Raw genomic sequence first — 1,013,779 nt, 5'->3', positions numbered from 1 at the left:
TATCGTCTTTCAGGTGTGTCAGAATAGAAGGTAGATTGAGAACCACCTAGGCACAGCATCAGATAAGTGATATAAATTTAGGATGGAGAAGCAGCACAGAGGATGCTCCAGGGTGATGCATTTGGTGGAACTACCTCAAAGTTCTGGACAAGGGAATGTAGATGATCAGATCACAGTGTAGTTCATCACACCTGTAACTCACTCGCTATTGGACAAAGCACTTTACAAGATCTCCTCAAAATGACACACACATAAGAAATCTTAGAACTTTAGGCTAGAACCACGGAAAAGGGGCACAACCCCTAAAATTTGTCACCTTGAACAAAAAATGAAGAAATCATTGCTCCACTCTACTCATGCAAGGGTACTGACGATCTTTGAATGTGTGATTCGAACTCTTCTTTACTCTCCCTCTCTTTTCTCTTACCACCCATTGGCGTCCATCGCATTGTGATTTGGGGATGTCTGTAATTATACAGCCTTAGAATATAACTAACCAGCCAGACCCTTTGATCGATTAAGTTTATGTTTTCGTTTAATAAAAACTTAACATACCGTTTTACTTAAAAAACCAAAGTGGTTTACAAACGTGCAATAAATGCAAGCTAAAAATAATAATAAAAAGTGTAATTCTTAGGAACTCCATCATGTAGCTAGACAAGCCCTGAACCCACATACACTGAGATCATTCAAAATCCTCATTCATCTTGCAAGGAAGTTACCATTCCACAGAGGTGTTAATGTACTGTGCTGTCAACACCAAAGTCCACAGTAAAAGCTTCTCAGGATCTCCTTGTTTCTAATCTAATCTGCAGTTTATATACCTCACAAATCCCAACATGAGGTTCAAGGCAGTTTACAATATTAGAAGCTGCACATAAGCTCAGTTTCTTTTTTTTTGTTTTTCTTTTATTTTTATTTGCATATACAATTATTTCAAGGAATACACTTGCTTAGATAGTGTTTAGAGAAATTAACAAAGAAAAAAAAAAGAAATATATTTTCAACACATAATTAAACACTCAAGTCCACTTTAAAGGGGGACATCCTGCTATTGGAGGATTAATAAAGTAATATTATTTGAGGAAAATTACATTCAAGAGACAATCTAACAAGACTTTCTATTTAACTCCTTCAGTTCTTTTAGATGTTACAAACGATGTTGATTGTGACGGGTCTGTGAAAACATATTTATATGAATTATAACATATTATGCTGGGTCAGAGGGAGAAATGGATCTTGTATAAAGTAACTGGTGCGGGGAATCATGGACCTGCTCTGGTTCCTTGGAGTAAGGGGATGTTCCTCTTGACAGTGATTGGACGCCGAGTAGTAGGGTGTTTTTCAGATACATGGAGAGACAAGATCGGATATATGTTCAGTCCATTCTGGAAATAATTCACATGCTCCCGCAATTGTAAGGACAACGGGAGTTGGGCTAGCGGTGGGAGGGGTAAGGAGGGGGGGAGAATAATAAAAGTTTGACACTATTTTCACCATGAAGATAAAGCACTGTATGTTTACTGCATTCAATACTGATGTGCCAATAAAAGAGTTGAAACCTATAACATATTATGCATTTACAAGGAAAACGAAGATAAAATGTGGCCCCTAGTCTCAATACTTCTGGCCAGGGCTGCTGAGAGGGGAGACAGGGGGGACAGGATTCCTGGGGCCTGGGCCTCCAAGGGGGGCCCGGCGCCACAGTCCCATCCGCCACCGCCACTGGGCCCCTTCCACCTGAACCCCCCGCCAGCAGAAGTGCTGTCTTCTGACTCCGGCGTGTGTGGCCCACACAGACGTGCTCCTCTCAGCTGATCTTTGCTGTACTCTACAGGGCTTCTGTGCGTCTGACGTCCTGATGGAGGCAGGTGGGACTGAGGCACCGGGCCCTCCTCAGGGGGGGCGGCAACAACCTGAGGGGTGGCAGTGGGGGCGGGGGTGGGGGCCCAGGGGCGGCCTTGTCCCGGGCCTGACCCAGTCTCTCGGCGGCCCTGTTTCGAAACATCCGGAAACAATGAAATCTTTAAACCCCCAAACTTTTTATCCTTATGTTTAAAGAACATTTTAAACAGCCATTGTTTGTCTGGTAGTAAAGCAACTGTAGCTACCAAAGTTGTGGCAGTTGCTAATTCAGTATCAGATATTTCCAAAAGATTAGTAACATTCAAAGATTCTTTTTTGTTGTTGTGGTTGTCCTTGTACTTTAGAAGGTACATAATAAACTTGAGTGAGAGGTGGCAGGTTTACTTCTGGTATCTCCAAAATTTCCTTAAAGTAGCGTTGTATCATCTGCAATGGGTTTATCATTGTAAGCCTTGGAAAGTTTATAAGAAAAGCTCAGTTTCTTATGTAACTGCATATCATTTATTTAGATTTTGCTCACACCTTTTTCAGTAGTAGCTCAAGGTGCGTTACATTCAAGTACATTGGGTATTTCCCTGTCCCTGGAGGGCTCGCAATCTAAGTTTGTACCTGAAGCAATGGAGGGTTAGGTGACTTGCCCAAGATCACAAGGAGCAGCAGCAGTGGGATTTGAATCAACCAGCCACCTCTGGATTGCAAGACTGGTGCTCTAACCACTAGGCCACGCCTCCACTTCTAAATGGACTGGAAGAGAATTCCATTTATCAATAGCATGAAAAGAAAACATTGAATCAATCTGATGTTGTAAACCATATATTTAAAAAAAAAAAAAAAACAGGTATCTTAATAATAAGTTGTCCTGAATTCTAGTAGAATTGTAAAAACAATGAGAAAAAAAGTTTAATTAATAATTCAGAAGAATTCCCATACAACATTTGAAAAATGAGACATACTATTTTGAAAATAATTCGCACACAAACACATAACCAATTCTGTAAGATAACCAAAAACACTTCCAAATGTCCTTAAATTGAAAAATCAGCCACACTATAAGCTGAAGTTTGACAAGCAATTTGTAAGAATTATAATAATCCAAATTAGACATTACCAACATCTGGACCAATACAGAAAAATGTGATCTTTGAAAATAAGCTCTTATCAGCCTCAATTGACGCACATGAAAAAAAGATTTCTTCCAGATTTGACTAATCTGAGCTTCAAAGATTGATGAGGAATCCAAGATGATTCCCAAAACCCTTGATTCTTTGACAACATTTAAGTTTATTCCATTAGACAATACTAGATTAAGAGGAATATCACTCACAGAATTAAGAAACCATAATAATTTTGTCTTAGTCTGATTCAGTTGAAGCATGTGTTATACTCATATCACTCATATTTTACTCATATCACAGAAAACTATCAGACGTTTCCTTCAGAGTAGAGCTTACAGGAACTAACATTAAAATGTCATCAGTTTATGAAACTCAATAAAGAAAAAACACACTGTCTCATCCTCTCATCCCAACACAACGCGGACAACCCCACAAGTATTGACAACCCAGATTACACCCTCCCAATCTCAGACAGCCTGAAAATCCTCGGCGTTACATTGGACCGCAACTTAACATTAGAGAGTCAAGTGACATCCACAACAAAGAAAATGTTTCACTCTATGTGGAAACTCAAAAGCGTGAAACAATTCTTCCCGAGGGAAACTTTTCGCAACCTGATACAATCAATGGTACTAAGCTACGTAGACTACTGCAATGAAATTTATTCGGGATGCAAAGAACAAACCTTAAAGAAACTTCAGACCGCTCAAAACATGGCAGCTAGGCTTATATTTGGTAAAACGCGATTTGAAAGCGCAAAACCCCTCCATGAAAAACTACACTGGCTCCCAATCAAAGAATGCATTGCTTTCAAAATCTGCACCCTGGTCCACAAAATTATCTACAGTGAAGCCCCGGGATACATGACAGACTTGATCGACTTACCAACTAGGAACACATCCGAATCAGCACGAACCTAGCTAAATCTGCACTACCCAAGCTGCAAAGGTCTTAAATACAAATCAACTTACGCATCCAGTTTCTCCTACTTAAGCACACAACTGTGGAACGCACTACCAAAAGCCTTGAAAACGACATACGACCATCTAAACTTCCGTAATACACTAAAAACCAACCTGTTTAAAAAGGCATACCCTACCGATCCAACTTAATTGCCTGATCTCTGCAACACAATAAACTAAAGAATGTAATGGACATGACACAACTCTTCCGCTGTACGATTCCCCTATGTGGCTATGCCATATGAACTTTATCTTAACACAGCATCACTGTGTATTTGTTCACACCGGAGTCTGCAAACGCCTCTCTGGTAATATGTAAGCCACATTGAGCCTACAAACAGGTGGGAAAATGTGGGATACAAAAGTAACAAATAAAAATAAATAAAATTATCTACAAAAAGGGTGGCAATGAGTGCACACGCGGGAATGGAAACATTAGTGCATGACCATTAATATTAAAAATAGAAAAAAGCCATTTTCACGGGTGCGGTAAAATTGGTCTTAGCGTGTAAGGATGTGCTAATGCCATGTTTTGCCACAGCTTAGTAAAAGGATCCCTTTGTTAGCAGGGCTACACAAGTTAACATATGAATTAACACACTTAAAGTTAAATAATGCATGTGAAACAGTTGTAACGTGGAAAAAAAATATTAATACAAGTTTGAAATGAACTGGAAAAAGGTCCAAAAATGTTGGAAAAGTTCGAAAAATGACCTGAAAATGAATCTTTTGGTGGCTATATCTTTAGATGAAACCCAACTGTGGTATATATATCACAATATGCACGCAGATTTATCAATTCAAGAGTGATGTACTTAACTTTCTATGAGGTTTACGATCATCCAAAGACAAAACTTTAATAAGGAGCATCAAACCCAAATATGTTTCATTTTTTATATTACCTGCTTGGAAGTGTTAGGGTCCTGTTTACTACATGGTTAGCACATGTTAATACTTAGCGCGTGCTAAAAACAATAACACACCTCTAGTTTGGCTTACTAAATAGGGCCCTTAATGAGTTAGGGGGATATAAATGATGGTGGCCATGCATCACTCTAAGAAGCGGTACACGATGTGATGTCTCACAGCACAGCTCAGTACATCATGATAAACATAGTAGATGACGGCAGAAAAAGACCTGCACAGTCCATCCAGTCTGCCCAACAAGAAAAACTCATATGTGCTACTTTTTGTGTATACCCTACCTTGATTTGTACCTGTCCTCTTCAGGGCACAGACCGTATAAGTCTGCCCAGCACTATCCCCGCCTCCCAACCACCAGCCCCGCCTCCCACCACCAGTTCTGGCACAGACTGTATAAGTCTGTCCAGCACTGTCCCCGCCTCCCAACCACCAGTCCCGCCTCCCACCACTGGCTCTGGCACAGACCGTAGGAAGACATTGCTGTCTTTACTCGGTGGTTCAACCAAGCAGTGCTCAATCTATGCCTATTACCTCCTAGTAGGGGGAGGGGCACACTTCACTCATCTAAAGACTGCAGATCGGAAAGAATTAGGAAGAAAAAAGAGATACGTGGGAGCTATAAGGATCACAAAAGCCATGCCCTCCCCTTCTCTGGAATAAATAGCAATGAGATAACTCACTCTCAGTTGATCTGCACTCTCTTCAAAACCCTTCCCCCCACATCTTTTGCTTCCATCTTTTTGTGCAGCATCTCTTATTCAAGCTTTCCTAAAAGAGTGAGGCACTTTACCTTTTGTTAGAGCGCTTACAAAGCTAACATTGTCTTAGTCATCAGTACCAGTGACATACAGTGACTGGTCTTTTTTTTTCCTTTGGACACCATGTGTCCTTCTCCTTTCTCTATCTGGCCTTTTTTTTTCTACTCGAGAAAGGAGCTTTTATTTCTTCCTGTAAGCATGGAGTACTTGCGTACCCTTAAACTTGCAAACATTTAATTTGTTATTTTGGTTCTTTGAAAAAAAAAAAAAATGCAGTATTCCCCTCCCCACCACAGTGTCCTGGAATAAAATTCTGAAGTCCATACTGGGCCTATGGTGATTCCAATTGAGCTGCCGGTGCTGAACCTCCAAGCCAGTGATTCTCCTGTTAGGATGACATCTATGGGATGACAAGATTAATTGGGCTCAGTAGATTTACAGGAATGCCAGTTGTGCATGGGCTGTGAGGGCAGGACCCCCTGATAACCTAGCAACACTAAAAAATGTTAAACATTTACCATTAGCTCTGAAAAGCTCTAGAAGATCAGAATGTAAGTGTAACATTTTTCTATGCTTGGCTGCATCTCTTTGAGATACCTCTATCTAATAATGCCAATAAAATGGTATACACTGCATGCAAGGGTTAATATTTAAAACAAGAGTGAGTGACAGAGCTGCTAGCTCCTATGTCTGCCTGAACTCTTGCTGTTGAAACCGAAGTAGCAGATGAACATACCAATTTATGGTCCTGTTTAATCTGTAGCATCAGACTGACGTTTCCAAACTGCCATGCCTAGCATACAGTACATATTTTGGGTATATGAAATATCTGTAGGAAATCCAGCTGAGCACTAAGTAGCTTTGACTTGGAATGAAAATGCAGATTAAAAAAAGTGAATATTCACATAGTAAAATTCACAGAAATTTCATGCTGACCTGATACAAAAATTATTTAAAAAATTAACAAATGCAAGACATGAAAGCAGAATATAGTTCTAAGGTCAATATTCAGACAAAACAGGGCATTTCAATAGTCTGTATTGGTTTACCAGTGTCTTCCTTTGTTTGTGACCTAGGGCCTAGAGTTAGATTTTTGTAAGGTCACTAGCAGGCTCATTTTCGAAAGAGAAGGATGCCCATCTTTCGACACAAATCGGAAGATGGGCGTCCTTCTCACAGGGTCACCCAAATCGGTATAATTGAAAGCCGATTTTGGGTGTCCCCCAACTGCTTTCCGTTGCGCAGATGACCAAAGTTCACAGGAGCGTGTTGGAGGCGTATTAAAGGCAGGACTTGGGCGTGCCTAACATATGGGTGTCCTCAACCCATAATGGAAAAAAAAGGGCGTCTCTGACGAGCACTTGGACAACTTTACCTGGTCCTGTTTTTCTTATAACCAACTCTCTCTTTCTCAGCGTGAATTGAGATCCCTATAACTAAAATATCTCTGTTACTAATCCCTTTTTACTGCATATGGTTTGCAAGAGGAAAAAGCCTCAACAGACGGAGTTCTATCTGTCATCATAGGCAAAAAACCTCTCTATTGGATTAATGTTAAGTCTTTCTGACTTCTGTAAATTGTATGAACCTGCACTTAACTTATTCAGGTGCTGCGTTCAGACAGCTGCCGTCTTCGTCATTCCAATTACACGGCAGTTCCAGAAAAGGGGAAACAAAAGAAAATTCACCCTCAGCTGCAAGGGCATTAGTGATACCTGGGTCACATGTGCTAAGGTCTATAAAATACCAAATGGAGTGCAACGGGTAGATGTGAATCACTTGTGTACTCTTTCCAAAACTAGAAAGACTAGGGGTCATGCAATGAAGTTACTAAGTAGTAAATTTAAAACAAATTGGAGAAAATATGTCTTCATTCAACATGTAATTAAACTCTGGAATTTGTTGCCAGAGAATGTGGTAAAAGCAGTTAGTTTAGCAGGGTTTAAAATGGTCTGGACAATTTCCCAAAAGAAAAGTCCAAAACCCATTATTAAGATGGACTTGTTTATTTCTAGGATGAGTAGCACAAAATCTGTTTTAGTTGGGATCGTGCCAGGTACTTGGACCTGGATTGGCAACTGTTGGAAACAGGATATTGGGCTTGACGAACCTTTGGTCTGTCTCAGTATGGCAAAGCTTATGTTCTTATGCTGACATTATCCATATATCTTTATATGGTGTGTAGATCACTGACTTGACCTCAATGTCGTCAGACATGGATGCATATTCTCAAGAACATAATGAGTGGGGAATAGGCATGGAAGTGTAATCCAGCTAACATATTCACATTAGAGTGTGCTAACTGGGTAATGCAGAGTTAACACAGGAGGACATAGTCCAGCTTATTTTCGAAAGAGAAAGACGTCCATATTTCGACCCAAATCGGGAGATGGGCATCTTTCTCCCGTGGGCGTCCAAATCGGTATAATCGAAAGCCGATTTTGGGCGTCTTCAACTGCAATCTGTCGCGGAAATGGCCAAAGTTGATGAGGGCATGTCGGAGGCATGGTGAAGGCGGGACTGGGGTGTGTTTATCGGCCGAGGAGAGATGGGCGTCCTCGGCCGATAATTGAAAAAAGAAAGGCGTTTTTAGCGCGAATTTGGGTCACTTTTTTTGGACCCTTTTTTTCACGAACAAGTCCCCAAAAAGTGCCCTAAATGACCAGATGACCACCGGAGGGAATCGGGGATGACCACCCCTGACTCCCCCAGTGGTCACTAACCCTTTCCCCCCCCACCCAAAAAACAACTTTAACAACTTTTTTTTCCAGCCTGTATGCCAGCCTCAAATGTCATACCCAGCTCCATCACAGCAGTATGCAGGTCCCTGGAGCAGTTGTTAGTGGGTGCAGTGAACTTCAGCCAGGTGGACCCAGGCCCATCCCCCCCACCTGTCACACTTGTGGTGGTAAATGGGAGCGCTCCATACCGCCCCCAAAACCCACTGTACTCACATCTAGGTGCCCCCCTTCAGCCATAAGTGCTATGGTAATGGTGTAGAGTTGTGGGCAGTGGGTTTTGGGGGGGATTTGCGGGGCTCAGCACCCAAAGGAAGGGAGCTATGGACTTCAGAGGTAGTTAACTGTTTATTTTAAATTGTTACAAGTGCCCCCTATGGTGCCCGGTTGGTGTCCTGGCATGTGAGGGGGACCAGTGCACTATGAATCCTGGCCCCTCCCACGAACCAATGCCTTGGATTTGCTTGTTTTTGAGCTGGGCGCCTTCAGTTTCCATTATCGCTGAAAAACGAAACCGCCCAGCTCAAATCCGCACAAATCCGATGCATTTGCCGGGCACAAACCATATTATCGGAAAAAAGATGGACGCCCATTTTTTTTTGAAAATATGGTTTGTCCTGCCCCTTCACGTACCCGTTCTCGGAGATAGACGACCATGGAGATGGGCGTCCACGTTCGATTATGACCCTCCACGTCTCCTAAATAGGAGGCGGTATGTGCTCCCATGGTAATTTTTTTGCAAGTTCTACCTACTAATGGAAAACTTAATGTGGGACTCGAATATATATAGTTAAAAAGCCTTGATTACTGAGGCAATAAATCTGGGCTTGGCACACAGGAAAGTCCTAGGATAGGACACGCTATGCCCCCTAGGTACTAATAACTGGGGTTAACAGTGAAATAACATATCTTAATGGTAGCCCAAGTTCATAAGTTTCCCCCAGAGTTGGAATTTTGAGATTCATACCTCTTTTCCCCCTTTCTTCATGTATACGTGAACACTTCAACTCTTTCAGTAGTATGCTTTTTTTTAAAGGTAGTTCTAAAATTTACATTTAATATAGTTGGGCCTTTGCATCCCACTTAACCAAGTTCAAGGTGGATAACAGAATAATCAAGTACAATCAGCAAAAAATACCAATACCATCAACTAATATAACATAGAGGGGCCCCATTACTAAGCTGCAGTAAACAGGGGCCTATGTGAGCATCCGCGTGACCGCACATGTTTTTGACGGAAACTGAGGCCTCCTTTTACCGCCGTGGGTACAAGTCTGTCTCTTTAAAAAAAAAAGAAAAGAAATGGCCTTGTGGTAAGTCAACCACTTACCGGGTGGCCATTTCAGGGGGGAGCACTTACGCCACCCATTGAGGTGGTGGTAAGGGCTCCTGCGCTAACCCAGTGGTAACTGGGCAAAGTGTGGTATTGCCCAATTATCTCTGGATAAACACCGGTGCTACAAAACATAGAAACATAGAAACATAGAAACATGACAGCACATAAAGGCCATATGATCCATCCAGTCTGCCCATCCTCTGTAACCCCTAATTCTTCCTGTTCCTATGCGATCCTACATGTTTATCCCATGCCTTTTTAAATTCTGGAACAGTCCTCGACTCCACCACCTCCACTGGAAAGCCATTCCAGGCCTCCACCCTAGGAGCCAACTCTGTGGGTGCTGTGGGTGCTTGAGCATCCCCAATATTGAGAAAAGTTCTTGTATATGTCTAGGGAGGAGTTATTTCCACTGGGCATAGCACCCCCAATAATTTTGAAACGTTGGCTTCCATGGCCTCCACCACCCTTTTTGTGAAATAATACTTCCTTAGGTTACTCCTAAGCCTATTCCCTCTTAACTTTGTCGTATGCCCCCTCATTCCAGAGCTCTCCTTCATTTGAAAAATGCTCTCTTCCTGTACATAAATGCCCTTGAGATATTTAAACATTTCTATCATGTCTCCTCTCTCCCTCCTCTCTTCCAGTGTATACATGTTGAGGTTCATAAGCCTGTCCCTATAATTTTTGCATTCAAGACCGCTTACTAATTTTGTAGCTGCCCACTGACCCGACTCCATCCTGTTTATATCTTTGCATAGGTGCAGTCTCCAGAACTGCAAGCAGTACTCCAAATGGGGTCTCACTAGAGACTTATACAATGGCACTATCACCTCCTTTTTCCTGCTGGTCATGCCTCTCTTTATGCACCCAAGCATCCTTCTGGCTTTGGCCGTCGCTTTTTCTACCTGTTTGAAAGCTTTAAGGTCATCAGACACAATCATCCACAAGTCCCGCTCTTCCTTCGCACACTGAAGCACTTCACCCCCTATACTGTACCGTTCCCTCGGATTTTTGCGACCCAAGTGCATGACCCTGCATTTTTTCAGATTAAACCTTAGTTGCCAAATAAAAAATATTTTTAGTGCGTGCTGGGGGTGGGAACTACCTCCAGGCTGCTGTGGTAGCCCAGCAGTAGTTCCTGTTTGGCGAATGGTAAGCCCGCGGTGTTCTTACCGCTGCTTAGTAAAAGGGCCCTATAGTACACTATAGACACAAAAATACATCGCACAATAAAAACGATAAGGGCTTGATATTCAAAAGGAATTATGCGGAGAGGCTCCTCTCAATATCTGTGTTTCATTTAACTGCCGAGGTGGTGTTAAAAACAATGCTGGTTGTGGTGGCTGAATATTGACCCATAACTAGCTCTTTCACTAAATAAGTGGATAATTCCAGAATTAAAAAAAAAAAAACTGCTCAAAGAGTCATGTCTTAAGTTTTCTTTAAAACTAGTAAAAAAAGGCCTGTTTCTGACACAAATGAAATGGGCGCTAGCAAGGTTTTCCTCAGAGTGTGTATGTTTGAGAAAGTGTATGTGAGAGTGACTGTGTGTGAGAGAGAGAGTGAATGTGCGAGTGTGTGTGTGTGTGAGAGAGAGAGAGAGAGTGAGTCTGGGTGCGAGTGTGTCTGTGAGAGAGAGAGAGTGTGTGTGTGTGAGAATGAGAGTGTGTGCAAGTGCGTATGTGAGACACAGTGTGAGAGAGAGTGTGTTTCACACAGATACAGTGTGTGCGAGAGATATAGTGTGTGTGAGACACAGACTCTCTGTGAGACTGAGTGTATGAGACCAAGAGAGTGTGTGAGTGACTGTGTGACACATAGAGAGTGAATGTGATACAGTGTGAGACATAGAGTGTGTGAGAGACAGTGTGTGAGAGTAAGAGAAAGACATTGAGAGTGTTTGAGAGAGAGAGAGAGAGAGAGTGTGTGTGTGTGTGACAGAGATACCTCCCCCCCCTCTCTGGTGTCAGGCCCCCCCTCTCTCTCTGGTGTCTGAGCGTTACTGTGCAGGACGCTGAGCTCTGGCTGTGCTTCAAGGAACTGACCAATCCTATTTAATAGAATGCACCTCCAACATTCTGAAGCCTACTAACCTCGTGTGGTTGGTCACTTCTGCTTGTGACGAACCCGGAAGTACGTGATGCCAATTCAGGAGATGGATACAGAGAGCAGGAATGCCTCAGCCATGCAGTCAGCTTCAGAATGTTGGAGGTGCGTTTTATTATATAGGTTGAGAAATGACAAATGTCTTTCTGCTTTCCAGAAGTCTAAATGTGTATGAATCAAAACCCCTTGGTGCATTCTATAGCAGTTTTCTTACACATCTACACTTCAGAATGAAATAGGTGTTTTTCCAGGTAAACTAGTTTGACTGTATATTGCTGTCCGCAAATTCAACTAAAAGCATGTATGCAGTAAAAGGAAATTCTGACTGAAATATTATGTAATGTATATGCCAGTGGTTCCCAAACCTTGTCCTGGAGGCACCCCAGCCAGTCAGGTTTTCAGGATATCCACAATGAACATTCATGAGAGAGATCTGCATGCAGTGGAGGCAATAAATTAAACAGAAAAGTTATCTGTCTTGTAACTAAATATCACCACTAGACAGATAAGTACCAGCTCTGCTCTAGCTTCTCCCCAATTCTCCTCCCCTTAGGAGTCAGATGAAATGTATAAGGAGCAAGTTATGAAGATGAGCTTTCACCATGGCTTGAATTCCCACAGGAATCACTAACCTTCCCACAGGAATAAAAGCTGCTTATGAGCCACATCTCAAGCAGTGTTATTTCAGCCTTGAAGCTGTGTTGTTCTTTGTGAAAAACCTTGTGGGATAAATAATGATCATCACTTCTACACACCATAGAATGATTTAATTCAAAAGAAAAATGCACCTACTTCACAATATTTAAACATGGTTTTATCTTCAGTTAGATAAGATTTTCACAGTGTTGAAGAATGTCTCTAAACCTTTTGGAACACAAATGCACTAAATTCATAAACCTTTTTTTCCTTTGGTCAATCAAGCCCTTGAAAGTGGTGGTGTATCCCACAAGGTATTTCACAAACAACAACACACATGCATGTTCACCCTTCACATTTGTTATTCATTTTCTATATAGGTTATTATCTTACCTGTTTGATGCAGACCCCTGCCGCAGGTGCTGTGTGCCGAAACACGGCCCGTGTCAGGTCATTTATGGAAGGTTGATGTTTAAATAACACGATTAAAGGAACTATGTCCCGACTTTGAAGGCTCTTGGTGCTTTTTTTCGCTATTTGGGCTTTGTTCTGTACTTTGGACCCTCTCTGTGCTGTTGAATGTTCACTCAAAATATGTGATACCTTTAAGTTAGCCCTGAGCAGAAGGCTATGGGATGATAAATAGTGCCCTGTACACAGCCTTCATAGTAAATAATCATCTGTGTGAAACAGCTGTACTTCTTAGTGAAGGAAATCAGCACTTCAGAATCAAACAAAATTCTAATTGAAATTCAGAAGAACAGGAACAATAGGTTGCCTGTGTTAAGTGTTCCAACCCAAGTGCTCTCTATAAATCATCAATTCGATAAAATCACTGTAGATGGTTCCTCCAATTGGAAGGGCAAAAGGTAATCCCAGAAGTGGGTACACATGATAATTTTTGGTGTCTGTGGCTAAACATTCTACAATCTCCTCCACCAGTCTCTTCCCGTGCACACAGTTCAAAGGTAAAGTGTCCCTGGTATTAGCTCAATAGTCTCTACATAGTCTCCGGACATAAACATAGAATCCATACTCGGAAAGAGAACTATGGAAGGCTGGTAGGGATTTTTAAGGCCCTCCTCAGGTGAAGAAAAATATAGAAAAGCAAGATATTAAGCAGAGTAAGAAATGAGGCAGGAGTGTCTTTGGGCTTGAATGTGCCAGTGGAATCGGTACATAGATATACGAGTATTAAAAAATAAGTACATAAGTACATAAGTACATAAGTAGTGCCATACTGGGAAAGACCAAAGGTCCATCTAGCCCAGCATCCTGTCACCGACAGTGGCCAATCCAGGTCAAGGGCACCTGGCACGCTCCCCAAACGTAAAAACATTCCAGACAAGTTATACCTAAAAATGCGGAATTTTTCCAAGTCCATTTAATAGCGGTCTATGGACTTGTCCTTTAGGAATCTATCTAACCCCTTTTTAAACTCCGTCAAGCTAACCGCCCGTACCACGTTCTCCGGCAACGAATTCCAGAGTCTAATTACACGTTGGGTGAAGAAAAATTTTCTCCGATTCGTTTTAAATTTACCACACTGTAGCTTCAACTCATGCCCTCTAGTCCTAGTATTTTTGGATAGCGTGAACAGTCGCTTCACATCCACCCGATCCATTCCACTCATTATTTTATACACTTCTATCATATCTCCCCTCAGCCGTCTCTTCTCCAAGCTGAAAAGCCCTAGCCTTCTCAGCCTCTCTTCATAGGAAAGTCGTCCCATCCCCACTATCATTTTCGTCGCCCTTCGCTGTACCTTTTCCAATTCTACTATATCTTTTTTGAGATACGGAGACCAGTACTGAACACAATACTCCAGGTGCGGTCGCACCATGGAGCGATACAACGGCATTATAACATCCGCACACCTGGACTCCATACCCTTCCTAATAACACCCAACATTCTATTCGCTTTCCTAGCCGCAGCAGCACACTGAGCAGAAGGTTTCAGCGTATCATCGACGACGACACCCAGATCCCTTTCTTGATCCGTAACTCCTAACGCGGAACCTTGCAAGACGTAGCTATAATTCGGGTTCCTCTTACCCACATGCATCACTTTGCACTTGTCAACATTGAACTTCATCTGCCACTTGCACGCCCATTCTCCCAGTCTCGCAAGGTCCTCCTGTAATCGTTCACATTCCTCCTGCGACTTGACGACCCTGAATAATTTTGTGTCATCGGCGAATTTAATTACCTCACTAGTTATTCCCATCTCTAGGTCATTTATAAATACATTAAAAAGCAACGGACCCAGCACAGACCCCTGCGGGACCCCACTAACTACCCTCCTCCACTGAGAATACTGGCCACGCAATCCTACTCTCTGCTTCCTATCTTTCAACCAGTTCTTAATCCATAATAATACCCTACCTCCGATTCCATGACTCTGCAATTTCTTCAGGAGTCTTTCGTGCGGCACTTTGTCAAACGCCTTCTGAAAATCCAGATATACAATATCAACCGGCTCCCCATTGTCCACATGTTTGCTTACCCCCTCAAAAAAAATGCATTAGATTGGTGAGGCAAGACTTCCCTTCACTAAATCCGTGCTGACTTTGTCTCATCAGTCCTTGTTTTTGTATATGCTCTGCAATTTTATTCTTAATAATAGCCTCCACCATCTTGCCCGGCACTGACGTCAGACTCACCGGTCTATAATTTCCCGGATCTCCTCTGGAACCCTTCTTAAAAATCGGAGTAACATTGGCTACCCTCCAGTCTTCCGGTACTACACTCGATTTTAGGGACAGATTGCATATTTCTAACAGTAGCTCCGCAAGTTCATTTTTTAGTTCTATTAATACTCTGGGATGAATACCATCAGGTCCCGGTGATTTACTACTCTTCAGCTTGCTGAACTGACCCATTACATCCTCCAAGGTTACAGAGAATTTGTTTAGTTTCTCCGACTCCCCCGCTTCAAATATTCTTTCCGGCACCGGTGTCCCCCCCAAATCCTCCTCGGTGAAGACCGAAGCAAAGAATTCATTTAATTTCTCCGCTACGGCTTTGTCCTCCTTGATCGCCCCTTTAACACCATTTTCGTCCAGCGGCCCAACCGACTCTTTGGCCGGTTTCCTGCTTTTAATGTATCTAAAAAAATTTTTACTATGTATTTTTGCTTCCAACGCTAATTTCTTCTCAAAGTCCTTTTTTGCCCTCCTTATCTCCGCTTTGCATTTGGCTTGGCATTCCTTATGATCTATCCTGTTACTTTCAGTTGGTTCTCTTCTCCACTTTCTGAAGGATTGTTTTTTGGCTCTAATGATTTCCTTTATCTTACTGTTTAGCCACGCCGGCTGACGTTTAGTCTTTTTTCCCTTTTTTCTAATACGTGGAATATATTTGTCCTGAACCTCCAGGATGGTGTTTTTAAACAGCATCCACGCCTGATGCAAGTTTTTACTCTGCGAGCTGCTCCTTTCAGTCTTTTTTTCACCATTTTTCTCATTTTGTCGTAATCACCTTTTCTATAGTTAAACGCTAGCGTACTTGATTTCCTAGTTTCACTTCCTTCAATGCCAATATCAAAACCGATCATATTATGATCACTGTTATCAAGCGGCCCTCGTATCGTTACCCCCTGCACTAGATCATGAGCACCACTAAGGACTAAGTCTAGTATTTTTCCTTCTCTTGTCGGCTCCTGAACTAGCTGTTCCATGAAGCTGTCCTTGATTTCATCAAGAAATCTTATGTCCCTTGCGTGTACAGATGTTACATTAACCCAGTCTATATGCGGGTAATTGAAATCCCCCATTATTATTGTGTTGCCCAGTTTGTTTGCGTCCCTGATTTCCTTTAACATTTCCGCATCCGTCTGTTCGTCCTGGCCAGGCGGACGGTAGTACACTCCTATCACTATCCTTTTCCCCTTTGCACATGGAATTTCAATCCACAGTGATTCCAAGGAGTGTTTTGTTTCCTGCAGAATTTTCAATCTATTTGATTCAAGGCTCTCGTTAATATACAATGCTACCCCTCCACCAATCCGATTCACCCTATCACTACGATATAATTTGTACCCCGGTATGACAGTGTCCCACTGGTTATCCTCCTTCCACCAGGTCTCAGAGATGCCTATTATATCTAATTTTTCATTTAGTGCAATATATTCCAACTCCCCCATCTTATTTCTTAGGCTCCTGGCATTCGCATATAGACATTTCAAACTATGTTTGTTGTTCCTAAGTACATCATGCTTAGTACTTGACAGTATTAATAGGCAATCTTTTGTCTTATTTTTATTGTTATTTAAAGATACCCGATCTACTACAATCTCTTTTGCAACCTCACTATCAGGATACTCTATCTTCCCTGTACCTCTGGCCAGGAATGCCTTTGTGTATATTGCATAAAAGTAGGCATTATTCCCAGGATTCTCTATAGGTTGCCAAAATTTGGATGTCCAACTTTGGGTACAGATCCCAGATGTGTGCATAAACTAATTAGTCAATTAGATGTTAACAACCAACCATTGGAATCAATTGCCCCTTAATTGGTAGTAATTAGGAGTTATGAGTGCATCTGCTTTATGCTCTATTCTATAACATGTGAGCCTAAATTTCATAGTGTGGAACTCAAAAGGGGGTGTGGCCATGGGAGGGGCATGGGCGGGTCAGGGACGTTCCTAGAAATTAGGCACAATGTTATAGAATACTTGGATTTGTGCATCCAACTGCCATCAGTTGAGTGCAAAGATTCACACCGGTTTTTGGCAGGTATAAGTCCTCATGCCCAAAGGTAGGCACTAGAAGCACACTCTGCCCAGAGCGCCCTTTACAGAGTATTAGCTTAGCATGGGTCTTAACGGCCCCTTACTTTGGGTGTCCAATACAGCGAAGGTGACAAAAAAAAACCTGAAGACTAGATGATGTCCAGGATATCAAAGGTTCATTGAAGTATCTAAAGACTTGACACAAATCGTGTTTTGACCACGGAGGCCTGCCTCAGGAGTCTTCTATAGGATGTCCCTAAAATGCTATCTTAGAAAATGAACATCAATCAAAGCACACCTTATACAAAATGGATACTACAGCTATTAGCAAGTCGCGTTCTCATATCACATCCAGTTTACTCAGGGGTGGACTGACCATTTGGAAAACCAGGCAGTGCCTGAGGGTCCATAGGCTCTAGGGAGTCCAGAGGCTCTGCCCAGTTGTCCGCCATATACTACAACCCCCCCTGGTCCTACCTTGAAGGGCCCTGGTGGTCTGGTGGCCTCTGAGGGGGAGGGGGTGTGGGCAGGAGAGAACAACACTCTTTCCTGCCCGCTGCTGCCATGTTTTAAAAATGGCTACTGAGACTCCCTGCAACATTCTTGCGAGACTGTCGAGACCCACAAGATTACCGCGGGAAGTCTTGGCTGCCATTTTGAAAACACGGTGGGCGCCGGGCAGAATAGTGGTAGTGGGTAGGAAAGAGTGGGGTTCCTTGGTGATATGATACAGATGTTCAAATATTTGAAAGGTATTAATCCGCAAACGAACCTTTTCCGTAAATGGGAAGGCGGTAGAACGAGAGGACATGAAATGAGATTGAAGGGGGGCAGACTCAAGAAAAATGTCAGGAAGTATTTTTTCATGGAGAGAGTGGTGGATACTTGGAATGCCCTCCCAAGGGAGGTGGTGGAGATGAAAACGGTAACGGAATTCCAACATGCATGGGATAAACATAAAGGAATCCTGTTCAGAAGGAATGGATCCTCAGAAGCTTAGCCGAGATTGGGTGGCAGAGCCGGTGGTGGGAGGTGGGGCTAGTGGTTGGAAGGTGGGGCTAGTGCTGGGCAGACCTCTACGGTCTGTGCCCTGAAAATGGCAGATACAAATCAAGGTCAGGTATACAGAAAAAGTAGCACATGTGAGTTTATTTTGTTGGGCAGACTGGATGGACCATGCAGATCTTTTTCTGCCATCATCTACTATGTTCCTGCCCCTGAAGAAGCCACTAGACCACCAGGGCCCTTCAAGGTATGATGGGAAGCGTCCACTGAGGCTCAGGGAACTGTGGTGTGTCGGAAGGAAGCACCAGTTGTGCTGGTAGGGGGGCGGCAGCGCTGTGGTGGGAGGCCCAGATCACTCTCAGTCTGCCCCTGCAGCAAGCTGAGAACCGGGGAGACCAGGTTCAAATCCTGCTCATTCTCCTTGTGACCTTGGGCAAGTCACTTCACCCTCTGTCTTCAGGGCACACCCAGCCAGTCAGGGTTTTCAGGATATCTCCATTGAATTTAATGGCAATAATTTTGCAGAGGCAATAAAACAAAGTAGAGGAGACAACAAGAGGAGCAGCTCTGGGAGTATATGTGAAAAAATCCCACACAGGTAATTGTTTAGGAGAAAACCTTTATTTGCACTAGTATGGACCCTTTTCTGTTTGCTTTTTGATGTGTCATCCTGTTGAGACTCAATGACATTGTGGCTTTTTCAGCATCATTTTGTCTTACCATTCCCTGACAGCTGCGTCCGTCTACATTTATAAATGGTACTCACTCCAGGTTATTTGACTGTACTGATTTTCAACTTCCATCGAGGCCTCTATGACCCCTGAGGCAAGCGGGTTTGCCCCGCCAAAACACGGTCCTGTGTTGGGTCCATACTGGTGCAAATAAAGGTTTTCTCCTGGACAATTACCTGTGTGGGATTTTTTTGCATATACTCCCAGAGCTCCTACATTTGTTGTCTCCTCTACTTTGTTTTATTGTCTTTGTGTTCCCGTAGAAGTGGTTTCTTGTTCTCCTTGGTTCAATAATTTTGCAGACCCTACATTTCATATATATATTCAACTATTAAACTCTGGAATTTGTTGCCAGAGAATGTGATAAAGGCGGTTAGCTTAGCGGGGTTTTAAAAAGGTCTGGACAGCTTCCTAAAGGAAAATCCATAAACCATTATTAAATTGACTTGGGGAAAATCCACTGCTTATTTCTGGGATAAGCAGCATAAAATGTATTGAACTTTTTTGGGTTCTTGCCAGGTATTTGTGACCTGGATTGGCCACTGTTGGAAACAGGATGCTGGGCTTGATGGATCTTTGGTCTGTCCCAGTGTGACAATACTTATGTACTAAATGTAACTTTTATTATCAAAAGGTTTTTAAAACTTTTACACAATATTGAATAATATAAATATCAAGATCATTTATATATTCCTTAATCACATTCATACATAACCATATACAAATTCACTTATCTCATAATAATAAAAGTTAGTTGAATATACATAAAATGTAGGGTCTGCAAAATTATTGATGTAATTATATGTACTTGTAGACAATTGAAGTGTTTGAAACCCAGTTTTTAAGTGCATTGAATTCAATGGGGATATCTTGAAAACCCCAACTAGTGGGTGTAGGTCCTCATTTACTAACACATTATCTATATCAAGGTTATTGTTGCTCAACACCACCTTGGGTGAATTTCTTCAATAGGCGGTAAACAAACCCTAATAAATAAATAAATAAATAAATGTAGTCCATAAAAATAAAGTAAGATGATGGCAAAAAGTATCAAACTTGTTCATGTAGTACTAACGTCCCTAGGTCTCCCTCGCTGTGTGTAGTCTCTCCTGTTCTTCTACATCTCTCAGTTCTCACTCTCCTCCTTGGATGGGTTTAGCACCCTCTCTGTTTCTCTGCAAGCGCCTTTCAGTTGATTGAGACTCCTTGCAGCCCTTCTCAGATTCTCACTGTTTTACGGTATAGTGCAGGAGATATATCCTGAGCTCCTTTCCTTTGTGCCCCTTCTCCTCTCTGTTTGTACAGTCATTCTACACCAGGCAAGTCTCTTCTCACTTTTTCTGGGACTCAGTTCTCCTTTCAGGTCACCACATACATGACCTTGCTTGGGCTCTACCTCCTCTCACATGGGGTTATCCACCTGTACTCTCTCTCTCACTCACTCCTGAACTCCAGTCCTTCTCCCTGTATTGAATGTGGAACCAGCAGCAGCATTACTCTCCTGACCTCTTTGTTGAGATTCTCTCTTCTGATCCTTTCTTATTTGGGTATGCTGTTCAATGGGATTTAGCTGAGGCTCTGGCTTAAACCCATTTTCTCCACCCTCCTCTCTTATAAGAAAAAGGACCAAGTCCTGATCTTTCCCTTCTCCTCTCCCTTAGCCTGTGAGTTAGAGGATCAAGGTCCTTCATGGGACCCTGTGCAGGAAGCCCACTGCATCTCTTCCTACGTCTCCATTGGATTCCCCCTAGGGAAGGAAGTAAGACCTGAGGCACCTCCCTACATTCATTTTTATAATTCCCTCCAATATCTACGGAATACTTACTAATGAGGTCTTCACAGACTAATTCATCCCCTTAGTACTTTGAGTGGCATTACTATGGAGCAGGATTCAGAATGTTCCTCCTGGAAGACATTCTGACATCTGGCTACATTACTATTATTTTTGGAAAGGCATTTCATTACTTTTTGGAAGGGAAGACTGGATGGAGAACAATCATTTCTTTAAAAATTTAGCACAAGAAGCAGAAGCCACTGGAATGTACACAGTCCTTTGTACATCTCATCCCTTATTGCAGTTACACTGCTGGGAGTGTTTCCAGCAGTTTCCCATTGAATTAACAAACAGAAAGTTTATTAGTGCAGGGCAGATAACATGATGCAGTTAGCTACATCTCTTGAGGTGGGTTAACATTACTACTACTACTACTTATCATTTCTAAAGCGCTACTAGACATACGCAGCGCTGTACACTTGAACATGACGAGACAGTCCCTGCTCAACAGAGCTTACAATCTAATTAGGACAGACAAACAGGACAAACAAGAGATAAGGGAATATTAAAGTGAGGATGATAAAATAAGGGTTCTGAACAAGTGAATAAGGGCAGATAATGTGGCATGGTTAACAGTTAACTTGCAGTAAATACCACTGCATAACAGGGGCGTAGCCAGACACCCAATTTTGGGTGGGCCTGGGCCCAAGATGGGTGGGCAGAAGAACACCACCCCATCCCATAGGTGATCTGGTCTCTCCTCTCGCCTGCATGCCATATGGTCTCTCAAATATCCCTCCTCTCCTGCACACCTTTTAAATTTCAGATTTTCAGTGAGGAGCAATTAATACACACTACTCATGTAGGCCCCACATCCTTCCCACTGATGCAGCTTCCTGTTTCCGCATAGGCGGGAATACGTCAGAGGGAAGGCTGTGGGGCCGCTGTAAGCAGTATGTATCAGTCGCTGCTTCCTGCAGGCGAAGATCTGCTATTGATAAGGTATACAGGAGGGACAGTTGTTGGGAGTTTTCAGCTTGGGAATCTCTGCCGGCCACATCATAGGTGTGCTGCTACTGGTGGGCCTGAGCTCAAAGTGGGTGGGCCTGGGCTCACCCAAGCCCACCCTTGGCTACGCCACTGCTGCATAACTGTAAGGTGCAGCCCTCTCCAATTCTACACATCTTTCCGCATTAGCCCCCCTAATTCTACAAAAGTCACCAAAATCTGCGTGCACAATTTAATTGATTAACGAGCTAATCAGCGCCAATAATTGGCTTTTTAACAAGCAATTATTGGCACTAATTAAATTTGATTGACATTTATGTGTGCAAATTTAGACGTGGGATCCATGCCTAAAATGTATGCACAATCTGAAAAAGGGGACATGGATATGGGAGAGTCATGGGGGTAATGGGGGGTGTTCTTAAAATTAACATGCGTTGTTATAGAATAACGGGGATACGTGTCTAATTTAGGTGCATATATTTGTACCACATTTCAGCTGACACAAATGGCCACGCCTAAAGTTAGACGTGATTCCCAAGCATATACGCTATCCTATAAACCGTACCTAACTTTAAGCTTGGCTTACAGAATTGTGCTTTTTTCAGTGCTGATTTCTTTAAATAGAATCTAGCCCTAAGTGTATAAGACTCTGGCAAGACCTGATTTAGGGGCCCTTTTACTAAGGTGCATAGGCACCTAAGCACGTCCAACACACATCAAATTGGAACTACTGCCCACCTACCACGTGCCCTGGATGGTAATTCCATTTTTTGACGCACGTCCAAAACACGCAGTAGAAAATATTTTCTATTTTCTACTGTGTGGTGCTTACCTGGCGGTAATTGGCAGTTTACACGTGCTAATGCTTACCACCCAGTTAGCGCATGAGACCTTACCGCCAAGTCAATGGCTGGCAATAAGGTCTCAGGCCAAAAATGGACACATGCTGGTTTTAATTTTGCCGCGTTTTTGGCTCGCTGAACTGTTAGTTGTTTTGGGAAATAGAGGCTATAATTGCCCTGTTTGTTCACCCCTAACTCCGGCCCTGCGTAAAACATTTTTTGCAGCGGTAAGCATGCATTAGTGCTTACTGCAACTTGGTAAAAGGGCCCTTTGAGAGATATGTGGTATATTTCTGAGGTCTTTTTGCTCCTTTAAAAAAAGAAAAAAATAATAATTTATTATGAGTTTAACACTTTGATAAATTCTTTCCAGCAAATTGTTGTTTGATTTATGGATTGCCCTAATGCACAGCTGGAAATGTAGTACTGCTTTTTGTATAGAAATCAGAACTACAACTCCATGCATGCAACAGGGGAAATGCAGTACTGGGTGACTGGGTAAGGGGGTAACTCCTAGGGACCCTTTTACAAAGTGGGCTTACCGCTTGCTAATCTGGAGCTACCACTGGCCCAACGCAGGCGCCAATGGTAGTTCCAGCCCCACCATGTGCCATTTCCCATGCTAAGAAAAATTGTCCCATTTTTTTTTAGCACGGTGCTAACCCAGTGGTAATCAAGCAGCGCCGTGCACTACCTGGTTACTGCCGGGTTAGTGCAGAAGCCCTTATCGCCACCTCAATGAGTGGCAGTAAGTGCCCCCTCCCGCATGGCCATGTGTTAAGAGCAATCTTGCTGCATGGCCATGGCCATTTTCAGCCTTTTTTACCCACTGTGGTTAAAAAGACCGCCCCTACGCAGCAAAAATGGTCCCCCCCACTAGCGCAGGGCCCTTTTTACCACAGCTTGGTAAAAGGACCCCCTGGTTAGGTGCCCGGATGTTAACCCCCCCCCCCCCCAGTCCTCATATTGCACAGGTCCACAGTCTCTGTGGAATAGGCTAAGAAGGGACCATCCCTAGCTCAGGATTCAGATCATGTCTTTTGATATTAGTGGTATATCATGCTCCATCTTTGAATATATTCAAATTCAGGCTAAACCCCCATCTTTTTGAGGCTGCTTTTAACTCTAAACTCCTTATTTACCTCTTCGGTACTCATGTTGTTGTAATCATTCCCCCTATAAATGTAACTTCCTAATGATTTATTTGTCCTGTTTGTCTTGACTAGATTGTATTATCTGTCATGCAGGGATTGTGTCTTTCGTGTTTGTGTACAGTGCTGTGTTCATGTAGTAGCACTATAGAAATGATAAAGAGTGGTAATAGCAGTAGTAGCTAATGGAAATATACCGTTTTCAAAGACAGTACTCTGGGCTCTTTTTGAGATAAGAACATCATGTTTGGACCACAGGCAATAAAGCTTCCATGTAGTTCACAGAGGAATATTGTTAATCTTTTTAATTTTTTTTTTATTGGCAGATATTCAAACACAACAAAATAAATGATCCCAACATAAAAAGAAAAGAGGAGTGAACTTTAAATGTAATGTTCACTGATATTGGATTTACAGTATGTGAAATAAATAGAAAATTCAGATATTTTCTTTTTCTTTTTGTGGGTAAAGTGGCATTTTGGGGGTAATTCTATGAAGTGAGCATTACATTTACATGCCAATTATGCATGCAAATGATTAGAATAAAGGTGTACACCTGGTTGTACATACAGATTCCCGTAAATGCCAAAATCCCCCCTAAGCACGCCTTTGACAGATTCCTCTAGTTAAAAATATACATTTTAAGGCCATTTTTTCTCAATCATTTATCTCTTTGGCTGTTCGCTATTGGAATGACCTTCCACTTGAACTGCGTCTAATAAAGAATTATTTTCTGTTTCATAAAGCTCTGAAAACTTATTTGATTTAGATAATTTTGATTGGCCTAAATTAGTATTCTTTGTTAATTTAAATATGTCCTGTTTGTTTTTTTAATTGACCGTAACCCGCCTTGAATCAAATACACTGAGAGTTGGTGAGAGATAAATCCCTGATAACATAACATAACAGATGGATGTACACATAGATGGAGTCTGGACTGAGCATTGGCAAGACTCGCAATTACATACATAGCATACAATACTATAAGTATCTCTGGCATTTAGGCAAAAGCATTTACATCAGCTCTGTGGCTGACACAAATGCTCGCACCTATCTGTATAGATGTGCCCTATATACCCAGTTATGCTTGTGTGGAGAATATAGGCATCTACTTTCCCTTATGGAATAGGTGTTATGTAGGTGACCTCCACACTCCTACATATAGGTGCCCTGTTATAGAACTGATCCCTTGATGCAAAAATGTTTTAAGCTGAAGTTTATCATTGTGATAATATACTGCTTTTGCACACCATGGTTTCAAGGCAGTTCACAATCCAATAAGGGACAAGATAGAAAAGAAGTACATCAGATTCAATAGGAAAGGAGCCATACATGCTTAGAGATAATGAAGCACAGCAAGAGGAAACAGGGGTAGGTATAAGAGAACAAGGACTCATTTTCAAAGCACATGGGTGTCTCAAAATAGTAAAAAAAAAGTCAATCTGCCAAAAACAGTTACATTTTATTTATTTGCTATACCACTTGGCTTAAATACATGAGATCACAGTGGATACATTCCACTAAAAACATAAAAACAATCCAGAAAAGAACTCCATTTACAATAGGACAGAACCATACACACGTAAGAGAAAAAAAATAATCCAAACAATCTAAATATGTACAAATTGTAATTTTGGATTGGCAGGCTTTAGACATGCTACAGAGCATTCTGGGGGGGGGGGGGGGGGGAGTGTTTTGGGCGGGGCTAGGGAGGGCCCAAAATTAGGATGCCCAGTAGTGATAATCGAACGGGAAGAAACAACCAAGTCTAAAAAGAAGGATGTTTTTATTTAGTCCTGCTTCAGTCATGTCCAGAGTACAAGAACGTGCTCCAATTGAGCAGCTGACCAGGACCTCTCATGAATCCCCCTGGTGGTTGCTGTCCCCTTCCCTCTCCCCTGAAAATGAAACCGGATAGGAATACCAGGCTCTGTGACAGCATCAGATATTCTGTTCAAAGCAGAAAGCAGGTCTGAGGAATACCTAGTAGTCAGTGCAGTGGGTTATAAACCGGGGGGTGGGGGGGGTGGGGGGGGGGGGACTCAGACTCCCACTTCAGCTCTCTTTTCTTACCCCCTTTAAATTGTGAGCCCTCCAGAAACAGACATACCTACTGTATCTAAATATTTGTGATACTTGCAAGTCTGAAGGCTATTGAGGTGGAGTATAGTCAGGTACAGTAGGCAGTTCCCTGATCCTGGAGGGCTCAGTATTTAAAATAAAAGAGTTGTAGGGTGATATGAACCCAGGTCCACTGCATTGACCACTAGTCTGCCCCTCCGCTCTCCAAGGATGTCTGGGTGGCCATTTCTGTAAAAAGAGATGTCCTTGTCCCTGGATTTTTGGCATTCATAATTTGAATGTTTCCGTTTGTAAAATGGCTGTTCATTTTGGACATTCTCAAGTATTTTTGAACAGGAAACCCCAACATGTTTCTTGTTCGAAAATGGCTGTGAGATGGATGGTTTTTTTTTTTTTTTTGACAAAACAAAAAGCTGAAAACTAAACCGTATTATTGTATCTCTTCCTGTGAAGTCCTGAAACCCAAAGTGACATTATATTTCATACTCTGGAACTATTAAATAAATAAAATTAAATGGAGGAAAAGACATCAGATGTCCTGGCTAGGCAGCAAGTATAATATCTTAGTGCCAGCTCATACTGGACCCCAATCTTATCATTGGTCAAAAAACCTCCAAATTTGTATTTCAATTGTTTTTGTTTGCTTGTATATAAATCATGCACTGTGACTACTCCCAGTGATTGTAAGTCCTGGAATTACTTCTCCATTTCTTCATCAATTATTACAATTTAATACAAAAGTCACTTAGCTCAATTCTTGTACCCAACGGGGCTCCCCGTTTCACTCTTATACTGAGCTAACAAACATAACAGCAGAGTATGCACTTACTTTGCTCTCATACACGCCAGTCTTCCAATATAGTGTTTACTGGCTACAGGACGCCGACCTTATCTTTAAATCGGAAATGGAACTGAAATCATTAAATGACTCGTGGGAGGAAAATCAGAGAAAAGCAGTCCACTCAATTTGTGAATTAAGACCCCGTGGCTCCAGAGATTTCAAAATGTAAATCCAATGTTGTTCATATCTTACCAAGATTTTATTATGATCTCCTCTCCTTGGACGGGACATGATCAATTGCACAGCAATGGAAAGATTGGAAACCAAGCACAAGCTGGCAACATCCTTGAGCCACCGACAACTAAGCATGCCTGTGGTGCTGGCATCTGTGGCTCAAGGAGTTGCTGCTGCTGCCGGCCAAGCTTGGTAAAAGAGAGTTCTGGCTGCCTTCAGAAGAAGTCTTCAGCTCCCAGAGCTTGGGGATCCTCATGAACTAAGGTATTTATATTTTGATTTGGGAGGTGCTGGGGGAGGGGTGGAGAGTGGGGAAAGGGAAGGGGTGGAGGCACAGAGAAAATTTTGTGCCCACCCTAAATTGGCTGTCTGGTTATGCCATTGAAATGAGAGTACTTTCATCCCCTTAATCATTGTGGTTGCCCGCCTCTGTACCTTTTCCAGTTCCACTGTCCCAGATTCTGTATAGGTCACCCAAATTTGAGTGCGGATCACAGATCTGTGCATAAACCCTAGATCCCCCCACCCTCTGAAAATAAATTAAACCCTAGTGGTCCAGTGGGACTTATATGGGCGCCACCATTTTGATGACATGCCCAGCAGGAGGATGGACTAGGAGTCCTTCCCTCCTCCTTCTTCAAGGTAGGAGGGAGCTGGGGAGCCACTACTAGGCCACCAGGGATAGTCTTGGGGGGTCCTGGCCAGGGGTCTGACTAGTATATGATCTCTTTACAAGAAGACAAGCAGTTATACGCTGTTTTGCTTTTCAACAGACTACACAGAGACGTTTTAGTATCTGTTAAAAATCACTAAAGGTCTTCCTCAAGACCATTCAACTTCTAGATCTATCTCTATTACCAGAATCATTTAAGACTCCTGAGGCAGGCCTGTGGCTGAAACACGGTACTGTGTCGAGTCTGTGAATAAAGTGGTACTCTGTACATCAGTATCCCGTCTCCCTGGAGTCATTGGTCCACTTCCCACTTCCCGCTAACTGTTGTTTTCTCGTGGGAGTCAGTGTTCATCCACCTTGGTGGATCACCTCCTCCAGGGGTCTGCCTAGAACACCAGAGTTTTATTTATTTGGGGGGGGTCTGGGGTCCATCAGACCACCTGGGCTTTAGTTTTTTGGAGGAGTGGAGGGCTGGGGTCCACTGGATCACCAGGGAGGTCTTTGGGGGGGGGGGGTGGAGAGTCTGGGGTTCACCAGACCACCAGGGCTTTAGAGGTTATCCCCTTCCTATGACTCGGCACAACCCTAACGCCAGCTCTGAGCTGGCATAGGGTTGGGTGCGCTGCCTTCTGAGCATTGGAGAGGAATTTGGGATGATGTCTTTAGCATGTATTTGCATGCTCATTGTGCTTAGAAATGGCGAGCTTGTTGTTTCATGTGCTCATCAACTCTGAGCATTCGGCGTTAGCAAATGTGGGTGCTGGTCCAGCGCTAATGGCCTCTAGCGCTCGCATTTGCTTCTGAGCATCGGGTCCTATGTGCATCACTTTGCACTTGTCCACATTAAATTTCATCTGCCATTTGGATGCCCAGTCTTCCAATTTTCTAAAGTCTACTTGCAGTTTTTTTTCACAGTCTGCATGCGATTTAACAACTTTGAACAGTTTTATGTCATCTGCAAATTTGATTACCTCACTTGTGGTTCTCCTTTTTAGATCATTTATAAATATATTAAAAAGCACAGGTCCCAGTACAGTTCCATGTGGTACTCCACTATTCACCCTCCTCCATTGAGAGAAATGACCATTGAACCCTACTATCTGTGTTCTAACTTTTAACCAATTCCCAATAAACAACAGACAATTTAACTCCTATCCCAATACTCTTTAATTTTCTCAGGAGTCTCTAAATCCCTTAAACATCGAAATACCACTAACTAGAGATAATTCAGTTAACTACTTTGGGAAACAAACATTTTCTCAACTGCAGTGAAATTCCCAAATCCGCATATACCTGTAACCACAGCACACAGACTTTCATTAAAGCACTCCTTGTTCACTCAGAACTGCTTCCATCAGCAAAAAAAAACTGTCATGAATGTAATGCTGATGAATAAGTTCCCTTCTCCAGCACAAATGATCTCTAGTGAATAAGCTTTCATGCTAAAGGAAAACACACATATTTCCATCTCTACAGTGCTTGCTATACTATAGATAAGAAGGGGACTTTTGATAAAAGGTGCCTATCAGGCTTATTTTTGAAAGGGATCACCGGCGATCTTCTGACACAAATTGGGAGATCGCCGGCGATCTCTCATTCCCGGCCAAATCGGTATTATCGAAAGCCGATTTTGGCTGGCCCCAATTGCTTTTCGTTGCGGCACTGGCCAACCTTCAAGGGGGCGTGTTGGTAGAGTAGCGAAGGCAGGAAGGGGGGGGGGGGCGGAGCAGGGCGGGGTTACGAGATGGCCTGCTTCACCTTATTATGAAAAAAAAACGCCGGCTCGAACAAGTATTTCACCGGGCGGACTTGGTCCATGTATTTTTAGGACCAAGTCCCAAAAAAGAGCCCCAACTGACCAGATGACCACCAGAGGGAAGCAGGGATCACCTCCCCTTACTCCCCAAGTGGTCACCAACCCTCTTCCACACACACAAAAAAAAATTAAAACATTTTTTGCCAGCCTGTATGCCAGCCTCAAATGTCATACCCAGCTCCCTGACAGCAGTATGCAGGTCCCTGGTGCAGTTTTTAGTGGGTGCACTGCACTTCAGGCAGGTGGACCCAGGCCCATCCCCCCACTACCTGTTACACTTGTGGTGGTTAATGTTGAGCTTTCCAAAACCCCCCAAAACCCACTGTACTCACATGTAGGTGCCTCCCTTCACCCCTTAGGGCTAAGGTAATGGTGTAGACTTGTGGGCAGTGGGTTTTGGGGGGGATTTGGGGGGCTCAGAACACAAGGGAAGGGTGCTATGCACCTAGAAGCTAATTTTTTTTTAAAAGATTTTTTAAGTGCCCCCTAGGGTGCCCGGTTGGTGTCCTGGCATGTCAGGGGGGCCAGTGCACTACAAATGCTGGCTCCTCCCATGGCCAAATGCCTTGCATTTCGCCGGGTTTGAGATGGCCGAGTCCGGTTTCCATTATGGCTGAAAATCTGAGCCAGCCATCCCATCTAAACCTGGTGATCCGCCGGCGATCCTATTCTAAACCTGGCGATCAATTTGGCCGGCGTCAAGCATATTTCGAAAATACGTTTGGCTCTGTCCGCTTACGGTGCCGGCCCCGAAGATCGCCGGCCATCTATTTCGCCGGTGCTGTTCGATTATTCCCCTCTATGCATCTTTACAAAATAGCACACCAGAAAACTGCTAGTCCAAAAGTACAGGCTACATCAGGGACAATAAGAACAAGCTGGTGGTAACCTAAAAACTCCACTAACGCTGATCAGTGTGTGTCTTCCTGCGTCTATTTGATACGGTTCTTATTTCCCTAATGCAGCTTGTTCTTTTAGAGAAACATGGCCATGTCGGGCACCTGTTCGTAAGTCCTGGGATCTTCGAAACAACTCGTTAAAAAGTGTGTTTTCTTCAATAAGGTCTGCTTCTTTCTTTTATTCTATGGTGGATATTTTAGACTGATCGCCTTCTTGTTTCCTTACCCATTCCTATCACATACAAGCAGTTCTATGCTGCAAGATCTCAACAAAAGAAATAGTAGAATTAGAAAAGGTACAGAGAAGGGCGATGAAAATGATAAAGGGGATGGGACAACTTCTCTATGAGGAAAGGCTAAAGCGGCTAGGGCTCTTCAGCTTGGAGAAAAGATGGCTGAGGGGTGATATGATAGAGGTCTATAAAATAATGAGTGGAGTGGAACGGGTAGAGGTGAATCGTTTGTTTACTCTTTCCAAAAATATTAGGACTAGGGGGCACGCAAAGAAGCTACTAAGTAGTAAATTTAAAATAAACCAGACAAAATATTTCTTCACTCAGTGAGTAATTAAACTCTGGAATTCATTGCCAGAGAATGTGATAAAAGCAGTTAGCATGGTTTAAAACAGGTATGGATAATTTCCTAGAAGAAAAGTCCATAAGCCATTATTAAGATGGACTTGGGAAAATCCACTGCATATTATAGGATAAGAAGCATAGCATCTGTATTACTGGTCTGGAATCTTGCCAGGTACTTGTGATCTGTATTGGCCACTGTTGGAAACAGGATACTGGGCTTGATGAACCTTCTGTCTGACCCAGTATTGCAATGCTTATATGCTTATGTGGTTAACACCATGCCAACAGTCTGAAGAGTGCTTTTATTATTATGACCTCATCATAGTCACATTTATTATGACAACTAGTAAAAAAGGCCCGTTTCGGTACAAAAGGAAATGGGCGCTAGCAAGGTTTTCCTCCCCCCCCTCCCTCACTCTCTCCCTCTGTCCCCTCCAAGTCCCACGGCCCCCTTTCCTCTCCTCCAATTTCCATGGGTTCCTCCCTCTCTCTGTCACTCTCCTTCACTCTGTTCTCCCTCCAAGTTGCAGTCCCCCCCCTCTAAAATCGCCAACCCCCTTCTCCCCCTCTCTTACCGGGGTCCCGTCGGCAACATTGAAGAGCGAGCAGGATCAGCGAGTCTACTGCCTTTCCTTCTCTTCGCTCTGAGCTCTGGTCCCGCCCTCATTTCCTGTTTCCGCAAAGGCGGGACCAGAGTCAGAGCTCAGAGCGAAGAGAAGGGAAAGCAGCAGACTCGAAGGGATGTATGACATCAGTGTTATCTACCGCAGGTAGCAGACCACATCTGAGTGAGCCACGGTCCCAGGCAACGTCAGAACGTTGGAGGTGAGAATTATTATATAGGATAATTAAAATAACCATATTCTTAATTAACAATAGTTTACTCTCTAATTTCAACCTTTAAGATTTCTTCTCCTCCCCCATAGAGATAACACCCACACTCATAGCTTATGGTATAAATGTGATATTGAAACCCTCTGTTATATTGAAGTTCTGTGTGAGAGGAACCCAGCATGGAAATAATCACAAGTCCATCTTACACTGGAGGATGTCCTGATTTGTGGAGCCTCAGTGTGGGGCGGAGCTGATGCATTTGCTATTTAAGGGAGGGCAGTGCTTTGTAAACTTGTCCCTGGTTGCCTGTATTCTAGAAGACCAAGAGACCCGTTGGAGTCAAAGAGGGGTACCTGCTAAGACCTTGAGAAAGGAGCAGGATTTAAGTGTTGCTGTTAATCGCAAGCTGTATTGAGAAGCCAACCTGCGGGCCGGAGATTGGGGAATCTAGCCGCAACTCGGGCTTAAGGGTAGGACGCTGTCTGCCCACAGCTGGTGATTCCTTCCAGGGTGAACCCTGAAAGTCTTGGGCAGTGAATGCTGATCCATTTCTCCATTGATGGTGATTTATACCTTGGAGAAGGTGATTATGGAGTACCAACTGGTTGTACATCAGGCGAACGGAATTCTGCATGCGTGCACAGCCCAATAAGGAGAGACTAATTGCCCTTGTAACTGCATAACATTGTGAATGATTACTATCATATCTGTGTGCTGAGGATACCTATAACTGTTGCTGTAGAGTTTCAATTGTTAAATAAAGTTCAGTTACTTTTTCTTGACTCTCCTGGTTGCTGTGTGGTTCCTATGTGTGACCTGGCTGGAAGGACCCTGAAGTGAGTACTGAGCACCCAGTCTCCCGAACCCAAGATTAACTTAAAGAGTCCACCTCCTGAGCGTGAACCCGTTTCTGGGTGAGAGGAGCGGGTTACAATATGAAATATGCATACTTGATCCTGACCTGTGTTTTGCCATTTTTGTAACAGATTGTAGAAATCTGCCAGGCACTGGCCTTACTTCCCAACTACTGGAGTAGCCATCAAAGCCCACTCCAACCCTCCTGACCATTGTAGTCTTCTAATCAAATTCCTCTACCAATGAGTCCCCAGTGATCTAGAAGTCTCCAGTTGATGATAACATCCCCAAGTCAGCATATAATTAATGGAACAATTCTTTTCTCCCTTCAAAACTACATACTTTCTGGAATTACAAAAAAGCACCACATGTATTTGAGATAATTTTCAAAGCCATTTTTGCTTGCAGGCTACATTTTAATGTATAAAAATGGTTTGTTATAAAATCACAAAAATTTTGTGGGGATAACTTTTCTCTCATGTAAAGCATATTATGCATGCAGAAAGAGGATTAATATAATTGCATGTCCGCATAACTATTTAAAAAGTAGACTCAAGGAAAGAGCATGCCTACTATGTGCAGTCTCCACATAAGTGTTCCCAGGGATAAAGTTGTGATATAGGTGTGTGTAGCAGTGTGAATGTGGGTGGGTCTGGGGCCTTGATTAATCACACCCAAATAGTGGGTTAAAAAAACCCCAAAACAGTTTATTGATGTACAGAGAAGAGGTAACTTGTTCCTTTCACAGCTGAGGAGAAATAAACATGCCAAAGTCAGTCTCTCAAAAAGCAGCACAAACAGCTTGTCTCTGACCTGAATTCTCAGAGTTAAAGTTTTGTCTTTTCAATATTCAGCATAATTGGGCCTGGTCTAGCACAATTTCCAAAGATATAAAGTAGCAGGATTCCAAGATAACCTTGGGCTACCTTAGTGGAGCTTCTACACCTTATAAGCTTTCAATAAAGGTCTTCAGGGCTGCTTTTCTCTTCCCAGGGCTTACCTTCAGATATAAGGAGGCCTTAACTGAGGCCTTCCCGCAGCAGCGTACCAAGGACGGGGCGGTGGGGGCGGTCCGCCCCAGGTGCACGCTGCTGGGGGGGTGCAGAGAGCAGCCGCGTGCCTGTCGGCTCCGCTGGTTCCCTGCTCCCTCTGCCCTGGAATAGGTTACTAGAATAGGTGCCCGGGGGGGGGGGGGGGTGCGCATCGGCGATCCGCCCCGGGTGGCAGCCGACCTAGGATCGTCACTGCCTCCCCTACTGAGTGTGCCCTGGGCTCTTTCCTTCCTGGGCCATGCCCTCCTAGCTCCAACCTGCTGAACCACTTCTCCCCTAGACTGGAGGGAAGGCTTTAAGGTGTCCATAACTGTGAGGGAGTGTTGGTGAAGGGAAATGGTAACTCCCTATAGACTCTCTCACAGTGTGTATTTTAGGAACACATGTATATGTGCATAGAAAACACACAGACACTTACACCTACTTTGGAGGAGGTGTACTACAGGGGCTGGTTCTGGGATCCTGTTTTATAAAAACACATTAACTGCCGGATTCTATATATCACACCTTAATTCCCGCTTGGAAATTGAAGCGTATTCTCTAACAACGCATGTAACTTAGTTAATTAGCTAATAAGCACTGTCAATTGGATGTTTACAAGCAATTATCAGCACTAATTGGTAATAAGATTTACGGGCACAACTCACTAAGCATATTCTGTATCGTGGTGCGTGTAAATTCTAAGCTGCATAGTTGAAAAGGGGGCCTGGCCATGGGCGGGGCCTGGGCATTTCTAAAATTTATGCGCATTGTTATAGAAGACATTTGCTCTGTGCCTAATTTAGGTGTGGGGATTTACGCCACGTAAAACGTGGTGTAAATGGCCGCAATTAATTTGGTCACATGGAGAGAAGCTCAGCATATCCTATATAAAGGGGGGAGAATATGCCCAGGTGTATTTTTTTCCACATGGAATTTTCAGGCGCAATATATAGAATCCAGCCCTAAGTGCCTATGTTGCATTTATGGTATAGGCTTTAAAAAAAGACATCTTTCTGCATTTCTCACTCAGGGTACCTCAGCAGAAAAGACACAGAGGAGCATATGCTGTAGACACACCGATTGACACCTGCAATGAGACAGTCAATTTTACAACTATTTTATACAGAAACGGGGAGCATCATTTTAGAAAAGACATCCAACTCAGAATACTGATGCCCAAGTCTGTATATCAGATATGGACAACCACTTTTCATGCATTTTAGAGCAAGACCTGTCCACATACAGCCATGAGACATGGACATCCAAGTATCGGCTATGTCCAGCATGAACATTCAATTCAATTCAATTCAATTTAGGCCTTATATACCTGCTAATATCCCCTGTTTAGGGTTCAGTGGTTTACATCATCCGTGGGACAAAGTTAATTCAATATTATAACAAGGACATTGAGGTGAACATAAAATTATAAATGGGACATCGAGGTGGTTTCAGTCTTACTGGTAAGGTGCAATGTTATATAGCACTATACTGTATGATTGTGGTGGATATAACATTTGAGAGTTCTATGGTCTATAACATCCATTTTACAAACTGAAATGCCCTAACTCTAAACGGAGCAGTAGTAAGGGACACAGGTAATCTAATAGTTTAAAGCAACAAAGCTAAAAATACTTCTAAGAAAATATCTTAACAATAACAAACCAGGGGGAGAAAGACATAAAAAGAAATGTGCAGCAAGGCATAGGGTCTCTTATAGCGCCAGCTATTTCAAACAGGTGGCTAAAGGGGTCTTTTACTAAAGCTTAGCTCGAGTTATCTGCAGCAGGGCCCTGTAGCAGATAACTCGAACTAAGCTTTAGTAAAAGACCCCCATAGCTCTTATCATTTGTCAAAAAACTCCCACTGGACTTGTTCCAATGTTATTAGAGCACTTTTTAAAACAATTTTTATAAACTACCGTTACCATATAATTCAATATCACTGTGTAACTGCATGACTTAATTTACCTCAATGTACTTCAAGAGAAATGCTTAGAATAAAGGGTGACCACTTATCTGCAACTTGTGGCTGTCAGTGCTGGAACAATATAACGCCCAACGCCTACAGGATAACATCAAGCTGTTTCAGCTTCCTGCTGAAAGGGCCACTCTGCACCTCATTACAATGACCACGTTGAACCTTTGTAAACTCAATATTTTGTGACCCTTTCAATTAGCCTGGAAGTTCCTGGAGGAAAAGTTCATAGTTTGCTATTGAGATAGACATGGGGGAAGCCACTGCTTGCCCTGGGATTGGTAGCATGAAACGTTAACACAATTTGGGTTTCTGCCAAGTACTTGTGACCTGGATTGGCCACTGTTGGAAACAGAATACTGGACTAGATGGACCCTTGGGCTGACCAAGTATGACTATTCTTATATGGATGCACATATTTTATCAAGAACACATATAAATCGCAGCTCCACTGACACTCAGCCCAAAACCTGTCCCTGGACGTGCCCACTGTAGAGTCATTTACAAGTGCACATGTTCTGGTTATTATACACACTTATACATGTGGGATCATTGTAAAGCTGCATGTATGTGTGTACATACTTGCATGAAAATGCCTTTATAAAATTATCCTCCGGTTGTATTAAAATGTTGTGTTTACTAATTTGCAGGTGTAAACATGGGCGGGTATTTTTGGTAGGATAATGCTCAAAGGGAAAATATGTGTATACTTTTCCTTTGAAATTTGATGCACCTTACATAACTATTAGCTGCACAGTTTATACAAGTACTCTCTTAGGGGGATAATTTCTTAACAGGGTGCCTACAGTATGTGAAATATTCACAATCACCCTTATTTTATTTTTATCTTATAAACTCACTCAAGGCAAAACAGATACACCCCCACTCCTCACAAGCAATAAAGACACACACAACTACCCATAGATACACGCAATACAGATGTACATACCTTTCCCCACCTATTCATTCAAGGCAACATATACAGACACAAAGCCTGTCTGTCTCTCTCTCTCTCTCTCTCTCTCTCTCTACCAAGCTCTGCATTTTTTCCCTATTTGTTTTAGAACAATTAAATATTAGCACTGTTTCATTCTATGCTGGCCTATAATTTCTGAGGTATAAAAGAGTAACGGAATATATGCAGCAACAGGCTCATCATTGCTATAGTCCAGTGATGGCGAACCTACGGCACACGTGCCAGAGAAGGCACGCAGAGCCCTCTCCCTTGGCACGCGCGCCATCGCTGGTCTGCCCACGCTCCCTCCCTCCGAGCACCAGTTCGGCCGGCCTCCCGCCCTCCCTCCAACCGAACAAGCATCAGGCTGCCCACCCGTCCTCCCTCCCAGCACCAGGAACCCCCCTCCTCTGAAATTTAAAAAGCGTACCGTCCTCGGGGTTAAGGCAGTGTGCAGCGGCAGCGGCAGCGAAGCGTGTGTTGTTCACTCGGCATGCCTTCAGCCTTCCCTTCTGTCTCTCAAGGTCTGGTCCCGCCCCTCATAGGCTATCATAGGGGTGGAGTCATATGTGGTAACCCCACCCATAATGAGTACCGGCACTTTGCGATAAATAATTCGATTTTGGGTTGCTGTTTGGTCACTCGGTCTCTGAAAGGTTCCCCATCACTGCTATAGTCCATCAGAATAACACCACTGAGGTGGAGGAAGCACACCAGCATAACCAAGACTAAATGTTTTGGAAGAGGAGCAAGAACTATGATACTTTTTACCTGTAAGGGCAGGAAGAAACTTCATTTGTAGTGAACTGTCTCCTTAAGAGACTGAAATGAGAGATTTCCTCGTTTCTTAGCTCTGAACTTGGATTACCATGCAGTTTCCTGGTTAAGGGTCAGTGAAAACTACAGTCAAGATCATTCCAAGTTCTTCTGGCCTTATTTGTCCGCATTATCCCACTATAACTGCTTTTTTTTCCTTTAATTTTGCTTTAGTAAATAGAATATACAGTACTATAATTGCTTCTGCAAAAATGGATTTCCTGAAATCTGTGTAACAGATGTTTTCATAAATGTTCCTGCATTTTCCTGCTTCTCTCCATGATAAATTTTAGAAAAGGCAACCAGCTTCTAACTCACTAATGTTCAACATTTTAGAAAAAAAGGGGATGAGAAGATTTCCCTATGAAGAAAGGCTGAAGCAGCTAGGGCTCTTCAGCTTGGAGAAAAGACAGTTGAGGGGGCATATGATAGCGGTCTATAAAATAATGAGTGGAGTGGAACGGGTAGATGTGAATCGCTTTACTCTTTCCAAAAATACCAGGACTAGGGGGCATGCGATGAAGCTACAAAGTAGTAAATTTAAAACGAATCAGAGGAAATTTTTCTTCACTCAATGTGTAATTAAACTCTGGAATTTGTTGCCAGAGAATTTAGTAAAAGCAGTTAGCTTAGCGGGGTTTAAAAAAAGGTTTAGATGGCTTCCTAAAGGAAAAATCTATAGACCATTATTAAAATGGACTTGGGAAAATTCACTGCTTAGTTCTAGGATAAGCAACATGAAATGTACTGTACTTTTTTGGGATCTAGTAAGGTACTTGTGACCTGGATTGGCCACTGTTAGAAACAGGATGCTGGGCTTGATGGACCTTTGGTCTGTCCCAGTATGGCAATACTTATGTATTTATGTACTTATGGGGCTGAGGATAGATCAGAAGATGATAGACTAGGACAGGAATTTCTCAACCCAGTCCTCAGGACACACCTAGCCAGTCAGGTGTTTAGGATACTCAAAATATGTATGATACAGATGTGCAAATATACTGGATGTAGTTCATGCCTGGGAGGAGGGTGATGCTCTTGGTCCTAGATTTATCACTTCTTACCTTCTCCTTGCTTGCATTGCTAGGAACTAGTTGGGTCAATATTCAGACTCAGTGGCATCTTAAAGTTATATATAGAATGAGAGCAAATTCTTAAAAGAAAAAAAAGGATTTATATAGTTAGCATCTGTGCATATGTCATTTAAAGCAGCATTTACCAAAAACATATTTGAGTAACCTGCATGAAGTAACATTACAACCCTTGACAGCAGTGGTACAATTCCATCAGGACTCCAAGAAAGCATCTGTGCGGAGTATCACTTACAACCCTAAACCACAGGAAAATGATTGCATCAGGGTAGGCCTTCAAGGTGATGAATTTAAGGCATGCTCAGGACAGACATGATAAGTCAGGTGGAATAAGTTACCTAAAGAAATTAGAAATATCACCTGTTGTCTACCTTTAGGAAGGCACTTAAGAAGACCCAATTTTTTAAGGACTTTGGAAATTGAGGTAGGAGGAAGGCTGTGGGTTAATCTATGTAACTGAATGTATTTCAATGGGCTTGTCCATGTTTTATTTTCTATTGTGATCCACCTTGAGCCTTATTAGGTTAAGCGGAATAAAAATGTTAATATTAGATTGGATTAGATTAGAGGGCATGGGCCAGGAGGGCACAAGTGTACAATTCTAAAGTGGGCAGACTGGATGGACCATTTTGATCTCTACTGACTTCAAGTCCAATTTTGAAGAACTGGACCACAATTCAGTGAACACACTATACTCCATAAACCCAAGTGACAGCCCATTGTCAGTAACATAACGAATATGATTTGTAACCAGAGTGAACAAACGCTTGAGAATCAGGGATCCTTTTACTAAGGTGCACTGAAAAATGGCCTGCGGTAGTGTAGGCGCGTGTTTTGGCCGCATGCAGAGTCATTTTCAGTGCACCTGTAAAAAATACCCTTTTTAGGGGGGGGGGGGGGGGCGAAAATGGACGTGCGGCAAAATGAAAATTGGCGCGCATCCATTTTGGGTCTGAGACCTTACTGCCAGCCATTGACTTAGCAGTAAGGTCTCACGCATTAACCATGCGTTCAAATGCCAGTTACCACCCGCGCACAAGAAAATAAAAATATTTTCTGACAAGCGTAGGGGACGCACATCAAAAAATGAAATTACCGCCCGGGCCATGCGGTAACCGGACGGTAACTCGGAATTGACATGCGTTGGGCGCGCATAAGCGTTTACGCAGCTTAGTAAACGGAGTCTTAGTATCTGAACTTTAAGAGAACACTTTGGGAGAAAGTTAAAATGCAATGCCTCAGACCCTGAAAGCCCATTCTTCCATGTGGAATCTTGGGAGCTTTCAGCTGTGGGGCTAGTGCCTCCTCCCATGTAAATGGTGCAGTTGTATGCTGCTTTTTTCCATTGCATTGACCTGAATGTGCCAACCCATGTTTGTGCTGCTGTGGTGCCAAAACATTATGTCACTATGTAATAATATCCCCCAGCAGCTGTAATTCAGAAACTCCAGTTGCTGTAATTAGTTTAGGAAAACCCAACAGTTTTTCTCTTGCAGTCGGAGATATCATTAATTTCGGCTATCCAAACTAGCGCCTGGTTGGTTAGGGTTTAATATACATATAAAGCTGGTGAGAAAGTGCCCTGGAAAAAAAAATCATATGTATTAGGGATGTATGGAAAACTAAATTCCAGCTTGTTTTGGGTTATTTTAAGACTCCCCCCTCCTCCCGCCCCAATTTTCAGACATTTGTTGATCCGTTTCAAATGTGTTGATCTTATTTTTTATGCTTGTCAGAACTTGTTAAGCACATATTAAATTGATATCATGCTCACTAAAATTTGTAAGGCACACTAATGATTTGAATGTGTGCAGATGAATGCACATCATTAATACGTATTGGTTTCTCTTTAATCAGATTAAAGCATATAAGATTCCCTTGAAAATCTGAGATCCTAGTGAAACTTTGAATGCTGGTGATATTTTTTCATGTAGGTTTTTTTTTTTTTCTTACATTTGTATCCCGTGCTTTCCCACTCATGGCAGGCTCAATGCAGCAGGCAATGGAGGGTTAAGTGACTTGCCCAGAGTCACAAGGAGCTGCCTGTGGTGGGAATGAACTCAGTTCCTCAGGACAACAGTCCACCAACCTAACCACTAGGCCACTCCTCCACTCGTAAGTTGGTAATATGAACAGGAACAAAGGTGATGCACAGTGTGGTCAACACCTCAATGAGGCTGATATTAAGCAAGACTTACCAGGCTAGGACTCCTAGCCAGAAAAGTTCTACTCACTGGGTCATACCTGGGTAGTTATCCAGGTACTTCCTCAGTACCTGAATAACTATCCAGGCAAGTTAGATGAGCACAACACCTGACCTGGTTGCTGTAGAATTTATCATCCATCCATCTCCACCAGAGAGAGAGCGGAAATGGAGATATATCTATATCATCTCTCTCTCTCTCTCTCTCTATATATATATATATACTAGTAAAAAAGCCCCGTTTCTGATGCAAATGAAATGGGGGCTAGCAAGGTTTTCTTCTGTGTGCATGTGGGAGTATGTGTGTCCCTGCCCTCTGCCCTCTCTCCCTTCCCCTGTGCTGTCTGTCCTCTCTGTCTCCTCCCCCCTCAGAGTCGAGTCCTTCAGTGTTAAGTTTCCTCCTGCGCTGTGATTGTGTTACAGAGATAGTGAGGGCTTCTGCCCTCTCTCCCCTCCCCCTTCCGAGTCCTTCACTGTTACAGAGAGAGCGATTTGATTTCATGATTTGCTGTGTTTTCCTTCACTGTTTGTGTTGCAGAGAGAGCAAGGGCGGGGCAGACACTCATAGGGAAACCAGATATCTCTCCCCCTTCACATTTCCGGCTGGAGGCTTCATTTAGAACGTTGGTGGTGCCTTTTATATATAGAGAGATATTTAAGGCTGGTTTGTCAAGAATTTAACACCCCCAATTTTTTTTTATGGAAAGACATTTCACCACTGTCATTTTGCCACAGTTAAACTTTCTATGTTGAGATTCACCCCTTTATGCACTGAGTGGTAGTCCCAAAATTGAGTAGTACAGCCTTACACAGTTTGAGCCCATTTTCAAGGATACAATGTTTTTATGCTTGCGTCATTTTCTTTTCTTATGGGTTTACTAAAAACAGAGAAACAGTTGACAGCTGGCAACCCTAACAATGACTGCATCAGCCCAGACTATCATGGAACCCAATTTTTAGGGAAAATTTCAACACACTAGCACCCAAGTTTCCCAATACATACTACTAAGTGTAGCATTGAATTTCTGCCATATGGAAATCAAACAACCACAGGAGTAGCCAAAAAGTCTTCTTAGGAAAATGTTACTTGGCAGCTCAGAATGCTAATATTTCTTGCGCCAACAAATTTCAGCACCCTCTGAACTTATTATTTGCGAAATTCTTTGAAGTAATCTGTGCTATATTTATATGTTAAGGAGAATAATTGCCTTTTGCAGCACTTACAAATATAAGGCGAAACTGTCATACCTGATAATTTCCTTTCCTTTAGTCCAGCCATGGATAAGTAGGGCTAATTAGGCTATTTAATATATTTTTAAAATTTAGACTAGATTAGGAACAGTTCTTTTTGGGAATTTATAAGAAAGAAGTCACAAAGGTGCTATTTTAAATATATAGACGGGAGAGTTTTTTTGGAGAACAGTCTTTTCTCCTGTAGAGGAGTTTTTCACTATTCTTTTTTTTTTTCCTCTCTCTTTTGAAAAAGAGTGAAATTGATGTTAGTACGTGGGACTCATCCAACAGCAACACTATTAAGCCCTGCATGTGAGTGGGTGTTGTTTGGAGCTTTGAGGTTTTGTTTGTGTTAAAAGTAAATGTAATTGACACTTCTTTGCCTTTCCTCTTTAATCAGCAAACTTTTGAATTAATGAGAGTCTAGTTATCAAAGGGCCCTTTAACTAAGCCGTGTAAGCAGTGACGTTCCTAGGGGGACTGACACCCGGGGCGGATCGCCGATGCGCCCCGCCTCCCCGGGTGCAGCAGCCCCCGAAACAACGCAACGCCCCCCCCCCGGCGAAAGAACCCCCGATCCTCCGTCGAAAGAACCCCCCCCGGGTGCACGCCGCTGGGGGGGGGTGCCGCGCGCCTGCTGGCTCTTCGTTTTCATGCTCCTTCTGCCCCGGAACAGGAAGTAACCTGTTCCGGGGCAAAGGGAGCATGAAAATGAAGAGCCGACAGGCGTGCAGCACCCCCTCAGCAGCGTGCACCCGGGGCGGACCGCCCCACCGCCCCCCTTGTTACGCCACTGCGCGTAAGCGTCTACGTGTGCCCAATGCGTGCCAAAATGGAGTTACCGCCAGATTACCGCATGGCTGTTGTGGTAATTTCATTTTTGGCATGCATCCAATATGTGCATCTGAAAAATATTTTTTATTTTTGGGCATGTGTGCCAAGTGGCATTTATTTATTTAGGTTTTGCTTGCATGTTTTTCAGTAGTAGCTTGAGGTGAGTTACATTCAGGTACTCTGGATATTTCTCTGTCCCAGGAGGGCTCATGATCTAAGTTTGTACCTGAGGTAATGGAGGGTTAAGTGATTTGCTCAAGACCACAAGGAGCAGCAGTGGGATTTGAACTGGCCACCTCTGGATTGCAGGACTGGTGCTCTAACCAACAGGCCACTCCTCCACTCCCCTTTGATGTGTGTAAGTCATTACTGTCCAGATTTTTTACCGCTAGGTCTATGGCTGGCGGTTAGGTCTCAGACCCAAAATGGACGCACGGCAATTTTGATTTTGCCACACGTCTATTTTTGGCAAAAAAAAGAGGCGCTTTTTTACAGGTGCACTAAAAAATGGATTGGCGCGCGCCCAAAACCTGCGCCTACACTACCGCAAGCCTTTTTTCAGCACGCCTTTGTAAAAGGACCCCCAAGTTTGCTCCTCGGAAGAATTACAACTAGTCAGTTTTGGCTTTGTGAACCAGTTCATTTTTTTCGGGAAAGGGTATATCATTACATCATTCGTGGGTTACATAAACAAATTCCCTTCAGTTCTCCGTTGTTTTCGTTTCATGGTTGTACATCCATTCGATACACCACTGCTCCCTCGGAAGAAAATCCTATACAATGCGTTTTTATTTGCTTGGAAGTGCATTTTGCTGCAGCGGCACGGTGCCTCCCCACCCACAGCGATGCAGTGGTTGAATCTTGTCCATGCAGTGATGGTCCTTGAGCAACACAGAGTGAGGTGGAATGATGTTTCTTGTTGGGTTGCGTTTCAGAAGATCTGGGAACCTGTTTGAAGAGTGATGGCACACTGGGCTCGCAGCTGGATTCTCAATTATTAGCTGGAAGGTCCTGTTCTTCCCTCTGCTGCTTTAACTGATTTTGATCTGGGTCTGGCATAAGGAACACCATCAGACTTGGATGTGTTAATTGACTGCTTTTGGCAGAAGCAGATGGAGTTCTGATGCAGACACTGGGGGGGGGGGGGGGGGGGGGGGGGGGAGGGGGAGGTAATTATAACACAAAGGTGAATTATCTGATTTGTACATTTCTCTGTATGTTGACTGTAAGTTTCATGCAAAAATGTATCTTTTTGATTGTTTTTCTGAGTTTTTCAATAAACAAGATTATTATTATTTTTAAATGTATGGGGGTTGGGGAGGGGGAGATGAGACACGCTGGAACACCTGCCTTGGAGGGAAGGGAGAGATGCCAGGAATCTTCAGCTGGAGGGGCCATCAGAGATACACCACTGCTGGGTGGGCCTGACCCCAAAGTGCGTGGGCTTGTACCCACCTAGGTTCACCCATGGCTACGCCACTGCTTATTTCTAGGATAAGCAGTATAAAATGTGTTTTATTCTTTGGGATCTTGCTAGGTACTTGGACCTGGATTGGCTACTGTTGGAAAGAGGATACTGGGCTTGATGGACCTTCATTCTGTCCCAGTATGGCAACACTTATGTTCTTATGAAGAGAGAGTACAGAAAGGAGAGTACTGAATGGTAGGGAGGGCAGATAGTGTAAGAGGATGTGAGAGACAGAGAGTGAATGCAGGAGGGCAGGGGAGCAAGCAAGGGAAAGAAAAGACTACATGCTCACACACCCACCACACATATATCTCCCCTCCCCCCCCCCACACCTCCACAGACAACAGCTAAACTCTCCCTATGGAAGCAGATATGCACATCATTTCAATGATTCACACACACACTTGCTCACCTCACATACACCACCAGATCCTATGCATCCCTGATACCCTGCTGAGAGACATTTTACCATGACTGTTTCAACCAAGTCCCCCACACAGACAAGCCCAAGTGTGCAAATGAAGGGAAGGGGAAACACACCTTTATGTCACACTGTTTTAGCTTGTTGTTTTTGTTTATGAATTGCGTCATAAACCGAGAATAATTTGATACAAAAAAAATCAATATTATATACAGAAGAAAAAGCCAATAAGAAATAGCAAGCAAATTATTAGATCACATATGGAGTCACAACAGCCCAACAAAAGTATATTAGAAAACATTCATTCAAAGAAACAAAACAGTTAAGGAGTACTGGGCTAGATGGACCATTGGTCTGATCCAGCACGGCTATTCTTATGTTCTAAGGGGCAGACAACCTATGACCACCTAAACTTCAGGAAATCATTAAAGACCTACCTGTTCAAAAAGGCATACCCCGCCGACCCAACATAAATGCCTTCATTCTGTAACACAACATAACCAAAGCTTGTACTGGACACTAAATAATCTTTCCTCTCCTTGATTCCCATTGTAACTGAAACATATGTTCCTTACTCAACCATAATACCACCTGTATTTGTTTCTTTACCGGACTGGCGAATGCCTGTACGGTACTATGTAAGCCACATTGAGCCTGCAAATAGGTGGGAAAATGTGAGATACAAATGTAACAAATAAATAAAATATTCAGCCAGTTCTGGTCAGTGTTTTTTTATTCCCGGATATTCAATGCTGGGCCATGTCCGGACAGGTTTATGGGGGCCAGCTACCTCTTATGCAGTTAAGTGCAATATTTAAAACTTAACCACCTAAGGGGCCCTCTTACTAAGCCGTGTAAGCGTCTACCCTTGCCCATTGCGCACCAAAATAGAGTTATTGCCCAGCTACCATGTGGCTCTCGCGATAATTTCATTTTTGGTGCGTGTCCAAAAAATGTTATTTTTGGATGTGCATATCGGACACAGGCCAAGTGGCATTTGATGCGAATAGATCATTACCGCCCGGTTACCACATGACACTTTACCGCTAGGTCAATGGCTGGTGGTAAGGTCTCAGACCCAAAATGGACGTGTGGCAATTTTCATTTTGCCGCATGTCCATTTTCGGCAATAAATTTAAAAAGGCAGTTTTTACAGGTGCACTGAAAAATGATTCTGTGCTCACCCAAAACACTTGTCTACATTACCACAGGCCATTTTCAGCGCACCTTTGTAAAAGGGCCCCTGATACTGCATAAAGGTAGAACTGACTTATCTGCGGTCCAATTTAGCTGCTTACCTTAGGCGATTAAGTGTTGAATATTGACCCTTAACCACATCAGTGCCTACTTATGTGGTTAAGTGTCAATATTAATATTGTGTTTGCAGATTTATCCCTTTCAAATATTTGAAAGGGATTAATCCGCAAGCAAAGCTTTTCCAGAGGCGGGAAGGCGGTAGAGGACATGAATTGAGGTTCAAAAGGCGGCAGACTCAGGAATAATGTCAGGAAGTATTTTTTCACTGAGAGCGTGGTAGATACCTGGAAAGCCCTCCTGCGGGAAGTGGTGGAGATGGGAATTAAAAAATGCGTGGAATAAACGCAAAGGAATCCTATTTAGAAGGAATGGATCCACAAATAAGATGGTAATTAGCAGGTATGGTTATATGTCAATTTGGTGAATGATGTTATTAAGACTTAGCCAAGGGGGTATTTTGATAACTTACCTATGTTGACATGCTAGTAATAAAGCGTTGATATATAAAACAGTCAGAGATGGAAGAGGAGGGTTAGGGAAATGTGGTCAGAGTAATTAGAAACAATGTATAATATGATGTATTTGTTGATTTCATCAATCTATTCTACATCTCCTTAACTCTCTAGCAATAAAACACTAACATTTTGGATTCAAAGGAGCGGGTGAGTGGGGAGGGAGGGAGAAAATGAGAAAACATTGTCGACTAGGGAAAAGATATGTTCATTTAATAGTGATGTATTAGTTGTACTGTTCACAGTGAAGTGTACTGGATATGTTAATCTCTTAATAAAAATTGTTGAAACATAGAAGGAATGGATCCAAAGAAGTTTAGCGAAGATTAGGAAGCAACACTGGTAATTGGGAAGCAAAGCCAATACTGGGCAAATTTCTACGCTCTGTGCTCCGGTCATGGCTGGACAGATTCAGCTTCAGCTTCACAAGTTGGAAAACAAGGACAGTGCTGGGCAGACTTCTACAGTCTATGTCCTGAAAGAGACAAGGACAAGTCAAGGCCAGGTATACATATGAACTATCACATACCATATGTAATGAGTTTATCTTGTTGGGCAGATTGGATGGACTGTGCAGGTCTTTATCTGCCATCATCTACTACGTTACTAACCTGCTCATTTTCTAAAGTGATCGCCGGCGATCTTCTGACACAAATCGAAAGCCGATTTTGGCTGGCCCCAACTGCTTTTTCGTCGTGGCGCTGGCCAACCTTCAAGGAGGTGTGCTCGTAGGGTAGTGAAGGCGGGACGGGGAGCGGGGCGGGGGCGTGGATACGAGATGGCCAACTTTGCCTTATAATGGAAAAAAAGTGGCCGGTTCGAACGAGCATTTCGCCGGCTGGACTTGGTCCATTTATTTTTAGGACCAAGTCTCAAAAAAGTGCCCCAATTGACCAGATGACCACCAGAGGGAAGCGGGGATCACCTCCCCTTACTCCCCCAGTAGTCACCAACCCCCTCCCACCAAAAATAAAATAAAAAACATTTTTTTGCCAGCCTGTATGCTAGCCTGAACATACCCAGCTCCTTGACAGCAGTATGCAGGTCCCTGGAGCAGTATTTAGTGGGTGCAGTGCACTTCAGGCAGGTGGACCCAGGCCCATCCCCCCCTACCTGTTACAGTTGTGGTGATAAATATTGAGCCCTCCAAACCCCCCAAAACCCACTGTACCCACATCTAGGTGCCCCCCTTCACCCCTTAGGGCTATGGTAATGGTGTAGAGTTGTGGTGAGTGGGTTTTAGGGAGGAATTGGGGGGCTCAGCACACAAGGTAAGGGAGCTATACTCCTGGCACCTATTTTTGTTTTAAAAATATATATATTTAGAAGTGCCCCCTAGGGTGCCCGGTTGGTGTTCTGGCATGTCAGGAGGACCAGTGCACTAGAAATGCTGGCTCCTCCCATGACCAAATAGCTTGCATTTCACTGGGTTTAAGATGGCCGGGCCCGGTTTCCATTATGGCTGGAAAACGAAGATGGCCATCTCATGTAAACCCGGCGATCCTGGTCTAAACCCGGTGATCGATTTAGCCGGCCCTAACTGTATTTCGAAAATACGGTTTGCTCCGCCCCTTTGTGGATCCAGCCCCGAAGATGGCCGGCCATCGATTTGGCCGGCGCTGTTCGATTATGCCCCTCCATGTTACTCTGCCACCGGACAACCCACAAAATAGCCAACTCTCACTTTACTGATCTATATTTAGCTGCATTAACTGGTTAAGCGCCACTGAACATCAGTGGATAGTCCAGCACAAGCGATTTAACTGGCCAGGAGCTGTTTCTGGCCAGTTAAATTGCTTTGCATATTGACCCCTAAGAAATCTCATATGCATATTAGCTTAAAGACAAAAATAAACTTTCAGAGGTTCTGTCTGCCACAGCATGATCTGAAATCTGTCTGCTTTATAAACATATCTAGCTGACTGGGTTCCTAAAATACATATGAGTGACATGGTACCAAAAGTGGGGTATGTGACTTATTTATACCACAAAACAGAGGGAATCAAATACTGCGTAACCCTGCCAAATGTCAGCCTCAGGTGTGGACTAATTACATCTTTCTAAAATAAGAAACCTTTTATCAATTAAAAGAAAATAATAATAATTAACCCAGAATCATATCCCCACCAGTTTTTAGAGATTATCTTTTTTTTGTAATATTTGTAATCGTTTTAAAGAAACAAGAACATACATAAACAATCAACCATTGTAACAAGGAACTCTTGCCACAGAGCAATAAGTAAATCTGGAAACTGTATTGCCAAGGGGTTACACATTAATGACACCAACTGCAAGGGGATATGAACGTAGCAGATGCCCTGCAGTATTTAGAACAGAGTCATATCCATATCCTTAGCAACGTTTTCTCTTGAGGTGCAATTTTAATCAACTGGCAAAAACATCATTCATACCCACCAGCTTATCGGTCTCCTGGAAAGCATCCCAGATATTTTAAGAGATTATCTTTATATAGATCATCTAGGTATGAAAACAGAGCTTCAATCTGTGTATTTAAAACTACGCTAGAATTTAATGAAAGGCTTGGCGAATGTGGAGGCTTTTTATAAGATATGAAGCATCTGAGCCTCAGAACCCTTGAGTCTCATTGCAGTCAATCCTCTGTACTGTAAGTGGATCACTTTACTTGATTAAACCAGTTGTGTAGCCACAGGTGAGCCTAGGTAGGCAGAGGCCCACCTAGTTTCGGTTCAGGCCCACCTAACAGCAGCACACATGGTCAGTAAGGCCAGGGCCGCTGAGATTGGGGAGCGGGGGGGGGGGGGGCAAAATTCCCCAGCCCTGGCTTCCAAGGCGGGGGGGCCTGGGCTCAGCAACCTTCTTTTTGCTGCCTGCTTCCGGGTCTATCGTCCCCAGCTCCTGCATGCCACCCAGGACCCGGATGATTGCATTAGCGCAATATCGCATTAATGCAATCATCCGGGTCCTGACTCCCAGCACAGACAGGAGCAGGAGAGGACAGACTGTGGCCCGGGCCCCTCCTTAGAGGCAAAGACAGAAGGGTAAGGGGGCAAGTGAGGGGAGTGGCATGAGTGGTGGTTGGCATGAGTGAGGGGTAGCTTGCGGCGGTCTGGTTCTTCCCTGGTCCTGGCTATGTCTCTTGGCTGCCCTGAGTAAGCCTGGAAGGGATCCCAAAGCCCATGCATGGGGAACCGCTGGTGTTGCTAGAAGTGTGCTACCGACTGCCCCAGGTTTGATACAGTTTTTCTTGGAGGGGGGGCTTCAGGGAGGACTCTTCAGCTAGCTGAGCTTCGGAATCCCTGCCAGCCAAGGTATTTTTTTACTACTTTGGGGGGGGGGGGGGGGGGGAGGGTGTAACGGGTGGAGAAGAAATGTGAGGGTTGTGCCCACCCAGAAATTGAGCTCTGGCTATGTTACTGGATTAAACTGACCCTGCTACTCCTCTCAGTAGTGGAACTATTGAAGGCGTGCAAGAGACATTGTAAATAATACTAGTTGCTACTTATTGCCTTTGCCTGTCCCTGACACTTTATAATTGTCCCCAAAGTTTTATTTCAGTAAACAGTTGGTTCTGAGAACACCAGTTTTGGAATAGACTGAGTTATTGAGCAAGTGGAATATACAGTGAGAGTGTGGGCTTCACCTATCTATCAACCAAGCTGTGGAACCTGCAAACAACAACCAATTATCTGAGCTTTCGCAAGGTCCTCAAAGCCCTTCTTTTTAAAGAGAGTTTCAGATATAGGTTAATCTCCTACTAAACTATGTTAACACATGCAGATGATCATAGGCCCTGTAAGAATCCACAAAATCGCATATTGTCCCTGAGTTATAAAGATTCTCTCTTTTCTACTTCACATGTGCTTCCAACAATCTACCTTAGCACTTGACTCCAACACAATATGCATCTGCTCTCACCCTCTCCAAGCTGAACTTAGCAATTATACTGTCCCTTAATCATGTATCAAACAAAGTTATATGTTACCCTTGTTAATCGTGTGCTCTACTTAAGTTAAATTATATGTAATCTTCCAATTTATCTTTTCTTTGTTGTATTGTAAGCCACATTGACCCAAATGCTTATTTGGATAATGTGGGATATAAAAACTAATAAATGGAAAAATGGAAAGCAGCCTCCAGCCTCCCAGTGAATGCTGGTCCCAACCCTGGCCCCAACCAAATAATTATAAGGGTCCCCATGCTATCTCGACATATACCATGATGCTATCTTGATATATACTTGACATATAGATCAACCTCTAACAATAGTAATAATTAACCCTCTAACTAAACTGCAATAACAACTCTGTCCATATTCATTTTCTGTCCTATGTATTACAAACATGTTATATGATCAGGATTTCATGTTATGCTGTTATTAGTAATTTTGTGTTAAAAAAAAAAAAAATATATATATATATATATTTGTGTTGGAAGATGGGCGCCCTTCTTTTTCGAAAATGCCCCTATTAGTGCTTTATGATACATGTAATAGACTGTATCTGCTTCATGGAACTTACCATCTAATAAAGAAAGACAGAAAAGAAGCACACACAAAACATTTTTAAGTTAAAATAGTGGCATCAATATATATACACACACTTTGTTCTATGCAATCAGAACATCTTGTTAGTTCTACTTATGTTATAGTATGAGCCACACTGAACTTGAATCCTATTTGAGATAATGTGGGATATAAATGTAGTAAATAAATATACCATGAGATCCTCCTTACATATACTGTAGACTCTGAAGTGGCCGTACTTCTTGCAATTGATGCCACTATTTTAACTTAAAAATTCCTCCTCATATGTTTTGTGTGTGCTTCTTTTCTGTATTTCTTTATTAGATGGTAAGTTCCATGAAGCAGATACAGTCTATTACATGTATCATAAAGCACTATTAGGGGCATTTTCGAAAGAGAAGGGCGCCCATCTTCCAACACAAATCGGGAGATGGGCGTCCTTCTCTCAGGGTCACCCAAATCGGCATAATCGAAAGCCGATTTTGGGCACCCTCAACTGCAGTCCGTCGTGGGGACAACCAAAGTTCACAGGGGCATGTCGGAGGCGTAGTGAAGGCGGGACTGCGGCGTGCTTAAGGGATGGGTGTCCTCGGCCAATAATGGAAAAAAGAAGGGCATCCCTGATGAGCATTTGGTCAACTTTACTTGGTCCATTTTTTCTTGCGAACAATCCTCAAAAAGGTGCCCAAACTGACCAGATGACCACCGGAGGGAATCGGGGATGACCTCCCCTTACTCCCCCAGTGGTCACCAACCCCCTCCCACCCTAAAAGAAAAACTTTAAAAAAATTTTTTGCCAGCCTCTATGTCAGCCTCAAATGTCATACCCAGCTCCATGACAGCAGTATGCAGGTCCATGGAGCAGTTTTAGTGGGTGCAGTGCACTTCAGGCAGGTGGACCCAGGCCCATCCCCCCTACCTGTTACACTTGTGGTGGTAAATGTGAGCCCTTCAAAACCCACCCGAAACCCACTGTACCCACATATAGGTGCCCCTCTTCACCCCTTAGGGCTATGGTAGTGGTGTACAGTTGTGGGGAGTGGGTTTTGGGGGGGGGGGTTGGGGGGCTGAGCACCAAAGGTAAGGGAGCTATACACCTGGGAGCAATTTCTGAAGTCCACTGCAGTGCCCCCTAGAGTGCCTGCTTGGTGTCCTGGCATATGAGGGGGGCCAGTGCACTACGAATGCTGGATCCTCCCACGACCAAATGGCTTGGATTTGGTCGTTTTTGAGATGGGCGTCCTTGGTTTCCATTATGGCCGAAAACCGGTGACGACCATCTCTAAGGTCGACCATCTCAACATTTAGGTCGACCATCTCTAAGGTCAACCTAAATGTTGAGATTTGGGCGTTCCCGACCGTATTGTCGAAACGAAAGATGGACGCCCATCTTGTTTTGATAATACGGGTTTCCCCGTCCCTTCGCCGGGACGTCCTTAGAGATGGGCACCCTTAGAGATGGTCATCCCCGTTCGATTATGCCCCTCTATGTATACTATTTTGCACTATTCAGATAGTGATAACAGTAGTAATACTTCCTAGCACAATAGAAATTTACATGCTGGAGTGAAGCAGAGCGAGGAGGGCTATGGGAACCAGTGACAGATGCTGTGACATTTACAGCACTTGGGCATGTTGAGACCTGTGCTCTCATTTATAAAACCAGACAAAACTTGTCTTGATAATTAGGTGGGATTGGAAGATTTCCCAGAGGCCTGTGATTAGTGAAGTATTTCTTAGCAGCAGTGAAACAAACACAAGTTATTTCTTCTTTTTTTTTAAAGCATATTTTTGTAGAATTTAAAAAGACTTAAGCAGAGACCATGACTATATATCTCATAATTATTAAACTAAGTTAACAAAAAAGTGGAATGCAAATGACCATTCTCAAGCATGTGGAATGGCCGATCATACATAGCAAAGACAGCAAAGTCAATTCTCAACCTCCAGGATATCTGCTAATATGTCTATAAACCAGATATATAAGATCAGAAGCTACATAGAAGAAAACAGAAACATCTAACACAAGCACCCATTTAAAAAATATTAATAGTGCAAAGATATATGGCCAAAAATTATAGAGACAGGAGCTCTTTCCTCTCATCCTATCTATATCATATCTACAGTGGGGGAAATAAGTATTTGATCCCTTGCTGATTTTGTAAGTTTGCCCACTGACAAAGACATGAGCAGCCCATAATTGAAGGGTAGGTTATTGGTAACAGTGAGAGATAGCACATCACAAATTAAATCCGGAAAATCACATTGTGGAAAGTATATGAATTTATTTGCATTCTGCAGAGGGAAATAAGTATTTAATCCCTCTGGCAAACAAGACCTAATACTTGGTGGCAAAACCCTTGTTGGCAAGCACAGCGGTCAGACGTCTTCTGTAGTTGATGATGAGGTTTGCACACATGTCAGGAGGAATTTTGGTCCACTCCTCTTTGCAGATCATCTCTAAATCATTAAGAGTTCTGGGCTGTCGCTTGGCAACTCGCAGCTTCAGCTCCCTCCATAAGTTTTCAATGGGATTAAGGTCTGGTGACTGGCTAGGCCACTCCATGACCCTAATGTGCTTCTTCCTGAGCCACTCCTTTGTTGCCTTGGCTGTATGTTTTGGGTCATTGTCGTGCTGGAAGACCCAGCCACGACCCATTTTTAAGGCCCTGGCGGAGGGAAGGAGGTTGTCACTCAGAATTGTACGGTACATGGCCCCATCCATTCTCCCATTGATGCGGTGAAGTAGTCCTGTGCCCTTAGCAGAGAAACACCCCCAAAACATAACATTTCCACCTCCATGCTTGACAGTGGGGACGGTGTTCTTTGGGTCATAGGCAGCATTTCTCTTCCTCCAAACACGGCGAGTTGAGTTCATGCCAAAGAGCTCAATTTTTGTCTCATCTGACCACAGCACCTTCTCCCAATCACTCTCGGCATCATCCAGGTGTTCACTGGCAAACTTCAGACGGGCCGTCACATGTGCCTTCCGGAGCAGGGGGACCTTGCGGGCACTGCAGGATTGCAATCCGTTATATCGTAATGTGTTACCAATGGTTTTCGTGGTGACAGTGGTCCCAGCTGCCTTGAGATCATTGACAAGTTCCCCCCTTGTAGTTGTAGGCTGATTTCTAACCTTCCTCATGATCAAGGATACCCCACGAGGTGAGATTTTGCGTGGAGCCCCAGATCTTTGTCGATTGACAGTCATTTTGTACTTCTTCCATTTTCTTACTATGGCACCAACAGTTGTCTCCTTCTCGCCCAGCGTCTTACTGATGGTTTTGTAGCCCATTCCAGCCTTGTGCAGGTGTATGATCTTGTCCCTGACATCCTTAGACAGCTCCTTGCTCTTGGCCATTTTGTAGAGGTTAGAGTCTGACTGATTCACTGAGTCTGTGGACAGGTGTCTTTCATACAGGTGACCATTGCCGACAGCTGTCTGTCATGCAGGTAACGAGTTGATTTGGAGCATCTACCTGGTCTGTAGGGGCCAGATCTCTTACTGGTTGGTGGGGGATCAAATACTTATTTCCCTCTGCAGAATGCAAATAAATTCATATACTTTCCACAATGTGATTTTCCGGATTTAATTTGTGATGTGCTATCTCTCACTGTTACCAATAACCTACCCTTCAATTATGGGCTGCTCATGTCTTTGTCAGTGGGCAAACTTACAAAATCAGCAAGGGATCAAATACTTATTTCCCCCACTGTATGTTATTTGAATGTTCTAATGTGTGCTTATTAGATGTTTCATTAGTATTATGCTGACATTGTGCTATATTTCTGTTATTTGAATTAAAGTGCAGTTAAATGTGTATATTTTTGATCCTGTTTCATGGTAGTCCTATTATTAGGTTTCAATTTGTTGTCTCAAGTTTACCTCATTTATTGTGTTTATGTTAATATTTGGTCATTGTATTATTGTTATGCTGTTAACAAAATTGGAAGTTTTATGTTAAACTGTACCTGCTATACACCGCCTTGGGTGAATCTCTTCATAAAGGCAGTTAATAACTCCCAATAAATAAATAAAAATCCTTTGCAAGGTCTAAAAAAGAAGCCAGGTCCTCTACTGGTTACGCACTCTCCCATGGCCAATAAGTGCTGTTTTAATTCCAAAAATGTCTTCCTTTTAACCTGTGCAGCTCTAGCCACATCAGAGAAGATTTGTAAATTCTGATTACAAAAGTTTTCGTTTTTCATTTTAAAGTAAGCTCTAAGTATCATAAATGTCCATTTCAGAAACTAACATTACCAAGAGTGTGGCACGTTGCTTGGTCATCCTGTGAAGTTTGCAAGAACGTTTGCTAAATCTAATTCAGAAATGTCTTCAAGCACGTCCATATTCCCACTCTCCAGGTTACCAACAATTTTCTTTTGAGGCAAATAATATTTATCAGATAATAATATAGAGTCAAAATTTCTGAGAGACAACACTTCTTTCAGGTATTTCCTGAACAAAATCTCAGGGAGTAAAAGGAAAATTCAAAATTTGCAAATTCTTGGCTCTATGAAGATTTTCCCACAGTTCATTTTTAAGATAAAATGTAAAAGTATCTTTTTACTTAGAGATGGGGTACTTGTCGCCTGAAGAAATTGTTTCTGACTGGTCAAATTGCTTTGAATAGCGATCCCTTTATTTTCTCTTCTTTTTTACAGGCTTTTTTTTTACTTTTCTTTTTTTGTTTCAGGGATATGTGGTAACAACACATATACAATTTGTTTATATTTATTTATTTGTTACATTTGTATCCCACCTTTTCCCACTTATTAATAGGCTCAAAGTGGCTTACTTAGTTCCAGAGAGGTGGTTACAGGCTCCGATGTGAAACAAATACAGGGGTACCATTACAGTGACAAATACAGTAAAGAAGTATCGTTAAAAAGGTTGGGGTGTTTCAGACAAAATGTCAGGGTGATCATGCATTGGGGTTGAGTTACTGTCAGTTCCTGGTTAAATTGCCATATTTCAATATTCGGTTATTATGTCAGTTCTGTGGGGTATGCCTTCTTTCTTCCTCTAAGTGCACCACTTGTTCCTCTGATCCCATTCCCACCAATCTGCTTACCAACATCTCTCCTACAGTTAACCCCTCAATCTGTCACATCCTCAACCTCTCTCTCTCCACTGCTACTGTCCCTGACACCTTCAAGCACGCTGTAGTCACACCACTTCTCAAAAAACCATCACTTGACCCCACCTGTCCCTCCAACTACCGCCCCATCTCTCTTCTACCCTTCCTCTCCAAATTACTTGAACGCGCTGTCCACAGCCGCTGCCTTGATTTCCTCTCCTCTCAGGCCGTCCTCAATCCGCTTCAATCCGGCTTTCACCCACTACACTCGACAGAAACAGCACTCTCTAAAGTCTGCAATGACCTGTTCCTTGCCAAATCCAAAGGTCACTAATCCATCCACATCCTCCTCGACCTATCTGCCGCCTTTGACTTCGTCAATCATAATTTACTTCTTGACACACTGTCCTCATTTGGGTTCCAGGGCTCCATCCTCTCCTGGTTCTCTTCATATCTTCCCCAACGCACCTTCAGAGTATTTTCTAATGGCTCTTCTTCCACCCCCGTCCCGCTCTCTGTTGGGGTTCCTCAAGGATCTGTTCTTGGACCGCTTCTTTTCTCGATATACACCTCTTCCCTGGGCTTGCTGATCTCATCACATGGTTTCCAGTACCATCTCTATACTGATGACACCCAGCTTTACCTCTCCACTCCTGACATCACAGTCGAAACCCAGGCCAAAGTTTCGGCCTGCCTTTCAAACATCGCTGCCTGGATGTCCAACCGGCATCTGAAACTGAACATGGCAAAGACTGAGCTCCTTGTCTTTCCACCCAAACCCTCTTCTCCTCTTCCCCCACTTTCCGTCTCTGTTGACAATGCCCTCATCCTCCCCGTCTCTTCAGCCCGCAATCTCGGAGTCATTTTCAACTCCTCCCTCTCCTTCTCTGCCCATATCCAGCAGACAGCTAAGACCTGTCGCTTCTTCCTCTATAATATTAGCAAAATTCGCCCATTCCTCTCTGAACAGACCACCCGAACCCTCGTCCACTCACTCGTTACCTCTCGTCTTGACTATTGCAACCTTCTCCTCACTGGCCTCCCGCTTAGCCACCTATCCCCCCTTCAATCTGTCCAAAATTCCGCCGCACGTCTTATCTACCGCGTGAACCGATACTCTCATATCACCCCTCTCCTCAAGTCGCTTCACTGGCTCCCGATCCGCTACCGTATACAGTTCAAGCTTCTCCTATTGACCTTCAAGTGCACTCAATCTGCAGCCCCCCATTACCTCTCTATCCTCCTCTCCCCGTATGTTCCCACCCGTAACCTCCACTCTCAGGACAAATCACTCCTATCTGTACCCTTCTCCACCACCGCTAACTCCAGACTCCGCCCCTTTTGCCTCGCATCACCTTATGCCTGGAACAGACTTCCCGAGCCCATATGCCATGCGCCCTCCCTGCCCATTTTCAAGTCCTTACTCAAAGCCCATCTCTTCTCCCTTGCTTTTGGCGCCTAACCACCTTCCCCATTCATGATACCTACACTGACTACATAGTTCGTTACCTTTAGATTGTAAGCTCTCTTGAGCGACTGTCCTTCCCCATGTTTAAACTTGTACAGCGCTGCGTAACCCTGGCAGTGCTATAGAAATGCTAAGTAGTAGTAGTAGTAGTAGTATTTGTAGATTTCAGGTGTTTTGGTAGTGTATTCCAGAGCTGTGTGTATATGTAAGAGAAACTTGACGCGTATGTTGATTTATACTTCAGGCTTTTACAACTTGGGAAGTGAAGAGTCAAGTACCCTCTCTGATTCAATTGTGTTTCAAGTCAATTAGTTCAGTCATGTAGCTCAGAGCTAGACCATGTATTATTCTGTGAACAAAGGTACAAATCTTGGAAGCGATACATTCCTTGATAGGTAGCCAGTGTAGTTGTTCCCGGAGGGGTTTTGAGCTTTCAAATGTAGATTTTCCATAGATAAGCTTGGCTGCCATATTCTGAGCAGCATGTAGTTTCCTAAGGATTTGTTCTTTGCAATGCGCATATATTCCATTGCAATAATCGACATGTGTTAGTACCATTGTTTGAATCATGTTGCAAAACGTTTCCCTCGGGAAGAATTGTTTTACCCGTTTGAGTTTCCACATTGTGTGGAACATTTTCTTTGTAATGGTAGTGGCTTGGTTCTCTAGTGTTAGGTTGCTGTCAATATTAATGCAGAGAATTTTCAGGTTGTCTGAGATTGGAAGAGAATGTTCCGTGGTATGTATGGCTGTGGGGTGGTTTATGAAATGTTGAGATGAAATAAGGAGGCAGTGTGTTTTTTCTTTGTTGAGTTTTAGTTTGAATGTCGTAGCCCTGGTATCCATTAGGCTAAGGCTGTTTTTTATTATATTGGTGATTTCTGAAGGGTTCGATTTGAAAGATATATATATTGTGACATCATCCACATACAGAAAAGGGTTAAGACCTTGATTGAAAAGAGACATGGCTAAGGGGTCATCATTAGGATGAAAAGGATGGGTGAGAGAGGTGATCCTTGCGGTACTCCGCAGTCAGTTTCCGAGGGTGGAGAAATATTCGAGTTTGACTTTACTTGATATGACCTTGTGATCCTTTTGAGCATATTCCCACTGATTCCTATCTTGTCGAGTATTCTTAGTAGTATATTGTGGTCTACCATATCGAATGCACTCGACATGTTGAATTGGAGTAGGAGAATGTTTTTACCTAGTGCAATTCTTTTGCTTGAATTTGGTAAGGAGAGATACTAGTACAGTTTCTGTACTATGGAGGGGTCTGAAACCGGATTGTGATTCATGAAATATTGAGAATTTGTCGATATACTCCATGAGTTGTTTGGCTACGATACTTTCCATCAATTTGGTTGTCAATGGGATGGATGCCACAGGACGATAGTTGGTGATACCATTTGATTTCTTCTTGATGTCTTTTGGTGTTGGTGTGAGTAAAATGTTGCCTTTGTCCTTGGGGAATAAGCCTTATTGGAACATGTAGTTTAGATGGGATGTAAGATCTGCAATGAATCAGTCAGGTGGTGATTTCATTAAATAGTTGGGATATGCGTCCAGTTGACAATAAGCAGATGAGAGTTTTCTGGTCACCTGTGCAACTGTTTCATCTGTAATCTGGGTGAAGTTTGACCATGTCCGATCTGCTGGGTATTCACCAGAGTGTGGGTCTAGTACATCAAGGAAGGCATCAAGATTAGTGTTTTCATGAGACATGGTTTTGCATAGGTTGGAAACTATTTCTTTAAAGTATTTGGTAAGTTCTTCTGCTGGTGGAATGTCGATATTTGATGTGGGAACTGGTTTGGTGTCTAGTAGTTTGTCCAGTAGTTTGTATAATTTCTTCATGTCCTTGTAGTCTGTTCCAACTTGTGCTTTATAGTAATTCCATTTGGATTTTTTATTCTCATTTTTGTATTTTCTTTGTGATTCTTTCCATGTGTTTAGTGTTTCAGCGCTTCTATTTTTTCTCCACGCTCTTTCGAGTCGTCTAGAAATTGTTTTTAGTTTTTTCAAATCGTCGTTGAACCAAGGTGTTTTATTGGGTTTGTATAAGGTTTTTGTTCGTATAGGTGCTATTTCATTTAGAACGGAAATGCATCCCTTTTCCCATTCCACGAGGAAGTATTTAGAATCAGTTAAAGCTGACTAGTTGTTATCATATATCGATTGTCAAAATGTTTTTGCATCTACGCGACCTCTTGTATTGTATGATGTTATTTGTTCTACTTGGTGATGTCCCTTTTTCAGCCAATGTAAGGACAAATTTAGTTTGAAGTGATCAGACCATGGAATGACCGACCATTTATGTTCTGTTAATATGAAGTTTTGATCTGCTGTAAATTTATGTATAAGTCAAGTGTGTGACCTTTTATGTGGGTAACGTTCAAGTGTGGCCATTTGAAGTCCCACAACTGGAAGAATTCATTACATTCTTGTACACCGTTTGTGTTTGGGTCTTCTAGATGGAGATTAATATCTCCTAAAACTAGTACATTTGAGTTAGATGTACAAGTAGTTGATATGACATCCATGAAGTTTGTCTGGGCATCGATCCATTTACCTGGTGGTCTGTAGAATATGACACCATTTAGATGGTCAGATAGGTTTTTGTGTTGAATCCTGATTGAGGCAATTTCAAGTTGAGATGTTATTGACTTTGCAGTGGTCTCAGTGATGAAATGAGATCTGTAAATTAGGGCGATACCTCCTCCTCTTTTGCCCATTCTGGTCCAATGTAGGATTTTGTATCCTGGTGGGCATAAGTACAGGATTATGGGATCAGTTTGGTCATGGATCCATGTTTCATTGATGAACAGTAAATCGATGGCTTCCTTTGTGATTCAGTCTGATAGTGTTTCTGTTTTGTTTACTGCGAATCTGGCATTAATGTAACCTATTTTAATTATATGGTATGGATCTACTATATTTGGAATTGTGGTGACTTTTATTAGTTGTTGTTTGTTTATTGGTTTAGATTTGTTAAGTCCTTTTTTCACAGTTTGTACAGTGTGATCGTAGTCAGATGATTTTCTGTTGTAAGTTCTGTTGTCAGTTTGATGGAAGTTGGTGCATCTAGTTATTCGTGGTTGGCTGTGTAGTATGGGTATGATATTATTTTCGTTACAAGTTGTGGCCATAATTATTTGAATCAGAATTATGGAGAAAATTCCTAAGAGTAATTTTACAGTGTTCATTTTGGCTCCTGTAGTGATGAATTGAGTAACTTTGGATGTGCTTTTTTGTGTGTGTGTATTTGAGATAGTGGATATTTATATTTGAGATTGTAAGCATGAGTATACGCTTGACTGTCTAATGATATAATGATAACTTTAATTTTTTTCTATTCACAGTGATATGAACCTCTCAGTATCACAGATAAGTACAATTCAAACTTGCTCAATGATTTCTTTATAGAAAATAATCATGTTAAGCAGCCATGTGGAAGGTTGGCCCCTATTCCAATATCATGGGTTAGGATGGCAAGACATGGTCTTATTCCATTATTACTCCAGATGATCAATAATAGTCTTAAGGATGATTTTTTCATTATAAATAATTTCTGTAAGATGTTACAGCTCCAGTATACCCAGTGCAAAATAAGATAGCAGATGTAAATTCTCAAATTGGACATATTCCAAACACTAAAATGAAAATAAAATGATTTTTTTTCTACCTTTGTTGTCTGGTGACTTTGTTTTTCTGATCATGTCAGTCCCAGTCTCTGATTCTGCTGCTCTCTATCTGTTCCCTTAACTCCATCTCCAGGGCTTCCTTTCCATTTATTTCTTTACTTTCCTCCTTTCTTCTTCATTTCTTGCTCTACATCCATAGGTAAAAGCTGGGTCCTCCGCAGACTTGACTGGAGGAGGTATAGAGTGGATCCAGTTTTTGCATATTTTCTCCATCCATGTGCAGTTTTTCTCCTCTTTTCCCTTTCCCTCATCTCCGTCAGTAAGCATCTCCTTCCTATTCTTCCCTCCCCTCCATCCATATGTATCTCCTGTCCTTCCTCTTTCTTCCCTCTCATCCATCCATGTCGAGCATTTCTCTTCTCTACTCCCCTCCATCCATGTTCATCTCACTTCCTCTCTCTTCCCTCTCCTCCATCCATGTTCATCTCACTTCCTCTCTCTTCCCTCTCTTCCATCCATGTTCATCTCACTTCCTCTCTCTTCCTTCCCCTCCATCCATGTCCAGCATTTCAACTCTCTCTCCTCCATCTGCGTCCAGAATTTCTCATCTCCCCTAAATCCATGTGCATCTCCTCCTCTGTCTTCCCTCCCCTCCATCCATGTACAGCATTTCTCCTCTCCCCCTCCCCTCCATCCATGTTCATCTCACTTCCTTTCTCTTTCCTCCTCTCCATCCATGTCCAGCATTTCAATTCTCCCTCCTCCCCACCATCCATGTGCATCTCCTTCCTCTGTCTTCCCTCTCCTCCATCCAAGTCCAGCATTTCTCCTCTCTCCCCTCCATCCATGTGCATCTCCTTCCTGTCTTCCCTCTCCTCCATCCATGTCCAGCATTTCTCCTGCCCTCCCCTCCATCCATCCATGCCCAGCAACTCTCCTTTCTCCCCTGCCCTCCCCTCCCCTCCCATCCATGTCCAGGGTAAACTTCTACAAAACAGATGAAGATGTGATTCCATGTGCCCCAATGAAAGGAGAGTTTAATTCTACTTCCATTTAATTTTAATATATTCCATCGTCTTTATAAACACCAGGCTTCCCAAGGCAGATTACAACCAGTTAAGATGAACCCATCAGGAAACAGAATATTCTAACTGACATCTGGCCATCTGAATTGTACAGAAGCACAGTGAAGAAAAATAAGCACAAACTACAGAATTTATAATTGCTGTTTCTACTAGCTACAATAATTTTTGAAGTTGTTTTAGTGATATTCAATTACGTCTTTTCTCCTTCACCTTATAAGGCACTGCCTATCCAACAAAAACAGTGTTAGACTTGTTAAAGATGGACCAACAATAAAGAATGACAATGTGGATGTAGCAGCTCACAAGTTTGCTTGCTATGTTTTGAATGAACGGCAATGATGGCTGCGCGGGGGAGTAGAAACAGAGATTAATCAAATGTCTTCCTTACTTACAGTGGACTAGATAGGCTCACTTCCACTCCACTCTCTATTTACCTGAAGTCGCAGCAGAGAACCGGCAGCAATGAAAGCAGCAAGCAGGCAGGCTTGCCTCCGTCCTTCACTTCCCTGCCCTCTCAGCGTCCCACCCTCATGGAAAGGAAATGACATCAGAGGAAGGCAGACGCTGAGAGGGCAGGGAAGCGAAGGATGGAGGCGAGCCTGCCTGCTTGCAGCTTTCACTGCTGCCGGTTTGCCGTTGCGACTTCAGGTAAATAGATTTCCAGGGGGAAGAATGGAAAGTCGGAAAAAAAGGTGCTGGTACACCGTACCGGCACGTACTGGCATAAAAAAAAAGCACTGATGTTGAACTTACAAATGATTTGGAGTAAATTGAATAAAATGGAGGACATTTTACAAAAGACATCGGGTGAGCTACAGCTCCTTAATGGGAAGTTTGATGAAATGAAAAATATGGTAGATACAGTGAAACAAGAGTTTGATTCGAAAATGACTAAAGTAGAAAAAGATTTGGGACAGCTACAGGACTTTAAAATAACCGCAATAAAGGACAATACTGAGTTGAGAAGAAAAATAGAATATATAGAGAATTATAATAGACGCCTGAATCTTCGGCTCCTGAACTTCCCTAAGTCCCCCGGGTATGCCCCAGTAGATTTATTTAAGAGATACCTAAATGAAAATTTGAAATTTCTGAAAGATTCTATGCCCCTGATAAATAAAATCTACTATATTGAAAGCCCTAAAGGGGAAATGAGAAGGCCTGGAAACGAGGCTGAAGGCCAAATAAATTTAAATAGCATCTCACTCTTGTTGGAACAATCCTTAGAAGATATCACGCAGAGATCTACCTTATTAGTATCATTTGTTTTCGAACAGGACTTGGATGCTGTAATGAGATTATACTTTAAAAATGCAAAATCCCTCTTTGGAGGGGAGAGGATATGGATTTATCCCGATGTCACAAAACAGACCCAGATAAAGAGAAAGGCATTTTTGGCTTTGAAAAAGGAGACCTTGGAAGTGGGGGGTTCCTTTTTTCTGGTGTACCCATGTAAATGCATAGTAAAACTGGGAACAACAAAATATGTTTTTATTCTCCGGAACAACTCAAATCATTCATAGAAATGAAACAACTGAAAACTTAAAAGAAAATGAGAGACATGCTGTCTATTTAATTTAATACAGTTATTATGAACATGTAAACTTCTCTATTCATTTCGCCCCCCATTTATATATTACTCAGTGGTCTAAGGAAGCCTGATGCTTATTTGTTTAGTTACTTAGAAACTTTACTTTTTGTTATATTCTTGCTGTATTTCTTAAACAAGTTGTATGCTTGTTTATATATTGAAATAAAACAAATTCAAATAAAAAAAAAAAAGCACTGATGCTTTATACACCTGTCAGATGTCTTAGATTCTAACCAGATCACAGAATGTCACTAGTGCTTTTCTCAAGGGACATAGGGCATTTTTTTTGGCTTGCTCCCACATTGTGGCATGATTTACCCAAAGAAATTCAAGCAGATGTTAATTATAAGAGATCTAAGCTTTTTTAGATAAGCCTTTGATGTACAACTTACATTATGGGGGAGATTGCAATGACCTCCAGGACCTATTTTGCTTTTAAATGTCAAGGAGGGATAAATGTTTTGGGATGTGTGCATTAGGTCAGTCTTTGATTTTTACAGAGTTCTTTTCTTAACCTGTAATAATGGATTTTATATTATAAACTGCTTAGATCTGGAAAAGGTAAGCGGTATATCAAGTTTTAAATAAACTTCCATGAGTACGTGTGTGTTTGGCAAGGTGTTCGTCCTCCTGCCAGATCTTCTCCTCTTGCTGCGTTTTCCACTGGAGTGGTCCCTACATGTAAGACCTTTTCTTCCAACAACACAAGTCTGTTATTATGATGATATATGCACCCTTTTGGAGGATTTTATAAACTGCTCAGCCACTAATGGCTTTTCTAGTTAGGTTCCAAACAAAATTGGAGTCCTAATTTCAATTGGAGTCCTAATTTCAAATGAAGTGGCATACACAGCTTTGTCTCAGGAAGGCTTATTCCCCCTGCAGTACTCTTGTCAAAGTCTTTGTTCCACCAAGATGGGTCTGTGCTTGGAATCTTGTCTCTCCTGTATATATTATTATGTCTGCCTCACCCGTTTGGGCAGCGGAAGCCATGGGCTCTCTGTACTATCCTGGAAAGAACTGCATATCCCCTCTAGATACTTAATCTAACCTGGTATCTGCTCATGACAGGGTTACACAGTCAAGGCAGTATAAGCCTATGTAATTAGAAAGGAACCCAGTATTTAGTAGATAAAGAAGTATAGTTTATTAGCATTGATATCTCACCCAAATGTAGTACAAGCAGTTCAGGCATTCACATGGTAGTACAGCACTTCACGACAGATGACATGTGCCTTCAAAGGTTGCTGGCTTCTTCTCTGTCTCTCCAAAGCACTGCTTAGGTAGCAGACCTTTTATACTTTTTTGATCCCATAGATCCCTATGAGCATTTCACTTTCACACCTGCACTTTCGTCATAATTGGCACATATATATCCAATTATGCCCAAGTTCTAACTTTTCTTATCTTTCATCCAATTAGGACCGAGTTTCAACCTTAACAAGTTTGCTTATCTCTTATCCAATTAGGACCAAGTTTCAGATTTCTTATCTCTTATCCAATTAGGACCAAGTTTCAACTCTCCTATCTCCAAACTTCGCTCATCCTTAAATTTAACTTTTCTGCACCTGGCCCAATTATTTCTTATAGTTTCTCAGCATGCCTATGTCCAGCTATACATAACCCTTGCCAACTTTGTAACTTTGCCAAGGTTAAGCAGGCTGTCACATTTCTTTAGTGAAATATCAGGACTGTGAGATGCTATGATTTTAGAGGCCTAGTTTGCTTTAGGAAGCCTGAACCACCTGTTTTTCACTGCATTCAATTTGTGACAATTATTTACACTCTCCCATGCCCACTTCAAAGCTGTGGGTAGGTCAAGGCCCTTCCCCTTTCAAGGGAGTCCCCGTAACTAGGGGTGGGAAGCCCCTCCCATTTTGAGGCCTTCAATTTCATTTCTCTCTTTTTTATTCTTGAGGTTTCAATTTCAGCTCTTTCTCTCTCTCTCTCTCTCTCTCTCTCTCTTTTATTCTTGAGGTCTGTTTAATTAGTCTTTCTTAACAAAGGTCTATAGTTCCCATGACTTGCAATATAATATCAAAAACCAAAAGGAAAGTACAGCCTTGGCTTCAGTCCACTTCCACCAGGGCTGGGGCAGCCACCTCCCTTGTATTTTTACTGTCTAATACAGGCCCGCCCACTGCTGCTGTAGAAAAAAATCAAAAGAGGTTCCCCAAAATCTTGGGTACAAAGTAAAGAAAGGGAAAAACTCAAGAGTCCTTTTACAAAGGTGCGCTGAAAAATGGCCTGCAGTAGTGTAGACGCGTGTTTTGGTAGCGCGCAGAATCATTTTTCAGCACACCTATAAAAAATGCCTTTTTAAACTTTTTGCTGAAAATGGACATACGGCAAAATGAAAATTGCCACGTGTCCATTTTGGGTCTGACTGAGACCTTTCCGCCAGCCAATGACCTAGCAGTAAAGACTCATGCGGTAATGACCTACGCATGTCAAATACCACTTGGAGTCAATACCTGGGTGTCTAAAAGACAGGGCCAGACTAAGGTTAAGAGGGCCCAGGAAAGGAAGAACTGAAGCCCAAGCCTATGACTTTATAGAATAAGTTTAGCAGCTGTGACTTTGCTTGTTGTTGAGGCTTACAAGCCATGCTGAGGTCTGGTTGGAGCCAGACCCAAAGTTTTCAGAACACCTGAGAAATAACAGGCTGTGTTTGGGGCAGGGCAGCCCCACCAGCCACAGACTGCTTGGTCTGCTAATAAGAGAAACTGTTGCACCTGATGCTCCTGACCTGTGAAGCAACAAGTCCCAGGGATCAGGTGAATAAAACATTTATTTTCACATTTATATCCCTTGTCTGGCTAAGTTATTCACAGGGCTACCCCATAACCCTGCCCAGAGTCTCACATGTATTTATAGTAACTTCCAGCAGTCTGTTCACGCTTTCCAAAAATACTAGGACTAGGGGGCATGCGATTAAACTACAGTGTAGTAAATTTAAAACAAATCGGAGAAAATGTTTCTTCACCCAACGTGTAATTAAACTCTGGAATTCATTGTTGGAAAATGTGGTGAAGGCGGTTAGCTTAGCAGAGTTTAAAAAGGGGTTGGACGGTTTCCTAAAGGACAAGTCCATAAACCGCTACTAAACGGACTTGGAAAAATCCAAAATCCCAGGAATAACATGTATAGAATGTTTGTACGTTTGGGAAGCTTGCCAGGTGCCCTTGGCCTGGATTGGCCGCTGTCGTGGACAAGATGCTGGGCTCGATGGACCCTTGGTCTTTTCCCAGTATGGCATTACTTATGTACTTATGGTATACGTCAGACCACCACAGTTTCTATATGTTTTACCATGACAAATCCCCCAGTATCCTTTGTATTGCTTATTTATTTTTTTTATTACATCTATTCTTTTGGGCTGCCAGTTTTTCCAATGAGTATTTATAAACACTGTCCCTGTGTACTTTAAAAATAACCTACGCTATGTGTATGTTTATTACGATTTGATAAAATCACCCTTTTACAAAGCAAATCAGAGTGATGTACAATCCAATTTAAAAAAAAAATTAAAAGCAAGCAATAGATTTTGCCACCTGAACTGGAAAAGAAAAACTTTGGCCAGTCAATTTTCCATAGCTTTGGGCCCATCATGGTATAGTGCTCCTGAATTTTGTGGCTTTTTTTGAAAATGTAGTGAAATTCTTCTCTAATTTCTTTTCCTGTGCCACTTAATAATTACAAAACTACGCGTTGTAATCCAGACTGTCACTACACTTCAGTGTAAGAGTGAATGGGCTTGGCTGCATCATCGTTATCATGTTAATATTCTGAAACTATTTTGGCTAGTCTGGAAAACTTAGTTGAAAGATTGTAGTCAAAATCATCTGTGAGGCATTCCTGCTCCTTGCCATCTAACATGCGTATCAAAAAGATATCCTTCTTTTTCCCAGTAAGACAAGATGTAAAGACAGATGCAAGAAGGTTACATTGACACCATCACTTAACTATTCAAAAAACAGGGTTAGTGAGAGATGAGACGCCAGATGGCATTGCGTGGAATCAGGAGTTGAGTAACATTTCATTTTTTTTTTAATGTTAAAAAATTCCATTTTTCTGAATTTGGAGTCATTTCCAAGTAAGAAGAGCCACATTTCCAGAGCATAAAAAAATACCAAATAAACCAACCTAATAAGTCACTGTCTCAGATTTTATGGAGTTTCTTCTTTAAAAAAATAAAAATCTTTCGAACTGGGGTTAGCAGATGTTTTGCATGAAGCTTTCATCACAGAATGGTCCAGAAGGGTCATGAAAGCAGTGCTATCTGGGAAGACTTCTGAAAATACTACACGTGGAAATCTCATTATCCAAATGGGTGCAGAGAAGCTCAAGTAAGTAGCTGAAAACTATCTCTAATAGCAGCCCAAATTTAGAGTGATGAGCAGCAGCATTATTCAAGATAGTATCTAGCAGAGTCACTACAATCACCATGTTGTACCATGCTAATCTTTTTCTGACAGCAAGTTACAGCAGGAATTGGTATTATAAAGGACAAGGCCTGTGTGTGTGTGCTTTCATTTACTGTTCTTAGAATTGCACAACTTGAGTCCCATCCTTTTGACTGGAGGATTATTTTTAAGCTAGTGAACAACTAAACTGTAGGTGACGCTTTTGCACTGGACTAAATTAGGGGCAGATGATCAAAAGCAAATGCGGGTGCCCTCGATTGCTCCTGCCTGATGATCAGAGCCGGCGACCATATGTAATAATGAGCATGTCTGCTCTGAACGCAATGAGCATGCAAATACACGCTAAACAGGGCATTACCTATTCCTCTCCAATGCTCAGCAGGCAGCACCCCAAACAAGGGCGCTACTCCCATGGCAAATCCTATGCCAGCTCAGAGCTGGCATTAGGGTTTGCCTGGGCATTGGGGAGGAATGGGGAGACCCTGTGAGCACGCATTTGCATGTTCACAGGTTCCCCCCCCCCCCCCCCACACACACATAAAAAAGGGGCTGGAGGTCCAGTGGACCTCCAGACATCTCCCCTCCCGCAAAAAAAATTAGTGTGTCCCCAGTAGCCCCCTTTCCCCAACACAGAGGGCCCCCCCCGCAAGAAAGATCAAATTCCTGGTGGTCTAGTGTGACTCTAGTAGCCTTTCTCTACCCACCCTGGTGGCCTAGTGCTCCCCCAAGCCTCCCAACCCACCTATACTTGTAACTTGGAGGAGGGAGTAGCACTCCATCCTCCAAGCGCCGCCTTCAAAATGGTGGTGCCCTGCCTTGCCCGGCGCATCCTGGGATGTGCTGAGTGGGGCTTTCCTACCACATAAGTGAGTTTCTCCCTTATATGGTAGGGAAACATCCCAGTATGCACTGGGCAGGGCAGGGCAGGGTGCCACCATTTTGAAGGTGACGCTTGCAGGAAGAGGAAATGCTACTCTCTCCTCCAGTTTAGAGGCACGGGGAGGGGGGTCCGGGGGCTTGGAGGGAGCACTAGGCTATCAGGGTGGGTGGAGGGGCAGGCTACTAGGGTCACAGTGGACCACCAGGGATTTGATCTTTATTGGGGGGGGTGGGGGTCTGGATGTCCACCAGACTTCCAGCCCTGTGTCAGGAGTAGGAGGGTCTGGGGGGGCGGGGTTTGTGTGTGTATGGGAGGGTCTGGAAGTCCACTAGACCTTCAGCCCCATTTCCGGGGGAGGGGGGGGGTCTGTTGGCTTGTTTGACAGGTCCAGGCTTTTTTTTGACAGCCCGGACCTGTGAAGCAACCCTTCTGTGGGAGGATTGTGCCTTGGTCACATGCCCAGGCACAATCTTCCTGCAGAAGTCTCCCCATGATCAAAACTAATAGTGTGCATAAATTTGCATGCAATTAGTTTTGATCATTGGGACTTTAATTCCCCACGCTGATCCAGCGCTAATTTCAGCGCTGTTCAGAACAGCGCAGGGAATTTGATCATCAGCCCTTTAATGTATCTCTTACAATCTTTTGAGAGTTATCCTGTGGGGAAGAGATGGCTGAGGGGAGATATGAAAAAAGGTATATTAAATTCTGGGTGGAGTGGAACGGGTAGAAGTAAATCGCTTGTGTACCCTTTCCAAAAGTACAAGGGCTAGGGGACACACAATGAAGCTACTAAGTAGTAAATTTAAAACAAACCAGAGAAAATATTTCTTTACTCAAGGTGTAATTAAACTCTGGAATTTGCTGCCAGATGATGTGGTAAAAGCAGTTAGCTTAGCAGGGTTTTAAAAAGTTTTGGCTAATTTCCTAAAAGAAAGGGAAAAGGGGAAGGGAAATGGGACTTGATATACCGCCTTTCTGTGGTATTTTGCAACTACATTCAAAGCGGTTTACATATATACAGGTACTTATTTTGTACCTGGGGCAATGAAAAATCCATAAGCCATTATTAAGATGGATTTGGAAAATCCACTGCTTATTTCTAGGATAAGCAGCATAAAATTTGTTTTACTGTTCTAGGATCTTGCATTGTCCACTGTTGGAGACAGGATACTGGGCTTGATGGACCTTTGGTCTGCCCCAGTATGGCAACGCTTATGCTCTTATGTTCTCTCTTTATCAAGTCAGTGAAGAACCAATGCAGTTACACTGGGTTTAAATAGTACAAACTCCTCTAGGTTTTAGGTTACATCTCTGTGAATTGGAAGATGAAAAGAGGATAACTCTCAAAAACTTGTCAAAGGTATATTAACCACCTTATAATTGAAAGAGAAAAACGCCTAGATTTCGACCCAAATCGGGAGATAGACGTTTATCTCACAAAAACGAATAAATCGGTATAATGGAAAGGCGATTTTGGACGTTTTCAACTGCACTCCATTGCGCAAGCGTACAAAGTTGATGGGGGCGTGTCGGAGGAGTGGCGAAGGTGGAACTGGGGCGTGGTTATTGGCCAAGGAGAGATGGGCGCCTTTCGCCGATAATGGAAAAAAAGTATGCGTTTGTAGCTAGAATTTAGGGCACTTTTCCTGGACCCTGTTTTTTCACGAATAAGGCCCCAAAAAATGCCCTAAATGACCAGATTACCACCAGAGGGAATCGGGGATGACCTCCGCTGACTCCCCCAGTGGTCACTAACCCCCTCCCACCACAAAACATGATGTTTCACAACTTTTTATTTTCACCATCAAATGTCATACCCACCTCCCTGGCAGCAGTATGCAGATCCCTGGAGCAGTTGTTAGGGGGTGCAATGGACTTCAGGCAGGTGGACCCAGGCCCATCCCCCCCCCTACCTGTTACAATTGTGCTGCTTAATTCTTAGTCGTCCAACCCCCCCAAACCCACTGTACCCACATGTAGGTGTCCCCCTTCACCCCTTAGGGCTATAGTAATGGTGTAGACCTGTGGGCAGTGGGTTTTGAGGGGGATTTGGGGGGCTCAACACACAAGGGAAGGGTGCTATGCACTTGGGAGCTCTTTTACCTTTTTTTTTGTTTTTGTAAAAGTGCCCCTTAGGGTGCTCGGTTGGTGTCCTGGCATGTGAGGGGGACCAGTGCACTACGACTCCTGGCCCCTCCCATGAACAAATGCCTTGGATTTATTCGTTTTTGAGCTGGGCGCTTTCATTTTCCATTATCACTGAAAAACAAAAACGCCCAGCTCACAAATTGTCGAATAAAACATGGACGTCTATTTTTTTCAAAAATACGGTTCGGTCCGCCCCTTCTCCGGTTCTCGGAGATAAACGCCCATGGAGATAGACGTTTTCGTTCAATTATGCCCCTCCACGTTCACTAAAAGGGTATCACCTGCCACTTGTTGTTCATTTTTATTTCCACTACCCAACTAGATAAATGTGGTACTGTCAATTCTCTGCTCAAGATGGAAGATGCCACATACAGCTGGATGAAGAAGCAAATGCATAAATTCATGGAGAAAGAAACCAAGCTAAACAGCCACCTCAATTTTCTTTGACAATGCAAGAGGAACAATATCATTCCAAAAGGATTTAGAATGACCAATCCTCTAGCAGCAACATATAATTCTGATTATGCAGAACAGCTCTAAATGCACTAGTCAGAAACAGAGGAATGATTTGATCTGCGAACTGTACCAGAAAAGGTATTCATAAAAACTCAAAAAGAAGAAATCTTGAGAGAGATTCGGGAAGTAAGAACCATTGGAGGAAGATCTACAAGAATTATATGCTAAGAAATAACACAGGGTCACTGGAGAAAACTGAATGCGTTCATGGGTGATCCAGGACGCTATAGACCAGTGAGACTGACATTGGTGCTGGGTAAAATGGTTGAAGCTATACTGAAAAAAACAACAACAAAATTACTATGTAGATAGACACTGCTTAATTGGAATGAGTCACCATAGGTTCAGGAAAGGGAAGTCTTGACTCACCAATTTAGATTTTTGAAGGTGTAAACAAGTAGATAATGGTGAGTGGGCTGATGTGGAGGGGCATAATCGAACGAAAACGTCTATCTCCATGGGCGTTTATCTCCGAGAACGGGTCCGTGAAGGGGCGGACCGAACTGTATTTTCGAAAAAAATAGACGTCCATGTTTTATTCGACAATTTGTGAGCTGGGCGTTTTTGTTTTTCAGTGATAATGGAAAATGAAAGCACCCAGCTCAAAAACGAATAAATCCAAGGCATTTGTTCGTGGGAGGGGCCAGGAGTCGTAGTGCACTGGTCCCCCTCACATGCCAGGACACCAACCGGGCACCCTAGGGGGCACTTTTACAAAAACAAAAAAAAAAGGTAAAAGAGCTCCCAGGTGCATAGCACCCTTCCCTTGTGTGTTGAGCCCCCCAAATCCCCCTCAAAACTCACTGCCCACAAGTCTACACCATTACTATAGCCCTAAGGGGTGAAGGGGGGGCACCTACATGTGGGTACAGTGGGTTTGGGGGGGTTGGACGACTAAGCATTAAGCAGCACAATTGTAACAGGTGGGGGGGGGGATGGGCCTGGGTCCAGCTGCCTGAAGTCCACTGCACCCCCTAACAACTGCTCCAGGGACCTGCATACTGCTGCCAGGGAGGTGGGTATGACATTTGAGGGTGAAAATAAAAAGTTGTGAAACATCATTTTTTGTGGTGGGAGGGGGTTAGTGACCACTGGGGGAGTCAGGGGAGGTCATCCCCGATTCCCTCTGGTGGTAATCTGGTCATTTAGGGCACTTTTTGGGGCCTTATTCGTGAAAAAACAGGGTCCAGGAAAAGTGCCCTAAATTCTAGCTACAAACTCATACTTTTTTTCCATTATCGGCGAAAGGCACCCATCTCTCCTCGGCCGATAACCACGCCCCAGTTCCACCTTCGCCACGCCTCCAACACGCCCCCGTCAACTTTGTACGCTTCTGCGATGGAGTGCAGTTGAAAACGTCCAAATTCGTTTTTGTGAGATAAACGTCTATCTCCCGATTTGGGTCACAATATAGGCGTTTTTCTATTTTGATTATAAGCAGGATTGTGTATTTGGATTTTCAGAAGACGTTTGACAAAGTCTCTCATGAGAGATTCCTTTAGAGCCTTGAAATAGGAGGCCATGCCTTTTTGTGGACTGCAAACTGGCTATAAAACAGAAAACAGAGGGAAGAACTAAATGATCAGTTATTCACATGGAAAAGGGTTAGTAGTGCAGTGCCTCAAGGGTTAGTACTGGGTCCTGTGTTACTTAATATATTCAAAATGATCTGGAGATAGAGTGACAAGTGAGATGATCAAATTTGTCAATGATTATTCAAAGTTGTTAAAATGGTATCGGATTGTAAGAATTTGCAGAAGGATCTAGTGAGACTAGGAGACTGTGGGGCTCATAAAGCACCACTTGGTCAAATTTCTTCTGTAAACGTCCAAATTGGTATTTTCGAAGCCTGTTTTGCAGATACTTATTTATGAATTTCGTCTGCAGTGCGTCCAAATAACAAAGGGGTGTGTTGGGGGTGGGTGTGATTAGGGCGAGCTTAGGTCATGCCTAACACTTGTATGTTTTACAGCCATAATGGAACAAAACAAAACACGTCTTGGGTGAAAGCTTCAACGTTTTGGTCTAGACCTGTTTTCAGAACAAATAAGGCACAAAAAGGTGCCCTAAATGACCAGATGACCCCCAGTGGTCATCACTGACCCCCTCCCACCCCCCAAAATGTGAATAAAAATGGTACTCATCAGCCTCTATGACATCCTCAGATGTTATAGCCAGGTCCATTAGAGCAGCATGCAGGTTCCCGGAGTAGTGTAGTGGTGGGTGCAGGGCACTGTAGACAGGTGGACCCAGGCCTATTCCTCCGCCTACCTGTTACACTTGTGGTGGAAACTGTAAGGCCTCCAAAATTCACACAGGCTGTGAGGGTGAGAGGAACTCAGGGAGAGAACGGGCTATGTGGGGGAAGGTTTGCTAATAGAAGGAGACATGATCTGGAAGAAGAGCAGGCAAAGGGGACACAAACTGCAGACAGAAGAGTAGCCGAAAGACATGGAGAGTAGATGTTTGGGATTGGGAAAAGAGCAGCTGAGAGAAAAGGTGGTCATGGTGGAGGGAACAGACATGAAGGTGAGAAAAGTGTGAGAAGTGGAGGAGAGAATAAGATTAGAATAAAGTGAGATGAGAGAAGCAAAACCATGGAGAGACAAATATGCATGAAGAGACCATGGAGAGACAAATATGCATGATCACCACTTACGGAGCTATGTAAGCCACATTGAGCCTGCAAATGGGTGGGAAAATGTGGGATATAAATGTTATAAATAAATAAATAAAATGTTTTTTGTAAAGATTTCTGTGCCAGCTGGGCTAGATCAATGGGAGGAAACAGCTGTATTTTACTCTTCTCCTCCTGCCCTGCAGCCACCAGAATTAATTAGTCATTTTACTGGATGGAGAGCAGGAGGAGATTGTGCCAGAACTTGATACCGTGATCTGAAAAATATCTTTAAAATTGGTTCTCTTTGGCAGCTCTGAAATGCAGGGGCATAGCCAGACCTCGAGATGGGAGGGGGCCAGAGCCCAAGGTGGGGGGGGGGGCACATTTTGGTCTGCTGCCTCGCCGCCCTGCCGCTCCCCACCCACTGCTGCCTCTCTACATCTTGGCTAGTGGGGGTCCCCAACCCCCACCAGCTGAAGCACCATCACCACAAATACTTTGGCTGCCGGGAGTCCCCAACCCCTTCTAGCTGAAGCCTTCATCCAGTGCTGGTCTCCAGCGCCACCACATTGCCTGTCCTGCTCTCTCTTCCCCTCATGTCCTGCATGCTCCTTCTAGTGAAATTGAGCATGCTAAAGGAGCCTGCTGAACGTGAGGGGAAGAGAGATCAGGGAAGGCAATGCGGCGGCACCGGAGACCAGAGCTGGATGAAGGATTCAGCTGGCGTGGGTTGGGGACCCCTGCCAGCCAAACCAGGGGCCCAGAGCAAATTTGGGGGGGGACCCAGGCCCCCGTGGCCCCATGTAGCTATGCCACTGGCAGAGACCTATGACTGAGTCTAAAATTGAAAGGAAAATGGAGAGTAACACCATCTTCCTTTTTTTAATACAAAAACTAAAACAGTCATTCCCTTGTTACATCTTATGGGATACAGTGGTTGTGGACTAAGTGGGCTCATTGGGGCCACTTTACTAAAGGATTGGCGTGCGGCATTTCTATTGCTGGGGTTTATCCAGTGTTAATCGGTTACTGCCGGGTTAGTGCGGGAAAATGGCTGCACGGCAATTGGTTCTCTTACCTCACGGCCATTTCTTTTAAATATAAAACCCCGGCCTTTTACCCATTGTGGTAAAAGGGGGCCACAGCGCACTTCAAACGCATTCGCCGACGCTAGCACAGGCCCCCTTTTACCGCAGCTTAATAAAAGGGCCCCTTTCTACCGTATCATCCCAAAGACATTTTTAATTTATTTTTATTTTATTTGGTGCATTTTTACCCCCCATTTTCCCACATGAGCAGGCGCAATGTGGCTTACATTAAATCAAGAGGATACAATACAATACATAGATGGCACACATTCGGAATGAATCAGGCGGGGAAGGAACATGGGACGTCAGACTCAGAAACAGAACGGAGCCTTGCGCTGGAAGAAGAGGACCTCGGCTGGCGGGGGCTGGGGTCCCCCGCCAGCAAAGGTAGGCGGCAGCGGGTTGGCGTGGGGGGTCGAGACTTGAGAGGGTCATTGGCAGGGGGGTCCAGGGTCAACTCTACGAGGGCCCAGGCCCCCGTGGCCCCACGTAGCTACGACACTGACGGTTATAGGCAGAGAATGGAGGAGAAAGAAGGGGATGTTTGGTAAAAGGAAAGAGAAAGAGGGATGTTGTGCTGGAGTCATCACTAACAAAAGGAGGGGACATTGTGCCAAAGCTGCTACCACCAAATGAGATGCCAATTTCCATTTTGCAGAAGGCACTAGAGTCAGTGCTAACTCAGCTCCCCAAGCCAACCACTTACTCTGTGACTGCTAATGCCTGCGTTTGCTTCTGATCATCGGCCCACTAGCATTCCAACTGATTCTTTTGCCAGCTTCTTGCTTCTAATATAAAAAGTTTTTACTATGTATTTTTGCATCCAATGCAATCTTTCTTTTAAAGTCTTTCTTTGCCTTCCTTATCAGCGCTTTGCATTTAACCTGCCATTCCTTTTGCTGTTTATTATTATTTTCAGTCCGATCCTTCTTCCATTTTCTGAAGGATTTTCTTTTAGCTCTAATAGCTTCCTTCACCTCACTTTTTATCCATGCTGGCTGTCATTTGGCCTTCCTGCCTCCATTTTTAATACATGGAATATAACTGACTTGGGCTTGCAGGATAGTATTTTTGAAGCCTGATGTAAATTTTTGACCTTCACAGCTGCACCTCTATGTTGTTTTTTTCACGGTTCTTCTCATTTTATCATAGTGTCCTTTTTGAAAGTTAAATGCTAACATATTGGATTTCCTGTGTTTACTTACTCCAGAGCTCATATCAAATCTGATCATATTATGATCACTGTTATCAAGCGGCCCCAGCATCATTACCTCCTGCACCAGATCATACACTCCACTATGGATAAGGTCTAGAACTTTTCTTCCTCTTGTTGGCTCCTGTACCAACTGCTCCATAAAGCAGTCCTTGATTTTATCAAGGAATTTTACCTCTCTAGCATTCACTGATGTTACATTTATCCAGTCAGTATCGAGGTGATTGAAATCATCCATTATTATCGTGTTCCCCAGTTTGTTAGCCTCTCTAATTTCTGATAAAATTTCTACATCTGTCTGTTCATCCTGGCCAGGTGGATGGTAGTACACTCCTATCACTATCCTTTTCCCCTTTACACATGGAATTTCAATCCATAGAGATTCCAAGATGTGTTTTGTGTCCCACTGGTTATCTTCATTCCACCAGGCCTCAGAGATGCCTATTATATCTAATTTTTCATTTAGTGCAATATGTTCTAACTCTCCCATCTTATTTCTTAGGCTTCTGGCATTTGCTTATAGACATTTCAAACTATCTTTAAGATTCTTATTTACGTCTTGCTCAGCAGTTGACAGTGATCATTTGCAATCTTGAAGATCTGTCTGCTTTTTATTTAAAGACACCTGGTGCACTGTTTACTAAGGCACGTTAGCATTTTAACGCACCTACAGTTAGCGCATGTGTTAACTGTGTAGGTGCCTATAGGGATATTGTAGGCAGTAACACAGTTAACTTGCCTATAGAGTTAATGCACGTTAAAGACACTAATGCACTTATAATGCTGCTTAGTAAACAGAGCCCCTGGTCTACTATGGTCTCTATTGCAACCTCACTATTGGGATGCCCTATCTTCCCTGTTTAAAGTGATATTTTTAAAGATAACCATACATTTTTGAATGACTGTTGTCCTTCCCCCCAGTTTCTAGTTTAAAAGGTGCTGTATCTCCTTTTTAAATGCCAATGCCAGCAGCCTGAATATCGGCCAAGTGCCAACTCTGCCCAGAATGCCCCCAAAATAGTTGTTTTTTTATAAAATTAAAACTTACTGTACCGCTATTTGTGAACAAACAGATTTGAACGGTGTACAATTCTAAAATAAAAAATATAACAACATTGAGGAAAAGAACTTCATTAGTAAAATAGGAAAGCAAAAACTACACACTTTCAAGACGCACTCATTCCAAAACTTAAAATAAAATACTAACAGTATTGCAGGACACCTATTCTGCCCAGATATGACCAAAGGTTCATAGGATGAGAATAAAGCAGAGGTTAAGAAATCGGTCTAAGATGGCTACTAAATAGACTATTTATATATATTGATGTAACCCTTGAGTACTTCAGGTATATTTTCTTTTGAAAATTGCCTGTTTTTCTCTTCTAGATTTGTAATCTTGGATCCAAAAATTGAGGACTTGAGTAATATTTCTTATTTCTGAGTCAATTGACACAGTTGTGATTGTTTTTCCTTGCATTTTCTATCACTTTTCTGTACAAGTATTTTTGCATGGATGTAATAAAAATGTTTTATAAATTAAAAAAAAAAAAAAAAAAAAAAAATATATATATATATATATATATATATATATATATATATATATGTAGTATACTGTGAACAGCATCACAGAACTTGAGGTAGTGAATTCCAGAAAGAGGTCATCTGGTAGGGAAGAGAGGCAGAAAAATGTCTAATCGATTTTAAAGCAGTAACCTTAGGAAATCATAAGAAATATTGATTTTGTGTCTGGGATCTGTGAAGGAGAATTATCAAATCCACCATGTACAAAGAGGCTACTCCCGACAGAATCTTTTAAATGTCGTTGTACATACTTTAAATTTGATATGTTCTTTTACTGAATCATAGCGTGTTAGGCTATAAATAAATTTGACTGCCATATTTTGCATTACCTGTAATCGATCTAATAATTTCAAGGGGCAGCCAGTTAGTGCTAAATTGCAATAATCAAATCAGGCTAACACTAATGCTTGCACAAATAATCTAAACATGTTCCTGTTCAAAACATTTCTTAATAGCTCTAAGTTTCTATAAAATATGGTACGTTTTCTGCAAGATAGTTGAAACATATGATTGCATTGTAAGTAGGGTGTCTAATTAAACCCCTAAGATTTTGGATTGGAGATCTAATAAAAAATGTATTTCCATCTATTTTAAACTGAAACATAAATCTTTCATCTTTGTCTGAACCTAACCAAAGAAACTTTGTTTTTTCTATATTTAATTTCAACCGATGGTTAGTGATCCAAGAATCTATTATAAGCAGGTAGACATAATTTTATATGTGATAATGTTTCGGCCCAAATTGAAGAACATGGGAGAAAGACAGTAATATCACCTGCATAGATATAATGTACAAAATGGAAATCATCTAATATGCCCAACGGTCTCATCGGTACATTAAATAACAACGGGGAAAGCGGTGATCCTTGGAGCACACCACTTTCAGCCTTCCATTTTTCAAACAGTACCGTATCATTCTTAACCCTATTACTTCTTGTCAGGAAGTCTTGCAACCAAGTGAGGACCAAACTGTTTGAGTCAAAAGAACGTAGGGCACATAATGGTGTGTAAGGAAATGAAAGAGCAGATAGATATGGAGGTTCACCCAAATAATAGGCTTTATGTGTCACAAGGAGTGTCTTAAATAAAATTCTATATTGAACAGGAAGCCAATGCGGATGAAAAAGTAGGGGAGTAATATGATCAAACATCTTGGCCTTTCAGAGCAATCTGGCAGGTGTATTCTGCATAGTTTGAAGACGTTTCATCTGAGAGATGGGCAAACTAGCATAGACAACATTATAGTAATCCAAGAGAGCATGACAAGCAATACATAGGGCAGAAATGTCTACAACATCATGCAAAATACAAAGAGTACATAAAATTGAAAAAACAGATTTCAGTTCAACGCTAACTGGTTATTTTCAGTGATGCTAACTGGTTTAGTGCCACTGAAAATTAGCAGTTGGCCCAGAAAAGGCTATTTAACTGGCCAGTTAAATCGTGTTGAATATCAACCCCTCAGTTACTAGAGAAGGATATTAAACTTTCATGAAAACATTCACCTACAATGGCTGCAGTCCAGATGAGCATAGCACAAAAGGTGGATGACAGCTTGTGATAACACTACAGTATCATGAACAGTTGTAAACTTGGGGTTGAATTTTCATCCGGTACAGTGATCCCCCCCATGTAACAACAACAACAACAACAATCATATCTAAAGCGCTACTAGGGTTACGCAGCGCTGTACAATTCAAACATAGAAGGACAGTCCCTGCTCAAAGAGCTTACAATCTAAAAGACAAGAGAACAAACTAAAGACAAGTGAACAATCTAGAGGACGAGTGAACAGTTAATCTGATAGGGTGGATAGATTGGGGTATTTTATATTTCTCGAGCGGTTAGGCGCCGAAGGCAGCATTGAAGAGGTGAGTTTTAAGCAGAGATTTGAAGATGGGTAGGGAGGGGGCATGGCGTATGGGTAAAGGAAGATTATTCCAGGCATAGGGTGAGGCAAGGCAGAATGAGCGGAGCCTGGAGTTGGCAGTAGTGGAGAAGGGTACTGAGAGAAGGGCTTTGTCCTGTGAGCGGAGGTTGCGGGCGGGAACATAGGGGGAGATGAGGGTGGAGAGGTAGTGAGGAGCCGCAGCCTGAGTGCATTTGTAGGTAAGGAGGAGGAGCTTGAATTGTATGCAATATCTGATCGGAAAGTGCCAGTGCTTAAGCTAGTCCGTATATTCAGTGTCAATGGTAGAATATGCTATCCTTATTGATGGTGGTGCTGAATACACATAAATGCCCAACTAAGCTGTTATATATTTCGATATGATTTTTCTATGTCTTTAAAACCAATGTTTGTCCAATGCCATGAATAAAATCAGCTGCAGGTGTTTAATGCAACATCATTAGTCTAAAAAAAGACCTCCTTACTCCCTTGAATTTTCTATTTTTTTACTTTTTTGTTTTTTTTCGTTTTTGGCCCACCATCACTCTGCCTTCACCTGCCCTCTTTTTATATGGTTAATATTGGGCCATCAATGATTCTTCATGGAAAGGGTGATGAATTCACGGAATGGCCTTCCAGTGGAAGTGGTGTAGATGAAAATAGTATCTGAATTCAAGAGAGCTTGGGACAAGTACATAGGATCTCTAAGGGAGCAACTGGGAGAGTAGATGGCATGGATGGGCAGACTGGCTAGGCTATATGGTCTTTCTTCCTACATTTTTCTACTTTTAAATGGCTTAGTATTATCCACATATGTCTTAAAAATATATGGATAGGCAACTATTCATTCACTGGCCACTGGTGAGCATATTATCTGCTTGATAGCAACACACTGTTAACTTAGTACCATCAAACAGACCCTGAAGTAAAAGACAAATGCGTAGCTACTCCTCCTGCAAAATGTGAATGCACAGCTGCTACCAATGGAAGCAGAAGGAAAGGAAAAGAAAGAAGACCACGAGTTGCCATACTGACACCTCTGTTAAGTATAAAAAGATCACATAACTGCAGCAGAGATGACACCGCAAAGTGCTGTCATCATTCTCACCACAACAATTTCACAAACTCATTCACTAAATCTGTTTACAACACTCATTCGTTTGACATGATACACTCAGAGCAAAAGGGTAGAGGGTCATGGATTTGATGTACTGCTTTTCTGTGGTACAACCAAAGCAGTTTTCATATTATATATAGGTATATTCTCTGTCCATAGTGGGCTCACTATCTAAGTTTTTGTACCTGGGGCAACAGAGGGTTAAGTGACTTGCCCAAGATCACAAGGAGCTACAATGGGAGTTAAACCCAGTTCCCCTGGTTCTCAGCTCACTCCACTAACCATTAGGCTACTCCTCCACTCAAAACAATGGTCTGAAAATAAAATAACATCTCCACATACACAGAGCCATGAAAGCAGTCAAGAAAAAATCCAGAAAAACATTCAAATGAGAAATTAGAGGATCTGTCACATGCACCCACTCAGATCATAGTCCCCTCAATATTCAAAACAATTTAACCAGCTAGGAACAGTTCCTGGTGGTGTTAAATAGTATTTAAGTGTTAAACCATGGATATTCATTGGGAGATAACTGGTTATATTACTTGACATAGTGTGGATATTCAGCACGAAACCAGCTTTGTTAAGTGGTCAAAATAGGCCACTTAAATAGGAGGCCTATCTTTGACCACTAAAACATTAACCGGTTAGTGCTGAATATCTGCACAGCCGGTTAACTTTTTAGTGGCCAAAATAAATCCGGATATTCAATGCTGGTCCACAGATAAGGCCCGGCATTGAATATCCAGCGTTAACGTCAGCAGCGGACAGCAAACGCGTTGCCTGCCACTGGCTGAATATCAGGTTCAGTATCTTCTCAACAAGCCTGTAGACATGGAGGCACCTTGCCAAGCTGAAGTCAGTCCTTCCCATCCTGAATAAGAACAGAGCCTCTGTGTCATGGTCTTACCGTGAGTCTCTGCCACTGCGACACCTCTGTGAATGGCTGCGACTGGACTCACTCTGCCTCTCTTCATCAGCTGAGTGCCACCCTCCTAGGGTGTGTGCATGTGCCAGGTCACATTTATTGGGGCCATGACGGGAACTTCCGGAGAGGCGCCCCTGGATGATGTCATTTAACTGAGGTACCAGGTTCTGTTCCAATGATTCGCTTGCTTGAAGGCCGCCATGCTTCCTGTGTGTTTCAGTATCTCTCCCTGAGGCTAAGCCTTGTTCCTGGTTCCTGCTAGTCTTGTTCCTGGTTCCTATCGAGTCTTGTTCCTGGTTCCTTCCATCTGTGCCAAACTCCTGAGTTCCAGCCATGCCAAGCTCCTGAGTCCAGCTGTGCAAAACTCCTGAGTTCCAGCCATGCCAAGCTCCAGCCATGCCCAGCTCCTGAGGTCCAGCCATGCCCAGCTCCTGAATTCTAGCTGTGCTAGCTCTCGGGTTCCTTTCTCTCCTGGCTTCTGTTTCCTGCGTTGTCCTCTCTCCTTGGGCCTTGGAGGTGATCTGTCTGCCACAGTCAGGCCTTCAACTGGGATCCAAAGGCTCACTACCATGGAACATAACACCCTGAAACCCTCACCATCATGTATCTGCCAACCTTGTAAAGAAAGGAAAAAATGAGCATATCACTACAGCTATGACCACATAATAAACACCCCTTTGGCTGAACGGTCATGTTACACTTTGAAAGGCAAGGCGAGTCAACCAAGCATAAACTAGGAATGTGCACAGAGGGGAAAATGTGGATCATTTTTTGATTTTCTGGATATTTTTCCAATTTTTGAGCATTTTTCCCTGTGGTTTCACACATTTATTATTAAACATTTCTAAATGAGAGTTAGAACTTTTTAACATGCACAAATTGTCTAGATGCTTGTTAATTTGTAGGTTAACGCATGTTAATTTGATTTTGCATGCACTAAATTTTTTAAGGCGTGCAAATGAACCAAATGTGGGTTAACGAATGCATTATCCCTACCACAAACTATTACCATCCTGTAAAATGTTTTACACATGAAAGTAATAGAAAGATGTTACTTGTTGATGTGGGTACTCGCGGCCTCCAGGAAAATTATTCCGCATCACAGTTCTGTCCCAGATAAATGAGCTGTCCAAAGTGTAGAAGACATTGCAGTGCAGCTGCTGCATTCTCTGCCATGTTCATTCAGGCTATGTGGAAAGCCACATTTATATTGTGGCTGAATGGTTGCAGTCTAGTAGCTGACTACAAGGTCGGAGAAAGGAGTCAGTGACTGTGGCCTCACAAAATGCACAGAGGGGCAAGAAAACAACTATTTCAACAAATCATATTGACCTATATGCTTGCAAGAGCAACACTTGGGACTTAGAACACAGCAAAAAAACACAAAGAAACCATTTTACTGAAGTGCATCAAGCAAATTTGTTTAAATTAGTGCCTGGTTGTGCTGACTTGACATTTACCAGGTGCTAATTCATATATTAAAAGGGTAATTCTAGCACAGGGTGCTCAGGTTAATAGGACAGGAAGATGCCTATTTTTAGCCTATTTTTTAAAGATACATATGGGAGAATTCTACAATTTGGTGCTTCAATCTAGGTGCCCCAATGCCATGCACTTAAGGCCAATTCTAGAACGGCATCTTGGCGCCAAGATTCTGTTCTAGAATGTGAGCATTGGTTCGCCCATGAGTAGACATGCCTTCTCACACCAAGTCAATGGCAGATAGAAATTGGCATGCCTAAGAGCACCGGAGACCGACCAAAACCATTTTTTTTTCATTTCGGCCACAATTGAACCTGCTCAGTTTCAGCCAAAATGGAAACCATAAATGAAACCACACTGCATCCCCTCCCTCCCTCCCCCTGAACAGGAGCAGCTCACTTTTGAGGCTTAATTTGATCCTTTGTCGGTTTCAGTCAAAAATACAAGCGTATTTTCGACTGAAACTGAAACTCTGGTGTAGCCTCTGGTCCCTCCCTCCCATCGCTGTTTAAGGTCTAAGGCCCTCTAGAAGATAAACAAAGCCCCCCTGGATCCTTCCATGGGATGACCCCTCTTATCCCTGGGCTTACCTTAAAATCATTGGTGATGCAGTGGGGGCAGGAGCTATCTGTGCTCGTCCTGCCCCTGCTGGCTCTGTTGTCATATGACTGCTGGGACTTCAAGCGACAGTCTTGTGAGACCGCCACCAGAGATTGTGGCAGCCATGTCGAGATCGGAGCCAGCATGGATACGCAATCAGTCCTACTCTTTCAGGCTCCAGCCTCAACATGGCTCCTGTTACTTCTGGTGGAAGTCTCGTGAGACTGCCACTTGAAGTCCCAGCTACCATGTGACAATGGAGCCAGCAGAGGCAAGTGTGTATAGCTCCTTCCCCCTCCACACTACCAATGTTTTTAAGGTAAGCCCAGGGGTGAGAGGTCCGGGGGACCCTGTCTTTGTTCTGGGGTCTTTGGTCCTCAAGTGGTGGGGAAGAGGGAGGGAGCAGAGGTTGCACCAGCATTTCTGTTTCAGCTGAAAATACACATGTATTTTTGGCCAGAACCAACAAAGGACCAAATTAGGGTTTTGGTTCGGTTTCAGCACCAAAACCAAAACTGAAACTGAAATTCGGTCAGCTTCTAAAGTGTGCCATGTGATGCGTGTAATTTATACAATTCTATAGACTACATGCATAACTTGGAGACATGACAATGGACCACTTATGCTCTACCCATATGTACGCCCCCCCCCTTGCAGTTAGGCGCTGCCTTATAGAATAGCAGCTAGTGCACACAGACACCTTACTGTCAATTAATGGCGTCTTTGAAATGCATAAGTGGTTTATACCTCTAGGCACCAATTTATAGAATTGCTCCAATAGATACCTCTGTGTCTATAAAATACTTCAAAAATATAAAAAAATTCTCCAGGATAAACACACTTCACATCACGTGTCTTAATTAAATTTCTAAATATTTTTTGTGTTTTCATAAAGCTTGAGAGACTAACACCGACCTACAAAGGGTCTTTTCCTTTTTTTTCAGGCCTCAATTGTCTAATCATTGCACACTTTTTTCAGTTTTTAATGTTAATGTCCAAATTTTTCAAATGTATATAAATCTTCAAAATTTCAATTCACTTATCTTTACATTTTTTTCTGGGTCCTGACATGCCAGCTGTTTCAAGGCACCCAATACATATCTCTGTCTGTGTCGGCCACTCACTTTCTTCCATTTCAATGTGTGAGAGACCTGCAGTTTGAAGGCACAGACATTACGTCTCCTTGAGAGCAGGTGTAAATGTTAACATGTATTTTATGCACGTATATGTATATTTGATAAAATACAGCTGAAAATCAGGACCCCTTTTTCTGTGCCTAACTCTGCTCTTGTGCATGCTTGCTGTAGAAGCATGCACCGGCTTGCATTGCGTGTACTGTTAGTCATGATATCATTTTATGAGGCCTTTTCAGTGTGTATAACAGCATTTTATGCACATATGCTTAGGGGTAATTCTCTAGAGATCACCTAAAGTTAGGCTCCGGGATAAAATGCGCTAAGTGCAAATTCTATATTGGCGGATTAGGTGCACAATTTCTGTAATAGAATACTAGTCTAAATTGGGATTTATGCACCTAACTGTAGGCATGAGCACTGTACCAGCTCAATGGCTGTTGTAAATGCTCACTTTTAACTGTATAAATGCTGAATCGTAAAACCTTTGTGGAAGCAAACAGACGCGGATCAATCAAGGTATGGTGTACAACTTTATTCTAAAAAAACACCCGACACAGGCTGTGTTTTGCCCACTAATTGATGCGGTCACATGATGCCCGTCCACCGGGTGCATGGATTAAGTTAGTTTTGAAGGAACGCATTGTGCTGTTTTTTCGCTCCGTTGTGAACCTGCTTTCGTTTTCAAGCCCCTGACGCAGCCCTAGTGGGCAAAACACAGCCTGTGTCGAGCGTTTTTTTTAGAATAAAGTTGTATACCATACCTTGATTGATCTGCGTCTGTTTGCTTCCACGTTGAATTTTGCGGATCGACTGCCTTCTTGTTTTCTTGGACCATTATTGTAAAACCTGTGTGCATAAGTGCTAGGCCTGCCCCTGACCTACCCATGCCCCTCCCTTGCAAATGCATGCTCTGAATTTTGTGCACACAATTTATAGAACACCAACTAATTGCAATTATATGTAAAACAGCTAATTAGTTCCAACTATGAACAATTATAGTCACTAACTGGCCATTAATGCCATTTAGCAGCTAATTTTCTATTAAGTTACATACGAACATAAGGATAGCCGCATCGGGTCAGACCAATGGTCCATCCAGCCCAGTATCCTGTTTCCAAAAGTTGCCAATCCAGGTCACAAGTACCTGGCAGAAACCCAAATAGTAGCAACATTCCATGCTACCAATCCTAGGGTAAGCAGTGGCTTCCCCATGTCTATCTCAACAGCAGACTATGGATTTTCCTCCAGGAACTTATCCCAACCTTTTTTTAAACCCAGATATGTTAACCACTGTTACATTCTCCACCATTGCATTCCAGAGATTCTTTGAGGGGTCCTTTTACCAAGCTTTGGTAAAAAGGGCCCTGCAGTCATGATGGGGGCCATTTTTGCTGCGTACCAGGGCTCTTTTTACCACAGTGGGTAAAAAACACCAAAAATCGACATGGCCATGTGGTATAATTGCATTTACTACGTGGCCATGCGGGGGGAGGGAGCACTTACCGCCAACCATTGAGTTGGTAGTAAAAGCTCCCACGGTAACCCAGTGGTAATCGGGCAGCGCCATACTGTTACCGGGAATAATTTAAATGTTCTTAATATCCATTAAAAATGTTACAAAATTGTCACAGTCCTAATATGATATTTAAGAACAAAGAGCAGGGGAATATTTTAAGAGCACTCGCTAAAATTTCTCCACCAGTTGCTGATTAAAGCAACAATAATCACAATTGCAATGAATTAAATATTATCTCTGTTGAAATGCAGTGTCCTGCGTTTCCAGATTTAAAGTTATGCACCCAGGACACAAAGAGACTATATTTTTAGCTTCAAAAGGGTTTATTTAATATACAAATAATATTGCAAATGAGAGATAGCTTTTAAAAGGATCTTAGAACAGAGAATTTGTGCATAAAATAGAACAAAGTAACAGGTCCAAATTTTAAGGTTATAGGTTAACTTACAGTCCTTGTTACAAGCATGCTGTGGTCCAGCTGATTGATGAGCACATGGTCAGGAGCAAGGCATCAGCAGATCCCAAAGAGAGCAGCAGGTCCCAAGAGGAGGCAGGTCCCAAGAGAGAGAGCTGGGCTGTTTCCAGGCCTTTTATAATGTTCCCTGAGTTGTAGTTTGCAGGGGATCTTGGGTATTGTAGTTTGCAAGGGGTCACATGCCATCAGCCCTTTGTCTTTACATGTGCTGAAGTCTTATCTGAAGGGGGGGGGGGGAGCACTGAGTCCTCCGTGGCAAGTGGTTTATGGCTTCCTGTTTATTCTTTCATTCTGAGTCAATAGCTGGAGTTATACCTTCCAAGACTCTCTGTCTGCTTCAGTTTTTTGTTCTCTAGAGATGTCTTGGTGACCCTCCCAGCCAGCTTTTGTCTCTGTTGTTTGTAATTGACTAGCCCTGCTATCAGAGGGTCCCAGGAAAAAGGGAGGGGAAAGAAGGTCTTGAAATGCAGTTTCAATATATCTTTTAAAAGCTGCATTTTTATATTGGTATATCTGATTCAGCATAATCAATAATCCTGATAATTTAAACTGATACCATTACATTCCAGGTTAGCACTGTGCCAATAATTACGCAAAAAATTTCCATAGCACCTGAAATGGTGTGTGGTCGTGGCAGAAGTACCACCAGCAGCCGCTTTGGACCGGCAGTAGTTTTAGGTTGCCGTGTGGCAAACCCTTTGCTGCGCAGGAACCCTTTAGTAAAAGGGCCCCTGAGTGAAAAATATTTCCTCCTATTTGTTTTAAGAGCATTTCTTGAGTGTCCCCTGGTCTTTGTACTTTTTGAATGAGTGAAAAATCGATTCACCTCCACCCGCTCCACACCACTCAAGATTTTGTAAACCTCAGTCATATACCCCCTGAGCCATCTCTTTTCCAAGTTGAAGAGCCCTAACCTCTTTAGCCTTTCCTCATACTGTATGAGAGGAGTTCTATCCCCTCTATCATTTTGGTCGCTCTTCTTTGAACCTTTTCTATTTCCTCTATATCTATCTTTTTTGAGATACAGTGACCAGAATTGAATGCAGTACTCAAGTTGAGGCCGTATCACGGAGCGATACAGAACCATTATAGTATTCTTGGTCTTATTTTCCATCATTTTCCTAAGAATTCCTACCATCCTGTGTGCTTTTTTGGCCACTGCCGCACACTGTGCATGCAAGTGGCACTATTCTATAACTTGCACGTGCAACTTTGCACACCAAGGGCCAGATTCTATGAATGGTGCCGAACATTCTGCGCTGATAAAATTTGGTGCTCGGTGCTATTCTATAAAGGGCACTCAACTTTAGGTATGAAGACTTATGCCAGCTGAAATCTGGTGTAAATCCTGGCATGCAAATTGGGCGCAGATCCCCACTATTCTGTAACACTGCACGTGTATTTTGTGAATCCCAATGAGCCACCCATGCCTCTCCTATAGCTACGCCCCCTTTTGAGTTGTGCGCAATCCAATTTAGGCGCCCAATGTTACAGAATAGTGTATATACAGAAAAACAAAGTGGGAAGTGGACCAATGATTTGAGGACGCCGAGACTATGGTGGTATAAAGAAGAATAAACTTTATTGTAGACTCGACACAGTACTGTCTCAGGAGTCAGGCCTGCCTCAGGAGTCTAAAAAATCATTTAAAAGAAAAAATATTTTATAAAATAATCATGACATAAATACACAAAAAATATTTGAAAATAGATGTATTGTCCATAATAGAGAAAATCATAAGTAGATAAGTAACGCCACACTGGGAAAAGACCAAGGGTCCATCAAGCCCAGCATCCTGTCCATGACAGCAGCCAATCCAGGCCAAGGGCACCTGGCAAGCTTCCCAAACGTACAAACATTCTATACGTTATTCCTGGAATTGTGGATTTTTCCCAAGTCCATTTAGTAGTGGTTTATGGACATGTCCTTTAGGAAACCGTCTAACCCCTTTTTAAACTCTGCCAAGTTTAATTATGCATTGGGTGAAGAAAAATTTTCTCTGATTTGTTTTAAATTTACTACACTGTAGTTTCATCACATGCCCCATAGTCCTAGTATTTTTGGAAAGCATGAACAGACACTTCACATCTACCTGTTCCACTCCACTCATTATTTTATATACCTCTATCATGTCTCCCCTCAGCCATCTCTTCTCCAAGCTGAAAAGCCCTAGCCTCCTTAGCCTTTCTTCATAGGGAAGTCGTCCCATCATAAATAAAACTGACATAAAATAATCTGTGAATTTATATTTAAATCTAAAATTATGTTTAACTTAAAAGTTTGAATTTGAAATAAGTAAAATTATGTCTGAAAAGGACCTTTCATATACTCCAAGGGAGACTCAAGAGATGTAAATTTATGAAGTGCATCGAAAAAAACAGTAAAAGAATATATATATTTTTCTTACCCTATTATTGGAATGAAAATGAAAAATTAATAATAAAACATGAATAAACTGTCAAAAAAATAAAAATAAAAGAAATAATAAAATATTCATAATGAAAATGGAAGACGAGTGTAAATCATTGGTTGTATAATAAATCATGAGATTTTACGGAAAATTCCATATACCATTGTATGACAAAAAATTAAAGGAAGAATTCTATAAAATTCTATAAAGGCCTGAGTTAAGTACGCAACTTGCCCATTGCACCTATTTTTCCTTGCTGAAAAAAGAGGCAGAGAGTGGGAGGAGCAGGGGAGTGCTGTAAAAATCGGCTGAGTGCCACCCTCCTAGGATTGTGCTGAGCGCATGCTCAGGCACAATTCTCCCGCACTTCTACCCCATGATCAGAGATAATTGCGTGCTTAAATGGCTCATTGGTGAGGTAAAGCCCTGCGCTGTTCCAGTGCAATTTTAGAGCGCTGTTTGGAACGCGCGGGGCTTTTGATCATCTGCTTGTCAGTGTTAATGGCCCAGTGGGGATGTATTGTTATCTGTCTCATAACATTTGCTGAACTTCACAGAGTCTGTTATCCTGTATCAATGCATGTTGTCCCGTTCCCCGGTCCTACCTGCGCTCCGGTTGTAGGGGGCGATGATCGGCGGCCCTCGCGACGCCCGGGGCTGCGAGGGTGGACCTCCGGAGAGGCCGACGCTGCCGCGGGTCGGGCTGGGACCGGCGACCCGTTGGAGCGAGCGCCGGCCTCGGAGAGCGGGGCGTTGCGCCGGCCAAGATGGCGGCGCCAGCATCGACGCCTCCCGGGGCGGACCAGCGCGGAGGCTCCGCCCACCTCACGCCGGATTGGCGCGCCGGACCTAAAACCCCGCCTGGAGGGCGGGCCGGCCAATCCCGAGGCTCCATCGCCTCCTGGGGCCGGGTTGGTTGCTTCCTCTCCCGGGGAGGGGGCGGGACGGCGCGATATTTAAACCCGAGGACAAGGGGAACTCACTGCTTCCGTTTCTATGTTTGCTGAAGCCGTCACATTGGTTTTCCCTGTGCTATTTGCTGGCCGTCCTTGCCAGCCATCATTCAGAGACTGTGCCACTTGCTAGCCGTCCTGCCAGCCATCATTCAGAGACTGTGCCACTTGCTAGCCGTCCTGCTAGCCATCATTCTGAGACTGTGCTACTTGCTGGCCGCCCTTGCCAGCCATCCTTCTAAGACTGTGCTATTTGCTGGCCGTCCTTGCCAGCCATCATTCTGAGACTGTGCTACTTGCTGGCCGCCCTTGCCAGCCATCCTTCAGAGACTGTGCTATTTGCTGGCCGTCCTTGCCAGCCATCATCCAGAGACAGTGCCTCTTACCCTTTCGGAGTGCTAGCCGCCCTCGCTAGCTGCCCTCTAGAGACTGCGTTACTGACTACCAGCCAGGTCAGCCGTCACCCCGCGTTTCCAGCAGTCCTGCTGGCCGCCTGCAGCTGAGGGCTCAACCCTTGGTGAACGGCGGCCGCCGCGGGTGAAGATTCGGGGTGCTCGGCTGTCCTCTGAGGCCTTGCGGGGCCTTAGGGAACCTAAGGGCTCACCACTAGAAACAGGACACATGTTCTGTTCAATGTGATTGTGGAAGGCCAATAAAGGGATCACAACTTCTTACTCAGGGCCCCATACACAAAGCTTACCGTGCTTGCAATGTTTGCTTTAGACCGGTTGTAGCTGGTATAAAGGGATTCTGCATGGTTTTTAACCGTTTGCCTTAGCAGCTGCCAATAATCCAATGCAAATGTATAACAATGAGCTCCTTAGTATTAAAATGAGCATTCTGTGCAATGCACAGAAAGGAACACCTACCTTTAACATCTTCCATCAGGTCTGGAACTGTGGTTATGTGAGGGTGACCTCTGGGAGGAGCAGTCTGCTTGTATTTTTCAATAGCATTGGAATAGAACAGGAGGAGCAAAACAGTGTCAGAGAGCAGAAAACAGCTTAGAGGAGCAGAGAAACAAAAGCAGACAGCCAATTGGCTAGGGGAAAGCCCCTATGATGTCAGCTGGGGGGCTTTCAGCAAGGAGGAGATTCCCAAGTGAGCTGGCAAAATTAATTGGGGGCAGCCTGAGGGAGAGCAGTAAGCTATAGGAGGAAGGTGCAAGAGAAAGGTGGAACCAGCAACAGAGTACTGCAGGGGAAAGGAGACAGTGCAGCAGACAGTGGAACTGGCATCAGAGCACTGCAGGGGAAAGGAGACAGTGCAGCAGACAGTGGAGCCAGCATCAGAGCACTGCAGGGGAAAGGAAACAGTGCAACAGACAGTGGAGCTGGCATCAGAGCACTGCAGGGGAAAGGAGAGAATGCAGTAGCAGACAGTGGAGCAGACATCAGAGCGCAGCAGTGGGACAAAATGATTCCTGGGCATGTGTGGAACATAGACACTTACCAAGATACTGTTCTGCATATGTTCTAGGCGCTTTCCCTACCGAGCTGCATCTCATTTGCATGCAATTTCCTTTGAGCATCAGTCACTGTTTCAAAATTGCTAAGTTCAACCATGGATATAAGCATGAATGATGTTTAACAGCAGCTTTTGTGCATCGGGGCCTCAGTGTCTGCGCTATCATTTTGTGGGAATATGCTACAGGGATGAGACTTGATATACCACCTTTCTGTGATTACAATCAAAGTGGTTTACATATTATATACAGGTACTTATTTTGTACCAGGGGCAATGGAGGGTTAAGTGACTTGCCCAGAGTCACAAGGAGCTGCAGTGGGAATCAAACCCTGTTCCCCAGGATCAAAATCTGCTGCACTAACCACTAGGCTACTCCTCTACTCTACATTATAGAAGGGTGAGAGCCAATTGTGATCAGGTATTGTGGCTCTTGGGTGATAAGGGTCACAGCAGCCCTCGGAATAGCAGGTGTTGCAAATAAGCCCCCAACTGATAGCCTTGCAGGTGACACATGCATCAGACACAACATTGTAACAGTACTCATCCCTCTCTTCCTCCCTCCCTCCCTCCCTCCCTCGCAGTGGGCAAGAAACTTGTGTAGTAGCCTCAGAACCTTCTATCTATCTATCTACTTATCATTTCTTGATATGATTTAGGGCAACCAAGGGCATTGAAAGGAGAACACAGGACACCCATGTTAAAAAAGAACTCTTTTATATAAAATATGTATAATAAAAATGTAAAAACTATAATAAACAATAGAATATAATAAAAAAGTATGATTAAAACAATAAAAATGAAAGTTCAAAAATGTGTAAAAATAAGATTTGCAAAAAATAATCTGGCCATTATTTAAAGTGATTTAGCCAGCTGCTGACTAGTTAAATCACTTGGTTGGGGTTAGCCGCTAATTTTCAGTGGTACTTAAATGGCTAAGTGCTGCTGAAATTCGCAGTTAGCGCCTAACTCAAAGTCAGCTATGTTGGGGGCATTCCAGGGACGGAGTCGGCACTTGGCCACTTAACCCACAGATTCTATATAGCAGGCCTAGAGATCCACGCTGAAGTCGGTGCAGATTTTATAACAATGAACATGACTTAATTGGCTTAATACGCTAATGAGCGCTGATAACAGCACTTAAGAAGCAATAACGAGCACTAATTGGCATTGATTAGAATTTAGGAACACAACTCGCTAAGCATATTCTAAAATGATGTGTGCTGAACTTCTAACGCGTGCAGTCAAAAAGGGGCGTGGTTATGGGTGGGGAAATGGGCGTTTTGTGGGCGTTCTGAAATTTATGCGCCTAGTTATAGAATATGGCCCAACGTACCTAAATCTGTGCACTGAGATTAATGCCACATTTTCATTGGTGTAAATGGATGCACGTAGATTTAGGCACTGAAATATCCACTAAGCATATAATCTATTCACTGATTATAGAATATGCTTAGTCAGCACTGATTTCAGCACATATTTTTTAGGCGCCATATATAGACTATCCCCCTAAGCAGCCAGGTTTAGTGTATAAATGGGATCATATAAAAGTCTGTCCTATTTTTTGTGCTAATCCATAGCCGCTTAAGTGCTGAATATCGACTTAAACGGCTCAAAAATAAACAGATATTCAAAGCTGAAGCCTGGACAGGGCCCGGATTTGAATATCTGGGAATAAATCCATCTCTGCTGGAAGAATATCAGGCTCAATATATATCAGTGAACAAAAAGAGTCAGGGAAGGGGGATGGACTACTGTGGGCAAGGGGAGGGAGGAGAGGGGAGGAAGGCCACCCCAAGAGCTGCAGGAGATACATCAGGAAGTAGGGAAGACTAAGGGTCCTGGGAGGGGTGAGGTCACAGGATTCCAGCATGCTCCAGGGCAGATAATATGCACCTTAGATCATGCTCGATCCTGGTCTGATCAGCTTCCAGGGTCCTCAGCTGTCTGTCAATGGCTTTGAGCAGTGACCCTATCCCCTCCGGCACAGATTCAGTGCCAGTGGCTGGTGCAGGGCAAGGTGCTGTTGTACCTGTACCTGTCCCTACCCCTACCAGAGACTCAGATCTCTGTGTTGGGAGAGATAGGGGCAGAAACAGGAGGCCATTGTCTTCTTGCTCCTGAGGCTGGTCCTGCTGCTCCTGCCTTCTGTGGTAGGCAGGAGGAGGGGCATGATGTGCTGGGGGGTGCTGCTGCTGTGGTGGTTCCTCCTCCTTCTTGGCACTCTCATCCTCGCTGCTCTCTTCCTCCTTCTCGCCACTTTCAACCTGGCTATCCTTTTCCTGTCTGTGCCAGAGAAGTTTGCCTGCAAGTTTGCTGTACCATCTGGCAGTGATATCAGTTTGTGCTTTCAGAGACTGAGTCCCATTTTTTTCATCCAGGCTTCTCTCCCAGAACTCTGCTAAGCTCCGCACTCAGTGACGTTGCTGGGTCATGTTGAGTATTTTAGGAGAGGGCCTGTGCCAGAGAACTTTGCCTGCGTTTACTGTACCTTCTGGCAATGACATCAGTTTCTGCTCTCAGAGACTGAGTCCCGGTTTTTTCATCCAGGCTTCTCTCCCGGAGCAGCACTAAGCTCTGCCCCCAGTGACATTGCTGGGTCGCGTTGAGCATTTTAGGAAAGGGCTGTGCCAGAGGCGCCGTGCACTAGAGTTGCACATGCCACCTTCGTCATGCCGACGAATGAGCGTCGTGTGCTCCTTCTTGTGGACTTTGTGTGACCTAGTGAGGGAATTTGAGACATGGCATTATTTAAGCATAGGCTTGTGCCTAGAAACCTTGCAGAACACTCAGTCCTCTTCAAGTTTCAGGCCTAGGAGGAAGTGGAGCAGTGACAGTGGTGGGCAGGCCCAGAAGGGAGAAAAGAAGAGGAGAGAGGTGCCCTCCCACATTGGAGCTATGCCACTTCCCCTCCCCCAAACTCTGATGCCCTAGGTGGACCCCTAGTTTGCCTGGTGTCATAGCTGCCCTGGTCATCTCTTCTCCAAATTGAAGATTCCTTGCTTCATAAGGGAGCCTATTCATCCCCATAATCTATAAACTGATCTTGTTTTACAGCACCTTAAGTCACGGCAGACAGTCTATATTTCTGCCTCATAGCAAACAGACTTCATGCCTTGTGTATTTTGGTTGCTTGATTTATTACTTGATCACATAGAAGTTCAAACACTGCAGTCTAAATAAATGGAACTGTATACTTTTGAAATGCCGTAGTGCACAGAGCATGTACAATGTGTTTGTAGACACCACTTGCCCTGAATCTTTCCTTTCCTTTCCTGTAAGACTGATTTGGACTATACTTTTGGTTTGGGACTAGTGTGGCATTTTAAATCAGAGAAGTTCCAGAGTGGTGACATAGTAGAGTCTGTGGTAGAGAAAAGCATCTCCATTATATGGAACATTAATCTGTGAAGGAAAAGGAGATAACTTTTAGAAAGAATCTAAAGCTTGCATCCTGAGCTAAGTTTTAACAACAATGCCTTTCCTCCTTCACCACACTCCAGGAAGCAATCATGAACTGTTTATAGATGAGATATGACAGAGTGTAAAATGCCTTCCAAGTTAAAGGGGTCACTAATTTGTCCTTGGAGTCTTCATTGGAAAGTACCAAGACAGACACTTCCCACCATGCACTTTCAGAAGTGCAGGCCCTAGTCTTATGTGGCAGCATTCAAAATATAAAGAAGTGCAATAACAATCTGAATTTAAAAACAAACACACAAAAAAATTAAAATTCAGACTCTACAAGATAATTGTACAACAGAGTTCCTACCAAAAGAGCTATTTAAGGCGAAAGGTAGGTTCCTACTTCTCTTCATAAAATACTGGCGTTAACTGGATTTGCTGGAGAACCCTTAGAAAATTTGCTGCAAGGCTAATTCATCTTCACTGTTATTCTAGAGAGAAGCGTGCTTTTTGATTTAACCTCTCTAGTTTTGCCTCTGACGCAGCCGTCTGGCAAAATGTGGCCATGTCAGTTACATTTGATTGTTTGAATTAAATCCTTGCTTTTTGATCCTCTATATTTGGGGGTCTGCTGTTTGGTCTGCTGTAACTGGCCAAAAACATGCCTTGATTTAAGGTGTGATCATGTGACCGGCAATTCTATCTCAGGGTGGTTTGAATAACACTCCAGTTGTGCATGAATGGTACATGTACAGAATACTGGCATGTGCATGGATCAGTATATGCTTCTGTGTATAAGCGGCAGGAGAGCAGCTAAGTGCTATTCTGTAAGGATGCACGTAAATGGTGAGGGGTGGGAGGGGGTATGGTCTGAGTGATGCTATGGATGTTGATCAAGTGATACTGAGGATAAGATTTGGCAGGGTGTATGTTCACTTTATTAATCTATCGGATAAGAGTCAACTGATGGGTTTATTACATTGCACTTCTTGCTGTGAAGGTTGTTACATTGGTTATTGATTTTATTGTTTATGGTATACTTGGTTATTTTGAGGTGGATTTTCAGACCACAGGAGTTAGACCAGAAAACTTCTGTGGTCAGAGCTGAGCCTGGATATTCAATGCTGGGCCGTTTCCGGAGACCAGCATTGAATATCCGGTTTATTTTTAGCAGGTTTCAAGATAACCGGCTAAGTCGATATTCAGACTTAGTCGGTTATCTTGAAACTGGCCAAAGATATTCTATGGTTTCACATAGCCAAATATGGCCGCTAAACTCGCTTCAAAAATCGGTGGATAGCTGATTATATCGTGCGATATAACCAGCTAGTCGCTAGCTGCTAACCGTGGATATTCAGTGGCGGATAGCCGGTTAAGCACTATTTAACAGATCAGCAGCCATTCTGGACAGTTAAATAGCACTGAACATCAGGAACTTGTGTATAGTGTCTAGCTGTTGCCATATAGGCATCAGATTTTGTTCAGTTTTCATGCAATATCATGTGGTTTGCCAAATGATAAAGTACAAAAAAAAAGGATGCATGCAAACGGCATAGTGTGTAAATGCAGAAGGGCATTCACATGGGAGGGGCATGTGCAGAGAATGGGAGGTGCATGAGTGAGGCTGACACTTCTGCAGGCAACACATAATATAGTAAGTTACATTCACCCTGCCACATTTAACCGCTGCGGTTACAACAGGTCTATGGCTGGTGTAACTGTAGGTGACTAACAATGTTAGGTATACCGATACCGGGTTATGCCTAAATGATAAATTATACCAAAATGATAAAGGGGATGGAACTGTTCCTATATGAGGAAAGGCTAAAGAGGTTAGGGATCACCAGCTTGGAAAGGGGACGGATGAAGGGGGATATGATTGAGGTCTATAAAATCCTGAGTGGAGTAGAATGGGTAAAAGTGAATTGATTTTTCACTCATTCAAAAAGTACAAAGACCCGGGGACACTCAATGAAATTGTATGGAAATACTTTAAAATCAAATAGGAAGAAATATTTTTCACTCACAGTATTGTTAAGCTCTGGAACTCATTGTCAGAGAATGTGGTAATGGTGGTTAGTGTATCTGGGTTTTTAAAAGGTTTGGATGAATTTCTGGAGGAAAAGTCCACAGTCTGTTATTGAGCTAGACAAGGGGGAAGCCACTGCTTGCTCTGGGTTTGGTGGCATGGAATGTTGCTACTATTTGGGTTTCTGCCAAGTACTTGTGATCTGGATTGGACACTGCTGGAAGCAGGATACTGGGCTAGATAAAACATCGGTCTGACCCAGTATGGCTGTTCTTACGTTCTTATGCTAATATTCTATAATGGGTGTGCAGATGCTGTTATAGGAAAGCAAGAGGTTCTCATCATGCAGCATCACGGTGGCTAAAAGGAGGTGGCCACTTATAGGTTAGTATAAATGCCTGCGCCTAGGTGTAAGCAAGAATGTGCATAAATCATTTTAGAAAGTACGCATGTACTTGTATGCTCCACCTACACCCCATCCAAACTCCGCCCAGGTACCCACCCACCATTAAAGTATGCACCATCCAAACAACATGTTTTCTATTTTGCTGATCAGTACTTTATAAGAGGCCATTTACACACATAAGTGGTTAATATGGTATGGAGTAAATGACTAAAATGACAACATTTACATGCATTATTAATTGCTAAAATGAGGTATTACCTTATACAATTACCCCCTACTAGTCCAAAGGGCTGGGCAGTATTGTATCTGTGTTTTGCATGTGCCTGTATGAAGATAAAAGGTCAGCAAATCCTAATAAATCTTTATTGAATTGATTTTTCTAAACTCACTAGCAGAAAGAATTATACTGTGTCTTTGCTAGTTTCTTATCTCTCTAAAATATCAGACCGCTTTTCTTCCCTCTTCCTGCTTCTCCAGTCACACTATCATGTAATGTCTTTTATGGTCCCCTCTGGAATTTTCTGGCAATCTCTCTCCCTCTGATCTGCTTATTATTTTTGGCCCTGAGGAAGGGAGCATTAGCTCCTGAAAGCTAACAAGAAATAAACTGTTAGTTCAATAAAATCACCCTATATTACTTTTTAAATTTGTTACCCTTTATGTCTGTGCATTTGTCTTTAAAGGTATGTGTAAGTTATTTATATACTGGGTACTTTACTTTTTGTCTATTAGATTGTAAGCTCTTTGAGCAGGGACTGTCTTTCTTCTGTGTTTGTACAGCGCTGCGTACACTTTGTAGCGCTCTAGAAATGTTAAATAGTAGTAGTAGTAGTACTAGCAGGTGTATTTATCTATTCTGTTTGCAGGTAATTTTATAAACAATTTTTCACCTACAACATTGATTTGGGCTCTGATAAAGTTATGTTACATCTAAAAGTACGTGCAGTGTAAGCTAGAGATGAACCATAGTGGTAGTACCGTAGAGGTTATGGAACCATTTTTCTGCTAGAGCTGCCAGGGGCAGGAATGAGTAGGATTCGCTTTTTCCAGATGACTCACTGGACCACCAGGGATGTTGAGGTAGGCCCGGGGGGCCTTCTAGGATGTATGGGGTGGGCCTTCCTTATGTTGGGGTGGTCCAGGTGGGGGACTTCTCTAGGGGGGAGTGGGGCCTCTTGGGGTAGGAAAGGAGGCCCACATATAATGACCTGTTTACTAAAGTGCAGTAAGATTTTACACTTACAGTATCTTAAATGCAAAACCTAAGGTGCGGTAAGTGCAAAGCTTGTGTAGTAAATGCAAATATCAAGTTTTATTTTTATGCGATGCTTCTTCTCCCAAGTCCCCCTCCCCCTCGAAAGGAGCATTCCTCCCCTCCTGAACAGCCTCACAGGAGCTTATCCCCTTCCTCAACCCAACCAAAGAGCAGCCCCCCTCCTAGACCTCTCCCCATGGGTTTCCCCCTCTCCTGAAGACCCCCCACAAGAGCTCATCCTTCCTCCTCAACTCCCCAAGATCAGCTCCCTGTCCCGATCCCACCCACAAACCTCCCCCTCCTAAAGATCCCTCCACCAACCTGTAGGCCTCCCCAGGCCTATCTTAGAATCTCTGGTGGTCTGTTGAGGTAGGCCAGACAGGCGCGAACAACAGTCATTCCTGCCCATGCCAACTTCAGACAGTAGTCTTGTGGTATTTCTTCTAATTGAATATGCAGGAACCAATAGAGAACCAAATAAATAAGGAATGCATTTGATTGGTTGATCTTCTATCTGCATCCCGTTTAAGCAAGGTTTTTTTCATACTAAGTAGAATGCTCTAAATGAAGGTTGTGCGTATACACAGCCTTTATATTAAGCTGACAGAATTTAACAATATTTGAAACATAGAACTGTTTATCCTTGCATAAAATTTAAGGTCCATGCACTCCCTGAAGCAGTCCCTGTTTAAGTGACCACAAAATGTAGCTGTCACTGGAGGGGGACCAAAGTCCTGCAAGTTAAGTGCTTATTGATATTTTTTTAGATATCTTTTGAGAAATAGTGGAGGAGTGGCCTAGTGGTTAGGGTGGTGGACTTTGGTCCTGAGGAACTGAGTTCAATTCCCAGCACAGGCAGCTCCTTGTGACTCTGGTCAAGTCACTTAACCCTCTATTGCCCCTTGTAAGCTGCATTGAGCCTGCCATGAGTGGGAAAGTGCAGGGTACAAATGTAACAAAAAAAAATATAAAGATTGAGTTTTGTATTATTAGGAAGGGTTTGCCAATGTTTCAATGTGAAGAGCACATCACATACTAAATTATCTCTGAGGCTTTTCCTTCCTCTTAGATACTTTATTTTGCAACATATATGGACTGTGGCATAAGGTTTTGTGGGGTATTTCATTTTCATTAGATGTTCTCCTTTACTCCAATTCCCATTCCCAATAGCATTGGTTGCATGTTGCATGTCATAAAAGGGATATGACAGACTGGATCACGATTCTGGCAAATTGCTTTAGCTTTACATCAGATTATGTATCTGATATATTAAAAGGACCTTCTTTGAAAGAGATCTGGGCAAGAACGTGATAACTAGAAGTTCTTGGTAAAATTATGTTCAACTGTCTAAAGAAGTTAATTAGAACTGAACTCCATGGTGTAACGTTAATAGGATATTGTAAGAATGATTAAAGGACCATGGTTGTTTACTGAAGATGAAAGAAATTGTTAGCTCACCAGCTTGTACTACATACATACATGTACCTTACACTACTGAAATCTCTGACAGAGATCTGAGTAATTTTAAATAAATTCATAAGTTGAGATCTCAGTAATTTACTGGTCAATATTCAGCCAGCAGCAGTCATATTATCTAAACCAGGGTTTCTCAACCCAGTCCTTGGAGAACTCAAGCCAGTCTGGGTTTCAAAATACCCACAAAAAATATGCATGAGATCTATTTGCATACAATGAAGGTGGTGAATGCAGATCTTACGCATATTCATTGTGGCTCTTTTGAAAACCAGAGTGGCTTGGGGTTCCCACAGAACTGTATTGAGAAATCCTGACCTAATTCTTCAACTTGTTTGAAGGTATATAACCTTCTAGCCCTTCCTCTCTACCTCCAGGAGACCCATTGATGGGGTGGGATTACTTAAGTGATCCTGTAGAGAGATAGGATTGTGGTGAAGAGCAGTAGGGTCCTCCCCCTTAATCTGTGTGCACTTTAGGTGATGTGGAGATAATCAATACACCTGACCTCTGAAAGAGATTCCTGGAGACCTGAATTGAAATTCTTCTGCAGTGGCGTAGCTATAGGTGGGCCTGGGTGGGCACAGGTCCACCCATTCTTGGCTCAGGCCCACCCAGCGGCAGCACCCCACATCAACATCTCTCTTCTTCTGTGGCGTCCTGGCATCTGCCCGCCTGTCGCTGAACCCCATCCCTCCCTGGTATACTTTATAGGCATCCCCGGCACCTGCAGTGATTCATTATTGCTGCCTGCGCCGGCCCTGAAGGTTTCCATCGGCCTGGTTCTGTCTTCGCTTTCATCATTTCCTGTCTGGTGGGACCCGGACGACGGAAGCCTGTGGAGCCGGCACAGACCTCAATAATGAATCATTGCAGGGACGTCTGTAAGGTACACCAGGGAGGGACGGGGTTCAGCGACATGCAGTCAGATGCCGTGATGCCGTGCAGGAGGAGAGATGTTGATGTGGGGTGGGTGAAAAAAAATCTATAATATCTCGGGGGGTGTACTAAGGAGTGCCGTGCCAGGGTCCATCTAAGGTAGCTCTGGGCCCATCCAAAATACTGGGTCTGGCTACGCCATTGTTCTCCTGCATCCCTCTGCTGTTGCATTATTAAACCATTTTTGTTACACTTTGGAGTACCTGGTTATTTTTGTTGTGCTGTGAACTGTGATTGTGTTTTGCTCCCTGTTGTTTGGTTGGTACATCTGTTTTACTTTGCATTTTGTTTTCTTTTTATTTTAACTTACAGTTCCATAATTATACTGGGGGTTTTTTTTAAAGGTTTTTTTGCCACAGATTATCTCACTCCCAGCTTCCTCACTATAGCAGATACTCCTTAAAAGCTGCTAATTTTCAAGGGCTGAACACAGATTCCTAACATATCCGCAATATTTAAGCAGTGTGTGCTACTTACCTTACTGGTAGAACAGCCTAGTAAATGCAGTGTGATTTTCTGACAGACAGTGAGATCTGATCTGATACATCTCTAGAGTTAGTGAAGAAAAATAAAATCAAGGTTGTAGCTCTATGTGAGAAATACACTGCAGACTCTCTATGTTCTTTGCAAATTGACTTGACAAAGTGCTAAACTGGATCAGATGAATGGTCTATTAAACTCAGCATGTTGTTTCTGACACTGAACAGTCCAGTTCATTTACTGAGAAATATCTTTATTGTCATTTCATGCAGAAAGATCCAAACATTTCACCTCAGAGAACAGTAAAGAAACATTTCTTACAACTGAGTATACTCTAAAGCAATGACAAAGAACAATTTAAACCCTTGGAGAATACACAGCCGACCGAACCTGGTCAAATTTCGCTCTCCTCACTGCCAAAACAGTTACCCAGGCGATTAATAGATTCTCCAACACTCACTGTAAATTGGATACCTGCCCCAGCTACCTAATAAAATCCGCCCCCGACCGCTTCATAGCAGACCTCACATCCCACCTAAACTACATGCTTCAGCAAGGCCTCTTCCCTAAAGAAAATGGCAACATCCTACTCACCCCAATACCAAAAGATACCAAGAAAAAAACAAACAAAATCACTAACTACCGCCCAGTAACATCTATCCCACTGGTAGTCAAACTGATGGAAAGCATGGTAACCAAACAACTCACTGATTATATAAATAAATTCTCAATATTACATGAATCACAATCAGGATTTTGTCCCTTCCATAGCACTGAAACAGTACTAATTACTCTCCTAGCCAAATTCAAGCAGGAAATAGCAACAGGTAAAAGCATACTTCTCCTCCAATTTGACATGTCTAGTGCATTCGACATGGTAAACCATAATATACTACTAAGACTCCTAGATTACTTCGGGATTGGTGGAAATATACTTAGTTGGATCAAGGGTTTCCTAACCACTAGAACATATCAAGTGAAATTAAATTCAATCATATCATCACCATGGGAAGCAGACTGCGGAGTACCTCAAGGATCACCACTATCACCGATCCTTTTCAACCTAATGATGACCCCACTAGCCAATTCCTTATCCAACCAAGGCCTTAACCCTTTCATCTATGCAGACGATGTCACAATATACATTCCTTACAAACATGATCTGACAGAAATCACCAACGAAATCAAGCTCAGCTTGAACATCATGGACTCATGGGCAAATGCATTTCAACTAAAACTAAATACAGAAAAAACACACTGTCTCATCCTCTCATCCCAATACAATGCGAACAACCCCACAAATATAAATACCACAGATTACACCTTCCCTATCTCAGACAGCCTGAAAATCGTCGGCATTACAATCGACTGTAACCCAGTGGCGTAGCAAGGGCGGGGCGGTGGGGGCGGTCCGCCCCGGGTGTCATCGGGTGGGGGGGTGCTCCGCTCCCGCTGCTCCGCCTTTAACATTTTTTTTTCAAAGCGCCGGAGAGTGGCAGGCAGCACGCCTCGCGTCTGCCCTGCTAGTACAGAAGATCTCGCTGACATCGTCGTCCTTCCCCGAGTCCCGCCCGCCCTCGCGGTAATAGGAAGTTGCCTCAGAGGGGGGCAGGATTCAATGTGGGAAGGGCGACGACGTAAGCGAGATCTTCTTTACTAGCAGGGCAGGCGCGCTGCCTGCCACTCTCGGTGCTTTGAAAAAAAAATGTTAAAGGCAGGACAGGGTAGGAGCAGCAGGAGAACGGATCTCGGGGGGGGGGGGACTCAGAGGGGAGAAGGGGATTGGGGAGAGGTGGGGGACCTCAGAGGGGTGCTTAAAGGGGATTAGGGAGGGTGGGGGAGCTCAGAGAGGGGAGAAGGGGATTGGGGAAGGGTGGGGGAGCTCAGAGGGGTGCTTAACGGGGGTTAGGGAGGGTGGGGAGCTCAGAGGGGAGAAGGGGATTGGGGAGGGGTGGGGGAGCTCAGAGGGGTGCTTAGAGGGGATTAGGGAGGGTGGGAGAGCATCAAGGAGGGGAGAAGGGGATTGGGGAGGGGGTGGGGGAGCTCAGAGGGGTGCTTAAAGGGGATTAGGGAGGGTGGGGGAGCTCAGATGGGTGCTCAGAGAGGGGAGAAAGGGATTGGGGGGAGGGGAGGGGAGTGCTCAGGGGAGAAGGGGTCTGAAGCTGGAACTGGGGTCTGACATGGGGGCAGTAGGGAAAATGGGTCCATGCCTGGGGCAGGTGGGAGAATGGGTCTGGGGCTGAAAGGGGAGGATGCAAGGCATGTGGTGGATGAAGGGGACTGGAACTGGGGGCAGAGAGAGAGGGGACAGATCCTGGATGGAAGGGGGGCACTGAGGGAGGGCAGACCCTGCACGGATGGGAGAGGGAGGGCAGATGGATTGAAGGGGCAGAGAGAAAGGGCAGATGGTGGGTGGAAGGGGCAGAGATAGAGGGCAGATGTTGATGGAAGGGGGAGAGAGAGATGGCAGACTGGGGCAGATGGTGCATGGAAGGAGCAGAAGTGGATGGAAGGGAGAGAGGGCAGACAGTGGATGGAAGGGGCAGAGAGAGAGAGAGGGCAGACACTGGATGGCAGAGAGAGAGCGAAGACAGTTGCCGGATAGAAGGAAGACAGTGAAAAGATGAGGAAAGCAGAAACCAGAGACAGCGAACTGTAAATATATATTTTTATTTTTTTGCTTTAGGACAAAGTAGTATTGTAGCTGTGTTAATAAATGTTTATAATAGAACATGTAAATAAGGTAATCTTTTTATTGGACTAATTTTAATACATTTTACTTTCGGAGAACAAAACCCCCTTCCTCAGGTCAGGATAGGACACTGTAACAGTACTATACTGAATTGACCTGAGGAAGGAGGTTTTGGCCTCTGAAAGCTAAATGTATTAGTCCAATAAAATGATATTATTTGTTTTATTTCTATTTGTTAATTTGTAAAGTGGTGATTGGTATTTGTTAGTTTTTTTCAAATTTACATCTGCTGTCTTTATATTTTGCACAGTACTAGAGGACATTTTCTGTTTCTGTGGTGTTGCATTGTATGCAGAGTCTGGCATCTTGGGGGGTTCAGTTTAATTTTTGTCTAAATAGAAAGTTTATGATTACTTATTCTATAGTGGATTAGGGTGTATCTATTTGTGAAAAAGACATGGCTTTCGGTTGGCATTGACTGTGCAGGATCGATGATGTACTAATCTGTCTGTTTTCGTTTTACAATAGGTGAACTGATGTTCTAGTGCTCACTGTAGTGTTTAAGATGCTTTCCTTTTCCTTGTGTGACTCGTACAAATTACTGCTTATGGTATGGTAGAATTGCTCTATAGGTCCTGAGTGTTTTGTATTCTCGGTATGCCTAGTACTGGATTTCGGGGGGGGGGGGGGGGTGTTAAAAAATGACCGGCCCCGGGTGTCAACTACCCTAGCTATGCCACTGCTGTAACCTTACATTAGAGAGCCAAGTGAAATCCACAACAAAGAAAATGTTCCACTCAATGTGGAAACTCAAACGCGTGAAACCATTCTTCCCAAAGGAAACATTTCGCAACTTCCGCTACTAAATGGACTTGGGAAAAATCCACAATTCCAGGAATAACATGTATAGAATGTTTGTACGTTTGGGAAGCTTGCCAGGTGCCCTTGGCCTGGATTGGCCGCTGTTGTGGACAGGATGCTGGGCTCGATGGACCCTTGGTCTTTTCCCAGTATGGCATTACTTATGTAACTTAATACAATCAATGATACTAAGACATGTAGACTACTGCAACGGAATTTATGCGGTATGCAAAGAACAAATCATAAAGAAACTTCAGACCACTCAAAACATGGCAGCCAGGCTTATATTTGGAAAAACGCGATTCGAAAGCACCAAACTCCTCCGTGAAAAACTGCACTGGCTCCCAATCAAAGAACATATTGCTTTCAAAATCTGCACCTTGGTTCATAAAATTATCTACGGCGAAGCCTCAGGATATATGACAGACCTCATAAACCTACCAACCAGAAACACGTCCGGATCAACATGAACATATCTAAATCTCTACTACCCAAGCTGCAAAGGACTCAAATACAAATCAACATATGCATCCAGCTTTTCCTACATAAGCACACAACTGTGGAATGCATTACCAAAAGCCATGAAAACAACATATGACCTAAATTTCCGGAAATCACTAAAAACTAACCTGTTCAAAAAGGCATACCCTACCAACCCAACTTAAATGCCTGAACCCCGCAACACAACGAAACCAAAGCATGTAATGGACTTAACATAACACTTCCGCTCTACGATTCCCTAATGTGTCTGTTCCACATGAACCTTATTCTACCACAACATCACTTTGTATTTGTTCATACTGGAGTTGGTGAACGCCTCTCCGGTACTATGTAAGCCACATAGAGCCTGCAAATAGGTGGGAAAATGTGGGATACAAATGTAATAAATAAAAAGTCCCCCCTCCTACACCCTGCAGGAACTGTTCCCTCTATTCCAGCCCCCTCCCCTTCCCTGATCAAGTAACACAGGCAATTTAGGCCACAAGGGTCCTCTAGGTCTCCTTATAGTTGTGAAAAAAGAGTTCAAAAGTCCAGTGTATTCAAAACGGTTGAGCGAATCTGAATAGTAAGAGTGTTCAAGTATGGAGTCCTTAACTTTAAAAAATGCTTCTTTGCTTTCCGGCCCCGAGTGTCCACCAAAAGTCTCTCCATAGCTAGAAGGTCGTGTCAAAATTGGGAGAGTATCTTTTATCCACTGCAATAAAAAAAACACTGTTTACTATTAAAGATGCTTTTCAAAGAAGCACACTACGCACTGGAATACCCTTAACAATATTCAATACATTCTCCAGAATACAATTCTGATGGGTGGCAGTCCATCGCCTTTTAAACGGGTGTCCCACATGGAACCAGACATCAGGCCAAAAATGAATTGGAGAAAATATTTCTTCACTCAACATGTAATTAAACTCTGGAATTCGTTGCCAGAGAATGCAGTAAACGCAGTTAGCTTAGCAGGGTTCTAAAAAGGTTTGGACAGCTTCCTAAAAGAAAAGTCCATAAGCCATTATTAAAATGGACTCGGGGAAAATCCATTGCTTATTTCTAGGATAAGCAGCATAAAATGTATTGTACTGTTTTGGGATCTTGCCAGGTACTTGTAACCTGGATTGGCCACTGTTGGAAACAGGATGCTGGGCTTGATGGACCTTCGGTCTATCCCAATATGGCAATACTTATGTTCTTGTGGATAGGTTTACAATCCCAGATGCAATGTTCATAAGAAGCATCTCATTGGCTATACTTAGGACAGGTTTCATCTGTGAGGAGACCCATCTTTTTAGCTCTGGAAGGGTAAGTATACATTTGCATGAGAAATTTGTAATGTAACTCCTGTAACTGTGTACTTTCTGCAAGACTAGGTCCATTTCATAAGCTTTTTTGTAGGCTTTCAACAGAGTTGGAGTCAAAATCTCTGTTCCAGAGATCCACCATCAGGCTTATTTTCGAAAGAGAAGGGCGCTCCTCTTTTGACACAAATCGGGAGATGGGCATCCTTCTCTCAGGGTCGCCCAAATCGGCATAATTGAAAGCTGATTTTGGGCATCCCCAACTGCTTCCCGTTGTGGGGACGACCAAAGTTCCTGGGGGCGTGTCGGAGGCGTAGCGAAGGTGGGACTGGGGCGTGCCTAACAGATGGGCATCCTCAAGTGATAATGGAAAAAAGAAGGGCATCCCTGACGAACACTTGGCCGACTTTACTTGGTCCTTTTTTTTTTACGACCAAGCCACAAAAATGTGCCCTAAATGACCAGATGACCACCGGAGGGAATCGGGGATGATCTCCCCTGACTCCCCCAGTGGTCACTAACCACCTCCCACCCCGAAAAAAACAACTTTAAAAACTTTTGTCTTTTTTTTTTAGAGTATGGGTGAAGGACCTCCTTTGCTATGCCTCCATCCTTGCGACGGCAGTTGAGGACGTCCTTCGCTATTTATTTATTTTGAGTTTGCTCACACCTTTTTCAGTAGTAGCTCAAGGTGAGTTATATTCAGGTACACTGGATATTTCTATGCCTCCGTCCCTGCAACGGCAGTTGAGGACGTCCTTCGATATGCCTCCTTATTTATTTATTTAGATTTTGCTCACACCTTTTTCAGTAGTAGCTCAAGGTGAGTTACATTCAGGTACACTGGATATTTCTATGCCTCCATCCCTGCGACGGTGATGGCAGTTGAAGCATAGGCCCGTGGGTGCTGTGGGTGCTTGAGCACCCCCAATAATGAGAAAATTCCTTGTATGGGTCTAGGGAGGGGTGATTTCCATTGGGCTTAGCACCCCCAATAATTTTTAAAAGTTGGCTCCTATGAGTTGAAGATGTCCAAAATGTGGATGTTTGTGAGAATGAAGGTCAGCAGGGGCAGAGAAAGCTAATCTATGTCATTCTGGGGTGAGGACAATATATTTTGGCTGTCCCCAGCCCCGCTAAACTGACATCTCTACCTCCTGCCCAACAAACAAATCATAAATCAAGTGGCTGGGGTCTTATGAATGCTGCCCATTCATGGACAAGATAGTTGTGAGTGAAGAATGTAAAATAAAAGAATGTGAAAAAGTTGAGAAGAGGGTCCCTTTTTTACATTTGGATGCATCCTGGACTTTCATTCTAGCTGTTCTTCATGCCTTACTAAGTTTACTAAGGCATTGGTGGTCTTTTTTGTTTTCTGTCTATGAGTGCTGAGGTTTCCCCCCATTGATTCCTACAGAGCTGGGATGAATAAATGCTACATGAAGAATGCAAATGAAATGGTTAGAAGATAGAAGTATGGTCAAGCACATTTGGTTTCTTGACCTTAGTTCACATTGACATCCCAAGGCACAAACATGCTGAGCACAGTTTCTCCACTTTTTTTTTTTATCGCAAACTGACATTCCACGAATGACTTTGCATGTCTGAAAAGGTATAATCAGGTTCATGCATAGGGAAATGAAATAGCTAATGCATTCTGTGCTTTGGAGCAGGGCATACACAAAATATGATAGCTGGATGAAAAGTAATAGTCTCCTTTAAATTCAGATATTGTAATGAATAATTGAGACAACAATTGCTGACAGATTTCAAATCTTGCAGCTTTCTTTCCTGCAATCAACGTGCGAGGAATTTCTTCACAAAGTCATGATGGCCAATGAAATGTTGGCTCATCGTTATGAGCCAGAAACAAAGCTGCAGTCAATGGAGTATCATCACAAGCCTTCTTCAGGAAAATCATAGTTACAGTTTTTTGGGCTATTGATGGTGTTGTTCACATGGACTTCCTTCAATCTGGTACAACCATCAACTCAGTGTTAGATTGCAACCCTGAAAATTTTGAAAGAAAGATTGAGAAGAGTTCAGAAGCACAAGAAGGAAATATTGTTGGAATATGACAATGCTAGGCTTCACACAGCATGAAAAACCATGAGGCAATTGCAAAGATGGATCCCACAGTCTTTCCCTACTATACAGGCCAGACTTAGCACCATGCGATTTCCTTCTTTTTCCAAATTTGAAGGAAAACCTTTGGGAGCATCTCTTTGACTCAATGAATAGGTGGAAAGGACTGTGAGCAGCTGATTGAAGAAATGAGATGTGCAGTTTTTTCATGATGGTTTCTAAAATGTTGGCCAGTTGGAGCTGGTAGCAGCAGTGAGCATTGTGGGTAATTGTGAAGCAGAAAGGACAGTTGTGTGGATTTCAAATCCCTGATCTGCTCTCCCCAGTCCACAGACACAAATAGTTGTTATGGAAAGCAAGGGCTTGCTGTCTGCCACATTTTTGGTCACACACCTCTCAGCTCTTGGTGACACAAAATTGTTTCCTGATACACTGGTTGAGAACCACTGCTGTAAGCTAACACATGTCCCTGCCACATTTAGCCACTGGCACTTACACCAGATCTAGGGCTGATGTAACTGTGGGCACCTAAATGGGTTATGCCACTATTCTATAATGCAATCTGTATGCCCTGGTGCCCTTATCTTGTCTTATTTGACCTGACTTTTGTTTTTCTTAAATTCTTTCTCTCTTTCCTGTTGAGTCGGAGAAACTTAATGAATTCTCTGTAAACCTGGAGGATGGGGCAGTTCTACAAACTGAAGAGTAGCAAATCTCCTGGACCGGATGGTATTCATCTCAGAGTACTTATAGAACTGAAAAATGAGCTTGCAGAGCTATTCTTAGAAATATGTAATTTATCCTTAAAATCGAGCGTGGTACTGGAAGACTTAAAAAAGGTTCCAGGGGAGATCCGGTAAATTATAGACCGGTGAGTCTGACGTCAGTGCCGGGCAAAATGATAGAGACTATTATTAAGAACAAAATTACAGAGCATATTCAAAAGCATGGATTAATGAGATTATAGTCAACATGGATTTAGTGAAGGGAAATCTTGCCTCACCAATCTACTACATTTCTTTGAAGGGGTGAACAAACTCGTGGATAAAGGTGAACCGGTTGATATTGTGTATCTGGATTTTCAGAAGGCATTTGACAAAGTACCTCATGAAAGACTCCAGAGGAAATTGGAGAGTCATGGATAGGAGGTAGAGTTCAATTGTGGATTAAAAACTGGTTAAAAGATAGAAAACAGAGAGTAGTGTTAAATGGTCAGTATTCTCAATGGAGAAGGGTAGTTAGTGGGGTTCCCCAGGGGTCTGTGCTGGGACTGCTGCTTTTTAACATATTTATAAATGACCTAGAGATGGGAATAACTAGTGAGGTAATTACATTTGTTGATGACAAAGTTATTCAAAGTAGTTAAATCGCGGGAGGATTGTGAAAAATTACAAGAGGACCTTACGAGACTGGGAGACTGGGCGTCTAAATGGGTGATGACGTTTAATGTGAGCAAGTGCAAAGTGATGCATGTGGGAAAGAGGAACCCAAATTATAGCTATGTTGCAAGGTTCCACGTTAGGAGTCACGGACCAAGAAAGGGATCTAAGTGTCGTCGTTGATGATACATTGAAACCTTCTGCTCAGTGTGCTGCTGCGGCTAAGAAAGCAAATAGAATGTTAGGTATTATTAGGAAAGGAATGGAAGACAAAAATGAGGATGTTATAATGCCTTTGTATCGCTCCATGGTGCGACCGCACCTTGAATATTGTGTTCAATTCTGGTCGCCGTATCTCAAAAAAGATATAGTGGAATTAGAAAAGGTGCAGAGAAGGACGACTACTACTACTACTACTTAACATTTCTAAAGCGCTACTAGGGTTACACGGCACTGTACAATTTAACATAGAAGGTCAGTCCCTGCTCAAAGAGCTTACAATCTAAAGGACACGTGAACAGTCAGTCTGATAGGGGCAGTCAAATTGGGGAAGTCTGGATTTCCTGAAAGGTAAGAGTTAGGTGCCGAATGCAGCATTGAAGAGGTGGGCTTTAAGCAAAGACTTGAAGATGGGCAGGGAGGGGGCTTGGCGTAACCAACTAGCTCTCGGGGTAAGGGCTCGGGAAGGCTGTTCCAAGCATAGGGTGAGGCGAGGTAGAATGAGCGGAGCCTGGAGTTGGCGGTGGTGGAGAAGGGTAATGAGAGGAGGGATTTGTCCTGTGAACGGAGGTTTCGGGCGATGAGGGTAGAGAGGTAGTATCTCAAAAAAGATATAGTGGAATTAGAAAAGGTGCAGAGAAGGGTGACGAAAATGTTAAAGGGGATGGGACGACTTCCCAATGAGGAAAGGCTAAAGCAGCTAGAGTTCTTTAGCTTGGCGAAAAGGCAGCTGAGGGGAGATATGATAGAGGTCTATAAAATAATGAGTGGAGTTGAACGGGTAGATGTGAAGCGTCTGTTCACGCTTTCCAAAAATACTAGGACTAGGGGGCATGCAATGAAGCTACAATGTAGTAAATTTAAAACAAATCAGAGAAAATATTTCTTCACTCAACGTGTAATTAAACTCTGGAATTCGTTGCCAGAGAATGTGGTAAAGGCGGTTAGCTTAGCGGAGTTTAAAAAAGGTTTGCCCGGCTTCCTAAAGGAAAAGTCCATAGACCGTTATTAAATGGACTTGGGGAAAATCCACTATTTCTGGGATAAGCAGTATAAAATGTTTTATACTTTTTTGGGATCTTGCCAGATATTTGTGATCTGGATTTGCCACTGTTGGAAACAGGATTCTGGGCTTGATGGACCTTTGGTCTTTCCCAGTATGGCAAAGTACTTATGTACTTATGCACTTCCTATTTTTGAGTTTGAGTTCCTTTCTTTTCACATATGTTTTTATATCATGACTGTAAACTGCTCTGATTTTAAGAAGGGCAGTATATCAAGATTAAATAAACTAAACTATAGAAGGCATCAGGGCATCTAAACAGAGGTGCCCAGTTGTTCAGTTTCCCTCTTGATGTCCAGCTTTGCCATCACCTCCTTTTACTAAAGGTCCTTTGGGCCCGATATTCAGCCAGCAGCGATCAACATTTTGCTGACCACCGCCGGCATTAAACCTAAAATTTGAATGCTGGTCCATGTATAGACTCCGACATTGAATTTCCAGGTATAGGGGGCTGGTTAAAACATAGCCGGTTAAGTGCAATATTCAGCACGTAACTGGCTATGACAAAAGCACATAAAGATTTTAAGTGGTCCTATTTATGCAGTTATCTTGACCGGTTAAGTTCCAAATATCGGCACTTAACCGTCTTAAATGCTGACTCCACCCTGGAATGTCCCCAAAATAGCCAGTTTCGGCTTGAGTGCTACAGGGCATTTTCAGTGGCCCTCTCCCATTAAGTGCTGCTGAAAATGCTCCCTTAGCCCTGGACAGGTGATTTAAACAGCCAAGAGCTTCTCCTGGCCATTTAAATTGTTTTGAATATGGAGTCCTTTGTGTTTATCTTCTCATGAGAAACCTCCTATCCAGGTAATTCCTTATTTGGTCTTTTGAGATATTATGGTCCGAGAAGAATCCAGTTTCAAAGCTGTAAATTGGTTTAATGAAAGAATGAAGGCTAAAGACAGATCTGGGCTGGATGCACTTGGGAATCCATGTGGCTTTCACTTTTGTTTGCTTTAGCATGTGAAGAATTGGAGGAGGAGTGAGAGGGGTCAGAACAGGGAACAAAGAACAGCTGGCTATCTGCAGCGCAAAGAGCTGTAAGACTGCTCTGTAATATTTTAAGAGTAGAAAGTAATTTTAAAGATTCTTTTGTGTTTTTCAAAATATTGTTAAGGGACTGAGGAAATAAACTATTACACAGCTAAAGATATTAAATCCTGTGCTTCGTGTGCATTTTAAACATAATTGGCCCTCTATGCATGCCAAGTTAAACCACTGTGGCATTATTGCTGGAAACTGAAAGTATAGAGTTAGTACAAAGGATAATAAAGAGGTCTTTTTATAAGTTGTTTTGAGTAATTTTATGCTGTGAGGGGCAGAGAGTTCTATGATCTCAGTATTTAATATCTAACATGTAAGGAAGGATACAAAATCTGTAGTTATCCAATTCAGTCAGAAATGTCTATCTTTGCACAGGATGGAAAGCCCCCTGCACAGCAGGAAATGTCTACCTTGAGCACTTAATGAAAACAGAACTCCGTATGCCACTCATTTTTATAAACCACGTTGCCTGTTAACTGCTCTGAATTGGGACAGTGTAGCAGCACTCTCTAATATTCCAGGCGAGTTTTACACTGAGATGCACAACTCTACCTGCTTAGGAGACTGCAGTGGCATAGCCAGAACTGATGTTTTGGTGGGGCCTCAGGTTAACTTGAGTGAGCATAGTGCATATATTGACATCACCTCCAGTTGTCTCTCATTGCTGCTGATAAGGTGGGACTAGGGTTACCATATTTTGTCTCCCAAAAAAGAGGACACATGCCCCACCCCCACCACACACCCCACCCCCTGTCGCACCCTCGCTCTGTCCCCTGTCACGTCCTTGCTCCACCCCTGTCACATTTCCCCTCCCCCTGTCACAGACCCCGTCACCCCCTTCCCCTTACCTTACTACTGCCCTGGTGGTCTAGTGACCTCTTCGGGACAGGAAAGAGCCCTCTCTTTCCTGCCCAGAGTGCTGCCCTGCATGCATCCTTCGTGTTGCTGATCTCAGTGCCGATTCAAAATGGCCGCCGAGAGTTGGTCTCGCAAGGTCACTTCAACTCTCGGCAGCCATTTTGAATTGGCGCCGAGATCAGGAACACGAAGGATGCATGCAGGGCAGCACTCCGGGCAGGAAAGAGGGGGCTCTTTCCTGCCCTGAAGGCAGAAGAGGTCACTAGACCACCAGGGCAGTAGTAAGTAAGGGGAGGGGAGGCTAGCAATCTGCCCATTTGTCCGGATTTCTGGCCAGGTGTCTTATCTCTCAAGTCAGACATGCCTCAATTTCCCACACATACCAAATCATTGTCACATTAACAGAATTATTATAAAAAAGAAAATTACTTTTAATCAGAAACATAGGTTTAGAGTGTACTATCGGTCATACAGGCAGAGCTGAAAAACAATCTCCAAAACATTTCCATTTCAGCACTGAGCAGTAAGTTCTGTATGGAAATACTAGCGTAAGTTCACAGTTTTGGCGGTCTTTTACAAAGCCACACTAGTGTTTTTACCTCACGGTAAAAATCAGCTGATGGTAGACGCTGAGATGCTCATTTGGCATCTCAACGTTTACTGCCAGCTGATTTTTACCATGAGGCTAAAAACACTAGCATGGCTTTGTAAAAGGCTCCCTTTGTACCTAACCTTATACCATGTCAAAGACTGGTATAAATTCTTGTGTCTAACTGCTGGCAGTTAGGCACATAACCCCTAGTCCTATATAATAATTCTCACCTCCAACGTTCTATCTTGCTGCCTATGTCCGTGGCTTTCTTCGCAGTTGGTCTGCTAGGCTCCGTAGATAAGGTTGATGTCATGTAGAATGCCAGAGCCGGAGGAGGAGGGGCGAAAGGGGCAGGGCACAGGGGTGGAGGCAGAGCTTGAAAGAAACAGAAGCGTTGAGGGGGCGGAGTAGCCAACAGCATCACGACCAATGGCAGGGAAAGAAAGGTTGGAGTCCTCCTTGGGCGTCAGCGGAGGGGGCAGAACCATGGAGAGCATGCCGCGGGTGTGCTCATGCATTCCTGCGCTAGACGCGGGGGAGGGGGACCTCAGGAGTTGGAGCGGCGCACCTCAGGAGTCGGAGCGGCGTGAAAGAGGAGGAAAGCAGGCGACGGCCGCGGCAGCCCCTCCGGGCCCCACGGGAAGGTGTTTGGGCAGCCGCAAAGACTCCTTGGGAGGGAGGGAGCTTGAAACTCAGAGGGAGAGACCCTGAAACTCGGGGGGAGGGAGGGAGGGGACCCTGACATTTGGAGGGAGGGAGGGAGGGAGGGGGGACCATGAAAGTCGGAGGCAGGGAGGGAGAGAGGAAGGGAGGGGACAACCCTGAAAGTTGGAGGCAGGGAGGGAGAGAGGGAGGGAGGGGACGACCCTAAAAGTCAGGGGGAGGGGACGTCCCTGAAAGTCTGAGAGAGGGAGGGAGGAAGGGAACGACCCTGGAACTGGGAGGAAGGGAGGGGGAGGGAAGAAAGGGATGGGGAGGGAAGGGAGGGAAGGGGGGGGGGGCCCTGGCACACACTCTCATTCTCACACACACACACTCTCTCTCACAGACACACTCGCACCCAGTCTCACTCTCTCACAGACACACTCGCACCCAGTCTCACTCTCTCTCTATCTCACACACACACACACACACACACTCGCACATTCACTCTCTCTCTCTCTCTCACACAGTCACTCTCACACACACTCTCTCAAACATACACACTCCAAGGAAAACCTTGCTAGCGCCCATTTCATTTGTGTCAGAAACGGGCCTTTTTTACTAGTATTCTATAACTTCCACTTGTAACTCATAGCTATACCCCTGACCTTCTCATGGCCACCCCCCCCCCCCCCCACAAAAAAAGTCGGATGTGACACATATTGTGCATACAGCTTCTAGAATAACAACTAAGGTCAGTTGCACGTACAATTTCCACTTGGTGCCAATTAACATCAATTAACATCAATTTAAATAAATAATTGCTAACTCCAATTAACAGCCAAGTATTAAATTAAGCTGTGCTGCGCATGCAACTGTTGACATTGTGAGTAGTATGCTATGCCATACTTTGTATTGTATTTTGAAAATTTTTACTGCTGTAATTGTCTATTGCTTATGTTTGATTTATTCTTACTGTATACCACCTTGAATGCATTCCTTCAAAAAGGCGGTAAATAAATCCTAATAAATAAATAAACGGACCTCATGCTAGAAATTGGACACCCAACTTTGCGCACTAAAGCATAAGTTGGGCATCCAATTTTATTGAACTAGGGGGATAGCGTGTAACTGCTGAGTACTTTCAAAATCTATAGTAGATCTTATGGTTGGAAAGAAAAAGAAGAATATACTGGCCACACATTACCCAGGATAGAAAAGTGCCTACCCATAGCTTATGTACTAGGGCTAAAGATGGTGGTAGCAATAGACCAAAACCTTCAGGAGAAGATAACACTCCTGATGGAGCCATAGACCATGGTGAACTTGTTCATGGACTCACAGCAGCAGGAGATAAACCACGGAAAGCAATGAAAAAATTAGAGAACTCAAAACTGTTAGGTAGACTGCTGAAGATTAAAAGGAGAAAATATACAGCTACTATTATGCCACAAACCTTGTATTCGATTACAGAGGGTGCACAAAGAGAGCTCACCAAAATATGGAAGTAAGAGGGAAAAGCTCCAGAATTAAGCAAGTACTATGGTGGGAGTTAGCAGTAAATTTGAAATCTTACTCCACATACGCCGGAGGGAGTGAGGCTCATTACTTTCATTGTATGTGGAAAAACTAACCCATTAGTAAAGACTCACCTTGAGAAATTCTCATAAAACGAAACTTACAGACCCACAAGCTGCAAGCCAAAAGAAATATACATGGAGCAGAATTTTAGAAAGGACATCCGACTCAGAAGATAGACATCCAGAAGGAGGGACAGCTTAATGGTTAGAGTAGCCAGCTGTGAACCAGAGCAGAGATTCAGTGGTTGAAGGTTCAAGTCCTGCTGTAGCTGCTAGCAATTTTCTTTTCCTTTTTTTTCTCCATTGTGAGCACCCCTCTCCCACCCCCACAAACACTGGGGACAGAAAAATTGCTGAAAAAAAACATTTTTATTCAGGAAATATTTGTCTGTGGTTCCTGCATTTGTACCTTAAGACCCATTATCTGAGTCTAGATCTTATTTCTATCTTTTCTGATTTGTGTAAATTCATTTTGTTTGATGTAAGCTTTCCTGGGAATGCCTAGCCTCTTGAATATGAAAGCCACACTGAACTGGATAGGTAGGTGTGGGGTATAAATGACCTGTAATGTAATGTAAATACATATTGGAGCCCTTTTACTAAGCCACGTAGGCACCTACGCGTGCCCAACATGTGCCAATTTAGAGTTACCGCCCGGCTACCGCGTGGCCCATGCGGTAATTTCATTTTTATGCGTGTCTGCTACATGCTCCGGAAAATAATTTTGATTTTCTGGCGCGCGGCGAAAATGAGGCGGTAACTCTGACTTGCCGCGCACCACACGGTTAATGTGAGAGACCTTACCACTAAGTCAATGGCTGGCGGTGAGGTCTCAGACCCAAAACGGACGCATGGCAATTTTTATTTTGCCGCACGTCCATTTTTGGCAAAAATTTTAAAAAGACATTTTTTGCAGGCGCGCTGAAAAATGGATCTGCGTGCACCCAAAACCTGCGCCTACACTACCGCAGGCCATTTTTCAGCGCACCTTAGTACAAGGACCCCAGAGTGACTTCCTATATTCCACTCAGTGAAGAGCTGCTCAATTGGAGCACCTTTCTGTCATATGGTCGTGCCAAATACCAGGTCTAAATATGGCCATCCATCTTTTTTGACTTGGGCTTCCCTTCCCCTTTTGCAATTGGAGTTGGATGTCCATATTTTAATCTCTCCCTAGTCTGGTCCAAAACACACCCAGACCATGCCCTGATATGCAGAGGTTTTAGACATCCATATCCTGGCTTCATAAAAGTGCGATTTGGAAGTCTATGCCATATGGATGTCTAAATGCCGGTTTTAAGACATAAATGTGGAAAATGGTATTGCAGAGCTTACACATACAAGTGCCGAAGCATAAACGTGTAAAATGGCATTTCAGAACTTACACATACACATGTATAAAGGTATGTCAGAACCTACACATACATGTACTGACATATACATGTGTAAAAAGGTATGCCAGAATCTACACATACGTGTGTAAAAAGGTATGTCAGAACCTATACATACCGTACAAGTGCTGAGAGGTGCACATGTAAAAAGGTATTTCAGAACTTACACATATAAGTACTGACACATACATGTGTATGCCTGCCATTTTAGAAATCTACATGTGTAAATGTTCCTTGTTAAGTTAATTTTTCTTCACTTTCAGTTTTGAGAAGAAAGAAGCAATGGGGGATTAAGGCCGAGACGTTCCTTAATCTCTCCTGTAAAGAGCTGCCCAAAACAAGCACTTTTAAAAAACCTATACTGTTGGCTGTATGTGTTTCAACTTCTCTCCCTGTTTTTGAAAAATAAGGACAAACATTGCTTGGCAGGAGCACTGCAGTCTTATTTATGGTATGGCAGGTATGCCAGACTGTCTATTACTGTGATTCAGAAGCCTAGATCCCATGGGGGGTTGGGCCTACTTAATATTAGATATCTGACGATTGCCAGTGTGATGCAATATATCAATGACTGGTATCGGGGGACTCATAATTTCTCTGTAACCACTATAGAAACTAATTGTTCTTCCATAAAGCACTTCAGTTGGATTTTACATATTGTTCCAGGGAGAACTCCTGTAGTTGTACAAGACTCTCTTCTTCTGCACACGGCACGTGCCACATGGAGGTGATTATGCAGAAGGCAGGGGCGTAGCCAGACAACAGATTTTGGGTGGGCCTGGGCAAGAAGTGGGTGGGCACCAAGTGTTCTCCCTCCCCCCCCCCCCCCCCCCCCCCACCACCACCACAAAAAAAATATCTCAGCTGGCGCGAAAACACTTCTTTCTACCTTGGCAGTCTGCAGCAGGCTTACGCTGAAAACTGAGCATGTGCAGGTGCCAGTATCGTGGAGAGTAGCGTTTTCGTTACCATCCGGGGAAGTCTTCAGCTAGCGGAGTTTGGGATCCTCACCATCTACTGCTAAACATGTGCTACTGATGGGTGGGCCTGAGCCATAAATGGGTGGGCCGCCCACCTGTGGCTACGCCACTGGCAGAAGGCACCATTTTTTAGCAGCTATGACTCCCTTTCTCTCCATTGGCATAACTCTGCTTTAACGCTGGAATGGACTCATCTGCTTTTCACCAATGGGAGGGTAAGGGTATTTGTTATCGTTATCATGTGGTCACTGAAGAAGGCAGGGTGAGGCCTTTTCAGGAACTTTGCACAAAGTATTCTCTACAAGCTACAGACTTTTTTGTCCTCATGCAATTGCAGCATTACGTTGGCAGTCTTAACTGGGTACATTTGTGTGAAGATGTACAAGACACCAACACTACAGTGTTTACTCTTGGTTCCCAGTGGAGGGTTCCATTTGCTTTTCATCACAAATTTCTTCAGGACATTTCAGAGGAGATAGACTTTTCTCACCTGGCTACTACCTGGAACTGTGAATTGCTTATAGACATAACCAGCCGATTTTAACCAGCCAGAAACAGCCGCTGACCTGTTAAATAATGTTTCAATGCATCTATGAGGTTGGCAACTTCTGATATTGAGGATTGAAAAGGGATGTAAACTGTAATATCATCCGCATAGATGAAAGGGTTGAGGTTTAGGTTTGCAAGTGCTGTGGCTAACGGCATCATCATAATATTGAACAGGGTAGGTGAAAGGGGCGAACCCTGAGGGACCCCACAGGAAGCATTCCACGGTTCTGAAGTGTGGGAGTTCGCCATGACCTGATAGGACCTTGAAGTCAAGAATGCCTGCGCTTTAAACTTCATTGGCTGCCTGTACATGAGCGAATTGCTTTTAAGATCTGCTCCCTAACTCATAAAATCATCTATGGGACTGCACCGGAATACATGCTCCCCTTGATTGACCTTCCGCCTAGAAATGCCAACCCTGCCGCTCGGTCCTATCTCCATCTTCACTTTCCGAACTGTAAGGGAGTAAAGTACAAGAAACTCTTTGCCTCGTCCTTCCGTTACTGGAGTCCCAAACACTGGAATATGTTACCTCATCACCTCAAAACTCAAGAAGACCACGGCCTTTTTAAGAAGTTGTTAAAGACATTCCTCTTTGCTAAGACTTACCCCTCAACTTGCAATGTTGATTAATGTATCCTTGTCCCCTTCCCTATCTAGTTCACTCTGTTAGATGCTTGTATTACCTTTAAGTTTGTACTTTTATTTAATTTACTGTAAGCCACATTGAGCCTGCACGAGTGGGAAAATGTGGGATATAAGCAACAAATAAATAAATAAATAAATATTCAGTGCGAGATAACTGGTTATCTTCACTGAATATTGCCAGTTAGCACCAAAAAGATAACTGGCTATATAGCCAATATTCAGTGCTGATCGGCTAAGTTTAGTAGCCAAATCAGACCACCTAAATAGCAGTCCTATAGTAAAGGGGTGAAAGTTTTTGTTTTTAAAAAAATAAATAATAAGTCACCTGGTCTGGTGGGGGCTTATCTGGGCCCTGGAGAGGTGGTCCCAAGTCTCTTCGGGCCATTGCTGGCTCAGTTTTTTTTTCTTTTGGTGGCCAGTGGCCAGTTTGGAGGGCAAGGGGAGGGGTGACGGGGTGTGTGACAGGGGGTGGAGTGGGATGTGAAAGGGGCGGGGTGTGTGGTGGGGGCAGGGCATGTGTCCTCCCTTTTGGGGGACAAAATATGGCAACCCTAGACTTGGCTAACACTGGGGAGGAGTCCAAACACTTACCTGGGGAAGGGTATGTAGTCCTAGTACTTCCTGGTTCAGCTGAGACCTGAAATATAAAATTGAACCACAAAGGATCAGTCCTTTAAAGGAAATTTGAGTAATTTGAGTAACAAAAGAGTAAAAGACAAAAGCTGGCGGGTTAATTTTAGAAGTGACTACTTTTCTAAAAAATATTCTTGCTCTCAATTGCCCTTTTCAAAGTTTCGAAAGTTTAATGAATAATTCTGATGTACACACTTAACTATTGGAAAGAGAAATTGTTCTGCAATTTGTTCCAAGTTGTGCACTTTACTATCACAACACTTTACATCTGGTTGTGCACGTTAAACATCTATTGCACTGTGCTTTTAAAATTCTGTTTTTAAATTTTTTAATTGTCTTATTTATTAAAACATCTTCATGCATTAAATATTTTAAACATCTCACATTAACATATTTTCTTGTGAATTCCCTATCCTGCTTAATTTCGAAGGAGAAGGGCGGCCATCTTCCGACACAAATTGGGAGATGGCCGGCCTTTTCCTAAAGCTGGTCAAATCGGTATAATCGAAAGCCGATTTTGGCCGGCTTCAACTGCTTTCTGTCGCAGGGCCAGCCAAAGTTCAAGGGGGCGTGTCGGCAGTGTACCGAAGGCGGGATGGGGGCGTGGTTAAGAGATGGACGGCCTCGGCCTATAATAGAAAAAAGAAGGCTGGCCCTGACGAGCATTTGGCCGGCTTTACTTGGTCCCTTTTTGTTCACAACCAAGCCTTGAAAAGGTGCCCGAACTGACCAGATGACCACCGGAGTGAATCGGGGATCACCTCCCCTTACTCCCCCAGTGGTCACCAACCCTCTCCCACCCAAAACACAAAAAACATTTTTTTTTGCCAGCCTCAAATGTCATACCCAGCTCCATGACAGCAGTATGCAGGTTCCTGGAGCAGTTTTTAGTGGGTACTGCAGTGCACTTCAGGCAGGCAGACTCAGGCCCATCCCCCCTACCTGTTACACTTGCAGTGGTAAATGGGAGCCCTCCAAAACCCACCTGAAACCCACTGTACCCACATGTAGGTGCCCCCATTACCCTTTAAGGGTTATGGTAGTGGTGTACAGTTGTGGGGAGTGGGGTTTGGGCGGGCTCAGCACACAAGGTAAGGGAGCTATGCACCTGGGAGCAATTTCTGAAGTCCACTGCAATGCCCCCTGGGGGGGGGGTGCAGGAATGAACGGAGAGTCATGATTATAGGTTGATGAAGTGAGGAGCCGGCGCCACGAGTGTGTGTGGGGGTGGGTGGGGTGGCTTAGCCTCCCCAAGCCTCATATACGGGGCGCCTATGCATAGCCCTTACAGGTGAAGGGAGCACCAATATGTGGGTACAGTGGGTTTCTGGAGGGTTTTGGAGGACTCACAGTTTCCTCCACAAGTGTAACAAGTAGAGGGAGGTAGAAGCCTGGGTCCACCTGTCTGCAGTGCACTGCACCACTACTAGACTACTCCAGGGACTTGCATGTAACTCTAATAGACCTGAATATAACATCAGAGTTCTGGCAAGTAATATTTTTAATCATATTTTTGGGGGGGTGGGAGGGGGGTTAGTGACCACTAGTGGAGTAAGGAAATCCTTTTGTGCAGAGTGGAGGAGTAGCCTAGTGGTTAGTGCAGTGGTCTTTGATCCTGGGGTAGTGGGTTCAATTCCTACCGCAGCTGTTGTTTTTTTTTTTTTTTTTTTTATAAAAACAGGTCTAAATCAAAACGTCTAAGTTTTAGTCCTGGATATTTTGGTTTTGTAACATTATGGCTGAAAGACATTGAAGGAACACCCAATTCCCACCTAGAACACACCCCTGGCATGCCCCCTTGAGATTTAGATGTCCTTCTGACAGACTTCACAGAAAAACGTCCAGAAAGAGGTTTCGAAAACACTGATTTGGATGTTTTTGTAAGATAAATGTCCAAATGCAGACTTATGTCACTTTTTGGACGTTTTTCTCTTTTGAAAATGAGCCCCATAGTAACCTATATTTATTTGTTACATTTGTACCCCACACTTTTCCACTCATGGCAGGCTCAATGTGGCTTACATGGGGCAATGGAGGGTTAAGTGACTTGTCCAGAGTCACAAGGAGCTGCCTGTGCCTGAAGTGGGAATCAAACTCAGTTCCTCAGTTCCCCAGGACCAAAGTCCACCACCCTAACTTTGTAAGTCTATGTGCTTTGAAAATGAGCATCCTTGTCTACTATATTCTCTATTGCAACCTCGCTATTGGGATGCTCTAATTTTCCTGTTTTATTGATAAACTAGGATAAAAGGCCCATTTCTGAAACCAATGAAACGGGCGCTAGCAAGGTATTGCCTTTCTGCAATTAATGTTTTGGAAGGGATTGTAAGGCTAAATGTGTTCTCACCCTCCCTCCTTCCCTCCCTCCCAGTTGCAGGGCCGTTCCCTCGCTCCGTCCCTCCGAGTTGCAGGGCCGTGTCCCCCCTCCCTCCCTCTGTCTGAGTTTGAGGGTCGTCCCCTCCCTCCCAGTTCCAGGGCCTCCCCTCCCTCCAAGTTCCAGGGTCCCCCTTCCCTCCAAGTTCTAGGGTCCCCCTCCCTCCCTCTAAGTTCCAGGGTCCCACCTCTTCCTCCCTCCCTCCCTCCCAGTTCCAGGGTCCCCCTCCCTCCGAGTTCCAGGGTCATCCCCGCCTCCCTCTGAGTTCCAGCAGCTGCTGATACTCCTTACTTTTTTAATGGCTGTCATTCTCATAGGTCCATGATGCATCTGACGTAATGTTTTGTGGCGCAGCAACGGGTGAGCGATGCGATTCAGTGAGTGTCAGTGCTCCACCCTCGACGCCATCACGCTGTGACGCGAGGGCGGGGCAGACACTCATGGGCAAACAGCAATCTACACAACTACAGCTTCCGGCTTCGCTTCAGGCTTCCGGCTTCATTAGAACGTTGGAGGTGCGTTTTATGTAGAGAGATTTTAAAGATACCTTGTTCAGAACCATGCCCTTTTGCGTGACTGTCGGCCTTCCCCCAGTTATTAGTTTAAAAGCTGCTCTACTTTTAAAATATTGATGCCAGCAGCCTGGTTCTCTCCTGGTTAGGGTAGAGCCCATCGTTCCAGAATAGGCTCTGCCTTCTCCACAATGTTGTGCAGGTCCTAACAAATCTAAAATCCTCTTTTCATTGCCTCATCCATGCATTGAGACTCTGGAGCTATGCCTGTCTCTTGGGTCCTGCACGTAAATAAATAATAAATTATATGTAATAGCAGCATTGTTGATTCGGGGATTTCCAGAATTTCCTTGAGGTACTTGTAGAACAAGTCTTTAGCTGAAAATGCTAAAGTCTGAGGAAAGTGTAAGTTTAATTACCTGGTATAATTCTCAACGTTCTCCAATTTCCTATGTACCCGCAACTTGTCCTACACCAAAGACAATTCCACTCATAACTTACAGTAAGCTCTTTAACTTCTGGGATTGGATAGCCAGTTGACTTTCCACTGCCTGGATCTTTGGGGAATGGGAAGAAATCACAGTAATAAAAGAAGAGAGATGCCAAGGCATTCCAGATTGGGTCCAAGGTGATTTCTGATGTTCTAGAGAGAGGCAGTATAGTTGGGAGCACATTCAAATTTGCAGAAGAAAGAAAAGAATCTTTCTGAGGCAACCCAATATCTACCAGCTGCTCCTGCATGGATCTCACCGGGTTCCCTGCAGTCACTGTCTCTAACTTACATCTGAGGTTTCTCCCCTCACCCATGCTGGCCTCCTTCATGCTGAGCAAAAAACACACAGTCAATGATAAGGTCATCGCAGAAACATCTGTGAAGGCTCCCCCAACAGTTTCTTTCAGTTTTGCCCACTTTTCATCCAATTCATTTGTACCCATCCATCCTATCAGCATATACTTCCCCATTTTACCAAAATTAGTATTTTTGAAATATAGCCCTTTCTGCTTAGTGTGACTCTCATCTACCTGTACCATTATGTCAAACCACACTGTTACATAGTAACATAGTAACATAGTAGATGACGGCAGAAAAAGACCTGCATGGTCCATCCAGTCTGCCCATGACAAACTCATATGTGTATACCTTACCTTGAATTTGTACCTGTCCTTTTCAGGGCACAGACCATATAAGTCTGCCCAGCAGTATTTCCCGCCTCCCAACCACCAGTCCTGCCTCCCATCACCGGCTCTGTTACAGACCGTATAAGTCTGCCCTCCCCTATCCTCGCCTCCCAACCACCACCCCCTCTTCCCCCCAACTGCTCCGCCACCCAATTTCAGCTAAGCTTCTGAGGATCCATTCCTTCTGCACAGGATTCCTCTATGCATATCCCACGCATGTTTGAACTCGGTTACCGTTTTCATCTCCACCACCTCCCGCGGGAGGGCATTCCAAGCGTCCACCACCCTCTCCGTGAAAAAATACTTCCTGACATCTTTCCTGAGTCTGTTGAATGATCATTGATGCTCAGGTGAGCAGCTACCCAAATAGTAGACTGAAATTGTGTCTCCTCCTGTTATAAATACTAGATCTATGTTGTCCCTTTCTTTGTAGATTTCATTACCATTTGTTTCGACAGAGTTCCTTAAAAGGAGTACAGGACTGTCTATTTCTAACCAAGTCTGCAAATGGGATACTACACTCTATATCAGGCTGGCTAAATCTCCCACCAGCAATATCTCCCCCTTCATTTTCACCATTGGGATATCTCCAATTTGATCTCTGTCCATTTCTTCTACTGGCGTCAGAGGTCTTTAAGCTACAGCAGCATATATAGAAGGGCCAGCTCCCTTTTCCAAGAAGGCCTACACGGCCTCATCCTTGTCTACTGTTTTAATTGCTTTGATATTCTTTTGGCATAAAGAACTACTACTTTCTATAGCCTTCCATATATTGCTCCTTGCTCTGCCTTCAATCTGTACATCCTCCAACCTACTTCCTTCATCTACTCTGTAGCAAGATTCTCATTTGTATGTATATCTTCACAATCTTCGTTAATCAGGGGTGATAGTCAATCTGCCTTCCATCTGCCATCCCCCCACTTCTAGGTTCTTTGGTCTGAGAGTTTAAATAATTCAGCTCTGTTGGCAAGTGCTAGAAAGCGTGATAGAAATAGAGAGGTTTTCCCTTTGTGTATCATGGATCATTAATTTTACTCTAACCTGAGGAATCAAGTCACTGTGTTAAAATAATATGTCTGAGGAATGCCTCAAAGTCTGCAACTTCAGTCCTACTGATCTAGCCAGAGACGACGTCACTTCTAATAAATTATGAGACTAAAACTTTTATGAGACGATCTTCTTCCCAGTCACCAGAGGCCAACATGACTTATGGGTCTGTCATACAAATAATATACCTCCTGTGCTCTGCCAGCAGAAAAAAATTGTATCAAAGCTGGACTCTTACTAGCTGTTACACTTTCTGATCTCATGTCTGGCTATCGTGTGACTCAGTAAGCCTGTAGAAAAGCACATTAAAATGTTTTTTTTTTTTTTTTAAGAATTTCACTTAAAGGAAGAAAGCGATGGGTTTTCTGAAAGAATATTACTGTGAGTGAGCACAGTCACCATTAATCATATGAGGCTGTGATTTTGGAAACAGCTAGAAAAGAAAAGCTTTAGTTAAACAGGCCTTAAGGTTATTCCCAGCATGATATGGTTGATGTTGCAGTGGCATTTATATGCAGGAAGTGTTACTCCTGTACAGTGGTGTTCCTTGGTTGGCTGCTACCAGGGGCAGATAGCCGCTGTGCACCCCCACCTGTGTGCAGCATCATCATCCCCCGGCTTATCGACTCAACCCCCCCCCCCCCCCCCATGCATTGTTCTTACCTCCTGGGGTGCTGGGAGCAGACCAGTGGCGTAGCCAGACAGCCAGTTTTGGATGGGCCTGAGCCCAAAGTAGGTGGGCACAAACTTTTCTCTGCTTTGTTTTGAGTGAACTGAAATGACGGCTGCGCGGGGGAGGAGGGGGGTGGAAAGTGGAAACAGATTACAAATTGGCTTCCTTACCTTGCTTACAGTGGACTAGATAGGTTCACTTCCACTCTGGTCTTGGGCAGCGCTTTCTCCCTTCTCCATCCCCTCCCGAGTTTTGCATTTCTCCCTCTCTTCTGCCCGCTTTCCCCGTCCGCGTGGTCTGGTCATTTTTACTGCCCTGAAGCGCCGTTCTCCCTCCAGCACCTATGATTCCCATATTCAGCCTTCTGCCAGAGTGCGTCGTCGTCTGCCAGAGTGCGTCATCAGGGCCTCTCCTCAGGCGCGCGTCCCACCTTTGCGGAAAACAGGAAGTTGCAAAGTAGGCGGGATGCGCCTGAGAGGCCCCAACAATGCACGCTGGCAGAAGGCTGGGTATGGGAATCACCGGTGTTGGAGGGAGAACAGTGCTTCAGGGCAGTAAAAGTGAGCAGACCACGCGGACGGGGAGGGTGGGCAGAAGAGGCAGGAAAAGATTGGAGCCTCGCTTGGGAGAGCTATGCCACTGGTTGGGTTGGGGCTAGTTAGGGTGGGCGGGCCTGGAGCAAAAGTTGCTGGGCCTGGGCCCGTCCAGGCCCGCCCGTGGCTACGCCCCTGGAGCAGCCGCACGGCTGTCGGCTCCACCGGTTCCCTGCTCTCTCTGCCCCGGAACAGGAAGTAACATCAGAGGGAACAGGGAACCTGTGGAGCCGACAGCAGTGTGGCTGCTCCCTGCACCCCCCTGCAGCGTGCACCCGGGGTGGACCTCCCCCATCGCCCTACCTTCGGTACGCCGCTGAGCCTGTAGTAATATTAGTACCCCAATCGCAGCTCTCTTAGGGGTCCTTTTACAAAGGTGAGCTACCATTTTTAGCATGCACTAAAAATAAGCATGTGCTAAACATTAGAGACGCCCATATAGTCCTATAGGTATCTCTAGTATTTAGCGCAAGCTAATCATTAGCGCACTAAAAACTCTAGTGCGCCTTTGTAAAAGACCCCCTTAGTGCTATGACAATATTAGTGCCCGGGTCTCAACTCTCTTTGTGCTATAGTAACATTATTACCCTAGTCCCAGCTTCCTTAGTAGTAATATTAGTACCCCAGTCCCAGCTTTCTTGGTGCTATAGTAACATTAGTACTCTGGTCCCAGCTCGCTTAGCGGGTCTTTTACTAAAGCTTAGCTCGAGTTATCTGCAGCAAGGCCCATTTTCTTCCTAGCTCTCTTAGTGCTCTCTTAGTCCTATAGTAATATTAGTACCCTAGTCTCAGCTCACTTAGGGGGTGTTTTACTAAAGCTTAGCTCAAGTTATCTGCAGAAGGGTCAATAGGAACAAAATGGGCCCTGCTGCAGATAACTCAAGCTAAGCATTAGTAAAAGACTCCCCTATTAGTGTTATAGTAATATTATCACCCTGGTCCTAGCTCCTTTAGTGTTATAATAACACAAGTAAAAGAGGCCCGTTTCTGGAGCAAATGAAATGGACGCTAGCAAGGTTTTCCTCCCCCCCCTTCTCCCTCCCTCCCTCCCTATCTACCTACCGACCCCTTCGTCGTTCTGACGCCATTGCTCCGCCCTCGGTGTGTGATGCCATTGCTCCGCCCTCGACGTCATCACGTTTGATGCGAGGGTGGGGCCCCGAGACTTGGCGATTTCGGTGGCTTCATCACCATGAACCCTTTGAACCCGTCTTGAAGGAAGTGACGGAAGTGACGTCAGTGTCTTCAGCACTTTGAGGGTGAGTTTTATTATATAAGATTAGTATCCTGGTCCCAGCTCACTTAGTACAAGCCCCAAGCTGTTTCCAAGCTTCACAGCCTTTGGTATGTAGTTACAGGATTCATCCATAGCAAACTTTGATCTTTACAGTGAGATCATATTGAAAGAACATATTTAGAGAGAAGAACATTTTAAATCCTCTAGCTTGCAAGAGTATGAAGAATGACATCTGGTTGCAATGCCAGGATTGTTCATGGTTTATGGTTAAGAGTGGAGGAGCGGCCTAATGGTTAGTGCAGCAGGTTGCAGACCTGGGGAACCACGTTCAATTCCCTCTGCAGCTCTGTGTGACCCTGGACAAGTCACTTAACCCTCTGTTGCCCCAGGTACAATATATATAACTTAGATTGTAAGCCCATTAGGGACAGTGCAAAGTACATGTAACAGAAATTGTAAACCACATTGTCTCAAGGTTCACTTGTGGTACTGTATATCAAGTGCTGAAAATAAATAAATAAAATGGTTTATTATGACTTATACCTACCAGCTATGGGCAGCCTGTCACTTTGCCATTTTCACACGTTAAACTGAATTCTAACAGTCGGAGAAACTAAACAAATTCTCTGTAACCTTGGAGGATGTAATGGGTCAGTTCAGCAAGCTGAAGAGTAGTAAATCACTGGGACCTGATGGTATTCATCCCAGAGTATTAATAGAACTAAAAAATGAACTTGCGGAGCTACTGTTAGAAATATGCAATCTGTCCCTAAAATCGAGTGTAGTACCGGAAGACTGGAGGGTAGCCAATGTTACTCCGATTTTTAAGAAGGGTTCCAGAGGAGATCCGGGAAATTATAGACCGGTGAGTCTGACTTCGGTGCCGGGCAAGATGGTGGAGGCTATTATTAAGAATAAAATTGCAGAGCATATACAAAAACATGGACTGATGAGACAAAGTCAGCACGGATTTAGTGAAGGGAAGTCTTGCCTCACCAAACTAATGCATTTTTTTGAGGGGGTAAGCAAACATGTGGACAATGGGGAGCCGGTTGATATTGTATATCTGGATTTTCAGAAGGCGTTTGACAAAGTGCCGCACGAAAGACTCCTGAAGAAATTGCAGAGTCATGGAATCGGAGGTATGGTATTATTATGGATTAAGAACTGGTTGAAAGATAGGAAGCAGAGAGTAGGATTGCGTGGCCAGTATTCTCAGTGGAGGAGGGTAGTTAGTGGGGTCCCGCAGGGGTCTGTGCTGGGTCCGTTGCTTTTTAATGTATTTATAAATGACCTAGAGATGGGAATAACTAGTGAGGTAATTAAATTCGCCGATGACACAAAATTATTCAGGGTCGTCAAGTCGCAGGAGGAATGTGAACGATTACAGGAGGACCTTGCGAGACTGGGAGAATGGGCGTGCAAGTGGCAGATGAAGTTCAATGTTGACAAGTGCAAAGTGATGCATGTGGGTAAGAGGAACCCGAATTATAGCTACGTCTTGCAAGGTTCCGCGTTAGGAGTTACGGATCAAGAAAGGGATCTGGGTGTCGTCGTCGATGATACGCTGAAACCTTCTGCTCAGTGTGCTGCTGCGGCTAGGAAAGCGAATAGAATGTTGGGTGTTATTAGGAAGGGTATGGAGTCCAGGTGCGCAGATGTTATAATGCCGTTGTATCGCTCCATGGTGCGACCGCACCTGGAATATTGTGTTCAGTACTGGTCTCCGTATCTCAAAAAAGATATAGTAGAATTGGAAAAGGTACAGCGAAGGGCGACGAAAATGATAGTGGGGATGGGACGACTTTCCTATGAAGAGAGGCTGAGAAGGCTAGGGCTTTTCAGCTTGGAGAAGAGACGGCTGAGGGGAGATATGATAGAAGTGTATAAAATAATGAGTGGAATGGATCGGGTGGATGTGAAGCGACTGTTCACGCTATCCAAAAATACTAGGACTAGAGGGCATGAGTTGAAGCTACAGTGTGGTAAATTTAAAACGAATTGGAGAAAATTTTTCTTCACCCAACGTGTAATTAGACTCTGGAATTCGTTGCCGGAGAACGTGGTACGGGCGGTTAGCTTGACGGAGTTTAAAAAGGGGTTAGATAGATTCCTAAAGGACAAGTCCATAGACCGCTATTAAATGGACTTGGAAAAATTCCGCATTTTTAGGTATAACTTGTCTGGAATGTTTTTACGTTTGGGGAGCGTGCCAGGTGCCCTTGACCTGGATTGGCCACTGTCGGTGACAGGATGCTGGGCTAGATGGACCTTTGGTCTTTCCCAGTATGGCACTACTTATGTACTTATGCACTTACACCGGGGTGAGCTTAACATGCTGCACTATATCATTGGGACTGCAACCCCTTAAGAACTTTTAGTCCCTGAAAACAAACCTACAACAAGCCATATTTTACATCTGAGGATGACGGACAGTTTGAAAAGCAGCTTCAAACTTAGTTCACTTTGTAAGTATTCACTTTGTTCAGGATAACCAGAGCAGACTTCTTCCCCTTGTACTCCTCCCTCAGTGGTATTTTTGAAACAAATGGAGGGAGCATGGATTGAAAGCAATGCCTGGTTAATAAAGATATTGAAACAAAGAAAACCAAAACAATGCCTGGAACAGCTTTCATATCACAAGAGGGCACTTAGGGGAAAACATAGCTGACATGTCACTATTGCGTCTCCTTTGAAAACCAGTTGAATGCTTTAGATGATAGGAACTAGGACGGGGAAGAATGTGTGATAAAAGAAATCCTGATGTCTGGGCAAGTGTTGCTGTCTCATTAACCCTCAAACACTGTTCTACACAATCCCTATTATAGAGCCCTCCTGTCAGTAAAAGGTCTCTGTCCCAGTGAGTACCTCCACCCCCATGAGCAATTCTGGTCACCGAATCTCAAAAAAGATATAGTGGAATTAGAAAAGGTACCGAGAAGGGTAACAAAAATGGTAAAGAGGTTGGGATGACTTCCTTATGAGGAAAGGCTAAAGTGGCTAGGGCTCTTCAGCTTGAAGAAAAGATGACTGAGGGGAGATATGATACAGTTCTATAAAATAATGAGTGGAGTGGAATGAATAGGTGTGAGTTGCTTTTTTACTCTTTCCAAAATTACTGGGACTAGGGGGCATGCAAGGAAGCTACAAAGTAGTACATTTAAAACAAATCAGAGAAAATATTTCTTCTTGCAACATTTAATTAAACTCTGGAGTTCGTTGCAAGAGAACGTGGTAAAAGCAGTTAGCTTAGCGGGGTTTTAAAAAGGTTTGGATACCTTCCTAAAAGAAAAATCCATAAGCCATTATTAAGATGGACTGGGGGAAAATCCACTGCTTATTTCTAGGATAAGCAGCCTAACATTTATTGTACTGTTTTGGGATCTTGCCAGGTACTTGTGACCTGGATTGGCCACTGTTGGAAACAAGATGCCGGGCTTGATGGACCTTCAGTCTGTCTCAGTATGGCAACGCTTATGTCCTTATGTTACCCGTGTAGAAAGAGTCTGCCTTATGAATATGACCACATGACAAGCTGTACTGGCAGTCATACAGCCCCAGAACTGGCACATGGATGGTCTAATGCATTCTGTCAATCACACTAAAAGAGAGAAGCCACTGACAGCACTGCACCCACCCTAGTGTGCAGCCCCTGAGAAACAGCCCCCCTTATAGAGTGCAGTGCATGGACAGCCCTTTTCTTGTAGGGTAAATGCATCCCCCTTTCCTCTCCCCCTCCCAGTTATCTAAAGCAAAAAGAAGTCATAGTGGAAGTTGTCTAAGTCAGACCTTGCGATAAGGAAAGAGCTGATAATACTAATGAGTGCAATGTGACTTCAGGAAGGTGGGCAATAGATAAGCTGTAGACATGCTTGGCATCAGTCTCTGTTCCTAAGCCAGTATCCTGGAATGTAGCCACACGGGACGCCAGCCAAAGTACTGCACTGAATGAGGTTCATTCCTTCTCCACCAATTACAAAAAAAAAGTCACTTTCTATTTTATTTTTGTTCTGTAGCATTGGAAATTGCAAAAGGCACAAAACGTTCTTTGTTAGTCCACGAGTTTGCCCTAAAATATGTTGTGATCTTTGCCAAGGGGCATGCTGTGAATTCCCAGGAGGTTCTTCCAGCGCTGAGGAGCACTTCAGCATGCCTTGCAGTCTGCTCTGGCTTTCCCTTATAAGGCATTTTAACTCCTGAATGAGGGAATGTCAACCGCTAAGCATATGACAGCAAAAATGTGTGCTGTGCTGAGGCCCAGGTTTCTTCTATCAGCTTTGAACTATTACCCTCACAGGCCCAGTCAGGAGATCTGGCGTAAGAATGTGAGCTGCCAAGCTGGGAAGACTCATTGCAAGTCACAAATTTCCTTAAGCTTTTCTGTTTACAAAGGTGATACAGTTGGTTGAGTGGTTACCATTTTTTTAAAATCTTCGATTACATATTTGATCAACTGAGAAACACTGAGGGCAATATTCAAAAGAATTGTTTAGATAATTTCAGGAGTTGATCATGACTTTTAAAATCTGTTCCTTCTCCTAAGAGACTAGTTATCATAAATTTATGTTTGAATGGTTAGAAAGAGGAGGGAAGAAATGCACATAAGAGGGGGGGGGGGGGGTTATATTTTAAGTGGGTAGTGCTGAATATTAGTACTGTCTGGTTCAAGTTAATTGGTTAAGTCTAGTCAGAAAAATGCCTGGCCTAAAGTTAGTTGGCTAAATTATCTGGTTAAACTGAGTGACACTCTCTTCAGAGGTTAATTGTTTGAATATTTCCTTAAAATTAACTGTAACCAGCTATGCTGCAGTTGAATGCTCACTGCTCACTGTGAATGGTCCACTTTCACCTCTCCTGGCACTGTACATTAAATAATACCTTCACAAATCCATGCTTCACAAGTCTGAGACTTCAGGAACTGTGGGTGCCATCCCTGCTTCCCATGTCTGAAACAGGGAGAGCTGGCTCTATCCAAGCAGTGAAGGAGACATATAGATGGTTAAAAGTCTTTATTAGATAACATCAAAAGGTGATTCAACACAGCTGCTGTGTTTCGGCGCCAAAGCACCTGCCTCAGGAGTCACAATCAGAAGCAAAGAACTTTCACAGACTGTCAAGCCAGAGCCAGCACAAAGCCCAGATATTAACATAGGTGCGTTAAAAAAAAAATCATTGACTGTCGCCTGCTGAAAATGATAAGAAAAAACACATACAGCCTATCCAATCTGTCCATCCAAATCAACAGCCTAGTCTCTACAACCTCCTTCTTCTTTGTCAGAGATGGTGTCTCTGGCGTTGTATGGGCCTTGAAATTACAAACTGGTCAATGGGTCAACAAAAAAGAGACGGTTCATTCTTTCATGTGTGGCAGATAGGCCAAGAGGGACAAAGTCTGAGGACTGGAAGGAGAGTTTCCTATTTTTGAAAACCTACCTGCGTAGGGTCAGCACAAGAACAGAATGGTTGGACTCCCCATACAGTGTCCTGGTATTCAAATGTCCTCAGGACTGAAGAAGCTAGATGATCAAGACCCATTAGAGTAGTATTCCAATTATTCCTGGAGATTCAGGGAGCCCAAGAGAAGAGCCAGGAGGTAGGAGAGAGTGCTTACTTGGATATCCTCCTTTGGTTGAAGAAATTCTATGATAAAAATGGAAATAAGGCATGCATGGCAGTGTCTTGAGAATTCCTGGATATAAGTCTAGTGATCATTTCAGGAACCTCACTAGTCCACTATCCAGCTTATTTTCAAAAGAGATTGCCGGCCATCTTCCGACACACATCGGGAGATGGCCGGCCATCTCCTGAACCCGGCCAAATCGGTATAATCGAAAGACGATTTTGGCCGGCTTCAATTGCTTTCCATCACAGAGCTAGCCAAACTTCAAGAGGGCGTTTTGTCAGAGTACAGAAGGCAAGACGGGGGCGGGACGGGGCGTGGTTATGAGATGGCCGGCTTCGCCTGATAATGGAAAAAAGATGGCCGGCTCTGACGAGCATTTCGCCAGCTTCACTTGGTCCATTTATTTTTACGACCAAGCCTCAAAAAAGTGCCCCAATTGACCAGATGACCACCGGAGGGAATCAGGGATCACCTCCCCTTACTCCCCCAGTGGTCACCAACCCCATCCCACCCAACAAAAAAAATTAAAAAAACATTTTTTTCCACCCTCTATGCCAGCCTCAAATGTCATATCTAGCTCCCTGACAGCAGTATGCAGGTACTTGGAGCAGTTTTTTGTGGGTACAGTGCACTTCAGGCAGGTGGACCCAGGCCCATCCCCCTACCTTACACTTGTGGTGGTAAAAGGGAGCCCTCCAAACCCCCCCAAAACCCACTGTACCCACATGTAGGTGCCTCCCTTCACCCCTTAGGGCTATGGCAGTGGTGTAGAGTTGTGGGGAGTGGGTTTTGGGGGGGATTTGGGGGGCTCAGCACCCAAGGTAAGGGAGCTATGCACCTGGGAGCAATTTTTATTTATTTTTTTTTATTTTTAGAAGTGCCCCCTAGGGTGCCCGGTTGATGTCCTGGCATGTGAGGGGGACCAGTGCACTACAAATGCTGGCTCCTCCCATGACCAAATACCTTGCATTTCGCCGGGTTTGAGATGGCCGGGCCCGGTTTCCATTATGACCGAAAACCGAAGCCGGCCATCTCTAAACCCGGCGATCTCAACATTTGACTTAAATGTTGAGATTTAGCTGGCCCCAACCGTATTATCGAAAGAAAAGATGGTTGGCCATCTTTTTCGATAATACGGTTGGCTCCGCCCCTTTGTGGAGCCGGCCCTGAAGATGGCCAGCCATATAGATGGCCGGCGCCGTTCAATTATGCCCCTCCACGCTCCTGATGGCAGGACTATATCATGTACGAGGTAGGGAGAAGGTATGTTCCATGCTAATGCTGCATGCTCCATCTGGATGGTTCCCAAAAGAAAAGCAAGGAAAAATAAGTCTGTTCTGGTAGCCAAACTAAAAAACCAAGTGAAGGGAGGACATCAAACTATTGTATCCCACAGCATAGGGTCTCTTATAGACCAAGCTTATCATTTGTGCTCCAGTCACAGTTATATCCCTAACTCTTTAATTATGACTTTTATTCAAAAACAAACATTAAAAACCCATTTTTAAAGAAGACCGCTTTATATGTATATCATAAAGTGCAACAACAATCTTAAACGATAATGTAACCAAAGTGACCACTTATCTGTTCTTATGCAAAATGGCAAAACTCAGTGCTATAGTAATGAATCATCCTTCTGGATGACTGCCATTGTTCTGCCTGACCACGTATTAGTTATAGACTGCTAGAGAGTAAGTGATGGTAGTGGTGAATTTGCTGTGAGTTGGACTGAGTGGATTAGTTAGAAAAAGTAGTGCCTGTTGAAAGCTCAGCCTATGGGCCTAATCAGTGAATGTCTAAGCTGACAACTCCCTTAAATCTTGAGTACCGGCCAGAGGTTTTGCCACCTATCTGCCTGGCTGCCTGAATCTAAGGAGCGAACTGGAGAGCCTAAGCCACAAGCTGAAGAGAGAAAGAAGTGAGAGAAGCACCACACCGTAGCTTAACTAGAGGAGAAGGGATTGTGTGAAAATATTCTCACCAACATCAAGAAAGAGGAAATGTATCCTAAAGCAGAAGGACTGTGAAATTTCAGTCAAGAAGGGAACAGGTGCCCAGTACACAGGAAAGTCCCAGAAACTTGACCATTACTTGAAGGGATCACAGACACAAGTGAAAGAGCCAAGCAATGTATGATTTTACAGAGTTAATTTACAGAGCGATTCTACTTTCCTTTTCAGAATACTAGTGCAACAGGGTAGATATGCACACAGGGCCCGAAATTCAGCCGGCAGTGGACAATGTGTTTGCTGTTCGCCACTAGCGTTAAAATCGAATATTCAATGCCGGGCTGTTTCCGGTGACTGGCATTGAATATCAGGGTTTATTTCAAATGCTAAAAAAGTTAACCAGCTATGCCAATATTCAGCACTAACCAGTTAACTTTTTAATGGTCGAAGATAGGTCTGCAATTTAAGTGGCCTATTTTGACTGCTCAACGTAGCCAGTTTGGCACTGAATATCCACACCTAACTGGCTATGTCGTACAATATAGCTGGTTAGTGGTTAGCCACTAATTGGGATATTCAGCGGGAGATAACTAGTTATTTCCCTCTGAATATTCACGGTTAGGCACTTAAACGCTATTTAACCAGCCAGGAGCCGCTCCTGGCTGGTTAAATAGTTTTGAATATTGGGGAGATGGTACTTAGGCATGACCACTTACACTGTCCATAGAGCTGGTGTAACTGCGGGCACCAAAACACTGAAGATAGGCATGTACTTTGTTCATGTGTAAGTGTGAATCTTGCCCAGACTTTGCCATGTGTATGCCTCCGTGCAGTGGCGTACCAAGGGGGGGGGGCGGTGGGGGTGGTCTGCCGCTGAGGGGGTGTCGTGCTCCTGTACGCTACGTTCATTCTGTGCTCCCTCTGCCCTGGAACAGGTTACTTCCTGTTCCGGGGCAGAGGGAGCATGGAAACGAACGAAGCGGACAGGCGCGTGGCACCCCCCCCCCCCCCCAGCGGCGTGCACCCGGGGGGTTCTTTCACCGGGGGGGTGTCCTTTCATGGGGGGGGGTGTCGCACTGCACCTGGGGGGGTGGGGCACATCGGCGATCCGCCCCGGGTGTCAGCCCCCCTAGGAACGCCACTGCCCCCGTGCAAATACACATGCATTTATAGACTAGTGCTTAGGTGGAAATTTGGCATGTATGGGTGTATGTCCACAAATATCTGCATACACACTAGTATTCTAAACATTTACATAGATAACACACGTTAATGTTACCATCTGTTTTATGGACTTGCCTTCTTAACCCCTCATTCTATAATCTCATGCACAAATTTACTTATCTTGGACATGTGTGTGCACATAGTAGCAGTTATGAAGGCAATTTAATTTCCTAATTAGATGCAAATTAGCTTAAACAAGCAATAATTGTTGATTAGTAGAGTTAATTGGCCCTGAATTTCAGTTACATGTGTAACTGCACTTAGGTGGCATTCTTTAAAGTTACCTCCTAAATTCTATAATGGGCAACTGTGAGAAGGGTGTGGACATGGGAAGGTCATGCAAAGCACTTATGCCCTAACCCCCTAATTCTATCAAACTGGGCGCCTAACTTTATGCTTAGCACGCAAAGTTGCATATGCAATTTATAGAATAAGGTCAGTTGCACACAATGTAATGATTGGCTGTTAATTGGAGTTAACAGCCAATTATTGGCTTAAATTTGTATTAATTGGCACCAGCTGGCATTTGTGTACACAATTGACCTTGGTCACCCTTCTAGAAGCTGTGCGTGCAATTTCTATAGTACACGACTTCTAGAGGATGTGGTCATGGGAAGGGCATGGGGGTTTGGGGCATGTCTAAGAGTTTCACGTGCACGTTAAAGCATACACTGCAATACATTAAGGTCTTTTAGCCCGCTACAACCAACAAGTTCTAAGTGGAAAACAACAAGAAGAGAACATCTATTTATATTTTGCTCACACCTTTTTTGGTAGTAGCTCAAGGTGAGTTACATTCAGGTAAACTGGATATTTATTTATTTATTTATTGAACTTGTATCCCACATTTTCCCACCTATTTGCAGGCTCAATGTGGCTTACAAATACCTGTCATGGCATTGCCATTTCAGGGTAAAGAAATACAATTGATGTTACAAAGATGTTAAGAATAACAGGCAGCTCCTTGTGACTCTGGGCAAGTCACTTAACCCTTCATTGAGCCTGCCGCATTGAGCCTGCCATGAGTGGGAAAAGTGTGGGGTACAAATGTAACAAAAAAAAAAAAAAAGTCAAACAGTTATAGAAAGGAAACAGTTATAATCAGGAGTTGTGATGGTATATTGGGGTTAGTTATGGATTCTCAGGAGGGCTCACAATCTAATTTTATACCTGAGGCAATGGAAGATTAAGGGACTTGCCCAAGATCACAAGGAGCAGCAGCAGGATTTGAACCAGCCACCTCTGGATTACAAGAGTGGTGCTCTAACCACTTGGCCACTCCTCCACTCCAAATAGTCACAACCTTAAAAACCAGATGCAACATCTTTAAATTAAGAGACATATTTTCTAAAAAGGAAAGTCTTTAGTAATTTCCGAAACACAGAATAATGTCTTTAAAAAAAGAGGAACAGAATTCCAGCTAGAAGCTACCTGAAAAGTCAGTGAGGCCTGGAAAAGACGTGAAGCCTTTACTTTACGAACAGTGGGGAAATCTAACAGAAAAAGATTTCTAGTAACTCTTCTATGGCTCCTAATTAAAAAAGCAAAATGGTCAATTCAATAACCTGGGGAATCCCCATGAAAAGCTTTAAAAGTTAGAACCAGAACCTTAAACTGTAATCTAGCCTCTACTGGCAATCAATGCAACTGTAACATAAAGGGGGAAATGAATCATATTTATTTGCCGAGAAAATAACTCTAACCGCAGCTTTTTGCACTCTCTGCATCTACATTATTAAAGATTTTGTACAGCCAATATCGATAGTTACCATAATCCAATATTGACAATATTAATGACTGCGCTACTAAGCAAAAAATTTACTGGTTCAAAATATTTACTAGGGTTTATGCACCTAACTGCCAACAGTTAGATGCAAACACATACCCCAGCCTTTGACAAGCGCTCACTTGAAACTGTGGATTTATGCTATTATTCTCAAGTGGCAGTTCATCGAACTGCCGTTCTAGAATTTGCACTTAGCAGGCATCATCCCGGCACCTAAAGGTTGAGAATTGACCTCTAAGCTTTTGGAATATAAAATAATGAGTGGAGTTGAACGGGTAGATGTGAAGCGTCTGTTTACGCTTTCTACAAATACTAGGACTAGGGGGCGTGTGATGAAGCTACAATGTAGTAAATTTAAAATGAATCGGAGAAAATGTTTCTTCACTCAACGTGTAATTAAACTCTGGAATTCGTTGCCAGAGAATGTGGTAAAGGTGGTTAGCTTAGCAGAGTTTAAAAAAGGTTTGGACTGTTTCCTAAAGGAAAAGTCCATAGACCATTATTAAATGGACTTAGGGAAAATCCACTATTTCTGGGATAAGCAGTATAAAATGTTTTGTACATTTTGGGGATCTTGCCAGGTATTTGTGACCTGGATTGGCCACTGTTGGAAACAGGATGCTGGGCTCGATGGACCTTTGGTCTTTCCCAGTATGGCAATACTTATGTACTTATGTAATAGGAGCCAACCCCTTATCAAATAAGGCTTGGGGTACTTGATTCCACTCTAGGAAACTCTGCATGCAAACTTTCTTTTTATTATTACACACGTGCAGCCAGGCCAAACCACAGTCTCTGCATCTGTTTGGGCTGTGAGGTTGATCGCTGGGAGGTACATCTTTAGATCTTGGCTCTTCTTGTAAGGTTTTTGCTATGGGATGATCAGAAGCCAAAACCAAATGATTTCATTCTGACTGGAGTTGCAGACAGACCTGAGCAGTAGTAAGTCAAGCCCCAAATCATAGTCCTCAGAAATACTCAGTTGGGAGAGAGTGGAACTAGGAAAGCCAACAAGGTCAAAATGAACAGCTGTGATGCCAGGCCCTTGCAGAACCAGGAACTGGCATATCTTCTGCCTGTAATTGTTTTCATTGGAGAACATGGGAAAGAGGCCATTCTTCCTATATTACACAGCTTCCAAAATAAACGTAGTTAAAAGCGGATTATCTCAAACAACTGAAATCTGTACTAATTCTTCAGCCCTCTGAGATCCAGCAAGGGTTTTAGTGTTCCAAATGCACTGGGGCACAATCTTCATGTATTGTTTTCACTATATATTTAAGCAGACATGTTGTTGGACCAAGAGAACACAGTGGAAAGACAGCAAGCCCACAAAGTCATCAGAGAGCTATGTTGGGAACTTATCCATCTGTACGCCAGGCTGGTGGTGAGGCGGAGTCATTTGGATTGAATTTTCACTACTCTCCTATACATGCATACAGAGAAAAGTTTGTTTGTGTGCATGCGTCTGACGTCCTGTGTGCAGGATGTCAGATGCATGCACACAAACAGACTGCAACTTGATCAGATCATTCGTCCACGCTGCGCGGCCGAGAAGAGGACTTCATCTGGCGGGGGTTGGGGTCCCCCGCCAGCAGAGGTACGCGATGGCGGCGGGGGAGGGTTGGTGGCGGGAAGGGGGGCTCGAGAGGGTCGCGGCAGGGGGTCCAGGGGTCAGGAACTCGGAGGGGGGGTCTGGAAATCGGAGGGAGGTGGGACCTGGAACTCGGGGGGGGGGGGGTCTGGAGGGGGGAGGGGGCCTGGAACTCAAGGGGGGCCTGGAAATTGGGGGGAGGGGGCCTGGAAATCGAGGGGGGAGGGGGTCTGGAACTCGGGGGGGGGGAAGAGGGGGCCTGGAAGGAAGGAAGGAGGGAGGGAGGGGGGCTGGAACTCGTTGGAGGAGAGGGGTTTGGAACTCGGGGGAGGGGATGAGAGGGGAGGAGGGAGGGAATGCACTACCTGTACAAAAACTAGAAAAAAAATGGGGGGATGACCCTGGAACTCGGAGGAAGGGGGGATGACGACGACCCTGGAACAAGGAGGAAGGGGTGACACTGGAACTGGGAGGGAGGGGCGGGGGCCCCTGGCACACACTCTCACTCTCACATACACACTCTCTCTCTCACAGACACACTCACACCCAGTCTCAATCTCTCTCTGTCACAGACACACACTCGCACATTCACTCTCTCTCTCTCCCACAGTCACTCTCACACATACTCTCTCAAACATACACACTCCAAGGAAAACCTTGCTAGTGCCCGTTTCATTTGTGTCAGAAACGGGCCTGTTTTACTAGTTGTTAAAATAAAAGCTAAAAAACAAAATACAGCCCCAAAGCACCAAAAGACGTACCAACAGCCTTCAAAAACGGGACAAGTCCTTTTATTCCACAGCGTAGATCAACCTTATGCATCAAAGACTCAATCTTGTACATCAATGACCCGACATGGGCCGTGTTTCGGTGCACAGCACCTGCGTCAGGGGTCATTTGATATTACTTCTTGAATAAACAAACAGAATCCTATATTGTATGTGACCATCAAGCTGAGGTTAGAAGATCACTGCATTGTAAGTATTTCACTCCTGCCAGGGTCAGATAAAAGCCTCAGGTAGGAGTTAGAGAGGTGTGGGTTTAGAGGTCAGAACAGTAAGCCGAAAGTCAGGAAAACTGAAATTTATGTGGGCAATATTAGGCAGGATTTAATCGGATCATAAGAGTGCTACCTGATTAAATTTCACTGACCAGAGCTGATCTGGTAACAGGACAGTGCTGCTGAATATCATCACTGATCATCGTGGTACTATCTGGCTAGTGCCAGCTGCTGGGGTAGTCCAGAGGCAGAGCAGACACAATGCCAGGAGTTACCTGGGCACTGCTGATATTCAGTGCCAGTGCCCGATAACTATGCGGGCAAGTAGGACTGCATAAATGGCAGTATTAGCATATCTAGATAGCTAGCCATGTAGGGACTTGTGGTTCTGATTTCTCAATTGGATTCCCTAAGGGGGTCTTTTACTAAGCCACAGTAGCGTTTTTAGCTCGTGGTAGAAATCAGCAGGTGGTAAACACTGAGATTCCCATTACGTTCCTATGGGCATCTCGGCGTTTACCGCCAGCTGATTTCTACCACAAGCTAAAATCCTTTACCGCGGCTTAGTAAAAGGACCCCCTTAGGGAATCCAATTGAGAAATCAGAGCCACAAGTCCCTGCATGGATAGCTATCTAGGCATGCATTGGGGTAGGCCCAGGACTGGATCAACCTTGTCGGGTAAATCTGGATCCAGTTGGCAACCCTAACCTATTTTTCTGACCCTGGGAAAGCACCGAGTTGCCTCAAAACGAAGCACCTAAAATTCAAAATAATAAACACCTAGAATCAGAAGTCCTAGTTAAAGTTTTTTGGTAGAGTGTGGTTTGCAGTGGTAGGAGACTTTGAGATACTTATTTATGTAGACCTGGGTACCTCCTGAGTGGATTCTACCATTTCTGTGTGAGTAGGGATAGGCAGTCCTCACTTCTCACATTTGGGTTGAGCTGTAGGAAAGATAACCTTCAAGGTCCTCCTCTGTGGACCCTTTCCTCTCCTGACCCAAATCACACTCAGCCTGCCATTTTCATAAAGGCAACGTCCAGTCCAAATGACTGTTCAAACAAAAGGAAGCACTAATCGGTTAGCTTGCAGCAATGTAGTTGCCAGGGGCATAGCTACGTGGGGCTTGCCCTTGCCAACCCCTTCGACCCCCCTCCCACCGCCAACCCTCCCCCGCCGCTGCCACGTACTTTTGCTGGCAGGGGTCCCCAACCCCTGCCAGCCAAAGTCCTCTTCTTCAGTGCGGCCGCGTTGCTGATCTGCAAGGGCAGGCTTCTGTTTCTGTGAGTCTGATGTCCTGCACGTATGTGCAGAAGCCTGCCCTTGCAGATCAGCAACGCGGCCACGCAGGCTTCTGTTTCTGCGAGTCTGACGTCCTGCACATATGTGCAGGACGTCGGACTCACAGAAACAGAAGCCTGCCCTTGCAGATCAGCAATGGGGCCGCGCTGGAGAAGAGGACTTCGGCTGGAGGGGGTTGGGGACCCCCGCCAGCAAAGGTACCCGACGGCGGCAGCGGGAGAGGGTTGGCGGGAAGAGGGGGTCGAAAGGATTGGCGCTGGGGGGGGGGGGTCAAAGGTGGTGGTAGCTGCGGGGAGGTAAAAAATGACGGGGGGTTGGCGGCGCCAGGGGGGGGCTAAAATGTGCCCTCTCACCTCGGGCTCTGGACCCCCCTCCCTCTGAAGTCTGGCTACACCCCTGGTAGTTGCACTAACTAATTAACATAGAAAACACCCCCTCTCCACCCCCAGAGCTAACAAAGAAATGGTATATTTTAGCATACGGGTAGCGCATGCACATGCAAAAATTACCACGAGACACCTGAGCACGTCCCAGGGTAACACAAGACATTTTTTGCTTACCGCAACTTAGTAAAAGGACCCCTAAGTACGCTGATTAGGAGAAATCAGCCAGGGACCTGCAGGACCACAGCTCCATTCTCTACTGTCTGCCGCATCTGCTGCCCTAAAAATATTATTAATATTATTATTATTATCATAATTAGAAAATGAATGGTATAAAAAAATAAAACTTAAAGAGTTGTACATGTGTTTGCATGTCAAGTGGCACTTAGAAGGCAACTCTGGCTGCATCAACTATGGCCGGACCTGGGCTGGCTTGTACGGTCTGAGTCCTGCATATAGCAATCCGGTTTAGAACGGGCTGTACAGAGCTTGGACGGAAACTCCAGCAATTTGGAACATGAGGACAGTGTCGGGCAGACTTTTAGGGTCTGTGTCCCACAAATGACTAGATAGATTTGGATAGGCTGGAGTGGGCTTTGACGGCAACTCCAGTAGTCGGAACATAAGGACAGAGCCGGCCAGACTTCTACAATCTATGTCCCAGAAACACCAAAGAAAGACCACGATCAAGTATATAATCTCACGTTCATTGTTGATTTAATCTTGAATTGAAAATAAATGACTGTTACGCAGACTGGGTGGACCATTCAGGTCTTTATCTGCCGTCACTTACTATGTCACTATGTAAACACAAACCCACCTACACTTGTGGGTTCTTTGAAACTTCATTTTTGAATTTTCATTTTGTCAACACATTGTCAACAGCAGATGGTGACTGCTGCAAAACGAACACTGCCACGTGTTCCTATGGGCAAAACGAACAACTGTCCCATGCCCCCTTACCTAGCAGGGGGAGGGGTCCATAAGGCAAGGCCCTTGATGCAATGTCTGGAAATCAAGGGGCCCCTTTTACTAAGCTGCGATAAGCACTAATGTGTGTTTCCCGCATGGTAGAATACACTACTGTGGGGCGTGTTCAGGCATCCTGTGGTAGTTTTGGAATCTACGCATGCTTCCCTCGCACTAAAAAAAACCTTTTTCTTTTTTAGCATTGGGGGTGTGTTTGAGGGGTGAAGAGTAGGTGCGCCCGGCACTAATCCGTCAGCACCGCTACATTGCTGCACGCCAACTGATTACTGCGTGGTTAGTTCCTCAGCCCTTACCGCCTGGTAAATAGGTGTTGGTAAGGGCTCGCAGGCTAATGGCCACAAGCTAATTGGGAAATTAGTCTGTGGCCATTCATAGTAGAAATTGGAAATGCAGTCATTTTACAGCCAGGCTAAAAGTGGCCTCAGTGTGCGGGGAATCCCACAGGCTGGACATAGCGCAGGTTAACTTTTAGCAAAGCTTAGTAAAAGGGGCCCCAAAATCTGATGCCGATATGTATTATTTATTTACTTATTACATTTGTATCCCACATTTTCCCACCTATTTGTAGGCTCAATGTGGCTTACATAGTACCGGAGAGGCCTTTGCAGCAGTGGCGTAGCCACAGGTGGGCCTGGATGGGCCAGGGCCCACCCACTTAGGGTTCAGGCCCACCCAACAATATCACATGTTTAGTGGTAGCTGGTGGGGACCCCAAGCTCCAGCAGCTGAAGACTTCCCCCTGATGGTAACTACTCTCCACGATACCAGCACCTGCGCATGCTCAGTTTCCAGCGCATGCCTGCTGCAGACTGCCAAGATGGAAAGAAGCGTTTTTCTGCCAGCTGAGATATTTTTTGGGTGGTGGTGAAGGGGGGAAACACTTGGTGCCCTCCCACTTCTTGCCTAGGCCCACTCAAAATCTGTTGTCTGGCTACACCCCTGCTTTGCAGGCTCCGGTGTGAACAAATGCAGGGTGATGTTGTGGTAAGATCAAGTTCATGTGTCCATTATGTGCTTTAGTTTGGTTGTGTTGCGGAGATTAGGCATTTAAGTTGGATTGGTAGGGTACGCCTTTTTAAACAGCTTGGTTTTTAGTGCTTTCCGGAAGTTTAGGTGGTTGTACGTCGTTTTCAAGGCTTTTGGTAATGCGTTCCACAGTATTAATCAAGGTCTGACAATAACTAACAGGTTCAGATGATAATAATGATGATGAGGAAGAATTTCTACCCGGAACTAACAAACATTCAAAATCTTAAACAAAACAAAGACACGGCCACAAGGATCAGCACCTACATCTCAGGTAGCAAATCGCCAACCTATTTCCCCTCTAAAAACAAGCTTGCTTGTACAAAATGTTGTGTGTTGACGAACGGTCTTGGGAATGTAGGGCCCGATGCTCAAAACTTACCGAGCTTAGCACATACATTATTGAGCAACTAATGCACAAAGGGTTTCAGCACTGCTGTTATCGTTCATGGAAGCAGCAACTGAAACGCTATTCAAAGGTATGAAAACCAGCTCATCTGCATTAAAATGAGCATTCCGTGTGATGCACAGAAAGGAGCACCTACCTGTAACTTCCAAAATTTTCCATCAGGTCTGAAGGTATCGTGGCATGAGAGCGACTTCTTGGTGGCGCAGTCTGTTAGCACTTCTTAACCACCTGTGTGGGAAATGTGCCATGTGAGTGTATTTTTATGTTTGTGTGTTCCGCCTGTAGAAAAGGAAAGCAGTCTGCCTGCGTTTTTTTTAGTAATCTCTGCACCTGTGGGAAATGTGCCGTGTGTGTGTTCTGCCCCTAACTGTAGTGTAACAAGGTGTCATGGAACAATACACAAGGAAACAGTCCTCAACGAACGCATATGATGTTAGTCAGTCGACACCCGCATATCTTGTCCATCTATGGTGTCCACAAAAAGGTTTGCTTTATGGCAGGAGACCAATGGGGACATCAGAACCACGTCCCTGCATACAGTGGGGTAACCCCAGGACTGGATCAACCCTGTCAGGCAAATTCAGATCTAGGGCCAGATACACAAAGCTTACGGTGCTATTAACATTTGCTTTAGACTGGTTCCAGCTAGTCTAACGCAAACGTTTAGGTACTTAGTAATGCACAAAGGGGGCTTCCGTGGCTCTAACGTGTGCCGTTAGCAGCCACCGAGAACTCCATGCAAATGTATCACAACGAGCTCATTAGTATTCTAATGAGCTCATTCGTAGTCTAATGTGTATTCAAGGGGATGCATAGCTCCAGAGCAGCCCTAATTTAACGAGCAAATTTTACGGCTGCTCTGGCGCTGTCAGAGAGGAGAGAAGCACAAGCAGGCAGCTGCAAAGGCTGCCAACTTACGCTTCCTACCTGGTGCTCCCCCTGAATTTTTTTTTTAATTTCCCTGGTTGTCCAATGGACAGTGATCCCCCCATGACCCCCGAACCTTTTAAAAACATTTTCCCTGGTGGTCCTGTGAACCATGGCCCCCCACGACACTTGAACCTTTTAAAAACATTTTCCCTGTTGGTCCAGTGGATGAAACTCCTTCCCCTGCGTGTGCACACCCCTTCCCTCCCATACCCGACCCCCACCCTGCCCCTTCCTGTATCTTTACAACAAGGTGGAGGCAGAAGCAATGGTGCCTCCCTCCTGCCTCGGGCCAGCCTGGAACAAAATGGTGGCGCCCAGGCCCTGCTCAGTGCATTCTGGGATGCGCTGGGTAGGGCTAAACAACATATATGGAAAAAAAACTCCTTATATGGTGTTTAGCTATTGCTCCTGCCCTCCTGCCTCCACCTTTTTGTAAAGGTACAGGGAGGGGCAGGGTGGGGGTCAGGTATGGGGGGGGGGGTGTATGCATAAGCAGGGAAAGGAGTTCGATCCACTGGACCATCAGGGAAAATGTTTTTAAAAGGTTTGGGGGTTGTGGGGGGGGGGGGGAGGGGGTTGCAGTCCACTGGACCACCATGGAAATGTAAAAAAAAAAGGTTTGTGGGGTTGTGGGAGGTTGCGGGGTGAGGTCGTGGTCCACTGGAAAAAAGATTGGGGTGGTCAGAGTCCACTGGACCACCAGGATAAATTAAAAAACAAAAGTGTGGGGTCCGGAGGTCCAGTGCAATAGAGCTGTCAAACGGATTTGACAGCAGTGTCAAATCCATTTGACAGCTCAAACTCACAAACAGGAGAATGCACAAAGGGGGATCCATTTGCATTCAATCCCCTTTGTGCGTCCCTGTCTGTTAGTGATTTGCTAAATTTTAGCGTGCGGGGCCATAGCCTGTCCGCATATCTTATTTGCATGCAATTTTCTTTGAACATCAATCGCTGCTCCATATGTTCGGTAAGTTCAATGGTTTATACTCCGATGTTAACGGCGACTTTTGAGCATCGGCCTCCTAATCAGGCATGCCTTTCACATACCTTTGATAGTTCTTAACATGGAAAGGAGCTCAAAATGAAGCCCAGCCAGAGCCAGAAAAGTTTGCCCACTGGTTAAAAATGGCTTTGTTGCATAGAGATTTTAGAAGCTGATCAGGTTACCCCCCCCCCCCCCCCCCGCCAAAAAAAAAGAGTTTCTGCTTAGGAAATGGCAGCCACTCAGCCCACCCCAGGATGTCAGAAGACCTCGCTTGCTGAATGTTCGGGTCTCTGCCCCCTCCCCCAACATCCACGCAGGTTTTCATGCCCGGCAGCAGCCTGAGAGCTGACTCGCGATCCTCCATCCATTCGTAGCCCAGCGCTCCGCAGGAGGAGCCACTGAGCTGAGACGTCAGGGCACAGAGAAATCATAGCCACGCGAGCCATCCTGTCTGTCAGCTAGCAATGCTCATCCATGGCTTGCGTGACAGCAACAGCAGCAGCGGCGAGATGCGCTTAGCCAATGTAGCCGGAAAGCGGGCAGGCACTGCCTGAGCGCCCATCGTCCCAAGCGGCTCCTCTCGCCTCACGCACCGCTGCAACTCTTTCCTCTGGGTGACTGCGCTCGTTGTTTTTATTTTTTTTTATTTTTGGAACTGTTTCTTCATCGCCCGGCCCGTGTCCTCCCTTCTAGGATGGCGGAGGCTGAATTGCACAGGGAGCGGCTGCAAGCCATCGCGGTAAGTAGCTCGGGTTTTCTGGCGTCTGCGGGCGGTGGCTGCGCCGGGGTTAGCGCGCAGTATGCATAGCGCAGCGCGCTTCGCTCCGCTTTCGCCCCGCCGTGTCATTTGGGTACCGATGGCTTGATGAAATGGTTTCTCTAGCGGATAGCGTTTCACCGGCAGCTCGCTGTTCTGCCTTTGCCCGTGCGTTTCAAGAAAAAAAGCCAAGGCGAGCTCGGAGCAAGCAGCCTGATCTTAGGCTTAGCAGCTAATGAATGAACTGGATGAAACAGCAGGCTCGTATTTGTGGCGTGTTTTTTTTTTTTTAGTCTGTATGCTGTATTCCTCAGAAGACACGGGGGGGGGGGGGGGGGGACTGAGCAATTCGTAACAACTCTGTGTTGATTTTTTTTTTTACATGAATGCCTGATTTTAGTAACTTTCATTTTCTGACAGTAGAATATGCGCGCACACTAATACAGATTTTTTTTTACTGTTGATGTTTATAAATAGGTTATATATGTGCACTGTACATGTAAGATGTGCCCTAGCAGAGAAATGCCTGTGTAAATGATGAGATTCATCTGTCACGTAGAAAAATTAAAGGTGGTGCGAGCTCCTGGCCATCTGTTAACGCTTAAGCCTTGCCAGGGTTACACATGGCACTCGGCTTTCTCGGTGTAGCACATGCCTGACAGACTACATGGCTGCTTATTCAGCAAAGCTCTGGGGGCATGGTGGTGTGTCTGGAAGGAAAGATGCCTGATCAACAGGGAGGCTGCGAAAGTACCATCCTATCTGAAAGATTCATCACATTTTTTTGCTATTGACAGATTATTCAGGGCCAGTAAATTCTGCTTGGCTAGTTACATTGGATGATCAACAGATGTGACACTTGCAGACCCAGCTTCTGCCATGGGGCTTACATGCTTTGTAAATCAGGGGGTGCGGGTGGGACTCCCCATCTGATCGGGAGGCAACTAACACCCCCATGCAGACAGAACAATGCCAGAAATGCTGAGCAGTGAAGCATTTTCCTGTATAGAGGTTTTAATGAACAAAAAAAGCCATTGATTGTGCTCGTTCTGGAGACCACATTTCAGGTATCAAACCCTTGCAGAACAGTTGCAAAGAGAAAGAGTTCATGTGGCTGGCTGTATGTTTGGGTTTTTTTTTTTCTTTCCCCTCATTTTCTGTGTTCTATGAGTGGAATTTTCCTCTGCTTTTGTCCGTCTCCTCCTCTGAGAACAGGCCTTAAAGCATCCAGCATCAGAATCTCCAAAGAAGCATATTTAGGAAGGCAGGGGGGGGGGGGGGGGGGGGGGGGGAGAGACAGGTGCCACCGACTCCTGTTGAAATGCATTAAAGCAAAGGGGTGGGGGAGAGGATGACCACAAACCAGGCCAAGCCAGGAGGGTGGGTCTCCTTAAGAGCAGAGGCAGCAGCTCTGCATTAACGGATCTATCTGTAGTCTTAGCAGCTCTGCTCTATCCTAGGGAGGGAAGGTGGGGCCTGACGGTCTATAGCAGATTCTATGCTAGCAGTTGCTTTTGCTGCTCAGGAGGACCATCCATAAAATTGCATGGTTTCCTTCATTTATTTCTTTCTTAGGATTTATTTACTGCCTTTTTGAAGGAATTCACTCAAGGCCGTGTACAGTAAGAATAAATCAAACATTAGCAATTGACAATTACAGCAGTAAAAATATTCAAATAACTATACAAAGTACAGCGTAGTATACTACTTACATAATAGAACATTTTAATAGACAGTGTAGGTTATAAGCAAAGATATTAAAGATAATTTGGAATTTTTAGCCAGCCATTCCAAACAATGCTCAAGGTGGCTTTTCCAGCATTAGGGCAAGCGGAAAACCTTAGTGCATCTCATTTCAATAGGGTTTGTACACAATTTGCTCATCTGCATTCCGTTTTCGTTTGCTGCTACCGTCGTCGGAAATTGGGCTTTAGTACATGCCAGGGTTAAAAACTTGTTCGTTAAAGGCTCGTTTAGTTTAGTGCATCTTGCCCCCAGAGTCATAATCTAAGCGAGTGCCCGAGGCAAGGGAAGATAAAGGGGTCCTTTTACAAAGTGGCAGTAAAAATGAGTCTTAGCATGCTCTTACGTCAGTCTTTTTTCCCATGTGCTAAGGCCGTTTTTACCGTGCCCGTAAAACCCTCGATTTTGAATTTATTTAACTAATGGCCGTGCGCTCATATCGCCATTAGCATGTGGCCATTTAAAAAAATTACCACGGGAACCGTTTACCACCATGTATTTTGTAGGCGGTAAGGGCCTCCTGCATTGCTCATGTGCTAATCAGCACTCGGTAATGTAGATGTGCCAACTTGGCACAGGAACACCCATGCTCTCCTCCTGACTTGCCCCCTAAAAAAATACCAACAAATATTTAGCACATGGTTAGGAGTGGAGGAGTGGCCTAGTGGTTAGAGCACTGGTCTTGCAATCCAGAGGTGGCTGGTTCAAATCCCACTGCTGCTCCTTGTGATCTTGGGCAAGTCACTTAACCCTCCATTGCCTCAGGTACAAACTTAGATTGTGAGCCCTCCTGGGACAGAGAAATATCCCAGTGTACCTGAATGTAACTCACCTTGAGCTACTACTGAAAAAGGTGTGAGCAAAATCTAAATAAATAATGTGTGCTCATTCAAAACCTACTGTGGGATTATTTAATTTCTGCCACATTAAGTGCAAGTTAGCACCTAGCATAGTTAACATTTGTACCCTGCACTTTCCCACACATAGCAGGGCTTACATAGTAAATAGAATTACAAAGTCTTGAAGGAGAATGTTACAAGTTGTAGTAAACATAGTAGTAGTGGGGTTTTGAGGATATGTAAATTGAGCATGGAGAGGTAAACAAAGATAGGATGAGCAAAAGAAGAAGAGATTGGGAGGGGTAAGGAGTAGGAAGGATGGAGAGGAAGAGATTGAGGAATGAGCATAAGGAGATTGTGAGACATGGTCAAAGGTATAATAATCGTTGGGGCAGGAATCATGTGGGTGGGCTTAAAAAGTTAAGTTGGGTCATTAGGGTAAGCTTTCTTGAAGAGATGGGTCTTCAACATTTTTCCGAATGGTAGATGATTGTTGATTGTTCGGATGGATCTTGGCAGAGCGTTCCAAAGCTGGCTGCCCAAAAAGGAGAAACTGGATGCATAGGAGGTCTTGTATTTAATACCTTTGCAGTTGGGAAGGTGTAAATTGAAGTAAGTATGAGAAGACGATGATCTGTTTCTGGTTGGGAGGTCGAAGAGGCTATTCATGCAGTTAGGGGATTCTCCATATATGATCTTATGAATCAGAGTATGGATTTTAAAATTTATTCTCTGATGGGGAGCCAATGAAGCTTCTCTTGAAGAGGTGTTGGGCTATCGAATCTTGACTTGCCAAGGATAAGTGTGGCTGCCGTGTTTTGGGTAGTCTGAAGTTTCTTCAGGACTAGGGTCTTACATCCTAAGAAAACACTGTTGCAGTAATCTGCGTGCGTGAATACTGTGGACTGTACTAGGTTCCGAAAGGTGTCCAGGGGAAGGTAGTTAAAGGACTCCTTTTTCTAAACTGCGATAAGCACTAACGCGTGCTTACCACAGGTTAAAATCCAGTACCGTGGTGCGCTTAGGCATCCTGCGGTAGTTTTGGCTTCTGCGTGGGCTTCCCACTTGCTAAGAAAGAATTCTTTTTTTTATTTTTAAGTGCTGCGAGCATGTTTGGGGGCGGAGAGTAGGTGTGCCCAGTGTTAATAGTGTGCTAACTGATTAGTGCAGTGGTTAGCAAACTTTTTCAGTTCACGGCACCCTTCGTGTCTGAACAAGTTTTCTTGGCACCCCCTCCCCCCAGCCACACCGATCTCCCCTCCCCACCCAACCCCGACCACACAGGTCTCCATCTTTATCTCTGCACAAATATAACAGTGCTAGGGTGTCCCTATAACCAGCCCCTCCAAATGACGCACTGATTGCGATTTATAACAAATTACTATTCTACCTATGAAAAAGGTTGGAGTGTAAGGTAGGGTAGGTAATGAGGGTTGTTGTGGTTCTATGGTTCACTTGTTTGGCTGTTCTGGTTCTTTTTATTATTATTATTTTGTAAATAGCTGAGAAGACTGGCATGGGTGAATTATATCATCATTGTAAATAAAATGTCTTGTTAATCAATAAGTAGAGATGAGCCTACTGAAACTCTCACTAAGGTATCTTAAGGTATGCGTTCAATATCATCCGTTTTTTCTTTTTCAAATAAGAAAAATGACCTTGCACTATGTGGTACATGCATGAGAACAGGTTAAAAATATTTTATTAATTTGGAGTTACCTTACATCTCATTCTGTAGTAGCTCAAGGAGAGCAATGTTCAAGTATAGCAGGCATTTCCTTGTCCCTGGAGGGCTGTCAGTCTGATTTTGTACCTGAGGCAACGAAGGGTTAGTGTCTTGTTAAAGATTACAAGCAGTAATAGTGGATTGTGAACCAGGCTTTGGTTGTCAGTCTGGTGCTCTAGACACTTCCTGCTCTCTGTCCCTAGCAGCCTTCAAGCATGCGCTGTGGTCTCTGCTGGTCCTCTGCCCCCACTGATGTCAACTTCCAGTTCCGGGGGGGGGGGGGGGGGGCAGAGGACCGGCAGAACTGACAGCACATGCTTGAAGGCTGCTGCAGCCCTGCGCCTGCTTTTTTTTTTGTGTATTTGATTTTCTGCTGCTGCTGTCTTCACTAGCGGTTTGGGTGGGAGGTCGGTCGGGATTTGCAGTGACACCCCAGTGAGTGTGCTGCAGTGCACCGGGGTTCTGCAGCGCACAGTTTGGAAAGCGCTGGATTAGTGTACGGTTAATATGTGAGTCCTTACCGCCTAGAAAACAGGTGAAGTTAAGGACTTGTGCGCTAATGGAAAAATTAGCGCATGGCCATTATTGCTAAAATGGAAAACGCGGCCACTTTACAGCCGCACTAAAAGTGGCCTCAGCGTGCAGGAAACCCACACACTAGTGATCAGTGGCGTAGCAAGGGCGGGGCGGTGGGGGCGGTCCGCCCCGGGTGCACGCTGCTGGAGGGGGTGCAGAGATCAGCCGTGCGCCTGTCGGCTCCGCTGGTTCCCTGCTCCCTCTGCCCCGGAACAGGTTACTTCCTGTTCCGGGGCAGAGGGAGCCAGCGGAGCCGACAGCTGTGCGGCTGCTCTCTGCAGCTAAGAATGCACCCGGGGGGGTGTCATAGCATTGGGGGGGGGGTGTCGTGCTGCACCCTGGGGGGATGGGCGCCGCTGCACCCGGGGGGGGGGGGGTGCGCAGCGGCGATCCGCCCTGGGTGGCATCCAACCTAGGAACGCCATTGCTAGTGATAGAGTAGATCACAGGTCCCAGGACAAGAAGAGCATCAGCTGAAGAAGTGAGGTCTGAATCGTGGTCTCCCTGGTTCTTAGCCCATTGTTCTAACCACTGTGTTGGATTTTTAAAATTGCACGGTGCATTCCTCAGAAGCCAGACTTAAAACCACAGAAAAAGCTACTGGCAGTTGTTCCTGAGAGAATTTAATTATATCATTTCAGACTTTCTTTTGGAGCAGCTCAGTTAGCAAATGTTTAGTGCACAGCCTTCGCTATACTGTGTCAGAAAACAACAAGGCAAGGAATCCTCCAAATCCAACGTGGAAAATATAAAACCAGGAGGCAGATCATATAAAAAGGTAGTCTTTAATGAAGTGAAAATGCTCACAGGCCAATAAACATCTGTTCCCGACATGGCCATGTTTCGCCAACAAATACTGGCTGGGGCAGTATGAACTGCACACTTCACCTAGTCTGGTCTAGCTTGTAGTTCAAAAAACTTGGTTATTTTATTTATTTATTTATTTATTTATTACATTTGTACCCCGCGCTTTCCCGCTCATCGCAGGCTCAATGCGGCTTACATAGTAACAAGAGAATGCAATCTATAGTATCAAAATCAACAAAGGAGGTATGTGATAGGACAAATAAACAAGGAGTAAATGGGATAAAATAGGTACGAGTGAAAGGATAGGGATAGGTAAGGAGGTGGAGCGATAAAGGAGAAGTTGAGGAAGAGCATGGAGGGTAAGAAGGTTGGTAGGAGATAATATCTGAGTCATTGATATTAATGATTAGATGAACCGGTAAGTAGATGGGTTGCTTATGTTTGCTTATGGTAGGTCAAGTCGTTCGGGTAAACCTAAACCTGTTTGAATAGATGGGTTTTCAATAGTTTCCTAAAGGGAAGATATTCACTAATTGACCGAATGTATCTGGGTAGAGCATTCCAGAGTTGGGATCCCAGGTAGGGGAAGTTAGATGCATGGTAGGTTTTGTATTTTAGTCCTTTGCAATTGGGAAGGTGCAGGTTAAGGTGTGATCGTGAAGATGTAGACATGTTTCTGGTCGGAAGGTTTAATAGATTGACCATGTAACTTGGTGATACTCCATGGATGATTTTGTGGATTAGTGTGATGGCCTTAAAGTTGACTCGTTCTCTAATAGGGAGCCAATGAGGTTTCATACGGAGGGGTGTTGCACTTTCGAATCTAGGTTTCCCATAAATAAGTCTAGCTGCCGTGTTCTGGGCAGTTTGAAGTTTCTTCATGATTTTACCTTTGTGCTGGACCAGACTAGGTGAAGTGTGCAGTTCATACTGCCCCTGACACAGCCAGTATTTGTTGCCAAAACATGGCCATGTCAGGCACAGATGTTTATTGACCTGAGAGCAATTTCACTTCATTAAAGACTACCTTTTTATGGGGCCCTTTTACTAAGCTGCATGGCCGCCTACACGAGCTGAACAAATGCCAGTTCGGAAATACCGCCCAGCTATTGCGTGGCCTTGGTGGTCATTTCATTTTTTTACACGTGCCCACGACATGCGCTGGGAAATATATTTTATTTTCCAACACGTGGTGCTAATCAGACGGTAATCGGCATTGGACACGCTGCTGATGATTACTGCTCGGTTAACGTGTGAGACCTTACCGCTAAGTGAATGGGTGGCAGTAAGGTCTCAGGCCCAAAATGGACGCGCGCTAATTTTCATTTTGCCGCATGTCCATTTTCAGCCCCCCCAAAAAGGCCTTTTTCGCAGGTGCACTGAAAAATGGACCTGCGTGTGCCTAATACACACATCTACACCCACGCAGGCCACTTTTCGGCGCACCTTAGTAAAAGGACCCCTATTTGTTCTGTCTCCTGGTTTTATATTTATCACTATACTCTGGCCAGTACCATAAGTTATTGTCCTTGGAAATTCATCCCTGGATTGTTGAAGATGTTTGCTTACCATCTCAGTCACGGGGGTTGCCTTAGTTAAGACATTTCTAGGAGTAGATTGCTAAGGGCTTTGTTGGTACAGTATTTGTTGCTTTATCTCTGGCTGGTATATCTTGTGGAAGCATCTTGTGAATCAGTGCAGATTTATTTGGCAGAAGGGTGGCAGTGGCGTTCCTAGGGTGGCTGACACCCGGGGCGGATCGCCGATGCGCCCCCCCAGGGTGCAGTGCCCCCCCGGTGAAAGGACACCTCCCCCCGGCGAAAGCACACCCCCCCCGGGTGCATTTTTACCTGCTGTGGGGGGGGGGGGGGGGTGCCGCGCGCCTGTCGGCTTCGCTCGTTCCATGCTCCCTCTGTCCCGGAACAGGAAGTAACCTGTTCCAGGGCAGAGGGAGCACGGAACGAGCGGAGCCGACAGGCGCGTGGCACCCCCCCCCCCCCAGCGGCGTGCACCCGGGGCGGACTGCACCCACCGCCCCCCCTAGGAACGCCACTGAAGGGTGGTTTAGCCGTTAGGTAGAAGTTAGTGGTTGCCTTGGGAAGCAGTTTCTAGGGAGCCGCAAAAAGCAGTTGCAGTCAAACCAGAACATGAAGTTGTGATGCTACACTAACTCAGGGGCCAATGCAGAAAGTCGCGTGTTAGAGCTATTTGTCGAAGTCTGAGTGTAGGACTTCTAATGCAAACCTAACGAGAGCATTTTGCCTGCTGATGCAGTAAGCTAGCATTTATTTTATTTATTTATTAGGATTTATTTACTGTCTTTTTGAAAGAATTCACTCAAAGCAGTGTACAGTAAGAATAAATCAAACATAAGCAGTAGACAATTACAACAGTAAAAATATTCAAATAACAATACAAAGTATGGCATAGTACACTACTTACAATGTCAACACAGTACGTAATAGAACATTTTAATAGACAACATAGTGTATAAGCAAAGATGGAACATACAGATAGGTAAGAGAGTAAGAGGAGTTAGAAAATACGGGGACTAATTTAAAGAACGTTGCAGTGAGGTCAGGGAGATGATTAAATGTTATCTCAGCTAGGGTAGGAGTGGCTAAACATGAAGATACAGAGAACATCTATCTACTATAATAAAACTCACCCTCAACGTTCTGAGGACACTGACGTCAGTGAAGCCAAGCCCTGACTTCCTTCAAAAAGGTTCGAAGGTTCGTGGTGGTGAAGCCACCAAAATCGCTCCGGGCCCCGCCCTCGAGGGCGGAGCAATGGCAGAACAATGAAGGGGTTGGCAGGGAGGGAAGCAGGGAGGCGGGAGGAATCACTCCGGGCCCCGCCCTCGCGTCAAACGTCATGACGTTGGGGGCGGAGCAATGGCAGAACAACGAAGGGATTGGCCAGGGAGGGAGGGGGGTGTTGGCGACGAAAACCTTGCTAGCGCCCGTTTCATTTGCTCTGAAACGGGCCTCTTTTACTAGTAAAACATAAGATATAGAGAACCTGGCTCCACAACAGTCTTTAATAATTTTATCAATACCTATATAACGTCTCCTGATTGAATATTATTAAGAAAAAAAAGAGAAAAAGAAGAAGAATCTAAATAAAGATGAGTGATTTCATTGGATATTTTCTATTTACATGAACGGATCAATGACGTGCATTGCACGGTCATAAAATCGTATGCAGACATCTCGCTAACCACACACCTCACCTGCATTTACTGCTTCGGCCTCTCAGAGACCTATCAGTGCATCCTTTTACCTGCAGGGAGGGTGGTGAGTTTTTAAATGGGTCATTTACCTGGGTACATGCTCTTTGGAAATTGCCTTCATTATTTACATCTGGTGTGTTAAGTATTCAGAGCAGGGGAGTAGTCTAATGGTTAGAGCAGTGGACCTGAAAGGCCCAGGTTCAAATCCCACAGCAGCTCCTTATGCCCTTGGGTGAGTCACTTAACCCTCCATGCCCTGGGAGAAGGCAGTGGCAAGCCACTCCTGTATCATGCCAAGAACAGCTCAAAGGGGAGGGGTCCCTCACTGTGGGGGTCACCAGGAGTCAACTCTGACACCAGGTGCATCTGGATATTAAATGTCCAGTTATGCATTTTTACAAGTTTATACTCGGAGGGGTGCTATTGATGAGACTATGTTATTTATGAAATTCTTGAAGGTGGGAGGGGGGGAGCCTGAAAGTGAATTGAAAAGGGCGCAGAGCTGAAGATTTGCCTAGGTTGCAAAATACCTTTGCAGCAGCCTGACTGCATACAGATTGCGCTGATCTGGTGTGCAACCTTGTCAAGTGGCATAAATGGAAACCAAATGTGTAGGACAGGAAGTTCTCTGTCTGCATTTACACACTGTGTAACAGCAGACTTGATTTCTCTCCAGAAGTGATTACGGAGCTGATGCTGATGCTGACCACTAAGGCCAGGTTGGTCAGCTTTGTAAAATTACTCAAACACAGACTTAAAAGAGCACAGTGGGTCAGTGGAATGCTGTCAGGGCTTTCTGGGTTCCATTAGGACCCTGAGAATTACAACCCTGCCTTAGGATCAGGTGACTGTGGTGAGCCTTGACTGATTTTAAAAGCATTGAACACAGAAGATGCGGAGCCTGAATACAGTTCAACCAATGATTTCAACTAACAAAAATGGAGAACTGCTGATTATATTTTTATTTAACAATAGCAAATCAATAAGATATTGTAACAAGTAGGACTGAGCAGTATGATTATGGTGGCTACCTTAGGGGCCTTTTATGAAGGCGTGCCAAAAGAAATGGCCTACGCTGGTTTAGGCATGTGTATCGGACGCGTGCCGGTCCATTTTTCAGTGCACCTGCAAAACAGGCCTTTTTTGGGGGGCCAAAAATGGACGCGGCAAAATTAAAATTGGCGCGCGTCCATTTTGGGCCTGAGACCTTACTGCCACCCATTGACTTAGAGGTAAGGTCTCATGTGTTAACTGGGCAGTAATTGGTAGCGCGCATACATTGCCACTTATCGTGTAAAAATTAGAATTACCACGCAGAGCACGCGGTAGCCAGGCGGTAGCTCTAATTTGACGCACGTACATGTGTAAGCACCTACTTGCCTTAGTAAAAGGGCCCCTTAATGTGGCACAGAGTCTTCCACTCTCCTCCTTGGAAAAATTACTTTTTTATCCCCTATTTTTTCCCTTGTTTGTCAGCTCCCAGACATCATTCCCAGGTGATTCAGTGATTTCTGGACAAGAGTACCAGATAGAAGTTTTTTTTCTCTTAGACCTGCTTTCAGTGACCCTACTACTACTACTACTTATCATTTCTATAGCGCTACTAGATGTACGCAGCGCTGCACACTTGAACATGAACAGTCCCTGCTCGACAGAGCTCACAATCTAATCAGGACAAATAAGAGAAATACTTAAGGTGGGAATTATAAAACAATCAAAGAAAATCCACCTAGGTGGAACAACGCTAGAGTCCTACGAATGAAGCACAAGGAAGGAAGGACAGAGGGAAGTTGACCATGGATTCAAGAGACAAGGACAATGGTCTGATACTTCTCAGAAAGTCTTTGTTGGTTAGAGACTCAACACAATACTATGTTTCGATCAAAGGCCTGCTTCAGGAGTCTAAAATAATAATGTATACTGTCACAAGGCTACATCCCATATGTATAGAATGAAGCAGCAAAACCCTAAACTACATCTCCCAGAATGCATTTCCAGTCCCAGCAGTGAGAGCCCAGGGGATAGGCAAGCTGGCCATATACCGTCTCTGACCACAAGAGGGAGGGAGAATGAAGGAGCCCAGTTCCCCTGGACCCGCAATCAGTATATCATGCTGCCCACCTGTAATAGGGAGGGGTGGGGTGAGAAGCAGGAGGAAGATTGGATGGAAGGGGGGGGGGGGGGTTAATCAGGCTGAGCAGGGAGAAGAAACCAGAAGGGAATGGGAGCTTGAGAGCCTGGGGAGAGCAGCACCTGAAGGTTTGAAACTATATTGTTTTGGAAGGTATTTTAAGTTAAACCCTGCTTAAAGAATGAAGCCTGTTTTCTTTTGGGAGACCTGTTTGCTGTGGGGAAACCCTGACTGCTGGGGGAGGTTGCTGGAAGAGTTACAAGCCTGGTTCCCCCCAAGATACACCCTGATTATTTCGGAAGGACTATGTGGAATCTGAAAGACTTGTTTGGGCAGGAGGGGGAAACCCTGCTTGGAGGCAAGTACTGATTTTGCTACTGACTTTGAAAAGGAGGGATTTTCAAAGGACTATTGCAGCCCTTCAAGAAAGGGGCAGAGCCTTTGTGTTTGCTGGCTTGTACACTAAGAGAGGCAGAACAGCCCTGCTGGGGAAAGCCCTAACCCAGGGCTCTGGACTGAAGTGTTTGTCATTAACTTGAAAAATAAAAGAATATTTTAAAGTATCCACTGGTGGCAATTTGTGGAGATCTGTCTATTCGTGGGAGTCGGCTTCCTCCCCCCACATCCTGGAACAGCGGGCCCGTTTACAATACATAACACATCAATAAAAAGATATAATGTTAAACAAAAAATAATAAAAATGACAATTATATATAAAAGTGGACCTCCAATATAAATGAGTGTATACAGAGACATATATGGTTAAAATATGTAATAAGATCTGTGATGGGCAGGGGTTATCCCCTTCCTTACTAGGACAGAAGAGTCCAACCTCTGCTGGGTTCATTAGGTAGGACAGGGGTTGGCAACCCATTGCATATTATGTGTCACTTTATTTTTCCAGATTTTAATTACAAAACAAAATCACATCACCACGCATTTCCTCTCTCTGCTGCCCCCTCCCCCCACCATCACTACTTTTAATTAATACCATGGCTGGCAGGGATGCCCAAACCACTCTAGCTGATGATGGTCTCTGCCCTTCAAGGGGAAGACAGTGGCATTCTTCTAGCTGCTGATGTCGGCACTCCATACGAGGATCCAGTGTCAGCAGCTGCAAGCACACTGCCAACTTTCCAGATGCTCAGATGGGGTGGGGGGTTGGGCAGAAAACATCTTCAGCTGATGGGGCTTGGACATCCCTCCCGGCAACACCAACCATGGGTACCACACAAATCTCTTGGTGTGCCATAGGTTCAGACCTGCACCACCCACCCTACAGCATACAGCATGGTAGTCGAGTCATAGGGAGGGGTCTAGTATTTTACATAGTACATGACGGCAGAAAAAGACCTGCACGGTCCATCCAGTCTGCCCAACAAGATAACTCATATGTGCCACATTTTGTGTATACCTTACCTTGATCTGTACCTGTCTTTTTCAGGGCACAGACCATATAAGTCTGCCCAGCACTATCCCCGACCCCCAACCACCAGCTCCGCCTCCCACCACCGGCTCTGGCACAGACCGTATAAGTCTGCCCAGCACTATCCCCGCCCCCCCAACCACCGGCCCCGCCTCCCACCACCAGCTCTGGCACAGACCGTATAAGTCTGCCCAGCACTATCCCCGCCCCCCCAACCACCAGCCCCGCCTCCCACCACCAGCTCTGGCACAGACCGTATAAGTCTGCCCAGCACTATCCAATGTGCACAAATTAATGTTAATAACAACTTACAGAAAGTGATCTTTTTTTTATTAGAGCAACATCAAACATATAAACGGCGAGTGACCGTACTCACTCGCAAATGCGCAGTAGACTTCCCTCTCTGTCCCGCCCCCGCGTCAATACGTGATGATGGGGGGGCGGGACAGAGAGAGAAACTGCGCGAAGGGGAGGGAACCGCCGAGGTCGCCACCGCTCCCCCCCCCCGAGGTCGCCGCCACTGGTACCCCCCCCCCCGGAGTCGCTGCTGCCGCCACCCCTCCACCCGGCCCGTCTCTTCGCTATTCAACTTACATCTCCAGAGCAGGCAGATCAGCTGAGCTGCCGTTGGCCTTCCTTCCCTGCCTGTGTCCCGCCCTCGCCGACGTTACGTCACACGAGGACGGGCCACAGGCAGAGAAGGAAGGCCAACAGGAGCTTAGCTGATCTGCTTGCTCCAGAGATGTAAGCTGAATAGCAAAGAGACGGGCCGGGTGGAGGGGTGGCGGCGGCGAACTTGGGGGGAGAGGGCAGCGGCGACCCAATAGCCCGTTTTAACGGGCTCAACGGCTAGTAAGAACAGAAGATGCACCACAGTGGGCCAGCATCCTGTCTGACAGTGGGTGGTCACTGCAGGTCAAAGAGCTTGCCAGGATCCTAAAGAGCAGATTACTCTGCAAAGCTGGTCTAGAAACGCATTAAGTCAGGCTCCATCCCTGAGGTCTACATACACTTAAGCACAGAAGCTGTAGACTCCTTCAGTGGGGAAAGCATAAACGTGTTTCTTTGCACACCAGCTCAGCTATCATTCCCTTTACCAGTGCTGCTGCTCTTTTCAGAACAAAAGACAGTGGTAAACAGATTTTAAGCAGTGTCATCACCACACTGTCCATCCCTGTGCAAGTTTATATTTTGTCTGATGTAAACAGGTTTGGGTTGGGCTTTTGTTCAAGGAAGGTGGGGATATGAGGGTGATATAACAAACCTGCCCTTGAGATTTCAGTTGTGTGGGCTTTGGTAACTGTCAGTAGAAGATACATGGCTGCAGTTTCCTGCCTCGGATGGGGAGTCATGAAACTAAAGAGCCGTGGTGAGTAACCAGTCTTCTGATGTGCTCACACAGATGATTTTAATCCAAAACTCTCTGCTGTATGTCAGCTTCAGTTATCAGGATGTGAGAGAAGAGGTAGGTGGTGGGGCTCAGGCAGCCGCCCTGAGAATGGCTCAGAATAGCAGCAGCAGAATCTAATCCAAGAGAGAGGCGGGATGAGAGTGTGATGGAGAGGCGGGATGAAGTGGGAGGGGGCTGAGGGGAGACAGAGCTTAAACATAAAAGCTGCTAAAGGTTTTAAAGATTCATGTGGACAGAGCTTAATCAGAACTGTCTGGAAGCTGGTGGCACAGATCATGCCAGCTCTGTTTTTATCTTTGCTGCATTTTTGCGAAATAAGCAAAACATTTTAAGAGGAATTTCACTGTTGAAAGAAAAACTTAGTAAATTGGCCCCAAAGGGTAGGGAAAAAAAAAATGAAAAGAAAGCAGATGTTACAATTGCTTACTGAGGTGGGCTTTAGAAGCTCTGCAATCCTGTAACCATAAACTCAGCAACTCCTGATTGACACGTGGAGCCTGAGTGGCCCACATAGTAACTTCACGCATCCCACTGAGAAATTAGGACAGATTACCAGCAAACAGGCTGTACATTGCTGGTGTACATGTCATAAGGGCCATTGGCACAATGCTTAAATGTGGAGAGAGTGAACTGGTATTCCCAAGAACAAAAGCATAGAAGAATAGCTATACTGAGACAGACCGATGACCCATCTAGCCCAGTATCCTGCTTCCAATAGTGGCCAATCCAGGTCACAAGTACCTGACAGAAACCCAAATTAGTAGCAATATTCCATGAAACCAATCCCAGGGCAAGCGGTGGCTTCCCCATGTCTGTCTCAATAGCAGACTATCTGCTTTTCAGAAAGTGCTATTTACATGCATTTGTGATCTAAACTTGTGACATTATTTACATGTGGCACTGCTTTTCAAATGACTTCCAAAGACTCCCAAGTATTTGCCAATACTTATAATTGTATTTGTGTGGGTGGTCCAGGAGTAGAGTTGGCATTTATGCAGGGCCACCGAGAGGGGGAGCAGGGAGGACAAAATTCTCCACCCCCACCGCCCCCCGAGGTCGTCATTGTCACCGCCCCCCTCCGTCCACCACTGGGCCAGGCCCCACTGAATTCAAATCATAGTTCCTCACCTCGACCTCGCTCCGTGTGAAAGAAGCGCAGCAGTGGCAGTCTGCAGATCGCCTCCCTTTGGGCCTTCCCTCCCTGTGTCCCGCCCTCACGCAAGTTACATCAGACGAGGGCGGGACACAGGGAGGGAAGGCCCGAAGGGAGGCGATCTGCAGACTGCCGCTGCTGCGCTTCTTTCACACGGAGCAAGGTCGAGGTGAGGAACTATGTTTTGAATTCAGGGGGGCCCGGCCCGTTGGTGGACGGAGGGGGCGGCAACGATGACGACAACCTCGGGGGGGGGGGGGGGCGGCTTTGCCCCGGGCCCGGCCCAGTCTCTCAGCGACCCTGCAGTTATGCAGTTAATTGGACAACTAAATCCTAATAAATAAAATTGGGCCGCATAAAACTCTTCCAGTTTCACTTAGGCGGTTAAGTGCTGAATATCGCACATCAGCGGACATGACCGAGCATTGAATATCCGGGAATAATGCACGTGGTGGCCAAAAAAACTCTGATCGCTGCCGGCTGAGTAATTATTTACCCCAAATCTTTTACATATGCAGTACTGTAATCCTGAAACATGAACCAAAATTAACAAGACACTGTGTGCAATCACCCAGCACCACCCACCACTTTTCTAATGGGTTTAAAGAAACTATGCATCAAACTATGTCATTTTGGAAACACATTTTCAGGTGTGCATAGGGTTGTAGCATTTTGGCACTCAGAAACAACATTCTTCTTTCCTGAGCTGATCATGAAAGGACTGGAAAAATCCAAATTCTTTGGCCTCTAAGCAGTGATTGTGGCTTGAGAAAATAATCCTTTTTAGTCCAAACTGTCCTTTGGCAGCTGGGCTTTACCATAATTCTCAGTTTGATGGACTATGCCTCTTTCTCTCTGCAAAATATGGATTTTATTCACAGGGGCTCTAGTATCACTTGAGATGTTCAATCCTTCCATTAAGCATCTCTTCAGAGATTCACGCACTAGCATAGCACCTCTCTTCAGGAAATTAGGTAAATGCAGATTGCCTGAGTTTCTAAATGTGCCACCCTTTCAATTTAAAAGGATCTTGTCTTGAATTATAGTGGTATTAACAATTTTTACGTCTACCATACTTTTCTTCAGCCTCTTCGCTCCCCCTCCCCCTCCCCCCATAATCCATAAATGAACATTGTTTGCTCTGTACCAATATGTTCATATTATCAGCTAAAGTAATGTATCTGAGACACAACTTGAAATGGAGTACCAGTCTCACCAGTGCTGACAAGGTAAGGAACGATATTTTAAAACGTTTATCTGGGTGGCAGCACCTGCTGAGAGAGAGATTCAGCAGCACTATCCAGATAGCATCACCGAGGGCCAGATGCACTAAACCTAACGAGCCAGCGACATGGTTTTTAAACTAGTTCTAGCCGGTTTAGCGAGCAAGGAGTAAAACGTGGCATGCACAAAAGGGCTCTCTCCTATCGCGGTAGTAGCTAACGAAAACGGAATGCAAAGCTATTATAATGAGCTAATTACTACACAAATGTGCTAGAAAGGCAATGTACAGCCATTTTCCAACTGGATGCACAGAAGCAAACCCTACCTTCAGCGCTGAAATCTTAATGTGAGGTCTGGAGCTCTCGTTAATACCTAAATTCAGCAAAGTGCCCATGAACAAGAAGCAAACCGGCAGCCACCGTGACCCTCCTCCGTCTGATTTCTGGTGTTTCTTATCTCCCAAAGTAAGATGTGGAGGGTTGCAGAACTATGCTGAGGATCCACATGGGAAATGTAGTCTATTAAAATGGTCACAGCACTATTGCCGGTGGGTTGATTAAGCTGTGAGCTAGAAATATGAACAAAATCATTGCAGCTCGGAACCAGTCACCCCCGGAGCTCCCTGCTCCAGCTGTTCCAGCTGGTCTTTCTCATCCAATCACAGCGCGTTTAGCTGACACCAGTGTTACCTAAACGCACTATGACTGGCTGGCAGGCAGGCACTTCGAGGCAGGAGGCAGGCAGGATCAAAGGCTGTAGACGGCTATTATACACGCAGCTTGTCTGCTTGTATGAAGCCATCTGTGGCATGCGCAGACCAGCCATGCTTATTGTATGACTGCTCTGTGCATGCTCAACTGACCGACTGGCTGGAAGGAAATCGCATGCAAATGTGCTAACAGCGAGCAGCTCATTTGCATGCAATTTCCTTCATGCATCCCCGTTGTTTTCCAAATTGGTAAGCAGCAACGGGGGGGGGGGGGGGGGGAGGTCGGTAAGGGAAGGGCTTTAACGTGTAGTTAGTGCATCTGGCTCTGAATATCTTTACAGACCATTTCGACACTATTCGGATAGTGCTGGGGGAGGTCTGGGGGCAGCGGTGGGGTGGAGATACAAGTTATCTAGATAGTGGTGATTTTCAGCAAAAAGCTGCCCTAAGTTCTCTCCGGATAAGTTATCTGGCTCGCAGCTGAATATTGCTGTTGTCTGAACAGTGCCGGCAGCTCACTGCTCTATCTAGATATTCAGTGGCAGTCACTGTGAGAATACTGCCACTGAATATCTGGGGGGGTTTTAACCCATGGCAGCCGGCATGTTAAATGACTACTGATCACTGTGGGCTCAATATTAGAGGGATGTTGTCTAAGATGTCACGGGACTGGCCTGCACAGTGCCCTGGACAAACAGTCTTCTACACATTCCCTACAGTCTCACAGTAGGGAGTGAGGATCCCTCTGCCTGGTTGTAGCTTTCAAATGCTATTTCCCTAATTCTCTCTCTAGACTCAGGCATCTGTAGTATTGATCAGGTGGCTGTTTGCCCTTGAGGATGGTTTCTGTATAGATAGGGAGAGTAGGTTGGTCCCCCCTTCACTTTTGTGCTATTCAAGTCATACACCCATGCCAAGGAACCCAGCAGGGCCAGAAAGCTCGCCATGGGGGCTGGGGGGGGGGGGGGGGGGGTTGTGGGGTTGTCATGAAACCTTCAGCCCCCAACTGAGCAACTGCTCCAATGGCCTCCACATAATAAGAACCAACCTCCTCTCCCAAATCTCCTGTCTTACTGCTGACAAAGTTTCACATGTTCTTTCCTCATCACCATTTCAAAAATGATAAACAAGTTGGGGATATGAAGAAAAGAAAGTCCTTAGCCTCAGGATCGCATTCAGCAGTAGTCTCTCATGCAGCCATTTTGGATTCCCTGGATCAATAGATTTAAAAGTCTAGTGCTCAATCAATAAAGCTAAATGTTGTGGGGTCAAGTTGTGTTTAATACAGACACGTTTCAGGAGAGTATTCAGGGTGATATTTCATTTCATTTATTATCATTCATATACCGGCCTTATTCAAAAGCAGTTATGTTGTCTGCAGCAGGTGTGATCAGATAAGGTTTTTTAAAACAAGACTCCTAGCTTATTTTAAAATATATTTTGGAAATATAAGTCATGATATTGCTAAAGCATAGCTGTCTGAAATGGGACATGATTCAGAGGAGGGTGGGTTAGGGTGAGGAAAGTGACCAAATTCAGCAGCTGCCATATAACCTGTGCATTAAGCTCTGAAATCAGAAAATGGCAGGAATAACTGTATATGATAAGTTGTTTGTATGGAGTCATGCTAGCATTTTCAGCATTCAGGGCTGAACACATTGCCTTACTGAAAATCCACATAAAATTGTATGGATAAAGTATGCTTTTGGAGGTTGGTTGAAAATTGACCTCATTCTTATTCAGTGGCAGTAAACCAGAAAACTGATGGCATAATGGTCCACCATGAAATAAGTCTTGGCTATCTATTTTGAAGTTTGTTTGGTTTCTCCTTAAAAAAATAATATATAACCAAAAAAGTGAGTGGAAATGCTGCCCAGCTGAACGATTTGTAACACTTATATCATACCATGTATTCAGTGGGACATAGGCCTCATGGACAGGGCCGGTCTTAGCAAGTGCGGGGCCCTATGCAGACCAATTTGGTGGGGCCCCATCCTAGCCCCGCCCCACCCTAGCCCCGCCCCACCCTAGCTCCACCCCTACCCTAACTCCACCCCATTGATACGATTATTCCATTTTTAGAACATTTTTTTATTTATGAAATTTCAAATAAAGACAAATGAAGCTAAACTTGTACAAAAAACCTGATTGAAATAATAAGCACAATGCTATCATGAAACCTCCCCTCCCCAGAAATTATTCAGTTCAAGTCCACTACAATTAGTAGTTCCAATTCTCATAACAAAGGAGAATAAATGAAAAATATTAAGAAAAGATTCAGTACTTTCAATTCCTCTATTACTCTGTAACCCATATATGCAATAAAATAAAAATGAAATGAAAAGATATACAATAAAATAAAGTGATGTGTGAAATATAATGTACAATATAAAAACATATAGACCACCAAGGTATTAAAATTGTTTTAAAATATATACCACAGCTCTCTGACTCAAGAAGACTCTGACTGTGTCTGTCATCCATAATTGTCTGACAACACACAGAAAAAAATAAGTAAAAATAAAATAGTCACAATTAATACCTTATACACCAATATACCAGCCATATGGAAAATGCAGACCGTCAACAATATGAAGCTAGCAAGGGATCATAATATCACAATTCTCACGTAGAGCCACAAAACACCCTTTTAGAGGTAGTGTGTCATGATTTAGGCTCTACACCCTTTCTGATGTTTGGTGCCACCTTAGTAAGGCCAACACACAATCTCTCCACTGCAAAACACTATACACAAACTTGTGCAAAAAACACACTCATAACCTTAACAAACCATAGGGTTTGGGGGGGGGGGGGTCATCACAGGACTCAGAGCAACTATCTTTTCTGATACTAGTCATCTAGGCATCCACACTTTATCACGCATATCTCAGAACCCAGATTCCAGGTCCTGGAGGACTCATCCAAAGCACAGACTCCAAAAACCTGAAGATGTATAGATAAGACAGGCTGCTTGTTACTCAAGCATTTTATTTATTTATTTATTTATTTATTTTATTTATTTATTTGTAACATTTATACCCCGCTCTTTCCCGCTCGATAGCAGGTTCAGTGCGGCTTACAATATATGGGTAAAAAATATCATAGAGATTACACAATTGTATTAGAGAAGGACAAAAGGAAGAGATGTGTGGGGAAGGATTGAGGTATGGTTAATGTTAATGTTATGGATTAGGTTCATAAATTAAGTTAGGTTGTTTGGATAGGCTTGTTTGAAGAGGTATGTTTTCAGCAGCTTTCAGAAGGGTAGATGTTTGTTGGTTGTTTGGATGTATCTTGGTATGGTGTTCCAGAGTTGGCTGCCTATAACAGAGAAGTTGGATGCATAATGGGTTTTGTATTTGAGACCTTTGCAATTGGGAAGGTGAAGATTGAGATATGTTCGAGAAGATTTGGACCCGTTTCTGGCTGGGAGGTCGATCAGATTGGTCATGTAACTTGGAGATTCTCCATGGAGGATCTTGTGGATCAGTGTGGGGGCTTTGAAGTTTATTCGTTCTTTGATAGGGAGCCAGTGGAGAAATGCAAATAAAATATACTGTATAAGGCACATATTGAATGGAAGGACAGCATATAAGATGAGCTTAATATCATGTGAAGAATGTATAAAATGCCAGTGAGATAAAGGATCTTATATATGTTGTTTGATTTTTCTGGATACAATTTAATGCGTTTGGTGCCTACTGATCAGATACTGCATATAACTGGAATCAGGTGTCTTTTGGTTCATATGCAGTTTGGGGTTTAAAATCTTGGGAGGCAGTAGAGTGTAGACCACATATAACACAGATGTTGGCGTCCAAGATATTTGATCACATTGTAAATAAATATTTATTTACATTCTGGCTGATATTTAAAACCACTTAACTGGCCAAGAACAACTCCTAAATGATTAAATACCTTTAAGCCTGCTAAGCGCTAATATTCAGCACAAGTTAGCTGGCTATCTGAGCTGAACATTACCTCTTAGCGGCTAGTCCGGTCACCGGCTATGTTGCATGACACAGCTGGTTAGTGCCAGTAATCATTGACGCTAAGTTTAGTGGCCAGATAGACCCGCATAACTTTCAGGTAGTGCAGCAGACAGGTTGGAAACCTCCTGTAGCTTAGCTCTCCAATCCCTGGAGATCACTGGGTCTCCAGGCTGTTTAAATCACTGTGATGCCCTTTTACCAAGCCGTGTAGGCACCTATGCGTACCCAACATGCGCCAATTCAAGGTTCTCATTTTGACTTATAAAGCACTTCATTTATCAACCCCATTATATCTTGCAAATCTTACTATCCCATACTCACCGACATGTACAGTTTGTTCACTTACAGATAATAGATTAGTAATTCCTTCACCCTTAAAGGCTAGATGGGAATCTACGCGAGTTTCAGCTTTCTTTTTTTTTATCCCCTGCACTATGGAACTGCCTTCCAAAATCAATTAGGTTGGAAGAATCATACTCTTGCTTTTGTAAAGCTTTAAAATCGTATTTTTTCAAAGTGTATTTGAAAACATCACATCATAATGAGAAAGAAAATCACACAGGTAAAGAATGCCCAAACTTTATAAGCAGCACAATAACTTCTTGAAAATGTGTATGAATGTTATAATATTTGTTTAGCTATTTCTTCAGTGTGGATGTTTTTGTTTCTGTTGTCCTATCAATGATGGATTTCTTACTTTTTTTAACTAAAATGTATTTTAATGTATATTTTTCAATGTAAACCATTCTGATTTGCAATTGCAATAAATGACGGTATAGTAAATAAACGATAAACGATAAACTACCACTGGCTACCTGTGTAGCCCAGGTGGTAATTTCATTTTTTCACACCTACTACGTGCACTGGAAAATTTCTGGCGCACTTTGTTAACCGGACAGTAATCAGCATTGTACGCGTGCTGATGATTACCGCCCGGTTAACGCATGAGACCTTACCACTAATTGAATGGGTGGTGGTAAGGTCTCAGGCCCAAAATGGATGCACGCCAATTTTCACTTTGCCACATGTTCATTTTCAGCCAAAAAAGGGTTTTTTTTGCAGTTGCGCTAAAAAATGGACCTGCGCACACCCAATACATGTGTCTACACCAGCACAGGCCACTTTTCAGTGCACCTGCTGGAACTTTCAAAATGAGCTTTCAGAATGAAAGCCTTGTAGATGGCATGTTTGGGCAGACTGGATAGGCCATAGGCCAGTCAATATTCAGCGTTATTTAACCAGCCAGGAACAGCTGCTGGCTGGTTATTTAGCCAGGTAACCACTAATATTCAACGGGAGATAGCTGGTTATCAATGCTGAATATTAACAGTTAACATATTGGGCTAGATTCTATACATGGTGCCTGAAAATTCCATTTGGAAAAAAAATACACCTAGGCGCATTCTCTATAGTACACCTAAATATTATAGAATAGGCTTAAATTTCCACACGGTATATAGAATTACACCTAGCGCCTCTCCATGTGACCAAATCTAGTTGCATAAATGGCTGCAACTAGATTTGATGTAAATCCCGACTCCTAAATTAGACGCAGAGCGGGTGTATTCTATAACAACACTGATAGATTTTAGAAATGCCCCTGCCCCACCCATAACATTCCATTTTCAACTATGTGACTTAGAATGTACGAGCACCACATTACAGAATACGCTTAGCGAATTGTGCGTGTAAATCTTAATGCCAATTAGTGCTGACAATTGCTTGTTAACATCCAATTAACAGCACTGATTAGCTAGTTAAGCAATTAAATTAAGCACATTGTTATAGAATACACTTCGATTTCCGCATAGAAATTAAGGCGTGATATATAGAATCCTGGGGATAGCGGCTAACCGGCTATATCATGCGATAAAAACAGCTAGCTACAAATATTCTGCACGTCGCTGGCTAAGTTTAGTAGCCAAATTGGACCACCTAAATAGCAGTCCTATCTTTGGCCACTATAAACTTAACTGGCCAGCGCTGAATATTAACATGGCTGGTTAAGTTTAAGCTGGCCAAAAAACCCCGGATATTCAATGCTGGTCACTGGAAACAGCTCGGTATTGATTATCCAGGCTCAGCACTGATCATGGACATTTAAATGACCTGCTCCGCCATATGGTCTTTATCTCCTTTAATTTTTCTGTGTTTCTTCTTCAGTTTTGCTTCACCATGTCTCCCGCACTATGAACATCAGGTCTTGAATGCAAAAATCATAGGGACAGTCTTATGAACCTCAACATGTATACGCTGGAAGAGAGGAGGGAGAGACGAGACATGATAGAAAAGTTTAAATATCTCAAGGGCATTTATGTACAGGAAGAGAGCCTTTTTCAAATGAAGGAGAGCTCTGGAATGAGGGGGCATACAACGAAGTTAAGAGGGAATAGGCTTAGGAGTAACCTAAGGAAGTATTATTTCACAGAAAGGGTGGTGGAGGCGTGGAATGGCCTCCCGGTGGAGGTGGTGGAGTCGAGGACTGTTCCAGAATTTTAAAAGGCATGGGATAAGCATGTGGGATCGCTTAGGAACAGGAAGAATTAGGGATTACAGAGGATGGGCAGACTGGATGGGTCATATGGCCTTTATCTGCCGTCATGTTTCTTTGTTTTTATCCACAGAGAACGTATGTGTGTATGGCAGGGGATTTTCAAACGGGCACCTTTATTTTGGGTGCTCTTTTCTGATCATTGGGGAGGAATGCCAAATGACCTCAATTAAATGGGTTGGTTTTTTTTCAAATTGAGCATTATGTCTGTTTTGGGGGTTTTCTTTTGACTCAGTCATTAGGGTATTTCCAGAAAATCTAATAAACATGATCTTTGAAAAGTCCTGGCCTAGGAGTTAAAGATAGGCCTTTCAGCAGGGTGGTGTGTAGCCCTGTCGTTGAGCAACCAGGGCAGTCTTTTATTTTTATCTCTAAACATAGGCATTACCATCTTATTATACCTGTCCTGAATTGCCTGTGTGGCTACTGCTTGGTCCTCAGTGCATGCCTCGAAACAACCTGAGTGACCACGAGTGTGATGTTTACATGCATTGTGGTGTATGAATCAGACTGATTTGTACATTTCAGTTATGTTGAATATCAGACTTGTTTGTGAAGCCACAAAGACCAGAGTTGCAAACCCGAAGAAAGTACATTTCCTTTTGCTCGACTTCGGTAAACTTCCTGAGCCGAGCAGAACATTTTCCTAACATTTTCTAATTTTACATTTAACAGTAAATAGGCTACAAACCAAGAACATTTTGAAAGAAATCTTTTTTAAAAATTTCAACCCCAACCAAATTTAGCTGCTGTCAAAGACAGAGAAAGAAAAGCACATGTGTGTGAAAGCTCCCTTTTAAAAGGGAGCCAGTCCTCACAGCAAACCCACTCAGGAAAGGCCAGTGAAGCAGAAATGGGTATGTGTGGTTTGTACAACCTAGTAAAAGTTGTGGAAACCTTACACATCCTAATGATAATAATATATAGTGGCCAAACACTGCTCATCAAATTAATATTAAAATTAAAAACATTTTGAAACAGAGTATTTTCTGTTTGATGAGCAGTGTTTGGCCACTATGGGGTCTTTTTACAAAGGCTTTTACAGGTGCGCTGAAAAATGATTCTGTGTGTGCCCAAAACCCGCACCTACATTACTGCAGGTCATTTTTCAGCGCACCTGTAAAAGCCTCCTCCACCCCCCCACCCCCGAAAATGGATGTGAGGCAAAATCAAAATTGCCACACGTCCATTTTGGGTCTGAGACCTTACCACCAGCCATAGACCTAGTGGTAAAGAATTTGGGTAGTAATGGCCTATGCGCGTCAGATGCCACTTGCTGCGCATCCGCTACATGTGCCAGAAAATAAAAACATTTTCCAGATGCGCGTAGCGGACGTGCTCCAAGAATGAAATTCAGCAAGAGCCACACGGTAGTCGGGGGGTAACTCCATTTTGGCGCGCATGGAGGGGCATAATTGAATGGCGCCGGCCATCTCCCTGGCCAGCCATCTCCAGGGACGACTCCATAAATGGGCGGAGCCAACCGTATTTTCGAAAAAGATAGCCAGCCATTGTTTTTTCGATAATACGGTTGGGGGCGCCAAAATCTTTACATTTAGGCCAACATTAAAGATGGTTGACCTAAATGTTGAGATCGCCGGATTGAGAGATAGGCACCCTCGGTTTTTGCTGATAATGGAAACCGATGGCGCCCATCTCAAAAATGAACATATCCAAGGCATTTGGTCGTGGGAGGGGCCAGGATTCGTAGTGCACTGGTCCCCCTCACATGTCAGGGCACCAACCGGGCACCCTAGGGGGCACTACAGTGGACTTTGCAAATTGGTCCCAGGTGCATAGCTCCCTTACCTTGGGTGCTGAGCCCCCCAAAACCCACTCCCCACAACTATACACCACTACCATAGCCCTAAGGGGTGAAGGGGGGGCACCTACATGTGGGTACAGTGGGTTTCAGGTGGGTTTTGAAGGGCTTTCATTTTCCACCACAAGTGTAACAGGTAGGAGGGGGATGGGCCTGGGTCTGCCTGCCTGAAGTCCACTACACCCACTAAAACTGCTCCAGGGACCTGTATACTGCTGCGATGGACCTGAGTATGACATTTGAGGCTGGCAAAAAAAGTTCTTTAAGTTGTTTTTTTGAGGTTGGGAGGGGGTTAGTGACTACTGGGGGAGTCAGGGGAGATGATCCCCGATTCCCTCTGGTGGTCATCTGGTCAGTTCGGGCACTTTTTTGGGACTTGGACCTGAAAAAAAAAGGGACCAAATAAAGTGGACCAAATTCTCGCCAGGGACGCCCTTCTTTTTTCCATTATCGGGCGAAGCCGGCCATCTCAAAGCACGCCCCCGTCTCGCCTTCGCTACCCTACCGAAACGCCCCCTTGAAGTTTTGCCGGCTCTGCAACAGAAAGCAGTTGGCGCCAGCCAAAATCGGCTTTCGATTATACCGATTTGGCCGGCTTTAGGAGAAGGCCAGCCATCTCCCGATTTGTGTCGGAAGATGGCCGCCCTTCTCCTTCAAAAATAAGCTGGATAGGCACCTACGCAGCTTAGTAAAAGGGGCCCTATATATTATTATCATTAGGATGTGTAAGGGTTCCACAATTTTTAATTTTTAGTTTTACTAAATCTTAAGGAACAGTTCAATTTTGTGTGGGCAATTTGTACAACCTATTGCTGTACGTCCAATGTGAGGTTCTAAACTTGCTTCCACCACAAGCCAAGCTGTGGTAAAATTTTGCATTTTATTGCAGCTTAATTTACCTCAGGAGTCAATAACTTGTGGTAACTCAGTACCAGACTGGCTAGGAGGATTCCAGGAATAGCTTGAGAAATGGCTGGATTACATGTGGACTTCCCCCATATCCAGCGACTTGTTTGATGGCTTGACAGTGCCCCATTTTCAGTGTGAACACAAAATGAAACAGTCTCACAATTAACCTCCTCTTCCTGTGCTGTTATTATTGAGATCTGCCTGTCTTGGTGTTGCTCCAGAAAGGGTGATGCTGGAGTCTGGAGGAAAATAATTGTTCTATTATTTACGCTGACAATATCAAAGCCAGCTCAAGGGGTGAGCCAGTGGGACACTTCTTCAGGGTGCCCCTAAGCTTAAGGGCACCAGAAACCTAATTTATTTTCTCCATCCTTTGCTTCTGCCTCTGTACTTTTCCTTAACCTATCTCAGGTCTTGCTGCCAGCACCACACAAGTTTTAAATGCAAGAAACAGGTTAAAAAAAACAGGAAGTGCCCATTTCTCACATTTTAAATTTTATTTTAGTAAGTTTTTCAACAATAGTGGGAAAAAGCACATTTATATTTATTCCACACTTGACATGCCACTTTTCTGTAGTGGTTTACATATACAATTTTACAGGCTTGTTTCTGTCCCTACTAGGCTCACAATCTAAGGTTATTTGTACCTGGGGCAATGGAGGGTTAAGTGATGGGTCACAAGGAGCTGCAGTGGGAATCAAACCCAGCTCCCCAGGATCTCAACCCACTGCCCTAACCATTAGGCAGCAGTAGGAATTGGGCCCACCTCCCCAGGTCTGAAACCCACTGTCCTAACCATTAGGTCACTCCTCCACTCTGATGGGAGGCTCAAAAACAAGAATATGAGAACTTTATCTCCTCATAAAAGGGGAAAAAAGAAAAACAAAAAAACAAAAAACAAATTTTTTTTAAAAACTCAAGAAACTGAGAAAATCCTAGAAACTTGTTGAACCGCAATTTCTTAAAAAGAAAGGCTTCTAACTGAGAGGGATCTAGAAACACATAAGTGGCTCCATGGTATGAAATTAAACACTTATAAGACAAACTTAAGAAAAGAGTCCCACCTAGCGCCAAAACACAACTTTTAAATTGCAAATCCTGCTTCCTCCTCTGTTTAGTTAGGCTTATTACTAAGACTAGTGATTGCTGTCTTATCTATACAGTAACCCCCCCCCCCCCCAATTCTATAAATGGCACCCAAAGATATGTGTGTAGAATCTCATGCGCACGTAAACTTATTTGCTCAATTGGCACTTAATTGGCAATAGCTCTCAATAATTGGCCTTAACAAGCACTAATTAGGATTTACACACATAACTGATCTACACCCCTATTCTACAACACTGTGCTTAATCTCTATAGGAGTGTGGCTCATTAGGGCCACACCCAGTGTTTAAGCTCAGTTTTATTGACTACTTACATTTACATGCCTAGATGCCAATAGGTAGGTGTGGAATAGACCATCACAGTTCAGTGGGAGAAAAACTTGCATGAGAAAACACTGCACATATTAATAATCCATACATTAAGAAAAAATTTGATAATTCAAACAATATATATGTGTCAAATGTTCAAGAAAAGTTGTCTGAATGTGCATTAAATATTTATATTATGGATACTTTGGCACATTATGAGGCATATTTTCAAAGCACTTTGGGAGGCTAAGTTCCATAGGTTTCTATGGAACTTTGGGAGGCTAAGTGCTTTGAAAATATGCCTCTATGTGTTATGATTCTGCTAGACAGGCAGGGGAATGACTGGGACTCGCTTCTGATTGGCCTGTTAGGGATTGAGCTGACGTCTGAGGCAGCAGACATCAGACGTCAGATCTATTTAAACCTACCTTTCCCTATAGTCCATCCTTTAGCGTTGATCCCTGTCAGCTGAAGCCTGTTACCCTCTCTCTGTCTGTGCTAATAGCACACCATGCTTTCGTGGGAGTTTGTTTACTCCTCTCATTGCTCCTAGCTTCTCTGTGTGCTGTTTGTTCCCATCGTATGCTTGTTTGTTTCCCTAGCTAAGCTGCTTTCTCTGATTACCTTGCTTCCTTCACCTGTGGGTGCTCTGTTGCTCCGTCTCTGTGTGCTGACTGACTTCTGGTAAGAACATTGTTTGTTTTTCCCCTTTGTTAGCTTTTATCCTTTGACTGCAGTGTAAGCCCTGCTTCTCCCTGACTTGTGTTTAGCAGCCCCTTCCCTTTAGCCTGCTTTTATGCTTTGTCTGTTGTGCTTGTCTCCTGATTCTTGTGAACATTGCCTTTATCTGTTTGGTGTATGTAAAGGCAGCCTTTCCTGTTTGCTTGCTTTTCCCTTTGTCTCTAGTGTCTGTTATCTGACTCTGTGGCACAGCCTTGCGTACTCTTGCGTATGGATTCCCTTGACCCTTGAGTGCTGAGTGGCACAGTCCTGTGCATTCCTATAGTGGTTTCCCTTACTCCTTGAGTGCTGTGTAGCACAGCCTTGTGTATTCCTTTTGGTGGCTTCCCTTTTCCCTTAGGTGCTGTGTAGCACAGCCTAGTGTATTTGTGTGCTGTATGGTACAGCCTAGAGTGTTCTTGTGGAGCTTCGCTCTTATAGAGTCTGTGTCCCATTCTGTCCTTGGCTTTCTCTTCCCCTGGTCGTAGCCTGTACCTGCCAGCTTCTTGTCTGTCACCCTTCCCTTGTGTCACTAGCTAGCGCTGTGTGCATTGCATGTGCGCCAGTCCCTTTTGGGACCCCTCGTTGTTCTTTTTCCCTTCCCCAGTGTGTGACTCGGTTCCAGTTTGGCCATGAGGCCTGCAGCCTTGGACTTTGTACAAGTGGGTTCCCGTTCGGCCATGAGGCCCGCCTGAGTGGTCTATCCCCTTTTCTGGTGGTGCTAGTTGTTTGTCCTGAGTGTGTGGGGCTTTGTGGCCGGGGTATTGCTTAGCGCCCATTTGGTCCACCCTAGGCCTTGGCCAAGGTTTTTCCTAAGCCTCAACCTGGGCACAAGGGCTCACAAACAGTTTAACATTATAGTACATAAAAATTAGAAAAATGTGCGATGATTAGTTGCCAGTGGACACTATAAGATTGAGTCGGTCTGTGACTGTCCTTAAGAAAATGTATAAGCACATTCAAAAACGTTTTCCTTGAACATTTGACACATATATATCATTTGAATTATAAATATTTTTTGTTAATGTATATATGACATATATTGGAATTGAGTTATTAGTAGGTAGGTGTGAGCATTTCTATTAGCCTTTGGCTGGTGTAAATACTTGTACCTAAAGTTAGGCGAAGAATGCTGACTTAGGGTTAGTATTCCATAAAGGTGGTTCTGAGCCTATCTTTAGGTGGTATTTACTGAATCTACCCCGTAATGTTTATGAGGAGGGCTGTTCTGTCATTTTAAAACTGATGACTAGTTTTTTGGCTCATTTATAAATGTGCATTTATTTCCAGTCCTTGGTCTGGATCAGTATTGCTTTCTCTGCTATTGAAGAAGCAGGAATAAGGACTAGATGCCTTTTCTGTTAGGCTTCTGACCCCCTGACTCAGGCATTAGCTGAAACGTGGCCCGTGTGGAGTCCACTATAAGCCATCTTTGAAAGCTCATTGTGCTCTTTTACTTGTGTTGTTTTTTGTACTTTGGACTCCCTCTCTTTGGATTGCCTCTACAGTTATGCTTATATCATCATAAATCTATAAACGGTAACATGAAGGACTTCAGCATATACCCATTCATACTTCAAAGCTCCTATATCTATCTATCTATCTATATACAAACTGTCTAAGCCCCTTTTAAAGAAAGAAAAGAACAACATGCCCCCTCATTCTATGGGGTGGTCTCGACTGTACTGCTTTTATGTAAATGAAGATGCAGAAATTCCTAATGAGGAGTGCAGTACTTAAAAATCCCAATATATCAATAAAATAAAGTAATAGAATTTGTAAACCGCATAGTCGCCTCAGGGATCACTTGCAGTAACTATATCAAGTGCTGAAAATAAAAAAAATAAATACATAAAAATAGAGTTCAGATTTATAGGTCTCCATTCTTTCAATTTTCCCACCAATAGTTCAGTTGCATGGCTAATGCCAAGGCCCCCACCATATGTAGCGTCTGTGTCAAACATACAGCTATTTTTAAGTAGTGCATGAATTATGCTCCGATTTATTATCTTACTGCCAGATTGTAATTTACAAGAAAGGAATGATGGGTAGATGCTTAGCCCAGCCACGGTCTTAAATTGCATAGCTCTCTGGAATCAAAGTATGAATCCACATGCCATCAAAGAGAAATAAATATTTTTTGCACAGCCACCTCTGGGCCAGGTGTTTAGTTTCACATCCTTTCACATGTTAATGGCGGCTCCGTGTTGTCTGGCTCACCAATGGCTGGCTTCACTATCTTTCGAGAACTTCCACTGTGAATGCTGTGATAGTGAAACTCTGGTGCTGAGCAATGTTTTCGCCTTTCATTGATCAATGAAAATAATGCTCATCTCTGAACCTCTTGGCATGCAAAACTGCATCTCCTCCACTGGTATCATTAACCTCAAGCACTGACTATCATTTTTCTGTTCACTCAGTTCTGTCAGCTACAGGAGCCTTCTTTCAACCTTACAGGGACGGCAGGGTTCCCTTAAATCTTGTCAACCCTGAAAATGTGTAGAGAAGCTACATAAATCCAATAACTTAAGCACTAATGGGTTCAAATCAAATCAATTCTTGTATATTGCTAATATCCCCTTTCCAGGGTTCAGGGGCCCTTTTACTAAGCCGCGTAAGCGTCTACGCACACCCAACGCGTGCCAAAATGGAGTTACCGCCCAACTAACACGTGGCTCTTGTGGTAATTTCATTTTTGGCGCTCATCCGATACATGCGTCTGAAAAATATTTTTTATTTTTGGGCACGCGTAACGGACCTTCACCAAGTGGCATTTGCCACGCGTAGGTCATTACTGCCCGGATTCTTTACCGCTAGGTCAATGGCTGGCAGTAAGGTCTCAGACCCAACATGGACGGGCGGCGATTTTGATTTTGCCGCACGTCCATTTTCCGCAATTTAAAAAAAAGGCCTTTTTCACAGGCACGCTGAAAAATGAATTGGCGTGCACCGAAAACCAGCACCTACACTACCGCAGGCAATTTTTCAGCGCGCCTTTCTAAAAGGACCCCACAATGCAGTTTACATTCTAGGTGAGACAAAAGCAAATAGTGTTAGTGTAAGGTATGAGAAATATTATAGACCATTGGTTTAATGCACGAGACTAAAAACATTAAGGAAAGGATAATGGATGATACTAGGAGGTAGAAATCAATGGATTGTTATGAAGCAGTCTTTGGGAAGAGAAAAGTTTTTAGCCTCGTCCTGAAGCTAAGGTATCTGTTTTGTGTTCTGATAGCAATAGGTAGAGAGTTCCATATTTTAAGAACCAGAGGAGGATAGTTCAAACCTTTATTTCTCTAGACTACACACGACGACCTGCAGGAATGACATTCTTTAGCCCGCTTTGGGGCAAACAATATTCTTGTCCATACATGGGAACCCACATGGTCACTCTGCATTCCTTCTGGTCATGCCAGCGGTGGTAAAAGCATTATTAAGTTTCATTCTGTCTCAGGCTTCAGCTTGAAGCTGAAAATAGCACAGCTGTAGACCAGCTGTGTTTCATTTGTGCTGGGGAACAGGGCCCCTTTGTCTCTCTCAGACATTTTTTGCCCCCTTCTCTCCTCCCTGCGCTCCTGTTTCCTTTTAGGCTCACTGCATTTAAGAAAATGTTCCTCTGAAACACAGGTTCATACTTTAGCGCTGGAAATTCAAAACCCACACATACCTGTCTTGAGGTTATTACCTCTGAAGCAACGTTCTTGATTTATATCAAGAAAATGACCAAATTGGTCACGCTGGCATGTATAGAAGTCACAGATTGTTTTCAAAGCTCTTTCTAGTTTGTGCTGTAACATAAATGAGGGTCCACCAGGTGTAATCGATTTGGGCATGTCACAACACATCCTTTGGCGAGGTGACATATGAGATGTTCGAGTCATGCCAAACAGGACGCCATAAGACTTAATATCTCTAACAACAGAAACACATACGCATTATTCTAAATCCCCTAGAAAAGGGTAGTGAATCCATAGATCAGTTGGTAAAGTCACTTTTTATGAAAGAGTGCATTTTTCAGATCTACGGTGCTTTGCAAGTACAGAACAGTTAAGGACTTGTAGAGTTTTACATGTTGAAATTGAAAATTCTGGATGAATCAGGCACAGATTAATCAGGCCTGACTAAGGGAACCGGGGTAAAGAGAATGTGTAATTTCATTGCTCATTCTACAGTGGAAGCTCTGTGTTGTGATTAACAAGGCACTTAGATAATAATTCCTGTTAATCTCTGTTATTCTTGGCTTGAGTTAGACTTTATAGGAAAGCCCTGGCCCTGTGATGTGAACATATGAAAAAGTTTTACAAAAAGTGTTGATTTTCAGTGAGTTTTGATATATAAAAAAAACAATATATATGACAAATGTAGATATGTCTGTTAATCTACACTTGCATTAAATTGTTAGACATTCCAGATTATACACATTCCATGAATATTGGCTTCTCTTTTTTCTGCATTGGCCTTTCTGCTTCCAGAAGCAGAAAAAAAGAGCAGCCAATATTCGTGGAATGTGTGTAATCTGGAATGTCTAACTCAGTGATACTGCCTGATGAGATTGCGCTGCTGAATATCTGTGCATACAGGGCAGGGGTTGGCAACCCTTTATACATGGAAGGCCACATGAATATCCACAGTACCCCTAGCGGGCCACAACATTATGTAATGCTGGAACCAGACACACACAGATCGTCAGAGACCTTCTGTGATAAATAAAAATTCTGTTCGGAAAATATTTATGGTAACAAAAGAGAGAGTAAAACAGTACACAAAGACAAGCAGTAAAAGAAAAAAAGCACAGCTGGGTCTTGCTCAACTGTGCTTTCTTCTTTAATTTTTTTTTACTGAAAATATTTATGAAATAAAGTACAGAACAGTATTGATTATCTGACCTTCGCTAATCTGACCATCCAGCATATCTAACAGACCCCCCCCCAGTGATGTCATCACATTTATTTCTATTAAAAAATCTTTGTTTTAGAACAGTTTTTTGAAAATTAGGAATTCTACGCCTTTGTTTCTGCATTGTTTGAGGGGGTTCATGCCGTGTTTTCCATATTATCCGACTTTTCACGTATCCGACAACGGGTTGGTCCCGTTTACATTGGATAATCGAGACTTTACTGTATTTAAACTTGGCAAAACTCTGGTTCCCATGCTCTCAGGGACTGTATAATTTTCAGTTGCGGGCTGCAGGCTGCCATCCCTGATATTTTAATGGTTCATTTCTGACTATCATTTTTATGTTCTTTTACCAGTTGTTTATGTTACCCCTGGTGCAGGCTTTTTAGCAAAATGTGGCCACGCCGGGACTTGCTTGAATAAAGATTTATTTTGCACTTCTTAGTATCTGCTTGGGTATTTTGTGTCTTGTTGCTGCGGATACCTAGTGCCTCTTTGTTATTTGTTTTGGGACCCCTGATATAGGGCAATTCTGTAACTAAATGCTTATGGTTACATGTCCCTTATGCATGTACATGCATAGGAAATTAGCACTTACGCATGTAAACTATTCTATAAAGGTGTGTCTAGCAGGCTTATTTTCGAACGAGAAGGACACCTATCTTTCGACACAAATCGGGAGATGGGTGTCCTTCTCTCGGGGTCGCCCAAATCGGCATAACTGAAAGCCAATTTTGCGCGTCCTCAACTGCTTTCCGTCGCGGGGATGACCAAAGTTCCCGGGGGCGTGTCAGCAGCGTACCAAAGGCGGGACGAGGGCGTGCTTAAGAGATGGGCGTCCTCGGCCGATAATGGAAAAAAGAAGGGTGTCCCTGACGAGCATTTGGCCGACTTCACTTGGTCCGTTTTTTTTTCACGACCAAGCCTCAAAAGGTGCATGAACTGACCAGATGACCACCAAAGGGAATCGGGGATGACCTCCCCTGACTCCCCCACTGGTGACTGACCCCCTCCCACCCTGAAAAAAATGACTTTAAAAACTTTTTTTGCCACCCTGAAATGTCATACTCAGGTCCATCGCAGCAGAATGCAGGTCCCTGGGAGGGGAGGTATGTGTGTGTCAGCGGAGGCATAGCGAAGGCATGGAGGTCCTTCTTTCAAACATTTTGGATGTCCTGAACTGCCTCCCACCCACAGGGACAGCCAAATTTCAAAGGAGTGGAGTGGTTAGAGCACTGCTCTTGCAATCCAGAGGTGGGCAGTTCAAATCCCACTGCTGCTACTTGTGATCCAAAATCCAAATAAAGGGGGTGTCAGAGGCATAGCAGGTATGGACATCTTTCTCACAATTGGACATCCTCAACTGCCTTTACAGGAACAGAGGCATAGCAAAGGACTTTCTTCATCTGAACACTTGGACATTTTCACCTGGGCTTGTATTTTTCTAAGGTTGTAGATGGCAACTTATTTAAGGTTGTAGACAGCTATTATACACACAGCTTGTCTGCATGTATGAAGCCATCTTTGGCATGCACAGCCACGCATAATGCTTGGCTGCTCTGCACCTCCTTAGGAAGGAAATCATGTGCAAATGAGCTAACAGCGAGCAGCTCATTTGCATGCGATTTCCTTCATGCATGCCCATTCCTTTCTGAATCGCTAAGGGAAGGGCTTTTTCCATTCAGTTAGTGCATCAGTTAGTCCACTGCAGTGCCCCCTAGGGTGCCCGGTTGGTGTCCTGGCATGTCAGGGGGACCAGTGCACTACGGATGCTGGCTCCTCCCACGACCAAATGAGTTGGATTTGGTCATTTTTGAGATGGGCGTCCTCGGTTTCCATTATGGCCGAAAACCGGGGACAACCGTCTCTAAGGTCGACCTAAATGTTGGGATTTGGGCGTCCCCGACCGTATTATCGAAACGAAAGATGGACGCCCATCTTGTTTCAATAATACGGGTTTCCCCGTCCCTTTGCTGGGACGTCCCTAGAGATGGACATCCCCGTTCGATTATCCCTCTCCATGTAATGTTGCGGCCCACTAGAGATAGTACTGACATTCATGCGACCCTCTCTGTGTAAGGTTGCCTACCCCTGGGCAATGCAGTCTGCTCACCCATACCAAATTCTAACCTCTAGAATTTCTTCCTCACCCTCAAAAATTGTCAGTGCTTGTCCAATGCTTTTTTGAATGTAGATACAATCTTTGTGTTCACCACCTCTGCTGGAAGGCTGTTCCATGAATCCCCCCACCCTTTCCATAAAGAAATATTTTCATAGACCACTCCTGAGGCTATCCCCTTTCCCCTTAATCATATCCCCCTTGTTCCAGAGCTTCTTTTCAATTGTTTTTCCCTCCTTTTGTGCATTTATACCACTTGATATAGACCAGTGACAATTCCAATCAAAAGTCAGCCCATGGCATGATGACCTTCTGCTGGTGGATTTAGAAAAATGTGTCTCTATTACCGAATGAAAATAAAAAATAAATGTAATTAAAAAGCTCTTTATAGAAAGCTCTATCAACTAATAGAGGCAAGAAAAATCAATCATATGCAACTGTATATGCTTTAACACTATATATGCAACACATTGGGTTGAATGCTTAATTGGTTTATTATAAATCATACCAACAACCTAATGGAAGCAATACATCTCAAGACATATGAAATTATTTGAATATGCTATTTATCCTTTATTTTAAATTTGTTTTGTCCTAGATCTTTTGAATCAGTACTAATTAGGGATGTACATTCATTTGACATGAGATTTCTGATGTCATTTCGGAGAGGAAGTTATCAACACGGGCTACTGTTAAACTGGGTTACTTTACAAGCTGGGTTATTTAAGCACAGGCTCCTATTTTATACAACACCCTATGCTAAAATAATTCAACTTGTGTTAAAATAACCTGACTTAACAGTAGCCCACATTGATAATTCCCCCCCCCCCCTTAATGTCATTTTTAATCCTAAACGACAGAAATATACCTCACATTTTGAGTTATTTTCTGTGTCATCAGCAGTGCACACTGTTGCTTAATTATTTATCAGTAGTCACACTATTAAAGAATAGTGTTTACTATTGCACAATAGTATGACTCTTAATAAATATAACCCCCCCTTTTACAAAGCTGCGCTAGCGGCTTCTAGTGAGGTAATGCCAACATAGCCCATTGAAAGTGAATGGACTGTGTCAGCATTGCCATGCGGCAGCTGCTAGTGTGGCTTTGTAAAGGGTGGGGGGGGGGGGAGATAATGCATTAGTAAGCAGTGTGTATATATTGAGATATTGCACATTAAATATTGAACCAAAACTAAAAACAAAAATGTAAAACCCCAAACAAAATAAAAAATCCTTTAAGGATATGGAAACTAAACAAAGCAAACACTTTTAGTCTGAACACCCTAGTGCTAAACAACTATTTATAAGCTAGTATGTTAACTTTAAAATAATGCTCAGTGTGAAAATAATGTGGTAAAACCAGTTTTCAAATACACAAAAATGTATACACTATGATGAAATTTGAAACGTAAGTAAATGTTACATACAAGGAAAAATTATGACTTGCCTGATAACTTTCTTTCCTTTAGTCCTATAAGACCAATGTAGACAAGTGGGTTGTGTCCATCTACCAGTGGATGGTGACAGAGAAAGAAAATAGTTCTCAAGTGATTTGCCCCTTAAGGGTATTGTGCAGCATAAAAGTTCAGTTGTTGGAACAGCCAAGCACTGTGCTCAAAATCTGCCTGATGACCAGAATCAAAACTTCAAGACCAAATATCTCAATCAAGTCATAACCTTACCATCCACTCTACTGACATGCAGATATTTCATTCAGTCAGTAGACGTGTGACATACAATAGGTTAAAAAAAAACTTAAAAGTAGAATCAATGATATCTGAAAAATATACTGTAGCTTGTATCCAAAATAAAATTAATCATCAGTGAGAGACTGTGGACTGGTCTGGTAGGACTAAAGGAAAGAACGATTTCCCTAACATCGAGTAATCCAACTTCTACATACTGTAGTTTCTCGTCTCCAACATGATACTGTACAATGCCCTTCATTTCATAGTTCAAAAACTATGTGTGAATTTTTATGCTTTTTTAAAAAACCTTTTTAATGTAAATGTCAAAGGTAAAAGCTATAATTTAGTAGAGCATTTTCCATTTTTGACTAATTGAAAAGACCAAAGTGGATGAAGGCTTCTACAAGCGAGAGTGAATATATATTGAAGCCACCAGCTGCATGCATCTAGCTCTCTGCTGTACTCTGTCCATGGACATGGCACATAGAGAGGGGCATAATCGAATGCGAACGCCTATCTCCATGGACGTCTATGTCTGAAAACGGGTACGTGAAAAGGCGGGAGAGACCGTATTTTTGAAAAAATGGACGTTTTTCAGCTGGGCGTTTTAGTTTCCATTATCGCTAAAAAAAACAAACGCCCAGCTCAAAAACGTCCTAATCCGAGCCATTTGGTCATGGAAGGGGCCACGATTCGTAGTACACTCGCCCCCCTGACATGCCAGGACACCAACTGGGCACCCTAGAGGTCAGTGCAGTGGACTTCAGACAATGCTCCCACCCACATGCATAGCTCCCTTACCACGGGTGCTGAGCACCCAACCTCCCTCCCCCAAAACCCACTACCCACAAATGTACAACACTACCATAGCTCTTAGGGGTGAAGGGGGCACCTACATGTGGGTACAGTGGGTTTTGGAGACCTCCCATTTACCAGCACAAGTGTTACAGGTAGGGGGGGATGGGCCTGGGTCCACCTGGCTGAAGTGCACTGCGGTACCCACTAAAAGTGCTCCAGGGACCTGCATACACGCAGGCCTCTAGGACTTGTTGCTGCTATATAACATTGGCACACCAGTTGACACCTGAAGACTAATCTCTCCGAAAACATCCTTTATTGGAATAGCACGCTTACTCACACTTAACTGCAGATCAGAGGTTGTGCCCCACTGGCAACGAGTCTCCCTGGTACTGAGATTAGCAGTAGGTCAGAACTGGCAGAATGGTGAATGGTGTACAATGCCCTCTTTCAGCCACATTCAAGGAAAGAACTAAGTTCTTTAACGTGGCTAACACGTGAAAGGGATCTAAAACTGGCTTACAAAAATGGCCACTACCTCATGGACTACCGGAAACAAAACAGGGCACACTTTGACCCAGTAAGCAGGGGGAAAAGCACCATGGGAGTAGAGCCTACCAACTACCAACATCGTGAGCATTTGCCACAAGCTAGTGGAATCACGGAGCCCAATACCCTACACCCACCACAATGCATTGCTGATGTGACTCTGCAGTGCCCTTAACAGAAAAGGTGTCACACTCACCCGAGAGCCACATCAGAACCAGGGAAAGGCTGTTACAGGATAGAACACATTCTGCTGTCATAGAGGTGGGTACGGCATTTGAGGCTGGCATAGAGGCTGGAAAAAAAGTTATTGAAGCGGGTTTTTTTTTGGTGGGAGGGGGTTAGTGACCACTGGGGGAGTCCGGGGAGGTCATCCCCGATTCCCTCCGGTGGTCATCTGGGCAGTTGGGGCACTTTTTTGGGACTTGTTTGTGGAAAAAAAAGGGTCCAAAAAAAGTGACCCAAAATTGCGGTAAAGACGCCTTTTTTTCGATTATCAGCTAAAGACGTCCATCTCTCCTCGGCCGATAACCACGCCCCAGTTCCGCCTTCACCACCCCTCTGACACGCCCCCGTCAACTTACCCGTTTCCTCGACGGATTGCAGCTGGAAACGCCCAAAATCGGCTTTCGATTATACCGATTTGGGCGCCCACGGGAGAAAGACGCCCATCTCCTGATTTGGGTTGCAATATAGGTGTTTTTCTCTTTCGATTATAAGCAGGAGAGTCTCCTGGTAGCTCAGGGGACATCAAACACCCTCCATGCTTCTTGGGTGGGGGAAGATGTTCTTTCAGGGCTTTTAGGCTTGTGGTAAATTCTCGTGCCAAGTTCTAGCAGAACAAAAACCACACTTGCTGGAATTGTTCCCCAAAAAAAGAAAAAGAAGTTTATATCAATACTTATTTCAGTTAAATAACTTGGCAAATGGTACATCAATGTCTGGTGCAATCCATACCGAAAACAAAAATCAAAATATACAATTCAAGCAACTCTTACACTAGGAATTTGTTTACCAGATGTTCCCTAGCAAAGGTTCTCTTTGGAGATAAAACTCAGGAGGGTAACTGTACATCTTGATGCATTCTCTCTCTCTCTCTCTCTCTCTCTCTCTCTCTCTCTCTCTCTCTCTCTCTCTCTCTCTCTATGTTTCTTCAACAGAAAAATTTTATTCCTCCTGAAACCACTGCAAATAAGCTCCTACTGAATCCCTTTCAAACTGCGACTCAGTAAAATTTCCACCTCTCTGACAGTCTGTCTTCTCTCTAACTCCAAACAGATGGTTGAAAAAAAACCTTCATCAATGCTCCATTACACACACACAAAAACCCCTCTTTTTATCTTTTTAGGAAAATGTAGTACAGATATCATGTATCTTTGTGAAATGTCAAATAAAATGGAGGACTAACACTAAAAAGACCATCTTGAATAACTGTAAATTATTGGATATAACCAGATGGCTGTTCTGCTCTGAGCATTGAAAACGTTTTGGCTTCACAAGCTGAAATCAGTATATATGTTTATGTTTTATTAAAACGCTAGTAAAAGAGGCCCGTTTCAGAGCAAATGAAACAGGCGCTAGCAAGGTTTTCGTCGCCAACATCCCCCCTCCCTCCCTGGCCAACCCCTTCGTTGTTCTGCCATTGCTCCGCCCCAACGTCATGACGTTTGACGCGAGGGCGGGGCCTGGAGCGATTTCCCCCCGCCTCCCTGCCTCCCTCCCTGCCAACCCCTTCATTGTTCTGCCATTGCTCCGCCCTCGAGGTCGGGGCCCGGAGCGATTTTGGTGGCTTCACCACCAAGAACCTTCGAACCTTTTTGAAGGAAGTCAGGGCTTGGCTTCACTGACGTCAGTGTCCTCAGAACGTTGAGGGTGAGTTTTATTATAGTAGATGATATACTGCAAAACATATACAGCACACAACAGTTTACTATAAAAATAAGGAATCATTAAAAAAAACTCCATTAATTTAGATAGGAAAGATGTTACACTCATACAAAACACAAGCCCCCCCCCCCCCCCCCCCCCCGATATTCAGCACCATTTAACCAGTCAGAGCAGCTGCCGACCGGTTAAATAGCACTTAACCGGCTATCCGCTGATATTCAGTAGACGATAACCCCTACTAAATATCCCTGGTTAGAGGCTAGTTGATAGCTGGTTATATCGACCGATATAACCGGCTTTCCACCGATTTTTAATTCGAGTTTCATGTTCAAATGTATATCTTTGGCCAGTTTAAAGATAACCGGCTAAGTCTGACTTAGCCAGTTATCTTTAAAACGGCCAAAAATAATCCGGATATTCAATGCCAGTCACCAGAAACGGCCTGACATTGAATATCCAGGCTCAGCACCAACCGTGGGAGTTATCTGGTCTAACTTCTGCGGTCTGAATATCGGCTCCAAAGAGGCCGATATTTAGTTCATGGGAAGCAGCCCGCCTAAGTGCTGCAAACAGCGCTGACCCTGGATATTCAATGCTGGCCTGTTTCCGGTGACCGGCATTGAACATCCGGGTGTTTCTTGGCCAGCTTAAAGATAACCGGAGAAGTCAATATTCAGCGTTGGCCAGTTAAGTTTATAGTGGCCAAAGATAGGACTGCTATTTAGGAGGTCCAATTTGGCCACTAAACTTAGCTGGTCAGTGCTAAATATTGCCAGTTATTACGTGATATAGCCAGTTATTTTTTTGGCACTAACCAGCAATATTCAGTGGAGATAACCGGTTATTTCACAGTGAATATTAGCAGTTAGGTGCTCTAAACACTATTTAACTGGTCAGTGGCTGTTTCTAGATGGTTAAATAGTGCTGAATATCAGCTGCAAACGTACCATAATACAAAATTACATCTAACATGACATTATATTCGGCAGAGTCTCTAGTATATCTTCCCCCATCATCAGTGGTGTTCCTGGGGGGGGGGGGGGGGGGGGGGGGTGCGGTCTGCCCCACGTGCATGCTGCTGGGGGGTGCCACGCGCCTGTCCGCTACGTTCGTTCTATTCTCCCTCTGCCCCGGAACAGGTTACTTCCTGTTCCGGGGCAGAGGGAGCATGGAAACGAATGAAGCGGACAGGCGCGCGGCACCCCCCCCCCCCCAATCGGCGTGCACACGGGGGGTTCCTTCGCCGGGGGGGGGTGTCCTTTCACCGGGGGGTTGCTGCACCTGGGGGCGGGGGCACATCGGCGATCCGCCCCCAGGTGTCAGCCCCCCTAGAAACGCCACTGCCCATCATCTAAATAATCACCAAAGGCTTGTCTGAATAAGTTTTCTACAATACATTAAACTTTGTAAACTTTCTTCTGCTCTTATCTCCTTAAGAAAGTTATTCCACGATGTAGGTGCCAACCAGTAGAAAGCCTTAGGGGCCCTTTTGCAGAGCAGTAGCTGCTAATCTGGAACTAACTACCACCGGCCGAACACGGGCACTGGCGGTAGTCTCAGCCCCGGCATGTGCCATTCCACATCGGAGTGGAGGAGTAGCCTAGTGGTTAGTGCAGTGGACTTTGATCCTGGTGAACTGGGTTCTAATTTCCACTGCAGCTCCTTGTGACTCTGGGCAAGTCACTTAACCCTCCATTGTCCCAGGTACAAATAAGTACCTGCATATAATATGTAAACCGCTTTGAATGTAGTTGGAAAAACCGCAGAAAGGTGGTATATAAGTCCCATTCCCTTTCTCTTATAAATAAATTGAGCCCCCTGAGCATGGACCCTATTGAAGAGCCCAAGTTGGCTTCATCATGGGTGCCTTTTACTAAGTGGCAGTAAGACCAACGTGGGCTTACTGCTCGCTATACAGAAAGTACCGCCTGGTTACCGCAGCAGCCCGGCGGTACTTCCTACCCCTAGCATGTCGTCATTTCCGGCGCTACAAAAATGTATTTTATTTTTGCAGCACCGGAGTATACCCCGTGGTAATCACTGCCCGGTTACTGCCAGGTTAACATGGGAGCCCTTACCGCCACCTCAATGGGTAGTGGTAAGGGTTCCCCACCGAAACGGCCGCGCGGAAATTGCTTTACTTGCTGCCCAGCCATTTCCTGTCGGAAAGCGAGACTTCCCTTTTACCAACTGCTGTAAAAGGGAGCCTTGACGTGCATGTAAAACATGCCGACACCAGTACCACAGCTTGGTAAAAGGGCCCCCATATATGTTGTTAGATTTTCTGCTAAATTAGAAATGTTCTTCCTCTGTATAAATAAGGTATGCTCTTTTCTGCTTACTTTTAACGGTGAAATGGTAAAATACTGCATCTTAATGTTCTGGTCCAATATATAAGTGAAACCAGTCAATACTTAGTGCACAGTATTCTAGAGCAAAATAGTAAGTAAAAGCTGTAATTACTCTAATAATAGAAAGTCGTTTCCTACAGTAAACATTGTGCAGCTGAGCAAGACCTAGAACAATACCAGTTGTAATATGGATGTGAAGGAATCACTTTTAGTTAATAATTATTTTCCACTAGAATCCAATTTTCTGTGTTTTTAACATCTCATGTCTTTCCAGCTATATTTAACATAAAGATCAGACTTAAGCTGCCCTGAATTAAATGGCAAAATTAGGAAAGCTGCAATAAACTACAAAGTCAGAAGCAGACTTGACTGAAATTTTCCTTGATGTGATAGAAGCCAGCCAGTCCTAGAGGAAACCTAAATCCTTTGGGTATGTGACTGGGAATTGGGACATGTTTCCAAGAGCTATGATGGCTTCCCCAGGGCATTCTGCTTGGAAGAGAGAGCTAAACTGTCACAGCTGCATGTCGCTGTAATGTCTCTGCTGTACAGAGGACTCCGCCAAGTTGTGTTCTGCTATTGAGGAGAGACTCTTCTCTCCTACACAGCTTGAACTGGAGCAGTGACAGTCACATATGAGTGTGGAACCCTTTCCACAATTATCTATTTAACAAATGTATTTCAGTGGGAGATTTTCACTAGCGCAACTCCGTATGAGATTTCATATGCTGCATCTTCTGTTTGTCACTGTAAACATGAAACAATTTATGTACCAAAGGATTTCATGCATAGATGTTGTGGACTCAGTCGGTTTGACTCCTGGGGTTGGATTGTGTTTTTCTGGGCTATGTGGGGCTGGAGGTGCTACTGAGGCAGTTCTTAGAGCCCCTGGTGAGAGGGTCACCTTGGGGGGGGGGGGGGGGGGGTCAGCGCTCAAGAAAAAGATCTGGGTGTTGTTGTAGATAATATGCTGAAATCTTCTGCTCAGTGTGCAGTGGCAGCCAAGAAAAGCAAACAGGATGCTAGGAATTATTAGGAAAGGGATGGTGTATAAGACCAAAAATACCATAATGCCTTTGTATTGTTCCATGGTGCATCCATACCTTGAGTATTGTGTTCAGTTGTGGTCGCCGTATCTCAAAAAAGATATAGATGAATTAGAAAAGGTTCAAAGAAGAGCGACTAAAATGATAAAGGAGATGGAACTCCTCTCGTATGAAGAAAGGCTAAGAGGTTAGGGCTCTTCAGCTTGGAAAAGGAATGGATGAGGGGAGATATGATCGAGATCTACAAAATCCTGAGTGGTATAGAAGGAGTAGAAGTAAATCAATTTTTTACTCATTCCAAAAGTACAAAGACTAGGGGACATTCGAGGAAATACATGGAAATACTTTTAAAACAAATAGGAGGAAATATTTTTTCACTCAACGAATAGTTAAGCTCTGGAACTCTTTGCTGAAGGAGGTGGTAATAGCGGTTAGCGTATCTGGGTTTAAAAAAGGTTTGGACAAATTCCTGGAGGAAAAGTCCATAGTCTGCTATTGACACAGACATGGGAAGCAACTGCTTGCTCTGGGATTTGTAGTATGGAATGTTCAAGAAAAGAACACAGCGAAGGTGACCAGATGGATGACGCCAAACAAACTTCTACAGGACTCAGAACGGCCGAAACATGACTCGTGTCGAGTCCAGTTTTTTTAAGAATAACTCTTGCTGTGAACTTTTTTCTGAGTCCAGTAGAAGTTTGTTTGGCGTCATCCATCTTGTCACCTTCGCTGTGTTCTTTTCTTGGTTTCTGTGTTTGCCGTTCCGTAGTATGGAATGTTGCCACGATTTGGGTTTCTGCCAGGTACTTGTGACCTGGCTAGGCCACTGTTTGGAAAACAGGATACTGGATTAGATAGACCATTGGTCTGACCCAGTATGGCTACTCTATGTCTTATGACTGTCTTTGCAATAGCTAGGCTAGTGTATTGGGGGGGGGGGGGGGGGGGGGAGTACTATGAAAATAGGAGAACGCCCCTGGGTTTTTGTGATTGAAGATGCATGATGCTGTAGCACAAAAGAAGCAGGTTCCACCGAGTTGGAAGTCCAAAGAGCAGAAAGAAACTATAAAATTAACGGCCTTTGTATTCTGTGAAGGTTATAATGGGTTGGCTATTTGCTTCTCTATTCTTATATTCCTGGAATAAAAATTGCATTGTGTGAAGGACAGCAGTGAAGTGACTTTGTCTCTACTTTGTTGCCCAAGATTGCAGTTATTCTGGACAGAGAAGGTAGAAGTAAAAGGCAGTGTAGTGTAGTGTGTCTAGGTGTGTGCAGGCCAAAAATGTTCACTTTGTTTGGTTTTCCTTGTCATTCATGAGATTTTTCTTTCCTTTTAGACTTTACTTTAAATCTTCTTTTATTAATCTAACAGGTACAACATTCTGGCTCGAAACAACCAGATAGAACTTGAAACAATTTCAGATGTAACAATGCACCTTATAATTTCAGCAAGGTTTTATACAAAACATTTCCTCTTTTTCCTCCCCTCCCTCCACCCTCCCAAAATCCGCCCCCCCCCCCCCCAAAAAAAAAAATCCCTAGAAATCCTTCACAATCTGTTTAATACAAAACTGCACGCCCTCGGAGATAGCGATTGGATATAACCGTCCCATATCTCCAGAAATGCCTTTCTTCTCTTTGGGGAGGACTCCACCACCCTATGCTCCTGCAGCAGCAACTCATACAGCTTGTTTCTCCAATGCCAGTAGTCTGGCGGTTCAGCTTTCATCCAATTATTCATAATAAGCTTCTTCGCAATTATATTAGCCTTACGAACAAACTGCTGAGCCCCTTTGTGTGTCAATTTCAAGCTTTCATAATTGTCTAGCAATATTGCCAGGGGAGAAAACTGTATCTTGTGTTTTACCACCTGTTCCAAGTAGTGAGCTATTTGCATCCAAAAGGATTTGATCTTATAACATTCCCAAAGGGAGTGGAACAACGTCCCCTCCCCCTGCCTACACTTAGAACATAGCGGGTCTGGAACTCCTCCAATTTTAAACACCTGGGGCTTGGACATGTATGCCCAATATAAAATTCTATATTGACATTCCCGTAGTGTGGCAATTCCCGTTAACGAGGGTATGCGGGCTGCCAATTTCCTAAGATCGATTTGCGGATTGGGCTGTTGTAAATCATGATTCCACCTCCGGCAAATATGCCCCACTTCTTTCCCCACCCCTATCTCCCAGAGGGCCTTCTGCAGGCCCAAGACCGACAACCGCTCTCCAGGAATTGATCCAAAGAATTCCCTGATCCTCCGTCCATGCCCTGCTTCCAGCTTACTCTGATCTTCCTTTTAGACTTTAAAAATGTTTTTCGTACTGGGGCAATGTCATCAATAGCACAACACTGCCCACTAGGCCTCAATAGTGCACCTGTGACTTATTTGTTTCTGTATGCTTTCAGAGGACACTAACAGGCTTATTTTCGAAAGGGATCGCCGGCGATCTGACACAAATCAGGAGATTGCCGGCGATCTCTCAATCCCGGCCAAATCGGTATTATCAAAAGCCGATTTTGGCCGGGTACAATTGCTTTTTCGTTGTGGCACCGGCCAACCTTTAAGGGGGCGTGTTGGTAGGGTAGCGAAGGCGGGAAGGGGGGCGGGGTGGGGGGGTTAAGAGATGGCCGGCTTCACCTTATTATGAAAAAAAAATGCCAGCTCGAACGAGTATTTCGCCGGGCGGACTTGGTCCATGTATTTTTAGGACCAAGTCCCAAAAAAGAGCCCCAACTGACCAGATGACCACTGGAGGGAAGCGGGGATCACCTCCCCTTACTCCCCCAGTGGTCACCAACCCCCTCCCACACACACAAAAAAAAATTTAAAAAATTTTGCCAGCCTGTATGCCAGCCTCAAATGTCATACCCAACTCCCTGACAGCAGTATGCAGGTCCCTGGAGCAGTTTTTAGTGGGTGCACTGCACTTCAGGCAGGTGGACCCAGGCCCATCCCCACTACCTGTTACACTTGTGGTGGTTAATGTTGAGCCCTCCCCAAACCCCCAAAACCCACTGTACCCACATGTAGGTGCCCCCTTCACCCCTTAGGGCTATGGTAGTGATGTAGACTTGTGGGCAGTGGGCTTTGGGGGGGATTTGGGGGGCTCAGCACACAAGGGAAGGGTGCTATGCACCTGGAAGCTAATTTTGTTTTTTTTCTTAAAGATTTTTTAAGTGCCCCCTAGGGTGCCCGGTTGGTGTCCTGGCATGTCAGGGGGCCAGTGCACTACAAATGCTGGCTCCTCCCACAGCCAAAGGGCTTGCATTTTGCCAGGTTTGAGATGGCTGGGTCCGGTTTCCATTATGGCTGAAAATCGGAGCCGGCCATCTCATCTAAACCCGGCAATCCGCCGGCGATCCTATTGTAAACCCGGTGAGCGATTTGGCCGGCGCCAAGCGTATTTCAAAAATACGCTTGGCTCCACCTGCTTATGGCACCGGGCCCAAAGATGGCCAGCTATCAATTTCGCCGGCGCCGTTAGATTATGCCCCTCTGAGTGTGTGCCAAAGCATTACTAGTGTTCTGCTCACAGCATTTTTTGGGCTCAGGCTCACCTAAAATTTGTGCTTCCTTAATGTGGCTGGCAGGGATCTGCAAGTTCCACCAGCTGAAGACCTCCTCCTTCTCACTGAATGGACTCTTTAAACTTGGACTGCTGGCAGTACTGCCTGGCAATGGCAAAAAGAAGCAAATGCTTCAGTAAAAATATGCACTTGCTTCCTTTTGCCATTGCAGAGCAGAGTAGTATCCTCATGCTTCCACTGAGCATGTGTGGAGGCTAGCGGTGGCGGCAGCAGCAGCGGTATCACATGGACGCTACTGCTGTCAGCCCAATTTTTAAGGGTCCATTTTATTTTATTTGTGACACTTTTGGCTGGTGGAACTGGAGGATCCTGCCAGCTCAAGTATTTCTTTGAATTGTGTTTGTGTGTGTGGGGAGGGAGTGAGGACACCAGGGAGGAGGTGGCAGTGAAGAAATTTTGTGCCCACCCAGTTTACTTTCAGGCCCAACCTAAATCTGTGGTCTAGTTACACTACTGCTTTCTAGGTCTTTGAGGGCTCTCCCTGCTGCATGACTGGACTCTTAGGGTCATTGCACCTAAAGGTTGATGGCTTTTCCAAGAAATATTCTTAATTGATATGCTCAGGAATAGTCACCTTCTATGCAGAAGAGTTCTTCTTGTGTGATTTTTATAGAAGTAGCTTTTTCTCAAGTTCAAAAGTAGCCTAGTGGTTAGTGCAGCGGACTTTGATCCTAGGGAACTGGGTTTGATTTCCACTGCAGCTCCTAGTGACTCTGGCCAAGTCACTTAACCTTCCATTGCCCCAGGTACAAATAAGTACCTGTATATACTATGTAAACCAATTTGGAAGATGGTATATCAAGTTCCATTTCTCTTCCCTTCCCACAATAAGCACTAGGGTGTGTTTTCCATGGAATATGGTCAGGCATTTTGCGGTAAGTTCCAAATCAGCACGTTCTAACCGTGTGCTAAAAAATATTTAAAACTTTTATTGAAGGGAGCATGTCAGGGAGTGTAGAGTGGGTGTTCTTGCGCTTTATCACGTGAACCTTAACCACCTACAAAATAGGTATTGTTAAGTGCAAAAGTGGTCATTATATTTTATACGCCATGTGCTAATGACAATATTAGTGCACAGCCATTAATTTAAAAAAAAGGAAAATCAGCCATTTTACTGCTGCGGTAAAAATGGTTTAAGTGCATGGGAAAAAACTATGCAGGGGCATGCTAAGGCCAGTTTGTACAGCGTCTTTGTAAAAGGACCACTGATCTTTTTCTTCAAAAAGGCGGTAAATAAATCCTAATAAATAAATAAATAAATAAAACCTGTTTAGTCTTTCTTCCTTGGGAATGCGTTCTATCTCCTTTACTATTCTGTTGCCCTTCTCTGAACTTTTTCTACTTTTGCTATGTCCTTTTTATTCATTGGCATTTATTAACCACCTTTAAGAAGAAATTCACAGCAGGTATAGTTTAACATAAAACTTAAAAATTTTTTAACAGTATAACACTAGTAAAATAACCAAGAATAAACATAAATATATTAAATGAGGTGAACTTGAAAACAGTAAATTAAAACCTAATAATAGAACTACCGTGAAACAGTATAAAAAATGAAAACATTTAACAGCACTGGAATTCAAATACCTAGCAGAAACCCAAATACTACTACTACTTATCATTTCTATAGCGCTACTAGACATACACAGCGCTGTACACTTGAACATGAAGAGACAGTCCCTGCTCGACAAAGCTTACAATCTAATTAGGACAGACAAACAGGACAAACAAGGGATAAGGGAATATTAAGTGAGGATGATAAAACAAGTGAACAAGAGTTAGGAGTTAAAAGCAGCATCAAAAAGGTGGGCTTTTAGCTTAGATTTGAAGACGGCCAGAGATGGAGCTTGACGTACCAGCTCAGGAAGTCTATTCCAGGCATAAGGTGCAGCAAGATAAAAGGAACAGAGTCTGGAGTTAGCAGTGGAGGAGAGTGGAGAGCTACTGAGGAGCTGCAGAGTGAATGCACTTATAGGTCAATAAGAGGAGTTTGAACTGTATGCGGAAAGGATAGAAAGCCAGTGAAGTGACTTGAGGAGAGGGCTAATATGAGCATAATGACACTGGCGGAATATTAGTCGTGCAGCAGAATTTTGAACAGATTGAAAATTGAGCCTGCATTGTGTGGGAAAGCGCAGGGTACAAATGTAATAATAATAATTTAAAAAAAAAAAAGGAGAGAGATGACTAAGTGGGAGGCCTGTGAGAAGCAAGTTTCAATAGTCTAAGCGAGAGGTAAGCAATGGTTTCCCCATGTCCATCTCAATAACAGACTATTGACTTTTCCTCCAGGAAATTGTCCAAACCTTTTTTAAACCCACATACACTAACTGCCGTTACCACATTCTCCAGCAACGAGTTCCAGAGCTTAACTATTCTTTAGTGAAAAAATATTTCCTTATATTGTTTTAAATGTATTTCCATGTAATTTCATTGAGTGTCATGTCTTTGTACTTTATGAAAGAGTAAAAAATTGATTCACTTTTGCCTGTTCTGCACTACTCAGGATTTTGTAGACCTCAGTCATATGTCCCCTCTTCCATCTCTTTTCCAAGCTGAAGAGCCCTAACCTCTTTAGCCTTTCTTCATATGGGAGGAGTTCCATCCCCCTTTATCATTTTGGTCGCTTTTCTTTGATCCTTTTCAAATTCCACTATCTTTTTTGAGATGCGGCCAATATTGCCAATAATTGCATGTTAAAAAGCCAATTATCAGTGCTGATTAGCTCATTAATCAATTAAATTGCATGCACAAATTGGGCATGCGCCCAAATTACCATATGCAATTTTACGACTTTTATAGAATTAGGGGGAAATGGACTTCTTAGCATTTTGGTGTTTTTTTACTAAGGTGCGCTGAAAAATGGCCTGCGGTAGTGGAAGCGCATGTTTTGGGCACACGCAGATCCATTTTTCAGCGTGCCTGCAAAAAATGCCTTTTTTTTATTTTTGCCGAAAATTGACGTACAGCGAAATCAAAATTTGGAGCATGTCCATTTTGGGTCTGAGACCTTACCACCATCCATTGACCTAGCGGTAAGTCTCACGTGGTAACCGGGTGGTAATGATCTACATGCATCAAATGCCACTTGGCGCGCGTCTGATACACGCGTCTGAAAATATTTTTTGGACACGCGTATCATACATGTGCCAAAAGCTAAATTACTGCAAGAGCCACATGGTAGCTGGGCGGTAACTCCATTTTGGCATGCGTTGGACACGCGTAGACACGCGGCATAGTAAAAGGGCCCCTTAGTGTTCGATAATTCCATTAGCTCATGCTAAGGTTTAGTAAATGGCCCCTTAGTAACTTGCCAAGTTCCTAAGGCGCATTCATGGGATTTGAGCAATGGAGGTGCGTTGTTTGAGTAGTCATGCACATTAGTGATGACCTTTGTTTTTTTCAGGTTTAAAATGACATGAGAAATGTTGTTTGGAACAAATGCACATCACTAGATTTGAACCCCAGCTTCCTTGGTTTGTAGCCTGCTGCTCTGTTCAGTAAGCTATTCCTTGCTCTGAAAGCTTTAGTTGTAAACCATCTTGCTGCAGCTTTTGTCAAATGGGTATCTCATATGAGGAACCAACAGACTGGATATTGACAATACTCTTTTGTTAGATGTTTTATCATAAAATTAGAGATTGACTAGACCCCTGAGGTCGGCCTTTGTGCCGAAACACGGCCGTGTCGGGTTGTTTTTCAGCTTTATTTTCAAATAAAGATTCTTCAATATCCTCTTTCGACTCACCTCACTTTTTTGTTAAACTGCTCACGGTTTTGTGAGGCGTGCTCCTCCTTTGTTCTTGTCTTCGTATATCATATGTGACCATCTCTGGGAAAAGGTGGCTAAAGTCACCAGAAACAAAACAAATTAGGCTTTAATTAATTCTGTTAGCACAAACAATTTGTAATACAACAGTCCAAACCCCATCCTTTTCTGTGAAAAAATAAAAACAGTTACCGAAGTTCAAACATATAACTTTTTCAGGCTGTTTATGGACCCATGATATTAAAAAAAATTGGCCATTCTCAACATATTGGATCCGCTATTTTAGTAGTCTTTTCCCAGAGACAGTCTTATATGTAATTAATCAGATCAAATATTTGAGAAGGTTAATCAAAAAAATTCTCTCAAGGAGGAAGTTAGCTGAAAAATTCTATCAAGGGGAAATTTGATCATGATCAGTTTGTGAAGTTGTTTGGTCAGGCCCTACTCGGATTAAGTAAAAGCAGTATAGATTATTCTGTTACTCATTTGAATAACTCAGTAGGTCCAGTACTAGATAAACTGGCACTCCTTAAACTGAGAGGCCTGGTTGTAATAAGGCTTCCCCGTGCTACATCGAGGATCTATTGGCTTATGACCAAGAATGTAGGAAATTGGAGAGGGAATGGAAAATGTTGAGGTCAATGGAACGTAAACAGTGATGGAGAGCATGTTGGAAAATATATAAGTATAAAATCATAGACAGTTAAGCATCCTATTACATAAACGTGATTGCAGGAGCCCAAAATGGAACTAAGATGCTGTTTTCAGTAGCAAATTAACTACTGAAGGCTTCACGAGTAAAGCCAGATGTCTCTAATTTACCCCTAGCTGCTGAGACAATGGCTTCTTTTTTTCAAGACAAGATTTCAAGGTTACACAGTAAAATGAAGGCCTGTGAGAAGGTGCTTGAAAAGAATTTGATATTGGATAGACAGGATGAGTTGAAAGAAGTCCAGCAAGAAGATCAACAAGAGGGCAAAGAAGGAGCCTGAGTCGACTGTGTCTGAGCTGGATTTTCAGTAATGAAACAGTGGGTTAAGTAGTTTAGTAAAGTTGGTGGGGAGGTAGATGTGTTTATTTGATCTGAGGAGAAGAGTTTCTGATGCTATAATACTTCGGTTGACTCAGTTGTGAATAATATATTGAAATGAGGGAACATACAGAGAGCTTCCTTCATATGGTGCTGGTCTCCCTGTTGAAGGGAGTACATTTTGAAAGCTTTCGGGCTGATAGCTACTTTTCCATTTCTAGCCAAGTTAGTTGAGGGAGCAGTGGCCTCAAAACTACAGGATTATTTAGAGTACTAAGATTGGCTGAGCCCAGGACAATCAAGTTTAAGAAGCAACATGGCACTGAGATAGTTGTCATGGCTTTGCAAGAAGAACTTAAGGTTAAACTAGGCAAGGGTACAGAAAATTTGGTAATGCAAGCAGACCTCTCAGCTGCCTTTGACTTGGTTGATCATGATCTCTAGGCTTAGAGCCTAGGGAATTTCTTAGGTGGCTTGAAGCATTTTTACTAGACTGCTAGCTATGCTAAAGAAGTGGCAGGACCACAAGTTCTTCACTGTGTGGTGGATTGCTTCTGGAAGGTTCAAGTGAATGCCCACTCATGAATATACAGGTCAGGGTAAAGTGCCTTTTTATGGAACTCAAATTCAGTCCTCGAAGTCTACAACCTAGCCTGCTTTTCAGGATTTCTACAATGAATATGTATGAGATCAATTTGCATTCACTGCTTCCATTCCGTGCAAATAGATCTCTTACATATTCATTGTGGAAATCCTGAAAAACAGGCTAAGTTGTGGACCTCAGGGACCTCTAGGGAGCTCTTGTCATTACCACAATACAGTCTCTTGTAAAAGTCTTCAAACCCTTATATATTTTTAACAAAATGCATCAACGTTGCAGTTTTGTTTCGCTAATAAATTAATGCCCTTTTGATAGTAGAAACTGAAAGCAGCTAAGGCTTCTCTTTTTTTTTTTTTAGGAAGTTCGAATAAACTGTCCCAACTTTTATTTGCACAGTAAAAGAGTTCCATAAGAACATAAGAATAGCCATACTGGGTCAGCCCAATGGTCCTTCTAGCCCAGTATCCTGTTTCCAACAGTGGTCATTCCAGGTCACAAGTACCTGGCAGAAACCCAAATAGTAGCAACATTCCATGCTACCAATCCCAGGGCAAGCATTGGCTTCCCCATGTCTGTCTCAATGTCCTCCAGGAACTTGTCCAAACCTTTTTAAAACCCAGTTATGCTAACCACTGTTACCACATTCTACGGCAAAGAATTCCAGAGCTTAGCTATTTGTTGAGTGAAAAAATATTTCCTCCTATTTGTTTTAAAAATATTTCCATGTAAAAAGGACCTTTACCCTGAACTGCACATTCATGAGTGGGCATCCACTTGAACCCTCCAGCATGTGGAACCAAGACTCCTAGAACCATATAAATTGCTCCATAGCTCCAGAGGGAAGAGTCTTCCAGCTGAGCCCTTGCTATGTGAACAAATGAGGAAGCTCTGCAAAGCATGAGGGAGGAGCAGAGACTACCAGCCTTACTGACCTGAAAACTGGTGGAATGGAATTTATTGAACAAAGTACCTGTTAACTTGAATGGCTAATTCTGCAGCTTATACTATGGAATTTTCTGTTGGTTCTGCTGCCTCTGCAGCACCGTGGGTGGCTGTAGCATAATGGTGTATAATTACTTCAGATAATGGTGTGTTGCTTATTCCCATTTCCATGGTACTGAGGTAAAGCTGAAGGGACAGTTTTGGGCCAGAATAAAAGACTTGCTGTAGTGATTTCTTAACCAGCAGAGGCTGGGAAAAGCAGTTCTCTTGCTGCTGAGCATGAAAGTTAAGTGACCAAAATATAAAAAGGAAAACTAAAGAAAGCAAATTCTTTTGAAATGAAATGCTATTAATCTTGTGTGACCCTTATAACTTGGCATGGAAGGAGATACAATTTTTCTTAGATGCTTTCCAAAGACCCAAGGTTTTTGCTGATCCTTTGCCAGAGGAGTGAGCCCTCCCAACAAACGACAGCAAAGCCCACCAAGGGAAAGCCACCATTGTGGCTGCCAGAGGTATGCCTAGCAGCTGATCATCACAATATCCAATAGGGAACTGGCCTTATAAGATCACTGTATCTGTCTCTGTTTCCCCACCAATAACCTTTGAACTGTTTATTCCATTTCCTTCAGATTTGTGATGTATACAATACAGTTCCCAATGACCACTAAGCCATACTTTTCATGTGTACCCAACACCTTTAAAACCTAGAATTCTTGGCGTGGCTCCATCTTACACAAATAACTTATAGAATACTATAAATTACATGCATGGCTTGCCACACATAGGCATGGCAATCTACAGCTGCCATTGACATGGTGTGAGTGGTGGCACCAAAATATAAGCACGGTGATACCGACTTATGTTTGAATTCTATAACGGCCACTTGGTGCTCTGATGCCGTGATAGAATTAGCACTTAGCGTGCAGCATTGAGGTGTCTTCATTGTGGCACCCAGTTACAGAATGGCTCCCCGGGCCCTTTCCTACTATGTAAAAGGGCAGAGACAGTCTCTAGGTTCTAAGACTAGAGACTGGCTTTCCAGCTATCATTTGTGCTTCTTCCCTTGTGAACGTAAGGGACTCATTTTCAATTGCATTGGCTCCCCATTAAAGCCAGGATCGTTTTCAGACTCATATTTCAGATGTTACATGGTACTTGCCCATGATTATATGTTACCCCGTGTTACTTTGCCTTCATGCAATGCAGCCTTTGGCGTAAGAGTGCAACTCTTGCAACTCCATTTTTTCTACCTGTAAGAGAGTCAGTGGTGTACCAAGGGGGGGGGGGCGGTCCGCCCCGGGTGCACGCCGCTGGGGGGTGCCGCAGCGCATGCCTGCTCCTCCGAATTCGCTAAACTTCGTTCGCTGCAGCTCCCTTTGCCCCGGAACAGGTTACTTCCTGTTCCGGGGCAGAGGGAGCTGCAGCGAACAAAGTTTAGCGAACTCAAAGGAGCAGGCGCGCGCCGCGGTACCCCCCCCAGCGGCGTGCACCCGGGGGAGGGTGTCATCTAGCGGGGGGAGGGTGTCATCTAGCGGGGGGGGGGGGGCCCGCTGCACCTGGTGGGGGGGGGCGCATCGGCGCTGCGCCCCGGGTGCCATTGAGTCCAGGAATGCCACTGAAGAGAGTAGTTTATAAATCAATCTATTCTGCTACTTTTTCTTACCAAGGTACTAAATGGTAGACCCCAGCACAATTACTTAGTTTTTCACGAGTTTTTAAAACCTTTCCTTTTCAAAAAGTTCCTGTTAATTGATTAATTGATACTAGTGCCTAACATACCACTCCCTTCCATTCACTTCTGTATGCTCTGTTGTTAGATTTTATGTATTTATGGATCCTTCCTTTAATGTTATGTGTGGGCTTATGTATTTTATGTTATACTAGTAAAAAAGGCCCGTTTCTTAACACAATGAAATGGGCACTAGCAATGTAATGAGTTCCTGCCATTAATGTTTCCACGGTTGTATTCTGAATATAATTGTTGTTTACATGTGTAAGATTTCTTTTTATACAATAGTTTTTGTGTAAACTGTGTTACAATGTGCAGGGCCGTGCCAACACGGTAAGCGAGGTAAGCACGGCAGGAGGGCGCCGTCCTCTGGGGGGCGCCCCGCCGCGCCATGCTTACCTCGCCCTCTCCCATGTCCCAACTGCACGCCCTCTTCTCCCCCCCCAACAAGATCCCTTTTAAATTTACCTCTGTGACATCAAGGAAATGATGACAGAAGAAGGCGGGACATTGAGCGAAGGGAAGACTAGTAGAGACGTCGGGAGCGCCGCCTCCTTCACTGATGCTGCGCCTTCACTGCCGGACGGAGGTAAATTTAAAAGGGATCTTGGGGGGGGGGAGAAGAGGGCGGGCAGTTGGGACATGGGAGGGGGAGGGCAGGGGAGAGAGAAGCGTGGATGGGAGGGCAGCGATCACCTTCATGGGGGGGAAGGGGGCGCGCGCGCGCCAACTGTTCGTCTGCGGGGGGGGCGCCAACTGATCCTCTGCAGGGGGGTGCCACAGACCCTTGGCACGGCCCCGACAATGTGGTAAAAGTTTTCCTTGTTCAGGCCCTTCAATCAGTTTAACAATCACATCAGAAGAGCTCCTTACTCGTGAGAATGCAACATACAGTTGCCCATGTGAGAGACTGAGAGTGACAGTGTGTTTTACAAACAGTGTAAGAGAGAGATACACAGAGTGATTGTGTGTGTGTGTGTGTGTGAGTGACAAAAGTGATTAAATGTTTGTCTTCCCTTCCGTTCTGTGCACTTGCCTCCACTGATGTTCGTACCTCCCTATATATTATTGTTTGTTAGAGATTTAATCCACTCCACTTCCTTCCTCCAAGTTCCGTTCTGTCTGATTGGTTCTTCGTTCCTGTGATGTCGCGTTTGTTTGCTTGGCAACTATGCAGCATTCCGTTTCCTCGACGTGAGGTTGGAGACAGTGAGAGCCAATGAAACGCTGAATGACAGACTTACGAACCCTACAGTGCCACGGAGTCAGCTTCAGAATGTTGGAGGTGCTTTTTATTATATAGGATTTTGCAATTCCTCCTTTTGCTTGTTAGCCATATTGGACTCGAAATTGTGCGGGAAAATGCGGGATGTAAATGTCATCAATCAATCAATCAATCAATCAATAAATCTAGCTATCCTAGAGCTATCTGGATTAACGTCCCCTACCATTCAGATGTTGAGGATTTTGGGGGCATTCAGATGTCCTCAATTATATCTGAGCTCCTGTCTCCCTCAGTCTCTAGATTCTTGTCATACTTGGTCTTCAACAGCAAACATTGCCAGTGGGGCTTAGGTTTTGTGAGGCAAGGACTAGATTCTATATAATCACGCCTAAAAATTTGGCGCTGAAATGAAATTCACCTAAGTGTAGTCTGTAAAGTACGCCTTAATTAAGGTGAACTTTATAGAATAAGCCTACAGTTCTGCGTTGTTTATAGAATATGCCGAGCGCTGGTCCGTGTGACTAAATTTAGTCACAGGTGGTTATGCCAAGTAAAACCTGGTGTAAATCCCAACACCTAAATTAGGCACAGACCAGGTGTATTATATAACAAAGCATATAGATTTTTAGGAACACCCATGACCCGCCCATTCCATGCCATGGCCCTTTTCAACTATGTGATTTAGAATTTACATGCATCACAGTACAGAATACGCTTAGCAAGTAGTGTGCATAAATTCTAATTAATGCCAATTAGTGCTGATAATTGCTTGTTAAAATCCAATTATCAGCACAGATTAACTTGTTAACCAATTAGGTTATGCACATTGTTATGGAATATGCTTCGATTTCCACATGGAAATTTTGGCACGATATATAGAATCCAGGGGTTAATGTACAAGTCTTGATCCTCCAGGGAGAAAACTTCTGGAAATGATGCTTCTTCAGAGGTTGTTGGTCCACAAAGTCCAAAAGTCTAAATATTCCTTTGCTAGAACAAAGTATGGAAGCCCAGACAGTTTTCTAACTTTGACGTTACTTTGTACCCGTGCTGTGTTTTCTGAGACCTGGATAGTGTTGCTTCTGGTCTCCACTGACACAAGTTAGAGTCACTTTTCATAATCAACCTGGATTCTCTTAACCAGCTCCCTTAGAATAAGGGTTTAACACTCGCAAAGTATAACTCAACCTGGGTTACAAAAATATGTGTTCTGGGATGTCAACAGTTGCAGTAATGAAGTGCTGGCCCTTAATGTCCATTGCTTCATCTTTGATACCTGGGCACTTTTAGCCGAATGACCTCTTTATCCACAACTAAACCAAGGCAGAGGATCCAGTTTCCAAGACCGGTTTGCGACTGGAAGCCAACCTTTCTCCACAGTGGGCTGCAGCAGATCCCCTCTCCATCTGTAATTTTCAGAGGCCTGAAACAACCTGCTTTCTTTCAGCTTAGGTTTCTTGGGCATGGACTGAGCTTGGTGAAAAACATAAGCTACTTCCAAGACCCTCTAGAGTAAGCTTTGGATATTGGCATGCACACTGCCTCATAGGTGGACTTAATCAATCCAAAAATGGTTCCAGTAAAACTGTCTTGCCCATCTTAATTTCATTTGTTCATTCTGGTTGGAACCACTTTCGTTCTACATCTTTCAACTGATAGAACAAACCTCTTTGACTTTTCCCTGGCTAGAGGACTCCTTTTCAGAAATGTTGCCTATAACTTCTGGAGTGTACCCTGCCCACTCCAGAATGGCAGCCTTGACCTCAGCACAGGTAGCACTCCTGTTCAGGTGGGCATCCTGGAATGTGGCTTGGCTACTGTCCATCAGCATGTTACCTAAGTGGTCCAGGTGGCCTCTGGCCACCCTGCCAGGAAAGCAGTTCACTCAAAATTCACCAGAAAATTGTACAGATCCCCTCTGGGGTTCATCTTGGGCATAACTAGAGTCACAAGGGTTGGTTGAGCTATAGTTGTTTACATCTGTGTCAGGGAGGTCTGTTGCAGCTGCAGCTGGTTCTTCACAACCTGCTGCTTCTCCCACTGATTTTGCACACTCTCTGCAGTTGCTGCTGTCCCTCCACTAGGATCTTCATCATGAGCTAGGCTAAGTCCTGCCTGTATGGCCTGAGTCAGTGGTCCAAACTATTGTTTCCCTTCTCTGCTTCTGCAGAAGTATGGGGTGTAAAATTAAATAGAATCTGACTGTCTGGGTCTAACTTTGGGTCCCTGTCTGCCAAGGCAGGGCTAAGCCCTTTAGCCCCACAAATGCATTTGGAGGAAGGAGACAGTACAATCCTACCTCTGTCATCACATTTAGTAGCATGTGTGTGTGAATGGCTTCACCCAACGTGTAATTAAACTCTGGAATTCGTTGCCGGAGAAAGTGGTGAAGGCGGTTAGCTTAGCAGAGTTTAAAAAGGGGTTGGACGGTTTCCTAAAGGACAAGTCCATAAACCGCTACTAAACGGACTTGGAAAACTCCAAAATTCCAGGAATAACATGTATAGAATGTTTGTACGTTTGGGAAGCTTGCCAGGTGCCCTTGGCCTGGATTGGCCGCTGTCGTGGACAGGATGCTGGGCTCGATGCACCCTTGGTCTTTTCCCAGTATGGCATTACTTATGTACTTATGGGACTGGGTGCCTGTGGAGAGGCTTGTGGACACAAGTCCCTCCAAGACCAGGTTCAGAATAAAAGGGAAAATATTATTTACATCAACAGAAAACACGCATGGCTTACCTTGTAGGCTCAAAGTAGGTTTACAGTCAGGTATTGTATATGCACACGCTCATAGCATATTCTTTCGGCCTTTCTTCTTCTCTTCTGGGCCTGAACTTTTAAATTCCTTTCCCATGCACCTCCCTTGCCTCTCCCAAGTTAAGGAGGAGCAGGGGTCTTTTCTGTATACCTCTATATACCTCTTCATAGCCACATTGAGCCAGGAAGACCAACACTGCTTCAGTGGGTACTATGAGGATTTTTGTTGTTGACTGAAAGTCTGGAATTTACAGGTTGAGTTTTTTTCCCCCTCAGAATACAGGGGCAGATTAAACTGAATTCACTGAGAATGTGAAGGCTGTACGCACCCCTGCTTTGCAAATGCTCAGGCAATGTGACCGTGCAATGCTGGTCCTTTCATAGTTGTGCAGCTGCTGTTGTATTTCAGTGGATTTGTGAGCAATGTCTGGTATTATGCAGACAGCATTTTATGCATTCCAGCGTCTAACGGGAGCTGGACGAAGGCTTTGGGTTAGACCCTAATTGCAGGGGGTTCCAAAATGAGCCAGTTCTGGGCAATGAGAGATTAGCTGATCTGTTTTAATGGTACTTAGAATGAGAAATGGTAGATAATCTTCAATGAAGCAGGTTAAAATACCAGTTTTATTATTTATCTATGCCCCAATAAAAAAAACTTTCTGGAAGTGGTGAGAGTGGACTACTTCCTGTATTATCAGACACACTAGTAAAAAAGCCCCGTTTCTGATGCAAATGAAACGGGGGGGGGGGGGGGGGGGGGGGGGGGGGGGGCTAGCAAGGTTTTCTTCAGAGTGTGCATGTGGGAGTGTGTGTCCCTGCCCTCTGCCCTCTCTCCCTCCCCCTCCCCCCTTGGAGTCCAGTCCTTCAGTGTTAAGTTTCCTGCTGTTCTGTGTTACAGAGAGTGAGGGCATCTCTCTCCCCTCCCCCTCTGAGTCCTTCACTGTTACAGAGAGAGGGATTTCGTGCTGTGCTGTTTTCCTTCACTCATGGGGAAACTGGATATCTGTGGCGCTTCACACTTCCGGCTGGAGGCTTCATAGAACGTTGGTCTTGCCTTTTATATATATATAGATGGTTCAGGTCACTTTTGAAAGAGAACACACAGTTTTACTGAGAACTGGTGACTTGTTTGTGCCAAAAATGTCTGTACCATGGTTGCTTATAATACAAGCTGTCAGAGATCCAGATATAAAAACAACTCCCATGCAGGTATTTTCCTGGTGCCATTCAACAACTTGTTGAAATTGTATGTGTTAATTTGTTAATTGTGTAGGATACTTATACCCCATTGGGGGTAATTTGTAAAGAATTTTCAGAGTCTGAAGCCTGTTTTAGGCACCAAGACCTTATATAAATTGCACAGACATTTAAGTGTATAAATCTCTCTCTCTCTCTCTCTCTCTACAAGATTATCCCCCATATTCTATAAATGGCACAGATTACAAATTTGGATCCAGATCACAGATCTGCACATAAACTAATTAATCAGGTGTTAATCAATAATTGATATTAATTGGCAGTCATTAGGAGTTGTGCGCAGTTCTGTTCTACGCCCTATTCTATAAATGTGTGCCCATATTTTATGGCGCACAACTCCAAAGGGGGCATGGGTGGGTCAGGGGCATTCCCAAGATTTAGGCCCGATATTTTCGAATAATGTCATTTCTGTGCCTAACTGCCGTTCATTGGGCGCCAGCATTTATACCTGCTTTTTGGCAGGCACTAATGCTCGCACCCAGAGTAAGGCATGGGATGAACACTGAGCTAGTCAAAGGTTGTTCCATGCATTGCGCCCTTTGCAGAATACTGGTTAGCGCAGATCATCCCGGCACCTAACTTTGGGTGCCATTTCTGAATTTGCCAGATGTGCACTGTGCGTTGGCATTCCCCCGGGTGCAGTTTGGGAAGAGTGAAGGTGGAGTCACAGTGTATATACATATATTATAAAATATGCAGGTATACATGTCGAGTATACACACGCATTTAACACACCTTCCAGTGTGTACATAGTGTCTCCTTTAAATCAGACACATTTTTTTCTTACTCAGCACATCATGGTACTACCACATAAGTGTTTTTCTTTTGAAATTCATTGCCAGTGACTGAATACATTTTGGACAAACAAGTCGATGTATGGCCAATATGTATCCTTTTAGTATAAACGAGGGGCCAAGGGCATTCTGGCAACAGGGCCAGAATGTATCTATGTTTCAGTGATATTCAGCTGCCACTTGCATAACTTTATCCATTTATGTGGCCCGAAGAAATAGCAGTCGGAACTTAAACAAAAAAGCAGTCCATTTTTGTGTGTCTTTAAATACAGTACAGTCCCATTATCCCACTCTAAAGCAAACTTTCTAGAGCTCTACTGAATAGCATATTCTAATATTCAGCCAAATATGAATAATGAAAAATATTATTCGACCAAATACAAATACTGAATTCAAATAATGGGCATTGAGCTTTAACATAACAAATAATAAAAGAAGCACTGAAAAATCAGAGATTTAGGGGCTCATTTTCGAAACACAAAAATGTCCAAAAAGTGGCCCAAAGCAGCAGATGTATGTTTTTTGTCCAAAACGTCCAAATCGCTATTTTTGAAACACACTTTAAGATGTTTTTCTATGTAGTTCATCTGCAGTGCATCCAAATCACAAGGGGGCATGTTGGGGGCGGGGTTTGGGCGTTCCTAAAACTTGGATGTTTTTCAGTCATAATCAGTGGTGTGCTGGTAAATGTTTAACAACAAGCTCTCTCCCTGGTCCCCCTCTGCGCCCCCCCCCCCCAAATTGCAGAGCTGGCTATAGCCGGGGAGAGAGCCTGAGTGTGGGGGGGGGGGGGGGGGTGGCAATGCATTACTCCAGGAAAAAAAATGATCCCAGGTTCCAATCTAATTCATGTTTAATGTGCGATAAAATGCCATAAATAAGTAAATAAATATAAACTTTTAATGCTGAGCACCTGATTCTCAAAGTGAACATATTCCAAACACTATAATGAAAATAAAATTATTTTTTTTTTACCTTTGTTGTCTGGTGACTGTTTTTCTGATCATGCTGGCCCAGTATCCGATTCTGCTGCTATCTGTCCTCTTAACTCCGTTTCCAGGGCTTCCTTTCCATTTATTTCTTCCCTTTCCTCCTTTCTTCTTCATTTCTGGTCCTCCGGAGACTTGACTGTCCAGTGGATCCAGCTTTTGCCTATTTTCTTCATCCATGTGCAGTTTTTCTCCTCTCTTCCTTTTCCCTCATCTCATCTCCTTCCTCACTCTTCCCTCCTCTCCATCCATGTCCAGCATTTCTTCTCTCTCCCCTCCTCTCCCCTGCCCTCCATACACCCATGTCCAGCGACCCTTCTCTCCCCCTGCCCTCCATCCACCCATGCCCAGTGACTCCCTTTTCTCCCCTGCCCCCCCTCCAGCCACCCATGCCCAGCGACTCCCTTCTCTCCCTTGCCCCCCCTCCTCCTCCTCCATCCACCCATGCCCAGTGACTCCCTTCTCTCCCCTGCCCCCCTCCAGCCACCCATGCCCAGCGACTCCCTTCTCTCCCTTGCCCCCCTCCTCCTCCTCCAGCCACCCATGTCAAGTGACTCCCTTCTCTCCCCTGCCCCCCTTCCTCCTCCAGCCACCCATATCCAGCGACTCCCTTCTCTCCCCTGCCCCCCTCCAGCCACCCATATCCAGCGACTCCCTTCTCTCCCCTGCCCCCCTCCAGCCACCCATGTCCAGCGACTCCCTTCTCTCCCCTGCCCCCCTCCAGCCACCCATGTCCAGCAACTCCCTTCTCTCCCCAGCCCCCCTCCAGCCACCCATGTCCAGCGACTGACTCCCTTCTCTCCCCTGCCACCCCCTCCTGAGTTGTTCATCGAATTCTTCGGGACAGGCAGTCTTGCCTGCCCGCTGCTGGCGCTGATTCTCCCCCGCTGCCGGATCACTATTCAAAATGGCCACCGAGACTTACAAGGGCGGCCTCCAAGACTTCAGCAGAAGTCTTGCGAGGCCACCTCTGGAAGTCTCAGCGGCCATTTTTAAAGAGCGAACCGGCAGCGAGGGAGGGTCAACGCCGGCAGCGGGCAGGCAAGACTGTCTGCCCCGAAGAATTCGATGGACAAGGTGACTGAGGTGAGGGACCGGATCCGGAGGGAGGGAGGGAGGGAGGAGAGCCGACTCGCACATAGTAACAACCGGCTCTTGTGAGCCGGTGCGAGCCGGCTCCAGCACACCACTGGTCATAATGGAACAAAGCAAAAACATCCAGGGCTAAAAGACGTTTTGGTTTAGACCTGTTTCAGTTATGATTAAGTCGCAAAAAGGTGCCCTAAATTACCAGATGACCACTGAAGAGAGTAAGGCATCATCCCCCCCTTATTCCTCCAGTGGTCATTGACCCCTCCCACCCCCAAAGATGTGAAAGAAACAGTCTCTATGACATGCCAGCCTCTATGACAGCTTCAGATGTTATGGCCAAGTCTGTTAGAGCAGCAAGCAGGTCACTGGAATAGCCTAGTGCTTGGTTCAGTGCACTGTAGAGAAAGGGACCCAGGTCTACTACCCACTCTGTTACACTTGTGGTGGAATGTGTGAGCCCTCCAAAACCCACCAAAAGCCTATTGTACCTACATATAAGTGATAACTGCAGCCATAAGGGCTATTGTAGTGGTGTACAGTTGGATATAGTAGGTTTTGGAGGGTTTTAGAGGATCCCCCATACAATATAAGGGGGTAATGGTGAGATGTGTACCTGGGGCCTTTTATGTAAAGTCCACTGCAGTGCCCTCTAGAGTGCCCCACTGCTCTGCTTGGGATGTCTGTGTGGCCAGTCTACTAAGAATGCTGCCCTCCGCCCCCCCCCCCCCCCCAAAAAAAAAAAAAACATCCCAGTGGTTTGTTTTATGCATTTTTCCCTTGGATGGTTTTTTTTTCTGAAAATGGACACAAAAGGAAAACACACTGAGCACAAAACATTTACAGAACACGTAGAAAATGGCCATTTTTGAAACAAAAAGATACAGTTCTGGTTCGCTATGTTTGCCCATGATTTTTGGATGTTTTCAACAAAACGTCCAAAATTGGATTTAGACGTCATACCGAAAATACCCCTTCAAGTGTGTATTTCAGTAGGATTTAGCACAGGAGAACTCCATATTATTCATATTCAAATTTAAATCACTATTCGGCCGAGTACGAATAATGTATTTGGGACACTATTCGGGGGACCAAATTGAATCGAATATGAATATTTGGTACAGCCTTAAAACTTTCTACATCGGCTCTTTGGTCTCTGAAGCTAATATTAACATTTTATCAACACAGCCTTTAACGTCTTTGATGCTATTATTAGCTATGAAGAATGCAGTGGCCACATCACATGCACCATTTAAGCGACAGATGTGCTAATGTTTTGTTCCTGTTTGGCCCTTAATCACTCTCCATGAATCTGTAAAAACAAATCACTAATTCCTCAGTCTATCTTCAAACACAATAATAATAATAATAATAATATAAAAGTAGCACTCAACACAACTGTATAAAATCTGTCCATGACTTTTCAAATCTTTCAATGTACCTCTTGTTAATTTACATTGTTGCGGTTGCGGGTGCAACAAAGGTAGAGTCCCTCCTTCCCCTACGAAGTCTTCCTGCTGTCACTGACTTTTCCTTTCACCAGCTGCACTTTGATGTGCGTTCTGGTGCACTGTTCTAATCCAGACCCACAACCAAAAGGATCCAGCTGTTGCTGTGAAGCTGAAACTCTGCTGCTGTTTGGCAGAAAGACAGAGAGAGAGAGAGAGATTAGAGGTTAGAACTAGAAACATTTCACATTTCACCAAAGTAATGAATCCCGCCCTCTCACTGATTTCAAAAGTCTGCAGCTTTCCTACAGACACAAATATATGGGCAGATAAAGACTGAGAGTGAGTTATGGTGTTTGAGGGCTTTTTCCAGGAGAGGAATGGAGAGTTCTTCAGCAGCTACTATCCCCATCTGAAAGGCATTGCAATTGCAGACTGTGACATTGTCTGACTCTCAAAAATCGACTTGATGATAAAGATTGAAGGCATATTTATTCTGTCTATTTTCACTTCCTGTTGCAAGAGTATGGTTACCATACGTCCGGATTTACCTGGACATGTCCTCTTTTTGAGGACATGTCCGGGCAACCGGGCGGGTTTTGCCAATCTGCCTGTTTGTCTGGATTTCTGGACAAACGGGCAGGCTGGTGGGCACGGCCTGCCCGCCAGCCTGCCCGTTTGTCCAGAAATCCGAACAAGGGCAGATTGCTAGCCTCCCCTCGCCTGGTGGTCTAGTGACCTCTTCCGCCTTCAGGGCAGGAAAGAGCCCCCTCTTTCCTGCCCGGAGCGCTGCCCTGCATGCATCTTTCTTGTTTGTTATCTCGGCGCCGATTCAAAATGGCCACCGAGAGTTGAAGTGACCTCGCGAGACTTCAACTCTCAGTGGTCATTTTGAATCGGTGCCGAGATCACGAACAGGAAGGATGCATGCAGGGCAGCGCTCCGGGCAGGAAAGAGGGGGCTCTTTCCTGCCCCGAAGAGGTCACTAGACCACCAGGGAAGTAGTAAGGTAAGGTGAGGGGGTGACGGGGAGGGGGAGTGATGGGGTGTGTGACAGGGGGGAGGGGAAAATGTGACAAATAAGACTACACTTAGTAAATGTCACTCAAAAATCAGTGCTCAATGCCATTCTGTAATGAGCACTCAAAGATGAGCATCCATTCTAGAATATCATTGAGTGCCACTTTCGGCACCCACATTTCAGCACCAGGACTTTCACCTGCTGAAACCAGGAGTAATTCCTGCTGCCCTGTATTGTATAACAGGGCTTGCAAATCTTAGGAACAACCCTGACCCACCCATGCACCTCCCGTGGCCCCCTTTCGGGTTGCACTCCATGAAATTGGGTACACATTGTCACAGAATAGCACATAACAAGATGTGCATTCATTTCCAACTTGGTGCCAATGAACACCCAATTATAGTGCGCACACATCAGCGCCCAAATGATGGATAGAATGCAGGGGACAGGGTGCACTATTTCTCCAAAGTTTGCCCTGTTTTACAACAATGCACAGTATTGATGACAGAGGGGGGGGGGGGAACCTACATTTTGGTTAAAAATGACACAAAATGATATTTCCCATGCTGTTTCAAAGGAACGTACATCTCTACTTTTTTTTAATGTTAGTTTTGCTGCTCTATGCCAGGCGTTGGACGTAAAGGGGTTTCTGGAAACTGAGAGGGAAAATTAAAGTTAGAACAGCCTCTTGGGGTCTCTTAAGCTTCTGATTGTATTAAGAAATACAGGTTTGCACTAGGACTGTCATACTACAACCAAAGTAAGGCATCAAATCAGTGTTCTCCATTGACAGGCTCATTTGTAACTCTTACGGACCGCTTCCCTTACAGAAAGTCTTTAAAAAACACTGGGAACTTTAATGAACTTTAATCTTAGCTGATAACTTTTGCTGAGCTAACGCTATAAGAAACACGGGGGGAATGTCCTTGAGACAGCCCATTGTGGGCGAAACGTGTATGTCGGGCAGATGATCCCCTGGGTCCGACAAGTGTAATAAATTGAAAAGATAAGTAATGCTAAAGTTATATATATTTTTTTCTAAAATTAAGAAATAAGAAAAAGAACCGGTGAAGAGCTTGATGTTATTGAAATCGCTGTATTCTAAATGGATAGCGATTAACATCACTGAGGTTCTGGGATAAACATATGATTTGATCCTGAAGTATCTGTGTTATGAGTTGTGTTCTTTTGAAAAAGGACTTTACTCTATTAAAGATCTAAAGGAGGTTTAATCTGAATTGTACGGATAGAAACATCTATTTATAAGAATCCAGCTTTAAAAGATCTATTTTGCCTTAATGTTAGTGGCAAACTTTAATGTACAGCATAAACTAAAAGTGGCCCCTCCAATCTGTCCAGTTTTCCTGGCCACACTGTGAGGATGTATCCCAGCTGCCGGTAGGGTACCGCTTCTTATTAAAGTCAGTTCAAGCCCTGCTTCAGGCCACTTCTGAATAAGCAGGGGCCACTCTCAGTACCAGGGCTGAGTCTTTTCTTCCATTCTCTCAACTGTTCTCCCTATGGGGAGTTTTCTGGTGGGGGAGGATTTACTTCCAGAGCCCAGGAATAGAATATGTACTCTAAAGTCCTGAAAGCTGTAACTCAAGCTGAATACGGAATGGTGTCTGGTATAGGGGCATAAATTAAACAGTCCAACCTGGGGCAGAATAACAGTGATCTGGACCCTCCACCCCAGGCACTAAGGGTTATGGGCCCTTAGCCATCTATCAAAAATGATCAAACTAGATGGAAGCTAGGGGAGAATGGGCCCCCTACCGCTATTGTCCCAATGATCAGACTCCAACACTCCTGAAAGTGAACCAGCGGCCTCTGTTGAGTCCAAAGTTAAGTACTTTTGTTCCTCTTTTTGATGTTTTGTGCTTGTGAGGGAGGGCGTGACATAGGAGCAGGAAACACTCCCTTACTGGTGTGGTTCATCCCGCTTTTGGCAGGTGGCACAAGTCTGCTGAGGCGGAGGCTGCCTCTGAGTCAGAGGGGTGGGGCTCAGGCAAGGAGGGAGTTAAAGGCCTTGAGGCTGCACAGATCAAGGAGACCCCAATACAGAGGTTTCCAGAGAGAGACCTAGAACCGAGGGATTGGATGCTCCAGGAGAGACTCCAAGCCTGGGCAGGAGGAAAGAGTCCACCAAGAGAATCATAACCTGTGACCAGAGTGTTGGTAGGCAGGTCAAGGTGGGAGGTTTACATTCTGCAGTATTTACCTAACTTGTGATTGCAGTATTTGGAGTCTGGTCCACATGCAAGGTACACAAGATTACAAGCGAAGTATTGAAGTGAGCCTGCTAGGAGCAGTCATTATGAATGCTAGCAGGTGTGAGTTCATGAAGCTGGAGTTCAGGATACCTAAGACAATAAAGTTTCTTTTTGTGTGAAATGAAGTTACACTTAAATCTTGCCTATGTTGGCATCTGTGACACCACCAGAACACCTCTAACCCAGCTGGTATATGGGCATTGCATTAGGCACATATTGAAAATATGGTCCTCGTGATCAAAAAGGCAAAAGAGGGAAGGCAAATGTAATGATACAGTTGCCAAAAAAGAGATTTGCTGTACGGGAAAAAAAATGTGGCATGCTGACAAGACAAAGAAATTAAGGAAAAACAAGAATGCTGATTTTAGTTAAATTGTTAACAGGTTTTTTTTTTTTTATGTAATGAGTATGTGAGTGAAATTATATAACTATATAGCAGGACTCTAAAATGAAATAATTTCAGTCCCACGCAGCTGCTATTCACTTAAGAATGTACAATTTTATTTTGCCTCTTTTTCAATCAACTGCTGAGCTGAAATACCTTAATTTTCCCAACAGTATTTTCTCTCCACACCAGTGTACCCAATTTTCTTAATTAAAGCTTAATGTTTTCTTCTAAATAGTACCACCAGACAAGCGTTTGTTTAAAATGCCAGCCATAGTGTTTATTTATTTAGATTTTACTCACGCCTTTTCCAGTAGTAGCTCAAGGTGAGTTACATTCATTTATACTGGGTTTAAATAGTCCAGGTATTTTCAGCTGTTTGGTGGCACTGAATATATGTGGACTGAGCTGCTACTGGGCGGGTAATATTCAGCCCATGGTGCGGAGTGGCTTGAAAGCTGCTCACAGCCACTGGCCGAACTAACCCCAGTTATTCAATGCCAGGGTTTGCATGACTCCCGGCATTGAATGGCCTGGTATGTGTATCTGAATTTTCAAAAGGCATTTGGCAAAGTACCTCATGAAAGACTCTGGAGGAAATTGAAGAGTCATGGAATAGGAGGTAGTGTTCTATTGTGGATTAAAAACTGGTTAAAAGATAGAAAACAGAGAGTAGGGTTAAATGGTCAGTATTCTCAATGGAGAAGGGTAGAAAGTGGGGTTCTGCAGGGTCTGTGCTGGGACCGCTGCCTTTTAACATATTTATAAATGATCTAGAGATGGGAGTAACTAGTAATTAAATTTGCTGACAACACAAAGTTATTCAAAGTTGTTAAACTGCAACAGGATTGTGAAAAATTACATGAGGACCATACGAGACTGGGAGACTGGGCATCCAAATGGCAGATGACATTTAATATAAGCAAGTGCAAAGTGGTGCATGTAGGAAAGAGGAACTCGAACTATAGTTACATGATGCAAGGTTCCACATTAGGAGTCACCAACCAGGATAAGGATCTAGGGGGTCCATTTACAAAGGCATGCTGAAAAATGGCTTGCGGTAGGGTAGGCGCGGGTTTTGGGTGCGCACCGATCCATTTTTTAGTGCACCTGTAAAATAGGACAGGAGTCATTAGGGGGGCACACACAATGTGGTGCATGTGTGTATTGTAAATATACTATGTGCACTGATCGGGTGTGGGTTCAAGCCACTGGCAAGGATTTTCATTTGAGGACTAAGTCTGATTGTAATACCAAAAATGTTGTCAATTATGGTATATTGGGGAAACCACTCGGAAGATCAAGATGCATATTGCACAACATCTTAGCAATGTCAGGCTTCAGAAAACAGATACCCCGTTAGTCTCTCATTGGGTGCGATTATGTCATACTGTTGATGATTTAAAATTTGTGGTGCTAGTGTGTTGGAAAGGTGAGGGGAGGAATTGTGAACGGGAGCTGATTAGGAGAGAACAAGGAATGATATATAATTGGGGTACGGTGGAGCCATATGGTTTGAATAAGGAGGTGGTTTGGCCACTATTGATGACGCTATAAAAGAGCAGGAAGATCAGATGGAGGTTTATCTAATCAATGCAAGCTGTTATTGCAATGCAATTACATGAGGCTGTTAAAGGTATTGCTAATAACTTTTTGATTCAATGTATTTTTAAAAAATCGGTATGTATGATATGTAAGGTAATTGTTGATGTTTTGTAAAAGGTCTCCTGAGGAAGAATATGAAACACGGCCAGTGTTGAGACCGGACGTATGTTTGAAAAGTGTCTGAGAAGAATGATTTATGTCCAGACAAGTCTCTGTGTAGAGAGGAGATGTGAGCAGTGAAGGTTTCACGTCTGTTGCTGTTCAAGATTAAGTTTTCAACATTTGAACTGAATTGATTTGACCAGACATTGGATTAGAAGTTTGGGATACAGTGTGTGGACATTAAATACACTGAAGATCACACCACTACAACAACCAGGGTGGTTGTAGCAGAGAAGATTTGCTGTGAACTACATATGATGTGGGACATTTATGTATTTTTACAGTTCATATGTTTGAACGCTTCAAGGGATTTGATGGTATATGTGAGATCAATGGTTTATGAGCAATAATGTGATGAGCAATAAAGAGTAGTTATATTTTGATATATACAACATGTCACGTTTGTGACTGCTTTCCATGTGGGTGCTCTCCTTGCCCTCTGGTGGCCAGAACTGGTGGCTGCTATGGACTGTTTTCTGCTGTCTTCCATGTTCCAGACTTCAGTGAGTCCGGTCCGGATGTTCCAGGTTGCCAGCCTTGCTCTGCTGGGTTGTTCTGGAACAGCACCCTTACTTGGCTGGTGATTACTGCAGCTGTGGGTCAGCTGCTAAGGGGCCTATTAGCTTCTGTGAGCCTTGCTTGCCTTGGTATCAAAGGTCATCCATGAGTTCCTGGTGGTTTGTTGGAGTTCCTCTGAAAGTTTCCTTTGTGTTGGACCCTGCCTGTTCCTGGACTTTGACTTTGCTTGCTTCCTGTGCCTTTGACCCTTGGCCTGGACCTGGACCTGGACGTTGCTTTCCACCTGCCTAAAGACTCTGGTTAGTTTATGGATTACCCGTGTTTGCTGCCGGCCCCTTTGACCTTGCTGTACTACTGGATAATGTTTACTATCTACTATTAAAGCCTCTTCTAGTTATATTCTGTGGTTCCTGCCTGTTGTGTTCAGCACTGCTTTCTGCTTGGGTGATTTGCCTGCCGCTGCTGCTCCTCAGCAGTGGTCCAAGGGTTCACAAACCTAGTTCCTGCTTTGAGAACATGACAGAATACCAAGGCCATGAGCCCGGCGAAATCATCCTGCCAGCAGGGTTTCCTGCCCATGACTTTTTCCTCTGTTTGCAATCCGGGTCACAGCCCGGGTGCCGCTCCTAGTTTGGATTTTGATCTTGACCCAGTTTCTGATCTTAATAGTTTTATCATGCTTCATGATTACCTGGAACAACTTCTCTTTGATCCAGCCTTAAGGAATACCCCTGAAGCTGCAGCGGAGAGACAGCGTGTCTGGGGGCTTGGGTTCTCTGCAAACCCAGTCTCTGCTATTGATCCTGCTACCATGCTCTTTGCATACCGCTGCAGGCTTCTCTTGGATCCAGCCCTATGGGATACTCCTGAAGCTGACGCTGAAAGAAGGCGTTGTGAAAACCCTAAGCTCAGGGCTTATCAGCAGTTTGTGTGGAGCAGTTTGAGTTCCAGTTCCAACCAAGATACGGACTCTAAGCTGAGTTTCAGCTCCAGCCAAGCTGCTGAGTCCAAGCCGAGTTCCAGCTCCAGTCAAACTTCTGAGCCTGCGCTGAGTTCCAGCCAAGTGCCTGAGTCTGCTCTGGGTTCCTGCCCAGTGCCTGAGGCTGTTTTGAGTTCCAGCCCAGAGGATGCTGAGTCTGCTCCGAGTTCGAGCTCCAGCCAAGCTGTTCCTGAGTCTGCTCCGAGTTTGAGCTTCAGCCAAGCTGTTCCTGAGTCTGCTCCAAGTTTGAGCTCCAGCCAAGTTGTTCCTGAGTCTGCTCCAAGTTTGAGCTCCAGCCAAGCTGTTCCTGAGTCCGCTCCGAGGTTGCGTTCCAGCCCAGCTGTTCCTGAGTCCGCTCCGAGGTTGAGTTCCAGCCCAGCTGTTCCTGAGTCTGCTCCGAGTTCAAGTTCCAGCCAAGAACCTGAAGCCAGTCCGAGGTTCAGTCTTGCTTCCAGTCCGAATTCCAGTCCAGCTACCCATGGTCATGTTTTGAAACTCCTCCCTCGGTTTCACCACTGTTACCCATGGAGACCGGAATCTCCCCGGGAGAGTGGGGGGGCCTTGAGGAGGGGGTACTGTCACGTGGGTGCTCTCCTTGCCCTCTGGTGGCCAGAACTGGTGGCTGCTATGGACTGTTTTCTGCTGTCTTCCATGTTCCAGACTTCAGTGAGTCCGGTCCGGATGTTCCAGGTTGCCAGCCTTGCTCTGCTGGGTTGTTCTGGAACAGCACCCTTACTTGGCTGGTGATTTACTGCAGCTGTGGGTCAGCTGCTGAGGGGCTTATTAGCTTCTGTGAGCCTTGCTTGCCTTGCCTTGGTATCAAAGGTCATCCATGAGTTCCTGGTGGTTTGTTGGAGTTCCTCTGAAAGTTTCCTTTGTGTTGGACCCTGCCTGTTCCTGGACTTTGACTTTGCTTGCTTCCTGTGCCTTTGACCCTTGGCTTGGACCTGGACCTGGACATTGCTTTCCGCCTGCCTAAAGACTCTGGTTAGTTTATGGATTACCCGTGTTTGCTGCCGGCCCCTTTGACCTTGCTGTGCTACTGGATAATGTTTACTGTCTACTATTAAAGCCTCTTCTAGTTATATTCTGTGGTTCCTGCCTGTTGTGTTCAGCACTGCTTTCTGCTTGGGTGATTTGCCTGCCGCTGCCGCTCCTCAGCAGTGGTCCAAGGGTTCACAAACCTAGTTCCTGCTTTGAGAACGTGACACAACATTTATAGTAGTCGAGTTGATGGGTATATAATACAGCGTGACTAACTAATATTGAGTGTAACCCTTGTAGTGATAAAAATACATTTTAGTTGCGGGACAACCACTATGCATATTCTATAAATCATGCCTAACTTTAGGTGAGGTTTATAGAATAGCGCTAAGCGCATTTTTTTCAGCTCCGATTTTCTTGGTGCCATACATAAAATCTGGCCCTGTATGGACAGCAGTGACATTCAGCTGCTGTCACTATAGTACAGTGATTTAACTTGGGCCAGCGTTTTTTCTGGCCTAGCTTAAATTGCTTTGCTGTATGAATAGTGGCTGAGTATTGCCATTATCCATATAGCTGGGCAAAATGCCCTCACTTCACGTTGACACTTTACAGCTAGTGCCAGAGTGGTCAGAGGGAATTTTCAACTATCCTTTTAGGCTCCCCGATGCCGCGTGGAGCAGGGGCGTACCTAGGTAGGGCCATAGGGGCATGGGCCCCCGCATTTAGCCCTGGCCCCCTGCTTTCACCCCCCACCGACCCTCCTCCGCCACATTAGACCCCCCCCCCCCGCCGCTGCCAACCCTCCCCCGCCACCACCGTCAGGTACCTTTGCTGGTGGTATATAGCTTGGATAATTTCAGGCTGATGGTACAATCCCTCATTCTAGCACAGATTGACTACTGCAATGTGCTATGTCAGTTGCTCCACATCAGTTAGGAAAAGACTACAATTGGTGCAAAATGTAGCGGCAAGACTAATCTTCAGCAGGTCTAAATTCGAAAGAGTTACCCCACTGTATATAGCATTGCATTGACTACCGGTGGAAGCATGAGGGATCTTCAAGCTCTGTACAATGATTTATCTGATACTGTATGGAAATTCACCATAATACTTAAATCAATGGATAATATTACTTAATCCTAGGAATAGAAGGCTGGCCAGCAATTTCTTGGATTTGTCATTCCCTTCCACAAAAGGCATTAGAATCAGATCATTACATGCATTGACTTTGCCTTACCTATCCGCAAAATATTGGAATGAGTTACCAATTCAGATAAAGACCATAACTCATTTTGGATCTTTCTGCAAACAACTGAAAGCCTGTCTATTCGAAAGACATGTTTTACGAAATGTACAATAATCAATGATTACCAGTACTTAGTTCTTTATATGAAATGTACTTCATTTCTTGATGTAAGTCACATTGAACTCTAAATAGTGCTCCTTCTTTCTTACCTCATAATTTAGTGTCAGTAGGGACACTGATGTACATAGTAAAGGGTATGTTTGTGACAGACCCTACACCAGGGGTCCTCAAATCCAGTCCTTGAGGTCCACACCCCAGCCTGGTTTTCAGGGTTTCCATAATGAATATGTATGAGATCTGTTTGCATTCACTGCTTCCATTGCATGCAAATAGATCTTGTACATATTTATTGTGGAAATCCTGAAAACCAGGCTGGGTTGTGGACCTCAAGGACTGTATTTGAGGACCCTTGCTGTACACCAGGGGTTCTCAAAACAGTCCTCGGGACACACCCAGCCAGTCAGGTTTTCAGGATAAATACAATGAATATGCATGAGGTAGATTTCTATGTCCTACCTCCATTGTAAGCAAATTTATCTCATGCATATTGATTGTGGGTATCCTGAAAACCTGACTGGCTAGGTGTCCCCCTAGGACTGGGTTGAGAACCCTGCTGCTACACATTTTTTCTTACAATGTGCTCTCATAGACTTACACATAACACAGAGTTGCAGTATTGGTTGTGGAGCAACCTTTGTATGTTCTGATAGCCAGTTTATTAGATTGACCCATAAATCATCCAGAGAGGATGAAGTAATTGAGCTTTCGATACCACACAAGTCTCTCTTCAAGATCTGCAAATTGAAATAACTCTTGTGTCAGTGCAAATGGAGGTATCACTGCCTGCAAAGAGTATTGAGTTGCACATAAATGCATTTTTTTGAGTTCGCTGTAAAAGCTGACGCAGTTACAATAAGGACTCTGTTCCCCCCACTGGAACATCTGAATGGCTTTAGTGTGAAACAAGGCATGTTTTCTTTTCCATAAAGAGTAATTGCCCTGTTATACTGGTAAGTCCTCATTGCAGTCATTAGCATTGAATGGAACCACAAAGACGATCTTAGAGAACCTCGTAAAACACAGAGCAGGTCCTTGAAATGCTAAAAGTAAACACCACCAAACTGTCAAAAACTGATGCTGGTTTGTTCAGTGAAACTGTGGGGTCAAGGGATAGCGATACCATCCTCCCACACTGCAGCTCTCAGAAACAAAGACCTGCTAAATCCTGTGCTGAAATAATAATAAGCAGCCTCCAGATAAATAAGAATATCCTAATACTTATTATGTCCTCAACTATGCTGTCAGAAATATACCACACACTAAATTTATTTTTTTTCGTTTTGCTAGTTTGTCTTACAGATCTAATATCTAGCTCCGGCTCCCTCTCTGCTCCCTCCCCCACCCCCACCTCCACCCGCACCCACACAAACACTTTTTATGCTGCTGCTTTACCTGTTGGAAATCTGCACACTGACATGTTCAGCTAAAGGGTGTCCAAGCTAATAATGCAATAAACGCTAGAAGGAAGGATGAGACCCAGTCGTGAAAGACTACATCAGTGTCTGTTGCCGATTTAAGAACAAACTTCTGGTAGGCAAGTTTGCCTTCACTTCAGCACCCCATCTCTGTACCCATTAGGTTTTAGTCTGTGCTAGAACCTCTGGCTACTGCTCTCTACACCCATGCAGAACATCCACTTTGCCTTCTATGCATCCAGTTAATTTAATATTACGGACTGGCAACCGACTAAAGGATAGAAAATAAAGAGGAGGCCTAAATGGTCAATGTTCCCACTGGAGTGAGGAGAACAGGGATGTGATCTTGATCGGTTCGTGTTCTGGTGAAGGAAGCAATGACTAAGGTGGTCACAGCGGCAGATCACAAATTGAATCAAGACAGTTAAAACATCAGCAGACTGCAGGAGGACCTTGTGAGAGTGGGGAACTGGGTATGTGGTGGATTCAATGTAATGTACAGAGGTGCAAATTGATGCGTGTAGAGTAAAAACCTAATTAGAAACACACTATCCTGAGCCACCTCTCCTAATGTGGAACCCAGAATTAAGGACCTTTGAATAATTGTGGACAATTCTCATGTCAGTGTTTAGTAGCATTTTTTTTTTAAAGGCAAATAGAATGTCTGGGGGCTTAATTTGTATATTAAGCACTCCTGGATGCAAGAGCAGAAGGTAGGGTCCCTCTCCAAGAATGAAGGAGCAGGGGACCCAATCTGTGCAGGAGTGGCAGTGATGAGGAATTTCTTACTTCAAATACACATCTGTCAGTGGCACTTTCTCACAGGCAGTACTCAGCTTGAGTGGCAGCCCTCTGTCACACCTGCCCTTTAAAGGCAAGGGGATGAGCCAACCCTTGTGCTTTTAAGTGGGCAAATTTGAGAGGTCCCTCTGGCTGGCCCAGTGACTCCGTGGTGATACTATACATTTCGTGGGTCGGCTGGTGCTGCGAATATTTGTCTCAAAGACAAGACATTGATCTTATTCTGATTTTCTTGGTTAATGAATTAAGTTGTTATTATCAAGTTGCTTGACTTTTGTACTTCCATTTTTAGCATTATTTCTGCAACCAGTCTCTTGAGTATCTGTAATGGCTGAGACACTTTCCTCCCCACCAGGAACCGTGAGCACTGCCCCCACAGTATATATACCAGCCAACTGCCCCTACTCCCATATACTACCCCTACAACTGCCCCACCCCTTTGCAAATTGCCTCCAATCCCCAAAACTATCCCTCTGCAACTCTCCAACCACCATGCAATGTTCAATCACCCTGCAAATTGCCCCACCCCCACGACTACATCAATATGGCTCAAAATGCCCCTTCTCCCCAAACTGGCCCTATACCCCACAAACAGTCCACAACCCCTGCTACCTCCCCCACAGACACTTTTTCTGAAATACTGCCTGCCTAAGGGTGAGGGAAGACTAGAAAATACAGAGAACTTCAATAGGTGGCTCATAACCTGGTGGAAAAAGGTTTTTAATATGTAGGAGGATGGGGCAATATATGGGAAAACAAAGGGCTATTTTGTAATGATGGGCTACATCTTTGTGACACAGGAAAGAGGATCCTTAGGGAGAAATAAAGGCAACACATTTCTAGGCATTTCAACTACTACTAATCATTTCTATAGCGCTATCAGACATACTCAGCGCTGTACACATTATATGTAGGTACTTTCTCTGTCCCTAGAGGGCTCACAATCTAAGTTTTTGTACCTGGGCAATGGAGGGTTGCGTGACTTGCCCAGGGTCACAAGGAGCTGCGGTAAAGGTGGAGGTGCAAAATGGAAGCAGATGAACTCCGGAAGTCACTTCCACCAAAAACCAAATCCAACAGCAAAAGAGTGACAACAGTGGAGAAAGAATTAAAATAAACCATCTTAGCAACTCAGCTATCGGCAAGAAGGTAGATGAGGAGACTAGGCAGAAGGATAAAAAGAGGGTGAGAGAGACAGTAAGTAACTGGAAAGGTATGTGCACAAATGCTCGCAGTCTATGCAACAAAATTCATGAACTGCAAGCCTTGATGTTACAGGCAGACTTGGATATTGCTTCTATCATATAGACATGGTTCAACGATTCTCATGAATAGGATGCAAACATACTGGGCTATACCCTGTTTCAGAAAGATAGAGATGGTTGGAAAGGTGGAGGACTTGCTTTATATATGAAAACAATGCTAAAGTGACTGAAATGCAGGGGACCTGGAGAGAGGAAGAAACAATATGGATTGTCTTATAAAGAGAAAATGGAAAAATCCCTCCACCTGGGTGGTCTACAGACCTCCAACACAGAGAAGTTGGACAAAGATTTGGTCATAGATATCCAAAAGTTGGGAAAGAAGGGGGAGGTGCTGTTGCTGGCGAATTTCAACTTGCCAGTCGCAGACTGGAGGGTCCCATCTGCAGAATTGGAAAGAAGAGAGAGATTGTGGATGTTTTTCAAGGTATACTGCTGAGATAAATGGTGACGGAACCCACAATGGGAGGGGTGACGCTAGATCTTGTACTTACAAATGGAGATAGTGTGTCCAACATCTGGGTGGGTGTCCACCTGGCCAACAGTGATCATCACACTGTATGATTTGATGTAAGAGCTAAAGTGGAAAGCAGACACACAAAACTCAAAATCCTGGATTTCAAGCATGCTGACTTTGTTAAAATGGGGGAGTACCTGAAGAAAGAGCTGATGGGATGGAAGGACATAAGAGTGGTGGAGGATCTGAGATTCAAACTGAAAGGAGCTATAAAATCAGCAACAGATCTTTATATAAGAAAAGTAAACAAGAACATGAGAAAAAGGAAACCAATATGGCTCACCAAACAAGTCACTGACAAAATAAAGGCAAAAGAGGTGGCATTCATGAAATACAAAATAATGCAAGAGGAACACAGAAGAGATTACCGGATAAAAGTGAAAGCAATGAAGAGAGAAATACAGATGGCAAAGGCTGTGGCAGAAGAACAAATGACTAAAAACATAAAGAAGAGTGACAAGACTTTTTTGAGATATATTAGTGAACGGAGGAAGGCTAGAAATGGAATTGTAAGACTGAAAGATGCTATGAACCACTGTGTACAGAATGACGAGGAAAAAACTGATGTGCTTAACAAATATTTCTGTTCCGTCATCATCAAAGAAAATCCTGGAGTGGGACCTCGGTTGACTGATAAAGGTACATATGAAAATGATGTTGATACTGCACTGTTTATGAAAGAAAGCATTTTTGAATAATTTGAAAAACAGAAAGTGGTCAAAACCATGGGGCTGGATGGAATCCAACCCAGAATCTTGAGAAAGCTCAGAGAGGTTGAGAACTAATCATACAGACAAGATGGCCCCCTAGAGGAAGGATATGCTCAGTCGCTCCTCTTGTATTACCTACAAAATGCCTAAGAAGCGCCGTGGGAGGGTTTTCTCTGCAGCTCCTATGGCTCTTATTTCTTCATCTCGATTGATTGAAACAACATTTGAGGGTTTGTGGTTTCAACACCTAGCGTGATCTGCTGCAAGCTTGAGAGGCAGGAGCGCCTGCCTCCCTGCTCATAGATAGCAGCATTTCGCTGTCCCCCAAAGCATGAGTACTGCCGATGGATCCAGGTGGTCTGAGAGAAAGGGCCGTTGAGGGAACCCCATCAAGCCCAGAGCCAGTGATTCCATTGATTTGCCAATCAGCAGCTGAGGCACCTTCAGGAATCACCGGATAGGACTGCGGTGGTTTGATGGAAGCAGGAAGCTTTTCTGTCTGCAGTAAATTACAACCAGCAGCAGTTCCAGCCCAAGAGGAGTATGAATCTCTTCCGGGTGTGGGTGAAGCCAGGACCAATTCAATTCTGTTGTTCTTGCCGGTAAGACCTACTGTTCCCACAATGGAGGAAATTTGGAAAACTGTTGTGGCTTTAGGACAGTCTCTCACAGCCCAACAGTCTTCTCACCATGCTAGGTTAACTGCTTTGGAGCATAGGATGAATACACAAGAATCACAGCTATCTTTGCTACAGAATACTGTTCAGACATTGGATACTGAATCTAAATCTATGTCTGCTCTCACATCCTTCTTAGTTAAAGGTATGACAACTGTGGATTTAAAGTTTGAAAATTTGGAAAATATAGTTCGTAGAAGGAACTTATATTTGATAAGCTTTCCTAAGATCCCTGGGATATCGGATGAGGAGAAGTTTAAGTGGTACATGTTAGAGGTTTTGAAAGTGCCTTTGCAGGCATTACCACCATTTTCTAGAATTTTCTACTTGCCATCTTTCAAGAAAAAAGAAATTGGAGAGGAGGCATTGGTTCTCTCCCTGATATCTCAAGATAGCCTGGATTTAATAGCTTTTCATGAATCCTCTAAAGAAGGGGCAGTCATAACCTCTACTCTTTTGGCCACAATGACTTTGGACTATGATAGAGACCGGTTGTTGAAATTATATTTCAAGTATCATATGTCTACTTTTTGTACTTTGAAAGTCCAAATTTTCCCTAATGTTGCTAAAGCTACACAGAAACGAAGGCAACAGTTTCTTTTGATGTATCCCAGTGATAAGGTGCCTTACCCTCTGCAGGGACAGGGAAGGGTTTGATATACTGTCTTTTTGTGGTTACAATCAAAGCAGTTTACATATTATATACAGGTACTTATTTTGTACCGGGGACAATGGAGGGTTAAGTGACTTGCCTAGAGTCACCAGGAGCTGCAGTGGGAATCATAGGAGCCAACATTTCAAAATTATTGGGGGTGCTAAGCCCAATGGAAATAACCCCTCCCTGAACATATACAAGGAATTTTCTCAATATTGGGGGTGCTCAAGCACCCACAGCACCCACAGAGTCGGCTTCAAAGGTGGGAACTGAACCTGGTTCCCCTGGTTCTCAGACACTGTACTAACCACCAGGCTGCTCCCCCACTCAGTATGTGTGCCCGAGTGCTTTAGGGATGTATGTAACATAGAGGCATATTTTCTAAGCACTTAGACTTATAAAGTTACATAGCAACCAATGGAACTTTGTAAGTCTAAGCGCTTTGAAAATGAGCCCCATAGTATTCTGTACATTATCCCACGGATTATATATATGGTGACTAAAGTTGCGTGCACAGATCACACATAGCCGATTTGTGCTCGCAGATTGATTAATATGCAAATCAGTGCCAATAATTGGCTGCTAACAACCAATTATTGGTGTTAATTGTCATTAATTGGGAGTTACACGCACGTTGTATTTTATAATGCTGTGCGCGGAGCTCCTATAGTGAATAATTTCAAGGGGGCATGGATAGGGGCATTTCATGGGGCGTTCTAGGAGCGTTCCCAGAATTTAAGCACATTGTTACAGAATAGACTCGATTGGAGGAAGTCCCAGTGCAGGCCATAGGCAGCCTATGAGTGCCGCTGCCCAGGCAAAGATTGAAGCACAGATTATATTAAGGTGCAGGCAGGGAATTGGGGGGCTGGGTCTGATAGAGAGTGCTTATGCAACACACACAAATATGCCACTGCAGCTGTACAGAGCACGCACAGTGCTTCACAGGGACACATACAAGACTTAGGGGGCAAGTTATCAACATGAGCTACTGTTAAATTGGGTTATTTTAGCACAGGTAAAATAACCCAACTTAATAGCAGTCCACATTAATAACTTTCCCCCTTACAGTCTAGTTAAACAGAGCAGACAAGATATATAGACGGAATCAAAGAGGAGCTTGCAGTGAGGCCTTGACTGGGAAGAATAGCGCTCCACACAGATTTTTTTCAGTGCCTTTTTTTTGAGCAGCATTTACTGAATCTAGTCCTATATGTGGTATAAAAAGTTTTAATAAGTCATAAACCAACCATAATTCAACTTAATACATGTTAAATAACACAAGCCCCCATTATTCTCAATTGGGCCCATTTACTAACTCTGCACTTAAGTCAGATTAGTGCCCATCAGTGGTGTAGCTACGGGGGGCCACGGGGGCCTGGGCCCCCCAAATTGGCTCTGGGGCCCCTGGTTTGGCTGGCGGAGGTCCTCAGCTCCCGCTAGCTGAAGAGTTTGTCCAGCGATGGTCTCCGGCTCTCCGCCGCATTGCCTGCCCTGTTCTTCCCCTCAAGTCACGTGCATACTCGTTTTAGTGAAACTGAGCATGTGCGAAGTCACGCATGCTCAGTTTCACTAAAATAAGCATGCGATGTGAGGGGAAGAACAGAGCAGTCAATATGGCGGAGACCAGCACTGGACAAATCCTTCAGCTGGTGGGGGTTTGGGACCCCCATCAGCCAAGGTATGTGAGGCAGCGGGGGGAAGGGGAGCGGCGGCAGGGAGGCGGGCCAAAATGTGCCCCCCTCCCACTTTGGGCTCTGGACTCCCCTCCCCCCCATGTCGAGGTCTGGCTGCGCTACTGGTGCCCATTGAGGTGTGTTAACTTGTACTAAGTGGTTAGCATACTTTGTAAATGAGGCTCTGTATGTTAAAATTCCATAGTCAGGCGGGATTGAAGTTCTGTACGAAACGCACTGAAGTCTCAGTTGATAGAAATGCTCTGCATAACAAGGAAGGAAGAGCAGTGGGAGTTTCCTACCACGCACCCACGGTTGTGATGGAGGATGAAATTGACCGTGACGTCCTAACAGAAATTAGGGAGGCTGTGGGAACACAATAATAATGGAAGAATTCAATTACCTTGTTATTGATTGAGTAAATTTCTCATTAGTGCATGTCAGGGAGGTTCAATTTAAAGCTAAGCTGCTATTTTATGTATTTGTTCTCACATGCATAAGTTATCCATTTAATGGCTGAATTTCACCACTGAACAGATACAGTAGGTTTCAGTGTCGCTGCCCCAAGTCATGCTGCATTTTAAAATGGATAACTTCAGGAATGTGGGTTTAATAGTGTGTGTGAAGGCCAAGTTGGCATCTATTGCAAGCCTAGTTTATAAAAACTTGTGGAGGGGCATTTTCGATATGACGTTTAAATCTGACTGGACATTTTGCTTAAAACTTCCAAAAATCAAGTAATGAAAATGACCATTTCCAAGCCAGGAAAACATCTATCTTTTTTCTTTGAAAATGACCATTTCCTAGACACTGTTGTGACTAGTACGTCTATCTTTTTGGCAGTGGCGTACCAAGGGGGGGGGGGTGGGGGCAGTCCGCCCCGGGTGCACGCCGCTGGGGGGGTGCCATGCGCGCCTGTCCTTCGTTCGTTCCATGCTCCCTCTGCCCAGGAACAGGTTACTTCCTGTTCCGGGACAGAGGGAGCATGGAACGAACGAAGGACAGGTGCGCGCGGCACCCTCCCAGCGGCGTGCACCCGGGCAGCGGGGCGCATCGGCGATCCGCCCCGGGTGTCAGCCCCCTTAGGAACGCCACTGCTTTTTGGACCATTTTCCAAAAGAAACATCCAAGTGAAAAATGCACAAAATCAAGCTATTGGGAAGAAAGGAGAAGCCAGCTTTCTTAGTATACTGGCCACACAGGCATCCCAGCAGAGCAGTGGGACACCCTAGGGGGCACTGCAGTGGACATCACATAAAAGGTCCTAGGTACACATCTCACCCTTACCCCCCTTATATTGTATGGTGAGCCCTTCAAACCCCACAAAAAACCTACTGTACCCAACTATACAGCACTACAATAGCCCTTATGGCTGCAGGTGTCATCTATATGTGGGTACAGTAGGTTTGGGGGGGTTGGGGGGCTGACACTTTTCACCACAAGTATAATAATTATAGTGGATTATGGGCCTGAGTCTCCTTCTCTACAGTGCAGTTGACTGACCACTAAGCTAGTCCAGGGACCTGCTTGTTGCTCTTATAGGACTGGCCATAATATCTGAAGCTGTCATAGAGGCTGGTATGTACTGTTTAATTTACATCTTTGTGGGGTGGGAGGGAGGTAAGTGACCACTGAAGGGAGTAAGGGGGTATCATTCCTTTATTCCTGCAGTGGTCATCTGGTCATTTAGGGCACTTTTTGTGGCTTATTCATTAACAAAACAGGTCTAGACCAAAACATCCAACTTCTAGCCCTGAATGTTTATGTTTAGTTCCATTATGGCAGAAAAACGTCCAGTTCTCAGAAATGCCCAGATCCTGCCCTTAACATGCCCCCCGGCACGCCCCCTTGTGATTTGAACACACTTCTGATGGACATCATAGAAAAACGTCTAAAAATTGGTTTTGAAAATACCAATTTGGACATGTTTGTGAGAAAAACGACCAAATGCAGATTTATGCCACTTTTTGGACGTTTTTCTCTTTTGCAAACGAGCCCCATAGGTACTTAGGAGTCTTTATAAAATAGTAGTGGCAAAGCGGTAGAAATGGTACCTAGACTGAAGCTGCAGACATTTATGCCTGCTCGAGAGCTGCATAAATGTTCACGCAAAAAGGGCTAGGGGGCCCTTTTACTAAGCCGCGTAAGGGTCTAAGTGCACCCAACACACACCATAATGGAGTTACCATCCGGCTACTGCATGACTCTTGTTTTAATTTCAGTTTTGGCGCGTGTCCGATACGTGCAGTCGAAAAATAATTTTTATTTTCAGATGCGCGTATCGGACGCACGCCAAGTAGCATTTGACACGTGTAGGTCATTACCGCCCGGTTATTGCGTGAGTCTTTACTGCTAGATCAATGGTTGGCAGTAGGGTCGCAGACCCAAAATGAACATGCAGCAATTTTGATTTTGCCGGACATCCATTTTCAGCAAAAATTTTAAAAAAAGCCTTTATTACAGGTGCGCTGAAAAATGGATCAGCACGCATCCAAAACCCACGTCTACACTACCACAAGCCATTTTTCAGCGCACCTTAGAAAAAGGACCCCTAGATTCAGTAAATGGAGCCCAAAGATAGTTAATATCTGGATAAGGTTTAAGCTGTTCATTTTGGCCCAGAAGGCTTTTTATGCTCATATTCCCTTATGTTTAGTCTCAGTGATTATTCCCTGTGTTCCTGGGAGGACTTTAAGATTGGTCAATGACCATTGTATGGCTCTTCCTTTGGCTACTTTCTAATATATAGTAACTTTTATGTGTTGTAAAGTACTGTTTTTCTCATGTATTTTTTTTTACATATTTATATCTATTTATTTTCTGTTATTTCTATTAGAGTAGCTATTTGTGTCTATTTATTAGTTTTAATTACATTAATCTGACATATAAGAATTTAACAGCTTTTATTTTTGGATCATGTTTTTAGATTTATGTATATTTATTTGTTTTTATTACTTATTTATCACATGTGTTTGGTTGTTGCTTTCCATTTTATTGGTGCTTAAACTTTTTATGTATATGTATATCATATTATTTTAAGTTGAACTCTGACACAGGCATCACTGTTGCTGAAACATGGCCGTGTCGGGTCTCGCACTCAAGTTATGTTATGCTGGTAGAAATAAAGCCTTTTGGAAGCCAACAGCATCTCCTCACTCCATTTGTTCGTCTTCCTTTGGCTATAAAAGTGCATTGGGAAGCAACATGGGACAGTACATTTTCTTGGCAGTTTATGGAACCGTCTTCCAATTGCTATGTGGATAAAACTGTCATTAATATGTTTTAAGCTGTTTTTTAAATTATATTTTTTACATAGGCTTTCAGGGGCGAGGGGGTCTGAAGATGTTGGTGTTGCCTCTATCTGCATTGCCCGTGCTTTGATATTTCTGTTAATATTTTAGAATGTTGTGTGATTGCTTGGTCCAAACCTTTCCTATCTTTTATTGGCGTTCTATTTCTTATGTGTTTTGTGATTTTAAAATCTATTATAAACCTCACTGACCTATAAAGCTGAGTGGTATAGCAAGTTCTTTAATAAACATAAACAATAAACTACTGTAATGCAGCTTGCAGAGAACACCAGATGCACATTGCAAGCTGTGTTATTGCCAGTAAAAAAGCAGGGGTTATTTTACCTCCCAGGAATATCGAACCACCAAGCCACAGCACATATCTTAAAGGGCCCAGCAACATGTTACAAAGCTGGTATGAGTGCCCTCCTAGTGCAAACCCCTTCATGCGGCCACCCTCAACTCAAGAACTCCCCCCAATAGTGCCCTTTAACCGAAAGTCCTTGAACCTAAGATCTCCCCCCCCCCTTCTGAAGGCCTTCCAAGGGCCTACCTTTGAAAATCCCTGGTCTTTAGTAGGTCAGGAAGGAGTGATCCCCAGTCATTCTTGCCCTCGCTAGAGCCAGAATACAAAGTGCTGCTGGCAACCCCTAGTGGTAGTCTGATGGTACTACCTCTAGGGATCATGTTTCCATCCCAGGACCATGGAATAATGCTGCTTGCAAGGTAGCTCACAAGCAGGGTTATTTATTTTGCACGGGAGTCAGCAAGCTGCGGTACTGAGATAGTACAGGTTGTTGTAAAAGCACACCTTTTACCACACCTTGATAACTTTCCTCTTGGGGAGTACTTCTGTACAGATTGCTGAAAGTTTGGTGTCGGGTACTACGTGCTAAGCACAAATTCTATATCAGCAATTACACATGTAATTGTCATTATGAAATAGCAGCGTAAGTCTGCATTATCTTGCCAACATTTAGGGACAGCCAGTTGCACCGTGTCAATAGCTGGTGTAAATGTCCATACCTAAATGTTACAGTTGCATGAATAACTGTCTGTATTCTATAACCTTTGGGCCCAATATTCAGACCACAGGATGTAGCCGGGCTGCCTCCCACTGTCAGTGGTGAGCACAGATATGCAATGCTGGGCCGTTTTCGGTGACCACCATTGAATATTCGGTTTATTTTTGGCTGCTAAGAACATAGCTGGCCAAGTTGATATTCAGTGCTGGCCATCTAAATTTCTAGTGGCCAAAAATAAACCTGCTATTGACGCGGCCAGATTTGGCTGCCAGACTTAGTCAGTGATGCGCTGAAAATCAGCGGATAACCAGTTATATCATGTGACATAACCGGCTATCCACTAAGCGCTAACCAACGATATTCACCCCGATCCTCCATGCCCCTTCCACATCTACACCCCCTTGCAGTTATGTGCTAAAGAATTTTTACGCTGATTATAGAATACAGACTAAGAGCAGTTAAGCACATAACTGCAAATTAGTGCCAATTAACAGCAATTATCACCAATAACTAGTGCCAATTAGCAGCTAATTTGTCAATTAAGTTATGTGTGTAAGTGTAGGTATTCTATAAATTGTGCAGGCAATATTGTGAGCTAAGAATAAAATTGTTAAATCAAGATTATAGAATGAGGGATAAACGTTTTTAAGTCATAATTGTGGGTCTCAGCCTTTGACGCTTTTAGATTCAGATGTGGAATTATTTTCAGATATACTTCCCTTTTCTTACGATCAGAAAAGGATTTGTCCCCCTTGGCACTTATTGTTCTGGCCGTTTCTGCTTCAGCAGATACTGAGATTTGACTCCTAGCATTTTAGGTAGTAAACTTGTTGTTTTTTCCAGTGTTTTCCCAGGGAGATTATCATTAATATTTTTGACTAAACCGATAATCTGAAGGTTTTTTTCCTCTCCATTTATTTTTGAAAAACTTATTTTATCTGTGTAAGGTTGTATTTTGTTTCACTAGAGGGAAATTCCCTGCTTTGACAAACTCATTGCCTTAATTTACTGCATTTGCTGCTTCCTCAAGCTTTTTTTTTTTCTACTTAATCCACAGAGTGAGCTATTTTTAAAATGTTCTCTAGTAGGTTGTTGTTACAACTACAAGAGGATTATTGTTTGAGTATTCTTTAGATCTGTTTAGCCCCTTGGCTTTCAAGGACTATAGTGTTACTTTTCAGTCTAGGCCACCCCACTTTGAGGTGGTCTAGACAGCTGTCTAGATTATGCTCTGGATAGGTGGACAACAGGGGGTGTACACTATTATTTATTGGTTGGGACCAGGACGGGACTAGGACATACCCAGTGCATTTTTTCTAGTGAAAAAGGTGCTGGTACTCAAATGCCAGGCCACCCTTCAGGGGTAGGGTGATCACTGGGAGACCCACCCCCATAATAGCCAGGCCCCCTGCACCCAGTCACAAAATATATGACAAGGCAGAATTGGTGTGTAGAGCCTGAGCTCTTTCATTAAAACTTGGGGACCATGGGTCAATTTTGGCAAACAATGGAAAAGGTGCCGGTACTCAGTACCCCCAAGTATCCCCTCAAAGAAAGCCCTGGATATACCTAGGAGTCCGTGCCAGCTCTGCACCAGACTTCACACAATGATGAAGACCTCACCAGTTCTTTTGCTGAAACCAGAACTTTTACTATCCTTCAATTTATAAGGATAAACAGATGGCCAACTATATGCAATAGCTTCCGCCTCTCCTCCAATGAAGGCTTGGTTTAGCTTGCACAATTTACTTGATGTTACACTTAAGTAGATATTAACCATGATCAGATTTAGTTAGTTGGTAAACACACACAGGCTCCGTGGTATTTAGGTAATAAACAAATTGACTCTGCATTGAAGATGTTATCAGAGGTTAAAATAGTTCTTTTCTCCTCCTGCCTGCTATAGTTAGAAGTGCAGGCTGCCTGGATGTTACTACAGGTATACTAGGGTTACCATATTTGCCATGACAAAAAAGAGGACACAAAATAAAATTCAGCCCCGCCCCACCCCCTTTCATGCCCCAGCCCCACCAACTGTCATACCCCAGCCTCTGCCACACCCCTGTGCCACAGTGTCACCTTGACCCCCCCCCCCCCAAAAAAAAGTAAATTTTGTAAGCTTCAAAAATACTGGTAAAGTAACAGAAATGCATTTTCTTCCATACTTTCCCCTTTTTCCCCTCCCATCCATGAGCAGCATATCCCCCTCTCCTCTTCTCTCCATCCCCTTCTATGTATTTCCCTCTTTTCCCTCCCTCTCCCCCCATGTATGACCCTCCCCAATCTTTTTTCCAGCCTCCCTCCTTCACCTTTTTTTACAGTTCCGTCCCTCCCCCACCCACTCAAATACATGACTTCATCCTCATCCCCTCCCCTCCTGTATCTTATTGTGCCTGGTGGTCTAGTGGCCTATTTGGTGCAGGAAAGTGCTCCCTCTTTCCTGCCCAGCACTGCCACTGAACGCTCACTGCCTGCACCACTTGAAAATGGCTACCGAGAGTTCCAGTGGTGACCTTGCAAGACTTCAACGGAAGTCTCGCAAGTTTGCCGCTAGTCTCAGCATCCATTTTGAAGCGGCGCTGGCAGCGAGTGGTCTGCAGCAGCCCCGGACAAGAGGCCACTAGACCACCAAATATGTCACGATAAGGTAAGGAGATGAGGACTGGACACCCTGAGGCCCACCCGCCTAGACAGTCAGCCTGCCCGCAAACCCAGACAAGCAGGCAGGCTGGCAAAACCCACCCGGATGCCCTGTGGTGTCCTCAAAAAGAGGACATGTCTGGGTAAACCCGGACATATGGTAACCCTTAGGTACCCTGAATGAATTACTCTTTCCTTCTGCCCTGGACTAAACAGAGGTGGGAAGGTTCCCCATACCTCCCCTCTAAAACAAGCCAGCAGCCAGTTTTTAGGTCTGTTACTTGTCCGTTGATCCTTAAATCCTTGCTCCTTTAGCAAGTGCCTATTAGTGCCAACTCGTGGGAGTATAGCAGGCTGATTCTGCATTCAGGATTTCTGCATTAGGAGGGATCTCAAAGGCAGGAGATGGAACCCAAGACAGATTTGGCAGGCAAGAAGAGAACTTATAACACATAGATCACTGCTGCCACCAGACCCTTCCCCAAATGATCATAAACCCTCCACCAATTTCTAGAGGCATCTACCCTCTCTGGAAACTTCTAGTGTCAACATGTGACTTGCTGACAGTTGCTGGAACAGGAAGAACATCAGGTTCACAGAAAGGCCACAACTGAAGCTGGCTTCAAGCTGCCTGTCTATTGAGTGAATAGAGGCCTAGCGATGAGAGCTGGAAATAAAATGCAGGCCGCCTCCTCCTTCCTATTGGCTGTCAGGGCTGCCATAGGCCAGCAATGGAAGCACTAATGTAATGGACTGAAAGCCAGATGATCAGAAACAAACATGGGCACGAGGCCATTAGCACCAGATTAGTGCCCGTGTTTGCCTGTGCCCCAGGATCAGAGCCGGCGAGTGCATGAAACAACGAGGTCCAAATGAGGGGCTCCCGCATTCCTTCCTTATCATCAGCAGGCAGTGCACCAAACAAGGGCACTGCTCCTGCTGTAAACCCTTGGCCAGCTCGGAGCTGGCATTAGGGTTTTCCAAGCAAGGGAGAAATGGAGGAGACCAGCAGAAGAGGTTTGACAGGTCTGGAATTTTCTCCCAGACCTGTCAAACCTAAGCCCCCCCCCCCCCCCAAACACTAAAAAGACCCTGGTGGTCCAGTGGAATCCCTAGCCCCCACCCCCAACACTGAAGAGTCCCTGGTAGTCCAATGGCACCACTAGCCCTCTTCACTGTCACCAGCACCCCTACCATGACATACCTCGAAGTTGGAGGAAGGAAGGATTAGTACTCCCTCCCTCCTCTGTGGGTGCCTTCTCAAAATGGCGGCGCCCTGCCTGTTATATCCAGGGATGTGCTGGGTGGGGAAGGGCACCGCCATTTTGAGGAGGAGCCCGCAGAGGAGGGATGGATTGCTAGTCCTTCCCTCCTCCAACTTCGAGGTGGTCTGTGGGGGGGTGGGTGCCGGTGAGGGTGAGGGCTAGTGGTCCCACTGGATCACTAGGGTCTCTTCAGTGTTGGGGTGGGGGCTAGCAGTCCCACTGGACCAGCAGGGTCTTTTTAGTATTGTTGGGGTGGGGGGGGGGGGGGCTTAGGTTTGACAGGTCTGGGAGAAAATCCTGGACTTGTCAAACCTTTTCTGCTGTTTGACAGGTCCAGGCTTTTTTTTTTTTTTACAGCCTGGACCTGTGAAACAACTTCTGTGGGAGGACTGTGCCTTGACCACATGCCAGGCACAATCCTCTTGCAGAAGTACCTCCATGATTGAAGCTAATGGCGCTCTTAAATTTGCATGCTATTAGCTTCAATCATAGGGGCGTTGTTTCCCTGTGCTGTTCCAGCTCTAATTTTAGAGCGCTATTCGGAACAGTGCAGGGGATTTAATCATTATCTGCCCATTGAATGAACTGTGCACAGCATAGAGAATTTAAAACAGCACAAACAGCTGTTAAAATTCTCATGATGTTACTCTAGTAACAGTATTTTATTGTGGTAGGTGATAATAGTTTTCATGTGGATCAGGCATGATAGCTTGACTCATTACGTTCTTTCAGTTTGTTGCAAGTAGTACTTGGTCCAACTCACCATAATGGTCATTGTCTAGATCTCTTCGATTTGAGGTTTAAAGGGATTCCATCAGTGCCATTGTCAGACCACTAGGGGGTTCATTTTACAATTTTAGTTGGACCTCAGTTTGATATACCGAAGAAGCAGAACTAATCCTGATCAGTTTGGCCAAAGTATGTTTGACCCTTCTCTAGCACTTGAGTGTTGGGTGGACTTATAGATGGCTAGTAGTAATACATATTTTTTATTTTCATTAATTAAATCCATATATCTAATTAGAAATGAATTCAGAAATCAAAGCCCACATCAAGGAGACAAAAGGAGGGATTACAGTAATCATACTGCGATCTGAAAACGAATCCACATAACCCTTCCTATATTAGACTCATTATACTTAAGCAGTAACCTCCACCCCAAAATAGTAATAACATTATTAGTGATATTCCCACTTTAAGATGCTATTCATTACTTCCACCTAAGGCTCTTTCTTGGTTTTCAGAGGCCTTGTGAGGCTTGAAGTGAAAAGGGGTTTTTTTTGTCTGAAACGTATGTGGGTGAAGAGAAGGGATGTATATAGAAGGCAGAGCTGATACAGTTGAGTTAACTTGCTGCAACTGTTAAGGCTCAGAGAGAATTTTTTCTGTGCACTATTTTAACAGCTGGTAATAATGTGAGAGCACTCTTTTGCTATGGCCCATCGACTTTTGAACAATGATACGGAGAGGGTGCAAATGCTGACAGGATCTGATGTAATGTTTTTGGATAGCTGAGCAGTGAGGGTTGGCAGTAAATTTTAAAAAGTAGGTTCTACTCCCAACTATACCGTTGAATTCTTTTCTATTTGTGGCTGAATCCGTTAATTTGGGGTTTGAATGTCTGGTGAGAAAAATCAGACCTTCGAGGTGTACATATTTACTGGATCCGTACCATTCTTCATGTCTGCACAACTTGCCCACTGAAGCTTTATCTACAGTTTATGATTGTTTGATGTTCTTTGGAAGAGGATTATCTTTGATAGTCCATTATTACAATGTTGTTTAAAAAAAATCCAGTTTGGATTCACAGGCTTGGGCAAAAGCTTCATTTTTGGCTACTTTTATTGAACACATGGAGGGGCATAATCGAACGAAAACGTCTATCTCCATGGGCGTTTATCTCTGAGAACGGGTCCGTGAAGGGGCGGACTGAACTGTATTTTCGAAAAAAATAGACATCCATGTTTTATTCGACAATTTGTGAGCTGGGCGTTTTTGCTTTTCAGCGATAATGGAAAATGAAAGCACCCGGCTCAAAAACGAATAAATCCAAGGCATTTGTTCGTGGGAGGGGCCAGGATTCGTAGTGCACTGGTCCCCCTCACATGCCAGGACACCAACCGGGCACCCTAGGGGGCACTTTTACAAAAACAAAAAAAAAAGTAAAAGAGCTCCCTGGTGCATAGCAACCTTCCCTTGTGTGTTGAGCCCCCCAAATCCCCCTCAAAACCCACTGCCCACAAGTCTACACCATTACTATAGCCCTAAGGGGTGAAGGGGGGGACCTACATGTGGGTACAGTGGGTTTGGGGGGGTCGGACGACTAAGCATTAAGCAGCACAATTGTAACAGGTAGGGGGGATGGGCCTGGGTCCACCTGCCTGAAGTCCACTGCACCCCCTAATAACTGCTCCAGGGACCTGCATACTGCTGCCAGGGAGGTGGGTATGACATTTGAGGGTGAAAATAAAAAGTTGTGAAACATCATTTTTTGTGGTGGGAGGGGGTTAGTGACCACTGGGGGAGTCAGGGGAGTCATCCCCGATTCCCTCTGGTGGTAATCTGGTCATTTAGGGCACTTTTTGGGGCCTTATTCGTGAAAAAACAGGGTCCAGGAAAAGTGCCCTAAATTCTATCTACAAACGCATACTTTTTTTCCATTATTGGCGAAAGGCACCCATCTCTGTTCGGGTGATAACCATGCCCCAGTCCCGCCTTCACCACGCCTCCGACACCCCCCCCCCCCCCCCCGTCAACTTTGTACGCTTCCTTGATGGAGTGCAGTTGAAAACGTCCAAGTTCGGCTTTCGTTTATACCGTGTTATTCGTTTTTGTGAGATAAACGTCCATCTCCCGATTTAGGTTGGAACTTGGGCGTTTTTCTCGTTCGATTATAAGCAGGATAGGAACATACATAGTAGATGACGGCAGAAAAAAGACCTGCACGGTCCATCCAGTCTGCCCAACAAGACAACTCATGTGTGCTACTTTTTGTGTATACCCTACTTTGATTTGTACCTGTGCTCTTCAGGGCACAGACCGTATAAAGTCTGCCCAGCACTATCCCTGCCTCCCAAACACCGGCTCTGGCACAGACCGTATAAGTCTGCCCAGCACTATCCCCACCTCCCACCACCGGCTCTGGCACAGACCGTATAAGTCTACCCAGCACTATCCCTGCCTCCCACCACCGGCTCTGGCACAGACCGTATAAGTCTGCCCAGCACTATCCCCACCTCCCAACCTCCAGTCCTGCCTCCCACCACCGACTCTGGCACAGACCGTATAAGTCTGCCCAGCACTATCCCTGCCTCCCACCACTGGCTCTGGCACAGACCGTATAAGTCTGCCCAGCACTATCCCCGCCTCCCAACCTCCAGCCTCGCCTCCCACTACCGGCTCTGCTATCCAATCTCGGTTAAGCTCCTGAGGATCCATTCTTTCTGAACAGGATTCCATTATGTTTATCCCATGCATGTTTGAATTCCGTTACCGTTTTCATCTCCACCACCTCCCGCGGGAGGGCATTCCAAGCAGATTTTTTCTTTTCTGAAAGATTGTATCGGTGGCAAGCTGGTTTCTGTCCCAGGAACTGGACTGAAATGGTTGTTAGCTGTTCGGGATGAGGAATTTGTGCCATTTGGGTCATGGGAAGGAGGTCTTTTTAATTTTGATCAATCCATCTTCTGCTTTTGATATTGTTTTAGTGTTGCCATAACCTTGGTTTGATGGGCATAGTTTATGCAATTGGATGAATTCTTTTTCACCCTTTCATGTGACCAAGGTAGTGATAACTGAGCCTTTATAAGTCCCTTTTGTGATTCAATGTCGGATCCCTAAAGAGTCTTCTCTTTCGCCTCTATTGATTTAACATCTACTTGCAACCTTTTGATAGGAAGGGAGGGGCATAGTTATAGCAGTGGCGTAGCTACGTGGAGCCACGGGGGGCCTGGGCCCCTATAGATTTGGCCCTAGACCCCCTGCCGATGACCCTCTCGACCCCCCCTCCTACCACCAACCCTCCCCCGCCGTCGGCTACCTTTGCTGGCGGGGGACCCCAACCCCCACCAGTCGAGGTCCTCTTCTTCCGGCGCAAGGCTTTGTTCTGTTTCTGTGAGTCTGACGTCCTGCACGTACAATGTACAGGACGTCAGACTCACAGAAACAGAACGAAGCCTTGCGCCAGAAGAAGAGGACCTCGGCTGGCGGGAGGTTGGGGTTCCCCGCCATCAAAGGTAGGCGACAGTGGGGGAGGGTTGGCGGCGGGAGGGGGGTCAAGAGGGTCATCGGCAGGGGGTGTCAAAGTTGTTGGTGGCGGTGGCGGTGGTGGTGGGGGGGCTAAAATGTGCCCCTCACCTCGGGCTCTGGACCCCCCTCTGCCGAAGTCTGGCTACACCCCTGAGTTATAGATAGAATATGACCCTGATGCACTTGGTTTTAGGCACTGGGATATCAGGCTAAGCACATTCTACATACCATGCCTAAATCTCGGTGCCGTTTATAGACTACGCAGGGGCAACAGTGTTTTCCATGCAGATTTTTTAGGCATCATATATAGAATCCCCCCCCCCCCCCTTAAGGGCTATTATTGGTGCTTAAGACCAATTGGCGCCTAATTTAACAATCAAGATAGGCACGCAACTGACACTATTCTGTAACTTGTACTTCTAAATTTGTGTGCTAGTTGGAAATTTGGGCATAGAACTTTATAGAATCCAGAGGTGAGTTCTTTATGTCTGTTCCCACTTGACCAAATTTAGTCACAGCCATTTAGGCCATGTTTTACTTGGCATAAATCCTGATGCCTAAATTAGGCGCACATTGGGCGTATTCTATAATAATGCGCATAGATTTTAGAAACACCCCGCCCATGGCCATGCCCCCTTTTCAACTATGTGGCTTAGAATTTACGTGCACCACGTTACAGAATACGCTTAGTGAGTTGTGCACGTAAATCTTAATACCAGTTACTGTTGATAATTGCTTGTTAACATCCAGTTAGTAGCACTGATTAGCTAGTTAAACAATTAAGTTATGTGCATTGTCATAGAATATGCTTCGATTTCCGCGTGGAAACTAAGACGCGATATATAGAATCCTAGGGAATACTCTAAATGAGGTCTCAAAAGAGACTTCTACAGAGGCACTCTCAGCACCTTGTCCTGCTGACATTCCTCTCTGTATCACCCAAGCAACCTTTTGGCATTTGCCAGTGCCTTATGTACCTGTTTGTCTACCTTAAGAGCATCAGAAATTCTGTTCTTTGAGTAGGTTGAGTAGAAATTTCTTTATATAATAGACAAAGGACATCTCTGTTCCTGTGTCACCATTGTTATCACACTCATTCTCTCACCAGGCACATGGGAAAGGGTATTAAGTTACTGTTCTGGTAGCTCAGGCTGATCACCTACTGCGGAATTTCTCATGCTTTGTGTGCCCCCCAAGCAGCAGCACACAGACATGTTCTAGGGACACTGCTGTTGTTTCAAGCTTTGCAGGTGAACAACTTTTGTGAGCAATATCATTGCATCACTGCAGTTATTGGGGACAGAGGAGGGGCAACACATACATACATCTATTATTCCTTATAAATGTTCTAAATTATTATTTTCCAGGAAAAAAGAAAACGGCAGATGGAAATAGAAGGCAAGAGACAGCAGCTTGAGGACCAGATACTTCAACTGCAGCATTTAAAGGTAAGAGGCTGATGTCTGGCGAGAATAGCATGACAGCCTGCTCTCTATTAAATACACAACTCCTACAGGGAGAGCACCTCCTGACCCAAGGGTATGTTTCTTAATAGAGCTGAGCTCTTTTCTAATGCACATAAAAAGCCTCTTATAAAATGACTCCATAGGATATGCGCTTAAAAGTACACGTGTTGACAACCAAGCATTTACTTTTATGCGTGTAGCATGTTTGGTGGCATAGCTTGGGGGATGTGCACAGAACATGGCAGAGCCACAAAGTACACAAATGGGGCCCAATATTCATTGTGTGAGAGTTAGCCCATCTAACTCTCGCAGTTGATTCGGAGCCCAGGTATTCAATAGTAGCTTAATGGTTAGGGCAGTGGTTTGGGAGTCACAGGAAGCTGGGCTTGAGTCCCACTTCAGCAATTGCTGGACAACTCATCTAACCCTGTAGTGCTTTAGCTTTGGCAAAGCTAAGATTGAGTAGTTCACCAGCAACAGAGAGGATGCTTTTTATAAAAGAATATCTGCAAACTTTATACCTTGTACCATAGTGCAATCCCATTGAGAATATGTTTTTAGGTAAAAGCAGACAGCTGGATGATAGATCTGTCTTCTGGCTGTGGCCAGTGGGGGGACAATTGTGTGCTGAGCATCATTGTTCTGTTCTCAAGCTGCATTCAGTGTTAGTGGCCCAGTGGGGTTGTATTGTTATCTGCCTCATAACATTTGCTGAGCTTCACAGAGTCTGTCTTAATATCAATGCATGTTCTGTTCAATGTGATTGTGGAAGGCCAATAAAGGGGTCACAACCTCTTACTCAGTGTCCGCTCTATCATTTTATGGGAATAAGCTATAGGAGAGTGAGGGCCTATTGCGATCAGGTATTGTCGCTCTTGGGTGACTTGGGTTCACAGCAGCCCTTAGAATAACAGGAGGCTCATTTTCGATAGAGAAAAATATCCCCAAAATGTCATAAAACACCATTTGGACGGATTAGTTCTTAAAATGTCCAAATGGGTATTTTCGAAACCTGTTTTGCAGACATCTATCTTGCACTTCGTCTGCAGTGCATCCAAATCACAAGGGGGCATGTCGGGGGTGTGCATATTTCCCATTCTGGAAAACAATTTTATTTGCATTCGAAGGAGTTGTATACTGTATTCTATGTCCTTGTGGACTTTACTATATCAATCAAATGACTAGAAAAATCAAAACCCAAATAGGGGAACATGTCAGCAATATAAGAACTAATAAAAAGGATGTTCCTTTAACTCTTCATTGGAAGGAGCATAATCATTCCATTATGGAGTTAAAGCATGTAGTGTTCCTGAAGTTTCATTTCCGTGGTAAATTGAACCCGGATTGGTTAATCCACAGGGAACAATGGTTTTATATATTCGTGGAACACAACACACCCTGGGGGATTTAATACAGAAATAGAATGGGATAGGTAGAATCGTGACAAATGCATGTAATCACGTGGATAAAACCTCATCTTTTGGTGACGTTAGTATGCACCGCTGAAAGACGAGATGCATTCTGGGTTGGAGCCCCGTCCAGGTTTAACAGTTGCTGCAACAAGTTTTGATTAACACTAGTATGGTAAGATGTTGATAATATGCAATAAGTTTATTATATATTTATGAATAGAGAGAAGGGTTTCTGATCACAGAATATCACATGGTTCACATATGCTTGTAGGTAAAATCATAGCGGGCCTTTTGAGAAAGCTTATTGCGAAACTCGGCCAGAGTCAAGGCTACGCATTCATGGAGACTGGATTCCAGATTGGAAAGAGCTAGTGCACCACTTCATTCTTCATTTTTCAAGTTTGAGTTGACCAAGATTTTGGTGTGATGAATATTTCATCGGATGTCAATTGGACAATACAGTGTGATAGTCAAGTGGAAGATCTTGGAAACCGTTACAAAGTTATGAGTCTATGAAGAGTGATTTAGGAGATATTAACTGCTTTGTATTGATTAAGGACAGTTATCTTGTAGGTTTTCTTTAAGAGGACACTGGAGAGAGAATATTCAAGTGGAATTATCACATTGTAGACATATTTATTTATTTATTTATTTATTTGTTACATTTGTATCCCACATTTTCCCACCTATTTGCAGGCTCAATGTGGTTTACATAGTACAGTAGAGGCAGTGGTGTGCTGGAGCAGGCTCTCACAGGCTCGCAAGAGCCGGTTGTTAAGTTTTTAAGAATTTTGGGAGCCGGTTGTTAAAGTAGGGCCCTCCATGGCTACTTTAACAACTGGCTACCAAAATGTGGGCTTGGGCCCCCTGCTGAATTATCTTTTACTTTGCTGGTGGGGATGCTGAGCCCTGCCAGCCAAGTAAATAGACTACTGCTGCTCCCCGCTCCTTGTTTCCAGCTCTGGGCAGCAGACTGGGACTTCTCGAGCATGTGAGAGAAGTTCCAGCATGCTGCTCAGAGCAAGACGTTGGGAGTGGTGGCAGTCCATTTATTGGCTGCCAGCAAAGGTATGCCTAGTGTGCCCAAAGGGAGGGAGGAGAGAGAGGCAAGTGTTGCTCCCCCCCCCCCCCCACCGGCCCTTCCAACTGCAGAGCTGGCTACGTCCGGAGAAAGAGCCTGTTGTTAAAAATTTACCTGCACACCCCTGAGTAGAGGCATTCACCAGGTCCGGTAAAGAACAAATACAAGGTTATGTTGTGGTCGAATAAGGTTCATGTGTTTCAGGCATATTGGAATCAAGGGGAGGAAAGATAATGTAATGGTTTTACGAGCTTTGGTTTTGCTGTGTTGCAGAGTGTAGGCACTTATGTTGGGTCGGTAGGGTATGCCTTTTTGAACAGGCTGGTTTTTAGTGATTTCCTAAAGTTTAGATGGTTGTAGATTGTTTTCACCGCTTTTGGCAATGCGTTCCATAGTTGTGTGCTTATGAAGGAGAAGCTGGATGTATAGGTTGATTTGTATTTGAGTCCTTTGCAATTTGGGTAGTGGAGGTTTAGATATGTTCGTGATGATCTGATTGTGTTTCTAGTTGGTATTTATTTATTTGTTACATTTATACTCCACATTTTCCCACCTATTTGCAGGCTCAATGTGGCTTACATAGTACCGTAGAGGTGTTTGCCAGTTCGGTTGATAACAAGTACAAGGTTATGTTGTGATCAGATGAGGTAGGTGTGGATCAGGCGTCATGGGGTCGAAGGGAATGAAGATTAGAAATTGTCCAGTACGATCATTAGTTATGCTGTGTTGCTGGGTGTGGGGATTTACATTGGATTGATAGGATAGGCCTTTTTTGAAGAGGTGAGTTTTAAACGATTTCCTGAAGTTTAAGTGGTCATGGATTGTTCTCACCGCATTTGGGAGTCCATTCCATAGTTGTGTGCTTATGTAGGAGAAGCTGGATGTGTAAGTTGTTTTGTATCTTAGACCTTTACAGTTTGGGTAGTGTAAGTTTAGGTATGATCGTGATGATCCGATTCTATTTCTGGTTGGTAGATCTATGAGGTCTATCATGTATCCTGGGACTACGCCGTAGATGATTTTGTGGAACAAAGTGCAGATTTTGAAGATGATCCGTTCTTTTGGAGCCAGTGCAGCTTTTCTCGTAGGGGTTTAGCACTTTCGAATCGTGTTTTACCATACATTAGTCTTGCTGCTGTATTTTGGGCGGTCTGGAGCTTTTTTGTGAGTTGTACTTTACATCCCGCATAGATTCCGTTGCAGTAATCTGCATGGCTTGGGACCATTGATTGTATTAGGTTTCGAAAAGTTTCCCTCGGGAAGAAAAGTTTTATATGTTTGAGTTTCCACATTGCATAGAACATTTTCTTTATTACGGTATTTACTTGGTTCTCGAGGGTAAGGGTGCGGTCGATTGTGACGCCAAGTATTTTTAGGCTGTCTGAAGTAGGGAGTGTGTGTCCTGGGGTGCTTATGGTTGCGGGTTTGTAATTGTTGTGTTGAGATGAGAAGATGAGGCAATGAGTTTTTTCAGTGTTCAGTTTCAGTTGGAATGAGTTTGCCTAAGAGTTCATGATGTTCAGGCCATCATTGATTTCATTGGTTATTTCTGATAAGTCATGTCTAAAGGGAATGTAGATTGTAACGTCATCTGCAAAGATGAATGGGTTGAGACCTCGATTGGACAAGGACTTTGCCAGTGGGATCATCATCACGTTGAAGAGTATTGGGGTTAATTGTGATCCTTGAGGTAGTCCGCAGGCTGCTTTCCACCGTGGTGATATATTTGAGTTTGATTTTACTTGGTATGTTCTGGTGGTTAGAAAGCCCTTGATCCAGTTAAGTACATTTCCATCAATCCCGAAGTGGCCAAGGAGTCTCAGTAATATGTTGTGGTTTACCATGTCGAATGCGCTCGAAATGTCGAATTGGAGGAGAAGTATGGTAGATCTGTGAGGTCTGTCATGTATCCTGGGACTTTGCCATAGATAATTTTGTGGACCAGGGTGCAGATTTTGAAGGTGATACGTTCTTTGATTGGGAGCCAATGCAGTTTTTCTTGGAGGGGTTTGGCACTTTTGAATCGTGTTTTACCAAATATCAGCCTGGCTGCGGTGTGTTGAGCAGTCTGGAGTTTCTTTATGAGTTGTTCTTTACATCCCACATAAATTCCGTTGCAGTAGTCTGCATGGCTTAATACCATTGATTGGATTAGGTTACAAAATATTTCCCTCGGGAAGAAAGGATTGACGTGCTTAAGTTTCCACACTGAGTGGAACATTTACTTGTTGTGGAGTTCACTTGGCTCTCAAGTGTAAGGTTGCGGTCGATTGTAACGCTGAGTATTTTCAGGTTATCTGAGATAGGGAGGGTGTGGTCTGGGGTGTTTATGGTAGTGGGTTTGTATGTTTTGCATTGAGGTGAGAGGATGAGGCAGTGTGTTTTTTCAGTATTCATTTTAAGTTGAAATGAATTAGCCCATGAGTCCATGGTGTTCAAACCGAGCTTGATTTCATTGGTGATTTCTGTCAGATCATGTCTGAAGGGAATGTATATTGTGACATCGTCTGCGTAGATGAACGGATTGAGGCCTTGATTGGATAAGGACTTGGCCAGTGGGATCATCATTATGTTGAAAAGTATTGGTGATAGTGGTAATCCTTGAGGTACTCCACAATCTGATTTCCATGGTGGTAATATGTTTGATTTTGACATATGGGTTCTACCCAGGCAGTTTTAGTTATTTGAAGAGCATGGTGTGATACTGTAATAATGCTGCTATAAATATGTCATTACAATAACTATGTGCACCATATCAAGGTATATAGTATTGTATTGAATGTTACCTCTTCTCAGGATATTGTTTATTCAATTGTATTTATTAGATATATAATGTTGATTGTGTAATTGTGTGTACCTGTAATTTGCCTAGCTCAAAGTAAGTTTAGGCACAGGTGATATATTAGGTGGGACTCTCCAGTTAGTGTTTTAGTAATTAAATTTCAACTGCCAGACCCTGCTGTATAGAGAGAGGTGTGACCAGCAGAAGAAAGGGGGTGTTGATGCCCCTGTATAAGTCGCTGGTGAAGCCCCACCTGGAGTATTGTGTTCAGTTTTGGAGGCCATATCTTGTTAAGGATGTAAAAAGAATTGAAGCGGTGCAAAGAAAAGCTACGAGAATGGTATGGGATTTGCGTTACAAGACGTATGAGGAGAGACTTGCTGAACTAAACATGTATACTCTGGAGGAAAGGAGAAACAGGGGTGATATGATACAGACGTTCAAATATTTGAAAGGTATTAATCCGCAAACGAACCTTTTCCGGAGATGGGAAGGTGGTAGTACGAGAGGACATGAAATGAGATTGAAGGGGGGCAGACTCAAGAAAAATGTTAGGAAGTATTTTTTCACGGAGAGGGTAGTGGATGCTTGGAATGCCCTCCCGCGGGAGGTGGTGGAAATGAAAACGGTAACGGAATTCAAACATGCGTGGGATAAGCATAAAGGAATCCTGTGCCGAAGGAATGGATCCTCAGGAGCTTAGTCAGGATCGGGAGGCGGGGCTGGTGGTTGGGAGGCAGGGATAGTGCTGGACAGACTTGTACGGTCTGTACCAGAGCCGGTGGTTGGGAGGCAGGGCTGATGGTTGGGAGGTGAGGATAGTGCTGGGCAGACTTATACGGTCTGTGCCCTGAAGAGCACAGGTACAAATCAAAGTAGGGTATACACAAAAAGCAGCAAATATGAGTTATCTTGTTGGGCAGACTGGATGGACCGTGCAGGTCTTTTTCTGCCGTCATCTACTATGTTACTATGTTAACCATTCTTCTAGCATTTGGAGATCCCTTCTCATGGTTTCTACTCCCTCCAGGGTCTCCACAGGAATATAATAATGGGTGTCTTATCATTTAGCACAAGCTAAATCCATTAACACACCTTAGCAAAATAACTCCTTAGGTTCCTGTTTGACTGAAAATAGGTCACAAATTTAGGGGCCTAAATTTAGGAAGTAAGCTTTCTATGCATATCAGGCCCCTTCTTTCCATGTTTGCCAATATTCTAGCTTTTAAAAAATAGTCCAAAAACACATACCTTTCAACTTTATTCTTGTTCAATTAGTTCTATTTACAGAAAACTGGCCCTCCTTGAATGTAGGCCAGCTTTTCAGCTCCTCATGGGTATGTCATACCATCAGATCTTCGCTCTTGTAGTAGAGCGATAGCCTAAGGATTAGAATTACAGACTAAGAACTAAAGATGCAGGGTTCAAATCTGACTTCTTGTCATCTTAGACACTTTTACTTAAAACTCTCTCTTAATATAAGTTCTCCAGGGACAGGAAATGCCTGATATACCTGAATGTAACTTATCTTCAACTACTACTGAAGAAGACATGAGTTCATTCCATGTTGAAGGTGGATTTGGTTTGGTAAAAATAGAATACGAACCTTTTTATACATTTGATAAAAAAAGAGTTGAGCACTGTGTTAATGTAAGTGTTGCAATATTTTTTTACTGAGGCATTTTCCATGTAGAATTTATTTTGTCTCCCTCTTAGTCCTTGTGATGTGCTTTTTCTAAAAAGAACACTTCTTTTGCATGAGGGACTGTGACAGTTATAGCAAACACATTGCATACAGCAGTTGATTTCAACCCAGTCCTTGGGACTACCTGGCCAGTCAGTTTCTCAGGATATCCACAATGAATATGCATGAGATAGCTTTTCATGCACTGCCTTCTTGGTATGGAAATCTCTCTCATGCATATTTATTGTGGATATCCTGAAAACCCTACTGGCCAGGTGGTACATGAGGGCCGGGTTGAAAACCACTAACATACAGCACTTTTCCCTCTTCCCCTCTTTTGAACCATCTCTTTCAAGTTCTTGCATCCTGCCTTACCCTCAAGCCAGTTCAGATGGCCCTTAGGGCTCCTTTTACCAAGTTGTGCCACCGATTGTGGCACGCTAAATGCGACAAAGCCCTTTCAAATTCCTGTGGGCATTGCCTTATTTCCTGTGCCAGAATCGCTAGGGCAGTTTTGTAAAAGAAGTTTTTAGCGTGTGGATATATATATATATATATATATATATATATATATATAAGCTGGTCCATTGCGAGAAGCTTATGTGTGTTTTCCTTTCAAATTTAGAAGCAAGCCGGGGGTGGGGGGCAGATTTTAGCACTTCCCTAGTTTCTCTTAAGTACATAAGTATTGACACACTGGGACAGACCAAAGGTCCAACAAGCCCAGCATCCTGTTTTCAACAGTGGCCAATCCAGGTCACAAATACCTGGCAAAATCCAAGAAAACTCAATACATTTTATGCTGCTTATCCCAGAAATAAGCAGTGGATTTTCCCCATGTCAATATAATAATGATCTATGGACTTTTCCTTTAGGAAGCCATTCAAACCTTTTTTAAACCCCACTAAGCTAACTGCCTTTCAGGCTTATTTTCGAAAGTGATTGCCGGCCATTTCCTGACATAAATCGGGAGATGGCCGGCGATCTCTCAAAAGCGGCGAAATCGGTATAATCGAAAGCGGCTTTTTTTACAGCATCGCCGCTTTCCCGTCGCCACGCCAACAAAATTCAAGGGGGCGTGTCAGTGGCCTAGCGAAGGCGGGACATGGGCGGGCATGGGCGTGGCTACCAGATGGTCGGCTTTCGTGGATAATGGATAAAAAACAGCGTTAATCAGTATTTCGCCGGGTTTACTTGGTCCTTTTATTTTCACGACCAAGCCTCAAAAAGGTGCCCCAACTCACCAGATGACCACCGGAGGGAATGGGAGATACCTTCTCCGTAGTCCCCCAGTGGTCACCAACCCCCTCCCACACTAAAAAAATAAAAATAAAAACCTTTTTTTACCAGCCTGTATGCCAGCCTCAAATGTCATACCCAGCTCCCTGACAGCAGTATGTAAGTCCCTGGAGCAGTTTTTAATAGGTGCAGTGCACTTCAGGCAGGCAGACCCAGGTCCATCCCCCCCCCCCCCTACCTTTTACACTTCTGGTGGTTAATGTGAGCCCTCCAAACCCCCCCAAAACCCACTGTACCCACATGTAGGTGCCCCTCATCACCCATAAGGGCTATGGTAATGGTGTGGGGAGTGGGTTTGGGGGGGATTTGGGATTTTAGAAGTGCCCCTAGGGTGCTCGGTTGCTGTCCTGGCATGTCAGGGGGACCAGTGCACTACAAATGCTGGCTCCTCCCATGACCAAATGCCTTGGATTTTGCCGGGTTTGAGATGGCCAGCATTTCTTTCCATTATCGCTGAAAAACAAAACAGGCGATCTCAAACCCGGTGAACTCTGGCATTTGGCCGGGCTAAACCGTATTATTGAAAAAAAAGATGGACGTCCATCTTTTTCGATAATAGGGTTCTGGCCAGCTGTTGTGCTGCTGCTAAAATAGATCACCGGCGATCTATTTCACCGGCGACGTTCGATTATGCCCCTCTTTACCACATTCTCTGGCAATGAATTTCAGAGTTTACACGTTGCGTGAAGAAACATTTTCTCCAATTTGTATTAAATTTACTACTTTGTAGCTTCATCACATGCCCTCTAGTCTTAGTATTTTTGAAAAGAGTAAACAAACGATTCACATCTACCCGTTCCACTCCACTCATTATTTTATAGACCTCTATCATATCTCCTCTCAGCCGTCTCTTCTCCAAGCTGAAGAGCCCTAGACGCTCAGCCTTTCCTCATAGGGAAGTCATCCCATCCCCTTTATTATTTTCATTATAAGTACGTAAGTATTGCCATACTGGGAAAGACCAAAGGTCCATCAAGCCCAGCATCCTGTTTCCAACAGTGGCCAATCCAGGTCACAAATACCTGGCAAGATCCAAGAAAACTCAATACATTTTATGCTGCTTATCCCAGAAATAAGCAGTGGATTTTCCCCACGTCAATTTAATAATGATCTATGGACTTTTCCTTTAGGAAGCCATCCAAAACTTTTTAAAACTCCGCTAAACTAACCGCCTTTACCACATTCTCTGGCATCGAATTCCAGAGTTTAATTACACGTTGAGTGAAGAAACATGTTCTCAGACTCATTTTAAATTTACTACATTGTAGCTTCATCGCATGCCCCCTGGTCCTAGTATTTTTGGACAGCGTAAACAGATGCTTCACATCTACCTTTTCAACTCCACTCATTATTTTATAGACCTCTATCATATCTCCCCTCAGCCGCCTTTTCTCCAAGCTGAAGAGCCCTAGCCGCTTTAGCCTTTCCTCATAGAGAAGTCGTCCCATCCCCTTTATCATTTTCGTCGCCCTTCTCTGTACCTTTTCTCATTCCACTATATCTTTTTTGAGATGCGGCAACCAGAATTGAACACAATATTCGAGGTGCGGTCGCACCATGGAGCGATACAAAGTCCTCACTTTTGTTTTCCATTCCTTTCCTAATAATACCTAACATTCTATTTACTTTCTTAGCTGCCGCAGCACACTGAGCAAAGGATTTCAACGTATCATCAACAACGACGCCGAGATCCCTTTCTTGGTCAGTGATTCCTAACATGGAACCTTGCATTAAGTATCTATAGTTCGGGTTCCTCTTTCTCACATGCATCACTTTGCACTTGCTCACATTAAACGTCATCTGCCATTTAGATGCCCAGTCTCCCAGTCTCGTAAGGTCCTCTTGTAATTATTCACAATCCTTTTGCGATTTAACCACTTTGAATAACTTTTTGTCGTCAGCAAATTTAATTACCTCACTAGTTACTCCTATCTCTAGATCATTTATAAATATGTTAAAAAGCAGCGGTCCCAGCACAGACCCCTGAGGAACCCCACTAGCTACCCGTATCTAGCTAAGGATGTAAAAAGACTGGAAGCGGTGCAAAGAAAAGCTATGAAAATGGTATGGGATTTACGTTGCAAACTATACGAGGAGAGACTTGCCGACCTGAACATGTATACTTTGGAGGAAAGGAGAAACAGGGGTGACATGATGCAGACGTTCAAATATTTGAAAGGTATTAATCCGCAAACAAACCTTCTGGAGACGGGAAGGTGTAGAACTAGAGGACATGAACTGAGGTGGGGGGCAGACTCAGGAGTAATGTCAGGAAGTATTTTTTCATGGAGAGGTTGGTGGATACATGGAATGCCCTCCCATGGGAGGTGGTGGAGATGAAAACGGTAATGGAATTCAAACGTGCGTGGGATAAACACAAAGGAATCCTGTTTAGAAGGAATGGATCCATGGAATCTTAGCAGAGATTGCGTGGCGACGCTGGTCATTGGGAAGCGAAACCGGTGCTAGGCAGACTTCTACGGTCTACGCTCTGATCGTGACTGAATAGATAGGGATGGGCTTCAGTGTAAATTTTAAGGGGCTTCGACGTTAGCTTCAGAACTTTTAGTACAAGAAAAGTGCCAGGCAGACTTATACGGTCTGTGCCCTGAGAATGGCAAGGACAAATCAAACTTGGGTATATATACATAAAGTATCGTGTATCAAGTAAAATGAGTTTACCTTGTTGGGCAGACTGGATGGACCGTACAGGTCTTTATCTGCCGTCACTTACTATTTTACTATATGTTACTATGTTCTCCATTGAGATTACTGACCATTTAACCCTACTCTCTGTTCTATATCCTTTAACCAGTTTTTAATCCACAATAGGACACTACCTCCTATCCCATGACTCTCCAATTTCTTCTGGAGCCTTTCATGAGGTACTTTGTCAAACGCCTTTTGAAAATCCGGATACACAATATCAACTGGCTCACTTTCTCCACATGTTTGTTCACCCCTTTAAAGAAATGTAATAGATTGGTGAGGCAAGATTTCCTGTCACTAAATCTATGTTGGCTTTGTCTCATTAATCCATGCCTTTGAATATGCTCTGTAATTTTGTTCTTTATAATAATCTCTACCATTTTCCATGGCACCGACATCAGGCTCACCAGTCTATAATTTCCCAGATCACCTCTGGAACCTTTTTAAAATATCAGTGTTACATAGGCTACCCTCCCAGCACGATAATAATGGGTGATTTCAATTACCCCGATATTGACTGGGTAAATGTAACATCAGGATGTGCTAGGGAGGTAATCTTCCAGTACCACGCTCAATTTTAAAGATAAATTACATATTATTAACAATAGTTCCGCCAGTTCGTTTTTCAATTCTGTCAGTACTCTGGGATGAATACCATCCGGTCCAAGAGATTTGCTACTCTTCAGTTTGTCAAATTTCCCCATTACATCCTCTAGGTTTATAGATTTCATTCAGTTTCTCCGACTCGTCAGCTTCGAATACCATTTCTGGCACCGGTATCTCTCCCAAATCTTCCTTGGTGAAGACTGAAGCAAAGAATTAATTTAATCTCTCCATTATGGCTTTGTCTTCCCTGATCGCCCCTTTTACCCCTCGGTCATCTAGCGGTCTAACCGATTCTTTTGCCAGCTTCCTGCTTTTAATATACCTAAAAAATTTTACTATGTGTTTTTGCCTCCAACGCAATCTTTTTTTGAAAGTCCCTCTTTGCCTTCCTTATCAGCACTTTGCATTTGGCTTGACATTCCTTATGCTGTTTCTTATTATTTTCAGTCAGTTCCTTCTTCCATTTTCTGAAGGATTTTCTTTTTGCTCTAATAGCTTCCTTCACCTCACTTTTTAACCATGCCACTATCGTTTGGTCTTCCTCCCTCCTTTTTTAATACATGGAATATATTTGGCCTGGGCTTCCAGGATGGCATTTTTGAGCAGCATCCATGCCTGATGTAAATTTTTGACCCTCGTAGATGCTCCTCTAAGTTTTTTTTTTACCGTTCTTCACATTTTATCATAGTCTCCTTTTTGAAAGTTAAACACTAATGTATTGGATTTCCTGTGTATACTTACTCCAAAGCTAATATCAAATCTGATCATATTATGATCACTGTTATCAAGCGGCCCCATCACCATTACCTCCCGCACCAGATCATGCGATTCACTAAGGACGAGGTCTAGAATTTTTCCTTCTCTTGTCGGCTCCTGTACCAGCTGCTCCATAAAGCAACCCTTGATTTTGTCAAGGAAGTTTACCTCCCTAGCACATCCTGATGTTACATTTACCCAGTCAATATCGGGGTAATTGAAATCATCCATTATTATCATGTTGCCCAGTTTGTTAGCCTCCCTAATTTCCAATAACATTTCTACATCCGTCTGTTCATCCTGACTCTTTTTACCACATGAGTCCTATCCATGTTCACGCTGCCTCCATGGAGGCCTCTGCAGGTGGTGGGGGGAGTGAAACATTCATTTAGGTCAATCCTAGCTTCCTAACTTCCTAAATGAAGTACTTACATGTTTTAAATATCGGACCCTTAGTCTATAAGGTTTGGCAGCTTCAATGTCATCATAGCTATTTCTCTGATACAGAGGGGACTTTCCATTTCTGAGCTACATATATTCCATGATATCTTGACTGTGCCAATTAACTTCTTGTAAGTCACATATTCAGAACTTCTGAGATGACACTACATCAGCTCTATGGTAAATGGAATTTTTAAACCGAGGCCATTAAAATTCTTTTCAGTGTCTTGTTGATGTTATCACCCCTTTCCTGCGCCTCTCACTGCACTGTTAGCAAACTGCTTATGTAGCATTAATTCAGAGAAGCCTACATAAGAAGTAGCTAACCGGCTATTCAGGGTTTATTATAAGGCTGGAATCTGAGCAGTCAAACAATAACCTGCTTTGCCAAAAACCTGCTGACTCAAGACATATTACCATTTAGATCTGTAACCAGACAACACTTCACATTCCATATAAAGTGGCCTGTTGTGGGGTTGGAAGGAGATTTATTTTGTTCTCTAGACTAGGAGTGCAGTGTCCTAGACTGAACACTTTCAGCCCATAATAAATCCTTGCCTTGGAAATGAAGCCAGTGGTAGCCGGTAGGTCATGAATTAGTTAGTGTGCCAAATGGGGCCAGGGGCTAGGTGAGATATTGGTTCAGCCTGCCAAAGCTCAAGGGTGTGAAAAGCCTGCCTGACCAGGGAGAGTATGCTGTTCTGCCAGCTCTCCCCACTGTGCTCTCTTCACTGCACACTGCCACCCAGCACAGTTACAGTTTTAAAAGTAAGAACAAGTACTTCTGTTCTTGTATTTAAACCTGCAGTAGTGCCAGTGGGAGCTCAAGGAAGAGAGCACAGCAACATGCTCGCACTACTGTTTAAAGTATATGTTAAGGAGCTAAAGTATGTGGATGGGGAAGCGGAGCTGACATGGGCTCCAAGATGGAGGCACCAAAGCAAAGGTTGGCTCAAGGTGCCACAACCCCTTGAAGCGGCGGTGGTGATAGAGTATTCTCCAATCCCTCCATCCTCTCCCTCTCCTTCATGACCCTGTACCCTATTCCCCTACATCATGTTCTCTCTTCTGTTTTCTCCTGTACTTGGGATAGAATTAGTGTCATGCAGCAATGATGTCAGTTGCTAGTTGTGGCATTTAGTTTAATGTAGAGTGTGTTGATTTTATTCATATTATGTTACTTCATTTTTTATGATTATGTATGTATTTTTATGATATATGATTATGCATGTACAATGTACAATCTGCATAGATATAGGCGGGTTATAAATCAATAAACTAAACTAAACTTTCCTTGATTTCCCCAGTTCTCTCCCCTTCTATGTTTACTCTGTTGCTGCTCCATTGCTTCATCCTTTCTGCCTTTGTCCCCTCTTCTCCACCAGTATGATTTACAAACAGCAGAAGCAAGCAAAGGGAGTAATTTTCTTAACTGCCTTCTGACAGTGTATATCAAAGAGAAGAGAAAAGAGGAGAAGAAACAGGCAGCAGAAATTAAAACAGTAATAAAGAGGAAAAAAAGAAATAAAATAGCAGAAAGATCCTCTCTCAACATCTCTACTGTTAACACGGCCCATTGCTTGGAAAAAGGCCTGCTCAACAAAGAAATCTCTCGATATGTAAATACCGTGGTCAGCATTGAATTAAAAGGTTAATTGTAGCATTTAAATCTATACCTGGATATTCTATGCTGGCTAATACCTAGATAGTCAGACTTTGGGTTGACAAACCAGCAGATGTCAAGAAAGTGAACTGTACAAAACACAGTGAAAGTGGAAAAGGGGATGAGAGGGAGTTTTTGATTGCCATCCACTAGAGCAGGGGCGTAGCCAGACAGCAGATTTTGGGTGGGCCTAATCAAGAAGTGGGTGGGCACCAAGTGTCCTCCTCCCCCCCTCCCCCAAAGTGATGAGGCCAGTATCAGCAGCTTAGGAAGCTTAGACTGCTGAAGTGGAGAGCAGTGTTTTCAGCACCATCAGGGGGAGGTCTTCAGCTGGCGGAGCTTGGGATCCCCACTAGCTAGCATTAAATATGTGCTGCTGTTGAGTGGGCCTGAGCCCTAAGTAGATGGGCTCCGGCCCACCCAGGCCCACCTGTGGCTACGCCACTGCACTAGAGACACCTTAACAGCCTTTTCTTTGCTGGTGGCCTTCCAGAGGGATTTCCCACTCTGTCTAAGACTTTGCTGGCATCATCAAGTGTAGCCTGAGTGTTCTATTTAATCTGCCATGGTACCAATGCATGAGAGGAAGAAAAGTTGCTGTGCCCTGGAAAGGCCTTAACAGTTTACCCTTTGCTGGCCACCTTCTGAAGAGATTCCCAGTTCAACCAAAGACCCTGGTGATGTCATCAATGTAGCCCAAGTGTGCTAGTTAATCCGCACCAGTCTGTGGCACATAATTGCAAGCACACAGCTGCAGGGTAGGGTTACCATATTTTGTCCCCCAAAAAGGACACATGCCCTGCCCTCACCACACACCCCGCCCCGTGTCACACCCTTGCTCCGCCCCCTGTCACATTTCCCCTCCCTCCTGTCACATACCCCTTCGTCCCCCCTCCCCGTCACCCCCTCCCCTTACCTTACTACTGCCCTGGTGGTCTAGTGACCTCTTCAGGGCAGGAAAGAGCCCCCTCTTTCCTGCCCGGAGCGCTGCCCTGCATGCATCCTTCCTGTTGCTGATCCTGGGTGCCGAGTCAAAATTGCCGCCGAGAGTTGAAGTCTCGCGAGGTCACTTCAACTCTCGGTGACCATTTTGAATCGGCTCCGAGGATCAGCAACAGGAAGGAAGCATGCAGGGCAGCGCTCCGGGCAGGAAAGAGGGGGCTCTTTCCTGTCCCGAAGGCGGAAGAGGTCACTAGACCACCAGGGCACTAGTAAGTAAGGGGGAGGGGAGGCTAGCAATCTGCCGATTTGTCCAGATTTCTGGACAAACGGGCAGGCTGGCGGGCGGGCCGTGCCCGTTTGTCCAGGAATCCGGACAAATTAGCAGATTGGCAAAACCAGTCCGGTTGCCTGGACATGCCCTCAAAAAGAGGACATGTCCGGGTAAATCTGGACATATGGTAACCCTACTGCTGGGGCATGTTGCCCTCTCCGTCGGATCCCTTTCAGAGCCATGACAGTGCTGTGGAGGAGTCTAGAGTTCAGAGGAAGAAGACTTTCCTGTGGATTGCTGTTTGGTTTTGCCTGTGTGTGAGTACATGAGGGTAGCAGAAGAATAAGGGTAAAGGACCAACTTTGATTGTTCTGGTTACTCAGGGGTCCTTTTACTAAGGCGCACCGAAAAGTGCCCTGCGCTGGTGTAGACGCGTGTATTGGACATGCTCAGGTCCATTTTTCAGCGCACCTGCAAAAAAGGCCTTTTTTTGGCCGAAAATGGACGTGCGGCAAAATGAAAATTGGTGCGTGTCCATTTTGGCCCTCAGACCTTTCCGCCACCCATTCACTTAGCAGTAAGGTCTCACGCGTTAGCCATGCAGTAATCGTCAGTGCGCGTACAATGTTGATTACCACCCAGTTAGTGCCATGTGCTACAAATTTTACCGGGGTGCGTAGTGGACACGCAAAATGAAATTATCGCCCGGGCCATGCGGTAGCCTAGCGGTAGTTCTGAATTGGCACACGTTGGGCGTGCGTAGGAACCTATATGGCTTAGTAAAAGGGCCCCTCCAGGTCTTATGTACAAGCGTGTTCAAGCATTTCATAGCAGGGTAGGTGGTGAGCCAGCTGTAGTTGGATTACTGGTAGAACCTGGAGCATCTTTTAGTTCTGGGGAGGGTCACCTACTCCACCCCTACCAATGTCTTCTTTATCTCTGCCTACATGGGAGTCTTCTCTGATGGGCTCTTCTAATGCAGTGAGGGAGGGACTTGAGAGATGTCCAACCTCTGCTAGTTTCCCATAGATTGTAGGTTCCTTGGTTTCTATTCCTAAGACAGTGGTGTGTACTGGTGAGTAGAATGAGTCTAGTAAATGACAAAAATAAAGCAGAATGTTGCTTCGATGGACTTTTCACATTCTGTCATCAGGATGGAGAGCATGCTGAGGGATTTGGGATTAATTATCAGTTTTCCCAAGAAACGTCTGAAACATTTTAGGATGTGGAAGTCTAGACTAAGGACTTTTTACTAAGCCACGCTAGTGATTCCCATGCAGCAAATGAGGGGACGCCAATAAGAATTGAATGAGCTTCCTCTCATTTGCCGCACCGGAAATTGCTGGTGAAGCCATAAGATTGGTGATTCTTGAGATTCAAATAGTTACTTTTCAGGCTACAGAGGTCTCTAAGATAAAGGATAGCCTGCTCTTGCATTTGTTGTCACAAGAAATTTTATTTAGGAAGTATCTAAAAGAAATATTGTCACTATCTAATGCTGAACAGATCCCTATTTTTAATCTTTATTATGTGCCTTCAAAAATTGTTAAAGACGGTGAGGCCCTGATTTTGATTTGACTAAGCTTTTAGAAACTTTGCAGGATAATACTTACAACTTGGTCCACACCTCTTGTCATCTTTATTTCTGAATTGGATCAGATGACTGCGTGAAAAGTTTATTTTAAGAAAAAAGATTTACTTGTTTGTGGACAAAAATTCCAAATATTTCCTGGCGTGGCTACATCATAAGATTTTTTTTTCAATTAAAATCTAAGACATGTGCATTGAGAGCTACTGTTTATCTGAAGTTCTCTTGCAAGTGTTTAATTAAATGTCAAACTAATACCTACATTTTTATAGATCCAGCACAATTAGAAACAATTTTTGCTTGAAAGGAAAGCCTGATTTGCATTTAGTGACCTTCTGTAGGGGTTAGTATAAAATAGCTTTTTGTTGGTTGTGGTGTAATTAGTGGAGGGGTTTTCCCTCCTTATTTTCTCTTATGAGATTTCCTTTAGGACGGTTCTTTCTCTTCTTTGCTAATGCAGGCTTGATTTAATGAGTGTGATAATATTTTCTTATTGAACGTGTGTGTGATTTGTTCTTATTTTTCATCAGTACTCAATTGAATTGCTTTGTATGTTTCTAAGTTGAAACTAAGAGAAAATTAAAAAAATAACTAAATAAAAGGAAAAGTGTTAAAGTTCCCCCAAACAAAGCTAAGACCTTTAGAAGAAAACACAAAAGCCAACACATGGTCACCATATTTCTATGGGAGAACTAGTTCCAATCATTGCAGTATACATACCCTGATTCTCTGAAATGATTAAGGAACTGGGCATTTCAGACTGCCCTTCCCAGTCATTTCCTATCCCAATCAATGGAGGTCAAGACAGAAGGAAACACCAACACAGCTGTAGTAGGAGACCAAAAAAACTGTGTAGTCGGCCACACGAACAAGATAAAGGAACAGTGTTTATTGAAGGACCAGAAGACCTGATATGGCCTGTGTTTCGGCTGATTGCCTATGTCAAGGTTCATCAACAGGTCTCACTGTAAGACCTTTTCTTGGACCAACTGGTGACAGTATCGTTCTAACTTTTAGAAAAGGGAAATGCAATATGATCACCACAGCCATAGTCTCATGGAGGGGCATAGTCAAAAGGGGCGCCCAAGTTTTCCTGAGGACGTCTTCGCAGGACGTCCCGGCGAAGGGGCAGGGAAACCCGTATTATCGAAACAAGATGGGCGTCCTTCTTTCATTTCGATAATACAGTCGGGGACGCCCAAATCTTGAAATTTAGGTCATCCCTAGAGATGGTCGTCCTTAGACTTGGTCGTTTCTGATTTTCGGCGATAAAGGAAACTAAGGACGCCCATCTCAGAAACGACCAAATGCAAGCCCTTTGGTCATGGGAGGAGCCAGCATTCGTAGGTCACTGGTCCCCCTGTCATGCCAGGACACCAACCGGGCACCCTAGGGGGCACTGCAGTGGACTACAGAAAAAGCTCCCAGGTACAAAGCTCCCTTACCTTGTGTGCTGAGCCCCCCAAAACCCATTACCCACAACTGTACACCACTACCATAGTCCTTATGGTAGAAGGGGGCACCTAGATGTGGGTACAGTGGGTTTCTGGTGGGTTTTGAAGGGCTCACATTTACCACCACAAGTGTAACAGTGGGGGGGGGGGATGGGCCTGGGTCCACCTGCCTGAAGTGCACTGCACCAACTAAAACTGCTCCAGGGACCTGCATACTGCTGTCATGGAGCTGGGTATGACATTTGAGGCTGGCATAGAGGCTGGCAAAAAATATTAAAAAAACTTTTTTTGAGGGTGGGAGGGGGTTAGTGACCACTGGGGAAGTAAGGGGAGGCCATCCCCGATTCCCTCTGGTGGTCATCTGGTCAGTTCGGGCACCTTTTTTAGGCTTGGTCATAAGAAAAAAAGGACCAGTTAAAGTTGTCCAAATGTTCGTCAGGGACGCCCTTCTTTTTTCGATTATGGGTCGAGGACGCCCATGTGTTAGGCACGCCCAAGTCCTGCCTTTGCTACACCTCCAACATGCACCCGGGAACTTTGGTTGTCCCCGCGACGGAAAGCAGTTGGGGATGCCCAAAATCGACTTTCCATTATACCGATTTGGCGACCCTGTGAGAAGGACGCCCATCTTGCGATTTGTGTCAAAAGATGAGCGTCCTTCTCTTTCGAAAATAAGCCTAATAGTGAACAAAACCCCAATCAACAACCCAACACAGATACAGATACAAACACACTTGTGCACATATATACACACACAAACAAATGTGCACAGACAGACCTTCTCACACACATACCCAACAAAAGAGATAAACATGCAAAACAGGGATACACACTCACTCGCACATGCATAGGGGTTGGAAAGAAGTCCATAAACCATGCTCTGCATGCTTTCCCCCCTTGTTATCTACTGTATTGTCTTTTTTAAAGATACTCCATATTAGGCTCTCAGCTTAAACTCCCCTTATCCATCCGAAGGAATGGATCCTAAGGAGCTTAGCCGAGATTGGGTGCCAGAGCCGGTGGTGGGAGGCGGGGCTGGTGGTTGGGAGGCGGGGATAGTGCTGGGCAGACTTACACGGTCTGTGCCCTGAAAAGGACAGGTACAAATCAAGGTATGGTATATACAAAAAGTAGCACATATGAGTTTATCTTGTAGGGCAGACTGGATGGACCATGCAGGTCTTTTTCTGCCATCATTTATTTACTATGAACCTTTTGCTTCTTACTTTAGGTACCCTGTTTGTAGTTATCTTATTGTTTCTCCTTCTAAAGCAGCAGGCACCCTTCAAAATTTTCTTTTGTGCAGCATCTCTGGGCTTACCCTTATCTCATGCAAAAGGTTGGATGCACATGTGAGCATGTAATTTTAACCACATTATTTAGAAGTGTTGGAAGTGTTCCTACCAGAGGGTGGAGGGAGCAGAGGGATAAGTGAGGTGTTAGGTCAAGGGAGGTAATAATGTACGTAGTTGTGTTTTTTCAAGAATATATGTATTCTTTTGACGGAAATAGCAGGTATAAATTCCTATGGGTGTTTTTTTTCCCCATGTTAATAATCAAGACAAAACTAACTGTGGTGTTGACATTAATGCAGGCAGTTTGAGTATTGCCCCTAGTCCCTCTGCATGTTCCCTCTGTCCCCATCCTAGACTATACTCCTTCCTCCTCCTTCCCCTCTTCTGTATCAGTGGTCACCATGTTATTTCTGATGGGAATATTAATACATTTAACAACAAATAAAAGTGATGGTATTGTTCAGAACTTTGAGCCCTGTGCTCTAATTCATTCCTGTCACATAAGTACATAAGTATTGCCATACTGGGAAAGACCAAAGGTCCATCGAGCCCATCATCCTGTTTCCAACAGTGGCCAATCCAGGTCACAAATACATGTACAAAACATTTTATACTGCATATCTCAGAAATAGTGGATTTTCCCCCAAGTCCATTTAATAACAGTCTATGGACTTTTCCTTTAGGAAGCCGTCCAAACCTTTTTTTAAACTCCGCTAAGCTAACCGCCTTTATCACATTCTCTGGCAACGAATTCCAGAGTTTAATTACATGTTGAGTGAAGAAACATTTTCTCCGATTTGTTTTAAATTTACTACATTGTAGCTTCATCGCATGCCCCCTAATCCTAGTATTTTTGGAAAGCTTGAACAGACGCTTCACATCTACCCATTCAACTCCATTCATTGTTAACATCTCAAAGGTAGTTGTTTGTGAAAGAGAAGCTTAAATATTAATTCAAAGTTAAAACTAGCCTTCTTTACTTGGAAGTACATAATGATAGAAAAGCCTATGGCTGGGTGTTAGCATAGCTGTGGTCAGAGGGAAGAGAGAGTGAATTCTAAGAAAGTCACAAACTAGAATGTACTCAGTACATTCTACTGTAAAAGAATGGCATCATAGAAACAGAGGGGGGGATTTTAACTAACTCTAAACCCAGTGGCCCCTGGTGGTCTCCAAGGGGTCCTTTTACTAAGGTGCACTGAAAAATGGGCTGCGGTAGAGTAGGTGCGAGTTATGGACGCGCACAGATCCATTTTCACCACACCTGTAAAAATGCCTTTTTAAAATTTTGACCGAGAAAGGACGTGCAGCAAAATGAAAATTGACGAGCATCCATTTTGGGTCTGAGACCTTACCGTCAGCATTGACTCAGTGGTAAGGTCTCACGCGTTAACTGGGCGGTAAGGGTCAATGCACGTCAAATGCCTTTTACCGCCCGGTAGCGCCCTGTGCCAGAAAATAAAAATTATTTTCTGGCGCGCATCCACAATGAAATTACTGCCCGGCACATGCTGTAGCCGGGCGGTAAGTCGGAAAGGCCCTAATGCAGCTTAGTAAAAGGACCCCTAGAACTGTTGGTGCAAAAGTTCAGTGCTATCTGGAGCTGTATCTCCAACACTTTCTTTTAGTTCCTCTTGCTTGTAGCCAACCCCCATCCCAAGATGGATTTGAAGATTGCTTTAGACCCTTTTTTTTTCTTCTTTTTTTTTTTTTTCAGTTTCATAAAATAGCACTCTGCTCTTTTTTCAGATTTTGTTTCCACATTCAGTTTCTTTGTTTAGCAGCTAAAGTCAAACAACCGCTTGCATTCAAACCAGTGGCGTAGCCACAGGTGGGCCTGGGTGGGCCAGGGCCCACCCACTTAGGGTTCAGGCCCACCCAACAGTAGCACACGTTTAGCAGTAGCTGGTGAGGATCCCCAGCTCCACCAGCTGAAGACCTCCCCCTGATGGTAATGAAAACGCTACTCTCCTTGATACTGGCACCTGTGCATGCTCAATCTTCAGCGCATGCCTGCTGCAGACTGCCAAGGTGGAAAGAAGCATTTTCCCGCCAGCTGAGATATTTATTTTTTGGTGGTGGTGCACGGGGGGGGGGGGGGGAGAACACGGTGCCCACCCACTTCTTGCCTAGGCCCACCCAAAATCTGTTGTCTGGCTATACCCATGATTCAAACGCAGCTCAGCACAAAAGAAACCATACCCATGGCCAGTTTTCAACTGTGTGTGTCTATAAATGGGCAGGACTGCAGGAAGACATTCAATCCCCCCTCCCCCTCCAATTCCCCCACAATTACCTCTGCCCAGATCTTGTCCTGTTTCAGCAGCTTCTTTCATTCACCATTGAGCAGTTCAGTGATCCAATCACTGAGCCTGTTGAGGTATAGTGGTGTCCCAACCCTCCTGTCTCTCCTAGCAAGGCTTCCATTGTAACAGGGAGCCTTGTGAAAGGAAGAGGCAGTGTGCTGCCAGACGGGGACAGACGCTAACCAAGTGGTTCCGAAACCTGTCCTGGTGGAACCCCCAGCCAGTCAGGTTTTCGGGATATCCTCCATGAATATTCGTAAGAGAGATTTTCTTGCAGTGGAGGATACACATGCAAATGTCTCTCGTGAATATTCATTGTGGATAATCTGAAAAACCTAACTGACTGGGGGTTCCGACCCCCCCCCCCCCTTCCAGGATAGGTTTGAGTACCACTGCTCTAAACTGAATTTTGATAACACTGTTGGCTGTTAATCTCAGTGACCAGATTGCCAAACTGCACAGTGGCACCACACACAGAGTGAGATATGCAGTGGAGGCAGCACTTTAGCGTCTATCAAAATGTGGCACTGGAGGAAGTTACCTACATTGCCTATGCCTAAGTCTGGGCCTGTCAATACCTGTAACACAGCTCGAAACGAGAAAGTCCTGCAAGGACAGGAGGGTATGGCCTGGCTGACTGTTGCTCTGGATTGTGCTTTTTGTAAAGGTATGAAAGACAGTTCTATAAGGGGCTCTTAAATGTAGGCACCATGTACATGCACTAATTTATAGGATAGGTGCACCTTTGTGAGTAAATTATGCCACTAATTTGCATTTACATCAGAGGCGTAGCCAGACCGCGATTTGAAAGGGGGCATGAAATCAAAGTGGGGGGGGGGCACATTTTGCTCCACCTCCCCACTGCTCTCAACCCCTGCCATAACCCCACATACCTAGGCTGACGGGGTCCCAGTCCCTAAGCCCCGCCAGCATAAACTTTCCTGCGGCGATATTCGCCACCGCGCTGCCTGCTCTGCTTTCCCACTCTGGCGCACATGCTCGTTTTTAGTGAAATTGAGCATGCACAAAACTTGTGCAACTGAATTTCACTAAAAACGAGCATGCACACAGGGGAGGGGAAATCAGGACAGGCAGCATGGTGGCAAATATTGCCGCACAAAAACTTCTGCTGGCGGGGGCTTGAGGACCCCCGCCAATCAAACCAGCAGACCTTGGGGGGCCCCGAACTAAACTTGGGGGGGGGCTCAGGCCCCAAAGATCCCCGTGGCTACGCCACTGATTTACAAGCATGGGTGCTATTCTGTAAACAGTGCACCTATATCGCATAGTGTACAACTGCAAGGGGGGATTAATGTGGGAGGAGCAAGGGTGTGTTGGCTAGCGATACACACAGCTTACAGAATATTATCAGTTGTGCTCATTGCAACATAGTAATATAGTAGATGACGGCAGAAAAAGACCTGCATGGTCCATCCAGTCTGCCCAACAAGATAAACTCATATGTGCTACTTTTTGTGTATACCTGACCTTGATTTGTTTCTGCCATTTTCAGGGCACAGACCATAGAAGTCTGCCCAGCACTAGCCCCACCTCCCAAGCTCCAGCCCCGCCTCCCACCACCGGCTCTGCCACCCAATCTCGGCTAAGCTTCTGAGGATCCATTCCTTCTGAACAGGATTCCTTTATGTTTATCCACGCATTTTTGAATTCCGTTACCGTTTTCATCTCCACCACCTCCCGCAGGAGGGCATAGGTGCACATAGGTGCATCCCATTCACTCCTGATATTGACATGGCATAAGTAACTGCATCTACCATTAGGCCTACCCGTCTGTAATGGCTTAGGTGCACCCCTAACATTACAGAATTGCCACCAGGGTGTGTGTTGGCTGCTTTGTTGTGAATTTCATGCTCTGTTGTGTTTGAGAGCTAGCAGTTGTATACTTTGTCCCCTGAAGTATTTTGCTGCTGTGCAGCCGCCAGCTGCTCCCGTTCCTCCGTAAATGCAGGTGCTTGTCATGGTCATTCACTTGGTCTGACCTCTTTAATGTTTTAGTTTCCAGTCTGTGATATCTGCTCTTTCACTTTTACTTTTTCTGACCTCTGCCTGTGTCATATGGTTTTTGTTACAGAGTTGTTTTAACCATTCAGTATCTTAATAAAGGGTGCTTTATTAATGAAGCTCGCTTTGAAAAACAAAGAGCCTTATTCAAAAAGAGCTTTTCTCCATTCTGTGCTTATAGAAAAACAAACTATTGAATAAATCTCCAAATGTCTTATTTTAGCAACACAGTGTTCCAAGGTATGAACCTATGTGATTTTCATTTACTGGGAACTGGAAAAAGTTGCGTATTTTAGAGTATTTTGCAGCTGGACAAGTTGTGGAATTTATAGCCCAGGACCACTCAGCCCATTTTCTTTAGTTTCTTGACATGTTGACACTTACCCATTTTCTTGGCCCTGAATTTTTCCAAAATCAGAGATGCGTACAAAATAGTACATAGAAATAAATCTCTGTAGCTCAGAGATAACTATCTTCCAATGCAGAATGAAGTTTTAAGTGTATTTTTATTTGCATCATGAAAAAAGTGCCATAAGAACATAAGAGAAATCATACTGGGTCAGATCAATGGTCCATCTAGCCCAGAATCCTGTTTCCAACAGTGGCCAATCCTCTATGGAGAAAGGAACTTCTGAGACAAATGGGGAGGGGGGAGAGATGTCCAACATGTGGAGAGGAGGTACTGGGCTCCCCAACTTCACTGGGCCCTCGGGCACTGTCTGGTTGCCCGAATGATCAGTCCACCCCTGATTCTGCCTGTCAATGAAAATATATGCACATTTCCTGTCAAAAAGCTGCTCATTGTATCATCCCATTGGGTAGAAAGCATAAGTGCGTTGGTTAATTCAGATTTTGTAAAAGGGTCACCTTCCTCTTTGCTGTCTCTTCCATGAGACTCAGAGTGACCACATAGAGACCTTGCACCAGATACACTGCATGAGACTCAAATTTGTTTTTTTAAATCACTATCTTTTAATTTGCTGTATATGTGACTCCTGATCATGGATAATATGAATACAAATGAAGCAAACATCTTTTTTCATTTTCTTTTTCCCCTTTTTTGTAGTCCAAATCTCTCCGAGAGAAATGGTTGTTCCAGGGAACGCCAGCTGTGGCCCCTGAAGAAGAAGAAGCACGAAGACGACAATCCGAGGAGGATGAGAGAAAAGTGAAAGCACTGGAAGACAACATCCATAGGTAAAGGAACGGTTTTAATTAAGTCATTATCACTGTTTTTTTCATTCCACAACTCTACCAGCTACACAGCTCAAAGTACATTCCCAGTCAGTTTACATTTTAAGGACAACAAATAAATAGGTGACAAAGCATGGAAAGGGTTGTATCAGAATAAAACATGGTTACATCTTAACACCAGCACAGGGATACAATTTTAACATGCTTAGCACCACTTTTGAGCATGTCAAACTGTCATCTGCTAGGTCATGAAAGGTACAGAATAACTCCAATATGCTGAGGACCAGGAGGAGGGGCTTAAGGACCAAGGCATATTTTCCCTGATTCTATAAACTTGTACACTCAAATTTAGGCTCATTGCACAAATTTGCAAGTGCAATTTATTGAATAAGGTCAGTTGTGCGCATAGGCCCCACGTATAAGAGGCTTGGGGAGGCTAAGCCTCCCCAGCCGAATCGTGGACTTCGTTGGCTGCTGCTGCCCTCTCAAATGCAGCACTTTTGCCAGGCAGGCAGGTCTCTCTCACTCTTTCCCGTTCTCGGCTCCCCGACCGGCACAGCTTCCCCCCCCCCCCCCCCCCCCCCCCCCCGCGTTTTAACCTTTAAAATCCCGTTGCAGCAACGCTGACGTCAATGAAGAAAACTGCACTTCACAGGCTCGTCTCCGGCTCCAGCTTCTCCCTTCTCTCTTCACACAATGTCCCGCCTTCGCGGGAACAGGAAATGCATTATTGTGAGGGCGGGGCACTGTGTGAAGAGAGAAGGGAGAAGCTGGAGCCGGAGACGAGCCTGTAGTGCCTTTTTCTTCATTGACGTCGGCGTCGTTGCAATGGAAAGTTAAAGGTAGGAAGACTTTTACTAGGTTACATCTTGCTGATCATGGCAAACCCAGATATTCAATGGCACTTTCCCAGAAAGCTGCTCAACATGAGTATCCAGGCAGACTATCACTGCACCAGGTAGTGCTGGGACAGTCCATGGGTAGAGTCGGGGCAACGCTGCAATGTACTCAGTGCCAATATTTAGTTGGCTGCTACCTTAGGCCAACTAAAAGGCTAATTTTATCTGGGTTCTTATCTGGGTATGGTTTGAATATCAGCCAGGACCTAGATAAATCTCAGCAGTTGGGTGTACCTGGATATTCAGCACTGTCTTCTAGGTAAGCAGCGGTGCCGAATATCTGGGAATAAAAAGCCAGCATTTTAAAATATAACAGCTGACCACTGTGGGCTAAATATTGACCAGCTAATAAATTGGTAAGCAAAGACTAAGCTGTGATTAATCCATAATGTTTCATTATTATTAAGCCATGTCTATTTATATGATCTGTAATTTTGTTTTTGTTGTTGTTTTTGGATTTTAATATAAGAGTTAAGCTCTGGAACTTGATGCCAGAGGATATGGTTACAGTGATTAGCAGCATATCTAGGTTTAATGGTTTGGATAAGTTCCTGGAGGGATAGTCCATCATCTGTTGTTTAGATAAACGTGGGGGGAGCCAGTGCTGTCCCTGGGATTGGTAACATGGAATCTTGCTACATATGGTTGTTAATAAAAGGAGCTCATTGTGAACACTATCCACCCTAAAAGGGTGTTTTGTAGCTCTTCATGAGAATTGTGATATTATGATCCCTCGTTTCATATTGTTTACGGTCTGCATTTTCCATATGGGTGGTATATTGGTGTATTAGGGTCTGCCTAGTGTTATGGTACAGTAAGATTCTGAGTGTGTTTTTGCACAAATTTGAGCATAGTGTTTTACAGTTGAGCGATTGTGGTTAGTATATGCTTTGAGCAACCACTTTATTCTTTGACATATGATACATATCTAATATCTAAATTTAATACAAGGTATTAATTATGACTATTTTATTTTTACTTATTTTTTTCTGTGTGTTGTCAGACAATTATGGAGGTAAGCTCCGCCCATGGCCCCACCCCTAACCCCGCCCCCTTTAGCCTCCCCAAACAGTTGGGCCACCGACCGCCTATGGTTGTGCGCACAGCTTAATGTAGTTCTTGGTTATTAGATGGAGTTAATAGTCAATTATTGGGTTAATTGGCACTAATTAACAGTTGCACACACAGCTGCCCTTAGAATGTGCGCATCCAACTGTAGAGGGCACGGATTTGGGAGGAGCATGGACAGGTGTTCCTAGGAGTTAGGTGCCCAGGGTATAGAATACTAAGCGTTGTGGGATAGATTCTATATATACCACCTAAAAAATCGGTGATGGAAAAAGACCCGCTTAAGTGGTATTCTATGAGCCGCACCTAAAGTTTGGCATGGTTTATTTATTTATTTATTTGCAGCATTTGTATCCCACATTTTCTCACCTATTTGCAGGCTCAATGTGGCTTACATTATGCCGTAATGGCGATCGCCATTCCGGAGTGAGAAATACAGAGTATTGTAGCATTAAGTACAGGAAATAGAATTATAGAATTAACACTTAAGTGGAGAGGTCACACATAAATTTAGGCCCTGCCATTTGCACCAACGAAAATATGGTGCAAATGTCTGTGCCTAAATGTACGTGCGGAGCACCGTTATTGTACAAGTACGCATGTAACTCAAAACCACGCCACGATCCACCCCAAAACACCCATGACCCTTCTACTTCCAAGCCCCCTTTTTCAAGCAGCGCATAAGTTGTAGACGTAGATCCCATGCCTAACTGTACACATATAAGTCCCAATTAAGTCTTATTGGTGCCAATAATTGCTTGTGAAAAAGCCAATTATTGGTCCTGGTTGGCTCGTTATTCTATTAAATTGTGCACGCAAATCAGGAATGCGCCTAAATTTGCACGCAAAATTTTTGTCAACTTTTGTAGAATCAGGGGATATGTGCCTAACTGCCAGCAGTTGAGAGCGAGCACTTACGCCAGCTATCGACTTGGCATAAGTGCTCACGGAACTGCCTAGAATTCGCGCTTAACATGTATCATCCTGGCATCTAAATTTTGGTACTGTTTCTTGAATATACCCCGTTATGACTTATGGATCAAAAACCACTTCAAAGAGCCATTGTTTGGTAGTTTTCTGAAAATTGGCAAATCTGATAATGGACTTGTTTTGCCTTACAAATCAATCTCAGGATTCTATATAGCGTGACTTCAGTTACGTGCGCAAATCCAGTCATATTCTGGATTTGCGCAAACAACTTAATTAACAAGCCAGTCAGTGCTGATAATTGCCACTTATCAATTATTGACACTAATTGACATTATTAGAATTTACACACAGAACTGTCTAAACATATTCTATAACGTGATGCGTGCAAATTGTAACTCGCATAATTGAAAAGGAGGAGTGGCCATAGGCAGGTCGTGGGCATCTAAAATCTATGTGAATGGTTATAGAATACACCCGGTCCACGCCTAATTTAGATGACTAAATTTATTTGCGTGGAAATTTAGGCTTATTCCATAAAGTACGCCTAGGCATATTTCACTTTGGCGCCGAATTTTTAGTCATCATATATAGAATCTAGTCCTATTTGTGTAATATTAGGAGGTGATTAATATAAGGATAATTTTTGTTTTGTTTGAATACACATAATGCATGAGACTCAGTTACCCTAAGATTTTACCAGTGGCATTTACCCTGTGGTCATAAATATCCTGTGTTCCTCTGAGGGTTCTTAAAGTAACCTATTACCTTTTGCAAAAGTACCTTCAGGAAGTGGCCAGATTATTTCCTGGGTCAAAAGTTCTAGTGAGAATCTTTCGTTACAGATCTGCATACTGATGCCCTGGTTTTCAGGCATTTGATATTGTCTACTGATGTCAATTTGTACTTCACAAGAGCATGTGGCTACTAAGAACATCAGCGCTAGTAACGCACCTATCTCCTTATACCTGACGGGTTTTAAATGGGGAGGGGGAGTCTTCATTGTGAGGTTAGGGGAGATGGAAGGGGGTTAGGATGTGGCAGCTGGGAATCAGATGGAGATATTTCTATGCATTATGTACTGTATATGTGATGCTCAATGATTGTTGTTTTTTTACACACCGCTTTGGTTGGGCCATTTGGACTGTTTAGGCAGTCGCTAAATGATTGAATCAATTTAATTAAACAGCAATACTGTAGAATTAGAGTGAAAAGGATAGACCAAGGCGTAGTGGCCGCATTATAACATTTTTTTTTAATATATTGCTGTTTGCTCTGAGGTTGTATTGATGAGAGTGATATCTGAATTCAAGAATGTATGGAACAGGCACAGAGAATCTCTGAGGGAGCAGAAGGGATCGTAGAGCTGAGCTGTTTGTGTGACTGGGAAGACTGGATAGGATATCCATATTTCTTTTACCATATTTCTGCCACTGTGACCATCAGAACATTGATGCTTTTAATACCAGAAAGTAAAACAAATGTTTTTATTTAAAGATTCTGATAAAGAATGTACTGTGGAGTTTTACCCCATTTCATAGTGTGCATATTGCATACATTTCTCAGAAACCCCGATTTATTGACTTAGAAAAGCAGGTGAGCTGAAGCTAAGATGGTATTAGAAAAGGTGCACACAGATTTCACATGTGTAAATATGGCATTTTCATGTGCAAGTAGCAAAAAATATGTTTATTTTGTTTTGTTTCCTGTGTCATTTGGGGGGGAGGGGTTATTTTTGTTTTTAAAAATGTTCATTTCAAGGCAATTTCGTTAAGACGTAACTGCAGCCACTGCCCTAACAAAAAATAAACACCGTAGGCAAACTACCCAACCTCTCCCTCCCTCCCCCCAAGTCACAACATAGACTCCCTTGATGACCATCATTTGGCTCACCCGCACCAACTTTAGTGCCTCCAGCACCAGCATTAGACAATGTAACATGAGCCAGGACTTTTAGACGCCCAAATGACAGCAACTAAATGTCCTGCAGGGTTGCCAGGTGGAAAATTTTTTTCCCACCCAAACCAGCCTAAATCCAGCCCAAACCCGGCCAAACTCAAACCCCGCCCCTGACACCCCCACCCCCGCGTCATCACCCCGCCCCCGCCGTCATCAACCCCGACCCCGCTGTCATCGGCCCCGCCTCCCCCGTCATTGGCCCCGCCCAGAACGTCACTAACCCCGCCCAAAATGTCACTAACCCCGCCCCCCGCAGCCGAAAAAACCGCCAAAAAACCGCCCAAAATACAAAAAAGAAGCCCAAAAAACCGCAACCCGCCGCGGGCAAAAATTGCCCGCGGCGGGTTGCGGAAAACCGCCCAATTGGGCGGTAAAACCGCCCACCTGGCAACACTGATGTCCTGCTTCAAGCTTGGAAGAGCCCCAACTGCCTGCTGCCTCTCCTCCCCCTCAAAGGGGCTGCAAGGTGGAGCCTATTGAAGAAGTGACTGATCCCTGCTCCTTGCCGTAGTGATCTGCCCTCTTCTCCTACACTGGGCTAGACTGCCACTTTAAGGCAGGTGGGAGAAGAGGGCAGGTCTGCGTGCTGTGTCAAGAGGAGCTGGTGGACACTTAGGCCCAGATGCATCAACCAAACGTTAAAAAATCAAAATCGTAAAAGTGCTTAACGAATATAAAAAAAACGAAGAATGCTAAAAAAAAAACTCTTCAGAAATGTTTGGTGCGGTATTGGAAAGAAGGATGTATCACACATTCGCAATCCCCATCGTTAAACGGCCCCTAAAGCATGCGCAGAGCAGCCAAGCATTATGCTGGCTGCTCTGCGCATGCTGCAAACGTCAAAACAAAAAAAAAAGCCACAACACATGCACGTGGCTACCCGGTCTGCACCAATAAGTACAAAAAAAAAGGATCAGGAGGGGGGCAAGGGCGCTTGTCTGGAGCGTCCTGTATGGATGGCCTTGCCCCCCCCCCCCCCCACCGCTGCTCCCCACTTTCCGCCGCTTCCCCCCCAAGAAAAAGCGAAATTTTAGTAGCCCCGGTCCCCCTCCCTTCCTGTTCCTCTGTTTTGCCAAAGTTCCGCCTCCCATCATTCCTCCACCCCGTGCCCCACCCCCGCCGCCCCCCCTGAGGTCGACTACGCCGCTCCCCCCTCCACCGAGACCCCCCTCCATATTACTAGCCCGAGCAGCGCCTCTCACCTCTTTCTGAAGGCGCTGCACGGGCAGAAAGAAGATCTGTTGCATCTGTTGTTGATCGCAGAGTCTTCATGACGTCTCTTCTTCCTTGGCCTAGGCCCGCCTCCTTCTGACGTAAGTAACCTCTGCAGAGGAGACGCTTCCGGGTTAGAAGCAGGAGGTAGCGTGTTTGAATCGCTACCACTGCTGTTGAGAGTGAGACAGAGAGAGGAGGTAGATTGTGCGATCATGGCGGCGGTAGGCAGCGTCTGGGAAGCGCTGCCATCAGAGAGAAGGAGGCAGATGCAGGATCAGCGCTGCCTGCTCCCTCCGCTCCGCTGCTGAGTGGGCCTGAACCCAAACTGGGTGGGCCTAGGCCCATCCAGGCCCACTCGTGGCTACGCCCCTGCTGGACTGGCCACTGTCAGAGGCAGGCGCTAGGCTGGATGGACCTTGGTCTGACTATGCATGGCTTTTTCTTATGTTCTTTGTTCATTTCTAGTGGATATTTCTCCACAGCACTAACATATCACTAGCATTACTGTACTAGCACCCTTTTGGCTATCTTGGCAAATGGGCCATAGACTGGAAACATAGAGATGCCGATATTCAGACTGTGGGAGTTTGACCGGCTAACTCCCACAGTCAGTGCTGAGCTCAGATATTTAATGCCGGGGCGTTTCCGGTGACCGTCATTGAATATCCAGTTTATATGTGGCCAGTTTAAAGATAATCGGCTTAGTCGATGTTCAGACTTAGCCGGTTATCTTTAAACCAGCCAAAGATATATGGCTGCAAAACCGACTTTTAAAATCAACGGATAGCCGGTTATATAGGCCAATATAACCGGCTATCTGCTAGTCGCTAATTGGGGATATTCAGCGGGGGATAGCCGGTTATCCCCTGCTGAATATTAGCAGATAGCCGGTAAAGCTATGTGGAGTGGAGGAGTAGCCTAGTGGTTAGTGCAGTGGACTTTGATCCTGGGGAACTGAGTTTGATTCCCACTGCAGCTCCTTGTGACTCTGGGCAAGTCACTTAACCCTCCATTGCCCCTGGTACAAAATAAGTACCTGAATATATGTAAACCGCTTTGAATGTAGTTGCAAAAACCTCAGAAAGGCGGTATTCCCTTCCCCTTCCCCCTAAAGCGCTATTTAACTGGTCAGCAGCCAATCTGGCCAGTTAAATAGCACGGAGTGAGACTGAATTACCCAGTCTAGAAATCCCTTGTAAATTTAGGTTCCACTAGTCAAAGGGAAATATCTGAATAATTCTCACAGTTATCCAGATATTTCATTTAGTCTCAGCTATCCGCTGGTATTCAGCAGCACTATCCGGATAGTGCTAGGGTAGTTTGGGGGTGGAGTGAAGTTGGAGTCAGAAGTTATCCAGTTAATGGTGTAAGCAGGTAACTATCTAGTACAATTAGGACTGCACAGAGGCTGTCCTAATCATATCTGCTTAGCTCTCCAGATAGCAGATTGAATAGCAACGGCTCTCCAGACAGCGGCAGCGGGCACTGCTGAATCTTTAAGTACATAAGTATTGCCAAAGGTCCATCAAGCCCAGCATCCTGTTTCCAACAGTGGCCAATCCAGGTCACAAATACCTGGCAAGGTCCCAAAAAAGTACTAAACATTTTATACTGCTTATCCCAGAAATAGTGGATTTTCCCCAAATCCAATTTAATAATGGTCTATGAACTTTTCCTTTAGGAAGCCATCCAAACATTTTTAAAACTCTGCTAAGCTAACCGCCTTTACCACATTCTCTGGCAACAAATTCCAGAGTTTAATTACACGTTGAATGAAGAAACTTTTTCTCCGATTCGTTTTAAATTTACTACTTTGCAGCTTCATCGCATGCCCCCCAGTCCTAGTATTTTTGGAAAGCATAAACAGACACTTCACATCTATCCTTTCAACTCCACTCATTATTTTATAGACCTCTATCATATCTCCCCTCAGTCGCCTTTTCTCCAAGTTGAAGAGCCCTAGCCTCTTTAGCCTTTCCTCAAAGGGAAGTCGTCCCATCCCCTTTATCATTTTCATCGCCCTTCTCTGCACCTTTTCTAATTCTATTATATCTTTTTTGAGATGCGGCGACCAGAATTGAACAGATCTTCAGTGCCAGCCACTGATGCTGAACTTCTGTATTTATTTCAGGAAAGACTCACCAACAGCCCAAGCTGAGTGTCAGCCGGTTAAGTTCTGGCAACTAAAAACATTGGCAGCATCTAGAATTTTTTATACATCTCAAGAGAGATATAGCTGTTCTGTGTGCAACAGAAATCTCAGATTTACTCAAAATAAAATGAGAAGCCAAGATTTTTCATTGTAGAATTCTAGAGGTAGGTCTTATCAGATGAATCTGACTCATTTCTTTGACTGGGTTACCAGAGTTGGATCAGGGGAAAGTATTACATATGGCATATTTACATTTCAGCAAGGTCCTTTGATATAATAGTGTGGTTGCCATGTTCATCCACTTTAAAGGTAATAAACAGAAATAAAACAGAATAAAGAAGACAAGGTGATATCTTTTATTCTGTTTTTGACTAGCTTTCAAAGGTAATGCAAAGGTAAAGTCAGAAATGAGCCAAAGATGATAAATATCAGAATATGTAGGTGAAACAGAAAAGCATTCCAGTGATAGTTTCACAGGGAAAGGTGGGGGTGAGGGGTGAGAAACAAGAAGAGATCGATGGGTGATCAGAGGATGACAAAGCAGCATAATTTTATGGTTTATAATGTGACTAGCCGTTAAGCCCGTTAAAACGGGTGAGATGTGTGTTTTGCAAAATGTAATAATTCTCACCTCCATCCATCCATATCCAGCAAACCTCCTCTCTCCCCTGCCCTTCCCTCCCCCGATCCATTTCCAGCAAACCTGCTCTCTCCCCTGCCCTCCCCCCCATGTCCAGCAGCCCTCCTCTGTATCCCCTGGCCTCCCCCGTCCACCAACCATCCTCTCTCTTCTGCCCTCCCCCCATATCTAGCAACCCTCCTCTTTCCCTTGGCCTCCCCCCCATCCACCAACCCTGCTCTCTCCCATGCCCTCCCCCCATGTCCAGCAACCCTCCTCTCTCCCCTGCCCTCCCCTCCCTTCCATCGATCCATGTCCAGCAACCCTGCTCTCTCCCCTGCCCTCCCCACAATGTCCAGCAGCCCTCCTCTCTCCCCTGGCCTCACCCCGTCCACCGACCCTCCTCTCTCCCCTGTCCTCCCCCCATATCCAGCAACCCTCCTCTCTGCCCTGCTCTCTCTCCCCATGTCCAGCAACCCTCCTCTCTCCCCCCCGGCCCTCCCCCCATGTCCAGCTACCCTCCTCGTCGCCGCTCCCTCTCCCCTCCGTGCCAGGCCCCCTGCACTGACATGAGAGCGCCTCTCACCTCCGTGTGAAAGCGCTGCAGGCAGCAGCAGATCGCTCTGCTGCTGCCTGCAGCGCTTCCACACGGAGGTGAGAGGCGCTGTCATGTCAGGGGGCCCGATACGGAAGGGGGCGGGAGCGGCGACATCGGGGATGGGGGGGTGGAGGTTGGCGCGCTGGCAATGTTGCTTCGTCTCCAGGCTCCAGCGGCAGCGTCCGTTTCCATCTCTGTTCCGCCCTCTGACGTCTTCACATCTTGATTCGAGGGCGGGACAGAGAGGGAAGTCTCTACTGCTCATTTGCGGATGAGTCGGTCACTTGTCATTTATATAGTTAGATAGTTAGATAGGAAACCCAGATCTCTGTTAAGCAAGGCAGAAGCGTATCCAGGTTGTGACGCCAGGGGGAATAAAGAGGCACACACCCACACTGTGTAAGTATGACAGACCACCTGACAAATAGGTACCGGCTCCATCCGAAATCCACACCCCAGCTAGCTACGCCACTGAAGCAAGGCCTTTGACACAGTTCCACAATATTGCAGAACGACCATAAAGAAAGGTTTATCATTTTCAGATAATATCAAAATCTGACACAGGGTAGACACCCAGGAAGGTGTGGATAACATGAAGAGGGATCTAGTGAAGCTTGAGGAATGATTTACAGTATATCAGCTACATTTCAATTCTAAAAAATGCATAGAACGAAGTACTTCTGTAAAAGCCCAAGGGAGAAGTACAGTACGAGGTGCACAAATTCACGATGCTGCCTTAGGCTGTCGCCTGTGGTGAAGTACTGAGTGAAAAAAAGGAGGGATCCTAATTTCTCCTCATCTATCTGTAGCCTTCTCAGTTCATTATTCTTTAAATATGGCAGTCACAAAAAAGGAGAAGAGAGGGTTGCCAGACTGAAGACTGTTTTGATAACCAAAGAATGAGACCTGTTTAAATAGAGAGAGAGATGTTGATTTTATTCATGTTATCTTACATCACAAATAAACTTTGCGGTTTGGCTGGAGTAGTTACAAACTAACACACTGAGCAAGGAGGGCTGCCAAACACACGTCTCTTGAAACAAGATGAAATATGCTTCAGTTTAGGGAGTTCTGGGTACTTCTGCCGGCTCCCAGACCTTTGTCCCAACGGATGCTTATGGAACACCGATGTGGTGTAGTAGGAAAATCATTTTGTGTTTGAATCATTTGGGGATTTTTTTTTCCCAGTTATCAGACTTTTGGTTCATTTCTCCCATTCATGGTAATAAAACATTGTAATGCACTTTAGAACTTTGAAAGCATATTAACTTGTAGGTCAATGTGCATTAAATTGGTTTAGCATGCAGTACGTATTTTAAGGTTCACTAATCAACTGATGCATGCTCATGAATGCACATCCCTACAGTGTAACCTAGTATTTAGTTGACAGATAAGTATGGACATTAGTTCTGGATACTCCCCCCTCCTCCCCTGCCCCACTACTGTACAACTGTGAACAAGTCGCTCAGACTGCAAATTCTCACAAATAGGAAATGTGCAGTCTTGTGATTTATCACGTACAAAAGAGCTCTTGTATTAAAGTGTGGTAAACTGCAAACTTTAATGTTAGTCAGTGCAGTAATTCTTAAGAGTGTGCCCAGCATGTCCTCTATAGTTACCACGCTGAAATGTTCTTTATCATGTTAAGACAATTTGCAATTACTGCCAATGCACTTACCACCTCCTCATGAGTACGCAGTAAGCGCACCCATGCTTACTTGCACAAGTGACAGCACATCCTATGTGCCCTGAGCTAACTGTAGTGTGCAGTCCAGGCCCATTCTCCATCCATAAGCTATACTGTACATAGGAGCCAACTTTTCAAAATGATTGGGGGTGCATTCCCCCCTCCCCCTTCTCCCCTGTCTCCCTCCCTTCCCCCCTCCCCCTTCCCATCCCCCTCTTCCCCTCCCTCTCCTCCCCCTCTCTCCGAGTTCTGAATTTTAAAAGTCATCTTACCTCGGGGTCCCGGTGGCAGCAGTGAAAGGGGTGCAGGCTCGGCGCTTCAGCCTTTCCTTCTCTCTCTCTCAGCTCTGGTCCTGCCCTTATGGAAACAGGAAATGAGGGCGGGACCAGAGCCGAGAGAGAGAGAGAGAAAGGAAGGCTGAAGCGCCGAGCCTGCTCGCCTTTCACTGCTGCTGCCGAGACCCCAAGGTAAGATGACTTTAAAAATTCTGGGTGGCATGCAGAAAGGCGAAGGCGGGCACCGGGCTGGCGAAGGGAACTTCTGGTTCCGGCGGGTGAAATATTGAGGGTGCTCGAGCACCTACAGCACTCACGGAGTCGGCGCCTATGATCCTGTAAATGCCCCCTGACACAGCATGCACTTAGGGGTCCTTTTACCAAGCTGCAGTAAAAAGGGCCCTGCGGAGGGGGAGGGGAGCACTGAACCATCCAGCAGACCAGCAGTGCACCATACATCAATCCTCTAAAACATCCAATTAAACGTTGAAAGCACTTCAGAGAAAGTCTTACAAATACTTACAAGAAGCTTTCACATTTACATGCATTGTACTCCATTTGCATGCATTCTTTCCTATTGAATGCAGGGTTGAAAGATTTATGCCATCTTATCATAAATGCATGAAAACAAAAGCGATGTGATGCTAGCAGGCCTGTTCAGTCACATTTGGGACTTATTCTTTCAGGTATTATTCAGACTGACTATACAAAACCCAAACAGATATTCGCAACAAACAAAAGCACTCATGAAAGGCGAGCCTATAATCTAGATGCCTTCATTTTCATGCCCCTTGCATGCACAGATGCCTAGACCAGTGGTTCCTAAACCTGGTCCTGGAGGCACCCCAGCCAGTCAGGTTTTCAGGATATCCATGATGAATATTCATGAGAGAAATTTGCATGATATTTACATGTACTGCTTCCACTGCATGCAAATCTCTTTCATGAATATTCGTTGTAGATATCCTGAAAACCTGACTGGCTGGGATGCCTCCAGGACCAGGTTTGGGAACCACTGGTCTAGAATACCAGCTCTTACATTCACCTACCCGCACAAGTGCCAGCAGGGCACCTACGCACTATTCTGTAACAGTGCAGGCAAGTGGTGGCATGGCGCGTGAATGCAAGGGGCGTGTGCATGGGCAGGGCTGCCAGTTGCACATATAGGGCTAGATTCTATATATGGCGCCTAAAAAATCGGTGCTGAAAAAATCATGCTTACTACTATTCTATAAATGTTGCCTAGCGCTAGGTGCTGTTTATAGACTATGGGTAGCAGCCATCCCATGACTAAAATTTAGACACGTATTTATTCCAACTAAAACCTGGTGTAAATGCATGCATGCTATTAAGGCGCGGATCAAGCACATTCTGTAAAAGTGCACGCAAATTTTCAGTACGTCCATCACCCGCCTATGACCACGCCCCCTTTTGAGATCCGCATAGTCCGATTTACGTGCATCACTTTATAGAATGTGCAAGCTATGTGTGTAGATCCTAATTAGTCCCAATTAGTACCGATAATTGCTTGTTAACATCCAGTTATCGTTGTAGTTTGGCTTGTTAACCGAGTGGAGGAGTGGCCTAGTGGTTAGAGCACCAGTCTTGTAATCCAGAGGTGGCTGGTTGGTTAAAATCCCACTGCTGCTGCTCCTTGTGATCTTGGGCAAGTCACTTAACCCTCCATTGCCTCAGGTACAAACTTAGATTGTGAGCCCTCCTGGGACAGAGAAATACCCTAGTGTACCTGAATGTAACTCACCTTGAGCTACTACTGAAAAAAGGTGTGAGCAAAATCCAAATAAATAAATAAAAATAACCAATTAAGTTCCGTGTGCCAAATTGGCTACACATGCTGATTTGCAGAGTCAGGGGGATAACTTACTTGTTTCCTTGCTGCATTTATGCATCCACAGTTATTCAAGGTCTGTGTCTGGTGTAAATGTTACGGCACACTAGTATTCTATCACAAATCTGGGCGCATAGAATGGGCTCCTACTGCACGTCCTTAGGGTGCCTAATTGGATGCACCCAGTTGTAGACTTGCCCAGTGTTGTCCTCAGTGTACCTGAATGCAATTCACCTTGAGCTGCTTGTAAAAAAGGTATAGCAAAATCCACATTTAAAAAAATATATAATTAACCCTCAGTGACCAGTGAAGGAAATTACATAATATTGGATGCACTCACTATATCCACAGGGCTGGTGCCTCTGCTTAAAATCACAGTGCCATCCAGTGAGGTAAATTCATGTTTCCCCACAACTAACATGCAGGGGTTAACTGACCCTCATGCATTATAGTGAATTTTCCTTCCAGGGAAAATCATTGAATGTAGAGTGGTAAAACACAGTGGCGTTCCTAGGGGGGCTGACACCCGGGGCGGATCGCCGATGCGCCCCGCCCCCCCGGATGCAGCGCCCCCCCCCCCCCCCGTAATGGCGCGACGTCCCCCCCCCCGGCGAAAGAACCCCCGATCCCCTGGCGAAAGAACCCCCCCCCGGGTGCACGCCTGTTCCGGGGCAAAGGGAGCATGAAAATGAAGAGCCGAGCATACAGGCGTGCGGCACCCCCCCCAGCGGCGTGCACCCGGGGCGGACCGCCCCCACCGCCCCCTTGGTACACCACTGGTAAAACAAACACAAAATTTTGACTTCTTCTTTACCTGTGCATGCACATGATCTGACATAAAAGAGGTAATAAGTAAAACTAGCTGAGTGCTAATTTTATAATGGCACCTGAACGCCCAGATTCTGTTACAGAATACACACCTTATGCCATATTAATAGCAGGTGTAAATGCGTGCACCTAAATACAGCACTTTAGCACATAACTTCAAGTATTCTGTAATTTACACATGTAAATTGAAATCCCACCTATGCCTAACCCATGCTCCACCCAGGGCTGCCGAGAGGGGGGGGGGGGCCGAGAGAATAAAATTCCCCGGACCCGACCTCCAAGGGGGGGGGGGCCGAGCACTGAGGTCTGTCTCTCTCCTGCTCCTGTTGGGACCCGGGTGATTGTTTTAACGTGATAACCTGGTCCCGGCACACAGGAGCAGGAGAGAGACAGACCTTGGCACCAGGTCCTTTTTGGAGGCCGGGAAGGAGCAGATGCACTGACACAAGAAGATAGGGAGCGAGGGCAAGAGTGGCCTGAGCAAGTGAGTAAGTGAGGGACAGCAGTAGTGGCAGCAGCTGCGTCCTGAGTGGGGAGTGGTGGCATATGGTGGCATATGTCGATTCACGGCTTTTGAACGATTCTTTTTCGTGAAGTGCCATCTGTCAAGGTGTGCGTTTCAACTGCGAGTTCAATAAATAGATATTCAAGTGGAGATTATATCATCATACAGATATTCATTAGCCCCTGATGCAGCCCAGTTGGGCGAAACACGGCCTGTGTCGGGCTTGCTATTTTTTTTATTGATCTATATTTATTAAATATTGTTTTCCACATACGTATCTGCTTCGTCTGTTTTCCATCTTGGAGTTTGCAGATCGATTACCCTGTTGTTTTCTTGGACCTTTTCTTCCAGAGTATACATATTAAAGTCAAGTCTTCACTGTGGGCTCCTTTTACTAAGTGGAAGTAAGCCCAATGCAGGCTTACCGCTCGCTATATAGGAAGTACTGCCAGGCTACCAAAGCAGCCCAGCGGTACTTCCTACACCTAATGCGCCATCATTTCCGGTGCTACAAAAATGTATTTATTTTTGTAGCACTGGAGTGTACCTGACGGTAATCAGGCAGTGCCACGCACTGCCCGGTTACTACCGGGTTAATGCGGGAGTCCTTACCACCACCTCAATGAGTGATGGTAAGGGCATTCCCCTGAAATGGCTGCGCGGCAAGTGGTTTACTTGCCGCACAGCCATTTCCTGTAGGAAAGCAAGACTTCCCTTTTACCAGCTGTGGTAAAAGGGGTGCCTCGGCACACATGTAAAACACGCGTCAACGCCAGCGCCGGCCCCCTTTTACTGCAGCTTGGTTAAAGGGTTCCTATATGCTTTATGACAGAGTCCACTGACCAGTTTTGCAGCCGTTCTCTGGTCTGGTTCTGGTCTCCAGAATTGCACACAGTATTCTAAATGGGGCCTCAGCAGACAGATGTTGGGCAAATATGAGTGGATAATGTCTGGGTAGTCAGGTGGAAGAACACTTCCATAAACATACACTCTCTTCTCCCTTACTGTGTACGGCTAAACAAGTTACCATTCAGAATAAGGCAGCACAGTTCATATTGTCTGCTCTAAAGGACAGAGAGTTACTCTGTTTGTTGCTCATCAGATGCTCAGATCCAATTCAGGTTATGCATTATGGTTTTTAACACACTTCACAGTCAAGCTCCCAAATATATGTTAGACCTGATTGGTTTTCCAAGTACCATTAGGTTCAATAGATTGAGTAACCCACTGCTATTTTGCTTTCCTAATCCTAAAAGTTATCTGCCTCAAGAGGATGTTTTCTGTAGGATTTGCTTATTTAGCAGCTCAAATGTGAAACTTTCTTCCAACTCAAATTAGAACCTTTAGGTCTTATGTGTTATTTAGGAAAGCACTTAAGTCTTTTTATTTTAGGAAATACTTATTATGTTAGTTTATACTGTTTTATTATGTTGATGTTAATTCCCGGACATTGCCTTGCTTCTTGATATGCAATCCGCATATAGAACTTGAATATGTATTTGTGGAATATAAGAATATTTTTTACTTTACTTTTTTACTTTTACTTTACTTTAATATTTGATATACCATTGACAGGTAAATACTATCTAAGCAGTGTACATTATAAAAAATATATAAACAAAAAATGAAATTACATAACAAAATATTATAAACATTTAAAATAAAAAAGATACAATAAAATTAAGGCTAAAAAAAAAAGGAGACCAAAAGTTTACTTTGTCTCAAGAATCCAGCATCAAGCCCTATAATTAGAGACCTAACTAATTAGCTACATTCAAAACTTTTTCTAAAATAATAACTTTTTAACCATGATTTGATTTTAAGATAAGAGGTCTGATATATCATGGCAGAGTATTTCAGAGAGTAGGTTCTAATACTCTGAATGAAAATTGATTACCAAATGAATTCAAAACAGATTTGACAATTTATTTTATTTTTGCTACATTTGTACCCCGCGCTTTCCCACTCATGGCAGGCTCAATGCGGTTTACATATTGTATACAGGTACTTATTTGTACCTGGGGCAATGGAGGGTTAAGTGACTTGCCCAGAGTCACAAAAAATGTTGTTGAGACAAACATAAAGATTGTACAGGTTGATTCAGGCCTAAATTATGTAGTAGAATAAAGGAGAGCCTGATGAAAGTGTGTTACATGCCAAGATTATGATTTTATAGGGTATCCTGACTGACATAGGAAGCCAGTGTTCACTTTTTAGTAACGGTGTAACGTGGAACTCCCATACCTGCCAAGAAATTATGTTCTTACAGTAATCTTTTTGTCTTTATTCAATAACGTAGCTCAGTGGAAGTGCTGTTCTGGTTCACACTGAGTTTTTAAGTGGTAGAAAGTAAGGACCCTTGTGGATTAGAAACTGCCTGGGGGTAGATTCCTCTGCTTGTTTCTGGGAATGAATCCTTAATTCCTCAGCCCTGATAGATATGTGGCTGATATGAAAGGCTGACTGTCCAGGTGTGCCCTGAGGACAAGATTCAGAACCATTGGTTTAATGTAGCACCTGTTTTGATCTGAAGTTTTTTACTTTGTACTCCATGTAAAATGAAATGTTTTTGATAGTAATTGGGAATTAGTGAATTGGAGTGTGTGTGTGAAATATTGAGGATGTTTGGTTAAAGAGGGCACGAATATAACTCAGTGGGTTAAATTAATTATAATATTATTTACTTAGGGTTTGGGGGGGGTCTTTGAACTCCCCGTTGGTATTGTTGGCCAGGAAAGTGGTCCACTGTAGCTCTGGAGGCAGTTTGGGGTCTCTGGATGGGAGCTGTGCTGTCCACGACCTTCCCCAATGCTGCCTGGCCAGGCACAAGTAACAAAATGGCCAGTGTCAGCCTGTAAAGGGGAGCTCCGAGCATGTGCGATTTTTCACACATGCACGGTAGCTCTCCCGAGCCAGCACTAGGCCCAAATTGAAGCTGGGGCCTAGATTTGAAAGGCATCCAGCAAGGCACCGTGATAAATCGTAGTGTTTTCCTGCTACCATGGAGGGTCCTCCAAGACTCGGATTGAAGTTGGAGGTCATGTCCTGACCCTTCAGGGGACCAGGCAAGGGGGTCTGATGGCCCAAGAAATTGTTTTATTTTAAAAATGTGTTTTTTGGTCCTGTTGGGTCAGGGCATAAACAGGTTAATTTTTGATGAACTCTAATGGAAGCTATGGGTTCCTGAGAACCTCTTTAGGTGGATTAGTGCATTATGGTGTTGAGCAAAAATTATTTTTGTAGTAAAATGTGAAGGTTTTAGTTTGGGCCAGTTCCAGGTTTTATTTTTTATTTTTTCAAATGGGCATTGTTCGGGGGGGGGGGGGGGGGGGTTGGGGCAACGCTGAGTATTTCTAGAGTGGACATCCCTAGTTCTTTAGGGTTTTGGGGAGTAATTTTTGGCAAAATGTGTAGATGTCTGTAAATGTGGAGCAAAACATTGGAGAAACATATGGTCTGTGTTGTTTGATGGGTTCAAGGATTACAGGACATTTTAGATAAATTGTATAAAACTGTTTGTGATAATTTTGGCAAAAATGTGCTTTTCCTATTATGTTCTATGGGCTCAAAATGGAGACCATGAACTTTTCTGTAAGTTCCATGTCCTTCAAAGTTTTGCTGTGGTTTGATTGGCTACTGGAGGTCGGCTTGTGACTCAGAGTCATGTTACCCTTAGCAACAGCTGCTCTTGCTAAGGTCAGAAGAGCTGAAGATTTCAGAGAGGACAGAAGTGTGATGGTGTGCTCTCTATGTGAAAGTATTGAAATAATATAGGCTAATTTTAGGGGCCCTTTTACTAAGGCCTGCTGAAAATGGCTGGTAGTGTAGATGCATGTTTTGGGTGCGCGCAGAATCATTTTTCAGAGCACCTGTAAAAAATGCCTTTTTTAACATTTTTGCTGAAAATGGACATGCCGCAAGTCCATTTTGGGTCTGAGACCTTACTGCCAGCCATTGACCTAGTGGTAAGGCCTCATGTGGGCGGTAATAGTCTACATGCGTAAAATGCTGATTACAGCCCAATTACTGCCCGCACACGAGAAAATAAAAATGTTTTTCAGCACGCGTAGTGGACGCACGTCAAAAATGAAATTACCACAAGAGCCACGCGGTAGCTGGGCGGTAACTCAAAATTGACGTGCATTGGGTGTGTGTAGGCGCCTACGTTGCTTAATAAAAGGGCCCCTTAATTTGATCCTGAATGAATGAGCAGTGTCTGCTTAGGGGTCAGAGTCAGTTGTGAGTGGCAGTTCTAATGAAAAAGTGTGAGAACCTGTGTGCACCAGTTTTGGGTCTGCTGACAGGTTGCTATGAAATTGTCTGTTAAATTTGAGCACATATGTGAGTAACTCTGGTAGTGAAGGGGAGTGAGTTCAACTTATTTTATTCGGATCCTGGTAAGAAGAGGGTGAAATCTGAATAGGAGCCCTTAACTTGACTAAAGTAAATGTGAAGGTTGGATGTGGTTCCATTTGAGTGAACAAGCTCAACTAAGCAGTGCTCTTCCAGAAAACAGAGAAAATAGGCCTGGAAGACAGGGACGCCTAATTTATAGTTAGTGAAGCCCCTGTACAGTATATGATGTCACAGTAAGTGAGCATGCTAATTAAGGGAACAGGAAGTTAAGGTTTACCTTCATTGGGTTGTTAAAGCACAGGATAGTAGCTACAGGCTGGCAGAGACCTGAGCTGGATGTCGGAGAAGGGCCCAATCGTGCAAGAAAGACCAAAGCCTACCTCAAGACAGATCTCAGCTAAGTGAAACGTCATCACATGGACACAATAGGATTACATGTTTATTGAGTAATATAGGGGGTGAGAGTTCTGGATGGGAAAACCATTAAAGCCATACTTACCTGATAGAGCAGGCTCAAGTCCCTAGGAGATCTGAAAGGCAAAAATTGGATACAAAGAGTCATTTTCTAGAAAAAAAGGTATTTCCTTTAGAGAAAGTTAACAGTGTAAGATAAATTATGTGAATAGTAACACTTATCTGATGTCCTGGTTCACTGTTTCATTGCTGTCAGGAACATTTAGTTGCACCTGTAAAAGAAAAATCTCTTTCTCTTCCCTTGCTGTCTCTATCTTTCAGTGTTTTGCCAGGAAACCATAAACCGTCAGGTTTTACATTTATTCAAATGAGTTGACCATTTCTTTTATCATAAATAGAGACATGGGGAGGGCCACTGAGGCTCTTGTTTGACTAACATTTTTGCCCCACAAAGCAACAACTAGGAGCCTTGTGGAGCAGGGGCAGAGGTTACTGTGTTTGGCTTTCCTTCCCCCAACCAAAAAAGGGTTCCACTGTCCTGTCTCTTTCAAATGTGCAACAGTACTTCAAAAAGTAGAATCCTTTTTTGGAAGGGGGAGGGGGATATTTTTTTTACTCCAGTAAACATCTGGGGTTGGGAATTTTTCCTCTTCATCTTTTGAATTGTCCAAGTTTAGAGTTAGTCAGTAGATGAACGTGCAACAGATTTGCCATGCTCCTCCTGCAGCACATGTACACTGGTCCATCGCTGAAGGCTCACAGCTCAGTATGCGCAAGGGAGGTGACAGACGCATTGAACAACAGTGTTGGATTTCACTGCATTCATTAGATCAGTGACTGACCTCCACATAGTCCATTTGGAATGGCATTTGTGGGTGTGATGCAGCCTTCCAGGCATTCCACCTTCGATGGAGTCATCCAAATGAATTCCAGAAAGATCACTGGGGCATATGTGATACCTCATATGAAGCTGCCTCCTGCACGATGCTTCTATATTTAAATGAAGTCCCAGTGCTAGTAAACAAATATGTAGTAGCTTCAGAAATGAGTCCATGCCAGTAGGTTACAAGAAGTTAGGATATACAAAACAGCTTTGTTATGGTTTTCCTGCTATTTAAACAATTTAAATATCATCTCCCATAATAATCTTACATCTGATCCATATTTCCATACCTGTGGTGTTCCTCAGGAAGTTATTTAAACATCTCTCTTGCTCCACCTGCCACATTGATACCATCATTAGGCATATATGCTGATGACTTACAACTCTTAGCTACCATACTGATTCTACCAATATTTCCTCTCTTAACACCTACATTTAACATCATTGCCACCTGGTTAGAAACACATAAAATGATACTTATTTATTTATTTATTTATTTATTTATTTATTAGGACTTATTTACCGCCTTTTTGAAAGAATTCACTCAAGGCTAGCAAAACAAAGATTCTCTTATTTTCCGACACATCTCCATCCCCGCCCCCAGTCCCTTTCATGCTGTCAAATGAGAAAATCTAGTTTCAACAATAAAAATTTGGGGTGTCATCCTTGATAAGGACTTTAATTACCAAGCTCGTATTTCATCAATAACTCAAAAATGTTTCTTTAATTAAAACAATTTTGCTCCATCAAAAGTCCCCTGGACCAAAATGCCATCAGGAAACTACTTCGTGCCTTCATTCTGAATCATTTAGATTACTAAAACATTCTCTTCATGGACCTCAGATGAAAAGATATACAAAAGACTTCAATTAATCCATTATATAGCTGTTAAATTAATTACAAATGCTAAGCGATATGATCACATCACACTGCTACCAGGATGCCCTATAAAATCATATTCTTGACAGATTTGAGGGTCCCATGGTATCTTTTGTCTTCATGAAGAAACAATTATAATCCCTTTATAACACTTAGGATTTTTATGCAAATTAGTCCCACTAGCTTCCTTTCACTCAGCCCGGTTGGTAGTTTCTCCTGGCTTTTCAGCTCTGTCTGAGGAACCTTCCATCATACGTCCCAAATATATCATCTTGAAATTCTATCATATTTATGTTTCAACAGTCCCTCAGTGTATAAGAAAAGACTGGCTGACTTCCAAATAGTTGCAGCCCTGCCTTTCACAGCCCCACCCTTAAGATAGTAAAAAGCAGCAAACATGTTTCTATCCTCCAACCCCATGGCTGTTTTACACTAAGGAGAAACACACGCACATATGAAAACCCCAGATTCACCTGGTTTCACTTCTCTGGGTAATAGTCTTTATATAGAACTGTGTTCCATTGTCCCAGTTCCTTCCTCTTGCTCCTTTCCTTGAGATAAACAAAAATCTGAGGCAGTCCTTTAGAAGTGTCCCAAGTGTGTGTTACCTTGTGTACAACTGAGGCCTACTTCCACTTACAGGCATCAACCTGAATCATCTGTGTGAACAACAGTAAGATGGCTGCCTGGACATTTCTTGTTTCTCTGTCAGTTATGAGCATTGCTTGCTGACTAGGACACTATTAGCACAGAGATCATCTGCACTTCATCTCCAGGGAGATTCCATTTGCTGGACAGATTTATTACCCCCAAGTATGCAATAACACCTATGGACCCCTTTTATAGGTACCTATGTGCCAAGGAGAGTGTCTGGATCTACACTGGACTTCTTTGTTCGTTTAGGCCTGGATTCCATCATTCTGGACATCAGGAATGCGTGTTTGGATTGGGCCAGAAGAATCACTTGAGCACCATGGACAAAGTTCTTCTCAATACCTTTGGAGGACAAAGAAATCAGATTACTTTGGGGACGGAAAGTGAGCAGTCAGTTTTCTGATAGCTCCAGAGAGAATTCACTTGGTCCAATAGCGAGCAGTCAGTTCCCAGATAGCTGGAAGAAGACATTCTCTCTTAATGCCAGAGACCGAGCCTTCCTGTACATACTTGTTGCAGGAAAGAAAGCTAATAATCAGGGCTAATTACCGGCTATGGACTCAGGGCCTTTTTCTATAAAGGTTATGCTCCTAAATTTATGCTCCTAATTTCTGAGCATAATTTATGCTCCTAAATTACAAGCATAATCTATTTTGGAGCATAGTGTATGCTTGTAATTTAGGAATATAAGTTTAGGAGCATAAATAATGCTCATAAATTTAGGAGCATATATTTTAGGAATGTAAATTTAGAATATACACTCCTAAAATATATATACTCATTTATAGAATAAGGCTAGCCAATTTGCTTCCCCTGGAGATTTGCAGTGAACTATCTATAACGGTGTTTAAATCAAAAGTTAAAATGTGGTTATTTTTGGAAGCCTTTGGGTCTTGAGGTGGATTGGGTTATGAACTCAGCATTCTACTCGGAACTGTTTGTACGTGCCTGTGTTATCTCTGTCCTATTTTATGATTAACAGCGTTCCTTTCCTTTTCTTCATTTTAGTCTGTAAACCGCTTAGTTCTACTTGTTAGTTTAAGCAGCATAGCAAATTCTGAACAGATAAATAAATACAGTACAGTCTCAATTATCCAACCTTCGCTAATCCAACTATTCGGCATATCTGACAGACCCCTAGTGACGTCTTCGCATTTATTTCTATTAAAAATCTTTGGTTTACAACAATTTTTGAAAATCAGGAACTCTGTGCCTTTGTTTATACATTGTTTGAGGGTTTATGCAGTGTTTTCCGTATTATCCAACTTTTCAATTATTTGACAACCGGTCAGCCCCGTTTAGGTTGTATAATCGAGACTGTATTGTAAAAAAATAGAATTGCCTCCAAAGTCTCTATAGCTCCTCAATCTTACTCCTTTCTCCTTGCTCCATTATTCTGATTCATCTCTCTTTCTCCACTAATGGTGGTATAGTAGATTCAAAAGGATATTGCTTAGAGATGCCAAGATACTCATGGATTCTGAGGTGCCAAAGCAGAAATTCAGGTGGCCTGAACCTGGTAGGATGTATGTTAGTATTTTTTTTTAGTTACATTTGTACCCAGCGCTTTCCCACTCATGGCAGGCTTAATGCGGCTTACATATACAGGTACTTATATGTACCTGGGGCAATGGAGGGTTAAGTGACTTGCCCAGAGTCACAAGGAGCTGCCTGTGCCTGAAGTGGGAATCAAACTCAGTTCCTCAGTTCCCCAGGACCAGAGTCCACCACCCTAACCACTAGGCCACTCCTCCACACCAGGAGATGTGCAACTGTAAGTGTTTTCGATTTCCTCAGCCTCTGGAGCTGTTCCAGGATCATGTGTAGATGAAACGTGGTCCTGTCACCCTCCTGGAACTACACAATTGTGACAAGCTGCTTCCTTTCTCCGTTGCCCCAGGAGGGGTACAATGGGTTCCTCATTCCCTCTTCCCCGATGAAAATACATTGCTTAAGTTGCTGCTATCACTGCTGGTTATTCCTATGTATCTTCTAACTAGTTGCTCTGTGTAGGAAAGCCAAAACTATAATCTATATTTCTGCTGTACTTAGTTGGCCAAAGCCCTAGACTCTCCCCTCACAAGCAAGTCAGCAGCCAGGAAGACAGGAGCAAAGACAAAAACTTATTTATTTATTTAATCAGTCTTTGGTTTACCACTATTAACTGACTCGGCAGGGTACAGCAGCTTACGTACTAAAACATTAAATAGAAAAAAAAACTACATTGCTCAATAGGAAAGGGCCATTCATACTAGACAAGAGCAATAGCCAGTATTTCCAGGTACAGCTGCCAGACACCAAACCTTCTCAACCTAATTCAGTCATTGAAAGCTTGTTGGAAGAGCCATGTTTTCAATGCTATTTTAAAACATTTAAGGGACAGTTCTTGGATCTGTAGAGACAATGAATTCCATAAATAAGGGCCATAAAATAGAAAGCAGATTTTCTAGTGCTCTCTAATTGAGTAAAGTGAGAACCAGGAAGAACCATCCTATGGTTGTTTATGGATCTGAGAACACGAGCTGGGGAATAGAGAATAGTGAATGAAGAAAGGTAAGGTGGAGCATCTAAACGTAATGCTTTGAAGGCTAAAAGAAGAAGTTTAAACTTTAATCAATATTTGATAGAGAGTCAGTGGTATTGTTTTAGGGCTTGGGAGACATGACCACAGAGGTTACACAAAAGGTGGATGGCTGTATTTTGCAGCATCTGAAGTTTTTTTGAGGGCTGATTTAGTGGCTCCTAAGTAGATGATATTCCAGTAGTGAAGTAGTGAAGCCATAGAATGTTATTGAATGGACGAGGGAATACAGTATTTCTAGAATGGGCGGGACAAATTGCTTGTTCTTTTGGCCGCTTTCGGTGACAGGGTGCTGGGCTCGATGGACCCTTTGTCTGTCCCAGCATGGCGATGCTTATGTACTTAAGTCTGGTGGTAAAAAATGAAAGAATGAAATAGTGAAATGTGTTATGGTCAAAAAAAGCCTGATTGACCATAGTTGGCACAACATAAGAGAAACCTGATTTACAAATGGAGGAAATATGGAGTTCAAATATAAGACGGGAATCAAGAGTGACTCCTAAATAATGGAAAGTCTGTACAGGAGGGATGGTGGTATCTAATAACGATAAATCAAACTGTGGGGTGTCAAAGTGTCCAGATAGCAAGCAGACAACCATCTTGTCACAGTTTAAGATGAGGCTATGTTTACATATCCAATGTGCAACAGAGCCTAAACAGGCTTATAAGGGCATAATGTCAAGGTTGTCTGGATCAGTATGATAAAGAAGCAAGATTGTTGCCAGTGGACTTAAAAAAGGTTGAATAAAATAAGGGACAGAGCAGAGCCCTTTGGAACATCACAGTGAAGTTATTTTGTCTGAGATTGTTCAAATAAAGTATTAACTGTAAAAGTGCGGCAAGTTAAGGAGTGGGACCATGTTAATATAGAGTCCTAACGTATGAAGATAAGCAAGAAGAAGGGGAATAGTCAATTAGATCAAGGCTGCAGAAAGATCGAGAGATATTGCTAATGTGATGAGGCCTTTGTCTAAGAAAGAGTGCACTTCGTTAAGAATGGCTGAAATTATGGTCTCAGTACTGCACTGTGGTCTAAAATTGGACTGGCATGGATGGAGATGGATGGACTGCAATGAACTGCTGGAGCTGAACAAAAACTACTTTCTCAACTCATTTAGGGACATAAGAGATTGGATACTGGAGCTGGCAAAGATGGGTCTACGGTCAGCTTCTTCAAAATGGGTTCATTTCACCACACCCTTCCATTGAGGGGGGATTATAGCTGTGGATAAACTATCATTGACCATCGATAACAGAAAGGGGAGGAGGCCAAGATTGGGTAGCTTGACTCACGCAGAGGGGATAGGGTCAAAACTGCAGGTGGTAGTTTCATAGAAGTTAAGATCTTACCTAGAGATTATAGAGACTACTACTACTACTTATCATTTCTATAGCGCTACTAGACGTACGCAGCGCTGTACACTTGAACATGAAGAGACAGTCCCTGCTCGACAGAGCTTACAATCTAATTAGGACAGACAAACAGGACAAATAAGAGGTAAGGGAATTACTAAGGTGGGAATAAAATAAGGGTACTGAACAAGTGAATAAGGGTTAGGAGTTAAAAGCAGCATCAAAAACGAATTTAAAACGAATCGGAGAAAATTTTTCTTCACCCAACGTGTAATTAGACTCTGGAATTCATTGCCGGAGAACGTGGTACGGGCGGTTAGCTTGACGGAGTTTAAAAAGGGGTTAGATAGATTCCTAAAGGACAAGTCCATAGACCGCTATTAAATGGACTGGAAAAATTCCTCATTTTTAGGTATAACTTGTCTGGAATGTTTTTACGTTTGGGGAGCGTGCCAGGTGCCCTTGACCTGGATTGGCCACTGTCGGTGACAGGATGCTGGGCTAGATGGACCTTTGGTCTTTCCCAGTATGGCACTACTTATGTACTTATGTACTTATGTGGGCTTTTAGCCTAGATTTGAAGACGGCCAGAGATGGGAGCTTGACGTACCAGCTCAGGAATTCTGTTCCAGGCATATGGTGCAGCAAGATAAAAGGAACAGAGTCTGGAGTCAGCAGTGGAGGAGAAGGGTGCAGATAAAAGAGATTTACCTAGTGAACTGAGTTCCTGAGGAGGAGAGTAGGGAGAGATGAGAGTGGAGAGGTACTGAGGAGCTGCAGAGTGAATGCACTTATAAGTCAATAAGAGGAGTTTGAACTGTATGCAGAAATGGATAGGGAGCCAGTGAAGTGACTTGAGGAGAGGGCTAATATGAGCATAGCGACACTGGCGGAATATAAGTCGTGCAGCAGAATTTTGAACAGATTGAAGGGGAGAGAGATGGCTAAATGGGAGACCTGTGAGAAGCAAGTTGCAATAGTCTAAGCAACGGGTGATAAGACCATGTTGTAATACCAGCAGTAGTATTCATCTTGGGGGAGCAGTGAGACAAAATGGCTACATTCGGGAAAGACAATTGTAAGCGGTCAATCTTATTACAGAAAAAGTGAGCCAGACAGTTTGCAGACGGAATTGTCAACAGAAAGTCTTGATCGATTCTGTGTTAGGAAACAGAAAATAGAAAATAGATCTCGAGAAGGGTTTGCAGAACATAAGATGCATCTAGAAAAGTAATGATGTTTGGCTTGCTTCAGATGGGCCTGCTTCAGGTGGTAATTTAACTCACTCTGATAGCACCTACAGAACACAGAGGCCACCAGGATCCTAGATTTTCTCCATAGTCACTCAGCATGTCTTAATTGAACTAATCACAGTGTTTTATACTCCTGGTTAATTCTCACCAAATCTAATCCCAACCTCTGATTATAATACTGGTTACAGGGGAAATTCTTTTGCTCTCTAGCACCCAGTGATATACTAGTAAAGTAAAAAGTATATTGCTGTAGTAGAGCTTCTAAATGTCACCGTGAGTACCCTTAAAGCAGGATCATAGGGTCTCTACATGTGTGTCTCTATGAGTGGAAAGGATTTGAGGATGAAAAACCTATCTCTACCATAGGACTTTGAAGAGAAATTCTTCCCCCATTGACCCTAAAAAGGAGGTGAGGAGAGGTCTACATTGCTCTATCTATAGCCCTTGGAGCTGCATAGTCCCAACACCTCAGAAGACCTGCTTCATATGCATCTGGGATGGTATGGGGGTAATTCTATATATGGCACCAAAAAAATTGGTGCTGAAAAAAGCACTATTCTATAAGCCACACTTCTAGTTAGGTATGATTTATAAAATACCACTTAAGTGCAGGAGTCGTGCGTAAATGTAGGTGTTGTCATTTGTACCAATGAAAACATGGTGCAAATTCCCATGCCTAAATTTACATACGGTACCTCAATTATGCATGTAACTCAAAACCACACTCCCAATTCACCCCGAAACGCCTATGACCCTCCCATTTATGCACCCCTTTTTTGGATTACATGTAAAATTGAGGCGCGGATCTAGCGCCTAAATTTACGCATGTAAATACCAATTAAATTTAATTAGTGCCAATAATTGCTTGTTAAAGTCAATTATTGGCACTGATTGGCTCGTTATTCAAATTTGTTGACTATCCTGTTAAAGAACAGAAGCATTAGAACCAATTCAATTAAACAACAAAACAATGCCTCATACACTTAAAAAGTTATATTTCCTACTTATGTGTTGCACAAACTGTGCCTACACTCAAGTTATCTCGCTCAGAGTGGAGCTCAAAACAATGGCACCTCTCATCTGTACTTTTTACCCTTATTAGTTTTGATGTATGGTTAAATTACCCACATAACAAAAGGCGTTTAGTATAGAATTCCTTTCTAATTGTTTAATTATCAGCTCCACACAAAGAATTTAAAGGCTGTGTCCTCTGTTTAATGTTCTTTCATGGAATGATTCCCTCCTTCACCTCCACTTTCAAACGTTAATATTTTTGTGAAATTAGTTTAATTAAAAGAGCCAAGCAGTTTCATTAAAGTTCTCCTGATGTGGTGGAGGAGTTTGGCTCATGTAGTTGTGACAGCTGGGAGTTGCAGTGAGCATAAGCTACAGCCTGGCATATTTTCATCTCTCCATTTTTAGCATATCTCCTCCCCCCCCCCCCCCCCAAATGTGAATTCATTACTGGTTAACAAATAGTTTTATGTATTTTTTCCTCCCTCAGCTTCTAACAAATAAAAAGGACATTAATTAATGCACAGTATTCTGCAACATATGGGTGGGTGGTCAGGTGGCTGGGGGGGGGGGAAATATCAGGCCAGTTTCAGTGCCAAATCTGCAACTGAAAGCATTATTTGGTCGGCCTCTAGTTAATTGAAGGGGGCGGGTATAAAGCTGAAATTTGGCAAACACATGGGCAGAGCATCATAAGCATGAGTCTGGGCAGAGCCATAAGCGGAGCACACAGTTACACAGGTATATTATAGATTTCTATCATTTACACACATTTTTGGCAATCTAGGCATGATCTCTCTTTGCACTGCTAGTGTCACACCCTTGAGTATTCTTTTGAGTGGCTTCCCTTTTCCCTGAGTGCTGTATGGTACAGTTTAGAGTGTTCCCTCATGAGTGGCTTCCCTTATCCTTGAGTTCTGTATGGCATAGCCATGAGTGTTCCTCTGTGTGGCCTTGTCTTGGGTTTTTCCTGTGTGCTTTCTGTTTGATTTCTCTCTTTGAGGTTTCTGGTTGTGATTGAGTGGGTTGGTTTTTTGTTTAGCTGTGACTACTAGTGCAGCCTTGAGCGGTCTCTCTGTGTGGCATGAGTGGGCCGTTCTTCCGTTTAGCTGTGTCTACTAGCACAGTCCTGTGCATCCCCTCTGATTCTGTTTGAGTGGGTGGTTCTGTTTGCTGTGACTACCAGCTCAGCCTTGAGCTGCCTTTGTGTGACACGAGTGGACAGCTCTTCCGTTTAGCTGGGACTACTAGCTCAGCCTGGAGCTACCTCTGTGTGTGATTTCTGTTTGACTTGGTTAGGATTATTCGTTTATAGCTGTGGATCTAGCACAGCCCTGAGTGTCCTCTCTGTTTGGTTCTGTTTGTGCTTGAGTGGGTAGTTCTTTTGTTTAGCTGGGACTACTAGCCCAGCCCTGTGCTACCTCTCTGTGTGATGTCTGTTTGACTTGGTTAGGACTATTCATTCATAGCTAGGGTTCTAAGCCCAGTCCTGTGCTGCCTTCCTGTGTGGATTTCTTATCTTTTTCTTGTGGTTTCTACCATGTGAGTCTAAGTGGGGTTATCTTTTCCCCTTCAGTTTCTTTGTGCCTTTGTGTAGGGTCTTTTGACCCCTTGTTTGTGGCTCTGTTTAGTGCAGTGTGTGTGCACTACTTGAGTAGTACTTGCTCAAGAGATTCTGTTCTGTTTCTTTTCCCTTCCCTCTGGTATGATTCGGTTTCAGTTCGGCCGTGAGGCCCGTACGCTTGGACTCTGTACGAGTGGGTTCCGGTTCAGCCGTGAGGCACGCCTGAGTGGTCTATCTCCCTTTTCTGGTGGTGCTTGTTGCTTGTCTTGAGTGTGCTGTCTATTTGCCATGTCTGGTATCCTGTGTGTGTTCAGTGCCTGGTTCGTCTCTGCTCTGCACCTCCCCAGAGGACTTGTCTGCTGCAGCCTGGCTGCAGCCCAAGGGCTCACCATCCTGGGTTCCGTGACACAAAGTGTTCTCAATCCCAGGCGTTGTTGCCAGTAGCTATATGTATAGCTAAGTGGTTTAATTTGGACAATTTTTTTCGGGTCTAAATTATTTATTTATTTTATTGCATTTGTATCCCACATTTTCCCACCTATTTGCGGGCTCAGTGTGGCTTACAAGACATTGTGAATGATGGAAATGCAATGTGTTACAGTACGATTATGGGTTACATCGTGAGGAGTTATGGGAAGACATTTTTATTAGTGTGTATGGACTTCATGTGTTTTGATCCTTTCAATAAATTTTCTCAAAGAGATAAGTCTGGAAGACTGGATCGGCGTGAGCAGCCGGTATGAGTTGTTGCTCACTGCCAGCCCAGCACTGAAGGATTTAAAAGGTATTGAGATGGTTGGGGGAGTGGATTTAAATGGTAAGAAGGGGGTTGGGGAACTGAAGTTAAGAGATGCTATATTGCCAGGAGTCTTCAGCTGACGGGGCTTGGGGAGCCCCGCCAGCCACAGATCAGCTGTGCTGTGGCTAGGTGGGCCTGAGCTCAAAGTGAATGGCTCTGTGCCCATCCAGGCCACCCGTGCCTATGCCACTTTTTTCTATAATATTGCACTTAATTTCTGGGAATGCCCCTGCCCTGCCCATTCCCCTCCAATGTCCACTTCCCTTTTGAGTTGCGCACTATAAAATTTAAGCATTCATTTAATAGAATAGGGCACAGGCCAGACCCACGCGTAGACCAAAATGAGTGCCAATTAACATCAATTATTGATTCTTAACAGTTCATTAACTAATTAGTTCACGTGGAGAACTGGGATCCATGCTCAGTGGCTGAATATGTCTGCTATATGCATAATTAGGCAGAACTGCATTGCTCCACTCCCCTGCCACACCAACACCATCCAGATAGTGCCAGAGTATTTAAAGGGAATTTTGCTTCATTCAGTGCTACTGAAAATTCTAAGACAGAGAAGCCTTAAGCATTTACCAGTCAATATTTAACCCACGGTGGTCAGCCCATATCTGGCTACCGCTGCTGAACATCTGGGTCTTTGGTAGCCACTGAGAATGATCTGAGCACTGCTGATATTCAGTGAGAGTGCCTGGATAGCTATGCAGGTAGGTTAGAACCACTGTTCCTTCTAAGCTAAGCAGGCGTCCTCCAACTGCATTGCTACCAGTAGGGGGTTGTGGTAAAGGCGGTTAGCTTAGCGGGGTTTAAAAAAGGTTTGGACGGCTTCCTAAAGGAAAAGTCCATAGACCGTTATTAAATGGACTGGGGAAAATCCACTATTTCTGGGATAAGCAGTATAAAATGTTTAGTACTTTTTTGGGATCTTGCCAGGTATTTGTGACCTGGGTTGGCCACTGTTGGAAACAGGATGCTGGACTTGATGTCCCAGTGTGGCAGTACTTACGTACTTATGTAATCTCTAGGGACAGGCAGGTTCCCTGGAGTCCTTCAGAGGTTACCTATGCCTCACTATTGAAAATGTGTAGTGAAACAGCACCCCCCACTGGCAGGACTATTGATGGAGGACTCCCACTCAACTTAGAGGGAACAGTGGTTAGGACTGCTGTTTATGTGCTTCAACTTCCCAGACAGTTATCTGGACACACACACTGGAAATTGGTGATACACGAATAACTTCCGGCTCCACCGTTGCTTTGCCGTCAGACCGCCCGGACACTACCTAGTCTGCACTGATATTCAGTGGTACTATAGTGAAATGCTGCCAAATCCCAGGCACAATCAGGTAGGAGCGGCTCTTACCCCAGTATAGTCCTGGCCGCTAATGTAGAAGCTGCTTTGATTATTGGCCTGAAGAAGCAGAAGTGGTAGAAATAGACAGGCAGATAATTTGAGCCCAGAGACCTCGTAGCTCTGGAACAGCTGTGGAAGAGTGCTATGAATATTTATTTACAATGGTAACTCTTATTATTAACTACTATAAGGCTGTAGAAAACATCTGCTTTCATGTTTATTTGTGGTTTCTTTCGATTGTTCAAGCTTATAAATCTTTAGCAGCTCCCATCCCTAGGTTTCTGCTTTCAGCTTGAATGGCAAAATGTTGGAGTAAGCAGACTTGCTAGGCTTAATGAGTTTTAGTGCAGTCCATGCTGCTTTATGGGCTAGACTCTAGAAAATGGATAGACTGTGAAAGACTTGCCCGGTATGACGCTCAAATCATTTTTGCCCCAAACCACTTCCAGTCCACGTCCCCATACTCAATGTCTTCTAATGAATTTATAGAATCAGGAGGATTGTATTGCTGACTGATTAAGATCAATAATCGATGAAGATTCTGCTAGGTTGGTAACATATAATAAGCTGTAGCCATTGTTAAAGCTAAGAAGGAGTCTTGTAAAACTGACAAAGGTAGATACTCGGTACCGTCCATAACATCCCCCACTGAGCGTACTCCCTACCATACCAGTTAGCCCAGAACACTGGGGGTCCGATGCTCAAAACCTAACACCAACATTAGAGCTGAATAGCGCTGGACTAGAGCCAGCACTAATCTGCGCAGGAAGAGGCAAGCACGCCAGGGATGGCCGCAAATTTTGTTTAAAACTAGTCAAGAGGATGTAAATGAGGTCATTTGCTATTCCCTCCCAATGTTCAGAGAACAGCAAACAAGCAAACCCTGATGTTACGCTGCTAAAATAATGCCAGCTCAGAGCTGACGTTGGGGGGTTTGAAGAGAGAATTATTTATGATTCTCTGTTTAAAATCAGCCAGTTTTGATTTGTTTTGGAAGCGGAAGGAAGCCTGTGCAAGCCTTTAAGCTCCAGCACTGAAAAACAAATGTGTGCGAGTCTGAGCAAACTCGAAAGTGAAAGCACACATTGGCACCTGTTTTCTGTGCTTAAATGTAAGCCTTTTGAGGGGAAAACATTTTTCAAAAAGTTATATTTAAAGGCACGGAAGAGTGATGCCGATGTGTGTTTCGATTTTGGGTTTGCATGGTGCAAGCATACAAGAGCTGCACTTACTGTGAAACTCATCTACGCATACGCCAAGCACATTCCTCCCCCTTGCTTTCTCTTTTACAGTGTGCATATAATTTGAATGCCATTAGCTTTGAGCATTGGGGCCTGGATGTTTATTAAAATCCCTGGATTATGCCACAATCATAGGCGGTCGGTAGCCCAACTGTTTGGGGAGGCTAGAGGGGGCGGGGTTAGGGGTGGAGCCAGGGGTGGAGCTTAAATCCATAATTGTCTGATAACACACAGAAAAAATAAATAAAAATAAAAGTCACAATTAATACCTTTTATTAAATTTAGATATTAGATATGTATCATATGTCAAAGAATAAAGTGGTTGTTCAAAGCATATACTAACCACAATCGCTCAACTGTAAAACACTATGCACAAATTTGTGCAAAAACACACTCAGAACCTTAGTGTACCATAACACTAGGCAGACCCTAATACACCAATATACCACCCATATGGAAAATGCAGACCGTCAACAATATGAAACAAGGGATCATAATATCACAATTCTCATGTAGAGCCACAAAACACCCTTTTAGGGTGGATAGTGATCACAATGAGCTCCTTTTATTAACGACTATATGTAGATCCTTCAAGAGGTAGTGTGTCATGATTTAGGCTCTAAAACCCTTTCTGATGTTTTGGTGCCACCTCAGTAAGGCCAATACACAATCTCTCCACTGCAAAACACTATACACAAACTTGTGCAAAAACACACTCATAACCTTACCAAACCATAACAGCACTAATTCCAAGAACAGGACAAGCTACAACCTTATGCGTGGAAAGGCAGCACTGTAATTACACCGGGCTCTAAAACCTAGTGAAACAAAAAAAAAAAAAACCCAAAATGGGCTGTAAATACTACACACTAGTAGAATACTGCACCGTGATTACACATGAAAAACACATGACACAACAGATATGAAGGCAAAACTGGAAAGTTACCTCAAGAAGTCAGACTCAGCATGCAGCAATACTAGAAAAATTGAAACTTACATGCAAAATATCACAGATGCACATTTCCAAAAGCTGACATATTCCAGTTAATAAATTCTGAATAAAATACTTTTTTTTTACCTTTGTTGTCTGATCATTTAGTTTTTCTATTCGCTTTGGTCCCAGTGTCTTCTTTCCATTTGATATTTTTTCTCTCACCATGTCCACCATCCTCCTGTGTCCTTATGCGTCCTTGTGTGTCCTTATGCTTCCTGTCTACCATCTGTAGCCCTGTCCCTATCCTTTCTCCAGTTTCAGCATCTGCCCTCAAAGTGTTCTGATCCAGCCCTTAAATTCAGCAATTTTCCCTCCATCCATATCCAGCATTTCTCCCCTCCCCTCCATCCATGTACTTCCTTTGTCTTTCCTTCCCTCCATCCTTGTCCAACATTTCTCCTCTGTTCCCTGCCCTCCACTCCATCCATGTCCAGATTTCTCCTCTCTTCCCTCCCCTCCATCCATCCATCCATGTCCAGCACCTTCCCTCTTTCTCTCCTACCCTTCCATCCAGTGTCATCCCTCTTTCTCCATCCTTCTACCCATTACCCTCTCCCAATCCTTCCGTCTATTGTCTCCCTCTCCTTCCATCCATTGTCTCCCTCTATATCTCCTTCCTTCTAAACAGTTCTCTCTCTTGACCCTTTTCCATTCAGCATGTCCTCTCTATCCCCATCCTTCCAGTGTCTTCCCTCTTTCTGCCCCCTCCTTCCAGCTTTTCCCTCTTTCTCCCTCCTTTCATTCAGCATTTCTCCATCTGACAGCTAGGGTCTCCCCCAGTTTCTCCCCAGCAGCTTCTCTCTCCTGCCCATGTCCCCTCTTTCTCCTGCCATCTTTCCACTAATCTCTCTCTCTCTCTGTACCCCTCTTCCATCTAGCATCTTCTCTCTGGCTCTCCCCTTCTCTTTTCCATGGCCCCTCTTTCTCTCCCCATCTCTCTCTGGCTTTTCCCTGCTCTTTTCCATGTCCGTGGCTTTCCCCTGCTCTCTTCCATGTCCCCTTTTTCTCTCCCCATCTCTCTCTGGCTCTCCCCTGCTCTCTTCCATGTCCCCTCTTTCTCTCCCCCATCTCTCTCTGGCTCTCCCCTGCACTTTTCCACTTTCTCTCTCTCTCTCTCTCTCTCTCCTCCAGTGTCCTCATGCATCTCTCCTCTCCCTCATGCATCCCACCTTTCTCTTTCCTCCCCTTCTTGCTTCCATCACTCTTACTCCTTTCTCCACCCCCCCCCCCTTTTCCCATTCTCATGCCCTGCCATTGCTTTCCTTCCTCCCTCATCCCCTTAGATGTGGCATCTCACATCCTCCTCTCTCCACCCCTCTTTCCCTTTGGTCGGTCTGTCTGGCATCGCTCCCCCCCCCCCCCCGGACTAGTGCGGTACCGTATCGCTCTCCCCCTCTGCTCCTGTCACGGCATCTTTCAACGAGGCTTCCTTCCTGTAGCATCAGCAATGATGTAAGCGCTGTTGCTTTCAGCCTGCCCCGGAAGCACTCTCTGAACAGCTTCCCGCGTAGGAGGGACGCTGTCCAGAGAAGGCTTCCGGGGCAGGCTGAAAGCAGCGGCACTTACATCATTGCTGATGCTACAGGAAGGAAGCCTCATTGAAAGACGACGTGACAGGAGCGGAGGGGGAGAGCGTCACCGCACTAGTTGGGAGGACGGGGGGGGGGTTAAAGATCGGGACCATCGCACACCAGTCGGGGGGGGACGGAGGGAGCTGGGAGGGAGATGTTCATGAGCTGCACCCGCCTCACCCTTGCTGCACTTCTGGCTGGGGAGGCTTAGCCTCCCCAAGCCTCTTATACCGGGCGCCTATGGCCACAATAGATGCCTCTTCAACAAAAGATTCCAAAACCTTTAGGGCTAAATGACAGGCACTGAGAACAGGATACATATGTTTCACTGTTTGGCGGGGATGCTTATACAACAAAGCCTTTCCTTCTAGCATCAAAGATGAAGGAAGAGGTCCCTCTCCAAGCTCTTCCTGGAATCCCATTATACAGTGTCATAATACAAATGTCTGGTGGGCGACATAAATATCAGGGAAGCCAATGCTTCCCAGTTCCTTTGAATTGTTAAGGACCTGTACCTCAATCCTAGGTGGTTTATTTTTCCCAAGAAATGTCACTAATCTTGTCTCTAACTTTTGATAGAAGGATTTAGGTAATACCACAGGCAACTTGATTAGAACTTAGTTTATTTGCTGGTAGATCACCATCTAAATTGTCTCCACTCTACCCCACTAGGACAAAAGGATGGGATTCCATCTTATTACCTGTGTTTCAAGTTTATTCAAGAGGACAGATATTTGTAACTCAATAACCTGTTCAATATCATTATGAAAGATCACCCCTTAAACAGGTTGTTTCTCCCCTTGATGTGGGCTTGTGGATATCAATGTATTTTTTACAATATTATGTATGTTATTTCGTTTTACTTGTATTTCCTTTTCTTTCTTTTTCTGTTTGATGGAAAATGATTCAACTAAAAAAAAAGAAGATCACCCCTAAATATTTCAATCCAGCTGGTGTCCACGAAATTCTATATGAGCTGCATAGGAGCTGCTGCAGTACACGTTGAAGGCTACCTCGATTGATCTTGTAGCCTACCACTGTATTGATGAAAGGAGAAAGGGAGGCCATGGGATCTGAGAGGAACAGCATGAGTGACTACTTTAACTTGAAATCTGCTGTTCCTATCCTTTTGATCTGCAAACTCTGTTAAATGGAAATAAGCAAGGGCTTTAAGTCCAAATTCTATAGAAAAAAAGGGAATCCTTGACCACTCCTAACCGTGGAAGCACCCCGTCAAAAGCTTTTTCGGCATCTAGGGAGATAAGAGGTTCTGACTTTCCATTGACAATGCAAATCACATTATGAAAAAGCCTACCTTTACCTATGATGTTCCTCATGGGGTTGAACCCAACCTGATTTAGATGTAAGATATTCCAATCTGTATGCCAGGATCGAGTGCATATCTTCTAATCTAAAGAAGAAATAGATTTGTTGACCTTAACCAGCTCAGGATCTCTGCCTGGCTTTATCACAATAATGAGCATCACCGATCACCTCCATGCTCTAGTCTCTTCAGATACTGGCAGCTTGGTTCCTCTGGGGGTATAACAAGGTGGGGAATTGACCACGGGTACCAGAGACTGGAGACACTCATCCTGAGTAAAAATGTTTATTGATAAAAGGACTCGACACAACATTGTATTTCGGCCGCTAGGCCTGCATCAGGAGTCCGTGTTGCACAGAGAAACAGCTAACACCTTGATATGGTATAATACAGAATGGTCTTGAAAAAGACCTTTTGTGTTTGAGCAAAAGTGCCAGTAAAGCTGTTTCTCTGTGCAACACAGACTCCTGATGCAGGCCTAGTGGCCGAAACACAACATTGTGTCGAGTCCTTTTATCAATAAACATTTTTACCCATGACGAGTGTCTCCACTCTCTGGTACCTGTGGTCAATTCCCAGTCTTTTTATACCCTCTGTACTTTCCTGTGTATTAGTTTCATTGTGCCCTACTACGTATATGGAGTTTAGACTGAACACCATAAATGCAGTAGGGCAGGATGAAATTAATACATAAAATGAGCCATAAGAACCAGAAGTTTTCATTTAACCAATGCGACCCATTGTTCAAGTGTATACAGACTTTTCTTAATATCTGGAAGAATTCCCCCTATAGCCCCCATAAATGGAATGTAGATTGTAATATCACTTGCATATATAAATGGACAGACAGAAGCACAATTTAGACAATATTATCCCCAGAGGAGCCAGTAAAGCATTGAACAGGATCGGTGAAATTGGTGACCCCTGCAGTACCCCATAATTGGGGATCCGAGGCGTAGACAGCACCTGCCACAAAGCAAAACTCCAACTTGAATTATTTAGAATAGAATCACAGTTCTTGCCCTCTGATGACTTCTGGAGAAGTCACATATTTCATAGCACCTCGCAGAGACATTCCCATGTTCTTTATATGTTACCAACTTGCTTTTTCTTTTCTAGAAACATTACCAACTCCCTGGAGTGAGTAGTATTGTTATCAGTTAGTCTGGCTGGGTAAAATAGACCATATAGGGCGCCTAACTCTCTAAGCTGGGGTCTTGCAGCCAGAAATTTCTTGGATTTTGGACATTTCTGACACTATCCAAATTTTTTGTTTTTGCAGAGTCCAGTAGTAAAGGTGACTTAAATTTGGCTGTTGTCAATAAGTTTGTTGCCTGTGATATGCGCCACTCTATTCCTTCCAATCTTTCTTGAAACACAGTCATTTTAGTAAACAGGGCTTCTAACTGTTTTAATCTGCTTAGTCACTGAGAAGTGCTCCATAATAATTATTTTCATACACTGGAGTTCTTGCAAAATCAAGTCCAGTCTACCTTGATCCTCTTTCTCTACGGCTGTCTTCTCCAGTGTAGGTGGATTTGTTTTGGACCTTTTGAAACCCAAAGCTGTTGAGTACCACTATTCTGATTTACATGTTTTGTTCACGTCTATTTCACCTGTGGAAGTGCCAGTAAATTCTTTAGGAGAGTATGAGCTAACAGTCCAACTGGAGCTCTGCTCACATGGGTACATATGCTTCCCTGCTCAGAAGTGCCCCATCTTCTTCTTGATTTTCACCTGTGCACAGGTGTCAGAAACTAGATTGTCCAGGTGAAAAATGTACTGTGACAAACTTACTTCACACCAGGGCCGTATCTGAGGTTTGGCGGTAGGGGGGGCAGGGGCTAGAGTGAGGGGGCACATTATAACCCCCCCCCCCGGCCGCCGTTAACCCTCCCCTGCCTACCGCCAACCCTTTCCCCGCCTACCGCGGTCAACTACCCCCCGAGGTCCACTCCTGCCGGTTTTTTAAAATATTACTTCAGCTGGCGGGGGACCCCAACCCCCGCCAGCCCAGCCGAGGTCTTTAACTTCTTCATCCTCGTGCTGTTAAACCTGCAATGCATCCTTCCAGTTGGACGGAGTTTGACGTCGCAGCACGTTGTACGTGCAGGACATCAACGTGCTGCGATGTCAAACTCCGTCCAACTGGAAGGATGCATTGCAGGTTTAACAGCACGAGGATGAAGAAGTTAAAGACCTCGGCTGGGCTGGCGGGGGTTGGGGTCCCCCGCCAGCTGAAGTAATATTTTAAAAAACCGGCAGGAGCGGACCTCGGGGGTAGGTGACCACGGTAGGCGGGGAAAGGGTTGGCGGTAGGCGGGGGAGGGTTAATGACAGTAGGGGGTCCAGGGCGAAATCTGCGGGGGCCCAGGCCCCTGTGGCCCCACGCAGATACGCCCCTGCTTCACACTGACCCTTCCTCCACTAATCTGCTGCCTTCACTCTTTCACCCTCACCTCCTTCATTCTTTCACCCTCAGCTTGGCTTCTCTCCCACTCCTGCTTCTTACCCAGGCTCCTCTCTTTTTAACCCTTTCTAAGCTCTGCCCCCTCTTTTCTTGTGGCTGGTTATTTAGGGCCCCTTTTACTAAGCCGTGGCTCTTGTGGTAATTTCATTTTTGGTGCACGTCCGATACACGCGTCTGAAAAATATTTTTTATTTTCTGGCACGCGTAGCAGATGCACGCCAAGTGGCATCTGACGCGCGTAGGTCATTACCGTCCAAATTCTTTACCGCTAGGTCTACGGATGGCGGTACGGTCTCAGATCCAAAATGGACACATGGCAATTTTGATTTTGCCACACGTCCATTTTTGGCAAAAAAAAAAAATTTTTAAGGCCTTTTTTTTACAGGTGCACTGAAAAATGATTCTGTATGCGCCCAAAACCCGCGCCTACACTACCACAGGCCATTTTTCAGCACGCCTTTGTAAAAGGACCCCTTAAATGGCTATTTGCTGCAGGCCCCATATCACAGCAGGTAAGTAAAGAGAATAGAAATGGAAGCAGAGTCCTTTCCTTGGATTCAGCCTATAGAGAGGTGATTGTGGCAATACTATGAACCCTTGAAGTGTGGGGGAAAAGAGAATCAGACCTTGTTTGCTATAAGCATGGACATCCACATGTTGCCATGAGCATGAGTGCCATAGTTTTCCCACCCTCTCCCTAACACATGATACATGACTTTTCTGTACTTTTCTTTCTTCCTGTCCTTGTCCTTCCCCCTCAGAGTTCATACAATCTGGCAGACCAGCCAAGGAAATGCAATACAAGTTTGCACATTTTTATAAACAGAAGAAACTGCCAAATCTGATGCGTTGGCTGCTAAGATGACACTGTTCAAGATGACACTGTTCACAGAGCCCTGCTGAGCTTCTCAGCATACCGACAGAGTAAGAACGGAAGCAGTATGAAAGCAAGATATTTTTGAGTGAGAATGGAAAACTACTGTAATCCTAAACCTGACAGCTGAAAAAAAAATAATGCAGGTGATTTGGAGTGTTTTGGAAGAAGAAAATCTGGTTCTGGAGCACATTTCTAATATTTTCTTACATACAGTGGGGGAAATAAGTATTTGATCCCTTGCTGATTTTGTAAGTTTGCCCACTGACAAAGACATGAGCAGCCCATAATTGAAGGGTAGGTTATTGGTAACAGTGAGAGATAGAACATCACAAATTAAATCCGGAAAATCACATTGTGGAAAGTATATGAATTTATTTGCATTCTGCAGAGGGAAATAAGTATTTGATCCCCCACCAACCAGTAAGAGATCTGGCCCCTACAGACCAGGTAGATGCTCCAAATCAACTCGTTACCTGCATGACAGACAGCTGTCGGCAATGGTCACCTGTATGAAAGACACCTGTCCACAGACTCAGTGAATCAGTCAGACTCTAACCTCTACAAAATGGCCAAGAGCAAGGAGCTGTCTAAGGATGTCAGGGACAAGATCATACACCTGCACAAGGCTGGAATGGGCTACAAAACCATCAGTAAGACGCTGGGCGAGAAGGAGACAACTGTTGGTGCCATAGTAAGAAAATGGAAGAAGTACAAAATGACTGTCAATCGACAAAGATCTGGGGCTCCACGCAAAATCTCACCTCGTGGGGTATCCTTGATCATGAGGAAGGTTAGAAATCAGCCTACAACTACAAGGGGGGAACTTGTCAATGATCTCAAGGCAGCTGGGACCACTGTCACCACAAAAACCATTGGTAACACATTACGACATAACGGATTGCAATCCTGCAGTGCCCGCAAGGTCCCCCTGCTCCGGAAGGCACATGTGACGGCCCGTCTGAAGTTTGCCAGTGAACACCTGGATGATGCCGAGAGTGATTGGGAGAAGGTGCTGTGGTCAGATGAGACAAAAATTGAGCTCTTTGGCATGAACTCAACTCGCCGTGTTTGGAGGAAGAGAAATGCTGCCTATGACCCAAAGAACACCGTCCCCACTGTCAAGCATGGAGGTGGAAATGTTATGTTTTGGGGGTGTTTCTCTGCTAAGGGCACAGGACTACTTCACCGCATCAATGGGAGAATGGATGGGGCCATGTACCGTACAATTCTGAGTGACAACCTCCTTCCCTCCGCCAGGGCCTTAAAAATGGGTCGTGGCTGGGTCTTCCAGCACGACAATGACCCAAAACATACAGCCAAGGCAACAAAGGAGTGGCTCAGGAAGAAGCACATTAGGGTCATGGAGTGGCCTAGCCAGTCACCAGACCTTAATCCCATTGAAAACTTATGGAGGGAGCTGAAGCTGCGAGTTGCCAAGCGACAGCCCAGAACTCTTAATGATTTAGAGATGATCTGCAAAGAGGAGTGGACCAAAATTCCTCCTGACATGTGTGCAAACCTCATCATCAACTACAGAAGACGTCTGACCGCTGTGCTTGCCAACAAGGGTTTTGCCACCAAGTATTAGGTCTTGTTTGCCAGAGGGATTAAATACTTATTTCCCTCTACAGAATGCAAATAAATTCATATACTTTCCACAATGTGATTTTCCGGATTTAATTTGTGATGTGCTATCTCTCACTGTTACCAATAACCTACCCTTCAATTATGGGCTGCTCATGTCTTTGTCAGTGGGCAAACTTACAAAATCAGCAAGGGATCAAATACTTATTTCCCCCACTGTAATATATTCCATTTATGAGAGAGTCCAAATGGAAAACTGGAATAGCACCAAATCAAGGTCTTATTCTTCAATATTGAGTGAGTCTGGCTGGTACTAAATAGGTACGTCTCAGAAAACAACAGGGAGCCTAATGATAATGACAAGGAAACACCAATACTACAATCTCACAAATAGTGTAGAAAAGCCCAGCACGTTTTGGTGGAAAGTAAGCACTTGAAAAAGGGGTAACATGAGATCATTACTTCCCTCACCTGTAACTGTCTTGTCTGTCTGTATTATTTTTAGATTGTAAGCTCTTTTGAGCAGGGTCTGTCTCTTTGTATCAGGTGTTCAGCGCTGCGTGCGTCTGGTAGCGCTATACAAATGCTAATAATAATAATAATGGACATATTGGCTTCTATTCACCCAATTTGAGATTAGAAATGAGGTCATGGCCTATAGCAATTCAGTATACTATCCACCTTATAATTGAAAGAGAAAAACGCCTAGATTTTGACCCAAATCGGGAGATAGACGTTTATCTCACAAAAACGAATAAATCGGTATAATGGAAAGCCGATTTTGGATGTTTTCAACTGCACTCCATCGCGGAAGCGTACAAAGTTGATGGGGGCGTGTCGGAGGCGTGGTGAAGGTGGAACAGGGGCGTGGTTATCGGCCGAGGAGAGATGGACGCCTTTCGCCGATAATGGAAAAAAAGTATGCGTTTGTAGCTAGAATTTAGGGCACTTTTCCTGGACCCTGTTTTTTCCACAAATAAGGCCCCAAAAAGTGCCCTAAATGACCAGATTACCACCAGAGGGAATCGGGGATGACCTCCCCTGACTCCCCCAGTGGTCACTAACCCCCTCCCACCACAAAAAATGATGTTTCACAACTTTTTATTTTCACCCTCAAATGTCATACCCACCTCCCTGGCAGCAGTAGGCAGGTCCCTGGAGCAGTTGTTAGGGGGTGCAGTGGACTTCAGGCAGGTGGACCCAGGCCCATCCCCCCCGACCTGTTACAATTGTACTGCTTAATGCTTAGTCGTCCAACCCCCCCCAAACCCACTGTACCCACATGTAGGTGCCCCCCTTCACCCCTTAGGGCTACAGTAATGGTGTAGACTTGTGGGCAGTGGGTTTTGAGGGGGATTTGGGGGGCTCAACACACAAGGGAAGGGTGCTATGCACCTGGGAGCTCTTTTACCTTTTTTTTTTTTTTTGTAAACGTGCCCCCTAGGGTGCCCGGTTGGTGTCCTGGCATGTGAGGGGGACCAGTGCACTACAAATCCTGGCCCCTCCCATGAACAAATGCCTTGGATTTATTCGTTTTTGAGCTGGGTGCTTTCATTTTCCATTATCACTGAAAAACAAAAACGCCCAGCTCACAAATTGTCGAATAAAACATGGACGTCTATTTTTTTCGAAAATACGGTTCGGTCCGCCCCTTCACGGACCCGTTCTCGGAGATAAACGCCCATGGAGGTAGACGTTTTCGTTCAATTATGCCCCTCTATATGAGGAAGAGAATCGTCAAAGTATATCTTGTAACAACAATAAAAAAGATTCTCTGTACAACAATAGAGCAGTAAATGAAATTAATCAAAAAATAATAAGGAGGGAAAAGCCTCAAGAAGCTCCCAGCTAAATAAATAAATAAATAAAATAAAAGCCATGGGAGCAAGATTGCTTCATCATCGGCAAAAAAAACCTCCTTAAAAGAAATTACAGTCTTACTCAAAATTATTTTTAGCAGTTCCTTTAGAAATTCCTTTAGAAAGTACTTCAAAACAAATAAATCAGGTAGTAGTACTTAGCTCTAAAGTGTTGAAATATTTGGCCGTTTGACCCTGATGCAGCTAGATGAAACGCTGGCCACCGTTGGTCACGGTCTGTCTTTGGAGGACGAAAGGACTTTATAGCTAAGTACTACTAGCTGATTTATTTGTTTTATTTATTTATTTATTTGTTTGTTTGTTTGTAGCATTTATACCCCGCTCTTTCCCGCTCGATAGCAGGTTCAGTGCGGCTTACAAAGTATGGTACAAGGTATCACAGAGGTAATACAAAATATGGTACGAAGTATCACCTACAGTGGGGGAAATAAGTATTTGATCCCTTGCTGATTTTGTAAGTTTGCCCACTGACAAAGACATGAGCAGCCCATAATTGAAGGGTAGGTTATTGGTAACAGTGAGAGATAGCACATCACAAATTAAATCCGGAAAATCACATTGTGGAAAGTATATGAATTTATTTGCATTCTGCAGAGGGAAATAAGTATTTGATCCCCCACCAACCAGTAAGAGATCTGGCCCCTACAGACCAGGTAGATGCTCCAAATCAACTCGTTACCTGCATGACAGACAGCTGTCGGCAATGGTCACCTGTATGAAAGACACCTGTCCACAGACTCAGTGAATCAGTCAGACTCTAACCTCTACAAAATGGCCAAGAGCAAGGAGCTGTCTAAGGATGTCAGGGACAAGATCATACACCTGCACAAGGCTGGAATGGGCTACAAAACCATCAGTAAGACGCTGGGCGAGAAGGAGACAACTGTTGGTGCCATAGTAAGAAAATGGAAGAAGTACAAAATGACTGTCAATCGACAAAGATCTGGGGCTCCACGCAAAATCTCACCTCGTGGGGTATCCTTGATCATGAGGAAGGTTAGAAATCAGCCTACAACTACAAGGGGGGAACTTGTCAATGATCTCAAGGCAGCTGGGACCACTGTCACCACGAAAACCATTGGTAACACATTACGACATAACGGATTGCAATCCTGCAGTGCCCGCAAGGTCCCCCTGCTCCGGAAGGCACATGTGACGGCCCGTCTGAAGTTTGCCAGTGAACACCTGGATGATGCCGAGAGTGATTGGGAGAAGGTGCTGTGGTCAGATGAGACAAAAATTGAGCTCTTTGGCATGAACTCAACTCGCCGAGTTTGGAGGAAGAGAAATGCTGCCTATGACCCAAAGAACACCGTCCCCACTGTCAAGCATGGAGGTGGAAATGTTATGTTTTGGGGGTGTTTCTCTGCTAAGGGCACAGGACTACTTCACCGCATCAATGGGAGAATGGATGGGGCCATGTACCGTACAATTCTGAGTGACAACCTCCTTCCCTCCGCCAGGGCCTTAAAAATGGGTCGTGGCTGGGTCTTCCAGCACGACAATGACCCAAAACATACAGCCAAGGCAACAAAGGAGTGGCTCAGGAAGAAGCACATTAGGGACATGGAGTGGCCTAGCCAGTCACCAGACCTTAATCCCATTGAAAACTTATGGAGGGAGCTGAAGCTGCGAGTTGCCAAGCGACAGCCCAGAACTCTTAATGATTTAGAGATGATCTGCAAAGAGGAGTGGACCAAAATTCCTCCTGACATGTGTGCAAACCTCATCATCAACTACAGAAGACGTCTGACCGCTGTGCTTGCCAACAAGGGTTTTGCCACCAAGTATTAGGTCTTGTTTGCCAGAGGGATTAAATACTTATTTCCCTCTGCAGAATGCAAATAAATTCATATACTTTCCACAATGTGATTTTCCGGATTTAATTTGTGATGTGCTATCTCTCACTGTTACCAATAACCTACCCTTCAATTATGGGCTGCTCATGTCTTTGTCAGTAGGCAAACTTACAAAATCAGCAAGGGATCAAATACTTATTTCCCCCACTGTATATAACACAGTTATATACAGTAGGACAGTAGGAAGAGATGTGGGGGACAGGATTGGAGTATGGGTAGTGCTAGTGGTATGGATTAGGTTCGAGAATTAAGTTGGGTCGTTTGGGTAGGCTTGTTTGAAGAGGTAAGTTTTGAAGTACTTTCTAAAGGAATTTCTAAAGGAACTGCTAAAAATAATTTTGAGTAAGACTGTAATTTCTTTTAAGGAGGTTTTATGCCGATGATGAAGCAGTCTTGCTCCCGCGGCTTTTAGCTGGGAGCTTCTTGAGGCTTTATCTTCCTTATTATTTTTTGATTAAGTTCATTTACTGCTCTATTGTTGTACAGAGAATCTTTTCAATAGTAATTCAGCACATGAATATAGTGATTCAGCTTGTATGGTCGCAGGCCCAAAAGTTGTGGAATACACTACCACAGAATCTCTGTTTAAATCAGCCATTTCTTACTTTTAGGAGGCTTTTAAAAGCATTTTTCTTTCAGCAAACCTTTGCTTAAAGGCTGTATTGAGATACTTTTTTTAAATCAGTGGTATTGACCAGTGATAGAGCATTTTGATGTTCTTTTATGATTGTAATGTTTTGTATTTATTTCTTGTTTAATTTGGATTATATATGTTTTATTGTAATCCACCTAGATTATGAAGATAGTGTGGGATAAAAGATTTTTAAAATAAATAAATACATTTGATAAGTCCAGCAAATATTTAAAAATGCTTCTAAAAGGTGGAGCAAAGGCTGCATGATGAGAAGCTAAATAGTGGTCTCACCATTACATGTTGCCATGACAAGGAACATGCAATTTTAATGACCGCAACAGCAGGAAGAAAATTCCCACAGATTTAATAAAACCTGGATACTAAGGTAAATCCTATGGTGATATTTGTTGGACTGGAATCTGTACTGGGGCCAGTGCTATTTAACAAATGTATAAATGATCTAGAAATCGGAGCAAGTGAGGTGATTAAATTTACAGGTGGTGTTAAAACACATGTGGACTGTGAAACATTGCAGGAAGACCTTAGGAAATTGGAAGACTGGGCATCCAAATGGCAGATGAAATTTAATGAGGACAAATGCAAAGTGATGCACATTGGAAAGAATAATACGAATCACAGTTACCTGATGCTAGGGTCCTCCTTGGGGGTCAGCGCTCATGAAAAAGATCTGGGTGTCATTGTAGATAATATGCTGAAATCTTCTGCTCAGTGTGTGGTGGCGGCCAAGAAAGCAAACAGGATGCTAGGAATTATTAGGAAAGGGATGGTGAATAAGACCGAAAATACTATAATGCCCTTTTATCGCTCCATGTTGTGTCCGCAATACCCCCTCCTCCTCTCCCATCTCCTCTTCTTCTGTCCAATTTAAATTGTATTTCTTCCATGCCCCTCCTCTATGGTTTACTACTTTTCCTTTCTTTATGTATTTTTCAAAATGTAAGCTGCCCAGACATGTTCTATGATGGATGGGATAGAAAATTCTGAATAAACTTGAACTTGATCTTTGGTGCCTTGGTCTGTTCTTGCCACTGTAGCTGCTGGTGACCAGTGTGTGTAATCAGCTGCCCTGCCACTCTTTTAGGGTATCTTGCTTATTATGGGAGGGGTGCTGTTGGGGTGATTATTTTCATTATTCTATTTTAATGTTCAAATTCTGGGTTGGAGGAATTAAGGGCTGCACGTTAACCAAACGTGGTTTGCGCTTTCAGTCTGGAAATTTCATGTGCATACAAAAATTACAGTATGAGTTGTTTTTAAAAGAATCTGCACCTGTAGGTAGCAGAATTTACGTGTGCATATTGTCATTCGCATGTAAATGCAATTTCAGAAAGCTGCTGTATACACATACAGATGCTCCAGGATGCAGAGGTTCCAAGGAGGTGTGGGTTGAGGGGGGGGGGGGGGGGGCAAAAATATCATCGGTATTTCCCATTTTATAATAGGAATACATTTATATTTAAACAAATTCCCCTACTGGCTTTTGCCCTACTTTTTTTGAGTGGGTTAATGCCTTTATACTATATTAGTTTTGTCTTTAAAAATAAAAAAAAACTCTTGTTTTGGGATTATGTCCTTTTTTTAAAAACGAAGTGAATGTTTATGGTGTTTTTAGTGATGATATATTTATATTTTAATATATTTTATTATATTTTCTTTAGTTTTTAAAGTGCAATATTATTATGATTTGTGAACTTGTCTTAATAGTTTCTAATTTCTATATGTATTTGTGTGTTTTTGTTGTTAGACCCCTGAGGCAGGTGTCTTTTGGCACCCAAACATAGCCCGTGTCGGGTCACCTGCTAATAAAGTACTCCTGTTGTCCTAGTCTTGAAGGCCCAGTGTTGCTCTTTTTTGTCTTTATACCTTGACAATTGGTGTCACTTATAAATGTGCTCTTTAAAAAGCATAGGCCAACTATATGTATCAGTGTGAGCATTTACACATAGAAGGTGTTGTGCTGCTTTGTTAAGTCGCTGCTCTCACTGTGCATGCTAGAAGATATGTGTGCATTTCCAGCATCCTCCTGTGTGTAGAGACCGCTAAGGTTCTGCCTGCTGAGCAGTTCTAAAACCTTCAGCTGCTCTTCCAGAATAAAGAAATTCTGACCTTTTTCTTACTCCCCCCCCCCCCCCACCCCTCCCTCCTCCCAGTTTCTAGAACAGGGGATGTGTCTTCCTTCCTGGTTGACAAGATGAAAGGATACATTCCATGGAGGCAAAATCTGGGCTGGTATAAATACCCGGCTTTGGGTCAGAACCTGGCTACTGCACCTTCATGCAAGGGGACCAGGGTCGTAAGAGCCAGCTCTGTGGGTGCTTGAGAAACCCTAATATTGAACAAATTCATTGACTGGGTCCAGAGAGGGGTAATTTTCATTGGCTTTAGCACCCCCTATCATTTTGAAAAGTCGGCTCCCATGGCCAGGGTTTTAGATCAGAGTCCCTGACCATTCCCATAACATCCATGGAAGGGGACTAAAGTAATTTTAATTTCCAAGCTGCAGCATCTTCTTAACTGTTAAAAAAGGAGGTCTTTGACTGGCACAGTCTCTGATTGAAGTGCAGCAGAAGTGGGAACCAGCCTCAGAGCCTGGAAAGCTGCTTGACTGTTTCAAGGGAGCACAGCGGGGGAGGGGGGGGGTCTTCCACCACTGCCTATGAGGACCAGAATGAGGAAAGTAGGAGTAGTGTTACTAAATCCAGCTGGAGCATAAAACAACCAAGGTAAAGCTTCTCAACACCACAGATCTCTCTGGGAAGAAAATCACTTTATTCTAAGCAGAGACGTAGCCAGACCTCAAATTTTGGATGGGCCACTGGGCAAACTGGGTGGGCAAATGTAGTCTCTACATCCCCCTCGGCACCAAGAAAAAACATTAATACCTAAGCTGGTGGGGATCCCTAAGCCCCACCAGCAGCAGAGGTTCTCCAGAGGCAAGTACAGCTCCCTTCCATTCTTGCTCCAGCTGTGCAAAAACTGAGCATGTGGGGCAGGGGGAGGCCAGCACGATAGCAGCGCATACACAGGGCCACCGGCTGGAGCAAGTAGGACCTCTGCAGGGTTCCCCACCAGCTATAACAAGGGCACTAGAATTTTGGGTGGACCTGAGTCCAAAGTGGGTGGGCCAAAGCCCATCCAGGCCCACCCATGGCTACACCACTGATTCTAAGAACTGTATCTAAGAAAGGAGAACCACAAGGAATATAACTGTTACTATTTTTCTTCAGTTAAACTTATTGGCATTTTCATGTGGGGTAAATGGTTTCTCTGAATCAATTGTCCCAGGTATTTCAATATCAAACGTACAGTAAACCTTTCACAATATGGAAGAAAAATGTAACTGTATGGACTACACTATTGACTGACTGAAATGTGCTGAGAATATGAATAAAAGTGCCAGTCGGCCTCCTGGTTTTGCTCTCAGACCAGGCCAAGAAATATATTTAGCCTGCTGGTGCTCACTCAGGAATAAAGGGTTACTTATGTATTTTACAAAAACTTCCACATTCGGCAAAGCCTTTTGTAGACGTCCCAATCTGGGTGTTCCATTTTCCACATTTTGCCCCTATGTAAAATGGGTCTTTAAGGGCTTCTTTTACAAAGCCACTGCATTTTCCCAAGAAAGCTCAGGTTTAATGCATTTTACATAACAAATTAAGAAGAAGCATTACAAGACAATATTAATACAAGAATACAACTATTAAAACAAATTCTTAGGAGTTTAATGGACTTCCTCTCATTTGCCTTGCTGGGAATCACCAGCCCAGTTTAGTAAAAGAGGCCCTAAATCAGCTCTGTGCTCATAAAACCAATACATTAATGTGTGTAAAGTTCATTTATTTGTGTAAAAACATTTTATGCATTTTAATCAAAGTTTATATTCATTCATCTGGAAAACAAACTGAAAAACAAAAGTCCAAAAATGGGCCAAAGAACTTGAAAATGTTCTGAAAACGAACCATAATTTTTTCCATGCACATCCCTCTGAAAAACCCATGACAGGAATGAGGGCTATTTCCTTTTACGATGTACAGCTCCAACACCACTGTAAAATATTTGCAGCTAGCCAGGCGCAGCACTTCCCTGACTACCTCTAAACATCCTCACCAAAGAACGAATTCCATAACCTCTCCTGAAATCTTTCAGACTGCACCCATAAAACATCAGTGCCTTCAAGTTAGGATATTCTCTGAACGAGTTTACCCTCCTTCAAATAAACTTCCTTCTTATGTTTTATGCTTTTGGCATGCTTGCAGTACTCTTTAAGGCTAGCACATGGTTTAATCTGTAAACTGTCATTAATTTTCTTGGACGCACTTGACCTGTGCCATAAGGAGGATTAAACAGAGTGGTAAACCAGCACTTCCCTTGTGCCTTCACTGTGTAATGTTCACTACGTTAGCACGCCGACTGCTGGTCCATAGTTTGCAGTGTCTGCTTAAAATAAATGCTTTGTGAGCCATGTGGATATGCCCGTTTGCTCACTAGAGGGGTCTTTTGCTAAAGCTTAGCTAGAGTTATCTGCAGCAGGACCCATTTTATTCCTGTGGGCCCTCCTGCAGATAACTTGAGCTAAGCTTTAGTCTGCAGAAAGGAATTGACTAGATCTCATTGCTGGATGTTTGAAATCTTGACAATTAAATGTCAGATTCCCTATTAAGGTAACATCGTATGTCTCTGAAGAAGACGCAAGCCAAAATGTGACCACGTCAGGCAGGTGAATTTTGTACCAGCAAATTAACTAAACATTATAAAAGACTTTTTAAAAATACTGCTTTGTTTTCTTTATTTTTTTCCGACTCTGTATTCTGACTGTGGACTGTCTGTTGCTTTTCTTTTTTTTTTTTCACCTCTCTTTGATGGTTCTGTTGCTCTATAAGACCAGCAGGCGCTCGTGACCTGAGTTCAAATCCAGCATTAGGATTGCTATAAGACCAGCAGAGCATCGTACTGTAGGAGTAAACAGTGTACCATGTTTTAAACTGAGCTTCAGTGAACAATTCAGGATACAGCCAGCCATTTTCTGAGCCATCGAGGGACAGAAAAATACCTACTGTACCTAAATGTACACCGTTTTGACAGCTTTCGGGCTTGCCGGCAGTGTATAAAAAGTTAAAATAAAAAATGAATAAAGCATAGTGGAAAGCAAAGTGAGAAAAGGGAGTTTTTGTGGTTTCTCTATCTCTCTGTTGCAGGCAGGGCCCCAGACAATGTGAGGCTATTTTGTGGTTTTGTCTGTAGCAGTCACAGGTATTGGAAGCTGCCAGACGACAAACTGAAAACTGCACATAAAATAAAAACCATGTAAACAAACAAGCATTTGGTGATTTCTTCTTATGACAGGGGTTCTCAACCCAGTCCTCGGGCACACCCAGCCAGTCAGGTTTTCAGGATATCCAGAAATCTACCTTATACCTATTCATTGTGGATATCCTGAAAACCTGACCGGCTCGGTGTGCCCCGAGGACTGGGTTGAGAACCCCTTTCTTATGGGATGAAGTTTATACAGTGGGGGAAATAAGTATTTGATCCCTTGCTGATTTTGTAAGTTTGCCCACTGACAAAGACATGAGCAGCCCATAATTGAAGGGTAGGTTATTGGTAACAGTGAGAGATAGCACATCACAAATTAAATCCGGAAAATCACATTGTGGAAAGTATATGAATTTATTTGCATTCTGCAGAGGGAAATAAGTATTTAATCCCTCTGGCAAACAAGACCTAATACTTGGTGGCAAAACCCTTGTTGGCAAGCACAGCGGTCAGACGTCTTCTGTAGTTGATGATGAGGTTTGCACACATGTCAGGAGGAATTTTGGTCCACTCCTCTTTGCAGATCATCTCTAAATCATTAAGAGTTCTGGGCTGTCGCTTGGCAACTCGCAGCTTCAGCTCCCTCCATAAATTTTCAATGGGATTAAGGTCTGGTGACTGGCTAGGCCACTCCATGACCCTAATGTGCTTCTTCCTGAGCCACTCCTTTGTTGCCTTGGCTGTATGTTTTGGGTCATTGTCGTGCTGGAAGATCCAGCCACTACCCATTTTTAAGGCCCTGGCGGAGGGAAGGAGGTTGTCACTCAGAATTGTACGGTACATGGCCCCATCCATTCTCCCATTGATGCGGTGAAGTAGTCCTGTGCCCTAAGCAGAGAAACACCCCCAAAACATAATATTTCCACCTCCATGCTTGACAGTGGGGACGGTGTTCTTTAGGTCATAGGCAGCATTTCTCTTCCTCCAAACACGGCGAGTTGAGTTCATGCCAAAGAGCTCAAGTTTTGTCTCATCTGACCACAGCACCTTCTCCCAATCACTCTCGGCATCATCCAGGTGTTCACTGGCAAACTTCAGACGGGCCGTCACATGTGCCTTCCGGAGCAGGGGGACCTTGCGGGCACTGCAGGATTGCAATCCGTTATGTCGTAATGTGTTACCAATGGTTTTCGTGGTGACAGTGGTCCCAGCTGCCTTGAGATCATTGACAAGTTCCCCCCTTGTAGTTGTAGGCTGATTTCTAACCTTCCTCATGATCAAGGATACCCCACGAGGTGAGATTTTGCGTGGAGCCCCAGATCTTTGTCGATTGACAGTCATTTTGTACTTCTTCCATTTTCTTACTATGGCACCAACAGTTGTCTCCTTCTCGCCCAGCGTCTTACTGATGGTTTTGTAGCCCATTCCAGCCTTGTGCAGGTGTATGATCTTGTCCCTGACATCCTTAGACAGCTCCTTGCTCTTGGCCATTTTGTAGAGGTTAGAGTCTGACTGATTCACTGAGTCTGTGGACAGGTGTCTTTCATACAGGTGACCATTGCCGACAGCTGTCTGTCATGCAGGTAACGAGTTGATTTGGAGCATCTACCTGGTCTGTAGGGGCCAGATCTCTTACTGGTTGGTGGGGGATCAAATACTTATTTCCCTCTGCAGAATGCAAATAAATTCATATACTTTCCACAATGTGATTTTCCGGATTTAATTTGTGATGTGCTATCTCTCACTGTTACCAATAACCTACCCTTCAATTATGGGCTGCTCATGTCTTTGTCAGTGGGCAAACTTACAAAATCAGCAAGGGATCAAATACTTATTTCCCCCACTGTATGTTTGTGGCTAGCTTTTGAGAGCTATACTTCCTTCATTACGTCAGTGCAGAATGAGCTTTGAAAAAGAAAAATACGTTGGTGATAGGATCAATCTAGAATTCTAGACCTGTCATTTCCAAGGTACTGTAAGGGCCCTCAGTAGTCCTGTATGTTCCTGTACCCAGGACCATAACAAGTTAGAGAGAAGCCGGTCAACATTCAAAGCGAGTTAACTGGCTGCCGACTGATTAACTCGCTTATCGGTGGCTATCTGGTCATTTTCAGTGGCACGTAACTGGTTGTCTTCACTGGCCGGCTATGTCAGGAGTGTTCTGGGGGCCTTTTGGGGGTGGAGTCTGGTTAGTTTCCCAATATGGCCCAGCACTGACTATCTGGGTTCAACGCCAGCAGCAGACATTAACAGTGTTGCCCGCTGCCAACTGAATATCAAGGGAGACAGTGCCTTCCCTCAGGTTACCGCAACCCCCTTCCAGGAGTGGCTGAAATGGTTATGCCTGCCCCTGTATAAATCATGGACCTTAGTGAGGATGTATGGTGTGCTGATTGGTCCTGTGAGGAGTCAGACTCCTTATTGGAGCCTGAACGTGTGTGTTCGGGCACAGCCTGTGGGCCGTTCTTTTATCTTGTTTCATGTTTCACTCTTTTATTTTGCGTCCAGTGTGAACTGAGACAGGTCAGAGGTTTCTACTCACCCCTCTGCCCGTTCTGTGTATACATAGCACCTTTTAGAAACACTGGGGGTAATATTCAGCCTGTGGATAGTCAATGTTGGGGCAAGCACGGCTCCCAGCACTGAATATCCAGGCATGACCGCCGACCCAGGCACCAGCCACCATTCAGACCAGTGCCCGGTTAACTCAGAGGCCCTTTTACTAAAGGGTTGGCGCGAGGCAACAGGCTTGCCGCGCACCAATCTAGAACTACCACGGGGCAACCGCAAGAGTCCAGCGGTAGTTCCCACCCCTAGAGCGCACCGTTTCTGGTACTGCAAAAAATAAAAAAGGGGGGTCTCAGGGCACATCAAAAACATGCACTGACGCTAGCGCAGGCCCCCTTTTACCACAGCTTAATAAAAGGACCCCTCAGTGCAGAAAGTTAGGACAGCTGTTTTGACTTGAGTCAAAATACAAAGTCTGCGAGGTTCCAAGTTGGTCTTGGCCTACCTAACTGTAGTTGTTGTAGCTTACACAGAGGTGGTGGAGTCGTATGCCATGGGGCATTATTGCTTCCTTCTGGGCCTCATTAACCCAACTTTGGCCCTGCCTTTTATACTTCCTGGCAGCTGACCTCCTGGATCTACCCTTCCCATGTCATTTCCTCTTTGGGCGGAACTATGGGGCTTAAGGTGGTTCTGATTCTGTGAGGGAGTATTTTTAAGGGAAAGGGACAGCATCCTATAGACGCCCTCACAAAGCCATTAACGAGCAATAATTGGCTGCTAACAACCAATTATTGATGTTAATTGGCACCAATTAGGATTTGTACGCGCATCTGGCTGCACACTACTCTATAACACTTGGCGCCCAACTGAAAAGGGGGGGTGTCCATGGAAGGGGTTTGGGCGTGTCAGGGTGTTCCAAAAAGTTGTGCGCCAGCATTTACACCAGATTTCAGCAGGTGTAAGTCTGGCATCCAAACTTAGGGTGCAGGAATCAGTGCTAAGCGCTATTCTAATCAAGGGCAAATCACACTTAGCACTAATCTTTTCCAGCACCCATTTTTGAGCACCATTTATAGAATCTGGTCCATAGTAAATTATGAGTCAAACACAGCAAGGGTGACAAAGGAAAGAGCAGCAGAGGAAGACCTTTTTAGACTGAAACACGACTCGTGTCGAGTCTCGGATGTTATAATAAAATTACATGGAAATACTTTTAAAACAAATAGGAAGAAATATTTTTTCACTGAACAAATAGTTGAGCTCTGGAACTCTTTGCCGGAGGAGGTGGTAACATTGGTTAGCGTATATGGGTTTGAAAAAGGTTTGGACAAATTCCTGGAGGAAAAGTCCATAGTCTGCTATTGAGGCAGACATGGGAAGCAACTGCTTGCCCTGGGATTGGTAGTATGGAGTGTTGTCATGATTTGTTTGGACATTGTCTGCTGCTCTTTTCTTTGACACCCTTGCTGTGTTTGACTAATTTGCGTGACTGCAAGGGTTACTGTTCTTCTGTTTTATTTCCATAGTAAATTATGGCATATTAAGACCTTGTAAGGTCCATCCAGTCTGCCCAACAAGGTGACCAGAGTTGTACCTGCCACTCCATGCAGGTTATACCCTCTATGCTATGTTTGAAGTGTGAAGGTCATTTTATTTTGCTTTGATTTCATGCACTTTCTATACAGAAATGCCAGAAGATCAGCCCGCAAGTTCCTCCATTTCAACTTCCCCAGCTATAAAGGAATTAAATACAAACAGGCATACGCTACTACCTTTGCGTACAAAAGCACACAGATATGGAACGCACTACCCATGGACCTAAAAACCACGAACAACCTAACCAGCTTTCGCAAATCTATGAAAACACATCTCTTCAACAAGGCATACAAAAATAATCCTTAATGAAACAAATCACTCCCTACACCACCCAAATGCCTTAAACACCCCTCACACAACTTTACCTAACACCTTCTAACTAATTATTCTTTTACCTCCAGCCTATTACCGAATGTATCTAAGATTATGTAATGATGATATCATATTAACACCATGTAAGCCACATTGAGCCTGCAAAAAGGTGGGATAATGTGGGGTACAAATGCAATAAATAATAATAATATAGGGAACCTCTGTGTTTATCCCATGCATTTTTGAATTCCATAACTGTTTTTGTCTCCACCACTGCCACTGGAAGGCTATTTCAGGCATCCACCACCCTCTCTGTAAAAAAAAGTATTTCCTGATATTATTCCCAAGTTGGATTTCACAAAACTGCTCATCCCAGGGGAGCCGATTAAGAAGCTGAGCTACAAAACTCAAATGTCTGACCTTTTTAGCTGGGTTTGAACATCAAAGAGGTAGGCAAGATTTCCCCTCAGTCATCCCTTCCAAACCCAATCACCAAATATTCAGGTTCAAAATAGGAAATACACATATGATGAACTCTCATTATCTTTCACCCGCCACTTAATATCAAGAGTCTCATAAACATAAACTTAAGTAGCAACCTTGGAATTCACTGTTGTATACAGTTTGGAAATTTTGAGGCCTGGGTAAATCTGTTGTTCCCTCTTTACCACCCCTCATATCAGAGGCCTGAGCCCATCCCTCTGTTTTATTTAATCAAAGAGGATAATTTGTAGGAAAAACTTTGGGGGAATGTGCCCCGATGGTGAGCCAGCCAGACAGGCAGCAAATATCATCGTAATCTGGTCTGCCAACTACTTGGGTCAGGTACTGGAGGTAAAGAATGGAATTCTCAGAATCTGTCCAAAATGCAAGCGTATCTTAAGCAGCAATAAACTCTGCACTATTTCTTACCACAACAGAAAGAGTAGTTGGGAAAGGAGCTTGTTATGCCAGTGAGATGCCAAAAGATGGATTGGGAGTGAGTGGCAAAGTTTGTTCTTCAAGAGGCCTGGGAAAAAGCAGTGTCTTTCCGAAGCCGCGTGTATGCCATTCCTGCTCATCTGCAGGGTGCTGACTGCACTGTTTCAACGTGGAAACAGGATCCTGCAGCCAGAGATCTATGGACAGGAGCTTCTAGGATGAACTCATCACTACACGATGCCCAGACAGCATTCTGGACCTGTGCCGAAGGATTTGGCAGGTTATAAATTGAATACCAGCCATTTGTTCTAAAGGCTGAGGACAGAGCTAGTTTGGCTCTTTATCATTCAGTCATGTCCACCTGTCCTACAAAAAAAAAAAAACAAAAAAAGATTTTGTGTTAATGTTTATTTCATTTCTGGGATCAAATGGTGGAATAATTAAGTTTTTCACTATTATTAGGCAAGTGTACACACATCTAACATACCACTTTCCAGTGTATTGTTTGCTCTGTGGATTTAATGTTAATTACAATGCTGAATAAGCAGATTAGGGGCCTAATTTACTAAGTGAAACCTCGGTGTATACTATCAGGCTAACATTCAAAAAAATGAAAATGCCTGCTTTCAGTTTTAGATGTACAGAGTTAAATGAATGTCCAGCTGAACTTAGGAGCACGTTTACTAATGTGTGGTAGGATATTTCACGTACTGCATCGTACTTGCAGAACTTGAGGTGTGGTAAGTGTAAAGCCTGTGCAATAAATGCAGGGGGGGGGGGTACCCAGCATCTACCTTGTATTTAGCACACAGGACACCTACACAAATATCATGTTAATGCCAAGACATGTAACGTAGGCCCTGGCGCAAACTGACAGTTACATCAACACTCACAGCAGCACAACCTCCCCCCACCCAATCTGATCCCCCTGACAGTACCCCCCTACACACACACACACACACCTGATCCGATCCTTTCTGATGAAGAACATTCAGCCCATTGTCCCCCTGGAAAGGAAATCCCCCCCCCCCCCCCGATCATCCTCTCCCACAAGAACCCCCCGCCTCCAAGAGCAACTCCTACAGGACTCCTACCAATGGTCAGCCCCCCCCCAAAGGAGCAAACCATAGACCCCCATACCCTGCCCGCCCCCTCAACAGACACATCTGCAGAATTCCATGGTAGTCTAGTGGAACAGGGTGGGAGCAGTTCCTCTACCCCATCTGGCTCAGAGTTGCAAAATGGCACCAATGGCCCCTAATGGTAGTTTTGCAGTACTACAACAAGGGGGTTATCCTTCCATATAAAGAGCAATTGCAGCTTAATAAACCAGGGGCGTATTTGCGTGGGGCCACTGGGGCCTGAGCCCCCGTAAATTTGGCCCTGGACCCCCCTGCCGATGACCCTCTCCACCCCCCTCCTGCCGCTAACCTGCCGTCGCCTATCTTTGCTGGCAGGGGACCCCAACCCCCGCCAGCCGAGGTCCTCTCTTCCGTTGCAGCAAAGCTTCCTGTTCTGAATGTGACGTCCTGCATGTACAACGTGGTGGGCGGGTCCAGACTCAGAATTTAAAACTGAAGGAAGCTTTGCTGCAACGGAAGAGAGGACCTCGGCTGGCGGGGGTTGGGGTCCCCCACCAGCTTTGCAATGGAAGAAGAGAGCACCTCGGCTGGCGGGGGTTGGGGTCCCCCGTCAGCTTTGCAACGAAAGGACCTCGGCTGGTGGGGGTTGGGGCCCCCCGCCAGCAAAGGTAGGCAATGGTGGCGGGGGAGGGTTGGCGGCGGGAAGGGAGGTGGGGAGGGGCGTCGGCAGAGGGGGGGTCAAAGTTGGCGGTGGGCGGGTCCAGCAATGGCGGGGGGGTTGGCGGCGCCGGGGGGGGGCTAAAATGTTCCCCCTCACTCTGGCTCTGGCCCCCCCTCCCGCCGAAGTCCAGATACGCCTCTGTAATAAACATCTCCCTTATGTGCTGATGCTCAGAACTCCCGTGGTAAAACCAACAGTGCAGAACCCAAACTGTCGGAACAGCGCAGAAAACTGGTTGAATTTCTTCATGAAGGTTGTTAATAATTCTCAATTCAAAGGAAATGGTATTCAAATTATATGTGTGCTGTAAAATCGCAATAAACTCAGCTCTTGTGTGCATGCACCATGAAAACCCAAAAGTGAAAGCACACACTGGCACCTGTTTTCTGCACCATTAAATATAAGCTTTTTAATTTTTTTTTTTTTTACTTGGAAGGTTTATATTTAAGCACAGAAAACAGGCACCAATGTGTGCTTTCACTTTCAAATTTGCTCTGACTTGCTCATATTCGTCTCTCATTACCAGCACTTAGAGGCTTGCATGGGCTTCTTTCTGCTGCCAAGTTAAATAAAAAGCAGCATATTTTAAATAAAGAATCGTGGGAAATCCTATCTTCAAACACGTTGTTTTGCGTGCTGTTCTCTAAGCATTGGAAGAGAATAGGAAATGACCTCATTTACACCTGTAATCCTGTTCTCACAACACACAGTCCAGGCACCAGCTTGCTCATCACACCCGAGACCAGTGGCGTAGCTACGTGGGGCCACGGGGTCCTGGGACCCGTAGATTTGGCCCTGGACCCCCCTGCCGATGACCCTCTCGACCCCCCTCCCGCCGCCAACCCTCCACCGCTGTTGGCTACCTTTGCTGGCAGGGGTCCCCAACTCCCGCCAGCCGAGGTCCTCTTCTTCCGGCTCAAGGCTTTGTTCTGTTTCTGTGAGTCTGACGTCCCCCACCAGCAAAGGTAGGCGACGGTGGCAGTGGGGGAGGGTTGGCGGCGGGAGGGGGGGTCAAGAGGGTCGTCAGCAGGGGGGGTCAAAGTTGTTGGTGGTGGCGGCGGCGGCGGCAGGGGGGTCAGCAGCACCGGGGGGGGGGGGCTAAAATGTGCCCCCTCATCTCAGGTTCTGGACCCCTCTCCCGCCGAAGTCTGGCTACGCCCCTGCCCGAGACCAGGACCACAAAGTTTAATATCTGTTACTCCACATCTCTACAGATTCCTACTCATTGAGCTGGGCCCAGGCTGGGGCCTGATAAAATCCAGAAGGTTGTAGGGCTTTGAGCCGGGCTTTGAATAATTTACACCTTGCTATTCACTGTTCTTGATTAGCCCGGGAGCAAATAAGCTTCACTCTCACTCAAAGAAAGACTCCAGTCCAGATTTTTATATTGAAAATCAACAGGAACTTTACTTGATTTCTGCAACGGGCAGTTCAAGTCCTTTCAGAATACACAGGGTAATTTATAATTCAACTTGATGTGTTGTACAAATAGGTCAAAAGCCAAACTCAGGGTTATGGTGTAAATCCTCCTGTCCAAATTTTGTAAAATCTTACAGTATGTACATATTTACTGCTCCTCCTATCCATTTATCCATCCTAGACCCATCTACTTTTAAAATCCTAAATCTAGGTGCTCAGCAGGGGGAATTTTCATTTAGGAACTGCCTAAAATTAAGTGACGTTCTCCATTTCCGAAGAGGAATGCATGTCTATGTCCACTGGCATGAATGTTGGGATTTACACTTGCTCCTGAGGAAAATCTGTGTTTCAGAAAACTGCTTGTTAGGTGCAACGCTCCACTGGAGGGATGTAGGGTGGCATCTCCTTTAATCCTTTTTTGTCCCTCCTAGCAAGGGATATCAGACTCTGTGACAGCTTCAGAAACCATAGATGTGTATGTTTCTGAAATACCAACTTACACATGTAAATGACCACATACATATTTACTTTGCCGTGCTGCCCCCTTGATGTTTTAGACGTTGGTGCTTGTAAAATGAATGTTCCTGCTGCTTGTAACCAGCACATATATATCCATTTCTGGATCCCAACCTGGATGTCTCAACTCTGCTTTTCTGTTTGTTGGTCAATTCTGATTTGTACATCCTTTCTAATACCCTCATCTATATGTACAGTGGCACTGAAGACATATATTTATTGCCACAGACAGCATTTAAACTAAAAGACCGATCACCACCAATGAATATTATTATTATTATTGTTGTTGTTATTATTGGGAGTAATAGCGTGCGGTGCTAAATGGCTTGAGGGCTGCTCCCAGCCTGGGCTGAATTAACCCTGGATGTTCAGTGCCGGGGCATGTGCAGTCCCCAGCACTGAATATCTGGGAATGTCCGCCGACCAGGATGTTAACCGGCCAGTATTCAGACAGTACCTGATTAACTTAGCAAATAAAAGGGCCCTTTTACTAAGCTGTGTAGGCGCCTACACGCATCCTACGTGCGTCAATTTTGAAAGATCTCAGGCCCAAAGTGGACATGCGCCAATTTTTATTTTGCCACGTGTACATTTTTCGGCCCCCCTAAAAAGGCCTTTTTTTTGCAGGTGTGCTGAAAAATGGACCTGCACGCATCCAATACACGCGTCTACACCAGCGTAGGTTATTTTTTGGAGCACCTTAGTAAAAGGACCCCAAAGCAGCCTTTTTCCTGTCCTGACTTTATGTGCTTTTGAAGGGTGACCCCATTATTATTATTCATGTTAAAATATTTATCTCCTGTCTATTGTTGCACTCCTAGATGAGTTACAACATTACATTCATAATGATAATGACAATATGAAAGTAAAATATTAACATCCATATACCATTTTCATATCTGTTACCAGTCCAGGGGTAAGAATATTACCTTCCAAATCTGTTCTTCAGTCATTCTGCAATAGATTTGTTTGAATATGTAGGGCTGCTGTCTTGCTGCATGGACCATTCTCGGCTCACAGATGCACGGCTGGAAATCATTGCCTAGAATCTTCTGTATGGCCCAGAATATACTGTATGGCTCCATTATGAAAAGAACAAGGGAACTTCTGGGCTCTTCCATAAGAACATTAAAAAACAAAAGAACATAAGCATTGCCATACTGGGACAGAACCAAGGTCCTTCAAGTCCAGTATCCTGTTTCCAACAGTGGCCAATCCAGGTCACAAGTACCTGGCAAGATCCCAGAACAGTAAAACAGATTTTGTGCTGCTTATCCTAGAAATAAGCAGTGGATTTTCACAAGTCCATCTTAATAATGGCATATAGACTTTTCTTTTTTTAAACCCTGCTAAGCTAACTGCTTTTACCACATTCTCTGACAATGAATTCCAGAATTTACTCATTTAGTGAAGAAATACTTTCTCCAATTCATTTTAAATGTACTACTTAGTAGCTTCTTTATATGAATTCAGTAAACCTTCCCATAAAATCATGGATATAAGTCAGCGCAGAAGCATACCACACTAGTAAGAAACAAGTACCTCTAGGACACTCTTACATTACTAATTTAAAAGCCACTTCTTGCCACTGTGAGCACACATCTGTGCACATGCTGGAATGTTATTCTGTCAATAAATACCAGCCTTGCAAACATTTCTTACACAGAAAATTATTGCAATGCCGATATTTACGTGGAGAACAACATTCTAACACGTGTCAGATACATTTTTTTTTCTACTCAAGACCTGTGCAGTGCACAGAATCATCACCTCCCATTCTGTCTTAAAAGTTACAATGTTGTTGTGGTTGCAACAAAAAAAGAAGAAACTGGCATTAAATCCTCACACACTATACTGCAGAAGAATGATCCAACTGCACCTCCTTAGGTGTCCAGGTTCTAGAGTTGTGCTCTCCTTAATGTCTTCTACATTGGGACTGAACAATAGCCTCATTAGCATTCATTTTAATATGGTGGGTGCCAATGTCCTCTGCATGGATTCTCACAGCACTGTAATCTGTGTGAGACACTTCTCTGCACAGGCAGTGTGCCTACTATCTGCAACTTGAAGGACTGGAGTGGAATTGGAGTTTGGTTTGTTTGGCCCCTCCTACGAAAAAGATGTTCCGCTGTCCTTGCTTCTCAGCATTGTGCGGCTGTAAGAGTGTGAGCAGATGTCTAGTTAACCAAACACTTCTGCCCATGCTAGCTTTCTACATCCCTCCCTTAGGCAGGACCAGTGCATGACTATTAGACCCCCCCCCCCTAGGTGAACCTTCTGTCTTGTGCCCCTCAATTAACTTATAGGCTCCTAGACCCCCTGAGATTTTGATAATTAAACTTAACAATCATGCCTTTTTGAACGATTCTATAATACCATATCTTTAAAAATAAAAATTTTGCTTATGTATATATACATAATGTGGGCCAATATATGGCTGTTTACAGTGGGGGGGGGGGGGGGGACTACTTTAAAACTGCCCATCCTCCTGAGGATAAAAGTGTGTGCTGATAGTTTTTTGAGTTAGTGTGGCTCTCAGGGCCTATAGTTTTGCTTTGACTGCAGCTTTGTTGCTACCCAGAAAATGCTGCCCTAGGCAACTGCCTAGCATTCATAACAGTTACAATGGTCCTGTCCTAGGAGAGCAGGACCACAACAGCTTGATTCTGAGGCAGCTCCTCTCTACTCCTGGAATATTAGAATCCCTTTGCCAGCAGGGAAAGGGAGGGAGAAGACACAGCATCAGGGTAGTGAGGAATGAAATGGGAAGGAGAGGAATTAAGGGGCCCTTTTACTAAGCCGTGTAAACATCTATGCACGCCCAACGCACGCCAAAATGGAGTTACCACCTGACTACCGTGTAGCTCTTGCGGTAATTTCATTTTTGACGCACATCCGATACGCGCATCTGAAAAATATTTTTTATTTTCGGGTGCGCGTAATGGACGCGCGCCAAGTGGCATTTGACGTGCATAGCTCATTACCGCACGGATTCTTCACCACTAGATCAATGGCTGGCGGTAAGGTCTCAGATCCAAAATGGACACGCGGCAATTTTGATTTTGCCGCACGTCCATTTTTGGCAAAAAAAGAGGCCTTTTTTTTACAGGCGCGCTGAAAAATGGATTGGCGCGCGCCCAAGACCCGCACCTATACTACTGCAACCCACTTTTCAGCGCACCTTTGTAAAAGGACCCCACAATTACTAAAAATGGGTCTGGAGGGTTGAATGGTGGGGGAGGGAGGTGACATATCACAAGGAAGAGGTGAATGAATGAAAGGGGAAGCGAGGAGCTGGAAAGTGGAAAGAAGGGGTGAATGCTAGAAACTGGCTGGGGCTGAAAGCATGAGTTGAATAGGGGAGGATAGGAGAACATGTGTATTCTTTCCCGTCAGAATTGGCTGCCCTAGCAAGCCCAAATAGAAGTGGCAGGAAATTGAGAATTTAAAAAAAAGGCACAAGCACTCTTGGCAAATATAGTAAATACACCTAGCAATTAGTGATGAAAAACAGCCAGACACTGCAGCATCCTAAGTATGGAAAATGTTCTATTTTTCTTACATTCCATTTTAAAGTCTAACCTTTCATCCCTGCTGAAATAGATAGACCTCTGCACTTACCCACATTGGCATGCCATGATATTTTTAATTGTAATATGGCCTTGCACAATGAGAGGCTGACACTGCTCTTAAGATTGTCATCATATTCCTAGGTAAATACTTACAGAAAGCACACCTGTCAATCATTTCTTGGATTACTATTAAAAATCTAGATATGTCAATCAGGAATAATGGAGTGCACTGTCTATGGTGCAAGTAGAAGTGTGAATCTATAAAAAAAATACAACTATTTCCAATTCCTCTTGCCTCCTTGCCCCCCCCCCCCCCTTGGAAATTTGTGGTCTGTAACTACAAGAAATGTGCCTTGTGTTTGTACTAGTGCTGTCTGATTCAGTCGAAAAGTTTTCCATTCAATTTGCTCATGTGAATTGATTTTTCAATTTGATTTGATTCAATTCACTTCTATGAGGCTACTATGGAAATGAGTAGATCAGGTGTGTAATATTTATGTGAAGTCAATAGTTTTATTAACAAATTTCACCTTATAATTTGTCAAGACATACACACTGGCTGTAGATTGCTAAATCTATGTTCTATTCTCAACATGTTTCTTGGTATAGGGGTTGGTATAGGGGAGGAATGAACTGATCTTTCACTAGTGGCGTTCCTAGGGGGGCTGACACCTGGGGCGGATCACCGATGTGCCCCGCCCCCCCCGGGTGCAGCGCGACCCTCCCCCCAGCGAAGGAAACTCCCCCTCCCCCGGGTGCAGGCCGCTGGAGGGGGGGGTGCCGCGCACCTGTCTGCTTTGTTCGTTTCCATGCTTCCTCTGCCCCGGAACAGGAAGTAACCTGTTCCGGGGCAGAGGGAGCACAGAACGAACGTAGTGGACAGGTGCGTGGCACCCTCCCAGCGGCGTGAACCCGGGGCGGACCGCCCCCACCGCCCCCCCCCCCCCCAGGAATGCCACTGTCTTTCACTTGATTGGTTTGTTGAAGTTTGGGACATGGACTAGATCATCTGAACTCGGTTCTCTATACATTCACCACCTCTCTCATTCATAGCTGGTTCACATTACTTAAGTGTCAAGTCACCAGTACATGCTCACTGGTTGAGCACTTGATGCATTACAAGGACTGTCCATGGAGATGTGCTCCCAGTTTGAGAAGGTGCACAAAGGTGAACCATTATGCCATTACCTCTGCAACCTACAGACTAAAGTTCTGGACTTTGCAAAAGGGGGTGGATGATACTCACAGCGAGTTTGTGATTCAGCTAAGATACCAGCATCAGCGGTGGCTCAGTGGAGCTGAACTTAAACCCTGGAGGACTGCCAAAACCTGATGGTCCTGTAGCAGTTTCTGCCACATTATCATCCAGAGGAGAGGGAACATGTTCAAGATCACCAGCCCCATACTCCAGAGAAAGCGGCTGAGTTGGCTGACATCTTTATGGCTAACCGTCCCTGGTTGGCAAACAGAAGCCATCCATATCTGCAGCAGCCAGTATCTAAGGGCAGCCAGGGCCCTAAGCCAAATATCCCTGCAACCTCAGAGACTGTCAGCAAACCCTCCAGTGTTCCCCAAAAACCTAAAGACTTTAGGCATGAGTGTCTTTGTTCTCAGTGTGGGTTCACAGGGCATTTCAAAGCAGATTGCCCAGATAATCCCAAGCCTGCACTAAAGAGCATTCCAGTTCCTGCACCAAGGCTGGCGGCTTTTGTGGGTGGCTCCAGTCCCACGAAGGAGGCCCACATAGTTGCTGCAGCACAAAAGGTTACTGGCCATTCATCAAGCAAGGATGGATTTCCACAACAGTACAGCACTCCAGTAACTGTGAACCAGACCCAGGTGGCTGGGTTTGTGGACACTGGCTCTAGCATGACTTTGTTTCGACCAGAGCTAGTGCCAGAAGATGCTATTCAACCAGGGCACTCTGCAGAGGTAGTGCTACCCAATGGATCCAGAGTGTCTGTACCCATTGCTCGAGTATTCCTGGATTGGGGTACCAAGCCTGGATACAGAGAAGTAGGCATAATGAAAAATATGTCGATACCAATGCTGTGTGGGACTGACATGGGTCCAGTGTACATTACCCTTGATAGCAGTGTCTTCCTGGTGTTCCCCTCCAGTCGTGAGTGGGTGGGACATCCCAGGCTGATGCTGTCCAATTGGTTTAGCCCCTCTCTGGGGGGGGGGGGGGGGGACACCAGAAAGTTTGGACCCAATCAGTTCACAGCTCTAAAATGATGTCATCAGGGAAGCCCTGCAGGGAGGAGGAGTTGGAGAGCAGCCAGCCAATGAGAGTCCATCTTCAGGGAGATGGGCATTCTAGGATGTCAGCCGGCCAATAGAAGGAAGCAGCAGGAACAGCTGGGGGGTGGAACCAAATCAGTGTTTCCCACAGACGCTGTTTCTTTGATGGACTCTTGTCTTCCTTGCATTTTTGGTAAGTCACCATTACTTTTATGCTTTGCATTTCGGTACTGTCCTCCCCTCCCCCCCCGCCAAATTTCTTGCCAGTAAAATGTAATTTTCAAAAAGAAACATGACATGGCTTTCATACACACAAAGAAGCTGCGTGCAAGCTGGTATACTTTTTTCTTTTTGTGCTCCATCTTCCCTGCCTTGTTTCTCCCCTTCTCCTACTTGCGATAATGAAGAACCGGCAGGTCCACACCTCCCATTAAAATTTCCACGGTAAAGGTAGGGATTGCTTTTGTGCATGGGGTCGGAAACGGTAGTGCATCACATTGCATGCACCTTATAACAGTAATTAGCTCATTATAATAGCTTTGCATTCCATTTTCATTAGCTGCTAAAGTGACAGGAAAATGGCTCGGAGAACCCTTTTGTGCATATCCCTGTTTACTACTTTTTTTTTTTTGTTACATTTGTACCCCACACTTTCCCACTCATGGCAGGCTCAATGCGGCAACGGAGAGTTAAGTGACTTGCCCAGAGTCACAAGGAGCCTGAAGTGGGACTTGAACTCAGCTCCTCAGGACCAAAGTCCACCACCCTAACCACTAGGCCACTCCCACACTAAACTGGCTAGAACTAGTTTAAAAACCACGTTGCTGGCTCGTTAAGTTTAGTGCATCTGGCCCTTAGAGAGAGATCTTCTAGAGTACCTTTAAGGGATGTGTGAGGCACATGGTTCTTAGGACATCAGCATCCATAAAAATACAGCAACAGATATGATTCCGTGGCTGTAGCAAATGCTCCACAATTTTCCTTTTCCTATGGAATCACAGAGGAGCTATGGAGTAGCTACAACAAATGTTATTGCTTGAAATGGGAAGGATGAGGCGTGAAGAGTGCATGTTGTTGCAGTGGTGGTGGTGAGGGGGGCAAAAAGACGATATATGCTGTTTGTGGTGGGAGAAGTGGAATATTTGGATGGAAGGGCAGGAACATGAGACAGAAGGAGGTGGAGACCAAGGGAAAAAGTTGCATAGATAGGAAGAGGAAAGGGAATGGGATTTGATATACCTCCTTTCTGTGGTTAAAATTAAAATGCTTTACATGTTATATACAGGTACGTATTTTGTACCTGGGGCAATGGAGAGTTAAGTGACTCGCCCAGAGTCACAAGGAACTGCAGTGGGAAGTACGCATCTTAGAAACAGGAAGAGAGAAGACATGATAGGTGTGTTGAGGGGCAGGTGAAAAGAAAGAGACTTACTGGCCAATATTCAGCACAATTTAACTGCCAGGAACGGCTCCTGGCCAATTAAATAGCACTTAACCGCCTTAGCACTAATAGTCAGTGTGAGGTAGCCGGTTATCTCCGCTGAATATTCACAGTTAGTGCATAGCAGCTAACCAGCTGTATCACACGACATAACCAGCTAGCCACAAATATTCAGCGCTACACTGGCTAAGTTTAGCAGCCAAACTGGACCGCATAAATATCAGTCCTATCTTTGTTGGCCGCTATAAACTTAACTGGCCAGTGCTGAATATTGACATAGCCAGTTAAATTTAAGCCGGCCCCCCCAAAAAAAACAGATATTCAATGCCAGTCACCAGAAACAGCCCAGCATTGAAATCCAGGCTTAGCGCCTGTTGCGGGACTTAGCTGTCCTGCCTCCCACGGGCCGAATATCAGCCAGTTAGTAATTAGAGCAAAGAAGTAGCCTAATGGTTAGAGCAATGGGCTGAGAACCAGGGAAGCCAGGGTCCCAATCTCATTCTTGTTTCTTGTGATCTTGGGTAAGTCACATTTTCTCAGGTATGAACTTAGATTGTGAGCCCTCGGGGGACAGGGGAATACCTACTGTAACTAGCCTTCCGCTACCACTGAAAAGTTATGAGGGAAGTCCAGATCCCCTTCCTCAGACGTACTGATTGATACCAGTCTGTTTTAAAAAATTTCTACGTACTTGTTCTGTTGTCTGTATGTGTTACACCTTACAAACTCCAGAAGGACCCACTCTTTGGAACAATTCATGTGTTAAAATGAGCATTAGCAGTAGCTATGTGAAACTGAGATCATCTCCAGCATACATTGACCTAGGCGTAAAGTTCTTTCCTTGACTAACCCATTTTGAGATGTTACCAGGACCAGTGCAAGGGTATTAAGCACTTAAGGTGAACGTTCAACCTTGTGCCTCCTTTAGTTAACATTTAGGCATCTCCTGAGATTTTCATAAAGAAATCCAATAATGCTGATCAGCTAACACCACCCCTCCTAGAATAATCCCATAAAAACACCTAACTGGACATTATACTGCTAAATAGAAAACTTTATTTCATACATATGCATATCTATATATGTTTGTGTAGATATAGATACACATGCATGATGAGGGTATTTTCCAAAAGCGAGTTGCTCAGGTAAATGAGCTATCTGAAACCTGCCCACCCTCCCTGCATGGTTTTTGCAGATCATGTGGCTGTCAGCTGTCAGGGCCTTTTGATTTACTTTGAATGTCGATGCTCTGTGTAACCCCCAGGAATCTAGGTTACTGTCTAGTCTGCTTAATGGTTAAGTAGCCCTGACTTTGCAGGCCATATTTATTTCTTAATGTACTAAGGAAGACTAGAAGGTGTCTGTAGTCAAGGTCAGTGGAACATTTTTCTCTATGAGAGCCAAACAAACCAAGCTGTATCCCTCCCCCCCCCCTTCACAATCTCCCTGTCTGTTGACATTGTGTGGGGTTAAAAAAAAAATTGGTCAGGCCATGGACCCTGTAGCCCACCCTGTTCCGCTGATTATGTCTCCAGTAACCAGAATATTGGTAAGTTTTATATAGATAAGTACATAAGTAATGCCATACTGGGAAAAGACCAAAGGTCCATCGAGCCCAGCATCCTGTCCCTGAAAGCGGCCAATCCAGGCCAAGGGCACCTGGAAAGCTACCCAAACGTACAAACATTTTATACATGTTATTCCCGAAATTGTGGATTTTTCCCAAGTCCATTTAGTAGCGGTCTATGGACTTGTTCTTTAGGAAACCGTCCAACCCCTTTTTAAACTCTGCCAAGCTAACCGCCTTCACTACGTTCTCCGGCAACGAATTCCAGAGTTTAATTATGCGTTGAGTGAAGAAAAATTTTCTCCTATTTGTTTTAAATTTACTACACTGTAGTTTCATCGCATGCCCCCTAGTCCTAGTATTTTTGGAAAACGTGAACTAGATAGCTTATACATATGTACTGTATAGTGCCTATAAAATAATAGTGGGAGTAAATACCATTTTTCTACATTTATATTTTGCCATTATAACTGTTTTCCTTGTAAATTCTACTCAAGTGCATTTATAAGATACAACACACTGACTTGACTGCACATATCTTAAAAGTTCTGGTGCCCAGCTATAATATCAATGACCACCAGGTGTCCTGCTATAACATCAAATCTCCAGCCACATATGGTCCAATTTATATAAGCTTTGTCTCAGATACAAAATACTTAGGGCCCGATATTCAGTGCTATTTAATCGGCCAGGAATGGCTCCTGGCCAGTTAAATAGCGCTAGGCTGGCTAAGCGTTAATATTCCGTGCGAGATAGCCAGTTATCTCTGCTTAATATACTGCCTAGCATAATATATCAGCTAACCAACTATATCACACGATATACTCAAGTGTGGGCTGGCTAAGTTTAGCGGGCAAATCAGACTGCATAAATACCAGTCCTATCTTTGCCCACTATTAACTGGCCATCGCTGAATATTCACATAGCCGGTTAAGTTAGAGCCGGCCAAAAAACCCCGGATATTCAATGCTGGTCACCAGAAGCAGCCTAGCATTGAATATCCAGGTTCAGCACCACCTGCGGCAGCTAACCACACTGCCTGAGTGGAGGAGTGGCCTATTGGTTAGTGCAGTGGGTTTGATTCTGGCAACCTGGGTTTAATTCCCATTATAGCTCCTTATGACCTTGGGTAAGTCACTTAACCCTCCATTGCCCCAGGTACAGAACTTAGATTTTGAGCCCTACCTGCGTATAATGTGTACAGCACTGCATATATCGGGTAGCGCTAAAGAAATGATTAATAGCAGACTTAGGGTTACCATATGGCTCCAGAAAAAGGAGGACGGATTGAGCCAGCCGGGTTTTACTTCCATTGCTTTCAATGGAAGTAATTGAACCAGCCAGGTTTTACTTCCATTGCTTTCAATGGAAAGCAATGGAAGTAAAACCCGGCTGGCTCAATCCGTCCTCCTTTTTCTGGAGCCATATGGTAACCCTAATAGCAGTAGCCTGCTGCAGGCTGAATATTGGGGGGTTAGAAGTGCTGTGTGGCTTTTAAACTCATTTCTGGTTTTCAGGATATTTATAACAAATGTTCTTGGTCATATCTGAGAACTGGCTTTGTTTGAGCCAGTCTTCGGGCCTACAGGCCTCCCTCTGGCTTCTCAGAATAGCTCAGGTGACACTACTGAAGCTATTTTTCTCCTTTAACAGTGGCTTTGTAAATGTTGCTGGTGATATACCACAAAAAGGCCAGTATGAAAGCAGGAAGTGCTTCTCTTCTGCAATGGCCAACGAACACAAGAGGCTTCCAGGGGGCTAAGCCACCTTAAACCTGAAACAAAGTGTGACTGTTCTGACAGTTATTCCCATACAATGCTGGTATCATTCTGTGTTTTATTAAAACGTTCTCTTGCCAGACATTGCCAAGGTTCTCATGCTATAGGGACAAGGATGGCAAGAAAGACGCATGTGATAAGTCTGTAAGTGATAGGCCAAGGCAGCCAGCAAAGTCTATCCCACCATATGACGAATAAGAAACAGAGCTGAGTGATTCAACTACTCACTGGTGCTGGAAGAGGACAGGGAAGCTTGGTTGCTCTATCCAGGACTGTGTTGAGCTATAGCCAGTGCCCTGTGTGACTCACCCACTGATGCCCCCAACCACACCTGCTTTGCTGCTGCCAATGAGAGGAGATGATGAGCTGGGAACAATTTAAGTGCCTTGACCTATTTGCGCCCTGTACAGCTGCACTGCTCACACAGCCCTTGATACAGCACTGGCTCTACCCTAGATGTCACTGTGCTTGCAATGGTTTGTGAGCTGGCACGTCCCAATAGGGACAGATAGCAGCACACAAAAATATGTTTTCAATTTGCAGACCAATTATCAGCTGTTTTGTATTGCTGGTGGTTGCTGCCTCTACTGGTGGTCTATTCCAGGCATCAACTACACCATCAACATTAGTGGGTGTAATCTTTGTGTGTAGCTGAAACATGGCTGACAGGTGCCAACATATCGTATCTTATTCAAGCCACATCGTCCAGATTTGCTTATTTTGGAAACAGGATGCTGGGCTTGGGTGTCCCAGTATGGCAATGCTTATGAATAGATAATATAAGAATAGATAATATTAAAAAAAGGAGGAGGTTTAGCTGTCATATTTTCATCCCATCTTCCATTGCAGGTCCGTCTCTTACAATCTACTTCTCATTTAGAATGTTTGCGCCTTTGTCGCAGTTCTTTTTCCATAACTACTACTTATCATTTCTAAAGCACTACTAGACGTACGCAGCGCTGTACACTTGAACATGAAGAGACAGTCCCTGCTCGACAGAGCTTACAATCTAATTAGGACAGACAAACAGGACAAACAAGAGATAAGGGAATATTAAAGTCAGGATGATAAAATAAGGGTTCTGAACAAGTGAATAAGGGTTAGAAGTTAAAAGCAGCATCAAAAAGGTGGGCTTTTAGCTTAGATTTGAAGACGGCCAGAGATGGAGCTTGACGTACCAGCTCAGGAAGTCTATTCCAGGCATATGGTGCAGCAAGATAAAAGGAACAGAGTCTGGAGTTAGCAGTGGAGGAGAAGGGTGCAGATAAAAGAGATTTACCCAGTGAATGGAGTTCTCTCGGAGGAATGTAGGGAGAGATGAGAGTGGAGAGGTACTGAGTAGCTGCAGAGTGAATGCATTTATAAGTCAATAAGAGGAGTTTGAACTGTATGCAGAAACGGATAGGAAGCCAGTGAAGTGACTTGAGGAGAGGGCTAATATGAGCATAACGATACTGGTGGAATATTAGTCGTGCAGCAGAATTTTGAACAGATTGAAGAGGAGAGTGATGGCTAAGTGGGAGACCTGTGAGAAGCAAGTTGCAATAGTCTAAGCGAGAGGTGATAAGAGTGTGGATGAGGGTTCTGGTAGTGTGCTCAGAAAGGAAAGTGTGAATTTTGGTAATATTATAGAGAAAGAAACCACAGGTTTTAGCAGTCTGCTGAATAGGTGCAGAGAAGGAGAGGGAGGTGTCGAAGATGACCCCAAGGTTACGAGCTGATGAGACAGGAAGGATGAGAGTGTTATCCACAGAAATAGAGAATGGGGGAGCAGGAGAGGTTGGTTTAGGAGGAAAGACAAGAAGCTCAGTCTTGGTCATGTTTAGTTTCAGATGGCGCTGAGACATCCAGCCAGCAATGTCAGACAGGCAGGCTGATACTTTGGCCTGGATTTCGGCTGAGATTTCTGGTGTGGAGAGGTAGATCTGGGAGTCATCAGCGTAAAGATGATACTGAAAACCATGGGATGAGATCAGAGTACCAAGGGAAGAAGTATAGATGTCCCAGGACAGATCCCTGAGGTACACCAACTGACAGTGGGATAGAAGTAGAGGAGGATCCACTAGAGTATACACTAAAGGTACGCTGAGAGAGATAAGAAGAAAACCAGGAAAGAACAGAGCCCTGAAATCCAAGTGAGGACACTGTATCAAGGAGTAGGCTGTGATCAACAGTATCAAAAGCAGCAGATAGATTGAGAAGGATGAGCATAGAATAGAGACCTTTGGATCTGGCCAGGAACAGATCATTGGAGACTTTAGCTAGTGCTGTTTCAGTTGAATGAAGGGGGCGAAAGCCAGATTGAAGTGGATCAAGAATAGCTTGAGATGAAAGAAAGTCAAAGCAACGGTGGTGAAAAGCACGTTCAAGTATCTTGGATAGGAAAGGGAGGAGGGAGATGGGGCGATAGTTGGAAGGACAGGTAGGGTCCAATTAAGGTTTTTTAAGGAGTGGTGTGACTACGACATGTTTGAAGGCATCAGGAGATCAATAAGACTAACAAGTATTACTACTCTCTGATACCTAGCGCAGGTACAGAACTGTTCCTGAGATTAAGGGCAGGCATAGGCAAACTAGTGGGGGGGAGTTATGTCAGATGTGCTCAGGATTCAGGAGGCTAGGATTCAGTGGCGTAGCCATGGGTGGGCCTGGGTGGGCCAGGGCTCACCCTATTTGGACTCTGGTTCACCCAAAATTGTGCACTCTTGCTATGGCTTGCAGAAGTCCTCAAACCCTGTCAACTGAAGATTTCCTCCTTCTCAGGCAGCCAGTGCTCTTTCAAACGGCAGCTGGCAGCACTTGCCTTGAGCTGAAACCAACACCAGCCCCTCTTTACATGCTTATTTTTCATGCATGCACAGCCTGCTGGCCATAGCATCAGCTCAAGGAAAGTGCTGCTGGCTTGTTTGGAAGAGTGCTGACTGTCTGAACAGGAGGAAATCTTCTGCTGGTGGGGTTTGTAGATCCCCTCCTGCTCAGGTATTTAATATTGTGGGCTTGCAGGTGGAGGGAGGGATGAAGAGCAGAGGGGGGCTAGGGATGGGGGAGGCCATGAATTCCATGCCTACCCACCTTGTACAAAGGCCCACCCAAAATTGGCTGTCTGGCTACGCCCCTGATGTGGAAGGCATTGTTTGTTTATATCTAGAGATAAAGACCTGTACAGACTATCCAGTCTGCCCAACAAGATAAACTCATAGTACAAGGTATGATGTGATACTACATATGCATACTTGATCTTGATTTGTCCTTGCCATTTTCAGGGCACTGACCGTAGAAGTCTGCCTAGCACTGGCCTTTTTCTCCAACTGCTGAAGTTGCCATCAAAGCCTCACTCCAGCCCATCCAAATCTGTTCAGCTACGATCGGGGCACAGATCGTAGAAATCTGCCTAGCAATGGCTTTGCTTCTCAATCACTGGTGTTGCCGTGTAATCACCGCTAAGCTTGTTTGGTTCCATGCCTTCCATAAAGGATTCCTTTGTGTTTATCCCACACATTTTTTAATTCCATTACCGTTTTCATCTCCACCACCTCCCACAGGAGGGCATTCCAGGAATCTTACCACCCTCCCCGTGAAGAAATACTTCCTGACATTCTTCCTGGATCAGCCCCCCTGTAACCTCAATTCATGTTCTCTAGTTCTACCACCTTCCCGTCTCTGGAAAGGTTTGTTTTATAAGTTAATACCATTCAAATATGTAAATGTCTGTGTCATATCACCCCTGTCCAGTGCTTTTTTTGTAGGAAAAAAAGGTACCGGTACTCGTTATGAGTGGGGTCACCATATATGGCTCCGCCCCTATGGTAGCCACACCCACAGTAGCCACACCCCTTATATCAGCCGTGGCGCATATAAGCAGTATCATTAAAAATACTATACCAGTATAGGAGCAAAAAATAACTTGTGATTTTTTTTCATTATAAATAATTTCTATAAGCTGTTACAGCTCTAGTTTACCCAGTGCAAAATAAGACAGCAGATGTAAATTCTCAAATTGGGCATCTTCCAAACACTAAAATGAAAATAAAATGATTTTTTTCTACCTTTGTTGTCTGGTGACTGTTTTTCTGAACATGTTGGTCCCAGTCTCTGATTCTGAGGCTCTTTATCTGATCCCTTAACTCCGTTTCCAGAGTTTCCTTGCCATTTATTTCTTTACTTTCCTCCTTCATTTCTTGCCCTGCATCCATAGGCAAAAGCTGGGTCCTCTTCGGACTTGACTGGAGGAGGTATAGAGTGGATCCAGCTTTTGTCTATCATCCATGTGCAGATTTTCTCCTCCTTTCCCTTTCCCTCACCTTGTCAGTATGCATCTCCTTCCTCTCTCCATCATGTCCAGCATTTTCCTCTCCCCCTCCATCCATGTCCAGCATTTCTCCTCTCTCCTCCCCTCCATCCATGTGCAACTCCTCCTCTGTCTTCCCCCCCCCCATCTATGTCCAGCATTTCTCCTCTCCCCCTCCACTCCATCCATGTGCATCTATGTCCTCTGTCTTCCCTCCCCTCCATCCATGTCATGTATTTCTCCTCTCTCCCTTCCCCTCCAACCGTGTGCATCTCTTTCCTTCCCTCCAACATTTCTCCTCTCTTCCCTGCCCTCCACTCCATCCATGTCCAGCATTTCTCCTGCCCTTCCCGCCATCCATCCATTTCTAGAAACTCTGCTCTCTCCCCTGCCCTCTCTTCTCATCCATGTCCAGATTCTACTCTGCCCTCCCATATGTGTCCAGCAATTCTCCTCTCTCCCCTGTCCTCCATGTCCAGTGATTCTCCTCTGCCCTCCCCTCCCATCTATGTCCAGAGATTTCTCCTCTCTTCTCTCCCCTGCCCTCCCCTCCCATCCATGTCCAGCAATTCTTCTTTGCCCCCTATCTTCCCCTTCATGTCCAGTAACTTGCCCCAGGCCTCCACCTGCCCCCCCCCTTTTAAGCCCCCATCAAGTTCCAGCGCCCCAGCCCCACCTGCCCACCCTTAGCTTCCCAACAGCCCCACCCCACTGGCGACGCGTTTAAATCTTTTATTTTTTTTTTTTTGTGAAGTCGCAGTGCCGGTGTTAGTGAGAGGACCAGGCTCGCCTCCTCCTGCCTTCCCTTCTTTCCCTCTCAGTGTCCCGCCTTCCTGTGATGTAGTTTCCTGTTTCCGCGAGGGCGGGACACTGAGAGGGAATGAAGGGAAGGCAGGAGGAGCCAAGCCTGGTCCTCTCACTAATGCCGGTACTGCGACTTCATGTAAAAATAAATAAATACAAGATTTAAACGCGTCGCGGGGGGTGGGGGTAGGGCTGTTGGGAAGCTAAGGGCGGGCAGGTGGGGTTGGGGCGCTGGAACTCGATGGGGGCTTAAAAGGGGAATCGCAGGTGGCAGGAAGCAGGGCTGGGGAGCTAAGGGCGGGTAGATGAGCCTAGGAAAAAAAGGTGCCAGTACGCTGTACCGGCACAAAAAAAGCACTGCCCCTGTCTCTCCTTACCGTCAGGGTATACATCTTCAGATCCTCAAGTCTCTCCTCATATGTCTTGTGGTGCAGCCCCCGTACCATTTTCATTGCTTTTCTATGAACTGCTTCAAGTCGTCTTACATCCTTAGCAAGATACGGCCTACAAAAGTGAACACAAGAAAGGTGAATAGTGGAGAACATTTATCTGTACAGGGATCTGTGTTGGGACCCAGGCTTTTTAACATTTATAAACGGAATGAGGTGATAAAAATAGCAATGACACGTTTTTCAAAGTTGTTAAATCACGAGCACATCCAGAGGTGTTGCAGAAAGACCTGGTGAGACTGCTGTGTTAGTCCACTTTAAAGAGATAAAACAACACGACAAACGGAAAAAAAGATGATACCTTTTTTTCTGGACTAACAATGCATTTTTGACTAGCTAAGGACAGATAAAATTGAAGAGTCATTGAATAACAGCTAACAGGTGTCAATGCCGTTAGCATGTGTTATTTTCCACAGAGTCCGTTTTTTCATAACTTACTTCCTTATTTTTTCATAGTTCACCTTTTCATATTTTGAAGTTTTACCATTAATTTATGCAGTGCTCATAATTTACTGTATGGGCTATTATTTCTTCCATTTGTATCTATCCTGAGGGGAAGGGGGCATCCTGCAGCCTGCAAGACAATGGGAAGTACACAGACAACATCATTAACCAGAGTTTTGGTGATTTGGTGGAGGAGTGGCCTAGTGGTTAGGGTGGTGGACTTTGGTCCTGAGGAACTGAGTTTGATTCCCAGCACAGGCAGCTCCTTGTGATTCTGGGCAAGTCACTTAACCCTCCATTGCTCACCGCATAGAGCCTCCCCTGAGTGGGAAAGCACGGGGTACAAATCTAACAAAAATAAATTTTAAGTGCTGTATTTCACAAATATTTTCAGAGCATATTCATTCTAGCTGTTTGTTTCCATGGTTTTTAGTTCAGTTTTTACTCATGTGTTTATTACAGAAGGTCTATGGAGCTCTGCGAATTTCCAGTTCTGATATTATGTATGGTCAAACGATTTTTTTATTAAAGTTTTAGTATAGAACAAAACATCCCATACAGTAAACAAGCAACAATCAGCTGCACAGATGGGAGATAGTACTGACATTCATGCAGCCCTCTGTGTATAAAGGTTGCCCACCCCTGTCGTGCTAGTATTCTATACATCCCCTAGGCACCTAGATATAGGCCCACTAGTATAGTATCTTTTTAAAATAGTGATGCTCAACCCTTGCCCATGGGAATCTCCCACCCAGTCTGGTTTTCAGGATGCCCAAAATGAATTTGCATGAAATGCATTCATTGCCTCCATTTTGTACAGATACATCTCACACATATTCATTGAGTATATCTTTAAAAGCCTGATCAGGGGATGCACAAGGGCCAGTCTGAGGACTGCTGATGTGGAAATTTTGTTCTGAGAAAGTGATGGAATTCTTGACTTCTGGCCCAAGTCCCATATAAGCAGGAAGCTGAACACGGACTCTTCCTACAGACATTCCACAGTATGGGAAGCTAATCTGAAAACTGCAGCTTCCCACAATTTAAAAAAAATGCCTGTTTCTAAAGTCCTAAGAAAGAAGCAGCCAGGGATTTCTAGTCTGCTCTGGGACAAAACACCTGACGTTACTGAACTTTGTATTGGTTGCTTAGGGGTACTGCTCACCATGCTGCCACATATGTAAGGCTGTTGGGATCTTATTGCTTTAGAAAATAATCAGTCAGAGTTTAGTGATCACTTAAAGAATTGCTACCAGGTCCAGCTGTGATCATTATGGAAACCGTTATCAATATAGAGGCAAGGATCTGGTCTATTGATAAGAGCAGGGGTTCTCAACCCAGTTCTGTCGGGTTTTTAGGATATCCAGGGCTGCCGAGAGACTGAACCAGGGCAGGGCCGCTGCCACCCCCCCCGCTCCCAGTCGTCGTCTGCCACCCCCCCCCCCCTCTGATCGCTGCTGCCACGCAATCACCACCGCTGCCGCAACACTAACAATAGCCTCACTAATCCACCTCACCAACCCACTCAGTTCTGTAACCCCACCTTCTATAATTACCCTAATCACTCCCTTCTTCCTTCTTCTCGTACTTAATCTCTGCACAATACTAACTGTATCTGATATCCTGAAATGACAATGTTAACAAAACTATGTAAGCCACATTGAGCCTGCAAATAGGTGGGAAAATGTGGGATACAAATGCAATAAATAATAAATAAATAAATAATAACAATACCTTGACCGGTGGGGATCCCGAGGCCCTGCCAGCAGAAGAAGTCTTCCTCCAGCGCTGACTCTTCATGCGCACCTGAGAGGAAAAGTAGCCGCTCAGCAATGGGCAGAAGAGCAGCACTGGAGGAAGTTCCGGGTCCTCCCCAACCTCCAAGGGGAGCCCAGCGCCGGAGTTTTCTCTCTCCTGCTCCTGTCGGGACACGATCACTCGGGTCCCAACCCATCAGGAGCAGGAGAAAGAGAGAGAGAGACCCCAGCATCGGGCCCACCTTGGAGGCCTGGGCCTGGGAAATCTTGCCCCCCCCCCTCTCGGTGGCCCTGTGGATATCCACAATGAATAAGCATGAGACAGATCTGCCTGCATTGTCTTCACTGTATGCAGGTCTGTCTTATGGCTGTTCATTGTAGAGAACCTGAAACCCAGCTGCTGGATGTATCCTGAGGACTGGGTTGAGAATGACTGGGTTAGAGCAATGGGCAGAGAACAACTGCAACCAGGGTTCACATCCTGATTTTGCCACTGACACTCCTTGGAAGCTTAGGCAAGTCATTTTGAGGCCCTTTTTACTAAGCCACGCTAAAGGTGGCCGGTGCTGTGTTTGGTGCATGAGTTTCCCACACATTATGGCCACTTTTAGCGCAAAGGTAAAATCGCTGCATTTCTGCCTTTTTCATTGATAGCCACACGCTAATTTCTCAATTATCATGTGGCCATTACCACGGGAACCCTTACCAAAACCTATTTTGTAACCACTAAGGGCTCCCAGGCTAATCAGGCAATGTGCAGCAATGTGCCCATGCTATCCGATTGGCGAAGGGCACAACTACTCTACTACTACTACAAATAATTTCTATAGCGATACCAGTCGTACGCAGCACTTCACAATTGAACATGAAGAAAAAGACAGTCCCTGCTCAAAAGAGCTTACAATCTAAATCAGGACAGACAGACAGGACAAATAAGGATAAGGGGAGGACAGACAGAAGGACACATAGGGAAAGGGACTGTTGAAGAGAGGAAGACAAGATAAAGGTTACGAGCAAGTGACAAGTTAGGAATCAAAAGCAGCATCAAACAGGTAGGCCTTTAGCCCGGATTTGAAGGCGGCCAGGGATGGAGCTAGACGTAACGGCTCAGGAAGCCCGTTCCAGGCATAAGGTGCGGCGAAACAAAAGGAACGGAGTCTGGAGCTAGCGATGGAGGAGAAGGGCGCAATCAAGAGAGATCCGCCCAGTGAGTTCCCGGGAAGGAGTGCAGGGAGAGACGAGGGCAGAGAGGCAGTGATGGGCCGCCCATTGACACTCCTCCCATGCTAAAAAAAATTTTTTACCGTGTGTTGCTCGCCAGGATACCCACAACGAATATTCGTGAGAGAGATTTGCATGCACTGCTTCTACTACATTCAAATCTCTCATAAATATTCATTGTGGGTATCCTGAAAATCTGACTGACTGGGGTGCCTCCAGGACCAGGTTTGGGAACCACTAAGCTAGGCGATAACCAGGTATATCACACGATTGCCTTAGCAATCCCTGAATATTCACCACATTGTAAGCAACCACATTGGGCTGCTTAAACAGCTGCCTCCCGATATTTAAAAGCATTAAATCAGTCAGGTTCGGCACCTGGCCAATTAAATGCCTCATAACCGGCTATCCGATGATTATTCATCGGGGGATAGCCGGCTATCTCCCGCTGAATATCGCCTGATAGCGGCTAGCAGATAGCTGGTTATATCAAGCAATTCTACAACATATCACATATTTGGCATTATATCTATTAGATAGTTTGGGTCCATTTTGGATTTTCAATGATATTTTCACCATTTAATCTGCACTTTTGTTTTTTTGGCGCACTTCCTTTTGAACTCTGACCTAAGGCTGACATATATAAGACTTTGGCGTTATGCCCGTCAGTTTTTTCCAGCATCATACTGAGGTTCTGTGCAGGTCAACCAGTTTCCTGCCTGTCCTTAATTAATCTAAGTAGAATCCATGCCTTCTCTGTAGAGCCTTACTCTTCACTCCCAGTCCTTGACAGCTGTCAACAGGCAACAGGTCAGATTTTCAGGACATTCCTAGTGAATATGCATGAGAGAGATTTGCATGCCTACTACCTCTACTGTGTGCATATCCATTAGGGGTATCCTGAAAACCTGACCTCTAGGTGTCCCCCAGTGACTGGGAGAGAAGACCAAGGCTCTACAAAGAAGGCATGGATTCTGCTCAGATTAATTAAACATGGCGAGGTGCTGCTGATAGCAACCTCATTCTTCACATTTTAACAGAACAATGCTAGAAGGCACAGAACATGGAGAAGGTCAGCCATCCAGGTCCCCTCTCCTTTCGTTCATGCTTTTTCTTCTCTCCCCCATGTGTTCCCCTCTTCTATCACTCCTCTCCCACAGGCAAGAGGAGAATAATGTTTTTTTACTCGCCTCTATCTCTTCCTTTGCCACTTTTATTCTGAAGTCTAAACATATGAGCCCTCAGGATCCCTATGAGACTAGATGGCCAGGTCAGACTTTAGATTGAAGCTGGCTGAAGAGGAGACAAGCTCAGATATGAAGCTTCGCTCTTCTCTTACCAGCAGGAGGAAGGGGGGGAGAGGATTGAGCCCAGAAGGATTGGGGCATGAGGCTGCTATTATCAAAGGCCAATGGCAGAGAATAGAAGTCCTTGTGGGCCAGTACATATCATGCAAGCTGGTGTGTAAAACATTGTCGAAGTGCAGGGCTGCCCCTCAGAATCCCACTCCCCAAGGGGATGACCCTGTACCTTTATATTTCAGAACAATTCCTCAGTTAAAGTGAGATATCGCTGCCCCTTGTGATTTGGAGCAGAGAAGGGAACTCCCGCAAAGCTCTGCCAGCTCCTTCCTGTCCTCTGTTAGTCGCTTCTCTGCCTGGTCATCATTTATTTATTTATTTATTTATGACATTTATATCCCGCATTATCCCAAACAAGTTATGTGATTTATGCCAGAAACAGATGACAAGCAAAGTTTTAATAGTCTTCTTAAATTTCTAGTAATTGAGGGCTGCTTAAACTTTGAGAAATGTGTCTATATCATGGTCGTAGAAACTAAGAGAAATTAGCAAGAACAATAGCAGGAAATTTCAGAGGGTGGAACAGTAAACTGAACTCAGCCCACAATCCTGCAAGTTTCCTGCTAGGCTTCACTTTCCCAAGAACACTTAGAATAACCTTGAAGTGATTTGACGTCTCCCCTCATTAATAAGCTGATCGTCATGGTCGAAAATCTGGATGGTTTGTTTGAAAGACCAGACTATAAGAAGGATCCATGTTGTGGCGATTAGAAGTAGATCCCTATTGCTCTGTGGATTATTAATCTATATTATTTCCTGTATCTAAATGCTGTACAATAACATTTTCATATCACTATTAATTTGAATGTTGCAAAAGTAAAAAAAAAACACATTAAAAACCATTTTAGAAAAACACATAAAAGGACCCTTTTACAAAACAGTGGTAAAAACAGGCCTTAGAGCCATTCCTATGCAGATCTTTCCCACACAACTGAGGCCATTTTTATTGCTGCTGTACAAATGCCTCTTTTTCCATTAATGACCATGCACCATTTTTAAAAACTACTGCAGCAGCACTTACCATCATCCATTTTGTAGGCAGTAAGGGCTCCTGTGTTACCCATGCACTAACCCAAGGGTCGGCAACCTATTGCAAAGTGTGTACCACTTTTTGCAGATTGGAATTACAATGAACGATTGCATGCCACCATGCGTTTCCTCTCTCCCCCCCCAACTTCGCTGTTGCATTATTCAATTCAATTCAATTCAAATCAATTCTTGTATACCGCTAATATCCCCTTTCCAGGATTCAGTGCAGTTTACATTCTGGTTGAGGCAAAAGCAGAAGCCGTCAGAGAGTAAGCATGACAAAGAATATTATAGGATAATCTTATGGAAGATTAGAGGAAACAAAAGTGGTCACGGATTTTATGGAACTTTTTTGGGAAGAGAAAGATTTTTAACCTCTTCCAGAAGCTAAGGTAGATATTGTCGGTTTTAATGACAATAAAGAGGGGGACTAGGCCAACAGTCATTCAAAAGTACATGGTTCCGAACAAGGTATCTTTCAAAGATATCACCAAAATAGGTAAGATAGGGTATCCCGATAGCGAGGGTGTAATAGAGTCCATAGTAGACCAGCAGGCTTATTTTTGAAAAAGAAGGGCGCCCATCTTTCGACACAAATTGGGAGATGGGCGTCCTTCTCCCAGGGCCGCCCAAATCAGCATAATTGAAAGCCGATTTTGGGCATCCTCAACTGCTTTCTGTCGCGGGGATGACCAAAGTTCACGGGGGCGTGTCGGAAGCATAGCGAAGGTGGGACTGGGGTGTGCCTAACACATAGGCGTCCTCAACCGATAATGGAAAAAAGAAGGGTGTCCCTGACGAGCACTTGGGCGACTTTACTTGGTCCATTTTTTCTTGCGACCAAGCCTCAAAAAGGTGCCCGAACTGACCAGATGACCACCAGAGGGAATCGGGGATGACCTCCCCTTACTCCCCCAGTGGTCACTAACCCCTCCCACCCTAAAAAAAAACTTTAAAAATATTTTTTTGCCAGCCTCTATGCCAGTCTCAAATGTCACACTCAGCGCCCTGACAGCAGTATGCAGATTCCTGGAACAGTTTTAGTGGGTGCAGTGCACTTCAGGCAGGCGGATCCAGGCCCGTCCCCCCCCCCTACTTGTTACACTTGTGGTGGTAAATGTGAGCCCTTCAAAACCCACCAGAAACCCACTGTACCCACATGTAGGTGCCCCCCTTCACCCCTCAGGAAAACGTGGGCGCCCCTTTCGATTATGCCCCTCCAGGTGTCATTAAATAAAAAGCAGACAAAAGATTGCAAATTAACACTGTCAACTGCTGAGCAAGATGTAAATAGGAACAACAAACATAGTGCCCTGTTTACGAAGGCACGTTAGCATTTTTAACGCACCTACAATTAACGTGTGCATTAACCGTGTAGGCGCCGATAGGGATATTGTAGGCACATACACAGTTAACGCACCAACATGGTTAACGCGCGTTAAAGATGCTAATGTGCCTATAACGCTGCTTAGTAAACAGGGCCCATAGTTTGAAATGTTTATATGCGAATGCCAGAAACCTAAGAAATAAGATGGGAGAGTTAGAATATATAGTACTAAATGAAAAATTAGATATAATAGGCATCTCTGAGACCTGGTGGAAGAAGGATAACCAGTGGGACACTGTCATACCAGGGTACAAATTGTATCGTAGTGATAAGGTGGATCGAATTGGTGGAGGGATAGCACTGTATGTTAAGGAGGGCCTTGAATCAAAAAGATTGAAAATTCTGCAGGAAACAAAACACATCTTGGAATCCCTATTGATTGAAATTCCATGTGTAAAGGGGAAAAGGATAGTGATAGGAGTGTACTACCATCCACCTGGCCAGGATGAACAGATGGATGTAGAAATGTTAAAGGAAATTAGGGACGCAAACAAACTGGGCAACACGATAATAATGGTTGATTTCAATTACCCCAATATTGACTGGGTAGATATAACATCAGGGCATGCTAGGGAGGTATAATTCCTTGACGAAATCAAGGACTGCTTTATGGAGCAACTAGTACAGGAGCCAACAAGAGGAGGAAAAATTTTAGACCTAGTCCTTAGTGGAGCACATGATCTGATGCAGGAAGAAATGGTGATGGGGCTGCTTGATAAGTGATCATAATATGACATTACTTATGTACTTATACGTTTGGGAAGCTTGCCAGGTGCCCTTGGCCTGGATTGGCCACTGTCGTGGACAAGATGCTGGGCTCGATGGACCCTTGGTCTTTTCCCAGTATGGCATTACTTATGTACTAGATTTGATATTGGCTTTGGAGTAATATGTTAGAATTTAACTTTCAAAAAGAAGACTATGATTAAATGAGAAGAATGGTGAAAAAAAACCTTAGAGGAGCAGCTGCGAAGGTCAAAACTTTACATCAGGCATGGATGCTGTTTAAAAATACCATCCTGGAAGCTCAGGCCAAATATATTCTATGTATTTGAAAAGGAGTAAGGAAGACCAAACAACAGCCAGCATGGTTCAAGAATGAGGTGAAGGAAGCTATTAGAGGTAAAAGAAAATCCTTCAGAACATGGAAGAAGGACCTGACTGAAAATAATAAGAAACAGCATAAGGAATGGCAAGTCAAATGCAAAGCGCTGATAAGGAAGGCAAAGAGGGACTTTGAAAAAAAGATTGTGTTGGAGGCAACAACACATAGTAAAACTTTTTTTAGGTATATTAAAAGCAAGAAGCCGGCAAAAGAAACACTACTCATACCTATATATACAGTGCCCACCCATATTAGCTCTGGGCCCACCCAAAATCTCAGGTCTGGCTACACCACTGTAACCAACTATGGAAGATAATACTGATCAGAATGAGCCAGCTACATCTAATCAGATCATTCTTTGACCAAAATCCTTTTGCTCTGCTAGTTCAAATGTTAGTCCTACCACACCTGGATTACTGTAATATCTTATTTCTTGGTATTAAGTGTCAATATCAGAAAAAAAATTGCTAATTATACAGAACACTTTAGACTAATATTCAATCTGAATAGATATACTATTGTATCATCTTACCTTATCAAACTGCACTGGCTTCCCATATCAAAAAGAATTAGATTTAAAGCTGCTTGTTTAGTCTACCAAATCTTACATGGTTTCATGTCAGAACTTCCAAGTAGGGTTGATTCACTATGTCTGGTCCAGTCTAACAGACTGAAAGGTCAACTGATGCTGTTGCCAGGCAGTAGAGGAAGGGCATAGCCTGAAGTACTACTATTAATCATTTCTATACTGCTATTATATATATGTGCACATTATATATAGTTACTTTCTCTGTCCCTAGGGGTGCAGAATCTAAGTTTTGTTTTACCTGGGGCAATGGAGGGTTAAGTAACTTCCCCAAGGTCACAAGGGATTGCAGTGGGAATTGAACCCAGGCTGCCAGGATGAAAGTCTGCTGTACTAACCATTAGGCTACTCCTCCCTTCAAGTATAGGTTGTCCATAACTTGAATAGATCAGCAATCCAATTCAAATATCATAACAAAGCAAACAAAAAAAAGGGAAATTATCAACTGTTTAGTCCACAATATAAAGGGGGTCAAATCAAGATACTCAATTAGAAGAAACTAAAAATACAAGGGTAGCAGCAGCATGAGCTAAGAATTGCCTACAGCCAGAACGTTCTAGCTCTAAGACAGTATATCAGAACCCACTAACACACCAACCCCCTCCCTAGCCACAATAAAATCAACCAGTTGTCTATGCTCAAGGTATCACTACTTTTATCCATTTCCTGCCATCCTATATCAACAGCAGTGAGAGGAATATGGACTGTGAGGATCGCTGAGGTGGAAGGCTGAGAGGACAATCTGGGGGGATTAGAGGGAAATTGACTGGGGGATGTATGAGGAGGATATGGCAAGGTGACAGGAGGATTGGCTACAAATGAGGAGGGTCTAATAGGAGTCAAACTTGGAGGAAAGGTATGAGGAGATTAAAGGAGGAAGGTTCAATGGGAGAAGTTAAGGACTGGCTGTTGGGGTTTCAGCAGGATCTAGGGAGCTGAGAAGAGCACTGACTGTTCACTTGCTCAGCACCTAGAGTTCCCAGTAAACTTAGAGGCAACATATAAATTAACATAAATAACACACTGGCAGGGGATGTGAGGAGGATTCTTGGGGATGAGGAGTAACTAGAGGATGAGAGGGAGAAGGGCTGAAGAGTGAGAAAGAATGAGAAGTTCAGTGTGTGAGGTGTGTGTGTTACTGTCCTTTTGTGAAGATGTTGAGGGAGAGGGAGGCAAGCTGAGGGGTCAGGGGAGGTTGGTCTCTTTGTGCTGTTTAAGCACAGGTCACTAAATCCTCTAGCTGAAGTACTGGTCTCCAGATTTATAGTTCAGTCATCTGATTTATAGTTCAGTCATCTAACACCTATATTACAGTACAAACTCCCAAATTTCATATACCACACAACAAGGGAATTCTCCATGTCAGCAGTATCCTGTATTAAGAAAATCTTTCTCGCAACTATGCGGACTCCTACATGCTCTGTACATGTGCACTGGTTCTCGTTGATGTGTTGATTAGTGATCATTTATTCTAGCTGTGTGCGTGTGGGAGAGCTGGGATAAGATTTGTCTTGTTCCTTCTGTTGTATGGTGCTAGTCTCTGCTGTTGATGGGAAGGTGAATGCGATGAGCCGTACCTTGTGTGCAATATACAATGTACAGTTCACATCTTGAAATGATGGCAGAGTTGGTAGAGTAGAAATGGCTAAATTGTGTACAGACTTCAATTTTTATGCATTTTTCTTTTAAGATTAAAATCATTTCCAAGAAAGGAGAGTTGATGAACATATGCAGTTGATCCAAAGACAGCCCAAATCTGCATCTGTTTAATAGTGGCATTTAGTTTGAAATGTTGTAAGCACAGCCTTTTTCATTGTTTCTGATAGGTATTGGGGGAGGGGGAAGCAGACCTCATTATAATGTCATATTATATTAGTGGCCTAGTTATGTTGTTGTATGGTTTCAATGAATTCACTTGTAATGTATACTTTGTTTTCATTCTGTCCCTTCTTAGGATAAAATTTGACATTTGAAGAATGTAATATTCCCATAAATGTAATAAGGAAGAGTTCTTCCAATATTTGTGACACAGAGAGGGGCATAATTGAACGAAAACGCCTATCTCCATGGGCGTTTATCTCCGAGAACGGGTCCGTGAAGGGGCGGACCCAACCGTATTTTTGAAAAAAATAGACGCCCATATGTTATTCGCTAATTTGTGAGCTGGGCGTTTTTGTTATTCAGTGATAATGGAAAATGAAAGCGCCCAGCTCAAAAACGAATACATCCAAGGCATTTGTTCGTGGGAGGGGCCAGGATTCGTAGTGCACTAGTCCCCCTCACATGCCAGAACACCAACCGGGCACCCTAGGGGGCACTTTTACAAAACAAAAAAAAAAGGTAAAAGAGCTCCCAGGTGCATAGCACCCTTCCCTTGTGTGTTGAGCCTCCCAAATCCCCCTCAAAACCCACTGCCCACAAGTCTACACCATTACTATAGCCCTAAGGGGTGAAGGGGGGCACCTACATGTGGGTACAGTGGGTTTGGGGGGGTTGGACGACTAACGCATTAAGCAGCACAATTGTAACAGGTAGGGGGGGGATGGGCCTGGGTCCACCTGCCTGAAGTCCACTGCACCCCCTAATAAGTGCTCCAGTAACCTGCATACTGCTGCCAGGGAGGTGGGTATGACATTTGAGGGTGAAAATAAAAAGTTGTGAAACGTCATATTTTGTGCTGGGAGGGGGTTTGTGACCACTGGGGAAGTCAGGGGAGGTCATCCCCGATTCCCTCCAGTGGTCATCTGGTCATTTAGGGCACTTTTTGGGGCCTTATTTGTGGAAAAACAGGGTCCAGGAAAAGTGCCCTAAATTCTCGCTAAAATCGCATATTTTTCTTCCATTATCGGCGAAAGGGCGCCCATCTCTGTTCGCCCGATAACCACGCCCCAGTTCCGCCTTCGACACGCCCCCGTCAACTTTGTCCGCATCCGCGACGGAGTGCAGTTGAAAGCGTCCAAATTCGGCTTTTGATTATACCGCGTTATTCGTTTTTGTGAGATAAACGCCCATCTCCCGATTTAGGTCGGAACTTGGGCGTTTTTCTCGTTCGATTATAAGCTGGAGAATGTTCTTGCTGATCAGTTGGAACCAGGCCTGAGATCTGATGCCGTGAGGCTTCATTTGCAGCTCCCTAGAGATTCTTTCCCCTGTTTTATACCCAGCCCCAGTCTACTTTAATCCACTCCTTACAGCAATAGTGTCGACCTGAAGTCATGTACCAGAATTCTTTCAGAACCCTGCAGTCATACGCCTTAGATCCAGCCATTAGGTGTCACCACTGCACGATGACTATTTTATTTATTTTATTTATTGCATTTGTATCCCACATTATCCCACCGCTTTGCAGGCTCAATGTGGCTTACAATTCATCATGGATACTGGAAATAGAGGTGAATATACATTTGGTTTACAGAGGGTTTTGTGTTACATGGTGGTGAAATACATGATGGTGTTAAAGCAGAAAGACATTATAAGACAGTTCTGGAAGTTTTAAAGATTATACAGTTACACATGTTGATCTTTTAGACTATGATTTCCTGTCCCTTAGGGTCTTCAAGGGTCCTCAGCAATTTAAAGAGAAAAACCACATAAGGCATTTCAAACCAACAGAAGGACTGCCTTTACCACTTCTCTGCAATTAAAGAAAAGCAAAACTTTCTCTGCAGCCCAGATTCAGCTGCAAGCATGAAAAGTATAGCAAATTCTTAAAATTAGGTTACATATGGTCCACATCAACAATTAGGCGACCCAGGGAGTGGAAGACCTTGGCCAAGAACTAACCTCGGGTCTCGCCATTTGCAAATGCACAGCGCTGTCACTGTGCCATTAGGCCAAAACGCTCTTCCAACTCTGGATAATTCAAGAATCGCCATTTTACTTCTTTTATCTGTTCACCGCTGTACTAGATGAGGCAGCTTCTGTACAGCAGAACATTACTCTAGGAGATACAGAGCACAGCCAGCACCCCAAAAGCCCACAAGAAGACTTACAGAAATGTAGCGACGTGCTCTAATCCAAGTTGGAATTTATCAGATTTACTACTTACCTTCAGGGCTTTTTTTGAGGGGGTACTCGGGGGTACTGAGTACTGGCACCTTTTCCATTTTCTGCTAAAATTGACCCATGGTCCCCAAGTTTTAATGAAAGAGCTCAGCTCTACACACCAATTCTGCCTTGTCATAGATTCTGTGACTGGTTGCAGGGGGCCTGGTGCAGTGGGTCCCTCAGTGATCACCCCACTCCTGAAGGGTGGCCTAGCATTTGAGTACCGGCACCTTTTCTGCTAGAAAAAACACACTGCTTACCTTATGTATGTATATAATCTAAACAAAGTCTGTGTTATTTGGAAAACTGAAAAAATGCTGTGAGAAGTTTTTTTTATCATTTTCTGCCAAATGTTTTGTGATTATATATTAGATAGATAGATAGATAAAGCTATTAGGGCTTTACCAAATATTCATATTTGATTCAATTGGACCTCGAATACATTATTCGTATTCAGTGAAATAGTGATTTAAATTTGAATACAAATGATCTGGGGCTCTACTGTGCTAAATCCTCTTGAAATAAACACTTTGGTCTCTGATTTCACGTTGCTTCTTTTTATTATGTGTTTTATTAAAGCTCAATGCCATTATTCATATTTGCCCAAATCATATTTTTCATTATTTGTATTCAATCGAATAGTAAAATATGCTATTCAGTACAGCTCTAATAGATATAAAAAGAGAGATTCCTTCTTGCAGCCTCAATGTATTAAAAAAGCTTCATGTTTTGGTGCATCTGTTACTGAATTTTCAGCATTACTGGAGATTTTGATTAAAGTGCAAACAGAGAATGGACAGGATGAATGTTTTGTAAATACCTTTTCGGATATTTTAGGACTGATGCTTTTGTGTGTGTTCCACTTGAGGCAACACTTGACCAATAAACCCCACACAGGTAGCTGGGAATGAAGGCTGGGCAGATTCCTTTTGGAAATCCAAAGGAGCAAGAGGAAGCTGATGGGTTTTTAAAAATAAGTCTCTTCGGGACCCTTTCAGTAAAGGGTTGGTACGCGGCAATGAGCTTGCCTTGCGCCAATCCAGAACTACCGCTGGGCTACCATGGTTCCCACCCCCAGCGCCCACCATTTCTGGCAATACAAAAATATTTTTTAGTTTTGTAGCGCCGGGACTTACCTGGCGGTAATCAGTTACTGCCGAGTTAGTGGGAGAACCCTTACTGCCAGCTCAATAGGTGGCAGTAAGTGCTCCCCCCCCCCCCCCCCCGAATCCTTAGGTACAGTTATGTAACATCATCACTTTATATCTTTATATACGTATCGATCACATATACATATTTGTCCAAATATGTAATTCTTATCTCTGATACAATTTCATAACACAATGGTTATTATGATTTGAAAACTTATATTATGTTTTCTAATTGAAATGTTTTTAATTAATATATCTTTTAATTAATGTTCTTTAATTACTTTTTGAAACAATTTAAATGTATATGTTTTTTTATCTGTTTTTCATTATTGTCATTTTGATTGATATGTCTATGTCAGTGGCGTAGCTACGTGGGGCCTGAGGGGGCCGGGGCCCCCGCAGATTCACCCCAGGACCCCCCTCCCGGCGAACCCGCCCCCGCCGCTGCCTACCTTTACTTTTGCTGGCGGGGGATCCCACTCCACGCCAGCCGACGTCTTCTCAGTACTTCCTGCTCTTCAATTTGTTTGCTGACGTCCTGCACGTAATTGTACGTGCAGGACGTCAGACTCAGAGAACAGTTCTGTTCTCTGAGTCTGACGTCCTGCACGTACAACGTGCAGGACGTCAGCAAACAAATTGAAGAGCGGGAAGCGACTAAGAAGAAGACGTCGGCTGGCGGGGAGTGGGATCCCCCGCCAGCAAAAGTAAAGGTAGGCGGCAGCGGCGGCGGGTTAGCGGCGGGAGGGGGGGGCGGCAATGTCGGCGGTGGGGGGGCGGCGCCGGGGGGAGGGCTAAAATGTGCCCCCTCCCCCCCGGGCTCTGGACCCCTCTCCCACGGAAGGCTGGCTACGCCCCTGGTCTATGTACGTTTAATACAGACCCCTGACGCAGGCGCTAGGCGCCAAAACACAGCCCGTGTCGGGTCCATTTTGGGATATCAACAGTTGTGAATAAAGAATTGTGTCCCGTTTTCCTTAGGCCCTTGGTGCTTCTGTGACTTTTCTTCACTTACTGCATGGCCATTTCTTTTTTTTTTTAATCCCGGCCTTTTACCCGCTGCAGTAAAAGGTGGCCTCAGCGCACATCAAAAACATACACTGTTGCTAGCGCAGTAGTCCCCCTTTTACCGCAGCTTAGTAAAAGGGCCCCTTTTTTGTTTTAGTACAGCACTGATGTATTGGTCCTGGAAAGCACTAGAACCTTTGAAGGGTGTGACAAAAACATCAGAACCTTCAAAGACTGCCCTCCATACCTGAGACCAGTGGCGTTCCTAGGGGGGCGGACACCCGGGGCGGCGCCCTGCCCCCCCGGGTGCAGCGCCCCCCTCCCCCGATGCAGCGCGGACCCCCCCCCCGGCAAAAGACCCCCCCCCCTGTGAAAGAGCCCCCCCCCAGGTCCGCCCCAGGTGCACGCCGCTGGGGGGTGCCGCGGCGCGCGCCTGCTGTGAGAGTTCGCTAACTTCTCTCGTTCGCTGCAGCTCCCTCTGCCCCGGAACAGGTTACTTCCTGTTCCGGGGCAGAAGGAGCTGCAGCGAACAAGCAAAGTTAGTAAACTCGCAGGAGGCACCCCCCCCCCCCCAGCGGCATGCACCTGGGGCGGACCACCCCCCCCCCCTTGGTACGCCACTGCCTGAGACTGACTTCTAACTACTAACTTGATGACAAAGTCCGAGAAGTTCTACAAACTAAAAGCAAGGAAGAGGGGGCAAAGGGGAAAAAACATGCAAAAGAGACAGCAGGATTGAATGTTCCTATTTTAGGGGCCCCTTTACTAAATCACATTATGCGCTAGTGTGCACTTAACAGAGGAAAAAAGTTTTACCGCAAAACGCATTGAGGTGGCAGTAAAGGCGCCCACGCTAAGCCAGCCCCTAGGTTTTTTCAGGTAACACATATTAATGCAAACATTAGCACAGAACCTGAAAAAATAATAGAAAAAAATCCTAAAATAATGCCACGTTAGAAATGGGCTTAGCATGCGAAAAAGTCTCGTATTAAGATGCGCTAAGCCCATTTCCTAGCGCAGGTTAATAAACGGGCTTATTACTACTTTACACAGATCCTTGTACTTGTATGGTAAACAGATTTACAAAAAATTTTTTTGCATATGACCCAAGACTTGTTTTCATGAATAAAGCATTGAAAATGTGCTCAGCCAGATTCCTTCCTTCTTTGAAAATGTAGTGATTAAGAAATTTCTGAATTGACCCATCTGGAAAGGAAACTCTTGATGACTCCTTCTTCCTGTGTTTTGTGTTGACTGGTTTTTCAGTGAGAGCTGCAGGACCGCAACCGTTTCACTTGTTAGCTCAGAAGGATCACATAACAGACATAAAGACTATCAGAGAAAACACTTGGTGGCACCCACCGATATTGTGACTGACCAGGAACAATACAGACAATAATAGTTATTTCTTTAGAAATTATAAGAAAAGGAACTTAGATGCTCGCTGTGGTGGTTGTGGCTTAAGCCATCGCACTGTCATCTTCATTACCATGGGACCCTTTTATTAAGCTGGGGTAAAAAGTGGCCTGTGGCAGTGTAGGCACGTGTATTAGGCACGCGCCGGGCCAGTTTTTACCGCGTCTGCAAAAAAGTTTTTTTTAAAAAGTGACGGGAAAAGGGCATGAGGTAAAACTGAAACCAGCATGCGTCTAAAACCGGCCTGAGCCCTTAATGCCACCCATTGATCTAGCGGTAAGGGCTCACACGCGACACGTGCGGTGACCAGTCGGCGCAAACCAACTGCCGATTACTGCCGGAAACAGCACGCGTGGGAGGAAATAAATAATTCATCCAGGCATTATGGGTGTGCGCCAAATCTGAAATTAACACCAGGGAGCGCACTGGCCTGGCAGTAGTCTGTGGCTTAGTAAAAGGGCCCCTATGTTTGTTCAGCAGAAATGAATTCTCAAAGTTTCTCAAGGTCCAAGTGCACAGCACACCAGAATCCGTAGTAACAGACAGACTGGAAACACGCCTGCTGGAAATTTCACAGTATTTCAGTTTTGTAGTAGAAGCACTGAAATTTGGCAAGAGTGTTGGAGCAGCATGGGATAGGCCCATATTACTGTTTCAGTGTTAATTTGCAGGTGCACTGTAAAATTCATGACTTTCAGGATCTTGGATTTACCAGTGCTATCAGAGGACTCTGCATGGTTCAAGCCCAAAACACTTGGAGGCCATCTTGAAGGGGTTTGGACTTGGCTCACACCTTGTTCAGTAGCAGCTTAAGATAAATTACGTTCAGGTACACCACCTTGAGCAACAACTGTAAAAGGTGTAAACCACATCCAAATCCTGTACCTAGAGAGCTTGCAGTACCCCTGAGGCACTGGAGAGTTGAATAACTTGCCCAAGATCAAAAGGAGCCACAATGGGATTTGGGCTGGGTTTCACTGGGTCTCAAACCACTGTTCTAACCACCAGGCTACTTGTCTACTATGGAAAGACTTGCATCATGGAACTGAACCCCGTTCTCCCGCGTGAGACTTGGATATAGCTATGCTGCCCCCCTCCCCACATCCTCACCAAAAAAGTAGGGATATACGGTGGAGTTGACTGAGTGTTCGCACAATTTACTGCATACGAGCTGAAGTTCCAGGTCTGTTCCAAACAGGAGCGAAGATTAATTTCTTGGCCCTTAGGTTATATGATGATTATCTTGTATGCCAATAAACTCACACCAGGAATGTTGTTCTAATAAAAACAAATATTTACTCAAAAGTACACATGTCATGCAAGTTCCACAAGCATAAAGCCTGAAGGTTCCATGAGTCTTTTCTGGAATGCTAGGTTTCAGTAATAACCAGTTTGAAGCTGGGTTCCTGTACACCACGTGACACCTTTTCTACCTGGTTTCCACTGCTTTGGGTCCGTCTCACCTGTCTTTTCCTCCTGGTTGTTCTGGATGGGCACACTCTCCTTTTGCTTCTTAAGGATGGTACTAGATGGACACTCTTCTCCACTGTCACAAAACAATCACAGATATAATAGTGTTCCATTTTTTTTTGTTACATTTGTACCCCGCGCTTTCCCACTCATGGCAGGCTCAATGCGGCTTACATATTGTATACAGGTACTTATTTGTACCTGGGGCAATGGAGGGTTAAGTGACTTGCCCAGAGTCACAAGGAGCTGCCTGTGCCTGAAGTGGGAATTGAACTCAGTTCCTCAGGACCAAAGTCCACCACCCTAACCACTAGGCCACTCCTCCATTTCTTGTGCATTATTATTCTCCACTTTTTCCCTCTTCCCTGTTCTCTGCTGTTTTGCTCTGTTGTACTGAGTGTGCACACTGTCTTCCAGCCCATGTAGTCATTGGAAAATGCTAGATGAGCAAACCCAGTAGGTTGCAAATGCAGGGACCAGCCTTCTGACTGAGGACACACATTCATTGAAAAAGATAAGTACTTGGTTACTCTGAACTGAAACATTTATGAAGTTTATTTGTGACTTACGAATTGAAGAAAGGGAAGCTTTTGATAATCTAAAATGGACCAATGAGACGTTTAAGTGTTGTGCTTTAGTGTTTTATTACACTTTTAAGATGGAGTTTACCCGTTATTCTGATGGGCCACAAAAATGTTTTTCAGTATGTTGTATAAGGAACCCTTACTTTGATATATTTGTATGTGATTAGGTACCTTTTAAAAAAATCATGACCACTTGTGTGTTGACATATATTCCTATGGGCATCTCTAGCGTTTAGTTCATGCTAATCCAGGGGCGTAGCCTGACAACAGATTGTGGGTGGGCCTAGGCAAGAAGTGGGTAGGCACCAAGTGTTCTCCCTCCCACCACCACCACTATCACCACCACTACCAAGAAAATATCTAAGCTGGCAGGAAAACGCTTCTTTCCACCTTGGCAGTCTGAAGAAGGCATGCACTGAAAACTGAGCATGCGCAGGTTCCGGTATCGTTGAGAGTAGCGCTTTTGTTACCATTAGGCGGAAGTCTTCAGCTGGCGGAGCATGGGATCCCCACCAGCTACCAATAAATGTGTGCTACTGTTGGGTGGACCTAAGCCCAGGCCCACCTGTGGCTATGCCACTGTGCTAATCATTAGCACACGCTAAAAATGCTACCGTGGCTTAGTAAAAGACCCCCTAAGTCTTCTAAAATTGTGGAAATGTTGTTTAAATCCACTTGAGCATTTTGAACCCCTTGAACTGTTACCACACCTGGGAATCTTTCAAGGCAACAGGCAAATAATACATTTTATTTCGAGGTGGAATAGAGGATTGAGGGATTTTCAAAATTTCCTAAAGGTATTTTTTAAACAAATCCTCGGTGGGCATAGCTGGATAAACTGGAAAATTTAGCAAACAGAGGTTAAGCCTTCTGTTATAATTCTCAATTTGTTCGATTTGAAGTCTATCTTTTGTCATAATTATTTGAAAATCCTGGAGTACCTTCACATTTTCCTGCATTTGTTGAATCTTTCCAGAATAGTCTTTCTGAATCCCTTCAACAGTACAAGTTAAAGAATCAACTTTAGCAACAAGCATTGTTACCTCCTGTGAAGTTTTAGTAGTTTTCTGTCTCAAGTCTTGCAAGAGCTTCCATAATCACCACTGCAGGGAAGCACCGGTAATGCAGTAGGTGCTCCTTTGTTGTTCAACTTTCTCATGGTGTTCTTCGGCGTGTCACCTGTGCATGCAGCTGAGACGACTGCAACTTCCAGACTCTCTAGCCGCACTAAAGAAACCGTTGATGTCGCTGGCTGCAGAGGAGAGAGTGAAACATCATGTCCCAAGGAGGCAACCGCTCCTGCATGCTGCCCCACAGCAGGACCCACAACTCTGGCAAGATTTGTGGTTCCATCCAAAGCTGCAACAGGGAAGAAGCAGGGGCAATCCTGGGATCTGACCTCACTACCCACTTTCTCTTAGTATAGGGCATCGGTAAAAGATAAAGAATAGAAAACAGCTCAGGATAGCACTAACGCAGTTCACCAGCCCGGACTCATGCCGCCATCTTGGCCACTTCCACTAACAGGCCTTAATGCCAGCAGCAGGTTTTGAGAATCAGCCCCTGAGGAAGTAGTTGATCCTCCCTCCCCAATCTCCCCCTTTCCCCTGATAGTTACTGGGGGTACCTTCTTTGTTCTTTACAGGCAAATCTACTGATCATTCCTTCCTCTACTAGACTAGAGCGTGATACTTCTTTCTGCATAGCTGTTAGCAGTGTTTCTTCTGTACTGTAGAACTCGCTCCCCTTGGAATTGGGGAAGGAAAGCTCCTATGTGATGTATAACAAGGGATTTAAAACTTGGCTTTTTAGGCAGTCCTTTACTTTTTGAACTAATATGACCTTTCTTCTGTGGTGATATTAGGTCTCCGGTTGATTTCTGAGTTTTGGTATTTGATTGTTGTGCAACTTCTCGTCCCAATTATTTTACGTACATTTTTATTTGTGTGTTTTAAAGTTTGTCTTTGTTACTTTTCATTGTGAACCACCAATTGAAAGGTGGTAGTCGTGCAGTATACTGCTAGGGGTCAAACAACTGCTATCTTGAACCCAGGCAGCAACACTATACCACCAACGATATTCTATGGCAAATCTTGGGGTGGTGATTGGGTTTTGGGGGGGGGGGGAGAGGGTGATGATTCTGACATGAGGGATAGGAGAATAGGGGAGTGATGCATTACCTAATGCTGGTGCTGGGGGGGGGGGGCAATCGGAAGTGTCCGAGTGATGCTCTTAGAGAGGGTTCATGTGTTGATCTGGAGGGGTTTGGGTTGTGATCGGAGGGGTTGGGAGTTTAATCTGGGGGGGGCAGGAAGGGAGGTTGGGGTAGTTTGCCATGAGCACTTTTGTTTGTTTAGGCAGTAGCTGCAGTCACCCCTTAATGAATTTGTCTTGGAATGAACAGGGTTGATATTCCGCTGGTGATGTTCGTTGTTTTGACCGCCAGCTGCATTATACCCAGGAAATGAATGCTGCAACGTGTCCAGGCTCCAGCATTAAAGTTCCAGGTATACAGAGCTAGTGAAACCCATTGCCGATTAAGTGCTGAATATCGCACCGCATAAAGATGTAATGTTTCATTACAAGAAGGGAATTTTCCTTCTGCTTTGGGGCAAATTATTTTGATGCCTATTCCCAAATTAGAAGGATTAGACTAGTACTACCTTTAAATTTTCATCTGTTGGCAAGTATTCCTTGGTTAGCCAAGTTGTTGGAATCCTTAATGCAATTTTTGGGTTCTCTTCAAAGCTTGAATAATTCTCAGCTTGGGTTTAGACCTATGCACAGTACTGAATCATTACTTCTTACTCTGGTTTCTAAAGTTACATTTTTACTAAGTGAGAAAATTCCTTCTGTTCTATTGCAATTTGATGTTTCTGGGGCATTTGATACAGTGGATCATGCTTTGCTTACAGAGAGGTTGAGTGAGCTTAGGTTTGCAGGACAGCCAAATGCAGTTATACTGTGAAGAAGAATGCTGAATTTTCCAAATCGTGGACCCCAAATTACGGAGTTCCTCAGGGTTCTCCCTTATCCCCAATTCTTTTTAACGTGTTTATGAGTTCTTTGGCTGATTTTTTGGAATCATCACAGCACTTGGTTTTACCATATGTAGATGATATTTTTATTTTGATTACACTGGCTTTTAGTTATGAACAAGGTCATTGTTTAATTTTGGATAGTATGGAGAGAACTCAAAGATGGACTTCTTTAAATGTCTTAAAAATTAAATACCATCAAAACTAAATTGTATTTTGGTACCTCGGTTTCAGATATTCCTAAGCCTATAAAATTAAAATCAGGTGAGGAACTTCCTTTTTATGTTTCTTCAAGGGTTTTAGGGTTTATTCTGGATTCTGAGCTGACTTTGGAAAATCAGGTTAATAATTTGAGCAGGAAGGGTTTTTTTTTTATAACTTACATCAATTAAGAACTGTGAGATCTTCATTTTTCCAGAAGGATTTTCAGGTCTTAGTACAAGCATTGATTTTGACCCAGCTTGAATATTGTAGTGCTCTATACACTGGATTACAGCATCAATTTCTATATAAACTCCAGCTTCTTCAGAACACAGAGGCAAAATTCATTTATAGGTATAAAAAGTTTGATTGAGCATCTTCTTTACTATGTAAACTACTTTGGTTGCCTGTTGAAGCTAGGGTGGAGTTTAAGGTGGCATGTTGGGTATATAACATTATTATGGAAAATTGTTCATTATCTCTTACTGAATTATTAACTTTCCCCTCTACAGACTTAGTTCTCGTTTTAATTCCTTATTTAAACTAAGATTTCCATCGGTTAAGAATATTAAACTGAAGCGATTTCATGTAAGCTCTGTTTTGTTATCTGTCCTGCAAGATTTTTTTTAAAATTTTTTATTTACAACCATTTAAATTTTTACAAGCGATAAAACAATTTGCTGGAAATACAGAGAAAATAATATGTAGGAATTATTTCAGTCAGGTAATTCTATTCTCATCCTTAGACCACTAAATAGGGAGAGTGAAACCAGATAAGGAGATCAATTAAACAGTAAGCAGAAAAAAAAACTTGGTATTAACCTGATTATCCCCAGATATTACTCGTCTAGTTCATTATTCCACATTGATCATCTAGTTGGCTTCTTCAAGGCCAATACAGTGTATAGTCAAATCATTTCATTGAAAAACATACTTATTGTCCAATATTAGTTAGAAATAATACATCTGATTACATTCTTTCTCTTTTAAAAACCAGAAGTTATTTAACAATACATATACTTAAGTCTCTAATTCAAACCCCACTGATTAAAGTAATCCCAGTTTTCACAGGCTTCACTCCTTTTAAAGTAATAATTTGAGGAAATATTTCTGAGGAAAACTTTAGGAGTCATACCCAGAACTCTGGGAAAAACAATAATCTCAATATTAATCATCTATAATAATATTCATTTTATTATTCAAAATTTCTGGTCTATTATCATAACCACTTCTTGTCCTACAAGATTTTTAATTTGGTACTTTTGCAAATTAGATCGTTCATCTTTATCTAATTATTTTCAATTTCGTAAGGATTTAAAGGCCTTTCTTTTTAGTAAATTTTATGATTTTAATTAGTGAATTTTAACTTTGATCTATGCTCTTTTCTTACAGTGAATTAGGTGCCTTTATATCTGCTATATGTTACCCATTTTGATTCCTGAGTAGATATAAGAGGGATATAAGCACCAGAACAGAATAGAATAGAAAGCTAGGGCTGACATATGTGGTCCTATTTATGCTGTTACTTTAGCTGGTTAAGTGCTGAATATCAGCATTTAACCCGCCAAGTGCTGACTCCACCCCAGGTATGCCCCAAAATAGCCGGTTTCATGTTAGTTGCTAACTGGACATTTTCCGTGGCACTACCTGGTTAAGTGCCACTGGATACGACTAGTTAGCTGTAAACGAGCAATTTAACAGGCCAGGAGCCATTTCTGGTTGGTTAAATCGCTTTGAATATCGACCCCAACATTTTTTAAAACAAAATAACACTACCCCCTCCCCCTCCACCACCACTACCACCACAAATAACACAGGAAGCAAAATATATATACCAATTAATAGCTATGGGGTCCTTTTACTACGGTTCGGCGAAAAATGTTCTGCGCTGTTGTAGATGCGTGTATTGGATGTGCGCAGGTCCATTTTTCAGTGTACCTGCAAAAAAGACCTTTTCTTGTCCAAAAATGGACATGCAGCAAAATGAAAATTGGCATGCGGCCATTTTGGGCCTCAGACCTTACCGCCACCCATTCACATAGCAGTAAGGTCTCACGCATTAACCAGGCAGTGATTGTTATGAGAAGAAAAAGAAGGAAAAAAAAGGACACTCCATTGATTTCCCCCCTTCCCGCCCCTCAAGCCATACACATCTCTCAGTCCTCAAAGGTTTGGGTAAAAAGGTAGGCCTTGAGACCCAACATAAAACTAGCTAGAGAGCTCAGTGCATAAATACGTTTGAATAACTTTCCAAAGTAGAGGAGCCAAGATGTAGAAAGCGGAATTTTGAGTTGCTTCCAGGTGAGCTTCAGGTGGTCAAGGATGGCTAGGAGTTTGTCAGTGAAGGTGATGTGGAATTAAAGTATGAAAGAGTGGTGTTGGTTGCCCGGCACACATAGCCATGAATGCCAAGACCAGAACTCAAAAGGTAGCCAGTGTTTTATTTGAGTAGAAGAGTAATGTGGTCAGTTTATTTGGCAAAATGTAACATCCTGACAGTAGTATTTTGGCTGTGTTTGAGTCTAGGTAAAGTAAGTTAACTAACTCCTTTATAATGAGTGTTACGGTAATCTAGACAACTGGTTAGTAGCTCACGGTTAGAAACCAAGAGAGCATCTCTGTTCAGAAAGGACAGAATAAATCAAGTTTGACATATGGCATAGAAATAGGATTTAAGTAGTAATGAGATTTGGGATTCAATTGACAATTCAGTGTTGAGAAGCATTCCCAAACCTTATACCAAGTTAGAGTGATTGTCTGCCTGTCTAAGAGGGGAACAAGAGTTGGACAGAGTTACAACCTGTGATTCATTTTGCTTGGGTTTTCTGCCAATTAAGATGATTAGTATCCAGCCATTGGTCTGATGTCAACATCACTAGACACATATTTAAGACACCCAGACTTAACAACAAGTGAAGTGTATCTAAGAAGCAGAAGGGTCTATGAACTCTTAGGACCATAGGGGTAGTGGAGAGGATTACGCCTGCATACAATAAAGGGATTTTTTTTTATGATTGGAAGGCAATTTGCAAAACATATTTAAACCCTATTCACAGCTACAATTTTTAACGATGTCAACAATATTTATAAACAGAATAACATTCTAGCATATGTACACATGCATGCATGCACATACAACTCCAAGCACTGATAGAATATCTTTTGTGTGCAAAATGTAATATGCTAGCATAGACCTGTGTGTGAATGCCTCTGATCTGTTCTGCCATGCTAACTTGCATTTTTTTGCACACAAGTTATTTGCATATTCTTTAGTTACTGCATTGAAAAGCAATTTTGTTTCTTTATACTTTTGCATAAGGAAACTCTGCCCTGAGCTTTCACGCACAGTTCTATCTCATCGGTCACTGAATGTTTTATTTACCTGTGTGAACACCATGGTTACCATTCCATAATAATACAATACCTCTCATTATTGCACCATGGCATTCATTTGTCAAACATTCTTGGCTGGAGAGATGGGAGGAGAGTTCATGCATTATTTGGGAGCGTATTTCTTGGGATTTCTTTCCATACTGTTAACCCTAAACAAGGTTGTAACTTTGGAAAGGAAATGTTGGCTTTGTTTATGGACTATAAATATTTTTCAATGAATTTTAGAGAGCCGAGTTCCTGTTCCATATTAAGTACATAAGTATTGCCATACTGGGACAGACCAGAGGTCCATCAAGCCCAGCAATCTGTTTCCAACAGTGGCCAATCCAGGTCACAAACACCTCTGTCCTTCTGTCTGATGATGCCAGCTCCCGAAAGAATCAGCCTTAGCTATTTCCATTTCAGTGCTTCTTATCACCAGCTTATGTATATTTGGGAAAAATAGAATCAGCATGAGCAGGTACAGTACTTTATGTACCAACATAACATAGCTCTGCCTCCCCCCATGGGGCAATTCTGTAACGGGGCACCACAATTTAGGCGCCTGGATGCAGTGCGCTGAGCTCGAATTCCATAACGGCATCTGACACCAAGATTCCATTATAGAAGACTAGCATAAGTTGGCGTCAACATGCCTACATTTAGTCACACCTCTTACTCCGTGTCCATAGCAGGAGTAAATGTATGCCCCTAAATGCAGCACATTAGCACTTCATGTGCAGTACTCTGCTTCACCCGTGCACCCTCCCCTGCAAACACCCTCTTGCGTCTATGTGTTAAGCGAGTTGTGCACTAAGGGCTAGATTCTGTATATATGACACCTGAAAAATCTGACACCTAGGCATATTCTCTAATAGAATAGGCTTAAATTTCTGCATAGTGCATAGAATATGCTGAGCAGCTCGCCACACGACTAAATTTAGTTCCATCCATTTGTTTTCTATAATAATGCGCATGGATTTTAGAAATGGCCCGCCCTTGGCCATGCCCCCTTTTCAACTATGCGACTTAGAATTTAGGCGTACCGCATTATAGAATACATTTAGCAAGTTGTGTGCATATATCTCAATGCCAATTAGTGCTGATAATTGCTTCTTAACATCCGGTGAACAGCGCTGATTAGCTAGTTAACCAATTAAGTATGCATATTGTTATATAATACACTTCGGTTTCTGCACAGAAATTGAGGCACCATATATAGAATCGGGGGGGGGGGGGGGGAGTAAACGTATAGAATGCCGCTTAGCGCCCAACTAGTACTGACATGCGTAACTGTAACAGTCACACACATAAGTGGTAGAATTCTACAACTTCCATGTACAATTGGCACTTAACTGTAGTCAACCTGCTGTAGAATGAGGGGGTTTTCGCCCCTTAACAGGTCCTAAACATAGCTGCCTCTCCAACTCATGTGTCTGTCCTTTAGGCTGGAGCAGGACATCGGACAGCTGGAGAAAGAGGAGTCCTTGATATCTGCCAAAGAGCAAGTCATCCGAGAGAAACTGAAGGAGACAGAGAAAACTTTTGAGGACCTACAAAAGGTAAATGGAAGGGGGAAAAAGAAAAGCAAGGGTAGTAGTCTCAGACAAAAATGTTACCTTCCTCCTGGGTAGAAAATTATGAAGTGAAAGGGAGCTGGGTCAGCTCTGGGAAAGCTCCAAGGTCTGGAACTGTGAAGAGTTCTTAATTTACTGTGCACATGAGCCCCACACTAGCCAGGAAGGCTGATTGATTGAGAGCTCTAGTGTACATAAAGCAGCCTGGGTGGGCTGACCCAGGACTTCAGTATGCATCAACATTTTTACCCTGTATACAAGTAGAGTAGTATGTCTAATATACATAGATTAAAAGGGTTCAAAACAGAAAGTTTAGTGGGACCAGAGAGTGGTGAGAATTCTTTTTTTACTGTTAAGATTTCCAGATGCTATTCCCAGGATCAGTGTCTTTAAATCTAATATGTTTGAAGGATTCTGCAGAGATTCAAAGATTCCTCTATGGCTTATAGTGCTAGGGGAGACCTGCGCTTACCAGCCGTGATGCACCAATTCAGGAACTCTATTCTGGTCATAGAGCACAACAAGGTGGAAACAAGCAGAATCCAGAATTAGCAGCGGAGAAGGGCACACATAAGAACAGAGTCATAAAACAGGGTGAAGGAAGAGATCAGAGAGGAGAGACAGTGAGGAGCTTTTGGTGTGTAGGAGAAGCTTGAACTTTGTGTGGAAATGGATGGGAAGCAGAAGCAAGTTACTTGAGAAGAGGGATCACATGGCTGTAGCAACACTGGGAGAGGTGAGGGTGGTGCAATTTTAAGAAAACTGTCAGCAGAAGGGGGTTCAAATGGGAGATCCTCAGCCCCACCCCCACTCCTACCCCACTTTCTAGTTGGCATCCAGACTCCTGATGCTTCGAAGTGGGAAAGGAAGAACAAGTTCAAACCTTATGACTGGCGCATCCTGCTGCCAGTTTTATACTTCATGAGATCACCGACAAGATGTAGCTGCTCACAAGGTTTGAACCTGCTCACTGTATCAGTGTGGAGAGATGGGGGTAATTCTGTAAAGCAGGTGCTAACATAAGAACATAAGAATAGCCATACTGGGTCAGACCAAGGGTCCATCTACCCAGTATCCTGCTTCCAACAGTGGCCAATCCAAGTCACAAATATTTGGCTGAAACCCAAATTGTGTTAACGTTTCATGCTACCAATCCCAGGGTAAGTAGTGGTTTCCCCCATGTCTATCTCAATAGCAGACTATGGACTTTCCTCCAGGAACTTGTCCAAAACTTTTTAAAACCCAGATACGCTAACCGCTGTTACCACATCCTCTGGCAATGAGTTCCAGAGCTTAACTTTTCGTTGAGTGAAAAAATATTTCCTCTTATTTGTTTTAAAAGTATTTCCATGTAACCTCCTCGAGTGTCCCCTAGTCTTTGTACTTTTTGAAAGAGTAAAAAATCGATTCACTTTTACCTGTTCTGTACCACTCAGGATTTTGTAGACCTCCCCTCAGCCATTTCTTTTCCAAGCTGAAGAGCTTATTTTCTTTAGCCTTTCTGCATATGAGAAGAGTTCCATCCCCTTTATCATTTTTGTCACTCTTCTAATTCCGCTATATCTCTTTTCAGATATGACGACCAGAATTGAGGTTGCACCAGAGGCATTATAATATTCTTGGTCTTATTTACCATCCCTTTCCTAATAATTCCTAGCATCCTGTTCATTTTTTTGGTTGCTTCCACACACTGAGCAGGAGAGTTGAGCATATTGTTTTACCATGACGTCTAGATCTTTTTCTTTGGTGCTGACTCCCAAGGTGGACCACAGCATCAGGTAACTATAATTCCGATTATTCTTCTCAATGTGCATCACTTTGCATTTGTCCACATTCATCTGCCTCTTAGATGCTCAGTCTTCCAGTTACCTAAGGTCTTCCTGCAATTTTTCACAGTTTGCCGTGGTTTAATAACTTTGAATAGTTTTGTGCCATCTGCAAATGTAATCACCTCACTCATTGTTCTGATTTCCAGATCATTTATAAGAACATAAGAATAGCCATACTGCGTCAAACCAATGGTCCATCTAGCCCAGTATCCTGCTTCCAACAGTGGCCATTCAGGTCACAAGTACCTGACAGAATCCCAAATAGTAGCAAGATTCATGCTACTGATCCCAAGAACAAGCAGTGGTTTCCCCCATATCTGTCTCAATAGCAGACTGTGGACTTTTCCTCCAGCAACTTGTCCAAACCTTTTTTAAACCCAGATACACTAACTGCTGATACCACATCCTCTGGCAACAAGTTCCAGTGCTTAACTATTTGTTGAGTGAAAAAAATATTTCCTCATATTTATTTTAAAAGTATTTCCATGTAACTTCATTGAGTGTCCCCTAGTCTTTGTACTTTTTGAAAGAGTGGTCGCATTTATTACATCTAGTAATTTTACCTCCCTAGCACTCCCTAATGTTGCATTTAACCAGTCAATATTGGGGTAATTTAAGTCTAGTAACCTAGTAACACTGTAATTATCCGGAATTAGTAGGATCTATAATCAATAATATTTCACTATCCTACCTATTATGCAACGTGTTTGAGAGACACACTGGTAGATAACACAAGAAAGTGGAGAAAAAAAAGACCTCAGGTCATTCGGCTACTCCTCGTTCTTAAAGGTCAAGCCTTTTGTGTAATGAGGAGGAAGCCTTATCAGTCATAGGTCTTCAAAAAAAACTCCACATACTAAATTTCTCATAAACTTTACCGTGAATCCCAACAAGCAGATGCATAGGAGACACAATTTTCATATATATTAAAGCTTGGCAAGAGTACTTATCTCAATTCATGAATTCTTGAAAAGTCCAGCCTTATCCGATGTGCTCTTGACATTCAAAAAGTCCCGACAGGGAAACCCTGTTTCGCTAAATAATATAGCTGTTTCAGGGGAATCTTTCAAAATAACAGCAATTCCAAGCCTTTAAAATATCTCCGTCTCCAAATCTTACTGGAACAGAAATGGGTTTCTTGTGTTATCTACCAGTGTGTCCCTCAAACACGTTGCATAATAGGTAGGATAGTGAAATATTATTGGTAATTGAAGTCTCCCATGATTATACTGTTGCCAAATTTGCTAGCTTTTCTGATTTCTGTTAACATATTTTCATCTGTCTGATCATTCTGGCCTGGCAGATGGTAGGATAGCCCTAATGAATATATTATTTCCTTTCACACATTTTAAATAGCACTGGTCCCAGTACAGATCCCTGTGGCACTCCACTATTTTCTGTCCAATAACCAATTCCTAATCCACAACAGAACATTGCCTCCTATCCCATGATTCTTTAATTTTCTCAGGAGTCTCTTATGAGGATCTTTGTCAAAAGCTTTCTGAAAATCTAGATCAACTGGCTCACCGTTATCAACATCTTTATTCATGCCTTCAAAGAAATTCAGCAAATTGATGATGCAAGACTTTCCTTGGCTGAATTCATGCTGACTCTATCCCATTAAACCATGTTTGTCTATGTGTTCTGTAATTTTATTCTTTATAATAGTTTCCACTATTTTGTCTGACACCGAAGTCAGGCTTACTGGTCTGTAATTTCCCAGATTCCCCCTGGAAACCTATTTATAAATTGATGTTCCATTGGCCACCCTCTAATCTTCAGGTTCTATAGATGATTTTAACAACAGGTTACAGATCACTAACAGCAGATCAGCAATTTCATGTTTGAGTTCTTTCAGTACCCTCGGATGCATGCCATCCAGTCCAGGTGATTTACTACTCCTGAATTTGTCAATTTGGCTCAGTACGTCTTCCAGGTTCACTGAGATTGCTTTCAGTTCCTCTGCATCATTGCCCTTGAAAACCATTTCTGGTACAAGTAGATCTCTTACATCTTCATCTGTCTGCGCTGAATATATGCGTAAATGTTTAGAACACTAGCTCGTTTGTGCATAAATGCTGAAAATCCTCCTAAGCTGTGTATATTTGGCAGGTAGTGTATACGTGGGTGGGGCATGGGTGGGACTCCCACATACCTGTAACTTGTAGAATACTGTAAGTTATACATGTAGGTGCAGCATACATGTTCACTAACTCTATGGCTGGCATAATTGCTCATGCTTAACCGCATATGAGTGTGTATACCTGATTGTACTAGTATTCTATAGGTGCCTACATTTATAGAATTACTCCTATCAGGTGCCCTGTAGGTGTCTATATATAATCAGCCAGTTATAGAGTTACCACTACAGTACAAAATTGGCAAAGGCAGAAAAGGCACAGTTGTATTGGGTAGGAGTTTCTTATTCTTACAAAGGAGAAAGGAAAATGGATTCCAAAGTGGGAGACTTTCACCCTATGTGGGAGACCTGGCAGGTTTGTTTTAAGCACACTGGAGGCCTCAGCAGCCTGTAACTGAACTCTTCTCTATCCATTGTGCATTCACTTTCTTTCTCAAACATTTTAGTGAAATCAAGGCAAATGCTTGTCAGAAGTTACTAAAGGAGAGGCAGCTTTAGCACTAATGAGCAGCTACTGAGATTTATTAAATCACATTTAAAAACAAATTCTTGACATTTCAGAGAATACTCCATCCTTTTTTCAATAAAAGAGGCCTGAAAGCATGGCCCTTGCAGTGTTTGCTCATTCATGAAGCTTTCTGTCATATATCCCTGCACAAAGAGCTGGTGGACCTCATTGCTGTACATTCAGAGTTTCAGCTTGTGCACACGTGCAATGATTTATACTGAATGACATGCAAAAATTTGACCAGGAGCAAGTCATTGACATCTAATAACATATCAGACCCTCCTCCCCCCCCCAAAAAAAAAAAATAATTCCCTAATGAATAAACTTTGACAAGGATTTCTGAACACCTGTACAATTACTTCAAATGTTATCCATTTTTTATTTGCCTCCAAAGTGTCTTCTGTTTCCTCCATTGATCAACCTAAAACAGGTCATGGGTTCAGGAGTGAAGGGAAATGTATTTAGAGAGGATTATAGAACAGTAATTCTGTATATAGTACTGATCAATAACACGGCAGAAACACAGACAGCTAAGCTCATAGTCGGAAACTGCACCATTTTCCTACTTAATCTTGCTCAGAAATTTTCTTTCAATGATACATCGAGCTAAGAGATTAAAATACCTTCTACCTGTTTCTGTGTGTCTCCTTGAGTTGTCTGGTGTTGACATAAGTAAACGTTATTCCCAGGAGGAACCCTGGCTTTAAGGAAGACATAATGAAGAATGCACCTCTTCTACAGGGGCAGTATAACACTGTATATTACAGATGATGAGATATCCGTTGGCATGCACAGTTTCTGAACACATATCAAAAGATAATTCATAAACACAAAAAACTCCAGGCCCGAAAACACAACGGAAAGGAATTGTAGGTAATAGGTAGAACAAATGAGATGCGTAATTATTGTATGAAGGGAGTAAAATGGATTTATACATTTACCCCCCCCCCCCCCCCCATTCTATAACAGGTCAGTTAAAGTTAGACACCGATTGCGCACATAAGTTAGAGAATGCCAGCACCTGTGACAATATTACGCATAAAAATGCTATCCACAAGCTCTGTGATATTCTATAGCTTATATGCCCTGAGTACCTGAATGTAACTCACCTTGAGCTACTACTGAAAAGGTGTGAGCAAAATCTAAATAAATAAATAAATGTGCACATCTGATTTAGCATGTGTCTTACAGGAAGTTATGCACTAAAGTGTCGCATTTAAGCCTGCTCTTGACACGGCATAAGTGGGTGTGCTTCAATGTAGGCACACTGAAGTAAGAACATTTATGCATGTAATTTGTAGCGCCCAGTTCTGGAATTGCCCCTTGCTACTTCTATCATAAAGGGATGTCAGATGTGGCTGGGATCAAAGCTGTATAGCACAGAGCCTTGCAGTACTGGTTCCTTCACATTTGCACTCTCCATTGCAGGAGTCCCACAGGGCTTTACCTTTGTACAGTAAAGCAGTGGTAGATGTCTAGGGGGGTAAAGATTGGCTCCTGCCTCCATTTTGTACAGAGGAGAGTCGCTGCAGGTTGTCGTCCAGTTTTGCCCTCCCTGCATCAGTGGTTGTAGGAAATGTTTGCTGAATGTCCTCATTTCCTGAATTGATTCTTACTTCTTTCTTATGCATTTCTTCTTACAGAGCTTTGCGAATCAGGATGGAGGTAAGTATTTTATGCACCATTGTTCATTTTTTGTTTGTTTGTTTGTAAACAGCATGGACTCCATTCATAGTTGGTTTCTTCTGTCCTGTCTTGTAGGCAATGTCTTTTAGGGATTAAATTGCTGCTGTTAATGTTTATTTATTTATTTATTTATTTATTGCATTTGTAGCCCACATTTTCCCCACCAATTTGCAGGCTCAATGTGGCTTACATTATGCCGTAGTGGCGATCGCCATTTCAGATAGAGAAATACAAGTGGTATTGTATTAAGGTGCATAAATGGTAAAATAGAATACAAAGTGGTATTGCATTGAAGTTCCTAAATGATAGAGTGAATTATAGAATAAGTTAGGCAAATAGAGTGAATTATAGAATAAGTTAGGCAATCAACTATAGAAAGTTCATTTCCGGCATGAGAAATAAAGTGGTAGTGCGTATTGTGTAACTTTCATTAGTAACAACGTAGGTTATAAGTCTAGTGTAGAGATTAGTTCATGTACAGTCTAGTTGTCTAGTATTTAGGATGGATTGCCTTCACTTCATGAGATTCTGATAAACCATCATATTAGTCAATCTGGCAGGGCATTTCAAGTGTTCACATTGACTACTGCTGAGACATATAAGGTCCTGAGGATATAAGAACTGTGCCTTGGGCCCTTTGTGTTGCTGAACAATGCACTGTCCACTTGTCGTTTTTTTAACTTTCATTATTAATTTTCAAAATGATGCATACAAGAACAAGGAAGCCAACAGAGTAAGATCAAAATATCACACAGAAGAAATATTATAAGAAGGCAATGATCCCAGAAACCCCCTCCCCAGACCCCCCCCCCCCCCCCCCCCCCCCCCCCCGACCCTAGAATTTGCAAAGCGGTATACTTACACCCAACAGAGATCTTCTTCTCCCCCTCCCCCCTCCCCACATAGGAGTAGCCATTGGGGAATGCACTGCCCACTTGTTTAATGATGTCACAAGGGAAATAGAACCTGAGCACAGATAAAAGACTAGAAGTCTCACTTAGTCTGCCCACATCACACTCTGTTGCAGAGCCAGAGGGTACTGCATTTTTACACATATAGGACTCAATTCTATAAATGATGCCCAAATTTGGGCACCGATAAAAATTAGCGCTAAGTGCTATCCTATAAACAGCGCTCCGAGTTGGTGTAAATTCTTACCCCTAAGTTAGGTGCGGATCTCCCTTAGTCTATAAAAGTGCGCACAAATTCAGGGAAACGTTCCTGATCTACCCATGCCCCTCCCATGGCTGCGCCCCTTTTCGGATCCACTCATAAAATTTACATGCAGATTGTGGCGCCTAAAGATGTGCACATACATTGAAATTAATTCCAATTAGTGCCAATAATTGACTCTTAGCACCCAATTATCAGCACTAATTGGCTAATTGCATGCACAAATTGGGTGCATGGCCATATTTGTGAGCTCAATTTTCAGCGCCATATATATAGAATTAGGGCGTCAATGCACTCAAATTGTGAGTCTGTGTAAAAATAAACCGGCATAACGTGCTCATGCATATACCCCCGGATTCTGCGCGTAAATCTAGGCCTATTTTAACTACGCATGTAGATTAATGTTGTAACAAGGTTTTAAGTGTTAACATCTTTTAATAAGCAATAACAAGTACTAATTGGCAAAAATTAGAATTTATGCATGTGCATTGCTAAGCGTATTCTGTAATGTACTGTGCCTAAATTCTAATGTGCACAGGCAAAAAGGGGTCTGCTTAGGGGCTTGGAAATGGGCATTTTGTGGACGTTAAAATCTACATGCATTGTTATTGAATATGGGCCAGTGCACGTAAATCTACACGCAGTGATTTACACCAGCTTTTCATTGGCATAAATGGACACACGTAGATTAGATTCAGTCGCATGAACTACTCCTAAGCATATACGAAATACTGTGTGTAAATACACTTAGGCATAATTGCCTAGCACGCATTAATTTTACGCATCATATATAGAATCGGGCCCATAGGGGCCCTTTTACACCATTCCCGGCACTAGAAAATAAATGTGCTAATTTTGCAATTAATGCATCTTAGTAAAAATACACCAGTATAGCGTGCCCACACATATAGCGCACAAGGGGTATGTGCGTTTTGTAAAAATGCATAAAACCTGTGCTTTATATGTGTGAAAATTCAGTACTTCTGACCTCCCACTTTCATTTTATTTATTATTTAACATTTCCACACTTGCAGAACTATACAGGTGATTTACTCTTACCATCATGCACAAGCCTTTGAAAGGCACAGCCAGGAAAGAGCTCTTGGAGGTTAACACTTGAAAGCACTCATGTGGCTGATGGCTGTTTAATCTGAGGCACTTCTGTGTATAACTTTTACTTACAAAATAACCACAGTTATACATTAAGGAGAGGGGGGGGGGGGGGTTGAGCAGAGTACAGGCAGGCAAAAAACCAGTAGAAACAATTCTGTAAACGGCGCTAAGAGTTAGGCGCCAAAGATCTGAGCGCTAAGCTAGTATTCTCAAACAGCAAATTTGTGCGTCAAATCCATTGTGGAATACTAGGGTAAGTCTGCAATGATGTTCCTAAATTTAGGTGCATCCACTTAGGACCAGATTCTATATAAGGCGCCTAAAAAATCCATGTGGAAAACATTTCTACCTAAGTATATTCTATAAGCGGCGCCTAGATTTAGGCGTGGTATGTAGAATATGCTTAGTTGATATCCCAGCGCCTAAAACTACGCACCTCCAATGAAAACATGGCATAAATCCCTGCACTTAGATTTACGCACACTGGGCCATGTTCTATAAGTACGCATGTAAATTTGGGAACGTCCACAAATCGCCCATTTCCCTTTCCATAGCCTTGCCCCTTTTGAACTACAAATTTAGGCGCAGTTCATTACAGAATATTCTTAGCGAGCTACATGTATAAATTCTAATTATTGCCAATTAGTGCTCATTATTGCTTGTTACATGCTGTTATCAACACTGATTAGCTTGTTAAGCCAATTAAGTTACACATGTTGTTATAGAATCCACCTGGATTTTGGCGTGGATCTCTAAGTGCGCTATATAGAATCCAGCAGTTAATGCCATGTCTATAGTAGGCATAGATGTGCATGCCTAAATATGGCAACATGCGCACACAACTGACAGCATGCACTGGAATGGTCAGAATGCCCATGACCTCTCGTGCCCCTCCCGTGTGAGCGCCCACCTTGCAATTATGCGCTAGAGCAAAATTACAGAAGAGCGCCAAAGTGCATCTACCCAATGCTATTTCACCATCGTTTTGGCACCTGACTTTTGGCCCACTCTATAGAATGAGAGCGAATATGTTTAGCAACAAAATTTAGCCACTGAACATACAAGTTAAATCAGTACATGATGGAACATTACAAATTATTAGAGGGTCCTTTTACTAAGGTGCGCTAATAGATTTAGCACATGCTAAATGCTGCGCAGCCCTTTGTATATCTATTTGTAATTATTTTTTAAATATTTATTACCTGCATTATCCAGTCAGCTAAGTGCCAGCAGCCACATTATACCAGATATTTTGCAACCAGGAATAAAAAGCCTTTGACAGCTGGCTTTTTTTAAAACGCTGACAGTCATAGGCTAAACATCGAACCCATACATGTGTGCTTTGACTTCTCAGTCACATCAAAGAAAGACATTCTCAAAGGAAGGAGAGAGATTTCAGAGGCATGGTTGAACCCTATGCATAGACTTTTTAATTTTTATTCATTGCAGTTTATCAATGTACACACACTTAATCATTCATGAGGAATAAAGCTATAACTTTGAGAAGGTTATTCTCTTATTTTTTTAATTACATGTGTAAATTTTAAAGATGTATATGTGTAGCGAACGCGTGCACGTTCAATTATCCAGAGGAAGGCGTGGGGCATATTTGTACTCTCTAACTGCATACCCAGACTCTCTGGGTACTTGTGTGTGAAGGGCAGGCCAGTTTGTGTGGGTTGAAAATTTAGCTGTGCGCTTTTGTGTTTAGACAGCTTATTGAACATTCCCCGCCAAATGTGCTCTGAAATACATAATAATATTTTAGTGCATGCTCCTGTTTTTTTGTTGTTGTTGTGGTTTGGTTTTAAGTAAGCAGTTGTATAAAAATAATCTTGCATGGCCTGAGCTGTTCTATGTCTGGAAGCAGTGAGAACTATACAAGACAGAAAACAGACCCCCCCCCCCCCCCCCCGACTTTGTTTCTGTATCTATTTATATGTCAGCAGTGACAAGTAAGTGAGACTAGGGCTCACTGTTATTATGTACTGTGGGCTAAGATTTTATTCTGAGGATCTGTGGGTGTAAGGACAGCTTGACCCAGCCACACCAGGAAACAGTTCCACAGGTTTATTATAGGTGGTGCGTCAAAATAGCTTCTCAGCAGCGGCATGAGCAGAAGCACTCACAAGCGACGTTTTGAGCTCTCATTGAAGCCGCTATAATAAAGTGTGCTAAGCTTAGCACCCTTCTTACTCCCATCTGTTTTCACTAAAGTTCCTTCTGATGTCGAAAGAGTTTTAGTGTCCAAAACATGACAGTCCTTGTCGATGTATGTTGATGACCTATATAAGGAAAGTGCACAAACACTGAAGTACTTTTTTCCTTCGGCAGTAATGCTGACTTTACTTCAGCCCTAGAGAAGAAGTAACATGTTAACATCCATTTACCTCTAAATGAAAATGCAAATATTAAAAAAAAAAAAAAAAAACTTCCACCCATACATCTGAGTTCTCAGAGCTGCAAACCCCTGCACATGCGATCCCTAAGTTGCGATCCCTAAGTAGCGACCCCGGACCTAGGGAACATGAGACCAGGATCTCTGAGTCGGAGAGACTCTGCTTTTGGACCTCCAAATCTGAGGTTCCTCAAGTCAAAAGCTTTCTGTCCTGGGCCCCCTGAGTCAAGACTCTCTGCCCTGGGTTTCTCACCTACCCCCTCATTTACTCATGTACCCAATGTCACCTACTTACCTGCCCCTCACCATAACCCCATTAATGTGTATGTACATTTCCTGGTTCCTCTTGAGTACAGTTGATGACCAATTAAAAATGGTAGAAGGAAGATGTGGAAATATTGGGAGGAACTATGGGTACACTTGGAGAGGTTATGGGACACTCAACCTCCCGGGGTCTAGAGGATGACATAGAGTTTGAATGTGACAAGAATTGCTCATTTCTACAGAAAGCTTGCTTGATAGCAAAAAGATGCATATTAATGCAGTGGATCCAGCCAGAACCTCCCACAATCGCAATGTGGAGAAACCAAATGCATGTCTTATTGTGAATAGAATGCTTGACCATGTTGTGAGCAGGGAAAATTGGTTTATCCATGTGTAGACCCCCTTTTTGGACTCATTAACACCAAAACTTCAAAGTCTGCTTTTAAACACTCTTGGCACAGGAGAGAGTGGAAATTTCTTTACATTAAACAGTGAAGTGAGCATAGAAGGAACCTCTGGGAATTCTGCAGTAAGAAACCAGACAAAGGAATAGTGTTTAAACTGTGAGGAGAGGGGGGAGGGTTTAGAGGAATGGGAGGGGAGGGGGAAATGGGGAAAAAAAAATCAGTGAAATTTTAAAAGTGCAAATTCCCTACCTGAGTAGAGAGTGTATGTTCATATCTCAATGATGAATTGGAAAATGTTATTGAGGTGTTTAATAAAGACACATTTTTCCATAAAAATGGTGGGGATTGGTTGAAGTCAGTCTGGCCAATATTTAAAACCATTTAACTGGTACTTAACCAGCTATCCAGCAGGAGATATATGGCTATCTCCTACTGAATATTGCTAGTTATTTTTTATTTATTTTATTTTTGTTACATTTGTACCCTGTGCTTTCCCACTCATGGCAGGCTCAATGCGGCTTACATATACAGGTACTTATTTGTACCTGGGGCAATGGAGGGTTAAGTGACTTGCCCAGAGTCACAAGGAGCTGCCCGTACGTGAAGTGGGAATTGAACTCAGTTCCCCAGGACCAGAGTCCACCACCCTAACCACTAGGCCACTCCTCCACTCCTCTGTGCTTAGCAGATAGCCAGTTATATCGTACAATATAACTATCTGCCAATATTCAGCGCATTGCCGGCTAAGTTTGGTAACTAAATTCAGTCGCTGAAATAGTAGGCCTATCTGGCAGGTTTCAACTTAACCAGCCACTGCTGAATATCAACTTGGCCAGTTAAGTTGAAACTGGCCCTAAAAACACCCGGATAATCAATGCTGGTCACAGGAAACTTCCTGACATTGAATATCCGGGCTCAGCACCGACCTACCTGCGATCTGAATATCGGCCCCAGTGAACTCAGCTGAACCCCCACCATTATTTTGTTATACATAGTTACACAGTAATTGGGCAATGGGACTGGGTGTTTCCTTGAGGCACACCAATACTGTGTGGTGAGAGCCTTTTCAATAATGGGCACCCGGATTTCCATGTGTCCAGCCTCGATCCTTGAGGGCCAGAATCCAGTTGAGTTTTGAAGATTTTCCCAATGAATATGCATGAGGTCTATTTGTATGCAGATAGATCTTATGCATATTCATAGTGGAAATCTTGAAAACCTGACCTGACAAAGGCCGAGGTTGGACACCCCTGCTTTATAGAATACGAGTATAACCCGACATTGGTGTGCCTTACATGTAGACACCTGCAATTAAACCAGTCATAGAATGTGCCTAAATGCTGCAAAGATGTTTTATTTCCCATGTCATTTGCAGCATTATTTATTTTGTTTTGTTTCATTTACCTTCATTTTCATATTGAGGGGGCCTATGTCTTTAAGAGCCATATATGCGTTCTTCTGAAAGAGAGTGCACATTTTTTCAATAACGTCAAGTTTGTGACAGCTTTCGGTTAAGAGATACCTTTTGTCACACTAGGTGTTTTTTTTATTCGTTATTTTATTTGAAGAACTAGTGAGTTAAGAAAAGTCCAAACAGAAGACTCTTGAGGCAGGCCTTTGTGGCCGAAACACGGCCTGTGTCGAGTCATTGGATTTCTTAATAAACTTCATCTAACTTTTGCTCTTATATCGCCTTCGCTGTGTTTGACGTTTTCTATGAGTTTGCGAGGGTTCCTGTTCTTCTGTTTCCTTTTTCTCTTTTTCAATAAGGCATTCATTCACGCAGAAGTTTGTGGAACTTTGTGTTTGCCAATCAGGGGCTTAGCCAGACTTCGGCGGGAGGGGGGTCCAGAGCCCGAGGTGAGGGGGCACATTTTAGCCCCCCCCCCCCCCCCCCCGGCGCCACTGGCCCACCCCGTCACCAACAACAACAACTTTGACCCCCCCTGCCGATGACCCTCTCAACCCCCCTTATGCTGCCAACCCTCCACCGTCGCCGCCGTCAGCTACCTTTGCTGGCGGGGGACCCCAACTCCCGCCAGCCAAGGTCCTCTTCTTCCGGCGCAAGGCTTCATTTTGTTTCTGTGAGTCTGGCATCCTGCATGTACAACGTGCCAGCGGCAGGGCAACGTATGGGAATCGCTGCCAATTCAATAAAAGATGCCCAAAGGGGCACCACAAAATTAGTACCAAAAATCATGGTATCATGTGGTATTCTAGAAGGACCTTTACATGGTAAGTACCACTATAAAATACAGGATTAAGGCACATGAACATGTACCCGCGCTCACTTACACCATGCCAATAACTGGCTTAAGTGTAAGAACATAAGAGTAGCCATACCGGGTCAGACCAACGGTCCATCTAGCCCAGTATCCTGTTTTCCAAACAGTGGCCAAGCCAGGTCACAAGTACCTGACAGAAACCCAAATCGTGGCAACACTCTATATTACTAATCCCAGGACAAGCAGTTGCTTACCATGTCTGCCTCAATAGCAGACTATGGAGTTTTCCTCCAGGAATTTGTCCAAACCTATTTTAAACCCAGATACACTATGACTAGGACTAGGACTAGGGGGCACGCAATGAAACTACAAAGTAGTAAATTTAAAACGAATCAGAGAAAATATTTCTTCTCTCAATGTGTTATTAAACTGTGGAATTCGCTGCCAGAGAATATAGTAAAAACGATTAGTATAGCGGGGTTTAAAAAAGGTTTGGATGACTTCTTAAAGGAAAAGTCCATAGACCATTATTAAAATGGACTTAGGGAAAATCCACTGCTTATTTCTAGAATACTGCCAAACAAATGTGAGCCTTCACTCTGTCGAGTATAGAAAATCACAAACAACACTCTCATTGTGATCAAAATACACACAACACTTATCTTAGGCAGGTTGGTGCACTCTTAAACCCCGACAGGTCCCCATTTCATGTTAACTTTATCAAGGGGGAGACACCAATTCTGTTAAACAAAAAAGAGAAAAAATGATCAACTCAAAACCTCTTAAAAAGCCCCCTCATTTGTCATTGTATTGCACCAACCTGCCCAAGATAAGTGTTGTGTGTATTTTGATCACATTGAGAGTGTTGTACCCACTAGTAGTTATAAATGAGTGACAAGAAGAGGACGGTGGAGGCTGAGTCAATGATTGAGCAATGAACACGAGTTAGTTATTCACCTATTGAGTGAAAAAATACTTTCGTGTCAAATGTATGAGACTCTACCTCACTTTACATTAATCATCTAGCCTCCACGTAGATTGCATTTGCATTCAGGCACTTTATGTAGATTTTGTTTGTGATTTTCTATACTCGACAGAGTGAAGGCTCACATTTGTGTGGCAGTATTCTAGAAATAAGCAGTGGATTTTCCCTAAGTCCATTTTAATAATGGTCTATGGACTTTTCCTTTAAGAAGTCATCCAAACCTTTTTTTAAACCCCGCTATACTAATCGTTTTTACTGTATTCTCTGGCAGCGAATTCCACAGTTTAATAACACATTGAGTGAAGAAATATTTTCTCTGATTCGTTTTAAATTTACTACTTTGTAGTTTCATTGCGTGCCCCCTAGTCCTAGTATTTTTGGAAAGAGTAAACAAGCGATTCACGTCTACCCGTGCCACTCCACTCATTATTTTATAGACCTCTATCATATCTCCCCTCAGCCATCTTTTCTCTAAGCTGAAGAGCCCTAGCCACTTTAGCCTTTCCTCATAGGGAAATCGCCCCATCCCCTTTATCATTTTCATCTCCCTTCTCTGCACCTTTTCTAATTCCTCTATATATTTTTTTGAGATGTGGTGACCAGAATTGAACACAATATCCGAGGTGCAGTCACACCATGGAGCGATAGAAAGGCATTATAACATCCTTATTTTTGTTTTCCATTCCTTTCCTAATAATACCTAACATTCTATTTGCTTTCTTAGCGGCCACTGCACACTGAGCAGAGGGTTTCAATATTAAATAAAAATCTGTAGACCACTTGATGTAACCTACCCTTCCAAACTGCAAAATCAATGTTTTTGTCAAGAGTTCCATATAGTTATAATCACGCTTAAATTATAGCCTTTCCCTCTCTTACTTTGCCTAAATTAGCAAGCTCCGAGCCTCAGCACAGATCATTTTCTCTGCTAAGAAAATAATCCTGGCAGCTATATTATCAAAATATATTATAAAACGTGAAAAGATCTTTTCTACACCACACACTAAATCAGGCCTCATGACACTGAGCCTCTGTAATCCCATGAAAACCCCTCAAGTTTACAGTCTTACTACACAGAAAAGTTGAGGTTCTGTGCTTAATATTAGCATGTTAACTGTTTTTATTCACCATCAGCCAATTTTAATTTCACCAAAGGCATGTTAACTGAGATTGTGAACTGCTAAAATTGATATAACCTGGGATATGTTTGTTATAGTAGATGATCACCAAAGGTGGATCACCTACTGTACAATGTGGGTAACCCCTGTACGTAAACAGTATTTATTGGTTGGGATCAGGCCGGGCCATAAGCAACTTCACTCTTCCTCTATACTGCCCACTCTCTCATGCAACATTAAGTTGGTTGTTCTGAACCAATCTTTTACTCAAATAAAGTCACTCTAGGCCAAACACTGTGTAGCAGAGGCAGATACATAGCAACAGGTGACAAATGGGATCTGAATTATTTACAGTGTCTCTGATGCTTGATACCCTTAACTCCAAAGCTCAGAGAAAAGTCCAGACTCCTTCAACTCCTTAAGTAAGCAGCTACTACTTTGTGTAGCAGAGCATTGAAGTTCAATACAATGTCCACGTACAGTTAGGTGATAACTGCAATAAGACTCAGGGGCTCTGATGCAGTTCTTTCAATGCAAATTCTGCTGGGATGTTCATGGCTCATCGGGAACTCTGTAGCTTTAGATGAGAAAGTTGCTCCTTCAGCCCAGTGGATGTTCCTGAACCATGAGTAGATAAGCTGAAATTCAGGTTGTCTTGCTGGAAGAAATACACATATATAGGGGTGAATTCTATATGTGGCGCTGAGAAAATCACTATGCTATAAGCCACGCTTAAAGTTTGGCACAGTTTATAGAATAGCGCTTACTCCCGGGAATCGTGCCTAACTTTAGGAGTCGCAGAAACAAAAAGGGTTCGAAGTTTCCACAAAAGTTCAACAAAAAAGAAAAAAGTGGAAAAACACAACTTCAAGAGATCAATCCGAGACAAGGGGTGAGATGCTATCAATCCGAGACAAGGGGTGAGATGCTATCAATCCGAGACAAGGGATGAGATGCTATCAATCCGAGACAAGGGGTGAGAGTCTCCAGGGGAAGCTGGCCAATCGGTCTCATTTATGACCAAATGAGTATGAAGTGACAGTCGTCAATGATGTTTTTCAGATAAGTTTTGCGTTTTTTATTTTAGTCATTTGTGTAGTAGCACTAAGCACATTAATTATAGCACTTTTGAAAAAAATATGAGAGTAGCCCGATGAAAGAGGTGCTATGCCACTTGGCAATAAAACAGTATTGCCTAAAAAATAGTGGTTGTTCCTGAGGGTACTCTTGAAAAATTAAAAATCCTAAAAAAGTACAAAAGCAAAAACCCTGAAAAAACATTTTGAAAATAGAGACACATTTTTGAGCTCATTGTTTGGGTTTATAGTACTGATAGATGTGTTCTACTAGCAGCAAATAGTCTTGGTTCTAACTTGTTGTATTATTACTAAATACCATAGACTGTGGGGTTGATTTGTAACTTTAGGAGTGGCCATTTTCATCAACTGAAATGTGGTGCAAATGTATGTTCCTAAATTAGGTGTGTATCCCCCCCCTTATTCTATAACAATGTGTCATGTTCTGCCCATGACCCTCCCATTTCCACACCTCCTTTTTTTACTCCCGCGTAAAATGCATGTACGGATCCCGCGCCTAAATTAACACACATAAATTCCAATTAAATCTAATTAGTGTCAATAATTGCTTGTAAAAAAGCCAATTATTTGCACTTATTAGCTCATCATTTAATTGAGTTGTGCATGCAGGTTGGTCGAATGCCCACATTGGCGTGCGCAGTTTTTGGCAACTTTTATAGAATTTGGGGGTTAACCCACTCTCCTTTCTCCTCGGTATGTCAGAAGGAATGCAGAGAGTTCTCTGTTCCCTCACAGAACCAGTAGGGTAGTTACTTAAGTGTCTTAAGTATCATCTTTACACTGATGACTCCCAGATCTACCTCTCCACACCAGAAATCTCAGCCGAAATCCAGGCCAAAGTATCAGCCTGCCTGTCTGACATAGCGCCATCTGAAACTATACATGACCAAGACTGAGCTTCTTATCTTTCCCCCTAAACCAACCTCTCCTCCTCCCCCATTCTCTATTTCTGTGGATAACACTCCCATCCTTCCTGTCTCATCAGCTCGTAACCTTGGGGTCATCTTCGACTCCTCCTTCTCTGCACATATTCAGCAGACTGCTAAAACCTGTAATTTCTTTCTCTATAACATCACCAAAATTTGCATTTTCCTTTCTGAGCACACTACCAGAACCCTCATCCACACTCTTATCGCCTCTCGCTTAGACTATTGCAACTTGCTTCTCACAGGTCTCCCACTTAGCCATCTCTCTCCTCTTCAATCTGTTCAAAATTCTGCTGCATGACTAATATTCCGCCAGTGTCGTTCTGCTCATATTAGCCCTCTCCTCAAATCATTTCACTGGCTTCCCATCCGTTTCCGCATACAGTTCAAACTCCTCTTATTGACCTATAAGTGCATTCACTCTGCAGCTCCTCAGTACCTCTCCACTCTCATCTCTCCCTACATTCCTCCCCGGGAACTCCGTTCACTGGGTAAATCTCTCTTATCTGCACCCTTCTCCTCCACTGCTAACTCCAGACTCCGTCCCTTTTATCTTGCTGCACCATATGCCTGGAATAGACTTCCTGAGCCGTACGTCAAGCTCCATCTCTGGCCGTCTTCAAATCTAAGCTAAAAGCTCACCTTTTTGATGTTGCTTTTAACTCCTAACCCTTATTCACTTGTTCAGAACCCTTATTTTATCATCCTCACTTTAATATTCCCTTATCTCTTGTTTGTCCTGTTTGTCTGTCCTAATTAGATTGTAAGCTCTGTCGAGCAGGGACTGTCTCTTCATGTTCAAGTGTACAGCGCTGCGTACGTCTAGTAGTGCTTTAGAAATGATAAATAGTAGTAGTAGTAGTCTTCTGTCTCCTCTCGTGTTTGTTTTTATTCTCTCTTCTTTTTTTCTATTTCTTCTTGTGTGTCTCTTTAATCATTTTTCTTTCTTTACAGTCTCTTCCTTTTCTCTTCAGCTTTCTTGTCCAGGGAGGAACAAGAAATACACGGTATGAATCTGTCTTCATGTGGAAAGGCTGTTTCTTTGTAAAAAGAGCCCCCCCCCGGCACACTGAGCATACTCACACACACCCAAACTATATTGACTCATGATCTTTATTTTATATTGTGTTCTTATGGGGGAGCAACTGTTTCCTACCATTTCTTTAGGCTTACAGCAAAATTGGTCTACAGCACCATGGACCTTCAGTCAAAAATACCCAATATTTTTTCCCAGTTGAACCCCTTTTCTATCTTGCCCAGTCATTCCATTGGCTATACTTCGGTCAGAGGCCATAGACTACAGTTCCCTCTGCTCTGAGACTGATCATCACATGTAGGAACCAACATTTCAAAATGATTGGGGGTGCAAAACCCAATGGAAATTACCCCTCCCTGTACACAGTCAAAGAGTTTTCTCAACATTGGGGTTGCTCAAGTACCCACATCACCCACAGGGCTGTTACCTATGTCACTGTTGTGCATGATATGGTCTCAGTAGCATCCTTATCCACCATGCAGAAGCTAGGCTCAGGGATATACCCCAGATCTGCCGCATGGCAATGCAAAACACTTTTACTAAGCCATTGTGCCAGCCCCCATTTTCCTGTTTTGGAAGATGAAATTCCAAAGCTGCCTCAGACTTAAATCCTTATGTTGGATGTACAGCTGTTAGGAGCTGGAAGTGATTTATGTGGCACTGTTTGTTTCATTTTTCTCAGTAGGTCACTGACCTGGTAAAAAAAAATCCAAAGCATGCTCTCGGTTAAATAATGCATTGGGCATGGGTCATGTGGACCTGTGTCCTCCCACCTCAACTCCTCTATTGAACCGAGTCACATGGTGGTGACATTCCACTTTGTTCAGTTTGATCCAGGCATTCAGTAGAAAGCTCAGATCTTATGTTTGAAAGGATACCTTAACCACATGCTGTGTAAGCAGTGAAGCCGCTGGTGCCCCATGGTGCTGGAATCTGACAGAAGTTTCTGTTCTCTCACACCAGATGTAGTGAACTAAATTTACTCCCAGATCCCCGACCTCCCAGCCCTTCATACGCACAAGTCAGAAACAATTCCTTTACGAGAAGGGACAAGCCGGGTAGCCAGTAAATGTCGAGAAGCACAGTTGTAGGGGCAGTGCAAGGTGATGTGGCACCCAAGGCAAGCTTTCCGCCTAATGGCTTCCCTCCCTCCTCATTAACTTTAAGGCCCCTAATCTGTCTCACCCCCATTACTTCATGCTTTTAAATGTTAAACTTTGGTGTGTAAGTATAGATATCATACAAATAGTAAGGGCAATTTCCAAAAGTCATTTACCCAGATAAACGAGTATTTGAAAATTACCTACCCTTCCTTCAGGTAAAGTACATGTTGATGGTTCTTTAGTTTGTGTGGTTATCAGGCTCCATTGTTTTGTTTTGACAGTAGCTGCTCTTTGCTGCCTCCCAGAAACTGCAGCCCTAGGCCACTGCAAAGTCATGCCTAATGGTTGGGATGGCCCTATTTTATAGATGTCCTGGACAGCAGCCAGAAAAAAACTGGATTTCACCTCACTGGTGTTCAGTTGTTCCTAATAGAAAATACTAAATATTTAAAGAAGAAACCATTGCTTCCCAAAGCATCTTTTCAATGTGTAGTGGATCACTCTAAAAACTACAATGGCTCAGGGCTGCTTTTACCTGTGGGCAAAAGGGGCCCTTGCCCTGGGCCCTGCTTAACAGGGGGCCCATAAGGAAATTGTGCCTAGAGTGCAAGTTGCCAGTGCTGCTGCTGCCAGGTCCCCCAAATTTCCTATGTGCCCCATGGTTTCAGACCTGTGAGTTCTTGTACCAAGTAGAGCGCTACCAAGCCCGGTATTCAGACCAGGTTCTGCTTAGCGGCCGGACAACCCCGGGTCTCACCTGAGGTTGAGCCCCTAGGTGTGGGCGGCCTGCAGGGCTTACAAGATGGAGCAGGAAGCGGGGTAATGAACATGACGGCCAGACAGGCAGCAGGCAAGAGAGTGATCCAGGTACAGGCAGAGTCAGTAGGCAGGCAGCAGGTCAAGAGTAATCCAGGTACAGGCAGAGTCAGTAGGCAGGAAGCAGACACAAGAGTAATCCAGGTACAGGCAAGGTCAGTAGGCAGGCAGCAGACATGAGAGTAATCCAGGTATAGGCAAGGTCAGTAGGCAGGCAGCAGACACAAGAGTAATCCATGTACAGGCAAGGTCAGGAGGCAGGCAGCAGACACAAGAGTAATCCAGGTACAGGCAGAATCAGTAGGCAGGCAGCAGACATGAGAGTAATCCAGGTACAGGCTAAGTCAGCAATGAAGAACAAAGTAGAGGAGAAGCACACTACTGAGCAAGTAACACCTACCAAAGTAGAAGCCGAAGCAAGGAGTCTAGGGAGAGCTCAGCTGATAAAGTGCTGGCATCTGACATCAGCAGGGAGAAGGGGCACAGCCATAGGACAAGAGCAGGGGAAGGAGGAACCGGAAGACCAATAGGAGAGAAGCAAGGGAAGTCAGGCAGAGGAAGAGCAGACCCAGGTGGGTGGAAGCAAAGCAATCAAGGAGCCTGCAGCCAGAGAAGAACTACACACACATGGCTCAGGGCTGTGCAAGTCAAGTGTGCGTGTCGACGGGACCCTGTGCAGCCGGAGGACGCCACTTGCATTGAGGTAGGGGAAATGACACATGGCTCAACTTCTGACATAAGTCCCAAAAAGAACATGGGCTTCTTCTCATGCCATTGGCTCCAATGTCAGCCCCAGGGTAGACTATACAGAGGCACAGTACGCAGGTCACGAAGCCATGGAACTGATATGGAGGGGGGCCCATCAGAGATCAAAGCAGCTGTGAATCAGCTTACTGTGGCCCTAATGCACAAAGCTTACCATGCTAGGAACATCCAATTTTGACTGGTTCAATCCAGTTTAGCATGCACTTTATTCAGTGAGTAATGCACAAAGGGATCCTGCATGGTTTTTACCGTTCACGATAGCAGCCAACGAGAATCTTATGCAAGTGTATTATGACGAGCTGATTAGTATTTAAATGAGCATCCTGAGAGATGCACAGCCGTTTCTGAGCGATGCAAAGAAAGCAGCGCCTCCCTTTAATGAGCAAATTTTTACGAGAGGTCGGGAGCTCTCGTGGCATGACAGTGGCTTCTCAGTGGAGCAGTCTGCTGTCATATTATTTGCATGTGTGTGTGACCTGCACATAACAGCACTGTGAAGAAGTTGTCTGGAACCAAAAAGCACATTGTGGAGGCATGCCTATGACACCTGCAGTTTTGAAAAAAAGCTACACACGGCTTTCATACACATGCATATAAACAATAAACTCCCCGGGGCGTGAAAATTGGCGTGGAACTACACAAAAATAACTTTCACGGCCAGGGTGTGTTCTTGCTTATATGCGTGTATGAAGGCTGTGTGTAGCAGTGGAATGCTGTGGAGGTGTGTCGATAGTACACACTGTTCTGGGCATGCGCATAGCGTGGGTGCTTAGCGAGTGAATGTCCTACGCATGTGCTGCTTAACAGGTGGCTGTTCTATGCATGCGCTGGTGCTTTCCCTACTGAGCTGCTTGCTGTAATTTTAAGCAACTCATTGGTATGAGATTTCTTTTGAGCATTGCTCGCTATTTCAAATTCGTTAACTTTTACAGGGGATGTAAAAGTTATGGGGGGGTTGCGTGGACGTTTGTTCATCAGCTCCTTTGTTCCTTTATATTTTCTTTGTCTGTTTGCATATATATATATACGTATATATATATATATATATATATATATATATATATATATATATATATATATATATATATATATATATATTTGTACATATGTTGCTAGTGCTTGAAGGCTTTAACTGTATGAAAGTAGGCTAAACCTACTGTAGTCTAGTATATAAAAAAAAAAAAAGAAAGAATCACAAAATTTAATGCACAATTTCAGTTATGCATTTTTGCACAAAAGTATACAAATTAGAGTGCTGAGTACCGGTACTTTCCTGCCAAATCGTGGTAATAAATAAATGAACAAAAAAGGCGATAAGATTAAACCTTTTTTTATTGGCCTTACAATACATTTTTTGACTATCTTTTGAAGGCACTGTCTTCTTTTTCAGGTCCAAAATGAGTAAAACTTGACAATATCAGAATATGTAGATGAAACAGAAAAGCATTCTAATGACAGCCTCACGAGGAAAGGTAGAAGTGAGTGGTGAGAAACAGGGAGAGATGGATGGGTGATCAGAAGGTGACAAAGCAGTATAATTTTATGCTTTGTAATGTAATAGGAAACCCAGATCTCTGTTGAGAACTCTTTTGCTGGTGTCGCAATATTCCATCATCTTAAGTACAAAGTCATGGTAATGCTTAAAAATGCAACTTGTGCTTCACAGTATAACTAAAGCAGTGGTTCTCAGGTCAGTCCATGGGACACATTCAGATAGCCAATAAATATGCGTGATATCAGTTTGGATGCAATTCTTCCATTGTATGTAGCTGTGCAAATCAATCTCATGCGTGTTGATTATGGAAATCCTGAAATCTTGACTGGCTGGATGTTATCCCATTGAGGACCCCTGAACTAAAGAGAAATCATTACACACATTTTCAGTTTTCTTCCATGAAACAGAGGTTGTCCTATATACCTGCATTCATTTCTCATCCCTTCAACAAAAGGTCTTCCCCGTGGGATTGCCCGCTCATTCTGTAAAGGTACAGTGTTACATTTACTCATGGGTCTACACCTTCACAGAAAGGCAGACCAGTTAGAAGCTCTGGTCCTCTTTTGAGAAAGAAACCAGTTTGTCGATGGAGCAAACGATAATTGAAAACTCATGGTAGAGAGAGAGTAAATATTGAACTCATGGGGCTCCATATTTGCCTAATTTCAAGCAAAAAGCACGTTATATAATATCTAAAATGTGCACTGTAAGTTGTGGGCACCAGGTATTTCTCTCTCCTGTTACCATATTAAAATTGCATACAGTCCCCAGGAGCGGACTGTGAAGGTAAGGAGATATAAAGATCGACTGCAGTATGAATTTGCAAAGCGTAAATTATATTAGGATAAAGATGTGCATTGGAAATTTTGTTCCATTTTCTTTGTCCTGTCATTTCTGTTTTCATTCATTTGTCTTGTTGCAACAAGTTTTTCGTTTCAGGTTAGAGTGTTGATAGTTTTTCAACAGCGCATGCTTTTGGTGACACAAGAAAACAAACAGTTCTGGAATTTTTTTTAAAAACAATGGATACAAAATAGGAAATGTTCATCCCTAAATTAAGTCTAGGCTTTGTTAACTATTTGGACTAAATACTCCTTGGAAGGATATTATGTTAGATACGTGAAACCCCTCTGGAGAGAGGTTTTGAGTGAGACAGGATTTGTTTGTTGAAGGCATACTGACAGTTGGACTAGTTCACTGGCAGGCAGGAAAAATGTCAGAAACCAAAGTAGGGGTGGTGGGCCAAAGAAACTTCCAGCAGCTGAGTATAAAAAACACTCTTTTATTGACAAAGCACCAATGATTAAGCAGACCTGACACGGGGCCGTGTGTCGACAAGTAACTGCCTGCTTCAGGGGTCACAAATGCTCTGTCAATTGTGTAGTTAAATAAAGAAATGTTGTAAAAGATCCAAAAGATCAATGGTAAATCACAACTGGAAAAGAGAATGCAAGCATTGATGCTGGATTTGGATTTTTTACAATAACATTTCTTCATTTAACTACACAATTGACAGAGCACTTGTGACCCCTGAAGCAGGCAAAGTGTCTTCTGTAACAGACTGGTTAATGTACTAAAGAGAGTTTTAAACTAAATTCACTGGGGATGGGTGAGAAAATCCCCAAAGTCATTAAACCCTTAGGCATGTAAACCATGAAATATCTTTATATAAATGGGGGAAAAAGGGTAATATCTGGAGAGCTTTGTATACCAATGCCCGTAGTATGGGAAACAAATTTCTGGATGTAGAGGCTGTAATGGTAGAAGCTGACTTGGATTTAGTGATGGTCACAGAGATGTGGTTCATGGAGAACCATGACTAGGATATAGTTATACCTGGCTATAATCTATTCAGGAAGGACAGAGTAGGAAAAAAGGGTGGAGGAGTGGCATTATATGTTAAGAATAATATTAAAGTGACAGAATTGCAAGACATATGGGGTAAGAAAGAAGCACTGTGGGTTAATCTGGAAAAAGGGAATGGAAAATGTATTTACGTTGGTGTGATATATAGGCCTCCTTCACAGTCAGAAGAAATGGACAGACATTTAACTGAAGATATTCACAAGATAGCTATGAAAGGAGAAGTACTACTAATAGGTGATTTTAATGTACTTCACGTTGATTGGGGCGTCCCCGCTACAGGGTCATCTAGAAGCAATGGGATCTTGGATTCTCTACAGGAAGAATTGTTCCAGTAGTTGGTAATAACCTCATGCAGGATGGAGCTATTCTGGACCTGATGCTTACAAACAGGGAGAGTGTTTCTAATGTTACGGTGGGTGATCATTTGGCACCTAGTGATCACCAAATGGTGTAGTTCAATATTAAGACAAAGGAGGAGAGGGCTTATTCAAGACTGAAGGTTCTAGACTTCAAAAGAACTTTGTCAAGATGGGGGAATATCTCAAGGAAGAGTTAGTTGGATGGGAACAGCTGAAGGAAGTAGAACAGCAGTGGGCAAAACTGAAAGTTGCTATTTTATGTTAGAAAAGTGCATAAAAGGAAGAGGAAAAGAAGGCCACTTTGGTTCTCAAACATAGTAGCTGAAAAGATAAGGGAAAAAAGGTTAGCCTTCATAAATTACAAGACATCACAGAAAGAAGAAGACAGACAAAAATATCTGGAAAAGCTAAACTGGAAAAGCTGTCAGGAAAGCAAAGGTGAAAATGGAAGAAAAGATAGCCAATATGGTAAAATTGGGAGACAAGACATTTTTTAGACCTGTAAGTGAAGTGCCAACATGGCATTTTGAGGCTCATGGATGAAGGGGAGGAATATGTAGACACTGATAAGGATAAAGCTGAACTGCATAACCATTATTTCTGTTCTGTATTCATTGATGAAAGGCCGGGGGTAGGACTGCAGAAAACAAATGCTAATGGGGATGGATGTGTGGTAGACCAGGACCAATTCTCAGAAGACTGGGTTCATGAGGAGGTAGCTAAACTAAAAATAGACAAAGCGGTGGGGCCAGATGGGATACATCAGAGGGTACTCAAGGAACTTGGAAAGGTTCTGGCAGCTCCGTTGTCTGACCTTTTCAATGCTTCCTTAGAGTTTGGAGTGGTCCTGGAGGACAGGAGAAGGGCAGATGTGGTCCTTCTGCACAAGAGGGGAAGGAGGAGGTTGGGAATTACAGGCCTGTTAGTCTGACCTCAGTGGTGAGTAAACTAATGGAAATGCTTCTAAAGCAGAAGTTTGTGAGGTTTCTAGAATCAAATGGACTGCAGGACACGAGGTAGCATGGTTTCACTAGAGTCAGGTCTTATCAGACAAATCTGATTGATTTCTTTGACTGGATGACCGAACAGGGAGGGGCACTAGATGTGGTTGCTTGGATTTTAGCAGGTGACTGATAAATAAACTGAGTGCCCTCAGTATGGGCCCTAAAGTGACTGACTGGGTTGAAACCTGCATAAATGGAAGGAGAAAGAAGGTAGTGGTAAATGAAGGGAAAGGGGACTTGGTATACTGGCTTTCTATGGTATTTTGCAACTACATTCAAAGTGGTTTACATATATACAGGTACTTATTTTGTACCTGGGGCAATGGAGGGTTAAGTGACTTGCCCACAGTCACAAGGAGCTGCAGTGGGAATCAAACCCAGTTCCCCAGGATCAAAGTCCACTGCACTAACCACTAGGCTACTCCTCCACTCTGAAGGCTGAAGGATGTTATCAGTGGTGTACCACAGGGATTGGTCCCTGGGCTGACTCTTTTTAACATCTTTATGAGGATATTGTGGAAGGACTGTCTGGTAAGGTTTGTCTCTTTACGGATGATACCAAACTCTGTAATAGGGTAGACACCCTAGAGGGTGTGGATAGCATGAGGAGGGATCTAGCAAAGCTTGAAGAATGGTCCAGAAATTGGCAACTAAGGTTTAATGCTAAAAAATGAAGGGTCATACACTTGGGTTGCAAAAATCCAAGAGAATGGTATAGTATAGGAGGTGAAGTACTTCTGTGTATGAAAGAAGAGCGGGACTTGGGGTGATAATATCTGATGATCTTAAGGTGCAAAAACAGGTAGAAAAGGTGATGATCAAAGCCAGAAGGATGCTTGGGTGCATAGGGAGAGGAATAGCCAACAGGAAAAAAGAGGTGATAATGCCCTTGTATAAGTCTCTGGTGAGGCCCCATTTAGAATACTGTGTACAATTCTGAAGACCGCACCTTCAAAACGATATAAATAGGATGGAGTCAGTACAGAGGACAGCTACTAAACTGGACACTGGTCTCTGTCATAAAGCGTATGGGGGCAGACTTATAGACCTCAATATGTATACTCTGGAAGAAAGGTGGGAGAGAGGGGATATGAAAGACATGTAAATATATCCATAACATTAACGTCCAGGAGGTGAGCCTTTTTCAAATGAAGGAAAACTCTGTAATGAGAGGGCACAGGATGAAGTTAAGAAGTAATAGGCTCAAGAGTAATCTAAGGAAATATTTTTTCGCAGAAAGGGTGGTAGACATGTGTAATAACCTCCTGATGGAAATGGTGGAGACAAGGACTGTGTCTGAATTTAAGAAAGCATGGGACAGGCACGTGGAATCTCTTAGGAAAAGGAGGAGATAGTGAATACTGAGGATGGGAAGACTGGATGGGCCATTTGACCCTTATCTACTGTCATGTTTCTATGTTTCATATTAATTTATAAAAGCTAATCCCAGAAATACAAAGTCGAAATCAGTAGTGTGGTTCTTGCAATAGTGCTGATGCCTTGGGTTTGAGTCCTATTCAAATGTCAGAAATCCCAGATCTTCAGAACTGAACAGTTAATTTAGAGTAAAACCCAGATTAGTAATACTGACCTCTTCTAGTCCTGTGAGGAAATGTATTGATTTTGTAACACAGCATCTAGGCATATATGTCTGTGTGCCTTTGTAAAATAGCCTACCCAATAGCTCCGGTACAAAGCCAGACCTTTCCAAGGCAGGAGTAATATTCTGTGTATATGTGTAGGTAAATATCACATGTGTCGATCCTGCCCACTCTGCCTATCTCCACCCCTGGGCATAGCTGCATGTGCATCACATTAAAATAGATACTATCAGGGCAATTCTACAATCTAGGAGCTCACATTTGAACATAAATGTTTAGAAAACATAAATGGTAGCATGCTTAAACACTATTCTGCAAATATCCGCTTAACTTCCATAGCATGTATTTGCAAGGTGTGGGGGGGGGGGGGGGGGGGGGGAGGGTACACAGGGTAGAGCATGGGCGGAACATAGGCTACAACCCCTTTTGTGTACATAAATAAAGTAGTTTTGACTTTTACCTGCAATCTGTGTGTGTACTACATCTGTGTGAGGTCCTACAGCCAGCCACTAGCCACAATGTAACCTGCATTATCTAAAAGTTTAAGCGAGTTACAAAATTCATGCATAATAAAACAAACATTGTACAATAAAACCAACTGTATAAGTAAATAACAACAAAATCTAGAAACAATCACCAAAATCAACTCTAAAAAATCATGACCCAAAAGCTTGCTTGAATAAAGTTAATAAATCAGGAATCAACTTACAGTGGGGGAAATAAGTATTTGATCCCTTGCTGATTTTGTAAGTTTGCCCACTGACAAAGACATGAGCAGCCCATAATTGAAGGGTAGGTTATTGGTAACAGTGAGAGATAGCACATCACAAATTAAATCCGGAAAATCACATTGTGGAAAGTATATGAATTTATTTGCATTCTGCAGAGGGAAATAAGTATTTGATCCCCCACCAACCAGTAAGAGATCTGGCCCCTACAGACCAGGTAGATGCTCCAAATCAACTCGTTACCTGCATGACAGACAGCTGTCGGCAATGGTCACCTGTATGAAAGACACCTGTCCACAGACTCAGTGAATCAGTCAGACTCTAACCTCTACAATATGGCCAAGAGCAAGGAGCTGTCTAAGGATGTCAGGGACAAGATCATACACCTGCACAAGGCTGGAATGGGCTACAAAACCATCAGTAAGACGCTGGGCGAGAAGGAGACAACTGTTGGTGCCATAGTAAGAAAATGGAAGAAGTACAAAATGACTGTCAATCGACAAAGATCTGGGGCTCCACGCAAAATCTCACCTCGTGGGGTATCCTTGATCATGAGGAAGGTTAGAAATCAGCTTACAACTACAAGGGGGGAACTTGTCAATGATCTCAAGGCAGCTGGGACCACTGTCACCACGAAAACCATTGGTAACACATTACGACATAACGGATTGCAATCCTGCAGTGCCCGCAAGGTCCCCCTGCTCCGGAAGGCACATGTGACGGCCCGTCTGAAGTTTGCCAGTGAACACCTGGATGATGCCGAGAGTGATTGGGAGAAGGTGCTGTGGTCAGATGAGACAAAAATTGAGCTCTTTGGCATGAACTCAACTCGCCGTGTTTGGAGGAAGAGAAATGCTGCCTATGACCCAAAGAACACCGTCCCCACTGTCAAGCATGGAGGTGGAAATGTTATGTTTTGGGGGTGTTTCTCTCCTAAGGGCACAGGACTACTTCACCGCATCAATGGGAGAATGGATGGGGCCATGTACCGTACAATTCTGAGTGACAACCTCCTTCCCTCCACCAGGGCCTTAAAAATGGGTCGTGGCTGGGTCTTCCAGCACGACAATGACCCAAAACATACAGCCAAGGCAACAAAGGAGTGGCTCAGGAAGAAGCACATTAGGGTCATGGAGTGGCCTAGCCAGTCACCAGACCTTAATCCCATTGAAAACTTATGGAGGGAGCTGAAGCTGCGAGTTGCCAAGCGACAGCCCAGAACTCTTAATGATTTAGAGATGATCTGCAAAGAGGAGTGGACCAAAATTCCTCCTGACATGTGTGCAAACCTCATCATCAACTACAGAAGACGTCTGACCGCTGTGCTTGCCAACAAGGGTTTTGCCACCAAGTATTAGGTCTTGTTTGCCAGAGGGATCAAATACTTATTTCCCTCTGCAGAATGCAAATAAATTCATATACTTTCCACAATGTGATTTTCCGGATTTAATTTGTGATGTGCTATCTCTCACTGTTACCAATAACCTACCCTTCAATTATGGGCTGCTCATGTCTTTGTCAGTGGGCAAACTTACAAAATCAGCAAGGGATCAAATACTTATTTCCCCCACTGTAAGCTTCTGAGGGAGTAAAATCCAGAAGATTGGTCCTGTCATTGAAAATATTCTTGCATGGGAGTCTGCTTATTGCACCTGGCAGAACGTTAGTATCTTTAATAACCCGTATTCATTGATCAAAGTTGATGAGAAGGCTGATAGATTCGTAGTAACATGACAATACTCAAAAGGGCTCCACTGCATAATGATTTATAAATCAACGCCAAAATCTTAAATCGGATGCACCAAATAATTGGTAAACCTTCCAATACTGCTGTAATATGTTCAGATCAAGAAACCCCATCATGTTCTGTGTACTTTATAAGGCTCTTAAGGATTACAAGTAACTCCATGTATAAAGCATTACAATAGTCAAAATATAGCATCACAAGACTTTGACTAACTGTTTGAAAATTGTATTTAGTAGCCTGTTCAATCTAGATAATACTTGCAATTTGAAAAAGACAGTCATAGAGAGAAGCAGGGATCATTTGGGAGAAAAAAGGAAGAAAGACAAAATATAAATCATAGTACTGTTGGTTCATTGTAACTATGTTATCATAAGCAGCATGAACCAATCAGAAAGTATTCTGTTATAATTTAAACCGTGTTCTGATGCTGGGATCAGAACAAGTACTAGGGAATCGACTCAAGAAATTCAAATAGAACAATTTGAAAACACATAGGCTGATGTTCAAAGCCAGTTTATATGTTCACCAGTGAACAGTGAGCATAAATTTAACTTATCTCTGGATTCTAAGCTATTATATGGATAGTATCCGGTCAGAAATCTGACTGAATAGCCTAATACTATCCACGTGGAGAGGCATTCTGAAAGGATGTACTATACAACCTTGTATTTGTTAACCACCGACTGGGCAAACGTTTTGACGGTACTATGTAAGCCACATTGAGCCTGCAAATAGGTGGGAAAATGTGGGGTACAAATGCAACAAATAAAATAAATTGAGTTGACAAACAACAAAGAAGAAGCGTGAAGTACAGGAACAAAGCAGACCGAGTCCAGAAGAATCTTGTCCAAAACATCAAGCACACATCTCATACTCCCGATGGGATCCCGTTTTGCCTAAAGCATTGAAGATGGATTAGGCAGGATTCTAAATTATATTGGGCATATTCTCCCTTGAAAAAGCTTTGGACAAAACGAGACCCCGTTGGAAGTATCAGATAAGTGTGCTTGATGTTTTGATTATATATATACCTGAAGAGTATATCTAATATAATAAAACGCATCGTGAACGTTCTGAAGACAACGTTCTGAAGTCACTCAAACACTCCCTGAAGGGTTCGTAGATTGGTGGTGTGAAGCCAGCCAGGCTGCCAGCCGTCTCTGCCCCGCCCTCGCGTCAAACTTCATGATGTCGAGGGCAAACGTCATGACGTTGAGGGCGGAAAAAAAACAAACAAAGCACAGCGCCAGGGAAGGAGGCGGCGCTCCCGACTTCTCTAGCCTTCCCTTCGCTGTGTTCCGCCTTCTTCTGACGTCAAGGATGACGTCAGAAGAAGGCGGAACACAGCGAAGGGAAGGCTAGACGTCGGGAGCGCCGCCTCCTTCCCTGACGCTGCGCTGCTGGAACCGCCGCCACGGAGGTAAATTTAAAAAGAAAAAAAAAAAGGGATGTTGGGGGGAGAGAAGAGGGTGGGCAGTTGAACAATGGGAGCGGGAGGGCAGAGGAGAAACGACAGCAAGGATGCAAAGGGGGGGGGGAGAAGAGGGCGGGACAGGCTGGGACATGGGAGAGAGAAGAGCATGGATGCGAGGGGGGGGTCATGGAAGGGAGAGAGGGGAATTGCTGGAAAAGGATGAATGGAGGGGCAGGGGACAGAGGAGCATGGATGGGCATGGATTGGGATGGCAGGGCTCAGGGAGAGAGGGGAATTGCTGGAAAGGGATGAATGGAGGGGGCAGGGGACAGAGCAGCATGGATGGGCATGGATTGGGAGGGCAGGGCTCAGGGAGAGAGGGGAATTGCTGGATAGGGATGAATGGAGGGGACAGATGGGCATGGATGGATATGGATTGCAGGGCAGGGCTCGGAGAGAGGGGAATTGCTGGATAGGGATGAATGGAGGGGGCAGGGGACAGGAGCATGGATGGGCATGGATTGGGAGGGCAGGGCTCAGGGAGAGAGGGGAATTGCTGGATAGGGATGAATGGAGGGGACAGATGGGCATGGGTGGATATGGATTGCAGGACAGGGCTCAGGGAGAGAGGGGAATTGCTGGATAGGGATGAATGGAGGGGGCAGGTGACAGGAGCATGGATGGGCATGGATTGGGAGGGCAGGGCTCAGGGAGAGAGGAGAATTGCTGGATAGGGATGAATGGAGGGGACAGATGGGCATGGATGGATATGGATTGCAGGGCAGGGCTCAGAGAGAGAGGGGAATTGCTGGATAGGGATGAATGGAGGGGGCAGGTGACAGAGGAGCATGGATGGGCATGGATTGGGAGGGCAGGGCTCAGGGAGAGAGGGGAATTGCTGGAAAAGGATGAATGGAGGGGGCAGGGGACAGATGGGCATGGATTGGGAGGGCAAGGCTCACACTCTCTCTCTCATATACAATGTCTTTCTGACTCTCACTCTCACACACTCTGTCTCACAATGTATCACATTCACTCTCTATGTGCCACACAGTCACTCACACACTCGCTTGGTCTCATACACTCACTCTCACAGAGAATCTGTGTCTCACACACACTCTCTCTCTCGCACACACACACACACACACTCTCTCTCACACTGTGTCTCACATACACACTTGCACACACTCTCATTCTCACACACACACTCTCACAAACACACTCACACCCAGACTCACTCTCTCTCTCACACACACACACTCACACTTTCACTCTGACTCTCACACAGTCACTCTCACATACACTCTCCCAAACATACACACTCCGAGGAAAACCTTGCTAGCGCCCGTTTCATTTGTGTCAGAAACGGGCCTTTTTTTACTAGTTTTATATAAAAGGAAAACTGAAATATGAATTGAGTTATCCTATAGAAGAAAATGGTTTAGTATAATAAAGTGATGATACAGAAAAAACAGGAGATTTTTGGCCAATAATGATGAAGTCTGGATAGTGCCTATTTTCATGTTTAATGCATTTGATCACTATAGACATTTATGAGGCCTTTTTCCTCCAGAATTTTTCACCTTATTGTAACATAAAGTGTTCTTTAAATCCACAATATATGTTGATATGAAATGATTTTCTAGTGTGATTATGGAGTGTTCTTGTATTTTGAAGTGAACATTAGTTCACAGCCAGAAATAAAATTAATAAAAAAGGCTTTCTTACAGTCTTAGTGTGCAGGAAAGACCCACATAAGGGCACACTAAGATCAATTCTTAGCAGCTTAGTAAAAGGACCCCTTAGACATTTACGCAGTATAAATGTCTCAATGCCATTTTAAGCATGTCTGAAACCCGAACAGTGCTTCTAACATAAGCACCAAAATTTGGGCCAGGTTTGTGATGGGGCAAGGGTGGGCACTTGAATAATCCAGATACTAATAACACTCATCTGCTAGGTGGAAGGCGTTGGCACAGTGACTATGCTATTGGGACATTCAATGCTATCTCATATCCAGGTTATGTTAACTTTAGTCACTACACTTGCTGAAAACAGACCTGTTGGGCAATGGGCACTATTGTTTGCCAGATGGACTTTTAAACTGCACATCTGTAAAGTGCTGTGGTTTCCGTTAAATTATCCAATTGAAATAAACACTATTTTTTTAAACCCACATTGTGAAGCAAAATTGAATTGGCAGTTTGCTCTTAATAAGCATGATAAGCCAAAAGGCATCTTGAGTTTGGTTTGAAGCCTTTTAATTGATTGTAAGCTAGAACATTAATACTCTAGAAATGTCGTGTTTCATTGATTGCTTCTTCTACATAAATTTATAATCTCTTTATGGGTCTACTAATTACCAAAAGACATCGTAAACAGCATACTTATCTTCAGTTACTGTCCCCTTTGGTTTGCTCACCTTCAGCTTTGCCTTGGCCTTCAATTCCATCACTTCCATTTTAGGAAAAAAGAGACCTGTGATGTAGAAGTGGAACCAGGTTGAAGGTGCGGGGGGAGCGGAGAGCAGACTTCCGCCGACGCGTGTTTTAAGTGCAACAGATTGTGTAAAAAATAGGCGCCAGCGCCGGCGGAAGTCCATTTGGGGGAGCAGCCACTCCTTCTGCTGCGAGGTCTTCTCTACCTGCTGTACGTAAGACTGCAGTTTTAATTTTGCAGAGAATGACTCAGATGTTTGGGGAGGCTAGTGGGGCAGGGCTGGGATGGGGCTAGGGTGATGTGGGGCAGGGCTAGGACAGGGCAGGATGGGGTGTGGCAAGGTAAGTTAAAATCCTTGGAATGGGTGAGCAACACCTAAGTCAGCAGTAAATGGACAGTGGGGGCACTTTTGAACACACCACCTGCAGTAGCATCAGAACAACATAGTTATTATTGGTAATATGCACACTGAACACACTCCAGGGAATTATGTGCCAAAAAAAAAAATCAAAGCAGTGCAAACAATTATACAACACATTAAACAGAACAGTGTTTGCATTATTCTGGAAATATATGCAGGCACTTTTACACTTGACTTCTAGTCATCTGTGGCTCTCCAGTCCATTATCTTCCTGTTAGTCATCTGAATAGTGTTATTCAGCAACACTGCAACAGAAATCCTGTAGTTACTGGCAACCACAAAATGATTTGCCTATCAATGTTTTGGGTAGGTTACCAAATGACAACCAGGCTTCAAATCTGTTAACCTTTAGTTTACTTTCTAGTTACCAAGCATGTTTGTAATATATATTGTCTGTAGTAGCTATACCTACTGGTTAGACTATGGCTTGATCAAGTTACTTAACTTTCTATTGCCTCAGGTACAAACTTAGGGCCCTGTTTAGCAGTGCTAACTGGCGTTTTTAGCACACGCTAATGATTAGAACATGCTAAACACTAAGTCGCCCATAGGAACGTACAGGTGACTCTGAGGGGAATAATCGAACGGCGCCGGCAAAATAGATTGCCGGCGATCTATTTTGGCGGCGCCACAAATAGCTGGCCGAACCATATTATCGAAAAAGATGGCCGGCCATCTTTTTATTCCGATAATACGGTTTGGCTCGGCCAAATGCCAGAGTTCGCCGGGTTTGAGCCTACAAGCACCCAATGTGTGCCAATTTGGAACTACCACCCAGCTACCGCATGGCCCGGGCAGTAATTTCATTTTTTATGCGCGTCCACTACATGTGCTGGAAAATAAAATATATTTTACCACGCTAACCGGGTGGTAATTGGCATTGTACGTGCGCTGACAATTACCACCTAATTAACGCGTGAGACCTTACCGCTAAGTCAGTGAGTGGCGTTAAGATCTCAGGCCCAAAATGGACGCATGCCAATTTTTAATTTTGCAGCACGTCCATTTTCGGCCAAAAAAAAAAGGCCTTTTTTGCAGGTGCACTGAAAAATGGACCTGCGCGCATCCAATACACATGTCTATACCAGCACAGACCACTTTTTGGCGCACCCTAATAAAAGGACCCCAGAAATTATATGGGGCAGAAGAGGAAAAAGCCCCCCCCCCCCCCCCGGAAGCATGTTGGACCATGAGTCATAGAGTAACAGTCAGATCCACAGACAGTGGTGGTGTTGTCATATGCTGTGCATTACAGCTGCATGCTGAACTTCAACACACAGTTTTCCAACACATGGGCTGAAAGAAATTATACTGCTCCTGATGCAGTAAAATAATAGCATACGTGGTACAACAGCATTAAAAAATGTACACTGATAGAAAACACAATGCAAGCTGCTGTAGTAATGTGCTGCTATTTTCTGTATTCAATGGTGATTGGCTCACACACTGACAGCAAAGGAGAAAGGAAAAATATCTCCCCTCCCCCCCCTTTAAAGGGGGCATCAGGTCCAGAGCACCCTGAGCCAAGATAGCCCTGGTCCAGGTACCCAACACAGAGAGGCCCTTGATGAGAGAGCCCCTGAAGCTGCCGCATACCTCTGGAACTATAACACTTACCTGGTCCTTGGAAAATGTCCACTGGTGTCCTTTTCTTACGCCACCTTCTTGAAAAATGGCAACACCTCACCCTTAGCATTACATTGGCACATACTATCAGGGGTCAGCCTGCCAATTAAAAAAAAAACTGCTCCATTCATTTTCCAAGAGGCAGGAGAGCATGGGCGCTGGGTAGTAAGATTAGCCTGTTAAAATACTGAGGAAATTGCAAGGTTAAAGGATAGCATAACTTATTACATCAGCCCTAGCATATGCACACTCCTCAGCCCATGGTTAGCATTCTTCTACCCAGTGCATTTTGTCTAGCAGAAAAGGTGCCGGTACTCAAATGCTAGGCCACCCTTCAGGGGTGGAGTGATCATTGAGGGACTCACCCCACAATAGCCAGGACCCCTGCAACCAGTCATAGAATCTATGACAAGGCAGAATTTGTATGTAGAACCTGAGCTGTTTCATTAAAATATGAGAACCATGGGTCAAGTTTAGCAGACAGTGGAAAAGGTGCCGGTACTCAGTACCCCCAAGTACCCCCTCAAAAAAAGCCCTGCTTCTACCCACAATAGGAATACATTTCCTGTCCAGCCACTGAAGCAGGAAGGAGAACAGGAGTTTGCATGTGGGTAGTAACTGGGAGAGTGAAGATTTCATGTGCCCTATTTTGTCAAAAGAAGAGGCATGTGCAAGTGACAGAGGAGGAAGCATTGCGTGGATGTATGTTTAGAGGAGAAGGAATTTTCTTTTGTGTAGGTTACTGTAGGGCAGTGGCGTAGCCAAGGGTGGGCCCGGGTGGGCCCAGGCCCACCCTCTTTGGGCTCAAGCCCACCCAGTAGCAGCACACCTATGATGTGGCTGGCAGGGATCCCCAAGGCCCACCAGCCGAAAACTCTCAACTAATGTCCCTCCTGCATACCTTGTAAATAGCAGATCTTTGCCTGCAGCAAGCAGCGACTGATACATACTGTTCGTACCGGCCCCTCAGCCTTCCCTCTGATGTAGTCCCGCCTATGCAGAAACAGGAAGTTGCCTCAGAGGGAAGGCTGTGGGGCCAACGAGCAGTGTGCTCCATGCCGGTGAAAATCTGCTACTTAAAAGTTATGTGGGGGAGGGGGGATGTTTGAGAGGCCATATGGTATGCAGGCGAGAGAGGGAGAGACCAAATTACTTGTCGGACAGGGTGGAGTCCTTTTGCCCACCCATGTTGGGCCCAGGCCCACCCAAAACTGGGTATCTGGCTACGCCCCTGCTGTAGGGAGAAAGCATTATGGAGCTTGTTTTAGAAGCACATAGACACCTTAAAATGCCCAAATGGACATCCAGTGCTTGAAACGTCCAAATCCTGATTTTGCAAAGGCAGAAGAGAGACATCCAGCACTGCAATACAACTAAATAGCAAGGGGGTGTGTTGTGGCCATGTTTTGTGCAGGACTAGGGAGGGCCCAAAATCATGACTTCCAACATCCAAGCCTAAAAAGAAGGATGCCGTAAATTAGACCTGTTTCAGTCACATCCAGGTTACAAAAAGATGCTCTGATTGAACAGCTGACCACTGGAAGAATTAAAGGCGTGACCAGGGGTGTGCTGGTAAATTTTTAACAACAGGCTCTTTCTCCAGACGTAGCCAGCTCTGCAGTTGGAAGGGCCAGGGGTGGCCGGGGGGAGCAACACTTTCCTCTCTCTCCTCCCTCTCTTTGTATGGGCACGCTAGGCACTAAATGGACTGCCACCATGCTCGAGAAGTCCCAGCCTGCTGCCCAGAGCTGGAAACAAGGACCGGAGAGCAGCAGTAGTCTGTTTACTTGGCTGGCAGGACTCAGCATCTCCACCAGCAAAGTAAAAGATAATTCAGCAGGGGGCCCAAGCCCACATTTTGGGAGCCAGTTGTTAAAGTAGCCATGGAGGGCCCTACTTTAACAACCGGCTCCCAAAATTCTTAAAAACTTAACAACCGGCTCTTGCGAGCCTGTGAGAGCCTACTCCAGCACACCACTGGGCGTGACACATCCTTACTCTCCCAGTGGTTGCTGTCCCCCTCCCTCTCCCCTGAATGTGAAACTGAAAGGGGATACCAGACTCTATGACAGCTTCAGGTAATATAGGCATACTTGGCAAATCAGGAAGCAAGTCTGAGGAGTATCCTAGTGGTTAGTGCAATGGCTGTGTACTTCAAACCAAGTGGTCCAGGTTCAAATCCCACTTTAACTGTTTTATTTTTTTTCTTTTTATTGTGAGCCCTCTAGGAACAGAAAAATACTTACTGTACCTAAATATATAAGCCATCTGCAAGCCTAAAGGCTATTGAAGTGCTATACATTCAGGTACAGTAGATATTTTTCTGTTCCTGGAGGGCTCATAATTACAAAATAAAAGAGTTGGGATTTGAACCTGGGTCCCTTGCTTTAAAGGCCACTGCACTAACCAACAGACTGCCCCTTTGCTCTGCAGAGATATCTGTGTGGTCATTCTTTTACAAATGCTGCCAGATAGATGTCCTTGTCCCTGCTTTTTTTGCCATTCATTTGTTGGACGTTCCAGTTTGTAAAATGGCTGTTCATGTTGGATGTCCTCAGCACATGGACGTCCATTTTGGATGTTATAAGCTGGATGTCTCTGTTTACTTGAACACCTTTGAAAATGCCCTTCCACATATGTGACTTGGATGGAGGGGGAGATATGCGCAAGAAAGAGAGGCACATGTGTGAAGAGAGAAGACACAAAAGGGACAGTCCATGTCTGTTTGAGAGCACAGTGAAACTGTCTTCCTCAATGTAGAAGCCGAAATATACCATTAGTACTGTATTTGGGAGTGAATTAAGCAGGGAGACAAGAGAAACATAAGTGGAGAGGATCATTCAGAGATTGCACTTTGCCCTGAGCAGCTTCCAAATCACTCTCCTGTCTTCTGCAGTCGAAGAAAGCACTTGATTACCATTGCAGTAATAGAGCTTGATTGTGCTTCATGGTTGCATGCTGTCGCAGTGTTGCATGTGTATGTAAGCATGTAATGACCCCATGTCACCTTATCTAAGCCCTGTACTCTTTACAAAGTGCGAGCACCCATCATCCTAGTTACAATGTGTGACTCGCTTCCTATACACCTCTCACCCAGCCTTATGCTAACCCACAAAATGAATTGCTCGTAGCCAGGACACACAAAACTTTCTTTTGTCTGGCAATTAACTGTTCACTGGCTTGCTTTGTTGTAACACGCACTTCCTCTCTTGTTTTCATTCAAGCTGTGTACGCCATGGAAATTAATGTGGAGAAAAACAGACAGACAGGAGAGACCAAGATTCTCTCTGCATCAGCCCTTGGTCCAGAGGGGGTACATCAAAGAGGAGTAAAAGTCTATGATGATGGTAACAAGGTAGTCTATGAGGTCCACAATGGCAGTACTGTGCTAGAAAATGGAGTGCATAGGTTAAGCTCCAGGGATGTAGATGAACTTATACAGAAAGCTGGACAATCAAACACAAGAAGAGGGTGTGAAACTACAACAGTGTCAGAGAGGACTGTTATCATTGATGGAAAGCCTGGCCACATGAAAGAACATATGCTCCTTAAAGAGGCAAAACTGGAAATGGTACAGAAAGGCAGCAAGGGGCTTTCTGGGAATCCTGGACATCAGCAGACCGGAACAGCTGGAGAAGACATCCCGGAGGCCACTGCGGAGCAGCCAGTGACTATGATCTTCATGGGTTACCAAAGTATTGATGAAGAAGATGAGACAAAAAGAGTGCTGGGCTATGATGACACTATCAAGGCAGAGCTGGTCCTAATCGATGAAGATGATGAGAAGTCGTTGCGAGAGAAGACCGTGACAGACGTGTCCACTATTGATGGAAATGCTGGTGAGTTAGTCTCTGGAAAGCTGCTATCAGACACTACCGAGCCCTCTTCACCAGAGGGGAAAGAGGAAAGTCTAGTCACGGACCCCATTCCAGGTACACAAAAGAAAAAACGCTGTCATTGCTGCCTTGTCATGTGATCTCTTCTTTCTCATCTCCTGAACATCACCCATGTGATCACCTGCTTAGAACTCCTTGAACTACTAAGCACTGTACTGTGAACTGGAAGTGAATTGCCTTCAAGGTCCTGGCGCCAGCTTCCTCTTCTTTCCCTTCAGAAATGTTAACCGCGATCACCATTCCACTACCTTCTCTTCCTCTGCACTCAAAAATCATTTCACTTTGTGTTCTATGTATATTGAATTTTGTGTGTGCCTTTATATATACATACTGAGGTCAATATTCAGCCGTACGGTTAACGGGTAATTTGAAACCATGTAACGTTGATGGTTTCAAATTTTGCATGTATTCGACAGCACTGTCTGTTTAGGCAGCACCATTGAATACATACTCTGTTTCCAAAAATACTAGGACTAGGAGGCACGCAATGAAGCTACAACGTAGTAAATTTAACACAAATCAGAGAAAATATTTCTTCACTCAACGTGTAATTAAACTCTGGCATTCATTGCCAGATAATGTGGTAAAAGTAGTTAGCTTAGTGGGGAAAAAAAAGGTTTGGATATCTTTAAGATGGACTTGGGGAAAATCCACTGCTTATTTCTAGGATAAGCAGTATAAAATGTATTGTACTGTTTTGGGATCTTGCCAGGTACTTGTGACCTGGATTGGCCACTGTTACTGGGCTTGATGGACCTTTGGTCTGTCCCAGTATGGCAATGCTTATGCATATGTAATATGGAATGTTTGCTATTTGTGCAGCCACACATAATATAGAAAGTGAGGTGCACACTTAGATTACATGTATGTGTTTACGCCAACTTCCAAGCAGGTGCTAATGTGGTCACTGGCATTTGCACGCTCTTAGGGCCGGGGGCCGGGTGCCATGCTATCTTTATGAATTAGGCACTTTTTTGGGCTTTTCACATAGGCATTCTGTTGTAGAGCTGTTATCTATGTATCTCTATGGATATATAGATGGATAGATAGTATGTATATATAAATGCATCCATAATAGATATACAAAGAGAATCTAAAGGTCTGGATCCAGAGTTATATGAACCACTGGTAAAAAGCAGCCTGAGGTTTGTAGTGTACAAAGTAGCTTAACACAATATCAATTTAACTGAACACACTTTTTAACTAGATTGCCTAGTTTCATATTTCTGGTGATCACAAGTTCTAAAATTCAGTCTTGAGTTATGGTTGTAGATTTCCTTTCCAAAAGCTAATTTCTATGATACTGAGTTTTAAAATTATTAGCTTTTTGGGGGCGGGGTGAGGGTCAAATTCCATTTAGCTTTCTTAAAAGTAAAACAAAAAAGTGGATGTAAGTGACACAGTCAGAATAATAATGGGATGGTCATTTTTGCCTTATGCTCTTCCAGTTTACAGTATTGTTCACCTGAAATGAATTTGATATGGAAAGAAACAGAACCTACTTACAGGTTTAGTTTGCCTCTGAGTGACTGTGCCTACATTAGGTTGTGAGTTTGACTGATCTCTGGACAAGAAACATGATTTTCTGTTCCATTACAAGCATTTATTTGTACCATCTTTTTAAAAATAGTACCATATTTCTTGATAACTACACTTAAATTGTATATATGCACACACATAAATGTATACTTTCATAGATTCTTCTTTATGAACAGTATAGAAGTATAGTGGGGAAGAAAGATGACTCTTCAGTAAGACAACTGTATTTTTAGATGATGTTCATGCATTTTCAAAAGAAGAATTCTTAGTGAGTTTTGAAGTAATCAGATTTCTTTTTTAAAGTCTTTTCCAAGTTGAGGTGGTTCGTGACAATGTTTCTACACTTGGTTCATGGATGGTGCTTTATTGTGTATAACCTTCAGTTCTGCAAATCTGTTCCCAGCACCTTTTTTCTGTGCTCTTGTCTTTCTGTGCCAATGAGACAGACACACTTTTATGGCAGCTTTAACATGAAGAAAAAACAAAGATTCAGAAGCATTATCATAGCACAAAGAATAGCTTCTGCTATTCAGCGTAACATTCCTTCAAAGGACACGAGGAGTCAAGATTTGGACAATGTCAGTAGAGCGAGTCCCCTTTTCACTGAAATTTGAGCTATCTCAGTTTATTTTTCCTTTAATGTATTCATTCAAAGTTCAAAAATGCCTTAATCCAGAGATGCACACCACGATTACCATCACTCTTTACACCTGAGCATTGATGCGGGTTCAGTGGATGGCTAAGAAAGGGAGTTGAGCATTCAAATACCAGCTGTCCGTGTAATTCATTTAAGTCCATTATATATGCCATATTAAGAAGAAAAATGCATAAATACCATTCAAAACACCCTCCCAGGTAACCATGTTGACATGGAAGCCATTGCGGAGGTGATCCACATGCATCTGTTACTGAAATCTGTATAGTTCCTTGGATACAAATAGGCTGCTATAAATAACTAGAGTAATCTTAGTCACCCTGACTCAGAGGACGTTGTTCTGCATTTCCCAGTTTTTATGTAGTGTAAACAAGGTCCATAGACAGATAGATTGAAACAGATGCCCAACAAATTCAATCATGCCTAGATCCAAGAGTGTTTGATGACCGGTTCTTTACTGGGACACCAGAAGAAAGACAAGAAAAAGATTTTCCAGTTCCCTTTGATGTAGAACACCATACTGGAAATGCTGTCATTTTGTGATAGGCATGTCCAAATCACTTTAAAAAGGTTTACCACCCAATTCAACAAGCCTATGAAATATCTACGAGCTTGCTGAGTTGACTCAAAAAGCCTCTTTTAAAGAGACAGCTATTCTTGCAGTAAACTCTGCAGTGGATCCCCTAACATCTGCTGCAAACCCAAGGGAGAGCCAGGGCACATTTCTTCTGCCCTGCAGTTCCTGTTGATACACTCCTTGGATAAAATCCATACTGACTACTGAGCTCACACCAAGCTGAAATCTGACTTCAGATTGTTTACACATTTCTAGTTACGGGATTTATCTTTGATTTCTTGTGGCCTTCTCTGTTTTAATTGGCATGAAGAGTTTGTTCTGACATGCTACTTGCCAGGTTCTTAGGCTTACACATCTGGATGGAGCCTTAAGTACACCCTTTCGCCTTGCTTGCTTGCTTTTTATCCTAGCCCAGTTTCCTCATGGTTTTGGCCATTTTGCTAACATTGTTGGCAATTTTCTGAGCTGTTCTTATTTATAAGATCTCAACATAATGAAAGTTTGCAGCTCTGTCCCCCTGCTTTTTCTCGCTGCCTGCATTTTATTATAATAGAAATCTAATATTAGATGCAAAGCTTATTTTTTTTGTTTTATGGTGGTGAAGGTGGCAGAGAGATCTGTTCTGAAACCCCTTTAAAAAGAAGCAAAGCCAATGGCTGCTGCTAAGGTGTTGCAAAGACGCATGAATCTCTGCAGCTGATTGGCCCTAGACGGTTTTTTTATTAGTAAATTCGTGGGAATGCAGCTTTTCAGATATAGAGGGTGGAGATTAGTATAATTTTCTCAGTAGTAAGTTGGGGGGGATGACAAAAGGAAGTTTCTGAATTCTAAAATATTTACTGAAATGTAGTGCCAAGCATTTAGGTTCCTTCTTGCCAGTGTGCTACATTACAAAGGGTAGCATGGTGAAGGGAATGGGTTTAGTGTATTTTAAAATGCCTACTATGTAGCTCTCAGACCAAAGCAAACTGCATGTTTGATGGCCCTGCTCAGTTTAAGGGTCTTCCCAAGGCAAAGAGATGTGATGTAAACAATGGAACACTATGGAAGGTGTCTTTCCAGATCACTTCATCTGAAGGTAATGAAGCACCCAGGAAAGACCTCATCTAATAAACCAGGGAATGATGAAATGACTGAAATATAAGTTATAATTTTGGAGGGTAAGGATACTCTTTCATGCTTTTAACATTACAACTTAAGGCTGAATTCGGAAATGTTGTCCTTGGTTGCTGAGAAAGGCACATTGGAATAATCAAGGAGGGGAGTGACGCCAAAATCACAGTTCATAGAAGTACTAAAAACTGGGTTCTGACAATAGTGATGAGTTTTTATTAATATTAACTCCTGCATCTCGTTCAGGAGGCAGCTACATTTCCCAGGGCTGGTAAACAGTGCTCCTCTGGGGATATGCCTGACCTTAACACTGATAATCCTCACCAGTTCAAAGAAATGTTACCAGCTGACTTCTATCTCACTGAATCAGAGTAAAGGCCAATCCTTGTCTCTTCTGGCCTCGATTCTGTGATCTCCATACACGTTTTGGAGGGTATCTTCCAGCTGGAATGGTCGGTGTTTTTTTAAGCAACAGCCGTTGTGGCTGAAATAAATCCAAATATTCAGTACCGGTATGCCATTAGGGGTCAGTTCTATAAAGGGTACAAAAATGCAGCTTGCTGAGTGCAAATTCCATAATGGCATCTGTGTGGCCAGATTCCATTATAAAACACTAGCATAAGTCAGGATTCATGTGGTCAAATTTGGGCCCGCCCACCAGGGGTGTAACCAGACTTCAACGGTAGGGGGGTCTAGAGCCGAGGTGAGGGGGCACATTTTAGCCCCCCCCCCCCCACCGCCGACGCACCCCCCCCCCCCCCGCCGCCATTGCCAACACCTCCAACTTTGATCCCCCCTGCCAACGACCCTCTCGACCCCCCCACCCGCCGTCGCCTACCTTTGCTGGTGGGGGACCCCAACCCCCGCCAGCCGAAGTCTTCTTCCTTCGTTTGGTTTCTCAGTCTGACGTCCTGCACGTACAACGTGCAGTATGTCAGACTGAAAAACCAAACGAAGAAGACTTCGGCTGGCGGGGGTTGGGGTCTCTCGCCAGCAAAGGTAGCAGGCGGCGGGTTGGCGGCGGGAGGGGGGTTGAGAGGGTCACCGGCAGGGGGGTCCAGGGCCAAATCTACAGGGGCCCAGGCCCCCATAGCAGCTACGCCCCTGCCGCCCACTACACAATGTAAATAGCACCTAAGTGTGGCACTTTCATGACTAAAGGACAACATTCCATAAGCTACACATGTAAATGTCAGACACGTCTGTACCTTGCCCATGCGCCTTCCCCCTGTGCATACCTCTTTGCATTTACGCTCTATCCCCACAGATTCTAGATAGCGTACCTAGAGGTCGGCACCAAAATCAGCACGGATTCTATAACCATGCATGTAATTTAGCGAGCTTAACAAGCTAATGAGCGCTAATAACAACACTTAACAAGCAATAATGAGCGCTAATTGACATTGATTAGAATTTAGGTACACAACTCGCTAAGTGTATTCTGTAACGATGTGCGCCGAACTTCTAATGCGCGCAGGCTAAAAGGGGCATGGTAACATGTTTTCGCTGGTGTAAATGGATGTACGTAGATTTAAGCGTCGGAATATCAAATAAGCGTATTCTATAATCGGAGCTTAAATCTAGGCACCAATTATAGAATATGCTTAGTCAGCATTGATTTCAGTGCTGATTTTTTTTAAGCGCCATATATAGCATCTCCCCCTATGTGGCTTGCACAGTCACATTATAGTACACTGCAGAGCTCGCACCTAGCGAGCATGTGCGTGATTGCGCTTTCGTTTAGGTACTGGAATGAGGGGAGTAGGTTTAATTCCATGACATTATTCTATAATGGAAAGGAGGGTACATAAATGCATATGCAGTTAGACCAGCCGTAGAGGAGGCAAATGTATGTGAACCTAAATGTCAGAGACACACATGTAGCTTATAATATTCTCTTAAGTTATGCACATAAATTGGAGTCCCATTTGTACACCTACCTGTATTTATAGAATAATACTCGTGTGCATATATGGCATTTACACACATCTGTGCACACCTGCAGGCATATATGCCGCTTTTCTAATCCTTTACATGCACAATAGATGCTTAAATGTTAGCCTCTATTTTATAGAACTGTCTCCTAATGACCAGTGCTAAGTACCCGGATTCAGCACTGATATTCAGCTGCTCTCTGGATAGCTGACCCAATAGCTTTAAGATAGCCCCTTTAGCGTACTAACTTTATCCGGTTAGCAGAGTAAATATCACCACTAATTTGATAAATCATGGGACCACCCTCATTTTGTCCACAGATCACCCCGGTGCAATCTGGATTTTCAGCAGCACTATGCCAATGAGGCCGTTGAAAATTAAGGGATCCACCAGTCAGCCACTGCTGCTACCCAGCTCAATGGCTCTGAATATCAGGCTGTAAATCTTTTGAGTTAACATAGCCTACACAGTGCCAAACAGAAGTCTAAGGAGAATATTTACCCATGTGGGTGGCCATTAATACATGTTATTTCACAGTTAACCCCAGTTATCAGTAACTAGGTCTCATTGTATAAAATAGGACCTGTGCTAAAGTAATCTGTCTTAACGGTAACCCACGCTGATAGCTAAGCACCTAAGGATCCATGATGTACAAAAAAGAAAAAAAAATGAAAGGAGTAGGCAGGAAAGGAATTGGTTCATACTGTATGTTTTTAAAGAACTCACAAGTGCAAGTTGAACTGACAAGGCTGAACCGCTGACTCAGGGGCCACCAGCATTTCTTTAGGACCCTCATTGTGACTTCTTTGGGCCACAGAACACGTTAGCCAGCATTATTAGCACAGAGACTATGTTAAAGCTCTGACTGGTAGAGGATGAAGCTCTTAGTCCAGGCAGGTCGCCGGGCTGAAGTGGTTTGGCAAAGCACATTTGCCAGTGTTTAAGCGAGACAGAACAAAGTACAAGGAAAATAAGGTTTGCAACCTCTCGCCTTAAAAGTTTGTAAAGCTATTGTTAGTTTACAATGTGTTCTCCCCTAGTCATTGGGGAGACCTATGTAGCTTTTTAAAAGTTGGTACGTTTTATGAATGTTTTCTAGATTTCCATACATCTGTGTCTTTTTTTTTTCTTGCTCATTTTTCATGGTGTTCTCATTTCATCCAAGAGGCTGTAGTAGCAAAACTCTGTGTCTGTTCCGTTTTTTTTTTTTTTTTAATTTCCTTCCTTTCCTCTCCTCATTCCACAACTTTGCTACCCTTAAGAACCAGGTGATGCATTTCAATTCCAAGAATGGATATGCAGAACAAAACAATTAGCAGGCTTTAAAATCTATATAAATGTATCTCTGTCTATACATAAATGTATAATCTATATATACCCAAAATGCATATAATCACATGTATACATGACTGATTTTTTAACTGTGGCTGATGTATGATATGTGTTTACAAACTATAGTTTGCCTTGGTAATGTGAATCCATTGAATGACACAAGGTACTCATGCACCATCTTACAATTTGCCTTCAGCATTCTCTTCTTCTCCCAGCTGCCTCGTCTTGCTACCTGTGTTCAAAAACTGTATAAGCACAACATTCTCTTTCAAGCCCCACCTCCCTTCACTTTGTTGCCCCCTCAAAAAGAGAGCGAAATTACACCCCTTTGGCTTAAGGTGCAAGCCCTCATTCCAGCCTGCTGTGGTGTAGTGGGGTGAAAAGCACAGCCTAACCCCAGTGCAGCATGGATGGTTGGTCCTGCAGTTGCCCTATGATGCACTCTTTCCACATTCACCACCAGGTTAATTGTGCTTCATGGGCCTGTACCCTAATTGCAGTGACATAAATGGGCACTAATTAATATTTTGCTGCTGCCAAAGTAGAAGAAAGTAGATTATTCTTTTTAATTACTGAGTTTCCACCAGTGGCGTTCCTAGGGGGGCGGACACCAGGGGCGGCGCCCTGCCCCCCCGGGTGCAGCACCCCCCCCCCCCCCCGATGCAGCGCGGACCCCCCCCCCCCCCCGGGTGCATGCCGCTGGGGGGGGGGGTGTCGCAGCGCACGCCTGCTCAGAGTTCCCTGACTTCGCGCGTTCGCTGCAGCTTCCTCTGACCCGGAACAGGAAGTAACCTGTTCCAGGGCAAAGGGAGCTGCAGCGAACGTGCGAAGTCAGCGAACTCAGAGCAGGCGCGCGCCGCGGCACCCCCCAGCAGCGTGCACCTGGGGCGGACTGCCCCCACCACCCCCCCTTGGTATGCCACTGGTTTCCACTAATCCTTGGCCAGAAGGTGAACCGAACCAAACCAAGAGGTGTAAACAAATGACACAAGATGTTCTCGAACCAAAAAAGCGAGCAAAATGTATCAATTAGCCTTTAAAACCTTTATTGAGTAGACAAAAAGCCCAGTGTTGCCACGTTTTGCCAATAGGCTGCTTCAGGGGAAACGGACATGTAATTCCTTGGTTTTCTCAACAGGAATATAAAGCTCTGATTGAAGGTAACAGACAGGTTATGCCTTACACAAGGATACAGTACAAGAAGATTCAACTTATTTTAGATTTTGCTCACACCTTTTTCAGTAGTAGCTCAAGGTGAGTTACATTCAGGTACACTGGGTATCTCTCTGTCCTAGGAGGGCTCACAATCTAAGTTTGTACCTGAGGCAATGGAGGGTTAAGTGACTTGCCTAAGATCACAAGGAGCAGCTGTGGGATTTGAACTGGGCACCCCTGGATTGCAAGACTGGTGCTCTAACCACTAGGCCACTCCTCCACTCTTATTTGGCAATCATATTACCCTCAACCAGAGCTTTATATTCTTATTAAGAAAACTAAGGAATTGCATGTCAGTTTTCTGTGAAACAGCCTATAGGCAAAACATGGCCACATCAATAAAGGTTTTAAAGACTAATTGGTACATCTCGCTCCCTTTTTTTTTGTTCTAGCAGGGTGAGCTGAGTCTTTTCAGAAGGTGGCAGAACGCGACTATTCTTTTCATGTGAAGCACAATGTTAGTAGCATAGCACACAGAGCTGGAAACCGATTCCTGGTTTGTAGCAAATGCTTTGATTTGCATTCGTGTATTTATTTGTTTTTAGCGAATAATTGTATAATTTTGCACATCTCTAGTGCTGGGAGTGGGGATGTATCTTGTAGACTATTTGGAACGCCCATGTCATTGTTTTCTATCTCTTCCTTTTTTGCTTACTGTGAGTCTTTAGTGGGCCAGAGGGCAGAGCTCAGTGAGGCAGAAAATTAGATCATGTTCATTTCAAGTGACAAAATGAAAACTGAATGGGAAACATCCAGCTAGCACTTGCTTTAAGTGCCAGCTCTCCCCCTTATCATTACAAACACACATACATACATATGTAAGTATAGATATAGATATATCAGGGGCAGCCCAAGACAATCTGCCATCTGAGGCAGGGGTGAGATGCTGCCTGCGCCCGGTCTGGCATCTCTCCCCTTCCCTCTGCAGCCTTCTTCTGCATTTACCTTATTATTTTTCTTTTCCAAAAGGCGGCAGCAGCAGTGATATACATAGACTGCTCTGCCACGGTGCCACCAGCACCAGCCTCTTCTCTCTACTGTGTCCCGCCTCTGAGAAAACAGGAAGTTACGTCAAGAGGCGGGCCGCATTAAGGATAAGAGGCTGGTGCCAGCCTATGGGAATTGCTGCTCCCAGGGTTGAGGAGGGAAGGGGAGAGTGCCACTCCTGGAGAATGCCACCTGAGGACCCCGCCTCAGTTGGCCTAATGGTACAGCCACCACTGAGATAGATAGATAGATAGATAGATAGATAGATAGATAGATAGATAGATAGATAGATAGATAGATAGATAGATAGATAGATAGATAGATAGATATACTGAAATATGTACATATATATACACACACACACAAACATAGGTCCGAGTGTTTCAGTGGTCATGACTGCTGAATGAAGTAAAGGGCAGGCAATGATGCATTACTTTATTCATGGATTCCATGGCAGAAACCAGTTAAATAGTGCAGCTGAATGTGACCACATTGTCACTTCTACACAGAGGTTATACCTGCATTTCTGTTGGCCTACCATTTGCATACAAACTACACAAACCCAAAAGTCTATAAAAAGCACTAAAAATTGTATGTGCAGATTTGGGTGTGCACCCAATTTGCACACGCAATTTAATTGGACAATGAGCCAATTAGCACCGACAACTGAGTTCTTAAGCAATTATTGGTGCTAATTGGATTTAATTAAAAATTTAGGTGCAGAATCCAAATGTAAATTCACTGTACTTTTTACTTTTACTTAAGTATTAAAATATACATTTATTATTACTTATGTACTTTGGCCTGGTACTTTGAACAAGAGATACTCTGTCAGTGTAATACACAATTAGAATCAGTGAGGTTAACTTGGGAATAGGCAAAGTAATCCTAGTAATAGCAATAATATGATGCAGTGTCTTAATGAACACATTAAAACAGCACAGTAGAATATTCATACAACAGAAATATGATGCTTATGATACACTCTAATAGACAGCACAGTAGAACATTCATATAGCATAGATACGATTCTCACGATGTCAATGTAATACAAATGAAACATCTTAATAGGCAGAGGAGGGGGAAATGCAGCTGGGAATTGTGCATGTTAGTCCACTTGGAAAAAAAAATCAGCAACCACAAGTATTCAATGTTCCCTTTAAGCTGAGCAGGAATCCTCCAACGAAATGCTGCCAATGGGGGGGGGGGGGTGCTGTTTCACTATCACATTTTCAATAATGAGGGACAGGCAAGCTCTGAAGGATTCCAGGGAACCTGTCTGCCCCTAGTAATTGAAAACACAATATTGAAGCACCACATCCCACCTGCAGCAATGCAGTTGAAGGATTCCAGCTCAGCTTAGAGGGGACAGTGCAACCAAGTTGTAGGTGATATATTTATTCAACTAAATAGATCTATCACAAACGTTCTAGAGTTGCCCTCTCTTTATTAGGTCAATGAAGAAGCAGCTCAGTTACACTGGGTTTAAACAGTACTGCATAATGTATTAATCAATGAAAAAAACCCTTAGTGAATTGTATGTTGTGTGGTGTGTGGCTGCTGTCATCCTTCCATGATATGGCTAAGCTGGGCAGTGGCATTCCTAGGGCGGCTGACACCCGGGGCGGATTGCCAATGCGCCCCCCCCCCGGGTGCATTTTTACCTGCTGGGGGGGGGATGCCGCGCGCCTGTCAGCTTCGCTCGTTCCATGCTCCCTCTGCCCCAGAACAGGAAGTAACCTGTTCGGGGGCAGAGGGAGCATGGAATGAGCGGCGCCAACAGGCGCATGGCACCCCCCCAGCGGCATGCACTGGGGCAGACCGCACCCCCTAGGAACGCCACTGAAGCTGGGGAAGCTGAGGAGTGGGGGATATGGCTAATGCACAGTGCCAGTGAACAGCACTGGGGAACCCAGATCCTGCCAGTTGAATCAGAAGCACTAAATTGTCTACCAGTGCTTCAGTAGTGGCCCATGCCAGTTGCAACACAGATGAAGCTGCTTTGGGGGGGGGGGGGGTAAAAACGGTCTGTGTAGGCCTGAAGACAGGGGCAGCAGCAAGGTAGGGGAATGGGATGGTGCAAATAGGGAGCCTGTTGTTTTTGAAAGGCTTTTTCAGCTAGTAAAAAATAAAGGAAAAGGATATACTGCCTTTCTGGAACTACATTCAAAGTGGTTTACATAATGTATACAGGTACTTAATTTGTACCTGGGGCAATGGAGGGTGAAGTGACTTGCTCAGTCAAAAGGAGCTGCAGGGGGAATTGAATCCAGGAATTGGGTTCAATTCCCCAGAATCAAAGCCCACTACACTAACCACTAGGCTGCTCCTCTACTCCAACAAAACTAATGCCAGACATGTAATTAATGCATCCTTAGTGAGACTTTGCAGTATTCCTTTTACACAACAATGCATACAAAACACAATTCTATAATGGGGAGTCTGCAGTTACATGCATCTAGTGCATTATGCACTATTCCAGTGGTTCCCAAACCTGATTTTGCAGGCACCCCAGCCAGCCAGGTTTTCAGTATATTCACAATGAATATTCATGAAAGAGATTTGCAGGCAGTGGAGAGAATGCATTCAAATCTCTCTCATGAATATTCATTGTGAGTATCCTGAAAACCTGACTGGCTGGGGTGCTTCCAGGACCAGGTTTGGGAACCACTGCACTATTCTATAAGGTAGCAAATAAGTGCCTTAGCAAGTAACTAGAATGTATACATGGGCAGCTTGGAGGAGGGGCATGGGCTTGTCTACAGCTGACACACATACCCCCCTCATGCTATAAAAGTCACCAAAAAGTGTGCACACTGTGTAATTAATGAGCTAATTAGCACCAATAATTGGCTTTTTAACAAGCAGTTATTGGCACTAATTAGATTTAATTGGAATTTACTCACGTAAATTTAAGAGCGGGATCCGTGTCTAAATTTTATGCACGAGTAAAAAAAGGGGGAGTGGAAATGGGAGGGTCATGGGCAGAACAGGGGCATTCCTAGCATTTACCCACATGGTTATAGAATAACAGGAACATGCTCCTAAATTAGATGTGTACATTTGCACCACATTTCAGTTGGTGCAAATGGCCATGCCTAAAGTTAGGTGTGATTCCGGGGAGTAAGCACTATTCTATAAAGCACCATATATAGAATTTACCCCATAATTTACAGAATATGATAACTTAAGTGCATTACACTGACCTGTATAAAGGGTTGCACCTAAATGTAGGGCTGCAGATTTGGGTTTCTGCTAGAGTTCTATAATGGCAACTTGGTGCACAAATGCCAATACAGAATTGGCACTCAGTGTATGGCATCAGCGTACCTAACTGGAGGCACCATGTTATAGCAATTTCCCCTTTTGTATTAATTAATTAATTGTGTCCACATAGCACAATTTAGTTTAATATTTACAAAGCACCAGGGCAGATCCAGGTGATCAGACCTGCCACCTGCCTCTTTTTCACTGCAGTGGCAATGCATGCAGTTATTGTAGTCGTTGATGGTATCAAACAGACCCAGGCAGAGACACATTGGTAATCAGCACTGGTGAAGTTTGTTGTTTCACACCAGCTGGTTTTAGTTGCCCCTGATGCAGACTGTGTGGTTGTCTAAACATGGCCATGTCGAGCATTGGATTGTAATCCCTGGGAGCTTTGAAACACCAATAAAGGAAGTTTTTCTTCATATATTCTGCTTCTTTCTTCTGTTCCATATTGAATCTTGTAGACCGGTTGCCTTCTTGTTTTCTAACACCTCACTCTCTTCAGAGCTCAACACCAGACATCCAGCTCTTTCTCACTCTCCTTTCTGTTCAGATTCAAACCTCCTGGTGGACCCGCTGGCCAATCCCTTGGGCTGCACCAACTTCCCAAAAGAAAGTAAGCATATCCTGTCACTTCAGAGCTCCCCAGGGATACAAAGCACCTGCAAACATTTGCACCTACCTTATGGCTAAGTAGATCTTTCACCACAAATAATGCTCACAGCGTTGAAAACCTGCATGCACTTCTTTCCTCTCCTGACCAAGCTGCGTCTATGGAAATGCCTTTCCCAAAATGTGACTGAGAGTGTATGTATCATACAACTAACTGTATTTTCAGAGAGCCACTTCATGCTTATAAATTGTTATTTGTTCAGTAAGTAGCTTTGAAAATTTGTCCTGAACACTTTATAGAGAAATCACCTGGCAAGTTTCTTCAAATCAATGGTCCAACCCACAACATATATAATCTCTAATCTCTTTACACAGAGAGCCGTATGAATGTCAGTACTACCCTTAGCAGACCACAACATTACATAATGTCAGAGAACCAGAAATGCACAGAGCTCCATAGACCTGCTGTGATAAATCAATAAGTAAAAATTGAGCTAAAAATGATGGAAACAAACTGCTAGAGTGGCTATTCTGAAAATATAGTATTTAAAACTGCCAAAACTCTGGTTAATGGCGTTATAGAATCCCCATGGTCTTGGAGGCCTGCAGAAAATTCAATGGTGGGCTGCAGGTTGCCCACCCCTGCTCTATTCAAAGGGTCACATAGTACTGACCACCAGAAGTACAGATCCCAGTACAGAAGGTTATACCAGCCATTAGGGATGTTATAAACAGAGATAGCAACAACTTTGAAAGAATGGTGCTACTGACTGGGTTTCTACCAGGTACTTGTGACCTGGATTGGCCACTGGCCCTGGCTGAACCCTGAATGTTCTGCTTAATTTTTATGCAGTGCCTTGTTTGAAAGGTTAGCAGTATTTGACCCTCTGGTAATGCTAATATTCTGGCAGCTGTCCTTTTGATGATACAAGTGAGACTGGCATTTAATAGAATAATGTAAAATACCCAGGTGCCTGCCACACTTAGGTGCTCCACTTATAGCAGTTCTTTGCTGGTGTAAGTTCTCACACCTAAAAGCTGCACCCATATTTACCTGGTTATGTGAGTGTTCTGTAAAGGGAAGTAGTGTTTGACCAACAGGCACGGAGAGCAGAATTTATATGGAAGAAAAATAGGACAGCTGATGCACTGGGTCTTTGTAGGATGTGTCAGTGGTCTTATGCCTTCCATTTAAAAGGAGCTTTAAAAAAGCTTATTATGCTGATTTAATCAGAACTTCATCAAACCTTGTGAGGAAACTCTTTTCCGTCATTTTGACCTGACCCACTGCCTTGCAACTACAACTGCTCATTCCATGCCTTCAGCAGATATCGTGACCCAATATTTGTGCTTGAAGGGTATCTCCCTTTAGGCTTCTCTTTATTCTCCTCAGTCTTCTTCCTCTGTTTTTGAGTTCTCCCCAATCCCCAGCTCCACTATTTCCACATGTAGTATTTCATAAGCTGCCCCTTTACTGATGACCTTTTCCCCATGGGCCTCTTTCCAACTTCTGGCATTATACTCTCTGTCCAAATCACTTGCATCTATGAGAATGACCACTTGCTCCCTAGACTCCATTCTGTCTAACCAGTTCAAGTTGCCTGTTCATGGCTTACTTCCATTTGCATTTCTATGGGGCAATTCTACAACTTGGCATCTCATTTTAAGGGTTCTAATGCCACGAACTGAGCATCAATTCTATAATGATATCTGGGCACCAAGATGCCATTATATAATCAAACATATAAACGGCAAGTGACCGACTCACCTGCAAATGCGCAGTAGAGTCACTCAGAACGCTAAGAGTGTAGAAGTCCAAGCCCTGCCTCCACCAGCAGTACAGTCCAATAGCGAGAAGGGCTTGGACATGGGCGTGGAAATCGGAGGAGGAGGGAGCAGAGAGGGAAGGAGGGGGCGGAACTGAGGGAAACACGCTGGGGGGAGGGCAGGGGAGAGAGCAGGGTTGTTGGACCTGGGGGGAGGGGCCATAGGAAAAAGAAAACTAGCCCGTTGTTACGGGCTTAAGGGCTAGTGTTTATATAAAAGCATGAACTGATTAGTACTAACATAAATTGGCATACCTAAATGTAGGTGCTAACAGGTGAACCAGGTCTATGGCAGGCACAACTGTTATAGCCTACATATGCCGAGTGGTGCATGTAACTTACAGTATTCTGTAAGTTAAGTACATAATTGGGAGACCTGCCAATATCTCGCCATACTCTGCCCACATATACACCCACCTCGCATTTATGTACTAAGCAACTTGTGCGTCTAAGTTATAGAATAGTGCCTAGCACTTAGGCACATAAGTGCACATTCTATATATGGTGCCCAAAGTTGCTCTCCCAATGTTGGGCGCACTTCCGAGGCATGCACAAATAAATTGGAGGAGTAGCCTAGTGGTTAGTGCAGTGAACTTTGATCCTGGGGAACTGAATTCAATTCCCACTGCAGCTCCTTGTGACTCTGGACAAGTCACCTAACCCTCCATTGCCCCTGGTACAAAATAAGTACCTGAATATACGTAAACCGCTTTGAATGTAGTTGCAAAAACTTCAGAAAGGCGGTATATCAAGTCCCATTTCCCTTTCCCTAAATTGGATAATCAGCTTTGAACCCATCAATAATTAGGTGCTAACAACGTGTAATTAAACTCTGGAATTTATTACCAGAGAATGTGGTAAAGGCGGTTAGCTTAGTGGGGTTTAAAAAGGTCTGGACGGATTCCTAAAGGAAAAGTCCATAGACCATTATTAAATTGACTTGGGGAAAACCCATTGCTTATTTCTGGGATAAGCAGCATAAAATGTTTTGAACTTTTTGGGGATCTTGCCAGGTATTTGTGACCTGGATTGACCACTGTTGGAAACAAGATGCTGGGCTTGATGGATCTTTGGTCTGTCCCAGTGTGGCAATACTTATGTTACTAAAATTTGCGTGTGCATCTGGATCCATGCTGTTCTATAAGACAGGCACCTAACTCCCACTGTGGAACCTTATATATCTCAAATGGAGGTGTGCAGAGCAAGGGTGTAGCTACGTGGGGCCACGGGGGCATGGGCCTCTGCAGATTTAGCCCTGGCCCCCATGCTTTCACCCCTGCCACTGACCCTCCCCCGCCACATTCGACCCCCCTCCCGCCGCTGCCAAACCTCCCCCACCGCCGTCGTCAGGTACATTTGCCGGCGGGGATCCCCAACCCCCTCCAGCCAAAGGCCTCTTTAGCGCCGATCTCTGAGTCCGGCGTGTTGCTGATCTGGATTCTGTTTCTGACGTGAATCCTGACGTCCTGCATGTAGGAACATGCAGGACGTCGTACTTTTTCATTAGGTAATTTTCAGAGTGAAAGTAGATGAGTGGAGTGGAGGAGTGGCCTAGTGATTAGAGCACAGTTCATGACATCCAGAGATAGCCAGTTCAAATCCCACTGCTGCACCTTGTGATCTTAGGCATGTTAAATTGTAAAGCACTGCGTATGACTGGTAGCGCTATAGAAATGATTTGTAGTAGTAGTAAGTCACTTAACCCTCCATAGTCTCTAGCACACCTTAGTAAACAGAGCCCTTAGATTGTGAGCCCACCTGGGAAAGGGAACTACCTAAATATAACACACCATGAGCTACTACTGAAAAAGGTGAGTAAAAATCCAAATAAATCAGCATGTTCTTCCACTTTTAAAAAAAACAGCTGCAAATCTCATTTAAATGCACACACAAATTTTGAAGCAGTGTAGGCAATATGAAAATTTTCCTCTAACATACTTGGAATGCCCTCCCACGGGAGGTGGTGGAGATGAAAACGGTAACGGAATTAAAAAATGTGTGGGATAAACATAAAGGAATTCTGTTCAGAAGGAATGGATCCTCAGAAGCTTAGCTGAGATTGAGTGGCAGCACCAGTGGTTGGGAGGCAGGGCTAGTGCTGGGCAGATTTCTATGGTCTGTGCCCTGAAAATGGCAGATACAAATCAAGGTCAGGTATACACATAAAGTAGCACATATGAGTTTATCTTGTTGGGCAGACTGGATGGACCGTACAGGTCTTTCTCTGCCGTCATCTACTATGTTACTAAGTAGCATGATTGTAAAGGTATGTTAAATGCAGCCCTAAAAATGTTAAAGAATAAAAAGTAATGAAAAGATAAGAAATACAAAATAAAAATTGAAAAATTACAAATTAAAGAATCCAAAACAGTATGCAGAATAGCTATAAACAGCCTTACAGTTTTCACAACCTACTTCAGAAAAGCAAGCCTAAAAATAAAATAAAACTAAAAAAGCAAAACCAAGAATGTCTAAAGCAAAGCAAAGAGCCTTCTTCATCAAGTTTTACATATTCCTCCAACCTGCCAACTAAGCAGGTCTTTAGTGTCCCCCAAGGTTCAATCCTCTCCTCCAATATTTTTTTATCTCCACTGTTAGCTATCATCCAGGAACAAGGATGTCCATCCTTTTGTTAAGCGGACAACATCCACATTCTCTATTGCACCACAAACCTCACCTCTGCTCTCACTTCCCTCATTTCTTGTTTGGCAGCAATTTCCTCTTGGTTGAAGGACAACAGTCTCTTCCTTAATTTGGCAAAATGTGAATCAATACATATTCTTCATCGTCTTCCATCCCAGTATTAGATAACACTCAGCTCACTTCAAGTCTTCATTTTTTGGACTACATCATATACACTCAGTCCGTTCATTTCTCTCCCCCCAGTCTATTTGCTCACTCATCCTAGCCCTTGTCATTACTCAGATAGACTATTGAAATTCTCTGTATGCTGGTCTCCCATTATACTCCTTGAAAAGGCTTCAATTGATTCAATCTACAGCAGTAAAACTTATCCATTGGGCTCGTTGTTTTGACCATGTGACTCCCCGTCTCCAACAAGAACACTGGCTCCCGGTTGCATCTTACATTCGTTTCAAACTACTCATGCTCATCTTCAAAGGGTGTGCTCCCAACTCTCCGGCTTACTTGAATAAATTGCTGATTCCGTACTCACCCTCGCCGACCCTCCGATCCTCTTCAGACAACCCCTCTGTACCATCACCTGCATCCCTTCATCTAGCTCTCGGGATATGGCATTTAGTTATTTGGAACTCAAGATGTGGACTGCTCTCCCCTCATCTTTTAGAGCCCCTATGTCTTCACAGGCCTTTAGGTCTTATTGAAGACCTTTGTGTTCTCTTCTACTTTCCCCTTCTCCAGTTGGCGATTCCTCCTTCTCTTACCCTACTAGTCTGCCCATCCTGCCCCTCTTCCCCAATCCCTTCCTCATCCCTCTTCCCCCTTCCTCTCTGTGCAGTGTTTTATTACTAGATTGTTATAAACTGCTTTGTTTGCCTGTAAAGGATTAACTTGCGGTATATCAAATACCTGGAAATAAATAAAATTAAAAAATACCAAACATTGACAAACACTATAATTTCTTTTAAATCCAATGGAAAGGCATTCCAAATCTCAGGCCCGACTCCTGAAAATGCCCAGTCCTAACCACTCTAATATCATTTTCATCAGGAACTCTAAAACTTCTTGTTTGACTAGATCTAAGAACCCGTGAAGGCTGGCAATAATCAGCTTTTCAATTAAATACAAAGGACCAATACCATGGAATACTCTGAGGGGCTAATTTTATCAACTTTTTGTCATATATAAAACAGCTTTTATGTTTAAATCATTTTTATTATTAAAGTCACATAACAACCAAACAAAGAACAAGGATGTACATTAAATCAAAGCTATGAGAAGTTCCAACAAAAGCATCCAAACCTATGGCATCAAAAAAGCTAAACTGTCCCCTCTCCTACAAACCCTCCATTCCTCCTCCCAAACCTGTCTGGAACAGCAAAAATCACAAACATCTAAACGGGTCTGAGAAAATTAAAGACCTAAATTCAAGACTCTACTGTGAGCTCTGTGAGTCGTGGAGGGGCTGAAGACATCCTCGCAAAACGTCCCAATGGAGTGGTGGGGAAACCTGTATTATCGAAACAAGATGGACATCCATCTTTTGTTTCGATAATACGGTCAGGGATGCCCAAATCTTGAAATTTAGGTCGTCCTTACAGATGATCGTCTCTAGACTTGGTCGTTTCTGATTTTCGGTGATAATGGAAATCAAGGACGCCCATCTCAGAAACGACAAAATGCAAGCCCTTTAGTCATGGGAGGAGCCAGCATTCATAGTGCACTGGTCCCCCTGATGTGCCAGGACACCAACCGGGCACCCTAGGGGGCATTGCAGTGGACTTCAGAAATTGCTCCCAGATACATAACTCCCTTACCTTGTGTGCTGAGCCCCCCCCCCAAAACCCACTACCCCCAACTGTACACCACTACCATAGCCCTTACGAGTGAAGGGGGGCACCTAGATGTGGGTACAGTGGGTTTCTGGTGGGTTTTGGAGGGCTCACATTTACCACCACAAGTGTAACAGGTAGGGGAGGGGGATGGGCCTGGGTCCGCCTGCCTGAAGTGCACTGCACCCACTAAAACTGCTCCAGGGACCTGCATACTGCTGTGATGGACCTGAGTATGACATTTGAGGCTGGCATAGAGGCTGGCACAAAATATTTTTAAAGATTTTTTTGAGGGTGGGAGGGGGTTAGTGACCACTGGGGGAGTAAAGGGAGGTCATCCCCAATTTCTCCGGTGGTCATCTGGTCAGTTCAGTTACCTTTTTGTGGCTTGGTTGTAAGAAAAACAGGACCTGGTAAAGTCGTCCAAGTGCTCATCAGGGACGCCCTTTTTTTTCCATTATGGGTCGAGGACATCCATGTGTTAGGCACGCCCAAGTCCCACCTTCACTACGCCTCCAACAAACCCCTGTGAACTTTGGTCGTCCCTGTGACGGAAAGCAGTTGTGGACATCCAAAATCGGCTTTCGATTATACTGATTTGGGCGACCCTGTGAGAAGGACGCCATCTTCCGATTTGTGTCAAAAGATGGGCGTCCTTCTCTTTCGAAAATGAGCCTGATAGTTTTCCAGAATGGTTCCCAGACCCTCTGAAAGTGACAACTTTCCAGTGAGGCAAAATTGGTAATGCTCAACCTCTGCATGTGTAGAAGAGAAATCATGTGTTGCATCCACAGGGATAAGGAGGGAGAATCCGGAGAAAGGGAAAGGAGAAGGATCATCTGCCAGGCCATAAAGATCGCAGAAGCCAAAAAACCCGAGAGTCCAGGCAAAAAAGGTTTAGCAAGACTGTCCAAACAGAATCTCAGGTGTACAGCATAAAGGCCCGCTTCCAAATACGGGCAACAAAGTCAGTCAAAGATTGTCAAAAGATGAGAGCTCCAGTGAGGAACCAAAACATATACCCCAGTGGCAATCCAGGGCGGGAACACTTAGGACAAGCATCCAATGTAGAGATGCCAAAATGTTTTTTATAAAATTACCACACGGGATATGTTGACAAATCAGCGTGCACTTTTACATGACACTTGTGTTAGCATGTTCTTGGGTGGAGCACAAGTAGAGTCACAAAGTCCATATGCAAAACTAACCCATTTGGAGAAATTGCCCCCGAGACAGTTCATGTGTTTTTTAAAATAAAATATTGAAATAAAATATTGAGCTTGTCTAAATATTCGCAGCTTCAGTCAACCCACGATGCCAGGTTACCCCTACAAGGTGGGTGCATGTGGAGAGAAGCTATCAAATGGGTTGCCGTTAAGATGGGTTGTTTTAAAGTTAACCGCATTTATTAGTAACTAGGTCTCACTGCTCAGAATGGGACCTGTGTTAGTGGTACAATAATCCATCTTAACCGTAGCCCACGTGGATAACTCCCCCCTCTCCCGCCCATATAAAATAAATACGTTCTTACCCTTACAACCTACATGATCTCTTATGATATTGCCCCCCCAAGTGCTAAACGGAAAAGAGTAAACTTAACACATAATTCCATTGGTAGCCGATGTAAAGACACCATCAACAGTGTAACCCTCTCTCATCGAGCATTCCAGAACACTACTTTGGCTTTGAAAGTTTGGATTCTCTGCAGCCTAAACATTGATGGGTTTTTTTGGAAACCCAATATAGATTGCATGGCAGTGATTCAACTGACTCAATACTCTTGCATCATTGTTTTAAAATTGTGGAACCTCACAAACAGACGTATCTGCTAGATCAGGGGTAGGCAACTCTGGTCCTCGAGAGCCGCAGGCAGGTCAGGTTTTCAGGATATCCACAATGAATATGCAGGAGATAGATTTGCATACCATGGAGGCAGTGCTTGCAAATCTATCTCCTGCATATTCATTGTGGATATCCTGAAAACCTGACCTGCCTGCGGCTCTCGAGGACCAGAGCTGCCTACCCCTGTGCTAGATCAACCATAATCCAAACCAAACCTTCTTTACCACCAATGTTACAGGAGAATCCATTGATAGAGGACAGGGAAGGGGGGGGGGGGGGGTGTCTCCATTGTCTCTTTTACTGCTTGGACTGTATCTACTCTTTAACCAAGAAAAAAATTCTGAACTTTGTCCCAGGTTACCGCAGTTCTGTCTCTTTGTAATAACGTGTTATATTGCCAATAGTGTCCTGGGGTGGTCAAGGTCAGTCACTAGACAAAATCAGTGCTGAGGGCAAGGGTTGCTTTTGGTGTTGCCCCCTCCCTCCCTCCTTTGGCTTCATGTGCTTACAGACCCTGGCATGGTGTCCTAGGCAGTGGCCCTGCTTAGCCCCCCTCCCCCTCCTTGTTTTCATGGGTGAGTAAGGCTACAGGTTTTAATATAGAGAATTTCATAGGTATTTGGAGAGTTGCAGCTCTACAGTTGTTCTTATCCGAGAAAAGTCTTTTTACTGTCAGTCTTTTAAAATACTGCCTCACATATCATTACAAAATAAATAATGCACACATTTACCATTTTGGTAGAGAGACTATCATTGATTCTATTTATTGTGTGTATTTTTCATCTTTTTATCTAGAAGTGCTTTAACAGACAAAACATTCCAAATACTCTTTGTAGCAAACTGATCAACATCTTTGGGGCGTAACAAAACTGATAGTGTAAGCAAGGTAAATATTAGAGGAAAATATGCATGTATATATATATTAGACAGAATCTTTTAAAAAAATAATACTATTAGATGTGTTTGAGTTATTTTGTTTTCCACAAATGTGCCCTGGGCAGCTGTGGTTGGTGGTATCGTCCACTGGCAAAGGTACTTGTATTGCTGATCAGTGACAGGAAGCACTGCCCAGCTGAGACTTTTGTTTAATGATAACTGCACAAAATATCGAAAGGTGCCCGATAACTACCACCAGGTAATGCCACATCCAAGTTCTTGGCCAAATCCAAAATTGTTGTCTGTCCCAATAACCTTTCAGAAGTGTTAACCCAAGCTGAAAATGGAAAAGAGCTGGAAGAGAATGTTGTGTGAGGTACAGCTTTGTAGAGCAGGTAGGATGTGGCTGGGAGTTTGCACCTTTTGTAATCTACTCTCGGTGGGAATACACTACATACAGTGGCATAATCTGGATCCCGCGCAGCCAGCTGCTAGTTTAACACTGGTTTACAGTTCCTGGAGTACCTGATATACTTTGTAACCTGAAGTGTACTTTTTGGCTGTTCTGTTTTCTTTACATTAATGACAATATATATGTATATAGATGCATATATATATGTATATGCATATGAACACTGCCAGCAGCAGCTAGTGCTGTAATTGTGATTCCTCTCTTTTTTCTGTACAGTATTACTAGTAAATAAACTACCTTTTCACTGCACCTGCTGCTGTGTCTCTTGTCTCTGCTTTGTTTCTTTTCTCATTTCCAGTCACCAGTACACTATGGTGGCAATTCTGTAAATTGGCGCCAAGAGTTAGGCGTCCCAATGCCACGTACTAAGCAGGGCCGCCAAGAAAGGGGGGGCAGGGGGGACAAAATGCCCCAGGCCCGGGCCTCTAAGGGGGGCCCAGCGCCGCAGTCCCCTCCACCCGCCCCTCTAGGTCCACCACCAGGCTGGGCCCCCCTGAATTCAAATCATAGCGCCTCACCTCGACCTCGCTCCGTGTGAAAGAAGCGCAGCAGCAGCAGTCTGCAGATTGCTCGATCTGCAGACTGCCGCTGCTGCGCTTCTTTCACACGGAGCGAGGTCAAGGTGAGGCGCTATGATTTGAATTCAGGGGGGCCCAGCCCGGTGGTGAACGGAGAGGGCGGCGACGATGACCTCGGAGGGGCGGCGGTGACAGGAGCAGGGCCCGGGGGCGGCCTTGCCCTGGGCCCGTCCCAGTCTCTCGGCGGCCCTGGCACTAAGCATCAAGATTCTGTTATCAAATGCTACCATAAACCGGCATTGCTGTGCCTAAAGTTAGTCGCCAACAGTTATGCCAAAATTCAATGGAAGTTGTAACTGTTGGCGCCTAATTGTGCAAGAAGTGCGTGTAACATAATATTCTATAAGTTTACGCACATATTCCAGTGGCCTGCCCTTTCTCCGCGCATATGTGTGCCTTCTCACACTTATGTGCTACGCAATGTTGGCGCCAATTTATAGAGTTGGCTTTTATGATCTCAACCTTCCAGCATGACACATCTGAATGCTCTCTCGCTCTAAAAAGGGGCAACTTAAAATTACTAACCCAACACTGCCATTGGCTGTCCTGCACTATCACTGTCGCTCCTGTTTCTTGTACTATAGGTGCTTCAGCACATGATTTACACATCCTACCTCTTACTGTCCTTGCTACGATGTTCCCTAAGATTCTGCCAGCAACATATAGCAGTGATAATCAGCTTAGTACACTAAGGAGGTTACGCTAGAAGAATCTTCACCTCTAAATAGTGACGGCTGCATGTGTACATCACACATACACATGTTAAATAGTGACCGCTACATGTGTACAACACATATACATGTTAAATAGTGACTGCTATATATGTACATCACATACACAAGTAAAGAGTGACCGCTACATGTGCACATACACGTAAATACTGACAGCTACATGTGTACATCACATACACATGAAAAATAGTGACAGCTACTGTGTACATCACATACACATGTAAATTGTAAATAATGATCTCTACATGTGTATATCACATCTACATGTTAAATAGTGACCGCTGCATGTGTACATCGCATACACATGTAAATAGTGATTTCTGAAAGCCATTATTTACACGTGGAGATGCACACCACAGAGATTTCAAGGGTGCATGGTGGGGGCAAGCCAAAAACCCACACATGCATTCCCCACTTTACAACGTGTGTACACATATATAGGAAAAATTTCTCCATTGAGTGTTCCACCAGCTCAGACGCATGCACATAATTTTAAAAACTGATGATTTTGGCCATGACTTTCCACGACGGCTTAAGGGAGTAATTCTCTTTAATCCTCTGGGGGGTTGATAGCCGGCAGCACTCAGCATTTTTCTGACTGCCACTGCTGTTATACCCGGAAATTCAATGCTGGGCCATGTTTGGGCTTTGGCGTTGAATTTCCAGGTTTGCAGAGCCAACTAAAGCATAACAGGTTAAGTGAGATATCCAAAGATAAGACTGACTTTTATGCAGTCCTGTTTATGCGGTGACTTTGGCCAGTTAAGTGTTGAATATCGGCACTTAACACACTAAGTGCCAACTCTGCCCCCAGAACGTCCTCCTCCCCCCCCCCCCCCCCCCCCCCCCAAATAGCTAGTTTTGAGTTTGAAGCTATCCAGATGACCAGTTAGGCCCCAAACAAGCGATTTAACAATCCAGGAGTTGACTGGTTAAATGGTTTTGAATATTGACACCCCACCCCCCACCCCCACCCCCAGTCTTTAATTCCACCTCCAAAATAAAACAAAATTAAAATTACGGCCTCAGTACTTAATTGATGGCACTTACACACAGAGATTTGTAAAATGGGCCAGCTACTTGGGGAAGTTACAAAATTGACGCTTCTGTGTGGAAGCTGCCAAGTTCATGCCACTGATTTTTTTCCACCTGCATATTTGTTAAATGGCTATTCTCACTGTGAGTGCCAGCATATATGTACACTCCTGCATATCAGACACATTTTACAAGGGCTCTATGCTTAGCAGAGCTTTTTCTAAAATACTGACAGAATTGAGTATTTCTTGACCTGGATGTATTGCCACTTATCATTTCTATAGTGCTACTAGACGTACGCATCGCTGTACACTAAACATGTGAGAGATAGTGCCTGCTCAATTCCGATTTCTGCATTCTATGTAAAATGGGCTTTCAAAGTTTACTGTGATCTTTCAAAGTTAGAACAGTCTTCATTTAAAACTCTTTATGGGTTTGCAAGTCAGTTTTAAACTATAGGACAAAGTTTCTCCAACCAGAATAGAATGCATTTCAAACCAGTTTCACATTCACTCTGAGAAAATGAAGTTAGACCTCTACTGTAACTCCTTAAGGGTGGAACACTTAAATTATCTGATTATATAACAGATATTTCACAAGCTGAAAGAAAATGATTTTATTTTTTTGGGTCATCATTATTAATTGATGTCTTATGGAGGAGTGGCCTAGTGGTTAGTACAGTGGCATGAGAACTAGGGGAACTGGGTTCAGTTCCCACTGCAGCTCCTTGTGTCTCTGGGCAAGTCATTAACTCTCATTGCCCCATGTACAAAATAAGTACCTGTATAGAATATGTAAATTGCTTTGGATGTAACAACAAGAAAGGTGGTACATCAAATTCCTTTCCCAGGTCTTTACCAATACTGTCAGTATTGTATTATAAGCACTGTTCTCTCTAAGCTGAGTGGGAGTCCTCCACCTACAGTTCTGCCAGTGGGTGGTGCTGTTTCAATATCACATGTTGTCTATTATGCATTGAATATAAATGGGGCAATTCTATAACTTGGCACCTCATTTTAGGTGCCCAATGTTGTGCATTGAGCACTAATTCTATAACAGCACCTGGGCACTGAGATGCCATGATAGAATGCCAGCATAAATCAGCATTGCTGCATCTAGATGTAGGTGACAACAGTTACACATAGTAACATAGCATAGTAACATAGTAGATGACGGCAGAAAAAGACCTGCATGGTCCATCCAGTCTGCCCAACAAGACAAACATATGTTTATACCTTACCTTGATTTGTACCTGCCTTATTCAGGCACAGACCGTACAAGTCTGCCCAGCAGTACTTCCCGCCTCCCAAACACCAGTCCTGCCTCCCATCACCGGCTCTGGAACAGACCGTATAAGTCTGCCCTCCACTATCCTCACCTCCCAACCACCCACCCCTCTTCCCCCCACCATGTCACCTATGTGTTTCAATATATATTTATTCTAGACTCCTGATGCAAACTATATAGCCGAAACACGGGCCGTGCCGAATCATCTTTGACGCTAATAAAGTCAATTCTGCATGACTGGTCACTGGTCATCTCCACTGTCTTTTTGTTTGTGTGACAAGTGACACGCTTAGCTTACAGTATTCTCCCATGCTCTGCCCACATGTATGACCACCTCACATTTATGCACTAACCAATTTGTGTGCATAAATTATAGAATAGCATCCATGTGCAAAAATGCTAGTATTCTATAACTTATATACACAATCCATGGAATTGGGTAAAGCATCATGGATTTGATATACTGCCTTCCTGTGGGTACAACTGAAGCAGTTTACATCAGTGGCGTAGCCACAGGTGGGCCTGGGTGGGCCAGGGCCCACCCAACTAGGACTCAGGCCCACCCAACAGTAGCACACATTTAGTGGTAGCTGGTGGGGATACCAAGTTCCGCCAGCTGAAGACTTCCCCCTGATGGTAATGAAAATGCTATTCTCCACGATACTGGCACCTGTGCATGTTCAGTTTTCAACGCATCCCTGCTGCAGACTGCTAAGGCGGAAAGAAACGTTTTCCCACCATCTGAGATATTTTTTGGGGGGGAGGAGAACACTTGGTGCCCACCCACTTCTTGCCTAGGCCCACCCAAAATCTGTTGTCTGGCTACGCCCCTGGTTTACATATAAATATATTTGCAGGTACTTTTTCTGTCCCTAGTGAGCTCACAATCTAGGTTTTGTACCTGGGGCAATGGAGGGATAGGTGACTTGCCCATGGTCACAAGGAGCTGCAGTGGGAATTGAACCCAGGTCCCCTGGTTTAGTAGCCCACTACACTAACCTAGGCTACTCCTCCACTCCACATGGCATCCTATATAGAGTGCTGAAAGTTAGGCATCAAAAACATCAGCGCTGAGCCCCCTGTTCTATAAAGGGCACCCAACCTTTATAGAATACCAGCATAGCACGTAGGTCGCGCCAAACTTTGGGCGCCGGGCTTATGCCTAATAGAAACAGGTGTAAGTCTGACGCCCAGGTGCAGATCAGCACAGTTCTATAACCCCGGCACCTAACTTTTGGGAAAGCCCATGACCTGCCTTGTCCTCTTTTGGGCTGTGTGCGGGAAAAGTTAAGCACCAAGTTTTAGAATAGCACGCAGGGGAGATTTGCGCACAATGTCAATTGAGCACCAATTAAGTAGCTAATTGGTGCCCATTACCTTCTTGTGTGTGGATCTCTGATCCATGTTCAAATTCCGGGGCCCAAGTTTGGGTGATCTATATAGAATTTGAGGACTGGTGCCTAACTTTAGGTGCCAGGTTATAGAATGAGGGGGAATTATCTATGCAAACAGACCAATGGGTTTAAAGAGGCAAATAATTCATTCTGAACAAGCCAGGTTCATTAAGGGGTGACACTCTATACAAACGACACAAAGCTCTTTTTTCACATTATTTCTCAAACTTGTCTATGTCAGCTCTCTCAATAGATGCCAAGATTTTGACCAGGTAGAAAGAGGTTTTATGTTTCAGGCCTTGAAAGAATTGGATTAGATGACTGTACTGTAGATTTTATCAAAATACTACATACCAGTCCAAAAGCATCCTATCAGTTGTCTCCTCACCTATTTTTCAACTTGGTTGGGGTACGAGACAAGGCTGCCTGCTATCATTGTTACTACTACCCTTGGCATATGTGGATAAAAGCTAAAGAAGATCAAGGAATAAAACTAGAGAACAAGTAAAGTGTCCGTAAGTGCAAAAGAGCTTTTCCTACATACTTCTGATCTGGAAGATTCTCTCCCACATTTCATTCAACTTATTCAACAATATTCAGTATTGCCAGGTTACAAACTTAATCTGAATAAATCTTTAGTTCTCTCATTGAATGTGCAGCCCATTGGTCCCTCTGAGATGAATCTAACCGAGATATTCAATGCAGAAGCCATTTCCAAGCATCGGCACTGATTATCTGGGTCAGAGACCAACCCAGACGTTATACAGGTACTGGCCAATATTCACTGTTAAGCAGGCAGAGATAGGACTGAATATGGCTGGTGCCTGCATAATTGCCAGGTCCTCCATGATGCCACCCACAGACCACTTGGTACTAAACCTACAGTGCCACAGTTAAATATGTACTACAAAATTTCTCCTCTCACATTTCTGTTCTCCCCACCTCAAAAAAAGGCATAACAGAACTGGAAAAGGTACTAAGAAAGGCAACCAAAATGATAAAAAGAATGGAATCATTCCCCTGTGACATAGGCGGTCAGTGACTCAACTGTTTAGGGAGGCTAAAATGGGCGGGGCTAGGGTGGGGTGGAATGGAGAATGATGGGGCAAGTGAAAATCCTCAGGGTGGAGAAGTAACACCTACCTCAGCACTAAAGAGACAGTAGGGGCATTTTTGAAAACAGCAGGGAAGAATCCAGCTTCTCCTACATAAGCACGCAATTATGGAATGCTCTACCAAACGTCATAAAAACAATGCACGACCTAACAATCTTCCGAAAATTACTAAAAACCAACCTGTTCAGAAAGGCATACCATAATGATCCATCCTAAATACCAGACAACGAAACTTATACCAGAACTGAAAACCGTACTCTCTATACTTGACTCCTTCATTTACTTTGTCACCAATGAACCTTAACGCATTACTACTTTATTCTCATCCTGGAAATGAACTCTTTATACTTGACTGCTTAATTTACTCTGTCACTTATGAACTTTAATGCAATACCACTCTGTATTTCTCATTCCAGAAATGGCGATCGCCATTACGGCATAATGTAAGCCACATTGAGCCTGCAAATAGGTGGGAAAATGTGGGATACAAATGCAACAAATAAATCCCTTCACTGTGCAACCTGGTGCCTTTGCTACTGATGGTAATATGTACACTCAATACACTCCATTGAATTTTGTGCCCCCCAAATATCAAAATAATACACAACATAATAAAACATATTAAATAAAACAGAATTCTACAAATATATGCAGGTACTTTAATACTTGGCTCCCAGTCAGTCCTAGCGCTCTAGTCCAGAATCTATGTTCAGCAGCACCAGAAATCATGTGGTTACTGCCAACTATAAAATGATTTGCTTACCAGGCTTCAAAGCTGCTGGCCTTTAGTTTACAGTTGAGTTATCAAACATATTTGGAATAAGTATTGTCTGCATTAACTGTACCTAATGTTTAGAACAGCAGGCTGAGAACCAGGGAAATGAGAGTTCAAATTCCACTGTTGCTCCTTGTGATCTTGAACAAGTCATTTAACCCTCCACTGCCTCAGGTGCAAACTCACTCCGCTGTTTACCAAGCCGTGCTAGCGGCTGGTGGTGCAGTAATACTGACACAGCCCATTCACTTTGTAAATGGGAGGGGGGAGTTAGACTGTAAGCCCTCCAGGGACAGGAAAATAACTAATGTACCTGAATGTAACTCGCCTTGAGGTACTGCTTAGAAAGGCGTGATCTAAATTCAAATCCAAAATTCATATTGTGAAGCCAAATAGGACAATTCTACCATACCATAATATCACTAACTTCCAAGAGTCACACAACAAGAATGTAACTAGAAAAAGGCAGCAGTGGGCACAGTGTTTACACTGCTGCCTTTTCCTAGGTGGGCACTAGAACACATTGGAGCCGACTCTGTGGGTGCTGTGGGTGCTTGAGCACCCCTAATATTGAGAAAATTCCTTGTATGTGTCCAGGGAGGGGTTATTTTCATTGGGCGTAGCACCCCCAATAATTTTGAAAAGCTGGCTCCTATGCTAGAACATCAATACAGCATTGGAAAACTAAACAAGCCAGATTAGTACAGATTGATCCTACACATCCATTCAATGCTAATAGAATACCTACTCTCTTTCACACACCCAGAACACAGATAGAGCCTCACCAAGTGCAGAATAAGTGACCACAAACTAAAAATAGAAATACATAAAGAAAAATAAATACTTATATTCCTCACATAACTTAAAGGTTCAAGGTGGATTACAGCAATATAACTAGACAAATATGTGCAGTCAAATATAAAGTACAAAAATCAAAAATTTCTTCAACCCATATTCTTAAAAATACACTACTATACTGTATTGCTGCTGAGTCATCAATAAAAACGTTAAAAAGTAAAAATACACTATTATGGTTTTAAGAACATCTGAAATTAAACTGAACCTCCAAGAAGCCAGACTCTGCATACAATGCAACACTATAGAAAAAGAAAACAGTATTGTGCAAGATATAAAGACAGCAGGTGTACATTTCAAAAACTAACATATTCCAATCACATTACAAATTAACAAATAAAAATAAAACAAAAAATTGAAATTAAGGTGATACATAATACATAGTCAAATAGCTTTCAGAGGCGAAAACCTTCTTCCTCAGATCAGGACAATATGCTGCACTTATGGTGTATTGTCCTGACCTGTGGGAGGTGGTTTTAGCCTCTGAAAGCTAGTCAAAAATGTATTGTTAGTCCAATAAGAAGGTATCATCTTATTTTCCATTTCTTGTATTATTTTTATTAGAGTGGAATAACATGGCTAGCACACTACTTTATCCTAAATTTAAAATACAATTCTTTTTTCCACCTTTGTTGTCTGGCCATTTAATTTTTCTAATCATTTAAGTCCCAATCTCTGCTTTCTGCTTTCCTCTAACTCTCATGCCACGGTTTCATGTCCATTTGTCATTTTTCTCTCTCCTGTCTTCTTCATGTCCTCTACTACATCAGTCTCCAACATTGATCTTTTCCTCTGAGCTTTCTTCTATTTATTTGTCTCTCTCTGTTCATTCTTTCTCACTGTATGGTCTTCAAGTTCCCTCTTTTTCTTGTGTCTACCTACAACTTTCTTTCTCTTTTTCTTCACCCGTCTTCCCATTCCCCTTCCTCTCATTCCACAGTTTTTCACCATCTCTGTCCTGTCCCCTTCCATCCAGCATGTCCTTCTCTCTTCTCCCTCCTCCCTCTATCCTCTCTATCTCTCCCCCCCCCCATTCCATACAGCTTCTTCCTCTCTCTGTCCCCTTTCCATCTAACATGTCTCCTCTCTCTCCCTCCCTCCCCTTTCATCCAGCATGTCCCCTTGCTCTCCCCGTCAACATCTCTCCTCTCTCTCTCCTCCCATCCAGCTTCTTCCCTCTCTGTATCCTCCCTTCCATCCAGCTTCTCCTCTCTCTCTCTCTCTCTCTCTCTCTCTCTATCCTCCTTTCCATCCAGCCTTTCCCCTTTCTCTCTCTCCCTTCTATCCAGTGTCTCCCCATATCTCCCCCTTCCATCCACATCTTCCCTCTCCCTCCCCCATCTCTTCTCTCTCTCTCTCTCTCTCTCTCTCTCTCTCTCTACCTCCTTTCATCCAGTGTCTCCTCTCTCTGTCTCCTTCGGTCCAACATTTTTGCTCTCTCTCCCCTCCATGCAACGTTACATATATTCTCTCTTTCCTTTTTTTCTCCCCCTTCCCTTTCAATCAGCATCTTTTTTCTCTTCTCCTCCACCCCGGCATCTTTCATCTCTCCTTATCCTAGCTCCCGGGCACCCCAGAGGCTGTTGTTTTCCGGGACCAGCTGCACAGCTGCATCTCTTCTACATGCAGTTGCCAACTCTACTGCTCTCAGCCTCTGCTCTCCTGAACAAGAAGTGACATCAGGGGTGGGGGTGGTGGGAGCAGCAGAGCTGGCAACACGGATCTACAGGTTGTGATCATGTGGCTCTTTTCTGTTCTTTTGCCACTGCTGCTAGTCTTTAGAAGCAACGGCAAGGGTAGCAGAAGCTCATTGTTGGGGTTTAGTCACCCCAAGCCTCTTATACCGGGTGCCTATGCCCTATGAGAAAATGCTAAAGAGGTCAGGGCTCTTCAGCTTTGAGAAGAGATGACTCAGGGGAAATATGATAGAGGTTTATAAAATCCTGAGTGGAATGGAACAGGTAAATGTGAACCAATTGTTTACTCTTTCTAAAAGTACAAAGATTAAGGAACATGCTATGACAGGGGCGGGCAACCTCGGTCCTCGAGGGCTGCAACCAGATTGATTTTTCAGGATTTTCGCAATGAATATGCATGAGGTCTGTTTGCATACACTGCCTCTATTAGTTCTCATGCATATTCATTGGGGAAATCCTGAAAACCCAACTGGGTTGCAGCCCATGAGTACTGAGGTTGCCCACCCCTGTGCTATGAAGAAACATAGAAATACATGTGCAACAAATATCTACTGGGCCTGAATTTAGCTCCCCTTCAGCTACAACTGAAAAAGGTGTGAGCCAAATCCCATAATTAATTAATTAATAGGAGAATATTTTGTTCAGTCGATGCACAATTATGCTCTGAAATCTGATGTCAGGGGATGTGGTAAAAGCAGTTAGTGTAGCTGGGTTTTTAAAAGGTTTGGACACATTCCTAGAGGTAATCTCCATAAACTGTTATTAAAGCAAACCTGGGGAAAGTTACTGCCTATCCCTGGAGCTTAGCATGGGAATCTTGCCACTTTGGGGGATCCTGCCAGGTACTGGGGACCTGACTGGTCACTGCAGCAAACAGGATACTGGGCTTGATGGACCTAAGTCTGACCCGGTAGGGCAACATTTCAATGATCTCCAGAGGGTATTCAATATCTTGGAATTATCTTCTGTACAGATATTAAGAAGATGATGGCTATAAATAAATAAAGGAAGCAAAACCAATTTTCAGAATCTAGAGACTATTCATCTCTGGATGGAGAAAGATGTGAAACAATCAAATCATGCATTACTCTGATTATAACCTACTGTCTCAGAATGCTTACAGTTTTTCTCCGATTCTCAGTATCAATAGTACCTTCAGAGGAGGAGGCAATGCATATAAATCTGAACCAAATACCCAGCTCCTATAGTTTTCATATATTTCTTAAACAATACAGTTTTATCAATAGCAGTATTGGATCTATCAGATGCGCATGACTCCACTTCTATAGCTCAATCTTCAAGCCAAACACAATTTAGAGTGGGCATGTGTTCGTCATTGATCCAAAAACTTTTGCTATCAAGTTTTTTTTATATATATATTGCTTTCTAATCAAATATTACTTTTTTTTATCAAAAATTCAATATCTTTCAAAAAAACAAAATACTTAGCTTAAAAAAGCTTCTTCTTCTTTAGTTGTCAACATTAGGGCTTCCATAAGACAATATATATTGTAGCAAAGGAAACTTTTCATACCAACATGAATCCATGTTTCGCTGTAAGCCGTATCAAGGACTGTCTCCTGGAGAAGAGGATACATTATTAAGTTATTTTAATAACAACAAAACAATCTTTTTCAATTAAATACTTCTCATCCAATATACCACTATCAATCAGGCAGCATCTTCTTTTCACTGCGAAGTTTAAAAATGGCTGCGGCATCTTTTTTTCTTTTATAATTAAATCTCATCAGCTATTCTAAAGGGAGCACCAATCACACCCGAGAGGCTGGCTCTTTCAGCCAACAGAATTACAGCAATGTCATCCACTCGATTTCATGATTCAACCCCCCAGGATTCACTGTATTCAAGGCAAAAATCCAGTATTGCTCTCTGTAATTGAATCATTTTTCTATATTTCCTCCCTCCTACCCCACTGTGATGTAATCTACAATTCGCCAATGAAGGTCAGTGATCTGATGGCCACATTCAATCCAATGTTGTACCAAAGATGCTTCCATCTTCTCAGTCAAAATCCGCGATTTGTGTTCATTTAGACGTATCTTCATAGCTCATTTACTTCTACCTACATAGATTTTATCGCATGGATACTAGATGATATACACTACCATCGATGATGAACAAACAATCTGTTATCCACTGCAAGTTAACAATCCATTTAGTCTGAGGGTCCATCCAAGTTGGTCCAGTCAACAACTGTGAGCACCATTGACAATATGTTGAGGAGTATCTATTTTCTCTACAGCCACTTTCTTCTTTTTCTTAGATAAACGTTCACCTGTATTCTTAGCTCTAGAGAAGGCAGTCATTGGTTTATTCTTGAAAACGTTTTCCATCTGCAAAATGTACCAATGGGTCATAATCAACTGTACTATATATTTTGCCAAAGATGAAAATGGCAAAATACATATCAATTTTTCATCACTTTCATCATCTCGATTTTGATCGGATAGTAAAAGATCTTGGTGACCAAAGCAAGCTCGCAAAGAAGCTTTCTGGAGTGTAGCTGGAGGGTATCCCCGTTCTAGAAACCTACAGTGGTGGAAATAAGTATTTGATCCCTTGCTGATTTTGTAAGTTTGCCCACTGACAAAGACATGAGCAGCCCATAATTGAAGGGTAGGTTATTGGTAACAGTGAGAGATAGCACATCACAAATTAAATCCGGAAAATCACATTGTGGAAAGTATATGAATTTATTTGCATTCTGCAGAGGGAAATAAGTATTTAATCCCTCTGGCAAACAAGACCTAATACTTGGTGGCAAAACCCTTGTTGGCAAGCACAGCGGTCAGACGTCTTCTGTAGTTGATGATGAGGTTTGCACACATGTCAGGAGGAATTTTGGTCCACTCCTCTTTGCAGATCATCTCTAAATCATTAAGAGTTCTGGGCTGTCGCTTGGCAACTCGCAGCTTCAGCTCCCTCCATAAGTTTTCAATGGGATTAAGGTCTGGTGACTGGCTAGGCCACTCCATGACCCTAATGTGCTTCTTCCTGAGCCACTCCTTTGTTGCCTTGGCTGTATGTTTTGGGTCATTGTCGTGCTGGAAGACCCAGCCACGACCCATTTTTAAGGCCCTGGCGGAGGGAAGGTTGTTGTCACTCAGAATTGTACGGTACATGGCCCCATCCATTCTCCCATTGATGCGGTGAAGTAGTCCTGTGCCCTTAGCAGAGAAACACCCCCAAAACATAACATTTCCACCTCCATGCTTGACAGTGGGGATGGTGTTCTTTGGGTCATAGGCAGCATTTCTCTTCCTCCAAACACGGCGAGTTGAGTTCATGCCAAAGAGCTCAATTTTTGTCTCATCTGACCACAGCACCTTCTCCCAATCACTCTCGGCATCATCCAGGTGTTCACTGGCAAACTTCAGACGGGCCGTCACATGTGCCTTCCGGAGCAGGGGGACCTTGCGGGCACTGCAGGATTGCAATCCGTTATGTCGTAATGTGTTACCAATGGTTTTCGTGGTGACAGTGGTCCCAGCTGCCTTGAGATCATTGACAAGTTCCCCCCTTGTAGTTGTAGGCTGATTTCTAACCTTCCTCATGATCAAGGATACCCCACGAGGTGAGATTTTGTGTGGAGCCCCAGATCTTTGTCGATTGACAGTCATTTTGTACTTCTTCCATTTTCTTACTATGGCACCAACAGTTGTCTCCTTCTCGCCCAGCGTCTTACTGATGGTTTTGTAGCCCATTCCAGCCTTGTGCAGGTGTATGATCTTGTCCCTGACATCCTTAGACAGCTCCTTGCTCTTGGCCATTTTGTAGAGGTTAGAGTCTGACTGATTCACTGAGTCTGTGGACAGGTGTCTTTCATACAGGTGACCATTGCCGACAGCTGTCTGTCATGCAGGTAACGAGTTGATTTGGAGCATCTACCTGGTCTGTAGGGGCCAGATCTCTTACTGGTTGGTGGGGGATCAAATACTTATTTCCCTCTGCAGAATGCAAATAAATTCATATACTTTCCACAATGTGATTTTCCGGATTTAATTTGTGATGTGCTATCTCTCACTGTTACCAATAACCTACCCTTCAATTATGGGCTGCTCATGTCTTTGTCAGTGGGCAAACTTACAAAATCAGCAAGGGATCAAATACTTATTTCCACCACTGTAGATGTTAATAAATCAGCTTGATATTTAAATTCCAATATAGATGAGCATAATCTTCTCAGTCTAAGAAACTGTCCAATCAGCAGGTTACTACATACACGATATGGATGGCAACTAGTAAAATGTAATAATTATTTTGATCAGTAGCCTTGTGGTAAATGGTGGTAGATACTTGATCATTCACTTTTTCAATATGAATATCCAGAAAGTTGTTAAACTTCTGATTACAAGTAGCTGTAAATTTCAAATTATGATCCAGAGTATTTATCCAAGTGATAAAGTCCAAATGATTCATAGGACCCCGTCCAAATAAAAAATATATTATCCAGGAAACGTTTCCAGATCCTCACTGAGGTAAATAGAGCCGACAAATAAATGAACTGCTCTTCAAATGCTGCCATATATAAGGCCGCGACGGAAGGCACTAGCATAGCCCCCATTGCTACACCATGCTGTTGAAGGTAAAAAGTTCCTTTATCCCAAAAACATTTTTTGTAATCACCAGTGTAGTTAACTCCATCAGAAAAGCAGTGGAGATGCGGGGAGTTGGCTGTCGTTTCTCCAAGTTTTCTTTAATAATTAACAACGCTGCCTCCTGAGGTATGTTTGTATAGAGTGCTGTAACATTGAGGGTGACAAACCATGCATCCTTAGGAATCCCATTCAAATCCACCAGGAGCCGCAGCATATGAAAGGAATCCTTAATAAATTATTCTATTTTTTAACCATAGGTTGGAGAAAGCAATCCACAAATCTGGACAAGGGTTCTAGTACAGAATTTACAGCATTCTTTCACAAAACAATAGATGGTTTACTAACAAAATATTTATGGAAGAATAAAAAGAGCAAGAATTAACCTAGAAAAATTGAAATTGCCCAGGGAAAAAGGGGAGAATCCATTTTCTTAGCTTTCTCATAAGGCCGATATTCATATGAATATTAGAATTGCCATACTGGGTCAGACCAAAGGTCCATCTAGCCAATATCCTATTTCTATCAGCAGCCAATTCAGGTCAGAAGCACCTGGCAGGAGCCCAAAAGGTAGAAAGATTCCATTGTTCTTGCTCCCAGGGATATGCAGTGTCTTTCCCCAGCTCTAACAACATTCACTAAGATTAAACTAAAGTGACCAGAAATTCCTGGGACATCTGGGCTCAATCCCCCCCCCCCCCCCTTTTAGAAAGCCGCACTAGCGACTGCTGCATGGCAATGCTGACATAGCCCATTCACTTTGAAATGCAGGGGGGTGTACTTATTTATATATGTATACATTTAACACTTGGCATACTACTTTTAAAGATCTTGGAAATGTACAATTAACAAAAGTATAGAAGTCACAATCATAAAACACATTAAAATACACTTAATATAGACTAATAGATAAAATACTGACCCGGTAGGAACGTGCAATTACAATTATAAGGTTAGTGAACAAGCAATAATAGTTCATTCTTGGAGGAGGAATGGAAATGTATGGCAGACTGTAGTAATATATTTTCAAAATATGCCTAAAAGCACATTTTTGTTACCACAAAGTATTTTATATCAGTTATAAATTTAAAAAAAAACCCTCAGGGCTGATGGTATGTCCTGCATACAAGAGAATTAATTATACAGCAGTCAACAAAATCCATCTGCTATCAACATGTACATTCTGTATGAGAAAATTCCAGGTCAGATAATTTGAGCTGGGTCCCAGGAAGAATATTTTACACTGATAAATTATTAGTGCTATCTATTGGCAATAAAAGTTTCCAAACTTTGGTATCTCTGACTTGATTTTCTAGCTCAGTGGGCAAGATTATTATCTTCCCTTTTTTTTTTTTCTCATTCTCTGGTCTTGTCTCTGTTCTGTTCCTTTATTGTTCGTTTCTTTGTTTCTTTTACCCACTGGTGTTCCACGTTTTTATTTTCAGTGTCAGTTCTCTTTCATTCAGAGTATTTTAATATTTTCTCTCCATTCTGCTTCTCCCCTTTCTTCCAACTTGGCTCTTCTTCCTACCTTTCCTCTTCCTGCCAGCTTTCCTTTCTTCATTCCTACTCCTTCTCTTCTTTTTCTCCTATTTCACAATTCCTCATTTCCTTCCTCCTCCATTAACTTCTTGGATTCCTCCCACTTGGCAGGCTAGGGTTTTCACCATTCTCAGTCCTCTATCATGGGTTCTTTCTCCGTCTCCAATAACTGGGCCTCTTTCCCTCTCTCTCTATTCTCAGACCTTTCTTCCTCATCCCTGTCCCATCTACCTTGGTTCATCTCTCCTTCAGTCCCCAGTTCTCTGCTGTACCTCATTCTGACTTCCACCATCCCCCTTTCTCATTCCCTTGTCTACTCGTTCTCCTTATGCCCCTGCCCTCCGCCCCCCCCCCCCCCCCCATTCTGGGTCATCTCTGCGTCTCCTTCACTTTCTGCTTTCTCTCTCTCACACTGTCTGCCACTATCCCAGTTTTTATCTTCTCCCCAATGCCCAGGAAAACTCTATGCACATCCCCTCCCATTAACCTCCTGAAAACTGTCCCTATATTGCACTAACCCTGGAAAACTTCCCCCAACCTCCAGAAAGTTCTTTTTCCCTTTCAGTATTAGAAAGTTCTCTGCACATCCTTTTCCATACCCTCCAAAAAGCATTTACCACATCCTCAACCCCTCCTCCTCACAATAAAACCTCTTTCCAAATCCCCTCCCCCTGCTCTTGGAGGATGCTCCAGGCATTTCCTTTTCCCCTTGAAAGGCATTTCCCACATCTCCTACTTCACCCTTGGAAGGCTCTTTGGGCATTCCCTCCCCTGCTTCTAAAAAGCTTTCCCCACATCCCCCCTTTCCCCTGGGTAAGCTCTCCCTATATCCTGGTCTATCCTCCAGAGCCTCATCTCCCACTAGCAAAAGGAGTGTTGTTTAATATTGCATCAGTTTCTTGTGCCATGCATGGCTAGTCTCCAAAGTGGCTCCATGCAATGCAGGAAGCTGTCACTCTGTCATATATACTACTACTACTACTTAACATTTCTAGAGCGCTACTAAGTACATAAGTATTGCCACACTGGGACAGACCAAAGGTCCATCAAGCCCAGCATCCTGTTTCCAACAGTAGCCAATCCAGGTCACAAATACCTGTCAAGATCCCCAAAAAGTTCAATACATTTTATGCTGCTTATCCCAGAAATAAGCAATGGGTTTTCCCCAAGTCAATTTAATAATGGTCTATGGGCTTTTCCTTTAGGAAGCTGTTCAGACCTTTTTTTAAACCCCGCTAAGCTAACCACCTTTACCACATTCTCTGGCAACAAATTCCAGAGTTGAATTATACGTTGAGTGAAGAAACATTTTCTCTGATTCGTATTAAATTTACTACTTTGTAGCTTCATTGCGTGCCCCCTAGACCTAGTATTTTTGGAAAGAGTAAACAAATGATTCACATCTACCCATTCTCTATCATATCTCCCCTCAGCCATCTTTTCTCCAAGCTGAAGAGCCCTAGGTGCTTCAGCCTTTCCTCATAGGAAAGTCGTCCCACCCCCTTTATCATTTTCATCACCCTTCTCTGTACCTTTTCTAATTCCACTATATCTTTTTTGAAATGCGGTGACCAGAATTGAACATAATATTCGAGGTGCAATCACACCATGGACTGATACAAAGGCATTATAACGTCCTCGGTTTCGTTTTCCATTCCTTTCCTAACAATACCTAACATTCTGGCAGTGGAAGGAGTAAAACATAGAGAATAAGGTAGGCTCCATACAGCCTCAACTGACCAGCTCTGTCACAACCTGCCACTACCACTTGAAGTTGCTGCCCCATGACTTGCACACAGGGTCATGCTGTACTTGTTAAAACAGCCTTCAACACATAAGCACAGGGCAGCAGTGGAGCATCATGTGCCCCAAGTAAAGGCTCCATCTACTCTGCCTGCACAGAATCTCTCAATTGTGATGTCATTTGCACCAAGACCTTTTGGCCAGCCCAGTATGCACACATAGAGAAATTTTCACATTGTCTGCATTGTTGTAGTCCACAAATACTTTTCATTTTCTGTGGACTTTGTACCAGTTTTCACATGGACATATGCATTCCCTTTAAAAACTGCCTAAAGAAAAAACACATACAGACACTTGCATCTGTTTTTTTCTGTAGGTGCTCATCCCAGCAAAAATGACATGCTTCGGTTTGTAAGCACAAAACTAGGCATGTGTTTGTAATCTGTGCCCTAACCCCCTTCCAGGAACACCTCTGCAGATTAAAAAAAAAAATACATGCATAGTTGAACAGCCCATGTACTTTTAACTTGCCCAATTCTGCTGGTAAAGCACCTTTTTCGACTGTGGAAGTGACTTTGGAAATTGCTGTCCCTAAGTATATCTATCACCTATTTTGCAAAGCCAACAGAGAGGTAGGAAGCCCTTTTCACCTCCTGATTTTTCTGCTCTGTACAAGTTTTGACCATTATTTTAGAAACATATTCACATGTAAAACAAGGCATTTACATGACATATATATATTGCATACATGTTTATGTGCCAATTTTAGAAAGCTGCTATTTGTTCGTGGAAATCCATACCATGCATAGCTTTCAAGGGAGTGTAGTTTTGGTTTGTCTTGGGCAGGACTAAAATCTACATGTATACCTCATTTTACCTAGGAAATATATCCACATCAGGTTTACACCAGCTCAAAGGCACATATAAGGTTTTTTAAGTGCTCATTTCAGCCAAGGGTTTATGTGATTAAGAAAATCATTGTTCGCATTGTCAGATATGCCACCTCCAAAATAAAGGAAAGTGTAACCCTGGGTTAGGAATGAGCATCAGGCAGGCTACACAAATATATCTTTTTTGACTAATTTGAGGACAGAGGCAGGACTGACAAAACTAGAAAGCCAGCTGGCACAAAATCCACACACTCAGCAAGCTTCGGTCAATTAATAAATAATCCACATGGTAAGGTGAAGGATTTACTTTAAACCTGGGTAGTTCAACATGGATTTACTTCGGTCAGAATAACTATTTACAGTACTAGTAGCACTTTACAATACTTGAGATTCTTCTTCCTAATTCTCCTTTCTTATTTATAGTCCTTAGCATAAGGCTGGCTCCTCCCAAAGGGATGTCTGGGGTGGAAAGAGGCCCTACTATGCTTCTCCTTTTGCCGCTTCATCTAGATTTTATAGCACTTCTCTCTTTCTCAGCCCTCTACTCTTAGCAGGTAGTGGTGGGATACAGGTTCCACATTCCTTTATTCCCTTGAACAGTGCAGCAACTTGATAAACTCTGTGGCTGATTCACACACCTGGCTCAGCAAGGTCAGAAACTGGTGATTGTTAAAGGCCTTGCTCTGGTAAATTAGAAGGCGTTGCAGCTTGGAGTTTAACTATCTTTGTCCCCTTGCATAGTCAGCGTCAAACCCTGGTCCCCTTGCATTGAAAGTGCTCTGGCTGGGAATCAGAAACCAAAGACAATGACCCCCCCCCCCCCTCCTCCCCCAGGATAGATAGTTCTATGAGCCTGGGGTTTTTTTTTTTGTTACATTTGTACCCCGCGCCCACTCATGGCAGGCTCAATGCGGCTTACATATTATATACAGGTACTTATTTGTACCTGGTTTTCTTTCCAAAGGCTGTATCCCCCCACACTCAGTCAGAAAGGAAGGCATAACCCCTGTTCTGGAAACAGCAGAGTTTGGAAAAGGTTAGAACTCTTTATTCTGTTTGAGTCCTGAAAGTTCGGGTATTGCTGCATTGGCAGAACTTTAGCTGTCTCTGCACGAGTTAAAAATTGGTGCCTTGCTCCTAATTGGTGGCACTTTCACATGCAGGTTTGTCAAATGGGACAGCTTCAAGTGGAAGCTACTGGTTTCCTGAAGTTCATTTTTTTAAACATGTACATTGTCAAAATGGCGGCGCCCACTGTGCGTGACAGCAATTAAAGGAACACTCCCGTAGGGATTTTAGAAAAGGTTCTACGTCATCAGGGCTTTTTCTATAATACCACCAGAATTGAGCACATTCTGACCTGGATATCACACAATCGCTGCATTCTATATGAAATGGGACTCTTAATGGAGGTCATCTGACACATAGCATGCCTAAAGAAAAGTACATATCTGGATCCACTAGACCGAGTGCAGCCCTCAATCTGTGTGTACTTGTATAATGCCTGATGCTGCTTGCAAGAAGGAAGTACCGAAGAAAACAAACAGATAGGGTGACTTTAAAAATCAGGTTTTGACATCAGGAGGAGCAGATGTTTATAAAATTGGTGTCAGCCAGGCAGCAGTGCTGGTGTTTTCGCTCAATTAGAAGGAAAGGGGAAGGGAGTATTTGGGATTTAGCTCACACATCTTTCAGTAGTAACTCTACGTGAGATACATTCAGGATCTGTAGGTATTTCCCTGTCCCCAGAGAGCTGACAACCAAGTTTGTGCCTAAGATAATGGAGGGTTAAGTGATGTACCCAAGATCACAAGGAGTGGCGGTGGAATTTGAACCCTAGCTTCCCTCATTCTCGGCCCACAGTTCCGCCCTTCACCCAAGGAGCAGGTGGTACAGACCCACCACCCTCCCCAACTCAAATTATTCAAATCCATGCTGTTTAACCCCAGAGTGGTCTCAGTCATCTCCACCATCCCAGGGACTGGAGAGGCTCCTTGTCTAAAGCATACCTCAGTACCTCTGATTGACTGGCAGCCAGCTGTCATCCCTTCCCAGGCTTGGAGGGTCTGTGCCTGGATTCACACACTGAACCACAGAGCGCTGGCATCTTAGATTCAGGGCCAGCCCACAAACTATTACCTTTTTTCATATACAATTACAGTTCAGCCTTTTTATTTTGGTAACATTGGTGTCCTGCCTCTTTTTTTGTTGTTGTTTTAATTTAATGGTGTGTGACTGTGTAAGCATGCAGAAGTCTGACTGCACCTGTATAGTGTCTGTGCATGTGTGTGACACAGCGTGTGAGTCTGAGGTGTGCATGACTGCGAGGGGCATGTGAGTTTTCTAAGTGTGGTGGTATGCACATAGGGGTTCTTTTACAAAGGCACGCTAGCAGTTTTAGGGTGCACTAATCATTAGCGCACCTTAAGTGCTAGCAATGCCTATAGAAATATATAGCATTTAGATTGCACTAAAACTACTAACACACCTTTGTAAAAGGACCCCCTATTGCAGAACAATCTGCCATATCAGTATTAAAAAGAAGATAAGTTGAAATCTCCAGTGAAGAAAAGGGTTTTGGAAGCAGTGGGATAGGGCTCTTAAAGGGACCCTCGGCAATCTATTCCTGACACTTTTTTTAATATACCCTCCTAACTGAATGCAATTGAGTAAAGAAAACAAGGTAGAAAAAAACCTAATTCCCATGTGTTGGTAGGAGAAAAATAAATTAGAGTTCACATTTTTTCCTCCCAAGTAAGATCATGGAAACTACATGGTCAAAAGAGAGGCCTAAAACATTGCACCTGTTTGGAGCCTGAGAACTCCGGAAATTAAATATTTGTAGATGTGTAGCCTTTTGTGGCCTGTACTGGGGGCAAAAAGCATTAGTGGACCATCTGTGGCTGCCTGTGCTGAATAACCTCAACAATCTCCTGAAGAACCCTTTTTACAGTGCTATTTGGGAGAATCCAATATTTGCCCACTATCCATAAAAAGCAGGCCCAAAATAATGGGGGTGAAATGAGTATAATTAAACTGATTATGTAGGTTTTCTGATTGCTGAAATTCCCCCTCTTTAGACCATTTCCTGTGTAGTCAAATACATTTGCCTACTGAATAATTATAAATAAAATTTGATGGATGGCTATTGGATGCTACAAGAAGGCTGTCTAAGGGAGAACTCCCTTCAGTACATTTATGGGAGGAAACATATCTCCCCTTTCCAGAGATAAGGCATGAAATACAAGCATGTTTTCTCTCATCTTCACTCAAAAGTACACTATTAATAGATCACACCTCAGTTCTACACTTAGTCATCACTGGCCAGGTTTCTTAAATGAACAATGCCCACTAGATTTTTCGTTCTCAGTCTAAGTGGTCTGGTGTCTGAACTCTCTCTTCCTGATGGCATCACTCACAGACCCTCTGTCTCTGTAGGCTGCTTGCTTTGAGGGAAACTCACCCCCCCCCCCCCCAAAAAAAAAACAAAAAAACAAAAACAATGGTCTGTCATTTAGGCTGAAAAAGTTTACCCACCCTTAGAATAAGTGTAGCTAAAAGATCATCCAACTTACAGCTTTCAGACTCTCTCCTGAGACGTTACTGCAATTTTTCCTTTCTCTGGTGCTCAGTATCTGTTCACTCTCAAAGGCTCTGCAAAACCTTCTTTCTCATTCTAGAGCTGATGCTCAAAACTAACAGCAGTGCTAAGAAACAGCATCTTGTTATTGTGTGCAGAATGCTCTAAGGGTTGGAGTGCAGGTGTTAAAGTGTGTGCTAAACATAGTTAACTGATCCTAGGGTCCACCTTAGGAGTCAGCACCCAAGAAAAAAAATATAGTTATCATTGTAGACAGTACGCTGAAATCTTCTGCCCAGTATGCGGTAGCAGCCAAAAAAGCAAACAGGATACTAAGAATTATTAGGAAAGGGATGGTAAATAAGACCAGGAATACTATTAAGCCTCTGTATCACTCCATGGTGCAACCTCGCCTTGAATACTGCATTTAATCTGGTCACCGTATTTAAAAAAAAAAAAAAAACCACAGCAAAATTAAAAAAGGTTCAAAGAAGAGCAACCAAAATGATGAAGGGAATGGAACTCCTCTCATATGAGGAAAGGCTAAAGAGATTGGGACTCTTCAGCTTGGAAAAGAGATGACTGAGGGGGGATATGATTGAGATCTACAGAATCTTGAGTGGTGTAGAATGGGTAAAAGTGAATCAATTTTTTTACTCTTTCAAAAAGTGCAAAGACTAAAGGACATTCAATTAAGTTACATGGAAATACTTTTAAAACAAATAGGAGGAAATAGAGAAGGGGACCCAGGCCCGTAACCCACTCTAACTGGTACACTTGTGGTGAAAGTGTGAGCTTTCCAAAACCCATTAAAAACCTACTGTACCCACGTATAGGTGACACTTGCAGCCATAAGGGTGATTGTAGTGATGTATAGTTGAGTACAGTAGTTTTTTGGTGGGTTTTGGAGGGCTTACCATACAATATGAGGGAGCAATGGTGAAATGTATACCTGGGATCTTTTATGTGAAGTCCACTGCAGTGCCCCCTAGGGTGCCCCACTGCTCTGCTGGGATGTCTGTGTGGCCAGTCTACTAAGAATGCTGGCTCCTCCTATATCCCAATGGTTTGATTTTGTGCATTTTTCACCTGGGCTTTTTTTTTCTTCAAAATGGTCCAAAAAGATAAACACACTGAGTACAGCAACGTCTAGAAAAAGGCCATTTATTTTTATTTTTGTTACATTTGTACCCCGCGCTTTCCCACTCATGGCAGGCTCAATAAGAAAAAGGTTTTTCATTTTTGAAAATCGTTATATTCACCATTTGAATTTTAAATGTTTTGAGCAAAATATCGAAAGTCGGATTTAAACATCATATTGAAAATGCCCCTCCACTTCATGTGTCAGATTTCAGTAAGGCTCTAGAATAGGGACAGGCAACTCTGGCCCTCAAGTGCGACAAACAGGTCAGGTTTTCAGGATATCCACAATGAATATGCATGAGATAGATTTGCATATAATGGAGGTGGTGCATGCAAAATTATATCATTCATATTCATAAAACCTAACCACCTGTGCATTTGAGAACCAGAATATGTGTATCAATGGGATGTGGCTAGTACTTAATATTCATCCTTCTTACCCTATCCTTGTGATACAGAATAATAAAGCTCTTCCAATAAAATCGTTCATATAATAAAATGTACAGCAAAATAATAAATGCCTAGAAATTGTTAAAACATTATTTAGCCTCATATTAGTATGCACACTTTAGGGGGGGGAGGACAGGATAAGAAAGACCTTTCTGAATACATAACCTATGTTGATATTCTACTGACCAAGCTGAATTGCACCGTAGGTGTGAATGGAAAACTGGTGCATCTGGAAGGTGAGAGAGACTCCTGCGCAAGTGAGGCCATCCCCACTGAATTCATAACTGGGGTAAGTCTGCATTTATTCCGTGCTACTGACTCTTCATGCTTCTAATGTTCTTGCTGGGTTGCTGATCTGTACCGTCACACCATGTAAAATTGGGTTTGCTTGTTTCCAGCAGCACTGTAGACAGGAAGTGAAGTGGCCAATTGTGTTTCACAGGTTGTGCGACAGTGAGGCTGGTTTCTTTCTAAATTGAGAGCAGCTGGTATTTCAGACATGTAGGCTTGAAGTAGAGAAACCCTTTCAAAATGCATACTTAGATGATTCAAGGTTTAGCTGTTGATGCAAAATGAATAGAAATGTGTGAAGGACGATTCTATTACCGGGTGTCTGCAGTTACACATGCCTTGCATGTTTTAGTGCCAAGAAATGGGCACTTGTGCATATAAATGCGCTCTGCACTGTTCTATAACAGAGCATGCAAGTGCCTTAGCATATAAATGCAAAGGGTGGACACGTGAGTGGGGCATGGGAAGAGCATGGGCGTGTCGCCAACCTTACATGGCTAACTTATACTATTCTATGCTATGCAAGGTGCATGGCACTCTTAGGCTAGTCTATTTATACCTGCCATTGACCTGGCATAAATGGCCATGGCCAGGTTTATGCTCAACATGTGACATTGGGTTTATGTTCCGTGTACAGCAGGATTTCTCACCCCAGTCTGGTTTTCCGGATATCCACAATGCATATACACGAGATACATTTACATACAATGGAGGCAGTGCATGCAAATCTGTGTCATACATATTCATTGTGGATGTCTTGAAAACCAAACTGGCTTAGGGTTCCCTGAGGACTGGGTTAAGAAACCCTGCCATACGGCATCGGCACACCTAACTGGAGGTGCCAAGTTACAGAACTGCCCAAACAGTGCAAAGTGAAAGCTCTGAATTCAGGTAGATAAAAGGCCAGCTTGTGTGGGAGGGATTGTTTTATAACATCCTCTCAGGTTCTACAGAGTCTCGGTTCTACTCCTAACGAACATTCTCCATAACAGTAGCTCCCAAGTCTCTCTTTTTTTCACTTGGTGAGCGCCCTTTATATGCTTCACATACCCTCAGTTCTCCCTCTCACTACCAGAACAAGCCTTCCTGTCCAACACTGCCCACTTTGGCAAAGTCTGCCTGTTGATATTAAGATATATGTTTGTGAATTTGGAGCATCTAGAAAGTTACTTGATAGTACAAAGTAATTTCAGTCATTTTGTTATTGACGTCTGCCAATGTAATTTTGTTCTGTGCTTCACCTTGGGAATTTTCAGAGGTAAGTTCCTAAACTACTATGCTACCATGCTTGCTTGTCCAGTGTCTATGTATATTAGCTAGTCAAACTGTGTTTGACTAGCTAATCATACATATCATGCATGCACTAAACTTAAACATTTGACAATCTAAGTTAAAATGATTAAAGATACCAACTTTGGAAATGAGTCTTCTAAAGTGGCTCTTCAGATTTTACTGGTCATTCAAGTTTATAAGCTGCAAGGTTCACTAAAGAGTGACTAGCTAGAGGAATAGCAGCAATGATTTTCAGCACTAGGCACCTGACTTACAACTACAGCTATTAGCATATGCTAACTCTGTGAATGTATTAGGATGTAGGTCCCAGCCCAGTGCATAAAATGAGATCTGCAGTAAAATAACATAGCTTAACAGCATTACTGTGTGTTCATGCTGTACAGCAGGTTAGTAACTCTAGCTGTGAGGAGCCTCCGAAGGTCATTCTAGAAGACTTGCATGACATTTGCACATGTAAATAGGAGGATCAATATTCAAAGAGGTTTAACCTTGCAGGAGATGTTCCTGCCTGGTCAACAGTGGCGTAGCCACAGGTGGGCCTGGGTGGGCCAGGGCCTGCCCACTTAGGGCTCAGGCTCACCCAACAGTAGCACATGTTTAAGGGTAGGTGGTGGAGATCCCAAGCTCTGCCAGCTGAAGACTTTCCCCTGATAGTAACAAAATTCTACTCTCCACAATACTGGCACCTGCGCATGCTCAGTTTTCAATGCATGCCTGCTGCAGACTGCCAAGGTGGAAAGAAGCATTTTCCTGCCAGCTGAGATATTTTTTTGGTGGTGGTGGTGGGAGAACATTTGATGCCCACCCACTTCTTACCTAGACCCACCCAAAATCTGTTGTCTGGCTACGCTCCTGCTGGTCAAGCCCCCATTCAGCTGGCTAGCCACTGATATTCAGCAGTACTTAACTGGGTTGTGCCACTGCTAACTGGCCATTCCCTAACCAGCCAGGTTGGGGGCAGTATGGGGGGCAGAGTTTGAGTGAAGCCACAACTTAACTGGTCCATTAACCAGCTAAGTATGCAAATAAAGTTAGGATAGTATAACAATTTTCCTCGATGCTGAAATGTACTTAAAATATGTAACAACTAAAAGCTAATAAAGATAGCTTGATCCGACCTCAGTGATGACTTGTTTCACATGAGCCCTCTCTACTCATGATTCACGAACATCGTCGTTGATTGATATTACAGTCCAATATACTAATTAGCCTTTCGTTTCACCTTACAAACTTATCATCTCTTATATTTGAATCAATTACTGCACTTATCTCAGAAAAAGCAGTTCCAACACCGTATGTAGAACCTTTAGCTGATATGGGCCATGTTTCACTACTGCTGCTTCACAGGCTGGTCCTTCAATGCTGTATGGGCATCATTCCTACTTCTCAGTGTTTCACATTTTAAGTATATTTCAGCGTTGAGCAATATTGTTGTTATACTGTGTAAATGCTCCCACTCTAGGTGTGACCTTATAAAGTTTGATAAAATTAGGACAGCAGAAAGACTGTCCTAACTTTATGTGCCGAATTGACCGGGCACTGGCCTAAATACCAGCTGATGCCTGCTTAACTTCTGAGTCAGCGCACATACCTGGATACTCATTGCAGGGAGCCACACATGCCTTTGGCATTCTATATTCAGTGTTAGTTCAGCCTGAGGCTGTGATTGCCCTACTAGTCGCTTACCACTGTAGACTGAATATAACCCTCTTACATGTATAAATGGCCCAACAGACTGGAGCTTCAATAGTATGTAGCCTTATGGCATCAGTATTTGAACACGCCTCCAGTTCCACGAGTTTGAACACATGAAGGCTCACAGGAGGGAAGGGGGAGGTTTGGGGGGGTAGAATACGTGGTGTTAACTGTTGAGTGTAAGTTGCTTTCTAGAATGGCAAGAAAGGGTGTGTTATGTTTTTTGTATGAGGTTATCTTATTTAAAAGCCCATCAGATGGGACTGTATTCTCAGCACTGTTCTTGTTATTTCTATGTTGATGAGCAGCTTAATGCTTGGCTTTGTACCATTTACTTTGTGTTTATACTATGATGCTCTGTTCTGAATTTATAAATAAAGTATACAAAAAATAATAAAAGACCAATTATCTACACGCCTGCATGGTTTTCAAAGGGGCGTGTTCTTGATGTCGATTGGGTGGGCCTAATAATTATGCATAGATTTCCTATCCTGCAATGGAAAGAATGTCTAGGGATAGAAACTATTAATAGTTTCCTTGGTCTTTGAACAGGATGTGAACGTGAACATTTGCCTTTATTTTAGGAATTCACAGACTTTATTTCATGGACACAAAATCTGGATTTTCCCAGATTCTGCTAGAGTTACATGACGGCGCAGAAAACCCTTTCTGGTTATGCATGAAGAAATGTGTAACTTAGGGGTGATTTTTTTTTTCTTAGATATCTGTGCAAGTGTGTTATTAAATACCTAGGGGTTACTTATTTTTTCTATGTACTGAAACAATTTAGAGCTTTTCTGGATGCTAAGCGTGTTGGGAATCCTATGACTTCCATGCAAATTAGTTGCAGTTAGTATAGTCTTGTCTGTAGTCAAGCTTAATACCTTTTTCCTTTAATTTTTTTCTTATATAGGGGTCTTTTTACTAAGCTACAGTAAGCACTAGAGAGTTTGCTCACCTCACCTTAAAAGAGCTTACAGCGGGGCACGCTCAGGCGTCCTGCAGTAAGTTCCAAATATGCATGCGCTACCCCCCTGCTAAAGAATATTTTTAAATTTTTGGCTGAGGAGGCATGTCTGGGAGCGGAGCACGGGTGTTTCTGTGCTAATCAGTTAGCTCATCTACATTACTGCTCACTCTTTTACAAAGCCCCACAGCAAATGAGAGGTACCCCATAGGAACTGAATGGGCTTCTTCTCATTTGCCATGCCGGGAATCGCTAAACGCAGCTTAGTAAAAGAGGCCCTAATGATTAGCACAGGATCAGAGCATGAGTTTTAAGTGTTTATAAATCTTATATTTAATGTTAATGTCCAATCAAATGACTTAAAAAAGGAGGAAAAAGACCTCAAACGTCCCAGCTTGGTAAGTAATAAATCTTAGTGCCAGCGTCCAATGGATGCCAGCCTTATCATCCGTCTAAAAAAAACCCTCCTTTCCAAAACTTTTTATTATAATTTGCTTTGTGTATTGTGCACTCAAAACATCTTTATCGTGATGTATTCAATCATTAAATAATATATTTAAAAGCACTTTTTTGATTTTCACACCCAAAGGGCTCTCCATTTCACTTTTACTCAAGCTTCTTCAGGGGATTAAGTGCTGTACATACCAAATTGACCTAAAAAATGATATAAAATACATCAGTGCTGATAATATATGTAAAAAATCATGCACAAAATGAAAAGACTTACTTATTTAAAGATGACGTCAGACTTCAAAACATGGTGCTTACTGGCTGCATAACGCCGACAATATCCTAACCACAAATGGAACTCCTGCTGCTTAAATAACTTTATCAGTTACTGTTGTTTAAAGGACCCACTAGGGTTTAACAAAATACACTGGCTATTTTGCTGAAACATTAGTGCATGGTCATTCATTAGGAAAATGGAAAATCAGCCATTTTCCAGCCATGAAAAAAGTAGCCTTAGCGTATGGGGAAATCCCACATAACAGCGAACTAAGGCCATGTTTTGCTGCAGCTTAGCAAAAGGAGTCCATAGTATCTCCCTTTATTTCACCCAGCCCCAGTTAGATTAGACTGTTCAATTCTGGTCGCCGCATCTCAAAAAAGATATAGTGGAATTAGAAAAGGTGCAGAGAAAATGATAAAGGGGATGGGACGACTTCCCTATGAGGAAAGGCTAAAGCGGCTAGGGCTCTTCAGCTTGGAGAAAAGGCGGCTGAGGGGAGATATGATAGAGGTCTATAAAATAATGAGTGTAGTTGAACGGGTAGATGTGAAGCGTCTGTTCGCGCTTTCCAAAAATACTAGGACTAGGGGGCATGCGATGAAGCTACAATGTAGTAAATTTAAAATGAATCAGAGAAAAGTTTTCTTCACTCAACGTGTAATTAAACTCTGGAATTTATTGCCAGAGAATGTGGTAAAGGTGGTTAGCTTAGCGGAGTTTAAAAAAGGTTTGGACGGCTTCCTAAAGGAAAAGTCCATAGACCGTTATTAAATGGACTTGGGGGAAAATCCACTATTTCTGGGATAAGCAGTATAAAATGTTTTGTACATTTTTGGGATCTTGCCGGGTATTTGTTACCTGGATTGGCCACTGTTGGAAACAGGATGCTGGGCTCGATGGACCTTTGGTCTTTCCCAGTATGGCAATACTTATGTACTTATATGTAGGACTAAAGGAGTTTAAGATTTTATTTTTGCTTTTAATGTTATCTCCTTATTTTGTTTTGTGTCCCTTTTAAAATCACACAACACTAAGCTGCACCTAACTGCTATAAGCAGGCCTAAATACTGGTACCCAAGCTAGGCGCACTTAGGCGTGATTCTGTTTCAACGCGAACAAAATCTACTAGGTATGTCCCTAACCATGCCCACAAATTGTTATGCACAATAGGGTTTAGGCACAATCGTTGTAGAATCGGATATGCGCCTAAATCCTAATTATTGCCAATTAGTGATGATAATTTTTATCTCCCAATTATCAGCGCTGATTAGTCTGTTGTTCAATTAAGTCTTCCACACTCTTTATAGAATCACGCCGAGTGTGTTTTTAATCAGTGCCGATTTTTCAGGTGCAAGACATAGAATTTGGCCTTATATGCATACAGTGCACACTCTTTCCCAAAAGTGTGCACATGCAGGAACCATCGTGCATGCACTGATTTTCTATGTTCTACATTATTAGGTCGTTGGGTGGATCACTGTATGTCCAGTAGATGACTTTAATTAACAATGGTTCAATGGCTATAAAACGCGTCGATGAGCTCTATTGGGTTAGGCTTGATTTTCAAAGGATTTATGGGGCCCTTTTACTAAGGCACATATAGGCGCCTACGTGCCTTGGACATGTGTCGATTTGGAACTACCACCTGGCTACCACGTGCCCCGGGCACTAATTCCATTTTTTACGCACATTCGATACGCGCAGCAGAAAATATTTTTTATTTTCTACCACTTGGTGCTAATCAGTGTACGCTTGCTGACAATAACCACCCGGTTAACGTGTGAGACCTTACTGCTAAGTCAATGGGTGGCGGTAAGGTCTCAGGCCCAAAATGAACACACACCAATTTTTATTTTGCCGCACATCCATTTTCGGCAAAAAAGGGCTTTTTTTGCAGGCGCACTGAAAAATGGACCTGCGCCTACAACAGCACAGGCCATTTTTTGGCGCACCTTAGTAAAAGAACCCCGATGTTTCTGACTTTCAGAGCGATACTCCTAAATTGGTCTACTTGAAAATTTACTAGGGTTGTGTACCTAAATGTATGCTCAAAATTTCATGTAGGGGTTGATATTCATAAGGATTTAGCTCCTGCCCTGTTAAATCACACAGCTGTGTAACAAAAATGAGCGGAAGCTATCCAGAAGGACCAGACTAAAGCCACAAATGTAAAAGCCAAAAAAGTTTATTATGGGTTTATTATGGGTCATAATAAACTTTTTTGGCTTTTACATTTGTGGCTTTAGTCTGGTCCTTCTGGATAGCTTCCGCTCATTTTTGTTACACTTTTGTCCTTTTGCGGGAGTTTTTGGACTCTCCCTTGTGGTGTTTTCAAATCACACAGCTGACCAGCTGCTGATCTTCAGTGGTACTTACTAACTGGCCATGGGAGGGGGGTGGTCCAGGGATGGAGCCAGCAGTTAGCAGCAGTATTCTCTCTGCTAACCACTACTAGTCATTTCTCTAGCACTACTAGATGTACTTTCTCTGTCCCTAGAGGGCTCACAATCTAAGTTTTTGCACCTGGGTCAATGGAGGTTTCAGCGAGTGCCAACTGCTGATTACCGCCAGAAATGCCACTCGCAATACAAAATAAAAAAAATGTTTTCTACCGCTGGAATGAGCACGTGCCAAATCTGAAATTACCACCAGGGGGCATGCTAGCCTGGCGGTAGTCTCATTTTGGCATGCACTGCACATGCATACACCCTACTGCAGTTTAATAAAAGGGCCCCTATGTAACTTTGTAAGTCTAAGTGCTTTGAAAATGAGCCCCTATGTTCACACAAAAAAACGTTCACATAATAGAGACTTGTATGTATTTTGAAGGATAACTGATGCATGGTACTAGAGAAGCATGACCAACCTACTTAAGATATAACGGTTAAGAGCAGAGTCCCTGGTGTCTCATGATTTCACAGATCTGGCCAGGGCTGTAAAATCCGGTCCTTGCCATGGAGCGCCCAGTCTCAAAGGAACCCTCATGAAACTGTAGGAAACTAGGCACGGTGACAGCTGACAGGATATGTGGTACACCCCTCCCATAACGATCCCCTCTCCACGGTGACCTCACAGGAGATCATGGAACTGATCTGTCATCCAAGTAATAATCCAAAATGGTGAAGTGTGTGAATGGCTGTTTTGGGGGTCAGGGTAGACTGAGCCTCTCTGTGCTTTCACTTAATGGAATACAGATTTTTAGGGGGGGCTTGACAGGGGGGGCATGACCTTCTCCTCCCCCACTCTGCTGAAATGTAATTTATGTGTACAGTTTAATATCTATCAGTTGCCGCTGTTGTTTTGTATGATTATAGTAGTTAATCAGAGCTCCCGTTTTCCTGCAGCAGCTCAGGGGTAAGTTCTGTGGCAAAAGTATTTACTTTTGTTCAGGGTGGAGTTTCCCATGGAAATGTTCAAGGACCATTGTGTACATGCTCCGGTCAAGAGACTGGGCTGCTGCTGTTCAGAGCTTTCCCTGGAGCATGGCCACCAGAGGTCATACTGTGAAATGTCACTGGCCTCACCCTTCCCATGGTATGACTCATGTGAACGCTTCTCATCATCCCAACTGGATCATCACTGCAGGAGGCATTACATAATGTAATTGTCTCTTCCTAAATACTAGGCATATGTGTGTGTGTGTGTGTGGAGGGGGGGGGGGGGTTAAGGCATATTCTCTATCTTAATCAGGTTTTGTTTTTAAGAAAATGAAGTTGGCAGTCAAAACAAACACAGCCACTAAGTTCCTTCATTTTTTTTATCACTTGTATTCTGTCCCTGATGACCTGTGAGTGTGCAGAGATTTTGAAAGCTTCTCCTCCTCAGTTGCTTCTAGTTTTATAGGTAAACCATGGTTAAACCATGGTAACAGAGTACATGATGGTTGATTAAAACCAGCATGGACCATCTAGTCTGCCTAGTAAGGTAACTACAGTTGTACCAGCTGCTTTGTGCATGTTACCCCTTCCCCCCATGCCTTTTTGAAGTGTTAAGGTCACTTAGGGCTCTGTTTACTAAGCCGAGCTGTAGGCGCGCTAGCATTTTTAGCGTGTGCTAAAGGTTAGCATGCGCTAATGCTACAGATACCCATATATTTCTATGGGTGTCTGTAGCATTAGCACTCACTAATTTTTAGTGCAGGCTAAAAGCGCTAGTGCACCTTAGTAAACAGGGCCCTTAATTTTTTGTTTTATTTATTTTTGGTACATTTATACCCCACATTTTCCCACTATAGCGAGCACAATGTGGCTTACAAAATTACAATGCATAGAGGGTAGTGACACAAAAGTGAGAAGGTCTGGAAAGAACAAGAGGATAATACAAGGATCAGTGGCGTAGCCAGACTGCCAATTTTGGATGGGCCTGAACCCAAAGTGGGTGGGCACAAAATTTTCTCTCTGCCCCCCTCCCCCAACAAAATTTAGTCACGCTAATCAGATGCATTTGTCACACAGGGTAAAGTGCTGCTTTTCAGTGCATCAGATTTCAGAAAATTTATTTAATAGCCTAACACCCTTTTCAGTGAGCTTTCAGAGGGCAAAACCTCCTGCCTCAGGTCAGTATAATGCTGTTACGGTATCCTCGCCTGACCTAAGGAAGGAAGTATTGGTCTCTGAAACTTCATTAACACAGGTACCATATTACTTTATCCTAAATTAAAATTATTTTCTTTACCTTTCTTATATGACCATTTACTTTTTCTCATTGTGTCGCTCCCAGTCTCTAGATTCTGCTTTCCTTCGTTTTCGCTTAACTCTTCTGCCAGGTTTTCATGGCTATTTGTCATTTTTCTCTCCTTTTTCTTTGCTTTCTTCAATATTTTTCTGCCTCTCTCTCTCTCTCTCTCTGTCCTGATTTAATTCATTCTTACTATCCATTCTTTAATTTCCCTCATCTACTTATGGCTTTTCATCTTTTTCTCACCTTTGTTCTCCCCATGCCCCTTCCTCTTATTCTCCAGTCTTTCACTACTCCCCTTTTTCCATCCAGCAGCTCTCCTCTTTCTCTCCCCATCCTTCCAGTCTCCCCTCTCTCTCCCCATCCTTCCAGTAGTCTCCCCTCTTTCTTTCTGCATCCTTCCGTCCAGTGTCACCTCTTTCTCCCTACCCTTCCATCCAGCATCTTCCCTCTTTCTCTCCCCATCCTTCCATCCATCTACCCTCTCTCCTGATCCTTCCATCTAATGTCTCTCTCTCTCTCCCTCTTTCTAACCAGTGTCTCTGTATCTCTCTACCCTTTTCTGTTCAGTGTCCCTTCTCTCTCCACATCCTTCCAGTCTCTCCCCTTTCTCTCTGCATCCTTTCATCCATCTCCCCTCTTTCTCTCCGATTCCTTCCATCCAGAGTCTCTCTCCCCATCCATCTGTTTTCCCTCTTTCTCTCCCCATCCTTCCATCTGTTTTCCCTCTTTCTCTGCCATCCTTCCATCTGTTTTCCCTCTTTTCTCCCCATCCTTCCATCTGTTTTCCCTCTTTCTCCCCATCCTTCCATGTTTTCCCTCTTTCTCCCCATCCATCCATGTTTTCCCTCATTCTCTGCCATCCTTCCGTGTTTTCCCTCATTCTCTGCCATCCTTCCATCTGTTTTCCCTTTCTCTGCCATCCTTCCATCTGTTTTCCCTCTTTTTCTCCCCATCCTTCCATGTTTTCCCTCTTTTCTCTTTTCCTCGAGGCCCGCCCTGCATGCCAGCGCCAGCCCCAGTCCCATTACCGGCCACTGCTGCTTTTCCTGTTGAGCAGCAGGGCCGGCGCTACAAAAAGAAGAAGCGCTCAGCTGACTGAGCAGAGCGCTAACGCTAAGGATGAAAAATGTAAAAAAAATTTTTTTAAAAAGCACGGCACCGGCAGGCACTGTCTAGGCAGCCTTGAGGCATTGGCTGCTAGCTCTGCAGGCTCCTCCCGTCTCTTACGTTACTGCCCCTGCGTCGCTCCAGGGGCAGTGACATAGGAGACGGGAGGAGCCTGCGAGCCAGCAGCCAATGCCTCAAGGCTGCCTAGACAGTGCCTGCCGGTGCCGCACTGCTTTTTTTAAAAACATTTTTCGTCCTTAGCGTTAGCGCTTCTTCTTTTTGTAGCACCGGCCCTGCTGCTCAACAGGAAAAGCAGCAGTGGCTGGCAATGGGAGCTGGGGCTGGCGCTGGGTGGGCCTGGGCTGAAATTGGGTGGGCCTGGGCCCAGCCAGGCCCACCCGTAGCTACACCCCTGACAAGGATACTTTACTAGGTGGAAGTAGACAGTGGCTAAACGGGTATAGTCAACATGAGGAAGGTGATTCCATCTTCTTGCTATATGGGGATCCTCTCTGTTTATCCTGTGCAATTTTGAATTGTCACGATTTTTGCCCCATCCCCCTCCTCTACATCCACTGGGAGGGCATTCCAGGCATCCACCACCTTTTCCATTAAAAAATATTTCCGGATGTTGCTTTTAAGTTTCTGTCCTTGAAGCTTCACTTCATGGTAAAACTAGAGGACATGAATTGAGGTTACAGGGTGGTATATTTAGGAGTAATGTCAGGAAATTATTTTTCACGGAGAGGGTGATTGATGCCTGGAATACCCTCTCAAGGGAGGTGGGGGAGAAAAAAAACAGGTGACAGAATTCAAAAAGGCAAGGTATGAACGCAGAGGATCCCTAATTAGAAAATGAATGTCAATTCAAATCAATTCTTGTATACCACTAATATCCCCTTTCCAGGGTTGAGCGATTTACATTCCAGGTGAGACTAAAGCAAATAGTGTTAGTGTGAGGTTTGAGAACCATTAGAGACCACTGGATTAATGCATGAGACTAAAAACATTAAGAAAAGGATAATGGATGATACTAGGAGGTAAAAGTCATAATGGATTGTTATGAAGAGATTTTTAGCCTTTCCCTGAAGTTGAGGTAGCTGTCTTCTGTTCTGATGGGAATAGGTAGAGAGTTTCATAGGGAATAGAGAGCTGAAAATCTTTTGATTTCTAATTGTCTTTTGGAACAGTGATTCTAGCTTCAGTTGTTGTTTCAGTCTGTTAGACTGGACCAGACATAGCGAAGCGGTCATAGTCAGCAGTTCAGAGGTGAAGCCCTGTAAGATTTGAAAAACTAAACAAGCAGCTTTGAATCTGAGTCTTTCTGCTATGGGAAACCAGTGCAGTTTGTTTAGATGAGTTAAAACACTAATATATCTATTCAATTCGTATATTAGTCTAGCAGCTGTGTTCTGTATGATTTGCAGTTTTTCTGGAAAGCCAGTGCAGATTGTTTAGATGAGTTAAAACACTAATGTATCTATTCAATCCGTATATTAGTCTAGTAGCTGTGTTCTGTATGATTTGCAGTTTTTTTCTGATACTGACACTTAATACCAAGAAATAGAACGTTACACTAATCCAAGTGAGGTAGGACTAACATTTGGACTAGTAGTGCGAAGGCTTTTTGGTCAAAGAATGATCTAACTAGATGTAGCTGCCTCATTTTGAATAGTGTTTTCTTCTATAGCTGGTTAATATGAGAAGCGAAGGTGAGTGAAGAGTCAAGCAAGACCCCTAGTACTCTGGTTTCAGTTTCGACTGTAAAGATTTGACCATTGGTCAAGGACATTATTGATGATGAGACTTCAACTCCCTGATTTTGGAACCACAGGACCTTGGTTTTTTGCACATTCAATTTCAGTTTATTGGTCAGCATCCAGGTGCTGACAGCAGTTATACCATTCGCTACAGACTAAGTTAGATCTATGTTTGATCTGTCACTGAAGCAGGATGTCATCCACATAGGATAATAGCTAGTTCATTAAGTCCCAGGTGTATTGAGGCAAGGGATGACATAAAGAGATTGAACAGGATATGTGAGAGGGGAGATCCCTGCAGAAGTTGGAAAGTTGGTTGTTTTGCTTGACAGCATAACTTTGATTTGAAAGAAATTTGCTGAACCAGTTGAACACAGTCCCTGTTAATTCTCTCCAATCCAGGTGTTCAAATAGCAATGTGTGGTCAACCGCATCGAACACCACCAATATATCAAATTGGAGAATTACTTGCTCGCCTTTGCATAGATGTTGTTTGACATATGTAGTTAGAACTGGCAGCAATGTTTCCGTACTATGTGACAATCTGAAGCCAAATTGTAACCAATGTAAAATAGAAAATGTTTCCAGATATAAACAGAGATGTTTACTAAGGTAGGTTGGATATGCTTGCCACTGGATGGTAGTTTTCAGGCGATGTTAAGTCTAGCCCAGATCCCTTCAGTCGTGGAGTGAGAACAATTTTACCCATGTCAGGAGGAAGAGAGCCAGTTTTTAACAGCTCATTGAGATTATCGAGTAGCCAGTTTACTGCTTCCATAGGAATGGATTTGAGTAGGTGTTTTGGGCAGTTGGCTCAGGAGCATTTCAACAGCATTAATCTTACATCCTTAACTCTTAGTGGTTGAAAAGATTCCAGTTTTGATCAGTTTTGAGTCCTTGGGTTGTAGGATCTCCAGCGATTAAGGCTGAGCTTTGGGTTGGACTATTTTCCTCTTTTGGTGTAGCTTTAGATAGTTCAGACCTAATTTGGAGGATCTTATTGGCAAAATGATCAGCTACATCTTGGGCGGTGGAACATGTTTTCTGTGAATGTTCATCCTTATTGATGGAAGCTAGTGTTTTAACTAAGGAGAAAAATTTTTTCTTGTCAAGATCATCTTGACCTATTAAGCTGCTATAGTATTGGCGTTTTGAGTGGTTGGTTGCTTATGTGTTTGCATGTCAAGTGGCGCTTAGATTGTGACTCTGGCTCTGAAGAACTAAGAACGGTGCTGGGTAAGCTTGTACAGTCTGTGTCCCATATGGCAATCCAGTTTAGGATGGGCTGGAGAGGGTTTTGACGGAACCTTGGAACATGAAGACAGTGCCGGTCAGATTTTTACAGTCTGTGTACCGCAAATGACAAAACAGACTTGGAGAGGCTAGAGTGGGCTTTGACATAAACTTCAGTAGCTGGAATCTAAGGACAGGGCTGGGCAGACTTCTACAGTCTATGTCCCAGAAACGCCAAAGAGAAACAATGCTCAAGTATTTTACATTACATTCGTTGTTGGTTTAATCATGAGTTGATAATGAGTGTGACTGTTGGGCAGACTGGATAGACCGTTCGGGTCTTTATTTGCTGTCACTTACTATGTTACTATGTGGCTCATTTTCAAAGCACTTAGCCTCCCAAAGTGCTTTGAAAATATGCCTCTATGTTCTCTAGCTCTATAGCTTCCCTGTCTTTGAAAAAGATTTTTTTTTCTTCATTAATGCCTTTTAAGTATTTAAACATCTGTCTTATTTCTCCTCAACCCTCCTCTACAATTTACATATACAGTTCTTCAGGTCTCTTCTTATATGTCTTCTGATACAGACCACATTTTGGTCACATTCCTCTGAAGTGTTTCAAGTCTTTTAATGTTCTTGGTGAGGTACAGCCTCCCAGACTGAACACAGTACTCCAACTAAGGTTTCATCAATGACAGGGGCATTATCTCATGTTCTGTTCAGCTGGTTAGGCCTCTCTCTCTCTGCAATCTAGCATTATTCCGACTTTGGCCACCACTTTCTCACATTGTTTCGCCACCTTAAGATCCACAGACACTATCACTCCGAGGTCCTTCTCCTGATCTGTGAACATCAGCCTCTCCTCCTATCACATACAGCTGCTTTGCATTTTTGTACCCAAAATGCATCACTTCTTCACGTTAAAGCTCAACTGCCAAGCCTTAGCCCCTGCTTCTAATTTTTGTACATTTATCATGTTGTTTTTCTCCCTCCAGGATGTCCACTCTGCTGCAATTTTTGTGTCATCTGCAAAAAAAACTATTTTTTTCATTCTAACCCTTTGGTCGTATTGCTCACAAAAATATTGAACAAAATCAGTCCTAGGACTGATCCCATTGGCAGTCCACTACTCACCCCCTCCTTTCTTTCCAGTGAACTCCATTTACCCCCCCCCCCCCCTCTATCATCTGTCAGGTAAACTGTTTCTGATCCCATTAACTATCTGGGAACCCAGCCCCAGGTCACTCATGTTTAATGGACCAATGCAGAAAGCAGGCTACAGTGTGCTCATAACTAGCAGTTTACTTGCATGTTAATGGCCACTGCATGTTAAAATGGTGTCTACACTGAGGCTTACTCCCATGGTAAACATCAACACAGCATATTAAAATGCAAGCTAAAGTACTGATCAGCTACCCCAAAACATGCAGGGCATGCTCTGATGTGTTTCTTGTCTCACTCCTTTTGTAGTAATTTAGAGGCCATTGAAGAGTCTGTGCCTCAGGAAACCTTCCCCAGAGTCATAAAAAAAGATCATGAGGGAGAACCAGACAACAATGAAGCAAACTGGTGGGTAAAATTCTGGAATTTTTAGCAGGATGGAGAAAGGTGCAGAGGAACTACACTAATCAGCGTCCACTCCTGCCCATAGCGTCACATCTCATGTTGTTTAATAATAACTTGCTTGTGTAGATGGGCACATACGTTCACCAGGACTCTGCACCTCCTTTTCTTTGGATGAAAGAACAGAGAGTAAAGCATAATATGGATCTGAAAATGCCATTTTGCGGGAGCACTTGACTCCTGCCAATTCAAAAATGCCCCTTGGAATCCTGCAAGTATTTTGTAGCTGCTGTCAGACAGCAGCTTTCAGAAGGTCAGTTGATGTGGTTAAATCTCAGTTTCTGCAGGCAAATGGCTTTGAAAATTGTCTTCAGAAAGCACAGACACAGCATGAACAACTGAAGAGTGCACCTAGAGGAAGGTAGGACTACCAAGGGGCTGGCACTTGGCCACCCTAGCTGGTTTAAAGAGAGAAAGGCCAGGGGCTGGCATGGCTTTTAAACCATAGCAATATTGTTAGTAACCTGCCTCTCTAGTTCTCCTTCCATTCCTTGCCCAAGTCCTACTTCTTAGCAATACTCACTCACAGAGCATAGGGACTGTGCCTCATCTTCTTCCTCTCACCAGCTTTCTATTTGTATGTAGGGGAGGTAAGGTACCCTTGAAATTGTGGTGCACGACTAGGTGGTTCACAGTCCCTGTGCTGGGCCCATCAAAGGTGGGGAGACACTGGCCTCTGTGGATATGTGAAGAGGAAGCTGTACCTAGCATTGTAATGTTCTTTTCTTTTTTAGAATGTTACTTACCTATTTGCTGTTTTTATTTTTTTTTAGTTAATTTCCCAAAGAGATGTTCAATTTTAGATTTCTAAAAACAGAGGTGTTGTATTCCAGAAAAAGGTTTACAACTGCAATAAATAAAGGAATTGATATTCAGCGTGACTTATCTGGATACGAGTGGCTCATCAGATCCACACCTGGATTTTCAGTGGCATTTTCCAGATACTCCATTTCTGCAGCCCAGCAGCCAGGGTCCAAATTTCTAGGCATCATGGCAACCTGGAATTTGAGATTTCTCAAGCCATGTGCAAATGCCCATATTTTATGCCATCCTATAGAGCTTATAATTTAGTTTAGAAAACAAATAAGACAAATAAAAGTCATCAAAGAATTATATATTACGATAAAGGTGTTTAATATAAACAAGATTTCTGATCAGGAAGAGCCACAGTTTAAGAGGATCCTTAGAAAGGTGAGTTTAGTAGGTTAATAAATTATATAAGGATTACGTAATTCACCTACAGTTCTCATATGGGATTTGAGCATGACCAAAAAAGGCATGACATACCAACTCAGGAAGAGAATGAGCAACGGCATCTTCCAGCTGTTACCCTTTACCCACATACAGAGCTAGGTTTCTTTGTAAGACATAAACATCCAAAGTAATCCATAGACGAAAGAAATAAATAGAAAGATTGCCACAGGAAGATATAAGGCTTCAAAGTCAGCATTGCAAGGTATCAAGTGTGACTATTAAGTTTTATAAGTTTTATATCCTTTAAACAGGTGATTCTGTTACCAGTGGCACATTCTCAGTTTCCATGTTGATGCTTGATGGGAGAGTGAGGTGTGTCTTTCTCTCTGGCGCTGAGGGTACGTATCTTGTCTGGAGATCTCTCCAAAGTAAGGTTTTCAGTAGCTATAGAGAAGAAGCAGACTGGTGGTGCAGAATGCCTCATGAGAGGAGAGAATTTTAATGTTTTCTTTGAGGCTTTTGGCCTAACCTTTCCGAAAGAGCCCCAGGAGGAATCCTGCTTAGTGGCAGGCTCAGCCTTTATTTCAACATCAAGGTTAACTAAGTGGAATAGTACTGTTTAGGATTAATTGCACTGGTTTGGTCAGACTATGAATTCTGTGTGTAAGGACTTGCTGCTTTGCTGCTACTAATATGCCATTGAGTCTGCACTTTATTAAGGTGCCCGTACTTTACTTTTTCCTAACTCAGTTTTGTTTCTGCGTGTGTGAATTGGAATATACTTTGGCAAATTGGAACCATTACTACTTGTGCTGTAGTGAACCCTCCCTGTCCATGGTTTAGGTTCAAAGATGTGTGTATGCTTACAAACTGTTTCTCAGGGTTCATAAAGGCTCACAAGCTGTGTGAGAGCTTGACTGTTTGTTAACCCTCAAAGTGATTGCAGCTTGTTCGGCCTTTTTGCTCAATACATACTGATTCATTGATGATGCTTGCCTATACACAAGTCAGACACAGTCTTGACTACATCTTGTGACTCCTGAGGCAGGTGTTTATCACGGAAACACAGATCTGTGTTGAATCTGGCAACATTTTCATGCGTATTGTAAAACTTTTTCTGTATGTAATTAAATCAGGCAATCTGTTTTTTATACCGGTTTTAGAAAAATCATCATTGTTTTGGGGTCTGTTAATAAATACTACTTTATGTATGTTTATTCACCTCTGTAGTTCAATGGAATTTAGTCCTCCTGTACTCCCTTTCCTGAGACTCATATACATTCATAGGGGTTTCTTTCCTTCTTTTTTTTTTTGCTTTTTCAGAATTTTCAGAATGACCCAATGTCATCTGATTGCTGCCCTCGAGCTCACCGAGGTAACCCAGTGACAAAAATATTGATTTTCTCTTATCGTGGTTATTCAGTTAACGTCACTCTTTCTCAATAGCGTTGGACTGTCAGAGATGTGTTGTTGACATATAAAGTGAAAAATATGTGTTCCAGGCTGAGGAAACTGAATAAGTAGAGCGGGTTTCCTGAGGGCCTGCTCCTGGATTCCAGATGCATGCTCCTATGTTAAGAGGTTCGGCCTTGAATTCTCCTGGTTTGGTGCAAGGGACAAAGAGCTTTCCGTGTTTTTCAGCCAGTATGAAGATTGTGAGATCTTCATATGCAGCTCTAAAATTAGTTTCTTAGAAAAGGAAGATAGGGAAACAAAGCGGGAAAAAAAAGCATGAGGAAAAAACAAAAGAGAGGAGGAAAAAATAAAAAAAGGCAAATGAAAAAAACAAGAGGAAAGAAGAGACCTGGGTTGCTAAGGAGTCAAAAAGGAGAAACAGCAGGAAAACAGAAGTAGAGAATTACAAAACAGAAAGGAAAAGGAGAGGAACAAGGTGAAAATAATTAAAAACCTAAGGGGGAAATATAAAAGAAAATGAATGTAAGCTATGAAAGAAAGGAGACGTGGAGGGGCATAATCAAACGGGGCGCCCAAGTTTTCCTGAGGCCGTCCTCACAGGACAGCTCCGTGAAGGGGCAGGGAAACCCATATTATCGAAACAAGATGGGCATCCATCTTTTGTTTCAGTAATACGGTCAGGGACACCCAAATCTCAACATTTAGGTCGACCTTAGAGATGGTCAACCTAAATGTTGAGATGGTCGACCTTAGAGAGGGTCGTCCCCGGTTTTCGGCCATAATGGAAACCGAGGACGCCCATCTCAAAAACTACCAAATCCAAGCCCTTTGGTCGTGTGAGGAGCCAGAATTCGTAGTGCTGGTCTCCCTGACATTCCAGGACGCCAACCGGGCACCCTAGGGGGCACTGCAGTGGACTTCACAAATTGCTCCCAGGTGCATAGCTCCCTTACCTTGGGTGCTGAGCCCCCCCAAAACCCACTATCCACAACTATACACCACTACCATAGCCCTAAGGGGTGAAGGGGGGCACCTACATGTGGGTACAGTGGGTTTTGGGTGGGTTTTGGAGGGCTCACATTTACCACCACAAGTATAACAGGTAGGGGGGGTGGGCCTGGGTCCGCCTGCCTGAAGTGCATTGCACCCACTAAAACTGTTCCAGGGACCTGCATACTGCTATCATGGAGCTGGGTATGACATTTGAGGCTGGCATAGAGACTGGAAAAAAATGTTTTAAGTTTTTTTTTTAGGGTGGGAGGGGGTTGGTGACCACTGGGGGAGTAAGGGGAGGACATCCTCGATTCCCGCCGGTGGTCATCTGGTCAGTTCGGGCACCTTTTCAAGGCTTGGTCGCAAGAAAAAAATGGACCAAGTCGGCCAAGTGCTCGTCAGGGACACCCTTCTTTTTTCCATTATCAGCCGAGGACGCCCATCTCTTAATCACGCCCCAGTCCCACCTTCCCCCCCCCCCCCCCCCCCCCCCCCCCCGTGAACTTTGGTCATCCCCACAACGGAAAACAGTTGAGGGCGCCCAAAATCGGCTTCCGATTATGCCGATTTGGGCGACCCTGAGAGAAGGACGCCCATCTCCCAATTTGTGTCGGAAGATGGGCGCCCTTCTCTTTCGAAAATCAGCCTTGATAGAAAGATAATATACAATACTGGGGACAGGGTGGGTTAGAAAAGAAGTAAAGGAAATACGTGGAAGGGAGAAGAAAGTGAAGTATAGCTGAAGGAAAGAGAAGAATGCAACCCGAGAAAAGAGGTAAAGAGTTTCACTTTATGTGCTAATTCTACTACCAAAATTAGTTCATTCCAGTCAAGTGCATATTTATAGAATGTTTTCCCCCAAACATGGGACTCAAAGCAATTTGTTATCAGGACGTATTTTCCAAGACCTTCTTTATTTTTGAATCAGGTTTCATGTGCATCTGCTCACATTATAACGTCTTTTGGGAAATGTATGTCCATCTGTCTATTTGTCTGTCGGTCCATATGCATACAATACAGAGAGAAGCCTAAGAAGAAAGCTGGAAGGCAAGACTGTGAGGAAATAGCTGTGAAGTAGAAGAGAGCAGGCAGGAATTCAAAATTCCCATCTGCCCAAGAGAAGGCACAGCAAAAGCGGCAGCAAAGCCAGAGCAAGAATAGTGAGTTGATGAGATGGCATAGCGCTCAGCTCTGACTGTGGCAGTGCAATGATGTGACGAGCTGGTTAGAGGAGCATGAGCCATGGGGGGAGATGACAGAGGGGAAAGGGGGAGAGAAAATGAGGGAGAGAAGGGAGAGAGCAGAGAGGGAAGGGCTAACTCATACCATTCTTCCTTCCCCCTAACCCCTCACCCCTCACCCACTCCCCACATATTCTTCCATACACAAAACCACACCTGACCCCACACTCCCCCCACACATATTACATATACCCTTCACCACACCTCTCCCACCCATCACATGCAGACCGACCTCAGTTCACCTCACTATACACACACCCACAGAGCTGTGTCCACACTACACCTCCCCACACTCACAAACTACCCCTCTGATAGGTTTAAAACAAATTGGAGAAAGTTTTTCTTTACTCAGCGTGTGGTTAGACTCTGGAACTCATTGCCGGAGAAGGTAGTGACAGCAGCTGGCCTTGCTGAGTTTAAAGGGGGTCTGGACAGATTCCTGAAGGAAAAGTCCATTGATTGTTATTAAATTCTGGGTTTTTGCCAGGTTCTTGGGGCCTGGATTGGCCGCTGTCGGAGACAGAGTGCTGGGCTTGATGGACCTTTGGTCTTTTCCCAGCGTGGCAGTGCTTATGATACCCCACTCTATTATTTACTCACTCCTCACCTTGTGCTATTATGCGACATCATGCAATGTTCATGTGCACTTTGAGTCACATAACAATACATGCTTCCAAAACCATTTAAATGGATACTTGTGTCTGAAAGTCTGTTGGGTTTCTATGGGCTAAAAAGTGTATGCATATTTTTGTGGTAAGGCGCTCTATTGAAAATGCACCCTATGTGACATTGTGGTTAGTGGCTGACTGCAGGACCTCACAAAATGTGGCATACACAGGTTACCCAAAGACCTTATGTACACAAGGGAAGTAATCAGTCCTGTTTCCTCACAGGCTAAGTATTTCTAATGAAGTCTCTTCAAGTACAATCCCAGTTCAGTAGCCTGTGCCTAACATGGCTACACACTTCAATATGCAATAACTTCCTCTAGCACATTGGTTCTCAATCTTTCATGTTATGACACACCTGACAGACAATATTCTCATGTGTGAAACACTGAACACTACAATTCTCAGTTGAACAAAACTGATTTCATTGCTGCTAACATAGATGCACGGGAAATACAGATGCAACTGTTGTGACTGCCAGGGAAAAAGACAGGGGTGGGCCAGAGGCCAGCAACATTTCCAGTTAGGATATAGGAGAGGAAATTTCAAGTACCTAACTTCAGGGCTGCCGAAAGACAAAAGCAGGCCTGGCACAAACAGTCTTAGGGGGCCCCCACCCCCACTGCACCTTCAGGAAACCGTGACAGGAGCTTAGCTAGCAGCCTATGTTGGGGAGGTCTCTGGGGCCACCTATTCCTTTCTGCTGTTTCCTCGACTCCATTCCACCATCACCACCACCCCCCATTAAAAATGTTATTTTTGCTGATGGGGATGCCCGAGTCCCACCAGCCAAATAGCTCCGCAGCCTGAACCTCTCCCGTTGTGAGGAAGTCGGCAGCATGCTTTTGAACCACCGACACGGCACTCTTTGCACATGCTCAGTTTATGCACGCAAACTGAGCATGCTCGGAATGCCACCATCATCTAATAGAAAGCATGCTGCCGACTTCCTCACACAAGGGGAGGTTCAGGCTTCAGAGCTCTTTGACTGGCAGGGCTTGTGCAATCCCGCCAGTCATTCGAGGTACTGCAGTTGGGCGGGCCCTGTGAGGCTGGGCCCAGGGAATTTTGCACCATCCCCCCTCTCGACGGACCTGTCTGACTTCCTCAGCCCAGATTAACCATTAAGCAGATTAAGCACATGCTTAGGGCACCAAGCAAAGGGGGACAATGTCAGCATTACTTTATGCTGTGCAAGGCCCTATCCCCCAAAAGTTAGCCTAACTGAGGCTTCAGGGCCTACTCTGAGTGTCATACATAAGAAAATAAGAGTAGCCATACTGGGTCAGACCAATGGTCCATCTAGCCCAGTATCTTGTTTCCAACAGTGGCCAAACCAAGTCACAAGTACCTGGCAGAAACCCAAACCCAAATCATGGCAACACGCCATGCTACCAATCCCAGGGCAAGTAGTTGCTTCCCCATGTCTGTCTTGATAGCAGACTATGGGTTTTTCCTCCAGAATCTTGTCCAAACCTTTTTTTAAACCCAGATACATTAACCACTGTTACTACAACCTCTGGCAAAGAGTTCCAGAGCTTAAATATTTGTTGAGTGAAAAAATATTTCCTCCTATTTGTTTTAAATGTATTTCTATGTAACTTCCTTGAGTGTCCCCTAGCCTTTGTACTTTTGGAACGAGTAAAAAATTGATTTACTTCTACTTGTTCTACACCACTCAGGATTTTGTAGACCTCAGTCATTCCTCCCCTCATCTTTCTCTTTTCCAAGCTGAAGAGCCCTAACCTCTTTAGCATTTCCTCATATGAGAGGAGTTCCATTCCCTTTATCATTTTGGTTACTCTTCTTTGAACCTTTTCTAATTCCGCTATATCTTTTTTGAGATACGGCGACCAGAACTGAACGCAGTACTCAAGGTGAGGTCACACCATGGAGCGATACAGAGGCCTTATAGCATTTTAGGTCTTATTCACCATCCCTTTCCTAATAATTCCTAGTATCCTGTTTGCTTTTTTGGCTGCCGCCGCACATTGAACAGAAGATTTCAGCGTATTATCTACAGCAACACCTAGATCTTTTTCTTGGTTGTTGACCCCCAAGGTGGAACCTAGCATCAGATAACTATGATTTGGATTATTATTTCCAATGTGCATCACCTTGCATTTGTCCACATTAAATTTCATCTGCCAGTCCGCACATGTTTTAACAACCTTGAATAGTTTTGTGTCATCTGCAAATTTAATCACCTCACTTGTCATTCCGATTTCCAGATCATTTATAAATATGTTAAATAGCACCTGTCCCAGTACTGATTCCTGTGGCACTCCACAGTTCACCCTCCTCCATTGAGAGAAATGACCAATTAACCCTACCCTTTGTTTTCTGTCCAATAACCAATTCCTAATGCACATCAGAACATTGCCTTCTATCCCATGACTCTTTAATTTTATCAGGAGTCTCTCATGAGGAAATTTATCAAAAGCTTTCTGAAAATCTAGATACACTACATCAACCGGCTCATCTTTATCCACATGTTTATTCACGCCTTCAAAGAAATGAAGCAAATTGGTGAGGCAAGACTTCACTTGGCTGAACCCATGCTGACTCTGTCCCATTAAACCATGGTTGTCTACGTGTTCTGTAATTTTATTCTTTGCCCAGCACCTAAGTCAGGCTTCTCGGTCTGTAATTTCCCGGATCACCCCTAGAACCCTTTTTAAAAATTGGCGTCACACTGGTACCCTCCAATCCAGGTACTATGGATGATTTTAATGACAGGTTACATATTACTAACAGCAGATCAGCAATTTCATGCTTGAGTTATTTGAGTACCTTTGGATGTTTGCCATCCGGTCCAGGTGATTTACTACTCTTTAATTTGTCAAGTTGGCTCAGTACATCTTCCAGGTTCACTGAGATTTCTTTCAGTTCCTCTGCATCATCATCCTTGAAAACCATTTCCAGTACAGGCAGATCTCTTACATCTTCTTCCATAAAGACCGAAGCAAAGAATTCATTTAGTATTCCACTATGGCCTTGTCCTCCCTGAGTGCCCCTTTTGCTCCATCGTGATCTAACAGTCCCACAGATTCCCTCACAGGCTTTCTGCTTCTGATGTACCTGAAAAAGTTGTTACTGTGAGTTTTAGCCTGTGCAGTTTCTCTTCATATTCTCTTTTAGCTTTCTTTATTAATGCTTTGCATCTGACTTGTCAGTACTTACATTGCTTCTTATTTTCTTCATTTGGGTCCTTTTTCCATTCTTTGAAGGAGATTCTTTTGGCTGTAATAGCCTCTTTCACTTCACAGCCAAAGCCTCTGGGACAGCAGCTCTGACATTCTCCCCCCCCCCCCCCCCCCCCCCCAGTCTGATCTCTGGGAATGCCAGTGTATGGATGTCTCCTGCCTCTGGAAGGATGTTTTAACACCTGTGCTTCCAAGCAATAAAACAGACCAGAATCAGTGCTCAGGAGAACAATAGAAATAAACCACTGTCTCAATAAACTGTGCCTTCACAGCAGATCAAAGCTCCTTGGTAAAACAAACCAAATTGTATCACAGGCCGGTGTGTGAGAAAAGAATTCAGTTATTTAAACCCAGAGAGGGACAAAGAGAATCCCATATGCTTCCCACTTATTCAGTAAGACTCCCTTCCAAGAAAAAGCTATGCAATGACCAAAAATAGTCCCCAAGTATCTATGAAGTGATCACCAAAAAGCTTGGATACGACCACATCTCCAAAAGGTGTGAAAGAAAGTATTGTCCTCCCGCTGACTTTTGGAGAAATTGAGCAAGAGGCACCCAACCCGCTCTAGAAACTTGATACTGTGAGATGTATGCCCGATAAAGTACTCTGTGTTGACTCTCTTGGAGTTCGGCACTGCTAACCTGCTTCGGGATAGCCTTAATCTATTTAGTCCACCCCGTCCAAAGCATACCCAAAGTTTCTACTCCAAGCCTCCTTAAGAGGACCATACTCCCATGGAGGGAGAAGATTCAAAGCTCTATGCAGACCAGATACAGAGACTTGTCCAAAAACGTTCCCTTGCAAAAAAGTCTCTGAGCCTCTGACTCAGTCTCGTTTTCAAGGCTACCTCATCTAAGCTAGTATAGTAATGATATAGCTGTATATAAGCGAAGTGATCTTTGCAAGTTAAAGAAAGTCTCTGCTGTAATTCTAAGAAAGAGTAGAAACCACCTTCTACATTGAGTAGATGTTCTATCTGAGCAATACCCAAGACCGACTATCTCCTAAAGAGACTATACTCTATTCATAGCAGGAAATCAGCATTGCCCCTACATGGCAATAAATCGCTAACAGTTGGATTCTGATTCCAAAATTTCAAAAGCTCCCGCCAGTCACTTCTCAATGGCTGCAACAATATATTACTGCAGTATGTCTGTGGCAAGCTCCCAACCCTGGCCTGCAGAAGAAAATTCATTTGCCAAGGAGCATATGGAGCCTGTTTCCATTGTGATGGAGTAAATTGCTCAGAGACAAAAATCCAATCACTGAGATGCCACAGAAGACAAGCCTGGTTATAGCAGTTAATACCAGGTAAGCCTAATCCTCCCTGCGACCAAGTACCATAAAGGTACTCAAGGTGCATTTTTTATTTCTTTCTAGCCCCCCCCCCCCCCCCCCCAACTTCCTACACATTTTATTTATCAACTGTAAGTCTTTCAGCAAGAGGCATTGCGGTAAAACTTGCAAAACATAAACCCAGCGAGGAAAAATTACCATTTTAAACAGACTAATCCTTTCCATTAATGATAATGGTAAATTACTCCATTTTTCTAATTGAAGTTTATGGTCTTGTAACAACCTGTCTACATTCATACAATATATATCTAGAGTCTCCATGGACAATAACACCCCAGAATAGCAAAAGGAGTTGCCCGTCCATTTCAATGGGAAGGATACCCTCCCTCTGCAAAGCTTCTGACTTCTCCAAATTTAACGTAAAACCTGAGAAATCCTCGTATTCAGTCATATGTTCTAACAGGGCTGGAACTGAATTTGCGGGGTTTACCATATGAGCTAACAGGTCATCTGCAAAAGCTGCCATTTTGAAAGTAGCTGTACCCAGCTTAAAGACTTGTATGTCTGGATTCCTCCAGATATCCCGCAGCAGGGGTCTAGAGTGAGAACAAATACGAGAGGTGATAGTGGGCAGCCCTGTCTGGTACCACAATGTATGGGGAAAGAGGAGGAAAGTAGTCCATTCACCCATACTTAAGCCACAAGAAGAGTGTAAAGAGAACAAATAGCCCAGTGGCGTAGCCAGACAGCCAGTTTTGGGTGAGCCTGAGCCCAAAGTGGGTGGGCACAAAATTTTCTCTGCTCCGCCCTACCTCCACCTCAAAATATAAATACTTTAGCTAATGAGGATCCTCAAGCTCAGTCAGCTGAAGACTTTCTCTGAAGGTGGCCAGAACTCTCTTTTACCAAGCTTGGCAGGCAGCAGCAATGACCCTAAGCCACTGATGCCAGCACCCCACACATGCTTAGCTGTCGATGGCTCAAGGATGCTGTTGCCAGAGCTTGGTAGAAGGGAGTTCTGGCCGCCTTTGGAGGAAGTCCTTAGCTGGGGATGCCTGGGAATCCTCACCAGCTATACAGCAAGGGTTAGGACTGTTGTAAGACCTACTTGGCCCAGGTCAGAAAATAAAGGAGGGCTCCCCTCCCCGATTCCCTCTCCTCTTTGCCTCCCTTCCAATTTTCCACCTGCCATTACTATCACACCAACAGAACCTCACCAAACACAGAACAAGGGATCACAAATTAGAAATAAAAATATTTAGACAAAAATTGAAAAGGAACCCCAAGAAGTTAAACATAGCATTACTGCAACACTGGAGACACAAAACATGCATTTCCTTTTCTACAGAACACAATACAAAGACATTTCCTATGCACATTTCCAAAAGCTAACATATTCCATTTAAAACATTTGAAATAAAATGCTTTGTTTCTACCTTTGTTGTCTGGACATTTTATTTTTCCATCTTGCTGGTTCCAATTTCTCTTTTCTGCTTTCCTCTCTGCCGTCTGCTAATTCTTCTTCAAGCGGCTGTAGTCCATTTGTCTTTTCTCCTCTCTCCTGTCTGTTCCCTCAATATTCCTGCCTCTGACATGTTGGTCATTCCTTTGTAGCTCTTTTCTGCCTCTCTCTCACCCTTCTTCGTCTCCTTTTTACTTTTCAACTACCTATCAAATTTCCATCTTCTTCTTTCACCCGCTAGCTCTCCCATTCCCCATCTTACTCCTCCCCATCCCTACTTTCTCTTTTATCTTTAATCTACTCCCCATTACCATATTTCTACCCTCTGTAATCACTATCTCTCATTCATTTCCTTGCCACCCCCTCCTCCCCCTCTTGCCCTCTCCCACAGGGTTCCACCATTCCCATCATCTTCTCCCTCCACCCTTCTAACCAGCATCTGATCCCCTCCCCACCCCACCATGGTAGCCTTATATTTTCCTGCCCCTTCTCTCTTCATTCCTGTTAAATAGTAATAGTAGTAGTGCTCTCCCCCATGGCCCAGCATTTCCCCCCTCACCACCTACTGTGTACCTCTCATCCACCCCCATGTCTATCTCCCCCTCTCATTCCCACTGTCCAACGTCTCTCTCCCCTTCCCATACAGCATATCTACCTTCCTCCCCTCTACCAGCATGTCTAACATTTCTCCCTTCCCTCCACCCCTATGCCCATCATTTTGCCCTCCTCTCCACCCCTATGTTTAACATATTTCCCCCTCTCGCCACCTATCCCCTCTCTATGCAGCATGTCTCCCTCTCCTCCACCTCATATGCAGCCAAGACTTCTCCCTTCCTGACCCCTCCACCCCTTTAGTGGATCTCTCCCTTCTTCCCCATGCAGCTTCTCCCCCACCCACCATGCCTCATCATTCCATCTTCCCTCCTCCCTGTGCAGCATCTTTCCTTCCATCTTCTTCCCTCCCCCCCCCGTGCAGCTGCTGTCCCCGTCTTCCCTCCCCCATTCCAACATCTTTTCCCCATCATCCCTTGCCCCGTGGCGTGCCGCAAATTTCAACCCCATCTTCCCTCACCCTCGCAGGCCCGCCCAGCAGCGATTCCGATCGCAGGCAGCTCCTTCGGCTCGTACACGCTGCCTGCCGGCTGCCGCTCAAATCTCCTTGCAGCTACTAGCAGCGCTAACCCGGAAGCCTCTCCTCTGAGCTTCCGGGTTAGCGCTGCTAGTAGCTGCAAGGAGATTTGAGCGGCAGCCGGCAGGCAGCGTGTATGAGCCGAAGGAGCTGCCTGCGATCGGAATCGCTGCTGGGCGGGCCTGCGAGGGTGAGGGAAGATGGGGATGAAAGTTGCGGCACGCCACGGGGGAATGGATGATGATGGGGACCGGAGCCTCCGGAATCGCTGTGCTGCTGGGTGGGCCTGACCCCAAATTGGGTGGGCCCAGGCCCACCCGGGCCCACCCGTGGCTACGCCCCTGAAATAGCCTCATAGAAAAATCCACATATTCCATAAGCATCTAAAACCCCAAATAAAAAGTCCCACACCACCCGGTCAAAGGCCTTTTCAGCATCAAAACTTATTAGCATGGAGGGAGTAGCCGGGCCAGATGCCAAGTCCAATGTGTCCAGAATCTTCTGCACATTCTTTGTAATGTTGCGACCCTGCACAAAACCCACCGGAGAATCCTCTATCATATCTGGAAGGATATGAGACAGACGATTTGCCAAGACTTTAGCAAATAGTTTGGCTTCATAGTTGAGCAGCGAAATAGGCCTATAAGATTCCACTTTTTTCAGGTCACGACCTGGCTTTGGTAAAACAACTATCTGAGCTAGCTGCAATGATCAGGCAGTTGTCCCTCTCCAACTATGGAGTTAAACATAGAAGTTAGCGGGGGAATAACATCTTATAAAATTCCCCTATGTAGCCACCAGGCCCGGGGGCTTTCCAAGGGGGCCCCTCTATATAGCCCAATATACTTTCTCCTCTTCAAAAGGGGCATTTAGCATAGTCAAGATTTCCAGGTCCAATCGTGAGAGATCCAAACCAGATAGATACATAGAACTTTCCAACAGCAGAGGATCGGGAAGCGAGCACAATTGAGCATAATAATCTCTCATAATACAGTTAATTTGGATATATCTATTCTCCAGATCCCCGCTCGAGGAGTACAAAGCATCTGTCTTAAAAAGACCCTGACGAGGATGGGCCAAGCAGTCCAACAATCTTCTACTCTTGTTTGCATGTTTGTATAGCTGCTATCTAAAATGAATGCATGATTTTTGGGTATTCTGATGAATCAATTTATTTAAGGTATGTTGCAATTCTAAAAGCTGAGTTTTGACCTGAACATTGTGGTTTAACCCATAGAGGCACCGCAGTTGTGTAACCTCTTTTTTTCCAAGCGGAATAGCTCCCTCTCCCTAGCTTTCTTTTGGTGACTAACATAAGCAATGATTTCTCCTCACAGCACTGCTTTGCAGTGTCCCAATATAAAATAGGAGTATCCACATGAGCAACATTCACCTTTTTAAATGTCTGCCATTTCTACTCAAGAAAGTCTAGAAATCTCCCATCCCCATAAAAACGGACCAGAAACTTCCACTGACAAGACGTTGGGGGCACCCTGGGGAAATCCAACTGAGCAGACACCATAGTATGGTCCGATAGTTTGATGGGTCCAATCTCCGCCTCTTGTATTGCTGTAAACAAACATCAGAGAGACGAAAATGTAATCGATCCTGGACACGGTGGAGTGCGCTCAGGACAAGTGAGTATAATCTTGATCTACTGGATGTAAGGTGCGCCATATATCCACCAAATCCAGGATTTCACTCATCAATGGAATACCCCAGGACCTATAAAAGGCTTTACTGTAAGTATTCGGTGCATAGACATTACAAAGGAGCAATGGTTGACATTCACTAGTTAAATGAACCATCACAAATCTACCGGCATCATCATGAATAATCTTGTGGGTATTTATCTGGACACCTTTCCTGATTAATATAAGAACACCAGCCTTTTTGACGTGAGTAGGTGACTCAAAATAACAACTGACCCACCAGTGACAAAGCTTCTGATGCTCCTTAGCATCCAAGTGCATTTCTTAGAGGAGGGCAACAGACACCTTCTGCTGATTCAACGCTTGCAATATTTTTTATTGTTTAACTGGTGGTGAAATACCTCCCACATTTCATATCACTACTGTAAAGGGCACTATGTGACAGCACTGAGGAACAATAAGGATATCCCAGCCAGTATCCCCACCACTCCATCCACAGAACCAATGATTGCAAAACCTCTCACCTGGCAAACCAGGATCCCCTGCCTTCATACCCCCACCTACCCCAAACAACTGCAACTACTCCCTTCCCTGCACCCTCCCCCTCTCTAAATCTCTCCCCTCTCCTAATGGGCACCATTAGGTGCTTGACTTCTGTGCCCCTCCTACAAACCCCCCTTCAGAAATAGAAAAGAAAGATAAATAGTCACCCATTCCACCTCTTCAGCCAAATCCAAAAAAATTCATCTTTTTTATCTCTTCATTTGGGGATCCAATGCTAAGCTGCCGTTGATACGGTAGCATTTACCTGTAAGTACCTGTGTTTTCTGTATGAATTTTGACCTACGTTTCTCTCTCTCTGGAGATGGAGTTCCTTTCCACTGTGTTACTTTTATGACTAATATGTATATTGTATGTAAACTGCCTAGACCTGTTTCGATTGGGCAGTGTATCACAGTTAAATAAACATAAGTCTCACCTAAGTCTTGGTACTTTACTAATTGTATCTGATATCATGGAATGATTATGTCATAACCAAACTCTGTAAGCCACATTGAGCCTCCAAATAGGTGGGAAAATGTGGGATACAAATGCAATAAATAATAATAAATAATAAACCATAATGCCACGCTCAATGTGTCCATACTTGAGCAAGTACCATATTTATCAGGCAGACACACTGAACTGAAATTGACTGTTCGTGAGAGTCCACAGGGCCAAAGGTGCGCCAGCTGCCAACCTTCCAGCACCAAGGAACAAGATAGGATTTATTTATTTATACAATCTTATATCACACAATTATCCAAAAACAGGTTTTGGTTCAATGTGGCTAACAATTAGCAAGAGAGATTACAGTGTTATTTTCGCTTACATGTGTTCAGGAACATCAGTGATGTATGAGATTAATCTTCAGCTTTCTTAAATAGATACACTTTTAGTTCTTTTCTGAAATGGAGATAGTTGTTGATGCTTCTTATGGCACTCAAAAATATATGGATGCACTCAAGAATATATTCATGTATAAAATTTGGTGTGTCTTACAGTCCAATAAATACAGCTTTTGGAAGAGCTGATATATTGTTTACACATTTATGCTACTGACTTCCTTGTGTCGTTAAACTTGTGTTATATATTCTTACAAATATAATCCTAAGTATTCTTAGGTATTTAAAATGTTTTATTTATACTAATGTCCTTATTTCTCTTCCACCATATTGGCTGTCAGCCAGTTTCAGATCACACTATATTTAAAACGTTTTACTTATGCTAATCTCCTTATTTCTCTTTCACTGTATTGGCTGTCAGCCAGTGTCAGATCACGCTTATTTCAAAGTGACAAGAGCAGCTGCTTAGGCTGTAAGTTTGTTATGGCATTATCGACCTGAGTGGCAGAAAGCAAATTAAAAGAGATAAATATTAATAAATGGGCTGCAGACAGATATTAAAACAGACTTTTTACTTACCCTGGTAAGTTAGGACTGTGGCTAAGCAATATCTGTGTAACAAATATGTTTTTTACTCCTGTCCACTGTTTTCTCCTCCTAGCCAACCATCAGTACATTTTCCAATGCAATGACTGCTCAGTGTAACGTCCGCTCCTGAACTGTGTCTTTGCATTACAAATATATATTGGTAATATCTATCAGAGTCTCTTTGAGCACCCCTTTGGCTATAAGCTAACTATGAGCCCCCCCCCCCCCCCCCAGCTAATCTTACACTCCATTTCCCATCCCTGTAAACTACACTGTCTAATATCACTTACCTTTTACCTGGCTAGCAGGCTTTCATGATGAAATACCCATCATACCTTATATGACATGACAAAATTTGTTACACTGTCTTTTATTTATTTCCTTATGATCCTGATAAACCAGCTATGACTCCTATCAGAAGATGGAGGTAGAGATACTGAACTATTTCATTGATATCACCACTATAAGGGCTGGTGCAGCCTGAAATTCTCCAGTATTTCTCTACCTCCAGCAGATGGTCTGGCGTAACAGGTCCCTTGTGTAGGCCTTTATGGCATCTCCCATCAGTTTCCCCTTCAAAAGGCAGGAAGTAGAGCTCAATCGCCAATGCTTCTTGCAGCTGGGGGGCAGTGGAACTAGTTCCCTAACAGGAGGAGAAATGGGGTTGCTACTCCATCTATTCCATGGCCCCCAATAAAGGCGACTCCTACAGACCCATCCTGGATCTCAGTGGAGTCAATGCCACCCTCTGGGTTCCGCATTTTCGAATGGAGACCCTGCAGCTGGTGATAGCTTTGGTCCACCCAGGGGAGTTTTTAACCTCCCTGCATTTGGTGGATGTATATCCTCACATTGCCATCTGGAAATCCGACAAAGCCTTTTTTGCATTTCTGCATCTGAAACAAACACTTCTATTTTGAGACTCTTCAATTCACAGTGGGGATGAGTCTCTGGACCTTTTCCATAGTCATGGTGATTGTGACAGCATTTCTCTTCAAGCAGGGAATCCGGGTGCATCTATACCTAGATGACTGGCTGATTTTGGCTGTTATGAAGGTATATTCCAGGGCAGCTAAGGCAAAGGTAATCCTTCTTCTTAAGCCCCTGAGCTGGGTAGTAAATTATGCCAAGAGCTAGTTGACTCTTGCGCAGAAGCTGGAATACCTTGGAGTTCATTTCAACATGAATCTGAGATTGTGTCCCTTCCAGTGGAGTACATTTTCGAATTGCAGTTCCAGAAACAGGAACTGTGTACCCTGGAGGTGGTATCTTTGGGTGAGGGTTCATATGAGTCTACTCCAAAGCATTTTGCTGTCTCATTGGGCCTGCAGTCCCAGCAGTTCAAGATGAAATGTCCCTTCTTGAGAACCCTGTGTCAGAGCCCAGCATAGTGGGACAATCTCTACCACTGCTCAAGAAGGTCAATTTGGACACCTCCCCCAAAATGAATAGTGGTTACCATTAATTCAAACTTCTGTGTGCATGTGCTCCCTCTTTCTAAATAGTGTTTCCTCTTTTCACATAGAACACACTATTTCCAAAGAGTGCACACACACTATTTCCAAAGAGTGCACACTGTTAGCAGCAGCTGACAAAATTAAAAATGGCCAAACAAAAACTAATAAAATGAAAATGACCATAAACAATGTGGAAAATGACACAAAGCAAATGTTTTTTGGCTACCCATCCCTAATTTTCACCCTACTGAAGACCCAGACACTTTGTACTTTCTTAGCACATATCAGAATATGGTGGACCTATAAACGCTGGTTCTCTGAGCAAGATTTATCTACGTAGTGTTTGCAGGTGCCGGATATTCTGGAGTTTTTATAGAGGGGCTTGGAGCAGGGCTTGGCCCTTAGGTCACTGAAGGTCCAAGTGGTGGCCCTCTCTTGTTTCCGGGGAAAGATCCAAAGTGGCTTCCTAGTGGCATTGGAAATATTGTGCGGTTCCTGCGCGGGATTAAGTACATTAGGTCCCCATTTCAGCCTCTTCTTCCACATTCAGGCCTTCATTTAGTCCTCGGTGTCCTATCAGGCTTCCTATTCAAACCTTTGAGGAGGAGCTTGATGGACCTCACCCTGAAGGCAATGTTTCTAGTAGCCATTTACTCTGCCAGATGTGTGTCCGAATTGCCAGGTTTGTCTTGCAGGGACCTTTACTCGGCCTTTTCTAACAATGCAGTCTGTCTTCAAGCAGTATCATCATTTCTTTTCAAAGTGGTTTCTCCGTTCCTTGTGAATCAGATGGTGGTTCTGCCCAATCCCACTTATACAGCCTTAGGTCCAGATTACCTGGTGATCAAGAGCACTAGCAATTCCATGACTGGCAGGTGGGATGATCTATTTGGAAGCATTCTGTTATGGTGGTGGTCTATGCAGAAAGAGCAAGACACTGTTCTGTTACCAGCATCCTCCCTGGAGGAAACACAGTTAGAAAACTGGATCCCAAGTGGTACAGCCTCTGAGACTGCTGACTGTTTCTGGTTGAATGCAGAGACTTTCCAGACACTTATCATGTAGTGTTTCTTGTGTGTATATGTCTGTTTTGTCTGTGCTTCTTTTCAGGTGCAGCAGTACCATGCAGACATAGAAAATGGCAGCAATTAGATTACTATCTTCTCTGTTGGAAATAGCAGTGGCGTAGGAAGGGTGGGGCAGTGGGGGCGGTGCCCCGGAACAGGTTACTTCCTGTTCCGGGGCAGAGGGAGCAGGGAGCCAGCGGAGCCGACAGACGCACGGCTGCTCTCTGCACCCTCCAACAGCCAAGAATGCACCCGGGGAGGGGGGTGTCATTGCGCCGGGGGGGGGGGGCTTGATGCGCCCTGGAGGGGGGTGTCATTGCACCGGGGGGGGGGGGGTCATGCTGCATCCTGGGGGGGGGGGACGGGTGCAGCAGCGATCTGCCCCGGGTGGTAGCCGACCTTGCTATGCCACTGGGAAATAGTAAAGGAATGTGCTATGTTGGCTGCATTTTGCACAATCTGTGAAATGTTTATCCCAGGACTAGGATTAGTATGGTGAATTGATTGTTGAATAAAGTTCTTGGTTGATTGTTGTGACATAAAGGGGGCAATTCTATAATCTGACGCCAAGAAGTAGGCGCCACAATGGTGCACGCTTAGCCCCAATTCTATAACAGCACTTAAGTAATGCCTACATCATTAAAGAATACTAGCAAAAACCTACTTTAGCGCACCAAAAGTTAGACACGATCAGTTGCGCCATGGCAATGGTAGGTGTAACTGGGTGCACCTAGGTGTATCAATTTGCAGAACTGATATTATAAGTTCTGTGCATTATTTGGGGACACGCCCATGATCTGCCCACATGAACACTCTACTTGCAGTTACATACTATAGCAATTAGGCGCTACCTTATAGAATAGCACATAGTGCATATATGCACATCACTGCTGATTATTGCACCAATGATGTGCACAAGTGGCACGTACTTCTAGGTGCCTGTTTATAGAATTGCTTCGAAAACGTACTGTCTAATTGCTACATTTAACAGAAGGACAGATGTAGATATTTATTTTCCTGAATTCACCTGTTTCGCTGCACGCTGCAGCCAAACACATTTAGGGATAAATTCAACAAAGGTCGCTATAAGTTAGGTACCAAAAAACTGGGTGCTAAGCTAGTATTCTATAACGGCAGAGATGCGCGCTAAATCTGTTATAGGGCACTAGCGCAAGCAAGCAGTTACCCGCCAAACTTTAGGCGCAACCACCAGTGTTCCCTCTAAGCAGAGCGCATGAGCGATTGCTCATACATTTTAGGCGCATCGCTCACAGATTTTACAGGGTTGCTCACAAAAATGTGGGTTTTTTTTTGTGCTATATACAGAAATGCATGGCTAATACTGACGCTCAAAATTTGTTGGTTTTTAAAACTTGTTGCTCACAAGAAAAAAAAAAACCAATTTGCACACACCAGGCCATTCCTTAGAGGAAACATTGGCAACCACTTATGCCATGTGTATGGTAGTAAATGGTAGTGCCTAAATGTGGCAGATGAGCATGTAAATGCAACTACGGTATTCTATAAAGTATGTGGAAGAAGAGTCAGAATACCCCTCCCACAGTAATGCCCCCTTTGCATTAGCACAAGAGAGAAGTTTGGCGCACTGTATATGGAATGGGGCATAAATCTGTTACATGTGCAGTGGTAAATTAGCACTAATTAGTGCTTGTTAATACCAATTATTGGTATTTATTACCAATTATTTGTCAATTAGTTAATTATATTACACATGTAACTGAGCCTATTCTATAACTGCGCACCTAACTTTGGGTGCCAGGGGGTTAACGGAGAGTTATTTCTTGATTATGCAATCACCTTTAAGATTTTAAGCAGGGGGCGCATGTATGCTTGTTGGGGGGGAGGGGTTGCCACAGTACAGTAGAGTCTTAATTATCCAACCTAATCGGGCCCAACAGGTTGTCAGATAACCGAAAAGTCAGATAACATGGTGACTCACTGCATCCAACCACCTGTCTTGTGAGACTGTCGCTAGAATTTACGGCAGACATTTTGAAAATGGAGCATGCGCGGGCAGGAGCAAGTGGGGATCGCTTCTGCCCTGAATACACTGCTGGACCACATGGGCTTCTGGGGAGGCTACCTTGGTTGGGTGGCTGGGGGGCACTTGGGGAAGGGTCTGATAGCAGGAAGGCAGCTGTTGTTCGAGTGGGTGGGTGGGAAAAGAGGTGTTCGGGAGGAGCCCATTTAACTGACCATCGGTTAGTCCAGGGTGTCAGATAACCAAAGGTCTTAACTGGGACTCTACTGTGTCCCACCATTCTGCTTACTGAGAGATTATTTGATATAGTGGGCTTCCATTTTACTGAAATGTCCCATTTATGGTATAAGGAAACAACACGTTTTTCTTAATGAGGACACCCTTTAAACAATGGATTGGCAAGGAAATGTGGAATGCTATCTGGAAAAAAAATCTGTTATATGTAATGCCTTAAGCAGTGATAGGAATATTTTAACAGGGGACTTTTCTGGCTGGGTCTTAATTTTTGACCCTGCAGTCAAGATCATGTTAGAAGTATGCTATGCTTTTCCCTCTCAGATGGAAGAGTCACAGGGGAAACTCCAGGGATTTTTAGGAGCAGGATGTGTCTTCCTCTCTCACACAGAAAGCCTCATGCTAGTCTGCAAACACTTTTTTTCCTTGTGTAGGAAAAAGACCTGAAAGAAGCCTCCAGACTTTTGAGATTGTTGTGCAATCATCCAATCTTGCATGGGGGCATATATGAACCTCTTACCTATAAAATCTGATGTCAGTGATTAATAATTTTCCTAGAACCTGCCTTTTTTCATATTGGTGAGGGCCCACGTCATCTGCTTGTGACTTGTACTCAGCATTTACAACCCAACTTTGGGAACGTGCTTTACCTTGTCTTTTCACAGGGACACAACTAAACCTCCAGGGATTTTTGAGCGAGCAGACCCCTTCTCTACTCACACAGAATAGACATAATTAAGCTGCTCAAAATTTTAAGAGTATGTGACCATCTTTTACTTAAGGACACATAGGAACAATTTCTTTTTGATTGTGATTCTGGGGATCTTTTACTAAAGGTTAGTGCATGGAATCTGTCACAGGACCCATTTTATTCCTATGGGCTCTGCTGCTGCTGCTAACTTTGCACTAATCTTTAGTAAAAGACCTCCTATAATTGCATATAACTGTTTGATTATATTGACATGTGAACCTTGTTATTCTTATTATCTTTGTAACACCAACTGTATTTTATACCCTGAAATGGCATTGCCATTACAGGTATTTGTAAGCCACATTGAGCCTGCAAACAGGTGGGAAAATGTGAGATACAACTGCAATAAATAATAATAATAAATATTGGTAAAGGGGCAGCACCATATCCTTGTGGTTTTCATTCTGCCGCCGCAGACATGTGGTCTCTTCCAGCCAGAATAAATGTAATAGTGTTTATTTATTTGTTACATTTGTATCCCACATTTTCCCACCTATTTGCAGGCTCAATGTGGCTTACATAGTACCGTAGAGGCGTTCACCAATTCCGGTATGAACAAATACAGTAATGTTGTGGTAGAATAAGGTTCATGTGTAACAGACACATTAGGGAATCATAGAGAGGAAGAGAATTGTAGAGAGGAAGAGTTATTATATGTCCATTACGAGCTTTGGTTTTGTTGTGTTGCAAGGTATAGGCATTTAAGTTGGGTCGGTGGGGTATGTCTTTTTGAACAGGTTAGTTTTTAATAATTTCTGGAAGTTTAGGTGATCATGTGTTGTTTTCATGGCTTTTGGTAATGTGTTCCATAGTTGTGTGCTTATGTAGGAAAAGCTGGATGCATAAGTTCATTTGTATTTGAGTCTTATGCAGCTTGGGTAGTGGAGATTTAGGTATGTTTGTGTTGATCCTGTTGTGTTTCTGGTTGGTAGGTCTATGAGGTCTGTCATGTATCCAGGGGCTTCGCTGTAGATAATTTTATGAACCAGGATGCAGATTTTGAAAGCAATATGTTCTTTGATTGGGAGCCAGTGCAGTTTTTCTCAGAGGTGTTTGGCGCTTTTGAATTGTGTTTTTCCAAATATAAGCCTGGCTGCTGTGTTTTGAGTGGTCTGAAGTTTCTTTTTTTTTTGTTACATTTGTACCCTGTGCTTTCCCACTCATGGCAGGCTCAATGTGGCTTACATTGGGCAATGGAGGGTTAAGTGACTTGCCCAGAGTCACAAGGAGCTGCCTGTGCCTGAAGTGGGAATTGAACTCAGTTCCTCAGTTCCCCAGGACCAAGGTCCACCACCCTAACCACTAGGCCACTCCTCCTCCTCCACTCCACTTTATAATTTGTTCTTTGCATCCCGCATAAATTCCATTGCAGTAGTCTACATGGCTTAGTACCACAGATTGTATCAAGTTGCGAAATGTTTCCCTCGGGAAGAATGGTTTCATGTGTTTGTGTTTCCACATTGAGTGGAACATTTTCCCTGCTGTAGATTTCACTTGGTTCTCTAGTGTGAGGTTATGGTCGATTGTAACGCCGAGAATTTTCAGGCTGTCTGAGATAGGGAGGGTATAGTCTGGGGTGTTTATATTTGTGGGTTTGTTCGTATTGTATTGGGATGAGAGAATGAGACATTGTGTTTTTTCTGTGTTGAGTTTTAGTTGAAATGCATTTGCCCATGAGTTCATGATATTCAAGCTGAACTTGATTTCGTTGGTGATTTCTGTCAGATCATTTTTGTAAGGAATGTATATTGTAAGTTTAGTAATGTCTTAATGTAAAGACATTTTCCTAATAGGTGTACAAAATGGAGATTGAAGTTAGGTGCCACCATTCACGGGCAGGAGTGAGTGGGCATTGCTCCTGCCTGCTGTTAAAGTTACCGTGGGGGAGGGGGACCTGGGGAGTTATGGAGGGGCCCCAGGGGCATTGAAGTTGTGGTCCACTAGACTACCAGGGATTTTGTTTGGGTGCTGAGGGACTTTGGAAGGTTGCATCTGGAGTTGGGGGTCCACTAGAATTCCAAAGATTTTTTGGGTAGTGTTGGAGAGGGGATAGGGCATGGGAGGGGGCGGTTTCTTCGTGGGATTGGAGGATCATGGTGGTCCACTAGTCTACCAGAGATTTTTTGGGGGGTAAAGAAGGACCGTGGAGTTAGTACACAAAATCTTCAATTCTGACTCCTATTTTCCTACTGTCTGACTCCAACTCCTACTGATATTAGGCTTTAAATGTTTTGCTCTGGATCTAAAGTACTGGTAAATATAACTCATATTTACCAGTACTTTAGATCCAGGACACAAAAAAATATATATCTAAGTATAAAATTATAAATTTACCATATATTATCATATTGTAAGTTTTTATTTTAAAGCTGGAGTCAGAGTCAGTACATTTTTACTGACTTCAACTCCACCCAAAATTGCTTCCGACTCTGACTCCACAGCTCTGGGGTGAAGCTGACCCGAGTCACTAACAGAGAAACATTTTTCTGTTCTTCAGCAGTATACAGCTGCATATTACCACTGTGGTGTGTGGTGTTTTGATAGTGCACACTTTACTTCAGTGATAATTTGCAGGCTGTTTACTGAATTGAGCAGCAAAAATTGTGTGTTCAGCTTGTATTAGTAGCTGTGTGCTAAGCCCCAGCTGCTTTAGTCTTTCCTCACAGAGAAGTCATCCCATCCCCTTTATTGTTTTCATCGCCCTTCTCTGTACATTTTCTAATTCCACTATATATTTTTTTAAGATGTGGTGACCAGAATTGAACACAATATTTGAGGTGCACACAGAGAAAGGAAGATGATAAAAGCAGGGGGAAGTGGAGGAATCAATTAAGGGGTAGGGTAGAGAGGGGCTGCCATGTGATTTGAGTGGTGCGAGTAAATATTGCAGGGTCAGCCTTCCACTAGACAGTTACCTAAAGTGCCAAATGTGGGGGACGGATGTATCTGGGAAAAATTCAGTTGTCTCCCCCCTCCCCCCCCCCACACATAGCACTGGCATAACCATGAGGGGGCCTTGGGGGCTAGGGCCCCCCAAGGTCTGCTGGTTTGGCTGGCAGGCATCCCAAAGCCCTGCCAACAGAAGACTTCCTCTAGCTTTATTGGAAGAGAAAACTGAATCCACCTCTCAGGATTCCTGGGTGGAATTTCAAAATGTGGAAACGTTTGATTAGGGCAGAATTACATGGAAGTACCTTGGTCCAATATTTGAAAAAATCTATGATCCCGAGGTGTCTTCAAATTATCAAAGAACTAAAAACTTTTACAATAGACAAGGTGTTCATGGATAAATGGACTAGCATACTTGCACAGGTTGCTGAGTCAGCTTCAAAGAGCCTGTTTAAAAAAGGCCCCTTAGATTCAAAACTATATAAAGAGGAAAGGTCCCATTGAACTTTCTTTCTGAGAAGTTCCAAGAGAAGAGGACATTTCTCTGGTAAGTGAACACTATTTTGCTTTGTGCTTTGGGAACTTAAAGATTGGGGTTTATTGTAGGTTAGTGTTATGCAAAATAAAAATATAAAAAGCAATTTTATCAACTAATCTCCATAGTCTTTTCCACTTAGTTTTAAAAACTTTGTACCACAGCATTAACAGATAGAATCTAGCAGGCACTTAGAGGAGCAGCTGCAAAGGTCAAAAATATACATCAGGCGTAGATGCTGTTCAAAAACACCATCCTGGAAGCCCAGGCCAAATATATTCTGCGTATTAAAAAAGGAGGAAGGAATATCAAACGACAGCCAGCGTGGTTAAAAAGTGAGGTGAAGGAAGCTATTAGAGCTAAAAGAAAATCCTTCAGAAAATGGAAGAAAGAACCAACTGAAAATAATAAGAAATAGAATAAGGAATGTCAAGTCAAATGCAAAGCGCTGATAAGGAAGGCTAAGAGGGACTTCGAAAAAAAGATTGCGCTGGAGGCAAAAACACATAGTACAAATTTTTTTTAGGTATATTAAAAGCAGGAAGCCGGCAAAAGAATCGGTTGGACCTTTAGATGACTGAGGAGTAAAAGGGGCGATCAGGGAAGACAAAGCCGTAGCGGAGAGATTAAGAGGCTCATTTTCAAAGCACTTAGCCTCCCAAAGTTCCATAGAAACCTATGGAACTTAGCCTCCCAAAGTGCTTTGAAAATATGCCTCTAAATGAATTCTTTGCTTCGGTCTTCACCAAGGAAGATTTGGGTGGGATACAAGTGCCGGAAATGGTATTCGAAGCTGACGAGTCGGAGAAACTTAATGAATTCTCTGTAAACCTGGAGGATGTAATGGGGCAGTTCTACAAACTGAAGAGTAGCAAATCTCCTGGACCGGATGGTATTCATCCCAGAGTACTGATAGAACTGAAAAATGAGCCTGCGGAGCTATTGTTAGAAATATGTAATTCATCCTTAAAATCGAGCGTGGTACCGGAAGATTGGAGGGTGGCCAATGTAACGCCAATTTTTAAAAAAGGTTCCAGAGAAGATCCAGGAAATTATAGACCAGTGAGTCTGACGTCGGTGCCGGGCAAATTGGTAGAGACTATTATTACGAACAAAATTACAGAGCATATTCAAAAGCATGGATTAATGAGACAGAGTCAACATGGATTTAGTGAAGGGAAATCTTGCATCACCAATCTACTACATTTCTTTGAAGGGGTGAACAAGCATGTGGATAAAGGGGAGCTGGTTGATATTGTGTATCTGGATTTTCAGAAGGCGTTTGACAAAGTACCTCATGAAAGACTCCAGAGGAAATTGGAGAGTCATGGGATAGGAGCTAGTGTTCTATTGTGCATTAAAAACTGGTTAAAAGATAGAAAACAGAGAGTAGGGTTAAATGGTCAGTATTCTCAATGGAGAAGGGTAGTTAGTGGGGTTCCCCAGGGGTCTGTGCTCGGACTGCTGCTTTTTAACATATTTATAAATGACCTAGAGATGGGAGTAACTAGTGAGGTAATTAGATTTGCTGATGACACAAAGTTATTCAAAGTCGTTAAAACGAGGGAGGATTGTGAAAAATTACAAGAGGACCTTATGAGACTGGGAGACTGGGCATCTAAATGGCAGATGACGTTTAATGTGAGCAAGTGCAAAGTGACACATGTGGGAAAGAGGAACCCGAATTATAGCTACATCATGCAAGGTTCCATGTTAGGAGTCACGGAACAAGAAAGGGATCTAGGTGTCGTCGTCGATGATACGTTGAAACCTTCTGTTCAGTGTGCTGCTGTGGCTAAGAAAGCAAATAGAATATTAGGTATCATTAGGAAAGGAATGGAAAACAAAAATGAGGATGTTATAATGCCTTTGTATTGCTCTATGGTGCGACCGCACCTCGAATATTGTGTTCAATTCTGGTCGCCGTATCTCAAAAAAGATATAGTGGACTTAGAAAAGGTGCAGAGAAGAGCGACGAAAATGATAAAGGGGATGGGACGACTTCCCTATGAGGAAAGGCTAAAGTGGCTAGGGCTCTTCAGCTTGGAGAAAAGGCGGCTGAGGGGAGATATGATACAGGTCTATAAAATAATGAGTGGAGTTGAACGGGTAGATGTGAAGCGTCTGTTTACGCTTTCCAAAACTACTAGGACTAGGGGGCATGCGATGAAGCTACAATGTAGTAAATTTAAAACGAAGCGGAGAAAATTTTTCTTCACTCAACGTGTAATTAAACTCTGGAATTCGTTGCCAGAGAATGTGGTAAAGGCGGTTAGCTTAGCGGAATTTAAAAAAGGTTTGGATGGCTTCCTAAAAGAAAGCAAGAAGTTTCCTCACAGAAGGCAGGACCTGGCAGAAGGATGGCCCCCGATGTGGGCCACAGGAGTTGCTGTAATCGCTGCCGGCCCAAGGATAAGGCAAGTTTAGAGGATCTGTGAGGGAGGGAGAGATGCTGGATTCAAGGTGGGGAGGAGACAGACATTGTCTGGATCTGGGGGGGGGATGAGATGGACATGCTGGGGCAGCAGCCACGGGGCCCTTGGGAGTGCAAGGCCCTATAAGGCCGCCCCTAAGACTGGTCCTGGGAGAGACAAAATGCTGGGCACTACAGAAAGAGGACAAAGAACTTGGGGTCATGTTGGTATGCTGTGCAGGATGCTGTTGGAGAAGAAGAGATCATGGGCAAGAAAAGAAAGTGAATATGTGGTGCTGGGGGGGGGAGGAGTCAGGCAGAAGGTGAGTGAAGAGAGCAAAGGGAATGCTGTGCTAGACTTATAACAGCAACAGAAGGAAAATGCGTTGCATAAAAACTTTAAAGGAGTTAGCTCTGTTGCTCCAGTGTAACAAAACTGACAGGGGAAGGTGGCACCGTATACACTAACCAATTTATTGAGGCACCAGAATCCACGCCATCAGATGCATCTGGTTAGGAGAGCAGTAAACTGTCAATGCTAGATTTGGGGAAGATGTAATATTTCTATCCTTCCCAAGTTGCTGAGTCTAACTCACTTTTCCTTGGTTTGCCTTTGTATCTGTTGAGACCATTAGACTGCACAAAATGTTGCAGCTGGTCTTATTTCTGGGGTTATTCTGATGTTGCAGGAACTCCATTGGCTACCAGTTCCACTGAAATGGAGGGTGCAGTAAGATTTTGATCTATTGTCCACCTTGGCCTTAAGATCTGCTGATAAAAATGTCATTAAATATTCCTTCTTACAAACAGATTGGGCGAGAAGATAGTTGATTTAACATCTTCTATGTGGAAGGTGCATGTTGGTGGAACAGCCTCCCTGTGGAATTAAGAAAGAATAAGAGATACCTTAAATTTTTTTTTCTCAGGCCTTTGGTGTATACACCTTTATTACTGACTCCCTGTGATTTTATTTTTTAGATTTATTTTAGATTTGGATTATGTTGTTTTGTACACTGCCTAGAATTTTGGATAGTGTGATTTATAAATTGTGCTATAAATAAACAAATTAACCAATATTTGAACGTCCTTTCACGTGAGTTTCAGAATCTGCAGAAACCGCTGCGTTCCCATCACCATTTCCTTAAATTCTGCTAAATTTGGCAGAAAATGCAAACTGCAATAAATAAATACGAGGTGTGGATATTCGCTCACTCTATTAGAAAGAGAAACGAAGCATAAAACTGCAAAAATCCCAGAAGGCGTGCCAGCCACGTGGGAAATAGATAAAAAGTTTTATCTTCCTTTGAAACTGATGCCCTCTACACAGAGTGACGTTCGGTTGACACACCGATCGCAGCTGAAGAGCACATCCTGGAAACATGGACACTAGCCCCAGCTACCAGGACCGAGGTCACAACTAAAAAGGTTCGTCTCAACATAGATGTGTACAGCCTAAAACGCGAATAAAAACACACCCATGGCCCCCAACCGCTACTCCTTTCTACAGGGCAGGGGAGTTTGCCACCCTGGCTGGCCCGCCGCCGGCCGCCAGTTGTAACTCGAGCAGCATTCTCTCCTCACCTTCATTTATTATTCGGCAGCGCGTGCATCGGCCACCTTGCACGCGCCAACTTCAGGTTGCCGCTGCGCTGCCGCATCTACTGCTTCTGTCACTGTCCCTGTGCGAGTACTAGGACGCACGAGCACGCACGCGCCAAGGAGGCCTGGGGCACCGCAGCCCGCACGCGCCCGGTAAGTGCATCCGTCTCGCGCTTCACCCGCAGGTGCTACAAGCACAAGCGAAGCGAGTCAGCGCGCGCACACTGCCAGCGGAATTTCTCTGCCCTGTGCTTTGGTGTTAGAGCGCGGCTCGTGGTGCAGGGGCTTTTTGGCCACTAATGTCAGGTTTGAAACTTTAGAAACGTTTACAATGGGAGTTTTGTGTGTGTAAGAGAATTTGGGAGCATCGCTCTGTTCTCTGCGGAGCATCCTTTGGTAACAAATAAAGCCTAGTGGGGGCTGGTTTGGGGATACTGCTTGCGAGAGCTGTGCATAATGTGTGCCGTGGCGGGAGAAAAAACTCGCAGTTTGGTGTTAGGCGCATCCCAGTATCAAGGGCAAATTTATTATTCCAGTCTGGGCCGAGCCTTTTGCAAGGGTGTATGGAGAACAATTCTGCTGTTTTAATTATCCTTCGTTTCAGATATTTAATTCTTTGTGTTTTGAACGTTGTGTGTCGCCTTCTGCTGGGTTCGACTTTTATATAAATATGGTAAATTAACGGTATTGAAAACTTTTTGACTGAACCGGATAGCACGACTGTTTGATTTAATTCGCTAGTATGAATTTTGTTTTTATTTGATTCAATCCAGTTTTCTAAGGCTACTATGGAAACGAGTAGATTAGGTGTGTTATATTTATGTTGGTCAATAGTTTTATTAAATTTCTCCTTATAGTTTGTCTGCATCAATTGAACAAGGACTAACTGTATGAACAGCTCTTATTGTGAGCACACTGTCTTACATAATGTCAAAAGCAAAGTGTGTCAGGAAGAGGATGATTACATTGGTCTTCCATCACTGGAAACCAACTGCCTTAAACCAGACTTAAATGTGCCCAAAATGACCCAACCAGTCTGCCCAGTGATTCCTTCTGACGCTGCAAAAATATATCCCAGTTACCAGCCATAAGGTGTGCCCAGTAGTTGAAGACTATTAGTACTATTTGCTAAAAGACAGGTGCTGTGTCTTAGAGTTTATGCTAGTTTCATGATATTATCCATAATGAATATACAGTGCTGGTCAGACTTATACGGTCTGTGCCAGAGCTGGTGGTGGGAGGCGGGGCTGGTGGGTAGGAAGCGGGGATAGTGCTGGGCAGACTTATATGGTAAATCAAGGTAGGGTATACACAAAAAGTAGCACATATGAGTTTATCTTGTTGGGCAGACTGGATGGACCGTGCAGGTCTTTTTCTGCCGTCATCTGCTATGTTACTATGTATGCCTGACACAGCACCTGATACTGCAGTACTGTGCATTTACACAGTGTCATTCTAAGCTGTATTGTACTTTGGGTGGGGCGGTTGGAGTGGGCAGCCCTGGGTATGTGAGCAGGTGCAGGGCTGTTGGCTCTGCCGGTCCTCCTCCGCCCCCCCCCCCCCCCCCCCGGAACACGAAGTTGACGTCTGAGGGAGCAGGGGACTGGTAGAGCCGACAGCTCCATGCACCCCTTTGCTTGGAGGAGAGAGTGGGGTGAAGTAGCTTATTTTGCTTTCACTTAATAAAAGGTGCTAAACTGTAAAAAGTTGATAACCTATTTACTAGACTAAATACATTTTTATCAGAGAACCTCTTTGCAGAAATAACAAGAAAAAAATCTATCAAAAATTGTTTAATCAATCCCACAAAACTTTGCACAGTTGGTGGATGGGGAGCTGGGGAGTGGGAGAAGGTAGCTAATCCATAAAGCCACACTAATATTTAAAGCAATATAAAGTAAACATTATTGTAGCCCCCACTTAGGGCCGCCGAGAGACAGAACCCCTGGGGCAGGTCTGCCATTTCTGGGCCCGGTGCAAGGTTGCCACCCCCCCCCCCCCCCCCACACACACACACACACAGTCATCATCTGCTGCTGCCCCCAACAATTGTCATCTAATGCCGCCTCCCCCACCACGATCGTCACTGCTGCCACTCCCCCCCCCCCGGATTGCTGCTGCTACTGCAATTCAAATACCTTGGCTGGTGGGGGGGATCCTAAGGCCCCGCCAGCAGAAGAGGTCTTACTCCTGCACCGGCTCTTCACTTCCGATTGCCTGTCTCTGAAGCTGCTTTTTCTCTCGGGGTATGCTCGGTTTCAAAACCAAACATGCGTGCCTGAGAGGAAAAGCAGCCGCTTAGCAAGCAATGGGAAGGAAGACCTGCAGTGTCTATTCCTCTAGGCCCTCCCCAGTCTCCAAGGGGGGCCCGGTGCCGGAGTTTTCGCTATCCTCCTGTCGGGATGCGATCACCTGGGTCCCATCAGGAGCAAGAGAGAGAGAGACCCCAGCGCCGGGCCCCCCTTGGAGGCCAGGTCCGGAGAATTTTGCCCCCCCCCCCCCCCCCTCGGTGGCCCTGCCCCCATTGGATTCTTTGCAGGCTGTACTGCCTTGCATTGGCAACATAGGATTAATCCATAGGTAATAAATGTCACTGACCACTACTAATGGAAGAGGGATCCATGTGGTTCCAAATGACCATTCATATCTGGATTAATTTTATATTCACTCCAATTCATGACCTGCAAAGAATCTAGAAGAAAATGACATAATTAATAATAATGTAAATAATAATAACATACATTTAAACTAATAATAGAAAGCATATTTAAAATCCTGGCACTCTTTCAAACTATAATATCCAGCTTGCTGAAATAAAACAAACTGGCAATCTTATCTGTGTATTGAGGATCCATGACAGCTCCCAAATTTTTCTAAATTGTTGCAATTATTTAATGATGATAGTCAAGGCACTGGGAGATAACATTACCGTTAATAAACTAAATGAATCTTTCCTTATCAACAGCAGATGAATCCAGGAACTGGTGAGTTGTATCCGCCTACCAGCAGGTGGAGATTGTTCAGTGTTTGTCTAAGGCAGTGACGCTGGACATCCAGCTCCTTCCCTCTTCAGTATATCTCTATCTCCAGCAGGTGGTGGACGGATTCCTTCCAGCTCCTGGATTCGTGACTCTGGGAGGCTCCTGTGCTTGGCCAATTGAGCAGTGGGGTGTGGCTGGAGGTGCCCACTTTAAAGGCATACTTGGACTCCAGGTCCCTGCCTTACCCCATCTCTCCCTTCCTCCCAGCTTCCCTCTTGGTGGCTTCTCTGTGCCTGCTTCTGTTGGCCTCTTAGCTTTCCTCACAGTGTAAAGAAAAAAGAAATCCCATTGAAGCTCATTTGTTTCCTCGCTGCTGAGAGGCTCTGCAGGCAGACCTGAGCTCCTTTGGACTGGGTCTCCGCTTTGTGGAGACTTCTGCTGGCTCCTGCTGGGAGGGTTCCCGACTTCAGTGTGTCTGAACAGGGTGAGTTGTTTTTGGTGTGCCGCCACCATCGAGCTAGCGCTTCCGTCATCCAGCGTTGTTGTTATGGCGGCGTAAGCTGTTAAACGCTGCTCCTGCTGCGGCGAACGGAGAACCGAGGCGGGACTCTGCAGCACGAATTGCCTGGAGGCTTCGAGCTCGGGGAGCGTAGCGGTGTCAGCGGACAAGCTTTCCCTCTCTTCTGATTTTGGTAGCGGCGCCATCTTGGAAGCGCAGGGAGACTCACAGCTCCAGGTTTCTGCCAACGGTGAGTGCAGGGGGCAGCCTGAGCTTGAGGGGCAGGCGAGGGATTTGCACACTGCGCTCCCTGCTTCTGTTTCTGCACCTGACAGTCAGGGGGATTCTTTTCCCCCGGAGTTCATCCTGTTAATGCATCAGGCATTTCTAATGAAGAGATATCTGCCTGAGTCCTCCTTTGACTCTGGTCTTATTGGTCCGCTTTTGGTCCCACATGCTCCTCTTTCCTCTGAGTGTTTGCTGCCTTCTGCTCCTGTGGACGTGCCTGGCCCTAAGCGCAGTTGGATTTTTTTCTGGGTCTGAAGAGGCCTCTCTTCCTCCTCTGTCTCCTTCACATTCCATGTTTGGGGAGTCTCAGGACTCTGGTAGGCCCTCTCAATTGGAGGACCTGGAGGACGGAGGGGGGGTGCCGCAGGAGCAGGATGACCCTAAGGCAGTCCGTGTTTTCCATTGTGACAAGCTCCCACCCCTCATTTCGGAGGCTTTGCAGGCTCTCAGCATTGAAGATCCTGATGTAACTCTTGCCTCTTATAATCCTAAAATGGCCAGCACTAGGCAGCCGACTCGGGTGTTTCCAGTCCACAAGTCCATCCAAGAGCTCACCTCTGCTCAGTGGTCGGATCCGGATGGCTCCTTGAAGGTGGTTAGGACTATGACTCGCCTTTACCCGGTTCGGGAGGAGCATCTGGCTCTGTTTGGGCTTCCTAAGGTGGACTCTCTTGTTACGGCCGTTACTAAGAAGACTACTCTCCCTGTTGGGGGGGGGGGGGTCACCTTAAAGGATATGCAGGACCGTTGCTTGGAGTCTTCCTTGAAACGGTCTTTCGAGGTTTCGGCGCTGGTGCTTCAGGCTGCTATTTGCCGTTCTTACGCAGCTAGAGCTTGTCTCTCTTGGCTTCAGCAAGCGGTTGAACTGCCTCCAGAGGGTTCTGGTTCTCTCTCTGAGGTGGCGCCACGGATGGAATCTGCTTTGGCCTTCTTGGCTGATGCCCTATATGATTTGGTTAGGGCATCAGCCAAACAGATGTCCTTAACAGTTTCAGCTAGACGCCTCCTTTGGCTTCGTCATCGGGCAGCTGATATGGCTTTGAAGCAGCGTTTGGCAAGGTTTCCTTTTAGAGGGAAACTCTTGCTTGGGGAGGACTTGTAAAAGATTGTTAAAAATCTTGGTGATTCCAAGTCTCAGCATCTTCCCGAGGATAAGATGAAATCTTCGGCCAAGGGCTCCTCCTTCTCTCTCTCCTCAAGATCTCGGTTTTGAGAGGCCCGGCGGTATCGTCCAGGGCGGACCTCGGGTTCGGCTCAATGGTCCTGTTTTCAGAAGAAGACTTCCTTTCCTTCTGACAAGCGCTCTGCTGGGTCCGGTCAACAACAGGGGGGCCAGGGTTGTCCCTCCCAATGATGGGGCGCAGGTCCACTCTTCACCTCCCTGTATAGGGGTCGTTTATCCCTGTTCCTCGAAGAGTGGGCCAAAGTAACGTCAGATCAATGGGTTCTCGATTTAATCAGAGACGGGTACAAGTTGGAGTTTGCTGTTCCAGTTGGAGACGCCTTTTTGGAGTCCCGCTGTGCCACTGCCGTTAAACAGGCAGCGGTTGGAGACAACTGTGAACTAGCGTGGGTAAGATCATGCATGGGGTGCGGGGAGTGGGAAGGTCGCTAGAGCACAGATTTGGCAAGCTAATAGAACCACACTAAAGTTCATTACTTATTTTACAGTCCTACACATATATATTCACTTACTTCCAAAGTAGTTTCGGTGCAATGGGTCTCATTTAAAATTTGGCACATGATAATTTTAAAAAGTACCTCAATATCATCAATACGCTCTTTTTTCCTGTAACGAATGTTTAACAGCTCTTCTCTTTCCTCTGTTGAAAGATCGGTAACTGTTCCTGTTTAGACACACAAACGCCAGCTCCGAGCTGGTGTAGGGTTTGCAGCAGTAAGGGCACCCTTGTTCTGTGCACTGTTCTTCAAGCATTGGTGGCAACAGGAAATGGCTTCATTTGCATGCTTTTGACTACATTAGCATGCAAATACATTAGGAGTGGCCTAGTGGTGGACTTTGGTCCTGGGGAACTGGGTTCGATTCCCACTGCAGCACAGGCAGCTCCTTGTGACTCTGGGCAAGTCACTTAACCCTACATTGCCCCAGGTACAAATAAGTACCTGTATATTACTACTACTATTTAGCATTTATATAGCGCTACAAAGCGTACGCAGCGCTGCACAAACATAGAAGAAAGACAGTCCCTGCTCAAAGAGCTTACAATCTAATAGACAAAAAATAATAAAGCAAGCAAATCAATTAATGTGTAGAGGAAAGAGGAGGGTAGGTAGAAGCGAGAGGTTACAAGTGGTTACAAGTCAAAAGCAATGTTAAAGAGGTGGGCTTTCAATCTAGATTTAAAGATGGTCAAGGATGGGGCAAGACGTAGGGGCTCAGGAAGTTTATTCCAGGCGTAGGGTGCAGCGAGACAGAAGGAGCAAAGTCTGGAATTGGCAGTAATGGAGAAGGGAACAGATAAGAAGGATTTATCCATGGATTGGAGCACACGGGAAGGGGAGTAGGGAAGGACGAGTGTGGAGAGATACTGGGGAGCAGCAGAGTGAATACATTTATAGGTTTGTAGAAGAAGTTTAAACAGGATGCGAAAACGGATAGGGAGCCAGTGAAGCGACCTGAGGAGAGGGGTAGTATGAGTAAAGCGACCCTGGCGGAAGACAAGACGGGCAGCAGAGTTTTGAACCGACTGGAGAGAGGAGAGGTGACTAAGTGGGAGGTCAGCAAGAAGCGGATTACAGTAGTCTAAACTAGAGGTGACAAGGGTGTGGATGAGGGTTCTGGTAGAGTGTTCAGAAAGAAAGGGGCGGATTTTACGGATGTTGTAAAGAAAAAAACGACAGGTCTTGGCGATCTGCTGGATATGAGTAGAGAAGGAGAGAGAGAGAGGAGTCAAAGATGACCCCAAGGTTACGAGCTGAAGAGACAGGGAGAATGAGAGAGCCATCAACAGAAATAGAAAACGAGGGGAGCGGGGAGGTGTGTTTGGGGGGAAAAATGAGAAGCTGGGTTTTGGTCATGTTTAATTTCAGGTGTCGTTGAGACATCCAGACAGCAATGTCAGACAAGCATTCTGATACTTTGGTTTGGATGCAAGGTGAGATATCAGGGGTAGATAGGTAGATTTGGGAGTCATCAGCATAGAGATGGTAGGAAAAGCCATGGGATGAGATTAATGAACCAAGGGAAAAAGTGTAGATAGAAAAGAGGAGGGGACCAAGAACAGAACCTTGCGGTACGCCGACAGGCAGAGGGATAGAAGTAGAAGAGGATCCACCCGAGTGAACACTGAAGGTGCGGAGGGAGAGGTAGGAAGAGAACCAGGAAAGGACAGAGCCCTGGAATTCAAGTGAGGACAGGGTGTCGAGGAGTATACTGTGATCAACAGTGTCAAAAGTGGCGGAAAGATCAAGAAGAATGAGGATGGAATAGAGACCTCTGGATTTAGCAATAGGTCATTGGAGACTTTAGTGAGCGCAGTTTCGGTTGAGTGGAGAGGGTGAAAACCAGATTGTAGTGGGTCAAGAATAGCATGTGAGGAGAGAAAATCAAGGCAGCGGTGGTGAAAAGCACACTCATGTAATTTGGAGAGAAAAGGGAGGCGGGAGATGGGTCTCGGTAATTAGAGGGACTAGTAGGGTCGAGTGAAGGCTTCTTAAGGAGAGGTATGACCACAGCATGTTTAAAGGCAGCAGGGACAGTCACAGTGGAAAGTGAGAGGTTGAGAATGTGACAGATAAAAGGAATAAGAGCAGGAGAGATGGCATTGAACTGCATTGAGCCTGCCATGAGTGGAAAAGCACGGGGTACAAATGTATTAAAAAAAAAAATAGTTGCTATGATCATAGGTGACCTCTTTTCCCGCAGTAAGGGCCTTTGAGCATTGAGCACTGGTAAATGTGGGCGCTAGTCTGACGCTAATGGCCTCTAGTGCCCGCATTTGCTTCTGAGCATTGGGCTGTTAATGCACAAGAGTGTATCTAAGCATTATTCTGTAAGAGATTCATTCAAGGCAGGGCTCAAAAGGTTCTACCTGTATGCTCCTTAACTGGCTGCATTACCTCTGTGCTACCTACCATCATAGTAAAGATTCATGGGTTGGCATTTCCTTACTATAGTGATCTGGTGCACTCTCAGGATGTAGGGTTGGTGGGGGAGGAGAAAAGAAGAAAGCACAACTGGGCCTTCAAGACTGAGACAAGAGTCCTTTATTGAAAAGAGACCCGACACGGACCGTGTTTCGGCATCAACGACGCCTGCCTCAGTGGTCCAATTTTAATTGCAAAGTGTGCAAAGTTGGAAATTAAATTCCCCAATCAGAGGAAGTATGGTATTGTTGCAAAAGCGTTGTCTCAGCTACAGCAGTCAAATACTTCATTAAGCTCCTGTCAAAATTTTGTTCAATGTGGCCTTTAAAAGTTCATCCCTTTTTGCCCTATTTAGTCCTTTCATAATTCTCTCTTTAGGTTAACCCCTGTTCAGGAATCTTGCTGCCATGGGTTTTGCCTGATTTTCAAACTCGGTGTAGTCACTGCATAGTCTCCTAAGTCGAAGAAACTGTGAATATGGTAGGTTCTGTTTTAAACTTCTATTGTGGAAGCTTTGGAAGTGTAGGAAATGATTTTTGTCGGTCGGCTTTCTATATATTGTAGTGGTGAAATGATATGTATCTTTCTTGATAAGAATATCGAGAAAAGGGATTTCCTTGTGTCATAGTTCATAGAGAACTTGAGATGTTGATTAAGACCATTCAGCCATGAATGGAATTCCTGTAATCCGGTGACGCATCCTTTCCATAATACCAGTACGTCGTCAATGTATCTCTTCCAGAATTTAAGTTCCTCCTTGAATGGGCGGTCTTCTAAATGTTGGTGCTCAAAAAAAGCCACATAAAATATGGCAAGGTCAGGGGCCATACTTACCCCCATTGCTGTGCCTCTGATTTGTTTGTAAAATGTGTCCTGGAAACAAAAAATTTTTTCTTGAAGTGCTAGTGATGCTATTTGAATAATGAAAGGGACTTCCTAACAACTAGTCATCTGATCACACCAATAATTTATATCCTGCCTAAAATCCACAAATCCTTAGTGGACCCCCCTGGAAGACCTGTCGTATCCAGGATAGGCTCCATTCTCGAACCTCTCTCTATCATTGTAGATACCTTCTTAAGACCTTTCATCCCGTTTAAGTCCTATATTCGTGATTTATCCCATCATCAACATATTAGAAGAATACGATGGAGACCTTAATGACATCATTCTGGTCACTTTTGACTTGGAATCCCTCTATACCAACATTCCTCACCAACCAGTATTGGACATTATCACAGATGTTCTAAATGAGAGAGAAAAGAACACCAGGGTCCCTACCGCCTTCATTATTCAACTAGCATCAATAGTACAGTGGCCTAAGAACCAGGGTTGCTGGAATCAGTTCCCACTGCAGCTCCTTGTGACTCTGAGCAAGTCATGTAACCTCCTTGTGCCAGGTACAGCATTAGTACCTGTACATAATATGTAAACTGCTTTGATTATAACCACAGGAAGGAGCTAAATCAAATCCCACCCCCTTTCCCTATCCAACAGTTCTGTGGCAGATTGTTAGGGTAATATTGGGAAGCACAGACCATCTCTAGTTCTTCATAATTTCTGCAGTGGCAGTAGAAGATAGAATCAAACTGCCATTTCACAGTTGGTGTATTTAGCCTGCAGCAATGGGAGAGTGGAGTGGAATTGTAGCAGCTAATTTCTGCTGTAAATCTAATTTATGTCTAGTGATGGGAGTTCTGGAGGGGGAGGACAGAGGTCAGGACACTGCATGCTTTTATCAAGAGGTAGCAATGAAGACAGAACAAGCCATTAGATCTAGGAAATGGCTATAATCAGATTTATTTTTTATTTTTTTTGACCCAGTGATTTCCTTCTGATTCCTTGGACTTATTGCATGGTCAGATGCTGGACTGGGGATATGACACTTGAGCATACATTTACAACTATCCATGGATTTCTTTCCTCTTTTATATCCCCTCCCACCTCTTTTAGCTCAGTGTTTGCAGTGACAGTTCTCGGGTGGGGGCCAGGGTCCTGCAACCCTTTAATTGTGGACTAAAGGAAGTATTGCTGTTGGGTGATGGCTGAAATTCTTTGTCTGTGGGTTGTGGATGCTGCTTGTGCAGCTTCCCTGGCCTTCACCAGCTTGGTTAATAAGTGTCCTGATTTAGGAATAGGACACTCGTCCATCCTCTGCTTGACATTTTGCAGTACTGACACTAAACTTTTGGACCAACTTGATTTAAATAGATTTCCAGAGTTTCCAAGTTACCCAGTTTTGGGAGAGAGGCTTTCTGGTAGTCCTGGTTTTGAACTTACATCCCAAAGCAGTGTGGTACTTGTAGTCGCTGTTTCTATACATTGAAATCAGTTCAACGGGACGGGATGCTAGAAGTCCAGGACTGTCCTAAAATCACCCTCCCAGAACTGGGTAGATTGGCAGCACTATATTTCTAGAGTGGGTAGGAGGAGGACAGGGGACTTGTTAAGGATATAACCTGTTGGGTTTGAGCAACTGGTCTGGGAGATGTTTAACCTAATTTCCTTGCTGTTTCTGCAGCATCACCTCTCTGGTTATGACATGTGGCCTGGATTGGAGGTTGGCATTCTTTTCCTGTGACATGAAGCAGTAAGCTTTAACAAACTAGTGTTTCCATGGCGTCCCACAGGTCAGTCCAGAGACTTGTGGGTTGTGTCCCTCTACCAGCAGGTGGAGATAGAGAGAACCTTCGAGGTTTGCTATATGTGGACCTGTGCAGCCAACTGAACCTCAGTATTCTCTCTATCTAGCAGGTGGAGGGACATCTCTGAACAGCTCTGGTTTGATCTGGCTACTGGTGTCCTTTGGGCCTAGTTTAGCATAGACAGGGGTTGAGTGGCTGTTTGCAGCTTGTGGTGTGCACCTGGTGGTGCCAGGTCCCTCCTGGTTTCCCCCTACCTTTCCTCCATCGCCCAGAGCTGTTGCCCTGATCGGGTGTTTCCTTTCTTTTCGGAGCAAGGGTACTCATGGCAGGATTGCTGGGTCCCTCCCTTAAGTTTACTGCTTTGTTACTTCCTACGGTCCGGTCCGGAGGGACGCTAAGGAAGGAGAAATTAGATCTTACCTGCTAATTTGCTTTCCTTTAGTCCCTCCGGACTGGTCCAGACCCCACCCAGGTCCGTGTAAATAGTATGAAAGAGTGTGTTCTGGTTCTTCGATACAATTTTGGTTCATGTTTGAGCTGTTTTGTGGTTTGCAATTCTGCAAATTAAAAAAAAAAAAGGAATCAATTAACCATTGGGTTGGTTCCTACACGTGTTGTCAAAGTGCCGCTACAAGAGCGAGCTGTACTTTGTCCAATTTATCCTTTGGCTGACCGGCACGAGAGTGTCACTGTTTTGCCTTTGCATGAGATGGCTGCTTATATACACAGTGGCACAGAGGAGGTGTTTCTTTCTCTCTTTATTCTTCTCCTGCTTTGTTACTTTTTTACTGAATCTAAGGCTAGTTGGATAGGGCTCTTGCCTCTCTAGATTCAGAATTTTCAGTCTCCACCTGCTGGAAGGAGAACACAACCCATGAGTCAGTTCCTGGACCGGACCAGAGGAACTGAAGGAAAGCAAATTAGCAGGTAAGATCTAATTTCTCCTTTTCTTTAGAGGGAACTGGACTGTGAGGCAGTTTTATTATTATTATTTGTTACATTTGTATCCCACATTTTCCCACCTATTTGCAGGCTTAATGTGGCTTACATAGTACCGGAGGGGCGTTCGCAACTGAAGTAACATCTATGGAGAGAGCCAGACAGGAACAGCAAAGCAAATGCCAACAGGAATGCACAACATATTAAATAATAATAAGTCATCACTACTTAAATATGTAAATGTATTAATAAAACTTAATATTAAAACCATAGATAAACTAATTCATTAAATTAAACCCCTTCTGGATGACTTAGCTCTCAAATGACCTCTGAATAGAATGTACTGGATATCCTCTTTCAGTGAATCTACTTGCCATATCTTTTGCTTGCATCTCTAAATCATCATAGTACATAATTTCATCAAACGTAAAAACTGATTAGTACATAAATTCTCTTTTCCTTAGTGTCCCTCCGGACCGGCCCAGATTGAGACTGATGGGTTGTGCACGCCTTCCAGCAGGTGGAGACTGAGAACTGTGACTCTTCAGTGGAAGCCAATAAGAGCCCCTGCCTGACATAGAATGCTCCAGTAATCTCAGTCTCCAGCAGGTTGGAAGGTGGTGAGCCCTTTAGTCTTTTACTTAGTATTTCTAGTATTTAGTTCTTTTTTAATGTTTTTTCTGTTTTTTCTCCCTCTGTGCAACTGGTTGTATCCTAATTGTTAGAGGCTGAGATCCGTGGGAATCTATTTACAGCCTCGGGGTGTTACACCCGGGTGGCCGGGTCCCTCCCCCCCTTATCCTCCCAATTCCAGCGTATTTTGCTGAGTATCTTCTGCCTAGGACTCTTTAAGATAAAAGCAGCTAGGCTGGGAGAGGCAGCATTTTAAGTTTTAAGAAAAAAAAAAAGGGTTTACACAGCTTTCAGCGCTGTTGTTAGTCTCTCTGAAGCATTTTGTGTTCGGCTGTCCCCTCTCTCTCCCTCTTTCTCCCTATGATTAACAGCAAGCGTGACAAAGGGAGGTTTACACAGCGTTTAGCACTGTTGTTTCGATGTTTCGAAGGATTTTGTAGTGGGCTCTTTGTACTCAGGTGCCGAGTGTCAGGAGTTTAAAAAAAAAAAAACACGCGGAACCTCTGTTCGGCTGCAGACATGGCAGAAAAGCTCAGGCGCTGTACTATTTGTCAGCATCGTGGTGTAGGAGCGAACGGAGCTTATAAATTTTGTAAAGCGGTAGAGGATGCCGGAGCCAACCTCGTCGGTGCCAGTTTCTGCTGCGGGGGGGGGGGGGGTAAGGATTCAGCGCTCAGTGCTGCTAAATTGGCGGCCCCGGTTTTGGTGGGAAACGCCGCCATTTTGAATAGCGCTGTGAATTTGGGGGTCATTCCGGCTTTTCTGCAAACGTCTTCGGAACAGGCTTCTGCTTCCTCCTCTGACGCTGTGTGTGTGTGGGGGGGGGTTCCTCCAGAATTTGTACTTCAAATGTACAAAGTGTTTTTACTGCAGCAAACTCATCGTCCCCTGGTAGCTTCAGGGAAAAGAATGTCTGCGGGGCAGCTGGAGTCTGCCAAGAGGCCCAGAGAGTCCGGGGATAGAGTAGAGGACCCTGATCTTGCTCCGGATCTGGATTTACCTTTTCTGGGGGAGCAGCCTTTTTCTCAGGCTGATTTTGAGAATGAAGGTTCTGTCCTTGGGGAGGCAGAAGCAGAGCCCTTTATTCCTGGGGAGGATTCTTCAGTACTTAGGATTTTTCACAAGGGGGATTTACAGGATCTGATTTCCTTGGTTTCCTCCACTCTCCGTTTTGAGGTAGAGGAGTCTTTGGATACTCCTTCGTGTAAGGTGGATCTTCTTATTAAAGGAGTCCGTAATCCAGGTAAGACGTTCCCTATGCATCAGGATATCAGGGACGTCATTCAAGCTCAGTGGGATGTCCCTGATTCTGTTTTTCGGCCTGCTAAGGCTATGGTGTGTCTTTATCCAGTCCCTGAGGTAGACAAATTTCTTTTAAAGCCCCTTGTAGTAGACGCAGTGGTCTCTGCGGTTACTAAGCGGAATACAGTACCTGTAGATGGGGGCACCGCTCTCAAGGATGTTCAAGACTGTTGGATGGAATCCCTTTTGAAGAGTAGTTTCGATGTGTTGGCTCTGGCAGTTCAGGCAGCTATCTGCGGGCCCTTGGTAGCCAGGGCTTGTTTTCGGTGGTCAGAAAGGGTGTTGGATAGGTCTTCAGACAATTTTTCTTCTGTAGATTCGGAGGTGGTCAAGCTAGAAATGGGTTCTGCCTTTTTGGCAGATGCTTTGTATGATTTATTGCGGGCTTCGGCCAAGTCCATGGCATTGAGTGTAGTGGCTAGGCATTCCCTTTGGCTTAGAGGTTGGTCAGCAGATGCAGCTTCTAAGTCTAAGCTTAGTAAATTTCTCTTCAAGGGTTCCTTGTTGTTTGGCGAGGAATTGGACAAGCTGGTTCGCAGTTTAGGGGAGGCTAAGGTTCCACGGCTTCCTGAAGATAGACCTAAGCTGGCAGGATGCGGTATGTTTTTCGGTCGGGGCAGGGGTTTTTCGTCGTTTTCGGCCTGGTAAGGTAACTCCGGTTCAGCGTTCCAGATTTTTCCAGAAGAATCATCCTTTCAAGGGTCTCACAGAGGAGGCAGGGACTCAGGAGCCTCCTTCCAATCCCCAGCTTGTCCGGCACAATAAAGGTGCCTGGACCCAGCCTCTGGTTCCAGTTGGAGCGCGTTTGATGCAGTTTTACCAGAGGGGGGTCCAGGTTACCTAGGACCAGTGGGTTCTCGAGGTTGTTCGAGAAGGGTATGCCTTAGAATTCGTGCAACTTCTTTCCAACGCTTTCTTGGAGTCTCCTTGTTGTTCTCGCAGAAAAGCGCTAATTGTCAGGGGCACTCTGGAGCACCTTATCCGTCTACAGGTGATCTGCCCGGTTCCCGCAGAGGAACTCAGGCAGGGTCGCTACTCGATCTACTTTGTAGTTCCCAAAAAGGAGGGTTCTTTCTGACCAATTCTGCATCTCAAGACCGTCAACAGGTCTCTCAAGGTTTCCCCCTTTCGCATGGAGACTCTTCGCTCAGTTATTGTGGCGGTCAGAACTGGGGAACTTCTAACGGCCCTTGATCTTTCCGAGGCCTGTCTTCATGTCCCTATTCTGCCGCTTCATCAGCGTTTTCGGCATTTTGTAATTCTGGGCAGGCATTACCAGTTTCGAGCGTTGCCATTCGGTCTAGCCACGGCCTCTCGCACAGTCACCAAAGTAATGGTGGTCGTAGCTGCGGCTTTCAGGAGAGAAGGAATTCTGGTTCACCTTTATGTCGATGATTGGCTCATCAGGGCGAAGTCGTATCAAGAGAGCCTCCAGGTCACAGACCGGGTGGTTCAGTTCTTGCAGTCGTTGGGATTGGTGATCAACTTGAAAAAGAATCGTCTTCAGCCATCTCAGTCCCTGGATTATCTGGGAGTCTGTTTCGACACTCACAAAGGTCGAGTATTTCTGACAAAAGCTCAAATTTTAAAATTGCAGTCCCTGATTCGTCAATTTCTGCGCTCGGTGTCCCCGTATGCGAGAGACTACCTTCAGATCCTGTGGTCCATGGTCGCTACAATAGAGACGGTGCCGTGGGCCAGAGCGCACATGAGACCGCTGCAGAGGTCTCTTCTCTCCAGGTGGTCAACACAAACGGGCTCCCTGCTCTAGAAATTACCACTGCCGGCACAGGTGAGGGGCAGTCTTCGTTGGTGGCTCCACACGCCCAGTCTATCCTTGGGGATGCCGCTGGATGCTCCCTGGTGGATTGTACTCAACGACAGATGCCAGTTTACGGGGTTGGGGAGCCCACTGTCAGAAGCAGTATTCTCAGGGATGTTGGTCAGCAGAGGACTACTCTGTCCGATAAACCTCTTGGAGTTGAGGGCAATCCATCTGGTGCTTCAGGCGTTTTGCCCTCTGCTGCAAGGCATATCAGTTCGGGTCGTGTCGTACAACGCCACAGCAGTGGCCTATGTCAATCGTCAAGGAGGAACAAGAAGTTTTCAGTTGGAGCAGGAGGCGACACGTCTCATGGCCTGGGCAGAGTCTCATGTGGTAGCTCTCTCGGCGGCACACGTAGCGGGAGTAGAAAATGTCCAGGCGGACTTCCTCAGTCGCACCGCTCTGGATCCAGGGGAGTGGTCTCTCAGCGATAGTGCATTTCAGATGGTAATGGATCGCTGGGGACTTCCCGTCATCGATCTCCTTGCCTTGGCTCGCAACGCAAAAGTTGTTCAGTCGCAGGAAGGAACCAGCAGCGCAGGGGGTGGATGCGCTTCTGCAGCCCTGGCCAACGGACCTTCTGTATGCCTTTCCACTGTGGTCTCTCATAGGACGTCTCCTACACAGGATACACCACAATTATATACTAGGTTCACACTCAATTAATGGTTGTAATCAGTATAATATATAAATTCTTCAACAACCATTACATTATAAATTTTCAATCTTTATTAAGTACTTTTATATATTATTATTCATTTCTTCTATTCACATTGTTGTTTTTTTTAACTCTTAAACACTCATTACTATCATACACATTCACTCAAACAGCTCACAGACATACTATATGAAAAATTAAAATAACAGCAATATCTCCAAATTTGAAGAAGTACCAGTACTTCCACCTCAAAATTATTATAATTGATGCCGCATTTCAGTTCACTCCTGGGAAGTGAAAAACAGCGAATGTTTTCATATGTACATTTCGATCTTTCATTCCACTTTCCCAGGTGAAATAATTCTGAATCTTGTTGTTCTTAAACTCAGACTGTATTCGATGTTAGTTATTTAGCATTCCCTGATAATCCCCTTGTTTGAAGGACTCTGAAACCACTGTTCACACAAATGTGTAGTCTCTGGTTTTCCTTATACCATAGCTGTTCACTTCTTGATACAGTAACCAAAATCAAACCCAAAAGGGTATAGTCTCTGGTCTTTGTGTGAAGTAGCTGTTCACATCTTAATCAAGTAACCACAATCAGACCCTACACGAACGTGTTTTGATATAAAAGCGTCTTCAGGGGTCTTGTGTTCTAAATACATAAAACAACAGTGTGTTTGTTTAACAAATCAACCAACACCATAAAGTTACATATATACCCAAACATAAAAAACACTCTTACCGGCTACTCTAGGTCGTTGGGCACTTGACCACAGATGATGTGCTGGTGGCAACGTCCAAAAGGACGCCCACACATGTGCCTAACAGATTTCAGGAGCTCAGTGTTTAAATACCACCCTAAATGCTCAGCCAATCAATTTCTTTATTTAATCCATATGGGATGACCGTATTCCAGAGAAATATTAAGGTCTGTTCCTTCCTCAACAACATTAAAGGGAGATTACCACCCCTCCCCGGCTTGATTTGTTTTAATACTACAAAACACAAATCCTGTATTGCATGATTTTTGTTTAACCAATGAGAGACTAGGGGGGGCCTCCGCATGACCAGTGCGTAAATTACTCAAATGTTGAGCTATCCTTATTTTAATTTTCCATGTGGTTAAACCGATTTACCATAAACCACACGGGCATTCCACCCCATAAATGCAATTCGTAGTATTACAATCTGTGTGTCCTTGTAGTCGGTAAAGTTTGCCTGAATGTGGGATGGTAACTTCCTTCACTTACATAGTGTATTGGCAATACACACAATGATTACATCTAAAATGACCATGTTCCATAAGTCCATCTTGTGCTCTATTTCTACCATATGTAAGTTGTTCTCCCAAATTCATTCATTCCAAATTCAAGCTGGGGAGGAGTGGTAATCTCCCTTTAATGTTGTTGAGGAAGGAACAGCGCTTAATATTTCTCTGGAATGTGGCCATCCCATATGGATTAAATAAAGAAATTGATTGGCTGAGCATTTAGGGTAGTATTTAAACACTGAGCTCCTGAAATCTGTTATGCGCTTTGAAGGATTTGATGCTTAAGGTAGTCTTCCTAGTGGCTATTGCCTGAGCTAGAAGAGTGTCGTAGTTACAGGCTCTGTCTTGTCGGTCTCCATTTTTGGAATTTGCTAAGGATAGAGTCGTGTTGCGTCCGGTCCCATCGTTCATTCCCAAAGTCTTGTCCAGATCTCATTTGTCTCAGGCTGTCATTCTGCCGGTGCTGGGTTCTTCTGATTCGCCTCAAGTGTTTGGATGTTAGGCGGATGCTCAAACATTACCTGCATGTTATGGAAGACTTCCGGCAGACGGATCATCTTTTTTGTTTTGATTGGGGGTTCTCTGAAAGGTTTGGCAGCTTCTAAGCCCACTCTGTCTAGGTGGTTGAAGGAAATGATAGCTTCTGCTTAACTTTTAGCGCGTATGCCCATTCCGGAGGGAGTGAAGGCTTATTCTACCAGAGCTCAGACTGCTTCTTGGGGTGAGCATTTTTTGGTGCCACCTTTGAACATTTGTAAGGCGGCCACTTGGTCTTCTTTACATTCTTTTTCACAGCATTACAGATTGGATGTGCAGTGTAGGCAAGATGCAATTTTTGGTGTGCGTGTCCTCACAGCGGGTTTGTTGGGGTCCCGCCCTTAAAGTCACTGCTTTGTTACTTCCCATCAGTCTCAATCTTGGCCGGTCCGGAGGGATGCTAAGAAAGGCGAAATTAGACCTTACCTGCTAATTTGCTTTCCTTTAGTCCCTCCGGACCGGCCCAGAACCCTCCCATGAATTTTACAATGTCTGTTGTTATTTTGGGTTATGAAAGCTGTGTTGCTCTATTTTACAGTTTCTGGTTTAAAAAGTTATATTTCAAGTCAGTCCTCTCATGTTCTTGCAGTTTTGCTGTGCCTGAGTCAGTAGGTGCAGAGGACAAGTTGCACGAGCCCAGAGTAGGTTCGATGCACATGGCTGCTCAGGTTCCAGATTCACAGATCGAGGTCTTTATTTTTTGCTTTGGTACAGTTTACTGGAGCATTCTATGTCAGGCAGGGGCTCTTATTGGCTCTCACCGAAGAGTCACAGTTCTCAGTCTCCACCGGCTGGAAGGCATGCACAACCCATCAGTCTCAATCTGGGCCAGTCCGGAGGGACTAAAGGAAAGCAAATTAGCAGGTAAGGTCTAATTTCTCCTTAGAGATCTGGTCTGAAAGCTTTGGTAATGTAGAAATTTGTACATATCTGCACTTTTTAGTATATCATAGTGGTAAAACATTCAGTACTCTAAAAAGTGTCAAGATGTGCTATTTTTGTGAATCTGTGGTGCTCATTTTTGAAGGATATGGACGTCTCAGAAGGCTAAAATGGATGTCCATGTGCTTGGGACATCCAAATTCTGATTGTGCAAAGGCAGAATAGGAATGTCCAACACTGCAGTATGTCCAAATCACAAGGGGGCATGTTTTGGGCAGGACTAGGGAGGGCCTGAACGCTGGATGTCCAACAGTGATTACCGAAGGGGAAGAAATGTCCATTTCTACAAAGAAGGATGACCTTATCTGGACCTGTTTCAGGAATGTCCAGGTTACAGAAAGGTGCTCTGATTGAGAAGCTGTCCTCTGGAGGGATTAAGGCACAACACCTCCTTAATCCCCCAGTGGTTGCTGTCCCCCTCTCTCTCCCTTGAAAGTGAGACCAGAAGGGGCTACCAGTCTGTATAACAGCTTCAGGTATTATGGGCATTCTTTACAGAGCAGGAAGCAGGTCTGAGGAGTAAACTAAACATCCCAATTTTGAACAGGGGAAAACACCTCTGCTCTGCACGGATGTCTGTGCGGCCATTTTTTAAGAATGCTACTATGTAGATGTCCATGTCCTTTGTTTTCCCCTGTTCAAAATTGGGATGTTTTAGTTTGAAAAATGGATGTTTATGCTGGACAGCAGTGGACATCTATCTCATGTATTTTCAAATAGGCTGTATCCTGTTTGAAAATGCATGTGAGATGGACGTCTGTTTGGGACGTTCTGACTTGGACATGCTTTCCAAAATGCTTCTCCACATGTCATTTGAAAGAGAAGATTAAAATCTCCACTGTTCACTCAGTTATAAAACTCACATTTCCAAGTATTTGGAACTTTCTTGGCATGAAAAGCTCTAGAACAGGAGTCAGAAAGCCAGGGCTGTGCTCAGTTTTTTGGTGTTTTGGAGCTGGATGATCATTTTGATTAGGGTTTCCTTAATGCTATTACATCTGAAGCTGTGCATTAGAGAGGTCTATCTGTTTGGTTGAAAGGGTTTCTAGTAAGTTTCTTCATAAGAAAGTAAATAGACGTTTAAAGTAACCAATCTCCACTCTAGCATCTAAGAGCCCAGGCTTTTCCGCCACATCACAGCTCAAATAAAACTATATTCACCTTTGGCTGATTTTTCTTATTCTTTTCTTAAGAGTTTCAAGCACTATGACCTGTGCTCACATTCTCAGACTTGCTGTCAGTGCGTTCCCTGAAAAATGCAAAGGTTCAGACAAATCTTTCTATCAACAAAATAACCCATTCAGACAGAGCGCCCACCAAGGAAGAGTCTGACAGTTACTGCATGCTTCACCAGAAAGGATTCATCACAGAATTCCTAACCACCTACAGCAAATGAATCATGAATTTACTGAATTTTTTTGAAATACTTAATCCATGCCTAATATTCAGATCATAAATTCTAACTCGGCCTTTGAACGAGCAGTAGGGAGTGTGTTCTGCATGAGAGGATGGAGTGCATCCCTTGTCATGAAATACAGCCTGTCTTCAAGTTCATTTGTGCTTTAGATCAAACCTTTTACTAGGGCAGGGGAACCTCTTACTCAAAGCATATTTGATTTGATGTAATAGTTTGCCTTACACACAAGTTTTAAAGCAGTTCACACATGCACCTCCTCCACTGCATGCAGATCTCGTATGAATATTCATTGTGGATATCCCAAAAACGTGACTTGGCTGGGGTTCTTCCAAGACAGATTTGGGAACCACTGATACAAGGTAATTCTGTAGAATAGGCGCTAACATTTCCATGCCTATTATGTTCATAAATGAAATTACATGGAAATACTTTTAAAACAAATAGGAGGAAATATTTTTTTCACTTAAAGAATAGCTAAGCTCTGAAACTCGTTGCTGGAGGATGTGGTAATAGTGGTTAGTGTATCTCGGTTTAAATAAGGTTTGGACAAGTTGGAGGAAAAGTCCATAGTCTGTGATTGAGATGGTCATGGGGGAAGCCTCTGTTTGCCCTGGGATTGGTAGCATGGAATGTTGCTACTAATTGGGTTTCTGTCAGGTTCTTGTGACCTGGATTGGCCACTGTTGGAAGCAGGATACTGGGCTAGATGGACCATTGGTCTGACCCAATATGGCTATTCTTATGTTCTTATAATGGCATGTGTGTGCATAAATGCAAAAAAATCCACCTAAGGCTCTTCTGTAAATACATATGTATCTTACATAGTGTGTACATAAGTACATAAGTACATAAGTAGTGCCATACTGGGAAAGACCAAAGGTCCATCTAGCCCAGCATCCTGTCACCGACAGTGGCCAATCCAGGTCAAGGGCACCTGGCACGCTCCCCAAACGTAAAAACATTCCAGACAAGTTATACCTAAAAATGCGGAATTTTTCCAAGTCCATTTAATAGCAGTCTATGGACTTGTCCTTTAGGAATCTATCTAACCCCTTTTTAAACTCCGTCAAGCTAACCGCCCGTACCACGTTCTCCGGCAACGAATTCCAGAGTCTAATTACACGTTGGGTGAAGAAAAATTTTCTCCGATTCGTTTTAAATTTACCACACTGTAGCTTCAACTCATGCCCTCTAGTCCTAGTATTTTTGGATAGCGTGAACAGTCGCTTCACATCCACCCGATCCATTCCACTCATTATTTTATACACTTCTATCATATCTCCCCTCAGCCGTCTCTTCTCCAAGCTAAAAAGCCCTAGCCTTCTCAGCCTCTCTTCATAGGAAAGTCGTCCCATCCCCACTATCATTTTCGTCGCCCTTCGCTGTACCTTTTCCAATTCTACTATATCTTTTTTGAGATACGGAGACCAGTACTGAACACAATACTCCAGGTGCGGTCGCACCATGGAGCGATACAACGGCATTATAACATCCGCACACCTGGACTCCATACCCTTCCTAATAACACCCAACATTCTATTCGCTTTCCTAGCCGCAGCAGCACACTGAGCAGAAGGTTTCAGCGTATCATCGACGACGACGACACCCAGATCCCTTTCTTGATCCGTAACTCCTAACGCGGAACCTTGCAAGACGTAGCTATAATTCGGGTTCCTCTTACCCACATGCATCACTTTGCACTTGTCAACATTGAACTTCATCTGCCACTTGCACGCCCAATCTCCCAGTCTCGCAAGGTCCTCCTGTAATCGTTCACATTCCTCCTGTACATTTAGGCATACATGTGGGTGTAGTGTGGATGGTTGCAAAGTTATGTGAGTAAATTATAGAATTCTATAAGTAATGCATGTGTCACTAGAACTTTGGCACATGTGTGCCAGTTCTGTGGTGGGCATAACCTCTCTTGGGGTCCTCTGTAGTCCTCTTCTTATGTCCCTGGCAATCCTCTCTGTCTCTGCAAGGCATAAATTCAGTTCCTACCTTGCAGGATACCAACAGCAAACCTCTCAATAGGTCTTTGAAATCCTGGAGTCAGTCCTGGAGACTCCTTCTCTTCCCTCTGGGCCTCTTCTAGTTTGACCCTGCTTTAGGTGCAGATGCTGAAAACCCCGGTGCTGTTCTTAACAGCACTGGAGTTTTACTACCTGATCAGCATTGCTGATCAGCAGTTCCCTCATGCTCAACGGTAATGAAATTCAAATGTAATTGTGGTTATAGCGTTGAGCATGAGGGACCACTGTGGGCAGATTGTGCCTGGGTATGCGCTCAAGAGCTGTGCATTAGGGACAGCTGTTGAGCGCTTGCCCAGAAACCATAGCCCTGACGTGTCAAACCTGTTTTGACAGGTCAAGGCCTAGTGGTCCGGTGGACCCCAGACCCTCTCCCACCCCCCCCTAAATAACATTTAAATCTGGTGGTCCAGTGGGACCCCCAAAGATGTGAGGTCCTGGTGATCTGGTGGACACTAGGCCCCTGCTTGCCCCCCCCCCCTTCAAAATAACATTTAAACCTGGTGGTCCAGTGGGACCCTGGCCATACCCATCCCGAAGATCATCCCTTCCCGAAGGTCCTGCCCCCCCCCCCCCCCCAATGGCCTACCTCAAAGCTGGAGGAAGAGGGACGGAGTCCTGCTCCCTCTTGCAGGTGCCTACTCAAAATGGGATGTACTGAGTGGGGCTTAACAACCCAAGGGATACACTTTTACTGTTTTGGGATCTTGCCAGGCACTTGTAATCTGGATTGGCCACTGTTGGAAACAGGATACTGGACTTGATGGACCTCCGGTCTGTCCCAGTAAGGCAACACTTACGTGCTTTGCGGGTCTTTTACTAAAGCTTTGCTCAAGTTATCTGCAGCAGGGCCCATTTTATTCCTATGGGCCCTGCTGCAGATAACTCGAGCTAAGCTTTAGTAAAAGACCCCCTTAATTATTTGGCTTTTAAAGCAAACAAAAGAAGAACAAAAACTTTTCCACAAGAAAGCAGAAGCAAAAACCAAACAAGGTGGAAGGCACCAAAGCCACAAGTCCAAAGAACACACATCCCAAAAACAAACAGTAAAAATGTTCCAAACTGCTCTGCAGTAGCAAATATAGGCAGAACCCGACACGGGTCGTGTTTTGGCACGTTTGCCTTCATCAGGGGTCCTCATATAAAAGCATAAATATAAATAAACATAAATTAGAGTGTAAGCATACATCTAACAATACATAACTATCCGTACAAAGGGTGCTAAGCATAGACAATTTTAATAACATGTATTACCAAAAAATGTGATGCAAAGTGCATCTTTTCAGAGGAGGTGCTTACCTATAGATAAATATGAAAGTCACATATAGTGCAACACAAATTAAGAAATAAATGCAAAGGGTACTGATCTTGTAACTAAAAAAATGTGAGAAAATGACACAAACTACACCTTATCAGAAAGTGTTTTTCATTAATAATGTAAAAGTGACTCTAGTGCAACATAAGTTAAAAAATTAAATAAAACAATATGACCATGTATTCAAAAACCAGTGATAAAACCCAGTTGAGTGACGACATAAATAGAAACAAAGGGGCAAAAAGGGAACTGTAGTAATGTACCGATAAATATTTAACTGTGAACTTTGTCACTTCTCACCGGAGTTTAACAGAGTTGGAACAGCCAAACATTGCACACACTACAATATAAAAAAGGGATCTCAATTCTGCATAAATAGACCTTTGAGACACCTTAACTGTTTCCTGTGTTCCTTTTTCTCTCCCCAGTGCTTTGGAACCAACTTCTCCTAGACCCCTAAGTTGAATCATCCTTTCTCAAATTTATGTCTGTCCTGGACTTATGTTTTTACACAGGCTTTTGGTCACCTAATTTTGGGCGGCTCTGAGCCCAAAGTGGGTGGGCGTGACAACCCCACCACCCGCCCACTGCCCGACATCTTTCCCTCCCCTCCCCTAACCTACCCCCAATACCTTTAAATCCTTTAGGTCTTCACCAACAACGAGCACCAACTCATTCCCCTTGCTAACGCCAGCTCCAAGCCTTCTTTCTGACATAACTTCCTGGTCCTGAGAATAGGAAGTTGCGCCAGAGGGGTGGCTCAGGCTGGCGTGAGCAGGGGTATTGTGTTGCTCGCTATGGGTGAAGAACTAAAGTATTTAAAGGTACAAGGTGTGGGGTGGGGGGGGGGCAGGGGAGTGGAGTTAAGTGACTCCTCCCCCCGATCTGGAGAGGGAGAGATGCTGAAGTTTCTGGCGGGGCATAGGGATCCCTGCCAGTGCGTTGCCGGGTGGGCACATGGCTACACTACTGCTTTTGGTGCCTCTTAGACAAGGTGATGCTCTGGAATTGGTTTGTCTGCCTGTTCTCCTCCTTTTCAGTTGCTCTTATTTATACTATGGAGTTATTTTCCTCCTTTTGAATATTTGTTTGTAAACCACTTTTATTGTACTTAATTTAATTTTAATTTAATTTCAGCATTTATATCTTGCTTCTACAGGAAAGGCAGTATATTAAATTGTAATAAACAATTAACAGTACTGCAGCAGTTTCCTAGTTGTGCTAAGCTGGTAGGATCCACTGGAAAAGAAGATGGTGATACCTTGTTGCCGTTGTGGGGGCCTTTTACATCTTTCCTTTGCGGTGCTAAAATGTTTAGCTGTGGAGCCATTTTAGCAGTTAATTAAAAAATAAAAAAACATTTTATTTCATGAGGCCCTGGGCTGTGGAATTTAGGTTAAATAAGAGTCATTCCGTGTCAAGTGAACCAGGGGTCCCCACCTCACCATCTCAGATTTTGATGAAATTTGGTACATAGTTTCTTTATGATAAAAAACTAAGCTGTGCAAAACTTTAGTTCAAAAGACTAAAAATTGGAGGTTCTAGGGGACCTCAAGTAAAGGGTTGCAAAATGTCGCCTGAGCAAAAATGACATTTTGGGCCAACTTCCAGAAGCTGTAAAACTGGAAGTTTTAGTAGTACAAGGGGGATATTTGGAGAACCTGCACTACTTTTAGGGCTTAATGAACTGGCAAAACCCCATGTTCCTAGTCCTCTTACGTTTTGAATGGTTTAGGCTCAAACGTTGCCAAAAAAACGGCAAAAATCAATTTACAGCGATGTTGAGGCTGCTGTAGTTTCTAAACTAGTTGGCCTTTCAGGTTGATTTTTGGTAGGTGTACTAAATGCAGGGCTGTAATGAGGCATTCCAATTTGCAGCACTTTCCTTCAAGTGGTTGAAAAATTATAAGCGTTCAAAGTTGGTATCAAAAGCATTTTTGCCCATTTTGGGCTATCTTTGATGCCCTTGATCTCCAGTGGGACAGCTTCAATATTCTTTCTTTTAGCACCATTAGAAAGAGCAGATTTCCTTCTATCAGAATATGTAGTTTTCAATTTGGAGTCTCTCCATATAAGGATTGCAAAAATGCCCTCAAATGTTTGCGGGCAGCAGCCTGTGATTTCTTCACTACACCCTTGATACAAGTGTAGTAAAAGTGATTCTTCTTTCAAAAAGCACCAATTTTTTAAAATAAAGAACACATTATGTTATAAAACTGTATTCAAGAAAACTAAAAAACAGGAATGTTTTTTAGGATGTGGAAGGATGAGGCCAGGTTTCATGACAGGTTTAAAGAAAACTGCAGTCAGTTAGGATGACCGACTTGGCCAATTATGATTGGTGGACCCTGTTGCAAGGCGTCTGAGTGTCTGTTGCTGGTGTTTCTTCACCCTTGCTACAATTTGACCTCTTAGTGAACTGTAGGCATCAAAGTAAGCCTAGCAACAGACACTCAGGAGCCAGGAGGTACCAGAAGCATACAATTGGGCAATGAAACAAACAATTCTGCCTTGCAACAGGGTTCACCAATCATAATTGGCCAAGTCTAACTGGCTAAAGAAGTTTTCTTTAAATATTATGTTATAAAACTGTGTTCAAGTAAACTAAAAAATAGGGTGGAAACCATTGTATACATACTTCTTGTTGAAGAAACTCGCACCTGCACCGACAGGCTCATTTATATTGAATTAAATGCCACAAATGAAGATATTAATCACTTTAGACTGAAGTAAAATTTTACCCATTGAAAACCTGATTGCAAGAATAAACGCGTTTGTTGAACTGATGCTAATGGTCATCAATGGATCCAGAAAGATCAGATGAATTTCCACATTGCTCAGTTGGCTGTTCCAAGTACATCAGAGTGTCATTTACTGACATACAATAAAAATAAAGGTTTGAAATTAATTGAAGAGCTTCTGCCTGATCAACAGAAGTTGTTACAAGAGCATTCTGGTCAACTTTTCTATGCTGGATCAACTATTTGCCTTCATCATGAATCCTTACTGTTGAAAAAGTTTGAATTTTTGCAAAGAACCTGCTGTAACCCATTTTCCAAAGGTGGTCATAATGCAAAAAGGGGCTTAAGAGTGCTGGATGACACACTAGCAGCCCAGCTAAAGGCCTTAACAAGCAAAATATTTGTGCCGGGTCAGAAACTATGTCCATCTTGTCGAAAAGACGTCAGTAACAGATCTGCTGATTCTTTATCATCATCAACAGCAGCAGATGATGAACACAGTGACATTTCTGGCAAGTTGAACACAAGTTTGACATCTCTTGGTTTTTCTCCATTAAAGTTCAAAAAAGTCAGCAAGCGTGATGTACGAGGCTACACCAAGCGCAAAATCAGGCAAGTGCAAAATACTTTGAGAGTCATCATCTTGCAGTTGCTGGTGGCTTAGACATTCTACCAGTCAGACATGTGACAAATGTTCTGATTATGATGACCTGCTAAACGAGTTGAAAAACAAAGTCCAAGTTTCAGCAAATCATGCAGAAAAACTGCAAATACTAACTTTAGCACCAAACAGCTGGTCTATTCAAAGAACTGCCTCAGAATTCATGGTTTCAACTGGAATGGTTAAAAATCAGTTTGTGGAATTCTGGCAAAACCAGACAAGAAGAAAGGTAAAGTTTTACCAGAAGAAACAGAAAAAAAAATTCTTGGCTTTTTTGAAGATGATGAATTCAGTAGACTGTGCCTAGGGAAAAAAGATTTTGTCTGTCAGAACTGGCACTGAAAAAATTCAAATGCAAAAGCACTTGCTGCTTAGCAATCTAAAAGAAATGTATGTTGCATATCGTACTCGAAATGGGCCAGAAGTGGGTTTTTCCAAATTTTGTGAGCTAAGGCCAAAATGGTGTGTCACTGTTGGCTCATCTGGTATGCATTCAGTGTGTGTTTGTGTCATTCATCAAAATGTGAAGCTTATGCTTGCTGGAAGCCATCTGCTGAACGAAGATTACAAAGCACTGATGGCTAAAACTGTGTGCAATTTGGAATGCAAAGAATGCATGGTTCACAGGTGTGAAATATGTCCAGGTAAAGATGTGCTTGAAAATTACCTGACAGAAGTGTTCATTGATGCTGACCCAGGTGAAACAATCGAGTTTAAGCAGTGGGTTCATACAGATCGCACCACACTGGAGACCAAACAAATGTATGTTGATGATTTTGTATCTGAGCTTGCATTGAAAGTTTCAAACCTGTCAATTCACCATTACATTTCCAAACATCAGACACAATACTTAAAGAAAACCTAAATCCTTGTGAAATTGTTGTTCTCTTGGACTTTGCTGAAAACTACTCCTTTATTGTCCAAGATGCTGTTCAAGGTTTCCACTGGGAAAACAGTCAAGCTACACTGCATCCATTTGTTGGGTACTTCCGTGATGCTTCAAGTGAAATTCAGTGCATAAGTGTTTGCATAATAAGTGACAGCTTGCGGCATGATGCAGTTGCTGTACATGCATTCTTGGAAAAATTAATTGCGTTCTTGAAAAGCAAAATTGGAGAAATAAAATATGTAACATACTTTAGTGATGGCTCAGCTGCACAATACAAGAACTTCAAAAACTTTGCCAACTTGTGCTATCATCAAACAGAATTTGGAATAAGTGCACAGTGGAATTTCTTTGGCAGAAGCCATGGCAAGTCACCATGTGATGCCATAGGTGGTACAACAAAGCGACTAGCTGCTCAGGCTAGTTTGCAACGACCTAAAAATAGCCAAATTCTCACAGCACAAGGCTTGTTTGAATTTTGTGATCAAAAAATAAATAAAATCAAGTTCTTTTTTGTTTCCAAGGATGAAATTGAATCTTCAAGATCTGCACAAGAGGAAAGATTCAGTAAAGCTTCCACAGTTGCTGGAACTAAATCACCAGTTTATTCCCATTGACTTGAACCAAATTTCAGTCAGTAGAATGTCAAATGATTCCTCCTCATTTGTTGTCAAACTTTGTCAGTCGGATGACCCAGTGAGTGTACCTGGCATAAATGTGTCTCAACTTCAGCCTGGGCAGTATGTTGCCTGTGTTTATGACAACAAATGGTGGATTGGCAATGTCTGTGACACATCATTTGAAGAACATGATGCCTTGGTCAACTTTATGCATCCATGCGGGCCTGCACGATCATTTCATTGGCCTAGCAGAAGAGATTCTTGTTGGATTTCTGAACAGCATATTCTAGCAGTTCTTCCAGTACCAGCAACTACACACTTGGACGACAGTATACATTACCAGAAACAGCAGTGAAACTTATCAGTGAAAAATTCTTGTCACTTCAGCACTGAGGTTTTACTTGGGAACCATTAAGACACCCCCATTAGGCTTGAGAAACTAGGCAAAGACAACCAAATGAGGCTTGGGAACCTCAAGTAAGATGCCCACCTTCAGGCTTGGGAACCTGTGCCAAGTGGCTGGACTTGCCTTGCTATCGGGCGTGACCTCTTGGCGATGAGGTTGCCACTTCCTATTGAATTGGTAGTGGCATAGCCACCATGGACCAACGCATGCTTAAAGCAACTGAGTGACTTATACAGCAATTAGAAACATTGATGGGCCCTATATCCATTTCATCTATCATTCAACAATACTGGCCAAAAAACACTTTTTTTGCAATCCTTATATGGAGAGACTCCAAATTGAAAACTACATATTCTGATAGAAGGAAATCTGCTCTTTCTAATGGTGCTAAAAGAAAGAATATTGAAGCTGTCCCACTGGAGATCAAGGGCATCAAAGATAGCCCAAAATGGGCAAAAATGCTTTTTATACCAACTTTGAACGCTTATAATTTTTCAACCACTTGAAGGAAAGTGCTGCAAATTGGAATGCCTCATTACAGCAGTGCATTTAGTACAAATACCTAAAATCAACCTGAAAGGCCAACTAGTTTAGAAACTACAGCAGCCTCAACATCACTGTAAATTGATTTTTGCCGTTTTTTTGGCAAAGTTTGAGCCTAAACCATTCAAAAAGTAAGAGGACTAGGAACATGGGGTTTTGCCAGTTCATCAAGCCCTAAAAGTAGTGCAGGTTCTCCAAATATCCCCCTTGTACTACTAAAACTTCCAGTTTTACAGCTTCTGGAAATTGGCCCAAAATGTCATTTTTGCTCAGGCGACATTTTGCAACCCTTTACTTGAGGTCCCCTAGAACCTCCAATTTTTAGTCTTTTGAACTAAAGTTTTGCACAGCTTAGTTTTTTATCATAAAGAAACTATGTACCAAATTTCATCAAAATCTGAGATGGTGAGGTGGGGACGACCTTTAAAATTGGTCCACTTGACACGGAATGACTCATAATCAAGAACCGTAAGTTAAGCAAAATAAACACTATAAAACAGAAAACTTTACATGTTGAAAATGAAGGGGGGGGGGATGGTGAAGATTGTGAGCACCCTTCTGATAGACAAGAAGCAGCCACAGTGAGAGTGAAGAATGCTGCTCTCACAGCGTAGTAGCCTGTGATCTGACGCTGGCAGCACACAGAATATACTTATACTTGTTCTTTTTTTTTCCTTTACCCTTGAGGGTACTGTTCAGGGTCATGCCGTGGAGCAGGGGGAGGAACTTATTCTGGTTTCATTCCTTGCTGCCTGCCAGGTGTGAGAATACTTGCACAAGTTGGATCACGAGTCTCGGAGTGGGGGGGGGGGGGGGGTTGATTGTCCTGTTTTTACTTTTATTTTGCACTTGGAGCTATGAGACCTTGTCGGCCTTTTCTCCGTGTTTCACATCTGGGGCACTCAGCAAGACGTACGGTATAACTAGTGGTTCTGAAGAGGAAACGGGCCAAGTGTCCTTTTGTGTGTCATTCTCAAGAGCAAGCCGTGCTACGGGAATTGAGGGCCATGATTGCCACTTGGATGCTTTTCTCTTTCTTTGCGGTAGGTCTGTTTTCTCTGTCAGCAAGACTGGCAGTGTTACTTTTAAAATGTATGTTTTGTTTGACACCCGAAGCACTACAGATATTTCAAGTACAGTCATGTGGCTCAGAGACATAAATCTGTTTGTGTCAGATGAGGTTTCTTGAATTTGTGCTTTGCAATACAAGAACATTCCTGCAGTTTGTCTATGGGATACTGTTTTTCCAAAGTGACTGTACACTAACAGTTTTTTATTTGCTTATGCTGCTGTGCTGCCTTCCTGCTCCAGGGCCATCCCAAGAGTATCTGATGCCCTTGGCGAACCATCAGCCATATACCCCTACTGCACCCCACCTGTAATCTGGCATCTCCCTACTTTTCCCCATTCCCCCCCCCCCCACCCCGGTCTCCAGCATCTTCCCTTTCCTGTACCCTACCCAGGTGTTCAGCATATCTCTCTTTCCCTTCATCCTCCCCTTTCCGTCCATGTATCCGGTATTCTTTCCTTCCCCTCCCCCCAAGGTGTCCAGTATCTCTTCCCTCTTCCTTACCTCCAAAGGTGTCCAGTATCTCTTTCCTACCCCACCCCAAGGTGTCCAGTATCTCTGCCCTCTTCCCTACCCCCCCCCCCTCCCAAGGTGTCCAGCATCTACCATTCTTCCTCCACCCTCAAAAGGTGTCCAGTATCTTCCCCTCTTCCTGCTGCTGCTGCCAGAACAGATCAGCATAGAACAGAGAAAAAAATATTGTCCTGGGCCTTTGAGCATCTGTGTGTACGCATGCACTCAAGGTCTTTCTTGTTCATCCCTCTCCAATGTCCTGACGGTGATTTTAGAGGGCTGCTTTGCCAGATGTGACAGCACTGCACTGCTACCCTTGAAGCCTGCCATCCTAGGCAAACATCTAGACTGCCTATTGTTAGGGCCGGTCTGCCTTGCTGTCGTTTCATTCTTTTTCTTTCAAGATTTCTGGTCATTTTTGTTTGTTTGAGGAGGCACAGTTTTTAAGTTGCATGTAGTGCTTGTTTAACAGTGCAGAATAAGTGGAGCATAGGTAACGACAGATCTTACTTTGAACCATAGTTTCCACGTGCCTCAGCACTGCCCTGGAGGAGTCAGCTTTAGGAGGCAAAATATAGTTTAGTTTCCTTGCTAAGGTTAGTGAATTTCAGGTTGGAACGCTTAGGTTTTTAAAAACGACAGAGGCTGATGGCACCAGGGGTTCTCAACTTAGTACTCGGGACACACCTAGGGTTACCTATAGTGATTTGTACTTGAGATAAATTTGTATGCACTACGTCCATTGTATGTAAATCTATCTCATGCATATTCATAGTGGATATCCTGAAAACCCATGTGGCTAGGTGTTTTCCAAGGACTGGGTTGAGAATGTCATAGACTAACTGATTGATTTTGGCACGTCCAACATTCTACGTCTGGATGCCTGGGTTCGTAACACACTTCCCATTGGTCTGCCCTCGCGATGACGTCAGAGGGCGGATCTGTGAAAGGGAAGGGAAGCCAGCACCAGCCAACCACAGAACGTTGGAGGTGAGTAGAGAATCGCGGAAGAATCGCCCCTCTCCCCCCTGTCCTCCCTCCGAGTTCCAGCCCCCCTCCCTCCCTCCCTCTCTCTCTCCCCTCCGAGTGCCAGCACGACCTGTCTTCCGCCTGCCCCTCGGGCTCTTGCGTGCCGGCCAGAATTAAAAAATTCTTACCTCTGGGTCCGGCGTCAGCAGTGAAGGCAAGCGGTGCTTCAGCCTGCTTTCCCTTCTGTCTCAGCTCTGCCTCTGGTACCGCCCTTCCAGAAACAGGAAATGAGGGCGGGACCAGAGGCAGAGCTGAGACAGAAGGGAAGGCAGTCTGAAGCACCGTGCCTGCTCCACTTCACTGTTGCCGCCGGACCACGAGGTGGTAAGTTTTAAATTACATCCGGCACTTAGGAAGGCGAGGGGCAGGCAGACAGGTCGTGCTTGCACTCGGAGGGGAGAGCGAGAGGGAGGGAGGCGCGGGGGTCTGGAACTCGGATGAGAGGGGGGGCATGGAACAGGGAGGGAGGGAGGGGTACTGGAGCTCGAAGGGGAGGGGTCCTGGAACTCGAAGGGGAGGGGGTCCTGGAACTTGGAGGAGGGGAGGGGGGTTGGAACTCGGAGGAGAGGGAGGTAGGGAGGGAGGCATGGAACATTGCTAGCGCCCGTTTCATTTCTATCAGAAATGGGCCTCTTTTACTAGTTCCTCAGTAAATCATTTAAAGGGTAATTCTATAACTGAGTGTTCATATTTATGTGACACTATGTGAATACCAGGTCTTTAGAGGGTAAATGTACTCTTACATGCTGTACTAGGCTGCGCATTTTGGTTTGCTATTCTCTAAACATCTTACAAAATATTACAGGCAAAAATTCAACAGGAATTAGAGAGAATTAAGTCTTTAATTACTCACCCACTAACATAGCATCAGATATCAGTTGTAAAGTTATAACAAAACTTACAAAATCTAACATCAGTACCTCTGGTAATTCTAAGTAATTAAAGTAATTCTAAGTAATTCTAAGTAAAGACTAATTATATAAAGAAGGAAGAAAAGTTTGTTCCTAATACAAAGGTCACAGAACAGAGAGAAAGAAGAGAAAGAATGAATGAAAGAAAGAATCTTAGATATAGAGAATTAGTTTCTACGAAGTGGGGAGAGTACTCTGGAAAAAACAATAGGCCATTGGACGGATCTGAAACTCTCTTTCCAAGCATGCTTAGTTTTTCAGAGTTTCTTTGCAGCGTGGTTTTATAGGCTACTACTACTACTATTTAGCATTTCTATAGCGCTACAAGGCGTACGCAGCGCTGCACAAACATAGAAGAAAGACAGTCCCTGCTCAGAGAGCTTACAATCTAATAGACAAAAATAAAGTAATCAAATCAATTAATGTGTACAGGAAGGAGGAGAGGAGGGTAGGTGGAGGTGAGTGGTTACAAGTGGTTACTAGTCAAAAGCAATGGCTGTGGTGAGCATCCACCTCTCCTCTACCCTGGACCAATCATAGGTGCTGCATATGTGCTGGAGACTTGTAATTGGGACTTTCATATGTGCTGGAGGCTTGCAATTGGTATCCTTGCCATACCTCTTCTCAGTAAATTACTTTTGTAACCGGATATACCAGTTATCTGAGTTGCCTTAGCAATGGTGACCAGCCAGAAATTCCTGCATGTGATTGATAGGAAAAGAGAGATGGGGGATGGGAAATAGTGCAGTATACCTGAAGTACAACTTTATAGCTTATAGCTAAATATTATAGACAGTGCATAAGAGGTAGCAAAGGGACTACGTGCTATGTTGTAAGGGCATGCATAAGTTGCAAACCCCTGGCTCTTTAACATATTTGATCTAGAGATGAGAGTAATTAGTGAGGTAATTAAATTAGCTGATGACTCAAAGTTGTTAAATCACAAGAGGATTGTGAAAAATTACAAGAGGACCTTACGAGACTGGGAGACTGGGTGTCTAAATGGCAGATGTTTAATGTGAGCAAGTGCAAGTGATGCATGTGGGAAAGAGGAACTCGAACTATAGCTATGTAATGCAAGGTTCCACACTAGGACTGACCAAGAAAGGGATCTCGGCATCGTTGTTGATGATACATTGAAACCCTCTGCTCAGTGTGCTGCGGCGGCTAAAAAAGCAAGTAGAATGTTAGGTATTATTAGGAAAGGAATGGAAAACAAAAGTGAGGGTGTTATCGTACCTTTGTATCGGTCCATGGTGCGACCGCATCTCAAATATTGTGTACAATTCTGGTTGCTGCATCTCAAAAAAGATATAGTGGAATTAGAAAAGGTACAGAGAAGGGCAACAAGAATGATAAAGGGGATGGGATGACTTCCCTATGAGGAAAGGCTGAAGTGTCTGGGGCTCTTTAGCTTGGAGAAAAGATGACTGAGAGGAGATATGATAGAGGTCTATAAAATAATGAGTGGAGTGGAATGGGTAGACATGAATCATTTGTTTACTCTTTCCAAAAATACTAGGACTAGGGGGCATGCGTTGAAGCTACAAAGTAGTAAATTTAAAACGAATCGGAGAAAATGTTTCTTCACTCAACGTGTAATTAAACTCTGGAATTCGTTGCTAGAGAATGTGGTAGAGGCGGTTAGCTTAGCGGGGTTTTAAAAAGGTATGGACGGCTTCCTAAAGGAAAAGTCCATAGACCAAATATTGACTTGGGGAAAATCCACTGCTTATTTCTGGAATACGCAGCATAAAATATTTATTTATTTATTTGTTACATTTGTATTCCACATTTCCCCACCTATTGGTAGACTCAGTGTGGCTTACATAGTTCCAGAGAGGTTGTTTCTGAGTCCGGTGTGATCAAATACAAAAAAGTGGATAGTACAAATTAAAGATTAGGTGTTTTGCTCCATGTGGGTTGCAAGGGTGGAATCGATTATTTTTATATGTATATATTGAACTTTTGGGGATCTTGCCAGGTATTTGTGACCTGGATTAGCCACTGTTGGAAACAGGATGCTGGGCTTGATGGACCTTTGGTCTGTCCCAGTGTGGCAATACTCATGTACTAATGCTTCCTCATGGTGCCTAGTTGTAGAATTGCACCATATGTTTGTTCCATTTGATCTTCTGCCCTACTTGAGTACCAAAACAAGCTTGGAAAGGATTGCCATCTCATAAATGGACAGAAGAGCAAGAGAAAGAACAGAAGAGAGAGAGACTGGGGAAGACAGAGAGGGGAGGGAAGTGCCACTGAATATACAAATAATTTGAAATGCTTGGATAACATGTTTCCAGATTATTCCTAAGATTTTTTTTTTTTAATGTAACAAAGTCTTTATTAAAGAACTGCAGATTACAAGAGTACGTAAACCAAATACAAATAGATGAACCTTATAGCACCATAACACAAGCAACGTACTCTGCGGCATATTTAGGACTAGATTCTGTAAATGGGGCCAACCCCCCCTCCCGAATTCCCCCTCCCTCCCCCTGCTTAAGCGGTGCTCTATAAGTTGTGCCTAATGTTTCTGTTGTGTTGCTTTGGTGGCAGTAATGGTTCATTTTTGCAGTGTATAATTAAATCATCCAAAGTCAACAAGTTCAAAAATTGAGCTAAATTACATAGAAGCAGTAGCATAATAACCTGATAGCCTAAACCAAATGAAAAATAAGGCCACTGTGTCGGTTATATTTTTGGCTTTTAAAACAGACCTTTATGTGCAACTACTTTTCCTGGTACATATTTTACTTTGTTTCTCTACCTCAGGGAAAGAAATGAAAATGTGCACAACTTAGGGCAACACAGCTCAAAGAATCTGCCATAAGAAAGTATGTATTCATTGCCCAGATGAAGGGCACCCCTGTATCTGAGCCTCAAAGAAAGTGTTGGTCTATGTCTCATGAGAAAAGATACTGCAGTGGCTGAATTCTGGAGGTACTGATAGGCAAATAAATTGGGGAAGAAAGTTCAGATTGTCACAAATGAAGCCCGGGGGGGGGGGGGGGGGGGCGAGCAATTCTATAACAGGATGCCTACAATTAGGTAGCTGGAGGGTGCATGGCAAGAGCTTGTTCTGTAAAGGAAAGAGGTGCTAGGTATACAAGTGTAATTTAAAATTTTCTCTGCTTAGATTATTATTGTTTTATTCTTTGTTTTGATTGTACTCTGGTTATATGCTATTCCTGGAGTTTGCTCCAGCTCTTGTTTTGTTATCCACTTAGAACTACAAGGTATTGGAGGTCTACAAGACTTCCTGTTCTGTTCTGTTACATACAAGTTTAACACTGAGGTGCAAGCAGTTACACCAACTGAAGAGCTGGTTTGTTAGCACCTAAGGGCTACAGATACCCGTGTAACCTACAGTATTCTGTACATTACACATGTAAATAGGAGTCCCACCAATGCCTCGCCCCTACATACCACCCCCCGGGCGAATGTGGGTGATATAATTTCAGAAAGTATTTGCAGAATAGCACTTGGGTGGCATTTTGGCCTATATGCAAGTAAGCAATATATATGTCATAGTTATACATTTACACACGTAACCAGGGGAATTATGGTACCGAATGTTAGGTGCTAATTCTGTGTGGAAAAGCATCCTAATGGATGCAGAAACAATTATTTATAGAATAGTGCCTAAGTGTTTCCACACAGACCTGCAAAGGGTGGGACATGGATGGGTCAAGGGTGTTCCTTTAAGATGCACACATTTATTTATTTAGATTTTGTTCACACCTTTTTCAGTAGTAGCTGAAGGTGAGTTACATTCAGGTACTCTGGATATTTCTCTGTCCCAGGAGGGCTCACAATCTAAGTTTGTACCTGAGGCAATGGAGTGTTAAGTGACTTGCCCAAGATCAGAAGGAGCAGCAGTGGGATTTGAACCGGCCACCTCTGGATTGCAAGACCAGTGCTCTAACCACTAGGCCATTCCTCCACTCATCCACATTGTTGTAGAATAGGAGAATTTACAGCTGGTTTCAGCTGGTGTAAATCCTTGTGCCCAAAGTTGAGCGTGGATCCTGGTGCTACGCACTATTCTGTAAAGTGTGCCCATCCCAGAACGCCCTTTTATAGAATACCGTTGAGCGCAGATTTTATTCAGCACTGAATTTTGAGCACCATTTACTGAATCCAGCCCAATGTGTGTAAATGTTAACACTTAATTTTATAGAATTGCCCCATGGGGTCCTCGATTTGAGTTCTTTTCCCTACCAATCCATCATAAATGATTGTAAGTAGGATAAGAAATTGAATTTGGTGGAAATCTAAGGGACAGAGGAGCACACCTTTTGAGAGCTAGTCAGTCAAAAAAAAGTATTTAGTTCAATAATAAAAGTATTTTTTATTATTATTTTATTTTTGTTTATTACCTTTAAAAATGGACTGGTACGGCAACCACACCAGTTTATCTTGGGAGGCGCTAGGCATGGTGGTATCCTTCCTGATGAGATGTGAAGTATGGCATGGATTTCAAACATATTGTGCTTAGTTGGTATGTGAAAGTTACTATAAGATATTCATAACATAGGCTACTTAGTACATACTGGAAATTTTCTTTTAAAGTTTGCTTAAGTCTTCTGGCTCTTTGAGATATCGCTGTGCTGCACAGAATAAAAGTGCATGTTCCCTTGGGTCTTGTTAGATCTCACAGGTGCCTTTCAGCATCAAGTGCTGGCTTCCTCATTTTCACAGTTCTTTATCATATCATGCCCTTTGTTCTTGCTCTTTGCCATCTTCCTGCCTCCACACCTTGTTCTCTTTCCTTTCTCACCACACATACAATGCCATTATGACTCACCTATTCGGAAGGGCATATCCGAATGACCCAACTTAAATGACTCAACCCTGCAACATCTCACTATTAAAGATCGTATTGGACATTAATGAACTCTCTTACCTCAACCCAACTTGATTGAATCTTATCTTCCCTATCCCAATACAACATTTTGTACCTATCCCGTACCAGATTTGGCGAATGCCTTCATGGTATTATGTAAGCCACATTGAGCCTGCAAATATGTGGGAAAATGTGGGATACAAATGTAACTAATAGTAATAATAATGGTGCCCTAGAAGGTATGTTCCTTCCTAACCTTGGCTCCAGTCTCCTTCAGGAACTGAGCTCTTGTTTCAGATTTTTTTTTTTTTTTTGCCATGTGGCAGCATTTCAGTTTTCGAATGTTTGTTCCATTGAATGAGTCAATATTCTAAAACAGATTATTCATCCATGCCTTGCTTTAAATTCCACCTGTAAAAGGGGAATTCCACCCAATGCCCAGAGACAGTAAAGTGGGACTTCTCACAAAGAATTTATTTTGTTGAGACCAGGCCAGGACTGATAAATGCCAGGAGGTCTTAGACTGCACCCCCCCCCCCCCCCCCCCCAAATACAGAGCACTCTTCTCTACCTGGTACTGATGATCTTTATCAACGAGTTAGTCTTTTTCATAACTGGGACAACAGCAGCAGAGGCAGTAAGCAATTCTTATTTACAAAGTCTCTTTATCTTCCTTATAATATCCTTTCCTCCTAGAGAGTGGCACAGGGACAGAAATGTCACCCACCCCATCCGTTCCCACTGGAATCTATCTCATATCCACCTGTACCCGCTAAGATCCGTTCTATCCCTTCCCATCCTCGCAATTAAATGTCTCCATCCCACCTATACCTATAACCTTCAGAAATAGTTAGTTCTTAAGTCCTTCCTCCCTGAGCTGGTTTCATGCCATACAACACCAAGTACATCCTCGTCTGACATCTCTATGTCTATATGCTTTCCAAATATCTTCCGTCCATTCCACCTTGTCTCACCCCAGAGTCTACCCCAAATGGTGTATGTCATCAAAGCCTGGTTTTTCTCTGACTTCCTTGGGGAGGCCAGGCATGACTCTGGAATAGAGAGTTGCTTGGGGACAGAAATCCAACCCATCCCCACCCATCCCCGCAGGGAATTTTACCTGTCCCCGCAAGAATTTAACCTGTCCTCACCCAGTCCCACAAGAATTTAATGGTACATTAAAAAAAATTCCTGTCGGCTCTCTCAGTCTCTGGGTTTGAGCTGCCACACTGCACACGGAAGTTGGAACACTCTGGTAACATAGTAACATAGTAGATGATGGGAGAAAAAGACCTGCACGGTCCATCCAGTCTGCCCAACAAGATAACTCATATGTGCTACTTTTTGTGTATACTCTACTTTGATTTGTACCTGTCCTCTTCAGGGCACAGACCGTATAAGTCTGCCCAGCACTATCCCCGCCTCCCAACCACCAGCCCTGCCTCCCACCACCGGCTCTGGCACAGACCGTATAAGTCTGCCCAGCACTATTCCCACCTCCCAACCACCAGCCTCGCCTCCCACCACCGGCTCTGGTGCGCACATGTAAGATTTCTCTGATTCACTGGCACTATGTGGTAAGAGATCACCACATGCACGCACCAGTAGGTCAGGTGACATCTGATGCTCGTGCCTATGTCAGAGCTGAGGTCTGTGCATCAGCCTGGGAGAAGAGGATTAATAGTAACATAGTAAATGACAGCAGATAAAAACCGGATCGGGCCATCCAGTCTGCCCAATAGTCACAATCATTATCAATTCATGGTTAAATCAACAATGAATGTGATATATACTTGATTATGGTCTTTCTTTGGCGTTTCTGGGACATAAACCATAGAAGTCCGTCTGACCCTATCCTTATGTTCCAACCACTGGAGTTGCCCTCAAAGCCCACTCCAGCCTGTTCATCTTCTCATTTGCGGGACACAGACCATAAAAGTCTGTCCAGCACTGTCCTCATGTTCCAGCCACTAAAGTTGCTGTCTAAACCCTTTCCAGCCCATCCTAAACCAGATTTCTATATATGAGACACAGACCATACAGGTCTCCCAGTATTGGCCTTAGTTCATCACAGTCACCATCTAAGTGACACATCCATACATGCAGCCATTTAAGTTTAGGTTTTTTATAACTTCCATTTTCTAATTAGAGATCCTGTGTGTTCATCCTATGCCTTTCTGAATTTCATCACCATTTGTATCTCTACCACTTCCTTAATGGAGACTTTCCACATCTGTGCTGTAAAAGCAAGGAGGAGGAGACAGCACTAGAAATGATTTGTAGTAAAGAACTTGGTACTCGATAAGTGAGAGGCTGGCGCAAGTGCATCATACACTTCCACGAGAACCCCTCAGGAACTGCTTCCGTCCCCATGGGAACCCCTCCGGAACTGCTTCCGTCCCCACGGGATTCCCGCAGAACTGTTTCTGTCCCTGCGGGAACCCCATCCTGCGAACCCCGTTCCCGTGCAGGTCTGTACTCTGGAATGAGGCAAGAAGGACCAGTTAAATCTCAGCAAATCAAAACAAAAACCCTGCTCTGCCATTTGCCTGGGCTGAATGGCATAGCTGTGGGTGGGCCTAGGTGGGCACAGGCCCACCCAATCTGAAGGCCAATCAGGTGCGTTTTTGTTGTGCTCCAGTTACTAGTCTGCATGTCTGCACAGCCGCAGAAGTAGCAACTCTAGCGGGGGCAGCGTGTGGAGGATACTGGATAAGTGGGAGGCTTGCATGCACATTACACACCTGCTTGAACCCCACAGGAACTACTTCAATTCCCGTTGGGTTCCCATGGACCCTGAAGGTGATACCTAGTAGGTTCCTTCGGACTCTATGGGATTCCTGCAATCCTCGTTGCCATCTCCGTTTCCTCCTTATCAGGACCGATGTTAGAGAGTGCAAACAGAACAATTGCTCTGAGCCCCCTTACTACAAGAGGACTCCTAAGCCTGCTTGAAGCTGAAGGAGATGTAGTCTGCTGATGGGCACTGGTGCCCCCTCCCAGGTTTCTGCCCTGGGGCCCACATAATGTTTAATACTGACCCTGCTCCTTGTGAGAAAGTGAATGTCCTCTCCAACTTTCTCTAACAGCAGTGTAGCAATTAGTATAAGTATATTTCAAAGAAGATTGTCACTTTACAGTCTTAGTTGTTAGAGGTTCTAAGAGGCTCGGGGATGCTGAGGCTCCAATGCAGTTTATGCAGATATGAGATAGTCCCTGGACACTTATTTCTGTAAGTGGTGTGTAGTTTCTTTTTCAGCCTCTTGAGCTGTTCCAGGAACTGGTATGGATAACAGGTGGTCCTGGTTGCCCTGCTGGAAATACACAGTTGAGCCAAGCTTCTCCTTTACTCTTCTAGCCCTAAGAGTGGTTGCAGCAGGTTCCCCGTTCCTAGTCACAGCACAGAGTTTAAGCAGCTACTTTCACTGTAAATGCTCCTAGACTTCTCCTTATAGGTTGTCCTGACTCGGGCAGCCAGTTATCTCTATCTCCTATACTTGCTTGGACATAGATGGCTAGGGCCTTTGGCCTGGATGGCTGTTCCTTCACATTCAGGCCAATCACCCGGGGAGGCTAGGAGCCAAAGACAAAGATTTGAATTGAGCACAGAATTTTATATCCTTAGGAAGTTCTTTCTAAAATTAATTTGTTCTGAATGTACACCACTTCAGTAGCTTGAAACTTTTATTTATTTATTTATTTATTTATTTATTTATTGCATTTGTATCCCACATTTTCCCACCGTATGGCAGGTTCAATGTGGCTTACATGTTGCTAAAAAGGCAGTTACAAAATTTAGATTTGTAGAAGGCTAGTACATAATACAGAAGTACAATAAACGCTTAGGTTGATATATTAGCATATTGTGAGAGAGGTTAATATTATTGTTTTTCATTTCTGAACTTTTCATGTTGTATGGTGGTGTGGGATTAGGCAGCTCCAGGGGGGAAAGACTTCTTGAAAAGATGTGTTTTCAGGGATTTTTTCTGAATTGTAGGTAGTTTTCTGTGAGTTTCAGGTCTTTGGGTAGTGAGTTCCAAAGTTCTGTGCCTATAAACGAGAGGCTGGCGGCATGTGAAGATTTGCAATTGGGGTAGTGAAGGGTTAGGTAGGATCTTGCTATTCTCATCACGTTTCTTATTGGTAGATCGATAAGTTCCGTCATGTAATCTGGTGCGAGTCCGTAGATAATTCTGTGGACTATTGTACATATTTTTGAAAGTTATGCGAGCGTTAATAGGAAGCCAATGTAAGCTTCTTAGGAGGGGTTCACACTTTAGGTACGTTATGTATTTTTCTGTTTCTGGAAGGTTCAGAATTATTAAAAGAGAAAAAAAGAAAGAAAGAAAGAGTTGAAGTGGGTCTTAAACCTGGGTCCCTTGTTTCACTGTCCACAGCACTAACCACTGGGCTGGTCCTGTGACCTGTTTGCTGCTTTGTTCAGAGAGGCCTTAATACCTGTAGCTGGCATAGAGCCTAGTTTTCCTTTCCAGTTTCACTTTCAGGGGAGAGGGAGGGGACAGCAACCACTGGGAGAGTAAGAAATGGTCATGCCTTCATCCCTCCAGTAGTCAGCTGCCCAATTATTAGAGCAACCTTTTAAACTTGGAAGTGACTGAGAGCCAGATGCACTAACTCCACAGAAAGAGCCCTTCCCTTGGTGAATCGGTAAAAAACGGGCATACTTGAAGGAAATCGCATGCAGATGAGCTGCTCGCTGTTAGCTAATTTACATGCAATTTCCTTCCTAAGGAGGGGAAGCCAGTCGGCCACCTGAGCATGCGCAGAGCAGCCAAGTGTTATGCTGGCTGCTCTGCGCATGCCAAAGACGGCTTCATACACATCCTTCACTCAAAAAAAATGTTTAAAAAAAAGGACATCCCTGGCGAGCACTTGGATGTTTTTTTCTTCAGATTTTGTGATGGGTGTCCTTCTCTTGGACATGTTTTTCTTACGTGCCCGAAATGACCACGCCGGAGAGAATCAGGGATCAGGACGTGCAAGGATGTCCAAATCAAAACGATTTGGACGTCCCTTTCGATTATGCCCCTCCAGGTCTCTCTCAGCCAATCACAGCGCGTTTAGCTGTCACTAGTATCAGCTAAACGCACTGTGATTGGCTGAGAGAGACCTGGAGGGGCATAATCGAAAGAGACATCCAAATAGTTTTGATTTGGGCGTCCTTGCACATCCCGATCGCGATTCTCGGCGGTGGTCATTTCGGGCACATAAGAAAAACACGTCCAAGAGAAGGATGCCCATCACAAAATCTGAAGGGAAAAAACGTCCAAGTGCTCGTCAGGGACGTCCTTTTTTTTTTGAGTGAAGGACATCCAAGTGTTAGCACTTGAAAGGACATCCCTGACGAGCACTTGGATGTTTTTTTTCTTCCGAGTTTTGCGATGGGCGTCCTCCTCTGCATGGGTCCCGCGCGGCCCCAACGAGAGGTGCAGACCTCCCGTTAGGTTTTCCATGATCCATGGGGTCGGAATACGGCTGTGCATCTGCCTTGCATGCGCATTATAATACTAAGTAGCTCATTATAATAACCTGTAGATCATTTGCATTCCATTTTCATTAGCTGCTACCATGACAGGAAAATGGCTCGAAGAACCCTTTTGTGCATGTCTTGTTTTACTACTTGCTCGCTAGACTGGCTAGAACTGGTTTAAAAACCACGTTGCTGGCTTGTTAAGTTTAGTGCATCTGGCCCTGAAACGGATCTAGATAAAAACATCCTTCTTTTTAGAAATGGACGTTTCATTTCATTTATTACCATTTATATACTGCTCTTATCCAAACTGGAGTACAAAATAAACATACATAATTATAACAAAAATAATATAAACATCACTGCACTGTATCCTTGCTATACCAAAGTCAAATTGTAGCTTGCATCAAAAAATGCTGTTTCAACAATTTTTAAAATAGTTCTGAGTTCTTCTGGCTCCTTAAGGGTACCTGGGAGTTTATTCCATTCTGTTGGGCCTGCTACAGAAAAAAATCCTCCTCCTGGTACATTCCAGTCGAGAAAGTTGGAAGTCAGGCACCTCCCTCCAATGTACAGGAATTTTCAGAACAAAGTGACCGCTTCGGATGGTGCCAATCAATACAATCCGATAAGTACTTCCCATTTGAAAATCCCTGTTGAATGTTCTACTTTTGGGCAAAAATAGTTATTCACTATTTTAATTGCTTCAGCTCTCCAGATGATTTTAGCAAATTGGAAAACAACAAACCTTCTGAATATAACATTCTGGTGGATGGCCATTCTTATGATTCATAAATATGAACATAAGCTGCAGAATATACAATTTAGTTCCCTCTCCACCGCTTATTGACGTTCCAACTCTCTTCTCTTTTTGATCTCATAATTCATTTGTTACATAAATATAAGAATTATGTATACGTTATTTTTTTCTTACTATATATTTCCTTTTGTTTATATTGGCGGATAAATCCTTATTCTGTTTCATTGCTAACATTCATTTGTATATGTTTGTTTCTCCACTGTATTTATTTATTAGGATATTTGTCTATTAGATTGTAAGCTCTTTGAGCAGGGACTGTCTTTCTTCTATGTTTGTGCAGCGCTGCGTACGCCTTGTAGCGCTATAGAAATGATAAATAGTAGTAGTAGTAGTAGTAGGATATGAGCAATTGGCAATTACAGCAGCAAAAATATTCAAATAATACATGGCATGGTATACTACTTACAGTGTCAACACATTTCCATTCCTTTTTTTTGTATGCTTCCTCTGTTGTTATATAGTTATTATTTTGTATTTTATAAAAGTTTTTCAATAAAAGTGTTGACATTTAAAATTTAATCTGCTCCCTTCATAATACTGTTGTGGAAGCTTCATCTCTCTAGCAACCAATGATGTCATGGTGAAGTTAAGGGAATATTGTTTTTCTTTTGGACAGCCAATGTGTGTCACTGCGGGTACCATTAAAGTAGGACCCCATGGTCTCCACACATATTATGGACCATCTCCAGCTCAGCAATTTTGGGGTCCTTTTACTAAGCCGTGGTAAAAGGGGCCCTGCTCTAGCGCTAGTGCATGTTTCTGTCATGTGCAGAGTTCCCTTTTACCGCAGTGGGTAAAAAGGTGGAAAAAATGGCCTTGTGGTAAGTTAGTACTTGCTGCGCGGCTATTTCAGGGGAGCACTTATTGCCGCCGATTGAGGTAGCACTAAGGTCTCCCACTCTAACCTGGTTGTAACCAGGCAGTGCATGGTGCTGCCAAATTACCATCGGGTAACCTCTGCGGTAAAAAAAAAAAAATGGAACAATTTTCCTTAGTGACGGAAAGTGCGCGCAGTGGGGGGGGGGGGGGGGGGCAGTAGTTCTGGGTTGCAGTACAGCAGCCCTTTAGTAAAAGGGTCCCTTTCTCTGGTAGAGCTGCTTTGATGTGGTAATTAGGCATCCCAAACTGGGCACTTTCCAGAGCAAAATAGGCCTCCTTTTTTGAGAAGTGTATTCAGTTCCTCTCCTCTGTATGTACTGCTGACCAGAAGCTTGCTTGATTCCAAGCCTGAACCCCATGGACTGTCTCAAACCCCAGTGGGAATTCTCAGACAGATGTTACAAATGTTAATTTATGCTGATGCCATCTAGTGGCTCATTGTTATATCTTACTGTTTTCCTATTTTCTGTTTGTTGTCACTTTTAAACTTTAGTTGAAACACAGCATGATTCTTGTGCACAGCTGCATTTATTGTGGCTTTATTTTTAACTCTAAAACAACAGAAGGAAGGAATTCTCCACTTCACATCCCAAGGTATGCTGTTACTAGTTCAAGGAGACACTCCGGACTGCAGTAGTAGTGTGCCAGTCTTTCTTTGTAAATGTTTCTCCAAATAAAACATTGGTAACTGGATCAGATGAAGCTTTACAGCGTAGGTTTAACCTTTTCTTGCCCAGTGAGTGTCAGGCAGTTACTTTATTAAATATTTAGTTGTTTGAAGGGAGGTCGGGGCTGGGACCAGCTGTCACCAAGGAGGCTGTTGGCACAGATGATCCACAGTCTCCACACACCTCTCCTCTTGTATTCAATAAGTCAGTCTAGGCCAGAAGTTTATTTCAGACCAAATGGGTTTACTTGAGTGTGAATTCTTCAGACAAAATAAAGGGACAAATGCTTAATAGCAACTATATACAGACAAAAGTAGAAAAAAGTAATTTCCATCACTTACAGTCTCTAGCAGGTTTCCTTAAGGGCTCTCTTTGATACACGTGCTTTGTAAAACTTCACAGCTTTACTGTCTCTAGAGGCCCTTTCCTTAGAGGGAACGTTCCTATTAGTCACCAATCAGGTCTTCTGGGCTCTCTGAGCATTTAGGTACAAAGCCCTTAGTAGGTGGGGAACTCAGCTGGGCTCTTTATCCTTGTAATCTTCAGAGACTCTCCTCTGGTCCCCTCCAGTTCCTTTAGGCTTGGTCTTTTAGCACTTTTTTTCTCTGTCCTTGGAAAGATGTGGTGGTGGTAGGATGGTTTCCTGTTACAGCTATCACCAGTGACTAGTTCAGCAGCTTTATAGGCTCTGTTTCTGCTCCCGCTCCTTCCCCTTCCAGGTGTAGTGGCTGTGTTAGCCAGAGACCCACTTCCTTTTACAATAGTAGTAGTCTAAGGGACAGGAAAGCAGGAGCCAAAGACAAAGGATTTGAATCTGGGCTGGATAGTTATACCAGCACAGTTTCCCTCCAAGAAGTATCTTTTTCTACCGTTGTCAGTCACTGTTAGGATAGCCAGTCCCTTGTTCCAGAAGCTATGGAGATATGTAAAAGTCAAAGTCCATTACTATGGTAGAGTCACTAGCACTGACTATGTGCTCTTGTGTGAAGCAGAAGCCCAGGGTCCCTCTACACAAGTTTAAAAAAAAAAACAACAACCCACCAGAATAGGATTCTGATCCTTACTTCAGGGACATCCTCCTTCCTTATCTTTGGACTTTGGGTTCCCTCTGAACTTTTACTGGGTTTCCAAAATTCTTCTTGGTATCTGTTACTCCTAAGATGCAAATTTCTCCATAGCACTCCTTTTCTCCTCTCCGTGGACTCCTGAGCAGCTCTCTCCTATTCACCTTTTCGTGCTTCATAATGCAGGATCCCATAAGAACACTACTTTTACTGGATATACTAGAAGAGCCACCACAATTACTCTCTTCTATGCATCCTTCATGAGAAACCAGACACAAGAGGCAGGAAGGCCTTCTCCCTGACCAATTCCAAAGACACTCAGGAATAGATCAACTTTTTATTTCCTGCTCTTTTACAGGCTGGGGTAGTAGGCTGATGACCTCCTTCCTAGACCAGATCTTTTTGTGAGAGACATAGGGGGCTGACCTTACTCCCTTAACTCCTGTCTCTCACACTCATTAGAATATCCTCACGAATCATCTCATCAGTCCCTGGTCTATACCTGTATGAGCAGACTTTCCTGTAAATATTGAAAGACATGGGAGGATAGCTACCTAAAATAATTTTAAGAAAATAAAAAATAGGCAAGATTACGTGCTGAGAACTGGTTCAGAGCAGGGTTTGTCTTGTGTTAATTGTATTTTGCTTGGTGATGTGCCTTTATAGTAGAAAAGCATTTCCTTTCTGGCTCAGCAGGACTTTTGAGAACAATAGAAATGAAACCCATGCAAACGTTTCCTTCTGAATCTAGCACTTGCTTTGCCTCACTTGCAATAGCTGAAGCCAAGCCATTTATCATATCTACGTAGATTTCTGGGCTCATGCTGTCTGAAATAAGTATTCAGAGCAGCTCTGATGGGCATGGATGTTATTGGACATGAACAATCAGGAAATGTGTGAACATTGCGTGAGGCCTTGTTTCCTTCTTGGTACGGAAATTAGCACGTAATTATGTCGGCATTTGTGATGAATCTTTTTTTTGTGCAGTAGTAATATCATTAAACCTTTGAGAAGAGAAATGGAGAAAGTTGTTGACCACAGTCACTAACCAGTGAGAGAGGGTTGCTTGAAAACTACATGTGAGCTCAATGAATCTCCACCTCACTGATAATTCAGTGCTAAACATGCATAGCTAACTGGGCAGTTAAGACTACTGTTTATGCAGGTCCTACTTACCAAGTTACCTGTGCGTACACTATCATCAAATGTTGTTGGTATCCACATAACTTCCAGCTCCACCCAGTCTGCATCCCAGCACTAACTGGCAAGTGTCATGGTATTCACAGCAGATTTTCAGCAGCACTTTCTGGATAAGTGCCACTGAATATCCTCTCACGACCCACACAATGCAATTTAACTGGGCAGAATGATCAGCCCTAACTGTTCTGGAACCTTCAAGAGATTTTCAGATCAAATGTTTACACACCTGACACTTGTGGAGGCAATAGGGATTAATACCAAGCTGCATGCTCATTATTGATGGCCCCCAAGGACTGGTATTGACACAAAGATTTCCTTAGCGTCCCTCTGGACCGGCCCAGAATGTGACTGATGGGTTGTGCACGCCTTACAGCAGGTGGAGACTGAGAAAAAAAAAACCTGTGACTCTAGAGAGAGCCAATAAGAGCCCTTGGCAACAAGAGAGAGATCCAGTAATTTCAGTCTCCAGCAGGTGGAAGGTGGTAAGCCCTTCAGTCTCATTCTCTATCTTATATTTGTTATATTATATTATATTCTTTATATTTTTTCTTTTCTTGCAGTAATTCTTTTAGTTGGTTTTAATTTATTCTGTGCATCCATATATATATATATATATATATATATATATATATATATATATATATATATATATATTAAGCCTGTTATTGTAGAGGCAGAGGCCCATGGGGGTTTCTTAGCGCCTTGGGGGTGTCAAATTCGGGTGGCCAGGTCCCTTCCCCCATGTCCTCCCTGGTATTCTTTTAAGCTATGCTTGAGTTAAAAAAAAAAATGAGGAAATCTCAGCACAAAAAGGCAGTTTGATTTTGGTTCTCTACCCTTTACTTTCTCTTTAAATGAGCAAGACAGCTTCTGTTTTCTCTCTGTGACGGTTTGCTGTTGTTTTTTCTGGCTCATGTTTTGGTTCGCAGTTGGCTTAGGCAGACACGATGGCAGAGAAGCTGTGCCGCTGATCAGTCTGTGAGCGGCAGGGAGTCGGCTCGAGCGGTGCTTGAAGTTTTGCACCGTAGTCGATGCTTCGTCAGAGCAGGGGCTGTAAAATGTCAGCGCCGTTAGCGGGGGGGGGGGGGGGGGGGGGTCCGATTCGGCAGTTTTAAGTGCGGTCGGGTTAGCCTCGCTGGCAGCGCCGATTTCGGCGGGAAACGCTGCCATTTTGTCTTCCCCTCTAAATTCTGCATCCCTGCCTGCTTTACTGGCCTCTGTACCGGCTCTGCTTCAGACTCCTGTTTCTTCAGCAGGTGAAGGTGGCTTCCCGCCTGACTTTGTGGTACAAATGTACTAAGCTTTTTTTATTGTACAAAGCTGCTTCAGTGAAGAGGTCTCAGGAGGGCCAAGCAGTGGCTGCTAAGCGGCCCAGGCAGTTTTGGGATTTAGAAGAGGATTTTTCTTCTGATTTGGACCAGGAAATGCCGTCCTTGGAGGAGACATAAGTGTTTCCGGAAGGTCATTTTCCTGAGGACCTCGGTCAGCTGGAAGATGGTGCGGAGCCTCTCCCTGTGGGGGAGGATCATTCAGTGGTGAGAATTTTTCATAAAGATGACCTGCAGGAGCTTATTTCTCAGGTGTCCACTACTTTGCAATTTGAGGAGCAGGAGACTCCAGTGGCGGAGTCCAGAAAGGTGGATTTACTGGTGAAAGATATTCGTAGGCCAGGTAAGACTTTCCCAATGCATCAGGATTAGGGACATCATTCAGGCACAGTGGGAGGTGCCGGATTCTGCCTTTCATCTTGCCAGATCCATGCTCAGGCTTTAACCTGTTCTGGTTTTAGACAAGGATCTTTTACGCCTTCCAGTGGTGGATACTGTAGTGTCCGCAGTCACTAAACGAAATACGGTTCCTGTGGATGGCGGGACAGCTTTGAGGGATGTCCAGGATCGCCGTATAGAATCCTTGCTAAAGAATAGTTTTGATGTTTCTGCTCTGGCAGTGCAGTCTGCTATCCGTGGTTCTTTAGTAGCGAGAACCTGTTTTTGTTGGTCTGAAAAGGTCTTGGACCGTTCTTCTGATGATTTTTCAGCGATAGATGCCGAAGTGGCGAAGTTGGAAATTGGTTCGGCCTTTTTGGCAGATGCTCTTTATGACTTGCTTCGGACCTCTTCTAAGTCTATGGCTCTTTGCGTGGCAGCCGCCACTCACTTTGACTTCGTGGCTGGTCTGCGGATGCGAGCTCTAAGTCCAAGCTTAGTAAATTTCCTTTTAAGGATTCTTTTCTCTTTGGCGATGAGTTTGATAAGCTGCTGCTAAAGTTCCGAGGCTACCTGAGGATCGTCCCGGGAGCCTGGACATGGTGTTTTTTTCCAGCCGTGGTAGGGGCCGTGCTTTACGGTATAGACCAGGCAGAGTAGTTCTGTTTCAAAGATCCAAGTTTTTTTCAGAGGACCCTCTCCTTTTGGGGTGGTCGTAGAAGCAGTCAGGAAACGGGAAATTCTTTCTCGTCTTCCTCCCGTCCTCAGGAATGAAGGTTTGCGGACCCAGCCTCTGGTTCAGGTAGGAGCTCGGTTGGTGCAGTTTTATGGGAGGTGGGCCCAAATTACTTCAGACCAGTGGGTTCTAGAGGTTATTCGCAATGGGGTTCGCCTTTAGAGTTTGCTCGTCCTTTGTCAGATGCTTTCATGGAGTCATCCTGCCGTTCTCTGCTCAACACCAGGGCTGTCAGGGACACTCTACGCAGACTTCTCGATCTTCAGGCTATTTGTCCAGTTCCTTTGGCAGAGCAGCATCTAGGTCATTACTCCATAAACTTTCTGGTTCCCAAGCAAGAGGGTTCCTTCAAGCCGATTTTTAGATCTCCAGGTGGTCAATCGAGCCCTCAGGGTGCCCTCGTTTCGTATGGAGACTTTGCGGTCGGTCATTGTGGCGGTGCAGACCGGGGAGTTTCTGACGTCGCTCGACCTCACTGAAACCTACTTGCTTTTCACTATTCGACCGGCACACCAACGTTTCCTTCAGTTTGCGGTGCTCGGCCAGTATTTTCATTTTTGGGCTCTTCCCTTCGGGCTTGTGACTGCTCCTCGGACGTTTACCAAAGTCATGGTCGTAGTAGCCGCAGCACTCAGAATGGAAGGCATTCTAGTCCTTCCTTATTTAGACGATTGGTTGATCAGAGCAAAGTCTTACCAGGAGAGCGTTCAGGTGACAGCTCAAGAAGTAGACTTCTTGACGTCCCTAGGTTGGGTAGTCAGTGCAGAAAAGATCCGTCTGCAGCCATCTCAGTCATTGGAGTACCTGGGCTGTTTTGACATGTTGCAGGGCCGTGTTTTTCTTCCACCGGCTCGTGTCCTCAGACTGCAGTCTCAGATTCGTCACTTATTGCAGTCACCGAGGCCAGCGGCCAAGGATTAACTTCAGGTCCTGGGTTCCATGGTGGCGGCGATTTAGGCAGTGCCCTGGGCCAGGGCTCACATGAGGCCACTTCAGAGGTCGCATCTTTCTCAGTGGTCGTCAAGGAAGGACTCTCTCTACATCAGACATTGTCACTTCCAGCTCAGGTGAAGAGCAGCCTACATTGGTGGCTGCAAGATGTCAATATGACCAAGGGAATGCCTCTGGATCAGCCCAGCTGGAGGGTGGTTACAACAGATGCCAGTCTCCAGGGATGGGGAGCTCACTATCAGGGATAGTATGCTCAAGGCCTGTGGTTTCCTCAGGAGAGACCTTGCTCAAAAAATCTATTAGAGACCAGGGCAGTTAGACTAGCAATCCAGACCTTTGTCCATCTGTTGAGGGGCGAGGCAGTCCGCATGATGTCAGAAAATGCCACCATGGTGGCTTACATCAATTGGCAAGGAGGAATGAGGAGTCAGCAGTTGGCGCAAGAAGCGTCACAGCTGTTACAGTGGTGGAAGGTGCATCTGGTGGCGCTGTCAGTGGCTCATGTGGCAGGAGTTCAAAATGTTGAGGCAGACTTTCTCAGTCGAAACATGCTAGATCCCGGGGAGTGGGCTCTAAGTGATGTGTCGTATCGGGCGGTGGTGATGGACCTGTTTGCTCCCTGGCCGACCGGTCTTCTTTATGCCTTTCCTCCCAGGCCATTGATAGGGCTTCTACTTCAGAGAGTCGAGATGCACAGGGGCCATCTGATCTTGGTGGCGCCAGATTGGCCTCGCATACCATGGTACGCTGATCTTCAGTGACTTCTTGTAGAGGATCCGTTCAAGCTCCCGGTCAGGCAGGATCTTTTGGCTCAGGGCCCGGTGTTTCATCTGGATCTGGGTCGATTCTGTCTTACTGCCTGGCTCTTGAGCGGGCGAGACTGACAAGAAGGGATACTCCACTAATGTAATTGCTACTATGCTTCGCTCTCGTCAGCGTTCTACCTCTTTGAATTATGTTCGGACCTAGAGGATTTTTGAGGCCTGGTGTGAGGAGCTCAGGATAGCTCCCTTTCGCACGTCCGTCTTGCAAATTTTGGATTTTCTGCAGCGTGGTTTCCACAAAGGCCTTGTTTTGACTTCTCTTAAAGTGTAGATTGCAGCTCTGTCGTGTTTTCGAGGTCTTGTTCAATGAAGATTGCTGGCTAGCCACCTGGATGTGTTCCGTTTTTTAAGAGAGGTTAGCCTCCTGCGTCCTCCATCTTGCTGTTCTTTCCCCCACTGTGATCTTAATTTGGTACTCTCGGTTCTTACCTAGCTTCCCTTTGAGCCTTTATCTTCTTGTACTTTGAAGAACTTAACCCTGAAGGCATTGTTTTTAGTGGCTATTGCCTGAGCTAGGAGATTTTCGGAGTTGCAGGCTTTTTCATGTAGGTCTCCGTTTTTGGACTTCAGCTCAGATCGAGTGGTTTTAAGACCAGTTCCTTCTTTTCTGCCCAAGGTATGGACTCGTTTTCATTCATCTCAACCGGTGGTGTTGCCTGTTCTAGGTTCTTTCTCTGGGCTGGAGGAGCAGCGTCTCTTGAAGCGTTTGGATGTCAGAAGAGTTCTGAAGCATTATGTCAAGTCTACGGAGAAGATTTGTCGGTCCGATCGTTTGTTTATTCTCATTGGAGGTTCACGCAAAGGGCTTATGGTTTCTTAAGCCCACTATTTTTCGTTGGCTTAAGGAAATTATTGCATCAGCTTACCTTTCTGGGAAAGCTATTCTGGAAGGAGTTAAGGCTCACTCTACCAGAGGTCAGGCTACTTCTTGGGCAAAGCGTTGTCTGGTGCCTCTGGAGGACATTTGTATGGCGGCGACTTGGTCTTCTTTGCATTCCTTTTCAAAGCAGTCATCAGCAAGTTGTTTTCGGGGCACATGTTTTGACGGTGGGGCTGTTAGGGTCCCTCCCATAATCTTACTGCTTTGTTTACTTCCCATCAGTTACATTCTGGGCCGGTCCAGAGGGACGCTAAGGAAGGAGAAATTAGACCTGACCTGCTAATTTGCTTTCCATTAGTCCCTCCGGACTGGCCCAGATCCCTCCCTTTAGGTATTATATGTCTTCAAGAGTTAAGTGATATTGTTTTCTTGGGAGCTGTGTTGCTGGTTTCTGGTTTCATTGTTTGTTTTTTTCCAAATTAGTCTTTATTAAACTTTTCATGAACATACTTACAGAAGCGTCTGTGTTCAAAACGTCATAATCATGTAACAGAAATTTTAGCAAACATTAACACTCCCATGTATCTTACAATAACACTTTTCTCCCCCCCCCTTATAAGTTCAAGATTCTACTTCAAGCAGTCGGTGTCAGGTAATCCCAAAAAGGGGCCAATGTTGCGCAAAAGGCATACTGAACAACACAAATTCTGTGGTTCAGTAGGTAACCTTTTGTGCATGATATGCAGGGGCATGTCATTGGTCACATTATTATTGGTGGCACACACCCTGTGTTGGCAATGTGCTGGTGGCTGTTCAGGCTTTCGTATGCACAGACCGTTTACTTATTGTTTTACTTCCTTCTGCTTTGGTACTTTGTTACTGGATCTTTCTCTTGTTGCCAAGGGCTCTTTTTGGCTCTCTCTAGAGTCACAGTTTTTTTTCTCTGTCTCCACCTGCTGGAAGGCATGCACAACCCATCAGTCACATTCTGGGCCGGTCCAGAGGAACTAAAGGAAAGCAAATTAGCAGGTAAGGTCTAATTTCTCCTTACTGATCATAGGTCAGAATAAAAAATGTGAAAGAGAGCATACTGGTGTCCAGTATAGCACAAAATGTCCACAGTTCCAGGTACGTATGAGACTGCTGATTCTTAATGATTCAATTCTGACCTATGATCAGTAAGCCTTCATTTATCCAATAATTCACACTCCTTAAGGCTGTAAATTAAACTCCTGGAATAGCACTACCTTTCATATTTCTTATTTCAGGTTTATATTTTATTTTTATGTAGCAATATTATGTATTTATATGTATTAATTTATGTCTATTAAATTAAAAAGCACTTATACACAGATGGAAATACTTTTGTATTGTATTTAATTAATTATTTTTTTAAATTTACATTGATTATTTACTGCCTTTCTGGGGTACAATCAAAGCAGTTTACATATTGCATTCAGGCACTTTTAGATCTGGGCCTTTATCCCTCAACCTGCATTTCCAGGAACTTCCTACTAACGTAACTTTCAGCTCTTCTATCTACATGCCCAAGACACCGCACATTTATTCTTCTCATCTTTAGAAGGTCAGAAACAGGACTGGTGCGAGGGTTTTAAGGACCCTAGGCAAGTCTTCAGCTTTGCCCCCTTCTACTCAAATTAAGTGCCATTTATTACGACAAATGGACTATTTCATACTGGCTCAAATTTCCTGCATGTGATGATTCTTTGAGTTTGTGTGACTATCAGAACTGATCGTTTTGCCTTGAATTCAGTTGATGCTTGCCACCCCCTCACCAGAAGCCGCTGCCCTAAGTGGTCGCCTAGTTCACCTCATGGCTATTCTGGCCTTGGTCATAAACGAGGTAATTGAAGAAATCTTAAAGCAGCAGTTAGACTTTCTCCAAATATCATAGGAGCTAACTTTTCAAAACGATTATGGGTGCTTAAACCCAGGAGCTTGCTCAATATTGGAGGTTCTTAAGCACCCACAGAGCTGGCTCCTGTGCCAGATATTTAATTGCAGCATAGCACCCTCCTTCCTCTCACCTATTGCTTTCTTCAGGATGCTCTGTATTGATGATGGCTATTGTTCTGTAACATTTTATAAATTAAAATAGTCATACAATTTCACTTCAAGCACAATGATGTTATGATTTGCTCAGTCCTGTGAAGCATGGTAGGCAGAGGAACTGTGCTGACGTCTCCAGAGTCACAGTTTTATAGTCTTAATCATGACTCTTCACAGCTAGCCCCATTAATATGCATCGGTAAACACGTTACAGTTCCTTTATCACTGGATATATGGATCAAATAAAATAATCATAGAACATCTTATCCTCAAGTGGGATGCAAGGAGATATGTATGCATAGATAATTACTTGCACAAATACTACCAGAGATGGCAAATGATGAAGTTTCTCATAAAAATTTCCTTGTGTCTGTTTGATTGAACACCAGTGATAATACTGTTGGGCTAATGGCCAAGGTTGACTTGCTGCAGTTGATCTACACATGACAGATGATGTAATGCATGCAGACCTAGAAAGGGTACCCTTAAGGGACTTATTCCATTAGTGGATCCCTGGTACTGCCCTTAACACAGTACCTATGGTGCTTGGAAATTGCAATTATGGAACGTGTTAGTGATTTGTTTTTTTGAGGGGTTGGCACATTGATTCACGTCCCTGTTATAAAAATTCAGGCTATGACTTCTTGTCTTTTCTGTGCCCTTTATCTCCCTTGAACTCCCTCCTCCTTGCATCCCTTAATTGCTTCAAATAGTTTTCAGAGAGGGCGTTTTATTAGTCAGTGCTATTAGTGCAGCGATAGATCTCAAAACAGGTGCTGGCTAAGCCCAAGTAGTTTCAGAAAAACTATATTTAAAGGGGAAAATGTGCCTGCTGATGTTTGTATTGTAGTAAGATTAAGAAAGTTGTTTCAGGGTGCTGTGTATGCAAAAGAGAAAGGTCGTGGTGACATGCAGGCAGGAAGTGAGGCCATATTGCATATTGTCTGAAACATTCCACTTGTATTATTAGCAGTGTTCTGATTATTGTAGATTGCATTCTAAATGCCTGTGAATGATTCCATGTGCATTACAATATCTGACAGAAGATAAGTGCTTGTTTCAGTCAGTGGCATAGACAGAACCGACTTTTATTTAGGGGGGGGGGAAGGGGCTCAAGTGGATAGACATGCATACAGGTCTGAGCTGTGGTACTTTATTTGTTATTAACAAATAATGCTTTTGAATGCACCTGACAGCATATTTTTAAGTATTCTACAACAGCTGACATACTACTATTACTACTACTACTTAACATTTCTAGAGCGCTACTAGGGTTACGCAGCGCTGTACAATTTAACAAAGAGAGACAGTCCCTGCTCAAAGAGCTTACAATCTAATAGACAAGTGAAACGGTCGGTCCGATAGGGGCAGTCAAATTGGGGCAGTTGGATTCACTGAACGGTTAAGGGTTAGGTGCCGAACGCAGCATTGAAGAGGTGGGCTTTAAGCAAAGACTTGAAGACGGGCAGGGAGGGGGCTTGGCGTAAGGGTTCAGGAAGGTTGTTCCAAGGCATAGGGTGAGGCGAGGCAGAATGAGCGGAGCCTGGAGTTGGCGGTGGTGGAGAAGGGTACTGAGAGGAGGGATTTATCCTGTGAACGGAGGTTACGGGCGGGAACGTAAGGGGAGATGAGGGTAGAGAGGTAGTGAGGGGCAGCAGACTGAGTGCATTTGTAGGTAAGAAGGAGAAGCTTGAATTGAATGCGGTATCTGATCGGAAGCCAGTGAAGTGACCTGAGGAGAGGGGTGATATGAGTATATCGGTTCTGGCGGAATATGAGACGTGCAGCAGAGTTCTGAACAGACTGAAGGGGGGATAGATGGCTAAGTGGGAGGCCGGTGAGGAGTAAGTTGCAGTAGTCCAGGCGAGAGGTAATGAGAGCGTGGACAAGAGTTCGGGTGGTGTGTTCAGAGAGGAAAGGGCGAATTTTGCTGATGTTAAAGAGGAAGAAGCGACAGGTCTTGGCTATCTGCTGGATATGCGCAGAGAAGGAGAGAGAGGAGTCAAAGATGACTCCGAGGTTGCGGGCAGATGAGACGGGGAGGATGAGGGTGTTATCAACTGAGATAGAAAGTGGAGGAAGAGGAGAAGTGGGTTTTGGTGGAAAGACGATAAGCTCGGTCTTGGGACATGTTCAGTTTCAGGTGGCGGTTTGGACATCCAGGCAGCAATGTCGGATAAGCAGGCCGATACCTTTGCCTGGGTCTCCGCGGGTGATGTCTGGTGTGGAGAGATACAGTTGGGTGTCATCAGCATAGAGATGATACTGGAAACCATGAGATGAGATCAGGGAGCCCAGGGAAGAGGTGTAGATTGAGAAGAGAAGGGGTCCAAGGACCGATCCCTGGGGAACACCAACAGATAAGGGGATGGGGGTGGAGGAAGATCCATGAGAGTGAACTTTGAAGGTGCGGTGGGAGAGATAGGAGGAGAACCAGGAGAGGACAGAGCCCTGGAACCCAAATGAGGACAGTGTGGCAAGAAGTAAGTCATGATTGACAGTGTCAAAAGCGGCGGATAGATCCAGGAGGATGAGGATGGAGTAGTGGCCTCTGGATTTGGCAAGGAACAGGTCATTACAGACTTTAGAAGTGCTGTTTCTGTCGAGTGAAGAGGGCGAAAACCGGATTGAAGCGGATCAAGGATGGCATGAGAGGAGAGAAAATCAAGGCAGCGGCTGTGGACTGCGCGCTCAAGTGTCTTGGAGAGGAAGGGTAGGAGGGAGATGGGGCGGTAGTTGGAGGGACAGGTAGGGTCTAGTGATGGTTTTTGAGGAGTGGCGTGACTACAGCATGCTTGAAGGTGTCGGGGACAGTTGCAGTGGAGAGAGAGGTTGAGGATATGACAGATGGAGGGGGTGATAGTAGGAGAGATGGTGTTAAGTAAGTTGGTGGGGATGGGATCAGAGGAACAAGTGGTGCATTTTGAGGAGGAAAGAAGGCGGGCGGTTTTCCTCCTCGGAGATATCAGGAAAGGAGGAGAAGGAGGTCTGGGTTGGTTGGTTGAGGGAGAGGGTTGAAGGGTGAAGAGGAGGAGGTGGCTTGGTAGTGAACTCAAGGTTGATCTTTTGCACCTTGTCGCGGAAGTAGTCAGCCAGTGATTGAGGAGAGAGTGACGGGGGGGTGGGAGCGGAGGGCACTTTGAGGAGGGAGTTAAGGGTGGCGAAGAGACGACGAGGGTTAGAGCTGAGAGAATTAGTCAATTGGGTGTAATAGTCCTGTTTGGCAAGGAATAGTGAGGACTGGAAGGAGGATAGCATGAATTTGTAGTGAAGGAAATCTGAATGGGTGTGAGATTTCCTCCAGAGGCGTTCAGCAGATCGGGCGCAGGAGCGAAGGTAACGGATGCATCATGAGTGACACTAAAGCCATTATCAAGAAACATATCCACAAGTAATTAGTGGCATTTACATACATATATTGCATACACATGTAGAATACTGATTTCAGAAAGTCTCTATTTTTATCTAGAAATCCACACCATGCAGAGATTTCATGAGAGCATGGTTTGGCCAAAAGTAAAATATACCAGTTTGATATTCAAAGTGATTTAAGCAGCCAGGAGAGGCTCCTTCCCTATTAAATCACTTGTGCAAGACTATCCGAGGATATTCAATGGCAATTAACCAGTTAGTGTTTCCAGTTTTACAAAGGGAATACAACTGTATGGGGAAAAATTTCAACACTGGATTTTACACCAGCTGAAATGCACATAGGTTTTTTTAAAAGTGTTTGTTTCGGCCATGGCTTTACACAAGGGATTAGTGAAACCATTTTCCTTCATCCCATGCAGTTTATGTCACTCTCCAAAATGATAGCAAGTTAAAATTGTGGCCTTCACTGTTAGAGGTGGCTCATGGGATAGTAGCACCCTGAGCCAACTTGCTTTGGCAGTGCCCCCCCCCCCCCCCCCCCCCCCCCCCCCCCCAGTGCATTGCTTCTGGCACCTCCTTCCTTCACCCGCTTGAGCTTGTCTTTCCTCCTCCCTGCTGGTCTGGCACTTCTCCCTCACCTCTCTCACTCCTCTGCCATCAGCCCCCGGTGGCAGCAGCAGCATGGCAGACTGCCTTCGGCCAGTCCCTGGGTCTTCCCTCTGCTGCGTCCTGCCCACAGAAAATTGCATCAGAGTAGGAAAGACGCGGCAGAGAGAAGACCCAGGGACCGGCTGAAGGCAGCCTGTCATTCTGTTGCCATCAACCAACGTAAACTTTACAGGATGGCAAGGGAGTGAGGGAGGTGAGGAAGTGGTGGGGGAAGAAAAGTGCATCCCTGCTTCACACTTGAGAGGAAGGGATCTATTTTCCAGTTGTGTTCCTCGCTCCCCAGTCAGAGTGTGAGCAGTAAATTCTTTTCTATCTTTCTATTCTACTTACTTGCACTCTTGGGGAAGAGAGCGAGTACATCTCTTATTCCTGTCTCCACCCAGAGGAGGAGGAATATGGCCCTCAATAATTAGAGGGACTGGAGGAGAGTGGTGCATACCTCCATATGGAAGCTGCCAAGTTCATGCTGTTCATTTTTGCAACGTGTACGTTTGTAATCTGATATTTGTAAAATGAGTGGTCCTGTTGTATGTGCTGGCAAATACTGGGGAGTGAGGGATACAACTGGGAGATAGATGTCTTCCTCTCAAAGGTGAAGAAAGGATGCACTTGGGTAGCAGATCCCTCTCTCGCTTCTTTCTGCTTTCACAGTTGAGGATACTTGGTTAACTTTTCCCTAGGTACCACTGACTCCTTTGCAGTTAGACTTTTTCTGTCACAAACCTCCCTGAATCTATAGATATGTCACTGTGTTCAGCATCTAATTGTACCAAGCCTAGCCTGCAGGGTAGACTACAGTTTATCAGATGGCTAAATAGATCACATAAAATGCATCACCTCAAGCTATGCAGTTACCCCATTTGTGTGACCAACAGCCTCGCCTATTACCCGGACTTCTGGACTTCTTGAAGGAAGACGTAGGCTCCTCCATGCAAGGCTCTTTTAGGTGCTTGGTGACATATTGTAAGCTGGTTCCAGCTTTTGAGCAGGGACTCCAAAATGTTCCTGTCTGAAGAATATATCTATGAAGTGACATTTTCTTTTTGTTTTATATTTACTGCAGTTCATAAATACACAAGAAAAATATATTATAGAAAGTAAAGAGCACATGATAGAAATATCAGGACCAATCATATAATAACATGATTGTCAATATAATCTAAGTCTCTTCTAGAATGTTCAAGGCAGAGAACAATATAACTAACAATAAAACAGCAATAATCAGAAGATCATAACAAATTCAGTAGGTGAGAGCAGAGCAAGGATGTTTCACATACAAAAATATAGGGCCTGATATTCAGCCAGGACGGCCTATGTTTAAAGTCAAGCGAGTGCCCCTCATTACCTATTGCAGTGTACTCCAGAGTTATCTAGTTCCAGGAGGGAGATTTTATACTACCTCTGGGTTTCTGTCAGCCCCTGCAGCACTGACTTCAATCAGGGAATACAAATATTTGTGATGTAAGGTCAGACTCAGGACTGGCCTAAGTCTCCCATCTGAACTGGGAAAGTTGTCAGCTTTGGTATTCTGTTGTTGGGTGCTGCTATAGGGATTTTCAGAGAGGGTCACTGGCATTCTTATTTTTCTCACATGATACTGCAGTCCAGTTTAATGTCCAAAACCAATTCCCTGTGAGGGTATCATGCAATAATGCACAGGTCCTACCTCAAAACTATGACTAAACTGGATGTTGGTTTTAGTAAATTCCTCCATATTTTGCAGAGTCCCTGCCCTCTCTCCTATTCCATGGTACACATACCTCCCACTTCAGTTTCTCTGTGTCCATGTGTAGGGGATAGTTCTATAAGTGTACCTATATTTAAGGGTATGCAAAGTATGGTCACAGCTGCATGCTGATTACATGCAAATTTCTGTAGAATAGTGGCATATATTCAAGTATGTGTACACATATGTGCATACAGTGGTGGAAATAAGTATTTGATCCCTTGCTGATTTTGTAAGTTTGCCCACTGACAAAGACATGAGCAGCCCATAATTGAAGGGTAGGTTATTGGTAACAGTGAGAGATAGCACATCACAAATTAAAATCCGGAAATCACATTGTGGAAAGTATATGAATTTATTTGCATTCTGCAGAGGGAAATAAGTATTTAATCCTCTGGCAAACAAGACCTAATACTTGGTGCAAAACCCTTGTGGCAAGCACAGAGGTCAGACGTCTTCTGTAGTTGATGATGAGGTTTGCACACATGTCAGGAGGAATTTTGGTCCACTCCTCTTTGCAGATCATCTCTAAATCATTAAGAGTTCTGGGCTGTCGCTTGGCAACTCGCAGCTTCAGCTCCCTCCATAAGTTTTCAATGGGATTAAGGTCTGGTGACTGGCTAGGCCACTCCATGACCCTAATGTGCTTCTTCCTGAGCCACTCCTTTGTGCCTTGGCTGTATGTTTTGGGTCATTGTCGTGCTGGAAGACCAGCCACGACCCATTTTTAAGGCCCTGGCGGAGGGAAGGAGGTTGTCACTCAGAATTGTACGGTACATGGCCCCATCCATTCTCCCATTGATGCGGTGAAGTAGTCCCTGTGCCCTTAGCAGAGAAACACCCCCAAAACATAACATTTCCCACCTCCATGCTTGACAGTGGGGACGGTGTTCTTTGGGTCATAGGCAGCATTTCTCTTCCTCCAAACACGGCGAGTTGAGCGTTCATGCCAAAGAGCTCAATTTTTGTCTCATCTGACCACAGCACCTTCTCCCAATCACTCTCGGCATCATCCAGGTGTTCACATGTGCCTTCCGGAGCAGGGGGACCTTGCGGGCACTGCAGGATTGCAATCCGTTATGTCGTAATGTGTTACCAATGGTTTTCGTGGTGACAGTGGTCCCAGCTGCCTTGAGATCATTGACAAGTTCCCCCCTTGTAGTTGTAGGCTGATTTCTAACCTTCCTCATGATCAAGGATACCCCACGAGGTGAGATTTGCGTGGAGCCCCAGATCTTTGTCGATTGACAGTCATTTTGTACTTCTTCCATTTTCTTACTATGGCCACCAACAGTTGTCTCCTTCTCGCCCAGCGTCTTACTGATGGTTTTGTAGCCCATTCCAGCCTTGTGCAGGTGTATGATCTTGTCCCTGACATCCTTAGACAGCTCCTTGCTCTTGGCCATTTGTAGAGGTTAGAGTCTGACTGATTCACTGAGTCTGTGGACAGGTGTCTTTCTACAGGTGACCATTGCCGACAGCTGTCTGTCATGCAGGTAACGAGTTGATTTGGAGCATCTACCTGGTCTGTAGGGGCCAGATCTCTTACTGGTTGGTGGGGGAATCAAATACTTATTTCCCTCTGCAGAATGCAAATAAATTCATATACTTTCCACAATGTGATTTTCCGGATTTAATTGTGATGTGCTATCTCTCACTGTTACCAATAACCTACCCTTCAATTATGGGCTGCTCATGTCTTTGTCAGTGGGCAAACTTACAAAATCAGCAAGGGATCAAATACTTATTTCCACCACTGTATATGCCAAATTCCAGCTAAGCGCTATTCTGTAAAAAATCTTACATACTGTAGCATGGATTTTACAGGTGTGTGTACACATAGGTAGAGGATGGGTAAGGCACAAAGTTATGTGTGTAACTTATATATGTATCTACGGCACTTAAAAGAGGGAGGGGGTCATGGATTTTGATACACTACCTTTCTGTGGGTACAACCAAAGTGGTTTGCACATATTATATGCAGGTACTTTCTCTGTCCCCAGTTGGCTCAGAATCTGTCTGGGGCAATGGAGGGTTAAGTGACTTCCCCAGAGTTACAAGTTGCTGCAGTGGGGATTGAACCCAGCTCCCCAAGTTCACAGATTACTGCACTAACTGTTAGGCTCCTCCTCCATTTAGGCACCCACACACCTGCCCTATGGCAGGTATATGTGCACGCACTTAAATTATATGTGCATGTATTCAGTTACGCTAGTATTCTAAGAAGGAAAGTATAGGGGCCCGATATTCAGACCATGGGAGTTAGCCGGGCTGACTCCTGCTGTCGGCACTGAGCTTGGATACTCAATGCCGGGCCTTTTCCAGTAACCAGCATTGAATATCCAGTCTGTTTTGGCTGGTTTCAACTTAATTGACCAAGTCAATCTTAAATGTCCCTCCGGACCGCCCAGAATGTGACTAATGGATGGGTTGTGCACAACTTCCAGCAGGTGGAGACTGAGAAAGAGCCAATAAGAGCCCTGGCTAGCTAGAGACAGATCCAGTATTCTCCGTCTCCAGCAGGTGGAAGGTAGTGAGCCCTTCAGTCTCCTTACTTTTTGCTTTCTTTTGTTTTCCTTGTATTTTAGAACAGTTAGCACTTTGGGGAGTAGCAGTTTTATTGCCCTCAGGAGTATTTTCTTTTCATTCTGTGCATCCGCTGTCTCTTTCCTGGTTGTGGAGGCAGAGGCCCATGGGGGCCCCTAGCAGCCTTGGGGGTGTCACACTTGGGTGGCTGGGTTCCTCCCCCCAAGTCCTCCCTATTGTCAGTGCAATATTCTGCTCATTTCTGTAATTGCCTCAGTGAGCGTGGTTGCCACGATGCTTCATTCACAGCATCGGTCAACTTCTCTTAATTATATTAGGACTTGGAGAGTTTTCGAGGCATGGTGTGCTGATCAGGACATCTCTCCCTTTCACGCTTCGATGGCACAGATCTTACATTTTTTTACAATGAGGTTTTGATAAAGGCCTGGCGCTGGCCTCGCTTAAAGTGCAAATTGCGGCCTTGTCGTGTTTTCGAGCATGCTTTCAAGGGGAAGCCCCAGCTAGCCATCCAGATATTTCTCTGTTTTTACACGGGGTGGGCCTCATATGTCCTCCTTCCTGGACTATCTTCCCGCTAAAGAAGAGTTGGAAAAGAAAAGAATTTCTAAAAAGTTACAACATCATTGAAGAAGAAATAGTACTAATAGAAAGAGTTTTGATATTCCAAGCACCAGCAAAAAGGCTGTCCTAACATTAACCAGCCAAGCTAACTGGGCACCATTCTGAATATCGGCCAGTGGCCAGTTAACTTTTGGGTAGCACAGGGGCGTAGCCAGACACCCAATTTTGGGTGTGCCTGAGCCCAAGATGGGTGGGCAGAAGAACCTCGCCTCGTCCCACACGTGATTTGGTCTCTCCTCTCACCTGCATGTCATATGGTCTTTCAAACATCCCCCATCCCCCTCTTTTAAATAGCAGATTTTCACCAGCAGCGAGCAGCAACTAATACACACTGCTCATGTTGGCCCCACACCCTTCCCTCTGATGCAACTTCCTGTTTCCGCCTAGGAAGAAATACATCAGAGGGAAGGCTGTGGGGCCAGTGCGAGCAGTATGTATGTCATTGCTCACTGCAGGTGAAGAACTGCTACTTACAAGGTATGCAGGAGGGACACTTGTTGGGAGTTTTCGGCTGGTGGGGCTTGGGCATCCCTGCCAGCCACATCATAGGCATGCTCCTACTGGGTGGGCCTGATCCCAAAGTGGGTGGGCATGGGCCCACCCAAGCCCATCCTTGGCTACGCCACTGGGGTAGCAGCTGATGTGTTTTTAATGTCCATTCCCTCTGTCTTTCCCTGAAGACAAGTCAAACCCCTCAGGCAAGCCCACATACTCCACACACCCCCACCCGTGGGCCCTGTAATATCCCTGGCGGTCTAGGGAGTCCTGAGGGCAGGAGGAATGCTCACTTGTTCCTTCTCATCATAGCTATAGCCTCAAAATGGCCACTGCAACCTCTAGTAGCAGTCTGACAGTACTTGCATGACCTCAGATACTCAATACTGGTGCCCAGATATGGTCTGGAATGGAATATCCGGAGCTTATTCTGCCCATGGCGGTTAGGGTTTAAAAAACAGTGTCTGCTGCTGGTATAAATTTAAGCATGCAAATAGTGCTTAAATTTAGGTGACTTGTTATAGAATGTGAGGACTAGCAGTCAAGCCCAAGGTATGCATGCATTAGGTTTCCTGAGGAAGCTGTGTCTGTGGCCTTTGGCCAAGGATTACTGATGTAAAGGTTGATTAAGAGGGGAAAGGTTTAAATATAGATGTCAGTGACAGTTTACAATACCTTAATCCCACCAGGGATATTTCTGATTGGGCTGAAAGCTCTGTAGGAAGCCGATTCTCAGAACCTACCACCAGCGGCAAGGCCAGTTAGCAGGGGAATAGTGCATTTATAAATTTGCACAGAATGCTTAGAGTGCTTTAGCATGGGAAACAACATGCGAGGCAGAGATGGCTGCAAATTGTATTCAAACGTATGTTCCATATCATCAAGCTGATCAATCCATAGACTGGTGGGTTGTGTCCATCTACCAGCAGGTGGAGATAGAGAGCAAACTTTTGCCTCCCTATATGTGGTCATGTGCTGCCGGAAACTCCTCAGTATGTTCTCTATCTCAGCAGGTGGTGGTCACACACAGCAGCAGCTCTGGCTAGGCCTCCAAGCCTAATCCTTAGGTTTTGTTGAGGCCTGGGGTTGAGGGCTCTTTTGAGCAAGTGCAAACCTGGTGGTGCCAGGTCCCTCCTTTTCTCCCCCCCTCCCGCTGGCTCCGTTAAAAAAAAAAAAAAAAAAAAAAAAAATTTTTAAACGTCTTTAAAGGCGTTTAATTCGACGTTTCTTTAAACGTTCATTGCAGCTACTCACTGGGACACCAGTTCGTTACAGCTCGGAGCGGCAAGCAGGTAATTTTACCTTTTATAGCGGGCAGGGGGTTCCCACGATTCTTCTCCTCGTGGCAATGGCGTCGGAGGGCGAGGGGCGCAAAGGGTCGCTCCCCGGATCGCTGGAGCGCTTCTAGAGGGGATGCGGGGGTTTTACAACCTGATTCGCCCTTGATGGGTGATAGTTTAGTGACCGATGAATGTCCCGGTCGTTCCTCCGGCGTGGCGGTTTTTTCCCGCCATAAACGCCCATCCCCCGCTCCTTGCCTCCGCCATCTTGGCCGGCCACGCGGCTCGGACGGCTTCTTCGGGGCCGCCCTTGAGGTTGGAGACATTAATGCCATGAACGCCCTTAATTTGGGCGACGGCACAAAAGCGGCTAAAGTTAAGCGCCGTTCTTCCCGCGCGGCTCCTTCACGGAGTTTCGCGCCGGACGCCATTTTGGATGCGCAGCATGTCTCTCCCCCGCTATTGCGAGCGCCGGTTGAGAGTGCGTCTAGGGCTGTTGCCCAGGCTGCGGAAGTGCACAGTCTGGGGGGTTTCTCCCCCGAGTTTGTTTTGCTGCTGCATCAGGCTTTCCTCATGCAAAACGCTGCCCCTGCTCCCTCTTCTGATAAAGAGGTTGAGGTTCCCAGAGGTAAACGCCCTCGGGGTGATTTCCAGGCCTTGGAGGACTTTTGTCTCCTCCGATGTAGATGAGGGCAGCGTGTCTGAGGTCTCCCAACGATCCTTTGCGGATTCCTTGGAGGAGATAGATCCCCGCTCGGATGGCGCGGATGACCCCTCTGCAGCGCGGCTTTTTAGCCCAGAGGATTTGCCCAACCTGTTGTTACAGGCCATGGACACTTTGAAGATTTCCTCTCCGGAGGACGTCTCTCCCTCAGCCCCTGTTGGCTCTGCCATTATGCTGGGGACGAAGCGCCCGCCTAGAACCTTCCACGTGCATGATGCCATGCACACCTTAATTGCGGCTCAATGGGATGTCCCGGAAACGAGCCTTAAAGTGGCTAGGGCTATGTCCCACCTCTATCCTTTGGCTGTGAGTGAACGTGAGGCCTATCTGTGGCCTACCGTGGATTCTTTAATCACTGCGGTGACTAAGAAAACGGCGTTGCCGGTGGAAGGTGGCACGGCCCTAAAGGACGCCCAAGACAGAAGATTGGAGGCGGCCTTAAGGTCGTCCTTGGAGGCAGCTGCTTTAAGTTTGCAGGCCTCAGTTTGCGGCTCCTATGTGGCCAGGGCGTGCCGGACTATGGTGCAGCGGGCTTCCCCCTCGGATCATTCCTTGAGGGCTGATTGGCCGGCCCTGGAATCGGGCTTAGCCTATTTGGCAGACTTGCTGTATGATGTCTGGAGAGCCTCAGCTAAAGGCATGGCTCAGACAGTCTCTGCGCGGCGGTGGCTTTGGCTGAAACATTGGTCTGCTGACCACGCCTCTAAATCCCGCCTGGCTAGATTGCCTTTTAAAGGCAAGCTGCTCTTTGGGGTCGAGCTGGACAAAATCGTGACCAATCTCGGCACGTCTAAGGGCAAGAAATTACCAGAGGTCAGGGCTCGGGTTAGTACTCGTCCCGATACCTCCATACCGCCCGGGCAAGTCGGGTTCCTCTGCCCCCTCTTCCTTCAAGAGGAATTTCTCCCCCAAGCAGCATTCCTTTCGCAGAGGACCGCCGTCCCGGAGGTGCTCCCTCCGGTCCTCCCCAGGGTCTCGTACCCAATGACGGGGCCTTGGTCCACGCCCCAGTGCAGATTGGAGGACGGCTGTCCTCGTTTCTGGGCGAGTGGGCCACTATAACTTCAGACGCGTGGGTGCTGGAAGTCATCAGAGACGGCTACAAGCTAGAGTTCTGCCAACCCTTAAGAGACGGGTTTGTACTCTCTCCCTGCAAGTCATCCGGTCAAGCTGTGGTAGTGCAGCAGACCTTGGACAACCTGATCCGCCTGGGTGCGGTCGTTCCGGTGCCAAAAAATCAGATTGGCAAGGACGTTACTCCATTTACTTTGTGGTTCCAAAGAAAGGAGGTTCTGTCCGGCCTATCCTCGACCTCAAAGGGGTCAATCGGGCCTGGAAAGTGAGGCACTTTCGCATGGAGACTCTCCGCTCTGTTATAGCGGCAGTGAAGGCAGGAGAGTTCTTGGCTCCTTGGACATCAAGGAAGCGTACCTGCATATTCCCATCTGGCCTCCTCTCCAACGCTTTCTGCGTTTTACAGTCCTGAGACGACACTTCCAGTTCAGAGCCCTCCCTTTCGGGTTGGCTACTGCTCCGCGGACCTTTTTCCAAAGTAATGGGGGTCATAGCGGCCTTCCTGCTAAAGGAAGGAGTACAAGTCCATCCTTATCTGGACGACTGGTTGATCCGAGCCCCCTCTTATGCAGAGTGCGGCAAAGCTATGGACCGGGTAGTTGCTCTTTTGAGCTCCCTGGGATGGATCATCAACTGGAAGAAGAGCCAGCTGCGCCCGACTCAGTCCCTGGTGTATCTGGGAGTTCGATTCGACACCCAAGTGGGCAGAGTGTTCCTGCCAGACAATCGGATTGTCAAGCTTCAGGCTCAGGTGGACTAGTTCCTAGTAGCCTCTCCTATTCGGGCTTGGGACTACGTGCAGCTGTTGGGCTCTATGTCGGCCACGATGGAAGTAGTGCCCTGGGCCAGGGCTCATATGAGACCACTACAGCTATCTCTGCTGCTGCGCTGGACTCCGATGTCGGAGGATTATGCTGTGCGCCTTCCCGTGGACCCAGCAGTGCGCAAGGCGCTGAGCTGGTGGACGCAGACAGACAAGTTGTCTGCAGGATTGCCTCTGGTGACCCCGGAGTGGATTGTCGTCACGACAGACGCCTCTTTGATGGGCTGGGGAGCCCACTGCTTGGGAAGGACAGCGCAGGGGCTCTAGTCTCCTGCAGAGGCAAGTGGTCTATCAACCTCCTGGAACTCAGAGCCATTCGCTTGGTGTTATTGGAGTTCATCCCGGTACTGGTGTGAAGCCTGTACGGGTCCTGTCGGACAATGCCACGGCTGTGGCCTATATCAACCGCCAGGGAGGTACCAGAGCGCCCCTCTAGCCAGGAGGCTATGAGTCTTTGCCAGTGGGCGGAAGCGAACCTGGAGCAGCTTTCAGCGGCCCACATTGCCGGAGTCATGAATGTCAATGCGGACTTTCTCAGTCGCCATACCTTGGAGCCCGGAGAGTGGCAACTATCTGCTCAGGCGTTCTTGGACATCACGAAGCGCTGGGGCCAGCCGAGCCTAGATCTGATGGCGTCATCGGCCAATGGCCAAGTGCCGCGCTTTTTCAGCAGAGGACGGGACCCTCGATCCCTGGGAGTAGATGCTCTTCTCCAACAGTGGCCGACACAAGAGCTCCTCTATGTGTTCCCGCCCTGGCCCATGTTGGGCAGGGTGCTAGACCGGGTGGCAAGCATCCCGGCAGGGTAATCCTGGTGGGTCCGGATTGGCCAGACGTCCCTGGTATGCGGACTTGTTCAGGCTCTCAGTCGACGAGCCTCTGCGGCTGTCAGTGGAGCAGGGCCTGTTACATCAGGGTCCCGTGGTGATGGAGGATCCCTCTCCCTTTGGTCTTACGGCCTGGCTATTGAGCGGCAGCGTCTGAGGAAGAAGGGCTTCTCAGACAAGGTCATCGCCACTATGCTGAGAGCGAGGAAGCGCTCTACTTCTACTGCTTACGCCAGGGTTTGGCGTATCTTTGCAGCATGGTGTGAAGCAGGCTCACTTTCTCCCTTCACTGCTCCAATTTCTTCAGTGTTGGCGTTCCTGCAAGAAGGTCTGGAGAAAGGCCTGTCGCTCAGTTCCCTTAAAGTCCAGGTAGCGGCTCTGGCTTGCTTCAGGGGCCGCCTGAAGGGTGCTTCCCTGGCTTCGCAGCCAGATGCAGTGCGCTTTCTCAAGGGAGTTAATCACCTGCGCCCTCCTCTGCACTCAGTGGTGCCTGCGTGGAATCTCAACCTGGTGCTAAGAGCATTGCAGAAGCCGCCTTTGGAACCCTTGTCGAGGGCATCTCTGAAAGACCTGACGTTGAAAGCAGTCTTTTTGGTGGCTATCACTTCAGACAGAAGAGTTTCCGAGCTCCAGGCGCTCTCATGTCGAGAGCCTTTTCTGCAGTTCACTGAGGCAGGAGTGACTATTCGCACAGTGCCTTCCTTCCTGCCCAAGATTGGTTCTCGCTTCCATGTGAATCAGCAGCTCTGTCTCCCTTCCTTTCGTAGGGAGGACTACCCAGAGGAGTATTCCGCTCTTGAATATCTGGATGTGAGACGAGTCATCATCAGATACTTGGAAGTGACCAATGATTTCCGGAAATCGGATCATCTGTTTGTCCTGTTTGCAGGTCCTCGTAAGGGTCTGCAGGCTGCTAAGCCTACAGTGGCAAGATGGGTCCAGGAAGCCATTGCAGCGGCTTATGTGGCCGCGGGGAAGGTGCCGCCTATCCAGCTGAAGGCTCACTCCACGAGAGCTCAGGCGGCCTCGATGGCAGAGGCCGGATCCGTCTCCTTGGAAGAGATATGCAAGGCGGCAACGTGGGCTTCGGCTCATACATTCTCCAAGCATTACCGTTTGACTGTGGCTGCACGGGCGGAGGCCCGGTTTGGAGCTTCAGTGTTGAGGTCAGGGATTTCTGTGTCCCGCCCTGGGTGAGTACTGCTTCGGTACATCCCACCAGTCTATGGATTGATCAGCTTGATGATATGGAAGGTAAAATTATGTATAATCATACCTGATAATTTTCTTTCCATTAATCATAGCTGATCAATCCATAGCCCCTCCCAGATATCTGTACTGTTTATATTCTGGTTGAATTTTAGGTTCAAGTTTAGCCTTCAGTTACTTCAGGAGGACTTCGTGTTCAAGTTCTTCTTTCACTTGGATTCTTCAAGAGTTGAGACGACTTTGTGTTACAGTGAGCTGCTGCATTCCTCTCCCCTCCGTTTTACGGGGCTGGATTGAGACATAAATTCTGCCGGCACTCCCTCCCGCTTCGTGCGGCTGTAGGGCAGCTTTGTACCCCTCCCGCTTCGGCGGTGTTAGGGTCAGTCAGCTCCTCCCGCGGTTGCGGTTGCAGGATAAGCCAGATCCCCCCGCATCGGCGGGTGTGGTGTCCCTCCCCCGCTCCGCGGGGATGAGCTGGACGGATTCCCCTCCCCCACTTGTGTGGGGATGAGCTGGGTTAATTCCCCTCCCCCGTTTCGGCGGTGGTGAGCTGGGCAGAGTGTCCCTTCGTGGGTGTAATTCTCTAAGTGCTGAGTCCTGCGGATGGAGCTTTGATATCGACATACTGAGGAGTTTCCGGCAGCACATGACCACATATAGGGAGGCAAAAGTTTGCTCTCTATCTCCACCTGCTGGTAGATGGACACAACCCACCAGTCTATGGATTGATCAGCTATGATTAATGGAAAGAAAATTATCAGGTATGATTATACATAATTTTACCTTCCTTAGCGTCCCTCCGGACCGGCCCAGGATTTTTTTTCAAAATATTTTATTGATTTTCCATATATAATAGTAACAAGGGACAGCAACTAAATGTATTAAGGAACAAAAGGAAAATAAGGGGGGAAAGGGAAATAGGAAAGAAAAATGTCCAGGTGTCGGATATATAAGTTTCTTACAGAGGGCCAATATTAAATCTGACAAAATTGAAGGTAGTTCTCCACCGGCGACCAGACTTTTTTCATAGTGATTGTTTGAAACTTCTCTGTCATGGCAAACTCAAATTTCTGATGTTGCAGAACTGTATTCCACCAAAAGTGAACATTCAATAGATGCGCAGATTTCCAATTTGTAAAATATGTCTCTGAGCAATGGTGAGAAGGATGTCTAATAACCTTGTTGTGACGTTGATAAGTCAAAAGATGTAGAGGCCAGACTTAAAAATTATGATAGAATAAGACAAGTCTTCACCAATATAATGCTCCAAACTTCCTTCCAGAAGTTATGAACCACTTGGCATTCATACATCATATGGAGGAGAGTGCCCACCTGTCGTGAGCAATGCCAACATTTGTCTGATGGACTCAAATCAGCAGCAGCAAGTTTCCTAGGAGTCCGGTTTGTTTTATGATATAGAAAGAACATTGATTGTAAAACTGTTGCAGAGGAGAGAGGTCTCACCACCCTTGACCAAAAGTGAGACCACATTTCTCCGCTTAAAACAAAGCCAGTGTCAAATTGCCAATTTTTTTGGAGGACAATATTAAAATTATATACTACATTGACAAAAATTTTATATATTCAATACCAATGCTTGTGTAGTAGCATATAAAGATGGCTGCTGAGGTGACAGGGATGTTGACTTAATGAATGTCTTCACACTATGTGAGAGTTGTAACCACTGAAAATATCTAGATTGAGACAGAGAATATTTTGATGTTAGTTCTGAAAAAGACCCAAGACTATTATCTGCATTTACAATGTCCGATACACAGCAAACTCCCTTATCTATCCACTCTTTCCAAAAGAATGGAGCCTTATTTATTAAAATGTGTGGGTTATACCAAAGTGACATATGCATAGACATACTGAAAGGAATGGTTTGAAGTTTGTCTAGCTCTGATAAACATTTGACTGTGGAGACTATGATTTGGTCGATTTTGTTCGATGGAAATGAAGTGGAGGTAAGAAGAAGCGGTAAAGTGAAAGGGACCATCATAGCCTCTTCCAATTGTGGCCATATAGGAGTGTAGTCAGAGTAAGATCACTCTCTGCCCAGGACATGAGCTTCGCCGTCTCCCGCTGCAACAGTTGACATGAGCTACTGCGGTAGCGTTGTCCGAGAGGACTCGAACCGTGTCACTGACTAACAACGGAAGAAATGCTTCCAATGCCAGGTGAATTGCCCTGGTCTCCAACAAATTGATCGAGAGGGAGGACTCCAAAGTCGACCAGAAACCCTGAGCAAACCTCCCCAAGCAATGGGCTCCCCAGCCTTGAGACTGGCATCTGTTATGACCACTAACCATTGGGGAGGCTCCAGAGGCATTCCCTTGGTGAGATTGCCCATCCACAGCCACCAACGAAGGCTGCTGCACTCCAGAGAACGCAATGGTAAGCGCACCAGGGGAGAGTCTGTTTGAGGAGACCACCTTGAAAACAAAGAAACTTGAAGAGGTCTGCACCGTACAAAACTTAGACCCCTAGCGCACCAACACCCCAACGCTGACAGACGCCACATCGCTTAAGCTTCTCAGACATGGCGGCGTAGTGCTGCCGTCCCGCCTAAGCAGTTCACTTATTTTCTTGTTTACTTCACAATCGTGCCGCCACAGCGAGGGAAACAAGGACTGCAAACAAGACGGCTCAGAAACTACAACAAAGCTGCCTGCTCGTTCTTGTCTGGGTTTTTTTTCTTACTGTGCTGAAATAAAAGAAACCAAACCCTGTGGCCGCCTCTCCCAAAAGCTGCACACCTTTTACTCTGAAAGGGTGAGCTCTTCCCTTCACAGCTAAAGGGAGAAGGGGAGGAAAGTGGGGGAGGGACCCGGGAACCCCCCCCCCCCCCCCGAGTGTGACACCCCAGAGGCTGGACACAATTACACTCCCTCAGCCTCCAATACCAAGCTTCCCGCTGAAAAAATAACGCCAACTCAAAGTTGGCAGTGAAAAGTTTGAAGAAAGGATTTCTTTTGATTTCCATCTTAAAATCTGACTGTTTCGATTTGTTGAATGTTGAATGTGGAAGAAAGCCCTTGCAAGCCTATAAGCACCGGTACTGAGATGAGTCCAGGCAAATCTCAAACTGAAAGCACACATTGACACCTTTTTTCTGTTCTTAAATATAAGCCTTGCAAGTTTAAAAAAAAAGTTTTTTGAAAAGCTTATATTTAAAGGCGCAAAAGAATGGCACTGATGTTTGCAGCACGGTTGGGTTTGCCTGCTGCACTTACCAAGCACGTTCCTCCCTGTTGCTTTTGCTTTTACAATGCACATGTAGTTTGAATATCGTTTCCTTTGAGCATTGGAGAGCTATTTTCTGCACTGTTCCGACAGTATGGGGGTGTGCTGTTGGCTGTACCGCGGGAGTTCTGAGAATTGGCCTGCCGGTGCAGGAGGAAACTGCTGGATTCAAAACCAAAAATTACAGAGGAACCAAACCAGGGAATAAAAGGTAAGTGACTCATCTACAAAATAGTGTTCCATGCTAGCTATATTTTGAGCCACTGCATATTCAGACTATAAATTTGCTGCCAAAGAGCTTGGTCAAAGTTAATATTTTAGTTGAGCTTAAGAAAAGCTTGACCAGGTTTTGTAGGCCAGGGTCATTGACCTTTAGCACGGAGAGGGGCATAACCAGCAGAAAAAAGGAGGTGATAATGCCCTCGTACAAGTCATTGGTGAGACCACACGTGGAGTACCGTTTTCAGTTTTGGAGGCCTTATCTTGCCAAGGACATAAATACTCAGAGCCAAAATGGTATGGAATCTGCACCACAAGGTGTATGAGAAGAGAGAGAGGAGAGAGATTGATACAGACATTTAAGTACTTTGAAAGATATTAATAAGCAAACAAACCTTTTCCAAAAATGGAGAGGCTATAGTACTAGAGGACATGACATGGAGCTGCAAGGAGGTAAACTGAAAAGCAATATCAAGAAATACTTTTTCACAGAGAGGGTAATGGATGCCTGGAATGCTGCAGGAAGTAGTGGGGATGAAAACAGTGACAGAATTCAGAAAGGTGCGGGATAAACATAGAGGGTCCCTATAACCACAAGAGGATAGAATAAAAGTATAGAATATTTCCACCCAAAGGAAAGCATAAATGACTCGTGTTTTATTAAAAAAGAAAGAAAGAACTAAAATGTAAAGTGAGTTAACTTGCACAGAGCAGCATTTATCAACCCTTTCTGGCCAGTCAGGATGGGCCATGCTGTTCTTTATCTGTCATCATTTACTATGTTGCTTTTAGCCAGACTGCCTTAGGTATCTCTGTCTCCTGCTTCTAGGTGTAAGTAGCATTAAATGGCCTTTCCTATTTGATATCTGACAGGTAGTATAATTCAAAGTGATTCCACTGCCATAGAAAGGATGCTGAGCTCTATGGACCATTCATCTGACCATTTGAACCCTTTTTTTGAATCCGAGAGAAGAAACATTTGGCTGTAGAAGCACCTGTTTCATGCCGCCACCTCTTCATTCATAGTCCATGTAGATACAGCCCTAGTAGGGTCTCCATCACACATGAAAAGGAAGCCAGCTATGTGACAAGAACAAAACAAATCTAAAGCAGACGCTGGGTATCCAAGAAGCTATATTTCTAGAGCCAGGCAAATGTTAGTAACATAGTAGATGACGGCAGAAAAAGACCTGCACGGTCCATCCAGTCTGCCCAAGAAGATAAATTCATGTGCTACGTTTTTATTTGTACTGTCCTCTTCAGGGCACAGACCGTATAAGTCTGGCCAGCACTATCCCTGCCTCCCACCACCGGCTCTGGCACAGACCATATAAGTCTGCCCAGCACTAGTCCCGCCTCCCAACCACCAGCCCCGGCACAGACCGTATAAGTCTGCCCAGCACTAGCCCCGCCTCCCAACCACCAGCTCTGCCACCCATTCTAGGCTAAGCTCTTGAGGATCCCTTCCTTCTGCACAGGATTCCTTTATGTTTATCCCACGCATGTTAGGAAGCATCCTGACTGGGCGTGTCCTAAATATATCTCTCCTGGGTGCACCAACATAATTTCCAACCCTTTGTTTTGCAGACAGAATAATCTGTGAGCTAATTAATACTCATCGATGTCAGCTGAGTACGGTCAGACAAGAAACACAATAGTATGCACTGTAGTTTATTAACTTCTGTTCACAGTCTGCATCTACTATGTACTGATTTTTAAAAGACACCATATGTGATGGAAAACAAGCAGGATTAATAACTGGTTTTGTTTCCAATCATTGCACGGTCATTTTGACAGTGCAGCTATAAATATTGATTATCCGCCTGACTTATTTGGACAGCATCAGAAGACAAAAGGTCATTCTTAGCTGTGAAGGTACGATTCTCTAGCCTTTCACAAAATGTGCTGCTTGTATGCAGATTTTCTAAAATAAACTACCCACACAGTTTCTTTTTTGAAAATTAGCAAGGTCGGTGTACTTTGCACCTGCCATTTGTGTGGGTGCTTAACAGCAGGAGAGGTAACCAAAACAGCTTGTATACATTTGGAAACTGAGCCTAAATATGCCCGCAGGAGTACTTCATTTTAATGCAGCTAAAAGTACTTGGAAACCCACATGTACTCTTTGATGCATTAGAGAGAGGCAGTTTTCAGCTATGGTAAATCACTATTTGGGGGAAGGAGTTCCTTTGGTGCATGAGAGGATCCTCTAAAGTGGTTCCCAAACCTGGTCCTGGAGGCACCTCCATCCAGTAAGGTTTTCAGGATATGCACAATGAATATTCATGAGGGATTTGCATGCAGTGGAAGTAGTGCATGCAGATCTCTCGCATGAATATTCATTGTAAATATCCTAAAAACCTGACTGGCTGGGGTGCTTCCAGGATCAGGTTTGTGAACCATTGCTGTAAAGGGAAGGGATCTCCTGCAGTAGAAGTGGGGACAGGAATAATCCTCAAAGGGGGTTTGTGGTTTCTAGGGAGGAAAGGGAATTTTCCAAGCCCAGGGGCCCAAGGGAAAAGGGTTCATTGGTACAAGAGTCTTCCTGCTGCAGCCAGTGTGAACTTGAAACTTTGTGTTAATATGCTCATTAGTCATGTGGGCACCCTGCTCAGGGAAACTTTAACTGTGTATATTGCATATTAAGGCCTGTTCTAATGTGCACATAAATATTTTACCAAGTCGCATGATAGAAGTTTTGTAGCTTAAGTTTTGTTCATGCATCTTCGATATACATTATCTCTCCGATCAGATGTTAAACTTAGTGTTTCTTCTCTGTGGCTAGGTAAGTTGTCATGGCAGCCTATTTAACATTAAAAAAACTGAGGCAGAAAGAATTCTTGTTTTTGACCTGCCTGACTCTTGGGAGGTAATTGTGTAAGAAACCACTTCAAGTTTAGCAGAGTGTACATGTGTAAATTCCACTGTTCTAATGATTTACACACACGTGAACATATATGTAAATAAAGGACAATAATCCAGTTACATGCTATTCTGTAATTTATCACGTATCTTCAATAGTGTATACTTTGCAGGTGGACGTTCACATGGGCAGAGTCTCTACGCAATGTGCAAGCTTAAGTACATAGATTATAGAATACCATAGGTCATGCATGTATCTCCCAAATCCAGGCTTCATTATTTTTACTAGCGCTGTGGTTGGTGTTACTGTTCAGGGGCATAGCCACGGGCAGGCCTGGACGGGCCCAGGCCCAGCCACTTTTGCATGAGGCCTACCCTAACTAGCCCCAACCCAACATCCCTCGCTGCCTTTTCTCCCACGGGTCCGGCCATCCGGGAGCGTTGCCTGCCTCAAATTCTGCTCCTCCCCGCCGCTGCCTCGGTCCCTGCAGCATTCTTTTTTTGGCCCATCGCTGGCAGCTATGCGATTCACACAGGCAGCTCCGCTCCCCTCCTCGGCATCCATCTGGCCCTACATAAACAGGAAGTGCATCAGAGAAGGCCAGATGGACACAGCAAAGAGGAGCTGAGCTGCCTGTGTGAATTGCAGTGTTGCCAGCGATGGGTCAAGAAAAGAATGCTGCAGGGACCGAGGCAGCGGGGGAGGAGCAGAATTTGAGGCAGGCAATGCTCCCGGACAGCCAGACCCGGAGCCGCGGGAGAAAAGGCAGCGAGGTTGTTGGATTGGGGCAGGATGAATTGGAGGAAGGCAGAAGTGCTGGACTTGGGCGGGAGGGGGGGGGGGATATTGCTGCCGGACTTGTGGGAGGAAGGGGATTGGAGGGATGGGAAAGAGCTGCTGGATGTGGGAGGAGGAGGGGACTGAATGGAAGGGAGAGAGTTGCTGGAGGTGGGAGGAAAAGGAGGAGGGGATCTGGATGGAAGCTTCTGGCCAGGGGAGGGAGAGGAGGAAGGGGCTGGAGAGAAGGGAGAGAACTGCTGGACAGGGGAGGGAGAGGAGGAAGGGGCTGGAGAGAAGGGAGAGAGCTGCTGGACAAGGGAGGAAGAGGAAGAAGGGACTGGAGGGAAGGGAGAGAGCTGCTGGACATGGGAGGAAGAGGAAGAAGGGACTGGAGGGAAGGGAGAGAGCTGCTGGACTTCAGAGGAAGAGGGGGCTGGAGGGAAGGAAGACAGCTGCTGGACTGGGAGAAAGAGGAGGAGGAGACTGGAAGGAAGGGAGAGAGCTGCAGGAGGAAGAGGAGGAGGGGATCTGGATGGAAGGGAGAGAGCTGCTGGATGTGGGAGCAAGAGGGGGCTGGAGGGAAGGGAGAGAGCTGCTGGACGTGGGAGGAGAACTGGAGGGAAGGGAGAGAACTGCTGGTACAGCACAAGGAGGGAGGGAAGGGAAATAGAGATACTAGACCAAGGAGATGAAGGAAAAGGGAACAAATACTAAACCTACAGTGTGAGGGAGGAAGGGAGGGCGGGGTGGGTGGGCAGGCAGGGAATCAAGCAACCAAACCAGATGCTGGAAAGGGGAGGGAGTGAGTGGGAGAGAAGCTGGATGGGGTAGGGTCAGAGAGGGTAGAGATATATTGGCATTGGGGGAGAAGCTGGACAGAGAAATATAGGGACACAAAGAAAGGGAGATACTAAACATGGAGGAAGATAGAGGTACAGAGATGGAAGATGGATAGTGGACATGGAGAGAGAGAGAGTGGAACTATCAAATGGACATGAGACCTTGGTGAGTGAGTTAAGAGAAGGATGTAAAAACCAGAGCCTTGGACCAACATGACTTGAAAAATAAAATGAGCAGACAACAAAAGGTAGAAAAAAAGAATTTTATTTTTCTGTTTTGTGACTAGAATATGTCAGATTTCAAAAATGTACATCCTGCTAAATATGGCTGGGGCCCAAGGCAGAAATTTGGGAGGGGACACAAAAGCTTACTAACAGGCTGCACCTTCTTCAGCTTCCAGCTGACCTGGGGTTCTCTCTGGCTAGGGGGCCAAATGCAGTTGCCCTAGTTGTACCTCCCCTAACACTGTCTCTTGCATGTACTATCATATTTTGCACAGTATAGGAGAAAATGCATCTCTTTGTATTTCTCTGTGCTGTGCTAAATGCAAGGTCTGGTCTTTTGGGATTTTGATTTAATTTGTTTATGGTTTGTGGTCACTTATTCTGTATTTGTGTTCTGTGTGTGTGACCAAAGTATTCTGTGAGCTTCAATTTTCTATGTAGTATTCTATAGTACTTTGGCTTCTTCAGTTTTCTTGATAGATGTATTGATATTTTAGGGCCCCACTGTAATATTTAGGGCATATTTAAGGGAAGCCTATGTGTGTTGGTAGACCGTGGCTCAGTGGAGGATGAAGAGTGCACCATCTTATATTTCCCCTAGCTCTCAATGTGGCCTGCAGCCACTGAGGCCATCAGTGCTACTCCCATTGAAGTTATTGGGAGTGGGGTAGGTGTGCGGTAGGAGTAGGGGCGTGGGCAGGGCCTATCAGGTGGCAGGTGTTTCTCTAGTGCCCATCCACCCAACCTGTTGGCCCACCTAAAAATTGCCTTCTGGCTACGCCACTGGTTCACTCTAAACTGAGTGGGAGTCCTTTGCCAGTGGGACGTGCTGTTTCACTATCATATTTTTACTTTTAATTTACCCTAACATTTATATTGTAAACCGCTTAGCTAATTCTTATTTGTGGTATATTAAATAGATGTGAAATTTAACATACACCTTCAGCCAGAAACACACTTCCTAATGCACACAATCCCACCCATACATACATCATGATAGATATACATGAACACACATGCAAATCAAAATATTTCCATCATATTAGGTGCAAGAGTTATTTCCACTCCTACAGCAGATGAAGGGGTCCACAGGCTAAATTTTGTAGAGCGTTTGAGAGATTCTTTCCAGATGAAAATGGAGGAAGCAGAGAGCCAAACTGGCATTCCAGAGGAGAACACATAAAGGAAACAATGAGCTAAAACCAAGCAATTTAAGAATGAGGGGGGAGAAATAATGAAATCCAGAGCAGAGGATAGAGACAGATGTGCAAACATCCGAATATCTGGAATCCCAGGAGGACTGGAAACCCCAGACATGATAAGGCTTGTGAGAAAATTACTACTAGATTGCTTCCTGAAAAGCTCACAGATAACAGCTTTTGAAAACAAGGGGGCACACCAGGGATTATGGTTTAGACCTGCTGAGATAGGAGGAGGAGGAGGAGGAGCAGTAGGGTGGGAGGTCAAAGGTTTTGACAATAAAACTGCTCTGATTCTGAAATAGGGAGCACATTATCCAAAAAGTGAGAACATCTAAGCACTTGACACACAACAATAGTTCAAAAAAATTAAAAGATTGCTCTCTATAAACAAACTGGAAACTAGAAAATGGGGGGGGGGGGGGGGGGGGGGATAAAGGTGGCACTCTGTTTCCCAGTCAAAGCAGCAAACTTTAATGGGATTAGAGACACTCATCAAACCTGAATTTTGTTACAGAAACAAAGGCAGGCTGAGGGTGCCTAGCCATGAAAGATATAAACGCATAAACATACCTATTCCAAAACCAGGGAAACTATAGACATGAAAGGAAGCTGCAAGGAGGTAACATGAAAACAAATATAATATTTTTTCATGGAGAGTGTGGGGGATGCATGGAGTGTTCTGCGTGAGATGGTGGGGACAAAAACGGTGCCAGAATGCAAAAAACTATTTTAAAAAGTGTGGAATAAATACAGAGGATCCCTATATGACTAGAGGATAGAATAAAAGTATAGGATACTTCCATTCAAAAGAAAAATATAAATGACATGTACAACCCTAAATTAACCCAAGCCCCAGAAATATAGGCAACTTTGCTCCACCCCAACCCAGGTGAGCTGTGACTCCAGGGAACCTGGCAGCTGAAAAAAAAATATTGAAGCACTGCCCCTCACTGGCAGCAATGCAGTTGGAGGACTTCCGCTCAGGTAACCCCTCTATGGGTTTTTAAAAAGTTTGTACGTATCGTTTGTTTTTCTTTTGAATAGAAGTATCCTATACTTTTATTCTATCCTCTAGTCATATAGGGATCTCTGTTTTTTCCCCTTCCATATGGAACACTATACTTATGAATTCCAGCTGAAACTTTCTTTTTGAGATTTAAAGCAGCCCTCTAGGGCTTTCCCAGCTCAGTCTTTACATTTTATCATCTAATTTTGCAGCCCCTGCATAACTCTTGATACCAGTCTTATCTACTTTTCCTTATTTTCCCCCTTCCTTTTGTGCCATAATCTAATTTTTTAAAATTATGTTTAGCCTCTATTTAACTTTTGTATAGATTTTATATGAACATTGAAAACTAGGCAGGCAGAATGTAAACAGATTTGAAGATGGGAAGGAACCACAAGAAGGTTTTGCTGAATGAAAAGGTATGAGGCTCATTTTCAAAGCACCTAGACTTATAAAGTTACGTAGCAACCTATGGAACTTTGTAAGCCTAAGTGCTTTGAAAATACACCTCCATATATAGAATAAGAGACCTGTTAAGAAAGAGGGGTAGACCAGAGTGAGAAATCTGAAAGATCAGAACAAGGACCTGATAGAAAGAGAGTACAACCAGTAGATCCTGATGTGCTGACCAACGAGATCTCTGAGCATAAGGAAGCAGGAGACTAGGAAGGAAGGCAAACTAGAAGATCGAATCTGATGGCACAGCAAGGTCCATAGCAACTTGGCAGTGACTTTATTGCCTTAGCAGTATCACTGGACCTCAGCGCCACGTTTGATTTGGTTCCTCATTCACTGTTGTTGCAACAATTATCTTCCCTTGGTATCTCTAGAACTGTGCTAGTGTGGTTTACTTCCTTTTTATAAAACTGTTAATTGCAAGTATCGTGGCATTCTTCCTTCTCAACTGCTTCACTGCGGGGTCCTGCAGGGCTTCATTTTATCTCCAACTTTGTTTAACTTATTCTTTAGTCTCTTGGCACTTTTAGTCCAAGAGCACGGCATTAGTGCTTATGATTATGCCAATGATATCCTCCTACTTCATTATAATAAAGTGGATTCCCTGGATTTATCACCTTGACAGTCTTGTTCACATGCAGTCTCTACTTAGCTTCGTGACTATAGGCTTGTGTTAAATCCATCTAAGACTACTGCTTTCTGGTTTATAGGCCTTGGCCCCATTCCATCATTCAACCCTCTTTGGTTTTCCATTTCCAACGGTTACACCATTTGAAGTATCTTGAAGTTAATATAGATTCACACCTACCTTTCACCCAAAACTAAAATCAGGTTGTTTTCTTCCTATGTCAGATTCGAGCCGTGAGAAGCTATTTATCTTTTGAAGCCATGCATACATTCTTGCTCTTGTGATATCTCGAATTGACTATTGTAATGCTGTTGCAGGAATTACTCAAGCGAATATAAAACGTCTGCAGTCGTTACAGAATACGGCTGTGCGATTACTTTGCCTTGCAGGAAGACACGTCCGTGTTTCTCCACTGTTTCAGCGTTTACACTGGCTGCTGGTAGCTTTCTGAATCAAGTTTAAAACTTTAATATTGACTCATAAAGCATTACACACTATAGTCTCTCTGATTATTTATCCTCGTATATTATACCTTATGTCCCCAACACGCTTTCTGCAATCCATCAATGACCGTAGACTGGTCCTTCCTGGGCCCTCTAGGTCGAAATGGAAAAAAACACATTTCTTTTTTTTTCTTTTTAGCCCCCTCTTTGGAACAATCTCCCTCTAACTCTGTGCTTGGAACATACTCTGGCACGCTTTAAGACTGCTTTGAAAACCCATTTTTTTAACTTTATTTTTGGAGACTCATCGGGGTCCCACAGGGGGCAGCCCAAGGCAATCTGCTGCCTGAGGCAGGGATGAGATGCCACCCCGCCCCCTTCCAGCCAGGGCCGCTGAGAGGGGGGGATGGGGACAGAATTCCCCGGGCCCGGCACCGCAGTCCCCTCCATCCGCCCCCCTCCATCCACCACCAGTCCGGGCCCCCCTGAGTTCAAATCATAGCGCCTCACCTCGACCTCACTCCATGAGAAAGAAGCGCAGCAGTCTGCAGATCCCTCTCTGTGTCCTGCCGTCACGCAAGTTACGTCAGACGAGGGCGGGACACAGGGAGGGAAGGCCCGAAGGGAGGCGATCTGCAAACTGCTGCTGCTGTGCTTCTTTCACACGGAGCGAGGTCGAGGTGAAGCGCTATGATTTGAATTCAGGGAGGCCCAGCCTGGTGGTGGACGGAGGGGGGCGGGTGGAGGGGGCGATGATGACCTTGGGGGGGGGGGGCAGCGGAGGCAGGGCCCCGGGGGCGGCCTTGCCCCGGGCCCGGCCCAGTCTCTCAGCGGCCCTGCTTCCAGCCATGGTCTGGCATCTCTCCCCTTCCCTCCTCAACCCTCTTCCCTGCATGTGCCTTTTTTTCTTTTCCAAACGGCGCAGCGATTCCCATGGGCTGCCCTGCCACTGGTACCGGCTTCACCCTACTGGCAGCCTGCTTTGGGGGTCCATTCTTTCAGCTGCTCCAAAGGTATGTTCTTGGAGCAGTTGAAAGGGATAGTTCTCACAATGGATTACAGCGCCAGGATCTGGGAAGCTCACTGTCAGGAGCAGTATGCTCAAAGTCTTTGGTCTCGACAGGAGACGTCTAGCTAGATCAGCTTTCTGGAAACCAGAGCATTTTGGCGAGCTACAGAGGCATTTCGTCACTGGCTGGCTGGCGAGTCGGTCGCATCTCATCAGGCTATGCCACAGTGATGGCATATATAGATATATTTCATCAGCCAGAAGGCAAATGAGCTGTCATCAGTTGAAGCAGGAGACAGTGGAGATTTTGATATTTGTAGAATTTAAGCTGATGAATTTAGGGTTTCATAAGCCTTACCTTCTGGGCTTGCCCTGATCTTTCTCTCTCTCTCTCTCTGTCTCTCACTGCAAGTCAAAGCTTTAGTTAATAAATTCATCTGCCCTTTTCAAGTGCTGAAAGGTGGTACTGTGTATCAGTTACTCTTGCAAAGTGAGATTTCCATTTTTTCGGCTCAGATAGGGTCACCAATATCTCCGTCCTGCCCAGTCTAGAACTTAGATTGAAAGTACTGGTGCCCTGGTGTACTGGTTGAGACTGGGAAAAGGGATATTGAAATGAAAGCCCAGTGAGTATTGATATTATGAAGATCAGAATAGTTCTCTTATTCTGGGCCTTCAGTGACTCCCTTACAACAGTTGCCCTAAGAGGGAGCCTTTGGCCCATTTTAAAATCAGCATCTGAATGCTCCTTTGTGTTTGCTGCTGAGAGTTCTGCTTTTCCTTTGGGGGAAACCATTCTGTGGTGTTGATAGTCCCTGATATGAGTACAAAGAATAATCTACCTGGCACAGTAGGTCTCTTATTTTGCTATGTTTTCAGTATAAATAGGTTTTCTCCTGCATTTCCACCCCCTGTGAAATGCTGCTAATTCTGCTTTCTGTAAAGTGTTAAAACTCCTGCAGGGAAGTAAGGGGAAGGAATGTGCCTGGCATATGCGCACAAGGTTTTGTAAGTGCAGCTGTTGTGCGCATGCCCAGGCAAACCTTGAACTGAAGCAAATATCAGCGCCATTCTTTTGCACCTTTAAATATATGCTTTTCAAAATATATTTTTCAAATGAGAGGCACGTATTTAAGTGCATAAAAGAGGCACCAATGTGGGCTTTCACTTTCGGATTTGCTTAGACTCGCACACATTTGTTTTTCAGTACTGGCGCTCAAGAGTCTTTCACTGGCTTCCTTCCACTTCCGAAACAAATCAAACCTGGCAGATTTTAAACAGAAAATCATAAGAAATACTTTCTTCAAAACCCCCCCACCCCCAACGTTGGCTCCAAGCTGGCATTATTTTTCCTGTGGTAAGAGCAGGGTGTTTGTGCACTATTCTCTGAGCATTGGAAGGGCATAGCAAATTAACTCAACAGTTTTGACTACATTTAAATACGATTTGCAGCCATCTCTGGTGTGCGCACACTGTTTCCTGCGCTGAAACCCGCTGAGCATTCTGCGCAGATTAACACTGGCGCTGGACCAACACTAATCAGCTTTAATGCCAGTGTTAGGTTCTGCTAATAAACACAAACCAGGACTCAAAAGCCACCTACTGCGAGTAAGTGTAATAATAAACAGTTATTTCACCCGTATGTGATCATTAATTTTTATGTGTAGAGTACCCTCAGATATAAACCACCGTGACTGCAGTCAATAATGCTGCTACAACGTGGCATAGCACTTCTTTCATTGGGTAACTCTTACTATATTTTTTTGGGTAAAGAGCAACCTCTGCTCATATTTTTTTGCATCCCAATCACCACAGTGCTATAAAATCGCTTATACATTTGTTTAAAAGATTACATATACTAGGTGAAAAAAACTGTACACTTATCTCGTAAGTTCTTGCCTCTCTGGCAGAACTGTGTTGCCTTGCTGAAACAATTAGCAATTGCCTTCCCCTGGATCCGCCCGACTCCACGGGGTTTCAAAACAATTTCCTCAGGGACAAAGGGTTAAGGCTACATAAATCGCTTCTTCTTCTTTATTCTGTCTCAAGCAATCCACAAAACAAGGCAAAACCTGCTTTTACCTTGTGGCTTATAAAGCATCTGCGTCCATGTGAAATCGGAGATCACGTCACTTTTTTCTTTTTTTCTTTTTTCAACTAGCTTTATGCAAACAGTTACAAAGCTAGCAAACAGACGAAATACCAACAGATGTAGAAGAGCTTTGCAGATCAAATTATGGTGTTCCATTCAACATTGTCATTAAGTCCCAAAGGGTTGATTGTTTTTAAAGTGAAGATCCACCACTGTTCCCGTCTAATCAATGCCGTAGTCCGGTCCATATTATTTATCCAAGCAGGAATATGGTCAATAATAAACCACCGTAGATCTGCAAATGTATGTTTAAATTGTTCACAATGTGGAACCAGAGGAGCTGTCATGGTTTTTGTAGATAATCTGCTTTTATGTTCTATCAGTCTTACCCTCATATGTCTAATAGTGCGCCCCACATAGAACAAATGGCAGGGGCACTCAATAATGTAAACTACGAAAGATGTAGTGCAGGTCGTGCTGTGTCTTAGTAGAAATGTCCTTAACGTTTGAGGATGAGTCCACTGTGTCATAGAATGAGTTTGACTACAAAATTGGCAAGAGCCGCAAGGTTGGTGAATACCTCCCTCTATGCACAAGTTATTATGTGTAATAGAGGTATGTACTAATCGGTCCCTAAGATTTTTTCCTCGAGTATAAGCAATGCATGGCTGTTCCAAAAAAATATTATGGAAAGTTAACACCTGCCAATGTTTGTTAATAATTTGGGCGATTTGAGGAGCCATAGTAGAAAAACCCAACACGCATACCATCCTGTTTAAAGGTTCCTTAGGTTTATCAATAAGCAATAATGATCTCTGAGCGAACCACGCTCGTTTATATGCTTGTCTGATACAATTCTCAGGGTATCCTCGACACCGTAATTTATCCATTAATAAGGCAGCTTAAGTTCTGAGCATCAGCCCCCAGGTCTGTAGTGACACAAACCTTTTCCATAAGACCCAGTCCTTGTGTGGTTCATGGTAAATTAGTTGGGCTTCCGAAGTGGTGAATGAATTTCCACATCACTTGAAGACGCTATCAGACTTTGCATTTTTGGTGGCAGTATCTCCCAAAAGGTCAGCTATTGAACATTTATCAAGTTGCTGTTATTAGAGTGTGGGGGACAACCTGTAGGGAAATCAACCCTTATCCAGTTTCTGGTGCCATCAGTTGTGTACCAATCATAAGTGAAGGAATTCAGTGAAATCTACATCTCTCTTTATATATCTAGATCAGAGTTGACACTGACCCTTGTGGTTTTTTGGTATGATACAGGAGTGGTTTGAATTGCCTTCTAACATGGAGGGTTAGGTGACTTGCCCAAGGCTACAAGGAGCTGCTGTGGGATTTGAATCTGGGCCTTCTGGTTCCTAGACCACTGCTCTAATCATTTGGCTACTCCTCTACTTCATTTTATATATTATTTTGACATCAGAAAATGGAGGTCGTAGCTTCATTGTCACTAGCAGAAAGTTAAGGTTGACATACTCTAGAGCAGTGAACCTAATCCAGTCCAAGTTTTCAGGTTACACAATGAATAGACATGAGAGATTTCCATATAATGGAGGTAGTGCATGCAGACCCATGTCATGCCTATTCATTATGGATATCCTGAAATCCTGTCTCCATGGACTGGGTTGATGACTTCTGTTATAGAGTATTGTGCAAGGCAAGATCCTTCTCTCTATATCTGTTAGGTGTGCTTTATTCTTTAAATGGGCTCGACCTATGATATTCATTAGGCCTCTTTAATAATATTGACCTTTATTCAGTTGTCTCTTCAAACCTTAAAATCTGTATGGTAATGCTCTGTTATACTGGTTTCTTTTTAAAATTTCACATAGAGAAAGCCATAGTCAGGCCCCCAAAGTTCTTTTGGTTTTCAGGGTGCAAGTTTAAGTAACCCAGGTCGGGAGTCTCACTGCATTTAAGTTTCCTGCAAAAGTGGGGTTACCTAGTTTTTGAAGTGTTCCCTAAAAGGCACTCGATTTTTGCAGTTTAGAACAAGTGCGATACTGCTCTCAAGAAATATAATTGAGGCTGTGCTACATGTCAGACTGTAGTGTAATAATGAAAGAATTTAAAGGGGTCAACACCTAAAGCTCTGCAAGAGGCCCAGGTTGGATTCCTGAATCCAACTTTTGTGGTGCCAGCCTGCTAGGTCTGGGGGATTTTATGGGGGCAGCGTTTACAGCCCCTAGTGGGTGGGAGAACTGAAGTCATCGCACAAAAGTGAGTAGTGTCTCCAAGAAGGAGATGCTCAAAGAAACATGGGGGAGCTGCTGAGTAAAATATATATATAAATCAGACAGGATGATGGACTCCACAGATAGTCTATCCACATACATAAACATTGCAAAGTCAGCAAAAAAGATCACATATGTGCATCTGTGTGGGGGGGGTGGGGGGACACTCACACCACACATATTCCTACGAAAGGACGCAAGAAAAAAAACATTCTGGCTGTTAAAGCTACACATCCAGCAAAAGACCCTGATACACACAAACAACTGATTCTTTCTTTATCAGGCTCCATGAAGTCAAACATTTTTAGCCTTTGAAGGGAAAATATCAAGGAAAAAAAATCTACCATCCCTAAAAGCAGCTACTCAGGGAGATTTTTGATAAACATAAGAGATACTTGTCATGACTTATAAAGAGAGATTCCCAGCAAAAAGGGGGTGGGGGTGGAGAGGTCACTAGCCATTTCATGAATTCTGTCAAGCCACACACTTGCACAGGAACACTTTTTAGCAGCCAAATTCATAGATTCCTTCTGGAAGCAGTTTTGAAAGTTTCTATGTTTGTAAACATAGAATTCAAACATGCGTGGGATAAACATAAAGGAATCCTGTTCAGAAGAAATGGATCCTCAGGAGCTTAGCCGAGATTGGATAACAGAGCTGGTAGTGGGAGGCGGGGCTGGTGGTTGGGAGGCGGGGATAATGCTGGGCAGACTTACACGGTCTGTGCCAGAGCCGATGGTGGGAGGCGGGGATAGTGCTGGGCAGACTTGTACGGTCTATGCCCTGAAAAAGACAGGTACAAATCAAGGTAAGGTATACCCAAAAAAGTGGCACATTTCTTGGGCAGACTGGATGGACTGTGCAGGTCTTTTTCTGCCGTCATCTACTATGTTACTATGTTATGTTACTATGTAAACGTCTGTAAGAATGTGATTTGAAATTTTCCCCTTGCTCTTGTGAATGTGGGTGAAAGAATATGGAGCTGGGGTGTGTACTGTAAAGTACATGTGATGATTTCATTCTCCGAGGACAGCGGGCATATATTCTCACATCTCTCCCACCTCCCCTTATGGAGTTGTCATCTTAGCTGTAGTACTGTACTGCTGGTCCCGTGCTCGAGTGTCGGGTGGGAAGGCACCCACTCATGCATGGTGGGGGCACTACCTCAAAGATTTAAAATGACAGTGCACTTGGCAGTGTTTCACCGGTCTCCATGGATGATGTCACCCACATGTGAGAATATAGCCTGCTGTCCTCAGAGAACACCTGCTACAGGTAAGTAACTTAGCTTTTTTTGTATTTTATGCTGGGTATATGAGTATCCATGTCATCCATGGTCCCTGTGAGTATTCAAAGGGAATTCATGAAGTGCCTTTGGGGGCCTCTCTTCCGAGAATCTCTCTTTACAATCCATGACAAGTATCTTTTGTGTTTGCCAAAAATCTCCCAAGTAGCTGCTTTAAGGACTTGAGATACTTGTACATAAGTACATAAGTAGTGCCATACTGGGAAAGACCAAAGGTCCATCTAGCCCAGCATCCTGTCACCGACAGTGGCCAATCCAGGTCAAGGGCACCTGGCACGCTACCCAAACATAAAAACATTCCAGACAAGTTATACCTAAAAATGCGGAATTTTTCCAAGTCCATTTAATAGCGGTCTATGGACTTGTCCTTTAGGAATCTATCTAACCCCTTTTTAAACTCCGTCAAGCTAACCGCCCGTACCACGTTTTCCGGCAACGAATTCCAGAGTCTAATTACACGTTGGGTGAAGAAAAATTTTCTCCGATTCGTTTTAAATTTACCACACTGTAGCTTCAACTCATGCCCTCTAGTCCTAGTATTTTTGGATAGCGTGAACAGTCGCTTCACATCCACCCGATCCATTCCACTCATTATTTTATACACTTCTATCATATCTCCCCTCAGCCGTCTCTTCTCTAAGCTGAAAAGCCCTAGCCTTCTCAGCCTCTCTTCATAGGAAAGTCGTCCCATCCCCACTATCATTTTCGTCGCCCTTCGCTGTACCTTTTCCAAATCTACTATATCTTTTTTGAGATACGGAGACCAGTACTGAACACAATACTCCAGGTGCGGTCACACCATGGAGCGATACAACGGCATTATAACATCCGCACACCTGGACTCCATACCCTTCCTAATAACACCCAACATTCTATTCGCTTTCCTAGCCGCAGCAGCACACTGAGCAGAAGGTTTCAGCGTATCATCGACGACGACACCCAGATCCCTTTCTTGATCCGTAACTCCTAACGCGGAACCTTGCAAGACGTAGCTATAATTCGGGTTCCTCTTACCCACATGCATCACTTTGCACTTGTCAACATTGAACTTCATCTGCCACTTGCACGCCCATTCTCCCAGTCTCGCAAGGTCCTCCTGTAATCGTTCACATTCCTCCTGCGACTTGACGACCCTGAATAATTTTGTGTCATCGGCGAATTTAATTACCTCACTAGTTATTCCCATCTCTAGGTCATTTATAAATACATTAAAAAGGAACGGACCCAGCACAGACCCCTGCGGGACCCCACTAACTACCCTCCTCCACTGAGAATACTGGCCACGTAATCCTACTCTCTGCTTCCTATCTTTCAACCAGTTCTTAATCCATAATAATACCCTACCTCCGATTCCATGACTCTGCAATTTCTTCAGGAGTCTTTCGTGCGGCACTTTGTCAAACGCCTTCTGAAAATCCAGATATACAATATCAACCGGCTCCCCATTGTCCATGTTTGCTTACCCCCCCAAAAAAATGCATTAGATTGGTGAGGCAAGACTTCCCTTCACTAAATCCGTGCTGACTTTGTCTCATCAGTCCATGTTTTTGTATATGCTCTGCAATTTTATTCTTAATAATAGCCTCCACCATCTTGCCCGGCACCGACGTCAGACTCACCGGTCTATAATTTCCCGGATCTCCTCTGGAACCCTTCTTAAAAATCGGAGTAACATTGGCTACCCTCCAGTCTTCCGGTACTACACTCGATTTTAGGGACAGATTGCATATTTCTAACAGTAGCTCCGCAAGTTCATTTTTTAGTTCTATTAATACTCTGGGATGAATACCATCAGGTCCCGGTGATTTACTACTCTTCAGCTTGCTGAACTGACCCATTACATCCTCCAAGGTTACAGAGAATTTGTTTAGTTTCTCCGACTCCCCCGCTTCAAATATTCTTTCCGGCACCGGTGTTCCCCCCAAATCCTCCTCGGTGAAGACCGAAGCAAAGAATTCATTTAATTTCTCCGCTACGGCTTTGTCCTCCTTGATCGCCCCTTTAACACATTTTCGTCCAGCGGCCCAACCGACTCTTTGGCCGGTTTCCTGCTTTTAATGTATCTAAAAAAAATTTTACTATGTATTTTTGCTTCCAACGCTAATTTCTTCTCAAAGTCCTTTTTTGCCCTCCTTATCTCCGCTTTGCATTTGGCTTGGCATTCCTTATGATCTATCCTGTTACTTTCAGTTGGTTCTCTTCTCCACTTTCTGAAGGATTGTTTTTTGGCTCTAATGATTTCCTTTATCTTACTGTTTAGCCACGCCGGCTGACGTTTAGTCTTTTTTCCCTTTTTTCTAATGCGTGGAATATATTGTCCTGAACCTCCAGGATGGTGTTTTTAAACAGCATCCACGCCTGATGCAAGTTTTTACTCTGCGAGCTGCTCCTTTCAGTCTTTTTTTCACCATTTTTCTCATTTTGTCGTAATCACCTTTTCTATAGTTAAACGCTAGCGTACTTGATTTCCTAGTTTCACTTCCTTCAATGTCAATATCAAAACCGATCATATTATGATCACTGTTATCAAGCGGCCCTCGTATCGTTACCCCCTGCACTAGATCATGAGCACCACTAAGGACTAAGTCTAGTATTTTTCCTTCTCTTGTCGGCTCCTGAACTAGCTGTTCCATGAAGCTGTCCTTGATTTCATCAAGAAATCTTATGTCCCTTGCGTGTACAGATGTTCTTTTGTTTTTCTTGATATTTGTTTATAAGTCTCTTCTGTCCACCCCTGCATACCTTCACTGGGTCTTGCACCTTTAAGTTCTCTTTGTTCCTCTACTTCTAACTTGCTGTGCCTTCTCTCCCCTCTTTTCACCTAAAATTTTCTCTGGAATCTTCCTTTAGCTTCCTAGGACCCACCCTTTGGAATGCCCTCCCGCCCCATCTTTGCATGGAACCTTCTTATACAAAATTTAAATCACTGCTGAAAACCTATGTATTTTCTGAGACCTTTGGATAATCTGCATTCCATTGTTTCCCTCCCCTCCCCCCTTTGTCTTTTCCCTCAGTCTTTATTTTAGCATTGTAAACCATGCAGTAGCCTTGCTGGACCTCGCACAGTACATCAAGTCTCTCTAAATAAATAATTACGTTCTCTATATCCTTTTGGAGGTACAGTCTCCAGTATTGGACACAGTACCCCAGATGATGCCTCACAGATGATAGCTAGCAGCATCTCTCTGGCACTACCCACTGACTTGCCACTCTGTTTTACTACCTTGAAAATTATCTGACATGATCATCCTGTCTCTTCCCTCCTTGTACACTAAATGGGAAGTGATTCTAGGATTTTTTAAAAAAGATTCTCAGATGGTGTCTGAAATGTTATTTTTCTATCACATGCATTCATCATGAAGGGTCAGCATCCCTTGATTGATTCTCCACTGTTCCATGTCACAGCAGTAATTCAAAGCAGCCCTAGAAAACGTTTTGCTTATTGCATGAAACAGTGCTGGAACAATTACAAGCATTGGGGGTCACAAGGAACACTGCCTAAAAAGTCTCAAACAGGGTTTAAAGATGTGGCAAATCTAAGTGCCTTTTTTGCTAATTTCACACCTCTACCAGTTTTATCAAAAACTTTAGGGACTCTGAAATCGACTACTGCTCCCCATGATCCTATCCCCGCCGAATGCATAAAACGTTTTCAGCATTTCTCCTGCCTTTTATCTTAGCACTGAAGTAGTGGGGTGGTTCCAGACACTTAGCAGGAAAGTTATCTTAGTCCAAAACTGGAAATCTCATGTGGGAAGGTTTCAAGGCCTGGGGATTTTCGTCCAATTTCTAACTTGCTTTTCCTACTCTTTTGGGATCTTGCCAGGTACTTGTGACCTGGATTGGCCACTGTTGGAAACAGGATACTGGTCTTGATGGAGCTTCGGTCTGTCCCAGTATGGCAACACTTACGTACTTATCTGAAAGTTAGCTTAGTCACTTGTATTAGGACAACTGGAAGAGTTCCTGGATTGGACTGCAGTTTTACATCCCTGCCAGACAAGATTTAGAAAAGGTCATAGTACCAAAACTGCACTTCATTTTTTATTTATTACTAGCAGGAACAACTCAAACATACATAATAAAATATACAAAACTATACACATCAAAAACAAAACAAAATCATTTAAAACTTAAACAGATATCATAGAATGTCCACCAGCTGTCCAAATCACTGTGTAGCTTGCGCCAGCAAATGCTGTTTCAGCAGTCTCTTAAACAAACTTGAATTCTTCTGTGCCCTAAGAGGTCTGGGCTTTTGGGCTTAACTAATTATATTCAGCAACATCTGGCTCAGAACACATTGGTAGTTAGATTCCGCCTGGCTCCGTGATCATTGTTTATTGCTCAGTTACAAAAAGTGCAAGGCTATTCACTTCCCTAATCCACTTGTTCCAGTTCCTTCATGCCGAATCATTGATCAACATCCTTTGGTTTTTAAGGATTCAGTCAAGATCCTAGGGGTTCACTTGAATTGTCGACTTACTTTGAAAGCTCAAATCAACTCTGTTCTTCAAAAATCCTTCTTTGCTCTCCAACATAATTGGGCCTGTGTGTTCTTTCTTTCATCCTCCTCCGTGCACACGCTTCTTCTCTGCTTGGTTATTACACATTTTGATTATTGTAACTCTTTGTATGTTGGTCTTCCCCTCTCCTCTTTGATGTGCCTCCAGTTAGTTCAATCCACGACTGGTCGCCTACTTCACTATTCTAAACCTTTTGACCTTATCACCTCACTCCTTCGAATGGAACACTGGTTACCCTCTGCCCGTGTTCAATTTAAGCTACTCATATTTGTTTTCAAATCATGCCTTCACTTTTCACCAGATTCTGTCTCTTCTTATCCCCTATTCCCCTTCACCTACCCTCCACTCAACTGCAGCTGAACTCCTTTAAATTCCTCCACCCTCAGGAATCCATCTTGAGGTCACCCATGCCACTGCTATAAGCTATGCTGGTCCAAAGCTTTGGAACTCTTTCCCTGTACACATTTAGGTGTGAATCTTCATATCCTAAGTTTAAGATTACTGTGAAAACACATCTTTTCATTCTCGTTTTCCCCTCACTTTCCTGAATTCAGGCTGACTCGTCTGTCTGGTGTTTTTTTGTTTTTTATTTTGTAAACAACTTTGAAGCCAGTTCCTGGCCTGCGCGGTAATCAAGTGTCTTCAAATAAACAAATATTGATTTGACAGCAGCTTTTGATACTGTCAACCACAATTTGCTGCTTGCCCATCTTTCTGAAATTGACTTAACTGATACAGTCTATGCCTGGTTTGCTTATTTTACAGAACAAATTACTGTAGTGGAATGGAATAATTCTCAAATCATGTCCTTACACATTGTCCTGTGGAGTGCCTCAGGGGTCTTTATTGGCCCCTGTTTTATTATTTAACATCTTTATGGCCCCTCTACTTTTTTTGGCCTAGTTGTTGGGCTTTATGCCAAATGTATGTGCCAATGATATTCATCTGCTATAACCTATTGGTAATGATAGCTCACAGGACATTCAGAATCTCTCTAAGTTAGGCTTGTTGGTGAATTGGCTTAAAGCACATAACTTGGTATTGAAGCCAGGGAAGACATGTGTGGTATTGTTTGCTAGAACTGACTCCCTGTGTTATCATATTCACTATTTATGGCAGGAAATCGAATTATCTTTAGTCTGACAGCCAAGATTTTAGGAGTTATCTTTGATCAAAATTTGACCTTCCATGCACAGGTTTCTCATGTAGTTCAGCGGACATTCCATCAGTTGCGCATGTTATATTCTGTTTGCCACTTTTGCTGCTACTCCTGTCCATGTCCTGATACATTATTTTATTATGGCTCAGCTCAATTACTGCAACGCTTTTTATAATGGGATGCGTCACTCTGACATAAAGTGATTACAACTGGTCCAAAATATGGTGGTCAAGTTATTGACTAACTCACTTAAATATGACCATGTTACTCTCGTTTTCAGATTGGAACATTGGTTACCTGTTATTTACAGGATTCAATTTAAACTTCTTTGGTTTACAAGATCCAATTTACAGTCATTCCATCATATCTGGCAGATATGTGCCTGCGTGGTCTTTAAGGTCCAGCTCCCAAAATTGTTTGATGGTTCCATCTTTTAGGACTTTTGGTTTAGAAACCATATGTGCTCAAATGTTTAGCGTTGCTGGTCCACTCTCCTGGAATAAGATGCCGTTGTATCTACGGTTAGAGGAGTCATATTTGTTTCAAGAGGCTTTTGGGACCTCATTATGATTTTCTCCTAGACGTCTGCTGATCCTTCATAAGAGATGATATGATACGTTATGATTGATTTTTTATATTTGCATAATGTGGCATGTTACGTGTGGATTTGTTTTATTTTATGTTGTCTGTTTTTGTGCTTCGCGTTATTTTATTCTTTCCTATCATCGATCTGCTGTTCCTTTTTTATATACATATAATTTTATATTGTAAACCACCCAGAAAGTTGTTCATATGGGCAGTATATTAAAAATTTTAAATTTGGATTAATACAGATTTTCAGGTGGCAAGCCTGCATACCTACCCTCTACCCTCAAGATGCCACATTCCATGCAAGAAACAGCCTGCTGAGAGCAGTCCAGACACAAGACCCACTGGCATAAATTTAACAAAACAGCTTTGAGCGTCAGCTACTCACAAAGGATACAAACAAATTAGTCTCAGGAGGGTACAGAGGAAGGAGGAGGAGATCCTCAACCACACACACAAAATAAAGTGAGAGCAAAGAAGGACCTGGGACTCAGGAGATGATGTGAACAGTGGTAAGAAGTGCAAGGAAAAGCAAGTAGCTGTAGATAAGGGGAGACTGCCCCTCCTCCAGAACTCATACCTACCCCCCCCCCTCTTGAATCTGTGACCTAATAGGCGGATATGGACCCACAGGCACTGCCTGATATGTCACTGGAGATTTTCTACACCCTTTCTTTTCATTCCCTTAGTTAAGCATTCATACAGCACTGCAAACCAGGCTACTGGATCACAGACTTCATACGGGTATAATGAGTCCCTTACCTATAGAGCTTGCAAGGTGCCTAAGATAATGGGAGATACAGTGAGCTGCTAAAATCATTATAAATGTCAGTACGATGAGCAGGATTTGAATCTTAGTCTTCCAGTTCCTAATCCATTATTGTAATTATTAGACAACTTTCTCCTTCATTCTGACCCTGAGATATGGTACCTCCCAAGAGAGCAAACTAAACAACTTGAAAGGCAGGATGTTAATTGAAGATTCTCAGCTGCATCTCCTGTTCTGTGCATGTCAGCATCTGCCACATTTCCCTTTAGCTTGTAAAAAATCTATCACATTTTCCCCTCATGTCATTAACATGCATGGAATACATTTCAACTTCTTGCTCACTCTGTTGGACAGTCAGGAAAGGGAATTACATTTCAGCTTGTTGGCTTTGGTGAGCTTGGTAACACTCACCAGTCACCTCTCAAGATCCAGTAACTGCCCCAGATTATGCTTAAGGTCTGGCTGCTTTCCAGGAATATCTCTTGGCCTACTCATTCCTCTGTGTGGTGTTGACTAAGAAATTCAGAAAATAAAAATAGTGATTTCGGCAGCAAGGGGGCCTTCCTGTCATTAGAGACTTGTTGGAGATTACAACTACTCCTCCTTTTACCCCCTTTTCTGCCCTCACACACCACAGTGGCAGTGTTCAGGTGAGGGAAGGGTGAGTTGTCCCTTTTGAGCCACATCTTAAGCCCTATAAATTTGTTTGGGGTGGAGGTTAAGACTGAAGAGATGTTTTCTACAGGTCTCGTGGCCGAGTTCAGTATCCTCCTTTTGTAGAAGAAATAAATGATTTTGAAAGGAAGCCAAGGTATGTAATTCCTTAACGTCCCTCTGGACTGGTGCAGAATGAGACAGATGGGTTGTGCACTCCTTCCAGCAGGTGGAGACTGAGAATTCTGACTCTCATGAGAGCCAATAAGAGCCCCGGTTAGTTAGAGTGAGATTCAGTATTCTCAGTCTCCAGCAGTTGGAAGGAGCCTTTCAGTCTTTCTATTTTCTCCCTTTTGGCTTGTTAAATAAATAAATAAGTAAATATATATATATATATATATATATATATATATATATATATATATATATATATATATATATATTCAGTGTGTTCTGTGTTCTGGTATTTCTTAACGTTGGAGGCTGATACCTGTGGGGGGTTCAGTAAGCCTCGAGGGCATTAAACTCGGGTGGCTGGGTCCCTCCCCCCATAAAATCCTCCCATATATTTGTTTTAGTGCTTCTACTGTTGAATGAAGTTGTGATTTGCACTGCCTCAGCCCCTTTGCGGGAAGGGTGTCCTGAGAGCTGGGAGAGACAGCCACGCTGCTTCTGAGATGTAAAAAAAAAAAGCCAAGTTCGCCAGTCTTTGATGTAGCAGAGAAACTGAGGCACTGCAGGATCTGTCAAGAAGGGGCATTGCAGTGGCTGGTGTTTTTAAGTTTTGCATGGTTGGAGATCTCCCTACGGTTTCTCTCTCTGCTGAGCCGGTGGTTTTTCCGTTTACCAATGAGGGAACTCGGATAGCATCGGCTTCGGTTTCTGCGGGAAACACCGCCATTCTAGAGAAACTTAGAGGCATATTTTCAAAGCACTTAGCCTTCTAAAGTTCCATAGAAACCTATGGAACTTTGGGAGGCTAAGTGCTTTGAAAATATGCCTAAAAGTATCAAGAATGAGAGGCTGGCTTCTCTTAAGGACTCGTTGTTAGAGGTTTCTTCTCGGCTTTCTTATCGCCATCAAGAACTTCCTGAGGGTGGATTCCCTGCTGAATTTGTTTTGCTTTTCTTTGCATAAAGCTTCTCCCTCTGCTCAACTTTCTTCTTCTTCTACTAATACAAAGAGGATTTTAACTTCCGTTAAACATACCAGGATTTCTTGGGTGCTGGTGGGTGATCCTGTGTCTGATACAGACCCTGATACGCCCCTTCTAGAAGATGATACTGGTTTGGATGTCTCCATGATTCTAGTTGAGGATGCACTTCTACTTGGAGAAGATCCTTCTGCAGCAAGGATCTTTTATAAGGAAGATTTACAGGAACCTTTATCTTTGGTTTCTTCCACTTTAAATTTTGAGGAAGAAGCCACGGAAGTACTGCAGCATCAGGATGACCTTTTATTTAAGGGCATTAGGAAGACGAGTATAATGTTTCCTGTGCATCAGCATATCAGAGTTATCATTCAAGCACAGTGGGATGTGCCAGATGCGCCGTTTAAACTATCAAGATCCATTTATATCCAGTCCCTGAACAGGATAAATCTCTTCTTAAGCCTCCAATGGTAGATGTGGTTGTTTCCACAGTTACCAAGAGGCGTACCGTGCCTGTAGATGGCGGCACTGCTCTTAAGGATGTTCAGGATAGGCAGATGGAACCTATCATAAAGTATAGCTTTGATGTCTCTGCTCTAGCGGTACAGGCTGCCATTTGTGGGTCCTTGGTGGTCAGGGCTTGTTTTCGCTGGTCTGAAAGAGTTTTAGATAGGTCTTCCGATGATTTGTCTTTAGTACATGAAGAAGTGGTGAAGATTGAAATGGGTTCTGCCTCTTTAGCTGATACCTTGTATGATTTTCTGAGAGCTTCTAAGTCTATGGCAATGAGTGTTGCTGTACACAAACTATGGCTTAGAGGTTGGTCTGCTGATGCAGCTTCTAAATCTAAGCTTAGTAAGTTTCCTTTTCTAGGGTCTGCTTGAAAGTTGGTCAAAAGTTTAGGAGACACCAGGGTACCTTGTCTTCCTGAGGATCATCCAGTGTTGGTTGGTTGCAGTTTCCTTTCCAGTCGGGGTCGTGTTAGAGATTTTTGTTAGTTCAGATCTGGCAGAGTTGCAACAGCCCAGAGATCTCAATTTTTTTGAAAGATTTCAGTCCTTTCGTGTTTTTCAGCGTTGTGGCAGAGATTTAAACTCCATTTTCCAGTCCCCGGCTCATCCTTCCCAATGAAGGTCTCTGGGCCCAGCCTCTAATTCCGGTAGGAGCTTGCTTGGCTCAGTTTTATTGGAGGTGGGCCCAGATTACCTCCAATCAGTGGGTTCTCGAGATTATTCGCGAAGGGGTACGCCTTAGAGTTTGCGCAGCAGCTGCCAGATGCCTTCCTCTGTCGGTCATGTCTGAAAGTGGTAGCTATCAGGGGTACTTTCAGAGGCCAGAGTAGGAAGAACTGGTACAAAGAATTGTTCTGATCCCAACATGCCATATTTCTTTTTTTTTTTTAATTATTATTATAATTTCTCCGAGGACAAGCAGGCTGCTTGTTCTCACTGATGGGTGACGTCCACGGCAGCCCCCTCCAATCGGAAACTTCACTAGCAAAGTCCTTTGCTAGCCCTCGCGCGCCCGCGCGCACCGCGCATGCGCGGCCGTCTTCCCGCCCGAAACCGGCTCGAGCCGGCCAGTCTTCTTTTGTCCGCACTCGGTACGGTCGTGTTTTCGCCGTGTCGAGCCCCGGAAAGTCGACCTCGCGCGGTCCAATTTGTTTGAACGTGTTTTTTTCCTTCGGGAAAGCTTTGTCCTAGTCGGGAAGTGCTCCGGAAACCCCCCGCCGGGTTTCGTGTAAATCCTCCCCGTACTTCCAGCTTTTTTGCCCCGGTAAGTTTTCTTTCGTCGTCGGGGTAGGCCTCTTTTCGGCCTCGGTCGAGATTTTTTCTCCCTCTAAATTTGGTGCTTCAAATTTCGCCATTTCCGCTTTTGATTTCGCCGGCGTGATTTTTCCGCCCATGACATCGAAGCCTTCCAGCGGCTTCAAGAAGTGCACCCAGTGCGCCCGGGTTATCTCGCTCACTGATCGACACTCGTCGTGTCTTCAGTGTCTGGGGGCCGAGCACCGCCCTCAGAACTGCAGTCTGTGTTCCCTGCTTCAAAGGCGGACTCAGGTAGCGAGACTAGCCCAGTGGAACGTGTTGTTCTCGGGCTCTTCGTCGGCATCGGCACCGGGATCTTCGAGTGCATCGACGTCGTCAGCGTCCAGACCATCTTCCTCGGCCGCCCCTGCATCGAGTGCATCGAGGCATCGGGCCTCTGCATCGGCGCCGAGACATCGGATAGCTGCATCGACGTCGGTGGTACCAGGACCTCGTCTGCTGATGTCGTCGGACGGTGGTGCATCGGGTGGAGTGCAGGTGAGGGCTGTCCATTCCCCTGCTGGTGGCGGTGAGCCCTCGGGTGGGTCTCCGCCTACCCTGAGGGCTCCTGCGGTACAGCCCCCCCGAGATCGACCTTCTTCAGTCTCGGCCCCGAGGAAGCGACGAGTGGATTCGACGTCCTCCTCGTCGGTGCCGGGGAGCTCCGGTGACATGCTTCGGAAGAAATCGAAAGAAGCATCGACACCGGTCTCCTCCCCGTGTCGGCACCGAGAGCTCTGGGTTGCCGAGGGATTCGGCACCCAGCAGGCATCGGCACCGAGAGGACCGCTCACCCTCTGTTCAGGAGGTGTCGATGCGCTCCGCTCTGGACAGCCCGGAACAGCCTCCACGCCCGGAACAGGTACTGACGTCGACGCCTGCATCGACCTCTCAGCCTTTCTCTGCAGCCGCTCTAAACGAGAGCCTCCGGGCCGTTCTCCCAGAGATTCTGGGAGAGCTGTTGCGCCCTACCCCTCCGGTACCGGCGGTGCTTGCGCCACCGGTACCGTCGAGCGTGGCGCCGGCTGGCCCATCGCCCAGGTTGAGGTCCCCGACGTCGGTACCCGCGTGCGGTACCGACCGCGGCCACCTCCCAGGAAGGCTCCCCGACTACGTCGGCGGAGGGAGCTTCGCCGATGCGGGCGAGGGAGTCTACCTCTCGACGCCCCCATCGTGGACGGGGTTCCACGGAGTCGAGCAGGGCGAGGTTGCAGACACAGGTCCGTGAACTTGTGTCTGACACCGAGGGTGAGGCCTCGTGGGAGGAAGAGGAAGATCCCAGATATTTCTCTGACGAGGAGTCTGGGGGTCTTCCGTCTGATCCCACTCCCTCTCCTGAGAGACAGCTTTCTCCTCCCGAGAGTCTGTCTTTTGCCTCCTTTGTCCGGGAGATGTCTACGGCCATCCCCTTCCCGGTGGTTGTGGAGGACGAGCCCAGGGCTGAAATGTTTGAGCTCCTGGACTATCCTTCTCCACCTAAGGAAGCGTCCACTGTTCCCTTGCACCATGTCCTGAAGAAGACATTGCTTGCGAACTGGACCAAACCATTAACTAATCCCCACATTCCCAAGAAGATCGAGTCCCAGTACCGGATCCATGGGGACCCAGAGCTGATGCGCACTCAGTTGCCTCATGACTCTGGAGTTGTGGATTTGGCCCTAAAGAAGGCTAAGAGTTCTAGGGAACATGCTTCGGCGCCCCCGGGCAAGGACGCTAGAACCTTAGACTCCTTTGGGAGGAAGGCCTACCATTCCTCTATGCTCGTGTCCAAGATCCAGTCTTACCAGCTCTACACGAGCATACACATGCGGAATAATGTGCGGCAGTTGGCGGGCTTGGTTGATGCTCTTCCCCCTGAGCAAGCCAAGCCTTTTCAGGAGGTGGTCAGGCAGCTGAAGGCGTGCAGAAAATTCCTGGCCAGAGGAGTTTATGACACTTTTGATGTTGCGTCCAGGGCCGCTGCTCAAGGTGTGGTGATGCGCAGGCTCTCATGGCTGCGTGCCGCCGACCTGGAGAATAGAATCCAGCAGCGGATTACGGACTTGCCTTGCCGTGCGGATAACATTTTTGGCGAAAAAGTCGAGCAGGTGGTAGAGTCTCTCCACCAGCGGGACACCGCATTCGACAAGTTCGCCCGCCGGCAGCCTTCAGCTTCTACCTCTACAGGTAGACGATTTTTCGGGGGAAGGAAGACTGTTCCCTATACTTCTGGCAAGCGTAGGTACAATCCTCCTTCCCGACAGCCTGCGGCCCAGGCTAAGCCCCAGCGCGCTCGCTCTCGTCAGCAGCGTGCGAATCAGCAAGGCCCCGCGGCTCCCCAGCAAAAGCAAGGGGCGAGCTTTTGACTGGCTCCAGCAGAGCATAGCCGACACCCAAGTGTCAGTGCCGGGCGACCTGCCTGTCGGAGGGAGGTTGAAAGCTTTTCACCAAAGGTGGCCTCTTATAACCTCCGATCAGTGGGTTCTCCAAATAGTCCGGCAAGGATACACCCTCAATTTGGCCTCTCAACCTCCAAATTGTCCACCGGGAGCTCAGTCCTACAGCTTCCAGCACAAGCAGGTACTTGCAGAGGAACTCTCCGCCCTTCTCAGCGCCAATGCGGTCGAGCCCGTGCCATCCGGGCAAGAAGGGCTGGGGTTCTATTCCAGGTACTTCCTTGTGGAAAAGAAAACAGGGGGGATGCGTCCCATCCTAGACCTAAGGGCCCTGAACAAATATCTCGTAAAAGAAAAGTTCAGGATGCTTTCCCTGGGCACCCTTCTCCCCATGATTCAGCAAAACGATTGGCTATGCTCTCTGGACTTGAAGGATGCCTACACACACATCCCGATACTGCCAGCTCACAGACAGTATCTGCGATTTCAGCTGGGCGCACGCCACTTCCAGTACTGTGTGCTACCCTTTGGGCTCGCCTCTGCGCCCAGGGTGTTCACAAAGTGCCTAGCTGTGGTAGCAGCGGCGCTTCGCAGGCTGGGGGTGCACGTGTTCCCATATCTCGACGATTGGCTGGTGAAGAACACATCCGAGGCAGGAGCCCTGCAGTCCATGCAGATGACTATTCGCCTCCTGGAGCTACTGGGGTTTGTGATAAATTACCCAAAGTCCCATCTTCTCCCAGTGCAGAAACTCGAATTCATCGGAGCCCTGCTGGATTCTCGGACGGCTCGCGCCTATCTCCCAGAGGCGAGGGCCAACAACTTGTTGTCCCTCGTCTCGCGGGTGCGAGCGTCCCAGCAGATCACAGCTCGGCAGATGTTGAGATTGCTGGGCCACATGGCTTCCACAGTTCATGTGACTCCCATGGCCCGCCTTCACATGAGATCTGCTCAATGGACCCTAGCCTCCCAGTGGTATCAGGCCGCCGGGGGTCTAGAGGACGTGATCCACCTGTCCACGAGTTTTCTCGAATCCCTGTATTGGTGGACGATTTGCTCCAATTTGACTCTGGGACGTCCCTTCCAAATTCCTCAGCCTCAAAAAGTGCTGACCACGGATGCGTCTCTCCTGGGATGGGGAGCTCATGTCGATGGGCTTCACACCCAAGGAAGGTGGTCCCTCCAAGAAAGCGATCTACAGATCAATCTTCTGGAGTTGCGAGCGATCTGGAACGCTCTGAAGGCTTTCAGAGATCGGCTGTCCCACCAAATTATCCAAATTCAGACAGACAATCAGGTTGCCATGTACTATGTCAACAAGCAGGGGGGCACCGGATCTCGCCCCCTGTGTCAGGAAGCCGTCAGCATGTGGCTCTGGGCTCGCCGTCAAGGCATGGTGCTCCAAGCCACATATCTGGCAGGCGTAAACAACAGTCTGGCCGACAGGTTGAGCAGGATTATGCAACCTCACGAGTGGTCGCTCAATTCCCGTGTGGTGCGACAGATCTTCCAGGCGTGGGGCACCCCCCTGGTGGATCTCTTCGCATCTCAAGTGAACCACAAGGTCCCTCAGTTCTGTTCCAGGCTTCAGGCCCACGGCAGACTGGCGTCGGATGCCTTCCTCCTGGATTGGGGGGAAGGTCTGCTGTATGCTTATCCTCCCATTCCTCTGGTGGGGAAGACTTTGTTGAAACTCAAGCAAGACCGAGGCACCATGATTCTGATTGCTCCCTTTTGGCCGCGTCAGATCTGGTTCCCTCTTCTTCTGGAGTTATCCTCCGAAGAACCGTGGAGATTGGAGTGTTTTCCGACCCTCATCACGCAGGACGAAGGGGCTCTGCTGCATCCCAACCTCCAGTCCCTGGCTCTCACGGCCTGGATGTTGAGGGCGTAGACTTTGCCTCTTTGGGTCTGCCAGAGGGTGTCTCCCGCATCTTGCTTGCTTCCAGGAAAGACTCCACTAAGAGAAGTTACTTCTTTCATTGGAGGAGGTTTGCCGTCTGGTGTGACAGCAAGGCCCTAGATCCTCGCTCTTGTCCTACACAGACCCTGCTTGAATACCTTCTCCACTTGTCTGAGTCTGGTCTGAAGACCAACTCCGTAAGGGTTCACCTTAGTGCAATCAGTGCATACCATTACCAAGTGGAAGGTAAGCCGATCTCAGGACAGCCTTTAGTTGTTCGCTTCATGAGAGGTTTGCTTTTGTCAAAGCCCCCTGTCAAGCCTCCTACAGTGTCATGGGATCTCAATGTCGTTCTCACCCAGCTGATGAAACCTCCTTTCGAGCCACTGAATTCCTGCCATCCGAAGTACTTGACCTGGAAGGTCATTTTCTTGGTGGCAGTTACCTCGGCTCGTAGAGTCAGTGAGCTTCAGGCCCTGGTAGCCCAGGCCCCTTACACCAAATTTCATCACAACAGAGTAGTCCTCCGCACTCACCCTAAGTTTCTGCCAAAGGTTGTGTCGGAGTTCCATCTGAACCAGTCAATTGTCTTGCCAACATTCTTTCCCCGTCCTCATTCCTGCCCTGCTGAACGTCAGCTGCACACATTGGACTGCAAGAGAGCATTGGCCTTCTATCTGGAGCGGACACAGCCCCACAGACAGTCCGCCCAATTGTTTGTTTCTTTTGATCCCAACAAGAGGGGAGTGGCTGTAGGGAAACGCACCATATCCAATTGGCTAGCAGATTGCATTTCCTTCACTTACGCCCAGGCTGGGCTGGCTCTTGAGGGTCATGTCACGGCTCATAATGTTAGAGCCATGGCAGCGTCGGTAGCCCACTTGAAGTCAGCCACCATGGAGGAAATTTGCAAAGCTGCGACGTGGTCATCTGTCCACACATTCACATCTCATTACTGCCTGCAGCAGGATACCCGACGTGACAGTCGGTTCGGGCAGTCAGTTCTTCAGAACCTGTTTGGGCTTTAGGATCCAACTCCACCCCCCGAGGGCCCTGTTTGTTCTGTTCCAGGCTACACTCTCAGTTAGTTGGTAAATTTTTTAGGTCAATCTCAGTTATGTCCTCGCCGTTGCGAGGCCCAATTGACCAATGTTGTTGTTTTGAGTGAGCCTGGGGGCTAGGGATACCCCATCAGTGAGAACAAGCAGCCTGCTTGTCCTCGGAGAAAGCGAATGCTACATACCTGTAGAAGGTATTCTCCGAGGACAGCAGGCTGATTGTTCTCACAAACCCGCCCGCCTCCCCTTTGGAGTTGTGTCTTCCCTTGAAGTGTATTGTCTTGCTACATACTGGACTGGCCGGCTCGAGCCGGTTTCGGGCGGGAAGACGGCCGCGCATGCGCGGTGCGCGCGGGCGCGCGAGGGCTAGCAAAGGACTTTGCTAGTGAAGTTTCCGATTGGAGGGGGCTGCCGTGGACGTCACCCATCAGTGAGAACAATCAGCCTGCTGTCCTCGGAGAATACCTTCTACAGGTATGTAGCATTCGCTTTATTTACTGCCTTTTTCAAAGAATTCACTCAAGGCGGTGTACAGTAAGAATAAATCAAACATAAGCAATAGACAATTACAGCAGTGAAAATATTCAAATAACAATATAAAGTATGGCATAGTATACAACTTACAATGTCAACACAATACGTAATAGAACATTTTAATAGACAGTGTAGGGTATAAGCAAAGATGGAACATATAGGTATATGATAGAAGAAGAAAATCAAAAATGCCGTTTGAAAGATGAAACAATTTTGTGTGTAGAAGCACTGGCAGCTGCCACACTCCCTGTGGATCAATTTATTATTCATGGGAGTAATGAGAGTGTGTAGGAAAGTAGCCCTTCTTTCACGCTGATGAGGTTCCTCTGTCTTTGGAGACAATTCCATGTGCCAAATAATTTACTTAATGCCTCTTTAGATGTGGCTGGAACTTCAGTGGTCAAATTAATGGTAAATGTAACAGTCGGTTTCCTCAGACAATAGAAGACACTACTTCTTCAGGGGAAAATGCATAAAGGAAAGAGTATAATTTCAGTGTTTTTTTCGCACCTGGAAGTAAATTTACACAAGTATCAGTAAAAGAATTCATATAACCGAGTACAAATATAATGCATATTCTATTGTGGCTGAACAATTCAAAGAAGATGTGGCGGTCTTTTCTACATCAAACAAGAGGAGGAGTCTCCGCAGGTACAAAGAAGGAAAAGCGGTGGCGACTAAAGAGAAAGATGATGGATGACTCAGGAAGCCACCACAATAACAGATTTTATTAATGTCCCAAATAAACTCATAAATGGATACAAGGTATTCTCTTTGGCTCGACACAACTGTGTTTCAGCATAGGTTGCCTGTGTCAGGGGTCCACAAACTGTGATGTGCCAAAGTTATATTCTGAACAGTAGAAATTCTTGAGTATTCTGTATTCAGTCAGTCTCACATCGCAAAGCTGGTGGCTTCTAAAAAACTGTCAAACAAGTTGAATGATTTATATGTCACTTTTATATTGTTACAACCAGTTGTCATTGAATATTTTTAATATGTTTGTAACATAGTAACGTAGTAGATGATGGCAGATAAAGACCTGTATGGTCCATCCAGTCTGCCCAAGAAGATAAACTCATTACATAAGGTATGAGGTGATACCAACATATATATACATATCTGATCTTGATTTGTCCATACTATTTTCAGGGCATAGATCGTAGAAGTCTGCCCAACACTGCCCTTGTTCTAAAACTTTTAAAGTTGTTATCGAAGCCCTTGAAAAGCTCCATTCCATCCCAGCCAAATTTATTCAGCTACGATCAGGGCACAGACCGTAGAAGTCCGCTCAGTACTGTCTTTTCTTCCCAATTGCCAGTGCTGGCACCTAGTCTTTGCTAAGCTTCTTTGGATTGATTCCTTCTAAACAGGATTTGTACTTGATTATCCTATGCATTTTTGAATTCCATTATGGTTTTCATCTCCAGCACCTGCTGCGGGAGAGCATTTTAAGTATCCACCACCTTCTCTCTGAAAAAACACTTCCTGACATTATTCCTGAGTTGCCTTCCTTCAACCTCAATTCATGCCCTCTAGTTCTATTGTCTTCCCTTTTCTGGAAAAGGTTTGTGAATTAATACCTTTCAAATATTTGAACTTCTGTATCATATCACCCCTGGTTCTCCTTTCCTCCAGAGTATACATTGTACTTTTTACTTGGGGCTAAAGTTGGAGAGGGCAGACATTTTCTAGACATATTCATGTGCTCTTAAGGAAAATATCAGCACTTAACCACATAAGTGCTGACTCAGTCCCCAGACTGCCCACAAACTATCCGGTTTCAACATATACAGTTAGAGGGGTTATTCAGTAGCACTCTCTGGTTAAGTGCCTCTGAATATTCTCAGATAGCGTACAAGCGATTTAAATGGCCAGGAGCCTCTCATGGCTTTTTAAATTGCTTTCATTATCAATCCCTTATGTTTTAAAGCCCCAGTATTTCTGAATAAAATGAGGATATATTGCTATTAATTTTAAATATGCATTTTTAAAAAATGATTGTGCTAGGATTTATTGTTGAAAAAAAAATAACATGCAAGAAAGAAAAAGGAGTGTTTTCTTCTGAAGTGACAGAAGCAGGTGTCACCTTATAAAGTAGCCAGTTATTTTCACAAGGCCTTCCGCTCCAATGGAACAGAATAAAGGATTAAAGTCACTGAAGTAGTGCTGGCTATTTTAAGTTCTCCTATAATTTTATCCAGTGTACTGGACAGGGGGATGGAGCAGGAGGCCACAGATTGCCATTAACCTACTGTATAATATTTAGGCCTATTTGACATTGATTGTTGATTTAACTGTGACCTAAATGTGGAATGAGCATTGGAGGACCAGAGTCCATTTCATCAGACGCATCTGCTGGAAGTGAACACACTGGTCCTCGAAAGCTCACGCCTCAGTGAACTGGTTACTTTATAATATGCCATCTGCCACTGTCATTTTGGTTACACTAGACCAACACGGCTAACCCTTTGAAAACTTTTTTTCTTTTCTCTCTCTCTGAAAACAATTCTGATTTCTCTTTATTGGTCTAATTTTATAATTGAGTTTGCGGGTTCAATTTATTTGTCATACTGCAAATCAGTAATAGTAGCCTAACCCACCCCCCCCCCCAATTTACTAAGCCACGCGGCAATGCCGACACAGCCCATTCAAAGTGAATGGCCTTTGTCAGCATTAGCGCACTGCAGCCGCTAGCAAGGCTTATTAAACAAGGGGGTAAGTGTTCTATGCAATAGCATATAAAAATAGTTGAGAACAATTAATACAACCTTAAAACAGTACAAATTAATAGAGATCTACATTTAGATCATAGTCAAATCAACAATCAAAGACAAATAGTTCTAAAAATTATACAGTAGGTTAATGGCGATCTTTGGCCTCCTGCTGCATTCCCCTGTCTAGTACATTGGCTAAATTATAGAGAACTTAAAATAGCCAGCACTACTTCAGTGACTTTAATCCTCTGTTCTGTTTCATTGGCGTGGAAGGCCTTGTGAAAATAACAGGTTTTTAATTTATTTAGAATTTTGTATAAGATGTCTCGAGTGTTAAGTCAGGAGGAAGCGCATTGTACAGTTATGTGGATATTGGATCTTTTATTCTTTTGGAGAAGTTTTTGGTTGGTTTGGCAGCTGAACAGCTACTTGTTCGGTGTTTTTTGTTTTTTGTTTTTATTCTGTTTCAATCCTCCGGGGTGGAGCCTCAAAACTGTGAGTGGGCTCATTTTGTCCTCTGATATCAATTGATATGTATTTTTGTTAATTTCTTCCCTTTTATTTTGTGCTTTTGTTGTTGCTTTAGATGTTTTTATAACATTACCAAAAGCATGAATAGAAGTTAAATAAAAAGTAACTTTTGCAGCACGAACTTTGTACTCTAATCCAAAACCATCTTATGTCTAATTCTGTAATGAAACCTTAGTCGTGTTTCTCACTTCACTGGTAATCTTATTGCAACTCTTTCACACGTGTACAAGGTGAATACAAGATCATCTTCATTACTGCTCATAAAATGTACATATATGTTTGCAATTTTATCTAGCATGAGAGCTAGCAATGCCATCCCACATGGTTGCTTATATACTCTTTAAGCTCCAGTTCACAGTATTGAAATAAACTCTATTCAGTGGGACTCATCCATGAAGGAGCGTCTCCTGCCCGGATAAGTCCTGCTCACTGGATCATGCTTGGATTTTCAGCAGTACTTATTTGGATAATAGTGCTAAGGCGGTCTGACCAGATTATTTCGATGATGCCTGGGTCATCTGGTGTGCAGTGCAGGGTTACCTAGTTAGTGTCAGTCTTCAACCTGCTAACTGGTGACAATCTAGATAAAATTAGGACTGCAAAATGGCTGTCCTAACTTTATCTGGACAGTTATCTGGGTACTGGTCTGAATATTGCTGGTACCCAGGTAAGTGCTGGTAGCAGTTCTATACCTTCGATATTCAGCATTGGGTAAAAGAAAGCTTGTGGCGGCTGACAGCTGCAGGCTTAATAATTGATCTATCTGATATTAATGCTTTGGGCCTAGATGTAGTAAATGATGTGTTAAGAGTGCTGAACTACACTTTAGTGCACAGTGTTCTAACACAGACACTAAAAATAACTTTTTCACTTGATACAGTAAACTGATGTCATGCAAATTGCCATGGCATTAAAGGCATTAAAAAGTGTGCTCTGTCGGAAAAAAAACTGTGCACATTATCATAATAAAGTGTAGCCATTTCTATATCATGAATACATGTCTCCCTTCCTGTCAGCATGTGAACAGGGATTGGCTCAAACAGTGCCTGGAAAGGAGAATTTGAAAAAAAAAACATACAGGCCTACCAGACTCCCCCTCCCATATCCTTGATGCGCACCTTGCAAAAATGAGCCCTGCACCCCCTGACCCTGATATGCCCCTCCCAGCTCACTTGGTCCAGGGTGGCTCTGGCCTAGGAACCCTCTGGTAGGGCGGTCCTTGTCCAAGCACCCCAGGTCAGGGAAAGAGATCCTCCAGTGGTAAACCAGACTAGGTTTGTGGTCAGGTTATGACCAAGAGACTTTAGGAAATGTTAGAGGTCAGGTATTATATTTCTTTGGAGGCCTGCCAACCCCTGAGCTGGGTTTGGGTATCGAAAATGTGAGTTGCCTAGGTGTAGGTCACTATACTGTGCCTTCAGATTATCCCATTATGTCTGTGAAAGGGACATGCTGGGTTCTTACCCCACAGAGTATTCTAAGGAGAGCCATGGGCTGTAGAGTAAATAGGAAGTGGTCCCTAAGGACTGGGCCTTGTGTTGGATAGTTCTCTGGTGTCCCAGAGAAATCTGTTCCAGGAGATTTCTATTCCTGAGAGGTTGTAGCTCTCCTCCACCCCCATATTTCTCATGCATAGTGTTAGAAGCTTCTCAGGCTGTGTTGCTTCCTTTACCCTTCAGAGGCCTTGACCAAAGGGGTTGTGGTGCCTCCTTCATGGAGAGAAAGGTATAAATTGGGTCACCTAGATGGGCAGTCCTAGTCTTTTTAGCCTAAAGGGCATAGAGAACACATCCTTCAGGGCTTTGGTTGGCACAGGTGGAATGGATTTCAACTACCTTGGCTGTGTCTTCAATATCACTCTTTCCAGGCAGCCATACAGACGACCCTATGGCTCGAAACTTCCTGTGTTAGATTCCAAATCCTCTGGTAGGTACCAACCATACAGATTCAAGTTGCAGAGAAGAGAGTTATCAAACATCCTTGTGTGAGACTGGGCAGTACCTGAACAAGTTCGGAGCTGGTAAATTCCAAAATGTTTTATTTATTATTTTATTTATTTATTGCATTTGTATCCCACATTATCCCACCTTTTTGCAGGCTCAATGTGGCTTACAATTCATCATGGATACTGGAAATAGAAGTGAATATACATTTAGTTTACAGAGGGTTTTGTGTTACATGGTAGTGAAATACATGATGGTGTTAAAGCAAAAGACATTATAAGACAGTTCTAGAAGTTTTAAAGATTATGCAGTTACACATGTTGATCTTTGTGATATATCTTGTCGAAGAGATAAGTTTTCAGTAATTTACGGAAGTTGGTCAATTCATAGACCGTTTTCAGGTTACGTGGCAGCGCGTTCCAGAGCTGCGTGCTCGTATAGGAAAAGGTAGATGCATGCATTGATTTGTATTTCAGACCCTTACACTTGGGAGGATGAAGATTAAGGGGTGTGCGAGAAGATTTTTTGATGCTGCCATTGAACTGGCAGTAGAGCAGAAAGCATTGGTTGTATTTGCTGAACACAGATATTATGGCAAATCACATCCATTTGAGAATAGATCATCAGAAAGCGAAAACACTGGTTTGCTTTCTGTGGAACAAGCCCTGGCTGATTATGCTTTGCTAATAAAAGATATAAAATTGCAGTACGATATCAAGGATATTCCTGTGATTGTTTTTCGAAGCAGATTTGTTTTGCTGCTCTTACCTGATCCTGCTCATACTCTTCTACTTGACCCTCCTCCCACTGAAGGTGACATCACTTCCCTATCATTATTTGTTTCCATCGCTCTCCAGGTGCTTGCATTATTGTATTGTGCTTTCCTGCTGCTGCTATTACCATACTTATACTTGCATTTGTTTCTTTTCTTATTACTAGATTTGTTTTGCTGCTGTTACCCAATCCTGCTCTTCTGCTTGACCCCTCCTCCCACTGAAAGTGGCTTCACTTCCCTACTGCTATTTGTTTCCATTGCTGTCCAAGTGCTTGTGCAGTGGTCGTGCAATCAAGGAGCAGGTTGTGCTCTTTGTGCACTCCTTGGAACGCCTCCTTGGGTGCATCTAGGGCGCACCTCTCTTGGCTGATGTTTTTCACTGCCCTTCTTGTTTTTCTCTCTCTCTTCCGGTCTCTTCCAAGACCACCTGTTTTAGTCCCATACTGGGTTCTTCTATCCTAGTTCTCCTCCGCCCCTGCCTGGTTCTCCATCAGTGCTTGTTCCATGTGCCATAAAGGTCACCTTGTGGCCGACTTGATCTCCGTACACACCCTTGACATCCTTTGCATCAACGAAACCTGGCTTCGGCCAGGTGACACCTCTACCCTTCTCGATGCATGCCCCTTAACTTCCTATCTCTCTTCCCCCCCCCCCCCCCAACCTGCGCATCAGGGTGGGAGTGTGGCCTGCGTTTTTTTCTCTTCTGTTTCGGTCAAGCTTTCCCAAGCCTCTATCCATCACAGGTGCTCTCATTCTGCTTGTTTCAACCTCCTTTTTTGCTTTCCACTTAGCAATCCTTTACCGCCCTCCGCCTCTTTCTACTACTTCCCTCAAAGAACTCTCTGCTTTCATCACAGAATCTGCTGTCCTATTCTCACCCCTCTTGTAGAAGACTTCAATCTCCCCCCTTCCGCTACTATAAATTCCTTCTTCATCCAAGCCTCTAGTGCTGGCCTATCCCAACATGCTAATGGCATATGGCCCATTCTTCCTTCTGCCTTAGTTGTTACCGGGCGCATCTACGATCCAACCAGGTGGCCGTTACCGCCACCAAGTGCAAATATTTTGACAAGCGCATTGCTTTAGCTGCAAGTTGCCCGCAGGCCCTCTTCTATGACCCTGACATCCCACCCTTGTCTGCATTTCCGGATAAATGGTCTCCTAAAACTGTCATGTTGCATTCCTCTCTTCCTCCTCCTCCCCTCTAACTACCTCTTCCACTTCTTTTGGGCCTTCACCCTGTCCCACTTCCTTGTGGTCATCATTCTTCACCAACCACTCTTCACCTTACAATTTCTCGTGACACTGCTTTCAAGTAAAAAACCTGAAAACACATCTTTTCAAGAAGCCTTTCCCCCCCTGAATCTGCCTATTCGCACACCACCATACATCATGAAAAGTTCAGAAATGGAAAACAATAATATTAACCTCTCTCACAATGTACAAATATATCAACCTAAGCGTTTATTGTATTTCTGTATTATGTACTAGACGTCTACAAATCTAAATTTTGTAACCGCCTTTTTAGCATTATGTAAGCCACATTGAACCTGCCATACGGTGGGATACAAATGCAATAAATAAATAAATTAGCTAGGGCTTTTGCCTTCATTCTCAATCCTTGAAGGCTTCCAACAGGTCAGATGAATATGCATGAGAAAGATTTGCATAAAATGGAAGTAGTAGGCTTCTGTTGGATCAACCAAGAGCGTTTGCCCCATTAGGCGCCCCCGCTATAATGTTATGCAGGAAGCTGAGCTTGGTAGCGCGGAAATGCATTATGCAATACTGGGTCTCATCGGAAGGGCCAGCTTACTGGCATTGGCGCAATCAGGTGCATCTCCTGGCCTCTTGGGAGGCTAGGGATTCAAAACAATCGCCTAAACGTAGAGTGCGCTTTCTGCAGATTTGGACACCATACCTGCAAATGCTTAGTCCAAGGGGACGTAGTCTGCTTGTTAATGCCTGATAAATAGTGGAATAATGGAGAGTATGGGTAGCCTGGAGTAGTAAATTTAGTCTAGAGTGGAATTCTGCTTGCAAGGGGGGGAGGTATTGGGTGGGGGGTTGGAGGGGTTGAGTGAGATGTAAATGGCTAAAGCTTGGCAGTGATCTAGAGCTTTGATGTTTAGTTTACTGTTATTTTGTGATAAGCACTATTTTACCTAATGAAGTATTCAAGTGTATGATATTAGGAACAAGAGTCACTTAAAATCTAATGTTAGCATGGGCCAAGGAATTGTTAAGAGGGGAGGGGGGAGAAAAATGGGGACGAAAAGTGTTTGGCGAAGTTGAATATGTTGTAAGAATGCTGTTTTGTATATCAAGCAATGCTATATGCATATTCTACATTACTCTGTATTGTGAGAATTGTTAATAAAACAGTTTAAACATAAAATGGAAGTAGTAGGCATGCAGATTTCTGTTAGCATTTTCATCTGAGTTGCTGGCAGTCCTTTGAAGTCAAAGGGGCTTGGAGTAAATGCCCCTTAGCTGAGTTGTATGGTTTTAAGCTTGGGGTGACCAAGACGAAGGGTTTATATACCCTCCGTGGTGTTATTAAAAGAGTGCAGTCTTTAGGAACCTTTATTTTAGAAGTTCTGAGTCTCTATCCAATCTTCTGTTCTTAGATAGGCAAAGTCTTGGGTAATTCTGTTCCTTGACTCCTCCACAGTGTGTGATCTAGTGTCCCTGTTTGAGACCTTGGAGACCTTACAACATGTGGCAGTATCTTTTACTTCCTGCACATGTTCTTGATTGTTGAGCCTTGCACTATGGATGGTAGATGTGTTTACATTGTAAGTAGTATACTATGCCATTCTTTGTATTGTTATTTGAATATTTTTACTGCTGTAATTGTCTATTGCTCATGTTTGATTTATTCTTACTGTACACCGCCTTGAGTGAATTCCTTCAAAAAGACAGTAAATAAATCCTAATAAATAAATAATGCTATGGGTGTCTCAAGTGGATTCTCCAGTTTGCCTGTGTTGTTCTAATGCAGGACAGAACCACTGGCTTCAGTTCCCTTCTGCAGGGACCGCCCACTTAGTGGGGTGGGTTTGTATCCTTGAAATACTCAGCAATAGCTTATTGTGTTTTAAACAAAAAAAAGAGAGAAAGAGAGGGTCTCAAAGGCCCTGAGATGGGTGATCCTTCTTTGCTTCCCTTCTCTAACCTTGGGAAGCCAAAATTAAAAGACTTCAGTCTCCTTACTTCCTGAGGGAGGAAGTTTTTGGCAAAGGGTTGGTTGGAGTGAGCCCCCTCCTCATCGTGTACAGCTGTGGTTAGGTGGTACCCTTCTCAGAAATGCTGGATCATTCTTCTGGTTGCTGAATTATAGCTTTGAGGAACTGCTCTCAGCATTTTGGCCTTCAGGTGAGCTCTTCAAAGGTTCCCTAGTTATTTCAGTTTTAATATCTTGGTGCCCTTCAGTCAGCTTCACCCTCAACTCCCCTAGACCACCCAGAATCCCAGTTTCTGGTTGTTCAGAGAGAATTAAACACTAGATCAGGCTTTAGTTTCTGGTCTATTCAGAAGGGCTACCTGTGTCTTCAGTTCTGTAGGTACGGAGTTTCTGTGTGGTTGTTACCCTTACAGGCTTAGTCCTCTTGGGACTGATATTCAGCTGGTGGGAGGCAGCCTGCGTAGGTGCCGCGGTCAGCACTAACCCTGGATATTCAATGCTGGGTCGTTTCCGGTGACCGGCATTGAATATCTGGCTTCATTTTTGGCCACCGGAACTTAACCAGTTAAGCTGATATTCATTGCTAACTGGTTAAGATCATACTGGTTAAAGATAGGACTGTTATGTATGCAGTCCTATTTAACCACTTATCCCAGTTCTGAATATCGGTGCTAACCGCAAATATTCAGGTGGCTATCATTTCCTTCGAGGTACAGGGTTACTTCGTCCTCCATCTACAGCGATTTTTCCTTCTTGGGACCTCAATGTAGTTCTCTCAGCCCTTACTAGGTTGCCTTTTGAACCTTTGGCAGCCTGCTTCCTGAAAGATTTGACACTAAGTGGTGGTTTTGGTTCACATTGCCTAAACTAGGCGAGCGTCAGTGTTACAGGCATTTTCCTGTGGTCTCCTTTTTTTGGAGTTTTCTAAGGAACGAGTAATTTTACGCTCTGTTCCTTCTTTTCTTCCTAAGGTTTTGTCCAGGTTTCATTTGAACCAGTCGGTAGTTTTACCGGTCCTAGGTTCGTCTTCAGGGTCAGAAGAACAGCGGACTTTGCAGAAGCTTGATGTTAAGCGAGTCCTTGAGCATTATTTGTGAACTACAGAGGATTTCAGACAATCAGATCATTTTTTTCTATTCACTGCAGGTGCCTGAAAGGGTTTAGCAATGTCTAAGCCTACAATTTCAAGATGGCTAAAAGAAATGATAGCTTCCGCTTACCTTCTATCCGGAAAACATACTGCAGAAGGGGTAAAAGCTCACTCTACTAGAATGCAAGCAGCATCATGGGTTGAGCACTTCTTAGTGCCGCCTGTGGACATATGTAAGGAAGCAACGTGGACTTCCTTGCATTCTTTTTCTAAGCATTACAGATTAGATGTACAATGTTGTCAAGATGCAGTTTTTGGAGCAAGGGTCCTTACAGCGGGATTACCAGGGTCCCTGCCTTGGATGTACTGCTTTGTTACTTCCCATCAGTATTTTTCTGGGCCATTCCAGAGGAATGCTAAGGAAGGAGAAATTAGATCTTACCTGCTAATTTGCTTTCCTTTAGTCCCTCTGGACCGGCCCAGAACCCTCCCTGTGCTATGATTTCTTGGCCACTAATTTCTGTCTGGTGCCTTAACAACAATGTATGCCAGTATTGTATATTAGTTTCATAGGTATTGAGCTGCTTTGAGCATTTGTAGCCATTAAAAAAGATTTGCCACTAGGAGTAGCCTAGTGGTTAGTGCAGTGGACTTTGATCCTGGGGAACTGAGTTCGATTCCCACTGCAGCTCCTTGTGACTCTGGGCAAGTCAGTTAACCCTCCATTGCCCCTGTTACAAAATAAGTACCTGAATATAGGTAAACCGCTTTGAATGTAGTTGCAAAAACCTCAGAAAGGGCGGTATGTCAAGTCCCCCCCCCATGAGGCGCGCGTGTGTGTGTGTGTGTATATATATTTTTTTTCAAAGCCTCTAAGACTTCACCTGTTGCCTATTTGACTTTATCAGTTGCACAGAAGTTACTTCCTTTCTTTCCTGCTTTGTTATGTTAATACTGTATCTTACTATAGCTTGCCAGGGGCAGGGTTCTTATTGGGTGTCACCAGAGTCACAATTCTCAGTCTTCACCTGCTGGAAGGAGTGCACAACCCATCAGTTTCTTTCTGGGCCAGTCTGGAGGGACTAAAGGAAAGCAAACCATATTCTGCAACAACCAAGTGTCTGCTTTAAAAATCTCAAGGGTAAGTTAGTGAGCTTTGTGAGACTGAAGTAAGTAAAGTCATTCCTAAGGAAATGGTCCTGAAGACAGTAATTCTGCAACAGGGTTTCTTCGGTCTCCTGTGAATAGACCACTGGGTGCTAGAATACAATGTTTCACAGGAATGCTAGAATTAACATCTGGCATGTATACTGCTGAAATTTACATTAATTACCAGCTATGGCATACTGATTTACAAGTGTTAGGGATTTACCAGGTTTTTTTTTTAATCCAGTTAAATTCCTGATAGTATTCTGTGGGTCCTAGGGATTAATTATTTCACATCGACTTGCTAGTCCCAAGATGAATTTACAACAGATGCCTGTAATATTTGCCCCCTTGCAAAAACATACTTTATGAAACTTATGTTTTTAATATAAACAGAAATACCCTGTTAATTATGGAAGGGAATAACTGGGCAGGCTGGGTAGGCCAATTGGTTTTTTTCTGTCACCATCTAATGTCCTGGGCTCCTACGCCACAGCGCTCTGCTTTCTGCAGGGGATTCAACAATAATGAGAGCTCAATGTACCAAACAACACCTCCTGCCCCTACAAAAACTTAACTCCAAAGGAAATTGCAGAACATCTCGGGTGCTGGAAGCATGGAAATTTGCAGAGCGGCAACTTGGTCTTCACTGCATTCTTTCTCCAAGCATTACAGGTTAGACGTGCAGAGCTGTCAGGATACCATGTTTGGAGCACAGGCTCTCACAGCGGGGCTGCTAGATTCCCGCCCTTGACTTCACTGCTTTGTTACTTCCCATCAGTCAAGCTCTGTGCCGGTCCGGAGGGACGCTAAGGAAGGAGAAATTAGACCTTACCTGCTAATTTGCTTTCCTTTAGTCCCAACGGACTGGCCCAGATCCCGCACTTTTTTCAGTGTGTGTTCGTGTTTTTAGGTGACATGATATGTTGGTAATAGATGAGATGTTAGTTACAGTTCGGTTGTTTCGATAGTTTAAAAAAAAGTTTTTATTAGGTTTTTTTCTTAGGCCTACAGAGAGCATGACACTTCATCTATTTTGGGCTGCTCAGGTTCCCGGGTGCACAGATTGTGTGTTGCCATTATGTTCTGCTTTGCTACTGTATACTGGATTCTTCTCTCTCTGGCAAGGGCTCTTATTGGCTCACTGGGATGAGTCAGAATTCTCAGTTTCCACCTGTTGGAAGGCATGCACAACCCATCAGTCAAGCTCTGGGCCAGTCCGGAGGGACTAAAGGAAAGCAAATTAGCAGGTAAAGTCTAATTTGTCCATAGAGTCTCTAGGAGACATCTCTCTCTTGCCATCTTTATGAGGCATCAGCTCTGAGTGTCATACAATGGGGAGGGTGAGCCCTTGGGCCACAGTCGAGTTTATGCTGCCTAACTAACTCGGAGGCTAGGTAAGCCCCAACTGGCGGTATGTGAGTCACACCCAGGCTAGGATCAAGGCTGGCTAAGTCTTAAGGTTCTCCAGAAGAATAGGCAGGAGCTGTGGAGCATAAGGATGACCAGGAGTAGCCCAGAAGTGGTGCAAGTTTTGCTGAATGAGGTCCAGGGATGAATCGGGTTGCAGTCGGCCGAGGCTCCCATGTTGTATGTTTACCAGCATAGGTAGTAGAAAGTACTGTAACGGAGGCTAACAGCAGGTGAGCTGGGCTGGGTACCAGCGATGGTAGTGAAGAGGCCCAAGAAAGTCCAGATAACACTGTCAGGGAGGAGGACCAGGAAAGTCTAAGCAACTCTGGAGGTCAGGGCTGGATGCAAACAAGGCACGGTCAAGCTGGAATTAGGGCCTGAGAAGGTTCAGGAGGAACAGAGAAGCTAAGCTGGGGTAAAAGTCAAGAAGATAATCCAGGGAAGGAAGCAGGAACAAGGGCAGGCTGATTGGAGACATGGACAGGAACAAGGGCAGGGGGCAGCAGACAGGGTCAGGAGCCAAACGTAGCAACTCACACCAAGCAGAAGCTAGGAGACCTGTTGCAAAGGCAGTGCAGAAGAGTCCCAAGATCTCTTATAAGGGCCTCAGCTCATGATGTCATCATTGGGCATACTCTTGATCTCCCGCCACTGATGCCTTAAATCATGGCCCACAGTGCACGCATCTGCCTAGGGGAGCTGGTGTCCGCCAGCGCTAGAGAGCGGCCCACATGACTGGCTGGGCACCCAGGAGCACTGGAGTCAACAAGCAAGCGGCTTGCCATGCTATAGAGAGAGCCTGACCCCAATGCCTACCGACAGCGGACAGTGAGCCAGGGCGTCGGACACAGTTGCGGCTGTGACACTGAGCAGGCGAGATTTCTTGCTAATTGTATAAACAGTTATTTGAACCTTCCCCCTACATTTTGCAAGAACAGTTTCCTCTCACTTTATACCTGTTTGAGCTAGAAAGGAGTTACATGTTAACCAAGCAACCAGTTATAAAATTACCCTCTATGGGAGTTATTCTATAAAGAGTGACAACATTTAGATGCCAAGAATGTGTATAAATCACCAGAATACTACTATATGCACACGTTATGTATGGACATGTGTACATAAATGCAAAATTTGAGTACACGCTATTGTATAAGATGGCTTCTAAATGTGTTGGTGTGTAGTTTGAAGGTGGACATACACATGGGTGCAGGGCCACCAAGAGGGAGGGGCAAGGGGGCAAGATTCACCCAGGCCTGGCCTCCAAGGGGGGGCCTGCACCAGGGTCTCTCTCTTTTTCTCTCTCCTGTTCCTAATGGGACACGGGTGATCGCGTCCTGACAGGAGCAGGAGAGAGAAAACTCCGGTGCCAGGCCCCCCCCCCCCTTAGAGGCTGGGGAGGAGCAGATACAGAACTTTGGAGCATCTGGTTTGGCTGGCGGGAGTCCCCAGGCCCCACCAGCAGAAGAAGCCTTCCTCCAGTGCTGTTCTTCACTCCGCCCCATTGCCTGCCCTGCAGCTGCTTTTCCTCTCATGTCACGCTCATGCTCTGTTTTAATGAAATTGAGCATGTGCAGAGTGAGGGGAAAAGCAGCTGCAGGGGCAGGACTTGGGGACCCGTGATCCTGGGGAGGGCGGTGGCCCTCTCACGGGCCCGGCTCAGTTTCTGAGCGGCCCTGCATGGGTGGGCATAGAGTTACGTATGTTTTAGCAATCTATGCATGAGCATTTACACTGGCTGTTCGGTTAGTGTAAGTGGTCATGCCTAAATTATACACACACATGCTGCTATGCTAGGATTCTGTAATGGAAAGTAGATGCACCCTTTATAGAATAACCCTCTGCATCTCTGGCTGCATGGTAGATTCTGGAGACTAATTTTTATACACTGTGCACACATGAATTAGACTTTACAGCCTGGGGGCATTCATGGAAGCAATAATGTAAGTGAATTCTTGTAGAATTGCATATTGCATTCTCATTGGTGCCAATTGACTACATTATGCCAGTGTATCATAATGAATTCCAAAAAAATTAATAATGAGTTTTAGTCACTGGTAGGAAAGTGTTGCCGCCACCTGCAGTTAGACTCTTTCAAACCACAACTTGAATAACATAATGAAATGTTTCTGTAAATGGTTGAAATGGTCAGACTCATTCCCAGCAATTGTTTAAGACAATAGTAATCTTCTTGTAGTAGCCTGAGGTCTGCATCTGTAAGAGGTTGTCACAGCAGAGTTTCCCTCTGGATCTGTAACCTATGAGACATGCGCATGAGTAGTGAACTGCAGTGGGCTTGATCACACACATTATGTATGTATCTATAATTAGTTCTGTCTTCATGTGCTGTGATGCAATTGTGAGCCCCGGTCTTCAAAAATAATGTCCAAACAAGGCTACCCATTTTCACTACTACTACTACTACTTATTGCACTTCCTTGAAAAGAATGAGAAGCCTGTAAGACGCTGTCCACTGTTGACGTCACCTGCGACACATTTGAAGCAGCAGCTCATGTTAGAGGGAATACTACTTATTTCTGTGACACTATTCAACGTACTGTGATGCTCCACTGCCAGTTGCACTGCTTCCGTCTGGTCATGTGATGAAGGTCTGAATGCTCCTGTCCTGCATCTCCTCTGAGGATTGGCCCTCCCCTGCTGCGCTCATAGAAGGGTTAACACACAAACTTTCCAGAAAAAGTTTTTATCCTTAGAAAGGAAGGTTTACAGTCAAATACCCAACGCAGTAAAGCCCCCACCCCCAGGTTAAGTCCACATTAACAGTTTCTTTAGGCTGGCTGCTGTAAATCAGTATCCCTGAGCTTCTCTGAAGGGGTCTTATTCTCACTTAAATCTCAGCCTTTACAGCCTCTCCCAAAAGTGCTTTGTTTTTCCACTCAGGAGCAGCTGTGCTGTTGGTGTCAAATGTCTGTTCAGTAGCAGTCTTTTACCATTACCTCTCCCCTCACCCATTTTCTTAGATGTGCTCTGTACATGGCAAAACAAGCCACAAAGGAAAACAAGCCTCAAAAAGTGTGTGTGGATACTGACTTCTTTTTCTAAGCCGCAGGCAGGCAGGCAGGCAGCCCTAGCAGGGCCCTTTTCCAATAGTAGAGGTGGCTAATCTCTACCATCCTCTCCTGTTCTGCTATCAAGCAGTGGAATACTACTACTGCTACTATCACAGCATACTTCTCGATACCCTGTCCTCACTTAGATTCCAGGGCTCTGTCCTTTCCTGGTTCTCTTCCTACCTCTCCCTCCGCACCTTTAGTGTTCACTCTGGTGGATCCTATTCTACTTCTATCCCTCTGCCTGTCGGCGTACCTCAGGGTTCTGTTCTTGGTCCCCTTCTCTTTTCTATCTACACTTCTTGCCTTGGTTCATTAATCTCATCCCATGGCTTTTCCTACCATCTCTATGCTGATGACTCCCAAATCTACCTTTCTACCCCTGATATCTCACCTTGCATCCAAACCAAAGTTTCAGCGTGCTTGTCTGACATTGCTGTCTGGATGTCTCAACGCCACCTGAAATTAAACATGACCAAAACCGAGCTTCTAATTTCCCCCCCCAAACCCACCTCCCCGCTCCCCCCGTTTTCTATTTCTGTTGATGGCTCTCTCATTCTCCCTGTCTCCTCAGCTCGAAACCTTGGGGTCATGTTTGACTCTTCTCTCTCCTTCTCTGCTCATATCCAGCAGATTGCCAAGACCTGTCGTTTCTTTCTTTACAACATCCGTAAAATCCGCCCCTTTCTTTCCGAGCACTCTACCAAAACCCTCATCCACACCCTTGTCACCTCTCGTTTAGACTACTGCAATCTGCTTCTTGCTGGCCTCCCACTGTCACCTCTCCCCTCTCCAGTCGGTTCAAAACTCTGCTGCCCGTCTCATCTTCCGCCAGGGTCGCTTTACTCATACTACCCCTCTCCTCAAGACCCTTCACTGGCTCCCTATCCGTTTTCGCATCCTGTTCAAACTTCTTCTACTAACCTATAAATGTACTCACTCTGCTGCTCCCCAGTATCTCTCCACACTTGTCCTTCCCTACACCCCTTCCCGTGCACTCCGCTCCATGGATAAATCCTTCTTATCTGTTCCCTTCTCCACTACTGCCAACTCCAGACTTCGCGCCTTCTGTCTCGCTACACCCTACGCCTGGAATAAACTTCCTGAGCCCCTACGTCTTGCCCCTTCCTTGGCCACCTTTAAATCTAGACTGAAAGCCCACCTCTTTAACATTGCTTTTGACTCGTAACCACTTGTAACCACTCGCCTCCACCTACCCTCCTCTCTTCCTTCCCGTTCACATTAATTGATTTGATTTGCTTACTTTATTTATTTTTTGTCTATTAGATTGTAAGCTATTTGAGCAGGGACTGTATTTCTTCTATGTTTGTGCAGCGCTGCGTATGCCTTGTAGCGCTATAGAAATGCTAAATAGTAGTAGTAGTAGTAGGGGACAAAAGTGTGCCTCCCCATCTTGGTCTCTGGCCCCCTCCCACCTCGAGGTCTGGCTACACCCCTGCTTTCAAGCACAAAACAAACACAGTCCTGCTGGCTAACAGAAGCCTTAAAAGAGGGCTAAGACAAACCTCTCCCCTCAGAGTTCTTCCCTGCCTTGTTCTTCATAATCAAGTCTTGGACAAAAGGGTTGGGGACATTTTTGGGTCTTTAACCCTGGCTCAGTATCTCCCTTGCCAGTGACCCCTCCATTCCCTTTGGAGGTTCTAAGAATAGGAGATCTTCTTCCAGAGGAAATGCCTTGACTCTCTCCCTTGATCCCAAATGGTTGGTAGCCTTGTTGAATTGCTTTGACCCAATCCCCGTGGCCCTGGGTCAACTGCCTTGTATTTCTTTCGCTCTCTTTCTTTCCCCTCCTCCCAAAATTTACAAGAATTACCCTTAAGCAGTGGCGTAGGAAGGAGGGGCAGTGGGGCGGTCCACCCCGGGTGCACGCCACTGGGGGGGTGTTGTCTCCACTTGTTCACTGCTCTCTCTGCCCCGGAACAGGTTACTTCCTGTTCCGGGGCAGAGAGAGCAGGGGAACTAACGGAGCCGACGCAGCTCCCAGCGACTGCACTCGGGGCGGAGCAGTCCTCCCGCCCGCCCCCCTTGGTAAGACTGCGCTCCCGGGGGGCGCAGCGACGAACCGCCCCGGGTGTCAGCTGGCCTCGCTACGCTTCTGCCCTTAAGTATGGGAGAGCTCTGTTTGGTGCTGATGTGCAAAGCACCAGTGCAGCAGTAACTCAATTGAAAATTGCCGCGTGTCCATTTTGGGTCTGAGACCTTACCGCCAGCCATTGACCTAGCGGTAAAGTTTCACATGGTAACTGAGCAGTAATGACCTACGTTCGTCAAATGCCACTTGGTGCGCGTCTGATACGCACGTCCGAAAAAAAAAATTTTTTTGGCCGCACGTATCAGACGCGCGCCAAAAATGAAATTACCACAAGAGTCATGCGGTAGCCGGGCAGTAACTCCATTTGGGCGTGCTTAGAGCCTTTAGCGGCTCAGTAAAAGGACCCCTGAATCTATGTGTTATGTTTTTTGAAACAAAATTTAATTTAATTTTATGTTATTTAGCTTTAAGATGATAATTACATTCTGTAGAAGTAAATAGATTTATCAAATATAATAAACATAATTCAATTGTATGTGCCAATTTCATTGTGCTTTGATCAGTTTTTTAAATGTATAGGTGGAATATGAACAGTCATAAATAAATTTGGTCCTTCCATCAAATGCATGCACATTTGGCTCCTAAACATCTCTGGAACTCTGAACCATGCTGCTGGCTGGCATGCCATATATACAGACAGTCTGGCAAAGTGCATGCGTATTGGGGGTTTTGAGTTCTCTGTGTATTATTTAAAAGAAAAGCTGTATGCTCTCTATCCATGGGAGGAAGTGACATCTGTGGGCCGGTTTCACTCTTGCAGCCTGGGTTGCAATGTGAATTACCCTTCCCCCTTACGTTTGAGGAAAAGAATTTCCCTAAGTCGGAGTAGCTTCCTGTCTATGAATACATTGTTATTTTAAAATCTTTAAGCAGTCCTTTAGCTCCACATAGCCCCTGGGAGCAACCGCGTTCAGAGGCAGTGGCAGAGAGGATCTTGTATAGAATGGTTTGTGGAAATTTTGTGTACGTTTTCACGTAGCACAGACTGCACGTTACTATTTGCGATGTGTAGTTTTGACATTTGATCCAATAGACACACGGAATGACATTCTTTCACTACTAAACTCAAAGAAAACTCTTCACCTTTAGGATTTTAAGAACACTTAGGATGTCTAGTTTACTATAGCACCCCCCTCTTCTCCCATCACACACAAAATGCTGTTCTGAACAAGGGAAAAAGTTTCAAAGAATGATTTGAACAAAAACATCCCATACAATTTGGGGATATGTATTAATGGTATTATAGTTCGTCAATAAAGGAAAAAATTAATGATAAACATCAACAAACAAATAAGTGTTCAGATTTTTGTGAAAAGAGAGAGATGATGGGAAAGTTCTGAGCTCTACAGGTAAAGAATTCCAGATTTAGACTACTTGATATATAAAAACTGTAAAGGTGAGAACTTCCAGCTCTACAGTTATATGGAGATAGCAGGAATAAATAAATAAATAAATAAATGTATTAAATAAAGTGAGCATAAACCACTGAAAAGTTTATAAACCCAGCAGGTGAGCTTGAAGGATATTCCAAGTTTAACGGGAAGCCAGTGCAAACTAATCAGATAAGGTGTGGCATGTTCAGACTTTTTTTTTTTTTTTTTTTGCTAAAAGTCAGCCTGGCCACGATATTCTGCAAAACCTACAGCCAAGAAAGTGCCTGAGCCATTGCAAAAATCTAAATATGATAGAATAAGACTGGGCCATAATGGAAAAATATTTTTCCACAAAGAGCGAATCGTTCTAAATTGGTGCAATTAAAAAAAAAAAAGACCGTGTCGCTGCATTTTCTGTGCATATCCTGTTCAGGGGCCGAACTGTTTAAACAATCAATACTTGTGCTGCAGTGCTCAGTTTGGTGCCAGGGCAGGGTTTTTCATGGCTGAAGAGCCTGCGTGCTCTTTCATTTTTGTGGTGCCTCTTTTCCCCAGTAAAATCGATTTAGTTTAGAGAGTCTGTTCAGTATGTCCTTGTAGATCAAAGATGTTCTGCAAAATAGGACAAAACATGTGGTGTGACATCTGTCCCACAGTAGGCCATCCTATATGCCTTCTGTTCTCCCCCTTCCCCCCCCCCCCCCCCCCCCCCCCCCACACACACTTTTGTCATTGATGCCACAGGCACCACAGTTTGAACATGTTAAATTTTCCATTTTAAAGTTAATTCTGCTTTGGAGTTTGAGGAACCAGGCAGAAACACATCTGTCTGCAGCTTAATTTCTGATAGCGTCCAGTGCAGGCTGAGGATTTCACTTATTTACTCGTTTTGTTTTGGAAAGGGTCCCTTTGTGTGAATAGGCTGAAAAGGGAGGAGGGCAGGGCTATCGCTTTCTTTTCCATCCCTCCCAGGTCCGGTGACATCACTCCCTGCCTGAAAGAAGTCAGGGAAGGATTTTTGATTCCAGGACTCAGGATAGAGGAGATTTTACGGGCAAAGAAAGGGTGCTTTCCTTAATGCAGAGACCGGACCCTCACATACCAGCACAGGGTAAGCCAGGTGCACTGACCTCTGCTTCCTTTCGCCTTCCAGGAATGTACAGACTGCTGAGCAATAGTTGATCATGACAGTGTATTTTTGGATGTTCTGGGAATTGCTGAGGAATTTCAGGCTGTTCAGCTGCATGGAGCAGCCTCCAGAAAATGGACTGAAGATGTGCATGCCCAGCTGAGATGCTTAACGCCCTGCCTTCCTTTCCTTCTGTCTTGACTCGGCATGGTTTTGCGTGTCCTTGAAAAAGAGAAGTGACTTTGCGAGTTTTGACAGCTGGCTGTAAACCTCCTTTTCTGCGCTGCATCTCTGTTCCAGGCAGCGTGAGTTGTTTTGCCTTGAGTTGATTTATTCCTTCCTGAACTGAGATGCAGAGAATTTTCCGCCTTTTCATGACGGGGATCACGAGAGGCTGGCTGTTTGTGTCTGTTGTTGCAGTGCTATGTATGGGGGGATAAATAACGGCTGGGAGTTAAATGCGCATTCTGATTTGGCAAGATGGCAATGCATTTGCCTGAAGACGGTATTTGTGCTATGTCTAAGTTTGGTGCTTTAAAAATAAGTGCTTGGAAAGCTTACATTATGCAGCTTTTTAGGTAGGAAGGATACATGTTTCACAGGATCTGATGATATAGAATGGGTACAAAAACAAAGGTTAATACTATAAAAGTTCATTCAGTGAGGACATGTGTACAGTAGAAAGTTATGAATATATGTTTTAGATAAGACCCAAAGTAAAAGATATATAATCAGAGGTGGGGAACGTCCAGTTCTTGAAGGGCTGTAAACGTTCAGGTTTTCAGGCGATGTCTAATGAATATACACCAGATATATGCAAGTCTGTGTTATGCTGATTTATTAAGGATAGCCTGAAAACTCAATTGGCTTATAGTCCTCAAAGAGACAAATGGGGCACTCCCACTGAAAGCAGAGGGCTGGCCCCAGGGGTCTCCTGTGTATACTATCCATGGTCTTTACTACCTGCCCATCACATTTAAGCAGATGGAACTCTACAGTATAAAAATGCGTGTTTTACATGCTCTAAATATACTTTTCTATATAGGTATGTAAAATCTCCATGTAGTTAAAGTTGTCCCTACTTGCGGTTAGGTCATGCAGCCTCGTGCATCCCTAGATCCACCCTGTTGACTGCAGCTTGCTTTGGTGATCTGTAAGCTATTTTGTTTTTTCTTGCCAGTGTACTTCTAACAGAATAACAAACATAAGTGAATACAGTCTGACGCCGAAACTGATCGTTGTGTTACTGGAATTCCTGGATTGTGTGGATTATAAGAGATGAACAGTTGTGCACTTTTAGTGTTTTGCGGAGAGGCTTTGGGATAGAGTGCGTGTGCAAGATTTTTTTCAGCCAGTTGGGAATGAAGTTTGGGAAAAATGCTTGCTTGAGATGAAATTCAGTTACCTCTTTAGGTAAGAATCCCGGGTGGGTCCTTATTTGTTTCTTCAGGCATTTAGGAGGTAATTTTATAAGGGGGTGCCTAGTTAAATTGCCCATATGGTGCCTGCTTTATAAAGGCAAGTAAGTGCCTATTTATCCATATAAAATACTAGCATAACTGCCAGGTTAAGACACTTACACCAACCCTAGAGCAGGTGTAAAAATCTGCATAAATATTTGTCAAATAAGCACCTAATTTATAGCATTTTATAATCTGCATACTTGCACACTCCACCCCGTGCATGTCCACCAACAAAGTATACATTATTATGTTAAAGCATGCACTTTTGTGGCAGTCCATACTTTATAAGAGGTCATTTGCATATGTATTTGGCCACATTCACATGTAAATGACAGAAATACACCAAAGTGTGCGCATATGTTACCACTTAAAATATCCGCCCCCGTTTAAAATTATCTTCTACATGTCTAATGTTTGTTGCTTGTTATTGTTTTAATTTATTTTCCGTATGAAAAATTTTGTAGATTACAACCTACTCCTGCTGGAATTCTGCACCAAACAAATTCAAAATTCTGTGCACAAAATTTGCAAATTCTGCAAGTTTGTCATAATTTAAAAATATTACAGCCCCCTCCCTGTACACAGATACATCCATATTTTTCCCAGCACCAACAGCATCCACCTTTTTTCCAGCCTCCCTACACCCACACATCATCCATAGTTTTTTTCCAGCCCCTCCCCCACATTATCCATAGGTTGTTTTTTTTTTTTTTTTTTTTATCAGTACCCACACCACCATCCATAGTATTTTTTAGCCCGGGTAGTGAAAATGTGGGAGGGACCCAGGTACATCCCGGCCATTAAAATGCCAACAGGTCACATCACTTCGCAGACAGAAGAAATTGCTGAGGTTTTTGAAGTGCACTTTAGGGAATTGTATGCTTGCCCAGAGGACCACCCAGAGGTGGCAGCTTCCATCCGATCTTACCTAGAACATTCAGGGTTCGGTCAGTTCACAGAGGACTTCCGAGCAGCATTGGATAGACCACTTGCAGCTAAGGAGGTACAATGTGTAATAAAAGGCCTTAAATTTAATTCTGCTCCGGACCTGGATGGATATATGGGAGAATTCTACAAAATGATGCAACTGCAGTTATTAGGTCCGCTAATGGACTATGTTGATGAGGTGGTTGAGACACAGGGGTTCCCAACTAATGAAAATTCAGCTTTGATATGCTTGATCCCTAAGCCAGGTCGCCCTAGTGCAGTGATGGCGAACCTTTTAGAGACCGAGTGCCCAAACAGCAACCCAAAATCTAATTATTTATCGCATAGTACCATTCCTCCTCCCCCTCGCCCCCCTCCCCCAAGGAAAACCAATGGCGTCAAAGACGAGCTTTTCCTGAGCAGCCCGCCCTCCCTCCGTCCGAGTACCAGGGCCCCCTTCCGAAATTTAAAAGTCATACCTGGTCAGGGTTAAGGCGGCGTCGGCGGCAGCAGCAGCAGCAGCAGTGAAAAGCATGCTGACTCGGCGCGCCTTCAGCCTTCCCTTCTGTCTCTCAAGCTCTGTGGTCCTGCCCTTGCGGAAACAGGAAATGAGGGCAGGATCAGAGCTTGAGAGTCAGAAGGGAAGGCTGAAGGCGCGCCGAGTCAGCACGCTTTTCACTACTGCTACTGCTGCTGCTGCTGCTGCCGACACCGCCTTAACCCCGACCAGATATGACTTTTAAATTTCAGAGGTGTGCTGGAGCTCGGAGGGCGGGGGGGGGGGGGGCTGGAACTGGCTGAGGCGACGGCGTGTGTGCCAACAGAGAGGACTCTGCGTGCCCTCTGGCACACATGCCATAGGTTCGCCATCACTGCCCTAGTGAGTCACCAGGGTCGTATCACCCTATTTTGCTTCTTAATGTGGACATAAAAATATTGGCTAAGGTTTTGGCCAACAGCTTGGCAGAAGGGTTACCGGGGTATATTCACACTGACCAGGTGGGGTTTGTAAAGGGACATCAATCTGTCCTGAATGTACGTAGGCTGTTGCTTGCTATCCTCCATTGTCAGAGGAAGGGGGTGCCCCTGGTAGCTGTCAGTTTGGATGCGGAGCGCGCCTTTGATAGAGTACACTAGAGATTTCTGTTCGCTACTCTCTCACACTTAGGGGTTTCGGGGTGGTTTCTCTCTGTGGTCAAGGTTTTATATGCGGAGCCTAGGGCGGCCTTGTTGGTAAACGAGTGCCAGACTAGATGGTTTCCCGTTCTCCATGGCACACAGCAGGGCTGCACTCTATCCCCGTTATTGTTTGTTCTCACTCTTGAACCCTTGCTTTGCACACTGAAGAGCGTCTGAGTCTCTGGAGGGGGTGAGGATGGGGCAGCAAATGATTAAAGTTATGGCCTTTGCGGATGATTTGCTTTGACTCTCATCCCAAGGCATCTGTCCCGCAATTGGTCTCCTTGATCTCAGAATATGGGACCTTTTTCGGGTTAAAACTCAACATGGCGAAATCACTGGCCCTAGCCTTCCCATCTACACTGACTGACACATGGAGAAGGAAATTCCCATTTAGCTGGGCAAAAGGTGGGATTAAATACCTGGGGGTCCTTATTCCTGCCAACTTTGTAGACTTATACACTCATAACATACGGCCAGCGTGGTCATCTATAAGACAGATTCTTTCTTTGTGGCGGGCATACCCTCTATCTTTAATGGGGCGTATAACACTGAACAATATGATTCTAGTCCCAAAATGGTTATATATTTTTCAAATGCTCCCTTTGTATTTACAGGGGAAAGATGATTGTGACTTACATAAAATGTTACAGGTATACCTATGGCAAGGGAAGAGGGCCTGTTTACCGATGGAGATATTATGAAAGCCCAAGAGATATGGGGGTTGGGTCTGATTAATGTGAGATACATTACAGTAGCATGTACCATGAGGCACATTAATGATTGGTATAGGAATGGCGATGCTGTAACAGGTATTTGTAAGCCACATTGAGCCTGCAAATAGGTGGGAAAATGGGGGATACAAGTGCAATAAATAATAAATGTATCAGATTTCTCTATGTCTAGCCTGGAACCCCTTCTTTTTTGTAATTATCACTTTAATTGGCACTTTAGTAGGCCACCACTAGGAGTGGCCTAGTGGTTAGGGTGGTGGACTTTGGGCCTGAGGAACTGAGTTCGATTCCCACTTCAGGCACAGGCAGCTCCTTGTGACTCTGGGCAAGTCACTTAACCCTCCATTGCCCCATGTAAGGAGTGGCCTAGTGGTGAGGGTGGTGGACTTTGGTCTTGAGGAACTGAGTTCAATTCCCACTTCAGGCACAGGCAGCTCCTTGTGACTCTGGGCAAGTCACTTAACCCTCCATTGCCCCATGTAAGCCGCATTGAGCCTGCCATGAGTGGGAAAAGCGTGGGGTACAAATGTAAAAAAAAAAAAACTACACACCATACCAAAGCGCCCCCCACCATTTCTCAGAGCTAACTGGTTTATTAGAGCGACAAGAGCAGCCTGGAGATGGCTGTGCAGGAGACATCAATTTTCAGCAGCAGCATCCCCTTTCTTGGCATTACAACATAACCCAGATTTTCCTGCAGACACAAAGTCTCCAGTGTTTTCTCGTTGGGCCACACTGGGAATACATTACCTGTTGCAAGTGCTGATGGAAGACGGCCACCTGCAGGCTTTTGAAAATCTCAGGATTTGATACAGCTTACCTCCCACAGACTTTTTTGCATATTATCAATTGAGACATTATGTTAGGAGCCTGCCGTGGGAAGACCTATGCGAGGATGTACAAGACACTATGAATGAAGCGCTCACGTTGGGTGCGCAGAATCATGTACTGCTGGCCTTTCACCACAAGTATTTACAAGACTCTACTACAGACATAGACTCTGCATGTGTGGCGCGCTGTTGGTCAGCCGATCTGCCGGCACAGTTGTCGGCCCAACATATTCAAACTTGTTTGCTGCAAATTTACAGAAACACCTGTGTGATCCAGTTGTGGGAGATGCAATATAAATTCCTCCTACGCCTCTACATTTCTCCACACCGGGCAAATAGAGCGCAATTTGCGGAAACGGCGAAATGCTCGGACCAGTGTGCAACTCTGGGACATATGTTTTGGGCATGCCCGAAGGTACTCCAGTTTTGGCGACAGGTGCTGCAGGAGATGGGGTCAGTGGTCGTGTGTTTTGCCCAATGACCCTCTAATCATGTTTGAGGTTTATCATTTGCCTCCACCAATATCTCCAGGCCTGCTAGACTTTCTTCGACGGCTGGTGATGATAGCGAAGAAATGTATTCTACAATATTGGAGAGCACCTGCAGTGCCAACATTTTTGGATTGGAGATCCCAAATGATAACTTTGATGGTTCTGAAACGTCAATGTGACAAAGTACCACCTTCATCCCTGGGAAAGAAATGTAAAAGGTGTTGGGGGCGCTTTTGGTCTACTTTACAACCAAGTGTTAAAAGACGTTTACTAACTTGATTTTTGGACAGAATGCTCCTCTACACTGCAAGGGGGGGGGGGTTGGGTGTCGAGGACAATATATCTATGTCGCATGTGTACCTTTGAAGTTGTTTTGTTCAATAAAAATCAATTTGAATAAATAACTCCCCTCCTCTCTATATGCTTGTTGACTGAAGGACATACAGGACAGATATAAGGCATTGATGAGAGAACACCTCCCCGGCTCCAGACATGCTACAAATGGTGACTAAGTAGAGAAAGGAAAGAGGCAAAGGATGTGTGTGGGTGGTTAAATTAGGGTAAGGAAGAGAAAGTGCGGGTAGAGAATGCACAGGGACAAAGTTGTCGCCGTTCCCGCCCTGTCCCCATAGGTTCTGTCCCCGCCCCGGCCCCATGGGTTCTGTCATCTGCAGAAGCCTCAAACAATTATGATTTTATATTTAAATCTTTTATTAAAGTAAAAAAGGAACAATATGCTGTGCAACTATTGTGTATAAATTACAAATAGAAAACAACAATAACAGTGAGCAGCTATAATAACCCTCCTCACCACCACCCTCTACCCTTCCAACTCCAACAATAGCTGATTTCTACTACCCCAAGGAATCCTAATCCACCTTGTTAAAATGTTCAGGGGTACAGCCTGTGCTGTATGCCCTAGAAGGGAGAAATGTGCCCTATGAAGCACTGTTACGATTTTTTTAAATCTGTGGATGAATAAGAAGTCATCAGCAACCTCAGGATTCAGTCTAGCTCTCCTGTCTTCCACAGTCCTTCCTGCAATAAAAGATGTCTTCTTAGAAGATGTGCTTGTAGCAGGATGTACAGGACCCCCCCCCCCCCCCCCATGCAAATTTTGCTAATTGTGGCCAGCGTGTTTTGCTTGTTTTTCCAAAAAATCAAAATATTGTTGTCTGCATCACTCAAACATAAATAACAGTCCAGTTCATTTACAGGCTTCAAAATGGAAAATGACACGGGGGCAAAGTTTGTTCTCGTCCCCGTGGGCTCTGTCCCCATCCTGTCCCTGTGGGATCTGACCTATCCCCATGGTTAATGCAGGTCCCCATCCCCGTGTCATTCTCTAGCTGCGGGTTTAATATGATTCTGCAGGTTCCCATCACTTGAAGAGCAGGTGTTCTGCTCTGCAGTAAGCAAGTCAGAAGCAGAAAGTATTTATCCCAGGGACTGGCTGAGTCAAATATGTACAGTAATATGGTAAACACAGTAAACAGCACGGAAGTCAGTTGGCTGATGAGGCAGATCAGATGCTATTGCCTGGTGACTGAACTTACCCATATCCTGCTTAACCACTGTTTACATGAAACAGAACACACTGGCTCTATTAACAGTGAATACGTTTCTTCAGAATCTGCAGCTTGGCTTGTTTTTTTTTTTATTTCTGCTGATAAATTTCCCATGGACTCAAGAACTTAAAAATAAATATACCCCTGTTATGCATAAGAACATAAGAGTAGCTGTACTGTGTCAGACCAATGGTCCATCTAGCCCAGTATCCTGTTTCCAACAGTGACCAACCCAGGTCACAAGTACCTGGCAAAAACCTGAATCGTGGCAACATTACATGCTACTAATTCCAGGGCAAGCAGTTGCTGTCCCATGTCTGTCTCAATAGCAGACTATAGACTTTTCCTCCAGGAACTTGTCCAAACCTTTTTTAAACCCAGATACGCTAACCGCTGTTACTACATCCTCCGGCAAAGAGTTCTAGAGCTTAAGTATTCGTTGAGTGAAAAAAACGAATATTCCTGTATTTGTTTTAAAAGTATTTCCATGTAACTTCCTTAAGTGTCCCCTAGTCTTTGTTCTTTTGGAACGAGTAAAAAATCAATTTACTTCTACTCATTCTACACCACTGAGAATTTTGTAGACCTCAATCATATCTCCCTTCATCCGTCTCTTTTCCAAGCTGAAGAGTCTTTACCTCTTTAGCTTTTCCTCATATGAGAGGAGTTCCATCCCCTTCGTCATTTTGGTCGCTCTTTGAACCTTTTCTAATTCTGCTCAGGGCCGTGCCAACACGGTAAGCGGGGTAAGCACCGCAGGGGGGTGCCGACCTCTGGAGGGCGCCGCCCAGGTCCGCTCACTTGCAAAATCTTTTACCTGAAGTTGTGATTCTCCTCTCTTCCCTGCCCTTCCCTCTCCGTGTCAGGAAGTGAAGGCAGCCCAGCAGTGCTAACTGAGGCAGACACGCTCTGCTAAAGTTGCTTCAAAAAGTACAACCAGACAGTGCTATATATGTCTTTGTTGTGGGAAGAACTCCTCATTCAGGGTGAGCTTGAACAACATTCAAATTAAAGAGAACAGGTTTGGAGGGAGGTATGCAAGTGAGACTGGGGAGAAATAAAACATAAATAGTGTAATTGTTTGTTAAAATCTGTAAGTGGTTCAAAGGTTTTATTTTGTTTTTTTCTGAGCATGTACACTGAGATGAGGGCATGACTGCAATGATGTGTGCATAATTATCAGGTAATCTGAGATATCTACAGCTAAAAGCCATTTCATTGGCTGATGGTTCAAACAGTAGGTTCAAAGAGGAAGTTTAGCTGTGTTGAAGAGCTGGGAAGTGAAAATCTGATTGATTTTTTTGTGTGTAATTACTAAATGTTTATTTCTTATATATCTCCACCATTCATGATGTATTGTAAGCCACATTGAGCCTGCAAAGAGGTGGGAAAATGTGGGATACAAATGCAATAAATAAATAAATATAAAACATTCTGCTTGGATAGGAAGAGTGATATGTGAATATACATTTTGCTTTAATGAAATTGCTAAACTTTAGAGTCAGAGACTTATCAATGAGGGGTACATACAGTGCTTTTTTTTGTGCCGGTACACGCCGCTGGCACCTTTTTTCTGAGGTCCGGCTCACTTGCCCGCTCCCTTCTGTTCCTGCTCTCACGCTCCAAAATCTTTTACCCGAAGTCGCGCTTCTCCTCTCCTCCCCTGCCCTCCCCTCCATGTCCAGCAATTCTCTCCCCCTCCCCTGCCCTCCCCTCCATGTCCAGCATGTCGCCTCCCTCCCCTGCCCTCCCCTCTCCTCTCCATGCTGGACATGGAGGGGAGAGGAGGGCAGGGAAGAGAGAATTGCTGGACATGGATGAGAGGGGAGGGCAGGGGGCAGAGGAGACATACTGGACATGGAGGGGGAGGGGAGGTCAGCGAAGAGAGATTCGCTGAAGGGCAGGGGAGAGAGGAGAATCATTGGACATGGATGGGAGGTGAGGGCAGGGGAGAGAGGAGAATCGCTGGACATGGATGAGAGGGGAGGGCAGGGGAGAGATTCTCTGGACATGGATGGATGGAGGAGTTGGCGGGGAGAGAGGAGAAATGCTGGTCTTGGATGGAGGAGAGGGGGAGAGAGAATTATTGCTTTATATGGATACAGGGGAGGGACGAGAGAGGAGAAATGCTGAACATGGATGGAGGGGATGAGGAGAAGTACTGGACATGGATGGAGGTGAGGAAAGAAAAAAGAAGAAGATGCTTATGGATGGAGATGAGGAAAGGGAAGAGAGTGAGAAAAACTGCACATGAATGGAGATGAGGGAAAGGGAAGAGAGGAGAAAAACTGCACATGGATGGAGAAAATAGGCAAAAGCTGGATCCACGTTATACCTCCTCCAGTCAATTCCACAGAGGAGGACACAGCTTTTACTTATGGATATGTAGGGCAAGAAAGGAGGAAAGTAAAGAAATAAATGGAAAGGAAGCCCTGGAAACAGAGTTAAGAGAACAGATAGAGAACAGCAGGAATCAGAGACTCGGACCAATATGGATAGAAAAACAAAGTCACCAGAGAACAAAGGTAGAAAAAAAAATCATTTTATTTTTATTTTAGTGTTTGGAATATGTCCACTTTGGAGAATTTACATCTGCTATCTTATGTTACAATGTAGAGCAATTTGTTGTTCTTAGAATATTGCTGACAATTCCTGTCAGTGTGGCAAGTGGTGAGCGATCATTTTCACGGTTAAAAATCATAAAAAATTATTTGCGATCAAGTATTTTGCAAGAAAGGCTTGTAAGCCTTGCCATCTTGTGCGACACGGGGGGGGGGGGGGCTGCCAACTGATAGTCTGCAGGGGGGCACCAGAGACCTAGGCACGGTCCTGATTCTGCTGTACTCTTTTTTGAGATAAGGCTACCAGAACTGAATGCAGTACTCAAGGTGCGGTCGTCCATGGATCGATATAGAGGCATTATAGTATTTTCGGTCTTATTCACCATTCCTTTCCAATAAGTCCTAGCATCCTGTTTCCTTTTTACCGTCCACCGCAATTGAGCAGAAGATTCAGTGTATTATCTCAACGACACCTAGATATTTTTCTTGGGTGCTGAACCCCAAGGTGGACCTTGGCATCAGGTAACTATGATTCGATTATTCTTTCCAGTGTGCCATCACCTTGCATTTGGCCACATTAAATTTCATCTGCCATTTGGATTCCCAGAGTCTTCCAATTTCCTAAGGTCTTCCTGCAATATTTCACAGTCTGCTGATGTTTAATAACTCTGAATAGTATTTTGTCATCTGCAAATTAATCACCTCACTCGTCGTCCCGATTTCTATATCATTTAAATATGTTAAATAGCACCAGTCCAAGTACTGATCCCTGTGGTACTCAACAATTCACTCTCCTCCATTGAGAGAAATGACCATTTAACCCTACCCTCTTCTTTCTGTACAGTAACGTAATCCATACCAGAACATCGTCTCCTATCATCTCCTATCCCATGACTCTCCCATGAGGAAATATGTCAAAAAAAGCTTTCTGAAAATCTAGATACACTACATCAACCGGCTCACCTTTATCCACATGTTTGTTCATGCCTTAAGAAATGAAGCAACTTGGGAGTGGAGGAGTGGCCTAGTGGTTAGGGTGGTGGATTCTGGTCCTGGGGAACTGAGTTTAATTCCCACTTCAGGCACAGGCAGCTCCTTGTGACTCTGGGCAAGTCACTTAACCCTCCATTGCCCAGGTACAAATAAGTACCTGTATACAATATGTAAGCTGCTTTGAGCCTGCCATGAGTGGGAAAGCACGGGGTACAAATGTAACAAAAATAAAATAAAAAATTGGTGCGGCAAGACTTCCTTTGTCTGAACCCATGCTGACTCTGTCCCGTTAAACCATGTTTGTCTGTGTTCCCTAATTTTATTCTTTATAATAGTTTCCACTATTTTGCCTGGCACTGACTGTAATTTCCCGGATCACCCCTGGAACCCTTTGAAAAAAAATCAGCATCACATTGGCCACCCTCCAATCTTTAGGTACTACAGATGAAAAGACAGGTTACGTATTACTAACAGCAGATCAGTAATTTCATGCTTGAGTTCTTTGAGTACCTTTGGATGTATGCCATCCAGTCCAGGTGTTTAATTTGTCAGTTTGGCTCAGTTTATCTTCCAGGTTCACGAGATTTCTTTCAGTTTCTCCACATCATCACCCTTGAAAACCATTTCTAGTAAAAGCAGATCTCTTTCATCTTCTTCCGTAAAGACTGAAGCAAAGCATTCAGTGTCTTCACTTTGGCCTTGTCCTTCGTGAGTTCCCCTTGTGCTCCTTTGTGATCTAACGGTCCCATAGATTCCCTCACAGGCTTCTGATGTACCTGAAAAAGTTGTTAGACTTCTGATGTACCTGAAAAAGTTGTTACTGTGAGTTTTAGCCTATGCGGCAAGTTTCTCTTCATATTCTGTCTTAGCCTTCTTTATTAATGCTTTGCATCTATCTGCTTGCCAGTGCTTATGTTTCGTCTTATTTTCTTCATTTGGGTCCTTTTTCCATCTTTGAAGGACATTCCTTTGGCTGTAATAGCCTCTTTCACTTCACCTTTTAACTTCTGAGTTTTCATTGCACTGGTGTGCTTTACAGACAGTGCCCAATGCTAATTGTGTTGGACATACCACTAGAGTTACATGGAAAGGTTTTTAGGGTCTAGATGATTGTACAGCTGTAGTGTCATCTTAACACAGAGGCCTCAGTACAGCCGCAGAATGGAACTTAGATCATCATGTCTTAATATTTCCCAGGTTTCACAATGACAGCTTAGAAAAATAGAAGTGTTGGCTGGCATGCCTGTTCTTTGTAAACTAATCCTGACAAATTAACCTCTGGAAATGCTGTGGAAATCCTTAACATTACCCCCCACCCCCCCGCCAAGAAAAAACAGCAAGAGTAAATTAAATGAAGACAACCCAGCTCCTCCTGTACATCCTGTTCAGCAATCCTATGCCACATAAAGATAGTTGAATAAATTTGTATTTATTGAAGATATTGCACAAATACAGTTACATTAGCATTGTAACCTCCATCACAGCAATACCAAAACCACCTTGTTCCAGATGCAGCCACGCCCATAACCAAATAACCCCGACCTGCCCCAAATCCCATCTACTACTACTACTATTTAGCATTTCTATAGCGCTACAAGGCATACGCAGCGCTGCACAAACATAGAAGAAAGACAGTCCCTGCTCAAAGAGCTTACAATCTAATAGACAAAAAATAAATAAAGTAATCAAATCAATTATGTGACGGGAAGGAAGAGAGGAGGGTAGGTGGAGGCGAGTGGTTACAAGTGGTTACGAGTCAAAAAGCAATGTTAAAGAGGTGGGCTTTCAGTCTAGATTTAAAGGTGGCCAAGGATGGGGCAAGACGTAGGGGCTAAGGCAGTTTATTCCAGGCGTAGGGTGCAGCGAGACAGAAGGCGCGAAGTCTGGAGTTGGCAGTAGTGGAGAAGGGAACAGATTAAGAAGGATTTATCCATGGAGCGGAGTGCACGGGAAGGGGTGTAGGGAAGGACGAGTGTGGAGAGATACTGGGGAGCAGCAGAGTGAATACATTTATAGGTTAGTAGAAGAAGTTGTAACAGATGGATTCTGGCTGTATGGAGACTTACATGTCCAAAACTTTCATTATAGAAGTGTCCAGGAAAATTTTTAAAATCTGCTTATGCAGTCAACATAATGCTGATGGTTCACAGAATCTCCTCCATAGAAATTTAACATACGTTACATAAATCCAATGTTTTTGTTCCTAGAAAGGGGCCCAATACCAATAAAACGCAGCATTGACCCATCAGTTAACGCACGTCTTCTCCCAGGCCTCCTTGCTAACAATTTGTTGGCAAAACATGTTTTTGTGCAGCTTATCGTTTAGCATCATATCCATAGACCACTTAGAACAAGGGGTGAGCAAGTCTTTTGCCCCGATGGCCCCACTGGGTTGTAAAGCTGTTTCCCAGGGGCCAAGGAAGGGGAGGAGAAGATCCCTCAGACTCAATCTGGGGCAGGCCATGAGCATGCAGTCTCTCTCTCCCCCTCTTACATTCTCACACACACATGATTTTACCAGAAAACAAAGAAAGGGGTTCTTCCTTCCATTTCTGTCTTTCTGTACCCCATCTTGTGCCATCACCCTCCCCCTCCATCTAGTCATTGGACAATTGAGAGAAGAGACCCTGGACAGAGAAAGATGGCTGCACCAGAAGGATGGCCTCGGAGTCCTCCATATCAGGACTCATGCTGGTAGCAGCTCCTTCCTAGCCAAGGACACACCAGGAAAGCATTATCTGTGTGCTAGGAGAAGGTAGCTTTCACACAGTTGCCAGCAGCCTTCCCGTCTGGTTCTTGACAGGGGTCAGGGAAATCATGCCATTGCCCTGTTTGGGAATGTAGCTGTCACCTGATGCACCGTCCAGGCCTTAGTGACTTTGCTTTCAGGCCAGGGCCTGATAATGGGGGACTGTTCATAGGCCCATTTTGCCTTATAGAGCCCATGTCTAGTAGAATATCCTTCAGAGGGTTTTAAAGTAAAGTGTTAATTTTGAAAAGAAGATTGATTCACTATACCATGGATTCTCAAAAGGTTTTTAAAAAATACCCTATACTTATAGTATCATTTGCTTTAAAGATGTGAACAAATACAGAGAATGTGTAGGAATGGCATGAACTTTGGGACAGCCAAGACGGATTTTAAAGGAGTGCTTTTCCTGAGATATTCCTTAAAGTGGAATTGTAGAAAGAATTCCAGATCTCTCTCCCCACTACTTAGAGAAACATAGTTATTTCCCTTGGGTTGCTATCATCATTGACTGAACTCAGTAGTGTGAATGCTGTTTTTATTCCACTTAAAGTACAGAAATAAAGGTTAATATGTAAAATTTAAAAAATAATTCAAGGTGATTTTACTGAATTAACTTAATACATTTTATGATAAACTTTCGGGAGCTAAAGTCCCTTCCTCCACTCAAAACAAAAGGAGCAAAAGATGGCAATATATTAAAAATATAAGTAATTCATAAAAGCATTCTAATGATAGTTTGAAAGGACGCAGGCTGGGATGGGGGGTGGGGTAGGAGAGGGAGTGATAGGTGGGAGAACAGAAGGTGTCAAAGCTGTAGAATTTTAAGGTTTATAATGTGTTAGAACTTAACAAAGATTTGGATTCTGTTCTTAAGTCATGGATTGTTTTAAATTTCCCGTTTTAGCATCCTGATCATGAGATCATTGATGCAGTACTCTAGCCTTCAGAAGTGCTCATCTTGTGGCATCTGATGTGCTGCCTAATCGAATTGATTCTTGTCTTTAACATCTGGCCTTTCTCACCAGCGTAGTGTCCTTTGTCACATTTTCTACTTTGAATAATGTATACTATATTAATGCATACAATAATATATTAATAATGCATAATAATATAAATATACTGACTGAATTCAGATTGCTTTCCCTCCTTTTCACCCATCATATTTCAATGACATATGTTTATTGAGGACATCTACAGCCTCTTTTACTAAACTGCGCTAGTGATTCCCAGTGCGGCAATGCCAACAAAGTCCATTCACTTCGAATGAGCTTCGCCAGCATTGTCGCACAGGAATCGCTAGCATGGTTTGGTAAAAGAGGCCCCTAGTCAGACTGTTATCTGATCTTTTCTGCATGTGTCCATCATTACAAGTTTTCTGGGACAGTTCTTGGTTTGTAGCCAGGAACAGATGAAATGCATTTTTTGCCTGGCTTGTTAATGTTTTTATAGCTCCAGCAGAATGTAAGTACCATAGGTAACTGCAAAGGTTTAAAAAGACAAATTGTAATTTTGAGTGAATAGTGGTTGTAATAAGACCCAGGATTTGGTCATCATGCTTCATGTGTACTGTACTTGTTGAATTAAAGGATGCATCAGTGGTGGGATTGGAGGAGAGAATACAAGATATCCACAGCACAGATTTCTGCCCTATAAGGTTGACTAATTCAGTCTTATAGGCAAGAGAAAAGACAAGCCATGGCTTTACTCCTCTAAACCCTGTTTACCTACCTCTGTCAGCCCAATGGATATCTACATTGTATGTTCAGGCCTCCAGATGGATGACTCAGAGTTGACCCTGGCTGCTTCGATACTGGAGACAATATGGTTCACTATCCTTCATCATCTTTTTCCCCTGAGCAGTGGTACCCACCTCCACCCAATAAAGTGAAACCGCCTTATACTACAGAGCTGCCGTGAGATGGGAAATTGCAAAGTTGTATTTTTAATTTGAGGGGGAAACACCTGGCACAGAAGCTTCTTTGTTGGAAGTTCATCAGGAACAACTTGGAAATGATATAGCATTTCTTTGTGGTCGTGAAGCATGGACATCCTCAACCTACTGAGGCGAGTGGTGTAGCCAATTCCTCTACTCAGAGGGGTGCCAGTGGAACTGTGCAGCAAGTTTCCAATTTGTTGGCATCTGCTGTAGCTGTGTCTCATTAGTTTTCCTTTTGCGACCAAACTTTGCTTTAGAATCTCTATATGTCAATCATTAGAAAAACACTTTCTTCAAAATTGAGGTTTAAATTCTAAAGTTCAGTTTAAGGTTTTAACTTCTAAGGCTCAGGAACATTATTTAAAAATTCATCTTAATGAAGAACAGATTTCTTAATTTAAATTATTCATGGCTGATATAGAAGCTAAGTTGCGGAGTCTTAAGTGCTTTAATTAAAGACAATATATTCTTGAAGTGGAGATCTTAGAGATCATAGAAATTGTAACCTCAAGATTATTAACTTCCCTAATATTCTTCTAGACTCTGTTCAAGAGGTTTATTACTGTAAAAATATTAGATTCCTTTTGGACTGGGGCATTTTCAATATGACTGTGATCATAACATGATCAGTTGAGCTACTATCTGGATGAACCTGCAAAGGAAATCTACTGTAGCTGCATTTAATTTTCAAAGGGTGACTTAATAAAATGAGGGAAAATGGTTAAAAAGAAACTAAGAGGATCGACTGCCAAGGTTAGGATACTAATCAGATGCATTTCACATATTTGCAATGTGGAAAGAAGAGAAAATGGCAGCCAGCATGGATAAAGGTGAAGTAAAAGAGGCTATTACAGCCAAAAGATTGTCCTTCAAAGAATGGAAAACGGACCCAAATGAAGAAAATAAGTAGCAACGTAAGCACTGGCAAGTCAGATGCAAAGCATTAATAAAGAAGGCTAAAAGAGAATATGAAGAGAAGCTTGCCACAGAGGCTAAAACTCACAGTAACAACTTTTTCAGGTACATCAGAAGCAGAAAGTCTGCGAGGGAATCAGTGGGAAAGTTAGATCACGAAGGAGCAAAAGAGGCGCTTGGGGAGGACGAGGTTATAGCAGAAAAACTGAATGAATTATTTGCTTCGGTCTTTACTGAAGATGTAAGAGATCTGCCTGTACTGTAAATGGTTTTCAAGGGTGATGATGCGGAGGAACTGAAAGAAATCTTGGTGAATCTTTGAAATATTGCAGGAAGACCTTACGAAATTGGAAGACGGGGCATACAAATGGCAAATGAGATTTAATGTGGACAAATGCAAGGTGATGCACATTGGAAAGAATAATCTGAATCATAGTTACCTGATGCTAGAGTCCACCTTAGGAATCGGCGCACAAGAAAAAGATCTAGATGTCGCAGATAATACGCTGAAATCTTCTGCTCAGTGTGCAGCGGTGGCCAATAAAGCAAACAGGATGCTAGGAATTATTAGGAAAGGGATGGTGAATAAGACTGAAAATAATATAATACTTTTGTATCACTTCATGTTGCAACCGCACCTTGAGTATTGCGTTCAGTTCTGGTCACCGTATCTCAAAAAACATATTGTGGAATTAGAAAAGGTTCAAAGAAGAGTGACCAAAATGATAAAGGGTATGGAACTCCTCTCATATGAGAAAAGGCTAAAGAGGTAAGGGCTTTTCAGCTTGGAAAAGAGATGGATGAGGGAAGATATGATCTTGAGTGGTGTACAATGAGTAGAAGTAAATCGATTTTTTACTCGTTCCAAGTACAAAGACTAGGGGGGACACTCAAGGAAGTTACTTAAAACAAATTGAGGAAATTCTTTTTCACCTCAACGAATAGTTAAGCTCTGGAACTCTTTGCTGGAGGATGTGGTAACGGTGGTTAGCGTATCTGGGCTTAAAAAAGGTTTGGACAAATTCCTGGAGGAAATGTCCGTAGTCTGCTAATGAGACAGACATGGGAAGCAACTGCTTGCCCTGGGATTTGTAGTATAGAGTGTTGCCACAATTTGGTTTCTGCCAGGTACTTGTGACCTGGCTTGGCCACTATTTGGAAAACAGAATACTGGGCTAGATGGACCATTGGTCTGACCCAGTATGGCTACTCTTATGTTCTTATGTTATCCGATTTTGGACGTTTTTGCAAAGATGTCCAAATCGCAACTTGGACATTTCTTTCGAAAATGCCCCTCTATGTTGACCAGACCAAAGTAGCAGCGGGGCCGATGCAGAAAGCTCCTGCTGGCAGGAGTGTACAGTTACTGAGAGGTCTGTGAGCAAATTTCTGGCCACACGATGCAGAAGGTTTTAGGCAGAAGTTAATCTGCGCCATAAACATTAGTACACAGCATATTAAAATGAATGGTACTAAGGTTATTAGTTATTCTGCCACAAGGCAGAGAAGTATACAGAAGATTTTAAGGTGAGCACAATGCAAGAAATTTATCACCAGGTCTGAGAAGGCTTAGTTCAGACAATTTAATGTCATTTTCTGTGAGCATAACAATATAAACAGAACAGGAGCTGACAACTCTGCGTACAGGTCCAAGCAGAAAACAATTGTATCTGTAGTGAACCAGAATGTTGATCTACGCATAAAATTTCAGCCTCACAAAAATTTTAAGTGCAAGAAATTTTGGTGAGGCTGATATTTATCTGTAGAATAATATTCTAGCACATTCACAGTTGTGTGCTGACACTTTTGTTTTGCTTGGACACACATTGTATCTGGCAGGCTTTCCTTGCTTAGCAAACAAATTCTGCACACTTCAAATTTGCATATGACCAGCTTACTGCATTGGAATGGAATATTTTCTGGGTACGTTCACGGTAGAAGTTGTGCTCTAAGCCATCAGCATATTTTTTATTTTATTTTTTGTTACATTTGTACCCCGCGCTTTCCCACTCATGGCAGGCTCAATGCGGCTTACATATACAGGTACTTATTTGTACCTGGGGCAATGGAGGGTTAAGTGACTTGCCCAGAGTCACAAGGAGCTGCCTGTGCCTGAAGTGGGAATCAAACTCAGTTCCCCAGGACCAGAGTCCACCACCCTAACCATTAGGCTACTCCTCCACTACCTCATGGCTTTCTGCATCAGCCCTAGAGGGATCAGGCACATGGCTCCCTAATCTGCCTCACTGGATTTACACAACTCATCCTACGGAGCTACTAAGTTCTGTGGTCATACTGGAGCAGGGCTTTTCAACCCAGTCCTCGGGACACACACTCAGCCAGTTGGATTTTCAGGTTATGTACAATGAATAAGCATGAGATAAATTTGCATACCCTACCTCCATTGTTTGCTAATCTCTCTCATGCATATGCTTTGTGGGAATCCTGAAAACCTGATTGGCTACAGGTGTTCCAAGAACTGGGTTGAGAACCCCTGTATTGAAGGGAGCTGCATATACCCATACACAATAACAGTAGCTGCCATAAGTTGTACTGATATGATACTTTACAAGCAGCATCATAATATGCTTTATAAACAGAATAATTAACACACAGATAACTGTGCTAGAATAAGGGTACACATAGCAAATGATTTTAGAGGGTATACACATGTCACTAAAAACGTACATGTTCAAAAAGGCATATCCGAATGATCCAACTTAAATGCCTGAACCTGCAACACAACGAATCTAATACTCGAAATGGACATAACATAACTCTTCCTCCTTTCCGATTCCACAATGTGTCTGTCACACATGATCTCTACCATGATATCAGTATGTATTTGTCATACCGGAACTGGCGATCGCCAGCTCGGTGCTATGTAAGCCACATTGAGCCTGCAAATAGGTGGGAAAATGTGGGATACAAATGCAACAAATAAATAAACCAGCATTCTTGTGTAAGTAGCAATTGTAAAAGAGACCTACTTAAACCTGCATTCATCCAGCACTCTCAGATTTGAAGGGCATGAGTTCTGGGCATGGTTTGGGTGCAGGGCTGGCTCTAATATGAGCAACTGTGTTTTTTTGCAGATGGCCCCACTTTTCAGCTTTTATTGATTTATGCAAATATGATCCCACAATGAGTCTGTGCATTCCCTCTCAGGCCGCTGTTCTTTGGGTGGACATTATAAATATACATGTATTTTCTATTTTGCAATAACAATGCACATATTTTACTCCTGGAAGAATTCTGCACACAATATTTGAAAATTCTGCTCAGTTTTATTTGCAATTTTCTGGTGCAGAATTCCCCCATTATAAGAAGTGGAATCATAGTTACATAATGCTAGGGTCCAACTTGGGAGTCAGAAAAAGATCTAGGTGTCGTCATCATAGACAATACACTGAAATCTTCTGCCCAGTGTGCGGTGGTGGCCAAAAAAGCAAATAGAATGCTAGGAATTATTATGAAAGGGATGGTAAATAAGACCAAGAATATTATAATGCCTCTGTATCACTCCATGGTACAACCTCACCTTGAGTATTGCATTCAGTTCTGGACGCCGTATCTCAAAAAGATATAGTGGAATTAGAAAAGGTTCAGAGAAGAGCAACCAAAATGATAAAGGGGATGGAACTCCTCTCATGTAAAGAAAAGCTAAAGAGGTTAGGGTCTTCAGCTTGGATAAGAGATGTTCTATGGGGGGATATGACTGAGGTCTACAAAAACCTGAGTGGTGTAGCGAAGGTAACAGTGAATTGATTTTTTACTCTTTCAAAAAGTACAAAGACTAGGGGACACATGGAAATATTTTTAAAACAAATAGGAGGAATATTTTTCACTTAACGAATAGTTAAGCTCTGGAACTTGCTGCCGGAGGATGTGGTAACAGGTAGCATTTCTGGGTTTAAAAAAAGGTTTGGACAAGTTCCTGGAGGAAAAATTCATAGTCTGCTATTGAGATAGATGTGAGGAAGTCACTGCACCCTGAAATTGGTCGCATGGAATGTTGTTACTATTTGGGTTTCTGCCTGGTACTTGTGACCTGGCTTGGCACTGTTTGGAAAACAGGATACTGAGCTGGATGGACCACTGGTCTGACCCAGTATGGCTACTCTTATGATCCTCCTGTAGTTGCAGCTGGCAGAATGAGAGAACATCTAGTAAATACTTTACTTGAGATCTCAAATTTCTGGTGGGTAGTAGATTTTTGGACACCTCAAAATAGCAACTGGTGCATCATTTTGAAAAGCTTTAAACACCAGAAAAAGTATCTTAAACGTAATTCACCATGTGATTAGAAGCCAATGAAGTTTAAGAAGTTGTGGGTAATATGATCCAAATTACTAATTCTCCTAATTACACAAGCAGCAGAATTTTGGGCTACCTGCAGAACACTTAAGGATTTTTGTGGAAGACTACAAAAAAGAGCATTGCAGTAGGCTAAATGGGGTAAAACAAAACTTTGTATCACTAACTGAAATTTCCAGAGGATAGCAAACTCTTCAATCTCATCGCCAACCTTATCTTAAAAGGACAGTTTTGATGACAACAGAAATCTGTTGTCTAAATGAAAGAGATGAATCTAAAACCACTTCCTAATTTTTAAACTGAATTTAAAACAGGAAGTGAAGCACCCTCAAAACTAACACTTAAAGGAAGTGGTATTTGGTCAGAACAAGATAACAAAAGGATTTGCGTCTTTGCCACATTTAAAGATAGACAATTGGCAGTCATCCACACTCGAACTGTTCTTATGTAAAGTTCCATCTGCTGGAACCTCTATTTTTTGGGGCACTGAGAAATAAAATTGAAGATCATCTGCATACAATCGATAATTACCTAAATTGGCTAACAATTTACAAACTAGGTACATGAATAAGTTAAATAGCAGAGAAAAAAAGAGACCAACTCTATGGTACACCTGAACCTAATGCCATCCAGTCTTACTTGGGTGTGTTTTTGCACAACAGTACAGCAATCCAGCAAGATAGTCTTCAGATACCCCATTTTGATAATAGAATGGATCTGATACTCTCCTCTAAAATTTGATTTTCAAGTTACAGTAGTTAATAGAAGTGCTCCAATAAAGCCCTTCACTGTATTTGAGCAGTACACAGTACTGTGATCAGGACAGATGGTACATGTTCTAGCTGCTTTTCACAGATTTGAAAAATCTAGTTGTTGGCTGTAGCAAGTTCGGCCTCTGGGGCATGGCCGAAACTGTATCTGTAATGCTTGGGTCCATTTTCCAGTGGCTAATAAAAAGAGATCAGTACTCTATCGTCACTAAACTCCTTGACTACTGTAGGGCCAGGGAAAATTCAAAATTAGATTTCTCAAGCACCTAAAGCCAGGATGCAAAAAGAAGTCTAATGAGAGAAAGATGCCAATTGTTCAGCAGTACGAATTTAACCAGGAATCTGTCCCTGGATATGCTGCTTTCGGCACCTAACCTTTCGAGAAATATAGTAAGCCCTATCAGATTGACTCTACACTTGTCTTTATTTTTTGTTACATTTGTACCCCACACTTTCCCACTCATGGCAGGCTCAATGTGGCTTACATGGGGCAACGGAGGGTTAAGTGACTTGCCCAGAGTCACAAGGAGCTGCCTGTGCCTGCAGTGGGAATTGAACTCAGTTCCCCAGGACCAAAGTCCACCACCCTAACTACTAGGCCACTCCTCCACTCATTTAGATTGTACACTTGTCTCTAGATTTACACCTGTCTTTTAGATTGTACACTTGTCTTTAGATTGTACACCTGTCTTTTAGATTGTAAGCTCCTTGAGCAGGGACTGTCCTTCCATGTTAAATTGTACAGCGCTGCGTAACCCTAGTAATGCTTTAGAAATGTTAAGTAGTAGTAGTAGGATTCTGTGCTGTGTGTTTTTCTGTCAAGCAAATGCTCTGTCCTGAGAGCTTGAAGTTACCCATATGTGATCTTTGAATACCATGGCACCATAAAGTCAGAGACAGGATTGTACAAACCATAAAAAACATTATGTAGCTAATTTTTATTGATTTAAATTTAGGTGGTAAATCTCTGACCATGGCCCTGTCCAGATTCCTTCATTCCTGGCAACTTTGGCTCTAGTATAGTTGCTGGGAGAAGGGCAGAAGGAGAGATGATAACATGATAGATGACAGAGGGAAAAGACCTACTAGCGCATCCAGCCTGCTCAGTTTCTCTGATCCACACTTTCAAGGATACAGATGTCTTGTAAATGGTAGCAGATTCCCTGCTTGCTTCAGGTGGTCAGAAGTTATTCATGAAATAAAGCCCTGACTTGACAGTAAGCAGTGTGTGCAGACCCTAGGTCTCCACGGACCAGAAGTGTAGATGCTATTTATAATACACTAACTCAAGGCTTCTGTCCAAATGGGGAAAAAACACGAAGCATGTCTTGGTCTTTGTGGGTTACCAGGGAGCTGGGAGCCAGTGTGTTTCCACCTTTGTTATATAAACATTAAAAAAACCAAAACTGTATACAGTTGGTTAATGTTGAAGGAAAACCAGAGGTCCATCAAACCCAATTATCTTCTAATTCTCTGCAATTTAGTTAAGGGAAAGAGGAGAATAACCCCCGCCCCCCCCCCCCCCCCAGACACACACACTGCATCTCTGCAGCAATAAACAACAAAAAATAACTCAGTCTGACTCCAGATATGCTGATTAAAGTGGAGAGAGCACAGCTTGATCTACAATCAGCTTCTTAGACGAGATATAAGTAGTGAAAAGGAAGCCAGTACAGCAACTGGGTAGAAAGCAGACCTTTTATCAAGCTGCCAGTGCCAGATGTTAAACTTGCAAACTTTGTGACTACTAAGGTCCCCTTCTCCAGTCATTGCTTTTCTTTTAAGAGATTTTGTGCTGATGGGCTAACACAGTCAGTGCTCCTTTTCTTCTGGTCCTTGGCCCAACAGGTTCTGTTGTTCTGGATTTGACTTGAGTTCATGCCTTTTCAGTAGTAGGTCACAGCGACCTACGTTCAGGTATATTTGTCTCCTGCTCCATTAAGCTTCCAATTCAACCAGACCCACCCGGCACTTAGCTTCTTTGCAACTATTTGGGGATTCCCACCACTCATTTTTAATCCCCTCAAACCTTCTATCTAGCCTAACAATTATAGAAACAGTGTTCAGCCAAGAGTCACAGGCTGAAGTTCCTTCACGAACCAGTTAGAAGTGAGCCCCAAGAGTTTGGCAGTTAAGTAGAAGACCTGCCCCCAACCTATGATTATTGCCCCATTGTATTCCACTTTCCCTGGCCAGCCCAAGACATACGAACCAGCCGAGGGATCAAATTCATTAAACTCTATGGGTAGCCTATTCCTTTCTTATTTCTAAAAGAATAAAATACTAACACAAACCTCCAGTCTACCAGTCAATATGAACGTCTGCATGCAGTCAGACTGCTGACAGATCCTTAACACACAGTGGTTTCTCCAATGAGGTAATAGAGATTCAAAATACCCAGTTACTACCTCTAAAATCAGTCAGTATTTCAGCACATTGGCAGGAAAATTCCCAAATCACTTCCATGATGGAAAACCTTCTAGTCATTTACTACACTTATTGGACTCCTATATTATTCCATAAGCAACCAAGGCTTTGGCAAACCCATTGACTTCTTCCCTCTACTTATTGGCCTAAAGCTATCACTTACTTGGGGTTGAAGGTTTATATGGAAGCTTAACCCAGCCAATACAAGCTAGTCAGTCGATAGACTGACCAGTTCTAGGTATTTGTCTGAATGAACTGCCATGCATGACCAAAGATATGTCACTCCACCAGGCTTAGAGTATTTGCCCTTTGAATATAATCAGGAGATGCATCTTGCAGTGCTCAGCCCATAAAACGTAGTAGAATGTGGCTGAATACTCTGCCCCTTTTGAATTTGATTTGGGTAGCAGCATAGTTCTGCCTATATACAGAATCGGTCCAATATAACCAGTAACAGGACAAGTTAATTCATAAAACTGGTTATTGAATATATACGGTATACTCTTGTATATATTCCTTTTATCTTTTGCAACTCTGGCTTCCAACTGCTTTTCGCAGTATTTACAATATTTAGCAGACTACAACAATTGAGCCAACATCTGACATCCAACAACATTGCTCTTGACTGCACTTGAGGCCAAATTTATGCTGGCTTTTGGCTTCCCTGCTAGCCCAAAACGGAGACTGTAGAATGAGGTTGCATCAGATTACACAAAGTTACTCAAACCATTTTGCCTTACATTTTTCATTTAAAAAACTTATTGGATCTTTAATTTTATACTTACGATTTCCAAAATGACACATAAGGTTACTGCTCAGAGTCCTGTTAGTGCTGTTTTGGTATGGTAAGGTGTGTTTTTGCAAAAGCTTGTGCATAGTGTCGTCAGTGGAGGGACTGTGTGTTGGCCTTACTGAGGTGACATCAAAACTTTAATATAATTTTAGTTTCTCATAGCATCAGACATAACCTGATGACTGAGGGCAAGTGAGATGTGTAAGAGATAAAAGCAGACTTTTTTCAATCTGCTTTAATTGAATTGCTTAAGAGACATATATATTTCTACTGAAGTTTGCACTGTTTAATTTCTTGCTACTTTATTTTTTGGTATTTGATGCATATTTAATATCTAAAGTTGTTAAAGGTATTACTTGCAACTATTTTACTGATCCTCCTTTCTGCATGTTGTCAGACAATTATGGACTCTGGCCCCATCCTGGCCCTGCCCTAGCCCCATCCACGTTAGCCTCCCCAAGCAGCTGAGCCACTGATCACCTATGGGTATCACACATCTGGCATTTCTTTCATGATGAAACATCCACCAGAATGGTTCATCGAATGCATCACCAAACATATCACCTACATGTTTGCAGAAGGCCAGAAAGTGCTTGCCCACATCCCAAGAGAGCTGTTTACACCACAGCCCTCACCTTGGTGGTTACCAGTCCATATGCTGCAGTCTGTTTCCTCCTTGTTCACAGAAACCAGGCCTTCTCATTGGAGAAGTGGTGAACAGGTGTACTCGTAGCTAGTCTCCTTTTGGTGATACCTATCTTGCTATCTTTTAGGAAGCAACAAGGGTAAAACTGTGGTGTTCTGATCCTCGCTCCTCCCCAGAGTTCTAGCCACAGGGCCCAGATGTGTCTCAGCCTCTTCTGCCTGAGGAGGGTGTGCTCTGAAGCACTGCTTTCTTGAATTCACCCTTTCCAATATGGGTTATAAACCAGACATTGTTTATTTTTTTGTATTTATTGTTTGGAGGGAAGGTGTTATTTTTAAAGGAATGTAGGAAGAATGTTAAATACAGAAGAAGGATGACCTCTAATGAGAGCCACTTGCTATTTGGTAGTAGTTTGACCTGTATTTAAGGCTTTTTTCACTTCTGTTTATTATCTCTTAAGCCGTGTGACAACATTTAGCAGTCTTGTTTCAAGCATAAATGGACAGGCTTAGTGGACCAGGCATTTCTTATCTGCTAACATCTGTTTCTCTGTTTCTGGCTGCTCCAAATATTGGCAGCAGACGAAACAGAAAAGGGTTACTCCTTCCAGGGCAGGATGAATGCTGCCACTGGCAGCCTCAGATTTATTTATTCTGCTATGGACATAGTTAAAAGCAAAAATGAGGCTTAACTTTGATTACAGATTGAGGGGGGAATTCATCAAGCAGTGGTATGGACTTAATGCACCATAGCGCACGTTAAGGGAATTAGCGTGCACTAGAGAATCACACGGGACAAAGTTTGTCTCCGTCCCCGCCCCGTCCCTGTGGGTTCTGTCTCCGTCCCCACCCCATCCCCGCAGGTTCTGTCTCCATCCCCGCAGGCCCTGTCTCCAGCCCCGCCCCTGCAGGTTCTGTCCCCGCCCCATCCCCATGGGCTCTGTCCTCATCTGCAGAAGCCTCGAACACATGATTTTATATTTAAATCTTTTGATTAAAATATAAAAAGGAACAATATGCTGTGCAACTGTTGTGTATAAATTACAAATAGAGAACAATAATAACAATGAGCAGCTATAATAACCCTCCTTCCCACCACCCCCCTCTACCCTTCCAACCCCAACAATAGACGATTTCTACTACACCAAGGAATCCTAATTCACACTGTTAAAATGTCCAGGGGTATAAAATACAACCCGTTCTATGTGCCCTAGAGGGGAAAAATATGCCCTATAAAGCACTGTTATGTTTTTTTAAATCTGTGGATAAATAAGAAATCATCAATCTCAGGATTCAATCTAGCTCTCCTGTCTTCCACAGTCCTTCCTGGAATAGAAGTTGTCTTCTTAGAAGATGTGCTGGTAGCAGGATGTACAGGATCTCCCATGCAAATTTTTCTAGTTGTGGCCAGTATGTTTGCTTGTTTTTCCAAAAAATCAAAATGTCTTTGTAGGCATCACTTAAACATAAATAACAGTCCAGTTCATTAACAGGCTTCAAAGTAGAAAATGACACGGGAACAAAGTTTGTCCCCGTCCCTGTGGGCTCTGTCCCCGTCCCCATCCTCGCGGTTACTGCGGTTCCCCGTCCCCATGTCATTCTCTAGCGTGCACTAAATGCTAAAAGCCCGCAGGTATAGAAGGAGTTAGTGTACACTAATTCCTTTTATGTGCATTAAAGCCATAGCACTGCTTGATGAATTACCTTTTATTCCTTAAAATGCAAAAGGTTGTGCGTAAACTGCCGAAAAAAAAATAAAGATATTGGGAATATGTTTTAAGTGAAATATGTGAAACAAACCACAACTTTGAAGTCAATGTTCAAAGCAATTTAACCAGCCAGAAACGGCACTAACTGATTATATTCAGCAGTCCTTAACCAGTTATTGCCGTTGAAAATGTCCGGTTAGCACCCAACGCAAAACTGGCTATTTTGGGGTTGTTCTGGGGACAGAGTCAGCACTTGGCTAGGTAAATGCTGATATTTGGCACTTAACCAACCAAGGTAACTAACCACATAAAAGTTAGTGCTGTCTTCATGCGGTTTGCCCTAGCTGGTTAATTGACAAAAATCGCATTTAATCAGCTATGTTTTCGCCAGCTCCTTACACCTGGAAATTCAGTGCCAGAGCCTGGACATGGCCTAGCATTGAATTTCCAGGGATAACACCAGCAGCAGTCAGTAGAATGCTGATCACCACCAGCTGAATATCAAGCCCTTTTATCTTGTTATCAGTTGCAAAAACCCCAAAGCACTTTTTAATTTTAAGTCATCTGGTAAACAGAATAGTAGCAGTAGCACCTAAATCTGATTTTTAAATGCAGAGTTTATGACAGTCATCTTCCAGTTGCTTTTTCACCTGGATTTCAGTCTCCTGGCCACTGATTTCTGCCAGGACACACAAAATCACACACATGCTTCCCGTCTTTCACCCTTTGTTTGAGGATCTAAGTTATGATGACATCCTGCATTAATAGCGTATGTGATAAATCACTTGTTGTCACAGCAAATACATGGTAACTGACAACAAAGAAATAGCTTGCAAACTTTCACCACCTTTTATCAGGGTTAACTTTTAAGGGTCATTATGCTGAAATGTGAGTGACAAGACTGTAATTTTAGTGGTAACCTTGGACAGCTTTAGGAGAAGTTGTTCTCTTTTGAGATGTCAGATTTTGACAAGTTAAGTACTGAAATGTTTTTTGAATAGAGAACCAGGTCTAATACAACGTATTATGCATGTCTTAGCTGAAAATCAGAGATTTGTCTTTGTTTCAGTATCATGTAGAACTTCTGAAGGGGTTTTTCTTCAGCACTTGCTTTCCAAATGCCATGTATAAGTTTGTATGTGTGTGGCCTATTCCATGAAAGAAAATCCATGATACCCATATATCATCATGTGTTTTTCTTTTATTTCAGAAATCACCTGGAATCTCTAAGGATGACAGTAAGTTGAAAAAGGATAGAGATCGAAATAGTGCCAGTATCCAGGATCCTGCCTCCGTACTCTCTGCAAACCAAGGAACTATGGAAATCGAAGCTCCAGTCTCAGAACACAAAGACATCATCTTGGTAACATCAACCAGCCCTCTAGAGAGTAAAAATTATTTCTTTTCCCCAGTTGCCAGTCACAATGGGCTCACAGACAGGCATGAATCCCTGGACAATGATGTGGCTAAAGAGATCAGATATCTTGATGAGGTGCTAGAAGCAAACTACTGTGATTCATCCACAGACAACACTTTCAATGGGACCTCATCGCCTGAGCCAGGTTCTGTGATTGTGGATGGTTCTGGCCAATCTGTTAATGCTATAGTTGATGCTGCGCTCACTGAAAAAGAAGTCATCGTACTTGATTCAAAACAGCCTCCTATTTTTGACCAGAATGAGCCCAGTATGTTGGAGGAGGAGTTCAAACCCAATGGCCATTCTCACACCTCACTCAAAGAAGAAACTTCTGACAGCTTAAAATATCCTACGAGTCCGAGCTCATCAAACAGTTCAAGGAGGTCCTCCAAAGATGGAGAAATAACCTTAACCACCATTAAGAAAGAGGCTAAGTTTGAGCTCCGAGCTTTCCATGAAGATAAGAAGCCATCTAAGCTGTTTGATGAGGAGGATGAGAAAGAGAAGATCAGAATTAGGAAAATGAGGCCATCTGAAGAAGTCATAGAACTGGAAAAGGAAAGAAAAGAGCTTATCAAAAGCCAAGCTGTGAAAAAGAATCCCAACATTGCGGCAAAGTGGTGGAATCCACCCCAAGAGAAGACACTTGAGGAGCAGTTAGATGAAGAGCATCTAGAATCTCACAAGAAGTACATAGAGCGAAAGCAAAGGCAACAGCAACCGGGTGTGTTGCCACCATCACCAAAACAGAAATCTGTTTCTTCTGTACCACTGGAACCAGTCAGTATAAATAAGGAAGATATTGTCACAGAGCAAATTGATTTTTCAGCTGCTAGAAAACAGTTTTTGGTTATGGAAAATACAAGCCAGCCTAACCATCAGATTGCACAAAAAAGATCCATCACACCCAAACTGTTTTCTGTAAAGCCTTTCTACAAATCATTAGGTGTATCCCCAGCTGACAAGCCATTAACTTTGAGGCCACCTTTTCTAAATAAACAAATGGGACAAGCAAAGGATAATCAAGTTATTCAAAATGTCCCCTGTGTTTCTGAGGTTCAGCACATAGGAACTCAAACTGCTCCCACAGAACCAGTAGGGGAATATTCAGAGGGTGATAACTCAAAAATTCAACAACCTGTCAAGTCATGGACTGATGAGGAAGAATTTATGAGTGCAAGAGCAGTGTTTACAGAGATAAAGGAGTATGACAGTGATATTTCAGATCATTTTTCAAGGAATGTCGGTATTTCTTCACCTCCAGAAGAGCTGGATTCTGGCTTGGATGAGCTATCTATGAGATCTCAGGATACAACAGTCTTGGAAACCCTTTCCAATGACTTCAGCATGGACAATATCAGTGATAGTGGTGCGTCAAATGAAACCATTAATGCCCTCCAAGAGAATTCATTTGGAGATTTTTCTCAGCCACAAACTCCCCTTACTGACAATCCTTCAGAATGGAGCCTAGAGAGGGTTTCTAAATCGTATAGCAGTCCTGGCTTACACTCGCCGTCTTCCACATTTCCAGAGTCCCTGTTAATCAGTGATCAACTCGAATACCAGGCTGGTCTTTTAGTTCAGAATGCAATTCAGCAAGCCATAGCAGAGCAAGCAGAAAAAACTGGTTTTGCAAGACTAAAACACTCTGATGAGCAAGTGAGCCCCATGGAACAAGAGGGCTCAACTGAGCAAGAAAGTCCAGAGACTCAAGAGTGCCTGCTACGAGAAGAAGAGAAAATGGGCACACTGCTATCACTTTGCTCTGAGAACCAAACCACAATGTTTGAACCACCTCAGGTTTCTTCTCCAGTACAAGAAAAAAAGGATGTGATAGTGATACCAAAGACTTCATCAGACCAGGGTTTTGAACTCAGGGAAGAGAAAAACCTGCAGCTCTCTCCAGTACCTTATGCAAGCTACCAAGTTACCGTAGAGGAAAACAGACCCGAGGGTAGTTATTTCAGCAAGTATTCCGAGGCAGCTGAGCTGAGAAGCACTGCTTCCGTTCTGGCCGCACAAGAATCTGAGGTCATGGTGGGGCCCTTTAAGCTGAGGTCAAAGAAACAACGGACATTGTCCATGATTGAAGAAGAGATCAGAGCAGCCCAGCAGAGGGAGGAAGAACTGAAGAGGCAGAGACAGAGCCTACAGAACCCACAAAGTCCCAGCAGCAAGACTGCTCCTGCACTGCCTACCAGAACTGTGTGCTACAGAACTGCGCCAGGTAAGGCTTGGAAATATCACATCTGAAGCATTGCAGCACAAGGGTACATTTAACCCAAATCATACGTAAATAGCCTCATCCAGGGTATAAAATGATTTAATTAAACAAAATCATTACAGTTTTTCATTCTAATTTTCCTTCATTCTTGGGGAAGTAAGAGCTCTTAAAATTTACAAAAGCTCCTCCTACTCCAGCCATTATAAATGTAAGTTAGTGAGTGCACTGCCTTGCTGTTCCTTTTCAGACACCACTGATACACACACGGTATAAATGTAGCATGGGTAACTGTCACTTGAACTTGTGAAAGGAGAAATATTAGAAAGTGTTTGCAGTTGCCTGAAAAAAATGCCTAAATGTTAATTTTAGAGAAGTACAAAAATGGAATATATTAGTTTAGATAGGAGATTTAAGAGTAAGATAAAAAAAAACCAAAAGCAATGCTACAGAGCCAGTGAAGTAGAGAGATTGCCAAATTTTTGGGTGGGCCCGAGCCCAAAGTGGGTGGGCATAATATTTTCTCTATCCCTCTGCCTGCAGTCTAACATCGCTCCCTCTCTTTTCCACTCCTTAACTCACAAACTGGCATCTTGCCCTTGCCCTCCCCCTGTCCCCACTGGTGATCCGGTCTCTTCCTATCTCTCATACATTCCAGCCGGTATATGTTTTAAAACATCAGTTCTAGAGGCACAGCACACAGAACAACAATTCACATATGTCAGCCATGCCAGCCCCAGATCCTGCCCTCTGAAGCAATTTCCTGTTTCTGCATAGGGGGGATCGTGTCAGAGGAAGACGCTGGGGTAGGCATGAGCAGCGTCTGACCTCTAAAGGTGAAGAGAGCTTTTATAAGGTACACCAGGGGGTGAGAGACTGTAGGATATCATTTTTCAACCAGTGTCATAGGCATCGCTACAGGATGGCAAGTGCCACCCCAAGAAATTACCTTGTCACCCCAAACAGAATCAGTGCACTTCCCCCTCAGGTCTGGATTCGCCTCACTATCTTCCTTCTCCCACACCTCAGGTCTCTTTCCTCTCCACCGCAATTCTACAAACTTTGCGGTTGCCAGCAGCTATTAGATCAGTCCTTCCTCTGGCCAACCCCAGGGTCCTTCCTTCTGATGTGACTTTCTTTTGCCGCGTGGGAGGGACGCAGCAGAAGGAAAGCCTCCGGACAGCCAGAGGAAGGCCTGTTCTAAAAGCTGCCGGCAACTGCAAAGTTTATAGAATCGCGGCGGTAAGAGGAGAGAGGCAGGTGGGAGGAGGAAGATAGGAAAAGATATTGGGCCCACGAGAGGGAACGGGATGGGGAGGAGGACAGACAGTACCACAGAGGAAAATGAGTGAAATGTTGCATATATAGCAGGTGTTCTCAACCCAGTCCTCGGGACACACTAGGCCAGTCTGGTTTTCATGATATCCACAATGAATATACATGAGATAAATTTTCATACAATGGAAGCAGTGCATGCAAATTTATCTCATGCATATTCATTGTGGATATCATGAAAACCTGACTGGCTAGGTGTGTCCAGAGGACTGGGTTGAGAACTCCTAACAAGTAGGGAAGGGAAGACATGCTACACATAAAGGGAAGCAGAGCCACTGAAAGGGAGGGGTGGGGGCAAAATTCCCCAGGCTTGGCCTTCAAAGAGGGCCTGGTGCCAGCCATAGAAAAAACACTTTTTTTCAGTGATGCTGCAGCCAGCCTTGCTCAGTCAGATCCAGCATCTTTCACTCCCAACCCCCTGGTCCTTTATTTCCCTGTCTTTGGCTGGCAGGCAGCAGCGATCAAGAGAGACTGTTTTGCTGGCCACAGATCCTTCTTTCTGCTATGTCCCGCCTATTCAGAAACAGGCAGTTCACAGGAGGCGGGACACGTAGGAAGTAGGGCCCGTAGCTGGCAGAGCAGTTTTTCTCAACTGCTTCCTGCCACCAATGACTTTACTTTTGACTGATGGTATGGCGGGGGCGGAGCCCTTAAGATTGTTTGTCCCGGGCCCAACTTTGTCTCTACGTGGCCCAGAATGGAAGAGGGGAGATAAACTGAACATACAGGGAAGGGAAGAGGAGAGACAGGCTACACATGAAGGGAAAGTAGGAGAGGAGACATGCTACACATGAAGGGAAAGTAGGAGAGGAGGCATGCTACACATGAAGGGAAATGAGGAGGGGAGGCATGCTACACATGAAGGGAAAGGAGGAGGGGAGACATGCTACACATGAAGGGAAGAGGAGGAGGGGAGACATGCTACACATGAAGGGAAAGGAGGAGGAGAAACATGCTACACATGAAGGGAAAGTAGGAGAGGAGGCATGCTACACATGAAGGGAAATGAGGAGGGGAGGCATGCTACACATGAAGGGAAAGGAGGAGGGGAGACATGCTACACATGAAGGGAAGAGGAGGAGGGAGACATGCTACACATGAAGGGAAAGGAGGAGGAGAAACATGCTACACATGAAGGGAAAGGAGGAGGGGAGACATGCTACACATGAAGGGAAAGGAGGAGGGGAGACGAGCTGAACATAAAGGGAACAGGGAAGACATGCTGCATGTGAAGGGAAGAGAGGGAAAACAAGATAGATTTGAGAAGGAGGCTGAGAAATTGAAGAAAGCTGAACTTGAAAGATCAGTCCAAACATACATAGGACAGGAGGCGAGAAAAGAAATAGTAAATGGAAAGGAGGCCCTGGAAACAGAGTTAAGAGCACAGACAGAGGAAAACAGAACCAAAGATTGGGAACAAGATGATTGGAATTATAAAATCAGTAGACTACAAAGGTAGGAAAAATGATTTATTTTCAGTGTAGTGATTGAATTATGTCAGTGTTGAGAATTTACATTTTTCGGCTTTATTTTGCACTGTACAGGAAGACATGCTTTTCTTTCTATATGTCTGGTTGCACAACATGCAGAGTCCGGTATCTCTGCTTTCAGTTCTTGTCTACATGTTTTTTGCGGTTCCCTATTTTGTATCAGGTGCAACTGAGGTGAAGGATTCTGCGGCATGTGGTGTCTCTGTAGGAATCTTCAATAGTCCATCTTGTTCCAGTTTCCCAGTAGGAGATATATTGATGCTGTAATGTATTTCAATGGCATAATTAAATGAAATAACTAGTTATGATGGTTACAGATATGGGTGGGGATGGAGGAGATTACTTGCGAGGTTGGGTGGGGATGGACTGGATCTTTACCATGATGGGTGGGTATGGGTTAGATTCCAGTGGTGTGCCTTTACAATTTTCTTGCCTTGTAAGTGTGCCATGGGATGGCAAAGGTTGAAAATCACTTCTATAGGAGATACTAGAACATGATCAGGGGACAGAGGAAGTAAGAGAGAGATACTGGGAGTTTTTTTTTTTTTATTTGTACCCCGCACTTTCCCACTCATGGCAGGCTCAACGCAGCAGGCAATAGAGGGTTAAGTGACTTGCCCAGAGTCACAAGGAGCTGCCTGTGCCGGGAATCGAACTCAGTTCCCCAGGACCAAAGTCCACCACCCTAACCACTAGGCTCAGCTGGTGGGGCTTGGGGATCCCTGACAGCCACAGCAAAGGTGCACTACTGCTGGGTGGATCAGAGCCCAAGTATGTTGGCCCCTGCCCATCCCGGTCCATCCGTGGCTACATCACTGTACAGAGCTCAGAAGTGTACAAATCAATGTGAAAAATCAAGTTAGTACTTCAGCTTTAAATGAGGAAGGTCTGAAGAGAAGGTGCAATACTCTGCTCCCCTTACTCCTAGAAAACAAAAGAATTCTGTTGATTTGTTCACTTCCCCAATATGCTTTTTTTGGCCTTGCTAAGTTAGAACTGATATTTTGTAGTTGCCAGAAAAGTGGAAGCGAGTTCCAAGAAACTGCCAGAAGTCCAATATCTTCAATAAAGTTTATTCTCCACTAAAAGTCACATACATGATCCAGACCCAACACGGTCTGTGTTTCGGCAGTTTGCCTTCCTCAGAGGTCACAACTATATAAACCAGAATACATGAATATAAATAAAGGTACAATGCAAAACATAAAATCATACAGATACATTTGTAGTAATATAACAGCTAGTGACAGGAGAAAAAAAGGCAAGTGATAAAATACATGTACATAAGTTATGAATAGAGCATAACTAACCTATGCAATTGTAATTTAACTAAAATGATCTTGTGCACATCTGTAAACATACAAAATGGAGAAAAGAGTGCAGCTATAAATCATGAAGTGTGTACCCGAAGCATAATAGAGAGCAGAAAGCAAGATGAAAATTAAGTGAGTAAAAACTAATGAAATACCTCATCTTATATGTATAGAATGATATGGAGGTAAACCTCATCAATAGAGAGAAAAGCAATGTAGAAATTAACCTGAGCAGAAATATAGAAAAGAAACAGTGATTATGTTTCAAAAAACGTAGTATTAATGTGAAAAACAAATGGTGCATAAAAATATATCTAAGAAGACATCTAAGAACAAACTAAAAAAATGAAGATAGATACATGAGTGTTAATTTGAAATAATGGTACACAAAGGTGTTAATTTGAAATCAGTGGAACTGTTTGTTCCAAAGTGAAGTGCCAAAGATAAAGTAGAGCTCATTATACTTTAAGTGACTGAACCTGCATTTGAAGAGGTAGTCAGAAAAATGAAACGGAAAGATAATAGTGCAACCCAAATCAAAGAATTGATTGCGAATTATTCCAGTTGTAGAAATAGTGACCAGAAGAGTGTATAGTGATGAAAGAGCAAGACGGCAGTGATGACTCTGAGACATACTAAGTGAACGGAATAATCTATGGCAGAACCTATGGAGTTTGACGCACGTGGTGTTAAAACTTACTGCTACATAAGCTAATCACTATAGAAAAGTAAAGAATAAGCGCTACAAGCATTTACCCACCGTTTTTGGTCTGATTCGTGAAGCTATAGAAGCATTCACCCGCACTTTTGGTGTGACTCATGAAGCTGTCGTTTGTCCTAACAAAGCAAACAGCAGAGATGACCAAAAAAGACAAATAAATAATAACGGACAGCATGCAACTGAAAACATTATAAAAAGGTCCTTTTGGGAGTGCTTTCCATAGTTGTGCGCTTATATAGGAGAAGCTGGATGCATAGGTTGTTTTGTATTTGAGTCCTTTGCAAGTTGGGTAATGGAGGTTTAAGTATGTTCGTGATGATCCGGTACTGTTTCTGGGTGGTAGGTCTATGAGGGCTATCATATATCCTGGAACAATGCTGTAGATGAATTTGTGGACAAGGGCGCAGATTTTGAAGATGATCCGTTGTTTGATTGGGAGCCAGTGCAGCTTTTCTCGGAGGGGTTTGGCACTTTTGAATCACGTTTTACCAAATATCAGCCTAGCTGCTGTGTTTTGGGTGGTCTGGAGTTTCTTTGTGAGTTGTTCTTTACATCCCGCATAGATTCCGTTGCAGTAATCTGCATGGCTTAGAACCATTGATTGTACTAGGTTTCTAAATAGTTCCCTCAGGAAGAACGGTTTTACGCGTTTGTTTCCACATTAAGTAGAACATTTTCTTTGTTATGGAGTTTACTTGGCTCTCAAGAGTAAGGTTGCGGTCGATTGTGACGCCGAGTATTTTTAGGCTGTGTGAGATAGGGGAGGGTGTGTTCTGGGGTGTTTATGGTTGTGGGTTTGTGTTTATTGTGTTGAGATGAGAGGATGAGGCAGTGTGTTTTCAGTGTTCAGTTTCAATTGGAATGAATTTGCCCAGGAGTCCATGATGTTCAGGCCTGTCTTGATTTCATTGGTTATTTCTGTCAGATCATGTCTGAAGGGAATGTAGATTGTGACATCGTCTGCATAGATGAGCAGGTTGAGGCCTTGATTGGATAAGAGTATTGGTGATAACGGTGATCCTTGAGGTACTCCGCAGGCTGCTTTCCATGGTGGTGATATGTTTGAGTTTGATTTTACTTGGTATGTTCTGGTGGTTAGAAAACCTTTTATCCAATTAATTATGTTTCCACAAATCCCAAAGTGGTCAAGGAGTCATAGTAGTATGTTGTGGTTTACCATGTCGAATGCGCTCGACATGTCGAATTGGAGGAGAAGTATGCTTTTGCCTGTAGCTATTTCCTGTTTGAATTTGGCCAGGAGAGTGACTAGGACAGTTTCAGTACTATGGTGGGGGCAGAATCCTGATTGTGATTCGTGTAGTATTGAGAAGCAACTGGGCTGTAGTTGGTGAGATCGTTTGTGTTTTTCTTGGAATCTTTTGGAATTGGGGTGAGTAGGATGTTTCCATATTCCTGGGGAAGAGACCTTCTTGTAGCATGAAGTTTAAGTGGGATGTGAGATCTGCTATGAAGCGGTCGAGGGCGGATTTGAGTAGATGGCTGGGACAAGTATCCAGTTTGCAGTGGGTGTTGGTGAACCTATGAGTTGCTTGTGTAACTGTCTCAGTGGTGAGGAGGGTAAATATTGACCAGATATGGTCAGCTGGGTATCCACCAGGGGTTAGGTCCAGGTCGTTGATGAAGTTTTCGATGTCGGTGTTGTGCTGAGGAAGTGTATTGCGTAATTTTATTATTTTTTCGTTAAAATAGCAAGTTTGTCTGCGGATGGGATGTCTATGTTGGTTGTGGTGATTGGAGTGGTGTCTAGTAGCTTATTTACGAGTTGAAATAGTTTCTTCAGGTCTTTGTAATCTGGTCCTATTTTGGTTTTGTAGTAGGACCTTTTGGTCTGTCTTATTGCATAATTGTATTTTCTATGTATTTGTTTCCATGCAAGGGAAAAGAGGTTGGGTCTCAAAATCAACTTGTTAGCAAAGGTGCACATACAGGGTCACTGCAGTCCAATCAGAATTTTAAAAAGTCTACCATGCAGCTCTATGGATCTGTGGAAAATCGGTGGGGTGGTTGAGCACTTTTAGTGAAAAGGACATATGCTGATTATCTTCAGAAACCAACTTTACTGTGTGTTTTTCCTTTCCTATCAACAATTGTAGTTCTTTTTCTTTCTTTCTTTTTTCCTGCATGTTTGCTGTCTGATTTTTTTAGATTGTAAACCTTTGATCTGCGAGTTAGTAAAAGTGGTATAGCAAATGTTAATAAACATAAACTTTGGGTACTCAGAAAAGATGAAGTAGATTTCACTGGAGCAGCAGATCCACTTGGAATTTCCACAGATCTATATGGAAATATGTGACAGATATTCTGGTAGATTTTAGGGGAAAATCCACCTAGTCCATCGGACTCAAACCAGATGGAAATCCACCTGATTAGGGTTTGAAGACAAATTCTTTGCATGTCTGAGGCAGCGAGCATTTGTGTGACCAGATCAAGCTGTACATATAGTGTTAGCTATTCCCAGGGTTTGTGGGCATTAATTTAGTCTTGTAAATGGGTTAGTTGTGTGCTAGGAAAGGCTTCTGCCTGTGAAGGATTCCCCTGTTGGAATTTAGCAGCAGGACCCTTCTTCTGGCCTGTGAAAAAGGCCTCTATTGTTCAAGAATGAGCTAATGCTCTCATTGTCACTGTAAAGTCTCCTCCATAGAATGGAGCACTTGTGGCAAAGTATTTATATCCTCCTCTGTGTTTGAGGAGGGAAAATCCATTCAGTTCAGCACACTGAGAGCTTTTCTAAAGGGCTGTTGCCATTGACTTAATTGAAGGAAATTTGTCCCACCCATCCTGTAGTGTTGGAGAGAGGTCAGCTTGAGCAGTGCAGTGCAAGTCACAAAAGTAGCGCAGTTTGACTTCTGGCCCATACCTACCCTCGCTGCTTCTACGCCAGGGATTGTGCAGGTGGGGCCCAGAGAACTTCCTTTAAGCAATATACCCAAGGATTTGGAGATAGGCTGTTTTTCTCAATTTGATAATAACTTTAAAAGGAGTAGTTGTGTAAGTCTGATGTAACAAAATTGACAGAGGCAGGTTACACCGTTTAGACTAATTTATTGAGGCATGAGCTTTTGAGGACCAGAGTATGATGAAGTGGACTAAAATTCTCCTCAAAAGCTTATGCCTCAAATTGAATGGTCTATAAGGTACCATTTTCTTTCACTCTGGAGATCAAAGAATTAGTACTGTTTTAAAAATAAATCTCTGTATATCCAGATTTGAAATTGTTCTCACAAAATGTGTAGTAGTCTCAGTTTATTTCTTAGATATTGTAAATTAATTCAAATTTAACCATTTTAACACATTAATAGAAAGTTTAGGCCTACAAATTGAAGTAAGAGAAGCACCTGTTTCACCCAACAGGACTTACTCAGAGATCTTAAAACCTTCCTTTTCAAATTTTCTCCAAACAGGATGGATTCCAATGAGCACCAAATTAATTATGGAATAGATGTCCACTGTTCTCTGAGAGTAAAGACATTTATTTATATTGGTTTCTTGACAGAGCGGACTGTATAGGGTATAGTTTCATTTGCTGGCTTGAAAGACTAAGCTCAGTCTTCCTGGGAAGAGTTGGCAATCCCCTTCCTCCTTTTGGTTGCTCCTCTTCCTCTCTCATCATTACTGGAATTCATCCTAAAAACACAAGTTGATGCTGTATCCTACATAGTACAATATGGCAGAGATGTAACCAAATTGCTCCTTTCTGAAAGTTTTTGTGTACCTTCTGGTTTTACAGAATTGAAGCCCAGAGAATAATTGATAATTGCCTCTCTAGGAATGAAGGAGTAGCCTTGTGATTAGAGTAGGGAAGCTAGGGTTCAAATCTTGCTTCTCCTATTAACTCTCCTTTTGACAGTAGTCTTTGCTAATTTCTTTTAGCATGGCTGCTTTGGGTCAAAAGAGGGATGAAAAATATCTTCCCATATGAAGCAATGACACTGGCCAGTGCTTGATGACATCCATCCCCACCAGAACATGTGGCCTCGGTCACATTTGGACATTTTACAAAGGGAATTTATGCGTGTGGGATAATGTTGCATGTTGGCTTTTATAGCTGCTCAACGGCATGTGAGGTTTAACAAAAGTGATCCTTCACTGAAGGGATTAAGGAAGTCGCCTTCCCTAATCCCATGCAGTTTTTAACCACCTCCGAAATGAACCCACGTTATAGTAGCAGCTTCATAATGGAGAGCCTATACATGTAAGTTGCAGAATCGCCACTTCCACATATAAGCACTAACACATATATGTAAGATGCTGGATCTGAGCCATATTTTCCCAACATGCATCTTTGTAAACTAGCTGCTCCTGCTGTACATGGTGGCAAATATAGATGGACTTCTACCTGTATTTCAGGGCTTTATGTTGAGAGATCATTTTATAACAAAAAAAACTAGGGCTGATAGTCAATTAAAATCGAAATTAATCTCACTATTATTCCATCTTGCAATAAAAAAATGAATCAAGTTAATTGTATTACCTTTCTGGGTTGCAGGCAGTGCCTGCAATGCAAGCAGTCTTCCTTTGCCAGCCCTAAGAGCCTTCCTACAACCGCATTCCGCCCTCATGGAAACAGAAAGTTGCATCTGAGGAGGCAGGACGGCTGTAGTAAGGCTCTTGGGGCTGATGGAAGAAGCCTGCTTGCATTGCTTTGCAAATGCTGCCCACAGCCAGTTTGGAAAATAGCCAGAGGGGAAGGAAGAGAGAGAGATGCTGGACCACTGGGTGGGGGGGGGGGGGGGGGGGAGGTTGGACATACAGCATGAGATGCTTACCAGTTTGCACTGACCTAGTACAATTAAAAATTTTAATAGCAGAGACAATTAACACATTAATCATGTCAGTTAATGCAATTAATTCGATTCCCCGCTGCTGCTCCTTGTGATCTTGGGCAAGTCACTTAACCCTCCATTGTCTCAGGTACAAACTTTGATTGTGAGCCCTCCTGGGACAGAGAAATATCCAGTGTACCTGAATGTAACTCAACTTGAGCTACTACTGAAAAAGGTGTGAGCAAAATCTAAATAAAATAAATAAACCTTATAAAAACTACACTGGAACTGTGCACATCCCAACTTTGACATCCTCAGCCTGTTCTGAAAGGATGAAGTCCACCTTAACACCAGGCTGCTGGCGCTAACATTTAAAAAGGAGACAGAGCAGCTTTTAAACTAAAATGGGGGGAATCTGACAGTTGCCCAGGAGGACATGGTTCATTGTAGAGTATCCTTGAAGGATACTACTGAAACAGGATCTTTAGGGAATCCCAATAGAGAGGTTTCAATAATGGTAAAAGAAAACCAGGAGTGTTTAATGGGAGAACAGAGTAAAGGATGCAAATTATCCCCGTTAACTTCAAAGCAGCTTGTAGAAGCTAGGAAAAAACACTACTTGAAGTGTCTATATACAAATGCTAGAAGCATAAAAAATAAGATGGGAGAATTGGAGTACATAGCACTAAATGAAGAGGTAGGTGTAATAGGCATCTCAGAGACCTGGTGGAAGGAGGAAAATCAATGGGACACTGTTATCAGGGTACAAATTATATCACAAAGATAGAGTGGATCAAATTGGAGGGGGTTGCGCTATATGTTAAAGAGGTAATTGAGACAAAATATTCTCAATATTCCTTTTTGGCAGAGCGTTTACCACGAGTCCTGCAGGAGCCGCAGCCTTTTAGCCCACAGCTCACGCCGTTGATGTACTGTATCTAAATTTTCAGAAAACTTTTGACAAAGTTCCTCATGAGAGACTCCTGAGAATATTAAAAAGTCGTCTGATAAGAGGCAATGTCCTTCCTATGAATTGGTTATTGAACAGAAAACAGAGGGTAGGGTTAAATGGCCATTTTTCTCAATGGAGGAGGGTGACTAGTGGAGTGTTGCAGGGATCTGTACGGGGACCGATGCTATTTAACATATTTATAAATGATCTGGAAAACGGAACGATGAGTAAGGTGATTAAATTTGCAGATGACACAAAACTATTCAGAGTTGTCAAAACAAATGCAGATTGAGAAAAATTGCAGGAAGACCTTAGGAAACCAGAAGACTGGGCATCCAAATGGCAGATGAAATTTAATGTGGACAAATGCAAGGTGATGCACATTGGGAAGAATATTCAAAATCATAGTTACCTGATGCTAGAGTCCACCTTAGGAGTCAGCATTCAAGAAAAAGATTTAGGTATCATTGTAGAAAATACGCTGAAATCTTCTGTCAAGTGTGCGGCGGCTGCCAAAAAAGCAAACACGATGCTAGGAATAATTAGGAAAGGGATGCAAAACAAGACCAAGAATATTATAATGCCTCTGTGTCGTTCCATAGTGCTAGAAGTATTGCATTCAATTCTGGTTGCCGTATCTCCAAAAGATATAGCAGAATTAGAAAAGGTACAAAGAAGAGCAACCAAAATGATAAAGGGGATGGATCTCCTTCCATATGAGGAAAGGCTAAAGAGATTAGGGTTCTTCAGCTTGGAAAAAAGACTGCTGAGTGGGGTATGATTGAGGTCTATAAAATCTTGAGTGGTGTAGAATGGGTAGAAGTGAATTGAATTTTCACTCTTTAAAAAAGTACAAAGACCAGGGTAAACTCAATAAAATTACATGAAAATATACTTTTAAAATAAATAAGAGAAAATATTTTTTCACTCAAAGAATAGTTGAGCTCTGGAACTTTCTGCCGGAGAATGTGGTAACGGGAGTTAGTGTATCTGGTTTTTAAAAGTTTGGACAACTTCCTGGAGGAAAAGTCCATAGTCTGTTATTGAGTTGGACATAGGGAAAGCAACTACTTGCCCTGCTATTAAGTTGAACATGGGGAAGCAACTACTTGCCCCAGGATTGGTATCATGGAATGTTGCTACTAACTGGATTTCTGCCAGGTACTTGTGTCCTAGATTGGCCACTGTTGGAAGCAGGATGCTGGGCTAGATGGGTCATTGGTTTGACCCATTATGGCTCTTCATATTTTCTTATGTTCTATCTAAAATGGGCCTTAAAGTGTACAAAATATACAAAATACCCAGTGCATACAAAACAATGCAGCTCATTTATTGATGGGGCTTAAATTATCAGACCATAATACTCCATCTCTCTTTGGGAGCTTCTTTGACTGCCAGTTTCTATTAGTTGTGAGTTTAAGATACTTTGCTTTGTGTTTAAGGCAATAAATGGCTTAGCTCTGTAGTATTTGCATAGGCCCTATAAACCTGCTTCTCAAGGTTAGTTGTAATCTAAAAAGAAGCAACAAGAGAAAGATCTCCAAGAAAATACCAATGGCAAATAAACAGCAGTAACCATCAAATGAAGAGGCAAAATGATCAGAAGATTCATTCAAATATAATCTTTAATAAGAAGAACAGGCCCGGCACAGCTGTGTTTTATCATGTATTGCCTGCTTCAGGGGTGTGTAAAAACATACAAAAAATATTCTAACCAAAAAATGTATTATAACATTAAAACCAAAACATTTTATGCAAGTACACATGCGCACACTTTAATTTTTATTGGTGCCATAATGTCTATTTGAATAGAGATACACAGGCACAGTTTTTAGTTTTATACTTGAACACTGTTGAAAGCGAAAGTGATCGCAGCACGTAGTTTCTGAACGCTAAAGGTACTCATTTTTTATATTTAATTGTTTTTAATGGTGAGATGAGTAATTGAATATATGTTTTTTATGCAGAGTAGTTCTGTTTTAAATATGATACACTCATATTGGTTCATAGGTTTAATATACACTTCCTGTTTTTGAGTGAGCAGCATTTAAACAAGGTCATAAATGTACAGATTTTTGATTTAGAATTTGTTAGTGGTTAATTTTGGCGGTTGTCTAATGTTCTAAAGATTCCTTTGGTATGAGAATATATATATATATATATATATATATATATATATATATATTCTTCCGAATGAGATAAGTTGTTTGTCTTTTTAAGTGGTTGTTTTGAAAATAGTAGTTTTATAATTTCATTTTGAAATATATTTGATAATTAGTAGGGATTTTAAAAGGCTTAATTTTGTTGCCAGCCATTTTCATCTTTCACAGGCATGATGTAGTATGTTATTTGCATAAGAGTTTGAAATGATAGTATATGAATTGCATGAAGATTATTTCTATCAGGGTAACTAGCAATATTGATGGATATATGACACAAAATCACAGGTTGGAATTATATATCAGAGGCGCACCAGAAGTCCATTTTTGGAGGTTCCCAAAGGTAGACTGAGAGGGCCCTGATATTCCTTCCTCCTCCCTCTTCTTGTCACTGCCACAATAATATGTTACCTTTGCTGATGGGGATGCCAAGCCGAAGATGTCTCTTGCCTGAGCCATGCCTGTGCTGAACAAGCAGCATTTAGATTAGCAGCTGCACTTCAGCCACTAATGCCATCTCTCCCGTGGATGCTTACTTCAAGTTTAACCACTCCTGTTTCAGCACCTAACTGCAGACATTCAGCGGGAGATAACTGGCTATCGCCACTGAATATTTGTGGTTAGGGGCTAGCCGCTAATGGCTTTATCACATAATATAGCCGGTTAGGCATGGATGTTCAGCGCCAAACCGGTTATGTTTAGTGGTTAAAATAGGCCTATTTTTAACCGCTAAGAACGTAACCTGTTAGTGCTGAATATCGACTTAACCTGTTAAGTTGCTGCGGTGAAAAATAAAAACAGATATTCAATGCCAGTTGCTGGTTACAACCCAGTATTGAATATCTGGTCTGACTGCAAATGTCGGGCAGTTACCACACAACCCAACGCCGGCTGAATATTGGGGGGTTTGTTTATAGAATAGTTCCTATGCGCAGTTACAGGCTTAACTACAAATTAGTGCCAATGAGCACCAATTAATGCCACTTAAGGGCTACTATTGGTACTTAATACCAGCTGACACCAAATTTAACAATTAAGGAGTCCTTTTACTAAGCAGCGGAAAACGTGGCCTGCGGTAGTGTGGGCGCATGTTTTTGGCGTGCGCTGGGCCATTTTTTACCGCGGCTTAGGAAAAGAACATTTTTCAATTGGCCGGGAAATGGGCATGCACTAAAATAAGTAGCATTCGCCTGTTTAAGGTCTGAGCCCTTACCGTCATCCGTTGACCTGGCGGTAAAGGCTCACATGTAATCCTGCAATGTGCGCCAATGTGGTCACGCTGCTGATTACAGCTGGGATTCCCCTCCTCCCCCCCCCCCCCCCCCCCCTCCGTGGTAGAAAATAGAAAATTATTTTCTACCGCGGGAACCAGCACGCGCCAACTTCGGAATTACCGCCGGGTGCCCATGCTACCCTGGCAATTACCTTTAGATTGTAAGCTCTCTTGAGCAGGGACTGTCCTTCCCCATGTTTAAACTTGTACAGCGCTGCGTAACCCTGGCAGCGCTATAGAAATGCTAAGTAGTAGTAGTAGTAGTAGATTTGGTGCGTGCTACCCGGTTGTTGGCACTACCACTGCTTTTTAAAAGGGCCCCTAAGTTAGTTGCATAACTGGTATTATTTTATAGCTTGCATGCCCACATTTTCACAGTAGTTGGAAATGTGTACACATCTAGCAGATTGTAATGCAGGGTGCCCACACAATTGCTATGTCATGTCCAGCTCTGAGGTAACTGCCTGCCACTTCCTCTGCTCTGCCCCAGTGTAGCCCTTGCTAATCAGAAAAGCAACTGACAAGAGCAGGGTCCAAGCACACTGACCGGGACATGAAACAGACTGCTAGTGTTATCTGAGAGGGTGTGGCTGGTCATTTTCATTTGTTTACAGTTGGAGCTTTTCTGTCCAGCAGTGCAATTAAAACAGGGGTCTTTGATCCTTGTTTACTAACCCCCTAACTTCAGCTTCCCAGGAACAGTTCATTGCAAAGGAAATCTCCACATAGACAATGATTTGCTTATTCACTGTAAAGGCTTACTAAAAAAACATGGTGAGAACTGCCTGGCTGTAACTGCAATAAACAATGGAACACAAAGAAATTTGTAAATTGTATACCCTTCCTGTCTCCCAGTACCACACAACTATTACTGTGTCATTTATATAATTTTTAAATCAAATTAACTTATACCACAAAGAGGTATGGTGTAGTTGAGTCTTGGGATAGGGGCTCCAGGGCTTGTCTGTTTTTGGATTTGCTTTCCCATCCTTGAAAACAGTTAAAATAGAACTACCAGGCCACCCGTGGCCTGGAGCAGCTCAGTGTTTAAAAGATAACTGGAATGTAGGGGATCTTTTTCTTGGATTTGTTTGTGTTTCGTAATGTTGGCGTGCTGCATTATTTTGGGGTGCATTCCAACTAGTGTGTTTATTGAATGTTGGCAAGTTGAGTGTAAATACATAATGGATCATCACTCAGCATTCTTGTCCTCTGCTCTCCTTTTGACTTGGTTGATCTGCTGGGATTTGCTTTTCTGTTTTGCCTTGCATGCTGGAATAAACTGTCACAACTAGACCATGCAGTACAATAATCGGGCAATATTCACGTTTTTGCAAAGAAAAATATTCCATCTCTTTTGCCTTCCTTGTCTTATTCTCAGGATCACACGTTGAGGAGGACCCTTCCCTTCCTTTCTCTGTACTCCACAAGGACAGCTTTAAAACTCCATTATCCAGAACATCCAAATAACAGATGAGGAGAGGGATCTCTAGCTATTATGCCTGAAATGCAGTAATACTAGAAGGACATATTACAAGATGCACAGCTGTTCAGCCCTTCTGACAATCAGGCCACCTACTTAAAGTCACAAAATCATGTTCACACATCCTATCCATCCATCATTGAGCGCTCAGCTGAAGTACTAGTGATCAAACCAGTCTGCCCGAGGCACTGTTGCTGTGTCTGAAGCCTCTGCTTTTATATCCATCCCCTGTAGATCACTCCACTTCATTTCCTGTAGGCTTGTCTTCCCAGCTAAGACAGATTGTGATAAACAGATGCTTGGGGAGTAATTTTATAAAGCTTTTTCCATGTGTAAAGCCTGTGTAATGTGCAGAAAGAAACTTTTTAAAATTGCCTGGCTGCATTCAAGTGTAAAAGCTGTGCAATGGAAGTATGCACCGACCTTTGTGCAGTCTGCATGCTGGCGTTCCTGAAGACATTATTTGGGTGGGAGTTGCAAAGTGTGTATGCATTTTATAAAATACATGGGTCCACATATAGCAGCCATTCCCAGCCCAGCCCTCGGGGCACACCCCTAGTCTCACTGAGTTTTCAGGATATCCACAATGAATATGCATGAGGTAGATTTGTATGCAGTGCCTCAATTTCGTTCAAATCTAATCATGAATATTCATTGTGGATATCCTGAAAACTCGATGGGACTAGGTGTGCCCTGAGGACTGGATTGGGAATGGCTGACATACTGAATCAGACATAGATCTACACCTTTTTCTGAGCACTGGCTGGGCATGTGTGCACTGCTAGGGATGGATCTCAGAGCTTTTTTATAGAGGCGCATAGGCACATATGTTGCCTTTATAAAAAGGCTTAAAATAGCATCTTTTTGGACTTCCCACATAGGCATTTTGTTATAAAGTGACCCCTGTTGAGGGCAGTTTTAAAGCTATTTACTTAGGTAAATATCTTTTCATAAAGGTGGTTAATAAATCCCAATAAATAAATAAAGACAGGCTCCCCCAAATGTTGATGTCCCCCTGCCTTGCATACCCTGCTTACCATGTTCCGGCGGCCCTGCATGTATGGTACCCCAGCTGCACTGTAGATAGGCCATATGATAGGACTTCCTGGATCCCTCTAATGCCAACCAGTCACCCAAAAGAGAGGGCCCCCTGAAAACTCTAATCAGGAAGGAGGGCGAGGAGCTCTCCTCACATTAAACACTAGTTAGGCAGTTGCCCCAAGAAAAAAAAAGAATGCAATATATATATTCCTAAGCAATACAAAAAAAATTTTCAACAAAAATTATCTGAGTTAAATTATGTTGCCTGAAACTCTAATATAAAAAAAAAAAGTAATACTGACCCCGACTCTGCATTGTCACAGTGTTGAATGCAAGCATGTATTCTGCATCCACGGGAGCCTTCCTCATGCAACAATGGATGCAGAGTGAACTAAAGCATTTCTGCCGGCTTTATTACCAGATATTCAATGCCAGGTCATGTCCAGGCACCGGAATTAAATATCTGTATTCAGCACTTAACCGGCTAGGATGAAGCACATAAAGATAGTAGTCAAGATCGGGAGGCGGGGCTGGTGGTTGGGAGGCGGGGATAGTGCTGGGCAGACTTATACGGTCTGTGCCAGAGCCGGTGGTGGGCAGCGGGACTGGTGGTTGGGAGGCGGGGATAGTGCTGGACAGACTTGTACGGTCTATGCCAGAGCCGGTGGTTGGGAGGCGGGGCTGGTGGTTGGGAGGTGAGGATAGTGCTGGGCAGACTTATACGGTCTGTGCCAGAGCCGGTGGTTGGGAGGCGGGGATAGTGCTGGGCAGACTTATACGGTCTGTGCCCTGAAGAGCACAGGTACAAATCAAAGTAGGGTATACACAAAAAGCAGCAAATATGAGTTATCTTGTTGGGCAGGCTGGATGGACCGAGCAGGTCTTTTTCTGCCGTCATCTACTATGTTACTATGTTACTGTGTTTTATGCGGTTATCCTAGCTGGTTAAGTGCTTTATCCCCTTACAACTCACCAGACAAAAATATTCAAATTGTTATTAAACAAAGTGTCTGGCAGTGGAAGGAGCGTATTCTGTACCTGAGGTGATAAAGTAGTAGATGGGTTTTTGTTTGCATGATAACTGTACAAGATGTTTAGACCACTGGTGTTAAGTATATTTATTTTGAGTGGTGGGGGCCCTTGTCCCAGAGCCTGCTTTAAAATAGGGCCAGACACTTTATGAAATAACACAAAACCCTGCAAAAAGACACTCAACACACCATAATAACCCTAACCTACATAGTACAATAAATATTACACTGGGCCCTAGAGCACCAGTATACTTGCTACTGGGAAACTGGAACAAGCTGGACTATTACACATTCCGACACAGACACTACGTTCCAGCAGAATCCTTTACTTCAGTTGCACATGCAGAACATGGACAGACCCTCGCCCGATACATAATAGGGGACCACAAAACAACCATGCAGACAAAAACTGAAATGGAGACCCTCCCCCCCTCCACCCAAGAAAGCCAAATTCTACAAGCAGAGCAATAATGGTAAGAGAGAAACAGAAACGTGTTTTTCACCTGTACTCTGCAAAATACAAAACTTAAAAAATATATATTTCCTTGTCATCAAGCAGATGAAGCCATTACGTATGGGTTATGTCCATCAACCAGCAGGGGAGATAGAGAGCACTTCAAACTTTCACAGTGCCCTCTTGGCCAGCTAGCTCCACTGCCTCTTCAGTATTCTCTATCTCCCCTAGCAGGGTGGCTGCAGCTTGTTCGAGCTCCAGAAAAATCTGCCGGGAGGTGGTTCCTGGCTTGCCAGTTGTTAACCGGGGTGTTGGAGGCTATAGCAGCTTCACTTTAAAGGCACATAGGTTAGCCCTTTCCCTGCCTTACCCATACCTCTGTGGATGTGGAACTATTGCCTTGCTTTCCCTGTCCTTACCCACCAACAGTGGATGCAGGCATATAGGTTCGCCCTTTCCCTGCCTTTCCCACTCATCTGAGCCTCCGGAGTCTTCAATACCTCTGCTTTCCTCACAGCTTAAAAAAAAAAAAAAAGTCGCGTCACGTTTTTAAACGCAGAGACGCTGGAACAGAGGTTTTTGACCTGATTTTCAGCAGGATCGTAGTTGTGCACTAGATCCTTTGAGGTAAGAGTGTTTTCCAACTCCTCCGGGGTGGGCCTGCGATCGGGACGATTTTGGCACGAAACCGCCATCTTGGATTTTACCACCGTTTTTCGGCGATGGCTGCGGACAATGTAAAGCGCTGTTCCACTTGTGGCAAGTACAAATCAGCAGCAGGGCTCTGTAAATCGTGCTGTACTGGCGTAGGAGCCGGCCCGAGCATGGCGAGCGATGTTTCTTCCCGCTCTGAGCTGGCAGCGGGCGCCATTTTGCTTACACCACATGGCGCGGCCTCCGTGGACACGGAGAGACCTGAGCTGGGTGGGGCACCTCGAGATGAGGTTATTTCAGGAGTGGCTAGCACCGGACTGGATTTGGGTGCCCAGGGTGAGATTTTCTCCCCGGATTTTGTGCTTTTGCTGCATAAAGCATACATGATGAAAAGAGCCCTTCCTCAAGGGTCGCCTGAGGCTCCTCTGATTGCCCCCCCCCGATGGATTCTGGCCTGGGACTGCCCAGTGAGGCTTTTTTCCCGGATGCTTGGCCTAAAGATAAGCGCAGAAGGGTTAATTCCCCTTCAGATTGTGGTGCACCTTTTTCCCCCCCGTGGTCGGGGTGTGAGGATTCGGAGAACTCTGACAGACGTTCTTGGTCTGAGGAACCAGAGTCAGGTGCGGATTTACCACAGGATCTGGATGATCCCTCCGCGGTGAGGATTTTCCACCGTGATGAGCTGCCAGCGCTTATTTCAGATACCCTGCAGGCCCTCTCGATTGAAGATCCTGACAGTGGCATGGCCTCCTCGGGTAATCCCAGGAATGGCTAGTACCAAGAAAGCTGCTCGGGCCTTCCCTTTGCATGACACCATCCTAGAGCTTGTTTCGGCTCAGTGGGCTGACCCCGAGGGACCTTTGAGAGTTTCCAGGGCTATGGGGCAGTTATACCCTCTGCGTGAGGGACATATGGCTCGTTTTCAAATGCCTACAGTGGATGCCCTAGTCACTGCGGTGACAAAGAGAACTACCCTCCCTGTTGAAGGAGGTGTTGCCCTGAAGGATGTTCAAGACCGTAGGCTGGAAACAGCATTGAAACGGTCCTTTGAAATTGCAGGTCTCACTGTTCGGGCGTCTGCATGCAGCTGTTATGCTGTTAGAGCCTGCCTAGCTTGGCTGCAACAGGCAGTGGCTCAGCCCGGAGATAGAGCGGAGCCCTTCTTGGATGTGGCTCCGCGGTTGGAGGTGGCCTTGTCCTTTCTGGCTGATGCCCTTTATGACCTTGTCAGAGCTTCGGCTAAACAAATGGCAGTAGCAGTGGCGGCTCGCCGTCGTCTGTGGCTACGACACTGGGCAGCGGACATGGCCTCTAAGCAAATGTTGGTGAAGTTGCCTTTTCAAGGACTTCTCCTATTTGGTGAGGAGTTGGAGAAAATTGTGAAAGGCCTGGGTGATCCAAAACCCCAGCGCTTGCCCGAAGATAGGCAGAGGCCTTCCTCTAAGGGCCAGGCGGTCCACTCCTCGTACAGACCTCGCTTCTGTGAAGCTAGAAGGTACCGCCCGGGGCGTTATGCTGGGTTCACGTCACGTGCCCGTGGTCAGCAGAGGAACTCCTTTCGCTCGGACAAGCGTTCCGCAGCCGGTGGCTCAAAACCAGGAGTTCAGGGGCGACCCTCTCAATGATGGTGCGCCGGCCCTCTCCTCGATGCCTGTCATCGGAGGACGGCTTTCCCTCTTTGTCGAGGAGTGGGCCAAGATTTCCTCAGATCAGTGGGTTCTGGACCTGATCAGAGATGGATACAGAATAGAATTCAACGCCCCAGTAAGAGATGTGTTTGTGGAGTCTTGATGCGGTTCTGCTGTCAAACGGGCGGCGGTGGAGGAGACTTTACAAGGTCTGATTCAGTTAGGGGCAGTGACCCCGGTGCCTCCCGCCGAGCAAGGCTGCGGCCGATACTCCATCTACTTTGTGGTGCCGCGAAAAGGTGGGTCCTTTCGCCCTATTCTGGACTTAAAAGAAGTGAACAAGTCCCTGAGAGTGCGGCATTTCCACATGGAATCCCTGCGCTCCGTCATTGCAGCGGTACAGCCAGGAGAGTTTCTCACGTCTCTAGACCTGAAAGAAGCTTACTTGCACATACCGATTTGGCCCCCGCACCAGAAGTTTCTGAGGTTTGCGGTGTTGGGAAAACATTTCTAGTTCAGGGCCTTGCCTTTTGGCCTCGCCACAGCTCCCCAAAACTTTTTGAAGGTAATGGTGGTAGTAGCTGCTTTTCTCAGGCGAGAAGGTATCAGAGTTCACCCGTACCTAGATGACTGGCTCATCAGAGCAGACTCTGCAACAGAGAGCTTACAAGATACAGCCAGAGTGGTCTCAGTACTGCAATCTCTAGGCTGGGTCGTCAATATGGCCAAAAGTCACCTGTCCCCTTCACAATCTCTAGAGTTTTTGGGGGCCAGGTTCGACACAGTCTCGGGCTATGTGTTCCTACCCGAGCTAAGGCGGTGCAAGCTTCAGAATCAGGTCCGTCTGCTCCTGAGGATGCCCCGCCCGCGAGCTTGGGATATTGTCCAGCTGCTGGGATCGATGAGAGCCACGATGGAAGTGGTACCCTGGGCGAGAGCGCACCTGAGACCTCTACAGTATTCCCTACTCCGGAGATGGTCTCCTATTTCTCAGGATTACCAATGCAGACTTACTTGGCTCCCTGCGGCCCGACTCAGCATGGAGTGGTGGCTCTCGGACAGCATGCTGCGGCGAGGAATGCCGCTGACGCTCCCCGTTTGGTGCCTGGTGGTAACAGATGCCAGCCTGAAGGGCTGGGGCGCACACTGCAAGGGGAAGCATGCCCAGGGTCTATGGACACCCGAGGAGTCGGAGTGGTCCATCAACCGCCTAGAGTTGAAAGCGGTGTTTCAGGCGCTTCTGGCCTTTCAAGTGACCCTGGAAGGATTGGCTGTCAGAGTGATGTCGGACAACACGACAACGGTGGCCTATATAAATCGACAAGGCGGAACAAGGTGCAGAGCACTAGCCGCGCAGGCCGAACTGATTTGCCACTGGGCCGAGCTGCATCTTCAGTGTCTGTCGGCAGCTCATATTGCAGGTCAGAGCAATGTGCAGGCCGATTATCTGAGCAGGCATCAGATCGATCCAGCAGAATGGAATCTGGCAGACGAAGTTTTCCTTCAGGTCTGTGCCAAATGGGGCAAGCCCGTGATGGATCTAATGGCGACAAGTGCCAATACCAAAGTCCCGTGCTTCTTCAGCAGACGGAGAGATCCTCGCTCGGCGGGGTTGGATGCCTTGGCTCAACCCTGGCCTCCGGGTCTACTTTATGTGTTTCCTCCATGGCCCTTGATAGGGCGCCTGCTCTTGCGGATTTGGCTGCACCCAGGAGAAGCGGTCCTCATCGCCCCGGATTGGCCAAGGAGACCTTGGTATGCAGACCTCCGACAGATGCTCCTGGAGGCTCCTCTGCCGTTACCTCTGGTACCGAACCTGTTGACTCAGGGACCGGTAGCCATGGAGGACGCCGGCCACTTTGGTCTTACGGCATGGCTATTGAGAGGGCGCAATTGAGGGATAAAGGTTATTCCAATAAAGTTATTTCCACTCTCCTGCAAGCCCACAAGCGGTCCACTTCCGTGGCTTATGCCAGGATTTGGTGCCTGTTTGAGTCTTGGTGTGCTTCCAGAGCCATTGCTCCAATGCGGGCTCCTGTCTCGCCGATTCTGGACATTTTGCAGGAAGGTGTACAAAAAGGCTTGGCCTATAATTCCCTGCGGGTGCAGGTGGCAGCGTTGGCCTCCCTTCGTGGTAAGGTGGAAGGCGTGTCTTTGGCTGCTCACCCAGATGTGGCACGGTTTCTTAGAGGGGTGCTTCGGCTCCGACCTCCAGTGCGAGCACCCTGTCCAGCTTGGAACCTGGGGCTAGTTTTGAAAACCCTGCAGGCATCTCCTTTTGAGCCGCTTCGGCGAGCATCGGAGAAAGATTTGACACTGAAGGCCGTTTTTCTGGTGGCCATTACCTCGGCGAGACGGGTGTCAGAGCTCCAGGCGCTGCCTTGTAGAGACCCATTTCTGCAATTTTCAGAGTCCGGAGTCACGGTTCGGACCGTGCCTTCCTTTATGCCTAAGGTTGTTTCAGCCTTTCACCTAAACCAGCCTATTTTCTTGCCCTCTTTTTCAGAGGAAGAGTTTCCAGAATCTTTTGGGCAGCTGCACCTTTTGGATATGCGCAGGATTCTGCTGCAGTATCTGCGAGTTACTAACTCTTTCAGGACTTCTGATCATCTGTTTGTTTTGCTATCCGGTTCTCGCAGAGGGTCTCCAGCGTCTAAAGCCACTACTGCCCACTGGCTCAAAGAAACTATCTTTTTAGCTTATCTGCTGGCCGGCAGGGTTCCGCCTGTAGCCTTTAAGGCACATTCTACTAGAGCGATTTCTTCCTCTTGAGCTGAAACTGGAGCACTCTCTCTTCAAGAGATATGCAGTGCAGCAACATGGGCTTCTAAGCTCTCCTTTGCCCGATATTACAGGCTGGATGTGGCTGCCAGGAGGGATTCGCGTTTTGGTGCACAAGTGCTAGCGCGTGGTGTGGCTTGTTCCCACCCTATCTAGGGATTGCTTTGTTACATCCCATACGTAATGGCTTCATCTGCTTGATGACAAGGAAGGGAAAATTAGGTTCTTACCTTGGTAATTTTCTTTCCTTTAGTCATAGCAGATGAAGCCATGAGCCCTCCCTGTATGATTTCTGTATGCTGTGAATCTGTTTTTCAGGTTCTGTTCTAATTTCCTGAAGTTCCTTCCTTGGGAGAAAGTTGGAAAACAATCTTCAGGATTCATGTTCAGTTTAAATTTAGGAGGATGTGTTCATTCCCTCCAGTGTGTTGGGAGGATGTGTGATTCCCTCCAGGAGGCGCGTGTGTTCCCCTCCAGTTCTATAAATAGGAGGATGAGTTCATTCCCTCCAGTGTGTTGGGAGGATGTGTGATTCCCTCCAGGAGGCGCGTGTGTTCCCCTCCACTTATACAATAAGGAGGATGAGTTTATTCCCTCCAAGAGGATGTGCATTCCCTCCTTTATGAGTTCATGCCCTTGTGATGGGCCATTGTTCGCTGTGAGGAAAGCTCTTGTGATTCCCATTGCGGTTTGCCATACTGCTTTGGAAGCTTCAAATACTGAAGAGGCAGTGGAGCTAGCTGGCCAAGAGGGCACTGTGAAAGTTTGAAGTGCTCTCTATCTCCCCTGCTGGTTGATGGACATAACCCATACGTAATGGCTTCATCTGCTATGACTAAAGGAAAGAAAATTACCAAGGTAAGAACCTAATTTTCCCATACATTTCACAAAGCAGTTACATCTCAATCCTTAAAAAGTATTAAATAAAAATAATTTTCTTTTCTTTTCTACCTTTGTTGTCTGAGCACTTTATTTTTCTGATTGGGCTGGTCCCAGTCTCTTCCACTTTCCATGTGTCAGTCTTCTAAATTCTTTTCCAGGTTGGCTTTTCTATTTCTTCTCTCTCTTTCTTTCCTTTTCTACATCTGTCTGGTGTTGATCTTTTGTTTTATGTTTCCCCCCAGCCCATTTTTCTCCACTCCTTGTTTATCTCCCCTTTTCTCACCCTCTAGTCCTTAGTCTTCATTTCACATTATCTGCCTCTCGGCTTTTTCCATCTTTTTTTTACCCTCCCTGCCCCCTCCAAATCTGCGGGTACGCATCTGTGTGTGTATCTTTCTCGTATCTTTCTCTCCCCTTCCATCCCTGTGGGGCCCCAGTATTGCCCCCACCCCCGCGGTCTGGCATCTCTTTCCCTTATCCCCCCCCCCCCCCCCAGTAGTCTCATCTTTTTTACCCTTCCCCACCCCCTCCAAATCTGTGGATATGTATCTGTCTCTCTCCTCTTCCAGCCCCGCGGGGCCCAGTGCAGCCACCCCCAACACCAACATTCTGGCATCTCTCTCCTTACCACCACCCCCCCCCCCCCCCCCAGTGGTCTCATTTTGTTCACCCTTCCCCGCCCCCCAACAAAGGATAAAAACAAGACCTCTTCTTAACAACAGCCTTTAACATTTGTTTTTTCAGCTGAAAAGATAATGCTCAATTCAATTTTAATCTTTGGTGGAACATATGTACTGTTCAGAAAAGAGCTCACCTTGAGCTACTACTGAAAAAGGTGTGAGCAAAATCCAAATAAATAATAATAATAAAATTAACTCAGCAAAAGAGTTGCAGAAGGCTGTGAAAACCATTATATAACTTTATTGCTTCTATTTAAGTTTCCTTGAATATGAAAGTGGCACATGGCAATTTATGGTTGCTGGTTCATTTTCTGTAAGTAATAAAAAAGTTTGAACAAACAAAGCATTTTCCTTCCTACACACAAAAGGAGGGTTATTTAAAAATTGCATACCTCCCAGCTGAGAAAAAAAATGTGCACTGTTGATTCTTTTAATTATGCAACTGTCAAGACTTATTGTTTTGCTCCCTTTCCTGCCGCTGCTGCAGCACTGGAATCTCCCAATTTCTCTTTTCTCTCCTTCCAGCCCTGCGGCACCCGGTATCGCTCCCCTCTCCCCCCCCCCCCCCCACCTCGAGCCGCCAGCAGCCTCAGCGAGAAAGCAGTACGCATGCTGCTTTAGACCTGCCCCAGAAGCCCATCTCTCTCCTACAGCTTCCTGTCTATGCGGGAACAAGAAGCTGAAGGCGAGAGAGAGAGAGAGAGAGAGGCTTCCAGGAAAGGCCTAAAATAGTGTGCTTACTGCTTTCTTGCTGAGGCTGCCAGCAGCTTGGGGGATTGGAAGACTCAGGGAGGGGGAGGGAGGGATGCTGGATGCTGCGGGGCTGGAAGGAGAGAAAGAGAGATGCAGCTGCACCACTCAAGTCGGGGGGGATGCCAGGCAAGAAAAATGGGTTGGCAATCCGGAGGCTTTCCACTCAGGCGGCAGCTCGTTTGGAGGGGCAATACCCCTCCCCAAACTATGCCCATGTCCCACACCCTCAGAATATTGCTTGTGGATCCTTACACACTGCCTGTCCCTGGAGCAGAGTTCCAAAGGTGTAAAGGGTATAGTTAATAGATGGGGTAGTATAGGACAAAGACACAAGCTTTTGCGTTCTAGCACACACAAGCAGGGGCATTTTTGAAAGAGAAGGGCGCCCATCTTCCGACACAAATCGGGAGATGGGCGTCCTTCTCTCAGGGTCGCCCAAATCGGCATAAACGAAAGCTGATTTTGGGCGCCCTCAACTGCAGTCCATCACGAGGACGACCAAAGTTCATGGGGGCGTGTCGGAGGCGTAGCGAAGACGGGACTTGGGCGTGCTTAAGAGATGGGCGTCCTCGGCCGATAATGGAAAAAAGAAGGATGTCCCTGATGAGCATTTGGTTGACTTTACTTGGTCCATTTTATTTCACGCCCAAGCCTCAAAAAGGAATGCTGGCTTCTCCCATGACCAAATGCCTTGGATTTGGTCGTTTTTGAGATGGGCGTCCTTGGTTTCCATTGTCGCCGAAAACCGGGGACGACCATCTCAACATTTAGGTTGACCATCTCTAAGGTCGACCTAAATGTTGAGATTTGGGCTTCCCTGACCATATTATCTAAATAAAAGATGAACGCCTATCTTGTTTCAATAATGCAGGTTTCCCCCCCCCTTCACCGGGACGTCCTTAGAGATGGTTGTCCCCGTTCGATTATACCCCTCAAGGTAAACTGTTCTGCCCTGTAGGCAAGGATTTGGGGACCGTACATGTGTTCAAGTCCCCAATGTGTTAGGCCTATGCCTTAATAACCTGTACTTGGATGGTTTCTCAGGATTGCCATGTGTACTCATAAAAATGTGGTGTTAACAACATGTTGTTGTTTGTGTGATACTCATCAAAGGTCCATTAGGAACTGACATGGAATTGACTCTCACATCTGTGGGCTCTTTTTATGTTGTGGTGCTGGGAAACCACATCACAGGGCATATGTGCAAAGGCGTCCATCCCATGGGCTGTTAGGGAATAGGCATGTCGAGTTTGGGTTACTCACAGACAATATACAGCAGACGGCGTCTAATCCATTAATGAAACCCAGATTAGCAGCCTGTTTCATGTGAATGGATGTAGGGATGCTGGGGGGTGGATTCTTTGACATGCTATCTGTTCTGCATGTTCTCAGTAGCAAGGGTTTACATTATTTCTGTCTCTCTACCAGGACTGTGGAGTTGGCACACCAAACCTTCAACTCCTGCTCTGACTCCAACTCCTCTGATTTTCTACTCTCCGTCTCCAACTGATATTAGGCTTTAAATATTTTGTTCTGGATCAAAAGTACTGGTAAATATAACTTTAGATCCAGGACAAAGATATGTATATATTAGGGCTGCATTTCAATTATTTTTTATTTATTTTTGTTACATTTGTACCCCACACTTTCCCACTCATGGCAGGCTCAATGCGGCTTACATATTGTATACAGGTACTTATTTGTACCTGGGGCAATGGAGGGTTAAGTGACTTGCCCAGAGTCACAAGGAGCTGCCTGTGCCTGAAGTGGGAATCGAACTCAGTTCCCCAGAACCAAAGTCCACCACCCTAACCACTAAGCCACTCCTAGCTTACTTAAGCCAGACGGGGGCGGGCCCAAGAGGAGAGAGACGCGAACGAAGACTGGGCGAAGGCATCAGCTGAGCTGTTCTTCTTGCTCGTGCAGCGCCTTCACACAGAGGTGAGAGGCACTGCACGGGCCTGGTAGGAGGGGGGCCCGGTGGAGGGGGGGAATGGCGGCGATGACCCCAGGAGGGGGCAGAGGGGGTGGGGCGGAGGACTCGGGAGGTGGAGCCGTGGGGAGAAAAGTAGAGAGGAAGGGAGGGGGAGCCGGGGCTGCTAAAGTTATGATTTGTGTTTTGATTTTTTATTTATAATGCAGGGGGAACCGGGGAGCAGCGGCGACCTCGGGCGTGGTGGGGGGGGCAAGGCTGTCCATACAGGACGCTCCTGATGAGCGCCTTTACCCCCTCCCGATCCTTTTTTGATGTTAGTTTCATTTTTATTTTAGGCAGAGGGAAGCAGGGAGCTCACTTTTTTCTTTTTAAACATGATTTTTATGGTGCAGGGGCCAGCGGGGAGATGACAGCTCAGGCCTTAACGACAGGTCTGAGCTCACGTTAAATTTCAGACGGTAGATGATTCGTTGCAATCGTCGGTATGGTTAGTGCATTCCAAATTGTCCACATTTCAATGGTAGTTTCTCGTTTGCATTCTGTTTTCGTTAGCTGCTAGCTTAGTCGGAAAATGGCCTTTGATGCATGCTATGGTTCGTTAAGGTTTAGTGCATCTGGGCCACAGTGTGGAACAGTTAATTAGATCTGGTGTGGTTCCAGAAAGGCAGTGTATCAAACCCCATCCCCTTTCCCTTCCCTAAAAGATTGATAATCTCCCTCCCTCCCCCAGATCCAGCATCTCTCCATTTCTCTCTCTCCCTTCCCTCCTTCTCCTCTTTCCTGAGGTCCATTGTGTGTGTGTGTGTGTGTGTCTGTCTGTCTCTCTCTCTCTTTCTCCCTCCCTCCCCCTCCATGAGCAGCTACACAAACTTAGTGGTGAGCAGCACCAAGCTCTTCTTATGGCTGCTGGAACTCACTATTTTGGCCATAACTTCCATCACTAACTCCTCTACTTCTGTTCATGGGCCTGCATCTCTTTCTCCTCCCACCAATTTGGGTTCAGCATCTGCCCCACCCTCTCAATCTCTCCCCCCCCCCTACTAGTCTACCTTAAGGGTGGTGGTCTGCTGGTCCCCAGAAGTGGCAGCATTGCACATATGCTGCCTATGGCCTGCTGTGAGGTGAAGAGAGCAGATGTTTGGAGGAGTCAGGAGATGGCTGCAATGTGATTAATTTTTTTTTTTATTACAATTAATTTTTTGAAGGAGTAGAGTGGCTTTCCTCCCAGCTCTGCCACTCTGTTGCAACTTACATGTCTGAGGAACATTGCTCCGCAGCCTCTCCTAGACCCTCCTCATTTTTACATGTTCTCTTCTCTGGCCAGGCACAGGAAACAATTGATGTTCCCTTTGCAAGAATAGTCTGGCCAGGAGGGGAGGGTAACTGCAGATCCAAAATTAGGTAGTCTGAGGACAGCATCAATTTTGCGAGTGTCCTCCCTCCTGGTACAACACTGCGTACATCACATATATGCATACACACACATGCAACAATGTGTATGGATCTCTGGATGTCCCACCTTATATGAACGCTTACATTGTTGCAGTATGTGCACCTGCTTCTGCACTCTCTATGGAATACATGCATGCTTTTTGAGGCTGCCATTTAGGCGCAACCCTGTTTAACTGAGCGATCCTTATAGAATTGCCCTTCACATGGACATCATGAAGGCAATTCAGTAACAGTGCATCAATTTTAGATGCCAAGAACATGCCTTTTTGGAGCCTTATTCTATAGAGAAAAGTAGGCATCTACTTCTCTTTATAGAATACCGGTGTAACAAGTCAAATATACACCTAGTTAAATGGAGTATAATGGCAGCATGTAATGTCATAGCAAGGTGCCGGAAACAAGCAGAGACACCAAACATAAGTCAACGGAGAGAGCGTCTTGAGTTTATAGCATGAGTGGAGAAACTCATGGATATTAGAGACTCAGTAATGAAACAGAAGAATGGTCCAAGCTGGGACAATACAATACTGGTCAAAGGTGTTGGGGGGGGGGGGGGGGGGGGGAGAGAGATGGGTGAGAGAGGAGGGAGGGATTTGAGGACATTGTGTTGGATTTAGAATAGATGTTCTTTGTTATATTTGACCCTTAAACATCAATAAAACTTGCAAAAATTAAAAAACAAATATATATATATACCTATATTTTAAGTGCAAGCACTTGTACCTGCCAGAAAGCTGGTATAAATGCTCATGCCTAGATTGTGAAAGCGAGTGCATCCAATATAGTATCTTATAGTATATGCACATAACTGTGCCCTGCCCAAACTCCACCCATGTGAACGCCCACTTGCAAAATATGTACCATCAAACATCGGCATGTACTCACAGAATAGCACGCATTTACATGCATTCTTGCCACCTAAATCTAGACAGCTTCTTAGTTACCCCCCCCCCCCCCCCCCATGAGAGGACCCGGGAAAGTTGGTCATCATATCCGTCATCAGATATTATGCTTGCCATGCGCACAGAGATTGGATGTGAGTGATTTATTTTTCTGATACTGGGGGCTAGAGAAGCAACTCTGTCCTAACACTGTCTAGTGATATGAGTTGTGATTATGGATGTTATTAATGACACTGGATATACTGTATGACAACACTATATAGGGGTAATGCCTAGCTACGCCTCTGTTCCATGCCCCCTTGTCTGGGACACACTGAAAATTTAGGCATGGTTCGTGTGTCTCAGGGGCGTAGCCACGGGTGGGCCTGGATGGGCCCAGGCCCACCCATTTTCCCTCCAGGCCTGCCCATCCACATCCTTTGCGCGCTGTCGCTGCCCTTTTGTCCCGCGGAGGAAGCGTTCAGTGTTTCCATCCTGCCCTGTCTTTTCCCCAAGCTCCGCTGCATCAGTCCCTGCAAGTGGAAATTTGGAATCCTTCTCCTTTTCGGCCGTCGCGCTGCACTGCCATTCACACAGGCAGCTTCGCTCCTCCCTGCCGTGTCCATTCTGGCCCTCTATGATGCACTTCCTGTTTAGGGCCGGATGAACGCGGTGGGGGAGAGCGAAGCTGCCTGTGTGTATGGCAGCCCAGCGCGACGGCTGAGAAGGAGAAGGATTCTACTTGCAGGGACCGATGCAGCAGAGCCTGGGGAGAAGACAGGGCAGGAAGGAAACGCTGAATGCTGCCTCCGCGGGACAAAAGGGCAGCGAAAGCGCGGGAAGGATGTGGATTCGCGGGCCTGGAGGGAAAGTGGCTGAGCTGCTGGGACATGGGAGGGAGAGGAGGAAGGGACTTGAGGGAAGGGAGAGAGAGCTGCTGGGACATGGGAGGGAGAGGAGGAAGGGACTTGAGGGAAGGGAGAGAGAGCTGCTGGGACATGGGAGGGAGAGGAGGAAGGGACTTGAGAGAAGGGAGAGAGAGCTGCTGGGACATGGGAGGGAGAGGAAGAAGGGACTGGAGGGAAGGGAGGGAGAGGAAGAAGGGACTGGAGGGAAGGGAGAGAGCTGCTGGGACATGGGAGGGAGAGGAAGAAGGGACTGGAGGGAAGGGAGAGAGCTGCTGGGACATGGGAGGAAGAGGAAGAAGGGACTGGAGGGAAGGGAGAGTGCTGCTGGGACATGGGAGGGAGAGGAAGAAGGGACTGGAGGGAAGGGAGAGAGCTGCTGGGACATGGGAGGGAGAGGAACAAGGGACTGGAGGGAAGGAAGGGAGAGGAAGAAGGGACTGGAGGGAAGGGAGAGAGCTGCTGGGACATGGAGGGAGAGGAAGAAGGGACTGGCGGGAAGGGAGAGAGCTACTGGACATGGGAGGGAGAGGAGGAAGGGGCTGGAGAGCTGCTGGACAAGGGAGGAAGAGGAAGAAGGGACTAGAGGGAAGGGAGAGAGCTGCTGGACATGGGATGGAGAGGAGGAGGGGGTTGGATGGAAGGGAGAGAGCTGCTGGACAAGGGAGAAAGAGGAAGAAGGGACTGGAGGAGAGAGAGCTGCTGGACATGGGAGGATAGGGAGAGAAAGAGGGGAGATGGATGAAAGGATGCAGAGAGAAAGGGGAGAGACTGGAAGGATGTGGAGAGAGAGGGGAGACTGAACAGAAAAGGGTAGAGAGATAGAGAGACACTGGATAGAAGGAGAGGGGAGATAGACACTAGATGGAAGGATCAGAAAAGAGGGTAGATGGGTGGAAGGATGAGGAGAGAAAGAGGGAAGACACTGGATGGAAGGGTAGGGAGAAAAAGGAGACGCTGGATGCAAAAGAAAGAGGGGAGACACTGGAAGGATGGGGAGAGAAAGAGGGGAGGTGCTGGATGGAAAGAGGGAGAGGACAGAGTAGGGAAAGACTGGAGAATAAGAGGAAGGGGCATGTGGAGAACAAGGGTGAGGAAAAGATGAAAAGCCATAGGTGATGAACGGACAGGAACCCTGGCAAGAGAAAGACGAAGGAAAGCAGAATCTAGAGACTGGGAGCAACACAATGAGAAAAAGTAAATGGCCATACAACAAAGGTAAAGAAAATAATTTTATTTTAATTTAGGATAAAGTAATATGGTACCTGTGTTAATAAAGTTTCAGAGACCAATACTTCCTTCCTTAGGTCAGGAGAGGATACCATAACAGCATTATACTGACCCGAGGCAGGAGGTTTTGGCCTCTGAAAGCTCATTGAAAAGGGTGTTAGGCTATGAAATAAATTATTTTCTGAAACCTGATGCACTGAAAAGCAGCACTTTACCCCTGTATGACAAATGCATCTGATAACTGTGACTAAATTTTGCTGGGGAAGGGGGTAGAGAGAATATTTTGTGCCCACCCACTTTAGGTTCAGGCCCATCCAAAATTGGCAGTCTGGCTACGCCACTGGTGTGCCTAAATTTACGTGTGTACATATTGATTTCAATTAGTGCCAATAATTGCTTGTTAAAAATCCAATTATTGGCACTTGTTGGCTCATTAGTCAACTAAATTGTGATCATCCTTCTGATATTTTCTTATGGTTCTGTTGTTTGTTGCCTTGCATTATGATTATCCTCTATATTGATGATTTCTTTTTTACTGGACAAACTTTATCATATGTGGACTGAAGTTCTGTAAAGGACCATCTACCTACTTGAAGCCTTTTCTATAAAGGAAAGTAGGCGGCTAGTTTTGTTTTGTTTTGTTTTCAAATCTCTTTTATTTGGGTACATCTCCCTGTGTCAAGTATATTACATAGTCATTAACAGTAAAAAGAACAGAAAATGAGATCATATCTAAAGGAAAGAAGGCACATATTGAATCTAAAGCAAGAGTAACATTTTTGATATGCAAAGTAGAAAGGGAATACTAGTATAGCCACAGAAATATGTGTATATACCAGATGATGTGGTAAAAGCAGTTATTGTACCTTTGTTTAAATAAGGTTTGGACAGATTCCTGGAGGCAAAGTCCATAAACTATTGTTAAAATAGACAGGAGGAAAGCCACTGCTTTTCCCTGAGGGACAGTAGCATGAAAACTATCTACTGTTTGGGATCCTGCCGGGTACTTTTGACCTATTGGAAACAGGATACTGGCCTAGATGAGCCTTTGGTCTGACCTAGAATGGTGATTCTTATGCTCTGTGGTAAGAAGATTGTATAAAGAAGGAACTTATGTGAAGGGAAAAAGTTGTCCAGATTGCTTTTTTAAGAAGTAATAGGAGTTATAGATCTGTGGTTTTGATTTGCTTTGTACCTAAAGCAAATTAAGGCATTTTACCAAATGCCAATAAACCATAAACCATAGCCTTCTGCAGAATTAAAAAGATTTGGGACTGAGGTCTGCTGGAAGCAAATAAAGAGCATATATGTGTTTGGATAAGTAAGGTATTTGTGAACATGACTGCATGAGGTGGCGTTTGCTAATAGAGCGTCTACAGGTACTTTTCTCCTTCATATCTGAAATATTTTATATGGAACTACAGTGAATGTTTTCTTGACAATGTTTTTGCCATGTAATATATTCAGAATATCTACTTTAATAATAGGTTTGATTTTTTTTTCCTCCCACATGAAAGACGATTCTGTAACTGTGTGCTTGCAGTTACACATGCCTTGCACTCATAAATGCATCAAAAAGTGTCACTTAAGCATGCAAGCACCCAAAGATATTCTCTAAGGCTGAGCATGTGGCATACTCCCAGATTCTATACATTGCACTCAAAATTGTGTGTGGAAATTTGGGCGCGCCTCTAATTTCCACATGCGATTTAATTGAATAAAGAGACAATTAGCGCCAATGATTGGTCATCAATCAGTTGGCCTTAATTTTTAACAATTAGAATTTACATGCACATCTTGTTAGACGTATTCTATAAAGATGTGAGCATAAATTCTAGTATGTGGATCTGAAAAAGGGATGTGGCCATGGCAGGAACATGGACAGGTCATAGGCATTGCAAGAATTTGCACACACTGTTATACAATAGGCCTGTTAGGCACGGTGATTGACACCAGGTTTCAGTTGATGTAAATCCTTGTGCCTAACTTTTAGGTGAGGATCCCGGCGCTATTTTATAAAAGGCACCCAGCTCGTAGCACCGTTTGTAGAATACCACTTACTGCTGGTCTATTTATTTATTTATTTGTTACATTTGTATCCCACATTATCCCACCTCTTTGCAGGCTCAATGTGGCTTACAATTCGTCATGGATACTGAAATAAAAGAGAGTATACATTTGGTTTTACAGAGTGTTTTGGGTTACATGAAGATGAAATACATGATAGTGTAAGAGCAAAAGGCATTATAAGATAATGCTGGATGTATTGAGGGTTGTACAGTTACATATGTTGATCATTGTGATATATCTTGTCAAAGAGAGAAGTTTTTAATGCTTTACGGAAGTTGGTCAATTCATAGACCGTTTTCAGGTGACTTGGCAACGCGTTCCAGAACTGCGTACTCATGTAGGAGAAGGTAGATGAGTGCATTAGTTTGTATTTCAGGCCTTTGCACTTAGGAGGATGAAGATTGAGGAATGTGCGAGAAGATTTCTTTGCGTTCCTGGGTGGTAGGTCTATTAGGTCCGCCATGTAAGCTGGGGCGTCACCATGGATGATTTTATGGACTAGGGTGCAAAGCTTGAATGTGATCCGTTCTTTAAGTGGGAGCCAGTGTAGTTTTTCACGTAGAGGTTTCGCGCTTTCGTATTTTGGTTTGCCGAAATATAAGCATATTCCATAGCAATGCACCTAACTTGATTGTCTTAACAAGCCAATTAGCATTGTTAACAGCACTTAACAAGCAATAATAAGCACTAGTTGGCAATAATTAGAATTTACATGCATAACTCACTAACAGGCTTATTTTTGAAAGAGAAGGGCGCCCATCTTTCGACACAAATCTGAAGATGGGCATCCTTCTCCCAGGGTTGCCCAAATCGGCATAATCGAAAGCCGATTTTGGGCATCCTCAACTGCTTTCCTTCACAGGGACAACCAAAGTTCATGGGGGCGTGTCGGAAGCATAGTGAAGACGGGACTGGGGCGTGCCTATGGGCGTCCTCTACTGATAATGGAAAAAAGAAGGGCGTCCCTGACGAGCACTCGGGCAACTTTACTTGGTCCATTTTCTTTTACGACCAAACCTCAAAAATGTGGCCGAACTGACCAGATGACCACCGGAGGGAATCGGGGATGACCTCCCCTTACTCCCCCAGTGGTCACCAACCCCCTCCCACCCCTCAAAAAAAAACTTTTTAAATATTTTTTGCCAGCCTCTATGCCAGCCTCAATGTCATACCCAGCTCCATGACAGCAGTATGCAGGTCCCTGGAGCAGTTTTAGTGTGTGCAGTGCACATCAAGCAGGCGGACCCAGGCCCATTCCCCCCCCCCCCCCCCCGTTACACTTGTGGTGGTAAATGTGAGCCCTCCAAAACAAACCAGAAACCCACTGTACCCACATCTAGGTGCCCCCCGGCACCCCTTAGGGCTATGGTAGTGGTGTACAGTTGTGGGGAGTGGGTTTGGGGGGCTCAGCATCGAAGGTAAGGAAGCTATGCACCTGGGAGCAATTTGTGAAGTCCACTGCAGTGCCCCCTAGGGTTCCCGATTGGTGTCCTGGCATGTGAGGGGGACCAGTGCACTACGAATGCTGGCTCCTCCCACGACCAAATGGCTTGGATTTGGTCATTTCTGAGATGGGCGTCCTCGGTTTCCATTATCGCTGAAAATCAGGGACGACCATCTCTAAGGTCGACCTATTATCGAAATGAAATATGGATGCCCATCTTGTTTTGATAATATGGTTCCCCCGCCCCTTCGCCGGGATGTCCTGCGAGGACGTCCTCAAGAAAACTTGGGCGCCCCTTTCAATTATGCCCCTCCACATGTATGCTGTAACTCACTGCATCTAAATTCTAATGCGCACATCCAAAAGGGCGTGGTTTGGGTGGGGAAATTGGTGTTCCCAAATTTACAGGCGCAGTTATAGAATATGGCCCAGTCTGCGTAAACCTATGCACAGGGATTTATGCCACATTTTCGTTGGTGTAAATGGATTCCTCTTAGAATTACATGCTATGGACTAAATTTTATAAATGGTGCCAAAAAAATGAGTGCTAAGGGGAAGATTCTATATATGGGCGCCTGGAAAATCCATGTAGAAATCATTTTCGCCTAAGCGTATTCTATATACTGTGCTTAAATCCCTGAGTGCCTCTTTTGCTCCTTCATGATCTACGATGCTACGATTCCCTCACAGGCTTTCTTCTTCTGATGTACCTGAAAAAGTTGTTTACTATTAGTTTTTTTCCTCACAAGTTTCTCAAGAGTATTCTCTTTTAGCCTTTTTTATCAATTCTACGCATCTAACGTGCCAGTACTTATGTTGGTTCATATTTTCTTTATTCAGATCCTTTTTTCATTCTTTTGGCTCTAATAGCCTCTTTCACTTCACCTTTTAACCATTTTGGCTGTCATTTGCCTCTTCTTTCCACATTGGTTAATACCGTAGAATACATCTAGTCCGGGCTTCCACAATGGCATTTTTAAACAACATCCACGCCTGATTTAAAGTACTAACCTTTGCAGCCGATTCTTTCAGCTTCTTTTTAACCATTTGCCTCATTTAGTCATAGTCGCCCTTTCGAAAATTAAAAGCTGTTACAGATTTCCTTGGCGACTTCACTGCAGATAGCTCAGATTTGATCATGTTATGATCACTGTTTCCCAGTGGATCCAACACTGTTACCTCTCGTACTATGCCCCACATTCCACTAAGGATTAGATCCAAAATAGCTCCCCCTCTCATTGGTTCCTGGACCAGTTGTTCCAAGAAGCATTGATTTATTACATCTAGAAATTTTACCTCCCTAGCACTTCCTGATGTAACATTTATCCGGTTAATATTAAGATAATTGAAATCACCCGTTGTTATATTATTGCCCAATTTGACAGCTTTCCTAATTTCTGTAAACACATTTACTACTACTTAACATTTCTAGAGCGCTACTAGGGTTACGCAGCGCTGTACAAAATAAACAAAGAAGGACGGTCCCTGCTCAAATGAGCTTACAATCTAAAGAACGAAATGTCAAGTTGGACAGTCTAGATTTCCTGGGTAGAGGTTAGGTGCCGAAGGCGACATTGAAGAGGTGGGCTTTAAGCAGAGATTTGAAGATGGGGAGGGAGGGGGCCTGACGTATGGGCTCGGGGAGTTTGTTCCATGCGTGGGGTGAGGCGAGGCAGAAAGGGCGGAGCCTGGAGTTGGCGGTGGTGGAGAAGGGTACTGAAAGGAGGGATTTGTCTTGAGAGCAGAGGTACGGGTAGGAACGTAAGGGGAGATGAGGGTTGAAAGGTAAGGAGGGGCTGCAGATCGAGTACATTTGTAGGTTAGTAGCAGAAGCTTGAATTGAATGCGGTACCTGATCGGAAGCCAATGAAGTGACTTGAGGAGAGGGGTGATGTGAGTGTATCGGTTCAGGCGGAAGATAAGACGTGCAGCAGAGTTCTGAACGGGCTGAAGGGGGGGATAGGTGGCTAAGTGGGAGACCAGTGAGGAGTAGGTTGCAGTAGTCAAGGCGAGAGGTAATGAGAGAGTGGATGAGAGTTCGGGTGGTGTGCTCAGAGAGGAAAGGGCGGATTTTGCTAATGTTATAGAGGAAGAAACGACAGGTCTTGGCTATCTGCTGGATGTGCGCAGAGAAGGAGAGGGAGGAGTCGAAGATGACACCGAGGTTGCGGGCAGATGAGACGGGGACGATGAGGGTGTTATCAACTGAGATAGAGAGTGGAGGTAGAGGAGAAGTGGGTTTGGGTGGGAAGACAAGAAGTTCGGTCTTGGCCATGTTCAGTTTCAGGTGGCAGTTGGACATCCAGGCAGCAATGTCGGATAAGCAGGCCGATACTTTGGCCTGGGTTTCCGCAGTGATGTCAGGTGTGGAGAGATAAAGCTGGGTGTCGTCAGCATAAAGATGATACTGGAAGCCATGAGACGAGATCAGGGGAGCCAGGGAAGAGGTGTAGATAGAGAAAAGAAGGGGTCCAAGGACAGAACCCTGAGGGACTCCAAACAGCGAGCGGGATAGGGTGGAGGAAGAAGCCATGAGAGTGTACTCTGAAGGTACAATGGGAGAGATAAGAGGAGAAACCAGGAGAGGACAGAGCCCTGGAAACCCAAACGAGGACAGTGTGTCACATTTTCATTCTGTCCTGGCGGATGGTAGTACAGCCTTACCAATATACCTCCTTCCCTTCACATTCTGGAATTTGTATCCATAAAGATTCCATGCTGCTATCTGTTTCATGTAGAATGTTTATTTTGTTTGACTCAATTCCTCAAATTCCCTCTTTAACAAATAGTGCAAACCCCCCCCCCCCTCCAATTTGATCCACTCTATCATTGCGATATAATTTGTACCCCTGATAACACAGTGTCCCATTGACTTGTCCTCCTTCCACCAGGTCTCTGAAATGTGTATATTTCTACCTCTTCATTTAGTGCTAGTCTAACTCTCCTATGTATTTTTTAATGCTTCTAGCAATTGCATATAGACACACAAATTGTCTTTTTTCTTTGCATCTACAGGCTGCTTTGAAGTTAATGGGGATACTTTGCATCCTTTACTCTGTTCTCCCATGGAACAACTCTGGCTTTCTTTCACCGTTATTGAAACCTCTCTATCGGATTCCCTAAGATCCTATTTCAATAGTATCCTCAAGGACTGCTCCCACACCATTTTAGTTTAAAAGCTGCTCTATCTCCTTTTTAAAATGTTTAGCGCCAGCAGTCTGGTTCTATACATAGTAAGGTGGAGTCTGTCCTTTCGGAACAGGCTCCCCCTTTTCCAGAATGTTGCCCAGTTCCTAACAAATCTAAATCCCTCATCCCCTCATCCTTGCATCATTGTCTCAACCATGTATCGAGACTTCGGATGCTCTGCTAGTATCTTGGGTCCTGCGCAAGGTGGGACTTCCTACAACCTACATGTAGGTCTCCTCTATATACTTCTTTGTTCTCATTTTTATCGCTGGTCATTTGATAGTATTACCAGCCTTAAAATTACTTTTAAAAAAAAAACATGTATATAGATCAGATTAGAAGACGAAAAGTGATCCTTGGGCAGGGTATGCTGCCTTACTGGTGGCACACCTGAAAAGCATCCTCCCGAGCAATATACTGTTTTGGGGAGCCTGCTGTCGTCTTGTTTTAAGTGCTGATGTGAAAGAAAATTGCCAGATGGACACGCTGACAAATAATCTGAAACCACTCAAGGTCTTACTTAAAGGAAATGGGTCTTCATCTACAAAGCTGTTCTGCCAAGTAATGTATACAGATGGAGTGGAATCTGTTTTCATCAGATGCACATGAATTGGGCAATGTAATCCTTTTTTTGGTGTTTAATGTGGAGAACTCTGCAGACCGTGGCATAGTCCCAGGCATGGGAAGCCAAAGAATACTGTGAAATGAATCTGTGATAGCACCACACAACACATTAAACGCTTGAGGTGTCACTCGGAAGGAAAGGACTTCAGTTTTAGCTGTCATGAAAGTGGAACATGGCAATTCTCAGCTATGTGTTGCCTTCATGGCATTAAATTATTCTGATGTCAGGCCACAGGGTTAATGAATTTTCTAAACAGAGTAACAGATTTAAATAATAACGTATTTGTAAATTCTGTGTTATTGTGTTTTACTTTTATAAATGGTTCAGTTTAGTTTTAGCTATACTGTAGTGCTCTCTAGTGGGCCTTTTATATACAGCATGCAGTCTGTAATCTGTGGCCTTGCGTGTGAATAATTAAATGAAAATTATGATAGCCAAAGTCTTTTCTTTGTTCTTACATATGGAAGGAACAATAGTAGGGGAGGACAACACAAAAAGTGAAAAACGGAAACCTTGGAGTCAACAAATGATAAGTTTATTGTAAAAAAATAATAAACATAGATCATTACATTACATAATTGCTTATATTTCTGTGTTAACACTGGTCACTCAGCACAGATTAGAGAGACAAAGAAAACTGAGGATAACCCAGAGATTTAGAAAACAATGTCATTAGCAAAAGAATTAAAATCCAGGAAAAGCTTAGCTCAAATACTTAAGCCAAGTTTTCTGATGTTTACTAAAGCTTAAGTAAACCAATGGAATGGATTACCAAGGGATCATTCGACATCTAATGACTAGCTGTCAAATAAGTAAAGATTATTTTAAAATACTCTGATAATGAATTCTACTACTACTACTTAACATTTCTAGAGCACTACTAGGGTTACGCAGCGGCTGTACAGTTAACAAAAAAGGACAGTCCCTGCTCAAAAGAGCTTACAATGTAATGGGCGAAATGTCAAATTGGAGCAGTCTAGATTCCTGAATAGAAGTATGGTGGTTAGGTGCCGAAGGCGACATTGAAGAGGTGGGCTTTGAGCAAGGCTTTGAAGATGGGCAGGGAGGGGGCCTGGCGGATGGGCTCAGGGAGTTTATTCCAGGCATGGGGTGAGGCGAGGCAGAAAGGGTGGAGCCTGGAGTTGGCGGTGGTGGAGATGGGTACTGAAAGGAGGGATTTGTCTTGAGCTGTCAAATAAGTAAAAGATTATTTTAAAATACTCTGATAATGAATACCTTTAGACGATGGAAAATGTAATATGAAGGGATCTCTCAATTTAATCAACATTTCTACAGTAGTTCAAATAGCAAAGCAGCACAATTAATGTGGTGCAAAACCATAAAATATTTTAAATATCAAGGTACAAATATTAAATATCCAACAGGTCTGCATGAAACAAATCCTCAAAGAGAGTGAGAGTTCAGAGAAAGGCTTGACATTGTTCTGTATTTTGGTGCAATCACCTGCCTCAGGAGTCACAATGATCTGAAAACTTCTAAACACAAGTATCTGTAGTTGGGGGTTAAATAATCCTCAAAGGAAATTACTGGTTAAGTGCATTCACTGTGAAAAGGTTAGTAGTTGTGTGCAATATAGTTGTTAATTTTTTACTTCTATTTGACCTCCTGCAGTGCCACTCATGATGGGATTCCCTCAGTGTCCACAAAAGAGTTCTGACCTCATTGCTGCTAAATAATGACACATTTACAGCATAAAGACTGGAGGGAAAAAATTGTAGTCTCAAATTATAATCTTAAGAGTGATACTAAGACTAGAATTCTTCCTCCAGTCGTCATGCTGTGAATGGTTTACATGTTGAACTCAAGAGTTACGTGTGGTAGGGCTAGAGCTGTTATTTCCATGGTATGCTTTGAGATCAGCCTACTGTAGTCTCACTTTTGGTCGGTTTTCTCAGTGGAGGAAGGATAATAGTGCAGTACCCCAGAGCTTTGTACTAGGGCCGGTGCTTTTTAACATATCTATAAACTAGTAAAAAAGGCCCGTTTCTGGAACGAATGAAACGGGCAGCGAGCAAGGTTTTCCTGGAGTGTGTATGTTTGAGAGAGAGAGCCAGAGTGATTGTGCGGGTGTGTGACGAGTGAGACTGTCCGTGTGACAGTGTGTTGTGAGAATGAGAGTGTGTGGTGAACAGGGCCCCCTCCCCTCTTCCTAATGCCCCTCACCCGGTTCCCTCCCCTCCTTTTCCTCCTCCTTCCCACACTTTGGATTCCTTAAGGCTTTCAAAAGTCTATGTACCCCCGTGGCCCTAATGCCCAGTATCCGGATACCCCACCGCTTTCCTCCTCACCCCTCCCCCAAGATGTAATGTTTTCACGTCCTTCATTTTTTTAAAAAGTGTCCTATCTACCCTGGTGTACAATCCCGTCATTCAGATTGTGTTTCCTCCGTAAATTTTCATTTCTTTCATTCATTCAGAACTTGCCCCCCCCCCCCCCCCCCCCCCCGAACACTTTGGTTCCTTCAGTCTTTTAAAACTGTCCTATGTACCCTGTGTGCTAATGGCCAGCATTGAGATTGTTTCCTGTCCCAAATTTGCATGTCTTTCAGTCATTCACAACTCCCCCCCCCCCCCCTTCTCCAGTTTAACACTTTCCTTTCCTTCAGTCTTTTAAAACTCTCCTATCTACCCTGTGTCCTAATGGCCAGCATTCAGATTGTTTTCCTTTCCCAAATGTTCATGTCTTTCAGTCGTTCAGAACTCCCCCCTCCCCCCATTTAACACTTTGGGTTCCTTCAGTCTTTTAAAACTCTCCTATCAACCCTGTGTCCTAATGGCCAGCACTCAGATTGTTTTGCTTTGCCAAATTGTCTGTCACTGATGTCACTGAGGTCAGTGCGTGCCTGCCTAGCAGACCACTTCCAGCAGGCACGGTCCCAAGCACATCCTGTTGGAGGTGATAATTATTATATAGGATAACCTGAAAATGGGAACAACAAATTTGTAGATGACACAAAATTATTCAAAGTTGTTAAATTAAATGTAAATTGTGAAAAAATTGTAAGAGGACCTTAGGAGACTAATAGGCATATTTTCAAAGCACTTAGACTTACAAAGTTCCATAGTAAGCTATGGAACTTGGTAAGTCTAAGTGGACAAATTTCTTCTCAAAATGTCCAAATTAGTATTTTTAAAGCCTATTTTGCAGATGTTTATCTATACAATTCGTCTGCAGTGCATCCAAATTGCAAGGGGGCGTGTCAAGGGTGGTTCGGGGCAGGCTTAGGGCGTTTCTAACACTTGAACATTTTACAGCCGTAATGGAACAAAACGAAAATGTCTAGGGCTGAAACTTCAACGTTTTGGTCTAGACCTGTTTTAGAATAAATAAGGCACAAAAAGGTATCCTAAATGATCAGATGAGGGAATCAGGGGTGATCCTCCTTTTACTCCCCCAGTGGTCACTGACACCCTCCCCCCCTCCAAGATGTGATTAAAAATATTGCCAACCTCTATGACAGCTTCAGATGTTATAGCCAGGTGTATTAGAGCAGCAGGGCAGGTCCCTGGAGTAGTGTAGTGGTCAATGAAGTGCGCTATAGAGAGGAGGACCCAGACCCATATTCCACTCTACCTATTATACTTGTGGTGGAAAGTGTGAGCCCTCCCACACTTCCCCAAAACATTCTGTACTCAAATATAGGTGACCCCTTCACCCATAAGGGCTACTGTAGTGGTGTACAGTTGGGTACAGTAGGTTTTTGGTGGGTTTTTGAGGGCTCAACATACAGTATAAGGGAGTAACAGATGTGTATCTGGGAACTTCTATATGAAGTCCACTGCAGTGCCCCCTAGGGTGCCCCATTGGTCTCCTGGGATGTCTGTATGGCCAGTCTACTAAGAATGTTGGCTCCTCCTACATCTCAATAGCTTGATTTTGTGCTTTTTTCACTTGGACGTTTTGGGATTATTTTTTTTTTATGGCCTAAAAAGATAAATGCACAGAGCACAAAGACATCTTGTATGTGGCCATTTTGAAAAAAAAAAAGATAGAAGGTTTTGCTGTTTCAGAAACGTCCATATTTCCTATTTGGATTTGGGACATTTAGTGCAAAACGTCCAAAGTCCAGCTTAGATATCATATCGAAAATGCCCCTCTAAAAGATTAGGCAGCCAAATGGCAAATGAAATGTAATGTAGATAAGTGCCTAGTGATACACATAGGGAAGAGTGACTTTATTTATTTATTTGTTTGTTTGTTTGTTTGTAACATTTGTATCCCACATTTTCCCACTATTGTAGGCTCAATGTGACTTACATAATACAGCTAAATAATGCTGTATTTCACATTAGGAGTCACTACTCAAGAAAAAGATAATATATTGAAATTCTCTGTGTGTGGCATTGACAAAAAAAAAGCAAATAGAATGTTAGGAATTACTAGGAAAGAATGGAGACTAGAACAGAACCTCATAATGCTAACAACAAAAATTATTAAGGGGAAAGGCTAAAGAGGTTAAGGCTTTTCAGTTTGGAGAAGGGATAGCTGAGGTGAGATATGATAGAAGTCTACAGAATTCTTGAGTAGAACGAGTATATGGGAATCAGTTGTTTACATTTTCAGAAAGTACTAAGACATGCCATGATGTTACTAAGTAAGTACATTTAAAATAAATAAGAGTAAATATTTTTTCACTCATCGCATAGTTAAGCTCTGGAACTCATTGCTAGAGGATTTGGTAAAAGTAGTTAGTATAGCTGGATTTTAAAAATGTTTGGACAAGTTCCAGGAGAAACAGTCCAAAAACCATTATTAAGCCACTGCTTCTCTCTGGCATAAGCAGCATAGAATCTTACTCATTTTAGGATCCTGCCAGGTACTTGTGACCTGGATTGGCTGCTGTTGGAAACAAGATACTGGTCTTGAGGTGTCACAACTGTCAGGAATGGTGAGCCCTTGGATCAAAGCCGGAGATTTGGCAGACAAATCACTGGGGCTGGCACAGGCAGGAATCAGAACAGACTGGACTAGGATAAACTAACAGACTCAATAAGGCAGGACAGAGGTAACTAAACACAATGAACAACACAAGAACCAGATCCAGATGAGGCAAGGAAAAGAAGGCAAGGGCCAGAACTGGAACCCAGACAGGACAAGGCAAGACTCAGAACTGGATTAAAACTGGGACCCAGAAATGCAAGAAACACGGAAGTAGATTAAAACTGGGTCCAGAAAAGGGCAAGACAAGGACAAGGCAAGGACTGGATCCGGACAGGACTAGACTGAAAGAGACAAGACAAAGCACAACTAGACAGGCAAGACAGGGTAGGAGCTAGGCAACAAGAATAACAGAAGCAAAACAATAAACAAGGCAGGGGCAGGATTCAGGATTCTCAAACAGGCTAGGCTGGAACAGAATTCAGGATTCTCAAACAGGCTTAGCTGGAACAGGATTCAGGATTCTTGAACAGGCTTGGCTGGAACAGGATTCTGGAACAGACTTGACTTGGCTGGAACAGGATTCTGGAATTGGCTTGGCTTGACTGGAACAGGATTCTGGAACAGACTTGGCATGGCTGGAACAGGATACTGAAAGGGACTTGGCTTACGAGGGAACTGGGACAGAACTAGCTCAAACATAGAGCAGGAGCAGAACCTGGCTCCAACACACACAGGAACAGAACAGGGGAAACAGAAACAGAGCTTGGCTAAACACAGAGATTGGCTTAATCACAGAGCTTAACTATAGCAAGAGTCAAAAGCAGAGCTAGACTAAAAGCAGGAGCCAAGGGTAGAGTCAAACAGACACAGACACCAAGGGCAGGGTGTGGCTTTAGAGCCAAGCTTTCAGGATCATGGTTCAAAAGCAAACACACAGAAAGAAAGCAAAGCATTGAAACACAAGACTCAAAGAAACACAGAACAGACCTTCAAGAGCCAGATTCTCAGGAACAAAGCCAAGCAGGGAAGTGATCTAAACCGGTAACACAAGATTAAGAGACCTCTTGCAAAGGCAACGTAGGAAAGCTCCCTGGGTCCTTATAAAGGAGTAGGCTGATGATGTCACAAGTAGGAAATGAAGCAGAAGCAGGGAGACCAAAGCGAGGCTTGGCTAACAGAAAGAACAACAACAGGAAATGAAGCAGAAGCAGGGAGACCATAGCGAGGCTTGGCTTACAGGAAGAACAACAATAGGAAATGAAGCAGACTGGAGAGGTCACAGAGCTAGATACAGAGAAACAGTAGATCTGAACATAAGGGCACGGCCACAACCGTGACATGAGGAAAGACTTTAGTCTGACCCATTTCTTATGAATGATATTTCAGCTTCAGGCCTTTCATCCACTCATATCTTCTAACCCTCTGGTGTCCAGGAAGTACAGGTTGTCCTGATCCAGTGCTTGTCCACCAGGAGCTGGTTAAAACTGTCTCTAGCCATGAGCTGGTCTTCGGTGATCCTTTTATTTCTGAAAACAGCAAAACTACTGCAGCATTTTGTATAATAGTTTGAGGTTTGCAGATTTTATTGTGCTCGGCTTTCATTGGATTTTATTATTATTTTATGATGCTTTTGTGTAGTTTGTTTTATTGTTGGTCTGTTACCCCCAGATTCTATATAGCGTGCCTAGAGATCGGCACTGAAATCGGCATAGATCCTATAACAGTGCTCATAATTTAACAAACTGAAGCTAATGCTCGTTGATAACAGCACTTAACAAGCAATATTGAGCACTAATTGGCACTGATTAGAAGTTAGATGCACAACTCGCTAAGCGTGTTCTGTAATGATGTGCACCGAACTTCTAACATGTGCAGGCGAAAAGGGGCGTGGAAATGGGCATTTTATGGGCGTTCTGAAATTTACACACCTACTTATAGAATATAGCCCAGTGCGCCTAAATATGTGCTCTAGGAATTATGCCACATTTTCGTTGGTGTAAATAGATGCATGTAGATTTAGGTGCTGAAATATCAACTAAGTGTATTCTATAATCGGCGCCTAAATCTAGGCACCGATTATAGAATACACTTAGTATTTTTTAGGCGCCATATTTAGAAGCTCCCCCTTACTGTGTACATTTTTATGTGAGATTTTTATGCTTTTTTCTGTCTCTCTTTTTTTATTTGGCTTTTAAAAATGTTTGGTTTTACTTTTCATTATTATAGCCTGCTTTGATTTTTTTTTTTTTTTTCAGAAAGGAGGATAAGCAGTGTTCATGGATAAATAATAAAACCATTTGTAGTATTACAGGGCAGCCATTTAGGGACCCTTTTACTAAAACGTAAGATGCACTAACTGCCTCATGGCCCAGAGGTGTAAAATAGGATGCACAGTATTTAGCGCACTCTAACCTTTTGTAAAAAGACCCGTTAAATGAGGGAGCACTATATAACTGTAGATTTCCCCATTCTGCACCCAGATAGAGCAGCTGGCTGATGGTAGCCACACAATCATGGTAGTAGTAGTGTCCATTACTTTAACTGCAACCAGGGGTGTGCTGGTAAATTTTTAACAACAGGCTCTTTCTCCGGACGTAGCCAGCTCTGCAGTTGGAAGGGCCAAGGGTGGCCGGGGGGGAGCAACACTTGCCTCTCTCTCCTCCCTCCCTTCGTGCGGGCACACTAGGCATACCTTTGCTGGCAGTCAATAAATGGACTGCCACCACTCCCAACGTCTTGCTCTGAGCAGTATGCTGAAACTTTTCACACATGCTGGAGAAGTCCCAGCCTGCTGCTCAGAGCTGGAAACAAGGAGCGGGGAACAGCAGCAGTCTATTTACTTGGCTGGCAGGGCTCAGCATCCCCACCAGCAAAGTAAAAGAGAATTCAGCAGGGGGCCCAAGCCTACATTTTTGGAGCCAGTTGTTAAAGTAGCCATGGAGGGCCCTACTTTAACAACCGGCTCCCAAAATTCTTAAAAACTTAACAACCGGCTCTTGCGAGCCTGTGAGAGCCTGCTCCAGCACACCACTGAGTGCAACAGCTTAATGATCTGGGTGGGGAGAGAGCGGTGACTACATTTATTTTGCTTTATCTGTTTTGTACTCGGAAAAAAGCATTCCAGGTTGTCCATTTAAGAGAATTGTTGGACATGTAGTTGGTTGAAATGCTGTGTTAGGTAAAAGGCCAGGGGGGAAGGGGTGGCAGTTGGGAAGACCTAGACCATGAGAATGAGGCTTTCCCCTTCTACTGACCCTTGACTTGACCTTGGGGAAGAAGTCACTTTCTCTTTCTGTACCTCTGGGACCCAGTTGAAAATAAGGTGGTAGTTTTATTTATTTAAAACACTTATTATGTACTAAAATATCACTGTACCCTAAGCGAGGTAAAACATAAAAACCAAAACCATAATTTAAAAAAGCTATATCTGTTCCAACCTGGCTCTCCAATTCAGAAATTACAAAAATTAGATAAATGTAGCTGTGATATCATGTTGTTTCATTATCCCAGAAGGTCCTCTGGCTGCAGCTGTGTTTCTCATAGATGGAATCTAATCACAAGACTGCTGGCGCTGAAGCCTCATGCATAGTCTTACCCTCTCCCTCTGTTTACATTTCAGGAAGAATCGAAAAAATCAGACCTCTCCCATCACCTACAGCAGAGGGCTCCTCACCGCAGGCTGATTTACTCGCTGATGAGGCTGCAGGACCCCAGCGTCCCAAAAATCTGATGGAGACCCTCCTGGAAGATTTTGAATCCCATAAAACCAAACAGCGTGAACGGGTGGATGATAGCAGTGTAAGTGCTCCATGTTTTGTTTCTCCTCTGTTGAGTAGGCAAAAACTGAAGCAGGATGTAAAACATAAGTACTATCCCAAGTCCACTAAATAGCAACTTACCTGCTTTTTATTTATTATTCTGTTAGGATTTATTTACCGCCGTTTTCAAAGAATTCACTCAAGGTGGTGTACGGTAAGAATAAATCAAACAGAAGCAATACACAATTACAGCAGTAAAAATATTCAAATAACGATACAAATTATGGCAAGGTGCACTACTTACAATGTCAACACATGGCTGTGTTCTATCTTCTCAATGTCTTATTCCTGAGTTTCCTTTCCTTTTTGCTTTAATAGTTTCCTTAAAGTATATGTGAAGCCCGATTTTGCATACGCCATCCAGGTAGGAAATGGGATGTCAAACATATTTCAGAAAATGGCTTCCTTATGGTTCTAGCTCCCATCAGTCTGGACAAGTGGGATTATGTTCCCTTTCCTACCAGTAGATTGAGGTAGAGAGCTGAAACTTCCAGTGACATCACCAGGATATATGCGAATGCTCTCCTGGAACCTTGCAGTATCTACCTACCTCCAGCAGATGGTAAGAGTGTTCAGGCTGGTGTTGGTCCTAGGCCTAGCTCCCTGGTGCACAGGTGCTTTGGCCTAGCGCCATGGTTAAGCCTAATGGCCTCACCCCTACCCCCCAGTCCACCAGTTGAGTGCAGAGCTAGGGCTTGCAGCCCCCAGCCAGTACTTACAGGTACCTACAGGGTGGCACTCAGGCTCAGTCTATACGAGGCCCTTGCTTGTAGGGATGTAGGTCCCCATCCCGCTCCCTCCCTCCCCAGGGGTTCCCTGCAGTTCTAGACAGCCTAGGTCCTCCAACAAAAAAAAAAAATGGAGATTGGAGAATCTGGGCTTTCCAACTTTAAATAGACTTTACTTTAATAAAATGAGAGCAAGCCCAATTTAGGGCTTTCAAAAAAGAAAAGCAGCCACCTCAGTAGCCCAGGGGGATCACAGGAGTCAGGTGAGTGCTGGATCGCAGTTAGTTGGGCCACTGGTAGGAGCATGCCGGTCCAGGCAGGCCGACCACATAGTGGGGCATACCAACCAACAGAGGCTGCGCTGCTTGTATGAGCTAGTAGCTAACACAGCTGCCAGTTGTCTGCCCAGCTTGTAGTGGGCCATTTCCTTAGGTGGAAAAGGCCTGGGGGAGGGGGGTCAGGGGAGGACAGATTGGGAGCTGCCCATCCTGCCTCTGATCAGCTTGCAGTCCCAATGGACTTGGCATGAATGGCAGCCATTTCCCCCTCAGCTCCTTCAGTGTTGCATTTTCCTGACACATATTGGGGCCCCATCTTAGGAATAATTCCAGAGCATAGCCCTCCTTGTCAAGAAGTCCCTCACACGGGGCAGTGCTGCTCCTAGGAGCCACGACCCATGAGATAAAGGACTGGGGGCTGTGCCTTATGGGGCAAAGGTGGGCAGAGGATGCTACTCCATCTATTTCATGGTGCCAGAAATTGGGCTCCTTCAGACCTATTCTGGACCTCAAAAGGGTCAACACGGCACTGTGAGTGCTGCAGTTTCACGTGGAGATACTGCATTCAGTCTTGCCTCCGTTCAGCAGGGCAAGTTTCTTACCTCCCTGAATCTGATGGAGGCCTATCTTTATATGTCCATCCGACCACTCACAAGCACTACTTGCGCTTTTGTGTCCTGGGGAAGCATTTTCAGTTCTGTGCCCTCCTGTTTGAGTTGGCAATGGCCCCTTTCACCTCTTCGAAAGTGATGGTAGTAGTGGCAGCCCAGCTATGCATCCCTGTCTTGAATGGATTCAGAAGAGGAGTCCACAGCAGCGACCTCCCAAGTGATCCAGCTCCTGGATGGCCTGAGCTGGATGGTAAACTGGTTCAAGATCCATTTGGTTCCTTCTCAGTGGTTGGAGTATCTGAAGGTTCACAGTTCAAGTTTATTTACTGTATATAATAAAATGATTATCTAAGCAGTGTACAATTAAAATAATCAAGGAAAGGAAAAGGGGGAAGAAACACAGGAGTGTCTAATTTACAATAATAATTAGCAGTAGATTATATAAGTAATTAATAGAATAAATTAAGGTATGATACAGTAGGAGGGGAGGTAGTGAATAGAGTGACAAAGTGAGGGGGAAGTAAGCTGGGGGGGGGGGGGGTAGGGTGAATTTCCTGCAGTATCATATCAGGCAGGTAATGTGGAGCAAACTATCTGTCAATATGACTTGGGGGACAGTGTTTCTCACTAAGGAGCAGATGCTCAAACTCAAGTCCCATCTGCAAAGCCTTCAAGCTTTACCGGCCCCTGAGACATGGAACTACCTTCACGTCCTTGGTTTGATGGCGACAGCCCTGGAGGTAGTCCCATGAGTGTGTATGCATATATTCAACCTCTTCAGGGGGCTTTGCTGTCTCACTGGTTCCCAGGGTCTCAGGATTTTTGAGGATAGAGTGCCTCTTCCACAGGTGGTTTAGAGGAGCCTTTCCTGATGAACTCGTATGGCTTATCTGTTAAGGGGGTTTGCTTAGACCCTCCAAATTGGGTTTGCTTAGACCCTCCAAATTGGATTGTGGTGACCACAGATTCTAGTCTTAGGGACTGAAGGGCTCACTGGGGCACGCTGGTGGTGGTCTTTGGTCTGCTGGAGTTCCTCCCCATCCTGCAAGGCAAAGTGGTGTGGGTGATATCAAACAACTCTAAGGTAGAAGGAGTATGTACCCATACTTTATCATTCCCACCTTAGTAATTCCCTTATCTCTTATTTGTCCTGTTTGTCCTAATTAGATTGTAAGCGCTGTCGAGCAGGGACTCTCTGTTCATGTTCAAGTGTACAGCGCTGTGTACGTCTAATAGCGCTATAGAAATGATAAGTAGTAGTAGGAGAAGGCAGCAGCTCTGTGCCACTGGGCAGGGAACCACTTTCTGATGCTGTTACTGGTCCAGATTGTGGACTTTCTCAGCTGATCCACCCTGGATCTGGGACAGTGTGAGCCCTGTGGCCTTCCAAGATAGTGGATAAGTGGGAGAGACCAGTCTTTGTCTGATGGCCTCAAGCCAGAGTGCCAAAGCAGCTCACTTTTTCAGTCACAGAAGAATGACTGGGTCGATGGCATCAATACCCTAGAAAAGAGTGGCCCCAGCATGAGCCACTCTACATATTTCTGCCTTGGCTTTTCATAGGGAGGGTGCTGCACAGAGTGGCCTAGCACTCTTTTCTGATTCTCTTGGTAGCTCCAGACTGTCCTCGGAAGCCTTGGTCTGCAGTCTTGGTTCACCTGCTTGCAGATGCCCCTCTTGTACTTCCCAGGAGTCAAGGTCTCCCTTGGCAGGGGTGACAAAGATGGAGGATCCAGATCACTTCTGGCTGAATGTTTGTCCCTTGAAAGGCTCTTGGCCCATAAGTCCTCCACCTATCTCCCTCTCCCTGGCTTACATTCAAGTCTGGAAGGTCTTTGAATCCTCATGAGCTCAACATTCTCTCTCTCTCAGGCCCCAATGCTCAAAACTCCAGCAATGTTCTGAATAACACTGTAAAAAATACCCCAGAATACAGTGGACCAGCCATTCCCAAGATATGAGATGACAGGATAGGCAGAGTGCATAGGAGAAATTAGGGAGGACAGAGACTGTGTTTCTGCAGAAATAAGAAGTCTTTATTACTTACCAGTTATAGATGATAACCAAGCATTCAGATAATGAAGCAATTAGACAAACTAATTAGACAAAGTAATCATGTAATAAAGCAATCAACGTAATAAGGTAATCAGAGTAATTAGACAATGTAAGCAGGCAAAGTAATTAGGCAGTAACAAATAGGGATTTGTTACGAGATGGAGAGAGACCACTGTGGTAAAGAGCCACTCAGTTAATCATCTCACCTTCTGACTAGATACAGTATCACAGTGCCTTATATACACTGGATTGAGCATCAATCCCCCTCCCATCCAGTCTACAATTTGCAGTATCAGCAAAATTTATTGTAACATTAGCTAATTTCTGTTTTACCCTGTTGTTTACATTGGGACTTGAAGCTCATGCTGAATGTTATTGTGGGCCTGCCCTTTGAACCATTGAGGGTGGCCTCTCTAAATGATCTTATGCTGAAGACGATTTCCCTGGTTGCCATCACCTTGGCTTGCAGGGATTCAGAATTTCTTTCTTGTAGGGACCAATACTTATCTTTTGTGGACTAGTCCATTTCCATGTGTACAGTCCTGGCTTTTCTGCCAAAGGTGATTTCCCTGCTCCATCTTAACAAGGAGATTTGCTTTCCTGCGGTCCTGGACTGGATAACAGGCGCTCAGCCCAGAAAGCTTCACAGGCTGGATGTGCAGAGAGCATTGCTCCATTACTTGCAGGAAACACATTATTTCCAGCTCTTGAACCATTTGTTTGTACTGTTCTATGGATCACACAAGGGTCTGGCAGCTTCAAGGCAACAGTAGCACACTGGATCAAAGCGACTATCGAGGCGACATATGTTTGTCAGTTCCAAAGGGCCTCAAGGCCCATTCTACCCATGGAAAGGCAGCCTTGTGGGCAGAAGCTTGTGCAACATCACCTAAAGACATTTGCAGAGCAACCACTTGGTCAATTTTTCATTTGTAAAACACTACAGAATTTATGTTTTAGCCAGAAGCTACTGGACCTATGTATGGCAGGGTGGTGATCCAGGGGGCCTTGCCTTCCTCCTCCCAGTGAGATACTACTTAAGTACATCTCATTTATCCAGACTAGTGTAGCTGGGATGCTTGGAAAGATAAAATTTAGTCATACCTGTTAACTTCCTTTCCTTTAGTCCAGCCACACCATTCTGGGATCCTTTTCTTTCATTGTGTATATAGTTTAGGTTTGAGGTTAATTGTGGGCTTTGGGGTGATTTAACAGGACCTTACGCTTCTGTGGCAGTGTCATACTGGAAAGTTCTAGCAGAGTACCAGACTGTGTACCAGTGATGTCATTGAACGGTTCACCCCTCTACCTCCATCTACTGGTAGGAAAGAGAACACAATCCCACTTGTCCATACTGGTGTGACTGGACTAAAGAAAAGGAAATTAACAGGTATAACTGACTTTCACCTTGCTGAATGCAGAGTCTTTTGTAAAATACAAGTGTATAGGACAGCGGGAAATAAACATGTATTTTGCAGCATGTCAAGTAGGAACAACAGTTTTACAAAGTACATGTACAAAAAAAGGAACAGCATCACTCAGGGTTTTGAACATGTGAATCCTGATGCTACAACCTACATAAATGCTGGATTTTACAAAACTGAATATCCACAAAGACCCAATTAAGGATCTGAGCGAAAAACTCTTTTTAAGTATGTGCTTGTTGCATTGCAGAATCAGAAATGCACATATACTTTCAATTCTGCTCAAAATATGTTCACAGTAGCGGCTTTCTAAAATCAGTATTTACATACATACCCCTGTATTATAGATACATGGTCCAAAATGTGGCACCTAAATTAGGATTTGTACATCCATCTGGCTGCGCACTATTCCTTAACGTAAGGCGCCAAAATCCCATCACATGGGACTCAAAGGGGGCGTGACCATGTGAGGGGCATGGGAGTGGAGGAGTAGCCTATTGGTTAGTGCAGTGGCCTGAGAAACAGGGGAGCTTGGTTCGATTCCCACTGCAGCTCCTTGCAACTCTGGGCAGTACAAACAGCATCATGGTATTCTTACTGTCCGTGCTTAGGGATAGCAGATGGCACTGAGGGGGCTGAGGGGAGGCATGATAGAGGTATATAAAATAATGAGTGGAGTGGAACAGGTGGATGTGAAGCGTCTGTTCACGCTTTCCAAAAATACTAGGACTAGGGGGCATGCGATGAAACTACAGTGTAGTAAATTTAAAACAAATAGGAGAAAAATTTTCTTCACCCAACGCATCATTAAACTCTGGAATTCGTTGCCGGAGAACGTAGTGAAGGCGGTTAGCTTGGCAGAGTTTAAAAAGGGGTTGGACGGTTTCCTAAAGGACAAGTCCAAAGACCGCTACTAAATGGACTTGGGAAAAATCCACAATTTCGGGAATAACTTGTATAAAATGTTTGTACGTTTGGGTAGCTTGCCAGGTGCCCTTGACCTGGATTGGCCGCTGTCGGGGACAGGATGCTGGGCTCGATGGGCCTTTCATCTTTTCCCAGTATGGCATTACTTATGTACTGTGAGAGTCTAGGCTTTCTCCCATCACATTTCTTAAGAAAGTCAGAGCAACATTTCTATGCATGCTGAAGGGCATAACCAGGGCTGTGCTGTGTAACATGTGTAGCAGCCTTGTTCGTGATTTGTCCTAATTGATAGTGTCCTTTCTACTGAAAGCCAGCTGAAGCCAGAGCTGGGAAAAGAGAAATCAAAATTCCTCATTCTGAAAAATTGTTCTGTAAAATGTGTTTGATAGAAGATACGGCTCACGCTTTAGAAGGAATGTCTTATGCACACATTTTAAAAATGAAAACAGTACTATTAAAATGGGTTTTCTCCACGTCACAAGTGTGTGAATTTCACAAACCATAAGAGTGAGTACCTGGTGCTAAGGAACAGCAGATACATTCTTGGGTTTTTTCAACTTCTGGTTCTGAGCATTCAGGGTTTTTGTACTAGAAAACCTGAAATTGCAAAACTAGTACTGACTGCCCTGTCCATTATAACTTGGGGTCAGGTGACTGAAACAGCTAACAACATAATTCAGATGTCAGACTTTCTCAGTTACTTGAATTCTCGTGTATCACCTCTGCCTAATTTATCATGTGTTGTTTTCAGCTCCTCTGTGTGCACTGTACTAACCCTGGTCTTTTCCTTTCCCACAAGCGTGCCTGTAAATTATTGTGTAACAAAGCTACCTCTGAGGTACATATGCTCTGCTTGTCCATGTTGACTCCTCCTGGCATGAGGATCACCTATGACTCTTGAGTGCATGCTGCCCTCTGCGCTCTCTCTGCATGTCAGTTCTGCTTTACTGGTGTTTCATCAAAAATAAACCCTTTGAGAGACTAAGATTTTCTCCCCTGCATGAGGCATTCTCCCACCAGTTGAATGCAAACAAATTGGTCAGCAAGAGCAAAGGCAGCATCTGCAAAGTCAAATAAAACCAAAATTCACCAAAATGTAAAACCTGATCCATCTCCAAAAATGTTCCCCTTTGGTTCTCATTTCCTATTCATTAAGTCAACCCCCAAATGTTCTCTGCCTTCACCATTTCCTTTTATATATTCATAGAAGGGAGAGGAGAGACTGAGTTTAAATATTCAAACTCTCCCAGTTTTCCTCCAAGACTCATCTGTGTTTGTCCTTGATAAATCTAGCCCTTTACTAATCTTTCCTGCATCTGGAATGTTTCCATGCCTGCAAGCACTTGTTTCCTGCTTCTGCTTGCTCATAGCAACCCCCCTCCCCCGCCAAGCTGATCAGTGATTTCCTTTGAGCCTCATGATCAACAGGTGTGTCTAGTAAATAATGGCAAGTAGAAGTCAATTAATCCTCACTTGATATTCTTCTCCAGGTTTTCTACACTTGGGGTAGATGATCATAGTAACATAGTAAATGACGGCAGATAAAGACCTGTACGGTCCATCCAGTCTGCCCAACAAGATAAACTCATTTTACATGGTATGTGATACTTGATATGTCCTTTCGATTCTCAGAGCACAGACCGTAGAAGTCTGCCCAGCACTCTTCTTGTACTAAAAGTTCTGAAGCTAATGTCGAAGCCCTTTAAATTTACACTCATGCCCATCCATATCTATTCAGTTACAATCAGGGCATAGACCGTAGAAGTCTGCCCAGCACTGGTTTTGCTTCCCAGTTACCGGCATTGCCACCCAATCTCCGCTAAGATTCCATGGATCCATTCCTTCTAAATAGGATTCCTTTCTGTTGATCCCATGCACGTTTGAATTCCATTACCGTCTCCACCACCTCCCGCGGGAGGGCATTCCATGTATCCACCACCCTCTCTGTGAAAAATACCTCCTGACATTATTCCTGAGTCTGCCCCCCTTCAACCTCAATTCATGTCCTCTAGTTCTACTGCCTTCCCGTCTCCGGAAATCATATAAATCCCATGACAGCAGTAGTACAATATAAATAGTGCTAGGCCTTCTGGTGTAAAACCAATAAACCCCTATAAAACATATCCCAATGCAAATTCAAGTTTATTGTATAAACACCAGAAAAGCACCATTTCACCTAGTACTCTCTCACCCTTTGTATCCTGCACTCATTTTCTGTGCCTTTTCTCTGCTTTGTTTCCTGAGACACAAATGTACATTATTTTGGTATAGTATTGTAGTTTTATTGTATTGGGATCTGATTTCTTTTGATTAATACGTCATGGTTTTTGTTTTTATTATATTGTGTATATTTTTTGTAGACTGTCCAGAATATAAGATTTTATAAATAAATATTTGATACCACCAAAAAAGATCCCCCAGTGTTAATATCTGTGGCATGAAAACACTGATGATCACAGTTTTTGTGCCCTCCAAGAAGCCCTAATTAGCTAGGAAATAAGAATTTACAATTTATAAACTACCTAAGAATAGAATCCCTAAGTGTAGCAAACCTCTTCACCATCTGCTCTGTACAGTCACAGCTGTAGATCCCAAGTAAGCCTATAACTGAGGTTTGCCGCTCTTGTGATGTGGCTGCTATCTCTTTGAATGCCGTCTGGGTTACATTGATGACATCCAAATGGAGGCCTGTCTTGTTCTTATATCCTGCGAGTACAGCTGGCAATCTATCAGGTTGTCAGCAGTGTTGAGCATATGCCTTAAAGACTTCAATGGAACAGAAAGAAAAGGACTAAAACTAGAATCCTGTTTTTCTGTTTAGGTGCTTGAGGCCACCAGGGTGAACCGCAGAAAGAGTGCGCTGGCTCTACGCTGGGAAGCCGGAATCTATGCCAACCGGGAAGAAGATGAGTAGTGGAAAAAAAAACCTCAGGACTGTGAACGTGAAAAACCAAAAAAAAAAAAAAAGGCATTTTAATCAAATATTTATTAATTAGGAAGCAAAACTCAACAATCTATGTAGACGTGGTGTGCACTCAATTCTAGGTATTCACAAGCCAGGCTTCATTAATCCAAAAAAAAAAAAAAAAGTTCACACCAAAAAAAAATTCTTCAGATTTTCAAGAGGATACTCCGCTTGGGGGCTACCAGAGGACCGTCAGTATTTGTACAACAGCAAATCTCTATGCAAGAGGCTGGCTGGTGTGAGTGTTTAAGGCCTTACAGGCTTTGGGCCAGGCAAAGAAGATGCATTTGCTTCTTTTTTGACAGCTTGCTTTTTAAAACATTGAGACTGTAGCACGTACACTAGTGCCCTAATGTTATTCCACAGTTCACTACAAGATCGCCACTAGCATGGCAAGACTAAGTATTCCTTCAGATTGGCTTTCAGCTTCATTCATTTATTGTGTTAGCAAAGCTATCTCTTGTCCTGGATAGCCATAAATTATGCTGTTATTCCTTTTATTATTATTATTTTTATGATACTTGTTTCCCATATCTTAATTTATCAAAAAAGGATGCTGGTTTTGCATATGTACAATCCGTGATTTGCAGTCAACTGACTGTAGAATTATTCCCTCTGGTTTGTCATAGAGAATAAGGGGAGAGCCAAGAGATACCATTCTAGGTTTTGTATATAACCTATAATACTAGTTGCTTTTGAGCGTTTCGGATCAGATTTATGTAGTGCAATGTCTGCTCATAAAAGCTCTATTTTCCCGACAAGAATTATGCTCAGGGTGAGAGAAGTGGAAAGGGTCAGATATGGGCAAGATTTCTGAGCATTGAACATTTTGAATTTGAAGTGCTGAATGAACAAAAAAAAAGACAAACTCATTTATAACAAAGGCAATAATTTTGAACAAGGAAATGCCTTAGGAATATGAAACAAAGAAGAAAATACATTGTCTAACTTTATTCTTTCCTTGAAAATGGACCTAGGAAGCACTGTGAAAAGCAGCAAGTTGTATACCAGCACCTGGGAAGAGGGGGCAGAATGAGAAGGATGGGACTTTTGCAGAGTAAGCTGTGTGTTTGGGAGCAGAAAGCAAAAAATTACATGGCTTTCATTTGGGAGCATCAGTTTGGAAATGCCAAGTGCAAAAAAAAGAAATAAATTGAGGGGTGACTATACATGTGTGCTTAAGGCAGAAACATTAGCATTACTCAGGGACATAGAGGGAGCCCGTATGTTCTTGGTCAGCCCTGAGTGTGATGCACATTTTTTTTTTGTAAGAGGCGCTGAGCTGATAGTGTTTGTAAAATTACTTTTCAGTTGACATGGTATTTGCATGCACCACAATCACAAAGTATTGAGCAATTTTAACATTTAGCTATATTTTTTCATCTAAGAAGAAAAACTGTCTTTAAAAAAAATTCCATCTTTATTTGTTACTCTGTTCCTGATAAACTTTTTGTAACCAACTCTGTGTACTCCTTTTCACATAGTAGACATGCAGGTATTACAGAGATGCTTTTGCCAATGTGGGATTGCACAAAAAAAACCAAAAATACCCAAAACAGAATCTAGCAAAATTGGCTCTGTTAACTAAATAATAACTTATTAAATTTTACAGACTGTTCAGAAAAATGGGCACATTTGCAAAATTACTGACTATGAACATCAGTGGTCATGTTTTCATGTGGAAGCTGAGAGAAACCTGTATTTTGCCTTTTAATTTTGAAAAAGGTAAAAATGATGACAAAATACAATCAGTTTCAATCAGTTTTTCTGTTTTCTTGAAAAAAAAAAAAGAATGTTCCATGAAAATCTAGGGCCAGAAACCGAACAATTGAGGACATAAACAGCTAGATTCAGTATATGGTGCCAAAATAAATCTGCACTTAATGATATTCTATAAAGGGAGCTCTGAGATGCGTACTTTTTATAGAATGAGTAGCGCCGGAATCCACACCTAGATTTGGGCGTGAGGATTTACACCAACTGAAACCAGGTGTAAATCCCATCACGCAAGTTGGGCGCAGATCCTCCAAATTCTATAAATATGCACATTTTAAAGGAACACCCCTGACCCGCCCATGTCCTTCCCTTCGTTATGTCCCCTTTTCAGATCTACATGGAAACACTTAGGCCAGTGATTCCCAAACCTGGTCCTGGAGACACCCCAGTCAGGTTTTCAGGATATCCACAGTGAATGTTCATGAGAGAGATTAGCATGCAGTGGAGGCAGTGCATGCCAGTATCTTTCATGAATATTCACTGTGGATATCCGGAAAACCTGACTGGCTGGGGAGCCTCCAGAATCAGGTTTGGGAACCACTGATATAGAGACGCTGTTCTATAACTGGGTGTGTTAAGTGTGGGTTAACACGTATCGGTTGTTTTGGGGCCATTTTGGCACCTTCCATTATGATGCTTTTCTGCACCGAAAAATCAGCGTAGAAATAGCGCATAATGCTAGGCACCATATATAGAATTCACCTTAAAATGTTTTTTGAACATTTTCACAAAACCCCCATAACTGCAGGAAACAGTGATGTATCTGTTGGTAAATGCTGTAGTGCATCAATGTGTTTAACAGAGATAAGCTTTCCAGTGACACACTGCTAATGTACGTTCCACAGCCTATAGATATTGCCACTGTCTGTTCTCTATTGGTGTTTTTCAGCCAGGTTTCCATGAGAATCTCTGAAAGGTTCTGCACACTTATAAGGTAATTTTTTTTGTTACGTTTGTACCCCACGCTTTCCCACTCATGGCAGGCTCAATGCGGCTTAGATGGGGCAATGGAGGGTTAAGTGACTTGCCCAGAGTCACAAGGAGCTGCCTGTGCCTGAAGTGGGAATCAAACTCAGTTCCTCAGGACCAAAGTCCACCACCCTAACCACTAGGCCACTCCTCCACTCCAATTGGAATAGTCTTTCTCCTGATGCAGTTTCCCCTCCTCTACCCAACTTGTTCCAGTTTTTGCAGCCACCTCCACAACAACTGTTGCCTTCCATTATTGTGAGGCTCTGCATGGTCCAGAAAGCCCAATGCAGAAGTCCATCCAATGAAAGGTCTCACAGCCTGCAGAGATTTGAAGCTGGAGTCTTGTAACACAACAGAGTTCAGGACCATGTACGGATCTGGAACAGATCTTGTATTGATTATTTAGAAAGGTGTCCTACCCCTTCCCCTGTCTCCAGCACACACACACTCATGTAATAATTGTTTTCCTGTGATAATGTTTTAAGATTACAAAAGACATTCACATTTTGTTAAAAATGAAAAGTTAAACACAGTAGGTGGAGGTTGTGCTGGGAAACTACACACTTGTCTTTGCTTTTTACTAAAAGACCTTTAGGGTAAGTTTATTTTGTCTTTTTCCTACATGAGTTGAGCATGCCTTCAACTGCTTGTCCCTTGGTTGGATACGGTTTCTGATTTCTCCTGCCCCGCTAAATTCAGCCTTTTAGCAAGAAAATCTACATCAGATGAGGTGAGAAAAAGACCTTTCATCGGAGGTCAGGAGGGCTCAGGTATGGTTACTGTGAATTTGTGACACTAACGGCAAACACATACTCCCTGAAAGAAAAAGTTATGATTGATGAGAACTGTCAAATTCAAGACCCTACAGAAGTGGCTCATGTAAAGTTTCCATTATATTTTGGAGTAACTGTTTTATAATTGCAACAAACGTCATCATACTGTTTATATGTACTATGTTAGATCATTTGACAGTAAGTTGTGCAATCTGTGGCACTGAAAGGTTTTGGCCCTCATTTTATAAGCTCTGTTCTTGTTTAATATGTGCATAAACCTACACTTATCTTGCAGTCCATCTAAGTCCCCATTTTGGAAAGTCTGGGATATGCACATATTAGACCAAGTGTGTGCCAATCTCAAGGGGCCATAGCCTGGGCATATTTTGGGTGGGACAAGGGCACGGCACGTTCTTAGACATTTAAAGGTCCTTTACTAAGCTGTGTTAATGGATTTAGCACTCACTAATACATAAGTGTACGTTAAGTGCCATGTAGCCCATAGGTATATAATGGGCTGTGCAGCATTTAGCATGTACTAAATCTATTAGCGCACCTTAATAAAAGGACTCCTTAGTCCCCATTTCAGAAGGGGTCTAGATGTTTATGTCCTAAAAGATTGATATTGGGAGTTACACCTACTCTCAAGCACATTTTAGGATTTAGTGACCACTAGAGAGATTGGGGGTTGCCCTTTTAATCCCTCAATAGTTTTTGCACCCCCGAATGCCAAAATGACAAGGTTAAGAGGTCACCATGATAGTGTCATGAACATAACCACTTATGTTTCTAAGATCACAAAGAATATCTGTTGTAAGCTGGCATTCTAAAAGTCTTTATTCTATACTTTTTATTTATTGGATGTTTATGCTGCACGCACCCCCAGCACATAGACGTCCATTTCCATCTGTTTTAGTACAGGTTTTACATTGGCAGATTCTGTTCTAAAATACACGTGAAAATTGAGACACACAGACTTACAGTGGGGGAAATAAGTATTTGATCCCTTGCTGATTTTGTAAGTTTGCCCACTGACAAAGACATGAGCAGCCCATAATTGAAGGGTAGGTTATTGGTAACAGTGAGAGATAGCACATCACAAATTAAATCCGGAAAATCACATTGTGGAAAGTATATGAATTTATTTGCATTCTGCAGAGGGAAATAAGTATTTGATCCCCCACCAACCAGTAAGAGATCTGGCCCCTACAGACCAGGTAGATGCTCCAAATCAACTCGTTACCTGCATGACAGACAGCTGTCGGCAATGGTCACCTGTATGAAAGACACCTGTCCACAGACTCAGTGAATCAGTCAGACTCTAACCTCTACAAAATGGCCAAGAGCAAGGAGCTGTCTAAGGATGTCAGGGACAAGATCATACACCTGCACAAGGCTGGAATGGGCTACAAAACCATCAGTAAGACGCTGGGCGAGAAGGAGACAACTGTTGGTGCCATAGTAAGAAAATGGAAGAAGTACAAAATGACTGTCAATCGACAAAGATCTGGGGCTCCACGCAAAATCTCACCTCGTGGGGTATCCTTGATCATGAGGAAGGTTAGAAATCAGCCTACAACTACAAGGGGGGAACTTGTCAATGATCTCAAGGCAGCTGGGACCACTGTCACCACGAAAACCATTGGTAACACATTACGACATAACGGATTGCAATCCTGCAGTGCCCGCAAGGTCCCCCTGCTCCGGAAGGCACATGTGACGGCCCGTCTGAAGTTTGCCAGTGAACACCTGGATGATGCCGAGAGTGATTGGGAGAAGGTGCTGTGGTCAGATGAGACAAAAATTGAGCTCTTTGGCATGAACTCAACTCGCCGTGTTTGGAGGAAGAGAAATGCTGCCTATGACCCAAAGAACACCGTCCCCACTGTCAAGCATGGAGGTGGAAATGTTATGTTTTGGGGGTGTTTCTCTGCTAAGGGCACAGGACTACTTCACCGCATCAATGGGAGAATGGATGGGGCCATGTACCGTACAATTCTGAGTGACAACCTCCTTCCCTCCGCCAGGGCCTTAAAAATGGGTCGTGGCTGGGTCTTCCAGCACGACAATGACCCAAAACATACAGCCAAGGCAACAAAGGAGTGGCTCAGGAAGAAGCACATTAGGGTCATGGAGTGGCCTAGCCAGTCACCAGACCTTAATCCCATTGAAAACTTATGGAGGGAGCTGAAGCTGCGAGTTGCCAAGCGACAGCCCAGAACTCTTAATGATTTAGAGATGATCTGCAAAGAGGAGTGGACCAAAATTCCTCCTGACATGTGTGCAAACCTCATCATCAACTACAGAAGACGTCTGACCGCTGTGCTTGCCAACAAGGGTTTTGCCACCAAGTATTAGGTCTTGTTTGCCAGAGGGATTAAATACTTATTTCCCTCTGCAGAATGCAAATAAATTCATATACTTTCCACAATGTGATTTTCCGGATTTAATTTGTGATGTGCTATCTCTCACTGTTACCAATAACCTACCCTTCAATTATGGGCTGCTCATGTCTTTGTCAGTGGGCAAACTTACAAAATCAGCAAGGGATCAAATACTTATTTCCCCCACTGTATATGTCTCAATTCCTACATTTATGACCTATCTAAAAAGGCATTGCTCATTGGGGGGAATGGGTTTTAGCCAAATTTAGCATGTGGAGGGCAGTTCATAAAGGGGCATCTGTATTTATGTGCCAAGAAGGCACCTATTTGAGGCCTGTTCTAAGTAGGGTCCCTCTTTCCTTTACAGAATACTTGTGTAGTAGAGTAAATAAGTGTGTGCATGTAATTTACATATAAACACTTAAACTAGCCATGGAGCTGAAGTGCTCACACCTATATTACTAACAAATGTGTATAAATTATAGTACAGTACAGTCTTGATAACCTGACCTAAATGGGATCGACCCGTTGTCAGATAACCTAAAAGTTGGATAATACAGAAATCAATGCGTAAGAATAATATATTTCTATTCTCCACCAATTACCTATAAGGTAATATGATAAGCATAAGACTATGTAAGAAAAGGGGAATTAAATATTATATTTGTTAAATTACATTAACCTGCACTGCAAGGTTTAAGGACGTGCTCAGAACATAAAGACCATATATTTAACTTTAAATAGGTTTATTTACAATACAGGTAAAGTAATAATGTTACAAGAGAGACAGGCAGTTTTTAAGAATCTTTCACAAGTGGAAATGTGCTTTTCAAGATATCAAGTCTGAATTATAAATTATGCTAGATATGGTAACTCACTTTGATAGAGGCTGCTGGTAGCTGGTGGAAGTGATGAAGATCCTTGCTGAAACCGAAGTCTTTCGTTGCAGAGTTGTTGTTGTTGCCTGGAGAATTATCAAGGTATGTGTGAAGTCCAGCAGAGAAGCAGGAGGCAGATCCCAAGAGAGAGAGCTGGGCATTTTCCAGGCTTTGTGTTTGCTGGCTCCTGTGCCTGTTGTGGGGCCGCGGGGGATCAACAAAAGTCTGATTTTGACATCATCCAGCGAGGGCACAGTAGAGGAGCCGTGATGCAGCTGGCAGCTTGTCCTCTGTGGAACTGCGGTGCCATACTGTGCACTGCAGGGGCACTGGAGGGAGCAAAGCAACAGAAACCAAACTGGATGGTCGGAGTGAGCGAGGGAGTAGCGGTGCGGGTGTCAGCGCTAAAATCAATGGCCACCGCCTACCAACTTCCAAATCAGCTGACCCGCACTAAAAAAAAAAAAAAAACATTTAGGCAGGTATGAGGAGGAGGGCTGGAGAGCTGCCGGCTGCCTAAAAGCAGGTGGAAGGTGGTTGAGTCGCAGCAGAAAGGCTATGCACTTCAGCGCCTATCAGGATAAACTGGCTGCAGTAATAGAACTGTTCACAAGAGCGGTGAGGAGGACACCCACGGAGCCTCACCAGGCCTACTTTAACAAGCACTCATGGTTGAAAGAACCCCACTCGTTCTTGCCCATTGCTGCCGTCACTTTAAAGTGGCTGCCTAGATTGCTGCAGGAGGTCTCGGCAGCCATATTGAGATTGCCACTGGCATAAGCAAGAGCGAGATGTTCTTATGACAGTGCCAATCTCAATATGGCTGCCAGTACCTTCCATGACAATCTCTGCAGCCATTTTAAAGCTGTGGCAGCAATGGGCAGAGCAGCAGGCAAGAAAGAGTAGGGTTCTTTCCTGCCCCTGAAGAGGCCACTAGACCACCAGGGCTTGTTAGGATAGGCCTGGAGAGGGCCTACTGATGATTGGTGAGTTTCTGTGTGCAAATTAATTGATTAATGAGCCATTAAGCATTACTCATTTAGTCTTGCTATTTAACAGGCCTAAAGTATAACGTATCCACATACCCCTGGATTCTATATAGGGTGACTAAATTTGCGTATGTAAATCAGTGCCCATTGCCAATTTCTGTGTGCAAATCAATTGATTAATGAGCCAATAAGCACCAATAATTGGCCTCTATAATGATGCATGCAGAAATCCTATAGCACGTAAATTCAAGGGGGCATGGCCGGGGGTGTTTCCAGAATTTATATGCATTGTTACAGAATAGTCCCCATCGGTGCCTATCTTAGGCACCAGCATTTACACCTGCTTTCAGCAGCCATGATTGCTGGCGCCTTAAGTTAGGCACCATTTATGCGCTTAGCCACTGTTCTGTAAAGGGCGCGGATCCTTTATCGAATAGCGCTCAGCACTTAAATTTTTCAGCGCTGACTTCTTGGCACCATTTGTAGAATCTAGTCCCTAATGGCTGAATATTGTTACTGTATATAATTTGAAAGCCCGCTGTCGCTTCATCCCAAACATGACTCCTTACAATATGGATAGTATTGAGCCATTCAGATCATTTTCAGCCCTTATATGGAAATTATTGGCTGAAACCCCTCACATATGATTGTTACATGTTCACTGGCTGCTGGTGAGCATGCACCTCTGAATATTAGCACTTTAGTTTCTAACCTGTCTGATCAGAATATGCTCCATTCCTTGTCATTGGGTTATGGCTCTAACAGTGTGGCAGTATGTTATACCATTTTATGGTCGTTTGAGTTTTACATAATCTTCTTTTTAGTGTTTTTTTTAAACAAAAAAAATATTTGTTTTTGCTTTGTTTCTCTGTTATCTTTCAAATTTCACAACAACAACAACATTTTTAGGATAGGTATCTTGTAAAAGTTAGAAACCTAATTAACTTTTTTCTCCTCAACCTTATGAATCTAAGTTTGAAAGGAAATATTTGGGGGAAACTGCACTTAATTATTCTGCAATTCCTTCCTTACTTGTTCTGTAAGATTTACAATTAAAGATTAATATAACTTGCTGACAAGGGATTGCCAAATTTGCATTTAGCACTGAATTACTGTAACTCATTTGAAACAGCTGACAACAAGGGAGAGGGATCCTTCTGCTGTCAATCTGTTTTCAATGTAGTACCAATACACTGGTTGCACAGTTCATTGACGTCTATGCACCACACCCAGAGATGTAACTTTTATCATACTTCTGCTACATTCAAAAGGAATCATCTTAATCCACCTTTTCCAGTTAACTTTCCCAGGATTACTGACCCTCGTTACATTCCTACATTTCCTACCTAATATACCTGCATTCTCAGGTGCACATGCTCCATGTCACCATCTCTCAAAGGCACTGGCAGAGAAAGGGGTATGCATGTCTGTGGAAGTGTGTGTGTGTGTGCTTGGGGGGGGGAAGGACAGGTGCAGTTACAGAAATAAAAAGCATAAGATTTAAATTTTTCATCAGTGGTGCCCATTGTCAAGATTTCACCCCTCACTATTGTTCATTCATGCATCTTTCATAAACTTTCATAATTCAATGTCCTGTTCAAAAAAGAAAACATGTATCACATTTTTAATGAGTTCACTGAAATGTATTAGAAGCTCCAACAGAATGTATTTCAAGTTCATCTAAGGGAGAGTAAAATGAGAACCATGTTGCCTCTCTACACCAACATTTCCTGTTTCAGAAACTTTGGCCATGCATTACTACTATTTAGCATTTCTATAGCGCTACAAGGCGCATGCAGCGCTGCACAAACGTAGAAGAAAGACAGTCCCTGCTCAAAGAGCTTACAATCTAATAGACAAAAATAAAGTAAGCAAATCAAATCAATTAATGTGTACAAGAAGGAGGAGAGGAGGAGAGGAGGTTGACAGGGCAAGTGCATGCCATGCAGTTTATGGCCCCTGCAAAGGCCTGGTTCACTCATTGTCACGCTTTGATCTCTGTATACAAAGCACAAGAAAGATGCACAGTACTACAGAGGTAAAGTAACAGAAAAAAAGTACCTAAAAAAAACCCCCACAGGTTTCTAGGGCTGTGTATTCAAAAGATTATTATTATCTAGGATTTTGCTTGTGAATGTATTGCTCTTTGGACACCATATGGAATTATTTATCCTTCACTTTTCAACAAATTGCCAGTTTCCTTCCTAATCAGCTTCTCTGATTAACTAGTGATGGCAGTAAGGAGCGAGTGGAGGGGACCTATGTTACTCAGTGCCATCCATCATATTGTACTTGGCTCTCTGTGTATGTTAACCACTTTCATGTTATCACCTTACTTGTGTTTTATGGTGACTGTGAGGCATACAGAGCAGCTAAATAATTATTTTCTCAATAAAAAATGAAACGTGTCAAGTTTCTATAATTTGCTGTTGTTTCTTTGAGTAACACTGTAAATAGATATGTACATAAGTATTGCCATACTGGGAAAGACCAAAAGTCCATCAAGCCTAGCATCCTGTTTCCAACAGTGGCCAATCCAGGTCACAAATACCTGGCAAGATCCCAAAAAAGTACAAAACATTTTATACTGCTTATCCCAGAAATAGTGGATTTTCCCCAAGTCCATTTAATAATGGTCTATGGACTTTTCCTTTAGGAAGCTGTCCAAACCTTTTTAAAACTCCACTAATTTAACCGCCTTTATTACATTCTCTGACAACGAATTCCAGAGTTTAATTACACGTTGAGTGAAGAAATGTTTTCTCCGATTCATTTTTTTTATATATATTTATAATTTTCCAAATTAACAATCACATAACATGACTGCAGTCACAGTAATTGAATTACAACATAAAGGGAAAAAAATAAATCTAGGAGATAACCTCCTGAGGTAAACACTTCCATTCCGATTCATTTTAAATTTACTACATTGTAGCTTCATTGCATGCTCCCTAGTCCTAGTATTTTTTGGAAAGCGTAAACAGACGCTTCACATCTACCTGTTCTACTCCACTCATTATTTTATAGACCTCTATAATATCTCCCCTCAGCTGCCTTTTCTCCAAGCTGAAGAGTCCTAGCCGCTTTAGCCTTTCCTCAAAGGGAAGTCGTCCCATCCTCTTTATCATTTTCATCGCCCTTCTCTGCACCTTTTCTAATTCCACTATATCTTTTTTGAGATGCGGCAACCAGAATTGAACACAATATTCGAGGTGCGGTCGCACCATGGAGCAATACAAAGGCATTATAACATCCTCATTTTTGCTTTCCATTCCTTTCCTAATAATACCTAACATTCTATTTGCTTTCTTAGCCGCACAGCACACTGAGCAGAAGGTTTCAACGTATCATCAACGATGACACCTAGATCCCTTTCTTGGTCCGTGACGCCTAACATGGAACCTTGCATGACATAGCTATAATTCGGGTTCCTCTTTCCCACATGCATCACTTTGCACTTGCTCAGATTAAACGTCATCTGCCATTTAGACGCCCAGTCTCGTAAGGTCCTCTTGTAATTTTTCACAATCCTCCCGTGATTTAACAAAGAAGCAAGACAGGGAAGGACAGAGGCAAGTATACTACCAAAACAAGTTTTTGTGTTGTAAAATAATTCATTCCACAGATGCACCAAAAATAATAATAATAGTCAAGATATTCTGGGGCAGATTTTCTCCCTGATGTTTCTGTTCCTGGAGTGGAGGAGTAGCCTAGTGGTTAGTGCAGTGGACTTTGATCCTGGGGAACTGAGTTCAATTCCCACTGCAGCTCCTTGTGACTCTGGGCAAGTCACTTAACCCTCCATTGCCCCTGGTACAAAAATAAGTATCTGAATATATATAAACCACTTTAGATGTAGTTGCAAAAAAACCTCAGAAAGGCAGTATATCAAGTCCCATTTCCCTTTCCTAAGGAGGTATGTGACCATACTCCACAGCCCCTCCCTCTCTCTCCTAGTTCTTACAGCACAGAGCTACTCAATGCTGTAAGTTCATGCCAATGAAAATCTACAAGGATTTGGTTTTGGACTTTGTCCTGACAAGCAAAGATAGGGATAACAGAAAAATGAGAAGGAAAGAAGAGCTGATATGTTTTTCTGGGGAAAAAAGAAGACTTTGTTGAAAATAGGCTTGGTCATTAAGGAGATAATTTTATAAAGCACTTTTTGCAGGTATAGCCAAAGGCCTCGTATAATCCCCTCACACACATGAAAGTGCACATGGTACAATCATACACATACTTGTATTTGGCTTTAGAGTAGAGGTTCTCAGCCCAGTTATGGGACACACCTGGCTAGTCTAGTTTTCAGGATATCCCCCCAATAAATATATGTGAGATAGATTTACATATAATGAAGGTAGTGTATGCAAATATAGCTCATGCATATATACTGTGGGTATCCTGAAAACCTGACTGGCTAGGTATGTTCCAAAGACATGCTTAAATACCCCTGCTCTGAAGCAGACGTGTTCAGAAGAGTTTGTATGGAGTGTGACACTATCTCTGTAGGATTTGTACTAGTATTTTATGAAGATATACAAGTGCTCATGTGTCATTATAAAATAGGCAAGTAGGTGCATTTTAGGTGCTATTTTATAAGGACATGTGGGCGCCTAGTTATCTAATCTAATCCAGAGATTTATATACCCCAAAGTTCAAACAGGTCCTAAGCGGTTTACAAATTTCAAAACTGCCATTACAGAGCATGATATAAATGCAACAAGCTAAAAGAAATGAGAGAAAAATACAATAAATATAAATTAAAATAAAAATTACACTGATAGCCATTTCTCAGATAGATCTTCAATCTCCTCCGAAAAGAGTAATATGAAGGATCTAACCTAAGGTCCAAAGGCAACTCATTCCATACTGAAAATGAAAAAAATAGAAAAGAAGCCTTCATGCCACTAGGCAAGGGGAAAAATAGCAAGCAACAATTTTTCAAATGGTGTACATTTTTGAAAGCAGAAGAAGAAAAATTCAATTGTTCAATGAAAAAAAAACATAGTGAACTATAAATTGCCTTATGAATAAGGCATAAAACTTAAATCACTCTTGCATGCACAGGAAAACAATGAAGAGTTCGTAACAAGGGAGAGGTGCTATTCTATAACGATGTATGCAAATTTTAGGAATACCCTCTACCTGCCTATGGGCATGCCCCCTTTCAGGTTGCGCTCTATGGATTTGGGTGCACATTGTCATAGAATAGTGCGTGGTAAGATACGCGTTCAATTCCAAATTGCTGTCAATTAGTGCCCAGTTTTGGGCGCCATATATAGAATCCGAGGGATTGTGTCCAAACTGTCTCCCTTCTCATATCTACCAGTAACACGCACACCATCATGCCATTTTTATGTACTTTTACACCAGCTGGGATTTGAAAGGCGTCCATTTATGTGTGTACATCAGCATCTTATGCACAAAGTTGTTTGTAAAATTATCTTTCACCCGGGTAATTTTATAACAGGAAGTCAGATAAGGATCTACTTTGAGGCTATTTTATGAAGCTACAATTGTGCTTACTTGCCTTTATAAAACAGCCTCACAAAATCTCTTGTAATCACAGTTAAAGTGAAGCTCTGGACATTTACACTAACTTGGTTGCTAGTATAATGTATGTAACCGGAAATACGTGCCTAGGATTGTATTTTATAACTTTACATGCATAGGTCATGACTGCCCATCCAGGTCACGTAATAGTATGTGCCACCTTGCTCATAAGGGCTTTTATGTACATACAATATTGTTCTGCACATGTGCTGGGTACTTTCCCTACTGAGCTACTTGCAGAATTTCCATGCATCTCCTTTGCATGTGATTTCCTTTGAGCATCGGTTGCTGTTTCCAAATCGGTAAGTTCGACCATAGCTATAAATGTATGCAGTATTTAATGACAACTTTTGAGCATCTGCCTCTGAGTTAGGAAAGGTGGAAACCACTGAATTATGTACATAAGCACATAAGTATTCACACACTGGAACAGATCAAAGGTTCATCAAGCCCAGCAGCATCCTGTTTCCCACACTGGCCAGTCCAGGTCACAAATACAGATTCCCAAAAAGATCAATACATTTTATGCTGCTTATCCCAGAAATAAGCAGTGGATTTTCCCCAAGTCCATTTTAATAATGGTCTATGGACTTTTCCTTTAGGAAGCCGTCCAAACCTTTTTTAAACCCTGCTAAGATAGCTACTGTTTGTGCCTTTTCGTGCCGCCTCCAGAGTCTCTAATCACGGTCAGCACTACTTACACAATACAATTCCTCTCAACCAATATCTTAAGAGCTGGACAGCGGATAAAACTTATTTAGACTGAAACAAAGAAAAAAGGACCAGAGAAGTGCTTCTCGGGGTTAACACTGGTTTATTTAATTATCCAGAGATTAGGATAAAAAAATTAAGAAGATAGTCATAGAAATAGTTTAGGATATGACAGAAATAAGAACATATTATAGAAATAGAAATCACAAATGGAAAGTTGGCCAGGGCAGACTCCCAGTTCTCTGGCATGAGACAGGAGTACTGCACACTGACCTCCCTCCTATCTGGCAGAGAGATATTATATAGGATTTCTTTTCCCTTTCAATACCAGAGGAGCACAAGAAGGGGGAAGGGTTTCTTCTTACCCCCTTAATTATCATCCCATAGTCAGGCAGGATCTCCTGACAATAAAGAAATATATAGCATCTGTTTCTATTTCCTTTTGAAGATGCATTTGGTCTGCTGTCCAAGTGTCTTGGACATACATTTCTCAAACCTTTAATTAGTATTTCCCCTATTCTGAAAGAGGAGACAAAAGTTAATTACTGCTTCCTTATAGAGTTGTTATAGAGGTGTTAGGTTTCTCTTGTCAGGGAGATAGTGTTTGAATTGTTCTAGGCAGAGAAGGAAATAAGGTGTTACCTGATTCGTGGTTGTAAAAAGGGTAATTCTGTCCTGGATAGTAGCCTTACTTCCAAGGGCATGGGAAAGAATTCTGTCTCTTGGCCATATTCAAAGGGAGAGATTCTTCCCCTTCTGCAATAATATTTTCTTATCCAGTCCTTACTACAGGATTTCTCTCTCTCTCTCCTCTGTCAACCCTGCCCCCTACACCTGGAACTTCCTTTGATCTGCATCCTAAAAGTCTCTCAAAGGCTAATAAACACATTCATGTGAACAGCAAATGGACAACAAATGGCAGGAGCTCATTGTCTTTCACTTGCTTGGTCAGAGGAAGGTGGGGGAAAGAGGTGGGGGTACTTGCTCCACCTGGCCTGCTTAATATTATTGTAATTTACAGAAAAAAGAGAAATTTCCACTTCTCACTGTCTGTACATTAATTCTTAGATATTAGATACTTAGCAGCACTGAAACTGCTTGGTTCAGGCCTTCATAAGTACAATGTACACCTCCACTACCTTTACCACATTCTCTGGCAACTAATTCCAAAGTTTAATTACAAATTGAGTGAAAAAAAAATTTCTCTGATTCATTTTAAATTTACTACTTTGTAGCTTCATTGCTAGTCCTAGTATTTTTGGAAAGGGAAGGGAAAATGGGACTTGATATACTACCTTTCTGAGGTTTTTGCAACTACATTCAAAGTGGTTTACATATATTCAGATACTTATTTTGTACCAGGGGCAATAGAGGGTTAAGTGACTTGCCCAGAGTCACAAGGAGCTGCAGTGGGAATTGAACTCAGTTCCCCAGGATCAAAGTCCACTGCACCAACCACTAGGCTACTCCTCCACGCCACAGAGTAGACAAGCGATTCATATCTACATGTTTCACTCCACTCATTTTATAGACCTCTTTCATATCTCCCCTCAGCCGTCTTTTCTCCAAGCTGAAGAGCCCTAGACCCTTCAGCCTTTCCTGCTGCTTATGCCATTCTACACTGCACATGATAGGTAACCAAGAATTCAAATATATAATCAGATATACTTCTACCTTATACAGCCCCAGTACACACTGATCTTTCGCCACTGCAAGAATGTTTGACTTCTGTTTCTGAATGGCTGAACATTCACCAATTAGTTTTAAACCCTGAGAAAACCACAGCCTGTTGATTGACTGGATATCTTTGTTGTCCAGAAACTAGTCTTACACTTTTTGGAAAGAGCAGAATCATTCCACTATCTGGGAGTTGACCTAGATCGCCATCTAACCTTTTCTCTGCAAATCACTGCCGTAAATAGATTTGTTTGCAGTTGTTTTGATTATGCTGCCTTTCATTCTCTGCTTCATGTATTACTTATAACAAGACTAGAGTATTACAATATAGTTTAATGTGGGATCTCTAAGAACAATCTGAAAACAGTTTTTAGACCCTACAAAACACTGCTATCCATCTTTTATATAATGCAAATAGATATCATGTCCCCCCTCTCCTAAAAACTTGTTGGTTCTCTGTAGAATCTAGAATTCAATTTAAAGCTCTTCTCACTTTCAAGGCATTTCGGATAGGTTTTCCATCTTATCTAAATTCTCTGACAAAATTCCATACAGACCTACTCCCATCCTCTGCTCATTGATCAAAGATTGGTTCTGCCTAAATCATCACTTCCCCGTTTAGAATACACAAGGCATTCAGGGGGTCTTTTACAAAGGCGCGGTATCGATTTTAGAGTGCGCTAATGATTAGCACGTGCTAAACACCTAGAGATGCCCATATGGGTGTCTCTAGCATTTAGCGCATGCTTAGTTTTAGTGCATGCTAAAAACGCTAGAGCGCCTTTGTAAAGGACCCCTCAGCCTTTTATTTGGAACAGTTTACCACTGTCCATCTATGGAGAACTATCCCTAAAGAAATTTAAGAAGGCAATTAAAATCTGACTGTTTTCTGGGACTACCAGTCCATCATTCTAGCTGCTTTCTTCCCTGAACCACATGCCAACTCAGAGGCAAGCTGGCTGCGCTGCTTGGGCTGCATTCAGGCACTGTGCCACTACATTAGCAGAACCCAGCCCATCCACCAAGCCTTACAGATCTTTCTTTCCTATGACCCCAATAGGCCCAGATTCCCTGTCAATAAACATACCATTGCCTGCTGGCTATCAGACTGAATCACCTTCACATACAAGACTGTGGCCCTTGACTTCACAGATAGGACACAAGCCTATTAGCTATGTACTACAGCAACCTTCATCGAGGTACTTTGATGTGCCCTCATCGAAAATATCTGCAACAGAGCTCTGTGGTCATCCATCCACACTTTCACTAAGTATTATTGTCTTGACCACTCCTAGTCCTCAGTGAACTCCAAGCACACTGGTTCTCCAGGCTGCAAGCCTAATTGAACATGTTCCGCCCTCAGTGCCTCAAGACTCCAGAGACTTCAGGACAGAGATCCCTAGGACCCGGGAGAAGTAGCCAGGCAGTCACCACATCTCCAGGTTCATCCCTACCTTTTTGGCAGGGGGAGGACAGGTTTTTTTCCAGTGTTGTTGTGATTGTTTAATTAGTGCTGACCTAAAATTTTGTGACTATATGTTGCTCTAATTACTTCATTACAGTTGACTATATGTTCAACTGTTCTTGTACTTGTTCCCTTATCAACCTCATGTTTCAAATGTTGCCCCTCACAAGGGCACACTGTTCTGTTTGCAATAAACATGTAAATGGCTGTAAAGCAGATATTCAGTTGCACATGAGGGAAAAGTCTCAACTGCTATGGCTATATTTGCACATGAATGTTCATTGTATAGCACATAGAAAAAGTCATCATAGACTTGAAAAACCCTCTAGTATATACTCAAAAAATATTTTTTTAATTTTTAAATCAATCTGTGTGTAGGTCTAATTAGACTTGAAACTCTGTGATCATATCAAAATAATATCAGAAAAATGACGATAACAAAAATAACATCACTTAGCTTATCACGAATCATGGAATGATGTCGTTCTAATAAGGCGGTGGATCCAAAAAAATATATATTATGAATGCATTGGTTCCTACGGTCCCGTTTCGTAAATCTTCATCAGGGAACCCGCTAATTCATGGAACCCCGCACCTAAATCGCTGTCAATCAATCAGAACGAAAGAAGGTATAACTAAACAAGGACAAATCCATTGAAACAAATAGTGAGATCAAAATTATCATAATCCCTTAAAAGCAACATCATGTCGTTTTACCTATATTTGCAATGCAATTCCCACGAAACTCGTGTCTTCTGGAAAGAATTGTTGGCGTCCTCACCTGACTTCAGTATGAAATTAAAGAAAACTTTACCCAATCAATGACTGGAGCGTCATATGACGCAAAGATCGCTTTGACCAATCATCGACTGCCACATCAGTAATCAATTTAAATTTAAAGGGCCATAGACTGCCCTCTGTTGTCACAATCCAACACTGAAACAACATTCTCTTACAAAGAAAAAACATTCTCTTTCCAAGAAAAAGTATAATCCCAATCTGATGTATTTATAGGAATGCTCCCCATTGTATGGTTGAATTCAAACCACTAGGTTCCAAAGTCTGTAATCTGTGGATCCATCTTTGTTCTGCCTGAAGTAACAGTTTGCTTCGATCTCCACCTCTGATGTGTGCCACCACATGATCTATCACTGTGCATTGAAAATGTTCGAAATTGTGCTTGAACTCTTTGCAGATAGCTTTTTCAAGAGAACGCAATTTAAGGGAACTTTTATGTCCAGCAGATATTGTGGTCAGAAAAAACACCGTTACAGGTTCTCACACCAAATGTGGATCCTGTTCTTTCTGTAATATTATGATTGAAAATGACAGTTTCTGCAATCCAATAGACGGTAAAACATATAAATTCAGACATTTTACTACATGCAAGACCGATCACGTGATTTATTTTCTCAAATGTCCGTGTGAAAAACTATATATCGGCAAGACAGACAGAAGTTTAAAAACGAGATTGAGTGAACATAAGTCCTGTATTAATTCTTTAAAATGTGGAGCCCCTTTAGTCTCTCACTGCAAAGAGTTCAAGCACAATTTCGAACATTTTCAATGCACAGTGATAGATCATGTGGTGGCACACATCAGAGGTGGAGATCGAAGCAAACTGTTACTTCAGGCAGAACAAAGATGGATCCACAGATTACAGACTTTGGAACCTAGTGGTTTGAATTCAACCATACAATGGGGAGCATTCCTATAAATACATCAGATTGGGATTATACTTTTTCTTGGAAAGAGAATGTTTTTTCTTTGTAAGAGAATGTTGTTTCAGTGTTGGATTGTGACAACAGAGGGCAGTCTATGGCCCTTTAAATTTAAATTGATTACTGATGTGGCAGTCGATGATTGGTCAAAGCGATCTTTGCGTCATATGACGCTCCAGTCATTGATTGGGTAAAGTTTTCTTTAATTTCATACTGAAGTCAGGTGAGGACGCCAACAATTCTTTCCAGAAGACACGAGTTTCGTGGGAATTGCATTGCAAATATAGGTAAAACGACATGATGTTGCTTTTAAGGGATTATGATAATTTTGATCTCACTATTTGTTTCAATGGATTTGTCCTTGTTTAGTTATACCTTCTTTCGTTCTGATTGATTGACAGCGATTTAGGTGCGGGGTTCCATGAATTAGCGGGTTCCCTGATGAAGATTTACGAAACGGGACCGTAGGAACCAATGCATTCATAATATATATTTTTTTGGATCCACCGCCTTATTAGAACGACATCATTCCATGATTCGTGATAAGCTAAGTGATGTTATTTTTGTTATCGTCATTTTTCTGATATTATTTTGATATGATCACAGAGTTTCAAGTCTAATTAGACCTACACACAGATTGATTTAAAAATTAAAAAAATATTTTTTGAGTATATACTAGAGGGTTTTTCAAGTCTATGATGACTTTTTCTATGTGCTATACAATGAACATTCATGTGCAAATATAGCCATAGCAGTTGAGACTTTTCCCTCATGTGCAACTGAATATCTGCTTTACAGCCATTTAGATTATCTAGTATAGTTAGCAGAGAATCTGTTAGGTATTTTGATATTTTGCAATAAACATGTTACATCTTCAAACTAGGTCTCTCTAGAGTCTAGACTCATCTGTATCCATCACTAAAGTTACCTAACCAAATGCCACTTCTCTCCAGTACGGCAGCTTCACCTGACCTCAGGCACTCTGGACAGCAGGCTGTACACTCACATTCTAATGCACCTCTGCCTAGCCATTCCTGCTGCCCTAGCTTGGGAGTTACCTACGCATGGCTGACTCATCATGCTTGTCCGTGGAGAAAGTGAGGTTACTTACCTGTAAGGGGGATTCTCCACGGACAGCGAGATGAGTCAGCCATTTATTCCTGTCCACCTTCCCTTTCTGGTTGAACCTGGTAAAGCTTGGAAAACATTGAGCAGGAAATAATTATCGCTAGGGTGGTGGCTGCACACACATGCTCGGAGGGACCCTTTTCAAAAGGTCTCTCCAAGCTGGGAGAGCAATTGTCCATCTAGAGTGCTGTTGGATGATGTCACCTATGGCTGACTTATCGTGCTGTCCAAGGAGAAGCTCCATTACAGGTAAGCAACTTCGCTTTCTCTATCAAGGCAGCCAATGAGAAAATGTGCAATTCATCAGAATTCTTTGCTCAATATGATGTCAAAGGTCAGAGAGTCTCAAATGTCCAGATGAGGGCAAGGCAACAATACCTGTATATCAGCTTTTTAAAGTAGCACGTACAGTGGGGGAAATAAGTATTTGATCCCTTGCTGATTTTGTAAGTTTGCCCACTGACAAAGACATGAGCAGCCCATAATTGAAGGGTAGGTTATTGGTAACAGTGAGAGATAGCACATCACAAATTAAATCCGGAAAATCACATTGTGGAAAGTATATGAATTTATTTGCATTCTGCAGAGGGAAATAAGTATTTAATCCCTCTGGCAAACAAGACCTAATACTTGGTGGCAAAACCCTTGTTGGCAAGCACAGCGGTCAGACGTCTTCTGTAGTTGATGATGAGGTTTGCACACATGTCAGGAAGAATTTTGGTCCACTCGTCTTTGCAGATCATCTCTAAATCATTAAGAGTTCTGGGCTGTCGCTTGGCAACTCGCAGCTTCAGCTCCCTCCATAAGTTTTCAATGGGATTAAGGTCTGGTGACTGGCTAGGCCACTCCATGACCCTAATGTGCTTCTTCCTGAGCCACTCCTTTGTTGCCTTGGCTGTATGTTTTGGGTCATTGTCGTGCTGGGAGACCCAGCCACGACCCATTTTTAAGGCCCTGGCGGAGGGAAGGAGGTTGTCACTCAGAATTGTACGGTACATGGCCCCATCCATTCTCCCATTGATGCGGTGAAGTAGTCCTGTGCCCTTAGCAGAGAAACACCCCCAAAACATAACATTTCCACCTCCATGCTTGACAGTGGGGACGGTGTTCTTTGGGTCATAGGCAGCATTTCTCTTCTTCCAAACACGGCGAGTTGAGTTCATGCCAAAGAGCTCAATTTTTGTCTCATCTGACCACAGCACCTTCTCCCAATCACTCTCGGCATCATCCAGGTGTTCACTGGCAAACTTCAGACGGGCCGTCACATGTGCCTTCCGGAGCAGGGGGACCTTGCGGGCACTGCAGGATTGCAATCCGTTATGTCGTAATGTGTTACCAATGGTTTTCGTGGTGACAGTGGTCCCAGCTGCCTTGAGATCATTGACAAGTTCCCCCCTTGTAGTTGTAGGCTGATTTCTAACCTTCCTCATGATCAAGGATACCCCACGAGGTGAGATTTTGCGTGGAGCCCCAGATCTTTGTCGATTGACAGTCATTTTGTACTTCTTCCATTTTCTTACTATGGCACCAACAGTTGTCTCCTTCTCGCCCAGCGTCTTACTGATGGTTTTGTAGCCCATTCCAGCCTTGTGCAGGTGTATGATCTTGTCCCTGACATCCTTAGACAGCTCCTTGCTCTTGGCCATTTTGTAGAGGTTAGAGTCTGACTGATTCACTGAGTCTGTGGACAGGTGTCTTTCATACAGGTGACCATTGCCGACAGCTGTCTGTCATGCAGGTAACGAGTTGATTTGGAGCATCTACCTGGTCTGTAGGGGCCAGATCTCTTACTGGTTGGTGGGGGATCAAATACTTATTTCCCTCTGCAGAATGCAAATAAATTCATATACTTTCCACAATGTGATTTTCCGGATTTAATTTGTGATGTGCTATCTCTCACTGTTACCAATAACCTACCCTTCAATTATGGGCTGCTCATGTCTTTGTCAGTGGGCAAACTTACAAAATCAGCAAGGGATCAAATACTTATTTCCCCCACTGTATATCTGTGCATTCCATTTAGACATTTCTATATATTGTGATCGAAGCTATGTGGCTGGTCCATAGCACAGTCTTTCTTTGTTTTGTTTTGAAACTAGCACTAGTGCAAGAGTTCATTTCAGACCTGATTTTTTTTTTTTTCAATGACCACACACTGATTGGAATGTGCAGAGATCATCAGTGCCAGTCACTGACCAACTCTGTTCAGTGTCCTTTTGTTTGCAGTAGGATGAAATGTAAACTGGCTGCTGGCACTTCTGTATACAGCAGAGTGCTTCGCTTTTGTGACTTGGATTCACTTGAAATGCAAGTGAATTATGTCTATACTAAAGAATCCTGCAAATCCTACACACTGTCAAAGTAACTGAAGCCTGGCTGCATACTTATTAATTAATTAATTATACTGTGTTTAGGTTCCACCTAAACCTAGATGGCATTCAATACAATAAAGATACATGTAAACATAAAACAATGACAATCAAGATAAACTTAACACAAACAACATGAGGTCATAATCTATTATCTCACATATGAAGATATGCATTTTGATATATTAAGAACTAAATGGATACTTGTACTTCATACCTTAGGTTTAGTTTATCTGCTTAGTTTGGGAGGTAGGGAGGTCTGATTGGCGGAGGCGAATATTCATTCTCTCTCATCTCCCAGATTAGCATGGATTAGTGTGGGACAGGGAGACAAAGTGCTACTTTCCAGTTCCTCCCCTCCCAGCACCCTCTACCTCTCTCTTATAAACACAGGTACACTGCTACACCCCCTGTGTCTCCCTCCCTCCCTCCCCATGTCCAACTGAGCCAGCTTTGTCCCTCCCTTCTGCTCAATTGTGGGTGTGGCAGAATGCAATAAAATATTTTTCAAACCTTTGCATTTCTTGCTCTATTTCTTTCTTTTTAACCGCTTTCTTGTTTTCTTTGGTCTTGTATTTAGGTTTCCAGCTTTCACATCTCTAAGATTTCCTTATTCATTTTTCCTTTTTACACATTTCCTCTCCCCCTTTGATTTCTAACCAGTTAATATCCAGCCTGCACTGCTCAGTGTTTTCTTAAGTGCTGGAAGGAGTGGTCTTAAGGGATGGCAACCCTAGCCATGGCCAGCGGCCTCAGGCTTTCAGAGGGCCTCGTACTTACCGAAATTGTGTAATGATTTACTGCCAACTGGAAAAATGTAAAGTAATTTATGCAAGTTTTTCTGCCACACAAATTAGTTTGCACAATAGATATTGTTGACAACATATATTATACATATTGTTTACAACAGTGGTTTTCTTTGTGTTTTGATTACTCTCGTACGAACGTTATTATGCTATCAACTTATTGACAAAGTATTTTCAAATTGATAGAGACTGAAAACTTGAAAATAGACTTTATTAAATTTTAAACTAGCCCAATATGAGAATGCTGAGAAGAAAGTCCATGCCTGGTGCCCAGATGAGAAAACTGAAAAAAACAAAACAAAAGAAGCATGAAAGATCTAAACTGGATAACAAGCTGCTAAAGTATTACAAGGTTTTATTGTCCAGACCCAAAACAGTGCAGGGCAGGAACATAGTAGTGAGCAATCTGTGACAGTCATGCACATGGATGAGAAAATGATTATAACACGTGCCCCCAAGTTCTATAAATGGTGCTCAAAATTGCCCACCCAAATTTGGGTGTGTGCCCAATTTGTATGCACAATTTGAGTAACAAGCCAATAATCAATTATTGGTGCCAATTGGCAACTATTTGAATTTACATTGCATCTTGCTAGGTGCTACTCTATAAAGATGCACATGTACATTAGGGACATGACCATGGGATAGGAATGGGCGGGTCAGGGGCCTAGTGGTTAGAGCACTGGTCTTACAAACCAGAGGTGGCCAGTTCAAACCCCACTGCTGCTCCTTGTGATCTTGGGCAAGTCACTTAACCCTCCAATGCCTCAGGTACAAACTTAGATTGTGAGCCCTCCTGGGACAGAGAAATATCCAGTGTACCTGAATGTAACTCACCTTGAGCTACTACTGAAAAAGGTGTGAGCAAAATCTAAATAAATAAATAAATATGCACACAGTATTATAGAATACGGGAGATCTGCCCACCACTGTGTTAGAGAAACACTAAGAAATGACAGTTAAACTTCTCTCAGAAACTTGGTTGTACTAGCAGCTACCTGAAGTTCATGAAGCACTATTTGAAATAGGTGATACCAGAACTGACAGAGCAACAGCATCTGAGGCAAACAGCTTAGCAGACCAGCTGTATTTCTACCCATTCATTGTCTCACTTATCATTTGTCATCAACTCCATGTGAGATCAATATAGGAGTATCCCTAACCACAACATCTCCAAAGGACATCAGATCATACCTGCCAAGGAGCCTTCTTCAGAGTAGCCCCCACACTCTGGAATACACTCCCTGAAAGGCTTCACTGCACACAAGACTATCTCTACTTCAGGAAGCAGGTGAAAGCTTGGCTCTTCAACCAGGTCTTTAATGAAAGAAGTAACTAACTTGCTAGTTACACACACAAGGACTAACACTGGCTGTAGCAGGACTTGCTTATCCACTATTACCCTAGCTGATAATTATTCATGCACCTTTCTGACTTCTTGTGTAACTTTCTTTAAACTAGTCTCCTTATTTCTAACTCCTGTTACTCTATCTTATCTAATCTTTATCTAATCTATGTATATGTTTCATATTTACTCACACCCTGTGCTATTAAAATGTTTTATTGTATGTTGTATTGACATTGTAATGAAGGTATATCATACCTTGTACTGTTATTCTTACGGTACACCACCTTGAGTGAATTTATTCAAAAAGGTGATGAATCCAAATAAATTAATAAACAAATATAGTTACTGTGTTTTCATGAGGTGGGTTTTGATGGAGCCATCAGTGAGGCAAAGTTGTTGAAAATTTACAAATTCCTGCATTGTTTCCAGAAAGAAGCCGTTGATGATGAATGTATCAGTTGGATTATGAGGGATGTGAAGTAATTCAAAGCTGAATTTGATTATCATCCCACTAATTACAAAAATTGGAAGACAGGTATTCCATGATTGGAAAATATAATGAGGTATTTGACTTCTGGTACGACTGGCATGCGCTGAAGCAGATGTCCCGCCATGAGCTCTTACATAGTAACATAGTAGATGATGGCAGAAAAAGACCTGCACGGTCCATCCAGTCTGCCCAAGAAATGTGCCACTTTTTTGTGTATACTTTACCTTGATTTGTACTTACTCTTACTAATTGAAAATCTGGAGAATTTTATTATTTATTTAGATTTTGTTCACACCTTTTTCAGTAGTAGCTCAAGGTGAGTTACATTCAGGTACACTGGATATTTCTCTGTCCCAGGAGGGCTCACAATCTAAGTTTGTACCTGAGGCAATGGAGGGTTAAGTGACTTGCCCAAGATCACAAGGAGCAAGAATGTGATGTGGATGGAACTGAACTTGCTCAAGAACCTTGCAGCTTTTGCTTACTTCTGCCAGAGGGTGTTAATAGTGCAACTGAGATCTTGCAATACAAATCTTGCAATTGGACTTTGAATTATGTTGATAATGCCTGTGTCTGTTGCTTTGGCTGAATGCAGCTTTTCCAAACTTAAGCTCTGTGAGTGGTTGGATCTATGATCTAGGTACAGCTCTCTAACAGGTTACCAAACCTTTTTTTTTTTTAACCTCAGGAGAGCAATTGGAGGGAGGGGGAAATCTGCTCCTCCCAGTATGCTCAGAGGCAGACAGTAACAACAAAGTTCCAAAAAGCACTGATAGCAGAACACAGGTGTTCATAAAGGCAAATCACAGAGGACCGCAGAAATGCAGGGACCTTGTCCAATATAAACAGCTTAATAAATATACAGACATGCAATCGGTTACACACAGACAGCACAAGCTCCCCCTTGTTATGGGGGTAAAACATTCCCCACCTGGTATTGGTAGATACCACTATTAACCCTTTACCAATAAACTAAACATTTTAGGCATGCAAGTCCATGTAAACTGGATCTTTTGTTGCTTGACAAACTTCTTGTCATCTCAGATTCTTTTTCACTCAGGCGACTTCTCTCTGTCTCGCAGGAGCTGAGATAAGAAACAGACAACACAAAGCAAACAACATAAAAGAGAGAAACAGAAAAAGTCGCTGGAGTGGACAACAGGCCACAGACTTCATGTCTCTTCATGAGGTACAAGGAGCAGTACTTCAGTAACTGGTTGGATTAAGATCTTCGCTGTTCCTTGATTCACAGTCTTCACTTCCATCCTGTGCACTTTACCATCTTGGCTAGGAAGGGTCTTGATCTGCAAGGAAGATGGTCAAAGTTTCATGTGTTAATCAAGTGGACTACTCTCTGAAAGAATAGTGTCAAGGATGCAGCGAGCAATCCCTATAATCCTTTCCCTTGATCCACCCATATGGGAAAAGTGAGGTGGGTTGAATACCCGTGCACATTTTTTTTGTCACACAGGTATCATTTGATGGTGGGATTGTCAGTTTTAGTAAATGCGATATTCAACTCCTTACAAGCGCCCACAAAGTTGGTTCCATGGTCAGAACGGATCTGCTTAGCTAGACCTCTGATGGAAAAGAATCTTCTCAGAGAATTGATGAAGCTTGAGGTGTCTATCATCTTGGTAACTTCGATGTGGACTGTGCGAATCTTCATGCACGTTGTGATAGGACGTCGCCACCTTGGGTATGTCAGTTAGCTAACTGCACGCCCTCTGCTGGGTGCTGGCTAAAAAGTAGTATACAGTTGTCTTCTTTTAAAGGAGGATCTTCCCCTTCCTGTCTGCCTGAGAGACTCTTTACCAGACAAGGTATAATTGTTGAACAAAATCTGTTTATTCACCAAAGAAAACAAAGGATTCAACTTAATTTGGATAGCAACCCAGTTCCATTATATCCCATCCATAACAGGATCTTCTCTTCTTAGCAGTATTAATCTCTCCTCCACAGGAAAGCTTCTCTTCAGCTCTCAGTTCCCTAGAAGAACTAGAATATTTATACCTACAGATTCAACAGCAAACTTCTTCCATATCTTCAGTAACAGAACACCAATTATTTCCCAATATCGCTTTAACACATGATTCTCCCTTCCCCCTCTGTTAGGGAACTTTGAAGATGGTGGCTTCACCTCTTCAAAACGCCAACAAAAGTTGCTTAAAACTTCAAAGCTTATAGACACTCTTACTACTTAGGGCTGTTCTTCCCTTTTTTATAACAGCAGGCACAGTTCAGAGATTGAGCTCCTTTTCACTCCCATCCCCCCTCCTTCTCTCAGGGGAAGCTTGGAGCACCCAGACAAGCTTCCTCATTGACCACGGCTGCTTCTGAACATTCAGGGCCCAATGCTCAAAGCAAACCGGGCTTGCAACATTTTATTTAGACTGGTTTTAGCCAATCTAAATGAAACGTTTTTTTCAGCGTGCAATGCACAGAGGCTTTCGTCCACTGCTTTACTATATACAGAAGCTGTGACTGAATGTCTTATGCTAATGAGTTTGCTTGTATTAAAATGAGCTCATTAGCAATTCTGTACAATGCTCAGAACAATGGCGTACATACAGAAACTCTCTGCCTTAATGACTAAAACCTACCGACAGCTCCTGAGCTGTCGGTAGGTTTTAATTGTTAAGGCAGGATGACTTCTACAGCCACGCTTTATTCCCCCCAAACTCTCCTGATTCCCCCCCCCCCCCCCAAAAAAAACTCTTTGAAAACTCCCTGCTGGTCCAGAGGACCCCGCCTGACTTCCCAAACCTTTAAAAATTCCATGGTGATCCAGCAGACCTCTCACACCCCACTCCTGGCCCCCCAAACCTTTAAAAACTCCATAATGGTCCAGCAGACCCCACCCGACCCCTCCAAACCTTTAAATGCCACCATGTTGGTGAAGCGGAACCCTCCTGACCCCCCCCCCCCCGCCAAAGCCACTATCCCCTCCACATAGGCGGCTACTGCTGCCAACATCCTCTCCACAGGTTGCCCGCCTGCTGATGCTACTGCCTCCTCCACTGCCTCCCACCCCCCCCCACCCCCCCGTCCCCTTACCTTCCTGTTCTGCTTTCTCGGTCTGTCACTCTCCTGCTCCTGTGTGCCGGGTCCTGGGTTATCGTGTTAACACAATCACCCAGGTCCTGACACACAGGAGCAGAAGAAAGACAGACCGAGGGAGCAGAACCTTCTGCTTGCTTCTGGAAACCTTGCCAGCGCCGGGCCCCCCTTGGAGGCTGGGTGGGCCCAAGGAATCTTGCCCACCCACCCCCTCTCAGCAGCCCTGCTACAGGCTGCCTGCATAGGAGCCAGATCAATGTTGAATAAGCTCCTTCACTGTGTGAGTAGAACATTCCTGCTACTCTGGAGTCTGAAAAGAAATGACGGAAACGGGCTCCAGGCTGCTTTCCTCCAAAATTAAACCTGCCCCTGTGAGGCCTCTGCTTTCTCCATCAGCTTTCTTAAAAAATTTATAAAAATAAAAGATTAGGAATTGGCCCGCAGTTCCCTACAATTTAAAGCATTTATAGGTCATTTATTCCTAGACGGCTTACTATAAAACATGCATAACAGAATAGAGTGAGAATAAAACATTAGAAGCTCGACTTCATAATCATATAAAAAATACAGTAGAATGGGAAAATCAGGGGAAAAAAGTATTTAACTGTTTCTTAAACACCTGTGACACCTCATAACCTCTCAGACAATTTATTTCACAAACCCGTGGCTCGGCCCACTCACTTGGGACTCAGGCCAACCCAGCATCTCCCTCTCCAGGAGATCACTTAACTCTATTCCCCTGCCCCCCCCCCCTCCACCCAGTACCTTTAAATCGCTGGCAGTTTTTCGCTGGCAGCAAGCAGCAACACATTCCCTCTGCTCACACTGGCCCGATCCTTCCCTCTGATGCAACTTGACTTCCTGTTTGCAGGACCAGGAAGTTGCATCAGAGGGAACGTTTAGAACCAGTACAAACAAGAGGAATGAGTTGCTGCTCACTGCTGGTTTAGGCCTAAAAGATTTAAAGGTACTGGGGAGGGGGGTGGTGAGTGAAGTGGAGTTAAATGACCCCCCGATTGCCCTTGGGAGGGGGGGGGGTTATGTCCATTCATTTTGGGCTCAGGCCTGCCCAAAATTGGGTGTCTGGCTATGCCCCTGCCACAAACATAGGCCTATAATTGAAAAAGAAACATTTTTTGTAATAGTATAACACATCTGTGAAGTGTCTGGTAAACGGAATAAATGTTTTCCCTCATATCGTCATGCCCATGTTGAGTGATAAACCTCAAGGATCTGTTGAAGGTACTGTGGATCCAGCCCAACTAAGGAGTTAAATATCAAAATGAGCAACTTGAAATTAATTCTATAATGGACTGGCAACCAATGAAGTGACTTCAATACCGAAGTGACGAGCTCAAAATGCCCTGTCCCAGCTATCATCCATGCCGCTGCTTTCTGCACCACCTGGAAAGCCTTGCACCTACATACAGAGCATTACAATAATCTAACTTCTATAACACAAGGCTTTGCATCACAGACCAAAAGTCAAAGACAGTAGCAGTTTCAGTCTACTTAACAGCCATAACCAAAAGGTCCAAACCTTTCTTAAATACAGGCAGAACTATGGTTCAGAGTAAAATACCTAAAGGAAGCATTTTCTGCCAGGTTTTATCTCCGCATTCTCTAATAAGCCATACTGGGTTCAAATAACTACCAGGGGCTTTCAAGACCACATCAACTATCTCACCTCTTTCAAACTAGTCAACAAAATAATCTGAAAAGGACCATCATGGCCATTCTCATTAATTGATGGAACCCTATCCCATTGCTTATGTACTTCGTCAATGCCTTTCATCCACTCCCTCAACTGTTTTAATGCTTTTTTTTTGTTGTTGTTTGAAGTTAGATGCAAAATACTCCAGCAACAAGCAGCATTCTTCCACACTAAGATGTTTATTCCTCATTTTCCTCCACTATCTCCTGCACTACCTGAAATACGGAACCCAGGGAATTAGCTTCTTTCTTTGATCTGAAGCCCTATTCGGTGTTCTCACTAATATATAGAAGATTTAAGGTTCTATCACCAACTTCTCTCCAAGACAGCAGTCTCATCAATTAATAATTGAAAATAAAACCGAACACATCCAAAGATAAAAGAAACAAACTGCTAAATAACGAACCATCAAAGCCTAAATACATAGAATTAGCGAGCCATCTGGGTTCTCTGCCCACACATACTATGAGCTTAAGGGTAGAAAAACCTCTAGAGGTGAGAGGGCAGATTGCAACTGAGAAAGGGTAGCAAACTTGTTTTAAAAATACAGCACCATGTCAAAATTACAAGGAAGTTACAAGTACTAGCCATTCTTATGTATGGAATAACGTTGTTGGCAAGGCATATGCAAATCAAATTGCTTAATTCAAATGTAGAGTGTAGGAAGGGCAGTGTTAAGCCACAGAAGTGAGAACCCATATAGTGCATGTTCTTGAACGACAAGTTCGTTATGTAAACTCTCTCCGGTTTTGCTTTGCTTCCCTTTTGTTGACGATCATTTGGGGAGCAGCAAATCCTGCAGAGTGATAGGAGGAGCCCTGGCTTTAAACCACCAGGTGATTCTTCTTTCTTTCTGAACGAACTGCTGTGAATGTTAGTTTCAGTTTTAACCGGCTGGATAAACTGAGCCATTCGACTAGAAATTCCAGATTAGACGACGTAGCAGTTTCACTTCCCCATTTTTTTTTTTTAATGTTGAGTTCTTGGGCAGTTCAGTCACCCCGGCCTGGTGATCCACACCCCCTCCCCCCCAACAGAGGGCCAACGCTAGAGCCATCTGCCCCGGAGTAACGCCTGAACCGACGAGGCAGTCCAGCAGCAGGAAATGTGTCTTTTTGCCATTGTTTCTGATCTAGCCGGACAACAGCCGCTGCTCTCCCTCTATCTTCGCTGCTGGGCCCTTTGCTTCCCTCCTTTCTAGCAGGTGTCTCTGATTGAAGGCTGGAACCTGCTGATTGTGAACAGAGCAGCAGCAGCAGCAGAAGAAGAAGTTTAAGCGGACAGCATCATGGTTTCAGTGATCCCGGTGAGGACCTGGGTAGAGCCAGTTGTGGCTGGAGCTCAGCTAGCCAGTTCCCTTTATGACACAGGGCTGCTGATGGTAGTGAAGAATTATTATAACTCTTCAGCAGGGAGGGCTGGAGAAGATGAGCAGCAGAAAGCCATTTCCAATTTCTACATCATCTACAACCTGGTGCTAGGGCTGAGCCCCTTGTTGTCAGCTTACTTCCTGTCACGGCTGGGGGATGAAAAGAACCGGAAGATCCCCATCTGTGTGCCGCTCTGTGGCTACTTGCTTTCCAGGCTAATCGTACTGTTTGTCATCCTGCTGGGCTGGCCGATAGAAGTGCTATATGGCTTGGCTGCTCTCAATGGTTTAACTGGAGGCTTCACCACCTACTGGGCTGGGATCATGGCTGTGGCCGCTTTGGGCTCCTCTGAGAGCAGAAGGTCGCTGAGGCTCATAATTATCGAACTGATTTATGGGGTGGCGGGTTTCATTGGCAGCCTGGCCTCAGGGCACATCTTTAAACTGGATTTGACCTCTCGGCAAGGCAGCACGCTGATTTCCTGCAGTATCGCTCTTTACGTCTTCTGTGTGCTGTACAGTCTTTTCGTTTTGAAAGTTCCTCCAATAAGACAACAGAGCCATGTAAACAAAGAGCCTAACAGGGTCGAGGGTGAACCTAACAAGGCTGATGAAGGAACCCGCCTCCTGGCCGGTGCTAGGACTGAAGGGAATTCAGGTGTAGAAGTTACACTAACTGCATCCAAAGTTATCCTGGTGCTGCTGCTCTTTACCAGCGCTGTCCTGTATGAAATGGCTGTGGCAGGTGCAGTGGTGGATGTGCTACAATTGTTTGTGCTGAAGGAACCCTTAAAGTGGGATGCAGTGACAACTGGTTATGGTAATGCATCAGGCTATGCGATTTTTATCACCAGTTTCTTGGGAGTCTACGCTTTCTCCAGGTACCTAAGAGACACCACCATGATCATGATTGGGATGCTGTCCTTCAGCGCTGGCATTCTCATCATGGCCTTTGTGCGCTGGACCTACCTGTATTTTGTTGGTGAGTTTTATGAGGCATCAGTGTGGGGTATCAGCCTCCCCATTTTAAGGACAATTATAACACAGCCTTTGCTAGTATTCTGTAATTTTACATGTGCACTTTTGTGAGTATTTATTTATTTATTTGTTGCATTTGTATCCCACATTTTCCCACCTATTTGCAGGCTCAGTGTGGCTTACATTATGCCGTAATGGCAATCACCATTTTCGGAACTGAGAAATACAAAGTGGTATTGCATTAAAGTTAATAGAAGATAGAGTAAAGTGAGTTAGACAGTCAAATATAGAAAGTTCATTTTCCATGGGAAATGGAGTGGTATTGCATAACGTGTAGCACGTGTTCGAGTAAATGAGGTAGTCAGGTGTAGGGATTTCAACTTTGTTTTGTTTTATTAGAGTTTCGTTGTTTTGTATTTAGGATGGATCATTGTGGTATGCCTTTTCGAATATGTTGGTTTTCAGTAATTTTCGGAAGGTTGTTCGGTCATGTATTGTTTTTATGACCCTTGGTAGTATACAATTTCACTTATAAGTGCTAGTAGTATGCCAAAGGCCTGTGTAAGTAGCTATTTATAGTCTTAAAGCGTTTTCTAAATATTGGTTCCTGGTTGGCGGCATTCCACTATCCCCTATTGTATTCTAATATGGCTACATTAGGCAAAATCAAACTGGAACTGGGGGATTATTAGTTTCCACACCCTGTTTGGAACAGTGGGGGGTGGGGGGGCTTTCATCATCTGGGCATGAGTGCTGAAATGAACTAAGGGCAGAAGTGCACAAATGTTTGGGAGATAGACAACATCAGAAATGGTGAAAGTTGGAGGTGAAAAGTGGTTGCTTGAGTGGTACAAGAGGGGAGACTGTTGTGGGGGGGAAAAGGAGTTTTAACATGGGTGAATTCTGGGTAGGATGTGAGGATGGGCTTGAATTGCAGATGGAGGTAGAGCAAGGAAGCAATGAGGGGTTGTAAACTTCTTTCTTCACATCTCCCTGAAGACAGCAATGCAGACAGTTATTTGGGCCCTCATGACCAAAAGCAAACTCCGGCGCTAGAGGCTGTTAACGCTATACTAGCGCCGGAGTTTGCAGCCGACCCATGATCAGAGCCCTCGAGCGCCTGAAACAACGCACTCAAGGGCTCTTAGCGCAAGTAGCATGCAAATGCATGCTAATCAGCGCTTAACGCATTCATCCCCAATGATCAGCGTCCAGCACGCCAAAGATTGGGTCGCTGGCCGCAGCAAAATCAACGCCAGCTCCGAGCTGGCGTTAGACTTTGCGGATCATTGGGAAGGAATGGTGAGCCCTGTCCAGTATGCAGTTGCATGCTGGCAGGCCCCTGTTCCCCCCTCAAAAGCGAACGCGAACAGGGGGCTGGAGGTCTTGTAGGTCTCCAGCCCCCCCTCCCCCAAACCTCCAGAAAATGTCATTGCCGTTGCCGGCTAAACACTCTCCCACCCTCCCACCCAGCGACGGGGTGGGGCTGGATGTCCGGTGGACCTCCGGTCCCCCCAACGATCCCACCCCTTCCATGTTCAAGGAGGGCTGGAGATCCGGAGGGTCTCCAGCCCCCCCCAACCCCCCACAAAATGTCGTGGGCGCCGGCTAAACCAAACCCTCCCACCCAGCGACGGGGGGGGGGGGGGGGGGTGGGGGGGTGCTGGAGGTCTGATGGACCTCCAGCCCACCCCAACTCCTGCCCCCCCCAGCGTTCTTTCAATCCCTGGTGGTCTGTGGTGGGTGACAACCCCCCTCCTGGCCCCCCTACCTTTCGTTGGAGGAGGGACGCAACATGCCTGCCTCCCTCCTCTTCCAGTTGACGCCGCTTCAAAATGGCGGCGCCCAGCCCCCGCCCATTGCATCCTGGGATGCGCTGGGCAGAGCTACAAACCATGTAAGAGAGCGATTCCCTTACATGGTCTGTAGCCCCGCCCAGCGCATCCCATGATGCAATGGGCGGGGCTGGGCACTGCCATTTTGAAGTGGCATTGACTGGAAGAGGAGGGAGGCAGGCATGCTGCGTCCCTCCTCCAACGAAAGGTAGGGGGGCCGAGAGGAGGGTTGTCACCCACCACGGACCACCAGGGATTGAAAGAACGCTGGGGGGCAGGAGTACAAATCTTTTAGAGACGAAGAATCCACCCAGCAGTAGAGGACATTTCAGAACTGTGACGTTATTTGGCTCTTACTCCTGGTGAACTCTGTCTATGCATGACAGAGTCACTACAGCAGCAGAGGCAAAGTGCTTCCAGGTTTTCAGGCAGGCATTCAAAAATATTAAAATAAATAAAACAAACTAATTTTTGTTTCTTATGGCTGTATATAGAAGATTTACTTAACGTTTTTCATTTATTTATTTGTTACATTTGTCAGTGGGGTTCCGACGCTGGCTGACACCCGGGGTGGATCGCCGATGCGACCCCCCCCCACAAACGAAATGACACCTCTCCCCCCCCCCCCCCCCGGCGAAATGACACCCCCCCCCCGGGTGCACGCTGCTGGGGGGGGGGGGGTGCCGCAGCGCGCGCCTGTTGCCCTGTCTCCGAGTTCGCAATTCGCATGTGTTCACTGCTCCCTCTGCGTCTGCCCCGGAACAGGAAGTAACAGGCGAATTGCAAACTCGGAGACAGGGCAACAGGCGCGTGCTGCGGCACCCCCCCCCAGCGGCGTGCACCCGGGGCAGACCGCCCCCCCCCCCCCTTGGTACGCCACTGACATTTGTACCCCGCGCTTTCCCACTCGAGGCAGGCTCTGTGCGGCTTACATAGTAATCAGAAAATTTGTAACTATAATATATATGTACTAGTCTGGATTGTAAGTCACGTTGAACCTGAACTCTGTTTGGGATAATGAGGGATACTAATGTCATTATAAATAAATATGCATGAGATAAATTTGCATGCACTACCCACATTATATGCATATTTATTGTGGGTGTCCTGAAAACGTGACTGGCTGGGGTGCCTCCAGGACCAGGTTTAGGAACCACTGCTCTTGCCTATGTCCCCTTCCCCAACCCTACGTCCCACCTGCTGCAAAACACATTGCAATGTGGGCCTTAGAGAGAAATAAGGCACCAAGGCCCAGATGATCAAAAGCCCCGCGCTGTTCCAAACAGCGCCCTAAAAATAGCACTGGGACAGCGCAGGGCTTTTCTGCATCGATGTTCAAAGATAATGCATGCAAATCTAAGCAGTGCTATTATCTTTGATTATCATGTTGAAGTGCGGGAGAATTGCGCCTGAGCATGCGCTCAGAACAATCCTCCCGCACTTGTTTGACAGGTCTGGGCTGTCAAAAGCCCAAACCTGTCAAACAGCCTGCCAAGGCCCGAACAACGAGGGCTGGAGGCCCGAACGGGGGCTGGAGGTCCGGTGGGTCTCCAGCCCCCCCCCCCCCCCCAAACCCCCAGAAAATGTGGTGGCCGTCTCTAAAACAAACTAATTTTTGTTTCTTATGGCTGTATATAGAAGATTTACTTAACGTTTTTCATTTATTTATTTGTTACATTTGTCAGTGGGGTTCCGACGCTGGCTGACACACTTTGGAAGCAGACTAGCACTTCCTATTCTCTTTGCCTTATCAATTTGGGAAACTGGCAGGGAGTGATGGATGTGGCTCTGGTCATCTTCTGAGCAGACTGTGGTTGTCCTGAAAACCTGAGTGATTAGTTATGTCCTGAGGTCTGGATTGAGAATCTCTCTCCCCTCCCCTCTTCCCCCCCCCCCCCCCCCAGTATAGACTAGTGGGTAGGAGAGAAACAACAATGGAGGTAAACCAGGGGTTCTCAACTCAGTCCTGGGGACACGTCTAGCCAGTCAGGTTTTCAGGATACCCACAATGAATACACATGAGATAGATTTGCATGCCCTAGGTCCATGGTATTTAAATTTATCTCATGCATAGTGTGTTTAAGGAAATCAGAGGTGATGGGGGAACAGAAAAGAGGCAGAAATGGTGTCGGAATGTGGCAGAGACAATGTTCAGAGTGTTTGAGAAAGATAGAGCCAGAGGTGCTGAAGGGGAATGGAGGGTGACAGAGCCACAGCCAATGAGGAAGGATGAATGCCCCCCATGTGCATGTTAGTATGAAAGTTCCTCAAATCCCACATTGAAGTGCCTTGAGATGTTTGGGGGGAGGTGTAAAGGAATGACATAGCAGTGCCATGACATTATTTGTAGCTCAGGGGATGTTATTCCTGAAGCCTCACCCCTCACTGCAGAAATCCCCTGTGGTTGAAGCCAGGTTGTAGCTATTCTGAGAAGATGGCCACTGGATGTAACTACTACAAGGACATCTTTCTCTACACCCCAGGCACTCCGCAGAATGGCCTAGCCTAAGGAACAGGGATCTAACAAACCAAATTCCAGTCCTAGCGTGGTACATGGCTGTCCATCTCAGCACAGCACCTGTTAAATGAGACACACCACCAAAAATATCCAGTTAAAGATTTAGTTCACAGCATGGTTTTATTACACCTTTAGGAAACTGATTGAGCAGGTCTGATGTTACAGCCAGAGACCTGGAGGACTTTGCAAAACAATGCATGTGATGTACTGAGCAGGAGTGAATGCTTTCTCATGTTTTGCAGCTCGTTTTGTGATGCTGTTTACCCTTATTCCGTTACCCACCATCAGGTCTACAATATCAAAACGAGTCCAGGGATCTTCCTATGGTGAGTAATAGTGAGAATCATAACTTCATTTGTATAAATAGCACCTTATATCTCCAAAGTGGCAAAAATAACAGCAGCTTACTTTATCAGCTAATATGCATGAGGAGGTGAAGAGATGACAGAGGTCTTCCCAATAGACTTTGCATAATTAGAGTGGTTTCATGTTAGTCCATTTTAAAGGTAATAAACAGAAATAAAACAAAAGGAAAAAAAAAAATACCTTTTTTATTGGACTAACTTCATAAGAACATAAGAGTAGCCATACTGGGAGAGAGACCAATGGTCCATCTAACCCAGTATCCTGTTTCCAAACAGGGCCAAGCCAGGTCACAAGAACCTGGCAGAAACCCAATTAGTAGCAACATTCCATGCTACCAATTCTCGGCCAAGCAGTGGCTTCCCCATGTCTGTCTCAAGAGCAAACTATGGACTTTTGCTCCAGAAACTTTTCCAATACTTTTTTAAACCCAGATATGCTAACCACTGTTACCACATCCTCCAGAAAAGAGTTCCGGAGCCTAATTATTGAGTGAAAAAATATTTCTGCCTATTTGTGTTAAAAGTTTTTCCATGTAACTTCCTTGAGTGGACCCTAGTCTTTGTACTTTTGGAACAAATAAAAAAATCAATTAACTTCTAATCGTTCTATACCACTAAGGATTTTGTAGACCTCAATCATAGCTCCTCTGATCCGCTGCTGACCCAGGGGTGGGGCCAAGCAGCACGAGAACAGATCAGCCATGGGGTAAGGAATGGAGTGAGAGGTGGAGAAGGGCCCAGCTGATCTGGAGGCTGGCGGAGACCAGGAAAACAGCATATATGTTGACCAGTTTTCTATCCTTCACTGGCTTCCCTTTTAGAAAAGTGGCCAAATACTGACTGGTTGGTAATGTTGGATAACAGTTAAGGTATTTAAAGCATGTCTTTTTCCTATGTATTTATTTCCTTAGAAAATGCCCTGATAAAGCTGAAAAAGTGATTAGAAATTCTTTTTCAATGCCTTGGATCTGAAAACAGGTCTGCTCGCAGCAGTCAGTCCTCTCAGTCATGTTCTGCAGTGAATAGGTATGAAAATAGGTGTGCAGCCAAACCAAGCTTCATCATATATAAATCTTTCCATGCACATTCACTGTGGCTGTCCTGAAACTTGACTGGTTAGGTTTGTCTCTAGGGCACAGCTGGGAAGCATTGATTCAAAAGGGTTTGCTCCCTCACCAGAGGATTGAGCCTGCATGGTACAGTGTGGTTGTAGGTTTACAGCAGGCGTTCCCAAACCTGTCCTAGGGGATCCCTCCTCTCTGCACCCTTCTCCACCACCGCCAATTCCAGGCTCCGCCCTTTCTGCCTCGCCTCTCCCTATGCTTGGAATACACTTCCTGAGCCCATACACCAAGCCCCCTCCCTGCCCATCTTCAAATCCTTGCTCAAAGCCCACCTCTTCAATGTTGCCTTCGGCACCTAACCGTTATACCTCTATTCAGGAAATCTAGACTGCCCCAATTTGATTGTCTGCACATTTTGACCATTAGATTGTAAGCTCCATTGAGCAGGGACTGTCCTTCTTTGTTAAACTGTACAGTGCTGCGTAACCCTAGTAGCGCTTTAGAAATGTTAAGTAGTAGTAGTAGTTGGGATTTCAAGATAGCCACAGTAAATATGCATGAAATAGATTTACATGCAGCGGAGCTAGTGCATGTACATGTCTCATATGTATATTTATTTTTATTGTGGCTGTTCTGAAACCCCAACTAGCTGGGGGTCCTCTGGAACAGATTTAGGAACCTCGCATGAGCACTAGTGTTGCCTGGCCCGTGAAGTTGCATTTACAATACAATACAATAATATTACTATAGTCCACGAAATACCTTTCAGTTCATTGTGGATAACATCAAGAGAACTAGTGTTCACTAGCAATTACAGTAATGTAATCATAAATTAATAATAAAAAGCTTTCCACAATGAAAATGTTTATATCTGTCAACAAAAAGACATATCATTTTCACATAATTTTAAACAAAGCAGAAGAGCGTTCCAAACTTTTGCTATCTGAAACTGAAGAGTTTGTTCAAATATCTTTGTATATCTCACTCCTTTACAAACTGGAAAATAGAATTTATACAAATTACAGGAAGATCTACCACTGCTACCCAACGATGATGGTAGTACTTGAAACAAAGTTTTGTTATTTGAACCTTCCTGTTCACCTGTAAGACTATTTCTCTTTCTCCCAAGCCTCAGGATCAATACCTAATGCTTTTCTTGCTCCTTCACAGGCAAAGTATTTGTCATGCTGCAGCTGGCTTTAACTATCACTGGGGTAATAACTTCAGCAGTGTACAACAAGATTTACCAGGCTACACTAGACTGGTTTGCTGGATTCTGCTTCATCTTATCCTGTATCATCAGCACTCTAAGCATGGTTCCCATTGGGTAAGGATATTCTATCAGCAGAGGGGGGCTTGGGGAAAACATTTTGCTTCGTTTCCTTTTTGTTTTCTAAATTTGCTGTCATTCATTTTGGATTCTCAAACTGTTTGCACTAAAACAATTTGATGCATGCTACTCACAAAACAGCACGTGCATGGCAAAGTAGCCCAAATTAAATTGCATTAGGTTTTGTGTCGTTTTGGTTGGGAAATAACAGAACTAAACAAGAAATCTGTTGGCATTTCCATGTCATTTGAAAGTGATAGCACACACCTGGAGGTTTTTTGTTTTTGCTTTTTTTTATTTCTCTCTTTATAACAAAACCAAATATTTACACAATACAAAGGCTGTGACAACACTAAAGTATTACACAGTAGTCCAAATAGTTTTGATTTTCCTTTTAGAATATTTCAGTTTCATCCCCACCTCCTCAACTTCTATACTTCATAAGGTTAGACCCCTTTAAGCGTTGATGATGTTTCTTACTACAACCCTTCAATCTCTGGTGCCTAATCTCATTGACTACTGGCTCATGTAACCCCCTGCCCTTCCCCCCTTCTTGTTGCTCACAGTGTTTGTCTCTGTTCTTCTTATTACCTCAGAGCCACAACAATAGCTCTCAATAATTCAACAGCAGACTGCCAACCCAAGGAGATAGGTTATTCCATGGAATGCTGCCCATTTTTCTGGCATGCCTCCTCCCACATGCATTTGCTCCGTTAGTACTAAGTGAAACAACACATTTCTCCATTGTGTTAAATTTGGTGGACCCTCACTTTTCCGAGTCAGTAAAACATATTGTCTTCCCAGAAATAATGCTCTATGCAACAATTTGATATTCCCCCCTTGCTTAGACCCACAATGTTGAAAAATCATCAAACAACAAATACCCCGGGCTTTCAGTTCTAGTAGATGCCACATATGCTACTTAGTCATGGCTTAACTAAATGGTGATTAAAGACTGTTTCGCACTCTAGAGCTTTCCAATTGTGATGCCGCACAGTGTGTGGGGGAAGCCCGGCAAAATAGAGATATATGCTACATAAGGAGCATGGGGACCAGGGGACAGCATGCCCCAAGATGGCACTGGCTGACCCCAGGAAGGCACCAAAGGTAACAGTCACAAACAATAATAGATGGTGGGGGGAGGATGTGGGCTCCATTTTTTCAGTACTTTCAGTTAAGACACAACGGAGTGGGCGTGTGAAGAAAATACTGGAGGTTGAAGGACTGAATCTGTTTAGGAAAAGGGAACAAGGGTCTGGGAAAGTTAGATATGGGTGGGGAGCCCTCCTTTGTGAGGGCTTAGAACCATTGGTTGCCTTCCCCCCCTTGGGGACAGGGAGTAGAAGGAGGTTTATAAGTACCATTGTTTGATGGCCGTCACTTATAGGCAAGTTACAAGATAGTGAAGTTACCTGTAGCAGGTGTTTTCTGAGAACAGCAGGCCAAGTATTCTCACAGATGGGTAACATCATCTGATGGAGCTTGGTGCAGAAGCTGACTAGCTATGTTTTACAGAACTTTCTAGCAGCACTGCGCATGCGCTGGTGCCTTTCCACACAATACGTGAGTGCTGTCCCCTCAGTCAGATCAAAAAGCTAAGGATACACCTCCAAGGGGAGACCATCTGCTATAGGTAAGTAACTTCAATTTCTCCGAAGACAAGCAGGCCATTGTATTCTCACAGATGGGAATCCCTAGCTAACCTGAAACTATGTACATACCAGTTGTGGAGGTTCAGCCTGGAACAGAACAGAACTGGACCTAGGTGGGTGGAGTTGGATTCTAGACACCAAACAAATTCTTCAGAACTGCCTGTCCAAACCAGCTATCACATCAGGAATCCTGTTCAAGGCAGTAATGAGCTACGAATGGGTGACAGAAGACCATGTCACAGCTTTGCATATTTCCTCCATGGAGACTGAACGCAAGTGAGCTACTGACGCTGCCATGGCTCCAAAATTATGAGCCTTGACATAACCCTAGAGAGTCAGCTCAGCATGGGCATAAACAAAGGAAATACAATCTGCTAACCAATTGGAAATTGTGCATTTGCCAATGGCCACCCCCATCTGATTTGGGTCAAAAGAAACAAAAAGTTGGGTGGATTGCCTATGGCCTTTAATCCACTCCAGATAAAAGGCTAAGGTTTGCTGGCAATCTAAGGTATGTAGTACACTCTTACCACGATGGGCATGTGGTTTCGGGAAAAATGTTGGCAGAACAATTGACTGGTTAAGATGGAACTTAGGGTGTGTGCAAAGAACTAGTCTATTGTGATGAAACTTAGTGCAAGGAGGATCAGCTACTAGGGCGTGAAGCTCACTGACTCTGCTGAGCTGAAGTGACCACCATCAGAAACACAACTTTCCAGGTCAAGTACTTCAGATGACAGGAGTCAAGCAGTTCAAAAGAAGCTTTCATCAGCTGGGTGAGGACAACGTTGACATCCCACGACACAGTGGGAGGTTTGACAGAGGGCTTTGTCAACAGCAAACCTCTCATGAAGCAAACAACTAGAGGCTGTACAGAGATGGGCTTTCCTCCTACTCGATGATGATAAGCACTAATTGTACCGAGATCATAGGTGCCCCGTATTGGAAGCTTGGGGAGGCTAAGCCTCCCCAGCCCAGCTGTGACCTTCCCTGCCCATCACATTGCTCCCCCAAACGTAACCACGGGAGAAGCCACTTTCCTTCCAGGCCCGAGGCCCGCTTACCCAACACAGACCCAGACCAGTGCCAAGTCGGGAGACTTCCGCTTTGGCGGGTCATCTCCCGCACTCCCGCCAAAGCGGGAAAGTCTCCTCTTCAGCGCAACGAAAAATGGAAAGAAGTAAGAGCGGGGCCGTGGTAGCAGCCTTCAAGCACGGGCTGTCTGCGCTGCAGCTGCTCCTCTCTCTGCCGCTGGAGGAGCAGGAAGTTGATGTCGACTTCCTGCTCTGCTCTGGGACAGAGAGGAGCGGTTGCAGTGCCGATAGCCCACGCTTGAATGAAAGCTGCTACGGTACAGCCCAGCGCGTGTTCCAGCAGCCAGCTGTTGCTCCTGGGCGCTCCAATGTGGTTGCACCTGCGTGGTGTCAGTCCTCCCAGCTGATTCCTGCGCTTCGGGGGTATGTAAAGCGAATGCTACATACCTGTAGAAGGTATTCTCCGAGGACAGCAGGCTCACTGATGGGTGACGTCCACGGCACCCCCTCCAATCGGAATCTTCACTAGCAAAGACGTTTGCTAGCCCATGCGCGACCGTCTTCCCGCCCGAACCGGCTCGTGTTCATCAGTCCCATATGTAGCAAGACAAAGACAAGGGAAGACACAATTCCAAAGGGGAGGCAGGCGGGTTTGTGAGAACAATCAGCCTGCTGTCCTCGGAGAATACCTTCTACAGGTACAGTGGTGGAAATAAGTATTTGATCCCTTGCTGATTTTGTAAGTTTGCCCACTGACAAAGACATGAGCAGCCCATAATTGAAGGGTAGGTTATTGGTAACAGTGAGAGATAGCACATCACAAATTAAATCCGGAAAATCACATTGTGGAAAGTATATGAATTTATTTGCATTCTGCAGAGGGAAATAAGTATTTGATCCCCCACCAACCAGTAAGAGATCTGGCCCCTACAGACCAGGTAGATGCTCCAAATCAACTCGTTACCTGCATGACAGACAGCTGTCGGCAATGGTCACCTGTATGAAAGACACCTGTCCACAGACTCAGTGAATCAGTCAGACTCTAACCTCTACAAAATGGCCAAGAGCAAGGAGCTGTCTAAGGATGTCAGGGACAAGATCATACACCTGCACAAGGCTGGAATGGGCTACAAAACCATCAGTAAGACGCTGGGCGAGAAGGAGACAACTGTTGGTGCCATAGTAAGAAAATGGAAGAAGTACAAAATGACTGTCAATCGACAAAGATCTGGGGCTCCACGCAAAATCTCACCTCGTGGGGTATCCTTGATCATGAGGAAGGTTAGAAATCAGCCTACAACTACAAGGGGGGAACTTGTCAATGATCTCAAGGCAGCTGGGACCACTGTCACCACGAAAACCATTGGTAACACATTACGACATAACGGATTGCAATCCTGCAGTGCCCGCAAGGTCCCCCTGCTCCGGAAGGCACATGTGACGGCCCGTCTGAAGTTTGCCAGTGAACACCTGGATGATGCCGAGAGTGATTGGGAGAAGGTGCTGTGGTCAGATGAGACAAAAATTGAGCTCTTTGGCATGAACTCAACTCGCCGTGTTTGGAGGAAGAGAAATGCTGCCTATGACCCAAAGAACACCGTCCCCACTGTCAAGCATGGAGGTGGAAATGTTATGTTTTGGGGGTGTTTCTCTGCTAAGGGCACAGGACTACTTCACCGCATCAATGGGAGAATGGATGGGGCCATGTACCGTACAATTCTGAGTGACAACCTCCTTCCCTCTGCCAGGGCCTTAAAAATGGGTCGTGGCTGGGTCTTCCAGCACGACAATGACCCAAAACATACAGCCAAGGCAACAAAGGAGTGGCTCAGGAAGAAGCACATTAGGGTCATGGAGTGGCCTAGCCAGTCACCAGACCTTAATCCCATTGAAAACTTATGGAGGGAGCTGAAGCTGCGAGTTGCCAAGCGACAGCCCAGAACTCTTAATGATTTAGAGATGATCTGCAAAGAGGAGTGGACCAAAATTCCTCCTGACATATGTGCAAACCTCATCATCAACTACAGAAGACGTCTGACCGCTGTGCTTGCCAACAAGGGTTTTGCCACCAAGTATTAGGTCTTGTTTGCCAGAGGGATTAAATACTTATTTCCCTCTGCAGAATGCAAATAAATTCATATACTTTCCACAATGTGATTTTCCGGATTTAATTTGTGATGTGCTATCTCTCACTGTTACCAATAACCTACCCTTCAATTATGGGCTGCTCATGTCTTTGTCAGTGGGCAAACTTACAAAATCAGCAAGGGATCAAATACTTATTTCCACCACTGTATGTAGCATTTGCTTTCTCCAAGGACAAGCAGGCTGCTTGTTCTCACTGATGGGGTATCCCTAGCCCCCAGGCTCACTCAAAACAACAAACATGGTCAATTGGGCCTCGCAACAGCGAGGACATAACTGAGATTGACCTAACAACTTATCCAACTAACTGAGAGTGTAGCCTGGAACAGAACAAAAAATGGGCCTAGGGGGGTGGAGTTGGATTCTAAACCCCAAACAGATTCTGAAGCACCGACTGCCCGAACCAACTGTCGCGTCGGGTATCCTGCTGCAGGCAGTAATGAGATGTGAATGTGTGGACAGATGACCACGTCGCAGCCTTGCAGATCTCTTCAATAGTGGCTGACTTCAAGTGGGCCACTGACGCTGCCATGGCTCTAACACTATGAGCCGTGACATGACTCTCAAGAGCCAGCCCAGCCTGGGCGTAAGTGAAGGAAATGCAGTCTGCTAGCCAATTTGATAAGGTGCGTTTCCCCACAGCCACTCCCCTCCTGTTGGGATCAAAAGAAACAAACATTTGGGCGGACTGTCTGTTGGGCTGTGTCCGCTCCAGATAGAAGGCCAATGCTCTTTTGCAGTCCAATGTGTGCAGCTGACGTTCAGCAGGGCAGGAATGCGGACGGGGAAAGAATGTTGGCAAGACAATTGACTGGTTCAGATGGAACTCCGACACCACCTTCGGCAAGAACTTAGGGTGAGTGCGGAGGACTACTCTATTATGATGAAATTTGGTGTAAGGAGCATGGGCTACCAGGGCCTGAAGCTCACTGACTCTACGAGCTGAAGTTATTGCCACCAAGAAAATGACCTTCCAGGTCAAGTACTTCAGATGGCTCAAAAGGAGGTTTCATCAGCTGGGTGAGAACGACATTGAGATCCCATGACACTGTAGGAGGTTTGATGGGGGGCTTTGACAAAAGCAAACCTCTCATAAAGCGAACAACTAAAGGCTGTCCCCGAGATCAGCTTACCTTCTACACGGTAATGGTATGCACTGATTGCGCTAAGGTGAACCCTTACAGAGTTGGTCTTGAGACCAGACTCAGACAAGTGCAGAAGGTAGTCAAGCAGGGTCTGTGTAGGACAAGAGCGAGGATCTAAGGCCTTGCTGTCACACCAGACGGCAAACCTCCTCCATAAAAAGAAGTAACTCCTCTTAGTGGAATCTTTCCTGGAAGCAAGCAAGACACGGGAGACACCCTCCGACAGACCCAAAGAGGCAAAGTCTACGCTCTCAACATCCAGGCCGTGAGAGCCAGAGTCTGGAGGTTGGGATGCAGAAGCGCCCCTTCGTTCTGGGTGATGAGGGTCGGAAAACACTCCAATCTCCACGGTTCTTCGGAGGACAACTCCAGAAGAAGAGGGAACCAGATCTGACGCGGCCAAAAAGGAGCAATCAGAATCATGGTGCCTCGGTCTTGCTTGAGTTTCAACAAAGTCTTCCCCACCAGAGGTATGGGAGGATAAGCATAAAGCAGGCCTTCCCCCAATTCAGGAGGAAGGCATCCGATGTCAGGCAGCCGTGGGCCTGAAGTCTGGAACAGAACTGAGGGACCTTGTGGTTGGCTCGAGATGCGAAGAGATCTACCAAGGGGGTGCCCCACACTTGGAAGATCTGGCGCACTACTCTGGAGTTGAGCGACCACTCGTGAGGTTGCATAATCCTGCTCAACTTGTCGGCCAGACTTGTTTCCACCTGCCAGATAAGTGGCTTGGAGAAACGTGCCGTAACGGCGAGCCCACAGCCACATGCTGACGGCTTCCTGACACAGGGGGCGAGATCCGGTGCCCCCCTGCTTGTTGATGTAATACATGGCAACCTGGTTGTCTGTCTGAATTTGGATAATTTGGTGGGACAGCCGATCTCTGAAAGCCTTCCGAGCGTTCCAGACCGCTCGTAACTCCAGGAGATTGATCTGTAGACCTTTTTCCTGGAGGGACCAGCTTCCCTGGGTATGAAGCCCATCGACATGAACTCCCCACCCCAGAAGAGACGCATCCGTAGTCAGCACTTTTTGCGGCTGAGGAATTTGGAAAGGCGTCCCAGAGTCAAATTGGACCAAATCGTCCACCAGTGCAGGGATTCGAGAAAACTCGTGGACAGGTGGATCATGTTCTCTAGATCCCCAGCAGCCTGAAACCACTGGGAAGCTAGGGTCCATTGAGCAGATCGCATGCGAAGACGAGCCATGGGAGTCACATAAACTGTGGAGGCCATGTGGCCAAGCAATCTCAACATCTGCCGAGCTGTGATCTGCTGGGACGCTCGCACCCGGGAGATGAGGGACAACAGATTGTTGGCCCTTGTCTCCGGAAGATAGGCACGAGCCGTCCGAGAATCCAGCAGAGCTCCTATGAATTCGAGTCTCTGTACTGGGAGAAGATGGGACTTTGGATAATTTATCACAAACCCCAGTAGCTCCAGGAGTCGAATAGTCATCTGCATGGACTGTAGAGCTCCTGCCTTGGATGTGTTCTTCACCAGCCAATCGTCGAGATAAGGGAACACGTGCACTCCAAGCCTGCGGAGCGCTGCTGCTACCACAGCCAGGCACTTCGTGAACACCCTGGGTGCAGAGGCGAGCCCAAAGGGTAGCACACAGTACTGGAAGTGATGTGTTCCCAGACGGAATCGGAGATACTGTCTGTGAGCTGGCAGTATCGGAATATGCGTGTAAGCATCCTTTAAGTCCAGAGAGCATAGCCAATCTTTTTCCTGAATCATGGGAAGAAGGGTGCCCAGGGAAAGCATCCTGAACTTTTCCTTGACCAGATATTTGTTCAGGGCCTTTAGGTCTAGGATGGGATGCATCCTCCCTGTTTTCTTTTCCACAAGGAAGTACCTGGAATAGAATCCCAGCCCCTCTTGCCCCTGTGGCACGGGCTCGACTGCATTGGCGCTGAGAAGGGCGGAGAGTTCCTCTGCAAGTACCTGCTCGTGCTGGAAGCTGAAAGACTGAGCTCCCAGTGGGCAATTTGGAGGCATGGAGGCCAAATTGAGGGCGTATCCTTGCCGGACTATTTGAAGAACCCAACGGTCGGAGGTTATAAGAGGCAACCTTTGGTGAAAAACTTTCAACCTCCCCCCGACCGGCAGATCGTCCGGCACGGACACTTTGATATCGGCTATGCTCTGCTGGAGCCAGTCAAAAGCTTGGCCCCTGCTTTTGCTGGGGAGCTGTGGGGCCTTGCTGAGGCGCACGCTGCTGACGAGAGCGCGCGCGCTGGGGCTTAGCCTGGGCCGCAGGCTGTAGAGTGGGAGGATTGTACCTATGCTTACCAGAAGAGTAGGGAACAGCCCTCCTTCCCCCATAAAAACGTCTACCTGATGAGGTAGATGCTGAAGGCTGCCGGCGGGAGAATTTGTCGAAAGCGTTATCCCGCTGGTGGAGCTGTTCTACCACCTGTTCGACCTTTTCCCCAAAAATGTTATCCACTCGGTAAGGGGAGTCCGCAATCCGCTGCTGGATCCTATTCTCCAGGTCGGAGGCATGCAGCCATGAGAGTCCGCGCATCACCACACCTTGAGCAGTGGCCCTGGACGCAACATCAAAGGTATCATATACCCCTCTGGCCAGGAATTTCCTACATGCCTTCAGCTGCCTGACCACCTCCTGAAACGGCTTGGCTTGCTCAGAAGGGAGCTTGTCCACCAAGTCCACCAGCTGCCGCACATTGTTCCGCATATGGATGCTCGTGTAGAGCTGGTATGATTGAATCTTGGCCATGAGCATGGAAGAATGATAGGCCTTCCTCCCAAAGGAGTCTAAGGTTCTGGGGTCTTTGCCCGGGGGTGCCGAAGCATGCTCCCTAGAACTTAGCCTTCTTCAGGGACAGATCCACCACACCAGAGTCGTGAGGCAACTGAGTGCGCATCAGCTCTGGGTCCCCATGGATCCGATACTGGGATTCAATCTTCTTGGGAATGTGGGGATTAGTTAGTGGCTTGGTCCAGTTCGCCAGCAATGTCTTTTTTAGGACATGATGCATGGGTACTGTGGACGCTTCCTTAGGTGGAGAAGGATAGTCCAAGAGCTCAAACATCTCAGCCCGTGGCTCATCCTCCGCGACCACTGGGAAGGGGATGGCCATAGACATCTCCCGGACAAAGGCCGAGAAAGAGACTCTGTCTTTCAGGGGAGGGAGTGGGATCAGAAGGAAGGCCATCAGACTCCTCGTCAGAGAAATATCTGATGTCCTCCTCCGCGTCCCACCATCGGTATCAGACACAAGTTCACGAACCTGTGTCTGAAGCCGCGCCCGTTCTGACTCCGTGGAAACACGGCCACGGTGGGAGCGTTGAGAGGTGGACTCCCCGGCAGGCAGCGGCGAAGCTCCCTCCCCCGACGTTGTCGGGGAGTCCACCTGGGAGGTAGTCGAAGCCGGTACCGCAAGCGGTACAGGTACCGGGGACCTCACCCCGGGCAAAGGGCCAGCCGTCGCCTCACTCGACGGCACCGGTGGCGCAGGCACCCCCGGTACCGGAGGAGAAGGATGTAACAGCTCTTCCAGGATGCCTGGAAGAACAGCCCGGAGACTCTCGTGCAGAGCGGCTGTGGAGAAAGACTGAGAAGCCGGTGAAGGTGTCGAGGTCAGAATCTGTTCCGGGCGCGGAGGCGGTACCGGGCTGTCCGGGGTAGAGCGCACCGACACCTTCTGGATGGAGGTTGAGCGGTCTTCCCGGTGCCGATGCCTGCTGGGTGCCGACTCCCTCGGTGACCCAGAGCTCCCGGTACCAAGTCGGGAAGGTGACCGGTGACGATGCTTCTTCGACTTCTTTGAGCGAAGCATATCACTGGTGCTCCCCGGTACCGATGAGGAGGACGTTGCATCCAGACGTCGCTTCCTCGGGGCCGGGTCCGAAGATAGTCGATCCCGGGGGGCTGTACCACAGGAGCCCTCAGGGCAGGAGGAGACCCACCCGAAGGCTCACTGCCACCAGCAGGGGAATGGACAGCCCTCACCTGCACTCCAGACGAAGCACCACCGTCCGACAACATCAGCACCAGCGGGGGTCTCGGTACCACCGACGCCGACGCACTCTTCCGAAGTCTCGGTACCGTCGATGCAAGAGGAATACGCCTCGATGCCGTCGACGCCGATGCACTCCCCGAAGACTTCGGTGCTGCCGACGCCGATGCACTCGACGAATCCCGAGATGCTGTTGCTGTCAAAGCGCCGGAGAACAGAACGTTCCACTGGGCTAATCTCACTACCCAAGTCCTCTTCTACAAAAGGGCACAAAGACTACAGGCCTGCGGGTGGTGCCCAGCCCCCAGACACTGAAGACATGAAGCGTGCCTATCAGTGAGCGAGATTATCCGGGCGCACTGGGTGCACTTCTTGAAGCCGCTGGAAGGCTTCGATGACATAGGCGGAAAAATCACGCCGGCGAAATCAAAATTCGTGATGATGACAATAGGCACCGAAAAAAAAGGGAGAAAAACCCGTACGGGCAGCCAACAAGGCCACTCCAAAAAGCGAAAGGACACTTACGCTGGGAAAAAACTAGAAATACGGGAAAAAATGGGAACCTTCCTCTTTTTTTTTTTTTTTTAAACACGGAAAAAAGTAGGAAACGCGGAAGACGCGCGAGGTCTTCTGAGGGGCACGAAATGGCGGCAAAACACGACCGTCCCGAGCGCGGACAAAAGAAGACTGACTAACATGAGCCGGTTTGGGCGGGAAGACGGTCGCGCATGCGCGCGCGAGGGCTAGCAAATGTCTTTGCTAGTGAAGATTCCGATTGGAGGGGGTGCCATGGACGTCACCCATCAGTGAGAACAAGCAGCCTGCTTGTCCTCGGAGAACACGTGTTACCTTTTTTTTTTTTTTTGTCGGGACTCGGGGCGCTGCTGCTGAAGAGGAGAAGCAGCAGTGGCCAACAAATTAATACGGGGTGGAAGGGGGAGCGGGAGGCACAAGGCACTAGGCAGATATAATGGAGAGAGTGGGAAGATGGGGAGAGAAGGAGGGGGGACATGGAGAAGGGCTGGAGTCCTGGAGAAAGGGAGAAGCTGCTGAAAATGAGGAGAAAGTGGGGGGAGGGGTGAAAGAGGGAAGACGCTGGAAGGAAGGGTGGGGAGAGAAACTAACAGGAGGAGAAACATTGAAGGATGGGGAGAGAGGGGGGCATGATGAATGGAAAAGGGTAGAGAGAGAGAGACACTGGATGGAAAGAAGGGGATAGAGAGAGAGAGACACTGGATGGAAGGATCGGGAGAGAGGGGGGTTAGACGTTGGATGGCAGGATCAGGAGAGGAGGTAGACGAATGGAAGGATATGGAGAGAAAGAGGGAAGAGGAACACAGAAGGATGGGGAGATAAAGAGGGAAAACGGATGGAAGGATGAAGGGGTAGACGGGACAGGGGAGAGAAATCACTGGACATGTAGGGGAGAGCAGAGAAGAATTGCTAGATATGGAAGGATGGAGGGGTCAGGGGACAGAGGAGATTTGCTAGATGGATGGATGGAAGGACCAGGGGAGAGAAAAGATTTGCTAGATATGGATGGAGGGCAGGGGAGAGAGAAGAGTTGCTGAACATGGATGGATGAATGGAGGGGAGTGAGGAGAAATGCTGAATATGGATGGAGGGGAAACTGCTGAATTTAAGGACTGGATCGGAACGCTTTGAGGACAGATGCTGCAACTGGAGAAAGGATACGGACAGGGTGCCACAGATGGTAGACAGAACGCATAAGGACACAGGAGGATGGTGGACATGGTGAGTGAAAGAATATCAAATGGAAAGAAGACACCATAAAACAGAAGACACTGGGACCAAAGCGAATAGAAAAACTAAACAATCAGACAACAAAGGTAGAAAAAAGTATTTTATTCAGAATGTATTAATTGGAATATGTCAGCTTTTGGAAATGTGCAGCTGTGATATTTTGCACGTAAGTTTCAATTTCTCTAGTATTGCTGCATGCCAAGTCTGACTTCTTGAGGTAATTTTCCAGTTCCATATTTTGCCTTCATATCTTTTGATTTCTAGTTCCTTAGTCATATCTGTTGTCATGTGTTTTTCATGTGTGATCAAGGTGCAGTATTCTGCTAGCATGTACTATTTGCAGCCCTTTTGGTTTTGTTTTTTTCACTAGGTAGTGTATTGGTGTTTTAGAGCCTGGTGTAATTACAGTGCTGCCTTTCCACACACAAGATTGTAGCTCGTCCTGTGTGTTGTTATGGTTTGGTAAGTTTCTGAGTGTGTTTTTGCACAAGTTTGTGTATAGTGTTTTGCAGTGGAGAGATTGTGTGTTGGCCGTACTAAGGTGACATCAACACTTTAAATTAATTTTAGTTTGTCATAACATCAGACATGGTTTTATAATATTTTGGAGGATCTGATGTTGCATTGTTAAAGGTATTGTGACTATTTTACTTTTATTTATTTTTCCTGTGTGTTGTCAGACAATTATGGATGTAAGCCCCACCCCCTGGCACCACCCACAACCCCGCCCCTTTTAGCCTCCCCAAACAGTTGGGCCACCGACCGCCTATGACTGAGATGAACCCTTACAGAGTTGGTTTTCAAACCAGACTTAGAGAGGTGCAGGAGGTATTCAAGTAGTTTTTGTGTAGAACAACAGAGAGGATCTGTTTGAGAGAGAAGGCTGGGCTAGATGGAGCTTTGATTTCACCCCATTCTTCCATTCCTATGAAATAGCACAGCAATGGTACTGCCGGGAAGTGGAAAGAGAGGAGAAAACTTTAACACAAGCAAGTTATTAGACATGAAAAGCATTGTGTTTAAAGCTGTTCATGTTATTAAAGTTCTGTTTAGAAAAAGTAAAAAGGTTTTGCAGCAAGACAAATTAGTATAGAAGTTTAATAAATAGGGATAACTTCTCTTCAGCTAAATATTTCAGCTGTTATTTTTTTATTGAGATTAATTCTTTTTCATTTTTCCCTTCCAGTATTGTGGCCTACAAGGAATCTGCTCAACAGAGCTACAGCCCAATTTCCCCGTGACCGTATGAAGTACCAAGATGGCCAGTTGTGAGAGTCAGAAGTGCAGCTGGGAAGGTAGATACCGAGAAGAGCATTGTTGCAGAATTTCTTTACAAATGTAAAATTACTGCATTACAAAGTCAACAGCATTTACTGGTGACTGAGGAAAGGAGCAGCATCCTTAACACAACATTTGATGTGAAGACTTGGAAGCAGAGCTTATTCTGTAGTCAGATGCGAGTGTAATCCTGGTTTACCTCTCAGTCAGTGTTGCTGGCTAAGCTCAGTGGATCAGGTACCCAGGACCAGGGTTCACTAAACAGATTTGTACTTCAGATGAGCTGGGTGCAGGCCAGAGCTGAAGAAAATATCTGGTAAGCCAAAGGGTATTCCCACCCCGAGATTCACAAGATTCTACTTTCAAATAATGACCAACAGTCTCAATAGCTAAACTTCAAACTTTCTTTTTTTTATTTATTTATGTTTATTGAATGTAAACAAGACTTACAAATCTATCATCAATCGTACATCATAGATATTTCCATTATTGACTACAGAAAACATCAACTGATCTACATCACACATCATAATTCCCCCCCCCCCCCCAACTTTCTTTTACTGAAACCAACAAACAGTTCACAAACTAACCCTCATTTCTTCAGTTTAAGTGCATAAGAGTCCAAAGTCACATCCGAACAATTTCTATTATAGATCTTTCCCATCTGGATTAGGGAAAGTCCTGCCAGGAGTGGGGCTTCTCCACACTCGCATCCCTCCCGTCTGGGGTGCCTTTTTCCACCAGGCACTCCTTTCTACTCATGGTTCCCCTCAATGGAAATCCAACTCAGATCCCCTCTGTACCCTGACAGAGGTTTCAGCAACCAGCCATGCCCAAGTCCAACTGCTCAGCTCCATGACTCCCCCTCAGTACTCAGGATCTCAGTGAAGGTTGGGCAACCAGAGACCTTTATTTGCTATTCACTGTCCCTTTTTTTTGCCACACTGCTGATGGCTGGGCTCCCTTTATTTCAACTCACCAGGCCAGCTTTGCCAGCCCCCATGGCCATAGTGACCCCCAGAAAATCCTCCCACCTGCAGCAGAAGCATTTTCCTGGGGTGGGGGATCACATGAGGATAGTCTCATTGATCACTATTGAAGTCCTAAACTAGGGAAGAATGAAAGTTCAGGGGCAGCAGTGTATGAAACTCACTGCAAGGCCCTGAAAGCATATGCCTCCATTTCACACTGGTGCATCATTACCGATTTCTGTACACAGCAGCAAAACTCTAAACAGATGCTGAATTCTGAACATGGGCATATTACATTTGCTATTTAGGGATATTTCTGAATTTTTTTTTTTCTGTAACTGAGAACTAACTAGAGCACCACCTCTTGTCTCCAGTTTAAAAAGAGAGCAGTAACATTGTATGAACTGAGTTCAAGGGGCTCCTGGGTCAGCTCTATGGCAAAAAGCTCAAAGACGGACCTGCTAAAAGTTAGGAATGCTGAAAATGGGGGTGATGTTCCCAAACTGGGAATTTAAAGTCAACTTCAGGTGAAGGAATCAGGCCCAATTAAGCAGGTAATTTTATAATGGTTTGCCTATGTGAGAATCCAAAAAGGCACCTAGTTTTCAGTACATTGTTTTATGTTTTGAAAACTAGTTTTGCAAACTATGCCAAAATATTTCACAGGACCCCACGGTCATTCACAAAGGAAAAATATTCAACATTAAGGAATCTTTCACGTGCTCATCTTCCAATGTGGTATATATCATTCAGTGTAAAAAATGCAACGAAGGTTGCTACATTGGAGAAACAAGTCAGATGCTAGTGATTTAATTTACATAGACACCATATGAAAAATGCTAGTACCAATAAAGATGTCACGCCTGTGGGGCAGCACTTTACAAAACCAGAACACTGTACCAGTGATTTCATGGTAAGAATCCTAAAAGGGAACTTTAAAACAATACAGGAACGTAAGACCTTTGAAGTCAGAATGATTAAATATTTTGACACCCACCAGACAGGACTTAAAGATCTGGGTTTTCTAGCCCATTATAAACCATAAAATTGTATTGCTTTGACACCCTCCTGTCCCCATGCATATCTCCCTGTCTCTCACCTACCCACCCCATCCTGTTAGACTGTCACTGAAATGCTTTGATGTTTCACTTATATATACTGTCATACCAATATTTGCTTATTTCCGATCTGATGAAGAAGGGCAACCTTCGAAAGCTAATCAAGAAGTGTATTAAGTTATGTCCAATAAAAAAGGTATCATCTTATTTTCTTTTCCATGTTTTATTTCTATTGATTACCTTTAAAAGTGGACTAACACGGCTACCACACTTCTCTACTCAAACTATTTTAGAAAAGCAACATAGGCAGGATATGCCATTAGGCTGCTAGAATCAGCCCTGATAACCCATGTAAAAATTTACATCTGCACCAGAAAAGGGGAATGTGCGTGTTCTACTTGTATCTTAGAAAAAACACAGGAACCCAAGTATACATCAATATTCTACCTCCACTCCATCCAAACTTTGCCACTGGGATGACTGCATACAGATCGCCTAACAGTGGTATACTCTTTCCATGCATATGTGGTCACAGGAGCAGCAGAATATCTTTTTATTGCGGAGAGCCAAACAAACCAAGCTCTTTCCCTGCCCTCAAGCTCCCTGGTACTGAATCTGTCTGGGGCACAAATTTCATGAGGCCATGGCCCCTGAGACCTACCCTAGTGGTCACAAACTTTACAAACATTTTCTGCATGTAAAACAGACTTTATAGGTGGAAAGAGTTTGGCAAAATTACCCCCTAAGTGTGCATGAACTGCACGGAGAGGTTTTATGACTGCCACAATTTTAGTGCTCCACCTGAATGAAAATTCAATTGTGTGCAATTTGTCAGCAGACGTTGTTGCATTTGTTTATGTGGATACATATATAGGTCTGCGAGCCAGTTGTTTTTGAGTATTGGTAACATTCAGTTTAATGAATCACCACAACCAATGTCCAGCTTCATTAATACTGTGCTAATTTCTCTATCTACCAGAATCCAAATAATCCAATCATAGTGTTACAACTTTTTTTTTTTAATCATTTTTGCTATTGACCCCCCCCCCCCCTCCCGTTAACCATCTGCTAACAATGGACTGAACACCCAATTTCAGTGGGGTTCCTTACACCAAATCCAGAAGAACAACACATAGACAAACCTTAATCCTCCTCACTTTGGGCCACACATCCCTGCCCTTTGTAATTACTCTCTCAGTAATTCAACATCCAACTGGATGCTCTGTGTGGTGTAGCAGATCACACAGACTCTCATAACTTTTGATAACATTTCCACCTTCGTAACCATTACCTATATAATAGATTACATCATTGCAAAATGTAAGGTGGTTCCTGTGTGCTCCAGGTAAAGAGAATACTATCTGTGCTAAGTGAACATATAGTAAAGTAATTCTCTTTCTCCTTTAGTCATTACTTGCTTCACAACTGAAAAATCAGCAAACAAGTAAAGCTGAGGAACTATTGGGAAGCAAAACTGCAAAATTTGGCATACATAATCAGAGATCCCAAAGAGAAATGCTGGAACTGAAAGTGTACCGTAAACTGCAGATGTTCCCGAGTCCAGTCTGATTGGTCTAGGGTAGTTAAAAACTCCCCTCACCACACAGCCACTGTAACTGACCCGTGTCTCAATACAGAACTTTAGACTCCCAACGGTAACATCAAAGTGCCTCAGGCCCAAGATGAGCCATCTTTTCCAATACCAGTACTACCATGCAGTCAAGAACTCCTCAAAGTGGAAAAGCTTGACCAGCATCAAGAGCATCCTCAAAAGTCCAAGGAGGGGAGGGGGAAGGAAGCTAGCTCTGAGCCTCAGAGTGGAGCCCCCTTAGGCACCTGGGCCCTGCTCATTAGTGAAGCCCAAGGCTACTGGAGCTTTTAGGGTTTTTTTATTGTTAATTTTTGTCTGATGCAACAGCTAGTTTCCATCCTGGAAACAGAGCATAGTGACAGGCTACCTATTGCACTAGCTTACATGGAGGCATATTTTCAAAGCACTTAGCCTTCCAAAGTTCCATAGAAACCTATGGAACTTTGGAAGGCTAAGTGCTTTGAAAATATGCCTCATAGTGGACACAGCAGGAATTTGCTTTGTCTCCCCCACCACTGTCTCTGCCACCCAATCTCCACTAAGCTTCTGAGGATCCATTCCTTCTGAACAGGATTCCTTTATGTTTATCCCACGCATTTTTGAATTCCGATACCGTTTGCATCTCCACCACCTCCCGTGGGAGGGCGTTCCAAGCATCCACCACTCTCTCCATGAAAAAATACTTCCTGATATTTTTCTTGAGTCTGCCCCCCTTCAATCTCATTTCATGTCCTCTATTTCTACCGCCTACATTGTTGTAAGCTATTAAAATACCTGTACATGCTTTTGCTTTATTTTTACGTTTTTGGATGCATAATTCTTGGAGTGCATTTTGTCCCCTATTCCAACTTCAGTCCAGTCACTGCTGTGATAGTTCCCTTTCAGGAGTCCTGCACTAGGATGCAATCATGCAGCCGAAATCCAGCTGCTAGGTGTCCTCATTGCACAATTGCTGTGACTTGCTCAGCTCCAGAGGTTGAGAGTGCAGCAAACTGCCTTCTCGCTGACTTAGTTTTACTGCCACAGACCTGTTTGAAAAACATGCAAAGAAGCTATAAAGGGTTACAATTTATCATCTTAAAAGCTCAACCATTTAGAATGTAAACACGGTGGATGGGTCATAAATAAAAGCTGTCCCTAAGGTTTATTGGTCTGAAACATATGTGCTGTTTCCTATGTGTGCATCAGAAAAAGCAACACAGGAATTTTAATTGTCTTATCCTTTGATCAGCAATCTTTTGCAGGTGGGAACTAAGGGAATAATAGTAGGTATGAGCTGTCATTTGAAATGCCATTCACAAACAATGCACACTATTTGCTTATACTGTAATGTGTACTTTCCTTAAAGGAGTGTATGCAATATGCACAGTGTGTGCACTCTTTCCCATGTGCACATGTATAATGGTTTGTGCACGTGGACACAATTAATGACATTTAATTAAAAAAAGAAAAGAAACGGAAAACAAATATTTCTGGTCTGTATAAACGTTAATCCAAAACACCTATTGATATATTGAATGTATAGACTACATTTGAGGATAGTCTGTTGAGCATGCTATTAGTGAAGTTTATATGGACCCTTACCATATAAACACATGCAACAGGTTGCAGGCGTCACAGTTCAGATTCAAAAGGCGGGACCCTTAAAAGGTCACATATCAGGCTAAGGGGAATAGGTGCACAAAGGATTCAGAATGAAATCCAAATAATGGGTTATAGAGCTTGGCCTTTTACAGTATGCAGAAGAGGCTTAAGAGACCAAGGAAATAAGATCCTAGATCTAAACCAGGCAAAAGAATTGCAGAAGAGTGACATATTTTGTGAAAAGGAAGCTCTGGAAGTACATAAAGGGGGTGGACTGAGATTTTACCTGCAGAAAGTGTGGTAGATGTACGAGATAATCTTCAATTGAAGGCAGTGAAAGTGAAAATATATCAACATTCAAGAGAGCATGAGACATACAGGGAACTCTTAGCTATGGGGAGGTGTAGGAGGAGTAGAAGTAAATCAGTGTTTTACTCGTTCCAAAAATACAAAGATTAGGGGACACTCGAGGAAGTTACATGGAAATACTTTTAAAACAAATAGGAGGAAATATTTTTTCACTCGACGAATAGTTAAGCTCTGGAACTCTTTGCCGGAGGAGGTGGTAACAGCAGTTAGTGTATCTGGGTTAAAAAAAAAAAAGGTTTGGATAAATTCCTAGAGGAAAAGTCCATAGTCTGCTATTGAACAGACATAAGGAAGCAAAGCAACTGCGTGCCCTGGCATCTGTAGTGTGGAGTGTTGCCAGGTACTTGTGACTTGGCTTGGCCACTGTTTGGAAAACAGGATACTGGGCTAGATGGACCATTGGTCTGATCCAGTATGGCTACTCATGTTCTTAAGAGGAGCGGCAGGGACCTCCGAACGCCATGCTCCTGCGATCCAATACAGGGCTGAGCAATCCCGAGGCTACAGCCTTCTAACCTCATCTTTTATCTCATAACACGGCAACAGCTCCAGAGCAGCAAAGCCCCATTGACCCGGGCAATACACCTGAAAAACTGGGATTCGCGATCCCGGCTTCAGAAGAGCCCTTGTGTCAGAGAAAGCATAATCATGAGGAGAGGGGCAGCGACAGCGGTTGGCAGCATTGATCGGAGTGTCCCGGGGGACATGTGGGGTCCACCGGCATTAGCCGTGCGCCGACCTGACCTCCTGCCTGCCAGATCAAGTGAGAGCCGCCGAATCGTGAGCCCACCGTTAGGCAGTGGCACCACATGAAGGAACCAAGCAACAGCTCAGCCCTGACCCGTGGGCGAGATTGGAGCAGCAGACGGCGCCCGGAGAGATCGCTGAGTGGCCCGCTACCTTCCTGAAGCAGGAGATACACAGGGCCCGACAGTGCTAGCAGTGCACCGGCCTTAACTCCCGCCCAACAGGCCAGGCGAGAGCTGCCGAGTCGCGTGCCCACCAAGAGCCAGACGGCGGCACCAACTATAAACATCACTCCTAACTCACTTGGCTGTAAGTAAATTATCTATGTTCATCTAAAAAAAAAAAAAAAATCTAAATATCCAAGTCCTAACAAGCATACCACAGAACGCGGCCTACCAGGAGCACAAACTGATCTATCAGCAAAATGAACACCTTCAAATCACTCCTAGGAATTTACTCTCTATCACCGATCCATCTAACAACAACCACACCAAGCCTCATCAAACCGACAACAACCAAAACGGTGGAAGAACATCAACATGCGGACAACCCCAACAGAAGGGAACGAACCCCTACAATAAACCCACAATAACAAAGAAATTACAACTAACAAAAATCCACCAAACATAGCTGACCCATACCAAAAAATTCAAATCGGCTGCACTAACGCCAGATCCGTAGTAAACAAAACAACACTATTAACAGACTGGATCACTTCAGAAAACCTTGATCTACTCTTCATCAACGAAACCTGGATCCATGACCAAAAGGACCCCATAATCCTAGATCTCTGCCCCCCAGGATAGCTCACTGGACCAGAAAGGAAAAGAGAGGCAGAGGTATAGCACTAATTTATCGATCCCAGTTTATCATTAAAACCACCGCCGAGTCCACAAACACCACAACTTGAAATTGCATCAATCAGAATCCACAGCAAAACCGTGCCTGATCACCTGAACTCCATCTTGTGCTACAGACCACCAGGAAACTGGAACGAAGCCCAGACTATCTTCACCGACTTCATTTCAAACACGTGTGACCAACTCCAACATACTAATACTAGAAGATATTAACCTCCACCTAGAAGACCCAACCTCCACTAATGCACGTGAATGTAAGGAATTCCTCCATTCATGGGATCTCACATGGCCACAAATGCAACCAACCCATGTCAAAGGACATGCACTGGACCTAATCTCACACAAATTGTCAATAGACCAGAACCTAATAATCACAGATACTAAATGGACGGAAATACCATGGACTGATCACTATAAACTAAACTTATCACTAAAATGGCGGAAGAAGGGCTCTTACCACACACAAGAACACATAACTTATAGCACCTGAGGCCAAATAGACCCAGAAACATTCTGGCTACAGATATACAATAACAAATGGTCAGCACAAACGGACTCCATACACTACCTCACAGAATGGAATAAAAGATGCAGAAGCATATTAGACAAAATAGCACCCTTACAAACAAGAACATCACACAGGCATAACTCTATACCATGGTTTAATGATGATCTGAAAAAACTAAAAACTCAATCCAGGAAACTCGAATGAGCATGGAAAAAAATAAAAGATGAACACACACTTAATGCATGGAAACAGATACAAAGAAAATACAAATATGCAATAAGACAAACCAAAAGGTCATACTATAGGGCCTGACTACAAAGACACAAAGAAAATATACCAACTTGTGAACAAACTACTAGACACTACAGCAGTCACCGCAACTAATGCAGACACCTCTTCTACCAACAAACTCACTAATTACTTCAATGAAAATATTACAAATTTACACAAAACGCTACCTCAGAACAACACTGCTACAGAAAGCTTCATTAATAGTTTGGATCCTAACCCTGGAGTATACCCAGCAGACCGAACTTGGTCAAACTTCATGCTCCTCAACATCGAAACAGTCACCCAGGTGATTAAAAGGTTCTCCAGCACCCATTGCAAACTGGATACCTGCCCCAGCTACCTACTAAAATCCACCCCTGATCGCTTCATAACAGACCTCACATCCCACATAAATTACATGCTCCAACAAGGCCTCTTCCCTGAGGAATATGGCAAAATCCTGCTCACCCCAATCCCAAAAGACACCAAGAAAAAAAAAAAAACTTGCCAACTACCACCCAGTTGTGTCTATCCCATTAGTAGTTAAACTGATGGAGAAAGCATGGTGACCAAACAGATTACCGACTACATGGACAAGTTCTCAATATTACATGAATCACAATCAGGATTATGCCCCCTCCACAGTACCGAAACAGTGCTAGTCATGCTCCTGGCTAAATTCAAGCAGGAAATAGCTATAGGTAAAAGCATACTTCTCCTCCAATTTGACATGTCGAGCGCATTCGACATGGTAAATCACAATATACTACTAAGACTTTTAGACTACTTCAGAATTGGTGGAAATATACTTAGCTGGTTCAAGGGTTTCCTAACCACTAGAACATACCAAGTGAAATCGAACCTAAACATATCACCACCTTGGAAGGCAGACTGTGGAGAACCTCAAGGATCACTATCACCACCAACACTTTTCAACATAATGATGATTCCACTGGCCAAGTCCTTATCAAAGCAAGGCCTCAACCAGCTCATCTACGCAGACGATGTCACAATATACATCCTCTTCAGACATGATTTAACAGAAATCAATAAAATCAAACTCGGCCTGAACATCATGGACTCATGGGCAAACTCTTTTCAATTGAAACTGAACACTGAAAAAACACATTGCCTCATCTTATCATCTCAACACAATACGTACAAACCCACAACCTTAATCACCCCAGAATACACCCTCCCTATCTCAGACAGCCTGAAAATATTCAGTGTTACAATTGACCACAACCTCACACTCGAGAGCCAAGTTAACTCCACAACAAAGAAAATGTTCCACTCCAATGTGGAAACTCAAACGTGTAAAACCTTTCTTCCCGAGGGAAATATTTCGTAACCTAATACAATCAATGGTTCTAAGCCATGCAGACTACTGTAATGGAATCTACGCGGGATGCAAAGAACAACTCACTAAGAAACTCCAGACCGCTCAAAACACAGCAGCCAGGCTGATATTTGGTAAAACAGGATTCGAAAGTGCCAAAGCCCTCTGAGAAAAACTGCATTGGCTCCCAATCAAAGAACGTATTACCTTCAAAATCTGCACCCTGATCCACAAAATCATCTACGGCCAAGTCCCAGGATACATGGCAGACCTCTTAGACCTACCAATCAGAAACATAACCAGATCATCTCAAACATACTTAAACCTCCACTACCCAAATTGCAAAGGACTTAAATACAAAGCAACCTACACATCCAGCTTCTCCTACATAAGTACACAACTATGGAACGCACTGCCAAAAACTGTGAAAACCTAAACTTCAGGAAATCACTAAAAACCAACCTTTTCAAAAAGGCATACACCACCGACCCAACATAAATACCTACACTCTGCAACACAGCATAACCAAAGCTCGTAATGGACACTATATAACCTTTCCTCCATAGGCGCCCCGTATAAGAGGCTTGGGGAGGCTAAGCCTCCCCAGCCCAGCTGTGACCTTCCCCGCGGCCCCGCCTTCCTCCTTATCTAAATGCAGCCAACTCGGAGACAACACTCTGGACGAAATCTTCTGCTGCCCGCTTCTGTTGAGCAGCGCAGCGGCAGCCAGGAACAAGACGTACGATCCGCTGCCGTCGCTACTCTCCACAGCCAGCATAACAGAAGAAGAAAACGAAGCGGGGCCGCAGCAGCCTTCAGACATGCGCTGTCGGCTCTGCCGGTCTCTCTCCCGTGACGTCAATTTCCCGTTCCGGGGGCAGAGGACCGGCAGAGCCGACAACGCGTGTCTGAAGGCTGGTGCGGTCCCGCGCTTCTTTTTCTTCTTCTGTCAGCACTGCAGCAAAGAGGCCCAGGCCGGCGGGAGAGAAGAGAACGTGGTCACTGGCGGGAAATGGTAGGAGGAGAGAGAGGGAGAGCAGATGAGAGCCAGGGGGCATGAATAAGAGCAGTGGAGAGCCAGAGAGCGATAGGGAGAGAAAGAGGGGCCATGGAAAAGAGCAGGGGAGAGCCAGGGACATGGAAAAAAGCAGGGGAGAGCCAGAAAGAGATGGGGAGAGAAAGAGAGGCCATGGAAAGGAGCAGGGGAGAGCCAGGGACATGGAATAAAGCAGGAGAGAGCCAGAAAGAGATGGGGAGAGAAAGAGGGGCCATGGAAAGGAGCAGGGAAGAGCCAGGGACATGGAAAAAAGCAAGGGAGAGCCAGAAAGAGATGGAAAGAGGGGCCATGGAAAAGAGCAGGGGAGAGCCAGGGACATGGAATAAAGCAGGAGAGAGCCAGAAAGAGATGGGGAGAGAAAGAAGGGACATGGGCAGGAGAGAGAGAAGCTGATGGGGAGAAACTGGAGGAGACCCTAGCTGTCAGACTGAGAAATGCTGGCTGGATGAAAGGAGGGAGAAAGAGGAAAAATGCTGGAAGGAGGGGGCAGAATGAGGGAAGATGCTGGTAGGGAGGGAAAGAGGAAAGACACTGGAAGGATGGGGTGAGAGAGGACATGCTGAATGGAAAAGAGTCAAGAGAGAGAACTGTCTAGAAGGAAGGGGAGCTAGAGGGAGACAATGATGACACTGGATGGAAGGGTAGGAGAGAAAGAAGGAAGGTGCTGGCCATGGATGGAGGGGAGTGAGGAGAAATGCTGGATATGGATGGAGGGAAAACTGTTGAATTTAAGAGCTGGATCAGGATACTGAAGGATAGGGACAGGGCTACAGATGGTAGACAGGATGCATAAGGACACAGGAGGATGGTGGACATGGTGAGAGAAAAAATAGCAAATGGAAAGAAGATGCTGCATAAAACAGAAGACACTGGGACCAAAGCGAATAGAAAAACTAAATGATCAGACAACAAAGGTAGAAAAAAGTATTTTATTCAGAATTTATTAACTGGAATATGTCAGCTTTTGGAAATGTGCATCTGTGATGTTTTGCGTGTAAGTTTCAATTTTTCTAGTATTGCTGCATGCTGAGTCTGACTTCTTGTGGTAACTTTCCAGTTCAGTATTTTGCCTTCATATCTGTTGTGTCATGTGTTTTTCATGTGATCAAGGTGCAGTATTCTGCTAGCGTGTAGTATTTTCAGCCCTTTTCACTAGGTTGTGCACTGGTGTTTTAGAGCCCGTTGTAATTACAGTGCTGCCTTTCCATGCATAAGTTTGTAGCTTGTCCTGTCCTTGGAATTAGTACTGTTATGGTTTGGTAAGGTTATGAGTGTGCTTTTGCACAAGTTTGTGTATAGTGTTTTGCAGTGCAGAGATTGTGTATTGGCCTTACTGAGGTGGCACCAAATCATCAGAAAGGGTTTTAGAGCCAAAATCATGACACTACCCTCTTGAAGGATCTACATATAGTCAGTCATAAAAGGAGCTAATTGTGAACACTTTCCACCCTAAAAGGGTGTTTTGTGGCTCTACATGAGAATTATGATATTATGATCCCTTGTTTCATATTGTTGACTGTCTGCATTTTCTGTATGGGTGGTATATTGGTTTATTAGGGTCTGCCCAGTGTTATGGTACAGTAAGGTTTGAGTGTGTTTTTGCACAAATTTGTGCATAGTGTTTTGCAGTTGAGCAATTGTGGTTAGTACATGCTTTGAGCAACCACTATATTCTTTGACATACGATACATATTTAATATCTAAATTTAATAAAAGGTATTGTGACTTATTTTTTTTCTATGTTGTCAGACAGTTATGGATGTAAGCCCCGCCCCGGCCCCACCCTAACCCCGCCCCCTTTAGCCTCCCCGAACAGTTGGGCCACCGACCGCCTATGCTTTCCTCTCTTCGTTCCCTATCACCCTGAAACACATGTACCTTTAATCAACCACAATATCACCTTGTATATGTTTCTCTACCGGACTAGGCGAATGTACCTTGAATCGACCACAATATCACCTTGTATTTGTTTCTCTACCGGACTTGGCGAATGCCTTTACAGTACTATGTAAGCCACATTGAGCCTGCAAATAGGTGGGAAAATTTGGGATACAAATGCAACAAATAATAATAACAATAAAGCCAAAATTAAACAGGACTTGATGTATTACTGTAGGAATCAAAAATCAGATGTGTACTTTCCAGTCTTGAAATGTCAAACAAGGTTCAGTGTTTCTGTGCAAAAGTGATTCTACACATAGCTGAAATAGTGTATGATTTCATGCAACGGTAGGAGTGTAAAGCTATTCAGGATGACCAGCACACAGAATGAATACTAAGGGATCTATTCTGCAAGAGCCATGCCAAAAGGCTTCTTCCAATTTTTGCCTATGTGGGACAATGGAATGCAAAGTGTGCATGCTATGAATTTTGTCTCAGTTAATTGAGAAATGGAGTATTTACCTTATGAATAAAGGTTAGTGCAGTTGAATGTACTTGACCTCTAGGGGCAGAGTGGGAAGAGATAGGATTGCTATACTAGAAAATTCAGTATCTGTGTTAGTTGAACACATTTACATCAGATGCTATCAAATAAATGCCCAAAGAAACACTTTCAAGCTAGCTCAAGACCTGCACTGGAAAATTTAATCAGCAAACAAAATACATCACCTAGTCTGGTTGTATATACAACTATACTGGGCAACTTTATGATCAGAGTATATTAATGGAAATGGCGATATATTAAATCAGCAGGCAGGAACATGTTCAGGTCATGTCCAGGCACCGGAATTAAATATCTGTATTCAGCACTTAACCGGCTAGGATGAAGCACATAAAGATAGTAGTCAAGATCGGGAGGCGGGGATAGTGCTGGGCAGACTTATACGGTCTGTGCCAGAGCCGGTGGGGGGCAGCGGGACTGGTGGTTGGGAGGCGGGGATAGTGCTGGACAGACTTGTACGGTCTATGCCACAGCCGGTGGTTGGGAGGCGGGGCTGGTGGTTGGGAGGCGAGGATAGTGCTGGGCAGACTTATACGGTCTGTGCCAGAGCCGGTGGTTGGGAGGAGGGGCTGGTGGTTGGGAGGCGGGGATAGTGCTGGGCAGACTTATACGGTCTGTGCCCTGAAGAGCACAGGTACAAATCAAAGTAGGGTATACACAAAAAGCAGCAAATATGAGTTATCTTGCTGGGCAGACTGGATGGACCGTGCAGGTCTTTTTCTGCCGTCATCTACTATGTTACTATGTATGTTGTTACAGAACCAACTACTCAGTGCTACAATGCATTAATATTTCTCATTCCCCTAAGAAAAAATGTCTGTTAGGAAAGAATATAGACTGTTAAGCACGTTAAACTGTCTTGTTTTTTTTTAATGGCTTTTCTGTCTGCAGTTGTGTGTTTCATGAAAGTTGCCTGTTTGTTATGATTAATATATCTAATTATGTTATGCTTTAAAGTTATTGTAACTCACCTTAAGTGCCTGGAGCATTAAGTGGGAAGAGAGAGAGACAATTAAATACTACACAAACTGAAAGTTGGGCTTACTTAGCACAAGTTTGAAAATGATGAGTGGTAACGAGAGTTACTGGCCATTTCCACTGAAGCCTCAGTGATGACGTTACTACCCACATGCTTCAAACTCTGCCAACTTTGTCTCTCTATTTGGGGCTTTAATTAAAAAAAAAATAATTTAAGGAAACAGATTTCCCCATTCCTGGGCAGCAAATCTAATATGTTCTTCTGCTCAAAAGAACAATAGTATTAGATGTAGAAGACAACACTAAAGAGCCTTTTAATAAAGCTTAGCATGTGATAACAGACATTAACATGTGCTACATGCTGCATATCCTATTTTATACCAATGGACCACATGACACTTAGAGCACACTAATGTCCATTGGCATGTGCTAAACTTTAGAAAAAGGCTTCTACCTTAGCTGATTTGCTGCCCCATCTGTGGGGCTCTGTGACAATAAAATAACCTTACCAGCATTCTGAAACTTAAGTTAAAGACAAAAAACACCTAAGAAGCAGAGTACTAAACAACCCCCCCCCCCAAAAAAAAAAAAAAAAAAAAAAAAGGATCCAGGATGGTGTCCTATAGTAAGAAAGCTCTGAAGAGTCTGCAGATTGCCTTGCCAGGACTGTAAATTTCTTACAAATCTGAGAATTTTTTTTTCTCAATGCCAGTATAGAAAAAAAAGGTCTGAGCTCCCTCCAGCTTGGCATCTGCTCCTTCCTTGTGTCATATAGAGGTTCAGTGGTTTGCTCAGCTTAGTGCCGGTTAGGTGCACCCATTGCTCAAGGTGTGAGGAGGAGCCCTGACTTGGGGGAGTGAGGCACACTCAGCCCTTTGGCCCAGTGGTTCCACCAGTTCCTTGAGATCTAGGGTTAGAGCTACAAGAAGAGGTTGGGAAGCCAACCCCACCTTCTGCAGTCATTGGAGGGCTGTCGCCATCCGCTGGTTCAGAGGCAGTGCAATCTGAAACACAGCTTGTTTTGAAGTTTCCCCACATAGGGAGCAAAGGGCACTGGAAGATATCATCCATCGGTGAGGCCCTCAGAGATGAACATAGATTCCATATGGTCAGCTTTGGAATCACTATACCAAGTATATTCCCTGTCTTTGCCAGCTATTGGAGATAATACCTTGAAAATTCAAAAGCTTGAAGAAACCACTGCTATATATGGGACTAAATTGGATGAACTTTCAGTTCAGTTACAACAGGTAAAACAATCTCAAGCTTCTATTATTCAAGATAGACTTATTTCAAAGAAAGTTGGAGAATTTTGATAACTATATTCCTCAGCTAAATCTGCATCTATTAAATTTTCTTCAATTGATGACTGCTACAACAAAGGACTATTAAGTTTTTGAAGGAGATGTATAAGTATACAGATGAGGGGCTACCTCAATTACATAAGATCTTTTATTTGCCAGTACCTAAAAAACATTCCATTTCTGAGAAAAGGCAGTCTGTTGTGGATGTATCATCTGATAGACTGGGTTTGACTAGTATTCTGGGAAAAATCAACTGAAGTAATCACAAGGGCTACTTTGTTAGAAACCTTTCTTTTCCACAAAGATAAAGATGGATTGCTTCAGATTTACTTTAGAACTAAGAACTGTGCTTTTCTTGGAGGAAACATTTCTATTTTTCCTGATGTTGCTAGATCAACCCAGACCACACATAAGCAATTCCTAAACCTTCATCAACAGTTCTTATATATAGGAGCTAAGTTCCAACTAAGATCTCCATGCAAGTGTCAAATTCTTATGGCCAATCACTCATATCTTTTGTGAATCATCTCAACTGCAGTTCTTCTTGGAAGGGAAAGGTTCTGCTATTAGTGAAGTCTAGCTCACATTGATACTGAGCCACGGAGCCGGTGGTGGGAGGTGGGGCTGGTGGTTGGGAGGCGGGGCTAGTGCTGGGCAAGACTTCTACAGTCTGTGCCCTGAAAATGACAGATACAAATCAAGGTAAGGTATACACAAAAAGTAGCACATATGAGTTTATCTTGTTGGGCAGACTGGATGGACCGTGCAGGTCTTTTTCTGCTGTCATCTACTATGTTACTTAAGATTCTGGCTTCTACTTGCTATTTCTTGATATCTATCTATCTATCTATCTATTTTTTAGCCAAGTATACCATCTTCCTCTGGTAAATATGGTTTATTGGTTCTCCCCCAGTGTAGACTATAAATGAGCAACTGTACTTTGTTTAACTATTCTCATGTTTCTTTCCTTTCATATATTTCTGGAAAAACTCTGTATCCTTATAAAAAAAAAATCAAACAAAACACCCACCAAAAAAGACCTTTTGTTACAACATTTATTGGTCCACCCTTTTAAATTAGCTGTGATAAAGAAACAAATGACATTGAAAAAGAAAATCCACAAAGAAATGCACAAGGGAATAGTTACCATGCATTAAAAATGGTTTTCTTACTTCAACACTTATTTTTATTTTTCTTCCCAAATGTTAACTTCAAGGTAAACAATGCACATCAGATATTTAAGACATTTAGCTTTATGCAATGTGAACAGAAATCATGGTGTAAAATGCTTGATGCATCATAGACCACAATTTTGGAAATTAAAGAAATGTGTGTATATGTTCTCCAGTTATACTGTATAACCGAAAGCATATCAACTCATCCCAGTTGCAAGAAATGTTCCTTCATGGTTTTCACTCTGAGATGCAGAAAAAGACAGGACATAAAATATAAGGCTGGTAGAGCCACTGAGAATGTGTTTCATTCATCTGCCATTTAAAGCCTGCAATATAGGTTTAATAAAAACAAAAGCATTCACTCTCTCTCACAATGAGATTACAGTTTAGTCTAGCAATGTCTTACTCATGCTGTCTTTATGCTATGTAACTATTTGCTTCGGTGCTGCTAACACATAGATGCTGGTTATCTGCTATATACAAGTATGAATACAAACATAGCCCATTTGTACATAAAGTTCAAGAGGGTTCAGATCTGCCCCCACAATACTTATTTTTGGCATCAGAGATGGCAACAATGCCTTTAAACCAAAGTACTTTGGCTCTTTTGCTCTCTTATCTTTATCAAGCAGTAGATTATTTTGCTAGTTTATCCCTAGGACACACATTAATGACTAATAACCCTTTTCACACTTGCTCAATATAGAGCTTCTCTGACAAACATTTAAAAATCATGTAATTTTACAATCTACATTCAACAAAGTGGCAAAAATAGATTCTTTTTGCTTTTTTTCTAATTTCAGCATTTAACCTTCGCAAACCTTAGTCAAAAGCAGAAGTTAATTCCAAGTTTTTCAAATTCTTGAAAATGTGACAAAAAACGCAGTGCTATGAAGTGTTTAAACAAAACCTCATTCTTAATGACCCACAGTATTCTCACATTATAAATACATATTCCCACTGAATGAAAACATCTAGGGGGTCTTTCACTAGTGCAGTAAGCTGTTAAAATGTACATTAACTGCTACTGCAGAAATGTGCTAGCAGCTACCGAATGGCATGACAGTTTGCATGCACCAATTTATTCATGACCTGCACATTGTGTAAGGAGGCAGGAACCAGGTGGGTCATGGGTCGCGAATGGGCATGGACAGCACAATGTGATGAATGGGTGGTACTTAATGCGCCCAAATTTTCGTTCAGTTAGTACGGCTTCACTTAGTCTCAATAGGAGGCGCTAAGTGCGCCCACACTTCCCCAACAATCTGCATGTAGCCTTTGCACTTAACATGTGCTGATTTCTGTGCACTAAAGTGCAAAAACCTAACACACTTTAGTAAAAGACCCCCCACACACATCAGTGTCTCTCATAATAAACATTATGGTAATGAAGGTTTAGTACACATTCATGTGGTCCAATAGCCCAATAATTTTAGCTTTATTTAAATAAAATTAAGTTAATCTGTGTGGCAAATATTTGACATGCACTGGATGAAAACATCCAATCAGATTTTCTTATTGTCCACCATTGCCTTTCAGTATTATGTTGGTTCTGTTTTTCAACCTCAGAAGTCGTCCAGTGTCTCTGAGACAGCTTCCATATATTCTGCTTTCAAACGAAACTGGACAGTGTCCTGAAGCAGCTTCAGAGTAAACAATGCAGACATTTATTAGGGAAGGAATTCCTATGCACAACTTATGTTTGAACAGCTTGTGTGTGCAGCTGATAAACAGGATGAAAACCAATTCAACTCTTTTGAATCACCAAATGTGCACTAAGAACTCAAACCCTGTAGCTGCTGCATGGGGTCCACCTCATTCTGTGCTCATGGAGAAAGGCTCTCAATATATCAGGACTATGGTGAACCCAAAAGGATTTTATATCTTGCTCTTAAAAGAGGACAAAATACTGTGATCGCCAGTCTGATGGGGCAGTTGCAAAGTGGTGGTCCTACCAGTAGCATGGAGTCTGCATCAGGAGGGGGAGAGCATGCAAAGGATTCCCTGGCAACCAAGAAATGGCAATATGGGAAACCAGTGGGGACAATAAGAAAACACTAAGAATACTGGGGGGAGGGACTCACAAAACCACAATTGCTTTGATCCAAACTATTGCTGCAGATGTGTACGAATTCCACTCTCTGGAATCTGTGCACTGCATCTAGATAGATCAACTTGAGTCAACCTTACCCTACCCTGTTACAGCAGCCTGGGCCAGCCCATTTAGTACCTGTTAGAAGACTGAGGAATCCCCAGGAAATGGCACCATGTAAGATAAAACTTTTTTAGCTGCCAATTTTTATATTTTGCACTGCCGGTATCATAATGCACAGTGGCTTTTCTGTAAGGAAGAGCAGGAGAATGGAAATGATCAATATAGACAACATGAAGAGTCCTGGGCTCCAGCTCAGTTCTGTATATTGTTTCATCTGTCTGCATCTGCCACTCCGTTAGTCATACAATTTACCTGGGACAGAATAGTATATACAGAGTGTATATACATTTCTACTATTGCTGAGCAGTTTTCTCTTGTGCCCTCTCCTAATGCTGTTAAAATAAAAATTGCCCTGAGACAAGCATGAAACCCAAAATATGAGGTTCCCTTTAAATCCCTGATATTATTACTGAAAATGTCACTTTATGGGACGATCAGTTGCCGAGTGCTCAACAATTGGCTTATGTACAATTAGCCCACTTACTGTCCACTAAATCCATTAAACCCCCGTTGGTAAGGGATGCAACACAGTTTGGAAGATATTTTATTTTTAGTAATCAGCTGGTTGCTGTTCTATATCAATACTTGTGTGGTCTGCTCTCTCCTGTCTTGAGACAATGTCAAAGACGGGAAGAGCTGGGCGTGAGATGTGAGTTAGCTGACTGGGAAGCTATGGAATCTGCCTTGGCAAAAACAGCTATTTCTACTAATGTTCAAGAGAGCAATATTAAAGTTATGTATTGATGGTACTTAACCTCTGCCCATCTTAGTCATTAGTTTCTTACATCTTTTCCAGAATGCTGGTGGGGGTGTGGTGCCCCGGGCACTATGGGTCACAAGTAATTTTGCCCTAAAGCTAAAGCTTTCTGGTGTAAAATTCAATTTCAAATTGGTTTGCTGACGGGAATGTATATTCCTTGGGACCCTGGGATTTTTTTTTACTGAATAGGCAAAATCCTTGCCAAACTGCCCATAAGCAGTTGTTGGTGTGACATTGTTTGAGTGCAGCAAAACTGATGTTGGCATCATTCTGGATGGACGGAGGTCTTCCCTCTGTTCAGCTGTGGAAAAGCAAATTGTGTCATATATACAAGATGGAGAAGCTTACTACGATCCGGAGAAGAACAGTGAAATGGAAATGGGTTTGGGGAATTTTTCAAATTCATAAATTGGGTTAGTTGGGAGTTTTGTTACTCTATGTGGTATTTTTGTTGATTTAAATCCCTGTAGCTTGGGGGAAGGAACATTGGGTTGGATGTTTTTGTTTTCTTCCACAAAAACGTTAAGTTTTGGAAGTCACGCAACAATATTTTGAGATGCTGACATTTATTTTTATGCACTGTTAATTCTGCTTATGTTTGTGAAATCAATAAAGACCTCCTTTAAATTCAAAAAAGAAATTATCACTTTACTATAAACCCCCAACACAAAACAAAAACATCAATATCTCTTCAAGGGAGCTTCTGACTCTGAATAGCACAAAATGCAATTATAACTAGCAATGGTCGTCTTGCAAACTATTTAAGTACAATATATCTTTTTGGCCCTTCTTTAAAGAATAAGCTGTATGGTCTCTTCAAATATGAGCTGCTTGGGTACAGATTTACCGCTTTGCTGTAGCAGAGGCACCACTGAAGCTGAGATTTTGACCCAGGTTTTCAGCCAGGAGTCCAAGTGTCTTCCCCTCCCTTCTCTGCCAAGGCCGCAGCTAAGTCTATAAAATCTTTCTCTGTCCAATGAGTTGATGAGAAAATAACTGAGTTCTTTCAAAAAATTAAATTATGTATAGAGTTTACCATACGTTCCTACTTTTGGCCACAGAGGACCTTTCTTCAGATGTATCTGAGGCCCAAAAAACAAATCTACAAGAACATCTATACATATATCTTATTGTATCACTAAAAAAAAATCACAACTTCAGAGTATCTCATTTCACCTGCTCACCCAGTTACCTGCAGGTGGTGGCCTGCCTTTAAAAAATATTACAAAAATACCACCACCTAATATCCCAAAATAAAATATATGAAATTAAAAATTGGACTCACAGTGAGTACATCATTGTGTGGTACTACACACTAATTAGGCTCCAGATCTACAGGGATTGTACTAGTGTGTTTCTATTATTTTTCTTTAAAAACACAAAAACTAAAAAAAAAAAGAAAATTATAACATCTTAATTTTCATTTAATTTAGCACAATTTTATAGTACTGCCAGATCTGCTTTGTAAGAGGTAATGTAGACCATTGATACTGATTCGGTCAAGACACTTTCAGGGCAATACTGAAATCTTATGAGGAGCTTATAATCTTGTGGGTACAATATACCTGTGATCTTCAAACTCATTTGTAAAGGAATACCCGAGGTCGGGTTTTTTCTTTGACAATGAAAGTGATGGATGTGTCATAGGGAGGGTTGTTACAGACTTCACACCAGGGACCAAGTCCATGGCTGAAACCACCCTCTCTTGGTCTATTTTGCCATGGGCACTTTTCAATGACAGGACAACAAGCTTGCTCTAAGATCTCTAAATATATGTTGAAACCTGTGGAGAATGGGGAGTGCGTTCCTACACCAGGGGAGAGGCTGAACAGCAAACTAACTTTGGCTGAAAAGTCTCCAGTGCTTTGTAACAATCAGATGCTTCAGTGGGCTTACATCCCCCTCCTCCCTCCTGTAACTGTTTTACAAGGTCAGCACACACAATATGACAGCAGATAGGTGAAACCACTGCAGGATGTGGGAGAACATTTCCCCATGGCATTTCAAAAACAATTGTAAAACTCCTATTTATGATAAACCTCCAAACTCAAACTTCCCAAATGGCTTAAGTCTGTTTTGTTATCAGTGTGTCTCAGACTGTGGCTACACAAAGGTTTGACTCCTCACAACCATTCAGCCTAAAACAGCACATGCTGGTCCTCCAAAGTAGAAAGAGGCAGAAACACTGTTACCTTATGAAATGCAGGAGCATTAAGCCCGTGACTAGTATCTGAATTCATATATTCCTATTATTCCCTATAGTAAAAATGAAATGGGAACCAATTTCCAGTACTGTGTACCCTCCCACAAGAAATGTTCTCATTCCCATCCATCAAGTGCTCTTCACAGAATCATTGTGTTTTCTGTTGCCCAATTGCACACCTTTCTGCTAGTGACCGCCTGCAAGCAAAACCTAAAGCTTGCTACTGGAGGTAGCTTCCAGTATTATGTCGGCAGCTCTCCCAGCTACAGAGCAGTTCTAGGAGCAGATGCCTTAACTGGAAATCAAATCCAATTCTGACATTTGGCAATGCAGAGCCCTAGTCAATGTGCCACCACATGGCCACCATCCACTTCCAGTAGTCATGTTGTCATTGCTCAGGGGCAGGAGAAAATCTTTTTGGTTGACGGAGCCTAACAAACCAAGCTCCATTCTCACCTCTAAGCGCTTTAACTGTTGATACTGTATTGGACAAAAACTGTTGGGGCCTGGCCACTGTGGCCCACCCCATGCCACTGCCTATAAGCCACTGCTTCTGTACTCTCAAATTCTTCCACATGCCACATCTAAGGACAAATGTTTTAGTCCCTTGTCCCCAAAAGATTATCCTTTCTGCACAGACAAGAGTCCTTAATGGTATAGCTCACTGTAAATTCCAACCTACCCACTTGATACACCAAATAAAAAGGACTAATATTCTGCCACAAATACCTGTTGTGTGAAACATGAATCACCTAGAACCTGCCAACATAACCTGAATACAGGTCACAAGTATTTAGAGATCTGTGGAGGTGCCTGCCACCATCTATGTTAATGCTGAACTAGTCCACTGCAACTCTCACGTACGCATGCCAACGGATGTGCTTAAGGCAAGCTTCACCGACTAGGCACGCAATGGTGTCTGGCCAAGTATCATTCAGATCTACCAAACACATTTGCGTATACTTTGGCTTCTGACTACTGCAAGAGAGAAAACAACGATCAAAGGTCATAAGAAACCATCTCACACTGACTGTAAACCTCTCCACTGAAAAATAAAGCCACCTTGTGGTCTCTGAGCCTGTTAATCTTTAATTAAAATATATAATTCGAGCTGATTTGATTTGTTATAATGTACGTTATTGTTACTGCTTTGTAAATTAATAAACAGATTTAAACATAAAATATATAAAATGACAATCATAAAGAAGCTATTTTTTTCTCCCCAAAATCACTGTCCTCTGTATTTCAAAAAACAACAAAACGTCAGTTGTTCCCTTGGTACAGTTCTTGTAAGACCCCAATGCAAATACAGATTACATGTCTTCTGTGCATTGTGTCTTATGTATGTGTATATATACAGTCACACACTCTAATGCAGATGTTGACTTCATATGACGAAAACTCGCAATGAAAGAGTTTACACTCCTTAGGATTTACTTTCATGCCAGGTCTATTACTGAAAGCTTCTGTTTGGACAATATAATTTTTATGAGTTTGACAATCTAGAAAAATCCACTGGCATACAAAGTTCAGCCAAGACGACTCTTCAGAAAGTCCACAGATATTCTGTCAGTGTCTCACGCCCTTTATCACCACTCAAATAAGCAGGTGGTAAGTTTACTTGTAATTCTTCCATTCAGTTCAAACGATTAGAATCAACAAGATGGAATTAAGATGGTATACACTACCGGCATCCAAAAAGTCTTTATAAATCTCAGAAGTATTTTTTATAGTTACATCCACAAGATCATGCCTGGTGGTCCAAACAGTATGTGTGATTCACTGCAATAGGCATAATAACTGTTGCAAAGTTCCACCACTAACCACTCAGTCACATTGGAGGAAGAGTAGATGGGGGACAGACTGACTACAAGGAGGTGAGGTCTAGCATTTGCTGGTTGTTAGAGGGATGTGTACCAAGCTCAGGTGCCCTTTCTTTGCTTATTCACACATAGTGTTGTGACGCTGTGCATGAAGTCAAAGGTCCACTGAAGGAGCTCTCACTTGATTTCTTGCTTCTCCTGTAATAGTGGTATAATGGACTCCCAAGCCATAAGGCACTACAAAAAACAAAACAAATAAAAAAAATTACTAAGCTTAACAATGTTTCTGCTTTCTTCCATGTTTTGTCATTTACTTACTAGTTCCTCTTTCATTTCCTCCCAAACCCACCTCCCCACTCCCCCCGTTTTCTATTTCTGTTGATGGCTCTCTCATTCTCCCTGTCTCCTCAGCCCGAAACCTTGGGGTCATCTTTGACTCTTCTCTCTCCTTCTCTGATCATATCCAGCAGATCGCCAAGACCTGTCGTTTCTTTCTTTACAACATCCGTAAAATCCGCCCCTTTCTTTCCGAGCACTCTACCAAAACCCTCATCAACACCCTTGTCACCTCTCGTTTAGACTACTGCAATCTGCTTCTTGCTGGCCTCCCACTTAGTCACCTCTCCCCTCTCCAATCGGTTCAAAACTCTGCTGCCCGTCTCGTCTTCCACCAGGGTCGCTTTACTCATACTACCCCTCTCCTCAAGTTGCTTCACTGGCTCCCTATCTGTTTTCGTATCCTGTTCAAACTTCTTCTACTAACCTATAAATGTACTCACTCTGCTGCTCCCCAGTATCTCTCCACATTCGTCCTTCCCTACACCCCTTCCCGTGCACTCCACTCCACGGATAAATCCTTCTTATCTGTTCCCTTCTCCACTACTGCCAACGCCAGACTTCGCGCCTTCTGTCTCGCTGCACCCTACGCCTGGAATAAACTTCCTGAGCCCCTACGTCTTGCCCCATCCTTGGCCACCTTTAAATCTAGACTGAAAGCCCACCTCTTTAACATTGCTTTTGACTCGTAACCACTTGTAACCACTTGCCTCCACCTACCCTCCTCTCCTCCTTCCTGTACACATTAATTGATTTGATTACTTTATTTTTTGTCTATTAGATTGTAAGCTCTTTGAGCAGGGACTGTCTTTTCTTCTAGGTTTGTGCAGCGCTGCGTACGCCTTGTAGCGCTATAGAAATGCTAAATAGTAGTAGTAGTAGTAGTCTTTAAAAGAATCCTGCAAGCTAAAGAGACCAGAAGCCATGCTGCAGTGTGCACCACAGGTAGACAGAACTACACAATAGGCATAAATTTGGAACACTGCAGAATGGAACTTGTGGCAGAATAAGGAGCACCACTGGAGAAGAGCAGACAGCTGCTCTGCTAATACCTCTTTGTATAGAGAGCTGAGATATGAAGGTCTTGACGGGCAACTTAATGGTGTCCTTTGCTAATTTAGTGCGTAACCAAGCTGGTCTATCTGAAGAACTCACCTGTCGATGGTTTCCAAGGCCCACCTTACTTGGAAAAAATACAGCTTCTCTCCTTTTCTGGCAGAACTTCTAAGAGTGCTACTTCAAAGGTAGTTATGCTCCCCAGGAGGCAGTTAAAAGTGAACTCCCTGATACAACGGGAGTGGACTGGGTCTCCTGGGTACACTCTCAACGTGGGAGGGAGCAGTGTAACTGGGCCTGCTGAGGAATATGGAAAGAAGGGGTACATGTACACCCCCAATCCACATAGATTGGGGGTGTACATTTACCCCTTTCTGAGAAGTTCTGAGAGAAGAGGACATCTCTGTGTGTAAGTGACATTATTTTATTCTGTGCTTGGTAACTTAAAGATTAGGGTTTAAAAGAGGAATTGTAGGATACTGATAAACAGAATTTAAAAAATAAATGAAAGAAGCAAACCATTGCCCCTGGTACAAAATAAGTACCTGAATATATGTAAACCGCTTTGAATGTAGTTGCAAAAACCTCAGAAAGGCGGTATATCAAGTCCCATTTCCCTTTATTAGCTGGTCTCCATACCCTTTTCCCCGTAATTTTAAAACTTGAATTTTCTGCCACAGCATTAACAGAGAGTCTCTAGAAGGCACAGTAGGGCCCAGTTCAGTCTTAGGAAAAATAAAAATAAGAGAGAGAGAAGCAAGCATTATTAATTAGTTTCCATAGTGTACAATCCCTTTTCCCATAGTTTTAAACTGAAACTTTCATTAGAGGTAGAAACTTAACTGTCAAGAGTATAAAAAGGATAGTAGCAAGGCTTAAACTGGCCTAAAAGAAAGTTCCCCATAGTTTTAAAACTTGAATTTTCTGCCACAGCATTAACAGATAGTCTCTAGCCTGCCTGGTGCGAAGGTGGTGGACCTCATGTATCACCTAGATAGGATTTTAGATAGTGCAGGGGAGGAGCCGGTTGTCTTAGTACATGTGGGTAACAATGACATAGGAAAATGTGGGGGACAGGTTCTGGAAGCCAAATTTAGGATCTTAGGTAGAAAGCTCAAATCCAGAACCTCTAGGGTAGCATTTTCCTAAGTGCTACCTGTTCCACGCGCAGGGCCCAAGACACAGGCAGAGCTCTGGAGTCTCAATGCATGGAATAGCCAATGGTGCAGGGAGGAGGGATTTAGATTTGTTAAGAACTAGGCAACATTCTGGGGAAGGAGGAGCCTATTCAGGAACGATGGGCTCCACCTTAACCAGGGTGGGGCCAGGCTGCTGGCATCGGCATTTAAAAAGGAGATAGAGCAGCTTTTAAACTACAACCTGGGGGAAGGCCAACAGTCATTTAAAAATGCATGGTTTGGAACAAGGTATCTTTCAAAGATATCACCAAAACCGGGAAGATAGGGTATCCCAACAGCGAGATTGCAAAAGAGACCATAGCAGATCAGGTGTCCTTAAATAAAAACCACACAAAAGATTGCAAATTAACACTGTTAACTACTAAGCAAGATGTAAATAGGAACAACAAACATAGTTTGAAATGTCTATATGCGAATGCCAGAAGCCTAAGAAATAAGATGGGAGAGTTAAAATATATTGCACTAAATAAAAAATTAGATATAATAGGCATCTCTGAGACCTGGTGGAAGGAAGATAACCAGGGGGACACTGTCATACCAGGGTACAAATTATATCATAGCGACAAGGTGGATTGAATTGGTGGAGGGGTAGAATTGTATGTTAAAGAAGGCCTTGAATTAAATAGATTGAAAATTCTGCAGAAAACAAAACACATCTTGGAATCCCTATGGATTGAAATTCCATGTGTTAAGGGAAAAAGGATAGTGATAGGAGTGTACTACCGTCCACCTGACAAACAACCAGATGGGGTTCACACTCTCCACAGAAACGGAATACAACAACCTTGATGTGGTGAATGATCACTTGAATTGGGTCCTTTCCACCCAATTACTGTTGCCTACCGTCCACCTGGCCAGGATGGACAGATGTAGAAATATTATCAGAAATTAGGGAGGCTAACAAACTGTGCAACACAATAATAATAGGTGATTTCAATTACTCCGATATTGACTGGATAAATGTAACATTAGGGCGTGCTAGGGAGGTAAAATTCCTTGACTAAATCAAGGACTGATTTATGGAGCAGCTGGTACAGGAGCAGACAAGAGAAGGAAAAATTCTACACCTAGTCCTTAGTGGAGCGCATGATCTAATACAGGAGGTAATGATGCTGGAGCCGTTTGATAACAGCGATCATAATATGATCAGATTTGATATTGGCTTTGAAGTAAGTACACTCAGGAAATCCAATACGTTAGTGTTTAACTTTCAAAATGGAGACTATGATAAAATGAGAAGAACTGTGAAAAAAAAAACTGTTAACGGAAGCCTTCTCACCTGCTGTTGTGGTGGGGGTAAGGGAGTGGACACAGAATGCAAGGTGAGGAGTTGGGATTACAATATGTAGCAAGTGCCTTTGTACACATTTTCAAACACCTGGAAAATGTCTGGTGCTGAATTACCTTTTCATAGTACTGAATGTTCTTGTCTGCCATGCCCATGAGTAGCTGCCTGAAATCTTGCCCCTTGTTGTTCTGCCACCTCTCCATATCTGCTTTCAGATCAGCATTGAAACATTCTACCCGATCCTGGCACCTTTCAACATCTGTGGGCACCTTAAGGGAAGTACATCAAAGTTTTCTGTTGAGGATTCCTTTTAAAATTACAGTACATTTTTTAAAGTGAAAACCAAAATTAAAAATCAATGCAGATGGAAGACTTTATTTAATACAGTGTGAGGATTTGTTTTTCTGTCTGTGATTATTTTTTTTTTTCATGTTACACTATCTCAACTTTTCTGTAAAGTTCATTGTTTGGTTACAATCTACACACTTATAAATAAAAATTAAAATTAAAATAAAAATAAAAAGTCAAGGCAATAACATGTAGAAATATAAACCATGACACAATCAGTGACTTTTAATCTTTAATCTCTGGAGCTTAAAGATTAAAAGTTAAAAGATCTTATATAGCTTATTCTGATATGTCACCTTTCTGTGGTACAACCAAAGCCATTTACATTTATTATATACAGGTACTTTACCTCTAGTGGGCTGACAAGGTTTTGTACCTAGAGCCGCAATTCAGGCCAGCCATGAGAGATGGGTTACCTTGTCTAGGTGAAAGAGGAAGAAAAGTAACCAATCCTTCTGACTTGCAGCTTCCCACACAAATTTCCGCAGGGCTCCCTCTCCCCCCCACTTTACATGTACACCGACACAGCAAATGACCAAGACACACACACACAGAATTACACGTTCAGTAACCCCAGCCGTTACTGGCCCAAGAAGCAGAAGCCACACTCTAAAATCAAATCCAAATCTCCATGAAAACAGCACACAGCTCTGCCATTGGGCTGGCCCACTACCCAAGCACTTATTCAAATGCAAAAAATCCACTTCTGGTTATCAGTACTATATGGCACTGTTTCTCAACTCAGACCTGGAAGCACACTTAATCTGGTTTTCAGGATATCCATAATAAAGATTTGAATCCACTAGAGACCCAGGATATGCAATTGTGTGCTCTATGCTTATACATGGTTCCGTTCACCTCTAGATCAGTGATGCACACCAATGTTATATCAGATCCGTTAGAATAATTACCCCAGCTCGCTCCTCTCTCTTCAAAGCTGCAGCTTCTAGTTTAGCCTCGTACTCTGCTTGGACTTGGTCTCTTTTCTTCAGTACATTCTAAGACACAAAAGAGAGAGATGTTAGTCTTTTTCATCTACTGATTCCAAATACCCCATCATATTCACTTAGATCTTTAAGAATCTACTTGTGATACCATCTTTTAGACATATATGTTTTGAAACCATTACAACTACTACCTTTTCGGCTATAGCACCAGGTTTCTGGAATAGCCTGTCTGAACAACTACATCTTGAAATCTTCCCTGACTAAGTTCAAGAAGGGTCTTAAGGCATTTCATTTTCAACCCTTCCACTAAATGTGAGCAGTATTGTGTAATTCTCAATGCAGGGATATTACATCGGCATCTGGACACATACAATGGAAAGAAATCGTTTTTTTCCGGATGAGAAAACTTTGCCGCATCCAAAACTACTTTGAGAAAGATCAATTCAAACTCCTAGTACACTAGGTACTCTTACTCTCGCAATTGGATTACTGTAATCTTGATGTTGAGATGTACTAAGGGTCAACTGAAATGACTACAGACCATACAGAATAACAGAATAAAGCAGTATGTCTGATTTTTGGTTTAACTGAACATAATTTCTTTATTTTATGTTAAACTTTATTGGTTGTCCATTAAGGTTAGAGTTCTTTTTAAACTAGCCTGTTTTTTTTTTTTTAATATAGTGAAGATACATACCTGTAGCAGGTATTCTCCGAGGACAGCAGGCTGATTGTTCTCACATGTGGGTCAGCGTCCACGGCAGCCCAGGAAACGGCAAATTTTTTCTACGCAAAATTAAAAAAGCTTTACCAGACCCTTCTGGCGCGCAAAACGTGTGCATGCGCGGACAACTTCCCACCCGTTGCATGAGCGTTCCCACTCAGTTTAATAAAAAAAGCAAATAATAAACAAAACTCCAAAAGGGAGGTGGGCAGGTTTGTGAGAACAATCAGCCTGCTGTCCTCGGAGAATATCTGCTACAGGTATGTATCTTCGCTTTCTCCAAGGACAAGCAGGCTGCTTGGTCTCACATGTGGGGTATCCCTAGCAACCAGGCTCACTCAAAACAATAAACATTGGTCAATTGGACCTCGCAACAGTGAGGACATAACATAGATTGACCTGAAACCATAAACAACTAACTGAGAATGTAGCCTGGAACAGAACAAAAATGGGTCTAGGAGGGTGGAGTTGGATTCTAAATCCTGAACAGATTCTGCAGCACCGACTGCCCAAACCGACTGTCGCATCAGGTATCCTGCTGGAGGCAGTAGTGAGATGTGAATGTGTGGACTGATGACCATGTTGCAGCCTTGCAAATCTCCTGAATGGAGGCTAAGTGAGCCACTGACGCAGCCATGGCTCTAACATTGTGAGCCGTGACATGGCCCTCCAGAGTCAGTCCAGCTTGGGAGTAAGTGAAGGATATGCAATCTGCTAGCCAATTGGAGATTGTGCGTTTTCCGATGGTGACTCCCCTCCTGTTGGGATCAAAAGAAACAAACAACTGGGCGGACTGTCTAAAGGGCTTTGTCCGCTCCACGTAAAAGGCCAATGCTCTCTTGCAGTCCAAGGTGTGCAAACTGCTTTCGCCAGGGCGGGTATGAGGATGGGGAAAAATGTTGGCAAGACAATTGACTGGTTCAGATAGAACTCCGACAACACCTTTGGTAGGAACTTAGGGTGCGTGCAGAGGACTGCTCTGTTGTGATGGAACTTGATATAAGGTGCATGCACTACCAAGGCCTGAAGCTCACTGACCCTACGAGCTGAAGTAACAGCCACCAAGAAAGCGAATGCTACATACCTGTAGAAGGTATTCTCCGAGGACAGCAGGCTGATTGTTCTCACTGATGGGTTGACGTCCTCGGCAGCCCCCTCCATCGGAAAGTTTACTAGCAAAGGCCTTTGCTAGTCCTCGCGCGCCCATGCGCACCGCGCATGCGCGGCCGTCTTCCCGCCCGAAACCGGCTCGAGCCGGCCAGTCCAGTATGTAGCAAGACAATACACTTTAAGGGAAGACTCAACTCCAAAGGGGAGGCGGGCGGGTTTGTGAGAACAATCAGCCTGCTGTCCTCGGAGAATACCTTCTACAGGTATGTAGCATTCGCTTTCTCCGAGGACAAGCAGGCTGCTTGTTCTCACTGATGGGGTATCCCTAGCCCCCAGGCTCACTCAAAACAACAACCATGGTCAATTGGGCCTCGCAACGGCGAGGACATTAAAGAGATTGACCTAAAAAATTTACCAACTAACTGAGAGTGCAGCCTGGAACAGAACAAACAGGGCCCTCGGGGGGTGGAGTTGGATCCTAAAGCCCAAACAGGTTCTGAAGAACTGACTGCCCGAACCGACTGTCGCGTCGGGTATCCTGCTGCAGGCAGTAATGAGATGTGAATGTGTGGACAGATGACCACGTCGCAGCTTTGCAAATTTCTTCAATGGAGGCTGACTTCAAGTGGGCTACCGACGCAGCCATGGCTCTAACATTATGAGCCGTGACATGACCCTCAAGAGCCAGCCCCGCCTGGGCGTAAGTGAAGGAAATGCAATCTGCTAGCCAATTGGATATGGTGCGTTTCCCTACAGCCACTCCCCTCCTATTGGGATCAAAAGAAACAAACAATTGGGCGGACTGTCTGTGGGGCTGTGTCCGCTCCAGATAGAAGGCCAATGCTCTCTTGCAGTCCAATGTGTGCAGCTGACGTTCAGCAGGGCAGGAATGAGGACGGGGAAAGAATGTTGGCAAGACAATTGACTGGTTCAGATGGAACTCCGACACGACCTTTGGCAAGAACTTAGGGTGAGTGCGGAGGACTACTCTGTTATGATGAAATTTGGTGTAAGGGGCCTGGGCTACCAGGGCCTGAAGCTCACTGACTCTACGAGCTGAAGTAACTGCCACCAAGAAAATGACCTTCCAGGTCAAGTACTTCAGATGGCAGGAATTCAGTGGCTCAAAAGGAGGTTTCATCAGCTGGGTGAGAACGACATTGAGAGCCCATGACACTGTAGGAGGCTTGACAGGGGGCTTTGACAAAAGCAAACCTCGCATGAAGCGAACAACTAAAGGCTGTCCTGAGATCGGCTTACCTTCCACACGGTAATGGTATGCACTGATTGCACTAAGGTGAACCCTTACAGAGTTGGTCTTGAGACCAGACTCAGACAAGTGCAGAAGGTACTCAAGCAGGGTCTGTGTAGGACAAGAGCGAGGATCTAGGGCCTTGCTGTCACACCAGACGGCAAACCTCCTCCAATGGAAGAAGTAACTTCTCTTAGTGGAGTCTTTCCTGGAAGCAAGCAAGATGCGGGAGACACCCTCTGACAGACCCAAAGAGGCAAAGTCTACGCCCTCAACATCCAGGCCGTGAGAGCCAGAGACTGGAGGTTGGGATGCAGAAGCGCCCCCTCGTCCTGTGTGATGAGGGTCGGAAAACACTCCAATCTCCACGGTTCTTCGGAGGATAACTCCAGAAGAAGGGGGAACCAGATCTGACGCGGCCAAAAAGGAGCAATCAGAATCATGGTGCCTCGGTCTTGCTTGAGTTTCAACAAAGTCCTCCCCACCAGAGGGATGGGAGGATAAGCATACAGCAGGCCCTCCCCCCAATCCAGGAGGAAGGCATCCGATGCCAGTCTGCCGGGGCCTGAAGTCTGGAACAGAACTGAGGGACTTTGTGGTTCACTCGAGATGCGAAGAGATCCACCAAGGGGGTGCCCCACGCTTGGAAGATCTGGCGCACCACTCTGGAGTTGAGCGACCACTCGTGAGGTTGCATAATCCGGCTCAGTCTGTCGGCCAGACTGTTGTTTACGCCTGCCAGATATGTGGCTTGGAGCACCATGCCGAGACGGCGAGCCCACAGCCACATGCTGACGGCTTCCTGACACAGGGGGCGAGATCCGGTGCCCCCCTGCTTGTTGACATAGTACATGGCAACCTGGTTGTCTGTCTGAATTTGGATAATTTGGTGGGACAGCCGATCTCTGAAAGCCTTCAGAGCGTTCCAGATCGCTCGCAACTCCAGAAGATTGATCTGTAGATCGCGTTCTTGGAGGGACCAACTTCCTTGGGTGTGAAGCCCATCGACATGAGCTCCCCATCCCAGGAGAGACGCATCCGTGGTCAGCACTTTTTGTGGCTGAGGAATTTGGAAGAGACGTCCCAGAGTCAAATTGGACCAAATCGTCCACCAATACAGGGATTTGAGAAAACTCGTGGACAGGTGGATCACGTCCTCTAGACCCCCAGCGGCCTGATACCACTGGGAGGCTAGGGTCCATTGAGCAGATCTCATGTGAAGGCGGGCCATGGGAGTCACATGAACTGTGGAGGCCATGTGGCCCAGCAATCTCAACATCTGCCGAGCTGTGATCTGCTGGGACGCACGCACCCGCGAGACGAGGGACAACAAGTTGTTGGCTCTCGCCTCTGGGAGATAGGTGCGAGCCGTCCGAGAATCCAGCAGGGCTCCTATGAATTCGAGTTTCTGCACTGGGAGAAGATGGGACTTTGGGTAATTTATCACAAACCCCAGTAGCTCCAGGAGGCGAAAAGTCATCTGCATGGACTGCAGGGCTCCTGCCTCGGATGTGTTCTTCACCAGCCAATCGTCGAGATATGGGAACACGTGCACCCCCAGCCTGCGAAGTGCCGCTGCTACCACAGCTAGGCACTTTGTGAACACCCTGGGCGCAGAGGCGAGCCCAAAGGGTAGCACACAGTACTGGAAGTGGCGTGTGCCCAACTGAAATCGCAGATACTGTCTGTGAGCTGGCAGTATCGGGATGTGTGTATAGGCATCCTTCAAGTCCAGAGAGCATAGCCAATCGTTTTGCTGAATCATGGGGAGAAGGGTGCCCAGGGAAAGCATCCTGAACTTTTCTTTTACGAGATATTTGTTCAGGGCCCTTAGGTCTAGGATGGGACGCATCCCCCCTGTTTTCTTTTCCACAAGGAAGTACCTGGAATAGAATCCCAGCCCTTCTTGCCCGGATGGCACGGGCTCGACCGCATTGGCGCTGAGAAGGGCGGAGAGTTCCTCTACAAGTACCTGCTTGTGTTGGAAGCTGTAAGACTGAGCCCCCGGTGGACAATTTGGAGGTTTTGATGCCAAATTGAGGGTGTATCCCTGCCGGACTATTTGGAGAACCCACTGATCGGAGGTTATGAGAGGCCACCTTTGGTGAAAAGCTTTCAACCTCCCCCCGACCGGCAGGTCGCCCGGCACTGACACTTGGATGTCGGCTATGCTCTGCTGGAGCCAGTCAAAAGCTCGCCCCTTGCTTTTGCTGGGGAGCCGCGGGGCCTTGCTGAGGCGCACGCTGCTGACGAGAGCGAGCGCGCTGGGGCTTAGCCTGGGCCGCAGGCTGTCGGGAAGGAGGATTGTACCTACGCTTACCAGAAGCATAGGGACCAGTCTTCCTTCCCCCGAAAAATCTTCTACCTGTAGAGGTAGAGGCTGAAGGCTGCCGGCGGGAGAACTTGTCGAATGCGGTGTCCCGCTGGTGGAGAGACTCTACCACCTGCTCGACTTTTTCTCCAAAAATGTTGTCCGCACGGCAAGGCGAGTCCGCAATCCGCTGCTGGAGTCTATTCTCCAGGTCGGCGGCACGCAGCCATGAGAGCCTGCGCATCACCACATCTTGAGCAGCGGCCCTGGACGCAACATCAAAAGTGTCATAAACTCCTCTGGCCAGGAATTTTCTGCACGCCTTCAGCTGCCTGACCACCTCCTGAAAAGGCTTGGCTTGCTCAGGGGGAAGAGCATCAACCAAGCCCGCCAACTGCCGCACATTGTTCCGCATGTGTATGCTCGTGTAGAGCTGGTAAGACTGGATCTTGGCCACGAGCATAGAAGAATGGTAGGCCTTCCTCCCAAAGGAGTCTAAGGTTCTAGGGTCTTTGCCCGGGGGCGCCGAAGCATGCTCCCTAGAACTCTTAGCCTTCTTTAGGGCCAGATCCACAACTCCAGAGTCATGAGGCAACTGAGTGCGCATCAGCTCTGGGTCCCCATGGATCCAGTACTGGGACTCAATCTTCTTGGGAATGTGGGGATTACTTAGTGGCTTGGTCCAGTTCGCAAGCAATGTCTTTTTCAGGACATGGTGCAAGGGAACAGTGGACGCTTCCTTAGGTGGAGAGGATAGTCCAGGAGCTCAAACATTTCAGCCCTGGGCTCGTCCTCCACAACCACCGGGAAGGGGATGGCCGTAGACATCTCCCGGACAAAGGAAGCAAAAGACAGACTCTCGGGAGGAGAAAGCTGTCTCTCAGGAGAGGGAGTGGGATCAGAAGGAAGACCCTCAGACTCCTCGTCAGAGAAATATCTGGGGTCCTCCTCTTCCTCCCACAAGGCCTCACCCTCGGTGTCAGACACAAGTTCCCGAACCTGTGTCTGCAACCTCGCCCTGCTCGACTCGGTGGAACCCCGTCCACGATGGGGGCGTCGAGAGGTAGACTCCCTCGCCCGCATCTGCGAAGCTCCCTCCGCCGACGTAGTCGGGGAGCCTTCCTGGGAGGTGGCCGCGGTCGGCACCGCACGCGGTACCGACGTCGGGGACCTCAACCTGGGCGATGGGCCAGCCGGCGCCACGCTCGACGGTACCGGAGGGGTAGGGCGCAACAGCTCTCCCAGAATCTCTGGGAGAACGGCCCGGAGGCTCTCGTTTAGAGCGGCTGCAGAGAAAGGCTGAGAGGCCGATGCAGGCGTCAACGTCAGAACCTGTTCCGGGCGAGGAGGCTGTTCCGGGCTGTCCAGAGTGGAGCGCATCGACACCTCCTGAACAGAGGGTGAGCGGTCCTCTCGGTGCCGATGCCTGCTGGGTGCCGAATCCCTCGGCGACCCAGAGCTCTCGGTGCCGACATGGGGAGGAGACCGGTGTCGATGCTTCTTCGACTTCTTCCGAAGCATGTCACCGGAGCTCCCCGGCACCGACGAGGAGGACGTAGAATCCATCCGTCGCTTCCTCGGGGCCGAGACCGAAGAGGGTCGATCCCGGGGGGGCTGTACCGCAGGAGCCCTCAGGGTAGGAGGAGACCCACCCGAAGGCTCACCGCCACCAGCAGGGGAATGGACAGCCCTCACCTGCACTCCTGACGATGCACCTCCGTCCGACGACATCAGCAGACGAAGTCTCGGTACCACCGACGTCGATACAGTCGCCCGATGCCTCGGCGCCGATGCAGAGGTCCGATGCCTCGATGCAGTCGATGGAGCGGCAGCCAAGGAAGATGGTCCGGACGCTGACGACGTCGATGCACTCGATGCCTCCGGTGCCGATGCCGACGAAGAGCCCGAGAACAAAACGTTCCACTGGGCTAATCTCGCTACCTGAGTCCGCCTTTGTAACAGGGAACACAGACTGCAGTTCTGAGGGCGGTGCTGGGCCCCTAGACACTGAAGACACGCAGAGTGCCTATCAGTGAGCGAGATTACCCGGGCGCACTGGGTGCACTTCTTGAAGCCGCTGGAAGGCTTCGATGTCATGGGCGGAAAAATCACGCCGGCGAAATCAAAAGCCGAAATGGCGAAAATTGAAGCACCAAAATTTAGAGGGAGAAAAATCTCGACCGAGGCCAAAAGAGGCCTACCCCGACAACGAAAGAAAACTTACGGGGCAAAAACTGAGAAATACGGGAAGGGCAGAAAACCCGAAAGGGTCTTCCGGACACTACCGGAGCGCTTCCCGAACTTTTTCTAAGGAAAAAAAGGACAAAAACACGTCGAAAAGGACGCGCGAGGTCGACTCTCTGGGGCACGAACGGCGTAACACGACCGTACCGAGTGCGGACGAAAGAAGACTGGCCGGCTCGAGACGGTTTCGGGCGGGAAGACGGCCGCGCATGCGCGGTGCGCATGGACGCGCGAGGACTAGCAAAGGCCTTTGCTAGTAAACTTTCCGATGGAGGGGGCTGCCGAGGACGTCAACCCATCAGTGAGAACAAGCAGCCTGCTTGTCCTCGGAGAAAACGACCTTCCAGGTCAGGTACTTCAGATGGCAGGAATTCAGTGGCTCAAAAGGAGCTTTCACCAGCTGGGTGAGAACGATGTTGATATCCCATGACACTGGTGGAGGTTTGACAGGGGGCTTTGACAAAAGCAAACCTCTCATGAAGCAAACAACTAAAGGCTGTCCAGAGATAGGCTTACCCTTTACACGGCGATGAGAAGCACTAATCGCACTAAGGTGAACTCTTACGGAGTTGGTCTTGAGACCAGACTCTGACAAATGTAGAATGTATTCAAGCAGGGTCTGTGTAGGACAAGAAAGAGGATCTAGTGCCTTGCTGTCACACCAGATGGCAAACCTCCTCCATTTGAAAAAGTAACACTTCTTCGTGGAATCTTTTCTGGAAGCAAGACTTGGGAGACACCCTCTGAAAGACCCAAGGAGGCGAATGCTAAGCTCTCAACATCCAGGCTGTGAGAGCCAGAGACTGGAGATTGGGATGTAGAAGCGACCCCTCATTCTGAGTGATGAGGGTTGGAAAACAGTCCAATCTCCACGGTTCTTTGGAGGACAACTCCAGAAGAAGAGGAAACTAGATCTGCCGCGGCCAGAAGGGTGCAATCAGGATCATGGTCCCGCAGTCTTGCTTGAGTTTCAGCAAAGTCTTCCCTAACAGAGGTATGAGAGGATACGCATACAGAAGGCCTGTCCCCCAATGTAGGAGAAAGGCATCTGATACTAGTCTGTCGTGGGCCTGAAGCCTGGAACAGAACTGAGGGACCCTGCGATTGATCTGAGTGGCAAAAAGATCCACCGAGGGGGTGCCCCACGCTTGGAAAATCTTGCGGACTATGCCCATGTTCAGTGACCACTCATGAGGTTGCATAATCCTGCTCAACCTGTCGGCCAGACTGTTGTTTATGCCTGCCAGATAAGTGGCTTGGAGAAACATGCCGTTGACGACAAGCCCAAAGCCACATCTGGACGGCTTCCTGACACAGAGGGCGAGATCCGGTGCCCCCCTGCTTGTTGGTGTAAAACATGGCATGATTGTCCATCTCAATTAAGATCACTTGGTTGGATAGCCGATCTCTGAAAGCCTTTAGAGTGTTCCAGATCACTCTTAATTCCAGGAGGTTGATCTGCAGGCCTCTTTCCTAAAAGGATCAGGCTCCCTGAGTGAGGAGCCCATCTACATGAGCTCCTACCCCAGGAGAGAGATGTATCCGTCGTCAGCACTTTTCATGGCTGAGGAACTTGGAATGGTCCATCACTGAAGAGAACTCTGAAAATCGGTGGACAGTTGGATTACATCCTCTAGATCCCCCGCAGCTTGAAACCACTGGGAAGCTAGGGTCCATTGAGTTGATCTCATATATAGACGTGCCATGGGCGTGACATGAACTGTGGAGGCCGTGTGCCCCAGAAGTCTCAACATTTGCCGAGCCGTGATCTGCTGAGACGCTCGAACCATGGACACCAGGGACAGAAGGTTGTCTGCCCTTGTCTCAGGAAGATAAGCTGAAGCTGTCTGAGTGTTCAACAGGGCTCCAATGAATTCCAATTTTTGGACTGGGGTGAGATGGGACTTGGGATAATTTATGACGAACCCCAGTAGCTCTAGAACCCAAATAGTCATTTGCATGGACTCCAGAGCACCCTCCTTCGAGGTGCTCTTCACCAGCCAATCGTCAAGATAAGGAAACTCATGCACTCCTAGTCTGCGTAGCAATGCTGCGACTAGAGCTAGGCATTTGGTAAATACTCTGGGCGCAGACACCAGGCCAAAAGGCAGTACGCGGTACTGAAAGTGCTGTGTTCCCAGCCGAAATTGAAGATACTTTCTGTGAGCTGGAAGTATCGAGATGTGCGTGTAAGCATCCTTTAAATCCAGAGAGCATAGCCAATCGTTTTCCTGAATCATGGGAAGAAGAGTGCCAGGGGAAACCATCCTGAACTTTTCTCTGACAAGAAATTTGTTCAGGGCCCTTAGGTCTAGGATGGGACGCATCTCCCCTGTTTTCTTTTGCTCAAGGAAGTACCTGGAATAGAATCCCAGCCCTTCTTCCCCTGGTGGAACGGGTTCGACCGCTTGAGCCTTTAGAAGGGCAGAGAGTTCCTCTGCAAGTACCTGCTTGTGCTGGGAGCTGTAGGACTGAGCTCCCGGTGGGCAATTTGGAGGCTTGGATTCCAGATTGAGGGTGTATCCTAACCGGACAATTTGAAGAAAGGGAAATGAGACTCGATAGACCGCCTTTCTGAGGTTTTTGCAACTACATTCAAAGCGGTTTACATATATTCAGGTACTTATTTTGTACCAGGGGCAATGGAGGGTTAAGTGACTTGCCCAGAGTCACAAGGAGCTGCAGTGGGAATCAAACTCAGTTCCCCAGGATCAAAGTCTACTGCACTAACCACTAGGCTACTCCTCCACTCCGAACCCACCGGTCGGAGGTTATAAGAGGCCACCTTTGGTGAAAAAACATTAACCTCCCCCCAACCAGCAAGTCGTCTGGTATGGACATGTTTACTGAGGCTATTGTGAACTGGATCCAGTCAAAAGCCCGTCCCTTGCTTTTGCTGGGGAGCCACAGTGGCCTTAGGCGCACACTGTTGACGAGAACGAGCACGATGGGACTGAGCCTGGGCAGGCTACCGAGAAGCAGGAATGTACCTACACCTAGCATAGGAATAGGGAGCACTCCTCTTCCCTCCAAAAAACCTCCTAGATGAAGAGGTAGTAGCAGAAGACTCCCGGCAGGAGAGAGAATTCATAGCATCATTGTGCTTCTTGAGCTGGTCAACCAGATCCTCAACTTTTTCACCAAAAAGGTTATCCCCCCGGCAAGGAACATCCGCTGCTGGACCGAATGATCCAGGTCAGAGACACGCAGCCATGAGAGTCTGCGCATCACTATACCCTGGACAGCAATCCTGGATGCTACATCAAAAGTGTCGAATGTACCCTTGGCCAGGAATTTTCGACACGCCTTCTGCTGCCTGACCACCTGGCAAAAAGGCTCGGCCTGCTCCGGAGGGAGTGCATCAACCAAGCTAGACAGTTGCCTCACCGAATTCCGCAAGTGGATGCTCGTGAAGAGCTGGTATGTCTGGATTTTGGCAGCGAGCATAGTGGCCTGATAAGCCTTCCTCCCAAAGGAGTCCAAGGTTCTAGATTCTCTGCCTGAGGGCGCCGAGGCATAGTCCCTAGTACTCTTGGCTTTTTTGAGAGCGGAGTCCACCACCATGGAATTGTGAGGTAGCTGAGAACTCATCAATCCAGGCTCCCCGTGGACCTGAGATTGGGATTCAGTCTTTTTCGGGATCACGGGATTAGACAGAGGGAACGACCAGTTTCACATAAGAACTTCCTTGAGTACATTATGCAAAGGAGCCGTTGCAGCCTCTCTAGGCAGAGGATAATCCAGGACCTCGATCATCTCAGCCCTGGGCTCATCCTCAACCTCCACAGGGATGGGAATAGCCGCAGCCATTTCCCGGACAAAGGAGGTGAAGGATAGGCTCTCCGGTGGAGAAAATCTCCTTTCTAGTGGAGGGGAAGGTTCAGAAGGAATCCCATAGGACTCGTCAGAAGAAAAGTACCTGGGATCCTCCTATTCCTCCCACGAACGCTCATCTTCAGTCTCGGACAAGACATCCCTCAGAGCAGTCCAAAACTGAGCCTGCCTCGATGCAATGGAACGACGTCTTCGATGGCGGTGCCGAGAAGTTGACGCCCGCCTGGACTCTGGTGAAGCTTCCTCCACCAACGTTGAAGGGGAGTTGATCTGGGTGGCGGCAGGTGGCACCGAGGTTAGGGACCTCACCACAGGCGAAGGGCCAGATGCCACTGCAGCAGACAGTACGGAAGACGCAAGCACTCCCGACACCGAAGCAGACTGGAGCAGCAACCCTTCCAGAATCTCTGGAAGCAGGGCCCTGATGCGCTCGTCAAGAGCCGCCGTCGGACAAGGCTGCGGGGTTGGTAAAGGAGCCGGTGGCAGAATCTGTCGAGGCTCGGGAGCAGGTACCGGGCTGCTAGACCAATGCATCAGCACCTCCTGAATAAAGGGAGAACGATCCTCTCGGCACAGCTGCTTGTCGGGTGCCGAATCCCTCGACGCCCCAGAGCTCCCGGCACCGTGTGTCGAAGGAGAATGACGATGGTGCTTCTTAGCCTTCATTCGACGCCTCAACGCTCCCAGCACAAGTTGATCGTTCTGCAGCCATTACCTTCGATCCAGACGTCGATGCGTCCCTCGGTGTTGATGCCGCCGACCTCGGTACCGATGTCAAAGGACTGGACCGAGCCCCAAATAGCTTCTCTCATTGGGCTTCTCGAGAAGACACAGACTGCAAGCAGCTGGGCTATGGCGGTTGCACCGAGTACAACGTTTGAAGCCGCTGGGTGTCTTCGATGACATGGAAGGAAAAACGGCTTTGGCGAAATTAAACGACGCAATTGTGCCAAAATGTAAAAGGCACAAAAGGGAAAAAACCCAGCCACGTCGAAAAGAAAGAAAACTTAGAAAGTGGAAAAACTAAGAAAAAATATCGGGTTTTTAGTTTTTTTTATAAAAAGAACGGATAACGATAAAAGAAAAGAAGAAATATCAAAAGAATCATCAAGACTGTTCCTGGGTCAGCGGAACAGGGAAAAACCTCATCACCTCACCACGGACAAGAAAAAAACTGAGCGAGAACGCTCACGCGACAGGCGGGAAGTTGTCCGCGCATGCGCAGTGTGCGCGCCAAAAGGCTCTGGCAAAACTTTTTAAATTTTGCTGTGAAAAAAATTTGCCATTTCCTGGGCCGCCGACCCACATGAGAGAACAAGCAGCCTGCTTGTCCTCAGAGAAAAGATATTACATGGACTGGTGCAAAAGGATTTATATTCCCATTTTCAATTTGCTGTCTCCTTAAGAGATAGCAGGCTAAGTTGTCCAACTGTGCTTTCCTTTCCTTTGCCAAGAGGAAGGGAATGGGACATGATATACTACCTTTTTGTGGTTCTTTTGCAACTACATTCAAAGTGGTTTATATATTACTAGTAAAAAAGGCCCGTTTCTGACACAAATGAAACGGGCGCTAGCAAGGTTTTCCTCGGAGTGTGTATGTTTGAGAGAGTGTGAGTGAGAGTGAGTGTGTGTGTGTGACAGAGAGAGAGTGACTCTGGGTGCGAGTGTGTGTGTGAGAGAGTGTCCTCTGGTCTTAGAATCCCCTCCCCTCTCTCAGGTCTGAGGACCGCCTCCTCCCCTCTGTAGCAGAAGGTGGATTTTGAGCATGGCCTAGATATTGTTTTGTTGGGAAGTGTGTTAGTTGCATGACCAATCAGTGCTGCCATTTTGGTGTTGGGGGTTTGTCTGGGGGAGGGTACCGTTGTTCCACATAATTGTAGTGTTTCTGTTGTTTGTGGAGGGGTTGGGGGGTCAGAGGGTATGTGTGGGTGATTGAGGTACATAGGTGTGCGTGTGTGTGAGTGAGAGAGATGCTGTCTGTGCATGGCACAATGTGAGTTTGTGTGTGAGTGAGATAGATGCTTTTGGGCGGGAGGGAGGGAGTCTGGTGGAGCTGGGTAACTTGTGTGCTTTCACTCTGGGGTCTGCCATTGGAACACAGACTGTCCTCCTTTATAGCAAGATTTTTTTTTCTTCTTTTAAAAAGAAGGGGGCAGGGGGAGGAAGAAGAGACTATCATCTCCTATATTTGCTTGACACCCATCTATATAAATAATTCTCACCTCCAACGTTGTGCAGCTCCAAGTTCACGTGCGCACTGTTGTTACTGTTGATGACCGGCATCGCGATTCCTTGGGAGCTATGTGCTTGGGGGGGAGGGGGTTGGGTGATGCGCTGAGGAGGGGGCAGCGACAGCTGATTTCTAGGCAGGGGGAGGAGTAGGGAAACATGCTCCTCCCCCTGCGTGGCTTCCGGTTTTCTGTGGTTTTGCATTCATCCGACCTTCTTTGCGACTCGTGCCTTGTGCCTTCCCCGCCCCTCCCTGTCGACGTCATTGCATTTTGACGCGAGGCGGAGCTACACTGCAGCCCATTCGGTGTCAGTGCTCCGCCCTCAACATCATAACGTTGTGACGCGAGGGCGGGGCACACACTCATGGGGGAACAGCGATCTACACCACCACGGAAGTTGGAGACTTTGCAGCTTCCAGCTTCATTAGAACGTTGGGGTTGTGAATTATGTCTGGATGGGGCGTGGCTGAGGGCGGGTCTATGAGTGAGAGTGAGTGGTGCTGACAGCCTAGCCTACCAACAGTACAGGGCTTCAGTGTTTCCCTGCCACACAGTGAGCTTCAAAACATTGGAGGTGAGAATTATTTATATAGATATACAGATATTTATTTGTACCTGGGATAATGGAGGGTTAAGTGACTTGCCCAGAATCACAAGGAGCAAACTAAAAATGTTGAAACAACACTGGTACTTCAAGCCATCAGTCATGGGAAAGAGTTTGCTGGGACATTTTGGTTATCTTATTCTTATCTTTCGTTTAGGAAGAATATTAAGACTCTGCTCTTTCAGAAATTTGTACTACAAAAAGATTTTTGACAATAATTTTAATTGTTGCTCTTTTATAATTGTCCTCCCAGAGGATTATTCTGGCTCTTGATGTTACTGTTACGCTCTTTGAACTGCAAGGAGTAAGCGGGATATAAGGCGTGACGTTATGTTTTATTGTTTTAGCATTATAATGGTCTTTTTTTTCTTCTATTTTGTAACTTTGTAGGCTTCCCTCCTTTTTAATATTTCTTATTGTAAATCACTCTGATATAAATGATAGAAAGTATATCAAATTTTTAATAAACTGAAACTGGTCTGATGTTTAAGTGGTCATGCAGAGCCTTTATGTTTTAGAGCAAGATAGTCTGAGACCACTTCATAACCTGTACCATAACTCCAACCAGAGTTACACCTGATCACACTGACCACCCTTCAACATCTTCGGTCCTTCTGTGACTGTTCTCTTGTGCTTGACTGCTTAAATACTTTAAATTTAAATGCTTTACTTTTTGTCTATTAGATTGTAAGCGCTTTGAGCAGGGACTGTCTTTTTCTTCTGTGTTTGTACAGCGCTGTGTACACTTTGTAGCGCTCTAGAAATGTTAAATAGTAGTAGTAGTGTACCCATGTGTCAGCCATCACCACCACTATTCCAGCTGTCATCCAGCCTGAGTCATGTGCGTTTCTCCTTTAGACCTCATTACTGTAGAGAGCTTCCCCAAAGCCACAGACTTAGAGAAAATCTTAAAGTGAAGAGAAAGCATTTTTTTGCCCTTTCATTTTCAGAGGAAACATCACATCTTTCTCCATGCAACAGTTGCCATTTCTTTAATATAGTCCCCACAGGTTCTTTCCTAGTTCCTCCAGTTCCCCTTCACGTTATCACTGGAAAGCATTTCTTCTGGAAAAAGTTATTTTTTTTTTCTCTCATTCTGCTCACAACAGAGTTAGTCAAACAAAATATATTAACTTAGATCAATAAAAAGGTTATCTTACATACATATATCACACATGTATGTTTATCTTTGTATAGCTCCTCTAATAAAACTGGGCTCATGGGATACATTATATTGGTTTCTTAAATGTTTAGTACTGCGTTTTTCAACACTAGAGGTCAGCACGGCCTAGGAAGAGCAAGGTGGCATAGAATAGATTTGTTCCTCACCTATAACAGCTATTTTCTGTGGACAGGAGGAATGGTCTAGCACACCAGGATGAAGCAGCTCTCCCAGAGCTCAGGACTAATGTAAAATTCTGAGCATGTGAAGTCCTTCCTGTGTGTGGTGATCTCAGTCTCCTCAGTTAGTTCATAGCTCAAAGAATGGAGCGGAGGAGTGGCCTACTGGTTAGAGCACTGGTCTTGCAATCCAGAGGTGCCCAGTTCAAACCCCACTGCTGCTCCTTGTGATCTTGGGCAAGTCACTTAACCCCCCATTGCCTCAGGTACAAACTTAGATTGTGAGCCCTCCTGGGACAGAGAAATATCCAGTGTACCTGAATGTAACTCACCTTGAGCTACTACTGAAAAAGGTGTGAGCAAAATCTAAATAATAAATAAAATAAATAAAAGAATGCAACTCTTGTGAAGATGGGAGGAATTGTGTGCCTAATCAATCCTACTGTCTATGGAAAACACTTGTTACAGGTGAGAAACTGTGTTTTTTCCATCAAAACGCAGGACCAAGTCAGACACAAAGTGGGTGACTCAAGCTTAGGGCTGTTTATTTTCCCTATAGTGTGTATACTGTCAAGGCGCAGCATAGTTTCAAGGTGCATGTGAGATAGTGAATGTTAAAGACATTCTGGCCAGCACAACTCATCTAAATGTAGTGTCTGACTGTGGCCTTCTCCAAGCAGTAGTACAATGAAGGTATGAAGTAAGGATTAAGCAGTTGCTCTGCATATGCAGTCCAGCAAAACAGATTTCAAAGACAACCATTGTAGCAGCAGTGGTTCTAATTCGGGGAGGTGTGACTTTGTAGCTTAAAGAAGTACCAGATTGTTCATAATACAGCTAGATAGAACGTAACAATAGCTATACTGGGTCAGACCAATGGCCCATCTAGTCTAGTATCCTGCTTCCAGCAGTGGCCAATACAGGTCACAAGTACTGGCAGAAACCCAATTAGGAGCAACATTCCACGCTACCAATCCTGGGAGAAGCAGTGGCTTCACCCATGCCCATCTCAGTAACAGACTATGGACTTTTCTCAAGGAATTTGTCCAAATCTTTTTAAAACCCAGATATGCTAACTGCTGTTACCACATCCTCTGGCAACGAGTTCCAGCGCTTAACTATTTTTTTGAGTGAAAAAATATTTCCATGTAACTTTGAGTGTGCCCTGGTCTTTCTAATTTTTGAAAGAATGAAAAATAGATTCACTTTTACCAGTTCTATTCCACTCAGGATTTTGTAGACCTCAATCACATCCCCCCTCAGCTGTTTCTTTTCCAAGCTAAAGAAGCGTAACCTCTTTAGCCTTTCCACAAATGGGAGGAGTTCCATCCCCTTTATCATTTTCATCTCTGCTCTTTGAACCTTTTCTAATACCACTATATCATTTTTGAGATACGGCGACCAGAATTGAACACAATACTCAAGGTGAGCTTGCACCATGGAGAAATAGAGGCATTATAATATACTTGGTCTTATTTTGCATCATTTTCCAAATAATTCATAGAATCCAGTTTGCTATTTGGCCGCCGCCACACACTGGGCAGAAGATTTCAGCGCATTTTCTACAATGACTAGATCTTTTTCTTGAGTGCCGACTCCTAAGGTGGACTCCAGCTTCAGGTAAAGCGAAGATACTTAACTGTAGCAGGTATCCTCTGAGGACAGCAGGCCTTATAATCTCACAATTGACCACGGGCTCCTGACACAGCCATGGCTCTGACACTGTGAACCATGACATTACCCTCCAAAGCCAGCCCAGCCCTGGGCATAAGTGAAAGAAATTCAATCTGCCAACCAATTACAGATTGTGTGTTTCCCTGATGGTGACCCCCATCCTGTTGGGATCAAAAGAAACAAAAAGTTGGGCAGACTCTGTGGGGTCTAGGATAGGCATGAGGTCGGGGGAAGAATATTGGCAAGACAGTTCAGATGGAACTCATCACATTCGGCAGGAACTTAGGGTGCAAGCAAAAGACTACTCTGTTGTGATGAAACTTAGTATAAAGGTGCATCCACTACTAAGGCCTGAAGTACATTAACTCTATGAGCTGAAGTAACAGCCACCAAGAAAATGACCTTCTAGGTCACCAGATGGCAGGAATCCAGTGGCTTGAAAGGAGCTTTCATCAGCTGTGCAAGAAAGACGTTGAGGTCTCATGACACAGGCAGAGGTTTGATAGAGGGCTTTTGACAAAAGCAAACCTCTCATGAAGCGAACAACTAGAGGCTGTACAGAGATGGGTTTACCTTCTACGTGTTGATAAGCACTAATTGCACCGAGGTGAACCCTTATGGAGTTGGTCTTGAGACAGATAGGTATAGAAGGTATTCAAAGCAAGAGATCTAGAGCCTTGCCCTCACACCAGATGGCAAACCTCCTCCATTTAAAAGAGTAACACACTTTAGTAGAATCTTTCCTGGAAGCCAGCAAGACCCGGGAGACACCCTCCGAGAGACCCAAGGAAGCAAATTCTAGGCTGTCAACATCCAGGTTCTGAGGGCCAGAGACTGAAGGTTGAGATGTAGAAGAGATCCCCTGTTCTGGGTGATGAGGGCTGGAAAACACTCCAATCTCCACGGTTCTTCGGAGGATAACTCCAAAAGAAGAGATACCAGATCTGCCGAGGCCAGTAAAGAATAATATGTGGCTCGAAGGAACATGCCATGCTGGTGAGCCCAGCACTACATCCAGACAGCTTCTTGACAAAGAGGGAGTGATCCGGTGCCCTCCTGCTTTTTGGTGTAATAAATGGCAACCTGATTATCCATTTGAATGAGTACAATTGGGTAAGACAACCAACCTCTGAAAGCATTTAGAGCATTCTAGACCAGGAGCTCCAGGAGTCATGTGAAGGCGTGCATAGGTGTCAAACTGTGGATGCCAAGTGGCCCAATAACCTCAACATCTGCTGAGCCATGACCTGCTCAGGGCTTGAACCTGAGAAGCCAGTGCAACTAGAGTATCTGCTTTTGGCCCTGGGAGGCAGGCTCGAACCTTCTGCGTATCAAGCAGGGCTCCTACGAAATCAAACTGCTGGGAAAGGCAAAGATGGGATGGGGTAGTTTAGCACCTGAATAGTCCTCTACATGAACTGCCAAGCACCGTCCTTTGACGTGCTCTTCAGCAATCGTCAAAATAAGGGCACACATGGACTCCCAGTTTGCGTAGCGATGCTGTGACTACCGCTAGACATTTGGTAAATACCCAGGAAGCCGACATGAGGCCAAACGGCAACACGCAATACTGGAAGTGATGTGCTCCCAGCCGAAACTGTAGATACTTCCGGTGGGCTGGATGTATTGTGATGTGTATATATGTATCCTTTAGATCCATAGAGCATAGCCAATCATTTTCCTAAATCATGGTGAGAAGGGTGCCTAGGGAAACCATCCTGAACTTTTCTTTGAGCAGGAATTTGTTCACAGCCCTTAGATCTAGGATGGAACAAGCTTAACCACATGGGCCTTCAGAAGGGCTGAGAGTTCCTCTGCAAGTACCTGCTCATGCTGAGAGTTCAAGTAATGAGCTCTTGGTAGGCAATTTGGTGGTCTTTGTTGCAAATGCAGGGTGTAACAGAGACGGTCTATTTGAAGAACCCACCAACTGGGGGTTGCAAGGGGCCACACTTTCATGGAAAAACTTCAGCCTCCCTCCGACCAGCAAGCCGACCAGGATGGACACTCTGACAGAGGAAGCCATTCAAAGCTTGTTCCCTGCTTTCACTGGGGAGCAGGGGCCTTAGGTACATGCTATTGATGGGAAAGAGCACACTGGGGCTGAGCCTGAACAGGCTGGCAAGATAAGGTGGCCTACCTATGTCTCAGAGTAGTAGGCACTCCTCCTCAACTTGACAAAAGACCTCCTAGAGGAGACAGCGAATGCAGAAGGTACCCAGTGGGATACAAAAGGGATGGCATCAGTATGTTTTTTGATTTGGTCAGCAACCACCTCAACCTTATGTCCAAAAAGGTTATCTGCTCAACAGGGGGCATCCGTCAACCTCTGCTGAACCGCCAGCTCGAAGTCAGAAACACGCAGCCATGAAAGTCTGCACATTGCTATATTTTGGGCAGAGATCCTGGATGCCACATCAAAAGTGTCACATGCATCCCTGGCCAAGAATTTACGGCACGCTTTCTGCTGCTTGGCCAACTGGCATAGCGACTCAGCATGCTCCGGTGAGAGAATCAACCAAGTCCAGCATCTTGCACACTGAGTCCTGCAAGTAGACGCTTGTGTAGAGCTGGTATGACTGAATGTGTGGAAATGAAAAGGGGATCCACACACCTTTCACAAAAGAAAACAAAAACAACCAGCAAAGGTGGAAGAGGGAATGTTTCAAAAGTTTATTGCCAAAGGTAAACTGACCCAAAAAGACCCAACACGGGCTGTGTTTGGACTAAAAGAAGCCTTCCTCAGGGGTTGTAAAAGTGTAAATCAATCAGCTTCACAGAATCATAAGAAATGTAGAACAAAGTCCTTGAAGTGATGATACCACTTGAGTGAAGAATCACTGGTATGCTGCTCTGATGGTTCCCCATACCAGTAGATGCGCAATTCTTCACTCAAGCGGTATCATCACTTCAGGGACTCAATTGTTCTACATTTCTTATGATTCTGTGTTGGGTCTTTTTGGATCAGTTTACCTTTGGCAATAAACTTTGAACGTTTTTACTCAACTGTTTGCTTTGGTCATTAGGAACATTCCCACTTCCACCAAGACTGAATGCGTGACACAACCATAGAGGCCTAGAACACCTTTCTCACAAAGAGTCCTAGTTTCTATGCCTGGGGGCGCCAAAGCCCAGTCTCTAGAACTCCTGGCTCTTTTGAGAGCAGATTCCACCACCATGGAATTAGGCGGTAACAGGGACTTATCAAAACCAAGTGTGCTGTGGATCCAGTACATAGTATCGATCTTCTTGGGTAGTACCAGGACATACAGAGGGGACTCCCAATTCTGGACAAAAACCTCCTGCAGCACCTCGTGGAGTGGAACAGTCACTGCCTTTCTAGGAGCATCCTGGCCCTGGGCTTGTCCAAAAAAGAGAAAAGGAAGGCTCTTGGGGAGACTTCCTCCTTTCAAGTGGATGGGAGGGTTCAGAAGGGATGCCACAGTCCTCTGAAAAGTGCCATGGATTCTCCTCTGACTCCCATGAGCGCTCCTCATCGATGTCAGTCAAAAGCTTCTCGTGGAAGGCCTGAAACTGAACCTGCCTTGACTTAAGAGGAACCATGTCCTCGAGAAAGGCATCGAGAAGTCAGCTCCTGTCTCAACTCCAGTGAAACTTCCTCCACTGACGTTGAGGGAGTACCAGTTTGGGTTGCAGTTGACAATGGAGCACATCCGAGACTGGCATCAGAGGCCACACCGCAGGCTGAGGGCCAAACAGGGCTACAACTGAAGGCAAGGTAGGTGCAAGCACCCCCGATGCCGGTGCACACCGCTGCAATAAGCCATCCAGCAGCTCGGGGAGCAAGGTCCGGATGCACTCATCGAGGGCCGACATCAGGAAAGGATAAGAGAGAGGCTGCAAAACTACTGGGTTCAAGACAGGAGACTGGTCCTGGCTGCTGGGGGACAGGCGCATCGACACCTACTGAATGGGGGGGGGGGGGAGTCCTGCAAGCGCTGACACTTTTCGGGTGCTGAATCCCTCGACATCCCGGGGCTCCCGGCACAGTGTGTTGAGGGCGATCGATACCGATGCTTCTTGGCCTTTGCCCTAAGTCAATCAACGAGGCTCCTCGGTGCCAAAGAGGATTACATCGAATCCTCACTTCACCTCAGGGTCGGGTCCAACACTGGATGGTCCCAGGTGCCGTGCACAGCAGGCGGCATCGAGGCAGGTGGAGATCCACTCGATGCACCACTGTTCCCAGTGTCTACAGGTATAGCAGCCATATGTACCGACGCTCCCGATGCAGTACCCAACATCAAAGAATTGTACCTGGTTTCAATAGAAATCAAACAAAATAAAACATGGAAAAGAAAATAAGATGATACCTTTTTTATTGGACATAACTTAATGCATTTCTTGATTAGCTTTCGAAGGTTGCCTTTCTTCGTCAGATCGGAAATAAGCAAATGTGCTAGCTGACAGTGTATATAAGTGAAAACATTCATGCATTACTATGACAGTCTGACAGGGTGGGAGGATGGGGGTGGGTAGGAGGTATGCATGGGGACATCAAAGTATATCATTGATATTCTAACAGGATAGGTGTGGATAGGTGAGGGGAGGGTGATCAACAGAGAAATACAGCTTTATGGTTTATAATGGGCTAGGAACCCCAGATCCTTGTTAAGTCCTTTCTGTTGGGTGTTAAAATATTCAATCATTCTGACTTCAAAGGTCTTACGTTCTTGTATGGTTTTAAAGTTACCTTACAATAGTGCACAGAAAAACACCAAAAGGTACTCAGGAAGCTCTTCAGTCCGAGCAGTGTGAAAAGCAGGACAAAATGTTGACCAGCATTCACCATGGTAGAAAAACAACTGCGGTAACCACGTGCCTGAGGTGGGTGGAAAGGCACTTGCACAGTGGAGCATGCCATGCGCCCCACAAAAGCTCTTTTAAAGCTTATTAAAAGCTCCGGACCGGGGAACATGGAATCATGTTACCCAACTGTGAGAATTATGGCCTGCTTGTCATCGGAGAACTATGATTTGGAGGGTGGCCAATGTGATGCCGATTCTTAAAAAGGGCTCCAGGAGTGATCCAGGAAATTACAGATCAGTAAGCCTGACTCTAATGCCGGGCAAAATAGTAGAAACTATTATCTCTCTATATAAAACGCACCTCCAACGTTCTATGAAGCCTCTTTTAGCCAAAAGTGAAGGGGGTGAGATCCCATTGTGTCTGCCCCGCCCACGCGTCAAACGTGATGACGTCGAGAGCGGAGCAATGACACTCAACCAATCGCTTCGCTCGGCAGCGAAGCGTCAGGGAAGGAGGCGGCGCTCTCGACGTCTAGCCTTCCCTTCGCTGTGTTCCGCCTTCTTCTGACGTCAAGGATGACGTCAAAAGAAGGCGGAACACAGCGAAGGGAAACCTAGACGTCGGGAGCGCCGCCTCCTTCCCTGACGCTTCGCTGCCGGAACCGCCACGGGGTAAATTTTAAAAGAAGAGAAAAAAAAAAAAAAAACGATGCATGGATGCGAAGGGGGGGGGCATGGATGCGAAGGGGGGGAGGAGAAGATGGCGGGCCAGGCTAGGACATGGGAGAAAGAGGAGCATGGATGCGAGGGGGGGGGGTCATGGAAGGGAGAAAGGGGACTTGCTGGAAAAGGATGAATGGAGGCGGCAGGGGACAGAGGAGCCTGGATTGCAGGGCAGGCCTCAGGCAGAGAGGGGAAATGCTGGAAAGGGATGAATTGAGGGGGCAGGAGACAGAGTAACATGGATGGCCATGGATTGGGAAGGCAGGGCTCAGGGAAAGGGGAATTGCTGGATAGGGATGAATGAAGGGGACAGATGGGCATGGATGGATATGGATTGCAGGACAGGCCTCAGGCAGAGAGGGGAAATGCTGGAAAGGGATGAATGGAGGGGGCAGGGGACAGAGGAGCATGGATTGCAGGGCAGGCCTCAGCCACAGAGGGGAATGCTGGATAGGGATGAATGGAGGGGGCAGGTGACAGAGTAACATGGATGGCCATGGATTGGGATGGCAGGGCTCAGGGAAAGGGGAATTGCTGGATACGGATGAATGGAGGGGACAGATGGCCATGGATGGATATGGATTGCAGGGCAGGCCTCAGGCACAGAGGGGAAATGCTGGAAAGGGATGAATGGAGGGGGCAGGGGACAGAGTAACATGGATGGCCATGGATTGGGAGGGCAGGGCTCAGGGAAAGGGGAATTGCTGGATAGGGATGAATGAAGGGGACAGATGGGCATGGATGGATATGGATTGCAGGACAGGCCTCAGGCAGAGAGGGGAAATGCTGGAAAGGGATGAATGGAGGGGGCAGGGGACAGAGGAGCATGGATTGCAGGGCACGCCTCAGGCAGAGAGGGGAAATGCAGGATAGGGATGAATGGAGGGGGCAGGTGACAGAGTAACATGGATGGCCATGGATTGGGACAGCAGAGCTCAGGGAAAGGGGAATTGCTGGATAGCGATGAATGGAGGGGACAGATGGGCATGGATGGATATGGATTGCAGGGCAGGCCTCAGGCTAAGAGGGGAAATGCTGGAAAGGGATGAATGGAGGGGGCAGGGGACAGAGGAGCATGGATGGCCACACACACACTCTCTATCACACTGTGTCTCACATACACACTTGCACACACTCTCTCACAAACACACTCACACCCAGACTCACTCTCTCTCTCACACACTCACACTTTCACTCTGACTCTCAGTCACTCTCACATACACTCTCCCAAACATACATACTCCGAGGAAAACCTTGCTAGCGCCCGTTTCATTTGTCTCAGAAACGGGCCTTTTTTACTAGTAAACAATAAAATTACAGAACACGTAGACAAATGTGGTTTAATGGGACAGAGACAGTATAGATTCAGCCAAGGGAGGATTTGCTTCATTTCTTTGAAAGTGTGAACAAACATGTCGATAAAGGTGAGATGGCTGATGTAGTGTATCTAGATTTTCAGAAAGCTTTGACAAAGTACCTCATGATAGACTCCTAAGAAAATTGAGGAGTCATGGGATAGGAGGAAATGTCGTTCAGTGGATTAAGAATTGGTTACTGGACAGAAAACAGGTATACCCTTTTCCCCATAGTTTTAAAACTTGAAGTTTCTGCCAAAGCTTAAAGATTAGGGTTTAAAAGAGGAATTGTAGAATACTGATAAACACAGTTGGAATTTTAAAATAAAAAAAAGCAAGCAAAGTTTATTAGCTAGTCTCCATACCCTTTTCCCCCCAGTTTTAAAACAAGAAGCTTCTGCCACAGCTAACAGATTAGGGTTTAAAGGTGGTCTTGGCATCTGGCCTGTGCAAATATGCTGAAGATAACTGAGCTTTAGGTATAAAAGCTTCTAAAAATGTTTATGCCACATTGGAACATCCCTGGCACTGCTCCTTTGCAGCTGGATTGTTACAGTCACTGCACAGGGAGGTAGAGGCAACATCCCCTAAGGAGGATCTACCAGTGAATACAGTCAGCCGATATCTATGTAGGTGATGTCCTTTTCTATTTCTGCGCTAGCTGGAATCTCTTCTCTGCTTCATAGTTACTATGGAGTTTGGTTCAGACAACCTGCCACCATGTTTGCAGTCAGCCTGATTATCCGCTCAGCCCACAGAAATCAAGTATGCAGAATGGATGTCACAATCGAGATCTTTATTTCATATTTATGGGACGTCCAGAAACCTAATTCAACTGATTCATCTTGCACGTTTTTCTTTATAAACAACAAAAAACAATATCAGCAACAAGCTGAAGAAAACTCTCAAGATAGGAGAGATTTCTGTGTCCATTCACCTGAATGGAAAAACAAAACTGAGGGGTAGAAAGGAAGGCTGGCGAATACTCAGAACTTTACACTAGTTCTTAACTCTGAGAGGGTAGTTCTATTCTGGCATCTACTTGTGTGCCTGACTCAATTCTGCTCGTTGAAAGCAAATAATATGTACTACAGAGTAGGTTTTGCAAGCCACAAAATAAAAATGTTCCTTTAGAAGTACCAAAATCAACAGTTTTAAAGTATTTTTGGAAAGCTCCAAAAACATTTTGTCCCCACCCCATCACCAAAACCGAAAGGCCGTGTCAAGCTCCATAAATAACCTTGAAAGTTGTGAGTTAGAGACAGATACTTTCTAAGTCTGTGGTTCTGAAACCTGTCCTGGCGTACCATCAGTAATTTGTAAGTGTTTACAGTGCTATAAACTAGCAGAAAGAGAAAATAACTATTTTAAAATCTATTTTCACTGTAATTTGGGGTTTGGCATACAAGTACATTGCAGTCCTTGCCCAGCAGCACAACAAATCCATTGGGTCAACATCTTCAGGACAGAAAGGCCCCAATTCCCACAGTGGCAGAGAAGAGTTAGGGGGCAGCACACCACTGCACCCCAGAAACAACTTTGATAAGTTCTGAGAGAAGAGGACATTTCTCTAAGTGAACATTATTTTGCTCTGTGCTTTGGTGATTTAAAGATTGGGAATACAAGAGGAATTGTAGGTTTATTGACAAAGACAGTCAATTAAAAAACACAAACTTTATTAACTAGTTTCCATAGTGTAAAACCTTTTTCCCCTGCAGCATTAACAGATAGCCTCTAGAAGGCACAGCAGGGCCTAGTTCAGCATAAATTAAAACAACAAAAACAACAACACCACCACCACCACATTATTAACTAGTTCCATAGTGCACAACCCTTATTCTCATAGTTTTAAACTAAAACTTTCTGCCTGTCAGGTTCAGAGCCCGCGGGGCCGGGCTCTGGAGCAAACATGAGCCCTTGGCCTGCTGACGAGGAGTGACAGCAGCAGGCAAAACCCACCAACCAACGCTGGGCAAGCACACCGGCACCGGCAGGGACTGCAGGCACCGCCCAGCAACCGGAACACAAGGACTGGAATCCCCCGGACTGGAGGACACCGGACTGGAGCACACTGGACTGGTCCGAACAGCTTCACTTGCACTTAGCTACTAAGCCCCCCTGGAGTTGAGCTCCTGGGTTCGAATAGCCGGCAGGACTTACTGGATACCGGATGACACAGGGACCAGGACTGGAAACAGAAGTACTCCTAAACCTAAACTGATCTACGTGCTCCCAAGCCCTAAACCAGCAGGAGTGTTCCTAACAGTAAACTGACAAAAGGACTTCCTAAGCCCTATACTAAACAGGAGCTCCTAAGCCCTGCTCAAGAAAGGGACTTCCTAAGCCCTAAACTAACAGAGCAGGGAACTAAACACAAAGCTAACACGGGTGCTACTAAGCACCAAGCTACAAGCAGAGCTCTACACTAACAAGCTAAACACAAAACTAACAAGCTACCTAAGCACTGCTCTAGCAAGGGTATGATACATACCTGTAGCAGTTGTTCTCCGAGGACAGCAGGCTGATTGTTCTCACGACTGGGTTGACGTCCGCGGCAGCCCCCACCAACCGGAAAAAGCTTCGCGGGACGGTCGGCACGCAGGGCACGCCCACCGCGCATGCGCGGCCGTCTTCCCGCCCGTGCGCGACCGCTCCCGCCAGTTGAATGACAAGCAATAAAGTATAAAACACAACTCCAAAGGGGAGGAGGGAGGGTAGGTGAGAACAATCAGCCTGCTGTCCTCGGAGAACAACTGCTACAGGTATGTATCATACCCTTTCTCCGAGGACAAGCAGGCTGCTTGTTCTCACGACTGGGGTATCCCTAGCTCTCAGGCTCACTCAAAACAAGAACCCAGGTCAATGGAACCTCGCAACGGCGAGGAAACAACAGAAATTGACCTACGAAGAACAACTAACTGAGAGTGCAGCCTGACCAGAATAAATTCGGGTCCTGGAGGGTGGAGTTGGATTACACCCCAAACAGATTCTGCAGCACCGACTGCCCGAACCGACTGTCGCGTCGGGTATCCTGCTGGAGGCAGTAATGAGATGTGAATGTGTGGACAGATGACCACGTCGCAGCCTTGCAGATCTCTTCAATAGTGGCTGACTTCAAGTGGGCCACCGACGCTGCCATGGCTCTGACACTATGAGCCGTGACATGACCCTCAAGAGTCAGCCCAGCCTGGGCGTAAGTGAAGGAAATGCAATCTGCTAGCCAATTAGAGATGGTGCGTTTCCCGACAGCGACCCCTAGCCTGTTAGGGTCGAAAGAAATAAACAATTGGGCGGACTGTCTGTTGGGCTGTGTCCGCTCCAAGTAGAAGGCCAATGCTCTCTTGCAGTCCAATGTGTGCAACTGACGTTCAGCAGGGCGGGTATGCGGCCTGGGGAAGAATGTTGGCAAGACAATTGACTGGTTAAGATGGAACTCCGACACCACCTTCGGCAGGAACTTTGGGTGAGTGCGGAGCACTACTCTGTTGTGATGAAATTTAGTATATGGAGCATGAGCTACTAGGGCTTGAAGCTCACTGACCCTACGAGCTGAAGTAACTGCCACCAAGAAAATGACCTTCCAGGTCAAGTACTTCAGATGGCAGGTATTCAGTGGCTCAAAAGGAGGTTTCATCAGCTGGGTGAGGACGACGTTGAGATCCCATGACACAGTAGGAGGCTTGATAGGGGGCTTTGACAAAAGCAAGCCTCTCATGAATCGAACGACTAAAGGCTCTCCAGAGATGGCTTTACCTTCCACACGATAATGGTAAGCACTAATCGCACTAAGGTGATTCCTTACTGAGTTGGTCTTGAGGCCAGACTCTGATAAGTGCAGAAGGTATTCAAGCAGGTTCTGTGCAGGGCAAGAACGAGGTTCTAGGGCCATGCTCTCACACCACACGACAAACCTCCTCCACTTGAAAAAGTAACTCTTTTTAGTGGAATCCTTCCTAGAGGCAAGCAAGACCCGGGAGACACCCTCAGACAGACCCAACGCAGTGAAGTCTACGCCCTCAACATCCAGGCCGTGAGAGCCAGAGACTGAAGGTTGGGGTGCAGCAACGCTCCGTCGTTCTGCGAAATGAGAGTCGGAAAACACTCCAATCTCCACGGTTCTTCGGAGGACAACTCCAGAAGAAGAGGGAACCAGATCTGACGGGGCCAAAAGGGCGCTATCAGAATCATGGTGCCGCGGTCTTGCTTGAGCTTCAGTAAGGTCTTCCCCACCAAAGGTATGGGAGGATAAGCATACAGGAGGCCGGTCCCCCAATGGAGGAGAAAGGCATCCGACGCTAGCCTGCCGTGTGCCTGAAGTCTGGAACAGAACAGAGGCAGCTTGTGGTTGGTCTGAGAGGCGAAAAGGTCCACCGAGGGGGTGCCCCACGCTCGGAAGATCTTGCGTACCACTCTGGCATGGAGCGACCACTCGTGCGGTTGCATGACTCTGCTCAGTCTGTCGGCCAGACTGTTGTTTACGCCTGCCAGGTATGTGGCTTGGAGGAGCATGCCGAACCGACACGCCCAACGCCACATCCCGACGGCCTCCTGGCACAGGGGGCGAGATCCGGTGCCCCCCTGCTTGTTGACGTAATACATTGCAACCTGATTGTCTGTCCGAATTTGGATAATTTGACAGGACAGCCGATCTCTGAAAGCCTTCAGTGCGTTCCAGATCGCTCGGAGCTCCAGGAGGTTGATCTGCAGATCCTTTTCCTGGAGGGACCACAGACCCTGAGTGTGGAGCCCATCGACATGGGCTCCCCACCCCAGGCGAGATGCATCCGTCGTCAGCACTTTCGTGGGCTGCGGAATTTGGAATGGACGTCCCAGGGTCAAATTGGTCCGGATGGTCCACCAGAGCAGTGAAGTGCGACAACTGGTGGAGAGGCGGATGACATCTTCTAGATTCCCGGTGGCTTGGAACCACTGGGAAGCTAGGGTCCATTGAGCGGATCTCATGTGAAGACGAGCCATGGGAGTCACATGAACTGTGGAGGCCATATGACCCAGAAGTCTCAACATCTGCCGAGCTGTGATCTGCTGAGACGCTCTGGTCTGCGAAGCCAGGGCCAAGAGATTGGTGGCCCTCGCTTCGGGAAGGTAGGCCTGAGCTGTCTGGGAATTCAGCAGCGCTCCTATGAATTCCAGAGATTGAGTTGGCTGGAGATGGGACTTTGGGTAATTTATCACAAACCCCAGCAGCTCCAGAAGTTGAATAGTGCACTGCATGGACCGGAGGGCTCCTGCCTCCGAGGTGTTCTTGACCAGCCAATCGTCGAGATATGGGAACACGTGCACTCCCAGCTTGCGTAGGTAGGCCGCTACCACCACGAGGCACTTTGTAAACACTCGTGGGGCAGAGGCGAGCCCAAAGGGCAGCACACAATACTGAAAGTGCCGTGCGCCCAGGCGGAATCTGAGATACTGTCTGTGAGCTGGCAGTATCGGGATGTGAGTGTATGCGTCCTTTAAATCCAGGGAACATAGCCAATCGTTTTTCTGAATCATTGGCAGAAGGGTGCCCAAGGAAAGCATCCTGAACTTTTCTTTGACCAGGAATTTGTTCAGGCCTCTCAGGTCTAGGATGGGACGCATCCCCCCTGTTTTCTTTTCCACAAGGAAGTACCTGGAATAGAATCCCTGCCCTTCCTGCCCGGGTGGTACGGGCTCGACCGCATTGGCGCTGAGAAGGGCGGAGAGTTCCTCTGCAAGTACCTGCTTGTGATGGGAGCTGAAAGACTGAGCTCCTGGAGGACAATTTGGAGGCAGGGAGGCCAAATTCAGGGCGTATCCGCACCGCACTATTTGGAGAACCCACTGGTCGGAGGTTATGAGAGGCCACCTTTGGTGAAAAAATTTTAACCTCCCTCCGACCGGCAGATCGTCCGGTACGGACACTTGTAGGGCGGCTATGTTCCCGTGGATCCAGTCAAAAGCCCGTCCCCGGCTTTTGCTGTGGAGGCGCAGGGGGCTGCTTAGGCGCACGCTGTTGACGAGAACGAGCGCGCTGGGGCTGTCCCTGTGCCTGACGAGGCCTTCGGGCCGGCTGGTTGTACCTACGCTTTGCAAAAGAATAGGGTGCAGCCTGCCGTGCCCGGGAAAAACGCCCACCCGTGGGGGCGGGTGCTGAAGGCGCCCGGTGGGAGAGCTTGTCGAGAGCGGTTTCCCGCTGATGCAGTTGGTCCACCATCTGCTCGACCTTCTCACCGAAAATGTTATCCCCCCGGCAAGGGACGTCAGCCAGTCTCTGCTGGGTGCGGTTGTCCAGGTCAGAGGCACGCAGCCATGAGAGCCTGCGCATCACTATACCTTGGGCCGCAGCACGAGATGCCACGTCACAGGTGTCAAAAATCCCCCTGGACAGGAACTTTCTGCACGCCTTCAGCTGCCTGACCACCTCCTGATAAGGCCTGGACTGCTCCGGCGGGAGCTTATCGACCAGGTCCGCCAGCTGTTGCACATTGGTCCGCATGTGGATGCTCATATAGAGCAGGTAAGATTGGATGCGGGTCACGAGCATGGAGGACTGGTAGGCCTTCCTCCCAAATGAGTCCAGAGTGCGAGACTCCCGCCCCGGGGGCGCCGAGGCGGTATCCCTCGAACTCCGTGCCCTCTTGAGAGCAGAATCCACGACCGCTGAGTCATGGGGCAACTGGGGCCGCATGAGCTCTGGGTCAGAGTGGATCCTGTACTGGGACTCTGCTTTCTTGGGAATGGTGGGATTAGTTAATGGTCGCACCCAGTTCCGGAGCAGCGTCTCCTTCAGGACATTGTGCAGCGGTACCGTGGAGGACTCTCTAGGTGGTGATGGATAGTCGAGGACCTCGAGCATCTCGGCCCTCGGCTCTTCCACAGAGACCACGGGAAAGGGAATGCTTATAGACATATCCCGCACAAAGGAGGCAAAGGAGAGACTCTCAGGAGGTGAGAGCTTCCTCTCCGGTGACGGCGTGGGGTCCGAGGGAAGGCCCTTAGACTCCTCTGAGGAGAAATATCTCGGGTCCTCCTCTTCCCCCCACGAGTCCTCATCCTCGGTATCGGACATTAGCTCATGTAGCTGAGTCCGGTACCGGGCCCGGCTCGACGTCGAGGCACCGAGGCCTCGGTGTCGTCGAGCGGTGGACTCCCGCGCCGGCGGGGACGGAGCTCCCTCCATCGACGTCGACGGGGACTCCACCTGCGTGGCTGTCGAGACCGGCACCGCAAGCGGCGGCGGTGTCGACTGCCCCGGCGCCGGGCTAGAGCTCGCCGGCGCCACAGTCATCGGCGCCGAGGGCGCAAGCACCCCCGGCGCCGGCACAGCCTGGCGCATCAGCCCTTCCAGGAGCCCCGGAAGGATGGCTCTGAGGCACTCGTCCAGGCCCGCTGCCGAGAAAGACGGTGGGGCCGGTAAGGGTGTCGGTGCCAGAAGCTGCTGGGGGCCAGGAGACGGCACCGAGGTGCCGGAACCCCGACGCGTCGGTACCTCCACCACCGACGGAGATCTCTCCTCTCTGTGATGACGCTTCGGCGTCGACTCCTCTTCAGGCACCGAGGGCTCCCGGTGACGGCGCTTCTTGTCCTTCTTCCGGTGCACGTCACCGGTGCCGGAGGGCATGGAGGAGGAGGAGGTCGATCCCCCTCGGTCTCGAGGTACCGGGTCCGACAGGGTTCGGTCCCGTGGCTCACGAGTTGAGGGAGTGACCGGGGCCGACTGCCCACGCGGTCTCTCTACCCCACTCTCGCCGGCGGACCGGCGGGCCGACGGGACCTGTTCTCCTGGGGTCGCTGCCATCGGTGCCGATGTCTCGGGCATCGATACCGGTACCGAAGAACCGGCCTTCGATACCGATGCCGTCGAGGTCGACGTCGAGGGGCCGGCGCAAGTTCCAAAAAGACGGTCCCGCAGAACTTGCCTCGCAACCTGAGTCCGTTTCCGGAGACCGAGACACAAAGCACACGACTTGAGATTGTGCTCCGGCCCGAGGCACTGGAGGCACCAAGCGTGGGTGTCGGTCTGCGAGATCGGCCGGCCGCAGCGACCACACTTTTTAAATCCACTCGGGACCTTCGAGGACATCGACGGAAAAATCGCGTCGGCGAAGTCAAAGTCGGCAATGGTGGCTAAAATCACACCACGAAAATTGAAACCGACCGAGCGGCCACTAGGCCGCAACGAGGCGTCCCCGCTAGAAAGCGAGGGAAAAGGGAGGAGCGCGTGCTCCACACGCGCAAAATTCTTTTTTTTTTTTTTTTTTTTTGGATAACAAAACGAAACGAAAGAAGAAGAGGCCGAAAAGGCCAAGAGCGACGACCCGCGTAAACGCGGTCGAAAATTCCGGCGGCTGAAACGAGAGAGTTGCAAAAACACGACTCTCTCAGTCGCGGAAAAAAAGTAACTGGCGGGAGCGGTCGCGCACGGGCGGGAAGACGGCCGCGCATGCGCGGTGGGCGTGCCCTGCGTGCCGACCGTCCCGCGAAGCTTTTTCCGGTTGGTGGGGGCTGCCGCGGACGTCAACCCAGTCGTGAGAACAAGCAGCCTGCTTGTCCTCGGAGAAAGCTAGATACAAAACTAACAAGGTGCTTCCTAAGCACTACTCTGGCAAGCAACCAGAAGAGCTCCTAGCACTAAAAGGGAAGACAGGGGAGCCACAAGGAAAAAGCAGGGAAGCTAACACATAAACCAAAAGTGCTTCTAAAGCACCAAACACCAACAGCAAAGACTGCAATGCTCCCAATAGCACAAACACCAGAAGTACTTCTAACAGCAAACTCTGCAGTGTTCCTAACAACACCAAACCCTGAAGTACTTCTATCAGCAACAGAGCTTCCAAAGCCCTACACACAGCAATGCTTCCAAAACCAAGAGGGAAAAGCAGGGGAACCACAAGGGAAAAGCAGGAAAGCTAAACACACAGTCACCAGTGCACACTGCACTAACACTAACCTGGCCCTTAGCAAAAGCAAGCAGGGAAACTAGACACAAAGTCAGAAGTGCACACTGCACCACCCTACCTAAAGCAAACACCACCACTGCAAAGGCTCTGAAGGAAACAACACCACTTCCTTATCAAGGCCCTCCCTGATGATGTCACACTCCCTAGACCTAGGCAAAAGCACACTGACCCAGAGAGGCCCAACCCACACCAATGCAACACCGTGAAGCACTTGAAGCCAGTACACCCAAAGAGAGGTAGAGCTAACTCAGTCCACCCACACAGCTGTAGTAAAGTAAAACAATTAACCCCATGCTGCTGGAAGCTGCCAGCACAGGGAGACAGAGCCAGCTCAGAAAGGACAGAGAAAAGAAACAGAAGCCAGCTAAGAAGCTGACCCCCAGGAAAGAGGTAAGTTTGAGAGGGGTTCTGACCCCAATCATAACACTGCCAGAGATAGAAACTTAACTAACAGCCTAAAGGAGAGGTAGCAGTGCTACTAACCTACATTGTTGTTAAAATACTGTGAGGAAGGTAGAACAGCTGCAAAGGTGACTTTCAAAGGGTCTGTTTGAAGCAGTCGCCTTGGAATCAAAACTGTACAGAGAAGAAAGGTCCCAGCTAACCCTCTTTCTGAGAAGTTTTGAGAGAAGAGGACATTTCTCTGGGTAAGTGAACATTATTTTACTCTGTGCTTTGGTGATTGAAAGATTAAGGATAAATGAAGGAATTATAGTTTTATTGAGAATGACAATCTGAATTTAAGAAAAATCAAACTTTATTAACTTACATAGTGAAAAACCCTTTAACCCATAGTTTTAAACCTGAACTTTCTACCACAGTCTCTACAGCATTAACAGATAGCCTCTGGAAGGCACAGCAGGGCCTAGTTGAGTCTTCACAAAGCAGCTTTTAAACTAAATTGGCTGGGAAAGCTGACAGTCACCAAGGGGCGCATGGCTCGGTGTGGAGTATGCTTGAAGGATACTACTGAAACAAGACATTTATGGAATCCCAATAGAGATGTTTCAGCAATGATGAAAGAAAGCCAGGGGACAGCAGAGTAAAGGATGCACATTATCACTGTCAACTTCTAAGCAGCTTATAGATGCCAAGGAAAAAAGCCCATTTCTGTACACAAATGCTATAAGCCTAAAAATATACAGTTGGAGAATATAGCACTAAATGAAGAGAAAGATATAATAGGCATCTCAGAGACTTGGTGGAAGGAGGACAATCAATGGAACACTATGTTAACAGGGTACAAACTACATTGCAATAATAAGTCAATCAAAATAAACATTTTACATTAAACAGATAGCTGTATAGAATCCTTATGGATAAAAATTCTACATGTGAAGAGAAGGAGTATTGTGGCACTGCTGTATGACTGTCTGCCAGGACAGAAAAAAACAGACTGCTGAAGAAACGTTTACAGAAATTAAGAAAGCTGCCAAACTTGGCAACAGTATAATAATAGGTGATTTTAATTACCCCAGTATTGACTGGATGTTACATCACGGAGCACTAGAGAGGAAAAATTCCAGAATTAAAAATGATTGCTTCATGGAGCAACTGGTCCAGGCCCGACAAAAGGGGGAGCTATTTTTGATCTACTCCTTAGTGGAATACAAGGCATAGTGAGAGAGGTAACGGTGTTGGGTCCGCTGGGAAACAGCAACGTTACAAAGGAAATCTACTGTAGCAGCATATAATTTTAGAAAGGGCGATTATGATAAAATGAAGAAAATGGTTAAAAATCAGCTAAAAGGATCAGCTGCAAAGGTTAGGACTTTAAATCAGGAATGGACGTGTGGAAGCCCAGACCAGATGCATTCCACATAATTACAAAGGTGGAAAGAAGAGCAACCATCAGCCAGCATGTTTAAAAGGTGAAGTGAAAGAGGCTACTAAAGCCAACAAATATCTTTCAAACAATGGAAAAAAAAAGACCCGAATGAAGAAAATAAGAAGCAACATAAGCACTGGCAATTTAGATGCAAAGCACTGATAAAGAAGGCTAAAAGAGAATATGAAGAGAAACTTGACACAGAGGCATAATCTTACAGTAACAACTTTTCAGCTACATCAGAAACAGAAAGCCTGTGAGGGAATCCATCGGACTGTTAGATCATGAAGGAGGGGCATACAGGGAAGATGTGGCCATAGCAGAGAGACTGAAAGAATTCTATAATTCAGTCTTTGTGTATGATCTTATTATTCCTTTATTGTATATATTTCTTTGCTTTTTTTTTATATATATTTGAATATTTTACGTGTTCTTATTTGCCATCATTCATTCACATATTGAAAAATTTATTTTTTATTGTAAATCTTGTTTTTTCATTTGTATGTATATATTTTTATTGTAGACTCCTGATGCAGGCCTAGCGGCTGAAACACAACATTTGTGTCGAGTCTTTTTACCTAATAAACATTTGATCTCAAGTATGCATCTCTCCAATCTTTGGTATCCGTGGTCAACCTCTGTTTTATATTACTAGTCTTTTTACCACCTCTCCAAATTAGTACTCACCATCCACCCGCAATTTAGAGAGATAAAAGACTAGGAAGGCCACGCGTATAAGAAAAGCAATTCTTTAATTACTTACCAAGAGAAAGTTACAATTACAAATGCAAGTTTCTCATGTGGAGAGCAGGGGACACAAACATGTGGTCTGCCACTGCCTCGCCAATGTAATTCTCTGGTTCAATTGTTTATATACCTTTTGTGTTAAGCAATGCTTCATATTACTTCAGCACTTACCTTCCTCAGAGATCATTCTGTTCTCACCATCTATTTTCCCTTAAGTTGCTAAATCACATTCTTCTGTCCATCCATAATTGCACCTTTCCCACGCCAGCTTGCCCGTAAGGGTATCATAATAGATCATAAATTCCTGAGTTTACACAGGCTCATGATCTTTAATAAATTACAGACTTCTCAATCTCTGATAGATTCCAGAGTCGCACTGGCTTGTTAGCTTCTGCCCTTTTTGACCTGTACTGGGGTGCTGACCTGTGCTCATAATTCTACACCTCCCACTTTTTTTGTCTTATCTTTGTGTTTTCCCGTGGGGCTTCAGGCAGATTCTCTTCAATAGATCTACCTGTGCCAGAAATGGTATTCAAGGGTGATGATACAAAGGAACTGAAAGATACCTCGGTGAACCTAAAAGACGTACTAAGCCAAATCGACTGATTAAAGCGTAGTAAATAATCTGGACCAGAAGGCACCGCCAATAGACAAAGCTGGGCCTGGGGCAAACAATCTTAAGGGCCCCCTGGGCTGTCCCATTCCCTCTTGCACACAATCTTAGAGACCCCCTGCTCCCCACACCTTAGCTGTGTGTACTTCTAAGCAAAATTCCTCCCCCCCCCCCCCACCCAAGCTCAATTCCTGGCTGCTTCAGTATTTTTCAGCATCTCACATCTGCACTCTTCAGTGCTCCCTCCGTCGACGGCTAGCTGTCTGTCTCTCAGTTCTCTCCTGCACTTGTGCTCATGTGTGCCGGCCAAGTTAACAACTCTGATGCAGCAGATCCTTTCCTTCTGCGTCCCCTTCAGCAGTGGAAATGCAAGTACATTGGGAGGAAACTAGACAAGCAGGAAGACCAGCGATGGCAGAGAAGACTTAATGGGTTAACATGCTAACCCAGGTCCTGGCCAGCACACATGAATATGTGAGGAGACCTATTGCAGCCTGAGTCTTCTTCTGCCTGGCCTGCCACTGGAAGCCTTGCTGACATGGCGGTGGTGCCGGGCCTCACTTGGAGGCTGGGTCAGGGGAACCTTCTCCCCCTTCTCGGTGGCCCTGACCCTATAGGGTACTGAAAGAACTCAAACATGAAATTGCTGATCTGCTGTTAGTGGTCAACCTGTCGTTAAAATCGTCCATAGTACCTGAAGATTGGAGGGTGGCCAATGTAACACTGATGTTTAAAAAGAGTCCCAAGGGCTGATCTGGGAAATTACAAACTGGTAAGCCTGACATCAGTGCGGGCAAAATAGTGGAAACCTTATTATAAAGAATAAAATTACAGAACACATAGATAAACATGGTTTAATGGGACGGAGTCTGCATGGATTCAGCCAAGGGAAATCTTGCCTCACCAATTTGCTTCATTTCTTTGAGTGCATGAATAAACATGTTAATAAAGGTAAGCTGGTTGAGGTGGTGTATCTAGATTTTCAGAAAGCTTTTTTTCAAAGTCTCTCATCAGAGACCGCCTGAGAAAAGTAGAGCATCATGGGATAGGAGGCAATATTCTGTTGTGGATTAGGAATTGGTTATTGGTCAATAAACAGAGGGTAGGATTAAATGGCCATTTTTCTCAATGGAGGAGGGTGAATAGTGGAGTGCCAGAGGGATCTGTACTGGCACCAGTGCTATTTAACATTTATAAATGATATGGAAATCAGAACAAGTGAGGCGATTAAATATAAAGATGACACAAAACTATTCAAAGTTGTCAAAACACATGTAGACTGTAAAATATTTCAGGGATACCTTAGGAAATTGGAAGCCTGGGCATTCAAATGGCAGATGAAATATAATGTGGACAAAATGCAAAGTGAAGCACATTAGGAAGAATAATCCAAATCATAGTTACCTGATGCTAGGGTGCATCTAGGGAGTCACCACCCAAGAAAAAGATCTAGGTGTCATTGTAGATAATACTCTGAAATCTTCTGCTCAGTGTGCGGCGGCAGCCAAAAAAGCAAACAGGAAGCTAGGAATTATTAGGAAAGGGATAGTAAATAAGACCAAGAATACTATAATGCCTCTGTATCACTCCATAATGCAACCTCACATTGAGTATTGTGCTCAATTCTGGTCGCCGCATCTCAAAAAAGAAATAGCAGAATTAGAAAAGGTTCAAAGAAGAGCGACCAAAATGATAAAGGGGATGGAACTCCTCTCATATGAGATTAGGGCTCTTCAGCTTGGAAAAAGAGACGACTGAGGGGAAGTATGATTGAGGTCTACAAAATCCTGAGTGGTGTAGAATGAGTAGAAGTGAATTGATGTTTTACTCTTTCAAAAAGAAAGAAGGCAAGGGAACACTCAATGAAGTTATATGGAAATACTTTTAAAACAAATAGGAGGAAATATTTTTCATTCAACGAATAGTTAAGCTCTGGAACTCGCTTGCTGGAGGATGTGGTAATAGTGGTTAGAATACCTGGGTTTAAAAAAGGCTTGCACAAGTTCCTGAAAGAAAAGTTCATAGTCTGCTATTGAGATAGACATGGGGCTCTTCAGCTTAGAGAAAAGATGGCTGAGGGGAGATATAATAGAAGTCTATAAAATAATGAGTGGAGTGGAACAGGTAGACATGAATCGCTTGGAGTGGAATGAGTAGACGTGAATTGCTTGTTTACTCTTATCAAAAATACTAGGACTAAGGGGCAAGCAAAGAAGTTACAAAATAGTAAATTTAAAACAAATTGGAGAAAACATTTCTTTACTCGACGTGAAATTAAACTCTGGAATTCGTTGCCAGAGAATGTGGTAAAAGCAGTTAGCTTAGCGAGGTTTAAAAAAAGGTTTGGATAAGTTCCTAGAAGTCCATTAACCATTATTAAGATGGGGAAAATTCACTGCTTATATATAGGATAAGCAGCATAAAATGTATCGTACTGTTTTGGGATCTTGCCAGGTACTTGTAAACCTGGATTGGCCACTGTTGGAAACTGAAACAGAATGCTGGGGTTGATAGACATTCAGTCTGTCCCAGTATGGCAATGTTTATGTTCTTATGGGAAGTCACTGCTTGCCCTGGAATTAGTAGCATGGAACATTGCTACTATCTGGGTTTCTGCCAGGTACTTTTGACCTGGACTGGTCCACTGTTGGTAGCAGGATACTGGGCTAGATGGACCATTGACCTGACCCAGTATGGTCATTCTTATGTTTTATATGATTGATATAGATATATATATATATCAGGCCCGTAGCCAGACATCGGTGGGAGGGGGGTCCAGAGCCAAGGTGAGGGGGCACATTTTAGCCCCCCCCCCCCCCCCGGCGCCGCCAACACCCCCACCATCATTGCTGACACCCCCTGCCCCGCCACTGCCAACACTCTCAACCCACCCTCCCGCCGCCAACCCGCCGTCTGCTACCTTTGCTGGCGGGGGTCCCCAACCCCTGCCAGCCGAAGTCTTTTTTCTTTGTTTTGTTTCTGAGTCTGACATCCTACTCACAGAAACAGAACGAAGCCTTGCAATCTGCAGGGCTTCGTTCTGTTTCTGTGAGTCTGACGTCCTGCACGCTGTACGTGCAGGACATCAACTCAGAAACAAAACGAAGAAAGAAGACTTCGGCTGGCGGGGGTTGGGGTCCCCCACCAGCAAAGGTAGCAGACGGCGACAGCGGGTTGGCGGCGGGAGGGGGGGGGGGGTTGAGCGGGTTGGCGGCGGGAGGGGGGGGGGTTGAGTGGGTCGTCGGCAGGGGGTCCAGGGCCAAATCAATGGGGGCCCAGGCCCCCGTGGCCCCATAATAGCTACGCCCCTGATATATATTTTTTTTCACCTCTTATTTTAACTTGCCTGGCTTCTTGAGTCACCTAAACTGAAGTGCTTTTTAGATTTAAGTAAATTGAGTGTGGTGAAAAATGTATAGAAATGTAGCATTTTGCAATTCAGAAACCACAATATGTCAGTTCTGCAGTATACAGTGGTGTGGCCTGTAATGAAGCTAACGTGCAATGACTTCCAGACCTCAGAGAGTCCTTTTACCTTCATAGATTCAGTGTAGAGAATGTATTCTCTGAGCACGGGCAGAAAATCTTCTGTCATATCCTCTGTCAGTTCTTCAAGAGCTGTGCTACAGTTCCCAATGCAGGCGGACACTCCTTCTAGTGGCTCCGTCAACTCCACCTCTAATCCTGCCCAGGTGGAGTAAACAGGGCCATATTCCCTTAGCTCTGCCAAGTATTCTGCAGCAAAGGAGATAAATATTAGCGCTGAATCTAGAAGAGACACTGAACAAGGAAATTTAAGAGTAGATAATGCTAACACATCTAGCTGTTGACATGCAGATGTCACAGGTTTCATGCTGCTTTTCAGGGTCCCAGCACTCCCATTTATATCCCTGCCTCTGTTGTACTTCTGAAGGTAAGAAACATTGTTTGTCTTACACCGATCCCATTCCATGTTAGCTATTTCATTTTGGTTAACATGCAACACTGTTTTGCAGTCACAACAGAACAAGCCGTTACACAGCAGGTGGCAGCGCTTATTGGTCTGCATGCATTCAAGTAATAAACTCGTCAATACACAAGTGGTCCAATTTGACTTTTTCTACATTTAAATATGATTTATACAATTGTGGGAAGATGCACAAGTTTATTTAAAGGAAAGTAGCAAACAGCCTCCAATCATGCACCGACTTCACATTTGCCAAACTAGTCAGAAAAGGGCCACACAGGATATTTCAAATATCATTGAAAGGGCCAGTTGGAGGGTCCCATTTGAGAGTCTGTTGAGTTGAAGTATCACCCTCGGGTTTACCAAGCTTGTTGCTATGCTATACTACTATCATCTACTTGGCTCGATGGAAATTAGAATCTCCACCAGCCTTTCCGCTTTTGACATCATTGTGCTTAAGGAAACAATAACAACCACCACAACGTGGTGTGGAGGTTTGGCCTAGTGGTTAGGGTGGTGGACCTTGGTCCTGGGGAACTGAGTTCAATTCCCACTTCAGGCACAGGCAGCTCCTTGTGACTCTGGGCAAGTCACTTAACCCTCCATTGCTCCATGTAAGCTGCGCATTGAGCCTGCCATGAGTGGGAAAGCGCAGGGTACAAAAAAACAAACAAACAAACAAAAAAACGTGTCATCCACAGGAAAAGTATGGTGGGCCAGAAAAATCTGTTTCACAGGTCATAGTTTGGGGACCCCCTGATGTACAGCGTGCTCCAACATAGAGCAAAAGCAACCACACAGCAGCTCCAAAGGCTATACTGATGGAGAGTAAATGTTTTAATACAGGTAAAATCTGTATATGTGAACTGCTCACTCAAGAGATAGAGACAGCAATGTGGCTATCATGGTGGCAGAAGTGAAGGAGTAGCCTAATGGTTAGCACAGTGGGCTGAGAACCTGAGGAACTGGATTCAGTTCCCACTGTGGCTGCTTGTGATCCTGGGCAAACCACTTAAACCTCTGTTGAACCAGATACAAAAAATTAGATTGTGAGCGCTCTAAGGATAGAGAAAGTACCTGCATATAATAAATGTAAACCGCTTTGGTTATACCACAGCAAGGCGGTATATCAAATCCATGATCTTTGACACCATCAGGAGCACATGCTGTAAACACATTACTGGAATTTATCAAGTGCTCTTACCTACTTCCTCCTTGACAATGCGTTGTGCAATCCTATCAATTGTACCAAGTTTCAAGGCGAAGGTATCTAGGTAATCTCCCATGGCAGCAAACTCCAGTGGTCGACTTCTCAGCTTGTAGCCCCCTGTGACGTACTTTACAGACTCGCCCATTTTGGAAAGTAGTGTAGGCCCTTGTTTTTTGTAGGTATTTAGATCCTATTGGAAGGAAAGGCACAGTATATTTGAACATCTACCAGGTCTTATTCATCATTCTTGCTGATTTCCCTTACCATAAAAAGGTATTTTTTTTCCTAAATCTGAGGGAAATATTGAAGATGAAAACACAAGGGGCTTGGAGGGATAACCCTACATATATCCTGCTGTAAAATGTGCTCAACATTAACAGTTACTCCAAATATGCATTTGGAAGCACTCAAAGTTCTCCATTCTCAAGTGCTCACCTGTCAGTCTGCCAAAGTTTTCTGAAAGAAACTAGTTAAGAGTCCTAGATTATTTACTGAAGGATTTATGAATTTTTTATTTTTCAACCCAACTGACCTTATGCTAACTTACAGCTGAATGGCTCCTTTGCTATGTTTTATAGGCCCCTGGGTTTATATTTTGCAACAGAGGTCCCAAATGGTGTGCTATGGCACAGTAGTGTGTTGATAAATTTTCAGCACTAGAAGAAAGCAGGGTACACCAAGGTTGCTGCATCTCATACAAAAATGTATCTCCTTTGCTTCCTCCTGCGACTTTCTCTGCCAGTTTCTCTCTTTTCTGATCCATGCAACTGGTAGGTTTTGCACCATTTCACTAGCTAAGAAGAACTGCTTGTATGAGTCTTACTGCAAGCCTAAAGCAATCCTGAGGAACAGGTGATGACTGCCTTAAAGAGGAGAAAATATGATTATTAGAGAGAGGAAAGATACCAGCAATGGGGATTGGGGGGGGGGGGGGGGAAGACATGACTATTTCAGGAAAGAAGACGGATAAGAAATGATTACATCAGAAAGAGCGGGGTGAGAAAAAAATGATTGTACCAGGGGATTAGGGGGAGATGATAGAAAACTATATGCCATGCTGAAGTGAATGCAGCGGTGGGTGTGCTGTGATATGAAAACGCTTGGGAACCAACTATTTTGAACTCTTCCTTATAGGGAACAATTCCCACCTCTCAGCACTTATATAACCAGAGGCCTTTATTAGTAGCTAGAATTACCACACAGAATAGAATTAAAGACTGAATAAGGGGCTGCTATGAAATACCCAAATCCCTCTTTCCTCCAAAATGAATGGTTCTAATACCTTTCAGGACAGTGTCTCCAAATGGGTTTGCTCTGTGCATACAGTAGAGCAGCAGAAAGACAAACAAACAAAGCTGGCCAAGAAGCAATTCAGCTTTTTTTTTCCCCAAACAAATAACATTAATTTATTTCAGTGGATGGAAGCCAGGAGAGGTTTTAAACATTCACTAACATACCTTAATTCTTTGAAAAAGGTCCAAAATGTCTAAGTAGTCCCCAGCCACACACCACAATAGGAGAACATTACACATATCCTGGCAAACAGCTTTCCAAGAACAGAGTAATGCTGGTCTCAGAAGTACATTAGAAACAGCCAAGCTATCGACAAAGTACACTATCAGGCTCATTTTCGAAAGAGAAGGATGCCCATCTTTCGACACAAATCTGAAGATGAGCATCCTTCTCACAGGGTCGCCCAAATCGGCCTAATCAAAAGCTGATTTTGGGCGTCCCCAACTGCTCTCTGTCGCAGGGACGACCAAAGTTCACGAGGGCGTGTCGGAGATGTAGTGACGGCAGGACTTGGGCATGCCTAACACATGGGCGTCCTCGACCCATAATAGAAAAAAAAAGGGCGTCCCTGACAAGCACTTGGACAACTCTACCTGGTCCTGTTTTTCTCACGACCAAGCCACAAAAAGGTGCCCGAACTGACCAGATGACCACCGGAAAGAATAGGGGATCACCTCCCCTTACTCCCCCAGTGGTCACTAACCCCCTCCCACCCTCAAAAAACATCTTTAAAAATCTTTTGTGCCAGCCTCTATGACAGCCTCAAATGTCATACTCAGGTCCATCACAGCAGTATGCAGGTCCCTGGAGCAGTTTTAGTGGTTACAGTGCACTTCAGGCAGGCAGACCCAGGCCCATTCCCCCCTCTATAGAGGAAAAGATAGCTAATACGGTAAAATTGGGGGACAAGACCTTTTTCAGATATGTAGTGACAAGAGGAAGTGCCATAATAGCATTGTGAGGCTCAAAGCTGAGGGAGAGAAATAAGTGTAAGATGATAAGGAAAAAGCTGAACTGCTTAACGATTATTTTAGCTCTGTGTTCACGAATGAAAGACCGAGGGTAGGGCTGCAGAAAACAAAGGCTAAAGGAAATGGATGTATGGTAGACCAAGACCAGCTTACGGAGGACTGAGTTCATGAGGAGCTTGCCAAACAAAGTAGAGGGAGCTGCTATATAGCGAATGCTACATACCTGTAGAAGGTATTCTCCGAGGACAGCAGGCTGATTGTTCTCACTGATGGTGACGTCCACGGCAGCCCCCTCCAATCTGAAACTTCACTAGCAAAGGCCTTTGCTAGTCCTTGCGTGCCCATGCGCACCGCGCATGCGCGGCCGTCTTCCCGCCCGAACCGGCTCGTGTTCGTCAGTCCCATATGTAGCAAGACAAAGCAAGGGAAGACACAACTCCAAAGGGGAGGCGGGCGGGTTTGTGAGAACAATCAGCCTGCTGTCCTCGGAGAATACCTTCTACAGGTATGTAGCATACGCTTTCTCCGAGGACAAGCAGGCTGCTTGTTCTCACTGATGGGGTATCCCTAGCCCCCAGGCTCACTCAAAACAACAACCATGGTCAATTGGGCCTTGCAACGGCGAGGACATAACTGAGATTGACCTAAAAAATTTACCAACTAACTGAGAGTGCAGCCTGGAACAGAACAAATATGGGCTTAGGGGGGGTGGAGTTGGATTCTAAACCCCGAACAGATTCTGAAGCACTGACTGCCCGAACCGACTGTCGCGTCGGGTATCCTGCTGCAGGCAGTAATGAGATGTGAATGTGTGGACAGATGACCACGTCGCAGCTTTGCAAATCTCTTCAATAGTGGCTGACTTCAAGTGGGCTACCGACGCTGCCATGGCTCTAACATTATGAGCCGTGACATGACCCTCAAGAGCCAGCCCAGCCTGGGCATAAGTGAAGGAAATGCAATCTGCTAGCCAATTGGATATGGTGCGTTTTCCCACAGCCACTCCCCTCCTGTTGGGATCAAAAGAAACAAACAATTGGGCGGACTGTCTGTTGGGCTGTGTCCGCTCCAGATAGAAGGCCAATGCTCTCTTGCAGTCCAATGTGTGCAGCTGACGTTCAGCAGGGCAGGAATGAGGACGGGGAAAGAATGTTGGCAAGACAATTGACTGGTTCAGATGGAACTCCGACACAACCTTTGGCAAGAACTTAGGGTGAGTGCGGAGGACTACTCTGTTATGATGAAATTTGGCGTAAGGGGCCTGGGCTACCAGGGCCTGAAGCTCACTGACTCTACGAGCTGAAGTAACTGCCACCAAGAAAATGACCTTCCAGGTCAAGTACTTCAGATGGCAGGAATTCAGTGGCTCAAAAGGAGGTTTCATCAGCTGGGTGAGAACGACATTGAGATCCCATGACACTGTAGGAGGCTTGACAGGGGGCTTTGACAAAAGCAAACCTCTCATGAAGCGAACAACTAAAGGCTGTCCCGAGATCGGCTTACCTTCCACACGGTAATGGTATGCACTGATTGCACTAAGGTGAACCCTTACAGAGTTGGTCTTGAGACCAGACTCAGACAAGTGCAGAAGGTATTCAAGAAGGGTCTGTGTAGGACAAGAGCGAGGATCTAGGGCCTTGCTGTCACACCAGACAGCAAACCTCCTCCACAGAAAGAAGTAACTCCTCTTAGTGGAATCTTTCCTGGAAGCAAGCAAGATGCGGGAGACATCCTCTGACAGACCCAAAGAGGCAAAGTCTACGCTCTCAACATCCAGGCCGTGAGAGCCAGGGACCGGAGGTTGGGATGCAGAAGCGCCCCTTCGTCCTGTGTGATGAGGGTCGGAAAACACTCCAATCTCCACGGTTCTTCGGAGGACAACTCCAGAAGAAGAGGGAACCAGATCTGACGTGGCCAAAAAGGAGCAATCAGAATCATGGTGCCTCGGTCTTGCTTGAGTTTCAACAAAGTCTTCCCCACCAGAGGTATGGGAGGATAAGCATACAGCAGACTCTCCCCCCAGTCCAGGAGGAAGGCATCCGATGCCAGTCTGCCGTGGGCCTGAAGCCTGGAACAGAACTGAGGGACTTTGTGGCTGGCTCGAGATGCGAAGAGATCTACCAAGGGGGTGCCCCACACCTGGAAGATCTGTCGCACTACACGGGAATTGAGCGACCACTCGTGAGGTTGCATAATCCTGCTCAACCTGTCGGCCAGACTGTTGTTTACGCCTGCCAGATATGTGGCTTGGAGCACCATGCCGTGACGGCGAGCCCAGAGCCACATGCTGACGGCTTCCTGACACAGGGGGCGAGATCCGGTGCCCCCCTGCTTGTTGACGTAATACATGGCAACCTGGTTGTCTGTCTGAATTTGGATAATTTGGTGGGACAGCCGATCTCTGAAAGCCTTCAGAGCGTTCCAGATCGCTCGTAACTCCAGAAGATTGATCTGCAGATTGCGTTCCTGGAGGGACCAGCTTCCTTGGGTGTGAAGCCCATCGACATGAGCTCCCCACCCCAGGAGAGACGCATCCGTGGTCAGCACTTTTTGTGGCTGAGGAATTTGGAAAGGGCGTCCCAGAGTCAAATTGGACCAAATCATCCACCAATACAGGGATTTGAGAAAACTCGTGGACAGGTGGATCATGTCCTCTAGATCCCCAGCAGCCTGAAACCACTGGGAAGCTAGGGTCCATTGAGTAGATCGCATGTGAAAGCGGGCCATGGGAGTCACATGAACTGTGGAGGCCATGTGGCCCAACAATCTCAACATCTGCCGAGCTGTGATCTGCTGGGACGCTCGCACCCGCGAGACGAGGGACAACAAGTTGTTGGCTCTCGTCTCTGGGAGATAGGCGCGAGCCGTCCGAGAATCCAGCAGGGCTCCTATGAATTCGAGTTTCTGCACTGGGAGAAGATGGGACTTTGGATAATTTATCACAAACCCCAGTAGCTCCAGGAGGCGAATAGTCATCTGCATGGACTGCAGGGCTCCTGCCTCGGATGTGTTCTTCACCAGCCAATCGTCGAGATATGGGAACACGTGTACCCCCAGTCTGCGAAGTGCTGCTGCTACTACAGCCAAGCACTTCATGAACACTCTGGGAGCAGAGGCGAGCCCAAAGGGTAGCACACAGTACTGGAAGTGACGTGTGCCAAGCTGAAATCGCAGATACTGTCTGTGAACTGGCAGTATCGGGATGTGCGTATAGGCATCCTTCAAGTCCAGAGAGCATAGCCAATCGTTTTGCTGAATCATGGGTAGAAGGGTGCCCAGGGAAAGCATCCTGAACTTTTCTTTGACCAGATATTTGTTCAGGGCCCTTAGGTCTAGGATGGGACGCATCCCCCCTGTTTTCTTTTCCACAAGGAAGTACCTGGAATAGAATCCCAGCCCTTCTTACCCGGATGGCACGGGCTCGACCGCATTGGCGCTGAGAAGGGCGGAGATTTCCTCTGCAAGTACCTGCTTGTGCTGGAAGCTGTAGGATTGAGCTCCCGGTGGACAATTTGGAGATTTTGAAGCCAAATTGAGGGTGTATCCTTGCCGGACTATTTGGAGAACCCACTGATCAGAGGTTATGAGAGGCCACCTTTGGTGAAAAGCTTTTAACCTCCCCCCGACTGGTAGGTCGCCCGGCACTGATACTTGGATGTCGGCTATGCTCTGCTGGAGCCAGTCAAAAGCTCGTCCCTTGCTTTTGCTGGGGAGCCGATGGGCCTTGCTGAGGCGCACGCTGCTGACGAGAGCGAGCGCGCTGGGGCTTAGCATGGGCCGCAGGCTGTCGAGAAGGAGGATTGTACCTACGCTTGCCAGAAGAGTAGGGAACAGTCTTCCTTCCCCCCGAAAAATCTTCTACCTGTAGAGGTAGATGCCGAAGGCTGCCGGCGGGAGAACTTGTCGAATGTGGTGTCCCGCTGGTGGAGCTGCTCTACCTGTTCGACTTTCTCTCCAAAAATATTATCCGCACGGCAAGGCGAGTCCGCAATCCGCTGCTGGATTCTATTCTCCAGGTCGGAGGCACGCAGCCATGAGAGTCTGCGCATCACCACACCTTGAGCAGCGGCCCTGGACGCAACATCAAAGGTGTCATACACCCCTCTGGCCAGGAATTTTCTGCACGCCTTCAGCTGCCTGACCACCTCCTGAAAAGGCTTGGCTTGCTCAGGGGGGAGCGCATCCACCAAGCCCGCCAACTGCCGCACATTGATCCGCATGTGTATGCTCGTGTAGAGCTGGTAGGACTGAATTTTCGCCACGAGCATAGAAGAATGGTAGGCCTTCCTCCCAAAGGAGTCTAAGGTTCTAGAGTCCTTGCCTGGGGGCGCCGAAGCATGCTCCCTAGAACTCTTAGCCTTCTTTAGGGCCAAATCCACAACTCCAGAGTCATGAGGCAACTGTGTGCGCATCAGCTCTGGGTCCCCATGGATCCGGTACTGGGACTCAATCTTCTTGGGAATGTGGGGATTAGTTAGAGGCTTGGTCCAGTTCGCCAACAATGTCTTTTTTAGGACATGGTGCATGGGTACAGTGGACGCTTCCTTAGGTGGAGAAGGATAGTCCAGGAGCTCAAACATTTCAGCCCTGAGCTCGTCCTCCACAACCACCGGGAAGGGGATGGCCGTAGACATCTCCCGGACAAAGGAAGCGAAAGACAGACTCTCGGGGGGAGAAAGCTGTCTCTCAGGAGAGGGAGTGGGATCGGAAGGAAGACCCTCAGACTCCTCGTCAGAGAAATATCTGATGTCTTCTTCCTCTTCCCACGAGGCCTCACCCTCGGTGTCAGACACAAGTTCACGGACCTGTGTCTGCAACCGTGCCCGACTCGACTCTGTGGAGCCACGTCCACGATGGGGGCGTCGAGAGGTAGACTCCCTCGCCCGCATCGGCGAAGCTCCCTCCGCCGATGTAGTCGGGGAGCCCTCCTGGGAGGCGACGGCAGCCGGTACCGCACGCGGCACCAACGCCGGAGACCTCACCCCAGGCGATGGACCAGCCGGCGCCACACTTGACGGTACCGGTGGCGCAAGCACCGCCGGTACCGGAAGGGTAGGGCGCAACAGCTCTCCCAGAATCTCTGGGAGAACGGCCCGGAGGCTCTCGTTCAGAGCGGCTGCAGAGAAAGGCATGGAGGTCGATGCAGGCGTCGACGTCAGAACCTGTTCCGGGCGTGGAGGCTGTTCTGGGCTGTCCAGAGTGGAGCGCATCGACACCTCCTGAACAGAGGGTGAGTGGTCCTCTCGGTGCCGATGCCTACTGGGTGCCGACTCCCTCGGCGACCCAGAGCTCTCGGTGCCGACACGGGAAGGAGACCGATGACGATGCTTCTTCGACTTCTTGGAACGAAGCATGTCACCGGAACTTCCCGGCACCGACGAAGAGGACGTGGAATCCAGCCGTCGCTTCCTCGGGGCCGAGGCCGAAGGAGGTCGGTCTCGGGGGGGCTGTACCGCAGGAGCCCTCAGGGTAGGGAGAGACCCACCTGAAGGCTCACCGCCACCAGCAGGGGAATGGACAGCCCTCACCTGCACTCCAGACGAAGCACCACCGTCCGACGACATCAGCAGACGAGGTCCCGGTACCACCGACGTCGACGCAGCTGTCCGATGTCTCAGCGCCGATGCAGAGGGCCGATGCCTCGATGCACTGGCGGCCGAGGATGAAGGTCTGGACGCTGAAGACGTCGATGCACTCGATACCCCCGGTGCCGATGCCGACGAAGAGCCCGAGAACAAAACGTTCCACTGGGCCAATCTCGCTACCTGAGTCCGCTTTTGCAAAAGGGAACACAGACTACAGGCCTGCGGGCGGTGCCCAGCCCCCAAGCACTGAAGACACGACGCGTGCCTGTCAGTGAGCGAGATGACCCGGGCGCACTTCTTGAAGCCGCTGGGAGACTTCGATGTCATGGGCGGAAAAATCACGCCGGCGAGATCAAAAGTCGAAATGGCGAAAAAGGCACCACAAAAACAAGGGGAAGAAAACTTCGACCCGAGGCCTAAAAGCGGCCTACCCCGACGACGAAAGAAAACTTACCAGGGCGAAAAAGCTGGAAATATCGGGGGAAAAGAGACCAAAGAGTCCCTTTCCACACACAGAATGGTTGTTTTTTTTTTTTTTTTGTAACACGAAGAGAACGCGCGAGGTCGACTTTGCGGGGCACGACACGGCGAAAACACGACCGTACCGAGCGCAGACAAAAGAAGACTGACGAACACGAGCTGGTTCGGGCGGGAAGACGGCCGCGCATGCGCGGTGCGCATGGGCGCGCGAGGACCAGCAAAGGCCTTTGCTAGTGAAGTTTCCGATTGGAGGGGGCTGCCGTGGACGTCACCATCAGTGAGAACAAGCAGCCTGCTTGTCCTCGGAGAAACAATTATTAAATAATAAAATTTGTTTATGTTTTTCATGTAAGTGTACATAATTTGTTTAATGTTTGACCTTTATGTTGGCTACGGTTACTATGCTTTGTAGTCAATAAAAATTGTTAACATCTCAAATTATTCATGGCATCCAACCATCCATATCCTTTTTTCCCTTGAACCTTACTTTAAACCATGTGGCACAATAATAGTTCACACTCTTCACAATGAGGGTGCACTCTTTTCTGACAGTGTGTGCATATGTGATGGTTAACGCATGTGCCCTCTTTGCACATAGCACATACTGTTTAATAAGAGTACATATCTGTAACATTTGTTCCAGAGGGGGAACCCCCCCCCCCCCCCCCAAGAAAAATATAACATGAAAATTTTCTGGTTGCCCATCCCTACTGGCTTCTTACCTGACTGCTGCATGGATTACTTGCTGGTAGGAAATGCCTGAATTAGAGCTGTAGTCCCATTAAAATTTTCAATCGTGATTAATCGAGCGACTAAAAATTTAAGTCTCACGATTAATCGCACAATTAAAGTCGGGCTATAGCCAGCTGTTCATAGGGGGGAGCACATTTCTTCTCCTTCCTTCCCCCCTCACATTGGATATCATGCCTTTGCTGGTGGGGATGCCAAAGCCAGTTGAAGAAATCCACTGCCTAAGTGCCCCCCCCTTCTTCCTCGTGAGGAAGTTAGCGGGGTGCTTCCATCTGCCGATGCTGGTGCTCCCCAAGCATGCTCAGTTCATGCACAAATTGAGCATGCTTGAGAAGTAAAAGCATTGGTGGCTGGAGGCACCCCGCTGACTTCCAAGTTCCTGAGGCAGTACAAGGAGGAAGGGGATGACTCAAAGTGAATTTCATCAGTTGGCAAGGCTTCAGCTACCCCACCAGTCACTGAACAGGTACTGTAGCTTTGGGGGGGGGGGGGGGGGGGAAGAGAGAGCCTTCACCCATTCTCTCCCTCCCGTGCCTTAACCCATTATCTGTGTCCCCCTGTGCCCCCACCCATTCTCTCCTCTCTCTTCCTGTGCCCCCACCCATTCTCTCTCTGTGCCCCCCCCCGTACCTTCACCCATTCTCTCTCTATGCACCCCCGTGCCTTCACCCATTTTCTCTCTCTCTGCCCCCCTGTACCTCACCCATTCTCTTTTTCCCTGTGCCTTCACCCATTCTCTTTCTCCCTGTGCCCCCATGCCTTCACCCATTCTCTTTCTCCCTGTGCACCCCTGCCTTCACCCATTCTCTCTCCTTCTCTCCGTGCCTTCACCAACTTTCTCTCTGTGCTGACGTGCCTTCACCCACTCTCTCTCCATGCCTTTTACCCACTCTCACCCCCTCCCTGTGCCTTTTACCCACTCTCACCCCTCCCTGTGCCTTCACCCATTCTCTCTCCCTGTGCCCTCGCCCATTCTCTCTCATGTGCCCTCGCCCATTCTCTCTCTCTCCTTGTGCCCCGTGCCTTCACCCATTCTTTCTCCTTGTGCCCCCCTGTGCCGTCACCCATTCTCTCTCCCTGTACCTTCACCCGTACTCTCTCTCTCTCCCTGTACCTTCACCCATTCCTGTGTGCCCCCCTGTGCCTTCACCCATTCTCCCTCTCTCTGTGCCCCCCTGTGGCTTCACCCATTCTCTCTCTTTCTCCCTATGCCCCTGTGCCTTCCCCCATTCTCTCTCTCTCCCACCGCCCCCCATGCCTTCACCTTTCTCTCTCCCTCTATGTGCCCCCCCCATGCTTTCACCCATTCTCTATCTAAAATATGCCCCTCCCCCCCGCGTTTTCCCTCGGTTCCCCCTCCCTCCAATATTCTCTTTTGCCCTCCCACCATCTCTCCCAAACAATGACGAAGGTGGTGGCGGCTCTCTCCTTCCGGTTTACCTCATCAGTTGTCTTGCAGTAAATCTTCACCCTGTAATGGCTGTCGGCGTAAAATTCTGCCTCGGCCTGCACCGGACTTTCCTACTGACTCGGCACCCCTTTCTAAAAATAGGAAGTTGTGCCAGAAGGGGGCGGAACAGGTCAGAAGGAAAAGCCTGTTGAAGGCTGAAGCAGCATTTCAATATGCTGCCGGCCGCAGTAGGGCGAAGATTTACTGCAAGACAACTAATGAGGTAAACTGGGAAGGGACGAGAGAGCCACCGGAAGTCCCTGAGGTGAGCAAGAGATGCCTGTCTGGGTGGGTGGGTGGCTAATCATGAAATGTGATTCATTTTTTAATTACAGCGTTAATCGCAATTAGCATACAGTCCTATTTGTCCAGTTAGTTCTATTCTTCCAGGCTTTCTGATCTGTTTTCTTCTATGACAGGTAAGCCAAAGGCACCCAAAACTGTCCTTGTAACTCCACAGTCTCATTTTCAAGCTATCTACAAGCAATATGCCCAATATATGGTTGCATACATGAGAGACCCAGTACATGCAAATTTCTCATGTATGTTCATATTGAATAGCAAGAAAACCTGACTGGCTGTGTGATACAGAAGAACAGAGTTTGGAATACTGAGTCCAGCACTGTAATTGATCATATGTGGTGGTGCAGGGGCATTTCAAGGCAATTTGCCACCTGAGGAGATGATGAGATGGTCCCCCTGGGTCCCCCACCCCCATCTCTCCCTTCACACTGTCTCTCTCTCCCCCAACTCCCTCCCCCCAGTCACGGTCTGGCATCTCACCCCTTCCCCGAGTATACCTTTTTATTCAAAAGGCAGTGGCAGCAATTCCCATAAGCTGCCCTGCTACCGGCATTGGCTTCTTCCCTCTACTGCAGCCCGTCTCTCTGACATAACTTCCTGTTTCTTCAGAGACAGGGCAGGGCTACAGGACAGAGAAGAAGCCAGTGTTGGTGGCAGGGCAGTGTATAGGAATTGCTGCTGCAGCCTCCGCCACATTTTGGAAAATGAAAAAAAAAAAAGTTAGACTCTGGGAAAGGGGGAAGAAGCCAGATCATGGCAAATGTGGGGGGTGGAAAAAGGAGCAAAATACCACACCATGAAAAGTGCCGCTGAGGCCCCCGCCTCAGTTGGCCTAATGGTAGGGCCACCACTGGGCTTGTGCTTACCTTGGCTGTGAGAAATACGCTGAAGTGCTCATTGAAAGAGAGCACAGGGTGATCTGCAATCCTTTTCAGGAACTTATCTAAAGCTTTTCTTCTGGTCTCAACAAACTCTTCAGAGAAACGGTCAACAACACCCTTAACCACAAATTTTTCAGGCAGAGGCTACAAACAAAAAAAAAAGGAGGGGTTCTGTCAAGAACAACATAACCTTGCAAGAAATATATTAAGTAGCAAAAAAAAAAAAAAAAGGACTTCTATAGAACTCTCAGCACAGTTAACTGTGCACAGGAATTGCAGTGTGGGACCATACAAGTAGTGATCGTATTAGACTATTCATGCAATAAAGCAGTAAACTTCTGAATGATAAGCATGAGTAAGTTTTACAATTTTCTAGCCACATATGCTTATTTCATCATTAACTCTCCTACTCCAAAAAAAAAAAACAAACAAAAAAAAAAACCCCTATAGAACCATTTTTCAGCACACCCAATATGAATATCAAAGCTGCCACAGTGTCTTCTTGTTCATGGTACAGGACACTTAACACAATAATCCACTGTGATCGATATACTGGTAAGGGAGCACAGCACTTTGGTAAGAGGGTGGGAACCAAAGGTTCTTCAAAAACTCAATAGAAAAATGAACTGGATTATGGAAGTCTCTTTCCAAACCACTTATGTAGATTAACTGATCCAGCTTATAATGACCATAACTAAGCGCTGCCATTCTGTAACACACTGAAGATCCATCAAGTATCCTCCAGGTCACAAGTACCTGGCAACACCCCAAAAGAGTAAAACAGATTTTATGCTGCTTATTCTAGAAATAAGCAGCGCATTTTCCCAAGTTCATCTTAATAATGGCTTATGGAATTTTCTTTTTGGAAATTATTCAAACCTTTTTTAAATCCCGCTAAGCTAACTGCTTTTACCACATTCTCTGACAATGAATTCCAGAGTTTAATTACACATTGAGTGAAGAAATATTTTCTCCAATTTGTTTTAAATTTACTAATTAGTACTTCATTGCATGCCCCCTAGTCCTAGTATTCTTGGAAAGAGTAAACAATATACCAGGATTATTGATAAATAACGCTAAATATACCAGGATTATTGATAAATAACGCTACAACCCAAGGATATCACAGTTGGATGGAGAGAGAAGGCAGCACACTGCTATGCAAAGCAGTGGCGTAGCTAGGGTAGTTAACACCCGGGGCCGGTCATTTTTTAACACCCCCCACCCCCGAAATCCAGTACTAGGCATACCGAGAATACAAAACACTCAGGACCTATAGAGCAATTCTACCATACCATAAGCAGTAATTTGTACGAGTCACGCAAAGAAAAGGAAAGCATCTTAAACACTACAGTGAGCACTAGAACATCAATTCACCTACTGTAAAAAATTAGTACAGATCGTCGATCCTGCACAGTCAATGCCAACCGAAAGCCATGACTTTTTCACAAATACAGATACACCCTAATCCACTATAGAATAATTAATCATAAACTTTCTATTTAGACAAAAATTAAACTGAACCCCTGATGCCAGACTCTGCATACAATGCAACACCACAGAAACAGAAAATGGTCCTCTAGTACTGTGCAAAATATAAAGACAGCAGATGTAAATTTGATAAAACTAACAAATACCAATCACCACTTTACAAATTAACAAATAGAAATAAAACAAATAATATTTTATTGGACTAATACATTTAGCTTTCAGAGGCCAAAACATACTTCCTCAGGTCAATTCAGTATAGTACTGTTACAGTGTCCTATCCTGACCTGAGGAAGGGGGTTTGTTCTCCGAAAGTAAAATGTATTAAAATTAGTCCAATAAAAAGATTACCTTATTTACATGTTCTATTATAAACATTTATTAACACAGCTACAATACTACTTTATCCTAAAGCAAAAAAATAAAAATATATATTTACAGTTCGTTGTCTCTGGTTTCTGCTTTCCTCATCTTTTCACTGTCTTCCTTCTATCCAGCATCTGTCTTCGCTCTCTCTCTGCCATCCAGTGTCTGCCCTCTCTCTCTCTGCCCCTTCCATCCAGTGTCTGCCCCTTCCATGCACCATCTGCCCCAGTCTGCCATCTCTCTCTCCCCCTTCCATCAACATCTGCCCTCTATCTCTGCCCCTTCCATCCACCATTTGCCCCAGTCTGCCCTCTTTCTCTCTCCCCTTCCACCCACCATCTGCCCTTTCTCTCTGCCCCTTCAATCCGTCTGCCCTCCCTCTACCATCCATCCAGGGTCTGCCCTCCCTCACGCTCCCCCCTTCTATCCCCTCTCTCTCTCTGCCCCCTCTTTTCAGCCCCCAGTTCCAGCCCCCTTATTCCACCTGCCCCTAGTTCCAGCCCCAGCCCACATCTCCCACCTGCCCCCCTTTTCAGCCCCACTATCCCACCAGTCCCCAGCCCTTTTCTCCCATCAGTCCCGAGCTTCAGCCCCCAGCCACTTCTCTGTCCTCTTTTCAGCCCCTAGTTTCAACCCCAGCCCTTTTCTCTCACCAGTCCCGAGCTTCAGCCCCAGCCAGTTCTCCCTGTCCCCTTTAAAGCCCCTAGTCCCCACAGCTTCAGCCCCCTTCATCCACCATATGCCTTGCATCCCCCCTTTTCAGCCCCAGACCCATTCTTCCACCTGCCCCAGGAATGGACCCATTTTCCCTTCTGCCCCCTTGTCAGACTCCAGTTCCAGCTTCAGACCCCTTCTCCCATCTGAGCACTCCCCTCCCCCCTCTGAGCACCCCACCCTCCCCAATCCCCTTCTCCCCTCTCTGAGCACCCATCTGAGCTCCCCCACCCTCCCTAATCCCCTTTAAGCACCCCTCTGAGCTCCCCCACCCTCCCCAATCCCCTTCTCCCCTCCTTGATGCTCTCCCACCCTCCCTAATCCCCTTTAAGCACCCCTCTGAGCTCCCCCACCCCTCCCCAATCCCCTTCTCCCCTGCTTGATGCTCTCCCACCCTCCCTAATCCCCTTTAAGCACCCCTCTGAGCTCCCCCACGCCTCCCCAATCCCCTTCTCCCCTCTCTGAGCTCCCCACCCTCCCTAATCCCCTTTAAGTACCCCTCTGAGCTCCCCCATCCTTCCCCAATGCCCTTCTCCCCTCTCTGAGCTCCCCCACCCTCCCTAATTCCCTTTAATCACCCCTCTGAGCTCCCCCAACCTTCCCCAATCCCCTTCTCCCCTCTGAGTCCCCCCCCCCCGACCCGACAGCTGAGATCCGTTCTCCTGCTGCTCCTACCCTGTCCTGCCTTTAAAAAAAATTTTTCGAAGCACCGGAGAGCGGCAGGCAGCGCGCCTCGCGTCTGCCCTGCTAGTAAAGATCTCAACGTTGTTATCCTTCCCAAACTGAGTCCCGCCCACCCTCGCGGTAATAGGAAGTTGCCTCAGAGGAGGGGGGGGGGGGACTCAATGTGGTAAGGGCGACGTCAGCGAGATCTTCTTTACTAGCAGGGCAGACGCGAGGCGCGCTGCCTGTCACTCTCCGGCGCTTCGAAAAAAAATTTTTTAAAGGCGGAGCAGCGGGAGCAGAGCACCCCCCCCCCCCCACCCGATAACACCCGGGGCGGACCGCCCCCACCGCCTCGCCCTTGCTAAGCCACTGATGCCAAGTTAAGCAGTGTTAAGGCTGAAGGACCCTGAATTTTTAAGTTACACAGTGCTTCCAACTTTTAGGAAGTTGCTCTACTAAGTTGACACAGAACTCCCACAAACTCAACAGCAGAAACATTCATTCTTTCATCTTCATTTTTGCAGACATGTATTTGTTGGTGGAGGAAAAAAATTGTTTGAATCTTCTGCGTTAGTAAATAAATTATTCTCATGCCCTGCCCATTCACATGGCAAAAAGTTAAGTTTCATACCACAGGTCACTTCAACTTCAAAATCATCTACCAAATCACCACATCAGAGAAGATGGATCAAGTCCACAGAACCCATCAATTCACTTTGCTGTAGCTACCTGAGATTTACACTCTGCTGCAAATCCATTAAGTTTGATTTTTTATATTAACTCTCACAACACCACACTGATTTGGGAGATAAGTTGAAAACCAGAATTGGCCTATTCCTTCTTTCAACCCCCTCCCTTCCTTCCTTCCCACCTCTACCACTGGTAAGCCATGTGGCAAAAACAAAACAAAACACGATGCTAGGAATTATTAGAAGGATACAAAATAACACCAAAAATATTATGATGCCTCTGTATTACTCCATGGTACGACCTCACCTTGAGTATTGTACTCAATTCTGGTCACTGCATCTCAGAAAAAAAGATATAGAGGAATTAGAAAAGGTTCAAAAAAAGAGTGACCAAAATGATAGAGGGGATGGAACTGCTCCCATATGAGGAAAAGCTAAAGAGGTTAGGGCTCTTCAGTATGAAAAAGAGACGGCTGAGGAAGGATATAATTGAGGTCTACAGTGGAGGCAGTGCATGCAAATATCTCTCATGAATATTTATTGTGGATATCTCAAAATCCTGATTGGCTGGGGTGCCTCCAGGACCAGGTTTGGGAACCATTGCCATAGTCTGTTATTTAGACATGGGGGAAGCCACTACTTGCCCTGGCATTGGAAGTATAGAATGGTGCTACTAACTGAGTTTCTGCCAGATACTTGTGACCTGGATTGGCCGCTGCTGGAAGCAGGATACTGAGCTAGATAGACCGTTGGTCTGACCCAATATGGCTGTTCTTATATTATACAGAAAAGCTTCACCCCAAGAGACAGACCCCCCCCCCCTCAAAAAAAACCCAAAAAAACACCAACTGTTATCCTACAATCCACACTGTCCCCCTATGTTCTCACCTTTTAAATCTATTCTATATATAGTTTATATTCCGCTATTTCTCTACTGGATTCATCGCAGATTACAAGAACATCTCTAACAGATGTAATTACAAGATAACACATCAAAATACAATAGACGAAATTAAACTAAATCTACATCTGAAAATAAAAGAGTCAACTGTTTTCTAAATAAAAAATAAAAAGAGATAGATCTAATCTGATATGGAATTTCATTCCAAACATTTACGGCCTAGATACTGGAACGAATTACTCAAATAACTTTTTAACCTAACTCCTTTTAAATTTGGAAACAGTAAGATATTAGAACGTTTAAAGCGAATGTCTCACCCCATAGACAACATAATTAAATAATTAGACAAAAACTGAATTTTGATTCATTAAGAGTTTTAAAAACCATGAAAGCTAATTTAAATTTGATACATGAATGGATTAGCAGCCAGTGCAACTTTTTAAAAAGAGGAGACACTCTTTCAAATGTATTAACTCTAAAAATCAGCCTAGCAGCCATATTCTGAAGGAGCTGTAATCTTTGTAAAAGATTCAATGTGATCCCCCATATAGGGAGTTACAGTAATCTAAATATGGTAAGGGAATAACCTCAGCTGCATAAGGAAAACTGACTTTAAAGATTTTTCTTTCTTGGTCAAACATGAAAAAGAATTCTTAAAAAGAAAAATATAGCAAGCCTCACTTGTGGGTAGTGAAAGGCATTTTTAACAGCTTCTCTTTGGAGATGTGGTTGGAAGAACCACCAATCTAAAAGTAGTTTACAGTGGACATGACAAACAATAGGTAATTATGAACTATCACTGTGGCTTACTACCTACAGGAATCAGATGGGTCGGTTGCGAGTCTTCAAGTTTAATTCTCAACCAGTCAAAGTCTTGGTACCTTCTGCGCACACAGTACTCTGGCAAGTCAAACTCTGCCCTGGTGGTCTACAACAGAGGAGGCAAAAGAAGAGAAAGTTTAAAATGTAACAGTTCTTATGGTGCCCAGAATTTCTCACTGATTCAAACACCTTTCCTGTGTGAGAAACTTCTTCAAATAGTTACAATGATTAATCACATTTCCAAGTAACTTGTCCTTTGATTTTTCAACAATTTAACAATGTCTTTATTCATTTATTTCTTTTATAAACCATAAATTCAAATTAAGAAGTCGCAAGAAAAGAATATACACTTTAGTCAAGACAAAAAAAAGCAGAGGAGAGAAGGCAGCGGCGGCAGCTCTCCGGAGGATGTTATAAGAACACTAGGAGGAAAACATTTAAATTTGCATATATATATATATATATATTTATATATGCAAATTTATTACTTTAACTGTTTGTATTATAAAGAGAGGTATCAAAAGTGAATAATATATATATATAAAAGGAACACAGGGACCAATGTATATCCGTTAGTCCAGCAAGTGGGAAGAGGACGCCAGGGGCAGCAACTCATGCCTCAGGCGCACGCAAGGGCAGTTATTTGTCTAACTGCTAAATTTTGCCAATTAGCATCAACTAAGGCCAATTATAACCAATGAATTAACTCCAACATCCAATTATTTAATTAAGTTACTGGACTTTCTATAACTTGTGCACTAGTTGGAAATTTGAGTGCACAAGTTTATAGAATTGGGGGGGGGGAGGGGCCTGTGAATGACAGCCCTGTTTCATTTTATACATGCTCCTGGAGTGACCTAATCTAATTAGCTGCCTTACTGTGCCATTACTGAAGCAGATTGGCACCAGGAGGCAGACCATGAGACATAGCAACAATATTGCAGGCCCTTCAGCTTGGAACAGGTATAGTTGAGGGGGACTATTCTTATGTTCTTAAGCAGCATCAGGCTGAAATGATAAAATTTCTTATTTGGAACAAGCAAATGACAGTAAGTAAGCATTACTCATCTGCATCCATTCATCTTATCTTATAGAGAATTATTTTCATATTTATATTCAATCATTTTTATTAACAACATTACATCACTGATACAGCATAAGTTCAGGAAAAACAGTACAATCCTTGAAAGCAATGTTGGATTAAAACAGATACAACACTGTATAAACCTCCCCCCACCCCACTTCCCCAACCTCCAACCCCCTCCCCAATTCCCCAAAGAACAAGCCCTCCCCTACCCATCCCTCCCTCCTCGTGAATTATTTTCATATTTAGACTTGTTTCACTCTAAGAATTACAAAAGTCCAAATCCACCTCCTTAACATAGTAACAAAGTAGATGATGACAGATAAAGACCTGCACGGTCTATCCAGTCTGCCCAACAAGATAAACTCATACTTCATCCTGATCTGTCCCTGCCACTTCCAGGGCACAGACCATAGAAGTCTTCCCAGCACTGGCCTTGTTCTCCAAGCACTGAAGTTGTCATCGAAGCCCCACTCCAGCCCATCCAAATCTGTCCAGTCACAATCGGCACAGACCGTAGAAGTCTGCCCAGCACTGGCTTTGTTCTCAATTACTGGTGTTGCCATCTAATCACTGCTAAGCTTGTTTGGTTCCATGCTTTCTATACAGGATTCCTTTGTGTTTATCCTACAAAACCTTTTTTGAATTCCGTTACTGTTTTCATTTCCACCACTTCCCATGGGGAAGGCATTCCAGGTACCTACCACCTTCTCCTTGAAAAAGGAGAACATTATTCCTGAGTCGCCCCTCTTGCAAACTCAATTCATGTCCTCTAGTTCTACCATGGTCCCATATCTGGTAAAGGCTGGTTTGTATTTATTTATTTGTATCCCACATTTTCCCACCTATTCGCAGGCTCAATGTGGCTTACATAGTACCATAAAGGCATGCGCCAACTCCGGTAGAAAACAAATACAAACATGTTGTGGTAAGATAAGGTTCATGTGTTACAGACACATTAGGGAATCGTAGAGAGGAAGAGTTATGTTATGTCCATTACAAGCTTTGGTTTCGTTGTGTTGCAGGGTTCTGGCATTTAGGTTGGGTCGGTAGGGTATGCCTTTTTGAACAGGTTGGTTTTTAGTGATTTCCGGAAGTTTAGGTGGTCGTACGTTGTTGTCACGGCTTTTGGTAGTGCGTTCCACAGTTGTGTGCTTATGTAGGAAAAGCTGGATGCATAAGCTGATTTGTATTTGAGTCCTTTGCAGCTTGGGTAGTGGAGATTTAGGTATGTTCATGTTGATCCGGCTGTATTTCTGGTTGGTAGGTCTATGAGGTCTGTCATGTATCCCGGGGCTTCACCATAGATAATTTTGAGGGGCATAATCAAACGGCGCCGGCGAAATTGATTGCCGGCAATCTATTTTGGCGGCGCCACAACAGCTGGCCGGAACCGTATTATCGAAAAAGATGGCCGGCCAACTTTTGTTTCGATAATACGGTTGGGGCCGGCCAAATGCCACAGATCGCCGGGTTTGAGATGGCCGACTTTGTTTTTCAGCGATAATGGAAACTGGAACCGGCCATCTCAAACCCGGCCAAATCCAAGGCATTTGGCCGTGGGAGGGGCCAGCATTCGTAGTGCACTGGTACTTCTGGATGTTTAGATTTTGCTGATCAGTTATGTTGTGACTTACTTGTTCAGGAGTGCTGTATTTCGTGATACTGTTTTGAGAAATGTTCAAGAAAGACTTCATACAAATGAAAAAAGTCCCTGCCGTGCATTTTCCCTTGATGGCCTTCTTTCTCTCCGAAAGTGCACTTCTCTTAATGGCCGTCTTTCTCCCTGAACAGGGAAATCAAAAGTTTTTGCACACTGCTTTTTTTGTAGTAACAGTGGGATTTGAACCAGCCACCTCTGCATTACAAGACCAGTGGTGTAACCACTTAGCCACAGCTCCACTTACTTGGGTGTCCCTCCCTTTTGACTATACCCCTCCAGGTCTCTCTCAGCCACTCACAGACAGCTTAACGCACTGTGATTGGCTGAGAGAGACCTGAAGGGGTATAATCAAAAGGGAGGGACACCCAAGTAAGTGGAGCTGTGGCTAAGTGGTTACACCACTGGTCTTGTAATGCAGAGGTGGCTGGTTCAAATCCCACTGTTACTGCTAAAAAAAACTGTGAGCAACAGCTGTTTTGATTTCCCTGTTTGGGGAGAAAGCCGGCCATTAAGAGAAGTGCACTTTCGAAGAGAAAGATGGCCATTAAGGGAAGTGCACGTCAGGGACGGCCATCAAAGGAAAATGAATGGTAGGGACTTTTTTAATTTGTATGAAGTCTTTCTTGAACATTTCTCAAAACAGTATCACAAAATACAGCACTCCTGAACAAGTAAGTCACAACATAACTGATCAGCAAGATCCTTTTTTTTTTTTTACGAGCTGGCCAACTGGCTTCCCCTCCTAGGAAGGAAATGTTTTAAAGTTTTTTTTTTTTGGGGTGGGAGGGGGTTGGTGACCACTGGAGGAGTATGGGGAGGTCATCCCCGATTCCTTCCGGTGGTCATCTGGTCAGTTTGGGCATCTTTTTGAGACTTGGTCGTGAAAATAAATAGACCAAGTAAAACCGGCCAAATGCTTGTCATCGCCGGTTTTCTTTTTTCCATTATCAGCTGAAGCCGGCCATCTCGTAAGCACGCCCACATCCCGCCTTCACTACCCTGCCGACACGCCCCCTTGAAGTTTAGCCGCCTCCGCGACGGAATGCCGGCGAGTGTGTCTAAAAATCGGCTTTCGATTATACCGATTTGGCCGGTTTTAGGAGATGGCTGGCCATCTCCTGATTTGTGTCGGAAGATGGCCGGCTATCACTTTCGAAAATAAGCTGGTTTATGAACCAGGGTGCAGATTTTGAAAGCAATACGTTCTTTGATTGGGAGCCAGTGCAGTTTTTCCTCAGAGGGGTTTGTTTTGAGCAGTCTAAAGTTTCTTTATGATTTCTTCTTTGCATCCCGCATAAATTCCATTGCAGTAGTCTACATGGCTTAGTACCATTGATTGTATCAAGTTGCGAAATGTTCCCCTCGGGAAGAATGGTTTCACGCGTTTGAGTTTCCACATTGAGTGGAACATTTTCTTAGTTGTAGATTTCACTTGGCTCTTTAGTGTAAGGTTACAGTCAATTGTAATGCTGAGGATTTTCAGGCTGTCTGAGATAGGGAGGGTGTAATCTGTGGTGTTTATATTTGTGGGTTTGTTCGCATTGTATTGGGATGAGAGGATGAGACAGTGTGTTTTTTCTGTATTGTTTTAGTTGAAATGCATTTGCCCATGAGTCCATGATGTTCAAGCTGAGCTTGATTTCGTTGGTGATTTCTGTCAGATCATGTTTGTAAGGAATGTATATTGTGACATTGTCTGCATAGATGAAAGGGTTAAGGCCTTGGTTGGATAAGGAATTGGCTAGTGGGGTCATCATTAGGTTGAAAAGGATCGATGATAGTGGTGATCCTTGAGGTACTCCGCAGTCTGCTTTCCACGGTGATATGTTTGAATTTGATTTCACTTGGTATGTTCTAGTGGTTAGGAAACCCTTGATCCAACTAAGTATATTTCCACCAATCCCGAAGTAATCTAGGAGTCTTAGTAGTATATTATGGTTTACCATGTCGAATGCACTAGACATGTCAAATTGGAGGAGAAGTATGCTTTTACCTGTTTACCTGCTTGAATTTGGCTAGGAGAGTAATTAGTACTGTTTCAGTGCTATTGAGGAGGCAAAATCCTGATTGTGATTCATGTAATATTGAGAATTTATTTATGTAATCAGTAAGTTGTTTGGTTACCATGCTTTCCAACAGTTTGACTACCAATGGGATAGATGCTACTGGACGGTAATTAGTGATTTCATTTGTTTTTTCTTGGTATCTTTTGGTATTGGGGTGAGTAGGATGTTGCCATTTTCCTTAGGGAAGAGACCTTGTTGAAGCATGTAGTTTAGGTGGGATGTGAGGTCTGCTATGAAGCGGTCGGGGGCAGATTTTATCAGGTAGCTGGGGCAGGTATCCAATTTACAGTGAGTATCAGAGAACCTACAAATCGCCTGGGTAACTGTTTCGGCGGTGAGGGGAGCGAAGTTTGACCAGGTTCAGTCCGCTGGGTATTCTCCAAGGGTTGGGTCCAAACCATTGATAAAATTTTCGATATCAGTATTATCCTAGGGTAGTGTGTTGCGTAGGTTTGCAATTTTTTTATTGAAGTATTTAGTGAGTTTTTCTGCAGATGGGATGTCTGTATTGGTTGTGGTTACCAAGTCGGTATCTAGTAGTTTGTTAATACCTTGTTAATACCTTTCAAGTTAACAATATAAGTACAGTACTAAGAAAGACAAGAGTAACTAGTGAGTTTTTGCAGGACAGGTTGTGAGGCTGGGAGTAAAATACCAGCAATTTTACAACAGCTGGAAATATGGTCTTCTTTAACTATTTTAAAAAGCGCATGAAACAAAACACTGTCTGTCTAAAGAGAAACAAAGACATCAGGAAAACACAAGCTTTATTTTTTTTCTCCCCACTTCCTCTTTTTTTGGGTCTTGGGGTCAAACAAGTTAGTGACCCAGCAGCCTACATGCTTCACACTCAGCTTCAACTTGCTAAATAGAAGCACTGCAGAAAACTTATATTGGCAGCTACAGGGTGCTGCAGTATTTGACCAGTGCAGATTTTCAGCACAAGCATGTAATCAGTTGGGGAGGAGGATGACATGTGATGTCAGCATAACTGGTGTTATCACCAGTAATCCACATAACAATATCCAGCTACATGACCCCTCTTCTACAGGTCGAAGTCAGGAAATTCTACAGCATGTACAAGTCATTCAGAAAGGAAGAAAAACACGAGATAGGCACACAGGAACTGTAGTGGTGAGGAAGTGAAGAGACAACCAGAGACCAACTGGGATCTGTGACAGTGCAACAGGAACGAAACTATCAGGGCACTGAGGACCTTATTTTGTGTTAGCAAAAATGACCAATTTGATTGTATACAGAAATGAGTACTACATATATAGAAGAATGGATATAAATAAATATCTGAAGCTCTGTTTTATTTTGTTTCCAGTCTCCTGGCCCAGGCTGCTATGCACACCGTCAGATACTTCTCTGTTTTCAATTGCCTGCTGGACAGTATAAAAAGATAAGTTCTCCATTTCTACTCTAACCACCCCATGTCCGGTTGCTTCTTCCAAATAACTGTTATAAGCATGCATGGCTTATCACTACACGGAGCAAAAACTGTGACAACTCCTTCCCTTCCTCTGTATCTGAAACAGCTGGTGTCTGCAGGTCATGCAAATAGTCATCAACAATTTATTTTTTTTTTTTAAGTTCAAGAAGTGCCAAGTCCCTCTCCAACTTGACAAAGGCTGATCTCAGAGGGTTTATATAGTTTCATAGCTTCCTTGTCTTTGAAAAAGATGTGCTCATTTAATACTTTGTATGTGACAGAGCTATTACACTTGGAATTATGTGGATATACTCCTTATAGTGGAGGGAAGAAAGACTCGTCCGCTTTTAGGAAAGTGTGGGAGAGATATTGGAATACACTTCATCCCATGTCGAAACTGAGAATTTTGCAAAAACTGGCTGGCAGAGACCGACCCAGGAATGCAGGGAACGACGGCAGAGGATGCCTTCACCACTCAGCCATTACGAACTAGGGAGTGGGAGTGAGGGAAGTTAGTAAGAGGGAAGGAAGGGGAAGGGAAAGGGGCAGCAGGGTGGGATGATTAATTTCAGTAGAGTAATTTTTCTAGAATGTGTTCACGATGAGGAAGTTGCATCCCTATCTGCTCTGCAGTATATTTGTTTTATCACCCATAATGTTTAGTAAATATAGAATTGACAAGGGATGTAAGCTGGGTAGCAGGGTGGAGGGAGGGAGGGGAAGGGGGAGAAAAATTAAAACTGTTTAGTGATCTTAGTTACTGGTAGGAATTATTGCATTTATATACCTTACTGAATTGTTGTTATATTTCTGCTAATAAAAAAAGATTTAAATATAATACTTTGTATGTTGACCCCGTTTCTCCTCTTCTTTAGGGTATCCATATATACAGGTCTTCAAGTCCCTTCTCTCACATCTTCTGGCACAGGCCCCATACCAATTTGGTCGCTTTCCTCTGAACCACTTCAAGCCTTTTTATATCCTTTGCAAAATATTACCTCCAAAAGTACCTTGTACAGGAGTACCATCATTTCCTCCCTTCTGCTGGTTAAGTCTCTCTCTCTGTGCATCCTTCTGGCTTTGGCCACTGCCACACTGCTTCACCAGATCTTGGGACACTATTACCCTGAGGTCCCTCTCCTGGTCCATGCACTTCAGCCTCTCTCATCCTTTTATATACAGCTCCTTTGTATTACTGCACCAAAATGTATCACTCTGCATTTCTTCAAATTAAAGCTTACCTGCCAAGCTTTAGCCAATGCTTATAATTTTTGTAGATCACTTCTCTTGTTGTCTACTTCCTCTAGGTGTCCACAACTTTGTAAATCTTTGCGTCATCCACCAAAAGGCAAACTTTCCTTCCTAACCCTAAAGCAGTATCACACTCAGCCAGTGAATAGAATCAATCCTAGGACTGACCTCTGAGGAACACTACTACTTGCCCTTTTTCCTTCAAAGTGAATTCCATTTACCTCCACGCTTTGTCAGTCAACCAATTTCTGATAAAGTTAATCACCTTAGGATCGATCTGCAGAGCACTCAGTTTACTTATAAGCTTCATATGAGGAACAGTATCGCAGGCTTTGCTGAAATCTAAGTAGACAACTTCCTTCTCATGCCACCATAAAGAAACTTCAGACCGCTCAAAACATGGCAGCCATGTTTATATTCAGAAAAACGTGATTCGAAAGCGCAAAACCCCTCCGGGAACAACTACACTGGCTCCCTATAAAAGTATGTATTGCTTTCAAAGTCTGCACCTTAGTGCATAAAATAATAAATGGTGAAGCCCCAGGATACATGAAAGACCTCATAGACCTACCAACCAGAAACACATCCAAATCCACACAACATACCTAAATCTCCACTACCCAAGCTGCAAAGGACTTAAATACAAATCTACCTATGCATCCAGCTTTTCATACTTAAGCACATAGTTGTGGAACGCACTACCAAACGCCGTGAAAACAACGTTTGGAAAAATGAAATACGAAAACGCCAGTCCCCTAAGAGAAAAATTACATTGGCTTCCACTGAAAGAACATATTGCGTTCAAGGTCTGCACTTTGGTCCATAAGATCATACACAGTGAAGCTCCGGGATATATGTCAGGCCTTATAGACCTACCAATCAGGAATTCCACTAAGTTATCACGTACGTTCCTGAATCTCCATTACCCCAACTGCAAAGGACTAAAATATAAATTAACATATGCATCCAGTTTCTCTTATATAAGCATGCAAATATGGAACGATTTACCAAAATCAATAAAAACAACACACAACATAAATAATTTCCGAAAACTACTGAAAACTAACTTATTCAAGAAGACATACCACAAAGACCCATCCTAAATGTCAATAATAAAATTTACACCAGAACTACACCTAACATAACTCTTTATTCCTGATTGTTCAATCTACTACGATTGAAGTTTTTATCCAATTATCTTTTATTTCTTATTATGAAAATGAACTTTATTTATTTCACTGCCTAATTCCACTCTATCACCTCCATATTCTATGTATTTCTCTTTTTTCCAGAATTGGTGATCACAATTATGGAATAATTGTAAGCCACATTGAGCCTGCAAATAGGTGGGAAAATGTGGGATACAAATGCTACAAATTAATAAATAAATTTCTGGAAATCACTAAAAACCAACCTGTTCAAAAAGGCCTACCCTACTGATCCAACCTAATTGCCCAGACTCTACAACACAATGAACCCGAAGCATGAAATGGACATAATAAAACTCTTCCGCTCCCATCCTTCAGAGGATCCATCAGAACCTCTCAGAACTCTCTCAGTATGCTAGGCTGTATCTCATCTGGCTCCATGACTTTGTCCATTTTAAGGTCTGCAGGTTATTCATAAACACTTCCTTCCATGAAGGATGCGTTATCTACACCTTTCCTATATATGTCTTTGTCAATCATATGCAGCACTTTCCCCAGGATTTTCTTCCATGGAAGCCTAAAAAATAAGATGGGCGAGTTGGAGTATGTAACACTAAAGGAAGAGGTAGATATAATAGACATCGCAGAGACCTAGTGGAAGGAGGACAATCAATGGGAAACTGTGTTATCAGGGTACAAATTATCTGACAATGATAGAGTGGATCAAATTGGAGTGGGGGGGGGGGGTTGCGCTATATGTTAAAGAGGAAACTGAGTCAAACAAAATTATGTTCTACATCAAACAGATAGCAGCATGGAATTCTTATGGATCGAAATTCTGTGTGTGAAGGGAAGGAGTATACTGGTAGGGCTGTCCTACCCTGCACCAGGACAGCATGGTCAGATGAAGAAATGTTTACAAAAATTAGGAAAGCTGGGAAATTGGAAACATTATAATAAGTAATTACCCCAATATTGACTGGATAAATGTTACATCAGGGAGTGTTAGGAAGCCAAAATTCTTAGATAGTAAACATAGTAGATGACGGCAGAAAAAGACCTGCACAGTCCATCCAGTCTGTCCAACAAGACAAACATATGTGTAAACCTTACCTTGATTTGTACCTGCCTTATTCAGGGCACAGACCGTACAAGTCTGCGTAGCAGTACTTCCCGCCTCCCAACCACCAGTCCCACCTCCCATCACCGGCTTTGGCACAGACCGTATAAGTCTGCCCTCTACTATCCTCGCCTCCCAACCACCAACCCCTCTTCCCCCCACCTGCTCCGCAACCCAATTTCGGCTAAGCTTCTGAGGATCCATTCCTTCTGCACAGGATTCCTTTATGCATATCCCACGCATGTTTGAATTCCGTTACCATTTTCATCTCCACCAAGCATCCAAGCATCCACCACCCTCTCCGTGAAAAAATACTTCCTGACATCTTTCCTGAGGCTGTCCCCCTTCAACCTCATTTCATTTCATGTCCTCTCGTTCTACCGCCTTCCCATCTCCGGAAAAGATTTGTTTGCGGATTAATACCTTTCAAATATTTGAACGTCTGTATCATATCACCCCTGTTGCTCCTTTCCTCCAGGGTATACATGTTCAGGTCAGCAAGTCTCTCCTCATACGTCTTGGAACGCAAATCCCGTACCATTCTCATAGCTTTTCTTTGCACCGCTTCCATTTTTTTAACATCCTTCGCAAGGTACGGCCTCCAAAACTGAACACAATACTCCAGGTGGGGCCTCACCAACGACTTGTACAGGGGCATCAACACTTCCTTTCTTCTGCTGATCACACCTCTCTCTATACAGCCTAGCAACCTTATCGCTACAGCCACCGCCTTGTCACACTGTTTCATCGCCTTCAGATCCCCGGATACTATCACCCCAAGATCCCTCTCCCCCTCAGTACCTATCAGACTCTCACCGCCAAACACATAAGTCTCTCTTGGGTTTCTACTCCCTAAGTGCATCACTTTGCATTTCTTCGCATTGAATTTTAATTGCCAAACCTTAGACCATTCTTCTAGCTTCCTCAGATCCTTTTTCATGCTTTCCACTCCCTCCCGGGTGTCCACTCTGTTGCAAATCTTAGTATCATCCGCAAATAGGCAAACTTTACCTTCTAACCCTACGGCAATGTCACTCACAAATATATTGAACAGAATCGGTCCCAGCACCGATCCCTGAGGCACTCCACTACTCACCTTTCCCTCCTCCGACCGAACTCCATTTACCACCACCCTCTGTCGTCTGTCCGTCAACCAGTTCCTAATCCAGTTCATCACTTCGGGACCTATCTTCAGCCCATCGAGTTTATTTAAGAGCCTCCTGTGGGGAACCGTGTCAAAAGCTTTGCTAAAATCTAAGTAGATTAGTCTATAGCACGTCGATGATTTAATTCTCCAGTTACCCAATCAAAGAATTCAATGAGATTCGTTTGGCAAGATTTCCCTCTGGTAAAACCATGTTGTCTCGGATCTTGCAACTTATTGGCTTCCAGGAAATTCACTATCCTTTACTTCAGCATGGCTTCCATTACTTTTCCAATAACCGAAGTGAGGCTTACCGGCCTGTAGTTTCCAGCTTCTTCCCTATCACCACTTTTGTGAAGAGGGACCACATCCGCCGTTCTCCAATCCCTCGGAACCTCTCCCGTCTCCAAGGATTTATTAAACAAATCTTTAAGAGGACCCACCAGAACCTCTCTGAGCTCCCTCAATATTCTGGGGTGGATCCCGTCCGGTCCCATGGCTTTGTCCACCTTTAGCTTTGCAAGTTGTTGATGTAATACGTGACTGCTTCTTGGAGAAACTGGTCCAAGAACCGACAGGAGGGGGGAGCTATTTTAGATTAGTCCTTAGCAGAATACAGGGCATGTGCTCAGTGTGCTGCTGCGGCTAAGAAAGCAAATAGAATGTTAGGTATTATTAGGAAAGGAATGGAAAACAAAAATGAGGCTGTTATAATGTCTTTGTATCGCTTCATGGTGCGACCGCACCTTGAATATTGCGTTCAATTCTGGTCGCCGTATCTCAAAAAAGATAAAGTGGAATTAGAAAAGATGCAGAGAAGGGCGACGAAAATGAAAAAGGGGATGGGATCTCAAACCCGGCGAAATCCAAGGCATTTGGTTGTGGGAGGAGCCAGCATTTGTAGTACACTGGCCCCCCTCACATGCCAGGACACCTAGGGGGCACTTTTAAAAAGTAAAAAAAAAAAAAAAAAAAAATTAAAATAGCTCCCAGGTGCATAGCTCCCTTCCCTTGGGTACTGAGCCCCCCAAATCCCCCCCCAAAAAAAATCCACTCCCCACAACTCTACACCATTACCATGAGGAAAGGCTAAAGCAGCTAGGGCTCTTCAGCTTGGAGAAAAGGCGGCTGAAGGGAGATATGATAGAGGTCTATAAAATAATGAGTGGAGTTGAACGGGTAGATGTGAAGCGTCTGTTCACGCTTTCCAAAAATTCTAGGACTAGGGGGCATGCTATGAAGATACAATGTAGTAAATTTAAAACGAATCGGAGAAAACGTTTCTTCACTCAACGTGTAATTAAACTCTAGAATTCATTGCCAGAGAATGTGGTAATGGCAGTTAGCTTAGCACAGTTTAAAAAAAGGTTTGGACGGCTTCCTAAAGGAAAAGTCCATAGACCGTTATTAAATGGACTTGGGGAAAATCCACTATTTCTAGGATAAGCAGTATAAAATGTTTTGTACTTTTTGGGATCTTGCCAGGTATTTGTGATCTGGATTGGCCACTGTTTAAAACAGGATGCTGGGCTTGATGGACCTTTGGTCTTTCCCAGTATGGCAATACTTATGTACTAGGTAACTGTGTTGGATCCGCTGGGAAACAGAGGTCACAACATGATCAAATTTGAGCTGATATCTGGAGTGAAGTCACTAAGGAAATCTACCATAGCAGAATTTCGTTTTCAAAAGGGTGACTACAACAAAATGAATAAATGGTTAAAAAGAAGCTAAAAGGATCAGCCGCAAAAGTTAGGACTTTAAATCGGGCACTGACATTGTTTAAAAATACCATCGTGGAAGCCCAGACCAGAAAAAAGATAGTAACAGGAGTGTAATACCGTCCATCTGGCCAGGATGAACAGATGCAGAAATGTCATCAAAATTAGGGATGCTAACAAACCAGGTAACAAAATAATAATGGCCGCATGTGAGCCCTTGCCCATGGAATGACCTCCAAGGTCGCCGTCATGGAACCGAGGAGCTGAACATAGTCCCACACTCGGGGAGCGCGACGAGTCAACAAGGACCGCACCTGAGAAAGCAGTTTGATCCTTCGCCCCTAGGGGAGAAACACCTTCCCTCACTTCGTATCGAACTGGACTCCGAGATATTCCAGACTCTGAGCAGGCACCAGGTGACTCTTGTCCAGATTGACCACCCAACCTAAGGATTGCAACACCGCAACCACTCGATCGGTGACCACTCGACTCTCGTCTGCAGTAGTCGCTCAAATCAGCCAGTCATCGAGATATGGATGTATGCGAATCCCCTCCTTCCACAGGAACGCCGCCACCACCTTGGAAAAAGTGCGTGGGGCAGTGGCCATCCCGAAAGGAAGGGCCTGAAACTGGAAGTGCTGACATAGCACTGCAAATCGGAGAAATCGCTGATGTGGCTGCCAAATGGGAATGTGGAGGTAAGCTTCCTTCAAATCGAGAGCCGTCAAAAACTCGCCTGGTAGAACAGCAGCACTAACTGCCCTCAACATCTCCATGTGGAAGTGACGAACCCGCAAACATTGGTTTACTTTTCTGAGATCGAGAATAGTCCGAAAAGCCCCGCCTTTCTTTGGTACCACAAAGAAGATGGAGTACCGCCCTGTGCGCCTCTTGAGAGGAGGAACAGGCACGATAGCCTCTGTCCTTAGCAGTTCTCGCAAACACTGCAGAACCGCTGTCCTCTTGGCCCACGATAAACAGCGGGACTCCAGAAAAAAATCTGTAACGGGAGAGAAGAATTCTAGTTTGTAGCCTTCTCGCACCACATCGAGGACCCACTGGTCTGAAGTAATTCTGGTCCACTCTGGAAAAAATAGAGAAAGTCGACCACCTATCTGCTCTCTTCCTGAGTGGACCTGCTCCCCATCATTGGGAGGCTCAAGCCAGAGCCCACTGACGAGAGGAGGGGGTCCAGCCAGGCACTTGTCATTGCGAAAGGAAGAACGCTGCCCAAAACGAGAACGCTGAAAGGTCGCGTTGGACTGCCCCGGGCGATACCACCTTGACTCCCTGAATCGGGACCTCGAAGCTCCCTGCCTGGGCATAAACTTGGTTCTATCCTCCGGGAGACGCTGAGATTTGGAATCTCCCAAATCTTTCACAATCTTTTCCAGGTCTTCCCAAAAAGCAATCTCCCCTGGAAAGGCAATTTAATAAGCCGCTGCTTAGAGGCCATATCAGTGGACCAATGCTGGAGCCACAGAAGACGCCGAGAGAAAACGGTCAAGGCCATGAGTTTGACCGAAGCACGGACTAAATCATACAAAGCATCCGCCAAGTACGCCAGCCCAATATCCATCAGTGGCAATTGAGAAGCGCCAGGCAAATCAGACTCTGAAAACGAATCCATGACAGAATGAAGCCAACTGAGACAAGCTCTAGCCGCATAAGAACTACAAACAGAAGCTTGCAGTGTCAAAGCGGCCACCTCAAAGGCACATTTTAAAGAGTCCTCTAGCCTTCTGTCCTGCATATCCTTGAGTGCCACACCACCTTCCACTGGAAGAGTAGTCTTCTTAGTGACACCGTCACCAGAGCATCCACCCTAGGTAGAGCAAACTTCTCCAAACTATCCACTGAAACCGGATACAGCCAGGCCATAGCCCTGGTCACTTTCAATCCCCCATCCGGATCCGCCCACTGGGCCGAAATCAACTTTTCAATAGCTTCATGCACCGGAAAGGCCTTAGAAGGCCATCTGGTACTAGCCATCTTGGGGTTGACCACCTGAGAAGCCGCAACCTCCAGGTCCTCTATATTCAGGGCTTGCAGTGCCTGAGTGATAAAGGAGGACAACTCCTCCTTATGGAAAATCCTCACAGCGGAGGAATCCTCTGGTTGGTCAGTGAGGACACCGTCCTCCGCGTCCTCAATTCCCGTCTGCTTCGAGAGAGCCACCACCGAGGGGGGTGCAGGCGACTGAATGCAGGACCCCTCCTCAGACCTCCCAAAAAGCCTAAGCTTCTTAAAGGAGGAGAAATCCTCTGGGGGAAAAACCCCAAAACTCTTGGTTATTCCCAGACCCCCTGGGGAGGGGGGGGCAGGGCCCTCTTCAACAAAGACGCCTGATGGAGTAACAAAACAAACTCTGGCGAAAACCCCTCCCCCGCAACGGAGGTCGCCGCCAAGGCCCCTGTACCACTGGCCACAGTGCCAGCCATCCCCCCTGACTCCCTTACCAGCATAGCAGAAGTTCTACCCAAAACCGCTACCGGAACCAGCTCCGTGACCGCTCGCAAAATGGAGCAAGAATTGCCAGGCTCCAGGCAGGAAAGCACACTCTCAGGGGGGGCCACCGCTCCGAGTCCCGGCAAATCAGCGCATCCCGCGCTGCAAAGGCCCGCCGCCAAACGCCATTTCCCGCATCAGGAACAGCGTTTAACCGCCTCCGCTGCCATCCCCCGCCCATGAACAGGAACCCTGCAGGACTTACCCCGGACCGGGAAAGCGTGGGAACTGACAGCTGAGCTGAAGAAGAAAACTCTCCGACTATACTGCGAGGCAGGCTCAGACAAGCAGGCAACAGCAAAGAGGACTCGGACAGCAGAAATACAAAAACACACTCCCCTGTGCTGCTCTGTTTCCCTTTTTTTTTTTTTTTAATGAGGAGGCAGGAAGAAACAGGGAAGGAAAGGAACAGCTAAAGCCTATTCAGAGGGAACTTGAGGTGCAGCAGGGACCCAGCAATTGAGTATGCTGCCAAAGGGGACACCACCAGTCTGCCATGTCCGGCTCAAACTGACCACTGGCCCAGGAGCACCCTCAAAGGCTTTAAATCCAGGAGCTGGAGAAAAAGCCGTCCACCACCTGTAGGAGATAGAGACATACTAACTGAGGAAGGGGCTGGCCGTCTGGCATCACTGCCTTTAGTTTGTTTATCTCTATCTCCACCTGCTGGTAGGCAGACTTAACTCACCAGTTCCTGGATTCATCTGCTGCAAGTGACAAGGAACTGTAAATATGAAAATGGAACAGCTTGAAAAAGCTGTATATACAAATCACAAATATTGGGCTGATAAAGTGATCAAGACCAGCGCATCTTGGAGAACTACAAAAACACACTAATGTCTCACAAATGAAAACGGTTCAGTAAAACAACTGAAGAGCTAAGAAACAGACCAGTGTCCTTGCATAGCTTTTGAGTACAGCAGCGACATCAAAATTACATTACTTGGCGGGAAACAAAAAAAAATTAAAAACAGATCTTTTATTGTGTCCAAGGAAAAAATAAAAGGTCATATATATAAAAAAATGTTATGCTATAAAAGGGTGATAAAAAGAAACATGTTAACAAAAAATAAATAAAAATTAAGATAGAAGACAGCACAAGCACCAAAAAAAGCACTACCAGCCAATTATCAAATTGTTCATAAATACTAAGGGCCCTGTTTACTAAGCCGTGCTAGATGCACGTTAGCATTTTCCATAAGGTCATTATATCTGCATTTAAAACAAAACAAAAAGGGAGGGGGTTAGAATGGAAAGCACATATTACTTATGATATATATATATATATATATATATATATATATATATATATATATATATATATATATATATAGTCACCCATAAAAGGCATAAACCAAAACATAATACAACAATAAAACACCACTGCTAATCTATATTAATGCATATCAAAAAATAAAAAGGTAGAAGATAATGTAAAAACAAAAACCGGTACTATAAATTTACACTAAAACTGGACATGTCAGTACAGTCATAAAAATTATTTTAATAAGTCACAGGTCTGGTTCTGAATGGCTCTACTGTGTTGAAAGTAAAGATAAAGTGTTGCTCCTCACAAAGTAGTAATCTAATAATGTCCCCGCCTCTCCAACTACGACATATTTGCTTTAAAACAAAAAACTTCAAACCTTCAATGGGATGATTGGCCTCGTACCAATGTTTGACTAGTGGCACTGTTAGAGCATAGGAGCCGCATAGGGAAAAATGTTCAATTAATCTAGTCTTCACCATTTTGTTTTTGGTTTTACCAATGTACAATAGCTTGCACAAGCACACTATTACACATATGACGTGATGAGTTGTAACTGGTTGAATATTTTAGTGTGTAGATATGTTTATTAACGGGGTGCATGAAGCTGTTTATAACCAAACAGTGTACACACAACGAGCACCTGCCACTTGCTGAATGTCCAGTGAAGTTTTCATTGGGTTGGTCTAGGTCTGAAAGTACCAAGTGAACTAGATTTTCTTTAAGGTTCTTATCTCTGGAAAAAGCTACCATGAATTCTTTGTGCATGAAGCATTTGTGTGTCTCAAGAATATGCCAGTTTTTTTTAAGGATCTTGCAGATGTCTTGTGAAAAACGTGACTTAGAGGAACCATATAATGCAAAATAATTTTGCAGCTAGCACACAATACATAAAGACAGAATATTTTCACTATGACCGGCGAGATTTAAAGAGTGAATGGGCTCTAATACTCAACTGACTGATCAACAATAAAAAGAAAGAAAGAAAGAAAGAAAAATAGCCCCAAAACACCAAACCCCTTACCTACCAAAAAATACATCAGAAAATTAATTTTCCCCCAGGTGCCAATGATTTATCTTCAGTGAGGTATAAGATCAATCACTAGGTTTTCTACTAATCTTTGGCAAGTTGAATGAGGGCTCAAACCACTGTTCCAAAGATCAGTGTGTGTGCTCAGAGGCAGCATTATGTCCAGGTGAAAGTCCTAGTTCAGAAATTCCAACATCTCTAGCCGATCACATAGCATTTCTGCACAAGGTCCAATTAAAAACTACAGTGGGGGCAGAATCTGGTACTGTCCTAAACACAAAACCTGATCAAATTATAAAGCAGCACTGCATGAGGCATTCCTGCCCCTTCTGCTGAAGGCTTCTATTTTAACAAAAGATCTTCAGTTAGGAGAGCCAGTGAAGGAGAGGTAGACTTGTGGACTGGTCCTGATTAGGGCTGGAACAAGAGGAATGCAAAGACTTCCAAATGATAAACAGCATCCCTTGTTCAAGGAGACACACTATCAAAATACCCAAATATCTGATTCTAGTGGGGGGTTTTCTTAAGAAGAATGCTGAATTTTGCTTGAGAAATGTTCAAAATAATAATTAAAATATAATTAAAATAATGCACTAAACATTTGTTTCGGTGACCCATAGCAAGAACTGTAAACGGCCATGAGGAAGATGCCAGGTTTGATCTGCAACATCAGGTTTGATCTGCAAATCAGGTCTTCCACTCCCCATGTCAGCTAAGGTTCATCACTGCTGGTTTCAGGGTCCTTGACTGCAGGATTTCAGAAGGAGCCCTGATGCATATTCTCAAGCAGAGGATTGTCATTACAGTCAGCAGACTAGATATTTGAGTAATTGTGAATGAAAGATCGTAGTGCCAGATCCCAGCCCTGGCTCTGACTAGGAATAAGTTTCCACTTCCTCCTTTCCTCTGGGAAACCTTTTTTTCCCCAACTCAGCAAGTTCGCTTCTTGAAGCAGTTTAAATTAGCTTTGGAAGTGACAAATTGTTGGACCTTACCTTAGTTGCAACTCTGTATGTGATGAAGGTCTCCATAGTAGAAACATGTTTTTTTGGATCATCAACTGTGACGAAGAGATCTCTCGTCTCACCATCCAAGTCATCATCTAATTGGAGTCTGTTGAGCAGTGATGACGATGATGCGGGGCTAGATGTGTCCACAGGAGTGCCATTGGGCAAGCTGAGGTCCTATAAAAACAAGGACAAAAATCAATTACAATTACTACTTGCAAGCATGAAACACTACCCATAAAGACCACAATCTGATCAAACTCCAAGTGAGATGCATGTGGGTACCATTACCCATTCAGGCAAGGGTTAGCTTGGTGTTGCCAATTTTAAGCTAAGCTGTCTAGGTTCTGGGTTTTGTAATGTTTTCCTTCTAGTGCTCCGTCTTTTATGACACTTTAAAATTGCTGGTAAAACATTTTAACTTTCATTAATATGCAGATATTTATCAATTTCTTCACTAAAGCTGCAGATGAAAGTCTTGCTAATAATGTATAGGGTGATTTACAATTGCTTCAGTTTGAGAGAATTGGCACTATAAATAATATCACAAGGTTTCACAAGAACTTAACTGTAAGCCCACTAGGGACAGAGAAAGTATCTATATATAATAAATGTAAATTGCTTTGTTTGTACCACAGAAAGGCAGTATATATCAAATCCATAACCCTTTACTCTGTACACCTAATATGGAACTTACTTATTCAACCAAATGCATATTGTGGAATTGTGGAATTATATTGGTGTACTGGGGTTATTTTTCTCAGAGGGGTTTTTCTGTACTTTGGCTATTGTTACCTCCTATAATTCTATGACATCTCAATGAAGGTCATTTTTAAAGACAAAAGACAGAGGAAGAGTACCGTCCAATATTTCAGGATGGCCAGAACAAGCAGTAACCCTCGTACCACAGGTGTATTTTCCCTGCCTATTTTTGGGGTGGGGGTGGTGAGAGGTAAGAAATAGGAGGTCCATATAAACTGTGGAGGAGAGCGGAGCAACTTCAGTACCAGTGACTGGCTTATTCCGGCATATAACCAATGCCTGTGCCTCACACTCTTAAATCATTTTCTTAAAAAAAAAAAAAAAAATAGTTTACAGCTTTAAGTTCCAACAGACATCTGGAAGGAAGATGAATCACAAAAAACTAGCACCCCAAGTCATCAAACTGTATCATGCATGCCACATGATACTTCCTAACCAAATTCTATATTTCAAAGATTATCACAAGGAGGGGGAAGTGTGGTAGACAGTTTTTAAAGAATATAAGGTATTACTTGGGCAAGTCACTTAACCCTCCATTGCCTCAGGTGCAAACCTAGATTGTGAGCCCTCCTGGGACAGCGAAATATCCAGTGTACATGAATGTAACTCACCTTGAGCTACTACTGAAAAAGGTGTGAGCAAAATGCAAATAAAATAAATAAATAAATCACAGTAATATGCCTAAGTGATGGAAGGCATGGCTGCATACTGTCCACTTGTAAAATATTGCTCAATACACAGCAAGTACATCTTTCACCCATACAAACTAGAGTTACGCACAAGACATAAGAGGTGAGTCAACAGAGCAAAAATCCACTAGCAAATGCAGAGTCCAACCAGTAACACCTCTTAACAAGTAGGCTGCATAAGGTTTTAATCCAAATAAAGGATTGTTTATTCAAAGGAACTATTTATATAACAAAGAGCCTATAGTAATAAGTGAGAATTGTGTAGTAGATACTCCAAAAAGAACTCGCCCAACAGACTAAGGGATTCATTTTCAAAACAAACAAAAAATTCATAAAAAGTCATCATAAGGTGACAGAAGGATGTTGTTCTCTCAAAAACGTCCAAATTGCGATTTTTGACACCCTGAATTTAGACATTTTGCTCCACAGTTCGTCCAAATTTCAAGGAAGTGTGACCGGAAGGGGATGTTTTGGCCCGGACATGGGCAGCACCAAAAGCTAGACTATTTCCAACAGTGGTGCAAAATGAAAACGTCCTGGGCCACAATTAAGACTTTTTGGCTAGACTTGTTTCAATCAGGACTAAGTAACCAAAAGATGCACTAAATGACCAAATGACCATTGGAGGGATTAAGGCATGACCTCTCCCTTACTCCCCTCCAGTGTCACTGACCCCCCTCCCAGACCCCTAAGATGTGGAAACGACAGTACATACCAGGTTTAAATTATGAGATACTTCCAGAAGGGAACTTTAAATACAGTTGAATTGTTTCCATAGGTTAGTATGAGGTTTAGTGTTTGAAACAGTTGAGTTTAAAATATGTAACATGCCATCCATGAAGGCACATGAAACGATTACTTGTCAATAATAGCAGCCAGCAGCCCTTCCTTGGGCTTCAGTCCCTTCAGCACCATTTCAAATGTATACATTGAATGCAAGAAAAACCTCACTGACCTTCAATTTCACTTACTGGGGTGGTACATGTCACTCTTCTGAATGGGCCGCCCTTGGCATTTCTGTACTCTGGTCTAGCATATTGCTTCCCTCCACTATCAATCAGTTTCCTTACACCCTCCCCCCATGCAGCCAAGGAATTCTCAGATAATTGGAGTAACCTGAGGTTCATAAAGAACCTGTTGACCCTGTAGCTCCCAATCTAATGAACCAGCAAAATCAACAAGCTCTCTTGAGGATTGGAGAGGAGGGGGAAAAGTGTGTGTGTGAGAGAGTGGGGCAGATGAGCTGCAGGCAAGAGGGAGAGGTGAGAAAGGAGGCCGACTGGCTGCAGACCTCTACAGCGGTGCAGGAATCATCTACTGACACATTTTTAATCCACTTTAATTCAGTTGCCTAAGAGATCTATATATTCATTCAACTTTGCACCGCTTATTTTTGTCACTTATTTTGTCACTTAATTCATTGGCATTTGATACCTTTCAATAAATTTTGATATTACGATATGTATTATCTGCAACTGTTTTGCTGATCTTTCTTTCTGCATGTTCTCAGACAATTAAGGACTTGGCCCCTGCACCAGTCCCACCTACTTTAGCCTCCCCAAACAACTGAGCCACCGACACCTATGATTGTTGCACGTGCTCTGGCAGTACATTCACATTAAGCAGTTCTGGGGATTGGTCAAATTATATGGGATAGTACCTTGGGTCAAACTGTGCTGCTTAACCCTATTGTTTGGAAAGATGAAGGCCTGGGTACACAGGGGGAAGGGGTCCCACATCCTTCTGGATAAGACCTGCATTGTGGGGGAGAAAACCCTCTAATATTGGAAGCAAACAGAGGTAGCAATCTACAAACAGTAGTTGGCACCCAAACGGAGCAGACCAGTAGGTGTAGGTGCTTAATAAATTTCACACTTTATAATATTGTTCCTACATTTCCTTGTTTTTACTGTTTTCTTTACCATGTAAGATGCTTTCTTTTACTATGTAAGCCGCACTGGACCTGCTGTATGTGGGAAAGAGCGGGGTACAAATGTAATAATTAAATAAATAAAATACACCTACTGGTCTGCTCTGTTTGTGTGCTCCTCCAATACTGGATCCAGTCTGAACTGCCCTGGTGCTGGCACTGGACAAATAGATTCCACATGTTTTTGATACAGCTGTGAGGGTGGGATGTTCCTTCAAAACGTAGAACGGTTTCTCTTACCATTTGGGGTAAATATGTTCAACCCCGACACCCCGCATACGTAGTCTGGTTTTGAATAAGTTAGGGGGAAGGGTCACCTCTGAGTGGAGTCATTTGGGCTGCATATTTAAGGGGGGATTTATTGTGAGGGGGAGGTTAGGGGACGTGATATGATCTTAATCCACCCAGTCTTGTTTTAGCATATGGGCTATAAGAGACAAAACCCCACATAATCTGTGGATTAGTTTAGTTAGGATGGGTTAATGGTTGGGATTTTCTTCACTGGGGGTTGAGTTCAAAGGAAAAAAAAAAAAAGTTACCAATGAGTGGACTTCCATGGTCTTTGCAAAAATACTTCAAAATGTACACAACACTAAACAGTTATATTAAGAACATTTATGTCTATCACCAATGTATGACAATTATATGCGTGGTAGTAGCTGTTTGTCAATACTTATCCTATTGTATTTTATGGAATGGAATGTACATCTTTCTATTGCACCTTTTTTTGTTTGTCCTTTGGTAACTAACCAGCAGATTTAAAATAAACTGTGTGTACAAATTGATTGCACATTCATTAATATATGCACGTACAACCACATTTGTCTGTACTAAAACTTTTAAGGCACCTAAAAGAATGGCATGTGCACTAGTAAATATGCATCCTAAAAGAGGTTAATTTTTCTTTTTCTTTTCATAATACAGATGTGACAGGCCTTTGGTTATAGACTCAGAACTGTAAAAACATGTGTTACTGGTTGGCGTTTCATCCTCCCTTGCATCTTAATCTCGGTGTGGATTTCCCTTAGCTAGTTATAGAAATAAAACAAAACATAGAAAAGAAAATAAGAAGGCCTGGACATGAAATGAGATTGAAGGGGGGCAGACTCAAGAAAAATGTCAGGAAGTATTTCTTCACGGAGAGAGTGGTGGATGCTTGGAATGCCCTCCCGCGGGAGGTGGTGGAGATGAAAACGGTAACGGATTTCAAACATGCGTGGGATAAACATAAAGGAATCCTGTTCAGAAGGAATGGATCCTCAGGAGCTTAACCAAGATTGGATAGCAGAGCCGGTAGTGGGAGGCGGGGCTGGAGGTTGGGAGGCAGGGATAGTGCTGGGTAGACTTATACGGTCTGTGCCAGAGCCGGTGGTGGGAGGCAGGGATAGTGCTGGGCAGACTTATACAGTCTGTGCCACAGCTGATGGTGGGAGGCAGGATAGTGCTGGGCAGACTTAAACAGTCTGTGCCAGAGCCGGTGGTGGGAGGCGGGGCTGGTGGTTGGGAGGCAGGATAGTGCTGGACAGACTTATATACGGTCTGTGCCAGAGCCAGTGGTGGGAGGCAGGGATAGTGCTGGGCAGACTTATACGGTCTCTGCCCTGAAGAGCACAGGTACAAATCAAAGCAGGGTATACACAAAAAGTAGCACACATGAGTTGTCTTGTTGGGCAGACTGGATGGACCGTGCAGGTCTTTTTTCTGCCATCATCTACTATGTTACTATGTAAGATGATACCCGTTTTACTGGAGTAGCAATACATTTTTTGATTAGCTTTCAAAAGTAACCCCCTCCTTCTTCAGATCAGAAATAATGTTGACAAATAGCAGTATATATAAGTGAAACGCAAAAGCATTCCAATGACAACCTCACAGGAAGAGGGTGGGGTGAGTTAGGTGAGAAACAGAAGGAGCTGGGTGGATGAGAGACAGTGAGAGATGGGTGCTAGATATGAAGGTGACAAAGCAGTGGAATTTTATGGTTTATAATGGTGTTTGCTGATCGGTTGGCTGTTCTTTTGTTCTCTCTGTGGATTAACTTGCATACATAAAGGAATTCAAGCCTATCAGCTTCTTCTCAGAGAAAGTTGATTGTGACCCCTGAGGCAGGCGCATTGGCACCGAAACACGGACCGTGTCGGGTCCTTGATATTGATATGAATATTCTGAATAAACTGGTTTTTGAGATTATCTCCCTATTGGTTTGCGCATTTGTCAGCCTCTACTTTTGCTGTTTTCCTTTTTATTTTAATTATGTCACATCATTTTTTTTCTTCACCTATGTATGGATATATGTATTTTATTACTGTTGTATTTTATCACTGTTGGTTTTAATTATGAGAGTGACATTATTTTTTGTTACTTTTTTAATTATATGTATATGTACCCCTTTTCTTATATAGATGTTTTTATTTTTAATTTATCATAGACCCCTGAGACAGGCACTTAGTTGAAACACGGTGCCATGTCGGGTATTAGAAGAATAAAGTTTTTTTTACCACATTTCTCATCTCCTGGTGTTCCTTGGAAGGGCCCTGCTGGTCACACCACTCCTCTTCATGTATAAAGTAAACCAGAACATATTATAGAAAGCATATCTGAATATGATGATGGTGGGATCTTGCCAGGTACTTGTGACATGGTTTGGCCACTGTTGTATAAACAGGATACTAGGCTTCTTCTGTCTGTCCCAGTATGGCAACACTTATGTATTTATATACTTATGCAAATGATGAAAAAATGGTTTAAAAATGGATAAATTACTACATAATGATTACATAAATGCAAAATGAGGAAAAAAGGCCAATTGTACATATAAACATATTTAAGGATTATATACATGTGTGTATGTGCAAAATGGAGATAAAACATATATAGTATCAAATAGGGAGAAGAATGAAATAATGCTAATCTTGTTGGAATCCTAGAACAATAGCTGTGTGCTACAAGTAAACAGCGTCTTGGGGTCTAATCAAGCCAAAGAGTGGAAATAATTAAAATACACCAACTATTAAAAGGTGAAAAATATATAAATATATGAAACACCCATTGTGCTAGGATAAAAATAATATGGCCTACCTTAAAAAGAGACAGAAAGTCCAAAGAAATCTAGCACCCATGTAAAAAAGAAAATTAGCAGAAGTCAAATACAAATTTTAAACAACTGTGCACAAGCTTATGCCATACTTGTGGAGACTTATGTATGTTTACACTAATCTATAAAGGTAATGATGCTTGAAACTGGGTGCAAATGCCGCAATGTGTGCATGAATTGAAAAATCAAAAGAATGTAGTACTGAAACTGCAATATTGATACTGATACATATAAACTGTTTAAATCATCATCAGTATAAAGTAAACGCAGCTATGGAAAAGAGTATAAAATGCTAACTATAATAAAGAAGGCATTCATCTTTGTGAGCACAACAAAACGGTACCTTTGGATAGTGTACCCGAATGGAACAGTGAGAGAGCTACGAGGAATTTCAAAAGGGCACAGTCAGAGGATGAGTCTCTTACAGCAGCCCAAGCTAGGGTTGTTGCAGTGGATGGGAATTCCATGGGCAACCAGGACCCCGCTAAGGTAGCACCCCCCATTTTGTGATAAGGAATAATTTGATGTATAGGGTGGCCAAGGGAACCCTGGAGGGGGGGAGGAGGTAGAGCAGCTACTAGTACCCCAGCCCTACCATAGGCAAGTCATGCAACTAGTTCACAGTCCCCTGCTAGGTGGTCATCTAGGGGAGGAGAAGACCCAGGAGCAGATCCTAGCCTGGTTTTAATGGCCAGGGGTATTTAAGCAAGTACAGTTCTTTTGCCAGTTCTGCCCAACCTGCCATCTGAGTAGTCTTGCGAGGGTCTCACTACCCCTCTCGTGCCCATGCCCCTTGTTGACATCCCATTTGAATGGGACACCTGGAGCACATCACTTGTGGCCATAAATATATTCTAGTTATTTTGTATTATGCCACTCCCTATCCAGAGGCTATTGCTTTGCGTAACATGAAAAATCACCACAGTGGCTAACACGCTATGGGAAGTATTCTTCCGGATAGGGATTCCAGAAGAAATATTGACCTACCAAGGTACTACCTTTATTTCCAGAGTTATGAAGCAAGTCTGTGCCTTGCTCAAGGTGAAAACGTTACAAACATCGGTATACCATCCACAGACACAGGTCTGGTACAACGCTTCAATAAGATGCTGAAACAGATGCTGAGAAAGTTTGAGACCAAAAATTGGTCCTTATGAAGTTGTGGAAAGGTGTCAACTACAAGGTGGAACAACCTGATAAGAGGGACAAGGTGAAGGTCTTTCACGTCAACTTGAAGAAATGGGTCCCCATGATGGCAGCCATAGTTCAATGAATTTGGTCCGAGGTTCCCGATAGAGTCTGAACCCTTGCAAGTCCCATTTGGCGCCTAGCTCTCCAACTCGCAGAGGGCCGACCTGGAGCAGTTGGTACACCAGAATGAAGATGTGTTTTCCAAAGGGTCAGGTCAGACCCACCTTGCAACCTATATCATCACCGAACCAGGGGTGGTAGTCTGAAAACGACCCTATCGAATCCTAGAAGCAAGGCAGCATGCGGTGGCAAAAAAGGTCGTTGAAATGCTGGAATTGGGAGTTATTGAACAGTCCACCAGGAATTGGGCATCTCTCATTGTGCTGGTACCAAAACCAGATGGAAGTATACGGTTTTGCATTAATTTACGGAAGATGAATGTTGTCTCCAAGCTAAAAGCCTATCCAATGCCGAGGGTGGATGAACTCATTGAACAGCTAGGAGGGGCTCGATTCATTTCAGCCCTGGACCTGACCAAAGGGTATTAAGAGATACCTCTCACCCCAGCCGCCAAGGAGAAGACAGCCTTTTCAACACCCCAGGGTTTGTTCCAATTCACGGTGCTCCTATTCGGCCTTCATGGAGCCCCAGCTACCTTCTAGTGCCTTGTGGATTGCCTACTTAAACCCCATGGCAGATACGGGGCTGCCTAGACAACACTGAGGCAAATTCTCAAAGCACTTAGCCTTCCAAAGTTCCATAGAAACCTATGGAACTTTGGAAGGCTAAGTGCTTTGAAAATATGCCTCATTGTCATCTATAGTAAAGATTGGAGGAGCCATCTCATCCAAGTAGAAGCAGTACTGGATAGTCTACGGACAGCTGGGTTAACAGCGAATCCCAAAAAGTGTTTCCTTGGAGGATAAGAAGTCCAGTATCTGGGGTAGTCGGTCGGGAAAGGGCAAGCAAGACTCCAGATATGGAAAGTAGAGGCAATCACCCAGGTGTCAGTACCCCAGATGAAGAAGCAAGTACGAGCCTACCTCAGGATCCTGGGGTATTACTGCTGGTTAATTCCTGGGTTTGTTGAGAAAGCGAAACCACTAACCCACCTCCTGCAGAAGAAGGACCCGAGAAAGTACACTGGATGGAAGAATTGGATGTGGCCTTCCAAACTCTGAAGAGGGTTATTGTTATGACCCGGTAGTAGTGAGTCCTTGTGCCACAACAGAGCACGGCAGAGATGGAGTGCTACCGCACTCAGTCAGGCAGCCAGACAACCCCTAGCTTCACCTGGAAAGCAACCACCGTTCACCGGGAGTTGAGCTCCCAGCTGCAGGCGGCCACCAGGACTTCTGGAACCGGCGGGGTTGCACAGCCGCTGACCAGGATGGCAGGAAACAGACACAGTCCAGAACCAGTACTCCGACAGGCAAAGAATAGTCAAAATCAGTCCAGGGTCAAGGCAGGCAGCAAACAAGCGTAATCCAAGAAAACTAGCCAAGGTCCGGTGCACAGGTAAACAGGTCCAGAAGAATAGTCAGTGAACAGCACTCTCACAGCAACTCCTCAGAACATTTGAGACCGAAGCAATGAAGGCCTGGAGGCAGTGCTTTAAATAGTGAAGCAATCTGAGCAAACCAAACTTAGGTGAATCCAACATGGCTGCCCCCATAGGAGATCCTCCCAAGACCAAATATGGAGTTCCTTCCTGTTCTCGTTTATACAAGATGGCTGCCCCCTCCTGAGCTAGCCAAGATGGCTGCTGCCCTTGCTCCAAGCCGGATGACAGCTGCCAGACTTAGGAAACAAACAGACCCCCCCCCCCCCAAGACTGAACCTTGTCCCTTTTGGACGGAGCTGAGGAATGACTTAGCCAGGAGGAGCGTCGAACAGGGGAGGGGCGTAACAGTTATTTGCTCAGAAACAGAGCTAGTCAACCCAGACTTTAACCGGCCCTTTATCCAGTACTGCTTCTACTTGGATGAGATGACTCCTCCAATCTTTACTATAGATGTCAATGTCGTCTAAATAGGCAGCCCTTTAGACTGCTTCGTCAGAGGTTGGGTTTGGGGCCATTCTGGCCCAGGAAGTGGATGGGGACGATCACCCAGTGGCAAACATTAGCAGAAAGCCGTTCCTGAGAGGAATTAGGCAGTGACTGAGAAGGCGGCTCTGGCGGTCAAGTGAGCCCTGGAAATGTTCCAGTACTATATGCTGGGTGAAACTTTCTGCTGGTTACTGACCATCAAACCATTCACCGGAGGCTCGACATAAGGATTCAAATGCACGTGTAATATTGTGGTTCCTCAGTCTTCAACCTCTTCAATACCAGGTGAAACATCGGCAGTGGGGGGGGGGGGGGGGGGGGGGGGGGGGGGACCAAGAGCATGCTAATGCGGACGTTTTGTCCCAGGAGGAAGACCCTGAAATGGCAAGCACTCAACTGCATACAGTAGAGCTGAGGGGAGAAGGTATGTGACGGGGTTTGTAGAACACTGTCCCTCACCCTTAAGTCCCTCTTTAACTAACATGCACACATTAAGAGCACTGATCCTGACCCAGGACGAAGTGAGATAGGGGCAGTTTAAAAGACAGGGCCAGGTCGAGGTTGAGGAGGCCCAGGGAAGGAAGAATTGAAGCCCCAGCATACGCCTTTACTGAACACTTCTAATTGCTGTGATCTGGCCGAGGTAAGCCAATCTTTTATTTTAAGAATTGTGAGCCAGACCTGGAAAATACAAAGAGAAACTACAAACTGTGTTTGAGGCATGGCCACAGACTGTGTTTTGGGCCCTGTTGGCCACAGGCCCATGCAAAATCTTTTCCCCCTCTGAAGATAGGAGACTTTACCTTTGTTCTAGGTCTGTGAACGAACACTTATTTTATGTTTACAATCTTGTCCAGCTGTATTATTGGCAGGGCCACCCCATAACCCTCAGCCGGGGTCTCACATGCCTGGTATCGCAACCTGCCAATAGTGGCTCCAATCCCAAAATGGCTGATATGAACTCCAGTGGTAATCTCATGTGCAATGGCAGCCATTTTCAATGAGGAAGGCAGCAGTGCATAAGAATAGCTTCTACCCAACTCTCCACAAGACCACCAGGTGAAACAGTAGGCCCATGGGGTAGGGGGCAGGCCTACAGATATGTCAGGAGGGGGGGTATGGTCGTGGGTAGAGTAGGACAGAAGGAAGGGAAAAGAAGGGGAGAGGAGGAATTCCATGCACCACAATGGAGGGGGAAGGAGAAGATTACTTGAATATAAACCCTTGATTTATATTCACGTTAGCATTCCCCCCCCCCCCTTATTTTTTTTGGGAAAATGTCATCTTGGTTTATATTCAAGCATATATGATAGTTTGGATCTGGGGCAATGGAGGGTTAAGTGATTTGCCCAGACTTACAAGAAGATGCAATGGAAACGTACTACTCCTTATGATGTTTACAGTGTAAGATGGTTCAGTTCAGTATATTTGGAATAAGAGCCCCCCCAGCATTGTAGGGTTGTCCTATATTTGTCAAGAGAGAAGGGAGGATGGGCGTGCCGGATCTTTTACCAATATTATTTAGCAGTGTAATTGCAAGCTGGAGTGTAGCTCGCCACAGGTTAAACATTGGGTTGACACTGAACAGTATACTGTTTTGAGGGCCGTATTGTGGCTCTCTGAAGCAGCAAGATGGTTAGGTGAGAAGATCTTGTGTAGTTCTCACTCTTCCAATCTGGAATAGGGTAAAACAAAATGCTGTAACCTAAAAAGATACTTCTAATACATTCCCATAAAATATAATCAAGAATTTCAGGCTGGTAGGGATGAGATGCTTTTAATGTATGGTATGCTAAAGGTCTTCAAAGTCTTACCCCAGCTGATGAAGCTGGGGAGGCTCATTTCATTTGAAGAACTGAGGGCTATGAAGTTATAGTCAAAGGGTAGCAATTTGAGATTTCATTAAACAGGAGATCCCAGTGGGGAATACAATAGCTGTGACACAGCTTAAGGGAGTCATAAGTATTTATAGGGCCATGCAGTTCAACTAGGATCACCTCCAAGCAGGGGCGTAGCTACGGGTGGGCCTGGCTGGGCCCAGGCCCACCCAATTTCAGCCCAGGCCCGCCCAGCGCCAGCCCCAGCACCCATTGCCGGCCACTGCTGGTTTTCCTGTTGAGCAGCAGGGCCGGCGCTACAAAAAGAAGAAGCGCTAACGGCGCTAAGGACAAAACATGTTTTAAAAAAAAAAAAAGCACGGCACCGGCAGGCACTGTCTAGGCAGCCTTCAGGCATTGGCTGCTGGCTCACAGGCTCCGCCCATCTCCTGCAGTGACGTAGGAGACGGGCGGAGCCTGCGAGCCAGCAGCCATGCTCAAGGCTGCCTAGACAGTGCCTGCCGGTGCCGCGCTTTTTTTTTTTTTTTTTTAAACATTTTTCGTCCTTAGCGCCGTTATTATCGCTGCTTCTTTTTGTAGCGCCGGCCCTGCTGCTCAACAGGAAAAGCAGCAGTGGCCGGCAATGGGACTGGGGCTGGCTGGCGCTGGCATGCAGGGCGGGCCTCGTCGAAGAAAAGAGGAAAAACATGGAAGAATGGGGAGAAAAAGAGGGAAAACAGATGGAAGGATGGGGAGAAAAAGAGGGAAAACAGGTGGAAGGATGGCAGAGAATGAGGGAAAACATGGAAGGATGGGGAGAATAGAGGGAAAACATGGAAGGATGGGGAGAAAAGAGGGAAAACATGGAAGGATGGGGAGAAAAGAGGGAAAACAGATGGAAGGATGGCAGAGAATGAGGGAAAACAGGTGGAAGGATGGCAGATGAGAGGAAAATAGATGGAAGGATGGGGAGAAAAGATAGAAAACAGATGGAAGGATGGCAGAGAATGAGGGAAAACATGGAAGGATGGCAGAGAAAGAGGGAAAACATGGAAGGATGGGGAGAAAAGATAGAAAACAGATGGAAGGATGGCAGAGAAAGAGGGAAAACAGATGGAAGGATGGTGAGAGAGACTCTGGATGGAAGGATGGGGAGAGAAAGGGGAGAGACTGGAAGGATGTAGAGAGAAAGGGGAGAGACTGGAAGGATGTGGAGAGAGAAGGGACACTGAACAGAAAAGGGTAGAGTGATACAGACACTGGTTAGAAAGAGGGAGAGAGAGATATTAGATGGAAGGATCAGGAGAGAGGGTAGATGGATGGAAGGATGGGGAGAGAAAGAGGGAAGACGCTGGATGGAAGGGTAGGGAGAAAGAGGTGACACTGGACGGAAGTATGCAGAAAGAAAGAGGGGAGACTACTGGAAGGATGGGGCGAGAGAGGAGAGACTGGAAGGATGGGGAGAGAAAGAAGAGAGCTGCTGGATGGAAAAGGAGAGTAGTGAAAGACTGGAGAATAAGAGGAAGGGGCATGGGGAGAACAAGGGTGAGAAAAAGATGAAAAGCCATAAGTAGATGAAGGAAATTAAAGAATGGATAGTAAGAATGAATTAAATCAGGACAGAGAGAGAGAGAGAGGCAGAAAAATATTGAAGAAAGCAAAGAAAAAGGAGAGAAAAATGAGAAATGACCAGGAAACCGTGGCAGAAGAGTAAGCGAAACGAAGGAAAGCCGAATCTAGAGACTGGAAGCGACACAATGAGAAAAAGTAAATGGCCATACAAGAAAGGTAAAGAAAATAATTTTATTTTAATTTAGGATAAAGTAATATGGTACCTGTGTTAATGAAGTTTCAGAGACAAATACTTCCTTCCTTAGGTCAGGCGAGGATACCGTAACAGCATTATACTGACCTGAGGCAGGAGGTTTTGGCCTCTGAAGCTCACTGAAAAGGGTGTTAGGCTATTAAATAAATTTTCTGAAATCTGATGCACTGAAAAGCAGCACTTTACCCTGTGTGACAAATGCATCTGATCAGCGTGACTAAATTTTGCTGGGGGAGGGGGGTACAGAGAAAAATTTGTGCCCACCCACTTTGGGTTCAGGCCCATCCAAAATTGGCACAAGGTTTTAGACTAAGGATATGAGCTCTAATGGAGGACACAGCTGGACAACAATTTATAAGGAGCTACTAAAGGGATCCTTGGCAAGCCATACATTGAGCCTGCAAATAGGTGGGAAAATGTAGGGTACAAATGTAACAAGTAACATAGTAACATAGTAGATGACGGCAGAAAAAGACCTGCATGGTCCATCCAGTCTGCCCAAGACAAACTCATATGTGTATACCTTACCTTGAATTTGTACCTGTCCTTTTCAGGGCACAGACCATATAAGTCTGCCCAGCAGTATTTCCCGCCTCCCAACCACCAGTCCCGCCTCCCATCACCGGCTCTGGTACAGACCGTATAAGTCTGCCCTCGCCTATCCTCGCCTCCCAACCACCACCCCCCTCTTCCCCCCAACTGCTCCGCCACCCAATTTCAGCTAAGCTTCTGAGGATCCATTCTTCAGCACAGGATTCCTCTATGCATATCCCATGCATGTTTGAACTCCGTTACTGTTTTCATCTCCACCACCTCCCGCGGGAGGGCATTCCAAGCGTCCACCACCCTCTCAGTGAAAAAATACTTCCTGATATCTTTCCTGAGTCTGCCCCCCTTCAATCTCATTTCATGTCCTCTCGTTCTACCGCCTTCCCATCTCCGGAAAAGATTCGTTTGCGGATTAATACCTTTCAAATATTTGAACGTCTGTATCATATCACCCCTGTTCCTCCTTTCCTCCAGGGTGTACATGTTCAGGTCAGCAAGCCTCTCTTCATACGTCTTGGAACGTAAATCCCATACCATCCTCGCAGCTTTTCTTTGCATCGCTTCCATTTTTTTAACATCCTTTGCAAGATACGGCCTCCAAAACTAAACACAATACTCCAGGTGGGGCCTCACCAACGTCTTATACAGGGGCATTAAAACCTCTTTTCTTCTGCTGGTCACTCCTCTCTCTATACAGCCTAGCAATCTTCTAGCTACTGCCACCGCCTTGTCGCACTGTTTCGTCGCCTTCAGGTCCTCAGATACTATCACCCCAAGATTCCTCTCCCCGTCCGTGCCTATCAGACTCTCCCCGCCTAACACATACGTCTGCCTTGGATTTCTACTCCCTAAGTGCATCACTTTGCATTTCTTCGCATTGAATTTTAATTGCCAAACGTTAGACCATTCTTCTAGCTTCTTCAGATCTTTTTTCATGTTTTCCACACCCTCCGGGGTGTCCACTCTGTTGGAAATCTTGGTGTCATCCGCAAAAAGGCAAACTTTACCTTCTAACCCTTCGGCAATGTCACTCACAAATATATTGAACAGAATCGGCCCCAGCACCGATCCCTGAGGCACTCCACTACTCACCTTTCCTTCCTCCGAGCGAACTCCATTCAACACCACCCTCTGGCGTCTGTCCGTCAACCAGTTCCTAATCCAGTTCACCACTTCGGCTCCTATCTTCAGGCCGTCTAGTTTATTTAAGAGCCTCCTGTGGGGAACCGTGTCGAAAGCCTTGCTGAAATCTAAGTAGATGATGTCCATAGCACGTCCTTGATTTAATTCTCCTGTCACCCAGTCAAAGAATTCAATGAGATTCGTTTGGCACGATTTCCCTTTGGTGAAACCATGTTGTCTCGGATCTTGCAACTTATTGGCTTCCAGGAAATTCACTATCCTTTCCTTCAGCATGGCTTCCATTACTTTTCCAATAACCGAAGTGAGGCTTACCGGCCTGTAGTTTCCAGCTTCTTCCCTATCCCCACTTTTGTGAAGAGGGACCACCTCCGCCGTTCTCCAATCCCTCGGAACCTCTCCCGTCTCCAAGGATTTATTAAACAAGTCTTTAAGAGGACCCGCCAGAACCTCTCTGAGCTCCCTCAGTATTCTGGGGTGGATCCCGTCCGGCCCCATGGCTTTGTCCACCTTTAGCTTTCCAAGTTGTTGATACACACTCTCTTCCATGAACGGCGCTCTATCAACCTCATTTTCAGGTGTACTTTTGCCAGTCCCTCTCGGTCCTTCTCCAAGGGTTTCTTCAGTGAAAACAGAACAAAAGTATCTATTTAGCAAATTGGCTTTTTCTTCATCATTTTCTACATAGCGTTTTGTTGTATCTTTTAGTCTCACAATTCCCTTTATAGTCTTTCTCCTTTCACTAATATACCTGAAGAAGTTTTTGTCTCCCCTCCTTACATTTCTAGCCATTTGTTCTTCCGCTTGCGCCTTCGCCAGACGTACCTCTCTCTTGGCTTCTTTCAGTTTCATCCAGTATTCCTCCCCGTGTTCCTCCTCTTGAGATTTTCTATATTTCTGGAACGCTAACTCTTTAATCTTTATTTTCTCAGCCACTTGCTTGAGAACCATATCGGTTTCCTTTTTCTCTTGCTTTTATTTACTCTCCTTACATAAAGGTCTGTGGCCCTGTTTATTACTTCTTTTAGCCTGGACCACTGTCCTTCCACTTCTCGTATGTCCTCCCAGCCCATCAGCTCCTTCCTCAGGTATTCTCCCATTTTGTTAAAGTCAGCTCGCTTGAAATCCAGGACTTTGAGTTTAGAGTGGCCGCCATACACATGAGCTGTTACATCAAAACAAACCGTTTGATGGTCACTGTTTCCCAGGTGCGCAGCCACTCGGACATTTGACACACTATCCCCATTTGTGAGCACCAGATCCAACGTGGCTCCCTCCCTCGTGGGTTCGTTCACCATTTGTCTGAGCAGAGCACTTTGGAAAGCATCCACAATCTCTCTACTTCTTTCCGATTTTGCAGACGGAACCTTCCAATCTACATCCGGCAGATTAAAATCTCCCAACAACAGCACCTCTCTTTTCTTCCCCAACTTTTGAATATCAGCGATCAGATCTTTATCTAGTTCTTCCAATTGTGTCGGGGGTCTATAGACAACACCCATGTGGACCAAGGTTCTATCCTCTCTTTTTAAGGTGATCCATATCGCTTCTTCCTTTCCCCAGTTCCCTGTCATTTCAGTCGCTGGGATATCATTTCTCACATACAGAGCTACTCCTCCACCTATACGTCCCTCTCTATCCTTCCTAAAAAGATTATAGCCTGGTATGTTTACATCCCACTCATGGGAACCATTGAGCCATGTCTCTGTGACTGCAACTATGTCCAAGTCAGCCTCCAAAATCAGGGCCTGAAGGTCATGAATTTTATTGCTTAGACTGCGAGCATTTGTGGTCATTGCTTTCCATGTACATTTCCTAGTATGTGTTTTGGTTTTAGTGATTTGTGAGGGTGTTTTCTCTTTGGGTACCTTCTCATCTTTTTGTTCCCCCTTCCTTGCTTTTTCTTTTTTTTTCCGCTTCAGTTTTATTTTCAGGAACATCACAGTGCTGTAGTGGAGCAAAAGAATTTTGTAGTGGTAACACTTGTGCGGGCGGGATGCTTCTGTGTCACATGATGGAGTCTGCCTGAGCCTACTGAGAACCATCTGTTCTTATGTGGTTTTATTCTTTGAGGCATGGGTGAGAAGTTATGATTCTGCACAGTCCTATAGGTTGCTTTAATTGCATCTAATTCTTGCATTACTTTACAGAGCTCTTGTTTTAAAGTAATGTTGGGAAATGGCTATAAAATGCTCTATAGATGGTACAACACTTGGAAGAGGCTTCATATGATATTTCAGATAGGGACTGGAACTTGCTGGAGGGGGTGTGGGATATTGGGGACTTTTAAGCATACTTGGTGGACTTACCCCAAGATAGAGATATACGAGCAAAAGGTATTTAATTGGGAGAGATGCTAGAAACAGAACAAATGTACGATATGAAAATGTGGTTGCTAAATAACCCAATTTCAGGCCTGAAGCATCCATGGATTGAATTTGTTCAATATGCGGCCATGACAGCACAGTTGGCAGTGGCTGGCTGTTGGGAGGGGGGGGGGGGGGAGGGAAGAGTGGGAACAAGTAATGTCAAAAGTGGATTACCATACTGAACGGTCAAATTAACAGTTATGAAATATGAAAAGCTAGAATTTAAGACAGCTGAAAAATAGAGATCAAAGCATATAGTTTAAAGACAAAGGGAAAGGGGATGAGATATATCGCCTTACTGTGGTCACAATCAAAGCAGTTTACATATTATATACAGGTACTTATTTTGTACCTGGCACACGCGGGGGACAGGGGTTAAAGTGACTTGCTCAGAGTTACAAGGAGCTGCAGTGGAAATTGAACCTGGTTTCCCTGGTTGTCAGGCCACTGCACTAACCATTAGGCTACTCCTCTACAGATGAAACAGATTATGCTGACAGTGGTTAATCCTATATAATAAAACGCACCTCCAACATTCTGAAGCTGACTGCATGGCTGAGGCATTCCTGCTCTCTGTATCCATCTCCTGAATTGACATCACGTACTTCCGGGTTCGTCACAAGCAGAAATGACCAACCATACGAGGTTTCTCGGCTTCAGAATGCTGGAGGTGCAGTCTATTAAATAGGATTGGTCAGTTCCTTGAAGCACAGCCAGAGCTCAGCGTCCTGCACAGTAACGCTCAGACACCAGAAAGAGGGAGGGGGGGCCTGACACCAGAGGGGAGGTATCTCTGTCACACACACACTCTCTCTCTCACACAGTCAATGTCTTTCTCTCTCTCACTCTCACACACTGTCTCACATTCACTCTCTATGTGTCACACAGTCACTCACACACTCTCTTGGTCTCATACACTCAGTCTCACAGAGAGTCTGTCTCACACACACACACTCTCTCTCTCTCTCTCGCACACACTGTATCTGTGTGAAACACACTCTCTCTCACACTGTCTCTCACATATGCACTTGCACACACTCTCATTCTCACACACACACTCTCTCTCACAGACACACTCGCACCCAGACTCACTCACTCTCTCTCTCACACACTCGCACATTCACTCTCTCTCACACAGTCACTCACATACACTCTCTCAAACACACACACTCCGAGGAAAACCTTGCTAGCGCCCGCTTCATTTGTGTCAGAAACGGGCCTTTTTTACTAGTAAGATTATGTTTGTGAGGGAGTTGGAACTTGGAAAAGATTGGATGGGGGGGAGGGGCAGTGGGAACGGGTTACCTTTGTGAGGTCTGTATGTATTTTTGAATGATTATATGGATCGCTTCTGAAAGCAAAGGTGTTGTATAATTGCAAATTCTGAAAAATAAAGAAAATTTATAAAAAAAATGAACACAGTGATACTGTCCATGTACAGAGGAGCCAAAGTAATAAGCTATATTACAGCCATGTACTGAAGCTCAGTGCACAGTTTTCAAAGGCATGGTTTACATTTTTTAAAATGAGAATTCAGTAAATAAATTGTATGCAGATGTGAAATTATGCACACTGCCCATCAATTCACAGCTTTGACACCTCCCTCTTAACGTCAAAAAAAAAAAAAAAAAAAAGGAAATGGAAAACACTTCCACAAATAAGACAAGGCACTGTACTCTTTGCGGTTGTTGCCATTACAGTTCTAACTGCTATTTGTACTTTATGCCATATACAGTAAGAACTCCTAAGGAATGCTGGTTGTAGGGTCCCATCTGAATAGTGTATGGTTAGTTTGCCAAGATCGCACCTACATTGGATTATTATAGGTACTGCTACTATTTTTGAGATTTTGTTTGGAATAATAATCTTTTCATTCTGGTATCCAAGAACAGTTCAACTGTGATCATTTCTACCCTTTTTTGCTTTTGTTTACCTCCCTCTTAACACCACATCTTTGTGGCGTGATCACCTCCATTCTTTATCCCTCTGCCAGTCCTCCCTCTTTCAGTAGATCAGTACTTCTCAACCTTCTCCTGAAAGCAAACCTAGCCAGTCGAGTTTTCAGGACTACTACAATGAATATAAATGCGATCCATTTATATACAATGGATCACCAATATATGCAAATGTAACAATACATACTCACTGTGGTAATCCTGAAAACCTGACTCATAGCTTCCAGGAAAGGGTTGAGAAGCTCTTATGAATTTGTTTTAGTGTGGACCCCACTTCAAAAAATAGTGACGATCACTGTTCTATGAGATCTCCTCCATTTTATTTTTTTAAATATAAAAGGCCCTCAAGAATCTCCACTGTGAGTCAACGTATCTTCGCAGGTACTCCAGCTCTTCCAGGTTCAATAATATACATCTGTGCTACTGCTGAATGGTACATATCATACTGGGTATTTATTCTCTTTAGCTGGCTACAAAACCGCTAAGGACTTTTGTTTTAGCAGATTTATGTAAGAACACAGCAGAAGAAACAGAACACCATAATTCTCTCTTTTCTCAAAACATACAGCAATTGTGAACATTACAAAATATGATTAATAAATTGCAGATTCACTGAATTGCTGGACCTTATGTGATCGCATCTTATACATTGCTCCATGGTGTGACCTCACCTTGAGTACTGCATTCAATTCCGTTCGCTGTATCTCAAAAAAATATGGCGGAATTGGAAAAAGCTCAAAGAAGAGCGAGCAAAATGATAAAGGGGATGGAACTCCTCTCAAGAGGAAAGGCTAAAGATGTTAGGGCTCTTCAGCTTGGTAAAGAGACTTCTGGGGGGGAGGGGGGATATAATTGAGGTCTTTAAAGTCCTGAGTGGTGCAGAATGGATAGAAATAAATCCATTTTTCACTCTTTCAAAAAGCACAAAGACCAAGGGACACTCAATGAAATTGCATGTAAATACTTTTAAAACAAATAGGAGGAATTATTTTATCACTCAAAGAATAGTTAAGCTTTGCAACTCAGTGCCGGATGATCTAGCGTATCTGGGTTTAAAAAAAGGTTTGGAAAAGTTTCTAGAGGAAAAGTCCATAGTCTGTTATTGAGCTGGACATGGGGAAGAAGTTGCTTGCCCCGAGATTGGTAGCATGGAATGTTTCTACTAACTGGGTTTCTGCCAGGTACTTGTGACCTGGATTGGCCACTGTTGGAAGCAGGATACTGGGCCATTGGTCTGACCCAGTATGGCTATTCTTATGTTCATGTTTGATTTCAGAATCTCGCAAACTGAATGAAAACAGTAATGGAATTCAAAAATTTGTGGGATAAACACAAAGGAATCCTATTCAGAAGGAATGGATCCTCAGAAGCTTAGCAAAGATTGGGTGGCAACACCAGTAACTGGGAAGCAAAAGTAGTGCTGAGCAGACTTCTACAGTCTGTGCTCTGAAAATGGCCAGGACAAATCAAGGTCAGGTATACATATAAAACAGCACATACGAGTTTATCTTGTTGGGCGGACTTGATGGACCATACAGGTCATTATATGCCGTCATCTACTATGTTACTATGAATATCTGCTAATTTTAACAAAACTTCTTTCATAAACTTACTTCTTACTACATTCGGAATCCCAGCCATTAATATATATATTTTTCCTATTATGACTGCTTGTGTCTTCAAATCCTTCTTCAGCTCTACTACAATTTTAAAGTTTAGCTTGCAAATGCATCTCAACACATTCTGACATGGAAATCTGCTCCTCTACCTATTTTCTTTTCACGGAGATATAGATTAACAAATACTACTCTAGTCTCTTGAAAAAAAAAAAAAATAGAAAGGCAACTTCACTCTTTGTTTCTTCTGTTCCTTTAAAGTCTGCAGCTGCCATTTTCTGTGAAGACAAAGATTCTCCCCTTTGGTCTCTTCTACCCCATGCAATCCTGCAAATGCCACTACAACTTTCCCCAGTTTTCACCGATTTGCGATTTGAATTGATTTGAACTTGATTTGCTTTGGGGAAAAAAAAATCATTCATTGGACTACAAATGTTTAACAAAAATATATTAAAAAAACAAGAACCAAACAATAAAGGAATACATGAAATATAACAAAAAGAAAATATCCCATAAAACAGGGCTGAAATGATACTACTAATCAAAATAAATTAATTAATGTGAGGAACATGGTGACTCTCAGTTATCTAAGCAATGATGTACCCAGCATATAAAGCTTACTGAGGAAACAAGAACTCTAAGCCGTCTATTTCAGGCTCTTACATTTGGTGCCCAGATACATCCTTGAGTTCACCATTTCCATGTGTGTAAGAACGTGAAGTCAGTGAAAAAATCCCAAAACTAAAGAAATGTCCCCAGAAACTGTTTAAAAGACTCCAAAAATGGTACAAGTTCAGTACAACACAAAAGTCACTCAATAATGATCAATAAGAAAATCGCTTATCTGAAAATCAAAAGATCGGTAGCAAAAACTCTAAGCAATTTTCTTATTGATCATTATTGAGTGACTTTTGTGTTGTACTGAACTTGTACCATTTTTGGAGTTTTTTTAACAGTTTTTGGGGGCACGTGCTTATTTTGCTTAATGGTTAATTTAGGGCTGCCTCCCACCCAAACTGCCCCATCTTCTCACAAACTATCCCACTCTCAAACTACTCTACTTGCAAGTAACACAACAGCCCAAAAAACTGCCCCAATTCAAAAGCCTACCCACCACCCCACCAATTACCACATGCTGTAATCTAGTCCACCACAACTACTCTTACATGCTGCAGGCAGGGCCAGATAAAGCCACTGGCAAACTTTGCATATACTTTGTGCTCACATGTTTCGGGGGAGGAGGGGCCTGTGAGATGTGTTCAGGACCATCCAAGGAGTTTTAATAAGACAAGGAGTCAACATGATGTCAAAAGGGTGATGCCACCAAAATAGATATGCACCACTTTCAGACGGGGAATTTACCCGACTATGTTTAGCGTGTTTCCAACGCTCGGGGAAGGAACATAGTAGATGACGGCAGAAAAAGACCTGCATGGTCCATCCAGTCTGCCCAAGAAATGTGCCACTTTTTTGTGTATACCTTACCTTGATTTGTACTTGTCTTTTTCAGGGCACAGACCGTACAAGTCTGCCCAGCACTATCCCCGCCTCCCACCACTGGCTCTGGCACAGACCGTATAAGTCTGCCCGGCACTATCCCCGCCTCCCAACCACCAGCTCCGCGGCTCTGTTATCCAATCTCAGCTAAGCTCCTCTTAAGTCATCCCCGGGGCATCAACACCCGGAGGGAAGCCAGGATGCAACGCAGTGTCAGACACCTGCGGCAGAGCTCTCTTCAGCATGAAAACCTAATGCTTTAAAAGCACAAACTCAGGGGAGAAAAACTCACCCTGACCCTCCACCTCTGAATTAGGAGAAATGGATGTAGGAGCTCCTCTGGCAGCCTCTAAACGAGGCGTCCCCCTGCACTCAGACTCCTCTGCAACTGCGAGGGTCGAGACATGCGGCGCTTCCAAAATGGCGCCCACTGCCAGCTCCATCGAACGGGAAGAAACATCGCTCGCCATGCTCATACTAGCGTGAGCGTCTAAGGAGCACGTTTTACACAGCCCCGCTGCTGATCTGCATTTACCACAACAGGAGCAGCGCTTAACTCCTTCAGCAGCCATCGTCCGACAGGATGGGAATATAGCAATAAAATGGCGGCTTCGCACCAAAACTTACCCCGATCGGAACGGCGTCCGCGGGACCTCCCCGGAGGAGCTGGGCACCACTCTCACCTCAGAGGACCGAGTCAACGAGCTCTGGTCAAGCTGCACAGAACCAGAATCACTGGAAAAAGCCTCAGAACAGCCAAGCAGTAAAAGCACGCTCTTTTTTTTTTTTTTTTTTTTTTTAACGCTGTGAGGAAAGTTGGAGGCAGGCAGCAACAGAGGGACTCCGGGAGGCAGGGGGAATGGGTAAGGCAGTGAAAAGGCAAACTTATATGCCTTTAAAGTGGGCACCACCAGCCACAACACCCTGCTCAACTGGCAAAGCACAGGAGCCACCCCAGGCAGTCTGAAATCCAGGAGCTGATCAAGCTACGTCCAACACCTGCTGGGAGATAGAGAAATACTGAAGGCAGTTGGGGCTAGACGTCCAAGAGGCACTATGGTTTTTCAGTGTTCTCTATCTCCACCTGCTGGTAGGCAGATACAACCCATCAGTTAATGGATTCATCTGCTACTGATGACAAGGAAATACTCATTTATAAGTTGTGAAATTTTGACTTCAAAATCCCATCAGTAAACCAGGGTCGATTTATTATCTAAGGTTCATTCTCACCAGTGCCATTGTAATTTTGCTATTGCTAGCTTCATGCAAGTATGATGAACAGACTCTGGCTGTACTGAAGTTTCTTGAGACGATATATTTGGAAGAACTCTTAATTTAGGGTGAGCTTGAACAGTGTTCAAATTAAAGAGAAGAGGTTTGGAGGGAGGTGTTGCAAGTAAGACTGGAGAGGGATAAAAATAAACAGCAGTGATAAATGTTCTGGCTGTAGAAAAAAGTTCATGATTATCAGGTGACCAGGAGACAGCAACAGCTAAAAGCTATTTGATTGGCTAATGGCTCAAGCAGTAGATTTAAAGAGGAAGGTTTGCTGAGATGGTGTTGAAAGAGTTGATGAGCGAAATTCTGATTATAAAAAAAAAAAAAAACACATTAGTGTACTGTTGCTAAGAAATACTGATTCCAGAGTAAAATATTCTCCTTGTATAAGAAGGGTTTGATATTTGTGAAAATAAATTTTGCTTTAGTGAACAAGTCAAAGTTTAGAGAGAAAGACTTATCAGTGAGGGATAAATATATTGATTCTCACATACTGAAACCTGATGATTTAGCTGTTTCCTTCTGGCTTTAAGTCTGTTCTGGCCCTGTTGACCTCTGTGAAGCTGTAAGTTATTGGAAGGGAGGGGGAGATGCTGGAGAGGAGGGGGAAAGACAGAAGAAGCAATGTTGGACCTGGAGGTGGAGGAATATCCCACAATGAATATGGATGACAGATCTGCATGCACTGCCTCCTTGGTATGCAAATCTCTCTCATGCATATTCATTGCGGACATCCTGAAAACCTAGCCTGCTTGTGAACCTTAAGGACTGGAATTGAGTAGCCCTGACATACATGAATAGCACAAAAAGAAGCATTTTAACCACTTTTTGTATTTATTTAACGCTGCTTTGAAACCGAGAAAAATATAGATCACTAAAATACACGGAAAAAAACAAGTACCATCTGTCACTTGTTAAAGGAGAAACACTGCTGGAAATAAGACGCCTGCAATTCAGCAAAATAATTTTCCAGCAAGAAACCACAGGTGGTGTACAGAAGGGAGGAGCAGCTTGACTGCCATTAACACAGCACGTACTTCAATATGAATTTGTAATAAAAACATGCATATTACCAGTCTTTACTGTTTTCAACACATTTAAAATACAACATTGCAAATATGCATCAGCAGCTCAGTGATGTGAAAAGTACGTGCTCATACTAACAGACTACTGAGACACTGCTTCATAAAATTTAAGAGGTGGATCTTAAGAGGCCCCTACACATCAGTGTGTGAGAGATGGCTGTGAAACTGGTCTGGTGGCTCTGCAGCAGTGCTGTCTGCTGCTATATAGGTTGCCTGGGCTGGATTCCCAAGCTCAATTTGTGCTCATCAGAGTGGAGGATGAAGCAAAAAGAGAGTGTTTACCATCCCTGCATTAGAGTCGCCACACATATACAACAAACTGGACTGGTTCAGGGCAGACCAATGGTTTTCAATGTTTTTATTCTTTACATAAGGAATTAAAAATGTCTGTACATCCATCCAGGGTAAAGTAACATTCAAAAAATGTAATAAGCAATGTAATGCAGTGGAAAAAGCGAAGATACTTATCTGTAGCAGCAATTCTCCAAGGACAGCAGGCTTCATACTCTGACAAGTGGGTGACGATGATCTGCGTCACCCGGTCTGGCATTTTTGCCAAAGAAAAAAAGTAGTGCTTTGTGGAGCACAAACTGTACTCCACCGCACATGTGCAAGTGCCTTCTTGCCCATCGCGAGAACGCGGTCTCCTTAGTTTAATACTAAAGCAAAAAATAAAATAACCAAAGAAACAACTCCAAAGGGAGGTGGGCGGGATTGTGAGAATATGAAGCCTGCTGTCCTCTGTGAAAACCTGCTACAAGTAAGTATCTTCGCTTTCTCCAAGGACAACCAGGCTCCAATAAGCTGGGCAGACTGTCTGTGGGGCTTTGTCCGCTCCATATAGTAGGCCAATACTCTCTTGCAATCCAAGGTGTGCAAGCTGCTTTTGCCAGGATGTGCATGAGATTGGGAAAAGAATGTTGGAAAGACAATCGACCGGATCAGATGGAACTCCAACACCACCTTCGGCAGGAACTTAGGATGCATGCGGAGGACTATTCTGTTGTGATGAAACTTAGTACCTTCCAGGAAAAGTACTTCAGATGTCAGAAATTCAGTAGCTCAAAAGGACCTTTCATCAGTTGGGTGAGGATGACATTGAGATCCCATTACACTAGTGGAGGTCTGACAGGGGGGCTTTGACAAAAGCAATCCTCTCATGAAGTGAACTAAAGGCTGTCAAGAGATAGGCTTATCTTCTACACACGGATGATAAGCACTAATTGCACTAAGGTGAACACTTACAGAGTTGGTCTTGAGACCAGACTCTGGTAAGTGTAGAAGGTATTCAAGTGGGGTCTGTACAGGGCAAGTAAGGGGACCTAAGGCCTTACTATCACACCAGCAAGCAAACCTCCTCCATTAAAAAGAGTAACAACTCTTTGTAGAATCTTTCCTGGAAAATACCAAGACCCGGGAGACCCCCTCCAAAAGACCAAAGGAAGCGAATTCTAAGCTCTTAACATCCAAGTTGTGAGAGCCAGAGACTGGAGGTTGGGATGTAGAAGTGACCCCTCGTTCTGTGTGAGGAGGGTCAGAAAACACTTCAATCTCCACGATTCTTCAGAGGACCATTCCAAAATAAGAAGGAACCAGATCTGCTGCGGCCAGTACAGTGCAATCAGAATCATGGTTCCACCGTCTTGCTTGAGTTTTTCCCCAATAGAAGTATGGGAGGATACTCATGCAGAAGACCTGACCCCCAATTGAGGAAGACATCTGATGTTAGTCTGCCATGGGCCTGAAGCCTGAAACAGAAACAAAGACCTTGTGGTTGAGTTGAGTGGCAAAAAGATCCACCAAGGGGGTGCCCCAAGCTCGGAAGATTTTGCAGGCCTTGCCCATATGGAGAGACCACTCATGTGGTTGCAGTATCCTGGTCAGTCTGTCAATCAGGGTTCTGTTTGCACCGCCAGATAAGTGGCTTTAAAGAACATGCCATGGTAGTGAGCCCAATGCCACATCCAGACAGTCTCCTGACACAGAGGGTATGATCCAGTGCCCCCCGCTTATTGATGTAATACATTGCAACCTGATTGTCTGTTTGAATGAGAATAATTTCATGAAACAGCCGATTCTAAAAGCCTTTAGAGCATTCCAGATCGCTCAAAGCTCAAGGAGGTTGATTTTAAGATTCGTTTCCTGGGGTGACCAAGCTCCTTGAGTGTGAAACCCATCCACATGAGCTCCCCAACCCAGGAGAGATGCATCCGTCATCAGCATTTTTGTGGGTGAGGAATTTGGAATCGAAGTCCAGAGTCAAATTGGATCGAACTGTCCATCACTGAAGAGAGTGAACAAGCTCTGGGGACAACTGGATGACATCTTGCAGACTTCCTGTGCTTGATACTATTGAGAAGCCAGGGTCCATTGAGCTGATCTCATTTGAAGACGTGTTATGGGTGTAACTTACAGTGTGGAAGCCATGTGGCCTAGCAATCTCAACATCTGCCAAGCTGTGACCTGCTGAGAGTAATGAACCTTGAACGCCAGCGAGACAAGATTGTCCGCTCTTGTCTCTGGAAGGTAGGCTCGAACCTTGTGTGTGTCAAGCAGGGCTCTTATGAACTCCAATTGCTGGACAGTGTGCAGATGAGACTTGGGGTCAAAAGCCGTACTGCAGGCTAAGGGCCAAGCAGGGCCGCAGCGGGAGGTATGGCAGACGCAAGCACCCCCGATACCATAGCACATTGCTGCATAAGGCCATCCAGCAGCTCAGGGAGCAAGGCCTGGTTGTGCTCATTGAGGGAAGACATTGGGAAAAGCTGGAGCGTCAACTGAGGCACAGGTTGCAGAACCACTGGGGCTGATACGGGAGCAGGATCTCGGCTGTTTGGAGATAATGGCATCGGTACCTCCTGGATGGAGGGAGAGCGATACTCCCGGTGCCGACGCTTCTCAGGTGCCATGTCCCTCGGCGCCCCGGAGCTTCCGGCACCATGTATCGAGGGTGACCAGTGACTGTACTTCTTGGCCTTCGCCCAAAGCATGTTACCCATGCTCCTCGATGCCGACAAGGACGATGTTGAATCCTCACGTTGCCTCGGAGTCGGGTCCGACAATGGACGGTCCCAGTGGGCCTGCACAGCAGGAGGCCTCGAGACAGGTGGAGACCCACTCAATGCCTCACTGCTCTCAATGTCTTGAGGTCTCAAAACAGCCATGCTTACTGATACTCCTGATGTTGGTGCGACACTCGACATTGATGCCGATGCCTCCAACCTTGATGCCAATGTCGACATCGAAGAACTGGACCTGGCTCCAAAACTCTTCTTGCGTTCAAGCCTTCCGGGAAACATAGGTCCTCTTGTTCATACGAAGACACAGTTAGCAGGTCTATGGTCGGACCCAAGACACTGCAGACACCAAGAATGGGTGTCTTTTCCTGAGATTGTCTGGCTGCAAAGCCTGAAGCCACTGGGGGTCTTCGTGGACATGGATGGGACGACCTCGCCGGCCAAATCAAACAGCTTGATGGTGCCTGATAAAGGGGCAAAGGCATAAAAAAGAGAGTTCCCGACCGGAGTCAGGGCCTAAAGGCAGCCCATGTCGAACAATAATGAAAACTTAAACATGGGCAAAACATAAAAATAAAGGGACTTTTATTTTTTTAAAGAAACAAAGTTAAAGTGGTAAGAAAAAAAGGCCGAAGGCACTCAAAAATATCAAAAAACGAACATGTGAAGAGACACTGAAAAAGCGCAGCTTCTCTTCACTCGGAGAAAATGAAACTGAGGGAACCGAGTTCACGAGGCAGGCGGGAAGGCACTCGCAAATGCGCAGTGGAATGCGGCTCACGCTTCACAAAGCTCTGTTTTTGTTTTTTACTTGAGCATAAATGCCAGACCGGACAACGCGGATCGGCGTCTACCCACATGAGACTGAGAGAGCCTGCTTGTCCTCGGACAAATCATAGTACATAATTTAAAGGTTATTCAGCCTTCCAAAGGCAACCAACGTAACCACTGAAAAAGTGGTGTTACCCGGTCAAATCTGCGAGCACAGCAAAGCAATCTAGCTGCCATATTCTCTGTTTGTAGACTTTTTTTTTCAGTTTTACAGACCCACACAGTAAATTACAATAATCAATCTGTGGAAGGACAAACACTTGAATAATAATCCTAAAATGATCAAATTTAAAATTGTCCCTAATTTTCCACAACTGGCAAAATTTTCCAAACACTTTCCTAGTTGGTAAATTAATATGAGCATCAAAAGACAATGTTGAATCAAAGATGACCCCTAGAATTCTTAAAGAACATTCAATGGGAAGTATGTTGTCTGTCTTGGTGTCAGGTAATATTTTCAGCAAGGGGTCTAACCACAACAACTTTGCTTTGTCAACATTCAATTTTAAACAATATAAGGCGGCTCAATTCTCAACAGCATCTATACATTGTTGAGTATTGGATGTAATATTATTAAGTATGAATGTGGATGAAGAATAAAATCGGAACAAGACAACTAATATCATCTGTGTAAGTATACAAGCTTATCCATATGTTTTGTAGAGCCTCAGACACTATCATTCTGAGGTCTCTCTCTTGGTCCATGCACATCAGCTTTCTGTCTCACTATTGTATTAATTTCCTTTGGATGTCACTGTCTATACCTCAAGCACATCACTGTGCACTTCTTCACATTAAATTTTACCAGAGCTTCCCAAGCTGTGGGGTTGCTAAACCTGCATTTAGGGTCAGGACTTCAGTGGGCTCTCCATAATTACATCATTATTCTGCACTCTGGGGGGGGGGGGGGGGGGGAGGTGTCACAGTTTTATTTGGCCACAATCATGGGATCACAGCCACAAAAAGATTGACGAGAATTTTCTAATTTTTGTAGACCATTTTACTTTTACCCTATCCACCCTATCACAGATCTTCATGTCATCCATTAACAAGCAAATGTTTATCCCCTAATCCTTCAAAAATATCAAAGATACTGAACAGAATCAGTCCGATTCTTGAGGCACTCTATTACACAGTTTTTCCTCTAAGGGAATTCCATTATTAAAAAATCACAACTTGTATCTAGTATCAACCTCCCATCTAACCACCATGTCTTTTGTTGTTCTGTATTTCTCCACAAAGACATCTCTCTCCACACCCAGCTATACTGCACTGTATGGTCCCCATGCTTCCAAGACACTCTCTCCTTCCCACTACCGCTCACCATCCCACAAAAGGAGCTGATCCATTGCTGCCCTCTCCTGCTCTTCGGCAGGCTCTCCTCTTCCTTCCAGCTTTCTCCCCATTTCATTCATCAGGCCTGTCACTTTGACTCCATGACATATGCCCTCCCCCCTCTCCCCCAAGCCAGAACACTCACATTTACTGTAGCCCACTGCTGGCTCCTTTGCCTCCTCCCAATTACACACTGAGAAGCACAGCTCCATATGACGCTCAAGCTCAGCTGCTCTCTCTCCATTGACACCTTTCACTCACTCCAGCATACTACTTTCATCTCTTCAGTCAGGCTCTGAGTGTGCCACTTTGATCTGTATGCTCTGCCCGATTCCTCCTGCTGAGCCCACAATGTGAGCTGTCCACTCTTGGCTCACCTGATTGCTGCGAGTATAACTTGGCTTTTTCAAGCAGCCTGGGGTATTATGTAATTTAGCACGATTATGGTAGCAGTTAGAAATTCTGAGTGCACATACCTGCAAAATTCCACAGGGTGTAAAGTTTCACAGTTCTCATTTTGGCAAACTCAAACCAGTTGTTACTGTGCATCAGGGTTGGCTTATATCCTGTTACAGCCAATCTAAAAAAGCCAGCTTTTTTGTGTATGGGATTTTCTTTTTAGCTAACTGCTGGAGAACCTGCATGAACGTCTCACTCCTGGACTGATCCATCTTGTACCCAGCACTCAGTGCTGTCTGATAGCACCTCATCTTCTCCATTTCACTCTCATAACCACTGAAGGAAGAGAGAGTTCAGACAGTTGGTTTAGGATTAAGAGTTGGTGTGAGATTCTGTGCTGCTAGGATTTTATGGTTGAGACCCACACTGGGATCTCATGATCAACAGCCAAGACAACACAAGAGAATCTCATGTTAAAATTACACGCTACATTATCTAAGTATTTCCTACGGGTGAGGGAGCCTTAGGTTGGAGAGAAAGGAATAGAAAGTGATTAAAATATGCTCTTTCATTGCCTTCTGCTGGATCAAAAGAACTGCAACTTGGCTAGTATTAATTTGCCTACTGTGAGCATTCAGGGAAGGTGCTAGACCACAAATAGGCTAAAAGGTGAGGAAGAGAGAAAACATGAGTAAACCCATGTTACTCGTATTCTAATAGGTTCTTTTAACACAGAAGAGACAAAACATTTTTAATACTGTGAGCTCTCTCAATTGAAATATTATATGATGAAGTAAGAACATAAAAGAAAACATACAAAGCAATTACTGGATAAAGGTGGAACAAGATATAATAATGACAGAAAAAAACAGGACCCCCCCCCCCCCCCCGGTGTATCCAATATGCAGCAGATATGGAGGTCGACTCAATGACTTCCAAACACAGAATACAAGTCAAAAGGACTTTTATTGAACCAAGCACCAAGAGTAGGGACCCGATGCAGAACCACATTTTGGCAAATGTAATCACCTGCTTCAGGGGTCACACCTCACTGTAAAGACTCTGTAGTATGATTACAGGTCTGTAACTGCTTGTTCAATATAGTGTGTCAAAAGAAAAGAGGTTCACAGGACTACAGAGAGTATACCAAACGCAACAATTAGGCAATTACAAAGCGCTACCGCCAAATGCAGCATGCTCTCCGTACATAAGTATTGCCATACTGGGACAGACCAAATGTCCATCAAGCCCAGCATCCTGTTTCCAACAGTGGCCAATCCAGGTCACAAATACATGGCAAGATCCCAAAACAGTACAATACATTTTATGCTGCTTAGCCTAGAAATACTGCCAAACAACGCAGCTCAACTCTACTCAATATAGCTATTAACAACAAAAGAAAAGAGAATAGAGTGCTAAGGGAGAATCCAGTGGTGGAGATTATGGGCAAAGTCTCAAACATGCAGCAGTTAATCTCAAATTTCTTTTATGCTGCTTACGTTATAATCATAGACTCATGCCCACCCTCCTACCATAATTCGAGCTGACTCTCACGCTATTTGTCCAACTCTTTTTTCTTATAATTTTAGTGTTAAACAAACCATGCCCTTTAGCTCACACATTAAATATATGCTACAGATGGCTTAAATTATTTATAACTTATCTGTATGCCAATTGACAAACACTCCCCAACAGGAGCCTGTTTCGCCCTCCTGGCTTTCTCAAGGGAAACTCTTCGTGCTGTCTCTTTGAAAAATAGCAAACAGATGCATAAGCACTTATCTTCATTCGCTCCCATACATAGCTTGTAATATAAATATAAGTCCAAGACTCACCAGGCTTTCAGATTTTCTTTGTCTGCCATCTATCAATAATTACAAATGGCGGCGGCGTCTTTTTAACTCCTGCCTAACCGGAACCAGCTGATCGTACTGATTGTGTTTCACATAAAGCAGGTCCACTGGATATACATATTCAGACTTGGTTCCAGCGTATTTAAATGATAAATCCAGTAGGTCTCACGTTGCAGTAGATGCCTATTGCGGTCACCACCTCTAAGAGTGGGATTGACATGATCTATAACCATAACTCGTAGAGCTTCTGCTTGATGATTAAACTGCATGCAATGCTACACTAGAGGGGGATCTGGTACTTGTGCTACAATGCGGGAACGATGTTCAATCATACGTTCATGTAACGATCTACTTGTTTTGCCTACATACTTTTTCCCACAGAGACATACTATGCAGTAAATGACACCGCGGGTCTGACAAGTAGTATGATGTTTTAAATGGTATCTTTTGCTCTCATGCACAAAAGATTGGGTTTCCACTGTGAGCTCGCAGGTCTTGCAATTTTTCTTCATACATTTAAAGTGCCCTGTAGATTCACTCTGGCTATCATTGCCTCGTTTGACTAGTTCCGCCGGACTGAGCAGTTCCTTAAGATTTCTACCTCTTGAAAAAGCAGTGCGAAGTTCACACTGTGTAAAAACGGGATGAGTTTTAATTATGTCCCAATGTTGTGTAATCATCTTCGCAACTACTTCTCCACCCGGTACATATCTCATGATACATGTCATCGTGGCGTCTTCTTCTTCTTTTCGGGTTTTAGTTTGCAACAACAGCTCCCTGTTATATTTTGCCCGACTGAATGCTCGCCTTAAGGTTTTTTCTGAGTAATTCCGTGACTTCATCTTATCATAAAAAAATTCAGATGCCAGCGTGAAATCAACATCTTCTGAGCATATCCTACGGAACTGAAGGAACTGCGAGAAGGGTAAGCTGTCTCGTAACCTACGTGGATAGCAACTATGATATTCTAAGATAGTGTTCCTATCTGTTGGCTTGTTGTATACCCAGGTGAACTTGTGGTCGCATAATTCAACTGCTACGTCCAAGAAGTGCACACTCATCCTTGATCTCGTCATCGTGAACTGTATCTCTGAATGGCATTGATTGAGCCATGTATGAAATTTTTCAAGTTCGCCTTCATCTCCTGTCCATATCAGGAAGATGTCATCTATATACCTCTTCCACATAAAGATATTAGACTGAAATGGAGAATCTAGCAACCATTGATCTTCGTAGGCGGCCATAAAAATGTGTGCTAATGTGGGAGCGAACGTAGCACCCATGGCTACGCCCGATTTTTGGAGAAAAAGTTTATCACGAAACTTGAAAAAATTATTGCATAATGCTAGTTTTGTAAGTTTCACTATAAACTTTGTGGTAACTTCATGCGGTCTTGGTCGAGTGTCCAAAATCTTTTCCACCACCACGAGTAACTCATCCTGCGGTATCTTAGTATAAAGAGATCTAATGTCCAACGTTACTAACAGGATCGTACTTTGAACAAGTTGTACTTCTTGTAACATGTAACAGAGTTTGAAATGGCTTTCTATGCACCATATTATCTTTTCCTTACTTCACTCTCTGGTTGCCCAAATTCTCTCAATTTAAGTGCAGTGCTCTTCTTAGGCTGGTGTAGGATGTCTGGAGTGTGCTTGTTTGGTTAATGTGGGGTAATCCAATGATCACTGACCAACTTCCTCTCAGAAAAAAATGTGGCATTTGAACTTGAGTTAGACAATGTTGTATTTTTAGATTGGGAAAGACATAGTATATACATTTTAGAACATATCTTGGCTGGTGATGGCACCATTCTCTCCTTTATGGATCTCCAGCAGCCGCTTGGAGCTCAATAGGAAAATAGATTTGCCTATTGTCAGGTTAATACAAACTTGCCCTGCATTATTATAACTTGTCAGTACTTCATGCCTCGTACTTAATATTCAACTTGCATTCAATCTTACTCACTCTTTAAAACCTCATTCAACAATTTGAAGAAGTTTTTGTAGATCAGAAGCGGCTACCCATGTCCCTACTCAATCCAGGAATGCAGTGCCACTATATTTCTTCATCGGTCTCAATAAATTTTTAACACCTTTTGATTCTTATTTTATATATAATGTCCACTCAAAGTAAACTTATCTGCTACAATATGGCGAACCAGCCGCTGGTATATCTATCTTTTGAATTCTGCTTCAGGGCTAGCTTTCTTGTCTCCAATACTTCAGCTGCTCCATAGCACGGCCCATAGCGGTGCAGACTACAACTGGCCAGCCATCAGCAATTGCAACTAGCCCTTGTTTTACAAATATCTCTCTCTCTGAAAGTCTGTTTTAAAAGATTTTCTCAACTAATTTGGTACTAAGAAACAATATTTGTTCCCTTGATACTCAGCATTAGCACGCAGCCATTTAAAAATAAATGTAACTCGAGAACACTTACCACGCCAGTAATGTCAGTGTGCTAACTGAATAGCACTTTCATGCCCCCTCCCCCCAAAATAAATACCACTTGTTTAGTGCTTGCAGATAGCAAAACTAACGCAGAACACTTTAGTGCATCCAGTGTTAAGCCATTTTTTTTCTACAGTAGGCATGCATTACCGCTTAAAGCAGCTTAGTGAAAGGACCCCTAATTCTACAAAACAAGCACACAGCAATAGTTTCTATCACATAGCACTCTGACACTACTAAAATACAATGAAAGAAAAGCATGTTTATAGCAGTTCTGCAAAAAGTAGTAAATAATCACTTTTCCAGTTTGTATGCATTCTGCTCTTTTGCCAGTTCCATTTCTAATTTTGTTCCATAAGTTTGTTTGCTTGGTTTTTTCCCCCTACTATAACAAATTGTTCCTAGAGAAAAAAGCTATAATTACATTTTATAAAGACGATTTTAACAGGCAGGAGTAATTCTGCAGGAACAGAATTTCCACTGGCTCAAACCTTTTGCTACTAAAAGTTCTCCCTTCAGTGGTTACTTTTAAATTTCCACAAAAATGTTTCTAATTTAAACATGGTTTTAATGCCAAAATCTATCTGTAAGCAGATGTATTTCTGCAATCTTCATCCAAAGATTCCTGGAAACCCTTCTCACTTTCTACACTACAGCATTTAGAGTAGACCAGAGGTCCTCAGAATGCATTGTGGTTCATCAAGCAACTATCCTCATCCCAGCTGTGCTTTCTTACCCTGATACCCCCTCCTGTCACCACCACCACAGAAAATAAACGATATGGCATGGAGTAAGCAAGTTTATCTAGCCTGCAGCACTTCCCACCCTCTCTCCCCCCATCCCCTACCTCAGGAAAAAAGGTCTGGGCATGGAGCAGGGAGAACAGATTTAAAAATGATATCCAGGGGAAGGAAAGGAGTGTGTGATACCTGCCTAGAGAGCTTTTCTGGTCCCTTAGTGGCAACTAGAATATCTACTCCAAGTTGCTATGTAATAACTTGATCTGCCAGCTGATGTCATCTCTGGGGCCGATTCAGGAGAACAGAAGTACATTCTGTGGTGCAGGTCCATAGGGGAATGGCCAAAGAAAATACAGCCCTTTGGAGCCGTGGCAAAGCCCAAGGGAGCTGGAGAGGTGGTCTGGGACACTCTCACTGTAGTTAAATCTACTATATTTGGTCATACATTGATAAATATAAAGTAAGTCAAAGAACCTCCTGCTGCTCTCCCAAAAGTCTCTGATCTTATGGATAGGCATGTACAAGTAGTTAGAGGAGTGACAACTTCTACTCAACAGCCATGAGAGTGTTCACCTTGAGTATCTTATTCTTGGGAGTCAGCCTACCCCACGTCCAGCCATGTCTTTCCTATATGGTTCCCCAGTCCCAGGAAAATCAGATAGATGTGCTATTTTCTAGTCTGCCTAGGCATGTAGAGTCCCTGTTGCTACAGCTGCTCCATGCATTTAAACATCTGATAATCTTCAGGGTACTGGAAATTAGCAACAAGAATGGAAGGGCATGTTGGTCCAATTAACTGACTTTTCTAAGCAGACTGTAGAATCTGGATAATAGCATTACCAATGTTGAAACTCAAGTGTCTCTGATGTTTTCACTCTACAGGCTACAGGAGTGTCTCAAATAAAAGAAACAGATCAACATGGGACTAAAAAACGCCTGCTTCAGGAGTCTGTTTGTTGTGTAGACTAATAAATGGAACACCATAGGTGAGGTAGCAAAATCAAGCATTTAAAAAGGCTAATTGCAGATGAATGAGCTTAAAACAATCAAAACTGGAACTGAAAAACAACCGCAGTGTCGCTAAATCCAGTTTTGTTTTAAGCACATTCATCTGCAATTAGCCTTTTTAAAGGCTTGATTTTGCTACCTCACCTATGGTGTTCCATTTATTGGTCTACACAACAGACTCCTGAAGCAGGCGTTTTTTCCAGAAACACGGCTCCCTGTCGAGTCTTTTTTACTTTCATTTAATAAAACATTTTAATTACTCGTACCCACGTTGTCTTGGGAGTGTCGTGTTGATCTCGCTACTTTTTTGCTGCTCCTTGTTTATCCACGTAGCGAACCAAATAAAAGAAAACCTTATAATATATCATAAATTAGAAGCTATAGAGAATCAGTTTAAAGCAAACACACTGAACTTCCGGTGGAGCTGCCGGCCAAGATGGCCATCGCAAGATGAGCTCCGCAAAGTCCCGATCGGGAACTCCGGAAAATCCGACGATTTAAACCCCATCCAGCACAGTTAGACGACAAGCACCGGTTGAAGAACTGAGAAGGTTCCGCCCCCGGAAACACAGAAAAGATAGGCGCAGTGCCCCAGAGGTGCACGGAGCCGTAGCTAACAGGGCGACGTGCACCGAGGGGCATGCGCGTTCATGCCTGCGGGGTGCCAGAGAAGTGGAGAGGGCGCGTTCCCGCCGTAAATCGGCACCCCGCTGGCATGGGAGGAGAGAGAGCGGGGTTTAAAACCCTGGGGCTGAGCCCGGACGGCCTCTTCTCGTGTCCGGGCTCCAGGTGCACCCACCCCTCCCGCCGCAAGATATCCTTATGTTTACTGTGTGTTATACCTTGTCGCAGCTCTGGCGGGGTACCCAAGCCTGATAGTGTAAGCTAGGCAGCTGGGTCAGCTGCGCTTACGGTTGAGCTCCCTTGCTCAACGGCGGGGAGCTCAGGTTACGATTGGTCAGTCTTGCTATGACGGCGGACTGGGTTGGACAATGAGCCTGAGGCTGGATAGGCTTGGGTATACCCATGGTTGAGATGTTTTGTATCCAAATAAAGCTGCGGCCGTGTTATGCCATATAAAATATTGTGTATGTGTATTATTGAATTTCCTGTATTGTTGTGAATTTGTAATCCGAGGGTCTCGGCTGTCCATGTTAACGGAGAAGGCAGAGCTGTGTGAATCAGCAGCAGTGTACCACCCCTCCCCCACACCACGAGGCAAACAGCCACTACCAAAGAAAACCGGAGCAAAGAGCACTATCAGGTCAGAAGCCAGGTGCCGAATGAGTACAGTTCCAGCATGCTGAACGAGTGAGTGCCATACCGAGCAAGTGGGTATTATTATTATTTATTGCATTTGTATCCCACATTTTCCCACCTTTTTGCATAGGTAACGAAGGGTAAATTCATGACTGGGGTGGGGGGGTGGAGCTGGAGCCATAGCAAGCAAGAATGTAAGAGGGGGTCTGAGAGATGAAGAGTAAGCACTGAAAGCAGCATGGACTTTATCATCCAGTTATCAGCAGAGATAAGAGTTGGAACAGCTGATCTAAATTGTTCAGTAATAGCAAAAGAAGCCAGGGAAAGCAGAGCAAACTGGTGTCAAGTGAACAGCCCAGAAATTTAAAGAGACAGGGTCACTTTTTTTTTTTTTCAACTGATCTAAGTTCAATCGAGGAAGAGCTGCAAGAGAAGTAAAACAACTTAAGCCCCTGCAGGCAGGCTACATTACAGGTGCAGAACTTGCCTTATACTTTCTCAGTAATAGCAAAAGCAGGGCAAACTGGTGTCAACTGAACAGCCCAGAAATTTAAAGAGACAGGGACACTTTTCTTTTCAACTGATCTAAGTTCAGCCGAGGAAGAGCTGCAAGAGACGTAAAACAACTTAAGCCCCCGCAGGCAGGCTACATTACAGGTGCAGAACTTGCCTTATACTTTATGTTTAAATCTGTTTATTAAGATTTTCATTTATGAAAAATAGTCAACATAACATAGAAAAACATAATACATAAGGCATTTTGCATTACAGAATAATATCTCAAAGGGCCTTTTTTCCTTATAGCCCGACTTCTAGAGACATCGTCTCTAACAGTGCTTTCTAACAGATGTTCACACATTCTGTCTTCCATTTGAACAAATTGTAGCACGGAAAATGTTATAAACAGCAATTGTCTCTCCCCAATTTTCAATGCAACCATTACCTTTATTTCCCTTTCCCCCCTCCCTCCCATCCCTATCTATCCCCCCTCCTCCCCCTTTCCCTCCCCATCCTCCCTACCTTCCCTCCCTTAGCAATCCAAGCCTAATTAGGAGTATCTTCGGGAGCCTCTAACAAAACATTACAGTACTTAACAGGTGTTAATAAGCAGGCTTCGCTCTCTAGGGCTCAGCCTTTGTAGGTATGGGGCCCACACCTGAAGAAATTGTTTTCTGCGCTTAGCAGACTTTCTTGCATCCCGAGCTTCCCAGGAGGCTAAAAGGTGGACCTGGTTCCTCCAGTGCCGGTAGGCCGGCGCCTCCGTAGAGGTCCAATATTGCATAATGCATTTACGAGCTACCAAACTCAACTTCCTGCATAAAAGAGCAGCAGGTATCTTTAAGGGGGCAAAGGCTCTAGGTTGATCTAACAGGAATTGCCTTTCGTTTCCTTGAATTTTATTGCCCAATCTTATCAAAAATCCACGGACTCGCTGCCAAAAAGCGTGCACCTTAGGGCATTGCCATATTGTGTGATAAAAAGAGCCTGGGCCCCTATCGCATTTAGAACAATTAGCGCTCTCCCCGTCCAGTATGTGAGCCAGCTGTGTTTTGGTCATATACCCCCGTAAAAGTATCCTGTATCCACATTCTCTCAATCTCTTATCTGTGACTAACTGCCTGATACCCCTCAGCGTTGCTGCCACATCCCAAGATATTAGTGAAATACCAAGATCTTGTTCCCGTTTGATACCCTCATATTGCCTAGTTGGCCTATATCGGACTAGGGCTCCATATAAGTATGAGACCGCATGTCTCTCTAGTGCTAGGTCAGTATAGAACCCCCATAACCTTTTGCCCAAACGACCTCCTAAGGCTGCCTGGTCTAACGTCTGCAAGTAGTGTTTGATTTGTATATATGCAAACCTGTTCCCCCAATCCGACCCTATCCTACCTTGTAGGGCTTCATATGTTAGTAATGTACTGTTCTCCTGTAGCAGGTGTTCCAACTTCGTAACCCCCTGCCTCCTCCAGCCTCCAAATATTGGATTATCATTTCCGGGCTCAAATGCTGCGTTGCCCATTATCGGAATTTGATCTGAGACATTCGGGTGACCCCCCAATTGACAGACCCACCATTACCATGTCGCTCGGAGGGGTTGAAGCAACAAGCTCTGTTTAAAATTAGAGGGTACCTTATTATTTGGTAGATGAAGAAGAGCAATTACATCGTGTGGGGCGAAGAAAGCACGTTCAAACTTTGTGGGCGTGTAATAATATGTTGCGTGGAGCCAATCCCTCACGTGCCTGAGTAAGCACGCTTGGCTATATATAAATATATCTGGGAAACCTATTCCTCCCTGCTTCAATCCGCCTACCAACAAGCTCTGACTTAACTTTGCCCGCTTCCCGGCCCAGCAAAACCGGCAGCACACTCGAGTTAGACATTTCAAGTCTTTCTTCAGCAGTTGGATGGGCAAGGTCTGTAGGGCATACAACCAGCGCGGAAAGATCACCATCTGTATGAGTTGGATCCTCCCCATTAAGGACAATGGTAGCCCCTTCCAAGAGTCTAACTTTTGTCTGATGTAATCTAGAAGAATCTTAACATTTAGTGGGTGCAGTTCCGAAGTGTTCATTGTAAGTCTGATACCAAGGTATTTAAACGACTGTTGTGCCGACTGTAAAGGAAAGTCATCTCCCCATTCCTCTCTAACCCTAATTGATGAGGCTAAGGCTTCAGATTTATCCAGATTGATACGGAAACCCGCATAATCTCCATATTCTTGAAACGTCTCTAACAACGTTTCTAGCGATAGTTTCGGATTCGTGGTGTGTACCAAAAGGTCATCCGCAAATGCGGAAATTTTAAATGTTTGCGTGCCCAGGCTTACTCCTTGAATCAGGGGAACGTCCATAATGTCTCTGATAAGGGGGTCGAGCACTAGAGCAAAAAGTAGTGGAGATAAGGGGCAACCTTGTCTTGTCCCTTTTTTAATAAGAAAGCTCGATGATTCTCACCCATTAACCTACATCGTTGCTCTGGGGTTGGCATATAAAGTTTGAATTGCCACTACAAATCTACCGGAAAAACCATAGCTTTCCAGGACGTCGAAGAGAAATGACCAGTGCATGTTGTCAAAGGCTTTTTCAGCATCAAAGCTGATTAGCAGAGACGGCACGCCCCCACGCGAGCAGTGTTCTAGGGATGTTAAAATTGCCCTCAGGTTTTTACTTATTGCCCATCCCCCTACGAAACCCACCTGGCTTTCATGAATTAAACGGGGCAGTAATCTTGCCAATCTATTGGCCATAATTTTCGCCAGTAACTTGGTGTCATAATTCAACAGGGATATGGGGCGGTACGATTTCGGGTCTAACGGGTTTCTCCCTAGTTTAAGCAATACTATTATTTGCACCCTATTCAGCTCAGGTGGCATTACCTTTAATTCTATCAATTGGTTGAGAAATCTAGTTACCACTGGTATAATACCCCCTCCCATCAATTTTTTAAAATTCAGCGCGCAGACCACCTGGTCCGGGGGCCTTCATCAATGGACTCTGGGTTATTACCATAGACGCTTCGTCTTCCGTGATTGGTTGACTGATGCGGTCCCGCTCCCTTTGTGTGAGTCTTGGTAATTTGAGGTTGTTTAGGTACATCTGGTTAGGGAGGCCTAAATCCTCCGGGGGAGCATATAGATCTTCGTAGAAGGCCCAAAATGTACCACAAATATCCTTGTCTGAAGTTTGAATATTTCCCCCTTTCCCCCTAAGTGTAAGAATATATCTACTCCATCCCTTTGGTTTAATTAGTCTGGCCAATAATTTACCCGCTTTGTTTCCATGCTTGTAGAGCATATCTCTCTATATAAAAGGCAACCCCAATGTCCTGAAGCCTCCACGGAAGTTGAGGTGCCCGAGATATCCGGTGTGCACTGGATTGTCTGCACCGCCCTCGCGTCAAAACGTCATGACGTCGAGGGCGGAGCTATGACACTCGACAAGGGCCGAAACGGAAACGCCACAGCGAACAAGGCAAGTAGCTCGGAGGGACGGAGGGAGGGGGCCCCTTGCTGGCGCCCGTTTCATTGCGCTCAGAAACGGGCATTTTTTCCTAGTATCGGTAATAAGTCTGAGATTTGCAAGCACGCCTATGTAAGAGCTCATTCAGCACTGACTGCAGATCTAACACCTGTTGTTTATTATTCGCCGAATGCGTCTCCCCAAATCGTTTTCACACGTGACAAAGTTGTTTGCTTATTCTTAAAATGTCCTTGTCTCGTGAAACCCGCACGGCTAATTATTTCCCCACAGAGTACTGCCTTGGCTGCCTCCCAAAACAGTACCGGGTCATTCTGATGTTCATGATTGTGTTCTCTATATGCCTCCCAACTGGCTTAATATAGGGTCTGTGTATAACTCTATAGGGAATTGCCACCTATTGCCACCTATTGCTCTTCCTAGCATAACCCTGGGGCTGCCACTCCACCAGTACCCATGCGTGATCGGATACCACGTAGGGCTTGATCTCCGCCGTTGTAATTTCTCCAAACATCTGGCGTGACATTAAAACATAGTCAATGCGAGATTGTGTCGAGTGTGCCCTCGAGAAGTGAGTATAATCTTTCGCTCCCGGGTGAAGCACCTGCCAAACATCCGTCAAGTCTAGCAGCTGGCTCAACTGTAGCAGGCCTTTATTGTTATAGTATGTCGACGGGGTACCCAGGGCTGATTTATCTAGGGTGGGATCCCAAACGGCATTAAAATCCCCTCCGACTATTATCTCCGCATGTGAATGGTTAAGAAGAAAATTTACCAAAGGTTGAAAAAAAAACTTTCTATCATAGTTATTGGGAGCATAGATGTTGCATATTACCAATTTTTGCCTACCCACCACGGCCTCCAGAATAACATATCGGCCTACAGCATCCACTAGAAGTGGGGTTATCCCCGTGGCAACGCCTTTACGAAATAGTATTGCAACGCCCCCCTTTTTTCCTTGCGCATGCGCCGCTATGCAATCTCCTACCCACCAGGTGTTGAGTTTTGCATGCTCTACTTGAGACGTGCATCTCTTGCAAGAGAGCAATATCGGTTTTCTGTCTATTCAATTGTTGCAAAATCTTGGACCTTTTTATAGGTGAGTTCACCCCGCCTACATTCCATGATATAATGTTTACCATGGTACTGTGTTGAAATAAACGCCTATTGTCTCAAATGACTGTTAGTGGTGGAGGGGGACATCTCAGCCACTGTTATAAATATTGGAGTTTCATATAAAAGTTTATTGTTAATAGTTATGCAACTGCACAGTAATTATACATGTACACATTATAAATATAGGAGAAGACAAGAAGGAAGGGATAGGGGAGAAAAGTTTGGAAAACATTGATGATGGAGGTTTCAGGTTTAGTAATGTATACTAGACTTTGCGGTTATACGATTTATATTCACTATAATAAACTTGGGTTCAAAATAATTTATCTTTTTTATATATGCACTTTAAAATGCTATAAATATTATAAAGTGTTTTAAAACACTTTATAATATTTATAGCATTTTAAAGTGCATATATAAAAAAAGAAATTATTTTGAACCCAAGTTTATTATAGTGAGTTTATGGTTTAACTTGGTTTGTTGGATTTGTTCTTCCTGATTTTTTGTAATTTATACGATTTATATTGACAGATGGAATTGTATACCATGTGACCTCATCAATAAAAAAAATTGTTGAAACATAAAGCAAACACACTGAAATGCCTACATTTTCCATGTATTCACCCTGTCACCTGAAATCCTATTCAAAAAGTGTTTAAAGTTTTATCATTACCTATGAATGATATCTGTATTATAAACTGTTAATACCATCCTGTTAAGAAGATCAGAGCAAATAAGGAAGAGGATGGCTGTGAAATGGGTGCTCATGATAGTTTTGATCTTAACAAATCTCTATACAGTTCTTAAAACAATATTATGATAGAATAAAGATTTACTATTTTGAGGTCATGTGTGCAGATTTCTGTATGTAGAACAAACCACTCAACTGTCATAAAATGTTTCTTCCGTTTATTTAGTTTTACTAACCACCTTTATGAAGAGATTCACTCAAGGTGGTGTACACCAGGTACAGGTTAACATAGAATCTATTCTTTAAGTATTTTATTTCCTCTGGTACTACTTTCTTCTTGAAAATTCCATACAAATATTTGGTTAGATAGGAAAATGTTAATCATGCACAGTTGGATAAATTGATAGGCAAGTTTGTTATTGAGATTGTTGTTAGTAAAGTGGTGGTGTATTTGATTAATAGCTAAGTCTAAAGATAAACAGGCTGTGAACACTAAAGATTGCTTTCTTTATTGCTTCTTTCCTTGTTTGATTCCTTCTTTTTCCTCAGGTTGATGTGGACTAGAACCTGGTAACTCTATTGTTACCTAAATTTCAGTGCTCAAATTACATTGCATACATTTGGTTTTCTTTTGAATGTATTTCCAAAAGTTTGAAATAAAAATACCAAACTTTTCCGTTTTGAACGTGTTCTACTGGAATTTTTCTAATTTCTAGCTTTGGAGTAATTTTCACTGGGGGCACCTTCAAGCTGACTTTCATTCTAGCAATCAGTAAGGGAAAGTGGATCTTTCAAATGTGTAAAAGAGTTAAGCTGCTATGACTACTTAAACCAGGGGACCTTATCCGTTGGTGTCCACTCTCCCAAGGAGTGTGGGAAGAAGTCAAACAGGGTGCAGATAAGGGTCTTGAAATCTGAGGTAATTTACTGAAACTTTCTAGACAGAGTGATGTAGTTATTAGGATAGTTATGGGTAGCATAACTGTGTACTACTGTCATTTTAGCAATGTTAGCAGTTAAAACTGTTAGCAGCAAACACTGTTATATGTACCTGTCATCAGTCACTAGTGGACATGTGGTTTAGGAAAGGTGGTGCGAGGGTTTCATTGATCAGTTAAAGATTTGTGGGAACCAAAACAGTATTGCGAACCCCTGGCTTAAACCAAAGTCCTTACTTCCACTGTACAGTTCTGTTTCATAATAAGAAAGTTGTACTAATGGAAGCACAGTATTTATTGTATAGGTTTTACAAACATTTCAGAAACTGAATATGTTGGGCAATTTCCTCTCACACGTGTCCATCACTGCTCCCAAGCTGCCTGTAAATTCATTCTGACTTCTGATTCAATTAAAGCTAATAAAATCCTACAGACTGCTATACTTATGCATACAGTAAATCAAATTAAGAAACTGAACCAAGACTGGCCTGATGTTTGTGTGGACTGCTGATGCAAAGTAGGAGCCCTGCAGGAACATAAAAGGCAGGTTTTTCTTAGACAAATATTCTTAAATTATTATACCCAGCTCTATCAGCCTGCCACAGAAGATCAGTTAGAGCCAGAGATGTATCTAGATAACATAGTACTACCACAAATAACAGAGGCCCAGAGGGAAATGATTAACAAACCTATTGAACTAGACGAAATAGCCAGGGCCATCAAAAGTAGTCCTTTACAGAAAGCCCCGGGACCTGATGGGTATCGAGCTGAATTTTATAAGCTGTTAGAGGCAGAGATTGGTAAACCAATAATGATGGCCTTTCAGCGGGCAGTAGATCAGGAATGTTTACCAGAGACCCTTCAAGTGGCAGACATTGTGGTATTTCCCAAACCAGGGAAGGACCTGATTAAACCAGAATCATATAGACCAATTTCCCTGATTAATTATGAAACTAAGCTATTGGCGGGGATCTACGCTAATAGGCTAGCAAGGATCTTGCCAGACATTATAGCCTTACCACAAGGAGGATTTATTAAAGGGAGACAGATCGTCAAGAACATCAGACAGATATTAGCCTCATTAGAATGTGTGAGAAGAAAGAAAGAAGACTCCTTACTCATAAGTTTCGACGCCGAAAAGGCGTTCGATAGAGTAGACTGGGGATTTATGTTTCGGACAATGTCAGCATATGGCTTTGATGGGTCACTTGTAAAAGTTATAGCTGCACTGTATAAAGAACCCTTAGCCAGGTTATATGTCAACGGGGACTATACTGAAACGTTTGAGATTGGTAGAGGCACACGACAAGGATGCCCCTTATCCTCCTTGTTGTTTGCTTTGACTCTGGATCCGCTGCTGCGGACAATACTGGAGGACCAGGAGATCACAGGGGTGCGAATGGGACCTCATGAATTTAAAATCTCGGCATTCGTCGACGATCTCTTGGTCCTTCTTACCAAGCCACAGGTGGCACTACCGGTATTGCTAGAACGATTTAAAGAATATGGCTCGTTTTCGGACTTTAAACTTAATATGCAAAAATCAGAAAGTATGCCAACACAAGATACAATACTGGCAGGGTGGAGGGGGGAGTTTCCCTTACGATGGGTTATAGGTGAATTTAAGTATTTAGAAATAACTCTAACAGCGGATCCACGCCAACTCTATAGGAAAAATATAGATAATCTTCTGAGACAGACGAAGCAGACATTGGCCCATTGGCATACATTGCCGTTGACATTAAGTGGGAGAATAAGTCTGTATAGCATGGTATTATTTTCCCGATGGCTATATGTATTTCGACAGTTACCATTATACTTACAACAGAAAGATTTTAAAAAATTAAAGAGAATGTTGTCATACTTTTGCTGGGGAAAGAAACCAAAAATTAAATTTGAACATTTGAGTGGAAAATTGCAGAAAGGAGGATTGGGGCTACCTAATCTGCGAGAATATAATTGGGCATGCTTATTAAGACATGTGGCAGATTGGGTACTAGGAACGGAAGATTACACCCCATGGGGGATGGAACGAAACTTATTTAAACCATATCATCCCTACTATTTATTACATGCCCCCACACATAAGATACCTACTGAGTGGAGGCAGCATCTTTTATTGGCTCCAATGAGAAAGGCATGGGATTATGTAATCCACCTCTTGGGGAAAAATCCAAGATGTACTGACATGTTACCATTAATTGGCAATGCTGACTTTCAGTCGGGTATTCAGTCGATAAGACACCACAGATGGGCAACGGAAGGGGTGGTGTTAGTGGCGGACTTACTACACAATACATGACGGATACGGACACAAGGTGAATTGGGCCAGATAGTTGGGGACGACAATGTGGATTGGTATTCATATTTACAGGTGAAGGTTTATATGGCTAGATTGATAAGAGAGGGGTGTTCTAGAGAACTGTTCCCTCTACTGGAACACTTTTTCTTACCCCCAGGGATAGAAAGGGTTACGGTGTCAGGTATGCATGTAGCAATATCAAAGCTGAAACTACCTAAGTCATTAGCTGGGGTGGCACAAAAATGGACGAATGATCTAGGACTGAGAGTCACAGAAGCTGACATCTTAACCTACATGACAGAGATCAAAGACAACTTACGTAATGCAAGACATAGGGAAACCCAGTATCGTATAATCATGCGGGGATATTTCACACCTAAACAAGCATATTATGTGGGACGTATATCAGAGAGTAAATGCTACAAATGTGGAAGTACAGACCCATCGTTTCTACATATGCTATGGGACTGTATTTCTATACAGAGATTCTGGATGAGAATACAGCAGTATTGTGCATGTATACTAAATAAACCAGTTACTCTGACTGCCCAGAGGTGTATATTGGGTTATAAAGGAAGTAGGACAACCTTGAGAAGAGCAGAACGCCAGTTTATGTATAAAGTCAGTACCATTGGGAAAATGTGTATAATGCAATATTGGATCCAGGAGGAAGCTCCCTCATTTTGGCATAATGGGCTACAGATGCTCGTTACGTGGGAGGCCAGAGATGCGAGAGGTACTCCCAAAAAGAAAAAGGAGTTTTGGGTAATATGGGAACCTTATATTCAATCGATGGGGGGCAGAGCCCGCAGTTTAATAATGAATACGTTGCAAATATATAATCAATAAACAGATGACTGAAATGTGCAAACATACAAGGAGGAGAAGAATGAGAGGGAGGGGGGAAGGGTCAGTTGGGGGGGAGCTTGGGAAGGGGGGACGGGAGGGAAAAGGGGAAAGAACAATAATAATAAAAGTAATTTGTTGTTGATGTTAGAATTGGTTATTGTTAACAAGCGGTGTGATAAAGAGGATTGTATACAATACTCAATTACAATGTTAAACTGAATCTTCTTTTATAAAAACTATTGAACATAAAAAAGGCAGGTTTTTCACAGAAGCTACTGATGCAGAACAGAAAAAATAAGAAGGTGTAAAAAAAACAGAAATAAGAGAAACAGGATCTGGAATTCATTGCCAGAGAATGTGTTAAAAGCAGTTAGCTTAGCAAGGTTTAAAAAAAGGTTTGGATAATTTCCTAAAAGAAAAGTCCATAAGCCATTATTAAGATGGACTTGGGAAAATCCATTGCTTATTTCTAGGATAAACAGTCTAAAAACTTTTTTTTTTACTAGCATCAGGAGTAATGTCAGGAAGTATTTTTTTCATAGAGAGGGTGGTGGATACATGGAATGCCCTCCCGAGGGAGGTGACTGAGATGAAAATGGTAATGGAATTCAAACATGCGTGGGATAAACACAAAGGAATCTCGTTTAGAAGGAATGGATCCAAGGAATCTTAGCGGAGATTGGGTAGCGATGCCAGTAATTGGGAAGCAAAACCGGTGCTGGGCAGACTTCTACGGTCTACGCCCTGATTGTGACTGAGTAGATATAGATGGGCTTGAGTGTAAACTTTAAGGAGCTTCAACATTAGCTTCAGAACTTTTAGTACAAGAAGAGTGCTAGGCAGACTTCTACGGTCTGTGCCCTGAGAACGTAAGGACAAATCAAACTCGGGTATACATATAAAGTATCACATATCATGTAAAATGAGTTTAACTTGTTGGGCAGACTGGATGGACCGTACAGGTCTTTATCTGCCGTCATTTACTATGTTACTGTTCCGGGATCTTGCCAAGTACTTGTGACCTGGATTGGCCACTGTCGGAAACAGGATATTGGCTTGATGGACCTTCGGTCTGTTCCAGTATGGCAACGCTTATGTTCTTATAATCTGTGGCCTGATAAAGGAGTGCGGGGAAGAGAGAAGAGAGAGAGTACTATGCTGGGAGGGTAGGAATAAAGATAGAAAAAATGGCCTCCCAAGAAGTCTCTGCACAAGTGTCTGCATAGTTCAGTAGGAACCAAAAAGAAGGGCCATGTGCAAAAAAACAAAGCCACGTATACTTGGGGCCTGTCCTGTGGAGGACAAAGATGCTGCTGAGGATGAAGGAGATAAGTGAAAAGGTGATGTAGAGGAGAGAGAGAGAGAGAGAGAGAGAGAGAGAGAGAGACAGAAGGCACAGTTGTTAGAGATGGTGCAGGAGAAATGGATAAGAGACACAGGAGAAATAAAGAAAAATCACAGCAGATAAAGAACATGTGGCCTAACTTGTCTGTCCTTCCTCACCAACTACTAAGCTTTACAATCCTCACTTCTTTCTTAGAGATTCTCCTCTGCTTGTCCAATGCTTTCTGAAATTCAGATACAGTCCTCACCACTTTTACTGGGAGGCTGTGCCACTCATCCATCACCCTTTCCATAAAGAAATATTTCCTTAGATTACTCCCAAGTCCTCCACGTCACTCTCTTCCTATTACTCCCTTTTCTAGAGCTTCCTTTCAATTGAGACTGCTTTTTGTAAATTTATATGTAGATTTTTAAATGAATGTCACGTTCTGCATTTCTTCCAAAGTACATACATTTAGATATTTAAGCCTGTTTCCATATGTTTTATGACAAAGACCATTAACCATTTTAGCAGTTGCCCTCTAGACTAACTCCATCTAATTTATCCCCTTTTAAAATTGCAGTCTCTAAAAGTGCCCACACAGTACTGCAAATGAGGTTTCCCTACAGATGTACTGAGAGGCACTATCATTTAACATAACATTAGTACTTATATACTGCTAACACAAAAGCAGTAAGGAGTTAACTTATCAAAAAAGGACTTGTTCACAGGTATTACAAAAACTCAAATTAAATGATCACTGTCAAATTCAACAAAACATATTTCTTAGAAAACCAAGTTTTAAGATTCCTTCTAGACTACTTTGAAGAGGTGATAGAATGCGGCAAGTTGGCACAGTACGCTAATACATCAACAATCACACTAATATTAAAACCGGGTAAACCAAAAGAATTAGCAGAGTCGTACAGACCCATTTCGTTATTGAATGTAGATGTTAAAATACTAGCAAAAATTTTAGCGGAACGCATGGCAGCTGTTCTTCCTAGATTGATAGGACCGGACCAAGTGGGATTCGTTAGGAATAGGTCATCGGTATTAAATGTGCGAAAGGCCCTGGTGGCGATGGCAAGATGTCAGGAGAGGAGAGACCCTGCGATGCTCCTGAGTCTGGACGCTGAAAAAGGTTTTGATAAAGTGAGTTGGGATTTCCTTTTCCAGACCTTGGAGCATCTGGGCTTTGGAGAATGGTTTAGCAGAGCAGTAGGAACCCTGTACAACCAACCAAGGGCGGCAATACTGGTAAATGGGGCACTAAGTGAGGAATTTAAAATAGAACGTGGCACGAGACAAGGCTGCCCCTTGTCTCCATTATTGTTTGTGCTCACTCTGGAACCGCTGCTGAGACAAATAACTGAGGTAGAGGCTATAAAAGGAGTGAGTTTTGATAGGCACCAACTTAAAGTATTAGCATATGCCGATGACCTGTTGGTGATACTTACAGACCTTAAACATTCGCTGGGTCCCCTTCTGGAGGTATTGGACAGGTATAGGAGGGTTGCGGGATTTACCTTAAATCTGGATAAGTCCCAGGCTTTGTCAGTCCTTCAAGATCCGGCAGAAAGAGAAGGGTACCGGCTCCCCTTTAAACAAGAGGAGGGAGTACTCAAATATTTAGGGATATGGTTATCAACGAATTTGGCGCAGATTTACACACTTAACACACAACGACTACTGAGAGACACTGAGCAGAATTTAAGGGGATGGGAATCACTGCCACTAAATTTATGGGGAAGAATAGCCTTGTATAACATGTGTATTGTACCTAAATGGTTGTATGTATTTCAATTGTTGCCTTTATTTTTGAGAAACAAAGAGGAACGCAGTCTGAATAAAATGTTAAGAAAGTTTTTATGGAGGGGGAAAAAAGCTCGTTTATCAATGAGAATTCTGTGTACACCAGAAGAATATGGTGGGATGGGATTGATTAGTATTAAAAATATAACAGCTGCTAGTGGGATGCGCCATATCAACGACTGGTTCCGCCAGACATCCTACTTCTCAAACATAGAGTTGGAACTCAGCCTGCTTCCACAGACTCATTTTAGTAACTGTCTACATTCAGGAGGAGGAGATATTCCTGTGATATTGAAAGTCACGGGGATTATGAGTTCAGCTAAAGCAAATTGGAAATGGATATGCCGGATGCACCAATTCTCGCCCAAAGTAACTCCCTACCTTTCTATTGTAAATAATTCTAACTTCAAGCCAGGATGCATATACCCAGCTTTCAGTAGGTGGAAACTAAAAGGAATGACATACCTGTTGCAAGTACTGACGCTGGAGGGTAAACTCAAATCATTTTCAGAATTGCAGACAGAGTTTTTAATCCCTCCAAGAGACTATTTTCACTATGTACAGTTGCAACATTATATCAGGACACTGCCATGGACAGACTTGACGGAAGACGTCCAAGAAGAGCTGTCTTCAGCGTATTCTTTAAGAGCACAGGATAAAGTACCGTTGGCATTCCATCATCGCCACATAAAAGATATGACTCCAGAGGTGAATTACAAACGGTTGGCAGAAAGCTGGGGAATAGACTTATCCACAGACATCACTGAAGAACTGCTCAAAGACTATATTCTGTCAATTAAGAGTCGTTCAAAATATGCAGGGCATTGGGAGATCCAGTACAAAATTGCGATGCAGATGTATGTGGCGCCTAGAAGGGCGTTTCATATGGGCATGTCCCCGTGGGGGGAATGTCCAAAATGTGGAATAGAAGGAGCGACGTTGGGACACATGTTGTGGTCATGCAAAGGAATACAAAAGTTTTGGAAGGTCATAACATTCCAGGTTTCCAATTTGTGGAAAGTGAAATGGCAGTTAGATGCGAGACTGTTGTTTAACCACTTCGGAGCGCCGTGGCGTTCTGTGAAAGGGTTGAAAGTATTTCTAGGAAAAACTGTCATAATAGCACAACAATGCATAATGGCCAACTGGATTACAACTAAATGTCCAACGTTGCAGGAATGGAGAATACGCATGATGACTCTGATGCGAACGGAAAAGATGGCAGTAAAGGATATTACATCAAGGAATGGGAAGAACTGGCAGCACTGTTGGTGTTTATTTCTGAATACACTCACCCCGGCGGCGAGAAGCCGACTTTTGAACAGATAACTATAAATAAGTTTGAGTCATACTGGACGGATACAAGTTGGATTACAAGCTAAAGGGGGGGGGGGGAAATGGGGGGGGGGGGGAAAGAAAAAGGGGATCTACAGGGAAAGGATAGGGGGGCTGGGGAAGGGAGGAGAAAAAGGGAATTGAGAACTTGTTAGTCACATGATGTTAGCATGGTTATATTTGTTCAAAGTTTAAAGTGCAACATATGGCTGGTTATTAATAATGTTAATGTTAATGCGTAGTTCCACAGCAAAATAAAAGGGCTTAAACTAAGGTGAAGATATGCCAATTGCTGCTGTGGAGCTCGCTTATGTAATGTGAAAAGTTATAGCTGACTATATGCACTTAATAAAAATGATTGAAACATAAGATTCCTTCTAAAAGGCTGATAAGAATAAACTTAAAATATACAGAGATCTCCTGCCAAAGTTTAGGGGCCCAATGTAAGTAACATTTCATGAATTTTCAATTTTTTACTACTACTACTACTACTATTTAGCATTTCTATAGCGCTACAAAGCGTATGAAGCGCTGCACAAACATAGAAGAAAGACAGTCCCTGCTCAAAGAGCTCACAATCTAGTAGACAAAAAATACAGCCTTTAGCAGAAGGAAAAGCAAAGGGGGAATTGTTAGTGATTCTCCTACTCAAAACAAACTGAAAATTATCCAGCAAATACTAAGGACAGCACCATCTAAGACCTGAAATAAAAAAAACATGCGAACATGACAATCCTGGATTCTATAGGGGCCAATGTAATCTTACAAAGTACCCTATCAGATTTTTTCAAAGAAAAGATCAGACACAGGGGTGGACTAACTATACAGGCAACCGAGCAGTGCTTCCCTCCCATGTGCCCGACATGCAATGTCCTTCTCTCTCTCGACTGTGACCGGGACATCCCATCTCCTCCCCCCCTGCCATTGGTATAGGTGTGCGCAGATTCTCATGGCTGTATGCCTTGGGCCTGGAACCAGCAGTGCATGAAAGTTAGTGGATGTTCCTTGCAGAGGTGACAATGTTTTGTTTTTGTTTTTTTTGGGGGGGGGAGAAACAAGGTGGAAGTGGAAGAGCTCATAAAAAAGGACACTATCAAGCCCCTGTCTCGGCCCACTCCTGCGGTCTCCACTTCTCAGAGGTTTGCAGGTGCAAGCCAAAAATGCCTACTACTCTGCCCCCCATGGCACATTCACTTTATATGACCCTCCCACTCACCCTCTCTATGGCACATTCACCTTGGTCTTCCCCCCTCACAGTATTCTTGAAGACGCTAATACCAGCTCTCCGTCTCCACTGCAGAGAAGCAGCAGGAGGAAGGAGTATACCGCTGCACATGGGGTCACTTCCACCGCCTCCTCTGCTGACTTAGATTCAACAGTTTATGTGACTCATGGAGGTTTAGTAAACAGGAGTGAACGTGAGCCTATCTAGTCCACTGTAAGCAAGGAAGCCAATTAGGACAATCTGAGTTTCCCCTTCCCAGTGCAGCTGTCATCCCCGTTTATGCAAAACAAAGCAAGCAAACCTATGAGCTGCTGCATCCACATTGTCATTTTTTTTTATTGTTGGCCCATCTGTAACAAGTCTAAAGCTGTTTCAATTGGATAGACAGTTCCTTAAAAGGTGGACAAAAGATTTTTTTTTTTACTTATTGGACAGCTTTTTAATTTATTTGAAAGCTTCCCATATGCAGATAGAAATATCATGAAATAATTGAAAATCAGTAAAACAGCTTAAAAATTATTATAGCCGGTAGAAACAGCAATTTTAAACTCTATATTTTGTGCTCATTTTTCTACACTTTTTCCAATGTTTCAAGGTTTGTGTTCCATTGTTATATTCCTCAACGATACTTCGATTGTCTCGCATAACTCTGCACAATGTAATCCATAACCAAGTTGTAACAAATTGTATTTACATTAGTCATATCATATTGTAAGCCACACTGAACCCGCAAAAAGGTGGGAAAATGTGGGATACAAATGCAATAAATAAATAAATACACTAAAAACTAAATAAATATACTATATACAATACAGACGGCCAAATTTCAGTGAGGATATCCTGTTTCCTGATGGGTTCATCTTAAATGTTGTAATCTGCCATGAGAAGCCTGGTGTTAAAAAAATGATAGAATATATTGAAATTAAATGGAAGTAGAATTAAACTCTCCTTTCATTGGGGCACATGGAACCACATCTTCATCTGTTTTGTAGAACTTTACCTTTTAGATACACAAATGGATTATTCTGTTAAAGCATGTTTCAGGGACAAGTGGTTTATAAGTCAAAATAATAAAAATATTTTCTGTCAAACAGATCTCTCATTTGTGGAAACATAACTAAATGGGCTATAAGCCCCTAATGCAGTCCACTGGTTTTCTTATATTTTGTTCTTGTGATGGCTCATACCATGCCAAAACTGGAAATACAGTGAGACAGAATAATAGAATTCAGTAACATCCAAAACTTTTTTATGTTTTAATCATCTTTATTAAAAGCAAAACATTGTTGTATGTTGAAAAGCTTCATACAGAACAAGAAAAAACAGTAAACCATCCAACATGGCACAATAAAAACTTGTACCCCAAGAACCCTTCCCCTCCCGTACTCCCCTCCGTCCCTATAAGCCCAGCCCACCTGACTTGTTTTCACCCGCAAAAATAACCCAACAGATGTACAGATCAGTAGGACTCAAAGCATTTCATAACAAGTAATAAACAATGATAAGTAGTAGTAGTACTGTCTGAGGATATTAGCCACCTTACTGAAGCCTTGAGTATAGTGTCTGGTGATCTACTTCTGTAATTTTCGGTAACAGCAGTGTTTGTCGATGATTGTGTTTTGCCCTGGTATAAGACTTCTGTAGAACTTTCTCGGGATAGCCCCGCTTCTTGAATTTTTCCAGTAAATTACTCGCTTGTGTCTTGAAGTTATGTTTTTCACTACAAATTCTTCGATATCTTAACAGTTGAGAGAAAGGAAGGCTATCGGTGGTTGCTCTCGGATGATTGCTACAGTAATAAAATAAACTATTCTGATCTGTAGGCTTAACATATACCTCTGTTTTGAATGATGATTGCCTTTGAGTGATGAGTATGTCTAAGAAATTAATCTGAGTAGTTGATTGTTGCATAGTGAATTGTATGTGTGTATCTCTGGTATTGACCCATTTGAAAAATTGTTGTAGTTGATCTTGGGTCCCGTGCCATAAGATAAAGACGTCGTCTATATATCTGTGCCACGAATATATAAACTTTTTCCAGGGATTGTTTGTTAGCCATTTGTCTTCAAAATATATCATACATAAAAAGGCTATTGATGGGGCGCAAGTAGCACCCATTGCCACCCCTTGAAATTGTTTATAAAATTGGTTTTCAAACAAAAAATAATTCTTTGTTAATGCTATTCGTGCCAATAACATCAGAAATATTTTGCATTTTGGCAGTGTATTGTTTGCCTGCATAATAAAACCGCACTTGCAAATATTTTTCTGAAAAGGATTTAATTAACAAAAGCTACCATAAGAGGCAGACAAAGTCGTATAATTAACATTATAATTTTATTTGTATTTGGGTAATGACTGAGAAAAATGCTATTAAAAATTATATTACAAAGCATGAAATTGGCTTGGTTAACTTCTGCTGTATATCAACCAATAGTAAATAACAGTAATAAATATTAAGTGAATTTCTATAATATACCACTGCATTCTTCAAAACAGAAGAAGCAAGTTCCCACAAACCATCTAGGCACGGGTTAAAATAAAAAAAAAAAAAAAGCTTTCAAATGCTCCCAGGTTTCAACCTAATACATGTTAAATGTGGGATATGAATGTCATAAATAAATAAATAGAAACTCTGAATGTTAAGCACCTGATTCTCATAACATGATGTCTGTTTTAGTGGCCCATTACCAGGAGAAAACAAATCTCTGCTAGGGTGTCCCTGTAACCAGCCCCTCCAACTGACTACTGATTAAGATTTATAACAAATTACTACTCTACATATGAAGTTATCCTGTTTTTATGTTTCCTCTGTATACATCTGTATGCTGCACAACCTGGCATGTTTGAAAATATAAATGAGATTAAATAAAAATGCTACCAACAATAAAGAATGACAATGCAGATGCAGAAGCTCATAGGTTTGCTTGCTTTGTTTTGAGCATACAGAGATGACGCCTGCACGGGGAAGGGAAAATTCAGACAGACCTAATTGGTTTCAACATTTTGACATCACTTCACCTCCTATTAAACCTCCTTGCCATGGCTCAAATAAACAGTCAGGTCTAAGCCAGCAGAGGAAGTGACCCCACTGAGCAGTGGTTCACTTCCTCCTCCTCCTACCACATGATCTCTGGGGGGAGGAGGAGAAACCCCATAGCAGCAGCTTCAGCAGTATTCTGCACAATAAGTTCAGAATTTTGCGTGTTCTACAGGGCTATGAAATTCAGCGCAAATTCTGCACTGCACAGCTGCACGGAATTCCTCCAGGAGTAGAGAATGTAAGTTGTGAATGTAAGTTGGGTTCTTAAAGTTACCCCATAATCTTCCACATAGTGGAAATTCCTGCAATGGTAATCCTTGATACCTAAAAACCACCAACCAGCCCCTCAATTTTTGACCCAAAACAATTAACAAAATCATTTGCCTTAAAAGTATTAAATACAGGCAGAATCTTCTGTCCATTAAAAAATGTACTACATTAGTTATTTTTTCTATCCATGTGGGAAAGCGTGATCTATTTTTCTTCTGTTCACTAACCAGCCATGGACAAAGGGAGTGAATTAGTATCTTGTATTAGATCCTGCCATGGTCACCATACTCTTCTCCAAAATCTCTACTTGTCTAAGTATGTGTTAGGCTTTTTACTACTATACATATTAGTTTAAAGCACATTATCTGGGATTTCACAAAGTGGTCAATGGCCAATGACTAGAGGTACCTGTATATAAAGCGAATGCTACATACCTGTAGAAGGTATTCTCCGAGGACAGCAGGCTGATTGTTCTCACTGATGGGTGACATCAACGGCACCCCCTCCAATCAGAATCTTCACTAGCAAAGACGTTTGCTAGTCCTCGCGCACCGCGCATGCGCGGTCGTCTTCCCGCCCGAACCGGCTCGTGTTTGTCAGTCCCGTATGTAGCAAAACAAAGACAAGGGAAGACACAACTCCAAATGGGAGGCGGGCGGGTTTGTGAGAACAATCAGCCTGATGTCCTCGGAGAATACCTTCTACAGGTATGTAGCATTCGCTTTCTCCGAGGACAAGCAGGCTGCTTGTTCTCACTGATGGGGTATCCCTAGCCCCCATGCTCACTCAAAACAACAAACATGGTCAATTGGGCCTCGCAACGGCAAGGACATAACTGAGATTGACCTAACAACTTATCCAACTATCTGAGAGTGTAGCCTGGAACAGAATAAACATGGGCCTAGGGGGGTGGAGTTGGATTCTAAACCCCGAACAGATTCTGAAGCACTGACTGCCCAAACCGACTGTCGCGTCGGGTATCCTGCTGCAGGCAGTAATGAGATGTGAATGTGTGGACAGATGACCACGTCGCAGCTTTACAGATCTCTTCAATAGTGGCTGACTTCAAGTGGGCCACTGACGCTGCCATGGCTCTAACATTGTGAGCCGTGACATGACCCTCAAGAGCCAGCCCAGCCTGGGCTTAAGTGAAGGAAATGCAATCTGCTAGCCAATTGGATATGGTGCATTTCCCCACAGCCACTCCCCTCCTGTTGGGATCAAAAGAAACAAACATTTGGGCGGACTGTCTGTTGGGCTGTGTCCGCTCCAGATAGAAGGCCAATGCTCTTTTGCAGTCCAATGTGTGCAGCTGACGTTCAGCAGGGCAGGAATGAGGACGGGGAAAGAATGTTGGCAAGACAATTGACTGGTTCAGATGGAACTCCGACACCACCTTCGGCAAGAACTTAGGGTGAGTGCGGAGGACTACTCTATTATGATGAAATTTGATATAAGGAGCATGAGCTACTAGGGCTTGAAGCTCACTGACCCTACGAGCTGAAGTTACTGCCACCAAGAAAATGACCTTCCAGGTCAAGTACTTCAGATGGCATGAATTCAGTGGCTCAAAAGGAGGTTTCATCAACTGGGTGACAACAACATTGAGATCCCATGACACAGTAGGAGGTTTGATGGGGGGCTTTGACAGAAGCAAACCTCTCATAAAGCGAACAACTAAAGGCTGTCCCGAGATCGGCTTACCTTCCACACGGTAATGGTATGCACTGATTGCGCTAAGGTGAACCCTTACAGAGTTGGTCTTGAGACCAGACTCAGATAAGTGCAGAAGGTAGTCAAGCAGGGTCTGTGTAGGACAAGAGCGAGGATCTAAGGCCTTGCTGTCACACCAGACGGCAAAGCTCCTCCATAAAAAGTAGTAACTCCTCTTAGTGGAATCTTTCCTGGAAGCAAGCAAGACACGGGAGACACCCTCTGACAAACCCAAAGAGGCAAAGTCTACGCTCTCAACATCCAGGCCGTGAGAGCCAGAGACTGGAGGTTGGGATGCAGAAGCGCCCCTTCGTTCTGGGTGATGAGGGTCGGAAAACACTCCAATCTCCACGGTTCTTCGGAGGACAACTCTAGAAGAAGAGGGAACCAGATCTGACGCGGCCAAAAAGGAGCAATCAGAATCATGGTGCCTCGGTCTTGCTTGAGTTTCAACAAAGTCTTCCCCACCAGAGGTATGGGAGGATAAGCATACAGCAGGCCTTCCCCCCAATCCAGGAGGAAGGCATCCGATGCCAGTCAGCCGTGGGCCTGAAGTCTGGAACAGAATTGAGGGACCTTGTGGTTGGCTCGAGATGCAAAGAGATCTACCAAGGGGGTGCCCCACATTTGGAAGATCTGGCGCACTACTCTGGAGTTGAGCGACCACTCGTGAGGTTGCATAATCCTGCTCAACCTGTCGGCCAGACTGTTGTTTACGCCTGCCAGGTATGTGGCTTGGAGAAACATGCCGTAACGGCGAGCCCACAGCCACATGCTGACGGCTTCCTGACACAGGGGGCGAGATCCGGTGCTCTCTGAGCAAACACTATCAGAGAGAGGGGCACTAGGCTCAAAGGTCCATTGGTCCGACTTAGCTTAGTTCTTACATTTCCCTTTTAGGTCCACCAAGTCCTTTCTCAACAGTACTTAAAACATAAGTAGGTATACGAGGAAATAAAAGAATGTCGTGTTCAAGGTCACAATGAATAATCACAGGCAGTAGGAGGATTTCAACACAGGTCCACTGATTTTCAGTACATCATTCTAACCATTAGGCTACCAACCTCCAACTGTGCCTCTAACTACTTCTAGCCTATAGAAGCTGGGTCTGAAAATTAAGTTCTCTTCAACATAGTAACATATAATACCGGCCTACTTTTAAATATCAAATGCAGCAAAAGCTTGACTGTCCTACCTAGTGTTATGGCTTGTTGCTCAAAACTCCAGTGCTAGAGGCAAAAGTGATTAATAGCACAAGAACAGCAATGAAAACTAGCCCCCCAATGCCCAAAGCAAATGAGATACAAATGTTATGTGTGTTACTAAAGCAAAAGATGGCTGATGGGAGATATGATAGGGGTCTAATACTGAGTGGAGTGGAATGGGTAGACATGAATTGCTTGCTTACGTTTTCTAAAAATACTAGGATTAGGGGGTATGCAATGAAGCTACTGAGTAGTAAATTTAAAACTAACCAGAGAAAATATTTCTTCACTCACTCAATGTGTAATTAAACTCTGGAATTCGTTCCCAGAGAATGTGGCGAAAAAGCAGTCAGCTTAGCAGGGTTTAAAAAAAGGGTTGAATATTTTAAAGAAAAGTCCATAAGCCATTATTAAGATGGACTTGAGAAAATGCACTGCTTATTTTCTAGGATAAGCAGCATAAAATCTGTTTTACTGTTCTGGCATCTTGCCAGGTATTTGTGACCTGGATTGGTCACTGTTGGAAACAGGATACTGGGCTTAATGTCTGGGCTTCCGTCTGTCCCAATATGGCAATACTTATGTTCTTATGGATAACACCGTGCTATTTAAATTGCTAAACTCAGGTTTTGTTAGTATATTTGTGGGCTGGGTTAAGAAAAAAGTGAGAAGCAGCAGCAGGAGAACCAGAAGAGGAAGGTGCAGAAAACAAAATGACCACCATACCCAACAGCAGCATTGGGGCCATGTGTCCCAATGCCACAGCGGGGAGAAGTCACATCAACTCTGGCAGCTCCCCTGCTTCCCTCCCGGGCCATTTCAGACTTCAAAAACAGCCCATCACACTACAGGCAGGCAGAGCCGGCAGCTGTGCTCAGCTTCTGGCTCTTGCAGTTTGCACAGTGCCTGCTGGCTGCCATGCCCAGCCATGTGGTAGATAACTGCAAACCTGCCTGGACCTGCCTCGGCCCAAAGATCCAGCTCCTGCACTGTCCTGGGCTCTCTGGGGGTGTCAAAACAGGGAAATCCCTTGACCGTAAGGGATTTCCTTGCTTTTGGCTGCTAGGGGTTTTTTTGGTCCACAGCCTTAAAGCTGAAGTTAGCAGCTAAAAAGTCTTATTCCCTATAATTTATTTATTGCATTTGTATCCCACATTTTCCCACCTTTTTGCAGGTTCAGTGTGGCTTACAATATGATATAAGTGATGGAAATACAATTTGTTACAACTTGGTTATGGATTACATTGTGTAGAGTTAAGCGAGACAGTCGAAGTAACGTTAAGGAAAATAACGATGGAACATAGACATTGAAACATTGGAAGGGGACAATGGGAGGCTTAAAGGGCAATATTAAGGCATGAAGACATATGGTATACATATTTCTCTGAGTGGAGGTATGAGTGATGTGAGATTACGGGGATGAGATTGCAGAAGTGGATGTATGATGCATTAGTGAACAGTGAATAAGGCTAACCAGGGCAATTTAGAAACTTTTTGTGCACTTGGGAGCTGCAGAGGGAGCCTGTGGGGACACACCCAAACAGGGTGAACAGGCAAGAGGGGTGGGGGAATGGGGACCCACACCCCTTGGGCGTGATCCTGTGGGACCAAGCTGGAGACTCACCTAGAGCCACTAAGAAGTGCAGACTGGAGGCTGAGAAGCCAAGCTCCACGCTCAACCTGGTCCAGTCATGGACAGAGCAGGGGAGCTAGGCCAGGGCTAAGAACACCAACAACAGATCTATCACCTGCTGGAAAGAGAAAAATACTGGATTGTTTCAGGGAGCAGCACAGCCTTATACAGTGATGTCACTGGTAGAATTCAGTTTTCTCTACGTCAATCTGCTGGTAGGAGGGGATAACCCATTCATTCAGAACAGTGGAGCTGATGCTAAGAAACGGGGTATATTTTACCAATGAGTTGCATATTACTGCCACTTTTTTTTCTGACAGAGCACACTTTGTAGCGCAGCAGTAATTTGTAAGCTCACCAATTAGAGCATCTCTGCGGAAAGCTCACATTAGAAGCCATGTGATTAGTGGCTCTAAGCATGTGGCTTTCTGGCACAGCTGTGGAGTCGGAGTCGATAAAAATGTACTGACTCCATCTTCAAAATAAATGTATAATATATAGTTAAATTAATCATTTTATACTTATTTTTGTCCTGTTAAAGCCTAATATCAATTCACTTTTTCCAAGGGTATTAATCAATAGGAATTCACCAACCCAATGCGACGTGCTCTCTGATTGGTTGATGGCTGGTATTTAAGACCATCATCTACCTCAGTCAGTCTCAATCATTACCTTCTTCAGCTCATAACTGAAAGTAAGGGAAGGAGACATATTTGATATTTTGATAAATTTTTAAAATATAAATTCATAATGTTAAAGAAGCCTCCTATGAATTCAGCTGTATTTGAGCATTTCACCATAACTCAAGATGGAAAATATTTTGTGTGTTAGTATATAACAGGACCCAGATGCTGTGAAGCCAAAATCAGCACACATTCAGGCAGTGATAAATATGCTCCTGCAAGAGCTTCCAATCTCAAAGAACATTTACAGCGCTTTCACCCAGAAGTATTCAAAGCTGTAAGAGAGAAAGATGACAACAATAGCAAGGAACCAATGTCCAGTACTTCCAGGCAGGCAAAGGACCAGAAACCTTCACAGACATCATATATTCTGTGTTGCGCATACTCTTCATCTGGCAGTGAGGGCCAGATGCACTAAACTTAACGAGCCATTAACGAGCAAGTAGTAAACCATGGCATGCACAAAAGGCTTCTCCAAGCCATTTTCCGATCACGGTAGCAGCTAACGAAAATGGAATGCAGATGATCCAAAGGCTATTATAATGAGATGCACTGCCGTTGGGGGCAAAGGAAAGAATCGGAAGGAAAAAAAATGTCGTCGGGAACGTCCTTTTTGGACGTCCTTCACCTATAAAAAAAAAAAACACTCCTAATACGTTCTTTTTGGACGTCCTTCACTTATAATAATAATAATAAAAACCCACTCCAAAAAGACATCCTTTTTGGACGTCCTTCACTCAAAACAACAACAAAAAAAGGACGTCGTACTTCTTAATTAAATTTAACAAAAAAAAAAAAAAACAATCGGGAGGGGAAAAAGGGACGTCCTTCACTCAAAACAACAACAACAACAACAAAAAAAGACGTCGTACTTCTTAATTTTTACTCTCGCTCTTCTGTTTTAAATCTTCCTTTGAGACATTTTTCCCTTCCTCATCAGCAGCTGAAGAGAGGGTTAATGGACGATTGTAAGCCTCCCCCCCACGGCCTCTCAGCCAATCACAGCGCGTTTAGCTGACACCAGTGACAGCTAAACGCGCTGTGATTGGCTGAGAGACCTGGAGGCGGGGCATAATCAAGCACCCTTGAAGAAAAGCCCGTCCTGCTCATCAGGGACGTCCTTTTTTGGTTTAGTGAAGGACGTCCATGTTAGGCACTTTAGAAGTACGTCCTTTTTTTTTTTTTGCTCGTCAGAGACGTCCTTTTTTTGTTTTTAGTGAAGGACGTCCATAAAAGGACTGCGCATGCTCGACCTGCCGACTGGCCAACTGGCTTCCGAGGGAATAGAGAATGCAAGTGAGCTACAACGAGTAGCTCATTTGCATTCCATTTCCTTGATGCATGGCCGTTCCCTACCAATTCACTATGGAATCGGTAAGGGAAGGGCTCTTCCGAGGACCTTAGTGCATCTGGCCCTGAGTCTGCAAGAAGGACATGCCGCTGCTCCAATTGACACGGTGAGGAACACAGTTATTGCTGCCAAAACACCTAAAGCTCTTTCCACTTTGAAGAGATGTGCCGGAAATGTGGAAATTTGGGGCAGTATCTACTTAACATCAACTGAGGATGAATTTGATTTTGAAAGATATCTGGATCAGGAGTGTGAAAAGCGTCTCTGCACAGAAAAGGTTTCCGCTGAACCCACAGAGAACAAACTGAGTAAATTTCAACTACATTTCTCAATCATTTCTTCAAACTTTCTTTCTTTCATGAGTGTCTGTGTTCAGTCTATTTTCCTGCAGCTTCTCTCACCCTCGCTCACCTTTCTCTCCACCATGAACCACCCCCCCCCCCCCCAACACACATACAGCCTTTCAGTCCCTCTTTCCCAATCCCACCTACGTACTCTCCAAAATCTTCAAGCTTCTCTTCCCTCTGCAGCTTGTGCTTCCCTCTGCCTGCTCTTCTTCCACTCTGCCAGCGCTCTTCCCCCATTTACAGCCCATGTTCCCCTTCTGAGTTTCTCACAGGCTATTTCTATTTCTCTCAAACAGCTCCACTCCTAGCCCCTCATCTTCTTACAGCCCTTAACAGCAGCATCTTTTTCCCAGTGTTTCCATGTCTTTTTCATCTTAACTGCTTAACATTTTACTTTTGGAAACATATATCAAACCGTCATGCCAATAAAGTTATTTGTCTCCCTCCTTTCTACAGTGTCTATCTGCAGGACTTCCCTTCAAAATTCGCAGCGCACACAGGAAATTTCTCTATCCAAGGCTACAGAAGCTTCCTCCAGCCCATCAATCAGACACAGCCAGCCAATCAATAGGATGCAGCAGCTCCCTCCTCTCCCTACAGCCTATTGGTCAGACAAAGCTAGGCAACAGGCTACAAGGGGAGGCAGGAGCAGTAGCTAGGATACCTTCATTTTCTTTCCTGCCTTCCCCTGCAGCATAGAATTTTGTTTGACATTATGAATTTACATTTTAAAAAAATTGTCAAAGAAGCTGCCCATGAAGTCAGCTGTATTTGAGCATTTCATCATAACTCAAGAAGGAAAATAGATGAAGACAAAAGCTGTGATGCCAAGATCAGCACATATTCAGGCAGGGATAAAAATGCTCCTACAACAGCTTCTAATCTCAAAGGACATTTACAGCATTTTTGTCCAGAAGTATTCCAGAAAGATGACAGCAAAAGCAAAGAACCAATTCCCAGTACGTTCTGCCAAGCAAAGGACCAGAACATTTCACAGACATCAGTTACAGTAACTTTGTCACTGACAAAATATCTTGTAACAGTGACACAGCAGATACATTCAAAACAACATTTTGTACAACTTGTTGTAAACGATAGTGTGCCTCTATCATTTTCACAACGAATTTTGTAGGTCTGAATGGAGAAGTGGCCCACAAACTTGATGTTTCTCTTGAAAAGACAGTGCTAGAAAAATGGTGTGTGAAGAAGCCCTTAACCAAAAGGAAGAACTTTAAAAAAAAATCTCAAGGAGCGCTTTGTATTTCTTAACATGGATGCCTGCACACGCCACAGAGTGAACTACTTTGCCATCAATGTCCAGTTTGTTTGCAAAAACAATTAAATAGTTACCAAGACACTGGCAGTAAAAAGACATAAAAGCTCATCACACCAGCAAGTTTCTCCAGTTCTTAGTGGAAAATGTTCTGCAAGATTACAAACTTAAAGAACACGTTCTATATATTGTAACTGACAATGCTTCAAACATGCTAAGTACAATTAAACTAATGAATGCAGACAATGAAAGTGACCAACAACTAGAAGAACACCAGAGATATAGGAATGTTTGAAATTGAAGAGAACACTCCCGCAACTGAGGAACAAGCTGAAGTTCCTATAGAACAACAAAATGATGATCTTTTAGATCTTGTTGTAGCTGCCTCACAACTCTCCCAAATTCACCATATGCACTGTGGTGTGCACACTGCAGCTGGTAATAAGAGACAGCCTGCAAGAAGGATATGCTGCTGCTCTGATGAGCAAGATGAGGAAAGTTGCTGCCAGAACACCTAAAGTTGATTCAACTTCGAAGAGAGGAGTAGGAAAAGGAGCAATAACTGATCAAGCCACATGCAGGGGAAGTACCTAATGATTCAGCGTCTGCTTGATCTGAAACGCTTTCTTGTGGACATGGCCAACCCTCAAGTAATGCTAAGTCAGTGGATGCAGGTGACAGAATTGGAAGAGTTGCTTCGTCACCCATTTGCAGTGACTAAACAATTACAAGCTAGAATTTAACTCCAGATATATTCTTGAAGGAGTGGAAGGACCTGATGTTTCATCTGTCCCAAAAAGGGGGGTTAATTGTAGATGGCATTTCTGCTTCAATGAAACGAAGCGAGGCACAATTATTAGAAAACTAGTAAAAAAGGCCCGTTTCTGACACATATGAAACGAGCGCTAGCAAGGTTGTCCTCGGAGTGTGTATGTTTGGGAGAGTGTATGTGAGAGTGAGTGTGTGTGAGAGAGAGTGAAAGTGCGAGTGTGTGTCTGTGTAAGAGAGAGAGAGTGTGGGTGTGAGTGTGTGTGTGAGAATGAGTGTGCAAGTGCGTATGTGAAACACAGTGTGATTGTGTTTCACACAGATTCAGTGTGTGCGTGATACTCAGATGCTCAGTGAGACTGAGTGTATGAAACCAAGCGAGTGTGTGAGTGATTGTGTGACACAGAGAGTGAATGTGATTCACTGTTAGAGTGTGTGAGAGAGAGAGACAGAAAGACATTGTCTGGTGAGAGAGAGTGTGTGTGTACCAGAGATACCACCCTCCCTCTCTCTCTCTGGTGTCAGGCCCTCCCCTCTATCTTTCTAGAGTTTGAGATTTCCGCCACTGCACCCAAGCAATTGGTGTTTGAGATTGAGTGTGTGTGTGGGGGGGGGGGGGGGGTAGGGGGGGTTCAGGAAGCACTGCCAGATGAGATAGTGAGTGAGTGGGGGGGGGGGGGGTCAGGAAGTGCTACCAGATGAGAGTGTGTGTGTGTGTGTGTTTTGGGGGTGTGTTGGGGTGTCAGCTTTAAAGAAGAGGGGTTTGTGGGGGGGTGTTTCAGGAAGCGCTGCCAGATGAGTGAGTGTGTGTGTGGGGGTGGGCGGTTTATCAAGCAGAGTCAGATGAGTGTGTGTGTGTTTGGGGCGTGGGTTCAGGAAGCACTTGCAGAAGAGACAGTGAGTGTGTGGGGGGGGGTGGAGGGTTGAGGTAGCGGGGCCAAATGAGAGTGAGTGTGTGGGGGGGGGCAGGAACGGCTGCTAGATGAGTGTGTGTGTGTGGTTGGGGGGGCAGGGTTTTCATGAAGCGCTTGCAGATGAGAGTGAGTGTGTGTGGTGGTGGGGGGTTTGCCAGATGAGTGAGTGTGGGGGGGGGGGGGGGGCAGGGATTTCATGAAGCGCTGCCAGACGATAGAGTGAGTGTGTGTGTGTGTTGTGGGGTGTGCGTTGAGGAACTGTGGCCAATTGAGAGTAAGTGGGGCTTTTTTTTTTGGATGGTGGGTTCTGTAACCGCTGCCAGATGAGTGTTTGATTGTGTTTGTGGGGTGGGTGCTGGGGTTTCATGGAGCGGTGCCAGTTGTGAGAGTGTGTGTGTGTGGTTTTTTTTTTTCCCCCCCATTTTGGGGGGGGGGGGAGGAGATTGTAGTGTGATGAAGATCGAAGGAAGCGGAGGCTGCTTTCAGGGGTTGTTTTTTGTGTGCCGTCTCCGCTTCCTCCGCGTGATGCACCCGCTGCCACCGCGCGTTGTCCCCCCCCCTCCCGCCACCATCCCACCCTACCGTGTCGTAGTTTTGCTGGCGGGTTACCCAAAATCCCGCCAGCAGAAGTCCTTTGTTGCGTGCTACTGTGCTGTGCTGAGTCCTGCTTGATCTTCTGCATTGCTAGGCTGTGCAGGGCGGGGTTGTGTGCGTCAGACGTCGTGCACATGCAGGACGTCAGACGCACAGAAGCCCTGCCTGCAGAGGCTAGTAATGCTGAAGATCACGCTGGAGTCTGAAGATAGGACGTGTTCTTGCGGGGTTTCGGTTTCCCTGGCGGCAAAGCTTCATGTCGGTGGGTGGGTAGGGGTGGGGGTGGGTGTTGCACCTGCAGCATGTGTTAGCGGGGTTTTTTTTTTTTTGCGGTTTGTTGTGGGTGGCTTTGTGGGGGGTTGCGGTGTGGGGGGGTGGGTGTTGCACATCCTGGGGGATGAGTAAGGAAACACTGCTCCCCCTGCTTTGTTCTGTTTCTTTCATTGTCTTTTACTATTTTTTAACGCTCCTTGAACATTCTTTTTTCAAAGGTTCTGAACTCATTGCAGAACATTAAAGGGTTGGTTTGACGTCATGATGTTTGACGCGAGGGCGGGGCTCAGAGTCATAGTGGGATGGCTTCAACACCATGAAGTTACGAACCCCTTGTGCTGTGAGTTCAGAACCTTTGTCCTCAGAACGTTCAGGGTGCGTTTTATTATAGTAGAAGATAAGATTCTTTTGGCAGCTGTTTAAGTAGACACAACGCACCAGATTCTTCTGGATGATAAACAGTTGACTAAACGGAAAGTTACAGGGAAGGATGATGAAAATGATAAAGAGGATGGGAAGATTTCCCTATGAGGAAAGGCTGAAGCGGCTAGGTCTCTTCAGCTTGGAGAAAAGATGGCTGAGGGGAGATATGATAGAGGTCTATAAAATAATGAGTGTAGTGGAACAGGTAGACTTGAATCGTTTGTTTACTCTTTCCAAAAATACTAGGACTAGGGGGCACATGCTCTTCAGCATGGAAAAGAGATGTCTGAGGGAGGATATGATTGAAGTCTACAAAATCCTGAGTGGTGTAAAACAGGTAAAAATTAACTGATTTTTTTTTTCACTCTTTCAAATAGTACATAGACCAGGGGACACTCAATGAAATTGCATGGAAATACGTTTTAAAACAAAAAGGAGGAAATATTTTTTTAAAGCAAAGAATAGTTAAGCTCTGGAACTCTTTGCCGGAGGATGTGGTAACAGCAGTTAGCGTATCTGGGTTTAAAAAAGGGTTGGACAAGTTCCTGGAGGAAATGTCCATAGTCTGTTATGGGGATGGAGGAAGCCACTGCTTGCCCTGGGATTGGGTAGCATGGAATGTTGCTACTAATTGGGTACCTGTGACCTGGATTGGCCACTATTGGAAACAGAATACTGGGCTTGATGGACCATTGGTCTGATCCAGTATGGCTATTCTTTTGTTCTTATGTTATGAAGAATATATTTATTTGAAGTTTGAACAAAGATCATGAACAAAAATATGCAGTCAAATAAAAATATGCAATACACTTTTGCACACTCCCCCCCCCCCCCCCCCCAGTTCTATAAAAAAGTCGTTAAAAATTGTGCATGTAAATTTGGGCATCCTTTACTCTGTTCTCTCAAACACTCCAGGCTTTCTTTTCACCATTATTGAAATCTCTCTATAGGGATTTCCTAAAGATCCTGTTTCAGTAGTATCCTTCAAGGATACTTAAGAACATAAGCGTTGCCATACTGAGACAGAATGAAGGTCCATCAAGCCCAGCATCCTGTTTCAACAGTGGCCAATCCAGAAGTACCTGGACAACATCCCAAAACAGGATAATACATTTTATGCCACTTATCCTAGAAATAAGCAGTGGATCTTCCCCAAGTACATCTTAATAATGGATTATGGACTTTTCTTTTAGGAAGCTATCCAAACCTTTTTTAAACCCTACTAAGCTAACTGCTTTTACTACATTCTCTGGTAAGAAATTCCAGAGTTTAATTACACGTTGAGTGAAGAAATATTTTCTCTGATTTGCTTTATATGTACTACTTTGTAGCTTCATTGCGTGCCCCTTCATCCTAGTATTTTTGGAAACAGTAAACAAGTGATTCACATCTACCCGTTCCACTCCACCTTATTTTATAGACCTCTATCATATCTCCCCTGAGCCGTCTTTTCTCCAAGCTGAAGAGCCCTAGCCACTTTAGTCTTTCCTCATAGGGAAGTTGTCCCATCCCCTTTATCATTTTCATTGCCCTTCTCTGTACCTTTTCTAATTCCACTATATCTTTTTTCGAGATGTGGTGACCAGAATTGCATTTAGCATTTGAGGTGCAGTTGCACCATGAAGCAATACAAAAGCATTATAACATCCTCATATTTATTTTCTATTTCTTTCCTAATAAGTAGCATTCTATTTGCTTTCTTATCACCACCGCACACTGAGCAGAGGGTTTCAATGTATCAACGATGACACCTAGATCCCGTTCCTGGATGGTAACTCCTAATGTGGAACCTTGCATCACACATCTATAGTTCAGTTTCCTCTTTCTCACATGCATCACTTTGCACTTGCTCACATTAAACGTCATCTGCCATTTGGATGCCCAGTCTCCCAGTCTTGTAAGGTCCTCTTGTAATTTTTCATAATCCTCTTGAGATTTAACAACTTTGAATAACTTTGTGTCGTCAACAAATTTAATTACCTCTCTAGTTACTCCCATCTCTACATCATTTATAACTATGTTAAAAAGCAGCAGTTTCAGCACAGAACCCTGAGGAACTCCACTATCTACCCTTTTCCATTGAGAATACCGACCATTTACCCTACTCTCCGTTTTCTATCTTTTAACCAGTTTTTAATCCACAATAGAACACTACCTCCTATCCCATGACTCTCCAATTTCCTCTGGAATCTTTCATGAGGTACTTTGTCAAATGCCTTTTGAAAATCCAGATATACAATATCAACCGGCTCACCTTTATCCACACGTTTGTTCAACCTTCAAAGAAATGTAGTAGATTGGCGAGGCAAGATTTCCATTCACTAAATGCATGCTTTTGAATATGCTCTGTAATTTTGTTCTTTATAATAGTCTTTACCATTCTGCGCTCCTGGTTTGTGGTGTATTAATCCTAATTTTGTACATAAAGAAATATCCTATGTAAATGTAATTAATCAAATTTCTCTTAGATTTACTAGACACAACAGAAGTCGGAGTCACACAGTAGAAAAATAGAAAAGTCAGAGTCAGTCCGAGTTAAAGATTTGGTATATCGACTCCACAGCCCTGCTTTCTGTATTGGCCCCTTTAATTTGTTTACGTTACTCGTAATCACTTTTGTGATTCTCTCTTGCTCGATTTATCTAACTACCTAAAGACCTGCATTCAAGGTGTATATCTAATGCCTGATGTGGCCCAGCAGCAGCAGTGCAGCTACATCCTGGGTGTCATTTTATTGTGGATGAGTAATAATCTCAAAGAGAACCCAAGTAAAAAAAACAAAAAAAGAAGTAGAGATGTGTCCTTTATCCTCCCACTCTTCTCCTGCTTTCTGCATGCAACACAGTTGGCCGAGACATTTAGTATCACTACGTTCAGATGACCATGAAGGGGAAGTCATCCAAGGTACTCTTATCTGCCCCTCCAACCTCACATACCACAGAATGCATTAAATGTGAATTCTGTTTACATAAAGCTGTAAACACTCAAATTCCTTTTTTTCAAGGCTTGCCAATCCCAGGAATCAGGCACTCATTTCATCAGTTGTAGATTTTTCAAATTCTTCACTCACTGGCTTTCTTCTGTACACCTTGTAGCCATCCACAGTTCTGCAGCTCATCTTTTCCTTCTATCACAGCTCACCTCTTACCAAAATTCTTGAATTTTGGAGAGATGATTAAAAACTTCTAAATATTAACATTGTTCTACATCAGCATTGCTCCTACATCTACAATCATTATCACTAGAACAAGCTCCCACTTAGTCATTAACAGAGCAGTGATTCCCAAATCCGACCCTAAGTTTCACGGCAGCTGAACATAATGCAACCTGAATAGTCTCTGATTATCTAGAAAGAAACTTTGTGGCGGGTTCCTGAAGACCATATTTAGTACCATGATGTAACCCGCACACTGTTTAGTAGCCCCCATCCTCCTTGTCCCTCTTTGTTAGAATCACAGGACAATTTGCTCAAATTCCATAACCATTTGAAATTCGGAGAATTACTAAGGGCTTCTGTTACAAAGCCACACTAGCGATTCCCATGTGGCAAATAAGAGGAAGCCCACAGGAATTTGGGCTTCCTCTCATTTACCACACAGGAATCGCTAGCGGCTTTGTAAAAGAAGCCCTAAGTTATCTCAGATGCTTCATTTTGATTTCTCACTTTCAATTGTCCCTTATAGTTGTCAACTGTTATTTATTACTGCCTTCAATGTGTGCATTGTTTCTCCCATGCCTACTAAACAGCAACATGACAATAAAATCATATATCAATAAATACAAAAATTGTATTAAACATTTTATTGTTTTATTGGAGAAAAAGAATAGTTTTTAACCATAGCAGCTTCTCTCTCACACTCAAAGTGTAACACTCTATAAAAACAAACAGTACCAGTGTCTTACAGAAAAAAAGGACTGCTTCTCTTAAATCCTGTACATTCGCCCTCAAAAATCACCCACAAAAATGAATTATTCAGGCCTGACTCGCTGGATAGGCATTATGAATAAAATCTCCTGAACCACAAAGTTTCTGTATCTCAATGGAACTGTAAGCTCTGCAACTGTACATTTCTCTCTAAATGTGCTTTTATCCACACATCAAAACAGATTATAGTGGAGCAGGCAAAGTAAAGTTGCTCACCTATAGCTGATGTTCTCCAAGGACAGCAGGCCAAGTATCTCATGTGTGGGTGACGACACCCAATGGAGCCCAGTGCGGACGCTGACTACCAATTTGAAGAATTTTCTAGCAGCATCCTACCATGCATACATTGGTGCCTTCTCACCCGATGAGCAAGCTTGGGTTCCTCAGTCATTGTAAAAAGCTAAAGAATGCAACCCCAAGGGAAAGTTGGAGAGTATGTGAGAATATTTGGCCAGCTGTCCGCAGAGAACATCTGCTACAAGTGAGTAACTTTACTTTCTCAGAGGACAAGCTGGCCTTCATATTCTCAAATATGGAAATCCCTAGGTACCACACTCACCGAAAACAACAATGCTAGGACAATTGGGACTCGAAACAATTTTTGTACTAGTTGTGGCGGTGCAGCCTGAAACAGAACAAAACTTGGTCTAGAGGGGTGGAATTGAATTCTAGACACCAAACAAATTCTGCAGAACTGTCAGACCGAACCGGCTGTCACATTGGGTATCCTGCTCAAGGCTGACCTCAAGTGGACTACCGACATAGCCATGGCTCTGACACTGGCAGCCTTGACATGACCCTCTAGAGTCAACCCAGCCTGGGCATAAGTAAAGGAGATGCAATCTGCTAGCCAACTGGAAATAGTGCATTTGCAGATAGCTACCCCCCATCCTGTTTGGGTCAAAATAAACAAAAAGCTGGGTGGACTGTCTAAGGGCTTTAGTCTGCTCCAGGTAGAAGGCTAAGGCTCGCTTGCAGGCTAAGGTATGCAGTACACTCTCGCCAGGATGGGCATAAGGTTTGGGGAAAAATGTTGGCAGGATGATTGACTGATTAAGATGGAACGCTGTACTACCCTAGGAATGAACTTGGGGTGCATGCAGAGAACTACTCTATTGTGGTGAAATTTAGTGTAAGGTGGGTCAGCTACTAGGGCTTGAAGCTCACCAACTCTGCGAGCTGAAATGACTGCCACAAGAAACACAATTTTCCAGGCCAAATACTTCAGACGACAGGAATCAAGCGGCTCAAAAGGAGCTTCCATCAGTTGAGTGAGGACAACGGTGAGATCCCATGACACAGTTGGAGGTATGACAGAGCTTTGTCAATAGCAAACCTCTCATGAAGCGAAAAACTAAAGGCTAAACAGAGATGGGCTTACCTCCTACGTAGTGATAAGCACAAATTGTACTGAGATGAACTCCTACAGAATTGGTTTTCAAACCAGACTCAGAGAGGTGGAGGAAATATTCAAGCAGTTTTTGTGTAGTATTAGTGAGGGTATCTAAGGCTTCGCCCTCACACCAGACAGCAAACCTCCTCCACTTAAAAGAGTATAGTGGAGTCTTTTCTGGAAGCCAGCAAGATGCAGGAAACACCCTTCGGCAAGCCCAGGCTTCAAATTCTATGCTCTCAGTATCCAAGCCATGCGGGCCAAGGGATTGGCAGTTGGGACGCAGAAGAGACCCCTTGTTCTGCATGATGAGGGTCGGAAAGTCCAATCTCCACAGATCTTCGGAGGATAACTCCAGAAAAAGGAACCAGATCTGCCTTAGCCAATAAGGCACAATTAGGACCATAGTTCCCTGGTCCTGCTTGAGTTTCAACAAAGTCTTCATTATAAGAAGTACTGGAGGATACACATACAGGAGTCCCTCTCCCAAATACAAGAGAAATGCATCCGACGCTAGTCTGCCATTTGATCTGAGCCTGAAGAACTGAAGGACCTTGTTGTTGAGATGTGGCAAAGAGATCCACCGAGTAGGTACCCCTGCTCAGAAGATCTTGCAGGCTACGCTCATATTGAGAGACCACTCGTGTGGCTGCCAAACCCTGCTCAGTCTGTCCACCAGGTAGTTGTCTTTTTCTGGAAGGTTTGTGGCTCAGAGATCCATCTCGTGAAAGAAAGCCCACTGCCACATACCCACTGCTTCCCGACAGAAGAAGTAGGATCATGTAACCCTCTGCTTGGTTACAACAAATACTGCAATGTGGTTGTCCATTTGTATGATGATTTGGTTAGGCAGCCAATCTCTGAAAACACTTAGAGCGTTCCAAATGGTCCTCAGCTCAAGGAGACTGATATGAAGGTCTGCTTCCTAAGAAGACCAGGTCCCTTGGATGTGAAGCCCATCTATATCAGCTCGTCATCCCAGTCTGGATGCATCCATTGCTAGCACCTTCTGAGGAGGGGGAATTTGGAATAGTAGTCCCACAGTCAAATTTGACTGAATTGTCCACCAGGGAAGGGCATGAGACAACCCTGGAGGAATCTGGATGACATCTGCTAGATTCCAAGCCTCCTGAGACCACTGGGAAGGTAGGGTCAAATGGGCTTCTCTCAAGTGCAGACCTCCCATAAGCGTGACATGAACTGAGACCGTGTGGCACATCAACTTCAACACCGGACAAGCTTTAACTTGCTTACTAGCTCGGACCTGTTAGGTGAGCATTGATAAGGTTTCCACTCTGACTTGTGGAAAAAAAGCCCAAACCTGCAATGTATTTTGCAGGGCTCCTATGTACTCCAATTACTGGACCAGGAGAAGGTGGGACTTGGAGTTACTAGGATTCATCATAAACTACTCCAACAACCACATAGTTAGGCGTGCCGACTCTGATGCCCACTCCTGTGATGTGCTCTTAACCAGCTAATCATCCAGATAGGGAAACAGATACATTCCCAGCCTGTGTAGATATGCTGCTACTACCAATAGATATTTGGTGAACACCACGGGAGCTGATGCAAAGCCAAATGGCAGTACGTGATACTGGTAGTGGTGTTTCCCTATGCAAAATCTGAGATACTTCTTGTGACTGGGAAGTATCAAAATGTGGGTGTAGGCATCCTTTAGGTCCAGTCATTTGCCTGAATCATGAGAAGAGTGCCCAGGGATATCCTGAACTTCTTTGATCAGGAATTTGAATTTGTTCAGGGATCTTTGGACTAGGATGAGACAAAATCCCCCCCCCCCCCCTCTGTTTTTTTTAGGCACAAGGAAGTACCTGACTAAAATCCCTTCCCTTCTTCCCCTGATGGCATGCGTCCAAATGCATTGGCCTGGAGAATGGCAGAGACTTCCTCTACAAGTACTCTGCTTGTGCCGAGAGCAGAGTGATGCTGCTCTCGGTGGGCAATCTGGTGGTTTTTGCCACCAATGAAGGGTACAACCAAAGCAGATTATTTGAATAACCCACTGGTCAGAGGTTACAGGGGGCTACCTGTGAAGGTAAAATTTCAGCCTCCTCCCCCTCACCAGAAGGCCGTCCAGGACAGTTACTTGGAGTGTGGCTATGCGCTCCTGGAACCAGTCAGAAACTCACCCCTGGCTTTGACTGGGGCTCCAGGTGGGACTTCTGAGGACAGATTTGGTGAGGCCAAGGACACTGGGCCTGGGAATGCTGGGCAGAACAGGAAGGCGGCAGCAACCTATGCCTTTGAGAGCAGTAGGGACACCACCTAGGCTCACTGGAAAACCTCAGGGAAGGGGAGGGTGCCGAGACAGAATCTGGATGTATCCATATGTTTTTATGAGGTCAGTGACCTCTTCCACTATCTCCAAACAAGTTGTCCCCTCAGCATGGAAGGTCTGCTAACCTCTCCTGAACCGCCGGTTCCATGTCAGAAACATGCAGCCATGAGGGTCTGCGTATCCCTATACCCATGGCAGATAGTCTGAACACCACATATTAAAAAAAAAAAAAAAAAAAGTCATAAGCCCCTCCGGCCAGATGTTTTCGACACTCCAACTGCTTACTGGCCAGCTGGAGCTCAGCAGCCTGCTCCCAAGAGAGAGAATCCGCCATGATCGAGTGTACTGTGGACCAAGGACTGCAAGTACAGGCTTATGTAGAGCTGGTAGGCCTGGATGCGGGCGATGAGTATCAAGGCCTGAAATGTTTTCCTCCCAAATGATTCTAGTGTCTGAGCCTCTCTACCTGGGGGTCACTGAGGCACTGGAGCTCCTAGCTCATTTGAGGGAGGATTTGACCACCAGAGAATGATGTGGAAGTTGAGTTCTCGAATCCAGGAGACTTTTGGATATGATACTGTGTATCTACCTTCTTTGGTGCCACCTGCAGTGAGAGGGGAGATTCCCAATTCTTCATCAGTGCATCCTTAAGAACAGGGTGCAATGGTACTGTGACCCCTTCCTTAGGAGGAGACTAGTAGTCCAGTATCGTTAACATTTCTGCCCTGGGCTCTTCCTCCATCTCTAAGTTAAAACAGGATGGCAGAAGCCATCTCCCTCACAAAACTAGTGAGAGAGACTCTTGCTTGGAGATTTTCGTCTCTCTTGAGGGGGGGAGGGATCAGAGGGAATGCCATGACTCCTCCTCTGAGAAGTAATGTAGGTCTTCCTCTGAGTCCCAAGAGCAGTCCCAGTCAGATTCTTCCTCATACTCAAAGCAGGCTGAGAGAGTCTGTGTCTGCCTCGGCTCAGTGGCACCATGTCCACACCTCAAAGAGCATCTAGGTACAGCCCTATTCTCTGACTCTGAGGAAGTTTCCTATTCCAACCTTGAGAGTGGCACCATATGCGCTGATTTTGACACGCGTTGAGGCGCTAAAGATGTCTGCACAGGCATAGAAGGAGCCTCAAAGAGAAACTGGGGTTGATCTGCAGCTGTCACAAGCACCCTCGATGCCTGAGTGAACTGCTGCTGCAATATTTGTACCAGCTCCTCCCTAAGCATGGCTCAAAACCGCTCAAAGGTAGGCATCAGCAAAGGCGGGAGAGCAGGGTGAGAGGCAGCCTGAGAAGGCATTGGTGTTGAACCGGTAGCGGGGATCTGGCTGCTCGGAGACTTGTGCACTGGTATCTCTTACAAAGATGCCGATACCCCAGTGCTCCCAGCCCTGTGCATCAAAGAGGACCAATGCTTGAGCTTCTTGGTATTCCCCCAATCCTTCAGAGCCCATGTGGACAACATCAGACCTGTACATGCCCTCGGGGTCGGGTCTGATGCTGACCAGTCCCTGGGCCTACTCTCAGTACCTGATATCAATAGAGGTGGAGACCTTCTCGATGCCGGTGAACTCCCAGTGGATGTTGAAGCCTTAGCAGCCATGCTTCTGGTACTAATGTCGATGCACCGGTCTTCGAGGAGCCAAAAGGTTTCTCCTGTTGGGCCAGAAGAACCCTCTGTGTCCTCAACTGCATTTTTAAAGAGAGAGAATAAGAATTAGGCTCATCGTTAGGCCCAACTCAACCAATGCACCAAGAGTGCAGTCCATCACAGAATTCACCCGATTGCATTGGGTGCACTTCTTGAAGCCACTGGGGGTCTCGGAGACATCAAAAAAAGAATTACAGCCAAATTCCTCAATTTTGAACAGAAAAAGGGGCCATGTCCAAGTTGAGATTGGGGGGTCTGGCAGGACAGAAGCCTACCAGGTCACGAAAACTACAAGAAACAAAGTGCCGAAAAAAAAAAAGGAAATACAAGAAGGAAGAGATTATAAAGAATACACAAATATGTGGAGGAAGACAAAAAAACTGCAAGGGAATGGGAAAAAAAATATGCACCGCAAGGAAAACACAGTGATGCATCCTCCCAGCTCCATGGAAAAACTAAGACTGAGGAACCCGCGTTCATACTTCAGGCGGGAAGGCACCAGCACACGTGCGGTGGGTCACTGCTAGAAAATTCTTCAACTTGCTAGTCAGCATCCATATCGGGCTCTGTCGGATGACGTCACCCACATGTGAGAATATAAAGGGCTGCTTGTCCTCGAAGAAATGGTGTTGCGTTGTGCATGAGAAAGAGATGATGCACGAGATGTGAACAGAAGGTGAGACTTCAACAGTACTACCTGAAACCAGCAAACTGTAAAGGACCCGCCACTTCCAACTCTGCCTAAAGTGCTGATGGTACTGAATATAAGGGGTTTTATTTTAACAGCATTTTAGATGTTCCTGACCAGCCAGACTGTAGTGAACCAGTGACAGAGCCATCCTCTGGTATGAAACAAGAGAAATCCACAGTTACTAATCAAAAGCAGACGCCTTGCTCTGAAACACACACCTCCAGCGCCATAATAACTGATCACTCAGAAGCAGAGAAAATAAGAAACTGTCAGAGGACGCAATTCATTGCAGTCTGGATCAGCACCTTTCATGGTGGGAACTCATGTGGCAGAAAGTTCAGGAAAGAACAGACATGGAGAATCAAAACCAGTGTGTAAAAAGAGAGCCAAGAACTAATGGAACTTTCATCTCCACAAACAGAGCACTTAGGAAATGGCAGTAAGCCACAAATCCAAGAGAGCAGATATGGGCTTCATATCCCAAAGGCTCAAAGTGTGGAGTAGTAGTCTACACGTCCGAGTAGCAGACAGAGGCAAGGAAGCCAGTATTTGAATTTTCTGACGCTCTTTGTGGCTTCAGGCAAGTCACTTCATCCTCTGCTGCATCAGGTATAACTTAGATGATAAATTCATTTCGACAGGGAAATAACGTGTATGCAATCCTAATTCACCTTGAGCTTAGATTTGGAAAAGGTGAGTAATCTGAGTTTATGGAACTCTTTCCCTTTGAGCAGAACAAAACTATATTAAAGTTCCATCGGCATTTGAAATACTGGCTTTTCAAAAAGTATTTGAATTAGTACTGAGCAGTATCATTTTTAATTTTGTACTCAAGTATAAATTTGTATTCTAAATTGTCCTGAGCTCATAGTGACAACATATTTATTATTATTATTACATCTCAAATTGAAATTCAGGTAAGCAGGGACCAGAATTAAGAAGATAACACCAATAGGACATATGATCACACCACCATCAACTTACATAAAGACATATGGAGAAGAATGCACAGAAAAAATGCAATTAAACAATTATAAACAAAACTGACTTTCAACAACCAAAAAATTAAAACAATTCAGCAGATACAATGGACAAACAGGAGCTTCTTTGGCGGTAACCTCAGCAAATCAGCACTTACACTTTTGCACTCAAGAAGCATGTACAGTATGCAAACTGCACATTTATAAAATAGCACATCCATCACTTAAGTGGTTCCTTATCCTCCTCTTCCAGACCCCAATGGGCACCTCCAACACATACAAAGAAGAGATGAGGACCTGACAACTTGTCACTCAACAATGGTGATTTTCTAAGAGCTCATCAACACATAACCATTCTATTCTTTTCAACCCAATGGATATTAGAAAGAAATTAGACAAAGAATCAAGAGGAGTGCTTGTCCATCTGGGGTACAATAACTCAAAAATGTAACAGACTAGGACATAGGAGCCGACTCTGTGGGTGCTTCAGCACCCCCAATATTGAGAAAATTCCTTTTTGTGTGTCCAGGGAAAGGTTATTTCCACTGGGCTTAGCACCCCCAATAATTTTGAAAAGTTGACTCCTATGGACCGGGACCAAATTTGGTATTGGGGAAAAACAGGCTTAAAAAGACTAAGTTCAAAAATGGGCTAGATTGGACTGGGAGTTCCAGGGAAATAACCTCCCCAAGAAAATGCTTATACAACACAGAAACGGATAGTGAAAAACAGAATTTAGGGAACTACTCCTTTCAAAATGCTTCTCCAATAAATAATTCCATGATGCATGCTGCACAAGCTTCCCCACACACCATTCTCTCTCTGCTGTGCTAACTCACTTTCTTTGCTCTAAGTTCTACTGCAAAACATATAGACTGAACCATGCAACTGCCTTGTTATGGGTATTGCCAACTAAAACCTCTTATGTAGGCCACTAGCACCATGTAAACTGTAAAACCCATCCTTTGAGCTCTGCGGACAGTAACATCTAAAGGTTTTATTATCAATGTTGGTTTAATTTTATTATTTCTCAACTAACAAAAATAATTGGATAGAGCTCCATTCAAACTGCTCCTCTCTATTGCCCTCCAACTCAGAAGCAATAAATACAAACACAGATAGAAGTTGGAGGGAATACTAAGAGACATGCTCTGTATGCTTTCCTCACTTTTAAATAGAGAGGTGTGGTAGCCATGTTAGTCCACTCTTAAAGGTTATCAATAGAAATCAAACAAAATAAAACATGGAAAAGAAAATAAGATGATACTTTTTTATTGGACATAACTTAATACATTTCTTGATTAGCTTTTGAAGGTTGCCCTTCTTCCTCAGATCGGAAATAAGCAAATGAGGTAGCAGATAGTATATATGAGAGAAACATCAAAGCATTACCCTCCTCTCACCTACCAACACCCATTCTGTTAGAATATCAATGAAATGCTTTGATGTCCCCATGCATACCCCCACCCTCCCACTCTGTCAGTCAAAGTAATGCTTTGATGTTTCTCTCGTATATACTATCTGCTACCTCATTTGCTTATTTCCGATCTGAGGAAGAAGGGCAACCTTCGAAAGCTAATCAAGAAATGTATTAAGTTATGTCCAATAAAAAAGGTATCATCTTATTTTCTTTTCCATGTTTTATTTTATTTGATTTCTATTGACTCACTTTTAAACTTGCTTCCTTTTCCCCTTACAGTAGGAGCAGATTGTGTGGTGGAGGCCCCCACTGGTCAAGACCTGGTACTTTTTCTTAAACACCAGTCAAGATCATTTTTGTATAAATTATCTCCATTTATATTTAGCAAAAAGGCAACAACCTCCCGTGTTAAAAAAAAAAAAAAAAAAACAGTACAAAATAACATTCTCCCCTCCCCCATTTTTCTTACCCAGGGCTGGCATGGTAGGGGAGGTGGGCGCACACAGAGCAACTACCTTAAGCCCCTTGGCACAGGGAGCCCCAAAGCCGCTCAAAGCTGAAAGAGGCACAACCTGCTGGACAGGCTTAGGACTTCCCTTTCCAGCTTTCTGTCCTGGGTGCCAGCATGTCTAACGCGGGTCCTGGTCAAACGGTACAGTTGTTTCTTAAGATATGTGGAAATAAGAATGGAAAGCTACTAACAAACTCTGCAACCCACCCACCCACACGCTCATATTCATACACCGTATTCTTTGCTATGACAACGGCTTTCGGAGAGTCTGGCTCGTGCTTCACGTCACCTGGGGGGGGGGGGAGAGAATAAACCATACCTGTACGTTCAGGGCAAAGTAGCCACTAATCATTCCAATCTATTAAATTGTCCCCTCCCCTTTTTTAATAAAAGTAACTCTAAAGACGGGGCACACACCCACTGCCGAAACCCCAATATTCTCCCATCTTCCGCTCAATTTCCTTTCAGCAAAAACAACAAAAAAAATGGTTGCTAGTAGCACATACATCTGTTCCCATCTCAGCTCCACCAGTCAGCCAGAAATAATACAAGGATGGGTGATTACTCCAGGGGGAGAGCAGAGAATGAAAGACCCATCACCCATACCAACGCATCCACGTAGGTGGGCACTCACATACGCTCCACAAGTGTGTACCGCGGGACCGGCCTGGGCGCAGGGAGCTGCACGGTACCTTGTCTCCGATGCTGCTGCTGGTGCCCGTGTTGGGCAGCTCGGGGCTGGGGGTGAGCGTCACCGCCATCATCATCTCCTCCTCACTGCCGGAGCCCGCCAGTGGGTGCTGGATATCGTGCAGATCGTGCTGACCCGAGGAGGGTAAGGATTTGGGGGTCCCCGCGCCCGCCATGGTCCCCCAGGGCTGCTCAGGAGGAGGAAAGCGCCGCCGAGCCCCGACCGCCTCCACCGCTCAGCTCCGCCCCCTCCCCCGCTTGTGCACCGTACGCATGTGCAACTCCTCCCACCTAGCCTTCAGGAAGTAGCGCGCCCCCCCCCCCCCTCACTGCGCTGCGGAGGGCTACGCGAGAGTACCCGGGGCGCGGTCGCTAACTTCGGGTACAGAGAGAGGAGGTGGAGCGGCAGCGGGACAGTTAAAAGCGTTCGGTTCGGGGTTTTTTTAATTTTAGCTTAAAAGTATTTTTATTGATTTAAACAAAATCAAAACAACAAATAACTATAAACAAACATTAATAAAGGGGTTTGGTGTTTTCCACAAGTTCTCAGCATAGGCAGCATTCAAAAATATAAAAGAATATAAAATGGATAATTGTCCGTCGCCGTATTCATTTTCTGTCCTGGAGGGCTGGAAAAGGCTGAGCTTTCAAGATGATCCTAATACATTTCCATGACAGAATTTGCCTACAATGGAGGTGATATGCATGAAATCATGCATAATTATTATACTGCAAAAATCTCTATTTTTTTCTTTTGATTATCATATATAAACATATGATGTCCACGGCAGCCCCAGATCCAGAAAATCTTCCTAGCAACAAAGCTTGCTAGAGCCTTCGAGTGCGCGCACCGCGCATGCGTGGCCATCTTCCCACCCGTCACGCGAGAGTCCTGCATCAGTCAACTTATAAAGCAAAACCAAAGTAAAGGAACAACTCCAAAGGGGAGGCGGGCGGCTTTGTGAGAACAATCAGCCTGCTTGTCCTCGGAGAATACCTGCTACAGGTAAGTATCTTCGCTTTCTCCGAGGACAAGCAGGCTACTTGTTCTCACATGTGGGGTATCCCTAACCCCCAGGCTCACTCAAAACAATAAACAGTGGTCAATTGGAACTCACAACGGTGAGGACATAACAGAGATTGACCTACAAAGAAACATCTAACTGAGAGTGCAGCCTGGAACAGAACAAAAATGGGCCTAGGGGGGTGGAATTGGATTCTAAACCCCAAACAGATTCTGCAGCACCGACTGCCCAAACCGACTGTTGCGTCGTCTATCCTGCTGAAGGCAGTAGTGAGATGTGAATGTGTGGACTGATGACCACGTTGCAGCCTTGCAAATCTCTTCAATAGTGGCTGACCTGAGATGAGCCACTGACGCAGCCATGGCTCTAACATTATGAGCCGTGACATGGCCCTCTAAAGTCAGCCCAGCTTGGGCGTAAGTGAAGGAAATGCAATCTGCTAGCCAATTGGAAATGGTGTGTTTCCCGACAGCAACTCCCCTTCTGTTGGGGTGGAAAGAAACAAACATTTGGGCGGACTGTCTGAAGGGGCTTGTCCGCTCCACATAGAAGGCCAATGCTCTCTTGCAGTCCAATGTATGGAACTGACGTTCAGCAGGGCGGTTATGAGGACGGGGAAAAAATGTTGGCAAGACAATTGACTGGTTCAGATGGAACTCCGACACCACCTTTGGCAAAAACTTAGGGTGAGTGCGGAGGACTACTCTGTTATGATGAAATTTAGTATAGGGAGCATGGGCTACCAAGGCTTGGAGCTCACTGACTCTATGAGCTGAAGTAACAGCCACCAAGAAAATGACCTTTCAGGTCAAATACTTCAGATGGCAGGAATTCAGTGGCTCAAAAGGAGGTTTCATCAGCTGGGTGAGAACGACGCTGAGATCCCATGACACCGTAGGAGGCTTGACAGGGAGCTTTGACAAAAGCAAACCTCTCATGAATCGAACAACTAAAGGCTGTCCAGAGATAGGCTTACCCTCTACACTATAATGAAAAGCACTAATTGCACTAAGATGAACTCTTATGGAGTTGGTCTTGAGACCAGACTCTGACAAGGGTAGAAGGTATTCAAGCAGGGTCTGTGTAGGACAAGAAAAAGGATCTAGGGGCTTGCTGTCACACCAGACGGCAAACCTCCTCCATTTAAAAGAGTAACACCTCTTTGTGGAATCTTTCCTGGAAGCAAGCAAGACTCGGGACACCTCAGAAAGACCCAAGGAAGCGAAATCTACGCTCTCAACATCCAGGCCGTGAGAGCCAGAGACCGGAGGTTGGGTTGCGGAAGCGCCCCCTTGTTCTGAGTGATGAGGGTTGGAAAACACTCCAATCTCCACGGTTCTTCGGAGGAAACTCCAGAAGAAGAGGGAACCAAATCTGACGCGGCCAAAAAGGAGCAATCAGAATCATGGTTCCGTGATCTTGCTTGAGTTTCAGCAAAGTCTTCCCCACCAGAAGTATGGGAGGATAAGCATACAGAAGGCCCCTCCCCCAATGAAGGAGAAAGGCATCTGACGCTAGTCTGTCTTGGGCCTGAAGCCTGGAACAGAACTGAGGGACCTTGTGATTGAACTGAGTGGCAAAAAGATCTACCGAGGGGGTGCCCCACTTCCGGAAGATCTTGCGAACCACGTCCGAGTTGAGCGACCACTCGTGAGGTTGCATTATCCTGCTCAACCTGTTGGCCAGACTGTTGTTTACGCCTGCCGCATATGTGGCTTATAGAAACATGCTGTGACAGCGAGCCCAGAGCCACATCTGGATGGCTTCCCGACACAGGGGGCGAGATCCGGTGCCCCCCTGCTTGTTGACATAGTACATGGCAACCTGACTATCTGAATTTGAATATTTTGACAGGACAGCCGATCTCTGAAAGCCTTTAGAGCGTTCCAGACTGCTCGCAACTCCAGGAGATTGATCTGAAGACCTGTTTCCTGGAGGGACCAAAGTCCTTGAGTGTGAAGCCCATCTACATGGGCTCCCCACCGCAGGAGAGATGCATCCGTTGTCAGCACTTTTTGTGGCTGAGGAATTTGAAAGGACCGTCCCAAGGTCAAATTGGATCGAATTGTCCACCATAGCAGGGAACTGTGAAAAACGGTGGACAACTGGATTGCATCCTCTAGATCCCCTGCAGCTTGATACCACTGGGAAGCTAGGGTCCACTGAGCTGATCTCATGTGAAGACGGGCCATGGGAGTCACATGAACTATGGAGGCCATGTGGCCTAGAAGTCTCAACATCTGCCGAGCTGTGATCTGCTGAGACGCTCTGGCCAAGGAAACAAGCAACACAAGATTGTCTGCCCTCGCTTCGGGGAGGTAGGCATGAGCCATCTGCGAGTCCAGCAAGGCTCCTATGAATTCTAGTCTCTGAACTGGAAGAAGGTGAGACTTTAGGTAATTTATGACATACCCCAGTAGCTCCAGGAGTTGAATAGTCATCTGCATAGACTGTAGAACTCCTGCCTCCGAGGTGTTCTTCACCAGCCAATCGTCGAGATAAGGGAACACATGCATTCCCAGCCTGCGTAGCGATGCTGCAACGACTGCCAGGCATTTGGTGAACATCCGGGGCGCAGAGGCGAGCCCAAAGGGCAGTACACATTACTGAAAGTGCTGTGTTCCCAGACGGAATCGAAGATACTGCCTGTGAGCTGACAGTATCGGGATGTGTGTATAAGCATCCTTTAAGTCCAGAGAGCATAGCCAGTCGTTTTTCTGAATCATGGGAAAAAGGGTGCCCAGGGAAAGCATCCTGAACTTTTCTCGGATCAGATATTTGTTCAGGGCCCTTAGCTCTATGATGGGACGCATCCCCCCATTTTCTTTTGCACAAGTACCTAGAATAGAATCCCAGCCCTTCTTGCCCTGGTGGCACGGGCTCGACCACATTTGCGCTGAGAAGGGCGGAGAATTCCTCTGCAAGTACCTGCCTGTGCAGGAAGCTGAAGGACTGAGCTCCCGGTGTGCAATTTGGAGGTTTGGAGATCAAATTGAGGGTGTAACCTAGCCGGATTATTTGGAGAACCCACCAATCGGAGGATATCAGAGGCCACCTTTGGTGAAAAAATGCTAACCTCCCCCCGACCGGTAGATTGTCCGACACGGACACTTTTATTGCGGCTATGCTCGCCTGGAGCCAGTCAAAAGCCCGTCCCTTGCTTTTGCTGGGGAGCTGCAGGGGCCTGTCGAGGCGCACGCTGTTGACGTGAACGAGCGCACTGGGGTTGAGGCTGTCGGGAAGGTGAATTGTACCTACGCTTATTATAAGTATAGGGAGCATTCCTCCTTCCCCTGTAAAAACGTCTACCTGATGAGGTAGATGCTGAAGGCGCCCGGTGGGAGAGTTTATCGAGTGCAGTTTCCCGCTGGTGGAGCTGCTCTACCACCTGCTCGACTTTCTCGCCGAAAATATTATCCCCCCGGCACGGAACATCCGCAAGCCGCTGCTGGACTCGATTGTTCAGGTCAGAGGCATGCAGCCATGAGAGTCTGCGCATCACTATACCCTGAGCAGCAGCCCTGGATGCCACATCAAAAGAGTCGTAAGCACCCCTGGACAGGAACTTACGACACGCCTTCAGCTGCCTGACCACCTCCTGAAAAGGCTTGGCCTGATCCAAAGGGAGCTGATCAACCAAGTCCACCAGTTGCTTTACATTATTCCGCAAGTGGATACTCGTGTAGAGCTGGTACGACTGAATCTTGAAATCACACTCAGATATCACACATCTGCCAGTCAAAATGAAAATCAAATCCAAACAAGCAGAGTGGTGTTGTCTATATCAAAACAAGGACATCAAAATAGTCCAACTTAGTCCAGACCAAAAAAAAAAGGGGGGGGGGGGGGGAAGTCTCAACAAGTGCTGCAATATTGAATTTTAATCATTGATTGCACACACAACAAATCATCATAGACTAAAAAAAAACCCAAAATAGGTCTATTTTTATTTTCTTCTCTTATATTTATAAATGCTTTTATTCACACATAGTTCCAGCTCTAAAACGTCAAAAAACCACAAAATAACTTATCTTTTGTGGAAGGGAGTCACTGACAAATCTGTCCTGCGTATAGACTCCGACAGTCCCGTTTCGTGTTTCTTCCTCAGGGAACCCAGACGCGGATTTGTAAGAAAATTAAGTGACTCTGAAAAAAATAAATAAATGCCTGACAGTGAAACAACTGGACAAAAATAATACTTAAAACAAATACAATATAGACAGCATGTCTTCATACAAAAAACTCTGGACTGGACGCTGAATCAGCTGACATCTAACGCGTTGAATCAGCCCAGCTTTAAAATTAAGCAACCCAATAGGAAACTACCACATCGAACAACGTCACCAACGTGATGATGTCAGCCTACGAGCTTGACACTCAGCTGATGTTGAAAAAAAGTGTCTATATATCAGAGCAGCTGCTCAAAGAAAAGCTGCCCACTGAATCGTAGAATTTAAACCCAGAGGTTCCAGGGATTGCAGTCTGTGGATCCAAAGTTGCTCGATCTGCAAAAGTCTCTTGCTGCAATCCCCGCCCCTGATGTGTAACAACACTATCAATGACCCAGCATTTAAACTGTTCAAAGGAATGCTCTGCTGCTCTACAGTGAGAAACCATAGGAGCTCCTAGCTTCTGTAGTGAAATACAAGACTTGTGCTCACTGAGTCTTCGATTAAGACATCGATCAGTTTTGCTGCAAAAATTACAAAGACCACAAGGTTGATGATGTCCTTCGATAGTAGTAGTTCTAGATAAAACATCCGCAGGGCACAACAAATCCTTCAAGTTATGTTCTCTCGAAAAAGCAATTTGTAAATCCACATTCTTGAAGATGTCATGAGACTGAATGATATCCCAGTTACTACGTAACTTGAAGGAGTTGTTGTGCCCTGCGAATGTTTTATCTAGAACTACTACTATCGAAGGACATCATCAACCTTGTGGTCATTGTAATTTTTGCAACATGATGATTCCCTGCAGTAGTTTTTGTAATCCGATTGATGGTAAAATATACAAGTTGAAATTTGACACTAACTGTAGGTCTGACCATGTGATCTACGCTTTGCAATGCCCTTGTGATAAACTATATATTGGCAAAACTGATCGATGTCTTAATCGAAGACTCAGTGAGCACAAGTCTTGTATTTCACTACAGAAGCTAGGAGCTCCTATGGTTTCTCACTGTAGAGCAGCACAGCATTCCTTTGAACAGTTTAAATGCTGGGTCATTGATAGTGTTGTTACACATCAGGGGCGGGGATTGCAGCAAGAGACTTTTGCAGATCGAGCAACTTTGGATCCACAGACTGCAATCCCTGGAACCTCTGGGTTTAAATTCTACGATTCAGTGGGCAGCTTTTCTTTGAGCAGCTGCTCTGATATATAGACACTTTTTTTCAACATCAGCTGAGTGTCAAGCTCGTAGGCTGACATCATCACGTTGGTGACGTTGTTCGATGTGGTAGTTTCCTATTGGGTTGCTTAATTTTAAAGCTGGGCTGATACAACACATTAGATGTCCGCTGATTCCGCGTCCAGTCCAGAGTTTTTTGTATGAAGACATGCTGTCTATATTGTATTTGTTTTAAGTATTATTTTTGTCCAGTTGTTTCACTGTCGGGCATTTATTTATTTTTTTCAGAGTCACTTAATTTTCTTACAAGTCCGCGTCTGGGTTCCCTGAGGAAGAAACATGAAACGGGACCGTCGGAGTCTATACGCAGGACAGATTCGTCAGTGACTCTCTTCCACAAAAGATAAGTTATTTTGTGGTTTTTTGACGTTTTAGAGCTGGAACTATGTGTGAATAAAAGCATTTATAAATATAAGAGAAGAAAATAAAAATAGACCTATTTTTTTTTTATTGGGGGGTGGGGGGTTAGTCTATGATGACTTGTTGTGTGTGCAATCAATGATTAAAATTCAATATTGCAGCACTTGTTGAGACTTTTCCCCCCCTTTTTGTCTGGATTAAGTTGGACTATTTTGATGTCCTTGTTTTGATATAGACACCACCACTCTGCTTGTTTGGATATGACTGAATCTTGGACATGAGCATAGAGGAGTGATAGGCCTTCCTCCCAAAAGAATCCAGAGTTCGAGATTCCCGCCCTGGGGGCGCTGAGGCATAGTCTCTAGAACTCTTGGCTCTTTTGAGAGCGGAATCCACAACCGCAGAGTCGTGAGGTAACTGGGACTTCATCAACTCAGGTTCTCCATGGATCCGATACTGGGACTCCGCTTTCTTAGGGATGGTGGGATTAGATAATGGTTTCAACCAGTTCCTGATCAATGTCTGCTTGAGGACATTATGCAGAGGAACAGTGGAAGACTCCTTAGGTGGCGAAGGATAGTCCAGGACCTCGAGCATCTCGGCCCTGGGCTCATCCTCAGATACCACAGGGAAGGGAATGGCTGTAGACATTTCCCGCACAAAGGAAGAGAAAGACAGACTCTCTGGGGGAGAAAGCTTTCTCTCTGGCGAAGGAGTAGGGTCAGAGGGAAGACCACAAGACTCCTCAGAAGATAAATATCTTGGGTTCTCCTTTGCTTCCCACGAGGCCTCTCCCCGGGCCCATCTCGACGCAGAGGAACCATGTCCTCAATGGCGATGTCGAGAAGTCGACTCCCGTGCCGGCGGCGATGAAGCTCCCTCCATCGATGTCGACAGGGAGTCAATTTGGGTGGCAGCCGAGGTCGACGCCGCAAGCAGCACCGATGTCGGAGACCTCACCACAGGCGGGGAGCCAGCCGCCGCATCTATCAACGGTACCGTGGGCACAAGCACCCCCGGTACCAGAACAAACGGTCGCAGCAGCCCTTCCAGAATCCCTGGAAGAATGGCTCGGAGGCGCTTGTCAAGAGTGTCTGTCGAGAAAGGCTGTGGGATCGGTGCAGGAGTCGAAGGCAGAATCTGCCAAGGACGAGGAGGCGGTACCAGGCTGTACGGAGACCGGCGCATCAACACCTCTTGAATGGAGGGTGAGCGGTCTTCCCGGAGTTGACGCTTCATGAGTGCCGAATCCCTCGACACCCCGGAGCTCTCGGTACCTTGACGAGGAGACTGACGGTGCTTCTTCACCTTCGTTCGAGGCACGTCACTGGTACCCCTTGGTACCGACGAAGAGGATGTGGAATCCACATGTCTCCTCGGGGTCGGGTCCAAAAGAGGTCAGTCCCAATGGGCCTGCCCCGCAGGAGCCCTCGAGGCAGATGGAGACTCACTCAATGGCTCACTGCTGTCAGTGTGTGATAGTCTCTGGACTGCCATTACCTGTGCTCCTGACGTCGATGCACTCTCCGGTGCCAACATCGACACCGCTGTCGATGTCGAAGTACTGAGCAAAGCTCCAAACAAACGTTCCCGCTGAGCTTGTCTCGATGCCTCTGTCCGCTTTTTAAGGCTAAGACATAACTTACACACGTCGGGGCGATGCTCGGCCCCAAGGCACTGAATACATCAGGCGTGTGGGTCGGTGCCTGAGATTGCCCGGTTGCACTGAGTGCACTTCTTTAAGCCGCTGGTGATCCTCGATGTAATTGACGGAAAAATAGTGGCGGTGAAATCAAAACTCGCGATGGTGCCAAAAGAAGGGCACAAAAAGGGGGGAAACCCGTACAGGCGGCCAAAAAGGCCGCACACGCAAACGAAAGGAAACTTAGATGGACAAACTAAGAAATGATGAAAGGATTTTTTTAACACGGAGGAACAGCTCAAACGCGAGCTGACACGAAGAAAAACTTGGTGAAAAACCCGCCAAAGTGAAGGCTCTTCTTCTCTGGGGCAACAGAGCAACCGGAAAAACAGCCACTCTGACCGCGGAAAAAAGAAGACTGAAGCGGGACTCTCGTGCAACAGGCGGGAAGATGTCCACGCATGTGCGGTGTGCGCACCCGCGCACTTGAAGGCTGTAGCAAGCTTTGTTGCTAGGAAGATTTTCCGGACCTGGGGCTGCCTTGGACGTCACCCCACATGTGAGAACAAGCAGCCTGCTTGTCCTCGGAGAAGCACCTACATAGTAAACATAGTAAATGACGGCAGATAAAGACCTGTACGGTCCATCCAGTCTGCCCAACAAGATAAACTCATTTTACACGGTATGTGATACTTTATATGTATACCCGAGCTTGATTTGTCCTTGCTTTTCTCAGGGCACAGACCATAGAAGTCTGCCCAGTACTGTTCTTGTACTAAGTTCTGAAGCTAACATGGAAGCCCCTTAAAATTTACACTCAAGCCCATCCCTATCTATTCAGTCACGATCAGGGCGTAGACCGTAGAAGTCTGCCCAGCTCCCGTTTTGTTTCACAATTACCGGCATCGCCATCCAATCTCCGCTAAGATTCCATGGAACCATTCCTTCTAAACAGGATTCCTTTGTGTTTATCCCACACATGTTTAATTCCATTATCATTTTCATCTCCACCACCAGCTGCAAGAATAATCCTTGAGCACCCGGAATAGACCACATTACAGTAGTCAATTTGTGAAAGCAAAAGTGATTGTATTATAATCCTCAAAATGGTGAAATTAGGCCTTACCTGCTAATTTTCTTTCCTCTAGACCTTCCATATCGGTCAAGATGCTTGGGTTATGAGAACACCAGAGTTTGGATACTGTATATCGATCCTGTACAGAACCCCAGCCAGCCAGTGTATAGATAACAAAGAAGAGAAAGAAACAAAGAAAAAAAACACCATAGACCCCTGTACCTGGACCCACCATAAAAAAATAACTGTGATTCCGCAGACAGACCACAACCAGCAGACTGACCTGCACCAGCCGTGAAAACAGGAACAAAGAACATGTTTGGCCCCTCTATTGACAGGTTCCATACTTTCTCATACTAATAAACAACCACAGCAAGTGCGAGCAAAACAAAACAAACAGGAAGGGCTCTTGACCGGTCTGGAGGGTCTAGAGGAAAGAAACCCCTTCAGACCGGTCAACGTGCTTGGAAAGTACCAAAGTAGCAGTGGCGTAGCCAGACTGCCAGTTTTGAATGGGCCTGAACCTAAAGTGGGTGGGCACAAAATTTTCTCTCTACCCCCCTTCCCCAGCAAAATGTAGTCACACTAATCAGATGCATTTGTAACACAGGGGTAAAGTGCTGCTTTTCAGTGCATCAGGTTTCAGAAAATAATTTATTTCATAGCCTAACACCCTTTTCAATGAGCTTTCAGAGGCCAAAACCTCCTGCCTCAGGTCAGTATAATGCTGTTATGGTATCCTCTCCTGACCTAAGGAAGGAAGTATTGGTCTCTGAAACTTTATTAACACAGGTACCATATTACTTTATCCTAAATTAAAAATAAAATTATTTTCTTTACCTTTGTTGTATGGCCATTTACTTTTTCTCATTGTGTTGCTCCCAGTCTCTAGATTCTGCTTTCCTTCGTCTTTCTCTTGCCAGGGTTTCCTGTCCATTCGTCACCTATGGCTTTTCATCTTTTCCTCACCCTTGATCTCCACATGCCCCTTCCTCTTATTCTCCAGTCTTTCCCTACTCTGTCCTCTCCCTCTTTCCATCCAGCAGCTCCCCTCTTTCTCTCCCCATCCTTCCAGTGTCTCCCCTCTTTCTTTTGCATCCAGCGTCTCCTTTTTCTCCCTACCCTTCCATCCAGTGTCTTCCCTCTTTCTCTCCTTATCCTTCCACTCATCTACCCTCTCTCCTGATCCTTCCATCTAGTGTCTCTATCCCCCCTCTCCTTCTATCCAGTGTCTATCTCTCTACTCTTTTCTGTTCAGTCTCCTCCCTCTCTCCACATCCTTCTAGTTTCTCCGCTTTTTCTCTGCATCCTTTCATCCATCTCCCCTCTTTCTCTCCCTATTCTCCCATGTCCAGCAGCTCTCTCCCCTCTAGTCCCTTCTTCCTCTTCTTCCCTTGTCCAGCAGCTCTCCAGCCCCTTCCTCCTCTCCCTCCCATGTCCAGTAGCTCTCTCCCTTCCAGCCAGTCCCTTCTTCCTCTCCCTCCCATGTCCAGTAGCTCTCTCCCAACCAGCACCTGTCCCTTCCCACTCTCCATTCAGTAACTGTCTCTTCCAGATCTTCCTCCTCCCCTTCTTTCTGACTCTTTCTTTCAGGATCCCATCCAGCCCCTCTCTTCCTCCTTCCAACCAGCACGTGTCCCTTCCCTTTCTCACTCTGACCCGCCCATCCAGCTCCTGTCCCCTCTGCCATCTTCCCCTTTCCTTTCAGCATCTGACCTCTTTCCCTTCCCCTCCCTCTGACACCCCACTGCTGCTAATGCTCCATCTTAAGCACCTCACGTCTGCTGCTCTGTCTGCCCTGCTCTGCCTGCAGCTGTAAGCGATTTGCTCATCGGCCCTTCCTTCACCGTGTCCCCCCCTCGCGGAAATAGGAAGTTACATCAGAGGGCGGGACACGGTGAAGGAAGGGCCAATGAGCAAATCGCTTTACAGCTGCAGCAGCGCAGAGCAGGGTAGAGAGAGCAGCTAACGCAAGGCACTTCACCGTCCGATTCTTCTTTTAAGGTTGGGTTCCGGGTGGTCTGCTCCTCGACGGAGCTGCGACGCCGGCGGGGCGAATTGTGACGCCGGCGGGGCGAATCGCCCCGCCTTGGTACAACGATGTTGGGGCAGGCCTGGAGGGAAAGTGGGTAGGCCTGGGCCCGTCCAGGCCCACCCATGGCTACGCCCCTGCAAAGTAGTAAGTCCCTAAGGACGGGGCCCTCGGAAACCAGAAGTCAAAACAGCTGCCCTAAAATCAGCATCCTCTCTCGCCTGCATATCAAGCTTGTAATGTTTCACAAAAGAATGCAAAGACCACATCGCCACTCTGCAAATATCCTGTAGCAGAATCAAACTGCTCTCTGCCCATGAAGCAGCCACCCCTAGTGGTATGCGCTTTAAGCACTAACGGAACCTTGCAACCCTTTCACAAATAAGCTGAAGCAATTGCCTCTTTCAGCCACAGGGCAAGAGTTGCCTTTGAAGGAGCAGCCCCCTTCTTTGGGCCTCCAAATAGGACAAACAACCTATCTGAAGTATGAAATTCCTCCATCCTCTTCAGATAATGCCGCAAAACTCTCTTCACATCTAACCTCTTCAAACGACACTGATCTGAATTCCCTGCTCTATCTCCCAGAACTGGCAAGGAGATAACCTGATTCACATGAAAATCCAAAACAACCTTGTGCAGAAAGGAAGGAACTGTCTTCAGTGAAACCTTCTCCTAGGAAAAAGACAAGAAAGGTTCCCTACAGGACAAGGCCTGCAAATCTAAAATTCTCCGAGCCGAAGAGATTGCCACAAAAAATATGGTCTTCAAAGTAAGGTCCTTGCAGGTGCTCAACTCGAGCGGCTTGAATGGAGTACCCACCGAAACCGCCAAGACAAGATTCAAATCCTAAGTAGGTACCAAAGGCCACCGCGGAGGTCTGTCCCACGCAGAAAATGCACCACATCTGGAGAAAAAGCCAAGGACAACCCCAAACTTCCCTGCCCCCAGACAAGCCAATGCATTGACCTGCAATTTCAAAGATGACAGAGCCAGTACTCTGTCCAAACCATCCTGCAGAAATTCTCCACAATCGAAGCACAGAAAGGCCAATAAGTCCTATCCTGGCACCAGATCTCAAAAATACGCCACACTCTCACATAGGCTAAAGAGGTCGATCGCCTGTGCGACTGCAGCACCGTAGAAATCACCTTGGAGGAATAACCCCTCTTCCTCAACTGAGTCCTCTCAAGAGCCAAGCCGTAAGCAAGAAAGGAGATGGGTTGGGCATCACAAGGGGACCCTGAAGTAACAAGTCTGACGTCCCATGCAACGGCAGCAGCTTCTGCACCGCCAGACGGACCAAGTCCCTGTACCAAAGATGGCGTGGCTAACCTGGAGCCACCAGAATCACCAGGCCCATGTGTTGTTCAATCTGCTGAATCATCCGACCCACCAAGGGCCACAGCGGAGAAACATAAAGTAGGACCTGAGGAGGCCACAGCAGAACCAACGCATCAACCCCCTCGGAACAAGGGTCTTTTCGACAACTGAAGAATCGAGGCACCCGAGCACTGTCAGCTGTTGCCACGTGATCCACCCGAGCAGACCCTATCTCAACACAATGCCGGGATCCAGAGTGTGTCTCAGAAAATCCGTGCACACATTTTCCACGCCAGCCATATGCACCACGGAGAGATCCTGAAGATGCAACTCTGCCCAGTTCACCAGCAACACAGCCTCCTCCACAACCGCCAGACTCTTTGTGCCACCCTAACAATTGACATAGGCCACAGCCATTGCACTGTCAGAGAGGACCCATACAGCTCTGCCGTAGAGAGGTAGTAAAAACTCCAGAGCTAACCAGATCGCTCGTGTCTCCAAATGATTGATCAACCAGAGAGACTCTTCCATCGACCAGCAACCCTGAGCCACCTGTCTGAGATGAGCACTATCCACTCTGGTGGCTCCAGAGGCATGCCCTTTTCCAGATGGGCTGTGCAAAGCCACCACTGTAGAATGAGCCAGGATGCTTTCCCACAAGAGGAAGCCGTACCTCCAAATCCTGCTTCTGTGGAGACCAGAAGGAAAGAAGAGCTCATTGCAGTGGCCTCATAGCCCAGGCCCATGAGACCACCTCCAATGCAGCCACCATCAACACAGAACCTTCAGGTAGGAGTGGACTGTAGGCTCAGCCTCCAACAGGAGCTGCCGAATCTGTCCCTGCAATCTGCTGATCCAAGCAGGAGGAAAAAGCACACACCCTAACAGGGTGTCGAACCAGACCCCCAAATATTCGAGGGACTGAGATGGCTGTAGATAACTCTTGGCAGAGTTCACCACCCAGCCTAGAGACTCCAGAAAGTGCACCACTTGCCCAGTGGACCTCTCGCTCTCCAAATGAGACTTCACCCGAATCAACCAGTCGTCCAGGTATGGATGCACCAAAATTTCCGAAGGGCTCCTACGACCACCATCATCATCTTGGTAAACGTCCGAGGGACCTTTGCAAGACTGAACGGCAGAGCACAAAACTGAAAATGCCACCCTAAGACAGTAAACTAAAGAAACTGGTGTCGCTGCAGATTAATCCAGACGCTTGTGGGCTGTGACTATCTACCAGCAGGTGAAGATAGTGCAGTTCAGTGCTGTCTTATAGGATGGAATGCGCCTTGGTCAGTCAATATTTCTCATAACAAAGCAGAAGGAAACAGAATTATAACATTTCTCCTTCCTCACAGGGAAAATGATAAACCAATCCTAAGGACCTAAGAAGATAAGTTATCATGGACGAAGCTTGCAGACTCTTGATAGAAGAGTCACAAATCAGCCAAGTGCAAGGAATGGAAGAACCTGAAATTTCATCCTCGGGAAGGAAGGCTACCATTACTACCACAACATGGAAAAAATGTCCTTGGTGAAATGGAAAGGCTGAATGACATGGTCCTAAATTGATAATGCTCTCCAACGTTTGCAAATCACAGAAATCTGATGTCGGAAGCTGAAATGGTAATATGAAAGCATGCTTCCTTGAGCTCCAGAGAGGTTAGAAATTCTCCCTGTTGGACTGAAACTATTACAGACTGCAACGTGCTCATTGCAAAATGTTGAACCAATAACACTCTGTTGACAATTCTGAAGTCTACACCCAGATTGAAACAAACCCTTTTCTTTGGAACTGGGGACAGTCTCAATCTAAAATGGAGCGGGAGAACTCCAGTCTGTAACCATGCTTTAGTATTTCCAAGACCCAAAGGCCTGAGGAAATTTTGGACCACTGGTCATGGAGCCTGAAGAGGTATCCTGCTATTATGAAAACCAAAGAGTGAATTGAGACCCATCATTGGGAGGTGCGGAAGCACTGGGAGACCTGGAGTTGGAAGCTGAGTTTTTTCTGTCAGCATGAAAGGCAGTCTCTGCCTTGTTCAAGTGGGAACCCTGAAAGCAGATTTGCCTGAGCTCTAGCACTTGGCCTCACGAAACCTAAGATGAGATTAAGAGGACGGAAAAGAATCTTGAGGCCTGTCCTCTAGTAATCTCTGAAACCTGGAGTTTCATAGAGCCTTAACCAATTTCTCCAGATCTTCTCCAAATAAAAGTTTACCTCTAAAAGGTAACATGCTAGAAGCCACCACAGCTATCCAATGCCTAAGCCAGAGCTACATATATATAACGAGAGTGGCTATTTTATACCTATTCCATAAAGACAACATATGCGCCTGTGTGCTATTATAAACTAGGCATCCAGAACAAGCCTGTAAAACAAAGAAAAGGAATTACTCCCACAATAGTATAAGTACACTGATAAGAACTGCTGATTTATCTTGTTACATGCTAAATTTTATTTTGACTTGTGTGCCTATCCTTATTACTCCACCATCTCCCTCTGGTGAAATCCTTTTTCCTGGGCATCTCTAATGTCAACCAATTTCAAGGGCAGTAACAGAAATCCACTCCTCCCCACCCACCAAAAAAAAAAAAAGTATTTAAAAAAATCATTCCAAATGTGTCCAGACCTCACTCTCCTCCACATAAAACAAAGTACTATTCTGAAATCTGAGCAGCCAAATATTACTCCCACCCTGCCCTTTCTCGCAAGGACCATGCTAAGCGTCCTCTAAGCCCATACCTCCCCTGGGCAAGCTCACCTTCTGCCATGCAGCCAAGCACCAGAGGCGAGGCTATCTATAATGAGTTGAAGCCAGTAGGTGTAGCTTGCTGGCAGTAGGCAGAGTCACTGGTTCACCCAAAACAATAGCAAATGCTATTGAAAGCAATAGTAAAAGATTATTAGAAATAATGGACTGCCTATGCATGGCCAACACCTACAGAAGGTGATCTCTCCACAGGAGAAACGAAAGCCAAATACATGAACAGTGGATCCAAAAAAGTCCTCTCACAAATGGTGTTTCCTAAACAAGGTCTTTATTCAAATCAATAAAAACAACCTGACATGACTCGTGTTTCGGCCGTAGAGGCCTGCGTCAGGGGTCTATTGATTTTTTATACAAAGAAACTGGCAAAACAGATGACTCACAAACTATTCGCACGCCACATACAAAACATGACTACCCAAAACATTAAACAATGGCACAAACAAGCTACTAGCCACAGCCACTACCAACAGAAAGAAAACAGACAGCTGATAAAAATCATCACCACCTCAAACCCAACTGAACACCACCAAAAAATACAAATAGGATACATCAACGCCAGATCAGCAGTCAGTAAAACCGATACACTAAGGGACTGGATTACAGATAACCATCTCGACTTCCTACTTATCAGTGAAACCTGGATTCATGACCCCAAAGATCCAATAATATCAGAGCTCTGTCCTCCAGGATACAAAATCTCCCACTGGACAAGAATAGGAAAAAGAGGAGGAGGCATAGCAATAATCTACAAAGCTCAATTCACAGTCATAACAACAGCAGAATCTATTCTCCCACAACTCGAAATAGCCTCTGTTAGAATCAACCACCCCAACCTATGTGATCAACTAAGCCTAATTCTATTCTACAGACCCCCGGGCAAATGGCAAGACTCACAAACACATTTTCTGGATTTCATATCGAACACCTGTGTTTCCACCCAGAACCTTCTCATAGTAGGAGACATCAATCTCCATCTTGAAGACACTAACTCAAGCAATGTACGAGAGTGCAAAGACTTCCTCCAACTATTATTATTATTATTTATTACATTTGTACCCCACATTATCCCACCTATTTGCTGGCTCAATGTGGCTTACAGAGTGTAGTTATGACATAGTCATGACAGGATCTTGTATACAATTAGTATAAGCAGAAGATATATGAGGAATTAGAGAAGTAGATGTTAGATAGGGTGGTGTAGGAATTGCATTTTGATACTTGAATGAGTTGGGTGGTGATTTGTGTCGTTAAGGGTTAATTTTGTAGGCTTTGTTGAAGAGATGTGTCTTCAAGGATTTGCGAAAGTTAGTTAGATTGTCTATGGTTTTCAGGGCTATGGGTAGTGCGTTCCATAGCTGTGTACTTCTGTATGAGAAGGTAGTGGCGTATGCTTGCTTATATTTGAGCCCTTTACAGCTGGGGAAGTTCAAATTGAGGAATTTGCGGGCTGATCTTTTGGCGTTTCTGGGCGGTAGGTCCACTAGGTTTAACATGTAGAGTGGGGCATCCGCGTGAATGATTTTGTATACGGTCGTGCAGATCTTAAACTCAATACGTTCCTTGAGAGGGAGCCAATAAAGTTTTTCTCTTAATGGTTTCGCACTTTTGTGTTTGTGTTTTCCAAATATGAGTCTGGCTGCGGTATTCTGGGCTGTCTGGAGTTTTTTATAGTCTGTTCTTTGCAGCCAGCGTATAGAGTATTACAGTAGTCCAGATGACTATGGGAGCTCCACTGGCCAATTACACAACCCACTCATGACAAAGGACATACACTAGACATCGTCACTCACAAATTCTCATCAGAACCAAATATTTCACTAATAGACACAAAATGGACAGCCAGGACATGAACCGACCATTACAGTGCAAACCTGTCCCTCCACTGGAGAACAAAAAAAAAAAAGACACAACAAAAACAAGAACAACAAACCTATTCTACGAGAGGCAAAATAGACCCACTAACATTCTGGCAACAATTCTATACTGACGAATGGACCACACCTACAGACTCACCCCAATTTCTTCAAGAATGGGAGAACAGATGCAGAATAACACTAGACAATATAGCACCACTTCAAACCAGAACCTCACATAGGAAAAACTCATTACCATGGTTCAACGAAGAACTAAATGAACTAAAAACACAGGTCAGAAGACTAGAAAGTGCATGGAGCAAGAAAAAAGACGAACATACACTTAAAAACTGGAAACAACTACAGACAAAATACAAATACTCTATCAGACAAACTAAAAGAACGTACTACAAAACCAAAATAGGACCAAATTACAAGGATACACACAAACTCTTCACACTCGTAAACAATCTCATAAACACCACCACGGTTACATCCAACAACACAGATACCCCAACAGCAACCAACCTTGCAAATTACTTCAAGGAAAAAATCATAAAGCTCCGACTTATGATACCTACTAATGCAACGGACTACGCAAATATCCTTGAATGTCTAGACCCAAAATCCAAGGAATATCCAGCAGATCGATCATGGACAAACTTTGAAACGATCTCAACAAATTAACTCTCACATTGGCTCGGGAAATACGCCAAATCGCAATGCAAACTAGACATCTGCCCTAACAATCTAATAAGATCCGCACCCAAACATTTCAAAACAGACCTCATGAACCACGTAAACTACATACTTCAGAATGGGCTCTTCCCCACAGATAAGGGAAACATCCTACTTACTCCACTACCAAAAGATGCTAAGAAAAGCACAATGGACCTAACCAACTACCGCCCAGTAGCATCTATCCCACTTACAACGAAACTCATGGAAGGCATAGTGACGAAACAACTCACTGAATACCTAAATAAACACTCAATCTTGCACAACTCTCAATCAGGATTTCGATCACATCACAGCACCAAAACTGTTCTAGTATCCGCAATGAACTCATTTAAACAAACAATTGCAACTGGTAACAATATACTCCTCCTACAATTTGACATGTCCAGTGCCTTTGACATGGTTAATCATGAAATACTATTACATATACTAGAATACTTTGGAATAGGAGGCACAGTTCTCAAATGGTTCAAAGGATTCCTGACCACAAGAACATACCAAGTAACAATGAACGCGGATAGATCACCCCCATGGTCACCTGAATGTGGAGTTCCCCCCCTCTCACCAACCCTATTCAACCTGATGATGATACCTTTAGCCAAACTTCTAGCCAACCAAAACCTCAAGCCCCACATATATACAGATTAAGTCACAATCTACATCCCCTTCAAACATGATCTAAATGAAATCACCAATGAGATCAACCAAAGCCTCCAAATAATGCACACCTGGGCAGATGCATTCCAAATAAAACTAAATGCAGAAAAAAACACAATGCCTTGTACTCACCTCACAACATAACACAAAGCACTTCTCTACCATAACAACACCATACTGTTCTCTCCCGATCTCAAAAAACCTGAAAATTCTCGGAGTCACCTTAGATCGAAACCTCACTCTCGATGACCACGTGAAAAACACAACGAAAAAGATGTTCTACTCCATGTGGAAACTTAAAAGAGTAAAACCTTTCTTCCCGAGATACATCTTCCGTACCCTGGTACAGTCAATGGTAATAAGTCATCTGGACTACTGTAACGCACTATACGCGGGCTGCAAAGAACAGACCATCAAAAAACTACAAACTGCCCAGAATACTGCCGTCAGACTCATATTTGGAAAAACTAAATATGAAAATGCAAAACCCCTGAGAGAGAAGCTTCACTGGCTCCCACTTAGGGAACGCATTACGTTCAAGATCTGCACGATTGTGCACAAAATCATTCACTCAGACACCCCAATCTACATGCTAAACCTCGTAGACTTACCTCCAAGAAACGCCACAAGATCATCCCGCAAATTTCTCAACCTGCACTTCCCCAGTTATAAAGGACTAAAGTACAAACAGATGCATGCGACCACATTCTCGTATTTAGGCACGCAAATGTGGAACACACTGCCTACAGACTTGAGAACTATCGGCAAAACAACTATTTTTCGCAAATCTCTTAAGACATATCTCTTCAGCAAGGCATACAATGAGAACTAATAGCCACAATAATTCACCCGACAATCCAATCAATTAAGATAACTCATCGACTATAGCTACCTTAAGCACCCCTCTCCTTCTTTTTTCTATCCTCATCTAACCTCTGCACAATAATAAATGTATATGTCACCTTGCAATGACAATGTTATCAAAACTATGTAAGCCACATTGAGCCTTCAAATAGGTGGGATAATGTGGGATACAAATGCAATAAATAAATAAAAATAAAAAAAATACCACATTTGATAGAGAGTTCAGTGCAGTGGCACATTGCATGCGATATTTCTGTAAATAAACAATTGACTGTGAGTCATCTGTTTTGCCAGTTTCTTTGTATCAAAAATGAATAGACCCCTGACGCAGGCCTCTACGGCCGAAATACGAGTTACGTTGGGTTGTTTTTATTGATTTGAATAAAGACCTTGTTAGGAAACACCATTTGTGAGAGAACATTTTTGGATCCACTGTTCGTATATCTGCCTATGCGTGGTCCATCTGTAAAAGTCAAAAGCTGTTCCGGTTGGATAAGCAGTGCCTTAAAAGGTGGAGGACAAAAGATTTTTTTTTGTTTTTTTTACTTACTTGACTGCTTTTTAATTGATTTGAAAGGTTCCCATATGTAGATATAAGTATCATGAAACAAAAACTGAATATCATTACAACAGCTTTAAAAATTATTGTAGCTGGTGGAAACAGCACTAATAAAGGGTGTATTTCATGCTAATTTTTCTACACTGTTCTATACAATACAGTAATACATGGCCAAATGTCAGTGAGGATATCCTGTGTACTGATGGGCTAATCTTAACTGTTGTTGTAATCTGCCTTGGAAAGCCTGATGTTATAAAGATTGGAAGTAAAATTAAACTCTCCTTTCATTGGGGCACATGGAATCACACGTTCACCTAATCTCTTAAGTACAAATGGATTATTCTGTTTTGAGCATGTTTGTTTATTTATTTATTTATTTATTATGTAATTTCTACCCACATTTCTCCAATAACTTTCGGTTCAATGCGACTTACATAACAAATTAAAAAGAAACATTACAAGGCAATTAATATTATTTAAGAATACAACTATTAAAAAATATTTTCATATTAGCTGAACACAGATCTAAAGAAGTGGACTTTAAGTAAACTTCTAAACAACATATAATCAACTGAGTGTCTGAGTTCCAGAGTTTGGTACTTTGGTAAGAAAAAAATAGCATTGTAGATAGTTTTGTAGGTTAAGTTTTTACAACTTGGGAAACGTAATATTGAGATACTAGTAAAAAAGGCCCATTTCTGGATCAAATGAAACGGGTGCTAGCAAGGTTTTCCTCCCCAACACCCCCTCCCTCCCTACCCACCGGTTCGTTGTTCTGAAGCCACTGACGCCATAGGTCCGCACCTCGTGAACACACCTTCATCAGCTTCTTGGTTGTGAAGCCACTGACGCCATTGCCCCGCCCTCGATGCGTGACGCCATTGCTCCGCCCTCGACGTCATCACGTTTGACGTGAGGGCGGGGCCCAGCAACATGGTGCTTTCGGTGGCTTCACCACCACGAACCCTTCATTATGGAAGTGACGTCAGTGTCCTAAGAAACGTTGAGGTTGTGTTTTATATACGGAAGTGACGTCCGTGTTCTCAGAACGTTGAGGGTGAGTTTTATTATATTAGATTCTCTAAATGATGAGGTGGCATTTCATGGAGATAACTAAATGAGATCTATCATATAAGATGGTAAGATACCATAAAGAATCTGATGAACAAGAACACAGAGCTTAAATGAAATTATTTAATTGACAGGTAACCAATGTAAATCCTTAAGAAGAGAAGATGCTTTAACATAACCCGGCGATCTATATATGAAATGGGTAGCCGTGCTTTATGCTATTTTGTAGTTTTCTTAGGAGACTCTGCTCTGGGACAAATATTTTTTTTTTTCATGCAGATCTCTCATTTGTTTAAACATAACTAAATGGGTTATAAGCCCCTAATGCAGTCCATTGGTTTTCTTACATTTTGTCCTTGTGATGAATTATACTGTGTCAAAACTGTAAATACAGTGAAACTGAATAATAGAATTCAGTAACATCCAAAACATTAATTATAATTGTGCTTGCATTTGGGTAATAACTGAGAAAATTACTTGAAGAAATAAATATTTATCACAGAAATGGAAAATGTTGGACATCTAGACTGACTCTGGACTTCTGCATGAAGGTAGCTTTGCCCTTATTATTGAATATCTTTCTTTTAAATAGTAGTAATAAACAAAATAACTGCACTTTTAGAATATACCACTGTGTTCCACAAAAGAAATGGAGCAAGTTCCCACAAACCATCTTTCTAAACAGGAAAAAAAAAGATTTGAAATGTTTGGTGTGGGATATAAATGGCATAAATAAATACATAGAAACTTCATAACATGATGTTGGTGTTAGTGGTGCTTTACCAGGCGAAAAAGAGAGGTGTGGTAGCCGTGTTAGTCCACTTTTTTTTTATAAATCATAAAGTTGTATTGCTCTGTTTATCACCCTCCTCTCACCTATCCACCCCCATCCTGTTACACTATCTCTGAAATGCTTTGATGTTCCCATGCATACCTCCTACCCATCCCCACTCTGTTAGACTGTCAATGAAATGCTTCGATGCTTTACTTATATATACTGTCATCTACCACATTTGCTTATTTCCGATCTGACAAAGAAGGGCAACCTTCGAAAGCTAATCAAGAAATGTATTACATATAGAGGCATATTTTCAAAGCACTTTGGGAGGCTAAGTTCCATAGGTTTCTATGGAACTTTGGGAGGCTAAGAGGCATATTTTCAAAGCACTTAGCCTTCCAAAGTTCCATAGGTTTCTTTGGAACTTTGGAAGGCTAAGTGCTTTGAAAATATGCCTCTTAGTGCTTTGAAAATAAGCCTCATAGTAACATAGTAACATACATAGTAGATGACGGCAGAAAAAGACCTGCGCGGTCCATCCAGTCTGCCCAACAAGATAAACTCACATGTGCTACTTTTTGTGTATACCTTACCTTCATAGGCGTAGTTTGACTGTTTCATTTGGGGGGGGGGCAAAGAATGGGCGGAGCATATTAGCATATCATTTGCATATATACATATGCAAATGAATATGCTAATATGGAGGAAGGAATTGAAATTTACAGGCAAAATATCACAGATGCACATTTGAAAAAGCTGACACATTTCAATTAATAAATTATGAATAAAATACTTTTATCTACCTTTGTTGTCTGATCATTTAGTTTTTCTATTCGCTTTGGTCCCAGTGTCTTCTGTTTTATGCAGTGTCTTCTGCCGAAGGCAGCGTGTACATCACTACCACTGCCAGGAACGCTGAAAAAGACTGCTGCCTGCGCCGGAGGGAGGGAGGAAGAGAGAGGGGTAGACGGACACGCTCCTCTCCGTCCGCTTGGTTTCCCTGCCCTCTCTGTCTGCGTCCCGCCTTCCTCAGAGGAAGGCGGGACGCAGACAGAGAGGGCAGGGAAGCCAAGCGGATGGAGAGGAGCGCGTGCCTGCATGTGTTTTTTTTTTAACTAATGGCACGGCGGCGCCTCGTCGTCGTTTGGGGGGCTCGCCCCCCCCCCAGTCTACGCCTATGCACCTTGATTTGTACCTGTCCTTTTCCGGGCACAGACCGTATAAGTCTGCCCAGCACTATGTTTTATTTTGTTTGATTTCTATTGATTACCACGAAAAAAAAGTCTGCACGAATATAACATGTGCTAGGGTGTCCATATAACCAGCCCCTTTAAATGACACACTGATTACGATTTATAACGAATTGCAGCTATACCTATGAAAAGTTATTCCGTTATTATACTTCCCCTGTGTACACTCGTATGCTGCACAAGCTGGCATGTTTGAAAATATAAGTGAGATTAAATAAAAATTCTACCAACAATCAAACATATAAATGGCAAGAGGCGTACTCACTCGCAAATGCGCAGTAGAGACCCTCTCTTTCCTGCCCCCGCGTCAATACGTGATGACAGGGGCGTGACAGAGAGGGAACCTGCGAGTGAGGGAACCACCGTCACCACCGCTCCCCCCCAAGGGTTGCTGCTACCGCTCCCCCCACCCACCCGGAGTCGCCGCCGCCGCCACCCACCCTCCACCCTGCCAGGGTACCTGGCTTCACTATTCAAACCGCCGGAACGCAGCACACAGCTCATCTGAGCTGCCGTTGGCCTTCCTTACCTGCCTGTGTCCCGCCCTCGCCGACGTTACATCACACGAGGGCGGAACACACGCAGAGAAGAAGGAAGGCCAACGGCAGCTCAGATGAGCTGTGTGCTGCGTTCTGGCGGTTTGAATAGTGAAGCCAGGTACCCGTTCTGGGTGGAGGGGTGGCGGAGGGGATTCTGGGGGGGCGGCGGTGCCGACCCCGGGGGGGAGGCCTTTCAAACCCCCCCTTCCTTTACTAGCCCGTTTTTACGGGCTCAACGGCTAGTAAAGATCGATAACGTGCACGCAGCAGCTCGTTTGTTTGCTTTGTTTTGAGCTTATACAGAACGACGGCTGCGCAGAGAAGGGGAAACAGAGACTATGGTAAGTGGCTTCAACGTTCTGACGTCATACCGGTTTCCGACTGTCGAATGCGCGAAAAGGAAGTGTCACGTCACGCTGCATACATAGATAGGTTGTCCTCTTCCCCCCTCCCCCAATGTTGTTATTTACATTTTCCAAGAGCAGCACCTGCGCTTCTCACCTCCCGGCTCCGTCCCGCAAAACGGTTGATGTGCCAAAAGTAGACGGAAGGTGAAGAGCAGTGAGATGGCAGCGACCCCTCCAGCTCAAGGTAACGGTTGCCTTTGTTTCTCCCATCGGCTTTCCTCCCGTTGTTTTTGTTGGTAACTGGGAGGGAAGAGGTCGCGGCCTGTTGCTCTGTCATTAATTTAAAGGGAAACGCTTGTGATAGTCTCGCACATGGCCGCCACGGGTTTGCAGCACTTTCTCTTGAGGATATTTCTTAGCGGTGAGATAGGCTGCTGGTGTAAGAACGTAATGAGCGGAAAGAAGCATGAAAGGCAGTGAGAGAATGCGTATTAGTCGGGGGCACCATATCTAGGGTTACCAGTCGCAGAGACAAAAAAAAAAGAGGACACAGAAAATGGTTGCTACCGTTTCTAAAGAAATATTCAGTCGTCAAATGCATAAATGGCTTTTATTTAATGAACACACATAAAACTATGATTTATATAGTACCACAGTAGATAGTAATCTACTTTTCAAAAACTTCCTGTTTTGGGTTTCACTGAGCCCAAGGTATTTAATAGAAGAGCAGATATTTCTCAACATGTGTCTTTCTCTCATTTATGTGGATAGGCGTGTTGGTCCTATGCACATAAAAGCGGACATTTTCCAAAAAATTAAAAAATCTGGAGGACATATCTGAATGAACAACAAAACAAGAGGCACTAATCTGCCTGCTTAAAAATAAAATGAAATAAAAGCAGATCACGTAAAAAAAAAAATGAATAAAAGAGAAGTGGTTTTATTCAAATAGTTACCCAATGTGGCCACATTTCGCCCTCAGGTTGCATTGGGGTAAAAAAAAACTACAAAATAAAAACATCTCAATAACAATCAAATCAATAAATACAAAACATAAATATATAAAAACATCATATTAATGTAAAAAATTCAAAACTTGAAAAATATATTAAAATAATATTTCACCACATATATACAGAAGAAAGGTCACATTGTGATGATTGTGAGTGAAGGAGAAAAAACCCCCAAACATATCAATGTAGTTTTAAATGTGACTTGCTAGTCCATATTATAAATAACTTGATCTGATATAGGTGCAAAAGTGCTCATCCATAAGTATTGGTCATAGAATCAGTAAACATTCACATACTTAAAAGGGGTTAAAACTGGATATACCCACCTATCTCTTTTATTATTTTGCTATAAATATCTTACATTGTCTCTATCAATACTCTGTAATCCTTATTATTATGTAAGCCGCATTGAACCTGCTTTGAGTGGGAAAGTGCGGAGTACAAATGTAATAATAATAATATGCCCCTTATGGTTAACATGTCATACCACCTGACATATAAATTGCATAACAACATCTTAATGTTTGGTCACAATCGAGTGTTACTTTCACAGTGTAGCAGAAACTTACTGATCTTCTAAAAAAGGTTTTGGACACAAAATCTTTTTAACCCATAGTATAATGTAAAAGTTTAAATACAAGAGATGAGAATTTTAAATTCCAAATTAATTTTAGTAGGAAGGAAATATCTTTGAAATATTAAAATTTAATGTAAGTCTGGCAAGTTCATAACTACATTGTATATAAAATCAACAGGGTGATTTTGCTTAGGGGGGGGGGGGGGGGGGGTCGGCCAGACTACCAGGTTGGGGCTGGAGGTCCACAGCACCTCCAGCTCTTTCTTCTGTCAGGGGGGTAAGGGAAGGGGTGCTAGACTACCAGGGGAGGTATCTTCTGTCAGGGGGGGGGGGGGGCAGCGAATCATTTTCCATTGAGGGGGGGGCAACGGGTCGAGTCTGGGCAAAGGGGGGCTCTTCTGTCAGGTGCTGGGGGGGGGGGCTAACTGTCCTACTAGACCACCAAGGTCTTTTTAGTGTTTAAGGGGCGTGGGCCCTGAAGGTCCAGCGGACTTCCATCCCTTGTGTTTGGTGGGATGGACTTAGGTTTGACAGGTCCTGAGAAAATCCCGGACCTGTCAAACCTTTCTGCTGGTCTCCCCCAATTTCTCTCTTGCTCGGCAAACCCTAACGCCAGCTTTGAACTGGCATAGGGTTTGCAACGGGAGTAGCACCCTTGTTTGTCGAGCTGCCTGCTGATCCTAAAGCAGGAATGCATGCAATTAGCAGTCAGAGCTAGTGAGCGCATTGTTACAGGTGCTCACCAGCGCTGATCATCAGGCAGGAGCAAACACGGGCACTAGTATGGCGCTATTGGCCTCTAGTGCCTGCATTTGCTTTTGATCATCTAGGCCTCATTCTGGCATCTCCAGAGATTTTGACTACACTCCCATGTGGATCGCACTGCAACTTCTTCCATTCTTGTAGGAGTTTTGCGGGATTCCCAAGATCCCCTTTCCATTGCAGCTCTCTAATTCTTATAGAGCCAACATACCCATGCACATGCAGAAAGGTTGGAAAGAATTTTGAGAGCCATGATCTTCATTCTTTCCTTGTTTATAATCTACTACGTATTTGCAAATTAATGCAGGCTCTGGATCATTTGTTATCTTCTGCAGGCATACAGAAGTATATCTGTTAAATATATCTGTTAATGTAATTGGCAATGCTGTACACCAGCATGTGAATGACATGTTAAGTTCCCAAGTCTGGGTGCTCCTAGGTATGCTGCAGACAAAGTCTGAATCTTGAATGCAGAAAAATGAACAAGTCTTACTCTGGGGGGAAGCCTCCCTCCCAATAGGAGATCCATGGCATCCTTGCTTTCTGAACACAGAGGACTCGTCAGGGCTCATGGCCTTCGCAGTCTGTCACAGACTCAGGAGAAGTGAGTCCTTGGACCATAGCCGGGAGCCAGCTATTGGCGGGTGAGTCACTTGGGCTGGGCATAGCACAATGCAGACTACTAGACAAGGCAGGCAGGCAGGACTTGACCAGGCTTGACTGAAGGCAAGCAGGCCAACAAACTGGGTCCAGACATGAAAAGGCAAGTGAAACAAGGCAAGAACTGGATACAGACATGACTAGGCAAACAAGGTAGGAACTGGAGGCACAGCACGACAGGAATTAAGAGACGAGGCACAGCTGGGACTTGAAGATAAGGCACGGCTGGAACCTGCAGACACAGACAAGGCAAAGCTGGAACACATGAGGAGACCTGAAGACCTTTTGTGAAGTCCTCGATAGGAAGGCTAGGAAACCTCCCAAAAAGGAAATGTCTTCGGAAGATGCCCCGGGCTCCCTGCTGCAGGCCTTTTAAAACTAGGCCCGACACATGCGCCTAGGAAGGCCAGCGTCCACTGGAAACAGAACTGCAGGCTGTGGGGCCACCAGCTGCCGAAGAGGTCAGGGACCCAGCCACCGAAGAGCAAGGTGAGTCAGGGTGCGGGAGCACGGCAGAGCTGTGGCAAATAAGCCATTTATGTTTCTAAAATGTAAACTTCTACAAATGAGATGAAGTGAAGATGTGATTCCATGTGCCCCAATGAAAGAGTTTAATTTTACTTCCATTTAATTTCGATATTCAATTCAGTTCAAATCAATTATTGTATACCACTAATATCCCCTTTCCAGGGTTCAGTGCAGGTTACATTGTAGATGAGACAAAAGCAAATAGTGTGAGGTATGAGAAACATTAGAGACATTGGTGTAGTGCACGAGAGTAAAAGCGTACATTAAGTAATGCCACACTGGGGAAAGACCAAGGGTCCATCGAGCCCAGCATCCTGTCCATTACAGTGGCCAATCCAGGCCAAGGGCACCTGGAAAGCTTCCCAAACGTACAAACATTCTATACATGTTATTCCTGGAATTGTGGATTTTTCCCAAGTCCATTTAATAGTGGTTTATGGACTTGTCCATTAGGAAACCGTCTAACCCCTTTTTAAACTCTGTCAAGCTAACTGCCTTCACCACATTCTCTGGCGACGAATTCCAGAGTTTAATTACGCGTTGGGTGAAGAAAACCTTTCTCCGATTTGTTTTAAATTTAATACACTGTAGTTTCATCGCATGCCCCCTAGTCCTAGTATTTTTGGAAAGCGTGAACAGACGCTTCACATCCACCTGTTCCACTCCACTCATTATTTTATATACCTCTATCATGTCTCCCCTCAGCCGTCTCTTCTCCAAGCTGAAAAGCCCTAGCCTCCTTAGTCTTTCTTCATAGGGAAGTCATCCCATCCCCGCTATCCTTTTAGAAAAGGATAATGGATGATACTAGGATGTAGAAGTCATGATGGATTGTTATGAAGCAGTCTTTGGGAAGTGAGAGGTTTTTAGCTTCTTCCTGAAGTTGAGGTAGCTGTTTTCTGTTCTGGTAGGAATAGGTAGAGAGTTCCATATTTTGATTCCAAGAACGGGGAATAGAGAGCTGAAAATTTTCTGATTTCGAATTGTCTTTTGGAATGGTGATGCTAAAATCAGTTGTTGATTCAGTCTGTTTGTATAACACCAGGCTTCCCAAGGCAGATTACAACACCAGTTAGGGTGAAACCATCAGGAAACAGGATATCCTCACTGAAATTTGTCCATGTATTCTGTAGAACAGTGTAGAAAAATTAGCACAAAATACAGAGTTCACTACTGCTGTTTCTACTAGCTACAGTAAATTGTTAAGCTGTTTTAGTGATACTCGATTTTATTTCATGATATATATATATAGATATGGGAAGCTTTCAAATAAGCTGTCAAATAAGTAAAAAAAAAAAAAATCCTTTATCCTTCACCTTCTAAGGCACTGCGTATCTAACTGGAAAAGCTTTGGACCTTTTACAAATGGACCATGCATAGGCTGTGTTTTCAATAGCTTTTGCCTGAATGAACTAAAATGCAAGTATGTTCCGCCTACTGTCTTCAGTGCACGTAATGATCCAGATAGGCTCATGTCATCTGTTCTCAATCGAACCTCCTTGGGCTCACACGATGAGAGGAAGGATGATATAAAAAAAAAAATACTGGCATCTGCATTGCCTTATGTGGCAGACTGGCCCCGTCCAGTGCATCCCCAGGATGCACCGGGCAGGGCACCCTCGTTTTTCAAGATGGCAGTGTCAGAGGCTGGAGTGAGTGGGCATTGCGCCTGCCTCCTCTTTTAAGGTACAGTGGATGGGCTCAGACAACCCTTTGGGAGGGTACCACCAGGACACCCAGGGATTTAATATTGTTTTAAGTAAGGGGGAGGAGGGGGTTAATGAGGGGGCCACAAGACTGCTAGGGAAAATGTTTTGAAGTTTGAGTTGGGAGAAGAGGGGGCTTCTAGACTACCATGGGGCAGTGACATAGCTAGACCTGCCATTAGCTATACCACATTGGTTACCACAACCAACACAGACACCCCACCTGCAGACAAACTTGCTAAATACTTCAATGAGAAAATTGTAAACCTACGCAACATGTTACCACAGAACACCACCGACATCGAAAAATTCATTGACTGCCTGGACCCTATCCTCGGTGAATTCCCAGCAGACCAAATTTGGACAACTTCACTCTCCTTACAGATGAAATCGTCACCCAAGCGATTAACAGGTTCGCCAAAACCCACTGTAAACTGGACACATGCCCCAACTATCTAATAAAATCCACCCCTCAACGCTTCATAGCAGACCTCACACTACACCTAAACTACATGCTGCAACGTGTACTCTTTCCTAAGGTCAAAGGCAACATACTACTCACCCCAATACCTAAAGATGCAAAGAAAAAAGCAAATGAAATCACCAACTACCGCCCGGTAGCATCTATCCCTCTGGTAGTCAAACTGCTGGAAAGCATGGTAACCAAACAACTTACTGACTACTTAAAACAAATTCTCAATATTACACGAATCACAATCAGGATTTCGATCCAACCACAGCACCGAAACAGTACTAATTACTCTCCTAACCAAATTCAAACAAGAAATTGCAACTGGCAAAAGCATACTTCTCCTACAATTTGAAATGTCTAGTGCGTTCGACATGGTAAACCATAAAATACTACTAAACATCCTAGAATACTTTGGGATCGGTGGAAGTGTACTTAGTTGGATCAAGGGTTTCCTAACCACAAGTACATACCAAGTGATATCAAATTCAAATATATCATCACCATGGAAACCAGAATGCGGAGTGCCCCAAGGATAACCCTCACCCTGTCTCCAATCCCCATGTCAGTTTTTAGTGAGGGAATGGGAGGAGCTATCTGTATCTGTGCTGCTGCTTCTCAAAGGAATGTGGGGGGTGGGGGGAAGGAAACTTGCTAATATACATGGGTGTTTTTTTGGACTGCACCTTTGCCTTGGTGTAGTTGTACATAACATTTACTACAAATCAAAGAATCCCCTAAAGTGGATAGTATTTATTGTAAAGCATGTTACAAGTAAAGTATTAACTGAAAGGAGGTGTATCAGGTTGATAAAATGGTTTTATTGTCTCTCTTCAGGTTTTCAGAATAAAAACAGGGTTGCAATTTTGGCAGAACTGGACAAAGAGAAGAGGAAATTACTTATGCAAAACCAATCTTCCACAAATAATCCAGGAGCCAGGTATAGCTTTATGTGGGGTCATCTAAACATTGCTTTGTGATTAAATAAGAAAAGTAAAACATTTGACTGCTTCATACAGCCCTGCTGTGAAGAAATTCATGAGCACTAATAATATATCTTGGGGCAGGGGGTGGAAAGCTGCTTTAAGTAATTTTCAAAATTACTAGAACAGTTTTTAATAAGGGGTGAGTATTACTGATTTGGTTTTCTTTTAAAATATTGCACAGGCTGTGTAAGTTACACCTTTCCTACTCCACTCCCAAAATAATATTAAACTCTATTAACAAAAAAAAATATTTAACAATTGTTGGACAACCACATGTTTAAACCTGTGTCTTTCCTATGAATGCAGCTGGACTGGATAAAATAAAGTACAAATCCACAACCTAGTACAATAGTCTTGTTTTATTGTACTGGCTTTAATATGTTGTTTCTAAATATTATTTATATCTTATTGGCTATAACTGTCATACTGGAACTGCTGTCTCTGGGAAAAGGTGACTAAAGTCACCAGAAACAAAAAATGAAGTTTTAATGAATTGTGTTAGATCAAATAATTTGTAATATAAGAGTCCAAACCCGGGGATCACGTGATGTGCTGAGAGGAGCGGAAGCAGAGAAGCTCCTCTCTTAGGCCGAACCCTCCCCCGCAACGCTCGTAAGTGCCGATTCGACCCCTGATACCGAACAAGTTCGATAAGAAGGACCCGCGAGTGCATGGACCAATTTGTTACAAGATTGGAGCCTAAAATGCCACCGAAAACAGGGAAAAAAGAGGCGGACAAGCCCCGCATTTCAGATCCCAAGATGGCGGCGGGCGCTTCGCCGGATGGGCAGGCGGCGATGTTTTCCCCCCCACAACTGCAGCAGCTGGCAGAGGCTGTGAAGTTGGCCCTACAACCAGACCTACAGCAACTTTCAGGTCAGCTAGCGGCAGTGGAGAGCCTTTTGGCGGATACAACGAGGCGCACAGGGGAATTAGAGCAGCGAGTGTCGGCCGCTGAAGATGAGCAGACCGGAAGGGCGGCAGAGCTCGAAGATTTGAAACGGACAGTGCGGAAACAATCACAGTTACTGGACGACCTCGAGAATCGGTCTAGAAGAGACAATCTCCGCATAATTGGCGTTCCAGAAACAGTGCCAGATCGCTCCCTATCTAGCAGACTAGAAAAATGGCTGCAGACGGAATTCGCGCTGACGGACAGCATTGGAGCAGTATGCCTGGAGCGAGCCCACCGAGTCGGTAGGAGGAATAACACCGACATGCGGCCTAGGGTGGTCATGGTGAAAGTTCACAACTTTGTTCATAAAGTGGAAATCTTGAGAGGAGCGAGAATGAAGCGAGACTTGCTGACTTTTGAGGGATCGTCTGTTAAGATTTTCCAGGACTACTCATTGGCTTTACAAGAGAGACGACGGGCCTATGGGAGAGTGTGCCAAAAGCTGGCAGACTCCAGCCAAAAATTCATGTTAACATACCCGGCCACTCTGCGGATCAATCATCAGAGTAAATGGCATGCCTTCATTTCTCCAAAAGAAGCGCAAGACTGGATGGCTGAGAACTTAAACCTTACTATGGACTCTAATAGCCACCAAAGCAAGCTCAAGTGAGGAGGAAGATGAAAGGAATAGAAAAGAAATAGGGGCCTGAGAGTTTGCCATTTTCCAATGAAGGTAGGGGGGAATCAAAATACCATAGATGGGGGAGGGGGAGACCTCACGTCATTGATCCCACCTTTCTCCCGATAGACATCTGAGGGGGATAGAATGGAGACTGGAGGGAAAGTGAAGGGATTGGGAGGGGGGAGAGGGACAGGGGAAGGGAAGGATTTGGTTGTCAGAAGGGAAAGCAGACCAGAAGAACAGGGAATTCACTGCTGATGTCTAGAGTAGGTCACGAAGATGAGATGTGCCCTTTGTGGCAAGGGGGGATCTGGGAAGGAACAGGCAATAACACACCCTTGGGCGAGGCTGGGCGCCCGAGGAGACTACAGACAAGAAGCACTGGAGTGCATATACATGTAGGAAAACTTTAATATTAGGTCTATAAGGTTCGCCTCCTGGAATGTGGGAGGTGTCTCCACCCCAATCAAGCGAACAAAAATTTTAGCAAGCCTTAAGCGTCACAAGGTCGATATAGGTTGCCTTCAGGAGACCAGGCTCACGCCTGAGGAACATGATAAATTAAAGAGGCAGTGGGTAGGAGAAGTCCATGCCGTGTCATCAGGGGATTGGAAAGCTGGAGTGGCAGTGTTGATTCGTAGGGGGCTGGCCACAAAATCGGAGGTGGTAGAAGCGGATTCAAATGGGCGATATATTTTGATAAGGCTGTGGGTGCATCAAAGAGAATTGTTAATATTGGGGGTATATGGGCCTAACACATTTGACCCAAAGTTTTACCCAAATTTAGTGCGGGTGTGCCTCTTGCATGGGTCTGCTCATCTCTTGGTGATGGGAGATTTTAATTTGGTAATGGACCCTGGTGAGGATTGCTCAAACCCAGGGGCAACTTCGAGAGGGGGGCCCAAAGCACACGCCCTTTCTTATTTTCGAAGAGCCCTTAACCTCATAGACACATGGCGATGTTTGCACCCAGGGGAGCGCGACTACACCCATTTGTCAAGGGCCCATGGAACGTATTCTAGACTAGATTATATCTTTATTGCCCAACCGGCCTTCCCCTGGGTTCTGGCTGCTAAGATCGGACCGGAGGAGATAACAGACCACTCGTTGGTCTGGATTGACGTGGAGGTACCTAATTTTTACCAGCAGGCCCGTAATTGGCGGTTCCCAGGCTATCTTTCACAAAATAACGAATTCCGAGAATTTCTTAGACAAAAGTGGGAAGACTACCTGCAAAATAATAGAGAGCACTTGGGTCAACCTGAATTGTTATGGAGCGCTGCCAAGGCTGTTATAAGAGGTGAGATAATTGCTTATGTACATGCAAAAAATAAAAAACAGACAATAGCCATAGTAAGACTAGAGCAAGATCTAAGAAAAGCAAAGGCCCAACATATCAGGCAGCCAACCGCAGAGACAAGAGAACAGTTGAAAGCCATTCAAGTAACGCTTAACGCCTTAATACATGAGAGAGGGCAAAAATATCTAGCTTCCCAGCAATATAAATTCCGTAGATATGGAAACAGATCAGGGAAAATGTTGGCACAATTGTTTACGGCATGGGGCCCTCGCCGTCCAATATTGACACTTAGAGATGAGAGGGGACATATCCAAAATAAGAGTGAAGAAATAGCCCAGATCCTCACCAGGTTCTTTGCTTCCTTATACAAAGCAGGTAGAGATCCGGATGAAGAGCAGGTTAAAAAATTCCTGGATGAGGTAGAGATGCCAAAATTGACAGAGGGGGAACAGAAGAAATTGGAAGCACCCTTAGAGGCCAAAGAAATACAGGAGGTAATAAAATCACTGCCCATGGGATCCGCGCCCGGACCAGATGGGTTTCCTGCAGAATTTTACAGGGCTCTACCCACCTCCTTTATCCCGGTGATCAGTGCTTACTATGAACAGGTGATTGATAAAGGCCGGTTACCAAAACATGAAAACACAGCATCCATTACACTGATTCAAAAACCCGGGAAACCAGCTGATCAGGCAGATTCCTACAGACCCATTTCCCTGATCAACGTAGACCTAAAGATGTTAGCAAAGATCCTCTCCAATCGACTAGCTAAGATACTGCCAAGGGTAATAGGAGAGGAGCAAGTGGGGTTTGTTCAGTCTAGGCAGGCAGCCAGGAATGTTCGCAGACTATTATTGGCTATGTCCACAGCTCAAATATCTGAAACGCCAGCCTCTCTATATGCCTTGGATGCCGAGAAGGCATTTGATCAGGTGGGGTGGAGATACCTGTTCACAGTCCTGCGATATATGGGAGTCGGGGGTTGGTTTTATAATGCGATAGCCACATTATACATGGAGCCGAAAGCTTTAGTGCTAGTGAATGGAGTGAGCGCTCAACTTTTTGAAATTGCCAGAGGCACTAGGCAGGGTTGCCCGATGTCCCCGGCCCTGTTCATATTATCCCTAGAACCCTTACTGAGGGCCTTAAAGAAAGCAGACAACATTCCTGGGGTTGGGGTGGGGAGCGCAGTCATCAAAACACTAGCATTTGCAGATGACTTGCTGATTGCGACCACGCGTCCAATGGGCTCTCAAAAACATCTGTTGCAGCTCATACAGGAATTTGGTGAACTCTCAGGATTCACCCTAAACATCAAGAAGTCTTTGGTCATGGAAGTATACCCTGATAGGGCGCAGCCGGGAGTGGACGGCCCTCTGACAAGGGTAGATGACAAGATAAGATACCTGGGTACCACCATTCCGAAGAACTTAGCGCGACTATATCAGGAGAATGTGGAACCTTTGTTTGAGATAACCCGCACTAGACTACGGCTCTGGGAGAATCTTCCATTATCCTTAATGGGTCGTATAGCAGCCTATAACATGCTGATTGCGCCCAAATGGATGTACACGTTTCAGACCCTTCCACTTTTTCTCAAACAGTCAGATGAAAAACGTCTAAATAAACTTATACAAAGATTCCTGTGGAGAGGGCGCAAAGCCAGACTTTCAGTTGCAATATTACAAATCCCACGAGAATTTGGTGGCCTGGGTCTACTAAGTATAAGATGCCTCACTGTAGCCAGTGGCATGCGCCATATTTCGGACTGGTATAGAGCAACCTCAGATTTTTCGGACACTCCGTTGGAGACGACTCTAACTCAAGGAATAAACTTCAGCTACCTGTTGCACATGGGAGGAGGACCCGTTCCCCAGGTCTTGCAACAATCACATATATTACCAACGGCGCGAGCAGTGTGGAGATGGGTTTGCAGATATCATCACTTCAAAAGCAAGGTCACCCCCTTTTTGGCCATTTGTGATAATCCGGCATTTCCGCCAGGTACTATTCATGGAGTTTTTCGCAGGTGGAAGGGTAAAGGCCTTGTGTATCTATATCAAGCTTTAACTGCAGACGGGCAACCGAGATCATTTGAAGACTTGCAGGCACAATTTTCCCTCCAATCGATAGATCGTTTCCACTACTGGCAGCTGAGACACTATATTAAAAGTCTGCCATGGGAGTGTCTTACGGAGGATGTGCAGGAAGAATTATCGTCAGCCTATTCCCTACAATCTCAGGACAGAGTATCTCTGACAATGCACCATCGACACCTCAGAGATATGGTGGTGGAGCCTGATTATGAGACTTTATCAAAAAAATGGAACAAAGAATTGGGCACAAACCTGACATCAAGAGACATACAGGAGTTTATATACAGGATACACAATTCATCCAAGATGGTCACGTACAGTGAAATGGAATACAAATTAGTAATGAGAACGCACATCCCCCCAAGACGGGCGTTCCATATGGGAATTTCCCCAGATGGCGCTTGCCCCAAATGTGGAGCAGAGGGAGCGACGCTTGGACATATGTTCTGGGTGTGCCCTGGTGTTCAAAGATTCTGGAACTCCCTCATACAATCGACATCCAAGATGTGGGGGGCAACTTGGAAGAGTGGACCTCAGACTTTGTTTGGGCGGCCGAGATTGGTGTGTCCTGTCCCTAGGGGCTTCAAGAGCTTTACTCATAGGGCCACACTGGTAGGGAAAAAGCTGATTCTCACTGAATGGATTACAAATAAAGTGCCAACGTTGCAGCAGTGGCGTTGCCTGATGATAGAATATATGAGATTCGAAAAGAAAATGGCAGACGGTGAAGGGGACCGGAAATTTACGGAGAAAGACTTCCATAAAATCTGGGCACCATTTTGGCAGACCATCCCCTCAAAGGGCAGAGGACGCATCCTGAATATGTAAGCCGAACATTTGGACAGGAGAGGAGAATTTCCTGAGAGTCTTTCCCTGGGCGGGGGTGGGCAGGGGGGGAGGTAGAAGAGGGAGGGGGGAGGGGTCAGGGAGGGGGGACTTCTAGGTTAGCAGAAAGGACAATAAACTGCCAAGATGCAAGTAACTTATGGCAAGATAAGGAATGGACTATAGTAGTGTTAATAATGCTTTCATCTAGCTAGTTTTCTTGTGTTCTAGGTAGTGGTAGAAGAGTTTCTTGACTAGATTAAGATGTTTAGAGGCAATGTATTTTTGTTCTGAATATTGAAACCCAATAAACAAATTGAAAAATAAAAATAAGAGTCCAAACCCCATTCTTTTATGTGAAAAAAATAAGTTACAGAGTAATGTGTAACTTTTGCAGACTATTTATGGACCCATGACATCAAAAACTGGCCGTTCTCAACAATTTGGATCCACTACTTTTAGTCACCTTTTTCCCAGAGATGGTCACAGTATATATACATAGTAACATAATAGATGACGGTAGAAAAAGACCTGCACGGTCCATCCAGTCTGCCCAACAAGATAAACTCATATGTGTATACCTTACCTTGATTTGTACCTGTCTTTTTCAGGGCACAGACCGTATAAGTCTGCCCAGCACTATCCCCTCCTCCCAACCACCAGCCCCGCCTCCCACCACCAGCTCTGGCACAGACCGTATAAGTGTGCCCAACACTATTCCCTGCCTCCCAACCACCAGTCCCGCCTCCCACCACTGGTGTGAAGAAATAAGAACATGTGTGGCCACACTGGGACAGACTGAAGGTCTATCAAGCCCATATAGACCTACCATTTATTTGTCTAGATTTATAAGCCTAACTTAGGAGCTGAGGGGTTAATTTTATAATGGGTGCCTCCATTTATAATTGAACCTGGCCTGGATACCTAGATTCTGTGTTGGAATACAAGTACAATTATTAGTGCACTTAACACTTTATTATTTTAACTTTATTTTTCTTTATTTCTAAGATACAAAATGTAAAAGCGTATTCTCTATCAAACAATAAGCAAAAGCTCTCCCCCTACCCCTGAACATGGATAATTTCACTATAGAACTCAAAAATAAAATGGATTTATGCCTAATAATGGCAATAAACAAAACATTAGCATATATAAACATGGTTAAATCTGCTGTTCAAGCCCTCTCACAATTACTTTATTATACCAGTCCAAGAAAGGGGCTCATATTTTGAATTTCTCCAGTCTCTCACTTTTAATGGCTGTCAGTTTACTTAGTTGGTGCCATAGATCAGATGATCATGGTAGATCTTTAGTTCTCTAGCATCTGGCCACCCCCCTGTGGATAATAGCCACACATGGAAAAAGCATCTGAGTCCATGTTTCTTCCTCCTTCACAGATGATAACTGTAGAAGGAACACTTGGATCTAAGGGAACTAGGACTGTCATCGTTAAAATGCAACACATTAAAATTTTTAACTTGTACTAATTTTAATGTGATTAATTGCATTATGCTGCTCTGTCCTACCGCTGCACCCCCTCCCCCCACCTTCCCCGGTGCTCCTGCAGCTTGCTCTCTCCTACCCACCACTGTACTTCAGTAGCCGTTTCTCTCCTGCCACCCCGCTCCCTGGCATCCCATCCTGCCCGTCCGCCACCCTCCAAACTTGCCTTGTACACACAGCGGCATTAAGTACACGGTGCTCCACTCCTCTCTGAAACTGGAGTCCTCCCTCTCTAGTGCCCCACCGTCTCTGATGGAACTTCCTGTTTCCTGCTGTAGGAGTCAGACACTAGAGAGGAGTGGAGCAGCGTGTGGTTAATACTGTGTGTATAAGGCAAATTTGGAGGTTCACATGCGGCAGGGGTGGGGTTGGGATGAGTGTGCAACAGACAAGAGAGAACAAGCTGCAGGAACATTGGGGAGGGAGGGAGACATCAGTAGGAGAGAAAAATATATGCAGGAGGGAGGAAGACTGAGAGAGTCACAGGGTGGTAGGAAAGAAAAGGTTGTCGGTGTGGGGGAGGGGGGTTAGGAGAGAATGCAGGGCAGCTGGTGAGAAAAAGCTGTAGGAGCTCCTGGGGGGGAAGGGGAAACAAGATTGTGCCAATAAAGAGAGGAAGGGAAGGAATGAAATAAAATGCTGCCTATAGAAGGGAAGAGAAGAGAGATGGTGTCCATAGAGAGGAAAGGAAGAGAAGAGAGGGATGAGATGGTTCCCATAGAGAGGAAGGGAAAGGGAGAAGAGAGGAGATGGTGTCCACGGGGTGGGAGGAGAGACAGGAGGAGATGGTGTCCATGGAGGGGAGGGGAGGAGATGGTGCCCATGGATGAAGGGAAGGGGTAGAAACAAGACAGATATAAGGAGGAAGAAAAATGGCAGAAGGTTGAATGTGAAAGATGTTATAGGGGAAGAAGTGAAGGAGAGAGGAGGCCCTGCCAATAGAGTTCAGAGCACAGATAGAGGAACAGAACCAGAGACCAGGATAAGATAATTAGAAAAATAAAATCACTGGACAACAAAGGTAAGAGAAATGATTTTCTTTCCAGTTTAGTAAATGAAGTACAATATGTCAGTTTTGAGAATTTACATCTGCAGTCTATATTTTGCAATATACAGGTAAAAATGTGAGGGAGACACTTTATGCGATTAATCATGTGCTAAAATGTGAGGGGGACACTTTATGCGATTAATCAGGCAATAACATTTTTAATCGTGTCCAATTATGCGATTGAAAATTTTAAGCGGTGAACAGCCCTAAAGGGAACACATAAATAACATGTCTTGAAAGAGTTTCACACAATCCTGCCAGAGCTGTTGAATGACAGGACATTTTCACCATATATGAAAATATGTGGCCACCTCCTTACATCCTCTCAAGCAAGAATCAGTAGAGGAAAAAAGAGTGAGATAGATATACTGTTTATATAGTGATGCTCTCTATAAGATTAGCAGACGTAGGTATTCAAAAGATGATTTGCCTGCCATTCATGGTCAGTGAGAAGGGCTCCAAATCTTACTCCCAAGCAGAGACATTTAGGCTTCTGGCTTCCCCATACCTACTACTACTACTTAACATTTATAAAGCGCTACCAGGGTTACGCAGCGCTGTACAATTTAACACAGAGGACAGTCCCTGCTCGAAGGAGCTTACAATCTAAAGGACAGAAAGTGCAGTCAATCAAATTGGGGCAGTCTAGATTTCTTGAATAGATGAATAATGGTTAGGTGCTGAAAGCGACATTGAAGAGGTGGGCTTTGAGCAAGGATTTGAAGATGGGCAGGGAGGGGGCTTGGCGTATGGGCTCAGGGAGTTTATGCCAAGCATAGGGTGAGGTGAGGCTGAAAGGGCGGAGCCTGGAGTTGGCGGTGGTGGAGAAAGGGTACTGAGAGGAGGGATTTGTCCTGTGAGCGGAGGTTACGGGTAGGAGCGTAAGGGGAGATGAGGGTAATGAGGGTTAACTTTAGCTCTTGCACTCCCTTCAAACGGGGTCAACTGTTCCTGGAGCCAGCAGATTGCTCAAAAGCAGATGCTTCAGCCGAAGGTATACATAAAAAAATCTGAATTTTGGATTCCAAAGCGTTCCTTCAAGCTTTGGAGAGTTCATAAAATTACATTTTCATAAAGCTGTCCTATTTGTTATACCATACAGCTCCCACCTACTCAAGGGTTTAGGATCCCAGTCCAGGGCATAATAGGGTAGCCCCTAGAGAAATTTGCATATTCCAGCCCATCTCTCAAAAGTATGCTATAGAAAGGGGTTCCTGATTTTGTCTGAGAGCAGTGTCCTATTTGTTTATGTTAAGTAAGAAACATCTTGCAGGTGGCTGTGTCCGCTGAAACGTGGCCCTGTCGGGTCATTTTTTTTCTGAGAACAAGCAGGCCTTAATTTTCACAGATGGATAACATGGGGTCCGCATTGCCTGTCTGGAACTTGTAGCAAGCTTAAAAACAGGTCTTTGAGCATGAAATGTGCTCCATCGCGCATTTGTGAGTGCCATCCCACCCGCCACAAGAGCACAGGACCAGTTCTCTTTTTTTTTTTTTTTTTTTTTTTTTTTTTCCTGCGGTGAGCAGCTTGGCAGGTCACAGCTTGGCAGATATTGGGCCGCATGGCCTCTAATGTTCCTGTGATACGTCTTCACATGACAACTGCCCAATGGACCGTAGCTTCCCAGTGGTGTCAGGCTTCCAGGAACCTAGAGGATATCATCACAGTTCCGCCAGAGCTGGTTCAATCCCTACTCTGGTGGACAATTTGATGCAGTTTGACTCTGAATCTCCCATTCCAAATTCCACAGCCAATGAAAGTGCTGATGATGGATGCATCCCACCTAGGGTGGGGAGCTCATTTAGATGGGCTTCACACTCAAGGTGCTTAGTCAGCCTAGGAAACAGATCTTCAAATTAGCCTTCTGGAGCTCCAGATGATCTGGAGTGCTCTAAAGGCTTTCAGGGGTTGGCTAAACAACCAACTTATACTCATTCAAACAGACGGTCAGGGTGCCATGTACTACACAAACAAGCAGGGAGGCCCGGATCACGGCTTGTGTATTAGGAGGCTGTCCAGATGTGGCGTTGGGCGCACCAGCACAGGATGCTCCTCAAGGCTACTTACCTGGTGGGAAAATTCAGCAGCCTGGCTGACAGACTGAGCAGGTTCATGGAACCGCATCAGTGCTCCCTCATCATGGGCATTGCCCACAAGATCTTGAGCTTGGGGCACCCCCTCAGTGGATCTGTCTGTCACTCAGTCAAATCATAAAGTCCCTCAGTTCTGTTTCAGGCCCATGACAGACTAGCATTGGATGCCTTCCTCCTTCATTGAGGGACAGGACTTCAGTATTCATATCCTCCCATTCCTCTTATGGGGAAGACTTTGTTGAAACTCAAACAAGACTACGGGACCATGATCTTGATTGCTTCCTACTAGCCCTGGCAGATCTGGTTCCTTCTACTGGAGTTACCCTCTGATGAACCATGGAGATTGGCGTGTTTTACAACTCTCATCACGCAGAACGAGGGATCTCTTCTGCATCCTAACCTCTGGTCTCTGGCCCACACAGCCTGGATGTTGAGAGCTTAGAATTTGCTTCCTGAGGGTGTCTCCAGTGTCTTGCTGGCTTCCAGGAAAGATTCCACTAAGAGGTGTTACTCTTTTCAAATGGAGGAGGTTTGCGGTCTGGAGCGAGGGCAAGGCCCTGGATCTTGTTTCCTACTCTACACAAAGCCAGCTTCAATATTTTCTGCATCTTTTGGAGTCTAGTCTTAAGACCCAACTTAAGGGTCCACTTCGGTGCAATTAGTGCTTATCTACGTGAAGAGGGTAAGCCCAGCTCTGGACAGCTTCTAGTTGCCTCATGAGAGGTTTGCTGTTGACAAAACTCCATGTCAAACCTCCACCTATGTCATGGGACCTCAATGTTGTACTCATCCTGCTGATGAAAGCTCCTTTTGAGCCACTTGATTCTTGTCATCTGAAGTACTTGACCTGGAAAGTCATATTTTTGGTAGCTGTTACTTCAGCTTGCAGGGTCAGTGAGTTTCAGGCTTTAGTGGCAGATGCACCTTATATGAAGTTTCATCAAAACAGAGTACGCCTCCACTCACACCCTAAGTTCCCACCTAAGGATGTGTCAGAGTTCCATCTGAACCAGTTGATTTTCTTGCCAACATTTTCCCCTGACCTCATGCCCATCCTGGTGAAAAGCGTACTACACACCTTAGACTGCAAGCGAGCATTGGCCTTTTTACTTGGAGCAGACTAGGCCCTACAAACAGTCTACCCAACTCTTTGTTTTGATCCCAATAGGATGGGGGTTGCCTTTGGGAAATGCACCATTTCCAATTGGCTGGTAGATTGCATTTCTTTCACTTATGCCCAACTTGACTGACCCTTGAGGGTAATGTCAGGGCTCACAATGTCAGAGCCATGGCTGCATCGGTAGCCCACTTGAGGCTGAAGAAATTTGCAAGGCTGCGGTGTGGTCTTCAGTCCACACATTCATATCTTATTACTGCCTTGAGCAGCATACCCGCAGGTACTTGCAGAGGATGTCTCCGCCTTTCTAAAGGCCCATGCGGTCGAGCCTGTTCCACCAGGGGAAGAAGGGCTGGGTTTCCATTCCTGGTACGTCTTTTACCCAAGAAAACAAGGGGACTGGTCCCATCCTAGACCTAAGGGCGCTGAACAAATTACTGATCAAAGAAAAGTTTAGGATGGTTTTTGTGGGCACCCTCCTCTTCATGAAAAGGATTGGCTATGCTCTCTGGACTAAAAGGATGCTTATACTCACATCCCGATACTTCCAGGTCACAGGATGTATATTTGTTTTTGGTTGGGGACACATTGCTTCCAGTACTGTGTGTTGCTATTTGGCCTCGCATCAGTTCCCAGGGTATTTACCAAGTGTCTTGCAGTAGTCGCAGCGTTGCTACGCAGACTGAGAGGCCATGTGGTCCTCTCTCTGGACGATTGGTGAAAAGCACGTCTAAGGACAGTGCTCAGGAGTCCGTGCAGAAAACTGTCCGGGTGTTGGAGTTACTAGGGTTTGTTTTAAACTACCCCAAGTCCCATCTCCATCCAGTTCATAAATTGGAGTTCATTGGAGCCCTCCTAGACACGCAGCAGGTGCGGGCTTTTCTCCTTGTGCCAAGGGCAGACACTCTTGTCGCTCTTGCCATTCAGGTCCGAGCCATCCAGCAGGTCACAACTTGTCGGACTTCCATTCCAAATTCCTCAGCCCCAGAAGGTGCTGACGACTGATGCATCCTGCCTGGGCTGGGGGGTCTCATATAGATGGGCTTCACACTCGGGAACTTGATCAGCTTCCAACAGTGGCCAATCCAGGTCACAAGTACCTGGCAGAAACCCAATTAGTAGCAACATTCCATGCTACCAATCCCAATTAGAAAAGTAAAATGACAAGACAACAAGGTAGAAAAGCAAATTTTATTTTCTATTTATTGATTAGACTGTTAGGTTTTGTAATCTACGTATGTCAGAACTGGTGTTAGACCTATCTAGGGCCCACAAGAAAACCCTCTTTCAATCTCCAGCATAGCGGTGGTAAATTTCTAGCTTTGGGATGGGCCACCCTTGGCGTCTCTGCAGTTCATTAACAAAAGCCTTTCAGAGAAGATATTATTCCATAAGAGTTGCTTAGAAAACTGCTAACATCTGTTTTCATCCTTTTTGGAGGTGAGCTCCTGGATTACCAGAGCAACCAACCCTTCTATGCTACCTCAGAACTGGTGGTAAATTTCTCACATTGCGCTCACAATAGAACATCCTGTGGACTTTTCTACCTTGCTGCAGAATAGATAATAGGCTTGTTACTGTACTGTATTCTGTGTACTGCGTGAGTTAATTCATTTGCTGAACCCCTTTCTACACCATTTACCTGCTAATGTGTGCGTTCATCTTTCATTTGCCATATGCTTTTGCCCACAGTAGCTTTCTGCATTGGCACAAAATTAGAAAGAAAAGCCCTTATAAATAATATCCTGTGACTGGATTTTACTACAAATTGCACTTGACTGGCTAGGGTTCCCTCAGGACAGGTTTGGGAATCACTGAGTTAGGTGTTAGGAAAATCCCTATTTGAAGCCGATTCTAGGTACATATGGAATATCACTTACTGCTACTATTACTTATCATTTCTATAGCGCTACTAGACATACGCAGTGCTGTACACTTGAACATGAAGAGACAGTCCGTGCTCGACAGAGCTTACAATCTAATTAGGACAGACAAACAGGACAAATAAGAGATTTACTAAGGTGGGGATGATAAAATAAGGGTACTGAACAAGTGAGTAAGGGTTAGGAGATAAAAGCAGCATTAAAAAGGTGGGTTTTTAGCCTAGATTTGAAGACGGCGAGAGAAGGAGCTTGATGTACCGGCTCAGGAAATCTATTCCATCCATATGGTTCAGCTGGAAACGTCTCATTAGAGTATGACACAAGGGCAAATTCTGTTAAATTTATTGTTACTTCAGATTTACTGTGGTTTACTGCAGGTCCCTGTCCCCATATCAGTTTCTGACTGCTATTGCAGTAGTAGTAGTTGCACAAAATCACAGGTGCCAGGAGGAAAATCCTAGATATCACCTGATCAATCCTTGTTCTAAAGACGTCTGGAATACATTTTCACGCAGCTGTTATGGGGTAGGATGTATGATTACGTGGAACAAATGTTGTAAAGCATTTTACTTCCAGGCTATAAGGCAGCACAGGGTGAACATCTTGGAAGAAGGGTTTAGGCTTTCTGCAGCCACTTTTGTATGTCATTGTGAAAATTAATCTACTCATTAGTTCGTTCAGCTTTGATAAGTTCCCAGAGCTTGTTGCAAATGGATTAGTTTAGTTAAAAGTTATTGCCTGCAGCTTGTTTGTCAGTCACATCTGCTTCCTTCCCTCTATGCTTAGCTTTGTTGCAGGAGAAGGCTCCTTCCACATTGGCAGCTACTGCAGCCATTCTTCAACTTCTTTTCTGCTGTGTGGCACTGCATGATTCCCTCTACTGTGAACTGCAAGAACAGAGCATTACTACCAGCATTGTGCAGCTCATGGTGGTGCTGGTGGTCAGTTGCACAGGGAGAACAGGATAGTGGCATGGGAAGGCAGCAACAGAAAGAACTATAATAGGGGGAGGTTGGCATATTGCATAAGGGCTGCCAGAGAAACAGAAGCAGTAATATTAGCTGGTGGAGGTTTGGGGCCTCAGTGGCTGCAGCTGCACATGGAAGGGAAGGGGGAGAGAATGGACAAGAAGTTTGCTATTACTCATCTATACTTGTTGGTAGCTGCAACAGAAAAAAGGGCTTTAGCCATAACTTTACAAAATCTTGTGTTTTCAGTTAAGTGATGCTGTGATTTTTGATTGGGAACCAGCCTGGTGGTTTGATTTGACTGACTAGGAATAGGAAATTTAGGTTCAGGTTATACCACTATCAGAGGCTGGGACCTAGTGCCAGTCACTATTGTAAATTTTGGGGGAATTCATTCATTGTATCTGAATGTAATTTGTTGTGAGGTATCATGGTTTAATGCATCTAGGAGTGCAGAAATATAGTGATATGCTATTTCTAAACAATAGCAGTCCAGTTATTAAGATCTGCGCATTACTGGGTTTAACTTTATTTATGTATTATAAATAAGGCAAATATATATTTTTTTCTTGCAGTATTGCACTGTCAAGGTCCAACCTCAATAAGGATTTCCGTGACCATGCTGAACAGCAACATATAGCAGCTCAACAAAAGGCTGCACTGCAGGCAAGTACCATAGTTGCTCTCGCTTCAAACTGGGCAACACAATAATAATGGGTGATTTCCTTTACCCCAATATTGACTGGGTAAATGTAACATCAGGGCACACTAGGGAGATAAAATTCCTTGACGAAATCAAGGACAGCTTTATGGAGCAGTTGGGTATAGGAGCCGACAAGAGAAGGAAAAATTCTAGACTTAGTCCTTAGTGGCGCGCATGATCTGGTGCAGGAGGTAATGGTGCTGGGGCCGCTTGATAACAGTGATCGTAATATGATCGGATTTGATATTAGCTTTGAAGTATACATAGGAAATCAAATACATTAGCGTTTAACTTTAAAAAAGGAGACTGATAAAATGAGAAGAACGGTGGAAAAAAACTTAGAGGAGCGGCTTCGAGGGTCAAAAATTTACATCAGGCGTGGATGCTGTTCAAAAACACCATCCTTGAAGCCCAGGCCAAATATATTCTGCGTATTAAAAAAGGAGACGGAAGACCAAACGACAGCCGGTGAAGGAAGCTATTGCAGCTAAAAGAAAATCCTTCAGTAAATGGAAGAAGAAACCGACTGAAAATAATAAGAAACAGCATAAGGAATGTGAAGTCAAATGCAAAGCGCTGATAAGGAAGGCTAAGAGGGACTTTGGAAAAAAAGATTGCGTTGGAGGAAGCTGGCAAAAGAATCGGTTGGACCGCTAGATGACCGAGGGGTACAAGGGGCGATCAGGGAAGACAAAGTCATAGCAGAGAGATTAAATGAATTCTTTGCTTCGATCTTCACCGAGGAAGATTTGGGTGAGATACCATTGCCAGCAATGGTATTCGAAGCTGATGAGTCGAAGAAACTGAATGACCTCTATAAACCTACAAATTGAAGAGTAGCAGATCTCCTGGACTGGATGGTATTCATACCAGAGTACTGATAGAACTGAAAAATGAACTTGTGGAGCTATTGTTAGTAATATGTAATTTATCCTTAAAATCGAGCGTGGTACCGGAAGATTTGGAGGGTGGCCAATGTAACGCCGATTTTTTAAAAAGGTTCCAGAGGAGATCCGGGAAATTATAGACCGGTGAGTCTGACATCAGTGCCGGGCAAAATGGTAGAGACTATTATAAAGAACAAAATTACAGAACATATTCAAAAGCATGGACTAATGAGACAGTCAACATGGATTTATTTATTTGCTGCATTTGTATCCCACATTTTCCCACCTATTTGCAGGCTCAATGTGGCTTACAATGTTCCTTCATGGCATTTGCCACTCCAGAGTAAAAAGGTACAGTTGATAATAAATAGAGAACATGGATGACATAATAGATTATGTGAATAACATAATGGATTGCCATTTTAGAGTAAAAGAGACAATTGGCATTATCTAAAGAATATTGATGACCTGGTAGATTAAACAGATAGATTAATAAAACGTCATTTCAGAGTATAGATGCAGTTTTGTATACTACAGAGAATATAGATGATCTACAAGAGCTAAGCAATAAGCATAGGGAGAAAACATTTTGGATATCAAGTAAGAGGTGGTGTATTACAGTTCCTATTATGGGTCATTGTGGTATGCCTTGTTGAAGAGATAGGTCTTCAGTGATTTGCGAAAGTTAATTAGATTGTAGATTATTTTCAGGTCCATTGGCAATGCATTCCACAGCTGCGTGCTCATATAGGAGAAGCTAGATGCATGTGTTAGTTTGTATTTTAGTCCTCTACAACTGGGGAAGTGAAGATTTAGGAATGTGCATGCTGATCTTTTAGCATTTGTGGATGGCAAGTCAATATGGTCTGTCATATATGCTGGAGCATCTCCCTGGATGATTTTGTGAACCAGAGTACAGACCTTAAACGTAATACATTCTTTAAGTGGAAGCCAGTGTAACTTTTCTTTTAGGGGTTTGGCATTTTCATATTTTGTTTTACCGAATATGAATCTGGCAGCTGTGCTTTGGGCTGTTTGAAGTTTCTTGATGAGTTGTTCTTTACAGCCAACATAGAGTGCATTGCAGTAGTCTTGATGACTTAGCACCATTGACTGTACCAGGTTACGAAAGATATTTCTTGGGAAGAAAGGTTTTACTCTTTTTAGTTTCCACATAGAGTGGAACATCTTCCTTGTTGTGTTTTTCACATGGTTTTCAAGTGTGAGATTCCGGTCAAAGGTAACTCCAAGAATTTTCAGGGTGTCTGACACGGGAAGGGAGAAGTTTGGTGTGGTTATAGTGGTGAATTTACTTGTGTTATGTTGAGATGTGAGTATGAGACACTGTGTTTTTTTCTGCAATTAACTTTTAATTGAAATGCATCCGCCCACGAGTGCATGATTTGGAAGCTGTGGTTGATGACGTTAATGATTTCCTTTAGGTCATGTTTGAACGGAATGTAGATTGTGACATCATCTGCGTATATGTAAGGGTTAAGGCCTTGATTGGATAGTGATTTGGCCAAGGGTATCATCATTAAGTTAAAGAGGGTCAGTGAGAGTGGAGATCCTTGGGGCATACCGCATTCAGGTGTCCATGAAGTTGACATACTGGAATTAGATTTCACCTGGTATGCTCTTGTGGTTAAAAAACCTCTGAACCAGTTAAGCACGTTACCTCCAACTCCGAAGTATTCTAGGATGTTTAATAATATTTTATGGCTAACCATGTCGAATGCACTGGACATGTCGAATTGTAGTAGAAGTATGTTGTTTTCTGTTGCAATTGTTTGTTTAAAGTTGGTGAGAAGAGTAGTTAGAACTGTTTCGGTGCAGTGATTAGTCCGGAATCCTGATTGTAATTCATGAAGAATTGAGAATTTATTTAAGTAATTGGTGAGTTGCTTGGTCACCATACTTTCCATTAATTTGGTTACCAGAGGGATAGATGCTACTGGGCGATAGTTGGTTAAGTCACTTGTATTTTTCTTTGGGTCCTTAGGTATAGGGGTGAGTAGAATGTTTCCTTTATCTTTTGGGAAGAGTCCATTTTGTAGCATATAGTTCAAATGCATCGTGAGGTCTTGTGTAAATTGTTGAGGCGCAAGTTTTATAAGGTTATTAGGGCATATGTCTAGTTTGCATTAAGATTTGGTGAGCCTTTTGATCGATTGAGAAATGGTATCGTCCAAGAGTATGTCTGTCGAAATTAGTCCAGGTTCGATCAGCTGGATGTTCACCGGGTATTGGGTCTAGACAATCGAGGAATTTTAAGTAGTCGTTAGTTGTAACTGGTAGTGTGAGTCGTAACTTATTCTACCACTACATCACTTTGTAATTATTATACCGGAATTGGTGATTGCCTTTACGGTACTATGTAAGCCACACTGAGCCTGCAAATAGGTAGGAAAATGTGGGATACAAATGTAACAAATAAATAAATAACTTCACTATTTTCTCTTTAAAATATTTCGCAAGGTTATCTGCTGATGGGATGTCTGTGCTGTTTGAAGTAACCGGAGTGGTATCTAATAGTTTACTCACAAGTTGGAAAAGTTTATGTGTGTCCTTGTAGTCTGGTCCAATCTTAGTTTTGTAATATGATCTTTTGGTTTGTCTGATGGTATATTTGTATTTTCTTTGTAGTTGTTTCCAAGCATTGAGTGTGGAGGAGTATTTTTTTTTTTTTTTTTTTTTTTTTTCTTCCATGTTCATTCTAACCTTCTAACTTGTGTTTTTAGTTTCTTCAATTCTTCATTAAACCAAGGTATTGAGTTCTTCCTGTGTGAGGTTTTGGTTTGCAAAGGTGCTATATTGTCTTATATGTTTAACCATCTATTGTCCCATTCAAGAAGAAATTGGTTTGAGTCTCTTTGTGCTGTCCATTCGTTGTTATAGAATTGTTGCCAGAATGTAGACTGGTCAATTTGGCCTCTCGTGGTGTAGGTTATGCGATGTTGCTTATGGTGTAGATCTTTTTTCCCCCCATTGTAGGGAAAAGTTTAATTTGAAATGGTCAGACCATGGTGTAGCTGTCCATTTAGTAAGTCTTAATCGAAGGTTAAGATCTGGGGAGAATTTGTATGTAATGATGTCTGTGTGTCCTTTAATATGGGTTGGTTGCGGATTTGGCCATTGGAGATCCCATAGTTGGAAGAAATCCTTGCAATCACTCACGTTAATTGAGTTAGGATCTTCGAGGTGAAGATTAATATCCCCTATTATAATAAGGTTGGAGTTAGAAACACATGTGTTCGATATGAAGTCCATAAAGTGTGTTTGGCATTCCTGCCAGTTGCCTGGTGGTCTATAAAACAGTACTACGTTGAGATGGTCAATCAAATTTATATGATTTTTTCTAACTGAGGCAATTTCAAGTTGGGGAGGTATGGATTCAGCTATCGTAACAGTGAAATGGGATTTATGGATAATAGCTATACCTCCTGCTTTTTTTCCATACCTTGTCCAGTGGGTAATTTTATATCCTGGGGGGCATAGATCTAAGATTATGGGGTCTTTTAGATCCTGAGTGTTGTAGAACAGGTAAAAATGAATCGCTTTTTCATTCTTTCAGCAAGTATAAATACCAGGGGACACTCAATGAAATTACATGGAAATACTTTTAAAACAAATAGGAGGAAATATTGTTCACTCAAAGAATAGTTAAGCTCTGGAACTTGATGCCGGAGGATGCAGTTAGCGTATCTGGGTTTAAAAAAGGTTTGGACAAGTTCCTGGAGGAAATGTCCAGAGTTGTTATTGAGATGGACATGGGGGAAGCCACTGCTTGCCCTGATGGATTGCTGCTACTGTTAGAGTTTCTGCCAGGTACTTGTACTTGTTAGAAATAGGATACTGGGCTAGGTGGACCATTGGTCTGACCCAGTATGTCTATTCTTATGATTGAGTGCAATGTTGCAGCAGTTTATTTTGTACAGGCTTCCTCTACTGATTAGTGATTGAGAGGGAACTACTTACCTACTTGTGTGGGGATAGTACCTCAGCAGTTTGAAGAAAATGGATTATTAATGTATTTATGTATAGGGCTTTTTTTTTTTAATGTGGGAGAGTAGTTGATGTATATTTGTGGTGTCCTGTGGTTTGTGTTATTTTAGATTATGTATGTTCAAATTGTAAATCGCTTAGTTTTTTAAGCTGGTATAATTTTTTTTAAATAAAAAAAGAATCTTGAAACTACTTAGAATAATTGGGGGGGGGGGGGGGGGGGGGGGTTCTCTTCACCTACAGCAAAATTATGGTGAATTTATATTTTGATGTGCTCTGGAGTAGAGTTGGTTGAAAGGTCCAGTATAAAATCTATGAAAAAGATTTTTTTCCTCACTTGGATAAAACACAAATTATATTTTAATGGTCTAATCATCAACGATAACTAAGAATATTTTAAAGTTGTAATTGTTGTGGTCTCCGTTTTGTTAAGTGTGCACCAAATCATACATCAGAACAAATCACCATTGGATTAGACCTAAATATACTATCAGCAGCAAGACAATAAAATGTTGCAGATATCATCTATGTCCACAGTTCAGGAATCTTGTAGAACTGAAGTTGACGTAACTTAACATGTCTTATTTTTTTCACAGCATGCACATGCACATTCATCAGGATACTTCATAACACAGGACTCGTCGTTTGGAAATCTGATACTTCCAGTCCTACCTCGTCTTGATCCTGAATAAGGGACACTGCTTTTAGAACTTGGAAAACATTCAGTGTTCTGCATTCATTATCAATATTAATAATGATAATGGCGTGGTGGAAACCTATTGGACCAGCTGGGGATAGGGATTCAGTAGAGCCTCAAGGAGGAGGATTCTGTCACCATACAACAAAATTCTGTGGCAAGCTCTGCTAGCATGCTGGCTTCCAGAAGCCATGATCTGTGATCAAGGACTATTTTGGGTGGGGGGAGGAGAGGAATAAGGGGTGTTTTGGTTTTTTTTTTAAATAGGGTAAGAACCTCAGTTGCTTGCAAAGGAGAGCTTTAGTCCCACTAGAGATTACAAATGAAATGGAAGCCAAGATCTAAGTACAGTAAAAGCTCCACGCTTATTTATATTTTGATGTGCTGTGAAGTAGGGTTGGTTGAAAGATCCAGTACAGATCTTTTACAGAGATTTGTTTTTCCTTACTTGAATAAAACACCAATTTAGAGTTTAATGGTTTAATATGTGTATGTCAACTATAAGAATATTTTTAAATTAATCCCATCATTCCCTTCCACTTGAGGTGTGCTGGCTGGGAGAAATGCTGATTAACTTATCATTCCAGATGGCTAAGTGCTGGAAAAGGATACTTTGCTATAAATGCAATATATGCAGTTACAATAAGGAAGTGACTTTTTATTTAGAGTTTCTACAGTATGATTTTTTTTTAATAAATCAAAGTTGGAAAATTATGTTCTAAGTGCATATTTCATCAGGTGTGAACAAAATCAGTTGCAAGCTTTAAAATTTTATAGGGTACTATTCTGTGTGGGTAATAATGTGTGGAATTATCATCAAAATCAGGCCTGTGGCACAGAAGTTTAGTGTGGATCCTAGTTATTTTATTTTATTTATTACATTTGTATCCCACATATTCCCACATATTTGCAGGCTCTATGTGGCTTACATTGCTCCGTCATGGTATCACCATGACTGAATAAACATATACAATTAGTATTTATATAAGAAATATGAGAAATATAGTGTATAACAGTAACATGTATAGAGAGAACATTAATGGAATAACAGTTATGGCTGTTCATCTTGGAAAAGCTTTTGTGAAAATATTTTTCATTTTTCAGAAATTCCAAAGTTATTAGGAACTAGTAAAAAAGGCCCGTTTCTGACACAAATGAAACGGGCGCTAGCAAGGTTTTCCTTGGAGTGTGTATGTTTGGGAGAGTGTATGTGAGAGTGACTGTTTGAGAGTCAGAGTGAAAGTGTGAGTGTGTGAGAGAGAGAGTGAGTCTGGGTGTGAGTGTGTTTGTGAGAGAGTGTGTGTGTGAGAATGAGAGTGTGTGCAAGTGTGTATGTGAGACACAGTGTGAGAGAGAGTGTGTGTATGAGACCAAGCGAGTGTGTGAGTGACTGTGTGGCACATAGAGAGTGAATGTGATACAGTGTGAGACAGAGTGTGTGAGAGTGAGAGTCAGAAAGACATTGTATATGAGAGAGAGAGTGTGAGCCGTGCCCTCCCAATCCATGGCCATCTGTCCCCTGCCCCCTCCATTCATCCTTTTCCAGCAATTCCCCTCTCTCCCTGAGCCCTGCCCTCCCAATCCATGGCCATCCATGTTTCTCTGTCACCTGCCCCCTCCATTCATTCCTATCCAGCATTTCCCCTCTCTGCCTGAGGCCTGCCCTGCAATCCATATCCATCCATGCCCATCTGTCCCCTCCATTCATCCCTATCCAGCAATTCCCCTCTCCCTGAGTCCTGCTCTTCCAATCCATGCCCATCCATGCTCCTCTGTCACCTGGCCCCTCCATTTTTCCCTATCCAGCATTTCCCCTCTCTGCCTGAGGCCTGCCCTGCAATCCATATCCATCCATGCCCATCTGTCCCTTCCATTCATCCCTATCCAGCAATTCCCCTCTCCCTGAGTCCTGCCCTTCCAATCCAGGCCCATCCATGCTCCTGTCACCTGGCCCCTCCATTTTTCCCTATCCAGCATTTCCCCTCTCTGCCTGAGGCCTGCCCTGCAATCCATATCCATCCATGCCCATCTGTTCCCTCCATTCATCCCTATCCAGCAATTTCCCTCTCCCTGAGTCCTGTCCTTCCAATCCATGCTCATCTGTCACCTGGCCCCTCCATTTTTCCCTATCCAGCAATTGCCCTCTCTACCTGAGGCCTGCCCTGCAATCCATATCCATCCATGCCCATCTGTCCCCTCTATTCATCCCTTTCCAGCAAATTCCCTCTCTCCCTTAGTCCTGCCCTCCCAATCCATGCCCATCCATGCTCCTCTGTCCCCTGCCCCCTGCCCCCTCCATTCATCCATTTCCAGTAATTCCCCTCTCTCCCTGAGCCCTGCCCTCCCAATCCATGCCCATCCATGCTCCTCTGTCCCCTGCTGCCTCCATTCATCCTTTTCCAGCAAGTCCCCTCTCTCCCTTCCATGACCCCCCCCCTCGCATCCATGCTCCTCTCTCTCCCATGGCCCAGCCTGGCCCGCCCTCTTCTCCCCCCCCTTCGCATCCATGCATCCCCCCCCCCCCCCCCCCCCCCCCCGTTCGCATCCATGCATCCTTTTTTTTTTTTCTTCTTCGTTTTAACTTTACCTCCGTGGCGGTTCGTGCAGCGAAGCGTCAGGGAAGGAGGCGGCGCTCCCGACGTCTAGCTTTCCCTTCGCTGTGTTCCGCCTTCTTTTGAAGGCGGAACACAGCGAAGGGAAGGCTAGACGTCGGGAGCGCCGCCTCCTTCCCTGACGCTTCGCTTCCGGATTTGTTTGGTTTGAGGCGAGGGCGGGGCAGAGACGGCTGGCTGGCTTGAAGGCTTCACACCACGAATCCACGAACCCTTCAGCCTGGGAGTGACGTCAGATGGCTTCAAGGCTTCAGGGCTTCACGGCTTCACAGAACGTTGTCCTCAGAACGTTGAGGGTGCGTTTTATTATATTAGATTCCTGTTGGGGTGTGTGTGTGTGTGTGTGTGTGTGTATATGTATATATATATATATATATATATATATATATATATATATATATAAAAGCTGTACATCGATTGAAAAATTTAATCACACGATTAATTATATAAAACACCCTCTCACATTTCCTCCTATACAGTACAATATATGGATAGCAGATGTAAAGTCTCAAAACGGACATATTTCAATTACTAAACTAAAAGTTGTTGTCTATGATTTTTGTCTTTCTAATCTTCTCATTCCCTGTCTCTGGTTCTGCTTCCCTGTGCTCTGAACTCTGTTTCCAGGGCCTCCTGTCTATTCACTTTTTTTTTTTTTCCTCCACTTCTTGCCCTATATTCATCTTTCATATTCAACTTTCTTCCTCCTCAAATCTATCTAGTTTCCATCTCCCCTCTCCATGGGCACCATCTCATTCCCTCCCCTTTGTGGACATGAGACAGGATGCTTTGGTCTGACTCCCCCCCCCCCCCCCCCCCCCCCCCCCCACCGCACTTGTCTATGGGGAAAATGTTTAATGAATAGGGCTCTGATGTTATGGAGGTTGAGATGACTTGTTCAGTGTTAACAAGGAGCATCTGGATATTATTATATGATTACTTTAATATTAAATAGGGGCAGTGTAGCAGAATTGACTGCTATAACAATATTATAAAACAATTGGGTTGAGAATAACACCTTGCTGTACTATCCTTTGTAGAGAAAGGGCTTCTGTGGCAGTAAGATGAAGTTTTTAAATAGTCTTTCTTATGTGAATACAAATGTCTGCCCAATTTATTACCACAACAGTTCAGAGACAGAACCATCACAAATACAAAAATGCTGCTTTTACTTTAATTTGCTTTGTTTTTATTCATTTAACCTGAATTGTGTTCTTTGTACACTCTGCTTCAAGGGTCCACACTTGGCCATGTTTCTGAAATCAATACCAACAGATGCCTGCACATGAAAACAAGCCACAGCATTATGAGCCCAGATGTTGGGCCTGTCTTTCTTTTTGTGCACCTTTATGCTATCTACCACTGCTCATTCACACTTCTTTAGTGTACTACTGGTGGTGGGTGTACATTGGGATGTGGGGAAAAAGTCAAACAGGCTCGGGTGAAGAATAGAGGTCCTGCAGGAAAGAGAGAGCTATGCAGCTGATTTATGTGTAGGGGGGTGTCAGGTTGGGGAGTACTTCTTCCCCCCCCCCTCCTCAACCGGGAACAGAGCTGTGTGGAAAGAGCACTTACCAGCTAATGATGCTCGTTTCCTTGCTGACCAGAAATCAACCCCTTTCAACAGGACATGCGGGGAGAGCCCAGGGACTTAAATGAGAGCATACATATTAAGATATTTATAATCTTTATGAAGTTTCCAAAGAAATCTATTTTCATATATGGCATGCTTTGAGATTCAGAAGAAAGAGCACAGTGGTTTATTTTTTTTTATGTCATCGGGCACACAGGCAAGAAGTTGTTCACCAGCATCTCATTCCCCTCTCGTGACTCTTTGAACTTGTCTATACAGACAGCAGAGCTAAGCACATGCTGCTTATCTGTAGCCAGAGACCTCCCTCTCTAGTGTCCTGCCTGCAGGAAGTTCCATCAGAGGAGGCAGGACGCTGGAGAGGGAGGGCTCCAGCTAGAGCGAAGCAGTGTGTGCTTAGCATTGCCACCTGTACAAGCAAGGTCTGAGGTTCCACCAGGAGGACAGAGAATGCGATTACTGTTAAAATTTCAACGCGTTAATCACATTAATGCACTAAGGCCCCTGTTTACTAAGCCACGCTAGCATTGTTAGCATGCGCTAAATGCTAGAGTTGCCCATATGTTCCTATGGGCGATTTAGCATTTAGTGCATGCTAATCAGCGTACTTTACGCTAATGTGCCCTTTGTGCTGCTTAGTGAACAAGGCCCTAAATGCTAATTATCTTTTAAAATCTTTTCTTCTTATTCTTATCTGCTCAAGGTGTCTTGTTTCTTTGCTTCATCTGTCCTGTTTGTCTTCACCTTGATCATCTTCCTGTATTGACTTGAAATAAAATAAAAGGAACAAATCTGCTTCCTTGTGTGTGCTTCTATCATGTTCCTGCCTCTCAATATTCCTCAATTACTGTGTACTAAATACCAGAAACAGAAGATGGTTTCAGATCCTTAACTATAAATCCTTTCTAAAACTTATTGTATTTCTCTATTCTAGCTAGTCATGTTTTATTTTTTTCAGGAAG

At 44.3% G+C, this 1,013,779-nt stretch overlaps 4 protein-coding genes across 6 annotated transcripts; 3 read left to right on the top strand and 1 right to left on the bottom strand.

Moving 5' to 3' along the window:
- Positions 1–148,271: 148,271 nt before the first annotated feature.
- On the top strand, positions 148,272–719,330 carry PALM2AKAP2 (PALM2 and AKAP2 fusion). 2 transcript variants are annotated; one of them, XM_030193777.1, is made up of 10 exons: positions 148,272–148,607; positions 244,421–244,501; positions 269,897–270,027; positions 373,271–373,385; positions 379,521–379,542; positions 412,914–413,621; positions 459,946–460,028; positions 658,301–660,734; positions 708,396–708,574; positions 717,439–719,330. In XM_030193777.1, the coding sequence occupies exons 1-10, from the start codon at positions 148,563–148,565 to the stop codon at positions 717,529–717,531; spliced, it is 3,891 nt and encodes a 1,296-aa protein (XP_030049637.1). In that variant the 5' UTR covers positions 148,272–148,562; the 3' UTR covers positions 717,532–719,330. The 2 variants fall into 2 exon arrangements, with proteins under 2 accessions (XP_030049637.1, XP_030049636.1); XM_030193776.1 differs by lacking the exon at positions 412,914–413,621 and having other exon boundaries at positions 148,287–148,607.
- A 28,969-nt stretch (positions 719,331–748,299) lies between these two features.
- On the top strand, positions 748,300–771,506 carry SLC46A2 (solute carrier family 46 member 2). The gene is made up of 4 exons (XM_030192368.1): positions 748,300–749,747; positions 754,339–754,422; positions 756,696–756,852; positions 769,770–771,506. The coding sequence occupies exons 1-4, from the start codon at positions 748,685–748,687 to the stop codon at positions 769,822–769,824; spliced, it is 1,359 nt and encodes a 452-aa protein (XP_030048228.1). The 5' UTR covers positions 748,300–748,684; the 3' UTR covers positions 769,825–771,506.
- A 14,473-nt stretch (positions 771,507–785,979) lies between these two features.
- Positions 785,980–973,064, bottom strand: SNX30 (sorting nexin family member 30). Of its 2 annotated transcripts, XM_030193775.1 has the most exons (10): positions 973,060–973,064; positions 956,916–957,104; positions 875,537–875,725; positions 857,100–857,210; positions 851,444–851,602; positions 839,740–839,935; positions 838,125–838,324; positions 798,255–798,341; positions 797,112–797,264; positions 785,980–793,353 (listed from the first exon to the last, which is right to left on the bottom strand). In XM_030193775.1, exons 2-10 carry the CDS (start codon positions 957,087–957,089, stop codon positions 793,294–793,296), a joined length of 1,329 nt encoding a protein of 442 aa, XP_030049635.1. In that variant the 5' UTR covers positions 957,090–957,104; positions 973,060–973,064; the 3' UTR covers positions 785,980–793,293. The 2 variants fall into 2 exon arrangements, with proteins under 2 accessions (XP_030049635.1, XP_030049634.1); XM_030193774.1 differs by lacking the exon at positions 973,060–973,064 and having other exon boundaries at positions 956,916–957,145.
- Positions 973,065–981,264: 8,200 nt separating this feature from the next.
- INIP (INTS3 and NABP interacting protein) lies at positions 981,265–1,009,328 on the top strand. The gene is made up of 4 exons (XM_030192367.1): positions 981,265–981,454; positions 987,763–987,865; positions 1,002,898–1,002,988; positions 1,008,514–1,009,328. Exons 1-4 carry the CDS (start codon positions 981,430–981,432, stop codon positions 1,008,607–1,008,609), a joined length of 315 nt encoding a protein of 104 aa, XP_030048227.1. The 5' UTR covers positions 981,265–981,429; the 3' UTR covers positions 1,008,610–1,009,328.
- Positions 1,009,329–1,013,779: the final 4,451 nt, after the last annotated feature.

This window comes from Microcaecilia unicolor, chromosome 2 (assembly GCF_901765095.1).
Source record: "Microcaecilia unicolor chromosome 2, aMicUni1.1, whole genome shotgun sequence".
NCBI lineage: Eukaryota > Metazoa > Chordata > Amphibia > Gymnophiona > Siphonopidae > Microcaecilia > Microcaecilia unicolor.
This window is presented reverse-complemented; position numbering and strand designations above follow the sequence as displayed.

Coding starts and splice junctions, on each gene's coding strand:
- PALM2AKAP2 (XM_030193777.1), top strand. CDS start 148,563: ATGGCGGAGGCTGAATTGCACAGGGAGCGGCTGCAAGCCATCGCG. Junction 244,502..269,896: donor TTCAACTGCAGCATTTAAAG/GTAAGAGGCTGA, acceptor CCTTTTTTGTAG/TCCAAATCTCTCCGAGAGAA. Junction 660,735..708,395: donor GTGCTACAGAACTGCGCCAG/GTAAGGCTTGGA, acceptor TTTACATTTCAG/GAAGAATCGAAAAAATCAGA.
- SLC46A2 (XM_030192368.1), top strand. CDS start 748,685: ATGGTTTCAGTGATCCCGGTGAGGACCTGGGTAGAGCCAGTTGTGGCT. Junction 754,423..756,695: donor AGTCCAGGGATCTTCCTATG/GTGAGTAATAGT, acceptor GCTCCTTCACAG/GCAAAGTATTTGTCATGCTG. Junction 756,853..769,769: donor CTAAGCATGGTTCCCATTGG/GTAAGGATATTC, acceptor TTTCCCTTCCAG/TATTGTGGCCTACAAGGAAT.
- SNX30 (XM_030193775.1), bottom strand. CDS start 957,089: ATGGCGGGCGCGGGGACCCCCAAATCCTTACCCTCCTCGGGTCAGCAC. Junction 875,726..956,915: donor GCAGCAGCATCGGAGACAAG/GTACCGTGCAGC, acceptor TTGTTTTTATAG/GACCTCAGCTTGCCCAATGG. Junction 793,354..797,111: donor ACATTCAGTACTATGAAAAG/GTAATTCAGCAC, acceptor TGTTTTTTGTAG/TGCCTTATGGCTTGGGAGTC.
- INIP (XM_030192367.1), top strand. CDS start 981,430: ATGGCAGCGACCCCTCCAGCTCAAG. Junction 981,455..987,762: donor AGCGACCCCTCCAGCTCAAG/GTAACGGTTGCC, acceptor GTCTCTCTTCAG/GTTTTCAGAATAAAAACAGG. Junction 987,866..1,002,897: donor ACAAATAATCCAGGAGCCAG/GTATAGCTTTAT, acceptor TTTTTCTTGCAG/TATTGCACTGTCAAGGTCCA.